This window comes from Balearica regulorum, chromosome 13 (genome assembly GCF_011004875.1).
Source record: "Balearica regulorum gibbericeps isolate bBalReg1 chromosome 13, bBalReg1.pri, whole genome shotgun sequence".
NCBI lineage: Eukaryota > Metazoa > Chordata > Aves > Gruiformes > Gruidae > Balearica > Balearica regulorum.
Genome location: NC_046196.1, coordinates 1,087,455 through 2,132,002, shown reverse-complemented (window position 1 = coordinate 2,132,002; position 1,044,548 = coordinate 1,087,455). Strand labels below are relative to the sequence as shown.

At 55.5% G+C, this 1,044,548-nt stretch overlaps 57 protein-coding genes, 1 long non-coding RNA gene and 1 other non-coding gene across 123 annotated transcripts; 32 read left to right on the top strand and 27 right to left on the bottom strand.

The window, feature by feature from the left end:
• The first annotated feature begins 5,001 nt into the window (after window positions 1-5,001).
• ZFPM1 (zinc finger protein, FOG family member 1) lies at window positions 5,002-39,394 on the top strand. Of its 2 annotated transcripts, XM_075765759.1 has the most exons (10): window positions 5,002-5,321; window positions 20,224-20,355; window positions 22,274-22,363; window positions 31,507-31,640; window positions 34,049-34,151; window positions 35,017-35,229; window positions 35,359-35,583; window positions 35,999-36,094; window positions 36,242-36,391; window positions 36,574-39,394. In XM_075765759.1, exons 1-10 carry the CDS (start codon window positions 5,282-5,284, stop codon window positions 38,802-38,804), a joined length of 3,414 nt encoding a protein of 1,137 aa, XP_075621874.1. In that variant the 5' UTR covers window positions 5,002-5,281; the 3' UTR covers window positions 38,805-39,394. The 2 variants fall into 2 exon arrangements, with proteins under 2 accessions (XP_075621874.1, XP_075621875.1); XM_075765760.1 differs by lacking the exon at window positions 22,274-22,363.
• Window positions 39,395-40,587: 1,193 nt separating this feature from the next.
• Window positions 40,588-42,293, bottom strand: CIDEC (cell death inducing DFFA like effector c). The gene is made up of 6 exons (XM_075765772.1): window positions 42,109-42,293; window positions 41,954-42,026; window positions 41,664-41,805; window positions 41,392-41,541; window positions 41,104-41,288; window positions 40,588-40,966 (listed from the first exon to the last, which is right to left on the bottom strand). The coding sequence occupies exons 2-6, from the start codon at window positions 42,001-42,003 to the stop codon at window positions 40,780-40,782; spliced, it is 714 nt and encodes a 237-aa protein (XP_075621887.1). The 5' UTR covers window positions 42,004-42,026; window positions 42,109-42,293; the 3' UTR covers window positions 40,588-40,779.
• A 2,334-nt stretch (window positions 42,294-44,627) lies between these two features.
• On the top strand, window positions 44,628-91,330 carry ZC3H18 (zinc finger CCCH-type containing 18). Of its 6 annotated transcripts, none has more exons than XM_075765304.1 (20): window positions 44,628-44,688; window positions 45,325-45,408; window positions 52,834-53,441; window positions 56,743-56,827; window positions 59,571-59,719; window positions 60,029-60,121; window positions 60,720-60,877; window positions 62,497-62,529; window positions 64,111-64,228; window positions 65,363-65,661; window positions 76,793-76,993; window positions 77,590-77,715; window positions 79,274-79,375; window positions 81,104-81,247; window positions 82,985-83,137; window positions 85,253-85,413; window positions 86,022-86,218; window positions 87,401-87,497; window positions 89,266-89,362; window positions 90,981-91,330. In XM_075765304.1, the coding sequence occupies exons 3-20, from the start codon at window positions 52,848-52,850 to the stop codon at window positions 91,177-91,179; spliced, it is 3,006 nt and encodes a 1,001-aa protein (XP_075621419.1). In that variant the 5' UTR covers window positions 44,628-44,688; window positions 45,325-45,408; window positions 52,834-52,847; the 3' UTR covers window positions 91,180-91,330. The 6 variants fall into 6 exon arrangements, with proteins under 6 accessions (XP_075621419.1, XP_075621417.1, XP_075621422.1 ...); XM_075765302.1 differs by having other exon boundaries at window positions 64,111-64,237; XM_075765305.1 differs by having other exon boundaries at window positions 44,635-44,688; window positions 85,253-85,407.
• A 1,790-nt stretch (window positions 91,331-93,120) lies between these two features.
• IL17C (interleukin 17C) lies at window positions 93,121-95,287 on the top strand. Its single transcript, XM_075765838.1, has 3 exons — window positions 93,121-93,198; window positions 94,390-94,718; window positions 94,930-95,287. Exons 1-3 carry the CDS (start codon window positions 93,196-93,198, stop codon window positions 95,177-95,179), a joined length of 582 nt encoding a protein of 193 aa, XP_075621953.1. The 5' UTR covers window positions 93,121-93,195; the 3' UTR covers window positions 95,180-95,287.
• Window positions 95,288-96,418: 1,131 nt separating this feature from the next.
• CYBA (cytochrome b-245 alpha chain) lies at window positions 96,419-98,939 on the bottom strand. Of its 2 annotated transcripts, XR_012837611.1 has the most exons (7): window positions 98,739-98,939; window positions 98,000-98,069; window positions 97,714-97,788; window positions 97,357-97,440; window positions 97,198-97,279; window positions 96,834-97,103; window positions 96,419-96,723 (listed from the first exon to the last, which is right to left on the bottom strand). XR_012837611.1 is itself a non-coding variant. In XM_075765773.1 (6 exons), the coding sequence occupies exons 1-6, from the start codon at window positions 98,794-98,796 to the stop codon at window positions 96,921-96,923; spliced, it is 552 nt and encodes a 183-aa protein (XP_075621888.1). In that variant the 5' UTR covers window positions 98,797-98,939; the 3' UTR covers window positions 96,419-96,920. The 2 variants fall into 2 exon arrangements, 1 of the variants encoding a protein (XP_075621888.1); XM_075765773.1 differs by having other exon boundaries at window positions 96,419-97,103.
• Window positions 98,940-99,551: 612 nt separating this feature from the next.
• MVD (mevalonate diphosphate decarboxylase) lies at window positions 99,552-102,774 on the bottom strand. The gene is made up of 10 exons (XM_075765718.1): window positions 102,650-102,774; window positions 102,042-102,112; window positions 101,821-101,935; window positions 101,583-101,729; window positions 101,309-101,508; window positions 101,072-101,146; window positions 100,629-100,847; window positions 100,425-100,540; window positions 100,235-100,343; window positions 99,552-99,820 (listed from the first exon to the last, which is right to left on the bottom strand). Exons 1-10 carry the CDS (start codon window positions 102,717-102,719, stop codon window positions 99,740-99,742), a joined length of 1,203 nt encoding a protein of 400 aa, XP_075621833.1. The 5' UTR covers window positions 102,720-102,774; the 3' UTR covers window positions 99,552-99,739.
• A 2,043-nt stretch (window positions 102,775-104,817) lies between these two features.
• Window positions 104,818-106,076, bottom strand: SNAI3 (snail family transcriptional repressor 3). The gene is made up of 3 exons (XM_075765722.1): window positions 105,988-106,076; window positions 105,369-105,746; window positions 104,818-104,999 (listed from the first exon to the last, which is right to left on the bottom strand). The coding sequence occupies exons 1-3, from the start codon at window positions 106,064-106,066 to the stop codon at window positions 104,818-104,820; spliced, it is 639 nt and encodes a 212-aa protein (XP_075621837.1). The 5' UTR covers window positions 106,067-106,076.
• Window positions 106,077-107,270: 1,194 nt separating this feature from the next.
• Window positions 107,271-114,662, bottom strand: RNF166 (ring finger protein 166). 3 transcript variants are annotated; one of them, XM_075765769.1, is made up of 6 exons: window positions 114,403-114,662; window positions 113,145-113,301; window positions 112,137-112,249; window positions 111,664-111,778; window positions 110,986-111,093; window positions 107,271-110,007 (listed from the first exon to the last, which is right to left on the bottom strand). In XM_075765769.1, the coding sequence occupies exons 1-6, from the start codon at window positions 114,645-114,647 to the stop codon at window positions 109,942-109,944; spliced, it is 804 nt and encodes a 267-aa protein (XP_075621884.1). In that variant the 5' UTR covers window positions 114,648-114,662; the 3' UTR covers window positions 107,271-109,941. The 3 variants fall into 3 exon arrangements, with proteins under 3 accessions (XP_075621884.1, XP_075621885.1, XP_075621886.1); XM_075765770.1 differs by lacking the exon at window positions 114,403-114,662 and adding an exon at window positions 113,638-114,318; XM_075765771.1 differs by lacking the exon at window positions 114,403-114,662 and adding an exon at window positions 112,796-113,021 and having other exon boundaries at window positions 113,145-113,279.
• On the top strand, window positions 114,646-118,781 carry CTU2 (cytosolic thiouridylase subunit 2). The gene is made up of 15 exons (XM_075765766.1): window positions 114,646-114,774; window positions 115,261-115,335; window positions 115,868-115,946; window positions 116,031-116,090; window positions 116,166-116,226; window positions 116,508-116,617; window positions 116,725-117,005; window positions 117,083-117,218; window positions 117,367-117,498; window positions 117,606-117,697; window positions 117,791-117,882; window positions 117,981-118,068; window positions 118,158-118,224; window positions 118,301-118,359; window positions 118,443-118,781. The coding sequence occupies exons 1-15, from the start codon at window positions 114,695-114,697 to the stop codon at window positions 118,504-118,506; spliced, it is 1,476 nt and encodes a 491-aa protein (XP_075621881.1). The 5' UTR covers window positions 114,646-114,694; the 3' UTR covers window positions 118,507-118,781.
• Window positions 118,774-144,348, bottom strand: PIEZO1 (piezo type mechanosensitive ion channel component 1 (Er blood group)). Of its 4 annotated transcripts, none has more exons than XM_075765758.1 (51): window positions 144,046-144,347; window positions 136,867-136,962; window positions 135,543-135,665; window positions 135,143-135,185; window positions 134,880-135,042; window positions 133,704-133,842; window positions 133,226-133,439; window positions 132,833-132,998; window positions 132,533-132,637; window positions 132,351-132,435; window positions 132,175-132,266; window positions 131,799-132,059; window positions 131,616-131,727; window positions 131,283-131,461; window positions 131,058-131,206; window positions 130,668-130,847; window positions 130,491-130,579; window positions 129,768-129,925; window positions 129,511-129,687; window positions 129,247-129,372; window positions 128,956-129,084; window positions 128,658-128,862; window positions 128,440-128,544; window positions 127,471-127,624; window positions 126,674-126,917; window positions 126,452-126,548; window positions 126,155-126,323; window positions 125,981-126,070; window positions 125,741-125,829; window positions 125,452-125,523; window positions 124,943-125,046; window positions 124,769-124,865; window positions 124,382-124,457; window positions 124,109-124,289; window positions 123,906-124,027; window positions 123,643-123,807; window positions 123,309-123,567; window positions 123,038-123,226; window positions 122,496-122,784; window positions 122,250-122,358; window positions 122,017-122,164; window positions 121,712-121,926; window positions 121,419-121,577; window positions 121,194-121,341; window positions 120,907-121,095; window positions 120,726-120,818; window positions 120,408-120,580; window positions 120,177-120,299; window positions 119,986-120,065; window positions 119,672-119,870; window positions 118,774-119,546 (listed from the first exon to the last, which is right to left on the bottom strand). In XM_075765758.1, the coding sequence occupies exons 1-51, from the start codon at window positions 144,107-144,109 to the stop codon at window positions 119,297-119,299; spliced, it is 7,443 nt and encodes a 2,480-aa protein (XP_075621873.1). In that variant the 5' UTR covers window positions 144,110-144,347; the 3' UTR covers window positions 118,774-119,296. The 4 variants fall into 4 exon arrangements, with proteins under 4 accessions (XP_075621873.1, XP_075621871.1, XP_075621870.1 ...); XM_075765756.1 differs by having other exon boundaries at window positions 124,109-124,281; window positions 124,377-124,457; window positions 128,956-129,156; window positions 144,046-144,345; XM_075765755.1 differs by having other exon boundaries at window positions 128,956-129,156; window positions 144,046-144,345.
• A 2,165-nt stretch (window positions 144,349-146,513) lies between these two features.
• CDT1 (chromatin licensing and DNA replication factor 1) lies at window positions 146,514-151,290 on the top strand. Of its 2 annotated transcripts, none has more exons than XM_075765652.1 (10): window positions 146,514-147,004; window positions 147,385-147,549; window positions 147,642-147,868; window positions 148,340-148,537; window positions 148,674-148,819; window positions 149,116-149,219; window positions 149,478-149,666; window positions 150,033-150,167; window positions 150,253-150,454; window positions 150,543-151,290. In XM_075765652.1, exons 1-10 carry the CDS (start codon window positions 146,642-146,644, stop codon window positions 150,704-150,706), a joined length of 1,893 nt encoding a protein of 630 aa, XP_075621767.1. In that variant the 5' UTR covers window positions 146,514-146,641; the 3' UTR covers window positions 150,707-151,290. The 2 variants fall into 2 exon arrangements, with proteins under 2 accessions (XP_075621767.1, XP_075621768.1); XM_075765653.1 differs by having other exon boundaries at window positions 148,343-148,537; window positions 150,543-151,001.
• A 2,230-nt stretch (window positions 151,291-153,520) lies between these two features.
• APRT (adenine phosphoribosyltransferase) lies at window positions 153,521-157,009 on the bottom strand. Its single transcript, XM_075765524.1, has 5 exons — window positions 156,901-157,009; window positions 156,390-156,493; window positions 155,366-155,499; window positions 154,344-154,422; window positions 153,521-154,200 (listed from the first exon to the last, which is right to left on the bottom strand). The coding sequence occupies exons 1-5, from the start codon at window positions 156,978-156,980 to the stop codon at window positions 154,058-154,060; spliced, it is 540 nt and encodes a 179-aa protein (XP_075621639.1). The 5' UTR covers window positions 156,981-157,009; the 3' UTR covers window positions 153,521-154,057.
• Window positions 157,010-162,369: 5,360 nt separating this feature from the next.
• Window positions 162,370-210,691, bottom strand: GALNS (galactosamine (N-acetyl)-6-sulfatase). The gene is made up of 14 exons (XM_075765616.1): window positions 210,550-210,691; window positions 206,891-207,014; window positions 205,590-205,664; window positions 204,460-204,562; window positions 201,480-201,623; window positions 199,496-199,562; window positions 199,252-199,379; window positions 198,314-198,453; window positions 197,039-197,142; window positions 190,760-190,896; window positions 188,036-188,138; window positions 179,327-179,448; window positions 168,393-168,510; window positions 162,370-165,033 (listed from the first exon to the last, which is right to left on the bottom strand). Exons 1-14 carry the CDS (start codon window positions 210,646-210,648, stop codon window positions 164,947-164,949), a joined length of 1,551 nt encoding a protein of 516 aa, XP_075621731.1. The 5' UTR covers window positions 210,649-210,691; the 3' UTR covers window positions 162,370-164,946.
• TRAPPC2L (trafficking protein particle complex subunit 2L) lies at window positions 210,647-214,149 on the top strand. The gene is made up of 5 exons (XM_075765626.1): window positions 210,647-210,790; window positions 211,843-212,015; window positions 212,966-213,053; window positions 213,167-213,246; window positions 213,963-214,149. Exons 1-5 carry the CDS (start codon window positions 210,647-210,649, stop codon window positions 214,006-214,008), a joined length of 531 nt encoding a protein of 176 aa, XP_075621741.1. The 3' UTR covers window positions 214,009-214,149.
• Window positions 214,150-215,234: 1,085 nt separating this feature from the next.
• On the bottom strand, window positions 215,235-220,845 carry PABPN1L (PABPN1 like, cytoplasmic). The gene is made up of 8 exons (XM_075765363.1): window positions 220,780-220,845; window positions 220,032-220,206; window positions 219,373-219,481; window positions 218,806-218,870; window positions 218,226-218,332; window positions 218,020-218,107; window positions 217,758-217,903; window positions 215,235-216,986 (listed from the first exon to the last, which is right to left on the bottom strand). The coding sequence occupies exons 1-8, from the start codon at window positions 220,797-220,799 to the stop codon at window positions 216,947-216,949; spliced, it is 750 nt and encodes a 249-aa protein (XP_075621478.1). The 5' UTR covers window positions 220,800-220,845; the 3' UTR covers window positions 215,235-216,946.
• Window positions 220,846-224,033: 3,188 nt separating this feature from the next.
• On the bottom strand, window positions 224,034-253,748 carry CBFA2T3 (CBFA2/RUNX1 partner transcriptional co-repressor 3). 7 transcript variants are annotated; one of them, XM_075765370.1, is made up of 13 exons: window positions 242,683-243,760; window positions 242,357-242,481; window positions 232,997-233,143; window positions 231,545-231,622; window positions 230,274-230,515; window positions 229,804-229,893; window positions 228,001-228,182; window positions 227,626-227,882; window positions 227,428-227,513; window positions 226,961-227,156; window positions 226,743-226,811; window positions 226,324-226,514; window positions 224,034-225,779 (listed from the first exon to the last, which is right to left on the bottom strand). In XM_075765370.1, the coding sequence occupies exons 2-13, from the start codon at window positions 242,430-242,432 to the stop codon at window positions 225,480-225,482; spliced, it is 1,914 nt and encodes a 637-aa protein (XP_075621485.1). In that variant the 5' UTR covers window positions 242,433-242,481; window positions 242,683-243,760; the 3' UTR covers window positions 224,034-225,479. The 7 variants fall into 7 exon arrangements, with proteins under 7 accessions (XP_075621485.1, XP_075621486.1, XP_075621488.1 ...); XM_075765371.1 differs by having other exon boundaries at window positions 242,698-243,760; XM_075765373.1 differs by lacking the exons at window positions 242,357-242,481; window positions 242,683-243,760 and adding an exon at window positions 253,491-253,748.
• Window positions 253,749-270,429: 16,681 nt separating this feature from the next.
• Window positions 270,430-276,562, bottom strand: LOC142603695 (uncharacterized). Its single transcript, XM_075765619.1, has 3 exons — window positions 275,818-276,562; window positions 274,587-275,010; window positions 270,430-271,462 (listed from the first exon to the last, which is right to left on the bottom strand). Exons 2-3 carry the CDS (start codon window positions 274,746-274,748, stop codon window positions 270,506-270,508), a joined length of 1,119 nt encoding a protein of 372 aa, XP_075621734.1. The 5' UTR covers window positions 274,749-275,010; window positions 275,818-276,562; the 3' UTR covers window positions 270,430-270,505.
• A 5,235-nt stretch (window positions 276,563-281,797) lies between these two features.
• ACSF3 (acyl-CoA synthetase family member 3) lies at window positions 281,798-347,212 on the top strand. 11 transcript variants are annotated; one of them, XM_075765607.1, is made up of 10 exons: window positions 281,798-281,879; window positions 285,061-285,792; window positions 287,277-287,432; window positions 297,216-297,370; window positions 297,842-297,987; window positions 303,287-303,399; window positions 317,519-317,645; window positions 343,264-343,398; window positions 343,956-344,067; window positions 346,929-347,212. In XM_075765607.1, the coding sequence occupies exons 2-10, from the start codon at window positions 285,091-285,093 to the stop codon at window positions 347,044-347,046; spliced, it is 1,764 nt and encodes a 587-aa protein (XP_075621722.1). In that variant the 5' UTR covers window positions 281,798-281,879; window positions 285,061-285,090; the 3' UTR covers window positions 347,047-347,212. The 11 variants fall into 11 exon arrangements, 9 of the variants coding, with proteins under 9 accessions (XP_075621722.1, XP_075621725.1, XP_075621723.1 ...); XM_075765610.1 differs by having other exon boundaries at window positions 281,862-281,950; XM_075765608.1 differs by lacking the exon at window positions 281,798-281,879 and adding an exon at window positions 281,976-282,303.
• A 5,542-nt stretch (window positions 347,213-352,754) lies between these two features.
• On the top strand, window positions 352,755-358,908 carry CDH15 (cadherin 15). Of its 2 annotated transcripts, XM_075765599.1 has the most exons (14): window positions 352,755-352,887; window positions 354,656-354,808; window positions 354,977-355,132; window positions 355,214-355,358; window positions 355,443-355,603; window positions 355,805-355,933; window positions 356,051-356,236; window positions 356,311-356,564; window positions 356,712-356,854; window positions 356,937-357,173; window positions 357,254-357,493; window positions 357,883-358,019; window positions 358,108-358,263; window positions 358,346-358,908. In XM_075765599.1, the coding sequence occupies exons 1-14, from the start codon at window positions 352,837-352,839 to the stop codon at window positions 358,541-358,543; spliced, it is 2,346 nt and encodes a 781-aa protein (XP_075621714.1). In that variant the 5' UTR covers window positions 352,755-352,836; the 3' UTR covers window positions 358,544-358,908. The 2 variants fall into 2 exon arrangements, with proteins under 2 accessions (XP_075621714.1, XP_075621715.1); XM_075765600.1 differs by lacking the exon at window positions 357,254-357,493.
• Window positions 358,903-362,460, bottom strand: SLC22A31 (solute carrier family 22 member 31). Its single transcript, XM_075765615.1, has 9 exons — window positions 362,080-362,460; window positions 361,366-361,469; window positions 361,134-361,288; window positions 360,853-361,021; window positions 360,361-360,506; window positions 360,136-360,244; window positions 359,851-360,065; window positions 359,614-359,725; window positions 358,903-359,530 (listed from the first exon to the last, which is right to left on the bottom strand). The coding sequence occupies exons 1-9, from the start codon at window positions 362,443-362,445 to the stop codon at window positions 359,182-359,184; spliced, it is 1,725 nt and encodes a 574-aa protein (XP_075621730.1). The 5' UTR covers window positions 362,446-362,460; the 3' UTR covers window positions 358,903-359,181.
• A 1,748-nt stretch (window positions 362,461-364,208) lies between these two features.
• On the bottom strand, window positions 364,209-366,021 carry LOC142603697 (uncharacterized). Its single transcript, XM_075765623.1, has 3 exons — window positions 365,961-366,021; window positions 365,723-365,816; window positions 364,209-365,342 (listed from the first exon to the last, which is right to left on the bottom strand). The coding sequence occupies exon 3, from the start codon at window positions 365,263-365,265 to the stop codon at window positions 364,243-364,245; it is 1,023 nt and encodes a 340-aa protein (XP_075621738.1). The 5' UTR covers window positions 365,266-365,342; window positions 365,723-365,816; window positions 365,961-366,021; the 3' UTR covers window positions 364,209-364,242.
• A 33-nt stretch (window positions 366,022-366,054) lies between these two features.
• On the bottom strand, window positions 366,055-521,137 carry ANKRD11 (ankyrin repeat domain containing 11). Of its 7 annotated transcripts, none has more exons than XM_075765592.1 (14): window positions 520,840-521,137; window positions 494,838-494,917; window positions 438,304-438,391; window positions 405,954-406,098; window positions 397,055-397,193; window positions 382,457-382,627; window positions 381,065-381,268; window positions 379,075-379,217; window positions 378,479-378,626; window positions 371,040-377,773; window positions 369,694-369,792; window positions 369,443-369,586; window positions 368,208-368,300; window positions 366,055-367,317 (listed from the first exon to the last, which is right to left on the bottom strand). In XM_075765592.1, the coding sequence occupies exons 4-14, from the start codon at window positions 406,038-406,040 to the stop codon at window positions 367,132-367,134; spliced, it is 8,148 nt and encodes a 2,715-aa protein (XP_075621707.1). In that variant the 5' UTR covers window positions 406,041-406,098; window positions 438,304-438,391; window positions 494,838-494,917; window positions 520,840-521,137; the 3' UTR covers window positions 366,055-367,131. The 7 variants fall into 7 exon arrangements, with proteins under 7 accessions (XP_075621707.1, XP_075621711.1, XP_075621706.1 ...); XM_075765596.1 differs by lacking the exon at window positions 520,840-521,137 and adding an exon at window positions 513,501-513,667; XM_075765591.1 differs by lacking the exon at window positions 438,304-438,391.
• Window positions 521,138-521,380: 243 nt separating this feature from the next.
• SPG7 (SPG7 matrix AAA peptidase subunit, paraplegin) lies at window positions 521,381-562,933 on the top strand. 2 transcript variants are annotated; one of them, XM_075765602.1, is made up of 18 exons: window positions 521,381-521,542; window positions 522,519-522,728; window positions 531,870-531,972; window positions 533,285-533,374; window positions 538,085-538,335; window positions 539,390-539,529; window positions 542,228-542,330; window positions 543,864-543,989; window positions 544,347-544,509; window positions 545,265-545,438; window positions 551,326-551,450; window positions 552,642-552,744; window positions 553,776-553,886; window positions 557,102-557,217; window positions 558,281-558,437; window positions 558,961-559,124; window positions 560,218-560,295; window positions 561,953-562,933. In XM_075765602.1, the coding sequence occupies exons 5-18, from the start codon at window positions 538,117-538,119 to the stop codon at window positions 562,160-562,162; spliced, it is 1,989 nt and encodes a 662-aa protein (XP_075621717.1). In that variant the 5' UTR covers window positions 521,381-521,542; window positions 522,519-522,728; window positions 531,870-531,972; window positions 533,285-533,374; window positions 538,085-538,116; the 3' UTR covers window positions 562,163-562,933. The 2 variants fall into 2 exon arrangements, with proteins under 2 accessions (XP_075621717.1, XP_075621716.1); XM_075765601.1 differs by lacking the exons at window positions 521,381-521,542; window positions 522,519-522,728 and adding an exon at window positions 530,015-530,384.
• A 1,020-nt stretch (window positions 562,934-563,953) lies between these two features.
• On the top strand, window positions 563,954-568,572 carry RPL13 (ribosomal protein L13). The gene is made up of 6 exons (XM_075765624.1): window positions 563,954-564,095; window positions 564,403-564,518; window positions 564,990-565,131; window positions 566,497-566,670; window positions 567,811-567,867; window positions 568,373-568,572. Exons 2-6 carry the CDS (start codon window positions 564,415-564,417, stop codon window positions 568,529-568,531), a joined length of 636 nt encoding a protein of 211 aa, XP_075621739.1. The 5' UTR covers window positions 563,954-564,095; window positions 564,403-564,414; the 3' UTR covers window positions 568,532-568,572.
• LOC142603776 (small nucleolar RNA MBII-202) lies at window positions 564,766-564,847 on the top strand. Its single transcript, XR_012837673.1, has one exon. It is a non-coding gene; the product is annotated as a small nucleolar RNA MBII-202 (small nucleolar RNA).
• An 89-nt stretch (window positions 568,573-568,661) lies between the features above and the next one.
• On the top strand, window positions 568,662-577,444 carry CPNE7 (copine 7). The gene is made up of 16 exons (XM_075765614.1): window positions 568,662-569,971; window positions 570,865-571,336; window positions 573,321-573,503; window positions 573,575-573,649; window positions 573,992-574,066; window positions 574,179-574,262; window positions 574,347-574,436; window positions 574,653-574,751; window positions 575,151-575,237; window positions 575,344-575,403; window positions 575,623-575,756; window positions 575,861-575,915; window positions 576,073-576,124; window positions 576,233-576,366; window positions 576,524-576,760; window positions 576,936-577,444. Exons 2-16 carry the CDS (start codon window positions 571,112-571,114, stop codon window positions 577,071-577,073), a joined length of 1,728 nt encoding a protein of 575 aa, XP_075621729.1. The 5' UTR covers window positions 568,662-569,971; window positions 570,865-571,111; the 3' UTR covers window positions 577,074-577,444.
• Window positions 577,445-579,990: 2,546 nt separating this feature from the next.
• Window positions 579,991-582,693, bottom strand: LOC142603696 (sulfotransferase 2B1-like). Its single transcript, XM_075765622.1, has 6 exons — window positions 582,501-582,693; window positions 581,241-581,449; window positions 580,963-581,089; window positions 580,793-580,887; window positions 580,537-580,717; window positions 579,991-580,442 (listed from the first exon to the last, which is right to left on the bottom strand). Exons 1-6 carry the CDS (start codon window positions 582,637-582,639, stop codon window positions 580,327-580,329), a joined length of 867 nt encoding a protein of 288 aa, XP_075621737.1. The 5' UTR covers window positions 582,640-582,693; the 3' UTR covers window positions 579,991-580,326.
• A 601-nt stretch (window positions 582,694-583,294) lies between these two features.
• Window positions 583,295-587,828, top strand: DPEP1 (dipeptidase 1). 2 transcript variants are annotated; one of them, XM_075765618.1, is made up of 11 exons: window positions 583,295-583,352; window positions 583,745-583,913; window positions 585,495-585,627; window positions 585,743-585,875; window positions 585,966-586,116; window positions 586,256-586,325; window positions 586,491-586,667; window positions 586,747-586,831; window positions 586,919-586,994; window positions 587,180-587,315; window positions 587,529-587,828. In XM_075765618.1, the coding sequence occupies exons 2-11, from the start codon at window positions 583,795-583,797 to the stop codon at window positions 587,691-587,693; spliced, it is 1,245 nt and encodes a 414-aa protein (XP_075621733.1). In that variant the 5' UTR covers window positions 583,295-583,352; window positions 583,745-583,794; the 3' UTR covers window positions 587,694-587,828. The 2 variants fall into 2 exon arrangements, with proteins under 2 accessions (XP_075621733.1, XP_075621732.1); XM_075765617.1 differs by lacking the exon at window positions 583,295-583,352 and having other exon boundaries at window positions 583,470-583,913.
• A 1,033-nt stretch (window positions 587,829-588,861) lies between these two features.
• Window positions 588,862-594,133, bottom strand: CHMP1A (charged multivesicular body protein 1A). The gene is made up of 7 exons (XM_075765625.1): window positions 594,112-594,133; window positions 593,830-593,849; window positions 593,274-593,351; window positions 592,743-592,889; window positions 592,078-592,206; window positions 591,540-591,727; window positions 588,862-590,781 (listed from the first exon to the last, which is right to left on the bottom strand). Exons 1-7 carry the CDS (start codon window positions 594,116-594,118, stop codon window positions 590,760-590,762), a joined length of 591 nt encoding a protein of 196 aa, XP_075621740.1. The 5' UTR covers window positions 594,119-594,133; the 3' UTR covers window positions 588,862-590,759.
• A 405-nt stretch (window positions 594,134-594,538) lies between these two features.
• CDK10 (cyclin dependent kinase 10) lies at window positions 594,539-598,805 on the top strand. The gene is made up of 13 exons (XM_075765620.1): window positions 594,539-594,666; window positions 595,211-595,283; window positions 595,522-595,593; window positions 595,697-595,799; window positions 595,947-596,028; window positions 596,440-596,507; window positions 597,118-597,170; window positions 597,279-597,348; window positions 597,458-597,517; window positions 597,629-597,752; window positions 597,827-597,966; window positions 598,145-598,197; window positions 598,270-598,805. The coding sequence occupies exons 1-13, from the start codon at window positions 594,556-594,558 to the stop codon at window positions 598,371-598,373; spliced, it is 1,113 nt and encodes a 370-aa protein (XP_075621735.1). The 5' UTR covers window positions 594,539-594,555; the 3' UTR covers window positions 598,374-598,805.
• A 475-nt stretch (window positions 598,806-599,280) lies between these two features.
• On the bottom strand, window positions 599,281-600,624 carry SPATA2L (spermatogenesis associated 2 like). The gene has a single exon (XM_075765985.1). The coding sequence runs from the start codon at window positions 600,622-600,624 to the stop codon at window positions 599,281-599,283; it is 1,344 nt and encodes a 447-aa protein (XP_075622100.1).
• VPS9D1 (VPS9 domain containing 1) lies at window positions 600,487-606,618 on the bottom strand. Of its 3 annotated transcripts, none has more exons than XM_075766058.1 (16): window positions 606,369-606,618; window positions 605,900-605,972; window positions 605,722-605,814; window positions 605,484-605,646; window positions 605,236-605,350; window positions 605,020-605,082; window positions 604,626-604,678; window positions 604,465-604,552; window positions 604,195-604,280; window positions 603,618-604,102; window positions 603,312-603,441; window positions 603,035-603,228; window positions 602,868-602,949; window positions 602,558-602,662; window positions 601,932-602,051; window positions 600,487-600,625 (listed from the first exon to the last, which is right to left on the bottom strand). In XM_075766058.1, exons 1-15 carry the CDS (start codon window positions 606,489-606,491, stop codon window positions 601,976-601,978), a joined length of 1,929 nt encoding a protein of 642 aa, XP_075622173.1. In that variant the 5' UTR covers window positions 606,492-606,618; the 3' UTR covers window positions 600,487-600,625; window positions 601,932-601,975. The 3 variants fall into 3 exon arrangements, with proteins under 3 accessions (XP_075622173.1, XP_075622174.1, XP_075622172.1); XM_075766059.1 differs by having other exon boundaries at window positions 605,236-605,347; XM_075766057.1 differs by having other exon boundaries at window positions 605,236-605,347; window positions 605,484-605,814.
• Window positions 606,619-606,646: 28 nt separating this feature from the next.
• Window positions 606,647-614,622, top strand: ZNF276 (zinc finger protein 276). The gene is made up of 11 exons (XM_075766060.1): window positions 606,647-606,848; window positions 608,140-608,449; window positions 608,554-608,606; window positions 609,226-609,723; window positions 610,668-610,746; window positions 611,918-611,998; window positions 612,314-612,424; window positions 612,498-612,573; window positions 612,990-613,107; window positions 613,338-613,437; window positions 613,837-614,622. Exons 1-11 carry the CDS (start codon window positions 606,647-606,649, stop codon window positions 614,120-614,122), a joined length of 1,914 nt encoding a protein of 637 aa, XP_075622175.1. The 3' UTR covers window positions 614,123-614,622.
• Window positions 614,539-649,365, bottom strand: FANCA (FA complementation group A). The gene is made up of 43 exons (XM_075766056.1): window positions 649,313-649,365; window positions 648,749-648,858; window positions 647,702-647,774; window positions 647,101-647,243; window positions 646,403-646,498; window positions 644,255-644,328; window positions 643,089-643,201; window positions 642,292-642,374; window positions 641,788-641,821; window positions 639,366-639,432; window positions 638,918-639,030; window positions 637,951-638,027; window positions 637,352-637,493; window positions 636,650-636,783; window positions 635,543-635,653; window positions 634,977-635,072; window positions 634,819-634,878; window positions 633,445-633,533; window positions 632,990-633,050; window positions 632,826-632,875; window positions 631,670-631,746; window positions 629,686-629,790; window positions 628,977-629,119; window positions 628,434-628,504; window positions 626,870-626,969; window positions 625,895-626,094; window positions 625,403-625,499; window positions 625,001-625,177; window positions 623,876-623,949; window positions 623,287-623,415; window positions 622,752-622,818; window positions 622,332-622,498; window positions 621,636-621,741; window positions 621,049-621,108; window positions 620,550-620,654; window positions 619,831-619,943; window positions 618,857-618,998; window positions 617,782-617,844; window positions 616,588-616,693; window positions 616,105-616,180; window positions 615,569-615,725; window positions 615,260-615,352; window positions 614,539-614,830 (listed from the first exon to the last, which is right to left on the bottom strand). Exons 1-43 carry the CDS (start codon window positions 649,350-649,352, stop codon window positions 614,729-614,731), a joined length of 4,296 nt encoding a protein of 1,431 aa, XP_075622171.1. The 5' UTR covers window positions 649,353-649,365; the 3' UTR covers window positions 614,539-614,728.
• A 5,331-nt stretch (window positions 649,366-654,696) lies between these two features.
• SPIRE2 (spire type actin nucleation factor 2) lies at window positions 654,697-662,476 on the top strand. The gene is made up of 15 exons (XM_075765777.1): window positions 654,697-654,947; window positions 658,167-658,204; window positions 658,472-658,831; window positions 659,171-659,251; window positions 659,355-659,519; window positions 659,624-659,710; window positions 659,846-659,969; window positions 660,066-660,228; window positions 660,317-660,474; window positions 660,601-660,734; window positions 661,125-661,259; window positions 661,331-661,398; window positions 661,581-661,608; window positions 661,691-661,806; window positions 661,891-662,476. The coding sequence occupies exons 1-15, from the start codon at window positions 654,737-654,739 to the stop codon at window positions 662,099-662,101; spliced, it is 2,079 nt and encodes a 692-aa protein (XP_075621892.1). The 5' UTR covers window positions 654,697-654,736; the 3' UTR covers window positions 662,102-662,476.
• Window positions 662,477-663,095: 619 nt separating this feature from the next.
• TCF25 (TCF25 ribosome quality control complex subunit) lies at window positions 663,096-682,069 on the top strand. The gene is made up of 18 exons (XM_075765409.1): window positions 663,096-663,313; window positions 665,054-665,221; window positions 667,465-667,539; window positions 669,372-669,496; window positions 670,969-671,034; window positions 672,161-672,243; window positions 672,808-672,938; window positions 675,417-675,519; window positions 676,210-676,303; window positions 677,328-677,420; window positions 677,889-677,994; window positions 678,303-678,462; window positions 678,892-678,979; window positions 679,579-679,737; window positions 680,454-680,544; window positions 680,838-680,917; window positions 681,524-681,596; window positions 681,835-682,069. The coding sequence occupies exons 1-18, from the start codon at window positions 663,134-663,136 to the stop codon at window positions 681,994-681,996; spliced, it is 2,037 nt and encodes a 678-aa protein (XP_075621524.1). The 5' UTR covers window positions 663,096-663,133; the 3' UTR covers window positions 681,997-682,069.
• Window positions 682,070-684,355: 2,286 nt separating this feature from the next.
• On the top strand, window positions 684,356-689,120 carry TUBB3 (tubulin beta 3 class III). Its single transcript, XM_075765984.1, has 5 exons — window positions 684,356-685,311; window positions 686,109-686,355; window positions 686,821-686,929; window positions 687,434-687,544; window positions 687,819-689,120. The coding sequence occupies exons 1-5, from the start codon at window positions 684,371-684,373 to the stop codon at window positions 688,892-688,894; spliced, it is 2,484 nt and encodes an 827-aa protein (XP_075622099.1). The 5' UTR covers window positions 684,356-684,370; the 3' UTR covers window positions 688,895-689,120.
• A 1,560-nt stretch (window positions 689,121-690,680) lies between these two features.
• On the top strand, window positions 690,681-694,532 carry DEF8 (differentially expressed in FDCP 8 homolog). 8 transcript variants are annotated; one of them, XM_075765448.1, is made up of 11 exons: window positions 690,681-690,896; window positions 691,070-691,152; window positions 691,237-691,386; window positions 691,474-691,601; window positions 691,698-691,862; window positions 692,279-692,406; window positions 692,657-692,770; window positions 693,109-693,189; window positions 693,346-693,435; window positions 693,557-693,666; window positions 693,753-694,532. In XM_075765448.1, exons 1-11 carry the CDS (start codon window positions 690,791-690,793, stop codon window positions 693,765-693,767), a joined length of 1,170 nt encoding a protein of 389 aa, XP_075621563.1. In that variant the 5' UTR covers window positions 690,681-690,790; the 3' UTR covers window positions 693,768-694,532. The 8 variants fall into 8 exon arrangements, with proteins under 8 accessions (XP_075621563.1, XP_075621560.1, XP_075621561.1 ...); XM_075765445.1 differs by having other exon boundaries at window positions 693,301-693,435; XM_075765444.1 differs by having other exon boundaries at window positions 690,683-690,896; window positions 693,295-693,435.
• A 664-nt stretch (window positions 694,533-695,196) lies between these two features.
• DBNDD1 (dysbindin domain containing 1) lies at window positions 695,197-698,319 on the bottom strand. 7 transcript variants are annotated; one of them, XM_075765460.1, is made up of 5 exons: window positions 698,171-698,306; window positions 697,204-697,308; window positions 696,076-696,237; window positions 695,566-695,706; window positions 695,197-695,499 (listed from the first exon to the last, which is right to left on the bottom strand). In XM_075765460.1, exons 2-5 carry the CDS (start codon window positions 697,256-697,258, stop codon window positions 695,339-695,341), a joined length of 519 nt encoding a protein of 172 aa, XP_075621575.1. In that variant the 5' UTR covers window positions 697,259-697,308; window positions 698,171-698,306; the 3' UTR covers window positions 695,197-695,338. The 7 variants fall into 7 exon arrangements, with proteins under 7 accessions (XP_075621575.1, XP_075621577.1, XP_075621570.1 ...); XM_075765462.1 differs by having other exon boundaries at window positions 696,076-696,222; XM_075765455.1 differs by having other exon boundaries at window positions 695,197-695,706.
• A 371-nt stretch (window positions 698,320-698,690) lies between these two features.
• Window positions 698,691-705,725, top strand: DRC4 (dynein regulatory complex subunit 4). 2 transcript variants are annotated; one of them, XM_075765452.1, is made up of 11 exons: window positions 698,691-698,823; window positions 699,270-699,362; window positions 700,394-700,591; window positions 700,766-700,972; window positions 701,375-701,429; window positions 701,897-702,102; window positions 702,351-702,518; window positions 702,851-702,937; window positions 703,891-704,100; window positions 705,095-705,160; window positions 705,484-705,725. In XM_075765452.1, the coding sequence occupies exons 1-11, from the start codon at window positions 698,821-698,823 to the stop codon at window positions 705,631-705,633; spliced, it is 1,443 nt and encodes a 480-aa protein (XP_075621567.1). In that variant the 5' UTR covers window positions 698,691-698,820; the 3' UTR covers window positions 705,634-705,725. The 2 variants fall into 2 exon arrangements, with proteins under 2 accessions (XP_075621567.1, XP_075621568.1); XM_075765453.1 differs by lacking the exon at window positions 698,691-698,823 and adding an exon at window positions 699,040-699,171.
• Window positions 705,726-706,013: 288 nt separating this feature from the next.
• Window positions 706,014-709,375, bottom strand: LOC142603658 (cadherin-1-like). The gene is made up of 9 exons (XM_075765454.1): window positions 709,245-709,375; window positions 709,013-709,132; window positions 708,769-708,924; window positions 708,548-708,692; window positions 708,295-708,470; window positions 708,116-708,205; window positions 706,645-706,787; window positions 706,341-706,476; window positions 706,014-706,195 (listed from the first exon to the last, which is right to left on the bottom strand). The coding sequence occupies exons 1-9, from the start codon at window positions 709,284-709,286 to the stop codon at window positions 706,106-706,108; spliced, it is 1,098 nt and encodes a 365-aa protein (XP_075621569.1). The 5' UTR covers window positions 709,287-709,375; the 3' UTR covers window positions 706,014-706,105.
• A 1,014-nt stretch (window positions 709,376-710,389) lies between these two features.
• Window positions 710,390-716,505, top strand: LOC142603657 (B-cadherin). Of its 2 annotated transcripts, XM_075765450.1 has the most exons (15): window positions 710,392-710,618; window positions 712,575-712,750; window positions 712,824-712,943; window positions 713,069-713,224; window positions 713,314-713,458; window positions 713,576-713,751; window positions 713,835-713,963; window positions 714,061-714,246; window positions 714,319-714,563; window positions 714,646-714,788; window positions 714,985-715,209; window positions 715,307-715,525; window positions 715,621-715,751; window positions 715,839-715,985; window positions 716,101-716,505. In XM_075765450.1, exons 1-15 carry the CDS (start codon window positions 710,468-710,470, stop codon window positions 716,311-716,313), a joined length of 2,562 nt encoding a protein of 853 aa, XP_075621565.1. In that variant the 5' UTR covers window positions 710,392-710,467; the 3' UTR covers window positions 716,314-716,505. The 2 variants fall into 2 exon arrangements, with proteins under 2 accessions (XP_075621564.1, XP_075621565.1); XM_075765449.1 differs by having other exon boundaries at window positions 710,390-710,618; window positions 714,061-714,563.
• A 1,250-nt stretch (window positions 716,506-717,755) lies between these two features.
• On the top strand, window positions 717,756-726,094 carry CDH1 (cadherin 1). The gene is given in 17 exon segments (XM_075765705.1): window positions 717,756-717,828; window positions 717,905-718,019; window positions 721,690-721,922; window positions 722,032-722,163; window positions 722,252-722,407; window positions 722,484-722,628; window positions 722,760-722,932; window positions 723,308-723,436; window positions 723,553-723,738; window positions 723,824-724,068; window positions 724,176-724,318; window positions 724,401-724,625; window positions 724,815-725,036; window positions 725,124-725,254; window positions 725,461-725,604; window positions 725,745-725,777; window positions 725,779-726,094. Coding segments are annotated over 17 exon segments (2,646 nt in total). The 5' UTR covers window positions 717,756-717,774; the 3' UTR covers window positions 725,959-726,094.
• A 1,786-nt stretch (window positions 726,095-727,880) lies between these two features.
• On the top strand, window positions 727,881-752,450 carry TANGO6 (transport and golgi organization 6 homolog). 3 transcript variants are annotated; one of them, XM_075765699.1, is made up of 17 exons: window positions 727,881-728,032; window positions 728,961-729,077; window positions 730,171-730,321; window positions 731,111-731,238; window positions 731,681-731,843; window positions 732,420-732,502; window positions 736,108-736,220; window positions 737,620-737,796; window positions 738,972-739,098; window positions 739,741-739,920; window positions 742,907-743,041; window positions 744,296-744,784; window positions 744,990-745,047; window positions 747,367-747,519; window positions 750,098-750,249; window positions 751,222-751,335; window positions 752,052-752,450. In XM_075765699.1, exons 1-17 carry the CDS (start codon window positions 727,904-727,906, stop codon window positions 752,226-752,228), a joined length of 2,646 nt encoding a protein of 881 aa, XP_075621814.1. In that variant the 5' UTR covers window positions 727,881-727,903; the 3' UTR covers window positions 752,229-752,450. The 3 variants fall into 3 exon arrangements, with proteins under 3 accessions (XP_075621814.1, XP_075621813.1, XP_075621812.1); XM_075765698.1 differs by having other exon boundaries at window positions 727,881-728,628; window positions 731,114-731,238; XM_075765697.1 differs by having other exon boundaries at window positions 727,881-728,628.
• A 3,778-nt stretch (window positions 752,451-756,228) lies between these two features.
• On the top strand, window positions 756,229-759,176 carry HAS3 (hyaluronan synthase 3). Its single transcript, XM_075765463.1, has 3 exons — window positions 756,229-756,849; window positions 757,350-757,451; window positions 757,560-759,176. Exons 1-3 carry the CDS (start codon window positions 756,229-756,231, stop codon window positions 758,481-758,483), a joined length of 1,647 nt encoding a protein of 548 aa, XP_075621578.1. The 3' UTR covers window positions 758,484-759,176.
• A 234-nt stretch (window positions 759,177-759,410) lies between these two features.
• On the bottom strand, window positions 759,411-760,826 carry CHTF8 (chromosome transmission fidelity factor 8). Its single transcript, XM_075765721.1, has 4 exons — window positions 760,765-760,826; window positions 760,478-760,510; window positions 760,255-760,372; window positions 759,411-760,164 (listed from the first exon to the last, which is right to left on the bottom strand). The coding sequence occupies exons 2-4, from the start codon at window positions 760,498-760,500 to the stop codon at window positions 759,952-759,954; spliced, it is 354 nt and encodes a 117-aa protein (XP_075621836.1). The 5' UTR covers window positions 760,501-760,510; window positions 760,765-760,826; the 3' UTR covers window positions 759,411-759,951.
• Window positions 760,827-760,870: 44 nt separating this feature from the next.
• UTP4 (UTP4 small subunit processome component) lies at window positions 760,871-765,754 on the top strand. Its single transcript, XM_075765706.1, has 16 exons — window positions 760,871-761,090; window positions 761,164-761,355; window positions 761,493-761,577; window positions 761,700-761,789; window positions 761,918-762,126; window positions 762,274-762,445; window positions 762,526-762,617; window positions 762,977-763,073; window positions 763,377-763,441; window positions 763,582-763,704; window positions 763,816-763,975; window positions 764,281-764,387; window positions 764,570-764,665; window positions 764,923-765,108; window positions 765,248-765,358; window positions 765,563-765,754. Exons 1-16 carry the CDS (start codon window positions 760,932-760,934, stop codon window positions 765,677-765,679), a joined length of 2,061 nt encoding a protein of 686 aa, XP_075621821.1. The 5' UTR covers window positions 760,871-760,931; the 3' UTR covers window positions 765,680-765,754.
• Window positions 765,755-766,274: 520 nt separating this feature from the next.
• On the top strand, window positions 766,275-774,438 carry SNTB2 (syntrophin beta 2). Its single transcript, XM_075765583.1, has 7 exons — window positions 766,275-766,794; window positions 770,898-771,108; window positions 771,540-771,750; window positions 772,135-772,277; window positions 772,482-772,678; window positions 772,862-773,043; window positions 773,249-774,438. Exons 1-7 carry the CDS (start codon window positions 766,275-766,277, stop codon window positions 773,339-773,341), a joined length of 1,557 nt encoding a protein of 518 aa, XP_075621698.1. The 3' UTR covers window positions 773,342-774,438.
• A 923-nt stretch (window positions 774,439-775,361) lies between these two features.
• VPS4A (vacuolar protein sorting 4 homolog A) lies at window positions 775,362-779,208 on the top strand. Its single transcript, XM_075765712.1, has 11 exons — window positions 775,362-775,490; window positions 775,897-776,008; window positions 776,141-776,288; window positions 776,399-776,460; window positions 776,716-776,835; window positions 776,978-777,134; window positions 777,451-777,599; window positions 777,758-777,839; window positions 777,950-778,169; window positions 778,309-778,449; window positions 778,758-779,208. Exons 1-11 carry the CDS (start codon window positions 775,470-775,472, stop codon window positions 778,857-778,859), a joined length of 1,314 nt encoding a protein of 437 aa, XP_075621827.1. The 5' UTR covers window positions 775,362-775,469; the 3' UTR covers window positions 778,860-779,208.
• Window positions 779,209-779,785: 577 nt separating this feature from the next.
• On the bottom strand, window positions 779,786-784,416 carry COG8 (component of oligomeric golgi complex 8). Of its 3 annotated transcripts, none has more exons than XM_075765709.1 (5): window positions 784,055-784,416; window positions 783,493-783,700; window positions 782,603-783,421; window positions 781,741-781,909; window positions 779,786-780,166 (listed from the first exon to the last, which is right to left on the bottom strand). In XM_075765709.1, the coding sequence occupies exons 1-5, from the start codon at window positions 784,372-784,374 to the stop codon at window positions 780,009-780,011; spliced, it is 1,674 nt and encodes a 557-aa protein (XP_075621824.1). In that variant the 5' UTR covers window positions 784,375-784,416; the 3' UTR covers window positions 779,786-780,008. The 3 variants fall into 3 exon arrangements, with proteins under 3 accessions (XP_075621824.1, XP_075621823.1, XP_075621822.1); XM_075765707.1 differs by lacking the exon at window positions 779,786-780,166 and adding an exon at window positions 780,909-781,559; XM_075765708.1 differs by lacking the exons at window positions 781,741-781,909; window positions 782,603-783,421; window positions 783,493-783,700; window positions 784,055-784,416 and adding an exon at window positions 780,518-781,333.
• A 96-nt stretch (window positions 784,417-784,512) lies between these two features.
• NIP7 (nucleolar pre-rRNA processing protein NIP7) lies at window positions 784,513-785,683 on the top strand. Its single transcript, XM_075765716.1, has 5 exons — window positions 784,513-784,633; window positions 784,727-784,813; window positions 784,906-785,044; window positions 785,116-785,256; window positions 785,348-785,683. Exons 1-5 carry the CDS (start codon window positions 784,578-784,580, stop codon window positions 785,465-785,467), a joined length of 543 nt encoding a protein of 180 aa, XP_075621831.1. The 5' UTR covers window positions 784,513-784,577; the 3' UTR covers window positions 785,468-785,683.
• Window positions 785,684-785,932: 249 nt separating this feature from the next.
• TMED6 (transmembrane p24 trafficking protein 6) lies at window positions 785,933-788,522 on the bottom strand. The gene is given in 5 exon segments (XM_075765715.1): window positions 785,933-786,449; window positions 786,640-786,791; window positions 787,010-787,136; window positions 788,248-788,496; window positions 788,499-788,522. Coding segments are annotated over 5 exon segments (777 nt in total). The 3' UTR covers window positions 785,933-786,224.
• Window positions 788,523-789,336: 814 nt separating this feature from the next.
• On the bottom strand, window positions 789,337-798,399 carry TERF2 (telomeric repeat binding factor 2). 2 transcript variants are annotated; one of them, XM_075765710.1, is made up of 10 exons: window positions 798,193-798,399; window positions 797,984-798,079; window positions 797,339-797,469; window positions 796,936-797,022; window positions 796,151-796,297; window positions 795,444-795,859; window positions 794,491-794,877; window positions 792,104-792,189; window positions 791,352-791,404; window positions 789,337-790,364 (listed from the first exon to the last, which is right to left on the bottom strand). In XM_075765710.1, the coding sequence occupies exons 1-10, from the start codon at window positions 798,362-798,364 to the stop codon at window positions 790,206-790,208; spliced, it is 1,734 nt and encodes a 577-aa protein (XP_075621825.1). In that variant the 5' UTR covers window positions 798,365-798,399; the 3' UTR covers window positions 789,337-790,205. The 2 variants fall into 2 exon arrangements, with proteins under 2 accessions (XP_075621825.1, XP_075621826.1); XM_075765711.1 differs by having other exon boundaries at window positions 794,491-794,721.
• A 6,205-nt stretch (window positions 798,400-804,604) lies between these two features.
• CYB5B (cytochrome b5 type B) lies at window positions 804,605-817,074 on the top strand. The gene is made up of 5 exons (XM_075765717.1): window positions 804,605-804,832; window positions 812,771-812,899; window positions 813,496-813,522; window positions 815,405-815,436; window positions 816,369-817,074. The coding sequence occupies exons 1-5, from the start codon at window positions 804,674-804,676 to the stop codon at window positions 816,457-816,459; spliced, it is 438 nt and encodes a 145-aa protein (XP_075621832.1). The 5' UTR covers window positions 804,605-804,673; the 3' UTR covers window positions 816,460-817,074.
• Window positions 817,075-831,625: 14,551 nt separating this feature from the next.
• Window positions 831,626-904,822, top strand: NFAT5 (nuclear factor of activated T cells 5). Of its 2 annotated transcripts, XM_075765696.1 has the most exons (15): window positions 831,626-832,041; window positions 857,561-857,686; window positions 870,019-870,080; window positions 870,544-871,102; window positions 875,950-876,142; window positions 880,678-880,868; window positions 882,750-882,922; window positions 886,661-886,795; window positions 887,431-887,483; window positions 888,527-888,659; window positions 889,310-889,387; window positions 892,716-892,864; window positions 893,382-895,818; window positions 896,976-897,222; window positions 897,813-904,822. In XM_075765696.1, exons 4-14 carry the CDS (start codon window positions 870,573-870,575, stop codon window positions 897,212-897,214), a joined length of 4,311 nt encoding a protein of 1,436 aa, XP_075621811.1. In that variant the 5' UTR covers window positions 831,626-832,041; window positions 857,561-857,686; window positions 870,019-870,080; window positions 870,544-870,572; the 3' UTR covers window positions 897,215-897,222; window positions 897,813-904,822. The 2 variants fall into 2 exon arrangements, with proteins under 2 accessions (XP_075621811.1, XP_075621810.1); XM_075765695.1 differs by lacking the exon at window positions 870,019-870,080 and having other exon boundaries at window positions 831,630-832,041.
• A 935-nt stretch (window positions 904,823-905,757) lies between these two features.
• Window positions 905,758-908,879, bottom strand: NOB1 (NIN1 (RPN12) binding protein 1 homolog). Its single transcript, XM_075765714.1, has 9 exons — window positions 908,746-908,879; window positions 908,207-908,339; window positions 907,901-908,034; window positions 907,759-907,830; window positions 907,511-907,648; window positions 907,195-907,413; window positions 906,800-906,897; window positions 906,556-906,700; window positions 905,758-906,326 (listed from the first exon to the last, which is right to left on the bottom strand). The coding sequence occupies exons 1-9, from the start codon at window positions 908,821-908,823 to the stop codon at window positions 906,057-906,059; spliced, it is 1,287 nt and encodes a 428-aa protein (XP_075621829.1). The 5' UTR covers window positions 908,824-908,879; the 3' UTR covers window positions 905,758-906,056.
• A 24-nt stretch (window positions 908,880-908,903) lies between these two features.
• WWP2 (WW domain containing E3 ubiquitin protein ligase 2) lies at window positions 908,904-951,275 on the top strand. 4 transcript variants are annotated; one of them, XM_075765703.1, is made up of 24 exons: window positions 908,904-908,979; window positions 912,187-912,270; window positions 912,990-913,137; window positions 913,443-913,561; window positions 920,619-920,756; window positions 921,538-921,634; window positions 926,766-926,905; window positions 929,637-929,853; window positions 935,515-935,604; window positions 937,385-937,559; window positions 940,875-940,929; window positions 942,845-942,926; window positions 943,564-943,692; window positions 943,995-944,073; window positions 944,199-944,270; window positions 944,362-944,450; window positions 945,650-945,809; window positions 946,851-946,984; window positions 947,112-947,252; window positions 947,836-947,956; window positions 948,276-948,380; window positions 948,936-949,032; window positions 949,867-949,939; window positions 950,171-951,275. In XM_075765703.1, the coding sequence occupies exons 1-24, from the start codon at window positions 908,934-908,936 to the stop codon at window positions 950,268-950,270; spliced, it is 2,691 nt and encodes an 896-aa protein (XP_075621818.1). In that variant the 5' UTR covers window positions 908,904-908,933; the 3' UTR covers window positions 950,271-951,275. The 4 variants fall into 4 exon arrangements, with proteins under 4 accessions (XP_075621818.1, XP_075621816.1, XP_075621817.1 ...); XM_075765701.1 differs by having other exon boundaries at window positions 908,912-908,979; window positions 920,619-920,900; XM_075765702.1 differs by lacking the exon at window positions 908,904-908,979 and adding an exon at window positions 909,024-909,155 and having other exon boundaries at window positions 920,619-920,900.
• A 1,742-nt stretch (window positions 951,276-953,017) lies between these two features.
• On the bottom strand, window positions 953,018-959,257 carry PSMD7 (proteasome 26S subunit, non-ATPase 7). Its single transcript, XM_075765360.1, has 7 exons — window positions 959,088-959,257; window positions 958,100-958,191; window positions 956,696-956,788; window positions 955,727-955,824; window positions 955,332-955,412; window positions 954,166-954,257; window positions 953,018-953,501 (listed from the first exon to the last, which is right to left on the bottom strand). The coding sequence occupies exons 1-7, from the start codon at window positions 959,159-959,161 to the stop codon at window positions 953,063-953,065; spliced, it is 969 nt and encodes a 322-aa protein (XP_075621475.1). The 5' UTR covers window positions 959,162-959,257; the 3' UTR covers window positions 953,018-953,062.
• A 77-nt stretch (window positions 959,258-959,334) lies between these two features.
• On the top strand, window positions 959,335-967,736 carry LOC142603647 (uncharacterized). The gene is made up of 2 exons (XR_012837543.1): window positions 959,335-959,436; window positions 962,261-967,736. It is a non-coding gene; the product is annotated as an uncharacterized LOC142603647 (long non-coding RNA).
• Window positions 967,737-1,044,548: the final 76,812 nt, after the last annotated feature.

Genomic DNA, 1,044,548 nt, shown 5'->3' with positions numbered 1-1,044,548 from the left:
GGAGGGGACGCGTCCCAGGGCCCTGGGCAGGGTGTGGGGACACCGACCTAGAGCAGCACCCACGTCCCCACGGGCCACGAGCAACGCTCGCCTCGGTACCGCTCCCTCCCGAATGCTGCTCCCCGCGGAGATGCTGGCATCATCCCTGCAGCCCTGAAGGCTGAAATATTTAATTCTTCCCTTTCCCCTCTAAGTGAAAGAGGTTTTTTTTTTTTTCCCCCCATCCTTTCCCCCCTGCTCTCACCCACATCCCCCTCCCACGGTCCCAGAGCCCACTGAGCAGGCGACCCCCCCCATCCGTCAGCTCCCCTCAGCTCCCCCGGGTTTGCCGAGTCCTGCATTATCCGGCAGCGCTCGACACTTGGAAGGTTGCAGGAGGCCCCCGTCGTCGTAATTCCAGCCAGGAAAGCAAAGCCGGGCGGCTTCTCCCGGCTGCACATTAACTCGCTGCTCAGCGGGTGCCGGAGCGGGGGGCACCCATGGGACCCAGCACGTGTGGGGGTCCCAGGGCTGCACCCCACCGGGATGCGTGGTGGGTTTGCAGCATCCTCAGCCCCAATCCACACCCTTCCCGGATGGGGACGGCCCTGCAGCTGGCCCGGGGGGGTGTTGCAGTGTGCCTGGGGCTGAACGGAGGGTGCCTGGCGTCGCACAGAGGCCCTATGGGGATTTCTCCTCTTCTTGCCACCTCCCTAAATTTTCCACAAGCTGCTGTTTGCTCTTCAAGCCCCCCCCCAAATCCAGCCAGCCTTTCTTCTCAGCCACACGCCCAAGTTTCTGAGCTGGAGGTGCTTTAAGCCTCTCTGTAAAGCCCAGAGGATAACGGGATCCACCATGGTTGTCACGCTGCTTGCAGGGGCTAAAGATTTATATATATTTTTTGTTGCTCTTGAGTCAAATCTGGCCATTCCTTGCACAGCAGGAATTTTAAACCCCAGCTCCCACGTTCCCCTGGCCGTACGTGCGTGACGGGGACCACACGCTCCCTCAGGCTCCTGCATCCCCTGATGATGAATTGCCTTCAGGCGGGGAAACCCCGAGCTCGGGCGGCTGTGGGGTGCGGGGACGGCAGCTTTGGGGGAGCCGAGGGGATAACACAGGAGCAATGCACCCGCCATCCCACCAGCAGCGATGCCCCTCGAGCTGCAGCCCAGCTTCGGGCTGGGGGGGATCAGCCCTTTGCTGAGTTAGAGCATCGTCCCTGTAGCAGGAGATCAACAGGGAGGGGGGGAAATAAGCACTGAGCAATCCCAGCCTTGAGTTTGGGGCGTGGGGACCGCTCATCCGCACGTTCCCACCGGGTTTTAGTGGCATCCAGCATCATTCTGCATCATGCGTTCTAATCCAAAAACCTTCGTGCTGCCACTGCGACTCCCAGGAGCCCCAAATCCTGCAGCAGCATCTCTGCACAGGACATGCCCAAGCCGTGCCCAAGCCGTGCCTAAGCCGTGCCCAAGCCATGCCCAAGCCGTGCCTAAGCTGTGCCCAAGCTGTGCCTAAGCCATGCCCAAGCCGTGCCTAAGCCGTGCCCAAGCCGTGCCCAAGCCGTGCCCAAGCTGTGCCCAAGCCGTGCCTAAGCTGTGCCCAAGCTGTGCCTAAGCCATGCCCAAGCCGTGCCCAAGCCGTGCCCCAGCCATGCCCAAGCCGTGCCCAAGCCGTGCCTAAGCCGTGCCCAAGCCGTGCCTAAGCCATGCCCAAGCCGTGCCTAAGCCGTGCCCAAGCCGTGCCCAAGCCGTGCCCAAGCCGTGCCCAAGCTGTGCCCAAGCCGTGCCTAAGCCGTGCCCGAGCCGTGCCTAAGCCGTGCCCAAGCCGTGCCCCAGCCATGCCCAAGCCGTGCCCAAGCCGTGCCTAAGCCGTGCCCAAGCCGTGCCCAAGCCGTGCCTAAGCCATGCCCAAGCCGTGCCCCAGCCATGCCCAAGCCGTGCCCAAGCCGTGCCTAAGCCGTGCCCAAGCCGCAGAGGGCCCCGGGCTGCAGGCAGCTGCCTGGGGCTGAGCTGCAGGCAGGTGACAAGTGGCACCCGGGGCCAGGTTCTCCTGCCGGTAGGTGGCAGGGCCCCTCCGCAGTGCACCCAGCACCCAGCCCGGCGGGTCCTGGCCTGCCCGCAGGCAGGGGAACCGAGGTGCCATCCCTCCCTCTTGGGATAAAAGGGAAAAAAAAAAACAAACCCCAAACCCTAAACCGTGAGGTTTTGCAGCTGGAAATAGCTGTTTCTGCAGCCCCGGAGGAGCCCTGCCAGGGGACGGTGCCACCGGCTGGGGCAGCCCGTCATCCCGTGGGCACCCAGACCCCCTCGGGGTGCTCGGTGCAGCACCCAGCATCGCCGCCACCCGACCCTTACCCATGAAATATGGCCGAGGCAGCGCCTTAGCTTTTCCCATTTACATTCCTCCGCCGCCACCTCCTCTGCCTACGTCTCTAATAATATCACCCCAGATTAATTGGCACTAATACAAATGTACACAGCTCCATAAAAAGATGTCACCTCGCTCACAATGGGGGAAACGGCTGCTTGCGCATTATCTCTGCTCTGCAGGCGTGTAATTCACTCCTCGGGAAAACACGCTATTTATTCTGTTACCCTATAACAATCTCTCTGCAAACACAACGGGATTGGGGGGGGGACGGGGACAGAAAAACACCCGGCTGTGTCGCTGTCACCTGCCACATGTCGGTTGTCCCCACGCAGGGGGACCCACGGGTGTGTGTCCCCCCCACACACACACACACACGGCGGGGTGACGGGACGGGGAGATGCGGGATTCGGGGGACGTCCCCACGCAGGGGATGCGGCCCTTGGCCCCGGCGTTGGTTGATGCGGCTGCAAATTCTCAGGCCTGGGCGGGGGGGGAGGGGGGGGATCCAAGAGGCTTTGGAATGGTGCCAAGAAGCTGATTAAAAGGACACTGGCGAGGAATGTCCAAGGGGAAGGACTGCAACCTGTTTCCTCCTGCACACCCGTGTTCCGCACCCGCCAGCTCCGTCGAGGCTTTTTTGGCTTCTTACGGCAGGGGTGACGTGCAGCCCCCCCCCAGCCCCGAGGGGGGTGACAGCAACCCGGGTCTGTCCCCTCGGCCCCTCGAGGGATGCTGTCACTGCGTTTTCTAGCCCAAAGAGCCGGGAACAGCCCACATCCCCCTTGCTCTGTTCTGGGGAGAGGAAATTTGGGCACCCTGTTCGTGTCTGCTCACCCCCCAGCTCCCAGGTCCTTGCAATTATTGGTGCTGCATTTAATTAAATGGTTTGTCTAATTGTCTCAGCGTAAACGACATGCCAGGTAAATGAGACGAGTGCTGTGATGCCATGGATGTGCCGGAGGAGCCGGCTGGGTCTGCAGCGCTGCACTGGCCCCCAACCCCAAAACACCCGCAGCCGCGCCGAGGGGTGGGGGGTAGGATGGAGACCCCCCCCCCCCCCGAAAGCAGCAGAGCCTCCTTGGGCCGGAGCCTGCAAAGCCGTCGCGGGCAGGAGCTGGATGTCGTCCCGCACGTGAGCGGCGGCGGGGAAGGGACGGGCTCTGGAAGCAGAGCTGCCTGCCCTGGGCTCTGACGGTCTCCAGGAAGGCTGCGATTCGGGGCCAAACAAGGTGAAAAATGCCATCGGGATCACTCTGAGGGGCGGGCGGCCAAGTGTGGCGAGAGCAAAGCCTTGTCCTCGGCAGCATCTCCGTCCCTCAATGGTTTTTTTTTTTTTCTCCCCTGGAACTCTTCTTAATTCCTGACTTAATTTCTTTTGACATCCTCATTGCTGGCTTGACCTCTTTACTGGAATCATGTGCTGCTTAAAACTCATTATCCCACCATTGGAACAGGAAGTTAATTAAAAAACCCTTTAAATAAAGAAAAAGAGGAGAAAAGGAAAAAAAAAAAAAAAAAAGAAGAAAAAAAGCACACCCCATGTCCAGGGATGGATGGAGAGGGGACATGGCCAAGCTGCCGTGCCACACCATGCCGTGCCGTGCCGTGCCGTGCCATGTCCCCACAGCCCACCAGACCCGTGCTTCCCCACTGGTCCCCCCCCCCGAGCCAAGATGGGCCGTGGCCGAGAGCCGGCTTTGGCAGAAATAGTTATTTTTGACAGCAGCAATATTCCCGTCATGAAGCCAAATATAAGCAGCTTCTGTTTACCCCACAATTAGCCCCGAAATTGCCGCGGCAAGGACCAGCTGACGTAACTCACGTAGCTGGGATGATGCTGAGGGGCACCCAGCACCCCTACGCCATCCCCAGTGTGCCCTGGGGTGTCCCCCCACCCCGTGCCGGGGTGACGGTGACCCTGGAAGCCACAGGTGGGACCTTTTGGACCATCCATCCGCGAACGAGCGGATTTTAGGAGGGGTTTGGGATCCCAAAGAGAGGCCCTGGGCACCCCATAGAAAGGTTAGGGGGGGCCCACAGGAGGGTCTGAGGGTCCCAAAGGGCAGGTTGGGACCCCAAGGGGGAGGGTCTGTGGTCCCAGAAGGGGGGGATTGGTGGCCCCGCAGGACTTTGGGACCTTCCGGAGAGGGGCATGGGGGTGCAAAGGGCGATTGGGACCCCCAAAGGGAGGGTTGGGGACCCCAAAGGGGGGCTGGAGAACCCCAGAGGGGGTGTTGGAGTCCCAAGGCAGAGGGGCCTGTGGACCCCAAGGAGGGGTTGGGGTCCCAAAGGAGGGGGTTGGAGACCCCAAGGGGGCGTTGGGGACATGCAAGAGGGGTCGGGGACCCCGAAGAAGGGTGGGGACCCCAAAGGGGTGGGGGTCAGGGTCCCAAAGCGGGGGGGTTGGGGGCCTCACGCTGGGGACACGGGGGAGGCTTTGGGGATCCCAAAGGGATCGGGCCCTCCGGGGAGCACCGCCCCCGCCGCGGGCTCCACGCCACGCCCCCCACGCCACGCCCCCCCACGCCACGCCCCCCCACGCCACGCCCCCCCGCGCCACGCCCCGCCCCGCGCCGCCGCGGCGGCCGGCTACGCCATCCGGTGGGCGGGGCCGTCGGGGAGGGGGGGCGGTGGCCTATGGGCGGCCGCGGCGGTGCGCGGTGGGGGCAGGCCCCGCCCCCGTGGAACGTTCCGCGGGTTTGAGCGGCCGCGGCGCCCCATTGAGAAAATCCCGCGGCGGCGGCGGCGGCGGCGGCTCCGCTCCGCCGCGTACGGCCCGGCCCCGGCCCCGGCCCCGGCCCCGGCCCCGGCCCGGCAGCGCGGGCGGGCGGGCGGGCATGAGAGCAGCCGGGGGCCCGCCCGCCGCCACCCACCTGCCGCCCGCCCAGCCGCCAGCCGGGGCGCCGGGCTCGCCCCTCGCCGAGCGATGTCCAGGAGGAAACAGAGCAACCCCCGGCAGATCAAACGTGAGTCCCCGTTACCGGTACCGGCACCCACCGCTACCGCCTGCTCCCCCCTTCTGTTCTCACACACACACCCCCGCCCCCCCCCCCCCCCGCTCTTTATTTTCCTGCACCGCTCCCGCGGCGGCAGCACCCCAGAGCCCCCTCACCCCCCCCGGTACCCACCCGGGACGGCCGCGGTGGGTGCCTTCTCCCGCTACCGGGCGCCCGCTTTGGGCTCCGTCCCCCGCCCCCCCCCCCCCCCCAGCGCGGTGGCTCCGGTACCGGCTCCCGATGGGGGCCCCGATAAGGCTTTAAAATATTCCGTTCTGCAAGTCCCGTCCTGATAACATCGCTCTGTCGGGACGGCCTGAAATTGTGATCTTATCTCCCCCGCCTCCCTCCCATCCAGCGCCGTGAGCCGGGGTGAGGGGCTCCCCGACCCCCCCCCGGGGCTCCCCAGCCCTGCCAGCAGCCCCTCACCCTGCCAGGGGCTCCCCTGTGCGCACGGGGACCCCCCCGCTCACCGTGGGTGCCACCGGCCGTGGTGGGCCATCGTCCCCGCTGACCGTCATCGTCCCCGCTGACCGCGCTGGCCTCAACCTTTCTCCGTGCCCGGGGGCCCCCCCATACTCCCGCTCTGCACCCCAGCTCGGCCGGGGCCGGAACACGCCGGGGCTGACAGCGGGAAGGACCACCGTGGGTCCCAGGGGACTTTGGCCCCCGGCCGCGTCTCCCCCAGCCGATACCCCATCTCCGGAGGGTCGCGCTCCCCGCAATCCAACCCAGCGGCCGGGATGCGGGGTCGGTACGGCGGGGATGTGCGCCGAGAGATTCGGCAAAGCGCTGGAAGTTTTTCGGTGACGGGCTTAGCTCGGCTTTTCTCCCTTCCTCGCTGGTGTGTCTGTGTGTGTTGTGGGTTTTGGTTTTTTTTTTTTTTCCTTTCCCCCTCGAGTCGATGGAAGCTGGCGATAAGAGGGAGATGGAGGATAGGGAAGGCTGGCCACCCGGTGATAATCTCGCTTTATCTTTCTCTTGAAATAATTGCAAGGCTGAGTTGCACCTACCTGTTTCCCTGCCTGGGGTGATTGCTCTGGTGATAAAGCTCAGCTAGACTTTTACCCGGGTAGAGTTAAAAATAGTCCCAGCTGCCTCCTATATATTTTTTATTATTTTTTTTTTCTTCTGATAGTTTTCCCCTTTAGCTTTATCCAACTTCCACGGCTTTATTTCGGTAAAAAGCCCGGCGATCTCTCCTTGGGTAACTCCAGCTCGTTAAACCGGGAGCGTTAAGACCGAAGCGAGCGGTAGCGTCGCAGCCGCCAAAATAACAACGCCGAGGCGAGCGATAGCTGCGTGCGCGGGGGGACGCGCCGACGGCAGGACGCCTGTTCCGGCACCCACCGACGTGGACCTTGGCAGGGGTGGGAGGGAAACGGGGCTGGATGAGGCCGTGGCAGCTTGGCCGGGCGAAGGCGGCTCGTATCTCCTTCCTCTGCTGCTTTTCTGCAGAGATGTGAAGAAACGATAAAGTGGGAGGCTGATCTCAGGCCGCTGGCGATGGCCAAAACTGATTAAAAGCTGAAAGCTTGGAACCCTTCCTGTATGTGTCAACATGAAAACAGTCATTAGAGGCGGCGAGCGCGGCGAGAGCGCCTTGCCGCTGCCTCCGACGGCTCTCCCCGCCGAGGGAAGGTATGCATGAATCAGGGCTCCGGTAACCAGACTCCTCTCCTGTACAGACCGGACCTGTTTCCACAAAGTCTATCCTTTTTATCATCTCGGCTGGAGCATTAAAAACCTCCTCCAGATTGGTATCTGCTGATTTTATTTTCCTGGGTGACGCTATGTTCTCGCTCTGGCTTCATCTCTTCTGGGCTTTGGGTTTTGTTGGTTTTGGTTGGGTGTTGTTTTTTGTGTTGTGTTTTTTTTTTTTTTTCTAAAGCTCGATGCGATGCGCAGATAGGCTCGCAGGGGAGATCGCCGGGAGAGCGGGCGATCGCCAAGAGCGATAAGACAAAGATCAGACACCGGACTATATTTAACCGGCTGCTTTAACCTTCCTCTTCTTCTTTGCCTTTTGGGCCGGGGTGATGCGGCGATGGAGGGGGACGGGGGTACCAGCAACGCGGGGTCCCTCCGAGCCCCACCCAGGGACACCCGCTCTGCCCGGAGCACCGGTGGCACGCAGCGATGAGGCTTTGAAAGCCGATCGCATCTAGATGGTGGCTTCCGATAGCAGACAAAGCACCCGGAGCGTTTCTTTATTTCATTTTGCAGGGTGCCTGCCCCGGGGGGGCGGGGGGGGACACACATGACAGTTGCTTTTTGCCCCCCGCTCCCTCCGTGGCTGTAAAACCAGCAACCTCCCTGCAGCTGCTTTAGAGGGGTTGGGGCTTTTTCTTTTTCTTTTTTCCCCTCTTTATTTTATTTTTTTTTTTGTTGTTGTCTGTCTTTTGTTCTGCTGGTAGATAGATGCGAGGAGCTGATAGAGAGCAGGAGCTGATCTCCAACCCAGATAGCCGGTTATATTTATTAACTTCAAACATGGGAGTACGGGCACCCAGCTGATGAGCGAGGCTGCTGGCAGCTGCCTGTGCGTGCACTCGCACCGCCGGGTCTTCCGATGGGGGAAGCTGATAAGCGAGAGATTGATCTCATCTTGCTGATGTGCCTCTCCCTCTGTTGTTGTTCTAATATATATATATATATTTTTTTTTTTTTCCTTCCGAAATTAACTGGAAGGGAACATTTTTGTAGTAGTTGCAGGGGCCTGTTTGTGGGTTTTCTTTTCTTTTTTTTTTTTTCCTTTCCTTTCCCCTTTCTATTCTGCTTTCAGCTACAGTAGATCTGAGCTTCCGATAAGCGCTGAGGCCCGATCTCCATCCTGATAGAGATTGCCAGGAGAGATAAGGACCCCTTATCTCTCCCCACCAGACTAGAGCAGGATTCGGCTACAACAACAAACACAGCAAAGAGGGGCAAAAGGGCTCCAACAATTTGTTCCATTGCAAATGTGATTAACGCAGGCGCTTTAATTATCTGATGGGGGGGCAGCTGCATATGTGGGGTTTTTTTTTTTTAATTTCTCAAGGTGGTTTCCCCCCCCGCCACCTCCCCGTGTGCTCTGTGGAACAAGCTGGGCTGAGCAGCCGAGCTCTCCCCAGCGCCTGTTATCAGCTGCAGATGTTGCATTAGTTTGATGAGAGCTTTGACTTTCTTTTTTGATCGTTATCTCCCATTCTGCTCTGCAGAGCAAATGCATGGGCTGGGGGGGGGGGAGGCAAAAGCACCGTCATATTTTTGCATGTGGATTTTCTTTAATTGCTATTAGATGGTGTTAGATAGCGAGTGCGATCTGCGCTGTTAGACCCTGCCACCTTTTGATGGGGTGAGTTGGGTTTGGGTTTGTTGTTTGGGTTTTTGTTTTTTTTTTTCCCTTTTCCTCTTTTGCAAGCTCGGCTGCTCCCCGGTCCCGCGTGGGCTCTGCGGTGATGCCGGCCAAGGGGTCACGGTGCCGGATGGGGGGGTCACAGTGCCGGCCGGACCGTGGGAGCCATCCTTCCCGGGAGCTTGGAAAACTGCATTTCTTGTAAAGACGACGGTGGCCAACCCGGCATCTATTTTTAGCGGCGGCGTGGTGAGCCGGTGGCGTGGGATGCTCCCGGCACGCCTCCTGCCCGCTCCTCTCCTGCTCCCTTTGCTCACTGAGTCGCTCTTTTCCTTTCGGTCCGTGCAGGTGACTAACTGCCTCCGCTTGGGTGTTTCCCCCCCCCCTCCTCCTGCCACGCTGATGCTGCTACACTTTTCCATCACTGCCAGCCTCTGTGCCTCAGTTTCCCCATCCACGCCTACCGGGGAAGGGATGCTCTGGGCCGGGGTGGGCGTTGGGGTGTCTGGGGAGGCGCGTTACCCCGGGCTGCTCTGCTGGGTGGGGAGGGTTTGCTGCCTGCTCCCTGGGGATGAGCTGGGTGCAGGCAGGGCCTCCCGGCTCCGCTCCCAAAACTGGTATTTTCTGTGCCTCCCTGGGGGCTGCCTCGGTGTCGCAGCCCCCCTCTTTCTCCCCGTGCCTTCTGGCATCCCAGGGGTGGCACCTCCGTGTCCCACACGTCTGCTGCTCCCAGGGGCGCTGCCTGCCAACCCCTCCCCTCTTGTGCAAACCCCCCCTGCTCCCCGCCGAGGCATTTGCCAGCCCTGACTCAGTGGCATCCCAAAGTGGCAGGTCCTGCTGGCAGGGGTGCAGGCAGCGAGGTCCCACGGCACATCTGCCTCCGCAGCGGGTCTGCCCATCCCAGAAGCTGTCGGCCTCTTGGGATGCGCCATGGGCGGCATCTGGGGCTCCCGGAGGTGAGGACCCATCGTGGTCCCCGCAGGGGGGCTGGCCCGGGCTGGGCTGGCGATGCCGCGGCCCTGGTGGGACGCATCCATCAGGGCCCACCGCCCACCGTGCTGAGCAATCCTGGTCATCGCCGGCCGTTTCCTGACGGTAACTCGGCAGCGCTGCGGGGAAGCCATGCTTTGGCTCGGTGAGGGGTTTGGACCAGCCGCAGGTGATGCTGGAAGAAGTTTCTCTCCTCTTCCACGGCCGGTGGTCCAGGCGTGAACATCCCCGCGGGTCCTGCGGCCGGGAGAGGAGTCGGCACCGTGCTCGGCGGCTGGCGGCCGAGGGGACAGCTTGCCTCCGCCTCTCTCCGGAGCAGTATCTCCATTTACGGGGCTCTGGGCTGCGCCATGCCGCCGGCACCGTGCCCTGCCAGTCAGGGGACGCACCGCAGCCGCCCCGTGCGGGCGCTTCTCTTGGTGCCGGCGCACCCTGTGAGCCCGTTTTGGGATTGCGCTTGGGGGTTTTTATTTTTCCTAGGATGGCCCTTCCCGGCCGTCCCCATCTCCACGTGGGGCAGAGAGGATGCGTGCGGGATGCTTGGAGGGCGAGCGCCGGAACCGGGCTGGCCGCAACCACGCGCGGGGCACCTGGCAGCGCGGCAAAACCAGTTCTGCCGAGAGCCCCGGCGCGCATCCCTGCCGGCCGCCGGCCGCCGCGGGGCGGGAAGGCGGTGCTGGCAGCCCCACCGGCGAGGGAGGCTGCGGCAGTTCTGGCAGGCGGCCGCTTCCAGGGCCCGTGGGCGCTGGGGTTGGGTTGGTTTGTGTCTGCTGTCGCTCTTCCACCTCCCGTGCCCGCGGGGGACACCCCCGCGCCGCCCACTCCCCGGGTACCCCGAGCAGGCGCGGAGCCGCGGCGATGCCCGCACCGATTCCCGCACCGCCGGGACCGTCACCGACATCCCGTGGCAGAGCGGGAAAGCCACCGCAGGCTGGGATTTACAGCTCTGGCTCTGAACTTGTGCAGTTGGGCAAGGTCTTATTTTCCGTCGTGAATCACGAGGCCACCTAACAAGCTGCAGGTTCCCCTCTTGCCAAGTTGCGAGCCGGCCAGCTCGGCAATCAGGGCTTGGGAAGAAAGCAATCCTTTCCCCACGGGTGTTGCAGCAGATTGCGCAAGGAGATAGTGCCATGGTGCAGGTGATCCGTGGTTCCTGGAGAGGGGCAGCCCCGTCCCTTCCTGGGGACCCGTCGGAGCCACCCAGCCGTGGCAGCATCCCAAAGACAACGTGCTGTGAAGTCACTTGGGGAGCCAAACCCTCCGACGTCACCGCGTCCACCGTCCGCAGCATCCCTGGGGCACCCCGTGCCGTGCGATGCTCCCGGCCCTGTGCCGGCCACGGGGGCGATGCTCCCCGCGTCCCTGGGAAAGGAAGGGACGTCGCTGCCCAAACCGGGAGCAGCAGGACTGGCACAGCCCGGGGACGGAGCCGCTGTGCCCTGCTTGGCATTGGTGGATTTGGGGTCAAATACTGCCGTTCTGGGCAAAGGGAAGAGGATGTTTTCCACGTGTGATGGCCATCCTACTGCAAAAAAACCCCCACAGTTTGCCTTGGGAAAGGCTGGCTGGGGTGATGCTGCGGAGGGAAAACCAGCCCGGACCTTCCAGGGCGGCGCCGGGACCCGAGGCTGCCTGGCGAGAGGGGTGTGAGCGGCCCCGAGCACCGGTCGGAGCAACTGGGGGGGGACGGCAGGAGCGGTGAAACCTTGTGATTTTAAGATTTCTTTATTTAAGAAGAAAAAGTGGAAAACGCCTCTCTGCCAGCCCCGCATTGTGCTCTGGCTCTGCGAGTCCTATGGCTGTGCCGAGGGCATGGATTTTTCTTCCTGGGGGGAGGAGAATAAATCAGCTCCTCCCTGTTGGAGAAGAGCAGAAATGGGAGCGGGAGGCCAGTATCTTTTCCTTTTTTTTTTCTTTTTTCTTTTTTTTTTCTTTTCTGCGACACATCCCATGACTGTTTTTGTTGCCTGACTCAGGGCTTTTGGACACTCCGGCTTGGCCAGGCTGCTGTCCCGCTGTTTATTTTATCAGGAAAGTTCAAGTGTTTCGGGGGTAATACAGTTCCCTCTTCCGATGGCTGCCCGGCAAAGGCTCCGCATTGTTCCTGCAGCAGCGTGTTTTTTTGGAAGGGATGAAATGCCGAAAGGAATGTAACTGCTGACCTTGGGCTGCAGTGGGGTTAAGGAGTGTGTGCCTATGAGTCACTCCAGATAAGAGCCTTCCACGGCTTTTTTCCTCCAAAATAATTCTTTATCTCCTCTTTCTCACATCAACATATTTTCTTGACATCTCCCATTCGATAGTGCGCAGAGGAAATGTGCTCCTCTAATTTGTTCATCTGATGAAATATAGATGCATTGTTTTCTCTCGTCCTTGGCGAGTCACGGGTCGTGGCCCGGGGATTTGGGGATGCACCTTGGGGTCGGTACCCAGGGCTTTGGGGATGTGCCTTGGGGTCGGTACCCAGGGTTTTGGGGATGCGCCTTGGGGTCGGTACCCAGGGTTTTGGGGATGCACCTTGGGGTTGGTACCCAGGGCTTTGGGGATGCGCCTTGGGGTCGGTACCCAGGGCTTTGGGGATGCTCAACGGGTTGATACCCAGGGCTTTGGGGATGTGCCTTGGGGTCAGTACCCAGGGCTTTGGGGATGCTCAACGGGTTGATACCCAGGGCTTTGGGGATGCGCCTTGGGGTCGGTACCCAGAATGTGCAAGAGGATGCCAAGGCAGGAGAGCATCGCCCTGCACATCACCAACTCAGGGGACCGCAGGGAGGAAAAGCTGCTTTTAGCTTCCTCCGCTGGGAAGTTGGGCTGCTCGCTCGCTTCTCCGTCTCCCAGCCGAGGCCTCTCATGCTACTTCCAGCTCCTATGATAATGCGGAAAGTTGAACTGGCCCCATTACTGCGCTGCGATGGTTGCCTTGATAACGCCCCGATAATGGCAGCGATAGCGGCAGCTCGGTAGCCAATGGCTCTGCCGCTCCTCCCATTAACATTCCCCACCACGGACCGGCTCGGAGCTGCCTATCTGCTCTCCATTTCCACTCCTCCGCTAGATAAGAATGGAAATACTGACTTCATAGCTCACTGATTAAAGTGTCTGGATTTCTTGATAATACACAGATAAATTATGTTTTTCAAAAAGAAGGTAGGGAAGGGAGTGCAAGGGGAGGGAAAAACCTCCAGTCCATTTTTATTATTATTTTTTTCCCTTCCCTCTTTCTGGCCGTGCCCTGTGGGTTGGGGTTTTCTGCTCCAAAGTGCCCTCCCCAGCCCGTGCTCGGGGCTGGCAACGGGAGGGCAGAGCCCTGGGGTGGGCAAAGAATTTTTGGGAGCCGCCTGGACGGGGCGCGTTGCACGTGGGATCACGCTGGGATGGAGCTGCTGTCCTCGGATGCCAGGGACCCGCGGGGATGCGGCTGCGGCACGCACCGGGATCTCGGGTGGGCTCCGGCTGTCTCCAGGGACCGGCGGCTGGCTGGTGGGGCCCGAGGATGCTCGAGAAGCGTCTGCCTTTCTGCACCCATCTCCAGCCTGAGCCTCGCTGGTTCTGCTGCGGGATGCTGCCTGGTCCAGCCGGGATGCTTTGGGACCGGCCTCATCCCGCTGGTCCATAAAGATGCTCAAACCATCGCAGCCCGTGGCCGGGTGGTGGGAGCAGGCAGCGCTCCCTTAGCATCTGCTTTTCTGAATTATACTTGAGTTTCCTCGCTCGTCCCCGCCGGAGCAAATAGGGCTTTCAGACTTTTTGGTTCCTTGAACTGGAAAAGGTATCGACCGCAAGAATCTAAGTTTGTTTCATCTAAATATAAAACTAAAGAGCAAACAGTATAAAGTTCATTTTTTAATGTGCTGCCCCATTCCAGTTGGGCTGCTCTCTCTATTTTTTTTTAGAGGAACTGTGATAAAAAGCAGTGATAAAGCCAGGACTGTTTTGTGTAGGAGTCGGTATCTGCGTTATCTATCTCCCTTTTTCACTCTCCGAGCAGCTCTGTTGTTTTTTACTCTTATCTCGCTCCACCAAAATGCCAAGAACAGGAAAAAAAAAAAAAAAATTAAAAAAAAAAAAAAACCCCAACAAGGCAGCGCAGGCACGTGCGTTTGCACGGAGGGAAACTCGGCGTTCACAGGGCTGGGCATGAACGGCCGCGCTGCTTGGAGTTGGAGGAAGAGGAGGGTTGGGGTGCTGGGTGAAGGCGCTGATGACGGAGGGGCTGCATCACGGCGGGTGCTTGTTGCTGGTCCAGAGGCGGGGGCGGGGGGGGCTGTAGCAGTAGGGGTTTGGGGGACAGCACTGTCCCACTGACCTTCATCTGCCAGAACTGGTGCTAGCAGCCCGCCCTGCTTCTTGCAGATGGGTCACCCAACCGTGTTGCACCCTCTTAGGGTCCTTTTCTGCTCCTGGAGCCCCCCCGGTCCCTGTTTGTTGCTGCAGCATCAGCGGGGGACCCTGGAGGGGTGCAGGCTGGCACCTGGGGGGCTGGGAGCAGCAGGGACACCCCAGCCGGAGCATCTTCGGTGATGGGTCTGGTGAGCTCCTGGGCCATGTCCACCATCGTCCTTGTCCCGGTCCCTCCATCCCTCGTCCTCCCCTGGTGGGGGCTGCAGTCTGTCCCCGTTCCCTCCCCAGCAGCTTTTGGCGGCGGGATGAACCCGGCAGGACCCAAAACCGCTTCCCACGGGGAGGGGGAGCGGCTCCGGTGCGGCATCTCTGGGGTAATTTGTCGCTAGATTAGCAAAGAGCTTGACCTCTGGCCTCGCCGTCACCCGGTATTGATGGGCTCCACGGGGCCGTGCCACCGGGCGAGCATCCCCCCTGCCGCCAGCCATTCCCGGCCGGAGCGGCTTCAGTCCGGGTGGGAGGAAAAGTACCAGAACTGAGGGCTTTTCACCCAGAAAAACTCCTTTTGGGCAGCAGCGGTGGAGGCACCTGGTGCAGGAGCAGTGGTGGCAATGAGCCTTGCACGCCCGTGCCGCCTTGCACGCCCATGCCGCCTTGCACGCCTGTGCGCATTTGGAGCCTGACCTTCACGGATGGAGTTTCCTTCTGTATTATCGGGGTATCCAGCTGCCCCCCAGCCCCGGACTCACACCAGGCTGCCCGAATAGCATGGGATTAAACATCTCAGCCTTGCTCTTGGATGGGGATTGGGATGTAGGACACCCCCAGCTACCCCCGCTAAGGACCCATCTCCACCGCCTGCCTCAGTTTCCCTCCCGGGCTTCGACCGGTGGCCCCGCCGCCAGCCGGGAAGGCAGGACCGCGTTAAGCATCGCAGGACCGCGTTAAGCATCGCATCGCCGTCTCAGGGAGCAATCTGCTCCCATCCATCTGATGTGCCGGGGCCGGGGACGGCTCTATTAGACTCTCTCCTCTCTTAAAATCTATCAGGGCGTTATCGACCCCATCTGAAACGTAAAGTCACTTCATTGTCATTGTCCCTGTATTTTCTTTCTCATTATTTTCCCGTGCCCCCCGTGGCCCGGTTCTTCCCCCCCCTCCCTCCAGCTGCCGTTTGATATGATGCGGGCTCTCTCGCTATTAGTATTAGTAATCGCGGCCCCTGAAGTGAAACAATCTCCTGTAATCTATCAGCGGTTTATCGGCCCTATCTGAGCGCCGGGAATGGCTGGGCTCGGCGATGGCGCCATGCTCGGCCGCTGATAAAGTTACAGAGTTCAGGCGGTGATGAATGTTAAGTAACTGCACCCCGCGCAGATAGGATATGGACTTGGCAGGGGGAGCAGCTCCGGCTGAAACCAATCTCTCCCCTATCAGCAGGGCTGCTTTTTCTCAGGCTCTGCTTCTCCCCGGTTCTTTTCTTCCCTGACGGTTGCGGCCAGGGGCTCCCCTGGGGCAAGCGCCATCCCCAGATCGGGGAGGGATGCTCGGGGTGCCGTGGATCGGGGGGGTGTTTTGTATCGCCAGGACGGGGATGCAGACCTGGGTGCTTTGTGGTTTTGGGTTTTTGGGGTTGGTTTTTTTTTTTTGCAGTGGTTGGGATGCCGCGGGGTGCGGACGTGAGCGTCCCCCCCCATCAGTAATTGCAGCATCTCTCTGTGAGCGCTCGCAGCATCCTGCCCCCGCCGTGGGAAATCGCAGCACCCCCCGCCACCTTCATTCCCCCGCTGTCCTTCGTTCCCCTCCTGGATAAATCGGGCCTAACTACTCTATAAATTTAATTATAAATTGTTATAAATCCCCCTGTGAGCATTCACAGCGTGTCCCCCCGCATCGGCAATCGCAGCATCACCCACCACCTCCGATCCCTCGCTATCCTTTATTCTCCTCTTGGATAAATTAGGACTAAATACTTTATAAACTTAATTATAAACTATTATAAATCCCCCCCCATCAGCAATCACAGCATCCCCCCTTCCACAAGCAATCGCAGAATTCCCCCCATCAGCAATCGCAGCATCCCCCACTATCCTTCATTCCCCTCCTGGATAAATTAGGCCTAAATACTTTACAAATTTAATTATAAATTATTATAAATTCCCCCCCCCATGAGCAATCGCAGCATCTCCTCCCGCGAGCAATTGCAGCATCCCACCAGCAATCGTAGCATCCCCCACTATCCTTCATTCCCCTCCTGGATACATTCAGCATAATTTAGTAATAAATTATTATAAATACATTAAAAATCCCCCCTCCACCTACCAGCTCCCCAAACTTTTTTTTTTTTTTTCCCCTTGCCCTTTTAACTCAGGGCACCGCGCGAAGGGTCAGGGCAAGTTTTATCTGGGGGTGATGGAGAAGGGCCCCGAATTAGAGATAGGTACGGCTGGGGCTGGGGCTGGCCCCAACCGCTATCGGCTCCATGCATGGGGCTGATATTTAATGTGCCGATATCCGCGGGGGGAGCCCGGTCCCGGGATGCTGCAGCCGGGCTGATAGGGCAGAGGGTTGATTTGTGTTCAAAAAGATCCGTTTTCCTCCAAAACAGGGGTCCCGGGAGGGGAGAGTGTTGGAATTTAATGCTGGATCTTAGCAGCGTCACCCCAGGGGAGGGAAAAAATAACCCGCTGGATAACGTGGCCTTTGAGGACCGGCATCATTTCCCGGCCACCAAAACCTCGTTTGCCCTCAGCCGCGGTGCTTGGCATCCCCGATCCCCAGGGAACGGGCTTGGGGGCACCCGAGGTCGTCAGTAAAAGCAAACATTAATACATACCAGGGAAAAATTGGGTGAGAAGAGGCGGGCTGGTGTCCCATCAGATACCGGTGGTTTTTGGATTTGCAGCCCGGGTTGCTCTCTGGGCGTTGCTTGCTGCGGGGCTGACACGGCACAACCCTGCTACGAGACCCCGGGGAATCCCCGGGCTGTGCCGGACCCCACCGAATCACCGGAGATGGTTTCGCAGCCGGTGTGAGGATCCGGGAGCAGCTGCGTCCCTCTCCGAGGGTGGCTTTCCGCGGGGAATACCAGCCCCCGTGCCCGCTCCTGCGTCCCTTTGCTCATGGCAGCGAAATTTGGGGGAAAACAGGGAGGTTTAGGGGCAGCGACACCGCCCCGAGGAGGCGATGCCTGGGCTGGGCTCCCCACATCTCGATCGCGATGTGCTGGATGAGCGTCGTGGCGGTGCTGGTGGGGACCCTCACCTGGCTGCTTAGGGGGGCTGGGGTTTAGTTGTAGTAGTTTTGGCTTATTTGGAATTGGAAGATGGATCCAGGGCCAGCGCGGGGATGAGGAGGAGCTGGCAGGAGGAAGGAAAGAGCCTCCATCGTGCTGCCCATGGCGGGGGGGGGGGGGGGGTGACACCCTGGGGACTCGCTGTGCTTTGGGGTGCCGGGGGGGAGGTTTGGGGCGCGAGGCTGCCCAGATCGGGGCTCGTGCCTTCGGTCCCCGAGGCTCCCGGCGCCCTCCCTTGGGCTCCCCACCTGCCCAACCTCTATTTTTTAAAAACAGTCGGGTTTTGGAGTTGGGCGCGTGTCGACGAATGCCAGACAGCGAAGGCAGGTTGCCCCCATCCTGCACGTGTTTTTGGTCCAGGACCCGCTTTCCACCACGGGGAGGGCTCCTCCTCCTCCTCCTCCTCCTCCTCCTCCTCCTCCTCCTCCTCTTCCTCCTCCTCCTCCTCCTCCTCCTCCTCCTCCTCCTCCTCCTCCCGCTCCAGAGCCGGTGGGAAAGTCTGGGGCTGTTGCTATTTTCTATCTGTTATCGAGGCCTCTTATCGCTTTGCTCTTGTCTGCGTGCCGGCTTTCGGAGCGTCCAGGGTCTCACTCTTGGCAGCCTGGAGAAGTCCTCCCTCCTTTTTTTTATTTTCTATATTATTTTTCCTTTTATTTAATTTATCGGATAAGCGCAAAGAATCAAGAAAAGGTTTTATTGTTCCTGTGCCGGGAGAACCTTAATTTGAGTGAAATGATCAAAGCATCACCTGGGTAACGATGGGTTTTCCTACCGCTGGAAAAACCCCGGCAATGCCGACCCTCGCGCCCGCCCGGACCCGCAGCCCCGGCCTGCGCACGGGTGACACGGGGAAAACATCGTCCCCGCTTCCTGAAAGTTTTTACAATCGTTGTAATTTTTTTTAAAAAAAGAAGAGGGGGGGAAAAAAAAAAAATCCTTCCTTGTTATCAAGAAAAAAAAAAAAAAGGAGGGAGGGAGAAGAGTTAATCGTCGAAGCGGAGTATCTTGGAAGGGAGCATTTTTTGGCTCTTCCCCTCTCTGTAAAGCCAGCCTCAGTAATTCAGTTTTAAAGCATGAAAAAAGGGAGTTGATGAAATTCCACTATCAGCACTGAACCAATATGCAAAATATCTCGCCGAAAATCAAATAGCTATTATGTTTTCATTTCCATTTCAGCGTATTTGCTTAATGAAGAATAGACAGATCAGGCAAGCCGAGGGAGGCTGTGTGCGGTGATAACTGTGCAGGGCTTCCAGCAATCCCGGAGAAGTGACGCTCCGCTCCCAGCTCCGCGCTCCCTCTCCCTCGCTTGCCTTTTTTTTTTTTTCTTTTTTCCCTTTTTTTTTAAAAAAAATCTTTTTTTTTTTTTTTTTTTTTTAAAGCTATCCAGTAGTTCGTTTAAGCAGCTGGCAGCGCCGGGAGCACCGGTGGCAGAGCATCCCCTGGGGATGGACGGGTGCGTTGGGAGCAGGATGCTGCAGTGGGGCAGGCTGGGTGCTGGGATGCATCCAAGGACCGCGGTGACGTGGGATAGGGATGCTGCCAGCTGCCCATCATCCCCGGAGACGCTCGGGGATGCTGCGGTACCCAAACCCCAGGTTTTACACAACTGTATTTATACCGGGCATCCCCGTCTCCCTTCTGGCCGGGGCTCGGTGTTTCGGGGCAGGATACGGGTGGTCTGGGCACCCCTGGGTGGGTGCTACGCGTGGTCCTGGCCCCGTCCATCCCTCCCTGGCCGGGCTGGAGGTGCCAAAGCATGGAGCAGGCGAGAGTCGGGTTAACTTTATCAGAAGCCCAAGAGCCGTGAAGGCGTGAAAGAAGAAATTAGCCTAACAATGTTTCATTTACAGCGAGAGAAACGATTTGTTAGCTGGCGATTGTTTCTGAATATTATCAGAGCCTTTTTAATTGTGCTGGAACTGAAATTAGCAGAATTAGAATAAATTGCCTTCCCTTCTCCGGCAGGCTCTTTATTCACGCTCATTGTTGTCTGCTTTGTATAGATTATGGGCTCTTTGTTCTCCTGCTGTAAATATACATGCCTGGAGTCACAGAGAGCAGCTGAGGTCTGCAGACGGTTTGTCACCGCGCCGTTCCCCCTGCCCGCGTGCCGGGCTCGGCGGGGCGGTGCCGGATGGGGCACCGGGCAGCCCCACGGCGCGGCTTCGCGTGGCACGAGCCGCGTGCGCCGCTCTTTAGTTCTTGATTTCGGCGGGGATGGGGATGCTGCGTTGCCGTGGAAACGGGAGCGTGGACCGGCAAGGCTGTTCGGGGTGGGGGGGGTGCTGCTGGGGTGTCCTCCGCATGCACCCCATTTGCACCCTCCGTGCATCCTGCTCGCACCCCATGTCCCCGCTGCAGCGTCCCCCTTTGCCCGGGGCCGTGGGCACGGGGTGGGGTGGGGGGGCTGTGTCATGGGTCCCCCGTCAGACAAGGGGTGCTGGGGGCTGTGCGAAAGGTCTCTGGGGGTCCCTCGCCCTGTCCAGGGCCGGCGCCTGGGGGTGCGTTCAGGTGGGAAGCAGTGAGGGGCGCAGCGGGCTGGGCACCTCGCTGTGCCTGCGGCACGTGGGGACCCCTCTGACGTCCCCGGGCAGATGCGGGGCTCGTTCCCCACGATGTCTGCGGGGGCCACCCCGGAGCAAGGCAGTGGCTCTGTAACCCCCCTTCTGGAGGGGGGCGAGGGCCCCCAGGCAGACGCTGGGCTGGCCGGGACGGGGTTTCCCTTCCCGCGGCACGCAGCGCCGGAGGGATCTCGTCCGGCCCCGTGCCCACGGCGGGCCAGGGCAGGGCCCCTCGCCAGCCCCCGGGGCGCTGGCATCCCACATTTCCCAACTGGGAAAAGCCCGCTGGGGGTTTTTTCCCCTCCGGTTCTCTTCCCCCCGACCGCCCCCTCTGTGTTTCGGCAGGTTCCCTGGCAGCGATGGAGGAAGGCGAGGACGGCCCGGCGGGGGAGAAGAGCCCCTCGGAGCGGGAGGGGGCCGCCTCGGACCACGAGGGCTCTGCCGAGTGCGATGCCTCCAGCCCCCCCGGCAGCGAAGGTGAGTCTCGCCGTGATGGTGGGGGCTGACCGTGGCGTGTCCCCCGCCACGGGGACGGGCTCTGCCGGCATCCCGGGCATCATCTCTGCTGCCCGTGCGTGGTGTTAATTAGCAAACGAAGCATCCTGCCCGTCCAGCCAGGGTTGGGCTGTGGGTTAAGCGAGACCCCCAGTCTCCCTGGGGTGCTCCATCCCTCCGGGCACCCCCCGGCCAGTGGCAGGACCTGCTGGGGACAGCCTGGCCCCGGGGTGATGGCGAGCAACCGCCCAGGAGCGGGGATGCTCCCCGGCACGGAGGGGCTTCCGCAGCCGGCGCGGGCAGGAGCAATCTCGGCGTGGCGGGGCTGGGGGGGGCCGCAAGCCGGGCTCCTGGAAACCAGAGGCGGGTTGCTCGCCGCGATGGCTGCTAATGAGCACCGTCACCCTGTATCCGTTTCAGCGCCTTTCACCCGCCCCGGCGCTGAGCTGCCAGCGGCGGTAGAGGGATGCGGGGGTGCAACGTGACCCCCCGGAGTGTAAAATCACGTCCCTTGGGGTGCAAAGTGAAACACACACCCCCCACACCCCCGGGGTGCAAAGCAGCCACCGAGGCCGCGGGTGCTGGCACGGGCAGTGCCAGGGATGGGGATGGGGGGACAGGGCCGTTGCTGCCTGCTTCCTGCCCACGCCGCCTGCCTGCCGCCGCGCCGTGCCGTGCCGTGCCGTGCCCCACCCCAGAGGTGGCTGCGTTTCAGGGCCGGGCTGAAACAGTCCCCAGATATCCTTTAAGTTCCTTCCTGTGGAGGTGGGGGCAAATCCTAATCAGTTAATGTTTGCAGTGCCCTTCGAGATAACCGCGGCAGGGCAAGGCTGTGCCGGCTAATGGAGCCGGCCGGTCCCCGGCAAGCACCCGCTGCCTTCAGCCACCGGCAACCGGGGAGCAAAGCCGCCCCCAACCCAAAACCACGGGAGCCAACCCGCGATGCACCGGGAGAGGGGGAGGAATCCACGCCGGCACCCCGATAGCCGGGACGGGGCGGGCTCGCCGGCAAACTTTGCTCGGCAGCAGGGAGAAGCGAGCGGCGCTTATCTGATGGGGGAGCGGGGCTGGGGGCGAGGGAGCCGGGAGCCCGGGCACGGAGCTGCACCTGGCACTAGCCTGCCTCGATAAAAAGGTGATAGCAGAGATAACGCCGAGCAGCAATAACGGCCACTAAAGCTTTCAGCGCGATGGATAAAAATCGATATGCCAGGCACTTTGATTTATAGCCAAAAATAATAGGACTTTTATACCCGGTGATTGATTTATTTGATGTTAATCATTCCGCTTATCACCTGTATTAATAATCTCCAATGCCGGTGACGTCACCCCTGGGTGTTCACTCTGGCGCCGATCGATTGGGCTCCGCGCTGGTTATCCGCCCAGGACGCCAAGGCAAACATGTACTTTGGGCGCTAATCTTCCACACTGTCATATGCAGATAGGCTTTATCAGCTGCATCTCCAGCAGCAGTTAATGGAGAAAATAATTGTTATCAAGTTGCTATGAATACGCTACAAATAGAGCCGTGACGGGAGCGGGGCTGAACCGGGTGACGTGGGGTCCACGGTGGGATGGGAGAGACGCGGGGGGGGGGGGTTTGGGGGTGAGAGGTGGGTGCCCACCCTGGGGTGGCTCGGGAAATCCCTGGGAGGATGCGCGGGTGGGCTGGGTTGTCCTTAGGGGTCATCCCGTGGGGCAGAGGGGACCCCGCAGCTGGGCGGTGGGGATTTTGGGCTCGGGGATTTTGAGGGGGAACCCCCCCCACACACACACACACACACACACACATAGGCATTCTGGCCCCGGGGTGTCACCGGTCCGGTGGTCCTGACCCCCGCGGGATGCTGCCGCTGAAATTCCTGGTGCGTGAGCTGCTGCCTGCCCTCTCCTGCTGCAGAGTCCCGAGACGCCCCGGAGAGTCCGAAGGAGCCGGACAAGCCGGATCCCGGAGAAAACCCGCAGGAGCCGGATGCCTGGAACGGGCCAGGTGAGTCCCCGGTGTGCGGCGATCATCCCGCTCCGTCCTGGCTTCCTGGCTGGACCATGGGCGGGAGCAGCCGGAGCAGCCCCCAGGCGTTCGGCGTCTCTTGCAAAAACCAGTACAAAGAGGACTGGGAGCACTGGGGGCTGGGCAGGCTGCAAATGCCAGCACTTCTGCTGGGGGAGGAGGTACGAGATGATGGTTGTGGTCCCCCACGTCCCCTGAGCCACCGTTGAGACCATAAAAGATGATCTGGGAGCAGCAGGGATGCTGGCACCGTGGCCGGCACCGTGCTCCCCGGCGCGGGGAGGGTTTGGACCCCATCCTGCATCGCCCCGCGCTCGCGAGGGCACTTTGCAAACATCCTGACAACCACAAGAGCGACGCTCGAGCGGTTTCGTGATGGTTATCAAAACCCCAAGGAGCGAATACAGCCGTCTATCTCCCTCTCGGCATCTCCGCGCCGGGGCCATCCGCGCCCTGGCAGCCCGGCGAGGCCGGGCGCGCCGTGTGGGTACCCCACGCCCTATCGCCCCGCTATCTCCAAACCGACCCGCCGATGGGGTTACGTTCGGGGCTCCTCCGTGCAGATTGGGTTTGCGGGCACGTGTCTGCCGGGGATGGCACCCGGCGGGCGGACGGGGACGGGACCGGGGGTGGGGGTGGAGCGGAGACCCCTGAGGGTGGACGTGCCACGTTTGAGGCCCCGTCGGTGCTGCCGGCCCTGCCCGCACCCCGCGCGTCCCAGGGGACCTCCCAGCCGGGCGATGCCGGTGGATCTGGTTTCGGAGCAGCCCCGTGGAGCAGCGCGTGATGGGAAGGGGCGACCCTGCTGCGGGACAGCCATCGCCTTTCGGTGATGGACGCGACGGGAGGGTCCCCGGCGTGTCCCCAGGGCCGCCAGCCTCCCGTGTGGGCTGGGCGAAGGAGAAGCCCTGGGAAATGCCGGCTGCCAGCGCACGTGCTCCTGCAGCTGCCGAAATCCCCACGGCCCAGCGGGGAGCCACGGCCCCGCTCCCCCTTCCCGCCCCATCCGAGGGGAAGCTCTCGCTGGCCCCGCTGATATCCCGGCCCTTCCTGCATGCCGGGCAGGAAGGAGCTGCGAGGCCACCCCCGGCTCCTCCTTATCTGCTCCCCGGCCCTTTGCCCCCGGCACCGCCGGGCTCCCCGCTCCCGCGCTGGCATCCCGACGCAGGGCGGGAGGGGGCTGCGGTGCCGAACCCACGGGCGTCCCCTTATCCCGGGGGTCACGGCACCGCGCAGCCCCGTATCCCAGCACAACCGGCGGCTACGGACCACGAAGCCTCGTCTCTGGCCATGCCTCCCCTTCCCCCCTTCCCTCGCCGGAGCGGGTTATTTGCATTCTTTATGTAAAAGAGATTTTATTATCGCCTTCTCCCAGCCCATCTCTATTCTGGTAATTGGAGTGGTATTAATTTCTGTGTGGCTGGGAGTTGATGGCGGTCCGGCGATGCTGCAGCGATAGGGTGTTCCTTTCGCACCAACCGCCGCGATAGCCCGTCTATCAGGCGCTCTGCAGGCTCTGCACTTATCAGGGATGGAGCTGGCAAAAAGGGAAACTCTGAGCAGCCTGAATTTTCTTTTTTATCTGGCAGGATCCGCCGTATGTCAGCAATGGCAGCTGCGAAGATGCAGCGCGGTGCGGGGGGGCAAGCAGGCTGCTCCGGGCGCCTTTGTTCACGCCCTGCGGGTTCTCACCTTCCCCTGGCCCTTTTGGGGGGGGGCTACGGGGCTAACCCCCCCCCCCCCCCCGCTACGGCTTTGCCCTCTGGGTCTCCAAAGCTCCTGCCCTCCGGGTACACCGCCATGCCGGAGGCTCGGCAGCGCGGGGACGCGGCACGCCGGGACCTCGCCGCGGGGCTCCTTGGCCCTGCGCGCCGGCGAGGGAGAAAGAGTGGTTTGTTTTAGCTTTGAAATGACCTTGTTCGCTGGAGGGGGCTGCCGCTCGCCCGGCCGATATGAAATCCCTGGGAGCTGGAGGCTGTAGTCCTCGACTTGGGAGCCTTTACGGATGTGCCGCCCCTTCGGCCGGGGTGCTGGGACACCCCGCCTCGGTTCTGCTTCCCAATGGGATGCCGGGATGGAGCGTGGCCGTGCTTTGTGTGCGCTCGTGCCAGCCACTTCACTCCTGGTGGGTCTGGCGGGGGATGCGCGTCCTCCCCAGTTCCCCCAAACCACCCCAAATTCCCCCAATACCTTCCCCGTGGCCTCGCCAGCAGCTCTCTGCCATGCTCCAGGTTTCCACCTTTCTCACTCATTTGTGTTCGCTCTAGAGCGGGGTCGGTAGCAGAGACTTTCGGGAGCACCCGCATCCCCTCCTGGGGCTGTCCCCTCCCGCCCCACCGCTGCCCAGCCAGCCTCGCCACGTCGGGACACTTTTCCCGGAGGGATAAGGTAAAAAAACTCCAAGAAATTTCACCAACGCGGTGTTGGGATGGGAGAATGGAGGAGAGCCGAGCCCCGCTGAGGGACAGGCTGCTCAACCGCGTTACGAGACAGTGGAGAATCCCCACCGGGAGCTGCCGGGAGGCTGCAGCCCCCGGGAAGCCCGGCCAGCACTTGTCTTTCTGCGAGGTGGGATGAAGCTTTTTGCCCGACACCGCCGGGCTGCCGATAGGTAAGGGATGGAGCAGAGGGGGCCAAACCCGGGGTGGCTTTTGCCCTGTCCCCCGCCGCGGGCCGTGTCCCACCCCCCTCCCCAAAACAGCCGCGGTCACTCCCGGGGGGTTCCTCACCCCCTTCCCTACATCGGCTTTGCTGTTTGGGTCCCCACCAAGATTTCCGCCTTGCTGAGCCCCGAGCCCCCGCTGCCAGCTTGTCTATTCGTTTATTTAATTGCTCCCAGGCGGTAACGAAGGTTCTGGGTTAATTATAGACTGTGGCTCAGGTCCATCTCTCCCAGGACCAGGAATCCGGCCTCGCCACCAGCCCTGCTGCAGGGTATCACGATGGGACAGAGCAACTTCTGGGGTTTTTTTGACGCGTCTAATTAAAACTGCAAACTTTTTTCCCCCCCCCCTCCCTCTCCCTCCCGCCTTCCCCTTCCCCTTCGCCTCCCGCTCGCCTTCGGTTGTGTTTATCTGCGCCGTGACTCCTGCCTGAATAATCTCCGGCTGCCCGGAGTTTGTCTGCAAACCTCAAGGTTTATTATCGGGGCGAACAGGGCACGGCGAGGAGGGACGGCTCGTCCGGATGGCCGGCACCGCGCCGCATCTGCCCCATCGCTCCCCCTTCCCCTCCGCCCTGGTATGTGTGGGTGGGAAAAATTATTCCAGCTATTTCTCTTTATCGCTGGGAGCCGGGCTGAGCAGCAGATAATTGTGTTTGTGTTAGATTGTTGGGGCATGGGGAGAAGTTGGGGTTCGGGGCAGTACCCCCGCTGATTTGGGGGGGGGGGGTTCCTTGAAGTCCTGAACGCCCCCCCAGCGCCTGCCTGGCTTCTGGCCGGCAAAGCCACGCGGCCGGTGCGGATGTTTGGCATCGGGATGGGGATGGTCCCAGCAGCGGGGGTGGCACCTCTCCTGGATTGGGGGCATGGAAGGGGACCCAGATCCCTGCCCTCGGTTCAGCCTCTGTCTGGGGACACCGCAGGGTAGAGGGATGCTCAGGACGATTTGGGGACACCGATGGGGCGAAGGGATGCTCGGAGTGGCTTGGGGATATCGATGAGGAGTGGAGGGATGCTCGGACCAGTTTGGGGACAGTGCCGGGGCGGAGGGACACTGCCCTGCGTCGGGCAGCGCTGGGGGCTGTCGAGAGGTGCAGGCAGCGTCCCCCCTCTGTCCCCAGCCTCCCCTCCGTTTCCCTTGGGAAGGAGAAAGCTGCCTGGCGCAGTGGGGGTGAGAGCCCTGAGGGCGATGCTGCCTGGCTCGCGGTGACTGACAGCTGTCAATCACTGCCGCCTTGCCCCTCAGCCCGGAGCTGTATCTCCGGCTCGGTGGGTCTGGGGCTTGGTGCGAAGCCGAGCTCCCACCCCCCTCCTCCATCTGGGTGCTGCCCCCCCCCTCCCCAGGGGTCCTTCCCCCCCGCCCCCCAGGCCCTGCCGGGTGCTGCGGCAGCGACCCCCCCATGCGGTCCCCTCCCCTTTTCCGGAGGGGATATCTACCCTCTGCATCGGCTCCAGGGGCCCCTTCGCTCCCCTTCCTCCCCTCCTCCGGCTTCCTGCCCCCCCAGTACACCCCTACCCGCTGCCTGGCACCAGCCTGGGCAGAGCCGGGGGGTCCCCGCAGCCCCACAAGTGGGGACAGAGCAGGGACAGGGGGTCCCTGGCGCAGGGGTCTGGCTATCCCTGGCAGCCCCGGGGGGAGTCGGGAAGTTTTCCTCCTTCCCATCCTCCCTTGAGGACTTGCTGACGTTATTCCCAGAGTTTGTTCCTGTCCCCCTGGGCACAGCTCCCATTTATTTCCCAGGACGGGGACCCCCCCCCCAGGACAGGGACCCCCTGGGGACGGGGACCCCCTTGGGGCCACATCCCTGCAGGACACAGCAACACCCCGAACGCAAACGTCCCGGGGAGGCTTATCGGGACGCATCCTGCTGGGGCAGGGCACCCGGCTTACGTGGGGCGTAAGGGAAGGGCGATCCTCGGGTGACGCGTGGCACGACCGGTGCCTTCCCCGCTGCCTGCCAGCTGTGCACCACAGCTGGCGAACGGGGTGCCTGGCCCTTTTGGGGTGCAGTAACTCCTGGGTGCCATCACCCTCGCCCCCTCCCTGGCCCCCCCCCCACGCCGGGCGCCGGGAGGTGCCTGCTCTGCTCTCCGGGGTAGGTCACAGCTCCTCCAGTAACCGGGGGCAGGGTTCAGCCTGATAAAGATTTGCTTTTGTACTCTGTCAAAAAAAAAAAAAAAAAATCAATAAATTGCCAGCGATGGGCGGGAGCGATAAAGGCAGAAATCTCCTCTCAGTTCCCACCCCCCCCAGGGCAGCGGGGTGCCCCCCTGTACCCCAAAGGTGGGGCGGGGGGGATGACGACACAAAGCCAGCAGCAGCCCAGCTCTCCCGTGACCGTCCCCCCTCGGTCCACAGCAGCTCAGCCAGAGCAACCCCAGGCTGAGCCCAAGCAGGCTGAGCCCAGCAAGGCTCGAATTTAAACCCTCCTCGCTCCTTTGTCGTCCCCAAGGCTGTCCTGATTACTTGAGCACCCGGGACGGCAAAGCTGGGATAATCTCCTTAGCCCCTTTGGAGAGATTTCCCTTTGTGAGTGGAGGTGAAGAGTGGAGATGCTGCGTGTTCACAGCTTAAGACTCTTCCCAATCGGCTCCCTCCATCTTATCGGAGCGGTGCCATCACATCATTTCGCTAGTTGAGTTGTCAGGATTTATTCCTTCCGCCGCGCACTCGCCGCTTCTAAAAACGGCAGCTGGGGCACACGGCGGGGCCGGGCCGGGGCTGCCGGGGGGAGTCGGGGCTTCTCCAGCTCGGCTTTCCCCGGGTGGGAGCAGGAGAGCCGCGGGAGGTTGGGTACCGATGGATGGATGGATGGATGGATGGATCCATCCGCCCTGCCCCTTGGGGGTTCCCGCCCCATGGGGACATCCCGCACGCCTTGGGAGCAGGGACCATCCCCGTTCCCCCAGGCTCTGCACCGCCGGGGTGTCCCCGGCGTTGTGACCCCCCCCAGGGCTGGCATCCCCCGGGGCCGGGCACAACGCGCTGTATTAATAGGAGCAGCACGCGGTGCGGCGGACGCTGGGATGCGGTCCCGTGACGCCCCGATAGCGGTATTTATTTATCCAGATAGTATCCAGGCAGCTGCAAACACTCCGGGGACCTCCGAGCCCGGATCCCCACCGAGGGGCAGAGCCGGTTCATTCGGATTTGATTAAAGTTGCACGGATGCGGTTGGGACGAAAGGATGCGGGAGCCGCTCGGGATGGGACTGGCGGGTTTTTCTGGGGCCGGCTGGGCACCCTCTGCCCTTCCCTCCCGCTCGCTCCCGTAGGAAAAGCAAACATGGGTGCGTGGATGCAGCCGCGTGTCCGGAGCATCCAGGAGCAAGCCCGGGCTCGGTGCAGCTCCTGGCGGTGCATCCTCCTGCGTTCACCCCGTGCCAGAGGAGGACGCGGCTGTGCTGCGCGGTGATGCCTCACCGGCACCGTGCAACCCCGCAGGCTTCGTCCCCGCCCGTACGCCCACCCGGGCCCCCCCCCAGATCCCCGGGGACTCAGGTGCCGGCCGTGCCTTCTCAGCCATTGATCGCCCGCTGCGTGGCCACGGTGTGATGACAGGATTAATCTTTGCTCTCCGGCACAGCTCAGCCTATTTCTTTGAAATCTCTCGATGGGGTGATAAGCCGAGGCGCAGCACCGGGCAAGCAGGCACTGTCGGCCCTCGGGGGGGTGGGGGGCAGGCAGGGAGCAGTCCCGGCGTCCCGTGTTTCGGCAGCGGGCAGAGCACCGGGGGCCGTGCCACGCCAAGCAGGTGCGCCCGGCTCACCGGGGGGGATTTTTTTTTCCCCCTCCTTCCTTCCTTTCTGCCGCTTTTCTTTCCGACCCAAAGCAAACAGCCAGCTCCCTGCCCAATTTGGTTAATGATCTGGGAGATAAACCCTCCTGCGATAAGGAGGGGGCAGGCGGGGCACTGCCTGGCCGGGGACCGATGGCCAGATGAGATACCCGGGGTGGTGTTCACCTGCCGGGGGGGGGGGGGGATCCCGCAGGGAGGGGGCCTGCGCCCGCGGACTTTGCTCCTCGCCGCTCACCAGAGAAGCTGCTGGGGGTCACCCAGGGCACCCCACGAGCCGGCACCGGCTCTTCCCAACCTGCCCAGGTTGCGGGCAGGGCGACGTGGCCATATCCGGCACCGTCGGGAGCGTAGGGATGGGGAGTGCTCCCGGCTGCGTGGCTGTCCCCGTGCGGGGACGCGGCTCGCTCCGCTTTGCGCTTTGCTCCCAAGTGCGGACAGTGTGAACACGCAGCATCTCCCAGGCTGCCCCATCCTGGCTCAGCATCACTTCCCCCGTGCCAAGGGCGAAGCGCAGCGGCGCCGCACGGTTAGTTTGGAAATCACCCTTTTCCTCCTCTTTTTCACTTGCCGTATCAACGTGGGTGCAGCCGGGTACCGCAGCGGCTCCGGCAGCATCCCCAGCTGGACGGAGAACCGCTCGGCATCGCTGCCTGGGGCTCACCACCACCCCGTTTTTGGGGTGACAGTGGCGGATCAGGCCACCGACCGGTGCCGGGGCCATCGGGCGCTGGCGGGGAGCGGGGCCAGCTCCGGCAACACTATTTTTGTCCCCCTGTCTGGAACGGTTTTCTCTTTATCAGCGCCTGCGTGTTTTCTCTGCTGGGGATTGATACACAGAAGATGAAGTGCTCTGACATGGGAAGTGTCAGGCGAACGCTCTTATCTCGGAGACATGGTCTCCTGACCCAAACGCCGCTGATTACCAGTGAGACGGGGGGAAGGGGGGGCAAAAAGGGGGGGCACGGAGGGGGAGAGGTGGCGGTTGGGCTCCATTCCCCGAAAGCAGCCCGGCTGTACGGGGTGGCAAAGCCAGAGGGGAGCCACCGCCGTTGTGGGGCTCTCCTGGGGATTTGGGGGTTTGCTGTCCCCTCCCTGGAGCTGGCGGGGGGTGAGGACCAGTGGCCAGGGGCTGCTGGGACCGTGATGGAGGGGCCGGAGGGGGCCCGGCATCCCGGCAGCCTGTTGGGAGTCAGTCGGGAGCCGGGTGTTGGGAACGCGGAGCGGTGTGCGCCGTGCGAGGGTCTGTCTGGCCCGCTCGGCCCCGAGGCTGATGGCCGCATCCTGCCCGGTGGCTCCGCTCCCTCCCAGCCCCCTCCCAAAACCACTTCTCTGGGGGTGAAATCCCAGCTAGAAACGGAGCCGGGATGCCCGCATCCAGGGCGGCCTTCTGAGCGTGCCGGCTCCACGCCAGCGCCGAGGGCTCCCGGGTCAAAGACACGGAGGCGCTGCAGGCAGGAGGTGCTGGGAAAGGGGAAGGCAGGCAGCCCTGCCTGCACCCCGGCAGGGCACGGAGCTGCGGGCAGAGCACATCTCTCTGCGGCACGGGGACTGAGGGTGGCACGTGCCTGGGCACGGGGACCAGCCTGGTGACCCCGGAGACCTCGGGGACCTTCGACACCTTCACAGACCTTTTCTCCAGCCCGCATCCCGGCGGGTTTTACCGAGGGGCACCGGCTGCTCCCCTGGAACGCGCTCGGAGCCGCATCCCCGGCAGCACAGGGCTTCCTCGGCGGACGGGGGGGCACCCACGGGTGACAGCGGGACCCGGGCAATTGCGGGCGCCGCCAACCCACGCTCACCACCCAGCGCTTCCAGTTGCTCACCTTAACTCACCCCCGCGCCGAGAGGATCCAGATGTCAGCCCGGCTAATAAACACATCAGATTTCAATCTCCGCAGCCATGGGATTGCTTTATCCTCCCCGCGCTTCCAGCTCCGAAAGCAATTTTGCCTTCAAACAAGCGCAGCCTCCTCCCCGCCCACAGGACACGGGCACCGGCTCCATCTGCCACGCTGCCCTCGAAGGACGGGACTCGGGACGCGTGGCTTTAGGGGGGCTCTTTCCAACGGCAGGATCACGGGAGGACGACCCCGCCGCTGCCCCGGAGCACCCCAGGGTGCTGGGAGCCCTCTACGGACACAGCCGGGTGCCCTGAGCACCCTGCCTCGCCGGTTTGGCTCGCCATCCTTGGGGAGCATCTTGGGTTTTGGGGTGCAGCATCCGGCCCCTTCCTTCTGCGTGGCGAGGGGCAGCCAGCGCACATCCATCTGCGTATTGGTTACCTGCCATCTTATCTGCGCTCCAAAAGACAAAGGCACAGTTAAAACATTTTAGAGCAGCCTTCATAGCGTATTAACATGTTATCTAACCCATTAAACCAGAGCCTTATCAGATAATCAAAGCCATTAAGCCCTGAAGCTGCTGTGACTTTGGGTGCGGGGATGGGAAATGCTCCTTCCGCTCCGCCACCGTGCCCGGACCCCCCGTGCCGTGTCCGGACCTCCCTGGCGAGCAGCCGGATCCCGCCCACCCACCACAAACACGCAGTCCCAGGGCACCCACCAGCAGCTTTTGGCTCCAAGCGGGTGCCCACGTCTCCGGAGACCCGGGGTTGCCGCGGGGCAGGGGTCCGTCGCTGATGCTGTGCCTGTCTCCCCGCAGATGAGCTGGATCTGGCCATGCAGGACGGGGAGAGGCGGGTACGGACCCGCAGGAGCCTCCCTGAGGGTTTCTCCTGGGGACCCTTCCAGGGCAGCATCCACAGCGAGCCAGCATCGCCGGGGCACGGCGAGAAGGTAAGGAGCACCGCTGCGGGGTGCCGGGAACGGTGGCCGGGGAATGTCCCGAGGAAACGAGTTGTTTGAGGAGAGGAGTCAGTTTGGGAGGGATTTTTCCCTACCAGAGCTCCCAACCCCCTGGGAATCGCCCGGGCTGGGTCCCCGGGAGGTTTCCCTGCCATACGCTGCCCGCCGCCCCAGATCAGAGCATCCCCCTGGGCAGGGGGACGGGATGCTAACCGTCCCCTCCTGTCCCCTCCTGCACATGGCTGCAGGCAAGCAGGCTGCTTGGTGACACACGTGTCCTTGCAGAGGAGATGGAGGCTGGGTTTCCCACCCCAAATTTGCCCCCCAGGGGACTCCGGTTGTGCCCGGAAAGTGCCAGGGCCCTGCAGCCCGTGGCGAAGGGGCGGGAGAGGAGGCGGCGCGGGGCGCTGCGGGGCTGGTGGCTGTCGGTGGCAGGAGCACACCATCAGCTGCACGCTGCGCCGGGGTGAGCGTCGGGGGTGTGCCTGAGTGTGTGCGCGCGTGTGTGCGCACACGGGGCTGTTGTAGGCACCGGATCTGCACATCCCAGCCGCATCCTTCCCCCTGCACCCCCCCAGAGCCACACGTGGGCAGCTCCAGCCCAGGGTCTTCGAGGCCGCAGAATCTCGCCCAGGCTCCATCCCCACCTCCTCCTCCTCCTCCTCCTCCTCCTCCTCTCTCTCTTGCTCTTTTTTCTTTTTTTTTCTTTTTTTTTTTTTTTTTTTAGCTCAGGCCCGTTTATCTTTGCCGAATTAAATCCTTGATTAACCCTTATCTGCCCAGTTTGGTTCCCTATCTCCCGGTTGGCGCCGTGTGTCCAGACACCCGGTACAGGATGATTGATTTCTTAAAGATATGCGCGGCTTTTTTCTGATACTTCATTTATTGTCTAAATATTTTTGCTCCCATTTCAGCAGCTCCCTTATCGAGCCCGGCTGATGATTCCCAGCCCTGCTCTCCTCCACCGCTCGCCTCCCTCCCTATCTCTGCTCGGGAAAGCGAGGAAGGAATCGCAGCCCCATCCCTGATACGGGCTGTCGCCCTCGGGTCCCTTCGTCTTTGTTGCTGGCAGCGAGGGCGGGGGGGAGGTGTGTGTGCAGGGGGTCTCCCCCAAATCCTGCCCAGCCCTGCTCTTCGTCTCCATGTAGGAGATTATCCCGTCTTGGGGTTTTAGTGGGGAATGGGAGCACTGGGTGGCTTTAATGCCTCTGTGGCATGGAGCATCGCCTGTGCCCAGCACCGCACTGCTGGAGGAGGAGGAGGAAGATGCCTGCCTGCCCCCCCCAGCTGGTCCCATGGGGCTCCCCAAAACCAGCTTTGCTCAGGAGGGTGCGCAAACCCACCAGCAGCGCCAGCCCAGGGGTGCCGAGTGCCCACGGAGCCCCACGTCCCGGCCCAGCCCTGGCTGTGCCCCCCACTCCATCCCTGCCCCATGTCCGCACCCCCTGCCCAGCCCTGGCTGTGCCCCCCACTCCATCCCTGCCCCACGTCCGCACCCCCTGCCCAGCCCTGGGGTGATGCCCACGGCTGGGGGGGGCAGCCAGGGCGCGGGGCCGCCCCTGATAACACCGTCCCGGCGGATGCGGAGCAGATAGGGTTTCCGATGGTTATCGGGTCGGTGCAGAGCGGAGACACTGACCTCTTTGTTCCAGGGAGAACAAGGAAGGGCTCGACGCAGGGACTGGGGCCGCCGAGGGGAGCCGGGGCGGGCGCCCCGGGGTGCTGGGAGTGCCCTGGGGTGCTGCAGGGTGCCTGGACACTGCAGGAGCCTCCCTCCATCAGGGGGTACCCACAGGTCCCCCCCTGTGCACGGAGCAAAGCTGCAGAAGCTCCGCAGAAACCCTCCTCTCCCTCCTGGTCGTGGTGTGGGACACGGAGGGGCCATCACGGTCCCCGAGGGAGCCGAGACCAGCAGCACCCATCCCCGCATCCCATGCCGGGGGGGTCCCTAAGCCCCCAGTCCCATTTCCCACCCGCTCTCCGCAGGGGCAGGCGGGTTCCCGCAGCAGCAGGCTCTGTGTGTGCAGCCTCGGGGCGCGCACGCGCGTGTGCGAGTGCCTGCACGCGCGTGGGGTTTATCACGCTGCTGGCACTCGGCTCCTGGCGGTGATAAGGCCTCAACCGGCTGCGACTGTCAGGCTGAGTTGGAGGGTTTAGAAATATTGGGACGAATAATTAGATTTCATATCGTTACCGCGGCAGCCATCGGAGGATCAGGCAGATTAATTTCCCCCCCCCCTTTCTGCTCATTAATATTCATTAGATATGCGGGAAGGCAGAGCGGGGCACGGGCTGAGCGGGGAGCGCCGTGACCTGCCGCTGCCAGCCCCCCCCCCACCCCCCGACCCCAGCCGGTTTTGGGGAGCGGTGCTCACCCCCCGTCTCCCCGCCCTTGGCAGAGCCCACCCGTGACGCTGGTGCTGGGGGACGAGAGCTGCTGGCTGTCCCGGCTGCCCCTCGTGCCCAGAGAGCCTGATGCCAACGCCGTGATCTACAGGAAGGGTCGGTACCGGTCCCGCGTGTCCCCGCGTCCGGGGGCGGGGGGGGGTCCTGGGTGGGGTGGGTGCGCAGCACGTTTGGGTGAGGGAGGGATGGGTCCTGCCCCCGGCCCGCTGCTGGTGCCACCACCCGTGTCCCCCCCCCATGTCCGCTGGGGCAGTGCGACCCACTGCTGCAGTCCCTGGGCATCGTCCCCTGCCCCAGCCCTCAGCATATGTCCCCCGTGTCCCCCCCCAGAACACGAGGAGGGTCCCAGCATGCAGTGACCGGTGCAAATATTGGTGCAAGCGTTAGCGCAAGCGTTAACTGCATGGAGCTGAGGCAAAACTCGGTGCAAGCTTTGGTGCGAGACTCAATGCAAGCATTACTGCATGCATCGGTGGAAGTGTCTGTGCAAGACTCCGCACAAACCCTGGCGCGAGCGTTACGGCGCGCGGTGGCGTAAGACAGCGCGAGCATTGCCGCAAGCGTTGGCGCGAGCGTTGGTGCAAGCATTTGCGCACAACTCAGCACAAGCGTTCCTGCCTCTGTTGGTGCACGACTCTGTGCAAGCATTCCTGCAAGCGTCAGTGCGAGGCTCGGTGCTTGCGTTACTGCCAGCAGGAGTGCGAGCGTTGGTGCAAGACGGAGCGGGAGGCTCCCGGCGGGCAGGGCCGTGCCAGGCAGCGCGTGGGCGCAGGCAGACACCGCCATCTCCAGGCAGGCCGGGGTGCTGCTGGGACAGCGGGGCCAGGGGTGCCCAGGGGTGCCCAGGGGTGCCCAGGGGTGCCCGGCGCCATGCAGGCAGCAGCACAGCAACAGCACGGGGGTCCGGAGGGGTCCGCACCGACCGCTGTGTCGTGTGTGTCGTGTCCCCCCCCCACCCCAGACGAAGCCCTGTGGTGCCGGACGACGCGCGCGCTGCGGGAGGACGAGGCCGTGTGCGCCTTCGTGGCGGCGGAGCCGCCGGCCGTCGCCAACCATCACGCGGTGAAAGCGGAGCCCGGCGATTCGCCGTACCCGGCCGCGCTGCACTCGGACATCCAGCTGCTGCCGCAGCAAGCCGGCATGGCCGCCATCCTGGCCACCGCCGTGGTTAACAGTGAGTCCCCGGGGACGGAGGGGCACAGGGAGGGGGACGTGCTGCAGCCCAGGGGGACGATGCCGGGGGTCCCCGGTCCGTCATACAGGTGCTGTAGCCCTGCCGCGGCTTGTCCTTTCCCCTCCGCAGAGGACGTCTTCCCGTGCAAGGACTGCGGGATCTGGTACCGGAGCGAGCGCAACCTGCAAGCCCACCTGATGTACTACTGTGCCAGCCGGCAGAGCGCCGGCTCACCCGCGCTGGAGGAGAAGCCCAAGGAGACGTACCCCAACGAGCGCGTCTGCCCCTTCCCCCAGTGCAAGAAGAGCTGCCCCAGCGCCAGCTCCCTGGAGATCCACATGCGGAGCCACAGCGGTACGGCACGGCACGGCACGGCACGCTGCAGCAGCCTGGGGACACCGAGCCGCATGCAAGGACCCCAGGAGCTGGCGGGATGGTGGGGCAGGGAGGCTGCAGGGCTGCAGCACCAGTTAGATGAGGTTCTCCCCCCACTTGGGTTACTGGTTTGGGGCAGCTCGCTTGTAGGTCGTCCCCTGTCTCGGCCCTGTAAAGACGGAGGGGGTGTCCCGCTTCCCACAGCCCACGCCCTCCTGGCCAGCACGGCCCCGCGGGGTGTCCCTGCAGTCCCCGTCCCTGCCGTCCCCATCCCTGTGGTCCCCATCCCTGCAGTCCCCGTCCCTGCCATCCCCATCCCTGCCGTCCCCATCCCTGCGGTCCCCGTCCCCCTTCCCTCGGCACTGAGCTGTCCGCCGGTCCGTCTGTCCTGCAGGAGAGCGGCCGTTCGTCTGCCTGATCTGCCTGTCTGCCTTCACCACCAAAGCCAACTGCGAGCGTCACCTGAAGGTGCACACGGACACCCTGAACGGTAAGCGAGCGCTGCCCGGCGTCCCCGCGGGAACAACCCCGTCCCCTCCAGCGCAGCCTGGGGACAGACACCCGCTCCCCACGGGGACTCCCCCCGTCCCGTCGGCTGCCGTCCTGCCCGTTCAGCCCTGCGCCGCCTTCCCCGCAGGCGTCTGCCACAGCTGCGGCTTCATCTCCACCACGAGGGACATCCTCTACAGCCACCTGGTCACCAACCACATGATCTGCCAGCCGGGCTCCAAGGGAGAGGTGTACTCGCCGGGGCCAGCCCTGCCCGCCACCAAACCCCTCGCCCCCGGTGGGTACCGCAGGCTGCGGCCGGGGACGGAGACGCGCCGGCGCCCCGCGCGCAACCTGGCATCGCCACCGAGGGCTGCGGCACCAAACGGGCTCCGGCCGCGGGGAGGGAGACGGGGGACGGGGCGAGCGTCCCGGTGCCGGGGATGTCGGGTAACGCCGGTGCCTCTCTCCCCTCGGCAGGGCTGAGCCAGACGAACAACGCGTCCCTGCGGAAGTGCGGCCTGCCGGCGTTCCTGCCCGAGGGGCTGCCGGCACTGCCGCAGCACGTGGTGCTGCACGGCCCCCTGCCCGCCCCGCCGCCCGGCCCCGACACCGCGCCCCCCCCGGCACAGCCCGCCTCGCCCCCCGACGCCAGGGCCGGCAAGCTCTCGCCACCAGCCCAGCCGCAGAACGGGGAAGGTCCGTCATCCTCCTCCTCCTCCTCCTCTTCCTCCTCCTCTTCCTCCAGCGAGGCCGTCCACATCAAGGAGGAGCCCATCGGCAGCCCGGCGAGCGAGGCAGAGGCGCCGAAAAGCGGCGGCCCCGGGGAGGGGAGCGGCAGCCCCGACGCCTGCTCCCGGACCTCGTCCCCCCGCAGCCTGCCCTCGGCAAAGGTCAAGTCGGAGCTCGCCAGCCCCACGCCGGGCTCCAGCCCGGTGCCCAGCGAGCCGGGGATGGGCACGGCCGGCGGCACTGTCTTCCTACCCCAGTACGTGTTCGGCCACGAAGCCGCGGTGGTGCCGCAGGCGTCGGAGATCCTGGCGAAGATGTCGGAGCTGGTGCACAGCCGGCTGAAGCAGGGCCACGGCGGCGCGGTGCCGCCCACCGTCTACGCCGGGGCGCCGGTGCCCAAGGGTGCCACGTGCTTCGAGTGCGAGATCACCTTCAACAACATCAACAACTACTACGTGCACAAGCGCCTCTACTGCTCCAGCCGGCACCTCGCCGAGGACAGCCCCCCCGGGGCACGCAAGCTCAAAGCCCCCCCCGGGGCGCCCAAGGGTCCCCCCGCCCCAGGGACGCTGCTGTCCCCCCCGGCGGGTGACGGGCAGGGGACGCCGGCCGGGGACGGGGACGCGGGCAGGGATGCCACGCCACCGGCCGCCCCGCCGGAGGTGAAGGCGGAGGAGGGGGGCGGCAAAGCGGGGTCCCCCGAGGCGGAGGGGGGGTCGGGGCGGTGCAGCGAGGACAGCCAGAGCCCCAGCAGCTCGGCGGGGGACGAGGGGGACGAGGACCCCAGCAAGACGCTGTGCGAGGCGTGCAACATCCGCTTCAGCCGCCACGAGACCTACGTGGTGCACAAGCGTTTCTACTGCGCCTCCCGCCACGACCCCCCCCTCCGCCGCCCCAGCGCCCCCAAAGTCCCCTTCCTGCCCCAGCCCCTTCGCACCCGCAAACGCCGCAAGCTCTACGAGATCCACGGGGCCACCCACCGCCCCACCGAACCCCCCCCGGCCCCTGACCCACCGTCGGCCCCCGACCCTCCGGGGGCTGCCCCCTCGCCCCGCTCCAGTCCGGATGCCGACGGTCCCATCGACCTGAGCAAGAAGCCGCGGCGGCAGGGCGAACCGGCACCGGCACCGCTGCTGCCCTTGGCCGACTACCACGAATGCACCGCCTGCCGCATCAGCTTCAACAGCCTCGACAGCTACCTGGCCCACAAGAAGTACCAGTGCCCGGCCACCCCGCTGCAGCCCCGCACCCTCGAGCACCTCCAGAAGATGAAGGGGACCGTGCCCGCCCCCCTCAAGGGTCGGCGCAGCCCCGGCAGCCCCGGCGAGGAGGACTCGGAAGGCGTACGGGCGAGGGCGGCGAGGGCGGGGAGCCCCAGCATCCCCTACCCCGGTGCATCCGCGGCGGACTCGCTGCAGCGTCACCCCAAGGGTCCCCTGCCACCCCCGGGGGCGAAGGGACCCCTCTCCGCCTGTCCCTACTGTCCCCTCAACGGGGCCGTCAAGGGTGACCTCCTCGAGCACTTCCGTAACGCCCACGGGCTCTTCATGGCCAAGCCGGCGGCGGCCGGGCAGGGGCTCCCCAACACCCCGGCACCCGGTGCCGGCAGGACGCCCGAGCCCCCGCTGCCCGCGGCGTCGCCCCCCCGCCCGCCTGCCCCCCGCCTCCGCCGGGACAGCTTCAACAGCAAGGAGGGTCGGGATGGCAGCGGCAGCCCCCGGCCCCCCGCCTCGCCCCGGCCCCCCGCTTCGCCCGGAGCCCCCGAGGGACTGCGGGAAGCCGCCCGCAAGCCCCCCACGCCCCCCACCTACACGGACAGGGGTGTGCAGACCCCCCCGGCCAAGGCCGTGCCCGGCCCCGTGCCCAACGGCAACCACAGGTACTGTCGCCTCTGCAACATCAAGTTCAGCAGCCTCTCCACCTTCATCGCCCACAAGAAGTATTACTGCTCCTCCCACGCCGCCGAGCACGTCAAGTAAAGCCCCCCCACTGCCCCCCAGTATCGCTCGGGGGAGCTGCAGGGGCTGGGGGACCGATGGCCAGCAGCACCCCTTTGCAGGGGTCAGGGTGATGGAGGACCCCCCCCCCCCCCCCGGGAAGCTCCGCCGGGGCGGTTTCAGCATCCGCAGGTCCCACCGGTGTCCCCAAACTTCGCCACGGGTTCGGGGGGTCCCGCACATCCCGGGCCGAGGACCCTGCGGGGGGCGGGGGGGGGAGAGCGCGGCGCTGGCGGGGGGGCCTGGCCTCCCCCCGACCCACGACGCGTGCGGTGCCCCTACCTCTGCCCCTGCCGCAGCCAGGGCCGGTGCTCCAGGGAAACTGAGGCAGGGGAAGGCGCACGGCCCTGCCCCGGCCGGGGGGCTGCAGGGGGGCTCTGCCCCCAGGTAGACACTACAGGGATGGGGAGGGGGGTACGGCCTGGCTGGGCTTGGCCCTGGGCACCCTAGGAAGCATGTGGGTGCCTCCCGCCGCAGACCGGACCCCGCAAGGAGACAGCACTGAAGGCGAGGATGGAACTACCCTGGAACCGTGTGTATAAGTGTGTACAGAAATAAATACGTCTACTAAAGCCGGGCTGCCGCCTGCCTGCGGGTGGGGGACGCTGCGGGGGCTGGCGAAGCCACCGTCACCCCGTGGGGTTGGGGGTGTCAGGCTGGGGACGTTGTGCGTGTATAGCCGCGGTGTCCCCGTGCCGTCCCTGGCACCCCTGGGTGGCACCCGCCTTGCACCCCCACGTGTCTGTGCCATGGGGCGACGCAGCCCCCCAGGCTGGGCTCCAGCTGGAGCTGGGCTGCAGGCCGATGGCTCGTTAATTAGCGGGCTAACGAAGCCCCTACCACTACAGGTGGGCTGTGCTGCCCTGGTGCAGGTCTCTGCCATGGCAGCAGTTCCTGCGCTGGAGCCCCAGACCCCTGCGGCGGGGTCCCCAGGTAAGCGTGGTCCCGCATCCCCTGCAGTGCAGCACGGGGGGGGGGGGCCCTAAGCACCCCCAGAGCACCCCCAGAGCACACAGCGGCTTCTCTCCCCTCCCCGCAGCTCATCCCAGTGCTTCCCAGTACAGCACAGATGGGCAGTGGGTCGTTCCCCTCCCTCCCAGCTTGCCCCCCCCCCCCCCCCCCCCAGTCTGGGCTCCCCATCTCCCACTGGGGACAGCCCCCCCCAGCCCCCCATAACCCAGTGCCAGCCCAGGCTCTGTTTTGTTCCCCGGTCTGGTGTCCCCAGAGCTGCGGGGCCGTTGCAGTCCCACGGGGCACGGCCGGGGCAGCACCAGCCCGGGGGGTTGAAGGGGGAGCTGGGGACCCCGGGGACTAAAACACCCCCCCCCCCCCCCCAAGGCCCCCTGCCAGCCCTGCTCTGGGCACCAGTGGCGTGGTCGGGGTCCTGAGCAGCCGGACCACCAGCAGCACAGGGCAGGGGGAATCCTCCTTCCCTTGAAATGGAGCCAGAACAGGCTTTGTGCCAGCTGCCCCGGCAAGTGGGTTTGGGGTGAGAGAGCCCCCCCTGCACCGTCCCCTCCTCGTGCTCGCCCGCAGTGCCAGGAGCGGGGGGGGGGGTCAGGCCCTGCGTGCCAGTTTGGGCGCTGGGCCGGCAGGGAGGAGGGTGCAGGCAGCAGCTCCCTTGGGGAGCGCTTGCGACAGGTCCCCTCCTTGCACGCTCTTGCACCACGCCGCAGCGCGGCCTCGGTGTGCCAAGTGGGGCGAGTGGCTGAGCCCCCACACGAGACGAGGAGACGAGCCACGGCATCGGTCAGTCACGGGAGCTTTACTTAAATAAATATATTTACAAAATAGTAGATACTAGAGAAGAGCCGGCCGTGCTCAGCCAGCGGGGTGCAAGGACAGGCTGGGCACCGCAGCAGCCTGCCCCCCCCCCCCCAGGGCATTGACCTAGTGGAGTGCTGGGACCCCCAGGGATGGGGGGGGGGGTGGTGGTGACAACAGGGCAACCCGGCCCTCACTGCAGCGTCTTCCTGCGGGGTAGCGGTGGGAGGCTGCGGGGCAGGAGGCTCTGCAGCACCGGGCTGCCCTCCACCTCCTTCGGTTCCTCCGTGGCGTCCAGGAGCTGCTGCATGTAGCAGGAGGTGCCGAGCAGGACGTGGCCGGTGGCCTGCATGGTGAAGAGCGTCCAACGCAGGGCTTCCCTGGGCAGGGAGGAAGGCTGTGAGCATCCCTCCTTGCACCCCACAGAGCAGATGGGTGGTGGGGCTGGTCCCCCCGCCCCTGCAGCATCCCCCCTCCCACAGCTATGTCCAGTGTCGTGTCCCCCCCCAGCACTCACTTCATCAGCCGCTTGGCCCCGTAGCAGCGCAGGTCGTAGGACATGCTGTAGGTGCCATAGAGCGTGGCTTTGACGTTGAGGCAGCCCAGGTCCCGCGGGTTGGTCTTGTAGAGGTTGAAGGTGACACAGGCAACGTCGATCCTCCGAGGGGGCTTGCAGGACAGGCTCAGCTGGTACCCGGGTGTCTGGGGGAGAGCAGGGCTGGGGTTACCCACCCTCCCGGTCCCTCCTGACCCAGCATCAGCTCCCAGTGTGGGATGTAGATGGGACAAACAGGGGTGCACTCACCTTGGAGGCAGCCCAGGTCTGCCCCTTGCTCAGGGCCATCAGCACCGTGTCCTCCTCCAGCGTCTGGAAGAAAGCCTCCGTCTCCACTGCGGTGCCATCCTCATCCAGCACCAACGAGACAGGACCCAGGGCGAGCAGGGCACTCTGAGCCTGCAAGGGTGCTGGGGGTGAGCGGGGCTGGGTGGGGGGTGGGGGGGAAGCCAGCACACCTCCCACCCGGGTGGACAGACAGCCCCCGGGGCGGGCGGGCAGCCAGCCAGCCCCCAGCTCACCTGGCGCAGCAGCTCGGCGAGGCTGTGTGCCATGATGCCCTTGCGCAGGCTGCGGTCCCAGTTGCAGACGCGGTAGGGTCGGGGCCGTGGGGCAGGGCTTGACAGCAGCTGCTGGGTCATGGAGGCACTTGCTGACACACATCTGAGGAGGGATGAAGGGGTTGGGGTGTCCTGAGACCCACTGCCAGCCCCCAAAATTCAGTGGGGAGTAGCACATCCACCTGGGAGGTGCCAAAATAGGGATGGCTCTGATGTCCCCCACCCAGGGACGGCGGTCCCCCAGCACTTACTTGGAGACAGGGGCAGCCAGACGCAGGCTCAGGGACTTGGCGTAATCCATCTTTGCGAGGAACACAGTCCAGCCTGCCAGGGAGAGAGGATTCAGCCCTGGGCAGGGACGGTCTCCAGCTCCTCTCCACCCGAGGACACCCCTTCTGGGCAGCACCTCCCGCGCTCAGCTCCAGCACAGCAGTGAGCCAGCGCCCTGACGCTGCTGCCTTTATGCCGGGGCTGTGCCTGGCCTTTGGCCGGGGCCAGGGTGGCGGCTGCTGCCCGGGCAGAGTCTGCCTGCCAGCGCGACTCTTGCGCAAAGCGGCACGTGGGGCTCGGAGCCAGCGCTGGAGCAAAGGTGAGACACAGGCACGGGGCTGCACCCTCACCCCGGCCCCTTGGGGAGGTGACAATGGGCTTGGGGAGCCAGGGGCAACCCCCCATCCCCATCCCCATCCCCATCCCCATCCCCATCCCCATCCCCATCCCCATCCCCATCCCCATCCCCATCCCCATCCCCATCCCCATCCCCATCCCCATCCCCATCCCCATCCCCATCCCCATCCCCATCCCCATCCCCATCCCCATCCCCATCCCCATCCCCATCCCCATCCCCATCCCCATCCCCACTCTCTCCTCCCGCACCGCTCCCGCCCAGCCCCTCCCCTTACATACCTGGCACAGACCCCGCCCACCCAGACCCACCCCTCCTGCCTCAGCCAATCCCCTCCCGGCCTGCAGGCACAGGGGGTGTGGCCAGCGCAGGGGGCGGGGCCAGCCTGGCACCACTGGGGGTGGTGTGAAGGTGCGTCCGCGTCCGGCCCCGACCCGCCGGCACCCGCGGGCTGCCCGAGCGCTGCTCCTCCGGGCGGGGCACGGCAACCCCCCTGCCGGCAGTGCCCCCCCCAGTGCCGGCAGTGCCCCCCCAGTGCCGGCAGTGACCCCCCCCAGTGCCGGCAGTGCCCCCCCAGTGCCGGCAGTGACCCCCCCTCCCAGTAGTGACCCCCCCTCCCAGTGCCCCCAGTGACCCCCCTCCCAGTAGTGACCCCCCCTCCCAGTAGTGCCCCCCTCCCAGTAGTGACCCTCCCTCCCAGTGCCCCCAGTGACCCCCCCTCCCAGTAGTGACCCCCCCTCCCAGTAGTGACCCCCTCCCAGTAGTGACCCCCCCTCCCAGTGCCCCCAGTGACCCCCTCCCAGTGCCCCCAGTGACCCCCCTCCCAGTAGTGCCCCCCTCCCGGTAGTGACCCCCAGCACGCAGCCTCCTGGGCACCTTGCACCTCTGGGACACCCTCCCCTGCACCCTCCCGGGGCCGAATGGGGCCCCAGGGTGAAGAGGGGGCCCCAGGGAAGGGCAAGTGGCCCAGGGGGGTGCACCACCAGCCGGGGCACGGGGCGCAGCGCCTGGCACCCTGGGGGCCGGGCCGGCCGGGGGGCAAGGAGAGGTGGAGCGGGGTGCCGGGGGGTGCCGGGGGGTGCCGGGGGGTGCCGGGGGGGGGCCCCGGGCTGCGGCGCAGGATGCGGATCCAGGGCCCGGCACCGCTGAGCACAGCAGGATGGGAACGGGGGGGGGGTCCGGGGCTGCACCCCGCAGCCGTGAGCCATCACACGTCTGTGTGCGCGTGTGCAGCGTGCTGCCGTGTGCACGTACGCGTCCCTCCGCGCGTGCAGGCGTATCTCCTCGCGCGTCTGTCTCCGTGCACGTATCCAGACGTGCGTTTGGCACCTCTGTGTGCGCGTACATCCACGCGCACGCGCGCGCGTCCGTGTGTTTCTGCACGTACGTATGCGTGGAGATACGCGTTAACACGCGTGCACGCACGTGCGCGCATCTCCGTGGGTCTGCGTGCAGGCGTGGCTACCCGCGCGTGCGCACGTGCAGCTCTGCGAGCACACCCGCACGTAGGCGTAGCTCCGCGCGCGGGCGCGCACGTCCGACCCGCGGTCACGCGTACGCTCGTGTACCCTTCCGCACACACACACCCGCGCGCGTACGCACGCTCCTCCGCACGCGCGTTCACGGTCACGCACCTCCCTGCGCGTGGCTGTCCCCACGTCCGCGCGCCCCCAGGCCTGTGCACGCGCGCACACCCCCGCACGCGCGTTCACACACCGAAAGCCCACCACCTCCGCGTGCCTAGCCCGTGTTCGCACACACGTACGGCACGTGCGGGTACGCGCACGCGTGTCTGGCTGCACGCGGCCACCCGCGCGTATGTGCAACCCCGCGGGCGCGTGCACACGCGCCCACCCCCATGCGCGTGCGTACCCCTCCACGTGCGCACAGCCGTCCCTCCACGTGTGCGCGTGCATGCCTGCGCCCCTCCTCCCGCGTGCACGCGCGCGCACACACACCACACACACACACCCCTCCCGGTGTGCGCATGCGCGTGTACCCACGCACGGCCGTGCACGCGTGTGTGACACACCCCCCCCACCACCACGTGGGCACGCTCCCCGCCGCGCGCGCCTCCCCTTTAAGGCGCGGCCGGGGCGGTGACGCGCGCGCGCAGGAAGGGGAGGGAAGAAGAGAGCGCGCGCGCGCCCGCCCGCCCCTCCCCCTGGCGCTAGGGCCGTCGCGCCTGGATGACGTCACGCCATGGCCGCCCTGCGCCGCCGCGAGTAGAGGCCCGGTCCCGTTCCGCGCCGCAGCCGCCGCCGCCGCTTCGCCTCCCCTTCCCCCCCTCCCTCCGCTTCCCCCCGGCCCGCCCGACCCGCCGCCCCGGCCCGGCCCGGCCCGCCGCACCCGCCCGTCCAGGTGAGCTGCTGCCCGCACGGCCGCCTTCGGCGGGCGCCGGCTGCGGCCTAGTGCCGGGGAGGGGGGGCGGGCCCGGGCGCCGGCGGAACCGGAGAGAGCGGTCGCTGGGGGGGGGAGGGCCTCGGGGCGGGGGCAGCTCCGGGGGGGGGGATGCTGGGGAGCGGGGGCACCCCCGGGAGGGTGTTCTCGGTGGGGGTGCTGGGAAGGGAGGGGCAGCTCTCACTGGGAATGGGGGGGGCGGGCCCAGCGCGGGGTGGTCCCGGGTTGGGAGGGGGGATCTGGGGAGGGAAGCGCCAGTTGGAGGCGACGGGAGGGCGGCAGCACCGGTTTGGGGCGGGGGGGCGGTTGGGGAGGGCAGCCCCGGGGTGGGGGTGGGATGGGGGTACTTGGGGTGGGGAGGCCTTACTTTGCGGGGGGATTTGGGGAGGGCCGCCTCGTTTGGTGAGGGTGCTTGGGGATGCAGCCTTACTTTGGGGGGGATGCTGAGGGGGGGCAGCACCAGCTTAGGGGGGAGCCTTGGTTTTGGGTGGGTGTTATGGAAGGGGTGGTCTCAACTGGGAAAGGGGGAAGGAAGGGCCTGCCTGCGGGAGGGCAGCGTGGGGGGTGCAGACAGCTCTGACTGTCCTCCCTCCCCAGGCAGGTGGGAACAGGGAGAGCTCCAGCAGCCTCGGCCCGGGGGGCACAGCAGAAGGACCTCAGCCTGGCAGGAGGCCCTGTGAGGTAAGGGAGGCACGGGGAGAAGGACTGGGAACCCCCAGCGACACCAGCTGCCCGCGGGGGTCTATCCTGCGCTGGGTGGGTGGGTACCTCGCTCGTGTGACGCTGGTTTGTGCTGGCTGCACAGCAGGAGTTGTGAGGTGCTCCTCTCTGCTCAGAGCTGCTGTCGTCTTTGCAAGTGCTCTAACATGCAGCTGCTGCAGGTGGTTTAAACTCCCTCTATAAGCTGCTTCAGCAGGGTTGTCTCTTCTCAGAGCTGTCCTTTCAGCATCCACACTAACAATTTTTTCTTTTCCTGCTGTCGGTATCTCAGCTCCTCTGAAACAACTGTTAACAGTTGCTTTGGCTGTAGCAAGAGCAGCACCTCCGAGGTGTGAATTCTTTCTCCGGGCCTTCCTAAGGTTTACCTAGATTAAGAAAAAAGGTCGTGGTCTAATCAAGACAACTCTTTGCAAAACGTCTGATCCAATCTCTTGAGCAAAGTTAGACTCTTGAGTGTGATTATTCACAAATGCTACAGAATACAGGAACAATCATACTGTTTTCTGTCATGGGGCTGAGGCGCTGATAATTCAAAATTAGCCTTTGCTGGCGGAGAGCTGCAGGAAGAGCCATGTGTGCTCCAGCAATAGGAAAATCAGTTGCGCTATGAAAACAAATTCCAGCTGCTTACAGCGCTGTTTCTCTTCAAGGTTCAGTCCCAAAGTCTGCCTGACAGAGAGCAGTGGTTAGCATTCTGAATCAGAGCTCCCTGAGCTCCTCTTTAAAATCAGCTGGCTGAAAATCGCTGTCACCAAGCAGTTCTCTTAAATTAAGGCTGAAAGGTTGCTCAGGTTTGGTTGTTGGTTTTTTTTTTTTTTGCGTTAAAAGCTTCCCTGCCAGCTGCTAGGTAATTGAAGTTCTCTATGCATCTTCAAAGTCAGTGCTTCTCTAAGGATGGCAGATAAGTGTGTAGTTAATTAACCCTGTTAAGGACCATAGTTTCATTCAATGTAAAGGACTGGGGGCTTTGCATTTGTTCTACTCATCATCTTAGTTTTACGTGATGCTCCTTTCCTGGATCACAAAGCATTTTATTTCCTTCTCCTCCTGTTGTTGCTACTGTTTTTTCCCCTATTGTGGTTCCTGCCCATTGCTTCTGTTTTGCTTCCGTTTTCCAATTCTTTGTTCCCAAAATCTTCTCGTGGTGCCTTTCTCTTCTCGCCTTTCCTATTTCCCATTCATTCTCCTTCATTCTTCAAGCCCATCCTCGTGGCTTGGCTTACACGATGTTCCAGAACTTCTCCATTCTGGATGTTCCCTGGTTTTCATTTATCCGATTAATGGAAACGTGTTGATTTTCCATAAGCTGTTTGGCTGTTAGAAAGTGGGGTTTTTTTTCCTCCTTTCTATCGCAAAGATTTCTGCCTGAAGCCAAGAGATTCCTTGCTTCTTTCCTTCGCATCTCTCCCGTGACCGCTCCAGGAGCTGTGAGGTGTCTGCTGGGGGGGTACAGAAGTTGGGTATGTGTTTGGTTCTTGCCATCTGACTGGCAACTTGTAGGATTTCAAGATTGAAGCTGATGGCTCTGTCAAGCTCCGGTTTTCTTTAGGGCACTCGGTGCCTTCCTGCTACCAGAGGTGCTGGAACCGTCTGAGCCGTCAGTTCCCATACTATATCCGAGGTATATTCCTTGTTCACTTGGAAATAGCTTTTTGTGGCACCCTGTGAAGGCTTACTCTTGGAGGGAGGAATTTAATGAATGGAAATAATGCTTGCCAGGAGTATTTTTGACTTGGTGGCTATTTCAAATCCCGTCTGAACTCACAGCTTTATCCTATAGGTGCTGCAGTTAGAGTAAGCTGCCATCCTTTCCATACTAGTTCCAGTTAATCTGCTCCCAAGATACTACCTGCAGCAGCAAGTCAGTTGTACACAAAGCTTAACTTTGGCTTAACTGAAGATGCTGCTCAAGCTTCTCATGATTTCTAATTGAAAACAGCACAGCATAGAGCAATACGAAACAGAATTTGAGCCTCTTGCCAGCCGTAGGCACTGTCAAGAGCCACGGATCCGGAATGTGTGTCGGTGAAACGCTGCACTGCCTTAGAGTAGTGTCCAAGGTACACGTGTGGTCACAGACTAAAACCTGGTTGGCATTACTTCCTTCTAGTTGTGTACCTTTTGATGCTGTTGATTTAACAGAGAGTAGAAGTTGGGCTTGATCTTGAAAACAGACCTGCTGCTAAGAACTCCAGCTCTCTGATTCATCTAGCTCTTGCCTTGGGCAAATCACCTAACAAAAGCGTAAGGTTAAAGATACTGTTTAAAGCGTAGCCTGGGTTTACCTGGCAATATTGAAATGGAGTTTTAAAGAGCAACTTAAGTAGCAAAGGGCTCTTCTCTTACTGCCTTTAGTGCTGTGTCAAGGATTCATAATCTCAATGCTGTATTTTAAGTTAAAAAAAAGGCTTGGATATCATTAAGTTTTGGAAGAAATATATTATTATGTGGCTGAAGCAGATGAATTTAAATTTCCCTAACACCTCCTCAATGTACAGTACCTTTTTACCTTGGGGGGGGTGTGGAAATCTGTGTAGTTTTAAGTAGTAATGTTATGAGACTTCAGTGGGGACAAGATGGGCCCCTTCGCTTTTGCATCCAGGTTCTTGCAGGGTGAGGCCGGCCATGTGAATGCCTCGCTTAGAAGGAGCATCTCTGTTCCACTGTATGCAAGCCATGAAACACTGGCAAAGTTAAGGAGTAATTAATGCTTCGTTCCCTAATTTGAAAAATTCCAGAGCTCGCTCTGTGAAACTTCAGCACTGGCTCTTGTTGCATATGTATTGTGTAACTAAAAGCTTCTCTTTTCCACCAGACCTGATTCTGTGTGTGAACCGGCTGCCTTTGAGGCAAGTCAGGGCTGCGTGCCGTCTGTGCCTGTACAGGGAGCGAGGCGAGGGGCTGCAGGGAGAGAAGGCGGGTTTGTGCCAAAGAAATAGCTGCAGATCGTTGCAGCCAAATATCCCCGAGGACACCCGGCTGTTCTTGCCTTTTTCATCCTGCTTTCCGTTATTTCTAGATAGCCGGTCAAATGTAGGTTTGCAAAAACTGCCAGGTGTTCTCGGTTGTAATTTGCTGCAGGTGGGACACCTGCAAAGTTTAGCTGTCAAATACTCTAATTTCTTTACTGAAAATATGTGAGCTGCTTTTAAGGGGCTTTCAACTCAGAGGAACGCACAAGCGATTCTAGAGACAGTAAAAGACATGCTTTTGGCTGCAAGTGCGCCCTACTATTGCATTTTCTCCAAAGCCTCTCGATAGAAAGGCTGTACCGACTTGTTTAGCCTGGCAAAGTGAGAGTTCTGTAAGCCTCATCTGAAAGACTTAGCGACCTGTTCTGAGCTAGTCTGCTTCAGACTTGCAGAAAATGAAAATTTGACACCCTTTGAGCAAATTAAATCAGTTTCATAATAGAAGGGGTTGTGCAGCTTTGACCAAAGTTGGCTTTGCCTGAACTGCCTGTAATTTTATAGATACCTCTGAAGATAAACGGCTGCTAACTGAGAAGTATTATTATATACCTGGTTCTTGCCCCATCATCCTAAGCTAAAAGTCAAACAATCTTATCTGGAGCTTGAGAAGTTAATTTTTTGCTTTTATAACTGGTTTTGAAGACAGTAGGAAACTGGCTTGGTTTTAAGGCACAAAAATTCCAAGCTTGTGGTGAGGAATGAAACCCGTTGGATTTCTGCTCTACCACTTATGTCAGTGCTGCTCAATTTGAAATACTTCCATGTAGTCTTTTTTCTTAGATTTTTCTGCCCTTCACCTGTATGTGTAACTAAAGGAGAATGGAAAGCATAAAAACCGAAATAAACAAAAAAACCCAAACATTTCCCTCCCTCCTTCCCCCCAAAAAAGCCCTCAAAAAGCCTTGTAGGATTCCAGAGATTTGGGATAAACTGTGATTTTCAGATTATTCTGAGACAGCGCTTGGGATGTGCACTTTAAACTGGAGATAAACTTGCTACCTGCAAAAAATAAATCCATTGGAGCTTGAAAGGAAGCTTGAGTGGTTAGAGCAAGTACTCTAGCACTTCACAGAATTCTCACTATGGTACTCTTACCTTTCATAAAGCTCAGTTATTTCTTTTTTTTCTATGAACAAGTGACTACGAGTAATACTAACTAGCTCAGTGCTAAGGCATTCTTCCATCTCAGATCACAGCAGAAATCTTATCTAGTCCTGTTCCATCATTAGTCTGACAGTTTTCCTTTAATTTCCATCTCCCTATTTTTTTCCCCCACTTCTGATTTTACCTCTTGCGTATCACAGGTTTGCTTTGGGGCATTTCCATGCAGCTGGAGGCTGGCTGAACTGTGGCTCTTGCCGAAATAATTTGGCGTAAAAGGAATTAGTGGAGGAACTATACATGCCTTCTGTGCTTTGCATCACTGCCTGCACAGGTGGAGGCACCGGGGAGGACATAAGGCCCGTTGCCAACGGGGGAACTTGCTATTTTCTTGGGAAATACACACCAAAAGCAGACTGCCTGGAATTCATGAACTCTTTTCAATTGGGCTGTCATTTATTGTGTTTCTTATCATTTCTGCCAGTGAAAATTAATAGGAAATTATTGTAATTGATGGATGCACTGGATTTTTATAACAGGTCTAATAGCTGCCAGTGGAGGTGAATGTTTTATATAAATCACCTTAGCTGGTGGTGAGAATGCATTCATATTTGTTTTCCCCCATCCCTCTGAAGGTCTCGATGTCGAATGCAGAAAGGCATCTAGTTCACTTAAATGCTTTCTCTTTGGTGCTGCATATTTGCAAGAAATCAGAGAACAAATTTCCTGAATACGTCTGCACTTGACAGCTTTTATATTTCTACTGGCCTCTTAAGGCCGACCTTTCAGCTGTAATACGCTAAGTTGTTCTACGTGCACGCAAAGTGTAACTTCTCAGGCACTTAGGCAATTAAAACTGCTGCCATAAAATTGCTCTTAAAGCCAGTAACAATTTGTGCAAGCATTTATGAACTCAGCATCAACCTTTATATACTGAGTAAGAATATAATTTGTTTGAGATTACATCTAATTTAACTACCCGGAGCCGTTTTCACCAGGAGGCAATTGCCGTCTTTTAATTTGGCTTTTAACTTTTCAGTAAAATCACAACTTTGGTTGCGAGCAAGAGCCAACTTCTTCAAATGTGCGGAGAAACAAGAGTAGCTGGTAGGAAGCTCAAAATGTGACTTTCCTGCTGCTCGGGGCCCCATCGAATGTTTAGATCATCCTCACATTTATCACTTGGTTAATGTTTGTGCAGGGCTTTGAATACATGAATTAGAGCAAATTTGCTCTACTGTGATGACAGTACAGCTGGCAGCGTACAAGACATAAATACAGCAGCTCTGGTCGTGGGAAGTTTATGAAGAAGCAGACGAGTAGCACGGGTAACAAAGTTGTCATGCCTTCCTGATTTCCAGGCACGAGCTCTTAACGCATAGAAGAGATGCTGCATATTCCCCGTGCTTACCCTCCGGCGGTGTTTCAGCACTGAGATCCCCAATTCCATCAGTACCAAAATATTTTGGGTTTCAGATGCTGGGAAGGCGGCTTGGATTTGCTTTGGTCGTGTTTACAGCGCGTGGCGGTCTGTTTGGATGCTGTGGTGTGCCTTCTGCCTGTCTGTTCTTGCTCTTTGATGGTAAATAATGAGCTTTAGTAAGTAATAACCTTTACTATGCAGAACCAGTCGGAGGAGCATAGCAAAGTGAATGGGTAGGTCAGGAAAAGGTTAAGTAGTGCAGAGCTGCCTAGTGGTAGTAACTTTTATTTCAGGAAGGATTGCTGGATGTGTTTAAAGGACCTACCAGAGTCTTGTATTTGTAGCGTTTCTGCACCAAAGATCTTAAAAATAACAGGTAAAAATCTGGTAATTTATGTCGTGTTTTTGTGCTTGCAGGGAGGTTGTAGCTAGGAGCAGCTGAAGTAAAACATGATACCTATTAAGATGAAGAAGTCCTGGTGATTTGTAACCCCGTGGCTTTTATTTAGCCCTAAATATGCTTCTGTAAGCCTTGGGTTTGTCTTTAGCTCTTCGTTTCTGTCTGATGGCTGCCCAAGCTTGTTCCTGTACAGACCTTTGGGTTTGGAGGAGGAGGTGGCCTATGCTGAAACGGTGAATTTAGTCCCCTGAAAGGTGCCACCTTGAGAGCACCCGATGCCTCTCTTGCGCCGTTCCACTGGTGCAACCAGAGAACTGCGGTGGGTGAGTTACCTCTCTGAGCTGGAAAACCTGCCAAGACACCTTTGGCAGCTTGGACTCTTCCAGAGCAGCCGAGTGCTGTTGGTTATTGCTGAGGGGGGAGGCGAGGAAAGAGTTGTCATCGTTGTTTACAGGGCTAAGGGCATGCTGCAGCAAGAGACCACGGCTGAAGGGTATGAGTTTTTAATCACCAAGAGCTTTTGTCTAGAGGTGAACCAGTAATCTTCCTAGCAAGAGACAGCTCAACCGGTTCCTTGGGTCAGACAGTTCTGCTATAATTCATGGGGTTTTTTTATTTTTCTGGAGTAAAATAAATAGATATGGGTTGGGGTTTTTTTCCCTGCTTTGCATCTTGTCCCTTTCGGTTGCATTTATTATGCTTATTCTAAGCAGATATCTAATTTTTAACTTATACCAAGCACATGTTTGTACTGAGCTTCTAGCAAAAGTGCGTGCTGCAGCCAGTTATGAAGTTGATCTGCTTCTTGGAAGGAATTTTGAATCTTTACTGTAGAAAGTGGGTGGAGATTAGATGGCAACACATGCACTGTCCAAATTAAACCTGATTAAAAATCCAAGAGTTTCCACGAATGCATTACTGTCCTTGCTTTCATATCTATTCTGGATGCAGTGTAACAAGTACTGTAAATATATAGGCTGTTTTTTTCCAGCATCACTGTGAGTTGTGCTCCTATGCCTCTTCAAGAGTCCGTGCAAGCTGTGGTGCCATGGGCTTAGAACTACAAAATACACCTGAAAACCTGGCCCTGTGTTCTGGAGCTCACTCCCTTGTTCACAGAAGAAACGGCGCTGGCATTGTGCCTGGGCTGAGGGGGCTACCTTGGGATTTCTAACGGTGGTTTGGTGGGAGCACTTGTGCAGCCTCACCGATTAGAGCTTGTAGGTGAAATTCCAACCTCGAGCTCCATCGTTGTATGTGGAGGGTAGCACGCTCTCATCTAGTCTGGGACAATATTGAAATCGGTTCTTTACACAGTTTGAACTATGTATTTCCTTCTTGAAGGTAGTATGGTAAACCATGTTCATGAATTCAAGCAACCTTTTCTTCATTAGGAGGTAAAATACAAGACTACAAATTCTGCAAGGTGAGCCTTTCTTGATTTCCCAGCTTGTTTTCCCGTAACAAGTGTTGTTTTCTACCCTCTGCAGACTATTGGGTACTGATGGACGTTTCCGACAGCCCTGAGCGAAACCCCTGCTCTCCTGATGAAGAGGACCAGCAGCTTTCCGATGACGAAGTCCTGAAGGAGAGCGGTTCAGACCGGGAACTTGACGGAGAGGGTGGGCAAGGCAGCGTCCTGGGAGAGGAGGAGGAGGAGGATGCAGCCAGGGGACTGAGTCACGGTGAAGAGGAGAACCACTCGGATGAAGAGGACCGCTTAAGTGAAACCAAGTCTCAGGAGTCTGACAACAACGAGCAGAGTGGGGAGCTGAAGAGTCCTCCGCCTCGCAAAGGAGAGGAGGAAGACCGGACAAATGACCTTGGTGATGAAGCATCCTCTGTCACCCGCGAACTAGATGAGCACGAGTTGGACTATGACGAGGAAGTTCCTGAGGAACCAAGTGCTGCTGTTGCAGAGGAGGATGGTGAGAAAGCTGCTGGTGAGGATGATGAGGAAGAGGACAAAGGAGATGATGGCCATGAAGATGAGAAAAAATCCAGCAGTAAAAGTGACGATGAAAAGGATGGCCAGGATCCCCTCAAGGAGAAGAAAAAAGAAGACGATGATGGAGAAATCGATGATGGAGAAATTGATGTAAGTAGGAGCTGGTCTGAGGTGGGCAGAGTCCTGCAGGGAGAGACCTGTCCTCCTGTTTCAGAACTGTTTGGCTCTTACACTGCCATGCCCTGTTTATTCTTTGATGTGAGTATCTGTGTTAACTGTGCAGGTAACACTCTTTTTCTTTGGAGGTAAGACCATACTATGTACCAAGTCCTAAACTCAGTGGCTTGGATGTCTGGTGCCACGTACCGTAGAAGAACTTGGTGCCGAACATTGTTGGAGCTGTCACGAATAAGCTTTGTTCCCATTGACTCTGGAAGGGCTCCAGTGCTTTGAGAAACTATTCTGCCTCAGCTCTCGGAGGACTTTTGAATGATGCTGACAGCAAATTACTTAGCCGTGGATTAGGCGTTCATAAGCTGTCTCATCGGTGCAGGCTGAGAGGCCGGTGCTGTAGAGTGGCTGCCGTGGTCGAGGCGTCGGGCGCGTGCGGGAAGCCTGTGGCCCAAAGCCGTTTGTTGGGCTGTAGCGGCGTCTGGGTGCGCAGGGGAGGAATGGAGGGTGCTGGGCTTTCTGGAAAGTGCCTAACCAGGCAGCCCCTGCACGTGGCTTGGGTGATGCGTTCAGGGATGCGCAGTCCCAGTAGCTACTGATTCACAGCTGAGAACAAACGCAGCTATTTAGAAAAATCGAAAACTGGGTTTAATTGCATTAGTGATAAGGCAAATAGCACTCTTTACCCGTGTTTGTCTTTAGGTAGGAAGCACTGCAGTGCAGCAGTTGTATTTAATACAGCTTAATACCAGTTTCCCTCGTGCAGGCAGAAGTAAACAGGCCAAAGCGATTCTAGGAGTAGAGTAGAAACCCTCCACTGGGTCTGGTGGACACTTGAATCCAAATAGTGGGAGTGCAAAGAGAGGTCACCGGTCCAGAGCTCCTGGCTGGCTCTGCTCCTGGCTGGCTCTGCTCCTGCCTGTCCGTGCCAAACGTGCTCCAGCACAGCTAGACTAGGTCGGGGCAGTGATGTGAGCATGTCCTGGTGACCAGGCAAGGAAGCAGTGGGCTGTGGATGGGATCACTGGTGGGGCTTCTCGTTCAGGGAGGGGAGGGTTCAGGCTTGGGAGATGATGTTGCCTTCCAGTCCCCGGTGCTGTGTAGCTGACCTAGCCACGTGCTCGGGAAGCTCGCGGGGCCTCGCTGGAGAGACCCTCCTCCCTTTTTATTGGAGAGTCGTATATTTTGTATTTTTACTCTAATGGTGCTTTGACAAGTTCTGTTGCTTAAAAATAGGTGATGTTATTTTTCTTCTTCATGCCCAGTCTGGCAGGTGAGTTTGTTAAACATTTATACACAAAACTTCTGGGAAAAAAAAAAATACATTTCTAATTCAGAAGGAATTTCAGTGTGTTGTGGGAGAGTCCAGGCGGGGGGGGGGGGGGAAATTCCTGGAGTCCTGACTCCATGCCTGCGTCTTGATTAAAATATGAATGCTTTCCTTTAGAGTCTGAGGCATTCGGGGGAGCGCTCTCCTTACAAAGCACAAGATGAATCTGTACTCTGGTTTTCATACATTAACTCATAACAGGGTTCCCAGCTGCCTGATTCCAAGGAGACCTCACAGAAATAAATACTTTCCCTTTTGTTCAAGTACAGCATTTGCAAAGACTTCACACAGTTCTTTTGAAAGAAGCAGAGTTGAGCTGGTTATACCATTCACGCGCCGTTGAATGCCATCCCTGGCTTTGGGGGAAACTGTTAAATCTCTGCATTTTATTCTGCTTTCAGAGCTCTGTCTTGGAGGAGGGGAGTATTAATGCAGATTTTAATTTGAATCTATGTGTAGTCTTTAAAATCCGTTCTTGTTCAGGAGAACCTCTCCTTGTATTGCCCTCGGAGGAATGCAGCAGAAGAGGCTGTTAACCCATCTCTCTGTAGATCCTTTGTTTATCTACAGCCGAGTGATGTGGGTTTTTTCCTCCTTTCCAGCTGCTAAATTGATCAAAGTACATAATTTTCTTAATCTTTTCCATGTAGACAACTGCTGTCCCTGCCACGGGGTCGCTGCGATTGCTGCGCAAAGGGAAGGTCTCCACCAGATGCTCCCTCTTCAGATGTTTCATATGCTGAAAACTTCTGTGGCGGTGAAATGGAGGCAGTGCAAGGGAAGGCCAGGGTGCCTTTTAGGACAAATAACTGATTTCTTTGCCATATACCCCTGACAGCTCTCTGGTCATGTATGCCTTTGTGTACATCGCCACTTCTTTTTAGCTCCTTTTGACTTTTCAGATGCAGCCTGATGAAGCCAGTAAGGTGGCTTTTTTTTCTTTCCTGGGGAACAAAGGCAAAGGCTGGTACTTTAACAACTTTATTCTGGAGGTGTTTCATGACTGTTATTTCACACTCATCCCCTGTGGTTCTTAACCTTTGAAGCAACCTCTATCTCCCAGAATTTCTTTTTGGGGCTGGGGATAATGTAGAGTTTTGTTAGAGCTGATTCACAGCTCCTGCGTAGAGCCAAGGAGTAGAAGGGAAGGTGTCAAGTTGTTGCCGGAGGGGACTAGAAGAAATACATGTGACTTTTTTTTTTCCCAGAAAGCTTGTGTGCGAGGTTGTAGGGAAGCATTTTATAATTAGTTATCATAATAGCATCCTTCAGAACTTGATGTATAGGCACGTGAGGTCTGTACTGGGTTACCGCATTAATGCAGGAATACCGCTGTGTATTTTAAATCAATGAACAAAAGGAATTGGCTGAATCGGGATGACATGAGTGCTGAGCAGGGGACAGCCCGGTTTAAAGGCTCTGAAGGGTAGTGAGTGGTACTACCCGTGCCAGCCGAGCCGCGGTGGCTGTCAGTGTGCGTGCTGTTGGGCAGCGGGAAGGAAAGGTAATGCGATTTAGCTCGTTTGCCTCAAAAGAGCGTGAAGCCACCTCTAACTGCCTTGCGCTTGCTGTCAGCTAAAAATGCACAACCAGCCTCGTTCAGCTGAGGTATAAGAGCTTAATCCATTGTACTGTTGATTTGGAGTCTTTAAGTATATGTCGGGTAAAATAATGAAGCCTTAAGCCTTGGTCTGTGGTGTGGCACCAAGATGTCCGTAACGCCTGAAGGGTTTGGGGTCTCCGCTGAAATATGAAAGTTAATGCGTCTCCCTGTTCGTAGCAGCACATTACAAAGATGCTATGGGGTGTTTATCGCAACTTTATATTGCTTTTCTCTTGTGTTTTGCTCCAGGGTGTGTTTTCAGTGACTGATATTTGACCATATTGTGAAATGTCAAGTCGCTGCAGAAAATGCACCACGTGAAATGTCAGCTTGTCTGTCTGTTCCAGGATGATGACTTAGAAGAAGGAGAAGTTAAAGACCCCAGCGACAGAAAAGTGAGGCCACGTCCCACCTGCCGGTTCTTCATGAAAGGTAATAACATGCTGTAACAGTGGAAGAAAACTAAAGATTTTTCTTGTTTGATTTTGTACCCATTAAGCTGCTGTCTACATGATAAACTCTGCCCCGGGCGTCCTCAGTATCACCTTTCTGTTCCTTGATGGCCAGATGCTCGATTTACATAAAGCCAATATGCAAAAATGGCTTTACCCGAAGCGGGGTGAGCCTGATGGAAGCAAATAAAGGAAAACTTGCTAGTGGTTTTTAAAACGTCATGGAATAAAACTGCTTGGGCTGATTTAACAATCAGCTATTGCTTAGAGGTTATTCTGTGGAAAACAAAAATGGCAAACGCTCGTTATTTCTTATCAAGCTCATGACTTGCTGAAACCTTGTTTCTTGCAATCCCATATCTGTCTCACTTGCCCACTTATTAAAAGGCATTTGCTGAAGTTTTAAAATTGAAAATAGGGCTAGAAATACTATTTCTCTATGAGAAATATTGATGTGACATCATGTTGACATCCACCGAACTGCTGTAGCCCCTGCAGCTGCATCTGTTGACCAGGTTCCTGCGTTGCCTGCACGGTGGTGTCGGGTGTTGGCAACTCACCTGTAACTGTTTTCACAAGCAACCCAGAAACCCCAGCGAGACAGCGTGCTTGAGGGGTGACGTGGGACCTGGCAGGGTGAGACGTGCCGGTGGCCAGTGTTTCCACTGGGCTGAGGAAATGGTCAGCTAGAAAAAAATAATCCTCATGTAAATAGAAACTTTTTCCTCAAGCCGGAAGATTGCTCTGTGCTGTATCAGCATTTCTGAAATATGATTTGGATTGTCAGCCTCAGTTGGAAGGAATGGGGGTAGGAAATCATAAAATATATTTCTTCGAGTGAGACCTAAGACTTGAAACTTTTAAATCTAAACAATTGTATTTCTTTTTTTAAATTCTTATTAGTAGGACATTCACCAAAGTTTGTGCAAGAGCACAACAGCTGTTTTAGACTGTCCTGCTTTTTTTTTTTTAGTGTAAAGAGTAGGTTTTATAAGTTTTCTTATTTAAACTGATTATAGCTCTCTTCCTCTTCCTTCAGCTTCGTCTCATTTAATGTTTGCTCATTAACATGGTTTTATTTACAGTTGCCCTTGAAATAATTTATGAAAATCTGAAATTAAAAGAAGGGTGGAGAACAGGGTGGAGTCTCTTATTCCTTGCGTCAGTGGCCTATGCAACGTAGGGAACCGCTTAGGGGGTTTCCGGAGACGTGACCATCAGATATCACATCCTTGGCTTCCTGAATGGCTTCCGGTATAGAATTTTCTGCCGGTGCTGAGAGACAAACGTGTTGGTGGTGATGGTGGAACAGGGAAGTCTCTCTGCAAGGAGAGCTGTTTGTTCCTGAATCCTTAACGTGACATACACCTCCGCGTAGTGTGGAAATATTTGCCCGAGTCAAAGTTCAGACTGCAGAATCTCCTGCTGCAGTTGTTTTTCTTTGATTTGGCGTGGGTTCAGATAACGTTGACATCCACTCTTACTCACCCCTTAAAGGTTTTATTGCCACCAGGGAGATCAGGCGCTGCTCACATGGGACCTTGAAGGCGTTCAGATTTTTGTCCTTGCTGTGTTTGAGGAGCACCGATGTGGCTGCATCTGTCCAGTGGCACGACTAACTAGCTTGCAGGGCCCCTTACTTGTCAGGGTCATCATTCTCCTTGACGCTTCAGTAGGAATAGTGTTTGTGTAGGTGTCTGGCAGCCCCTACCGTGGATGCTCAGGCATTGTGTCACTTCCTGAGCCGCCGTGCAAAGGGATTCGTGCTCTCGTGATGTTTGACAGTACAAAAGCATCCAGTGTTACCTCTGCCCGTGGTTAATCTGGGACCGATGAGGAGCAGTTCCAGTGTGAATTTCTGATGTGTTGCCCTGCCAGCCGAGATCAGGGATTCCTCCTTGGGGCACAGCAGTGGTAACTGCTCCGTTGCCTCTAAACTCAACGTGCCAATGCCCGAGCTAGCGCAGAATTAGTGATGGTTTTGTGATGCAGTTGTCTACTGGGAAATCTGCAAAATGTCTGTTGCCTGATGTTGAGTGGATTGCCAGAAGGAGGGGAAAAAAAAAAAAAAGGGAGGGGAGGTTTGTTTCTAAGGCAAGCTAAATTACAGTTGGAAATTAGCTTTGTACCCTGTTAGAGGCTCCTGAGTGTTACCATCTCTTTGGGGATCATACCTGAAGCTATGAGCAACCTCAAATTTGTCTGCTGTCCTCTGTAGCGATGTCTCCTTTCCTGCTTTGTGCTGGCAAGCCTGCGGAGTCGGTTGGAGAGAAGAGCTTTGATGTACTTCGTGCCTTCCCAGAGAGCTGTTTATTTTGAGTGTGCTGTGATGCTTTCGTTGCTGTCAGATTATATTTCTTGTTTTCTGTAAAAGGTAAAGCTCCTAACTTGAAGTGTTTGTCATTAATCAGACTTGAAGAGCTCATAGGCTTACTACTGCATTTGCTTAATGGTGTGTATGTACCCATCCCTCCCTTCTCCCCACCATAATAAGGTTCTTGTACGTTCATCCATCTGCAATTGGATCTATTTGTCCCCCCTGGGGAGGTGAGGGGTGGCGAGTGTCTTTCTGTGTATATAAAACCAGGTAAATCTCAACAAAGTTGGAGAGAAGAATGTGTGTCTCAAACAGCGTTATTCCTCAATGGGTTTTAAATCGTTGTGGGGCTGAACAAATGTTTGCTGTAGGCATACAGGGGTTTAACAGAACCGTATTTCCACAGGTCACTGTACTTGGGGCATGAACTGTCGATTTATTCACCCCGGCGTGAATGACAAAGGAAACTACTCCTTGATCTCCAAGCCTGAGCCCTTCTCCCCAAATGGCGCTCCTCCTATCGGCCCTCACCCACTGATGCCAGCCAACCCTTGGGTATGCACAGCTTTTCAGTGAATTTATGGCTTCTGCACGTAGATTTCTGTCTCCTGCTCTAGAAATGAAGACTTTATTTGAACTAGTACTTTAGCAAAAGTTGGATATGTGATTTTTTTTTTTTTTTTTAAAAGCTAGTCTTGAAGTTGCTAGTAGAGGCGAATAATTTTCCATGTGTGTCCCAGACCCTGTCGTGTTGATACATCTCTGGAGTATCTGGATGTGCTTTGGGGTGACTGTTTACATGTGGTTACTACTTAAAACTAATGTCAAGTGTCTGTCTCCTTCCACTTCTCACCCTTTGAACAGGGAGGGCCAGTCGTTGATGAAATCTTACCTCCACCCCCTCCAGACCCTCCTACAGAAAGTGCCTGGGAGAGAGGACTCCGGCATGCTAAAGAGGTAAATGCCATCCTCGGGAAGTGTCTGCAGAACCCACTGCTCGCTTTCACTGGGAGCAGAAGAGCTCTTCTTGGAGCATGTAGTGTCTTGCTCTTTTTATGAAGCCTTCCCTTTGCCTTTCAACCTATTAACTGCGTCTTGTTGTATATCACAGTTGTTATGCACTCGAGGAGCTGGCATCCAGGTTTGTTTTATATTAGCACGAGCTAGGGAGAGCCTGTGGTCCTGACCAGTTTGGGGATGTTGAAGACAAACCCTCCACAAAGCAAAACTTTTGAAGCTAATGCAATTCCCTTATTTCAGTACCCATTTCTCTGGCACCTCTAGGATCCACGTGTCCGATCGTTGCAGAAAATGGGGTCAGCGTGTGTGAAACTTATTGCCTGTCTGCTGCTGTTCTGAGCCGAGGGAATAGTGAATTACGCTTTTTATGTCAAGAAAATTCCAGTGTCCTGCACATTCATGAGACTGGGCAGAAGAAGGGTGCTTTAGTTGAAAGAGCACGTTTCTGCCAAATGAAGGATTTTTAGTACTCTAATTTCCCTGTGCCTCAGAAATGTTCTCTCTTTACAATGTTTTTATTTTTATGTTATGGCAGGTATTAAAAAAGGCAACTATGAGAAAAGAACAGGAGCCTGACTTTGAGGAGAAGAGGTTCACTGTGACTATTGGAGAAGACGAGCGTGAATTTGACAAAGAAAACGAGTTTTTCCGCGACTGGAATTACCGCATCACCAGAGACGTCCGAGATCCAGCGTAAGATGCAGTCTTGGTTTTGCTACGTGGAATAGATGGGTGGGAAATGTGCAGTATGGCAGTCTTCAGTTAACTTGTTCCTCCAAATTGGAGGAATTCTCACCTCAGGAAACGGAAACAACTTCTGTTAAGCAGTGTGTACAGTGGTTAAAAACTTGAACTGCCTCCGTTCACTCCAGTTGAACACTACCTTCCTCTACAGTTGTCTTTTAAACCTTTCTGCCTTCCATGTCATTGGCATACTGGTCCCTCAAGTTGTGCATTGCCTACCTCATGCCAGGGCATTCTTCTGACTTTTTTTTTTCCTCTTGTTTTTCTTATTCCAACCCCCGAGAATTTTAAAATGCTAAAGCTGGGGCAGGAAAATTAGAGTATGCTCAACATCCAAGAGCTTCAGGGCAGCAGTTGTCCTGTCTCGACTTGCTGGGTGTTTATTTGCAAGGGCATTGATACAGCAACTGGTCTTAACAAGCATCTTGACTGGTCCCAGATAAACTATTTAGTAAGACACTGGTCAGAAAGCAAACTTGTTAGCTGTCAGGGCATGGCCTGAACCAAAGCAAACACCCTAAGTGTAAATGTTTAGGTGATTGTTTTTTTTAAGGAGGTAAAACATAAATTGTTAAGAGACCTCAGACACCCTCTTGTCACGATGGAGAGCAGGCAGAAGAAAGTGCGAGGATGGATGTCAGCTCTGAGAGATTTGCGCAGTAGTTCTTGAGCCAAGAAATGGAATGGAAAAACAATTTTTGAGAGAGAGGCTTGTATTCTGCAGGAATACAGGTGAATCTCTGTTTTTCTCTTGCTTACACATCCTCTGTTCTTCCTACGTGTACAGATTATGGATTATATCTACTCACTCACAGAGAAAGTGTTTGCAAGGCTTGGTTCTATTTTAGAATGAATGGACTGCAGAAACAGGTCTGAAAAGGAGCAGGTTAGGCTTGTGTTCAAAAGTCTTTTGCTTTGCTCTGGAGTGCAGTTCCTTTTCCCATCTTAAAAAGAAGCTATCTACTCAGCCTGGAACAAAACAGTTGCCCCATATTAATTTTTTCCTGTGTGGAAATTGGTCTGTATCTTGGTCTTCTCTTCCTCTGAGAAGGTGTTCAGTTGCACCTGGGACATTATCACCACTGCTCTGTGGGTTGACCGTATAGTATCTTTATTTTATGTTTGTCTACAAAAACTAGCATCGGCGTTCTAGTTGTTTTATGCCACTGCCTCACTGATGTAAGAATTGTTGTGTTAGGTACAAGACTTTGGGGTTTTTTTCATATAATCAAGGAAAAACTGTATTGCATGTAGCCAGTGTTAAGTAGAAGTAATCAAACAAATGGAATTCCTGAGAATTCAAACATCTTTATATAAAACCAGACCGTGGCATTAAAATATCTTCACTGTGTGTAAAGGCAAAAGTTATGAAGCTGCTGATGCTGTAAACTCTAGAAAAATGGTGTTTTTTCTCACACACGCACACACTGCACAGATTGACACCTTGCAGCAAACTAAGCACTGGTGGTGCAGCTAGGATGTTAATAAATGCTTTCAGGACTGTCTTGTGACATATGAAGATGTCTAAATAGTTCATGAATCCCTTTTTCTTTTTTGAAAAACTATAGGGAGGTGGACATCAAAGAAAACATTAACTATGGGTAAGCAGGTCTTTGATTCCAGTACTGTTGCAACTGTAAGAAAATATTCCCTTTCCTTTCTCCATTGCACTTCTAAAAACTTCCCAGGCCACAGACCGCTGTCTCATCAGTGTGGTGGGCTATTTATTAACTGAGTGAATGTATTTGGTTTTTTTGGGGATTATACCAATTATTGTCCTAAGGATTTGAGCACTGAATCATCAAAATACACAGCAGTGATGCCTGTTTAAATGAATAAGAAGCCCACAAATGTTATAGGAAAGGAATGGGGAGATTTGGACTTGAGGCTGGGTTAAAAAGTAAAGTGTTTCCTTTTTTGGTGTAGCTTGAGATTTATTTTTTTTTGGTGTGTCTCTCTGAGCACCTGATGTCGCTGAATCCAGACTGTTGTCTGGTTGGCATCAGGAGTTTGTTGTTGAGTTGAGCATCCGTATTCAAGATTCCCTGGTACTCTTTCCCTTGGCTTATTTTTTCTGACAAAAATAGAAATGTTAAACCATTTAAAAACACTGAAAGAAATACAGGTAGCCGCTTGACTCGCAGGGCAGCACTTACATCTTAGCGTGTTTTAGGTTATTTGGCACTTTTTAAAATGCAAAAGTGGGCCTTTCATTCCTCTTACTTACAAGTCAGAGTCTCATTACAGATAATCTGGAATTTGGGAGCATTTGCTTTATAATCTTAGTTCTGCCACTGATTCCTCTGTGGCCCTGGAAGTTTCTTGTTTCCTGTACCCACCTCCCCATCTTTACAGCAGATCTGATATTTTCAGTCCCAGGTAGCTGGCAGGGATGGGATAGTGTTGAGGATGTGAATTAAAAACATCTAATAATGTTAATAGAAATCATCGAACGGAGGAAACCTTGCAGATTTAAGGAGGGTGGGGTTTAGATCCTTTTCCTCCCCAAAAATAATTATTACAGTTTTGCAGTTGAGCAAGGTGTGCCATGTGCGTGCTGGAGGGCCAGCACCTGTTTTCCACTGGAGAATATCAGCTGCGGATGCGGTTTCCGTCATTGCATGGAGTAATTCCAGGTGTAAGGGCAGAGCGTTGCTGGCCTGTCCCCGAAACTTAGCTTCTCCCAGTGTCCTGTGCCGGCGGTGCTGGGATGCACCCCTCACCTCTGGTGGCAGGGGAGCAGGACATCACGATCCGTTCCACTTCCGATGTGAGGGTGCGTGAGATTAGCTGTGTGTGCATGGACAGAAAGCGCAGCTCTAAATCAATGAGGCAAAACATGTTCTGTTACATTTGCGTACATTTGAAGTGGCTGTAAAAAGCAATCGGTGTTTCTGCATTTTTACCACATTGATTTGAAGGCTGAATTTGGTTCGTAGCATTCTTTTTGTTGTGTTTATCAAGAAAGGTTTGTGCTTTTCTCTGATAAGCTTCACTTAAAAAAGACTGTTTCTGTCTGTCTGGGGTATGTAGAAAATAAACCACTTTGTACGGTCGCACTCCGTTGAACATGTTTTTTCTTGTCAGTGCACAGTGACTAAACCTGACCTAGAATACGTAGTGTTTCTGTATGGCGACAAGGTGATATTTCCCTTTCTAACCTTCCCTGTTTTTCATTGTAGGCTTGATCCCTATACAGATCCCTATTATGACTATGAAATAGAACGGTTCTGGCGTGGTGGGCAGTATGAGAATTTCAGGGTTCAGTATACAGACCCAGATCCATACCGTAACTACAGAGTAAGTAAGGTAATACCCCTTTCCGCGCTTTTCCTTTCAACTTTCTTCCAGGTACTTCTGGTGCTTCCAGTGCAGTGGTTGAAACGGGACTTTTCACGTACGTTCAAGATGCTTAATCTTGCAAATAGTTAAATCTTGTCTTAATTACCGCACAGAATACAGTAGGTGCAGGGATGGGAGGATGCTCTGTATCAGTGCGATGAAGGCAAAAGCGTGTCTGAGACGGGAGGACAGTTCCTCTTCACGTGCGCTGGCTGCTCCTCTGTGTGCCAGGCGGTCGTGCAGTGCTTCTGTGTACGTCTGCAGCCATTCTTGGAAACGGAGAGGGAGGGAGTTTCCAGGAAATAACCTGAGGAACAGTTTACTTGTTAGTTACTGGGACAGATGGAAAGGATTAGATTTGGGCAGGCGTGCTTTGTGTACAGACGGAGGCTCCGGCATGACTGTCCACCGCTGGTGGAGTTGCACGTTAGTTGATTGAGTCAGACGAGGAAAGCGCCCAGCCGGTTGCTAAAATCCCAGATGCGGTTGGTTGGTGTCACACTGCTGTAAGGTGTAGAGCTTATTGAACCCTTTCCCCCCCGATTCCTTTTGCCTCGAGAGTAGTGGCAAAAATAATAAATCTTGCTTGGTGGGGAGCTTTTCAGCGGTATTCGTCAAATCCTTTGAAAAGTAGCTTTCCTTCTGCTGTAAGACCTTGCTGTTGTACAGAAGCAATGCATAAACAGAAGCCCGTCCTTGCTATTGTTGCGCATGATGCGCCATCAATTATTTTCATGGTGCTTGTTTGTAAAGTTAATTAGCTTGTTATAAACATGATTAGCAATGAGAATAAATACTTGTAAACATCAGTATATTTATTTAATAAGCATAATAAGCCAAACTGATCTTTGACTGTTGTCTTTTGAAAAATTACAACTGTGATGAATGTGATGCAGTGTTTTGTTCCCCTCCACTTTCAGCCTGCTCAGCAAACGGTGATGGCCAGCAAGCTCCAGATTATTTATCTCAATACTTTTCTAACGTGGGAGAGCACATGTGATTGCTTGAGGTCCAAGACTTTGAAACCTTGCTACCTGCTTTGTTAGGAGATGCTACCGCAGTGTCACGATGATTTCTCTTTTCTTTTTAAAGGAAAGAGAGCGAGAACGGGAAAGGGAAAGAGAGAACAGGCAACGAGAAAGGGAACGCGAGAGGGAGCGAGAGCGGGAACGGGAGCGGCGCCAGCGGGAGCGAGAACGAGAAAGGGAACGGGAGCGCGACAAGGAACGCCAGCGGCGGAAAGAAGAGTGGGAACGTGAGAGAGAACGAGTGAAGAGAGATGAAAAAGACAGGCAGCACAGGGACCGGGACAGAGACCGAGACCGGGACAGGGACAGGGAACGTGAAAAGGAAAAAGAAAAACCAAAGCCTCGGTCCCCGCTGCTACCAAGGTAAGCGTTTTCTGGAATTCCAACTTGATGTTTCAGTTGACGTTGTTTTAGCTGTGGATCACAAACCAGGCTCACGCCGATCAGAGTGGAGAAAATCCCGATTGTCCGCAGCTCTTGAGTAAAGCTGTAGTTTCAAGAGGAAGGCAATGCCTTAAATGAGCCTTGCTGGCCACTAAGTGGAGCTAAAACATCAGTGAGAACCCAGTGTGCGTAACCTGACTGTGAAAGGAGGAGAGCATCTCTGCTGTGGCCTGTAGGTACGGAGATGTTCAGCTTGTCTCTGTTCCCTTGAGGCTAGAGTACGTCTCGGGAGGTTAGCTGAGTCCGCGGTCCCGAGAGAGTGCTGCACATGGTGGGGACAAGAACCAGGGCTGGTTTGGGAATTTGTGCATAGCAAAAGTATCTGGTTATTTATTAAGTAAAGCCTCTAAAAGGGGCTAGAAAAGGTAAAGGCATTGAATGCCTTGAAATGAGTACCTGCTAGGTGTTAGGGTGGAATTGCAGTGCAGAGTCAGGGGTTTTTTGCCTCTGCCTGTTTTTTTTTCTGAAAATCCTGGTTCTGACCTGTGTGAAAGAGAAAATTGAACCAGACAGGCTAAAAGTCTAGGTATTTCAAGAGTGAATCCTATTTTGTTTCTCTGTCAGTTATTTAGGTACCGTGACTTACCAGCATACTGTGCATGAGGCATATTTGTAAAGCACTGTATAAATATCACAGCTGAATGTAGAACTTGTCTTATGGGAATTTGTAATGTCACAACGCCTTTCCGTTCAGAATCGGAGAGAAGTATCAAATTTCCTGCTGAAGGACATCTCCAGGAAAGCTGATGAGCAGTGTCAGTGTCTTGGAAACTCCTGGCAGATGGAGCCTTCCAGCAGTGTGTTGAGGAACGTGTGGACACACAAGCGTGTGTGTGTGTTGGGGCAAAAAGGGGTGCAGGGAAGCTGTTTCCCAAGACGTACTGGAGCTTTTCCTTCTGCCTGATGTCTGTGTTGTTTCTTGAGCATTAGAGAAAGGTGTGAAACATCAGGAGCATGAGGAAGAGAGTGTTTTAACGGGGCTAAGAACGCCTGGAATGAGGTGCCATGTGGAATTGTGTGGTTTCAAGTGGGAGCAGGGTTTAGTCTTGAATCTGACCCGGAATTTTTAGTTGCATTGCTGGAAGGAAAGCTGATTTTTGATGATGACACTTTCAGAAGAGTTTGAAGGTGTCTTGTGAGTGCTTTGGTGCAGTAGCAGTGTCAGAGTGGTTATAGGAATACATTTAATTACATAGTACATTTAATTATAATCTTCACTTACAACCCTAATTTGTGCACCTTAATTACCACATTTGATCTTGGTTTGTGCTCTCATTGGGTTAGTGATGGAAGAGATCTTGCTGTCCAGAACCATGTGATGATGATGACGATGACGAAAGTGACATCAGCTGATTGGCAGCTCGAGGTATTAGTCATCGACAGTCACCCTGACCAGGACGGCTGTGTGGAGCTGGTTGCTCCTTCCCTTGACCTTCGTGCTGAGGCATGGGGCAGGGCTCTGTGGGAGAGCTTTCGCTCTTAGTGCTGCCCGGGATTTGCTGGGTAGGAGCTGTGGCCGTGCTCACCAATCTTGGAGCCATCTTGCCCCATGTAACCATCTGGGTGAGCCGACAGATGGGATTTATGGGGTTCGTGATGTTACGTGCTTTGTGGATACAGGTCCCCTGCTTCACTCCTGGCATAAACACCGCTTAAGGGAGCTGTGGATGCCTCTTGGATCTCCAATGCAGACTTCTTAAGAGGAGCCTTGGTAAATTAAAAATAGTGCTCGATATACCTCTTTGCTTTTTTGTTTTAAGTCTGCTATTCTTTCTAGAAGTGGATCGTAGAGAATCTATCGTTCGAAGTATCCTCAGTCTTGTCCTGTACAAGCAGGGCTGGCTTTTGGCTTCATTTGTGCTGGGCTTTAAGAGCTGGTGGCAAGAAGCATTTATCATTTTTGTGTTGTTTACTCAGCTAGTGCTGAGCAGAAAGTGTTAAAATCTCAAAAAAAAAAAAATTTAAAAAAAAAATCTTAGGTCAGCACCTACACACAGTATCTCCTCTTAGAGGAGAGTGGAATTAACGGGAGTACTTGCCAGTAAACCCGAAACCTTACGTTGTTGAAGGCAGCTCTCCCAAGTGCGCTTCATGGGACTTCAGTTCCCACTCTTGAAACCTGCGTCAACACAAACACCCTTATACTACAGCACTTACAGGTGTGCGGATGTTCGCAGAGAAAATAAAACTGCAGAAATAAGTTTTTAAAAAGTTTTTTAACAGAGTGTTTTTTAACACAGCGTAATGCAACTTCTTTTCCCTTGGAGAAGACACCCCTTATCCAGCAGTTTGTGTTTCCCATCACGCTTACAGTGTGACTTGGCTCTGGGCAGTGCCGCTTTGTCCCACGTAACCTTTTTGACAGGCTCCAAACTTCCTCGTGGCAATGCCGCGGTTCGAGCCGTCTCACCTTTTCTCCAAATACCTTCGTGCTGTGCTGCAGAGGGTCAGGTTTGGCACCTTAGGATCAAACAGCTCCCGAGTTTGTTTAATGCGTAAAATGCTTGTGATTGCTTCGTGCTTCCTGGGCAGCAGGATGCACGATAGTGACGTAGCGCTCACCTGCAGGTCTATTTATAGACTCCGGGCTTTCCCTAATTGCTTGATCCCAGCTTTTGGCAAGTCCGGCCTTTCCAGGCGTCATGCAGCGATGGGGGCTGGCTCACACCGGGCTGCAGGCAGCTGCCCGTTAACATTCCTGCACCAAAGGCAGTGCCGCTTCCAGCCGGAGCCCACGCGGCCCTGCTATTCCCTTACTAATGAGCTGGAGAGATCGGAGAACTGCTCTACAGCGGTTGTGCAACCCGCGAGGAGCTTTGCCAAAGGCAGAGCTGAGGATGTCTGTAATTACAGGTAGATGCCAGTCTGTCCATCAGCGTAAGAGCTCCCTCAAGTAGAGGCTGGAGGAAGGAAAAAAACTGACGTACAGAATGCAGGGTCGAAAGAGATGAAAGAAAACTCGAAAAGCTAATAGCCAGAGACATGAAAACAAATTCCCTTTCCATTATATTGAAAGCAGGAAGGTTTAAGCTGGTCTGTAAACAGCAGCAGAGCAGTTAAGGCTAATAACACAGAGAAGCCAGAGGACTTCCTGGCATCACTGCTTGCTACAGATGAGGAGGATTGTCAACCCTAACGGACTCGGTGGCAAGTGTTTCTCCTTGAACCTTTTAAAAGAGGAGGCTGCAGTGTTTGGGCTTCAAGTAGGGTTGTCACACGTGGATTGGCCTTCGTTTGAAGGCGTGTGGAATTGCTGCTTTATGCTTTGGTTTAGGTTGGTTGGGTTTTTTTTTTCCCAAGCTTAAGATGAGCACTCCAAGAAGTTTATAATCTGAGATTGCAATGCTAGTAAAATTGTTCCTCCCCCTCCTTCTCCTCCCTCCTCAGGCATCGAACACTTAAACAAGCCCGGACACTCTGTGATCAATTAGAGGGATAACTTGGCTGTCTGTCCTTGTGCTCCCCATCTCCAGAACGAGTTCTGATGCCCCAGGCTGTGACTGATTTTGCTGAGTGCAAAATTTCTGCTTTGTATCTCTATCTTGCCAGTGTAGCTGACTGTTGTGCAAGTCATTTCAGGGATAAAGTGGCATGAAATACTTTATTTGAAGAGACTTAGAGCAGTACAAGATGTTCTTACCCAGTCTGCTGGCCTTTAGCTGGTTTTGCACATAGAAACAGCAATTTGCTTTAATCCTCCTATTGTTGCGCAGGTCTTTATCCCACCATCGTCCAAACGAATCTGGTTGTTTCAGGAGGGCGTGAAGCGATGCAGTTAGTCTCATGGGACCTGTTAGCGGTTGTATTCCCAAAGTGCTGAGGGACGTGGAGGAACTGGACCCACTGGGGAGGGCAGCAGCCTCACTATTGCTGCCCTGTTGACTGGGGTAGTGCTGGGTGGTTGTCGACCAAGTGAGGAGGAAGAAGAAGAAGAAGCAGCAGCGATCCCGTGCCGTGGGTCCGTGAGGTGGGCATTGGTTCCTTTCCCACCTGGGTTTCCTCTGCCAGGGATGCTGGGGTCCCTGGTGAGAAGCAGCATAGCAAAACAAACCTTCGGATGAGAAACTTGTCGTCTCCAGTTCTCTGGGAAGTTTGTCCTGAAGTCTGACCTCAAAGCTATTTCCATGCAGACGAGTTTGGTCAGGGCCCATGATACGAGCCCCAAAATCTGCGGGGTGCTGGTGCCGGGTGGGGTGAGGAGGCGGCGGCTGTTGTCCTGAGATATCCCAGAGGCTGGGCAGGAGGTTGACAGCAGGTCCAAAGGTGCCAGGCAGCAGCAGTGTCCCGGTGAACCATCCTGTGATTATCGCACACGCAACGCTTTTTTTTGGAAGGAAATTTTCTTCAGCTGCTCTAAAGACTATTGATGGAGTGCACTTATGCAGCCATTAAAAAATAAAAATAACACCTGCAGGTAGGAACACTGTAAAATTTAAAGCAATGTCAGAAAGGGCAGCTATTCTGTAGCGAATCATAAATCCTTTGTTAAAACCCTTCCAGCAAGGATCATTGTGCTTCTTTCCAGCTTCTGCTGAGGTGGCAGTAGCCCTCAGTTGTGAGATGCTATGTAATGCTGCAGACCCTGGGACAAAAGGTGACGTGTTCCCTCGGCAGAGCTCACCCTTGAGTTAGTTGTTCAAGTTGACTTTGTAATAGTTTGTTGTTAATCTCTGGGGTGAGCGCGTTAATGAACAGGATAACCTGGAGTCTAAAAATCAGTGAATGCAGGTTACCCAGGGCTTGTGAGTTAGAAAGTGTTGGAATGAGGTCGATTAGATAAAGGAGTGGCAAAAGTAAGGGAATGCAAATGGAGTGATTCATGATTGTGTGTGTGTGATTGCAAACTGCCTGAACTCGTTTTTTTGGAAGAATCTGTAATTCTAAGTGTTCCTGGGTCGTTGTCACCTTTCCCGACAGCTTCTGGCGGTCTCCCCGTGCCCCTGGCTGGATCTGCTCCCTGTTTTTTGAGTGTAGGGACTCCATGAAAGCAGCTGTTGCTCAAATAGAGCTAGGTGTTTTGGTGGGCTTACTAATAGCACCTCAGCCCGTTGTATAAAGGTGGTGCGGTAGGCTGGTGGATTTTGTCTTCTCTAAGTTTTCCTTCTGGAAATGTCGGCTATTTCTTAAAAGAAATCCTTCATTTGTTCCTGTTTGTCCTGCCACAGGAGGAGGAGCAGGCAGGATAGACAACTGCGTGCTGCTCCTGGTTTCGAGTCGGGCATCGGTAAGACCTTGGAGCGCTCTGAATTAGTCTTACATCCCTGAGAAGTTACTGGGGGGGGAAAGCAGCCTCCGTCAGGAGGCATAAGTCTGCTCTCCAGGTGTCCGCACCTTTCTTGGGCGTCGTCTTGGAGTGCAGCGAGTTAAGAGAAGCAAATGGCCCTGGGCCGTTGGGTTTCCCAGGCTGAAACAAGGTTTACCAGCTGGAGCTGGACCTCTGTTCCTCCTGCACACACCAGGTCTGCCATGCCGCCTTTAGTGCTACACCAAGAGCACTGCTCAGAAGAGCGTTTCCCTTCTCCCTGCGTACAGAACGTGCCCCGTACCGCTCTGTGGTTCTTCAGACTCATAGTGGAGTGCCCTGTATGGTAACACTGTGGTGATAAACATTATAATAACTTGTTTACATCCCCATATTTTGTGGTGCATCTTCCAGCTGGAGCAATGGAACCTGGCTAGACAGCTTTGTTTTCATTTCTACTCCCATTTCATTTGGGAAGTTAGCGATAATAAAATCTCTCTGCGAACCAAATCAGCAAAACTTTTCAACGTTCTCCTCCCCAAAGCATTTCTGTTGACTGGAGATTTTGTTAGTCTTCATGGTTCTTGAGGTTCTGCCTCCACTTCCACAGTAAAAGGAGAAGGGTTTCGTAACCCTAAATCAAGATGAAGAGCGTCGAGTGACTCAGATGTGGATCTCAAGGAATGTGTTTTTCTTTGGCATTTCAGAGATGGAATTACTGGAGAGATTTCCCACACTGGATTTTATTAAAACATTGCGAGGACTGGGGCAGAATCGCTGCACGTGGGTACCTCTCCTTTAGAGGAGGCTCTCAAGGCATCAAATGCTCAGCCCTTAGGGCAGATCACATCTCAGATATGTTTAGCTACCTGCTGTGATGATTTCATACTGTAGGTTCAGATTGTATCTCCACTATTTAATTTCAAAGCCTCTCCCCATCAGGCTTTGAAGAAATCTTTTCTTTCTTTTTTCTTTTTTTTTTTTTACATGACTGATAACTCTGCTTTAGATCGAAACATCTTGAGAAAAGCATATCCTTTGCTAATATTTCACCAAGATCAATTAGCACCAGCTCCAAGGTTCAGCGTTTCCCATCGTAGCTGCACGTAGGTGGCTTTTGGGAGCTGTTGTCCCTCTCTATCCACACAAGTGACTTTATTGTGCCAAGACGGAAAAAAAATCTTCCCATGTGCTTGCACACTGCGGGAATTTATTTTGCCGCAATTGTAGGTCCCTTCACAACTGCCTTGGCACATGACTCCCGTCGTTCCTCGAGTCTGCTTCCTCTGGAAAATTCCACTGACACCGAAGGAAAACTCATGCCGGTGCTGCTGATGTAACGCTTGCTTTCCTGCAAGAAAACGAAAAGGCCTTTAAATCATCAGTGGACTTTCCTCTTTCAGAAAATTGAGCTGTAACTGCCGGCCAAAACAGTAGCCCTGGAGTCAGGCTGACGTCACGGGTGACCTTGGGTGATAAGGTTTGCGTTACCTGTGGGAGCCATGTCCCACAGGGAGGGGGAAGGAAGGAAGCACTTTCCCCAGGAAGCTTATTTTCCCCTCCAAGATTAGAAATGCTTCGATGTCATTTGCATAATACATGAGGAGGAAAACTTGAGCCGTGCGGCTCTGCTTCTCCTTCCCCCCCCCCCCATCCCCCCTCCAAATTCTTGTCGAATTCAGTGACGTGCTTCAAGCGGGGCTTATTTGGGAGCCGGAGCGCGTGCGGTCGGGAGCTGGCTGACCTACACTGTGGTTTGCATTGCCAGCTGGAGCTGCCTTTGTTCCTCCTCTCATTGCCAAAGCCACGTTCAGCTTCAGTTCTCCGCTTGATTGCTGTAATTAAATTCCAGCCAAATACGCAATAACGTGTTCGTTCTGGAAAATAAAGTATTTAGTTATTTTAAGGTTAAAATGGGCTTCGGAAATAGCTAAGCTCTGCAGACCTTGCTCGTGCCCTGGTGATGCAGGATGCTGCTTCTCGGGGCTCTGGAAGGAAATTAAGCTGCTTTTGATCAGTCCGTCTTGTCAATCTCTTGCTCCCTCTGTAATCTTATTTTTTTTAAAAACCTTGTGGCATAGGCTTACCTAATTAGGGAGCTAATTCTCAAAGATTTGAAATGTTTCCTAAAAATGGGAACTTGGTGAAAAAAGAGACCGGGATTCACACGTGGGCTTTAGTAGCATATGACTTGCCAGCTGCGCTCTGTTCCGAAGTGCATTAGGTTTGCCTGCAGCAGCCTGGGGAATTGTGCTGGGCTGAGGATGAACTCGTAGAAAGTGCTGTGAGCTGATCTCATGGCTGAACCACCCCGCAGCAGCCAAGCTGCTTCTCTCCTTCGCTCCCCTGTTCGCTGTGGGTCAGCTCTCAGTTGTTCAAGCTCTGCCATGGGCTGGTTGGACTCGCTGACCCAGTGATAAACTGCTTTTTTATTTTTTTTTCCCCCTCCTTGTTGAATGAAGATGTTGAGTTGGTACACGGAGAGCTCCAATGAGCACCAGATCCAGCACAAGATGGGAAGGGAAAAATTACCTGGTCATGGGAGTGCAAGCAAGGAGAAAGCCTCCCCCTTGTCAGGATCAAATACATCGCTCAACCCACCTAGCAGTGCAGCACCAGGAGCAGCTGTATCATACTTGGAGTAGCTCTGGGCAGCCCTCCTGCCTGATCTGGGCTGGGAGCCACAGGCCGGCTGCCTCTTCTCAGCAGGCTTTCCTCTGCAAGCCTTACGGCTTCCTCCACTTTCATCCCAGCAACCATGCGGTATCAGTACGCGGGAATAAATTTGATTGAAATGCTGACTGTTTCCTGGGCTGCTAGCTTCTAATAATCTCTTCGGTGAAACTCGTACAGGCAGTAATTGAGATGTTAGTCTAAGGCAGATGGTGAGGATCTTGGCAGTTACTCCGGCTTACTTTCAATTCTGACTCCTAAATTCCACTGGAAGAGACGAGCCAAGTGGCATCAGATACCAGTCCCTCATATTAAGTTGAACAAGTTTATTTGGTGATGCTACGTGTTGGCCACGCAGGTAACTCTTGAGGAAAGACTTTGAAAATGTCCTGACATGAGCATCATCTTTCTTTCTTGGCTATAGTATGGTAATGTATTTACTGCTGAGTCAAAAAGCCAAAGCATATCCAGAAATGAGGCTTTCTGTTGTGGTTTTCCTGGGGAAAAAACCTTTCCTCCAGAAAGTGACTTCATCCAGAGAGAATTGCATCAAACCAGGTAATAGGTGTAAGTAATGAGATTTGCTTTCACAGTCATCTTTGCTCCAAGCTCGCGCCCGAGCTGTGGAGGTCGCTGTAAGTTGTTCCCATGTGGGGTCGGAGCTCAGGTCCAGCTCCCGGGATGTGCTGCTGTTGGATGTGAATGTGGGCAAGTGGGTTTTTTTTGAGAGAGCGAGAATAAATTCTGTAGGAGACTTTTCTTTCTGAAAGCTATTTCAGGAGAGAGTTAAGCCTGGAGAAGGGCAAGGTTGTTCCTTAGTTGTTGACTTTCACGTTTGTCACCTTGGACGCTGCAGTGAGAAGCTTCTCGGCAGGTATTATCCAGGTCTTGAGACGGGTGCTGCCTCTCTGCCCACCTGCGCCTCCCAAAGCACGCACACTGTGGTCCCTCAGAGCGGAACATGGTCTAGCGGCATTGGGAGCATCCTCGCATGGTGTTCTCCTCCTCCTCCTTTCTGCCGCTTGATACAAGGCGTGTAGGCTGTTCCCAACCTCCTCCTCCTTCCTGCTTTGCACTTAGTTGCTTTGAAAATACTCCAGAGGTCAAGATGGTTTCAAAATGAGTTTGTACTACATCTGCTGGAATGAGAGTTTGACCCAGCTACGACTATTTAGTGTGATCAGAGTATAAATAATAGGTCCAGTCTATCTCAACCCCATATTCAGAGTCGTGGTCTTCCTCCATGATTAAATACTCAGATACAGTTGTGGGTATAGTATGGCAAACTAGACCAACCCACTGCAAATAGCACGTGCTGTGTTAAATAGCGTACGTTAGAGCAGCACTGGAAAGGGTGATGATGCTAAATGAAGATGCTGGTGAATAATGCTGAGCCGTAACCCTGCTTGGGACTCTCTTACTAGGCAGTCAGCAATTTTGTGTGCTAAATGCGTAAGCGTCCTCTTCTGAAGCTGGAATGAGAGGTGCGGGAGAGAGAACCTGAAAGAAGAGTTTCCCCTCCCATAAAATTCCGTATATACCAAGACAGATGTGGGACAAATTATAAAATTACTGTAGTTATATCAGCAAAGATAGGGAAAGAGGAGGATGCTGCGCTGGATTTTAAAGTCGGTGTATACAAGTTCTGGAGTCGGGGAAGAGGTGAGAGTAGGAGTTTTACCTGTGGTGAGAGTGTTTTAATATTGCCAAGCAAGGAGGAGATGAGACTTCTAAGTGACTAGTGAAGCCTTCAAAGGGCAGAACAAGCTTCTAACAAAGAGCTTTAATTATCTCGTCTGTTGAAAAAGTGTTGTGGCAAGAAATGCAGTCTATAGAATTATTAGAAAACTTGGAGGTTGCTTTTTTTATCGCAAAAAGGTAGAGGAAGTTGCGTGGGGAGTGGTTGCTTCGGTCGTGTGACTAATGGGGTGGTACTGGCTGAACCCAGCCATGGAAGGTGCCTTTCCTCCCCCAAATTCTTGGAGAGGGTTCATTATCTTGAGAAAAGGAATAAACGCATCATTGTACTGGTAATTTGATGAGCGCGACAGACTTCATAAACCTTTAAGCAAGCACAAACTTTGCCTAAAACCCGAGGGAGAAGGTTGTGAGCGGGTAATTGAACAGTCAGGTGCAGCTTAGAGTAAGGGCGAGGAAAAATCCCAAGTTAAATCACCCGCAGATAAGAAAGGTAATAAAGTCTGGGCCTGAAGAAACTCGGTCTGGGGTACTTAAGGAGCTATCTGGTGCAGATGCTGAAAAGTTAGCACTGAATTATTTTCAGAGGGTTGTGGAGAAGGGAAGCCCGGAGAGCCAAAGAAAAAGGGGAAATGCAGGTAGAGCCCTTAAAAGGGAAGGGAGGAGATGGAGGGTATCTAGCCAGACATCCTCATGGTTATCAACAACAGGAGAGCATGTGTTCGATGGTGTTTATAAGCACCTAGAGAATAATAAGGTGATAAAACCGCCATTATGCACTGCTTTATGCTCGGCTGATGAGGTAACCGTCCCCTTTGTAAGGGTAAAAACAGATCAATGGCTGTGGTAAGGCTTGTGACACAGTCCCAGGTGATGTTCTGATAAGGGAACTGTAGGAGAGTAATTCAGGCTGAATCTCTTCTCTCGGTGCCTGCTGGTTGTTTCCAGCAGTTCGCTGTGCCGAGGAGGTGTTCGAGATGCGCGCTCAAAGTCTGTCCTTAGTCTAGCTCTGATTAGTGTTTTCATTGCCCTGGGGTCTCTGCCCGCCAGGTTTGGGTTGGTCCAGCTCTGCTTGGCACAGGAAGAACCAGGTTTCCCCGTCCCTCTTGCACATGCTTGTTTCTGATCCTTGGAGGCCAAAAGCCAAAGCTGAAATTGGCTGGCAGGTCACTGCTTGGTCAGCATGACAGAATAGTTCACAAAACTTGCAGGTACTGCTGCTTTGAAGGGCTCGCAGTCACTGATTTGCAAAATGATAGCTGTTCTAACACCTCATCACCCCAAAACGATGTTGACTGTCCTGCAGTGGAGGTTAAGAGCTGGTATGAAGGATGAATTTCTGAGATGTTCTCCTGGTCCTGTGTTTTTCATTAACCTTACTATATTTATAAAAAAAAAAAAAAAATCCCATCCCCTTAATTCCTCTTTGTTTTCCAGCCGTCAGCCTGAACCACCAAAGAAGGAGAAGGAGGCAACCACAATTACCACCACTCAGTCGAAGAGAGCAGATGAATGGAAGGACCCCTGGCGCCGATCCAAGTCCCCCAAAAAGAAACTCGGTGTCTCTGTCTCTCCCAGCCGTGCACGTAGGCGCCGAAAAACTTCTGCTTCTTCAGCATCTGCTTCTGGCTCTTCAAGGTGAGCACGTGCGAGGTAAAAAAACAGTTTTCAGAAAGAAGAGCCCTGAATCTAGGAGAGTTGAGGCATAAGCTGTATCCATTTTCTTTAAATGCTTGAACTTGAAGCTCCTGAAAAGAGGGGAGGAAAAAGTATTGGAGAGGAATGAGGAACACGCTGAATTGAAGATACGGATCTAAAAACCAAAGTCCTCCTGAAGTAGATAGCTTTTCTTGCCGGGATCACTGCACCTGAGATTTTTTTTTCTGTTTTCTCATTCCTCTGTGACCCAACCTGTCAGGGGATTGTGAGGTGAAAAGGCGTAAAAATTGTGTGGAAGGGGTTCTCAAAAAGGGATGGAAAGCCATTAGCTAAAGGAGGAGAGGGCTATTCAAGGGCACAAGGGGGGCTAGCCAACAACAGGATCCTCTCTAAAAGAGGAGGGGACTGGAGGGGATAGGAACTGAGGAGAGGATATAGTCCTGACCTGCCACCAAAGAGAAGGCAGGTAATTTTTGAAGCAGTGTTTGAGAACTTGGGAAGAGTGTACTGGAAGCAAGACCTTGGTCCCAGAGGACTTCTCAAGAGATGCTGAATTTTTAATATTTTTCTTTCAGGTCCTCTTCTCGTTCATCCACCTATTCTGGTTCAGGTTCCTCGCGATCTCGTTCCAGATCATCTTCTTACAGCTCTTACTCTAGTCGCTCTTCAAGACACAGCTCTTTCTCAGGCAGCAGGTCCAGGTAATGGCTCCTTGGCTTTGAAAGGAATGGTGTTTTCCAAACGCTTGCTAACAGCTACTTTTGCTACTACTTAAAAGCAAATAGCCAATTCTTGCAATAAAACATTCAAACTGCTTTCCTAAGTGAGGGAAGTACGATGGACTGCAAGGCAGGCTGCTGGTTTGGTAGTTGAAAGAAGCAGATGTGTCAGCCACCCCCTCCTCTCCCCAGTCCCCCCACCCACGAGCACCGTGCTGTTGTGGCTGGGCTGTTTCCCATGTCTGTGGTAGCTGAGCGGCTGTAGGAGCCTGGCTGAGATTAATGTTGCCATCATTTGCATTTCGTGATTGGAAGAAGTTACTGGCATCTCTCTTCTGTTGCACTGGAATTTCTATTTAAAGAGGCAAATCACATTTATTTATTAAAGCAGTCCATGCAGTTGTGTCTTGTGATAGTCCTGACACTTCAAAGTAGCAATTCAGTGTTCCGTGCTGATTAAACAGAGGCATGGTTATTACTCTGCCACTTCCTTGCCCCTGCAGACAGTTTCCCAAGTCTGGAATATGCATAGTAGGAGAACTGGCTCCCTAGATAGGCACCGCTTCAGAGCTGGAATCGCACAGATACACAGTGTCGATCACACGGTTGATGGGAACGCACAGTGTCGCTTTTGGAGAGGTAGTTTCTCCTAGGAAAGGCTCAGTGGGAGTTGATCTCAACGCAAGCACGTACGTGTTTCTGGGGGAGCAGGCTGACCTCCCCCTGTCCGCCCCGTTTCAGGCTCTGTTCCTTGCAGGACAATGCCAAGCATAGGTGACGCACTTGGATTAGCACACCTCTCTGAAGGTAGGAGACTGAGGAACACCCAAGTGCCTAACTGTTCTTCAGAAAGCTGGTCACTGAGGTATCTGGCTCTCTGAATTACAAGGCTGCAAGGAGGGTACTTCCAGTCTTGAATCACTTGAACGCCAGCCTCTGGTGTGCTGTGTCAGTGGCTTGCCTCTGTGGGCAGTCCTGATCTTAGGAAACAGCTCTTCCCCTTTGATCTGTTGGCTTTGATATACTCTGCTTAATTTTTCTCCTTGTGCTCCAGAAATACAGATACCCAGTCAGTTAGATGTATTTTTTGGGTCTTTCTCCCAGATTTTTTTTTTTTTTTTGCTGCTCTGTAAAGGATCATGGACTGTACTAGGTGTTACAGGAACATAAAGCAGATTGAAACAAATCATGCTGAACTTGCAAGTCAAAAACCTACTTACTTTCCTGTAGACTTATTCTCCCTAAGGAGAGAATACAGAGAGTATTGAGAAAGCCTCAGATGTTGGTGCAGAGTACCTGAGTGCCTCTCTTGCAGCCAACTCATATTTTTTTCCTTTTATTTTCTACTTTTACCACTGATCTGGTGACAGAAGTTAGTTTTGTTGAGCGTAGTCTGGATATGAACCTCAGACCCACAGGGACTAGTTCCTGGGATACAGTCACTAGCCGAAGGAAGGAGTGGTGGTTAAATGCCCGGAAAGCCAGGAAAGCCTTCTGCAGTCCCAAAGACTGAGCTGAGAGATGTCTCCTTCCTTTCTAGATCACGGTCCTTCTCATCTTCACCCTCCCCTTCTCCAACACCGTCTCCACACAAGCCACTTGCGAAGGCTAAAGGGGAGTTGTTACCACCTGCTGGTAAAGGGTAAGGTTTTGTCTCTGTTTTGGTAACACGTTGCAGAAGAGGCTCCAAACAGTAGCCTAATTCCTGAGTCAGACCCTTCTGACCTGGTTGGCGGTTTAAGAAATAGAAGATGCAAAATATGACCCACATAGAAGAATGCTTAGCTTTGCATATTTAATTAAATGATGACACTTTCACTTATTAAATCCAAGTGAAAGTATATCCGTAAGTATTATATAGAATCATTTTGGTTGGAAAAGACCCTTAAGATGGAGTCCAACCGTTAGCCTCACGCTAACAACTCCATCACTAAACCATGACCCGAAGCACCACGTCAGGGCCCCCGTTATGTATACATGAGTGTTTAAACACATGCATGATTTACTATTTAAACATTCTGTGTTTGCAGATGTGTGTATACAGGAACTGTAAGAAAGTTTAATTCATTCCTCCACTGTAGCTTTTGTTAATGGACAGCCTTAGAGTAAAGAGATGGTTCATCTACTGTTAATATTGGAGAGAAATTTAAACAGTGCTATAGCTGTGAAACTGTTGGTTCGGCAGATCATGCCAGCGCTCCTGCTCTTTTAAATGCTTGAAGTTGCTATTTCACAAACCCCTGTAATACGTAGTAAATTATGGATATGTCAGAGGATGACACAACACCGTAGTGATGTCACCTCTTTTAAGGTGACCTGCGAATAAATTACACCATGGGAATCCCCCTGAATTCTCCAGAATATCGGACCATCCCCTTTGCCACACTTCTACCGTACTGACCTGCTTTTTTTTTTTGGCCCCCCCCCCTTTTTTTTTTTTTCTCCTTTTCAACTCAGAGGGTTCAACCCTTTAAGGACACACTTTCCGCCTGCAGCGATGTCTTTACACCCTTATAGCGCACATTGCAGTGCTGGTTTGGTAACGCACGACACCAGCCTGCGCTAGCACAGGGATTGTTTTTGCTGCGTAATGTTGCATGCGCTTAATCCTGTGTTCTGCAGGGGATGAATGCAGATATTCTTAAGCACAAGAGAAGGAATTAACAGTCTCTATTTTTGTGTGCAGACAGCCACCTCCCCAGTTAATAGTAGGCGTGACATCAGTGCTGGGGATGTTGAGCAGTAACCAGCTATTAGAGCAGAGGCCGGAGTGCCCAGAAGTGACAGCGCTGAAGAGCCAAAGCGATTCCCGTCTTGTGCGGAGGGTGCTAGACAAAGTCACAAAACCATTGCGTAGCGGTCCTCTGCAACGGTGTTACCCGCCAAGTGTTCTGCGGGGTAACGCGAGCCAAGGGACGGGTCCAAGGGACGTTTGCACACGTGGGCCCTTTTGCACCCTGCTGAGCGTGTGAGGGGAAAACAGTGTTTTTGCATAAATTGTGTTGCATTTGATTCTGAAGCCTGGCTGGCAGATTTTAAGTTGGTCTATGCTTTTTGGATAAAAATGACATAATCAAATAGATAATAAACAGTGATTCCACACAGTCTGCTTCATGAGTTAACTTACAAGTTGTATGTGTCCAAAATGGGCTGTTGTGTGGTAACTTGTCTCTACAATATGGGAAACGGATCCCTTTAAGGGAATCTGTATTGTTTGACAGTGTTTTGCTGAAATAGCCCAATGTCTATAGCTACAGCGATTATATAATATTTAGTTAACAACAAACACTAGTGCGTTTCATCGCTTTTGAAAATATCTGTGTTCTGTGCCTACCGACTTTGATCACGGACATGAAAATTTTTTTTGTAGTGAAAAATCTGTGAAGAAACTAGCTGCCCTTCCAGTCCCTCAGCCACTCACTAAAATTACAGCAGCTGCACCGGAGCCAGCCAAACCAGGGGATAATCGAGAGGCAAGAAGGAAGGAACGTCAGACAAGGACTCCACCCAGGAGGTAAAGCTGTGGGGTGGAGTGAGGCTTGATCTCCTGGAAGATAGAGGAAATCCTGGGGTTCTTTTGGGAGTACCAACTACACGGGCTTTCCGGTATTGAAGGAGAAACCAGGAAGGAAATGGGAAGAGAAGGAAGGAGTTGGGGGTGAATGCTAGAGACTTGCCGCAGCAAGTGGCTCCTGCCTCTGAAGGCTGGTTGGGGGATGAAGTAGGTGGAATACGTGAAATGTGTCGAAAGGGTCCGCAGTGCAAAAAATGGCGTGTTTGAGAGGCGCTGGTTGCGGAGGCCACGCAGCGAGGAAGCAAAGGTGCCTTTGGTCCAGAGAGCGGATCTGACGTGTTGGAGGGTCAAGGTGTGTGGTGGTGGGTTTGGCCCACGCTTCTTCCAAACGTGTGCCAGTATGCAGGGAGTGTTTCTGTGCGGTCCCAGGAGCTGGTTCGTCAGCATCCAGCAGTACCGCTGGAGGAGAAGAGGAGAAACTCTTCACTTTCGCTGTTCCCAGTACATGACTTGCTGGCTCCCCTGCTCCACTTTCTCCTCCTGGCTTCATTCTGCGTGACTAGTTTGGATGTTTCATGTGACTTGTTCTGTCTGTCCTCTGTTTTTGTTGCCTTTTTGTCCTTCCTTTGCATTTGAAATGAGAGGGGCTTCCGATGGTTTTCAAACAAGGAGCACTTGTCTGTATTTAGATATGTTTATGAGGCTTAATCCATTGTATTGTATTTAAAAATGTTACAGGATAAATGCAGGTAGCATTGTCTGTTCATGGAAGGACACGAAGTCAGCTAAGCACAGCTGAAATTCATCGTGCATCCTTCTTACCACTATTTCAAAACTTCAGACATACAATAGTCTGTAGAAGCAGTAGCTTGGTGTGTAAGAAATGTTTTTAATATAAATGTCTGTCTTATGAGCACTGAGAATGTTTTATCCCTGCAGTAAGGCATATATGGTTTTCTTGGATCACTGGGAGATGCTTTTTGTCAGGGTGTTTTGAAGACGGCTGTAAGTCCGTTTTCCGTTCAAGTTTTCAGAAGGATCCCAAGTCACTTCTTAATTTTGCATGGGATTACATCTCCTGTTTCTTCCCAGTAGCTAAAGAAGAGGCCTGGGCTGAGCAGTTACATCTCCATAGGTGAAAACTGATCACGACAGTTTCTTTTCCCTAGAAACTCCATCAGTTCTAGTTTCCGTTTCACTTACTTTAACTAGTTAATAATAATCTTGGATGCCATTAGTCACCTTCCCTTATTCTTTATTCCAGCCTTGTTTTTTTTTCACACTTGTACCCACACAAACCCCACTGCCCTGCACTCTCCCTGCTGTGCAAATGACAAAACAGCTCTGTTTATGTTAGTATTGGTGTGTTAGTCACAAAAACTGTATGTGATTATAGCCTGAAACACAAGGTAGTCCCACTGTGTTACATAGCTATCAATTTTTCTTTGTAGGAAGCATTTGCTCCTGGTATCAGTAGAGGATTAAGGTGCTTTAGCCTGGCTCTCATTAGCATTATTCAGTCTTGCATAAAACATCTGTTCAGAAAACAGATGCTTCCTCAAGACTGGGAACGCAAGGTTGAGAAGAACATCTGAAACAATTACACCTGCAAAGCACCGATCTTGTATGCAATGCAGAACAACAGCATCATGCTCAAACTGTCCTTAAACAGTTTCTTTCTAACCCCGTTTCACAACGGAGCGCAGCGAGGTGAGGATGTCGTTTGCTGTCTTGCAGGCGGACTATCAGCGGCAGCATCAGCGGCAGTGCCAGCAGCTACAGTGGTTCCAGTTCCCGATCTAGGTCCTTGTCTCGATCTCTCTCCAGATCTCATTCCAGATCATCATCTGCCTCAGTCTCCCACTCCCCGTCTGGGTCCAGGAAATCCAGGTACAGCCTCAACCCTTCATAACCTTTGCTGAAGTAGGAGATTATAACTCTTCTTAACCGTTGTGATTTCTTGCAGCGAAAGCTCTCTCTAGCTATAGGTAGAAGCTATAGGTAACTAGGACTTGAAACAAGATTGTTTCTTAGTGTGGTGTTACAAATCCCGAGTCCTGAATCATGACAGTAGTGCAACGTTGGTAGTGTCCTTTTGGCTTACTCAAGGAAATAATCTGTCACGTGTGCCGAGCTGCCTGTTCTTACCTAAATTATGACCAAAACATGTCTTTATGGCCAGGGTGATCCCACATCCTAATTTATTTACGAGGTAACAGTTTCGAGCTACGGAGCTTTGCTCTTCTAAACCTCTACTACCTCTGATTACCGAATGTCCTTAGGGAAGATGCTTGGCCTGTCAGGAGAGGTAGGTCAGAAAATACCTAAAAGGCTAATGATTTTTCCTCTTTGCTGGTGAAGTTGCATGGCCAGTTCCTTCTGTGTTTAGCCCCAAGTGAATAGTTATATGGCTGTTAGTCTGCGGGATTTATAAACAGCTAACTCCCTCCAGTAAAGAGTCATGAAATAAACCTCTTTCAAGTCCTTCGCTCTGGTTTTTTGCATCTGTTCGCACACAGGAATCCCTGAAACCTCACAAGCAGCCTTGAAACAGGACGCTTGCCTGTGATACGGATTTAAAAGTAGACCGATAGTGTAAAACTACTGGATTAAGTAGGACTTGGCTCTGACCAGCGGTAATTCACATATCTGAACTCTGAAACTCCAAGGTTCAACATCCGCATTATTTTACAGAAATACAAACTTGTTTACTACATGCTTGTCGCATTCATCAGATCGGGCAGGGGTGATGCAAGAGGTTCAGAGAGCGCTCGGGCACGCTGGCTCTGCGCTGCCCTGCCGTATGGGGCTCGAGAGGAGAAGATGGGGAAAACTTAATGCAGATGTTAGTGTGTGGCACCGGGGCCGTGCTTGCTGCTGTTACAGATGTGTGGAAAAGGAGGAGACATAGGAAATATAGTCTGTCCCCAAACCAGATTTGCAGTCACAACCTTGTAGCCCGGAGTTTTCCTGGAGAATGAGTTTCTGGCTCATCCAGTCACCGTTGCAGCAATCGATGAGCCCTCTCAAAACTCATCTCGGTCAGGATACCAGCGGGGTAGCAGCTTTGCAGCTGGTTCCAGGGCTTGTCTGTGCTGCAGCTGCCGCAGCCTCTTCGGTCGCAGGCAAGCCGGCTTCCAGCGAGTGAGCTTGGACCTTGCTGGCAGGGCAGTCGCTGGGGCGCAGGAGTCGGTGTGGCCTGCAGAACCTGCTGGAGAGGCTGCCTGAATATTCACGTAGTTAGCGTGCGCCCGGTCCCGCGTGGCAGGGGCTGCGATGCCAGCCCGTTCCCAGCTAGCTGGGATGTTTGCAGCCGCTGCGGTGGTGGCCTGCCCCGAAGGGAAGTCTGGTGCATAGCTCTGTATTTTTGTCTGATACGTTTCTAAGTAGAAAGTCTCCCTTAAATGAATATAATGATTGTCTGACGTTTTGAATGTTGTGAATCCATTAGGAGATAGCCATCTTATAGGCACTATTAGAAGATAGTCATCTTATAGCCGTCTTCCCTGTCATTAGCAGTCAGGGCAGTGTGTGCATCCTCAGAACAGGCAGCTGGACTCTCCTGCACCCTCCGGAGCTGGGCAGGAGCTGTGGGACTCCAGGGCTTTTAAAACCTCCATGAATAAATATGTGTCAAACAACAAAAACATTGCCAGGGAACCCTTGACCTGAGCCGTAACGCTGACCTGTGCATGATAGCGCACACCCTGCTTTCACTTTTTGTTTACCTGCGGAAACAATGACCTGTTTACATGTTGCCTTAATCCTGTTTATAAATAAACAGTACTTTCTAGACTTGCATCTAACACGTTTGGGATTCGTTTGGGATTTTTCATATCGTCTGCACCCCAGGAGACACAGCCTTTGTCTCCTCCTGGTTATTGCCTGCCTTAGCAGCTTTCTGACATCCCAGCCATGCAGGGGAATTGAAACAAAGGTGTCTGTCTCATCACTGCCTGGTTCTTCTTGCATTCGTGACTGTAACGGGTTGTTGGCTCTTTCCAGGTCCCTGAGCGTGAGCAGCGTTTCTTCTGTCTCTAGTGCCTCCTCTAGCAGCAGCTCTGTACGCAGCGCCGACTCCGAAGACATGTACGCAGACTTGGCCAGTCCTGTTTCCTCAGCCAGCTCCCGATCCCCGACCCCAGCACAGCAGAAGAAAGGTAGAGGTACCTGGCTTGGTATTTTCTTCTCCAAGGGGTCCTGGGAAAAGAAAAGGGGAACACAGATCTGCATATGGCTTGCCCAGTGATACTGTGGGCTCCAGGAAAATTGTTGAGCAGAGGCAGACGCTTGTGGCTGGTGTAGACTGGAGGAGCCCAGAGGCTTCACCTGAGGAGGGTGAGACCGTGGAGGAGGAAGGCTGTGGAGCAAACACACCTTCGCATCCTTCCATCCGTGTGTCTCTGGCTGTAGAGATGCCTTTTCCTGCCTGGGAATTCTGCCTGATGCCCCCTCTCTTCCCTTGTTCTCTTTCTTGCGAGGTGGTGCTAAATCTTTTGGATGACTCCAGCATCGCGTTGCTCTTCCTCTGGTCTCTTAGACCGTAGCAGAGTTAGCGGCGAGAGCCTTTTGTTCTTTGTCTTTTATGTTCAGCATTCTCTCTGTGGAAATTCTGGTTTCCTGAATCTTTTAACCTTGGGGCCACATGCTGTGCTAACTGGTGTGGGCTTTTCCAGTCCTTGCAGCAGCACCCTCTTGCCCTGCCCCTCCAAAGGGAGGGTGGGCGAAAGGAATCAGTCATGAGTCAACTACATCTGCTCTCTGATTTCAACAGGAAAGTCAAAAAAAGAAGATAGCGCTAAAGAGGAGAAGCGGAAACGGGACGTGCCCGCTCAGCTCCTGAAATCGGCCAAGCCCACCCAGGGGAGCAAATCGCAGCAGCTCCTCCAGACCCAGCAGCCCTCAGCCCCCCAGTCTCAGCAAGGGGGCTTCAGCGCTCACAAAGAGATCAAACTGACGCTCTTGAATAAGGTGAGGGGTGGGCTGGGTGCGATTCCCTCCGCACGGGAGATCCGAGGAGCGGATGTGACGGATAGTGGGGCTCGGGGCTGGCGGAAGGGGAGCTCCGGGCTCCGTGCTGTCGGGATGAGCTCAGCCGGGTAGGTCTGCAGCTGGGATTGAAGGGCGGCAGACAGAACCAGTCTGGCAGCACACACCCTGTGGTGGCTTGAGTTTGGGACTGTGTTGGCGGCTCCCCTGGGGCACATTCCTGCTGCAGCTTCAAGGGCTCTTCACCGCTTTATCGAAGGCTGCAGCCGGAGCACGGGGGCGAAGGCGTGCGCGACGCGGTCCCACATGCGCTGGGGCCTTGCCCACTGAAAGCATGCTCCCCGCACACTTCCGAGCGAGCTCTCCTCCCACTGCCCGCTCTGGAGCGAACTGCTGACGAGTCATTAACTGAGTCAGGAGGTAAAAGTGGCGATTGCCTCGCCTCTCTGGGGTGCCCGCCACCAGCCACGCTTTCCGCAAGGCTCTTTCCCCTTTTGCGACTGAGCCTGATGCCCCAGTTTGGTGCCTTTGGCTGAGATTGCAATCCCGATCATGTGGGAGAGTTTGGCCTCGTGGGGTTTTGTGCCGGAGCAGGGTGTTGGCCCCAGTCATGTGGGTAGGTTCCTGTTTTTGAAGCGTTAATGTTTTTTTTTTTTTTCTGACGGTCCAAATTTCCCCGTTGCAGTCTGAGGCTGCAGTTTTCTCTACTTCCCTGTGCTATGACGTGAGGCGCCTTTATCGAGTCTGTGAAGCATGCTCCGTGGGGAGGAGTGTGCAATTACACATAACTACCGGCTGCCACGGTCAGATCCTGGAAGAAGGCACGGCTGCACATGCCTCCTTGACATGTGCTGTCTTTGGTGCTGCTGAAAAAAACCTCTGCAAAATGCTGCTCTTTTCCCGTTTCTTGCAATCGTGAAGATAGCCCGTGAAACACGTCAGCCCCAGTGCCAGAGGGCATTGTTGTTTGCTTACGGTTGTAGGGGAATTACATGGTGCCAGTGATGGTTGGGACTGGTACGCACAAGGAGTTTAATAGGAGATGCGCTCGCGTGAGCCAGCCAGCACATCACAGGCACCCGTAGCAGGAAATATCTCTGCCTGCTTCCCTCCCCAGAGGGAAGTGGCTGCTCAGCTCCGTTGTCTGTTTTAATTCCATTTTAGGCAGCTGACAAAGGAAGCAGGAAGAGATACGAGCCGGCAGACAAAGACAGGCCGACCTCTCCTCCAGCCAAACGGGCGAACCTGTCGCCTGACAGAGGTGAGACATCAGCCATCCCAGGGACTCCTGGCCTGGCTGGGTTCCCGCTCTGCCGCGGTGCTTGAGCGACAAATGTCCCGTGAAAGTCTCTGCTGCAAGAGTCCGCTCGCCAGAGAGGTTAACTGCAGGCATGTGTCCTTCCAAAACCTCGGAGCGTGCGATTGCCACCAGATAACATGGGCGTATTAGCCGTCCTGCTGCAAAAACACGGTGGAGGGGAGACGCTCCGGTTTGTGAAGTAAGCGAGGTGAGGTCAGCCCTGGGCAGGCCAAACCTGGCCTTGCCTAGCTGTCTTGTGGTGCACGTTGCGAGTACCTTGGCTCCACTATGTCTAAGTCCACTGCAAAACAAAAAAAAAAAAAAACAAACAAAGCCTTTGCTTTGAAGACGCTTCTCCGCTGTAGGTATGCATCCATCTCACAGCGGCCTCCTGTTCCCTAGTGACGTCGTTGGACGTGGCTGTGGAAGTCGTAGGGTTTTCCCTTACTGTATCCCGGGGTCTCCTCTGCCTTGTATTTCAGTGCATCGCAATGGAAATTAGTCCTCCTGATAGACAGGCTTGTGGCAGTGCTTAGAAAGGGCATGCGGGCTGCCAAGGCTCCGCCATGGATGCAATAATTGGCTGGATCACCCGTCCTGCAAAATCAAGACGATTTCCCCACTTGCATGTGACACAATCTGATCTGCCCCACATATTTAGAAAGACACGAGCTTTCCAAGTGTTGTCCTGCGTCTGAATCCTCAGCAGCGGTGTTAGCACCTCAGCGCCGCATCGAGCGGGACCTAAATGCTGCAGTCCAGCCTCTGCTGAAAAAACAAAGGGAGGGGAGAGTCGTCGGCCAGAGGTGCTTGGTTTTGACGTACGAGCCGGCATTGCCACGTGATGTTGTTTTCCCTGTTGTCTCAGCTGTAGGTGTATCTTGTTGACTCTGGGTGCCAGCCAGAAAACATTTCTGTGCTAATAGCCTGGTTGCATTCGACTCCTGCAAAGGCAGTGTGGAAGGGACTGGGTGAGGTTGAAGTTCACTGGGATCTAGTTCACAACTACTGCTGAGCTGCAGACAAATGAACGGGCCGACCTAGCAAACTGTGCTGATTTCATAGATACATACGTGTCGATGTAATTATGTACTTTATTTGTTGTCTGTACATTATAAAGCATTTTTAAGCAGTGGCAAACGGGACACAAGCACGTTTCCCACCCCCGGTGAGTCCCCACAGCAGCTCCGCTTGGACAGGGCACGACGGTTCAGTCCGTGCTGAACAAACACGGGAGTGATGCTGCCTGTGGATTGGCCCCAGCTGGCTCCGAAAGCGGCAGAGCCGAGCTTGCCCAGCGTTCTTTACGCGAATACACCCTGTTATCTGGCCAGCACGGAGCCAGCTCGGGTGCCGCTGTGCCCATTGCGCACAAACGGATGATCTGCCGGGGTGGGGGGGTAACGGAGCACTGACTTGGTCTGCGAGGGCCGACCCTGCCCCGCAGGTCTGCAAGCAAAGCGCGGTGGAGGAGCCTTGTTCCGGCAGCCGGAGGGTGAGGAGAGGGCCGATGCGGCTCCCCGCAGGTGGTATTTTGTACAGCTGACCGTGGGGCACAGCCTTGACGGGCTTTTCTGCTCCCCCTGCAGACGGGGTGCACGACAGTGGGTTCCTTTTCTGGCTGCGGCTGGACATTGCCTTTTGTTGGCGTGATGTGATCAGTCTCGAGAGAACATCCGACGGTAGGCAGGGTAGCGACCCGACGTCTCACCTTTTCTTCTCCCGCTAGGCTCTCGCGATAGGAAGGCAAGCGGGAGACTCTCTTCACCCAAGCAAGAGCGACAGAGGGGCCAGAACCCGAAACCTTCTCCTGCGCAGACAGACAGGTCAGTGCCCGCTTGTTCTCGTGGGTCTCTTGTGGGCCGGGCTGGGGCTCACGATTCTCCGGCGGTTCAGTTCTGAGGCTCTCCGGCCGTAGTTTCCAGTGGAGGCACGGCGAGAGGAAGGACGCGAAGCTCCCTGGGCAGGAGCCAGCGGTGCTCCGGGGTTCACGTAGAAGCCACCGGCTAAGCCCTTCCAGCTCAGAAACGAGCCAGAGCCTGGGGGTTTTCTTGAGGTCAGTCCCAGCAAGAGGAGCCAACTGGGTTAGGTGCAAGCTCAGTCATGCCAATGCCTCTGCCTCTCGTTAGCGCTGCGGAGTGCTAACGAGAGAGAAAGTACAACCCCATCACCCCGCTGCCGAGCTCCTCGTGGTGCCCGATTCCCTTCCCGCTCGCTTGCTGCTGTGAGATGTTAAAAATGTGGCCCCTGAATGGTGACTAGCCCTGGCTTTGCACTTTTCCATCCCCTCTGGTGACAGGTGACCAGCTCACGTCCCATTTCTTGGCAGTCTGCACCCGCTGCCTTGTTGGGAATATCCCATTGCAGAACTGGATGTGCAGCTCCAGGGGCCTTGGGCTGTCCTCCACTCAGAGCCCTTTGGCTAAAGAGTTGTGGAGCACCTTCTGCGGCACACCTAGCGCTTCCTCGGCCCTCCTGCCTGTGGCCAGCCGGCGCCGCTTTGCATTTCTCTAGCGTCATCTCTCCGAGGATCTCCGCGAGCAAACGGACGCAGCCCTGTCCCGCACCGCTGCGTTCCTTGGCCGGCAGGACTCGTGTCATCCCCTCTCCCCAGCCTGGGGCACGAGCGTGCCTTAATTTCTCTATGTCAGAGCCTTCCCAAACCAAAACCTAACCCCGGCTGCTACAGCCCCGTCCTCCTTCAGGCCCCAGGATCCTATTTTCTGGCAGTGAAGAGGAACCTCAGCCTTTCCAGACTGATACTGGTGACCGCATCCTTGATTCTTGAGCCTTTTTGCCTACCGCTGTTTGGGGCGGTAGCGGTGGGTTGGACCACCGGCACGGGGGTGGTTAAGGACACAGCAGGTTTCTCTGGGGCTCTGTCCTGTCTTGAACTCCTTGGCAGGCTCGCGATGGACTCTGTCATCCTTGTCCCGCTGTAAAAGGGAATGCGGTGGCCAGCGGTGGGAAGAGCCACGGGCCACTTGCCTCCGGCACCGGTCACAGCCGGATCCAGGAAAAGCCGGTGCTGCCAGCAGCAGGGACCGGTGGCTCCCGTCCTCCCCGCGTGCAGGGGAGGGAGCGTTCCCCCGACTTTGCTTTGCTCCCGCAGCAACGGCTTCGGCCCACAGCAGAGCAGCTTTGGAGCAGAACCGGAGCGCGGCGCTGGGCGGTTGTGAGCTCCTCACCACTGCCACAAAACCCCGCAGCATCGCAGGGCAGGGGGCTGTCAGGATTTGAGGCCGTGGGGCTTCTCCGGGGCTGCTCTCCCCTCGTTACTCGTACGGCACAAGCTCCCTTGCGCGTACGCGTCCCCCGGGGAGCTGCCGGTGCCGAGAACGATCCTTCCCACCGGAGCAGACGCCGATGGGTTTGTTCCGTTGCGGCGTGCCGCTGGCGAGCACCGTCTGACCACCCTCTCCTCTCTCTCTCTCTCCTTCCCAGGAAACGCCAGCTCTCGCCTCAGTCCAAGAGCTCCAGCAAAGTCACGAGCGTACCGGGCAAAGCGTCCGAGCCGGGCCCCACGGGCGCCAAGGCGGGCAAGTCCAGCACCCTGTCGCGACGGGAGGAGCTCCTGAAGCAGCTCAAGGCGGTGGAAGATGCCATCGCTCGCAAGCGGGCCAAAATCCCGGGGAAAGTATAGTGGGCCGTGCGCGGAGCACCGCTCTGCCCCTTAGTGACTGTTCATGTTTTTATAAATAGTGTAAAAGCGGCCACTTTGGGATTTTGCAGTTCTGTCTTATTTTGGCTGCGATTCTTTTTAAAAAAAAAAAAAAAAAAAAAAAAAACCACACATGGAAAAAAAAAAAAATAATTGAAGTTTTGTCAGCTGAGACGCCTGCGACGACTCGCTCCGGCTCCCAAAGGGGGAGCAGGGCCAGCCCCCCCTCTGCCGGCGCCGGTTCCTTGTAAATTATGCACAGAGGACTCCAGCCCCGTGGGATGCTCTCGCTGTTCCTCTCTTTCTCTCCGCCCTCTCCTCTTTGCTAGCCTTGAGTTGTATTCTCCTAGTTAGCCCTGCTGTGTGTTGAGTGTCTTCAGCAATGCAGTTCTATATACTGTGTAACGAGAGAGCCGAAAACTGCTGTGAACTACTGGCAACATCACCTTCTCCCCTGCCCTCCCCCCAGGAACAAAAATATATATATATTCTTGACTAAAGTCTGATTGGGAAAATGACCTGTCTTTTATTTTAAGCAGCGAATTGTTTTAGTTGATTTAAAAGGAGCCCTGAAGGTGTTGTGGGGATGTCTGTCTAACAAGGAGGGTCCTTTTTTTTTTTCTTTTCCTTTTTTTTTTTTTTTTTTTTTTTGAGGGATCTCCCTGAAATAAAGTATTTTGATAACCAGTTCTTCCTTTCTCTCTTCTCTCCATCCCTTGTCCTCCCTCTCCCTTGCCTCGGGGGGGGGGTGCCTGTCCCCTGTCCCCCTATCTTTGGGTTGTGTAGTTTATTTTTCCCCCCTCAGTGGCTGCGTGGACTCCGCTGCCCCGAAGAGCTGTGGCAGCTTTTGGGGGAGCACCCTATCCCCTCACTGTGGGTGCCCCAGTGTTGTGGGGTCTCCCAGCCTTGCACCCAGTATTAAACCAGTAAGCCACTGGGTATTAAGCCTGTGCTGTAGCTCCCTTCACCTGGTATAATCGGGGGGGTGCCTCAGGGCTCATCCAGACCTTTGGGGAATGAAATGTGGGGTCCCTGCTCCCCTTTTGGGCCCCGCTGGGTGGGGGGGAGGCTCTCTGTGCCTTGTTCCCTGCCTGCTTGGGGTACATGTCACGCCAAAAAGTCACTGCCAAAACGGGTGCAAATCCCACCTGTTTGGTAAAAAGCCCAAAGCGTGGCGGTGCCAGCTCCCCCAGTCTCGCAACTTTTCCCCACGTGCTTTTTCCCCCCTCCCAGTGCTGTGCTTCCCGCTATACTGGGAGCACTGGCTTGCTACGGCGACACAGCCTGACCCCCCAATCCTTTCCCTCCACACCAAAGATTTTTGGGGAGCATCGGGGTGGGGGTAAGGTAGAGCCCTTCAAACCCTTTCCAGGGTTGCCCAATTTGGGATTTCTGCCCCGGGAAGGTGACGGTGATATCACCGTCGGGCTTACGCAATGGGGTCAGGGCTGAGGCCGTGGCGTGGGGGACGGGGATTCTGTCCCCGTGGGGTGATGGGGGGGGCTGGTGGATGGGTACCCAGGGCATCCCGTGCCCGCCACCGGCGGGCACGGGATGCCCTGGGTACCCATCCACCAGGTCTCCCATGACCTGGACCACACAGTCCCACCATCACCTCTACGCCCATCACCATCACATCAGATCAGCCAAACTAGCGAACGCCCCGTTCCCTACAACTCTTTACACATCCCCACACACCCCCACGCACCCCCCTTTCCTCATTTTTTTTTTTTTTTTTTAGGGGGGGGGTTATCAGGAACCGATTTCCGGGCTGGAACACGTTGAGTTGAGAAGGAAGTATGACAGCCCGCGGGGAGGAGGAAGGCAGCCGGAGCTGGAGTTTCCAGGTGTGTGTACATCACCTGCCCGAGCCCTATATAAAGGCGTCGGCGTCGGCGGTGCTGCCACTCGGCCGCTCGCATCCCCGGGGCAGCACTTCCTAAGGGGCCCCCCCCCCATTTTTCCCCCCCCCCTCGGCATCTTCCCGCGCCCCGTCTGATGGTAACGCCGGGGCTGGGGTGGGGAGGGGCTGGGGGGGGGGGGGGGTTGGGTGCGAACGGGGTGAGCGTGGGGTGGGAGGGACTGCTGGGATGGCGTGAGAGCGTGTGTGTGCATGTAAGTGCAAAGGCGAGGTTGTGCGTGTTCGTGTGTGTGCACACACACGTGTAAGGGCTCCCCAGCTGGAGGGGGTGGGAGCGTGAAGGGCGGTGGGTGCTGCTGTGTGTGTGTCTGTACACGTTGTGCTGGGGGTGCACGTGGACGTGTGCATGCTGCCGGGGTTTTGCACACACACACGTGTGCGTGCGTGTATGTGCTGGGGTGTGGGGGATATAGCGCTCTATATGTGTAAGGGCTGGCCAGTGTTGTACGTGCATGTGCCTGGGTCTATGCACATAGTGGCAGTTTGGGTATGTGCTTGTGCGCTGGGCGCATATATACACACACACACATGTACATATGTGTCTTTGCACATATGCATATGTCCGTGTGTGTGTGCATGTGTGCTCTTGCCGCTGTGTGGGTGCATAGCTGCACACATCGGCTACCTGGGTGTGCGCGCACACGCATCTCTGTATGTGCATGGCAGGCTAGTGTGCGTGTACATGCACACACGTGCACACTGGTGCTAATGCGTGTTATGCACATGTGCTTGTAGTCTTTATGCATGCGTGCACGCACACACACGTGCTGGCACTCGGGTGCCTGTTTGTGCAAAGCTACACGTGTGCTGGCACTCCGTGTGTGTGTGTGTGTGTGTGTGTGCCGTGTATGCATGCACACGTGGCCATATGCATGTTACATCTTTGGGAGTGTAGCTACGTGTGTGCTGGTACCCTCTGTGTGTGTGTGTGTGTACATGCGTGCACACACGTGTGCTAGTGCATGTGTGGGTACTCTGGGGGGGGATGGGAGGGGTGTGGGGGTGTGTGGGGGTGTGTGTGTGGGGGGGGTGTGCTCTCATGCTTTTGGGGGGGGGGGGGTGTGAGGTGCAGGCACACGTGCTGGTGCTCTGCATGTCGGAGCCCTCCGGGGCTGCAAGCTCACCCCAAGGGACCCCCCCCCCCCCCCCCAACCTCCCTGTGGGTCCCTGTGCCGGGCCGCGTCCCCGGGGGCAGGGGTGGGTGCCGGGCAGGGCACAGGGTGCTGTGCAGGGTGCAGGTGTCCCCCTCTGACCCCCCGGTTCTCGCGCAGGGCTGGCTCGGTGCCCTGGCACTGCTGGGCTCCCTGGCGTTGTGCCGCAGCCTGCGCCGTCCCGGCAGCCCCCCGCACCATCCCCACGTCCACTGCTACAGCGCGGGCGAGCTGCGGGACGGCGAGGCCCCCGCACATCTCCTGGGCCGCAGCCTGCGCTGGGACCACTACGTGCCGGTGCAGCTGGTGCCGCAGCTGGAGCGTTTGCAGGAGGCCACCGGCCACCGCCGCCACCGCCGCCACCGCGAGCGCGCCTGCCCTGCGCTGCAGCTCCACGCCGGCCTCCACAGCGAGCCCAACGAGCGCTCCATCTCCCCATGGCGCTACCGGTGAGTGACCCTGCCTGGGACACCCACACACCCCCCCCCAGCCCTGGCTGCTGCACCGTGACTCAGTTTCCCCGAGCATCCCCCACCTGCCCCTTCCCGGGGCATCCCTGTCGCTCACCCAGAGGGGATGAGCCCCATGTGGGGTGACCTGGGGAGGGGGGGGGGCTCAGGGGAAGGGGCTCACTAACTGTGCCCCCCCCTCCACCCCCAGCATCGATGAGGATGAGAACCGCTACCCGCGCAAGCTGGCTTTCGCCGAGTGCCTCTGCAGCGGCTGCGTGGATGTCAAGACGGGTCGGGAGACGACGTCGCTCAACTCGGTGGCCATCCACCAGACCATGATGGTCCTACGGCGCAAGCCCTGCCCGCACCCCTCCGGCCCCGGCCTCGTCACCTTCGAGGTGGACTACATCAGGGTGCCGGTGGGCTGCACCTGCGTCCTGCCCCGCACCGGGCGCTGAGCCCCCCCACCCCCACCCCTCCCCGCTCCCGTGGAGCCCCGTAGCGTGACCGTGTCACCGCATCCACCCCCACCCGTGCTTGTTTTAAAGCACCCACCCGGCTCCCTGCCCCCCCTGCAGCCGGGTGTCCCCCTCTCCCCCCCCCACCCCCAAACCCTCACCTTGTTATTTATGAGTTATTTATGAATCTTGCTGCTGGGGGAACTTTTTTTTTTTTTTTTAACCCCGTATTTATTGCTGACCCCCCCCCCCGTGAAGGCTGCGACTCTGGGTCCAGCATCACCCCCCGGCCGGACCCTGCACGCGCTGCCCGGGGGCTCGCTGGTTATTTATCCCCCCCCCGAGCTATTTATTGTCTCCTCTCTTCGTGCTATTTAACGCCGGCAGCATACAGCCTGCAAATAAATGCCGACCCTCGGGCACGGTTCTTGCTCTGTTCCCAGCCAGGGTGGGGGGCGCATAGGGGTGGGGATGGGGATGGGGGTACATCCATGGGTGTCCCTGGGGCGATGCTCGGCTGTGGGGCATCTCTCAGCCCCAGCGCGGTGAGCAAAGCACCAGTGCACCCAGTGCGGGAGGAAGTGGGAGGCGATGGAGAGGGTGGCAGAGCAGGGGGGTGCCCCCCCCCATCCCCATCCCTGGAGGGGACCAGCCCCAGCACCCACAGCACCCCGCCACCCACACCTTTCCCATAGCTCTGCCCCCAGCACCCACGGCCCGTGGGCCCAGCGCCACCTGCTGGGGCCGCCCCGCGTGCCCTGCCAGCACCCATGGGTGCACCCCTCACCGGGCTGGGGGGCACGCGTGGGGCAGAGGTGGGCCCAGAGCAGCTGCTGATGCACAAGAGGGTCAAGGATTTGTCACCACCAAGGGTCACCACCTCCACTTTCCCTGCTGGGGGGGGGTCACCCCAGGTCTTGGGGGGCTCCCCTGGGACACACCGTGCAGCTGGGGTGCAGGTCCACCCCTGGGGACAGGGGACACCGCGCACGTCCCCCCAGCTTCACCCCACCATTGCGTCCACGGAAGCTCTGCGAGGGCGCAGCAGCGTGAGGGCCCCCCCCCCCCACGCGCCCCCTGAGGACGTCACCCTGGCCCCTCCGCTGGCCCCACTCTGCACGCCCCCACCCCAGCTTCAGCTGCACCACAGGGTTTGCCCATAATCGGGCTGTTTGACCTCAAACCCCCCCAGCCCCACAGCTGCAGCCCCCCCGGGGAGCGGGAGGCAGGGCAGCCGGCGCCTTTCCCACTTTTTATTACAACAGCAACTGCTAAAGTTACAAAAAACAGCGAGAGCCGGCGCAGGGAGCAGAGCTGCCCGATGCCCCCCATCCCCAGGGGGCTGCAGACCCCTCGGGGAGCTGGGGAGTCCCCAGGGAGCTGAGCACCCCCAGGGATCTGGGGATCCCCAGGAGCTTGGGATCCCTTGGGAAGTTAGGAACCTCTCAGGGGGCTTGAGCATCCCCGGGGATTTGGGGATCCCCCGGAGCAGGGGAAGCCCACAGGGGCTGAGCATCCCCGGGGATTTGGGGATCCCCAGGAGCTGGGGATCGCCCTGAGGAGCAGAGCATCCCCGGGGATTTGGGGATCCCCAGGAGCTGGGGATCGCCCTGAGGAGCAGAGCATCCCCGGGGATTTGGGGATCCCCAGGAGCCAGGCACCCCGGTTTCCCCTCGAGGGGCCGGGGTGCAGCTGGGAAGCGGGAGCACAAGCGGCGCAGCAGTGGCAGAAGGTCCCCCCGTTACTCAGCCTCAACGGGGATGGGGTTCACCTGCCCCCCCACCTCCGCCGGCTGCTTCTTGCGGGCATCGGCGGGGGGCCGGGGCGGGGGGTTGCTGGGCGGCTGCTTGATGGTGTCCCCCACGTGTGGCCGCTCCCGGGGCTTCTGCTCGATGGGTCTCCACTCCTCCCCGCGCACCGCCGCCTGCAAAGCCATGGGGGCCGTCAGGAGGGGCCCCCTCCTCTGGCAGGGCACACAGCCCCCCCAAACCCCCCCCCCAAAGCAGCTCCGCACTCACCAGCAGGTAGATGCCGCTCGCGATGCCCAGGCAGACGGTGCCCAGGATGGTGGAGAGGAGGAAACCAGCGGGGACAGCCAGGCTGTATGGGAGAACGGGGGTTCAGGGGGGGCTGGGGGGGGGGGCTGCACCCCAGCCCCAACCCCACAGCCCACTTACGCAGCGTGCAGGACAGCGCGGATGTAGTAATTCCTCGTGAGGGGCCCAAACACCTTCACCACCGCCGTCACGTACTTCTGGCCACTGCAGAGCGATGCCGGGGGGGGGGGGGGGGGGGGGTCAGAGGGGGTGTGTCATCGTCCCCCCCCGAAGGGAGGCACCCAGCCCCAAAGCACCCTCATCCCCACGCTGTCCCTGCATGGGACACCCCAGAGCACCCACCCACGGGATCCAGCCCTGCTGCCATCCCACCGCTCCCGACCCCGGTGCCATGTCCCCGTATCGGGGGGGGGGGGGCAGTACCAGGGCCCCCAATTCTGGGGGGTGGGGAAGGTGAGGAAGGGGGCCATCACTTACCACCTCTCCATGGTGGAGCCCTTTTTCCGCTTGCTCCTCGGGTACTCGAGCAGGCAGACCAAGACGCCCGCCACGCTGCGGAGGGGGGGGTCAAGGAAAGGGGTGCTCGGCGCCAGGATTAGTCCCTAGGCACAACCCTCGCCCCCCCAAAAAAGGGCTGTTTGGGGCAGAGAAGGAGTGATTTGGGCCCAGACCGGGGCGGAGGAGGATGTCTGTCCCCGTCCGTGAGTCGGGGCAGGGTTTCCCCCCCCCAGACCGGTCCCGGGCATCCTCTCCCCAAGGATACATGGCGTACGCCGCGAAGTACCAGCCCTTGAACTGCCCCGCCACGGCCACGATCCCGCCCGTCAGCATGACTGCGGGGACAGAGGGGGGCTGCTGGGGTCCCTGCCCAGGGATACGCCCCCCCCCCCCCCAAACCCGGGATACAGCCCCCCTAAACCCGGGACTATGGCCCCGGGCCCCCTGACATGCGGGGGGCCAGGGAGATGCTGTGTGCGGGCCCCCCTGCATCCAGGGAAGGGAACCGGGGGGCTCCGGGCTGGGGAGGGGGGGGGTCGGGGAGGGGTTTTAGCCCCGTGGCCACACGCCACCTCCACATACGAGGTTTGCCCCTGTCCGGCTGCCCTGCGGGGGCAGAAACCTGGGGGGAGGAGGGGGAGGAAGGGGAGGAGGGGGAGGAAGGGGAGGAAGGGGAGGAAGAGGCTCTAGCCCTGCGCATCCCCAGCGGGGCCGGCACTTCCCGGTCCTCCCCGGCGCCTCCCGGTTGCGCCACCCCGGAAGCCCCCAGCCGCTGCGGGCCCCCCCCCGGGGCTCAGCCCCCCGCCCGATCCCCCAACCCCCGCCCCGGGCCAGCGGGCTGCCCGCTCAGCTCCTGAGGGAACACCCATGACCGGGGGGGGTGTGGGGGGGGGGGAGCCGGGTCCCTGCGCGGGGCGGGGGCGGCACCCAGGTGCCCATCACCCCCCCCCCGCCCCTCTACCCTCACCCCAATCCCCTGCGCCCCCCGGCCCCCCCCCACTCACTGAGCCCGGCCGCCAGCGCCTGCTCGTTAGCCCACATGGCCCACTCGATCTGCCCCATGGCTCGGCTCGGTTCGGCTCGGCTCGGCTCGGCTCGGCCCGGTTCGGTTCGTTCCGGCCCGGTTCGGCTCGGCCCGACCCGGAAGGCGGATACGGCGCTACAATGTAACCACGCGCCCGCCCCGCCCCCTTTGCCACAGGCCCCGCCCCCTCCGCCACAGGCCCCGCCCCCTCCGCCACAGGCCCCGCCCCCTCCGCCACAGGCCCCGCCCCCTCGGGGGCCCGGCCCGGCCCCCAGGACGCGGCTCCGGCCATAGCGGGGCACAGGGGCCGTGCGGGGACAGGACCGGCCCCGCAAGGGACAGGGGGGCACAGGGGACATGTTGGGGTGACGAGGATGGGGGGGGGGGGGAGCAGGATCAGTGCGGTGCAGGGGGACAGGATCGACCCCACAAGGGACATGGTGGGGACAAGGGGATTGCAGGGGGACAGGACCAGCCCCAGGTGAGGGAGGGGGACAGGATCAGTCCTGCGAGGGATGGGGGGGACAGGGGATGGCCAAGGGACGGGGCCATGTGGGGTCATGGGGGGCTGTCCAGGGGGACAGGATCAGCCCTGCAAAGGACACGGGGGGGGACAGGGGCCACGGAGGGGGGACAGGATCAGTCCCAGCAGGGACACCTGGGGGTTGGGGGACAGGATCAGTCCCAGCAGGGCCCGGCAGAGCCATGAGGAAGAACCCCCCTCCCTCCTGCCCCCCACCTTTTCACCCTGCCCCAGCACCGCCCGCGGAGCCCGTACACCCCAAAACAACGCTGCAGCCAGAAAACCTCTATTTCCTTACAAAAGAGTAAAAACCAGCCGCCGGGGGTGACATCCCACCCTGGGACTGAGGACAACTTTGCACCGGGCCGGACTCAGTGCCCCGAGCCCCCCAGGTGGCACCGGCAGAGCCCCCCCAACCCCGTGTGCCTCACGGCCATCCCCGGCAGCGTCACCGGGGCTCAGGCGCGGCGGCGCGGCAGCCCGTCCGCTCCCAGGAGGTGCTGGCTGGGGTCATCCACGAGCTGGGGACCGGGGCCGGGCTGCAGGGCGGGAGACGGGTTAGGGGCACCGGGGAGCCCCGCTTCCTGCGGGGACCCCACCTCGGGGCTATGGGGCAGTTCGGGGCCCCGCAGACCCCAAAAGGCCAGCCCACGGGTCATGCCAGCGGGAACACGGCTAGGGACGGGGTCCTGTACGCCCCTGGGGACAGGGATGGGGTCCCACACACAGCCCTGGGGACGGGGACAGGGATGGGGGTCCATGCACACCCCTGGGGATGGGGTCCCACACACCTCACTGGGGATGGGGACAAGGATGGGGGTCCTGTGCACCCCTGGGGACAGGGGTCCACGCACACCCCAGGGGATGGGGACAGGGCCAGAGCCTCGCTGCGGAAGCCAGACAGACGGGTCCCCCTGCCCCACACCCCCCCACAGCCCTCCCCAGCCCCCTACCTTGGTGTGCAGGATGTACCGGACGGCCCCCGGCACCGGCTCCGTCACCACTGCCGCGAGCAGCTCCTCCGGCAGCGAGGCCGAGCCGACAGGCAGCCCCCGCACGAACCTGCAGCACCGCCGAGCGCTCAGTCCCGGCCCCCCCGCCCGCAGCCCCCGCCATCCCGCTGCCCCCAGGGATTGCCCTTACTGGTCCCCGTTGGTGGCGGGGGGGAAGCTGCGTCTCACCACCTCCACAAACTCCGCCACGGTGTCGGCCAGCGTGAAGACGACGGCGTTGGGGCCGGCGTCGAAGGTGTAGGCTACCTGCGGCGGGATGGGGGGGATACACGGGGACCCGGTGAGGGACCACGGCACCGCAGCAAACCGGGAGCCCCGTGGGGCCGGCCAGTACCTTGGTGCACCCGTGGTGGGTGTTGAAGCGGTGTGCCAGGGCGATGATGTGCCGCGAGAGGTCGTTGAGGTAGAAGATGGGGGGGAAGGTGTCGAGGCAGGTGGCGTGGAACTGGTTGCTGTCCTGCATGGTGAGCTGCCCGAAGCCCTCGAAGTCCCGCTCACGGATGTGCCGCATCATCAGAGCCAGGCGTTCCGGCACCACCACCTCCGCCCGGTGCTGCCGCGGCAGGCGGGTCACGGTTGCCCCAATTCGGGAACACCCGTGGCACCGCGACCCTTTGGGCTCTGCTCGGGTGGCACCGCGAGCGCAGCCCCCCCGCCCTCCCTCCACGCCCTCCAGCACGGAGAAATGCCCCCTCCGAGGGAAACAGGACCCCACGCCTGCCTGCAGGCAGGGGGCAGGCAGCTGCCCCGGGCAGGATCGGGCCCGTTGCCCCGTACCTTCAGCAAGGGGCTGGTGTCCACGCTGGTCTGCATCCCCGCCGTGCTGCCCACCTGCTTCTTCTCCCCGCTGACCTGGGGGGGCACAGGCCGTGGGATGTGGCCCCCCCACCCCCAGCGAGGGGCACCCACTGGGCACCCACACAGAATCAGGGTGCTCCCAGCACCCTCCCCCCAAATCCCACCCAGACGGGGGGTGGTGGGTCTGGCCGTACCCCCCCCCCCCCAGTCCCTCACCACCAGGACGAGGACCCTGAGCTCCGGCCAGTGCGTCTCGGGGGCCACTTGGTGGGCGAGGCTGTCCCTGCCGTCCGGCCGCTCGCCCCGCTGCCACTGCACGAAGCCCCCCCACATGCTGCGGCAGGCGCTGCCCGAGCCGCGCCGCGCCACCTCCGACAGCTCGCCCTCCACGCCGTACAGCCGCGCCAGCGCCGACACTGTGGGGACGGGACAGGGTCAGGGGGGGACGTGCACACACTCCCGCCAACCCCCCGCGTCCCCGCTCACCCACCCAGGCAGGCGTAGCCGGCGGCGGAGGACGCCAAACCGGCGGCGGTGGGGAAGTTGTTCTCGGTGGCGATGTGGATTTTGTAGGAGAGGCTGAGCGGGGCCGTGTCGTCAGCGCTGCCGCCCCGGCGCTTGCGGGCCAGGCGCCGCACTGCGAGGGGACAGGAGCCAGGCGGGGGGGGTCGGTACTGGGGGGGACACCCCACCGGGCCCCCGCGGGTGCCTGGGTGGGGGACACTCACCCTCCCGCAGGCAGGCCTGCAGCCGGGGGTGCCCCACGTCGGCCTCCTCCCCGTTCAGCCACAGCCGGTCCTCCGCGAAGTCCCGGCTGGCGGCAGCCGTGGTGGTGGTCTTCAGCTGCCGGGGAGAGGGGCTGAGTACGGGGGGCGGGGGGGCTCAGCACCCCCCTGTGCACGGGCTGGGGGGCAGAGGGGCCTGACCCCGACCCTGACCCCAAACCAACCTGGTCCTGGTGCAGCGTCACGCTCAGGGAGGAGTTGATGGGCAGGATCAGGTCATTGTCCCGCTTGCCCCCTGCAAGAGATGGCACGGCATGGCACGGGTTGGCTTGGCACAGCACGGCACAGATTGTCACAGGTTGGCTTGGCACAGCACGGCTTGGCACAGGTTGGCCTGGCACAGCACGGGTTGTCACAGGTTGGCTTGGCACAGCACGGCACGGCACGGCTTGTCACAGGTTGGCCTGGCACGGCACGGCACGGCACGGCTTGTCACAGGTTGGCTTGGCACAGCACGGCACAGCACGGCGTGGCACAGGTTGGCCTGGCACAGCACGGCACGGCACGGCACAGGTTGGCACGGCACAGCACGGCACAGCATGGCGTGGCACAGCTTGGCCCGGCACGGCCTGGCCCGGGATCTTTGCCCGCTCCCAGCCCCAGGCAGGTGCCAAGCCCGGCCCCGCCACCGGCCCGGCCCCACTCAGGGGGTCTCCGCCCCGCACGGCCCCACGCTGCGCCCGGGGGTCGCGTCCCGGGGGGTCCCCAGGACCGAGGGGGGGTCCCGGCCCCAGGGACAGCCGCCACCCGCCCGCGGGGCGTCGGTACTCACAGTACTTGATGACGGCGATGTTGACGGGGGCCGTGCAGGTGACCATGGCGAGCGCCCGCTCCTCCGCCATCGCGCTGCCGCTGCTGCTCCCGGGGCGCTCCCGGCTCGGTCCGGGCGGCTTCAAACCCCGCCTCCGCACCACCCACGTGGCCGTCGCCTGTGGCGGGTCACCGCCTCACCATTGGTGGGCGCGGCAGCGCCCGGCACACAACGTCCAATGAAAGCGATCGGACCACGGAACGGCCCCGCCCCATCCCGCCCCCTGCCGGCGCTGGGACGGGCATGCGGGGGCGCCATCTTCGAGTCGGGAAGGAGCGGCGCATGCGCCGTGACGGACCTGCGGGGGCGGGGCCGTGGCCGAGCCGGTGGTCCCGATGTCCCCAGTTACCTCCCAGTGCTCCCAGTAATCCCAAACCCCCGACACCTCCGTGCTCCGGTGTTAGCCCCGCGCTCCCCGTGCCCTCAGTACCCCCAATGCACCAGTGCTCCCAGTTACCCCAGCACTGCCCCAGTGTCCCCAGTACCCCTCCAGTGCTCCCAGTGCTCCCAGTGCTCCCAAAACCCCAGTACCCCACCCCAATGCTCCCAATACTCCCAGTACCTCCTCAGTACTCCCAAACCCTTCAGGGCCCCAAATACTCCCAGTATCCCAGTGCCTCCAGTGCTCCCAGTGCCTTCACAGCCCCCAGTGCTCCCAGTATGCCCAGTACCCCAATACCCCAGTGCCCCTCCCGTGCCCCCAGTGCCCTCAGTGTCCCTTCAGTGCTCCCAATCCCTCCACAGTGCTTGCAGTGACCCCAGTAGCCCCAGAGCCCCCGGTGCCCCTGCCCAGTGCTCCCAGTGCCCCCAGTATGCCAGGGGCTGGGAGCCACCCCCCTCCCGGGGTGCCCCACAGGCACCTCCAGCCGGGCCCCGCCGCGTCCCACCCCGGGATATTTTTATCCCCCGGTCACTCACTCACAGTGGAAAATATCCCACAAATCCGGGTGCCCGGGGACAAGCCGGGCACATGGGTGACACCGTGGTGCGGGTGGGCACAGCCCCACTCCCACGGGGTCACCGCTGGCAGGGGGGTGGGGGCATGGGTCCCATCCCACCCCAAATAAACACCCAGAGGGATGAGGGCAGCGGCATCCCCCACCGCGACCCCTCTCCACAGCCCGGAGCTTTGGGGACCCCCTTGGTGGCGGGGGCTCCCTGGCCATGCCCCCCCCCCCCCCGGGGATTTATAAGCATTTTCCATGGGCGGGAGGGGTCAGCACGCGGCTATTTTGGGGTGTGGGATTCTTTCCCCCCGCTCCGGCACAGGTGCGGGGCCCGATTTAGCCGGGCAGAGCTGCAAATAGCCTGGGGTGCACGCGGCGGCTTCCTCCAGCACCGCCCCAAACCGTGTCCCCCCCGTACGCCCCAGCGCCTGGGGTGACACCAGTGGGGTCGGGGCTGTCCCCCCCCCTCCACCCCCGTGGGCCCATGGGGAGGGCGGCGGGGATGGTCCCACCACCGTCACCCCGAGTCTCCCCACGCCACGGGGATGCTCAGGGCCACGTGCAGGTGTCCTCGTCCCCACCGTCCCTGCCATCCCGGCCCCCCTTGGCCAGGCCAGACCCCAGCACGGCACCGGGGCCACGCAGCCGTGAGCCCAAAAGGCCACCGGGTCCCTTTTTTTGGGGCACAGGGGCAAACAGGGACCCCGCTCCATCCCCTGTCCTCCGGGCAGGGAGCTGCGGGGATGCGGGAGAGGGAGGAGGATGCTCTGTGCAGCGCAGAGGGACACGATCCCGGCCGAGCAGGGACAGCCCTGGCAGCAATAAGGGACACTTTCTCTGCTCACGCCTGCAAGTGCTCAGCTCCGCTTTTAATGGCTCCTGTGGTGTAAAGGGTAAGAACTCTCCCCGGTACCCGAGAGAGGGGGGGGAACGGGCCAGGCACCGTGTCCTCCAGCCCCAGAGCCACCGGGGAGCAGCCGTGGGGCTTCAGCGCCCCGCTGCTGAAGTCCAGGCAGTCCCGTCCGATGCTCATGTGTCCCTTCTCGGGGTGTTGCACCAGCACGGCACGGCATGGCATGGTGCAGCACGGCACGACACAGCGTGGCACGGCGCAACGTGGCACAGCATGGCATGGCACGGGGCTCGCTGCCCTCTCCGGGGTGGCTGCGTGTGGCAGGGGGTTCAGGACGTCCCGCAGCATCCCCCCTCCTGGTGCCGGGCCAGCAGCGAGACGCGGGAGAAGGTCCTGGCGCAGGCACGGCACCGGTACTTCTTCACGTTCGAGTGGGTCTGGAGGTGGGCGCGGAGGTTGGAGCGGTCGGCGAAGGCCCGGCTGCAGTGGGGGCAGGCGTAGGGCTTCTCCCCTGCGGGACACGCGGTCATGGCACCCCCGTACCCCGGCTTCCTCCTGCTCCCCTGTGCCCTGTCCCCTCCCGTGCTGCTCTCATCACCTTTCCCCGTGCCTCCCCCTGACCCCCAGCGCTTCCCAGGACTCCCTGAAACCCACCGGTGCCTTCCCAGTGGGCGCTATTACAGTGGGACCTGCCGTGGGGTCTCCCACAGGACTCACGGTGCACGCCGGCACCGGGACCCCCGGCCGTGCCCACCCCAAGCAGCTCCCTCCCAGAGAGCAAGCCACGCCGAGCCTGGGCAGATGACGATTTTGCACCCATCATCCCCAAAAAGCAGAGGTGCCGGCGGGGCCAGCAGCAGCCGGGGGGTCCCATCCTTACCTGTGTGGGTGCGGATGTGTCCCTGGAGCAGCCAGGGCCGGGAGAAGGCTTTGCCGCAGAGGCGGCAGAGGCAGGGCAGGGTGTGGGTACGGATGTGCATCTTCAGGGCGCCCAGGCTGGCGTACGCCCGGGTGCAGTGCCGGCAGCTGAAGCTCCGCCGCCGCGGGGGCAGGTTGAGGGTCTGGGTGTCCTTCAGGGGGGTGCCCGGGCTGTGGGTACCCGCTGGGATGGGGGGAGCCTTGGCGTCGGGGGGCAGCGGGGGGGAGAAGAAGGTGAGGAGGCAGCAGCGGTCCGGCGGGCGAGGGGAAGCGGGGGGTGTGGGGGGCTGGTGGCAGACGGGGACGAGCGGCCCCCCGCAGTCAGAGGAGCCGTTGAGCTCTGCGGGAGCAGGGAGGGGAGTTAAGGGATAAGGGACCCTGCCCACCCCGTCCCTGGAGCCCCCCAGGGGTGACGCACCCCGTGGGGGCTCATCTGCACCAGGTCCTCGCTCTGCTCCCGCCCCTGTGCACGGCAGAACCGATGCACCCACCGCAAAACAGAGCAAAACCCATCCTTCCCCCCCCAAAATGGGAAGGGGGAAGTCACAGACACCCCCAGCGCCCGCTGGAGCCCAGCTTACCGCGAGCGCGGGTGTCGAGCTGGCCGTAGTTGGGGATGCGGGTGCTGGAGGGCTTCTTCACCAGGAAGGAGCGGGGCATGGCTGGACAGACAGGGCTGTGTCCCCGTGCCGTGTCCCTGTGCGGTGTCCCCGTGCCGTGTCCCCACTCCGTGTCCCCACTCCGTGTCCCCGTGCCGTGTCCCCACGGGCGCCAGCAGGTGCCATAAGGCCCCGGGGCTCATTAGCATGGGCAGCCCCCGGGGAGCCCCGGGGCCAACCGCTGCCCGAGGGCTGGCCTTGGCCGCCAGCATCCCCGCTGCAGGTGCAAGGGACAAGGGACGGCGTTGGGGACAGCCCTATCCCCCGGCACCACCACCCGACGGGCTCCCGCTGCCCGCAGCATCCCCCTGCCCGGCTGGGCTCGCTCACACTCGCACGACCCCCCTGATACCCGCCTGGGGTAGGACGGAGAAGGGATTTCGGCTCACGGGGACCCCCAGACACCCCTTCTCCGCACAGGGACAGGCAGCCACCTGCCCGTCCCCTCCACCGCAGTGCCCTCCCGGCCCCGGAAAGCCTCGCGTGGGCTGTCTGGGGAGGGCTGGGCAGCAGATAAGGTGGTTCCTCAGTGGGATCAGCCGTTGTGTCCCCAAAACCTCTACTGTCCCTGGGCCAGCAGCCACGGGGCCATGCCCCTCTGAGGGGACACCAGCAGCTGCCCCCCCCCCCCAAGATCGGTCCCCGGGGAGGAGGGACACACACGCAGCCGGGGCCCGGAGGGAATGGCTGCAGGGAGCCAGCTCGTGTCCCTGGGGAACCCCGACAGCCCCGCAGGGGCTCGGAGCCAGGACACCTCCCAGGGACACCCGGAGGAGAAACACCCCCTGCATTCCCCAGGACAGCGTCGGGTGCCAAGCGTCCTCCCTCCGAGCGCCAGGATGCAGCTGCCAGCAGCGGCACACAGCGCTGGTGGGGTGCCAGGAAGGGTGCAGGGGGAGCACACACCCCCCCCCCAGCCACACGCCAGCACCCGGCAGATTTGGCAACACCTGGCCCTGGGACAGCGGGTGGTGAAGTGCTCGATCTGGGGGAGCATTGTGGGGACACCCAGGGCAGGGGTGATGAAACCCGCGTTGCCAAACCCCGCGGCAGCACCGCCGCTGTCAATGAGTCGGGAATGAAGCTGTAAAGACAAGCCCTGCGTTTGGGGAAGGAACAGCCCAGATAAGCCAGGGTGGGGGGCACCCACCCCCAGCCGCGTCCTGCACCCCGAAGCCGTGGCAGAGATAGCACAGCGAGGCCGCTTGTGGATGAAACTGCCTTTATTGAGAAAAATGGTTTGCTACAAATACGTCATTGATTTTATTCTTCTTCAAAAAACAGTACGTCTCGTTAAAAGTTCTAGTTATGCAAAAAGTTGCGGGTAACACAGACGAGTACGGCCGGCGGCACGGCGGGATCCCCAGCACAGCCCGGCTGGCAGCGGGCAGAGCCGGACCCGACCCCGTGCAAAGCAGGGAGAGGCCGGAGCTGCCCGTGCCCTCGCAGCCCAGGCCTTAAAGTGCTTTACAAAAGCAGCCGTTGCTGCCCCTGCTCTGGCATTGTGGGGCACAGAAGAGGAGGAGGAGGAAGAGGAGGAAGAAGAGAGGTTAATAGTGCTGTCCCAGAGGCAAGGAGCTCCCTGCGAGAGCTCTGATGGAGGCTGCTCCAGGACCTGAGGGTTCCAGCTGGGGACGGGCCAGGGAAACCCTCCCGGGTCCATTCTGGGAGACGCCAGTGGTCTCTGTCCCCGCAGGGACAGCCCCTGCGCTGGGCAGGTGCCAGCAACGCCGCGCTGGTAAAAGAAGACCCCATCCCTCCTCGAGGGAGGGGAGCGGAGCAGCTCCAGCCCTTTCCCTGCCCTCTGCCAGGGGAGCAGATGGTTTCTGCACGCTCCTCGTAGGGCTGCCGGTGGCACAGGGGAGCTCACAGCCCCAAAACCCACTCAGTACTATTTAAATCAAAAGTAAGAAAACAAGACAGTATTGCTAGAGCAGAGCTGGAACTGGAGCCAAGTCTCAGACAAACCACGAAAGAGCACTTCTCCGAGCAGGGACACGCGGAGGGATTTGCTCTCCCGCACTTCTCTGCACACCCGTGCTGGAAGGCGGCACAACAGGTATCGTGCATCGCCACCTCCCCGCAGTTCCTTCCCTGTGGGCCTTGGGCTGATCTCGTCGCCGGTGGGACCCCACGGAGGGGAAGCAGGGTCCCAGCACAAAGCTCCTCTCCCCCAGCCCCAGCGACGACCCTTCAGGTCGGACACAACTTCTGCTGCACAGGGGGGGCAGCAGCCCGCCCAAGGCCTGGCAGAGGGTTATCTCCCTTCCCTCCTCTCCCAGCCCCATGGAACAAACTCTGCCAGCAGCAGGCAGGGCAGAGAGGAAGGGGACCTGGGGGAGGGGGGACACAGGTCACCGGGACGCTACGGAGCATCTCTGGTATCAACTCCTGCCCAGGTGTGTCCTATTCCCAGAGCGAGCCCTGGCAAAGGGAGATGCAGTCCCCTATTTCAGGGGGACAGGATGCTGAGCGTTGGGGATGGGATCCTGCACAGGCAGACATCATCCCTCCCGCACATCCAGACATCCCTCCCGCACACCCGTCGTGCCACAGCTAACCCGCCTGCTCCCTCACCGCACGCTCGCGGACAGAAAACTGCCGCTCTGGATTCCACCCTGCCCACGGTCACGTCCAGCACCGCCACGGAGCCGCTCTGCCTGCGAGGGTTAAGCCATCGCGAGCCTGACCACACGCCCCGGAGAGGTTTAGCAGCTCAGCACGGCTGGCTGAGTGGCTCTGGGAGAACACAAGCGGGGCTGCTGCTCCTCAAAAAGGCAGCTCGGCGAGCTGCTCGGCACCCGCTCCTCCAGCCGATGAGGGGCCGCTCTGACCCGGCCTCTCCTGCATCACCACCCGCCTGCGGAGAAACACGACAAGGGAAGGGAACAGCCCAGAAATAACCGAAGCGGACACCCGCGGGCTTCCCACGGCCCCCGCAGAGTCCCGCGTGCTGGCCCAGGGTCCGGCTCCTGCCTCCCGTCGGATTTCAAATCCACAGCATGTTTGTTTGGTTGTTTTTTTTGTTTTTTTGAAAAATATACTTTCTTAGTAATGTTCCATAAAAATACTCTTGTCCCTGGTAACGGATATTGCAGTGTGAAGAGTAACAGCTTCTGTTCCCGCTCTATAAAACGTGGAAAAGGCATCACGCCGATTAATGTAGAAAAATGCAAGAACTCAGTATCACAAGAGCCGGTACAAAACAAGGAAGGTGAGAGTTTCACTGGACGCCGGACTTGTCCCCGTGGACTTGTCCGCACCCGCTACCATCACGGGAACACGAGGGCAACCGTCTTGCAGTAGCAGGCAAAGGAGGCAGCTCCTGCCTGCAGCATCAGGGATGGGACAGACCGACGTCTCTGGAAATAGCCTTGTAGAGTTTCAAAAAAGATGCTCCGTGCCTTTTTCTTCCTTTTCAAAAAGGAGGTGGATGATTGCAGTTTCAATCTAGGGCATTTCTGCATAAAATGCATCATAGTTTGATGTACCTATTCAATTGCGACAGAGAGCATGAAGACAGATGGTGCCAAAAAGCATCTAATAATAAATAGATCTGGATACAGGTATATACTCCGTATACGGATATGAAATGCCTAACCGAGGAACGATCCCAGCCCTTCGGCACCGACTCCTCTCTCCTCCCAGCAGCGGACGTCTCTCCTCACTCACCAGTCCAGTGCAACACCGAAGAGACTCCACCTTCTTAAACAAGGTGGGATTTGCCCAGAGAGGAGAGGGGAGAGAGGCGGCAGCGGGTCTCCAGGGGTGCCGGGGGGGTTGACGAGCTCCGTGCCTCCCCGGCAGGAAGGCCGAGTGTGCAAAAGGAGACAGGGTGCAAGGGGGGGGGTCAGAACCGATGCTCCGCAGTCACCCTCAGTTCTCGGAGAGCGACAGAGCCAGGGCAGCCTGCAACGCTGCCTCCTCGTCAATGTTATAGTCCTAAAGGAAAAAAAGAGAGGGGCCGTCAGGAGAGCTGGCACGGCCGGGGCACACAGCCTCTGTCGGAGCTTCGCCCTGGCTCCTTAACCCCAACGTTGCAAGCTTCCACCTCCTCTGGCAAACGCGTCCCAGGAATGCCATGCTTTTTGGGGGGTCCTTTGTGCCCACGGTCCCTGTCCTGCCTGGATTCCACCAGCGTCAGCCCCGGTCTGAGACCCGGCAGGGATGAAACATGCCCACACAAGAAGCTGTGGCCAAAGGGCAAAGCTTTCTAGCAAGACCGCGGGCATCTCCAGCACTCCAAATTGGGTTTATGCAACACAGCAACCGCTCCCAAAGTGAGAATATTTCTCTGTAAATAGTTGGAGGTTCCTTTCCCTGAAATCTAGTGTCCCTGCAATAAAAGCAAGATGCTAGCAAAACCACCCCTCGGTCCCTGCAGCCAAGGCTGGGCGATCACACCCTTACCCCCACACAGGAGGGGTCAGCAACCCCCCAAGAAGGGGACAATGGACACCCCCCACATGCAGCCAGACCCCCCAAGACCCGAGGCTGGGCTGCTCCCCTCCCACTGCTTGTGAAGCCTCAAAGAAAAGGGCTTTTGTGTTGCTGCTCCCCAGGGACAGAGTTTAATGGAGCATGTAGAGGTAACAGCCCATCTTCACAGAGAGCGGTAACGTTTCCCTCTCCTCTTTCAGAGACATTTTCCTGCTGTGTTCGATGATGACCAGCCCGAGCACCCTCTGGGGCAAACAGGGAGACCAGCCCCACACACAGAGGTCTCCCGAGTGGGGCTACACGTGTGCCACGTGCCCCCTGCAAAGCCCGAAGGAGAAACCATCCCCTTCCCCTCCCAAGGGGCCGCACAGTGGGACAGGCTGGTCCCGGCACGGGAAGGGAAGGGCTGGTTTCATCTCCCAGCTGCTCGGCACGGGACGCAGGGAAGACGACTCCATTTCGGCTCAGGGCCGTACTCACCACGAAGGTGTCGTAGGAGAACTTGTGCCTGTGGAGGAGGTGCTGGAGGAAGTTGGCGCTTTTGTAGCTGGGGTCCCCCCAGGGCATGGCTGAGCAGACCGGGCACACCTGCAGCGAGCAGGGACGAAGGAAAACCGTGACTTGTGGGCACAGACACCTCCGCCTCGATCTCCCCAGGGGGGGCTGATGCAGCCAGGACATGATGGGGGGGTGATCAGCAGCCCTCCTCCTCTCACAGAGGACATCCTACAAAGGATGTGCTAAATAGGGGGTCCCACCCCCCCACGAGCACATCCCTCAGTGCACAGAGCTTCCCGCACGTGGCCCAGGCTGCTCTGAGCACTCTGACAAGTCACTCGCTTGTGCACAAGCGCCTCTGAGCTGCAAGTCCCCTGCCTCGGTCAACCCAGCAGGGATGGGAGAGGAAATCCTGCACCACCCAGGTCGCAGGCGCAGGGGGATGTAGGCAGCTTGTTCCAAAGAGCCTCTAGCAAACAGAAGCAGGTCCCCACCTCCCATCAAAGGGATGTAAAACAAACTAAAGCAGCTGAAAACACAGCTGCACTTTACACACAGCAGCAGCTCTACATGCCGGTGGCCTCAGATGCAGCATCAGCTACGGTGTATTTGGACTTCCAGTCACCTTGTGCAGAACGAGCCCACCCCAGCGTCACTCACCACTTTATTTGGGTCGTTGCGGTGGTTCTCCATGCAGTGTTTCACCAGCTCCTGCTGGTCCAGGTTCCGGGCCCCACAGTACGGGCACACGAACGTCGAGCGATTGGGAATATTGCTAAAGAGAGCAAGGACGAGCTCAGATCCCCCAAGAAAGGTCTGGATCTACTCCTTCCAAACTAACTCAGCCGCCCCCGCTCGGCTTTGTGCCACCCACCCATGGTGAAAACCAGCCCAGCCCATTCCCACCCCAGGCTGAACCACTCTGGTTTGGTCAGTCCTCCTTCCCACACGATGCTCTGAAACACAGGGCAGCGCAAGGGCTGCCGATCCCAGAAGGGAAAAGGTGCTGATGTTTCTCGCTGTGATTGCCCAGGGGAAAGCAAAACACACGCTTGGATCGTAGGGTTTGTAGCGAAGATGGAGGGACAGCACGCAAGGAGGGACACGTTTCCCTACCCAATATGCAGCAGTACCTGGGGATAGGCTGGGACGTAGGGACAACTGGAACAAACTTGGGGCAGTTGGCCATCTGCTCCTGCACCTTCGCGCAGGACGAGACGTGAGAGCGCATTTTCGCGAGGGTCACCTGGAGAACAGGGAGAGAAGAAACATTTCTGGAGGCTGCAGGAACACCTTTCCCTGCCAGACGCAGCGCTTGGAGCCTCCGCTGCAGCTCAGGAGAGCAGTTTTGGCCAGTCAACGTCAAAGCAAACGTTGATCTGCGTAGCATGACCCACACCAGCGTGAAAACGCTGCGCCAGATCATCCTTCCTCGCAGGACAGGGATTTGGGGCTGTGTGCTCGCTGCGCGCGTCCCCAGAGGTCACACGCAAGCCACCCAGGCTGCGTTACCGCAGCACTAGCTCCGTTCTCCTTTGCAAAAGGGGAACCGCCGACAGGTGGAAACCCCATACTGCTCTGACACCGGACAGGATTGTTCCTGCGCAGTAGCCAGGGAGTTACAAGAAGATCCCCAAAGTTAACGGAAGCCAGAAAGCACATGGAGACAGACCGGGAATCACAGCTTTACAGCCAGTCCCTGAGGCATCCCAGACCAGACTGGGACACTGCTGGTTCAGCTCCCCTGCAGCCATCGGGATCACAGCACCTTAAGCAAGAGCTAAATCCTTACCCTCGTTAGGAGCAGCAGCAGAGCTGGCTTGTCTCAGCCTCTCCCGTGTTGCAGGAAAACCTCAGCCTGCTTTTGAAGGTCCCCAGTGTCTAATAATAGCTCCAGTCTGCTGACAAAGGCAGCTGGGAGAGAGCGCCTTCATCTCCACACAGCCCCGCTCGCCTGGCTCATGGCAGCAGCCGTGATACGCAGGGGACACCACACCTCACAGGCGCAGTTTGGGGACCTGCCGAACAGGGGACTCTGCAAACCCAACCGTGGACAGCAAAGCGATCTCCCTCCCGTGGCAGCCGAACAAAGCCATGCCCACGCAGAACGGGGACAGGCAGCCTTCCCCCACGAACTTTACCTTCTTGCTGCAGCCTCTGCAGGGAGCCTTGTAGGATGAAAGCTGTTTCTCCACGCTGGAAGCCTTCTCCACCTTCTTGGGGTCGAAGGGCATGCGGCAGAGCGGGCAGAGCGGGGATGGCACTTGGAGGCAGGGCTGCAAGCACTCCCCGCAAAACCTGGGGGCACAGAGAGCAGCGTCGAGTGGCCCAGCTCAGGAGAAGGAGGGGAAGCGGGACCCCAGCCCCGGGGCACACCCGCTCTCGGGGACTCCTGCGCAGCCCCAAACCGCAGGGATCGGCATCCTCACTGGGAGGAACTGGACAGAACTGGGAGCCTGGGAGAGGGCACGGGGAGGCCAGGTACAGCCCAAGCCCCATAGGAGCTCCTGGCACAAACAACTGCTCCGAGACCCACGGCCGGGAGCAGATTTGAACGGAGCCAAGCAAAAGCCGGTGCAGAGCATCCAGGCCACGTGGGACTAAAGCGAGCGAGGGCATTAGCGCCTGGCTCACCTCATTTCAAGGTCCTTACGCCTGCAGGAGCGCGGACGAGGAAGCGAAGCAGCAGAGAGGAAGAGCAAGCCCCGGGCATGAGGCAAAGCAGCTCGGTCCTCACAATGTCAATTGTCACAGAGTCCCCGTCCCCTCTGCCTGCTCACCCAGCTCACGTCACCCAGAACGGGGGAATGACATGCTGCTACGCCTCTGCCGCTGCATGGGGAGGGGGGAAGCCATGGTGCCCCTTGTCCCTGCTCCCCGGCATCACCTCTGTGAAGTGACCCCAGCCCCAAACGAGCTGGGGGGGGTGGGGGGGAAGAGCGAGACCCAGCGAAGCCGAAGTGTCCCAGACACTGGCCGGGAAAGGAGGCCGAGGTGTCACCGAAACGGTGGGGGGGACAAGCGGACCCCAGCTCCCTGACAGCAGCACCCCGGGCTGCCTCTCCCCGGGGATCAGGGCACAGCACCCATGGGTGGCCCCCCCAGGCCGGAGGGGGCGGGGGGGGTAGGTCAGGGCAGGGTTTCCAGCCAGACAAGACCCCAGCCGGCACTGCCGGGGTGCGGGGGGCCGGGGCAGCCCCTGCGGCAGGGACCAGGTGGGGCTGAGCGTGGGCAGGGGGGAAGGACCCTCGGGTGCCGGCTGCGGACAGAGGGGTCCCGGTGCCGGGGTAGGGGGGGGGGGGGCACCCAGCGAGCGCGGCGGGCCCGGCCCCGGAGGTTGGGCCAGGCGGGGGGGGGGGGGGGGTTTCCCCGCCGCCCCCGCCCCGGGCCCCGGCTCACGTGTGTCCGCAGCCCGCGATGCCGACGGCGCGGTGGAAAACCTCCAGGCAGATGGGGCAGCTGAACTGCGCCTCCAGCGCCTCAGCGGCGGGGCCGGGGGCCGGCGGCGGCCGGGGGGATCCGCCCGGGGCCTGGGGCCGCTGCGCCGCCGCCACCAGCAGGCTGCGGAACATGGCGGCGGGGGGGGGGGGGACGGGACGGGGGGAATGACGAGGCACTGACGTCACCGCGCGCCGTTGCGTCATCGCCGCGCGGCCGGGAGCGGAACGGAGCGGGGCCGAACGGGAGCGGCATGTGCGAGGCGGCGGGGGACGGCGGAGGGTGCGGGGCGGGCACCGCACCGGAACGGCGCCGCCGCGTCCCGGCACACAGGTGGGAGCCCGACACGGGACCCGGGCTGGCCTCCCCCGGTACCGCCCCCGGTACCCCCCGGGGATCCCCTCCGTGCTGCCTCCGGTACCTCCCCGGTACTCCCCCCAGTAATCTTCCCGTGCTGCCTTCGGTAACCCCGCCGGTACCCCCCCGGTGCTGCGTCCGGTGCTGCCCCCAGTGCCCCCCCCCGGTGCTGCCCCCGGTATCCCCCAGTACTGTCCCCGGTACCCCCCGGTGCTGCCTCTGATGGTGTCCCCGGTACTGCCGCCCGTCGCCGCCTCCGATACCCTCCCGGTACTGCCTCCGGTTCCCCCCCCCCCTGCCCCGTATCTCCGGTGCTGTCTTCGGTAGCCCCCCGGTACCCCCCGGCGCTGCCCCAGGGACCGGGATATCGCCGTCCCCCCATGCCCGGTACGGCCCCTGGGGTGGGTCGGGGACCAGCCCCCCCGCCCCGGTGCTGCCCGGTGACCGCCCGTGTCCCCGCAGCCACCCGCGGCCCTGCATGAAGTGCGGGCAGGGCTCGGCCGCCCTCATCATCCGCCTCGGGGACGCCTTCTGCCGGTGAGGGACCGGGACGGGGACAGCGGGGCTCGGGGACATCGGGGCTCGGGGACATCAAGGCTTTGGGACATCGGATCTCAGGGACATCAGGTCTTGGGGACATCGGGGCTTGGGGACGTCAAGGCTTGGGGACATCAGATCTTGGGGACATTGGGGCTCGAGGACGTCGGTTCTCAGGGACATCGGGGCTTGGGGACATCAAGGCTTGAGGACACCAAGTCTTGGGGACATTGGGTCTCAAGGACCTCAAGGCTTAGGGACCTCAAGGCTTGGGGACATCAGGTCTTGGGGACATGGGGGCTCAGGGACATCAGGTCTCAGAGACATCAAGGCTTGCGGACACCAAGACTTGAGGACAGCAGAGCTTGGGGACAGCAGGGCACAGGAATATTGTGGCTTGGGGATATCGTCGGGTCTCAGGGGCATCAGGGCTTGGAGACGGGGAGCTCAAGGACACTGGGACTTGGGGACATGGGGGCTGGGGGCCGTGGAACACGCTGTGGCTGAGGGCCGTGTCCCCGCGTCCCTGCAGCGGCTGCTTCCGCGAGTACTTTGTGCACAAGTTCCGCGCGATGCTGGGCAAGAACCGCGTCATCTTCCCGGGAGAGAAGGTACCCCCGGGAGGGGGGACATGGATGTGGGGGGGACCCGGGCAGCAGCGCTGGGGCTGGTGACCATCCCTCGTGTCCCCGCAGGTGCTGCTGGCGCTGTCGGGGGGGGCAGCCTCCAGCGCCATGCTCCGACAGGTCCAGGAGGTGAGAGTGGGGGTGAGGGGGGGATGTCGGGGGGGACACAACTCACCCACCCCCCTCACCCTGCGCCTCTGCCAGGGGCTCAGCCGGGAGACGGCCAAGAGGCTCCGCTTCGTCCCCGGCCTCCTCTACGTTGATGGTAAGGATTGGCGCTGCTGCCCGTTTCCTGCCCGCTCCCTGCCCAACTGCCCGCCCCCAGCCTTGCTGCCTGCTCCCTGCCCCATCCTGGCCCCGCTGCCCGTTCCTGCCCTGCTGCCCGTTCCCAGCGTAGGGTCCGTCTGCGCCATGCCAGCGCTCGGGGCTGCCACCAAGCCTGGCGAGGCTGTGGCACCCCGGGGTGTCCCCGTCACCCGGGGGTGGGAGGTAGGTGCCCCCTCCTCACCGTGGCGGTGGCCCCGGCGCTGCCCGCCTGCCTTGCAGAGGGAGCGGTGCGCGGGCAGAGCGCGGCACAGCGGGAGCAGAGCCTGGCCCGCATGGAGACCCTGCTGCAGGCGACCGGCTTCCCCTACCACCTGGCCCACCTGGAGCAGGTACAGGGGCGAGAGGGGGGACACGCCGGGGCGGGGGGACATGCCAGGGCAGGGGAACACGCCTGGCTGCTTCCAGCCTCCCCCTGGTACCTGTCTCTGGCCCGCAGGCACTGGAGCTGCCCGCATCCATCCTGCGGCCGGGGCCGGGGGCGTCCGGCAAGCCCAGCCCCTCCTACAAGGAGGCCGTGGAGGGCTTCATCCAGCAGCAGCGGCAGGAGGGGGACGGGAACGGGGACACCTCGCTGCCTGGCCTTGGCACCCGGGACACACCAGCGGGACCCTCGGCTGCCCCCCGGCTGCCCCCCGCCGCCCGCACCCAGGAGCTGCTGCGGCTCTTCGAGGCCGTGGAGACGCCGACGGCGAGGGAGGAGCTGCTGCAGATGTTGCGGTGAGGGACCGATCCTGCCCGGCGCTGGCGCTCGGCGTGGCACGGTAGCTCTGAGCTAGCGTCACCTTGTCCCCCAGGACCCACCTCATCCTGCAGACGGCCCGGACTAGGGGCTACACCAAGGTGATGACTGGCGAGAGCTGCACCCGTGTGGCCATCAAGCTCCTCACCAACCTGGCGCTGGGTCGCGGCGCCTTCCTCGCCGTCGACACGGTGAGCGGCCTGCCGGCACCCTGTCCCCAAGCCGGGGATGGCTGTCCTCGCCTGGAGGGGTGACATGATGCCATGGGGAGGGGAGGGGGGGGCTGCGGCTCGGTGGCGGCACGGTCCCTGGGCAGGCATGGCAGCCACGCGCTCGCAGGGCTTTGTGGACGACCGCCACGGCGACGTGATGGTGGTGCGTCCCATGCGGGAGTACATGGCCAAGGAGATCGCCTTCTACAACCACTTCTTCGACGTCCCCACCGTCATCGCGCCGCCCCTGCCCACCAAGGTAGGGACATGCCTTGTGCCCCGTGGGGGGGATCCCGAGCTCGGGGTCCTCGTGGCAGACGTGGGACCCCCCCGTCCCACCCCTGCGCTCTCCGCTCGCTCGCCCAGCGCCGGGAGAAGCCCAGCGTCCACCGCCTGATGGAGCGCTTCCTCCTGGGGCTGCAGGAGGATTTCCCCTCCACCATCAGCACCGTTTACCGGTACGGCGTCCCCCGCACAGGGGCACCCCAGGGGGGCGGGGGGGGGTGTGGGGCGAGTGGGGTGCACCCACTCACCCCCCATGTTGGCTGCAGGACGGGCGAGAAGCTGAGCCCGGCCCCGGCCAAGGCGAGCAGCGAGTCCCAGCGCTGCCTGCTCTGCCTCTGCGCCCTCGACATCGCCGGGGGTGAGTGGGGGGGAGCAGCGGGGGGCACGAGGGATTGGCGGGGGTTGGGGGAGCAGTCATGCACCCCCAATTGCACCCCTGCTCTCCGGCTCTTGCAGAGGAGGAGTTGGCCCTGGAGCCCACGCTGATCATGGAGGAGCCAGAGCCGGCGGGGAACGGGTGCTGCCAGGACGCCCCGGCAGCGGGGTGAGCGCGCGGGCAGGAGGGTGCCGTGCCGGCACCGGGGATGCCGTACCGGCCGTACCGGCACCGCTGACGGTCCCTGTTCCCCGCAGGGCTGAGAGCAGAGCTGCCTTCATCCCGTTGCTGTGCTACAGCTGCCGCCTCACCTTCAAGGAGCTGGTAAGGCTTTTGGGGTGCAGCGGAGTGGTTCTCCTCAGGGACGGGGGTCCCCATCCCCACAGCCCCTCTCTTGCAGGGCCCCCTCGCCACGCTGCCGCCCTACGTGCGTGCCGAGGCTCAGCGCCGGATCCGCAGGTTAGGGGGAACGGGGGGTCCCCTCCTTGGTAGCTCAGCCCCCGGGGCCGTGTCCGTCCGTGCACAGTGTCCGTCCCTTGCAGAGCAGAGCTGGAGCCGCAGAGCCAGGAGGTCCCGCCAGAGGACGAGGAGCCCGGCAAGAGCTGAAGGGGCTGGGGACGGCGGGGGACACAGACCCCCATCCCTTTGGGGCACCAGTGGGGCAGGGTGCCACGCTGCCGGGGTGGTGGGGGACCAGAGCCCCTGGGACCCCCTGGCACCCAGGCAGCTGCTTTTACACCCCGTTTTGGTTACAGCTGGGGGCAGGTGAAGCCCCCAGCCCCCATTTGGCCAGGGGTGCTGGTACCCCCAGGGCAGCAGGTCCCCGATCCCACCCTGCACCCCCCTTCCCCACCCCAGCCGCGTGTCAGCCGGGGAGGTCTCAGCTTTGTTTTATTAGATCTGTATAAATAAACCATTTGAATTAATTAAAAAAAAAAAAAACAAAAACAAAGTCACAAGTGTCTAGAGTCCGGCTGGGGCTGCCAGCCCCCCTCTCCAGCTGGGGGGTGGGGGGGACACAGCCTGGGGCCCCCCGTCCTGGGGCTGGGGGGCTATTGCTTCTGAGTTCAACCTGGTTCTGGAGCAGGGCTGGGGAGAGCAGGGGGGGCACGGGCCGGCTCCTGACCCCCCCACCCTGCCCGGCAGCAAGGGGTGCCCAGCGGGTGGTGGGGGGCCGGCTCCTGTTCCCCGCCCCCAGCCCCAGGAAGGCACGACGTGGTCTCCGCAGGTCTGACAGCTTCAAAGCAACGTAAGAAAAATATCGTTCCTAAAAGCGAGGGCCTGCGTCCCACTGCCTCCCCCGGCAGGATACGGCCCCAACTTGGGCGGGGGGGGGCTGGTTAAGGCATTGGCGGTGATGTCCCTGGGAAGGGGGGCGGCTCGGAGCCCTTTCCCCTTACTCCTTCTCCCGCGTCCACTTGATCATGGTCTCGGGGGAGCGGTAGAGGAAGATGAGTTTGGCATAGAGCTCTTCCTCCAGCTCCAGCTCGCCCGTCTCCCGCACCAGGAAGATGTCCTGGCACAGTTTCAGGATGCGGTCCACGCAGGGCAGCTCCTCGAACATGATGGAGTGCGAGATCTCGCTGAAGAAACCCCGCACGAACTTCCCGATCACCAGCACGATGGAGACGTACAGCCCCATGATCCTGCAAAACCAAGGGGGGGGGGGGCCACATCCTGTACCTCACACCCCCACCTTCGCTTCGCACCCCTTCTGGGGTTCAGCCGGGTGGTAGGTGTCCGTGTCCCCCCCCGCGCCTCCTCCACGTACCCGTAGCCAGCCAAGAAGCCCAGGCTGGGGGGGCTGACTTTATCGTTGAAGATGACCATGGGGAGGATGTTGCCGTCGTGGGGGGGTGCCTCCTTCAGCCGCACCACCCACCACTCCAAGAAGCTGTCACCCCCTCGGCCGGCACCCGCTCGCTCCCGTTTCAGCTGCACCTCCACGTCCAGGTAGCTGTCCTCCCCATCTGCCGGGGGGTGGCACCATCAGGGCACAGCACGGACACCGGTGTGCCCCAACAATTGATTTTTTTTTTTTTTTTCTTTTTTTGTGTGTGTGTGGAGGAACACGGTGGGACCCACCTGGCAGCAGCTGCTTGACGGGGTTGGCTTCGGGGCCATTGGGCGCCCGGATGTATTTGGGGAAGAGTTTGGGCACTTGCCTGCAAGAGAGCGGGGTGAGCTGGGGTGAGGGGGGGCACCATCCCTACGAGCATGGCGGGGGGGGGGTGTCCAGCCCCCCCATCACCTCACCCCCCCCCAGGGACACTCACACAGGGGTGTCGCGGGTGCCCTGCAGCAGCTGGGCCAGCTCCATGCGCTGGGGCGCGCCGGGCTGCAGGTCGGTGGTGTGCTTGTCGAAGGTGTGCTCCACCGTGCCCCCCTTGCCCAGGTCCCTGCGGGCAGAGCGGGCAGCAGAAGCTGAGCATGTGGGGGGGGGGGGCGTGCAGGCAGGGCTGTGCCCCCCCAGACCCCGGTGTCGTCCCCCCCAGTGCCAGCGGTACCTTTGGAAGGTCCAGGTGAGGCGGAGGGTGATGTCGGAGGAGCCGTTCTGCAGCTCCCGCCGCATCTGCTCCCGGCTGGGGGGGCTGATGCTCCAGAGCGAGCCCGAGCTGCCCTCGATGCGGGCCGTCACGATGTCCTCGTAGCCGTACAGCGTGATGAACTGCATGGCCACCTGGCACGGGGAATGGGGGGGGGGGCACAGCTCAGCACCCACCCTGGGGCACCCCCAAGCCGTGCCAGCCCCCCCCCCCCACCCCAGGCACCCAGTGGGACGGAGCAGGGGGAGGTTTGGGGGGGGTGTGGGGGGCAGGATTTACCGGCTGCCTCTCAAACTGGTTGGTGAGGGCTTCGTAGTCCTGGGAGGTGAAGGGCTGGATGGATTGCTGCTGGGCGCTCATGGTGAACAGCGGCTGCGGGGGCACGGGGTGCTGTCAGCAGGGCAGGGGACCCCCCCACGGCCGGGCTGAGCACCCCAGTACCCCCACCCTGCATCCTCACCTCGTACCCCCCCAGCTTGAGGGTGACGGTGACGTCGATGGGGTGGTTCACAACGCCCACCACGGAGCGCACCAGCGACATGAAGAGCAGCGGGAACCAGATGATGGCCACGAGGAAGAGGATGATGAGGCCCCCCATGCCATATTTCACGATCTTCTTCTTCTTCTGCCCCTTGGGCTGGGGGTATTTCTGGGAGGGGAGAGACAGCACACGGTGCCAGGTGGGCTTGGGGGGACCCCGAGCGACAAGGGGCTTATTGGGGGCCCTTCCTGGCATGACAGCCGTACCTTCTCCGTCTCGCGGCTGCACTTGATGATGAAGATGTTGGCGTAGATGTCCTCCACACACATCCAGTTGGAGAGGGACAGCGTGGTGTCCGTCCAGACCCAGTCCATGACGGCCCGCAGCTCCACCAGGAAGGGCACGAGGCGAAACCTGGGGGAGACACGAGGAGGGGGGGCTGGTATGGCACCCACCGGGTGCCCGGGGGTCCGCGTGGCCCCGTGCCGTACCCCTGGAAGAGGAAGAGGTTGAGGTGGTTGTATTTCTTGGTGAGGAAGTTGCCCAGGATGCGGGTGGGGTAGCCGCAGCGGATCTGGTAGGCTGACAGCGAGAAGTAGATGCATTTCACAAAGTACCACAGCTGGGCCACCGTGTTGAGGCTGAACAACCTGCAGGAGGGAGGTGTCACCCCTCTGGCCACCTCCCTGGCCAGGCTGGGCCACCGCGTGGGCTTGGGGACACAGAGGTGCCACCCTAAGATCACGCTGTGCCCTTACGGACATCCTCGGGGGATGCTCGGTACCTTTCGGTGACAGCCGGCAGGATGAAGAACATCCAGAGGTGGATGCTGAAGACCAGGATGACCTGGAAGATGAGCTTGCCCAGCACGGTCTTGCGGAGGTAGAGCGCGCGGTCGATGACCATGGTGGTGAACTGGATGAGCAGCATGACGAGGAAGGCCTCCGGCACTTGGTCATCCGACAGCGAGGAGGTGATGTCGGCGGCCGCCGAGTGTTTCTGGGGACGGAGGAGAGGTCAGGATGCGGCCCGGCCTGAGCCCATGGCAGGAGCCAGCCGGTCAGTGCCCTGTGGGAACCCGCTGCTCACCCCGAAGGCCCAGAAGCCGAAGATGATGATGATGAAGTCAACCACATCGGCCAGGAACATGAAGGCGTAGACATCAGTGGCGGCCCGGTGCTGGGTGTGCAGGATGTCCCGGAAGAACCCGCGCACCGGCCGGTACATGTCCTGCACCCTGGGGGGGGACGGGGGGGGGGGACGGGTGACCGTGGGGCTGCACCCCACAGCCCCCACCCCAACCAGCACCACAGGGCACTCACGTGGTGAGGAAGAAGAGCTTGACCCGCAGCCCAAACGCCTTCAGCTTCTTCTGAGCGTGACTCTGTTTTGCCTCTTCCTCCTCCTCCTCCTCCTCCTCCTCCCCGTCCTCTGCGGGTGAGGCACAGCATGGGTAACAGCCCAGGGTCCTGCGGGGCCACATCCTGCCTGGCCCCAGCACCCCTCGGCCCCGGGAGATGCCAGCCTCGCCCCTTGCCAGGGCACGAGGGATGGGAACCGTCGCTCACCTTCCTCCAGAGCCGCCTCCGGCTGCTTCTTCCCCCGCCGCCTCTTCCTCCTGAACCGGAGCTGCATGGCCCCGGCCCCGTCTTCCCGCCCCACGGCATCGTCCTCCGGCTCCGCAGCTGCACCCGGTGTCCCCGGCTCTGCCAGCGCCTCCGTCCCTTCCTCACCCACTGCCGGCGGCGGGGATGCTGCTTCCTCCCGCCTCTCCTCTTCCTCCTCGTCCTCTGCTCGCTCCACCTCCACCTTCTTCTTGGGGAAGGGGTGCTCCTCGTGGTCCCACAGCCCGTAGGCCTGGGGAGAAGTACAATCAGGGGGAGGGGGTTCCTGATGCCCCCCACCCCACACACCTCACCCCCCACCCTGCAGCATCGGCTCCCGCTGCACCCTGAGGACCCAACCAGCAATGGGTGCCTTGGGCGGAAACCAAGGCAGAGCCACCGAGCACCCACTGGGTGCTCTCTGGAGCTCCCGTCACCCCCAGGAGCATCTCCAGCTCCCGGCACCCAAGCGATGCCCACAATGGTGCCCGTGTCCCGGAGCTCACCAGCAGCAGGGAGCGATGGAAGAAAAGCGCCAGGAGCTGGATGAGGTCATACTTGATGTAGCGGTCAGTCTTCTCCAAGCCCAGGATGCGGGGTGGGAAGAAGGGCTTGCCCTCGTTGCGCACCAGCATGGCGTAGCCGTTCCAGGGGAAGAACCCGAACTGGAAGAGGTATTTCACCACCACCATCACCTGCAGGGACGCTGGGGGTCAGCGGGTGGCAGCCGGGGGGGCCGGGTGGCATCGTCCTCTCCCCGGCCAACCCCCTGCCCACCTCGGTGAAGATGATGGCAGTCATCCAGAAGCGCTTGGTGGGCCGGGGAATGGACAGCATGGCCCAGAGAAAGACGAGGATGGGCAGGAAGAGGGAGATGACGGAGGCGGTCACCATGTTGTTGAGGATGATGATGAAGTAGCAGAGCAGCTCGGAGTGGGCGGCCACGCAGCGGTACCCGGCCAGCAGCAGCTTCAGGAACCGGTTGTGGGACAGATAAAACTGCTCCGACTCTTCCAGCTCAGCGAAGTACAGCCGCCTGCGGGGTGCAGGGGGGGTGAGCCGGCCCCGCCGCCCCCCCAGCCCCGGCCCCGCCACCCCCACGTCCCCGTACCTGCTCAGGAGCAGCTCGCTGGCCGTCCGGCTCCGGTTCTGGGGCAGGGCCAGGAGCTCCTGAGACCCGGCCACGTCCTCCCGGGACCCCCAGGTCGTCACACGCTCCTGGCTGCCGGGGGGCAGCGGGCATCCCGCCGGGGTGGGGGTGGCTGCTCCGTGCCCACTGGGGACAGGACGGGGACATGGGTGAGCCCCCTGCCCGCCGGCCCCTGCCCACGGCGCTGCCGGCTGCCCCCTCGGGGGGGGTATCTATGCACCTGCCTGGAAGCGACGCCGTTTTGGGGGTCTGCACCCCTGGCCCCCTGCGGGCTCGGCTCCTCGGGGGGCTCCTCCTCCGGCGGCAGGTAGAGCTCATCCAGGACCCCGCGGTGCACGTCCTCTCCCTGCAGCGGGCAGGGGGTCAGCGCCGCCGCGGGGCTGCGACCCACCCCGTGTCCCCGTGTCGTCCCTCCTCCCGGGCTCACCGCGGCCAGCCGGCGTGTGAGGACGTATCTCTCGAGGCGCAGGACGGTGGACATGTCGGCGTGCTCCCGGGTGCAGGCGTCCAGCCACTGCGTCAGCCCGTCCACCATGGCCCGGCACAGCACCCACAGGAACCGCAGGGTGTTCAGCGCCCGCTGCAGCACGTTGCCCCGCTCTGCCGGGGTGAGGAGAGAGCAGGGGGGTCACTTCACACCCGCTCGGACACCCCCCCCACGGACCCTCTGCACCGCAGTCCTGCCGCCCACCTACCGGAGCCCTCCTCCTCCTCTTCCTCCTGGCCTTCGGCCTCTTCAGGTGTCTCCAACTCCTCCTCCCTTCCTCCGCTGTCCCCTGCAAGGGTCAGACCCCCCCAGGAAAGGGTAGCAGCAGCTCAGCAGAGGATGGACATTATTTCTGGCCCCCATTGGGGCTCTCCCGCTCATCACCCCGTTTCTTCCACCCTGCTTAAAAACCAGCGCGGGCACCAGGAGAGCTCAACCCCATCGCAGCCATCAGAGAGTCCACACACACACGCCAGGACCCCGCTGAGGTGATGGCCCATTACAGGACACCGACCACTCCCAGGGCAAACAGCGGGCACGGGGCAGGGCTGCGTCCCCTCCCGGCCCCCCCAGCCCCATTTTGGGGTGAAGCAGACCCACCCGCGGCAACCTCGGCACCAGGCGGCTCCGGCTGCTCCTGCTGCTCCTGCTGCCGCAGCGCCGTCCTGGTGTTGGTCACCCAGGCCTGGTAGGCGAGCTGGGGGGCAGAGGGGCCGTCAGCACCCCGCGGGCACCACGACACCCCCCCCGCCCCGGTCCCCCAACCACGCTCACCTGGAAAGCGCTCTGCCTGCCCGGCCGCGGCTCCTCCGGCACCGCCGCCTCCTCTTCTTCCTCGCTGTCCGACTCGAAGAGGAAGTACTCCCCCGAATGCAGCACTGCCGGGGCGGCACGGCGTGTCACGGCACGGCCGCCTCCCCAGGGCTCTGTGCCCGGCACGGTGCCGAGGACCCCCGTGGGGATCCCCGCTGGGGACATCAGGGTCAACGACTCAGCCCCCCCAAGCGGGGGTCCCTCCGACACTGGTCTTTGGTAACGCCAAACCCAGCCCGGCACCCCCAGTCCAACACCCCGTTAGTGTTGGGAAGTGGAGAAGCCCTGGTTAGTGCCCTGGTTAGTGCCCTGGTTAGTGCCCTGCGGCCGAGCACGGGGACGGGGGACATGCAGGGCGTCACCTTGCCAAAAGCACCATCACCACCGCTCCCCGCAGGTGTTAGCGGTCCCCGGCGGAGGGACCTTGCCGACGGGCTGTGCCCCGTTATGGCCCCGTGCCGGGGCAGTACCTGCGGCGTGGTCTAACCATGGCCGCCACCACCGCTCCCTCTGCCGGGAAGGGTCCGCCGGGCTGCCGGGCGCTGTGGAACGGCAGATGGAGGTGGGCTGAGAACGGCCGCGCTCGGTGCACCCTCCCCCGGCATGGCGGGGGGGGGGGGGCGAGCCGGGGGGGCAGGGAGGGGGGTTCACCGCAATGGTCCGTGGGGGTCCACCGGGACAGGCATCGGCGATGGGTCACGGCCACCCTGCTGTGCCCGGAGAAGGGTGGGGGGACGGGAGGGACCCCCCGGCTCTAACCTGGCCTGGCCTCATCCTGCCCCTCGCCGGTGCCGCCGGGCAGCCGCTCCTGGTGGTACTTCTCCTGCTTGGCTCGGATCCGCTCCATCCTGCCGGGCAGAGGCTGCTGTGGAGCCCGCTCCCCCAAACCGCCCCCCCCCCCCCGGGACACCCCCATCCACCCCAGCCACGCAGGGGTGTCCCAAGGTGCTGGCAGCCGCAGGGTGGGGGGGTCCCAGGTGCCCCCCAAAACCCACTCACTGCCGCTTCAGCTGAGCCAGCGACTTCTTCTCGGCTTGCCGGTGGGAGCGCATGCTCTTCAGGGTGCTGGCCTTGAACAGTGCGACGCCCCTGCGGGGACGGGGACGGCCGGAGGGTGAGGGGGGGCACTGGCACCCAAGCACCCACAGGGACCCTCGGGGACCCCAGCCCCACCTGGAGGCCTGCAGGGCAGAGGCCTGGAGGTCCAGCATGATGTGCAAGAAGTAGTAGCTGAGGAATACGCGGCGCTGGAGCAGGAGGAAGAAGAAGCAGATGCTGTCCCAGATGATGCCCGCCTCCTCCACAGGCAGCGAGCAGTCCTGGTCCTTGCCCATCTCCTTGGCTGGCAGGCAGAGATGCAGGCAGGTCAGGCAGCGATGCAGGCAGGTCAGGCAGCAGCCCAAACCAGCACCCCCAACCCCACCAGCTCAGGCAGGGCAGCCCCCAGACCCCCCCAGGCCAGCAGCTCACGGTTGTAGTAGCCCTTGACGGTGCAGACCAGGCTGAAGAGCTGGATCACCCAGCAGAAGTTGCTCTGCATCTGCTGCACGAAGACGCAGGAGAGGAGCTGCGGGAGAGAGGGCAGAGCACGGGGTTTGCCCGGGGACGGCGAGACGGGGACACCCCAGGGGATGGGTGTCCCCGAGGAGCAGCCCAGGGGCCTTTGCGTGGCCGGAGCCTGGCAGCCCTCACCGACAGCATGTTTTTGGAGATGATGACGGTGATGTTGTAGAGGATGAGGCAGTCCCAGAGCACGAGGCGCGCCCGCGCCGGCTTGCGCAGCATGGCGGTGCCGAAGAGCAGGAGGTAGAAGCAGGCCAGCAGGTAGCCGAGGCCGAAGAGGCTGATGCGGGTGGCCCCGGTGATGAAGACCACCACCAGGACAAACCAGAAGAGGTAGCGGAAGACCACCACCTTCGCCATGTCCAGGTACGACCTGCGAGACTGGGCGCTCAGAGCAGGGTTCCCATCCCCTCCCAGCACCCATGCTTGGCACTGCCTGGTTTTGGGGTGCAGCAAGGTGCTACCCCACAGCCCAGCCAAACCAGCATGGTCCCAGTCTCTGCATCAGCCCTATCGCGGGGGACAAAGCGCCTTGTCCCGGTCTACGGGGTCCCAGTGCCCACAGGGGTACTGCACCGTCACCAGGGGCATCCTGGACCACCGCATCTCCCCCAGAGGTCCCAGCACAGCCTCAGGGTGCTCCTTGTCCTCCATCCTAGTGGCGGGGGGTCCTGATCCAGCTGGGGGGGGGGTGGTGTGTGCCACCCCAAAGGGGTCCCAGTGCAGGTGGGGTCCCATCCCAGGGGATCGCAGCCCAGCAGGTCCCACTGCCTGGGGGTCCCATGCTGTCCATACCCCAAGGGGTCCCACCCCAGGAGGGGGTCCCACCCCAGGAGGGGATCCCACCCACAGCCCACGGAGTGTGGAGGGGTGTCCCATCCCCGAGGTCCCGGGTGCCCCAGCCCATCCCAGCCCCCGGCACCCACCGGCAGTGGATGAAGTTGGGCGTGGGGTTGTGGGGGTCCTGCGCCAGGTCGAGCCGGTCGGTGTTCTCGCCGGCCGCCCGCAGCCACTCCTCGGTGCGCTCGGCCTCGAACACCCGCCACTGCTGGGCCGCGCACAGCAGCAGCACGAAGTCGTCTGCGGGCAGGTGGCTCGGGATGGGGCGGGGCTGGGGGTGCCACGTCCCCCCCAAAGGGGTGGGGCACCGAACAAGCCCCTCCCTAAAGAGGTGGGCACCCCAGGCCATGCCTCCCCTGGGGGCGGGTTCGTCACAAGGGGTGTGGCTCTCCCAAGCCCCTCCTCCTCTGGGGGTGTGGCTCTCCCAAGCCCCTCCCTCTTACAGCACTGGCTCTCCCCAGGCCCCTCCTCCTCCCCAAAGGGGTGGGACTTCAACCAAGCTCCGCCCCAAAGGGGGCGTGGCCATCTCAGCTCCTCCCTCCCCTCCTGGCTGCCCTCCCGCCTCCCCTGGGGCAGGATGGGACCCCCCATGGGGGGGGGGTGCCCCATGGGCAGGGGGCTGCCGGGGGCTGGGGCAGGGGGGGACAGGGCACCCCATGGGCAGGGGGCTGCCGGGGGCTGGGGCACCCCATGGGCAGGGGGCTGCTGGGGGCTGGAGCAGGAGGGGACAGGGCACCCCATGGGCAGGGGGCTGCCGGGGGCTGGGGCACCCCATGGGCAGGGGGCTGCCAGGGGCTGGGGCACCCCATGGGCAGGGGGCTGCCTGGGGCTGGGGCGGGGGGGACAGGGCACCCCATGGGCAGGGGGCTGCCGGGGGCTGGGGCAGGGGGAGACAGGGCACCCCACAGGCAGGGGGCTGCCGGGGGCTGGAGCAGGGGGGGACAGGGCACCCCATGGGCAGGGGGCTGCTGGGGGCTGGGGCACCCCACGGGCAGGGGGCTGCCAGGGGCTGCCAGGTGCTGGGGCACCCTGCGGGCAGGGTGGGGGGTACTCACTGATGAGGTTGGTGGATTTGGGGGCCACGAAGAAGTCGGGCAGGTAGAGCCACTTGATGAGCGCCGAGTTGACGGGGAGGGCCTGGCTCCAGCGCCACGGATAGTCTGCGGGGGCAGTGGGCACGCTCGATGCCGGCCCCCCAGCCCCTTACCCAGGGCAGGCAGCCTGCCCATCCCTCACAGGAGGGGTGACCCCCCACGGCCCCCCTGCCCCTTACCCACGCAGAGGGCGGGCGGCATGCCCACGCACAGCAGGTACTGGTAGAGGAGGAAGACGACGAGGAAGAGGCAGTATTTGGGCCAGAGCCGGGCGATGGCCGCCCGCCGGCGCCGCGTCAGGATGACAACCAGCCAGCAGCCGTGCAGGATCACCATGAAGTTCATCCGCTGCCCGATCACGTTCACCGTCATCAGGAAGCACATCTGGGCGGGGGGGGGTGTGTGTGATGCAGAGGCTCAGCCTTGGGGCGCTGCTGCAAGTGGTGGGACCCCCCCGCCACGGCACCCGCTCCCCACCTCCAAGCCAAACTTGTAGTAGAAGTAGTTGAGGAAGTATTTGGCGCAGCTGCTGAGGCCGTGGTCGAGGTGCTCGCGGGAGATGTCCTCGAAGATGGTCTCGGTGACGGGGGCCACCAGCTGGTGCTGCTTGCGGTAGTACTCCTGGCGCCGGTACACCACCGCCTCGAACACCAGCAGCAGCAGCACCAGAAGGTGGTTCTGGGGGGATGAGGGGGTGCTCAGGACCGTGGCATGGCGCTGAGCATCCCCCCGACGTGGTCCCCACAGACGGGGTGTCCCCGTGCCCACCTGGATGTAGCCCAGGTTGGGGTAGCCCTTGCGGATGCCGAACCAGTTGGCAGGGTCCACGGGGCCGCGGTACAGCGTGGAGTTGCCCAGCTCCTCCGGGCTCAGGTTGGTGCTGTTGAGCTGGGGCTGCAAAAGAGACCACCGCCGGGCGTCAGCACCCCTCGCCCCTGCCGCCGGACCCCACCTCCAGCCTGGGAACCCCCCCCGCGCCACCACAAGCACCCCAAGAACCGGGCATCCCCCCCGGCACGGCCGCCCCGGCACCTGGGTGCAGTTGCTGGAGTATTCGTGGGGGTCGACGATCTTGAGCTGGTAAAGCATCTTGCAGACGATGATGATGCAGGTCCAGACGGTGGAGAGGCAGGAGGCCATGTGGCGGAAGCGGCAGTAGGGCATGGCGAAGGCCCACAGCAGCACCAGCAAGAAGTTCATCAGCGATACCTGGGGCAGCGGCCACGTGAGCACCCCAGGGTGCCCGGCCGAGCCCCCCCCCCGCCACCCCAGGGTCCTGAGGCTGGTACCTCTTGCAGGGCCACCCAGACGGTGTAGAGAGCCACCAGCTTGAGGACGTGGAGCTCCAGCAGACGCCTCACGAAGACCTGCCCGCGGGTCAGTGTGTCCGAGAAGGTCCAGCCCAGCACGATCAGGCGCTCCAGCACCAGCCCCCACTTGGTGGGCGCTGCGGGGACACGGACTGTCACGGACACCCCCGCAGCCACCCTGGCTCAGAGGACACCCCAACCCATTCCCATGACCTCCCATGCTCGGAGGACACCCCATCCCCTCCCATAGTTTGAGGACACCCCAATCCATCCCTGCACTCCCTCAGCCCCTTCCTGGCTTGGAGGATGCTCCAGTCAATCCCTGCATCCCCCCGCCCCACCCTAGCCTGGAGGACACCCCAACCCATCCCCATCCCCTCCCAGCCCCTTCCTGGCTCAGAGGACACCCCGATCCATCCTCATACCCTCCCAAACTCGGAGGACACCCCAAATCCATCCCTGCACCCTCTGAGCCTGTTTCTTGTTTGGAGGATGCCCCAACCCATCCCCATACCCTCCCACCGGTGGAGGACACCCCAAATTCATCTCCATACACTTCCTGGCTTGGAAAATGCCTTGATCCATCCCCATACCCCCTGGACCCCTTCCTGGCTTGGAGGATGCTCCAATCCATCCCTGCACCCCCCCCAGCCCCTTCCTGCCTCGGAGGACACCCCATCCCAGCCCATCCCACCCCGGTACCCTGTGATGCCGTGTCAGAGTCGCCCGTCCCGGCACTCTCGGCAGCAGCCGCATCCCGCAGCAGCCGGCTTCCGTGCAGCTCCTCGGGTCTGTGGGGAGGAGGGCTCAGTGCGGGGATGGGGGGGCTCGGGGGGGGTGTGTGTGGGGCGGGGGGGTCACCCCAGCACGGGGCCCTACCTGGGGATGTGGCAGGGCGGCGGGGCGGCGGTGGGAACGTGCTCCAGGTCGGTGATGTGCATGAAGGGACGGTGGAAGTAATGGAGCTGGAGGATGCAGGCCAGGAGGAAGAAGCCCGGGATGAGGGTGCTGGAGAAGAGCTCGGAGACGCTGAACTGCTCCAGGCCCAGGTCGCCCAGCCTGGGCAGGGAGGGGAGGGTCAGCATGGGACCGCATCCATCCCACCCTGCACCGGCATCAAGCCAGCATGCAGGGGGGGTCCACCCCCGTCCCCCCCCGTGCCTCAGTTTCCCCCCCGTGCGATGCATCCCTTGGCCATGCCCCGGTGCCACCGCGGGGCTGGCGACGGCAGGGACCCCGCCGGGGCTGGGGGGCGTTGGGGACACTCACTGCTCATCGGTGAGCCCCGTCAGGTTCCTCCAGTACATGGGGAAGTCCTCAAACTGGAAGGTGTAGACGGCGATGAGCACCAGCATGGTGTACGCCACCACCAGCCACCAGAAGCCCTTCAGCACCTTGCGCCACAGGCTGTAGTACACCTGGGGGACGAGGACATCAGTGGGGCCACGCTGGGGACGGAGGTGGGGACAGGGAGGGGTCCCCAAGCCCCCCTACCTGGAAGAGGGTGAGGCAGAGGAGGAAGAGGAACATGTAGACGATCTTGTAGACGACGAGGCGCCCGGCGAAGCTCACCACGATGAACATACCAGCGCAGACGCAGATCCAGTATTTGGCGTAGAAATCCCGCACCAGCACCCCCAGCGCCTTCAGCACGTCCCGCTGCCGGCTGGGCTCTGCACGGCAGGGAGGGGGCTGCAGGCAGCCGGGCGCGGGGGGACGTGCGTCCCCCCCCATCCTCGGCAGCTGCCCGCCGCCGGGTGCTCGCACCGGGGGACGCTCAGCCCAACGCAGGGTCCCCCCAGGGTGGGTGACACCAGGAGCCCTCACCCGTGTCCGAGACGGTCACCTCCAGGAGCGGGGTGGCTGGGGGCCTCCTCGTTAGCAGCTTCTCCTTAACGAACTGTCGCAGCAGCAGCCAGAAGGTGAGGGTGAGCAGGAGCTGCGGGGACAGGTGGTGAGCGGGGACAGCCAGGTGCCGGCGGGGACGGGGACGGGGGACACCAGACTTACCTGAGCCCCCAGGTCCAGGCAGGGATATTTGGGGTGCACCAGCCCCAGCTGCTCCAGGCTCATGAAGCCGACGCGGGTGGGCAGCTCGGGGGCCAGATCCATGCCCCAGACGTACTGCAGGCTGCAGAGAGCCACGCCGTAGAGGAGGAGGAAGGGCGAGCAGAGCATGGCGAAGTGATGCCGGCTCCGCACCGTCCAGATGAGGCACGCCCAGAGCAGCAGCACGAAGGTCAGCCAGCTGTGGTAGGTGATGCTCCACACCTGCGGGCAGGCAGGATGCGGCCGCTCGCCCAGGCTCAGCCCGGGAGGTGCCCCCCCCCCCCGCCCCGTCCCGCCACACGTGTGTGTCCCCCCTCACCCCACCCCAGCCCCTTACCATCATGGCAATGAGGGCGCAGACGTAGCTCTGGTTCATGACGACGTGGCCCAGGGCGTGCAGCGGCAGCCGCTCTGACGGACGCCTCCTGCCTGGCCGCGGGGAGGGGGACCGTGAGCCACCCGCCGGGCCGCGGGCAGGGCTTGGGGAGGGGGAGGCGGCGGGGACGGACTTACCCGGCTGCGGCGAGTTGCCCATGACGTGGACGGTGCAGTTGTCGGCGCCGCTGCCCGGCTTCCCGGTGCTGGGGGACAGCATGGGCTGGCGGGGCAGAGAGGGCTCAGAGCCCACCCCAGCACCCCTGGAGCACCCCGCGCTCGGGCATCGCTTGGGGGGCGCAGCCCCCCCCCAAACCCACCTTGGTGTCCTCAGCCACACCATCGGTGTCCTTGGGCCAGCTCTCCAGCTCCACCAGCTCCCTCGGCGGGCACCTCGCCGGCGGCTGTGCCGGCACCGCGGTTCTCTGCGAGGGGCAGGACCCAGCTCAGGGCACCCCGCTGCAGTCGCCGGGGAGCAGGATCATTCCCTGTCCCGCTACTGAGGCACCCCACTGCCCCCCACCTCCCCTCTGCCGGGCACCCACGGTGCCGGGGCGGTCAGAGCAGCGGGGCACGCCAGGCATTGGCACGGGGTCCGGCTCGGCCTCACAGCCCCTCACCCTGGCATCCAGCCGGCGCAGCTTCACCAGGGTGGCCACGGTGTAGTAGAGCAGGATCAGGATGCCGGGGTTGGCATAGACGGGCCAGGAGTGGCCGGTGTTGAGCACCAGGGCGTTGGGCCGGGAGCAGTTGCGGTACAGGATGATGTTCTTGAAGCCAAACACCCTGTGGGGACAGAGCGGGTGGCATTACCCCCCCAACCGGGACCCCTGCCATGAGCCAGGGTCCCGGCACAGCACAGCACGTGGCTTTACCGGGCAGCCTCCGGCGCCCTCCACGGTGACCCACCGTAGCTGGTGGTGGGATGGAGGGCAAGCGAGGTGCCAGGCTGGCTGCTCAACTGGAGCGACACAGGGACCCACGGCACGGGGACCCACGGCACAGGGACTCACCGTGCCCAGAGGGTGGGGGGTGGGAAGACCCCCTGGACAAAGGGTGTCTGGTAGGCATAGAGGCAGAGGAGGTGGCCACCGGCGTAGACACCGACGAGGACACAGAGGATGTCAAAGGCCAGGCGGCTGGCGGGGAGGTGGCAGGCCCACCACGTGCACAGCCCCACAAAGAGCAGGTAGTAGACGCTGGAGGAGGCGGAGGGCAGGGTGATCCCTGGGGAGCAGCGCCCCGCAGGCGGTCAGTGTGCGGCCGAGCATCCTCCAGCCACGCAGCCCCTGGCCGAGCATCCCCTTGGACTGAGCATCCCCCCCCAGACCAAGCACCTACCCCCTGGACCGAGCATCCCCCCCCCACCCCGGACCAAGCATCCCCCCCCGGGACTGAGCATCCTCCCCCCAGACTGAGCATCGCCTCTGGCAGCACGGCCACGGAGACCCCCCCCCAACTCACCGCATGCCCCCCCCGTCCCGTACCCACCGGCCAGGGCCAGCAGCAGGATGGCCAGGCCCTTCCCGGCCGCCCAGAGCAGCCAGTGAGCCGTCACCCGCAGCCTGGCACTCAGCGGCGTGTCCGCGTCGGCCGTGCCGCCGTGCCCGTCCACATCCTCCTCTTCCCCCTGCCAGGCGAGGAGAGCATGTCGTGAGCCCCACGGCCCGAGCCCAGGCGGCTCTCTGGCTCCAGGCCGCTCCTGGCCGTGCCTCAGTTTCCCCACATGAGGGAGAGCGCGGGTGGACGGCCGGGGCGCCCTGCCCAGCGCTGTGCGGGCGCGCAGCCCGGCACCTGGCCGTGTTTATCTCATTAGCCGCTTGGAAAGCGCCTCCGAAAGGCGGCTGTTTTCCTTGGCGCCAGCGCCCGGGTTCCCAGCACTGAGCTTTTTTCCAGGCTGCCTCCCGCGCTGGCCCCGCGCTCACGGCAAAGGCATTCGCATCGGCCCGCGCTCCGGTTACAGCCTGGCCACGGCCGGGGGCCGGCAGGCGAGCGCCCACCACAACAGCCCGGATCAGTGGGGAGCACCCCAAAAAAGGGGCTGAGCCCCAAGGGTGAGCTGGGGGGTGCCATCGGCTTGGGGATGTGGCTGCTTGGGTGACCCCGGTGCCACAAGCGCAGCGTCCCGGTGCCCTGCCGGCACTGCCAGGCAGAGTGGGCACGGCACGGCACGGCACCCAGCCCTGCACCCTGCCGGCACGCTCAAGCTGGGTGCCAGCATCCCACGATCGCCGGCCCCGCTGCCCTTCCTGAGCCCAGGGGTTCTGGTGTGGCAGCGCCAGCCGGAGCCTGGGGGTGCGGGCACCGCGCTCCCCCCGCCGATGGGCAGCCCCGCGTCCAGCGGTGCCGTGGGGCCGGGCTGTTTGCCGGCTTCCCTATGGCAACGCGGGAGCAAACACGGGCACTCCTCCGCGGCTGACTCACCCTGGCCTGTACGAGGTGCCGTGATGCTGACCCAACCCTCTGCCGCTGCCCGCTCAGCCGGGCAGCCGAAACTACCGCAACCCGGGTCCCCGGCCACCGGGAACGTCCCCGTGCCAAGCCCCCCCCGTGGTGCCAGGCTGCCCTCCCTGGGGAGGGGACGGGCCCCGGCTGCCGTGCCCCGGGGAGCCTGGCAGCGGCTTGGTGGGACGTGGCAGGGGGCACGGTGCCGGCGGTAGCTCTCACCCGCTCAAGGGGCTCCAGGGACTCCGGCCTCCGGCCGCGGGCGGCAGCGCCGGCCTTGGGGACGAGGCGGTGGCACAGGCACAGGCAGAGGGACGAGACCAGCAGGATGCCGACGTCGGGCGCCACGAGACGCACCGAGTTGGGGATGTCGCTTAAATCCAGCCTGGGGGGGGTTGGGAGAGCGGGGCAGGGGAGGGCTCGGGGGTGCCCCCCCCCCCCCGCCACTGCCAGCCCCCGGCCCCACACTGCCGGGGTGCCCTTACCTGGTGACCCCGATGTGCCGGGCAAGGACCTCCCAGGTACTGCCTGCAGGGAAGCAGGGAGGCGCTGAGTTCGGCAGCCCCGCGCGGGCAGGCTCCGAGCCCCCCCGGAGCAGGCGGCTCCCCCGCACCCCACACCCGTGGGGACCCAGGACGGGGTCTGTGCCCCTGGCATGGCACAGCACGGCCCCGGTGCTGAGCACGTGGCTGGGACCCCACAGAGCCTCAGCAGCCCCCCCAGCACCCAGAAGGATGGGATCCCTGCACCCACACGTCACCATTTTGGGGGTCCAGCCCCGGAGCACCTCGAGGAGGGGGTGAAGCCGGGGAGAGCAGAGGTGCAGGAGGGCGAGGGCAGGCGTGGGCACCCCCAGGGCAGGCTGCCCCAGCACCCCGTACTCACAGCTGGGCCCCAGCAGCTGGTCCAGGACGGGCAACGTGTACAGGCATATTTGGAAAACGAAGTGGGCGAGGAGGAAGAGGATGCTGGTCCCCAGCAGAGCTTTGAGGAGGCGGACGGTGTGACCTGCGAGACACGGGCACCCCATTAGCCATCGCCCAAGGGAAGACACCCAGCACCCCCGGGAAGAGCCGAGAAGGGGGGCACTGCGGGGCACCCCAGAGATGCCAGGGGTCTGCCCCAGAGACACGGTCCCACCAGGACCTTGCATGTCTCACCGTGCACCCTTTCTGCCGCGTTACTGGGGAAACTGAGGCACGGGGTAACGCAGGGAGCCAGGGCCCCGCGACCACCCTCCCACCAGTTGGCACCGGGAGCTTCCCACCCCCGCTGAACTGGGACCGGCATTGGGATGCAGCTCACCATCCCGACCCCCGATGGAACATCCCGGGGGGGGCTCTGGGCAGGCGCCAGCGGGTCCCCCGCACCATGAGCCCCGTCAGACCTTCCACCAGCTGCAGCCGTGCCCCCGTCCCACCCGGCTCCCCAGGCCACACGCCTGTTTTCCTGGCCACGGGACAGGCAGCGAGCCCACCGCAGCTGTGTGCCGGCCGGGGGGCGGCCCGGGGCCAAAAACTCTCCCTCCGCTTGTTTTTTCCTGTAAATCCACGCGAAAGCTCTCGGCAGTGCCCGGCTCCGGGGCCGTACGAGCCCATGAAATATTCAGAGAGCAGAGCTTTTAGTCGCGGCCGTGCCAGGCGCTGCCGGTTTGTTACGGCACGGCTCAGCCTGGCACGGAGGGCAGGGAGCCAAGCAGGGCGACGGGCACCTGGGACCCACCGTGGGGGGGGGGACGCGTCCCACGCGCCCGCGGCGGGGCGATGCACCCCTGCACCCACCGGAGGGGGGGGGGGGGGGGGATACGCATCCCCCGCGCCCCCCATTGCACGCCCACCGCGGGGGGACGTGCCCCACGCGCGCGGGCAGGGCGGAGGGGCTGCTTGCGGCACATTCCTGCCCACCCAGCGGGCACAGCCCGGCCCTGAGGTTTCTGCTTAATAAGGCTGGGGCTCAAAACTGGCCATTTCGGAGCGGGAGGTCTATTAATAGCCGCGCTGGGCTATAATTAACAGAGCGAGGCTGCCACACGGAGCCACGCTGCCCGGCCGGGGGGAAACCGCAGGGGAAGGACGGCAGGTACCTGCCGCAGAGCGGCTGGAAGCCCCCGCGTTGCCCAGCACCCCCGGGCTAGAGCTGCCCGTGCGCTGCCCACCCCGCTGCCCGCCGTGCCCGGCCCGCTCCCCACGCCCCAGGCTGAGCCCCTTACCTCCGGCCGAGCGCTGGGTGGGCCCCGGGAACCAGGGCAGGAGCAGCAGGAAGAGCAGGTAGACCAGGGAGAGGACGTTGAAGCGGAAGAGGCAGGCTGCGGGCAGAGGTACGGGCAGGGTTAGCGCCAGGGATGCGGCGCGGGGAGGAGGCTGCAGCCCACCAGGTTCCCGGCTGCATCCCCCCTGCCCCGGGGACCCCCGAGGATGGCACCCCGTCCTGCACTGCGAGGGAGACCCGGGCGGGAGGTGAGGGACACCCAAAATGAGAGGCACCCCAAAATGATGAGTAGTCCCGGACAGAGGCTCGCGCCCCCCAGAGATGCCAGTGGGAAGAGAGGGACACGGGCAGGAGCCCGGCTGGGTCAGTCCCAGTGACCCGCACGGGTGGCACAGCAAGAGGGGACGGGACACACGAGAGCCACGACCCCAGACACGTGGGGGGACGAGAGCCACGAGCAAAATCCGCTGCATTTCCGCATCACTCCTGCAAGACCATGCCGAGGTTCGCAGGGACCCCCACGGCCGGGCTGGGACCCCCACCCACGGCCACCGCGGGGCTGGCACAGCCCCTCACCTGCACCCAGCCCTGCTCCGGGCGCGCCACCGCCTCGCCACCTTCCCCCTCGCTTATTTTTAGACCTAAATTACAGCTTGTTTGCAGGCGTGAAACCGTCGGAGGAGCTGGGCAGGGAGCAGGGCTGAGCCAGCGCCCCGCAGAGCTGCCGCCGGCGGGGACGGGGACCTCACGGTGGGGACACCGTGGCCGGGGACGCAGCGTTCCCATCGGCTGCGTGCACACGCCAGGCGAGCGGTGACAGACACCGGCACATGCACCCGGTGCGAGCTGGCACCAGCCGCGGGGACAGTCTGCAGCCACCCAGCCATGAGGCCACGGTGACGGGCACGAAGAGAGTCGTGGGGGTCTGCACAGCACAGCGGCTTCGTTTTTTAACTGTGTCCCCACTCCAGGCGGTCCCAGGACATCCCTCGGTCCCCTCCTCTGCAAACGAGAGGCACGCGTCCCCGCGCTCCCCCCCAGCAGGCTGCTCTGGGGAGGGGGGGCCCCTCTGGGGCAGCCCGGGGAGGGGATGGCCACAGGGAACCGGTGTCGGGGACCCCAGCTCTGCACGGCCAGGGCAGGGATGTGCCCCCCTTGGCACCCCACTTGGGAAGGGGGCGAGGCAGCGGGGGCCGAGAGGGCATCCCCCAGCACCGTGGGGCCAGGCTGGGTGCCAGGGGACGTGCTCAGCACCGCCAGCCCGGCACGGCCCTTCCTGTGTTTACAGGGTTTCAATGGGACGGCACATCCTGGGGCGAGGGACGGCACGGCCGGGGGGGGGGGACGGACACGGTGCAGCCCCCCCATCAGCAGCCTGGCACCCCAGGGACAGCGGGGCATCCTCAGAGGGTGCGGGGGTGGCAGGAGGGGGGGCACCCAGGAATGCACCCGGCAGCCTGGGGCACGTCCCATGCAGCACCCGTCGGGGCTAACGCCGGTCCCTGACCCCACAGCAGGGTCCCCAGCTGCCTCCCTCCCCCGGGGAGCGCAGGCAGCACCCCAGCATGGGTGGGGGGCACGGGGAGCCCAGGGTGGGGGGACTGGGACCACCATCGCACCAGCCACCTCTCCGCGGTGACCCCAGGACACATCACCTCCCCGCACGCTGCCGAGGGTTGCTGGCTACGTTTCGGCAAACCATGATCTCATGGAGCAAATATTCCCCTTTCCGCGCCAGCGGCGACGGGGCCGAGAGGAGCCTTCCCAGCGCGGGGGCGAGCCGCTGCTCCGGCTTACGTGGGAGCCAGCCAGCCCCCCCCCCAGCCCCAACCCCGCTGCCCACCCACCCCAGCGCCAGGGCAGGGTCCTTTGGGTGCCCGGGGCGAACCAGCCGCAGTGTGCGTCCCCGTCCCAGCTGTGGTCACCCTGTGGGTGCTGACAGCACGGAGGGGACCGGCGGTGACACAGCCCTGCTGGCATCGCCTGGGCTGGGGTCTGCCCGAGAGCTGTGGGGAGGACGGGGGTTGTGGGCACCGTGGGGAGACCCACGGGCACTGGTGGGCACCAGGGAACCGTCCACGCCCAGAGAGACAGCGTGACCTACGTATTTTGTGTCACCTGGGACCAGGGACATCACTCCCGGGCAGGGGCCAGCACGGAGCAGGCACGCCGGTGGCATGGCGCTGGGGCACCCGTGGCACTGGGACGGGCTGGCAGGAGCTGCCTGCCAATGCAGAGCACCCCGCTGCACCCCAGGGCCGAGCCAGCACCCATGGGACCCTCCGGCCGACAGCTCCCACCCCGCCTCAAGGCATCACCAGGAAAGGTGCCGGCAGGGCGGTCGGCGCTTGCCGCAGCTTCAACCAGCTTTTAAGGGCTTGAGGATGAAAAGGGGGGGGGAGGAAGATGCTGACGGTGTGTCAGGCAGGGAGCAGCCCCCTGGCACGGCACAGCCCGGTTTGGGAGCACCCGCGGTGCGCAGCTTTGCGCCCATGCCTCCTCGGCAGGGCCGCCTGCACCGGGGCGTGCCGTGCCGTGCCATGCCATGCCATGCCGGCGGTGTGTGGGTGCTCCATCCTGCACGGTTGGAGGAAACCAGTTCCCCCGCCGTGCTGACAGTGGGGAAAGTGCCAGCGTGGGGAGAAAAACCAGTTTGGCCTGTGGTGAGAGCTGCGGTGGGGAGAAAACCCTGCGGCAAAAACCACCCTCCCACACCCATCGTCCCCACCAGGAGCCAGGCGGGTGGGTGGGTAAAGCGCCGTGGCACCCACTGTCCCCCTCCCCGTGCAAGCAGCACCCATCGCCCACAACGCCGCGTGATCTCACCTCTGCTGCACGCACGGGGCAGGATCTGGCCCTCGCTAAGCATCCCCCTCGCACCCCCAGCAGGGTTATCCTGGATCCGCGCCCCAAATCCCCCCCCCCCTTCCCCAGCCCCGTGAGACCCCGGGGAGTCAGGAGCAGCCGGCCCAGCTCCCACGCTGCCGGGGAGTTCACCGCCACCGCGGCCAGCACCGGCAGCCAACAGCACTTGAAATATTAACGATGTTAACGTGCCGGCAGGAGGATAAATCGCAGCGCCGGGGAGCTGGGTGAGATGTGCCGGGTTTCCTTCACGCCGGCCTTGAGATCTCCCCGTGGGAGGGGAAGGGGGGTCAGCTGGGGACCCCGGGGAAGGCAGGGACCCAGCGATGAGGGTGGGGGTGGCCGGGGAGAGCCGGCACCAGGGTGTCTCCCACTGCAGCGTGGCCGGGGAAGCGTGGGAAGGGCGGCTGGGGGAGAGGGTCGGGGTCTGGCGCAGCCCTCTCCCCGCAAACCGGGCACCGTCCCGTGCCTGGCCGGGGATCCCTACCCGACTGCATGGGGAAGGGGGGCTCCCCGGACCCCGCCGGCCCTGGGGGAGCCCCGCAGCACCAGCCCTACCCATGCACAGCCCCATACACCGACTGGCACCGGCACAGCCGCTAGCTCTGTGGGGACCTGCGGCCGCTCAGGATTAATTAGCGGAGCTCTTTAATTCCCTGCCTGCCCTGCTATTTTCACACAGGCCCGTTACCGGCTGCCGGAGCCCGGCAGCTCTGCCAAGCCGCTTCCCCGCGGCCAGGTCCTGCCTCCTGGCTAACGGCCCCCAACTGGGGTCCCCAGCACCGGGGGGACCCAGACAGCGTCCCCAGGGCATCGCTTTGCACCCAGCACCCTGCGCTCTGCATCCGCTGGCTGCAAACTAGAGGCAGGCTAACGAACCCTGGCCACAGAGGCTCCCCCCATCCCAAAATCCTGTCGGCTCCAAAGCAGCGCACCCCAGGGCCGGCCATGCCGGGAGAACTAGCCGCCGGCACGTTCCCAGCCTCGGCTCCTCTTTCCGGGAAGAGGGAGCAGCCCCGCTGGTTCACCCGCCGCATCCTGTTTTTATGGAAAGTTAATCCCGCTCCTGCCAGTGCCGAGGTAGCGGCCGGCCCTGCTCCCCAGGGATGCTGCGGGAGCTGCCCCGGGAGGGCACCGGGCCGGGTGCCAGCCGGTGCCGCGGCTGCCAGCCTGGGAAACCCCAGCAGCCGGCCAGCACCTCGTGCAACGGGACAGGGAACCCAGCAGCTTCGGGGACGGGTGCTCAGTGCCACCCCAGTGCCCAGGGACACCCCTTTCCCCAGCACCCCCAGCCCCGGGGCTGCAGTCCCTCCACGGGGCGCACGCCAGGATGGGGACAGCCCATGCCAAGGGGCTGGAGCAGCCCCCAGACCGGGGGTCTGCTCACCCTCAACACGTGCACATCTCCCGCTTGCACACCCTGTGCACGAGGGCCCCCAGACCCTCGCTCCCATCGCACCGGAACATTCCTGCAGCCACCGTAATATTTCCCATGCACAGCTCGGAGCCATGACGGTCTATGCCGTATGGCAATGCCAAAAGGTGCCTAAAGAGCCCCTCGCTCTTCGCTCAGCCCCAACGGGCACCCCAGGACTCTGCTGCGATCGGGGTGCAGAGGATGCAAAGGGTTAAACCCAGCCAAGCCCAGCCTGCAGGAACCCGGCCGGACCCAGAGCTGCTCCCAGGCGAGCCCAGGGGCAGAGTGGGGACCCGCCGCACCCCCGGGGAGCCCCCACAGCGTCACCCACCTCAATGGGGCCGTGCGGGGGCTTTGCAAAAGGCTCAGTCCTGGGGAGATGGGCACCCCGGCCTGGGCAGCGTCCGGGCAGGCTGCAGGCGCCGGCCCTGCGTCTCCCATCCCCCTGTGCGCCTGGGGAGGAAACGGGAGTTGCTGCTCTTGGAGACAGTGGTGGCTTTTTTTTTTTTTTTTTTAATTTTTCTATTTTTTTTTCCTCCTCTTTTTTTATTTCCCTTCATTTTATAAAAAGCACCTGACCGCAGGAGGCAGCTGGCTGCAGCCCACGTGCCCACCCGCACCCAGCTGGGCAACAGCCCCCCTGCAGCACCCAGGACTGGCTGGGACCCCCTCCCCAGCACCCCATCACCTCCTGGCCGGGCAGGGGGGCTCAGCCAGGAGGGGCTGTGTCCTCACCTCACCCCAGGTCAGGCTCCTCGGTTTGGGGGAGACTGCAGCCCCAGGGAGGGGGGCTGCCGCCCTCACCCATCGCTTCTACCCAAGCACCGCGGAGCCGCACTGGAGCGGGGAGCCGGCACAGCCAGGAGCATCACCCAGCCCCGGGGTCCCGCCACAGACCTGCCTGGTCCCCACACGCGTGGGAAGGCACGGCAGGCTGTGCCCCCCGCCAGCTCCGTGCACCCCGGCATCCCCACCGTCTCCCTGCGCCGGGTGGGGACACGGCCCGTGGCACGGCTGGGAGCCGCACCGTAGGGGTCCGTGCCTGTGCCGGCCTGTGGGAAGCGGGGGGCTGCCCCGAGCCATGCCGTGGGGCCCAGCTCCTGCGCCTCCACCCTCCCCGAGCTGGCCGGGAGCCACGAGCACACATCCTCCGGACGTTTGGGAAGAGCCTAATTGCCGGGAAGGAAGGGCCGCAGGCGGGTCGTGCTCTGGGGCTCTTCCTACCCCCCCCCTCAGGTGCAGTGGGACGAGACACATCCCCCCCGTGCCTCAGTTTCCCCCTTGGTCGTGCGCGAGGCCCCAGCCCGCCCGGACCCTGCTGAGTCACCCGCACGGCTATTTTGACGAGCGGCCGGAGCAGGAGGGAGCTGCTCCCCCAGGACAGCCCCCGCCCAAGCAGGGCCCCAAATTTAAACAAGCCGCCTCTGAGCTCACCCGGAGGGGGAACGCCAACGCCACCGGCCCCACGAGACGGCAGGACCCCGGCACAACGTCCTGTGCCGGAGCAGGGGGGGGAACAGGCAAGCGAGCCCAGCACGATTTGGGGTCAAATCAGCATAATCGGGACACGAGGGCCCCATGCGCGAAGCCGCGCCCAGAGGCCACGTGTCGCCCTGTGCACCCATGGGATGCGCCCGGCAGCTCCCGCGCCCTGGAGCGGCGGCTGCCACCGCACCGGCCGGGGAGGGCTTGTGCAAGTGGCGCCCGGGCACCTTCCCTTCCCGGCCCCGTTCGTAGGCAGGGTTATAATTAACCTCCTCACATCCTGCGCGATGCACTGAGTCACTCCTCGAGCAAACCAGAGCAAATAAAGAGAAGCTTTTTCAACAGTCACCGACTTCCTCTGCCAGCGAGGCTCGCCCCGTGCCGGCGGCATGGCCAGCACCGCACACCCCAACCCGGCTCCCTGAAACGCAGCCGGGATGAGGGGCTGCCCGGCTGGACGTCACCTCTCTGGGTGACGCCACCCCAAAAAAAAAAAAATCACATCGCTGCTTCCCCAGGCTGCGGACCCCCCGGCACGCGCGGCGTGAGCCCGGCGACGGTGGCCAGACGCCGCCCGTGCCCGGCCACAAGGACCTCGTTGAACAATCCTGTTTATGGAGAGGTTTTTCCTTTGCGTCTATGTAAAGGTAAACGGAGAGTCCCCGAACACGCTCCCCCGAGCAGCCGGGGTTCAAAGAGCCAATTCTTGTTCCGCGCGTCCCAGGACACGGGTATTTTCCAGGCCGGTAGCCAGACGGTTGCCTCGGTGGGTGGCGCATCTGCCTTCAAAGGCCAGCGCTGCTTAAAACGGGCTGGGAGCAGCTTTGGGAGCCGCGGCCCTGCAGAGCTTCCAGCACCTGAGGTGGGTGCCCGGCTCCCTGCCACGGCACCGGACAGCACCCAGGCACGGAGCAGGATGGGTGCCGGCTGCACCCCCCCACACCCCCCCCCAGCATCGCCCATCCCAGCTGCCCCGTCCCGGCACCCTCTTTGCCCCCCACCTTGCAAGAGGCAGAGGAGCGAGTGGGGGGTGCCACAGCGGTGTCCGAGCGGGGGCGGGTTTGGCCGGTGCCCGCTGGCTGTGCCCGTGGGGGGGGGTACGACACACGCACACCCAGGGCGCTGCCCCACACCCGGGCCGGAGAAGTCGCAGTGTTTCCCGAGAGCAGACTCGGTCCCGCGTGGGGCGGGGGGGGGGGGGGGGGGGGCCGTGCAGGGTGATCCCCCATGGGGCTGGGGGGGGACCCCCACGCCACCCACCCACCTCCCCCGGGGCCGCCAGCGGCTCCTCCCGGCGTGGGGAAAAGCACCGCGACCCGAGTCACGCGTGGGGAGGGGGACACGGGACGCCACAGAGAGCACCCCCCCCCCTCCCCCGACCCCAGACCCCCCCCCCGGTGCGGCCGCACTCACCGGCGAGCAGGGCGAGCGGCAGCAGCAGCCAGTACAGCCCGGCGCACAGCGCCCGCCGCTCCATCCCTTCAGGCGGCCGCGGGCCGGGCCATGCCCCGCCGAGCCGAGCCGAGCCGTTCCGCCCCGCCGGGGCTGGGCAGGCCCCGCTGGCCGGTCCCGGAGCGCAGCGAACGGACACGCTTTCCCCCGCCCCGCTCCCGCTGCCTTTATAAGCGGCGCCGCCCGCCCCCCTCGGCGGGCTGGCCCGGTACGGCACGGCACGGCTCGGCCCGGCACGGCTCTGCTCTGCTCCCCCACGGCTCGGTAAGCCCCGGCCCGCCCCGCCTAGCGCCGCCCGCCGGCACTGCAACCGAGCCACCGCTGCGACGAGTTGGCCGGTCTCAGCCCCGACGGCAGCGGGGGCGGCCGCGGAGAGGAGGGGGCGAGCACGGATCCCGCAGCGCTCCGGTTCCCGCCGGCGGCAGCAAGGGTATTTGCGGCGGGGGGGGGGGAAACCAAAACTGTCAAAAAAAAAAAAATTAAAATAAAAGCTGATGTGTTTCCTGTTTGTTTCCTTAAAAAAAAAAAAAGAGGCCGGAGCTAATTGAAGCTGAGTGCTCGGCCCGGGGCTCGGTCGTGCCTGCGGCCGGGGCAGAGAGCGGATGCACGCAGCCATCGGGCCGCACGGGAGCGGGACGCTCGGGCCCACTCCCCCAGGAGCAGCCGTGCACCCCTGGGAGCTGGGTGCTGTGTCCCCGGAGCTGGGTGCACGGTCCCAAACCCCCAGAGCTGGGTGCACACTGCGCACCCTGGGGAGTCAAATGCACGGCCACGCACCCGTGAAGTTGGGTGCCCGGACGGGGGGAGCTGGGTGCACAACCACATGCCCCAGGGAGATGTGTGCCTCCATGGCGGGGCTGGGTGCCGGGTCGTGCACCCCAGGAGGTGGGTGCCACGCTCCCCACCGCAGCCTGAGCTAAGGTGGGCAGGCGCTGGGCGCAGCCGGAGGTCAGGGCAGCATCGCTGGCGGCAGCGGGCAGCCCCCCGGGCAGTGCTGGTAACCCCCGGCCCCTAGCAGGAAGCATCGGCCCGTGAAATTCTCCACATTCTTTGGCTTCCCGGCATTTGTTTTCCGAACACACGTAATAAACTGGCATTGGGCTGGCACGCTGCTGACCTGTTCCCCCCCTCGGTGGGCTCTGCTCTCTTCCACGGGCTCCCTCCAGCACCCCCGGGGCTCTTCCCCCTGCCCAGGCCCCAGATGTGCTGCAGAAGCTGCAACCACCCGGACACCACCGCCCGCGCCACAGCCCCCAAACTGCGGGCAGGATGGGCCCGAAGGCCCCCAAACACACGTGTCCAGGGGAGCACAGCCCCTCGAGGGAGCCGGGATGGGCTGTGGGCACCCAAACTGCCTCCGAGCATCCTCAGAGCAGGGACTTGGCCCCTCTGCCCGGCGGCATCGATCCTCGTCACCAGGACCCGGAGGAATTCACTCGCAGTAATAAAACGCTTGTGAACGCCGAGCCACGAGGCTCCGCATTAACACTACGTCCGTGAGCCACGGGCTGCATCCCCCCGCCCAGAGTGGATCCAGGAAAGGGTGGTGCACGGCACCCACACCGGCACCTCGCTCCCAGCCCTGAGCACCCTCCGCACCGCAGCTGCCAGCCGGCTGGGAACGGAGGCTGCGGAAGTAAATGGGCACGGGGAACGGCACCCCAGAGTCCTGCCTTGCGCGGCCGAATCCGGCCCTGAGTGGCCCCGCTCCACTTTGCCGGCCTCGCTCAGGCTTTAAGAGAGATGCTGGAGACCGGCACGGCCCCGTAATGTGCTGCGGGCACGGCCTGAGTGCCCGGCGTGGCGTTTTATGGGCAAGCAAGCTTCTCCCACGTCCGGGCAGCGCCATTAGCGCACGGCCACGCTGCGGGGCAGGGGGATGCCGGGGCAGCGGGTGCTATGGGTGCCTCTGGAGCTCCTCGTTCCCGCAACTGTCCGGAGTCGGAGCACTGGCCGCTGCCCGGCATCGCGGATGCGGGGGAAGGCAGGAGTGGCAGCATCCATCCCTCGAGGGACCCCGCGGCCATCGCAGAGCTCTCGAGCTGAGCGGGGCTCGGCCCCACGCCAGTTGGCAACAAGCAGCTTGCCGGCCCCAAGCGTGCTGGGGAGAGCAGATAAGAGGGGTGACCGCCAGCCCAGGGGCTGGTGAGGGCCAGCGCCATTTCGGGTGCTGTTTGCCCCGCTCTTCCCCTGCTCCGGGTCCCCCAGCCCCCCCCCGCACCGCCACGGGCCGGGCAGCCCCCACCCCCGCAGCGGGCAGGGCCACACGCTGCACCAACCGGTCCCCCGAACCGGGCGCTGCGGCACCGGGCACGGTCGGAGGCCGCCCCCGGAACGGGCCCGACCCCACGCCAAGCCCCGCTCGAGGGAGGCGCGGCGCCTTTAAGAGGCCGGTGGCGCCAATTCCGCCCCACGTGACCCGTCCCCGCCCCCGGTGGGCGGAGCTGCGGCCGCGCGGGTTCCCGCCAAGAGCCGAGACTTTGCCGCGCGCGGTAGCGCTTGCACGTGTCGCTGTGTCGGGACCGATACCGGGATCGCGACCGGGTTCGCTACCGCCATGGCCCAGCTCCGCCTCACCGACTTCTTCGGCCGCACGAAGGCGGCTACCGGGGCTCTGGCCAAGCGCGGCGGCGGCCGGCTGAAGGCCGCCCTTACCGGGTCCCCGGTGCGCCGGGAGGCGGAGGAGGAGGACGGTGTCCCGGCGGGGCTCAGCGCCCACCCGCCGCCGTTGCCCGATTCGCCGCGCACTCCGGCCCGCGGTGGCTCCCCGGTGGTGCGGGGGTTGGCGGGCAGGAAGCGGAGCCACCGTGAGATAGAAGCGGAGCCGCCGGCCGGGGCCCGGCCCGGGGAACCGAGCGGGAAGTCAGCGCGGAAGAGGCTGGAGCTGCACCGGGACGTGGAGCCGGGACCGCCGGCCGCGGTAGGGGGGAGCTGCTGGGGTCGGGGATGTGCCGCTTCCCCCGGGCTGCGGCCCTGAAATGGGGCTGGGGGGGGGTGGTGTAAAACCGGGGCACTGGCTGCGGAGCAGCCCCCCCTTCCCCCAGCGCAGCCCCCCCTTCCCCCAGCGCAGCCCCCCCTTCCCCCAGCGCAGCCCCCCTTCCCCCAGCGCAGCCCCCCTCCCCCAGCGCAGACCCCTCCCCCAGCGCAGACCCCCCCTCCCCCTCCCCTGACTTGTCCCCCCCTTCTGATGCAGACACCCCCCTGCAGGGCTTGTCCCCCGGCCCAGTGCAAGGCCGTTGGGGGGGGGGGTCCCCCTGCACACCCCCGGGCAGCCTCTAACACTCCTCCGCTCTCTCGCAGGCCGCCAGCCCCTCGTCTCCGGCCACCGTTCATCCCCAGACGCTGCCCTCGCTGAACCGGGCAACGGATCCCCCCGCCAGCACCACCCGCTCCCCCGTCCGGGGGCAGGATGGGGGGACACAGCCCGGCACAGCCCCCCCGGGGACAACCAGGCACCTGCAGCGGGTACGGGATGAACCCGCCTTTCTGCTCCCGTTGTCTGTGTGCGTTGCTGCCGTGCAAGCCCTGCTCTGACCGTGTGCCCCCTCCCCACCCAGGAGGACCTGGCCGGGCTGCGGTGCCGCCTGCGGAGGGTGAAGGCGCTGGCAGAGCTGGCACAGCTGCCACCCGTCCCCGCCGGGACCGGGACCGACCTGCGGAGCCGTCTGGAGCGAGTGCGGCAACTGGAGCTGCGGATCCGTGAGAAAAAAGCGGGAAGCGGAGCCGCACCGGGAGCGCAGCCGTCCGAGAACACCGGGACAGCAGCTCCTGTGGCAGAGGCCGGGTGAGGAGCAGCTTTGGGGATGCACCCCCAGATTTGGTGGGAAATCGGGGTGTCCTGGTGACTGCCGTAGCCCTCTGCTGCTGCTCAGCCTTGCAGCAGGCGTGCAGGGGGTCTTCCCGCCCCTGTGAGGGGGGTGTGGGGGCTCTGCGGGAGCGCTGGCTGGCCCTGCTGCATGCAGAGGGCTTCTCTGAAGCACTCGAGCGTGGTCCAAGCCACCCTGACCCTGCCATGAATGTTGGGGCATCCGCACCCCCAGGACACGGAGGGTGGGTGACGTGACCCAGGTACCAGCACAGGTTGCTCAGAGCAGAGTGTAAGGATGGGGGAGGAGAAGGGTGTCCCCTAACCGGGGTGGGCACGCAGCTCCTCGGCTTTGAGGTCAGCACCTTTTGGCGGTGGGACCCCCGTCCTGGCTGGTGTCAGTCCGGTGCCTGCTGTGCGGGGGGGACCCTCACCTCTCTCCTTCCCCAGCAGCGAGAAGCCCCCCGCGTACCAGCGGTTCCACACCCTCGCGCAGGACCTGCCCCCGGGGCTCACGCTGCCCTACAAGTTCAAGGTGCTGGCGGAGATGTTCCGCAGCGTGGACACCATCGCTGGGATGCTCTTCAACCGCTCCGAGACCATCACCTTCGCGAAGGTCAAGCAGGGGGTGCAGGACATGATGCGCAAGTAAGTCGGTGGCGGTGCCGGCGGGCAGCCCGTGCCGGTCTTGCTGAGCCCATTTTGGGGTCCCAGCTGAAGCTGTTGGGGCTGGTTCCTTGGTGTCAGCCCTTGGGGTTCCCAACCTCCCCGGATGCTGTTGCAGGCAGTTTGAGGAGCGGCACATGGGGCAGATCAAGGCGGTATACCCCACCTCGTACAGGCTGCGCCAGGAGAAGAACATCCCCACCTTCGGCAATGGCGCGAAGAAGTCTGACTACCAGCTCACGCTGGAGCCGGTGCTGGGGGAAGGTACGTGTGGCTCGGGGAACCCTGAGAGCTGGGGCACGCTCGGTCCTGGCTGGGAATCCCTGAACCCCAAGGGATGTTCTTTGCTTGGTCCGTGAGATAATCATCCGATACATAAAGGTCTGAGTGTGTTGGAAGTGGAAAAACACTTTTGGGGCGAGTGGGAGGATGATGGGCAGCGATTCTGGCAGCAACTCAGCCCCGAGGCTGATCCTGTCCTTCCTCTACGCTGGGCCCCGTCACGGTGTTGCCGCACTTTGCCGAGATGCCACGGGTGATGCTCGTGTCTCCCCTTGCAGAGGAGAAAGCAGATGGCCGCCCGCACTTGTCGGCATCGCGCTTGCTGGAGCGCAGGAAAGAATTCAACCGCAACCTGGTGAACATCGTCAAGCAGCACCACAAGGTGAGGCCCCCCCCGGCACCCTCCGCTTCGGGGGTCTGCGGTTGCTCCGGTCGCTACCTAGAGAAGCGGGTGGAAGGAGTGGGCTGGCATCCGGGCTGAAGGACATCGCTGGTTCCTGTGGGATGCTCGTGGCAGGTGTGGGTGGGGAAGATGGCAGCTGGAATCTCTCCTGGCTGTGAATTTCCTCCAAGCCATGCTGGGAGCGTGGGGCAACGGCCGGCTCCCCCATGCCGTGACACAGCTCTTGTCCCTCTCTAGGCATTCCTGGCCGCCCTCAGCCCTCCTATAGTGGTGCCGGAGGAGAAGCTGACCCGCTGGCATCCCCGCTTCAACGTGGACGAGGTGCCGGACATCAGCCCGGCGGAGCTGCCGCGGCCGCCCCAGGAGGACAGGCTCACCACGGCACAGGAGGTGCTGAGCACGGCTCGGGGGATGCTGACCCCCAAGGTGAGTTGGAACCGGGGTCTGGCTCTATCTGCGGCTGGCAGACCTCAAACCAGCTGTCTCTCTGGGAAGATGTTACCGGATCGGGCTCGGGAAGGGTCGTTTGAGAGCCGCAGTGTAAGATGTCGGCAGGTGGGAAGGCAAGCCTGGCGGTTAGCGCAGCAGGGCGTGCTGTAGGACTGGTTTCAGGCTAGAGGAGCCGTCGGTCCTGACTTTGGGGCTGGGAGAGGAGGTGAAGCACCCCGAGCTGCCCTCCGTCCAGGGGTCGGATCCGCAGGGTGGGGGCGGCGGAGGGGAAACTTTTCCTTCCTCCGGCGCGAGCGGCTCCCAGCGGTAACCCAACTCCTCCTCCCTCTTCCACATGAGCAGATGGAAAAAGCTCTTGCCAACCTGGCCTTAAGAACCGCTGAAGCTGGTGCGGGGGAACCGGTGGTTTCCAAAGCACCGTCCCCTGCCAGCACCTCCAGTGCTCTGAAAGGGGTGTCCCAGACGCTGCTCGAGAGGGTGAGTAATTTGGTCCCGGCCGTAACGCCGGTGCCGGGCAGGGGGGACCTGCCTGTGTCTCACCCCATCTTCTCCGCTCCCCAAGATCCGGGCGAAGGAGGCGCAGAAGCTGCAGGCGCTGATGACGCGGGACCCGCGGCAGGAGGAGCGGCTCGCCATGCTGGGACGGCTGCCGGCCATGGCCCGCATCCTGCGCAACGTCTTCGTGGCCGAGAAGAAGCAGGCGCTGCCCCTGGACGTGGCTTGTGCCCGTATGACTGACAGCTACGACTCACAGATGCCTCCAGGTAGGAAAGCGAGGAGAGGGGTCTCCTTGCAGGAGGAAGGGGCTGGGGAGCCGAGCTCTGACCCAGCGGCCGCCGTTACTTTTTGCAGGGGAGATGGAGAAACACTTGCGCCTCTTCGCAGAGCTGCTGCCCGACTGGGTGGGGATCCACGCCATCAGGACGGACACCTACATCAAACTGGACAAGGGGAAGGACCTCGGCCTCATCACCGAGAGGCTCACCAAGGCGGCGAAGGAGGCAGAAGCCCTCTGAGCCCCTCGAGGGACGAGGCTTCCCCCGTGCAATCTCCTCTAAACGTAGCAAATCCCGACCGTGCTCTGGGGACTGGTGCGGGCTGACGGGAGGCTCATCCTCAGGGCTGTCTGAGGAAGAGCAAACTCCATTAATTTAACTAATTCCTCTGCCAGGGTCCATGAGGACCGAGGTTCCCCTAACCCTTGAGCTGAAGGCAGGCAGTCCTGGGTCCTGGGGTGATGATGCAAGCGGGGAAGAGGAGCTGCTAACCTCTTCTTGGCTTTGCTGGGTTCTGGAGGGTTTGAGGCAGGAGGCTTCTCCTGGAGGGTTTGAGGCAGGAGGCGTCTTCCCGAGGGTTTGAGGCAGGAGGCTTCTTCCATTAACTGGGCCCTGGTAGGGCGGAGGCAGGACGGGGCAGGGTGAGAGGGTGACAGGCAGGAAGGACTGAGAGAAGTCCTCACAAATTGATGTTTTTGGAGTTCTGGGCCTTGTTCTGTTTTTAAGGGAGGGAAAATGCATTTCCAGTGCTCGCTGGAAACAACTACAGGACTTGTCAAAACATATTTGTATTAAATGTTTTAAATATAGCTGACTTGTGTTAACCCAGCGCTCTTCCTCCGTGAGCTGCCTGTCTGTGCCGCGTTAGCACCGCGGTTCTCCATGGCAATTGGCGCCGGCCGGCACACGCAGGGAAGGGCTGGGTCGTCATCCAGCTCCTGGAGAAAGACTTACTGGAAAAAGTGAGCGTGGGTTTGCAGGGAACTGAATGCAGCTTTTGTAAATAGGGACTGCGGAGCAGCTCCCACCGGGACGGGAGCAGGCAGGGCTGGGGGTGGGCGCAGGGGGGGCTTTTTTCCCCAGGGGGAAAGCTCAGGCCCCGCGGCCGAAGTGGCTCGGGAAGAGGGACAAAGAGGATGCTGATGGCTGCAGAAGTGCCAGCCTGGCCCTGCGCCCAGGTCAGGTCAGCACTTGCTGCAGGACGGGCAGCGTGGGTGCGAGGGGAGGAGGTGGGAGCTGCCCCTGCCCAGCGCTGCGTCAGGCACGCCTCGCGCCGCTCTCCGAGCCAAACTCGGCTGGTTTCGGTATGAGGCAGCAAGGACTCACACAGAGAGGTGTCTGTCCTTCATCCCTCTGCGGGAGGGGCCATGCTGGTCCAGGGAAGCTTCCCCACCTGAAGCGCTGCTCTCCGGGGGGGGGTCGGCAGCATGGGTGATGGCAGGAGCAGGCAGGCTGCCCTCCTCCTCCTCCTCCAGGACCCCCTTTGCTGTCGTGCAGGCCAGCTGGCCGGCACTGCTGGCAGGAGGAAGCCCTGTTTCCAGGGAGGAGGGTTTAAACCGGAGGGATGCACAGCGCTGGGGTGCGAGGCTGGGCTCGGGCTCCAGGCTGGGTTAGGGCTGAACGGACCACGCTGCAGCGGAGAGGAGCTGGTTTCGGCAGCCTGGCAGGCACATGCATGCCCCAGGGGAGCTCACAGTGAGCTCCTGTTCTGCTGCTTGGGACAAAAACCTTGCCTGGTCTCCACGAGCAATTACATCAACGGTTGCTTGCAGCCCAGCCAAGGTGAAGGCACGGTCCCCGGGTTCCCTGATGTCACCCCTTGGCCCCGCACACAGCCAGCTCTGGCACCGGCAGGGCTTACGCTCGCTTCCACAGTCACACAGCTGCTTTCCACGGCTCTTTGGGGTGGAACTAATTTTTCCCTTCTCTACCTCGCAGCAGGGACCCTCTCCTCGTGCCAAGTATGCAGCCTCCCTTGGCTCCGCGCAGGGGCTGGCTGCGAAGACAAGAGCCCTGGGGTAGGTTTCTCCCGGAGGAATGGTGTTTCTCAGCTCAAACTGAGCAACACTGAAGTGGCTTTTCAGGAAACGGTGATAAAAATAGCCGTAATAACCCGTACAAGTGTAAGGGCGGGGTGTGCGGCATCCCCACGCGCTGGCTGGGGAAGGTGAGCTGAGCTGCAGGGGCTTGGTCTACGCTCCCGCCGGCACTGGGTATTTCCACTGCGACCCAGAAGGACCAGCCTGTGTCCCCCCGCTCCAGCCAGGGCTTGGTGCCAGGCATGCAGGAAAAGCTACCTGCATGGTCAGTCCTGGGAAGCATCTTCCTCCCAAGCATTTGGGGTGGCAAGGGGGAGCTCACGCCACGGCCTCGCTCTCCACTGACAGCCTGGGTTTGGAGGAACACGCTCACAAGGGTAACGAACGGCCTCAGCTACTGCAAGAACAGCTCTGAGACAGGTTAGAAAAAATAAAAATAAGTCGAGATTTATTTTGCCAGTGAGTTCAGCCCCTGCTAGGACACAGTCCCTCATGTTTTCAGGCATGTAAAAGTTGGCACACTGGGTTTTAGCTACTCCTGTGACCAAACTGAACCGTGCTGTAGGGAGCGCCTCTGAACCCCACTGCATCCATCACACAACCCAAGTGAGACTGCTGGAGCTCGGCTGCAAGCAGAACACCTTTTCTTTCTTTCCTGGGGCCGTACCTGACACCAAACATACCAACGAGAAAGGAGGATGCTGGTTTGGAGCCCGTGCACCATCCTGATACCAAGGAGAACACCGCGGAGGGAACAGCCCTGAGCATGGGCACGGCTCCCTTCCTCGCTGCCTGTCGCCCAGCTGCGTGCTACTTCTCACGATGGGCACGGCTCCTTGTTTTGCAAAACCCGCTGCTAAGAACTACCCTGGACCAAGGGAAGGCAGGCAGCTTCCTTCACCAGAGACCTTCAGCTTCCTGCAGTCTCAAGGGAAGGAGACCCAGCTGTGAGCTGTGTTTGAGCTCATCTACACCAGCAAACTCTGTTGCCTGGGCAGTGGCTGCCTCTGATTGCAGAACACAGGGCTGGGCAGGCACTTCATTCTCCTTACCAAGCACCACCTCAACGTAAGAACAACCTGCTCCTGGTGAGAGCAACCAGCCCATCCTCAAATGCAGAGGGATTTATCCCTTAGACAAATAATCACTTTGTGCCTGTCTTCTGTGTTTCTGTGGCAAACTGTTGATGGGTTCCTAGGAGGCTGACCAGGCACGGCTAAATTGAAGGGGAGTGTTGGGCCCCTGAGCTATCAGACCTCTCCTGCCTCAGCAGCAATAGTTTCACTTTGGTCTCCTAAAAAAAGAAATATTCAGTGAAAGCGCACCTTAGTCTCCATCCCCCAAAACAATCAGGCTGTTCCTTCTTCCCAAAAGGATCTTTACACTCAACGCACCTTACTCTGTGGCTTGGAAAATAAATAGGACTCATGATTGTATAGCATCTGGCCAGGATCAAAATTGTAGGTTCCCCCCCTGCCCACCCCCTTGTGACATGAAGAGTCACTGATTAAAGCCCCAAACTTGTGCACAGCTCAGGGCGTGCGTTCCCTCCTCAGTCATACTGCAGCAGAGAGTAGAAAGGGATGGACTTGAGCTTCTCTGACCCTTTCAGGAGTTTTAACTCTATGATCACCAGGCATTCCAGAACTTCAGCCTTCAGCCTCTTCATCAGCTCGCAGGCTGCCCACATGGTACCTGCACGACACAGGGGTTGAGCAGAAACATCGTCACTCGAAGAGCGGTGCCGAGGTAAGCTCCAAACCCCACGGCCGCTCCTGCTGCTGCCAACGCACGTGCGCGTGGGTTACGCGTGCTCTAACACCGTCTGCTTCTCTCACCTCCGGTTGCAAGCAAGTCATCCACGATAACTACTTTTTGTCCTGGTTCCACAACATCGCTCTGGATTTCCAGTTCAGCCTGCAGGGTGGAAAGAGTGGCTTCATTTTAGTCTTGCCTTACAGAGAAACATTTCGCAAAGTGCTAACACATGGTGGAATGCAGACAAGTCTTCAGCGAGATCAACCTTAACACTCAGCACCTAAAACGCCCCCAAAACACATATTCCAGCTACAGGGGAGTGCCACGGGAATATATAGCGGGTTAGGTGATTGCTGGGCCAACCCTCTGGCACGTCAAGATCCTGAACGTTCATCGAGTGAGTTACGGTCCCATCGTGAAACCTCATCCCGAAGCAGTTCTCCAGTGGGGAAAATCTCCTGTAATGCACTGGGCTGGAGCGCTCTGCTTTGACAGCACCACCGAGCCAGATCCAAACCGTCACAGGCACGTCCTGTGTCAGATGAACTTGTCCCATGCAGGGGTTGGCCCAAACAATCCTCATAAATAACACCTAGGTTGGGTGGTTCTGCTCTGCCGTTAGTTACCAGCGGTAGCGTGTTATTAGGCTTACACCTCCGCTCTTTGATCAGAGGGGCTGCAGCGTTACGAGGCGAGCACTCTGTTCTGAAGCCATGCAATAAAGGCATTTACTTATAGCACTTACTGGAAGAGTGGGAAACACACTCCGTGTTCATGCCCCTGAATTCAAGCCAAAGAAAGCAATTTAGCACCAAGTCTTAGCACACACCCACCCCCCCCCCAAAAAAAAAATCACAGCGCGGCTCGCTGACACAAACCACGTGTCCGTGGTTTGGGGAGGGAGCTGCCGTGCCAGGGCAAGGCGAAGCTCAGCATCGCTCCGGAAGCTTGTGCCGTGCTAGGCTGCTCGTGACATCAGCACTGGCTGTAAAACTCAGCTTGGGGGCCACCCCGCTGGTTTCATCACCTCGACCCCTCGCTGACACCCCCCCGGCCCTCTCTCACCCAGCCTGGAAACCCTCTTCTCCTCCCCAGGCATTACCGTGCCATACTCAAGGGCGTAGGAGATGGACTCGGTCGGACCGGGAAGCTTCCCCTTTTTCCGTATCAGCACGAAGCCGATCCCCAGTCTCTGAGCCAGGGGGGGGCCTATGAGGAAGCCGCGGGAGTCCAGACCTGAGGGGGGAGCAGAGCAGCACAAATACTCAGAACAGCCATTCAACTGGGGGTGTCTTTGCACGACTCCCCAGGTTTATCCTCCCGTGTTCAGGGGGGTCTCTAGAAGCAATTTGCTCCTATAGTAATTCCTATGGGTCGAAACCCCCCCCCATGCTCCCGCACGGCCTGTGCTCGCCAAGATGTGCTGCTGACGGGCTTCGGGGCACCGCATCGGTCCCTCTATCAGTTCATTTTGCCTCCCCGCTAGCTCTTTGCCTTCGAGATAAGCCCAGCGAAGCCCCGGTATCAGTTTGGCCACACAGCCAGGGACTTTGCACCACCGGGGGATGGACTTTGGTTATCGTGAGGCACTTGGCCTAGGTTTGGTCTAGACTCCCTGAACTCTGGGCTATCGCCCAGCCCAATGCCCTCCTAAGCGCTTCCATTCTCGGCCTCTTTCAGAGGTGTGTTGCAACGCATTATCACCAAAAAGGCTGTTTCTGTTGGCTTGAAAATGCCCAGAGAAGGAAAACATGCTGGAACAGGGTCTGCCTGCCGTGCGAGACCTCACAGGCATGCCTGTAAGGCTTTACGTCAGACTTTCAGCACTCCCTGACTCTTTTTTTAACGATGGAAGCAATGAATTACCAAATTGGCACTGAACTATCGTCAGATGGTGTCTGCCACCTCCCAAACCAGTATTTCAGGAAACTACAGCGCTAGGTTAAGGGTATAACCTGTCCCGGTGTTACCGTAGAACAGAGGCCAACGTTTGGGTGATTACAATGTCCAAGGGCTACAGTATTTCCTGCTCCATCAGCAGAGGAGTCTCCGCACGCCTCCCACCCGGGCAGCCTGAGGACACGGTGCCCTGCACCGGCCTCCGAGGTGTTTCAACCAACACTCACCCGCAATGAAGTCGATTTTGGGGAAAGTTGCCCTCAAATGATCTTCCAGAAGATCAATCAAAGTCCTGAAAGCTACAGGATCCTTCAGCAAGGGGCTGATATCGCTGCAAAGAGAGGGAGAGCAGTTAGCTACCTCCGGGAGGGGGTGGGTGGCTCCCCACTGAGCTCCCAAGCCCCAGGGAAGGATGGACAGCGAGGAGAGGAGCCGGCAGCAAGCCCCGGCCCTGCTCCTGCTCCTGCTCCAGCTCCAGCCCCGGCCCTGCTCCAGGCCCGTGGCCCTGCTCCGGCCCTGCTCCTGCTCCAGCCCCAGCCCGGCCCTGCTCCGGCCCTGCTCCAGCCCCGGCCCTGCTCCAGCCCCAGCCCGGCCCTGCTCCAGCCCTGCTCCAGCCCCGCTCCAGCCCCGGCCCCCGGCCCTGCTCCATCCCCAGCCCTGCTCCTGCTCCAGCCCCTGCTCCGGCCCCGGCCCCGGCCCGGCCCCCGGCCCCCGGCCCCGCTCCAGCCCCGGCCCCACCGGAAGAGCACGCCGGGCACCGGGAAGTCGGGGAAGGACCGCACCCGGTCGCGCACACGCCGCAACCGTTCCTCGTTCATGGCGGCCCCGTTCTGCGCAGCCGCCGCGCAGCACCGGCCGGGCGGGCGGGGTTCTCCGCGGGGGACGGCTCCGCACCGCCTCCCGGTACAGCCTGGGGGACCGTGACCTGCTGTCCTGCAGCGTGCGGCTCCGGCGCCCCGGGGCGTGGAGCCCTGATACTCCGGGGCACGGAGCACCGGTATCCCCGGTGCATGGAGCCCTGGTACCCCGGGGCATGGAGCATCAGTCCCCCCCGGTGCATGGAGCCCTGGTACCCCGGGGCACGGAGCATCAGTCCCCCCCGGTGCATGGAGCCCTGGTACCCCGGGGCACGGAGCATCAGTCCCCCCCGGTGCATGGAGCCCTGGTACCCCGGGGCACGGAGCATCAGTCCCCCCCGGTGCATGGAGCCCTGGTACCCTGGGGCACAGAGACCCAATCCCCTCGGTGCATGGAGCTCTGGCACCCTGAGGCATGGAGTCCCAAAGCCCTGACGGTACCTGGAGCTCTGGTACCCCAATGCACAGAGCCCTCATCTCCCCCAGTGCATGATGCCCTGCTACCCTGGAGCTCTGGTGTGCTGGTGCAGGGAGCCCAGGTATCCCCAGCACACAGCACCCCAGTACCTCAAAGCAGGGAGCCCTGGTACCTCGATGCGCACTGCCTCAACGCCTGCAGTGCACGGAGGCTGGGTGCTCCCCTGGCATGGAGCCCCGGTACCCCAGCGCACGGAGCCCCAAGTCCCCTCTCTGAAGAGTGCTCTGGTACCTGCAGCACGTGGAGCCGTATTTCCCCGGTGCCCGGAGCCCTGGGACCCTGCCTTGCCCCAACCAGCTTGGGAAAAGGGGGCCCGTGCCCAGGGGGAACAATTCCACCCCCACGTCACCCCTGCCCTGCGCCTCGCAGAGACAGCAAGCTTCTTAGGACTAAACTATTTCCTGCTTTTCTGTCCCTCGTCACCTCTTGTGAACTCCTGGACTTGCATTTTGTGTTTGTTAAAACCGTTGGTTTGGATTACACTCATGGGGGAAGATAACGCAGCCAGCCTGAGTGCGCTGGGTTAGCCCTGGACCAGCAGCTCAGCACCTATTGGTGCTGCTCCTTCGTACGGCAGGTCAGGGCACTCTGACACGGCTCCTATCTCCCATCTCCTGATGGGTGAATAGCCATTTGCCCATGGAAAATCCATCGTGGGCAGGAGGTGAAGTGCTGAATGAGTACAGATCTCCTCTTACATTAGCAAATATGACTTGGACATGGTCCAAATGCATCTGGGTACAATCCGCTGGAGAAAGCAAAGGCAGTTCTAGCGTGCAACACCCCTGGGTCAAGCTCAGTGCTTGCTGCGATGGGGACAGCTCAGCCCCCACCCTCCGCCGGACCCCGTGGGATGGGTGCTCAGGGTTGCAGCACCCCTGTAATGAACACAGAGCTGCTTTCTCCTACTCCTGTTGCTCCCAACAGCCCTGTGGGTCCTCCCAGCTACGAGAAGCGGCTCTCGCGCAGGAGGAGCGGCTGACAGGAGGAGAAGCTGGTCTCCTCTCCAACTTGGCCATGACACGCTCACATGCACGGCACAGCTCACGAGACACCCGACTCTGCCCGCACGCCAGCATCCGACACGTCCTGTGTCGTTGCGCAGTTCCCAGTGCTTGGTGCAAACCCTCGGGAATCATTTGCTGCACACTGAATCCTCCACTGCTCTATTTTCTTCCTAATTCATCTACAGACAGCAAAAGGCACCGGTTTAATGGGTGTCTGCCTGAGGTGCAAACGAGACGAGCTGAAGGCCAGTGCAAAGGTTGCTCCCTCTCTTGTTAAGCTCTCTATTGCCAGAGACAGCCCGCGCAGGAGGTCAGCGTGCCTTCTTTCACAACCATTCCCTTACAGACTAAGATTTTCCCTCAAGTCAGATTATCTCTTTGGCACCAGAAAAATCCTCTCTAGCAGCTGTTGCAGTGCACGGACGAAGCACACGGCCTTCCACTGGGACAGGCGCTTTGCAACACCCTCACTCCCTCGGATCAGCTGGAAGGGCTTCTCTTGTAACCTTACTAACCAGGATACCGGACAATGAGCTATTCCAGCAACTCCTCTTCTTCCTGGTGGATGGAAGTGATGGAATTTATCTGCCTACCCATGGAAATAAGCTGGGAAAAGGCTCTTTTGCAGCCTGCCTGCAGTGCAAACACCGGGCACCCCTGCCTTCTGCCTCTCACTAATGAGGATCTGTAAGCTGGGGTCTTCATCACGCTTTTCTTGTTTGTGACCCTCCTACAAAAAAAAAAACAACAACAAAAACCCACTACATTTTTCAGAACTCTGTCAGAACTTCACCTCATTAATCCTCCATTTCAAAGGACATGAATTGCATCTACCAGTACAGACTGGTTTTTAATGTCCAAAGTAAATTAGTTTTCCCCGTAATTGTTCAAGCTTTCAAATGAGTAGTGCTGACTCCTACGGCAATTTCCATCTGAAAAGAACTTTCCTAGGACCAATTTCCAAATGTGATGTCAAAGGACTTCAGCTCTGGAATATCACCGGGGAGGTGTCTCTACATCCGCTTGCAGCTCAGAGAGGTTTAGGGCTGTCCTGGAGGGGGAACCACCACCTCGGGTACCCCCAGAGGGTGCTGTGGCAGGGGGACACCGGCTTTGGACACAGAGGTAATCAGTGATTTAAAAGAACATTGAGATCCGCATACAAGAGATGTTACTAGCTGGTGAACGTAGAAACTGGGGTTACAAAAGCTTGGGAGCTAGCTCTAATCAGCTTAACCAGGCAATTAGAAGAGTGGTGCTGAGTATGGAAGTTTCCGTTCCGTTAAAGATTTAAAAACTTCAGCCAGCGTGAAGTGGAACAAAATGCCCAAAATTTCAACATACCCCACAAGGGGAAATGAGAACTAAAATTTCCTTTCAAATCCGCTGGAACGTTTCGTTTCAATTTCAGCTTTAGAAACGCATGCACTTTAAACCAATTTTTTTTAAAAAAAACCCCAAATTTGAAATATCTTATTTCAACAGCAGAAGAATGCAGTTCCCCAGCCAGCTCCCTGGGCTCAGGACCGAAGCGTCCGTTCTGAATAACGAGCTAACGTTGTCCCCCCCCATAAAAGAGGCGAAAGCATCGTGAACCGACTCTGCCCTTCCACAGCATCCTTGTTTGCACGGAGCCGAACCCAGCACCTCCTGCCTGCTGCAGCGGGCTGGATCAGGCCCTTGGAGAAGACACAAACCCCCTCTCTCCCTCGGAGATTTTGAGTCCGATCCAGAACTAATGGATTTGGCATGCATTCCTCACTGCTGGCGAACGGGCTGGCGGGTTTTTCAGCCCCGATCCCTTTCAGATGGGAATCGTGCTACCGACCTAGATATCGCCCAGAAGGGTATTAAGTGACTCCAGGAGGGACAAAGGCACAGGGAGCTGCCAAACTGGCTCTCTTGAGGAGTTGGATAGCAAAGAGTTTTTTCACTCCACAGGCTTTTTGGCTAGGGATCCACCTTTATTTAGGATTTATATAATCTGAACTAGACTTCGAGCAACAACAAAACGATAAATGGTGGAAGGGGATATAAAGAAAACAGGCAAATGGAGTCTCTTCTCGGTGTGTAAAATAGCCGGTTTCCACAGGAAAAAAAAAAGAACCTAAAATAAGGTTTCAGTTCTTCCCTTACAACTGTTCTTAAAAACTAACAGTTTAATTCAAGCGGCACCGCCGTGTCGCTTTCTGATAACATATGAAAAACTCGCATCAAACACCATCTGAAAACTAAAGTCTATTTCCAAGTATTATAACTGTTAAGAGAAATGGAAAACAAGCCACTCTAGCTGCAAAGCAGTTATTTGGATACTGAACAAGCACTCAAGAGTAACTCTTGCGGAGTAAAAGCGCATGTAGTTTGTAAAGTTTCCCAGTGCTGAGGACAACAGCAAGATCCCAGGGGAGGGATTTCTCATCTAGCTGTGCTGAAGAGGCTGCTGGCAACTCTGCAGACAATAAACTGCCTCCCAGCACCGCCTTCCCCCCCGCCAAAGCCCAATTCAAACCATTCTCACCTGAAATTATTTCGCACGGTGACTGCAAAGATGTCCTCGCTGGAATAAAGAGCACTCCCCAATCTTTGGGAGATCCTCACCTCGTCCGCTTTGCTTTATTTGAACCGAGGCGGCTTTTGGAAGCTGTCTGCCACGTTTGGGAAAACCTCGACTCGGCAGGTACCGAGAACTGCCAGCTTCCATGTGGCAGCGAGTGTCCCAAGTTCAACAGCCTCCTTCTCAGCAATATTCATTCCAGTTCCTTTAGTAAAGCCCACCGTCATCCTCAGCACTCGCCTGAAAACTCCGTCCCCAGACACTGCGTAACGTTTTATTAGCAGATACGTGGGTATCGCTCGCTCTCGTTCTCTTCCGAACTTGCCTGTTTTCACTTTTAATGCCGTGTTCCTCGATTTCCCATTTAAAATGCAGAGGCATGTTATCTTTCATCGCTGCACTCAATACAGTTTGCAGGGCATTAACCCCGGCTCTAAGTGTTCGGAATTGATCTTCTGGTTTCCAATTTCAGCGCTCAGATCCCCAAATTGTTGGTCCACAGAGACTAATTTGCCACCGAAATAATCCATTTGTCGCTGCAGGATTTTAAATCAAGGCTCCATTTTTTTTTGCAGCCATAGACTGTAAATGCAGTAGGACTTTTTCCATGATTATTAGTGACATCAATTTCAGAAGCTGCTCTGCATGGAGGGTCGGATGATAACATAGCCTCAGGGGCAGAGCTGGGAGACTCAAGAGGCTCAGCTAATTGGAAATTAAAGGCAATAAAGAAACTCCTTGGACTCTTAGCCCAAGCAGATTATTAAGCTTTTAGCATTTAGCAGATGTATTTAAGAATAAAAGAAGGAACATCACACAGAAGCAGTCTTAGCCATCAACTTTCCTTTAGCTCTCATGCCTTGCAGCTTGAGAAAGGAAGCGACCGACAAACCAGCTTCGCTGCTGCAGGTCCCCGGCCGGCCAGTAAACCCCACCAGACCCACTCCTCTACCGACTGCTATTGCACAAACCAACTTCAGGTCAGGGGCTCAGGATCATTATTAGGGGCAGATGCGGTAAAAGGTGATCCAAAGCGTGCATCGGTGGTTTTGAGCTGGCAACGTTCATCCCTGCGGCCGTGCTGGTGGACGCAGCCTCAGGCCACGTACGGCCCTGGTCCCCACACCAGCCTCTGAATTGCGCTTTGTGTGGGCTGGGAAATTGATCCACGTTAAAAATAATACAGGGAAAACAAAACAAGCTATTTTTAACCCAAGTCAGTCCCATGATCTGGAAGGCGTATCTATGAGACTGTCCCAAAGCAAGGTGTTATTCAGTTGTTTTACAGGTGTGCACAGACAAATCAAATAATGCATTTCTGATAAATTACTTTATTTTTCTTCATCAGTTCTTCATCTCACAACTTTAAAATCTGTACATCTTTGGGAAAGGCATTGATTTTAAATTCTTCCTAGCTATCCAGCTGTAATACTGGATATTCTTATATATATTCTTATATTACTATTCTTATTTAAATTTGAAGCAGTAGCTCCTTCACGTTAAGCTTTGATCTTTTTAATATAAACAGACATCAAGTCAATTCACTTATAGCAGCCAGCTTTCTAGTGCAAAGTTTACATCCAGTATCTGTGCACTGAGAGATTATTTCAGTGAGGAATGAGGACTTTGTGTGCTGAGAATGGGATGGCTTGTCCAAGCAAGTTACACAGGGCAAAAGCAGTATCTTCAAAACTGCAAGCTGTGAAAGAGTAAAGAACAAAGTGGCAGGCAGGGGACACGGGGTAGCAGGCATCCAGTACACTCACAACGTGCTAAGAACTGAGAAACGTGTCTGGGCTAGTGCTCAGACAATGAGCTGTGATCCTGCAATACGATCTCTTAACAACCAGCGTGCAGAAAGACAAAGCACTGTCAGAATTCGCAGCAGACACGTTCATAACTATTTGAGGGCTGACAGGGATTTTCAGGGAGTTGCAGCGACGGACTCCCTCCTCTGGTGGTATCTTTATCTGCCGATAAGGGTGAACTGCAGGGCTCTGAGCGCTTCTGGGTGACAGAAGCACTACACCAGAGGTAGACCAGAGCCAGAAAATGGGAAGTTACTGGTTCTGTCCAGCCTCCTGTGCCGACAGACGTGCACGACTGCTCTAAGTCCTCCTACCAGTCCTCATCAGCGAAGAACAATCTGATCAGAGTCTCTCAAGACTTGAGCTATCCACACTACGTCAAAACGAGGAGAAATGTTATGGATGAACTGGAAATGCCTTGATATACTGGAAGGACAATTAGGAACATCGTAAGGCAGCTAAGACGTTTGGACTACATACAAACACCATTTGCAGATGTGCAGACAGAGAGAGCCAGAGGCTCTGCCAGCCGATGAAATGTTGGCTGTGATTTCTGATAGGTGGAACAGTAAGAGCCGACTCAAGTGCTGTTCTTATTACAATCTTATAGGATTAACCAGCTTAATGAGATATACCATAGGAATTACTGTGGAGGGGATTACAGGTAGTATAAACCATGGGAACGGAGAGAACGAGAGTATTTGGGATTACAGGGAGGGTAAGAACAAGCGGTTGAGCAGCCCGTCGCAGGCAGCAGCACAGCAGTTACACAGCAGCAGAGCTCTCAACTCGTCTTAAGCCAGCCCAAGCTTTGCTTGGGCAGGAAATAGGGCTGTTTACAGGTACAGAGCACCTCAATTTTTCCCAAGGCAGCGCAATGCCATGCAGAGAGGGCATGTGGACTGTCCAAAACACCGGAGGGGTGGAAGCGGAGCTGCCATGGTGTGAACAGCATGTTTGGGGCTGCATCTAGCTACTCCCCTGAAGCGCCAGAGTAACCTTGGTCGGTTTTGTTTGAGATATGTTTATTAGCAATAGCGAAGGGTGTGAAACAGGTTCCAAAGCAACTGAGAAATTTGCAACGTGAAATTGTGCAAAGGATCGGCATTTACCATGAACTCTGTTTAGAGAAGTGCTACACCCAGGCTGTGGAAAGTTTGCACAAAGAGAATTCCTCAGAGAGCATACACTGGAAACAGGGTCAAGAGTTAACATCTGATGTAAACGGGCATTTCTGAGCCCGCAGTTGGCTGGGCCCAGATCATGAGACTAGAAGCGTGACTTAAACCATATTTGGACTCAGATTTTTGGAAATGAAGAAAACCCCTGAAATGAACAACTGACCCCCCAGCTCCCCAAGAACATCCTGCACACCATCAATAAGGCAATACTTACATGAACATGATCTTCAAATTTTTTGTGCCATTACCTAAGGAATGTTTGCAGCTAAAGATGGAAGGAAGGCAGGGCGTTCCCTCTGGAGCCAAGGCCTTACTCGGGAACAGGAGGGAGTATTTTTTGCACCCACCAATGCACAGCAGCGGTCAGTGCACCCAGCACTCACAAGTTTAGGAAGAAAGAAAAAACAAGTTGGTGGCCAAAGAGTTCACAATGGAAATCAAATGTTAAAACAACACATAAAACGGGGGCAGTGTGGGCAGGGTTTTCTGGCAGCTGTAAGTTTCCTGAACAGTCCCCCATGGCTGTTGTTGGGGCATCCGAACGAGCAGTGATTTGAGAGCGCAGGTTGGGTGGAAGGAGCAAGAGGAAAGGTCCATCCATGGCATTTCTGAGGCGATGGCAGAGTTGTGGCTGTCCAGAGAGCTTTTGCAGTTGAAACAGTCTTCACTGAAAAGTTACCATTTACGGAAACAACTAAACCAGCAGAAGAGTACAGGCTAAACCCTGAGCACTAGCAATATAAACACTGGCCCTTTTGGAAGAGCAAATGATGATATCATACATACATCACACCCTTCCTGTGTAAACAGGAGTGCCAACATGAGAAGACATGCACTGTAAACCATATGTCTGGCTGGTTATAGCTTTTCTGTGTAGTTCTTGAGGGCTGCAGAGAAGATCAATGAGGCCAAAAGCACTTCTTAGGATCAGACTTGGGCGGTTTCAGGCACTTCCCTAGCTTCTCACAGCCTGGAGGAGACCAATTCTGTTAAAAACAAACAAAAAATATACAGAAAGATGATTCATCTCTGCTAAGCCCTAACCTTCGCCAACCCTTTTTGATCCTCACAAAGATGCCCTATGTACTGCTTGAAAAATGAAACTCCTCTTGCAGCTGATGCTCCTGGGCTCATCAACTTCCCAACTCCAAACACTATTCAAAAAAAGCTTTAGGAAAGACTACAAATCTTTCTGCAGCAGATGATTCCCTCTTCTGGGATAGAATAATCCCTCCTGTACAAATGCAGTCTGCTGGGTCTCTGGTGATCTTCCTCTCTTTCCTGTAGTAGCATGGAGCAACCAGACCATGAGGTTTTGGTGAAACCTCCAATTTTCCCGGGATCCAGAAAAGAGTTATAATTCTTAGCACTAAGATATCCGTGCACTTTCTTGAGGAAACAAGCAAAAAGCAACAGAAGGCCAAGGGTATGAGAGAGATGAGAATGCCGGTATTTTAATGAGCATTTTGATGGATGAATTCATGAACAGATGGAGTAGGAGGCATTTATAAGACAACTACTCCAGTGCATGCAGACCAAAAGTATTTGCCTCCCTCATCTCAGTGTTTCTTGAACTACCTTTCTCCAGCAAGTGTACAACAGAGAAACGACGTCAGCAAGGAAACCCACTGCAAACCTCATTTTCCAAAGGGATTAACGACAGAAGGAATTTGGGTAAAAGAACTTTTTCAATTTCATTGGCATTTTGCCATTTAAAATTTGGGACTGCAGTAATGTGAGTGGCAGGTTACAATTCCCATTCTGCTTTTAGAAATCTTTTGCGTTCATTCTCCGTCCCTCCCTCTCTCAAGGTCTATCCATCCGTGGGAGATTCCTGCTGTCACCTATTAAAGGTCAGGTCAGCTCTGACCTATTGCCTTTCATTTTACTTATTTTTATCCTTCAAGTCATTCACATTTTCTTGGAATTAAATTCCTATGGAAGAAAAAGAAAAGCTTAACCCCAGAAAAAAAATGCCAGAGCAGGTTTCTATTCCGTACAGCTGACAACAGATGGCAGTGAGACACCAGCTATCTCTGCAGAAGGAGCAGACCGCAGAGGGGAGCTTTGGCGGAAGGCACCTCACTGCACGAAGGACTCCAGATGGTTTAAGAGCAATTAATGCTGTTTTCTAAATCCGTTTCTCAATTTTAAAATGCACAGCCACTCCTGGAAATTTCAGATGCCTGACCACTCTGTAGAAGCAACAGAGATCCAAAGAAACAAATGAAACGTTTGTTCTTTCGGGGGGGAAAAAAAAAAAAAATGTATCTGCTCTAGTCTCAGAGTCGAAGTCGATTTTCCTGGATCTGTAAGTGCTGAGAGCCCTGAGGACACCATGTGTGCTGCAGGTCAAACACGCAGTCAAACCAGCACGGCTCCACTGCATGGAGCAATTTCTCCTACACTTCCACAGGAGGAAAACACAGCAGAAGTGGCTCCGCCGGAGCTCCATCTACGCTGCTGGTGGGATACACCACAGATGGGCCAGCAAACACTTCCCCTGCTCAGGAGGGCTGATGCTGCTGCGCTTACATCAATCCCAAGACTGCAGTAGCTACAAAACGATCCATCTGCTTTGCTTATGTATAAGTAAAGACAATTCTTCTCCTCTATCCTGGAAAGGATATTAAATACCCCTATCAAATAAACAGGTGACAGAATTTAGAAGATAGTGTTAGGCATAGTATTAGTAGGTGATATTTATCTCCCAGCATCCCCCTAAGACAGATTTGGGTCCCACTAAACCCCAGCAATACTACCACTCCAGAAATATTTGGTTGTCTTCATCTCTGGTCTCAAAAGGCAACAATTTGGTGTCTGTTTATTTTAGTTTTGTGTAATTAGCCTGTTAGGAGGTTACATAGAATAGAAAACTCAGAATGTAAAAAAGTTTCCTGCTGGGATTTGAACATTTCTCCTGGGATTAGAATATCCCCCAGACTGCTGGGGAGGGCATCCTGCCTCAGGAATCATTCAGCCCAAAGGATCTGGTTTGAGCATGGACAAGCATTGGAGCAGTCATTAGCTGCCTCAGCTTTACGGCAGGCATAACTGGACTTGGCCAAGCCCTGGACATCGCCAAAGCAGAACCGGCAACCCATGGTCTGCAACACTTCTGCCCAACTGAGATAAGAACAAGGCATGCTCAGGGAGCCCCAAGGAGAGGGCTGGGGTACAGGACCTCCGGTCCAGCACTTTTTCCATTATACAACCCAAAGACACGGGCTGTTGACAAACAGGGATACCTTACATTTTCACAGCACCTAAACACTCTGCGCCAGGGGAGCCACAGAGCGGCCTACCAGTTTTATGAACCAGTTTTGGAGGTGGAATTAGCAGAGAAGAAAGGCCTTTCCAGAAGGTCCCTGGCAGCAGCTAGGCACTGGGGAGAGTGCCTGAGCCCAAAAGGTCCCAGAGGAGCATGGAACAGTGTTTATTAAGGGAAAAGTTGAATAATGAAAGAAAACAACACAGAAACAATAGTCCTTCAAATCTTTTTCCTACTTAACATCCAAAAATAAAAAGATGTGACAAAGCTAAAAAAGATCTTTTCCTTCTTACTATGTGGAGACACAGCTCCACATTTTCTACTTTTCTGTCTGTCTGGAGATAGACCCTAAGCAGCAGGTACTGTTTGTTTCAGAAGATTATTTCAGCGCCAGAAAGATTTTGCCTGTTACAATTTTGTGTCAGTCTACAGGTACATCCCCTTAGGCTACACACACTCATCATCTGACAACTTTACCTCCTACAAACCATCCAGTTTCTTTCCTAGGTTCTCAACAAACCAAGCAGCATTTGACAGGAAAGCCAAACTGTAACTTTCCAACGTGCAATTTGAAAGAGAAAACAGAATTGAAAATGTTTGTCATGTTTCAGGCCATAAAGACTTTGGAAAAGTCAGGCATGGGTGGAACTGGGGGAGACTGAGCAAGACCAAAGATACTCACACACGTCACTGAAAAAGAGCCACTGTGTCAGTCCCACCACTCAAAACACAGAGGGATTTTGAGATTTGCAGAAGGGGATTAGAAAGGAGAAGGAGGACCTACAGCTACAGATACTGCCATATCTCTAAGGAAGGAAGCCACAGAGTTTATCACAGCATGCTGGTAGACTTTCCAGACCTAAGCCCTCTCACTTTGTCCGAGCCTTCCTACACTGCTGTGTTCCACAGGTAACAAACAGCTCTCGCCTCCACGGAACAGCCAGAGAGCCCTTCAAATAGGAAAGCGTGCATCTCTTCTCCATCCCTTCCCAGCATTAGGTGACATTTTTAAGCCTTTACAAAATGTATTATAAGCTAAGGATTCTCAAACGTATTTACGCTTTAACCACTCACCATGACGGCCTTGTCGCACACATTAAGCTGTGGCACCCCTGGCACCATGGTCTCTTTGTGCTGCTGGACGACGATGGATATTCGCTCCATAGCCCTTTGGTATTCATCGCTGGCAAAACTAGAACATGAAAAAAATACAGACGTTATTAGTGGGCTTCACACACGGCATCATTACAGCATCCACATCACTAAGCTAGGTCAGAAGACTTCTCCTGGGCCATAGCAGAGGAGAAGAGTACGTAATCACGCAGTTGACACTATTTGCCCACAGGTCCGTAGGGGAATGAAACATCTGGGCTGACAGAGTCCGGCCTGTCTGGGCCTGGAAGCTGCAGGGCTGGGATGCTCTGCTTAGGGCAGCAAGGATGGCAGATGGCTTGCCCTCCCCAGCAAAGAAGCACATGGATCCTGGCAGATCATCTCAGCATGGGGCTTCAGCTTTCAAAAACTGCTAGTCCCAGTAGCCCCAAACATATCGCTTTGGGGGCAGGCAGCTACGCTGCAAGCTCGTGTTGATTCCCAAGGGGGAAAGGTGGCATGTACAAAGAAGGGTGCTTCTGGGGCTGACCTCAAGCTCTGCCTTAAACAGTTATCAAGGGAGACTTCCTAGACACAGGACAAACACCTTGCCAGACACGTTAGTACACAAACAAGTTTGCCGAGGCGATCCTTCCAGCGTGTTACACAAGAGACACCCAGCTCTCTGCGCATTCATCGTCCGCTCTTTCAAGTGCTTTTCTGTAACACATGCATCACGCAGAGGCATTTATTGGAGAGAAACAAAGGTAATGTCAATACTTTGTTTTTCAAGAGCATTCTTGAGCTAAGGGTTTCAAATACAACCGTTGGCTAGCAAAACTTCACAATCACCAAATAAGATGAACTAATATTATGCAAACAGGAAGATGGAGAAGAATAGAAGTGACTTGTCCAAGACAAGAATACCTCCTCCATTTCGCAACATCACCCTGGGGTTCTGCCCCATCTACATTCTTCCATTACAGCTTTATTATTCCAAGCTGGGACCCATCTGTCATGCTCCAAGCCCTCATACAGGGTTATAAATTACCAGATTTTTATCCACCCGATTACTCCAGTAGGTACTTGTTTAAGTGGTTCAGGGTGTACTTCACTAATACTTCAAGTATTTCTAAAATGGAGGATTACTACCCAATGATCTCATTTTGTCCATCACGTTAAGAGTCACTTAAAAAACAGAGAGCGGCAAATTGCTTCTGAAGATAAAAGAAACAATGCAGCTTGGTCCTGACCTCAGGCTCCCTTTGCTTACAGTCCAAGCTGGCCACCAGCCCCACACTCCAGCTAATTTCCTTCTTTGAAAAACAATCACATTTCGAAGCCCAGTAATGTGCCAACAGTTTCCAGTAAACCCTATAAATATCACATCTCGGCAACCATCCAGAGAGAAGCTGATTGTGGGGATGGGCCTGAGCTTTGCTGATAGAGAACCGGAAGGGAATTTGAAATGACAAGCTCGAGCAAACTAATCTGTTGCTCTCACACCCAGCTAGCTGTATCCTGGTGGACAGGCTATCACCGGGACCGGCTGTGTGATCTGCATGGACCACCCTGAAATTTAGACTGTTTCTGCAAAGCTCCCGAATTTGCTTGCTCCTCTCCCCAACACATCCCACCTCAGCTCTCAGAGCAGCCAACTGCTGCCTCCCGTGCTGCTGCCCCAAAGATTGCTGAAAACGGAGGGATAGGCAGAAGTTTGGGACCTGCCAAAGACCGTCTCTGACTCACACCCTGATGAGGACACTCAAGGCAACAATCACTTGGCTCAGCCAGTCTTGCATCCCGGTGGCACAATGGCCTTTCTGTCTGGTGAGATTTTTATCTGGAAGCCTTCTGGTTGTATTTCAAGTGCACAGGACTGCCAACACGGTAGCACGCTTGAAAAAAATCTAAACAGATTTTTAAAAGAGGCAGAGAGGGTTTAAAGCTAACCTGTGTTGACACGCAGAGGACAGCAAACACGGGAGAGCCCCCACACAGAGAGAAAACGCTGCAGAGACAAACACACCGAGGGAGTCTGCCTGAAACCGCAGGCGAGTACCAGGGATGTACGCAGCACGTCGGACATCTCAGCTGGAGACTGGATGAAACGGGGGGAGCCAGAAATGTTTTAAAGCCTACGTACTCTAGCGATGGAAACGGAGATGAAACACAGTTTAGGGAGACACATGTATCTCAGCGGTTTAAATTTCTAATGCACCTATTGTGCCAGGATTTGAAAGCTCTTCCAAACCCCAGCTAATCACACTTCATTAAGATCCTCGTATGAAGGCTTAATATGAATTAATACATATTTTAATCAATTGTTAGAGTCTAACAGATACTCTAGATATCAAATAATTTAATGCCTCCTACTGCTGCTCTTGTAACTATCTAATGTGTTTATTTCTGTCACGTAGTTGTGTCATCTCTCCAGCATTTAAGATTTTCTTTTGGAAGTGGACCCATAACATAAAATGTTGCCGCTATCTAATTAAGCTCCACAGCATCTTTGCAAATATTTAAGTGCTAAAGAGATAGCCCAATTTCATCCATCGAAATGGCTTTTCATACATAGGATTCCAAATTAGCTATAATCTGGACAGACCAGTGGAAAACACAGCTGTGGCCTGGATGAGAGATAAACAACATGTTGTCATGACTGCTGCTTTTTGCTCCAAATATGCCAGTCCTGTTGCAGTGGAAAAAAAAATATCTTTTTTTGCTATAATCTTAACTACTGCATTTATCCACAGCATTGTTGCTCATTAGCAACCTAAGACATGTGAATGCTGCAGTATAACGAAGTAGGCTTGAGTCATTTAAATCATCTTCTTGCTTTAATTCCCATGTTCAGGACACTCCTGGCTTTTTCAGCTAGCTCAGCAGTGACAGGAAATCTTGGCCTAAACTCAGCTCCTGGTGGTTTTGAACTGCTTCTCCCCTGCAGCTTCTACACTTTTAGATTATTTCAGCATTTAGCATAGGCTGAACGACTTCCCCAAAGCACGATAGAAATGGCTTGGCACATATAAAAGACTCGCACTTCTCACATAAGCACAAAGCTGGCTAAAGCTAAAGAACATGTATAGATTATGCTCCGAGTCAGACCGCTAACCTATAAACCTTGTCTCAGTAGGGCTTAACATGCTCTTAAGCTGGCTAAACCTGTTGACACTAGCTTAAAACATATCCGATCGCAGCTGTCTTCCTTGCGTTGAAGTACACGACAGTGACGGACCCCCAAGTGCTGTAAGGTGTCAATTCAATACTGGAAGATCGTCACCAATTGTCTTCAGATGCCTCAATTAAACAATGAACTATCTTCCTGATGCAGACATGTATCACGTCTCCGTGCATAGCAGGGGAGCGCAACGCCTGCCGGACAGCGGTGGGGGCTGGTTTTCCTGTCTGGGCCCCATGGAGATCCCCATTCCTCACTCCGAGCAGCTCAGGTTTTGCTCCACAACGTGCACCAAGATCCAACATCCATGCAGCAATTGGTAAAGGATTTACTGACTGCACACGGGGTTAAAACCGTCTCCAGCCCTATGCAAGAAGTGCATTTTGGAGATAAAATCTGTGAGAGAAGAGTGCCTTTAATCTGCATGTAAGATGGCAACAATTACTTCATGGTAATCAGTTGGATGTGTTAACGGAGCGGGAATCTCTCTTATTCTTACACGGAGTCCCATCCTTTCCCTGAATGCCTATGCAGGACTGGGCTGCAAGGGCAGGGTTTGCTACATTCTCTGTTCCAAAAAAAAGATGATATTATCTATACAGGTGTTTGGGCACTATTGTCTGCATGAAGATCCAGACCTCGCTGCCTCCGGGGCATGCTGCATTTTGTATTCTAGTTCAACAATCCTGCAGAAGGAGAGCTGGGAATAGCACTGGAAGAATGAGAGGGTGAGCAGGTGGTGTTGTAAGGAGTTTGCTAAAAGAGATCCCCCAGCGTACACAAAATTATTCCACGCTCAGAATGAGGGAACGGAGTGGACAAAGTCCAGGGTCATTACACTAATTGACACTTTACCTCCGGGAAGTCTCTGGAGATCCAATCAGGGCTGGATTGCGAGCGCAGGGTCCCAGGCACAGGTGTGGTCTGTGCTTCCTTCATTTAGCGTAATTGTGCCTTGGCAATCTGTTCCCATCTCCTCCCTCGCCAAACAACTCCAGTGGAACCTGCTCTGCTGTTAACCCCACCATGCCCTACACTGAAATCCAGGTTTGGAAGAAGGAGAGTTTGTCTCACACGCTGCTTTTGGTGTTAAAACTCGAGTTTAATCTTGCAGTCATCAGAGTCTTTCACCTTCAGGTCTGCGAGCATCCTGAGCTGTAAGGAGGAGGAGAGCGCGAGTCTCTACTGTCATAAATACATCCTCAAATAGATCAGAACCGGAGCAAGTTAAAAAGCACTTTCAGCATTTTTTTAAAATCTAGATCTTGATGTCTTATACCTCGTCCTGATGATTCATATAGGGCACAGTGCAGCATGTCTACCCAGCGAGTGACAGGACCGTGTTATTATTGAGAGGAATGTAACAAAATGGGTATTATGTAGAGCGCTTCATAGAAACCTGACAGGGGGCTCTTCATAGCAGCTTTCAGATTTATAGCGTGTTTTACCAGACACACATGAAGTTATGGGAAGAGCATAAAACTTGGCTCATGATTTGTATATTTTACTTCCTTCTCCACTGGAATTATTTTAATTAAAAACATTATTTTTAATTGTGAAATACACCCAGATTCAGGTAATTTGATTTTATCTGTTATCAGTGCTTTGAGGCTGCTCAGCACTGTAGTATCCAAGTCTTGATCTTGTCCTATTATTCAGTCTTCCTCAGTTCCTCTCTTCTATTATCAAGTTTATTTGCAATTTAAAGCCTGCACAATACATGAGGCAGACAACAGGTTTGGGGCTCTGCTGCTGAAACATGGCAACTTGCAATTACTGGAAAGATCCACAGGGCCAAAGAAAAACAAAAAAAAGGAATCGAATAGAAGAATGTTGGGCTGCTTGTACCCCAATTCAGGCCTCTGGTCCAGCAGCATCTGTGGGGCCCCATGAATACTTGGAGTATTGATGAACGGTTGGACTTGATAATCTTAAAGGTCTTTTCCAACCAAAACAATTCTATGATTCTGTGAATCTTGCCTGTGTGGATTCTCTAACAGTGTCCACAGCTTTCCGTGCAGCGAGATGTGATCCTGCTGATCCTCTATCTGATCATCTATTTTCATGGAAGTTGTAACTCCTCAGCTTTGAGAATCCTGCCTTTCTGCTGGATTTCATTGCAAGCAACCACAGCGTTGAAATGACAGAGAGGATAAAGGCAGAGGTTCTGCATGAACAGGTGACAGAAAATAACAGCTATCCATCTGATCCTCCCGCCAGTTGCTTCAGTGGTATTTCTGAATCATAATTTAAGCAATATATTCTTCAGGCTACTTTCTTGAGGCTGTAGCACTGCCTGGACCCATCTCTGAAGATGATGATGATGTCCATTTCAAACTGCATTTTGCATTTTTGAAACTGGTTCACATGGCTTTTTACTTCCGATATTCCTTTTTATACAGCATCACTCTAGTCTAGACAGTTCTTCATCGAAATACCTGCAAGGCTGCTGGTCTGCCACAATTAAGCACGTTACATGTTGATGAGAAGGCGTGCCACAATTCAGAGTGCTGATCCCGGACCGGGCAAAGAGTGGCTATCAATCAAGATGAGTTTGCCTCTGTTCTTAGGTTAACGACTGTCCTCCACAGACATATTTTTCTTCAGCCCTCTTCCCTCCAGAGCTGCCCATGTGCTGGCTGTGCCACCCGGCTTGCATGCTTCCGACAACCTCTGTGCAGTCAGCCCCTCCGCAGTTGATGCTGGATGTTCTTCACTGGCATCACTGAGGCTCTTTACCCATGGCTCTCCACAGTTTCCATCATTTTAGTGTTCCTCAATGCCACCTCTCCTGTGGCAGCAGCTATTTCACCCCTGCAATGCAGCTGGTGCCATTTCCTTCTTTTTCAAGAAGATGAGGAGTCAGCATCTCCCCTGGGTAAGGTTCTGGCTCTTTGTTGCACAGTTTTTTTCCCCATTTTGCACCTTCTCTCTTTTCTCCATAGAGAGGTTTCTGCCCTCATCAGTAAGGTGAGATTGGCAACATTTCTATCAGATCCTTTCCCCTTTAGCTTCCCTTCAGGAGCTTCTTCCCTTCTCTTCTGGCTCCATAACCAGTGCAATTACCTCTCTGATGATTTCCTGGATTTTCCATCTGCTCGAAATAGGCACTTGTGAGCTCTCCTGTTAATTAATGTGTTCTAAAATCATTATGTTCATCAACCGAGCCTTATCACTTCCATTTTTTCCATAATAGTAAAATATATTGCCCTAAGTAAAACACAGGTATTTTGACGTTCAAATTTTAGTAAACTCAGTTTTGAACAGAGGCTAATTGCTCAAAGCAGAAGTCACTGCTAACCTGGAGTATCAACAAGACATGAGCACACTGTACTTACTTGTTATTAAGGCTTTGCACCTCTGGCTCAAACCAACAAAATTTCAGAGATTTCTGTCATAAATTCTTTTTGCAGCTTTAGAATCTGACTCAAAACACTCTTTCTACTTCAATCTGCATTAGGTATGTTGTTAACTGTATTTTAAGCTGTGCCAGCGTTTGCTGTGTATTATTACTTGCGGTGTTCCTGACTGGTAATGAAGTATTTTAGTAAAGGCATGTATAAACAGTAATCTATGACTTGGGTAATAAAACTGACAACTGGTTGTGGAGATGTTACCAACAGATAATTTTACTGCATTTGTCACATACGGTCTGAATGGAGAAATAAGTTCCCTATGTGGTACTTAGCGGACGCACGATACCCCAAAAGTAACAGAATTTAGTAAAGAAAAAGACCTATCAGATCTTGTAGTTCTGCATTCTCATACATTTGGTGACAGTTTGAGTGTTTTTATAAGAAGCAAAAACCCCCAGTAATTGTATCTAGAGAAGAAATAAAATACTGCTTAGAGAAATGCTTCCTCTTTGTGTGCTGCCTAACACACAACCTTATTGATATTTTAAAGTTGAGAGCTATAAAAAAGAGATATCTTCTATCCCACAACCTACACAGATCTAGTCAATCTCTTGGATGACAAAAGACACAAACGGTTCACTTCTCACTACATAAGGACCAGATAACAAGGTAACTCTTACTTATAAGTGCAGTTACATTACCATTTTTGGCAACGAAAAGAAAGGTTATTTACCAGTAACCACACTTCTTTGAAATACGTTGCCCGTATATACCCGGGTATTGCAGGTGTTCTTATTACAAGCACCTCTCCAGATGCTGATTTTGCCTCGTCGGTACCTACAGGCACGTTCATGCCCTACCTCATCCTGCAGCCATATAAATATCAAGCTTGTCTTACATTGCCAAGCTTCGCTCAATGCCAGGACCCCAGAGTCCTGCAGTTCTCAGGAGAGTCGTCCTCTTTGCAGGAGAGAGGGGGATACAAGCTTGGTAGTGAATGTATCCGATGCTAGCGCTGAGTATGTCAGTCCTGAAGGTCAACTACAGGACAGGGATCTTGCTCCATCCAGTCTGTTGATGTGATGATGTAAATATGCCATCACCTGGGCAAGCTCAGGCAGTGTGAGGATTCATAATCGGCATTTGGCACTGCTATGAATCCCAGATAATGAAATGCAAAGTCTGTGAGGCTGTTTAATCGCTGGGCTGAAGTTCTAGCTATCTTTCAAGGCGGAAGGGGCAAACACAACTGACAGAAGCTGGGGTGCAGGAGGTGGTCCAGCTAAAATCAGAGGGACAACAGCAGGCAGGAACAGTCACGACCCTGTTGGGAGGATCTGTCCCAGACTCAGACACGCAGAGGGATGCACGCACAGCTTTACATGAAGGGAAACATAAGTGCAGAGTGCCATATGGCTCAGAACTGCCAGACGTGTCCTCAACACGATGACAGGACCTGCCTGTAATTGCCTGACCAGTTTTTCCACTGCATGAAAGTGCTCCTGTGGGAGATAAGCTTTTGCTGATACTGTTTGCAGGCAGGCTCCAGGAAATTCAGTAAGCTGTGTCAGGAAGAGGAAGGACTTGTCTTGCTTCACTGCGAAACCCAGGGAACTGAAAACTTTACGTGCTGTCTCTAGGTCTTGAAGGACTTGCATCTTCAGCGGTCCCTCTAGCAGCCAGTTCTCCAATCCAGATTGAAGGGGCTAATCCCCATGTTCTGAGATGAACTGAAATTGTAGCCTTGAAAAAGTCTCTTAGCGTCATGCAGTACCTTGTGTGCACAACATCATGACCCACAGACATTTCAGATCAGAATGCCTGAACACAAGCACCTTGCAAGTCAAGAGCGTTGCTGCAGTTGACTGAACTGGCTGATTTCTAGGATGCCCTGGCTCTGAGCTCCCTTATTTGGGATCCTGGAGGGAGCCCAAATAAACAAGCAGCAAATCTGTCTGGAGGTGCCTGCGATGCCTGGCCTTCATGTGCAGCAGTGAAGCCTCTTATGGGTGGTTTTGCATGTGACTCCACTCCAAACTAATGCAAATCAAGAGATACGATGGATTATTAAATAAAATCATTTTAGGGAGAAGAAAAGGCTACACTAAAATAAGGAATAAATGAAACAAAAAATGAGCATAAGCAGGCAGAAAGAACAGGGTATCGGTGTGCCATGCTGCTCCTTCCCAGCAGCAGAAAAACTAATAACATCCAGTACAGATTTAACAAAGCAAAGTGGTGAAAGTAAATTACATAAAAAAGGGAAAGGTACCGATAAATCCAGGATGCAATGCAAATTTTTCTAACTGCTTTGGCAACATAACGACGCACCAGAGGAGCCAAGCTGGTGAAAGAGCTATATGATACACCCTGTTCCTCCGGGGCTGCGGGAGGGCAAACAGAGGAGTGTGGCCAAGACGGACTGCGAACACACAAACCTCGGGCTGGAGCACAAGCGATACGAGCACACCCAGCATGTACGGACAGACAGATGCACGCTTGGAGGAGACTGCTGGATTCCCTTCTGAGAAACATCAGTGTCGGGACTCCCAACAGGCTGTCTGCCAACGGGGATAATTAAGCTAAATAAAAATACACAACAGTAACAGCTCCACAAATGAGGATAATTTAATTACCACATTCGATATAGGAGACCCACTTCCCATGAGTTTTCCATTATGACCAGAGAGGAGACAATAGCAACAGAACGTGCTGCAGAAAGGAAGATTCATTTACTAAAAAGAGGCTTTCTATTAGGGTCTGCATATTAAACAACATCACAGCTTTCCATAATCATGTCATAATCTTGCCATAAAATTCAATCAAAGCAACAGCTTGTGAGTGTCCAAAAATCAATGGAACTGTATGAGAAATGATTGCGGACGTAACACTGGAATTTATTTCAATGCTCAATCCATGGTGGTGGTAAGGAACATCTAAATAACAGGGAAGCAGGTGTCCTGCAAACACCTCTTAAAGAAGAGCTCCTCTCCCTCAAATTCAGAGGAAACACAAACAGTAGGCAAACTACAGCTCACTTAATACGACCCATTTGTTTGATTTTTGGAAAAAAAAGAGGTAATTTCTATCCGCTCATCTTCCTAAAATAAACTACTTGTTAAACCAAGCAGGGCACAGTCTCATCTGGAATCCCAACCCAGTAGCGTAGTTTCACTGAGCTGAATTTAAAATAGCAGTGCTGCAGATTTGCTTTATTCATTAGTGCTGAAATGCAATAGAAAGCGAGAGCTAACGTGCTGGGCTTCTGAAGAGCTTTATACACTGTGTAATGCACCTCTAGGGTGCTCGTCTGTTAAGTGAGAGAGAAGTGAAAATATTTTTCCTCCCCTTCTCTCTCTAGTGAAAACACTTAGTGGACAGCACAGGCTCAGTTCTTTTGAAAGTAATGGAGCGAGTGTATCCACTCAATTATTTAAAACAGTTGAGTAATTGCAGTCCTGTCAGCTCAGAAAACATCTCTCTGTTAAAGCTGCTGCACAAAACCATTTCTGTGCAGGCAGTCACAGTAGCACTAGTTTTCTCTTTCTTCATTTCCGCATTTTCCGAGTCGGAGCCACTGGTGAGGGACGAGGCTGCATGACCCCGTTTGCAGCTAGTTTTGCCACAGGGTAAAACTCAGTCAGTAGAAGGAAGGAGGGAGGGAGGTGTGGAGACCTTGGGAGCTTTTTTGGAGGTGGCAGGTTTATATGTGGGCTGTGCTGGCTGATGACTACATAAATCCTTACAGAAATCTCTCAGGGCATGGTGTGTGCCGGAGATAAATATTACAATAGGAGGCTTATAGGAAAATGGATTCAGACAGCCAGGAGAGTCCAAGGAGGGAACAGGACTGGGCAGCAAGTCCTCTTGCTAAAGACCCTCTGGAGAAGCTCCTTTAGTAGGGGCTAGGAGATTGGAGGGTTATCACGTTTACCTTCCACAGATTCCAACGCACAGAGGAAAAACACCGCAGGGTATGCAAAGATCACTAGACATTTCTTCCCTAGCCCCAAAACACACAGAGAATCACAGCTCCAATGCACATGCTCACCAGCACCACTGCTTTATTCCACAGCTGCCCCGCGCTCAGTCCTGTCCCGTCCAAAAGCAAGTCCTTCGCCTCCTCCATCAGGGGTGGCAGGACACAGAACAAGAACCACCAGACTGAGGAGTCGAGCTACGGACACATGCGCATCCATCTAACCCGACTGTTTGAAAACCAAGGTTTCTTCCTTTCTCTGTACTACTCTCACCAGGAATGACTTTCTGGGACAGTTTTCAAGCAGATTGCAAGAAACAGCTACCACGGCAAATGAATTATATAAAACATATGCTGACAATGCCGAGAGTTTTCATGTCTTTGTTAACTGGCTCACCTTAAAGGGTACTTCTCTCCAGGGTCCCTCCCCAGGTGGAAAAGCAGCGGCAAGGTAGTGTGCTCCTCCTGCGTATGTGTTGTCACTCCAGAGACGTTCTGCCCAGGACAGAAATCAATGCCCTGCAGTGAACAGGAGAGAGGTTATCGAGAGTGAAGCAGGGAAGGGAACAAAATTTTAGCTGATGCCACTTTCTTCAGCATCTTGTTCCAATATACCCACAAACCCCAGAATTATTTTAAACCGAGAGTCCATTTCAGTCTGCAAAATGGATTCTGATCTGATGGGGTAAAATAAGGTGACAATGTTGGCATTGCACTGACATAAATGCTGGAGCAGGCCTTACGTTTTTGCCTTATAAAAGAATAATCCCTATAAAATATTCATTAAAATGAAATGGCAAAACAAAAAGACAGAGGTGAAACCATTTAATCATAAGAATTCTGCATGTGGAAAGTATCTTCTCTCTTTGATTTCTATGGCTTTGAAATACAGAGGGAGGATCGGATCACTTGGCAGATCTGTTCAAAAAGCAACAGTCCCAGAGGAAAGGTCCAGCCGAACCAAGGGGCATCACCCTGAGAGGCAATGGGCACCTGCCAGCCGCCCCGACAACTCAGGTTGCCAGCACCTGACACCAGACCTAAAGGATCTGTTTCACTGAAGAACAAAGCAAATCTGGTTAATTTTAAAGAAATGGGTGCATTTATTGATCTGATTTATGGCGTCTCACCTGAGGCGCTCCCTTGGGAATGAGAGAAGGGCTGGAAGAACCGTATTAAGTCTGGAGACATTCCTGGCACTAACATTCAAGTCTAGGGGGTGAGAAGCCGGGACTTCCCCAGCAGCAGCAGCGGGTATGGAGGGCACAAGTACCAGGACTCTCCCTTTGCTGGCAGCAACGGATTAAAGCACTCGCTGGCCACCGAGGGACAGAGCGAGCTGCCTGCTCTCAAGTCCAGAGCGGCGAGCTCTCTGCATCTGCCCTTGCACGCCTTGCCAGGCTGCATCTCCCGAAGTCCAGCCGGTTATTAGCCAGGTGTCGAGCTCCATAATGACCTAGAGCCTGGCCTGCAGTCTTGAGGGCTAACAGAACCCATTTAAAGCCCTGGGAATAGCAAAAAATGCAAAGCACTAATTTCACTGAACAGCAAATAAAGCAGGGGGCCCCACAGACCAGCAACGACTAGCACCAAATGGACTTGTTAAAGCTGAGTTTTACAATTCCAGCTAACACGCTGCGCTCCTTACAATGCCTCAAAATGCCCCGAGACACGGACAGAGACATGGAGAGAAGGTAAATGGGAATATTTCAATGGAGGTGGGAAAGCAGCTGTAGCATTTGCTTATAAAACAAACAAACTGAAAAGGCTCTCTACAGATGTGGGTAGCATTTGATTGGCAAACAATTTTCTAAAAATATCGTCTGTTTTTAATGGACAGCTGGTCAGTGGAGCAGTTAATATTCTGCTTTTCAATAAAGCAAGAAGTTTAGAAGCCCATGAAATCCCATTTATCTGCACAGAGCTATAGATTCCTGAATCACTGACTGGAAAAATAAGAGAGTTGCTTGATAGGTTGTAGTGGCCTACCAATAATGGACTTTAAATGGATACAAAAATGATTGACCTTTCCACCTTGTGACACCACAGGCCTCAAACACAGAGTGAAAAATAGTTTTTTGGTTTGTTTTTTTTTTTCCTCAAAAGGAACAGTTAATGAAAAGGTATCAAAGCCTACGTAACATCCAAATTATAATTTGGATGCAAATCAAACAAGCAATTTAATTAAGAGCCTGCTAATTGGTACAATGCTCTTCGGCTGCAAATGCTTCAGTTTGAAAGAAGATTTTAGTCTCTTGGGTATTTGTTTATACATTGCTCCGTTTACATTTTATCTTTTGTTTCTTATAAAATCCTTATAGCTGAGACTCCAGAACACAGCCCAGGCTAGAGCCCAAAGACTCCCAGGAACGAAAGTGCTGTGACAACTTGCCTGATGCCACTAGCCAAAAGCCATCTGTCTTTCTGATCTAAGCAATCAATGCCCTCTTCGAAAGTAATCTATTGGGGAAAAAATAAAATAAGAAAAAAAAAAAAATCAAGCATACCATTTTACCACATTGATAGAGAACTCTCTTAAAATGTGGCTGAAACCACCCTTTACACTTCTAAGGCCTTTCAACTTCATCTCCACAAATAAAATTTATTATTATTCTTTTTATGTACTGTGTGACTGCCAATATTCAACCTACAGAGAGAGCTTAAAATATTTTCTACCTGCTCATCAACAAATGAGCAGAAAATAAGAGGTAAAATTATATCCTAACACCCCTGATCATAGTAAGTCATACACTACAGATACAGGTAGAGGAGCCTAGTCTTCTGTCCCTTAACTTATCATCCACAACACTATGTCATTTCATTATTGGGTTTTTTTTGATAAGTCAAAGTATTTTCAGTTGTCAGGATGGAAAGAGTAAAATCAGCTATACTGGTGAAATGAAAATCTGGAATCCCCAAGTCTGGATTGCTTTTCTTTTCTGGAGCAAAACCACCATAAATTAAATCTGCTTGAGATTTGAGAAGTATTTAAAGATGAGACAATGCACACTCTGGAGCAGCTGGACAATGCCTCTGGGTGCTTGGAAAGCCTGCAGATTTGGTCCTGTGTGGTGCTGGGGCAGAGGGACATGCCAAAACTCCTTGGGTATGTCTTGGATGGGAGAGGAGGAGTTGCCCTCCAGCTCTGCTACCCTGAGCTGGCTGCAGGACAACAGGCCTGGTGAGGAAGGGGACTCTTCTAGATGAGAATTTGAAATCATGAATCATGTCACCATTTTAGAGCATTTCTTGCTCTTCATTAAATAAAACTTTTTTTTTTTTTTTTTTTTTTTAATAAAAGCCTGAGCTGACAATGTGCCCCATGGACCCCAAAAACACTGCAGACTTTAACAATAAATGCAAACGTGCCAAATTCTCAGCTGAGGCAAAAGCCAGATCATTGCGGGGCTGCAGAGGAGCTCTCCCCATTTACGCTGACGAGGGACTGGCTTCAGCTCTCCAGCACTGCCAACAGGATGGCAACTTCCCCCAGAAATAAAGTCACGTTACGTGGGAGAAGAGCAAAGAGGTAGCTATGCCTGCCTTATCCACCAGGACAACAAAACCCAAATCAACAGCCCCTTCATCTGCTCTTATTTCCTTTAGGCTATTTATTTGGCAGACTGTTAATTACAATATGCAAGGGATCAATAGCAGGTTAAAGCACATGCCTAATATTTTACCCTGCACACTATCCAAGGTACTTTGCCTGCTTACAGGTAACACTGATCAAACAAAGTAGAAAGGTCACTCCCTGTGTTTAAGGAAATTCTTGGATCTTTTCTCCTCAACTACAAAAGCATGAAAGCCAAACTAGAAGATCCTATCTAGAGCACGTCAGCTCTGTGCCTTCTAAGGGAGCCCATAAAAGAACATCAGATGGCAACTAGAAATAGCTCAGCTCCTGCACCCGGTCTCTTACTCAGGCACAGTGTTTTGCACCACTGCACAGACCTGTTTGCTGTAGAAGAAATTCCAGCAACCCTTTTTTTCTCTTAAAAAACAAAACAAAACAAAAAAACCCTCAACACATTTCCTGCCCATCAGGTAAACCTTTCAGTGAGCACGTCTTTCTGCCCTTCTCCCCAGCAATCATGTAACCTGGATTGTTTTTCCGTTCCTAAGATCTAGCAGCTATTGGTTGCACAGCTTATGCTTTAATTTCCAGAGCAAATGGACCACAGATGCTATGTCAATATAGACATGAGACAAATACAGCCGGTTGCCAGTTTGGGCTGTCCGCCAAGTGATGGAATCACCACTTGTGTTAACGTAAGCCCTCTGGCAATTCATCACCCTGGCGCTATCCCAGATCCCTCCGACTTGACAAGCGGCTGCAGATTTTGATAGCGGCGCAGCGAATCTGGGGTCTGTCTCCTGGTCATGTCTCCTCATTCCACCACACAAAACCCAGAGCAGCAAAACTATATTAATATTGGAAGGAGAAAAGAACCACAGTTAATTAATGCCAGGAACATTGTGTCTTGCTGTTTGTCAAAGCACGGGTAAGTGGCCGTTCTCACTCTCCTGGCAATTCCCAGCAAAAGCCTCCCAAACTGGGGCTCTGAATGACCAGACACCTGAAAGTGTGACTGCCAAGCTTCAACCCCGTTGAACAAAAATTGCTTCTAATGTGTTAACTGTCTGGAAGAGACCCCAGAAGATGGGCAGATCAGCAAGCCTCCAGCGGCTCTCAAGCAGAAGCGATCAATGGCTAGCTCATATGCTCAGAGGACCACAATCAAATGTCATTATTTGTGAGGTTCTACTTGACTTCACATCCCCGTTGCAGAAAAGGCTTTATCGATCCCTTCACATAGAGGAGAAGGGCAATCAGACAGACTGCGGCAGGAATAACCCCTTTGGCATTTTACATTAAAACAATAGGGTCTTCTGGCAGGCACCTACACCAATCATTTAAAGACACAGAAGCTCTCATGAAAAACCACTGAAGACTACTAACAAGATACTAAGCTGACAGCAGAAAGGTTGATGTTATCAGCCACTCTTCAACGAACCAAAGGCGTTTCCCACATTTTTGTTCTTAATTATTTTTTTCCCTTCTTGCATCACCGCTGTTGGAGGGCACAAGAACTATTCTCTGATGGACAGTCTCTCTGGCAGGCAGGGAGAAGGAAATTTCCTTTCTCCTGCTAGCTCATACTCCTGCATCCTCTACATAGCATTAAATTAGGCAATTCCTGAAGGACTGGCTAGCTACTCAGATAAATCCATAGATAATACCCATTTTTTTCTCCCTTTCAGACCTCTCCTTCCAAACAAGGAGGATGAAATGTACCTCTCCCTTCAATCCAGTGGGTAAAATAACTCATAACAATGCAGACACTGAGCGCTCGTGTTTTAGAAACGGGAAGCTGTGCACCACCAGTAGCAAAAAAACAGAAACGCTGAGTTTGCATGCATTATTTGTCATGCACTTTGCAATCCAGTTCAAGTTGGGTAATGAACAAGCATGACTTATGGACTATAAAAGGATGGATGATGACAGCAACAAGAACAGCCTTTTACAGGAGTCTTCCAGGAAAAGTCCTGCCTGTTATGCTGTACGGGAGAGGGATCTCCCCAGGTTTATCCTTAGTTCTTACTTCTGCTCCAACACACAATACATGGCTATTTTTATCACTGTTGATTTTTGCTACAAGAAGAAAGGTGGCCAATGATGGTGGCAAAGCTTATCCGCCAGTCCTAGAGCAGTAGGGACTCAGGTCTTGCACAGGGGGAAGATTTCTCTCCCTCTACCAAACTATTTAAAAAAAAATCTTTTACTATTTAAAAATAGAAACACATTTTTCAAATAAAGTTTCCTTTCATCTATCCCTGTCCCATTTATCAGCTCTTGAATGTCAGAGATGTCAAACTGTGTAAATATGAGCCACCTGTACGAAAGGAGATGGAAACCAGGTAAACAGACCCAAATGAGCATCCTGTGCAATCTACAGGAAAAATGTCCCACAGAGCGCTTACTCTCACTTGCTTCTGTTGAGCAAGCCCTCCCTTTATGCTTTCAAGAGACTAACCATTCAAGAATTGAAGTTACCCAAGTAATCAAGTTAAGCCAGCAGAAAAGACAGTGTTAAGGTATCCTCCAGCCCTGAGAAAGACTACAAGACTTTATGACAGAAGGTGGACTAGAAAAAGAATTGCTTGGGCATTAAAAAATAAACCAATAAAAATTAGGAAGAACAGAACAGCACACTTCATCATTGTGAAAGATGACAAATTTTAATCTCGGGCCATAAGGCACAGGATGCAGACCAGTAAGGGCATGTTAATGTCATGGGAGTCCAAGATGACTGTAAACCTGTGTACTGCTTGCATGGGATCTTTCCAGTGTAAATATTCCAAGTGCCATATGGAGAGAAGCATTCATATCCCTGTTATGCTTTCCTAGGCTTTGCTTTCTGTAAACTGCATCTCTCCAGTACATTTTTATTTGTATATACATACTTTATTACTTAACTAACTTATACCACATTCAAACACATAGCTTTCCAGGTTAGAGGCCAAAAATTGCACACATTCTTTCTAGTTAGTCCTGAAAGACCTGGTAGTCCTAAACAGACCCAGGACATGCACCAATTTCATATTTTCCAATATCAACATCAAAACGTGGTTCTGGCAGCTTTAATGGTATAATCTCATCTAAAAGCCAAACAAAAATGCACAGAGTGTGGATTTAAAACAGTGCAAGTTTTCTGTATCAATGATTTCCCACACTGTCAATTAACAAGGGAATTTTAAAAGTGAAAGGAGGTTTGGCTAAAACATGCCATGTATCTGTCAAAATAATGAGATAGTCAACTACCCATAAAATAAACCTCTTAAAAATTTGCAGACAGCTGTTTTGACACATCTGGCCAACTTCAGATCTCTTTCAAATGGATGACATGCCAACCAGATACACTTATTTCAGGTCTGAGTTTGGACCCTCAGACAGAAAGAGTTTCACATTTGAAAGTTTAATAAGTCTTGGCATTGGAGTCACAAGAAGATAAGGAGCCATGCTAAAGATCATACAATTAACAAGGCCTCATTAGCTGAAGTTCTACTGGGATGGCAAATCAAACTTATCGAACAGCAAAGCTGCCAGCAGTCAAAATTCCTAATGCCGCATACATGCATGTATTTAAATACATTTTTTACAAATGAAATTACCAAATTGACCTTTTTGATTCTGGCAGCATAATTGTAGCCCAATATCAATACAGCCGAGAACACCAGTCACTGAGAGAGGCATCTTTATCGTAAGGTGAGATTACAAAACTCCTCAACCAGGACTCAGAACTGTGGAACTGTTCTGTATTCTGATTTATTTCTATTTTTAAACTTGCAAGGCTTGTAATTAATGGCTCGAGGACGTGAGGAGAACTGGAACAAATTTCAGCCTCAGCTTCCTCTGCATGTTGTGAATGGCTAGTCTGTCCACTAACGTGCTCCAATTTTACCCGCATCAACCACATGTGATACAAGCTGCAGGAAAGCAAGTGAATTTTTAATCACCTCTCTGATGTACAGTATAATTGCTGACTTTTATCAGACAGTAGTTAAACAAAGACTTAGAAAGAAATAAATATTCCTTAATTGCACAACTGCCATTGCTCACAGTAGGAGAGCCTTTGAAATGAGTAACTGGTCCCCATTATCACAGCTACACACATGCTCAGACATGTACAAATAAGTTTAGATCAACGGAGACATTTATTTATTTCCCAGCTAGGTATGTAAGTGTGTGTATGTGTTTATATTACAATTATTCATGTGTGACATTATCTTCCATGCACATGGGAAAAACATGCCTCTGAACCCATTCGTATACCCATACACATGTACACACGAGCTCCCACACAGGGAAAATCCTCCACACCGTGCCACGTGTGATACATGGGTTTTACTCGCATACTAATATAGACAAATACATTATCTCAATTTTAGCTGTGTAGAATTAGCATTCAGACAGAACGTGCAATGCATTTTTGGAGCCAACTTTCCTTCTTTCTCTGTGTAAAACAAACTTTGACTCCTGGAGCATTTCAGTCTTAAAAAGACAAATGCACATATTTACAGCCCTGAATGTAAATTACTCCCTTGGAGCTGACGTTTCCTTCTACCCCCAGGACATCCCAATGAAAGAAACCATGCACTTTTACATCCACAAATGTCATCAGCACTTATTTCTGCACCTGCGATGCCTTGAGGACCCACCATAAGTTTAAAAAAAAAAAAAGAGACATAAAAAAAATAAATCATACAAACAATCCCTCCCCAATCCCAGCCTGCTGTCAAAATTGCTGAGAGCTGCGCCATAATGCATTTGGTTCATGTCTAAAGGTATAATCAGCAAGGCACATGTGTGAACCTGCCATTCAAGAAATGCCCCAGAGTTTAGTACCCAAGTCTGAGGCAAGAAAGATACAAAAGAAGAAAAATAATAGTGCTCAACATCCAATTGTGAGAAGATCAGCCAGGAAATTACAAAAGCTGTGCCTATTTGGCAAATAAAATGTAAAACATCTTATAGTGTGATACGGGCTCACAGAAGTCCTGATAATAGATTAAACACATGTACTCTACTGTTTTCAACAACTGCTGTTTCTTCCACTGTGTGGTTCCTATGGCTTTCCTTTTCCCTTTCAAGAAAAAAAAAACAAAACCCAAAGTCAACAAACCCATCCCTATTCCATTTAAATAGTTCAGGGCACCAGGTCTTTTGTACTAGATATTGTGAGATACATGATCAATTCAGCATCGGACTCCAAACTTTGCAAGGGTACACGTGAAAGCTCAGAATTCAGCAGGGAAAGAAGCTTAATATTAAGGGGCGTTAAGTGCCGATTACAAAGAGCACTTCTCAGAACAACTCAGACTTTGTTCATTTTCCTCTGCTTGCCTCCGACTTCAGTAGAGGGGTGGTGTGATCCCAGTCCCCTTAGATTTTGCAACAGATCTGGTAGCTCTTAAGAGGCTGCGAATAAAAAACTGGCTTGCAAGTGCACAGCGACATTCCTCAGTTTACAACTCTGCTTTAAAGGATTATTTTTCCCCAGGAGAATGAATGAGACCAGGGTGCAGGTCGGTGTCCCGTTACCTTGCTGTACTCCTCCCAGGAGTTGCTCCAGGTCCAGTAGTGAGCTTTGTAAAGCCCGACTCTAACCGCCATCATCTCATTGCCACGATAATAGAATATGGGCCTGAGAAGGAGAGAAAAGCTGCATGAGAAACGCCAACATGAACGGGCCCGGGCAGCCACCGCCGCAGCAGCCTTGCTGATAAGAGAGACAAACACTTTAATGGCGTCTGACTTCCGATTCAGCTATCAGTCAGAAACAGGCTGCCTCCTAATAGTCTCCACTGCAAGGTTTTCAATTAACATTTTTTAAAGTGTTCATCAAGTTGAGAGCTCACATGCCGCAAGAATGAAACATTATACAGCTTGGCTGCCAGTGATTGTTAATCCTTGAACTATCAGACCCTGTTATTTCCTACAGAGCGTGCCGATTTAAACACCAAATGTCTCAGAAGCGGCGTGTGTGTGTGTGAGAGAAACGGGGATTCACAGAGTATGTGATGCTGTCTCCTCTTTACGGCAGCACCAAGCTATGTGCCATTAGTGTCACGTGGACAGGGTGGCCAGGGAGGACACCAGACGCTGGCCTGTTCTGGATGTCATCTCAGAAAAACTCCACACAGAAAAACGTGGCAGCCAGACACGCTTTATTTTTAACTCCTGTCCATTTTCTTTCCCAAACCCTCCCTTTCCATCATCTAAACACAGCACTGAAAACTGCAATTTTTTTCCCGGAGGTTTTCCTAATTAAAAATACATTTGAGAAATGCACTTTACTCCGAGCATTTGGTTTGCACCCATGTACAACATTGCAAGCAATGTTTCTATCGGCTTCCCCAATAACACTTTTTTTTTTTTTTTTTTTTTGAGGGAACAGTACAAAATTTTACTGAAATGGACTATCTGCAGGAGAGAGGTTTGATTTGTTGGTGCAGCTCATCACACAAGGACATCAGACATAGTGAGCTCTCCTCTCCAGTTGTTTCAAGCTGCTGACAGAGCGAGATGGTGAAGCAGTTTATCATTATCGGTAGGGTACATACATCTTTGTCTTTCATTCAGAGATGCCACTTTGCAAAACCTACTCACTCCAGTGATGCCACCTTGAAAAAACAGTCCCTAAGTGCAAGATAAGATTGAAATCTCCACATCTGAATGTCAGGAGTGGCCTTAGATCTCTTCTATTTGAAAATTGTAGCCTCCCCTGCAGGTTCCTCGCACAAACAATGAGCCTTTCTCCTTTGTCACCAGGAACTGCCTGGGAACAAAGGGGGATGCTGCTGGCAGCAGTGCCCACTCCTGCATCCTTAACGCACCTGAAATGCCTGTGAAATAAATAAAGGCAGCTTCAGAGATCCACCAAAGTGCAGAACCCGATCTAAACCAGTCTTGTTAATAAAATAAAAAGCCTAAGCAAATGTGCCACAAAATACACCAGTCTCCTTTTTCCTGGCCATAACACTCGCTATTTGACAAGCTATTACGTGCCCCCTTGATTGAAGGTGTGGGGGTTAGGTAGCAGCTTTAAAAAAAAAAAAAAAATCCATCTTTGAAAGAGGATTACAGTTTGTACTCAAAATTTTGCTATTACCGGTTTCTTTTTTCCTCATTCGCTTTTTCCTTTTTAAGTTTAAAGGACTACAACAACTGTATCTCCTGAAAAGTTTTTGGGGGCTGTGGAAACTGTGACCTGGTCAGGTCTGGGGGGAAAAAAAAGAGGTTAAAAAAAAACGGAGGAAGAAAAAAGCGCATGATGCACCTTGAGTTACTGATACTGTAACACAAACAGCACCAGCTCCAAGAGGTTGGTGGCTGCAACAAAATTCTCTTTTAAAACAACAAAGAGGCTTTACAAACTTTCAGAAGTAAAGATGGGATAGGTTGTCTGAGGAATATGCAATGCCTCATGTCAGCCACTGGCTGAGCTCTCAGGTTAACACTTGTATGCATGCTTCTCATGCTAATGGGCACAAAAGCAGTTTTACGGAACAAAGCCCTATGTCCAACACAGAAAAGAAGTCAAATACGTTTTCCATGTGTATGTTTCCTCGCTGTCTTACAGAGGAAGAACATGTTTGTATTCAGGTTTCCCAGGCTGCCAAATTCCTCGTTAAAATCACAACTACAAGATATCTCTTGACCTCCAATCCTTCCGATGAGAGCACCGAGGATATTTGCTGTCAGATCTTAGCGCCTGTACCCAACAGCTGACAGCGCTCCTCCACACCCATAAAGATCCCAGGTCTTTAACCCAAATCTATTACTGCAAAAGCATCCACAGAAACAGGACCTTGGGAGGAGGTGGGCTTCCAGATCACCTGCAGCGACCCAGCCTTTACCTCCAATCTCTCACAAGCAGGGGTTATAAAGACCCAGCATACTCTTGGTTGTTTTTTCCAGTAATAAATAATGTATTCTCCCCTACCCAGGCTACAGTTCTCAGGCTTTTATCTCCCCTATTGCCATACGTTGTTCCAGGGATCCCCTGCTAACCCCCTGACATTTCCGTCTGTCCCCAGACTCCGTTGTACGCCAACATGCCACACGTCAGGAAATCCAACCTCTGCTCACAGAATTAGCACATAGCGAAAAGCTCTGGCGCTACACCGCCTCACTGAGCAGGAGCAAAGACACATCAATTCGGTTTATAAAATATTTCTGTAAACTTGATATAAAAAAATAACCCAAAATATGGCATCACTTCAGTTAGGAGGCGAGGGTCGGAGCTCTGGGCTCATAACTAACCTGTCAATTAGCTTGCCCTGCAAGATGGCAGGTAAAAGGTCGATGCCGTCAATCTGTCTGTCACTGGGAGGCTGCAGTCCCGCCAGGGAGAGGCTGGTGGTGAAAAGATCCATCACATTGCCCAGCTGATGACTGACCTGGGGAAAAAAAAAAAAAAAAAAAAATTAACAGGAATGCATTTGCAAAAAACCCCCTTCAGTAAAAGCCAAAACCAAAAGAGGCTGGTTTCCACCAAAGCAGAAGTATTGCTTCCTGAATCTCCTTCTCTGCTAAGCAATTTGGAGACTATCTCCCTTTACAGTGCTGCAGTCACCAGCAAACCTCCTATTAAAATAATAAAGGAAAGAAGATGGTCCATATTTCTCTACTTCCAGGGAACATTTGCATTTTGGTTCATTTTTTCATTTTCTTCTCTTTCTTTTCACTTCTCTCTATGCATCCACTTTACAGGAGCATGTTTTCCCAGAGTTCAACCTCATTTAGCAAATTTCAAGTCATTTATGGATTGAAAAATCAGCACTTAAACAAACAAACAAAAGTCCTTGATTCGTTCCCTCTCCAGGTCATCTCTGGAGTCCAGAATACCCTGAGAGAGTTCCCAGAAAGCACAGGGATAGATGGATAATAACAAAAAGAGCCCGATGACTTCATCTGCAAACCATTTCCAACAATTCATGAACTGTAAAGTTGTGGTATTTTTAGTATATATTTTATTAAGGGAGAAAAACATCTGGTTTTGGCTCCAATGGAGATGTGTAAGATTTTTTTTTCCCTGCCTTGTTTATCCCGCCTTAATTGGAAGCCATACTTATCTCTCTAGTCTTAATTATTTATATTTTAAAAACCTAAAAAGTCTGATTCTTTCTGAATCTGTGCTCCCACCCTGCTTGTGCTACGCTACAGTTATCTGCTGTAGAATGTTTAATTAGCCAGCAACGCACTAAATTAAAGCAGATACATTCAAATCAAGAGCAAGACTGTTTTGCACCAGGATGCACCACCACAAGATGAGACATGTAAAGAGCTTTTTCAGCCATACCACTTGTTCGGCAACAAGAAGCCATCTGATACAAGCCCACATCTGTAAGTACAGAAGCACTTTCTGACTGAAATCCAAGTCCTACCAGCAGCCTCGTGAACGTCAGTGTGAACATTATGACGCTGGGACTATCAAAGGCTTTTTTATCTCTGAATCCTCTTTCTACAGCCCCAGTCTGCAAGCTGACACTAATTATTTAAATACGACAACAAACGATAACATGATAAATGAATTTTTGCGAGATGCTGGCTCTAGTAAAAAAAAAAAAAAAGAAGGGAAAATGCCATTTTTGCTGGGACATTAAGCCTTTTATTAAGAGACTGGGCTGAAAAAAGTAAACACAAAGGAAAAATTAACAAGTTAAAAAATAAACAAAAAAAGAAACTGAAGAAAGCAACATGCAGGGGACTGATTACAAGTTTAACATTACAATATCACATTACTTGATTACAGTAATTTCAAATTTTAATGGCTTTCATTCATCAAAAGGTGTTGGCAGGAACACATAACACTAAAGCTACATGCAAGAATACTGCCACAACTCTTAAGAACAAATCAAAGAGCAAAGCTCAAACCACAAGAGGAAGCCTGACCATGGAAATCCTTGCCCAGGTAAGCAGATGGATCAGCTGACCAAGATCAATAGGTCTTGCAGAAGGTCTCATGCATTTGAGGTTAAGCCTTATTCACGGACATTGCTGCAGCAGCCTGAAAGAGGTCGTGCTCAGCCTGTCCTTGTAGGCAGTGACAAATAGAGATGAGCCCACAAATCCCTCACAAAAAGCAGATGTGTACATGAAGTTCCCTCTCTGCGCGGAGAAAAGGATGGGGATCTTCTGATACATAGCTGGGAAGGAAACGGAACTGAGCACTCCCATGGGGTAACCCTGCTTCTTGCTCTCCCCGGGGCCATTTGGCAAATGTGGACCGCTGGGGAGAACCAAAGCTGGCTGTGTCATCCGTTGGATTAGTTGCAGGACAGTGCTGCGTACTCCTTGGACTGTCCCCCTGCACAGGCTCTTCTCTGGTGTTGGGTGTGCACTCAGAAAGGACCAACACATTAAAAACAGTGTACCAAAACAAAAAAACCCAAACCATCAGCTCACTCACAGAGCTGGACAGCTTCAGGAGCCACTGGTGTTGGGAATGCTGCACTCCCTCTGAAGTCCGAGGGGATTACAAATGCTCAGCATCTCAGCAAAGATGCTCAGTCCCTCGCAGGCTCATCTGCCGGCTAATTTACCCTGAGCGTGCCTTAGGAGAGCTGCGGGGTCAGCAGAACACCATATGCAGAGCTCGGAGTCTAATAAAGAGGAGATCTGGCACACGCCTGCTCCCAACAACTGCTACATCAGGAGCAGGCGGGTAAACTGGTGTCTGAGACTTTTTGTAATTAGGTCTCACAATTTATAAGGCAAATGCAAAAGTCACTTTTCTTGTTGTTGCTCCATTCCCTCGCCTCAATTTTTTTTGATAACAGGCAGCAAGAGGCAATCGCTGACCTGAGACTCGTGTCTCTAATATCACCTAATTTATACATCGCCTTGTGACAATCCTGTGGGGCCACCATGGTCTTCTTGTACTGGCCCTTATTAACCATAACCAGATGTAGATGACTCTCTTTAATCATCCAATTACATTTCTGGTCTCAGACAACATTTTTCCGTGAAGCACAGAAAACTTCTTAAGGAAATTAAATGCCCATGCCACAGCCACTTGGATTTATCTGTGCTCTGCAGCACCACATTGAAGAAGGGGGGGAAAAAAAAAAAAGGTTAATATTTATATAAAACTTTGAAGTATTTTCAGAGAAAAATAAAAAAATTACCATTTTCTCCTGTCAACAGTGCTCTTTCATTCTAGTTGCCTTTCCCATTTATTTATTTTTTTTTTAAGAAAAGAAAAAGAAAAATCCAGAGAGGGCAACAGCCCAGAGAAAATAAATAATATATAAAAAAGAGTGAGATCAGATATTGCTCGTATCAGCGAGAAACAGCCGGTATTACGCACGTAAGAACGGATTTTTTCCCCCTCCTTCCCCCCCTTCTTTTTAATAAACTCTCAGTATACACATAACGTCTTTAAGAAAATGAAATCCTTTTGCTGTGGGCCACGTCGCTAGAAGAAATAGTCACCACTGCTGTTATCAGTGCTTTCAAGCTTTAACTCTGAATCAAAGGCGACAATTAATAAAGTCGCCCCCGCCAGGAATGGAAAGGAGGAAAGCTAAATATTTGAAACTGGGTGAACAAATGTCAGGGTGTTTTTAAATAAAATCCTTTTACAGTTATCACAGCGAGCAGACCTGATATCCCTGTCTAATTCAATTTCAATTTGCACCCCATGGGAGATAGCGAAGAAAAGGTTGCAATGCTGTCTTTGGGTTGATATGTTCTTTTCTCCTTCAGGAAGCAGGCACGAGAGAGGAAGGGGAGGAGGGTGAGGGAAGAGAGGAGGAGGATTCAAATACCAACAGAGTATGATTTTTTTTTTTTTTCCAGCTGGATCCTTCCAGAAGGCAGATGTGATGTGGGGAATGTTGAAATGCTGATTTGTGGTGAATTCACCTGGAAAACGTAGCTGAGGAGGAAACTGCAGAAAGGCTGCTTGTGTATGAATAAATACTCCTGATGGGGGAGCAGAATTAGCTGAATGTTGATGCCAAGAGCAAAGCGCATTCCCGAGGCATCCCTCTCCCCCAAAAAACTGCAAATCAGCCAACTGCACCAATTATCCTAACCTCTATCGATATCCTGTCAAGTGTTCACAATCCTGTCACCTAGCTTCTTTTGTTTAAAAAAAAGGTACTCCCTTTATTTCAGCAAAGGTACCCTTTAATAGAAACAAAAACAACCCCACCCTATATATCAGTAAGATTATTAATAAATTGCCAGCTCCCATCAGCAGAATGAGCCTTCCACCCAGTGACTGGATTTCACTGGTCAGAGAGACACAAGTTCTCTTTTCTGGCTGCAGTTGTGCCAACTGAAACAGTCACTGGCCCTTCGCCTGCTCCTCAAAACATCCATGGCTGGAAAGGAACAACCATGGGACCAAGAGAGACACCAGTGCAGGAAGGAGGAGTTGACCCTTCAGCTTTGGGCTTGGCACTCCTGGGAAGCTCTTTGCTTCCACCCTGGTTCAAGGCTCCCAAACCTTTGTTTCCTTCAACTCTTTTGAAAAGAGCGAGCCACGAGAGACTTTGAAGCAGTTTTCCCACATTATACAGATTCTTGGACTACACTGGACTTAGTCAAGATGATGTTGAAGCTACAGACTCCACAAGATACAATAAAGAAGCCCAAAATGTACTAGCAAACACGTGTCTCTTCACTTACTATGTCAGCGAAAGAGGCGATTATGAAGCAATAACTACAGGTGCCCTACAGGCCAATGTAGCGTGAGTGATATTACACAGAAGCAATGCCAAACCTCTCACCTGGGGTCACTGCAGCTGTGGGTACCAGTGCTGGAGCCTCGATGGCAAGAATACAAGCAGAAAAGACAAATAAGTAGCTATCACATATTTACTTATCAGTAGCATCATATGGGGGTCTGACTTGGAGCAAAGCAGCACATCCTGGGGCTTCTCAAGGTACCTGAGTCCAAGGGGACATTTGGGAGTGTAATACCTGCCCGCGCAGACACTTGGCAGGCAGCATCGTGAATTGGAGCCCAGGATAGACTGGATTTGAAGTTAAGCACATGCTTAAGTGCCAAGGATGATAGCAGCAGTGGTGGAGGTGGGGATTTTCAGGTGCATACCTGCCCACTAAGCCTTAAGCACACTTCAGCTCGCTGAGCATGCACGGGCTCACAATAACACGGCGTTGGTCAGTCCACCCACCGATGCAAACACATTAACTCTGCACAGAAATAACTGTTCACAGGAATTCAAAGAGCAGTTTCAACTGTGGCCTCAAGCAGGAAGCCATGCATCACACCAGGCTACTGAGAACGGAACGTTTTGCACTACATTAAGCTTCACTGCTGCACTACGTGCAAAAGACTACCTGTGAGAAGGGTACCAGCCACTCACAGGTAGAAAACAAGCAGGGACAGCGATTTCTCCACTCGTGTTCTTAATTATCCTCAGAGTTACTATGACGGAAAGAATTTTTAAATTTGGTATTTACTTGTCCTCATTTATAATGCATGTTTACTTTCAGCACATTATTCAGTTTGGACATGGAAAACAAAACAGTCAGCTTCAGTTTCATGTTCTCATATGCTAGCCCAAGGCTGTTGTACTTGGCTTGTAAAGGCTTTATGGAAATGTTTAAATTTAAACAAAAAGACTGTTTTCATTTCAAATTAAAAAAATAATAACACATCCCTACTAGGTTTTGTGAACTTTTCAAAAATGATGAAACCAAACTACCCTCCTGCCCTCAGCTGCAGATCTAAGCTATCTGTTGGCTTCCTCCTAAACGTAAACGATAAATTATCATTATCCTGACTCAATTAAACCACTGAAAAGGAATGCAACTTAGAAAAATGTTTTATTTATGAATAGTTTGCAGTCTTAAGCGCAGCGCCCAGTTAATGAAGTATCACTTTCTTCAGGGATGAGAGATGCTCACAAAGGGGAGGAAGTCTGTATTATTTACTGTGAACCCTGCCTGCAGAAGAATTGATTGCATCTTTCTTTAATGAGAACTGGGACAAGAGAGGCTGGTAGCGCCACTGGAGGATTATTTTGAAGTGATCATATCTGAATTTGTGTACAGGCAGGAAAGAGCAATAGTCTGGTATCTAGACCTCCCCGAGTGGAACTTTTATCAAACACCAAAGCGATAGCCATGAGGGTCAAATCACTTGATACTTCAGGGCACAGAGAGAGAGGGTGGGCAACACACTCCTGCTCTAGACTGGGACACACATTAGCAACGTGTCTTTATACTCCCAATTTGTTTGAACACGTAACTCACTAAAAATACAAAATACCCTGGTCCGAAAGAGTAAAAGGTTTAAACAGAGCAGGAAGACAAAGAGACCAGACTGCTTGGTGCTCACAGAAGTGGTGATCGTAGACATTCTCGTTGCAAATTTGCAATAACGAACAGGAATGGCATTGTTCTCTAGGGGCAGCATTCAGCTCCTTATTTAGACAAGCATCTGAACTGACATGTTGGGCATGTTAAAAGTCTGATCGCAAAGCCCACTGAATCCAGCAAGAACCACTCCATTCGCTTCAGTCCACTTAAGACCAATCAGAATCATTAAAAGCAGCTACTCACCCCTCCCGGAGGTATATGCCCAGGCCACCAAGCAATAGCTGGTTCTCTCATGCCACCTTCAAAGGTGGTTTGTTTGCCACACAGAAAACGACCGTTGCTTCCTCCTAGAGAAAGAAGCCATAAAAAGCACAATATGCCGATATCTTATTTCAAAGGGACACTGTCAACTAGGAAATTTTTAGGCTAGTTTTAAATGAATTTTCATTTCTGCATGAATCCTTCAAATAACATGTCCAGAGTTGTTTGGGGGATTTTTTTGTTTGTTTTGTTTTTCTTCAACATCCCTTTATGATGAAATTTTAGGAGTGTCTTTTCAGCACAGGGGGAAAGTGACAGTTAAACACAGCTTGCTATCAACCAAACAAAGAAAAAAATAAAACAACAAACAAAATATTTTTCTGGCATTTTCCTTCCCTTTAAGGATGTTAACTGCTGTTCGTAACGAAAGGAAATCTGATACTTTCAGACAGAAATAGTATTTTTTTTCATAATCCTTTTTAAGTACCAGAGCAGTATTAGATGCAGGTATGACAATGAGAAAAATGATCATGCATTCCTTGAACGTTCACTCTCAGAGACAGCAAGTGCTTTGCAGGAATGTCTGGGTTTTAACGCAGCCTTTTAGCTAAGCTTACCAAGGACCAAACAGGGAGGTCCTGTGACTGATTCCAGGTCACACAAAGTCAAACACAGTGGCTCAGCTGAAATCAGAACTCAGGATACTCCCTGCTCTGTGGTCCAATAACCACGAGACAGCCGTCCTCCAAACAGAAGAGAGTGGGTTATAAAATCAATTTGCAACGACTCTGAGAGAAACAATCATTTAAACAAAAGAAAACTTGTGAAGTAACAAAAGTATTTTTTTCTTCTTGCTATTTTTCATGAGAGCTAAAGAAAGACTCTTGAACTCTCTGTAATTACTCAGAAAGCTCAAATATGCATTTGGCAGATGGAAAGTAAACACCCTGCTAAGTTATTGTGCCTGGTCCTAAATAAATTAAAAAATATTCACCCCCGACAGTGGAGCACAAAGTGGAAATGCACACGGGTGAACAGCCACACTAGGTTAGGCCAAAAGTCCATTTAGCCAAGGATATCTCCTCCAACGGTGACCAGAAGTGATGAACATCAGCCAAATGTAAATGCTCTGCATTTTGAAGCTTCTCCTATCTGCATAAAGGAATACCCCAGGTACAGAGCTCTTTCCCCTTCAGACATGGGGATTTAAGCCTTGATTTCACAAGCCCAGGCCAGGTTTGCTCATCTGAGACTCACCTTGTTTAGGAGCTGAAATGAGAGCAGCCCCATTATCAGAGGTGAAAAACACAAAAGTGTTCTCACTGATACCCAGCTTCTGAAGATGTTTTAAGATTTTTCCAATGCTATCATCAATTTCTCGCACAGCATCCCCATATCTGAGGCAAAAGTAGATGCAAAACATTAAAGGCAGCAAAAGAGGAGACGCATCACACAGCATAATGCACCACAATCAGCCACAATGCTTTTAGTGGACGGAATTTGTACCTGTGCTGCAGAAATACTTCTTCAATGCATCAGGTACTGTAATGAAGTTTTTCATTGTCACTGCAAAACTCGTGTCTCCTAACCTGGAGAGAGTAGCCTCTCTTGGGTATTAAGAGTCAGAATTTGTTCAGATGTGAGTCGCTCTCAGAGACCAGCAAGTGATATAAATTTAGCTATAAAGTTCTTAAATATAGGCAAAGCCACTTCACCATAGACTTGAAGCTAATAACATAGTTTTGCTGGTTTGAAACTGCAGTCTTGGAAGCAAGGCTCACAATATCTACAGAGCTCTTTGCCTCCTGTAAACCGCATTTTTCATGCGTGCTTTTCTATTTGCTGGTCTGATTTATAGGCTTTTAAAACAGGCACTAATCATACAAAAGCCTTCCAAAAAATCATCTGTGCCACATACAGCACTTCATTACTCACACAACTGGCAAAGGAGCTTAGACTCCCCCTTCTCCCCCATTTTAGTCACATGATCTTCATTTCAGATTAAACTGAAATTATTAAAGAACAATTGAAGCAAAGTCCTCACTAACTAATATATTTCAGCACACACATACACTTTTGAGAAACGATCTATATACTTGGATCTAATAAACATTGCTTCGATTTTCTGTTTCTGCAGCACGAGGTATTACTTAAAAAAACCCAACAAAACCAACACCCACAAAAACAAGACTTACAGTCCTCTCTGACTAGTGCCAAGAAAATGTTGAGAGGCATAAACAGGAGCGTGGGTAGCATCAATTGCCCAGTATAAAAAGAATGGCTGCTGGCTGGCCTGCTGCTTGCTAATAAAATCGAGAGCTTCCTGTAAACAACAATAAAAATGAATTTAACGCAATCATCCTCTGCCATCTCAATCTCTCCAAAAAAAGAAGCATAAAGTCACTGTGGCTTGGAAACCAGTATTAAAATAGACAGCACCTGCAGGTAGATCTGCGTCAAGTTGGCTTCACCTGTCTTCAGATCAATTTTGAAATCTTCGTAGTATCTTAAGAGAAAATGAATCAGAGAGAAAAAATAATCCTAAGGAACATACAACATAAAAAGGCTTTCCCCCTGCCCCATTACTTACACAAGCAGGTCAAAGTTGCTACTCAGCAAACTCTCTTCAGATATTAAAAAGAATGTCACCATATTTTTCTTATGGGAGAAAGCAGTGAAATGGCTAGATCCAAATTAATGACTATGAGATCTGGACAAACCCGAGCCACCGACCTTTCACTGTTAAACTACTAGAATAGGGGTAGTATGCTTAAAGACCTTATGCTACTACTCCTTCAATAGGGAGCTGTTTGATGTGCGAGTAAAATTTGCAGAATTATACAACAACTTTCAGTGAAATAGAGCAATCCTGGAATCAGAACTTGGGCTGCTTTGAAAATGTCATGTTAGAAGTATCTTTAGACACCAATTAAACAAAGAAGGGCAGGGGGGCAGTCCTCAGGAAAATAACAGCAAGTGAAATAAGATGACACCAGGTGCAGAAGTAGACAAGAATGGCACAGACTGCAGACTTGGGAGCCTAGAATGGTGTTACGCAAACAGACAAAAGGTTATTACAAACAGGAAGAGAAGGAATAAAGAGGTCTTTCAGTACAGAATGGAACCAGCTTCCAAGAGAAGTAGTGGAGTGGAATCATCACAGGAAGCCTTTAGGGTGCAACAGAATAAGCAAACATGTCTGGGAGGGAGGCACTGTAGAGAAGTTCCATCCCTACATGGTCCACACACAACTTGCAAGTTGGCCTTGGCACTCAGACCTTTATTAATCCCCAGAATCAAACATCTAGTTTCATATTTAATGAGCTTCAACTTTAAATTTAGATGGTAAGGTAGAGATGAGGAAGGCAGAATTCCTACAAAAAGTGGTTCAGGAGTTTAGAATAAAGTTTAATAGTCAATTACCATGCCCAGTCTCTGACGGGCATTGATACCGTAGACTTAGGTCAGTATTTTCTCAGTTTTAACCGGAAAAGTCAGAGTGCCACAATCACAACTGAGAAGCAGCAGGCATTGCTCAGGCAACAATGCTTGAGTACCCTTTGCTGCCAGCATTGCCTTCAAAATGTCTTCTCCCCCCAGGAAGGGCTGTCCTTGCTTCCTCTCCTAGATGTGAAACTCCCATACCTCTAGACAGTTAATCTATACCTTCCTGTTTCTGTCTGCCTCGTGTGTTTTCCCACAAGGCTTTCCCTTAATTCTGTCTTAGCTCAAATGGAAACCACCACCCAGGCCTTGTAAGGCTGGATATTGGCCATTCCCAGACTAGAGAAAAAGTCCTGTTCAAAAGTATGAGGGCAAAACAAGAGACGAGATCCTGGCACAGGATGTTGTAGAGTCCAGAAATACGAATGGGTTTTAAAAAGAAACGAGACTGGTTCATGGAAGTTAAGTCAGTGGCTATTAAAGATGTGGACACAACCTCCAGTTTAGGAAGGTGGACAACCATACAAGACAAGGACCATTCCACGCATCTGTTTTCTTATACCCTTTCTATAAGCATTGGCTACCAGGAGTCATCGCAGAATACAATGGATTAAATGGGCCTCAGGCCTGACCCAGAAGGGCTGTTCATGTGTTTCATGGCCTTTTACAAGCATATTTTCTGCACTGGCTTACTGCTGAACTGCAGGGTACTCAGGGCACTCTGTAGTAAGCGCCTCATATATACAAGGCGGGATATTCCCAATGCCTGACACACTATAAAAGTCCTCCGCACGGGTGAAGTACCTGTAGATCACTGCCCATCCAACCGAGCCTCCAACTCTGATTCTGAAGCAGCTGCTGCTTTTGCCAACCCCTTTTTATTGAAAGGGGTTTGCTACGCTAGCACTTATCTTCCAGCACTGTAATGTCAGCAGGGAAAGCAAAGAAAATAACATTACCAGGCAAGTAGCTGAATTACCTGCCAATCATTTCCCAGTCCCTATACACGGGGATATTGGGGAGCACTCTGTTATCAAAAGGTCCAAAATGGCAGTTCGGGGATCCAAACCATTCATCAAAGCCATGCTTCAGGGGGTGAAACTGGGGCCTGTGACCCAGATGCCTAGGAACAAAAGAAACAGATGAGTTAAAATTCTACTGCAAAGAAGCAAATAATAATCTCATCAGAATGGCATGCAAGAAAACAATCTTTGCCTAAGAAGAAAAACTTCAAGCATTTTAATCAAATAAATGACTGTAGAGCGTTGTCTTGATCTTTCTCATACTTGCTGCAAGCGCATCCATGCAGGCTCACTCCAGTGCTTACATATATCCCATTTTAGCCTACTATCCAATCTTTGTTTTCCATTATTTCCCTCTATTGGTGTCCTCTCTCACACTGTCTCGATGATCTGTACTGATGGCCTACAGTGCCCAAAGCCATTGCAAAGATACACATAACGTTTTACTTAAGGATTCTGATCTATGACAAGTCGCTTTTATACCACTAAGCTGTAAAAACAAAAGGTAAAGCTCATGAAATGTACCATTATATCTGCATTCCCTTTATGGAGCGTTCATGCTGCCAAAATGGTACAGAGAGACGTGAATGTAAATGAGAATGAGTTCTTTACGTTCACATGTGAACATAAAACATGTTCAGCTACTCCTGATGACAGCTCCATTCTACTATGCAGCTTGAAAATTTTCCATCCTTAACTTCAAGATGAAGTTCTTCTCTAATCTCCAATTTCTCTACTGCAAATTCTCCATTTCTTCATTTATGCTACCCTGAATACACAGAATGCCCATCCTCTCCCAGTCTCTAAAGATCTTTGTAGCTTACTGGTTATTTAATTACTCCACTCACAAGCCTGCACTGCAACCTGTCCATTTGGTGCCATCACCCTCTGCACACTTTCTGGACTAAAGGGGTATAAAATGCATTACCTGAAGTAAAATGATCCATGTGTTATTCTGAGCTATTCCAAAATGAGTTATAACAGAAAATAATCATCATTCCAGCTATGATCATATCTCAGTAATGCAAGTAAAACTGCAAGTCTGACCTGCAGAATTCTGTCCTTTCCTCATTTATGTACATGATAATACAAAGCTATTCCTGGCTGTTTCTACAACAGGGGACATGAAACACATTTTATTCTTAGAAAGTCCTAAGAGAACTTACAGGGGAAGAGACTTCAAAAAGGTATCAAATAATTACTGAGATGGAGATTATTCTCTCCCTCTCATAACGCAAAAAATAGAGATATATTTAATGAAATGCAACAGACTCTAAAATGGCCATAAAAAATACTTGACTTGCAAACATATAATTAAACTGTGGAACTTATTCTCACAGGACACCCTGAAAAGTTTTTAGAAGGGATGCTGAAAGGGTATAAAAAAATCTTCTGCTGGAAAACTTAAGAATCTTTAAAAGCCCTGAAATTCTATGCATGGTTAGGACGAGACGCCAATTTTACTGCTGCACTTTGCATTTCTTTACACCTTTCTAGGAAGCAGGTGGTGTGCACAAACGATAGAGACTGCTGCTGTACAGTGTCACTCCCTTGTCCTGTCCAGTTCTCAGGTGCACAGTACTGCACTGCACATTCATATTTAGTCTGCTTTTTGCTAACAGCTGCAGGTCCTTCCAGATTTGCTGTTTTCCAAATAACTGCCTGGAACCAATCCGTATTTGCATTGTTTATTTCTTTTCCCTGGGTGTATGAATTTACATTTATTAGCACTGAACTGCATCTTATTGCATTCAGCCCACTGATCCGATTCTTCACGGCCACTCTGCTGTTTGGATTTGTGGTAATAAATAATTCACTGTCTTAGGTTAGTTTGCTTGCTTTCCAATTTCAGCAGCACTGGTGAATCCAACCACAATTCAAACTCACTCTTCTCTAACTTGTTAACAAAACTGTTAAATAAATTGTATCCTATTACCTTCCTAAACAGTATCCCCCCGATACTACTCCTGTCCGAAGTCTCTTCATTAACAATTACTCTGTTAACCGAGCAGTACTCCTCTGGAGTCTATGTAGTTTTGAAGTTGCTATTTATGTATTTATTTATTATAGCACTGTTACAAACTGTGAATCAACTGTTCAGAGATCTCCAAGCCCCACGGGATTCCATGACAGCCCACAGGCGCATTAGAAATTCAAAAGTTACAAATGCACCAGTTTCAACTATTACACTGGTAATTCCACCGTTCTTATTTGATCCAAATACCTTTCAGGCTTCTCCCTTCCAGTTTTTTGCAGACATCGCAGAAACAGTGGGGTTTTTTTCAGAAGTTCTTCTGTATCCTCTTCAAAGATATACTGTACTTCCATGAAAGTCCGTAAAGTCAAATACTCGCAGAGTATTGGATCAGCCCTCTAGATCTTTTAAAACACCTGGAATCAACTATCCTGATCAAGTCTATCTCTATCCACCCTGACCTTCTGCACTCGATGAACAATCCTCCATGTAGCCCTGGAGATGTCTGCATCTCTATTTCTACACCACACGCTGCTACTCCCCAAAAAAGAAGCTTTCACAGTTTGGTCTACTCTGTTAAAAAAACAACATATAGCAGAGGCCAAAGACAAAAAGCATGTAGGTGCTGAAGGCAAGTTCCAACAGAACATCTTGGTGGTTTTAAGTAGTGTGATAAATGGATGAAAAGACAAAGAGTTGAAGGGTTTATAAATATATATATACACACACAAAACTCCCTTCAATTCTTTGTAGGAAGATATATGTATGTACTCGTAATGACAACACTTGATTCAGAAATTGATCACAGCAGGGGGGATAGAGCCACCACAGATCTCTGAAGTCAGACATCTGAGCTTCAAAATAGGTTTTTTTCCTGCAGTTCTGGTTGTTCTGCTGCTTCTTCACAATACATACACAGGCATACTGAAATCTCAAAGCAATAAACATTAAAATAAGTTTACCATTTGCCAATGATCTTATTGACGTAGCCAGCTTTCTTCAGCAATTCTGGAAGCAGTAATTCAGAATCTGGGATTCCTCCTACTATATCCTGTGGTGTGTATGCTACGTAAAACAAAGAAAACTCAAATATTAGAGCAAACAGCTGATGGCTACCCATCATTAGAAGCACTGTTACTGGATCAGAAACAGCAATTAGTTTGATGTCCCAGCGATAACACTCCTTGGAAGTCCTCCCAGGCCATGAGATGAAGAGAACAAATTAATTCCGAGAGATTGAAGGGAGATGTCCATCCGCTCACACACCATGGCCAATAATAGAGGGGGCTGCCATCACAGAATGAAGGCAAGACCCTTGAAAAGAGGGATCATAATGAAAGCAAAGGCTTTAGGTGTGCATTGGAGTTGCCTTTACTCTTGCAAATTTGCTTTATATTTTCTAAAATGAAGGCATTCTTTTCCTAAATCAAATGATCGATAAACTTGCTCAGACTGCAAGAGCTGAAAGAAATGATACATCTCTCTCAGTCCATGGTTCTCTGGCCCTTAAGAATCCAAGGTGTGACTTTTGTTAGGACACGCTTGCAGGTACACTGTGTAAATCAGTACATAGCTGCTGATTCTTGCCCAAGCACGTGGCATCCGTCACGCTGGGACCAATCTCAGGAACCAGAATCAACCCAGGGACGTTATGAATGGGTGATCTTCCCTGGAAGCACCATGGGCACAACAAGGGTATAAAACTCCAAGGCTGAAATGGTTAGAAAACCGGTTGCCGAATAAAACTGTAAGCAGCTTGTTCTTTACTCTGGGTGTTAACACACACCCCACGTGACTGACTTTCACCAGACACAAATTAGACTGCCCAGAGGAAACACTTCTCAGCCAGCAGAAGCAAATGGATCAACCAGTCTTGTTTACATCTCTTAATTTGACGAGGTTTTCTGCTTGATGGGGAGGAAGCAATAAATTTCACGCTTATTACCAGCAGCTAACATGGTAATCTTTTTGTGCCACTCAGGAAGATCCATAGGGGAAGATCACCGAGCCAAGCCTTTGTTCAAAGCAAAACTTCCTGCAAAGCACAGAGGGAAATCAAGAGAGGAAGGCAAATCAGGAATGAAGCCCATACCGTTTCTGGCATGTGCATTCGTGGTGTAAAAACCATTCCTGACTGGGAGACGGCCCGTCAACAGTGCTGCCCTTGCTGCAAATAACAAAAACCAGTTTATTTTACATGCATTTTCTGCTTAATATTATCGTTACATTAAGGCTGAGGACCGTGCACTGACTGAAGCACGTCAGTGTTCTTTTGCCATAGCCAGCTACTAAGATCATTAGAACATCAGAATAGGCAGCAACTCCCCTCTCCAGTGAGCCATGGAGATAGCCAGGTCCTGATACAACATCATTTGAGTTATTCCAAGACACCCTTGACTGACATTTGGCCCCTCTATTAAATTACCTGCTGCTGAAGAGTAATTACTTTCAATAGTCAATGTAGCAGCCCTCCCATCTCAGTAATTCTAAAAGGAACACCTGACATGTATATGTAAGAGGAAATCATAACACAAACTGACTACATGCTTAAGGCTAAATTTTCAAGCTTGCCTGAACAGAAGTCATGTAATAGTGAAGAAAGAGCTGTCTGGCTTTGACAATGGAAGTCAGGTCCTGACTGCAGGAAATGTTTAAACAGATGTTTAAGCATATGCAGTAACACTACTGGACTTAGCAGGACTTCAGCATATTTTAAATGCCTTTTCTGAGCAAGGACGTCATCAGCAGACTGCCAAATGATATCTTAAATGAATAGAAAGCCCCTGTTCCTCATTTTTGTTTCAGGTCTTGGTTGCCAATCAGCTTGGGGAAAAAAAGAAAATGATAAAAAACCACCCACAGAAAAAACAATAAGGATAAAAATATCTGTGCCTCCCAGACCTAAACGTTTTTTTTTATCTCTTGTCCCTTCCCCACGAATCTTGCAAGCCACCAGGGTCAAAACCAGGACACAACCTGCTGCTATTCCTTGCACGAAGTCTCATCAAAGCCCATGGAATCAGACAAACTACGTACAAACTATTTCAGCAACAATTTAGATATTGCTTTGTCTGTTTATCCCAAAATAAGAAAGATTAAAAAAATATGCAATGACTGAGGCTAGAATACTAAACCAGAATGTTTTAAAAAATCCTTTAGCTGGACTGATTTGATCACTAAAACACTGCTTTGTACGAACCAAAGATTGTAGATTTTCCAATCAAAACATAAATAAAAAGGGAGCAAAATGCAAGATCAAAGCACCAAATCCAAACCCTGCCCTGAGGGTAATCACTGGTTTGGTTGCTAGTTCATGTCGGATGCTGGCAAACATCCCAATCTTCTCAGAAGGTGGCATGCTTATATGCTAGCTTAAAACTCAAGTTTACTTACAAGGAGAACAAAGGGGGTTGGCAGTATAAAAATCCAGGAAAAGCATCCCTTCTGAAGCCATCTGGTCTAAGTTAGGAGTTTCCTTAGAAGGCTCTCCGAAAGCTCCCAAATCACCCCAACCCATCTGCAAAAAGAACACACCAAAAGATGTAAAAGTACTTTTACTCTTCCACAACGACAATGCTTCTGGGCCCACATAACACTTTTATTGTATCCCTTCATTTCTAAATCTTTATAGTGCTCATCTCCCTACTCAGGGAGTACTTCACAAACATGATAAAAACTATCTTCCCCAACCCTGTGAAGCAGGGAACTATTACAGTTCTCATTGGCAAATGGGAAACCGAGGCACACGTGAGATTTAACAACTTGCTAACAGGCATTAAAACACTTGTAGCAGAATTGGGTGAGAACCCTAATGCCTTCATTCTTACCCAAGTGCCTGAAGACTGGCAAGCGCACACATACCAGGGAGGAAAAGGAAGTCACACATCACATGCTCAGTGTTACACAGCTGCAAAGTCTGACCCTTCAGTCCCTGGCTACGTGTCTTTGTGTCGGACCACTGACCCCAGGACTACATCTCAGCCTGCTGCACCTATCCATCTGTGTATACCTAACTAGAAATGCGAGGAAAAGGTCTAAACTCAAAAGCAATGCTGCAGGAAGAGAGAAAAAGCATTTATTTCAAAAGCAAGCTCTGGAGAGAAACCTGCCAGAGGCATCATATGTCACTCTGCTTATTTGCAAGACAGTGGTTTCACCCTGCGTCTTCTTCCTAATTCAGAGGGGTCACACGCCAGGAGAACCATAAAATTACCATCACGTTGTCTACATTCATTGCTGAAAACTATTACTGGTAATAATACAAATAAAAGTAAGTGACTTAAAACAGAAGGTTCTAGAAGGGAACAACTTAATGAGCAATTAGGCACCATGGTTGCTAGAGATTATATTATGCTTTAAAAAAGGCAATAGCTTTCTTTAATACAGATGCGTATCAGGTGAGCAACTGATATGGAGGGCATAATGTATCGAGATCTTTAGAAAACCATCTGTCTGGTCCCATTTGAGAGTCTAACATTTACACTGCAGTGAAGCAGTTTGGAAAAGAAAATTGTTGGAGAGCTGCAAACGCGGCTGTTGAGGTTTGAACGCGGAGCAATTAAATGGTACCACCTAACACTAGGATGCGGAATTAAAATGGGTTCGACGGGATCACCCCCAAGTTCTTGATTCTTCAGTGTCTTTACCATCAAGAAAGAAAAGAAAAAGAGAATATCAGGTTGCTCTAATTCACACATAGTGACAGAGTCGCAGAAGTTACTGAAGGATCAAAGGAAAAAAGACCATGGAGATGTATTTTTAATGAACAGCATATTAAATAAATAAATAGTTCACAGAAGTTCCAGTCAGGATCTGTGCTTCATCATGTCTCGTGCTGTACCAACACTTCTAGAGTGGGATAATCACTGTCCCAAGGAGCTTTCATCTTGAAAATTACAAATGCCAGCTTGGGGGGAAATATTCCTGAACGGAAAATTGAGATGGACTGCCGGAGGCTCAACTGGCCAGAAGAACCAGGCTTACAAGGTAATTATCTTGTACAGGAGTGTGGAAACACTATGAAAACAACAGCAAAACAGTCATGTTGAATTGGCAGAATGAAGCCAAACAGGCGATAAGAGCTTGCCCACCCTTTGAGTCACATACCCACCCTCATTAGCTTTTCCAGTAGCTTAAAAGGCCACACAATGCATTTCTACTACAAACACACCTGAAAGACAACATGGCAATACTAGAAGAGAAGCAAAACAGGAAGATGGCAGCACCTTGAATGTGTTGGAAATGACTATGTTTCCTTACCCATGTGGCTAAGACCACTACAGGATGCAAAAGTGAAAAGACTTTGACTTGGAAACAAATCTGTAGTTATTTCTGCTCTTTAATGATTTATTCCCCCCCCCCCTTTTTTTTTTCCAGAGAGCAAAAATTAATGGAATTAGTTTTCTTCTTGTTTAGTTCTTCAGGAGGCAAGTTTGGGTTTCTAAAGCGTTTCCTGAAATATATTGGAGTGTCTTTGTCTACCCTTGTAGCTGCTACTACCATTACATCCATCGCTGGTATTAGAAGATATGGCCACAATTATTTTTGTAGGCTACAAAACCAAGCCTTAACTTCAGAATGATTCTACTGAGGTTTGAAAATCACCAAGACAGCCTGTTTTTCAACATATACCAGCTGATGAATAAGAATCCTTTGCCAAGGACTGTGGAGTTAATTGCTCAGTCATTATGAATGGACTGGTAGATAAGATGATTAGACTTCTAGATAAGGTATGTAGGTGTGTAAGCACTAATTCCAAAAGACTTGTATATAGTCTTGACTTTAAAGATCAGAGAGGTCTCATTTATTTTCAGCAGGATACCCACACACAAGGAATAACGAGAGGTTTGTGTTAATACTGTAGTGTCTCTAGCGCAGGTCACCTCAGGCAGCTCTGCCCAGAAGCAGGGATATGCCCAGTCTGGGCCTTCCTTTCAATTCTTCACCAGTTTTTGCACAAAATCTGGAAAGAACTCAAGAAAGAAAGCAACCGAGCGTGATGGCTTTCAGAGTGAGTACTTACAAACTGCTTCAAATATTCCTGCTTATGTCAAACTTTTCCAGATCATCATACCAACCTGTGAGCTGCGCCTGAATCACTGCACTGAAGGCCTCTGACCATGAATCACGGTACAGACCCTGTTCGCGTGCTATCCCACAGGCGCTGGCCTCCTGACAAAGGGAAGAGATGTAGCGCATGGCTGAATCTGGAGGCCACGCCACCTGGAAGGGACGTGAACCTGGAAACCCTGCGACCTAGAGGGGATCGTACACACCAGGGAGAGCTCTGCTCCACAGGAGTCAAGGAGACAGACCTCTGGGGAGCACAAAGAAGAAAATAAATGCTCAATACACACTCTCAAAACACAAGTCTTGTTAGGCCCAAAAATGGCCCTTGATGTGTGCTTAGGAGGATGTCCAGAAAGAATAATTTGCAGGATAAGGCTCATGAGGAGCCAGCTTGATGAAACCCCTATTTAAAGGCCTCTGCCTCAGCACCAGTACAGCTTTGGACCCAGCACATGCGCCACAACGCTCCCGTGAGCTCAGGGACCACCATCACAGCACCTCTGACATGCTGCACACGCACCATGAACAAATTCCCCAGGCATCGGCAGAACGTTTCTAACAGAAGCCTTGCCCACAAGATGCTGGCACTCAAACCGTGCCCTGCCGAGCACCCACCACCAGGGCCTAGGAGAGCGTGGGCCACCACGGGAGCCCCTCCACCAGCCCCAGGACCCCACCTCACCACGAGGGCTCTGCTCTCACCCCAACGATGAGCCTCCCCAGCCCACACCCCTAACAAGCACACCACGGAGCCGAGCCCCCAATTTCCTTCAGCCACGCTGACACCTTCTCAGGAACCCAAGCCCCGCTCTGGGGACAGGTACCTGGCTCCCTTCGTGGTCACAAACAGGCCTCCCTCCACCCTAACGCCCCCCTCGGGCGCACACACCCTCCCCTCAAAGTGACTTCCTCCCAGTGACACCAGCCCCTGTCCCCCAGTGACAAATGCCCCGTCCCTAGGGACCCCCCCCAGCCCCACTCACATCGTCCATGAGGAGGAGGAGCAGGTTGGGGGGCGCGGAGGCGGCGGCGGGGCCCAGGGCCCAGCACAGGCAGAGGGGCAGCAGCACCGCCCTCGCCATGGCAACCGCCGGCCCGCGCGCCCACCGCGCGTCACGTGAGAGCCGCTCGCCTCACGTGACGCCCGGGAGGGGAGGGGCGGGGCGGGAGGACGGCGGAGGTGGGGACAAGATGGCGGTGTGCATCGCCGTGATCGCCAAGGAGGTGGGGCGGGGGTGAGGGGAGTGGGGCTGGGCCTCAGGTCGTGAGAGCTGAGTGGGGCAGCGGGGCCAGGGCTGGTCGTGGGGCCTGAGGAGGAGTGGGGCTGGGGCTGAGGTTGCGGGGCCTGAGCAGGGCTGAGGGGCTGGGGTTGTGGGGCCTGAGCAGGGCTGAGGGGCTGGGGCTGAGGTTGCGGGGCCTGAGCAGGGCTGAGGGGCTGGGGCTGAGGTTGTGGGGCCTGAGCAGGGCTGAGGGGCTGGGTCTCAGGTTGCGGGGCCTGAGCAGGGCTGAGGGGCTGGGGCTGGGGCTGAGGTTGCGGGGCCTGAGCAGGGCTGAGGGGCTGGGGCTGAGGTTGTGGGGCCTGAGCAGGGCTGAGGGGCTGGGTCTCAGGTTGCGGGGCCTCAGCAGGGCTGAGGGGCTGGGGCTGAGGTTGCGGGGCCTCAGCAGGGCTGAGGGGCTGGGGCTGAGATTGAGGTTGCGGGGCCTCAGCAGAAGTGAGGAGGGGAGCAGGACCGGGGCTGTGGAGCCAGGTGAGGTTGTGGGGAGCAGGGCAGGGTGTCAGGTTGTGGGGTGTGAGCAGGGCTGAGCCTTGGCAGATGTGGGGAGAGCAGGACAAACACCAGAGGTTGAAGTGGGTGGGCAGGAGCAGGCTGGGACCAGGGCAGGGGGAGCTGGTGCAGCGAGCACAGGGACAGTGCGAGGGTGCCCTACGGTGTCCTGCTGACCTGCTGCGAGAAGATGAGAGGGGTTTTCCTCAGAGAGAGCTGGGGACAGGCTCTGCTGGGGCAAGGGGGCAGGTCAGGCAGTGGAGAGACCTGAGCCCTTCCTTGTGCAGTGCTGTGCAAATGATTGTCCTGCCACTGGTGTGTAGAGACAAATCTGTTCCGCAAGCACTGCAAGGTGTGAAGGGGGGTTGTGCTGTGATGGCTGTGAACATAAAATGGTTAAAATAGCTTGCCTTCTGACAGCAGCAATTCTTTGGGTGAAAGCACTGTCTTGGCATCAGCCGTCACACGGCAGAGTGGCCGGTCCTACATAGTGTAATTTGTTGTCCTCAGAACTATCCCCTCTACATCCGGAGCGTTCCAACTGAAAACGAGCTGAAGTTCCACTACACCGTGCACACTTCCCTCGATGTCGTGGATGAAAAGATCTCTGCGATGGGCAAGGCTCTTGTAGATCAGAGGGAACTGTACCTAGGGCTCCTCTACCCCACTGAAGACTACAAGGTGTATCTCTCTAATGCCTTTTGCCATGCCATTATGTATTTATAGACTCTTTCTATAGAGTGAGAAACCTCTCTTCCTACTTGGTGCCATGTTAAAGACATCAGCAGAAAATATACAGACTTGTTCACTGACCAGTTTGTGACGTAGAGGTTTGGGTTTGGTGCCTTGGTCAGTTCAGCAGCTGCTTTGTTGCCCAACCAAGTGGTGGAAAAAATTACCTTTAGCCTCTGTGAGGGAGTGCAACGTGTGAAGAGTGTCTGGTGCAGCTAGACTTCACCTTTCGTAAATGGGATGCTTTATTCCCTACTTAGCTAAAACAGTTGTCTGTGACAAAGCTTAGACTCTAATAACACCAGTGAAAGTAGCAGGAGTATGAAGGTGTCTCTGGTCAGGTACCTAAATCCCAGATGTGTGGTCTGATTTCCCTAAAATCCAGACTCCACAGCCATGGTTTCCCCAATGTTCTTAAGTCACAAATTTTCTGAACTTTCTTTGGCTTTTTCTGTGAATCCCACGGATGGAAGTTAGCAGCAGACCTGATTTCTGGGTTTTAATATGTTGGTTGTTAATTTGTGAAGTCTCAGGTCAGTCACTGTCTGATATCAGATCATCTCCGGGTCTCTGATCGTGGTCTTCCAAACAAGAATAAATAAGGTGGCTATGTCATTAAAATGATTCTTAAGAGAGAGAAACCCTCACCAAAATAGCTAGCAGCCAGCATAGGAGCAGGCTTGACCTGGAGTTATCAAAGATGGGAGAAGTCAGGTAGAAAGGGGATACAGTTCCTGCGATCTAGTGTCTTGCTTACCTCATCTAGTCCTAGTTATGTGCTGGGCGCAGCAAGAACGTGATGTTTTCTCCCAGCTTGTTTCTTTGAGTGTATTCCAGCCTTGGTTTAGTTGCTTTGCCAGGCTCTGGCGTGTCAGAAGCGCAAACCTTAACAGCTGCACAGATACGGCTACGTGACAAATTCGAAGGTGAAGTTTGTTATGGTGGTGGATTCTTCAAACACAGCACTTCGAGACAATGAGATCCGCAGTGTAAGTGCAGGAAATCAGAGCGCAACTTGCCACATCAGTGTTTTTGCTACTTCCGCTTATTCATAAAGTGCTGAGAAGCCAAAAAAATTAATTAAACTACAATCCCTTTTCAGATGTTCCGAAAGCTGCATAATTCATATACAGACATAATGTGTAACCCTTTTTATAACCCTGGGGACCGTATCCACTCCAGGTAAGTGGGTTGACCATATTGATCTTTGTCATCTTTCTGGAACTTGCAGCGTACCTATGATGTAATGGGGCCAAGAGCATAACTTCTGTGGTTGACTGGTTCAGATGTGCATGCTCTAACTGCCTACATGGGGAAGAGCTGGGTTGTCTTTGGGCCGTTACTGTGTAACAGAAAATGCTGGTAAGTCTCATGAGAAGTTACACTGACCTCTCCTACCTCAGAACCGGTGGTAGAAACATTGGCTCAAGAATTCTTGGGGAGGAAAAAAATGACCTGTTTCATAGGTAAAAATGAAAATAAACATAGGTAAGTAGAGCAGGTTAAAGAGTCAACAGCTGTGTTCATCCAGGGCTTATCCTCAGACAGATGGGCATTCAGCATGTGTCATTCCTCACATGTGAGGGCAAGCATTCCCCATTTCTCAGTTAGGAACATTACTAAGTTGGGCATTTCTATTGCCTAGGCAAGGACAACTTCTTTCACACTTTGCTGAGACAGGTCCACAGCCACGATACAGCCTGTCCTTACTTCAGCTTAGTTAAAAGTCATTTACTCAGAGCATGCTGTAGTTGAGGAGTAAAACCATCTGTTCAGCTTTGGGAAAGCCAGCTTGTTAACCAGTGCAAGACATTGTTAGCCGTTGGTTTTGTTACAAGAGACCTGCTGTACAGAACTAGCTGCTTCCTTTAATATTCTGTGTTCATTTCCTTCTCTAGGTCTTTTGATAATATGGTGAACTCCATGATGATGCAGGTGTGCTGAGGCTCTGCCCCTTCCCATCTGAGTGCTGAGAACATTCCCCATGTACAGGAGTGTGCCTAGAGAGTGATGTATATATAATTTTCTTTGTTCTGTGGAATATTTTAAATTTATTCTATGTAAAATAAACTTGACATCTGCAAAGTTTGCATACATTTCTACTCTAGCAAACCTGAGTTGAGCACAGAAGTCACTGTTCAGCTCTATGCCTTCAGGTAACATGTGAGAGGCAGCTCTTTCTTCAGGAAAGTCAGTTGTGTCAGAGAAGAGGTTTGTTCCCTACAGAACCACATGCAGCTGTGCCTCTGTGCAACTCAGATGTTCCTGTTGAAATTGAGCTTTGTGTAAGAACAGCAGTTCCTGCTTGTGATTAGAGCAAGCACAGCTGCACAAGAGACAGCTAAGAAATTATTAGTGTTTGGGTCAACCTAGATTTCAGTCAGCTGGGGCTCAGGACTGTTCGTTGACAGGAACATCACAAGCCATGCTTAATTCAAACATCCTCGGTGTCCTCATCCTGTTCCTTAGCTGGGAGCACTCAGATCTGTCCATACTTACTCCATTGGTTCTCTGAAAGAGAGAACTCCACAAAGTCAGCCAAAGGCTCCAGGTTTCTGTACAACCCCAGGAATTGTTTACGTACTTGACAAAGCTCCTGCAGACAAACGGTTGGTCTCAAAACATCACCTTGAACCAGCATCTCTAGCCCAAGTAGTGCAGCCAGGATAAATCCACACCAAGAGATTAAGACACCAGGATTGCTCAGCTGCCTGGCTTATCCCAAACTAATCTCTGTTAGCATCTCCCCCTGCAGCTCCCTGCTGTTCTAATTAAAGACTACCAGATCAATAGCAGGTATTTATATATATATACAAAAATACAAACCAGACTAGAAAAGCACCCCAGCTTCTAATTACTTGTGTAGTACTCACAGTACACAGGGCTGTGCAGCTCCAGCAAGTTTAGCAGAGAATGCAGGCATAGGCACTGAGCAGCTACTCAGTGCTTTTCACACACCTCTACTCCAGGTCTTTCCTGCCCCACAGGCAGTACTCTGTACTTCAAGCACCCAATCAGTTAAAAAATAATTAAAAAATAAATGCAAAGCTCCAAAGGATACAAGAAGCCTGGAGAAAGCCAAGTCAGCACAGTGTCAGCTCACAGCCAGCATGGTCTCACCACAGATGAAGTTCACACAGCAGGATCATTTATTTTAAAAATAAGTGACATTTACAATACCTTCTCAAATAGAACTTAAATACATTTAATTAGTAACAACCTGTCAAATAATGGGAGGTGAAAGTGGTCAAGCCTCTCCCACCATCTAAACTAGGCACAGCTGTACACTATTGCAAAACATTTTCATATAAAAGTCTTCATTCTTTTCACTCAGAGACAGGAGATCAGCATTTCCTCTTCCACAGGAGACTCCAAACACCCCAAAGTAGTTTTTGTTAAAAATTAAGTCTCAAGAATTTACAAAGCTACTAACAGAAAGTTTAAAGCCCTAGGAAAAGCCAGTTTTATAGTTTAAGCCTAAGGGTCATGCAGATCAAGGCCAGCCTCAGCAGCACAGTCCATGCTGGGCAAAGTGCAAAATCAACACAACATGAAGAGTTAAGGCCTCAAGCTTTAAAAAAAAATTCTGAGACCTTAAGGGAAAAAAAAAAAATCAGTGGGATTTTTAGCCTGGCAATGCCCCCTGAGCTGTGAAAAGCTGCTTTAGGAGTCAGTCACATCTGTGGCATCTGGGTTAGAGGAATCCTAACCAAGGATCCCAAAAGATTAGTGAGAGAATTACATAATAAAACCGATTTCAATGCAGAACTTCACACAGTAACAGTCTGCTGGTGTTTGCAGCCTGCAAAGTTTTTTTTCCTTTAAAAACGAGCGGTTTCAGAGCTCAAAAACACAAGATCAGCAGGAAGGGAAAGTGCCTGGCAGTGCTTGTTCCCCAGTACCCAGCTCCTGACCCTCCAGTTCAGCTGGGCTCACACCATCCCCAGATGGGGATCTGGAGCAGGAACAGTGATGGCAGTAAAGAGATAAAGTAAAATGATGCATTGGCAGCACCCTTGGATCCCTGTAGCTTTGGGATAAAAGCAGGAGGGGGGAAGAGGGGGTGGTTGACTTCTGAAATAAAAAGGGGGAAAGGGTTTTGTGACACCCAGGTCTTGTTTAACCACCACAGCGATACAGAGGCTTCCAGAGAAACAGCAAGGGATGTTTTTTCCCGTCCCCTAGCTGTTAGATGTACAACAAGCAGCAGCAAGCTAAAAACTAAACCCAAAACACATCATTAGGCTCCATCCTCTTCCCAAGAGCAAGGTCAGAAATCCACAGGGCTGATGGAGTTAAGGAAAAGCTCCCCAGCAGTCAGGTCTAGAGCTGCAACCAGGACTTTCTCCACTGGTTTAGAAAAGAAAAAGTCTTTGGAAAGGTCTTTAGCATCTTTGTATAGGGAAGAGAAAGCAGCATCCAGCTCTTGTAGAAACATCTGGCAAAGCTGAGGGTGCTTCAGAGGCCCTCGTGGTGGGCTGGAGGGCATTTGGGACACCCGGGAGCCACACCAAACCCTCCAGCACAGCCCTTTCCTATGGGATGAGGATGAGACTGATGGTCTGGGAAAGTTCTTCCCTTCCCAGGACATGGTGTTCTCTGGAATGAGACTGTTCTTGATGGAAGCACAACCCCCCCAAGCAAAGCTAAGGTGAGCCCCTCCTGGCACACTGGCAGGGATCCGGCCGACGTGCGGGTGGAGCAGATCCAGTCTTCCCTCCTGCAGCCCAGCACATGGCTGCCTCACCAGTAATCCTCACGGCCAGGCAGATGGCATTTTAAAATTAATCTTTTTTGGCTTGGGTAGGCATATTTTTAAATCTCTCCAATCCCATCTCCTCATTTCAGTCCCGTTGGCATCACCAGGGCAGTCCCGTCCTTTCTAGTATGGAAAATACCAAGGCAGCAGCCTTGCCCGACCCCTAAACAAGAACAAAAACAGCATCCTAAAGCACAGGGGCATTGCTCAGCTGAGATGCCAAAACACACAGCTACCCGCCCCTCTCCAAGAGCTGGGACTGACCCTTCTGCCCCAAGCTAACCCAGCGTACCCCAAGGACAGGGGAACCCCAAAGCCAGTCACGGCTCTGGGACCAGTCAGCCTGGCAGTGTGATAATCCCCAAATCCCTGCAGGGATGGAGGGGACAGCAGCAAATTTCCAGGTGTTCCTTCCATCTCCAAAGCTCCTCTCCGCTTCCTCCCGCAGTGCCGAAGGGGCCAGGGCAGCATTGAAGCTGATCTGCAGTGAGCTCAGGGATGCACGAGCAGCAGGAGCTGTGCTGGAGAATAGCTCCAGGCCCACGCTGGGGATGCGAGGGATGCCGGGACAGCAGCGGGGATGGGTCTGCTGTGCCATCGCTGGCTGCTCGCTTCAGTCCTTCCCCGTCTCAGCTGCCCACAGCCCCCCCCAAGGTGCCAGTGGCCCACCCGGAGCAGGCATCAGGCTCCTGCCGACCCCACAGACACCGGGGTGACGCTAACAGCACACGACAGGCAGGAGACATTTCTAGCACAGGTCTTCAGGAAGATACTCCTGCCACAGCCCTCCTCCATCCTGCCCCGAGTAGGCGATGCTCAGCCGAGAAGCTGAGCACGGCCGGAGCAAGGGGCAGCTATCCCTGTCCCGGGGACCCCCTGCTCCACAGGCATCTTGACCCAAATACACAAGGAAACCCCCCACCTGGCCACTCACCTGTACGTCCTCCCTCGCACCCTTGGGTGCTGCCCTCCGTAGTAGCCTCCCCGCTGGCCCAGCCCTCCCCGGGCTTGGAAGCGGCCCCGGTAGCCCCCACGGTCGGTGGTGCTGATGCCTGGCATGTTGGTCCTCTTGGGCAGCACCTGGAAGACAAGGGGGGACTCAGCCAGCGCTGCCGGCACTGGGGTTTGGCACAGCCACGTGCACGTGGGGCTGGGAGGGACCGATGCACCATCCCGGGGCTTCATCCAGCTCATACCTTAATGACACGGCCTCTGAACACACTCTCGTCCAGCTCCACCGCAGCCTTCACGGAGCTCTTCTCTTCAAACTCGATGTAGGCATACCTGCAAGGGGACAGGGTGAGCAGAGCCCCAGGGACACCCCCCCGCTGCTCCCAAAGCCTGGGGAGCCCAGGGCAGCACCGTCGGCACCCCAACCCCAGTCCCCGCGCACAGCGCTGACCCTTTGGGATGCCCCGAGAACTTGTCGCAGAGGATGGTCACTCGGTTGATCTGCCCGCAGCTGTTGAAGTGAGACTCCAGCTCTTCTGCCGTGCCCCCGTAATCCACCTGCAATGACAGTCCTGGCCCCTCCAGCGCCACTGGCCAGCCCCCTCCAGCATTTGCACACCCTCACAGGGGCCAAAGGACCCAGCCGACCCCACTTGCATCCTGTCACCGTGGCCTCACCATGTCCCGAGGTTCAGGAGACCCTTCCAGCTGAACCCCCAGCCTGGAAACCCAAATCCAAGAGACAGCCCCCCCCCAGCTTTGAGGGAACAAGCAACACCACACAACCCACAGCTTCCAGCAGGGTATTTTGGGGAGTTGACACGTGCAGTAGGTTATCTGCAAGTGGCTGAGGATCACAGGCAGATACTGAGCCACATTCCCAGTCTGGGCTGGGCAGAGGACAAGCATTTGAGATGGGACCAGCCAGCCTTTGGTGGGGGGAGGATGGGCCCCTGTCTGGGGATCTCAGGCATACGTCCAGCTGGGCCAGGAGCAGCAAGGTGGGCTCTGCTCCAGGGTCTCCCACTTACGTTGCCCACATAGATAGATCGCTGGTCAACCTCCATCTTCTCCTCAGTCGTCTTTGGGAAGAGACCTGCAGAGACAAGGGGTCATGCTGGACAGAGTTGCAGGAGCCCTCTACCAGAGGGATGTCTGTCCGTGCAGGTCTGCTCCCAGCACGGCCACCACCGAGCTGACACACTGCAAAGCTGCTCAGGTCCCCAGTCACGTCCGGGTGTACCCAAATCCCCCCACTGCTGCCTCCTCCTCCTCCATCCCCTTGCTCCCTCTCTCTTCACAAGAAAACCCCACAGAGTGCCTGCTCTACTGGGGCTGTTGGTGCCAAACTCAATTACTTCACTAAATTAAATTTAATTAAATTAATTTACTGCACCTTGACCTGCACAGGTAGGAGGTAAAAGTGGCTACAACCTGTATTAGCACCATGCCATCCCTGGAACTCCATCCTCACCCACCTTATGTGTCCAGTCCCAGGGTGCCGGGAGAGGCAGAGCCACATGCCCTGGCTCCGATCGTCACCCTGTGTCCCAGAGGTGTCCCTGGGGGGGACAGCAGCACCCAGGGACAGCCCATACCTGCCTCTGAGCTCATGATAAGGCGGCTCTCAGCTTCCAACTGCAACTCCTTCAGCCTCTCATCCTCTTTCTCCATCTCCCGCACTTTGGCTTTGATGGCCTCCAGCTCCTGAAATCCAAACCAAGACTTGCGGGAGCAGCACACGGAGCAAGGACACCCCCCGCACCACTCCCCACCCGGGGTTGGGACGTGGCAGTGCTGCACAGCACATCTCCACCAGCAGTGCCCTCCCAGGCTGGGGACAAGGGCGAGCTGGCTGCTGGGGACAACAGCCCGTCCCACAAAAGGGGAGTTCAGCTCCCAGCTCCACTGGGGAGAAAAAAAAAAAACCCAGGGAAATACTTCCTTTTCGGTGCTTGCCTGCGAAGCAGCGTGTGCTGTACTAGAGAGGCCCCAGCAGCACCAAAGCTACCAGAGGAAACTGGAGATTTAAGCTGGTGATGAACAGGAGCCATAGACTCTCGCTCAGCCACGCAGACACCTCTAAGCAGCAGGAGAATGACAATTCAATTTCCAGCTTCTCAGCTCAGGGATTTTAACATCAGGGGCTCAAGATTATTCTTATCCTTAATTTTTTGAAGCACTTGAAGAGAGGTGTAGAAAGTTTCCCACATAGAGAAACAGGGAAAATTGATTCCACACTCAGCCAGACACTCACTGGGTCCAGCACAGCCAGCTCCTCCGGGCTGTCCCCCTCCAGGTGGCTCAGGTCCGAGCCGTCATCTGCAGCCTTCCGCAGAGCTGCCATCTCTGCCACGTCCCAAGACGCCTCCACTGCTGCCAGGGACGGCTGGTCCTGCCACCAGATCCCTGAAGTGTCCAGGAAGAGAGGACTGGGCAGGAACAGGGTCAAAAAGCCATTTAACAAACAAGCAGCCATGTGACATAGAACCTAAAGCAGAACACCAGCCAGGCAAAGGCTTTAAGGGCGATTCCAGCGGAAGGATGAACAGACACCACCAAAGCAGTTTGCTCTCAGTGCTGCAGACAGGCTTGCAGCAAGACCCCAGAACTGCAGGAGTGATGGATGTGCAAAGGTCTCTGCTTCATACTGAGCCACTTCCCAACTCAGGGGGGCTGCAGGGGGGACCTGGAAGCAGGTGAACCCTTACGTGAAAAATCCAGGCGCAAGCATCACAGCTTGCTGGCAGGGAAGGGGAAGAAGAGGCAGGACCTGCCCCACCAGCAGAGCTCCCGGGCTGCACAGAGGGAGCGGCAGGGAGCCCTGCCTCACCCAAGCAAAGGCAAACGCGCACACTTCCAGCCCCGGGCTCTTGGCTTGAGCCCACAGAGGGACAAACGCTCCCTCCCCTCAGCTGGAAGCTGAACCCAGCGCAGCCCGGGGAGCCTCAGCGCCTGCCACCGACCTGGGCCCCGTCCCGGTCCCCCCACCACCCCGGACTCACCTGGCCCGGCCGCCGAACATGCTGCGCTGCCTCCGCGGAGCCGGCGGGACCAGCGGAGCGGCGCCACGTGCGAATCTCCCGCCACCACATGCGCCTCTCCCGCCGGCGCGCCACTTTCATACATCAGGGGCCAATCAGGGCAGGGCGCGCCGCCAGGCCCCGCCCCGTGCCGGTAGGGCGGGGCCGCCTCCCCCGCCCGGCCGTGACTCCCGAGTCGCGTGTTCGAGACCCGGGGGCGGCTGTGGGCACGCGTGTGCGCCCACGGCACGCTGGGCCAGGCGGGGCACGGCCCCCCCCCCCCCGTTTTTGGGGACACCCCCCCCCCCGTCCCCCGTCTCTCCTTGTCCACCGACCCCGCTGGTGGTGCTGGGGACCGCAGCCAGCTCCCGGTGGCTGGCCCTGGCACAGGGGGGGAGCAGAGGGGCACCCCGAGGGGGTGCAGCATCTACAGCAGGGAGGGGAGATCCCTTTGGGTTCCCTGGGGACAACTGTGAATGTCCCCCGCTGCGGACACCCGTCCTCAGAGCCGGACGTGGGGCAGTGACTGACCCCAGGGCTATAATTCACCCCCCAGGGTTGGGGGGCACGGGGTGCGGGGTGCTGCCAGGAGAGGGGGGTGAGGGCACCCAGCACGAGCCCAGGCAACGGAGCCTCCGGTTGATATTAAATTGTCTTTATTACACAGATACAGAGTTAAGAACAGACATAACCTGAATCATAAAGTTTACATCTTTCACAGGTCAAACATACAGTACACTTAGAGAAAGCGGGAAACAGCAAGGGGGGGACAGCATGCCGAAGGAAAGTCCTACCACGTCATCTCTCTGGGCTGGCCCCCAAAACCCACGCGGTGGGGCAGGGCAGGCTGCCACCGTGCCCACCTGGCCCTGGCGGGGGGCTCTGGTTTCCAGCCCCCCCAGGAGCGCCCATGCCCCAGCATCCCCGTCCCCGGGACTGGCAGGGTGACGCGGGCAGGGCTCAGCCCCGCACGGGACCAGGGGACCGGTGCTGCCCGCGCAGCCGTGAGCGAGCGGGGACGGCGGCACGACACCTCCCTCCCGGGGCCGGGTCATTTGGTGGCACCAGAGGAGCCACCAGGGCTGCCACCGAGGTGGGGACACCCCAGCACAGTGCCTGGCACCTGGGAACAAGGTGGCATCTTGTCCCTGACCTCAAACCCGCTGGGATACAGGGGGACACCCCGAGGAAAAAGGGGGACCCCAGCAGGCCCCGGAGGAGGAGAGCGAGGAGAGGCTGGGGGGGCGTGCGGGGGGCTCCAGCAGGGATGGAGCAAAGCCCAGGCAGGTGTGGGAGCCCTGCTCCGGGGCACCCAGCCTCGCCGGGACCCGGCACTTTGGTTTCAGCTGGGATTTCAGGTTGGGAACGCGAGAAAAGAGCCGGAGAGCCCCTCAACCCGCTGGGCATGGGTCCCCAGTGCCACGCTGGGCGCCGGAGGAGAGCCACGTCTCTCCTGCCACCTCCTCCAGCCCCGTGCCGCAGCCGGCACCCAGCACCCAGCGTCCCGGGCTCTGCCTCCCCGTGGGGACCATGGCCTCGGGCAGGCTGGCCCCACGCCGCCAACACCGTCCCCCCAGCCCCAGCCACGACGGCGGGGAGGAAACCCAAGAAGGGGAGCTGTGGGTGGCCATGGGGACCTGATCCAGCAGACGGCTGTGCCTAGCCACCCCAGCACCCACTGTCCCCGAGCTGGGGTGTCCCTACCCCCCGGTCGGGCTGCACTGGCACCACGCAGCTCATCCATCTGCCATCTCCCGGCTGCCACAAAGCCACCGAAGGACACGGCACGGGGCACGCGTCCCCCTGCACGCCCCAAAACCATTTCCGACCAAAACCCTGCGGAAGCACCCGCCGCTCCGGCCAGCGCCTCCCCGGCCACCACGGCCTGCTCCGTGCCCGGCATCACTCCGGCCCCACGGCCACACCGCCGCTGCCGTCTTCCCCGCATCACTAATTTTTTGGGAAATATGAACTTTAAAGCTGTCGTTCTGGTTTGGACGTCTGCTAGTGCCGCGCCGCCCGTCCCCTCCCTCCCTCGGCTTTTGGTTTCAATGCAAGGTTCTGTAGGGTATTTTTATTATTATTTAGAAAAAGAAAAAAAAAAAAAAAGAAGAAAAAAATTTAAAAAAAAAAAGCAAAACAGAAGGGAGGGGAACAAGAGCAGACTCTGTGGAAATGCTCTCGTCCACGGTTTCCCGGCGAGGCAGAGGTAGAGAGGCAGAGCCCTGGTGCGGAGCAGGGCTGGGGGCACGTGGGGACACGCGGGGACACGCGTGGCGGGAAGGGCAGGGACGGGATGGACACCCGGGAGAGCAGGTGGCCCCACAGCAGGTGCATCTGCAATACTCTTATATATTACCTCTTCTCAGGAAACATAAGAAAAATAGACAATATTACATATGTCACACCATAAATAAAGTGAACAGTCACTCGAGGGGCAGCCGGCAAAGCTTCCAGGCTCAGGGCGCACAGAAACCCCCGGGGGGGTGCACCGAGGTCTCGGGGCGCACAGGAACCCCACGGCGGGGGGGTGCACCGAGGTCTCAGGGTGCACAGGAACCCCACGGCGGGGGGGTGCACCGAGGTCTCAGGGCGCACAGGAACCCCACGGCGGGGGGGTGCACCGAGGTCTCGGGGCGCACAGGAACCCCACGGCGGGGGGGTGCACCGAGGTCTCGGGGTGCACAGGAACCCCACGGCGGGGGGGTGCACCGAGGTCTCAGGGTGCACAGGAACCCCCCAGGGGATGCACCAACATCGGAGGGTGCACAGAACACACCCCCCCCCCCAAAGGGGATGCACCGAGGTCTTGGGGTGCACAAAGCTGCAGCAAGGCTCGGTGCTGGCGGCACGGGGCCGGTAACGTCGCCTCAGGGGTGCCCCGTGCACCCAGCTCTGCTGCAGCGCGGCACGGCACGGCACGGCACGGCACGGCACGACGCGGCACGACACGGTGCAGCGCAGCATGGCACGGCGCAGCACGGCATGACACGGCGCGGCACGGCGCGGCACGGCCATCGCAGGAGGCAACTGCGAAGGCATCGCCGGCAAGCCAGGCCCCTGGGTGACGAGTGACTGGGAACGCAAGCACCCGGCCTCGAGCCCTTCCCTCCTCTTCCTCCCCTACGGAAAACACACAGGATGGTTTTTGCAAATGCGGAAAAACTACAGCTCCTAGCGAGCACACGCCTCCTGTTCGCCTCTGACCGGCCTTGCTCCCCCACGCCACAGCCTCCAGCGGGTTCTCATCATCTTTTATTTGGCAAATGTCTCTTATTATTATCACTATCATCATTATTATTATTATTTGGACCTCTGCAAAACACTATTTACATTCACATTAGCGTACAGCACTCCTGCCCCGCACGGGGCTTCCCTCCTCGGAGCCGGGGGACTTTCCGTATTGCACTCCCGTCCTCTGCGCTTTGTACAATGATGCGAGAAATACAAAATAATCAACATCGTCCTTGGCTGCCTCCTCGGCCAGGAAGGAGGTTGCGCTCGCTTTCCTTTCCTTTCCTTTTTCCTCTTAAAAATCCTTGCAAAATAAATCCGACGCGGGGTGTGGGAGCAGCCCGGCAGCGGGGGGCTGGGGGGGGTTCTGGCCGCAGGCAGCTCCCGACGGCTTCAGGAAGGGAGAAAACCAAAATCTGTCTTTTTAATCTCTTTTTTTTTTTTTTAATTCTCTTTTTTCCCAGGGCGGCGGCGGGCAGAGGTAGAGATGTGCCGGCTCCGGCTGCGCCCACCCAGGCGGTTCTCAGCCACCATCGCCCCCTCCCATGCCTCGGGGGCTTGCTTTTCTTTTTTTTTAAAAAAAAACACTTTTTTTTTTTTTTTTGCTTTTTTTTAATAGAAACTCTTTGAAGCCCCGGGGGCGCATCCGTCCATCCTTGCAGGGAGGGGAAGGAAGCGACAACAGAACGAAACGAACTTTGGCAGTGGAGAGACGTTTGGATCTTCCTTGGTTTTGGATTTCCTTTGGAGCAGAGGTGAGTCTGGTCTGTTCTTGGCTAGCTAGCAAGGTAGTTACAGGTGAGCGTCCGTCACGCGGCTTGACTTGGCGTCGTCTGGTTTTTGGATTTTTCTTTTTTTTTTTTTCTTTTTTTTCCTTTTTTACAATTTCTTACTTAAAGCCAAAGAGTCCGACGTTTTCTTTTTTATTTTCTTTATTTTTTTTACAAAAAAAAAAAAAAAAAGAAAAAAGAAAAAAAAAAAAAGGAAGAGAGAGAGACGAAGAGAAGAAGTTTCTTTCCTCCTGCAAGCGAGCCCCTCAGCAGCGCCGATGCGGGCCGGGGCCGGGCCAGCCTTTCCCCACATCGTGCATGGCGAGGCTGCAGCAAAATCCCTCATCCGGAAAGAAAAAAGGAAAAAAAAGCCCAAACAACAACAACAACAAAAAAAAAACCCAACAAAAAAAAAACCCTGAACCACAATCCCCCAACTGATAGAAAACCAACCAAAAAAAGCCAAAACAAAGACCGAAGAGAGAACAGAGAAGACCGGTATTTGCCTTAACTCCACTTAAAGCCCAGTTTGAGGATCCGTGAGGATTATTTGTGAGAGCTAGAGAGGTCGTTTCGGAGGTCACACGAGTCAGGTAGCTGAGGAAATTGCATCGAGTGCAGTCCGTGTCTTTCGGAGAGCGGTGGCAGCAGCGGCGGCGGCGGCAGTCCGAGGGCGGCTCAGCGGGACGTGCTCTCCAGCGGAGCCGGGGTAGCCGGCGTGCCGGCGCGGGAAGCGGCCGCCGAGCCCGTCTCGCTGGGGCTGCTGGCGATGGTGGCCACCCCGTCGGGCTGCCCTGGACCCGGCGGCAGCCCCACGCCGGCGGTGGGGGCGGCGGGGGCCGGCAGCCCTTGCAGAGTCTGCCCGCAGACGTGGTGGTGTTTCTCCCAATCCTTGTGCTGGCAGAAGGAGCCGCAGTAGCGGGCGGTGTTGCAGCCGCTGCAGGTCTCGCTCGCTTTGCGCCCGCAGTTCCAGCAGCTCTGCGGGGATGCGAAGCCAAACCTCAGCCCCGGATTGTGCACCCCATCCTGAAGCAATGCACCCCCATCCTGGATCACGTGTTCCTATCCCGCACCGTGCTCCCCCACCCTGGACCGTGCACATCATCCCGGACCGTGCACATCATCATCCCGGACCATGCACATCATCCCGGACCATGCACATCCCCATCCCGGACCATGCACATCACCATCCCGGACCATGCACATCATCCCGGACCATGCACATCATCCCGGACCATGCACATCCCCATCCCGGACCATGCACATCCCCATCCCGGACCATGCACATCATCCCGGACCACACGTCCCCATCCCAGACCATGCACCCCATCCCCAACTGGGTGCAAGAAACCCCCTCTTCTTCACATCCCGCGGCATTGCCGCAGCCCCCCAGTACCCACGCTCGCATGCGCAGACGCTGCAAATTGATTGCGAAAGGAGCGGGTCCCAAACGCCCGTGCTGCCACTGACCCCGTCATCGTCCGTCATCCCCCCGCCCCGGCTCGCTCCTGCCGGCCCCCACCTCGCTGGAGTCCTCCTGCTGATTGATGACGGTCAGGGCATCCTCCGAAGCCTGGCGCTTGGCCTCGGCCAGGGCTCGCTCCATCTTGGCTCGCTCCGTCGTGATCAGCTCGTGGGCTTTCCGCTCGGCATCCGACACGGCCTTCTGCAGCTCGGACATGGCCTGACGCTTCACCTCGTTCACAGCTTCTTCTGGAAGGAAGGCGGCCGAGCGTGGTACAGGGTGTGCCGGCACCGCGTGTCGTCCCCCCCCCCACGCAGCAGCAGCACGGGAGGGCTGCGAGCATCCACCCCGCGCCGCAAACCCACCCCGACACCCTCCAGCTCTGCCGGCACCCTAACGCAGCGTGGGGAGGGGCTGGGGCAGAGACCCTGCCGGCTCAGCACACCGATGGGCGCCGGTACCCATCCTGCGCTTACCAGCCTTCCTCCAAATCTCCTCCGGCATGTACCCAGAGAGGGGCCGCGGCGTGAACTCCCGGTGAGCGTCTGCGAAGGAGAAGGGGTGACACGGTTAGGAGGAGCCGTCCTCTTCGAACCCACCGCCGGTGATGCCGGACTCCCGGGGGAACAGCCCGGGCACCCCGGAGAGGGGCACAGCCCCCCCGAACGCACCCCGCGGCCCCGGGGGTCAATACCTAACTGGGGTGCCTCGGAGGCGGAGGAGCTGTTGTGGGGGCGGGCGGAGGGGGGGCTGCCTTTCTTCATGTCCTCGGCGTCGCTGTAGCGCCGGATCCAGTGGTTGAGCTCCTCACGGTCAGCCTCCTGGCACCGCCGCAGCACCGTCAGCGACCGGCGCGTCTTCTCCACCATGTCCATGATACAGTTCAGCAGCTGCGGGGGGGGGTAAATGTCAGGGTGGGGGGGGGCCTCTGCTGCAAGCACCTGGGGGACTGCTGGGGGTGGCCGGTGCTGGGGGGCTGGGGGGGGGGGATTCGGGCTACGCCGGGCTGTGCCAGGGCCGGTGTGCCGCGCCGGCTGCGGGGAGCAGAAGAGAGAAAAGCCCTGGGGGGGACCCGCTGGGGATGGAGGGCAAAGCGGGGGTGAGGCAAAGCACGCACGCCAGCCCCACGGGACGGCTGGGGTGGGGGGGCTCACTACGTACGTTGTTGAGGTGTTTCCACTCCTCCGCCCACTCCCGGTCGGTGAGCCGGTGGTCGATCACCTCCTCCTGCCGCGTCCCGTGCGTCGCTGCAAGGCAAGCACGGGGCAGGGGTCAGCGCCCCGCAGCACCCCTCCGCCTGGGGGTGGGCTCCCCTGCTCCCCCCTCCCGGCCACGGCGCGTGGGGATGCCACCGCTCACCGGCGGGCCGCTGGCGCTCGCGGAGCTCCCGGGGGTCGGGGTGGCGGTAGGCGTCGCGGTAGTGGTGTGCCATGGCCATGTCCTCCAGGCGGTAGTGCTGGGGCAGGGGGGGGGCGGCGGGGGGGTGCCCCAGCCCGTTGGGCGGGTGGCTCAGCCCGTTGCTGGGGCTGTAGCGCTGCGCTGGGCTCATGGTGCACGGCCGCTTGCTGAGGTGCTCGGGGTGCAGAGGGTCTCGGTCCAAACCGTTCTCTTTGGTCCTGGGTGGAGGAGAGGAGGTCGGTCCCTGCCGCGCACCGGCACCCGCCGCCCCGGGTGGGGCGGCAGGGATGTGTCTCCAAAAAACTACCCCACGTGCTGCCCCCCTTGGTCTCACACCTGTCTGGCGTCCTCCTCTTGCCGCTCTCGCCCACCTCCAGGAGCAGCTCGGAGGAGTCGATGGGCGAGGAGGCGTTGGCGTCCAGCAGCAGCTGCTCGTGCTGGGCCAGGTACTGGGCCGGGGTCTGCTTGGCCATACGGGCGCAGTGCAGCAGCTCCCGCTGCAGCAGCGGCAGGTTGGCCTGCGAGGGGAGCGACACTCCAGTCCATGGCCCTGCAGACCACCCCCCCTCCCACAGCACCCAGCCCCTCAGAGCCCCCCGCAGAGCCCGGCCGCCGGAGCGCAGCCCCCCCCCCCGCCGTGGGGCATGCCTTTGCCCCCAGCCTGCCGCGGGCGGGAGGTGCGGGGCACGCAGCAGCCTTCCCTTCGGGGTGCTGCTCACCATCCCTTCGGGGTCCTGTTCACCATCCCCGGGGGGACGTCCTTGGGACCCCACTCACCGCAGCGTGCCCAGGCTAGCTGGACTGCCGGGGGGGTGGGGGGAGACACCGGTGGCACCCCACAGGGTTCAGCCACGTGCTGGCGTGGGCACAGCCTTAACCAAGCCCTCCTGCCCCCCGGCAGGGTTTGCAGAGCATCATCCCCCGGCCAGGTCGGCCACCTCTGCCACCCTGTCCCTCACCCTGGGGACCCGAGCCCCCAGCCCGGGGACCCCCCAGCCCATCCGGCACCCGTGGGGCACAAGGACCGGCCGCGAACCGCCGCCCCCTCCCCAGCACCGCGGCCCCTAGGAACACGCAGAGCAGTAAGAATTGAGCAGCAGAACCCCCTCTCTGCCCGGGCGCTCTGGCTGCCAGCGCCGGTTTTCTCTTCAGGCGGCTGATCCGCAGCCAAATCCCCATCTGTCAGACACATTCGCCGGAGATGCGCACTGCGGCGAGCGGGGCCGGACCCTCCCCTTCCCCGGCCGGTGGGGAACAACCCCGTAAAAACAAGCAAGCCCCCAAGTCTGGGAAGCACGCCGAGCCCGGCTGGTTACAGTTAGGGTAATGAGAAACATCTGGAGCCGGCGGTGGGAACAGCTGGGAGCGGGGTGCCAGGGCGGCCGGCAGAGCCGCCACACGCTTGGCGACGGGACAGCAGGGACGGCTCCCAGCCCGCCCCGAGCCACGGGGCCACCGGCACCCACCGGGACCCCACGAGCCACGTGGCCCGGGATGCACCGTCCCCCCGCAAACCCGGGCAGGAGGGTGAGGGGGCTCTGCCGTCTGTGTTCCCCCCGCCCCGCTCAGCCGTGCCCTTTTCGGCTCTGCCTTCCCCTGCCAGGAGCAAACCGCTCCGGCAGCTTTGCAGGCAGATTCCTGTGGCGAGCACGGACCTCGGCTCCAGGGGGGCCGGGGATGCAGAAGTGGAAAAGGGGCTTTTTTTGCGTTTTTTTTTTTTGTTATTCCTCTGCTAACGAGGGTCAGGCAGCGCTGGGGTTGAACATCTGCCGGCAGCGCCGGCACTGCCAGGCGTGCCAGCGGTCAGTGAATCCCTCCGGAGTGGGGTGACAGTGCAGAGTCAGCACGAAATTAAAAAGCAAATAAAAAAAAGGGGGATTTTTAATGAATCGCAGATGGTTACCGCTGGACCGAACCCCTCTCTTTATTGCAAACAGCCCCGGCCTCGTGTGACTCCACACGTGCAAGGAGCTGGGCGTGCGGGGGACACACACGCATGCCGGGGGGGGGGACGACGACGTGGGCAGCCCCACAGGCAGCTGCCAGCCCCGACCCCAAAGCCACCCCCCGAATCCCCTTTTGCCGGCGATGCCGACGCTAATCCCGACATCCCCGCGGCGCCCGGGCTGGGGCACCCACCTTGAGGAAGGGGATGACGAAGGGTCGCAGCGGGAAGTTGGTGGCCTCTTGGAGCTTGGCGTGAAACTCCTCGATGGTGAGCGTGGAGTTCTGCAGGGACAGCCCGGGCTCAGCACCACCGGCCCATGGCCCCTGCCTTCCCCCGCACCCTGGGGGGAAGCTTTGCTGTTTCCTCCCCCCCCCAGTTTCTTCCTTTCTCTGCCACGCTCGAGGGAAACCCACGCTCGAGGGAAAGCCGTGCTCAAGGCTTGGCTGGCAATGCCAGCACAGGGCCCCGTCCCTGCACCACGCTGCGCAAATCCCAGGAGGTGCCAGAAAACCAGCCCCCATTTTTCCAGGATTTAGGTCAATCCAGCCCCAACAGGACCCTCTTTTTTTCCCATTTAGCAGCATCTCCATCCCAAAAGGAGAACACGGGATCCCCAGACACGGTATCACCCCGCCAGCCCCCCCGCGCTCGGCAGACGTACCACGAGCCCCAGGACGAGGGTGCGCACCCGCTCCCCGATCTCGGGGGAGATGTCGTTGCCAAACTGCTGCAGCGTGGTGAGAAAGCGCTTGAGCTTGGAGAGCTGGCGGGCGCCGCAGGCCGGTGGGAGCTGGTGGGTGGAGAGGGAGGCGGTGGAGGAGGTGGCCGGCCCGTTGCTGAACCCGTTGGGGGTGGACGGGGCCCCATTGATGGCGGTCGGCGAGTGGCTGCTCCCGTTCATCACTGCGAGGAGAGAGGGGACGGGAGGTCAGAGCGGGCGGCTGCACCCTGGCACCGCAGGGACAAGGCTGGGATGGGGGGACTGGAGCATCCTGCCAGGTACCGCGGGGCCGACGTCCCCCCGGGAGGCTTTGGGATGCTGCTGCATCCCTGGGGCCGCGTCCTGGGCCGGTTCCCAGCACTGCAGGAGGCAAACGTGGGCTGCGGGGAGGGATGGGATGCAGTGCACGCCCCACCGCAGCGAGGGCCTGATCCTGCTCCTCAACGTTCAAGGCAGCCAAGAGAAGGAGCTCCATCCTGCCCCTCTGGGAGCTGCTCAGCACCCCCCCAGGGAGAAGCCACGAGCTGTTTTCCACGGAGCCCAGCCTGGCTTGCACCACACCAGCGCCTCTGGCCCTGCCGCCCAGGCGGGGAGGACGGGAGCTGCCCGGAGCCCCCGGCACCAGGGGACCCTGGGGGGGACATCTGGGGGTGCAACCGGCAGCGCGCTGAGTCCCTCGCTCCCGCGCCAGCCCTCTGCGCATACCGCTCGAGTGCGGGGACCTTTCCGCGGCCGGCACAGGCGACGGCACGTGTCACCCCGGCACCCGACCACGCGCCGCTCTGCGGCACCCGGGCATGCACCGCGCCTCTCCCCGCGGTGCGCCGGGCACCTGGCTCCTGGGATCGCACTAACCTTGCGGTGCCTGCGCCGCCCTGCCTGCCCTGCCTGCTCCCGCTCGCTCTACGGCCGGGCAGTATCAGCCACCCGCTAAAGAGGTGCCGAAAATAACCCGGCGGCCACAACTGCTTTTATTCCCACGACAGGTGCGTTACTAAGTTAGACGCCACACATGTCCCTCGGCCGGGCCGGGGACGGGGTTCGCATCCCCGTGACCCGCCGGGGCAGGGAGAGGGGCTGGCACGGGGGAGAGCACCCTGCCCGAGCCCCCCGCGGCGGCACCGTGCCCCCCGCGGGACCCTGCGCCTCCCGGGGGGGATTGCGGCTGCAGCTCGGGTCTCTCATGAGAGCGGATGCTTCATTTTACTTACAAAGACAGACCATCGACCATTTCAAGCAACCATGAAAACGGCCGCGAGGCAGAAACGTCGGAGGGCCAGCGTCTCGATCTGCAAGCAAAATAAAACACGCTATGATGAGAGAGCAGAGGGGGCAGCTCTCGGCCGGGGGTCCCTGCAGGCAATGCTCCTCGACGGCGGGCACGGCGGGGGTACGCGTGCCGTGGGCGAAGCCGCCCGGACCCAGGCGTGCCGGGGATGGAGCTGAGTCCCTGCATCCCGCCGAAGCCAGAGGGAGGGCTCGGGGGATGCTCGGCTGCCTAACACAGTCCTCGCGTTTTGGGAGGCACAGCCCCAGCGCAACATTTCCCCGAGAACGAGAACAACCGAAACGCCGTCACGCTGCGGGCCGAGCCACGGCGGAGAGGCTGCCCCTGCGTCCCACGCCGAGCCGAGCCCAGGGCCCCGCATCCGCCACAGGGCTCGGATTCAAAAGCAAAACCCCTGAGAGCGCAACCGAGCACGAGCCGATTTCTAATTAGAGAGCATCTTGCCGGGAGGGCGGCAGGGCCATGGGGGCGAGCAGCGGCTCAGCAGGGTGTTTTGGGGGTGTTTTCTCCCCCACCGGGGTTTCTAAGCGAGAAGCAGCTACGAGCAAACCCCCTGCACGCGCGTGTGCCCGGGGTGCATCTCAGCGGAGCTGGGGCAACCGCTGGGTACGGCCACCGCTGCTCCTGCCAGGGGACCAGCCTCAGCCCCTGCGCACCCGGATCCTGCGCCGTGCGTGTCTGGTCCGGCCGTGCGCCGGGATGGTGACACCAGCGCAGGGACCGATCCCCGGTGCAAGCCCTGCGGGCGTGCAGTGAGCCCACGGACCACCGGTGCAGCCAACACCTCGGGGCTCCCCAAGTTACACGATGCTACAGACTGAGGACTCAGATCTCGAGTCCCCACCGAGTCCCCTGATGCCACCACGCTGCGACCTGGGCAGGGCAAGGACATCCCTGCCACCGCAGCTGGCCGTGACGCTCCCCTGTCACCGCCGGGTGCCACACGTGGACGGGCAGGCGGGTCCCCACGTGTCCGGGCCCCGCGACGGGGCCAGCTCCGATCCGCGGGGACTCCCTCAGGTCGCTGCATCCTCCGGCTGGCTCTCTGCAGAAGAGAGCGCGTGGGGCCACGCGCTGCTCTGCGCCATCGTTCGGAGACCAGGACGTCCCTGTCCCCAAACACCTCGCGGGGCGACGGGCAGTGCCATCGTGCTCCCCACGGGCACACGCACGACCTGGGGCTCGGGGTGCGCAGCCCAAAGCCCTTCTCCACCGCAAGGACCAGTAATGCCACCCCACGGTGCGGCCAGCGCCGCGCAGGGGTCTGAGGACACTGCTGGTCCCCCACGCAGCGTGTGACCCGGAGGCGAAGGGAGCCGAGCAGCCTCCCTGCCTGCCATCCCACCTCCACCCCCGCCGGCAGCCCGGTACTCACTGGTGTTTGGCGTGAAGGAGGGGTGGCGTGTGGCTCCCTGCGTGATGGCCGGCGGCGGCGGAGGCATGCTGGGCGGCGTGGACCTGGACTGCGTCTTCACGTCGGCCGGCGAGTCGGGCATGGTGGCAGCCCGCGTCTCCGCGTTATCTGCGGGGAGAAGGCACGGGGCGGTGAGCGGGGTGCGCGCTTCCCCTCCGAACGGGGGTCGGGTCAGGGGCAGAGGGGACCCTCGGGGACCTCACGCTGGCCTGGGCATCTCCGCTCCCCGGTGCAGGGTGGCAGAATTCGGGCAGCAGGGACGGTGCCCGGTGCCCTGTGTGCCTGCAGGACGGTGGGGACCATGCCCTGCGCCCGGCGTGGATGCGGGGTGGTGGGGACAGGGCAGGGAACCGCTCTGCCCCTGCAGCACCAGCTCCGTCCCACGCACGGGGCACAGCCTGGCCCAGCACAATAACAGCGTGTGTGTCCCTGCAAAGCCATCGCTGTCCCATCCCGGCGCCCTCCTGCCAGCGGTTACCTGCCCACATCCCAGGAATCCTCGGCTGCCCGCTAACCCCTCGCTGGCCCTGGCAGCTACGTGCAGGGCTGCCGTAATCCCAGGCAGGGGTTACGCCCAGGCAGTAAATCACGGGTTCATTACGGCCGGTGCTCGGTGGCAGCGGTGACGGCAGGACCCGTGCACCCGCCGGTGGCTGTCCTGCCGTGGCCCCGGGGAGCCCCGCAAGGCGCCGGATCCTGCAAACCCGGGAGTGCGGGGTTCCCCCCAGGCATCGCCGCCTCCCTCCCACCGCCCTGCGCTCACAACCCCAAATAACACCCGGCAGCGGCATCCCCGGGGGAAGTGTGCCACCACCGTCCCCTCCGGACAGCGGCAGCAGCACCACGGCCCCGGTGCAAGGTTTCGGCCCCACGGCTGCCGCGCTGGGCAGTGACGGGTGGCGGCAAGTGCGGGCAGCTGCGATGGTCCATCAGTGCGCCCGAGCCCACGCCGCTGCCGCCGGCCCCAGCCAAAGAAGGAAGCGGCCGCTGTGGCTGCTCCCCGGCCCCGGGGTCCCCGCTGCGCCCCGGCACGCTCCCTGCCAGGCACGGCTGATAAACGCTAATCTAATATGCATGCTTAATCCGCTGCAACTGTTGTGAGATTAATTGAACCCTGCAAGAGCACATTGTCCGGGCTAAATAAAACCGGGGCCTCATCCCGAGCAAGATGCTATCAGGGCTTGTGCCGCAGCCGACGCCGTGCGCAGAGGACCAGGAGGTGGGAGCCGACGGCAAGGGCCAAACTCCCAGGTGGTCACCACCGTGGTCCCACAGCATCCTCCCGGATGGCTCCGGCACCACGGGAGCATCCCCATGCCGGGGGTTGGAGCATCCCAGGGTGCACCGTAATCCTGCAGATGCCGGGATGTGCATGCTCATGCTCCGGTTTCCCTTTCCTTGCCCCCTTCTCCCACTCCAGTCTCAGAGAAAACCCCAAGACCAAGCAGCATCCCTCCCCATCCTGCCAAAATAACCGTATGTTTTGAAAAACACCTTTTATTTTCCTTTTCATGGACATGTCCCTCTCCGGGCAAGGCTTGTCCAGCCTTCCAGGCTTCCCCCGTCAATCAGCGGAGCAGGATCCAGCCCCGACAGCAGAGGACGAGCCGTGAGCGTGCACAGAGCGTGACCCAGACTGGCCGGCTGCATCCGCGCAGCCGCAGCGCCTCGATGCGCCGGGTCCCCACACGATCCCCCCCGCGCTTGGCGTCCCCCGGGCACTGCCCGCCACCCAGCTTGGCAAAGCACGACCTGCCTTGCCTCTGCCTGCGGCAGGCAGGGCCAGCACCTCCCCGTGACGCAGGGCTCTGCGTGGGCACCGTTGCCATCCCCTCGCCCTCCTCGGCCCCTCCAAGCCCATGGTTTGCACCGCGGGGCGCTGGCTGGCATTGCACGCTGAGCACGGCGGAGCGAGGCGTTGCAACACGCTTTCCACGTCCGCAGCGCTGCAACTGCCCCTGTGCTCGGCCCGAGGCCCCGGCTCTCCACTCCACAGCCGCTGGGCGTGGGGACAAACCACAGCAGCTTGGGGACAGCGTGGCAGCTTGCCTGGGTAAGTGCACCTGCACCAGCTGCCTGCACGGCTCCCAGCACAGAGGGGCTGCGCCGGCGCGGCTGGCTCTGCCGCTGCTTGCAGGGAGGGAGGAGGCTGCGAGATGTTAGCCCCAGTCTGCACCCCATCCCTGCCTGCACCCCCATCCCTGCCTGCACCCCTCCCCATCCCTGCCTGCACCCCCATCCCTGCCTGCACCCCATCCCTGCCTGCACCCCCATCCCTGCCTGCACCCTTATCCCTGCCTGCACCCCATCCCTGCCTGCACCCCCATCCCTGCCTGCACCCCCATCCCTGCCTGCACCCCATCCCTGCCTGCACCCCATCCCTGCCTGCACCCCCATCCCTGCCTGCACCCCCTGCATGGTCCCTGCCCGCACCGCCATCCTTGCCTGCATCCCCATCCCTGCCTGCACCCCATCCCTGCCTGCACCCCCTGCATGGTCCCTGCCCGCACTGCCATACCTGCCTGCACCCCATCCCTGCCTGTACCCCCATCCCTGCCTGCATCCCCATCCCTGCCTGCACCCCCTGCATGGTCCCTGCCCGCACCGCCATCCCTGCCTGCATCCCATCTCTGTTCCCACCCCCATCCCCCCGCGCCGTCCTGACTCCGTACGCATGCCCACGCTGAGGGGAAAACACGGCTACGCTCGTTCTGGCACCGACACAGCTTTTCCACAACTTCCCATCGAGAGGAAAGTTTCCACAAAGCTGAGCAAACACCCAGGGAAACGGGGCCTGACTGGGTTTTTTCTTGTCTTTTCCTTTTTTTTTTTTTTTTTTTCTAAGTCATAAATTTTCCCCGAGGTGTTTGCAACCCAAACACCGCCATGCGGGCACAGGGACGAGGGACGGCCCCAAACCTGACGGGATTTCTCAGTGCCCAAGCCCAGAAATGCCCCAAACAAAGAGAGCCCGGGATGCCCGCAGGATCCGGCCACGGCCGCGGCACCAACCCAGGCCCTTTGCAGGATGGGATGAGCTCCAGGGCAGGCAAAGGGGGGCTTTGGGGGGCGCAGTGCAGCCTCCCGGCAGCACCTCCAAAAAATAACTCCCCAACATGACTCAAACTCCGCTGGAATTTTTTTTTCTTTTCTTTTTTTTTTTTTTTTTTTTTCTTTCGTTCTTTGGGGTAATTTGTCCCAGCCGCTCGGGGCTGTGTCTGTTTTCCTCCATCTGGTTTCCATTAGGCTTGTGCAGCCCAGATGAATAAGTAATAATATAAAAATAAAAGGATTAGTATTTTCTCCTTGGCTGGCGGGAGCGGGCGTCCCCCGCCCTGCCTCCCGGGGCCAGCGGATGCCGGACCCTGCACACCCCCGCGCGACCCCGAGCCCCCCATTTGTCACACCGGCGGGTTTAACCCCCGGCACACTGGTCGGGGCACGGTCCCCGCTGGGGTGATGCACCAGCGCGGCTGCTACCGGCTGATAAAGCCCGGCTTGCCTGTGGCACCCGGCCCCGTGCCGGGTTTGTGACCCCACGGGGCACCGGCACCCCCAAATCGTTCGCCCCAGCTCGCACGTCATTTTTCCCGGGGTGGGAACTGTGGGGGAGCCCCGAGGAGCCTGTTACCAGTTCCCTGCCTCCCACCGGAGCCGGGCAGGGGGTCTGCTCAGCCGTGTGCTCCCCAGCGGGCAGCGCTGGGTGCTGGAACGTACCAACGCACGGCACCGTGCGGCCGCGCACGCCGGTGGGCACCAACATGGGGCACTGTGCACGCCGGTGGGCACCAACGCACGGCACCATGCGGCCACGCACGCCGGTGGGCACCAACACGGGGCACTGTGCACGCCGGTGGGCACCAACGCACGGCACCGTGCGGCCACGCACGCCGGTGGGCACCAACACGGGGCACTGTGCACGCCGGTGGGCACCAACGCACGGCACCATGCGGCTGTGCACACCAGCAGGGACCAACGCATGGCGCTGTGCAGCCGTGCGCACCGGTGAGCAGCCCCAGCACCCCAGTGCCGAGGGATGGGGTCCAGCAGCCGGCCCAGCCCAGGGTCCGCTGTTTCCCACGGTCCCGGGGAGCCCGTCCCGCCACTGCAGGCTGTGCCCCAGCCCAGGGTACCCGTCCTCCCCGGGCAGCGAGCGGCCCCTGCTCTCTGCAGCCTTGGGCAGGGCTGGGGACCGGGACAGGGATGTGCCAGCCCCAGGGCGAGCCCGGTGACTGCGGAGCACCCAGGCCCGCTGCTCTCCTCTCCTCTCCACCTCCCTGGGAGCTGCCCTGGCTGTGGCTGTCAGAAAGCTCCAGCTTCCCACAGCTCTCCTTTCCTAGGCTGAGCGAAGCTTCCCAGGCGAGGAAGGGGTTAAAAGGGAATTAAAAGACCAGCATCCTTCATGCTCTCCAAATGGCCACAAATGAAATCCAGATGCTGGAGGCGACGTCTCCCGAAGCCAGGCTGCCTCCGAAACAAAGGCAAGCATTCCTGCTCCTCAGCTGCCGCTGCCACGGGGGCCAAGAACAACTCCCCGATAAGATGGCGAAGGACCGAGCCATCCCAGCTGGAGCGTGTTAGGGAAGCTCTCAGCGCCGGGCGGCCAGGCAGCAGCACCGGCCACGTGCACGAGCCCGGCAGAGGTGGCGGGAGCTGCAGGGCACCGTCGTCTCCCTTCTCCCCTGCACCCATCCTGATCCCCTCCCCAGGGAGACGGTGACCATGGGGGTAGGTGACAGCAGGCGGCTTGGAGGGGGCTCTTCCCCAGCTGTACGCGGAGCGGGAGAAAGCAGGCCGGCGGCTGCGGGATGCTGGAGGAATGCTGCCCACCCCAGCAGTCATCCCATTGCCAGCGCGTCCTGCACGCACCTTTTGGGGAGCCAGGCTAGCGGGGAGCGATCCAAACCCCAGCACTCATCAGCACAAACGAAGCCTTTATAAAAGGAAAGCCAATTAATTGAACCCCATGCACAAGATATAAATGAACCCAGCTTCGGCCGGCTCCGGGCCCGGGGAGGCGCTTGCAGGTGTGGGAGCTCTCGCTGCGGGAAACGGCCGCCGCGAGGATGACGGGACGCAGATGCGCCCGTGGTGTCGGGGGAACGCTGGCACCGGGGCCCTGCCTGCACTCCTGCCTGCAGGCAGGGATGCTCGGATGCTCGCAAGGATGTTCATGGCCTGAGCGGTGCAAGCCTTGCTCTGCCCAGGATGGGTGACCGTCCCACGCCAACCAGCCCACGAATTTGGGCGCTGCCCCTGCGGTTTAGTTCGGCCGCTCAGCTGAGCGGGACCTGCCGTCCTTGCACCGCTGCCGCAGCCCTTTGCACCGGTCGGCGAGCCAGGCTTTGTCCCTGCCGTCCTCATCTCGCCCATGGGTGTCCCGGGACGGGCCCCACGCTGCTGGCCGGGGCTGGGACGCTCCCCACCCACCCAACGCCAGGAGTAAAGCGGGTTTCACCGTGCTCAGATAGACCCCGATTTGCTTGGTGTCCCCAAAGCCCCATCGCGAGCAGTCCCTGGCATCCTGGGGACATCTGGCACAGCCAGGGGATGCTCCACGGGCAACTCTCCTCGCTCGGCTCCAGGGCAGCGGCTGCCGGCAGGGACCCTGACGCCTGGTCCCCCTTCCACTCCCCCCAGAAACGGCACGGCTCCACGTGGGACATCAGCACCGGGGACCGGGCTCCCCCCGCCCCGTGCCACAACCCCGACAAACCCCCATTTCTCAAGCCACGAGCAGCCGCCCAGGGACCCAAACCCGCCGCCTCGGCTCCGCACAGGCAATGCCAACTGGCTCCTGCTCCCCCCGAGCCGGCGTGGCCAGGAAGGATGGAGATGGGTTTGATTTTCCTCAAAACAACAACAACAACAACAACAAAAAAAGCCAAGGGAAAAAAAAAAAGCGCCCTCTCTGTTTTACAAGCCTTCATTTGCTATTGTTTATGTAAACAGGTAAATTGTTTCGTATCTCAATTAAAAACATCTGCCACATAAATGAATACCAATTAACTCATCCTGTTTTTAATTACTCTGTTAATTACACACAGGCAGCAAAAAGGATGGCAGGGGAATAGGGAAAGCATGCTTACAACCCCCCCTTCCCACCTTGCTCTTGGCAAGGATCCGAAATGTGCCCAGATAATGATGGATTAAGGTGGTTGGTGAAAACTGTGGCTCGTGGCCAGCTCCGGCGTGGCGGCTCCCTCCCAGCCCGGCCGGGCGCTGCCGGGGCGCCTCACGGGGGTATTTCCTGGCACCCTCCCGAGAGGCACCGCAACGCCCCGTTTCGGAAACCCCGGGCCCCGCGGGACGCGCCGACACCGCCTGCGTCATCCCCCGTGCCGGCAGCAACCACGGCACAGCCTGGCTGGCTTTTCCGGTGCCAGACCCACGTTTGCTCTCAAAATGCATCCCGGGGGAGAGAAACCTCGGGACGCCGAAGCGCGCGGGAAGGGCGGGAGGATGGAGGAGGCTTCGAACGAGCAGCATCCTCATGGACCAAGAGCATCCTCGAGGCGCCCGCGCTGCCCCCCCCCCCGGGAGCCCTCCTGCTGCCGAGGGGCAACACCTCCGCGTGGGCACCGCGGCACAGGGTGGATGCCGTCTTCGAGCCGGGCCGGCAGCGATTGCCGAGGGACCCCGGGCGCCGTCAGCCCCTCGCCGCCCCCCCCCCAGCTGCGGGAAGCTTTCCAAGCGAGCAGATGGGGCAGGGGAGCGGCGGCAGCGAGGAGGAGAGCAGAAAAGGCTATTTTCTCACGCTACATATTTTACAAGTCGAACATTTTGTGCATTTCAGCCTTGCCTGTAAAAGCATCTCGGGCTCAGCCCCGGGACTCGACGTCGGAGCCTGTGAGTCAACGGCGGCTGGCGGCGACGTGGCTGGCCGGCACGGAGAGGGGCTGGGAAGCCGGGTCCCCCCCATGCAGAGGATCAGACCGGGGGGGGGTCCCCCCACGCAGCGAGTCAGGCCGGGGGATCCTCCTGACCCACTGGCACCAGAGGAACGGCAGGATGGGCCCACCCCCCCCCCGGCACAGCATCTGCCCGTAGCATTGCACCCCGGTGCCGGCGTCTGACCCGTCCCGCCAGCAGCTCCCGGGCGGCGGGGGGAGGTGGGCACGCACACGCCCTCGCTGCTCCCCAGCTGCCTTACGCTCCTGGAAATTAAATATACTGGCTAAACACCGGGAGTAAACAGAGTGCCGTGGCCAGCCCGGCACACCTGGAGGCACGCGGGCGGCACGGGGCTGGGGCTGAGCCCGCCAGCAGCGCCGGCCGGAGCTGCCCCCCCGCCTGCCCCCCCCCCAGCTCAGCAGCAAACCACCTCCCTGGCGCGAGGGCTGCGGGTGCATCGCCGCGGCGGCCACGCTGGATGGGTGACCCATCTGCTGACGCGTTGCTGAAGGGGTTCCCCAAAACCAGCCCCATCCCCCGGGAGCTCGTCGAGGGCAGGGGGAGGCTCAGGCTAAAATGCCCCAATTCGCAATTGTTGTGGTCGCCCAGCCACGTGCGCAGGGACGCTCGTGCCCGGCGGTGGCCTTGGCGGATGGAGCGGGGACGAGTGGCACAAGCAGCCAGGAGACTTCGGGGCATTTTGGAGGCAGGGGAAGGGAAAACATCCCCCTCCTCATGCGGGTGGGGAGCGAGGTTCCTGCAGCGTGGGAACACTGAGGCGCTGCTGGGACCCCAGGGACCCCGGGCCGGATCCTGCGCTGCAGACGCCGGGACAGTAACGGCTCCGAGGGGGTGCTGAGCCCAGCCACGCACCCCCACAGCCTCCGGGCTGCTGTGTTACTGACTCTTTGTCTATTTTTTAACCGCAGGCTCCATTTCAAGACGATTTTGCCCATGTGAGATTGAATCAAACAACACAGGAAAAAATATTAATGAGAATTTTGCAAAATAAACAGGAAATCCCTTGGATGCTTTCTGGAAACATTGGTCAGCATCTTCCGAAGGAAAACTGCTTGTCAAGGTGGGGTTGCCCCTGGGGAGCCTGAGTGCGCTGGGAGGGACGGCAGAAAACAAGCTTCAGGAAATCTAAAAATAAACCCCGAACCGGGCAATGGCACTAACGCCAGCACCGCCCGGGCAGGGGGGTTCTCCTCTGTGCCACCAGCCTGGTCTTGCCCCGCACCGGCCATCGCGAAGCTCACAAGGACTGGTCCCAGCTTGGGGACCCTCCCCTTGTCCCCAGCCTGCTGGGGCAACGAAATCCAGCTCCCGCCCATAGTCCAGCTTGGAAAGCACAGACCAGGGCTGCAGCATCCGACCCGCGTCCCCTCGACTCTGGCGGCAGTATTTCAGCCCGGCTTTGCACCGAGCTCAGCACTGCGACCCACAGGCTGCCCCCACCCCCTCCCAGGGCCCAGGCAGCCCCGTTTGCAGGATCAGGCCCTGATCTGCCCAAAACCTTGCGCACGCTGCGCTGGTCTGGCCAGGGGCAGAAGCAGCACCGGGGGCTGGTGTGTCCCCCCTCCGGGGTGGGCTCAGCTCCCTGCCCCACTGCCAGCACTCACCACCAGCCCTGCGCCCCCCGGCCAGCTCGCCAGCAATCAACTGATCCCCATTAAGAGACATAAACCCAGACATTCACAGGGTCCCTCTCCTCTCCGGGGGTCCCGTAGCACCCTGTAGCTCCCCGCACCCCTTCCCCGGGTGGCCGCGGGGCAGAGGACGGAGCCACACCGCCTCTAGACCGTGCCGGGGATTTAAGCCGGCTGGCGGCAGCGAGCAGAGCCGAGACCCAATTCCCACAGCAAAGCCGGACGCTGCGCAGCCACGCCGCCCGGATCCTGCCTGGGGTTTTCCACACCAGCAAGCGACCGTAGCGCAGAAGCAGAAATCTGGGGAAGGTACGTGGGGGATGTCAGCAGCGACTCGCCAGCCCCAGCCCCGGGGTCCCCCGTGGGACCTGCCAGAGCCCCGTTCCCCGGCACGCTGGCCGCGGGCAGCCCACCCCGGCTGTGCCCACGGAGCTGCCCCTGAGCCCGGCGGCGCCGAGCGTGCCGCAGCGTCGAGCAGAGGCTGAGGGGCTGCTCGACCCTCCCAACCCAAAACGGGGCCGAGCATCGGAGTATTTTTCCATCCTGCACCTTGGAAGTTCCTGATGTAAGAGGCAAATCCTGCACCCACACGAGGCCTCGCTGCTACCCTGCCCGAACCCGGCACCCACCCCGTGCCGGCACCCAGCGCCACGGGAGAACAGCCTTTCCCCCCTACACATCTTGGCTTTTCCTCCCTACAATCCAACATCTGCAGTCACACGTTTTTTCAATCAAAACACACCCGCCAGCTGGCCGTCCCCGGGTAAAACCTTACCTGCCAGCGCGGACACCGGCCGGGCCTGCCGGGAGGCAGCAGGCAGGGAAAAATCCCTTCGCACAGCCAAGTTCATCTCCGCTTGCCTCCCCAACCACAGCAAAAGCAACGCTCAAAACTTCTCCCTGCGAGGAAACACGCCGTGCGGGGACCTGCCTTATCCGCCTCCAGAGACCCAAGCGCCCGCCCCGGGTGGCAGCTCGGCCCCGTGGGGCTCCTCAGCCGAGGACCGCGGGCGCCGGGGCTGTCAGCATCCTCCCCGGCTGCTGCTCCGCGCTTGCCGTGGGGTTTTGGGATGGTTCCCCCCATATCTCCATGCCCCGTACCATAGCAGAGCTCACCCCACCGCGGTGCTGAGCAGACAGACGTTTGCAGAGTGTCTTCAAGTCGCTCGACAAAGGAGCGGAGAATTAATATTCCTTTTAATTAAAGGCAGAAAAATCTCTTTGTTCCTGAACAGAGAGAAAACAACAGAGGGAAGAGCTCAAAAGCTCTTTCTAAGCTAGAGACGAGACCATCGCTTAGATTCAAAGACACTGCCAACGTGCACGTGACCTCAAATTAAAAAACCAAAATGAAACCCAGCAGCAGCAGCTCTTCTCTGAAAGCGAAGGAAAGTTGCAAAGTTTTTCTTGGCTAATAGAGGGAAAAAAGAAATCCAACAAAAGGTGCGTTTAACCAGAGAAACAAACGCTCTGCAGTATCCGAAGGCACCATCCAGCGGCGAGGGCTGCGCGGGGGAGCGACGGGGAGAGGTGGCCGTGCCCCGGCCCAGCGTCACGGAGGAGCCCCAGAGGAGCGCGGTGCCAGCCTCACTCCATCGCTACGCTGAGAGCATCCCCTTAGCAAAGCCAGGCCACCGCCGAAGGAGCTGGACGGTGATTAATGGCTGCGAGGATCAGAAGCCGGGCAGCGCCGAGGCAGAGAGCTGGAGGCTCCCCGAGCCAGCCTTCCTTCCCAAATCCGCATCCAACACAACTGTCCCCCGGCACACGCGAGGACACGGCGTGCATCGCTGGCACGGACCCGCGTCCTCGCGTGAAAACGCAGAATTATGCTGCTGTAGCTGGAACTTCCCAAACCAGCCCTGGGTTTCCTCCCACAAACTCTCCCGAGTGGATCAGCTCCTCCTCGCCACGAAACGCGGCTCCATCTCTAAATCGGCAGCGGCCGGAGCGGGATGTGGAGCCGGCGGGTTGGCGCTCCGAGGAGGAGGGATGCAGGGATGAAAACGACTTTTCCCGACGGACAGATGTCGGGAGTCACTGCGGGGGTGGGGGCACAAACTCGCGTGGGCTCCCGGGGATGCTGGGCCGCCCCGGCTCTCGGAAAGCAGCTGCCGGGAACGGGGAGGGGAGCGCAGGCAAAGCCCCGGCCCCGCCGCGGCAGGAGAGGGGGGGGGTCCGTATCCCGCCGCTCCTGCTTGAGCGCGGTGCGTGGGAGCGGGGCCCACGGTCGCGGCAGACCGTTCCCGCCCTCCCTCCGGTGGAGGAACCGCTCCGAGCGCTGCCCGCTGCACGGACGGCGGCTCCGGTGCCCGCTCGCTCTGCCCCGCTCCGCGTCCCGGGGGCGGCCAGGCACGGGGCCGGCGAGACCGCGGCGGCGGGGAACCGCGCTGGTCGGGCACCGGCAGCGTCCCCGACACAGGGAGCATCCCCGACCGCCGCGCTTCGGGAGCGTCCCCCGGGCACCGGGAGCGTCCCCGACTCCTGCGCACCGGGAGCATCCCCCGGGCACCGGGAGCCTCCCCAGCCCCTCTTCCCCGGGACCATCCCCCGGGGCACCGGGAGCCTCCCCAGCCCCTCTTCCCCGGGAGCATCCCCCGGGCACCGGGAGCCTCCCCAGCCCCTCTTCCCCGGGAGCCTCCCCGGGCACCGGCAGCCTCCCCGTCCCGGTTCCCGGCCGCGGACGGTACTTACCGTCCTGAGGTGTGGCGGAGGCGTGAGGTAAGTCCCAAGGCAGGGGCTGGCAGGAACGGGCAGAGCCGGCAGCGGCCCCCGGCGGCGGCGGCCCCGGCCCGGTTAAGGCCGGCGCGGGCGGAGCGCGGCCCCGCGGCGGCGGCTGCCCCCGGCACCTGCCCGCCGCCGCTCGCCGCGCCCGGGGCCGCCGGGGGCCGCCAGCCCGGGGGTCGGGGCGCTTCCCCCCCGCCCCGGAGAGGGGGTGCACCGGAGAGCGGGGGAGGGCGGGGGGGGGGGGGGGGGGCGCGGCGCTGAGAAGCCGGTAAATCCGCGGGTTCCCGTTCACCCCCTACGCGCTGCCCGGCGGCGCATCCTCCGGCGCCGCGTCGCGGCCATGGGGCGCCCGCGGCCGCGCTCCGTGCCGGGCCGGGCCGCCCGCAGCGCCCGCTGCCGCCGCCGCGCCGCCCGCCCGCCCCGGAGTGAGCGCCGCCCGCCCGCGCCGCTGCCTTAGACGGTGCCTCCACCGCGCCCGGCAGGGGGCGCCCCGCCGCCGCCACCGCCACCGGAGCGGGGCCCCCGGGGTGCGCGGCCGGGGAGGGGGCACCGGGATGGACGGGAGCACGGGGCTGCCCGGGAACACGGGGCTGCCCGGCACCGGGGGGCTGCCCGGCATCGGGGGGCTGCACGGCCCCGGGGGGGCTGCCCGGGAGCACGGGGCTGCCCGGGAACACGGGGCTGCCCGGCACCGGGGGGCTGCACGGCCCCGGGGGGGCTGCCCGGGAACACGGGGCTGCCCGGCACCGGGGGGCTGCCCGGCATCGGGGGGCTGCACGGCCCCGGGGGGGCTGCCCGGGAACACGGGGCTGCCCGGCCCTGGGGGGCTGCACGGGAACACGGGGCTGCCCGGCACCGAGGGGCTGCACGGCCCCGGGGGGCTGCCCGGGGACACGGGGGGTGCACAGGGGCTGAGGACTGCCCGGGGACTGGCGGGCCGTGCAGGGGGTGCACGGGGTTTGGGGGCTAAATGGGGACATGGGACTGCACGGCACCGGGGGGCTGCGGAGGGTGCACTGGGGCTGGGGGGCCGTGCAGGGGGTTTGGGGGCTGAAGGGGGGCTGGGGTTTGCAAAAGGTTCAGGGTTCACAAGGGGTTGGGGGTGCTGAAGACTGACGGTTGCAAAGCCGGGGGGCCGCACGGGTTGGGGGCTGCATATGGTTTGAAGGGCTGCGAGGGGCAGGCAGTGTTTTACCAGGGGTGGGGTGACAGCAAGGGGACAGGGCCAGGGCTGCTCTGGGGCCGTGGGAACAGCCAAGGGGCTGGGACTTGCAAGGGCTGGAGCGGGGTGGGGGTGTTTGCAAGGGGCTGGGGGCTGCGGGGGCTCGAGCTGTGGTTGCTCTGCTTCCCTCTCTGGAGGCATGGGGGCCAGTGTTGCAATAGGAGCAGTGACACGTGCAGACAGAAATGCCACGGGCACAGCCCCCATTGGCACCCCACAGTCCACACACCCGTCTCAGCCTGGCTTCAGGGTGCCCCCCACCCCACTTGGCCTTGGCAGAGCTCCCTAGGGTGGCTGCGCCGCGCCGGCACCACGGGAATGCCAGCACGGCCTTTCCTCCCACACAGTGCACGGCAACGGGGTGCGCGTTCGGGGCAGCGCCTGCCCACACCGGACGGCTGGTGTGCCCTTCCTGCACGCCCCGTGCCAGCTGGGGGGAGCATTAAAAATTTCCCTCCCCTGCCCCCAGTCCTACTACAATGTTGTTGCTTGCTTGTGTGCCGGGTAACGCAAGCCCTGCGAGCCGAAGCCCTGCCTCTTCGCGTGATTACTCTGCTTGGCAGCTGCCTTCCCTCTACGAGTTGCTGTGCGGAGCCTTTGCCACCCGTATGGTTGTTGTATAACTCATCCTCACTTGCTTCCCAGGGCTTGGGTGCTGGGGACCGCAGAAACCCTGACCCGGCTGGTCACCGCCGCACGGCTGTTGTACAACCGCTGCCGGGGTGCTGGGCAGAACCGCTGCACGGCCACTGTACAGGCGGTGCGTGGCCCTGGCGTGACTGATGCACCGCCACTGCGTGGTCACTGCATAGGCACCGCGTGGCCGTTGTGCTGCCGCTACACAACTGCTGCACGGCCACCGCACGACCGTTGCATGGCCAGTAAATGATCGTTGCATGGCCAGTAAATGATCGTTGCATGGTCACTGCACAGCCAAGCTCCCTCCCGCATCACCCCGCTGACGGGGTCGCAGCCCCCTCCACCCCGCTCCCAGCCATCCTGACCTCCAGCTCCCATTTTGCCCGGCTTGCTCCCGTGTCCTGCCCTGCTTCAGTGAGACGAACAGGTCTGTGCCCACCCCAGAAGTTTTTGTCCCCGCACTGGCTGGCACGGTGTGCGCACGCTGCGCAGCGTCTGGGCGGCACCACGCACCCTGCTGCTCTGCATCCTGCATGCGCTGCCTGCCTGCTCTGCCTGCACTTCCCAGACCAAAGCGCTGGGCTTGTCCCCGTTCCTGCCCCCTCCTGCGCTGCCCTTATTCCCTACGGGACCTTTCTCGAGCAGCCTCTCCCGGGTGAGTGTCATGGCCCCACCAGCACATCCCCACCAGCAAGGGCCCACAAGCAGCGGAGGAAAATCCGCCCCCGTGCACAGCTGCACGCCCGCCCCGCTGCCCCCCCCGCTTTGCATAGGCAGCCCTGGCTGGCACATGCAAATGCCGGCGGGGGGGGTGTGTGTGCATTTGGACACACGGTGCACAGCACAGTCCCCCGCCGGCGCACATGTCGAGGCATCGCAGAGCACCAGCGTCACTGAGGCAGCCTGAGAACGCTCCCGAGGCAGAGCCCCGGGTTTCTGGGGTGCCAGCACAGGGCTCCTTTGGGCTCTGCCGCTGTGTTTGGCCGCTCACCGGGAGAGCAGGGACTCGACTGCGGGGGTGACCACTCTCTTGGCCAGACAGGCTGTCCCACACATCCACCCCGACGCGGGGCAAGCCATTGAATACGCTGCAAACCCATCCCCAGCGACCTGCTGACACCCCTGGGCACCTCGCAGGGACCTGCCAGGAAAAGCCACAACCTCTACAGCTCCTGGTTAATTTGGGGTGCAGCTGAAGGATGCTATCAGATCCCTGGCACCAGCCACAGGGGTTGAGCTGAGGCCGAGCCGGGCAGCTCTGAGCCCACGGGCAGCTCTGAGCCCACGGGGTCTTTGCAGCGGCGGCGGATGGAGCCAGGCACAGCCGCCCTGCCAGGTCCACGGTGCAGGCAAGAGCTGCCCGTCCGCGGGCAGGACAGGCAGGCAGCGGCACTGCAGCACGCGTGGGACAGCGCGGGCAGGAGGGAGCCACGCCGCGTCCCCCCCGGCGGCGTTTGGGTGGCGGGGTCTGCTTCGTTTCTATTCCGCGCGCGCAGCCTGTAATTTTGGTCTATTGAAGTCATAATTCACTACTGTGAAAATAAACATTTGTGTTAGCTCGCTTTATTCGGCGGGCCTCGTCTGAATGTTAATAATTCCCTGCCGGCGTGCTTGCACGTGGCCTCGGCTGCCAGGACAAAGCCCGGGCACCAGGGTGGCCGTGGCCATGGCCGTGCCCGTGCCCACGCTGCCTCCTTGCATGCTTGGGGTAGGATCTCACCAGCCTTCGCACACGGTCCCCAGGGATCCCTGGATCCCAACAGAGAGGAGATGGGGACAGAAGTGCCACTTGGAGCTAAGCTGGGGGTAACGAGGGAGCTGGCTGCTGCAAGATAAAGGTAATATAAAGAATATTTTGAGTAAAGCAGATGGAGTCCAGCACTTGCTCTGGACCCTTCCCTGCCCACGCCTGTCCCTGGTTTTGTTGGCTTGCTCTGTTTGTGGGTGCTCCCACCTGCAGCGGGGACGCCCCAGCACCCGCCCTGTGCCGTAGCCGAGCTGGGGCAGGCAGGAGGACGCCTGGGCCACCCTCCAGCTGTCCCCATCCCTGTCCCATGCCTGTCCCATCCCTGTCCCTATCCCTGTCCCATCCCTGTCCCCATCCCTGTCCCATCCCTGTCCCATGCCTGTCCCCGCTGGGGCAGGGCTGGCCCCAGGGCTCCCGGGTTTCTCCCCGCTGGGTGCGGGGGGCTGGTGCTTCCCCTCGGCATTTGCATCTTCCCAGCCTTTATCTCTCTCCCAGTCTCTGTATTGCTGCAATTACAGACACTTTAAAACACAATGATCTGGCTGTTAGCGTGATGGATGACAGAACCTTTCTGTCTGGTTTAAATCATTGCCGAGAGTGAGCCCGAGAACTTCCCCGGGTTAACCCCTTCGTGCCCCCCCCCAGCTCGCTCCCTGCCCAACCCTGCGCCCCACGACCGCTTGTCCACCGCACGCGTGGGTCCCACGGGTGTTACGGAGGGGGGTCTGACATCCCTGGGGTCAGTGCTGGTGGGGAAACATCCCCCATCCCCTCAGCTCCCTGGGTCCATGGGATGGATGCGGCGCAGCGGGGCAGACGATGGGACCAGCCCCACTTCGGCAGGGCCGGCAGCCCCGCTCCGCTGCGGTGGGAAAGCAACGGCCGGGCCGGGAGATAAGGGCCTGCCAAGGCCTGATAGCCTGCCTGGATCCGTCCCAGCCCAGGGCCTGGCAGTCCTTCCCCTGGCAAATCTGGAGCCGGGGCAGGATGGGGCCCCGCCAGGTTCCCACCCGGCAGAGAAGGTGGAAACTCCTGTAATGACTCGATGTCGGTCACGCCGGCGCGTGATTGATGGCGCAGCATGCAACGGCCCCGGCGCAGGGATTGACTGCACGTGTTATGGCAATTTGCGCTCCCTTTGTTTTAAGGAGCCGGCATCTCCTGCCGCTGTGCATCCTGCCCTGCGCCCGCTGCTGCCTGTCCTCCCCGCTCCCACCGACGCCACTCCCACGGGTGTCTTGGTCCCACGGAAGGGTGTCGGTACCATCACCCGTCACTCCTGCTCACAGGACCCGCGGGGAGGAGGGATGTCCTCCAGCCCTGCCGGGTGCGTGGGGCGAGAGGCTGCAGCGGGGCGGGCTTGGGGAGCTGCTGAGGTCCTGCCCCAGGCAAAGGGGATCCCTGAGGCACAGCCCGGGGCAAGGGGGGGCCACCGGGGCCTGGCACGGCACGCGCCAGCAGATAAGGTGCTCACCGAGGGCGGATGAGGGCAACGGGCACCAACCCTCGCAGGAAATGGTCACCGCCACGCGCCATCCAGGCCCGGTATCTGCCCGTGCACATGACCCCCACCCGCTATCGGGGCCGCGCACGCAGACCGGGGGCAACGCGGTGGGTGCCGCTGGCTCGGGCTGCCGCCGGGGCAGCCCCAGCCCCGTGCCCCAGTCGTGCCTTTGCAGCCACCACGGTGTTGGGGTCCCTTTTGATGCCCCGTGGGTGCCAAACCATCAGTCCTGACCCGCCGCCTCTCTCCCCGTAGCTCTCGCTCAGCCCCTCACCCTGCCTCCCACCCGCGCTGCCCTGCTCCCCTTCTCCCCGGCTCTCCCGAGCTCCCGCAGCCCGGGCTCTCGCTCGGCCCCATCGCTTCCCAGCGTGCCTGTAAGAACTGATTGCTATTCAGGCTGCATCCCCCCTTTGCAAGCCTCAGGCTTTTTAAAAAAGCCCACGGTGTTGGTTTATCACACCTTCCCCCTCACCGCGCTGGTGAATCATCCCCTCACCAGCGTGCCGCGCAGCCAGGAGCCGCGCAGACCTGCCCCGCTGCAGGCAGCACCCGTGGGCTCCCGCAGCCGCTCCGCCGCCTCGTGCCAGGGGTCCTGCCGTGACCCGGCGCTCGCAGGAGGCTTGTCTGGAGGCAAAGGCACCGAGCCGTGCCGGTGCTCAGCCCCTGGCGTGCCACAGGTTTCCTGTGTCACCCCCAGTGTGTCTGTCTGTCCCTCTGGGTTTCTCGATCTCTGTCTGCTCCCTCCCGGGGAGGGGAGCATCCCCAGGTGCTTCTCTGCGGTCCTCACTAGACATGGCCGTGCCAGCGGTCCCTTCCCGGCACAGCGCCGAGCAGAGCTTGGGGACAGCGTGAGGCCGGGTGCTCGCAAGCAGCCGCAGCGATGCAAAGCCCCGCACCGCTGGCGAGATCCCCGTTTTGCACAAGGACACGTGTGCTCAGAGCGTCCCCGCGGGGATGCCGTGCTCGGGGCAGGGACCTGCCGGGCTGGGAAGGGTCAGTGTGACCACGGATGGTCCCATTGCCCCGGCTGCGTGCGTGGACGTGGTGGTCTGAATCTCAGTGCCTAAATCCAGCCCGGAGCGAGTGCCGGGAGTTGGACTGCAGCCCCCGGTGCTCTTCCCTTGGCATTTTTCTTGCAGCAGGAGCCCCGGCTGGCGCTGCATTTCCCCGCACATTAATTCATCGGGGAATGCACGGGGGAGATAAGGGCTGGTGGGGAGCCAGTGGCCGGGGGAGACGGCTCGCCCGCCCGCCGGCTATCGCCCGCTGCAGCTGCATCCGCTGCGATGACATCTGCTCGACAGGAAGTGTCAGCCTTTCTGAAGAAAGGGGGTTCATTTGCGCCTGGCTTCCCTCCTCGCCTGCTCGTGGGGGTCCCCGACCTCGGGGCCACCCGCCCCGCAGCCACCCCGGGCCCCTCGCTTCCTCGGCTGAGGGCTGGGAGGAGCAGCCCCCCGGCCGTCGCCGCCGGGAAGCAGACCTGGGTGCTTTGTGGCTTTTGCACAACTTCTATGAACATTAAAAGGAAAAAAAAAAAAAATCCTGTTTTCCTGGCTGACAGATTCGTTCCTGCTTCGTGGCATGCGAAGGGAAACCGGCCCCTACTGCTTATCATCTCTGCTTGTCCTACGCTGCAGGCTCCGAAAAATCACCAGCTTGGCTTAAATACTGGGAGACTTTGGGATATGGCACCATTCCTCTGGGTGCTTTAAGGTTTTGGGGCTGCTGGGGGCCAAGTTTCCAGCTTTTCTTTGCCACAGGGAGTCCGGAAACCATTTTAATTTCGAAGCAGAGACTGCCACGTGCCACCCTGCCTCCAGGAGCTGGTGCTTTGGGGTGCGTGGAGACGCTGCTGACCCCCCCATGGGAGCAGCACCCAGCAGCAGCACCGGCGGCAAGTCCTGCCAGCCTCGTCCTTGGCCGGTGGGAATTCGCCAGGAGACGCTGAGCAAAATCCCCCGAGCTGCCCCGGCGAGCACAGCACTCCGGGAAGGCCACGCACCCCGCCACGGTGCAGAAGGTCCCTCCGGCTCCCCTGGTCCCTCACCTGGGCAGCTCCCGTCTCCACGGCACCGCTCCCTTTTCCAGGGCTGGGCAGGGGGAACAGCAGTGCTGAGCCACGTCCTGGGGGCCTGGCACCTAACACTGCCCGGGGATGCGAGACCTCCGTGCAATGCCAAGGCCTGGGGAGGTGAGAGCATCTCTTCAGCCCCGCCATGGCGCCACGGCCGTTCTCCCTGCCCCTCGCCCGGCGGGCAGCCCCGGTGGGGTTAACAGCGGGTTCACACTCCCCTTCTGCCCCCGCAAACCAGGGGTACCCGGCTGCTTGCCAGCCCTCCCCATCCCGCAGGCTGCAACTGCCTGCACAGGGCTCTTTAATGGTGGGAATTTAATTAGCTTGCATTGCACTTCCCTTCCAACACCTCGCATCCCTGCAAAAATGAACGGGAGCTAGCGGGAGGCGGTGCAGCGCAGCCTGCCTTCACCCCGGTACACGGCTCGGCCCGGGAGCAAAGTCCTCAGGCTGCTTTAAGAAACCACTGAGGCCAAAATGCCCCAGCACCGGGCTCTGGCCACGTGGAGGTCGGCGCCGATCCATGCCGTGCCGTCGGGAGCCACGGCCTCGTGGTGCGGAGGTCTGGGATCCGTTACCAGGTCCAGATGCGCCGCAGCAGCGGGGGATGTTGCGGCTGTCTCTGGCCACCTGCATCGTTTCCAAGTTCCCAGGCTAAAAGCAAGGTTTGTTATCAAGAGCAAAAAATGTGCCACCTCTGTTGTATTTCATTTCCCTTTCTCCACCTCTTCCCTGCCCGCTGCGCATCGGAGATAACAGCTCTCTGCGCCGAAGCCGGAGCACGGGGCAGGCAACGGCCTCGCCAGCCCTATCGCTGCCTCGCCGGCCGCAAGGAAATCAGGAAGTTTGCAGAGATATTCGGCCAACAAACATTCCTCCTGCCAAGCTCCTAACCGGCAGCTCGGCGAGCCTGCAGCAATCTGCCCAGCTCCCCTTGCTGCAGCCTGTGCCCACCCGGACCCCGGCGCCTTATCGGCGGGTGCCCCTCACCGGGATGCACCGAATGCTGCTGCGGGCGGCGGGTCTGGGGACAGGGACCCCAGCGCAGCTCCCACCCGCAGGGAACCAGCACAGCACGATGGGGGCAGCACCCGGGGTGCACCCCAAACCCTGCCCTCGAGCCCGTCCTCGCCGCGTCCCTGACCCGCAGGATGGGTGCCAAGAGCGGGCAGCGGGGCAGGGGGCTGTGGCCGGAGCACGGTGCCACGGGGCTGCCAGCGAGGAGAGGGGTGTGCGAGGGGAAGCGAGGCAGAGGGCCAGTATTGTTTGGTCAGGGCAGACGAACGCTGGGGACTCAGCCGGCAGCCGCTGTCCTGTCCCAGCAGGAGCCCCCCAGGCACCCCCAGAGCTGCTGCAGCCCCTCAGGCAAGGCCAGGCTGTGGGGTGCCCCTCGCCCCGTGTGCGGCCGTGCCGGTGCCGGGGGGATGCTCTGCCACGGGACCGCGGGATGCCCCGGCCATGCGGAGCCTCGATGCTGCCACGCTGCAAATGAACGTAAGCACCCGGAGAGCCCGTGGGGTCAGATCCTGACCCCGGTGGCACAGACCTGCTGCACGCAGGATCCGACTGCTGCCAGGGAGCAAGCGTGGGAACATGCTCCCAAGTCACATGTGAGCTGCTGACTCGAGAATGAGTGAAAACACCAGCAAATAGAGTATTTAAACCCTGAAAATAAAACCTAACCATGGCTGATTACTCATTGTGGAAAGGTTAATTGCAGAGCAGGCTGCAAGCGGGTCCTTGTGCCGGTGAGCCCTCCGTGCCCCATGGTGCTGGTGCCATGGGCTCGGCCGTGCCCCGGGTCCCCGCTCCCACTGGCCGGTCCCTGCGGGGATGCACCGATGGGCATCGGCCACTCACCGCCCTTGGGGAGCACCTGCCCGCCCGAGGCTGTGTTTGACATTGGGGTGAGCCACCTGCACCACGGCACGGCACACGGCACACGGCACGGCCATGGCCACCCACCGCCTTCCTCCCACCGCTGCCTCGGCCTTACCTTGGCCGGTCCTGCCCGCTGTCCTGGCCCAGGAGGGGTGGCTGTCCAGCTTGGGGGGTCCCCCGGGCATCCCAAGGGAGGATGGGTGTCAGCACCCCGGTGCCGCGAGCCTTGCAGCAGCCGGCGCAGCCAGCCCGCTCCCACGTGTCGGTGCAGAAGCCGGGGAGGGAGATGCTGAGCACCGGTGGGGTTCAGCGGGGTGCGGGACGTCCTGCCCGCGCGGCGCCTGCCCTGCCGCGAGGGCCGTTCACGTGTTGGCCGAGGTGGCAGCAGAGCCGTGTCCCATGGCAGGGGGGAAGGTGACAGCTGCCAGGCAGTGATAGTGCTGCGGGTGGGGGGGGCCAGGCAGCTGCACCCCCGTCCTTCCCCAGCAGGAACCATCTGCGACCAAACCCGACTGCCTTCCCTATCAGCCATTCCGGTCTGACTTTCCAACAACCTCCCCTTCACACCAGCTTCACTTCCTCACTGCGAGGGCTCGGTGCGGTGCAGCTCGGCACGGGCAGAGCCGTGCAGCACGAGGCACAGCAGGACCAGCACGGTGCAGCACGGCACGGCACGGCTGGCATGGTGCACCTTGGCACGGGCAGCATGGTGCGGCACGGCATGGGCAGCACAGCGTGGCACGGCACAGCTGTCAGGGGCGCAGTTTGGCACAGGCAGCGCTGTGCAGCAAGGCACAGCATAGCCAGCACGGCATGGCATGGCATGGCGTGGAACAGCACAGCATGGCATGGCATTGCGTGGAACAGCACGGCATGGCATGGCATGGCATGGAACAGCACGGCATGGCATGGCATGGCATGGCATGGAACAGCACGGCATGGCATGGCATGGTGTGGCGTGGAACGGCACGGCATGGCATGGCACGGCATGGCTGCCAAGTTGCAGCACTGCGCTGGCAAGCCAGCATGGCAGAGCCAGCATGACGCAGGCCAGGATGGCATGGCCGGCACGATGCAACACAGCGTAGCGCAGGACGGCGTGGGAAGTGCAGTGCGGTATGGTGCAGCTGGCACAGCATGGCCAGTGCAACATGGGGACAGCTTAGGCACAGCACGGTGCAGCCTGGCACAGTGTCATGCAGCCTGGCACAGCACGATGCAGCCTGGCACAGCATCGTGCAGCCCGGCACAGCGTCGTGCAGCCTGGCACAGCATCGTGCAGCCCGGCACAGCACAGCCACTGCAGTGTGGCACAGCATGGCCAGCATGGTGCAGCCTGGCACAGCCACACACCGCAACACCGAGGGCTCGCCCACCTTGCTGCAGCCTTGCAACACGCTGGCCCCTTTGCTTGGGGACGGCCGTGGGGACAGGGATGTCCCCTGGCTGCTGCTGCCCTCCTGAACCGCAGCTGCAACATCCGCACCGTGCAGGAGCCAGACAGGCTCCCTGCCCCTGCGCCAGCCTGGCTCCAGGCATCGCCCTGGCCTGCTCGGAGCTTGGGGTACCCCCCCCCAGCGGGTACGGAGCCCCCCCTTTGCAGCCCATCCCTGCACCCCCAGGCCAGCCCTCCCCGCACCGGGGCCCAGGCTCCCCGACAGCCGCCAGCGAGAGAAACAACTTGTTAGAAAACCGAAAGGCGGCTCCGGGCTGCAGGTGGGAGGGAGGAAACGTGTCCTAAAAATACAGCAGTGCCTACACGGTCCCCGAAGGTGGCTGAGCAGATGGCGTGTCTCAGCGGCCACCTGGACTCCCGCAGATGGTACCCGGGGCTCCCCGCTTCATGCCCCCAGCCTGGGGATCCCGGGGAGGGGACGGGGAAGGGACGGTGGGGTGTAAGCGGGGAGGAGGGTCCCGGGGCATGGGGGTACGGGGGGTGCTGTGCTGCGGGGACACAGGCTGCGGGACAGAGCAGGGCTGAGCGGGATGTCGCCGGTAGGGTTTGCAGGGTCTCTGCCGGTGGGACAGGCAAGGCTGAGCGCTGCATTGCTTGGTGCAGCCCGGGGCCCCAGGGGACGGCAAGTGCGGTCTGGGTGCTGCAGGGAGATGAGGGGAAGCCCCAGCACGGGGCCGATGTGCCGGGGGAAAGGGCCACACGGCTACAAACCACAGCCTCAACCCAGCCGGGACGGCGTGCACCCAGCCAGGGCTGCGCGCTTGAGAGGAGACGCTGCAGCAGCCCCCAGCAAACCTCTGCCCTGGACCCGCATCCTGCATCCCAGTGATGCTGAGGGGTCCCAGCTCCATCCTGCCCAGCCTGGAGATGCCCGTGCCCCACCAAGGAGGGCAGAGCAGCCTGGCTGCGGGGACCAAGGGCTGGCAGAGGCTTTGGCTGCATGAGGCCGTGGGTTCCCAGCTGCCTGTCTTGCCAGGCAGGAGGGTTTCCACCCTGGTTTCGTGACCTTGCCTCTTCCTCTTTTATTTCTGGTGGGATGGGCGGCCGCAGGCCCAGGTGGGCTTGGCGTCATCGGCTCGGGGTTTTGCCAAGCCACCCTGCGGCGAGGGTCAGGCTCGCCTGCGATGGGAGACGGAAAGTGCACGGGGAATTAAATGGCAGCAGCTGCTCGTGGGGAGTGTCCTGGGGCCCCGAGTCAAAACCAGAGGGTTTCAGGGCCGGCCAGGAAAATCCCACCCAGCTGCGGCTCCGTGTCCCCCACGTCACCTGCGGCACGAGGGTTTTCTCCGCAGGCAAACAGGGGAGCACCTGCCCCGGCAGCTGCACCAGCGGCACCGGGCTGCCAGGGGATGGGGAATGCCCGTTGCGGGGGGAACCCCTGGGTTCCTGGGACCTGCCCTGGCATGAGGGGAACCCCTGGGGGCACGGGGTCTGCCCCGGCACAGGTGAGCCCCCTGCCCACCCTGCGGAGAGCGTGCTGGTGCTCCCAGACGGTTTCTTTCTGAGTCAGAGCCACACACTTGATACCGAGCAGAAACTTCCCCCCAGTAAAGGAGAAGCGGGACGGGCTCCCGCCACCCCCACACTCAGAGCAAGAGAGCAGCAGGAAGGCAGAAACCCCCGGGGCCCCGCCGTGACGCCCGCCACCCACCTTCGCGCTTACCGGGGCCGCACCAGCCCCGTGCTCGGCACGGCACGGCACGCTTCCCCGGTGCTTGGGAATGCCCCAGCGGGTGCCCTCTCGACCCCACGCGCTGCCTGTGCCCACACGCCCCGCTGCCTGCAGCGCCTCGCTGCCTGCACTACCACGCTGCCTGCGGCACCACGCTGCCCGCAGAGCCCCGCTGCCTTCTCCTTTCCATTTGAGAGCGATGTGACCACCCTGCAGGGGGGAAATCCGAGGTGAAAGGAAGCCGCAGCAATAACCCGTGAGCAAAAACACCACCGAACCAGCCGGAACCAAAAAGAGACCATTCCCTCCCAAAACGGGCGCTGCCTTTTGAGCTGGGGGGGAACGGCACGGCCCCGGCTGCCTGCACGCACGCAGCTGGGATGGGAGTTTATACACCGATGCCTTAATCTGCCTCTTCCACCCCAGGGAAATGTGGTTGCAGGAGCAAAGACAGGAGCCAAGGATGGGAAGGAGAGCGGCGGCCAAGCCGGGGAGACGGGAGCTGCCGAGAGTTCACAGGAAACACAAAGACGAATTCTTTAAGGAAAAAAAAAAAAAAAAGAAAAAAAAAAGGGAAAAAAAGAGAAAAAAAAGGAAAAAAAGAGAAATCAAAGGGATGTGGAGAGGGAGATAAGAGGGAAGGCAGAGCAGGGAGATGGAGGGAGCGGAGAGGACGCGGGCAGAGGGAGGCAGGAGGCGCGGGCGGAGGCAAAGCCGGGGAGCCGGGGGAGCTGTCTGGCGCAGTCCCTATCAGCTCTCTCCATCACGGTAGCCTAACCTCAAGTAGTTTTTCACCGAGATTGGAGTGATCAGGTAGGGCTGCCCTCGCAGGCAGCTGCAGGGCTGTGAATAAGCACCTGCTTATCTCTGCCCAACGGCTGTGCGCGGCTGCAGATTGCGGGGAGGACGGGAGCTGCCTGCCGGCTGCGATTTCCATATCAGCGCCCTGCAGCCGCCTGCACCAAATAAACACAACAGCCCCGTGGACAAAAGGTTAATTATCAATTTTCAGAAAGGGAGAGAGAGGGGAGCGGGGGAGAGGAGCAGAACGGCCGTCGCCAGCCGTGGGGATGCGCAGCTGTCCCCAGCCGGGGTGCTGGGCTCTGCGCCCTGGGCACGGTGTCCCCGAGCATCCCTGGCGCTGTGCCGGCACCGCTGGGGCTTCGGGGAGGGGGACAAGGGATGGGGATGGAGACAGGGATGGGGATGGGGATGGGGATGGGGATGGGGATGGGGATGGGGATGGAGACAGAGATTGGGATGGGGATGGGGATGGGATGGGGATGGAGACAGAGATTGGGATGGGGATGGGGATGGGATGGGGATGGGGATGGGGATGGGGATGGGGATGGAGACAGAGATTGGGATGGGGATGGGGATGGGATGGGGATGGAGACAGGGATGGGGATGGGGATGGGGATGGGGATGGGGATGGAGACGGGGATGGGGATGGAGACAGGGATGGGGATGGGGATGGGGATGGAGACAGGGATGGAGATAGGGATGGAGACAGGGATGGGGATGGAGACAGGGATGGGGATGGGGATGGAGACAGGGATGGGGATGGGGACGAGGATGGGTCTCTGCATGCACAGGGGCAGTGGGATTACAGGGACATGTAGGGGGAAAGGGCTCCTCACAGTCCCCTGGCTCAGCCCTGGCTGGGCAGAGGCAGGGCTGAAGAAGGCACATCCTCCTCCTCATGGGCATACAAGTCCCTGCCAGCTCCACTTCCCACAGCCACGTTTCTGCATTCAATGCCTTCCTCCTCGTATCAGAGCGGCCGCAGGGTCCCAGCTCGGCTGGGCCACAGGGCTGAGGGAGACATGGGGAGGGAAGAGGTTCGCCCCAGCCCTGCGGGAAGGGAGAGGCGGGTGGTGGCATCCCCTTGCTTGTAGGTTAGACCGGGTGACCATTGGGGACCCTCATGTGCTCTTAACCCCTGTGCTTGGGGTTGGGGCTTGCCCCTCACTCCTGCTGCTTGGGAGCAGGATGTTCAATGGGGCTGAGGGTGCCGGTGCTGCCCTGCTGTTGCCCACCCTGCGCCCCATGCTCGCTCGGGCAGGTGCCATGGGGCTGGGAAACTCCTCTCCCGCTGCAGCCATCCCTGCACTGGGATGGTTTTCCCCTCCTGCAGTGTGGTCTTATGCTGAGTACACCCCGGCCAGGGAGCACGGCCCCATATGCACTTGTGATGCTTCTGGTGCTCATGGGGAGACGCGGAGCCCAAAAGCATTGCACGGGGTGGCAGCCACCGTGCCGCCGGGAAGCCTCAAGCCCACATGGCACCAGATTTAGCCACCAACATGCTCCTAAAAATAGCCGGGAGCCGTGAGGCTGGTGAGCTGCATCTGCTGCGACGGGGGGGGATGTGGAGCTCCACATCCCGCAGGGCTGGGTGCCCAGGGCTGGGGCACAAAGGGCTGGGGCGCAAAGGGCTGGCCACAGGCACGGGAGGATGCAGAAATCCCTGTGCCAGCATGATGCCAGGGACAGGAGGACACTGGGATGGAGAAGAGATGCTCTCGGAGTTGGGACGGTCCTAATCCTCCAAGGAATCAGATGTGCAGCCGCAGCTAAGAATATTGGGGGTTAATAATAGTTCGCACTTAGGCAGGGGTTTTGCAGCTCTCTCCTGATGGGTGCTCGCAGGACCCTGGAGGGGTGAGGAGCAGGGTTTTGCTGGGGAATTTGGGGTGAGAAGTGGGGGGCAGAGCTGGGGCTTAGGGATCCACAGTGCCTGGCAGGGACCCGCGGGGTCTCCAGTGTAGCCCTGACCTGCCCCACATCCCAAGAGGGGTCTGGCCTCTGGCTGGGAAAACATGCTAAAAATACCGGGCTAAGTATACAGGGGAATGCAGGCGGGGTGCGAACATCCCGGGCCGGAGCAGCCAGAGCCCCCCCAGCTCTGCCCCGGCCCCCCCAAGCTAACCCCAGCCTAAAATACTAACTGGGGGCCCATCTGGTGTCCAACTGATGAGCACAGATGTGTTTGGGATTTCCGAGCCGGCTGGCAGCCGTTCAGACCTGTCGCGAGCTGCACCTGCTGCAGGATATTTTCCCTTCTGGATTTAATCCCCCTGCCCTGGCAGCCCCCCCAGACACCCCCCGGGCTGGGCGGGCAGTGGGGAGACCCCCCCTGGTGATGACCCTCCTGCTCCATGCCCATCCCCACCATAAATATGGATGTGGAAGCAGGAGAGGGCTGAATTAAACATGCAAGTGGGGAGGCTGGCATGGGGGAGAGGGGCTGTGCGGTGCCCAAATCTCAGCCCCCCCCCCGAAAATGCCTGGAGGGGGGGTGTGTGTCAGAGCCGCCCTCCCCCAGGATGGATTTCACCACCTCCAGGGTGTTTTGGGAGGACTGAAGGGGACATCTCAGTGAGCATCACCGGCCAGCCACCGCCACAGAGACCTGAGCCTTTCGTTACAGGCAACAACCCCCAAGCGACGCTCTCGGGCTTGGAAACTTGCCAGTGCATTACCCAGCCCCCCAATTCCCTCCCTCCACACACCCCCCCCCCAAATTAACGTGCCATTATTATTTTTTAACAAGGCTCTCCCAGATCAGAGGTTGACCCCTGTAATGATCGTGCAGCCTGCGGAGGGAATAAACAGCAAATCCCCTTTTAAATGAAGGCCTCGCGGAGGGATTAGGAGCGAAGGGGTGGCCTTTCCCCCCCCGGCCAGGGGCTGCCTGTGCAGATATGCAGGGCGGGAGGAGGCCTCGTCTGTCCGTCTGGCCCGTCTGAAGTGGTCCTGTGCGATAGGGAGTGATTAGGATTAGACACATCCAGGATGAGAGTTTTTTCACCAGATAGAGATGATAATGGGACCCATGGGGAGGATTATGGTCCCTGTCTCTCCAAGAGAGCTGCCATCTGCGTATCCGTCTCCTGACATGTCTGCTCTCCCGATGCACCCAGCCGGACGCTCCCTCATCCATGCCGGGCCTCAGGACGGCAGCGCTGACCCGCGGCACCCAGAGGGGCTGGGCCCCGCACCCATCCCCACGAGGGTTGTGTGGGAGCAAAGACCAGGCCATCCGGGCTGGGAGACGTGCTGTCCTGCGCATGAGCACAGCACCCAGCATCCCTGCACGTCCCTGGGGTGCTCAGGCATCCCCCTGCACCCCTGGGGCACCCAGCATCCCTGCATCCCTGCATCCTCAGGGTACCCAGCATCCCTGCATTCCTGGGGTGCTCAGGCATCCCCCTGCACCCCTGGGGCACCCAGCATCCCTGCATCCCTGCATCCTCAGGGTACCCAGCATCCCTGCATTCCTGGGGTGCTCAGGCATCCCCCTGCACCCCTGGGGCACCCAGCATCCCTGCATCCTCAGGGCACCCAGCATCCCTGCACGTCCCTGGGGAACACAGCATCCCTGTGCATCCCTGGGGCACTCAGCATCCTCCAGCATCCTCAGAGCACCCAACATCCCCACAGCCCGCTGCATCCCCAGACCATCAGGGCCATCTCTGGAGCTGCGCTGTGGTCACTGCCTCCCCGAGGATCAGGGAGAGGTTCCCAGCTCCTGCCCTAAACACATCCCAGGGCTCTGAGCGCCGCAACTCCAAGCCGGCGGCACTGACGTGCGGCTGGGGGAGCCGTGTCTGACAGCCGTGGGGCTGTAAAGGATGGCGCGTGGGAAAGCCAGGCCAGGAACTGGAGGAAGACAGGGCAAAAACCCAGCCAATGTTCTATCAAGTCAATAAAAAGAGAAGAAAAAGGTCTACAGAAGTTGTGGTCTATATGTATTTAAGGACTAAGCCCATCAGTCACTATTTTCCCTTCTAAAATGAACATGGCTCTCTTGTTTCTGCCCGGAGACGTGAGGATGGGCTGTTCTGCACAGACGGGGCTGGAGGGGTGCCCTGCCCACTGAGCAGTGCCCAGCTGGGGCTGTGCCTGGGGACACCGTCCCCATGGCCGTGCCAGCGCCAGCGGCACAGCGCCGGCAGGGTGGCAGGGGTTTGCTGCCCTCAGCATCCTCCCGCGGGCACCGAGGCGGACTCAGCCAACGCTGGCACCCTCCCGCCGGGTGACATGGGGGCTGCCTCCTAGTTTGGGGCCACCTCCACGCACCCGGGATGCTGGCTGGAGGACAGGGTGACATACCCCCGTGACGGCGCGGTGCGAGGCTTGCCAGCCCCCGGCCTTTCCCATCCCCGGAGCGAGACGAGCGCTGCCGCCCCGGCTGCCGCAGGGGAGAGAGCGGTGAGAACCGGCCCGTTCCCATCGCTCGGCACCGCCGCTCCCCGCCGGCAGCATATTTCCCTGCTGAAGTCAGAGCTGCCCGGCAAAACACCCGGCTCCTGCCAAGCAGCGATTGCACAAACATTTCCTATTTGGGATGTACGCCCCCGTCACGCGCTGCATCCTCGGCTGCGACGCTGTCACCGGGGAGGCACGGGCTGAGCGCACACGCGCGTGCATGGCCGGCAGCGTGGGTGAACGCACACGCGTGTCTGTGGCCAGAGGAGCTCCGGTGAAGGTTGGAGCTGCTGCACCCACCGTAATTATACAGAGAGAGAGAGAGAGAGAGTGGCATTTTGAAGTTTGGATAAAACTTTAATTGAAGTCTTGGCTGCTGTTAATTATATTAAAGGCAGAGTGAGTGATGGGCTTTTTATTAGTTAATGAGGATTTTCATTTACCAGCAGAGGAGCCCTTTGATGTTTCCAGGACTAATGGCTGTTAAATTCAACTTGTTTGCTTTGCCGGTGGTGGAGGGCGAGGGGGAGCAGGAGCCGCTCCAGCCACGGTGCCCACAGCGCCCGGCAAACGGTGCCCGGGGCAAGCCGGGAGCCACGGGCCACCGCGGCGAGAGGACGGGGGTGCACACAGCAGGAGCTGAAGCTTGTCCTGCTCCCGACATGGATTTTTACAGACTATCTTTAAAACCTGTGGCAGGCTGCAACCCTCCTCCTGCAATTAGCATTTCTTGTGATTATTTCGCATTCATTACCAGCGGAGCCGAGAACCGGCGCTATACCCCATCCGAAATCATTTGCAAATTTCTTTGCATCACTTTTCCCACTCTTGGAGGGGAAGGGCTGTACAAACAGTTTGCCGTGAATATTCAGAGCCCGGGATCGGGGAGGCGACGCCATCCGTGCCGGTCCCGCGCCCCAGCCACGTGGCCGTGCGGCTGCTCCCCAGCTGGATGATTTGTAGCACTAATCAAGGCAGAGCGTACTTTGAATTTCAAATGCTGGCAGGGAAGAGCCAGGCAGGAATCTGGGCTTTGGGGAATATTCAGGAAGAAAACGGGTTTGTCCTCAGCCTCTGCCGCAGCTCCTGTGCCAGTGTGGGACCCCTCTGCCCCACGGCGCTCGAGTGGGCTCTCCCCCCGTGGCACGGCCCCAGCAAACCCAGCACCTATTTAGGCACGTTTTTGGGGTGCTGGTGAGCCCGGTGCTGCCCCGCGGCGTGGCAGGGGCTGTGCCGGTGGGACATGGCGGCGGGTGGGATGTGGGGGGTCGGTCCCCGGTGCTCTGGGACATCGGTGGCAGCGGGGACGGGACCCTCTGCAGCAGCACCGCGATGGCAGTGAGGGATGCTCGTGGGGCTGGAGGGGTGGCGGGTGCTGGGGGGGGACGCACCGGCTGCTGAGCCACCCCCCCAGCTCAGACCCAAGGTTGGGGACCTGTGGGGCAGCAGAGATTGTCCCCCCCGGTCCCCAGATCCCCTCCTGGGGGGTCACGCTGTGTGCGGCCGCCGCAGGGCAGGAGGGGCGGGCAGGGGGGCACTCTCCCCGTAATTACCCCTCGTCCTTCCCCGTCACGCTACGTGGGGGGAGCCGAGGGGGGGACAGCTTAAGCTATCAATGGTCCTGCCTTGATGGGAATAAAATATGCACTGAAAGACATGAAAATGGAGTAAATAAAAGAGATAAAAATGGAACGATCAAGCCAGCAACTTCTCCTCCTCTGATTAAAAAGCGGGAGCGGGGGGGGGAGAGGGGATGCGCTGAGCCCTTGAAGAGGCAGCTGCTGCCGCAGCCGCAGCCCTGATAAAGGGGCTGAGGCAGCCTGTTTGGGAGAGATAAAGTGAAGTCCCAGCGTTTACTGTCCTCAATCCAAGCCTTACCATCAATATTAATACAGCCTGACAAACTGGCGTTTAAGATAGAATAAATATAGACTGGTTCTGCTATTACCTAGACCTTATTAATCTGCTTGGAGGCATTTAAATGCCGTTAAAAATATGGAGTTTACTCGCTGGCACTTCAATAGCTTTACAGTCCATCAGCGTTTTGTTTTCCACCCTCCTCCTCCCCTTGCCAAGGTGCTGTCTGCGGGTACCTGCCGACCCCCACCACTGCGGGCGGGAACCGGGGACCCCGGTGGGGAGCACCGAGGTGGGAGCTTTGCTGCCCGATGGTGGCGATGGCCAGGAGATCAGCCGGGGGCATCAGGGCGTGGGGGCACAAACCCCCCCGGAGCCGGCAAACGGAGCATCCCCGGTCTGGAAATCCAGGACCCGCCTGCCTGGATGCTCCTCGCTAGGAGAAACTCGGGGCTCCCGCACCCCGAGTGGTGCTGGTTTCCCAGAGGCAGCAGGCAAAGCCCAGAACAGGGGAGCAGCCCTCCCCAGAGCCCTAACGAGCTGGGGGCTCGTCAGCGAGGTGGGGAGGGGACCCCGCTCTGCCTCCCCACGGCCAGCGGTTGCGCGCAGCCCCCCACCGCGCTGCTCCGGCTGCACCCCGGGGTGCAGCTCCTTCGGCAGCGCTGCGGGCAGGGCTTGGGCAGCCGATTCCCATCCTGCCTCCTCTCTTCTGATCCTGCTCCCACGGCGTGGGTGCTGGGCTGCCACATCCCGTGGCACCCACGTGCTCCTGGCCTGCCAGCCCCGCGCCGGAGATGCTGCACGGTGGCAGGGCGACATTTTCAGGTATCCGGACTGCTTGGTGGGTGCCCAGCACCCTTTCCTGGGCCATCCTGTTGCCTCAGCACCCAAAGGGTGATAGGGGCAGCCCTGTGAGTGCAGGCGCATGGCAGGGGCACCCTGGTACGGGGATGGATCCTTGGGTGCTATGCACACGGCAGGGTCATTGTGGTATGGGGCAGGACCCATGGGTGCCAGGTGCATGGCAGGGGTACCCCAGTATGGGGCAGGATCTGTGGGTGCCATGCATACGGCAGGACGCACCCTGGTACAGACCAGGGCCCGTGGATGCCAGACACGTGGCAGGGGCACCCCAGTACAGGGCAGGACCCATGGGTGCCAGGCACATGGCAGGGTTACCCTGGTATGGGGCAGGACCTGTGGGTGCATGCGTAAGACAGGATGCACCCTGGTACAGACCAGGACCCATGGGTGCCAGGCGCATGGCAGGGGCACCCTGGCACGGGGCTCCGTGCGAGACATCGGGCACAGATGGAGCGAGCGGGTGCGTGTGCGGGGCAGCGCGTGGAGCGAGCGGGCGGCTGGGAGCGGCGCTCATTAGACGTGTATTATTCATCGGCAGCTTCTGTCGCCTGCCATCTGTTCCCGGCTGCGAGTCGGGCGGGCAGCAGCAGCCTAACGGGGCTGACGCGGCCCCACTCCTGCTGTCACACCTGGGCTGCCGCGAGAACCCGCATCGCGCCGGGCCGGCACCCGCACGACGGCCGGGTGGTGTGCGGGACGTCCCCGCTGTCCCCTGGAATGATGCTCCGTGGGGTGGGTGGGCACCCATGGGGCACCCTGCGGGAAGGGGTCCCGCTGCACTGGCTGGCCCCTTGTTTCTACCAAGCTCGCACTGTACCCTGAGCAGCACCTTGATCCGCCCGCCTTTTAATTAAAACACTTGATGAACTATGTAACGAGAGCGTGGCATCCCTGCAGGCTCCCCAGCGAGCTGCCTGGGCTGAAGGTGAGGTCCCAGCACGGGGGACACGCATCATCCCCCCGTCCCCTCCCTGGTGCCTGCCCCGTTTCTGCCCCTCGACTGCATCCCGCAGCTCACGCAGGAGGAGCGGAGCACTCACCAGGCCAGGAGCTTGCTGCTCTAAATTGATAATTGCCAGGTTTTAATTACTTGGCAGCCAAATGACCTTTTGCATCTGCCAGCGAGGCCACGAAACATCTCCCTGAGTGGGAGCAGACGTGCAGCGGGGGACGGGAGGGGGCTGCCACGGCCACCAGCATCACCCGGCCCTGTGGGTGATGGGGACAAGGCCAGGGGACGTTGTGTGGAGGCTGAGCATGGGGCCCCCCGGACCTCACACGTCCCCAGCGCTCCCCTCCTGTTGCAGGCAGGACACCGAGGAGCAAAGGGCCGTGTTCAGAGCCTGTGGTGCAGCGTGGGGGAGCACGGCTGGACAGACCAAGGTGTCCGGGGCAGAGAACCTTCACTGTCCCCGAGGTGAGCTGGGGACCTCCAGCCATGGGCTGGCATTGCCCTGGAGGGAGCATCCCTGGGGCAGAGCTGGTCCCTGGGGCCCCGGCACGGTGCAGCATCCCCGGGGCAGAGCTGGTCCCTGGGGCCCCGGCACGGTGCAGCATCCCTGGGGCAGAGCTGGTCCCTGGGGCCCCAGCACGGTGCAGCATCCCTGGGGCAGAGCTGGTCCCTGGGGCCCCGGCACGGCGCAGCATCCCCAGGGCAGAGCTGGTCCCTGGGGCCCCGGCACGGCGCAGCATCCCCGGGGCAGAGCCGGCACTCCAGGCTCCAGCCCCGTACAGGGTGCAGCGGGTTACCTTGTACATGCAGGGTCCCTGCTGCCCCTTCACTCTCCTGAACTGCCCCAAGAGCAGCCTCATCCTCCCTCTTTCCCTTTTCTCCTAGAAACAAAACCAGCCTTTAATAAGGCAAATCCTCCACGGCTGCTGGCAGCTCGCCGCGCCGTGGCTCGGCAGAGGCCATAGGACCGAGAGCAACCCGCAAACCGGGCACAACCCCTGCCTGTTCTGCGCTGCCTGCGCCTCGCTCCGCGTGCTCCTGCCTGCTGCCAGCCTTCGTCTCTCCCTCCCGCAGAAAGGAGCCCTTCTCCTGGCGATAATTACTGAAAAGTTCAGTGCTGAGAGAGACGGGGGGGGGGAGGGATGTATTAAAATGCATGTGCACAGCTTGGGCCTTGCAGCAGATGTTGGCATAATTAGAGAGGAAAAAATTATGAAATTAATTTGTGGTTCAATGTAAATTTTGGCATTGGGGGGAAAGCGCGGCCCCGCTCTCCTCCCGCGCGCCGCCGCTGGCACACGCTCCCTCGCTCGCGTGCACCAGCACGCACCGGCTGCTGCCGGGACCGTGCCGCGGGGGAGCCAGGGGAGCAGCGAGCCCAGCACGGGGGGTAACGTGATGGGTAATGCCTGCCCTTAGAGGTGCCTCCTGCTCCATCGCATCGGGGGTGCCGAGAGGTGGGCCACCAGCCCAGGGAGATGGGCCACCAGCCCAGGGAGATGGGCCACCAGTCCGTGTAAATGAGGATGTGAAAAGAGGAGATTTGGGGAGAAAAAGTAAAAAGCAGAGTCCAGCGGTGGCCATGGCTGATATTTCTGTTGGCTCCCACAAATACACATTTGCTAACACGCTCAGTGTCCCTCCCCCTTAGTGGGGACAGGGCTGAGCCGTGCGAGGACCATCCTCATACGTGTGCTGGTGGCATCCCAGACCACGCTGAGCACAGGGACCGGCCAGACACAGCTTCGCTTTCCCCCCTCGGCTTTTCCCATCTCCTCCTCCTTTGGGAGCTGGAGAGGAATTAATACCCACCGCCTCCCCCCGCCCGGCCCCGGCCCCCGGGGAGGGGACGCGCGGGCTCAGGTTAATGTGCCCATTGATCGGCAGCATCCTCCGGTTACGGTTGCTCTGCGCCGCGTTGCACCGTTGCCTATTTTGCCGTTCGTGGTGCGTGATGGATGGCCTGTCTCGGGGTGGGCACGACCCTGCCGCTGCCGCCCGGGAAATGGGGCTCAGCCCCGCGGGGCCGCGGTTGCGCTCGGCTGGGTGATGCGGGGAAACGGGGGGCTCTGCGCTGGACCCGGCATCCCCCCCGCTTGCAGTTTGCAGTTATTTGCAGAAGTTGGGGGGGGGGGGGGGTGTCCCTGAATTTGCACTTCTGAAGGAGAGGGGGAGCTGCAGGAGGCGGCTCCCAAAGGTGGGGATGAGCCGACGCTGGGGCTCGGGGAAACTGCTGTCCAACCGAGAACCCCCCAACAGCTCAGTGTGCCCCCAAAGCACGGCCCCAAGCTGGAGCGGAGAGCAAGAGCATGCCGCAGCCCCCAGCATGGCCCCAAGCACTGCTGGGGAGCCCGGCGCTTGCGACCCCCTGCCCTCCCTGGCTCTGCGGTGCCGGCATCCCCGGGCAGCCAAAAGCACCGGGACCCCGGGGAGGGGTGTGGGCAGCCCCCCCAGGTGCCAGGGTCTGGCTGCGGCCACCTTATCCCTTCCCTCCTCTTCCTCAGCTGCTTGGCCAGGGCTGGCCCCACAGCCTGGGAGTCGTTCCCACGTCCCAATTAATCAGTGCAGCGAGGGGAGATGCATCGTTACCACTTAACGGAGCGACGCTGAAGGCTGGGCAGCGTGGGGGTGCTCTGGGCATCACTGATGGGGAGAAGCGGGGTGAGGAGAGCCCGGCAGCGACCCCCCCGCACCCCCTCGACCTCCTCCCGCAGCGCTGAGCCGAGCGGGCGCGACAGCCGGGCACGGGCACCCCGGGCATGGGCTCGTCCCGGTGCCCGTGTGCTCCTGGTGTGAGTCCATCTGTCCCCATCTGCTCCCACCCGGGCTCGGTGGGACCAAATGTGGGTCGCGGCGAGCGCGGGTGACACACCGCGGTGCGGCCGGGGAGCAGCTGATCCTCCCGGGCTGCGCGGGGCCGTGCCGGCGGCTGGGATTACCCAGCTGCTGCCGAGCTGGCGCGGGGACCGTCTCCTCCAAAAGGTTCCCTTCCAAGGGATTACGGATAATGCATCTGGAGCAGCACTCGCTCATCCAGGTTTGTGATTTATCTGAAAATCAAATTCCAGTAATCTCGCCTGCCATCTGGCCCCCGCGGACACGCGGCCGGCCCCGGCCCCAGGCGGGAGGCAGCCGGGAGGGTCGGGGCGCGGGGCTCCACGTCCCTCCCCGAGCATCATCCCCGTGCTGCCACGGGGAGGGCGGAGCAGGTTTCGGGGTCCCTTGGGGTGACATGGGACACCCTGGGCCATAGATGCCCAGGGGAACCTTTTTGGGATGGTGAGGGATGCAACGTGCCAGGATGCGGGCAGGACCCGGAGAGCTCAGCCCCTTGCAGGGACACTGGGCAGGAGGAGGTGATGGGGAGGAGGTGGGGACCCCTGCCCTGCCCAGGGGACATGCTGGCGGCAGGGATGTCCCAGGCCCCAGCGGGGAAGGCAGAAGAAGGCAGGATCGGTCCTTTCCCCCCACGGGGAGACCGCAGGCTGCAGAGCAGCCCGGGGGGCCGGGGCCCCGACGCTCCCCTCCCCGCCCCTCGTTCCCAGCTCATTAAGGCTCTCCCATTATTCTGACATTTGTGCGCGTCACGTACCGGGAAGAAGTAATTTACTTAGAAGAAATTAAAAGTTCATTTTAATTGAGCGCACACTGCAGTATGCAAATGCGGGGCGCATTATGTACACTGATGCAGAGACAAAGGCTGTAATCAGCTGTTAACCCTCTGCGAGCCGGCCCCACGTGCCGCGGCAACGCCGGCATCGCTCCAACCGCGCCGGAGACCCCGTACCAACATACGGGGTGTCCCCTGGCCGTGTGGCTCCGCGACCTGGCGGCGTGCACGGGTGCAGGATGAACCCCTTCTGCATCTCTCCACGTCATGCCGGCTCGGATGGAGGAGCCGGACCGGGATGCTGGCGATGAAGGCTGTGGCCTAAATTACTGGGATGTGCTGGGATGGCTCCACACCAGGGAGACGGAGTGGATGGGCAGGGCAGGGAGTCTCCGGGGGGGGGGAGTGATTCAGCCTTTTTGGGGAGCCCGGATGAGATGAGGATGAAGGCGCAAAGCCCAGATGAGATGGGGATGAAGGTCCGAAGGATAAAATATCGCTCGTCGTATCTGCGACCACCCTCAAATCCAGCGGTAGCTGGATTTGAGGGTGGTCGCAGATACGACGAGCTGATGATATTCGCAGCATCCTGTTGCCCAGGAGTTCCTCAGCTGTTTGGGGTTTTTTTTTTTTTTAAGGCTTTTCTCCTGTTTTTTTTTTTTTTTTACTACCTGTCAGACCTGAGATTTTTTAATGGCAGCGCAAATGCAACTGGTTCGCAGATGCGAGATGACAGCCCGCTGCAGGAGACAGACAAATTACCTCCAACCTCGGCTCAAGACACCCACAGACTCCCAAACAAAGGGAGACGGCGGCGGGGAGCGTAGCGAGTTGTTGGTGCTCAGCGACACTGCCCGCCCCGATCCGTGGGTGCTGTGTGGGTGCGTCATGTCTGCGGGCGCACCAACGCCGTGAGCCACCCTGTTGCAAAGGGCTGTTGGGGATGGCGCGTGCCACCCGTAATGACGTCATATTAGGAGCGGGTGATGCTAAAAAGCAAGGGAGATGCTGGGACAGAGCTGTCCCCTCGGAGGGGACACACCGACAGTGACGGGGTGCGGTTTGCACGGTCCCAGGAGGGGTGATGCTGTTGGGCATCCCAGTGTCTGCCTGGGCTTGGAGCTTCCACCTCCGCCCCGGCTGCCCTTCGCCTGTCCTGTGCTCCCAGGAAGCTGCAGCCCCAGTGCTCCCAGTTGGTTCCCAGCAGCAAAGGCAACCAGGGTGGTCCAGCCGGCCACGGCGCCGCGGGGAGGATTTAATTGCTGCCACGTAACCTTTGCATCCCGTCCCACGTGCCGGCCGGGCGCCCGGCTCTGCAGCTCCAGATGGCACCCGGGAAAGAGTTAAGTCCGCTGTGATCAACAGCAAGAAGCAAGTGGTAAACAGTTTTTCTCTCCCTCTGCTAAATTAATATGCAAATTCTCCCCCCCCACCCCCCGCTCTTGCTTCGAAATTAGCGAGGTAGAATGCTTGGGCTAATTATGCATTCAAACGAGCAGGCTTCGTTAATGTGGCACTAAGAGGAGCCTGAAAATGATTGTGAGACGATGAAATTGAAATTGGAGCACGGCACTTCTAATGCATCTGGAGTCACTCTTGCGTGCCCCGGCAGATGTAACCTGGCAGTGACCGGCAGCCCCCGCCGCCCTGCCCGTGCCCGGGCACCCTTGCCCGCAGCACCCACGGCACCCGCAGCACCCCACAGCATCCTCCTCCTTCTTCTCCCCTCCTGGTCCAAAACCACCCGGGTTACAAGATTTCCCAGCCCAGGGGTGGAGGGGTGGGATGGCTCCCCCCACCGCAGAGCCGAGCCCCGTGCACCCAGAGCTCCCAGCGTGGCGTGGGGACAGGGCACGTGTCCCAGAGCATCCCCGGGACACGGGGCAGCGGTGTTGGGGTTTGGAGCGGCGGCGGAGCAGAGCAGCTCCTGGCACGGCCCTCGGTGGGTCCATGAAGGTCCCGCTGGGTGATGCCACCGTCAGCCTCCATGCTCGCAGGGTCCGGAGCGCGGCTGGGGGCACATTTCTCCTCGCCAGGCTGAATCCCTCGCCCCCGAGGCAGCCGGCAGGGCCTGAGCGTGTTTGGTAAAGCTCCACGTGTCCTGGTGTTCGGATGGCTGAACCCCCAGATGGATAAACCTCCTCCTTCGCCCGGACACGCTCCTGGGGGTGCCGAAACCCCACGGCTGCAGGGGGGTCACAGGGGGGTTTCCATCCCCGTTGCCACGTCCCGGCAGGTTCGGTGCCTGGCAGTCGTCGGCACATCCCAGCAAGGACCGGGCCGGCGGCACATCCACATCCATCACATCCCGCAGCCCACGGCGCGGTCAGGTGTGAGCCCCCGCCCCGGGACCGTCCCACGACAGGGCTGGGTGTCACGGTGGCATCCGGGGCCAGGCTGGGGGCCGCTCTGTCAGCGGGGGCTCGTCCCCTGAGGAAGGCAGCACCCACGGGGCTGGGGACCTGCAGAGGCAAAAGCGGGAGAAAAGGCTGAGGGTGACAGGACAAATAGGGAGATGTTTTACGCTGGGAGATGTTTTATGCTGGGGATGAGTGGCCACGGGCTGCGACGGACACACGGGATGACGAGGGATTCATGGGGAAACCGGCTCAGGACGTCACCAGCCGCAATCTCCGCTGGGCTAAGTGCTCCCCGCTGTCTGCACGGGCTCGGGGTCAGCTAAGCCCGGTTTCTGGTGAGACCTGGCAGCACCGCGGCTGCAGACGCCTCTGCAGCCCTGACCCGACAGCCGCAGCGGGACCAGCCGAACCGACCCCCCCCCCTGCCCCGTCGGGCAGCAGAGATGGATGTTGGTGTTAAATATTCATCAGAGGCGTGGATTTTACTGGAACCGTCCATTAAGAGGTAATGCACAATCCGCAGCGTGCTCCTGGTAGCTGGGGCACGCCGTGGCCGGCAGCCGGGCGGAAGGCGGCGGGGAAGGAAGACGGATGCTCCGGAGGAGGCTGCAGAGCCGTCAGCCAGATGCACTGTTAGTAATCAATGAGGATCTGCAGACTTCAGGTGCTCAACCACCAGGATTAAATAGAAGAAATAAATAGATGAGGAGATGAATAGCCCCCCAGAAAGGAGGGGAAGGAATGGGGGAGCAGCAGGGATGCTGACCCTTGAGGAGAGGGTCCCTTGGAGCGGGGTGGGATGCAATGGCACGGTTTGGTCCGGAGGGATGCTGAGCGCAGGATGCTGAGCGCTCCTGAGGACACGCTTTCACAGAGGAGGCTGTCAGGCTCAGAGCAAGCGGCCCTCCCCGTCGTGTTCCCCGGGCAAGGCTGGGCCGAGGGCAGCCCACGGGCACCGGGACCCCCCGCAGCCGGCTCCGCTCCGCAGCGTGCCCCGGGGTTGGGGCTGGCGCACAGAGGGGGTTGTTTTCCCCCTCTCTCCGGTAATTTTTCCCTCTGACTATGATGCATAGCGGTGCTAATTCGGCACGTTGCCATTAATTCCAGCACAGCTGCCGCTCTCTCCCTCAAGGCATTTCGCTAATACTCAGCTTCAGAGCCTCTCAGCAAATTAACATCATTTGTTCTGCAGAACATGTTTTATTTCTACACTACATGCATAGCTTATTACTCTGCCAGAAACTCGGGGTGTGCGGGGAGGCAGCGCCGGCGGGTACGGCGGGTACGCCTCGCCATGCCCGTCCCTGGGCACAGTCCCCTGTGCCACCCTGCGCTGCCGCGCCTGACCCGAGCTGGAGCTGCAGGTATTTTCTGCCGGTAGCGGGATGCTCCGGTGCTGTCGGTGCAGCCCAGGCTGGTGGTGCGAGGTGGGATGGTGGCAGCCTGCGGCGTCAGTCGCTGGCTTGGCATCTCCCGCATCCCCCCGGCACGACACCACACCTCGGGGCAGAGGGATGCTCCCGCATTTTGGACGCATACGGGACAGCGGTGACAAGAGGTCCTGAGGGGCCTGAACCGGAGGGCCGGGTGCTCAGCACCCGGAGCAGGAAGGTGGCTGTGGCAGAGACGTGTTCCCCCGTCCCCATGCGGCACAGCAAACCTGCGCCCCAGCACCCTCCTGCTGCCCCCCACGGCCACCCCGTGCCCGCCCTTCCCTCCTCGGGTTATTGCTCTGGCTGATTAATGCCTCTGGAGTTTCGGTTAACGATCTTTGGGCGAGGAGGAGGAAGAGGCTGGCTGAGCGGGTGGCTGTGGGCAAAGGGACCCTGACCCCGACCCCCCCGTCACAGGGCCAGGCGGGGGCTTGCAGGATGTGACGCCGAAGGGCACCGGGACCCCTGCGCCGGCGGGATGGCTCAGACCCTCTGGCAGCAACGCTGGGCTGGAGCAAAGCGTCTCCCACACGGCCCTGGGTGCTGAGCCCCCCGGGAGATGCCGGGGCAGCCGGCGGTGGGTGCGAACCGGGCAGGGTGTCACGAGCCAGGCAGGGTCTCCTGCCCAGCGCCCAATAAACCATAGCCCCCACCGGCGATAATATCAGGTCTTTCGCTTTGATTAAGGTTATTTAAGCTTTTTACCGAAACATAAAACCTGATTGTTTGCATAAACAACCTAATTGGATTATAGTGCACAGCATTGCTAATGCTGCGGGCTGGCTGGGAGCCGGCGGCTGCGCCGGGGCTGCACCGGCAGACGGGGCCTCCGGCTCTGCCACCCCCCGGGGCAGTTTTGGCAGGGGGTGGGTGAGACACCTCCGTGCTGGGGTGCGCAACCACCCGCCGCCCCTCCAGCCACGGACGGACCCTGCCTCGGGATGGGTGACGGCCACGCGGGGTCACCGGGGTCCCCAGCACATGGCCCTGGCTCTGCCCTCGGCGATGCCTCTCCTGCGAGGGGAGAGGGGACGAAGCCCCCCGCTCCGGCACCGTCTGCGGGAGGAGGAAGAGGAGGGAGGAGCGACGCGAAGGTGCTGAGCGGGAAGCGGGGGGTCGGGAGCCCCGGGCGGGTGGCTTTGCAGGAATGCTGCCTGCACAGCGTTTCCATGGCTGGGAGCTGCAGAAGGCTTTCGTGGCAAAAGGCGGAGAGGCTCCATGAATATTTCATTAGGAAAGCAATGTGGTGTGCTGCAGAGAACATCTGGCTGGAGTCCCTGGAGACCCCTGCCTTGTGCAGGAAGCAGGAACTGTGAAATATGGAGGAAAATGAGGAAGAGGGGGAGACGGGGGGGAGTCCTGTGGCACGGGCAGTGTTCCTGCCCCCGCCTCCCCGGCCCCATGATGGGCAGCACGAGGCTTCGTCCTCCCGCGAACGGCGGCCCTGGGAGGTTTGCACGTGGCGGCGAGGCTGCGGTGGTGCCGTCGGGCTGCTGGAGGGACCTTTTGTGATCCTTCTCCATTGGATGTTTTGGGGAGCCGGCTGCAGCACAGTCTGTCCTTCGCAAGCAGGGTGCTGTGTTTAATCCAGTATCCGATGCAGGAATGGGCAGAGCTGCTCCTCCAGCCTGGAGTTGCAACGCACAGCCGGGCTGTGGGGTGGCCAGGAGCGGACCAGCCCAGTCAGCAATGCCTGAGCATGGGATGGGATGGGATGGGATGGGATGGGGTGGGATGGGATGGGATGGGATGGGATGGGGTGGGATGGGATGGGATGGGACAGCTCCTCTCACCTTGATCCACATCCCTCCCACGGAGATGCTGACGCCCTCGAAGGTGGATGCTGGGGTGTTCCTGGGGCTGAGCCCCTGCCCTGGCTCCTGCAGGCGATGGGTGCTGGGCGCTGAGGATGCTGAGGGAGGTTTGTCCTGGTGGTGTTGGTGCAGAGAGGACATTCCTGGGCACAGGGGTGCTGCTGGGCACAGCCCGGGTCCTCCAGGGGCGCAGAGCAGCAGGCAGGAGTCGGGGTAGTGTGAGGGCTCGGCATTGCCGACATCTCCGTTTCCCTTCGGTGCCAGTTCCTTCCACCGGTGCCGGCCAGGTTTGGCGCTTGGGGGCCCAGCCGGAGCCCTTTGCCTTCGTGTGGGCTGCCGGCAGAGCTGCGAAGCCACGGCGCTCCTGGCACACTGGCATCCGCTGCTGGCTCCAGCGTCGCTCCTGCACCATGGGACAAGCAGCACGCTCACTGACCCGGACCAGCATGCGGCAGCATCGGTGCTGCCGGACTGAGGGTCTGCCCTGCACCCTCCCAACACCCACCCGCACCCCCAAGCCCACGTGACACCCACCCACAGCCCCAGCCCCTGCAGCCCGCACCCCGCGACCGTGACCCCTGCATCACGCGGCTCGTGGCCGCGGGACCGTGGGCTTCCCGGCACCTCTCCCCAGCACCCTTCAATCCTCCCCTTCCCTCCTCCTCCTCCCCAGCATGGCGGTGGGTGCGGAGGGCTCTCTGCCCACCCTCCCTTTCCCCATTCTCGCTCAGCCACCCCGCTCCCTCGTCCCCAGGCTCGGCTCCGCGGTAGCCCCGGTTTGGGAGCAGGGGACGGTTCCCGTGTGTCAGCCCTGCCGGCGGCAGGACTTCGGCTCACGCCTCCCCGCTCTGCCGCGGCCGCCCCTGCCCGCCACCCCGTGCAGCTCCGGCACCGCCGCCGGCAGACAAAGCCCAACCAGACAAAGCCGCAGCCTCCCTCGCCGGCCCCCGCGTGCGCGGCCAGGGGACGGCAAATCCCCCTTTGCAGCCACCGGCCGAGCCCGGCCGGCACCCGGAGCCCTCGCCTGCCTGTGCCAGGCAGCGGCTGCAGGCAGCGAAGAGCTGGCAGCGCCGCGGGACAGGCCGCGGGCAGGAGAGCGGCGGGACGGCCAGGGAGGCCGCGGGCAGCCTGCACGGGGCTTTGCCAGCCAGGATGCGCAGCCCCGGCAGCAGACACATGCACACACAGCCTTTAAAACGAAGACAAATACCTCTTTCCTCTCCGGCTCCACCGTCTGCTACCCGTCCTGCCTTGGCCGCGTCGTGCCTCTGCCGCGCCGCCCGTCCTCCATGAGTCCCGCACCGGGACGGGCTGCCAGACCCTCCTCTCCGCTGCCGGCGGGTTTTGGCCCCGCGCTGCCTGCTGGCGTTTTGGCAGCGGCAGCCTCGCCGCTCCAGCGATGGCATGTGTCCATTATTTTTTTTTTTTTTCCTCTCTCCCTTTCACAATCCGTCCTCCCCAGCCTTCTCCGCCGGTGCCTCCGGAGCCGCCTGCGGTGCCAGCTAGCAGGGAAATTGGCAGCGAGCGCGGCGCAGGGATCCTCCCGCAGCTGACGGAGCCCTGCCAGGCGCAGGCAGCCCTTCTGCCAGCCACCAGCTTTGGCATGGGGGGCCGGGGGGCCGCGGGGGGCTGCCGACACTTGGCAGCCCTTCCCCAGCACCGCGCGCCCCAGCCGCCGCCGCGGCTCCGCTGCCAAAAGCCAAACAGTGGGGAGAAAAAGGGGAAAACGGCAGAGAGAGGAGCTGGCTTCACCGTGCCCGGTGGCGGGGGACCCACCGGGGGCCCCTTCCCTTCGCCGCGGCCGGCTGGGCGATATCCTCGTCCCTCGGTGCCGGCATCGCGTGGGGAGGCTCAGCACTGTCTGTCCCCGCTCGTGTCCCCAGCGCGGCCGGGAGAGCCCATCCCAGGGATGGCAAGCGCCGATGCAGCCGGGCTCGGCGATGCTGCGTGGCGAGCTCGGCTCCCACAGACACACCTCTTACCCAGCATCCGTCTGCCGCATAGGGGGGCCCGGGAAATTGGGAAAGGGAGAGCGGAGGAGGGACTTCTAGCGATGGGTGGGTGATTTTGGGGTGCCCTCCGTCCGCGTGCCACTCTGCATGGCCACCTCAGCCTTGTGCAACGCAGCATCCCCACCCCGTGCCGAAACCCTGGCCCCGGCAGCGCGGTTGTGCCACGGCTCTGTCCTGGCCAGCCATCGGCGTTGCGGCCATCCTGCCTCTCTGGCTTTTCTTCCGCAAATTCCTGGTGTTGGTGTCTTTTTCAAGGCAGAAGCGGGAGAAGCATCCGCTGTAGCCCAGGTGCTCCCGGTGTCGATGGCCCAGGAGGGTCCCCGAGGCCGAGGGACACCGGTGGGGACAGCCAGGCAGGAGCAGGGGACGGGCTGCCAGCCCAGAGCCAGCTCAGCTTCACCCAAAATAAGTCATTTACTGAAAACCACATTTATGGGGAGCTGCAGGGGTGCCAGGGCTGCCCCGCCGCCCTTTCCCCAGCCCCACGGCACAGCCCGGCGGGACAAGGCACCGGGCGCACCGGCCGCGGCCCCGGCACACAGAGACACTCCTGCCATCACCGTTTAACAGGTTTACCCCCTAATCGGGGATGTGTTTAATGGGGTTGGCAGGAGACACCAGGAGCCTTCCATGGGGCAGGACGGGGCCGTGTGTGAGTCACACCGGCCGCATCCCGGACTCCTGCCGTGCAGCACCCGGTGTCCCCGTGCGGTGGCACATCCCAGCCCGGGAGCCACCGGCCAGGGGTGCAGCGGCTCCCGGGATGGTGGTGAGGGTCCAGGCCACAGGAAGAGCCCCAGGAACCGTCCCGGTGTGCCGCTCTGCCCGTGCCCCCATCCCCCGGCGGCCGTCCCCCGGCCTGCCCATGTCACACGTGCGCCTGCCGTTTCCTCAAATAAGCAGCTAATCTCCATCAATCATAATTTCGCACAATTATCATAATAGGGCCATTTTGCACTTATCCTCGCCACGTGACGCGGGAGGCACTTATGGCTCCACTTCACGCCGAGCGTCTCCGAGCTGCTCCCGTCCCTGGGGAGTCCCGATGGCAATCGCGTCCCCCGCCAGCCCCTGGGGACGGACCCGTCTCCTGCCACCCCAGCACCGGTGCTGGCTCCGGCAGTGGATGCTCATGCCGGGCGGGATGCACGCGCAGGGGGACGGCAGTGGGACCCTGTCCCCTCGCTCGTACCCTCCCACCGCAGCAGCAGCGCAGGGGTTAAACCCCAAAACGGGGACAGTTAATCTGGTTTCTCCCACCATATGGCCGTGCTGGCCCGGCTCCCCGCACCGCGGCAGCCTCCCGGTTGCGCCGATGCCATGTGGCCTGTGGCGGGGAGCACGGCCGGCAGCCCCGGCTCTGACCCTCTGCCGCCAGCGGGGAGCAGATTAGGGGGGCCGGGAGGCGATGAGGCACGAGGGCCGCGGGTGGGAGATTAGGCACCGGCAGATGGATGGAGATCAAATGTTTTGCTCCATCTTGTTTACCGCTCCCTCCTCGGCGGCGGTCGGGGACCCCGGCACAGGCTCTGGCTCTGTCCCCCCTTGGGCTGGGGCAGGACGGGGCAGGGGACAGTGTGCCCACAGCCTCGGGGGGTCCCATGAGGATGGACAGGGTCCCCCCTCACTGTGCTCTGTCCTCAGCTCTGTCCGCAGCCCCCAGTGCCCCCGTCCCATCCCAGCGCGGAGCACCGGGCTGGAGCTGCTGGCAGCCGCGGCGCTTGCCCCGAGCATTAAACTCCTCGTAACCCAGCAGTGTTTGCGGTGTTTACACCGCCGTAGTAATTACTTTCCTTTTTTTTTTTTTTTTTTAATAAATACGGATGTTGCCACAAGTAAACTCTAATGTAATAAAAGCTTTCTGCTGGATCCATAATTAATCAGTGAGCCGTGTGAGGTGGGGGGGGTAAGCAGAAAACCCTCCTGCCGGTGCGGGCTGTGGGGCTCACGCCCGGCTGGGAGGGAGGTGAGAAACCGCGGTGGCAGCCTGGGGACATCTTGCTGCCCTGGGGACCACAGCTCAGCCCCGTGAGCCCCCGGGGTCAGGGGGTCCGTGGGCGGGCAGGGCTGCGGTGCACCCGGGTGGCAGCTTTTCTGCAGACATCGAGTGTTTTACTCCCAGCTGTGACAGCACATCTGGACTGATCCCCACCCTGATGCGGTGTCCCTGCCACCCCGCTATGGAGAACGGGGCTGGGCACCACGCGTCCCTCCCCGTGCAGCCAAGCGCCGGCGCAGGGCGATCCGGCACTGCCACTGCTGACTAAACCGTAACCTGCTCCCCCAGCGCTGGCGACGGCGGGGGCCGAGGAGCCGTTCCCTCCCTCCCGGCCCTGGTGAGCAGCGTGTGGCCCCGACAGCCCCCAGGACGGACCACGGTGGCCGGGTGCTGCTCACGGCCAGGGCTGAGCATCGTCTCTCCGGGGATGTGGCCGACTCCAGATGGCCGGTGGGCACCAGGTGCCGGGGGACGGAGCGGCAGAGGGTGGCTCGGGGTGGACATCTGCTGTGCATGCAGCCAGCTGGCCCGGCAGCCCGCCGCGGCCAGGGGGAGCACGGCCCCGTCACCCCCCCACTGGGACGGGGGTCCCCGCACAACCCGGAGTCACCACGCGGTCACAGAGGAGCATCCCGCCTGGCGCACGCATCCGTGGCTGTCCCAGCCCTGTCCGCACCCCTCGCGCCCCCGGACCGCTGCAGGGACGATGGCACCCCGCTGTTGTCAGAGACCCCCCCTCCTGCGGGCGTGTGTCCCTGCTCCCCCCCGGGGGGGTTAATCCCCGCAGCCTGCGGGGACCGGGGGAGCCCGGTGACAGATGGCGAGTGCGAAAAGGAGAATGAAAGCGGCGGTGGCAGGGCCGGGGCGGGCGGTGGCAGGAGCCAGGCACATCTGCAGGGCAGCACGTGGGCACGGGGCACGCCGAACCCTCCGGAGGGGACACGGGGGGCACCCGCCGGTGCTGGGGGCCGGCCCGGAGCTGCTGGTGCGAGGGGTCCATCCTGCAGCGGCTTGGCGTGGGGGAGGTGTGCAACGGGGAGGCGTGCAACGGCCGTGCAACAGGGAGGGAGCTGTGCAACGGCCGTGCAACGGGGAGCTGCGTACTGGGGAGTTGTGCCATGGGGAGGGAGCTGTGCAATGGAGAGCTGTGAAATGGGGAGCTGCGCAATGGTGAGGGCACCGTGCAACAGGGAGGGAGATGTGCAACGCGGAGCCGTGCAATGGGGAGGGAGTCGTGCAACGGGGAGCTGTGCGACAGGGAGAGAGCCGTGCAACAGGGAGCTGTGCAACGGGGAGCCATGCCGTGCAACGGGGAGCTGTGCAACGGGGAGCCGTGCCGTGCAACGGGGAGCCATGCCGTGCAACGGGGAGCCGTGCAATGGGGAGGGAACCATGCAATGGGGAGCTGTGCCATGAGGAGATGTGCAACAGGCAGGCGTGCGATGGGGCACCGTGCAGCACGGTTGGCGCAGGGCTGGCGGGTGCAACACCCTGCCATGGCCGGGCTCTGCCCAAGGCTGGGCTCCTGTCCCCGCTTCCGCTCCCAGCCCCGCTGCGCCTCGCTGGGCTGCCGGCCGCCGGCCCCGAGTGGAAACGCACCTGAGGGAGGTGGGTGGGGGTCGCCCCGGCCGCCCCGCTTCATGCACCGACGCGCACAGCCGGAAAAACAAGGCTCCAGCAGAGGAGCGGGCTGCGGGGCCTGGGAGGGGGCAGCACCGGGACACGTGCCGCCAGAGAAGGGCTGGCACATGGCGGCTCACACGGCACAAGAGCCACGTGCCTCTGGGCAAGGTGCTGCCGCGCTGCCCAAACCGCGGCTGGACCGGCAGCATCCTGGCGCCGAGGGTGACGGGGTCGTGCGGGCAGTCCTGCCCCGTCCCACCACGGCTGCGCCCCCATGCCTGTCACCCATGGGTGCTCCTGGCGTGTGCCGGACCTCGCCAGCAGGCTGCCGGGAGAGGGGCCGGCTGCCCCCACGCCCCCCGGCGCATCCCACACGGCCCCCATTGCTGCAGCAGCGAATGCAAATCTGCAGCGGGACCAGCTAAAAATAATAAACCGGGCTGGGTTTCCGCTCGGCACCGCGGGGCTGCGGTGGGGGTCGGTGTCACCCGGCTGTGCCGTGCCGCGGCCCCTTCCCGGCTCTGCCAAGCCCCCGGCTGAGCCCCGCACGGGGCTTCGCTCCAGCCCAGCCGGGGGGGCTGGATACGGCCACGGGGCCGGGGGAACATGGGGCTGCTGCAGCGGGGAGCTCCGGCTCGGCCGCCATGTGCCACCGCGGCGAACTCCGAGTGTCCTGGGATGTCCGTGTGTCCCTGGGATGTCTGTGTGTCCCTGGGATGTCTGTGTGTCCCTGGGGTGTTTGTGTGTCCATGGGGTGTCCATGTGTCCATGGGATGTCCGTGTGACTATGGGATGTCCGTGTGACTATGGGATGTCCATGTGTCCATGGGATGTCCATGTGTCCATGGGATGTCTGTGTGACTATGGGATGTCCATGTGTCCATGGGATGTCCATGTGTCCATGGGATGTCTGTGTGACTATGGGATGTCCATGTGTCCATGGGATGTCCATGTGTCCATGGGATGTCTGTGTGACTATGGGATGTCCGTGTGTCCATGGGATGTCCGTATGTCCATGGGGTGTCTGTGTGACTATGGGATGTCCGTGTGTCCATGGGATGTCCGTATGTCCATGGGGTGTCTGTGTGACTATGGGATGTCCACGTGTCCATGGGATGTCCGTATGTCCATGGGGTGTCTGTGTGACTATGGGATGTCCGTGTGTCCATGGGATGTCCGTATGTCCATGGGATGTCTGTGTCCCCAGGATGTCTGTGCATCCCCAGGACACCTCTCCGCCGCAGAAGACCCCATGGGTCCAGGCTCTGGTGGGTGCCCAGGCCATTCCTCAGCCCTGCCGAAATCCGGCTGATTGGGCACGTGGACCCTGGCACCCCCCAGGCAGGGCTGCGCCTCTGTGACATCACAGATGCCCGCCGTGACATCAGAGGACACCGTGGTGATGCCGCAGGGGGCTGCAGTGACGTCAGGGGCACGGTGCAACGCCAGCGGGGGACACCGGCCCAGCGGCGCGACAAGTCCCGCCCCCAGTGGGCGGTTTGGGGCCAATTCCCCATAAAACGGGTGCGGGGCGAGGGGGGAACGTTCGGGCGCGGAACGTGCGGGCTGTGGTACCGCGTTTCCGGCGGAGCCCGTTCGCGGGCGGACCGGTCCCCCGGTGCGCGGTGCCGCCGCCAGGTGAGGCCCCGCCGGGGCTGCGGGGAGGCGGCAGCGGGGCGCGGGGGCCCGGCCCGGGCCCAGCCTGTCCCGTAGGCCGGGACGAGCCGTGAGCCGGTGCCCTCGGGCCCGGTTCTCCTTCCCTGCGGAACCCGCTGGCCTGTGGCGGGAGGGGTGGATGCCGGTGCCGCCATTACCGGTGGCTTTAATTAGAGCGTAATAAACGTCCCCTCCCGTCAGGCTGCGCCGGAGCGGTGCTCGGGGCGAGCAGCGGGTCTCGGTTGTGAGTGCGGGCCGGCCCCTCGCTCCCGGGACAGGAGGGGACGCTGGTGCCACCGCGGCGTGTGGCAGTGCCGGGCTGCGGCCGGCCGAGGCCCGTCTTCACCCTCTGTAGCGTGGGAATGATGGGGTGGAGGATTTTCCCGCTGCAGCTCTGAGATTTGACGTGAGTAGGGTGAGGTCTGTGGCGGTTTTGTCGTGGCGGCAGCTGGCGTGAGCTTCCCCGGCCGCTTTCCTTCCTCACGGCAGCCCTAGGAGGGTGGGGGTTAAACCTTCTCCTTCGAGGCAGCACAAACTCGTCTGCTGCCCTGCCATGGTCTGCCCGAGGCCCTCAGCGATGAACTTACGCCCTGCCAGGGAGGGTCTGTGGTACCGGTTATCCCTGAGCGACGGGCAGGTAAAGAAAGCAGGCCCCGGTGTCTGTAAGTCTGCGCGCACGCAGTCGGCGCTGGTTCTCCGAAGCCCGTAAATGCACAGGCCTGGCCAAAGGTGCTGCTGTTTATTGTTCCATTAAATCTGGACTGGCGCTGTGGTGTAAAGGGGATAATGTAATTTTTGGAAGCGGCTGTTCTGAAGCAGCAGCTAACACCTGCTCCGGAGCCGTACGAGGAACGGCGAGTACGCCAAGTGCATTTAGCCGTGCTGGCCTGGAGCACGGCGTGATCCTGGCAAACGGTTGTTTCCAATTAATGCCCCTCTTAGCGTCTGGGGCGTTAACATCTCGCCAGCGAGCTGGCCTTGGGTCCGGGTTAGGAGGAGGTGATTTGGTTTAGGTTACGAATGGTGTTGGTTCTTTATATTTTAGTCTCTACAGAGAAATGGAAAGATGTCATGCGAGCTTTGTCATGACCCGTTTTGGTTTTTTTCCATCCTGATGGTATATGTCATGAGTGCACATGGTTACCACACTCTGGGTTTAAAGCCTCTCCCCCTCCCAGATGTTTCCGCACTAAATCACAAGTTTCTTTTGCAGAAGCAGAAATTGAGGTTGATATGCAAAAGAAAATACATGCAAAGCTGATGTCTGGCTGGAGAAATGCTCTGAAGGTGTGGATGGGAGAGACCGCGGGGCTCGCAGCTACAGTTATGCAAAAATAAACACTTGCCGCTGTGCGCGGGTCCTGCCGTGGATGTGTCTGAGCAGCCTCAGCTGGGTTAAGCTGTGTTCAGCTTGTCCCTGAGTAGCTGCCGGTTCTCTGGATCCTTTTTGTTTCAGCTCCTCCCCATGGTGGGAAGCTGAGCTGGGAGGCTCTTTGAGTTGAGCCACTCCGCTAATAGGCATTTATTAAAAAAAAAAATTGTATAAAAATCAAGCTGTTATTGCCGGCATCGAGGAAGTGTCACATACACTCTTATAGAGTGAGGAGTTGTCACCCTTTGGCTGGCTCCTCTTGTCATAGTGTCTCTCTGGGGATACGTCAGTGGTGGCATTTAATAGCAGTCATTAGGTTGGCTGTGCAGTAAAGCCCTTTTTCTTCTGCCACAGCCCTGTTCCTTCCTCTCTGCTCCCCTGTCAGCATCAGTGACCTGTCAGCATCAGACAGTGCTGTTTCTTGCTGAGCTCCGGGCCCTGTGAGGAGTGGGGTCAGGATTTTTGTGAGGCATCTCCCCAGCCCTCTCAATTTATCGCTTTTTTTTTTGTCCCTGCTGTACCAACGGTCTCCTCTGCAGTGTTCCCCTAGTCCCCAAGGTTCCCATCGCCTCGTTATAGTCTTACGGGATTTTGCACTGTTAACTTTTTTCCTGATGCTTCAGTGAGATGCTCCAAGCAGTGTCCAGTACTATTACCCAAACATTTCCCTTTGAAATGGAGGGGATGATGAAGGGAGAGGTAAAGAGCAAACTTCAGGGACTTCTTACCAGTTACCACAACAGCTTTTTTTGCTAACTTCTCCCATGAGCAGATAGGTTGACGTCATCTTGCTGTCTAAGCACAAAGGCTTATGCGCGACGTTTGTGCCAGCCTGTGATCTTCCTGTAAAGCCTTTAATGGCGCTGGTACGCCTCCCTGTTCCCTCCTGGAGATCTTCTCTGTTGAAATGTCTCTGTGCATCATGTCATCGCTGTGGTGGAGCGGCCGGGCTGGGGTGGTGGTTGGGCTGCGTTCAGATCAAGCTCTGCCTGCCCGGCTAGAGCCCTGGTGTCACGGCTGGGCTTGTCCCGATGCTCTGCCCGGCTCCGTGTGCCGCCAGGTCGGTACTTTGAGAAGTGCCGTACCAAACCCGTGGGGCTGTGCTTCCCTGCTGCTGTTTGCTGGGAAAACCAGCTGCTCGGTGTGGGCAGGGCTCCTGCTGCTTGTGGCTGTTTGGGAGCTGTTAACCGCTTGGTCTGTCACGTAAGAAAGCTTTTGAGCTGTAGCGGTGTTTGTGATGGCTGACCGGTCAGGTGGGAGGGTTTGGGCGTTTTCCGGTACTTGGATGTGCTACTGCTCAAAGGAAAGCTCACGCAGGAAATGGTCTTCCGCTGGGGTGAACCTTAGGAGGCTTGGATTTCGTGTGTAGCTCCATGCTGCCTAACTCGAAGCGCAGAGCAAGGCAACGGTTTGCCAAAGTGGTGGAAACTGCAAATTGAGAGCTAGGTACCGCTGTAATTATTTAATTTCTTTAAGTGCAGGTCCTGCTGAGTTAGAATGGCACCTCAAGTAGCCACTACTTGGTGTCTTAATATTACTGATTGATGAAAACTATCTCATAATTTAAGTTACTGTTTTTCTAGGGCCACGGAGGCTGCATAGGGAAGGGTCTCTGTCTTCTGTTCCATCCGGGCAGGGCCTAGCACACTTGGGGATGCAGCAGTCTGAAGCATAAACATTAATAATACAGTGGGTATTATTCAAATGAAGGCTGCCACTTTTCCTTTGTGGGAATAAACCCCTGGGTAATCGCAGCACATACTTATCTGTTCCTATAATTGCTTTCTGCAGAATCACTTCAAAACAAGCGGTGCTGGCAGGATGCTGGTCTCCTTGCTCTTCCCCCAAGTGAGCCGACCCCTTCGATGCCTCATCCGGGACTTGCACCCTTGCAGATGGGGGTTGCGTGGGAAGAAGAGGGCTGGATGTCCCCTCAGGGGTCTGCAAACCACACGGGCAGCCTGCAGCAGTGATGTTACCCCTGTCTTCACTAGAGCTTTGGCTTTCGGTGATAAAATTGCCATCGTTGACCAAAACGGTGAGCACACTTACAGGGACCTTCTCAGCCAGAGTCTATGCTTGTCCCAGGAGATCTGTAGAGCTCTGGGGTGCTCCAGCAGGGACTTGAAGGAAGAGAGGATCTCGTTTTTGTGTCCCAATGATGCCTCATATGTGGTGGCCCAGTGGGCTTCGTGGATGAGTGGGGGCATAGCAGTGCCTCTTTACAAGAAACATCCTGTGCCGGAGCTGGAGTACGTGATTCAGGATTCGCAGAGCGCTCTGGTCATCGCAGCAGAGGAATATGTGGGGAAAATAGCCCCTAGCGCTGAGAAGCTGGGAGTCCCGGTTCTGCCGCTTCTTAGGTCTCATAGAGATGGATCCACAAGTCATGCAGCAGTGGAAGAGGGTCCCTTGACAACCTGCTCATCATGGAAAGACAGAGGAGCCATGATAATCTACACTAGTGGGACGACGGGAAGACCAAAAGGTGTCCTCAGCACCCATGAGAACGTTCAAGCCGTGGTGAGTGCTGCTTTCCCTCTGCAAAGCTCGTGCTGAGTTACAGAGGTCTTGGCCTTCAGAGGTGATTTGGGGTTGCAAACCCCAAAGCACAACACACCTTACCTCAACTGAATTCCTGCACAGAGCTGTGGGGCTGTATCTTGAAAGTCCTCAATGCTTTTAAGGTGACCACACACAACTTAGAAGTGTTTGAGGCTCTAAACCTTGTCCTTTTGGCGTTACTGAGCTGCAGCCAGGGGCAGATGAACTCTTCTCCCTGCTTTCCTGGAAAGCAGAAGGGATGAAACCTGTTGTAAAATGACTGCTTTCTTTGCAGTTTGCTCTTCTTCACTGTGACTAGGAAAGAATCTTTGCCCTTAATTGGAATAGAACTTAGCCCAGCACAGTACTGTGTGAAGTCTGTGCATTATTCAGCTATATATCCCCAAGGCAAAAAATCCATTAGCTCTCGGAGCCAAAAGGAATTAAAAGTTTGAATGAGCCTGCTGACTACCTCACCAGTTGGTTATCACTGCCTGCAACTGATAGACTCATGCCATTAGGGAAAAAGGGCAGGGAATACATCGTGCCTTACGGACGCCTCCGAGAGCTTCTGTTGGTCTGGGTGCTCGGATACTGCGATGTCAGGGTGGTATGAAAGCCTTGATGGATAGAGCCAGGGTTTCGCTATATCGGGCGAAGAATTCATTCCCTTACAAAAATGCTGATCGTTTGGGAGGTGGCCTGAGCAGTCACCATCTTTTTGTGCTGTCTCACAGAAAGCCTAAAACCTGCTCCCTGCCCTGTGGAAGAGGGTTGTGAATGACATGACTAAATTCCACTGTTCAGATGCTTTTTTATTTTTAGATGGCTGGAAAGAAGCTTTCCAGTTGCTAATGCTGGGCTCTGAAGGGCATTGTTCACCCAGAAGCCTGAGGACTAATGCTTTAGATAATTATCCCTTCATCACAGAGTATTTTAGAAGCTTGATATACTAATATTTTTTTTATTAACATGAAGCCTACTTTCTGTTTACCAGACAGTGATTTTCTGCTCTTACTGACTATCCCTTACAGGTGCTAAAAGCCCAGTGTCCTCAGTGTCCAGACTATATCAACTGACTTCTGGGAAAATTAGTTTTTTGATTACTGTTTCTGCCATCTCTGCGTGTGCAGCAGCAAGCTAATAATTTTGTAGGTCCTACTTAAAATTGTTGTTGACTATTTCTCAGTAACGAGGAAGGACTTTGATACATACGCAGACACGTACTGACAAGATGCAGAAAGTGTTCCTCTTGTATTCTACTGTTGTGGTGGGAATTTTGCTTGTGCTGACCCTAAAAGAAAGTTTTCTGTGCCCAGGCATCATTCCAGGAGGTCTGGGATTTCTGCTGGCAGCTGTGCCCAGGGGATTTGTGGCACCAAAAAAGCCACCTCAGGCTTTCCAAGCAGTGAGAGTCTTTCCTCCTGCCCTAACGCTGAGTTGTATGTTTTCTTCTTCTGCAGACCACAGGGCTGGTTGAAAAATGGGAGTGGAAGAAGGAGGATGTTATTCTGCACGTGCTGCCTTTACATCATGTCCATGGGGTGATCAATAAGCTCCTCTGTCCTCTCTGGGTGGGAGCAACATGCATCATGTTACCCGAATTCAGCGCACAGATGGTAAGCCCGGAGGGATTGCGTGTTGTCTTTGAAATTCAGCAGCAAGACCCCATGCATTGTAATTAGAGCAACTTTGGAAATAAGTTCTTAAAGAATTCCAGCCTCTTTAGCCACTGGCTGCATGCGGCTTACAAAGTGTCTGTTAAAGAACGCTTTCAGTTGGGCCCTCAGTCTGGGGTAAACGTGCTCTTCTGGAGGCTACAACTTGTTTAAGCATGATGTACGTAATCGTAACACTGCACTGCCCCTCCTTGTGATGTTGAGGGTCTCTGGAGGTGGGACTTTCTAAGTACCCACTAAGAGCATCTGCACCCAGAATAAGGGCTGTTAATTTTCTAGTATCAAGAAAGGTGGAAATAACAGGTTTTTCTCTTGCACGTTAGTGGTGTTCTGCCTGAAGCTATGCTGCTTGTCGGATATTTCATTTTTAGTAGCTTGCATTTTTTCCTTCCAATCCTCTGTCCTCGGTTTGTATTACATTACCTGACAGAACACAGGCTCTAGAGTTTCTTGCAGCCCAGGTAAGAGAAATACTGATACCCATCACTTGCATGGAAACATTGCTCTTCCTCTGCGGAGGAACAAGTGTTAACAGATCTGTTGGTTTAGACTCAGCAATATGAGAGAGTTTGCAAATCGCAAGTTTCTTGCAGGAAAGGTGGCAGGAGTAGTACTGCATACTACTTGAATGCAGTAGAGACGCTTATAATGTTGTTTTCTAGCCAAGACAGGAAACGCTGGTCCCAGTGCTCTGCTTCTTTGTTCCTTGCTGCGGTGGCAGGCTGCTGACCTAAAGAGAGAAAGAAAAGGGACTAGAAACAGGGCAACCAACAGTTGGGCGGAGCAGTTTCTACAGTTACCGGCCCCTGGGATCCAGCACTGTTCATCTACATCTCCCAATGTCGTGCGCGGTGAGAGATGTCGGAGTCTGCAGCGTCGCTGTTCAGGGAGCGATTGGGTTTGCAGGTGCTGGTGCCACCTTGTAGCAGAAAGGGAACGTGTGTTGTTGGTACAGAACTGCCTTGGAAGGTGAAAAGAGCCTGTCAAGCTTGTGCTTTGTAACTATACAGGCTGCTTTACCTGTTCGTATTTATTCATGTGCTCAGCGGCATTGTCACACTGAAAGGACAAAGTGCAAAAGTGTGGGATACACCCAGAGCCTTTGACTGTGCTGCTGTCAGGCGAGGGAGAGCCCGGGCTCTGATCTGAGCGACTGCAGGACCATGTGCTTCTTAGTTTCTTATTTCTGCTTCTCAGAGAAGCAGCCACAGAAAATGCACGCTTCCTTTCTTGTTTCAAGATGTCCCTGACACCTGAACACCCAGTTGGTGCATAAACACTGTCCTTTCGGGGGCGGGGGGAAAAAAAACAAACCAGAATCCTGGAGGGGCAGCTCTGCATTTGCATTTCCAGAGTAAATAGGTAGGATGCTGTGGTAGAAGGCAGCAGGAGGGTTCCCTGGCAGCTGTAGCCAGTGCTGTCTCCTCAATGGTCACTGCCAGATTGTCTTCCTCTGGGTTTAGGGTGTCACCCTGAAAGCTCAGGGTGCAGCAGGGACACGTGCCCCCCACCAAAGCTGGGGCTCGGAGCGTGCCTGGCCCTGGTGATACTGGTGAGGTGGCAAAAGAGCGTGCTGGTAGCCTGGAAGCAAAGCCAAGCCCTCTGGAGGGCGCGTTTCTCCACGTCCTGTGCCACCAGTGATTGATTGTCCCTTATACCCTTGTGTTTCTCTCCGCTCTCTCCCGACATCTGCAAATCAATGAGCTGACATTGAAGGATGGGTTCAGGAGCAGGACACCCTGCCTGCCTTCTCTGATCAAAGCTCTCCCCGAGACTTGACAACCAAGGGCAAGTGGGGACAGGGCTGGAGGGCATCTGCTTGACCCTGGAGGTTGAACTTGGGCAGGGAGGTCGGCGTGGCAAGCGGGCATGCCGCAGCAAGCCCCGTTCCGAGGGCTCTCAGGTGCATTCGGGCTCTGAAGGACATCATTTGCTTTTCCATTTTTTTTTATTCCCTTTATTTTTCCGAGGGCCTCCCCTGGGAGCCAAAAGTGGTTTGATCGACACTACAAAGAAAGCACATGAGGGTAAATAAGGCTTTCTTGTGGAGTTTAATGCAAGCTGCCTTTCAGTTCCAGTCTATTTTCACCAGCTGTTTACAAAATGCCCTTTGCTACTGAAATCAGCTTTCAGAAAAGCAGCGGAGTTTCAGTGGAGGATTTTGCAAAAGGAGCCCGAGTTTTGCTGTGTGCTTTTTTCCTTCGCTGCACCTTGAGAAAGCAGCCAATTATAGAGTGATATAAAGAAACTCGAATGGCAGCTAAAACACTTGACAGGCTGATCAAAACAAGGCTAGGAACTTACTCTCAACCTGCTGCAGACATATTTAGCCTTGAGTGATACTGGCAAGGGTTCAAGAGAAACCGCAGCAGCATGCCCAATGTGTGTTTGGTTTCTAATCACTAACACTTCATTATACAAAATAAATACTTTATTATTACAGTGTTTATTAAATTACATAATTTGCGGCGTGCCTTATAGTCGTGGATACAGATGCCAGTCTGGTTTCGGCGATGGTAATAATGTTCTTTTTTTCTTAGTTAGAAAATGTTTCAAGCCCCAGACCAAGGCTTGCTTGTCGTTCCCTGCAGTGCAGTGTTAGGAGGTGGCATCTTTCAGACCCTTCCGTCTGCTTTTGGTAGCTGTCCAAGGAAAGGTTAAAAATCAAGATTGTGGAATAACCCCGGTGTCCTGACCAACATCCACTCTGTTACTGAAACAGCGTCTGATGTCCGCGGCTGCATGCAAGCTATTGCTGAGGCCACAAGGGCTCATTAAAGTGTATTGAGATGCCTCAAGCGTGAAAGTTGCTGCATAAAATCAGATTCTTTTCATTAAATGAGGACATCCATTACTTTGCACTAGCTACTGTACATGTTATAATTCACTTTATAGCACCATCTGTTAAGACTGTCTTGCTTAAGCTTTTTGCAGCATCTTTTTATTGTAAGTCATTAAAAAATATGGCTGCATCTATTAATCATTTATTAATAAAGGGTTTATAAATGGACCCTTAATTTCCAGCATTATGGTCCACTTGTACGTGATGTGTTAAGTCCTCTGGTGCGTGTACTCCTTGGGGCGCAGCGTGTCTCCACGGGGAGCCCTTCTCGGGCCGCTGCCTGTGCTCCTGCCTGCAGACCGTGGGAGCGGAACCCAGCGCTCCTGGGTGTGCTGCTGGTGCTTGGGAATGACAGCACTGGCTGCGGGGGGGGGGGGAGATGTTTCAGCGCTGCCGTGGGCACGTGGACTTGGAGAACAGCAGTGAGCCTGAAAGCGTGTTCTTCCCAGCAGCTGTGTGGGGTAGGGGTGGCTCTGAGGTTGTTGGGGGTTTTTTTCCTCAAGGGTGAGAACCGGGAGGGCAGAAACTTCCTTTGGAGCCAGAGCAAGCTGCAGCGTAAGCATCTCTGTATGATCCTTCTGTCATAACTTGCTTCCAAGCTGAGTTTACTTCTCCAGCTGCACTGTTTGCAGGCAGGCAGTGTTTCTTAGCTGCTTCTGAACCAGTTTGAAATGCCAGCTTTTTTCGTTATGCGGGAGTAGAAGTTTTAAAGATGCTGGATTTGTACAGTTCTTGTGCAAATTGGTGGACAGAGGAGAAGAGGTTAATGCCCCTGCTTCAGGAAGGAGTGCAAGGTGTGCCTTCTCCTTACTGGGTATCAGAGAAAGCCCATGACCAAGTGCTTTTCGAAGGCCTCTCTGAGCATCTAGAGCATCTATTCCCCAGTGACTCCCTCTTTCCATCTCCCTTCCCTGCATCAATTCAGTGATGGCTGCTAAGGCTGAGCACACCCTGTGGTGTGACTGTTGGAAATGTCGGGAGAGACAGATCCAGGGGAAGCCGGGTGTCTCTGTGCCGATGCTCTTGCCATGACAGTTGCGTGTTGACAGCCCCGTTCTGGACCGCGACCTGGCTACGCCGGGCACCCTGGGGACAGGAGCGTTTTGGAGCAAGTCGTGAGGTCAGTGTCTGTTTTGCAGGATCCTCTGCTGAGGCTTTCGGCACATGTGGATCCACTCTGAGTTTGAATGGTAGGACCTGCTTGTCTTTGCCTTGGACCACTTCAGGACATCTTTCCCGTAAGGCGAGATCAAGTAGCAAAAGCCTCCCTGTCAGCGCTTCACGTTGATGAACATGAGACCGGATCCCAGGAGGTCTTTCAGTCTTAAGTGTGGGAGGGGAAATAAAACTATTCAAAAACATGAAGGAAAAATCTTGCTCTGAGTGATGGGGGAAGCTTATAGAAATCTCAACTCTGTGTGACCTAGTTCTGGCGTGTGCTGCCCGCTTGGCTCTGCTGGGCAGGTTTCGAGCTGCGGTGTGCTGCCTGCAGAATGACAACGCTGTCTGTGCCCTGCAACTGCTTCCATGATAAATATGCCAAGATGCAGATTTATTGCCCTAAAGTTCCAAAAGGAGCTGTTGTTTTGGTGCCAGCATTACTGCATGTCTGACTTAAGGTGCCTCCGAGGATCAAGCCCTCTAAAAATCAAGCCCAGTTTTACAGGGTCACACGCAAAGCCATCAAAATTGTTAATCTTATTTGGATCCTTCTTTCTAGGCGTTTGTCCTGATGGGAAGGATGAGTGCCCAAAGCTAGCATGGGATTTGGGACTAATTCCTCCGAGGTGCTGTGAGCGTGCTGTTCCCCCGGCAGCTTTTCCCCGTGGTGGGAGGGTGCCACAGACGTGATGCTTGTCGAGGTTTTTGCGTGTGAGGTGTTGCTCCGGGCTCGCTGCTCATCATGTGGTTACCCCCCCCCGACTTCCTCGTGAAGACCGGCAGCCTGTGCTACGTCTGCGGGCAAACGGTTTGTCCTTGCTCCTGCTGTTATCTGTGCGAACCGGGCTGAGGCTGGGCGCTGATGCTTTATTACCTTCGCTGGGCTGTGCGGGGAGATCTGTGGCTTGGCAGTCACCATTGCCTCAGGGAAGGAGAAGCGTGCGCTGCAATGAGCCTGTCCCCTGGATCTGTCGCTTCTGCAAACATCACTCTGGGCAGCTCTTTTAGTTTATTTGTAAAAGAAAAGCAAATCTAAGCAGAGGAGTCTGATCTCCAATAACCAGGCACGGCTAAGATGCCGCTCGTAGTGTGCTGGGGATTGCGTCTCCCATCCAGTTTCAGCTGGAGAAAGGCAATTGTCTTTTCATCCGTTAATGGGAGGCTTCAGAGGAGTAATTTTATTTCAGACTCAAAGAGGAGTCGGTGGAAGGAGGAGCGGGTCACTAGTGAATGGATTATGTTTGATCACTTCTCACAGACCTGGCTTTAAAAAGTTAGAGTTTTTCTTCCCATCTCCCCAGATCTGCCGTCTGTCCTCAGCATCTGTTACGGAGTAATCTCTTTTGATGTGTGTGGGGAAATATAAAAAATGGAACCAGAGCCTGTCATATTTACTTATATTACCAGGTCCCAGGGAAAGCACTTGCTCCTTTCAGTACGCCTACAGCGTAGGAAGGGTTTAAAAGCTTCAGCCTGGAATGCAGAGGGGCCATCAAACTGCACTGATGAATAAATGATTAAAACCAGAGTCATGCAGAGCGCAAACAGTTTGGGGTTATAACAAACATGAGACGGAGCCACCAAGGGCCCAATTTCCCTTTGAAGGAAGAATGTTTCTCTCTGCATATTGCTCACGAAGCGTCCGTGGCTCGGTCCTTAGGAGAGAGCAGAGCTCCCCTTGATGCTCTCCCATCTCGTGGCGCGCCTGTCTGCCTCTGTCGGGGATAAACCGACATCAGGCTGTGGTCCTGCCATCCCTTCGGTGCTTCCGTGGAGTTACGGGAGGTTTTTGTCCTCGGCGTCAGGCACAGGGTCTCGCCAAACGAGGGGCTGGTTCGGCTGCAGCCGCGTCGATGCCTGTTGCTCTCACAGACGCTCCGAAAATTGCAGGCAGCCCTTTTCCTCGCTGGCGGTGCAACCCGTGTGGCAGCAATCGATGCAAAACACAAACCCATCTCCCCGATCAAAAGGGAAGTAAAGGGATGATTTAACCTTGCATTAGGGGTATTGTTACTTTTGAAAAGGTTTAAAAAAAATTCAATAACAACTGAAAATGATACAATAATTTTGTAGAAGAGAGGAGCTGTTGTATCTGTCAATAAAGGCAGCAGCACGGGCTGTCTATTATCTGTTTGTGGTCTGATGGAAAATCCATGCTGATATTCGCTTCCTTTTCAGCCTTTGGGCATTTTTACCTGCATCTCTTCTCGCTGGTTTTGGGAGTCCTATCTCAGGCAAAGTTTTACAAGATTTAACATACAAATGGTTGTTGCCACCTTCTCTTTTTTTTTTTTTTTCTTTCTTTTTTTGTACTAAAAGATGCCAAGATGTTAGTAGATTTAATGTTTTCTTTCTAGTGTACGGCATTGTGCATCTCCCTCTGAAGGGGAGGCCTCCGTAAAGGAAAAAACTTACTGCCTTTTCTCCTCTGTGTTTGCATCTCTTGCTTCAGGTGATCTTAGTGGATCTGGAGGTTGGTTGGGAAGGTTGCTGTATGGAAGGACCATCTTTTGGAGCAAGTTGCATGTTCTTCCATCCTCGTTCACCATCTTGCCATCTGTGTGCTGGAAGAAACATGTGGGAAAAATCTTACAGCTGTGTCTCACTGGGCTTGTTTTGTACCCACTGGTGTAATTTTTTCCTTTTTTTAATTTTTTTTTTTTTTTTAAATTTTACTGATGGCAAAATCCCACTGGACAGCCCATGGAATTGCTCAGATATGCTTTTGCGGAGTGGGAGGGGAAGAAAATCAGGAATGTTGGGCTGATGGGAAGGCTCTTGAGAACAGAAGCTCTCCCACTTCTTTGGCTCGGGCAGCCCTATCTGGTAAGCCTGCCCTGGGCTTTCGCTGCTGTTATTGCTGATAGGAAGCTGTTCCCACTCTTGCTTTCTTGCAGTTAGAAACTTTTTGTTTCTAGCCCTTGTTTATCTTAAAAGGAGTCTTGGTCCATCTCCTGAACATCTTCCATCGGAAGTCTGCTGCTTCCCTCGGGTCCGGTGAGCACTGGGTGCAAAGTCCGGCAGCCCTGGCACGCAGTGCCGTGTTTGCCTCCAGAATCCACGGTTTTTTAAAAGCACTTGGAGTCTTGAGGTATCAGGTGAGCAAAATAAACGAAATGATGGGCTGCCGATACCCTGTCCGCAGGTAATTGATGTGGTGACGGTGACACGTGGGATAACAGAGAGGGAGAGATTGATTGTGCTGCTCTAAGCCTGACGGTGTCGGAGGATGCTGTGTGCTGGAAGGGCAAAGCTGGCCTCTTGCTACGAGCCTGTCCAAGCCCCAGGATTGATTGATTAGTTCCAGGTAACGAGACTTTCCCAGATCCTTCTCTCAAACCTTGAAGTTATAGTTATAAAACAGAAATAGCTGTTACAGCTGGCTAGGCAGTGACAGAGCCCTCTGGACAGCTCAGGATCTGCGGAGGGCTCGGGGCTGCCAGCTTTGTACCGCGGCTCGGTGCTTAGTACCGTTAAAACACGTGGGTAGGATCCGGATTTGGCTGAGCAGGAGCAGAGCAGGTGGAGATGTTTGGCTGTCAGCAGATCACCCCAGCAGCTGGTGGCACAAATCCAAAGGCAGCTGCTTATCTTCAGGAAGGGACTGTTGCTGGGGCGAGTCGGACTGACACAGAAAAAGCTGCTCCCGTGGCTGGAGTGGTGGTGGGGAGAATTTTATCTAGGGCAGGAGTCGAGCAGGCGTGCGAGGACGGGGGATTCTGGGGTGCAAGAGAGATCTGCTGTGTTTTGGAGTGATGTTTTTGGTTTGGTGGTTTGTTTTTTTTTTTTTTTTTTTTTGAAATCCAAATCCATGTGAAAATAACTCTGCTGCCTGGCCAGACTGGAAGTCTGCCTGCGCTCCCTACAGCTGCTCTGGACTTGTGAAAGCGGGGAAAAAAAAAAATTACACAGAAAAGATTGAACAGCCCCGAGCATCTGTCTCCCTTCAATTCTTTGGGCACAGCCCTGATCCCTGTTTGCCATTGCCCGTCTCTCCCTGCCCAATGGCTCTCGGGAGCACCAGGCGGAGGAGAGCAGGTCCGTGCATCCAGCCCCTGGCTTTGCAGAGGTCCTTTTCCATCCTGCTGCCTCCAATGGGGAAGATATCGGGGGGCTGAAGAGAAAAAGATCTTTGGGGTTTGGTAGGGGTTAGGTCCTTCTAAATGTAATTTTACCTATTCTGGCTTGTTTTAGGGGATCGTGCTGGTAGGTGGGGTTTCTGCAAGGGTTCCATCTCCAGGCATGTCACCCACCACTCCGGGCAAATCACATTTGTCCTCTGCTTTCCCCGATGCTGAGGGGGTCTTGCAGTGCTCATGTCCCAGCTCCCGAGGTGTCTGGGGGGTTTTCACCTTATGCATCCGTCTCACCCCAATCGAGGACCATCTCTGGGCTGGGTGGCAGTGTGAACTCCCTTCTGTTCGGTGGGACAGTGCCTTTGTCGGATGTGTCCTGCTCTATTAAGAATAACAACGTGGTGGTGGTGGGGTTTTTTTAGGAGCTGATTGTTCTGAAGCAGTGGAGTGAGAGATGTGGGGGGAGACTGCGCCGACGCAGCGAAGTAGAAAGTAATGAAATGGAGCCTGAGCGAGCAGGACGGAGGGGAAGGGGGCAGAGTGACAGCATGAAGGAGAATCACTTGTTCACCTTCAATCAATTCCTGCTTTTTCTCGCCATCGCACGCGCCTGTGTGCAGCTGAGCGTGCGCGGGCAGGGAGGGGAGAGGCAGCGCGTGTTGTCAGGAGCGGTTAGGAAATACATTTGTCAACAACGGGGCAGGGACCGGAGCGAGAGGAAAGAGGCGGCCGTCACCGTAGCTTCTTATTTATTGATGGCTTTGGATCGTTTCTGTCTTGGGAAGAGCTTACCTAGAGGGAAGAGTGGCAAGGTGTGGGAGGAACGGGCCCAGTTCTGGTATTTATGGCTCTTACCCGTTGCTAGCTGCTCCCAGGTAGGGCTGCGCAGCCAGGGCAGCAGCTGGGGGTCACTTGGAGTCTCACTTCCAGTTCAAGTGCTTGATATCTCTCTTCCCAGCCCTGTCATCCGCCTTAAAAGCATTTCTCCTTCAAAGGTTCGAGTCTGTGGGTTCCTACCTGTGTGTTGCGTTCTTTGGATGTGACTTAGTGGCTTTCCAAAGAAGAGGTCCCAAGCTTTGAAAAGCGAGTGGCTTTGTGAAGGCTCTGAAAAGCTGTACATGACAAGGGAATGAACTGATTCTGCCACAAGCTTATGTCTTCATGAGCAAATTCTTGGCTGTAGCATGACGGTACTAAAAATGCCATTTCCATCATCTTGTGCTCACTGAGAGTGAAAGCAGCTGGGTGATCCGCTGGTGGGATGAGAGAGGTGAATATCCTGGTTTGGGCAATAAGGGGCATGATGAGGGTTGGGAGCTGTTGTTCTGGATTTGAATGAGGTGCACGCAACAGGCTTCCAGTTGTTTGTACTTTCCAGAAGCCTGAGATAGCAGAGGTTTGACCGTTTATCACCAGCCCAGGGTGGCTTTGCTTTGGACAAGCCTCTTGCACTCCTGTACCTCCGTTTCCCTTTGCACCGTACAAAGGAGCAGTGGCGGGGCTCGCTGCCCCGTGAAGTGTTTGCAGAGCCCTCACTTGTGAACCTCTTCAAAGGTGCTGAGGAGTTAGCAGGACCGTGCTGGCCATCACTTTCTTCTACGCTTTATATTGAGGTGTATTTTTATGTGTTCCCTTCCTTTCCAGGTTTGGAATAAGTTCCTAAGCTCCGAAGCTCCCCGTATCAGCGTCTTCATGGCAGTGCCCACTGTCTATGCCAAGTTGATAGAGTATTATGACAAACATTTCACTCAGCTGCAAGTCCAGGATTTCGTGCGTGCTTTTTGCCAGGAGAACATCAGGTAGGCGAGCGATGCCCCTCTGGGCTGGGGCTGCTGGTGGCTGGCTGTCTCCACGGTGGATCTGCCGAGTTTTCTTTTCAGCATCACCTCTTTGCAGTGCTGGTTGTTGTGCTTTAGTGTCTCTTTGACAAGAACCAGGGTGACATTATTTAATTACGAGCCACTCTTGCATGGTAAAGCCAGAAGGGGTCTGCACGCTCATTATATGTGTCGCCCTACGTAACACAAGACTAAGGACTTTGTCTTGCAACCCAAGCTTGTACTGCAATATCTCTTTTAGGAGGCTGTCCCATCTTAACTTAAACCCCATATCAGACCGAGAATCTTCTATACATGAGGAACATCCTTGGTAGCATTTAAAAGGTTTTGGGGGCTTCTGTCTTAAGGCTTTACGTAACCCTGTGTTAGACTGCAAATTCCCTGGAGCAAAGGTATCTTAGATACTTTCTTATACGGAGTTTCCTTGTGCAGATTAATGGTGTCGGGCTCAGCAGCCCTGCCTGTGCCTGTCCTGGAGAAGTGGAAGAGCATCACTGGGCACACCTTGCTGGAGAGGTATGGGATGACTGAGATTGGGATGGCGCTTTCTAACCCTTTGCATGGAGTCCGTGTCCCAGGTAGGAGTCTCTAGAGGGTGCACACTGTTGGGAGGCGTTTGGCTGTGAAGTGTTCTTGGGTTTTCTCATCACAGAGAATATACATCTCATCACCCTTTGTCATCGTTGGGGAGCAGGCAACAGTAGGAACAACGATGCTGGTAGGGGAATTGGCATTGGGAAGCCAGGAAGGGGCATGGGTATGTGGGAAGTGGCTCGTGGGTTTCCCTGGGACCACTGGCCACAGTGGATGGGCAAAGCTGCGTGCGCAGAGCTTGCAGTGGTGCGCGCTGACCTGACCAGCCAGGCTGGTTCTGTCCAGGAGGCAGAGTCCATATCGATGCTTTATTGTGTTCAAAGTCTTAATTCAGGCACTGCGATGGGACTGCATCTGCAGCTCCTGCTCTGTGACGTTGTATTCCTGCACGGTGTTGGCACAGGATTCCCCACGCATCATGTCATGTCCAACTGATCGGTACTGAACATTTAAAATAGGATGTCTGCTCACTCTCATTTTAGTGCAAGTTTTTTGACTCTTCAGGAATTAGAAATTGTCACACCTCGTTGTACACTCTGGTTCTGTTCTCTCCTTGTCCTCCCTCCCTTCTCTTAGCTACACTTTGTGACTCCTCTCAATATCTCTAGTTTATGTAACCTAGAAATAAATTGATCTGAAACATTAAAAATATGAAATGCTCCCCCCCCCCTTTGGTTAAAAACGTGGCCATCTGTCTGCTGAGCAACCCAGCCCACCACTGTGCCACTTTTCCTCCTCGCATGCTGTCTGCACATGCATGGCACCGGATGTCTCCGGTGTCTTGGGGGACCGGTGTTACCCAGGGGGGCTGTCCTGGGTGTCATGGCTTCCCACAGCTCCCCAGTCCCAACCCAGTGCCCCTGCAGGGATTGCACAGGCAGAGGAGAAGCCGCAGCTCCCTCACACTGGCTCCCCAGCCTGAATGCAGTTCAGGAGCAGCGTGAAATACTTTTGCAGAGTAACTGTCATTCCCCCACCCCAGCTCAGCCTGTCTTTCCTTCCTCCAGAAGCCCCATCCCAGCAGGTAGGAGAGGGAGGCAGGCAGGGAAACGGATTCCCACCTGCACGAGCTTGAACTGTCCGTGAGCCCCACACCGCAGGGTGATGGTGCGGTTTAAGTGTCCCTGTGGCCTGGTTATATTTACTTTTCATTCATCTTCAGGAAGGTAAATGAGTGGAGGCTCTAGAAATTTCCTAGGAGACAAAAGGACAAAGGAAACAAGACTGAAAATAGCAGTCGAGACAGATGTTGGCACCTGGAAGGGCAGCTCCTACCCTAGAGCTGGGTGGCCGTGCTCCTGAACAGAGCTGGGGCAGGGTCCCTTAGGGGACCGGGGTCTGCAAGGGAGCTGGGGACGAATCCTCTCGTCAGCTACAAGCGGAGGGACTGGGGATACAGGCCAGCTGCAGCCCCACGAGGGGAAGAGAAGCATCTCAGAAAGGTGAAGATCAGTGAAGCCCTCTTACAGAAAGAGGGCTATAACTGAATAGGCTTGATTAATGTATTTCAGGAAGCGTCAGTTGGGAAGCAGATGAGTGAAGCTGAGGCATAATTCACTGGAGCTGTGAAAAAGCTTTTGATATAGGACCCTGTTAGAGGCTGGGATGTAAGGTCACCAGGTACCACAGAGCATCTAGCATGAGAGAATCAACTGAGAGTCAACTGCAGCGATGGGCTGGGAACGGCAGCTGGGCAGGAGGAGTGAAGTGTCCAGAGAAAAGACCTCAGACAGCGCTGGTGTTACTGGAACAGATGCTAGGCAGTGGTGACTGCAGACCCGGATGCTAGCCAAAGAGATAATTAGCTTTATTTTGAAAAAGGAGCGCCGCAAGCGTGGCACTTTACCCCGTGGGTGAGTCCAGGGATCCTCGCGCTTGCCAGGGCATTTCTCTTGGAGCAGGAGCAGCACACGTCCTTCTCTGCTGCTTCATGAGCTCCTGCCTTTGAGGAGAGGTCCTGGGGCTTCCCTCACCCGCTTGGTGTGGCTGGGGAAGGGTCGAGTCCTCGGCACCTACCTGTCCTGCCCGTGCCACCACCAGTGCCTCTGGCAGTGTGGCACAGCTCTGAAGGGGCAGGGACGGGTTTGGGGACTTTAATTTCCAAAAGAAGAAAAGATGAAAGATTTGAAAGATAAATGTTTGCTTGTATATGGTTAAAACCCTGCTTAAAATGCCTCTGTTTTCACCAGCTCTCATTCTAATCCCCCCGGTGCTGTTACTGTGAAGGGAGATGAATAATTCATGGATGGAGAATGCCTCACTGGGCCTAATCACCACTTTAATTGGAGGTTTAGATCAGAGGCGGCTAATAGCTCCTACAGCGGGGACTCCGTGTATTGTTGACAGTGAGATCGTTGAGTGCCTTATCGTTGGCCTGTTTCAATTCTCCCAGGACACCACCGCACATAACAGCATCGAGGTCCCCAGATACCGAAGGACACAGACCGCAGGGCCAATTAAATTTATCTGGGAAGAGCTGACAACTTTTTTAAACAGAAGAGAACCGGTGAAAGAATAATAGTGTCACTCCTTCCTGACTGCAGCCCGGCTGATGCCAACTGAGCTGACACCGCGGGCAGGTTGCCAGCATTTCTTAACATTCAGGAGCCTGCAAATTGGAGAGAGCTGGGAGGGAGCAAGAGGGGAAGGAGCAGAGATTTCTCCCCAGTTTTCCCTCGGGATTATGGCTGGGGACAAAAGGAAACCAGTGTTGAGTGTCGACCCCCTTCTGATCACCCCCCATTGTGGTCTCGGTGAAGCCAGGACCTCCAGTGCTGTTCCTTTGGGAACAGGCTCAGCCTTCTGCTGACCTGTTGGAGTCGGCACGGCGTGTATCTTGACACGGCGGATGGGCCTGAGAAGCTCTAGTCATTGTTTTTGCATGAATTTTATCAATACTCTCAGGTTCGTGTAGCTCTAATCAATGTTGTGAGCCTTTTCAGCCTTTACAGATGTTGATTTCCAAGTTTGTCATTTTTCCTAAATACCAGAAAGCCTTTTCCAGACCGAATATAAGGAAACAGCTCCCCACGGGGGACTTATTTTACATGTTGGTTTTACTTTAGCCAAGTAGGAAATGAATTGATGGAGCTGTATTTGTAATGGTGATCTGAAACACTGTACAGGAAACACTTTGCCTTCTCTGTGTCTGCAGATTTACTTGACAGCGCTGTGCTGCTGTTTGGTATTTCGTTCTCAAAGACTGAGACTAGAAGTGGGCACTGATCACTGAGTCCTGCTGCCCATGAATCAGTCCGTTACATTTCCGTGTTGAGGTCAGTAGCTTGCATACAGGGAGGAAGCGTCTTCCAGGAAGGCATCCAGCCATCTGATCTTGATTTGAAAGCTTCCAGAGATGGCAAGGCTGCGAGAGCCCATGGCAGCTCATCGCACCGGTTGCTGCTCCCTCCGTGAGCTTTGCAAGACTGACTTTGCAGTGTCTGCCCGCCGTCCCTTACCATGTCTCGCAGGCAGGTTGGAGGCTTGTTCACACGAGGCATCTTTCACACTGGAGAAAATGTTGCCAGAGTAGTCTAGAAAGTGGCTTCAGCAAGCTTGGCATGCAAACATTTAGGGTGTTTTCCGTGAGTTGTTACTTGCTTTGAGTCCTCCTAGAGTCTACCATGGCAGGTACCAGCTTCTTTAAAGTACGTAAATGCCTCTACACGCCACCTCCGGGCACTTCTCCTGGTGACTTCTCCTGGCACGTGCTTCTCCCTCCTTACCCTGCTGCAGTCCTCTGTCTCCTGGCAGCGTCTGGCCGTTAGATGAGAGCAGCCCGAGCGATGTGTGTGGTATGAGGAGGACCTGGCCACACGTTGGCTGACCTGAGTGCTGAAGGCAATTTCAAGCTAAGCAGACGCACATCCCAGAACTGCCACGTCGCTTTCTGTTTATTTCTTGCCAGATTTGCTAATTGTTCGGGTAGTTTCACCGCAATAAAATCTCACTCCCTCATAGCCCATCTGCTCTTAGTTGATCCTGCAGGGATGCCATAAATCTGGGCTACGACGACATAGCGATTTCCATGGCAACTGACCAATGTAGCAAACAAAATCATGATGTCACAGATATCAGATCTCCAGGGCTTGAACAGGAGAATGAGACCGGGGTAGGGAAAATGCCACTTGTACCCAAATGCCTGAAATACAGACAACAAGGGGAGGGCAACGCTGAGCTCTGGGTCCTGCACACCCTCCTCTAAGGACTTTCCAATGTCGAGCTGATCCTAGCAGAGCTAGAAAGCATCACCAACTGGAGGCTCTCCAGGGGAAAAATTGATCATATCTTAAAATAAAGAGTACACTTACTGATTTAAGCTCAGACCTGTGCAGTCCTCCTGAGCCACAGGTTCCTCTGTGCTGACATCCCTCTTCCCCACGTGCAGGGGATGAAAGTCACGGGCTTCATCTTGCAATGAGAGCCGTCCTGTGCCATTGAGATGCAGAGTGAAACCTGCTGAGCCAGCAGATGCCCACGACTCCCGGTTGCTGCTGAGCCTGGAGCCCCCCATCAGACAGAGGTGGCAGGAACAAAGCTGCCCTTTCTGCTGTGCTTTCGGATGCTCGCCAAGAAGAGCACGCACTAAACCGAGGGGTGGGAATGCCGCAGGTTGGGGAGCTCTGGGTAGCAGGACCAACTCGGAGCTTAATAGCAGTTGTTTGTGAGACTATGTCAGATTCCCTGGCTTTGAAAATTGAAACCTGTGGAAGAACGGCATGGTTTTGATCTCTGCCTTTCTCCTATGATGTTTTATATACGGTGTATTGATGTCTCGTAAAACTGAGATAATCCCTTGCAATTCTCACGCTGTTAAGCCTTTGCCTTCTCTGTCAGGTCCAGGCTATAGAGAAGCAGTGAGCCACTGTAGTAATCATCATGCTCTTTCTTTTCACATCTTTGTGTAGGTTTCATGGTGCTTTTTTTTTTTTAAAAAAAGAAGAAAAAAAAAAGACAGCTTCATTACTGAGCTACGAAGCTGTGCTGATGTCTTCAAAGACTGGCCAAGAGAGACTGTTCAGGGCTGGAGACACATTTGTTTTCGTAGGCATTTCCAACACTTGCCTGCTCAGCGAACAACGGCGTATTGCACCGCAGTGACATTTGCATGCAGACATACGATGTGATCGAAGCCTTCCTGAAGGGTAACCCCCTGCTAGGAAGTTCTTTAGTGCCAGCACAGTCTGCAGATGCCATTGATAGACGAGCAGCTGCTCTTTTGCATCCTTGATTTTGTTGTTTCCCAGAGGCCGTCCACTGTTTCAGTCTTGTTTTCCTTTGCAGGTTCTGTGGGCACCCCGCTTCCAGGGGTGGAAGTGCGTATTGTCACTGAGACCTTGAAAAACGGTGGTCGTTCCTACACCATCCATGCTCAGGGAGATGAACACCACACACAGGTAGTGCTCAGCCGTCTTCTCTGCTGCTTCGCTTTGTCTCATAAAAAGTTGTCTCCTCCCCAGCCCTTTGAAGCCCCGAGGACTGAGACTTGCGCTGCTGTTAATCCCAGGAACTCAGTGAAGCTATTTAGAATTTTTTTTCTTTCATGTGTTGATTTACGGCTTACTATAGCCACGGTACTTTATGGTCCGCACAAGTGGTGTCCTTGCCGCATAGGTGAACAGTATCTGAGAGAGAACACCCCCTGCGTGGGAGTGAGGTGAAGGCTTGTGGTATAAGGGCTTTGGTGTAAGATGATGACATTGTGTCTGCTGAGGCTGTTGATGCCGCAGAGGAAGGCGATGGGTTAAGCGGTGCCTGGCCTTTGAAAGCCAGGACAAAAAGTTGAAGTCTATGGCAAAAGGTAAGAACAAGGCATTGACGGGAATTCAGATGGACCCTACTGTGGTGTAAAGAGTCACTAAATAGCCTGGAGGAGAGGATGAGGGCTGGAAAATCTAGAAATGGGGTCTGTGGTTATTTCACTGGGTTTGATCAGGGTGTTAGCAGTAAGAATTGGAAGGACAGGACTGGGGGAGGTGCTTTGGGGCTTGCATTCATTTCAAAACGGCCCAGGGGCCAACCCGTCGCGTCTCCATGAAAGTCCAGCTCCATGTTGAGCTCCAGCTGCCAAGTGATATCAGCACCAGCAGTTCTGGTATCTCGGAAGTCAGATATCCTTGATGGTGAAGCAGTTGGGGCCCTTTCCCCATGAGCTGCCCCCGTGTTGGGGTGCTGTGGGTTCCCTGCAGCCCCCAGCCCAAGGTCCAGAGCATCCTGCTGCCTCAGCCCATTTCTCTCCCTGCAGAAGCAGCTAACCAGGGTCTGCGCTCCTCCCACATCTCCTTTGCGCCCTCATTGCGGGTGCAGGTCACGTCGCCTCCGGCAGATCAATAGCCAGGTGATGTACGGGCTCGGCTGAGTAGATAGATGCTGTATGTGTGTGAGAAATTACGCCAGCAGTCGTGTGCGCTGTGTGGGTGGGAGACAGGCGGGCAGGCATGAGATTCAGCCTGAAATACGTGGCTTTACTCGTTCCTCTGGGGAATAGCTTCTCATCTAGCCACGTACATGCCAAGAGTTCGAAAGGAGCTTCCGGGCCTGTGACAGGGTACATCAGAGCCGCTGCTGGTGTAAGTACTGGTGTAAGGCTCGAGAAAGCCTTTGATTTTTTTCTCTAGATTGCCTGTGCTGGCAGCTGGAGGAGCCAGCGGGACCACGGGCGGCCCCGTGTGTGGGTTGTGGTCAGGCTGCAGCAGATGGTGTTCTGATGCTGTAACAGGGTGCTGGATCCCACCCCAGATGTGTGAAACGAGCCTGGGGAGAGCTGAGAGGAACCACTCTAGCCAGGGATTGTGGCTTTTATTAAAAAAAATAAAATAAAAGTGTCACAGCTGTGATGTGGCTGAGCAGTGGGCAAAGCAGGAGATGAGCGGCTGCTCCGGTGCGGCACTCAAACGTAGGAAGCCACGTCCTGTTCTTATCACTTCACTGGATGAGTGTTATGTTGCACACTTTTGTCCCCTCATCATGGAGTTAGATCTTGGCCTTTTTTCCCCACTTGTGTGGAACCGAGACATGAAATATAATGTGTCCATTTTAATAATAATCCTATAATGCTTTTTTTACCCTAAGGGTTCCCTAGGCATTTCACAAATTATGTCCCAGACACAAGAATCTCCCAAGTGCAGCTACTTCCAGGATGAAATGTGGACATTGTTCTTCTGAATTATGAGAGGAAAAAACACGTAATGTTTTTTTTTTCTGCTCAGTGCTCCTTCCCCTTCCTTCTGGTTGTATTGAGTGACCAGAGAAGAAGGGGAGCCCAGATGACCTGTGTTTGGTGCTGGAAGCCCACCACTCCCCAGAGCTTCAGAGAGCTGAGACTCATAACTTTTCTCTTTTGTCTGGCTTCAGGCTGCTTGAGTTTATATTTGGGGCAGAGGAATTGCCCTTTTATCCCAGCCATGTCTCACGTACACCTTTCAGCCCCCAGCACGGGTGGCTGAGGTCCATTCTGATGTCTCCCAGGAGCTCCCACCAGTACTGGTGTTGGCCCCAGGCCCTTTGCTGATGGCTGGCTTTCCGTCAGGCTCTCCCTTGGGGTTTTTTTGAATGTTCTAGTGAATTCTCAAGACATCAGCCAGGGAGGGCGTGGGGAGGTGGTAGAGTTTGCCTCTGGGTCTTGGCTGATGGGTCAGTCCCTCTCTGAAAGGCTGTCCCCATCTCACCCACCTTGCCCCTTGTCCCAGCTTAACTGGGAGTTTCTTCAGGCTGGAGGCAGAGAAACGTTTCGGGCCACCCTAGGAGCCGCTGGACACCCTAGGTACCTCCAGGACACCCACAGCATTTCCAGGAGCAGAGCAGAGTCGGCTGCCTCTCTCCCTGGGACTGTCAGAAGGGCCGTGGCAAGGTGGGAAAAACGGTCCCTGCTCTTGGCATGTCTTGGCGCAGACGGACGCGTGGAGATGCCAGGAGTCTGGTTTTTATACGGCCCGGGTGTGGAGTGTGACTTTTCATCGCATGGCCACGCTGGCGGGCAGGTGGCAGCCGTGGTGGCACACCTATTCTCCCAGCGACGGTGTAATTTAACTGCTTCACACCTGTGGCTGCAGGCAGAAAGCCTCACCTGCTGCCTGTTCCTGCCCTGAGACACTGCTGCTGGCACACTGTGTGCATCATGCTTCGTTAATAATTTATGTCAGAGGAGAGTACGTCAGTGGAATTTATTTAAAACAAGGAGGATCTGACAGTCCGAGTGCTCATCACGCTCCACCAGTCAAAGAAAGGCCTGGCTTTGTTTAAAACCAGCTCCTCCACGGTGGAGGGGCTGTCCCCAGGGTGAGAAGACCCGGACAGTGTCACCCTCCCTGCCTGTGCCACTGGACATCCCTGGCGTGGCCTTTTCCTTGCCTCTTACGAGAAGGGATAAACAAATATTTCCTCGTCTCCCTGGCAGGAGGGCTCTGAGGCTTGCAGCACGTTGGTTGAGGGCTGGGAGGTCTGTGGTGTGAACCCATCAAAGGCAGAGGGGTCCCGGTGGAAGGACGGTGGTGGTGGGGCCGGTGGCAGGAGGCACAGAGCCCTCCCAGCACCCGCTCTGCCCGGGTTAGATACGAGCATCCCCATCCCTGCTCTGGGCGTTTCTGTCTGGTTTGGCAGTGACACTATGAAAAATTACCAAATGTCCCGTAATGGATTGCTGGAAATAAACACCTCCCGGCAGCCGGGTCGGCACAGAGAGTGCCTGCCGTCTGTGTCAGTTGTACGACTTTGGGGCAGGGACCTTTCTCCGTACACAGAAAGCGCGGTGCACATCTGCGCCGCTGCACAGATAATAATGAAACTGCCAAACTGGAGCCGGCTGCGGCGGGGGCATGGCGTCATGCTGCGGGGCGGCTGTGCCCGGCAGCACGGAGGGCTAGGGGCGAGCACGGTGGGGCAGATTTGGTGGGATGCTGAGCACCCCAGTAGGAGCTGGGCTCCAAGCCGTCTCTCCTCGCCAGCCTCTCAGCTCCCGCAGAGCAGGTGATCTTCGTGCCGGGGGTTAGGCACATTGTCAGGGCAATCTGCGAGGCGTTCACGCCTTGGCTCCGCTGTGCAGAAACCCTCCTGACTGCGAGCGGAAAGAGCGCCTGCCTTTGCCAAGGAAATTATTTGCTTAGCTGTACGGAGCCTCGCAAGGTCACCACCTTCCCCGATCGCGTTGGACTGAGGTTTCTGCCTTCTGCTCCCTCTCAACAACAGAAGACAACAGACTTTCTCTGAGCTGTTTCTTCCCCCTAACACTGTCTCTCCCATTAGATGCTGGGGGATCGCACCGTCTCCTTTCACGTTGTCACCCTTTGGACATGTTTGCGCATCCTGCCGCAGTGAGATGCAAACAGGAGCTCGGCAGCACCACGGTGGCGGCAGAGGAAGGCGTGTGCGTGGTGGGAGCGGGGAGGTAGGGAGCATTTCTGCTTTGCCATTCCATAACTGCCTGAGCTTGCAGCAGGGGACTGCTGTAATTTGCAAAGCTGGTTTTTGGCACACCCTGAAGATCAATAATCTACTTAGCTGAAACTTTCCTGGATCTCTGTTCTTCCCTTCATTTTCTCCCATCCCTTGATTAGAGTGCTGGATTCCTTTCACGCATGTGCTCCAGCCCTCTGATCTCCTTGCAGCTCTCATGAGCCTTGTGCTCCATTGCTCCCAGTTTGCTCAGGTTTTCTAGCTGGCTCTTGTGCTGTTCCCTTGCTAATCGTTGCTGCCCCTTGAGCTGCGAGCTGGTTTCCTGAGCTGACGTGGAGCTACGTGCGATCAGGCTGTTGGCCATGCCCTGCCTGAAGCCGCACCATCGCTGCCAACACCAAAACGAGGTGTTCCGGCGTGATGAGATGCCCTCTCTGCACAGTCTGTTCCCAGCCGAGGATGCTCTGCAGCCTGATGTGGGACAGGGCCGCGGGAGGTGGCACTCCCCGTCAGCGTCCCAGTGCCCGCACCAAGACACAGTGTCCCCCGCCTCCTCCCTGTGCAGGAGCGTGGTCCCCTGGAGAGATGCTGTCCTTCGAGTGCTTGGAGAAGCGCTCCTCCTCCGATAAATCCCTGGGGAGCAGAGATGTGGAAGTGCACGTGGGGGGACAGCAGCAGCTTTGCCTGCTTTGAGCCATGGCAGCTATTGTTCCTGTAGCCGCTCACGTCCGAAGGGGTTCCTAAACATTTAACCTGCCTTAAGCAGTTGCCTGTTGAGCTCGTCTGATCCTATAGGATCAGGCTCTTTTCCCAAAGAGCCCGGGTGTTGGCGTAGGGAAAGCTGTCAGCGCTTCTCCTTACCCATGGCCCCGGATGGTTTTTCTCCTGCTCTTTTTTCCCCTTAAGTTTTTGGCAGCCGGGGGATCTCGCTCTCCCCGTGCCTGGCTGTGGCGCACAGGAAAGGGTTACAGCTCTCCACCGCCGAACGTTTCAGTTTGCTTTGTTCAGTGTGATGCATATTTCATACGCTTAGCTTCCCAGCTGGCAGAGGCCTGGAAACCCTGCGAGCTGTCGGGTATTGTCTCTCTCCTCCTTTATTTGTTTGTTTGTTGGTTGTTATGTTTTTTGGGTTGTCATTTTTGTTGGATTTTTTTTTTTTTCCCTTTTCCAAATTGCTTGCTCGCACGAAAGCCAAACCCCAGTCCCTGACAATAGGGGTCTATCAATAGATAAATGGTTTCACAGCTGTATCTAATGCAGCGCTCTAGCCAGGGCTTTTATGGCGAGTAATTTTCTTGTGATGAGGCTGCGAAGGGAGCCGTGTGGGACGTATGGGTCGCAGGAGCTGGCAGCAGGAGGACGCTGCAGCCATGGGCTTTTCTCCCCCCCCCGCCAAAGGTTGTAATTATCTCGTTGTTTATCCATATGCAAGCTGTCGTCCTGGTCGGGAACCGGCTCGGCTGCGGCCATCCCTCCCGGAAGCCACCAGCATCTCCTGGCCCCCTCTTCCCCGTGCCCCCTGCGTCTCTGCCATCTGCTAGCAGCTTGCTGCTGGTTGCCAGCACCTCCACGGGACTGCGGGTGTTGGGGGCAGCTGGCACCAACCATCACCCTTTGTTAAGGCTGGAGGTCTTGGCCATTGATGCCCCCGTGGAGGGGACCAGGAATGGCTCCACGTCGCTCACATTCATCCCAGATCTCCAGAGGTGCTTGGTCACCACTGAGCTGCCAGGGTTGTCTTGGAGGATTCCTCCGAGGTCTGGGCACCCGTGGGTGGTATGCCTTGGGTGGGTGTGGGTGCTGTGGGCTTCAGTACTTGGCACAGCTCTGGGCCAGGTCCTGCGTGGAGGTGCTGCCTCTTGTGTGGTGTCTCCTCTGTCTCATCCATCCAGGTACTTTGAAATGGTTGGTGTGAATGTACGTGGCTCGTCTCCTGCGTGTAGCTCCTGAGGCTAGAGATAGGCATGTGCCAGCCGTGACCGGCATTCCTGAAAACGGGCAGGCACGGAAATGCTGGTGGGAATGTGACTGCCTGGCCCAGGGACCCCTGTCTCTGGCTGACCCAGGCAGGCACCTTGATATGTTCCTTTGCTATCCTGATCAGACCTCAGCCTAAACCAGTTTGTCCTTTGTCCTCAGCGCTCCTGCACTTCCAGAACATGTCTCTCTGCTGCATCCCATCCTCACGTACTGGTACCACCTGCAGGTCTCTCGATGGTGAACCTTACCTCCAGCATCCCAGTTCCGTCTCCCATCAGCAGCTCGCTGCTGTAGGACGTGCCGTATGGTGCCGAAGCCTTGTAGGGTGCCTTCACCAGGACAGCAAGTCATTGATTCAGGGTTGAACTGTTACTTGGGACTTGGGATGCAATTCAAGTTGAGCTATGGAGATCCGAAGGTTGGCTGACGAGGCTGCCTGGCTACCATAGGGGGATGCTTTGGGCTTCGTCTCCTCCGCCTGGGTCTTTGCCCTCCTTACGAATCTAGCCCTCAACCCCATGATCTCTCCCATCAGTAGCCACCTCCCAGGCAGGCAGCGTGGGGAATATGTTGTTGAAGGCAGCCTTGATTAGATCCGCTGCTTTTCTTCTATCTGAAACATCAGTCCTCAGGTTTTCTGGCAAAATCCACCTTTGGTAAACTCACGCTACATTTTTTTCCTATTTTCCATTTGCATCTGCTTCTTCCAAAAACTCCTTCCAAAGCCCTTGCAGTGTTGGACACTGCAGTCGTGTGTATTCCAGTTACAATTTCTGTTTCACCGTGTTCCTCTCCTCAGTATCCTGTTTTGTGTCCTGCCCAAGCAATTCAAGTTTCTTTACTTTGTTGCCCAAGCTGCTTTCATTACTGTATAAACATTTTAGCTGCTTCTCATTGATCGCATCTAGTTCCTCACTCAACTTGGTCAGTAATTGCATTCTCATGGGTATTTATGTCTCCTTCCTTCTTTGGGTCTGCCCTCTGATTTTTTTTATTGTATTTATTTTGGGCCATAGCTGTATTTTATTTCTTCCTGGTATTAAAAGTGGAGGCAGAAATTACGTTAGCATGGTGTCCCCTTGTTTCTCAGCTGAAAACTTTTCTTATCAGAGGAGCAGCCTTGATCCCAGACTATTTCCTTGCACATTCAAATTGAATCCATCTATCAAGAACTCTCTTTCCACGAGTGTTTCCTTTGAGCTGATCTTTGTCATAGCACCCTCAAAATCTCTATTGATCTCTTTATTATTGTTTCATGCTTTCATTCCCCCTTGTACGGGGAGGAAGACTTGGGATGTGTGTCCTTGATCCCCTTCACGAGGCTGGCAGTCTTGGTTCTCCCAACATGAGGGACAAGGGGTGGTGGATTCCTCTCTGCTCCCATCACGGCTGGTTTTGGTCTTCAGTCCTTTTCTGTTTGCTTGCCTGTGCCAGGAGAACCTGGAAGACTGGGGTGTCGATGTTTGGGGTTGTGAGGCATGCAGTGAAAGCAGATCTCCTGCCCACACCGTTGCCGGTGCTTGTTTCTACTCAATTTTTGCAACCTCACACCTGAGTCCTTCCAGCACATTGGTTCAGCCCACGTACTTACAACCTGTCTCCTCCCGTGATATGCTTGTTGGACCTCCATCGGGTCACGGAGGCCGTCGCTGCTGTAGCATATCTTGGAGATGTTTGCTGAAGAGCCCTGGACCTGGCAGTGGAGATGCAGAAGCAGAGATCAGAATTAAAAAGAACAGTCTCTGCCCCAGAGCGCTTCCAGCCAAAGGGAGGAGGCACCGGCCGCTGCAGCGCGGTGCAGCACGAGGAAGCAATTAGAGGTTCTCGGGCGGCGCGATCGTCTGTAGTCACAGCACATCACAGCCTCCCTGACCTCGACTTTTAAGTGAGGCTTAGGAAAAACGAACCGAAGGTGGGCCACTAATTGAATCCTTGCCTGGTCCTCTGCCTGCCCCCGAGCGCAAAATCGGAGCGGGCGTTGCGAGGGCACGTCAGGAGCCTTCCTCTAATGAAGAGAGCTGGGGGAGTGGGAAGATGTGCTGACATCTCGCCTCGTTTATTATCTTCTGAAGCCTGCAAACAAGAGAGATGAGAACAGCGGCGTGGAGAGCTGTTGGCGTTTCTGGAATAGCGTTACATGTCTAATTTATGGTGTTAATATAGATCAAGAAGTTTTGGGTCCATGGAACAACTGCGGGGAGGACTGACCTTTCCCAAACTTGGGTTGTTTTCTGTGGTTCTTTTGGGATCATCTGGAGTTAATCAGTCTGGTAACTTTTAAAAATCAGTATTGCCTAAAAATATATACCATCACTTTTGTTTTCAGTGGAGCAGCACTTGCTGTAAGTAGAGGGTTGGGTTTTTTGAAAAGAAGTTTCAGTGTTCCAGCTCCACTGTGCACCAGCCTTGCTTTTAAATTTATAACCCTCCAAAATGAAAAGTAAATTGATTGTGTTATTCCCAGCCCTTTTATAAAAGTTAACATTGCAAAAACAGATGTGAAATGTGGCCTCATAGATTACAGTCTGGGCTTGGGGTTTTTTGGTTGGTTTGTTGGGTTTGTTTTTTTTTTCTTTCTCTGTGCTGTGTCCCCGAGGAGCAGAAATCTGCCTTTTTTCCAGCAGGAGGAAAATTGTTCTGTGTCTAAATTGCCTCCTGCTTGCCTTCTGCAGGATGCTGCAGGACACAGAGCTTAGAGGAGCGATAATGCTTTTACAAAAACATGCAACTTAGCGGGGAATTTTTAATTATGAATGTGCATGAGAGTTCAGATTGCCTGGGAATTTGGTAATGCTCTAGCAAGCCTCGCGCCTCTAGGACATCCATTCAAATATGGCCCAGGGCGACAGTGATTAAAAGGCACTGTCAAGCGGATTATTGGTCTCCAGCTTCCTTTTAGGAGGCAGGTGAGCATGCCCTCACCTCCCTCGGCACCCACCACCACCCCAGTCCTGGATGTAGCGTGATCCCCCGGTCTGGAAAAGCAGGGGCTGGGCAAAGCCTGGCGGTCCCGTGCTCTCTCCAGGTCAGCGGGGGCTGAAGCTGTTGGATGCCGTGCTGGGGCAAAGCTTTGCCAAGTCGCAGCGCTCTCCGGGCCACCAGAGTCTTGAAGGGATGAGCGAGTGGTCGCATGAGGGACAGGGACGGTGTCTGGAAGCGCTGGTGGCAGGTAAGGTTCTGCAGCAGTGCGGTGGTGAGCGTGGCAGGGTATCCGTGCTCCCCAGTTCCACCCTGGGATGCACGGGGGGGAGGCGAGGCAGTTCTTCAGGCTTCGTTGTGTTATTTTCTGTGCTCTGATAAGTTTAAAAAAAAAACAAACCAGAAAAAAGTTACTCTACGAGAACTGCTAAAAGGGCTCCATCACTTCCATAAACCTCACACATATCAATTATTGTCTTCTATTAGTCACTTAAAAGGCTAGGTTGCTTAATTATTTTGATCACAGTAATCACTTATTTACAAGGTGGGGAAAAGTGCCAAGCACTTCCAAGCTGGGCAGCGCAGCAGGGCTGTGGCGGAGGAGGCAGGGCTGCAGAAACATTTCCTTCCTCCGCGCAAATGTAAATGCTTTTGCTTTTCTTGGTTGCAGCAGTGATGGTGCCCAGGCCACGCACGCCCCGGGCTGTTCTCTCCTCCTCTGGCAGCGGCGGTGGTGAAGGGAGCTGGGGTGCTCGGAGCCCGGGGTGGTGGGAGCTGCAGGAGTGGGTTTGGACGGGTTCTTCGTGGAGCGAGGAGCATGGAGGAGTGGAAAAGCAGGCTGTGGCTGGGTAGGAGGGTGGAATAGGGAGTAGAGACCCAGGGATAGAAGTAGGGAAGAGTAAAAGGAAAATCGTATGAGATCGGTAGGGCCAGAAGAGCCCCTTGCACCTCCCTGCTCCACTTCACCCCATCCAGATAAACCACTCGAATGCAAACGCGCTGCCTCGCGCTTCTGTGGTGCAAGAGTTGCAGGGTCCCTTGTAAGGTCCCTCCCGAGAGAAGGTGCTCTGATCCGCAGCCTTTGCTAATCACCCAGGAACGAGGTTCAGATGATTATTTTGGGGGTCTGGTAGAAATTAAATCTGTTCCCCTGAAACCTCCTGTTCGCAACCTGAAGAAGGTGTTTGTTTTTTTTCCTAAAAGCTCGTCTGTCTGCCTCCCGATCCTATCAGCCCAATAAGAAGTTACTACCTCCCCTTACAAGCCTCGCCTTCCAGCTTTCACTCTGTGTCTTCCACATGTTTCTGCTTAGGAATTCGCCGGGCCTCCCCTGCTTCCAGGCGAAAGACACGCCGCTCTGAGCCTACCTCCGTAAAAGCCCCTAATTCCATTAAAGTCCATTACAGGCTCCTCTCCCGCAGTTCCCGGCGGAGCGCAGGGCAGCGTATATCAGAGACCGCAAGAAAACAAATGGCCACTTTGAACAAATCCCAGGGCCGCTTGCCAAGCGGGGATTCCCAGCTATTTACAAACCGCCCTCGCTTCCTCCTAATAAAGAGGTAAAATGGAAGCAGGGAAAATATGCATTTTATAATCACCCAGATTTAGTCCTTCAAAGAATTTATTACAACCTTTTATTTTCATGCGTGGAAAATGTAATCTTATCTAGTACGCCGGCTGGCCCAGCTCAACTCACCGAATCGGTTTTACAGCAGAAAGCTATCAGACAGCAACCTTCGGGGGCACGCTGTGCCTGGGTGTTAAAGTTGCTCGAATGCATTAAAGCAGTTGTAACGTGCATTAAAATACGGCACTAGGAGAGGAGGATATCTGTGCAATTAGCAATCTGATGCTTTCAGCAGCTGCTTGCAACGTCGATCAACAACGGGTGCCACTGAGATTTGACGAAGGAAGGAAACAAGCACGCTAGCCACGCTGCTGCCGCAAAGCAAAAAAACCAAAATGCTTTCAAAGTGGGTTAGCAGCCAGCTAGCTTGGTGTACGTGGGATTTTAGCAGGGATCAGATGCAAGGGGTTGTAGGAGATAAATGCCTTGAACCTTGAATTTTAATTTATGCCTTTTGCAAGCAGCAGAAGCTGCTGGCGCTGGGGTGGTTTGCATCCCCTCTGCTACGCTGGGGAGCAGTGCCAGTGACATTCGGAGTTCAGCGAGCAAAATCCTATTAAGATAACGTCACGGCCTTTCTGTTTTACTGTTTGCAAGCCAGCCATAACATCATTAAATTACACAACAGGGAGGTGCCTGCTGCCAAGGAGCTGTGCTCGAGATAAGATGTGGGTTGAGCCGCTGCCAAAATTTGAGTTGATATGACAAGAAATTTGGAGCCGGTTCAAGGCTTGATTCGCGCGAGACATGGCAGCGTGCAGGTAAACACCGTGCAGGATCGGTCCCTGGGGCAGCTCTGCTGCTCCGATCGGGGGCACGGCGTGGGTTGTGCAGGTAGGGCGGTATCCGGCACTGCCGGCTGGCACCGTGCAACGCCTGCACAGGGCAGGGCTCAGCCGGGCAGGCTGGGGCTGAAGGCGTTTGTAGTAGCCAAATTTACACCCGTTCTCGCATTCAGCACCGACAAGCAGAAGACAAAATCTGGCAGGATCTGTAGATGAAGCTCGGGCAGCTGTTAGCCCATCCTCGCCATCCCTACCTGCACCACCCCCTCCCCAGCCCTTTTGGGGGAGTTGGAGGCACCCCAACGGCTAAAGGGATTGTTGTCGGAGGCTCACGCTAGTAATTAAAACGCCTGTAACGTGAAGGCAGTTTGGATAGTTGGTTATCCGTAGGTGAGATGGGGCAGATGAGATCCAGCGGGGTTTGCAAGGTGAGCGGAGTGGAGTTGCCCCCCGGCAGGAGAGGTGTCGCTGGCAGGGATGGAAGGGGTGCGTGACTCGATGGGCAAAACTGGAACGGGGAACACTGGAGGCACCGAGGTGCTCGGGGAAGTTGCTTGTTTTGTGATGCCTTGGCCGGACCAGCAGGAAAAGGAGTGAGAAGAAATAGCCACAGCGTAAAACTAAACACAGCCTCTCTATGACAGCGCTGACACCTTGCCTTGCTGGTCCCCTCGCATCACCCACCGTGTCCCTGCCACGCTCGCCGACGCGGGCTTTGTGCCTCTTGCCCTTTTGCTGCTGCAGGTACGGAGGTTTGGTCCTGGGCTCTCCTGAACCTCGGGTTTCTCTGTGCTGTCCTGCTTGTGGATAGTCTGGTCTTCAGGCTCCCGGTTTCAGATCCCCAGGGGAGACCTCATCCAGCACCATCCTCACCCTGCCATCGCTCAGTGAAACTCTCCTCATCAGCATTAATGACCTTTTTCTCCTGCAACATCTTCCAGGCAGTGGAGACGATGCACAGGCAGGGCTCTGGGGGCTCAGCCCAGCATTTAGGTGATTCTGTAGGAGTGCCTGGGCTGTGTGTGCAGAGAGCCCTGTGCCACCCCATCCTCCAAGACGGGACATCAGGAAGAAATTACTTAAAACAAAAATTGTGCTTTAAAAGCAGCTTTCTAAGCATATTCCATTAGAGAAGCTTTGTTTCCATCAAAGGCTGCACAGAGACACGAAGCCTACCCTGCTCTGGGATTCTGCCTGGCGCTCCAGTTCTGCTGTTACGGCTTTCCCTTGCGGCTGCGTTTCTGGCATTGCTGACTTTCGGGGTCCCAGATGTATCTCGTCCGTGTTGCAGCAGCTCAAGTACAAAGTGGCTCAGAGTTCCCGTTACCGGGATGTTCTCTGCAAAGGGACGGAGCGACGTGCACAAGCACATCTCGCAGTGACCTCCCATCCCAGCAGTGGCTTTGCACATCTTCCCTGCAAAGGACTTTAGGTTAACACGGTCCCACGAGTGGTGCAGCGTTCGTGCCTCTCTAGTGCCTCATCTCTTAGCCTGTCTGCATCCTTATAATTACAGAGCGATGTATGTGCAGGGGAGATGAGATACCGTGCCATGTCAGGCAAGGCTGTGATCTCCCTGCGATTCTCCAGTTTCCATAACAGCAGGATATTTGTTTTGTTGCCATAGAAAACCTGCCCGTGCAGGTTTGCAGGGTCCCGAGTTGTCACTACAACCGTTGCCTTCCAGTGAGCCTGAAAGGAGCCGCGTGTCCCCGAGAACAAATCAGATGGTGTTTCCTGCCACCTCCTCAGGAAAAAAAAAAAAGTGTTAGATTGACAGTTTTGGAAAGCGAAGTTTTCTATCTGTCAACAGAGCAGACAGCAGCGTGGCGCAGTCACAGGAGCGCATCGTCCCCTGCCTCCCCCGCCTCGCAGCGGCTGCCCTCCTGGCTGCATCGCCTGGCTGCGGCGGGCAGGAGGATGGTCCTTGGCCCTGAGGACACTGCAAATCTTGTACGTCTAGGGTGAGTGGTGCTGGTGCCTTCAACATCAGACCAGGATCCCACCTCCCAGCTGCTGTGGGACAGCGGTCTGTGCTTCCCTGCCCCGGGGAGGCCAGGGGACAGCGGCACTCTGGGGACGAGGGACAGAGTTGTCGGGGCTGCGTGGGTCTTTCGGGACGCAGCCTCTGTGACCTGCGTTCATCCATCCCCCGAGAGCCCCCGTCACGGGGAAAGGCAATCTCGCCCAAGAGAGGCGGGAGAGGGGCTCCCTGAGCGGGTGGGTGCCCTGATCGGGGTCTCGCTGTCTCTGCTGATGTCCCCCCAGCATCCCACGCCCCGGGCGCAGCGAGTGGCAATGGGGCTTTTCCCGAATGATTTCCTGGGGAAAACCTGACCCTGGCAGAGGCTGCTGGGTGCTGCAGCGGGAGCAGAGTGCAGAGAGCTGTTGCGAAGCCAGCCTGCATCAGACCATCCCTTTCCCAAGAGTATTTCCCGACCCGTTTCCAAGAGTATTTCCCGCAAGTTTGCATGCGAGACCGCTCCTCTCCTTTGCCAGCAGCTGGAAGGCATCAGCCTGGACTGTGGTTCCAGGATGGCAGTTCTCGTTTCCATATAACACGGATGTGTACTTTCAGTGCTTTTGAATATCGAAGGTGAGCCCTGCCACCAGAGGCAAGAGGTCCTGCAGGTGGGCAGGCTGCGTCGGAGGTTGGTAAAGGCTGGGAGGGCACACGGCGTGGGTCCTGCTTGTCCCCCGCCGTGCTCCTTAGCTAGCCACCGTGCTGGAGGACAGGCGGTGGAGGCGATGCGGCCGCAGGGACGACTGTTCGCTGCCACTCCCCGGGATGCATTCACTGTGTGCTTGTCCTAGGTGACACCAGATCTGGAGGGCCAGGAAGGGGAGCTGCTCGTGAAGGGACCCTCCGTCTTCCGCGAGTACTGGAACAGACCCAGAGAAACAGCAGATGCCTTCACGCCCGACGGCTGGTTCAAAACAGGTACCGCGACGGCTTCCCCGCGGCGTCTGGCAGAGGGGAGAGGGGGAAAGCAGCTCCAGTTCAGCCCCCGGGGTTCCCCGGCTGCTGGGGGGGGTGGGGGGGTGGGTTGAAGATGGGGGGTCGGAGCCTGGCTGGGGGTGCAGGCTGGACATGCTTCCAAACGCCGGGCTCAGCGAGGGGCTTCGCTAGCGTTGGCCATAATTAGTCAGCAACGTAATCGGGTGTGTTTGGGATTCCTCACTTGTAAGTGTAATGCACTAGTGCGTAACGTTTTCTAGGGACTTAAACTTTGCAAAGGGTGGGATTTAGCTTAACTTCCACAGGGACCGTGTCAGTGGAAGACCCCCACTAAGCTCCTGGGCGCTGGATCCATCCTGCCTCCCCTCTCGCCACCGGCATGCTGTCTGCGGGGGGGGTTTGCTCTCCTGGTCATGGCTGGGTGTGGAGAGACGAGGTGTGTCGGGTCGGAGCCATGCCCACGGGCAGCGTGGCCGCGTGGGGTGGGCTGGGGTCGTGGGCCACCGGCGTCACAAGAGAGCTTTTCAAGGAACCGTCACTTGTCAGTCAGAAAATACCGATTGCTGGAAGGCTGAACTTTCTGGGGAGAAATCACAGCGGGTGTCTTCCGTGTGGGAGCGGTTTGGGAAGGGGTTTTGAAATTGCTAGAACTTTTTTTTTAAAGTGAAAAGTCTGAGTCTTCCAAATAGAGAAACCTTTAAATTTGAAACCAACGCTTATTTTATTTTTACATGCTACGTTGTGGAAATGCAAAGGAAATGTTTCTTTTTCTGGCTTTTCTCGGGATTTACCTTTCCCTTTCAACTAAGACAAATGTTTCTGAAACATGAAACATGAAAGAATTTACTTCTTTCAAATCAAATTTCACCAGATGATAATACCCTAAAAACAATAACAATACCTATTGCAGGTGGGTCCTGTGTGCGCCTTGGTAGGTTTTATCAAATATTTGCAAACAGAAAAAAGATGCCGTTATCCTGTGATAGCAGCGGATGCCATCAGGACTGTCCCTACCTGAGGCTGCCGTGGCTGGGACAGCAAGTTCTCAGAGGAGAACTCGTAGGGCTGATCCTGCCCATCATGTGGGATAACAAATTCAAGAGGATGCCAGGCTGCAGAACTTTCCCAAACGGAATGGATGTGACAGGCCATGAATAAGTGATGTGCTTCAAATTACAGCTCCCGCTCTGCGTGTGGCGTGGCGAGCGGTCAGAGACCTCCTCGGTCAGAGGTTCCTGTCCCCCGGCGCCGTTCTGCAATTTAGATTAAATACGGAGCGGGCCGCAGGATGGGTTGGCGGGCTCTGGCCCCTGCTGCCCGCGGGTATCTCGGCGTGCCCACCTTCCTGCCGCCGGCCCGGAGCCGTTTGGGCAGCAGGGTAAATACAGGCAGCGCGTCTGCCTGCCTGCACCGAGCCCCACCGCCGGTTCATCTTGCCAGCGCAGAAGGGGAAGATGGCTCGTTTCCGCCTAACCTTAACCTATAGGCAGCTCTGGCTTTCCCATTCCCCTTTCACTGTGTGTTAGCAGTGCCATCGAGTCAGGAGTCAGGCTGGATTTCTGATGCCTTCTGTGTAATCTTATTTATTTACAGTTCTTGAAGAAGCTGTGATTTATTCTTATTGTTATCCCGAAGCAGACGTGGAGCTGCCCTGCTGGCAGTGTCACCACGGGTCCCCATCCCGGGCGGGTACCGCGGGCTGGGACTGGAGCATCATCAGGTGATGCCGGATGCGGGGCAATCAGCTCTAAAAATTTTTTTTAGTCAACACTCCTGATGAATATTTCAGATGCAAAGGAATAGCATGCATTAATTATTGCAAAGAGATGTCTTTAGGAGAAAATGATTTTGAAATTCAGTTTAATTTCATTGTAATGCGCTGCAAACAGGAAGGGAGTATGTGTGTTTAATTGGCTCTCGGGGGTAAGGCCGGGAAGATGGCATGCCTTTGTCACAGGCCATTAGTGATACAGACTGCATAATGAGAGAGTACAATCAGCTCACAGCTGCCGGCTCCTACGGGGAGAGAATGATATTAAATAGAAATCAGTATAAATTAAATTTAACCCTTTCACTAGCTGAGCAAAGCCTCAGAGCTAGAAATAAAGGGGGGGAGTGGAGACAGGCAGGGGGGGTTCAGGCCGGGTTGGAGGGTGGCTGGCAGACCCCCCAGCGGCAGACCCCCAGCCAGGCTGCCTCCCCGACGTCCCCACAGCTGCCTACGGAGGACAGCAGGCTTTTAACTCTCTTCCCCATCCCGTTCCCTCACTCTCTGCCTTTCTTTTCATTCCTCTCTTGACCGCTTGCTCCGTCTCTCGCAGATGTCAGGTCAATGGGGCTATTTTTTTCCAAGCTTCATTTAGCCGGCAGTGCCGTGAGCGAGACCCGTCACCCCTTCCTCGCCCTGCCTGCCCCCGCCACAGTGACAGCCTTTGGAGATCGCTCAGAGATGGCAAACATCCCTGTGGTGGTAAAAAACCACTTAAGGGAACCAAGGAGGTTGTGTCCCATCATAGCGACCGGGATCTGGAGGGTGAATTACTCCCGTTAAGAACCGGTGGGTAATTTTGGAGTGGAGACCATACTGGTAGAATCCAGAAGAGGCAAAGCCTGGCTGCTCCTGGGCTATAATCTGCTATATCTGCCATTTACAGGTCATATAGGTCAGTGTTTTAAAGGTGAGGCTGCATACGTGCACACGGTGCTCCTGAAACCCAGGCGATGGTATTTCCGACTCCATGCTGGTGTTCTTCTCGCTGCTGTGTGGGTCCCCACCGAGTGACCTGCAGGTCACCTAAAGCGATGACGGTGCGATTACAGGCGGTGGCCAGGTTCCCCACGTCCCCCAAGGACACAGGGAATGTGCACTCAGCTGCGGCAGGGACGAGGTTTGGAGAGGGTAAACTTGGAAACAGTGCAGATAACTCCTCAGCTGTCATTATTAATGGCAATCCGAAAAACCAGCGGGTCAGCAAATGAAGAATAATTACTGCAAGGGGAACCCCGGCATGTTGCTCATGCTGCACCTCGTCAGGAGTCCATCCCTGGAAGGGAACTGCTCTGGGGTGGCACTCGCCGTACTATTAACCAGAAGGCAGTGCGATGTCTCTGAACGCGGGCTCTGTGCGTACCCTCCCCGTGCATTGCCGCCGTTTCACGTCCCACTGGCTTTGCTAAGTATGATCCCTTTGGGGCTCTACCTGGGTGTCCATCCTCAGACTAACGCACACGAAGCCAAGAAGTATCGGAGCTCGTTCCCTCGTTTTGTGCTCGGACTTAACCTGGAAGTGCTGCAGGGGCTCGCGCGGTCTGAGCGCCGGTTCCCTTCCATACCTGTCCCCAGGGTGAGGGATGATGCTCAAATCTTGCAAGGTGCCTGCTGACATGTTGCATTGGGTCCTTTTCTGGGCTGCTTCCTGCAATGCAAGGCTCACAAAGGAATCTTTGGGTTTTCAGTCTTTTCTGGCTGTAGGTGATTTATTTCCCCAGTACCTTCCTCAGGCCAGTTCTCTCTTTCTGGTTGCTGTTCCTGTAAATCGAGTTATCGTGGGGTTTTATCAGAAAGTATGGGAACAACAAAAAAAAAAAGAGCCAATGCTTACATGGCAGCAGTCATTTTCCTTTCTGATTGACAGCTCCTTTATTAAAATCCCCTTTTCTCCCATGAAACTGTCTTCCCCAAGGAAACAATCTCATGTTGAGCATTGGGGATGGTTGTTCCCTCTATGATCAGAGGAAAAAAATAGTGATGCAGCCCGTGGCCACCAGCATTCACCCCACAGCGTGTTCCTGCACCTCTCTGCTCTGTTTCTGGGGAAATCTCGGAAAGACCAGGTGCTTGGTGCAACAACTGCAAACCTGTGTTTCTTCCCCCCCCCAGGATGAGAGACAAACACCACGGGTACACCGTGCAGGGAAGCCTCTGCCGGCATCCCTCTGCAAACGTGCCTGGTTTGTGCCTCCGGTTAGAGAAGGAACAAGTACATGTGTATGTGTTATGAGGAAAAAAAACCCAAAACAACAAAAAGGCATGATGCTGCAGTGACTTTTTGATGGGATTCAAGATCGTGGCTCTTTTGAGAAGCATCTGAACTCGTGGCGTTGCATAGGTGATTTACTGTTGCTCCCGTCTTCTTTATTCCCTCCGATTTGCACCGTTGTCTGCCTATCTCCCCATCTCTCTCATTTCCATCTGAGTGAATTGGATTATTTTTATTGTATTAATGCTGTTGACAGAACTGCTTAGATCAAAGTCCCCTCCAGCCATTTCCAGGGAGACTGCTGGGTATCCACCTGCTGTCAGACATCCAAGCGGCACCGAGCCCTCGGAGACTGAGACAAACCCAAAGGAAAAATGCCTACGGCCGTCTGTCTCCTGTCGCTGCGATACCTTCCCAGCTGTCCTGCGCCCTGCGAGGTGAGAGGCAATCTCTGAGCACACTCACATGCTGCTGAGCAGGAAGAAAGAAATAAGGAAGGAAGAAATTTTTTACGATGAGGGTGATGAAACACTGGAACAGGTTGTAAACCTCTCTGGAAGTATTTGAGGTCAGGCTGGACGGGGCTGTGAGCAACATGATCTAGTTGAAGATGTCCGTGTCCATGGCAGGGGGCTGGACTAGTTGACCTTTAAAGGTCCCTTCCAACCCAAACCATTCTACGATTCTGTAATTCTATGAGCAACCTCCGAGCAAACCCCAGGAGCTGGTGGAAAGCAGCAGACAACCACCAGCTTCTCCGGTCATCCCGCTCCCTGATCTTTATTCATCCGTCCCAGCCTTGCGATGCTCGTGTCGCTCGGGCTCTGGCACTGTCAGATTCTGTTATCTCCACCCGGGGGGGGCAGCGATCGTCAGGCAGCGAGCGGCTTTGGAGGTGTGAGCGAGGGGCCAGAGGGTTTGGGAGCGTGATGGAGTTGCACGGCACGGTGCCCAGGCGCTGCCCGTCCTCCTGCCTGCGCGGGGCCGGGCAGGGTGCTTTCTCTGGAGGAATCTGGCGGTACAGTGGTGTGCACAGGGGGAGCGATACGATCAGAAAGCAGACTTCTCCCCGAGGGAAGGCCGGCTTCCATTCACATTTGCCCATACATCCAGAAAATTAGAATCTGGTGTATTCAGGGAGATTTATTTTCAATTACAGGTTAAGGCTGAGACATGAAATAGCACCGGGTTTGAAAGTAGTGCATAAATCCCGCAACAAATCCATGTATCTCAGCTCCATATAATAAGATTTTATTGATTGCTATATTGTATCTGTCAGAATAAAACTCTCTTAATGCATGCATCAGGATGGAGGAGATAGAAAGCTTGTTGGTAGTAGAATGATTCAAGAATCAATGTGGTTTGATTAATATGTCGTTAAGAAAGTAAGAGTTATTTAACTTGTTTGATGCACATTCAAAATGATGACTCCTATCTTCTAAGTTTCTTTCTTTAAGCTGCATTTACAAAAACAACCTTGTAGCTGTTTTTCACATTGCTAAGTCCTGGTTTATCACTGAATGTTTGCTAGATCCTTTTACGCAGGTCACAACCCTCCCCAGACTCCCATTAACAATAATTCCTGTGGCCCAAAAGACTTCCCAGTGTTAGAAGAAAAGGAGAATGGGGTGGGGCCTGCTACCTCTTTATTTCTTCTGGATGTTCTGCAGTGAAAAAGGGACCTCCAGGAAAAAAAGGAGAAAAAAAAAAGGAAAAAAAAGGGAAAAAAGGGGGGGGGGGGGGGAGGAAAAAAAAAAGAAAAAAAAAGGAAAAAAAAAGGGGGGGAACAAAAGTTAATCTGGAGTAAGACATCATCAGGAGAAATGAGAAGCACCCATCAGTTCTGGCAGGCTTTCAGACACTGCCAAGCTTGGGCAGTCGGCAGCATGCCGTGCATCTGCCTGTGCTTGCTGAGCACGCCATTCTCTCAGCTCAAGCCTTTCCACTGGGATCTACAAACCTGGGCACCGAGGACAAGCCTCGGCATAGCCGGGAGCATCCTCCTCAGCGCCGCAGTTCCCAGGTTGCTCCAGAGGCGGGTCCTGCCCTTGCAGCAGCCGTAAATCCCCAGTCAAGGGAAGAAGCCCAGAGACTCTCAGGCTGGTTTCAGGGACATCCTCGTGTCCGTCTGTTCTCTTCCGACTGAGCTCTCCGCTCCATCGCTGGGTAGCTCTGCTGGCACCACCTGCAGACCCTTGCCATTCCCAGCCCTGGCTCTTTGGACATTTCCACCCCACCACTTCTGATGGAAAAAGCAAAGCCTCCTACAGTTTTGTACTGCAGAGAAATCTGGTGTTTGGAGGAAACGCCTTGAGCGGGTCATCCTTGGCCAGACACGACCCATTCCTCCTCTCGGGCTGGTCTCTGAGGAGACGGGGCAGGAGAAGTAGCAAGTGGTGCACACCCCATCCCTCCGGCACAGGCTTTTTCCCTGGCACTTGCCTGTCCCCAGAGACAAGCAGGTGTTTCCCTGCCGGGGGAATTGCTTACATCCGTGGGTGTAGCACTGACACCTGAAACAGAAAATACTTTAGCCTGATCAAGGCAGATTATAAATAGAAATGCATCTAATTAGCATCCTAATCTGCAGGTTTTCTGTTTGTTTGCAGTGTCTTTCCTAGTCACAAATCCAGTTAATGCAAATTCTGTTTTTAAAGAAACGATTCCTTAATTATAATGCGTTGCAGATGATGTGACTTACCGGTTTGGTAAGCCCACCGGATGAGGCATGGGCTCCCTCCAAGGCTGGGCTGAAGGACCTGCTTTTGGAGTCTGTCGTAGCTTAAGCTCGTGAGTCGGGCAGGACGGCAGCGCTCACCTGCTTCCTTTGCTAGCGGCTTAGAACTTGGACCCACGTTCCCACAAATGAAAGGACACCCCAAAAAATGCCAAGCATGCCCCAAACGCAGCTCCATGCGCTGCTTTGGGAAGGATACACCACTGGATCTTCACAGGACAGGAACAGAGGCTGCAGCCTCTCCGGTGAAGCCAGACCGTGCTTCTGGGCTCACGTTTCCACCCAGCTCTCATCTAAGAGGTGTTTCTAGAAGTAAAAACGTGAAGATGGCATGGCACATCAGCCGTGCGTAAGGATTCCGTTATAATCTCAAAATACGCACACACACTTTTCTAGCACTGGAGAGAGAATTCACTTTTTCCTGCTTCCTGCCCCAGTATTTATTCTTTCTCCTTGAGGAGACAATATTGCCAGATTTGCCCGATCGCTGGAAGGTCTTTGTGTCATCAGGACACAGTGAAATGAAACCCTGTGTTTCCTTGACTGCTTGCAAGACTGATGTTTTCAGCAGTTCAGAGAGTGACTTGGGGTTTTTGTAGCTGTAAATGAGAGCAGCTTTTGGCACAGAATTTGTTTACTCTCTACAAAGCTCTGCTCTAGCTGTATCGAACAACTTGGGTGCCAACTCTTTACTTGTTTGAGAACCTCAGAGGCGTGGAGCAATTGCACCCCAGCTGAAAGCTGGTGGGAAGAGCAAGCACCGGCATCTCCAAAATCCAGGCTGGTCCCTCTCGGTCTCTATTTGCTTTTACCTTTGAAGCTGTGCTACGGCAGCGCGGCTCTTGCAGCCTGAAGGGAGAAGGGGCTCGTTCAGGCTCCGACTGCTGGGACTGACTCTTCCCTTCCCATCCCAGGGATTAATGCAAGGAGTCCCATCCGCAGCTCCAGCGGGGTTGTGTTGTCGAGACGTCGAGCTGAGCTCTGCAAACCTGTCAGAAGATCTAGCGGGAGAATTGCAAGGCGGCAAGTGGGGTAAGAGGGGAAGTGCAGGACTGAGCTCAGGAGGTGGTAAAGAAATGGGCTGAACAATCGTCTTTCTCGTGGTACTTGGCAGAGCCCCTTGGATCATTGGCAAGGCGTTCTTTCAAGTGGCTACTTCCTGCTGTATAAATAGCCTGTCTCCTCCGGGGCAAAATTAAAAACCCTGTAGGGAAAGGTTGGTACCAAATCAGCTGGGTGAGATCCCTGGGCAGTTGTGCAGAGGACAGGACCATGGTCCCATCGCAGGCGCTGTCAAAGGATGTATTGTCTTGAGTACGGCTGGAACAGGGCCCCAGGGATTTTCGCTGGATCCGCACTCACAGTTTGGGCGCAAAACCAGTGTTTGGTGTGTCTTTACCGTCACTGATTGCCCTGCGACCACGGGGCTTTGGAAGGCCTCTTCAGCAGGAAGGATAAACGCTGCAGAGATCTGTCTGAGGGGGTGGATTTACCGTTCTCCGGTGGAGAGCATCAGGGTAGGAAAGGTCACGACGAAGACTGAACGTTGAAGTGATTGCCCAAACAGCATTCAGCCTTGGAGAGGCCAGACTGGCAACTCGCTGCTCCAAATGGGAGTCGGTGATCTATGTCCAGGCTGATTGTGCTTTGCTCTTGGGTTCCTTGCCAAGCCTGCTGCTGCCTGGCCTCATCCTGTTCGAGCTGCCATGCCGAGCTCTCAGGATGGAGGTTTTGCTCTGGCCACAGTCGGGCAGGAGTTAACCTGCTGGTTTGCTCACTCAGAGCTGTTGTAGGAGCTTCACCTTGAAGAGGCTGGGGGGAGCTGGAGCTGCTCGGCAGGGATGCTCGAGCAGTTGCACTGCGGGTTTTGCATCTGCCGCACGCACTTGTTGCGTCCTGGTGGGCTGCTTTGCACGACGTCTCGGACCAGGAGCTTCCCCTAAAGCAGCAGGTGGGTGGGAAAGGCTGCTTCGCTGGCCGTGGGGACGCCTGTTCCTGTGGGTGGTGATGGGGGTTACCTTCAGTCCTGACACCTGCCCGTCGCCAGAGCTGCCCAGCTCAAGAGGAAATTTGTTGAAACTAGACCTTCCTTCCACCTTTGCCCACCTATCATTTTTCTGCCTTATTTTGTGTCCTCAGCTTTCCCTTCCTCCTCGTTTGCCGGGTTTCCCCTTGCTTGAGGCACTCTGCTGGTGCCTGCGCAATCTGTTTAGCTTGCTGAACAGTTTCCAGCATTTGATTTACATAACCCAGCACAGCCGTAAGTGGAACACGGAGCAGGGTCTGGGAATCGCACAAATTGATTACAGCTCTTAGGACGAGCCAGGGAACCAGCGGCCCCATTTCCTTCCGTCCTCAGCACAGGAAAGCGAGGGATCACTTGTAACAGGCGGGATCCGAGACCAGGCGCCGTGAAGCGCTGAGGCTTTTGTTGGGTATTTTGTTGGGTCGGTAATAGTGCCTGAAGAAGGGCTGAGCGTCTCTGGCTTTGAGAGGCTCTGGCACGCACTGTGTGCGCTGGGACAGAGAGCAGCCGAGGATGCGATCGCTCCAGGCTCTTTACTTTCAACAAGAGTCATCCCTCTGGATTTCGCTCCAGACAATTGAGAACATATTTACTTACGACTAATGGTATTATGCTCTAAGCAAAAGTATAGGCTTCTGTATATTTAAGCAAACAATTTAAGGCAGATATCTTTCCCCGTATCCCACTGCTGCCTCTCTTAGTCAACAACCTCCCGTCGTTATCTCTGCGTTATTTAATAATTCGTCTCGCCAGAGACTGGGACAGGTCATGGCACGGAAAAGAAGAGGTAGTGCTCTCTTTAGGTAAGGTGTAATTGATCCCTCAGCTGTTCTGCAGAGGGCAGAAGCCAAAGCAGAGGGGTTTAGTCTAATGTTTTTCTTGTTACAATTATTATTTTTAGCCGTGCACGTGTGGTTACCATGCTCTTCAAAGTTTTGCCAGCTGAGTGGCAGCCGCCACACCTTGGAGCATTTACTTATTTATTAGTGTTTGAGTTTTCTTTTTCATCTTGTTGTCTGCAGGGATTTCTATAAATATTTAAATGCTAATGTGAAAAAAAACGAAAACCAAAAAAACAAACGTTTTTCATTTTTACTTACCCATTTTCTTTTCTGGCTTGTCCTCTGGGCAAACCCATCTGCAGTAATTCTGGCTGTAAGCAGCGGGGGAGCTCCCTCCGCCCAGCCTACTTGTGTCACATCAGTCACCCATGAGTTCCTGCTAATGACGAGTGAACCTACAAAGTCTTGGCTGCCTGGCTTGCGGAAACGTTCAAAAGTTCGGCTGGTTTATCTGCTGTTTCCCATTAGAGGAGCATGGCGGCCTTGGAGCAGGGTGTGCAGCGTCCCCGGGCTGGGGAGGCTTCATCTGCTGCTTGGCCTTCAGGTCTGCGATGTGCTGAAGGGATGGAGAGGCTCCTGGTCACGCTGAGCTACGTGTGCAGAGCGTACCCAGAACTGAGGAACAGCACCTCTGCCGAGGGCGGGCAGGAGCCGGGATGCTGCCAGACGCCGTCGAGGTCTGATTTTCTGTTAATCCCTTTGGTGCTGTCCTCTCCTGGCTGAAAGCTGGTGCCCAGGACTTTGTCTGCTGGCTTATGTCATGTAAGGGGTCTGACGCCAACCCAAGCCAAGGCTGGAGCAGGGACCGTATGCAGCAATCCCCAGGGCCCTGAAACGACATTATGGAGGTGGGCCTTTGTATTTGCTAGCCAAAACCTGCTGGCCATTCGGGCGTGCTGGGAAGCCCGTCTCGCAGGGGTGGGAGAGGGTTTGGGGTTCGGAGGGCATGCGACGGATGGTGCTTTCCAAGCTCCCCTAATGCGTCTGCAGCTGAAGCTGAGGCTGCTAGCTCTGTTCATCTGTGAGTTTGAGAGAGCTGCCAACACCACTGCCAGCCGTAAACCGGCCCTTCGCGTTCACCTGGAATCCTGTGTGTCTGTGGAGGAACGTGCAATGGTGCCGAGGATGGGGTGAGCTCCGCAGTTCACAAAGAGGGAGCCACCAGGTGCGGGTGTGTGGGTATGTTCTGCGCCCATCTCCTGGCCATCCCAGTCAGTGTGGGCGTGAGGAGCAGGCGTCAGAAATGCTCCCGCTGGGGGATCCCTCAGCCTTGACTTTGTGTGCAGAACCCAAAGCTCCAGACTTTGGTACACGACCAAGAGCCAACCTCTTACGGTCACCACAACTTCACTGGTGCAGTCCCATGGCTGGGATTACAGCCTATTTTCTTGCAAACTGGACTGAAAAGAACCTATATCTTCCCTGTCCTGTAGTTTCCTGTGTTTTTTTCTCTTTGGAACATCAGTTCTTTCCAACCAGAGTGACCAGAAGATGCACCCTTGGGGCGAATCCTGTGTGAAGGCAGGGTGCAGCAGGACAAAGTGACACAAGGGGATAATCCGCCCCTGCCTAAATACTGCCTTGCCTTCTCTCCTGTGCTAGGCAGAGCACTCCGATTGAGCAAGGTGTCCCAGGAGAAAAGTCCTCTCGAGAGCGGGGGCAGGTCTGCGCGGTGGCATGAGCCCATCACAGCGGTGGGGGCTGTAGGGCAGAGCACGGAGCGGGGATTTGCACCGAACAGGCTTCAGGATGGCGAAGGAAATACTACGATGTGCGAGCAAACCGCGAGGGCAGACGCGGGTGCAGCAGCATCCTGGCTTCTCACCCTGCTGCCTGAGAGGTACGATAAACTCAAGGAACCCTTAAAAACTACAGCTGTGAGAGACGGGTATCACCGATTTATCAGCCGAGACAAGGGGTAGCTGCACTCCTCATCTGTCCAGCAGCAAGTCCCCGACTGCCCCTGTCCCCTCGCTGGAAGTAGAGTGGAGGAGAGCGCGGCCCGGGATTACTGGGTTGAAATCAGACCTGTCTTTATCTGCAGCTTTCTCCTCCCAGGTACTGGAGATGCTGCCAGCGTTCCCCGCACCGCTCCATCTCCCGCTCCACCGGCACCGCCATAGCGTGGGGAGGAGTGCCTTATTAGCACAGCTCTTTGTGAGATGCCCTTGAGTGATTTTTTTTTTTTTTTCCCCAGGTGTAAATGCCAGGGGAGGCTGTACCAGTGCTTCACATTCTTTCATCTCGGCAGGGTTTTGCCCTTTCTCCCAGCGTGGCTCTGACAGCAGGCTCAGCGCTGCTGCCTGTGGAATACAAACAAACTTCCCCATTGCAGAGCATGACAGGAATTCATTCCAGGCTGGGTTGTTGGGTTGGGTTTTTTTCCTGCTCTTCTTTTTTTCTCATGCTGGATGCTCCAGCGGTCTCTGGAGAAGTTTTGAGAGTGGGGAATCAGTTGCTTAACCCCCTCTCTCCTGGGGCCAGGCAGCTCGCAGCAGACCCGACAGCTCTCGCAGATGGGGAGGATTGCAGAGCAGCTTGAAGCTGCAATGCAATTCCCATCCCCTGACCGAGTCAGGGGAGAGGAACCGACACGTTGAGATGTCTGCATCCCTCCATCTCTTAGTACCAGCCATGAGGGCAGTTGGAGGGTCTGTTCCCCGCTTGCTGAGCACACCGCGCCTGCCATTAGTGCTAATGGGAGTTAGGCACGCGCACGGAGAGGCGAGGATGCCCCTGAGCTACAAATCTACTTGGCAATTTTATTATGTAAATAAATGGTGCTTGCACATACACCTGCTGCTGCTGCTGCTCGTGGTGATGTTCATGGCAAGATACGTAAACAAACAGCGATTCCGTTCTAATAGATTTATTTCCTTTCTCGTGAGCCATTAAATTACCTCCAGATTTCACGCAGGTAGAAATCTGTAACAGCGTCAAAATCTTGCTCTGCCTCAGTGGACGGTGGTCCGCAAAGCGTGACAGCCACCTATTACTCTCAGATATTGTTTCGGGGGAGGCACGGGAGCAGCCAGTATTATCCTCGATGTGTCGGTGTCTTCAGATGTCCTCACCTCCTGCCAGGGCTCCTGCCGCCGGCGGCAGTTTGCGGTGAAGGCAACAGCAACCTCCCCGTGCTGGGCTGAGCTCGGTGGCTGCACAGCCCGTGTCTGGAGAACAGGAGTCCTCATCCAGACCCCTCGGAGCAGCTCCTCCCTCTGACCAGAGGGCGAAGGGCTCTTCCCTTCCAGGGGGTTGAAGCAGAGCTTGCTCTGGACCTTGAGGATGCTCTGGGCTGGGGTTTGCTAGGAACTCCATCATTCCCCTGCAGAGTATCGGCACCGGGGCTCGCCAGGCTCTCTGACACCGCGCACCGGTCGACGGGACCTGCAAGGAGAGCAGCTGGCTCCTCTCCGAGCTGACCTGCCCGTTCAGAACCGCAGGAACACGTCTCTGGGCTGCAGCTGCTGAGCCGCTCCTCCTCTCTTCCACCCCCTGGCTCCACCGCGGGGTTTTGGCAGCAAGACGGGTAGCAGATAGGTAGGGCTGCTGCCAGCGAGAGCGTTGAGGCGCTGTGCCGGGGCTGCCGGTGCCAGGATAGGTGTTGCTTCGAGAAGCACGGTGCCGGCACTTCTCCCGGCCGAGAGCGGGTGCCGGTGGCTCTGCTGAGCAGGGCTGGGTCGCTGGCGAAGGGCTCTTGCACTGCACCCAGGCAGCACCCGAGCAAACAGGAGCCCTGGAAGTTTCCTCATGAATAATTGGTGCATTATTAATATGCATGTGTTTTTTGAAGAAGTTTCAAACTCTTCCCCTCAGGAGCCTTTGATGCTTTATTAATGATTGCGGTGCACAGCAAACCCTCAGTACACGGCCACGGGAGCGGTGCCTTGGAGCAGCCCCATGCCCCCGCAGAAGCAGCCTATTTATTTTTTTTGGTCATTGTCTTTTCGTGAGCCCAGGGAAGCGACCAGGTAGACTTGAGTAGCCCCGAAGAGCCGCTCCGGTGCTGTGACGGGCTGCGGAGGCAGCAGCAAGCCGGTCTTTGGGAGCTCGGCAGGTCTCACCGCCGTGGTCTGCGCAAGATGGAAAAGGTGTGCAAAAGGAGAGAGTCAAGATTGCAACTTTACGCCCCGGATCAGGATTAACAGGAACTTTCTCGAGTCCCCTTGTAACTCAAAAGAGGATCCAAGAACCTGTGGAAAGGACAGGATCAAGGGTTGGCTCCGGTTAACTTTGAGGCTGCCGGAGGAGCCCAGGGTTTTGCTGCGGCGTTTCCCTGCTGAAGCGGCCGGGGACATGAGGCAGCAGCGGGGGAGCGGGAATGGAGGGAAGGCAGCTTGATTTCGGAGAACACATGTGCTGAAGTGTGGGAGTGATGGGGGTGACGGGGAGAGGTGACGAGCCTGCGGCAGCCCGGGCAGGTGACCTGTGCGAGCTGGGACACACACCGCTGCACAACCGGCCTCCGCAAAGGGACCAAAATCTGGCGTTTCAGAAGTGCTAATTCCTGTTAATTAGCTACAATTTGTGTTCGTAACCTCTGTTCTTAGCCAAGATGGCTGACAGCAGTGACAAACATTATTCATTTCCATGCAATAAATCAAGCTAAAGTTGCTTCTGTTATTTAGCCTATCATTTAGCATTTCATTAAATAGATGTGTACACATACATCATTGTTGCCGAGGCTGCGTCAATCCCCTTCAGGAGCAAGGCTGTCTCCAATCAATCCCACCAGCGCGGCACGCCGCGGAGAGGCTCCGGATTACCACGTGCCAGGTTAGCTTCTTGCTGAGCATCCATCAGGCTTTGGGAACTCATCGGCCGGTTGTACGCCCGCTGTTCAACCGGAGAGTTACTAACAGCAATGCTGCTCTTGCTTCTAAAAAGGGAGATGTGGCTTGGAGAGACGAAGTCTCTCTGGATGGAGGAGATCGGATTCCTGAGCTGGGGGCTGACCTGCAACCGTCTGCAAGGTCCCTCTCGAAGGAAGGATGCTTCTGCCGGGCTGGTGCTGGGTTTTCCACCAGCTCCGGCATGGAAAGAGCAGCAGCCGAGGGGCTGAGCGTGCCGAGCTTGGGCTCAGAGCTGCTCGGCGTCACCGTCGGTGAATCGCTTAATTTTTACACCTCTGATGGAAGGGAGATAACGACGGTTCGTGGGAGCGTTGCTGCCGTGTGTAATAGCAGAGAGGTTGTAAGGGTGAAGCGTGGGTGGCAGTGCCCCAGACGACAGCACGTGGTGGAGGGCGAGGAGCGGCACTGTGGTCCCCTCTGTTTGCCGCTGGCCCCTGCTGAGCCGGAGAACATGTTCAGAAGTAAAGGCGAAGGTGTGGCATTAAAATGAGCCTGGAGCTTCAAAAAGTAGCAAAATGCCGGCGCTCCAGTAAGTATTTCTGGGCACACGCAGCTCGTAGCGCTGAGGAGCCTGTTCACCAGCGCGGAACAGCAGCTACTGCTGCCGTGCGGCCACAGCAGCGCCGGGCTCTCCTCTCTGTGCCGATGAGCTGGGGGTGCTGAGCAGGGCAGAGGTGCTGGAGCTCTCCCAATCCATCCGTGAGGGCCAGCCTGGAGCGGGAGCTCCCCTTCCTTGCGCAGGACCCCAGGGTGCTGCACCCGGACCTGGGCACCCCGGGGTTCAGCCCGGACCCTGCTTTGCTGCAGCATCTTCTTAACCTCGCGCTGTGCTCGGGGCTTTCTGCTTGGGCTGCCCGGTCCAAGGGGCTGATGGGAGCAGCTCCGATTTGCCCGTGCGGCACCACGCGTTCGGTGCCCTCCCTTTCCCAGCGCTCCATAAATAAATTCCCCTAGTCCATCCTAGCACACTGTATCAATCTTGTTTAATAGACTGGAAAGCTTATTGCATGGCGGCAGGTCGCAAGGAGTGTCGAGGTGATGGATTGCGCCTTCCCGGAGTCGAGCGTCGTTGATGTATAATGAAATATTTATGATTTATTCCAGCTAATAAACTGGAGTGAAGTGTGTGATGTATGTGAGCAGATGGGGGATCTATCGATGCAGTTTTCATTGCGTGGGGGGAGGGAAACGGAGACGTATCGCAGAGCCTCCCGTCCCTCTGCCCATCAAGGTGGGCACCTGGCCGCGGAGAGGACAGATTATCTAATTCCTATAGACGCCCTTTAGCACTCGCCTTCTAATTGTTTGTCCACCCCACGTCTCCTCTCACGGCTTTTCTCAAGCACAGGAACCTCTGGCAGTGGGATGAAACCGTTTCCTTGGGCTTGGGGCTGGGAGCTGCGCGGGGAGTTTGTGCCGAGAGGGATGGGAGAAACCATTCGTCTGCCTGGCCGCGGGCAGAGCGGCCGCAGGAGTGTCACCGTCACGTCACGCTCTGCAGCTTCCTGCTCCCACTGCGTCTGCGTTACCTACAGAAAAATAACTTCCGTGGATTTAGGAGACCAGTGAGACGCTGAATTGCCCTGGAAAGAGCAGGGAAAGTTGAAACCCATGACAAGAAGTGCTCGTCCAGAGGCGTGATGGGCACGTGGAGCTCGCTCTGCAGGATGCTCCCGACGCCCGGAGCTCGGTGTTCATTTCTGTGGTCTGCTGCTGGGCTTTGTCTAACAGCCTGGCGTGGAGCAAATCTGCAGGCAGGAACCTGATCCTGCTCGGCATCTCCGGAAAAGCCGTGCCCAAAGGCGGGAGGACGTGGCTGCCAGCTGTGGTCCCACAGCTGCCTTTGGGTGGGCAGGGTGGGCGTCACCGCTGGGTGGGCAGGGTGGCCGTCACTAGCCTCGGCTGGCCCCCGCGTGCCCCCATTCAGCTGTACGTGCTGGTGAAAGCTGGCCCGGGGGCTGAGAGTGGCTCCTGCAAAGCCTTGTTCAGGCAAAGGGGGTGCGAGCCCCCAGATTTTTGCTCTGCTCTCCCAACCGGTGAGAGTATCAGAATCAGGGCTCAGGCTCTTCACTGCCTGCCCAGACTGCTGGATCAATCCTGCCTGGAAAATAAACCATCATCTTAATCACCGACGTGTGTCTCTGAAGAGGGTGAGCTCTGCCTCAGCCTGGGATGGACCAGGAGCATCACCAACCATTTGAGGGAAGCGGGAGGCAGGCAAGAGTTAATCCCAGGGTAGAGCAGAGATGGATGCACAACCTCCTGCCCACTGCTCTGCGGTGTGAGCAGCGCTTCGCACCCCACCGCTGTCCTGCCAGCTGTTCCCGGTTCTGCCTAATTGGCCTCCGGATCGGGTGCTTTGAGATCCTCGGCTGAAAGGCACCGGGGAAGGGCAAAGACTGATGATTGCCTCCCTGCAAGCGTCCCGGGGGTCTGCCAGCTGGGAGCCTGCAGGTCCCCCCCCCCGGCCACGCTGGTTTGGTGAGAGCGGCAATTCCCCCGGTACAGGCAGCGCAGAGGAAGGCAGCAGGGCGAGCGCCTCGCTCTGTCTCTTCTCTTCGCAACTCTGGAAATGAGGGATCGTCTGCCAGGAGAGCAGCTGACAGCAGGGGATTCCTCCTGGAGTTTGGAGGGGGGGAAAAAAAAAACCCCAAAAAAACCTTAAAGGCTCCCAAAAGAGCCCGGCGGGAGCGGAGCATCGGCAGCGTCGCAGCAGGGCTGGGAGCTCGCTGCAGCCAGCAGCACGGAGCTGGGGGCAGCCGTGCCGGCAGGGCAGGGGGAGCCCGGGCTCCGGTTTGGGTGGGGAGCAGCACCCCCGTCTCCCTGAGAGACCCCCTGACAGCCCGTCGGCAGCCGCCCATCAGTGGGAGCGGGGCCGGCTGGGGGTTGGTTGTCTGCTCGGCGCGGCTGGTTTCTCACGGTGCTGATTTCCACAACAGCAGGGCTGGTCCTGAGCCGGGCTGGGGGCCACGGTCGCGGGCCAGGGTCCGTGCTGCGGCACGCCAGCGTGACCCATCGCGAGACGCTTTCTCAGGGACCGTCCAGGATGGGCTGTCAACAGAGACCCTCCGGGGCACTCGGTGGGGTCTGAGGAAGGTCTGCGGGCCATGCCCGGCCATCCCGCCCTGTCCACGGGCAGCACGGGGGCACCGTCCCCAGGTGGGCAGCCACACGCATCTCTTCTGTGTCCCTGCAGGTCAGCGTCTCCTCGAATAGTGGATGCGAGAAGTCCCTGCTCTCCAGCCCGGCTCTCTGAGGAGCGCTGGGCTCTGCACGAAGCATTTTGAAAGCCAAGACTTAATTTGCAAAATCTGGAATGATTCATTAACAGCGAAAGGTCTAATTAATATTAGAAAGTTCTCAAACCACACTCTGCTGCTGGCAGGGAAGAGCCCACCAGCATCCCCCGCGCCGCTCCAGCCCCGGGGACCCGGCTGGCCTCCCTGGGCTCCTCACCTTCACGGTTTTCCACAGGCAGTTCCGAAACCTGGAAAAGCCACTCCAGCAGCCAGGAAACTGTTGAACGAGGAGCTCCGGCCTGCTGGGTCAGCAAGCACTTTCCCCCAGGAGCAAATCACTTAGTCAGTACCATGGGGCAGGCGAAGGCAGCGTGCCAAGGCCAGCTTTGCCTGAGAGCACCGTTTACCCGGGGCGAGGGCTGTGCCCCACGCAGGGGGATGTTTTGCAGCGTCTGATCAAGACTCTGGCGCTCCCCGTGAGAGCATTAGCTGCCACCGTGGCAGGAGGGTAAAAATAATCCACTTTTTTTTCTTCTCAACGAAACAGATTCCCTTTCAAAGGGATGTTTTGCTGTTTCCCGGTATTTTCTGCTGAGGCACTTGGTCTGCAAAAGCACCGTGTAAGTGTGAGCAGGAGCGGCACGGGTGTTCGCAGACCCTTGTGAGGTGCTTTTGACCCTGGGGGGAACAGAGTCATCAGCATCCCAGCTCTCCCGTCTTTCACGGGCCACATCCTCAAGCCAGGCCAGGTCAGCTATCTGAGCAGGGCTGAGGTTTTCTTAAGGCTGGACTCGAGTCCAGGGCGCTGCCATCCCTATCCTGCCGCTTTTCCCCGTTGCTGATGTGCACGAGTGCTGCCGTGCCAGACATTACCAGTGCCAGATCTGCCCAGCTTCAGTCCTGCCCAGCGACGCAGCCGGGGAGGTCCTGAGCGAGTCTTTCATATTGCAGCTGCAAACAGCAAAACCCGCTCCTTCTGATGCTGCCGGGCCAGGCTCTGTGCGCGGGGTCGGTAAACCGCCTGGCTTTGGTTTGCAAACCTTGCAGCGCGTGCTGGGGTGCCTGTCGGTCCTGCCTCCCATCTGCCGGGGCGGCACGGCGAGCCGCTTGGGGAAACGCCTGGCACGTCCCTTCTGGGGAGCACGAAACACAAAGGAATAGGTGTATAAATAACGCGGGGATGGTGAAAAACCTCCCAGAAGCCAGAAAAGGCCGTGCGACAATTTGCAAGTCAGCGTTGCTCTCATGTCATCCCGGCGTGCCAGTTCCCGGCTCGCAGAGCCGCAGCTGAAGCTCGCACGTCACAGCGCAGCCAACGCTGTCGTTGCCGCAAAGCTGGCGCCACGTGTTACCAAAAAATCTTTCATCTCACCGTCCTTTCAGGTACCCGGGTGACATCAGTCCCCGGTGAGCAGGGATGTTGTGTCAGCACCGGCTGTGGCTAGGGTGGGCTTCTCCTGGGGCGCAGCACCCCTTTGCAGGGCTGAGCTCTTTGCTTTCCTCGTGATTTACCTGAAAAGTCTCATTTTTTTCCTGCACGCTTGTGCTATCTCAGAGCTTCTTCCAGCTGCTCAGCACCTCATTTCACCAGCCCAAGTGTTCTCTTGGTCAATAGTAGGTTCAAATGTTTGCTCATCGCACCTTTGATGTCAAAACGTTGCGGTGTTTGCCAGGAACAAGCTGACCCGTGGCTGAGGGTGTTGGCACAGGAGCTCCGGGCAGGGTTTGCTCCGGGCAGGGTTTGCTCCGGTGGTTTCTGCTCTTTGTTCAGCGTGTCCTGGGAAAGCGGCTCGGGCACGCTGTTAGCGGCTGGGAGAGCTCTGACGAAGGAGGGGCGCAAACTAAAGGCCGTAGCGGCAGAATCACAAGGGCCCTTTCATCTTTGCAACAAGTGTTTTGCAACTCGAAGAACCTCATTGCAGAAATCTCTGGGGTTTGAGTTTGGGAATAAGGTCTCCCTTGCAGCTTCTCTGCTTTTTGGGGTTCATCTGGGCCCGGCGAGCACCTGCAGCCCAGCGGCCGTCGCCAGGCAAGTGTCTGTAGACAACCCTTCCCTCTAAATCGGTCTGACCCCAAAGCCTCATTTTTAAAGCAAAGGTAGCCCGGAAAAGGTCTTTTCTGCATTTCGCTCAGTGCCCGGTGGTTCGTGGCACGGTTGACGCCAGCCCGTGGCCTCGGCACGGCGTGGTACCCGCTGAGCCTGCCGGCCGATGGAGATGTCCCCAGCTTGCTCTGAGGTGCTGAATGGGCAGCCCTCAGCAGTTTGGGGGGGGCCTGGCCCGGACGGATCCCCCTTGTTGTTCGGAGCCGTGCCGCTGGAGCCAGCCTGCTGCCTGGTATATATAGGTATATCCAATTTTTATTGTTTTTTACGACAGGCCAGGTTGGATGGGGCTTTGGGCGATCTGATCTAGTGGAAGGTGTCCCTGCCCATGGCAGGGGGGTTGGAACTAGATGATCTTTAGGGTCCCTCCCAACTCCAACCATTCTATGATTACATATATATATATATAAAATTGTCTGAAACTCCAGCAAAGTGCAGCCCACCCCCAGCTCCGCCGGCGCAGGAGCCTGTTCAGTATGCAGCTCAGCAGAGCCTTTAACATTTCGCAGAACAGATGCCCACTGAGCATCTTGAAACAAATCCAAAGGTAGCGGTGACGGCTGCTGTCAGGGAAACAATAATCCCATGGCCTTGCCAGCATCAGCTGCGCCGCAGCACCGGAGCTGAGCCACGTGCGACGGAGGCTTCTGCCGCTGGCTGCTTTGTCTGATGAAAGGAGCCCGGTCGGAGGTGGCCCGGGCAAGCAGAGGTGGAGGTGTGGTGTCAGAGACCATAATCTTCTCATCAGCCAAAAATCCCCTTCCCCGCGCAGCTGGCTGCGAGGAAGGAAATACTGTTTCTGGCTCCGTGCTGCAGGAAGCGTCTGAGCACGGGCACGGCTGTCCTGACCCCGCCGTTGTGCGCTGCCGCGGCGATTCCTGGGCCAGAGGGAGGAAGGGCTTTGGGAGTGAGGATGGAGAGGTGCTGGGGTGCCGGTGGGGTTCACCGTGCCCAAGCTGAGATTGTCTCACCGTTGCAAGCTCACGTCAGTCCTCCTGAGACCCGAGGAGCAGCTCCGGAGGCGGAGCGGGCGCGAGGCTGGGGTAGCAGGAGGACGAGGCGTATCGTCGGGCTGGCTGGGGCTCCCGGCCGGCCGCAGCAGCCCTGGGGGTTCCCGGCCAGGCTGGGTGTGTGGGAGCCCTGCCCGGAGGGGTTTGCAGGCTTGCGCAGAGGGGAGGGATGGCCAGGCGATAGCAAGGGCAGTTGTCCCCGTTGCACACGAGAAGAGATGGTGCAGGATCACACAGGTACTGAACCCACTGTTTGACGAACCGCTCCCACGGCACCCCTCCTGTCGCTGCGCTGATGCACTGGGTGCTCCCTGGCAGCACCCGGGAGCCACGGGCATGGCCAGCTGGAAGGGACGGGAGGCAGAAACATGGTTTGGAAGGTGGTGTCCTCTCTGTTCCCCGCTCAGCAATCCCCCTGCCCCGGTGCCTCTGTTGCCCCTGCCAGCCGGGGAGGAGGTACCTGCACCAGCAGAGAGCTCCGAGGCTGCTGGGCGAGGAGCACCGTGGTCTGCAGCCCGCTGGAGGTGGCAACCGGCGTAAGGGAGCAATAAAAAATGGGCCAGCCAGGGCGGGAGATGGAGCACAACGCCAGCAGCAGGGCTGGGGGCGGGGGGGGGCTCATGCCCGGCATGGGGGACAAGGGACCCACCACGCTGGGAACCCCGGGGAAACGGGCACAACCCTTGCTGCGGGCCCTTGGTGCAGTGCCAGGTTTGGAAATGACGCTTTTAGCACTGTTTAAAGGGAGCATGTGGGGGAGAGTCATTAAGCAAACGACAGCATCCTTTTAACTAGTCTCACCGGCCCAGGAAATCCCCGCTGGCCTGGGAGGCAGCGAGCGCTTTGCTGCGCTGGATGTGCCGGCGCACACGCCGTCTTGATGTGCTCGGCTGGTAGCAGATGGCGCGGGGCAGAGGGTAATGTGGCTGTCCTCGGGGGACGGCGGTCCCCCGGAGCGTGCTCCATCCTGTCAGCGCGGGAAGTGACAGCAAGACCCCGATGCTCGGCTTACAGCGGAGGGGAGACAGAAAGAAAAGAGATGGGGGGCAATTGCAGAGCTCGTCCCAGAAGCTCACAGTAATCACAATAATCATGCTAACCGCCCGCCACGCTGTGCTGCTGACGGGGCTGGAGGGATCCGTGCGAGAAGCATGACAGCGTCGGTGGGGAGCGCGGGGACGGAAGGGGAGCAGCGAGGATGGGATCGCCCCTCCCTCTCCATACCTGATCTGAAGTGACTCTTCCTCCTGTCCCTGGCTGCGTGCGGAACATCTGGGAGGTGACAGCTCAGCGAGCGTGTCTCCTTCAAAAAGCACATTTCACAGTTGGCAGCGGCACTTCTCTGAGCACAGGGCATGTCTCCACAGGGTGGTCTGAGCAGACCCTGCCCGTGCTCCTGCCAGAGCTGGGAAGGCAGGGGGTGGCCGTACAGGGATGGTGGTGATGGCCGTGCAGGGATGGTGGGGATGGCCATGCAGGGATGGTGGGGATGGCCGTGCAGGGACGGTGGGGATGGCTGTGCAGGGACGGTGGTGATGGCCGTGCAGGGATGGTGGGGATGGCCATGCAGGGGTGCTGGCCATGGCCATGCAGAGATGCTGGTGATGGCCGTGCAGGGATGCTGGTGATGGCCGTGCAGGGATGGTGGGGATGGCTGTGCAGGGGTGTTGGCCATGGCCGTACAGGGACGGTGGGGATGGCTGTGCAGGGACGGTGGGGATGGCTGTGCAGGGGTGTTGGCCATGGCCGTACAGGGACGGTGGGGATGGCCGTGCAGGGACGGTGGGGATGGCTGTGCAGGGATGGTGGTGATGGCCGTGCAGGGATGCTCACACAGACTAACCATCACCCAGCCTGGCTCCAGCTGCCGCCCAGCTGAGCCAGCCAGGCATGGTGCCCAGCTTAACGACCCCGCTCCAGCACCCAGCCTAACGACCCCGTTCCAGCGCCGGGCTCCAGCGCAACACCCGCATCCCCTCACCATAGCTGAGGTGTTTCGTTATGGACCAGACGTACCCTGGAATCCCGCTGCTGCGAGACAAGCACGGAGCCTTCCCTCGCTGGAAACGGGATCTGAGGCCAGGCGACGCTGGGACTTGTGTGTCCCGCTCTGTCCTGGCCCCGTGCAAGGGGGGGACGCGAGTGGGGCAGAGACGAGACCCCCGGTGACAGGCTCTGCGCTGGCAGTTTGCTTTGCAAACAGGCTCAGAGAAATCAGCCGTGGCTGATGCCTCCCCGACAGCCTCAAGGGCAGGCGGGGATGTGAATTCAGTCCTTGCTCACTGTCAGGAGAGATGAGGGGAGCGAGTGGTGCGGCCAGGTGCAATCTCCTGCCCCCACCCACGTCTGTCTCATGGACCCCACCGTCCCTCGGACCTGTCCCTCGGACCGTTCTCCCCATCGCGGAGCAGGGAAAATGCACATGCGGCAGCTTTCCTGTGCTTAAATCCTGAAGAGCAACATGGGAGCCGTGTGTCATTGAACCAGGGCTGAACTCCCTCTCCTCTCCCTGTCGTCTCTGTATGAATAAGCAGCTCCTGATCTCCCTGCCGAAAGCTCGTGGCTCCCCGGTCCCCCAGTGCCACATTTTAATTAATGTTCACTCTCCGGTCCTGTGTCAGTCACACATGCCACAGTGATACGGGGCGCAGAAGGTGCTTTATCACAGCAGTCATGAATTCCTTTCAACCCCGAGCAGCCAAACACCCAGAGAGCCCAAGTTTAAAACTCTCCCACAACTTTAAAATATTCCAGACAGCCTTCAACATCCAGAGGAGTGCCAAGAGGCAGGCAGGCAAATACAGGAACAATTAATCATTCCCTGGTTGAACTGAGCAAGATGAGCTGCTCAGGATTTTGGCATGTGCCAGCTGAGCAGGGACACAGCTCTTTTGGGGAGCAGCCTGAATTTCAAAACTGATTCTGATATTTCATTGCTCTGACACCATAAATCTCTGGGCGTTCGCTGCCTTTCCACGCGCCACGTCCAAAGTCCGTGGCGTGCCAGAACTGAGCTGGGAACGGGGTTTTGGAAAGCTGCGGGGCCGGTGGACGTGTCCTGTGGTACGTGGGGTGTGAAGCGTGCCGGGAACGCTGCAAAGCAGCGCTGGGGAGGGCAGGAGGAGCGCTGGGAAGGGCGAGGCGGAGGTGAGGTTCAGCGACATGAAGGGTGGAGGTGTGCTCACCGCTGCTGGGTGACACCGCGAGTCCCCGGAGGAGACAGGACCTCACCTCTGAAGGAGAGGACGGGGGTGCGCGCAGTCCTTGGGGAGCAGGGGGCAGTGGGGAGGCTCTTCCCTGGGTCCCCCAGTGAAGTCCCCGGGTCTCGACCCATCCTAGAGCCCACAGGGTGCACTTGACGTGCTCCTTGCACCCAAACCAGAGGTTTAGCAGGTCCTCCTGGCTCAGCGAGCCCCTGGCCGCAGGGCACCTGGGGTCCGGGACCCCGCGGTGTCCTTGTTCCCAGATTTTGGACACGCACCTGGATGGGGAGCAAGGCAAGCGACCACGGGAACTCCTGCGGCCCCAGCGGTGCTGGGTGACCCTGCTTTGTTGGAAGCTGCTTTTTCCCGCTGCCGATCTCCGTCTCATCTCCGCGTTTGAGCTTTCCAGCCGGTGGTGAAATGAGGTCTGTGAGCGAAGCCGCAGCGGGGAGCGGGCCGGGCGTGTGGACACAATGGCAGCGCGTGTCATTAGGGAGAGGATGGAGCCTGACGCGGGGGTGCGGGGGGAGCGAAGGGCCCCCCCGGTGCTGCCATCAAGGCTCTGAAATGGAAATGTGAGGTCCCGAGCCCCCCCCTCCACCTCGCCCACCGGTTGGCAAAGGCTCTATTAGCAGGATGTGAGTAATCATCTTAAGTAGCTATCAAAGTGCACCAGCTTGTTAAGCATTTAGCCAGGTTGTGCCGACATGACCTCGCTCCTCAATCTTCCCAGCCTGGGCGCGAGCGGCTAATTACCGGATCACACCTGCCACTCGCCTTCTCCCCCTGCAGAAAGGACAGGTCGGATCCAACGTGTTGCTTAGGCCACTCTTGTCTTCCCGACGTTACTCCCCACCTAGTTCTATTAGTAGCAGCCATGTAGGAGTGGGGGGAAGCCCCCCGCCGCGAGCAGTAGCGTTAGCAGCTGGAAGTCCCCAGAGCGAGGGCTGCTCCGGGGGACGGCAGGGGCTGGTGGCACGCACGCGGCGCTGGAACTGCTAGGAAAGACCCTCCGTGGCTTTCACAGGTTGCTGGCGGTGGGTATCTCACCGCCGTCACGGGCCAACGGGTGGGAGGAGGAGGAGGAGGCTGGGGACTATGCGATGGGGGCTGCGCAGCCCTGGTGACGGCAGAGGTCCGGGAGGAGTCACGTCCTACCGGGACGGGACAGCCGAGGTCTTTGGCGACTGCCAGGAAGACAAGGAAGGGGCTGAGCTGGACCCTGCTCGTCTTGTGGTCCGTGTTGAGAGTGCGCTGGGGAATGTATCCACCCGCAGCGATGGCTCCTGTTTTCATTGCTTCCATATTAAGGGAATTCTGGGTGCATAGCCTTATTCTTCCCTTTCCCTCCACAGAAAAGCAATGCCTGTCTCCCCTCTGCGTGTCCCTGGGAGCAGGCTGGCCTGTGGGGAAGGCTGACACGGCATCCCTGGGGTCTCTGCAGGGATGCTCGTGACCGTCGTGCTGAGCGTGGCTTTCCCCACGTGCCAGTACAGGCAGCCGGGCTGAGCGCCGGCCCCAGGCATCGCCTGAGCATCGCATCCACGCAGCAGGAAAGGCAGAGCCAGGGGACGGCCTCTGATGGAGCCCACTTTTTGCTTTTCAGGAGACACGGCAGTGTACAGAGACGGCGTTTACTGGATCAAGGGCCGCACCTCGGTAGACATCATCAAAAACGGGGGTTTCAAAATCAGCGCTCTGGAGGTGGAACGTCATCTGCTCGCGCACCCGCACATCACCGGTACGCTGCTCTTCCCTGGTCCCCGTGCCGAGAAGGGACGGCGCGTGGGAGCCTGGCTCGAGCGACAGCCCTGGCTCAGCGCGTGCAGACACGAGGCTGGGGCCGAGCAAAGAGCAGGCTGCATTTAAAGCCCGCTGTTACTCGTCTCCCCGGGGCTGAAGCCGCGAAGCCTGCGGCTGGGTGCTGAGTCAGCAGCAGCCCTCATCTGATTTTGGAAATGAGCCTGTAATTAAATCTGTCCTGCCCTTGTGCGTGACCCTGTACGAGGGGATGGAATTGGAGCCCCTGGCTCCACACCGCCCTGTGCATCATATTCCTGCCCGGTCACTCTAAATCGCTCGAACTGTGGGGCTTCCTGCCTTTTCCGTGGTGAAAAGCTCTGGTTTTGGAAACTGTGTCGACACAAAAGCCCCGGTGTTTTCCTGTACTAACGTCCCACGGCATCTTCCTCTTCCCTGCGCACCGCTGCTGCTGGCACCCACCAGTGGTGCTGAGCCCCTCTTCTCCCCCAGGAATCGCTCGTGTTTCTCAGGCCGAGTCCTCTGCTCTCTCTGCAGACGTAGCTGTGATCGGGCCCCCAGACATGGTCTGGGGCCAGCGGGTCAGCGCTGTCGTGCAGCTGCGCAGGGGCGAGATGCTCTCCGTGAAGGACCTGAAGGACTGGGCCAGGTAAGATGCCGCGGAGCTGCGCACGGCGAGTGGCAGGGCGTGGGGAAAAGCAGGCTCAGAGCCTGCAGCACCCTCGTTAGGGACACGGCGGGGGGGGGTGAAGGGGTGGGCGACAGCAGCGTTGTGCCTCAGGCTCTGGGGATGGAGCAAATTAAAAAAACAAACCACAGCTCCAACCAGAAGGTCGCCGAGCACACGAGATAATGGAAATAAATGGGCTTCTCACCCCAAAAGTGCCTTTGATAAACGACCGGCACGGTGCGGCCGAGTGGCTCTTACCCCGCAGCCCCCAGCACAGAGCGAGCACCGGGGCAGGGGAAGCTTCGTGTTTTCTCAGCAGCCGGAGCGTTTGCTGGGCTCTCCCCAGCGCTGCTGCAATCGCTGCTCCCTTGCCTTCCGACGCGGCCCCCGGTTAGCCCCAGAGACCCCTCCCGTGGGGCAGACACCAGAGCTTCTGGACCATGCTCGGCGTCACCGCGGTGCCGATGGTCTGTGCTTTTCTGGAGAGCACGGCACAGAGCGACCGCCGGCCATCCTGCAAGGTTTCAGCGTGGAGACCTGTGCCTCCTCGTTCAAATCGGTCAGAGAGCGGCCAGCGCTGAGGTTTCGGGCATCAGTCACGGGAGAATAGGCAGGAGGGAGCCAGGAAGGCGAATTACCGGGCTTATCACTAATATTCCATTAGCAAAATATTTAATAGCAGAGTCTTTCTTTTCCTGGCAACTCCCTCCTTCAGGCTGCGGATATTTTTGGCGAGGCTGGCGCTATTTTGTAAGCGGCAGGAGCACTTGTTTCATCAGGGGCTGCGCAGCAACCAATTAAAGATTTCCCCTGGATCTGCAAAAATCGCAGTTGGGGGACTGCGATTTAGCAAATGCAAGGAAGATGCTAGCTGGCCGGCTGCTGCTCTGATTAAACAGTTACGTAGTGGGGGAAGAGAAGCAAACAAAGAAACCGAACACACGGGGGTGGCTGCTGGGGCGGAGGGGCCAAGACCCTGCCAGGGCATCCCTCCTGTGGCACTTGTGCGTTGCACACACGCGTTAACCCTCGGGCTGCTGCTCATCTGGGACTCCTGCTCCTCCCAGGGCAGCCCACGGCCCCCAACACCTTCCGTTTGGTTTTGCTGATGTCCTCTTGCAAGCTGAGATGCCCTTTCCTGGCCAGGCTCAGCCTGTCCTGGTCCGTAACGGGGTCCGGTGCGCCGGGGTTCTCCATCCAGGGCCCTTCGTGGCCTCAGCACAGGGCGGGAGCGATGGAGAGCGGGGAAGGGAGATCTTCACTGTGCTGCTCTGGGGGTCCCTGGCACAGGGCAGGGGGCTGCGCTCGCCCCCCCCCCGTGTGCTCCCCTGCCCGGCCCCCTCCTGGGGCGTTCCCCCTTGTCCCTGCACGTCTCTTCCCGTCGCTGTCCCCGGCTCTGTGGACAGACACGATGCTGTTCAGCCCACACAGCGAGGGCAGGAGCCCTCGAAACAAAAGCCCCCAGAGGGTCGGAGGGGCTGGCCGCCAACCCGGGCTCCTCCGGGACTGCGCTCCCTGCCCGGCGCTGGCTCCAGGCACCGCTCCGGCTCCCCCGCCTGCCTCTCCCTCTCGCCCTGTCTCTCCCCTTTATTTTTTATGTCACTTACATTCGTTTGGCCCTTTTTTCTCGCACTCACTGGCAGGAGACACATGTCCCTCTTCAGAGTGATTCATTTTGCGGCTTTCGCCTCCAGTCGTGCTTCCCGGCGACAGGCTCCATCCCGAGTTAGAGGCATCCATATGGCAGGGGGTGCTGGTGGCGGGCGGGGGGAGGAGGGCCGGGCGACAGTTGAAGGGCTCGGCAGACTTGGCATCTCGCGTCAGAGTCGGTGCCAGGACGCTGCCGGAGCTGGGCACGGCCCCAGGTTGGTGACACACAGGCAGCAGAAGGCAGGAGAGCCCCCCCGCCGCGCTCTGCAAAGGGCACAGGGACGATGCGTGATGCTCAGACTCCCTCCCGCAGCGGGAAGCCCCCCCATGGGCCGCAGCGCGTGGCTGCTGGCCACCGGCAAGTCACCGGCCCGTGCCCAGGGAGGTGGCCCACCTGCGGTCTTGGTCCTCAGGGCCCAGCACCGGGACACGCGGGGGTCCAGCATCCATCACACCGCTGCGCTCTTTTTCCCCTCTGATGAGGAGGATCGATGAGTCCTCACCGGGGGCTCTGCCTCTGGTTCGCTTACTGAAGGCTCTCTGTGCCCCCTCCTGAGCTGGGGGTGGGTGTTTCGGGGTGCTGGTGGGGTGTGTTGTACTCACGGGGTGCTGCCTGGCAGGGCTGGCAGCGAGGGCAGCTGCCCCAAAGGGCAGGGGAGCGGGCAGCCAAGGGTGACCCGGCGCAGGCAGTGCCCTCACCCGTGGGGCTGAACGTGGCAGGCAGAGCCGGGTGCCGGTAACAGGGTCCCTGCAGAGCCAGGCTGGGGGCAGGCACCCCACAGCACAGCTGAGGAGGGCGCTGGGGCCCAGGGCTGAGCCTAAATGGGCTCCTGGGGCTGGGGCTGGGGGCCCCAGGTGGGGCTGCTCGGGGCCGTTCGGGCCGTGGGTCTCCAGCCCCCCTCTTCCGCAGCAGAGACATGCGTGGCTGGGGAATGCTGCAACGGCTCAGCCCCTCTGCGCTCCCGGGGTCAGCGTCCACCCAAAGCCACTCGCCTGTGGCCCCGCTGCCCGGAGCCCCGTGGCTGGGGCGGCTTGGCTGTGCACCACGACGGGCTGCAGGACGCAAGGTCTCGGAGCAAATCCTCCCCGAGCCCGGCGGCATTTGCGAGGTCTCGGGACGGGCTGGGTAGGATGGAGGGGCTGGAAGCGCTGGTCTGTCCGCTGGAACAGACTGTGCTTCTGTGTTGCAGGGAGACCATGGCACCGTACACCATCCCGACCGAGCTGATCGTGGTGGAGGAGATCCCGCGCAATCAGATGGGAAAAGTCAACAAGAAGGAGCTTCTGCAGCGCTTTTACCCAGCCTAGCGCACGGCCTCGGGCCAGGACCAGGAGCCCGGTGGTGTTAGGTCCTCCACCGCATCCATTCTCCCTCTGCAGCGGTGCTGACGAGGTACCAGTAGTGATTAGCAGCGGCAGGTCTGGGCTCACAGCAGTCTGGTCCATGAATAAAGTCTAATGAAAGCAGGATTCATCCTGTGTTGTCTCCTCTTTGGCTGAACCGAGTCCAGGCTGCAGGGCCACCTTCCTTGTGCAGGAGCTGTTTGCAGGAGGCTCGGGGCAGTTCTGGATCTGGAAGTGAAGTGTGGGATGAACGCTGGGGGGTCCCGGGCCAGGACCGTCCCCCTGCCAGTGCTGGCAGCTGGCACTTGCTGGCCAAAGGTGCTCTGTTTAGCCCCCAGGTAGGTGGTGGGAGGTGGAAAGCAGACAGATACAACAAATGCCTCCACATCCACCCCGAGCTGATCCCAGCAGCTGCTCGGGGGCAGACGAGCCCCACTGGCCCTTGGTGGGTCTCAGCCCCGTGATGCCAACGCACCAGAGCTGCTCTGCCTGGGTGGGGAGGGCTGTCTGGGCACCCCGGCTCCCCCATCTTGCCTTCATCTGCCTCTCTGGATGCTCGTCCCCGTTACAGCTCTGCCTCGTGCCACGTGCAACTCGTCGCCAGATGAAATTGCTCTTTAGATTAAACTCTTGCCTTCAGCCAGCTGCGCCGATGCCTGGTAATTTTGCCTCCTCTCTGCACTTTCCCACGGACTCAGTGACTTTCCCATAGTTCGGTTTATAGAGAGGGAGAGCTCCAGAGAGCTGGGGATCCTCTCGCCAGTGGGTCCTGCTCTCCATGGGATGCCCCATTACCTGCTGTGAACTGGTACCATCCACCTCCCACTATCCCAGCGGAAGTGAAGAATAAACACAAAAATCCCAAATAAATACCAGCTGCGCTTACCAGCCCAGTGCATCTCCCCCACCCCGGTGCTCCCGCACCGGCTGGGCCCTGGCACGGGGCGATGGCAGGGGTACCGGCACCACCGGGACAGAGCCCTGCCGTGCCACCCCGGCCGGCGCTGGGGAGCGCTCCTCCGCCTGTGACACCCGGCCCCAACGGAGGGGGAAGGATGGGGGGGGGGCTGAAGGGAGCGGGATGGCTGCCAGGGCCTTGCAGTGACCTGAGTGTGACAGGAGAGGCGTGGAGCGTTGCACTACTGTGCGGAGAGCCCGGGGAGGTGGGGAGGAACAGCACAGCCCGGCAGGCACTGGCGGTGGGCTCGGGGTTTGGCTGTGGCTGCGGTGTGGCGAGGGGCGCAAGCTGCGGTGGGCACACGGTCCGGCATGGGGGGGGCAGAGCGGCAGAGCGTTGGAGGCACTGGGGAGCAGCTGCAGCGTGAATTATACTGCATGTGCGCTCCTCTCTGTGTGTGTGTGTGTGTGCTGACACCGGCGGGCGCCCACGTCTGAAGGTCATCGATTTCCTGGAGGACAGGCGGTATCGATAAACCCTACCTTTATAAACAGATTTTTGTCCCTGTTTGACTTTACGCGTGAGCTGCCGGCCACACGGCAATGGGGATCGATAATGCCGGGGGGGGGGGGGGGGGGGGGGGCGGTCAAATCCCTGAGCAGCGGGTCCATCCCCGGTGCGGGGACAGCACACTGGGGCGGCAGCGTGGCAGAGGGATGCTGGTCCAATCCTGTGCGGTGCCAAGGGGGTGACAGGGAGCCCCGGATTTCCCTGCCAGCCGACGGGACCCTGGGAGCACCAGGGAGGGCTAGAGGCAGGGGGAGCACAAGTAATCACATCGAATGCCTTTGTTAGGGTCAGCGGAGTCCCGAACGTCTGGGAGGACAATTAGTGCGCACGGAGAGGACGTGGAGGGGACAGCTGGCACACACATGGTGCTGGGCAGAGGGAGCAGGGATGGGACGGGGACAAGAGAGGGATGGGGAAGGGGATGTGGATGGGGACAGACTTCCTCCGCTGCAGCCCCTCCATCCCACCCCACCCGCACGCACAGGTCTGGCTACGCACCCGCTCTGTCCATCCCTGCACCTGCCCACGGCAGCACCCCCCAGGGCAGTGCCAGCGCCTGGATTTCGGTACCTCAGGCTCAGAAGGGGTCGAGACAGCCCCCCCCCCCCGCCCAAGCTCACCCAGCCACCCCTCGCCATCCCACACCCGGCGGGCACAGCGCTCCGGCACACGGACGCACTGGCACGGCATCCGGCTTGCCCCCTTGCCACGACATGCGGAACCGAGCACCGGCAGCTCTCACCGGTCTGCGGGAGGGACCGAGCGGATCCTTTGTTAAAACATCAACGATGCAGTAAATTTTTTAACTTACCAAATAGATCAATATCAAATTATCATGTCTCACATTCATAACTCTTAAGCAAGCAACAATGGAGAGACAAGGTCACTGGAGAATAAATAGCAGCAAAAGCTCTTAATGATCTATCATTCTCGACAACCCCAGGCACCCAGCACCAGCCCGGTGACAAGATCATTAATAAAACTCTGCAGGAACGCTATCGATTGCTTTGATGGATGATCACAGGTAGCAAATACTGTAAAACACCTGGTTGTCACCCACTAAAATGAGTAGTTTGACTCACATCTTGGCGCGGGGACCTGGCTGCGACTCTGCCGGGTTTTCTCCTCGGCCGTGGCTCTCGCAGGGGGGGTGGTCAGCGGTGCAGCCTTGGGGTGCCGGCGACCGTGGCTGCAGCCCCCAGTTTGGAGCTGCCACCCATGCTGGCCCCCACGGCTCCTACCTCCACTCCCCCACCACTGTTCATCCCTATAGATGGGCCTGTTAATTAAAAGCCTCATTAAAGCACCGCTCTCGGTGCGGCAAAGCCCAAGCCGGGAGCTGAGCCGGCTGGAGATGGGTTTTGGTGACTGGTGCCACTGGATGAACCTGGAGAGCTGCTCCATCCCCTCGCCGCTGGATGCGGCCCCGGGACGCTGACACGGCCCAGACATCGGGGACGGATGGAGGTCCCCAAGGCCGTGGGCTGTGCCACCCCCATGTTGCATCTGTCTGGGGCATGTGGGGGCTGCACGCTTCCCCCCCCCCCGCAGCTCCGGGCGCTTCGCTTGCGAGCCACGTCCGCATCGACGGTCTGATCATATGTACACAACCATTCAATTACCCCGTAATGGCTACAGGCTATTAAGCCATCAATCTCCTTCATTAAGGCCTGCCAGCCCCGTCCCCAGCATCGCGCAATAAAACCATTAAACCAACAACAACAACCCAAAGTAGCATCTTTAATGTGTCGGCCGTAACGCCAGCCACGCCGCCGATGCTGACCATCCCGCAGCATCCCCCACCCCGCTGCAGCGTCCCCCTGTCCGCGGCCCACCCTGGGGGACCCGGGGACCCGCTCGCCCCAAGCGAGGCATCACCGTGCTGGGGTGTCCCCAGGCAGCTGGGGGCTGCCCACACCTCCGTGCACCCCCAGCTGCTCCCAGCAGCTCGCCCCTGCCCCCGGCTCGGCACGCCAGGACCCGCTCTGGCGCTTTATAACCGACATTATCTTTTATTGCCATATAAAAGCCAAAGCTCCAGTGGCTTTATGGCTGCTGCGCCGGCGTTTGGCACCTCGCTGCTCGGCTCTGTGCTCCCGGCTGCTCGCTCTCCCCATCGCTGGGCACGGTGGGGATGGGGCACTGCCCAGCCCCCCCAGTGCCTGCAACTGGGGCCACAACTGGTCCCGCTGCACCCACATGAGGGACGTGACTGGTCCCATCACCCCCAGTCTGGTTCCAAAAGCAGCTCTTGCAGTGGCCTGGGCACATCAGAAAGTGTCAGCTGGGAGGGGGGGGGACCTGGCCCCTCCAAAACAGGGTGACCTCTTCTCCAACCCGGCACGGCAAGGGCTGGTGCTGTTTGGGCCCAGCGTCTGTGGGACCCCAAGTCCCTGCACCCCAGTGGGAGCCCCGGTTTGCAGGGGGAGAGGGGCAAGGGGTGGGGGTGCAGGACCAGAGGTTGGGGGGGGCGGGCGGGGGTCCTGCTGCCACGCCGCAGCCAGAGCCGTGCCACGGGCACCAGGCAGCTCCCGCGGCTGGCAGCACTGGCACCACGACCTGGGACTGGCGCCTTGTCAGAGCCCGTCACGTCTGCCACCCCCCTGCCCCCCGCGCCACGGTGCCGGTGGCAGGGAACATCTGCTCGGCCGCCCCGCTGCCATGGCGCGTTAGGGTCAGGGGCAGCCGCCGGACCCCCAGCCAGCGCCGTCGGGGCAGCTCCTCGCCGTGACACTGATGCAGGGTGGCAGGGCGAGCGGGGCGGATGGATGGGATCGGACAGACAGACGGGCAAGTGAGCACTGCCGCCCGCGCCGGGGCCCAACGGAGCCGTGGGTGACCAATGCCCGACATTCACCCACTCATGGTGCGTGACTCCGTGTCCCCCTCCCGCTGTCCCTGGGGACACCGACAGCCCTGCCACCACCGCTCAGCTTCTGGGGATGGACGGAAGACATCCCGCATCCCATGTCCTGCGTCCCACGTCCCTTTTCCCACGCCTTGTGCCCTACCCTGTGTCCGTGCCCCACGCCTCGCACCACGCTCCAAGCGCTGCCCCGCGGCCGAGGGCCCTTATTCCCGAGAAGGGGAGCCATGCTGCCGCGCAGGGACCCCCGCAGCACCCGAGCGGGACGAGGCCAAGGCCACCAGTGTCACTGAACCGCCGCATCTTCCCGTGCCAGGGCCGGGGCTCGGTTCCCCGGGAGGGCGAGGAGACACACACACCCCCCCCCCGCCCGCTCCCTCCCCCGTTCCCCGCTCTGCCCGGGGGGGTGGCGGCTTTCCAGCCCCGCTGCAGCCGGGACCCCCGGGCGGAGGGTGCTCCCCGCTGCGGCACCCCGGGCGGCGGGGCCCGCCGGTGTCGGGGCCGGTGGCCGGGACGATGCTGCCACCTGGTGCCGCGGCCTCGCGGCGCCGTCGGGACCGAAAGCGGGGGTCGGGGGTAGCACCGGGACCGGCCCCGGGGGGTCGGGGGTAGCACCGGCACCTACAGCGGGGGTCGGGGGTAGCACCGGGACCGGCCCCGGGGGGTCGGGAGGCGGCGTCGGCAGCGGCGCCGGGGGGGGCGGGGAGCAGCAGCGGGAGCGGCGCCGGGGGGTCAGGGGGCGGCGGGGCCGGGGCCCTGGCCGGGGCTCCGGGAGCAGCCCGGGGCCGCTCCGCCCCGTGGGAACCCGCCGGGGCCGGGACACCGCGGGACGCTGCCGTCCGTCTCCCGAGCCTGCACTGGCCGCGGCCCCGCCGCCAACGCAAGCGGCACCGGCACCGGCACCGGGCGGGGCGGGGGTCGGTGTTGGGGGGGGGGGGGGGGGCCGGGGCGGGCTCGCCTCGACGGGGGCCGCGGCGGAGCGGGCCGGGCAGAACCGGTGCCGGTACCGGATCAGCCGTGGCGGGGGCAGCGGGGCCGGGTCTCTCCCTCCCCGCCCCGTCGCGGCATCCCCGAGTCGCGCCCGGCGACAGCTGCCGCGTTCCCGCCCGCCCTGCCCCGGGGGCCGCGCACCCCCGGCCCCCCGCCCCGGCCAGCGGGGACCCCCCCCCAGCCCCCCGCATCCCCCCGAGCCCCCCGGGCCCGGCCCGCCCCCCCCCCCCCCCCCCGCCGTCCGCCCCGCCGGGCCCCCGCCGGGCAGGGGGTGCAGGCTGCGGGCCGGGGGGGCGGCGGGGACAGCTGCCCGGGCGGGGGGGGGCCCGGCCCGCAGCACATGTCCTGTCACTCAGCCAGCCCCGCGGTTATTTTAGCTCGGGGCCGGCGAGCGGCTCGGGCTGGCGGCCGGACTGCGCCCCGCTCCGCCATGGGCCCCTCGCTCCTCCTCGCCTGCCTGCTCGCCCCCCTGTGCGCTGGGGTAAGGGGCGCGGGGAGATGGGGAAGGGGTCGGGATGGGGATGGGGATCCCCCCGCCCCGCTCCATGCCCCGGGAGGGCCGGCTGGGATGGGGAGCCCGGCTGGGGTGCCGGGGGGCGGCGGGACCCCAGACCCTGCGGAGGCACATCGCTGGGGGTGGTGAGGATGGGGATGGGGGTGACGGGGGCTTGGCGCCCCTCTTGGGGCATTTCCCACCCCACAGATGGTGGCGGCAGGGGGGGGAGCCCGCGGCTCCGGCACACTGCCTGCGTTTGTGAACTGGGAGCTGGGATCTGGGGGAGGGTTAGGCACTCAGAAACACCCTGCTCGCCCCTTTCCCACCCCAGCTGCAGCCCCAGACCCCTCTGCACCCCACCGTCCACGCATGTCCCCCCAGAGCCCCTCTCTGTGGTCTCAGGCCTGAGCTACATGGGGCTGTTGGGGTTCTGGCCTGGGCTCCGCGGCCAGCCGCTCAGGGCAGGGGAAGGGAAGGGGACCTGCAGGGCAGCAGGGCCCCCATCGCCCCCCCATCACCCTCCCCATCCGCCCGGAGCCCCAGCAGCCTCCCCGCAAAGGGGGGGGTCTCCCCTGGGGAGGGCAGAGGGACAGCGGGAGGCCACAGGCGGCTCCCGTCACAGCCTCGGGACAAAGCCCCTTGTCCTGCCCGTCCATGGGATCGGCACGCAGCCCCCTCCCCAGCGCAGCCCCACACCATCCCCAGGGACCCCCACCACAGCCATCCCCGCTGCCCCGCTCCCCCACCCCGGGCACGGTGCACGCGCAGGGACCTGGGGCACCCGGCACCCAGCAGTGCAGTGCAGACATGGATGGGTGCAGACGTGGATGGGTGCAGACGTGGATGGGTGCAGACGTGGATGGGTGCAGACGCGGGTGCAAGGCCTGACGCTGCCCAGATGTGCTCCCTCCCCGGGGAGGGGGCAGCGCGTGTCCCTAGGGCCCAGGACAAGGGTGAGCCCCAAGGAACGTGGCATAGAGCGGGGGGGGGGGGAGCTGCAGCCCCCCTCGCAGCTCCCTGCCCCCTTCCCACCCCCATCTCCCAGCCCCCACATCTGCTCCCCACAGCTCCAGACCCCCCTGCCACCCCCCAATTCCCTGACCTCTCAGCCCAGTTGCTCATGGCCCCTAAACCCACCCTAGCCCCCCCCCAGCTCCAGACCCCCACTGCAGCCCCCCATAACTCCTGCTCCCCCAGTCTCCATTCCTAGTGCCCCCCTCACAGCCCTCAGCTCCATGCCAGCCCCCCCCCAGCTCCCGGTCCCCCCCCCAGCACCCCAGCTCTGTGCCCCGGCCAGGCCACCCGTGCAGCCTAAACTGATCCCTGACCCTTCCACCCTCGCTGCCACGTCCGTGCAGTGACGGTGATGTGGGCTGGGGCCACGCCAGGCACTACCAGCCCGGGGTAACCCTTCGTGCCCCCCACGGCGGGCCCAGGATACCACCGGGGTTGTTTTTGGGTACCCCTTCCCGGTGAGCCCAGCGGGACGCCCGGCACCATCACACCAGGCTGTCGGGGGACCACCGACACGAAGCTCCTGGGAGAGCTGGGTGGCCTCTCTGCTCCCCCAGGCCCAATCCCATCAAGGGGTGCCGGCACCGTGCACCCCGGCACCGTGCACCCCAGCACCATGCATCCTGGGACTGTGCACCCCGGTACCATGCACCCAGCTGGGGTGCAATGCCCACTGCTCCAGCATTGCACCCCACTCCAGAGGTTTCGGGGTCACCGGCAGCACCGTGTTTCCCCCCAGGGTGCCAGTCCAGCCCAGCCGGGTGCTGCAGCCCCGGGCAGCCCCCAGGCCTGGCGGCAGCACGAGGGTCCACGGCGGGTGAAGAGGGCCTGGGTGATCCCCCCCATCAGCGTCTCGGAGAACCACAAACGCATCCCCCACCTCCTGGTGCAGGTAGGCAGGGATCCCCCCACCCTCTCATCCAGGTAGCGGGGTGGGGGGGCATGGGCGCACCCCAGGAGGAGGCCATGGCATGAGGGGAGATTTGGGGCAGAATGGGACCCCGGGACAGGGACAGACCCCCCAGCCCTGGGACCGCCAGCCCTGCTTTCCCTGGGGCAGATCAAGTCGGACAAGCAGCAGCCCGGGGGGGTGATCTACAGCATCAAGGGGCCGGGGGTGGACGAGGAGCCCCTGGGCATCTTCTCCATCGACAAGTTCACCGGGAAGGTCTTCCTCAACGCCATGCTGGACCGGGAGGAGAATGACCGCTTCCGGGTAAGGATGCTGCCTGGCTGCTCGCAGCCCCCTCCCCAGCCCCCCCATTTGGGCCCCGACCCACTCGATCCGTGCCCGCAGCTGAAAGCCTTCGCGCTGGACCTGGGCGGCGTGACACTGGAGGACCCCACCGACCTGGAGATCATCGTGGTGGACCAGAACGACAACCGTCCGCTCTTCAAGCAGGACGTCTTTACAGGGCACGTGGTGGAGGGGGCTGAGCCAGGTGGGTCCGGCCGGGGGGCCGGGACTGGGGGAGATCGAGCCAGCCCCCACACCGGCACCCAGCGGCACACTCCTGCGGATGCAGGGACCTGCGTGATGACGGTGGACGCGACTGATGCCGATGACCCCGACACGGACAACGCGGCGCTGCGGTACTCCATCCTGGAGCAGGGTACCGCCGGCATGTTCAGCATCAATGCCACCACCGGCGAGATCTGCACCGCGCGGCCCGGCCTCGACCGCGAGGTAGGAGGCATGGGGGGGGCACGGGCAGCACCGAGGCGGCACCGGGACTGGGGGCAGCCAGAGACCCCCAGCCGGTGAAACCACAGCTCCAGCCATGAGCAGACCCAGTTGTGGGGACGGGGGGGTGGCCAGCAGCTGGGGCACCTCTGGGCTCCCGGGGGCACTGGAGGAGCTCAGCACCTTCCCCCCTCCTTCCCGCAGACCGTGGGGGTGTACAACCTGACGGTGCAGGCAGCCGACATGTCCGGGGACGGGCTCACCACCACTGCCACGGCTGTCATCTACCTGGAGGACATCAACGACAACCCTCCCGAGTTCACCAAGGAGGAGGTAGCGGCTGGGCTGGGCTGGGGGGACGTGCAGGGGTGAGCAGGGTGGGGACTGGGCCCCCCCGGGGGCAGCAGCACCCCAAGGGGCAGATACCAGCCCCACGCCGCTCTCCCCCAGTTCTCCATGGAGGTGGAGGAGCAGGCGGCCGGCGTGGACGTGGGCAAGGTCTTCGTGCACGACAAGGACCTGGCCGGCTCGCCCAACTGGCTGGCCAAATTCACCATCCTGGAGGGCGACCCCGAGGGCGCCTTCGCCATCCGCACCGACCCCTACACCAACGACGGCGTGCTCTCCGTGGCCAAGGTGGGCGCGGGGCAGCTGGGGGACCACGGGGGGGGGGTCCCATGGCTCAGCTGACCCGTGACCCATCTCGGCAGCCGCTGGACCACGAGGTGCGGGACCGCTTCGAGCTGACGGTGTCGGTGCAGAACGAGCGGCCGCTGGAGCCCACGGCCCCCGCTAGCCCCCGGGCGCTGGCCACCGTGCGGGTGCGGGTGCGGGACGTGAACGAGCCGCCCGTCTTCCGTGACAACCCACGGCGGGTCAGCGTGCTGGAGGGGGCCCCCCCAGGCACCCCCGTCACCACCTACACCGCCAGCGACCCTGACACCCGCCAGCTCCAGACCCTCACGTGAGTCCCAGGCCACGGGTGTCGGCACCCGGTCCCCTTCTATCACCTCCTGGCACCCGCCAGGTTCGGGCTCCCGTGTTTGCAGCCCGTGGCGGGTGTTTCGGGGGGAGGGGGGGGTGCTGGCATGCAACCCCCCTGTACCCACAGCTACGCGCTGCTCTACGACCCGGCGGACTGGCTGCAGCTGGACCCCCACGCCGGCACCATCCGCACCAAGCGGGAGCTGCTGCACCCCTCCGCCTTCCTGCAGGGCGGCTGGTACATCGCCCTGGTCCTGGCCCGTGATGACGGTGAGTGGCCCCCCCCGCCGTGTCCCCCCCACCTGCCACCCCTTCCTCACCCCCCCGTGACCCCTCTGCTCTGTGCCTCCAGCCGAGCCCCCGCTCTCCGCCACCGGCACCCTCTCCATCGAGATCCTGGAGGTGAACGACCACGCACCCCAGCTGCAGCCTCTGGCCGGGGTGGTCTGCAGGCGGCCGGGCCGCGGGGGGACTCTGCTCCTGGGGGCCACAGATGACGACCGGCCCCCCCACGGTGCCCCCTTCCACTTCCAGCTCAGCCCCCAGCACCCCCAGCTCACCCGCAACTGGAGCATCACTCGCTTCAATGGTGAGGGCAGGCGGGGGGGGGGCTGCTGCATGGGGGGGGGGGGGCACCCCGCTCACCCCCTGCCCACGCCCCTCCCACAGTGACCCACGCAGTGCTGGCCATGCTGCTGGAGCTGCCCGAGGGGCCCTACTCGCTCCCGCTGCTGCTCCGGGACTCGGGGTCCCCCCCTCGGGAGCGGCAGCAGCTGCTCAACGTCTCGGTGTGCCACTGCGGCCGGGATGGCACCTGCGAGGACGGTGTCCTGGCTGCCACTGCCGCCGGGGCCGGCATCACCCTCGGGGCCCTCATGATCATCCTCGGCAGCATCCTCCTCCTCCTCGGTGAGACCCCTGACCGTCCTCACCCCCACCCCTCCCGGCCCCCTCCAGCCCTGTCCTGGCCACCCATCCCAAACCAGCACGCTCCATCTCCTTGTCCCCCACCCATCACCCCATCCTGGTCCAGGACACCCCGTCCAGTCCCTGCCCGTGACCCCCAACACCCCAGCAACCCCTTCCGGCCCCTACCAAGACCCCTCTAACCACCTCCCTCATCCCCATCCCACCCCCCCACCCCAAATCCCTACCTGCGTCCCCATCCCACTGTCCCACCAACCGCATCCCAACCCAACCAGCACCCCTTCCGTGCCCCGCCACCCATCCCCGCCTGCCGCACGCCCCCGTACCCCACCCCACGTCCCGCCCCGTGCCCACCCGCCCTCTGCCCACAGTGCTGGCGGGGCTGGGGGCGGCGCGGGCTCGGGGGCGGCGGCGGGCTTTGCGCAAGGGGCTGCTGCAGCGCTCGCGGGACGACATGCGCGACAACATCCTCAACTACGACGAGCAGGGCGGGGGCGAGGAGGACCAGGTGAGCAGGACCCGGACAGGGGGTCTAGGTGTGTGTGTGGGGGGGTCCGTCCCAGCCTCGCACCCCTGACCCCCTCCCGTCCTCGCAGGACGCCTACGACATCAACCAGCTGCGGCACCCCGAGCTCTTCCCACCCCGGGCCAAGCCACCGGTGCGCAGGGACGCCCCGCTCAGCTCCGCCACCCCCCCGGCCCCCCGCAAGCTGCCCAGCAGCCCCTCCGACATCGAGGACTTCATCAACGAGGTGGGGACGGGGCCCAGCGCCCCTGTTGCACCCGGCCCCCCCATCCCCAGTGGGGCTGACGGTCCCTCCCCTGTCCCCGCAGGGGCTGGAGGCGGCTGACAGCGACCCCAGCGTGCCCCCCTACGACACGGCCCTCATCTACGACTACGAGGGCTCGGGCTCCGTCGCCAGCCCCCTCAGCTCCATCGTCTCCAGCCTGACGGACGAGGACCAGGACTACGACTACCTGAGCGAGTGGGGGCCGCGCTTCCGGCGCCTGGCCGACCTCTACGGGCAGTAGCGGGGATGGGGGGGCCAGCGGGGGGCTTGCACACGCGTGTGCACGAGATGCCCAGATGCAGCGGCTTTGCATATGGACGTGCACAGGATGCCCGGCTGCAGGGGCTTTGCACACGCGCGTGCACCAAGAGAGACCTCGGCGCAAGGGTTTGCACCCCTGCGGACCCCCCGCCCAGCAGACCCCGGGAAGGCAGAGGCTGAGCACACGGGCGGCCCTGGGGTGGGGGGACACCCCGGGAAAGACCCTGCAGAGCCAGGGGGGGCGAGGAGACCCCCGGTTCCCCCCCATAATAAAGATCCCAGAGAAGGGGGCCGGTGGCAAGGGTGCCGTGCGGGACCCCCCACCACGCCAGCCGCCCGTAGAAACAAGGCACTTTTATTGGCAGCCCGCAAACACCCCGGGGGGCATCACCCCCGCCCCAGGACTCCCAGCACAGCTCCTCCTGGGGCAGGATCCGGCCCTGCCGTGGGGTGGGTGCGCTGACCCCCCCCCCCGCCCAGCTATCACACATGTCCCGGGTGCACCCCGCCGTCCCAGCAAGCACCCACGGATGGGGGTCCTGGTGCTCCGTGGGGGTCCTGGCACTGTGCTCAGCCCCCCCCCTCAGCAGCAGGGAGACGCTGGCCGGGGGGGCACAGCTACGTCTCGCGGGGGGCGGCCGGGGAGCCCAGCATCCTCTTGGTGGAGGCGGCGAGGCGGGAGTAGTCGTGGGGGATGCCCTGGGGGGCGAGCAGGGGCAGGTGGTCCTCGCGGGGGGGCCGGCGGAAGAGGGGGGGCCGGCGCTGGCTCTCGCCGTCCTGCAGGGACTGGGGCAGGCTGCGGCCCTGGCTCTCCGGCAGCAGCATGATGCTGAGGACGGCGAGGATGGCGAAGGAGGCGAACACCACGTGGTGCAGGAAGAAGCCCCGGCTGTTGGGGATGGCGGTGATGGGGGCGGCCGCCTTGCCCACGAAGCTGGCCCCCACGACGAGGCCCAGCCCAGCGCCCCTGCGGGGGAAATGCACTCAGAGGGGGTCCGGGGGACCCTGCGCGGGTGCCCCCTCACCCCAGGGTGGCGGCTCCCCCCTTACCTGACCACGGTGGGGAGGACCTCGCTGGCGAAGAAGATGCTGAGCATGGTGACGGCGTGGGAGGCGGTGATGCCCACCACAGACAGGGTCAGGACAATGAGGTCCAGCAGGTCTGAGCCGGGGGCGGGGGGGGAAGCACCGTCAGGGGTCAAATCCTGCACACGCTCCCCCAGGCATCCTGTTCCCACCTCCAGCCCCCCAGCTGGGGGGTCACATCCCACCACGGATCATCCTTACACTGGGTGAGGGCCAGCAGCAGGAGGGAGGAGATGCCGGTGAGGACGGTGCAGAGCAGGAGGACGGCGCGGCGCCCGAAGCGCTCGGCTGTCAGGCAGACGAAGAGGCAGGCGGCCGCCTCGGTGCCCACCAGCACGAAGTAGGAGGAGAAGAAGCCGGGCAGGTGGGGGGCCAGGTTGCGGGTGAAGCAGTGGCGGATGCCGGAGCCGATGAACCTGCGGGAGAGCGGGGTCAGGGGGCTGCGAGCGGGACCCCCACCACCACCACGCACCCCCGCCTGCTCACGCCGCGAAGCCGAGGATGACGCCGTTCTTCCAGATGACCCTGGTGCTGAAGATCTCGCAGACGGCGTGGTACCGGGGCTGCGGGGACCCCTCGGACAGGGACTCCAGCTCTGCCGGGACAGGGGGACCCGGGTTAGAGCCGGCACCGTCCCACCACCCCCGGCACCGCAGGTTTGGGGACGGGGCCCGGCGGCCGCATCACCCTTGGCAGCCCCCGGTCACGCACCCGCGAGGAGGTTTTCCTGGTGGCAGGAGCTGTCATCGGAGCCGGGGCCGCTGCTTTCGGCCAGCGCCTGCAGGGTCTTCCTGGCCCTCTCCAGCTGCCGTGTGGCCAGCAGCCAGCGCGGCGACTCCAGCAGCAGCGCCGGGCACCTGGGACAGGAGCATTGGCGTCACGGGGCTCCCCAGGGACCTGGCCCCCCTCCAGCGCTGACCCCCCCTTCCCGGCTTCAAAGCGACACTGCCCAGAAACCCTCAACTTCAAACCTGAGCAAACATTTACCCGGGGCGGGGGGGTCCCCACGCTCCACCCGCAGAGCCCCGGGCAGCCTTTGATCCCCACCGTGGCCGCGGGCAGGGTGTGCCGGGCTGGGGTGCTGCCCTGGCGTTCCCCCAACACAGCTGGGTGCCAGCCCCAGGGCACGGCTCAGCCCCGCTGCGGGGGGGCAGCCCCCTCCCTGTGCCCGCAGCCCCCCCGGCCCGGGGGGGGGGTCCTTACCACCAGCAGGCAGCCAGCAGAGCCAGGATCATGGTGACGGCGCCCTGCAGCACGCGCCAGTCCCGGCACAGCACGGCCAGCCCCGGCAGCAGCAGCTCCCCGGCGATCCAGAAGAAGCCGGCCACCATCGTCACCCCCAGCCGGTGCGGGGGGTCGCACAGCTCCAGGCCTGGCGGGGGGCGGGGGAAGGGTGCACCGTGGGTGCCATGGCCGTGGGCCATCTTGCACCCCAGAGCACCCTCGGTCCCCACGCCACCGCGGCCCCCCGCCGGCACACTCACGTGCCACGTAGAGGGAGAGGAAGGCGCCTGCCAGCGCCACCCCGAAGAGCAGCCGTGTGACCAGGACCATGACGAAGTTCACGGCCAGCGCCACGCCGAGGCCCAGGGGCACCGCCAGCACCAGGCACACCACGAAGGTGGGCCGGCGGCCGAACCTGCCAGGGGACGGGCTGTGAGCGGGGCTGAGCACGGTGCCCCCCTGCCCGGGGCCACCCCGGGGACCCCCGGTTACCTGTCACAGGCCAAGCCGGCAGCGACGCTGCCGAGCGTCCAGCCCAGCAGGTGCGTGGTCTGCTCCAGGGGCACCTTCCAGCGCGAGGTGCACACCAGGTCCCACTGCGGGCGAGGGGGGACGTGGCGGGGAGACGTCAGACACCCCCCCACTGCCCGCGGGGCTGGGCTGGCCGGGGTCGCCAGCCCCACGAGTTGCCTGGGGGGCTTCTGGCCACTCCCCACCCCACAAGCAGAAGTGTGGGGCCAGATGTGACAGAGCAGTGCTGATGGCCCTTACAGCCCTGTCCGTCCGTCCCCGGAGACCCCTTCCCCCAAGGGCTCCCCCAGCCAACCCCAAAGCCCCTCCACGGGGGTCTCCCACCTCCTCCCCCGAGGACCCCTCTCCCTTCCCCAGGATCCCTGGTCCCCCCCGAGCAAACTCCCTTTCCCCCCATCCCCACCCCCGGTGCTCCCCCTGCACATCCAGGCCCTTCCCGTGGGACCCTCGCCGGGGTCCCCAGCTTGCCCCCCCCCTCCCCGGACTCCCCCCCCAGGTTCCCTTTCCCCCCTCCCCAGGCACCCACCCCCCCCAGCCTCCCCCTACCCCGGACACCCCTTGACCCCTCCTGTACCCAGGGCTCCCCCCAGCCCCCTCCAGAACCACAGACCCCCCCCCCCCCCGGCCCCGCCGGCCCCGGGACCCCCCCCGGAACCCCCCCGAACCCCCCCGGACCTGGGTGACGAGGTTGGAGCGGAGCCCGGCGGCGGGCAGGCCATAGTGCCAGCCGCGGGTGCAGGGCCCGGTGCCGTTGGGCCGGGCGCTGCCGGTGCCGGTGCCGGTGCCGGTGCCGGTGGGGCGGTAGCGGTAGAGCTGGCAGGGGCTCCAGCCGCCGCGGAGACGCGGGATGGCGGCGCGGAGCAGCGCGGCCCCCGCCAGGCGGCGCAGCGGCGGCGGCAGGAGCGCGGTGTCGGGGCGGCAGCGGTGGGGGGGCACCGCGCCCAGCGCCCACCCCAGCGCCCACCCCAGCGCCAGCGCCGCGCACGGCGCCCACCCCCCCGCCGCCCGGCAGCCCCGCGGACGAGACCCCCCCGCCGCCATCACCCGCCGCAGCCGCCGCCGGGGAGCGATCGGGTTCGGGCGCGGCGCGGGCAGGTGGGGGCGGCACCGGCGCGGACCGGCCCCTGCGGGGACCGCCCCGTTCCGACCTTCCCCCCCCCTCCCCGGGCTCTGCCTTCCTTAGGGCCCCGTAAGCTCCGGGTTCCCCCCACACCGGTTCAGCCCCCCCCAGCCCGGTCCAGCCCCGAAGCCCAGCTCGCCGCCCCCCCCCCCCAAGCCCGGTTCGCCTCCCCCCAGCCCCGGCTCGGCCCCCCCCCGCCCAGTTCAGTCCCCCCAGCCCAGCTCGCCCCCCTCTCAACCCTGTTCGCACCCCTCCCAGCCCAGTTTGGCCCCCCCAAGCCCGGTTCAGTCCTCGCCCCTCCATGGGGCTCCAGGCCGAGGAACCCTCTTGGTCCTGGGGGACCCCCGGATCCAGTTGGTGCCCAGGGTGCAGCTGGGGGTGCCAGGGCCCGGCCACGACCACCCACAAATGCACCCGGTCCCTCCAAACCTCAAAGGGGGCCGGTGGGGTCTGTGTCCCGTGTGTCCCCCCCGGGAAGGGAACTGGTCAGAGCCCCGCTTGCACCCAGTGCCAGTGAGCCCGTGGGAAGAGCCAACAAATCATCCGAGTCCACAAACAAGCTTTTTTTTTTTTTTCCTTCTTTTTAAAATTTATTTACGAACACGATCTCTGAGGGACAACAGCATCGCTCTGGCACTCAGCTCTGTACGTGCAACGGTAGAAAACACCACCTGCGGAATAACATCTGTATTTAGTTTTTCCCTCCCTCCATGGGAAGTCGTACAGCCGAAAGGACCGGGGTGCCGCGGTGGCACAGGTCCCTCGGTGCCCAGCGCCGCGTACGCAAACGACAGCACGAACAGACGACGTCGGTGCGGTACAGACTGGGCAGCCTCACCTCTGCTCGGCCCACGCGCCGCCATGCAAGTCCGACCGGCACCAAGAGAAGGTGGGACCTGGCCGGGGAGGTATCTGCACCTACGAACGTGGCCGAGCGTGGCCGGGAGGAGCGGCACCGGGAGGAAAACGTGCCCCGGGGGACTCGGGAGCTTCCCAGCACTGAGGGCAGAACAGAGTACAGGACTTTTCTTGCTTGACACGGCTGATGAAAGGTGTCTCGGTACTTGCAGAGATTAATTTACGGTTGTTTGACAAAAGCAAGAGCGGGGCTGGAAATGAGTTAAAAAAGAAGAGTTACTTGTGGCCGCTTTCTTGTCTTCTGTCAGAAAAAAACCCTGGAGCAGAAGCAGCTGCCTGGCCCTGGCACTGGCTGTCCCCCCCCAACCCAGCCGGGGAGAAAAACAGCTCTGGGTCCGGCCAGGGCACAACCACTACGGCAAACCGCCCATCCTGCTCTGCCCGCGGCGAAACCTGGTCCTCACCGATGCTGCTGGTCTGGCAATGGGCCCACGGAGCCAAGGCAGGAGCTGGGGGTCAGGCAGGGCAGGGCAGGACCCCCCCAGCTCTCATGAAGCGGCTGCGACGTGATGGAGTGAAACCCTCGAGGTCCCCGGCTCAAGGACCGCGGAAAATTCCTCAACCGGCTGCAAAGCTGGCGGCAGCGAGGGGGGAGCCGGGTGCGGATGTGTCCCGGCACAGCGGGTGCTCTCCCGCCAGGGACCCGCGTGGCTGCCTAGGTGCCGGCAGCGTGAGCCTGTGCTGCCTGCTGCTGCCTGCGCCCCACCGAGGGCTTGGTGCTCCACACGCTCCCAGACCTCCTCGGCCGCAGAGCATCGCAAGCTGGTGCCGCAGAACGGGGCTGAAAAGCGGTTGCGAGTTCAGCGGGTCCCCTCCGGTCCCCCAGCCAAGCCGTGTCGGTGGAGGAAGAGGAGCCAAATCGCTTTTGTAACATTTCTGCTTCCAAAAGCGGCAGCTGAGACATTCAACCAGCACATGTGCCCGGCAGGACTGAACAGAAAAAGCAGGAGAACCGGGTGCCGACACGGGGCCAGCCCCTCGCCCCGGCAGCTGCGGGCAGAGAGGCGGCACGGTGGCGCGGGCAGCCGGGCTTCCTGCCTGCCGGGAAGGGTTGGGCAGCAGGTGCAAGCAAGGCACAGAGGTCTCGGAAGAGGCACTTGAGTCTGCTTCCAGCCACGTCCCTGCGAGCTTGTGCTTGAGGATCGACTGCCAACTGCATTAAGCCCGGGCTGGGTTATGGCTCGGCCGAGCGCCGTGCGTCCAACGCAATCCCCTGCGGAAGAGGCCGCGGTGCCGGCACGCAGCAGCAGGATGGTGGCGAGAACAGCCGGCACCCAACCTGAAAGCAAGCCAGGCGTTGCCAAGCCGGTGGCTCCTTCCCACCACGGAGCAGCTCCAGCAGAGACCCGAGAATCTGCAGTGTCCCCCCCCAAGCCGGGAGGCGAAGCCTCCCCCCGCTTCTCCTCCTCCTCTGCGGAGGAGCGGGACACGCTGCAGGCTGACACAGCGCGGTGCAACAACTCCTCCTGCCAGACCCAGGCACGATCTTTCCGTGGGATTGCAGACTTCCCCGGTCTCCGCACGGCTGCAAACACCAGGGCCAGCCCCAGCGGGCTGCGCCAGGCTCCCACTGGGTGCTGCCTCAGTGCTCCCCCAAGGACCAGCCCCCGCCGAGCCCGCCGGGCTGGCAGCACCACCCCGATACCCCCATCGGGGTTCCACAGCCCAGAAAAGCGATTTGAGCCAGGCTGGTACTCGCAAACAAGGGAGCGCACGGGGAGCGTGCGTGGCGGGGCTGCCTCCGGCCAGGCGCAGGGCTGGCATCGGGGCTGGCACAGCCGGCAGCACCGGGTGCCGTGCGGCACCGTCCTCACCACCCGCATCCAGCAAGGTCCCACGAGCAAGGATGAATTCGGCCAACGGGGCAGCTGCGATCCACACAACTGGTTTCTGAGGTTCCCTATTAAAAAGGAAAGAGAAAGGAGGCGGCTGGGAGCGCAGCGGAGGCTGGTGCAGCACCCTGGGAGCCCGGCAGGCAGCCGTCCCCCGGCACACGGGGTGGCAGCACCCCAGCACCAAGCCGTGCTGGCTGCAAGCCCTGCTGCGGGCTCCTGGCTCCAGCTCACCCCGGCAGCGCCGTCCCAGCTGCCGGGAAACCATCTCCTGCCTGCCCCAGCAGCAACCGGCCTCTTGATCCAGCAAGCAGCAAGCGCTGCCACGCCAGCACGACAACCTGCAACGCTGGGCTCCCCACCCCGTCCTTCTCCAAGCTCTGCAGCCCCGAAACGCCAGCTCCTGGACTTGCAGCCGCTACGGCTACACGGGGCGCGTAAAACTCACCAGCCCGAGCCCAAACGTCGTTCTTCCCATTGCTCTGTGCCCTCGTTGGCAAGCGGCACGGGGGGGTCCCCTCTCTCCACCCTGCCACAACCGGCTGCACGGCCGCAGGGTCGGCACGGCCCGGTTTCCAGTTCCACCGAAGGCAAAAGGGCAGGGGAAAGAGGTGAAGAACAACACGGCGTTAAAAATCCGGTCAGCATCCAGAGATCTCTGCAACACGGACCGCGGGTCGGACTACCCGTGCGTTTCCGAGTAACGCCGCACGCCGTCCTGGCCCTTGTTTGTTCCTTGACAGGGAAAGCGCTGCCTAGGGTCAACTATACATACAAAGATAATTTTAATTAATTTATTTATTTCTTTACACATAACTGAAAGTGATGTTACAGTACATAAGTTATTTACAACTGTGCAGTAATGTGTTGCAAAATAAATTATCTAGAAGGCAGCAAAAGTACATTGTTAATGTATATAAAAACTGTACAGCATTTATGGGATACAATTTTTCTTTATATGAGTATTGGCTCTGTAGTGTTTTCAAGTTATGTTCTCAGAAAGAGAAACGAAATGCCCAAGATTAAAGGAAAAAATATATAAACCACATGGATTTTACTCCATTAAAAACACAGTTGGCAAAGTCTTTTCTCTGCGTCGCCATTTCCCCGCCCGCCGCTGGCCGTGCCGCCCCGGCGCACGGTGCGCAGGCGGCTCCTCTGCTCTTCCGAAACGGTGGCGAGTGGCTGCTGCGGGGCACCGCGGGCGCATCCCACCTCCGCAGCCCGGAGCCGTCCACACCTTCAGAGCCGCGTCTGCCCAACTTGGACGCTGTTTCTAATTGTTTTTGTGTTTTTGTTTTTTGTTTTTTTTTTGTGTTTGTTTGTTTTTAGACATACCCAGGATGGAACGAGAAACTCAAACACCCCCCCTCCCCCCATGGTTTCCTACTGCAGCTTCTCCGAGAGGAGATCCGCGACCGGTGGAAAACAGAGAGCTGGAAATCACGGTGTTCACAAGTACATGAATCACGTGGTTGCTGGCCCCGCTCAGCAGCTTCTGCAACACGCAAACGGTGTCCTTGGCCTCCTCCCTCCACGCCTCTGCCAGTCTCTTGGCCGGTGAGTGCTCGCTGCCCGCGCAGACCGGCTGCCTCCCTGCCGCAGCAGCCGGTTGGAAAGGAGATGCGCCCCGGCCCGCTGTCCGGCGGAGCTGCCGTCAGTCCGGAAGCGAGGGACGCGTTGTGAAGAAAGTGCAATTATTTTTCTTATTGTTTTGTTTTCTGCCGATAGCTGCTTCCTCCTCCTCTGACCAGGGATTCATCAGCAAGCGGTAAGGGTGAATGTGAGCTCGACCGCCCGACCTCGGAGGGCTCCCGTCCTTGCCAGTTTTCAGTGATGTCTCCTGGTTTTGAACTGTCATGCCGGCAAGAGCACAAAGTCATCGTTCACATCGACCATTGGCACATAGAACGAGGGCACCTCGTTCACGCAGAGGGATTTGTGCCCCGCGGGGTCCAGCTCCTGCACCTTCAGCTGCCACTCCATCCTTTGCACCGCGTTCAAGGCAGCAGCTTCGTGCTGCTGTCGCATGAGCAGGCATGTCTGGATCGGGGAAAAAAACCAAATGAGCAGAGGGGTGAGCGGGAAAGGGCAGGAGAGGCTCCTGCTCCCCGTCCCACCCGGCAAGGGCAGGGCACCCGCAGCCACGGCGGTGGGCAGAGCAGCAAACGGAGCCAGGGATGCCACACACATCCTCGCAGGAAGGAAACCTGGGCTTGGGATGTCTGCTGAGCCCAATTCCAGCAGGAACAAACCCAAACGGGCCTTGCAGGGCGGCTTTTAAAGGCTCCTAAGCACTCGAGAGCACTGACCCCGCCACTGACAGCCTCGGCAGACAGTCCCCAACAGTGGCCCTCGGCTGCCCGAGAGCAGGGTCCTGCTCCTTTTGGGGGAGCTGCCGACTCCCTCGGCGTTACCAGCTGAAAGCACGACCGTCCCTGCTCCCTACTGTGCCCGCTTTGTCAGCCAGAGCTCTGCAGAGCGCTCCGCAAGTCCCTGCGCGGGCTCCTGCCACCTTGAAGTTTGCCATAGGTTGTGAGCTTGCTGCAGCATGTGTTGCTGGGGAAGGGCAGGCCCCGATGGTTTAACTGACCGAGAAAGCTCCAGACCATATGGCACGAAGCAGATTAACAGCCAGCCAGCCAACCCTAAGCAGAACATGTCTCCCTTCCCCCTTTTTGGAACCAGCAGAGGCCACTGCGCTCCCCTAACCCCCGTGCAGGCTCCCACCTCTCCGCCGTGCCAGGCACAGAAGCGTTCCCCATCGTGCGACGCTGCCCAGAACACCTCGGGACATCTGCTCCCAGCAGATTTTTGGAAACCACAAAGGCTACAGCAGCAGCCGGGACCTCTCTCGGGGAAACCCTCCCGGCCGGAGGCAGAGCAGCAGGACCCGGGGCCGCCCGGAGCACCGGGGCTCCCGCACCTCTCACCTTCATTCGATCGTACTTGTCGTCCACGTCTTGCAACCAGGAAATGAACTGTCGCGCGTTGAAACGGTCTCTGACCGATTTGTTTTCGTCTCCCTAAGCAAAAGACAGCAAAAGGGAATTACATGGGACATTATTTATTTTTTTTTTTACTTTGAGCAGTTGCAGGTCCAACAGGCCATATTCAAACCCCTCTTTGGGCACACGCTCATCAGAAACAAGCAAGCTGCCTGCAGGGAGGGAGAACAGAGCACGCTGCTCCCAGCTGCTGCTGCTCTTTGCCAGGGCTTCAGCCTCAGAGAGATGCACACACACGCGTGCACGCACTCCCTGGTTTTGCTCGCTTTGCGGAGAATCGGTCACAGCACCCACACCTCTCCGTCTCCTCCATCTCATGCCCGAGATCGTAACGTCTTCGCTGCAGAAGCACAGACGCTTGGCTGGGAAATGCCGGGGGGATAAATCAAGGCTCCTGGATCAATACACCAGGTCGCTAATCAATGCCAGGATCCCTCCCTGCACAGGATCCCTCCCTCCTGCAATGCAGCAACGTGCTTCCCTGAGCAGCCGGGCTGGAGGCAGCTGCGGGGCGTGGGCTGCAGAGGGTGCTGGTGGCATGGCTCAGGACCACCGCAGCCACACGGCCACCGGCTGCAGAAACCGGACGCGATTCCCCCTTCTCTGGCACTGAACTACGTGAAAAGGAAGGAAGAAATGATCATTTCTTGTGGGCTGTGAGACAGAGTCTGGCTCTTTCAAAGCAACTGTTCAGACACGAATTGATTTAATGGCGCTCTCCCCTTCCTTCAACAGGAAAAGATATCCCAGAGTGTGGTAAAATAAGCCTTTCAAGCGTGCAGATGATCCTGATGAAGAAGGGCAGAGGGTCCTGCAACTCCCTAATAAATGTGAGTCATCTCTGCTCCAGAGAGACACGATGCTCCCCGTATCCCCGTGTTCCCAGATGCGTTTCCTTCCCTGACACGCACGTTGGGTATCCCAGAACATGCGACACCAGAAACCGAGTCAGATTAGGCAACCTGGGCCCGTGCTGGGGAGGGCTCCTGCAGGATGTCCTGCCTCTGTGTGCCGCGGTGGGTGACAGGCACCTGAGCAGGGAGAGCATCCGTAACTCCTGCCTACATCCCTCCCTCTCTCCCTCCAGAAAAGCACCGTTTCCCTCCAGGTCCTGCACGGCACCTCTGAGACGCTTCTTCACCACCAAGACAGGCACTGACCTGATTTTCTAGAGGCATGTTATAGACCTCGGAGTCCAGCAGCATGGTGCAGGCACTGAAGGGCACAGCCTGGTTGGCAATAGTCCTCGCCGCCCGACAATGAACTCTCAAAATCTCCTGCTCGCAGGAGACGATGAGCTTCTCCTGAGGAAGAGCAAATGAAGCAGTGAGTGTGAAAAGCCTCAGTCTCCCCAGCAGAGGAAATTTGGGAGCTCGTTCCCAGCCGGAGCATCCCCGGAGCGCTCCCTTACCCGCTCTATGCTGTGCTGGAGCCGCAGCTTCCCCCGGACGGCTTCCTGCTGCTTGAAGAGCTCCTTCAGAGGCTCCGCGAGCGACGGCGGCGGGGCAATCTGTGGGCACACGAGAGCGGAGGGTTAGAGCCAGCAACGCCGCTGGGCGCACAGCCTGTGGGGGCTGCCGGCTCCCCCCGCCACACCGAGCCCTGCCTGCAGCACGGCACGTCGGCCGAGGGCTCCGAGAGGGAGTCGGTGCTGTACGGAGCTCGCCAGAGGAGAAAGTCTGCCTGTTTCATCAGAAAGCAGGAGGAAAAAAAAAGGACAACGTCCTGCCGGTGCTCAGACCACAGCGAGGGGCGAGACAACAGGGCAAGAGGCGGCCGGTGCCGAGAGACGAGCTCGGCCTGCAGAACCCGAGCCTGAACCACCCCACATCCTGCAAGGGCCGTTTGTAAAGGGGCCTGAGCGCGTCTGACAGAGGGGGTGACGCTGTCGGAGAAATACTGCCGTGAGCAGCCCAATCTGCACACCGGGAAGGGGGCCTGTGTCCTCGTCCGTCCTGCGCTTTCCCGGGGAGCAAGGCGCTCCTCAAGCGCAGCCCAAGCTGCAGAAGAGAGGAGCAGGTGGCTCAGCGTCAGTCTAGGAAGGAACAAGCAGACGTGAGCACAGGCTACGACCACTGCGGTGCTGGGGCAGACAAAGCGCGTATTAACTCGTGCACGGACTAAACTGCAACAGAAACACCCGCAGACCGGGGTATTCCACCACGCCTGCAGCAGGGAAGGAAGCCTGACGTGGCCGGTCGTACGGACCCTCCTCCTCCAGGCTGGATCCTGGATTTACTGCCTGCAGCACTAAGTTTATTGATGTGTTTGTATTAGCAAGTCCGTTCGTGCAGCACAGCAGCGAAATGCAGATCCCGCTGCCGAGGAGCGAGTGCTATCGGCAAGTCAAGTATCAGAGCTTGGGAAAATGAAGGCAGGAGTCAGGAGCCATCTTTTTCCTACAGCCAGAATTCTAGGTTCACTATCCAATTACCATACTGCTTGTAAAAGCAGTTCTGCTTTCCAGCCTCAAATCCGGTGGATTCACACAAACTTGCTCTAAGGCGTGAGCAAATCTCAGGTTCCTAAGCACAGCCTAAGGTCTTCTCGGCAAAAATACAGCATCTCAGTGGATGCTATCCACTTACCGAGGCTTAGCTTTGTCATCACGAGCGTGTTCTAAAAGCGGGCTAAAGCCGCGCCTGGGGCACCATCGGCATTGCAAGGCAGTGCACGGGGGACAATCTGGCTGTGCTTGGAGCAGCAAGGGAGGGGACAGTCCCTGCTGCTGCGGTTTAAGGAGAGAAGGTGACTCACCACTGGAATATGGAGCTTGCTGAGAGGCTTGCCATCCAACAGGTAGGAGCCTGTATAGGTGACATATTCGGCGTAGCACTGCGGAGCTTGGGGAGTAATATAGCAGAGGATTTTCCGCTTCTCTTCAATTTTTTTCCTGATCTGGAGGTACTCAAAGTAGGGGTTGGACCTGTCACTGTGATAAGGTTCAATGTCGTCCAGTTTTATAGCATCTACGATAGCTGCCAGTGTTTGCTGTATCATCTCCCTCGTCTGCTGGGTGGACGTGTTGATCTGCTGCTGCAGCTGCTGGTTGGAGCGCTGGAACCGGCGCTTGCGTGGGTGCTGAGCCTGGGAATCGTCCTCCTCTGTAATGCGGCCTTTGGCACGTGTGGCGGGTGCAGAAACAGGAGGAAATTCCTTCTCAGAAGAGGCGGCGTTCTGCTTGTTTTGGTTGGCGAGCATCTGAGCCCGGTTCCTGGTAATCCGCTGAGGAATCTCTTCTATTTTGGGTGGTTTGGGAGCTTCTGCTACTGGTTTTTGTACTGGTTCAACGACTTCTGCTTGAGCGTTGCCCGGAGGTGCATCTGCCTGCGAGGAAGGGACTTGGCCCCCACCGCGTGCTGCAGCACCCTCCTGGGAGACGCTGCCCTCGGCGGTGGCCACGGGTGGGGGACAGCTCTGGGAGCTGCTCTCTGCCACCCCGCCAGAAGACGACAGGTCTTCGTGCACAGCCTCCGCCTCTTTGCTCTCCGCCTGAGCAGGCTCGGACGGGGTCTGCTGGAAAACCTGTGCGTCCGAGTCCTCCGCTCCTTTTTCCTCAGCTACGTTCAGCACTTCTGAGGTGGCTTCTTGTGCAGCCACTTCTGGTTTCTGCTCGTCTGCTTGTGGCTCCGTCTCCACGGGCAGGACAGCAGCTGCCTGGCTGGCTGGCGGCTCTTCTGGCTCACCGGACGCAATTACGGACGCACTCGCTTTAATGATCCCGGCGTTTGTTTCTGAAGCTGCTGCCGGGCTTTCTTCTACCGCTTCTGCCTCCGCCATCTCTGTCTCTGCAACATCCTTAGGCTGGAGCGGCAGCTCCGGTAGTGAGAAGGGGCCAAGGTCCAAGTCATCTTCTGTGTTGGTGAAGGGATCAGGCCACGTTACCGCTTCCTCTGTGTTTGCAGGCGCAGCGTTATTGTTTTCCAAATAGTTGTTCTCCGGCGCGCTAGCAGCTTCCGCCTGAGGTTCTACTGGCATACAAGAGGGCTCTGGAGGTATTTCAGGTGCCTCCTCTGGAAGAGGCTTGCAGTTATTGAAGAACGTGTCTAACCTAGTAGGGGACATGTACGGAGCTTGCTCTTCGGCATTCGCAATTTCTCCTGGAATTGCTTCCTCAGCATCCTCCTTGACTTCATCAAGCCCCGGTTCAGACACTGACAGAGGGTAAGATATGGGAGAAACGGGGTAGGAAGTATCTGTGGGAATGAAGGCTACCGGTGCAGGATGAATCGGCTCTAGGGAACAGAGCGGAGGCTTAGGGGACTCGGAAAACCTCTGGGGAGACTTCATCAGAAGCTCTGAGCCCACGGACCAGCTGACAGAGTGCTCTGCCGGGTTACCCATCAGGCTGGGAGGTATGGCGGTGTCGGGGTTTCGGGAAGGAGGGTTATCCCAGTCTATGTTGTTTTGTTCCGGCATACCTGAACCAAAATGGTTTTCTTCAATTGGTGGTAGGTAGGTAGATTCTGGTGGCATAATGGAGGCGGTAGCCTGCTGCTCTTCCGTGGTATCCAAGGGCATGCCGAGGTCGGGGGGAAGAGCACTTTCTACCGAAGGAGCCAGCAATTCATCTCTGTGCGAAGGGGAGGATTTTGCTTGTAAACCAGAAAAGACACTTTCAGGCGACTGGGCAACTCCGCTGACAGCTCCTGGCACGCAGTGCAAAGCTTCCACTTTCGGTGATGAAACCCCATAATCTGGTGAGTAATACCCAGGAGATAAACACTGGAACTTCTCAGCAGGAACAGAAGGCAGGGGAACTTTCTCCTCCATTAAATGCTGCACTGGAGAGTCGTAATTTGATGTCGCTGGGACGCTTTGCTGTCTGAAAAATTTATCTCCGACGCTGAATTCTTCTTCAGGTGCCCTTCTGATATCAACCGAGATGGAACGATAAAGGTTCGTGGAGGGTATAGTACGAGTTGGGGTCTGACTCGGATTCTCGGGGAGCCCACTGGAAACATTCGCGTATCTGTCGAAGAAGGATGGAGAACAGGCGTTCATGGACATCGTGGATATGGGCAGCGAGTGCTGCGAGTCCGCGCATTCAAACATCAGGTCCGTGTAGTCTTCGTTGCTGCACGAAGGAGTCCTGGGCGTCTGCATCACCTCCTCGTAGCTCGGGCAAGAGACGACGGATGCCGGGGTCGGGACTCCCGTCGGCCGGTTCTGATCCGGCCTGGGAGACGCCGGGAGGATCTCCTTCAGCTGAGGACCTGTGATCCAGTCCTTAGAGTCCGTCCCAACAGCAGGCTGTGCCTTGTTCTCCGGTGACAGGATAGGAGTCAGCGGACCCAACTCTTTAAGTTTCTTGTCCTTGAGCTGGGTATCCAGCGTTAACGGCTTCTTGGTCGCCAGATCCAGACTCCTCTTGCGCACATCTTCCGAGCTTTTCAGTTTGTCCTTTAATTTGGGGTCTCCGGACCTGTGCCTCATTTTCTCCATTTGCTTCATTCTCTCTTTGTGCCTTTTGTGGCGCTCCTCGATTTCCAGATCCTTCTGGCTCAGCATCCTCTCAAAGCTGGTCATCATCAAATCCCCGTCTCCCAGAAGTTTCTCCCTTGGCCTCGCATCTTTCTTGCCGCTGTCTTTGGAAAGGGTTATTTTTTCATTCCCATTGCTTATTTTTATTGACTCTGATTTGTCTTTCTCTTGGTTCTCCTTGAGCTTCTCCTTCAGTTTGGTCTCGCCGAATTTGAGGTTGTCTTCCTTGGATTTATCTTTAAAGGTGGTGACTTGAGGACTGTCCTTCTCTTTAAGCGTTGACTTTGGCTCGTCTTTGTGATGTTTAAAGAAACCATCTGCATGTTTGTCCCTATGCTTTTCCTTTTCCTCCTTCCATTTATCCTTGTGTTTATCTCGCTTCTTTTTCTCTTTAACTGTGCTGATGGTGCTGGAACCATAAGTCTTTTCTTTTTCCGCCTTCTTTGACAGCTCTCTCTCAGAATCATTTTTGTCTTTCTTTTCAGAAAATAAGTAATCAATGCTTTTCTCTGGTTCCTCATCAGGCTCTGCCTTCATGTTGTAGGAAGAGCTAAAAGCCTCCCCATCCACAGAGAAATCTTTTTCATAATGAGCGGAATCCTTTCTGCTGCTGGAGTCTTTGAATTCTTCCGTTTTTTCCTTTTTCTCTGTCTTCTCCTTCTTTGCTTTTTCTTTCTCGTGACTTTTCTTTGATGAAGATGAGGAATGTCTGTGTCTCTCCTTCTCCTTGAGTTTGTCCTGCAAGCAGGGTAAAGGGAGAGAGTCCTTAAACTTTTCTTCAGCGGCATCGGTAAGAGAGAGGTTAGAAGACTCAAAGAGGCCGGTCAGTCCTGGATCCTGCCCTCTATCTGTGAAGCTGTCAGAAGAGATCTCGCTGATTTTGTCATTGGAGTCATCTCTGTAGTCATTCAGAGCCTCTTCCTCCAACTTCTCCAGCAGGCTCTTCTCCGACTCCCCTCCTTTCGAAGACTTCTTCTCTTTGGAATGCTCTTTATCCGGCTTCTCCTTATGCTTGCTTTTCACCTTGTCGTCACCGGCATGTTTCTTTTCAACCTTTTCTGGGAGCTTCTGCTTGTTTTTCTTCTCTTGAGTGGAATCTATGGACGTTCTGTCTTTCCTGTCCTTGTACTTCTCGGTAGAGTCTTTATCTTTCTTCTCTTTGTGTTTTTCAAAGGAACTCTTCTCCTTCTTCTCTTTTCCCCCTTCCGATGTTCCTTTGTCCTTTTTCTTCTCCTTGGAGTCCTTATCTTTCTGCTTCTCTCCTGAATGTTGCCGGTCGGAGGAGTACTTGCGGTGCTTGTCGGGGTACAGCTCCTTCTCAGCAGCTGCACCGTCATCCTTCTCCTGCAGACTGTCCAGACGATGCATTTCGCTCCCAGCAGAGTCGCTGACTTTGAACCCACTCAAGCTGTAATCGTCCCTCTCGTCTTCGCTTTCATCTGTGAAGATGTCTGCGATGCTGTACCAGCTTTTCTCCTTGCCTTTCTTCTCATCCTTTTTCTCGGAGAAGTCCTCTCGATCCGCGGAGAAGTTTTTCTCTTTCTTCTCTTTAACCTGGTCGAAAGAACTCTTCCGTTCTTTGTCTTTGCTGTGAAGGTCTTTGTACTTCTCTTTAGTTTCTTTCTTCTCTTTGAAACTCTTGTCTAGTTCTTTGTCTTTCAGGATTTTCTCAGGAGCAACTTTTTCACTTTTCTCCTTGTCGCCTTCTTTGGATTTTTCCTTGTATTTTTCTGGTTTCACCTTTTCTTTTTTTTCTTTATCGGGAGCATCTTTCTTCTCCTTTTCCTTCCCAGAATGGTGCCTCTCCCAACTCTCCAGAGTTTTACCACTGAATTCAGGATCAGACTTATCCTTGAAGAACGTTTCGCAGCCATACTCTTTAAAGTCATCCCGATAGGGTTCCTCCTGCTTCGTTTTGGTATCTTTTCGATCTTTAGAGCCATCAGAAGAATCTTTTCTGTCTTTGTTGGTTTCACCTGTATCTTTTTCTTTCCTCTCCTTGACACTCTCTGCAGAATCCTTCCTTTTCTTGTCCTTTTCAGGCAAGTAACTAGGAGTAACTTTGTGTCTGTCCGTTTGGTCCTTTTTCTTCTCGGAGCTTTTGTCCACGTAGTCCCTCTCTTTCTTCTTTAAGAAAGTGTCCTTTTCATTACGTTTCTCATTGTATTCCTTCTTCTCTTTCGTTTTATTTTCCTTTTTCTTGTCTTTGATTTCCTCTTTCACAGGTTCTATGATTAGTTTTGCCACGGTGTCATTTTTAATCTCCCTGAAATCTGTTACTGGAGAATCCCAGCTATCTTCACCTTTGAAATCGAAGGATGAATCAGAAGACAAGTCTGAGAACCACCTCTCTTGCTGATCATCCGAAAGGCTGAACTTTGTGTCCTCGCTTTCGGGAAATTGGTTTTTGTTATTAAACTCATCAAACCCAGACTCATCCCTGTAAAGTTTTTCTTTTTTGCATTTTTCTTTCTCTTCCTTGAAGGATTTTTCTTTCTCTAGTTTAGAAACCTTCTCCTCCTTCAGCTCATTCTTCTTTTCAGATTTTGACTGCTTGTCCTTTGACTTCTTCTTTCTCTCCTCCTTGTGTATTCTTGGCTTCTCCTCTTTGGGAGATTTCTCTTTTACAGGTTTCTCTTTTTCTGATTTACTTAATCCTTCTCTGAAGGATTTGCTCATGTCTTTACTACCATCTTTGACTTTTCTTAATGATTTCTCCTCTTTCGAGGATTTTCCAGTCTCATCTTTAAACAACCATTCCTTCTCCTCCCCTTTGCCTTTGGGGAGCTTTTCCTCCTTCTTACTGTGTTCTCGCTCATGCTTTAACACTTTCAATTTGTTTTCGACTGGATTTTCTGTCTCTACTATCAAGCCTTTCTCAGGCTTTTGTTTAGAGTCCTCAAACTCAAAAGAAAACGTTTTGATAATTTTAATGTCTTGGCTGATGGGACACTGCCCCTTCTCCTTGTTTTTATGTTTGTGTTTTGTTTTATGCTTTTTCACGACCTTCCCCTCCTTGTCCAGCTTTGGAATTGCTCCATCCACATTGCTATGGAATGAATTCTTTTTCTCAGAAACAGTGTTGTGTGGGGTGTTTTTCTTTTTGTGCTCTGGTTTCTTCCTGACTGGCTTTAGCGACTCTAAGCTCGAGTCCTCGGACGAGTAGTCTGACTCGCTCGTCAGTCTCGTCCTGGTGGAGTCCGATAAGGAACTGACATCTGACCAAGCTGGAGAAGATATAGTTTTCCAATTGTCCGTCCTCCAGTGCTTGGAGTGCTGTTCTGTAAGATTGGGATTATGTTTCTGGGATGCTAAACTCCCGTGAGAAGAGGTTGATGAGGCAGACAGAGAGTTAAACAAGGAGGATTCCTTTAGCACTAGCCTGGAGTCCTTTACACAGCTAGAGCTCTGAAGAGAGTCTCTATCATCCTCCTCACTCTCCACATTTTCACTCTCTGATTCAGAGGAACAAAATTTGTCATTTTTTTTGCCAAACCGAACCTCTTTGCTTTTCGTCTCCTTCTTCCGCTTCTTTTTTACTTTGCTTTTCTCCTTCTGTGGCTTTGTGCTGGCGGGCTCCCGAATCTTGCTGCTGGGCAATATCGAGTGGGTCGAAAGTCGCAGCTTCTCCCCCGTCCCCACAGCAACGCTGGTCTCCTCCTCGTCCGAGCTGTCCGACAGGATGCGGTGGGCAGCTTTCTTTGGTGTAATTGTGTTATTTTTAGTATAAGTTTTCACTTCCATTTTGGGTATGGAAATGAAACTGTTTGCTTTAGTCTCTTTTCTGTAATCCTTTTTCAGCAAATGTTTGTCATCGACTGGCGGGACCCGGTCCTGCTCATCGTCCTCATCAAATTCATACTCATCCTTCACCGGGGTGATGGTTTTGGGGGGCTCCTGGGCCTTGGGCTTGTGCTTCAAACCCTTCTCAAACTCTGAGTCCGTGTTATTGCCATCAACAGAGCTGGAGGGAGCGAAGGAAGGGGCATCCTCCTCTTCTGAGGTCTCTGCAGAGAGAGAAGAACAAAGCGTTAAGGGCCGCGAGGGGCTTCGGGGAGGGAACATCATCAGTCTGCTGCAGACGTGAACCCCTGCAAATGGCCCCGCCGCCCCTTTGCCTCACCCAGCCGTTGCCAAGCTTGCAGCTGAAAGCTCGAAACGCCAGGTTGGGAGATCTTTTAGAAAGGAAGGGCTATCCAGTCTCAAACCCGCACGGGGCGTTCCTCAAAACACCACCATGGCTGTATCAAGAGAAGAACTTTTTAACAGGGTTACGACTGCCCACAGCGTGGGTCAAGACTCCCCGTAAGACTGGAACTCTAATTAGCACTAATTAAAACCTGCAACATTTCCCACACACGACGTGCACGCAAACCTCCTCCTCTCTACACGCAAGCTGGAATATCACCCACATTTCAAAGGTAAGACATCCATTTACCTGCAATTGGCTTCCAATCCTACATCTCGATTGCACCAGGCAAGTGATCTCAACGTAGGCTTCCAGGGCAAACAGCTAGAGCTCCCGGAGCTAAAGGCTGGCAGTTATGTTGTCTGAATTTGGGTTACAGCTACAGACGGACTCCTGACCGTGGCAGCAGCGTGCAGATATTCTGACAAGAGTCTAACTTCACTGTCCTCTTAACGTCTCTGTATTAACAGACAGCTGCAGGCCACAAACATCACTCCCATGTTCACATAAAGGTCAATCTCACCTGTTGAGCTCTCTTCGCTAGAGGGGTATGTGGTCTTTCCCAGGAGCAGATTCACCATGGTGGGAGAATTAGCTACTTTTAAGGGTGTCTCGCCCTTCCTGTTGCTTTGATGAGGATTCCCTCCATAATGTAACAACAATTTCACCACCTGAAAACAGAAATTAAGACTTGAGGATGCTCATGATGTTCCGATTCCAGGCTTTTTGCGCAACTTTCATACATAACTAAAAGGGGGATGTCCTCAAGCTGCCCTTGGGACATGCCTTACGGTACTAACAGTCATCGATAAGAAAGCAGTCAAAAAACAGCAACACGAACCAACTTGGGCAGGAAAGAAGGGAGAAGAACAAGACACAAAGCCACGCTCCCTCCCCGACTCCAGAAGAAGAATGAACCATCCCCTGCACAGGGCAACACCAAGTAGAACACTCAACAGCACTGGACAGGGAAATTCTTGCCCACTACATGGCTATCAGCAGCAAACGGTAAGAAAATAACCAGAATCTCTGTTTTTGCACAGTTGGCTGCTTGAAGCACAGGGGGGAAAAAAAAAAGTCATTAAAAAACCACAGCTATGAAATCCAGCAAAAACCAACCTTGAAGTGCCCGTTATTCGCTGCGTCGTGCAGCGGGGTGTCGTCATCCAACCCCTTTGTGTTGACTTCGGCACCCGCAGCGAGCAACTGCTTTGCAACATCGTAGTAACCCCGGTTGCATGCCTCGTGCAACGCTGTCCAGCCTGCAAGCAAAGGGACACTCAGAACACGGACATCACCTTCACGGAGAGAGTTAGAGACAGTGAAAAGTAACCCCCATCCACAGACGCTGCAGGCACCGGCATGTCAAGGGGTCTGTGGTCTGATGGCCAAGAAGACGGTCTCGTTTGCCCAGCTCCCCAGGGCGCAGCAGGAAGAAACCTGCAGCTCTGCCTTGCTACCCCAGCCAGGCGGTAGATGAACCGATCTCACTTTTCCCTCTGGTCACGCAACGTGCAACGGACAGATCGTCTGCCCGAACGGGCACGGCCCCGGGAAACGGAAAGGTAAAGTTTTTGTGCAGGAAATGAAGCGAATTGCTGATGCCGCGTGGAAGGCAGGTCTTAAAGCCTTTCCCTTTCCAACTCCTCTGTAAGGGAAACACTGTCGCCCAAATCCGGACTGAGGTCTAAACTGCAGACATCGCTCTGAAGCATCCCCCACACAGACCTCGCAAATATTTTCTGTGCTCTTCAAAGCAAGCAGCCATGCCGCCGCAAAACAGGCCCCCGGCTCGGGGAGAAACCAAACAGCAGGTCTCCACAGTAACAGCAGCTCTAGTTCTCAAACAAACCTCCGAAGAACACAGAATGAAATATTTTATCATGTTCAAACAGACTATTTTTAAGCAGAAATTGTTTTGAAGTTTCCTAGCAAATGTGCGTGGCTCCTTCAGTATTTTGCTGATAGCGTCGTGGGAGCTCATTCCGTTACCTACACTTGGAGCATTATAAAGGGGCACCTGTGACCAGAATTAATCACAACTGATAGCTCAGTCTAGCGCTGATATTAATCATACGGGCAGAGGAACATACATATCTATTTATAGCCCCAAAATCGTGTGAAGAGAACAGCAAAGAGCAAAGCCAAGCTCTCGGACGTGCTGGAAGAAAGGCTGCCTCATGCTAATTTAGCCCCATGGCTGGTACGGGTGCGCACAAACCGTTCACCATCTCACGGCCGCCTTCTCGCCGCAGGACTCGGGGCCGTTCCCGTCCCACGCTCGGCCGCAGCCCCACACCCAGGCTCCTTTCCCCATTCCCACCACCAGAAGCAAGAGCTTGGCAGCACTGCTGAGGAGGAGGAGGAGGAGGAGGAGGAGGAGGAGGTGGTCAGTGTTTCCTCTAAGTCAGATGCAGCTGGGAGCCTGACCTTGCCCTTCGCAGTCGCAGTGCTCCCCGTCAGCAGCACCCCCATGTTCGATACTTCAAAACAAACCCCAGAACGCTGCAGGCATCAGCCACTCAACTCTGGAGCAATGATTTTACAAACCCACTCTTTTCAAGATTTTTGTGCACATCATTTATGTTTTAAGTGGAAAAAAAGAGCTAAACCAGTCTACTCCCTTTGTAAATTCCCCTCCAGACCTCCCGGATGGCACCCACGTGGAAGGGCACAAGAAAACGGACCAGAGGGTCCCGGTCACCGTTTCAGAGCGTGGAGCCCCGGCAGCCCCAGGGACCACTACGGAGCAAGCCCAGCTCAGCATCACCGCCCCGAGCAGGAACATGTTCAGGGCAGACAGGACAGCCTGGGAATTTACCTCCCAAACTCCAACGTGAGAACTGATGTGTTTCAGGGATTTATTATTTTGACAAATCTGTAGTAGTTTGTGTGGGGTTTTTTTAAAAGGACAGCAAGACTTTTTCTTCCCCAAAGGATAAAAAAACCCATTATTTTTGGTCAATCCCCTCTTTACAAGTAGCAAACCCACGTTATAAAGAAACTACTTTCTCTGGCAGGAGCCGTTCTCAGAGGCAGAACACGCAACCAGGTGGGAAAGGTTTGGATCCGCGGGCTGCCCCGGCAGCGCTGCCAGCGGGCCGGTTACCTGCAAAGTCTTTCACATTGACATCTGCACCCTCGATAATGAGCTCCTTGATGCGCCGGGCATCTCCTCGGATGGCAGCTCGATGCAGCCGAGTCTCTCCTCGCTCGTTTCTCTTATTTACTTTATCTTTGGTTTTGGAGGCAGAGTTAGGAGTTCCCTTCTGACAAACTGTAGACTGAGAGGGATGCTTTGGTGTTGTGTCAACTGCACGGAGGAGAGAAACAGAGTCAAGAACCGCAATTCAAAGGAAACCCTAAACCCTTAGAGGGAGCTCTTGTAACACGTTTCATTCCCGAAACACCCACCACAAGGCACCGAGAGGCAACCGAACCTCTGAAGTCGACTGAAGGCAGAGGAGAAGCCTGTGTGTGTGTAATGCAGATATTAATTGCAGGCTGCCGAAGCCCACTGGGGAGAACTCCAGTCCCTGCAAAGACTGTAGGCAATCCCGTGATTGAGGAGCAGACAATGCAGCTCCTTACCCTAAAACCTCATTTCCTAAGGGAAGTGGCCTTTTACCAAGTACATGTGAGGTCTGACAGCCTTGGGAGGAGGCTGCACATTTCCTGGGAGAACATCTGAACGCTCTCAAGACTCCAGAGCTTTTTGCCTTGACTTCTCCCTAAGTAACAGCAACGTAAGCAGCTAGATTGGTGTTAAGAACAACAAAATACGTGGCTAAAAGCTGCGGCGTTTGTGCGTAGGATGCAGATGTGCACGTACAGATAGCACAGCACCTCTAAAAACTCCGGGGGGTCATGTATGCAACAGATAAAAATTACTAAAATACAAAATCTGTGGTAAACACATTCCAGCTGCTCCGCATCTCAAGTTACAGTTGGAGTGGTTACACGTCTTATCCCTCTCCGCAAGAAGAAATGTTAAAAAACCCACAGAGGATGGTATTTTAACTTTATTCACAATGCTCCTTTACTGAGTGAGCCTGTGACGCCAGTGGAAAACGTGAAACTCTGATGTGGAGGAGGCTCCAGCTAAGCACCCAGGGCAGGCTCAGCGGTGGCCTGGATTTGGCCCGTGGGACATCTCCTGCTACTGCCTTGCACTAGAAGAAGGAAGGGCAGCCGCAGCCACGTGCAAACCCCGGCAGCAGCCCGTGTCTGGAGTCACCTGCAGAGCTCCGTGGGTCCCGCTGCCCCGCTCCAGCATCCCACCCACGGTGTTAAGAGCGGGGAGAGCCCATGGAGCAGCGCACCAGCCCCTCTGCACCACGCCGGGGGTGGCAGCTCATCTCTGCTGCGGGCAAGGAGCTACCTGAACCGCCCGGTGACCCCGGGGCCGGGCACTGAGAAGCCCAGATATTCGCGAGCCTCTCGCTGCCAATTCACACCCATCTGCTCACACCTCTGAGCAAAACCACCCTCCGGATCTCACCTGGGCTGTTTGCAGACTCTTCCGCTGTCATCTGCATAAGGAGAGCAACCTGCTGGCGCTCGGAGAGCGGGTAGCCTGCCCGGATCCCCGAAAGGCCCATTCCGAAGAGCAAGCCAGGCTTTCTGGTGGCGGGCTCCTTTTTAATCCTCTTCCGCTCTGGACCCTGCTTTTCTGTGGCACAAGGAGACACAGGAACACAAGCCGTGAATGTTGCTGTAACTGAAAACCGCGTTCATTCCTGAGCAAAGTGCTAACAACTCTCCAATTCTATTTCTGTATCTCACAAAAAAGCCAGCGGTGAGGGACGCATCCCTGCGGTGGGAGCGCCGGTACCTGGGCTCACGCCGCTGTGGTTGCAGCCGGGATGTGCATTGCTCCTGCTGCCCACCGGCTCCTCCGACAGCCCCTCCTGGCACAGGCTTCTACCAGTTCTCCCCCCACCATCAAACAACGGCACGAGGGAGGGGGGGGAGCGGGTCCTTCACGGGGCCGCTGCCAGTACCGTACCTTCCATCTTGCTTCTAGGAGCCTCCATTTCATGCCGTGGTGCTTCAAGGAGCGTACGCAGCCTTACACCACCACGGCATCATGGACTGAACTGGAGGCATCTAAAACTGTCAACAAAGAGTGCTAACGAGATACAGGCTGACAGCTTGGAAACGCTGCCATCTAACCCCCTCGTCACCATCAAACCAAGGACTCCGCAGCCAAACGGGTGCGCTGCCCCGGGCAGCGTCGGGCCGGCCATCTCCTCCCGAAGCGGCTCCTTCCAGCCTTGCACAGAGCAGCCACCTGCAGTCAGGCCGATGACTCCTTAGCCACATCCACTCCTGCCTCCCTCTTAAAAAACCCCAAAACAAACAGGAGGGGAGGAAGAACCCCCCCATGCCCAGCTTGTCATCCCACAAACCCCAGGTCTCCTAAATCATCCAGCCACAAAGGCAGCTCTTGCTGAGGGACTGAGCGCAACCGCCTCTAAAGCTGGTATTTGCTGCTGGCATGCCATGTGCACAAGAACGAGACAAACCCAGCCTCTCCCTCACCTCCAGCCTTGCTCCCAGCGTCCCTCGCAGCCTGCTGCAAGCTGGTGAGAACTGGCCCCTGCCGAGCGTTGTGCAACTTGCTCCCTCCCCGCTGCCCAGCTCACCTAACCTCTGCGAGACCCTTGACTCTACAGCTCTTCCTAAGTATTTTTCCAGTTTTCTTGATGCAAGTATCGATCCTTTTCCCACGCAAGGAGAGTTAGCAGCCTTTCCTCTGCGCTTCTGGTTGCTCGTTGATACTGGTCGGTGAAAGCACAAATCCTGCTGCGTGCTCTCCAGCGGGTCTGCAGAGCCGCAGCCATGCCAAAGTCCCACTGCAGGGATGCGTTTGGTGAACAAAGTTTCAAGGTGCCAGTTCAGGAAACAAAAATTAAGTTTCCTTTCACCAAGCCAGCCAAACAGGAGAGACAGAATATCTATCTGCAGAGCAGCACAGCAGTTCCTTGCCAGCAGCCGAGCTGCATCCCTCCTACCAGGCAACCGTCCTAAACCCACGAAGAAGCATAAGGAAGACACGGTACATGCAAGTGGAAAATGCCGTCCAGAGGGACCTGGACAGGCTGGAGAGGTGGGACCATGTGAACTGCATTAAGTTCAACAAGGCCAAGGGCAAGGTCCTGCACGTGGGTCGAGGCAATCCCAAGCACAACTAGAGGCTGGGTGGAGAATGGATGGAGAGCAGCCCTGAGGAGAAGGACTTGGGGGTGTTGAGGGATGAGAAGCTCAACATGACCCAGCAATGTGCGCTGGCAGCCCAGAAAGCCACCCGTGTCCTGGGCTGCGTGTCCAGCAGCACCACCAGCAGGTCGAGGGAGGGGATTCTGCCCCTCTGCTCTGCTCTGGGGAGACCCCCCGGCAGTGCTGCGTCCAGCTCGGGGGTCCCCAGCACAAGGAGGACATGGAGCTGTTGGAGCGAGGCCAGAGGAGGCCATGGAGATGATCCCAGGGCTGGAGCACCTCTGCTGTGGAGACCTCAGGCTGAGAGAGTTGGGCTGGTTCAGCCTGGAGAAGAGAAGGCTGCGGGGAGACCTCAGAGCCCCTTCCAGTCCCTGCAGGGGCTCCAGGAAAGCTGGAGAGGGGCTGGTGACAAGGGCAGGGAGGGACAGGCCAAGGGGAATGGCCTGAAGCTGCAGGAGGGCAGATGGAGATGGGATGGGAGGCAGAAATCCTTCCCTGGGAGGGTGCTGAGGCCCTGGCACAGGGTGCCCAGAGAAGCTGTGGCTGCCCCTGGCTCCCTGGCAGTGGTCAAGGCCAGGTTGGATGGGGCTTTGGGCAACCTGGGCTAGTGGAGGGTGTCCCTGCCCATGGCAGGGGTGGCACTGGGTGGGCTGGGAGGTCTCTTCCCACCCAAACCATTCTATGATGCTATGAAAATCCGACTTTGCTCACATCTCTTTCTAAGCACTGTACAGTCTGTTTATAACCAGGCAAGCTGCAGGGCTCCCGCTACGTGCACAGGGCCAGTAACAACATTTGCAGCAGCCGCAGCTATAAAAGTTATCAAACGCAGGTGAGTGGCTCCTTGCCCTCACATCGCACACTCAAACACCAGTTTGAATCAAGGCCGGTTCGATGCTGCTCGAGAAACCCGAGCAGTAAAACACCTCGCTGCATCCCTGACGCGAGGGGATGCTGCCAGAAGACGCAGCGGCATCGAGGGGGTTGTTTATCACAGCGAGCCTGCAAGTACCTGATCCCCTGAAGAGGAACACCGCGACCCGGAGCACTTTCACGTGGGCTGATGACGCTGCTGATACGGTATTGCCAGGTCTTTGAGTGAGGTGGCATAGGCAAGGGCTCTCCTTTACTCAAACATTCGACTCTAAACATGCTTATTATTTTGCTGAGAATCCCAGAAAGCATTAGAGGGATGATACAAGGAGGTTTGCAAACAAGTACGTGTCTGATAACACTCTCCAAGAAACACGGCTTCAACTCCCAGCAGCCCGGGAGGGGAAACCCCACCAAGTAACCCCCATGTCTGCCCAGTCCCCAGCTCCAGCACCCTGAAACTGGGAGTCAAAAGCACGTGGGGAAGCGTAGAGGTCCAAGAGGATTTGCAACGCATCACACAGACGCACACTTAGCAGACTAACTGCATCCAGTCTCTTCCCTACCAGCACCCCCGTGCCGGGGCAGGGTCCAGCAGCCCGGGGAAAGGCAAATCCTGTGACGTCTAAGCCAGCTCCGCTCATCCAGTTGTACTTGGCATTTTGTCAAATTCAGTGCGGGTCACCGGCTCGCAGCCACCGGCAGCACAGACCCTGCTTTGCCTCCGCGCAAAGCCCTGCGGGTCAGGCGAAACCGCCGACGGACGGGTTTAAACTCAATCCCCGGACTTTGCGCCTAAGCACACGTTTCCTCGTTCATTCACCAAACTGCCAGCGGAGTAAAAGTCTCTGGCAGACGAGGGCAGCAGCGTGTGGGGACGTCTCCACTGCTCCAGCTCGGTTCACGCCGCTTGCATCTTCCCGCACTCCCTCGGCTGGCGAGCGGGCAGCTCTGAAAACCTTCTCCCTGCACCGTGCACAAAGGTGCCATCCTCCGCCGCTCTCCCGCTGCAAAGGTCTCACACAGAGCAGACGATTCCCATCGAGCCCCTGCACCTTGGGATCCTGGGCGCTGGAGAAATAACAACTCCGTGCCGGGGAACCTCTCCAGCCAGACAGCACGGGCCACCCCTCTTCAAATACAAGCCCCAGAGACGCGTCTGTGCATGGAAGGAGAATCCCAGTCTCATTCTCCCAAGCCACATTTTGGTCACCCTGGCAGCCATAACAGAGCTAGAAGATGAGATCAGATCACAGGAAAGTGGATAGTTTTTTAATAGCTTAAAATAAAATTAAACTCAATGTGCTTACAGTAAGAAAACAATTTAGCCCGGGCAGTTCCAGGAGCAATGCCGTCCTGCCAGGCACGCTCGCCCCGAGCACAGGGACACCCGATCTGCAAACGCGGCGCTTTCCTGCTCGTTAGGCTCCGGAGCTGCCGATCAAAGCAGGCTTGTTAAATGCCGTGCGGCCAGGCAGTGGGTTAAAGGCCTGGCTTCTCCGCACGCAGGGCACGGAGATGCTCGAGGGGGTCACGCCTTGGCCAGTGCCACCAGGCAGCGTCCCTGAAGTGCAAGTGATGCACGAGAGTTGTACATGGCGGAGGGCTGCTCCACGCGTACGGAGCCACAATTAGAATGGGAACATTTTCATTAATATTACCCGGCTGCTGCAGGTTGTCAGTGTGAGCCTGGGATTTGCAAAAATTGATTACCGAGTTCAACCGAAAACCCCTAAACTCCTATTAATTCTGCAGTTGCAGAAATTTCCTCCTCCACAGAACATTTAACATTAAAAAGCATGTGAGCAACAAGATAAAAATAAATTGGAAAGCAACTGCTGTGTTCTCACTCGCCGCGGTGAGGCAGCGAGGGCTGGCGGAGGCAACCGAGGACTCAGGCTCACGCGTGCTTCCATGCGGGAAGGCGGCATCGCCCGGTGCTGCACGGGTCCCTGGCGCTGGAGTCCTGCTCGTGCACTGCGTGACCACGGCACTTTGCTCCTCGGTGCCTCCTCCTGCCCGGCAGTAAAGGGATTTCCCCCTCCGGGGCCAGGGCCGCGCTCACCGGTTTCCCCGAAGCCTCCCTGACAGAAGGCAGCAGAGAAATGCAATGCTATCCTCTTCGCAATTAGATTCTCGTCTGCTGGCTGCCGCAGCGCAGAGGTTAATCCGACTTCTGTAAGTGTTCGGGGGGAAGTAGGTCGCCAGCTGCGCTTCCTGCGCTGGTTGCATAAGGAGCAGGGCAGGGCTGGGCTGTGCCCGGCATCCGATGGCTCCCAGCGTCCGCACCCGGGTGCGGGCGGCGCGGCAGCCCCAAGCTCCCTGCTGCACGACACTCGGGCAGAGGTGAAGCCGGTAAGAGGCTCAGAAACGTGAGCAAGAAAGATGGAGAAGGAGTTGCTGCCAGCAGATGCGTGCCGTGTTGCCGGCAGTTCCGCTTCCCCTGCTCAGCCTCAGCAGAAGCGCCCGGCGGGGTCCTGCTCGGCCTCGAGGGAGTGGAACACCGGGAAGGCTCCGGGCTGGCTTCCCTGGCCAGTCCCAGGCTAACAGAGCTGCAAACGTGTTTTATTTCTTCACTCAGAACCTGGTTTTCAGCAGATTTAAAAAGGGCACCTGCACAAAGATCTCCGCTCAAAGGTTTCGAGCGCCACTGGCTCCTGCCGGCTGCTCCTTCTCCTCTAATTAAATGCTTTTCTGTAATACCTTGCAGCAAGACGGAGCAAATTAAGAGAAATGCTCACAGTGGATAAATGCCTCAGCAAACAGGAATAGAGGTTATTTTACACTAAAACCCCTTTGGGAAGGCTGTACGCATGCCAGTCCCTCCATGGAAGGGCAAACCCCAGAGGTACGAGGGGGCGCGCAGGGAAGGAGCCCCCTGCCACGGTTATCTCGCTGCCGATCACCAGAGACGGTGGCTGGACCGGGCACACCGATCCCTGCGGGAAGACGACCGCAGCAACCCAGCGATGTGCTCTGCGCCCGCCCGGGGACGAGCCACACCTCCATTTAGCTATTTTTAAAGCAGTTCGTTTGCTGCTTGCTTCAGCCTTCTGCAAACCTACAGAGCAAAGCTTCAGCCTGGCGCTGCCGGGGTTTCATTTGGGGATCCTGCTCGGCTCTTCCCTCACGCTGACGCTAGCAGGAACCGCGTGCGCAAGCTTAAAGGGGAAAGCAGGACCTGAGCAGAGCTGCAGCTGCCGAACACAGCCGGGGAACTGCTTCTCCTTCCTTTCATCACGCATAAACCCGAGAGGCTCGCGAAAGGCAGAGCAGGAGCAGGTTCCCAGGACAAAGCGGTTTGAGCGTTAGCCTGTGTGTTGGTTTTGTGCCCAAATTAGACTCCAGGTCATGCGATGCTCGTGCTGTTGCAACGGGGAGCACAAATCCGGGGCTGCTGGAAGCCCGGCGGTGGCTCTGCGGAGGTCCCAGGGCAGGCGCTGCTTCTCAACAGAGGCACTCGGTGCTGCTGGGCTGGCTCCGCGCGCGGGGCAGCACCACGCAAACCGAACCCCCGGCCCTCGCCCAAAGGGGAGAGAGAAGAGAAGCAGGGAAGGAAAGAGAAAAGGGCGGTGATGGAAAAATCTTTCAGAGATTTCTCGAACACGCGCTGTGAGATGCCGGCAGGTTGTGGGGACAGGAGCTCCGACCCAGAGCTGCGGCTGAGCAGCACAGCTCCTCGCTCCCCACGAACGCGTCGTACCCTGTAATGCGAAAAGCATCTGTTTAAACTGCTCCGACATGACAACACACGCATATAAGGTGGTACCCTGAGGAAAAATACCATTTCCAAATAAGCAGCTCACACCGAACATCTCAGCGCTGAATGGAGAAACTGACTGTTGGCTCGCTGATGAGTCGGGATTTTCAACAGTTTATTTGCCGAGCAAGCACACAAACAAAAGATCAATAAGAATAAATTAGAACAGCACAGACAGCAATAGAGACTGCATTGCACCCCCGAGAGACTGCACAAGCCTCTGCTTTCCCCATCCACAGCCTAGCATGCGTAAGAGTGACTCATTTTTACTGCAGAAGTTGTAGGGCATAAAACGTTTTGGAGCATGTCAGCTGAAACCAGGAGAAAAGCAGGTTTAACCCGAGCGCGGGCAGCCCGGAGCCCCAGCGTGCGGACGCTCACAGGGCATCTGCAGACGTGGACCGACTGATCACGAGTTGAAAGGTTTACAGCAACACGACGCAACCGCGTCCCAAGGCTCTGCGGGCACCCTAGAATTTAAGGAGAAGCACGCAGGACGGTGCCGAGGGGACGGCTTGGGGACGGCTTGGAGGCGGCAGCGCCGCAGGGGATGGGCAGGACAGCAGCAGCAGGTCAAGCACAGCAGCGGCGTGGAATGGGAAGCAGCACAACGGCACGGGCAGATGAACAAGAGAGGGCAGCAGGGGAGCGGGACGGAAGGAAGGTGAAGCTGCAGAGAGCGCAGCGAGAAGGGCAGACAGGGCTGGGATGACAGCACGGAGACCACCATAAAGCAGAGGAACAGGGTACTCGGGCTGGAGAGCTGCACTGACAGCCAATGCAGGGAGGAGGCCGCTTTGCACCGGAGATCACGGACACACTGCAGAGCCTGCAGTGCAAACAGACCGGGGCCGGGATGGGAGGTGATGTCTGGCTAGTCAGCCAAATGAAAGCAGGTGCCAAAAGGGAAACCGAGGAGGAAAATGAGAGGAAAAGCAGTAGCAGAGCCCGCTTCGGCAGCACAGCAAGGAAGGTGCCCTGAGCCGCTCCCGTGCAGCAGTGAGCTGTTTCCTATCTGAAGGATGGAGAGGGTCCAGGCCCAGAGACTCATCCTGCACAGCTGAGCTGAAAGGATGGCAGAGGCATCGGGTTCGACAGGAGCGGAGGAGAGGTGCCAGCGGGAGGAACAAGCCCGTGGGTAACCACGTCAGGTCACTGCGACGGAGCTGAGCCCACCGTCCCCACCGCTCGCCCCGGCTCCCTGGGGACAAGAGATCCCCAGGCCCTGACCCCAGTGGTTGCAGTATATTTAATTCAGCCAGAAAGACTGAACGCTGTGCGAGAGCCTGCGATCCAAATACTGGTGTTTTCACTAGATCTGTAAGGCAGACAGCACAGTTGCGCAGAAACGTGTAAATGCATCTTCTCACCAGAGCGGCCACTGGCTAACAAACTGCTGCGAGAGTAACCGAGAGGCTTACATCAGAAACAACAATCTCCACGTTAAACACGAATAATTCCAAGAGAGACCAATTTTCAGGTCCAGACCTTGCATTTCCCACAAAACAGAAAGAGCCGGAGGAGGGAGGATGGGGGAGGAAGGCTCCGCACAGCCGCCCGGCCAGCCCTCCCCTCCCGGGAGCTGGGGCAGGACACTCTGCAGACAGCGCTGATAAAAGCTCTTGTATTAAGGAAAAAGCCATCATTGATAGATTTTTGGTTCACAGAGACACGGCACACTGCAACCTCTCACTCTGCATGTTAAGGAGGTGCTGCGGGGGGAGGAGGGAGATTTATGGCAGCTCCCGTCATAAAACGACCTGCTTTTCCGCACAGCACTTCCCAGATGGCTGATGCACACGGGGAGTTTCTAAGGGTGATCTGAAGGCTGGTGTTTGCCAGTCTATCCACACTGTACCGGCATTATGGAGCCCAGCTAGAAACGGAGAAGCTCTGACATTCACTCTCTCCCTGGTTGCTAGGTGAGAACAGTTTCTTGACTATTTTAGTAAAAGGACTGAAATTATACAACCAAAGAAAGACCCAATGCAGCACAGCCCATTAGAGTCCCCCAGCTGCACACATCAGACCGAAGCCAGCGACAGAAAACGCGCACAAATAACACTTTCGTACGCAGATGCATTTTTTAATAAGCCAGCAATTTGCTTCTCACGGATTCCCTCGCCAACCTCGCAACTTGTGACTAACGAGCCCGTTCCCATGCAATGTCGCTCAAAACACTCGTAGGCATTAGGCAATCCAACAGCCGGCTCCAGGAGAGAGCCATGGTTTAGGTCATCTGATTCATCAAGCGTTTTCTAACCTAGTAATTAGCGTCACGTAACATACTCAGGGGATTAACATGAAGGAGGTGGCGAAGCAGCAGAAGTTTGAAGCTCCGAGGCCAGCTCCTGCTGACCGTACCCACACTCGCCCCGGTCCACCAGCAGCACCTCCCCAAGCCAGCTACGAGCCCCCGGGCTCCCGGACAATCCTCCGGAGCCAGGGAAAGGTTGGTGTGCACAAATCAGCTCGGAGGCCTGGCTGGGGTTTTGCCTCTCTCCTCTTCCCCAAAAAGCAAAACCCTCCTGTGCCAAAGTGGAGCCTGGGGGCGAGCGCTCAGGTGCTCTGCAGAGGGGCAGGGGCACGAGCCGCTCCGGGGGCACGGCTGCTTGCTAAAGAAACGTATCACGGGGTCTAAAGAAACTGTGGGGTCTGCAACGCAAAACCTGCAAAACCTGCTGCCTGGTCAGGAAGGAGCACAGGGTGGGGGGAAGGAAGCTGCCAGGGAGCTGCAGGGATGGACACTACCCTGGCCTTGCTTTATTATTCAAGAACTTAAAAGCATGATATTGCTTTTACATCTATTTTTTTTAAGCAGGAGACAGAAACAGCTTAAGGACTTTTACATTTCAGCCGCAAAGCCTGCCGGGCTCTCAGGCCACATTTTCCATTTTTCCTCCCTATCCCCAGCCTAGCCACCTCTCCCTGCCCCCCGAGGTGAGATGCCCAGCACTTGCCACGGGGCCACAACAGATGCGGACGATGCCGTTGTTACTTCTGTCGGCACAGGAAGCTGCTGTTCTCCACCTCTGGAACAGGAGCCTCTCCTCCTGCTCTGCACCCTGCACCACCACCGGTCCCCCACCTCCGCCCGGCATCACCATCGCTGCCGGCATCGCCACGGCAGCACAGCCTGCTGTGGCATTTGGTTCAACTCAAACAACTGTAGCAACAACAAAAATTTCAAGCGATGCTGAGAAATCCCATGACCCGAAGCCACAACGCTGCTAAACCACACGCCGATCACCCTCCCACCCCGGCCAGGGACGGGAAGCGGCAACCGCTCGGATCGAGGATGGCAGGGGAGAACCGGGCTTGGACATGAAAGCCTGCGTGACAAAACACTTCAGAATTAGGATTTCTCTGGCATTTGGGGAACTTTACACAAGCGAGGAGTTGGGTTGCGGACTAAAGCTGCTGAGGTGAGGGCTGGGCACCCCGTCCGCAGCTCTCGCCGACCAAGAGCAGCAGACGCTGCGCTGGCTCTGCATGGCCGTGGCAGTGAGCAGGAGCACAGGACGGCTCCAGCGCCTCTGGCTTTTAACAGTACATTTATTTAAACCTGGGTATGATTTAGCAGTGGCAGGGTTTGGACGTGATCTGGACAAAACTGAGCTTCTCTCTCACGTGCACTGATTTTGCCACCAAACACACACAAACCCAGTCCTCGAGAATTCGCGCAAACCCCAGCAGCAGCCGTGCGAGTCGAGGGGCTGGAGGCACAAAAAACCAGCAGCAATCCTGCAAAGGCAAAATAAACTCCAGCGTATTCCTCACTTCTCCAACGGGAATCCTCAGAGGAGACAGACCTTCTGCACCCAGGGAGGTGACGGGGCACCCAGCGCTGCTGTGGACCCGCAGTTTTGACCCAGCCTTGCTCGGGCCGTTCCAGCTCCGGGAGACCAGAATTAACTCGCAGTGCTCAGGGATTTGTATTAAGTCCTAACTCTCCCCGACGATGGCTAAAGGCCTGGAAACCACAGCTCCACCTCGAGCCAAGGGACTCGAGTGACAGCCTGACATCAAGCTAAAGAAACCGTCCACAGTACGAGTGGATATAACGAATTTTGCACTCTGGATTGTGCATTTCACAGCTGACCTTCGAGCGGCATTACCTGATCGGGTATGCATGACAGAGAGCAGGAAAAAAACCCACCAACCCGCCCGTGCGAAGCTGCCGCGCTGCCGTCTGCTCTGCAGCCTGGGCGGGAGGCGGGGAGCGCCCAGCCCCACGCCGGCAGTCTGGTGCCATTGAGTCAGCCCATGACTCAGCCGCGGCTCAGCGCCGCAGGCACCAGCGCCGGGAGGAGAGCCGCTGCGCCCCGCTCTGCGCCAGCCGCCCGTGCCCATCTCTCCTGTCACCTCCCCGCAGGTGGCTTCCCAGCAGGACCGTCCCCCTTCTCCCTGCCATCTCCGCAGGACGCTCCTCTGCGTGCTTCTTAATATTACAATTTTCTAATATTTCTGTTTTTAAATGCCTAACCTCCTTTCAGCGCAGCACACAAACGACGAGCTGCACGAAGCCTCACAAGCTGCTGAAATTGCTGGGGAAGAAGCTGGCTGTACTCGTTTGGCGGCTGCCAGGCAGCACGTAGGCTCTCGGCAACGTCTGTGGATGCGGGGAGATGCCACACGAGTGAAAGGAGAAGGAAGGAGGAGAAGTCTCAGGCAGAGAGATGCTGCTCACACAGAGCTGGATCTGTAACATGCACAGTCTGGAGGCTCACAGCTTTATGCATTATTTTTTTCCCCTAAATACAGTTTATATAGTTAACTCTGAGGAACCCGAGAGCCAGAATTGTTGCTCTAGAAACCATTTTGAAGGAGGTAATTTTAAAAGATTTAGCACTGAACCTACTGTACCCAAACCACACACTTTGAAGGGGCCAGCAGCACCTCCCGCAGCCCACGCCAAGCCCATCTCCGTCCGGGAACAAACCCTGAGCGGCGCTGGGAGCGCTTGCTCGGGATCAGGGTGCAGTAAAAGACACGCTGTGCTGGGGACGGGCTGCTGCAAATAAAAACAGATCAAGAATGAAATCGCTTGCTTGTTCGCTTTCTGAACACATCAGCACTCTGCCAGCAGCGCAGGCTCCTAAACCGACTCAAGGAGCGGGCTGTAAGAGCAGGGTTAAAGGAAGAGCACGAGCACAGGACCGGGGCAGACCTCTGTCCCCACGCACACAGCTCCCCTGGGAACACCCGGGTGCAAACGGAAAAGCCGTCCGGTGCTCAGGGAAGTGCTACGAGCACGCAAGAGATGTAGGTTAAACGTTTGCGACCCGGCGTCGAGGGTGGGCATCGCCACCCTTCAACGGCGAGGCAAACCCATCACTTTTTCTTCATCCCGTACAGCGTACCTATGTCAAAGCTGAGCCAGGGCTGTTTGGGGAAAAAATGTGCCATAAGGAAGCCGAACCACTGCAACAAACCAGGACGAGGATTCACGTTATTGTTTAAACATTTAAAGGGGGGGCAAAATATCCCACTACAGGCAAAAAGAGAGCTCTCCTAGCTCCCAGCTCCCACATCCTTCCAGCTAAATTCCACGTGGCTGTGGAATACCCCAGCAAAATTACCCTCAAACAAACACGACAGCCTGTGTACAGCAGACCAGGAAGCATGACGGCGTTACATAAATCATCTAAGGTCAACTCCGCAACTGGCACGGCGAACGCCGATGTTGCAATCCCACTTCTCACAAGAGCTGAAATCAAAGTTTAGGAACAGAACAAGACAAACCAGCACACCCCCCCTCCTCCGGGGGTGCGGGCAAGCGGCGTTTCTGCCCGGGGAGCTATCGGGGGCTGCGGGGTGGGTGTGCTGCAGCTCCTTTGTTCATCACAAAAGCCCGTCCTGCAGTAGCCTGCTAGCCGTGCACGCTTGAGTGTGTGCCACCAGAGGTGTTGTCGTTAGACAAGTGCCACGCTGATCACACGTGCACAGGCTCGGGGGCACCCCTCCGCACCCGTGTGAAGCGAGCAACTTTTGTGCACCCAAACCCACGCCTCCGCCTGCCAAACGAAAGGCGGCCTCGAGCCAGGCCAAGGCACAGAAGGGTTTGAAATGTCCCACGGTGGCAACGGGGTGGTGCAAGAGGGGAGCAAGGTGCCAGTCAGTCTTCTCCCACCTCAAGCATCTGATTCCTGGAGTGAAATTTCTCAGAGAAGAGAAACAGGCTCCTGCTAAGAATCAGCCTGCCTCTGCGCGTTTACCCGCAGCTCCCTGCTGCTATCTCCTCCCCAGCGGCTGAGTCACTTCCTCTCTTCAGCCTCCACCAAAGAGGTTGCTAGAGACTCGCCTACACCTTTCCAGCGTTCTCGGAGCCCAGTTTGTCTTTAAATACATCTCTGAGCGCAATGACCACCTCCTGGTCTCCGGCTGTCCTCCGTGCAGACAGGGTGCTCGGCTCAGCCCTGCCGCTTGCACGCCCGCTTCCCCAGGAAGGACGTGCTCTGAAGAGGAAGGAGAAGACGTGTCCAAAGAGAAGAGTCGGCTGAAAGCAGAGGGGTAACGCAGGAGCCCGTGGGCAGGGGTGTCTCACGGGCTGCACTGCTGCAGCCGCAGCCTCTCCCCTCTCTCTCTTTTTAATTTGATTTCCTTCTCCCTGCTGCCAGCAGAAACATTTCTAACAAATTCTCAACCAAATACTGAACGTGACAGAAACACCCTTGACAAAAAGCAGCAGCTATGGTTCCGGCTCATCAGTTTTGCTTTGCCCTGGCCACCCATCCTCCAAAGCTGACAGCCCTAAATTTATCCAACTGCGCCGCTACGGCACCATGAACCATGCCAAAGCCGGTTCGGAGAGGGGGTGAAGATCACCCGTGTCGAGCCGTAACCCCATCTGCTCCCACAACTGCAAATCCTGATTTATTCATTCTGCCGTGCGCTCGTCCATCTGCACGCCACGAACGCAAACCCAACACTTCATCCCCACAAACGGCCATCAGGATGAGCTGTCGTTTAATTAAATTAATTCATGTTTTGAAACTTTTTCTCCGGACAGGGAGTTCAGCAACTGCGAAAATTGCCACTCAGCACACAGAAATGCACACGCTCACCAGAGAGTAACAGCAGATCCAACTTTTTTCACCATTTTTAAGCACATTCCCAACTTTTAGTCCATTTTATCTCTTTGTGTGATTTGTGATCCTGACCTGGTCAGAACTATTTCCAAGCGCAGATTTCCCAGAACCGTACAAAAAAGGAGCTACGCAAACCTCTGCCCATAAAGCCACAGCCGAGCCCCTTGCAACCAAACACTGTTATTTTCCCCACGTCAAAGCTTTGCAAGAGCCCTTTACAAAACCAACAGCCCATTCAACTTCTCTGTAGCTACGAGGGGCCACGGCCCACGAGAGCCACGTGTACCAGCCGCTCTTCTGCCACGAGATGCGACCTGCCCGACCACGACGCAGCCAGGCTGAAATACCCACCGCAGCACCGACGCTTCCCAGAAACCAGGCGTGTATCGAGGACGCATCGTTCGGTCACGCTCCAACCACCGAGGCAACCTCGGCAGTCCCAAGAACAGGGGTGAACTGGTCACCTTAATGTCCTCGTGGTCCTGAGGACCACTGGTGCCAGCCCCAAACAGACCACATCACAGAAGTCACACCGCCAGCCCATCACTACGACCTCCAGACAGTTTTATCTCTGTTTGACAACACACGTGCCAATTGGAAATAATTGTTCAGATTTAAGACAGCGAAGCACTAGAAGTTTAAAGCCCCAGAACAACAAAGCACGGCTAGACAGGCGTGTGCACGTATGTATTTATACAGACACACATATATATCAGGTATACTTCAGGCAGATGCGTGCAAGCTCGGTTTTTACTGCTTGTTTTTTGCCTTTTAAAGAGCACTCAGCCCGATTCTCTTATTTTCCAGGTTCTTACCAGAAGGCCCAGCACCGCTGCTCAGCTTGTTTAATTAACTGCACTATTTAGAAAGGGAAGAGACAGACCACCAGCCAAGGGAAGGGGTGCCCAGACAGGGCCGTCTCCTGGTCTGGTTAAACGTATTATTAAGAGCACAAAGGCCTCAATCCACTCGGCTCCAGATGCGTAGGCACGTACCACAGCGGCCGTCCTCCTGTCCTCACGCCTCTTCCTTCAGTTACAAAATACAGCAGGTTTGACAGAACGCCTCGGCGTGGATTGTTCACGTATTGGACGCTGCGCTCCCCACCGCCCCACCGCTCACGTTTCCAGGGTGGACGATGTCGTTTCTTTACCTGTATCCGAGTCTTTTTGATCTCCATTTGTTCCAACAGTGAAAGGCAACTTCCGTTTGGTCGCTCGCTCTTTCACCTCTTTGCCGCCATCGCTCCGGTCCAACTTTGGAGTCTTGGTTAGAGAAACTTTATCTTTATCCTAGAAAGAGAAGAGAGCAGATTACCAAGAGCCTTCCCCAGACTGTGCCCACCTCCAACATCCTGCACCAGCCTCACGCCGCACTGTCCTCTCCTTTCTACCCCGGGTTTCCAGCACCAGGGTTTAGCATCTTGCAGAAAGGAGCCTCCACCGAGATAAAATGCTAAAACGTCACTAGAGAAGAGTGAGGTCAGCCAAGGCTGCCGCGTGGTGTGAAACCTGCAACCAATTCACGTGAAAACTGGAGCTAACGCCCTGCGTGCGGCTGGGGACGTGCCGGTTGCGAGCGCAGGGGGAAGGCAGGCTGGGGTGGGGGGAACCCGAGGATTTCCCACCACAACCGCAGCCGTCGTTTGGGAAGGGTTTCCCGATCCCAGGCAGAAGCGGGACGCAGGGGAGCGTGCACAGCACGCGAAAACCAGCATTAAAGCCCTTGGTTCAACGTGAAGAGCTGAGGGCTTCTCCTTGGGGCCTGCAGTATTTCTAGCACAAGAATACAGCATTACTATTTGAGCTTACGTGATAACATGTTATTCTGGAGAATATTCTGGCAGCCAATAAGTCTGCTAACATTACTGACCGTTTACAGGATCGGCACCGCAGCCAAATGCACTTAGAAGGTTTGCGCTGCACAGTCAGCGTAACGATTCGTACCAGAAAGGCCAGCACAGCCCTGCCTACACTCCGCAGGCAGCGCTCTCCGTCCGAGTGCGGGCAGGCTCGACCTGCTCCCGGCTCTGCCCGCGCTGCTGCCTCCCTCGCAGGGCAAGGCGTCCCGCAGCAGCGACGTCCCGCAGCGAAGCAGCAGTTCCAGCAGCACCAGCCCCAGCCCAGCTCGCTCGCTCTCCCCCAGGTCTGTGTTTTGAGGTCGATCACCTCAAAGTCCCAACTATGTGCAAACGCCAGCCGAGGTGTTCTCAGTGCCTGAACGTTATTTAAGTCGTCCCCCTCCCATGCAGGTTCCCACTGGGATTTTCAGAGGAGAAACTACCTTACGAACAAACCGACCGGTACTGCATAAAAAGCGATGCAGATGCTGGCGGAGCATTCACTGCCCTCTCAGAGAGGCAGGCCTACGTCTGCTCTGTATCGGTCTCGTTTATTCGGGTTGGTTTGGATTCTAATGAAGCAGGTGATGCTGGGGACTGCTCGGTATGAGCAGCAGGAAGGAATTTTGAAGAAACATCCCAAGCAAGACAACAGTACCAAATATTGAGACAGGCAAGATTTTTGAGATCAACAGTGAGAGCTGGTACAGTCAAACTTCAGGAGTTCAGTATGCTGAGAATACACACAGACTGAAGTCATGCTCTTGTGTTTTTTCTATTTGAGACACACTATTATTTCAAGCAAGGGCTTCTGGTTTGAACGCTGCGCCACTGCTCTAAAAACAGGGCCAGAACGAGCAGCTTTGCAATAGATCCCATTTCGATAACCTAGCAAAACCTGGACCCTCAGCTTTAGATATAAAGTTAGATTAAACAAAAGAATCCTAATACGTTAAATCATGCAAGACCATCGCTGGAAACTCAGACAAGCAAATCTAACAGAAATTCCCTTGTTTAGAGAAGCCCAGTCATGCCGTCTGCATCAGACTCAGCACCCTGGCAGGTGGCTCGGGTGCCAGCAGTCACAAGACCGCGTCGTCACCGCGTACCCTGCTCCTTCCTCTTTCCGAGGTTCTGTCTGGCAACCAGACTTCACCCGCAGATTAAAGAGAAGCCGTTTACTCGGACCAACGGGTTCCGCTCACACGCCCCCTTCGTGACGGGCAGCGTAACAGCCCCCGGCTGCACGCCCAATACTCGGCCCCCTCTCACCCGCGCTCCGGTGAGGACTGAAAAAAATGGGTTGGGGAATCCCTTTTTTGGTAAAGCAAGCTAAACAAACCTATCCGACGGTGGCTCTTGCGGCCAAGGCACGTTCGGCCGCGGGCGCGCAGGATTTCACGTTCGGAGCCCGAAGAAGGGCAGCCCCGCTCGAGAGCAGCTGCCGAGAGCCCCTCCTCGGCGCAGGAGTCAACGGGATAAAGTCACGACAGCCAAAATAAACACTCCAGCCTTTTGTTTAAACACTCTGGATTTAAATGCTTTTGTCTTCTTTGTTCTGACGTGGACAAAATTAGTTTGCAATAACAAATGATGCCACTTTTATTGCCAGCCGCTGTTCTGACCAGCTCGGAGGGGTAAGGAAGGTCAGGGACCACCGATCATCGCCCAGGGCTGCCGTGTTGCAAGCAGGTAAGTTGGTCCGTCCTTTCCCTCCTCAGTTCAATCAGGCTCGAACAGCAGCGCTACGCTCAAACCCCACTAACCCTGCAGCAGCACTGAGTACCCGGGAGGCCGTGTCCATGCGGGGTAAAGCACCGTCTTCCCCGGGTGCAACAACTGCAGAGACGTGGCCCCAACGTTCCTCTCAAAAACTTCAACTGCACTTTGAGACAACCATCAGCCCAACAAGTTTTACTCTAAGCCGACCCTCAAAAGCGACACGTCCCCGCAGCAGCTGCCTGTGCTGCAACTCCCTCACCCAGACCCTTCGAGCAGATCGTTCCACCCAGGACTTCAGCACTCGGGTACTCTCTGCCTGCTCCAGCGGTGGGATTTCCTACACTCCCAGCATTTTTTCCAGACACCAGTTCCACGCTGAAAGCTCCAACAAGAAGTCAATTAAGCTCAACACAAAGAAATAAATTTTTTTCACTGTTTGTTACCTTAAAATAGATTTCAACTGGAGCAAACCCATCATGTCATGTCCTCCGCTGCCCAAAAAGCATTTTGCCTCACAGGCAATCCGGCTCCGGGCACTGGCTGGCAGCGCTGCTGTTCTTGCACCCCACTTAAAAGCAAACGATGATTGGGGACGGCTTGTTTAAAACACACCTTCTCTAAAATTCCCTTAGTCTTTGCATTCGGCCGCTGTGGTGAGAAAGCCCCAACCCGCGGGCGGAGGGGGACCGCGGCGCCTGCAAACCAGGTCAGTCGTCTCCATATGAACGTCATACGGGATCTCCGCACAGTCAGCAATAGAAAAAGTGCAGGACAGGTAAAAAATGGAACTTATTCTAGAAAGTTATTGCAATGTTGTTAAAAGCTCCGCGTGGGAGGAAAGACAAAGAAGAGAGGAATTAGGCAAAACCCCTTCCCAGACAAGACGGTGAACCCAGCGTGGAAATGGGAACGGCTGTGTGAATCCCAGCGTCGGGCACGCTCGGGCAACGCTTCATTTGCATTCGCCCTAACGCTTGGAGCTGCTAATCCAGTAAGTTCAGCAAAATTAAATACCACGGAACGAAGGAAACGGCGGCAGTCCCGGCACTGCTTTGAAGATTAATTTGTACAGTAGCACAACGATAACCTTTTATACTAATTGGAGCAAAGAAGATCCAAACTTTGCTCCCCCCCGGAAGCAGCGACCTGCTGAGGATGCCTGCGGCAGTTGGCGGTGAAACCACCACAGAGAAATTAAGGCGGCTTGGAGAGTCGTATTCCTGAAAATAACATGCATTTTCTTATTTTGAGCTTTACTTCCCATTATTTCCAATTGTGTAATGAAGAATGTCGTCCTTTTCTCAAGTAAAAGCTGCTTTCATTTTTAGATCATCTCATGTTTAAAGTCAGCTCAGGTACAAAGGTACAACAATCAGGTTTCACAAAAAAGGAAGAAATCCAAACTAATCGACGTTGCAGAGAAACTTGTACGAGCATCTGTAAGACAGGCCCGGGGCTCTCAAAGGCCGGGAGAGCTCTCGCTGAGGGCAAGAGAAGAGTTTGGGGGACGGGGGGTACTGTCGAGGGCTCGGCAACAGAAACAAGTTCCCCCGTGTAGGTGTTAATAAAAAGCTGCTTTGGCAAAGGGCAGACACCAGACCATGACTTCAGGAAAAGTCCCCTACTGTCACGCTACGTTATTAGTAACATTTACTAAATGAGTAACTGAACCCACCTCGGCTTACACTTGCTACAGCTAAAAGATGCATCACAAGTTGCTATCAGCCGCCGTGGTTTGGAGCACAAACTGATCACGAACCGGCCCCCAGCAGCTGCCCGACACGAGACGCTACGACGACGCAAGGCACGCGCGCGGCGTATGGACTGGGAGCGCCCAACCGCGTCTGTGCTGACTTCTCTCTACGACAAAGATCTCTAATCAGCAAGAGACCCTGATATCAATCTGCTCAGGTCATTAATGACATACTCAAATAAAAGCCACTTTTCACCCTCACGCAGAACTCCAGCTAGGCCAGCTTCCTGTCCAAATGTAGGTTTTCAGAGCAAAACCAAACATAGTTCTTTTAGATGCAAAATTCTGCAAGGCAGAGCCACATACAAACGCACGCAAAAGAAATTTGTATTTCCAGCAGAGAAGCTGAGCGCATCTCCGGGTTGCTTTGCAGGAGGGGCCGTGCACCTGCAGCCTCCTCCTGCCCTCTGTCCGCAGGAGCCGCAGGCAGCAGGGCTGTGCTAGAGGTGCCCACACACAAACTGCAAACCACCGTCTCTGCCCGCTTGCCGAGAGCAGCGCTGGAGCCGTGCCTTCGCTTCAACACCGACAAAACCTGACTCACATCCCAGCTGCTTATGCAAAGACTTGTATTACCAGCCATGGAAATCCCCAAAGCCCTTTGTTCTCCAAAATGAGTTGAAAGTATTTCAGGTTCGTTAGAGCCCCTTCCAGTCCCTGCAGGGGCTCCAGGAAAGCTGGAGAGGGGCTGGTGCCAAGGGCAGGGAGGGACAGGCCAAGGGGAATGGCCTGAAGCTGCAGGAGGGGAGATGGAGATGGGATGGGAGGCAGAAATCCTTCCCTGGGAGGGTGCTGAGGCCCTGGCACAGGGTGCCCAGAGAAGCTGTGGCTGCCCCTGGCTCCCTGGCAGTGGTCAAGGCCAGGTTGGATGGGGCTTTGGGCAACCTGGGCTAGTGGAGGGTGTCCCTGCCCATGGCAGGGGTGGGACTGGGAGGTCCCTGCCCACCCAAACCAGGCTGGGGTTCGATGAGGTTGCAAAGCTCCTAAGAAGCAAGCAGCAACCAACAGCACCAGTGCCGGCAGCCTGGGAGGAGAGAAGCCCAGAAGGACCAAGGGCTCCAACACCGGTGCCATGGGCAATGCCCCACCCCCAGCTGACACACCAAACTCCTGCCTGGGGCAAAACAGCCCATGCTGCAAAACCCAAATGCTGCGAGAGCGGGAGTTTCCCTGCGCTATCACGGCAGTCTGTCCTTACCCGAGCAGGGCTCTGCCGGGGGGAGGGAGACGGGGCAGGAGAAGGGTTCGCACCCTGCGTTACACACAGGGATGGACACAATTCTACCCAAACTGCACGCTGGACGTGGTGCAAACCAAACGCCGGTATCCCCGAAGTTTGTATCCCTTGCAGCCTTTCCAAAACTGGAGTACAACACATACACAAAGTTTCAAAATGTCTGAATTTGGGTCTTGATCAATGTTGCAACAAAACATCATGGAGACAATCGGAACTGAAGTCCCTTTCCTGCGTGCCTCGAGCCTTCATTGAGGTTTGTAAGAAACACTACCCTGCAACGACTGTGGGCTGCTCATCTTCACTGAAACGTCGGCTCTTCAGTACGTAAGTCACCCAGTGCCTCTGCACGTTTCACGGTGGGAGAAGAGAGAGAAGAAAAAGCAAAAGCTTTTTTGAAGGGCAGGAAAAAGAATGAAATATGAGCAAAACGTAGTCATGCTACTAAAATTATTATGGATAAAAAGTGTAGTAGTTTCCCCCCTTCATTCCTGTGGAAGCCAACTGAGTTTGACCCAGTGTGGGCATCAGCAAGGTACCGTGCCCTCCCGGCAAGGCTCCCTCGCTGAGAAACCTTGCTAGAGAGGGTGAGGGTGAGAAGGCAGCACCTTCAGCAGTTTTCCTAACGCCATCTCTGCCCGGTTTGCTCAGTTAACCTCTACTAGCTCCTACAAGCACGTTCAAAACCAAGGGTCGAGTTCTGTTCTGCTCGGTGTTCAACCACTGCAGCAAAAATGCAATTCAGACTACGCAAGTGGGAACATTTCCCCATAAAGAGACAAATCCTCCGCCGCAGCCTCTGAGCACACCGTGTAACCACGCAGCGAGCGGTCCCAGGCACATCAGGAAATGGTTTCGACGACTGATATAATTCTTGCTGCGGTGTTGTGCTCAGCCTAAGTCGTGAGTAATCTGCTTCTGGTATGGGGATCTGTGGATCTACACCAGAAAGAAGAATTATTCATATATGGCATGCATATTTTTGCAAAACCCTTCAGACTGAACTCAAGCAGAAGGAGCTCCCGGGGCCGCGGAACGCCCGCCCCGGGCAGGCTGTGCGCAGCCATATAAGGCTGGCAGGGCCCGACCGGCCGCCCCGCTGCCTCTGCTAACCCCGGGAGAAACGGCTCCTCGCTCAACAGCAGCAAAGCAAATGAAGCATCTAACGCTGTCGGCCACGGAGAGCAACAGAGGCACGGTGTTTAAACCATTTCGCTCCTGTGACTGCGCCAGCACAAGCGACAGCTCACCAGTGAATACGTCCCTCCCATGGAAGGGCAGGGAGAGGGGAGTTCGGAGTTCCCTCTTATAACTAGCTCTACAACTGAAAGGCAGCGGCTCACATCCTCTTCCCCAGAGCACGAGCCCTCCGCAGAAAGGGCAGCCGCCCAGGGAGCCCGGCTCGAACGTGTTCGGGCGCAGAACTCACACGTTTCCTGCAACGCTCAGCCCACCGCAACACCAGGACCGCTGAGCATCCTGCACCGCTACTCGCCTTCAGTGCTGGAGCTTCAGAGCCCAAACCTATGAAGCCCATCTAACGCCAAAACAACTGTCGATATTAAGGGCGCATTTACTTAAGTTGCAAGGCAGCTAATGCTTCACCATGCTCGCCCTGCGCGCCGTCGCAGGCAGCGCCGGTGGGCGCGGGTCCCTCCGGCTGTGCCGCAGCTGCTGTCCCTAGCGAGCCTCTGCCAGCAAGCGCGGGCCAAGTCGCAGGCTCGGGCCTTTGAAAGTGTTGACAAAGGCAAGATAAATTAAAAGCAGCAGCTTGCTTGACAGGTAGGTACAACAGCGTCTGGAAGGAGGAGGTCTAACAACTGAGTGTTTTTACCCTGAGTCACTGCTCCAGAGTTAACTAGAAACGGGGCGATTTGCTGCACACTGTTCTTTGGCCACTTACGGCTGGATCTCAGCTCAGTCCCCGGAGGACAGAAGCCTGCAAGTTTCCTCTCCATTGAGAAGACGAGAATTAAGTGAGCAGAAAGGCTCTTCCCCATCCTAACTCAATACCACTCTCCGCAGGTCTGCGCTGACGCCTCTGAATGGGAAGCACAAAATTATTTGTGTCCTAGTTATTTAGCCAGCGGGAGATAACTCCAGCTCCCGGCATCCCTAGCGCCGCTCAACAAACCTGCTCTGTAAATAACATGCAGCCTTTCAACTGCCGCGAGTGGATGAAATAAAATGGGAGCTGATTCATATTATAACCGATCCTCTCCCTCCCGAAGCACCTGCACCAACATTAAGCTTCTTACACAGTGCGGACAAAACCCCGTATTTACATATCCTGCGCTGCCAGGCTCAGCCTCATTTGCCAGGTATCTTCCCGACGGAACAGGGCAGCTGTTTCACCTCCAACACCCCTGCTCCCGGTTCTTGCCCCCCTCCTACAAGGCCCAGCAAAGTGCCCGTGCAGGGAAAACGCTCCTGCTCTCGGTGCGGCTCCGCAACCAGACTCATGCGTGCAGGGAGACACAGAAAGGGGAACGGGGCAGATGCTACCGGCCTGCTCGATAACCAAATTTCTGCCTGGGATTTTCCCGTTGGTTATTTGTCATTTTCCTCGTTTTGTTAATAATATGACCTCACTCATAAGAGGAGTTGCTATCGTCAACAGGGGATTGCACGGGAAGTGACAGAGCAAGAGGCACGGCAAAGCTCAGCTTCAGCTCTCGGAACTCCTGGGGGAATGTGAGAAACTGGAGCAAGGAGGTGAAAGGAAAGTGGATGATACTTGTTTCCATAGCAGAATACAGTAGATATAGGTTTTAATTTTTATTTAAAGGTAACATTTGTACACAGCTTGCTGCACAACTATTTACTGCAAACTACCGATACTGAGAAGGATGAAAAAACCTGAATGAGAGGAGGCAGAGCTTAAGGCTGGAGCAAAATGAGAAATGTGGGAATGAAGGAGAGATGAACAACTTTATCTTTAAACTCAGATTTCATCTCAGTAACCTCACCTCAAGCCCAGTCAAAACCTAAACACTTCAAATAAAACCCCAGAAGCAGTAATTTCAGCAGAGCAGCTCACACGCTGAGTTCCTGCTCAGGCCACACTCAAGAGCCCAAACCTCTGGGTGAAGCAAGACCAGCCGAGTCTGACACAGAGGCGGCATTTACAGCCAGAGGAGGAGGAGAAACTCGTCCCTCACACAGCACGCGCTTGCGTGATCACTGCATTACTTGGTCTTTCCACGGCGTAGTGCAGAAAGCCTTAGAAACGCACAATACTTGCAGAAGAGAATCTTCCAAAGCATCCCCCCCATTGCTCGGCTGAGTAGGGTCTACGTGGCTGCAGCACCTCCCGTGAAGTACTGCAGCCACCGAGAAATAAAGTGGACCTCATCAGCTGGCAGAGTACCAATACACAGGTTTGATTCCGGCGATAACAGCCCACAGCATCCTCCTGCACGTGCAATACTGCCGCGGCTTGAAGAGATCGGGCACAAGGGGCAGCATCCCTCAAGAAAGGCAATTGAACCAAAACACGCTACCTTTTTCCCCGTTTGTTTCTCCACCATGTCGTTGCTGAGAGAGAAATCTTCTGGCTGTGGTGTTTTAGAACACCCACCCTTGGGCATCGTTCTGCCTTCCTTACTTGATCTTCATTTATGCTGCCATCGCCTCATCATCAACCGTCTGTTTAGAAAGAGGAAAAAGAGAAGTTAGACATCTCCAAAGGATCTTTCCGCTGGGGGGAAAAAGGCAAGACACTTCCCATGGGGATAAACCCCCACCAAACTCTTCACCGGGACAGCAGAGCACCTCCAAATGCCGCGCGCCGCAGACCAGAGCAGGCAAAACCGCTGCTGGCTTCTGCCACCTTCCGCACGGGAAGCAAGCTGGGGCCTGCACCTGCAAACACGACTTGTTCCACGTGCAAGGGATAGTCTAAAATGGATCGTGCCCAAACAGAGAGCAATATCCCTCCCATCCTTCATCTACAGCATCACGGCAAGCCTACATAAAGCTTCTTGCAGGTACGGCTCTGTCCAGAGCGCAGCGACGCAGGGATGGACCCCCCCGGTACGTGTCTGGGGCAAGGACAGCCCTGCTCCCCCAGTTTGTCACGATGAATTCCCAGACACTGGCAGGACCAACGCACGTATCGCTGAATTACAAAACCTACTTCTAAAACGCACTTTTTGAACACGTCACCATTATGAGACGAGACCAGAAACCGCCACGGGGGCACAGCGTTCCCGGAGCAGTTTGTCCCGGGCTCCTCACCCCGGCACCGTACGCTGCCACGGAGCCTTGGCCTAGGTAAGACAATTTGGAGAATAACAAAGCGCTCCCTGCTCCTGCCATGTGTTGCCTGGTTACAGGGCTGAAAAGACAACTGACATCTGAAATACAGAGAAGCATGAGCTGCAACAGGGATCAGAAATACCAGCTGAAGCCAAGGCAGGCGAGGCCTTTTTAGGTGAACAAAAATATCTCCTCTCCCGAGACCAGAGGCTAAAAAGCATCCGTGCAACAGTATATCTCCGAGAAGTGACCCACATCAATCCCCACGGCAAAGGTCTCGTTGTACTTACGCTGAAACGGCATAAACAGGCACCATTTGAAAACTCTTTCCCCAGCTAATTGCCACCTGACAACACTACACATTGCACCCATTAACTTCTTATAATAGCGGCTGGGTTTCTGCAGAGCTACAATTGCAGGAAATTGTCCAGGAACAAAGTCATGCAGCGCTCCATCACAAGATGGGAATTCTGTGGGCGGGGAAGAAAGAAAGAAAACAGAGGAGAGGAGAGGAGCCAAACCCTCCCGCCTGCTCGGGGCCGGGGGCCGAAGCAGCGTGGACCTCGCACCGCGTCCCGGGCAGCACCGGGGCAGCCCAGCACCAGCTCGCCGGGTGCTGGGTCCCTGCACCGGAGGTGGCCGGGGCAGGACAGGGGGTTAAAGGCTGGAGGAACACTAGTGCGGTGCTTTCACCAGCCTTGTATTTCAGAAGTTCCCTGGAAATCCCTTCATAATTTAAATGTTTCATTTATGCTTCAGAGGGGCCCCTTGGGTTGCTTTGTGGGTTTTTTTATTTAAAAAAAAAAAAAAAAAAAAAAGTGATTCACAGTCCCCAGCCCAGCCCTGCAGCAGCACAAATTCCCAGACCAAAGCACCAGGCACAGACAGCTCCAAGACATCCCGAGCTGGCGTTTGCAGCAGGAGACTGTGCTTTCCAAGGCGGCTAATCCCCCGTCCCAGCTCCTTTGCCTGAGCTACGGGAGAACGGTTACCCGCATTTAGTGACGGAGGCTTCGGGGACTGAGGGCTCTTCGTGTCCCCCTGCTCGACACACGGACAGTTGTGGTGCTGAGTTTTGGGACCCCCAGCCCGGAGCCCCCAGCCCTTTCCTTTTGGATGGGAGAGCAGGAAAGGACCTGAACTGGCAAAGGCAGGAGCAGGCTGATCAGCCCTCCTCCTCGCTGCAGATGGGAAGCAAAAACAGGGGGGAAAGTGCAGAAAATTCAGTATACCAACCCTGCACATCCATAAAGAGAAAATGGAAAAAGAAAATCTTCTCTTAGAGCGAAGGAATGACTGTAGAAATCTGCGTCTCCAAATTTCTGCTCTTCATCATTCGAAGGGCCTGCAGCCCAGCACAAGTGCCAAAGTTCAAGCACCACAAGGGCTGACTGAAAACAGCACCTTAAAAAGGCAGCTCGGCCGTCCTCGGGCACGCTCAGCAGCGGCACAGAGCCTGGAGCTCGCAAAACCTGAAGCCAAGAGCCATCAGCCCTGGCCTCGGTGCTCCCACGCGCCCAGCCAGGGGATCACCAGCTAACAAGATGTCACGTTTTACAGCAGCGTAGCTCTCCGGGCACCGGTGATGCTCCACCGAAGGCACTGCTCCGCAGCCCGAGGCGTCCCCTCGATGTTCCACGTCGGTGGGGTCCCAGGCGCTGCGACTGCTTCCTCTAAAAGCAGCTTCCGCCATTTACAGCCTCAAGAATCTCAGTCTGTCAGCCGTCATTAACCAATTTGTAAAGTTTAAGGGTTTTTTTTCCCCTCGGTTTCACCTACTGGTGCTCATTAAGGTGCAGATAAAGGAGAAACGAGCAAGTGCCTGAGCATGTGCCTGGGAGGAGGCAGGAGCCGGCAGGAGCACCGGGTCGGTGCAGAGGGGACAGAGTCGGCCGCCTGAACAGATTCACTTCAATATTCACTGCAAATCTAAGAAGTGCAAATTCAGATGACATGCCAGGCAAGGGAAACCTATTTCCACTTTGCAAAGGACATTAAAAACAAGCAACTTCACTTATGCCGGTCGTGAGCACAGGGACCGGCACGCTCTGCTCCTCACCACGAACAGCCAAAAATTAAAACCACGTCGTTCCCAGCACCTCGCTAAAACCGTTTCATGGCCCGCACGCCATCAAATTTATTCTCGAACAAATTCTGCCCACTCCCGATGTCTTTGTGGCTGTTTGTAACCGGGGTAGGTACCTATTCACGTGGAGCTTCGAAAACCTGTTTAACTGAGAAAAGGCCAGACGGATGCCAGATTAATTCTGCACCCCTTCTGTTCATCTAGCTGACTCATTACACTTGGAAAGCTGGCTGCCTCTCCATGTAAACAGAGCACTGGCCTGTTTAACAGCTTGGAGGGAGTATTACATTTGCACAACAATTACCAACAACGCTCCGAGTCTTCGTTTCATTTTTAAGCACGTTTAATAAGAGTCAGAGGGGAGGTACAAATTCCCGGTTTGGAAGAGTTATCCCCAGCTCGTGGGAGCGACGGCTGAGCATTTCAAAGTCGCAAATCTAGGGCTGCAGAATTACAATTTGGCTTCAATCCCTCCTAATCTGGGAGCCGGACAGGCCACCCCCTCTCCACGACACCCTTCTCAACCTCACCTCCCTACCAGGAGACAATCATCACCCTTCCTATTTTGTAAACAATTAACTAAGCTCCTTGAACTAGATGATTACATGTCTGCCGCACAATAAGAAGTGGGAGACCGAGTGAGCTCAACAGAATATAATCCCTCGCATTTCTCCAGGAAAACAAAGGAGCTGTTTACCTCTGGCTGGCAGCCAGCCCCGGCTGCGCACGCCGCCGTCCCCGGGCATGCCAGCCCCTCGGCCCGGCCGGCAGCAAGCCCCCAAAGCCAGCGAGGCGTGGGTGCCACGCACCCCTCCTGGGAAAGCGGCAATGGAGAAGGGGGAGTCTGCCCTGGGACTCGGCCAGCCTGGACGTGGCAGCTCCCGCCGGTTCGGGATGGCCGGCGGCGGTGCCAGCTCCCGGAGTATCGCACACACGGCTTTACCTGTAGGGTGAAGGCTGGAAAAGCGGATGTGACACCCAGTCCGGTCACCCTGCGTGGCGGGGAGAAGGGCAGCCCTGCGGCCTTTCCCCGCTCCTGCCTGGGCTGGGGGCCCTCCGGGCCGCTGCCTCCCCCCACGGCACCCTGAGCACCCTCCCGGAGGGTGGAAAAACAGGACTGTCGGGAGCAGGACCAGGAGCGGGGCTGGAGCCGTGCCTAGCAAGGCCGGCTGGGAACGGCAGCGCTCTGCAGAGCCAGCCCCGGCCATGCACACGCACGATCTTCTCCTCTCCGCTCGCTGGGGCGAGGAAACAGTCAAAAATGGGTTTTATTTCACCCAGGGCATGCCATGCCAAGCCAAAGCCACACACTGAGACCAAACGCTTCTGTGGAGGACCTCACAAGGCAATGGTTCCAAAAGGGATGGGATGGGAAGGGAAGGGGGGGTCATCTGTCCCTCCGAGCTGCAGGAGGAGGAGGAGGAGGAGGAGGAGGACGACAGCGCTGCCAGCTGCGAACTGGGACCAGTGGCACCCGTCAGCTAGGACTGGGCTCCTGGCAAAGACGACGTGCAAATGGGGATGGGCCCAGATGTACATGGCTGGAGCCCCCTCGCAGCCCCGGCCAGCCAACACCGTGCCCGGCAGAAGAGGAGATTCCTGGCTAACGAACCCAACGGACCAGGCGTAGGTTTAACCCCCTATGCCTACCCCTCCTGCCCACGGGCACAGCGAGCGACGTCCGCAGCTGCGACAAGTAAGAGAAAACGCAAACAACGCTGAAGTCCTCAAATGCTTTCAGATTTATATCCAAGGCGGAGCGACAGCTTTCCCTGGCTCTGCCTGCACCACAGGCTGCCTTCCCCAGCTCTGCCTGCACCACAGGCTGCCCGTCCTGCCCCTCCAACCCTGCCCTCCCGCAGACCACCAGCTCTCCTGCCTGCACAGCCTCTCTCGCCCTGCTGCGTGCAGACCAGCCAGGCTCCTGCCATCTCTATCTGAAGCCACAACAAATTAGCTCATGCCCAAGATCTGTGCATTGAAGCCTGCCCGTACCCTGCCAGCTTGGGAGTAAAAAAGATTGTGCAGACTTCTTTAAATGCCAGACAATAAGAAAAAAAGCTGGCTGGAGGCTCTTACCCATTACAAAAAACTCCCATGCGAGGATGGCAATTAGAGGCGCAGACGTTATTTGCACAAATCTAACACATTTGTTTGGTCTGAAAAGGTTGGAATATGAAAAAGCCCCATCGAAACATGAAAATTTAAAACCTCAGGCTCCTTTTGAGGACTCTGTCCCAGAAAAACAGGTGTCCTCAAATCTTTGAAAATTGCCTTAAAATAACAACTCAAATAGATCACATCCAAAATTTCACACACACCCCCCAGCGCTGGAAAGCATGGGGAGGAAAACAGAAGTTGAGGTTTTTCAGCGTGCTGAACCGTGCCCTTTTCCATCACCCTGCTAACACCATCACTGAGGTGTCTGTCACCCCAGCAAAAGCCACCTCCGAGCTGGGCAGTGTGGTGGCACCTGCTGAGTCCGCACTAAAGCCCCGGTGTGCGTCACTAGCAGGCTGCACCTCCAAACCAGCCGCCGTCCCACCTCCAACCCACCGCTGCCCATGTAGTGCTGGTTTACCGACACGCTCCCAGCAAAGACCTGCTCTTCACCAGCTTTTCCTTTCCCTGTTAGGCCTACGCAGCTCATGATTAGTACCTAAAATTGCCTGTGCGCACCGGCGGGACGTGTGCTTTGGGGAACAAGGAGCAATTGTTCTTTGTGCTCCAGCTCCGTTCCGGAAGAGTAAAGTCCATCTTTTTTTCCACCATGGGTACATAAGCCCAAGAGCAGCAGGAGGCCTGCAAGCCAAGTGCAAACACAGGTGCGTTGTTTCATTCCGCAGCCTTACAATGGGTAATCCCAAAGATTACCTATTAATAAGATAGCGCAGCGCAAGGTGCTAAATCTTACGGCCGTGACCAAAGCGAGCAGAGATTTCTGCATTTCCCTGTTCTGAAGGCGGCCGGTTGGAAAGCACGCTTGCCTGCTGTCGCATCTGGGGTTAGCCCGGTTTCACAGCTCCGTCACACCCTCACCTTCAACTCAACATCCTTCTTTCTTTCTTTCCTTCCTTCCCCTGGGGAACCTGCTCTCTCTTTGTTCTTGACTTTTGAAGGGGGATGTCGCTCCTCATTGGGATTTGTAACGGATGAAACATCTTTCTTCACCTCTTTGCGTGGCTCCTTCTCGCCTGCTCTCAAAATTAGTACCTGGTCCCCACAACAACCGTCCTTTCTTCCACCTTTCTCAAATATTTATTTCGCCTTAACCCACAGTGTTTCCTGACCTCCTGATACGCCTGTAACTGCTCACATCTGGATGTATTTGCATGGGGCTCAGGCAAGGTTTGCTTGCTTTCTCAAACAGGCGCCAGCCAAGTAGACTTAGTAACGTGAATTAAAGCAGCTATTAGTATTTCAATCACTTGTGAAGCAGATGCACCTTCCCAGTGTTTCTTAGGACCTGCAGAAAATAACACAAGGGAGAAGCTCAGCCTGCCGAGCGGTTTGTGCACGTGGATGCGCACCCACGTCTTCAAGGACCATGGCCAAGATGATGCTCAAGACCTCGCCAGGCACCGTGAACATCCAACCCCTCAACGGTTCCGATGACTCGCTACACAAAACCATCCCTGCTAACGAGTTACATTGCAACCACAGCCCCCTACGCATGTAACCTCCCAGTGTCATTTCCTGCCCCAGCATCTGAAGACCAGGCAATGGTCTCAAATTATGATGACAACTCTACGTTTTTCTATCACGCTATTTAACAAGATTATATTTGGAAATTTCTGCCCAACTACCCTGTGATTCAGAATATTCCAGCTGGGACCGTTCTTGGGACAAGGCCGAAATAAAAGCGAGCCCTGACAGTATCCTGCAACCACGAGCAACCACTCTGCCTGTGTGGTTTCTCCGGGAGCAGTTTTTCCCACAAACCCTTCCCTCAATTATCTATATGCAGCTGCCTCTTGATATTGCTACATTTCTGGATGCCGCTGATTATCTGGTTTCTGGCCAAGGTTACAAAACTGTTGTTTCAGTCGGTTCTCCGAGCTGCGGTCTGGTCTGGGAGCGGGATCAGCTGCGATGAGGAAACCTTTGGAGCAGCGCATGGCCCTGCCGCACCACCATTAGGCAGAGTGGAAGAGCCGATTACGACACCGTTGTCCTCCCGGTGCGATTGCAGGATGGCTCTGGATCACCGTCTCGGACCAAAACCTGACGGAGAGGGAGGATTCCAGGCTTCACCCATCTCCTCTCTGCCTTGCACAGAAACCCATGAGGCTTCAAACGGGAAAAAGCTGTCGCCGCATCTGCCAACACAATCATCTACCGGACTTCTTGCACATCAGCCTCCTTAAAACAGCGGTGAACTCCACTCAGACATTCCCGCTGCTGATGCATAACGGGGGGAAAAATATTTCCTTAATTAAGTACATCCCAAGGACTTACACAGCAATACTGTGCACCTCCAGAGCGATCAGCAGTGCTAACTAGAAGCAGACTGCACGGGGTATTGCATGTCCCATGTATTTAAGAGGGAAAAACGCAGCCCAAACTATCCTGCACACAGAAAGGCACGTGCCGAGAGGTACGAGAGTGCAAAGCCTTTACCCGCAGCTCCCTGCGACACAAGCGGGGTGAGCCTCCACGGCACACAGGGTTCACGCAACGTGCCGAGAGCCTGTCCCGAAGGTCCCACCAGCGGGGAAAGACGGGGATTCCCCGGGACTGCTTTATTCTGGCAAAATTTAAACACAAATCTCCACAATCCACTCCGTTCCCAGGACGGTTTGGGGAGCCGGGCTCTGCCCGCCCTGTGCCTGGCAGGGAGCTACGGCTGCGGCTCACTGCGGTTTGCTCTGCTGAAGTGCAGCTCAAGGGGTTCGTGAGCCAAGCCCCAAAAACGAGCCGGGCCCGATTTTCAAGACGAAGAAACATGTCAGCACAGATAATCCCTGACCGTCGCTGTCCTTGATCTGATGCCGACTAAATCCCAGCGAACGAAAGGGCAACAGACGAAGCAGCAGCGACCGACGGTGCCCCGGCAGCGAGCTGCATTACCCACCCCGGCGGCGGCAGCCCGGGGACCCAGGTGCGAGGGGCTGGCAGGGTCTGCTGGCACGTTCCGCTCCGTCCTCGGCCGGGCTGAGGCTGCTCCGTGCTCTTCCCCTGCACACCTTCCATCTTCCCGCTCCTGGCACGAGGGACTCGTCCCAAGAGGCGGCTGCAGGGTGAACACCATTCCTACCGAAAGCTCGTGTCGGCTCCAGCAAGCCCCATCTGCTGCTTAGCTGCAGAAGGGGAAGGCTCGGGAAGGTAATGGAAAGCAGAATGCATTTGGGCTTATTTTCGGCCGTCTAAATTAGCACAGGCGCTCCGTTACGTGGCTAAATCACAAATGACTTTGTGCCTTGTTCGCAGCAGATTTCACCAGTGAACTGAGACCCAGTCCTGTGAGTTTGGGCTGCTTTAATTAAATAAATACTACCACATTCCTAGAGTATAGCTCTGTATATAGATACATACATGCACACACACACACACATATATAATGTACATACAGACTGCACTAAAAGCCCAAACGAGACTTTTGCTCCAGTCTTGTCCAATTTTCTACCTTTGTGCTTCAGTACGTAAAAGCATGAGACAAAACCCAGCTTTTACTACAAAGAAACCTACATGACTTAAACAAGCCCTTAAACTTCAGAGGAGACCATGACCAAGCACGTTAATTACATGAGGAAAAAAACAAAAATATGTTGCAAAAGGTGCCATGGCCATTGCAACAGGATCCCTAAACCCAGGAGACCTTCAGCTCGGAGGTGTGCTAGGACCAGCCTCACGGAGCGCAGGCTGCACCCAAATGAAAGTCCTGCTCGAGCCTTGGCGTATTTAAACATATACTTCGGGATGTCCACGTTTAAACTCGTGTTCAGTCCCCGATGTCGCAACAGCCAAGTAACATCTTCTCCCAGCTGCGAGCATGAAAGGCCGTGGTAATCTCAGCAAAACATTTCTCTTCCTCCCCGTTGTTGCACAATTCTTCCCGGTTTCCCTGTCCCTGTCTCAGCATCCTCGTGCCCACTGCAAACATGCAAAGCTTCCTCCGAGCGTGGGAACCTCAGGAATATTGTGGTGAATTTAGGAGCAAGTACTAGGCGACAGAACAAATCTCACACATCACCACTTCGCAGGCAGGGGCCCCGAGGGCATCAGGCTTTGGGGGAAAAGCAAACACAGAACTTCACTGATTTACTCCTATTTGGGGTCTGCAAACCCAGGAGTTTCATTCTGGCCATCTGCCTCTTTCTCCTTTTCAACTGAGGCCGGCGGGTTCGAGACCGATGTTTCACGTACATACAAACCACTTTGCAGCAAAACTGATATTTGTTTGCCATACTAACGCCAACTTTTAAATGACAGGGCAAGAACTGAATAGAGACAGACATGAAAAAAAAAATCCACAAACCCAGAAAAAGCCAGAACCACTCAGTATCACTCCAGCAGAGAAGGGAAGACGGCGAAAGCTCAGATGCTCTTATTTTCCAAACTAACCAGAAGACTTCAGTTACACAGGGCTCAGGTTAGAAGTGCCACATTAGCCTTCCAAACCTTCTATTAACACATCGCTCAAAGTTTGATCCACCCCCCAACGCTGGAAACGCACGGGAAGGATAACCACCACACGGAGTGTTGGCAAGAACCTGCCTTTAGCTCCTGCTCCGAAGGATTTTCCTTCTCCAGTAACAAAGCCAGGGCTGTGAGCAGACACATCTCCCACCTTCAGCACTTGCAGGCGTCGCTGTCGGCCTCGCGGTGCAGCAGCCAAATCCACCGCCAGCACCAAAACCCAGTGTAGGGCAACGCATCGCAGCTGCAAACCCGTTGTGCTCCCAGCAAAACACCAAACTCATGTGATATTCTCCCTCAAGATATGGAAAAGATTGATTCATAGCTCACGTTAAACCGGGAAGTCTGTAAGCATGAAAGGAACTTGGAGGGGGGGAATTAGGCCACGTAAAGTTTCAGTTTTCTGCCAGGGCGGCGCTCGGGCAGGGAAACCTTTCTCACAAACACACCACGCATCACGGAGCAAGCACGGCACGAAGCCAGCGCCGGGCAAGCACTGGGCTACAGAGGGGGAAAGGCTTCTGCCGGTTACAGAGGTCTGCGTGGCGGCGCAGGCAGGGAGGGAAGGGGAGCGAGCGCTGCGGAAGGTCTGCTGCCCAGATTTCGGGGCTGCAGGGCGGCCACACGCACGGGGCTGCTCTGGAGCTGGCTCCACGCACAGGCTGGAACTGCTAATGCTTCCTCCCAGCCACCGCCGCTCCCACTCCCAGCAAAACCGTCACCACAATTTTCGTACTACTTTATAAAGATGCCGCGGTTCCCCGAGCCCCAACACGCTGATAAGAACAGTGGATTTCCCAGATTATTTCAGCCCGAGCTGGAAGCAGAGCTCCGTCTGGAGCTGTGAGGCTGCTGACGACAGACCACCGCCACGCTGCTATTTAACAAGCTGTACGACAGGAAAAACGCTTGCTGTGGCTTCTGTGGGGCTCTGCGTGCTGCAGCCAACGCAGAAAAAAAACCCCGAAGCCTGAGTTTCTCCAAGCAAACCACATGCTCTCCATCGCCGGCTGCCAGGCGTACGGGGAGAAGCACCCTGCCCGTTACCTTCATCACTTCTGCTCGTCTTGTTTCAGAAGCCAAATTCCCCATCCGGTTTGCCCGTTCCTGGTCCAGCACGCGATGCCTCCACCGCCGTGGGTGCCGGCAGGGTCCCTGCCCGCGGCTGTGCCGATGCCAAGAGGCTCACGCCTGGCTCAGCACGCTGCCAAGGACCCCGGCCGTAAATACGTAAGAACAAAGCGGCCATCCTCTTCCAGGGGACGGCAGGAAAGGTTTGGGCACAACACGACCCTGCTGCCGGTTTGCCAAGAACCAAATCAAGGTTAATTCTCCACAAATCTGCAGCCCTCCTCTCACGTTACAGTCCTTTTGAAGGTGATCTATTGTACGTAGACATAGGAATGCATTTACCAAAACAAGTATATTCTTGTATAGGGGAAATTCAATTTTCTCTGCAAAGCTATTGTTGAACATATCATCAGAGCGGGAGTAATGGAAAAAGGTTAAAAATGGGTCTGCTTTAACGGATGGTTTCCGTAAGGACATGGGCCCCTACCCTTCAAAAGAACCTGAGAGCCGCTCCTGACTTTGGCCCTGTTACACGTACACGAAGCCTCTTGTAAGACAATTTGTTATAAAGCTACTGTTCAAACACCGGCCAAAACCCGAGCCAAGTTAAGGTTACCTGGGGCTGCGTGAGGCTCTGCAGGTCTCCCCAGCACCCCGGCACATCCCCACCGCGGCTCGCCCAGGAGCCCGAGCATCTTCAAAAAAACAACGTTCAGACAAAACATATGTGTGGCAAGTTGGAGGAAAAAAAACCCAAACCAGATTCTCCGCCACCTCCTTGTCTTCCTTAAAAAAGAAAGGTCTGTCTCCCAGCTGCGTGCTGGATTCACCTTCCTCCCCCAGGCTGAGGAGCCCAACGTGACAACACGGTGCTCGGTAACAAAATTTGGAGAAGGGAGGGATCAAAGTCAGGCTTATGGACCCCAGGGGGAAAAACCAGAAGCCACAAGTGAAAGGTAGTCTCTGCCCCAAGAGCAGCCCAAAGCCAGTCTGCAGACAGATCAAAATGACACGTTAAGGGACCCGTGGAGCCAAGCCTTAGGATACAGGTAGAATGGTACAACCGGAGCGGTACTATTTATACCCGGTCCCCCAGGTCTGCACCAGTCTGACGTGGCCGGCACCTGGCAGACAGCACACGTGCTCTCAGCAGGATCGCAGCAGGCAAAGGAGATGTTTTAGGTCCTCCCGGTAACGCTGCACCAAGCACCACACCACCTGCGAACCACAGCCTCGAGAGGTGAGCTCAACCAGCTTCCGTCTCTGTGATCCGAGGACTAAACCCTCTCACAAGCCGGGACCTAACCCCAGGCTGCGCGGTGGTACCCAGCTTGTTGTGGTACCCACACATCACACCGAGCCTGTGCCCACCTGTGCCAGGGGGGAGATGCCCGACGGGGTGCCAGCCGAGCGCCCTGGGGGCCTCGAGAGCAGGACAGGAGCATTGGGCTTTGACAGCCTCGGTGCTTCGTGCTCTGGGGTCCATCCTTTACCCCGTGTACCTGCGCGGTGAATCAGGGCACGGAAAATGACTCAGCCAGGTCTACGCCTGCAAACTGGTTTTACCCCCCAGCCAAGCACAACGGGAAGGGAGATGGAAAACACCAAGAGTTGCAGTTCCCACCCTCTGCACGGTGAAGCCCTGCCACCTCCCCAGAGCTTCCCGTGGACCTCGCAGCCTTACCGGCAAGCTCCTAACCAAAAACCGCCCGCAGAGCCCGGCCAGCTCTGAGCATCACTGCCCAGCGCTCCCAGGAAACACCGTGGTTTGCGTATCACAAAACTCGAGCTGGAGGATACGGGACTCATTACTTAAAGACAAGGGTATAACGTGACATCTGAATTCACCAGCGGGCTCCTTGGCCAGCGGTACCACGAGCTCCACAATCCGCAGGAGCAACGCTGGAATGTCAGGGCTTCGTTTGGCTGTTTACCTCCTTAACTGATTGGCATCAGCGGAGTTAAACTCTGCTCTACATCGGAAAGGGGTTTTACAGCCTGCACGCTCCGTGCTGGCTTTGGAGAGAGCATTTCTCATGGCTGGGTACATCCCATCTCCCCTCCGAGCTCTGTTTACCCACGATAGCAGCCCGCTGCCCCGACTGTGCAAACACCGGCCCTGGGAGCCGCCGGCACCCGCGCAGTATCGTGGCAACGTGGCTGAAGCCAGCTTTGCAAACTCACAAAGTGTGCAAATTAATTTCATTATCCGCTCTTGCACATCATGAGGAGGGAAAACAAATAACCTGCCTGAAAGTACATTCTAGTAATTATTAACACGGCATAAGTTAACCCCAGGGGAGTGGGAGGAAAGACTGGCCAGAGAGGAGAGCCTGGCACTCGCCTGCTCGCTAGAGCATACAGCACGTCGGTACTTTTTAAATACAAAATCCAGCCTTGTACTGCATTTTGTTCCCTGTTTAGCCCAAGGATTCTTCATTCGCTTGGCTGAACCTACACATTCTCCCAAACGTTTACCAAGTAAAACTGACCATTCAAATATTTCACCAGCAAAGCTCTTCCCTTCCATTTGCTTTTGCTTTGACATCTCTCTTCCCCCAGAAACGCTCCGGAGGCACCCACCCCTTCGGCAGAGCTCTCCGGATCGTCCACAAAACCTTCTTTGGCGATGACTAAAGCCCAGGTATGCACCGAGCGTTCCGGTTGCTATTTTACTTCAGATTAAACGCATCCTTCAGCTTAGGAGCGATGCTGGTCTGTACCAGTAATCCTCCTCCCCCGCACACACAGGAGAGAAAAACCTGAGATTTAATACCCTGCGGCACACAAAAATTTAATCCAGAGCTGTACGTCTGGATTACGCGACCCCTTCCCCACACCGACAGGCACAAAGCCCATGTCGTAGCAAAATACGTGTTTATGGAGCTGGGATTTCTGCCTGTGGAATTCATGCAATTACCTTCATTCTTGAAAATCCTAGTAGCTCCTACGTCACCGTGGTAAAATGGCTATAGATGATAACGAACCCATGGCTCTAACACAACAGAAAGCACTCCTGACCACCGCACCACCACAGCTCCTTTGCCAGGAGCCCAGATCCCTCCCCGGCTGCCTCCCCACAACAGGGCACTGGGAAACCACCTTCCGAGGTGCCCGGTTTGGGGGCATTTAGCTTCATCGTGGAAAACTGAGGAGACCTCAGCTTGGAGGAGAGCAAAGCAGACCACGACGAACCTACAGCAGGGCTGTGGCAGAGCTCCAGCAAGTCCTAGAGCATTATTAGTAAGCCATTAAGAGGCACTGTCAAGACAGATAGGCTTTAAGATTGCTTTACAAGGCAGTTGTCAGGGATTTCAGGATGCACTGGGTGCTGCAGCAGCTCAATTTTCACTCTAAAAAGACTGTTGTGTGAGCATTGTTTTATAAGGGACCTCACAGTAATAAGCTGAGATGTTTTTCAAGGTAGCTAACGTAGCCACATTTTAAAACCCTGCCTGGCATCGGCACAAAGTGCCTGCACGCACGCACCGGGCTTCGAACTGAATTAGTCAGAGCCCGGTTTGGACACGGTTCCTGTACAAACCTGCTCCTGCAGGAACGTTCAGCTCCCTGCAGACACAGCCCGACCCTGGGAGCGCAGATACGCGCCGCAGCCATAAGCCCAAAACGGGCTCTTCCGCCCCGGCTGCTCGGTGCTGCCGGAGAGGTCGTTCACCAAAGCACGTCAGTCTGTACGCTCCCGTCCTCCCTTCCCTTGCATTATTTTTGGAAGGAAAAGTGCAGGCTGCATATCTATAATACTTGAAACGAACTCTCCAGAGGTTCCAAAAGCTTTTTACTCGCCATGTTTTTGAGAATATCAATATAAATAGATCCGCACAGCAATTCTTTCATGTTTTTCTAAAGGCTAACGGGCTTGGTGTGCTGCTCTGCAAGTCAGATTACCCCAAACAGCTCGGGGGCGCAGTGACCTTCAAGGGTTTCCCCAGCCTTCCTCCTCCTCCCGCCCCACCGGAGACCACTCATGAGTGAGGAGAACCAGCGGCTCAACGTGGGACCTATATGCTCCTTTCTATCACATCACCGTATCTATATAGGTTGAGGTCTCCACCAACCGAATCCAAAGGTATTTTCATGTCCCTCTCCATTTCCAAGCTGTTTCTGTATGACCCATACACCGTCACAACCTCTTTTCACTAAGTTAAGCGAAAGTGCAAGGATTGGAAGTCAAGTCATCCATTCTTTTGGCACCAGTTTTCTGGGTTTGTGTTTTATTTTCCCTCAGACCTCCCGAAACACATTTCCCATTACTGCTCTGCACCTCCCCACCCCGCCAGACCCAGAAGTGGCCACATAGTTTTACAAGAACAGCTTAAACCAGCACATTTAATCCAGCTTGCTTTTTTTTTTTTAAAAAAAAAATCAGCAGTACAGTTTTCCATAGTCTAAGTCACTGTGGAATCAAAGATCACCCACAATACCATTTCCACCCTCTTCCATTTTAAAGGCACACTAAACATTTCACGGAGTGCAGAAGCAAGATGCGTACACCACGAAGAGGGCAATTCTCTGACTTTCTAATGTTTTTAAGCACTTGCTTCTAGTTCGGATGGGCCATAATACATTGTCCATAAGCACGTGTGTGCACAGGGAACACCGCGGGTCCGGAGCTGGAGCAGGCTCCCCGACCTCCCGGCCGACTTGCCACAGCCAAGGATGGACAGGAGTCACTGGCTCGGGGCACTTCGCCTGGGCTTTCTCTCCCATCCTTATTCTTTTGCATCTTTAGCACGTGACTCAAGGCTTAAGCTGAGTTTTATCCTTATTTTAGTGCAAGTTAAACACCCTGCTGCTGCTGCCATCAGCCTAAGGGTGTGAGTCACAACCAAGCCTGCATATGAAGCGATTTATTTAAAATTCAAGGAAGAACGTTAACACCTCAGCACGGTACGGATAAAATACCGTACGGTATGTATCTCTACCCCATCGCACCAAATTTCTGCGCTGCAGCAGCTAATCACCTCTGCTCTGAGCCAAGAGACCGAACTGCTGGAGCTGGGAAGCATCTCCAGCCCTGCCCGTGTGGCCCCCAACCCACCTTCTGCGCAACGACAGCGAGGGAAACGCTCCCGCGAGGGCCGAGACACCAACGGCAAGGAAAGCTCTCAGGGCGATTACCCCCACCATGCTCCGAAACGCAGTTCCCTTCCCGAGTGGTCAGGGCAGGCTCAGGTTTGGAAGGAGAGCTGTAGAAATTATACCTGGTGATGTTTTAGAAAAGGTGGTATTATTTATTTGTTTTAGTAACGCTAAAAGTCTTCGCTACTCTGAAATTTTCTGCTTCTGACTTCCATAGGCTTTCCATTTCTTTCAGTGCTCCAGTCTCCCATACAATGAAAGAAAAAAAAAAAATGTTGTCATGCTTTCTCTGCAGCTCACCTCTGATGGCTACCCTGTAAATCTATATCCATTAAGAAGCCTTAAAAACTTAAAAAAATAATCTTACTGCAGCGTTAAGTTTGCTGAGCATGGTGAGCAGGCCGTTCCAAGAGTACAGGCTGCAAGCAGTACCATGGCACCTAGGAGAAGTCAGACCCACCTTATGTACTTACTCATCTGAGACAAGGACACGACCCAAGCCATCCCTCATCACCTCCTTTCAACCGCACGTGCCTCCTCCAGCCTCCTGTCCCCGGCTCTGTGCTTCTAACAGAGTCCCTGCCCGGGGACCTCGCTGTGATACTCAATTCCTACAAACGCTGCAAGTTTTCAATACACTTTTCAGCCTTTCCAATGACACCCCATCCTATTTTCTTAACAATTATCCAGTGAAACAGCGGTTTACACTGGTTTTCGTGAAACATCGCTATGGCTTCTTCCTGCTTTCCGTTGGCCATGGCAAGTAGATCAAGGAATTTATCTGGCTTTAAAATATTTTTGCAATTTTTTGCGTCCAGTTGTGCTGCCAGCCTGTTTCCCTCTGATGTGCCTGTGCACCACGACGCAGCGGGCAGCCATGAGGGGCAGCTGCCTGCGCCGCAGCCAGAACACAAAGCCACTGCCAACGTCCAGCAGCAGCTCCCCAAACCGTGTCCTGAATTAACGCCGGATCAATAGGCATTTGGGTGACCGAAATCACCGCTGCCTGCCTCTGATCGACACAGCCCCGTGCCGCAGCGGGCGCTCACGGCATCGCTTGCCAAACGTTATTTTGTCCGAACCGCTGGCTGAAGCCGCTTTTGCATCCCCTGCCACTCGCCATCTCATTCCATCGAGTGCCATCATTTTCGGGACCATGCCCTGAGCTGAATCGCAGAGCCTGCCTGGGTTGAAAATCTCTGAACTGTGTCAGCTCCTGCGCTTGTTTTTCTCGGCGGCTGGAGAGGCAGGATGGTGACGGCACGTGCCAGCACCCCCTCGAACTCCCAGCCTCAGCACACGGACACCACCGAGGTACTGATGCTCACAAGAGCTGCAGCTCAGCAAGGTAGCTCAGGGCCAGGTCTCCAACCCACGCTGCCCAGCTAATTTGTCACTTGACAGAGGTCAAACAAGCCTTCACAGAAAACAGCACGAGTGACAAGACTCCTTAAGGCCAGACATCAGCTATAACTGGCTTAAATGCCACTCGCTAACAAACCCGTCCAGTGGTGCTCCACAGCTGGCTGCTGCGCTGTACCAGGGCCACCAGAGACGGACCTCTGGAGCCTCCGGTCCCACCACGGCCCCGTTGCGTTTCAGCCCGTTCCCGGGCAGCGGAGCGGCCTCGTGCGCCTCCCGGCACGTCAGATCACAAAGTCCGGCTATTCCAGGACTGCATCGCTCTGCGGCCGCCTCCCGGTGCCGAAGGGGATGGGCCCGATTCATTTCGGTCTCTATAAACCCTTTCACCTTAAAGCCTCATGACTGAGATTGAGAGAGATTAAAAATGGCTTTTGCAACACAAAGCAGAATTGTTTATTTAAGTACCAACCAGAGCGCGTAATGACAAAGCGTGCGTTTCTCGATCTCAGTATTTTTTCGCAAGCAACGGTGTGTCTCAGCCACCCCCGGCACCCCTGGCTTCACCCCCCGGCCGTCTCCAGCAGATGCTCTGGGCACCACCGGACCATTCCCACAAGCTTCACGCTTTTCTGGGCCCAGAGGTTCACTAATGCCACGGGCTCCCAGCCCTCCGCAGCCAGATCATCCAGGCTGAGATTATCCGCGGTGCAGAGGCGAGCCAGCTCAGGGCTGTTAGCCGGGGCACGGCGCTGCACCGGTGTGGCTGCGCTGCTCTGGAGCCGGTCCTGACACAAAAACAGGAGAGCTGTTTCCACATCGTGCTCGGCCTCAACAAATACATCCCGCAGGACCAGAGCTGCTGCATGTTGTGCCCACGCTATGGGAGCCGGCAGCACGGCCAACGGGCACGCCGGCAGCTCCCGCCGCACGGGGACGTTGCGTGAGATATGAGCGTCACGCTGCAACGCCGGGTGCCGCGCTGTGCCGGAACTGACCCCGGTAAGAGGGGCAGCGCTTCGGCACCGCTCTGAGCCCGTGCGGGGCTCCTAGGCTGCACCTACGCCATGCACCCAGCACATCCCATGATATTGGGATATACGGGATATTTCGCTATTGGAGTTACAGCAAAACGTGGCCCTCTGCTAGGATGAATGACAGTGAATTCCGTGAATCTGGTATCCTCCTCCGGATCGCGGGCTTAACCTTTGGATGAACAAACCAATTCTGCCTGGCCAGAGCCAAGCAGAAGATGTTCCGCTCCCCCGTTAGCCATTTTTCCCTATTTCTGCAAGGATTTATCTGAGTCTCTGTTCCCCACTTTGTGATGGATTAATTTACTCTGGCATTAGATCAAAAGGTGTTATCAAAGGAACAAATGGAGAATCATACGCTGCTTTCATAAAAGATACAGATATTTCCCAGCGCATTGGAGCTTTGTTCCAGGCTCTCAATGATGACACTTTGCAAAGGTTGCTATAAATTCTGGGATTTTATGCTTACTTCATGCACAGCCTCTACTTACAGCTCCTCTGGTACAAGCTTCTGCAAATTCCTCTAACGTGCAACGTTATCCTGCTACAGCAATGCAGAAACACCAGCCAAAGCACTCTCTCAAGGCCTGGCTATCGTTGAACAGCAACGATTTGTTACGCTGGCAGGTTTGTGAGCTGGCTGGGGGCGATGAGAGCACCACGACACTCAGAAAACCACAGGGAGCACACACGTGGATGTGGACGCTGAAGGATCCTGACCTTTCTGCTTCTCCCTGAGCTGCATCAGTCTGGACCTCGGGCTGATTCCCTCTCCTCGCCCATCCCCACCAAACAGCTGCAGATCCTCCTTCGGGCTTTCCCCTGCTCAGGCTCAATTACTTCACTGGTTATAGACTCGGAAAGTTAGAGTTTCAGCCTGCTGGATTTGTCCAAAGAACTCCTTATTTTCTCCAATTTTAAACTGCATACCTGTATGGCCAGAAGTACATTTAAAAGCCATTCGTAACTTCAGGCTAGGACAAACCAGTGCCGTTATCCCTCCATCAAACAAAATATCTGCCCTGTAGCTGCCAAGATATTCGTGAGGGTCGGTACCAAGGCACAACACGCATGGACTAGAAGAATATATGAAAGGTTGCAAAAATAATCTGCTGCAGGTTAAGGCTTACCTGCAGCTCTTCGGAAGATGAGCACTATGTACATAAAGACACCGGTACTGTGCGGTGCCGGGGCGGTGAGGCGGGCTGGTCTCAGGGAAGAGCCTTGTGCTTTCCCCATCAGCCGGCACTGCGCTGTCCCTCTCTCTGCTCCAGCAGTCCACACCGAGGGAGGAGGCAAAGACCAACCCTTACGTGCAGTGGGTTTTACTTGCAAAAAGGACCGGCAAAAATAGCTGTGGACATCACATAGAGCTGGTCTTCATCTACCACGATTTTTGCAGATGCTCCACTCTTGATAAGATGTGAACTGGGAATTTTTTTCTTGCTTTCTAAAAACTGATTCAGGAACACATTTATTTTAGCACTGAAATGTGCAGGACAGTCTGGCTGTGCAGAAGGAACAACTCAGCACTTTGCAGGAGTGGTACACGCAGTGCACAGACACCGAGAGAAACGCATTGATTAGGATGGGGCTTTGCATACTAATTTACATTAGAACTGTTCCACCCCCATTGTATCAGGGCCCGTGAATGGAGGCATTGTCTCAGGGCACAGCATTCTTCATACCCAGCCCCTGCAAATGGGAGCCCTGGTGCTACGTAATAACAAAAACAAAATCTCAGCAGAAGTCCATTAGCATCCAAAGGGCAGGAGCTTGAATACATCAGAAGAATTCTTTGAAAAGTAAGAGTGAAACGAATGTAATAAAATGCTACTATTAAGTGATACTCATTGTCCAAATTAAACCATCAGAAGCAAAGACCTTGACTCTCAAAACGTATTCAGCGCAGCACATGCTGCAGAGCTGGGGAACAAGGCTATTAAGAATTTTAAGCCCTGGACTTGTCCCAAGCATGGATTACTCGATTTCTTCGTGAGCGCTCGATCACATGGAACTATATTTGGATTCCCAGAATAAAAGCTCAAACCTTCAGGAGGGTGTGCATGGCTGTGCACCCCACACACATGCAAATCCCCACTTGCACACAGTAATGCACACCAGTAATGCACGCCAGGAACCGCAGGAGTTATTAATTGCCCCAACACGGAAGCAGGTCTAACACGATGACAGAAGAGAGCCCAGCACTCTTAAAAAAAGCCGGGCTGAAAGTGAGACTGAAGATTTTTCTAGAAATGGCGAAACAAGTGCAACATTTCCCTCTTTCTGCAGATGTGGGGAACGTGACCGGCACAGCAGCACTGATAAGGGCAGACCTTTCCGTTCAAGGAATGCCTGTGCTCCTCCAAAGCAGGGGAGAAACCACAGATTTCTCCACCACAGCAGAACACGCAAGGCCATTTTGGAGTTATGAGGCGGTTTCCCCATTTGTTTATTCAAGGTACAATTCCTAAAACTCTTACATATGAAGACAAAACCTCAGCTAGTTGTCGCTTCCAGCAGCCCCCAGGAGTGTCCACGCAGCAGCCCTGGACTCTGCCAGCCAGACAAGCGAGGAGCCGGCCCCGGACGCGGCTCTTGCAGCTCTGCCGCAGCCGGCTGCCCTCGCCGGGGCTCCTGCGCTCGGAAGCAGCTGAACCGAACCAGAGACAGGGACGGTGGTTCCCCTGCCGAGGCCCCTCGCTCCCAAAGCCAGCCCACAAAACTCACCTGGGTTTCAAAACCAACTCAGCTCCATGTCTGCAACCTACAGCCAAGCTGCCGTCTCCCTCTCCCAGAGCAGTCGGAGGTTAATTCACACATCACGTGTACCTGGGGCTCTTCGCCATCCTCCTCCCGGACTCTCGCTGCTTCAATCCCCTTTTTACCCCTTAGCTCATCGCTGAGCCCGGGACTACTACGAGGACGAAGCACAACACGCTCCCATGTACCTGCCCAGGCCACACTCGGAGGAGCAGGAGGCAGGTCAGCTGCTCACACTACAGTAACACATCTCAATGAGCCATGAAAAAAGAAATAAAAAGCTCTTTTCTAATTTTACTAAGCCTTCAAGCTCTCACCTTCGGTGTCAGCCCACGGCTGGCAGGCAGCCCCAGCAGCGCCCATCCGCAGGCACGCAGCTCAAAGAGCAGCTCAGGTGGGCATGATGCTCTGCCCGTCCTCCCAGCAAGCCGGCCGCAGTGCGGTGGCAAGGTTTCTCCAGCACTTTGTTAGCAGGGGCTCATTGTGCGAGGAAACGAGAACATCAAAGGAGCAAACTCCAAGCGAGTAAGTCGCCGAGAGCAGACGGGCTGGCCCGACCATGCCCACCAACTTCCCTTCTGGTTTAGAGCATTTTTTTCCTCTGGAGAGTTATGAGATGGGCTCCAGCTCCTGTAGCTCACACCAAGTTTCGGTCTAGAAAGTGTTTTCCTGCCGTATACCGTAGGCACGCTGCCATTCCTAGGCCACCCGAAGCAAAGGGCTCACACCTCTACGTTTTACAGCATTATGGGACCGGCAGGTCGCAGACAGAAACTCATCTGAGCTGCTCAGTACGGGCAGCCCCTTGGGAAGCCACTTGCTCTGCCAGAAGCTGAGGCGTGCAGGAGCAGCCGGGCACGCTCGAAGGATGCTGTGCTGCTCTCGAGAGAGAGAGGCCAAAGCACGAGCATCTTGTTTAGAAGGCGTTGGATAATGACCAACCCTCCCACTGCTTTTGTGCAGGTCAGCCTGGCCCCAGGACAGCAGAACAAAAATCACCCAAAGATCGCTTTTAAATTTTTAATGTCATTCTTGCAAAAGGAGAGCCTAGCAAAAAAAAAAAAAAAAGTCCACTTGAAACGAACCCTAGAAAATTACAAGGTTGGGAAAGTGTGAAAATTTCATATAAACAGTGCAATTTAGTAGTCAAGGCCTCCTGGAAATATGGTTGTATTAGAAAATTGCTACATCACCGCAGCGTTTTCCGTACTGCGCTCCCGCACAGAATATTTCACTTAGTTTCTTTTCTCTATCTCTTCACAAACCCTACATGTGGACATTTCAAAACAAAGCCGCTGCGGTGCCCCGACACACAGGATCTGCATATCAATGTCCCCCCGGACCCTTCAACTCTGCAGAGAAAGGCTGTAATCTGGGTTTTGTTCCCGGCCCCATGGAGCGGGAGCCAGGTTATGCAACCTCTATTCACCCTCCCCAAGCCCTGGGAACATCTTTGTAGCCCAGGACAGGAAAGCTGGGGGAGGAGGAGGAGCAGGGAAGGGGCCCAAAGACAGTTTGGGAGGCAGGCTCGGTGGAAGGATGATGCGCCGCATCTTCATGTGCTCTCCTCCTTCATCGGAAACCTCCGAGGGGATCGGTACGGACCCTGCGTGCGGGAATCCAAGCAGAGACACCCTCAGGGAAGGTCCTGGGGCACGCACGCGCTCCAGACCCCGGCCGGGGAGCGATTCACCGTGGGCAGCAGCAGCACCCAGCCTGGGCGTGAGTAAGGGGGTGCTGGCGTGCAGCCCTACAGCGAATGCAACAGACCCCGGTTCACCCTGCACCACACAAACGCGTTTGGGATGATTTGGTGGAAGAGAGATGGTACAAGTGCCTTTGCACAGCCCTGACCTAAGAGTTTCTCCTGCAGTCAGTAATTAACGCGATTTATATTTTGTGCTAAAAGTAGCTACCCAGGGATGTGCTTCCCATGGCGGTGCCGGCACACCCGTTCCATCAGCCAAACCTCCTCGTTTCAGTGGGGGACAGGAGCTGTAAACGAGGTTTCACTTCTGTAGACGAAACCTCCTCTCCCACTGACCAAGTCCAACCTCCGCCTGCACCGGGAGAGAGTCCCCGACACTGAGACCAAGGAAAGGAATGAGCAAAACCATCTCTTCAGCCCTGGTCCTTGCAAAACCACAGCCTGCACTGCTATCCGCACACAGCTGTTTGCTGTGCGTGGCTGTTTTTGCACAGCCTACAGAACAAAAATACAGGTAGCTAGGTTAGGTGAGTGTGTGCACTGTTTCACGGTGCAATGAAAGCCAAACTAGGTCAAGCCTTAGCCAGTATCCTTTAAAAAAAGGGAAAGAAAAAACATAATCAGTGGGAGAACAGTGAGCTCCCAAGGAAGAAAATGTTTGTTATCATCTAAGATACTTACTGTGCATTAGATGACTGGGGGAAAAAATAGATATACATATCCACATCTTTTCACAGTTTAAACAGTCCTTTTTTTAAAGGACACTGAAGCACCTTGGACTGGAAAGAAGATGTTTCATAAACGTTTCATGCACTGACTTCAACCAAAAAAAGGAGTTTTCGCCTATAATATTCTTAAAATGTGATCTGGTAGCCCACTCTCGGTGCAGGCCGTGGGCAACTTTATTGTATTTCTCGGCTTCTCCGCCATGAACAAAACCTTTTCTTCTGCGGCACTGACAGCAGGAGCCCGGCAGGTAACAGGATCCCAGCCCTGCCGGTAAAGGCAACTCGATACCGCTCTCTACAAGGGGAGAGGAAGGCAAATTGCTTTAATTTCTACCAGAGAGGACAGACTCCCACTAGAGACAGGGTCTGTCTGTGGGAGCATGTCACACCTCGCAAGCTGGATGCCCGAAACGGAAAACGGGGAAATTGAGGTGCCGGGCAGGTGTCTCCTCTCAGCAGGGATTTCTGTCCGGCCCAGAAGCATGCAACACCAGAAAACGTACGGTCTTGTGTGTCCCAGTCACCGTGACGGTCTCGGGACGGTTCCCAGTTTAACGTGAGCGGCCGACCACCGAACGGGAGATTGGGCAACTGCAAAGCAACCACGCTCGGGCTGCACTCCACGGATTTTGCTCTGTGTGCTCTGCAAGTCTTAGCGAGCGATGGGACAGACGCTGAACACCTACGAGACAGCAGTGCTGCCCCAGATTGTCACCTTCTGCCTCCCGAGCCGGCAGGCAGAGGAAACCCTGAACGCACTAACACTGCCCAGGCTCATGGAAATTAGGAACCGGGTAATTTTAAACGCTTCCTCAATGAAAAATGTTCTCAGGCTTAGTTAAATGTGCCAGATAAAGCCTCTGTTCCTGTAAAACCTGATGCATGATTATCAGTCAAGGCCAACGTATTTACCCTAAAATTGGGTAATATTGTTTTATGGTTCTTAATAGTTCAAACCGACAATGCACCGCTCTGAACAGACGCTGCCGAGCAGTTTCTCAGCCTTTCATCAGGACTGCGTAGGCGTTGAATTCTGGAGCTAATCACCTTAGCAACGGCTCTAAACATATGTGCAGTGACATCAGCTGATTTCTGAAAGCTGTAAATAGAGGATAATAGCACGAAAAAATTCTGGATTAAAGCCAAGACCTAAAAAACATACTATTAAAACACCGCCTGTAATTCAATGTATGCAAACTTGTTTGCATCCTCGCTCCCCAAAACCTGTGTAATTACACACCTACCAGCACAACCGGTGATTGTCCCACTGCAGGCTACTCTCAGTTTCAGAAATTTCCCAGAAACGAGGATTTAATAGAAATCCTTCTTCAAATTTAATTTTAAAAAGCCTGGAGAGAAAAAAATCTGCAGATCACCCCCCTTCCCCAGCATGAAGTAAGGCTAAAGGAAACCTACTCCAACCTACAACCCTGTCTTTAAAGCCAACAACCTCAACTTAGGAGAATTATTTGTACATAAGAAAATAAACACGGTGCTCATGGGCTTTATCAGTGACTCATGCGGGAACTGTGAGGAGGAACCGTGGCCAACTCCGCTTTGAGGACGTGCTGCCCAGCCCGGGCCCGTGGTAAAGAAGAGTTAAAGCAGCACCAGGCAGGGGCACGCAGGAGGAGCCCGTTTCTGGTGAGCAGACAGCGTGAAAGGGGCATATTCTGAATTACCTCATGTTTGGTACCTCATTAAGATCTTAAACTGTCCGTTTAGGGAGTCCCTCAATCAGCCATCAGCGTAAGACACAAGGACAATATACTTTTTGTTTTCCTCGTTTGGTTGTGACCCATATTCCTGAGGTCTGCCGTGCAGGATGTGACCCGGCCAGCTAAAGAAACCTTTGCAGTGCCTCCATGTTAAGCTGGCACACTGGGAGGGAGAGAGAGGAGAGGGGAGAAACGGGCTTAATAGGATTTTCAAATGTCAAAAAATATCTTTAGCAGGCCCATTTAGGCAGAGTCTTAGCACTCGCTGAACTTGAAAGCAAAATTTGCTGTGCAAAGAACACAGCTTGCATGCTAAGCGGACCCGAGGAAACGCTGCTCCTGCAGCACAAAGCCACCCAGCTCCTTCACCCTCGCCTCCGGACGACGGAGAGAAGAGAACCGCAGAGTGCCTTCTACATCAGGGCGAGGAAGGTGCTGGGGGGGCTCGGGGTGCCAGGGGGGGCTCGGCATCGGTGCAGCCCAGGCGATGCTTCGGGCCAGCTCCCCGGATACCGGCCAGGCCCGTGAGGCACCCTGCCCTGCAAAGGGACCGGCAAATCAAGCTCGTCTTATTTGTGAAGCGCCCTGCATTAAAAATAAAAAATAATAAGGCTAGGGAAACGGAAAATGCAAACTTGACAGCTGCATCAGGAGGAGGATGCAGCACGGAGACAGAAGCAAGAAATTCCCCCTCCTTTCTGCTGTATAGGGTTGGGGTTTTTTTTCTCTGTCAATTAGAGTTGCAAGGAAATTCAGTGAATTGAGATCAGCAGTGTTAATCGTTATTGCATTTGAATTTAATTAGCATTATTTTTTAACTACAGGTAATTTACAGTGCCTCACCTAAATGTGGAAGTCGGGTAGTGCCTTCTGTTCACTAGAGAACCACCACGCCAAAGATAATCTTGCTATTTGCTTTATGCCTTTAATTTCTGTAATCCATGGTTACCAGTTTCAGCGAGACTGCCATGGTTACTCCCCTGCTCCTTTTATCAAAGGCTCCTGTGTGCGTCTCGCTGGAGCGGCAGCACTTCTGCCGAGATGCTAAGAATAGCAAAGCCCCTTTCCCCAGCGCTCGGTAAGGTGAGATGCAGCCGAAGGATGACGTTTCTGAGAACCGCAGGGGAAGAAGGGGACCGACCGTGCAGGCGGGGGTCAGCCAGCGCGGCACCCAGCCGGTGGACACGTCCCGCGCGAGGAGGTGCGGCAGCATCTCCTACTTTCTGCCTTTCTTCTTGCCCGAGCAGAGGTTTAGGCTAGCAGTCTGCCCTCGGCAGATCTCTAGGATGTCTCTATGACGTCTTTATCATTGATTTCAGTTTTTCCGAAGTCCCCCTCCGTAGCTTGCATCACACTTTGTGTATCGCAGAGCTTTTGGAGTCGAATCTTCAGAAAGACCCTAAAATTCTGGATCACTATGTCAGCATGAGAACCATCGCCCCCCAGGTACAGCCAGCACATCTGCGAGGCCGGGCTCCTGTCTGGCCACGGAGCGACCTGTCGCCATCGCCCAAGAAAACAACCGATTGAAACAGTCACATCGTTATCAGAGAGACACACTGAATGCGACCTTGCACGGGTTTCCCATACAAGCACCGCGTCTCAGATCAGCCAGCTCTCCAAACCGGAGCTGGCCAAAATCTTAAAGCATTTTGAATGCTTTTGCTAAGCTGGACATCTGCGAGAGGTAAAGGAGACGCGGCTGAGCCGGGGGAAGGTAAGGCAGAGTTCTCGGGATGGGAAGCAGCAAACCCGGCATCGCTGCGTTGCTGGTCCTGGGACTCGGGGCCTCAGAGCAGCGATGCACCGGACAGACAGCTGCCTCAGCAGGGACCGACCGACCACAGAGCTGCCAGGCAGTCGGACCACCAGGAGCCCGACCGTCCGGCAGGACCAACGGACAGCTTAAAACATTTTACACATTACTGCCCTGTAAAAGCCTTCCTATGTCCAGAGCATTTGCAAATCTAAGTTGATGACACCTCAAACCTTCGCAGGGATGCACATGCTCAGCAGCTGGAGGCGACAGGCACCACCTCGCCATCTAACCACAAGGTCCCGTCACAAGCACGTGCAATGCTGAGATGTTGATGCAGCTCAGCACCCCTGGAAAACACCTTGCTTTCCTACAGCCTGCCGCTGGGTTCCACTGCAGGGCAGCTCCTGGGTGCCGCACTCACTCGTACGGTATCGGTAGGAGGTGGACAAGAAATTGGCTGTCTCGCTTTAAGAAGGGCACAAGGCGGCTGGTGCCGGCATCCTCGCTGGCCTCGCACCGGAGGAGCCCTCCTAGGACCCCCCTGGGAAATGCAAGTCGCCTCGCCTCCGAGCAGGACGAGCTCCCCCACGGCGGCACAGCTGCCTGCCCAATTCGGTGACACGCACCCGGCCAGGCTCTTCTGAACAGAGCCACAGCTTAACTGTAGGGAAAACGTGATGCTCAAGGACAGCTAAGAAACATCAGAAAACTGTACAAAAGGCACGTACACTCACCCTCTTCTCAGGGAGCTATGCCTTTAAAAGCAAACGCTCAAACAACCTATGGAAACTGGTGCACGTGCCTGGAGATAAACAACATCATGGGACAGGTAAGCTAGTTACTCATGATTTATCACACCATCTCCCCATCTAATTGCATAGCTAAACGGTCGGTCATTTTAATCCACCGTAAGCAGCTTATGCTTTCTTATGTAGCTCTGCGACATTGCTCACTTCCTGATTTGGAAATAATAACTCCTTAAGTCTTGCTCCAGAAGGTGTGAAAACAGTAACCCTGCACAGATTGTGAGACTTGCGAGATGCACGCACGGGACAGATGTCTCCTGGAAGAGGGTCCCAAACATCACCTCCATCCTCAGTGCTGAGCGAAGCTGAGGATTTTTTGTGAAGGATCACAGAAGAAATGTTACATCCAGATGCCAGCCCTTGGTGTCGGCGCCCTATAATGTCAAAATGCGTTTCTAATCTTACCCTGAATCGTACCCTCAGCCAAAATCTGTTCCTTATCTTCTTTCAACAAATTAAGTCATCTCCTACGATACCATTGCGGCATTTTATTTCTCCAATAAACAAGGCCAGTTGTACTTAAATCACCACGTCCGAGAGCCCGCCTGCCAGCACAGCTCCTGGGAGCACCGGCCGGCCGGTGGCTCTCCTCCCTCGCTGCACGACACCGAACGCCCTCGTACTTTGTATTTCACCGTAACCCGCTCCTGCGACTGGATCAGCACCCACCTCCGCAATGCTGGAAGCGAACAGGAGCCAGCCGAGCACCCGCTCCCACCGCACGCAGCGCCTTCGGCCTCGCACCGTGCCCTGCCGGGCGAAGTTGCATCATCCTCAGCGCCTGCTCTTCAGCATCCTTCACCTTTGTGTCCCGCCGCTGCCAGCCTGCTCTGGTCACGCACCCCAGGTCCTCGCTCCGTGCTTTCCCACAGTCTCACTCATTTCTTCCCTGCTAACAGCCGACCGCTCTCCAGTCCGATTTCTCTATTTACTCGCCATTAACTTAACAGGAACGAGGCACCGCGATCTGCCCGATTTCGGAACAGTTTTTGATGCTGGCAGGTTCTAGCGTAGCAGTTACCTGATTTTTTTTTTTATTTTTTTTTAATTTTATTTTCAAAATACTTGGAGACTCCCACAAATGAGCATAAAAAGCTGCAAGGGTCCACCAAAAAAGTGTCCCCATGCACCAAGATCTCCCTGTCCCTCCCCGTAGCCTGAAATAGTCAAAGCACATTTTACCTTTCCAGGTAAGCAGCAGTTACAGAACTTATCTAAAGATTTAGGGGAAAGAAATCAGGTTTTGAGTTACAGCAAGCTTTTTTCACTGCTCGAAAACTACAGCCATTGAAAGTGAAAGCTCCCGCTCTGCAGGACCGAAGAGCTCGTGCGCGCCGCTCGCATGCCTTCCGCTCACGGAAACGGACGCAGCCAAGGGGATTTTTCTGACTTGCAACACTGCAGAACTTTACCCCCTGAAACCACCCATGAACTTTGGCCGATGACCCCAAGTCAAACTGAAAAATCATTCCAGATACTGAGCCAGATCAAAAGCACTAGCCGGAATCGCCTGCCTTTGATACCCTAAACCCGTTACCAATACTGGGCCAGACCACGGGGCTAAACTCCTCCCGCAAGAAATCTCCTTTAGCTTGATACAAAATTGATTTTACCAGACGTAAAATTCATTTGTGTAGTTGCACACCCTGGTAGTCTTGAATGGGGCGAAGGAGTATTTCAACTCCCGGTGTAATTTATTATTTAAAAGCAGTAAAATTACATCGCTGATAGGAGAGCCCGGGCTGAGAGCAGCGGTGATGTAATGGGTAATGCAGCTCCGCTCGCCGTATGAACCGCGCTGTACATTAGCGTGCTGGCGAGGGTGGTTGCTCCTATCAATTATTTATAGTCTTCTGGCGCGCAGCCTGGAGAGGGTCACATCGCTGAAAGCTAACTTTATCTTCATTGTTCCCAGCCTCCTGCCCAGCTGTCACTCCGCTGGCTAATTCCATACACCCAGCGCGGCGTAAAAGGACGCCGGACTCTTGGTTGGGTTTGGCTCTCCCCGAATCGGAATCGGAAGGTGGGCTCTTGCTGCGAGCTGGTGGGGTCTCGATAACCTCCGTTAAAGCGCTGACTTGGCTGTTTAAAATCTGCCTTTGAGACTCCCCCGCTCACTGGGATGACCGAAACACGGAGAGTTTCAGTGCAAGCGCGCGGCGTGCTTCGGGGGGGGCAGGAAGGTGGGATGTCAGCAGTGCGACGGGGCTCACCGCGTCTCTCACCGCGCCACACGAAGGGCTGGCTGCGGTGCACGTTTTCCTACTTGTCGCAGCAGGAGCTATTCAATAATGTATGTAAACGTGAGGGGGAAGGAGGAAGCTCGCTTCAGCTCTCCAGAAAAACATAAAATAAAATATTAAAAGAAAAGGGGAAATCTCTCCTAGGTTTTTGGTTCAGCCAAGGTCTGATTCACCCGTATTTCACCACCGCAGCAAGGAAGGGACGGCGTCCTGCGGTACCAGCCCCCCAGGCAGGAAAGTGGCTCTCAGGGCTTTGTCCCTACAGCTCACCAGCACACCTCTTCCACTGATTGCCCACGAAATTAAATCTACCGTGACCACTTTTCAGACTTTTGAAACGTGCTCTTAAAGACACTGCTCATTTGGCCTGATACCTATAGTAAAGCGACTCACTTTCCCCATTAGCTGCTGCAGGGTCTCTGCCGCTGCAAGAGAAGCTTCCCTAGGAAATTGCTCCAGCAAAAATCAGGTACGTGAAGATGGGCTGTCAATTCCAATTAAATAACAAGGTGTTTTTCAAGTCTCATGAAGCCAGGAAAACCACCTGAATTTTCCTGCAATTCAGACTGGCTGTCTTATTTCAAGCAACAAGTACCACCCAGGTTTGGTTTAGACCTACAAAACAATTCCGATGATCGTGTCTGAAAACAACGCACAGCAATTTCACGAAAAACACAACATTTGCACAAAAAGGAAGTTGTTGAAAAAGAAAACGCGGCCCCAGAGGAAGCAGGTTTGTTCTTCTGCAGCACAAACAGGGGCCTGGGAGAGGCTCCTGCTGCAGCACCGCTGGGGCCGGCACGGCAGGCTCAGCACCTCTGGCAGCACCCGGCGCTCTGGGAGCTGAGCGGGGGATATTTCCTCAAATTTGGCGCAGACCCCCAGGCCAGCCACAGGTAATTAACCTTCAATCAGTGAAAACCAGCAGTGAGCATTTTCTGCAACTTTTCTGCACTACAAAACCCGGGAGAATTCTGCCCAAAACTCCAAGAGAGGGGGAAGCGAGGCAGCCGCGGGAGGAACAAGCTGGTTCCCATCCCAGAGCCGGCACCACCGCCGACAACTGGGTTTTGACCAGGAGCCGAGCCTGGAGCGTGCAGACCATGCGCTGCTCCCACCGCACCGGCATCTGCGGGGCCTTTAGATCCTCTCTGAATCCAGGATTATTACCATGGCAACTCTCTGGAGAACTTATTAAGTTAAAAAAAACCAAGGAAAAAAAAAAAACAAACCCCACCAAGAACAGTTTGAACACACAGACCCTACATTTGTAACGTACTAGCTGACTAAATTAGCAGCGCTAAGATTTTTAGTAATCAAAATAGATCATGTTCTAGCAACTCCATCTTATCTTTGCCACAGCTAAAAAGAAAAATCTGATAGTAATATCAATGCAGGGGGGAGAAGAAGGGGAATTACAGGTTTTCTAAGACCACAGCCCTATATCAAGCCAAGTCTTATCCCATTCAAGTGGTTTAAGAGACATTATTTTAATATCTGACAGTTCAAGTACTGTTAAATAAGGCTGAGTTTCCATGAGATGATAAACCTCATTGCAAGGCACCTACTACACAATCAAAAAGACAACTATCATGTGACACGAAGCAGTTACCCAGTACAAAAATTCATCGCATCGCCTCAAATTCGTACCAAAAAAAGCACGTAATTTGCAATTCTGCCCTTCCAAGCTTTGTGTAGCACCAGGTATCGCTCGCCTGCCCACCGCCAGCCCAACGCAGGGCTTGCACGAACGCGTTCCCACGCACGCTGGCTAATTCGACGGACACGACAGATAGCCTGCTCACGCCGATCAGACCCGTAGTGCCAAGTGACCCAGCGAGGAAAGCCACTGGAGTCGGCTGCGTTCTTGCGCTCATTTACAAGTTAATCATCTTCCTCACTTCACTCAAGCGTTAGTTTAAACAGAAGAGGAAAAACTCAGAGGTCCTTTACCATATTTAGCTTGAAAGATTCATGAGTTTGGGATATTTGCTCTGAGAAAGGGCAATTTGCTTATTAAAGCTAATTTCAAATAAATTAAAAATTAGCAAAACCTGTTACTGCAACACTGAAAAGGATTCATCTTTCTCAATTTGATTATTTTGTAACCGAATTCCTGTTTCCTTCCAGGATCAGTCTGCAAAACAGCAGTGGAGGCGTGACAGAGCGCTCGGGAACGTTCATCGAGGAAGGAAGATGTTTCTGCCTCCAGCAAGGAGCCTGCTCCCAGTTACACACATGGACTGGGGGACTGGGACATGCCAAGCATCGGGCTCTCGGTCTGAGCAGCCCGTCCAGGAGTGGAGCAGCATCCTCTGCTCCCGAACTCGCAGGAGTTTGGTGGCTGCCACGGTACCGACGCGAGGCTCGGCATTGCAGCGCGGGGATGAGTAAATTACCAAAGTTTTGGCAGCACTTGAAAACAAATGCTGCCCGCGAATTTCATAACAGAGTGAGAAGTAAGTCTCAACAGAAATGATTTTGAAAGCGCTTTAAAAAAAAAAAAAAGTGGTTAAATGAACTGTTGGCTCGGTCACTAAGTTGAGACTGGGAGATTATATGCATTATTGATTTACCTTAGAACAACTTGAGAACTCATTTCCAATGGTTTCTAATGGAACCTGGATTTTCTCAGTCCTAATCTGCCTCGTGAGGTTGAGCCTCCTGCAAGGAAATACAATACCACAGCATTAAAATGGCAGCTGTCAGATGTACAACAGCCCCATTCATTTAATGAAGATAGCGCAACGGTGATAGGGATTTTTAAAGGCTACTCCAAAAGGCTCCTTTGCAATTAAATAGAGTGGTGGGAACATCGTGGTGAGGACGGCCTGGTGAGTGCCTATAGATAATGGCGTAGACCTGCAAGTCTGGGGATTTACAGAAAACAAAGGGAGGTTATGAGAACTTTATTTTCGTAATATCAGCTTGCACACGCTATCTATAGTCCTTTCAGAAGCAATGCTGATTAGCGGTTTGAGCGGAGAAGTGGCAGTTTTGAACCTCAGCTCCGTTGCCTACTCAGCCACAAACGTACAAAACATTTGGGCAAGTCAGTTTTTCAACAGCCGCAGCTGTAAGAGGCGCAGAGTAATGCTTTGGTTTCTATTCTTAGCAAAGCACGGGACAGAGACAGCATAGCATATGTACAGCCAGTAAACAATTCTTCCGTATGATAATCAAAGCCATTTTAAAATAGTAAATTCCCATCTGAACAAATTAAGATCTTTAGGAGGGTGCACGAGCATCAGCCCCCGTTTGCAGACGTGGCGCGCTCAGAGTGCCCGAGAAAAGGAAGCCGGTTTGTGGCAATCTCAGCACAGAAACGGGCGATCTCGTAAACAACCAGGCGCCGCCGAGGTCTTCCTCCCCATCTCACGCAGCGCAGCGGGACTCGTGGTGTGCTGGATCAGGCCACGTCCCCAGCACTGAGCCCCCCCCTCACCCCCCCCCCCCGGCTCTGGGGCAGGCCAGCCCCCATCTCTGCAGCGCAACGCCAGGAACGCACCCTGCTCCCAAACCCACGGGCTGAGTGCCGTGGGACGGGAGTCGGGAGCAGGGGAACGGGATTTTGACACCATCGACCCTTAACCTCCGCTTCAGCAGCAAAAGCTTCTCCGCTTCAGGAAATGTTTTTGCAACGCTCTGTAGCAGGCTCAGCCTTCTGAAATGCGGGTCTGCTTTTTTAACAGGTGAAAAGAATATTATTCCTTCACGTACTAAAGTTAAAAGGAAAAGATCTTTCTCAACTCTTACAGAAATAAGATTCCTTTAATACAAAACCACGTAAGGAATATCGTAGCCCCGAAGGAGGCTTCCAGAAAGGTGTGAGCACAGAAAACAGAAGCTCATAGCAGGAAGGAAACTGTAACATTAGCTACAGACTTTGAATACACACGCAGATCTGCATCACCGAGCACGAACAGCCAGCAAAATATTCAGTGCCAAAGAACAAAAAACAACATTTGATCCTCAGCTATTTTCAAAATTCATCTGCAAACGCATCCTGCCTTAAGACAAATGAAAACCAAGGCGTGATGGATACATGGCAATTAACTGCAACGGTTATTTTTATTATTTGTCATGTCTTGCTAGAAAACAAGCACTGCCCTTAGCCCCGAGACATCCTGTGGAAGCAGCCAGCCGCTTGCAAAAAATCACCGAGCATTATATTCTGCCCCTTTTCCAGTTTAGCGTCTTACCCCGCAGCTTCAGAAGCTCCTGGCTGTCCTTCCCCCTCCCTTCCCGTCCTCCTCCAGCTCCTTCCCTTCCAGCCAGTGTTTCCACCTCCCTCCCCTCCTGGCAGCGGTGCCGGTAGCGTGCCAGATGTCAGCCTGACCCTGCAGCCGCCGTTTTGGGTCAGTTGGAGGGGTTACAGTGCACGGGGAGTGGTGAGCTCCGGCGGTGGTTCCCATCTCACCAGGCAGAGATGGGACGGCTCCACTGTGCGAGCGATGGGCTCTGGGCACAGCTGGCAAATTTAGTTCCAGGCTTTTTTTTTTTCCTGCTAATGAACCGCCGGCAGCAGAGCCGGCAGGAAGTTTGACGTTCGTGCACGCTGCAACGAAAGCCGTCGGCACCCAGAGCTGGGTAAGGTGACCCTTGACTGTGTTAAGCATCAGTCATTTGTAGAAGTGTCGCTTATTGCACGAGGGGAACAGATGACCTGAATGTCTTCTGCAAGAATAATTGCAGGTTGAAGGCAAGGGCTAAAGTTTCTGGAGGAGGGATACTGCTGTTTGCTGGGAGGGCGATGCCCCGGCGCTCCAAGGACCATCCGAAAGACATCGGGCTGCTGCAAGGAGGTAGCAGGGGCAGCCATGGGGGAACTCGATATAGATTTAAAATGAACCCAGGCCTGTATTCTTGACCAAACTACACTCCTTGAAGGATGTGCCCCCGATGAAGGAACGGCTCCAAGGCGACGGTATGCAGTTTGCTGGAAGGAAAGGGGAAAGCTTCAAGCCTGACATAAGCCAGGGCTCAGATTCCTCTATCGTACAGACGCTGCGCCGCAGATAAGGCCGCGTCAACTTTTCCATTTGAGCACTCTCCCCTCTAAGGTTTATAGTCAGAGTGAAAATGTTTTGGCCAGGTGGAAATTTAACATAGAGGCTCCCAAAGCAGGGAGCTGCCCGTGTATATAAAACATTACAATGTCACCCACCGAGACTTGGTTTCCATCCATTGGGAAAAGGAAAATCTCATCTTCCTCCCCGTGAAATTCTTCACATTCCTCCACAGCAGATAAGCCGTACCCCTCCGTGGGGCTGCTCATCCGCAAAGCGCCCTGTACCACTAAACAACCCGAAATCGGTTAAACATTAACCGAGCAGCTAAGAGGAGGGTGTGTGACCGCAGCGCCACAATCCTGATCCTGCCCCAGTGCCGACAGCCCGGCTCCGGCACGCTGCCCCCCGCACGGCTCCGGCCCAACGCCACCAGCCATGCCCCGACCTCTCCAGCGAGCAGGAGGTGCTGGCACCCACCGTGCCACGTTTCTGGAGAGGAAGGGAGGTTTTAGACAATAAGGGTGTTTCTCACCTATAGAGTCCATCTGCCTGTGGGGAGGGGGTAAGGAAAGGGAGGTGCATCCCGGCACCTGGGTCCCCGACGCCGTGCCGGAAAGCGGGGTGCCCGCAGGCAGGACGCTGCTCTCCCTCCTGCTGCACGTGCCATGGGCTCGTCCAGACACATTTTCCTGGTTTTGCGTTATGGCAGAGCAAGAGGCAGCAAACCCAGCGCGCAGGCTGCCGGCTCAGCCCCGTTCAGCGTCTCTTTTCTGTGTCCTGAACTATGGAGATGCTCCACTTCCAAGGAAAGCGCCGGAGGAGCCCGGCTCCCCCCTGGCCGCCCAGGTCAGGGGCTGCAGGCACCGGTCCCCACGCCTGCTCGGCAGGCGGGCACAGCACCCAGCACCCAACCCTGCGTGCTGGGGAATTTCGGGGCCTGTTGACGTGCGTGGGGGATGGGGAGGTATTTTGGTACCAGCGAACAGCACAGCCCTCCCCCCTGCATGCTTCACTGCAGTTATCCCTGAAGACAGAAAAATTTGTGCTTGTTTTTCTGCTGCTGCTGAGCAGCTAGGAAATGTCTCCTGCCACAGAGAGCCTGAGTAAATCCCGGCTCCTGAAGCAGCATCTGAAATCAGCTTCTCTCTGATCTCCATCACAATTTCAAACCTTTAATTTACTGAGGCTTTGAGCGAAAGCAACATTTGTGTTTGTTTACTGGCCACGGAGGAGCTCTGAGCACTCAGGCTTTATCACATTTATCCAACAGAAATATTCTGGGGAGCTTCTTGGACCGGCTGTGACTTATCACAAACTACCGGTCACAAACTTTTCCTCCCTGTCCCCGCGGGAGCCCAGGGACCGTCCCTGGACGGCCGGGCGAGTCACCCACACACACGGTGCTTCCACCAGCCTTTTGGGAGGGCTGCGCTCAGCCGAGCACTAGGAACAAGCCTGGGGTTCTCTATTTCCAAGTTCAAATAAAAAAAACCAACCCCAAAAACCAAACAAGAAAACAAACAAGAAAGGACAAGGATAGCCTGGTTTTATTCTTCCTTCCTCTGTTAAATCTTGGAGTGCTGGACCAAGACCCGGCAGTTTTCGCCTGGGGAAGCACCTCGCAGGTTCTGTCGAGGGCTGGAGGCCACGCGGGATCTGGAAAACTTGCCCCGTTACCTTCGGTGAATTTAAGATTCACTGCTGTATGTCAACGAAGCAACTTTGTTCTTTCTGGAGGGAACGGACAGATTGCAGGAGAAAACTATATCCCAATTGCTGCCAAATTCCACAGATTTAGTTATTAGTAGGCAATTAGGAACCATTATTAACACTTCCTACTACGTTAAGCTCCATTTGCACCCATCTCTGCGCCAGCCTGGACGTTTCCGACGGAGCAGCGCTCCGGCTCCAACACGCACGTGGCATCACGTACCAAAAACTGTGTCTTTCCTGCTCGCTGCCTCCTGGGCCCCTTCTCCGCAGATATATTTAATGCAGTTGTCTTACAAAATAAAATTGCAAGTAAAAATACAGAGATTAAAAATGGGGAGGGGGGAAATAAAAGCGTGGCTGCACAAAGGAAAAACAATTTTGCTCTTGTTTTTTAACTCACAATCAACATCTGAGCTATTCAGGAAACTGGTGCACTGCCCTCCAACCAACTTCAATTAGGGAATTCAAAAGCAGTCAGACAAAAGAATGCCTGGGAGTTACTGCACCGCACAGAGATATTTTTAGCAAGAGCTGGGAGGCTGTTTGTGGGACACTGCTTTGCTTCTATTGCATTTCAGCTTTTGTATTTACATTTGCAGGACAGTAAGATTTACTAGGTCAGAGGGAAAAAGAGAGGAGAAGCAGCGTAAATGATGCGAATCATTTTGCTTTCTGATACTCTTGGAAGGTATTTTAGCAAAAGCTGATGGAGGCCAGAGTGAAACAACACAATTTGCCTCCATCTGCTTCAAAAAAGCGTCTTTCAGCAGAAATCTCAAGTCGCTCCTTAACGAAGGGTGATGTAAACTCGCAAACAGCCCCAGAAAGGCCGGTGGGCCCACGCGCCCCGGCAGAGAGCGAGGCTGCCTTCGCCCGGAGGAAAGCTGCAGCCAAATCCGCCCGGTGACCTCTCCCTCGCCCCTCCCCGGGTCACCGCATGGACTGACAAACGGCACGGCGGCAAAGCCAACACCAGGGCGGTCCATCAGCATCGTCGCACGAATACACCCATCCCAAACCCGTAGCCATAAACGCTGTTCGGATCTTCAGCCCGGAGCGCAGAAGCGCGCAACCAAACCCCAACGAGCCACTTTGGGTTTTTCAGAAGCCATTTCCTAAAAAACGACAAGCTGCAGCCACCCTCCCCTCGGCGGGCTCGCCAGCGCCACCGGGAAGGTGAAGCCCAAAGCCCTGACCCGGGCGTCGAGCGCGGGGCCGGTTTCGGGGAGGCGGCGGGCGCCCCACCGCCTGCGCTATCGGCACGGCTCCTCCGGCGCAGCCCCCTCTTCCGCTCCCTCCCACCACTGCGGCAGCGCAGATGGCAGCAGTGTGACCTCGCTGTTCCTGCCTCCTTGTTTTGATCCTGCAGTCTTGATTGTTCAGGCTAATCCCACACTCCCAGCCTTGGCTGCCGGCCAGGACTGTTATTAATGGCACAAAAGCTTCTCATTCCAGCTACTTCTACATCCGCTAATGCTGTTGTTCCCTTCTCTCGCTCCCCCTCTCGCCACATTACAAACTGGAGCTGGAATATATTTTACAAGGCGGGGGGGGAACCAAACCCCCTCTCTGATCATCCTTGCACACCGAAGGCTCCACCAGAACCAGACAGGAAAGGCTCATCAGCTCCCAGCAATAATTACCGATGCCAAAGCGGTTAAGACCACCCTGCTCCTCCAGCGATCGGCTCTGAAGCGATAAACAGCACATGGATGCAGGGAGTTCCTAGCGATCCCTTAAGGAAACCCGGGATCCCAGGCAGAAGGACGCACAGCTGCCCGCGGGGCCCGAGGGAAGGGCTCTGCTGCCCAGGGCAGGAGAAATATCACTGTGGACCGGAGGGCTGAGAGCCCGAGGACAGGCAGCACCACGGCCACAGGAGCACGGCACCCGTCTGCTCGGGCACCCATCGCTTGGGCAACCGCCTGCTTTCCTGACACTAGATTTAAATAACTGCAAAGCTCCCATTAAAAGCCCTCACTGAAAGAAGGCTTCAATCTATTTGCAATTCAGCCCCTCGCATGCATTTAGCCCTTTTACAGCACGCTCACCCCTCGGCAAGGAACCCAAAAGTCCCCCGCACAGGGCCCAAGAGCTGTATTCAGGTACGGCTGCTCTGCCCGGTGAAGGCGTTGCACAGAGAGCCCACCGCAGCCACGGCTCCGCCGCACCTCACCTCCCTCTGCCCTTTGCGGGAGGCTTGCGGGGCTGAAGCCCTGCGGCAGGGGTGGCTGGTTGGCACCACCGACCGGGGGCTGTCGGCACAGTACCGGGGTGCAGGTCCCACGTCAGCGAGACCTGCTCGGACCCAGGGCTGGTGTGGGAGGGGAAAGGATGAGGATATTTATTGGGGTCTTCTGATCTACTGGACCCCGGCCAGCCCCACGCCCATGGCACACAAACCCCTCGGCGGCAGCTGCTGGGGGACAGCCTGCAGCGACTGCGGCTGCAACTGCTCGCCCAAAAAGTTTGGTCATGAGTCAACCAAGCAGAGCAGGTCCCTCAGCACCGCGCTCGCCACGCCGAGGGCCACCAAGCTGAAGGTTAATAAGGTTCAGAGTTGCTTTAAACTGCAAAGCCAGCGAGAGGGATGTGTCCCTGGGACCCTCCTGTGGGAGCAACCCCACCTTCCTGTGCTGCAGAGCGGCCAGGGTCGCAGGTGCTGGGACGTGCTGCGTGGGGAGCATCACGTCGGTGCCGTGTCTGAAGAAAACTGCCTGGTTTTCAGCCCAAGCTGTCATCTTGGTGAGATGATTCACCATTCTGCCCGTGCGACTTGTCGAAATGCAGGAAAGGAGAAAAGCAGCTACGGGAACATTTCTTCTTATTAGGAAGGTCAGTACATTTTTAATAAAGGGCTCTTTAAAGATAATCTCATTTCAGTGTTTACACATGTTAAAGAGGTTACAGAGATCAAGATGTAATGAAGTCAAGGAGGAGAGGACAATAAAAGCGTGGCTGGGATATTACAGTGAGGGATATCTCCAGCCTGTCGGTTTGGACTACGGGAGGATGAAAGCAGCTGGACACGGACCCTGCGTACCCCAGCAGAGGAGGGGGTTCAGACACCGGGAATAACGGGCTGTTGCTCGCTCAGGAAAAAATCACTAGATTTCTGAATGCAAGCAGTACCTCCAGCTTCTCTTTTTCCTTAAACATAACACATCACGGCACCTGCCTGCTCCTCCCTGGGCACACTGCTGGCACGCTCGGTCCGACAAGCTTGTGCAAGCACTCGTGCTCTCCCTGAGAGTGAACGCACGCCACCTCCCACCCCATCCGACACAAACATCTTCAAACACCGCAGCAGCTTGTACTATAGGCAGAGCCCTTGTTTACCAGCACGCAGGCCTAATTTAAACTCCTGAAGTCATCTCCAGCCTTTCGCTATAGCAACCCCAGCGAATCTTCCCACTGTAATACGTGCAGAGCAGCTTTGCATCAGAGCTTTACATCGGCTGAGGTTAAATCCAACAGAAGTAAAAACTCAAATATCTGCCAGCAGCTCCTGGGGTCAGCAGTGGAGTCTCATAAAAACTCTCGCTCCGAGGGCAGAGCTCTGGCGTGGCTCTTCACGTGCCACGGATTAACCCCGAGGAATTAAAAATTCTCCCGAAATGCTCAACTCCCACTCCTCTGGGTATTTGAGGAAACCTGCTCTCGTTCTTCTCTACGACAATTCAGTGCAATGGTTTGGGGACGGGGGAATGCACGCCAGCGAGTGAGGTCGCCTGGAAAAAAGAGTTTCTGTCAAGTTTGGAATTATTTCTCTACTGAGCTAGAGAAAATTTTGGTGCCTGTTCAAAATTACCATGCTTCGTTGCAGAGCACGCAAGAGACTAAAAATAATCTTTATTTAAAACTACTTAATAGTCGCAAGATCAAGCAGAACAAAAGAAAAATATATTCCGAGGGAAATGTTACTTCTAGAGCTAAAATGGCACTTGGAAGTCCCCATCAAATAACTTTCAACTGAGGTTGCATGGAACCAGGAGGAAGCGGGGAAGCCAGCACGGATTAACCAGATCACGGGGGGGTGGGAGGAAAGCGAAGATATCCGGAACTGCAGGTATTTAGCATGGCTGCATCAATTATAGGTAAATTGGAGTGCCCTCGTGAAGCAACTGGGTTTTAATTAGTGGAACAGGCAAGAGAGTCACAGACATAAGGAAGAGAAGTGAAGAAAGAACAGCAAAAATAGGAAAACGGTTCAAATTAATAAAATAGTTTTCAAAGCCAAGAGGACTTGCTGCAGTCATCTCAGCAAACAGCCCAACAGGCAAGAGAACTGCCCTGCGTTAATTCTCCTTGCGTTTTCTACAGATAAGGACCAAGTACAGCAGATATTTTAAAACCAAGACAGCATCTAAAGGAAAGCCTAATATTTAAGGGGCATGAGGTCTGCTACAGCCACAACCTAAGCTGTTCTCACACTAGCAACCTTCCTAATAAATCCGTGCTTTATTTTTCAGTTTAACTTCTTTAGCTTCAGCTTCCAGCAGGCAAGGATTTTTTTTTCTCTATATTTAAAAATCATCCCGGAACAAAGCAAGCAGGATGGGTGTCAGGCAAGGTCGGCCCGAAACCCGAGGGCAGCAGATGTCTGGAAGGCAAATACACCCCCCAGCACCCTGCCCAGGCTCTGGCAGTCAGTAACGGACGGGCTCCCAACCCATCAGATGCTCTCAACTTTCTCCTCGCTAAGCTAAATAGCTTGTGTTTCCAAGCCCTAACGCATGAAATGAGTCTTCTGAGTCCCATTCAACCAACCAGCTTCTTTTCTTTTTTAAGTGAATACTATGTTAATCTCATTAGCTATGCTATTGCAAAGCCAGTCTGTGAGTTGGCCCCCACCTCCTACCCAAATAATTTTCAGCAGTTCCCATAACACAGGGAGCACTCTAACCCCAGGGTACTGGGCAACAAGAATTATTACTGGGTTTAGGATAAACCCAACCTTACGGTGCCAGGCCAACAAAACCAGCAGGGACCCAGAGCGTCCCTCCTATCGTATCCCAACGCTACCCAGTGTGGTTTCCAGGCGAGCAGAGCCCGTCGCTGGCCTGGCCCAGCCCTTGGCACCGGTCGCTTGTCCTCCCTGGCTCCAGCACACCCACACCTCAAGAATTTCCCTGTGCCACACCTGCACCTGCTTGCCAACACACCCCACAGCCTCGGCCACCTCCAGCCCCACACGAGTCTCCCCTGCATGCGAGTAACAGCAAATAACAGCCGACGGCCGCTTCCGCCGAGCTCTCCTTTTTCTGTAAAATTACAGAGCTCAAATACCAAAATACTGAGGGTCTCAAAATACCAAAATACTGAGGGTCTCCAGTGTGCCTGGACATCATTTGGAAACCACTGCCTTGATGCTTGCTTGTAACATCACCGGTATTGAGGATGTCTTTCAGCGAGAACCCAAACCAGAAATCCCAACCAGTGCGGTCTTCAGCCCCATCTTACGTTCAGCCACGACCGAGAACAGCAGCAACACTCACGTTCTGTGATCCCAAACAAGTTTACGTGGGAAAACGTTGTGTTTAAAATGCAAAGACTCACATGATGGCAACACACCTACACAAAACACTCAGGCCTGCACCTGGGGAAAGAATTTAATCACCAGTTTCTGGTTCCCTACAGGAGCCAAGGCACCTCCTGTATCCAAAGCACTGGGTTGCCTCTTCTCCAACGCTCTAGACCTGGCACGTGAGGCTCTGGAGACACAGAGAAGCTGTGGCAGCTGTCCTGGAGGATGACAGTACCAGTACTGCACCAGGGACATGAGGATCAGGGACATGAGGACGGGGAAGGTGTCAAAGCCCTCTTCGAGGGCAGGAGCACCCACGTCTGCACACACACACAGCCTCTTCAGAAGAGACGGTGGCACTGGGGAGGTCCACAACAGCCAGAAGAGATGCCAGCAGCATCCAACCGTGTCCAGCCACAGTCTTCTGGCAGGTGCGAGGAGCCTCAGAGCGAAGGTCCCCCCAGGAGGAAGCACCTTCCCTGATGTCCCTGGCGGGTCCGCAGGCAGGGCACGGATGCGCGAGCAGAAACCAGGGCAAGTACCACACGCGCCTGCAGACTACAGGTCTGGTTTTAAAAACTCATCCTTGTCCAGATCACCGACATCCACTCTGGTGAGCTCATGAGGTAGTTGAGAGCTGACAAAACAGACCAGGCGAGAACAAGTGAGATTCCTGATCCGCATACGTACGATCAAAGGACACAAACACAGCAGAGGAAAAATCTGCATGCTGCCCTTCACAACCAGGCAGCAGCACTGACCAGATGGGTCTTTAAATGGGATTAAGAGGAAGACGGCTCTAGTACATCCAGCCCTTTTCTCCAGGGCTGGAAACTTGCCCTCCTTACAGCCAAGTGTCCATGACGGGGAACCAGCCTTTTGCTTTTACCTTCTTTGTTTTTCCAAGCCCCTTGCTCCCCCGTGTTTACCTTGCAGACCTGCCATCTCCCTCTGGCTCACAATTCCTCCATCTTTGGAAAGTCTTTGATATGCGCATTATACAAGATACACAAAAATAAATTGTTTTTAATCCTCCAGATTCTAGTGCTCCCAAACAAGGATCTTAAAGAGCTTTACAAACAATGGATTAAGCCTTAAGACTCCCTGTGAGGTAAGAAAGTGCCTCTCTCGCAGAAGCAGAGGAAGGTGAGCGAGGCTGAAGGCTGCACAATGCAACTTTATCGTCACTGCAGAAGCGACCTGTTTCCATACGCACAAACATAAGCGAGTCTATCACCGATCCATCATCGGTCTAGTGACACCTTTGCCATTTCGCTCCACAACTCTGAAGCGGCCTCAAAACCACCATACATCTTTGAAATGCCAAACGCTTTCTTTCCCACCTTTAACTATCAGGAGCGCTACTCAGAACGCTTGGCCCGAGACGAACCGTCCCCAGGATGGCAGCCGCACTGGGCCCGAGACGAACCGTCCCCAGGATGGCAGCCGCACTGGGCCCGAGACGAACCGTCCCCAGGACGGCAGCCGCACTGGGCCCCCAGGCTGCAAGGCTTCTCCTGGAGTACCACTACTAAGATTTCATGACAATTAGCTTTCATTAGCAGGCGCACAGGAAGCTTTCTCGGCGTGTATTTCGAGCAGCTCACCGGATGCAATCCTACAGAGAAAGGCACCTCCTTGGTTTGCTCCTCAATGTTAAGATGACTTTGGGTCACATGCTGCGTAGCCTCAGACTTGCAACCTATATTAACGTGACATCACACATTCTTAGTGCATCCAGGTCTGTAAAGCCCTTTTATTTCTTCCCAAATATATTTTGCATACATCTTGTAAACAAGCTTTACATCCTTTTGATCATTGCTCTGCAGGCTGCTCGTCCACGGAGCCCGCGGAGGGGGAGGGAGACTTCCTGTTCCACTATTGCAATTGCTCTCAGCAACGCGCTGCGCTCAGCTCTTGCCGCCCCGTGAGCAATGATGAAATTTTCTATTTTGGTGGCTTTTTCTTCATATACTCGTAGCAAGCGGGCTGCGCTCTAGTCCAGCATCACTGTTGATCTCAATGGATTTTTTAATTCATTTTAAAGTGACAGAGCGATTTGTTGCAGCATCTCCTTTTCATGCCAAGATGGCCAGCTAAGAACCCCGTTCTCTAGCCAAACGTTTTCACACTACCTGGCTTCTCAGCTTCCTTGCCAGTTGTCTGAAAGCAGACATTTTTGCAAAAGAACTTGTTTACAGAAAAACCAGACTCCTGTATGCAGTAAAGCAGGCCACCGTGTTTTCTTGCTATTGCTTATCTGCTGAAGATAAATCCGGTTTCTGCTTGCCCACAGGCAACCGGCCAAATCCTCACCAGCTGATACCTCCCCCTGTACCTCGTGGCGACTTCACGTGCCTGAACCCTCGCTTCTCTTACGGCCGACCGCCTCTGAGAGCTACGGCTGTACCGTGCCGCCAGCGTGAACACTGATGCAAAAACACTCCCTCTGGGTTCCAGAGACACGACGCGGGTTGAAGCTGCGGCAGAAGGTTGGTATCTTCCTCCCCTTTGGAAAGAGCAAACACCTCCAGAGTCCAGCGGCCACTGGAAGCCCGAGCGCTGTGTAAACGGTTAAAAGCAATCGCTTGTGCTCTCTTGTGACTCCAGCTCACCACTTCCACGTCCTCCCTTTGCCAGCTCATATGAGGAGCTTATAAAAGCAGCACGCTGTAGGCAGCCTAGCTGCGACACAGGAATGTTATGTAGTCGGTTACTAATACGGTGGTTTGCATATTGTGTTTCAAACACTACATGCTTCTACATGTTCAATGTCAACAAGGGGGGGAAAAAGTCATCAGACCAAAATGAAGTCTCCCTAAGATGAGTTATTAGCTATACAGCCGGCTACCAGGTGCACTGCAAAGACCCCACAGGGATATTCCTGCATTCATTTCAACCTTTTCCTTTTGAGAACAATCTCAGTTCCTTTTCTAATTATTTTCCTCTAGCTGAGATCGGTGTGCTTCTCAGTTCTGCCTGTCACAGTCCAGCGCAGGCTCACACCCCTTCTGCAACCGGGACAGGCATCGTCCAGACAGAAATAACTTACGTTCGTCAATGAGACGAGCAGCGAGGACCTGGCAGATTTAGGATACTGAACAGGGAGGAAAAATAAATGCAGCATAGATTCTTCTGGGTTAAACCACTTCCAAATTCAAGGGAAAGCAATTTTTTTTTTCAACAAATAGAACATATTACATGAAACTGTGGGTGTGCTACTCTTACAGATGCTCTATGTGAACCAAAATTTGCTGAAATTATTACAGAAACATTCCACCATCTCCCGAAATAAGCATCTTTGTGTATCTTTGCCTGGCTAAATTACGAAAAAAACCTGCATAGTGGAGCACAGTTTCCATTTCCTCGCACACTCCTACCAGGGCTCTGCTTACAAGCAAACGCGCCGACCTTTTCTCAAAGAAATCAGTGTTTGCTGTTCCTTATAAATTTGCAGAATTTTGGCTCGCTTCCATTTCACCCACTTTTGATTACGACGCTCCCCACCCCCACACAACTGTTCCTTGCTGAGGGATGACAGGCTATCCAAAAAAATAACGGGAGCGCTCGAGCTCCCCGCTCCCTCCCTGGATGGCATCGCTCCGGCGGCAGGCAAAGGAGCACGGGGAATTTCAGACCAACCTGTTGCAGGGAGCACCTCACCTTAGTTCAGCGTACCGATTTCTCCTGACCGCCCATAATGACATTTTTCCAGCGCTCCCCTCACCCCAGGTTTTCTATACGATCGTTCGTGGCACTTTTTAACTGTTTATTATTTTCTCCTATCAAAAATTGGACCTCAACCCCCTCATGAAAGGCACCACGGTTACTAGAAGGATCGCCCCGCGACCTCGCTCTGTTTTTCCGTCACTGCTGATGTGGTACACAAAGAATGAGATTTTTTTCGATTTGTTTTGTCCATGAGCCAAAAATTCCTTTTAATGGACTGAATATGGTGCCTGTGCTAGTCTCTCACCGCTCCAGCTCAACTCTCACTCACAACAGTCACTGCCTACAACACAGAGTTGGCCTCCTTTTGCAGGAAAATAAGGCCAAACCAGCTTGAAAGCATGTTTGGAATCTGGAGATTAATTCCATGTAAACTAATGCATTCAAACCTCTTTGTACAGCTTCAGAAAGGGCTGTCTGATCCCGGCGAGAAGTAGGGCAGCGCATACCCATGCCGTACGATGGGGAGGCAGAGCTGCCTCCATTTTGAAACTCTTTACTAAAGCTTGCAACCATTAATAAAGAAACATCCCGCCCAAGCGAGCCGGCCGCACCGACGCTCGGCCACCTGCCCGCACCAGGGACCGCAGCACCCGCTGCCCGGCCAGGCGAGGCAACCGATGCCAACGGCTCGTGGGCAGGGAGGACGGGGCGAGGGGGAGCGTGCTGAAAAGGCTGTGGGGAAACAAAGAGGTGCCGGAGGCAACGGGAGGGCAGGGCGGCAGGTCAGGAGGCGGGAGGGCTCCCACGGGAGCCTCTGCCCAGGACCTGGAGCTTTTGTTCGGCAAAAAAAAATGCCAGGATCAACAAAGCCCCACGAAGCCGCGGGGCTGCGACGCACGGCACACCGCTCCTGGGGATGAGCCAGCAGCAGGACCCCGTCCCCCATCCTGCGCTGCCCGCTCCTGCCCGCGCTGCAGCACTCTCCTCACCAACGGCTGCCCGCTTCTCTCCACCATCTCTCTCTCTCTCTCTGGGAGATAAATTATTCAGAATGAAACCATTTTAAACTCTGTTGGGATGCTGAGCAAAGCTAAGATGGGTGGTGCTGCAGAGGAAGCTGTCAGGGACGCAACCAGAAACCAGGTCTTCCTCATGCAGAAGGTTACAAGTGCAATTACAGCCGACCCTGCCTCGAACCCAACACCACGAAACACTCTGAAATAACTGAACACAAAGCTCTAAGAGCAGCCCGTCACACCCAGAGATGCACCATCAGCTTGAGTGCAAGGCCCAGGGACCTGCCGCACCAAGTCCTACCTGGTCAGCGATGTGTTGAGCACCAAATGCCCTTATTCCTGTATTTTCCTCCTGCTGGCACGGTATAAAGCAGCAGAAATAAGGACAGCTGAGCAGAGCGTGATTTGCACGGTGACCTTCATGTGCCAGGGCAGCCTGGTGAGCAACACGGCAACCTCGCAGCCGTCACACATCCAGACATGCTTCATGGACGCTCCCGCAGACCCCCCTCTGCGGCTGTGGGGACAGGAGATGAAAGCGGGGATGGCACACGGAGTCTCACTGCTGCCCACTTCCTCCTGGGTGGCTGTGTGCACCCAGGCTGCTGCCACAGTTAGCTTCTCCCATCACAAACGCAGAGCCGAGGTCGTGGAGGTGTCCCAAAGCCAACACCCCCTGGGAGGACAAGGCCACCCTGCAAAAATACCTGGGCAGCACAGCAGGACAGGAGCCCTCCCCACTGCCCCCCCTGCAGTGGCACGGGTCCCCAGAGAGGTCCCCCGACCACCCGCTGGACTCGAGACCCACCACTGAGCTCCTTTCCACGAGGACTACACAAGCAGGACCCTCTGCCACGGGCGGTCTGACACGTAGCATGGGGCCGGCAGCGGTTTGCAGCACGTATGGTCCCGAGACACGAGCACCGGTAAGGTACTTGACGTGGGGCCCTGCCATACAGATGTATTCAGGTCAAAAAGGAGAACATCGACAAAAAGGTAGTTCAGAGAAGAGGGGGGGAGTTGTGCTGTTTTGTTTTTAAATGAGGAGACAAAATAATTAAATGGCCTGGAAACTATTCTACATTAAAAGTTACTATAGCACTAAAAATCCAGCTCTGACAGTTATGGGTGAAGCCCTTTAAAAGTTACCATGGTAGTTGATGCAGCTATTCGCCCACTCATTCTTCAATAATGCTAGATTTTTTTTTTAATGCGATTCAACCACAAACAAGCAAATGTTGCTGAAGCAAAAAGTACTTTCTCACACCATAAAACCCCCTCCATCCTTTATCTCTGCCACAAGCACACAGCTAAAGGAGGAGAGAGCAGGTAACAGGGAGCCAAGCCAAACACGCAACACTGAACCTCGCTCCCTCCCTCTCCAGGGAGAGAGGAAATTTAAGCAGCAGATCCAGGATTTCAGCATCCATTTCACTTTCCCTCCCCACTCCTGAACTATCGCTCCCTGGGCCCCAAACGGCTACTCAGATGCTACGTCAGCTGAATGCTACGTTCGCTTCCTCTCTCAAACACCAGCTCAGCAAGCCTCGCAACACGCTAGATGTCAGACGAGAAAAGCCAAGTATTTTTGGAATACATCTTTCCTCCTTTTAATTAAGCGCCCAGGTAGAGAGCGGCTCACGCAGAAGTGTTCGCTCTGCAAAGCCGCATCCAGCAAGGCTGGCAGAGGCAAGTCGGAGCAAGACGAGACCCAAAGGAAAGCAAACACGGGCTGTAAGGGAGGAGCAGGATACAACTGCATTGACCTGCCCAGCTATTATTTTCGCAATCAAACCGAGGTCTAGAAACTCCTACGGCCAAAGCGAAGGCTTCGCCTGCCTGAGAACGCCTCGCAGCAACCTCCCCAGCAGCACAGCCTTCATCCCACCTGCAGACGGAAAATGAAAACCTCTCAAACCCCAGCTCAGCGGCAGTTACTGCAGATAACTGGTGGAGGCCGAGGAGTCACCTCCCCATCTGCCAGCTAAAGCCCTGTTCCTTCCCCGGGGACCTCCCTGCACCCCTTGGCCCCGGGGGCACCCCAGGAACGGGGGCTGCCATAGATCAGCCCCCACGAACGTGCAGCTCTGAGCGGGGCGAGGCAGACGGGGAGAGGAATAAGCAGCTTCCACCACTAAGCCGGGGAAGGCAAGACCGAGCCTGCGCGCCGTGCGTGCCGGGGGCACGCGGTGCCGGGGCGCAGCCGACCGGGGGACCACGCTGCCGGCCAGCCTTCTCGCCTAGTGCTAGCGTAAGCAACACGTACTGCTGGCTCTACAGAAATAATATTCCTCCTTCTTAATCCACTATAAATTATTTGTTACAATAAATACTCTCACCGAAAGCCTTGAGGCTTTGCTAACAAAGCTGGGATTGCGCGCAGGCTGCCAGGTTTTGAGAACTGGTTTAATCAGCTGGAGAAGCTGCTAGCATGCTTAGGGAGGACGTTCAGGCTTCGCAAGGCACAATTTGAGTGAAAAGAGCCGCTGCCGGCGGCAGCTCTTCTTTCCCACAGCCCCCTCGACTCCAACCCGAAACAACTCGAGCTGGGGAAACATTTTGCCACGGTATTGGGAGAAAACAATCATCACCGCGGCCCTTGAAGGAGTCCATCCACTTAGAGATTCATGTATTCGGCGAGGGGCAGTTTCTGTGCCGAAGCGTGTTTCCAGCCAGCGCCCCGGCGAGCAGCGAGCCAACAACTTTCAAGATGAATTAAGGCCACCGCTTGCGTGGAGTTACGCTGGTGGAAGGCGGCTTTGTTAAACCGAAATGAAAGCTAAAAACGTGCTACGTTCACCCCATTGTTCCTTCGCCTTCTCTAATAGCCGTTTTCTCTCCTCCATCACTCGCAGCCTTCGCACGCTCAGCTGTGACTCTTTGTGCCTCCCTTTCGCTGCCTTCTGCTTCTGTTTGTCCTTTTGATCTCCACTTCTCAGCTTGTGTTTTCTGCTGCCTCCCCATCCCCCAACGCCTGATTTCCACTTTTATTAGGGTGCGAGGCAGAACGGCTCAAAGGATGAACAATGCGTTTTAGCTGAAAAGGCTTTGAAGCTGAATTGTGTTGTTTACCGATAGATCCCCCAATCTCCTACTGAAATAAAATACTATTTTACCTCCACCAAAGCGCTTGCTGTTTATTTTCAGTTGGAAGCAATTATTAAAAGCTGATGGCACGTTAAATGCATAAAAACAGGATCAGGAGCACAGGAATATGATCACTTTAAAAAAAACCCAAAAAACCAAACCAAACAAAAACCAAACAAAAAACCCACAACCGAATAACCAACAACAAAAAAACAGACAACCGCACCTCCTGACAGCCCAGTTTCTAGGAGAGATTATTTTGGAGTCCAAACGTAAAGCTTCTGCTGCTGCAAGGACAGGTTAATGCTTCAACTGGCTCCTAAAAGCCCCTGGGAGCCAGCACAGGTTTGTGTCTCTATGCAGGCGTGCTTTCCTTCAACACTGCACAGGAGCAGGTACCAAACAGCCGCTTTCCCCGCTGAGTTCCTGTAACTCCAAAGCATGACTTCAATTAACGCGCCCGCTTTCAAGTTTAAATATCGAAACTCTTCAAGCTGGGCAACTTAGAGCAAGTGACAAAAGTACAACCATGCAGCTCCTGCGTCGCTTCCCGGCACAGGCAGAGCAGGCAGGCTTCCCTGCCCGCCCCGAGGGCCAGGCACCGCTCGCATCCAGTGGCAAAGCCAGACCTCTGCTACCAGACTTCCCAGCAGCAGCATCTCCCAAAGACGGTCCCTGGGCTGGGTAATACTATCTATACGTTAGGAGGCAGGAAGGGAGATAAAAAGCAGAGTACTATGAGCTGGGGAGGTAAGATTTTAGTTCTTTGGTCTGCTCAGCCGGATGAGGGGCAGAGCGGGTCCTGGGAGCACCCCGAGCCCCGGCTCTGCCTCTCCCTGGGGTCCCTACTGCCACGGGCAAGGGTGGCAGGGCTGAGAGCCTGGTGCTCGCCTGGGGCAAAGCACTGACCTGGGCTGCAGATGGAAGAAGCAGAACGCCCCGAAAATGTTGTGGATTCACGAGCTGCGTTAGTCAGCAATGGCCACCTCCATCAGCTGGGATACCGTTCGCTACCTGGGCAGGAGAACACATTAAACCAGTGGAAAGGAAAAGGCCAGGAGAAGCCTATAAGGTCTGCACCTAAAAAAAGTTATAACCATCACAACCATCATTTAAAAAACCCCTAACTTCCAGAAGGGCAGCAGCACCTTGGGGCCCAGGAGTACCCCAGGAACCCAGCGAATGCAAACAGGCAGCCAAGAGAGCTGGGCAACTGCCCCTGCCAACTCCCTGGTGCAAGAGTAGACTTCTGCATGCTTAACAGAGAATTAAAATAAATTCAACCTCAGCTCGTGCAAAGTATACAATTTTTTTTATTTTTTTTTTTTCCATCACAGACAGGTAAATTTTCAAGCACACTGACCAAACAAAGAAAGCATAAAATACTTGAGACTAAATTATGCCACTCTGACTACAAGCTGTAATCTGTTATTCAAAATTCAAGATTTGCAGGCTATAGAGTAGGTTTGGGAGCTGTTAATCAATGACTGAAATGAAAGATAATGCTTTACATGATGCACAGAGCTTCCTCAGAGGGAAGAGAGATTAACTCTCTGCAGATCACAGCCCTCCACCATATAAGTTTATATCCTTACCATCACTATACCTTAAATAATTTAAGGCAATACTAAACCAGTAACAGACCACAATTATAAGCAAAGAGTTATTTTTACAGAATGAAATCCCCTTTTTTAAAAAAACAAACAAACAAATCTACCTGCAAAGACCGCAGCTGGAGACAGCCTACGTTAAAGAACAGGGGCACTGGGAAATGACAGTGCCCAGAAGCTTCCTCGGCAGAAGCCAGACCTGCCTGGCCCAGGCTTAGCTACTTAGGCCCCACTTAGTAAAGAGACAGGGAGAAAGTCGAGCAAAAATCATGTTATTTAAGTGCGTCAAGAAAATTCTCAGAGCCTATCATGAAACAGCTCTGTAGCTCGGGTATTTGCCAAATTTTCTCAGTTAAGAAAAAGCAGTCTTCAAAACCCAAAAAGCATCCGTCGACACCCCACCAGTGGGCCGGCAGCTGGTTTTCATCCCCTGCTCCTGTCCCCAGGAGTTCAGAGCTGAAGACCCAGGAAGGACCCAACATTAGACTAATGACCAGGCTGGACTTTGCTCACACAACTGCAGTATTTCAGCTAAATTCTTAACGAGAATGTGGAAAGCAGTCCTGTCCCTCCTCCGACACCACACGCTTCAGTGCGCAGGACCAACGTGCAGAGGTCTACTGTAAACAGTTTTTTTATGATAAAAATATAACGATGGCACTTGTACAAGCAGATTTCAGAAACAATAGGCTAGCATTCCCGAATTAAAGAACATGAACACGCACCGTGCATACATGTTAAACCCACGAAACCTCCAGTGGAGCAGTAATTACATAAGGTATGTTGTGAATTGTTTTGAATTCCCCAAAAAAGAAAATTACACATTTCACACTGAGTAATTTGAAAACAAAACCGTTGATAACTTGAAAAATATTTCTCCAGTTACTACAACAAAAATGCTTCACTGTATCTTCTACTTTAAACAGAAGGGAGGAAAATTCCCAGATTACAGCAGTGAGGTTTGCTGCCAGGTTTCAAGGTCTGCTGGCGGCCCCCTTCGAAACCTCGTGCTGGCCCAAAACTCGCGGAGCTGTGCTCGGGTGCCCGGGATGGTTTTGTTCCCCTCCTCCTTACGCACACACAGACCTCCGCAGGCTTAATTTTGGAAACAGGGTAGGTTGGTACCATGCTCTGCCTTCCAGAAACAGTTTTAATCAATATTACTCAAGTTGCGCAAACTCACACATTTCTAAGCTAGTTCATAGTTTCTAAAACTAAAATTTTCATTGACTCAAACTCCACACAGTAAGATGCAGAAAGAGCCAAGGCCGTTAAATTAAGTCTACCTAAAGCGCCGGCGCGTTGCACGGCACTGGATCAGCGGTGGGGCCGGGCACGGCGCTCCTGCTCTCCCTCCGCCAGGAAGGTGGGTGCCACCGGAAGGTCTGGGGATGGCACAAGGAGGAGCTCGCCCAGGCTCACCAGATCCTGAAGCTCCATTCGAGATGTTTCTCATGAGAAGGATTAGGAATTATGGGCGGCAAACAGAAGAAGGATCTGCTGGGTAGCAGGCAGCCATCCGGGCTCACCAGTGGCACGGGAAGAGAAATTCTCTCCAGGCTGTCAACGGCGCGCAGAGCGAGCTCCCATCCGTGAGCTAGTGCTGATCGCAGACCGACATCAAAGCAGAAAACATCCACAGCGGGTTTTTGTGCAAATTATTCTCCCTGGCACGTGCGAGACACCGGCTGAATCCCTGATCAGATGGCAAGAGCAGCTAGTCTGGGTTTGGGACAGGGGAGCAGTGGCAGCAGCCCTGGCTGGGAACGGAGCTCAGTCCGCAGGGCCGTGCTACGCCACGAGTGCTCCTGCTGAGCCTGCCTTATTTAACAGTTTTGCAACACCCTTTGGAGCCCCAGTAATTTAATATTTTAGAAAAGGATGTAAAATATTCAGTGTCCATTATCAGTTAAGCAGGTGAGAGGATGCAGGCGCACCACTAAATTTTCGAGGCAGTTTTGCAAGGCTGCTTCGTTTTCTTTCTGCATCTACAAAGAGAGCATTCCTGCCTTCATTAGGTATCTCCCTGTTTTCAGTAGCTTAAAGGCTGAAAAAAGCAAGACTAAAAAAAGAAATCACGACACTGGAAACAGCCATCCTCATAAAAACTGTTTTTAAACACCTACTCAGTCAAAACTGCGCAATAGGGGAGCAAGACACGGTTTGCACACTCATTCGGGTGTGTTCACCTTTTCCCTAAACGCCCAAAAAGCTCCAAACAAAACCTCCAGCTGCAGGGTACGGCCTTCACAGAGACGCCTTTGGCTTAACTCAGAGATCGTTTCCCGTTTTATTAAGATGGGGCTACCCAAGCAGGAGAGACTCTTTCATTAAACCGCGGTTTGCAGAAAGCCACCAGCACAAAGGCATTTCCTAAACCCCCAGGCTGAAGCTGGCAGGGCTGTCACGGCAGGGCTGTCACGACCGAGCGGTGCTGGAGAGGGGAGAGGACGGCGGCGTTGCAGCCGTAACGCACCATGTGTCCTCCAGCAGACCCTGTCTGGAGGGAGGACGGCCGTGCTGGAGCCGCTCGGGGAAGCCAGATGCGCGGCCTGGCACTGACGCCAGCAGCCGAGCTATTTTTACTAACCAATGGGTTGTGGTGCCGGAGCTGCTGCTCCTCTCCAAGCCCGGCTCACCGCGCTTGGCCGGGCTAGAGGGATCCGGGCGGCTCTTGGGGCCGAGCTGGGAGCCCAGCACCCGCTGCTGCCATCCAGGAGGGAATTCAGGCACTGTCCACAGAGTCCCGGGGCTTTTCTGTCCAACCCCAAAAGTGATTCCCCCCCCAGGTATGCTTCCACATCACAATCCACAGAAAAATCCATTAAATCACTTAGCACAGAGAAGCCTAAATAGGTGATCATTTCTGCTAGCCAATGACATCTACTGCACCCTAAGCCCTTCCCAAGGTCAGCTCCCTCCTCCCTGGACAAGTCAATAGCACACACCAAATCCCGTTTGGAAAAAAAAAGTCAAGATAACAAAAGTTTAACTCAAACATAATCAAATTATTCAGTGCACGTCACCAGTGTTCACCGGGCTTTCAAATGCTTTGCATCTTCTTGCAGCTGAATGCCAGGAATACCTGCTGAAATTATCACAGCAATGCTGGTGTTCCTAGTGCCTCTTCCATTTTCTCAGGCTTCCTTCCTGGCTTCCTTCCAGTATTCCCATCTCTTACAGAAGATCCTGTTTTCCTTCATCGTCTGGGTTGTCTCCTCCTCTTCCTTCTCATTGCTACCCACTCGTTTTTTCATCTTTCCCAATATTGTATTTGCTACATCCTCTCTGGCTGCAGCCCTTTCCCCCCGTGCTGCCCAGCAAACCACCCGCAGGCGCTGACTCCGCTTGCTCCAGAGCCAGAGTATGAGGTGTGCTCACACACGCTGGGGTCCCAACACCCAGGTCAGAAGCTTTTGCCTAGCCCACACCCTGACTGTCGCTGAGCACAAGGACACGTGGCTTCTCCCTCGAGCATCTCCATGTTTGAGAAACTCCCCGACACGAGCTCAGCAGCCGGTGTTTAACAGACCCACCTCTGCCCGGATGCCCAGGAAATGAAGTCTGCTGAGAAGAGCAAAACATGCAGCAAGCTGAGCCTTTTCTTTTTCCTCCTTCCCTTCCTCTAGCCCAGATCAAGCAAGCCACGTGCAGCTGAGAGCCCTGCCAGCCTCCTCCACACCGGTCCCACTGCAGAGCCGACCCATCTCCCCGCCCCAGCCTGACACTACCTTCTTTAAAACTTTACAGGTCAGATAACCGCATTAAGCACAATAATCCCAGTTCTAAAAAGTACTAAATGCATTACTAATAAAACAGCAATGTAGTCAGCCCGAAACTTCCTTTGGCTAGAAGAGGCTGCCTGCCTTCCACGGCAGAAGTGACAAAGCTGCAGTTCCTGTGGCCCGGCAGGTTCCTGGCTCCAGCCCCACGCCAGAAGCAGCAGGTCCCTTGAAGCTCAGCTCTGCAGAGGCCTGAGCACGCGGCGGGCTCGGGGGTTTTTCTTTTAATCATCAGACTATGTAGACAGTCACTTGACAAAACATGTTAAACCCAAGGCACCACGGTCACCGCCAGGAGCAGTTCCATACCCTCTGTTGCTCCTGTGTGTCAACCTGACCCAAAACCTAACTGGTAGAAAACAACTGTTCTCATCTCTTTGAGGGGGGCAAGAAGGATAGTTTTCTTTCTTTTTTTTTTCCAATTCAAACTATGGCCCCTGACACAAAACTGAGCTTGACCTATCCTGCCACCTCTGTTAGTGCCACTGCACGCTCAGGCAAGCTGCAGAGCTCTTTTTACCCTGGCCAAGGAGATGATGCCCAAGACGTTGGACATCCGTGCGCTGGAACCAGCTCAGCGCTGCCTCAGCCCCTCGCTCGCTCAGTACTGTAAAGGCTGAAGAGTCCCGTCAGCATCTCCAACTTCTTCAGAGGGACACTAAGTATTTGATAAGCCATTGGGTTGTTTTCCACACAACAATCTTCATAGCACTACTCACAGCAGAGTCGCAGCACTTGCTCCTGGGCTTTGAGCGGAGGGCACCGCTCCCCTTGGCACGGCCGCGGGCGCTGACACACAACTTCTGCCAAAGCTTTGCTCAGGAGTTAACCACACTCAAGCAGAAGAGATCCCCGAGCAGCCTGAGATTAACATGCATTTTTCAACCTTTCTGCAAGAAATCCTGAATCGTTTGTGGTCAGCTATCTGCACAAAATTTCACCCTGGGTACAAGTAGTGCCTCACACAGGTGTTCCCGTAAACAACCTACACGTACTTTCCTTCACTCGAGATTTACAAAGACTGTTGATTCATCTTAGTACTTGGGTGGAATCTGCTGACCGATGTTTTGAATAAAGCCTCAAGCACACACTAAAGACAGGCGAGAAGACATCTAGGCAGGAAAGCCACACTGAGGCTGTAAAATTTTATTGTAAGTACCAAAGGTATAAAGCGCTCAGGCAGCCTGGGCAGCGGGAATGGGACGAGGGTGAAGAGAAATGCGAGCAAGACGCAGGAAGGAGAAGCAACGTGCAATGGGAAGGTGCCCAGAGGCGGCGGGGCGGGGAGCGTACAAAGTGGAAGCTTACAAAGGCAGGCAGGGGGAAAAAAAAAAAAAGCAGTGCCTGTGCAAACAAATGAAGATGTATCTAGAGCAGAGAGTACTGTGTAGGGCTGGAAAGGACTCCAAGAGGTCCATGCACTCTGTCAGTGCGAGCAGAGCACTTGTACGTGCCTACACCAGCCCACAGCACCAGTGTTTACAGATCCTTCCTCAGGCCGACACTTTGCTTAATACCAATTTGACTTCAAGAGAATGGTCTGTTTCAAGGAGACATTGCTTACAAACCAAAAGCAAGGGGAAGGTTTGACGTGGCACCATATGCAGATTCTGAGCCTCTAGAATGAACTTCTACATACTGCAAATAAAAAGCTTTGCTTACATTTTAAAGCATTTACGTTTCTTCTAATAAACTAAACAGAGCTACGAGGAGAATGAGAGATTTCCTTAAAAATCCGGTATACTGAGACCACCTCTCACCTCCTTTTGCACAGCTTTTGGTGCTCAACCCAAAACCTATGATACCTTACACTGAACTTCTTGCTCCACGCATCCCTTCTTTCAGTATTTGCGACGTGCATGGCCCTGCTCTCTATTGCCGGGGTTTGTCGTTTACAAGACACGACAGCAGAGCGCTCCGCCAGCCGGTGCAGGGCACGGAACAGCCACGCTCTGCACCGCTCTCAAGGCCGCCTTCACGCAACCGGAGCCGCAGAGACAGCGGTGCCCAGCTGCCAGCCGGGACAAGAGCACGTCCAGACCAACTGCTGGTCACCGTTGCCATTTTAAGCTAGACCCTTTTCGCACGCTGCCTGCACGTGCTTTGGGTTTGTTACATGGGCAAGGTTAAGTTTTCTACAGCTTTTGAGGAAGATGGGGTCTGCGTCAGGAGCCACCGCTCCGCAGCACGCAGGCAGACGTGGAAGAGCACAAGCAGGACTGGGGCAGACGTTCCCTGAACGGCAGCATCTGCCAGCTCCCACCGGCTGAATACAACAGGACCCCCTGCCTGGCACGAAGTGAGATACCATTGATGAGCTGTCAAGCACCATATTTCCTCTTCAAAAGGCCCTACCCAATGACACATTTTAACCTCTACCATTTTTCAAAAACCACCAAGCCTACGCTCACAGTGGTGACAGACATCCGCATGACCCCAACATCATCATCCTTCTGCAGGGACCACTGCTCATGGCTTTTGCTCAGCTCTCTTCACTGGAGGAGTACACCAATCAACAAAAAACCAACTGGACGTTCAGGACATCTCCCCTGGAGATAGCACTACCTATGACTCCTCTGTCATCCACGCTGCTTCCCCCTACGTGCCCAGAATAGCTGTTAGTTCACTAAAACAATTAATTTATTAGGTAACTTACCTGGCTGAATACTTATGTGGCCAAAACGTTGGGTTTTAATCAAGCAGTTTGGAACGGCACCACAGCTAATGCCGCCAGAGGAGCAGAGACGGCGAGGAGGCGGCGGCACTACAGGAGGCAGGGGCTTCCCCGGCCCTCACACAATCCTATCTGCAACAAGGGTTGTTGTTTCTCTCTACTGTTTAAACCCACAAACAAGGGTTCATTCAACTTGGTGTGGGACGCGCTGTTTAGCCTCAGTAACAGCTTTCTTGTAGCACAGGGGACACGCGGGAACGGGGGAAGGTAAAAGAGAGACTAAACAATTAGGTTGCATTATCGTTATGGGGTCCTTCTGGAGACCCAGGCCCAGCGAACGCGGCGGCGGGGAGGCTCGCGGCACGGAGCACAATGGCCCTCTGTGCTGAGCAGCCACCAGACCTGGAGCAGGAGATTTTCATCTGAGGCTTCCTGGGAAGCCGCACGGAGCCCCTGAAGCCACCACACAGCCCCTGACAGCCCACCCAGTGCACAGCAGGACCTCGCTGGGTGTTTGGTTTTCGGTGACCATGGATCACCACCCTAGGCAACAATGTACGAAAGGGACTCTACGGCATAGCTGTTGTCACAGAGGCCTTGTTAGAAACCCTCGTCGCTCTGCTTCCCTGTCTCCTAACAGCGCCAAAGCTGTTTCAGATCCATCACTGTCCATCTCAACCTCAGAAGCTCAACCCTCAGCTCAGCCCAAAGCTGACCGTGGGCCACAGCCAACAAAAACACCAACTCGCCCCTGGCAGGGGACACTCCCCTCACTCATTTTAACAAGGACAAGTAAAACTACTAACTGTATTACCCTCACTGGTTTGGGCTTCCAATGCCAGTGTCACTCCCTGGGCCAGAGGAGGACCAGGGTGTTGACTCGCCATTTGGAAATTCAGTGCAGAAGCTCTTTCCCACAACCTTGCAACCCCCATTGCCATCCCCTGTAATTTCTCCCTCCGCTGCTCATCCTTTGCTCTGCTGGCAACTCAACCATCACTTTTCCTGGGCACAGTCGCCGTTTGGGAGGCTCGTGTCCCCTCACTCACCTCCTGCCCCCAGCCAGGCAGGGATGTGGGATGTGAATGGAGAGTCCCAGCGCGTAGCTCCCGCGCTGCGCTTCCAGGGGTTGCCAGCAATAAATGTGATCATCTGCTGTGCTGATGCTGCAGTTGCCACTAATGAAATATTATAACGCAGCCCTTAAAGCGACACTGTGTTGAGCGCGCCGTAAGGCTGGGAATTAACTCACAAGGCGCAACCAAGAAAACAGAAATACTTTTCTTTCCCCTCTTTCCAAATGGGGCAGCCCACTGAATTCTGTTTCTTCCTTCACCTAGCAGAAGTTAGAAAGGGCAAGATCTCCCATCTCATGAAAAGTTTTAAAATTTTACTGAAGTTTTAACTTTTGGGTCTGCAACATTTGCAAACACGTGAGACAAGAACTGCAGCTCAGTTCTCTACATGTAATGAAGCAAGAGCAAACAACAAGCTTCACAAACCACTTGCCTAGTAGCAATGTCACAATTTTCACAAATAAAACACTGAAACCGATAATAACTACCCAAATTTTGTAAGTTTGTGCTACATAAGATTAAACTTTTATTTTATGAACTTTTAAACAGCTTATGAGAATACCTGTGCTTTGCAAAGGTATAGACAATTCACCTTTACCTTCTGCATTACCTCTACTGAACCTTAATTCCCATGTTTATGTAAAATCCTGAACTGTATTTCTATTTAATTGTCAGAAGAAAAAAAGTTCTTGTCATATTGCTGTGTCTTCTTTAAGATAAACCTACTCAACATGGAAATAATAATGGATTCTCCTATAGCCAAACATTTTCCAGACACATATACACAACACAAAGCTATGCTTAGAAGACCAGTCACGTGCAAGGTTCCATGGTATGTACAGGCATAAGAGGTCCTTGGCAGAAGAACGTTACGCAGAAAAGTTTCCCCGGAAAAGAAACCTTGAACGAGAACCAAGTTATTTCTGCAAGCATGACCAGCAAGTTCCTCGACGCTACTGGAGATCTTTACACATCCTCGGCACTGGATCTGCTCAGGGCCCGTTTGTAAGTACCATCGGAACCCATCCCCAGGAGGCAGCACGCCAGCGGAGCCTTAGGAGCTCTCTAAAAGCTCTTTTTTTTCCCCCATCTTTTCTTCACCCACATGTATAACCTTTTACATTTAACCTAGATAAGGAAAACGTAAATGACAGCAAGGCCGCTAACGCAGCTCAGGCAGGATCGCCGCTCCTGACTCTGTGAAACGATGGTCTGGAAGCAATTTGTTTTCCCATCTCGTTTCACATGGGAAGCCCATCCGCCAGCGGGGCCGTGCCCCAGCCGCAGCCGCCCGTCCCCTCCCTGCCGGGAGCCCGGCACACAAGAGGACATTGTCCCGCCTGAATGACAAACAGTTTTGTGACGCTGGGGCTGCAAAGTGCATCAGACAGGTGCAAGGAAGCTTACCAAATTGGTGCGTGCACGTCTCTGCCGTTCGGGGACGAGTTAATTCCTGGGGAGAACATACACGAAAGGCCAACAATGGTCTTGTTGCAGCTGGGGGAGGCGGGGGGTGCTCCACGCTCGGCCCCTTCGCCTGCGGCTCCTCTTTCCCGGCCCTCCCACCACATGCATGGGCTCCATCTCCAGCGGGACAGATCGCTCCTCCGGGCAAACCTGCGTTTCCTGAGCTGCAACACTACCCCAGCTTGTCTGAGGAACGGTAAAACACAGGCATGCCTTCAAAACCCAAAATTCATCTCAAGAAAGAAACCCCATTGCCCAAATAGGATAACAGAATTCGAAAAGTATTTGTAGGGAGAAGGGGGGGAAAAAATCCCTTTAAACTGAACGCAGAGACATCTTGCGCTTGCCAGCAAGTTCACAATAAAAACGTTTGCTATTTCTGTCACTGCATCTCCAGAAGCTCAGACTCGATTCGATTCATTTTCCCTATAAGGTATTTTTAAGTATAGAAGAAAAAGCCCATCTAATTGCCAGAACGTGTCCCTGCAGATCGCACGGCAGCAGCCATGCATGCATAAACCATTACACAGCTGGCAAGCAGACAGGCGCATCAGCCAGCGCCGGAGCGAGTTTCAGACAGGTTACCCCACCAGCAGCACGACGAAAACCAGGACAACCAGGTGATCTCCGGTGCCTTCACACGCACCGATTTATTCCAGTATCTTAAGGTTTTTAGCTTTGTTTTTAAATATGCACTAAGTGGATCGTTCAACAGAAAGCATGCAGCCAAGTCCGTGGCAAATCGCAGCTGGCGTTTAATAACTGCGCCATCTTTAAACACCCCTTTTAATCAACTTTTAACTCCTCGTCACACAGTGCCAGCGTGCCCCAGCACACCCAAGGTTTCGCTCAAAAGCATCACCATGTCAAATTATTCCACCCTCTTCGCCAACCTGCCATGCTTGCAAATCAGATCCAGGAACTAATTCAGCTGGAAACAAACACAGCCAGACAAAAAAAGTTCCTTTTTGTTTTTTAAAATAAAAATAAAATTGGTTATCTGTAATCTAGTTCTGACGAGCCTGCAAGCGCCTGTGCCGGCACAACTGATGAGGAGTGTTTAAGCGTGTACTGTAACAGAAAGAGCCCACATGGAATATCATTTTTAACAGGTTTAGAGAAAACTAAGACCAGTAACAGAAATTATAATATGCAGAAAAGGTCTTCATTTCCTCCACCCCAATAAATATATTTCTATATATGTACATAATGTTTAAGTAGGAACCAGATCAAAAACCAAATTAAAACAGGACTACTTCTTGTTATTGTTAAAAGGCAACACCACTGCACGATCACAGCAGCAACCCCACAGAAGAGCACCGGCCCCCGCTGCTGCCCAGGCCCAGAATTGTGTCGGAGCAGAGGAGGTGACTCGGGAAGCAGAGATGTGCTGCCAAGGTGGGGGGGGGGGGGGGAAGAGCCGCCCCGACTGCCGCCTGGTGAGGGAAGGACCGCGACCCACCCGGCGTGGCAGTCAGGCCCTCGGCACGTCTGAGTCAGCTCCCCCCGAAATCACTGAAAAGCCGTTCTTCCTTTTTAAATAAAAAAAATAAATAAAAAAATAAATGCATCGCTGCTGCCAGATGTGAAAAATTCCTCCGGTCTGGTTTCCTGGAGGGAGCAGGAAGGGAGGCTGTGACCACCTCGCCCCTCCGCATGCCTGGGTCGGTCCTGCTCCACGTGAGAAGGCGAGACCGGCTCCGGCTCAAATGTTAACTCTCCCCAGGAAACACACCTCTGCCAGGTCTCCTGCAGCCTGGCCAGGACAGCTGAGGTGCCTCCAAAGCTGGAAGTTACACGGTGTTGCACTGGCATCAACACACCCGAGCGCTCCTGCGCCCCAAGAAGAGGAGCGGTTCTCGCCGTGCCCGGCTCAGCCGACGTGCTCCGGCGCGGAGCAGAGGCGAGAGCTGGCAGGCTGCCCCGCTCATGTGCCTTTCTTGGAGCTTCCTCCAGCTCCTCCTCAAGGGAGCCTGCCGGGACCGTGCCTCCCGGCGAGGAGAGACTCCGGCGAGCAAAGGCGGCCGCCTCCTCACCGGCCCCTTCTGCAGCCGAGCAGCCTGCTCAGAGACCAGCCCGAGTCTGGGAGTTTAAGCCAGTAACCGCCTCTGTAGCCAGAGGGTACCGGTGCGCGAAAGGCGCTTCCAGGCACCACCGCGCGCACCGTGTTCTCAGGGAATTGAAAAGTTGACTCAAATCCCGTTCGCGTTAAGCTGCGTGGAGGATCACACCGTGCAGAAGCCGTATCGAACACAGAACTGCTCCACTGTGCTTCAGCACTCCAAAGCCGTAGATACACGACTACGCTCCCCAAGCAATTTTTATACAATATGTGATGACATTCCCCAAATGGTTTTTCTAAAATCCATAACTCTATTCCCCAAGCAGCTTTTCTACAATACCTCTGCAAGGTCTGATGACCATTTTGGATTTCTACACAATTTTCACAACTATAATGATCCAACATTTACAGGCAACTTTTTAAAAAGTTATCTTTAAAAGTTGTTTCCTTTGAGCTGGGGGTACCTTGCCCTGCCAGCAGTTGCATACTTTCAGCGCAGTCCAAGAAACCAAGTGGTTTGGGGGAGTTTCTTTAATAGCTTCTAAGTTTGCACCCAGTTACTGAAAGCTACGGCAATGCGGAGCCACAGCAGAGCAAACACGATGCTCACCAAGTACAGCTTCTGTCAACAACCGAGCAGCATTCGGTGTTAGAAGACGCACCACATCAAGGCTAGAAAACAGTACCATTTGTAAAAATAAATAGAAGCAAAAGCCATACACTAATTTGGTGCCTTTTCAACTGCAACTCTGAAACTAAGCTTTATATGAAGGGTTTGGGGTTTTTAACAAAATCAGTTCCTGCAAACAGAGCAGAGGGGGGGAACACAGGAGTTTTTATTTGCATGGGTCCAAGCGAGAGCCCAGCTCTCCGCTCCTGCGTAACTGGGGTCCGGCTGCCTCTTCCCGGGCTGCCCTGGCCAAAGCGTTACGTTATGCAGAGCCCTTCGGCCAACACAGACACGACTCCTCACACTCAAATCCACGATCCATCCGTTGCTCCCTGGGATTAACGTGCTTCAGAAGCAAGCAGGAGGGTCTCTATTGAAGACAAGTTTTAGAGCTCAAATGCAGAAAACCAGCTCTGCCCGGCCATTGCCCGTTTTCAAAGTTCTCCCCATCCTTCCTCTCGACGGCTTTAATTTACCACCCAGAGCTGCCTGTGGACCACATAAAGCGGACAGTCCTGGAATCCACCACCCTGCTTTCAGGTTTCAGAGTCCTTCGACTCTCTCCTTTAAGACAGAGAAGCTGCCTCTCAGAATAAAAGCCCCTGTTACCAAACTCCAAGCACATAACACTCCTCACCCTTAGAAAATGCATGGTGGGTTTTTTCCCTGGCATCACTCCCAAAGCCCAGACACTTCAGAAACAAGCAGTCACAAAAATTAACTCTTCTTCTCAAAAAATTAGTCTGTGAACAATTCTCAGAGCAGTTTTGAAGCTGTCCTCCTTGCTGGGTGGGTTAAGAGTATCTTTCGGCTGAAAAGGAAGCTTTCATGTGTAAACGGTTAACCATATTTACACCTTAAATACCATACTTAAAAGCATCTAGACCAACAAGCTCCTTAGCAATTCCTCCCAGAGAGGTGGGACAACTGAACTGGTTGGTCTGGTTACTATATAAAGTCTCAAGTATGCTGTTTTCTACATTTTCATTAAAGATTAAGTCAGCTAAGTTCTGCTGAGGCTTAGGAAAAATACTGAAAAGTCACCAGCCTTAATGATTACTCAGGCTGTCAGTAGGAACCGAGGATTTTTTGCTGGTATGGGACTAATAGGCACAGAAATTCCCAGTCCAACAAGTGTTCCCATGGGACATAACAATGGATCAGGGCACCTTCAAAGGCAGCTCCTTCTCCTGCCGACACGTCTGGCAGAATTCAACATGGAGGGTAGACGCAGGCTCCGTCTGTCGCAGTACGGGTCCGCCTGGGGAGTTATCCAAAATCTCAGAGCCTACATCGACAGGCATTTGTAAATGCCGTGTCAGCAGCAGGTTTGGGGAGGGCAGAGTGGGGAAAGGCTGGAGCTGGGGGTTTTACACCACGGCTCAAAGCGTGCTGGCCTTGGGGGCAACGCCAGATCCCCTAACACAGTGGTAGTACCCATTTCACCCATATTTCATCAATATTTAAATAATCCTCTTAATTACAAGAAATTTATTACATAGAAGACGACTTTTTAGAAAACAAAGAACATAACTTCGGTGATTCTTTAGCAGGAGCTAGAAATAAAGAGAGGAGGAGAAGACAGCAGGGAGCAGAGTCTCCCCAATGGCACCAGGAATAGGGATGTGTCTGCTGCGAAGGTGCCGAGATGAGACCCGCGCTCCCGTACCCGCTGCGCAAGCAGGTCCAGTTACACGGATGGGCTCTACAGCCAACAGCGCCTTCATTCATCCATTACTTCTGGGGCATTTTTGAAGTCTCACTTGCAAAACGCCAGTAAGTATTCCCACAGAGGCTCTGAAGTTGTTCCTGGCGATGAACAGAAGCAGCAACGCGTGCTTCCACGGCTACGGACACGTTCATGAATTCTGGCCTTGCCCTCTTCAAATACTTGAACCATTTGTTTGTTTGTATTTTAAGTCCAACACACCAACTATGTTTCTGTTCAATAAAGCCTCAGAGGGAAAAACGGTCAGGTTTGCAGCTAGAGCTACAAAACAGATTAAATTAACGTTCTGCTCCCTCCCTACCACAAGGTCCGCGGAGCAGCTTTGAAGACAAACACTGGTCTAACAAGAGTGGCCTCTTCTGCGGAGAAACCTGATGACAATGGCAAAAATATTTTAAATCTGCTTGCTGAATCCACTGAACATTGTATGTGTTTCCCAAAAGAATGTTTACTACACCAACCAACAACAAAACTGGCACCTATTGACAGCACGACTGCTTCAGCACAGAATTTGGCCCATTTTGAGAACAGGCTACACAACGTCTGCATGTCAATGCTGACATAGCTCAACATTCTTCAGATCACATCCTGCATTAGGAAACTGAGGGGAGCATTTAAAACAGAACTTGCTCCCCATTTACAGATGGAAACCAGACATCGTTGAAAGCGTTAAGAAGTTAATGCTTTAATAAACGAATTTTAAGTACTGAACGCTATTCCATGTCGGACCACTACCAGCACTCAAAGATACCTACTGCCTACCAAGATGCAACGGGGTCTGTCCCCACGCCGGTCCTGCGCTCGTTTGTTCAACACCTCTGTACCGAGAGGACAACTCTCGCATGCACACCCGCCTTCGAGAGCTCGTTTTCGCACCCCTTGACGACATCCTCTCCTACATGACTTTGTTCTGAGACGGGCAAGAGGAAAAAACTTTCAACTCCTACGAGGTTTCCCGATTTTGAACAAATCGGTGTAACAAGCGACACAGTTATAGGCACCTACAGGCTAGGCTGGAACTAAGAGTGCTTAAGGCAAGATTATTTTGTGCAAAAGCAGCTGACATTTGGAAAAGTTTAAATATCAAAATTTACTCCTCTGTAAGAACTGAAAATAATACATACTTAACACATGACATATCACTGGCATTTATACAGCTTGAATCAATCGCCAGTTAGAAGGCACTCTCTTCAGAACCCTCTGTAATTTAGAAAGATTTATCTAGACTCAAAAAATTTGAGAGGTGCCCATTGCTTCCACATTTGTCTGGTATTAAGACATTCTGTGCAGAGATCTGGACTCTATCCTCCTTTTCAAACAATGCTAAGCTTAAATACATTTTTAAATCATTGTAAATAACTTTAAATATATTAAATATACCATTTAGACATAAAAGTAATGGCAGTGTTACCTCCTGTACAAATATACAATGGCGCTTAATTCATAAACTAATTTCAGCAACAAAAATTAAGGTTCTGTGATCAGACTAGGAGTTAAAGACCCTAAAGCAACATAGTCTATATGTTGCCCGGTCTCTCCACAGATTTAAAAATCTCAAAATCATTTATTTTTCTAATTCTGGTTCAGGATATATACCACAGTCAGTATTTCTTAAAAACCCCACAAGAGCTACTCATGCCAGTAAAGCCAAACATTTGCTTTTTGAAAGGAACATCCGTAAGTACAATCACTGTTTTATACGGTTAGAATTTTATTTTACTGTGCTGCTGTATCGCTTTCTTAATATGCATCTGCTAAGGAGGAAACACTCTGTTTCTAATTACCAAAGTATTTTTAAAAAAAAAGATTATTTTTCAAGTTAAATATTTAATTTATTTGAAAAGAAATATTTCTAGAGGTGCCTCAAGTCAGAAATTGTTTAACATGTGTTTTACAGCCTTTCCAAACTCTTTTTATGGTCCTGGAGCCTGTCCACATTTGTGGAAAAAACGTAATGTTTCAGCTTCAATTTGTCTATTATTGCAGTGTGATGTTTTAAAGCTCTTTTAGAGAAGAGAACACATCCATATTTGCAGTCATTTTTTTTTCAATTAATATTTGAAAGAAATCAAATTTTTTTAAACAGCCACAGAAGTCAGCTTTCTTCATGCAAACCTATTGACTGAGATGAGTTTCCACCAACAGGTTTCTTTTCGCACCTTTATGTGATCCCAGGTTAGGTTTCTAACTATGCTATTGCAGACCTGGGCACGGGAACACTTCTCCCAGCAGTAATTTTCGCTCCAAAGCGACGAAGGACAAGGCAGGGATAGGTAGATGATGGCACCCGAGGCTGTGCCCCCACTTAAGACCCCGACTTTTTCAGTGCACACAACCACTCCAGATTTCTTTTTTTTTTTAAAGCAAAAAATATATATACCTGAAGACTTGGACTCATTCCCTGATCAGGTTATGCTAAGTAACTGGAAGACATGAAATACTTAAAGTACTAGAATAAAAATTTTGCCAGATGGGTCGCTGTTCCTCCCCGGCATCCCACCCGTGGGTGACCGCTGCACAGCCGTGATGAAACTTCTGCCCAGCCCAGGGAGACCATGGTAGCATGCCAGGAACCCAAGGGCTACACAGCTTGATTTTATAAAAATGGACTATTTTAAGAATCAAGGTACTTGTAAATGCGATTGCCAGACACAAGACAGACTCAGAATCCTTTATTTCATTCTGAGCATCTCCTGGCACCAGAGCAGAGCGCCAGGGACAAGGAGTGGGAGATGCTCCCGTGAGGATGCTCTGCATCCTCCTCCTCCCAACATTCACCTCCTAGAGCAGAGCGGGGCTAGACCTTCTCACCGTACCAAACCACCACAGAGGTGAAATGCTCTATATACAAGTCCTAACACGTCTAACTCCCACGTGCAGCTTTGTTTCAACAAAATGGACAAGTGAATATTAAACACCGTACCTACACATGAAGGCAAAGCGTGGCACAGCCCAGCTGCACCCCAGCCTTCCACAGCCACAAGTAATCTTCCAGCTGCGACGCTCAAATCAAAGAATATTCCACCACCAGCAAGCCACCAGAAAAAAAGTGCATCATTTTCATTAAAATTAACATTAAAAGATATGCTCTTAATGGCCTCTGTGTCCACTCTTCTGACTCCAATTGCAGGTTTACTTTCTCTACAGAAAGTGGAGAGATGTGGATGTTGTCCTATCACCAAAAAGGAAACTAAAATTTGGAGGGGGGTTGGTTTTAAGAGACAGACTTGTAAACAGTACTTTTACAGTGAAAGGAATGTAGAGAATGAGAAACAGCCAGCAAGTACATACGTTTAATACAAGCCTGCAAGGATGTATGTAACTCAGGGACAAGCTGAACAGCGGCTGCTTAGGACTGATGATGTGCAACATTTCCCACAGCATTTCTCGTGTATTTTTAGCCTGGTTTCCTGAGGAAATGAGGCCCACAGCTGCAGCATGCCCACCTCTCCCCACCACGCAGCCCAGCCCGAAGGAAGAGAGGGGCTCAGGCAGCCGAGCAGGAGATGCTCGCCCCTGCAGGAAGGTGAGAGCCCGGCCACTGCCCGTCCTCCCCGGCTGCTGCGTCCTGTCCTGCCAAATGCAGGAGGCTTTTGGAGAAGTACTGCAAGAGGGACTTGATTTGATAGAACAAGGATTGCTCTGAAACCAAGCTACCCAAACGACTGCAGGAGAAATAGTCAGAAACGCTCAACCAGACGCACACTCCCCATGGTGAGACCATTTATCCAGCTTCTTGCTTCCCCCATCCAGAAGCCTCTGTGTACCCACAACCTGCAGACATCTGTACGGACTCTGGGTGATGCAACACCCGCCCTGAGACCACATTTACCCAGGCACGGTGTTACCAAGATCTGTAGAAGCGGGTGGCTGCAGGCAGCCGGCCGTGAGCACCTGAGCCAGGGCTTAGCAGGCTCTTCTGCGTAACTCCCATCAACTCCGCTGCGACACCGCTGCTGGAGACCGTACCAAGTAATTTACTGTCACTTTAAAGCTTAGTGTAGTCACAAGTCAGTAGGCCAGGTCTAAAGTGTGATATGTCAATGTTTTCTTTTTAATAACGGCACATCACTTCCTTGGGGAACTGTAAAAACTGAAGCGCTCTCTACACAAAGCCCTAAAAGCAAGAAGTCACAACACACAGCAAGATCTCGAATAACCTGTCACTCCCCACCCTGTAGAAGAGTGGACAGGAGAAAGTCAGAAAAATTCAAGAAACACAACTGGACAAAGAAAGGGATCAGCGTTGTCCCTGAGCCAGAAACCCTGCTGCTGCGTGCACCGAAAGGGTTACCTTCCCCGGAGCTCGGACACGTTATTTGAGATGAAACGTTTTATAATGTGGTTATGCTCAAAAGCAGTGAAACACTATTTGAAAAAACAAAAACAACAACAAAAAAAAAACCCAAACCAATAAAACACTGACAAGGAAAAAAAATGTAAGCTGAGGCTGGAGGTCACTTTTGGAAAGGCAGTGGGCTCTCCTGCCGTCCCTGGCAGGGTGTGCGGGCAGGGAGGGGCACCAGCACCCACCGCCCTGCGAGCTGCTCCTCCACCCACTGCTCATTTACAATTAGCTGAAGAAAACAAGAGTAAAATTCTTCTGCCATACCTGAAAATAGAAGTCCTTCCGAGAAGGGTTTCTTACCTCGATTCATATAAAGTACTACAATGACTACATTAATTAAATAAGCAGATGTGTATTCAGTTACTGCCAGGAAGGAAACGTGCTGCAAGAAACTGCGTACCTCAGGTGTGCGTTAGCTCTGTCTGGGGCAATCTCATCTACTGCTTTAGAGGAAAAACCTCACAATCTGCAAAAAGATACCCAAACTTTGGCTGGTTACTCTGAAAATTACTTACAAGCAAGTATTTTAATAAACAAGAGAAACAGCCTCGCATTTCCAGCTCTGGCTGGCCAGTCTTTTCAGATAAACTCCATCTCAAAGAGTGAAACTTCCCATCTTTTCTTCCTTTGCATCCCTCCACCGTCCCCTTCCATGCCCAACAAACCCTCACACGTGCCATCTCCCAGGTTTCTCAGCACTGCCAGAGCGTGTTTATAATCCCTGCTTCTTGACCAAATTGAAATGTGAGCGGGACTTCCTGCAGTTCTCCTGCTACTGCAGCCAGGCTCACAGAAAATTTAAATGTAAAAAAAAAAACCCAAGACTTTTTTTAAAATGCCAGATCAGATGCAAAATTAAGTGGACAAAGCCATGAAGAACAGAAACCAACCATCGAATATGGAAAACAGTTAATATCAATACTGTACTACTACAAAAAAATTCAAGAGCCTTCTATGGGTAGAAGGAGTCGCCATGTCAGTCCAAGGAAGAGACGAGAAACTCGCCGTCCCCAGCTCGGGACGGGAAGGGGGACAGTATCTGAACATGGCCTCAGCGAGCACGCCTGGTTAGGAACTGGTAGAGACTGGGCCCTTGCAAAAGGAAATTCAGTTAACCAGTAAGAGGGAAGGGCTGGTGAGCCTGTCTTGATATCTGTCTTCAGATAAAAACACACTTTCGTTAACCCAACGTATCAATCATGTGGAGAACGGACACCCACGTGCCGCTATCTGTCCTGCCAGCACTGAACTGTCGGGGCAGAGCTCTAACGCGCTCCCCCAACGGAGCTTGGGCTTTTTCCTTCAGCAGCCCTGAAAAATACTTGGAGAGAGATTCCAAAATATAAGGCAGGGCACACATCCTGTTTTTCTGAAGCTATACAGTTTCTCAAGTGTTATAAAACTGATTTGCCAGTAAGGGAGCCAAATGTATTGGAAAGCTAGAAGCAGCGCCTGGGGTGGAAAGAAGGTGTTTTTAGCACGCTCGGGCCAATTAAGACTTCGAAGGTTTCCAAGCACACCACTCCTCTTAACCCAACAGAAGGAAACTGAGTTTAGCAACTTATTTAGGGTTTCATTTGCTAATTTGCAAAAACAAGGAGAAATCTTCCTCTGCTCTCCAGCATCTTGTTGGAAAAGCTCTTGCCAACACACGGGTGACGCTGCCAACAGCTCAACCCGGCGTGACCCAAAGTTCTCCCTCCCGGTGCCGGCATGCGACTGCGGCGATGCGGGGAGGGAGGGAGCGAAAGGCACTTTGCGTTTGTGCGGAGACAGCTGAGAAGGGTTTTATTATAATCCTGACATCACGTTTCCTGTTAAAATGAACCCAATAAAAAAAAAAGGCACGATAGGCTAAGTGATAAGCCAAGTTTAAACCTGTCTTGAGTGATAAGCCAAGTTTAAACCAGTCTAAGCTCAGGTAACGGAAAAGTTACCCTGTGGGTCAATCCCGAAAGAAAAAAGTTGCACACGCGCTACAAAAGCACAGCAGATTAAACATTAAGAAGTAAGGTTGCTTATTTTCCTCCTTCTCCTCAACACAACTAAAAATGCTACTTTAAGATGACTGTTCTCAGTTTTAGCACTGATGATAGCTAGGTCAGAAGCCAGCCTTGGAAAGTTTTACTCAGCAGCAGCTTTAGACACCATAAATTATCTTTAGACTAAGTTTACACACTCCCCCCTCTACAGCGTGTGACTGCCAGCTCCCTTTCTCAAGGCTTCTCTTTAGACACCACAGACATTCTCCAAAGCCAGGCAGAATCCTCACCTAGGCATGGCAGGGCTCAGGCAGACAGTTTCAGGATTATTTTCACTAAGACAAGAAGCAGACTAGGTCTGAACTCAAGGCTGAGGTTTAGCACTTGGGCCGCAAGGCAGAGCTCAGACGGGCAGGCAGGGCCAAGGCAATGAAGCCTGGAAGGGAACACAAGCCTCTTGAGCTGCATCGCCCGTAGCTTTGCTCCCATCGTGATGGAAAAGTCAAGTACAGATCAAGCAAAGCTGGGTCTCTTTGTAGGCTAAGCCTGAAAAGTTTAAAACCGTGGTGACTGCTTTTGAAAACTTTTTGAACTGTTTCTTACAAATCTAAACCCCAAAAAGGTAATAAGAAATGTTTTATTAGCTGAAGGGTTTCTCCTTCCCCCTTGGGTCTATAGCAGAGGCTTGGCAGAAACTTCAGCTCCAGAGAATTTAAGTTACAAAACCTGAGAATAAAACCAACAGACTCGTTCCCCTAGACCGACTGAGAGCGCACCGGGATGCCTTTGCAGTACACAAAGCCCTAATCCAGGCCTCCAGCTTCACATCTTTGTATTCACAGAATGGACTAATGCCTCAGTCAAAAAGGTAGGCGATGGTAGAAATGCTACATTTTAAAAGGTTAAGATTAGGGATTCTTCCTTTTTTCCTCAACATTTTCATACACCTACAACGAGGGAAGTGGGACAGTACTTTGAGACAATCCTCACCAACACACGATGACAGCAATTTCTTGTGTACGTGGGCAAATCTACCAAAACTAAACACCTCTCCAGAGTGGATAGTCACGGCGCTGCTGGGTTAGGTCTAACGCTCGGCTGTGATGCCAAGAACGAGTTCCCGATGCACAGCAAGCGGCGACGTCCTCACCCAACACTGTTCAGGCACTCAAGGCGAGTGGAGAAAGTAGTTTTGCTGTGACAACTTTGCTCCTCCCCGGGTCTGGCTGTCCCTCCGTCACCAGCTGCCTTCACTGAACCGTGATGCTGATGGCAGCTGCCTCTGTTTCCAACCGAACACGGACTTATCTGGCTCCAACAAAGTTTTAGATGGGCTTTCGAGCATGGTAGCTGTTGGGGACAATCCCAGCAGAAAGGCAGATGCTGGATTCAGTGGCTGTCATTCACAGGCTAATGAGAGAACATCTGCCACTTCCCTCTCCAAGTGAGCTACTCACGTTAAGGAAATCCTGCATCTGAAACCAAATTTCCCAAATAATTTCTCGAGGGCCACGAGGGACTAACACCGACACAGTCCACTGCTTAAACGTCTGGGGACGGCTGGAAGAGAAGAGGCGAGCGGCACACGAGAGCTCTGGGAACACGCAGGGGTAGGTACTTAAACTGCCCGATGGTTTGACCCACCATCGGGCAGGAGGGCCCGCCGCGTACTTTATGCTGAATACAAACCCTCAAACGAGGTCGGGTGTGAAGGGGATCAGAAATTCATGTAAGGTAAGGCAAAAATCTTCCAGACGGGGATTAGCTGAGAAACCCCTGCTAGGAACTAGAGTGAGTGCCAAATTATGACAAGAGAGATTAATACTTTCAGAGGCATTACCACTACAAAACATCTGATGAAAGAATGTTTTTCTAGAATTTTTCCTCCCTTGGAGTTAACGGTAGGTACCTGTCACATGCATGTGGAGGAAGATATGACTGTGCTGAGCAGCCCAGGTATTTTTAATAAACATTCCAGCAAACAGACTTAAGACTTCTCCTATGCCATATATCACTGCTAGGCAAAAATTTAAGATAATCCTAGAGATAATTTTATGGGCATTTTTTTCCAAGCGCTCATTAAATGCAAGAAAATTAATTTCCAGATTGTCCCAGAAGTTTCTCCAACTGCTCTTGTCCATGTGCTGCTAATGCCTTTAATGCAATAGAGGTACTACTCGATTTACAAGCTCCAACAAATCCCCTTCAGGCAGGGGTTTCAACGAACACTAAGTAGGGTCTGTAAACTTTACTATCAAAGGAAAATGCCTGAAGAAAACCCCTTAGAACATTCTTTTTGCCCATTGTCAGAAAATTCAAGCCTTTGGCCACATACCGCATTTTCATTTTCTTGCACACTCTTTCATATCTGGTTTTGGCACTGCCCCTAAGAGGGCTTTGACTCGGGATCTGTCCATACATTCCAGCAATAAATGACACTAACTGGAGTCATTCTTTAAAATATCTGTCAAATATAATTCTTTCACTGTTGCTATTCTCACTGACTTACCCCCACAGTGCTGGGATGAAGTCATAAATTATATGCCCTGCCACTCAATTTTCCCTGATTGTTTGGTAGAACCTCTCCACTAATAACCAGCGATCATCAGCCACCTCGTGGCTTAAGTGGTTTCCAATCATGAAAGATTTATCCACTGTGACTTCCAGTCAATCACGGAGACACTGAAATGGCTATCAGGCACTCTCATCTTGAGACCACAAGATGAGCAGACAGACTCCAGAGATGAGGGAAAGCGCTGACTCCAGACACCCAAAAATCAGAGAAAAGCTGCAACAGCTGTATATCAAAAAAAAAAAAAAGTTTATGTTTGTAAGGAAGTCAAAAGCCCAGGACCAGAGCATGAACTCAGCTCCAAAGAAACTCACCTGGGTCACAGCACATGCCAGGACCACTCCAGCAGATGAGGTTCATTCAAGGGAGAGCTGTGTGCTGGGATGAAGTGTGGAGAAGCACATTCCCCACCTAAGGCAAGACAGCACACCTGTAAGCCGAGGCCCCACAGCAGCCTGCACATTGCCCGCTGGAGAACTACCCTGCACGTTAAATGTCAGCTACCACCCCAAGTCAACAGGGCTCAGCTGTAGGGGAAGTGAAGCGGAGCCGTCTTCGGTGGACCATCTTTGCAAGGACACGTTCCTCCCAAAGATCAGGCCCCTGAAAGACGGGCTCTCAAGGAACCGTATTTATCCTGCAAGAGAAGGAAGGATCTGACCTGTACAGCTGGCACTACATGAAAAATAGAGAATAGAGAGGTAATAGGTGCTAACTACAAGGGTACTCAGCTCCAAGCTACAGATACACCAACGAGCATGAGCTAAAACCAAGTGCGTTCTCTTTAGGCCCTTTCCTCCCGCATCCAGCCGACGGTACCAAGGGTGCGAGACGCAGACCTACGTGCCCCACGTCTCACACCTGCAGCTGCCAGAGTCAACAGGGAGCATCGCTGCTGTGCCCGCTGTGAACTGCCACACAGAAACGGATCCGTTCATCAGGGAAAACTCAGATGCAGAAAAGACTATTTTAAAGAGAAAACTAACATTTGCACTGTATTCCGTCTCTTGCTCAGGTGTATTAAACAGATTCACTAAAAGCAAGAAGCTAGTATTATAAAAAGCACAAAAGATTACTGGGACAGAATAGCCTGCAGACACCAGATACCAGCTGCAACCAGAGTGGCACAAGAGGAGACACCAGTCTGGTGCTCCCGGGCAAGCCAGGGCAGTGCCATTACACTTACACACTCTCCTTTGCACAGCTATTTAAAAGCAGCATAACACAGCAGCCCCACAGAGACAAGGAGCATGCCTGAACCATGGGAGAGCGCTATGGGGAATTAATTGCTCCAGAACGAAAACTAGAAGAGTAAGCACAATTTATTTTGCCACATTCTTAAAATGAAATAAGAAAACATTTAAACACTACAGCTTATTTAGATAATACACACTGGAAGACATCTTTTACTGCTGGCAGCTTGAAAGAAAAGAACATAATTACAATTCCAAGCATGAAATGAGCTCTCTTCCACACATGCCTGAACCAAGTCTAACTGTTTCACCAGCTGTAGTGAATCAAAGCAGGCAGAATTAAACAGAAAGGGCCTAGAAGCAGCAGCTCTTGATGCCTTTAACCAAGTAATTGCATGGCACCTGGATCCGGAAGGACTGCAGAGGATTTAGCAGTTGCAGATGTGCAGCTGATGTGGTGCACAGAGCATTTGATCTCCCTGGAATGCAGGACCCCGAACAATGCATCTGTGTGCTGGCCCACCACACACCCGGGTGCGGGCCCAGGGGATATATCAAAGCTAACATTATACTGCAATTGAAAAGAAAAAAGCCACAGCATGAACTCGACTGTTGTTTAACTAAGAGGAAAACAATAGCAGCTTTGGTCTTAAGTATCCGCCAGAATGACCACTAGCCACTTCCAGATACATTCTTTGTTCAAGTAGTTCTTCATCAGCCATCTAACACACAAAGGTACAAAGTGGAGTATTAAACCTAAAGCCACAGGGACATCTGCACCTCCAACTTGTCAGCGCAATTGTTAAAACAGCTCTAAACTGGAGTTAGTAGCATTACACCCCTATAGTGAAATCAAATACTGAGTTTTCCCATTTTTGCATGTTAAGCGAGATGCAGAAGTCCACTCGTCTCATGCTCCACATCGGTTTCACATCTGCTTTCTTCAAAGGGTGCGAGTCCTCACAAAGCACCATTAAAAAAGGAATCCCAGCTACCACCCTTCTCCTGCAAATCCAGGCCTGGCTTCACACGCGGACCCCGGGAAAGGCCGGGCACCCGGGTGCCTCGGCCTCGCCTCCTGCACTGCAGCCCGGAGGAGCTGAGCTCCGGCTCCAGCCCCCGCCAGGCACGCCAGCTCGGCCGCGAGCACCGTACCTACGCAGCGAGACGGCCGAACCTCCAGCCAGAGCAGTTACATCACCTGCACGGCAAAACAAAGCTGAATAAAATAATAAAACCAAACTACATAGGAGTTAACGTTGTTAGTCTAAGAGTAACTCTAAGCTTGATCCTGCATTTGAGTAAAGGTTTCCTCAAGAACTTAATTCTTTTGGGATGAGTAGCTGGGAAAGCTGCTGTGTTTGCTGTTGGGAAGCCCAACCCAAAAAGTTTATGGATTTATTCTGACCTCCAGTATCGCCAAGGCAATAATCTTGCCAGTACAAAAGCATCGGCACTGCTGTTAGAGAAGTATTCTTAATGTATCCAGGAAAAAGAGAAGACAACTGTCTCAGCTGAAAGAAGCGGACATTTCCCCTTTCAGTTTGTGTGTATATATATATATAAAGCTAAACATATTTCGACAAGCATGCTTGGTTTTGAAACAGCAGCAGAAGTACCAGCACAGCCACCCAGAGCAGTGCCGCAGAACATCTCGTGTTTCCACCTTTGTCCACTTTGTGACTTTCAGGCAAATGAAAAGCAGTTTGTATTTGAAAGACAGTTTAAGGTCACTTCTGTATCATTTTAGCTGAATGCAAATATTTAATATTTAAATTTCAGTGATATTGACTACTGCAATTTTAGCTAACGCGTTAAACTACATATAAAAAGTTAAAAATAGGATTGGCTACAATAAACTAAAAATAAGCAAACCTGACAAAACCGAGGAACATTCTATATAAAAATCACACAAACCTTAACGTATGTTGAAATACATATATGCATATTGACTTATTCTGCTTTAAATCATCTCTGCTACACAGATCTTTCCTTCCCCATTTTTCAACCCCAAAAGAATTACCATTTCTTTCCAGACAAAAACTTCTGCCAACATTCTGGAGGGCTGAAGTCCAAACCACACATAGTTCAACAACAGCAGAGTTGAACAAAAAGGAAAACTATAGCTTTTTTTTTTTTTAATTATACCTTGTGAAAGTATGGCTGAGCAGGGGGAAAAAAGAACTCAAAGTAATTGATTAATTCCAGAGTAATGAAGAAGGTTTATAGTAGAATGTATATTCCACTGTGCTAAGTTGATCAGATTTATCACCATCCTTTAATGTCTACACTCAAGGTGGTTCTACAGAAAAACATACACCACTCTGGAATTCTAATACTAAAATGGCTTAGTGTCCACAAATTAATACTTTTACAGGCAAGGGTTTCATAACTAGGTCAAAGCAGGGGGGTGAAGTTTTAAATTCCTACTCACCCAGCAGAAAAAAAAAACAGGATCAATCTCCTTTCCCAGGGATCCCCAAGGTTTTAACAGGAAAAAAAAAAATCCAACTCTGCAAAACTGCAAAATACAGCCCTCTTTCAACACCTTTTAATTGAAGTCTCTCCAGGACCATGTCTTGAATTATGACCAAACTTCCTCCTAAGCTACAGAGCACAGCTCTTTACTGTCATCATCAGAAATGCAAGGTTTTATATAGTGAAGAAAAAAAGAATCTAAATCTGTATCAAGAGGTAAAGCTACAAGAAATCACAGCAAAAAAGGAACTGGAAAAGCGCGACTGGTAACTAGAACTACTCTAAAGGTATCTGATGGACTTCACCGGTTTTTACCTTCAAATGTTAAAGCCATGAACACTTATGGTTTCAACAAAAAATGTCTCACTGCTTTGCCCAGTACACTCTGTCCTCCTTGTTTATATCCAAGAGTTGTTCCAAAGAAATTTAATAAGAACTATACAAAAAAAAAAAAAAAAGTCCAGGACTTTCTTCATTCCTCTGAGCTACTGTAAATTAAATATGAATATATTTCTGTGAGCAAAGAAAAGCTCTGCGTGGGGAACATTTTTTTTTCCCTATAACTGAAGTTTCCCTAAAAACCCATTCACTTTAGTGACACCTAACCGTAAAGCCACCAACTTCTGGGGAGTATTAGTGGCACCGCAGTATTCTGAAAGAAAGCAGACTTGCCTGTGTCCCTGGTCAACAGTATACAGCTTGTATGGTAACAGTACAGAAAATCCCACTTGCAATCAAATTTAGATCCCCTCTTTTTTTTTTTTTTTAATTTATCATGACAAACCAGGAAGTCGAGTCTCCAGCAGCATCTTGGAGGTATCCAAATTGCAGACCGTACCAGGAAGCCACCATGAATAGGTGAGCAGCTAATCGCTTCGCTGACAACTATGTTGGTGTACGCAAAACCATCAAAGTTGAGCTTTTTAGTTCACATAATTTGCTTACTAAATTTTGCTACAGTGCCCAGAGGCATTTGGGCATGCAACGCCGAGAAATAATTATGCTTCAGCCAAGGCATGCATGTTGCACAGCGCTTTGCAAACACGTCACTGGAATTCCAAGCTACTATTATGCACAACTCATTGCTCTAGTTATCTGTCTTGAAGATCTAATTAATCCTCTTGCTCATCATCGCCTAAGCTTACACAGGAGTGTCTCAAAGCTTGGTGCCGTTTTGCAAGTATGAAAAAAAAAAAATAGATTAAGCAGCTCTGAAGACTACTGTGGGAAGAGAGACTGTCAATCCACAGTCTTCTCACCCAGGCAGGTACAAAGCACCACGCGGGACTCGAATGAAAACCTCTCTTTCGGTCCCCACGCTCCCTTCAGACCACGGGAATAAGCTGCAATAACAAATATCTTGCTACAGCAAATCTAATCGGCACTTGGCTTTGACCTTGAAATAGGGGACATTTAAAAATACATATGCATGTACACATACAGCTGCATACGCGCACCCAGTGCTGTATGTATTTTAAAAACTTTCCTAGCTTCAGCAAGATTGAGGTCAAGGGAATGAGGAAAGTTTCTGTATCTTTAACCAAACCTTCGAGTACATCATTCATATTCAGGTATTCCTTACATTAAAGCACTAAACCACCGAGAAATTGCAGGGAGAAAGAAAGGAGAATTTAGCTGCGCGATACCTCGCTGAATGCAAATCCCAGAGGAACTGCTATGTCCCTGCTACCAGTTTGTTTAGACAGAGATCTCCTTTCAGACTGTTGTAAAAGCATCATTAAAAACTAGAGGAAAAAAGAATTCAGGACTGGGCAGCTGCTATGTCCAGATGCAGTCCTAACTGCTGACAGGAAAAAGAATACATGATACATCCCCCCTCGTAATTTATTTGTTCTCAAGTTTTGATTTTGTGAAATTACTTACTACCTGTTGTCATTTGATTTTGACTCCATGTAACTTTTGTACAGCATTAAATCTGTGTCATTACGTTAATTAACATCATTTACAATAGCGTAACAAATAGACTTACTATCAGTCTCTGAGGTTAGTTGCTCAAGATAATTCAGGAGCAGTAGAGTTGGTTTATTCCTTTATTATTACCCAAGAGCAAAGAAAGCTTTCATTAAACCTCTCAGAAGCTAAAGTTCCAAAGCAAAGCTCTCCAATGAATGTTTTTCCACTAACTTAAAATAAATTTCTGTGAATATTCATTTCCTACATTATCTTCAACCAAAATGTGCGTTTCTATTACAACAGTTAATTCCAATTAAGAAAACGTTGAAAGGCTTCCTGCAAAAAACAAATACAGGATATTGGCAAGACTACAAGAATGAGGTAAAAACTACTGAAGACAACAAAATAATTTTCTTCTGACTGTGTAACATTAAAAGGAAGTGTATTTCTTATGTGACACCAGCAATAAGTCTAGGTCCAGCAGAGAATAACCAGAGCTATTCAGTGTTGACCTTTGAATCCTTATACCGCTAAAGGGCTGAAAAAATTATACAGAAGGACAAAAATGACCAAAATCAAAGAACTCCTCTTGCCATAGCTATCCACCTCCATCAAACCGAGTAGCTCCCATTTTTGCAGTTGCTCCAAGTAATTCCCCGCCACCCCCCACCCCCCCCATCGGCATCTGGCCAACCGCTCGAGCTCAGCTCCGCCAGGCTGCGACTCAGCCTCAGGAGAAGCTTGAGGTGCCCAAGCCCATGTAAGACCGCTCCTGTCCTGCAAATCCTCCAAACCATTAATTACGGCCAGGACTAAGTCCTCCAAGAGCTTCCCCGTATCTTCATCGTATCAGGGCTGTTCCCCTGCCGTGACGGCGAGGCACAGGCCCCACTCTCACCCGTGTCCCAGCCACGCACAGCACCCGGGTGTTTCCAGCAAAGCCCACGGAGATACAAAAGGCAGTAGCATGCACCTGACCTGAGAACAGAGCTCGTCGGGTCACTGCTGCTTGTGTATTATTGCAAGGTAATACTCTATTTTTACACTATTTACATTATTTTACAAGGGCAGGGAGGGACAGGCCAAGGGGAATGGCCTGAAGCTGCAGGAGGGCAGATGGAGATGGGATCTGAGGCAGAAATCCTTCCCTGGGAGGGTGCTGAGGCCCTGGCCCAGGGTGCCCAGAGAAGCTGTGGCTGCCCCTGGCTCCCTGGCAGTGCTCAAGGCCAGGTTGGATGGGGCTTTGGGCAACCTGGGCTAGTGGAGGGTGTCCCTGCCCATGGCAGGGGTGGCACTGGGTGGGCTGGGAGGCCCCTGCCCACCCAAACCAGTCGGGGATGAGTCCAGACACACGCATCAAACACTCCATCAAATCCCACAGTTCTTTTAGATCAAACAAAACCCAACTTTCACCACCAGTGGTGAGGTGCGGATGGTATAAAGCTGGGAAAACTGGACATCACCTCGCCAGAGCCCTCAGGCATACACACTGCAGGTTAGATAACCACCAAAATAAACATTTGGAAATCTGCACTCCAGTGACACAGTAAGGAATAAAGACTCGGAAGAGCACCTGTCCTCAGGCTGCAACGTCCTTCCGTATTAAAAAGAGTGTCATCGCTCCCCCCCATGTGACAGCACTGAAGAGACCTCAGTAACTGGGAACTCGTGTCCCAAAACACTAACGTCATTATTTGATGTCAATCCATTTTGATGCTGCAGTTTAAACCCGTGAATAAGAATCCATGACAAGTTTTACTTGCAAAAGCAAACACAGCATCCATTTACAGTTGTGATTTCCTAAAATAAGTTGTACGCATGCCTACCGTCTCCTTTCCTCTTCGGAGCAGTTAACCCAGAAAGGTGAAGTTACACAAGCATGTTGCTGTTTGATAAGGGAGACCCACGCACCGACTTCACCAGAAATAGCTATTGTGCTCCAAAGTAACCTCTAATACTGGTAACTATTTGAATTTAATTTTAGATGAAAGATTAAAGAATGTCATTTTGCCTCTCTCGCACTGTGGAGATGCTTGTCTTTTATAACAAGGGAGCCAATAAAAATAATAAGGGAGAAGATTTACACCCAAGCTCCTCAAAAAAAAAAACCAAAAAAAAAAGAATGAATTACCAATTTTTGCAGCTACTTAGTGGTAGGAACAGATGGTTACAGGCAATAGTATTGACAGCTTAACAAGCTACCACCCCCAAAGGTGAGCTTCTAAGTCTGTTCCAAATTCAAAAGTTAAAAACATTACAGCTGAGACCACCGCTCTCAGGGGATCCAGAGAGTTTTAGCCAGTCTCAGAGAGCTTCAGAAATCTGCTTTACTCACTGCTGCGTTCTGCCGCAGCCCTCACCGAAGGGCCGCGACTTCCCAAAGCACCCCGGTGCGGCTGCCTGCACCCACCTGCCTGCATCCAGGGTGAGCCTGGGCAGCAGGGAAGACAGGCAATGAGGATTTAACACTTCCGAGTAAAAATCAGAGCTTTCAATATTTGCCTACCAAAGCAAAGCCACTTCTGAGGACAGCAAAGCCAGGTGTGCCAGCTTCCCAAAACACCCAGGCACAGAGCGTGGTTCTGGGAAGTCAAGCCCCTGGGAGCACAGATGACAGCCTATGCCCTCTCACTCACCCCAACGTCCATGAGACACAAGTTTCGGCAAAAACCACCCAAGAAATCCCTTTTCCCGGCTCCTGTACATCTCCAGCAACTGGAAACAATTGGCCCATCCAGTCTCAACCCAAGATCAAAATACTAATTAAAGCATTAACTTGTTAAATACAATTCAATGAAGTTATCTTTCAATTTACGGAGAAGTCCAGCAAACTACTATAAAACAGGAATAACACGCGGCGTTGCAATAACTGTCAGAATACCTGAGTTCTCAAGCATCTAATTAAGTCAGTAATGAAGTAGACTGAGCCTGCAAATCTCAGCCCTTGTTGTTCTGTTCTTCTAAAATTAAAGCTCTGCCAAGAATTTAACCAAGGGAACAGAAATAATGATAACGCCTAGTCTCCATCTTCACACTCGACATTTAAGACTTACTTTTCTGAAGCGTTTCCTGGTTTTATCAGAAGTCCCCTTCCAAAGAATATCAAAAAAAGCACATCCATCAATTTTGCATTTGCTTGCAATAATAATTTCCCCCTTTTGCACATGTATATTAAAGAAACAGGCTGCATCTGCCCGTTACAGTGTCAGACACTTCGGTGGTTCAGCCAAACCGCCTTCCATGCAAGGTTTCCCTAAAATTCACACTCAGGGTTTTGTGCTACTTTACATCAGGACGCACGGATTCCCATCTCGGGGTGTCAGACAGCGGACACCGACTGTCCCACCTGTAGCTCCACTAAAGACACCCAACTCACTGGTGCATCTCCCTCGCAACAGGAATGCATTCCCCCAAACACAAAAAACTACTTCCCCCCCTCAAAGAACTGAGGGATTTGAACATCAAAAGTCACCAGGCTCACAATTATTTACACTATTATTTAAAACAGCAAAACATAAGGGAACAAAAAAGTCCTAAACCATTATTCATTCAAGAAATACAACAGTGAGTCTGGTCTTATCAGCAGGCCTTTGGTCTGCAAGCTCCTTAGGGTAGGAACAGATTGCACACCTCTTGCTGCCAAATGCATCATCTGCACTTAATCACAGCATGATGGATATCTTCCGAAAACAAGCAATTTCAGCCATATTTTGTGTAATCCTGCCATTCCACTCCAAAGCCTGTCATCTCACATCCAGAGTGTCATCTCCTCAGGGCGGAGACCATAACTTCATCCCCTTTCAAGAATACACTTTGGTGCTACACAAAACACTCGGAAACAAATAAAACCATCACTCCCAACACGGCACCTCACCTCTGCAACGAGTGTTTCTGCGTGCAGAAGCGTCCTGCGACATGACGCACCAGAACCTGCCTGAAAGCACTTTTACTTTCAGAAGAGGTCGCACCCAGGAATGCCATTGCGCAACGATGGAAGCGGTAACCGGTTGCTTAGGCACCAAATAACCTACAGATTCCCTTCCCGAAATCGTGCCTCCATGCGTCACCCGGGCTGGATGTCTCATAGGAGTCTTCCCCCATGAAACAACAGGCTCTGCCAGTTACAGGGAACGATGGTCCTGTGCACCGTCTACATTACTAACTTAATGAGCTTGTTCCTAAATGCAACTGTGATTTTTAAGCTGATACTAATCTACCAAATCCTAATTCAGAAGTATACTTTTTTAAAAAAATTTGGATTTTTGTGGTCATAATGTAGCCCCATCGGAAAATAAAATTATTCAGCCACAAGCAGAGTTCAGGAGGGAACCCAACCAATTCTTTTTCTTTTCTTTTTTTTTTTTTTAATCATTGCCATGGCTTTGTCTAGTTCTAAACAGGACAGAAGAGGAAGGAGGACAAGTGTTGTATTTGGTCGTGGATTGCTCTTCCCGAGAAGTTCCTCCTGGGTCATGGTGAGCACACAGATGTGAATTACACCCAAAGAAACAAGTCAAGCAAGACATTTTCCAAAGTTTCTGCTTAGCTCCAGCCTGCTCACTGAAGGTGCTGTGCTGTGCAGTGGAAAGGTTAGCGAAAGCCAATTAATCTAAGTGCTCCACTCCCTAACAGCTGACATGCAAGAGAGAAAGGAGCTTCCCTACCTACACTTCTCCTAAAAGGTACCTTCAAATTGAGGGCATGTAGGTGGCATCTGCCAAAAGTGGCATGTGAACAACATTGGCAATTTAACAGATTCTGATGAAATACAGAGAACTGTAAAAGCAGCAATTCAAACACTCAAATGCTTATGGCAGGGTTACATCTGAAAGCCCATCATTGAGGCAAGGGGAAGGATTTGAAAGCTCTTTTCTGTAGGTGTCAGCGGTGTTTTGTGTCCAAAAACTCAAGCCCCTTTGACCAACGAAGAGATCCAGGTTCATAATAAAGCCACATCCATTTAACCTCAGCTTACGGTGAAGATATGGCTTTAAAAGTTGAATTTAATCATATACAAAATGGACAGAAAAGCTTATCGCTCCTAACAGCCATGGAAACCCACCTCACATTCACGCAGGTAGGACAGTGCAGGAGCACCATGTCAGGGACGAGCACTGGGTAGGGAACACTCTCCACCAACCCATCTCCCATCCATCCCAGCGGAGCCACTCACCAGCACAAACCCAACTGCCTCGTTTGAAACCCTCTGTGCAAGCCTACACCTGAAGAGCCACCCAGCTGCTTTAAGGCACTTCCAAAATCTGAATTTTTCTGAGAAAAAGTGCTCCACCATCTCAGGGGTGGGGTGAGGACCACAGCAGATGTCAGGCAAACTCACAAGACACACAGGAGACTGTTCATTTCACTTGCACGTAGCTTCCCCTCTCCAGGCCCTGCTTCAAAACACATCAGCTTCTTGCCCCAAAAGCCAGCGCTTCCGTACCGTGCCCCAAAACCGCAGGGAAAGCCTCACCGCTCAGCTCGGCTGTGACCGATGTGCTAAAGAAGATAACACAACAGAAGTGCACTGTCCAACCCCGCTAGTTTGGAAGGGATAAGAACTGAAACGCAGAAAGAAGCCTGGAAGCTCAGAACAACACTTCCTTGTGGAATACTAGGCTCTATTTCCCCCAAAGCAGTAAAAATTGGAAACTGTATATGAACACATTTAAGAACATTAATAGAAAAATAACAAGCAGTTAAGTAAAGTCACGTTCCACCTAAACAACACTACCATTATTGCAGCATCTGACTTTCAGAGGACAATTGAATCCTGGAAGCATGTATTGTAATTGCTTTTCCACTACGGGCCTCAGCTTTACAATTGTATCCTTCTCGGGAGGTCAGAACAAGGCACGGCTGCAGCTCTGAAAAGCAATTCTGTTCAGCAGCGCTACCTTATTCATTCTTTTAATCTTACACCTACATATTCATTACGAACTCCATAAAATACCAGTGCCAAAACCGCTATCAAAAGCCGCTGCAATCTCTCTGCTGCTCGGAGAAAGCCTTGACCCCTCTGCTTCCCTAATGAAGATGTCGGGAAAGCGCGATCGCACCAGCTGTCGGCTCCGGCGCTGCAAACCCATCGAGTCGCCAAACCCCAGAATGAGCCCAGTGCGATGCAGCCGTTTCTTCTGTTAACATGTAAAAAAGAAGCTACTGTGATGAACCTGGGTTGTTTCAAGCAAACCGTTAAACAGCTGAGTGAGAAAATACCTGTCGTACTTATTGCAGCACGAGCGCTGCCACGTTGCAGCCGTTCCAGCTACATGAAGCCGGCATCTCATGTAGTCGACTGAAATCCCTTTTTTGCTACCCATTCAGATAGGGCCTCTGCTGTTATTACTACAGAAAGCTGGGAGAAAAAAACTCAACTCAACAAAACACAAAAAACAAGTCTGTTTTAGAGAAGTGAGGGTAGTGATGTTTGTAGCAACTCCTGCATTTCGCAATAAAGGAGCAATCTACTGAAATTGAGAAATCTCAGACTTTCATAACACTTCCTGGAGTGGAACAGGCCCTCTGCTCCGTCCCCACAGCGTACCACAGCGTTTCTGGTCCTCCAGCTGCACCAACACAACTACTTCTGGGTCAGCAGATCCTGCCACAAACAATCCACATAAACCTCTAAATATTTAGATTTTATTTAAACACAGCCTACCCTGGTGATCAGGCTAACAGCACACCATCACGAACAGTGGTACTGGCACACGTGATGGGAACAAGCCACCTCCCAGGGACAGAAACGCCCCACATCGGGTTTACGAGCAGAGGGAACAGCACGGCGGACGCCCTCCGAGTCCCGTTCCAGCACCGAAGCTTTGCTTCCATTAGCCAAGCTATGAAATGTGGAGCGGCACCGTCAGAATAGAGCCAACGCAGCAGCATCTTACCACAAAGGTAAGCCTGGTCCTGAGGATCGCGTTCCTCAGTCTCTTTGCACGGGGAATCGAGGCAGCATCCTTACAGCAAGTCACACGCTGGTACGCACAAGTTGTTGGTGGGGAAGAAGCCCAAAACAACTAGTTTTGTGCCCACTAGTTAGTGCCCTGGTGCATTTTCACACACAGGTTTACAGCAAAGGCAACCTCATTCTCTTCTTTGCACTCGAGCTTGGGCCAGACCTTAATTCTGTTCAATCCTTGGGCATAAACCGTGCAGAATCAGCGCACTGGCGGATACCTGCGGGCTACCTGCCGTAGCCTCCCCCCAGCACAATGAATTCACCTCTGCAGAGTTTCAGAACATGTCAGATTTGAGCAATTTCTTTCAGCCAACACTGGAGGATTCTGATCTTCCCCACTTGTCCCAACATCTCCATACTGCAACGGCCCAGGAACGGACCTCTTAGACCCATTTTAAGTAATGCAGTAGTCTGTCTTTGCAGAGCAGCAGATAAAAACTAACTTGACTGGAAAAGGTCACTTAGCTATCACCTCCCAGGGCTCACAAAACCAAATCACTCTTGTTTCTTTTTTGTTGTTGTTTCAGAAGTCAGAGAAACATCTGACTTCATAGTAATTATTTCTTTCTACACGTTCGCAGTGTGAATGTTTTGTCAGATCATACATCCTCAGCCTTCATCTGTCAAGTTTTTCCATCCACGGTTTCAGCTCAACCCATTATCAACATAGCATGGCTTTATATAAACAACATACAAAACATCCAGAGAGAAAAGGGCTAAAGATGGAGAAAAGCGTACGTGGTGAACTTTTCTAAAGGGCAGCTACCACTGCAATGTAGTGTGTAATTTAAGATCTCAGTAATAATCCCAAAAGATATTAGTGGCCAAAAGGCCCTGGAGAGGTGCAGTCTGCCGTCATGCTCTACAATCTGTCCAGAAGCCAGTTGTTTTGCCCAGTGGGCAAGTATACTACACAAATACGTTTGAACATTTAATAAGTTTTCATTTAAAAGAAAGGTAGTGCAATTAATACTATCCTGTTTTTAAAAGTACGGTTTGCATTCAAATTAAAAAAAAAAAAACAAAAACAAACAAGCCAACATTTAGTTCAAAATTCAGAACGAGAAATCTTCGTACCAAACTATGAAATATAATAGGCAGTAAACAACCTGGTTTACAATTGATGTTAGGATTCAGCTCAGTTTTTCAGGGAGCTGCAGAGTACCCATTAAGGAAAGAGCTACTGCGTACTACAACAAAAGGTCTCACACTTGATACACTTTAATTACTGAGCTGCAGCAGGGAAGGGTTACCGATGCCTAGTCTGTTTTGTTTCACTGTGAAAGGCTTCTACTGCTATTAATATTCACCAAGGGAAACTGAAATCATGTCTTGTCTCCATCTGAATACCTTGAAATTATTATGGACAAACTAAATCGGAATTATTATGGACAAACTGAATACAAAGATTATTTTTTTTCCCCTCAAAACCCAGGACAAAAGAAACCTACCAGCTTGCAAAGACACCCGAGAGAGCAGACCTGGATTTCTACATAGAGTAACTCTCCTTCAATAACGGCCTTTACCATAACAACAATTTCAAGGCAAATAATCCCACTGCAGCACAAACCAAGAGGTCAGCCGAGTACTCGAAGCCCCACGGCAGCAGCAACACACCGTAGGTTATCCATCGAGAGCCTTCTCTGGGGTGTTTCTGGGCAGGCTGAGGACGACCTTCAGCTCTGCGCCACTGAGCTGCCCCTCCGTGACACACGCACGGCAAAGCTGAGCTCACCGAGAGCAGCCAACAACAACTCTGTTCAACCTGCAACACACCAAACTGCCCGCGCTGCGGAACGAAACGGCGAGAACAAACTCCTCCTCCAGTTACATCCGTATCATTTTGCTTTCCAGAGGACAGCACCCACCTCTCTCATCCTCTCTCAAAATGCTTAGGCAAAAATCTCTTCTTTCCCCCCCTGAATTCCACTCTACGACAGCAGATGTAGAAATAATAGGCTAATGCTACCAAAAAAGTTGAATCCTAACACTGAATCAAACTGTATTCTCAGCATACTGGGAGGTTTCTCTGCCCAAAATGAAACATAGGTGCCATCTGTTTCAATTATAACTAATCACGAGGAGACAAGGAGACATAACATTGTGAAACTGGCACTTTTTAATACTTTTTTTTTTAAAAAAAAAAAAAAAAGACATTTTGAAAGTGAAGAGAAAGAAAGAGAACTGCGATACACTAGCGGTAGGAGGATATTTAATACTCAGCAGTCATCAGCCAGGCAGTCTGCTGGGCAAACCAGTGCTGGAACTGTCCCCGCAGGAAAGTTAACTTTTGTTTTCACCTCAGTAAGGGAAAAACTTGCTATGTTTGAATGATCTGGAAGTGAAAGGGCATCTTAGAACTAGAGACATTTCCTAAGGTATTCTTGGTTAATACCTTTAAATTATTTCATGGAAGTTTGCGGTTTTTACCTTCTAATTTCAGAAAATAAAGGAAAACTGTAAAAAGCCAAAAACAAACAACAAAAACATTGACATGGACACAAGTACTTGTTAGGTAATAAAACAGAAAATTTGGACCAAAGCAAGGTAAATATTTACCGATTCCATAGTTGAAAGCTGTTGTTAGCAGGACATATATTAAAATCCAACAGAGGTGTGTCCCAAAATCGCTGTGTAATCTGAAAAACACAGGAATTGCTTCATTAGAAAATTAAAACACACAATTTAGTTTTATCGACAACAAGCATGCTATATTTGAGTACATGAAGGCTAAACACAAACCCTTGCCTAATCCAGAAATAAACTTTCTGATAACGAGTCTGCACAAACAGAAGAATAAAAGAAATTGAGGAAAGCTTAGCAGAGCATCAACCAAGTTCCTTAACTTTCTGAAAACAGATTATAAGAAAAAATTGACTTGTCTCAAGGTTTCTATAACCATCTGTGTGGTTTTACAGTCATTTTATTTACGAAAAATACATGTCACCCCCCCAACTGTGAGCAACTCATGGAGCGATAGACTACGCAGGGGAAGAGTGAACTGCCCACGGTGTGCTACCAGGCACCCTGTGCCGTGTTTCACTTTCTCAAACAACAGAATTACCCGTAACACAAATGCTTTTCTTTTTTTTTTTTAAGGACACCTTTGGATCCTTGTTCTAAATAACAGTTAATCTATTAGAAATCTCTAACTTTGCTTTATTTTTTTTAAACAGCTCTTGTTGCGTCTTTCAAGGATATTTTTCCAGCTACAAATTCCCAAAGTGAAATTTCCAACGCCAGGTAGGAACCGGCAGGAACTCAACACCCAAAGCACAGGGGAATTACATTTCTTAACTGGGTGACTGGACCGGTACAGAAAAGGGTTGGTGGACGATCCCGAGTCCCAAACCCAGTACCTGAACTCTTCACCGCTTCTCACAACAGAGGAACACTCGGCCACACAGTGCTGGCAGTCTCGGGGGACTGTCACATCAGCACGGGCAGAAACCAGACTTGCCTGGCAAGTGCCAGGGCTGCAGCTAAACCCGACCTACCTCCCGAGTCCCCCAGCTCTGCCTGCATGCCCAACGAGCATGTTTGCTCAGAAATAAACTTCTCTCCCCATCAAACTAGGCTGTTCCAGATGGGATCTCCACAAAAGTCACTTATCGTTTTGCAGGTGATCCGACCTGCTCCCTGGCCACAGAGGGGACAAGTTTCAGACAGCACGGCACGGTAGGAGCCCGTACAAGATGTATGAGCGAGGGCAAGCCTGAACTACAAATAAGCATGTTTGAGGGTTTGTAGTGCAGAAGACCAGAGAGCTTGGGCAGAGCCACATAAAACACTGACTTATCCCAAATTTTTTTTGTCCATGATGAACCAAAACCCCTCCTGATATCTCCTCAGCATTAGCAGGTTCTTACTACTACCTGCACGGCATCTGTAAATATGGAAAGAGTCGACCTGGGCTCTAAGCAAAACCACAGAATTTCTTCAAAACGCACGTTAGATGTGTAACAGCAATACCTAAGCTTCTGCTATGTTTCCACAGAGAAGCGGCTTGATAAAGGAACTATTTAAAAGGAATAAGCTGATGACGTCCTGCAGGCTACAACTGCTAACACTCAGCTCTGCCAGGCAGGCAGCACTACCCTGGAGCACGGGCACCGGGCCTCCCCAGCCCGACTGCTGTTATTCTGGTCTGCACAAAGAGGTTAAATAAAGGGTTAACTGCCAGCTCCACATACGGCTCGCTGCCAAATTCCCCACTCAAAATCCCATGTCCCATCGGATCTCTAGGCTCTGCAAACTGCACCGAGGGACACAATGACCAGCCCTTGCTCCAGCTGACAATGGAAAATTTGGATTTCTTCCAAATTACCTTTTCTTCTAAAAGGAGAAGTTCTAAAAACCAATTTTACACTCAAAAACTCACATAGACAAAGTTACAAGTGGGGAACTACAAAGTACAAAATTCTTTTCAACAAAACTAACATTTTTACTCACTCCCTCAATTTACAGTTGCCCCTTACGAAGTGCTAAAGATTTCCCAAATCACAGACCACCTTAACTCCTGGGACCTTCACATACTAGTCCTCCTCCTCCTCATTACACTCTGCTCCTTGTGTTCTTTTTCCAAGACCTCTTGCACTGATGCCTTTACCACGGAGTTCCTTTGGAGCAGCCAACCACAACTGTTTAAACCTTGTTTTAATCTATTATTACTCTCCCAAATTCCGCCTCCACAACTTCAAGGCGCAGCTCTGCCGTACCATGCTCCAGAGTGCAATGCTGCTTTAAACAGCAACAGATTTCATTTCCTATAATCTTTTCACAAGTTAGCAGTCAACAGGACTTGCCTATGCAGAGCTTGTGACATGCAGTTCGATTTTATACCTTACTGCTACCTTCCTCTGATGCAGCTGGGTTTGGACACTTGCCTTCCAACAGGATGGTCTTTAAAGAACCATCCAGGAGAGATCCTGAGGATAACCAGGACAGATATATGGCAGCGGAGACCGGCAACCCTGGGAGATTCCTTTGTTTTGAGGAATTTTCACTCCCTGATGAAAAAGTGGAGATATCCAGATGAGCAACACAACTGCATCCAGGGTAGAGCTGCTACCCACTATGCTATGGAAAGTCTTAGGATCCACAGTGAAAAGGAGCAGGCCAAAATAAAGCCAAAAACCCAAAGCAACACATAAGGGTGCACGGCCCTGACTCAAAGAAAGGAAATCCTGCAGCACGGAAACTTTTCCGGACGAGCAAAAGGGAAACTAATGACAATTTTCTAACATTTTTCTTTCAAAAGAGCAAAAGAGATGGAGACGTATGGCTACCTCGTGGGTTTTTCCAAGGCAAGCGAGTCCTGGGGCACTGAAGGATCCCCTGATGGGAACTGCCGTCCTGTGGAGTATGATGACAATACTTGCACAGCATCTTTTCCAGCACAACTCCCTTACTCGTTTTATACTCTTCTCCTCCATAATAAAAGCCACAACTCTAATTAGAGCTATCCACTTAAACAGTGATAAAAGATAAACTGAGGGGGAAAAAAGCTAAACTGCCAACTACATTATCTGGAAAGCTGGTAGTGCTACTTGCCGACAGTAGCGACTATGACCAATTCTGAACAAAATAATCATAAGAAGTCTACAGAAACCCTGTCCCATGACACACTGATACACAATTTCAAAGAACTATTTCCATCTGCTTCCTGGCCTACATATAGCAATTTAATTCATTACCTGGCTCACATATAAAATGTACATTAAGTATTGTAACGCTGAAATAGTGACCACATATGAGCCAAGGAACTTCCACAACGAACAGCGTACCATTTGTTTAATGAAATGGTTATCAAATTACTTATGAAGTACAGCAAATACTTCAGCAGAAAATGCCCAATGCACAGACCATGGGCAAAACCTGACTGGTAACATGTATTTGGGTTACTCACACAACATTCCTGCTGTGCAGCATCCAACATTTCCATTTATAAACTTAACTTTACTTCAAAAAGCCTAAATTATAATTATTTTAGAAACATTTATCCATCCAATTTTCTTAGCTTTTGCCTGATGAAAATGCATCACTTCGCAAACTAACATTACTATGAACTATTATTATAACGATACTGCGATTCCATGAACTTACAAGGCTGACCGATGAGTGTCAAGCTAACTGCAGCTACACAGAAACCATTCTGCAATGCAAAATGGCAGACATTCATTTTTCCTTTGCGTTGAAATGGTAGTATAAATATCAAAGAATTAAGTGTGCAAGGTGACCAGATTGTGGTTTAAAACAGGCTCAGTCTTTCAACACCAGTGATGCTTTATTTTATATTAACGTGAAGTAATTTGGAAACTCTAGGTAAGCAGACAGTTCCATTAAAAAAATGTTTCAATCTCTAAGTTCTCCCACCAACTTCTGTTCTTTAACACGTAGTCCTCAGCAGTTCCCCACTGATTAGTTATTGATTCCTCTTGCTGCGCGCCCACACAGATCAGTAAACTTCAGATTTAGAGCACACGGTGCAACTTTTGCTAGCATTCATTGACAAAATTGGGAATTAAGTAATTCAAACTTCTTTAAAAAAAACAGTATCTTGTAACTTTACAGAAATCGGTATTTGAAGATAGAAAATGTTTTACCATCACAGGATGTGATCTGAAAAAACATCCTAAGCAACAGTATACTTGCATTGAGATTAGCTATAGACTGCGTACATCAACGTCACTCGGGTCGAGGTCTGGCAGGGAACACTAACCGGTTCCGGCAGCGAGGTGCCCTCATAGACTGATGTCAGCCATAAAAGAATAAAGCCTGATCAGTTCTGGGCAGAGGCAGTCACTTAGAAGGGCCTCTGTGAAAAATGTGCTCAAGATTCAACAATTTTATACATCTAGGTATTTCTAAATTTGATCAACCAAATGCTAAAAGGGTTCTATTTAAATCTCCATTTTACAGGGAGTAGAAAGAAGCCGTCTGCTGAAGTCTCATTTCAAATAACCAAGAGGCCAACCTGCCGACAAGCAAGTACATTTTTTCTTATTAGTGGTTTTTTAAAGCAAAAAGTAAAAAGTTGTATTTTGATTTAAAGACAGACTTGCATCAATTCAGCTTTTAGGGTGATCCAGAACTAAGAAGCGAGACAGGATACCAGGATGAGATTTAGGTTCTGGTTTAGATCAACTTCTGAATGGAAAAAAAATCTCTAGGGAGTAGGATCGCCTTTTTCCACAGCGCTCATCTGCTTCCCTCCAAATAATTTACGGAAGAGACAGAATTTCAATGAGGCAACTCTCTGAGGGCTTCAGTAAAAATACACGCTGGGGAACACAGAGGACACCAACGAGCTCGTGCTTTCAGATAAGCTCCATTACCTCAGACGCAGAACTCAAGGAGGTACAAGTACAACAAGTCTGAAGGGAGGGGAAATCTAGAAACGTTTTCCCACACGCTCCATAGGCATGCTAAGAACAACTCGGCTTTATGCAGCACCCCGTATACAAACACTCATCTTTCACCCTGCTGAAATGACGATAAAGACTTATTCTCAGAAACTGTAAAATCGCATAACAATTCAAGAATGTGCGAAAATGGACAGGACAGGAGGAGAATCCGTAAGCAAACGGCACCACAAACCCCACGTACTTATTATCCACCATACGCCTTCCAGGAACATTCGTAGGTACATTCTGCAAGGACAGGGATTCTATCCCTGCCAGGTTACAGCACCCAAAGCTGGTTAAGAATCCGAATGACAAATGCTGGAGTACGGGGAAGAAAAAGCGCCACATATGCAGAAACAGCACAGACATTACTGCCTCCGCTCCTTTCTATAGGTTTTGCTCACACCCCCTCGAGAGCCCTGCCCACCGCAGCAGTGAAAGCTTTCCTCTGGCTCCTCGAGGGGACCTACAGCTAATAAAGATGGTCGATCTGTGGCAATTCCACTCAAGAGCCTGGAAAAGCACACCCAGGCTACGCAACCTGGGGCTATATAGACAGAGGAGGAAAAAGGAGAGGTGTTGCACTGGAGATCTGAAAGAGGGGAGGAATTGTTTCAAAGAAATAAGTAGAAATTAGAGATAAATAACTGAAAGTCCCTGCATCCTATCAGTACCTTACAGACCAGCCATCTCCAAATGGATGCATGCCGAGCAAACTGTTATGTTCAGCGAGACCAGAGTCACACTCGCTCACGCGTGCAGCTGCCCTACGCTTTAAGAAGAAATTTGCACTAGTGGTGTGAGCTACAGAAATTGCCTTTCACTAGAATTTACAAGGAAGCAAATATTCCCACAGCAATCATGACAGCCAACCATGCTCACACAGTACCAATTACCAAAGTGAAAAACCAAAGTGTAGAGAGAACTCCACTAGTGCTTGAAAAGAAAAAAACCCAAACAAACAAAAAACTCACAAAAAAAAACAACACACACCTTTCAGTATGTCTGTGGCAAAATTGTAGCATCAAGTAAAATTTAATTTGATAGTTTTCAGCAACTAAGTAGGTAATATATTCTTGGTCTCAAAGTTCCTTTATTTTGCCCTGCAGACAACATGCATGCTGAGATCTACATTTTTAAAGCTCTTGTCATCTTTGCCACTTGATAAAAATACAAAATAACCTGATACTGTCCTCAAAAACACAGATCAAGATACTTATGCGTAGGCTGACGAGCCTAAGGCTCAGTTTGTCCCACCAAAACAAGCATGAAGGAAGGGAAAGGTGGTTCCTGTGGAACCGAATTGTCCTTTAAGTGTTTTAATAACTGGAAGTCTGACACAGACAACACAGTCCACAAGAAACTGGGGATAGACAACAGTCCAAACTCAGGAATGACTACACTGCTTAGAGACCTCCAGTGAGTGACAAGAATCCAGGATCTGTGATGCAGATGACAAGTTTCAATGCGTTCCAGGTACTCCTCAAGATTTGTGCTTTTTTCAGTTCATTAAACAACCCGGGTTACAGTATTTACACACCGATATAACGAACGGACTCAGCTTCCATCACAACATTCTTGGCTGACCCTGAGGAATTACTGCACACCACTGTTGTCTACTTTATAAATATCTCAGGCTTGCAAGGAGAATGGGAAATGATGCTTGTGTACGGTATGTTGCTGTGTCTCCTTTTATAGAAATGAGACTTGAGAAGTTCAAATAAAAATTCTGTAGTTCATTGCAGTAGGCCAAAAGATAGTATAAAAAGCATTTAACTACTTTTATGTTTGAATTGCATTAAACTAAAAAACAAATTATCAGCAGAAGCCTAACATTTCACTGAGTTTAACCCTTGCAAACACACAACAGGCAACTGAGCAGCAAATTCTGAAATTACCGGACATGCCAACTTTATTATTGGTTATCTGGTTTCTTCATATTAGACATTTAAAGTTCTCTATTCTCAAGAATATTCCAAAATTACTAACCTCTAAAATTACCTATCATTTCTCCTGGAAAGATCCATGAAAGCAGCCTGAAAGGTACTTGGCAGGGTAAAAAACTGGGGCTGTCAGCAGAGTCCCAGCTCCCAGCACAACCCGAAAGCTTAAATCCCTGAAGTAACTCGGTTTTTCTTGGCACGATGTGGCAGAAGAGCAAAGCAAGTCCAAACAGTTTCCACTGAACCAGATTTTTCAATGCTGTGCACACAATGAAGAGTTCTGGAAACACACAAGCGTGTTCCCTCATCTCTCCTCCTTCACCCTTACCACCCTTTTGTGGCTTCTCTGATGAGTGGAAAGTATTAAGTCAAAATACAGCTTCTGCAATTTCCTTAACCAACCTTGGACTGAAGCTCAAGGCTACAGCTCGTCCTTCGGTACTGGCAAGCAGAGACAAGACTCGGTCTGCCAGTCCAGAGGACACGTTGTTTGCCATGCTATGATTTAGTCTGCATAAGTTAAAAAACAACTCACCTAGTTTAAAAAAAAAAAGTTAAATCCCATTATGCACTTTTTTCAGCAAACGGATAAAGAAGTGTTAACTATACTAGCACCGCTTGCCTTGTAACAGCATTAACTTACATCAAGTGGCCATCTCTGGAAAATAGGAAATGGTTAGGCACCCAAAACCAGTTATCCACTGTCAGCCGAGGGAGCTGCAGGCATCCTTGTTTGTCAGCTCCGACGCTTCCAAATAATCCTCCAGACCTTTACCAGTTTTCTTTTTTAGAGCTCCAATATGAAATGTAATTACCTAAGACTGCTGGGTCTTTCTAGCCTGGTTGAATCTCTTCCAAAAAGATGCATAATCAGGCTTATTTCTTTATAAAATGATCCACACATGCAAAGCAAAGAGCCACTGTCTCGCTTCGGAAGAACACACCGTTATTACTGGTACATGAATATACACGTTAAGTGCGTGAGAATGTGCTTCCGAGAAAACCATCAGCACAGAACAGCAGCATCATATCTACTTTCGAATAACCTGTACTGGTTAGCTATCCAGCCATAAAATTCAACACCAAAATTCACAGAACCCTCAAGCTGTTTATTTTAGTGTATAGTATAGCCATAAACAAAAACCAGCCAGAAGTTACTTGATTTCTGTCCACAGGTACCCATAAAGAATCGCGACAGATTCATCTGGCAAACGAATTGAGCTTAGATTTGTCATACTGTCCTAGAAACTTATCGCCTGCACTTCAAAACAAAAATAACCCCAGAGACCTAGGGGGATTTCCACCATGAGACCTAAAAGATGCATGGTAAAGAATACGCTGATACACCATCAAAAGGAACACTCAAAGGTGAATTTTGAAGACAGACAAAGTACTGCCCATCTTTGAGAGCACCACGCTGAACAGAATGAAGCCAAGCTAAAAAATCTTGAAGCTTCAGCTTGTCCTACTTAAGCTCCAAGACACTGGCCTTCATCAACCCAGTGAAGACAAGCAGTATGTTCTCTGGAATTAAACCAGTAATTTATGGTTAGATCTCAGCTGCTGTCATATTTCAGATACCTTCTCCTTTTCAATCCTCCTAAATACAAGTCTGAAGTGGGACAAAGACATACTTCCCATCGTTAGACTGAACACCTTCCCTGTAATGCTGAGAGCCCTTTACTCAGCCGTTCCACTCAAATTCCCTTTGTAACTTCTTCTAAGGGAAGGAAGGAGGGTTAATGATGCTACTAGGCTAGGAAGAGCACCACTTTATTTAAAAATATGAGTCTGCAATTTCTTACTCCGTTCTCAATTTTAACACATTGAGAAAATACAGACCATTCTTAAGAAAGGAAGGGAAAAAAAAAAAAGGGAGACAGACACATTTGCCACCTTTCCAGTCTCAGATATTTGCAACCATGCAATTCAGTGGCAAATTGGATACAGGTTACTATTAATAACTGAACTATTTCCTTTCCTCTCTGAAAGCTGATTTGTGAAAAGGATGCATGCATCCCATTTTAAAACACACTAATTAGCCATGGAGGAGTCAAGGAAGTCACCGTTCAGCCTTCAAGAACATACACGTTGTCTCTCCCAAAGAGGAAAAAAAAACAGAGCAAATGTATCCTAGGGGTGCACAATCACCCACTCCAAGCAGCTGCATACAACCTCCTCAGCCACAAAAATCATGTGTAGTCACACGAATATTACAATGGGAGACTTCAACAACTCGGATATGGGGTTCTTAAGAACATGCAAGTCTCACTCAAAGGCTCACCAGCGGATACACACAGCCGCTACAGGGACTAGATGACACCGTTACCTGCCATAGCAGCAGACCTGGCTTGATAACCCAGGAGGTCCCCAGAAAGCAGCGTGAAAAAATGCAATTGTTAAAACGTGCTCAAGTCTATAGTTTCCAGAGTTATGACAAGTGCCTTACAATCACCTCAAATTACATAGCAAGGAAAAACCATAAAGGAAGCGCCTCCTTGATTTACACATGGCATTTCTTCCTGATTGTCTAGGTCCCAGCAAGTTAAGGTCAGAATAAAAAGATTCTTTAAAAATACCACATAAAGTGAAAGCACCTACAGCTTCCACTGATTATTTTTTTCTCCTTTCTATTATAAGCCCTGAACAGGTTTAAGTAGCAGCTGCCATCATTAAAGAAGTTGCTCCCCTCCCATTTTTTTCCTCCTGAACAAGGAACACCCTGGCAGCAGCAGGTAAGGGCGATGAAGCAGGAGGCTGCTGCGGTCCCACAGCAGGTCTGGAAAACACGACGAGGAGGGCACAGGCCACCTCAGCCACAAAGACTCACCGGAGAGCATTACTAAATAATAGAATAAGGAAGTCAACCGTCCGTCTGCGTACGCTCGTGGTACCCCAGCTGGTCAGGGGCTCGAGGGCTGCGGGTAAAGGCACCGGTTACAGCAGAGCGAAGCTGAGCAGGGAGATGTCCGTCCCCGGGAACCTCACCCCCCCCAGCAGCGACAAACCGTCTCTGGCCGTGCCATGAAACCACACCCCGAGAAAAATCTACAAACACCTCGCAAAAGGGCATATCCCTTCCTTCAAACACATCGCTGGCCAAATAAACAGCACAGAGGGTGGCAAGGAAAACGCTCAGAGGACAAAAGGACAGAGAGTCAGGATTAAACCCAGTCCCTTGATCCCCGGCCAAATGGCCTACCCGTAAGCCCACGCAACCTCCAGAGCCAATTTAAAATCCTGAGTGTGCTATACTTTAGGTTATAAAATCATATTTAGACACACATTTGAAGTTTCTTTGCTCTGCTGGTGGCTAAAAACAATTCCTTTGTCATCAAATCTTACTTCAGCAAGCTGACGTGACGTTTTTAACTCCGGAAATAAGATAATTATGGTTCAAGGTAAACAACTACAACTGTGCATCATAAACAGTTTCTAATTTTAAGCCTGAGTCCCTCTAATGCCATCCATATTTTAAAGAAAGCTTCCTTACAAATGGTTTGGGTTGTCTAAGTAGCTTGTGCCTGAGCCCTACTGCCGATTAGCACCAACGGCAGGTCTGGGGAAAACACAGGCAGGTGAGGCAGATAAAAGCCTGGCAGATGCAGCAGGTGAGCTCCTGTATCAAAATGAGTCGAGGTAAGGCAAACATGAAAGGAGAGAAAACATAACGCTGAATTTTAAATAGCTTGAGAGGTAAAAAACTGTGTCTCATCTCTCTTCGGAACACACGGAAAACAGTAAGCGCTAAGACCAAAGCTACACACGCTTACGCAATGGTTGCTGCAAGTCATTTTCTATCCTAGACCTCAAACGCCCCACTGCAGCTTCCCCAGTGGCACAAACAGCAAGAATTCAAGTTATAACTCGCTGCAAGAATATCAGCTACCAAGTTGTTCAACACAAGGCAGTAAACTCACCTACAGCTATCCACGCCATGCCTAAACTAGCCCTCGTGCTACTGCTGCCATAAAATATTCCCCAAAGTTACCTAGAAACAAAGCCTTACAATAAACAGAAGCATCACTGCTGAGAGTTTGTAAGCCAGAAATGCTGAAGCACAACATCTGAATTTGTCTGGAACTATAATGAGGTATTGAGGGCAGCAAGCTGTCTGCCTCCAAGATGAATCATTACACACAGAGGCAGCAATAACTCCAAGTACTGCTATAGGTGGTAGCCTGGTAGGCTTTCATTCTTCCTCATCCAAAGAAACAGAAGTACTAAATTACAACCAAATGGACTTAGCAAAAATGAGAGAATGGTGTAGAGTAACCGAGATCCAAGACAGACAAAGCATTCTTAAACAGTTGTGCTCAGAAGAGACAGAAGTGGTCAAAACTATTCAGCCAGCCGGTTGTGAGAACGCTGCCGTTTCTGCAGAAGACTAAACAGCAAAGAGGGATCACGTGGCGAAGCCTGTGCAGCTTGGGAGAGCTGGCTCCTTCAAAACTTTTCATCATTAAACGTTTTCAAACAACCCCACCTCATTTCTGCTATTGTTGTCAGAGAGGGAATTCCAACCAGAACGATTATTTCCACCACATTTTTCTGTTGGAAGAAGAAACATGGTAATACCGCCCAGCAGAAACACAATTTACGCACTAGTTCATCGAGTAACAAAAGTCTCCTTCCTAAAGAAAGGAGGATTAATGTGCCTTGAGCCCGTTGTGCAGCAGCACGGATGTATTTTTAGATACAAACACTTGAAGGCAGCAATATGGTGGGAGTCTCCCAGGTTGAAGTTAGCCACGGGAGCTTAATCTCTACACCCTGGAGAGGGCAGGTCATTAACAGGCTGTTCAGAGCAGAAGGAAACAATTCACCCACTCCCTGCAGAAATCCCTCTTCCCACGGCTGCACACAAGGCAGCTCCTCCGAACCCTCCACCGCCCCACATCTCCTCCTGATTTGCACCGTCTTCTTGGTAACGGCACCGTGCCCAGGCTGTGTTAGAAAGCTCGCTTCCCTTCAGATCTCGAGCACAACTAACAGAGCTAAATTCAATGCTGTCTTCAAGGCACAACACGGGATGCAAAGCAGCTCAAAGTCAACTCTAAGCATCCAAGAAAAGGAGGCAGCAGAAGGACAGTTTGGCTTTATAATGTTTTATCTGCAGTTAACACTACTTCATGACTTCTGATAAGGTAACGTATTGGCTGTCAGACCAAGCCCAAGTACAAATAAGTGAACCTTAAAATATTCTCAAAGTGAAGCTTCAGAAAGAGTCAAATACTCTCTCTGCCACCAAAGCCACTCTGCCCTTCCTGTGCTGGGGAATGAATGTTTAACCCCATTTCCAGGTAAAGGAGTCTATCCGTGAGTCCACAAAAGTCAGGCAGTCACCACACGCATTGGTTTATACCTACAACTCCGCTCACGTTGCAATTCAAGCAACCCTTCAGGACCCCACCTTTGGAAAAAACCACCTCAAAGCTGCCTCAGAGCCAGGAAGAAGTCAAAAAACATACGCTGTCTCCATCGTACGCGCCCATTTATACACAGACTACAGGGTCACGTGGGGGGTTGTTTGTTTTAAATACGTTAAGCAGACTGCCCAGCTCCGTAATGACACCTCAACTTGAACCACGGGCAAACAGCCACTGTACACCTCTACCTTCAGCCCCATACAGGCTGTTCCTATGATACCTGGAAATACCAACTCAACACCAGCTCAAAAAAATTGCTTCCTAATATTTTCTTGTGCCATTACATATTTTAATACTTAACTCTCAAATAAAATACTTCCAAACCATAAAGCATTTGGTGCAGAACACTTGACTTTCAGGTAGCTGAAGTTAAGCAAAAATGGAATAAAATTCAGATAAATGTATGAATTACACAGAGCGTGTGTTATTTCATAAATTGCCAGGAAGCCTGACTGTCCCATCCGATAGCTTAGAGATGCTGGCATTGTAAGAATGCATTACCTTCCCCCTTTGAAGAGGTACATTTGAGTATCCCAAACATGTCACTAAAAACACAAATTAGCAGTTAATTCTGAGCATTTATCTGGGGGGGGGGGGGGGGGGAAGAGGAAAAATGCAAAAACTCTACATGAGACCCAAAAGTCCTGACTACAGCCAAGGCATTTTGCAGGCTCTAATTAAAATTAGATTGGCCTTTGACTACGATTCACATCTACCTCTTGTAAACAGCAAAAGAGCAGCAGCATCGTCCACTGTCACAGAAATACAGGAAAAGGGAAACAGAGGTGAGGAACATCTAGTAACAAGGCTACTCCATACCCACAGCACACACACCGCACCGTGCTTATACACCTCAAAAAATAGCGCATTTATAAAAGCTCACAGCTTTCATGGAAGGCAAGCAAAATTGTACCAAAATACAGCGTTTAGGTATAAGAAAAATAAACCTTGATTCAGCCTTGCCTCCCCTTCTTAGCCCTACCTCCTCCAAATGCTTTAAATAGGATGTTACCACTACTTGTTTATACACCATTGCAGGAAAAAAAATGCTCAGTTTCTTAATACTGCATTACAGAACAAAATGTTACCCAATTCTTTCTGTAAAGTACCAAGAAATAACTGTGAGACCGTATGTATCTGAAAGCATCCACGTGCTGGAGTAATCCAGACTTACGTAACTGACAATTGGCGTCTAACCGCGAAGAGAAAAGAAAGGGCCAACACACAAATGTTCTTTAAGACTTAAAACCAAACTAAAAATTCAGTTTGAGGAGTCCGGTTCAGTAAGTGAAATCCACGTCTCTAAGTTATAATTTAAGGTTTCTGCCATGAAGGTACACAAACAAAAGACAATCTCATCTGGTTGATTTTCTCTCCTTCAGCTCATCCCGTTAAGCAAATATGAATCATTTGCTAATTGACGAGTTCAGTCTGAACCCATGCCACTGCGATTCTTATCTCGGTAGCAGGAAGTCAAGTCCTTCCAAGGTTTTCCAGCAAGCCATGGTCAAAGGCACATATCAGCATCCTATTTTCCCAGCGCACCCTAAAACGTCAGGCATCTGAGCACAGATACTCCAGAGATCACGTTGTACTTCACCCTCTGAGTCACAAGAAAAAAAGCACCCGCTTCTATGTGCTCACGGGCTCCACTACAGCTCCCAGCCCCCTTCAGAAGCGGGTAAAGCCCACCGCCACGCTACGGCTTGTACGCAGGGAGGTAGCTAAAGCCCTGCATCCCCTCTGCCTTGGGATGGCCCCATCGTCTTCAGCTGTAAAATCAAGATCCTCCTGTCAGCTGCAGTGGACATACGTAACACTCACATCTGCATTTTCTGAGCCTGGGGGTTCCTGCGCAGCAGTAAATCAAAGGGAAATGTGGGCACAGTTCAGAAGAGCAGTCGTGGCATAAGGCAGACGTGGACCAAAAGTGCCATGGCCAAAAGTGAGAGGTGTAAAATAGACCCAAAAGTCCACAGACAGGCAACAAATGTGACTAAAATCCATCTTCACCCCCCTTCTATCTGCTCGTAGCCAAAAGGGAACTTTTTTTTTTTCTTATAAGCATGATTAAGCGCTTGGTATCACTGTTAGACAAAGCTCGCTGTCATTAGATGCCAGGCTTGGGGTGGAAGAGAAGGTGTTTGCCCAGCTGCAACCACCACCGTAAAGACACAGACACATTATTATGAAAAGCAAGTCAACTTTTTACACGCAGATAAGGATAACAAATGTTTCATTGCTACGTTTCAAACGTTTAAGACCTTAAGCTGAGCCACAGGAAAGAGTGCTGCTAGTTAGGCTATCACAGTAAATGAAATGAAAATTGAAAATGAAGTCTAACCGACATTAAATTTAAGTAAATATATATCAATTCCACAATCATCTTAATGCATAGGCAGTTCTTACGACAAAACTCCTGCAGAACAGAAAAGCGCCCTTGATAACTCTGAGGTACCGCAGGCATCTTACAGTTTATATAAATAAAGTGCCTCCTGCAAATAATCATGGTTCCCTCAGTGAGAACTGCAGCATGATTAACAGAGGTCCATTATAAAGGCAACGCATAACCTAGCTCCTGTGAGTAGTCACTGCCACATCGGACTGCGTTTCTATGGCAACCAGGCAGGAAAATATAAAGCAAATTACAGTTAAATGAAAATTATTCTCCATGACAATATATGTTAATGCAGGAACATTTGCAAGGCCATTCTGGATAAAATGTTTACATTCACACATGTGTTTACAAAAATAAATAAAAGGCAGGCTAGAACAGCTAATGGATCATCCAAAGATAAGGATCCTAGTCTTTTTTTTTTTAAGTTTTAATGTATTCAGAATAAAATTCTTCCAGCTAATAGAACGGAAAACAAACCACCTTAACAAAGGTATTTGCACATTTCGATATAATATACATTCTTTAAGAAACAGTTTTTCAGAAGATCCAACACGTACGTATTTTGAATGTTGTGATCCTTTCATTTTCCTGGCTGCAAACAAAGAGCACATTTATACCTCCTCATCCCAGGAGAAAATGTTTTAAACGAGAGGCTAAGTCACTCAGAATATTTATAGAGATCTGACTGAAACTGGAATAGTGACTTATTTTAATCAGCTATAACTTACTTAGTGAAAACTGAAAAGTGTTTTACACCTCAGAATTTGCGGCACTGATTCCACAGCTAGCAGAGTCTTACACCTCACCACGGGTTAAAGCGGAACCCGTTGTCAGACACTTTTAGAAGAGCCCACAAATAAGGCTTTAAAAGGTTATCCTGCTCTCCCACCACGATCACTTAGCCTAAACAGTCCTTTTTTTAGGGAACATATCTCAGTTTTTAAATATCTCCTGAAGCATGAGTGAAGTTAACTGGAATGAGGCTTGTTCAAGAGGCAGCAGCTTATTTATTCTTATTTTTTTTTAACTCGCTTGGCTCATACCCCAAAGAAAAGCCCAAAGAAAGAAAGTAGGTTATAAACTGACTTACAGTCTCTTTTCCACTCTGAAGCGCCACGTTTTAAGAAGGGTTTAAAATACTGCACTGGAAAAAAGCACCCCTCTCAGCCGCGTTTCACGGTTCCCCCTGCCAAGTTCCTTTCCCATGGAAATGGTCTGCCTGTTCCGCGAGTAACACAGGTGCAGGTTTCTTTAGGAAGACCCAGAAAGAGCACAAGGCACTTTTTGAACCCGTTTCAGTGAGCTGGGAACACAGAAGACGGCATTCACTCCACTGGCACATCTGAACTTACTCCGTACACGCTCCCGCTGACCTCTGCATCTGTCTCTCGCCTCCGCCTACAGAACAATACTTGAATCATGAGGATCATAACTTTTTATGACAGTGGGAAAACTGCAATATTCTCCGCAAGTTCACTCCACCCTGCACATAAAACTGCTCATAGGTTCAACCATAAAGCAAACTACCTTCTTTGAAGTTCCGACTTAAAGCCCTGCACACGTTATAAAGCTGATCTGAAAAAATGCAGTGTATCAACATTTTACATAACCACGCTCGTGGAAAGCATCATTCGTTAATCATTTGGTGCGACTGTTGACAAAAGCAAGTTAGGTCAGAAAGTATCTGGGTAACAAAACTCCTTACAGGTGAGCTCAGGTTACCCGCAAACACCAAATTCACGTACCACCAAATATATTCCAGTCATGCTCCACTTTCCCCGAGGATCGCTTGCTGCAGAGCCCACAGCAGCATTACCATTATCATTTCAACTAATTTAGTCACTGATCTCAGCACAACCACGACTCCCTCCACCTTTCCCTCTACAGCGACAAGCAGACAATCTCCATACAACGCAAAGAAAACAGCTACAAACCTTAGACTAAAAAAAAAAAATAAAAAATCTGCAAATCGAACTACACCAGCAGTTGCTAGGTGCCTTTTAAACCTCCACTAATTGCTAGGATTGGGTTTCTACTGAAGCTCCTCACTGCAGCAGTGGAGGGGTTGAATGTTGTTTTCACAAAAGAACTTCTAAAACCACAGGCTGCATGTCTGCAACAGCAAGTATTTATATTCTGTGCACAAATCAGCTTACACGTACACGCACCATCCCTGCTGGTCTCCAAGCAGATGAACCCCACCAGGCCAAGCCCCCTTTCCGGATGCCAGAGCTATCAGGTTGGGTACCCTGCTTTCTGCCAATGTGCACCGCATCCTTTTGCGGAGAACTAGCTTACTGTGCCAAAATGCATCTGCATTAAAGTCATTTTCTCTGTAAATGTAAGCAAACGCATGCTAACATGAAGTCAAATCCCAGAGCAAACTGTGCAGCTTGCAGCTTTCATGCCATAACGGCGGGAGGTTCAGGGGAAAGCCAGGCTGCTAGGCAATACTCAGCATGCAGGGCTGCCAGCAGACCTCCCATGCACCCTTCTCTATTGCAAGCTGCATCAAGTGAATTAGCACCAGATGGACAAGGTAACAGCTCCAAAGAGACTATTCAGAGGGATTCTTGCAGATTTCAATTACCTGCACTGCTCTGTAAGAGTAAATTCTGCCTACAACCATTACTGGTAGTGTCGTGGCAAAGAGCCTCATCCTTCAAATACAGGACAGATCCTTAAGACAAAAATTCAAAGAGCCGAATGGTGGCGAGGGTGATGCAGAAGAGGTAACGAGCCATTAGTGGTAAGCACAACGGGAGACCCAACCTCCAGCACCCCAAACTCTCATACCTGGGAGAAGTCTCCACACCCTCAGGCCCTTCACCTCTCAATGCTACGGCCGCTTCACTCCATTTTCAAGGACTTTCCTCCCACCATGCAAAAACAAGGCCCAGATCTCGAGAGGGAGATGAAGATGCAGGATGATGTCAGAGAAAAGGAGAAAGGCAGGAACAGACGGGAGGGAACATCAAAAGGCAGACAGGCTAAAATTAGAGACAAGAATCCTGCATGGGGAGGACCAAGGCAAGAGCAGAACGCCAAGCAGAACCTCCATCAGATGAGGCTCCCAGGAAGGAGGAGGGAGGGACAGACAGAAAGGGGAAGAAATATTACAGTGCGTGAAGTAGGGGAAGCTAGCAGGCAGAAAAGACTGCAGAAGTCAAGTCAGCATTTTAAGACTACAATCTGTAGCTTTCTAACTAAGGAGCACTACTCAGCACACCAGGAAAAAGCCACAAAGTTGACTTCTCGTCTGATCTCTTCTTCCCGACATGAGGGCTAACTCAAAGGCAATTCAGCTCTCACCACAGAACAAGTTTAACACCCCAGTACCAGCGCTGATCACAGGGGAGGGTGATTTAATTCGCTACCATCACCCACAACAGAGAGCAGCTCTGAGTAATGCAGGGCACCTCAGATGCCGGTCAGAAAGCCGGAAGCCTTCTGGGCTGCTGGCAAAATGGAGAGCGTCAAACAGACCAGAGATGGGACGGTCACCACGCAGCACCCCGACGTCTGCCGAGACAGGCTACGGCGAGGAAGGAAACTAGAGAGATACTGCAGTTATCAGCTATCCTCATTTTCAAAACTAGTAGATTCTCACATGTCCCTTCTAAGCTGGTAGGACAAGAAACTGCACGAGTTGGAATGAAAATATCAACGTTCAAGGAGAACAGGTTTTCATCTTCAGACCTGGCTAGTGCATGCAACGCCGGGACTGCTCCGAAAGGTAAAGTTTTACATGCAAAAATACCGAGGCTCGCTCATTACAGCCTCACGATCCAGTTTGGATAAACCTAGCTGCAAGATGAAACCAAGGAGACAGCTAGCAATGGGAAGCAGCCAAGCACTGTAACTAGAGCACCAGCTCACCCAGTGGTATTTAAACAACCCCAGCACAGCCATGAGCAGGATGTTTGTTCCCCCCCACACACACACACCCTTTCCCCGCATCTACCTATATCTCCTCCCATCATCAGCATGGTTAATCTCATCCATCTAAAGATATAACTACAGCAGTACTTTATAAATAGGCTTACATCTTCAGTCCATCCAAGACCTGACGCAACAGCAGAACGACAGTCGGTGCAGCAAGTGGTGTGTGTTGTTACGACAACGCTGACATTTCACAATCTGCAACAGCCATCATCGTGCATAACGTGGAAAACACCAGACCGAGAGTGTAAAGTCTACCCAAAAAGATTACTGCTTTTCGTAGGATACCGCCACTGCCACAGTCAGCAGGGTTATCAGTCTGTTACCTCCTCCCTGCAGAAGGCAGCTATCAGGAGACCATTCCCAATGGAGAACTTCTCGGAACTTTATCTTGGCTCCTCCTGGACTTAACCAGCCTGCAGAAAACCCAGCTACTTACTAGTAATTTGGAGCTCCTGGCACAACTTGTTTACAGAGAGCAGGTCATGGGATAGGCTGGAAGGTGTAAGCAGGATACAGTTTTTATGGCTCTGAACTCCTGCCCAGATAAGCTGATAACACTCTGTGCTCAGGGGGAGGGGAGCACCTTCATGTGTGCTTTATTTTTATGCACCATGAACTGCAGTTAAGCATTTTATACTTAATAATGAAGTTTCCATTCACCTTATTTTCCTTTAAAGCCATTTCATGTATTTTTTTAGGAGTTCCTAATCACACATGCTTTCATGCCACACCAAGACAGCGAGAGCAGCACAGTATTTTCAAAACCTAGCTCTGCAGGCTCTTGCCGCACAGGCTGTCAAGCCTTCAGGGACAGGCTGCCTCTGGATCCCGGGGAATTTTTTAGAGGGTAACATCTCCCTTCTTTGCCATGCCCATGATACAATTTTAGCAGCTTTATGATGCTCTAAAGGTAAATTATTTTAGACCTTTTCTATACTGCAAAGCTGTCAGTCTATTAAAAAAAAAAAAAAAAAATATATATATATAACAGAGCCAGCTTCCTTCAGGGTTTGCTTTCCCTCCCCGGTGACCCAGAGCCATTTAACCACCCTGCAGACGCCAATGGCTGGGGATCTGAAGCCTACCACTCAAACAAGGACCACCTGAACGCTCTTCTCAGAGCAAATCCAACACAATGCCAGAGGAAAGGAGATGCTTTCTCACTGCTCATGTGAGTAAAAACATCTATTGCCCCCGCACACAGCTGAGACAAAGCTGCTTTTACACATACCAAAAAGTTTTCTACCCTTTCCGTTATCAAAGTCTGTAAATTTTATTGCTAAAGAAGAAACAGGCATGGATTTTAGTCACATATGAACCCAGCACCAGCATGAACATTCCTGCACCTAACAGCAGAATTAATCTCTCAATGCTTCCACAAAATGTCTAACGTTGTAACCTTTGGTTTACTAATACAAATGCTATATACAATCAATAGTTCGCTCCTGCCACTACGGTGATTTACAGCGGAAGATTTATTTTAAAAATACTAATCGGGTAAGTTTGGTTTTCTTAAGAGACAGAGGAAGAAAGGCTGCCTACAGATTTTTAGAGGATAAATAATTCAACGCATGAATGCCAAGGGCAGTACTGCACACATCCATATGGCAGGGACAATGCAGACAGTAATATATGCTTCACATCACCACCCTGACAGTGCCTTCAACCCTGACCTAGAAAAAAACCCCATCACTTTCTTCTGGTTACAACAGCTAATTCACTCTCCGTTGTTGCTACCCCACGACACTAAGGACTACCGCACGCTTTTTGTTTACCTTGGGGTAGCATCTCCCAACTCCTTGGCCTTCGCAGGCTGCAGTTTCAGCCTCCGTTCCCAACTACGCTGCAATGAGTCAAACAACTTATTCAAATGATGAACTTCAGAAAATGAAAATTAACAAGAAGAGACACAGGTTTCAGAAGTTCTCTTTAGGAGCTCACGCCTTTTCACTACCAAAACTGAAAGGGGCCGGAAAGCCCAGGACGGTTTCTCATACGTGAGGTCTGTCAAGATGCCGGTAGTGCCACGAAGAGGGGTGGCTGTTCCCCCGACAGCCGGCACCCATCGTCCGCCAAGCTACGGCACGGGGTGCTGCCGAGCTACCAGGCTCCCGCACCACGCCTGAGAGGCCACCAAGCCCTACAAGTGCCACCAGACACCCTGCCACCCTCAACTCACAGCTTTAAAGGACACGGGACCACGAAGATAGTGTTGAAGGAAGAGGCTGCCTGCCCGGGGAAGCCTCCCCTCCTCTCCAGGACCAGCAAGCCCGTGGTTGCACTTATTTCACGCTCCCAAAATTAACCGTACAGACATCACCCTGCCCCACTGTCCTACTTTGGTGGCAATTTGATTACTTCTCTACGTCCTACAGTTTGGGGAAACCATTAAAGAATCGAGAGGAAGAATTTTGGAGTCCAAAATACCTGATATAATTAACTTCACCTTCTAACAGGATTATTTCCTTTTCTGACCCCAATTACTCCTTCAGTTTATTAAAGAGAACTCATATACGCAGAAATGTTAACACCCTGAAGAGTCACATAAACAGAAAAAAGTCTGAGGGCACCATTATAAACAGAGTTAATGGAACTCAGTGATTGGAAATGGATCTTGAAAGCTGTCAGATCAAAGCAAGATCTTTCTTGTGTAAGGACTGCATTACCCTCGGAGCCACAGAGCTAATACCATCTATAAAAATATTTTGCTCAAATAAGTTAAGAACAGCAGCGTTTCATCTGTCAAAAGGTGCGAGGCTTTTATGGGATTAGCCATTCCACATACAGCATAAAAATTAGAACAGATTTTTAAAAGCCCTCAGCTCAGCTGACAGAGACTACACAGACCAACGTGTGTGCTTGCTTTCTTCACACACACTACATGCTGAACAGATTTTTTTCACTGCTATTAGCATTTAAGCCTCTTTTTTTCTTTTTTTTTTTTATATACTTGTAAAGGATTACAAATTGGCATCACCTCTTAACTAGCCACAGATGAAGCCAGCACCACCACCCAGACTCAGACAAATTAAGATTTTTAAATACTCAACAGAGAAAATTACACCAGAAAACACGAGTTTTCACACGGGAAAGCTTGAAAGTTCCAGGTAGGGTCCAATACACCCAAAACCAGCCTCCAGACCACGCCGACAGCTGCCTACCCCCCTTCGCAGCAGCTTACCAAAGACAGCATTTTGCTCAAAAATACCGTATTAAGGCTCTAGCCGCACAACCCGACGCTGCTCAGGATGCTTGTGAGTTCAAATAATTGACTGCACAAGCCTTCCTTTAACATTTACACGAGTATTTTTTTATGACCGCGTGCCAGCGGCATACAAATTACACAACACTTGGCTGAGAATCCCAGCGCTCTGCACCCTCAGAAGAAGCAGCTCCACGCCGCTAATCTCTCTCGCAAGAAAAAGAAAATACTTAAAAGCTGCATACAAATCACTCCTGTAAAGCATCGTGCAGACCGTTTTAAATTAGACAGAGTAAAAATATATACAAGTTTATCACGAAACGCTAAAATCTTCACTGGTGGAGACACCAGTTTCTCTCCGCAGCCTTTTACAACTGAAATACATACAATTTTCACTCACGATGGAGGCACCAGACAAACCACCTTTACTGGAGCCTCATCAAGGAAATACAATTAGAATAACAACCACCATGTAAATAATTCCAAGTATTATTTGCTTTGCTGTACTGAAAAGCAGTAGTACCTGTCACCACTCGCTACGTATCTACCACCATTAAATCTTAATATTGAGGAAGAATTTCAACCTGTAAGGCAGACTGTCAAGCCTGAAATTCAGGTACTCTGCGTAGAGGGAGGAAGAGGGGCTAACCTCGTAAGAAAACCGTCACTGGGTAATTTTACAAAAAAATTTAATTAACCAGCTCCAGTCCTGTGCATTTCCTTCCCTCGGAGAAGGATTTCTTCACCGAGTAATTAGACCGTCCCAGTTAAGACTCAAGTCACCCCCAAACATATTTTCCCCAAAACAAAGCCACATGCATGTTTATAGAAGATTCAAGCACTATTTCATATAAAAAACCCCTACTTCCTAGTTTTTGCCTTAGTCACCAAGTGGACCTAAAACTAACTGAAACCAATATACTACTGCGGGAGCCCCCCCAAGTCCTGGTTTTATTCCCGTACTTGAGACACTTCATTATTATAGAATATTGCCTTCTTTTAACATATAGAAAAAGCAGGAGGTTAAAAAAAAAAAATCTTAGTACTTCAAACATACATCCAAAAGCCACAACATAAAGACAAAGAGTACAGATTAAACACTGCAAAGATACACTTGTCAGGAACCTTCCTTTGAAGTATTTGCAGGAAACCCTGTCATCACACAGCCATGTTACAATTACACAGTTAAAATAATCACCACCAGTTGTAAGTAGCCCATCTGGTTTACTGAAAAGGGAGCACTGCTGGTACAGTATCGATTAACACGACTAGTCTTCACTGACCCTAGAGAAATACATTTGTCTGCTCTACTGAACAGCGGAAGAACGCTGCACGACACTGCGATATGCTTCGTTTTGTTTAGGAGCATTTTTGGGGACTTAGTCAATTAAAACATAAGTAGAAAATAAAAGAATCTAAACAGGTTGCCTACCACGCACAAGGGAAGAAACAAAGCCCAGCGCTTTGCTGGAGGGTTTTTTGGGTTTGTTTTTGAGTTTTCTTCCCCCATCCAAAACCAACATTCATATTGGACATTCTGTATGTTTAAGTCTGAGAAAACGCTATTACAACATCATAAAAACAAAAAGCAGCACATAAAAAAAAAATCAATTCACTCTGAGCCACGTTTTCATGAAATGGAGATATAGACAAGATTTCATTTTTAAAAGCAGAACCGAGCGGTAAAACCAATTGTAAAACATAACAAACGTCTCTAGTTTCCAGCCTGTCAAGGCAGCTAACGCTTACGTGACCAGGGCTCCTCTAATCACTGTGTAGATCAGAAATAAGCAAAAAAATTAGTTGGGAATTGATCAAGTTGGAGGGCAGAAATGGAAGGTACGCTCTCCAATGTGTTGTTCACTGTTCAGGCAAACTGAGCCTGCTCTGAATTTCACAAACCGAACCTCACCACTTACTCAGACAAGTCTGGAGGTGATGCAAGTCCCAGCTAGCCTAACAATACAGGTTCACAGCAAACCCCACTGGAGCCCAGACCGCCCTTTTCCAGGGAGGACACACACGAGATGTGCCCTGGCAAGTTTTATACCTTCCTGTGCTACCTCCTTTAGGACCGACAAGTTCTCCTAGAACCAAAAGAGAGACGGAGCACTGTTGCATTAAAAAAAAAAAAAAAAAAAAAAGCTGAGCTCTACAAACCCCGGAGACACCTAAGCAAGAGCAGACAGGCTCTGCTTTGGGGACAGACGGCCGTGAGGGTAACTGCGCTTTAGGAGCAGCTCATCCAGATACAGACCACCCCTCCAAGCGAGATCTTCAACTGACAGAGAGCTGCCCACGGAAAGAAAACAGGTCACACAGCTTCAACAGCGACATTTCACAGGCGTAACGAAACGAGGTGCCTAAGAGTTTCCCTGCCGAGACGGAGAAGTCAGTGCAGGTCTCGCTCCACGTAGCATTTTAAACCTTTCTACTGCACGCCACCGCAACCGTTTAAAAGCACTCCAATATGCACCTTTAATCTGCCAGTAAAACCATTTTGTAAAAAGGCCAACTTTTTCTTTTTAAGTTAATCAAGTCAAATATTTAGTTCCTGGTAGAGGAACTACCTGGCACAAAAGAATGTATCGATGCCATTTGAAAACATGCGAGAGTTAATCTCCTTTTCCCCCTCCGTGACTCCATGGGGTGTTGGGGGTTTTTTTTTCCCCCCTAGAAAAAGGAAATAATTGGAGTGATTATATAAAATGTTCCATTTTATGAACAAACTAGAAAAAAGGAAAAATACATTTAACTCCAAGTTCCTTACATTTACACAAATTTCAGTATTTCAGGAAAGCACACAGCCACTACAAAGCATTACGTTCACAAGATGTTTTCAGCTAAATATCTTTGCCTGCACAGAGAGGGAAAAAACAACCCAAAAATGGTTTATATACCCAATTTCAGAAGCCATCTCAGGAGGGAATTTTGCTTCAAGAGGTGCCTGGAATTTGTTCTCTGCCTATAGGGCCATGTCCCCAGTGGTAAGAGAGTACTTTGTGTACAAAACCAGGAGGGGGGAGGAACCCTTTCCTGCAACTGGATATCAAAACAGATCTCCAAGCTTAGAGTAGAAGCCAACGCGTAAACACACCAGACTCTTGTGCCTCAATGAAGAGGCCGGTTTTCAATCCGCACGCACACCCCCTCGCAGGACAGCTGCTCTCGCTGGGAAAGGGCAGAGGGCATCAAGGGCTCAGCTCATCCCAGCTCCTTTCCAGGCGAGGAGTGGGGGGAGAGCGGAGATTTGCCTTTCTAAACACGCAATCAATCTACCGGACTGGGGGAGGTTAATTCTGGACTGCAGAAGTGCAGCTGGTTTGGGTTGGGATTCTTTTTTTTTTTTCCCCCCCTCTTTTATTCCCCCCTCCCCTGCTCTTTGCTAAGGGGCAAAGGTGTCGAGCGGCCCCTCCCCGGCACACAAAGGCTTCTCCAAGGAGAAAAATACCAAGCAATTTAAAGATTAAACTGGAAAATAAATAAATAAGCGCGGATCAGCCAGGCTGGCTGGCGGCAGCTCGGTTCAGCTCCATCCTCTGCGCACACACACGCAGGGCTAACGCCTACCCAGGGATGATGAAATGGGAAACGGAAATTACCATTTCAGACAACTTTTGGTATTGTTCGTCCCTGCACAGCGCTCACCCCAAAATGCGTGCTCCCCCCGCTCCGTCGTGTGTGTCCCCCCCAAAAAACCCCCGCAGGGTGGATGGGGAGGGGGACCCCGCTGCGGCCTCCACCCTGCGCCCCGTGCTGCTCCCGCCCCGTACTGCACCCCACGGCCCCCCCGAGCCTCTGCACCCTTAAAACACTCAGCACCCCCTGAGCTCTCTCTGCAGCCCCCCCCAATCCCTCTTCGCTCCAGCCTCCTGCAGCCCCTTCCCCCCCCGGCCCGCTCCCCTCCCTCCCCCCCCTTTCCCCCCCGCAGCCCCCCAACAGCCCCCTCTCGCTCCGAACAGCCCCTGATCTCCCTCGCCACCCGCCTAAAACCGTACATCCTCTTCCCACCTCCGGTACGCCGCTTTCTCCTCCCGACCCGGCCCCGTATTGCCCTCTCCCCGCCCCCCCCGCCATTGCCGGTGCCCCCCTCTGCCCTCATCCCCCCGGCTCCCCTCCACCCCCCCAACCCCCGCCTAGGCCTCACTCCTCCCCACCAGGCCGCGGCAGCCCCCGCCTGAGCCCCGCTCCCCGGGCACGGCCCCCACACACCCCCACGCACCCCCGCCGCCCCTTACCGGCGCTCCGGGCTCAGCGGGCCGAGGGCAGCCTCGCGGGGGAGCGAGGCCTGCGACTCCGCCTGCCCCGCCGCATAGAGGAGGCGGCGGGGGGGGGAGGGGGGAAAGGGGAAGGGGGAAGGGGCTGTGAGGCGCTGGAGAGGCGGCGGCGGCGGCGGCGGCGCGGGACTAACGGAGGGGGCGCGGGCAGTGCCGGCGGCGCCTCCCGGCCGCGCGCTCCATGGCCCCGCCGCGCTCGGCCTCGGCCTCGGCTCGCAGCGCTGCCGCCCGCCCGCCCGATCGGCCACTGCTGAGACGCTGCAGCTCATTGGCCCGCCGCGTCGGCGCGCCCCATTGGCGGGAGGCTGTCAGCGCCGTCGCAAACGTCAGCGCGTCGCCGCGGGTAGGGGAGGAGGGAGCGGGGGGAGGTGAAACGCGGCGCCGCAGCGCCCCACTCCCCCCCCCCCCGCCGCACGCGAGGGCCGACGGGAGCGGTGAGGCGGGGTCGAGGGCGGGCGGCCACCATTGGCCGACGTGTCCCGGCGGCGCGGCGGCCTATTGGCGGGTTCTTCAGAGGTCACGAGCGTGGCAGCGCTTCCGGGGCGGGGCTTGCGAGTGCAGCGCCGAGCGCCGGGGGGGGCCCCGCGGGGGGTGAGTTGGCCCCGCCGCCCCCGGCCCGGCCCCGCCGCCCCCGGCCCGGCCCCGCTCCCCTCGGCCACCGGAGGTACGTGCGGGCTGAGGCGCCGCTCCGCCGCCGAGAGCGGGACGGAGCTGCCCGCGGTCGTGCCACCGCCGCCCCGGCCTGCGGGGATCGGGCGGGGGCTCCTCGCAGGACGGCGGCGGTGGGCGGTGCGGGCTCAGTCCCGTTCCCCCCCCCGGGAGGGCGGTGATGCCTCCCCGCCCCGGCCGAGCCCTTGGAAGGGCCCTTCCCGGAGCTCCCCACCGGCTGTTCGAACCCACCCGCGGCCCAGCCGAAGCGCTCCCTTCCCCTGACGGGCGGTACCGGCCGCGCCTCCCGGTGCTGCCCCTTGTCCGTACGAGACCTCGCAAACGGGGACTCCCCGGTTATGAGGGTGGCGGCCGGTGCCGCGGCTGTTGGCGTTTGCACACCCACACGCTCGGCGCACACGCGCCCCCGGGGCGGTGGTGTGCAAGGGCCGGGAGGTGGCAGGGACAGGGCGGGTTACGGGTCGTAAGGCCCGGCGGGACCGGCGCTGCGCTACAAACCGCTGGCGGGCTGGGGCCGGGCGCCTTAGGGACACTGTCATTAAAAGATCTGGGTGCCAGACGTTTGCTTTTCGCTTTCCAAAGAGGCCGTTAACGAGAAACCCCTGTGGGGAGTTGTTTACGTGAACCGGCGGTTCCACGGGAGGACGGAGAAGGGGTCGCGCGGGTTGAGTTCTGGGTGACCCCCCCCAAATGTCCTGGTGGGAGCCTGGGCCCGCGGCAGGGCTGGCGTTAGGGCGGCTCTCCTGCCGTCCCTGGGGAAGGCTGCCAAGCGCGGTGTCCCCGCCAGACCCCGGTGATCTCCACCGTACCACGAGGGCACGTGGGAACAGGCTGTGCTCCCTCTGGGCCCTGGGACGAGTCGCTTCCTCCTGAGCAGGCCGTGTTGTTTTTTCTCTCTGATCCTTTTCCTCTCCCGTTTCAAATGCTGATTGCGTAACACCAAGAGGCTTTTCTGCTGGTTTTATTTACAGGGTCTCTCCAAACGAGGACGGCCGTTCCTGCTGGATAAACCTCCTGCCTGTGCTGTGCGGACGAGCGGCCACGTGACGGCTCGGTTCCTGTACTCCAGACGGCACTGCTGGCGCCTGTCCTGCCTGCTGCGGCGGTGCCTCGAGCCCCAGCAGGGCCGTGCTACCTCCCCTGGCAGTCGCTGGGCCCCCGCCTGTTACAGTGGTGCGAAGGTAACTCCAGAAGCACTGGTAGGTCCTGTTACTCACACACAGGTCCCGTGCCTGAGCTCAGCACAACCCTTCCTGCCCGATGGGAACGCTCGTTGTGTATCTCTGTTTCGTACCACGCATCTAGTGCCAAAAAGCCCCTTTATGTCATCAGAGTAAACGAAATGCTGTAGTATTCCCTGGGGAAGAGCCCTGTTTACGGAGTGGATCTTCACAGCAAGTACGAAATGGGGACACGCGCGTGGTTCCCCACCCAGACCGGGTGGCCGAGGTGCCCCGGTGTGGGCGGCAGCCGCCCGCGCCGCTGCGTCACCATGTTTTGTTTTGGTTGCTGAGGATGGGGAACCCTTGAGGCAGCAGCACTGAAACAATTTCTACCAGTGACCTCACCAGTAATTGTTCTGGGTTTTTAACTCCCCTCTTCCAGGAGCGTGGCCCATAACTGTGATTGCTTTTTTGGCATTTGCAATTCCACTTGGAGTCACACATTTGGCAGCCGAAAGGATCGTTCTCGTGCGCTGAAGATGCCAGTAGTCCCCCAGGAAGAAAAACCTCTTTGCTGGGCCCAGTAGTGATGAAGGAATGGCTCAGGAGCACGTGGCCAACTTCACTGTTAAATAACAGCATGAGAGAGATTTATTCTGAGCCTGTTAAGCTGGTCCTGTGTTCTACTTAGGCTTAGTCTTTTTATCTTTACCCATCTTCCTCCTCCATAAGACCTACTAAACCAGTCAAAAGAAAGGTTGTTGGGTGGGTTTTTTTTGTCCTCCCTTCCATTAAGCTTCTGTCGTACTTCACTGAAAACACTGCAAATAAGTGTTTGCTTCTCTGAATTAGTAGATGAGAGGGCAAATATGTTTTTTCATTTCCTAAATACAGTTGGCTGTAACTGCTTCCTTGGCAGTCTTGAATGTCATCCAGGTCAAAGATCCCGTGCTGGGGAGGAAGCTAAAGCCTTTCTGGGTCATCCTGACCTTTTTTTATTTGAACACAACAGTGTGGACTATCAAGCTATTTCGGGGAGGGACATTAAAAGTACTCGGTGAAAGCAAGTTAACAGCGGGAGTGTGGGGGGAATGATTTCAGTTCGGGGTTGTTCTGCTGTTTTTCTAGGTAAGACTTATGTGATGAGGATGTTTAACTCGCTTGGTTTTGTTACCCTGGGATGGCTTTTGCTCCTTGCAACTTAATTGCAACACCAAAAACGCCCTATAGTTAACTGTTGAGCACCTTTCTCCTTCAGTAAAGGTTGTGAGCTCTCAAATCTTAAAATAAAACAAATATTCTGGTGCTGAGGAGGAAAGAGAACATTGCATGAGGGCAAGGAAAATTAGGCCACTTGGGGAATGTGCTTTCAGGCCTATTTCTGTCTGTCACAGCAAACTAAAAGGACACTAACTTTGAGGAAAGAGCTCTGTGACCCTTTGGTCCTTGCTCTGTTACTTTTTCCTCATCTACAGACTCTAGACGTGGCATCCGTGTCAGCCACTCACCTGCCTTTGCAACCTGTGGGCAAATAGACCTGTGTTAATGTGGGTGCAGTCCTCTGCTAATTCTGCTCCGCTCTGGGGAGACCCCCCGGCAGTGCTGCATCCAGCTCGGGGGTCCCCAGCACAAGGAGGATGTGGAGCTGTTGGAGCGAGGCCAGAGGAGGCCGTGGAGATGATCCCAGGGCTGGAGCACCTCTGCTCTGGAGACAGGCTGAGAGAGTCGGGGTTGTTCAGCCTGGAGAAGAAAAGGCTCCGCGGAGACCTCAGAGCCCCTTCCAGTCCCTGCAGGGGCTCCAGGAAAGCTGGAGAGGGGCTGGTGACAAGGGCAGGGAGGGACAGGCCAAGGGGAATGGCCTGAAGCTGCAGGAGGGCAGATGGAGATGGGATGGGAGGCAGAAATCCTTCCCTGGGAGGGTGCTGAGGCCCTGGCACAGGGTGCCCAGAGAAGCTGTGGCTGCCCCTGGCTCCCTGGCAGTGGTCAAGGCCAGGTTGGATGGGGCTTTGGGCAACCTGGGCTAGTGGAGGGTGTCCCTGCCCATGGCAGGGGTGGGCTGGGAGGTCTCTTCCCACCCAAACCATTCTAAAATTCTGTGATTTAGGACTACTACGGCCAAGTGACTGGTCAAGTGCCAACATCACAAGTGCCAAGAGAATAAAACTTTAAGAGAACTTTGATTAGAAGAACCTTTACTTTAAGCTTGGCTCATATTTTAGTTAATGTCATCTATAAACACTTAGAAGAGAGATGGTTTTGGCAAACAAAGCAGCCATTTAGAAAGGCAGCCATTTGGAAAGCCAGCAAGGAGTGCAGCTGATGCTCTTGGTACTGCAGCAGAAACCTCTCTGACTCAATCTCACACAAACTCATTTTTCTTAAATAAAACTACTTCCAAGCCATCCGTGTATTTTGTTGCTGTTGTTAAAGGACAACTCCAACTTAAAACAAGCCCTTCTGCCTGCGCTGCCATTAAGAACTAAAAGGCAAGGCTGTCACCTGCTTTCTAATGAGCTCTATGAGATGTGACTAAATGATAAGGCTAAACTAATGCAGCAGCTCACTTGTACCAAAATCAGCATTCTTGTGAAGGGTTAACTCCTCGATGCAGCCCACTGCATAATCAGCTGAGTTGCAGCACCAGGACCAGGCACTGGGGCCCAGGACAGGCAGAGCCAGCGAACCAGGAGCTGATGTAGCTCCTGTACCACATCATGCCCTTGGCCTGCACAGGCCGCAGTGGTTTTGGACCCCTCAAAACTCTGAGCTGCTCTTGTGGATAGTAAAGTTCTATTGATGTGGTTCCCCGCAGGACTTTGTGCCTATGCAAATAGTAAATCCGTGGAGCTTTAGGCCTCCTGCATCCCTAGAGGAGGATGCTTTCTGAGGGTAGTGGTCCCCTGCTGCTGGGTAAATGCCTCGTATTGATGTTCTAGGCGTGAACTCATGACAGTCCTGGTCTAATTACTGTTTTTATGATTCCTAATGACAGGCTTTAGATCTGTAGCTTGCTTATGGATTTCAGGGGTGTGGAGTGACAGTTGCTCACTCGGAGCTTACTGACCTGCCCCAGTCTGCAGGGTTTGGAGATGACTTCAGCTACCTCCCGCACGCAGATGGATTCCTGCGCTTCTCCTGAGCTTCTCCTGAGCTCGGCACTCTTCAGCCACTCTCCAGGGAGTGCGCTCCAGTGGAGCAATCTGCTCATTCGTGGCCTTTTGAGTTTCCCTCCTCCTGCTCTACCCCTGCAAGCTGAGCTGAGAGGTACTCATGTCACTCTGTCAGAGAGTTGCTCCTTCTTGCCTGCGTTTGCTTTTCTAGCGATTTGTAAGCCGTGCCTGGCAGACGGCTGAGTTGCTGCTGCTGTGTGGCCAATTCCCTGCTATCCCCTGCCTATGGCCATCTGTCACCTACCTGTCTTAAAAGTTAAACTCTCTGGTTTTTAGGGGTGACTCAGAGATAAAAGTTTGTACCCCAGCACTGTGTCCCAGTTCTGCCTCACCGTGGGGTGCCCTCCTTGTCCCCCGGGGAGGAGCAGTTTAAGTGCCACGGTGCCCTCTGTGCGCTGTGAGAAGCAGGTCGGGGAGCGGGTCTGGCAATGGCAGCAGGAAGCACTGGAACTTGCAGCAATCCCAAGCTGTTCCTGAAGGAATAGGTGTGATGGTTTTGGACTGGCTCATATAAAAAGGCTATCTGCTGAACAGATCTTTCCCTGGTTAGGAGTTTCACTGTGCTTGAGGGACAGGCGTGTGGTCTTGTAAGCATGTCCTTTGCTTCTGAGCCTAAGGCTTTCCAGGATATTTGGCCTTGCTATGCTGAAGGGGAGTGTCTATCCCTTGACCTTGACTTGTTATCTGCAAAGAAGTCATCTGAAAAGCCACGTCTGGTTCGTGGCAGAGATGCGCACTGCTGAAGGGTGCTCCTCGCCAGCACCGGGCTGTCCCTCTTTGTCCTGCCCCAGAGGAGTCCTGGCTTACGCTGCCGGGTGGGTAACAGAGCAATTTTCCGTCTTTTAAATAAAAATCTGAATTTACCTTGTAGCAGCTTCAGCTCTACCTTTAATCCTTTGATTCATTATTCATGTAAAGTCTGTGGATGACACAGTGGCCACCTGATTCCAGGTATCCATTCCCTCGGTTTGCAAAGCGCTGTGTTGACGTGAGCCTGAGCTAAGCTGGGAGGCTGGTGGCATCCTGCAAGGAGCTTCCTGGGACTTTGAGGGACGAGAGCAGGGGTGTCTTACAGGGCGCATGGAAATAGGAGATGGGAGTTCTCAAACGTAGCAGAGCCGAGGGCTGTGTTGGCTGCGGAAACAGATTTCTCCCGGCCTGAAAAATACAGGGATAGGGCTGCTAATGCTGTTTCCTGTTCCTAACCTGCTCAGGAGATAAACCAGGGATTTCAGACTCCAATCCAGCACCTTTACCCAGTAGTAAATACACGTGGCCTTAACGGGTGATGTCATGGCTGGAGCACGTCCCAGCGAGGCCAAGCCTGGATCAGGTTTTATCTGCCTTCTCAGAATATTGGCTCCCTCCCAAAGGAGCATATTGCCAGTCCAAGGGCAGTGACTGGAGCCACCTTTCCCAAGGTCATCTCTCGCACACGCAGAGAGGACAGCACTCGCTTCCACGTACGCAGCGCAGCCCACGCCGCCCACGCCAAAGTCACAGTGCAGCCGTGGCAGTTGCTGGCTGCACTTAGGGCAAAACCTCTTGACTCTCTTTTCTGGTGTCACTTTGTGTTGGCACCAGCGAGACAAGGACCCCCCAGCCCTCTTTCCTGGTGCCTCATCATCTGGTTGCCTTTGAGGCACATTGTGAAAGGAGGGATAGGAGCCACATCAACTCCAGCTACGTGGTGCGTCTGTAAATAACCAGTCCTCATAGTTCAGTACGGTTTTGTCACATCGAGGCTTGCGTCGTCTGGCTGGGAGCATCACAGTGAGAACCCAGCTGCCCTACAGACCTGAAACGCTGCTTGTGGCGGGCAGCGAGCCCACCCAGACTCAGCTGGATGGTTCTCTGCTGGAGTTTGGACCCATCGTTAAAAGTTTGTCCTCACTGAAGCTGGAGCAAAGCTGTCAGGCAGGCGTAACGAAGCTCATTTGGCTCTCTGTCAGGTCAGCCTGGCGGAAGTCAGTAAGGTCCTGTCTAAGCAAAGTACGCCGCTTTGCTTCTAATCGGGCTGTAATTCTATTTAAATGATGCAACTCCTTAAAAACAGATCAGGCCTAATTAGCAACAGGTCTAATCAGAAAATGGATGGAAGTAAGGTGTGACATGCCTTGAGCAAAGTGGAGGTAGGGACATGCGTGGTGCTGATACCCTGCAGTGGCCGGGGGCACTGGGGGTCCCACAGCCCCCTGCTCCCTGGCACACTTTGCCGCAGTTGTATCCCGTGTTTCCCCACTGGAAACCCGGCTGAAAACCTCTCTGCTCTGTGCCTGTGCTGGAGGGAGCCTCCTCCATCAATCAGCATTTCAAAACGAGCCATTTCCTCCTCCAAACACAGCTGGAGTGTAAATAACCCCTCCACCCCCGCCATGAATCCCTCCGCAGGCTGGGGGAAGATGTGACACTCGTCTCTGTGGCAGAACAGAGGGCTTGTGCTCTGCCCGTGTTTGTGCTGAGCCAGAGCTTTTTCTGCTGTCGCTCACCACCACAGCTCTGCAGCACCCATCTTGCCTCTAGCTTTGTGTGTGCCTGGGCTCCTTGCAGCCTCGCAGGGGCCAGCCTTGGGTTTCACACCCTCCAGCCTTGGCCAGGACAAGGGGTGGATTCCTCCCCCGGGCAGAGCAGATAACCCTCTCTTTACAGACAGCAAGCATGCCAGAAGAGCCCACGTGGCCAGCGTGGAGCAGAGGCAGGTAGCAATGCAGGCCACGCAGCATCTCCCTGGGCAGCTTGGCCTCTCCGGCCACGCCAGGTGGGATCTGTGGGGTGGAGGAGCCGCCAGTGTCTCCACAGCCGACTGTCACATCCCCACTGCGACGCTGCAAGCTATGACCAGCCAATACGGATTAATTGCAACCAGTTTAATTTTGTGTCTGTAAATTAAGCTGTTTGACGATTAAGCCAGTGATACAAAGAGACTTCCAGGAGTGAGGAGGACATTAACATGCTAATAGACCTTGCTGGTAGAAGGTTTACTTAGACACATCCCAGGGGGCAGATGACAATTAACATCCTAAGAGACTCTTCTAGAAGGAGGATGCTAATTCAGTCCTGCTGGGAAGGGAGATAATTATTTATTATTATTTTATGTAGCCCTGCAACCTCCCACTCAAGAATGCCTGAGATAGCTTAGGACAGGTGAGTTCGGAGAACTAAAACCAGTGATGATACCTAAAAGTTGTCCTGGAGCCACCTGAGGGGAGAAACATGGGCAGAAGGGAGGGAGAAAAAGCTGCAGAAACCATCTTGGTCAGCAAGACAGGAGAGGAGAAAGAACCACAACTTCTTGAAGGCACATCAAAGAAAGCGGGCAGGAGAGATCAGACACACGGGGCTGCCAAACAGAACGTTCGTTTCAGTAGAGCGAGAACAGTAACTGTGGCAGGAGGGAGGTGATGTTTGCTGTGAAATGCCTTCCTGCCCCAAAGAAATACTCAGCACAGGACATTGACCCCACCCACTCTGCCATGCACAACTAGTGCAAAATAGGAAGAGATTACACAAGATTTAGGATCAAGGACTTAAAATACAATGACCTTTGTGGTATCTCTACACAGGGAACTGAACACTACTCAGAACCTTGACACACTCTGGTGTAATGCTTGAGGGGGGGTTTCCACCACCGTTCAAACCGCACACGTGCACCAGCAGAACAATTTTAAATGCGGGCTGTGGCAGTTGTGTTGTAGCTTGGCTACTGCAAGTTGTCAAACACATTGTAATGGCTTTTCCACACAAGGCCAGGCCGTCAGGGCCTGACTGGATTGCGTGAACTGTCTGCGCCAGCGGGCTTGGCCAGGCAAACCTTGGCCCGGGGCTCGTCTGTGGAGGGCAGCCTGCCTTGCAGGGCTGGGGAGGGGGGACCTGGCCAAGGCCAGGCCGCAGGGTCCTGGCCGGGCTGGGCCGGGCCCTGGCCAAGGCAGAGCCGTGGGACGTGCCTGGCCCGAGGCCGGGCCGCGGGGATCTGGGCTGGGCGCTGGGCCTAGCCAGGGCCGGGCTGCGGGGCACCAGGCCGGGCCAGGCCTCAGGAGGCCGCCGGGATTCCCCGTTGCCACGGTAACCGCACGGGCCGGCCCAGCAGCCCCCGCGCGGTTGCAGCCGGGGGCGGGGCCAACGGGCGCCCGTTGGCCCCGCCCTGCCGCCAACGGTTGCGCCCGCCATCTTGAGACATGGCAGTCCCGCCGCTGCCGGCCCGTTTTCAAGATGGCCGTTCGCTCTTCACTGGGCACTTCCGGCCCCGCTGAGGCCTTCGGTTCCCGGCGCGGCGGCGAGCGCAGCGGCCCGCTGGTGCGGCCCTCCCCTCGGCATTTCCGCGGCGCTCGCTAGCTGCTGCCGCCCCTCGGAGGCCTCCAGGCGGAGCGGGACGGCTGTGTGGGTTATGGCGCTGCTACGGCTGCTGTCGCTCCGGGGGCGCTGCAACTGCTGGCCTGCCCTAGCCTGGGCCCGGGCTCGTCAGCGGCCCGGCGGCGGTGCCCTCGGCGCGGGACACGGCCTGCAGGTAACGGGGCGGCGGGGCCCGCGGAGCGGGGTGGGCCGGGCCGGCCTCGGGGCGGGGCCTCGCTCCCCCCCGTGCAGCGCCGAGCACCGGAGGGGGGAGGGCGCCGGTCTCACCGGGCGGCGAGGCCCCGCCTAGCTGGGGCACCCCGGTGCCGCCGCCGCCTACCTCATGGAGCCCCGAGCGTCCTCAGCGGCTTTCCCGGCTCGGTGCTCTGCCTGCGGGGCCGGGAGCACCAGAGACGGCGGAGGGAGGGAGCTGGGTCAGCGCTCACGGCTTCGCGCCTTGACGGGCTGTTCCTTCGAGCCTGGGCTTACCTCAGAAGGGCTCTCAGGCCGGAGCATCCCCCAGTCCATCGTGCCGGCACTGTGGAGCGGTTACCTGGGGAAGTTCCATATGAAGAGAATGCCTAGGCTATCATAAGCAAGGAAATGCTAATTAAAGGGTTTTTTTTTCTAACTTTATTTGCGCTGGCTCTTCGCATCTCTTGTAATTGAAGCACCCAGCACATTGATGTGCGCCACAGATGGGTTTTTCCCCGTTTTGCTGTATTGCTGGTATCACAGGGCTCCTCAGCGCAGCCCTGAATGCAGAAGGCAAGGCTCTTGTTTAAACTAGGCCTCCAATGTGATTTAAGACTTCTTTGTGGGTTTTTTTTCTTCAGTGCAGCGACAAAGCACTGGCAGTCCAAGTAGCTGATGGAGGAAGAACAATACTGGCACTGTAGTGTGAATTGTGCCAGCTTTTTCTGTGATCAGTTTAAACTAGCTTAAGCTGTTCTGTTCTAGAAAGTACCGATCCCAAGAGGTCAGCCTCTCGGGCCAGAACAAGTCGTCATGTTGCTGCTGCCCAGCAAACCAGGAAGAAAGCGTGAAGGAATTCAGCCTAGTCCGTGTCCCTGTCTGCTTTGCCGCACAGAAATTTGTGCCCGGGCGGTAGAGGGGTGGTGAGACAGGAATTGCCCATCGGAGAAGAGGCAAGGCTTGTGTTCAGTGAGAGTATTAGTAAATGTTAGTTCAAGTGTTGTGAAGTTGCCTTTAAATGTGAATATTAGCTGCAGGATTGCCGCTGAATTACTGCGGGGAATATAGCTGTGTTGTCCTTCCTGCTGCGCAGCAAGGTTACAAAGCAGTAGTCCTTAAAATTTCCTGTTGTGGGAAGGTATCTTTGCATTTTAAGAATTGACTTCCAACATATCTTTAGAGTGAAGAGTAGAGATACATGGAGGAAGAAGATAACATTTCTAAGTGTTTTGAGCATATGTTTCTATTTATATGTGTGCTTTCTTTAAACTGGATTATAAAGTCACATGGCAAGTCCACAGCACAACCAGGTATAATATTCAGGTCTCCCAGCTGCTGGTCCTGCAGCTTACCCACAGTATTTTCATGTTTAGAAATCTTAGTCTCACAGAGTACAGAAGGGGTTAGCAGTCACAGTACTTTTCTAATAGTTTCCTCTTTTTTTTGTGTTTCTCTTCCTCCTCAGAGTTTTCTGTCACAAACACTTTCCCCCACGCATCGAGGTCTCAGTGGAGCCCTGGTGAAACAACATATAATTCGAGATCCAGTCAGGCTTTGGAATCTCTTAGGTGAGTCCCAAAGAGCAACTGTACACGTGGAGGAGTGGAAAAAGGTCTTATTTAGTAAGGGTGTTGACTTTTCCTTCACTGCCTGCTTTCTGAAACTGAAATAAAGCCGTTCTGCCCTTGGCTTTGGGAGCTGTGCACCATTTGCAGGGGTTCTGGGTTCTCGTTTGGGATGAACAGTGGCACCTTTCCACAAGGAGTTCAGTGTGATTAAGTAAGCACTCGAGTCATTAGACCTAAAAGCTAATTTAAATCTGCAGACTTTAAAGTAGAGAATCTTTCTGTGCCTCCTTAGCAAAGCTTAAGACAAAAACATCATTCACCTTTCTCAGAAATCACATCTTGTGACCTTGCTGAAAGCCTTGCCTTGGAACAAGTTAAAAGTGTGTTTTAGAAAAATGTTACCTGAATTCTTAAAGCAAAAGCAGAGGAGTGTAAACCAACGGCAGTTATTTTTCTCGCTGCCTTCTTCAAATTGGGAAGACAAGTTTGCTGATGCCTTTGAGATTTGAACAAAACTGGTTATGGCTGTTCTGGCCAGCATGGGCCTGGTGAGCTTGGGCTGCTTTACCTTTGAGAGGTTTGGGGGTTTTTAGGTTAAAATAAAAATATATGCATAATCTTTCAAATGGCAGTGAATCCTCTAGTAGAACTAGTAGGGGACAAGCAGTCCAGTTGCTGGGCTTACTCCTCTTTCCAGAGCCTTTGTGAAAGACCATAGGACGTGGAAGCTCCTGTCCTCGAGTCAGTTTTCCTTGTGAACTTTCTGCATTTTCCTGGTGAAAAAGTCTTCACTTGCTGTTTTGTAGCAGCAACTGTGATTCTTGCTGTTTGTAGCATTACTTTCTTGTCTTTTATTAAAGTATTCTAACAGCATTTACTGAGAAACCTGCACATACATTTCCTTTCATAAGCATTTACAGTTCCTAGTGTGAGGCTGTTCTTAACTGACCATACCAGTGTTGACTGTGGTTTTATGCCTTGGGAAATGTGTACATGTTTCAACATTGAAGAAATTTCTCCAAATTATTTTCTTTGCCACATTAAAATGATTTCTGAACAAAGCTATTATTTTGATTGGGTTCTCAAAAAATATATATTATATAAGGAAACCAAAGGAGTCTGTCCCTCCCGTTATTCCCTCCGGCGAGGCTGTCCCATTCCCTTGGCGCACGAGCGAAGCTGTGCGCTTGCATGGATGTGGGGCTTGGCTTTCTTTGCATTTGGAGCTCACGTGTATTTCTGCCATCCTCAGTCCCCCTCTCTGTCTTCTGAGGTCTTCTGGTAGTAACTACTTAACTCTCCTTGCCTGCAGGTAGCACTTACTATTTTACTACTTCAAGCTCTCAAGGGAGTAACCAGAAGAATGGAGGATTCAAAAAGAAATCTCCACAGGAGGAGGAGGGTATGTATGGTTTAAAATGATACTTAATGAAACAGGTTTTGTGTGTGAGGGGTAAGGGCGGACAGCGTGGCTGCTTCTGTCTCTGGGTACCGTAAACCTGTAACTTACCACCTCTGTGAGTCTAGGGCTGAGAATGAGTTTGAAGGGGTATTTCTGGCTTAGATGATGGAATAATAAGGCTTAAGACAGATCATGAAACTGATTCTCTTTCCATGCCACTTTGCATTCTGTGCAAATAACTTCACTGATGTTTTCCTTAGTTTTGCTGCTTTGCAGAGGAAAACAGCAGTGTTCACTGAGTTTTGGTTTGGAGGTTTTGTTGTAGAGCATTTTGACTTCATGAACTTATGTTACCTAAGTTCAGTTCTTTAAGCTGGATTCTGTTTTTTTCTTTCGTTTCATTTACCTTCACTGTGGATGTCTGTCTACTTCTAGTGATTTACAGAGCTCAAAGTTAAAAATAGATTCCTTGAAGGGTTCTTAGCTATGTTATTAATGGCACTTGCTCAGATTTTTTTATTTTCTTTTAAATCAGTCTTCCCAGATACTGTTCTTTGCATGCCTTATACTGCCTAAGCCCCAGGCATCCTGCTGGGCAGGGCTTTTTGAAAATTAGTTTTATCTCACTAAATGTGTTCTGGAACCTAGGGGATCACGTTGGGAAGTTGAGGAGTGCCCTCTCTGTACCTTGAGCTTAAGGTGGTAAGGAATTTAATGACACAAATGGGGGGGGTGCAGGGAAATAACTTCTGTGTACTAGACAAAAACTTTGTGTAACTTCTTCTGACAGGCAATGTTCTGATCCTTGTAGGAGGCACTGCTATCTTCTACCAGTAGGTTTTCACCAAACATTTTTTTTCAAGTACAAGTGGATTTGTGGGTGTCCCTTCATGTCTTGATATCGTTGTCAACTTTCTGCTATTTGTAGATTGACAACAGCTGCATTCCATTTAAAAAGTGTAATTTGACTCTTCCACTTCTGTAAAGGAAATTCTTTGCTCATTTGTGGGTATGTGCTCTTTCCCTCCAGCCTCCCAAGAGCTAAAGTGCATGCAGAGATTTTCTGGGCTCTGTTTAAGGCATGTTTTTGGACTCTGTGGTGTAGATTTTTAGCTGTGAAGTCCTGTACCTGTGGGCCTGGTGGGGCAGTTTACGAAAGATGTCAGAAGTGGCTGAGGTGAAGGTCTTATCCTTCTGTCTTGGCAGTAAAGCTTGCAAAAGCGTAACAAAGACCTGACTATTTTCTTCATTTTATGACATGAGTTGATGCTTGCAGGAGCTCATGATGTCTTGAGTGAGTGTGTTTGTTTCCTGGACCTTTGAGTAAGGGATAAACCTGCGGCTGGAGGGCTCCAGACCTTTGTACTGCAAGTTGGAAGGCACTTAGCATCACATTTAAGTCACACCTTGTAATACAATTTTATAAATTATATGATAAACCTTTACCTAGGTATCATCAAATAATGTAATAGCTTGGCTTTTCCTTTGTTGTGCTTAAACACAATGGTAGAATCCTCTTGGATTAACTACCTTTTGAAATAAAAGCAGTCAGCTGCTGCTGACTTTTAGCCTGACTCGGGTCATTGCAGTCTCTTTAAGGCAAGAGCAGTGGCTTTGCCAGTTTGATCCGTTTAACTGGGGTGAAGTCTTCAATGGGATGCAAGTGCAGGTATCACGGAGCCCTCGTTAAGGAAGTCAGAGCTTAGAGGTTTGCAAGACAGCACAGCGCCTTGTAGAAGTATTGTAGCCGTTAAAATTAGTAAACGGTAACATGCTGTGTTTGGTGGCCTCTCTTCTCCTGTGATTAATGGATAGCTTGACTTTGGGAGGTGGAATGCTACCCCATGTTTCCAGGGGAATACTCGTCTCTGCAGTAATTATTAAAAAGGACTCTTCAAACTGTCACTGCAGCCCTTGCAAGATTTTAATCAGAGAGTTCAGATTTGGGGTTAATGGCAAATCATTGCTTCGTGGAGGCTTTTTGAGACTAAAAAGCTGGAAGTATTCCCACAGCTGTTGCTTGCAAGTGTCACATCCAGTTACTGGTTCTCATTTACTGAATGTCGTGGGGTAGCTTATGGTGCAATATGAATGTTGTACCACAAAGATAGTCACACTTTACATAAGCTTAGAAATGGATTGGTTTTGTCCTTAATTAAATGCAGAGTTAGAGGAAAGCTTTGCGCTGCCTTCTAGCTTTCTAGAAATGGTGTTTTTTTCCTGAAATTACTCAGCCGTAGGTTAAAGGTCCTAGACAAGCGTAATTCCTAGAAACTGGATAAGCTTGTGTCGAGATACCTAATGGCCAGCTTTTACCCTGTGGTGATCTCTTTGTGATTGTATCCTCAGTTATGTGTACTTTAGAACATACTATATGCATCCTCACTTTATCCGTAATTTAATACAGAAAAGTGCTTTATCAATACTTGACTCAGATCTCCAAGGAACTTGCCTAGCGATAGATGGACTTTCTTTCTGTCAGCACTCACTTTTCTAGAGTAGTTTTTCTCTGTAGAACTTTTTTGTTTAGAACTTGCTTAATTTTTCAGGATATTGCCCGGACTAAGGCCTCTATTGTACTATATTTTAATTTTCTTCAATAAGACTACAGTGGATGTCATCTCGCAGCTTTGTGATGAATTGCTTTGTTCTCATAAAGCTGGATCTAGCAGATAACACAGAAGTGAGGAGATGGCATCGAAGAACAAAGTGGATGGGCTGGACGCAACGTCTGAGCTTGTCACTGTCTTTTGAAATGATGACCTTATCTGAAAAGCTGCATTGTTTCTATTTAGGAACAAGCCTTTCCTGTTAAATGTGGAGCAGAGCTAGGAAACGAGTGAAAAATGATGCTGCGTATCTGAAGGACAGAGTACTTTTTTTAGCATCTGACTGGGTCATATGTTTGTCCCTTGGTTTTGTTGCAGTGTGTGTAGGGTCTAATTGGTGGCTAGTGATAAATGCTAGTGTCAGAACATTTGTTATGAATTTGCAAATAAATTGAATCTGGGCTGCAGCAGGCAGATGCACTAGCAGTCCAGTGGTGCAGAATTAATTCATTTCTCGGTGTAGACTAGTATTTATGTATGCCATGTTGCTGTTGATGTTAAATTGTATATCAAGAACAAGTGCTAAATTATATATCGAGAACACCTGCATATGACTGGAAAGAGGAGGAGATATTTGTTGTCATCTTAACAAATCAAACACGAGCTAGCAGATGACATTGAACTATGCCGTGGCAGTCCTTTGCAGACCACAGAGTTTTAAATTTCCCTGTGCAGTGCAAAAAATGTTGAGAGTCTGAAAAAAAGATTTGGCAAATACTTGAAGTAAACCATCCCTTTTTCTCATGTCATCGCTTCAGTATGTCACTAGTACAGTAAAGGTGGAGGACAGCACATCCAGCATGGGAATCCCTCTTTGATACAGATCCGTAATGTGGACAAGTTATCAAACCTTTTTAAACGTGAGGTTAGTTGTATAGCATGGGAGAAAATTGTGCAATTTTAAGACAATGAGATTGATTTGTAGTGTATTTATGTGCCTAGGTAAGCTGCATATCATGTCGCCTGTGCTATTTCAGATTTACTGCAAATGCAGGTGTTTTCTTAGGTAGTAGAAACACAGTTGGTCTAGTGCTACAGGGTACTAGCAGATCAGGGGCTTGCCAGGAACCAGTTCTCTCTTATAATACTGTGCTGTGTGGTTTACCAGTGATGCTGTGACTGGTTTTACTCACTCCTAGTATTTTCTGGTGGATGTGTTCGCCACAGCCTGAGGACTAGGCAGTGTGGAAGCATGTTCTATAGAAGTAGGCTATAGTCATTCTGGAGTTTGATGTTTAGCTACAAGGGTCCCATGGTGTTATTTGGCCTATATGCATTGGGCCAGGCAAGTGAGAGTGTCTCCCATTTTAGAATAGAACGACATTTGGTGGAATTGTAATGGATTTAGCGGACTGTAACCATTTGAAGTCTCCTGGACCAGGATTAGAGGCTGCTTTAAAACAGGAAATGCTCAGAGCTCTTCAAAATATGTCTGAGATTGCTGTCTGTCTGTCTTTTGTACACAATCAATAACTTCTGGAAGTGAGGGGCTTGCTTTGGCTCGCTGATGCTTCGATTCCTCCTCTTGCTGAAGCAACAATTGCAGCAAAAGAGGTAACCCTTCATCATCTCCTCTGTGTATGCAGTGCCTCACTGCATGGCTTTTGGGGGTGCTGGGGAACAGCTGAATACAGCCACAGCAATATGATGCAAGCAGATTTTTTGCTGGCTAACAAGATGCAAAATTTGCCTCCTTCCAGGCAAATGTGAAGCTTACATCTGAGTGCTTGGGCTTTCATAACCAGGCTTTTGACGAGGTGCAGTTCCATGGAACAGCTGAGGCCCCATGGTCTGACAGTCCAGAAGCCAGAAAGGTCTGGGAATGTCATGCAATCAAAAAAACTGACTCACTTGTGTAACCTTGGGCAAGTCACGCAACCTCCTTTGTGAGCCAGCCAGGAAATTGGCTGTGCAGTGCGAGTTAGGTACTACTCCTGAACCTAGTCCTTCAGGAGAAACCAAACATGCGATAAAAAATAAAACCAAACCCCAAAATGTACTGTTGTGTTAATCTCTGTCATTTAATTGTCCCTTCTTTAGGTCAGAAAGCTCTGCAATTACGTACTCATATCTTTCTTCTCTGATATCCTTTTTTCTGCAGAGGATGAGAAACGCAGGAAAAGGGAAAATCAGATGCATCTTGAACGTTTACGGGCACTCCTCATCATAACCTTCATAGTGCTGATGTTTCGATTCACTGTCAGCGAGAACAGAGAAGGGACCAACATTTCCTGGAACTACTTTGTGAATGAGATGCTGGCGAAGGGGGAGGTCCAGAGAATCGAAGTGGTGCCAGAGAGTGATATTGTGGAAATTTATCTGCACCCAGGAGGAACTCCACATGGACAAGTTGTGAGTGGCTTTCTACAATTGGATTGAATAATCTTAGATTATAATGTTCAAAAGAGTTGAATTAATTAGTGGCTTTCTACAATTGGATTGAATAATCTTAGATTATAATGCTCAAAAGAGTTGAATTAATTAATATATGTTGGGTAAAACTCTAGCTGGTAAATTTGCTCTCTGTCAGTTTTTCCTCATAAGTTCAGAGGACTTCTGTTACTCATATCAACCTGGAAACAAAGCCTTTTATTTTAAATTGTAAAAATAATTAATAATGGCCTGGAAGAAAATCTTAAATTTATCTAAAAAGCTAGGAAAAATTCAATAGTTTTTCCTTACTGTCTCAGTCCAATATGTGAAAAGGTGTCTAGAAGGTTGTATGCTCTTATTACTAGATCTTGTTTCAAAAATTTTCTCCCATTTGGATTTTAGTTTCAGGTCTTCTGTCAAACTCCATCAGACTTCCTTCCTGAATCTTCCAAAATGGAAACAAAGCAAAGTTAGGTTACATACTTACTTCCAGGAGTTGCCACTAAGAATTATTACAAACTAGCTTGAGAGATTAAAATACTGTTCTTGGATACATCCCACTTTGTTCAGTGACTTATGATCCATTTGCAAACTGCTGGTTGAAATTAATTTCTAAGATACAGAAACAAGATCCAAGACATCTGAGTGGAGCACAAGACTGACACCTCCCTCCCAATGATGTAGTGTTCCATACATAGGACAAAATTTTGTTTGAGTCCCAGGTATTGGTATAACTGGGTTCAAAACACTAACTCCATCCTTCATCTGGCTTCCAAAGTTGTTGCATCTCCTTGTTTCTAGAGAGCTGTGACTTAGTTCTTGACTTGCACGCTTTCATAAGGTGCTGAAAAGTCTAGAGGTGTTCTGAAGTTTGTTTGGAGCCCCGGTGTCAGTTACCTGCTCCTGAGTTCATGGCTGCAGTATCAAAGGACGTAACATAAGGCTAACTTACCTGACTTGTGCGCTGCTTCTGCTCGTTGCTGTATCCTTATACTACAATACTTAAACGCTGCTTTTGATTGCACTTCCCCAGAACGTTACGCTGTTGTACACAATGCGGGTGGCAAACATTGACAAATTTGAAGAGAAGCTGAGAGCTGCGGAGGACGAGCTGAATATTGATGAGAGAGAGAGAATCCCCGTTTCCTACAAACATCCTGGCTTTTATGGAAAGTATGATACAAATTTTGTGCTTACTGTTGATCTTTTATTGGTGATGACATCCCTCACTTAGAGAGGAAAGTCACTTTCAACTAGATGTTGTTATATAAATATAGAACAAAAAAGCGGTCTCAGTTTTGGAGTGCTTACCCTGTCTTTCAGGAACAGGCATGCTCTAGATGTACCTTAATGTTTCAAAAGTGAGGGTCCCATGAAAGCGTCTGGAACTGCAGCATGCAGCAGACCGAAGTGGTTTGGGTCAGTGACAGCAAGTCTGAGGAAGGTCTGTGTTGGTTGCCGTGCATCCTTGCACAGCAGAGCACTTTTTGTCCTTACAATCAATTATTGAGGTGTGGAGTGTGATAGGAATCCTGACTCAACAAGTGATGTTACACTCTGGTCTGTGGAGAATGCTAGTGGTGCCGTGAGCCTTCCCCCATTAAAATGCTGCGAGGAAGGCCTGCAGTGGTGGTTCAGCCTGTAAAAATAAACACCTAGTTTTGGCCTGTTTCTCCAGCAGCTGTAGCTCTGAGGACAGCCTGCGCTGGTGCTTGCTCCAGCTGTGAGCCACATACCGAGCAGAGCAGCTTTGATGCTAGCATACAAAATCACAATGAGAAGTACTTCTGTTAAACTTGCAGCCCTTTTCTGTTACCTGGAACCAAGATCCTTTGCTTAAAAAAAAAATAAATCAAAGCTTTTAAGTCTGAAATGAGCTATAATGAGCAAGAAGAGGGAAGATCTGTCAAAAGAGTATAGAGCACTGGCTCGGCTTTATTATGTGTTTTCACATGATGATTTGTGGGCATTTGCTGCTGACGTGGCTTATTTGCCCTTCTGTTAAGACCAGCAGCTTGTTTTTGAAAACAGGATTTATGGGGTCCAGAGTACAAAACAGACCTGTGGAGCTCGCTCAGTGGGCTGTTGAACAAGTATTGAACAAGTCCATCTCCATCACCAGTGACCATTACACTGGTGTAGAAAGATGCTTTCCGTAGGTGTGGGTAGAGACTCCAGTGTTTGGCGAGCTCTCGACTAATTGCTTATTCTAAATTATTAACACAGAGATATAGTGCAGAAGTCCTGTCTGCTAGATAAAGAAATCCTGATTCCTGAGAACAGATAGCATCGTGCTGCTGCATTTGTCTGCCAAGATGGCCCAGTCACTCACTTGTGCACCCTGCACAGCATGCCTTCTGGTTTTAGTAGCTCGTAGGGTTTGGAGCACAGTGGTTTTCCCACTGTAGGTGGGGATTGTCAGTGTGTGTAATTCTTCTTCCCAGACACCTTGCCAAAATGGGAAACAGATGTCATGGGTGCCTGGACTGGATTTTGTCTAGTTACTTGTCCTATGAACAAGATTTGCACACTTTTAATACATGGTTTATATAATGATAAACTTTTTTTAATTTATCATGCAGTATGAGACCTTTAGTTGAAATTCAGAACTTGCCAATTTTTTCAAACTTGTGTATAACAGGAAAAGTAGACTGAAGAGTTAGTCAGCCACCAACACAAGCTGCTTCCCCTGTCCTGAAAAGAGACTATATTTTTTTTTTTTAAAGAGATATTATAGGGTCTGAAGTCTCTCAGGAGACTTGATGAATGTCTGGAGAATTCAGAGTCTCAGTTTGGAGTTTGAACCTGTGAGGTGCAGAGCATTTACTTGCAGCTTGGATTCAGTTTACTCTGAGATGTGGGCAGTTGATGCGTTTCAGAATTAGTCCTGTTTGCATAGTTGACAAACTGAAGGTGACTTTCAGTTTCCAGTGTTGCCTAGGATCTCTCACCAAGAAGAAACAAATGCAACTGGGTATAGAGCACATGCTGGTCCCCTTGCTTCAGTAAATCATCCCTCTGGGAGAGATGGAACGCACATTCCTAGCTTAAAGATAAGACATAGAAGTGTGTCGAGAGCAGATGATTTCACAGGCATGTGAAACAGAACAGGGTCCCACAAATCCTAACCTGTCATCTGAAATATGGTCCTTTTTCCTGCTGTTGAAAGCATCTTTTGTTTAGAGCTCACAGGATATTTGTCCTCAGCATGTTTGTCTGTAACTGTATTAGACCTGCAGTGCCATCTCTGTTCCACGTCTCCCTCCTAATGCAATTGGTATTGCAAAGGATCCAGAAAATTGATGATTTTGGTTGCTGTAGCAGTTCTTCTGTCATGAAGGACTTCTGAGAGACTTGACCAGGGAGGGCCAACCAGAATAGGTAAAGAAGCCACTTAACGGGAGACCCACACCGGGATTTCTGCCAGGATTAGGGATTTTGGAATCTCTCTGGTGTTGCCTGACGCAGGTCTTCTAGAGTGAGCTCCCTCTGGATGGGCTGCCAGCCCTGCCAGTTTCTGTTCTGGGTATGATTTGGCTGCCTGAAGATCCTATTTGTTTTATAAGTAGAAATGTCTCTGGAGGGGATGATGAGGTTGAATTTCTTCCACAGCTGTAAGCAGTATTTGCCAGTGTCCTCTGTTTAACTTTTTAGGTTATCTAATTGTTGGGGGGTTTGTTTTTTTGTTTTTTATAGATATGTATTAAGAAACCTGTAAAGGTTCCATTTTCTTGGTTATGTCTGCCCATTGCTGCACTTGTAGCCTAAATGTCAGTACCTTTATAATACTGAAAATAGTGACATTGAGCATTATTTACCAAGTTGTGGCTGGACACTTCAATTTGTACCCGTCTTGCTTTTGTCCTTTTAGTGACATCATTTCCCTGATAGTGACGCTTGTGGCTGTGTCCATGTTGTGGAGTATCTTCCGCCTTATTAGGGTTGCAAGCCGGGTAGGAGGATTCAACGCCTTTGTGAGTATCCTGGATCTTGGTGGTGTTTTGCAGCCTCTGGGTAGTCTTGTCTTCTGCTGGCCTAATCTCCCCTTTCTCCAGCGAAGTCAGTGCAGAATGAGAATTAACCGGTGCCAAGGACTCTCCAGTCATGACACATCTTGCTGCTTTTCCTGTCCTGATCATCTGACTAACTCGTATAGTATCTGGCCTTAGCTGAGGCCCTTTCTTTCCCCAATGGCAGGAAGGGCTGAGCTCAGTGAATTCGCAGTCCAGTTTGCTCTGCTATTTTCAAAGCCTGCTAATGAGTTGCAGCTGCAGATGGTGTTTTTCACTGGGTCCTGCCAATGTGCCTCCCATACAGCCAGAAGTAGGAATTGCTGCTTTCTGCAAAATGAGTTCTCAATTTATACAATATGTTCAGATTCTGGATTTCATTATGTGTTGGCCTGTTCCGCTCATGCCACATGCCTTGCTTGCAACATCAGTCAAATCTCCTCCTCCCCTCTTCCACCCTTGCCTGGATCAGCTGATGAAACTCTGTAGAAATCAGCCCGGGGTGCACTGCCATTGACCGCAGGGATTTGGGGATGAAAATACAGTGAATTCAGTCCCTTGTTAGATTTGCCACATAGCATCCTCTGTAGTTCTCTTCTTGCTCTGGGATTCTCTTTACACAAAGGGATGCAGCTGCTCAGAGGAGAAGAATATTTTAAAGAAGTGTTGAGTAATGAGGGCATTGAAGACTAGATTCTGTCCTTGCGTAAGTGGGGACAGCTAGGCCCTGCGTGTTTAACTCTTCCTTTGGATCAGCTGATGCTTGAGGCCTGAGAAGCTATAAACTCTCTTCAAAGGAAAAAAAAAATTCCAAGTAGCTGTTTTCAGTAGAACATAATGAGCAGTTACAAGTAGGGCATTTAACTAAATTCTTGTTTTGACTGTCACTGTGGCTTAACACACACCAGGAGACTGAAATGTGGTGTCTGTTAAATTTGAGAACCTATAGTTTTTGTTCTGTCCTGGGTTGTGTTGCAGTAGAAACCAGCAGCAGCATCGGACAATGGTGCAAAGTGTCTGTTCATATGCATTTACAAGACAGTATCGGTAATTATTTACCACTGGCAATTATTTACCATCAATACATATTCCTCAAAAGTATACCTGTCCTATGTGTACTAAGGATCAGAACATTTAGAAATTGAGGAGAAGATCCCAAATAAGGTTTGGGGTATTCTGCATGTTTTTAATAAGTATCCCTGCCTGGTGTACGTGGAGTTTGAGCTGGATTGTGTTGGGACTATTAGTGCAGGTTTATTCTGTCTCTTCCCAACAAGGTGTGGATAAATAAAGTTTGAGTCAACAATTGGGCTGTGAAATGTTTCCAAAGCAAAAATTAGTAAAACACCAATGTGTTGGTGGGCATTTTAGTGGTGTGTGTTAGGGGCAGCTTCTACCTGTGCTGTCTCCCAAAGTATAGCAAAGAGCCTTTCCAGACTATTGATTGCCTTGTCCAAAGTCAGAGCGTGTCTTCAGTATTTGTGTTACCTTCCACAGAACCAGTTGAAAATGGCTCGTTTCACCATTGTGGATGGGAAGTCTGGAAAAGGAATTGGCTTCAAGGATGTAGCGGGAATGCACGAGGCAAAAATGGAAGTCAAAGAATTTGTGGACTATTTAAAGGTATGTAAAAGTGGAACAAAATAAGTGCTTGTTATCTGTCTTCTGGGATAGATGGCTGACCTGGGGAGGAAGGTGTATTTTTCTCTTCATCCTTCATGACACTGAGCAGCCTCCATTTAAATAAGCTGACAGCTTTTTATGCCGTGATCAGCATGACTCAATCCCTATATTTCCAATTCCTTAACAGGAATGCAGATGTAGCTGCTCCCAGTAGCAGCCCAGAGTTGCTCAGGCTGAAAACAGTATCAGGAAGCTCTGGGAGGCCGTATTCTTGTGCAGGAAGCTCTGGGAGGCCGTATTCTTGTGCAGGTGCTTCACGTGAGCTGAGAATCTGACAGAGCTGTGTTGATCTTGCAGAGTCCTGATCGCTACCTTCAGCTTGGGGCTAAAGTGCCCAAGGGTGCCTTGTTACTCGGACCACCAGGCTGTGGAAAGACGTTGCTGGCGAAGGCCGTGGCTACAGAAGCACAAGTGCCGTTCTTGGCCATGGCAGGCTCTGAGTTTGTGGAGGTGATAGGAGGTAAGCTCCTCAGGAGGAAGGGTGTGGAGGTCACTTGGTCTGTGGAGTTGGAGGGTGCTGGCTGGGCCTCTTGCAAAGGACCGAGTTTTAGCCTGTGTTTGCATGAGGATGATGAGTTGGATGTTTTTAACAAAAATATAAAAGATTTCCAGTGGTAGAGAGTACTTAATTATGTAGGAGCTAAAAAGCATGCCCTCTGAATTTCTTTCTGCCAGTGTGCGGCCATGGTTCTTCACCTGAAAGCATTATCTCTGACTTCCCTGTACCTATTATTAAAGCTGAGACTTCCTTCCTTCCTTATATGATGATGCTGGTGGATTTTCTGCTGCTCCCTGCTGATGGAGAAAGTATGGCCTCTTTGTGCCTCAAGATTTCCATCTTCCTCCTTTTCCTCCTTCCTCCTAGATCTCTTGAGACCCGACAAGGGCCAGTGTGCAAGAACATGCTGAATATTTCAGCTTCTGACCTGTGGAAGGAAGAGGAGTTCATGTTAGGAGCTGGGACCAGAGCCCCTCTTGCAGCAGGTGTAGAAGCTCAGTGAGAGGCCAGCACGCTCCAGGAGGAGCAGTGCCTAAGGGCTGTTAAACATATGAGTTATGTGGCTATTTTTTTGTGCCAGGAGTGTTGGGGGGGGGACTACCGTACACTGAGGATTTACCTGGTGTCAGGTGTCTTGTTAGGGGCTAAGAATTCTATTCTCCACTGTACTAACAGTTTTAGCTGTGAGGCTTATGTCTTCTTCCCTTCCCCTGTAGGTCTTGGAGCTGCCCGTGTTCGGAGCCTCTTCAGAGAAGCCCAGGCTCGTGCACCCTGCATCGTGTACATTGATGAAATTGATGCTGTGGGCAAGAAGCGCTCAACCAATATATCTGGTTTTGCCAATGCTGAGGAGGAGCAGACCTTAAACCAGCTGCTGGTGGAAATGGACGGTCAGTATTTCTCTCTGCCTGTCAACAGCTGGGCCCTTATTGCTGTAGAGGTCCAAGCTGTTGGCCTCTACATGTTTTTCCTCCTTGAACTTGCCATGTCTCTTTAGCATTCTCTTCTTGCTTGAAGTAATTACCATTGCACTGAAACAAATTTCATTCCCCCCTTCCCTGGCATGAGGCTAGCTAGCACTTCGCAGCCTGTTCAGGACTAAGCCGAGAACTACAGCTTGGTCCTGTCCTTGCTAAAAGACCGTCTGTATGACTAGTGATAACTGTGTTTTGGACTGCTGCTTAGTGAAGGGGCTGCAGCCCTGAATGTCAGGATGTTTTTGGTTTTTTTCCCCTGTGTGGACACCAGCATGGCCTGGGCTGGCTTTGCTCTGGTTTCAAGGGTCGTCATATCTCTCACTTGAAGTCGATCCTTTCTCTGTTCTTTTTCCCCTTCACCAGCTGCTGTGCTGAGTACAGAGGAAAAGCAGCAACTGCTGTTCGGCATAGGGTTTGTGGAAGTTGTGTGCCCAGTACTTGCTTCACCCTGACCCAACTTTCCTGCAGAACCTTTAGGAATCTCCTCAAGCGCCCCTCTGAGCCCATGTACCGCATCATTAGTCCCTGTTTCTGAAGGCACTGTAGCATATCTCTCCTCACCTGTTCCTGGAGACTTAGGCAGGACTACTCCAGAGCTGATGTTACCTAAGGAAGTGATTGGGCTTAGGACAGATCTCTGAGTATGTGCTGTGACTAAGTTGTGGAGCTAACCCTCTTGAAATCTAGACATTTATATAGGCTTTTAAGGGTTTGGGGCTAAATCTAGTAAATTTTAAAAACCTGGAGCCAAGTGGTTTTGTGACTGTACTGAAGACTCTGAGTCAGAAGAGTGTAGCGTCACATCCCGAGTGAATTTGCACAACAGCCACACAAGCATCCACCTGCTAATAAAATGAACAGAAAATGTGCATTAGAGATCATGGCTGGCAGAGGGCAGCAACACCAGAAGCTCTTACTGTGGGAAGGGGTTCAGTTTGGGACTGTTTTCCCCTTGGCAGGTGGAGAAGAATTATTTGCACTACTGGGGAAGCAAAAGAAAATGAATTGGCAGGAAGGGCACTGCTGTCTGTAGAGGGTAATATTTAGGTGCAGCTGGCCATTAAATGTTGCCGGATACTTACTGTATTCCATCTAAGACAGGTGGCTTAAAGCCTGTTAAGGTTTAAAGTTTGATTGTCCCAGAGGGACATAAGCAATGTAACTCTCCCATCCTTTGATGTATTCTCACGTTGTCTGCCTGTCTACAGGATCCCCATCTAAACTGAGAGAGATAAGCTTTGCAAACAAGTCCTGGTTTGATGCCACACTTCTGGATGGATTCTGACTGTACCGCATCTGGAATCGGCCCTTTTCTCAGGCACTTTCACACAAGTGTCAAAAAGAATGATCTATTCTTAGTCATAACTCTGTCAGAGCCTGCAGCGCTGACCCAACTTGCAGTGTTTCTGTTGCTAAATCTTATAATTGCAGAGCAGGGTAAGGAATAACTAACTACCTGCCCATCGGGGAGTGTTTGTGTTGGTCTGCTGTTTTGTGGGACAGAGCCGCCTCTTCACTGGACTGCAACTGTGACACTTATTGTCTCATCACACTCATAATATGACAAATCAAAAGCTGTCCTGCAGTAAAAGCATCCCCCTTTCTCCAGACCTTGTTAAACGGGTTAAAACTGCCTGGTTTTTTTACTGAATGTTTGCAGTAAAACAGGGATGCAGCCCTGCTGAAGTAGAGCACATCTTGCAGTTCTGCAGCAAGACTGCCTTCTGGAGATTGCTCTGGAGACAGCACTCCCTTTTCAAGGAGAGAAGCTGGGACTTGTAAAACTGCTTTCAGCAAAGGGTAGACGTTCCTTCATATGCAAGATGATCTATAATTCTGGATCTCTGCCCTTGCTGCAGAAGGAGGAGAAATTGTAAATGGGAGCACAGCATGGTACAGACAGCAGAGGGGTCCTGCTGTATAGAGACTCTGCAGACCTCTCTCTGCTTCAGCACAGGTGCTGTGAAGTGTTTGAAGGAGAGGAAAGAGCTTTAAGGTCCTAAACAACCAGACAGAAACCTGGTTATTAGAGGAACACCCTTGAAACACACAATGCTACGTATGTACCAGAAATCACCTTAAATATGTGCGTGCAGCTCCCTGGGACTTTGCACGTGCACTAACTTGGGCAGCTTGGCTAAGCATGTAAATATTCCTGGGGTGAATATAACTTTTTACAGGTGTACCAGTATAGTAGGTGTCGACAGAAAGGGCTGGTAGTAACACACAACAGCAATCCTGCCGTGGTTGGGTTGTTTTTCCTCCTGACGGTTGTAGGGTGAGCTAGCAACAGGCTAACACTGAATGAAATGGAGACCCATCTGTCTCTTCAGGAATACATAGTCTGTACAATCCCCATCTCTCTAGCAAAAATGAAAATGACTGATTTCCTCCAGTCTGTAGAAATTCGGTGTGCTTTCTAGGGTGTTTTCTTGGTGAGTCTCAATTCAGAAATTAGTGTACAACTCTATTGGAAAGTGGGTTTACAAAGTAAACATTATCCTCAATATCTAGTTTAAGAATCCCTTGTTTGCTGTGTGCTGCCTAGGTTATTTTTAAATTTAAATTGTCTCGTTATTTATTCATGTCTCATACAGATCATGTACTAAGTCCTTCATTTGGCTAAGTGCTTTATCAAACACATACTGAAAAAATAGCCCAAGGAGTTTACAATGTCGAATGGGAGACAGCTGGCAAGGACTGTCAGGCTAGTACAAGAAACGTGAACTTATTGTTGGCTTGTACTCATAAGCAGGGATCTTGGCACATGTTACTGAAATGTTATCTAACTAAACTTGTTACCCAAACGAACACTGAAGTGCTATGTGCATTGTGGCAAAATAGTTTTTAGGATGCTGGTGAATAAGGGTTTTTTTTTTTTTAGGAGATTAACGGTTCTACTCAAGCACAGGCGGAGGAGTGGGGTGTGTTTGTAATGAGGAAGCCTTGAAATGGAAGGTTGAGAGCTCTGTTTTAGCTGTCTTTGGCTTAAATTGATGGTTGAAGTTCTGCAAGGCAACACCATAGAACAGAGTTAGCTATTAATTTGAGGGGGGGGGGAATTCGTGCAAAAGTAGATCAGTGAGTCATCAGCTTAGCAGTGATAGTCGAATTTGTGTGTTCAAATGAGATTACTCAGAGGTAAGGTAGAGGAAGAAAAGGAGGGTCAGAGCTGTATGGAACCCGCTCTGCAGGCTGGAGGAAGGATGAGGACACCAGGAAAAAAGCCATTATGCGAAGTTGTATGGGATGAATGTGCAATTTGATACTTGGTAATTCTGGTATGCAGGTTTTAGAGTAATTGTAGTGCTCTTCCTGCGAGCGACCTTGGTTTCCTTCGCTCTGACAGCTTGCTTTGTGTTCTGGAAGCAGCGGGAGTCTGGTGGGAGAAGGGGAGGGACTGGAGGGAGCCTGTATGTACAAAAGCTGTTTTTAAAACCAGAGTGACACATGTACTCCAGGCTTTGTCAAAACAGGTGCCTGGTTTGAATAGTAAATCTTCCCTCACAAACCGCAAACAAGCGGAAGAGGAATGTGACCCAAATATATCCTGTGTTCTGAATGCGTTTGAGAGGAGCTTTACAGTCCTGGGCTGATCTGTGTCTTGTGAATGAAAATGCAAGACGTCCTGCAGGACATCCTTTGGTAGCAGCTCTTCACCTGATGTCCTCAGGCAAGACCTCTCTCCCAATCTGTGCTGTGTCCAAGTTTCTGACCCTGAGGCTTCCCTCTCAAAGGTGGCCCCGTTTCAATGATGTTGCTCACAGATGATGTCCAAAAGGCTTTTGAACAAATGCCTGGAGGATTACACAGTGTAATAATGCAGATGAGACACCCATCAAAGTAATGTGCTCAGCTTCAGTGGGGAGCGCAGCACTTGCCAGTTCAAGTGGACCATTTTTTCCCTTTCCCTTTTGAAGTGGCTTTGTTTGTAAACATTGTAGATATGAAGGCTCTCTTCAGGCTAAATTTTCAGAGCTGTTTTTTGTTTGTTGATGTGACTGAGGTGTTGTTTTCGCAGACTGTTCCTTTGGCTGATCTTTGCCTCTGGAAGCCAAAGCCTGTGACACACCAGGTGATGCTGCATTGGGAACAGTAATAGGAATCGGAGGCTGCAGTTGTAGATTTCTTGGAGCGGCGCTTCACACCGGGCTTGAGACAAGTGGGGCAGAAGCTGATGTGAGGAGGACGCTCTCAGTGGTTTTGTTTGGGTTGGGTTTTTTTATATTTGTTCTAATAGTCAGACCTATTTTAAGAGAGTTTTCCCAGCTGCAAAGCAGATAATATACTGTACCATCTAATCCTGCCATGTGAATGAAGTTTGCTATCCCCCAAGTGCCTGCCAGTCTCACTGCCTATTTATCACACTCCAAAGTGCAGTGTGATATATGCCTGAAGAACGGTCGGCTTCATCCTCTCCAGGAGCTTATTTAGACAGCATCCTGCAGGCAGGAGGAACTGCGGTTTGCTATAGCACAAGCTGATGGAGCCAGTCCTCTGACTTACCTGTAACCTTAATCTCTCTGCTGAGCTCTTGTACGCTGACACATTTGGCAGCTCTTCTGGTGGAGCCGGAGAGAGCTGAAACTCGCCCAGCTTACGTGCATAAAGCTGCCTCTCTGCAGCGTGTGACTTGGCAGCAAAGGAAGCACGTGGGCCTAACGCGTCCTTTCCCTGGGAAGGTTGCTGTACGCCAGGGCTGTTGAATCTGCTGTAAGCAGGTGACTCATACCCAGGGGCCTGCGGGCACCTGGTGGAATGTAATAAATAAGCCATGTGGTTCGGTGATTCAACATGATCTCTAGCTCCCCACCCAAGGAGCACAACCGCCTGCCCCTTTCTGCCCTCCTCCAGCTGCTAGTGCTCTGGCTTCCCCAGGAAGCTCTGTCTGCCTTTGATGCCTCCATACTGCAGGCTGCTCTCACAAAGCCTGTAAATCCTGATGTCCCTTCATCTTAAAGACCTGGAGACAAAACCTTCTCTGACTGTGGCTTGAGCTAGTGCATGCAAAGCTGTTTGGTGTTGGGTGTTTGGGCAGACACGTGTTTTGTGTCTGTAGTGTAAGTTCTGCAGGGTTGGTCTTTGCGCTGGTCTGCAGTATGCCTGGGTGCCTTCTGGGTGGTAAAAGATGAGTAAGAAGACAAAGATCAAGTCGTGCTGTAACATGCCCCTCACTGGGTGGCAAGGCTACGTCCTCCCTTTCTGCATTAACCTGAGCTGGTCAGAAGAGAGCCTGTCCCTTCTTCTGGTGATCCTGGTGGCCTCTCTGTGGCTGAAAGCTAAACATAAATGAAAGCTGAAAGGGCTTTGCACAGAAATATTTGGGAGGGAAAGGCTATTTCAGCTGGCAAATGTTGTTTGTACAACCTGGCGCTAAAGGAGAAGGAATTGACTTGAGCCCGGGGGTGAGAAGGCATCTCCGAACTCATCAGAATAGAGAGATTCTGTTCTGGTTTCTAGTTGGAGCAATTTCCAAATGTGGCAAAAGGAAGAGTTTAAAAAAAAAAAAAAAAAAAAGTTGTAAGCCAAGGCTTATTATGTAAATGAAAAGGGAATTTCAGAGTATTCATGATGACACAGAGGTTGGCCTGGGTGACTTGGGAGGTTCTTTCCTGCCTTGTGCTCCCAGCTGAAGAGGACACTTCTCAGCCTCAGCTGCCCCAAAGGGTGCTGTAAACACCCCCAGCTTTGTGATAAAGCTGTGTAAGACATTCTCTGCATCCTGCCCCTTTGTCTGCTTGCAGTGCAGTACCTGTGATGGTGGAAACCTTCACCTTTGTTTTTGCTTGTTTTTCTACAGGAATGGGAACCACGGATCATGTCATAGTGCTGGCTTCCACCAACCGTGCTGACGTCTTGGATAACGCCTTGATGAGACCTGGGAGGCTCGACAGGCACATCTTTATCGATCTTCCAACACTCCAGGTATGTTACGCCTACTGCCCTGTCCCTTCCTAATGCTAATGGCTAAGGTGTCCCTGTCCTTGCTGGTGATTCACTGGCCTGGCAAAGGCTGAGCTTGGAGAAGATAGAGATGGTAAGCTTCTGTTTACCTTATTCTTACTTAAGTGCTCAGAATCAAGGATTTGACATGTTAATGCAATTGTCATTTCAGAGAAAGAAGTAGCTCGCTGCTTTTAAGTGTCTCTGCTCTGGTATGAGCTTTGGCCATGAATTCTTCTGTGAGGCTCTCTTTGCCATGCAGATGCAGAACTATGTTTGTGTCTTCTCTCCAGGAAATTGGGAACAACCTAATTGGCAAGTTGGCTTGTGTGAGAGCTTAAATTGTCATGTGCCTTGAGCACCATTTGTTCTGTAGGTTTATTGTCCTCACTAGCCTTGTAAGGCTCCTCATTTTCCTTCAGGCAGCCAGTTAAGTGACTTTCTCCTTCTGAATGCTTTTTAAATCCATTTACTAGGAGTCTTCCATGTCTGCTGTGTTGATGTTTCTAGCAGAGTTTTGGGAATAGGCTCAGCTGCAGCAAAGATCTGTTTGCTCTGCCAGCACAGGCTCTTCTTCTCCCATCTGTGCTTTACTGTTGTCCTTAGAGTTTTCAGTTAAAATACCTTAAATGCCTGATAGAATCTGGTACTGGAAGCATGAACTGTGCAGCTGCCCTGAAGGGGGAAAGGGAAAAACCCTGGCAGCTGAGCCCCTTGTTTTAATTGGGATCTCCTGGAGCAGCTGAAGGAGTTGCTCCTTGGCTACTTGCTGGCCATCATCTCAACCCCACCTTCATCTGGGAGATGGTCGCGGGCTAAGCAGCTAGTAGATGGGGTTTTTGTTGGCGGCATCTGAGGGAGCAGGTAGAGGCAGTCAGAGCTCCTTCCTGTGAGTGCTTTTGTGGTAAGAGAAAAGTTAAGACAGATCAGAGTGAAAGTGAGGAGGGGAGAGTGGCCATGAGTGAGAAAGCCATGACTCATGGTAAGCCTCCACACATCTGTTCTGAATTTGAGAGCTGGGTGTTCACTAGGGCTCCTGTAAGGACAGCCCTGCCCTCTGGTGGCAACGTCCCTGTCCCCACTGCCAAGGATGTGCTTTCTCCTCCTTGCCGTGCACTGACACTGCTGCACTGTGAAGGCTTGCTGGGCTCAGGTGTTCTGTGCTCTTCACAGGAGAGAAGAGAGATCTTTGAGCAGCACCTGAAGGGTCTCAAACTGATCCAGGATGCCAGCTTCTACTCGCAGCATCTTGCTGAACTGACTCCGGGCTTCAGCGGTATGATATCCTGTGTCCTTGTGGGGCTGCTCTGCCTGCTAGTTCTGCAGTTCAACCTGGAGCTGCTTGGTTATTTAGTTTTAACGGGGTATTTTGGTCTAAAAGGCTTTTTTCTTTGAGCCTTCTCAATCTCTCTGGAAATAGTGGGCACCTAAACAGCTCTCTGGTGAATAGAGCTGTGATGAGCAATTGTTCATGGCTATTTTCAATCTTCTGAAACTTCTGGGACCAGCAGGGTGTGGGGGTAGGGAAAATACCCTTTTTTTTTTTAATGCCTGAGTTCTGAATTCCTAAGGGGAGGAACCACTGCTCATGCTCCTGTCCAAGCTGTTGAGGATGAGATGTTGCACTTCAGGGGAAAGACTCTTAAGTTGATATACGTTACCAGGAAAGCGATGGGAGGAATGAACAGCAATTACTTTGCTGGTTACAGTAGAAATTGGACAACTCTGCCTGGCTCCTGCATGGAGCCTGTTTCCAGGGTAGGTCCCTAGGAGTTTGAAACTGTGCTGAGCAAGGGGCTCCAGAGTTCCTGTTTATGTGGAGTTCCTGGAATATCCTTTCTGGGTTTCCCCTCTAACAGGCCCCAGCACACTGCCTCTTCGTGACTTCTTTCAGCAGCCCCCCGCCACCATCACCCACACACACACACAAACTCAGAACAGATGTTCTTTCTCTTCCGCACAGAGGTTGTGCGGTTGCTGTATGAACAGTGCGGCAGCCCGTGCCAACGCAGACTGCCCACGCCACTCCCCTGTCGCTGAGGGCCAGCCTTGGTTTTAGCCTGTTAATTGATTGCTGAACTCTGTCCTCTGTGTGGCAACACAGCGTTCATTGCCAAGGCAGTCGCATTGTTCAAGTCCAACATAAACACCATGGACTAGGTTTGCTCCCTGTTCCCAAGGAACAAAAAAGCACAGGCTATTTGACTTCCTCAAGTCCTTCTCCAGATTTGTTCTTGCCTCTTCTGTCCCCTGAAATATCTCTCAGATAGCAAATCCAAAGTAATTCCTGTAAACTCTGGTCTACAGGAGCTGACATAGCGAATATCTGTAATGAAGCTGCTCTTCATGCTGCTAGAGAAGGTCACAAATCCATTGATACTTTCAACTTTGAGTATGCTGTGGAAAGAGTCATTGCAGGTAAGTGAGCCAGCTGTTTCTGTTGTTGTCTTACTAATCTGTACCACACTTCTTGAGAGAAGGCTCAAGAACCAATAGCTCAGGGAAGATGGCCAGTAGCAAAACAGCAAAGAGGGGAATTCAAATCTATATGGCTGCCTTTAGTTTACAAAGTTGGGGTTTTTTAAAAAAAAAAAAAAAAAAGGTGGAAGTATCTCTGGGATTTTCTTGCTGCTCTGGACACCTGCTACATAAACATGAATAACAAATAGGCTGCGCATCCTCAACAGCAAGAAATTAGGGATTTTTCTTTTTGGCCTCAAAGCCCAGGCTTTGAATTGGCAGAATAAACTGAAAGACAGTAGAGTACTGTTCTCCCTCTGAGAACATCCTCTCAGCCTTTCCCTGTCACTTGTGCAATTGCCAGCAGAGGAACCTCTGGAGATTACCCTGTAGCAGCATAATATAGGGAGGGGGAAGAGAGTTCCCAGAACTCTTGACTTCACCTGAGGGATTTGAATCTGGTGGGTTTCGGTCTGAACTGCCCTGTAGCCAAGCCGTGGTTTTCATAATCAGACACTTAACTGCTTCCAGGCTGCAGTGTCGTTACCGGGGCTGAGCCTGGGCAAGCAGAGTGGCATGCTGTGCTTTTCTTAGAGCATGTGGAACAGGATGTTTGTACTGGGTCAGTTATTTCCTGATCCTGGAATTTGTCTTGAGTGTTTGCTTCATCAGAAAATGCCTAAACAATTCCTTATTTAAGAGAAGAATTTTGAGGAAATTCCCGACAGTTCCACCTGCCTCTCAAAAACAAAACCCTCGGAGTGATTTGGGTAACTGTGGCCACACTCGCACAAAGCCCAGACTGTACTCAGGAAGGAGCTCCCAGGAGTGGACAGCGAGTCGACTCTAGCTGTAGCGCAGAAGTCTTCATCAGCTGGAGCAAAGATGTGCTTTACTTTCCCATCCACAGGAGAGAAAGCACCAAACTTGTAGGGATTCACTTGGCTGGTCGTTCTTTCTGCATTCCACCCTTGCCTTAGTTCCCCAGACTTGGAAGATGAGGCAAAAAGCAAGTAAGGCCACGGGGGATGCGTAGCAGAAGGAATATCTGGGATTAATGTGGTGGGGTGTTGCAGGGCATGGGCTTCAGCAGTTTCACTGCTGACTTGCTTCACTAAGGCTCTGTGGTGTGTAGGAGGCCATAAAGTCTTTTTGTTGCTTAATCGGATTCTTTCGTATTAGCAGGACCTGACTATTTTTTGTAGACTAAGCCTGAAAGACCCCAAACAACCCTCCAGGCCCATATATTAAACGTACCCTTGCCATGTAATAGGAACACTTCTGGGTTTCACAATCCAGAGGGCATTTCAGTTGCTATGAAAGCTTTTCTTGAAAGAAAGAAGGCATTACTATGCTTTCCATTATAAGCTTCTGGTTTTAATAAGAGTGGTGTGGAATCAAAAGAGAACTTTGCAAGTCCAGAGGCCCTGTCAGCCTTAAAGCTTTGTGTTGCTGTAAGGGAGGAGTAAGAACTTCTCTCTGTGGTAGTCCCCATTGTGTTTTTAGTTTGGGAACAGAAAGCAGTCAGTAAGTCAGGTCTCCTGGGAGTGAGGGAGGAAACCTGCTGAGTGCACAGAGGCTTTTAGGGTTGTCTTTAGAAGATGTAGTGGAGCCTGTTTTCTTGGCGGGGTTTGTGTACGCTGTGTAAGGCCAGCAAAGCTGCACCAGAGTTGTTTCCTGGGTGGTTTGTCTCATAAATGTGATAAGTACAGGCCTTCAGAGAACTTTCCTGCCTAGAGATTATGTAGGAAAAGAAATAATCTTTGTGGGCACGCTGTGTGCTATTGTGAAGAGTACAGGCACTCCCTCCTTGGTGGGCTGACAGAGGAATGCTTCCAAAAATTTTTAAGTGTGTGTGTATATATATATAGCGAGTATATATATACACATTCTGTCTATGGAAAGAGCCATACAGGCACATGCGCACACCCTGCTGAAGGCAGGGTAAGGGACTGACTGATGAAAATCAAGGCTATTGCAATTAATCTGCTATTCCATCACCATCGTGCCTTGCGGGGCACAGTGGTTTCCAGGGTCCCTAAGCAGTAATTTTACAAGATCTGCCACACTAATTTTGCTGTTTCCTTGTTTTATTAAAGCTCTTGACTTTGTTTAAAAATTAATGTTAATAGTATGTTGTTTTCCAAGACATCAAGCAAGCTTGGTATAATGCTGCTCTTGACTCTGCCTGCTCTACCCCCTACTGCTCCTGGCACTGTGCGGAGACATCGGCTTTAAAGTACTGGTACCTCTCTGCATTCAACACACGGAGCTATGACGAGCACTTGATAAGCAGTGTATTCTGTAGTTAACGTATTTTCTACGTGCTAGAAGTTTTACTTTCATTCAGCTTTTTTTTAAAATCCTAATTGGACTTTTTCTGCGTTGCGGACTACTGGGTTGGAAAATAGACATTTTCAAAAATCACCTTTTTGGAGGAAGTATTAAGTGTGAGTTATAGCTTAATTTGCTAGTTCTCAGGAGCCTGGGAGTAAGCTCAGATGGAGCATGCTATGTGTAATCAGAGACATTTCCAGGGTCTGGAGAAAGATTTTTTTTTTTAATATACTCTTGGTCTTTTGCTGATTTGAACACTCCTAATGCACAAGAATCTCAACTGGGACCTCTCTTATATATAAAGCAACATCTTGCTTCTCTCATGTTCTGCATAAGGGACTGAAAGACCATGCAGCAAAATTAGTATGATACTCTAGCTAGTCTCTGGTTTGGTTTTTGTTAGGTTTGTTTTTTTCCAAAAGGTAGATTGACTTGTTGCAGATCTGTCCCTGGGCAGAGATGTAGTGTAACATGCCTTTGGCAGAACTGGGAACAGAACAGAGCTCTGCGTTCTAGAGCTGTGATCTAATCAAATGTTAAATTATTTGCCTAATGATTAAGTCTATTGTAAAGGGGCGGGGGGGAAGTTTCTGCCAGTGTTTTCAAGCAATACAAGCATTGATTTGCTTTCCACTGCAGGGACAGAGCACACCTCTCCCACAGCGTGTAATTGAACGTGGCTTTACTGCATCTCCCGAGGCAGAGTGTGATATGAAGCTTGCTGGCTGTTCAGCCACAGACTGTGCTAGCTTGTGCACTTAACTGTACAAGATTATGCCCTGCTGGTTACACCTATTGCCAGCTGTCTTATCGAATCCTTGTCTGTGTTCCTCTAGGCACTGCCAAAAGAAGTAAGATCTTGTCACCAGAAGAGAGGAAGGTTGTGGCGTTTCATGAATCGGGTCATGCCTTGGTTGGCTGGCTGCTGGAGCACACCGAGGCTGTGATGAAGGTAACTCTGCTACCAGCTGTCGGGTAATGCAGCGTGTCACCAGGTGGGAAGAGTCCTTTCAAGATGCATTGTCTGTTCCATAGGACTTGTGTTGAATCCTGCCTGGCCTCCTTGAGCTTGGAGCTGTGAATACTGCAGCAAAATAAATAGCAAATACACTGTGGAGGAAATCCAGTATTAGGACCTGTTGATGATAGTGATGGTGCAAAGCTGATGAACCAGCTGTAGGAGAAGCCTTGCAGTTAAAACCTGACTGTAAAGCTGTTTGGAGCAACGGAGTCTCCTGCTACTGCTCAGTTCATGGACCTCCTCTGGGCACAAAGTGCTGCTCCCTGTGCGCATGTGTGCGTGTATGATCTCTTTCTCTGCTGTAGCTTGCCAGCATGTTGCAGCCAGTGAAGCTACTGTTGATACTGATGGGAAGAGATGTGTTTCTCAGATCGGCACGCTTGGGAGTTTGTCTGCCTGAAGCCCTTCTCTGTAGGGAAAAGCCTCCCCTTGGCACCCCAGGCTGTGTTCCCTCCATGCACATCTCCTCCTCAAAAAGCCTTGATGCTGGAGGGAGGTGGGGAGTGGAAATGACAAGGGCGACAGCTCCTTGGCTCGCCACCAGCAGCAAATTCACTCTGAATGACCTATTGTATAAGCTGCACTGTTGTTAATTATTCTCATTTAGTGGGTGGGGGAAATGGCTCTTTATTTTTCTGAAGACATCCTATCCTTTTCCAGGTAGTCTCAGTGATTCTGGAACACAGTAAAGTGAATTCTGTTTGGCTTATACCCTCCAAAGCAACCCCTAAATTTCAGGATTTCACTGTCTTGCTGTTAGGGACCATTTTCTTTTCATTTCTTGAGCAGAAAGTGTATGTCTGCAGCTGTGAAGGCAGAGCCTTCAGTACAGGAATGGTGATGTGCTGCAATCCTTGGCTGTGCCTCTGTAGGTCAGCCTCCCCCATAGCTTTCAACAAATTCCACTGGGAATGCTGGCCTCTTCCTGTTCTCCCTCTGCTGTAGTTGGGAGCCCTTTTGTTCTCTGAACTGAAGGAGCTGCTCTGTGTTGCAGGTTTCCATAGCCCCTCGAACAAACGCAGCTCTGGGATTCGCTCAGATCCTTCCAAGAGAGCAGTACCTCTTCACCAAGGAGCAGCTGCTGGAGAGGATGTGTATGGCGCTGGGGGGGAGAGTGTCCGAGGCCATCACCTTTAACAAAGTCACTACAGGTGAGGAGCCAGACGCCAGCACAGGCAGACGGAGGATGGGCTAAGAGAGCCTGAGCTTCTGCACTTGCTCTGCCCAAGGGTGATCTGAGCAACAGACAGAGGTTTTTTTACCCTGGGAAGGAGAAACGTCCAGTTGCATGTTCTGATCTTGGGGTGTCTCATTCCTGGTTGTCACCACATTGTCTTCAACTTATCCCAAAGCCTAAGGCCACAGATGCAATTACCGAGTGAGAGGGCCTAGAGCTTTCTGTGCCATGTTTATAGTGATAGCCAAACAGGATAACAGCGGGCAGTGGCAGGTAAGCGCTCTGCGTGAGCTAGCTACGGGTAGCTGCACTCGCTGTCGTGCATGGGTCTTGCCATATGTATAGAGAGGTCCATCAGCAGGTGGAGTGCTCACCTCCACGAGCTCCTGTGGGTCCTCTGGTCTGTCAACTAGCGGAATGCATGTTTGTTCAGGATGTGCTGCGCTTGCACTCAGCTCAGAGCTGGTAATCATTGCATCTGTCTCTCTCCTGTCCAGGAGCACAGGATGACCTGAAGAAGGTGACCAAGATAGCCTACTCCATGGTGAAGCAGTACGGGATGGTGCCCAGCATTGGGCAGCTCTCTTTCCCGGATCTGGAGAGTGCAGCTGGAATTGGTCGGCGCCCTTTCAGCCAGGGACTTCAGCAAATGATGGACCATGTAAGGCTGCCCTTGGTTACGAATTCCTGGTTGTTCTTGCATTCCTGTTTGTTCTTTCCTTCCTGCAGTTCAGTGAAAAAATGCATGTAACTTGTCCCAAACAATTTGCATTTTTCTGTTATCTGTTAAGTAGTAAATTCCAACAGCTGAGCACTTAACCTATTACAGTGTGTAAGGACTGTGCAGTGAGGCATTAAGAACAGGCAAAATCACGTATAGCTCTGAGTTCAGGCTGATAGCGCTGTGCTGCCTGAAGCTGCAGCGAGCGGCTGTGAAATACGCTGCAATGCATAAAACTGTGAAAGCCACTGTCCTGGTTCCAGTGTGGACAAGACCCTAGCGAGCTTCAGGGAGACAGGAGGTGCAAATGTGACGTTTGGAGAGAGGGAGAAATGCTTTGCGGGAGAAGAAGGAATAATTTTGGTAGAATAGGAGTGTGGTTGTGGAACTGCAGACAGATACCCGTGAGGGAAAGATTCTGTTGCATGAAGTCTCTCCAGGCCCTCAGGAGTCCCATGTGTATCTAAGCATGGCTATGCAATGCTTCGATTGCAAGAACCCTGTGTCTTAAAGCAACAGTTGCACAATTTAAATGTCTCCACTTCCTAGATCAGAGAGGCTATCTAACCAAAATGATAGTTCAGACTGGCTGAAAAATGTTAGCCTGTTTTGACAGGAAATTTGGCTACATTATGGGGGAAAAAAAAAAAACAAAACCACATTGCTTTAGTTAAAGTCAAATAGCTGGAAACAAAAAAAACTCTGGTTCTGAAGCACTGTGGTTGTGCTTCCCTGGGATTTGTGCTGAGCTGCATCTCTTGCTGTTAGACAGCCTCCTTAATTAGACTGCATTTCCCATCAGCTGGGACTCTACTGAAGAGTTGTGCTAGTGCAGGAGTTGACTGTTTCTTGTCATGAATACTCATTTAGCTTTTTTCTTCCAAATGATTTCTCTGAATTTTCTGTTGATGGGAACCACTTTCTGCCTGGCTCGGTTTGCAGATTCCATCCCTCAGTGCTCTCCTTGTTTATCCACGTGTTGTGTTTGTTGCCACCTGCGCTCCAAATCTCTCTTCTTCTTACTGTCTTCTAGGAAGCAAAAGTCCTGGTGGCTCAGGCTTACAGGCGGACAGAAAAACTCCTATTGGAGAACCGGGACAAGCTGCAAACAGTAAGTTGGAGTTGGGGGGGGGTGTTTTTTGGTTTGGTTTGGGTTTTTTTAACAGGTGTGTTTTGCCTTGCTGCTTTCTGTGCTGTGTAGCTCGGTCATTGCAGTGTTTCTGTGGTCCTAGAAAGTCTTGCAGTGGGAGTGCTGGGGCTCGTGTTGTGAACAAGTGACTCTTTACTGCATATCCCCCAGATTAGGAGCAGGCACGGGGAAGAATGTGTATCTTTACCAGCAGTGAGTAGTCTGCCTCCTGACACCAGCTGGTATTTGCAGGGTAGAGGAGTAGGAGTGCTCTGTGGAAGTGATCAAAGCTAGAACTTGTTTCCCTCACCTGTATTTCTCTGCTAGCCTCTTGGCAGCGCAGTTTCCTGGAAAGCAGACAGTGACTGTTTCTGTGAAGCCTGCAGAGGCAGGAGCAGCTCATCCTTCCAGGTCCTGTAGATGTACAGGAATCGGGTGGACAGTTTCTGCCTTTGATGAAAGAATAAGGGACCCATCACCTTGGCTGACTGGTGCTGGTTCATGCTTTCTGGTGACTCCAGACAGTTTTCACCTGCCAGCTCCTTGGTACCTGACATACCAAGGAGTCCTTGTTGCAGAGTAGAGCTTTGCCTCCTCCCCTCTGTGTCCCCATCGCTCTGGGCTGAGCCATGCTTGGGTTGCAGCACCCTGTGCATCTGCTTGCTCTTTGCTTCAGAAGTTTGGTCCATAACATCCAAAATGACCAGGAGTCAACTTAGTGTTGCATGTTTTGCAAATAACACAATCCTTTTCCTTAAATCTTTTTTTTTTTTTAAACAACAACAAAAACCCCTTCTGCTACGTAACTGCACAGTAAGGTAGCCAGAGCTTGCTTGCTCGGACACCCTGCTGTTGGCCGTATCACAGCCCTGTCCCCGGGACAGCGCCCTGGGAGTGCTCTGAAGGCAGGGGTGTTGTTAGGGGTCTCCTCTCTGCAGGCCTCCTCTGTTCTGATCCTTTCATTTAACAGCAGTCAGATGTTTGCTAGAGGCTCATCACAGAAGAACTTTTAAGTTAAGCCAAAGTATCTACAGAGTAAATGTTTTGGTTGCCAGGCCAGTGCGTTGCATCTTGTCAGCAGGATTGAGCTGTTCAATGTTTGACAGCCACCCACTGCTCCAGTGTGGTCCTTCTGCTGGCAGAGGGGCCGGAGAATTCAGCTTTGCTGGAGAGGCAGTTCTGGTGACCTTCAGCCCACGCCTGCAGGAACAGGCGGCTCATTGTTACCCCTGTGTGTACAGGGGAGGGGTGCGGGTCTGGCTCTGGTCTCGTTTGCTGCTACTCTGGCAGCTTAGGCAGGACCACAGGTACAGTGGCAGGAAGGGCACTTCTCTAATTGTTCCTGGAGTTCGGACTCAACAAATCGTTCCCTAGAGCTTGCTTTATTCCCTCCAGTCATACTATGTATTCCTGGCCAAAAACACTCTTGTGAAAGGTGCCGGCAGCCTGGAGAACTTTGCGCTGGCTGCAGCGGGCTTTGGGTCACCCCGTCTGAGGTGCGGTGAGGCAGGGTCTGCTCCTCCTGGGCTGCAACCACGTGCTGCGTCCATATGCTGAGCTGGCAGGGAGAGTTCAGATCAGTTCAGAGAGGCTGTTTTCAAACCCCTGTGCCTCATTATGCCTTATTTACTCTTTCTAGCTGTCTAATGCCCTCCTGGAGAAAGAAGTGATAAATTATGATGACATTGAAGCTTTGATTGGGCCTCCACCCTACGGGCCAAAGAAAATGATAGCTCCTCAGAGCTGGCTTCAAGCAGAGAGAGACAAGCAAGACACAAGAGATGAAGAAATGCCCCAGCAGCCACCAAACCATGAGGAGGAGGAAGAACCACGCCTGAGACCAGTCTGAAGCCCGCTCCTGATGCAGAACAGGACAACTCTAGGGCCTTCTTTTGGACACAGATCCTTTCCCTTTTCAGCTCCAGAATCAAAGATACTGAGCAGGGAATCTCTGTGCTGCCATTACCCCAAAATCAAGGGATGGCTACGATGACTCTTTTAATGAGCTTTTCCCTGCAGGAAGGAGAACTCCTTAGGATTTTGAAATTGATTCTCAGCAGGGTAGTAGTGATTAGGAGCTGGGTAAGTCTGATCTGCAGGAAAGATTTCTTGTACACAGGAGCAGCGTACATGTTCTTAAGGGTGACAGATCCTGTGGAGTCCTTGTAAGCCACCTCTCGCTATGCTGTGTGACACCGCAGGAGTGCGGGGCTGTCCCCTTCAGTGCCAGAGAATGGTCAGTGCAGTGAAACCCCTGCAAGGCTGAGCTGCCACAGTTCTTTTGTGACTCCACCATAACCTTTGATCATCTCTGCTGCTGAGCATGAAATAGAAACTGAAAAACAGGCTTCCCTAGAATAAAATGTGTGATGTTGGAAACTAGCGTTGCGGAGAGCGGTTCTCAGTTATGCGTTGGAAGGCTGTTTGGCGGCACTGCTGGCTCGGAGCTGGAGGGGTGCTCTCGGGGACTTGAGAAAAGCAGGTGTGTTCCATGGGAAGCCTCAGTGAAAAGCTGGCAGTACTCTGGCTCCATCCTCGTGGCTCTTGCAAAACAAGCCACGATGACATGGTTGATTGTCATTCATCAGGGAAACCATTAAAATGATCGTTGGTGCCTGGCGTGCTCTGTCTGGGTTAATCCTTTAGGAAAGATAATTGTCTTGAGTTACTCCCATAAGGATTGTCTGTGAGCTGGAAGAGCCCAGCCCAGCCTGGCAGCTTCTGTCACTGGCTCCTGTTCACCCAGCCAGGCTGGAGCAGAGAGCCTCTCCTTCTGCTGACGATGGGGAGGAGGGTGTTCTGCACGGTGTCCTCTGCCCTGTCCCCGCATAGAGCCACCTGTGTACACAGAGCCTCTAGCCCTCCCTGGGGGGGTTGGTGCTGGCCGTCACCTTGGTGGGGACAGCTTCCCTTGCTGTCAGGGGCAGAAGTGGTTTTCCACAGTTGGGCTGCTACTGGCCTAAGTTTTTTTTGGGTTTTTTTTTTCCTCTAAACCTATTTGTTTCTTCACAAGTTCATTCTTTGAATCCACTTTTCCAGCAGCAGATGAAACTTCAACCGTTTTCTCATCTTATTTTTTAAAAAGTCATAGCTGAACCCTTTTCCAGGAGAGTTCAGCTCTGTGCAGCCGAAGGCCATGGCCATCCTCGGTGGCTGCCAGGCTGCGGCCGGCGTGGCCGTGCCATGTAGCGCCGTGCCATCCCTCCTCGGCTGAGGCCAGGGCTTGTGCCACCGTGGGACGCAGGCTCTGCCGCGGTGGGTGGTGGTGTCCCTGAGCGCTGCTGCACCCCGTGCTGCTGCTACCCCCACAGCCAGCGTGGATGTGGAGGGGAGCAGGATCCCACACCGTCCCGCAGGACGCCTGGGGACCTGGGCACGGTGTAACCCCTGCCCTGCGTCCGTCCGTCCCACCGGGTGTGTGTCCGCCCTGGGCTGGGGGGTGCTGGACGCAGCAGTGCTGGGTGGAGCTGTAGCTCCTTCTCCTGGCCGAGCTAGCCCTGTGAGGGTGCCCGGCACGAAGCAGGAGTCCAGCACTGGGGCCCGGGCACCGTCCCGGCACTGTCCGGCTGTCACCTCCCTGCGGCGCCTGCCCCAATACCGGTGCGCGGGCCCTTTAAAGTGCCGCCATCTTTACTACGGGCGCGCTGAAGCTGCCGCCAAGCGCTTCCGTCGCCCTCATCGGGCCGTTCCCGCCGCGCTGCCCATTGGCCGCCGCTGCCGCACTTCCGGCGTGCTCGGAGCCTCCGCTTCCTTTTCCGGTCGGCCATTTGCCGTGGCGGGAGGTGAGTCGGGGCGCTGCCGCGGCCGGGGGGCTCCATCCGCCGCCATCCGCCCGCCGGGGGCCGTGCCCCGGCCTGGGCCGTGCCCCGGGCTGTGTCCTGGGACCGCTCGGAGCCCTGCGCGGGGGCTGCGGGCTGCGTGGAGGGCTGGGCCGGGCCCGACGGGGCGCTGACAGGGGCCCGGCCTGGGCATGGGCCTGCACCGGGCCGGGTGGGATGGGGCCGGGGAAGGGCCCTCGTTCACGTCGCCGGGGGAGGCCCTGCAGCCCCGGTACCCCGGCGGCTGCCTTAGCCCTGTCCGTGTCCGCAGGCCGCAGCAGCCATGGCGCCCAGCCGCAATGGCATGATCCTGAAGCCCCACTTCCACAAGGACTGGCAGCGGCGAGTGGCCACATGGTTCAACCAGCCCGCCCGCAAGATCCGCAGGTGAGTGCCCGCGGCCCGGTTTCCCCGGGGCCGCTCCTGCCGGGCCTGCTGCCGCCCGCTTTGGCTCCTCTAGCGCGGGGAAATTGTTTCTCGTCTCGTATCGTGCTGCTGAGGAAGCTGAAGTGCTGTGTCTGTGTTTATAAGTTGTTTCCCGAACCTGACCTGCTCAAGGCGCTGGGCTTGCAGCAGGGTGCTCGTTTGGTGCGGGGTCTCTGGTCAGGGTCAGGCCGTTCGAGCTGCAGTCAAGTGATGAGAAATCTCCGGAATCGCTGTACCACGTTGATGATTCCCTCGAACCCTTGTCTATCTGATGACTGTAGCCGCTCTGTAGAAGCAGGCACTGCCTGTCTGAGCCGCTAGGCTGGTGTTGGGCTTTGTTTCTGGCGCTGCCCTGCGTCACCTGGCAGCACAGGGCTGGCACACCTGGCAGAAGTGCAATGTTCCTGACCACTGTCTCCTTCGACCTTCCAGGAGGAAGGCCCGCCAGGCAAAGGCTCGCCGCATCGCTCCCCGTCCCGTGGCTGGGCCCATCCGGCCTATAGTGAGGTGCCCTACTATCAGATACCACAAAAAAGTCCGTGCTGGTAGAGGCTTCAGCCTAGAAGAGCTTAAAGTAAGTACAGAGCGCTGATCCCAGCCTGATAAAACTAACTCTGAGTCTGAGCTCAGTCATCTTGTCCTGTTCTGCACGTAGACAAGTGCCATGTTGAGGCATCGGTGTCTGCTGATGCTGGTTCAGCCGGGGAGACGTCTGGTGTTGCTAGCTCCACAGAGGCATAAAAAATACTGGTCTTGCCTTTTCTTTGTAACTAACTGGCATGGGGATGTGGCGGTGTACGTCAGAGTGAAAGCCGTTTGTCTGGTTAGACTGTCAAACAAAATTCCATTAAAATCAGATTCTGGTAAAGTCTTAATTGAGTCTCCTAAACTACTTTTTTTGGGGGAAGAAAAAAAAAGACATTTTCTTCATTTAATTCTTTTGTTTCATTGTGAAACATGTTTCTGCTAATGTGAAAATTTTAGCTGATGTGACCCTGCTCACGTCATGAATAAGTAAACTTATTTCAAAAGAGAAGTAAGGGATCTTGTGTCGGGAAAGGGACCCGTTCAGCGTAGCCTCGCGGAGTAGCTGCGGCTGCTGCTCACACGACAGCTGCAAGTTGGTTTAGGAACACCTAAAGTCTGTGGGAAGTATTCCCTGCCCTCCGTTGCTTCAGGAAACGGTTCTCAGTGACCTTCCCAGGTGTGCTGAGCTGATGAGCTGTTCAAAGCTGGATCGTGGTGGTCTGCAGAAACCCCTACCTGCCTGTCCTCACAGCGGGCAGGAAGAAACATTGGCGCTTGCTGGCAGCCAGCATCCGCAGCCGTCTCTTGTGCGTTGTTTGGCGTCTAATTAAAGCGTTTATAACAGTGAAATTAGCGCATTGAAGCAGTAAAATTGTTCTTCTGGCTGCCAAATGCTTCATTACTTTATTTTTCTTTAATTTTTGGATAATGGTGAAATACAAAATGGTACGCAGATGTTTGTATTTAAACAGAAAATGAGGTTATTTTTTTTTAAGATGGTTACAAAAAATACATTTTTAATAGAGCTTCCAGTGTTCCATGAAGCAGAGCTATCTGTGTGCTGACGCCATAAATTTGTCTCATGTATCAGAGTTTAAATGTCCCCCCATAACTACTCAGGGCTTGCACTTTGCTCTTCTGAGGAAATCCATTTGCAAAAGTTACTGCAAAGTCTGTGGGATATTTTAAGCATTCAGATACAGACACCAGGACTCCCTTTGTGGCATGGTCGCTCCCCCTGTCAGACCCTCGCTGCCGATGGGCCGTTGGGTCGGGCGCTGAGCCTTCCTCCAGCCCCTCGCCTTCCTCCAGCCCCTTCGCCTTGTCCGGCTGATGTCCGGGGCGGCTCCCAGCAGCAGCAGGGTGACATTGGGAGCTGTCGGGACGCTGACACTGCGTGCTCTCTCTTCAGCTCGCTGGCATTAACAAAAAGTTTGCGCGGACTATTGGAATTTCTGTGGATCCCCGGCGACGTAACAAGTCTACCGAGTCGCTGCAAGCCAACGTGCAGAGGCTGAAGGAGTACCGCTCCAAGCTTATCCTCTTCCCAAGGAAGCCGGCTATGCCCAAGAAGGGAGACAGCTCTGTAAGTACCTGGCTGCTGGAAACGTGTGACAGGCGGCACGGTTCCTGTGCGCGTACGTAGGGGATGGCTGAGCCCAGCGCCGGGCTGAGCCGCGGATCTCCGGCGTTATGGCAGTGCCTTGGGCAGGCACTTGGCCTCAGGGCCGGCACGCTGCTGAAGGGGCGCAGCTCAGAGCTGGGGCTGGACTCTTGAGTGGTCTGTTTGCCAGAGTTCTGGTTGCTGATCAACTAGTCGAATTTTTAGTTTGCGAAGCTAAATTGTCAGAATGGCGGAAAAGTCTGTCTGGAGTTGTGTTCTGCCACGGTGACAGCTTGCGTGGAGAGGCTGAGGAGGAGGAGGGTGGCGGCATGCTTTCACTAGAGTACTTCGGTGAGAGCCATGCGTAAGGCAGTCTCAAGAAGGTTGTTGCTGTTGACATACAAAAACGCTTTTCGTTAAAGCCTCACCGAGATCAGAGCGTAGTTTGCTTTCTTTGGCTCTGCCTGCGGTAAACGCGCTTCCCACGGGGCGGCGCAAGTCGTGAAGCGAGGTGGTGAGCTCGAGCTGTGCTCGCTCTTCTGGAGAACGTCAGCTCTGAGCCAGTTCACCGTAGCGTGGAGCCCACCGTCCACGGCTGCTTGCCAGGACGGGAGGAAGGGTCTCAAGCTTCTGTACCCAGCAGGTACAGATACTTGCATCTGGAATACCTTTTCAAATTTATTTACTTGAAATCATCTACCTAAAATAAAACTTAACCTTTTTGTGCAATGCCGCGCTCGTACAAGAAGCTGGAATTCCTTAGAAGGAATTGCTGAGGAATACGCTGGGTATCGAGCTGAAGATGGCACAGTGGCTGTCGACGTTTGTCCGGCTGGCAGAATTCCTACAGGCCGCTGCTCCTCTGGCCGGATCCGGGCTGATCAATAGCCAGGCGAAACGCGGGTGGTTGGTGCGGCACGTCTGTGCCAAATACCCCCGCAGCTGCATGGCTGAAATGCTGGATCCGTCACCAGTCAGGGTTCAGTCTCCAGTCAGAATTGTTAACGGTGTGGTTAAGCTGGGTACCTGCGTACGAGGCGTGTTTTCGACCGAGGTCTAGCCTGAGAAGTTTTAAATACTGGGTTTTTTAAAAATCATTTGTTTTGTCCTCTTGTTATGCAGGCTGAGGAACTCAAGTTGGCGACTCAGCTGACTGGACCGGTTATGCCGATCAAGAATGTAAGTGTAATTAAATCACATTTTCTGTGTGACGTAATTAAGGCTTAAACTGCACGGAGACGATTCTCTTCTTGTGTCCTACAGCCAAGGGTCGCTGTCTCCAGACCCGTCCCATCCTGGATGAAAGAAAACCAGGAACGGGTCAAGCGTGTCCTTGTATTTTGCCAGTTCTGGAAACCCTTGCCGCTTTCAAAGGCGCTGTTGATAACGCGCCACAAACCTGACTCAGATTTCATGTTGCGCTTGGGTTTTGGGGTTTTTTTCCCCCGGTACGTTCTGGTCTTGTGCTGACGCGCGCTGGCAAATTAGGAACCGGTTGAAATGAGGTGCCTGGTGGAGTGATGATAAGGGCAGGGCCTGTAGATGGCACAAATGTTCCGTTCCTAACAGCATCCTGGAGCTAGTGGTAAAAATGTAACGAGATTAATTGTGTTAAGCCTTCCATGCAGTCTTCTCTGGGAGCCTCTGATGTGCAGCCTGACCGTCTGGCGCTCTCTCCCACTAGGTTTTCAAACGGGAGAAGGCCCGTGTTATCTCAGAAGACGAGAAGAACTTCAAGGCCTTCGCCAGCCTGCGCATGGCCCGGGCAAACGCCCGGCTCTTCGGGATCCGTGCGAAACGCGCCAAAGAAGCAGCAGAGCAGGATGTGGAGAAGAAGAAATGAACTGTTCTCCCTAGAACTGTCAATAAAAAAAATTGTAGAAATACGAGTGTGCTGTCTTTGTAGGTCAGATGTACAGGACTGAGCTGCCTGTTCCTGCCTGCTCCTGCCTGCTCCGGAGCAGTCTGTGCTGGGCTGCTGCACCTGGAGGGATGCGGTCTGGGGGAGTCGCTGTTCAGCCGCGGGAGATCTCCAAACTTCCTTGAAAGCGAGCAAAATGCACACCTCGGCCTTGCGCGCCTCCCTGGAGAGGGCTCGGGGGGTTCCTGGCTGTTGGGGGCTCCTGGGCTCACTCTGCCCCAGCACGGGGGCTGATGTGGGGCTGGGTGCCGTGGGTCACGGGGTCTGTCCCGCTCCGGGGAGCGCTGAACCGAGCCCCTTTGCTGGCTAATCAGTTCTGGGGCCATGCTGCAGCCTGGCTGTGCTGCGAATCACCCGTGCTGGGATAATTGAGTCGTTTGTATTCGTTAGCGGCTGGGTGACAGAAACTTGGGGCTGGGATGCGATGCGGTGCTCCGGTGCCGGCGGCCTGCTGGAGCCCCGGCACAGCTGGATGAACTCGAGGTTGCTCAAACAGCAGCCAGAGCTGCGGGTGCCACGGTGGGCTGCCTGCTCCTCCTTCCCAGCCCCCTCGCCCCTGCCTGCGCTCGGATCCTGCGTACCCCCGCCGTGGGTCGGTTGCACCCCGCTCCTGGGCTGTGCTGTGGGGCTGCGGGAGGAGCAGGGAAGGAGGGTGGCCTATTTCTGCCACCCAGGCTGGGGATTAGCTCCCAAAGCCCAGGGCCCTGCAGTGCCCTCGCGCTCGTTAGCCCCATCTGCATTTTAATCCCTCCAAATACGGGCTAATTACATCATCTTTCATAAAGCCGAGCTGACAGCACCGCAGCGCTGGGGTGATGTGTGTGGGCAGGGGGTGCCAGGACAGCCCCAGCCGAGGGATGGGGCGCACCCGGGGCTCTGCGTGCGCAGAGTGCGGGTCCGGGTGCTCCGGCACATGAGGAGGGCGCCTGGCAGTTTTGGGGCACCCCGTCCTCGCGCTGGGGGCCAGGACCAGGACGGGCCTCAGCACCCCATGGGGAGCAGCTGGGGAGGGTGAGGGGCCGTGGGGCGCTGGGAGCGGGGGCTGTGCCATGGGGGGCTCACCGGGAGCGGGAGTGCCTGCTCTGGCACGGCCAGCAGTGCTGGGCACCCCGGGGACCCCACTCAGCCCCGGTGCCCGCCGGCGGGCTCTGCTCCGGTGCCGGCAGCGAGGCAGTTAATGGAGCTTGTCGTCTCCCTCTTAGGGCTCCGCTCCCGAACTGCAGCTTGAGTCAGTTGTGTGGAGGTGGCAGCGGCAGCAGCTCCGGCTGGCACACCGGCTCCGGCTGGCACACCGGCTCCAGCTGGCACGCTGACCCCAGCCCTCGGCCGGCCGTGTGTGCAGCCCAGGCTGCTGGCACCCAGGTGAGGGGGGCGGCCGGGCAGGGTGGGAGCCGGTGCCCCTTCCACCGGGGGATGCCAAGGGGTGCCCGTGATGCCGGGGAGGGGGACGATGCCCGCCAGAGCCGGGACGCCAGAGCCATGTGCCGGGGAGGGCCCGGGCCCTGCGTGACTTCACCGGGAAACTTTGGCCAGCTGCGGCGACAGCTCCCGGCCGGGCTGGGCACACTGGGCATGGGCAGGCGGGCGGGCAGGAGGGTTCCTCTGCCCCAGGCCGAGCCAGGGACCCCCCCGGGCTGCAGCTGGGAGGGCGACAAGCACCGGGCTGGGGTTGGTGCTGGCAGAAACCCTCGATGACCCAGCACCTGACCCAGCACCGCAGCATCGCCTGGCTGAGTGTCACCAGCCTCCAGGTGGAGGGTGGCCCCTGTCCCCTGCATCAGGGAAATCCCCCCGTCGCCCTGGGGTGCCACCAGCCCTGCTCGGGGCAGCGGGACGTGGCCGGCATTGCCAGCATCACCCGGTGACACGGACAAGGACCTGGCGTCCCCGCTGCCCTCGCCGGCGCACCCTGCCCGGGCGGGGGGTGAGCTGCCCGCAGGGACGGGAGGGGAGTTTCTGCTCCCCGGCACCCGGAGGGGCACCCCGGGCTGGGGACCCAGGGCTGCCTGCGTAGCCCTCGCTCCTGCACAGCCTCCCAGCCCCACTGGGGTGCCCCTTCCCCGCGGGACGCATCCTGCCCCTGGGCTGGGGCAGAGCTGGGCACAGCCCCGCGGGACCCCCTGGCTGGGGGGGCAGGCGGCTGGACGGGGCCACAGCGTTGCCCGTGGGGCTGGCTGGCGCTTGGGGGTACACGGGCAGCGTCATGAAGGGTGGCCCGGCTCAGGCTCACCCCACCGTGCTTTGGTGCCTTGCAGGGCCCCGCGGAGCCGTCTGGACTGGAACCGGCCACCCCGCCTCGGAGGGGTCCCTGGGGTCCCCTCCACCCACCAGAGCATCCCGCCAACACCCGCTGCTACCGCGGACCTGCTCGACGCCGCGCACCTGGGCTCCATCCCCACACCTGGCACCGCGGGGCAACGTGCCCCGGGCATGACGGGCGCCTGCCCGCCTCCCTGACGGCAACGAAGGCAGCGGCCGCCCGCGCCGCCCCGCTCCCCCCGCATGCCCTTCGCCCACGGGGCCGCCTGCCCCCCACCGCGCCCGGCCACCCATCGCCCCACGGCCACCATGGGCGAGGCGCCCGAGCTGTCGCCCCAGGCCCCGCTGGCCGTCCTCTCCAAGGTGGAGCTGCGGGTGAGCTGTAGGCACCTCTTGGACCGTGACACGCTCAACAAGTCGGACCCCTGCGTCCTGCTGCTGATGCAGTCCCAGGGCCAGTGGATGGAGGTAGGAGGGTGGGGGGCACCGCCGGCACCCACCGCAGCGGGGCAGGGCTGGGACAGGCTGTCGTCGGGGCCGTGGCGGGGCTGGGTGCAGGGTGCTGAGCACAGCGTTTGTGTCTCTGGGATGGGGACAGCAGCAGAGATGGCCCCGGGGTGGCTGCGATGCCCATGGGGCTGGAGACAGGGCAGGAGCCACTGCACGGGGTGCAGGGTGCAGAGCAAGGTGCAGGGTGCAGGAGATAGTGGAGAGCAGGGTGCAGAGCAGGGTGCAGGAGATAGTGGGGAGTGGGGTGCAGGGTGCAAGGTGCAGAGCAGGGTGCACAGCAGAGTACAAGGTGCAGGAGATAGTGGGGAGCAGGGTGCAGGGTGCAAGGTGTAGGGCACAGAGCACCAGGCTCACGGGGCAGGGCAGAGCAGGGTGCTGTGGGACGCTCGGGCAGCACGTGGGGACAGTGTGCGCGCGCACACACACACACACACCCCCCTCGGGTGGGAGCGAGTCCCCTGGGACCCCGGGGCTCCGGCAGGACGAGGGGAACGGGGTGCCCACAGTGCGTGGCTGCAGCACGGCCCCACTGCCCCGGGCCAGGGCCAAGGGCCACCGCTGGGGCGGATCAGGGCTTGTGGGCTGGGGTAACCCTGCTCAGGGCTGGGGTAACCCTGCTCAGGGCTGGGGTAACCCTGCTCAGGGCTGGGGGCGCAGCTCAGAGGGGGGCAGCGGCCGTGCACCCCTCACGGCACTGCCCTGTGGGTCCCTGGGGCTGGGGCTGGCGCTGGGGCTGGCACGGCTCCTTCCCATCGCTCCCCCACGGCTTAGCTCTGGGCTGGCGCCGGCAGCTCCGCGCTCTCTAATCACGGCTGCTCAGCCGGCGGATTTAGCGCTAAATCCCCCCGCGTGTAATCGACTCTGCTCGCCGGAGCCGGAGCTGGAGCCAGGGCGGGCGGCGAGGGGCCCCGTGCCAGCTGCAGGCTGCGGCTCCTCCACGCCGTGCTGTGCCGAGCCACGTGTGCCTACCGTGCCATGGTGCGCCGTGCCGTGCTCTGTGTGCCGTGCCGTGCCGTGCAAGGGCCAGAGCCACGAGGGCCTCTCCTGGGCCACCCTTTGCAGGAATTCTATGAGCCACCCCCCGTCCCCCCCAGCCCAGCCGGTGGCTGAATCCGGCTCAGCCGCTGCCCACTGGGTCCGAGAGCCAAAACGGCCCTGGCCACGCCGGCAGTGGGTGGCACTGGAGGCGCCGAGGTGGCCGGGACCTGGAGCCCCACGGCGGGGCTGTGGGGCTGGCAGTGCCCACGCAGGAGGCACCGCAGCGGTGCGGGCTTGGCAGATGCTGCCAGACCGGGCCGGCGGTGGGCAGGGGCCAGCGGGCTGGCAGGGTGCCCTGGCCAGGATGCGTCCCGTTGAGTCAACGCTGGCAGGGACGGGGTGCGGGGGAGGCTCCTGGAAGCCGCTTGGCACCCGCTGCCAGCGCAGCCGGGAGGCACCGAGCACCCACCCGCCTGCCAGGGCCGCGGTGGCCGGTGGCCCCTGCCCTTGGCCAGCCCAGGCTGGGAACGCAGGGGCTCGTCCTGGTCACCAGCCCATTGGTCCTGCCTGAGCGGAGCAAACCGCGGTGCAGAGCCAGAGCATCCCCTCCGACCGACGGGGGGTTTGCCCCAAGCCCCCAAGGGAGCGATGCCCCTCGGAGTGGGGGTTGGCAGGGCTGGGACCCTCGGGGCACCCCTCCCTGCCCCAGGCAGTGGCGGCGCTGCCTCCAAATGCCTTTCGTCTGGGAAGCGGCGCGGGCAGGTAAATGCTTGTGCAGGGCTGGTCCTTCCCGGCAGCTGCCCCGCGGCCCCCGTCCCCGTGCCCCTGCGTTCCTGCGTCCCCGTGCCCGGCTCCAGGCGAGCTCGGGCATCCCAAGGTCCTGGGCAGCCCCGCTGGCCCCGGATGCGGCCCCGAGCGGGGGTCTGGCCCCGCTGCCCCCCCCAGCCGAGCTCTCGCCGTGCAGGTGGACCGCAGCGAGGTCATCAAGAGCAACCTCAACCCCGTCTTCGCCAAGATCTTCACGGTGGACTACTACTTCGAGGAGGTGCAGAAGCTGCGGTTCGAGGTGTACGACAGCCACGGGCACGCCGGCGTGGGCACGCACGACGACGACTTCCTGGGGGGCATGGAGTGCACCGTGGGGCAGGTGAGCCCGCGCCCCTCGCCCCGGGGACACCCGCCGGCGGCGTCCCCGCCCCAACGCCTCGGCTTTTGCAGATCGTGGCGCAGAAGCGGGTGACGAAGCCGTTGTTCCTCAAGTATGGGAAGTTCGCGGGCAAGTCCACCATCACGGTGAGCGGCCGAACCCCTGCCGGGAGCGGCACCGGGCTGGGACATGTGGGTGGCACCGAGCTGGGACACATGGGTGGCATTGGTCTGGGGCACACAGGGGGTCCCCAGTGACTCCCCTCCTGTCCTAGCTGTCAACCAGCCACCCCCCAGGCTCTTGAGGGTGGGGAGGGTTCAGGGTCCCCGCTGATGTCTGCTGCCCACCCTGGGGGTCCCCGCTGTGCCGGGGGAGGCACGTGGCATCCTGTCCCCTCCCAGGGCACTGCCCTGCCCACACAGGCAGGGAGGGCAGGGGGACAAAGCCGTGCCAGGCGCTGAGCACCCCGCGGCCACCTCTCCTCGCAGGTCATCTCGGAGGAGATCTCGGGGAACAACGGCTACGTGGAGCTCGCCTTCCGGGCCAAGAAACTGGACGACAAGGTGAGCCGGGTCCCACGGGCAGGGGAGTCGGGGAGGGCTGCGCAGGCAGGGCAGGCAGGGCAGGGCAGGCAGGGCAGGCAGATGATGCTCTGCCCCATCCTCCCTCCTCCAGGACCTCTTCAGCAAGTCGGACCCCTTCCTGGAGATCTACCGCATTGACGATGACCGCAGTGAGCAGCTGGTGTACCGCACCGAGGTGAGGCCCCGGCAGCGTCCGTTCCTCGCCGGCTCGTGGCCGCCCCGGCGGCTGCCCGGCCGCGCTGAGCCCCTCGCCCCGCAGGTGGTGAAGAACAACCTGAGCCCCATCTGGGAGCCCTTCAAGGTCTCCCTCAACTCACTCTGCAGCTGCGAGGAGAAGAGGAAGCTGAGGGTGAGGAAGGGTGACGGGGACCCCCATCCCTGCCCCGGGGACACGCATCCCCTCATGTCCCCACGGCACCGTGTGGGCGGCGTGTCGGGGACCTGGAGCCACCGGGGCTGCGGGATGTGCCGGGACCGGTGCCGGGACGGTGCCGGGGCTGGGTGCGGTTTGGGGGGTGCAGGGGGACGGGCCCCCCGGCCGGGGCTGAGCCGTGTCCCACTGCAGTGCGTGGTGTGGGACTACGACTCACGGGGCAAACACGACTTCATCGGGGAGTTCTTCACCACCTTCGAGGAGATGCAGAAGGCGATGGGGGAGAACAAGGTGGGCGCAGGGACACGGGGACGGCCTTGGGGGTCACCCCTCCGTGCCGCCAGCAGATCTCACTCCAGGAGGCACCTCCCCGCTCCTCCTCTGGTTTTTGGGGCTGTTGTCCCCTCGCTATCCCCTCTTGGGGAAGGCACGGTGGGTCTGGGCTCCTCTGGGGAAATCGGCCCCGGCCGGGCGGGCTGGAGCCCGGGGGCTGGCTGGGAGCGGGCGAAGGCGGCTGCACCCCGGGGCTGGGGGGGCCGGGGGGCCGGGGGGGCTGGGGGGCTGCAGGCAGGCGGGGTTATGGGGCTGGGGGGTTGTGGGTCACAGTGCTGCAGAGCCGCGGGGCTGCGGGGTCACGGTGGGGGTGCTGGCGCTGGGGGCCGCAGGCAGCGCGGGTGCTGTGTGCCGCAGGTGCAGTGGGACTGCATGAACCCCAAGTACAAAATCAAGAAGCGCAACTACAAGAACTCGGGGGTCGTGGTGCTGCTGGACCTGAAGGTGAGTGTGCCGAACCGAGCCGTGCCGTGCCGTGCCGTGCCGTGCCGAGCCCAGCTGCCGTGGGGCGGCGTGGGGCAGGACCGGCTGACATGGGTCCCTCTGGAAGATCCACAGGGTCTACTCCTTCCTGGACTACATCATGGGCGGCTGCCAGATCCACTTCACGGTGAGCAGCGCACCCCCACCCCGAGGCGCCGGTGGCCAGGCAGGGGCCACGTGCCCACCCCAGGGCCGGGGGCCGCGGGCAGAGCATCCCGCCTCCCCCGAGCCACGGCTGTGCCACGGTGCCGGCAAGCGGGGCTGGCAGAGCCACCCGACCCCAGCGGGGATACGTTGGTGGCCCCGCTCACGGTGGGGGGGACCCTGACCGCCACCCCCCTGCCAGGTGGCCATCGACTTCACGGCGTCCAACGGGGACCCCCGGAACAGCTGCTCCCTGCACTACATCAACCCCTACCAGCCCAACGAGTACCTCAAGGCGCTGGTCGCGGTGGGCGAGATCTGCCAGGACTACGACAGGTCGGTTGGTCCAGCGGGTCCCCCGGGGCCAGGACACCCCGGTGACGGCCACCCCGGTGATGGCACTGCCAGGGCCCCGGCTCCTCACACCTCTTCCCTTGCAGCGATAAGAAATTCTCGGCTCTGGGCTTTGGTGCAAGGATCCCCCCCAAGTACGAGGTAAGGGGGTGGTCGGGGTGCCGGGGCCCCGTGGGCCCCCAGGGATGGGGTTGTGCCTCCACACACCCTTGGCCATGGCTCCTGTGGGGTTCGGCAGGTGCCGGGGGCCATGGCGGGTGGGTGGGCACCAGCTGCCCGCTCCCTTCCCGCCCTCCAGGTCTCCCACGATTTTGCCATCAACTTCAACCCTGATAACGATGAGTGTGAGGGTGAGTCCAGCTCCCACGGGGCGGGGATGCCGGTCCCATGGCCCCCCCATGCCAGACTTTGATGCTGCCGGGACGTGTCCCCCCCTCACCCCTTGCATCCCCCCGCAGGCATCCAGGGCGTCGTGGAGTCCTACCAGAGCTGCCTGCCCAAAATCCAGCTCTACGGCCCCACCAACGTGGCCCCCATCATCTCCAAGGTGGCTCGCGTGGCGGCCGACGAGGAGCGGACCAAGGAGGCTTCGGTAGGGCCCCCCGGCCGCTGGCTCTGGGCTGGGCTGAGACCCAGGACACTCGTGCCACTTGTGGCTGCTCCCACATCAGCTGAGCCCTTGCCTGTCCCCCGCCCCCATCATGGCAGTGGGGCCAGGCAGCCCCCCCAGAGCATCCCTCCCCCCCCAGCAATACTTCATCCTGCTGATCCTGACGGACGGGGTGGTGACGGACATGGCGGACACGCGGGAGGCCATCGTCCGCGCCTCCTACCTGCCCATGTCCATCATCATCGTCGGGGTGGGCAACGCCGACTTCACCGACATGCAGATCCTGGACGGGGACGATGGCATCCTGCGGTCCCCAAAGGGCGAGCCCGTCCTCCGCGACATCGTCCAGTTCGTCCCCTTCCGGGAGTTCAAGAACGTGAGTGGGGCATCGCTGGTCCCCCGTGTCCCCCCTGCCCCCATCCCCGCGGCGGGACGGAGCATCGTGGCACAGCATGCCGGTGCCCCGCGGGTGCTGCTCCGCGCGCTGGGGCGGGGGGATGCCCTGGTGCCCCCCGGCTCACCCCTGTCCCCCGGTGTCCCCCGTCCCACAGGCGTCGCCGACGGCCCTGGCGAAGTGCGTGCTGGCGGAGGTGCCCAAGCAGGTGGTGGAGTACTACAGCTACAAGGCCTTCCCGCCGCGCTGCCCCCAGCCCCACACCCCCGACTCCAACCTCAGCTCGCCCCAGTGAGGACCCCCCCGCTCCCCCCAGCATGGCACGGGGACACACGGGGTCCCTGCCGGGCTGCGGACCCCTCCTCGCCGGGCAGGGGGACACCGGGAACCAGCACCGTGGCCCCACTGGTACCTGGCTGGGGACACGGGACGGTCCTGGTACCCCGGTGCAGGACCCCCCCTGTGCTGCCCGGGGGGGCTGGGGGTCCCCAGCGGGCGTTGTCCGGTCCTGGTGGTCCGTGCCCCACAGCCCATCCCTGCTCCGTCCCTGCTGTCCCCTCGGTCCCCGCTTCTCTGTCGCTGTGACATCGTTTGGAGGCTGCATGATGACACACACCCCCCCCCCGGCATGCGGGGGGCCCCCCAATAAAGCAACCAGCCCTGTGCCCGTGCCGCGTGCTCTCTGGGTGCCAACACCAAACCTCCCTGCCGGGTGATCCCCGGGGTGTGGGCAGAGGGACAGGCAGCTCCCGGGGTGCTGCCCGTCCCCACTCACCCCTCACCGTGCCACCGCGCTGCCCAGCCCCGGCCGGCGGCAAGGGGGGAGCGAGCGAGAGCCGAATGCGGCCCCAGCCCCGGCTGCTCACACGGCCGCTCCGGCTGCCGCCGCATTTCAGAGAGATTCGTGACCGGCAGCGTGCAGGGGAGCGCCGGCGCTTTGGAGCAGACGCCGCTTTCGAGTTGTGCCGGTGTGGCCGCCTGCCCCGCTGTGCTGCTGCCGGCTGCCGCGGCCCTGAAATCCAGGCCACGGGAGAGGGAGCGGAGGCAGCGCCGGCACCCTCCTCCTGCCCCTGCCCAGCACACTGCCTCTGCCACGTGCCACGTGCTGTGTGCCGTGTGCCATGTGCCGTGTGCCGTGTGCCGTGCCATGCACTAGGGGTTGCGTGCCATGCCTTGAGTGCCACATGCTGTGCCACGTGCCGTACGGCTGCGTGCCGTACCCAGTGTGCCATGTGCCGTGTACTCTGCCACGTCCTGTGTACCGTATGCCACGCGTTGTGTGCCACATGCCGTCTGCCATGTGCTGTATGCTGCATGCCACGCACGGTGCCGTGTGCCATGTACTGTGCACCATGTGTCACGTGCCATGTTCCATGTGCCTTGTGCTCTGTGCCGTGTGCCGTGTGTACCACATGCCGTGTGTACCACATGCCGTGTGCACCACATGCCGTGTGCCGCCTGCTGCGTGCTTCATGGTATGTGCTCCGTGCCGTGCCATCTGCCACGCCGTGTGCCATGTGCGCTGTGCCGCATGTCAAGTGCCATGTGCCATGTATGTGTTCCATGTGCCGTGTGCCATGTGCTGCATTCCATGTGCCGTGTTCTGGGTCATGGGCTGTGTGCTGCCTGCCATGTGCCGCGTGCCGTGTGCCGCGTGCCGTGTGCCACATACCGCGCATGGGCACTGTGCCACACCGCTGCCATGTGCCACACACCAAGCACTGTGCGCCGCTCGCTGTGCCAAAAGCCGGGTGTGTTCGCTGCGTGCCAACCGCCTCCTGCCACGTGCCGTGTGACACTGCGCGGTGCGCCATGTGTCCTTCACCCTGTGCCACGTGCTGTGCGTTGCCGTCTTGGTGCCGGCAGATTCTCCTTGAGAGGTGACGTCCACCGGGGCCGGGGGTGACCCAAAGCCACCACGGGAACTGAAACTGGGGTCCAGGGCAGCTGTCAGAGGGCAGGGGCCACCCAAGAGCCTGTCACCCATGCCCGTGCCACCAAGCCGGGCTCCGGGGCCGGTGCCGTCATCCTGGGTGCTGGCACAGGGGTGCCGGCCTGCCCCGTCCAGGCAGCCGTGCGGGTTGGGAGCCGTCACCCATCCACCAGCACGGCCACGCCGAACCGCCGTGCCTCTCCGGTGCTGCCCGCTGCCCGCACTCCTGCACGCAGGCAGAGCGCGCTGCCCGCACCGCCCCGATCAACCCGCGTATTTATAGCTCCTGATTCATCTGCTATAAAACAGGATAATAGACGTCGCCATAGAAACCTGGCGCTTGACGAGCCTGCGGTGGCAGCCGGCCCTGGGCACGGGCAGGGGTCTGCCCCGGCACCCCGATCCGTGGGGCCGGCTGGGTGCCCGCCGGCGGGTGCAGAGGGACCCCAGGGTGTCGGGGTGCCCAGCGTCACCGAGCCGGGCGGCGCCGACCAGCAGCGCAGCTGGGCTGGGGGGTGGTGGCAGGGCAGGCAGGGTGCTGGGACCACCGGGACGTGGTGCCGGCGTCCCCAGGGAGGGTCTGGCCGCCTGCCCCCAGCTCAGCCGAGCCCTGGCGAGGGTCCTGCTCCTGCCGGGGCCGCTGACCCGGCTGGTGTCGGTTAATTAAGCCAGGGGTTAATTATTGATGGTGCCTGCGCCTCCCAAGTGGCTTGCTACGGCAATTCCTTGGGGCACGGCAGGACAGGGGCTGGGGGGGGCTCAGGGTGCTGCCTGCCGGGGGCACCCCAGGGTGCTGGGGGGAGGATGGTGGGCACAAGCCCCTGGGTGCAAACGCCTCAGGTGGGGAGATGGGTGGGGGGGGCGTCCAGCCAGGCCGGTCAGGGCACTGTGGCCCCCCCAAGGCATCAGGAGGGGTGCACTGGGGCAGGGTGGGGGGCATTAGGGTGCGGGGGGCATTGGGGGGGGGACCCCAGGTTCAGGGGGTGGGTCCCTGGGAGGACATGTGGGACCTGGCAACCCCGGGTGCTGCTGCAGGAGCCGGCTCTGTGCCACAGGCTCCACCGGCACCGTGCAGCCGTGCCGTGACCCCCCCGCAGGGCCTGGCAGCCCGCCCCGGCCCCCTGCGCCAGCCGCCCGGCCATCGCTCCCCACCGCAGATAAGGGCCCCGGAGATGGGTCCCCACCCTGATGCGGCCCTGATAACGCCGGGTGCTTCCTGCCGCCTGCGCCACCGGCACGCGGTTTCCCACCCCACACCCGTGGGAACACGCTGCCCGGCTGGAAATGACAATAAATATTTATTTCCACAGGGTGGGCTAGGCGGAAGGGGGGGTCACGGCCATGCACCCCCGCCCCAGGGGAAGGAAGGCCACGGGGATGGCCACAATGTGCGGACGGCAAAGTTCCCCGGCCCCCGGGGGATGTCACGCAGCTGCTGTCCCCCCCTCCAGCCCCGGCCCCCGGGGCGATGCACGGGGCTGTATAAGTTACGGGGGGTGCTGGGGGCTCTGCACACAGGGTGCTCCCCCTGCAGCGGGGTTTGGCAGGTTGGGGAGGGGCCGGTCGCGTTGTGCAGCAGCAGGGCCCAGGGCCCCCCCCCAGCCCGGCCGGCCCCTCAGGCCATGGGCCAGCGCACCGGCAGCTCCAAGTCGCCCATCTCCTCCTGGTAGAGGCGGTTGAAGAGGGCGTTTTGCAGGGGGGAGAAGTGGTCGCGCCAGTCCCCCACCACGCCTGCGGGACGGAGGGCATGGGGCGGCAGGGGGGCTGCAGCCGGGGCCGGTGCCCCCCAACTCCGCGTCCCGTCCCCCCCCCCGATCCCCCTCACCTTTCCTCATGAAGCATCCCTGGCTGTGGTCCATGATCTCGGAGGGGATGAGGGAGTAGTTGGCCATGGCGTTGTCCCGCATGGCGACGAAGCTGCAGTGCTGCTCCAGAGCTGCCAGCGTCTCCGGGCCCAGCGGGCAGCCCAGGAAGGCACCGAGCCGCTGCGCCGTGCCGCGCAGGTCCTGCGGCACAGGGGATGGTCAGCCCCGGGCAGGCGGCGGGGATGGGGACGGGGACGGGGACACACCGGGGCTCACCTGGTGCAGCTCCTCGTAGGTGACGTAAAAGATGTCCAGGAGCTGCCGCTGACCCAGCCAGCCCTTGACGTGGTCGAACCAGGAGCCGTAGTGCACTGGGGAGAGGTGGGGGGTGATGGGGGGGCCCCGTGGCCGAGTCCCGGAACACCGGGGACCCCCCCAGCCCTTACCCGTGCCCTCAAGGAACCGCGTGAGGAAGGTGTCAAAGGAGCCGGGGTCGGGCAGGAACTTGGCCAGGCGGTGGAAGTGATAGAAGGAGACGGCGACGTCCTTGGGGTTCCTGGCCACGTAGATCACCTGGGCGGGGGACGGTGTCAGCCCCACGGCCGGGGGGGGAAATCCGCTCCGCCTCGCTCAGAAAGCCCCCGGCAATCACCCCGGCTGCGGGAAGCCCTATCGATACGGGATGCCCCTGCAGGGCCCCCCCAGACCGCCCCGGCCCCCTCACCTTGGCCTTGCTCTGCTGCAGGGCAGGGGCCAGGATGCGGGCGGGGAGGTGGGTGGTGATGAGCCGGCGGGCGGCCGTGTCCCGCAGCGCGTCCCTGAAGTAGATCTGCTCCAGCCAGGGCGCCCGCTCCCAGTTGGGGATGGTCTTGGCCGGCAGGACATCCCCGCGGCTGAACAGCAGCGTCAGGATCTCCTGCATCCAGGTGGTGCCTGAGGAGGTGGCGGTCAGGGCAGCGCCAGCCCCACGCGGGGCATGGCATGGCATGGCACGGCACAGCACAGAATGGCGCATCGGGGCAGAGCATGGCATGGCACAGAATGGCATGAAACGGCATGGCATGGCATGGCACGGCACGGAACGGCACAGCTGCCCGTTGCACACCATGGCATTGCTCAGCACAGAATGGTACAGCAGGGCAGAGCATGACATGGCACGGCATGGCACAGCACGGCACGGAACGGTACACCATGGCATGGCTCAGCACAGTACCCCATGGCCCAGAATGGCACATCAGAGCAGAGCACGGCATGGCACGGAACTGCGTGGCACAGCATGTCACAGCATGCATGGAACCGCATGGCATGGCTCCCTGTGGCTCACCACGGCCCATCATGGCACGGCATGGCACGGCACGGCATGGTACAGCACAGCGCTGCATGGCATGGCTCAGCGCGGTATGCCGCAGTATCCCACGGCATGGCACGGCAGGACACGGCATGGCATGGCGCGGCAGGGCATGGCGTGGTGCAGCATGGCATGCCATCGTATGGCACCGATTGGCACAGTGCAGCATTGAATGGCTCGGCACGGCTCGGCACGGCTCAGCACGGCACGGCACAATGTGGCACGGGGCAGCAGCTGGGCTGGCAGTGCCGCCTGGGATCCCCGCAGCCCTCACCAGTCACACCAGTCTGGCGTTGGGGACGGGACGGGGCTGGGGCAGGGGAGGGTGTGGGGGCGGCTGCCCCCCCCCGCAGGGCAGGGGTGCTGGCGGGGGTGGGAGCCGGTGGCCGGGGCCGAGGGTCCCCGGTGCTGTGCTGGGGGGGGGGCTGCCCCCGAGCCCGGCCACCTCCCAGCCACGCAGGCAGCTCCCGCTCCCGGGCTGCGCGGCAGAGCCTGCCCGTGCCTGCCCCAGCCAGCCAGCCAGCCCCCCCCGGGGGTCCCCAGCCCTGCCCCACCGCCCCCCCCCGGTCCCTTCCCTGTCCCCCATCCCTGCCGGGCCCCGTCTCGCCCCCAGCCCCCCGCCCCGCCGGCCCTCACCCGATTTGGGGTAGGTGGCGATGACCACGTCGGTGGGGCGGAAGGGGAAGGTGGCGGCGAAGCCGAGCGACTCCTGGGTGTGGAGGTGGCCGGGCAGGGAGATGCCGGCGAAGGTCTCGGTCACCTCCATCCGCTCCATGGCCCGGCCGCTGCGGGGGACGTGTCGGCAACCGGCCTTAAATAGCTGCAAAAGAGGAAGCCGACCGGGCGGGAGGCCGGGCCTCCCCAACACATTCCTGCCGGGGGAACCGGGGATCCGGCCACGCTGGGGCCACGGCCAGGGGGGACACCCCGCTCGCTCGGCGGTGCGATGGGTGCCGGGGAGCAGCCAGCGGTGATCCCGGGGGTGCCAGCCCCACGCCGCGCCCCACAGCCGCGGCTCTCCGTGGCTGGCACCGCACCAAAGGCAAGCATTCCCGGCATGGCACACCCCGGAACCAGGAGTGTCTCCGTATGGCTCCGTGCCATTCCCGACAGCCTCTTGCCACACCCAACATCGCAGCCCCCGCCGGCCCCGCGGCCACCGCTGGCCCCTGCGCAGAGGCCACCCAGGGTGCCCCCGCCGCGGGCGCTGGGCTGCAGAACCGACGCGTGCCTCAGTTTCCCCCATCTGCAGCCCCACACCGGGGCCGTGCCGCCCCGGCTTCCCCCCCCAGCCCCTCCATGGCGGGACGGCCTCGCCACAACCCGCGGGCTGTGCCAGCACTTGGCCGCTCCCCAGAGCCCAACGGCGTGTCGGGGGGTGGCTCTGGGGTGGTCAGAGCTCGTCCCAGCCCCGCCGCTGGCACGCAAGCAGGAAAACATATTTCACGTCTGTCGCAGGCAGAAGCTGCCGAGCGTCCCGGGGCCGGGGTGAGCGAAGGACAGGGGTGCCGAGCCCTGCCCGTTGGCGGTGGGGGTGCTGGCCGGGGGTGCCGGCGGGTGCCGGCGCTGGGGAGGCCGAGACGGGGATGGGACCGGCATTTTCCCAGAAAAAAAAAATAAATCTGGGCTGCATTAGAGGGGCCGGGAGCGTCACCGCAGCTATGCGGAGAGGCCCCGGCACGGCCCTGCCACCGGGCTGGGGGAGGCTGCCGCTGCGCCGCCCCGGTGCCCACTGCGCCCGGGCACTGCTGGGGCTGGGGCGCAGAGCACGCAGGGTGGGGTTATGACTGCAGCTCCTGGTTATTTATTTATGGTGGGAGGGGACGGACAGTGAGCTGGGGCAGCCGTCCCGGTGCATGCGCTCAGCCGGCTCCCGGCAGCGGTGGCAGGTCACCCCAGCTCGTCCCCCAGCAGCACCAAGCGGGCGAAGATGCCGGGCGGCAGGGTGCTGGCGCTGGCACTGGCGCTGCGCCTGCTCCTGCCCTGCGCCGGGCAGAATTACCAGGGGGAGGCCGAGCGCATCATGACGACCACGCCGGTCATCGACGGGTGAGCAAAGGTTGCCCAGCTCCATGGTGTGCCCGGCCACCCCGGTGGGGCTGCAGCTCTCGGCACCCTGAGAAAAACCCCGGCCAGAAAACCCCATTGGGGATGGCCCTGCCGGGGGATCCCCGTGCCGGGCACCCCGGGGCTGTGGGGGGACAGCTTTCCCGGGGGATCCCCGTGCCAGGCACCCCGGGGCTGTGGGGGGACAGCTTTCCCGGGGGATCCCCGTGCCAGGCACCCCGGGGCTGTGGGGGGACAGCTTTCCCGGGGGATCCCCGTGCCAGGCACCCCGGGGCTGTGGGGGGACAGCTTTCCCGGGGGATCCCCGTGCCAGGCACCCCGGGGCTGTGGGGGGACAGCTTTCCCGGGGGATCCCCGTGTCAGGCACCCCGGGGCTGGGGGGGGGACAGCTTTCCCGGGGGATCCCCGTGCCGGGCACCCCGGGGCCTTGCAGCCGAGGGGATCCCCAGGCGGTGCAGCCCGGCAGGGAGCGGGTAGGGTGCTGGGAAGCCGAGGGCCAAGCTGCACCAGGGGAAGTCCCCGCTCGGGGCAAATGGGTCCCATGGGGTCATCCCTGGGGTCACAACGAGACCCCCCCCCCCCAGGACACTCCGGTCCTTCACAGGGTCCCCTGTGGCCCCACGGGCGCCGGCCCTGTGCCGTGACAGCCCGGTGCGGGGCAGCCCCTGGCAGCAGGCGTGGGGCAGGGAGACCTGGAGGATGTGGGGACTGTGACGCAGGAGTGGAGAAGTGGGAGCCGACCGGTGCGTCGGCCCCCAGCACTTCCCCAGCGATACTGCTGGGTGCAGGATGCCACATAGCGGTGACGTCCCCGTGGCGGTGACATCCCCACGGTGGGGACGGTGACGTGCCGGTAGGAGAGATGCCAGGCTGGGTCCCCTGGGTGCGAGGGCTGAGTGGGGATGGTGGGTGGAGGGGTGCACGGAGGGGTCCCCAGCCTCCCCCCGGCTCCCCGCAGCCAGCAAAGGGGGTCCCACATGGGGCTGTCCCCAGGGGGATGACCTGTCCACAGCTGCTGGCCCGAGACACTTGGGTGGCTCTTCCCTGAGGGCACAGATGGGTGGGCAGATGGACCGGTGGGTGGGTGGGTGGATGGACAGATGGATGGGTGTCTGGGTGGGTGGGTGGGTGGGTGGATGGATGGACAGATGGATGGGTGTCTGGGTGGGTGGGTGGGTGGGTGGAAGGATGGACGGGTGGATGGATGGGTGGCTGAGTGGGTGGATGGATGGAAGGATGGATGGATGGGTGGATGGATGGGTGGATGGATGGAAGGATGGAAGGATGGATGGATGGGTGGGTGGATGGATGGATGGGTGGATGGATGGATGGATGGGTGAATGAATGGATGGAAGGATGGATGGATGGGTGAATGAATGGATGGAAGGATGGATGGATGGATGGAAGGGTGAATGGATGGATGGGTGGGTGGCTGGGTGGAAGGCTGGCCAGATGAGTGGGGAGTGGGTGGGCAGACAGACAGGGAGATGGGCAGCCAGGGGCTGGCTGGACAGAGGGGCAGGTAGCCAGCACGCCCCTCACTCCTGCTCTCACCCTGCCCAGGCACAACGACCTGCCCTGGCAGCTCCTCAAGAGGTTCAACAACCAGCTGGAGTTGCCCGAGGCCAACCTCATGCTGCTGAACGGCACCCACACCAACATCCCCAAACTGCGCAGCGGGCACGTGGGCGGGCAGGTGGGACGGCGAGGCGGGCAGGGGCGCCGGGGTGGGCACCGGGATGGGCAGGGGGCATCGGGGCAGTGGGCACGGGGCTGGGCTCCCGGTGCTCACTGAGTGCCATCGTGGGCAGTTCTGGTCGGCGTACGTGCCCTGCGACACGCAGAACAAGGACGCGGTGAAGCGCACGCTGGAGCAGATCGACGTGGTGCACCGCATGTGCGAGCGCTACCCCGAGACCTTCGCCTGCGTCGTCGACAGCGCCGGTGAGCGGGCACGGGGCCGGGACATGGGTGCCCTGGGGGACACGGGTGCCCCGGTGCCCACCCCGGCTGATGCCCCCTGCCCTCCCGCAGGCATCGAGCAGGCTTTCCAGAGCAAGAAGGTGGCCAGCCTCATCGGGGTGGAGGGCGGCCACTCCATCGACAGCAGCCTGGGCGTCCTGCGCACCTTCTACCGCCTGGGCGTCCGCTACATGACCCTCACCCACAGCTGCAACACCCCCTGGTAGCAGCCCCTGGAGGGGGTGGAATGGGGACGAGGGTGACAGGGCCAGTGGTGGGGGGGGACACGATGGGACAGAGTGTGTGGCCAAGCAGGGGGCACATGGCCGGGGGTCCACCCTGATGCTCTCCCCGCTCCGCAGGGCTGACAACTGGCTGGTGGACACCGGGGACGACCCGCCCCTGCACCACGGCCTCTCGCCCTTCGGGAAGGTGAGCGAGGACAGGGTCGGTGGCGGCGCCTGGGGGCAATGGCCGGGGGGGACGTGATACCAAGCAGCGGGTGCCCTGGGTGCAGGGTGTCCCCCCCCCCATGCAGGGCTGTGATGGCCCCTCGCACACCCCTCGCCTGCCCCGTCCCCATCCCCGTCCCCGCAGACGGTGCTGGAGGAGATGAACCGCCTGGGCATGATCGTGGACCTGGCCCACGTCTCGGTGGAGACCATGAAGGTCGCGATGAACCTCTCCAAAGCCCCCGTCATCTTCAGCCACTCGTCCGCCTACGGCCTCTGCTCGCACCGCCGCAACGTGCCCGATGACGTGCTGGAGACGGTGGTGAGCGCCGCGGCACGGCCGCAGGCAGGGAGGGGAGCCGGCCGGGGGGCCATGGGGCTCAGGGCTGCCTCTCCCCCAGGCCTCCACGGGCAGCCTGGTGATGGTCAACTTCTACAATGACTACGTGACGTGCGGGGACACGGCCACGCTGGCCGACGTTGCAAGTGAGGCGGGTGCCCGGGCGGGCAAGGGGGGGGTGGCAGTGGGGTGTGTGTCCCCTTCTGCTCACCCTGGCCCCTCCGTGCCCGCAGACCACATGGACTACGTGAAGAAGGTGGCCGGTGCCCAGTCCGTCGGCTTCGGCGGGGACTACGACGGGGTCACGAGGTAAAGCGGGTGATGGGACCAGGATGGGCTGCACCGGTGGGACAGGACGGCGCGTCCCTGGCCGTGGGGACTTGCCGTGGGGGGGTTCTCCCGCGTGCCCTCTGTGGGCGACTGGGGGGTGTCGGAGGTGGGTGCCGCCAGGCTTGGCTGTCCCCGGCATGGCTGCGAGCTGTGGGGTGGCGCAGGGTGCCCACCGGCCTGGAGGATGTCTCCAAGTACCCCATGTTGGTGGCCGAGCTGCTGGCGAGGAACTGGACGGAGGCAGAGGTGAAGGCGGCCCTGGCCGAAAACCTGCTCCGCGTCTTCAAGAAGGTGGAGGAGGTGAGTGGGGCACGGGGATGCGCTGGGCACAGGGACAGCAGAGACCAGTGGGACAGCAGACGTATGGGGGATGTATGGGGACAGGGGTGGCACTGGGACACACGGGGCAGGGGATGAATGGGGGCACGGGGACGTGCAAGGTGACGGGGGAGGGCTGCGTGGGGCACGGGGACTGCTCTCCGCTGCGGGAGCCCACCCTGTCCCCCACCGCAGGTGAAGATGACCATGCAAGGCCTGGCTGCCCGCGAGACGCCCATCGCCTTCGAGGAGCTGGAGGGGACGTGCAGGACCCGCTACGGGTACTCCAACGGTGCCGGCACGGCACGGCTCCTGCCGGCAGCCCTGGCGCTGGCCCTGCTCCACTCCCTGCTCTCCTAGCGCCCAGCCCCAGTTCCCACCACACCCCAGCACCATCCCCGGCAGGATGCCAGCAGCTGGTCCCGCGGCTGCCGGGCTGGGCCCTTCCCGCCCACGTGCCGGCCCTGCCAGCAAAATAAAGCCGCGCTTCAAGCACCGCCGGCACTGCGCGTCCAAGCCGGGACCCTGCGGAGACTGCCAGCCCCAGTCCCGGCACATCACCGACCACGCCGACACCTCGCTGGCCACCCCAGCTGGGCAGAGGCGTAGGGGGCCGGTGGGCACCCAGCCCGGGGCATCGGGAAGCCGTCGCCGCACCGGGAGTGACACATCGCTGCAACACACGGGCAGGGTGGCTGCAGGGCTGCCTCCACAGTATGCTTACATTAATCATTAGCTAATTAATTGGCTACTCAGTTATCTTCTTAGCAATTTCCTCTCACATTTGGGAACAGCCTGTCTTTGGAGCGGAGGCGGCTTTGGGCACCGGGAAAACAGGCAGGAGAAGGAGAGCCATCTTCCTGTGGCATTCGCAAATTGGCTGAGGCACAGAGCCCCATCTGCCACCGGCGCGGGGAAGGGACGGGCGCGGGGACGGGATGTGCCCGGTCCCCGCCAGGACAGCGACCACCGCGTGCTGCAGCCACCATCCTCTGCGGTGAAGCTGCTGCCAGTGGGTGCCGATGGCAGGACCAGGGTGGAAAGAACTGGGGCTTCCTCCGTGGGTCTCCCCACCACGGAGCTCGGCCTCCTCCCAGGCGGCAGGGAACGGTGGGAGAAGGGCGCAGGGAGCTGGGCAGCCTGAAAACCACGCTGGGGGAAAGGAGCTCAACTTTAGCCGGCTGCCCCGGCCTCCCCAAGCTGGTGTCGGCTGCACCAGGGCCACGGCAGCTCCCGCTCACTCCGGTTCCCCCCCCGGCTTGGCTGCACCAAGGGAACCGGACCCTCAGGGTGAGGCACGGGGACTCGCAGGGCGTCTTCCCCTCCGGCACCCTCAGAGGCGGTGACCCCAGCAGTGGCGACCCCGGCAGCTCTGTGGGTGACTCCTGCCCTTCCCCGGCCCTTCCTCCTCCTCACCTCAGCCCCACGGCCCGCAGGCAGGGGACAGGGCACGGCCATCCTGCTGTGCCACAGGCGGAGGGGACCACAGCCCCCTCTTCGCGTTCGAAGCCCCAGACACAGCCCGATGGACGTTCAGGGATTGTTTATTTAAAATAGCAGAAAGTAATCAACACGGGGGTGAAGAAAAAGACAAATGAGATAAGCTTAAAAATAAAACCAAAACACCCCACAAATGAAACCACAGAGAAACATCACACAGAGAAGGAGCGTTTCCAGGGGCCGCGGGTGCGAAACCTCCTCCTCCTCCTCGGTCACCACCCCGCGCCCCCACCACAGGCGCCGGGGAAGAAGGCTCTGTCGGTCACTGGCCACACGCTACCAAGGCCACCGAACTCAGAAGAAATAATCAAAACGGTGAGAAATGTTTGTGTTGCAAGTGCTGGGGAGACGGCCCCTGGCCCGCAGCCAGTCCTGCCCCACGCTGGGAGCGGCCCCACGCTTCCCCCCACGCTTCCCCTCCCTCCTCTCACACAGCCCACAGCAGCAGCCGCCGCGCACATTCGTCTTCACATTCCCTTTAAAAGCGACGAACGGGAGCTGCCCGCTGCAGCGGGACCAGCCGCTCGCCCCTGGCTGCACGCACGGCCCTCGTTTACAGCCTGCGGTGAGGAGGTTCCAAACGGTTTAAACGTTCTTCCTCGTGAGAGCCAGAGGAAACTCCATTTCCTTCCCGGCGAGGTTCCCATCAATCCAGCACCTCGGTGGTGCCTCAGGGTCACAGAGAAAGGGGGGACAGGAAACTTCAGCCCCAGGGCGTCGTGGTTTTACCCCGGCTCGGAGGCTCCGAGTGACAAGCAGCCAGGTTTCCCTGCGAGCAGCCAGAGGAGGGGGGACACGGGGAGCAGCCCCCGCTCGCCCAGCCCGCTACCACGCTCTGCGGGCAGCAGCACGGAGCAGACACAGCACGGCGGGGACAGCAGAGAGGAAACGGCGGCAGATATCCAGGGGACAAGCCACAGCCGGGGAAAGCAGAGACGCTCTGGGGACGGTTCACACCCATCCGGCCGGGGGACGAGGCTGCGGCCACCACAGCTGCCAGCCCAGGGGTGGAAGCTGCTGCCATCCGCTCCCAGCTGGCGACACGGGGCTGGGACTGGTTCCACACGGGAGGTCAGGGCCTGGATAACCATTTCCAGCCCGCAGCGGGCGGGGAGGGGGAGGTGTGGATGCACACACGGGGAGGACGAGCCTTTCAAAGGTCACTTTGTGGTACAGAGCTCCAGGGAGGTTTGGCAGGACAAGGAGCTGAGGATCGGCAAGGTGAAGCCTGCAGCACCCAGCTACGGCTACGAGCCGGGGCTTGGCAAGGTCACTGCGAGGGACGAGGTGCCGCGGCGTGACCTCCCCCTCCCTGCAAGGCACTAACCTTCCCAGAAACGCTGCAGCTGGGAAAACAACCCTTCCCAAACCACTGCCAGAGGAAGGCAGCCCTGTGGGAATCTCCCTGCTCCTTGTAAACAGCTCCTTGCTGCGAGGAAAACACAGCCCACGGCTCGGAGACCCGGTCTAAAACAGATAACGAAAGCGTGCTATGCACGGAGGAGACTCAGGCGAGCAGCACCCCGGAAGACACCGCGGCCCGCCTCCAGAAGGATTCGTTTAGTGTTAAAATCAGGAGCGGGACGTTGTGTCGTGAAGCCAGCATCAACCCTCAAACGAAAAACACCCTGAAATCAGAACCAGCAAAGCGCTCCTCAAGCCCAGAAAGGGGCCGCCTCTGCTCAGAAACCCCCCGCCAGGATCGCTGCCTGCTCTGGGAAAAGGCGTCACCGTCACACCCCAAAAGAAGAATCTAAACGCAGGCAGGGCTGGGGACGTGCTGCTGGAGGAGGGGACGGCTGACTCCGCCTGGCCGGTGGGTCAGAGCAAGGACGTAGCAGAGGTGGGGAAGGAGTCCCGGGCCCCTCCACCCCACACGTCGCACCACCCGTGCGGGGCAGCAGTCCGCAGGGGCGACAGGAGACCTTAGTTCCGCAAGGCAGCCAACCTGGAAGGGAGAGAACGAGAGGGATCTGCCGTGAGATCGGCAGGAAACGGCCGCGGCTCAGGAGGAGCCATCAGCCAGCGCGTGCAGGGAACGTCCCTGCCCAGAAATCCTCCGTCCTGCGGCAGAGGTGTGAGAAATCCTGCCCTGGAGCACGCGGCCACGGCTGCCCAGGGAGTGTCTGCCATCGCAGCAGGCAAGGTCCCGCGCAGAAGGGCTTCCTGTGTTCTCTTCTGGGTGCCCCCCCACCCACCGCAGCCCCCCGGCCCCTCTGCCGGGGCTGTCCCCAGCTCCCAGCACAGCGCGCCGCAGCCCGGGCACTGTCCCCAGCTGGACCCCAGTGACGGCTGCAGGGGGAGGGACCGGGAAGAGGAAGCTCAGTGGCTTCTCCTGAGGCAGTTCCCGGCAGACAGCCTGTTCCTGGAGCTGTTTGAAGGTCAGCGCCAAGCGTTCCCAGAGCAGCAGCAGCTGCGTGAGGGAGAGCACAGAGCAGGGGGAGACCGTCCTGCACCTCACTGACGAGAACTCGCCGCCACGTGCCAAAAGCCACCCCCTTCCCCACGCCCGAAGCGGCCCCGCAGCCCTGAACGGGAACCGTGCCTGCCTGCGCAGGGTGCCATGGGGACTGCCAGGCTCCGGCTTGCCCGAGCACGAGAGATCGGTCACGCCTGCCGGGCTGACTCCCTTCATATTGGTGCAGGATGCCTGGGAAGGATTCAAACCGCCTCGACGCAGAGCAAAGGACCTGGGAGAGAACAAACCTCCGCGACAGCTGGTCTTCCTGGGTGCGCACCGAGCTCTCCCCCACTGCCGAAGCCCCCTCGGGGAGCTGGTTGAGCTGGTCCATGATCTCCAGTCCGTTCTCCTCCGCGATCTGGACGATGAGGCTGTCCACCTGCTCCTGCGGCGTGGTCAGCGTGGTAGCGGAGCTCATGGAGTCCTCCATGACCTGCGACAGCAACAGCCTGTCAACCCTGCCCCACAGGCAAAGCGCAGCCCTACTTCTTCCCTCAAAGAACCGGCTGCAGATCCCACGTCGCCACCAGCCCCCCTCAGGCAGCACAGACGTGTCTTCCCCAACGTTTCTCATATCCCCCAAACGCAGAGAACAGAACTGTGTGAACAGCTCAGGGGGTTTCCCACACCGGAAGCCGGAGTCCCCGAGGGAAATGGAGCGCTGCTGTGGAAGCCCCAGTGACAGCCAGGACCTGACTCGCTCCCCCAGCGAGACAAGCCCACCCCTCCCAAAGCCAACAGCTCCGGGCCCTCCCAGACCCCTCGGAGGCCACTGGCACTTACCGACGTATGAACGTCCAAATTCTGAACCTGCTGCTCAAATTTATCCATCACGGCAGACACCTTCTGCAGGTCCATGGAGCTCAGAGCCTTGTCCAAGGCCTTGGTCACCTGGGCCATGTTTTTCGTCACCTGCAAGAGGAGATTGCTTCACGGGTGCTCCCCAAACACAAGGTACGTCGCTGCTGAGACTAAAACCCAGGTCAACAAGAGAGAAGCCAGCGTTTCTGATGCTCTCAGCAGCGCTACGAGGCAGGACCGGCACTGCCAGACACTGCAGTCGGCTGTCTGTGGGTTTCTCTGGCCACACGCAGCCCCTGAAGACCTCGGGCAGCGCTCCTGGCAGGCCGGGTCCCAGCCCCCCACCCTCACACACACCGTGGGGTGAGAGGCGCCAGCCACGAGCCTCTCCCTCTGCACAGCCACGGGTTCGGGATTTAATCCGAGCCCCCAGTGAAGCAGCTGTGCTGCGGGGCCGTCCCAGACGGACTTTTCACAGCCTGCACCCAAGCAAGGGGCTCCGAGGTAACTCCGAAGCCTGGCGGGAGGCTTTCGGGGGACAGGGAAGCCCGAGGAGGCTTGAGGCAGCGAGAGGGGAAGAGGCAAGGTTCGCTTTCTGCGGGGCACAGACCCGCCTCGAAGCCCCACGCCCGCGCGGAGGCTCTTACCCCCTTCATCGTCACTGCTGTCTGGACCTTGGAGGCCACCGCGTCCACCCGGGAAGACATGCGGAGCCAGTTAAGCCCCTCGTTCTTCTTGCGGATGGCATTCTCCGCATAGACACGGGCGCACTCCACGTTCTTCTGCTGAAGGGCCTGGAAAGGCAAAGGGCAGTGCTTGCACAGAGAACCCACCGCAGGTTTATACACAAGCATGTTCCGTTTCTGCCCAGCAGGTTTCCAGCAGGAAACAGCTTTCCCGTGAGCCCCAAAACACCGAGCGTGCCCTTGAATGGGAAATAAATCCCTTCCAGTGTTGCAGGAATGCGCCGCGTGCATCCGGCTGATTCGGGAGCTGAGGGTGGGACTCAAAACACTCGGAGACCGAGCCGGCACACGCAGTGAGGGCTGGCGACGGGACCCTGCCCCTTTCCCCAGTCCCTTCACGGGACACGGCAGGATCTCCAGCCACCCAGCACAGCACCAAGGGCTGGCAGCACCGGCCCGGCAGCTCTGCACGCAGGGTGAGCTCCCACCCACCTTTTTGACTTTGGCTTGCTCAGCCTTGGAATCTTTCTCGGCTTTTTTGGCAAGCTTCTCCAGCTGCTTCGCTGTGAACTGTGGAGAAAGCAACGAGTCAGTGCCGGGATATGGTGGCGCAGCATCGGGAACGTGGGATGAGCGGAACCCTCAACCCTCCGGCTGCGGTTTGGGGAGACGGACACAGCCCCCCCGCCGAGGACCGGAGGCTCCCTGAGCACCCGGTAAACCGAGAAATCCATTTTCCCCTCTTCGGCGGAGAACGGCAGCCCCGGAGAACAAACCCGACTAAAGGGCTCCCTCTTCCCGCAGCCGCCGGCATCGGCGGGACTCCCGCGGCCTCCCCTGCGCCTGCTGGAAGGCGGATCTCTACAGGCCTGGGCCTTCCTTCTGTAACGGGGCCGCAGCAGGAAGAAGCCTCGACGAAGCGTGAGTCTGCGGGCGGAACGGTCCCGGGGCCTCTCCCGGAGAGGCGGACGCCATCACCGGACCCCTCCGGGACGGACCGCGGGATACGTGACGGAGAGGAGGCGGAGGGCCCCGCCGCAGCCCTTACCTTCAGCTGGAAGAGCGTGTCTGGAAAGGAAGGAGAGCACAGCCTCAGGGACGGCGCACCGGGGACAACTCTGGGACCGGAGGCCGGGGCCGGGGCCAGGGGCCGGGGCCTAGCCCCGGCCCCTGGCCCCGGCCCCGGCCTCCGGTCCCAATCCCCGGTCCCAGCGTACCCCAGCCCCGCCCAACAGGACAAGCCCCACCTCCACACATTCCCCGCCCTCCCCCCAGCCGCAGCCCCGGCCCCGGCGCGGCAGAACCCGGTTTACCGTACCCCCATCCTTACCGTCCATCCTGCCCCGCCGCCGCTTCCGGGTTCTACTGCCGCCGCTTCCGGGGTGCGCGCGGAGATTCTCGCGAGAGCGCCGCCTGGGCGGCGAGGTCACGTGGTCGGGACGGGAGGAGGCGGGGTTAAACACCCGCGGGGGTGGGATCACACGCTGGGGGCGGGGCCAAGATTGGGGCGTGGTCACGGGGGGCGGAGTTATATGGGGCGGGGCCATACAGGGGCAAGGCTGCTATAGGGCCCCGCCTCTTCGGCCCCAAGCCGTGCCTAGCAACCGTTGCCAGGGCGCAGCGCGGTGGGCGGGGTCTGCCGGGCAGGTGTCACGGCGCATGCGTAGGAGAGAGTGATTGCTGCACTGCGCATGCGTACGACTGTCTCTACAGTGGGCGGGCGGTACCGCGCATGCGTGGAGGGCGGGGCCGGGTGCGTGCGGCGTCACAGCGCATGCGCGGGGCCGACATGGCGGAGGGGGGCTCTGCCGAGGGGGAGCTGGAGCCGCTGCGGCTGCGGCGGTTGCGGGGCGAGGGCTTCTTCGAGGTGCCGGCGGCCGACCGGGTGAGGGGCCGGGGCCGTGTGGGCGAGCGGAGCGAGGTTCCTGGGCTTCGGGAGGTGTCTGGGTAGGGGGGGAAGAGGGTCCCAGAGCCCTCAGGCCTCCGGTTTGTGTGTGGGCCCGGGGCCTGCTGAGGGGGGGCGGCTGCCCTGGGCCGGCGGACACGCAGGTTCCCCCCCTTGGCGGGGCGGGCCGGGAGCAGGGAGGGAGCTGGGCAGCCTGCGGGACAGGGAGGCTCCTCAGTGGCGGCTGGTGGGGACCGTGACAGGGGCGGCACGCTGGCCCCCAGCGGGGGGCTGGAGGGGCCGGAGAAGCCGCCTCTGTCCTAGCTGCTGCCTCAGCCGATGTCCCCGCCGAGCTTCTGAAACGCTGGTTTGCTCTGTAAGTGCCGGAGCAGCGCCGCGGTCTGCCCGGTGAGAGCAGTGTAGGGGTGTAGCTTAAGGTGTTAGTCTGCCATCAAGGTCGTGTGTCCCTGGGAAGGCTGGTGAGAAACCGCCCAGGGCTGCCCCAGAACTAGCGCTCGCCTGTGACGTGGCTCTTTGGTTCCAGCTGGGAAGATGCCGGAGCGTGAAGGAGTTCGAGAAGCTGAATCGCATCGGAGAGGGCACCTACGGCATTGTGTGTAAGTGCAGCGCCGGCTGCCCTCTCCGAGCCTGGGTCAGAGCCGGGCCCCGGGCGGAAGGAGGGGCTGCAGCCCATCTGCCCGCATCTTGGCAGCGGGAGCGTGTTGGGCTGGGAGATGTCGGTGGGGGGAACTGGGGCTGAGGGGAGGCTCATCAGCACAGGGGTCCCGCTGGCTCACCACAAAACCAGTTGTTTGTCTTCTGGCGCTGAGCGCATGGCCTGTGCTGCTCTTGCAGACCGGGCCCGGGACACCCTGACAGATGAGACGGTGGCACTGAAGAAGGTGCGGATGGACAACGAGAAAGATGGTAACGGAGGAGCGGGGCAGCTGTGGCTGGGGCAGCTCCTGTGGTGGGTGGGAGTGTCCCCGGCTCCTGGCAGTCGTGCAGCCGCGGCTGTTGCTCTCCGCAGGAATGCCCATCAGCAGCCTGCGGGAGATCACCCTGCTCCTGCAGCTTCGCCACCCCAACATTGTGGAGCTGAAGGAGGTGGTTGTAGGGAACCATCTGGAGAGGTGAGAGTCCCCATTCTACCCTCCCATCGTCTCCTGCCCTCCCTGCCTCTCCACGGTGCCCTGAGCCACCTCTGGTGGCACGGACCTGCGCTGGGACACCGCAGAGGTATCACGGGGAGGCTCCTGACTCTGTCTTGTCTACGACAGCATTTTCCTGGTGATGGGATACTGCGAGCAGGACCTCGCCAGCCTTCTCGAGAACATGCAGACGCCTTTTTCAGAAGCTCAGGTAAAAGTTGGGCTAAGCTTTAGGTACATCACCCCTGAGAAGGTGCTGCCGCCACACTGGCCACCAGCGTGGACTCCCCAGGCTTTGTGATCCCCGGACCTTGTGCTGGGGAGCGCGGGCTGAGCCAGGATTCCTGGGCTGCATGGGGAGCATGGGCTTAGCTGGCTCTCACAGAACGCTCCAGGGGCTTTCCAGGCTGATTTTTGGGCTGGAACAAACTGGCAGGAAGAGAGAGCTGGGAGAAAACGTGTCCCTAGACAGCCTCTGAGCTACCTGGGGAGGACACGGGGTCTGACACGCTACAGTGACAGGCATCCAGACTGCAGGGCACCCGAGTGGGCTTAACCTCTGGGCGTTTGCCTGGTGGATGCTGCTCTCACAGAGGTCGGTGTTCCTGTCCTTTGTCTCCAGGTCAAGTGCATCATCCTGCAAGTCCTCAAGGGCCTGCAGTATCTTCATGAGAACTACATCATCCACAGGTGGGAGCAGCAGGATGGACGCGGTGGGAAAGGGTGCTCAGGGAGAAGGGATCCTCAAACCGTGGTGCGATTCTTCACCTCCCGTGTCCTGCGAGCCAGGAGCGCTGTGTGGAGCAGCTGGGGGTGAATCGGTGGTTCCCTGTGGGCACGCTGGCGGGGCAGGGAGGCCACCAGATGAGAAGATTTGGTTTTCTTTGGGTTGGCTCAGCTCTGGGGCTCTGCAGCTGCGTGTGAGCCCTGGGGAAGCACAGGTACCTGCAGGGGCTCCAGGAAAGCTGGAGAGGGGCTGGTGACAAGGGCAGGGAGGGACAGGCCAAGGGGAATGGCCTGAAGCTGCAGGAGGGCAGATGGAGATGGGATGGGAGGCAGAAATCCTTCCCTGGGAGGGTGCTGAGGCCCTGGCACAGGGTGCCCAGAGAAGCTGTGGCTGCCCCTGGCTCCCTGGCAGTGCTCAAGGCCAGGTTGGATGGGGCTTTGGGCAACCTGGGCTAGTGGAGGGTGTCCCTGCCCATGGCAGGGGTGGCACTGGGTGCGCTGGGAGGTCCCTTCACACCCAAACCGTTCTGAGCCCTGATGGACAGTGCTGACCAGCCGTTCTGCTCCCCGGCAGGGACCTGAAGGTGTCCAACCTGCTCATGACTGACAAAGGCTGTGTGAAGATAGGTGAGCCCCTGGCAGCCGCCGCAGCTGCACCCACAGCTCTCCCTCCATTCCACGACGTGGTTGGAGCGAGGAGCTTGCCTCTCTCCTGACCTCAAGTCTCTGTTGCAGCCGATTTCGGACTGGCACGCACCTACGGGATGCCGCCGAAGCCGATGACCCCCAAAGTCGTCACGCTCTGGTGAGCAGTCAGCGTGGGGGGCTGCGCTGGCGAGTCCTTCCCGTGGCGGCGGCTTCCTTAGCGCTGGCTCCGCTGTGGTTCCCCTGAGATGGTGCTGTCCCCTGCGCAGGTACCGAGCGCCCGAGCTGCTGCTGGGGATGACGACCCAGACCACCGGCATCGACATGTGGTAAGGGGAGGGCAGCAGGGAGCCTGGGGGGGGGCTGCAGACCCACGGCGGGGGGGTCCACCGAGGGGCTTCTCCTGCCCCCGCTGACCCCACACGTCACCTGCTCCGCAGGGCCGCGGGCTGCATCCTCGCCGAGCTGCTGGCCCACAAGCCACTGCTGCCGGGCACCTCTGAGATCCATCAGATCGACCTGATCGTGCAGCTCCTGGGGACGCCCAATGAAAACATCTGGCCGGTGAGAGCAGTTCCCCGTTTGCTGCCTGCGCTGCCTGCGCTGCCTGCCTCCGCCTGACGCTCCATCCCCCTCAGGGTTTCTCCAAGCTGCCCCTGGTGAGTCAGTACACCCTGCGGAAGCAGCCCTACAACAACCTCAAGCACAAGTTCCCCTGGCTGTCAGAGGCCGGGCTGCGGCTGCTCAACTTCCTCTTCATGTACGATCCCAAGAAGCGGTAAGAGCCGTCGGCAGCTCTGCGTGGGCAGGACCCGGGGGCAGGCAGGGGAGGAGGAAGCCTGCCTGCGTCACGCCACCCTCCTGGCAGGGCTGTCCCCAGAGCCGGGGCAGGTCAGCACCTTTGGGGGGGCCCCGCCACGTCCCCTTGTCCCCGCCACGTCCCCTTGTCCCCGCAGGGCGACGGCAAAGGACTGCTTGGAGAGCTCCTATTTCAAGGAGAAGCCCCTGCGTAAGTAAACCCCCCCCGCAGGGCAGGGCCGCAGCGCTCTGGGCCCCACTGACGCCGTTCTCTGCCCCGCAGCCTGTGAGCCGGAGCTCATGCCCACCTTCCCCCACCACCGCAACAAGCGGGCGGCCGCTGCCGGCGCGGGGACAGAGAGCCAGGCGAAGCGCGGCAAGCCCTGAGCCCTGGCCTGCGGGAGGCACAGCGCTCGCCAGCCGGGATGGCTTTCCTTGGTGGGACAGCACCAGCACCGCAGGGCTCCATCCCCTCCCAGGACGGCTCCCAGATTCACGTCCCCTCCTGGCGCAGGGACAGCCCGGCTGTGGCGGGGGAGCGCTGTGACCCACCCCCCCCCATGCGTATCTTCTGCCCCAGAGCTGGGCAGGCTCCAGTGCGGGGCTGGGCGAGGGCAGCCCCGGGAGCCGCAGGCACATTTCAGCCCTGTGCCGGCCTCCTCCCCGGGGTGGGAGAGAGGAGAGCCGGGGCCCTCGGGCTCCGCAGGGAGCAGCCGGGGTGCTGGCGGGGCCAGCCCTGTCCCACAGGGCCCTTGGCCAGTGCTGGCTGTGCAGGGTCACCCCGACTTTGCTGTCAATAAATCACCTGCCAGCAGTGAATCGCCTCGTCCCTTGGCTCCAGCCGCACCGGGAGGAGCTGCAGCCCTGCTCTGCTTCCCTTGCGCCGCACACCCGGAGCTGAGCACACCCTGGGCTCTGCTTCCCAAAACTCGCCGTAGCGGAGCCCGGCTCCGCTCCTGGGAGGAGAGAGCTGCTCCCAGAGAGCAACACGGCATGGGACAGCACCGCGGGCCCTGTCCCTTCCCTTCCCACTGCTCCCCAGGAGGAGACCACCACGGTGCCAAGCAGCCACGCTTTACTGAGAGAACCGAACTGTTTACAGGGGGAGCGCCGGGGCTGGAGCAGGGGCTGTTGGCCGGAGCCCAGTGGGCTCCTACCGCCCCAGGGACGAAGCAGAGCGTGGCACAGGCCCCGCGGGGCGAGTTTGGTGTCCCCGGGGCTGAGCGGTGGCTGTCTCCATCCCCTTCCAGCCGCAGTGGGGGGGACAGGCACAGCCAGCAGCAGCAGGACCCCGCTAGGCCCAGGGTCCGGAGCCATCGGCCAGCAGCATGTCCACCTCCGTCCGCTGCAGCCAGAGCCGCCGCTGCCTCTCGCTGCGCAGCTCCTGTCCGCTGTGGCGGGTGCGGCAGGCCTGCCCGACCGCGCAGGCGCCGGCGTGGAGCTGCTGGCAGGTGGTGCAGCAGTAGGAGGGCAGCGTGCCCCGGCGCAGGCAGGAGTGCAGCTGGTAGCAGGGCAGCTCGGGGGCTTCCTGGAGGACTGGGGAGGCCAAATCCTGGGGCTCCACTGGTACCGGGGGGCTTACGCTACCTGTGGCCAGGGCAGAGAGTGGGCTGCCGGCCCCACCGAGCTCCTGCTCCAGGAAGAGGCAAGAGGAGGAAGAGGTGTCCGGGTCGGCGGTGCCCGTGGAGGGCACCGGCTCCTGCCGAAGCTCGCCATCTCCGCAGCGGTCCCAGCCCCTCCCAGGCACGTCCTGAGCGCCCCGTGGGCTGCCAGGGTCCCTCCACAGCGCTGGGCGGGCTGCGTCCTCTCCCCCTGGGTCCTCAGGATCGGCCAGCAGCTCCTGGTAGAGATCCACGGCGTCACCGCAGGCGGTAGCTGCCTCACGCTGCATCCCCCGCTGCTGCAGACTCTCCGCGCAGATGTCCGCGTCCCCGGGCAGCCAACGTGCCTCCAGCAGGTCCTCGGCACGCAGCTGGCGCGGCCGCAGCCGCAGCATCACCTCCGCCAGGATCTCGCACTCCAGCCGGCAGGCGAAGAAGCCGCAGGCGGCGGCGGCCAGCTCGGGCCCCGGGGGCGGCCGGGAGATGGCCAGGCAGTGCCGGTCACGCCGTTCGTAGCCCAACCGGCTGAAGATCCTCACCAAGTCGGCTTCGGGGAGCGCCGGGCGCAGCAAGTGCACGTACGCGCCGGAGAAGGTCTGCAACGAGAGCGGGGGGGGGGGGGCACGGCTGGAGACACCCGGCACCCCCCGGCACCCCCCACCGCCCCAGGCGCGTCCCGGGCCGCGGGTCCCCACCTGGACGGTGCCGAACTCCTTCCGCCAGGGGAAGAGGTAGAGGTTGACGGCCGCCAGCTCCAGCAGCCGGAAGGCGCTGGCCAGGCCCCGCAGCGCCGGCCCCGGGTCGGGGCGGCCCCGCAGCCCGCGGCTCAGCAGCCCGGGGCCGTCCTCCTGCAGGGCCCCCAGCAGCGCCGGCTCCAACCGCAGCCGCTGCCGCAGACGCTCCCCGAAGGAGGGGTCGGAGCAGGCCCCGGCGCGGCCTCGACGGAACTCCCGCTCCAGGCAGCGCCGGTACTCCTGCCGGTACTCCTGCCCGTACTCCTGCCCGTACTCCTGCCGCAGCGCCGAGCCCGCGCACATTCTGGGGGTGCAGCAGGGTGAACCCCCCCGCCAAGGCCTCGGCACCCGACACCGACACCCAGCTCCCGCCCCGCCCCGGTGCCTCCCGGTGCCCCCCCCGCCCCGCCGGCCCGGCCCCCCCCGCTCCCCGCGGGTCCCCTTCCGCTTCCCGCGCCACGCCCACCGCGGGACTGACGTCACCGAGAGGGGCGGTGCTTGATCGAAGCTCCGCCCACCAGGGGCGGGGCTAAACCCGCCCCGACAGCGCCCCCTGGAGGACGGGAGCAGCAGCGGCGCCCCGGGGGGGATTGGGGGGACACACGGGGGGGGGCACACACACGGGGGGGACACACACACACACGGGGGGACACACACACACACGGGGGGGCACACACACACACGGGGGGGCACACACACACGGGGGGGGACACACACACACACGGGGGGGACACACACACACACACAGGGGGGCACACACACACACACATGGACACACACACACACACGGGGGGACACACACGGGACACACACACACACACACGGGGGGGACACACACACGGGGGACACACACACACACGGGGGGGACACACACACGGGGACACACACACACACACGGGGGGGACACACACACACACGGGGGGGCACACACACACACGGGGGGGGACACACACACGGGGGGGGGACACACACACACACGGGGGGGACACACACACGGGGGGACACACACACACACACAGGGGGGCACACACACACACACATGGACACACACACACACACGGGGGGACACACACGGGACACACACACACACACACGGGGGGGACACACACACGGGGGACACACACACACACACGGGGGGGACACACACACGGGGGGACACACACACACACACAGGGGGGCACACACACACACACATGGACACACACACACACACGGGGGGACACACACGGGACACACACACACACACACGGGGACACACACACACGGGGGACACACACACACACACGGGGGGGACACACACACGGGGACACACACACACACACGGGGGGGACACACACACACACGGGGGTGCACACACACACACACGGGGGGGGACACACACACGGGGACACACACACACACACGGGCACACACGGCACACAGACATGGGACACACACACACACGGGGGGGGCACGGACACACACGGGGGGGGCACACGGGGCACACACACACGAGGCACACACATGGACACCCCCCCCAGCACGGTCCCTGGGGCAGGTCGGGGCGGGGGCTCGGCCGGTCCCACCCCACGGGGACCCCCCAGGCCAGGGCGCAGGATGGGGCGCAGCACCTGCCTGTGGGGAGCGGGGAGAGGGTCCCCCCGGTGCCGCCTCCTCACTGCAGGGACTCCACGTAGGACAGGGCGCTCTGCAGGGACGTCAGGCAGTACCCCTCCTCCCCAATCAGGTACCTGCGCCGCACACCACCACCGCCACCGTGCTGTCACGGCCGGGACACCACCATGGCCACCGCACCGCCACGGCCACTGCACCGCCACGGCCACTCCACCGCCACGGCCACCGAACCGTCATGGCCACTCCACCGCCACCGCCACTGCACCGTCACGGCTGGGACACTACCACCGCCCCGCCACGGCCACTCCACCGCCACGGCCACCACACCGCCGTGGCCACCGCACCGCCACGGCCACCCCACCGCCACGGCCACCCCACTGCCACGGCCACCGCACGGCCATGGCCACTCCAATGCCACGGCCACCGCACCGCCACGGCCACCGCACCGTCATGGTCAGGACACTGCCATGGCCACCGCACCGTCATGGCTGAGACACCCTGCAGCCGCCCCGCCACAGCCCTGCGCCCACGGGAGCCACAGCTCCCACCCGTCTCCCCTCCCCACGCCCCCAGCCCCGTCCCCAGGGAGGGGGGACGGTGCCCCCAGCCCCCCGGCACCTACCCCTCGTGGATGAACTCCTCCAGGGCGGCACACTCGGCCAGCAGCTGGGGCAGCCCCGTCTGCAGCACCACGTAGGACAGGATGGGCAGCAGATCGTCCGCCCCGCTGCCGCCAACGGGAACCGTCAGCCACGCCGGCAGCCATCACCGCCGGCCCCAGCGCCCCACCGGCGACGGGCACCCCCAGCCCCACACCTGCACCCTGAGCGCAGGAGGGGCGAGCGCCCCGCTCCCCGTCACGGCCCCGGCTCTGCTCTGCCTGGCCCTGGGGCTGGCTGCCCCCCGTGTCCCCTGGGCCCCCCCGTACTCACATGGCGGCAGAGGTGGGGGTCCGGCCGTCCCGGGCTCCGCAGTACTCCTCGGCGCACTCGCAGATGCCGCGCAGAGCTCGCACTGCGGCACAGAGCGGGCGCTGAGGGTCACCCCGCCGCCCCCCAGAACCTCCCCCCCGCCAGCCCGGCGCCCCCCGGCCCCGCACCGATGCACTCCAGCTTCCTGCGGGGACAGGTCTCCAGCGGGATGAGGCGCAGGTCCTCCACGGCGGAGCCGTACGCGGGGCAGCCGGGGGCCGGGGGGAAGAGCCGGGAGGACAGCCCCATGTCGGCGGGGCCGGCGTGCCGGTGCCGCTCCATGCTCCGCGCCAGGGCGGCCTCGCGGGGCCGGTGCACGCTCCTGCGGGCAGAGAGGCGAGGGGCTGCCGGGGAGGGGGCCAAGGGGGCCGCGGGGGGCCCGGCCCGGCCCCGGGGCCACGGTACCTGTAGAGGGCCAGCAGCGGGGCCCAGAGCGGGGGGAAGAAGGCCTCCTCCAGGCAGGCCAGGCACTGGTCCTTGCCGGCGGCCGTGTTCAGCCCCTCGAAGGCCAGCAGCGTCAGGGACAGCAGCCTGTCTGGGAAGGGACGAGTTACGCAGCACGCTCGGCGGGTGTCCGCGAGTCCCTCGTCCTCCCCACCCTGCACCCCGAGTCTGCTTCGGCTAAAACAACGGGGCGCGGGGGGCCCCCTCCTTCCCCAAAGGGCCCGTGGCTGGGGAGAGCCCCCCCCGGACCCGGCGGCCATCCCTCACCGATGGCGTTGTGGATGTCCCGCACGATGCTCTTCAGCTGCTCCGGCAGCGTCGCCTCCTGCCCGGGGCTGGCCGGGGGCTCCCCGGGGGTCCAGCCCTCGGGCGACGCCAGGAACCGCTCCAGGTCCTCAAAGGAGCTCTCCCGGGGGGTCTGGGGGGCTGCCGCCGGCCCCGGCCAGCCGCCCTCCGCCTTTGGGGTGCCGGGGCCGCCATCGGCAAGGGGCGTGCTGGACAGGCTGTGCCGCAGCCCGGCCGGGCCGTGCTCGGGCACCGAGAACATGCAGTGGAGGCTTCGGGAGGCTCGGAGCCGGCGGCCCCCCGGCTCGGCAGGCAGCGAGCCCCCCGCGTCCAGCGAGAGGAAGGAGAGGCCGGTGGGGGAGGCGGGGGCGGCATCGGCGGCGCTCTGGCTGACGGCCGGGTAGAGGCGGGCGTACACCGCGCACTGCAGCCGGCGCAGGAGCTGGGCGATGGGGTGCTCGGGGAAGCTGGGAGCAGAGGGAGGGGGTGGGCAGGGGGCACCCACAAGCGGCCGCGGCCCCCTCGTTCCGAGCAGGGCCCTGCCCCACCCCTGCGCTACCTGAGGAGGCAGGAGAAGAACCCCGACACCAGGGAAAGGTCTGCTGGGCTCCGCTTCAGCCTGGCCTTCCACTGCCTCGGCCAGTCCTGGGGGCGTCCGCCACCGGTCAGCGGGGATGGCGCGGCACCCTGCCCCATGGCGCGGCACCCAGCCCCACGGTGCCTGGGAATGGCACAGCACCCTGCCCCAGCAGCACCCAGGGGCGTCAAGGCCTCTTGCCCCAGGGCACCCAAGGACAGCAGGCATCCTGCACCCACGGCGCGTACTCACGTGGTCCTGCTCGTACTCGAGGATGGCGGCGTAGAGCGCTCGCTGCTCCTGCTCCTCGGGGGTGAGGGCCACGCTGCTGGAGAACCTCCTGCGGATGCAACGGCCCCGAGTGAGGGCACCTGCCAGGGTGGCCCCGGGTCGCCCTGTGCCATCCCCCTCACCTGTTGGCAGCCTCCTGCAGCCGCAGCCGCCGCTCCTCCATTTTCCGCTGCAGCTGGGCCACGGCAGAGTTAAGGCTCCGGAGCCCCCGTGCCGCCAACGGCACCGAGCCAGCACCGCTCGCCCACTGCCCCGGCACAACCCGCTGCCCCGGCACAGCCACCGCAGCCCGGGGCCGGGATCAGCCCTTCTCCCACCTCCGCCCCCCGATCAGCCGGCAGCAGGACAGGACCGGGGCCCCAAAAGCCGGTGTGGGACCGGTGCAGCCGAGGGACCGGGACCCGCAGCGGCGTGTGGGGCCGACAGGCGTGGGGCAAGGCGCAGGATGAGGCTCTGCCGGAGCCCGGTACGGCCACGGGGCCGGCGCTCGGAGCTCTCCCACACTGGGAAGGATACGGTCTCCTCCCGGGCCTTGGCGATCACCAGGTTCTCCATCATCTGCCGCTGCAGGGATAGCGTCTGCGGAGCAGGAGGCGTGTTGGGGATGCCGGCCCAAAGCTCCGGGCCACCAGCATGGGAGGCGTGGAACAGGGGTCCCCCAGGCCCCACAGGGACCCTCTGCCTGCTCAGCCCTCCCTCCGCGCCGTCCCACCCGGGGGGCTCCCCACTTACCAGGGAGGTCTTCTGCAGGGCCTGGCTGGGGTTCAGCCGTGCCACCCGCGCCTCGTAGGCAGCCTTCAGCTTCTGGTTCTGCAGAGACGCCTCCTCCAGCGGCGTCAGCTCCCTGCTGGGAACCAGCCCTCAGCACCCACCGCAGGGCACGGTGACATGTGCCAGGGTCCCTTCCCTGCCGGGACCCCCACCCGGGACCCTGGCAGAGCGGGGCGGCCACCAGCCCCCCCGTGTCCGAGCCCACGTACTTCCGCGTGCTCTGCGCCTCGGCAATCTGCAGCTTCTGGAAGATCTCCGGCGGCAGGAAGGGAGAGAGCTTCCCCCCTTCGTCCGAGAAGACCCGGCGGTGCCTGGGGAGGGGAGCGGGGCCCCCGCTCCGCTCCTGCGCGGCCGGTTTTGCCTGGGCTTTCCCTGGGGGGGGCAGGGACAGGTCAGCTGCCCCCCTCCACTGCCAACCGGAGCGGGACCCCACCGCCCCTCGCTCACCCAGCGCCGCCGCAATGGACTTGACTCTCTCCAGGCACTGCTCCGCGAGCTTCAGCATCTTCGGGGTGTCGGGGCTGAGCCCCTCGCTGCCGGCTGCGGGAGACGCAGGGTGTCAGGGAGAGCGCCGCGGCGGGGCACCGGCCAGCGGGCACGGGGGGGGCCGGGGGTCCTGCCCTACCTGTCCCTGCCGCCTCCTCCTGCAGGGCCTGGGCGATGAGGGCGATGCTCCTCAGGTACTCCACGTAGGCCTCCTGCCAGAGAGGGGGGCTGAGCCGCGGCCCCCCCGGGACCCCCGGGCAGCACCAGCCCCGGCGGCAGGAGGGAGGTGTCGGGGCGGGGGGGGGGGGGGGGGGGCCGCAGCCCCCGCGGCCCCGGTGAGACCCTCGCCACCTCCCCGGGGGTGTCGGGGGTCCGGGCGGGGGGGCGGCCCCGGGACCCCCAGCCCCCGCAGCCTGCCCCGGGTCGGGGGGACACGCACACCCACCCCCGGACACCCCCTGGCCCCGGTGGGCCCCGGTGGGCCCCGGCCCTCCCGCTGCCGCCAGAGCCGGGGGGAACCCAAAGGGGAGGCCGGGCGTGGGGCCGCGGCGGCCCCGGGGGTGCGGGGTGAGGCCCGGGGGTCCCGTCCCGCCCCGCCCCGCGCTCACCCGCGGCCGCCCGGCGCTGTCCATCTCCAGGGCGCCGCTCGCCGCCCTCATGGCGGTCTGCAGGGCCCGGCCCGCCCCGCCTCCCCCGCCCGCCCCGGGCCCGTCGCCGCCCGCCGCGGCCATGGCGGCCGCCGCCCGGAACGGCGCGATCGGGCCGCGGTGCCGGGGGGGGAGCGCGGCGGGACCGGACCGGCGGCGGGGTCATCCGGCCGGCAGGGGGCGCTGCGCCGGGCGGGGCGGGGCTGGGCCGGGCCGGGCCCGCGGCGGCGGCGGCGGCGATGAAGCGCGATCGGCGCGGCCGGTTCCTGGCGGCCGCGGGCGGCCCCGGCGCGGCGGCCCCCGAACCCCGGCGTCGTCCCGGCACGGCGGCCCGCGGGACCGAGGCGGCGGCGCGGCCCGAACCCCCCGCGGGGTGGGCCCCGGCGGCGGCCGCCGCCGCCTGGACACGGCCCGCCGCCCTCGGCGGGGCCCCGGAGGCAGGTGAGGCCCGGGCGGGGCGGGGCCCGCGGGGGGGGAGGCGGGCAGGCCGGGCCCCGTGCCGAGGCCGCCGGCTGCGGGAAGCCCCGGGCGGGACGGGAGCGCGGTCGCGGCTCGCAGCCGGTCCCGGCCCTCGGGAGCGGCGTCCCGGAGCCCCGCGGGGCCGAAGCCGCTGTCCGTCGTTCCCGCGGCCCGGCCGCTTCTCCCGGGAGGACACCGGCGGGTCGGGGCGTCCCTCCCCGGGGGCTGCGCATGGCCCGGGCCCCGCCGCACACGGCCCCCGGGGGCCGCTCACCCGCCGGCCGGGCTGCGGGGCGGTCGTGGGTCCCGGCGGGCACGGGGCCTGGCAGGGCCGAGCCCGCTGCCGCCTCCCCCTGGGCCGGGGCTCCGGGGCTCCGGGGCTCGGTGCCGGCGGCGGATCCGCCCCGTGCGGGGCCTGGAATCGCTGGTTTGCCCGGGGGGGGCGGGGGGGGGGCTTCACCCCCGAAGAGCTCCTGGTGTCGGTAAACGGGAGGCAAGGGGGGGGGTCCGGGGAGAGCAGGACCCGGCGCTCCCTGGCCTCCTCCGGTGCTCGGCCGCGCTCTGGCCCTGGCCGGTAGCCGAACGCCCCGCTGCCGGCGGGGCTGGGGGCAGGAGATGAGTCTGACCCTCAGACGGTTCCAAGTTGGGTGTCTGGAGACAAACCGGCGGCGGCAACGCCTGCGCTCCCTCACGGAGCCGCGGGACGAGGCGGCCGGGCACGGTGGGTGAACCGGCAGCGACGCTCTGCGTCCTGCCCCGTGGCTCAGGGGCTGCGGCAGCTCCGCGTCCCCCCGGCTCCCTGCCCCGTACCGTCGGTCTCTCAAAGGGGCCGCGGCGGCTCAGGCTGGCCGAAGCTGAGGGACGCGACCGCCGGCTATAAATACTTGGGAGATAAACGCTGGGGAGGGAGAAGAACTGTGTAAGCGGAGGGACAGCGTTGGCAAAAGCACAAACGTGTGCGAGCGAGCTCTGAGAACGCCGCAGCCGCGGGGACGTTCCTGCGCTGGGGCAATCGGGCCAGAAAAGCTGATTTTAGGGTCAGCCGGTTGTGGTGCGGTGCCCCGATCTGCGGTGGGGGGGTCACAGGGAAGGGCTCTCTCTTCCCACCCAGCTTTTCGATGCTCGTGCCGAAGCCCTGGCTTCAGAGGCGGCCTGCTGGCTTGAGTCGAGGGAAGGGGAACATCTTCCAGCACCCTGGTGCCTTCGCGCCGTAGCCGGCCGCCGTACTCTTGCGGCAGGCGCCCAGCGGCTGTATTCGGTCCTTCTCCGGCAGGAATTGGCAGAGCCCTGAGCACCGGGTACTGTCGTCTCTGCCACGGGAAGTTCTCCTCCAGGAGCCTGCGCAATGTGTTCGGGAAGGTGCCTGTGATGGGGGAGAACTCGGAGAAGCAGCGCCGCGTGGATCAGGTCTTCTTTGCCGACTTCCAACGGCTGGTCGGCGTGGCGGTGCGGCAGGACCCCGCGCTGCCGCAGTTTGTCTGCAAGAAATGCCATGCCCAGTTCTACAAATGCCGCAGCGTCCTCAGGACCTTTATCCAGAGGGTGAACGCATCTCCCACGGGCCACGTAAAGTCGAAAGGAAAGTACGTTGCGTTTCTTTCCTCCCATGAGTAGTGAATCGCCATGTGTTGGCGCGTGGTCCCTCCGTAGCCCCCGAGACCCCACTCTGCCGTTCTGGCTTTTGCAGGAGCGGCGCAGCCCAGGCCCAGCCGGGCGCAGAAGGAGGTGCCTCCTGTCTGGGTGAGTGCCCGCTCCCAGGGCTCCTTTTTTTTCCTTTTCCTTCCCCTTTTCCTTTTCCTTCCCCTTTTCCTTTTCCTTCCCCTTTTCCTTTTCCTTCCCCTTTTCCTTTTCCTTTCCATGGTACCACCAATAAAGGGCTGGGTTTGTGGGGTGCTGGCGGTTCCTGCATCCCTCAGCACGGGGACCGTGCCCCAGTCGGGCTGGTTACGGTTCCCCCTCCTCCCTCTGCCACGTGTTTTCCCCTCCGGCTCCCCGGGGGGACCCTCGCTGGGACCCTCACGTCCCTGAGCTGAGCTGAACAGGCGCAGGCTGACGCGGGGAGTACGCAGAGCAGGGTCTGGGTCCCGGCCGCTGTCGGACACTGGGGGGCAATCAGAAATACGCTTTCAGCTGTGAAACGGATGACATTGGCAGTCGATGGGACTGCCCCCGCCCCGATCCATCTGTCTGCAGCACCTTTAGGGTGTCTCCCACCTGCCTGTGGACACAGAAGTCCAGTGCGGCCTTGGAGGGGACAGCAGGTCCCTCCCGGTCTCTCCCTGTCCCTCCCCGCGGCTGGCTGCGCCCTTGGCCGGCCCAGGGGACCAACTCTGCCCGTTGTGCCTCTCCCCTCCGCCAGTCGACCTGATCACCTCCAGCCCCCAGTGCCTGCACAGCCTGGTGACGTGGACGCACGCGCACGCCGGCAGCTGCCCGTCGGTGCCCAGCCTGCAGAGCGTCCTCTCCTCGGAGTACTGCGGGATCATCCGCGCCGTCTGGGGCTGCGGGGACGGGCACGACTACGTCATGGATACGGATTCGGACTGTAGCACGGTGCTCGTCGACAACGCCTTGTCCGTCAAACGGGAGTGGAACAAGAGCACAGCGCAGCGCTTGACGGACAACGGGGCAGGGGCAGAGAATGCCGAGGCTGTTTCTGCCCCCAAACCCCAGCACGCTCCAGTAAGGACAACTCCCTGCCAGCAGCCCGCAAACAAAGGGACCACATCGGTGCCACTGAACGTGGAGAACGAGCTGCCGCAGAACAGGGATTCATCTCACTCGCAACTGGACGGCACGGCCTCCTTACAGGAGAAAGCCCTGCCGCAGCCCGTGTCGCCCCTGAGCAGTGCCACAGGTAAGGGATTTGCCTTCTGATCCGCCTCTGGGGAAGGGCAAAGAGCCGGAGAGCCGGCCCAGGGCGCGATGGTGAGGCCGGGCCCCCTCCTCGGAGACTGCAGGCTGCCCAGAGAATTGCCTCCAACGGGGACACTGAGCCTTGCCGAAGGAAAGGGGGAACACGGGTTCAGCCGACCAGGTCACACAAAAAGAGCCGGCCGCCTCGCCCCGTGTGCTGTTTCCCCCTCCCATCGAGGGGCGAGACTTGGCCGTGCCCTAGGAGGCTGCGCCTGGCTGGCCAGACCCCGCTGCCTCGCTCTTGCTGGGGAAAACGCGCCTGTCGAGCGGTGCAGGACGGTCGCTGGTTCTCCAGCACCACGTTTGCCATACATTTCTTTCTGCTCAATCCGAATCCTGTCCGTGTGTCGGCAAGGAAGGGTTTCCTCCACCCCACTGCAGCTGCGGGCGATGCCGAACAGCGGGAGCCCTTTCTATCCGCAAAGGAAAGGTGCTGGGCGGTCTTGTTCGTGGGCCGAGTCAACATGGGTTTACTGCTGAACTCTCCTGGTTTGGGGATTAACACCGATTTTGAGTTACAGAAGTCGGGCTGTGTTTAGCCCTGACAGCCACGGGAGATGTCCGCTGCTGGAAGGAGGAACAGCAGCTGGGACTCGCTCGGGGACGCGTCCGTCAGTTACGGAGCTGGTGTCATGGGGGAAGCTCTGTGTGGACTCCAGGGTAAAGGCTCTCCCGTCCCCGGGGTGCGGGCAGAGTGGCCTCCGAGACACGAGACGCAGACTTTGGTGTAAATAATCACTGACTTGTTGCGGAGCGCGTGTTTTCACGTGGTATGAGCCACCACGAGTGAACCCGGAGCGGTCAGTTCCTTCTCCACGGCTGTCTCCGCTGGCGTGTTTTTGCTGCTTTGCCTTGTAACGCACCGTGTTCTCCTTCATTCCCTAGGACAGTTGAGTGGGAAGCAGGTTCTGTCTGCAACGTCGGATGAGCGGGTAAAAGACGAGTTCAGTGACCTTTCTGAGGGGTGAGAGAAGAGTGGGTTTAAAACAGTCTAAATGTCTTCTTTGCGAGTATGAAATGACCCGCCTCGGAGAGCTCTTTCTCCACGAGTGACCTGGTCCTCGAGGCCCCGTGGAACCGGAGGCGCAGAGCGGTGGCTCTGCCGCGGCTGTGACGAAGCTCACGCCGCTGATGCGCTGAACTACCCCCCCCACCTCCTCCTCCTCCTCCTCGCCTCTGCTGCGAGGGTGGTTTGCACACGCGTGTGCCCTCTGTGTTTGTTGGCTGCTTCCAGCAAACCTGGTCCTGTGTCGTTCCCCTGTCTCCATTCTGGGGAAGGAGCGGTGCAGGGGGCGGCGGGGGTCCTGGATGGTGGCAGAGCCGCTCGCCGGGGCTGCCGAGAGCTGCTGCCGTGTCTGGGAGCGATTCCCCCGCGCGGCTGCCCCGGCTGGGGCCGCAGAAGAGCGGTCGGTGCGGGAGCGGCTCTCGGAGAAATCGCCCCGTTTGCTCAGCGATTCCGTGGGAAGCAGGAGCGGGAGGGACCCGGGCAGCTTAGCAGTCTCGGTGATCAAAGGTTTGGCTAAAACCTTCAAACGTAGGTATTTAAAGTGAGGTTTGTAAATAACTGATACTCGAGTCCAGTCGTTCTGAGGCTGAAATACCAAATGGCCGAGCGCAGACTGACTTCTGTGCGTCAGGTAAACCTGTCAGCTGTCGCGTTAAAAGTGCCGCGACAATTTTATTGCCTGTTTCCTGCCTTCAGAATTAATTGCTTCTTGTATGGCTTGGGACTTAAAAGAAAAACCCAAACCTATGCGGCTGCTACGTGTGAGGAGATACAGGATGACCTGCAGCTTAATTAACCTGCGCCAGACAATCATGTTGCGTTCTTGCTCAACAAAATTACTTTTCCCAGTATAGAAAGCAGTGGTGACATCCTTCCACAATAAATAGATCTTTAGAGTAGCAGCTGGTTTTTGTTTGCCTGACCACAGCTCAATTACAGAGATCTAGTCCTAAAAGGACCCGATTTTGTTATTTGATGTATTTGCTTGGGGAAGTTACGGGGGAGGAAACATGCGGAGCCTCGGCTGCCGTGCCACGGGGGAGATGGACGCGCCGGGGGCGAAGAACGCATATGGTGCTGACGTGCCAGCTCGTTGCTGCGTCGGTAAAGGGCATCTTCTCTCTCTCAGGGACTTCTTGAGCGATGATGAAAACGAGAAGAGAAACGTGCAATCTTCAGATGACTCCTTCGAGCCTTACCCCGAAAAGAAGTAAGGGCCTTGCCGCGTTAGCAGAGCTCTCGGCGGAGGAGCGGGAGGGCTGGTGCCCACCTCCGCTCGCCTCGTGCCAGGCTGGGCCAACGCCATCGCTGTCCTTCACGGCCTCGCTCATCCCCACGTCCCTGCCTGGAGATCACGGCGTTCCCTGAACTCCCCAGCCGTGGTCCTCGTCCCCATGCCCAGCGCTAATTAATTACGTGCTCCTGCTTCGCCGGGTCAAGCCAAGCCTTGGGGAGCGTTAGGCGGGAGGAATAACCCAACGTCAAGCATTAACCCCCCGTCCTCCTTCTTTGTTCCTTCTTGGAGGGTTTCTAGCAAGAAAAGCGACGGCAAAGAAGCGAAGAAGGCAGAAGAACCCAAAATAAGGAAGAAGCCGGGGCCTAAGCCAGGGTGGAAAAAAAAAATCAAATGTGAAAGGTAAGAAGGAGCAGGCGGCGGCGGGGCAGCGCCCAGCTCGCACCCTGGCTGACGGCAGGCCTCTGCTTTGCAGGGAGGAGCTGCCTACCATTTACAAGTGTCCTTACCAGGGATGCACGGCTGTCTACAGGGGGGCGGATGGCATGAAGGTAAGGTCGGGGTTTGCTCCTGTCTCAGAGCTGAGCTTTCAGTGTTACAGCGTGGTTTCCAGCTGAGGAGAGGAGCCGTGACCGTCCAGATTTAATTCACCGCCCAGCTCCATGGGAGGGGGCGAGCGACTAACCGTCAGAGGCCTTTTTCTGTTCCCCTGAAAGCAAGGGGAGCCGCTCTGGCTCTGCGTGGTGCTCCTCCTCCTCCTCGGAGCAGCCCTGGGAAGGAGCTCACCTTGTCCCGTTAAAGCCTCTGCTGCCGGGGGTAGATTTGGATGCAAATCTCCGGTTTTTCACAGCGAAGCAGCGCTGATGCACAAGCCTGCTAAGCTGGGGAAATCATTTATTGGGGGATCCACGCGTTTCACTGGGGAAAACACAGCCCGGCGGCTAGAAGCTCTGTCCTTTCTTTACAGAAACACATCAAGGAGCATCACGAAGAGGTTCGGGAGAGGCCCTGTCCTCATCCTGGCTGCAACAAGGTGTTCATGATTGACCGGTACCTACAGCGCCACGTGAAGCTCATTCATACAGGTGCGTCCCAGCAGGCTCCGCTCACACCAGGGGACGGGCGTTACAAACACCTGACAGTTCGTCGGGTGAGGCTTGTGCGAGACCCCGTGCAGGGTGTAGGACGGCGTGCCTTGCCTGTAACGGGCCGTCACACGGGGGAGGAATTCAGACTCCAGCAGTGAGCGTGGGCAGCTGCGTGTGTGCATTTGGGAGGGGCAGAATCGATGAGTCTCTCCCTTTTTACATTGCAGAGGTACGTAATTATATCTGTGATGAATGCGGGCAGACCTTTAAGCAACGCAAGCACCTCTCGGTCCATCAGATGCGGCACTCGGGAGCAAAGCCCCTCCAGTAAGTGCACCCCAACCCGCCGGCTGGGGCTGAGGAAGGGGATGGAAGGAGCAGTGAGGTTCTGCTCGGCTCTCTCGGAGAGTAATTCCGTGACACAAATCCTGCCTGTAGCCGGCCGGAACGTGGTCGTGTCCTGGCTGAATCTCTTTAAACATCCATCCACAACACGTGTCCCTTGCTGAGCCAGTCCCACGCCTCCTCCTAGTGCTGTTGCCCTTGAGAATGCTCCGCTACCCCCAGGAGCTGCAGGCCCCAGGACGAGACTCGGTTGCGTGACCGGGGTAGTTCAGGAGATGCCACGTGCCGCAGTCATCTTCTCCCGGGCTCGTTCAGCGTGACGGAGCCCAGGCCGGGGCTGCGGCTTCAGGGTGGGTGCTCAGCCCCTGCTTTGCCTTGCAGGTGTGAGATCTGCGGGTTCCAGTGCAGGCAGCGAGCGTCCCTCAAGTACCACATGACCAAACACAAAGCTGAGACGGAGCTGGAGTTTGCCTGCGACCAGTGCGGGAAGCGTTTCGAGAAGGCCCATAACCTTAACGTCCACATGTCCATGGTGCACCCTCTGACCCAGACTCAGGACAAAGCCAAGCCACTGGAGCCAGAGCCCGTTCTCCTCCTCACTACTTCAGGGACTGCGGAAAGCCAGGCGGTAAAGCCAGAAGTGACTGCGCAGCAGGAGCCCACCTGAGGGGGATGGGGACGCTGTCCCCGTCCAGCCCTGTAGAAGCCGTACGGCAGAGGGGAGATTGTCAGGCTACCTTTTAGTCTCCCAAAGGACTCAGTGGAATTAGCTTCAGCTCGCTCAGAAAAAGCTTGTTATCATGCTGTGATTCTCCATGCTCACGTCTGATTCAGCAGTGTTGTACTAAGTCTGTCTAACCCCCGGGGAGGCGGCAGCACCCCTTCGTGGTTCCCCTTCTCCCCACGCACACAGGTGTAGAAACCAAGTTGGCCACAACTGTTCCCTGCCTGCACAAGCTGCTGCCCGCACAGAAATGCCCTCGGGTGGCTGTCAGGGTACAGAGGACCGTGGAGCAACTTGAAGCAGACGTTTTGTTTTGAGAAAAAAAAAAAAAATTATGATTCCCAAAGCAAGTCTAAACGGAAATTTGTAACCTACTTTTTATTGTAACAAGAGCTTCATGGTTATGCTTGTAACAAATTATTTACAAAGTAATTTGAAAGAAACAGTGCTGGTGAGAAAGGTAGCACCTTGTCTGTCCCTTCAGCAGTGGTCAGGGTGGTCTGCGCAGCGTGCCCTGCCTGCTGCCCTGCCTGCTGCCCTGCCTGCTGCTCAGAAGAGGACCAGCTCTTCGTCCAGCTCCACGGCAGGCCTCGAGAAGTGCAGAAGGGCTGCTCCCAGCTCCGGGTCAAGTTCTTCACACACGGGCAGCAGCTGGGGAGAGGGCAAGCAGGCAGCGTTAGCCCTGCTCGCGCTGCCTCAGCGAGGTACGGCAACACAACATCACTACCCGCTCCTTGAAGGGTGGGTAGAGGAGAGGGAAGGTGTTGCCGACTCAGAAATAACAGGCTCCTGGCTGACAAGCGCTTGTGGGAAACTGCAAGACCTGCCCCTTGGCAGTGCTTGGTATTTCCCCCAAGCATTAAGCGAGCAGCGGGAGCTGCTGTTGGATGTTGCAGAGAAAGAAGGAGCCTGCAGCCTGGGAGAGGGAGGACGTGGCTGTAGCATTGAGGGGGCAGCAGCCGTCCCCCACTGCATTATGGAAACACAGCGCGTGCCAGCGCCCAGGAAAGGCTCCGCAGGCAGAATCGGTGCTCCCACACACTGGGAGAAGAGGAAAACAAAAAAGTAATCTCAACGCACCGGTTGTATGTTCCCAAAGCTTTGGGCAGGGCAACGTGGGATGGCAGCAAGCAGGAACCGCTGGGCCGCAGAGATCACCTCCAAGGGATCCCCCTGGAGAAGACAGAGAAGAGACACGGCCGATCAAGGCCAAAGGCAACGTCACTTTGAGCTCTTGGACAGCAAGCAAGCTGACAGAGGGACAAGCTACCTCTGCTTCGTACAGGAAGGTGGGAACGAGAGGGATGCCGCAAGCAGCAGGGATAAAGAATGGGATTCACAGCTACAAGAGGGAAAGAAGAAAAAAAAAAGAGAACAAGCTTCACTCACATGCTCTGCGGGGTCTGGATTTTGCCCCACTTGATCAGACAGCGGCAGATCTCTCCCTTCCACAAAGAGCCGAAGCAGGCGGATGTACAAATCGAGGGCCACGTAGAGGAAGGTCTGCTCTCGAGCGAGCAGCTCTCGGTGAAAGCAAGGGGTGAGGCTAGAGATCACACACCGCCTCTGGTTAGCACTGGTTCCGCGGTAGACTCAAACACAGAAAGATAGAAGGCAAAGACACAATGGGGCTTGCAAAACGGACAACGGCAACAGCGTCAGCTGTTGCCGTTGTCCGTTTTGCAAGCCCCATTGTGTGCGTAGGCCACCCCGCTGCCAGGCCACTCTTGTTTGGAGCACAAAGCCAAAGGGAAGCTTCTAGCAAAAGCTACGTGGCTCCTTAAATAGCAATCCTGCCGCCATCAGGTATTCTCTCCTGCAGAGCTAAGCTCACCTACAGGCCAGCAGAACAGTTGCCTCCACGCCAGCCGCTGTAGGTACAAACCATCGGCCGCACCTCCCTTCTGAACCCAGGAGGACTTTACCTGTAGAACGCAACAGGCAAGAGCTGGATGTGACGGTCTGAAGTTGCGCTGCGCAGGACGTGGTATTTTCTGGGGTCTGCAAGAGTCAGAGAGAAGCATGAGCATCTTCGGTGGTCCTCACGCCACCGTGCAGCACAGGGGCTGCGCAGTTTCCTTCCAGCCCACAATAAACACTACAGGATAAAAAATAAAAAAACCTAAAAACTAAAATGAAAAATAAAAATAAAAACTGGGTGCAGGGACCTCTGAGAGAAGCTGTCCCCTCTGAGGCTTTCTCTGCCAGAGGGAACCATACTGAGTGTCAGTCCTTCCTGACCATGAGCTGGGCCACCATACTGAGCAGGATGTTCTGAGCTTTTACTCAAGTATTTTTTGCGCCTGTCAGTTCCTTCGTACAGGTACACTCACGAATCGCAGAGACAGGGCATGCCCATCCAGCACCAAACCTCCCCTTTCCACCCCTCGCAAGCAGGACTCGCTCACCTTTCTCTGCCGAACAGAAGAGAAGCGGCCAGGATGCGCCCCTCTCTTCCAGGCATCGCGAGATCTCCAGGGACCATTCCAGAGATGTCTGAAAATCCGCTCCCTCCTGGGTGTCAGAAAGGACAGGGCTAGTTTGGCTCAGGCTTTAGTTGCATCAAAGCAGAAAGGAACCCCCCGTAAGAGATCAGGTCCGTGAAGTGCTCCGTTCCAGGCCCTTCATGGATTTAGCTCGTGTCTTTCCCCTCACCTGGCAGCCTGGATTCCCCCGGGCAGTCAGGCACTGGAGTCACGCAGCACCTTCATCACCAAACCAGGCCACAACAGGGCTCGCTTGGGAACGATTTGTGAGGGGGGAAAGTCGTATCAGTGAGCAACCAGCTTGTCACCAGCACGCTGCCCAGCCGTGCTCAGCCCCGGAGCAGGTTTTTTCTCCCTCTAACCTTTCTAGTGACAACGTGTCTTGGGTTTGGGGTTTTTTTCCTGCATTACTCATTTTTACTTGGAATAACCTCCCAGATCTCAAGCTGTTTCTTTCCTCAATGACTCTTCCTCCAGACTCTCCCAGAGGCAGACTATGAGACCAAACGATTATTTTTAACTTCAATCTGCTCCCCAATCCAATCTGTTAGGTGACGGCATGAACGGCCACACTTCAGAGCTGAGAAGGCAGCAAAGGGACAGAAACGAGCATTCCTAGGCAGGAGGATGCTTAGGGCAGACGGCTGCTGGAAGAAACTTGTCCTCTTTGCTCCTCCATTTAATAGCATTAAATCGTTTGGAAACCAATGTTCCTCCTTGCTGGGGATCCCTTCTCTGTGAAATACCATGTACGTTTGCAGCCTGAGGAAAAACGTCTGACAAATGGGAAATGCTCCACAAAAGCTAAGAGAGATTCCTGCACTACCTGGGAGGTGTAAAGTCTGAGCAGGGAACTGAAAATAGCAAGTCATTCAGAAATAAAAGCTACTGCAGTGAAAGGGGAGGTAACGTCAGTTAGAGGAAAAGCCAGGTTTAATCTGATCGGAACAGAAGGGCTTTCAGCAGGCTCTGTCTGGGATATTGCTGATCCCTTCCCTCCTTCTGGCAGAACAAGCTACCAGCCTTCGCAGTACAGGTACAAAGCGTTTTTAGGCAGCAAACCAAGCTGATCAGACACATTTAGCGTCATGGGAATTCCCTCAAGGCTGAATTTACCTTTGGTGCTATTTTTGCTGAGATGAGATCCATAAGTGAGAAGAACAGCAGAGAAACAAGAAGCTGCAAGAAAAAGAGAACGCCTGTTAGTTGTATCTGCGGTGGCGACTCAGAACTCACGCTTTCCAATCAGGAAATAAAATCTCACAAAGAAGTTCCCAGGATGGACCTGGATGAACCACGAGCACTGCTGTTCCTTCCAGGTGAAGGCAGCGTGTCTGAAGCAGACAGACTGCAGCCTGACATCGTTTGTTGCTTCTAAGGGTGAATTCCACACTAAATTCACTGTTCTCGAAGCAAGGCTCGCTGCAGTCAGCAAGTCAGACAACAGACAACAACTTCTCCCAAATACGGGGAGAACCGAACGAGCTACCACAGATGTAAACCTGAAGGAGAGCTAACGTTGGTCCGCAGCCGGCACGATGCGGCAGACGCTGTGCAGCCTCCCACCTCAGCAAGCGCATCGTAATCCTGCCCTGACAGACTGTTAGCGCTTTTTTTGGATCCCTACCACATCCCTTCCTGGCCTCCTCCTCCTCTCTCAAGGCAGATTTTTGAGGTGAAAGCCGCTGTTATTCCACACATACTAAATGCAGTATCAGCCGTGACACCAGTTTCTGACTAGCAGCTCTTGGCTCTAGACCAATACAAGCGCTGGAGGAGTCAATCCCATGGCAAGAGGAGCTGCTACCGTAACTGCTGCCTGGAGCAATAAAACTTAAGAGTAAATATTAAGGCACAGGTTCCACTTCAACACGATCTACCTGTGAATGTCTCTGTACAGGGACACTCCCCATACTGAGCTCTGGTCCCGGCTGTTCCCTGGAAGATCAACAGACAGGACTGCCAGGCAGCAGCCCCGCTTAAAAGTTTTAAGTTTGGAACAACTTTGCCTCTAGGATAAGTATTTCGTAACTGGTAATTTACAGCTACATTTATCAACTAGCCACCAGCAAGATTTCACAACGGGGTTTACCAGGGATACAGCAGTATCTCGGGACAACCAATTCTCAGTTAAAACTTATCGTTTTCAAGCATGGGGAACAGCAGACGTTTAAAATGCATGCAGTCTTGCCTGCTCTGTGTCAGTCCCCAGCCTCTTCAGTGCGTTTCTCCCCTGTCCGCACGGTGACTGCTGTTGAATAGCACAATGGAGAAAGGCGGCCGAAATCCATGGAGGGCCAGAGAGAGGGGAAAGCACTCCTGAAGAAAGGAAGCTAGGAAACAAAACCAGAATATTTTGGGTTTGGAGGGGAAAAAAAATATAAATAATAATAAAAACAATCACAGCTGTGAATGAGAAGGAAGTCAGGGGCTTGGGCAAAGGGTATAAGTTTGTGACTGGAACCAAAAAAATTTCCTCTCCATTTCACCCCCCACCCCCCGCAGATGGATGCTATGTGGAGACAGTTGGGGTTTTTTAAAAAAAAAAAAAAAGGTCTAGAAACAGCAGCATTCCCAAATCTCTTTTCAGAGGTTGGACAGGTATTTAACTGCATACTGTACTATGGAAGCACGTGATTATTACCTGCAATAACCTGCAAGGAGATTCTTATACCGAATTCCCAGCTTTTGGAGAGAAGTTGCGGGACACTGAACAGACAGCATGAGGACAGGTAGAGAAGGAGGCATGCAGCAGAGCAGCAGTCAGTAGCTTCAGGAGAGCAGAGACTGAGCCAATCCAGGGAGCAAAGGGTGCGGCAGCTTGAGCGAATGACTCAACGCTGTGCTAAAGGCTATTTCCAGTGTTTGTCTAACAAGGACTCTGCCTTCCAGTCTCCTCTAAAAAGATTCTCTTTTCCTTACGGTGAAACACTCTGACCCATATTACACAGAAGGCCAGGCTACAAAATTATAACGACCCATTTTGGAGTTTAAACTCTACAAAGGGATCTGTATATAGCTGTCCTACAAGCCTTGGTCCACATTAGCATTTCCTGCTGCCTGCTGAAACCCAGCCTGGCTCAGAGAACAGGCCTCCTGGGCGCCGATCCCTCAGAGAGCAGGTTCTCCTGCCTGCAGATCCACGCTCGGGTTCCTCGTACACACCTGGTAGCCCAGGACTGCCTTTCCCTCAGTCTTTCCAGTTCTTCTGCAAGCGGAGCCCCAAAGAGTCTCTTCCACTGGGAGCAAAGTATTGGCTCCAGCCTCGGCCACCAAAGCTAGGAAGAAAGACGGAAACCAGCAGCGTTAGTGGTGGCGTTCTCAGTAGCTGTTTGCAGGCAGGTATGCACTCTATCTCAGCCAGGTACTCAGAGAAAGGGTGGGGTTCCCCCCCCCTTAATGAAAAAGTCCAAGTTGTACATACATAAGAAATGTGAGAAGTTTCACATCCTGGAGATGCAGAGGGTCATTTGTGACCACATTCACACCACAGTGCCCTGAAACTCCTCTAGCAGGGACAGTCGTGAAAGAACTGTTCTGCAAAGGTGATGTACATGCTTACCACATGCAACAAAAACATGTATCCCCATGTAAAACAGGGTCACGCACAGGAGAGAGAAAAAAACCAAAACGTGCTTTGCAGACTTTTTGGTTGCTTGGCACATCACAACCAGCCCCTCTATAGCGCATCTGAAACCAAGACAAGTCTCCCAGCTTCTCACTCAAACAGCCGCTGCTGCACTTCACGGTGACACTCCAAAACCAAGGCTGCGTGCCCAGAGCTGGGTCAGCGATACCAACGGCACTAAAATACTCTGCAGTTTTCCGAAGGCGTTAAGAATTATAGCATCTAGCAACTCTTCAGACAAAACCAGAACAGTTACCGCTGCAGAGAAGAGCACAATGGGACATTGGGTTTGACACGCTGCTAGAACATCGTTGACCCCTTGTGCCGATTCTTCGCAGTCCACGCTGGCGCTAAGCAGGCCCTGGAAGAGGATAAATTACAAGATGACTATGCACATACGTCTCTGCTGCTTTGAAGTACCTCACCAAGCCATGTGTAAAGTCATCTAAGATAACTGTAGGGGTCAGCACGGCCCAGCAAAAGAAACGCATGCCCAACGGCTTCTCCTTCCCCCACCAGCTTTGCTCTACTGTATTAAAATTAACCTCTACCACTACTTCCTCCTGGTACTTCTCTTCGTTTTCCTGGATTACTGCTCCTCTTTGTGGAGTTTACACCAGGAGTTCTCAAAACAAGGGCACAAATAGCACATCTCACTGCTAAGAATAGCATGTAGCCAGGTATCGTGGTAAAGAAACGTCTACGTCGGCTAGCACGGACAAGGGAGCAGAATGACAAAAGCAGCAGTTAGTTACCCTGAAGAAGTGAGCGGTGATGTCATAGGAGAGCGCATACCCTCTGGAACAGACATTCTTCTGTGGGAAGACAAGGAGAGAAAAAAAATTCATTCCTTCCCTTTCGAGTTATGATTTTCTTTGAACATTCTGGGTGTCTGGCAGAGGACTCAGCTAGCACAAAATCCCCCTGTGAGCCCCAGAGCATCAGTTCAGATTGCAGAAACGTCGTTTGTGTGTAAAGCAACACCACCGACTAGGTCGTGCTTTACAGTCCCAGCACCAGAAAGCAAATCAGAGGGCCCTGCTTACCGCATGTTGTAGGTGGCGGAAACAGTTTGATTAAGTTTTGGAATGAGCAGACGTTTCTGGCTGTGCCTCATACAACAGTGCAGGAGGGCTCAAAAAAGCCAGTCAGGATGAGTAAATAGAAATGCTAGCTGTCCTCGGAGCACAAATCATCATGAGTTGAACCTCCCTGCGCTCTGATATAAGCTAAGTTTCTTTCAAGTTTGGCTGTGTTTTACCTCTTGTCCTAAGCCCAAGTTTAAGGTCTTTAGCCAAAGGATAATTTCTTGTTGGTAAATGCTCTAGGTAACGACACATACCAGCTCTGAGTTTACAAAACGAAAAAAGTCTTCACAGTCCAACGTTGTTTTCTTTCCTTTGCGACAAGTCATGATCAGAGTGGATGCAGGGAGCCCTACCAGAATCCTTAGGCAGGAAAGAATAAAACCAAAATTGAGGTTACAGTCAGGAAGAGAATCAGACTCCACACTCTCAGGGCACACGTCTTTGATATTCAGGGGAGTCTGAGAATACGTCAGACGTGAGAGATCTCAAACACAATGACAGAAACTGCACAAGGAACATTTTCCAGTTGCCCAGAAAAGAACCTGCATTTCAGTGATATACACACCACTTCCAAAGATACTATCGATGGCTCAAAAATGGAAACGCACACCTAGATTACAGCAGCAAATAGAGTAATTTAACGACGGTGAACACACGTGGTGGCATTAAGAGCGTTGCTGGCTGTAAACAGAGTCCGTGAAGCTATCTGGTCTTTGAAATCCAATCTACTGGCAGGGGCAACCCGTAGCCCAAGGCGGCACACTGAAACACAGTTAATTCTGTGGGTACCAGAGAATGAATCTCTCTTGCACAACGGTCACCGTGACATACAGCGTCGTTTTCACTTGCTGCACAGTGAAGGCTACCCAACTGCGCCGGTACACACGCCCTCATTGCTGCGAGCAGCAGTTTTGTTCGAGGTGTTCCCAGCTGCGTGGATCTGCATTTACCTTCTGTGCAGCAGCAGCTCCTGCTGCCTCCACAACTGCTCGCCCACAGCAGAGCCACGTTCTCTGTCTTTCAGTCTTTCCTGGAGAATCTCAAAGAGGAAGTGTCTCTGGGCATCCACGCAGCCAGAAAGCAGTCTTCGCCTGTGCCCCAGCTCCAGCACCATCTCCTGAACAGGGAGGTGAGGGAGAAAAAACAGTGTTTGTCAGGGCTACACATGAGTTTGCATTCAAACCCTCTATGCTTGTCTGAAGTAAAACAAACAGATCAGTAAGAAAAATATATATCTCTCTCTCTCAATTTCCATGCCCACATCAGAGAACCGAATGTCAGCCTTACGTACACCCAGGTGTTAGAAAATACTTTGACTGGTGAAATTCAAGGACTGAGCATACGGATACACATCGAGGGTCTGAAATCACCTGCAGCTTGCAGAGAATATCAGGATTGACCGACATCTTCGATTGGCCACAGGTACCCAGGTCTGATCTGAAATTGAGAGACGTGCCAGGTAACTAACCCTGTCAGCCCAGGAGGATAACACAATTCAAATAAGTCAAATGGCTCCAGATCAACATAAAGCTCTAACATTAATGTCCCTTAAATAAGCTGTAGATGAGACAGCAACTCTCCCAAAACCCTCCCTCCTCATTTTCCAGCTTCAGCCACTTCCTCAGGAGCATTAATGCTTGTCTGGCCAAACAAATCTGAATACAAATTCAACTTACAGACAGACAGGCTAGGGACTATCTGTGAGTTCAACCCCAGACCTCTGTCACCTAAAGCAAGATTCTTATGCAAAGACTGGCGAGTCACACAGAGCCGCCTCCCAGCCTTCGCTACCAGCCAGACCTGGGAGAAGGGGATGGCGTAAGGCCCAAGCTCACGACTCCTAGCTTGTGAGGTCATCAGCAGAACCGCTGCTTCTACAGAAATGCACTTAAGGATACAGAATACCTTTGTGAGGAATCCAGAATGGCATTTATGACAATGCCACATGCCTCCTCCAGGTCTCCGTCGCAGCCACCAGAAGCGGAAGGTGCTGGAAGGTACCACTGATAGATAGCCCAATAATGGAAATCCTGTCTGCAATATCGAAAGGCAGAAGATCAGAAGTCTATCACGGCATTTTAATGGTGCCTTTCCCTTAAGGTAAGAGGAAGTTCATGCACAAGTGAAGTAGAATGATGGATAAAAGCACCCACGTAAGTACAGATATAAAGAGTCATCCACCAGATACCACGTGTCCTGATGTCAGCCATCTCTTGCTTCCGGAAACGGGGAGATTTTGGGAAAAGTTATTTGGAAGGACCGCACATGCAGGCCAGAGGTTATCATGATGGACTTCCTCAAGTTAAAACACACACCTCACTGTAGCATTGCCTGAGCTCTGGACAAACCGTAGCAGCCAACAGGCATCGGTGTCCCGCAGCAGCTTGTTTATTTACTTTTGTTGTTAACTTCCAAATTAGGAAAAAGCACTGAAGATCAGGGTGGGGAAGACTCTTGAACTATTCCCTTTTCAATAGGGCCTCTCTGCACTTACCTTTCCGAAGCAGAGAGAATATCCTTTCCAGGGTACACTTCCAGCTCCAACAGCAGCCACTCTCTGAAAGACAACTGGGAAAAGCAATGATTGAAGTAAGAGGACAGACCGGCAAGTAACTTGTGCAGAACAGCCACCTTCTTCCCAACATAAAACCCACCTTCACCCACACCCAGACACAATCCCGTGCAGATTAAGAGATAGGAAACAGGAGACATCAACCCAAGGAAGTTCATGTACCGTTTCCTTTGCGAGAATTCTACACTAAAACCCCACCGGCATTCAGAAATTTACCAAAAGCAAGCCTATAAAGCATCTCTTGCACACACCCACCCCTTTGACATTTCCAAACATGCTCATCTTCTAGACTAGATCCCGGAATGAACGTATGTTATTAGAAATAAATGCCAACATGAACAAAGCACCATAGTCAGACAGATTGGTACAAGCATCAAAGAAAGGTTACAATGCAAAGGTATTTTAGCCTGGTACATCAAGCTAGCCAAGCACGAGGAGTCATTCTAGTAACACGACAAACTCATCTGCACAAAGACAAACTGGTTTTATATGAACTAGGTTAAAAAAAGAAATCCTGTCAAATCAGATACATTGCAAGGATGGTATAAAGAGAATATCTGAGATGTTAACCTGCTTCACAGCAGGGCAGAGCCAAACAACCCCAGATACACAGGTGGTTTGAGAGAACGCTGGCATTTAGACAAAGCTCCAAAAAAAGCAAACGACTATTTTCAGTTATTTGACTCACCATCCCTTCACAGGCAGTACATGGTAGGAAGCTAAGGTTACGGACGGGCCTTTTCTCTACAGTTCCTGACCATTTTCTTACTGATATGGTATATCTTGTCAAGCTTTCTGCTTTTGCAATAAATAGGACACAAAAGCTTTACCTCTACTTTTCTATTTCTACCTTATCCTCACCATCAAAACCCAGAAATAACGTGAGGCACATAACCTAGGGCACATGACATCTTTCAACTGTCAGACCAACTTTCCAGGCATTAAGTTTTTACAAGAAGCTTTTTATCACCACTAACAAAATTGCAAAGGGCGTATCTGAAAAGCGAGAATTACAGCATGAACTTAAGTCACAGAAAAGATTTATACCTGGAATGCTTTTTCCTTCAAGAGGTCTTGAAAGCGCGCTTGCTTCCATAAAGAGAGGCTGGCTCTTTTGTAGTTTAGAGAGGGGCATGACAGGGAACTCCAGTTTAGGTCAGTTTTACCCTCCTCGCACAGGATTCCCCGAGCTTCCAAGCACAGCCGTGGCACGATGTACTGCAGCTAAAACAAAGACATAAAAACCCTGCACGTTTCCAACACAAAAAAAAGGCCCAGTGCAACCTCTGGTTGTGCGAAGCTGCCAAACAAGCAGATATGCAAGGCAGTAAGATGGGAGAGTACAAAGAAGCATTTTTATATAGTTTTGTTTGCACAGGAGTCTGCAGTGGGAAATTGAACTGAGACTGATCTCTCTCCTAAGTAATAGCAAAACTTTTTTCCTTTTACCTTTTTAACAAGGCTAGGAGGAAGCAAGGCACACAAATCTTCAGGAGAATAGGATGAAAACTTGCACAGAAGATAAGATGCTGCTGCAGTGCAAAACCTGATAGAGAAAAAATAGAGAATCCCGTTATCTGGTTGGTTCAATCCTCTCTTTTCCCACTCAGGAAAGTCCAAAGTCAAAACGTAGGCTGAGTGTTAAAAACACTTAACCAACATGTCCCAAACCTATTTGCTTTTGGGGCCACTTTTATTTATGTGCTCTCAAGCCCAAGTACATCAAGGGCACAAATTTCAGAACCAGAGATTAAGGAAGAACTTTGGCAGCATCCGGCCAGCCCTTTCTCTGGCAGGCAGTACCATCATTGGGACACTATTTCAGGCAGGACCACCACCAGTCTCCTTCTCTGTGCAGCACAAACACCTGCAGACGCTCTGGAAATCCTCTGTGGCAAACCAAAACCCATCACCTGGAGAAGCAAGGACGTGTGATCTCACCTCATGCAGAAGGCCAACGACTCTTCTGTCCTGCATGCTAGCAAGCAGTTCCAGTACTCAGAAACGGAAAGGATCTTTTCAGGAATGGGCTGAGAAATCCCAAAATTGACTTCCACTTCAGGAATTAAAGCTCTGGATTCACTTAAGTGGATCACAAAAGCTGCTAGTCCTAAAATATGAGCATCGCTGAGGGAAGGACCCTGCAAGCCAAACATAAGTAAAGAACTGAAGAGAGAGAGACATTTCTCTTGTTACAAAACAACTTCTCTCAGAAAAAAACCTCAGAATTAAACTGAGTAGCAGAACATTGCTTCTACCCATTGACTAATTAGTGCAGCGATATCAATTTAACAGATAAGAGTCACCGGTTACATTAAACATGTTCGTCCTTGAAATCACGCGGCTATCTTTGGGCAACCTGCAGCAGTTTGTATGTTGCTGTAACACAGTAACTTGAAGCAACTAGCTGTAAATTCAGCCCAGCAGAATTGAAGACTCTCAAGGCTTTTTAGCTTCTATGACAGTTAATCTAGTCTGTCAGTCTTTTAAATTCACCCTTGCAATAAAACCCACAGTTCTTTAAAAGAAAACCATGCACTGCAGATTTGAAGAGGGGGGTTACTTTTATTCTTAAAAGGGGTATTCAACTGAAATTGTAGGAATTAAGCATTCTACTATTCTTTTGGCTCTGTTCATAAACTTGCTTATTTTAGCTTCTGTTAAAACGTATCTCGGAACACTAACCTTCCCACAGTAGCTGTAGGAAAACATTCAGCTCGCATTCCTGACAGCAAATTCATACCACTTGTCTGAAATGAGGTTTGGGGTTTTTTCAGGGTTTTTTTTGGAAGCCTAGAGCTAGTGAAGACCCCCCACAGCACAGCCCAGACAGGTGCATGCCCCACAGCTCAGGAAACGGAGCTAGGAATGCCTTTAGCACACTATAACCATATGATTCTTGGTTGGAAAACTAACCTGATGATAAATCAGCTGGCAGAGCCTGCCCAAAAGGGCAGGTAAGAGCTTCCTGTGTCCACACATCCTCTTCACAAACAAGGAGAGACATGGTCCCTGCCTGCAGAAGGTAAAAACCACACACTCATTTTACTGCTTCTTTTTATCCCCAATACAGGAAGAGGTATTTAAAAATGCGTAAACACACCAAACCGGAGCCATACTTGTTTGTAAATACAGGACAATTATCATTCCATTTATAGGCTCAAAGGAAGTGTCACTTTTGGAGTATCTGAACAGAGGACCCCTACAAAGACATGAACTCCACCAGTGCCCTGCTCAAATATTTGATAATATATAGTCAAAAGGCGTTCCGAGATGACAACAAGGAGAGGAGGAAGGTGCCTGGGGCACAGACAGCTTTCTTCAGACAGAGCAAGGGAAACAGAGGCAGAGCAATAAATGGGATCAAAAGCAAAGCAAGAGCAAAAAGGAATTAGTATGACAAGGTCCTGTTGCAAACAGAGGAAGGGCGGGACGGAGGGACTTTCCCACCCAGCTGACAGAAAAAAAAAAAAAAAAGCCATCCTCAGAGGAGATCGGATGGGGAGTTGGGTTTAAAAACAACCTCACGGGACACTCTTGTTTATCACAGCTACTTTTCAGTACAGGTTTTCAGTACAGATTCATCTGCTCCAGGGCAAAACACTGTAAAAGAGGGAAAGATGCACTGGCTGCCAAAGCCTGCTGCACTCCAGAGAGGCGGCCATGGAGTTCAGCACCGTCAGCAGCTGGAATCACAGCAGCTTGTCAGCGCATCGGTATTTTCCAAGCAGTTTTTCAGTGAAATGTTGACCATAACATTTACAGACTTCTGTTACATCGTGAAGGAGATGTATCAGAGTCCTTCCAGTGGTGGAGGAATGCTACCTCTTCCTCCTCATACAGGCCAGAATCAGAGTCACTTCCAGGGGGAAGAGGGGACGGGAGGCAGAGAGAAGGAGTATCATGCTGCTCTTCCCATGCCTGCAGCATTAGACTTCCTGCCTCACTCATTTCACATTAGATATGGCATTAGGGACGAAGGCCAAGGTGCCTGGATCTGCAAAAGCACTGAACGTGCTCAAAAAGACACCCCGAAGACACATCAGCACTCACTGTCAAAAGACAGGCATCGTATTCTGCTCATCTTCAGTGTCAGCCAGCAAGTAATTCCTGGCCAAAGAGAATTTGCTTCATTCTCCACCCGCCACTATTGAGCTGAAAACACCAGCCTGAGCGTTTCTCCGCAAACATAGTGTTCGTGGAAAGTTTTTATACATCGTTATGGAGCACAACACAGAGACTAATGCCACCTTTTTCTGAAGGGATCAGTAACAACCGAGGAGAAACAGGGTATATTTACACATATACATCGAAGCACGTTAGTTCTTAGATTACAGAAACTCAGAATAAAGCAGCCTGCAATTGCCAGCCTGGCACAGGGGGTATGGACACCCAGAAGTCCCTCCTCACCCCCAGACAAGTGTTGGAATTCTAGCCTATGAACCAGTTTTGATTGCCTACGCTTTTACTTGCATCTTACCTGTCGGGAGGGTTAAAATAGGAAGCAGCTATTAGGTTTTGGCAGAATGATGTCAGCAGAAGATCAACAACCTGGAATAAGAGACACATTGCTAATTCCTACTGGATATCTAGATCTAGTTTTGTGCTGCCTTTATATTATGTTTCCCAGCATGAAAACAAGGAGAGATAATTGGTTACTGACATTCAGTGCAAGTTGTACAGACCCACTGGCACTAAGAAGAGATGGGAAGTTAAGCCCGTAACAGCCCAGAAATGATCCCAGCACACCACGAATACCTAGACACGCCTAGTGAAGACAGCCTAGCTCATCACAGGATTGCTCTAAGATAATATCTCTGTAGATCTCACCACCAGACATCCAACAACTTCCAGGAGGTTAAAACACATGAATAGTCTGTGCAGGGCAAGACAAGGTAGACAAAAGGAGAATGCATTTCCTGTTCTGCACACACAAAGCAACCTTTCTTTCACGCATACTATCCAGATGCATTTTTACCTACCCAACCCCGCTGTTTCTCACCCCAAGCCAGACAGTACTCACACTCTGATGGCAGGGTTCCAGCCTGGGGGCAGAAATGTCAACTTGGATTGGAGAATTTAAAGTAGCAGCTTCATTCTCATCACTGCTCTGACCCAAGATGCTTGCAAGTCTGTCAGAAATCACTGCAATCTGTGCTGGCACATCTGCAAGAAGGTAACAGGAGAAGAGGAGAACCAGGACAGAAGGCATGAAAGATTTACAACTCCACAGAACATGAAGAACAAGTGAAATATATACTCTAATTGATCAGAGCCCAAAGTATGTTATGAAAAGCTTTAATGAGCAAAATTGTTAGCTGGAACACAGCGATCATAATTTTTTGTTTTAGAAGACAGCATTATTTTTTCCCCAGTACTATTACCAAGACACATCAAGAACAGTTTTTCACACCAGAAAGGGCACAGCCTTGAAAAGGGGGCCCGAGCCACCAGGCAAGCCCCAGGAATGGGGCTGCCCATCCCGGCAAGGATGGGTGAGCTACCACAAAGGTGCGGACCTGAAGTTCCGGACTCAAGCATGGGAAATAAGTCAGACCTTAATATATATATATTTATAGCTGGAAGGATTATACAGATCTGAAAGATTACCATCTCCAGGTACCAGTGGCAAGTAACTACTGCTGCTGCTTTGGCTAGCATTAGCCACATTTTATTAATGCAGCTTTTGTAAGAGTCAGTTATGGGTAGTTCTAACTTGCTGTCCTGCATACCTTCGTATTTAGCCTGGTCCACAATCAGCGTCCTTAGTTCAGCCAGTTCAGCCTTCAGCTGCTCAACAGGCTCTTTGGAATGGCTGCTCTCTGCTTTTGATTCATCTAGACAAGCAAGAGAAACGCAACATGTTATCCTCACCTTTGTGCATTACATCAGTTCGTAAAATGCGTTCAGCAATCTCCACATACATTCTTTGTAAAAGCAGCATTTTCTTTCCTGTAAGTTCCAACATACCCCCAAACTGTCAATCTGCCACACATACAGCTTTGTTTTTACATTCAAAATGCACTATTTGATTAATCATTTATGAGTTTATGCCTAGTTGCAGAAAGAAATTCAGTTTTTAAAGACAAGAGGCAAAGGAGTTCTCCTTTCAGAGCTGCCTTCCTACTTGCTTTAGTTCTCTGCCCCTCACAGCAACATTTGCTGTCCTTAAAAGACTGGAACCAATCTCAAAATACAGAGACACAGACATTACAGCGTGAATACTAGGTCATCAGCTTCTCCTCAAGCCCAACACCACGCAACATCTCCAGATGCTATGTGTTACTCTATTCTGGGATTTGTTTAAAAGAAGAAATAAAAGGAAATTCCTTTTTACCACTAGAAAGCGAGTGCCACCAGCAGCAAGCTGCCCCAACACAGCCCCAAAAACCACCCACAGAGTTTGTTAGACAGGAACAGCGTCTCATATGCTCAACCATGAACAAGTAAATAACAAGGTTAAAATTAATTCTTATTATAAACACACCGTAAAGCAACAAGGTGTTAGGAGACTGCCGAGTCACCTTTATGCACAAGAGCGAGCACTAACGAACAGAACAGGCTTAGAGCTGACCACTAATCAATCCTGCCCTAAAGCCGTGCAAGAGCCCCAGGGACGGATCAGGATGCAGGGGGTGGCGGGGGAGTCTGATGGAGGATGCAGGGGGTGGCGGGGGAGTCTGATGGAGGATGCAGGGGGTGGCGGGGGAGGCCACTGAGGCCGATGGAGGGGACCCGGCTCAGGCAGTTCCACTAGAGGTCACTGGCAATTCAAGGACTCCCGCAGAGCTCTGCCTGCCCCTCGGGATCCTGCACGCAGGCATCCTTCATCCCTGCCGGTTGCCAGGACAACCTCCGCAGCCAGGCTGCTGCACATCTGCGGTTCCCCAGGACTGCTTTGTCACGCCTCTCGAGCTACAGCATCTCCAGAAAGCTTCTAATGCCCAAAGTGCCCCGAGTAGGAGCCAATTACAGGTTTGGCTCTATACAGAGCACGCTTGTCTCCACCACGCGCTGGGAATGATCTCTGCTCGCTAGCCTGACCTTTCCCTTTCAAATAAACCTGCGGTGAGGGTGGTGCCCATTTGAAGATGCGCTTGAAACACCCACTTGCTGAAAGAGACAGGAGAGCTCGTTAAGCATCTATCACACTTACACACACTGCACCAGTAACGTGGCGACGAGACCTGAAATCAGCGGGGCCTTCCCACCCAAACACGCGTGTAAACTATGCGCTGCAATCCCTTCACCGGCGGCTCCACTCCTAGCCGCTCCTGCTTCCCCAGATCACGCACAGTAATCCACTCTTAAGAGTGAGTTCAGACAGCACAACTGCCATTACGCAAGGGATCGAGCCAGCAGGTTCTTACCCCAGGCTGGCCAGGGCCCAGAAGTATTTGAGCTGCAAACGCTGATTCACGGAGATGGATCTGAGCTAGATTTAAATCAGCTAGCTCAGGCATCAGCTGCAGCCTCAGCACAGCACAGAGCTCTGCACCGACTGCAAAAATCCCACCCAAGCAGCATAGGCAGAGAAACTCATTACGAGAGGAACTATTTAGTACCTCAAAAACACATAAAGAACATACACGTATTTACGTATAACTAAAGACCTGATCAGCCATAACTTCTTGAAAAATTTCAGTTCAGGAGGGCATAAATGGAAAAAATAACTTTCCTTCAAACCGATCCATAAGTAAATGTTATATTTTTTACCTTGTAACATTTTCTCTTTCATAGCACAACAGGCTTGTGTGTACGTGGAGTACAAGTTTGAGGGTATTTTATCAGCTCTGTAATAAAAAATGAGAGACATTTATTATACTGCATAACCACCTTCAAACTTCAGCTTTATTAAATATAAGCATAAACAAGAGCTGTGCCACGAAACGTAATTACAGAGGTTCCAAAGCATACAGAGCATCTGAAGCATTTTTTAATCATCATGAGGGCCAGAAATTTATATCCAGGGCTTTCACAGCAAGTATTAGACATGTGTAACACACACACTACCCAAAAACAATTCTACGTGTGTTATTAATGCACGCGTTAATACCTGTTTCATATATAGTACGTGTCTAAGATCCCGTAAGAGTGTAAGTTATGTGACATGTGGCGTTCACACATCTAAAGGGTTAATGTGATGGAGACCGAGACCTGACACTTGCTGGGCAGGCACTCAGTGCTAAAACCGTGTCACAGGAGGCTCCCTAGAACTCAGCTGCTTCCCCTAAACTCTAACATTCAAACATGATCCAGTCTTTGTTAGAGTCAGACCGGATTGACAAGGCAGGACCCAACGCCTCATTTGCAAGCAGTGTTGCCAACGTTTTTTCTTCATGCTAGGCTACAAAGGAACTACTGGATTTAAAATAAAGCTGTTCCTGCAATGCAGAAAAGCACTTTTAAACATGCATACAGGACAAGCTTGAGTTCTGAGAGGGGCTACGTTCTCCTGAGACGTTATGCTGGTGTCCTTTAAGAACAGATTATAAAGCATTAACACACATTTAAGTTCCATCTTCCCCTTCTCCCATATCCTCTCCCAAAGAGAGAGGGGCCTTTCACAGGGGGCTCATCTTCCTGGTGACGTTTTATATTCAGTCAGAGGGGTGCATGGGATTCCTTCAAGATAATGGGTTTAGATGGCTAATTACAGAACTGAAAACATTCACCTATGCAGATAAGCTGCCCCATCCACAACCTGCAAGCCACAAGCCACAGACCTGGCCACCAAGCCCTGCCAAGGGTTAGCCAACACTCAGCACTTTGTAGACAAGGTGGCAAAGTCCCCAATAATCTGATGTGAAGTCAAATGTTCTGAAGAGAAAGTCCAGAAGCACAGAAAATAACACTGCAGAAGTCTCAATACCTCTTTAAAGAATCTATAAAAGCCATGAGGACATCTGGGGTTTTAGGGAGCTGCAACAGGAAAAAAAAAACAAACATGCAAGTTAGGCACAAATTACCTGTCTGCAAACACACATCTAAATGGGAGGATCAAAAAAAAAAAAAAAGCCAAAAACAAATACTAACCACACGTGGCCTGAGCAAAGCAGGAAGAAACCGGGAAGTATAATATGGTCGCCTGAAAATACTGAGACAGAAAAGAAATATAGCAAAATATTAACAGTGCCAAAGCTGCAAAGTGCCATTTCATTACCTCAAGAATTAATTTGGCTCCTGCAAATAAGAAATATTTATGGTAACATAACCACAGCCAAATCGAGCTCAGATTAGCCAAGAGTTATTCATTTATTTAATTTTGCTTTTTATTTATTATAACAATCATGGACTTCTCTTGCAGGTGTGCACATCCCTTTTCACTCTCTGCACAAATAGCCTCTACTTAGATGACTACTGAGGAAGTGAGGAAGAATTTCCCAAAACCTCCTTTGCTCATATCCTCAGTTTTTCTTGTTTTGTTATTCTGATTTAGACTTGGCTTTTATTATTATTATTATAGCTAAACCCAAGAACAGTTGCGGTACCTGGCTTCTATCACAGACGTTGGGATCTTCCTTGTGGTTTCAAATATCTGAAGGGCCTTTTCAACATCACGAAGTGCCTGGCCCTGGGGCTGGCTCACACAAGTAACAAGGAGAAAAAGATGTTGTGAGAAATCAAGGAGGATGATGACGATTATCTTCCCTGCTTGTTCTGCCAGGGTTAGTAATAGCTGTCTGTGTGGTGAAGGGAAGTGACTGAACAAATGCAATTGAGTAACAAGAACTACCTGATACGCAGAGTAAAACTGCAGGATGGAGAAACCGGCAGCCTGCCGGGGTAAGGCTGTTCTTTAGAACAGCTGTTCTGGGCAGCTCTGTACACGCACCGACAGCGGCTGCAGCAGATCCTCCTGCTTAACGTCACATTGTTTATTCCCCCATGAGGACAATACATTTCCTGTTCTGAATTTGGTTTATTGTTATTCTATTTTACTTCATACACTTGGAATTAAGGGCCACAATCTTTGCTTCCAGCCCGTGCTACTACACTCCAGGCAGAGGGACTGCCGCCCCAGGTTTCTCTTGTTTGAGCCGCAAGGCATCTTAAAACTGCAACAACCTGGGCTGGTTTCCCAACTGACAAACAGATCAGACTTGGAAGAAATTAAATGAAATCTTCACTTACAACTTTCAGTTCATCACAGGACTAGATTTCATTGCAATACATTCAACTACCAGCCTGTATTTCAGGTACGTCAATTGACTGACTGTATAAATGAGGCCCCCTAGTCTAATCAAAAAAAAAAGTCTAAGCCAAATGTTCCCTTATCAGTTACTATTGTTATCCAAAACTTATCATGACCCACAGTGGGAAACGGCAGATTTCCTCCCCAAATCTCCTTTGAATACAAAGAGATTACATGCTATACCAAAAAGAATCAAAATACATATAAAACACTTTCCTATGTGATCGAATCATTGAGAGCAAACCCAGAGCAGGAAGTGTCACCACTGTAACAAGCTGGTCAATCAGCAGAGCTAACGCAGCCCCATTTCCCATAAACCTGTGCTCTGCATCCCCACGCCATACACCACCACCAGATCCTCCCTTCTTCCAGAATCTTCCATTCATTTTCTATACAGGACAGGCAAGAGGTAGCCAGCACTTTCCTGACTCGATGGCTAACGTAGATGCTGCTTGGCCAGTAGCCAGCCACCTATTTGCCAAGTTCCTCGGCAGCCCGTCTCTGAGAATACTCATCCCGGTCTGTTTGGCCTCTACACAAGTGTAGTTTTCCTAACATCTGGGGAACCCTTCTGTACTTATGACCACTATATCTTAAAGTTGGAGAAGATTTTTGACTTGGTAGGAAGAGACATGACTGATGAGGAAACAGTTCAACAGACCAGCAGTACCTGCACAGGCTCATCTGTGGAGGACAAGTCTTCATAGAGCCCCATGTCTTCTATAGCGACCTGCGTGAGGTTACCGAGAGATGCACACGGTCACAACACAGCTATTTTGACAGATCTAGAAAGAACTCTTTTTTTAAAAAGAGACTATCTTTACTAACCTTGAGGTCGGCCAGTCTGGTTTTAGCCAGAGTGATGTACTCCAAGAGAACAGACCGATGTTTTGTTGGCACAAAAGGCGGGTACATTATATGGACCTGAAACATGACATTCACAATGAGATTTGCCATTTTTAGAGGAAATTAGTGTAAAATTCTGGTTTATGTTTACAGTCATTCACCTCAAATTTTCCCCAAACATGATGATATTGTTTGTTTTAAGATAAGCCATTTTCATGGCAACCCACATGCAGTTTTTTCCCAACAACAAAGAAACAAAATCGCTGAAGTGCTTAAGTTTAACTCCATGAAAGGAATTCTCCTTCTTGCCGTGTAAATAAAAGAATCTTGTACTTCCCGATTTCAGGAAGAACAGGTTTGGAATAATGTATCAGAAGTAAGGCAATTACCGTAACAACATTAATGATACACTGAACCAAAAGACACATAATGCAATTACTACAATAATAATAAAACTAGGCTGAACCAGGTCAAAGGCACAAGTACGTTCACTTTGGAGCAGTTCTGTATCAGGCTTTAGAAAACCATTTCTATTGGCATCTTCTCACCTTCAGGTACGGCGCTGCTTCAAAGGGCACTAGCTCTGACAAGAACTCAAAGAGGAAGACCAGAGCTTTCTTACTGCTCCCGTGGTGACCACCAGCGTTCCCAAAGGAAGCCTGAAACAGGAGAAACGACGACACAGCCTTTCAGCGCAGAGAGAATCCCCACCCTGGTGATGCCGTAACTCGGCGCCCAAGTCCCAGATATCCATTACAGATTCCTGCTTTCTGTCAAGAGAATATTGGAGAAAAGCCTCCAGAGAAAGGCTACAGAAGTCTCTACAGAACTTTTCTTTGAGTTTCTTTGTCCAGTTTCCAGAGAGTCCGCCATGTCACACTCAAAGTTCTAATATGCTGCTACGAGCACACTCAGAGGAGTTAAACAAGGCAACACCAAAATGCACAAAAGGATTGAGATCCATGAGGGAGCCACAAATCTGACAGTTTCTACACAGCTTTATCTGGGCGTTATAAGGAAAATAAGCCAGTCTGAGATTGTACAGAACACGACTAGTTTTACTTTTGATGCAACCTGAATGCTCTATCAGCAAAGGCCAAGCTTAGATTTGCAATTTCATACAAAGGAATTTAGAGGTTTAAATTATGTGGAGATTTGCATACCAAAAATACCTATGTGTTTACAACTAAAAGCTAACAACCAATTATCTATAAGGTCAAACACAGCAATTACAGCTGCATGCAAACATCCCGGAAACAGGAATGCCTCATCTGCAATACCCTACAACTTATGCAACAACAACAGTGTTGGTTATCAAGATACTGAAATACATCCAAGATTATGATTATAACAGGAATTACATGTCTGCATTCCTGACAAATAACGAGAGAGGGCAAGACAAACTGAAAAGATGAAAGAAGGGAAGACCAGAGAAAGCCAAATAAATATATTCTTTGCAGACACAAAGGCAGTAATAAATATTAAATCGCTCCTAATACCAACACAATCACTTGTTACTCTTTCTTCCCACCCCCCAGTTCCTGGCTATCTCGTCTGAACCCAGACTTTCACTGTGCAGCAGAACGTTCCTTACGCACAGGTTTCTCACCTACTTAAAGCAAAGATTACACCAGTGGGGCCTCATTTAGTCTCACCTTAAACCATTCAGAGTACGGCATGAAGACAGCAGGGCCCTCTAGAGCAGCCTGACGGGCTATCAGGAACGCAGTGATCATGTTTTCCATATCATAATTCTCAAAGGCCTTTGTCAGGAGATGGCTCAGTAGCTCTAGAAACATAAAACAATAACCTCAAACTTTGCTCTTGACAACTGTGCTGTAATTTTCTACAGTAAATGAAGACAAATATCTGTGATAAAACATCTGCCACATAAAGGCTGTGTAGTGCAGCTTGGGGAACCTTTGAGACTCGCTTATATTTTTCTCACGCACTTTCAACGGTCAAATACTCTAGGACTTCAACCTGCAAGAACTGCAGGGAGTCCAGCAATGAGATAATCAGTAAGAAATTCAAACAAGGTCTGCCAGCAAAGGTGAGATAGAAGAACTAAACTTCAGTAATCACTACTCCAATTGATAAGGTAGTTATCAAATAACCACTCTTAGCCAAACACCAAGTTTGAGAAGCATCAGGCGCAAAGCCCGGCATTCACGTCGCCGCCAACATGGAACATCTAAACGGAAAAGCAGATTTTCTGCTGTTCTTTTCCCCGCAGGAATCTCGAAACAGCAACTACGAATGACTCCGCTGCTTCGGCAGTTGGCATGGTTTCCCTCTTCAGCACCTGAGAGGCAACAAGCACACGTTAGCTCGCAGGCTTCCAAATACCTACGGACCTTTGACCAGCTGCGCAGCCTCAGCCTGACAGACCACCAGCGTGGAAACACAGGATAGGACATGCTGCCAGTTCACTTCGCGAGTCTCCAGCACTTGCTGCAGCTGGCAGATGGACTCCTTCGCACTGAACACCACGAACAGCTGGAAGAGCGATAGCAATTCGTTTTAGCTATGACATCCAGCCACCCAGAAGAGTGAAATACACTGCCAAGATTAACATGCAGGTGTCTTTTGCACAACTTTTTCAAAAGCTATCCCGCGTGCATCGTTTGCATCGGCTTTCCAGGGCCAGATACCATGCTGGTTTGGAAACCAGTGCTGGCTAAAATAAACGGTAACATTCCAGTTCTTTCAGAAGTCATGTCATATTCTGTAACAGTAAAAACTCACATCTTCAATTATTATCTTTGTTCTCATTAAGAGCTTTGCATGTAAGTCCCTGTAGTACTTTTTCTTCCTGTTTCACCCTGCCTACAATTCCTGGCAGCTGGTTCAGATTCTGCAACTGGATCTAGTTTCAAATAATCTCATTTCAGATATTTCAATGAATATAAACCCAACATAGTAGAGTTCTCTTTGCAAAACCAGGAAGACGTACTTTGCGATACAAGGTAGTGAGCAGCGAACAGGTTCTTGTAAAGCTCCACTCTTTCTGCATGTGGATGGCATCAGACACTGTACGCAGAAGAAGAAAAGTTTAGTCTTCAGCAGCAGATTTTAAAACACACCCAAAACGCATAACTTAACCACACAAGATTTCCCTTTGGCTTTGACAGTCAGATGCATTAAAAACTGTCTGGTGAAACCTTTCCTCTCTCATTTGCCTTTGGAACACAAACCGTGGCAACAAGGACTGTGCCATTTCACTACAGCGCTGTCATCTGAAAGCTGTTCTCAAGATCACACGTTTGTAGGCCAACATAACGTGTGCATAGATAACCAGCAAGGAATCATCGCCTTCCTCAATCACATCTTTCAAGTGGAAGCCAGCAGTGACACAGCTCTCCACACAACAGGTAAGCAGCTCTAGATCACAGCTCAGAGTGAGTTTTACCAGAGATTCTGTAGCCCAAACATATTTCTTCATAAAAACATCAAGCTTCACAATTACCAATCATGGATTCGAAGCCTTCCTGCTTACCTCTAACCTACCAAAAGAAACACCCCATCAGCAAAGAAAGGCCACGTCTCGTGCTTAAACCCCTACATGCGCAGGGGCCAGACTGTTTTAGCCCCAAGGGCTCTCTGCAGCACCACCTCTCCCACTCGGTTTCTCCTTTGGCCAGAGCTCTCCCATGGCTGCTATTAGATGTTACTCCAAATTTCTGTTCACGAGCCATAGGCTGAAGCTCTGTTTGAAGGCACTGATTTTCCACCCCAAGTTTTCTCCTGGACTGCAGCCCTCTAAAGCTCAGATAAATTTTTTAGTCTGGGGAGTCAGGCAGCTTCTCCAGCTCTGGATCCTCCAGGCTGGACTCCATTCAGCCAGGCCTGGGTGGGATGGAGCTCCCGACACACAGGAACACACCCTGGAGACAGACTCGCTTCTCCCCGCCTGTTCCTACCTTTCAACAATGGGCTGTAGGTAAGAACTTCGGTCAGGGTGTGTCTAAAAAACTGCTGCAAGGAATCCGGATGAACCGCACTTTTATAAAGTGACACACTGAACACATTCAGCCTACAAGTGACAAGGAAATATTCAGAAACAATACACAGGAAGTACAATCAACCAGGTACAATTAAGGTGAAGAACTCATTTTTCTTCTACATCTCTCATCAAATTGCCAGAGATACGTACTTTTTTTGTATGTATTTTTAAAAATCTATCGGTTGCTCAATTTTATGTAGCTGTCAGATTTACAAACTTGAGTCAAACGTACACCCCTGCATCGGTCAGGACTGGCTTGACGTGTAAACAGTTGTTAGACAAAATGAGTTTGGAAGCAGGAACTGGATGGGTAACATTCACAAAAAACCTCCTCCTGACATTATTCAGAGGACAGCATTTCTTACCAGAACCTCATAGCTTGCAACCTGGAAACATCTTGCTCCTTCTCTTTACCAACAGCATCAAGCACCCCTGTACCCCAAAGCAGAGAGACAAAAACACAATGAGAGAAATGGAAACGGAAGGAACCGCGACACTAAACAAGACAGGAACTAACTGGAACGAGCAACGTGTGCTTCTTTGAGAAGGTGACCCCATTAGGGAAATGTGTAGAAGCCATTCGGCAGCATTAAATTCTTACAAATTTTTTCAAAAGCGACACAGGGACTCAAAAACTATTAACACTAACCTTGAACCACTTTAAAAGCGTTCCCAAGAACGTGCCAATAATTAAGCCATCTAAAAATGCACATAAATTATTATTTGATTTCCAAACCCAATCCTAATTGTGCCATGCATCTGCGAGTGTGAACACTGCAAAGCTGCATGAGAGCAAAGTCTGTCTGCAGGCAGGGATTTGCACGAGCAAGCTTTGAATTAACAACCCCTGGAAACAACGGCCTTAACCGCCCTCGCCAAACAAAGAGCACGCTGCTGCGAGTGCGCCACACGTTTGTAACGGCACTGGGACTTTGTGCTACATTTGCTTAGCAGAAATTCCTTCAAACCCTAGATCTGCCCCAAAATGACTGGGAGAGGTCAAACAGGTTAGCAGCTTGCTCAGCACATCACCTCGACCGTCAGCCTACACCACTCAAAGCCCAAATACAGAGCGAGCCTTTGCTTTACAGCCTGCTGCAGCAGCAGCAGTTTTTCTGTTTTGTGTCCTACCCTACCTTTAAAAGCCTCCTCTTTTAACAGTTAATACCAAGCAGCAAAACAAGCGTCCCTCACATGCCTTTTCCAAGGCCATCCACGGTTTTAATACGTAATACTCTCCTCCCCTGCTGAGGAATACTTTAAGGTTAAGTCGGGGAGAATAGAGAAAAGGAGATAAACTCTACTTATCCTGGGGCACAGGAGTTCAGTACTATGCAGCACAGTGCTCCCATGGCTACTCTCAGCCTGTCCTTCTCCTACTGTGAAGGTCTTCATTAATAGTGAATTATTTTACTTAAAGAATCCTAACGTTCTTCAAAGCAGCTTCTTCGTTAAGTGAAAGCCCTCAAAGGTGACCCAAAAGCATACGCTAACAATATCGTCTATAAAACTCGTTTAATACATTTGCAGGCACACAGACTGCAAGTCAGTCAGCGGCAGCGCAGGCTGCACAAACAGGAAGGTCACATGAAGAGCAGGGTAGCACAGACTCCTGCCTGGCTGCCAGCACCCTGCTTCTCTCCCTCCAAAATCCCCCATGTCCTGTGTTTATAAGGGTTATTTTCCCAAGTATCGACACTGTTAAAAGGGCCACCTGAGATGGGACTCATCCATATTAAATAACAGAGCGCTTCTTCTCTATCAGCTTTCCCTTTTTAGAACCACTCCGCAAGGTCTGTAAGGCTTCTCTGCCTACAGACAACGCTCCCTGCCAGACGGGGTGAGGGACGGGGCTGGCAGTGCCCACGGGGAGAGACGCAGAAAGGAGGGAGCAGTCCTGGTGTCATGTCCTGGTTTTCAGTCTCACACAGCAGAGGAAAAGCACTAACCTCTGCAGCAGCACTGAGCACGCTGCTGAAACACACCAGCAAGAAAAGAGGTGAAGTGCTGGCACTAAGGGGACAGTCAGATTAAATTAATACATGGGTGTAGGGCACGCAAGGAGGTGTAAGCGAACGCTCCCTCCACTGTACAGCAGGTAACTGTGAAGATCATCTGTGACACAAGACAAAAATCACCCTCATGTGTGTTTAGTCTTTCTGCATCGGGATTTGCAATGCAAATCAGGGACACTACTGTGCTTGGGCTCTCGGCAGCAGCATCAAGGCTGCCCGGGCAAAAACAGGCACATTGTCCACCGGACAGTTCTTGAAGACCGGTCATTTAAACGCCACACACGTACATTAGATGTCTTTGCTCAGGAGAAACGGAAAGAAAAAAAACAAAAAGAGGTTTCACAAGACATCAGTCTGCAAATCCAACCAGAAAAATAGCTGTCTTGCACATCACTTTGTAAATTCGAAGTTTAATTCACTAAGCAGAAAAAAATTCTCCTGGCTTAACCTCTGTGCTACAACAGATGGGATTGCTTCCAATCAGAGCTGCTAAAAATCAGCTCAGGTATCAACCTGGTGATGCAGCCAGAGGCAGCAACATGAACTGGCCTAAAAGGCAAGAAATTATCTGCAGTGTTTGAAGATACTCACTTTACAAGAGCAAAAGGGAAAGCAGAGGCATAATAATCAGTGACATAAATATAATGCACAACAGAGGAAAAGCATCCCAGGCAAAGGATTCCTCCTTAGGGATTTAGCAATATCCTTAGAGATTTAGCAATGAACAAGACAGCAGTGACTGCACAAAGCTATGAATGACAAAAACACTTACATGTCAACATTCTTTGTAAGACAGCATGACAGATCTGTTCAAAATTGACAAATTAAGACCATTTAGTGTTTAAAAGGGCTACACTTATATGCAGAAAAAGGTAAATTGTCTCAAAGAGTTTTGCCCCTCTTAAAGCTCAACTTTTACCTCAGGCTCTACAGATACAATAGACAAAGCCAAGCATTCCCCACGCTTACCAGGATTCCATCCCTCACATTCAAATGGAAAAAAGAGCAATCAAGGTGAAACCCAGGAAGCTTACAAAACCGGAGGAAGCTTACAAAAGCCCTGACACCTCACCTTAAAGAAATTCTCTTTTTAAAAAGAAAAAAAAAGTCTCATGTTCTGGTTTCACCATCTCCTCCTCACCCAGTCCAGCACCTGGACCACCACCCTTTCGTTGTTGCTCTAAGCTGATAGATTTACACTCAGCAAGGCACAGAGGGATAGAATGGCACTAGTTCTTTAAACAACCCTTTGTCAATAGGTTCATTTTGTCCTTACGTGGGGGACTTTCTTGAATTCCAACTTCCTTCCCAGCTCCGAGGTTTGCGGAAAGCCATTCTGAAGAAACACGATTGCAAAGTCTGTGAAACAAGAAGGAATTAGTGTTTCAGCATCCCCTTTCAGTACAGATCCCTGTCCTGGTCTCCCAATAGGACTAGCGTCTGAAAAGCATCATTCACTACGCGGCAGTCAGGAGGATTCATTTATTTTCCTGGAGTAAAATTACTCCCAGGCATAAGGACCTAGAACAATGGATGGCAGGGAACACAGAAACTTAGAGGGTTCTAAAGAATTTAGAGGCCTTGTGCTCTGTTGCTACTGCAGAACTCACACGGGCTGTGCCTGACCAACTGTACTCATCCAAAGGTCTGACTACAGCTCTTCAATCAAATCGGGTAGTGATTTTTTTTCTAAACGAAACCATAAAATAGATCATAGAAAATGACAGGGGGGAAATGGACTGTTAAATATTCATGGTCCAAAATATCTCTGTTTGCAGGAGTGTCACGCTCTCAATATAACATCCCCAGCCCTGTATGCCTTCCAATTACACTTTCTTGTGATACTATAACTCAAAGGGATAAAAGATAATTGGTTTGGAGTTCTGCAAGGGAAAAAAATTGTTACATTTGCCAAATATAAATATATATTCCCCTCGCTGAAAAGAGGTAAGAAAATGCAAAGCGAGGCCTCCATTCTTACACCAGCAAGCGCTTGACTTGCAGGGCCCTGCTGCAGGCTGCGCAGCCCAGCAGCCTGGCCCCGCTCCACCAGTGCCCGGCTGAGTGCCTTGCCTGAGAGAACGTGTCCAGCCAGCTCCACGTCCCGGGAAGGCTCCTCCGCCTGCTCGCAGAGCCCACGGAGGCTGCGGCACAGCCACTCCACCACAGCAGGGGCGGCCGGGGGGCTGAGAACAAACAAAAGTACATTCCATTCAATCCCTCCAACCTTTTTGTAACACTTGGGTTTATGCCCCACTGTCCTCTTGGGCTCAGGAAAGAGCCATCTGTGCTGGACTCTGCCCTATATGTGGCATTGCATTTCTTTAATTTGGACCTGCAAGAGCTTTATTTGTTTTATAAAAAGATTCCACAACAAATACATCCAAAGGAAAGAATATATGTGAAATTGTACGTTCAAGTATTTCCTCATCTCTGACATTAAAGTATTTCCATCTAGACAATTCTGCTGGAAGAAAGACTTTAGTCCCAATTTCTAAGATACTTGGATAAAAATGCTTAAAAAAAAAAAAGCTCTTAATCTGTCCCTTTGGTTTCCTTAAATTTGAAGTACAGTGGGCACTGACTGTTAACAGACAAGTAAACCGATATCAAAGGCCTAAAAGTTCACTGTAATACTCCCTCGACACTGTAAGAAAACCACCAGAGTTTTACAAAGGATAACAGGTTTTAGTTGTTAGCTCTGTATTCGGGGGGGGGAAGTCAATTCTTAGAATAACTTTTCTCTGGAGACTAACTCTGCCAAACCTTACTGAAATGTAAGGTTTTGCGAAGACAGAAGCACACAGCTTCTGCAAAACAAGGCTTCTCATCAAGACCAGCGCTAATTTTTTACAGGCTAAACGAGAGTTTCCAAATCAGACCCAGCGGCACGGCCAGATGAACTGAAGGAGCTGGTCACCGCGTCCTCTCCCACACAGCGCGGTGACCACCCACTGCCTCAGTGAAAGGAAGCGGGAGATAAAACATCGCGCAGGCGGTCTACGGCTGTGGTTCTCGCCCAACACTTCCCCTTCGAAGACAACCAGCACCTTAAACTGCGCTAATTAACCCAGAGTAACCTCTCAAACCCAGGGTAACTTCTTCAGTCCCACTAATCTGATCACTTGCCAGCATCTGACTGTATTCTTAGTCCAGAATACTCATGGCTAATCCCCAATTACATTTCAATAGGCTTTAAGAGATTAAATACATCTGCAAACCTATAAACCTCTGCTCACCTTTCCAGCAGCTCTCCCAGTCCAACGACATCACCTCTGTGCAGGTGCCACACGGCTTCCAGCACTGGAGGGTCCTAAGGAGATGTCACAGTTAGGTCATAGTCTGCATTTTGCAGCTAACAGTAACATTTGGCTAACGTAAACTATACAGAAAAAATAAAACTAAATTCTGTTTCTTTGAACTATCCAGAACTTATTTCAAATTTAAAAACAACAACATAGGAAATACCAGACGAGGAAGGATTATATTTGATTTTCCCTTCCTACAAATTTTGAATGGTTTAGGGTTGTAGATGCATCATTATTTTAAATTGTAATAGTCAAGTAATAAATATATCCATCTTTGTCCCCCTGGAATAATGCTGATTCTGCATATTTGAAGGAGCAGTGGATATCCCGGACAAGAGGTACTACCACTAAGATTCAAGTCTCATTAATTCAGATCCAGAAACAGATTAGAGAATTACCGCTTAGCCTATCAGCTGTTTATTGATCTCTGAAGAAGCGAGTTTGCTGCTCTCAAATCCATTTCCCAATAGGAGGCTACAGAAAGAGACACTGCAACTGCACGGGCAGTCCTGCTCCTAAACGCCAGGCTTGCCATTGGCAAAACCAGCACTAGGCATCGCTTCCACGCGGATGAAACTGCCGCCCTTCATGCCTGCAACATCCCTTCCAGCTCCCGCCTGGAACAGCGTGTCCTGGAGTGAGCCCTATGCCAGCAAAACAGGGCTCCAGGGTGCACCTGGCAGGGAAAGAGGTGCAGCAGCAACTTCTGCTCATTCCAGCCTCCGTACAGAAACGTTCCCAGACAGGAACAAAAGGAAAAGGAACTTGGGAGTCTCGGGCACACAACCCGTTCAGGAGAAAATCCCCAGGAGGTTTCTGCAGCAACCAGCAGCTGTCTCGTAGCATGACCCTAGACTCGCCCACATACTTTGTCTTCGACAACCTAATTCTTTACTGTAACAATCTCAATTACAAAGCACTGCTTGATCTCCATGTCTACCTGAGAACAAGGAGATCTTAATCAGCCTACAAAACACAGGGGATTCTATTTTCAGCCCAGGATCGGATATTTGAGACTAGAGCATGCCTCTTTATCCTGGCAGATCAGCCTCTTCCTTCTTTCCCACCACAGCAACCAAAGAGTCCCACTCACAAAAAGTCCTTAACATCGCTTCTCTTAAGAAAACAAACCACCCAAATGAAATCAAGACAACACATTTGTGAAGCAATGCACCCTGGTATCTTGCTATCTTATTTCTCTTAAGCCATTTTCTGCGTGAACTCACTTAGGCTTATCACTCTTCCCAAATAAATAGAGCAGAGAACCAGAATGCCAAAGACATGCTGAATATTGCTGGCAAAGCACACAAAGGACTTCTGGGAGCTTCGGCACTGCCTGGTTAATCGATCTGGACTGCTTAGCCCAGGCAGCAAACCCACACACCAACTGATGGAGAGAGTTATTATCAATGAAAGACACTTACAGTCAGGCCGTGAAGCTAAATAGGAAAGAAAACAATACCCCCAAAGCTTCTACTGACTGCAGTATCACCTCAGAGGAGTTCGATCCCGTTACCCATGCTGTAACTCTGGCACTGTATTGCCGTGCCCTTCCTAGCTGGTTCCTAGCAAGAACCAGCCGTGCTCAGTACAAACAGGAAGAGTTAGAGGTCTCCTTCGGAGAGGGCAAGAGTGCTGCTCGCCTAGCTCCTCAAAAACCAATGCTCGATCACCAAGATGCTGTCAGCCCTCCTTCATGGTGGTTTCTCAGCAGAAACTGCCACACAATTTCAATAATTCACCTACTTCCAAACCTCTGTTAAGTCCTCCTCAAAAAAGCAAGCCCCAATACAGAGGAAAGGAGACTCCCAGTGAACTTGCTTTTAAAATAAACAACAAAAGAACCCCACCATTTATAATACAGTTCATGTTTTTGAAAGAGCAGGAACAAGCAGTGGCAAGACGGCTCTAGATCACAAAAAACCCCGAGAGAAATGGAACAGAAATCACAGCACACCAGTCCATTTAACAATTACCCCTGGTCTTCACGGGAGAGGAGGGTTGAAAACACGCTACCGCATCCCACAGATGAAATCTGAATGGTCTATAACACAGCAACGTTCCTCTGTGAGTTCTTACCTTCATTTTCCACATTTCTTGACAGAAGAGTGAGCGACAGAACACATTGTTCGCCAGCAAATCCTTGACCGTTTGAAGCAAGCGAGACAGTCTCTTCTGGAATCACCCCCAAAAGGAAGCAGAAATAATTTCCTTTGTAAATACTGCATTCTTAGAAAAAAAAACGATTTGTTGCTTTTCCCTGATTACTGCTTTTTAAAAGCTTGAACGGTGGAGAGAATTCACGGGAAAGGCCCAAACCTTTCACCGTAAGGGCTGACAGCAGTGACGTCTGACGGCTCCTTAGAGAGGACTTGGGCCAGCAGTGATGGCACAGCTTTTATATGGACGGCCACCACCACCCCGGCTACGCTGCAAACCAAGACCATCGATAAAGGTGGAACCATGGATAAGAAACACCAAACCACAGCAGGGAAGGCTGAAGTACACCAGAGGCAATAACACAGGAGCTGCTTAGTGACCTCTGTAACGCTGCACTTCAACAGACAAAAATATTCATTTCCAAGCTGTCAAAACCAGCCGCTTTCCTGTGCGGGAGAACGCTGTACTTCTGTGAGCATATCGGACACAGAAATGAATTATCGGCTGCTCAGGTCCTACGTGTTTGTTTGACTTTAAACCCAGTTTATCTGTTCTGATAAAGTCAAACCTAACAGTACCGTTTTCTTGATAAACTAAATGTAAACCTTCTCCCTTACTCTCTGGTCCAAGTTCAGCAGTGGTGCTCGCGAGGGGCTTGCAGAAGCCTGGCAGATCCGCTCGATGTTGGTAACAGCATTTTTGGCTGCCAAGATTGCTGTGGGTACACCCAATCTCGAGGCCTGATCCTGCAGAACAGAGACTAAAAAAAAAAAAAAAAAAAACCAACAACAACAAAGCAGAAAGCTGACAGCACAGGAGAAAAAAAGGGTTTGAACACATAACTAGGAAGACAGAAGTCCCAAGTCTTAAACTCCTTCCAGCACGGATGTCATCTGTTGCAAATAATTTTTATTTCCATGTATCATTCCTTTACTGTACATAAAACAGGGGCAGAACAACCGGGGGCAAAGGTGGAATATCCTCGCGAAGCAGAGTTTTGTATTTTAGTCTTGTGGGGCTCACACTAACACTTTCAAATCATCAAAATATTTAACGATCAGACCTTGCCAACAGTTTCATCACCAGACAAGTAAGAAATGAGTAGCCAGACAGGAGACCAGAACAATGAAAAGAAAGTAAAACTGCATTTAACAGGCAGAAATTCAGTACGTAAAGTTCTTTCCCACATCCGTCTCCAATAGAAACTCTTTCACTCACCTATAAATGATTCTGACGATACTTCCTGGTGCTCTATGCCATCTTGTCCACCTGTCTTGACTGAATCGTCCACCTGGAAACAAAAAACAACCATTAACAGCCTCAGATGCCTGTTACACACATTTCCAAACCCACTCACTCTAAAGCATACTGAGCAGCACTGGCATTCTTGTGGGATGGAGCAACTGAAGTGAATTTAACACCAAGCTCCCACATGGTCGTGGTAAACCAGAGATTTCAGGGCACTTTACAAGAGACATAAGTACAGTTATCTTCATTTTATGCAGAGAAAAGAAGATACAGGTCCAAGTTACTTGTCCCAGTCACCCAACAGATCAGCAGTAGCACCAGGAACAGAATTTCTGTCTTCCAAGACCCTTCTGTGCAGCCATGCCAACATAAATATTTGATGAAACATGTCAAAACATCAGATTCTTTTCCAGTTAAATGCCCTTTTTTCTTTTTATAAAGACAAATGTTCTGTACAGAAACATCCTTGTGGCTCAACTGTGGGAAGTATTTAAATTGTCTGTTCGAGTTACCAAAATCAAAAGCTCTCTCCAGTACATGAGGAGAAGGTGGAACGTGGCCAAGTCAGATTGTTGGCTCAAGCGCCTATATAGGCAAATGACACCGGATTTCATAAAGACAGCCACAGTAGGCAGAAATGGTTGGTAATTCAGAGAAAACCCAGTAGTCTCTCCTGATTTTTTTTTCCCTATATTCACAAGAACCCAGTACTGACCCAGGCAAAAAGGTGCTGGATTTCCCTTTGTCCCAAATCCAAACCATGCTTAACCACTTTTAGTCTGTAACAATAAAACACAGAGGAATAAAGGGAAAAAAATAATCTCATTTCTGCAACACAGACCTCTAAAGTTCAGCTTACTCCTACAGCGCTCTTTTTTCTTTTCGCTTATTCTGAAAACTGCATTCCCAGGACATTCACACTAGTCGCCCTAGGAAGGGCCCTGTGGAACCCACCTCCAGCTGGCATCTCCCACGATCCCCAGCCTGACCATTACCCCCAAACAGCCCCGCTCCTACCTCCAGGAGGAGGTCATTCAGGTTCTGATGGTGATCCAGAAGGCGCAGAGCCGCTTCCCGGAGCTCTGCTCCATTCCCAAAGGTGCTTTTTCGTTTCCTGGCTCTCCCTGCTGAGAAGTTTGGATTTCTTTTATAACCACAGCTTAGCACCTGTCACTGACGGGGCAAAGGCAGCCCCAGCCAGCCCCTCGCTAGCCGGCAGCATGACAGGACCGGTGCAGGACGCTCCTGCGTGGCCTGCTCCAGGCAGCTCTGCAGCCAAAGCCCTGTCAGCCATCAGCCTCCAAGGGCCTCAACCAGCCCTGCCTGCCCTGTTCCCACCCCAGGACACCAGCCACGGCAGGGCCACAGGAATGCCACCAGCCTTTGGGAGAGGGTTGCTGAGGCGAGGGGCTGAGGCGAGGGGGTGCCAGGAGCCCACAGCACCACACAGGCCAGAGGAGGGGGTGGACGGAGGCAGACAGGGGGACATTCACCCCTCCCTTCCGCTCTGCTGTCCCTGCAGAAAGCGCCAGGCCAAGAGCTCACAGGAAGAGCCCCGGCGCCGTCTCAGCCCGGACGTACCCAGCAGGTCCCGCCACGTCCTCCCGCCCGGACCCGCCATCGCGGCGGCCCCCGCCCGCTTCCCGCCAAACAAACCCGCCCGCCCTGCGCCGCCATTGGCTGCCCGCCGGGGGAGACCGCCTCCGCTCATTGGCTGGAAGCGCGGCGTGGTCACGCCCATCCTTCCGCCATCTTGGTAGTGGCGGAGGCGGAGGCTGCCATGTTGGGGAGGGCGGGCGGTGTCGAGGGGAGGCAGGCAGCCGCCGTATGGGGCGGGATGGGGTGAGGGGGGATGTGGGGGGACCCGCTGGGGTAGGCACGGAAAGAGGGGAACACTCTCCACAAAGGTTCTTTGCCTCAGAGGGGGTGGGACACAAGTGTGTGGCTCAGGCCGCAGTCACGACATGGCGGCCAGGAGAAGGGCTTTCCCTGAGAGGCCCTGAGCGCCCGGCGGCGGGGGGCTCAGCACCGCAGGGACAGACACCCCACAGACCGGCCGGGGCCGTCCCCTGCTCCAGGACATCCGCCGTCTCTCAGGCCTCTTCCCGGTGCTGCGTCCCTGGGACCAGCTCCGGCACCTGGCTCCCACCGCCGCGGCGTTGCCCCGCTCCCGGCCTCGGGCAGCTTGCGGGTGGCTCTCGGGGTGAAACAGCCCCCGTCAGCCCCACATCCCTCGGGGTGAGGCTGCTGCGTGCCCCCAGCATGGCCCAGGAAGGGGACAGGAGCAGGCTGGAACTGCCAAGGGAGAAATCACCAGCCGGGCATTGCTGGGGGCGAGAAAGGGCTCACAGGGAGCAGTGGGGAACTCCCACGGGGATTTCCCCTGTGCCTTGTTGGGGGCAGGACGTGGTGATTCCTTACGAGAAGGATGGCAGGGTAGAGAAGGATGATGGCAGGGTACAGGCAGGATGGCAGGGTACGGGCAGGATGGCAAGGTACGGGCAGGACGGCAGGATGCGGGCAGGAGAGCGGGGTACAGGCAGGACGGCGGGGTACGGGCAGGAGAGCAGCCCCGGGGTGTTCACCGTGGGGAGGGTAGCTCCCGTCTGCAGAGGTTGGAAGCGCTGTGCTGGAATGGGCTGGGGGTGGTTGTGTCGCGGTGCTGGCCCTCACCGGGTGAATCGACAGCGCTCGCTGACGAGAGATGGAGAAAACTCTTCCCAGCAGTGCTGGCGGGAGGATGAGGCTCCGGCTCTGGCACCGGCAGCGCGATGGGCTCCCGCAGCCGGTGTGCCGGGCAGGCTGTGGAAAGTCACCACAGCGCCAAATCTTGGCTCGGAGGCAGCGAGTGAAACCCTTTCCAGAATTACATTTCTGAATCGTTCTAAACCCCTGATGCCATCGCCAAGTTTGTGGCAGCCCCAGGTTTTGGAGGGGCACATCAAAGAGGGGGACCCTTTGTCGGCTCTGTGTCCCAGGCGGCTCGGCGAGCTCCGGCGCTGGCTGGGGAGCCGGCAAAGCAAAGCAAAGCAAAACCCTGCCGAGGCCGGGGACGGCTGCAGGGGTCTCGTTTTGCAGCTGGTGGGGGAACGGGGGATGCGGTGACAGCTGAGGGAGTGGGGACACGGGTGGGAGCGGGGCTGTGGGCACCTCCGCGTCATCCCTGGGAGGGCGCAGGCAGAAGGAACGGGAGCAGAACTTGAGGTTAGAGCCCGTCACTATTTGCATCACGAAGGGAAGGGAAGGATCTGCTTCCAAACATCTCGGAGAGAAGCAGGCAAGAAGGGAAGGAATTGTTTAGCAAGTTACAAAGAGAAAAGGAGGAGAGCACGGGATGGGGCAGGGGGGTCATTTTGGCCAGAGGCGAGATCACGGCTGTGAGCTCAGCGGTGGAGAGGGAACAGTAACTGCCATCGGTGCTGCCCGCGGGTCTCTGCGGCCTCGCTGGCTCACCGCCCTGCAAAGAGCCGCGCTCGCTGCGTTTAATCCTTCAGTGCATGAGCTGTGAGGTGTGCCGAGTTAATGCAGTCTGCGCGGAGAATTGGTTTTAATTAAAATATTAATGAAGAAGACTCTAGAAAGGAAATGGAGCTTTACCAAACGCTCCGTGATTCAATCTCTCCACCTCTCCAGCCCCTGCACCTCTGCAGCGCCTTGCTCTCCTGCAGCAGGGCAGATCTGGCAGAGCCCGGCTGTGCTGGGCAGCGGGGCCGGGTACGGCCGTGCCGAGAGCAGGATCCATCCCGGAGGCGGTAACGTGGGACCAGCAGCTCTGGAGCCGGGCAGGGGAGTGCAGGGAAGCCGGTGGGCTCGCTCCCGTTGTTCAGCTGTGCCGGCTGGCTGCACCGCGACGAGAGAAGCGTGAAACTCCATCGGCTCAAAGACCGCTGTGATAAAACTGACTCTGCGAGGTGAACAGCCGCGCGGAATCCGGCCCGATCTGTAGAAGCATCGCACCCGTCGGCCACGCGTGCCGGGCAGGAACGGGCTCGTTGAGGCCAGGGCTGGCCACCAGCGCTCACAGCCCCGTTGCCTTCATCGGGGGCGCAGGGCAGTTGTGCTCCTCCGAAGGGATCACCCGTCCCGGCTGACCCGTCAGGCCGTCTGACCCGGAGCGCAGGTTTCTGGGGTGCCCCAGAGTTTATTCATGCACAGAGGAGACCGGGGAGCTCCTGCAGCATCTGCGCCCCAGGAGTAAAGTTTTTTATAGAACGTTCTCTCCTTTTGTGGCCCCAAGTTTATTGCGGCATCTAAGGAGAGTGGGATGGGTGCATCCAACCCCAGGGCTGCTCTGTGCGCTCATCTCGGGTTCCTGTGGCTTTTCAAGGACATTTTTTTGCATACGACAGATGAAACCCGTGTGCGTGCATTACCCGCGAACAAACATGGCGCGCAGCACGCGGCCCCGCTGGGGAAGGGCTCTGCCCTCCGTCCCGGCTCGCGGCCGGCTCGCTGGGACACGTCCTGCTTCCATGCCGAGGGTGGCAGGGAGCCGGGCAATGCGCCCCCCCCGCAGTGCTCTGCAACCATTTCCCAACCTGTTCATTATTTTTTTCCCCATTTCTTTCATTTTTAATTATATTTCCCCTATGCACATACACACTTGGCTTTTGTTTGATTTTTTCCAAGACGGTAGCTTTTAATTACATCTCGATTTCATATTAATTACAGTTTTACCCAAAGCAAAGAGCTTTGTGCTTTATAATTCAAATGCATTCCCATTAATCTTGCAGGTTGGGTTATCGCCGCCTTCAAACACCGTGCGTCCTCCCCGCTCCTATCCCCGCCGGTGCCGCCCTGGCTGTGTCCGGAGGCGCTGGCAGGTGTGTGCGGCGCAGGAAAGCCGGCAGCCGGCTTGGCCCGGCACGGACCCGCTGCGGCGGGCAGCACGCGCGGCTTTCTTCCCTCTAAAGTCGTTTCCCAAGCCGGCTGATTAGAGGGTAAATGTCGCATTCAAATCTCAGTTGTTGGTGCGGAAAGCCAGGCCCAGACGTCAGCGTCATGGCCAAGAGCTGCTCCGGGGGGGCCGGAGCCGTGCGGCTCTCCTGCAACGTGCGGATCCGGCACCGTGCTCCCGACCCCCTGCAACGCGCCCTCGCCCCGGTGATGGTGCGTTTGAGTAATTCCAGCGACGCACGGACACTTTGGATCACCTGTATCCATCCTCCCCCTTCCCAAACCCCGGGGCACTGTGCGGGGCTGCATTTCCCGGCTGTCCAACTCTGTTCTCCCATTTCTTTCCCAAAGATGGGGCTGACCCTGCTCAGGTTCTCCAGGACGGGCACTGGGGGCCATTTCCCACACTCTTTGCTCCTGGAGGTCTCCGGCCCTGGGGCAGCTCTTTGGCTGCGTGGGATGGATGAGCACCCGTGTGCCGGCACCGTCCCTCTCCCAGCCCTGCCAGCATGGCTCTGGGATCGGCCCCAGTCTATGCTCATGGGTTAATGGAGCCGAGACGGGGTTTTATGCTGCTTCCATCATGAAGATGGGAAGCTCATCATGACAATAGCTTTAATTCGCTCTAGCTGACCTTTCACAGCGGGCTGGCTGGCCTTTCTGCTCTGCCGGGACTGGCTGCCTGCCCCAAAGGCCTGGTGAGACCCCCTGGTGCCGGGACGTGAGCCCGCCATCGGCACCGTGCCACGCCAGCCTTTCCTGGTGGCTGCAGGACGTTGTCCCCCACCGCATTCCCACGGGACATCACCTCCTGAGAGACTCCAGCTCCTCATCCCGGTCCTTCAGCTGCCTTCTGCTGCTCCTGGCCATGCTCAAACTGTGCTGCAGCATCCAGAGCTCTTCTCCTTCCCTCCCTCTCCTCCCGGGGAGTGTTACTGTCGCAGCCTGGCCCCCTCCCTCCGCCGGCTCCCCAGGGCTGCCCTCCCCTCCCCGCCACCCCTGCGGCCTCTGCGGCGTGGAGCTGGAGGGGCCACCTCGCAGGTGGCCGGGACCGAGTGTTTCCCCTGATGTCCCCAAGGCCATCGTGTCCCTACCCCTGCCCGCCCCACACGTGGCATGTGGGTTCCGTGGGACGGCCACCTGGGAGCCAGGGGCTCCCCGCTCTGGGGGCTGCCGAGCCGTGCGCTGTGGCCATCGCAGAGCTCTGAGGTGGCAGGAGCCGTGACCACATCCCTTGTGGGGGGGTGTCCCCAGCAGTGCCCCACACCCATCCTGGGCACTGCATGCTGCACCCCATCACGTGCCCTGCACCCCACACACGCTGGGGCACCCACACCCTGCACCCTGCACCCACTCACGCGCTCTGCGTCCTTCACCCTGCGTGCACTCCTGCACCCTGCACCCGTCTGCCCTGCACCGGGAACCCTGCGCCCAGCACCCAGCCCTTCATCCAGTCCTGCACCCAGCCCCCAGCCCTGCATCCAGCACCCAGCCCCCAGCCCTGCACCCAGCACCCAGCACCCAGCCCAGCACCCAGCACCCAGCCCAGCACCCAGCACCCAGCACCCAGCCCTGCATCCAGCACCCAGCACCCAGCCCTGCACTCAGCACCCAGCCCTGCATCCAGCACCCAGCACCCAGCACCCAGCCCTGCACTCAGCACCCAGCCCTGCATCCAGCACCCAGCACCCAGCACCCAGCCCTGCACCCAGCACCCAGCCCTGCATCCAGTCCCCAGCACCCAGCCCAGCACCCACAGCCAGTCACACCCGCTGCGCCCGGATCCTGCATCCTGCTCTACCGAGCCGTCCCGAGCCGAGGGGAGCCGTGCCGAGCCTTGCCGTCCCGTCCCGACCCGCGCCGTGTCCCTCGGCCCCGCTGCCTCCGTCCCGTCCCGTCCCGTCCCCTCCCGGTGCGCGCCCCCGGCGGCGGCGGGCGGTGGCGCAGGCGTGGCCGAGACGCGGGGGGGGCGGGTCCGATCCTCCGCCAGCCGTTCCGCTCCGTTCCGTTCCGCTCCGCTCCGCTCCGCTCCCCCCGCCCCTCCCCGGGGCCCCGCCCGCCCGGGCGGCGGCGGCGGCGGCGGCGGCGGCGGCGCGCGGGGATGGGGCGATGGCGCGGGCGGGCGGCGGGGCCCCGCGGGAGCTGTCCCTGGAGGAGGTGCTGAAGTGCTACGAGCAGCCGCTGAACGAGGAGCAGGCCTGGGCGCTCTGCTTCCAGAGCTGCCGCGCCGCCGCCGCCGCCGCCCCCGCAGCTCCGCTCCGCACCTCCGACATCCGCCTCCGCGGAGACGGCAGCGTAGTCCTTCCCTCACCGCCGCCCGGTAAGCGATTGCGGGGTGGAGACGGCAACGGGCGACGCCCGCGAGCGGGAAGGGGGCAGGCACCGGGACTTACCGGCACCGGGTCTCACCGGCACCGGGTCTCACCGGCATCGGCACTTACCGACTCACCGGCGCCGGCAGGGGGTGCTGCACAGCGCCGCCCGCGCGAGAGGCCCGCGTCGGGGGCGCGGAGGGACCGGGGATACCGGGGGGGGGAGGGGGGGGGGAGCACCCGCAGCGGCCCCGGCGGGAGGGATCGGCAGCCGGTGGAGAAGAACCGGTACCGGCATCGGGGGATGGGCAGGGGAAGCGGCACCGGCAAGGGCGGGCAGGCGCTGGCGTCGCCGACACCGGCGGCAGGGGATCGGTGCGGCACTCAGGGCACCGGCTGCGGGGGTGAGGCACCGGGGAGGCTGGGAGGATGGGCGAGAGGCACCGGCACCGGGGGGCAGGAAGGCGGCACCGGCACCGGCAGGGACGGGGCAAAGCCCAAGCCCTGGCTGCGGCAGGGGGGACCGGCACCGGGACCATCGCTGGCACGGGAGGCACCAGCACCCGTGGTGGGCCAGTGCCTCGGGGGTCCATGGCTGGCATGGCACCGGCACCGGCACCGGCACCGGCACCGCCAGGGCCCTGCTGGGGGATCCAGTAAGGCCGGACGCGGGGTGTGAGGGTGCACAGGGCTGCCCACGGGTGCGGGGTCAGCGGGCTGGGACCCACCGTGGGGCTGCAGGACACCGAGCCCGTCGGGGTGGGCAGGACACGTGGCAAGGACAGACAGGCACGGGGGGACACACACCTGCACACACACGGCACACACGCGGGCACACCTGCCGCGCACGCCTGCACACGCCTGCACGCTCGGACCCCGCAGGGGACCCTGGCCCCGGCCCGGCGTGTCACCGTGGGACCCCGGCCAGGCCCTCGCCCTCCCCCAGCCCCCCGGGAGCGGCGTTTTGGGGCAGCACCGTCCCTGACCTTCGGACTCCCGGCCGTGCCCTCTCTGCAGGCGGCTGGCGCTGCTGGGCAGGGCCGTGGTGGTTACGGGCTGTAATTAGGCTCGGCCGGCTGCCAGCAGCGATGCCGGAGCACCCCTGCGCCTAATAACAGAGCGCGGCAAACGGCTTCATCCGCCTCGCCCCGCGGGGAGGCCAGCGTGCCCGGGGACAACACCCGGTGCTTGGCGCTGTCGGGGGCGGCAGGCAGGGACGGGCAGGGATGCTGCGGTGTCGCTGCCTGTCCTTGCCCCAGGCCGGGCAGGGGAAGGTCCCGGTGGCAGGGGGACGAGCGCAGAGGTGAGCCAGGGGAGATGGGGTGCACGGGGCAGCTCAGCGCCGGCAGCGGTGCGCGGGCTGGCTGTGGCCAGCGCCGTGCCCGGGGCAGGGCCACACGCAGGCACGGCACGTGCCCGTGGCGGCTGGGCACGGCGTGGTCACACCAGCTCTGCCGGTTGCACATGGGAATGGCCCCGCACCCTTCCCTGAGCCGCCGCGGCTGCTGTGCCGGAGCCGATGCCGCCGCGCCACTTCCTGCTCCCAAAGCCCTCCCGTGCCAGGCTGAGCCATCTCCCCGGGGACGAGTCTGGGCCCTTCACCGCAAAGCCCAAAGCGGGAAGGGCTCCAGGCGCCTCCCGGCACCACCGCAGGCGGTGGCACCGGCCTGGCACATGGCTCGGCAGGTCCGCCTGGGCGCGGGGGCAGATCTGGGCCGGGTGAGCCGGCAGCACCCGCCTGAGCCGCTCCAGTGCCCCGTCCCGTGGGAGCTCCCTCCTCGGCCGTGCCCCTGTGCCTGGAGGTTGCTGCTGGGACCAGCCAGGCTCAGCCTGCCGGCCCGGCTCCCGCCGTGTTTGCCGAGCTGAGGTCAGTGGGAGGGGGCTCCGGCCGGGCACCGGGTCCAGGATGTCAGGGTGTCCCGGGGGATGTGCTGCCGCATCCTCTCCCAGCCGGAGCGGAGCATCCCCGGGGCTGGCACTGCAGCAGGAGCCGGGCACGGCCCGGGGGTTCGGGAGTGACGCTGGGCTCCTGCGTGGCAGCATGGCGGGGCCGGACCCTGCATCTCTGTCGCTCCCTCTGCCCTTCCCGTGCTGCGCCCGGCCCAGCTGGCACACAACCGGCACGCAGCCGGCACGCAGCCGGCACATCCCGGCGGCTGCCGCATCGATCAGCTAAATGGATAGCTAATGGCCGGAGCTCCCCTGGGCCGGGGAAGCGGCTCTGCGGCCGCTGGTGGGAAAGCAGAGCCGGGGCACCGGGCCACTGCCCCTGGGGACACTACACTGCAAAAGCCACTCCTGCTCCTTTTCCCGTGGCTGACCGGCTCCCGGGAGGGTCCGAGCTGCCCACGAGCATGTCCTGGGCTCGTGTGTGCGTGGGCACGGCGCTCTGCGTGTGCGTGAGCGTGCGGTGCTCCAGCTGTGCTGGCTCTGCAGTGGAAAGCAGCATCTTTTCCTGGGCACAGCCCATCACCGCAGCCCGCGCCGGGCGCCTGGGCCGGGTCCTGTGAGTGATCTGCCGGTCCTCGCTGCACCCCTGCCTGCCGGTGCCCGTGCTGCCGGTGCCCACGGTACTGGTGCCCACGCAGTGCCAGTGCCCACGCAGTGCTGGTGCCCACGCTGCCGGTATCCGCGCTGCCGGTGCCCATGGTGCTGGTGCCCACGCTGCCGGCACCCATGCAGTGCCGGTGCCCACGCAGTGCCGGTGCCCACGCAGTGCCGGTGCCCACGCTGCCGGTACCGGCAGCCCAGAGGGGTGCAGGGGGCTCCCCTGCAGGTGCGGAGCTCTCAGCTCCCTCCAGCCCCAGGGGTGAGGGGTAAAGGGGTGACCCTGCCACCCCCGATGTGCCTCCTGGGTCCGGCCGGAGGCAGCGGGGCCGAGCGGCTGGTGCCTGTTTGGGCTCGTTGCCCAGGGCCAGTGTCTGCTGCGATGCCCAGGACGGCAATGGAGGCTGTGCCCGTCTCACAGCCGGCACTGCCCGATGCCAGGGCTCCACACGCAGGTCCGGTCCCCGTTGTCCCGTGGAGCTGTGTCCTGGAACCAGCTCAGGATGGGACCGGCTGGGGACAGGGGTCCTGCTGCTGGGCGTGGGACCCGCTCAGGGTGCCCACAGCCGGGGCCGGGTGGGTGCCGCGTCCCCGGGGTGCGGGACAGGAGGCGACGCCGAGGGGGGATGCCCAGCACAGGGCCGCGGGTGCCGGCGGTGACTCTGTCCTCCTCCCCCCAGAGCTGCCCCCGCTGCTGACGCCCTCCGCCGAAGCCCAGGTACGTGGGGGCCGGACGCCCACCCGGCCCCGCCGCAGCTTGCCGGTGACTTGGCCCCCGGCACAGGGGTCCCTGGGTGGGCACGGCCACCCGCCCCCTTGCCCTGCGGTGATGGGGTCCTGGGCTCAGCGGGGAGACGAGACCCAGCCCCCAGGGCTGGGGGGCGCAGGGGGGCAGCCGGTGCCAGCCACGCGTGCCGAGGGGCTTCCCCTGGCCCAGCCGGTGCCGAGGCCTGGCCGCGGCCCAGCCGGTGCCGTCTCCCCGTAGATGGTGCAGTCGTTGGGCTTTGCCATCTACCGGGCGCTGGACTGGGGGCTGGACGAGAACGAGGAGCGGGAGCTGAGCCCGCGGCTGGAGCAGCTCATCGACCTGATGACCAACAGCGACTCGGAGGACAGCGGCTGCGGCACGGCCGACGAGGGCTACGGGGGGCAGGAGGAGGAGGAGGAGGGGGGCGAGGGGCCGCCGCGCGCCGTGCGCACCTTTGGGCAGGCCATGCGGTGCTGCGCGGCCCGCCTGGCCGACCCCGCCGAGGCCCAGGCGCACTACCAGGCCGTCTGCCGCGCGCTCTTTGCCGAGACGGTGGAGCTGAAAGCCTTCCTCGCCAAGATCCGTGATGCCAAGGAGGTGAGTGCAGGCGCCCAGCAGCGCGGCCGGCACCGCTGCCTGGCCGGGGAAACGACCCATGAGCCCAAAACGCTGGGGCGAGCGTGGCGCTCCCCTCTGCCCACCCCAGCCAGGTCTGCCGGCGCCGGCACTCAGCCATACACCCTCTCCTGGTGCACGGTGCCGTGGCACCGCTGGCTCCCGCCTGCCCTTGGGCTGGTGCCGGCAGGAACGGCTCCTAGCAGGGGCCGGGGTGCTTTGGGGGTGCACGTCGGTGCTGCGGCCCCACAGCACGGTCCCAGCCAGACCCTCGGTGCCACCGGTGCCGCGGTGGGGTGACGGCGTCTCGTGCTGCGGCAGATGCTGCAGAAGCTGAAGGAGGACGAAGAGGTGGAGGAGCGGCCGGCGGCGGAGCTGGGCAGCCTGCGCAACACCGACTGGGTACGGCGGCGCGGCCGGGCGCGGGGGCCGTGCCGGGGCCGTGCGGGGGCTGATGCCTTTGCGCGCGCGTGTGTGTGTGTGTGTGTCCCCGTGTGTGTCCCAGGCCCGGCTGTGGGTGCAGCTGATGCGGGAGCTGCGGCACGGCGTGAAGCTGAAGAAGGTGCAGGAGAAGCAGTTCAACCCCCTGCCCACCGAGTACCAGCTCACCCCCTTCGAGATGCTCATGCAGGACATCCGCGCCCGCAACTACAAACTCCGCAAGGTCATGGTGAGCGTGGCTGGGCTGCCCCCGCGCCGGAGCTCTGCCCTGCCGCCGTGCCGGCCACCGGCCCTGGCGCTGACACCGCCCGCGGCCCCTCTGCCCCCTCCCAGGTGGACGGAGACATCCCCCCCCGGGTGAAGAAGGACGCCCACGAGCTCATCCTCGACTTCATCCGCTCCCGGCCCCCGCTGAAGCAGGTGAGTGCCGGCACCGGCACACCTCCGCGGCATGGCGGGACCCGTGGGTGCCATGCCCCCCCCCGGCCGGGTGCCCTGAAGGGGGTCGGCCCCAGCTGCGGCCAGCGCCTGAGGTCCCGTCCACGCGTCCCGCAGGCGTCGGAGCGGCGGCTGCGGCCCCTGCCCCAGAAGCAGAGGACGCTCCACGAGAAGATCCTGGAGGAGATCAGGCAGGAGAGGAAGCTTCGGCCCGTGGAGATGCCGTACCGCGGCCAGAAAGGTACCGGCATCCCCTCCCCGCCGGGCTGCCGGCGATGTGCCCGGCGCCGGGGCAGGTCCCTGTCGTGCCGGGACCGAGCCCTGTCCCCGTCCGCAGGCTACAGCTCCCTGCCCTGCATCCCCCACGCCTGCTCGGGCCGCCTGGCCTCCAGCTCCTGCCTCGAGCTCTCCCGGCCCCCGGCGAGCGCCACGCCGGCGTGCCCGCGGCCCCGCGTCCTGCTCAAGGCGCCCACCCTGGCCGAGATGGAGGAGATGAACGTCTCCGAGGGAAGCGAAGGGATGCGGTGGGGCGGGAGGGGAGGGCGGAGGGGACCCGGGAGGTCCCCGGGGTGACGCGGTCCCCGTCACCTTGCAGGAAGAGGACTCTCCGGGCACCGAGGTGCCGCTGAAGCGGGATCGCTCCTTCTCGGAGCAGGACCTGGCGCAGCTGCAGAGCCAGCTGGGGGGCAGCCAGGCCGTGCCCCCGGAGCCGGAGCCGCTGCAGCCCGAGCCCCGGCCCCGCTCAGGTACCGGCTGGAGGTCCCCGGCCCCACGTCCCCCCCCCGGCCCCAGCGTGGCCGTGCCGTGCCCCTGCGGCGGGGGTGCCACCGGGCAGCGTGGCCTCGCCACGGCCTCCCCGTCCCTCCCCGCAGGCTCCGTCCCCGCCAGCTGCCACCCGCTGCAGGACGGCTCAGCGCCGCCCCGGGCTGCCCTCAGCGCCGTGGAGGAGAGGCCAGAGGACGGATCCGGCGCTGCCCCCGGCACCAGCTCCAAGCACCTCTGGCTGGTGAGTGCTGGTGGTGGGGCTGGGGACGCCGGGAGAGCCTGAGCACATGGCAGCCCGGCATGAGGGCGCGAGGTGGCCGGGGGGTCCCCACGGCCTCCCCGCTCCCTCTGCACGGGATGTGGGGCTTGAAGCAGACCGTGCCGTGTGCCGCGCGCCCGTGCCGGGAGGTTCTACCAGTGCCAGGGAGACTCTGCCTGTGCCGGGATGCTCTGCTCGCGTTGGGGATATTTCGCCCGTGCCGGGATGCCGTGGCCGTGCCAGGCGGCTCTGCCCGTGCCGGGATGCTGTGGCCGTGCCAGGCGGCTCTGCCCGTGGCACAGGAACGCTCCGGACCGTGCCCTGTGCCGCAGCCGTGCGGCAGACCGAGCTGACGTCCCCTCTCGCCCGTAGGAGTTCAGCCACCCCGTGGAGAGCCTGGCCCTCACCGTGGAGGAGATGATCAACGTGCGCAGGGTGCTGGTCAAGGCCGAGATGGAGAAGTTCCTGCAGAGCAAGGAGCTGTACAGCAGCCTGCGGAAGGGGAAGGTGGGAGCTGGGGACGGAGGGGCTGAGCGCCGCCCGCCCGGCCCCCGGCTCTCACCCTCCTGTGCCCGCAGGTCTGCTGCTGCTGCAGGGCCAAGTTCCCCCTCTTCTCCTGGCCCGCGGCGTGCCTCTTCTGCAAGCGGTGAGCGCCGCGCCACGCCGCACTATGCCATGCCGTGCCGCGGGGCTGGGAGGGTGCCCCGAGGGTGCCAGGAGAGCGCCCCGAGGGTGCCTGGAGGGTGCCCGGAGGGTGCCCCGAGGGTGCCCGGAGGGTGCTGGGAGGGCGCCCGCGTGGGCCCTGCTCACCAGGCTCTCTGTCCCCAGGTCTGTCTGCAGCTCCTGCAGCCTGAAGGTAAGGGACCGGCTCTGGCCGGTGCCCCCGTGTCCCTGTCCCTGCCCCATCCCGTCCCCCCTGACACCCGCACCCCCGGCAGATGAAGATGCCTTCCAAGAAGCTGGCTCACATCCCCGTCTACGCGCTGGGCTTCGAGAGCCTCCCGGGCTCGCTGCTGGCCAAAGCCCTGCCGCTGCGGAGGAGAGAGACCTTCCAGTGAGTCCCACGGCCCTGAGCCTTCCTCCCCGCTCCTCCTCCTCCTCCTCGGGCTGGTTGCTGACCACGTGCCCTGTGCTGCAGCTCGCTCCCGGGCACGTGCTGGCGCCGGGTGGAAGAGGAGTTCCCCCACATCTACGCCCAGGGCTCCGTCCTGCGCGACATCTGCAGCGACTGCGCCGGCTTCGTCACCGACGTCATCTGCTCCAGCCGCCGCAGCGTGGCCGTCCTCAACGCCGCGCCGTGCCGCGCCGCCAAGGCCCGCTCCCTCTACGGTGACTCCTGGCACAAGTGAGGGGTCCGGCGCGGGGGTGCCGGCCGCCCCGGCGCAGACCCCGCTGGCGGCCACCCGGATGTACATATATACATAGGATGTATACATACAGCCTCTATATTTATATACCTTACGGACCAGGGGTAGGCGAGGACCGGCAGCACGGCGGGGCGCCTGCCATCCCCGCCGTCCCCTCCCGTCCCCGCAGCCGGCGGGACGCTGGCACGGCCCCTCGGGGGACGGGGACGGATCCTGCCGTGGGGCACCCACAGCCGCCGGCCTTCGCCCCCCACCCCCCCCCGACCCCGCTTCTGTGCCAAGCCCTGGCTGCGCCGGGCAGGCGCCGGCACGGCCGCTCTGTACATCCCCACCCCGGCTAATAAACCCACTGGGCTGCCCCTGGGGCCGCGTGGCTGTTCCTGAGTGGGTGCGGAGGGGAGCTGGGGTGGAGGGTGCTGGGGGGGGGGGTGTGTGGGGGTGTGAGCAGCCCCCCCCCCCCCCCGGCTCGGGGCACCGCGGTCTCCTTGATCGTGTGCAAGCAGGGGCACCCCCGCCCGGCCGTCCTGCCTGCCCCCCACGGCTGTGCCCCACCCGTGACCCCGCACAGGGCCCGTGGGAAAATCCTGCCCCCCCATTCCCGTGGCCCCCCCCCCCCCCGCCTCGCTGTGTGGCCCCAGCCCCACCCCAGGCTGTCCCCCTGGGCTGCCCCCCGCCTCCCACCCGTGTCCGTGGGCTGTGCCCCGCCGTGACCCCGCACACGGACCGTGGGAAAGTGCACAGTCACGTGCCCCCCCCCCGAGACATATTTCACGCCGTGACCGCACGGGGGGGGCGCGAAGCAGGTCCCGGGCCGCTGCGCAGTGCGCCTGCGCAATACCACAGGGGTGGGCGGAGCCAACCGGGGGTGTGCCCGCGCAGGCGCACTGCGGCGGGACGGAGCGCGGAGCTACGCGAGCGTGTCAGCCACTCTGGCGCATGCGCATTGGGGCGAGGAGGGACGGCGCAGGTGCGGGGGGGAGCGGCGCGCGCAGGCGCAGTGGGTCGCGAGGCTCCATGTCGCGACGGGCCTTGCGGCGACTGAGGGGCGAGCAGCGGGGTCAGGAGGAGCCGGGCCTGGGCGAGCTGGGCCTGGACCCCGGTCCTGAGCGTGGCCAGGAGGCTCCGTCGTCAGCCGCCGCCAGGAGGGGATGCCGCGGGCCGGCCCGCACCGGCGTCAGCAACCTCTTCGAGCTGGTGAGGGGGTGACAGCTCCGGGGAGAGGTGGGGCCTGGGGGTGGCCCTGAGGGGGCTGGGGGGGCTGGGGGGCAGGGACTGGGGGGGACTGGGGGGGCAGTGACTGAGCGGGATTGGGACTGGGGGGCAGGGGCTGAAGGGGACTGGGGGGAACTGGGGGGCAGTGACAGGGGGATTGGGGGGAACTGGGGGGCAGTGACTGAGGGGAACTGGGGGGACTGGGGGGCAGGGGCTGAAGGGGACTGGGGGGAACTGGGGGGCAGTGACAGGGGATTGGGGGGAACTGGGGGGACTGGGGGGCAGGGGCTGAAGGGGACTGGGGGGAACTGGGGGGCAGTGACTGAGGGGAACTGGGGGGGACTGGGGGGCAGGGGCTGAAGGGGACTGGGGGGAACTGGGGGGCAGTGACGGGGGATTGGGGGAACTGGGGGGCAGTGACTGAGGGGAACTGGGGGGCAGGGGCTGAAGGGGACTGGGGGGAACTGGGGGGCAGTGACAGGGGATTGGGGGGAACTGGGGGGCAGTGACTGAGGGGAACTGGGGGGACTGGGGGGCAGGGGCTGAAGGGGATTGGGGGAACTGGGGGGGCAGTGACAGGGGGATTGGGGGGAGCTGGGCGGCAGTGACTGAGGGGGACTGGGGGGACTGGGGGGCAGGGGCTGAAGGGGATTGGGGGGAACTGGGGGGGCAGTGACAGGGGAACTGGGGGGAACTGGGGGGCAGTGACTGAGGGGAACTGGGGGGACTGGGGGGCAGGGGCTGAAGGGGATTGGGGGGACTGGGGGGCAGGGGCTGAAGAGGATCGGGGAGACTGGGGGGAAGTGGGGGGGCAGTGACTGAGGGGGATTGGGGGGCACTGGGAGAAATTGGGGTGCAGTGACTGAGAGGAGTGACAGTGACTGAGAGGGGTGACACCACCCAGGGGATGGTGGCTGGGTGGGGGTGACTGAGGTGACAGTTTGTGGGGTCAGTGTCTGGGACCGAGGGGTTTGGGGGGAGGGGGTGACTGGGGGGATGTGAACTGGGGGGGTGGGAGAGAGAGGGAGCTGGGGTGAGAAGGGGGGGTAGGGAGGGCGGGGGGGGCAGCACCTGTGGCTGAACTGGTAGGGGATTGGGGGGGGCTGGGTGCTGTCAGAGCTGGGCCTGGGTATCGGGGTGGTCAAATAGTGGGTGAAACTGGTTTTAGGAACATTCCTGCCACCTTCCCAGCCCTAGGAGATCCTGGTGCTGGAGGTCGGGGGTCAGCCGGGCCCTGAGGGCACAGACGGGTCCTTGGGGTGACAGAGCCTGCTCCCTCCTCTCTGGGCACCTTGGCCAGCCCCAGGGGTTCCCTCTCCTTCCCTGAGGCTTGGCTGTGTGCATGTAGGCAAGGCTGCTTTTGGAGGCTCTTCCCAAGGAAGAGCAAAGTCCAGACAGGGCCGTGCTTTTTCTGCCAGCAGTGCTGTGCAGTGGATGTGTTGCTGTGGCCCTGTGCTCCCCTCCAGCGAGTCGGTGGGTGCGGGGCTGTTTTCAGGCACCTGCTGGGCGACCCATTTTAAACAAGGGGTCGTCTGCATCCATCCGCTGGAGAAGCCAGTTGGACTGAGCCCTGTGCCACTTCTGTGACGTTTTTTCTCTTCCCTTTGCAGGTTGGAGTGGAACAGATCAGATCCCTGGGGAATTCTGTCCCCCAAGTGCAGGAGAGGGCAGGGCACAGCCCCTCAATGGCTGTTTCTGCAGCTTGTCCATCTGTTTGCGTAGATCACTGCCGAGGAGTCGGAGGATGACCCACCATCCAGAGAGGAGCGAGCGGATGCCCGGCTCAGCAAGCAGGCTGCAGCAGGAGGGAAGAACGAAGGGGCTGTAACTGAAGAGACTGAAGGCAATGGGCAGAGAGATGAGGAGGAAGCAGAGCAGCCGGACCAAACGGTAACTAAACCGTGGTATCTAGTGATGATGGCGGTCGCTGTGGGTTGTGGTTTAACCCCAGCCAGCAGCGAAGCACCTCACAGCTGCTTGTTTGCTTCCTTCCAGTGGGATGGGGGAGAGAATTGGAAGAGTTAAAGTGAGAAAACTCGTGGGCTGAGATAAAGACAGTTTAATAGGTAAAGCAAAAGCTGTGCACAAACAAAGCAAACCAAAGAATTAATTCCCCACTTCCCATGGCAGGCAGGTGTTCAGCTATCCCCAGGAAGGCTGGGCTCCATCATGTAACGGTGACTTGGGAAGACAAACACCGTCACTCCAAACATCCACCCTTTCTTCTTCTTCCCCCAGCTTTACATGCTGAGCATGACGCCATATGGTATGGAGTATCTCTTCGGTCATTTGGGGTCGGCTGTCCTGGCTGTGTCCCCCCCAGCTCCTTGTGCACCCCCAGCTGCTCGCTGGTGGGGTGCCGTGAGGAGCAGAAAAGGCCTTGACTGTGTGTAAGCACTGCTCAGCAGGAACAAAAACGTCCCTGTATTACCAACACTGTTTCCAGCACAAATCCAATCCACAGCCCCACGCTAGCTACTGCGAAGAAAATGAACTCTGTCCCGTCCAAAACCCGCAGCGTGTGCGAGGCACAGAGAGGTTTCTTCTCTCCCTGCGTGCGCTGAGGAGCTTTCTGGTGACAGACAAGGGCGTTTCTTGTCCCTTGCACCTGGGTTTTGTCAGAGGCTGAGGAGGTGAGCCTCAGGGGAGGGACGCACGGAGGGAGCTTAAACCCAGGGGCTTGGGGCTCTGGATCTGGAGGAGAATGAGCAGTTTGGGTTTGTGCCTGGGATCTGGGGAGATGTTACAGCCGTGGAGGGGAGGATCCTGAGGAAAATCTTGTGCTGAGGTCAGGCAAAGCGTGTGGGAAGGAAAGCACATGGGATTCTGAAACAGAGGTTGCTTCTCTGCTCCCTTTGCTGTACAGTTAATCGAGCTCTGCACCGTACGTTGGGCTGGGTTGGCGAGTAAATGCTCAGCGAGGTGTTTGCTTTGGAGCAGGTGATGTGAAGACTCCAAGCGATGTAAACTAAATATTGAACTTATTCTTTCCTGGAGCATGTTGTAGTTTTGCGTTCAGATCCCCTCTGTGGTATCAGCTCTGAAGTGTCTCCTTGCAGAACTCCTGCAGAGGCACGTAAGGAAAGGGGCATTTTAATTAACAATTTGACATTGCAAGTCTAGTCCATATCTCACTGGAGACGAGGGTGGGGAGGAGCGAAGGGGGATCAGCCCCCTGGCCTCACCCGTTGGGGCTCAGCGTTGGGGCTGCGTGCCCGTGGGTTTGGGGAGCAGCAGAGACCACTGTGTGCGTGGTCCAGCGGTGCTGGTGGCCTCAGCCAGCCCAGGAATGGCTTGGGAATGCTCGGGATGTGTGGTGTGAGCTCTGCTCGACCGGTCCCTGCACGAGTGGGGGCTCCAGCCGGCCCTGACCCGGTGAATTTGCTGCGTAAACACTGCAGGGAGCACCTGCTGCTTCTCTCAGACCTTCCCAGGTAGAAACGTGGGAGCCCTCGGCGGGCATCTCCTCGCCGTTTGGTAGATCCTAATCAGGGCTGCACGTTCCCCTGGTTCTGAAACCAGCTCGGGAGCTGTGGGCTTGTTCTGGTAATGCTGGTACTGGCTGCGTGACCTGTGTAGATCCTGGAAATGCAGTTTTTAGCTCTGTATGCCCTGGGGAAGAGCTAGCATGGACAGCAGTGTGCCTGTTGCGTTAGGGAATGCCACACGGCATTGGGAGCTGAAGTGGCTGCGTTGGCGGTGAGAGGAGCTTACGTTGCCTGGTGCTTTTGGGCAGCTCTTGGTTTCTGTGGAAGTCAGAGTGACTTGTGAAACTGTCGTGCTCACTAGAAGGACGGAAATAAAGTTTACTCGAGGGAGTGAAGTAGGGCTGAAACGTTTCTTCTGCACCTGGCATATCTAGGCTGTTTCTTGCCTGGTTTTGTAGTCTCAGACATTGATATGGAAGTCAGCTGAGGTTTAACCCTTGCATTTGTAAACCTTTGCTGCTCTCCTCCGTTTTTCTCCTTGTGTCTTAATTTCCACTGGCTGACAAACTTGAAAGGATGAATATGGGTTTCAGTGAAGGCTCTCCTGGTGTGCTGATCCCTGTGGGAGATGCTCCTCTCCCTGTGGAGCTTTCATCCCTCCAGCCTGTGGGCATCCTCTGACAGCTGTTCTGTTTCTCTTTGCAGCCTCTGTTGAGTAACAAGCCACGAAAGAAAAAAAAGAAAAGGAAAACCAAGAAAACTTCAGTAGGGGAGACTCTGGTAGGTCTGCATTTGCTCTGGGAGTTAGTGGCTGTGCTTGTTTCTGCATTGGGGTTGACAAAGTGGCTACCCTGAGGTGGTTGCTGAAAAGATTTTGAAGTAAAAGCGTTCCTTTTTGCATTGTAGTCTTAAAATTACGAAATGGCAACAGCAGCTTTTGACTGTGGTCCTTGAAGCAGCTGGGACTGGCGCAGCTCTGCTGCAGATGCTTAGAGCTGAAATCCTCACAGCAGCATCTTCTTTCATCTCTGCTTCGAGGCTTTGCACGGGAGGGGGTGCTGTACGAGAAATTTTGCATTTTCATTATATTTTCCTTGCCCTACTTCGGTAGCTCTCCCGGCTCCGCAGAGCCATACAGAGCTCTCGCTGCCAGCCGTCCTTCGCGTTCCCTTCTCCTCCGTGCATGCCCACAAACCTTCCCTGTAGTTTGCTGTCCGATAGCCAAATGCCGACGGGAAGATCCGCTAGCGTGTTATCAGGAAAGGTGCTGCCAAGCGCTCTTCCCGCAGGACCTGCTGCATCCCCTCGGTGATGAGGGGAGCAAGGGGACGGTGATTCTCTCTCGGCTGTCTGCCCCTAAGGAAGGGAGCTTGAAATGAGAAATTTATCCAGTATTTATTTTATTTGTTGTGGATAAAACTAAGACACAAATGTGTACACTTGAATATATTTTTACCTACTTGAGCTAGGCTAGGAGACTAAATGGATTACAATCGTTGGTCTTTCAAATTCAATAGAAATAAAGTTCAAGTGGGAGCTAGTTTTCTGCTAAGGTTTAAGAGTCTCAGCTGTTCACTTGGGGGAGATCCTTGGCTAAACATCCTGACCCCCAGCATGCTGACGTGCTGAACGAGTGAGCTGTCAGTCCAGTGTAGGTGCCCAGCTGGCCGCTGCCTCCCTGGGAATTCTGCTGGGTGAGCTCAGAGCAAGTTACCGAGGCAGAAAACCCGACCAAAGAGCCCGTTTCCTCTCCCAGTCCAAGAATAATGAGCAATAGGGTGTCATCTGCCAGCTGCAGCCTCTAGGGAGACTTAATACCCAGAACCAGGCGGTTTGATTTGCTCGCTAGAGATAATAATACCTTTGTTCAAGTGCTTGAATGCAAAGCATGTTATAAACTTTTCATGCATCCACTCCACGCGGAGTGGCTATATTTAGCTGGAAAAGGCAACCTCACAGTGCTATTTGGGTGTCGTGAATGGAATTCCGTGTTCTACCCACGTACATCATGAGGAGGATGTGAAACGGCCTCATAAGGAATGCGTCACTTGCTATTTGTAGGGAAAAATAGGGGAAAATCAGGGTAAAAGTGTTATGCAACTGTTGAGCGTGCACTGCTGGTTATAGTCTTCTGGTTGTTAGAAGATGGGTCACAGCAGTAACTTAGTGTTTCTGCCAAAAGCAGACAGTAAAGGCCGATTATTGAAATATTAATTAAAATCAGCCCCCCAACATTTCATGATATTATAGGGATTGTGGTATAAATAAACTAGGCAAAGCCCAGCGAAGGCAGGGTGGGAAGGGCCAGAGCAGAGACCAGGCACACGCAGACCTGTGCTGGGCTGGAAGGGACTCCTGTGGCCAGCTCTTGCCCATGCTGGATATATTCTGCTGGCATGTTGGCATTCGCGATGGTGTGAGGAGCAACTTCACGCTAGCGTGATGCCTCGAGCAAGTGGAGAACAGCAGCCAGCCCTTTCAGGGAGTGGTGGGACAGGGAAGGCAGGCTCTGGGGGGAATTCCTGAGGGAATAAAGGGCGCTGGGTGCAGAGCAGGCGGCCTCAATAAGTGCTGTAATAACTGCCTTGTCTTTTGCGTGTGCATATTTTAAGGAAGACAACGACCTGGAAGACATCGACAGCCTGCTGGAGAAGATTGAGGATACCAATGGGCTGTCACAGCAGACCCAGAGCGGAATAATCACTGACAACAGGCCTCTGCTCTACGTAGAGCACAGGTAGTGCTTGCTTTCCTTCAGGGTTTTGGCCTTGGCTGTGACAGGGCTATCTGTTCCCCCGAGGAAGGGAGATGGGGGCCTCCCAGTGTGATCTGGTTGTGAATTCAGGGTCTTGCTTGGAAGGAGTTGTGGTAGCGGTTGTGCACCACCCCGTTTCTAACCGTTGCTCTTGGAGCCGTGTTTGGTTTTAGCGGTGACGGTATTCTCTGCTGTCCTGCCTGGCTTGAGTGGGCATCTGGGCCGGGTTAACCTCCAGAGGTGCCTTCCAGCCTAAAACACTCCGCGACTCTGTAGGAGAACCTCTGCAGAGCTGCTGGCAGCCCTGGGCCGTGGCGCTTTGCAGTCGCACTGTCCTGGCTGGGTGACTGCGTGCTGTGAGCAGCAGGCCCCTGTACAGCATGTGCCGTCCTCCGAGGAGGGCTGAGCAGTGCCAGGAGCTAATTTCACCAGTAAAACTGGTTAGACTTGTCTAACCTTTCCCGCGTGTCACCGTTGACAAAGTGGACTAATTGTGTCCAAGAGCTAAGGAATGAGTCGGCCTCAGACTGGAGACTGTTGGGAATGGGCTGGCTGCTGGGTCCAGCGTGGTGCGGAGCCCTGGGCTGGTGCAGACACTGTCAGCTCCTCCTGCTTCTGGAGAAAACGTTTAAACTTGTAGCTGGGGCTTCAGTCCGGGTTTTGAAACATCAAAACTGAGTCTAGGCTGGTGGGTGCTCGGTTCTAGTGCAGCCTGTTTGGGGACGCTTCCGTAAATCAGGGATGTTTGTTTATCCAGAGGTGGTTTTAAGCCTCAATGGCATCTCCGGTCAAGTAAACATTGTTCAGAAACCTCTGAGAGCCAGATAATGTCTGAGTGGGTGAGGGTTGGCAGTGCTGGATCTCAGCCTTCCTGCTCCCTCTCTTCAAGCCCTGCTCGCTGGATGGCGGAGAGAAACCCCTCTCAGATAACGCCTCCGTTCTCTGTGCCAAACGTTAGATGAAGAAAACTGTAGGTGTTGTCGTGCTTTGATATAAGATCTTTGTATTAAAAAAAAAAAAAGTATTTTAATCCTTGCCAGTCTCCATGCAGGGATTATGGTGCTTGCCCCGAATTGCTGCCAGCGCTAGGCTCAGCAGCGGGGATCTCGTGTTTTCCAGGCATGCCTACCCCAAGCGTGCGCTCCTGAACGGCGGCAGAGTATCCCAGAGGAAGCTCCAGCTGCCCTGGAGAGGGCAGCAGCAGTATTCCCCAGCTTGGCACTGTTTAGGAGCAGAGCACGAAGGAAGCGGGTTTCCATGCCTCCTGTTCTGACTGGGTTTAGTCTCCTTTCTGTGTTGTGTCAGATTTGGGGGGGGGGCAGGACAGTTTGGGGGCTTGGCCAGAGCCAGTTCAAGGTACAGAGCACTTGGCGGTGACGAAAAGGACTCGAGTGTGAGACTTTGGGCCATGTTTAACTGACAGTAGCCTTTCTTTCTTGTTTAAACCTTCTCAGAAACTTGAATCCAGAGAACGAGTTGAAAAGATACTTCGGGGCTCGTGCTGTTCTTGGTGATCAGAGGTTAGTCCAGAATTTAATATTAAACCCTTTCAGAGTCCAAGTCAGTGTGTCCATCCTTCCCTTGGTATGGCTTACCAAGCTCGCAGTGCCACACGGGGGCAGGGAACAGCGGCACCTGAATGTGTTCAGGGTGTCTTGTTCATTTATCAGTCACTTTTTGGGACAGGAGAATATTTTTTTGTGATATGCGTGAGGCGGGGGAGTAAGCATTTGCTTTTTCTTCTCTTGATTTCCCCTGTCATTTACTGTCAAATGCCCTTCTAAAGTCCTTTCACTCAAATTCATAGAATATAGACTCTTGGAATTTTTTTCTCTTCCTCCAGCATTTGTTGCTCGTTGCTGTTCCAAAGTCTGTAATGTCTGTGTTACAGAGCGGACCCTGAATACTTTGCAGGGGGTCTTGCTTGCAGGGGCCCAGGGAACCCGCTGCTCCTTGGGTGTGAGGTCTCTGTGCAGTTACCCATTGCACTGTGGCCGGTGTGATCCAGAAATCCCTGCTTTCCTGAGCTGCTTGAAAAACGCACACCTGAGAAGGGTGTAAGCCCAGAGCAGTGATGGTGGAAGCGAAAGCTTTCTCTGAGACTGTCTGTGGAAGAATATTTAGTGCTTGAGGAAAGAGTAGTAGTCCCTTACTGGGGAGACAAGACTTTCTTAGAGTAGCCTTGATTTCTCAATTCCTCCTGCCCTGAACCAATAAATTGGTTACGTTTGTGAGTATGGCTTAAACTAAATCGGTTGACATTTGAAGGCACTGTTGGGAAGAGAGATGAGTCAGAGGGGTGTGGGGCTCTATTAATTGGACCTGGGAAGCTGTTTGAAGCAAAGAGGCAGCTGAGGACTTAGCAGGAATAGAAACAGGGGAAAGAAGTTATTAAAGTAGAAATGCTGGAGGCACCGGCTGGCCCGAAGAGGACTGGTTCAAGTAAGCCAGAGCCTGAGCCAAGGTATGTTGTGTCTTGAAGGCGAGCATGGTGAAGCTCTGGGCAAAAGCTCCATGCGGCAGGGCTGCAGGTGGGGACGAAGTTGGATGTCTTTTTCCCTGAATCATCCTTTTTCTGGCTGGTGTTAGCCCTCCTCATTCTGTTAGTACAGAGAAACTGTGACCCGTCGTGGTTTATTTCCTCAGGCCGAGGCAAAGGCAGCGCCAGAATGTCCGCGGCACGTGGCTGACGACTCCGAAGGACACCTGGCCGCGCTACAGCAAGACAGGTGAGGCTTTTGGTGCTGCCTCCAGAAGTGCTGTGCTGCTGCTCACGGATGGGGCACGTCAGTCCCATGCCCGCGTCGGCACAGACGGCTGCTCCTGCCAGCCCGGCTTTCTGAGAGCCTCTGCATGCGGAAACCGGAGCTGCTTTTGTCAGCTGCCAGGCCCAGGCTTCACGCTGGCTGATGCAGAAAGGGGACTGCTCATCAGCTGATGAAAATACCTCCTTTCTCACCAGGGAGAACTCTGTCCTGTTGTATCTTAGTGTTTGAGCTTTTTTTTTTCCCCTGGAGGCAGCAGGTGATGAGTACTTCCCTTCTTAGCAGCGGTCTCGCTGGATAATGAGAAATATCCGTGGGGAGAGAGCCGCCTGGGCTTCTTGGGTGGGTTTCAGACTTCGACTCACGAGAGGGAGGGAAAGGAGTGAAATTCTCTGGGAGTTTCTGAATACACGTCTGGGTTTGGCCCCAATGAGGTGAATGGGCTTTCCGTGTGATAAGAAAATGGAAGCGGTTTTCTTGCTGCTGCGCTCGCAGCAGTGGTACCCACGTCTGCCCTGCACCCTCTAGGTATTGCCATGCAGCTGGTGGAAACCCGGAGGGGAGTGCAGTACTTCACATTCAAGCACCATCGCGAGTACCAGCAAGTGCAGTTCAAGTTCTTGGACGCTGTAGAGTCCATGGACCCCAACAACATTGTGGTATGTTGTGAAATTGGGTTGCCCGCGCTGTTACCTCCTGCGGCCCGGCGGCCCCTTTCTCTGGCAGGGGAGGTGGGCTGACGCATTGCAGTCTTGTTTCGGGGAGCAGAGCCCCTGTGCTGCCCCCCTTTGCGTGGGGCGAGGCGGTGTTGCTTGCTCAGCTCTGCTTTCACCTCGTTCGTAAGATAAGCAATCACCTTGGTGCTAACGAGGGGCGGTGGCTGGTGGCCGAGCCTTGGTGGCTCTGCCCGAGAGCACGCCAGGTAGCCATCTGGAAGAGGAGCCTGCAGGAACCGAGCGTGTGGCTGAAAGGATGGGAATAAAGCTCCCTTGTCTCAGCTCTTCAGCTGGGAAAGGGAAAATATTGTATAAACCCATCTTTAAATGGGAATCTAATAGCTGTTCTATTTATAAACTCTTGCATGGATGAAAAATGTGTCTTTTCTTGGTATTTCAGCAAAACGGTCTTTGTGTCGAAAGTTCTTCATGCTTGTCCAAGCTCATTAAACCGTATGGTAACATTTATAGTTGGTAGTGATAAGCAACAGTAAAATTGCTCTGCACCGTACTGAACCATAATTGAGGTATTTTTGCTCTCAAAACCCTGGCCACGTGAGCTCAGAGACATGCCCTGGAGAAGTTTCTTAAAGAGGCCATTGTCGACTAAATAAAGTTTACTTCCTTCTGCTTTCCCACCCTCTGTGCACGGCCGCTGCTCTCTCCAGCTCATCAGTTCTGCCCGCTGAGGGATTCGCATTAAATGATGCGAAGTAATTCCTGTGCAGCAGTGACCAACCTGAGATCCAGCGTCCTAAGGACAGCTCAAACACGGTCTCACGTGGCTGTGCAGAGCAGGACGGGTTTTCCGTGGTATGTTTTAGTCCTTGAGCTCTGTCCCTGTTAAGCGGGTCTGGCTATGTTTGAAGATATTCCTGCCGCTTTTAGTCTTTCAATTTTCCATTAAGGGTAAAAACAAACAGGGGTTTGTGATGCCAGAAGTATTTCAAACCCCCAACCAGTTTGTCAGCCATGGTTTCACGTAGCTGGAGCCCAGATCTGCCTTGCTGCTGTGGTTTCACACGCAAAACATGATTTTTTGTGGGGGTGTCCTGCTCAGTGAGTGTTTTTCTGCTTTTGCCAGTGGGTAAAGGGTTTTGCTGGTGAAGTTATAAGCACACGAACAACGCTTTTTCCCATCACAATGACTGTAAGTCCTCCATCCCTTCCAAAAAGAAGGACTAGAAGGGCAAAGGTACTGCGCTGGGACAGCCTAGGACATAAAGGCTTTGTTCTGTAGGTGGGCATGCTGGCCACGGCCCTGCAGATGTACAGCTGATGAAGCTTCTAAAGTCGTATTTTTTCAGTTTTGGGGGGAAAAAAAAATCTCAAACTTTGAGGAGATTTGGAATAGATTCAAGTACTTCCGCATTGAAACCAGATTTTAGGTACTTGGAGAAAGTAGCCCATTTGTAATACAGTTAGTGAATGCAGAGGGTTTTGAGGTGTCGTTAAACTACTATTCTGAAGCCTGGAAAAAAATCTGTTACCATTCAGGAGCTGGATCCTGGACTTGTCACAGATGTGTTAAAACGTCCTCTCTGTACCCAGAGGAAGCAAAAGCCTGAATCGAGTGCTCAGAATTGTTAAGGGATAGAGAATAAAACAAAAATGTCATTATGCCCGCTTCTTGACTATTGTGTGCAGCTCTGGGCCCGCACCTTCAGTCGGGTATGGTGGAGCTGGGAGAGATTCAGAGGAGGACAGCAGAGATGATCAAAGGCCTGGCACGGCCTCTGCGCTGGAAAAGCTGGGTCAGCTGGGAAGGAGGTGCCGGAGGGAAGCTGCAATCCAGGGCTCAGATCCTGCGTGGGGTGGGAAGGGATCTCCTTGCCGTCCTCGCCAGCACGGGGACGAAGCTGGCAGCACGGGATGAAAGGAGGTTCTTCGCACACTCTTCGCATTGTGCGCTTAAGTGTTGGTTTGCCGTATCGCAGAGTTGGAGTGCTGGAAAGGTACCTGGGTCAGTAAGCGAACAAATTCAGTGGAGGAGATGCCATTAATGTTGATGGCATCTCTGAGAGTGGGGGTCGCTGAACCCCTAAAGGTTGGCAGCTTGGAGTGTGCTGGGAGCCATCACATGTGCCCAGCTTCGTCCCCTCTTTCCTAGATGTCTGCTCTGGAGGCAGGGCCAGGTGAACCGCTACCCTGACCCAGCGCGACTGTTCTTGGCTTCTTTTGACCCATAGTTTCAGCCTTTCGCGTGAGGTGCGTCCCCAGCCTTGCGCAACAGCCTGAGCACTGGCTCCCTGATGGTGCGGAACAGGATTCCTTCACCTTCAGACCCAGGGCCAAGAACAGCCCCTCTCTCAGTGCGGTGTCGGGGCACTGGCCTCCCTGCCGTGCTCGCAGGGCTTGCCTGGTAGGCAGAGAAACCCGTCATCTGTGCCGTCCTGTAATCAAGCTCATGCTCTTCTGTAGCCGCTGCTCGAGGCACTGGAGCCGTACCACGTGGACTCCCTCCTGCAGCTCAGCGATGTGTGCCGGATGCAGGAGAACCAGGAGATGGCCCGTGACCTCGTAGGTAAGAGCTGAAGCGAGGAGCGGATGTCCTGGCGCGAATTGGTAACCAAGGGCTTTCAGTTCAGGTTTGGTTTTGTTTCAGCAGAGGAGCAGCGCACCGGAAGGGTTGGTTTGGCTCCGTGTCTGTGACTCTGGGCCTTACGTGATCCTGCAGGCCAGCAGCTTTTGCTGGAGGCTTTTAAATAGAGCCGGACATGTTTGGGGCAAAGCACGTTGGCGTTCGCCTTCAAAACAAACAGCAGGATTGTCTGGACGTGGAGGGTCTCACCTGTAGACACCCCATGCAGGAGGAAGGTCTGATTTAGTAGCTACCAGGCCCTGTGGTGCGACAGGCTGCTGCAGGAAGCCCGTGTCCCCTCCGGGGAGCCTGCCCACCCCTCCGGGCAGCCTGCCTGCACGCGGCGGGTCAGCACGCCGGGCTCTGCCCCTTGGGGCACCACAGGAGGCACCCGGGGATGGCACGATCTAATGCCCGCAGAAGGGGACGAGGCTCGCTTGCCTGGGACCGCACAGTCTGAGGTAGCTTTGTGCCTTGCCAGGCTGCGAACAGGCTTATTTCGTGGCCTGTGGGTGCCAGAGCTCTCAATTATCGATGTCTTCTGGGCTAAACTGACAGGCATTTTGCGAGCGGTGGGACTGCGTGGCGTGCTGGGGCGGTGGCGTGCCCTGACACTGTCCCTGCTGTCTGCAGAGCAGGCGCTGTACAGTCTGGAGTGCTCCTTCCACCCCGTCTTCAGTCTCACCAGTGGGACCTGCAGGCTGGACTACCGGCGGCCGGAGAACAGGTAGGCAGCGCTCCTGCCCGCCCCGCATCTGCCGGAGAGCCGTCGCGGCATGCCCTGGCCCACTTCTGGACGCAGAGACCCAGATTCACAGCGTCTGCTGCATCATCCGCGCCGGCGAGCGGCGGCAGGGGGACCTTGAATGTCCCTTTCTGTCAGAACAGGCTCTGCTGCTGGGTGGGGATGCCCCTCAGCAAGGCAACGGTGGGGCTCCCGAGATGGGTGCTGGGGTGCAGGCAGCTCCTGCACCGAGCTTTCTTGGCAAAGCATCCTCTTTCCAGAGGGATTTCTTAGTAACTGTTCCTCCCTGTCACTTCCCTCTCATGCGATGAGTACCCCATAGCCCAAAATGGCACGCACTTTTGTCACAAAAATACTCACTGCGTGTTTACAGCTTGTGCTTGCTCGCTTGTGTGCTGCCTGCCCGGCCTTCATCCCCAGCACTCGGCTCTTTATGTAACGACAGCTCTGCAGTTGCGGGGAAAGGTGACTTTATTCTGGGGATTTTCCAGTCAGCTGGCCCAAGTCATCCCTCCCAAACTGCTGTACCTGGAGAGCGCTCGGATTTCCAGTACCCGCTTGCTGACGGGCTTCGTGCCGTCTGGGACCTGAAGGCTGCAATCTGTATCTCGCCCGATTTGGGTGTTAGTTCTCCCCCTGTACGCGTTGTGTGCGTGCTGCATCACCGTCCCCTCGTGACTGGGCGGGCTGGGACCAGGTGGGAAGCAGGCTGGGGAGGTGCTTGTTTCTCTTGTCCCGAGGTCTGCGAGAGCACGAGGCTGCGGGGAGCAGGGATGGAGCAGGCTGCGGGCTTGCTGTCACTATATTTGCACAAAGAGATTAAAATAAAAAGACATGGGAACATGGGGGTGCTGCGGCCCCCCGTGCCACGCCAGGCTGGGTTCCCTTGACCCCCCTGGCTGCACAGTGGCGCTGATGCTCAGGGAAGAGGAGCTGGGGCTGACCGTGGGTCCCCGTTCTTCTCTCCAAACCTGGCTTCTAAAACGTGCTCCTGTTCCCCGTGCAGGGCGTTCTTCCTGGCTCTCTTCAAGCACCTGATGTTCCTGGAGAAGAGAGGCTGTCCCCGGACAGCCCTGGAGTTCTGCAAGCTGATTCTGAGGTAGGTGCCCCTGCCAAGGACTGCACCCCCTTCCCTGCGGGATGGGGCAGGGTGTCTCAGGGGAACACGCCTCGAACAATGCACTGAGCCTAACCTGGGCTGGATAAAAACCCCAGAGGCATCCTACTGCTCCCAGGCACAGCCAGGGCTTCTTTCCGCTCCTTGTAGATGTGATGTCACAGGTTAGCTTTGAGCACGTGCTGCTGTGGAGAGAGGTGATTGTTGAGGAGGAGGCTTGAACAGAGGGACCCGGCTGGCCCTTGCTTTCGGCTGCGGAGCTGTGGGCCTGGCTGGTCTCTGTGCTGTGCAACCGTGGCTTCGGGCTGCTCGGTTTGTGGCCGTTGGTCCCCCTCTCCGCTTGCTGAGTCACGGAAGCTCTGGATGCTGCTGGGAAAGTCTTGTTTGACTTAGAAATGAGGACAGCTACTTCAGCTTCTGCGACACTGATTTTGTTTCCTCCCTCCGCAGCCTTGATCCAGAGAACGACCCGCTGTGCGTGCTGCTGCTGATCGATTTTCTGTCCCTCCGAGCTAGAGAATACACCTTCCTGACCCGCATGTTCCAGGAGTGGGAGGTGAGTTGCCAACAGGCGAGAGAGGGGGCAGAGAGGGGAGAGCTGGTTCCTGGGGCACCTTGGCTGGGCATCCCGAAGTCATCGGAACGACCCGTAAAGGCTAGGGTGTTTGTTGTTGTAGTCCTGGTACCCTGCAAACAATCGTACAAACTGCAAATTGCTTGCTCAGTTGTGGGGGCACCAAGCCAGCGGCTGGAAAGTAATTTAATCCAGCAAGCGAGGAACCCCACCCTGCATGCAGCCCAGCCACATCGAGATTGTTCTGCATAGCATCATTTCTCGGTAAATCTGTCTCTCTGATCCTGCAGAGTCACCGGAATTTGTCCCAGCTGCCCAATTTTGCCTTCTCGGTGCCGCTGGCCTATTTCTTCCTGAGCCAGCAGGAGGAGCGCTCGGAGCTGGAGCTAAGCCAAGCCCGGGAGAAAGCCGCCCGGCTCATCCAGCTCGCGTTGATCATGTTCCCAAGCGGTAAGTCTGTCCCCACCGGTAAGTCCATCCCCGCAGGCTTTGTCACTGTCTTCGTCTGTGAGAGCGAAGGCTGGGTTCCAGGCAGCCAAACGCAGAGGCGGCAGTTTGCCTGTGGGTTGCAAATGGCTTTCGCCTCTGTCCGTGGGAGAGGGGAGCCCTGACTCAGAGGGTGACGCAGCTTGTGCAGACCAGCAGAGTCCGAGCGTCTGGCGTGGTGGCGGTGGTGGCAATCGGCCTTCCCGCCCCGTGACAGAGCCGGCGAGAGAACGGTGGAGCTGGGTAGGGCTCCCTCCTCGTGTTGGGAAGAGATCGGCCACTATTCTCCCTGCTGTGCGCCTTCCTTGGAGCAGCTGATGCTCCTTCGTTAGGGACGGTCATAGGTTTGCAAGCAGGGCTGTTGAAAGCGAGCTGTCTGACTTTCTTCTGCAGTTCTTATGCCGCTGTTGGATCACTGCAGTGTGCAGCCCGATGCCAGGGTGGCGTCCCATTCCTTTTTTGGGCTGAATGCTCGGATAAGGTAAGCTCTGGAGATGTTCTCAGTAAAAAGAAGGAATTGATTTTGCCAGTAGCTAGGTTTTTGCTTGCTCAGGCAGCTAATGGAGTTACAAAGCTGCGGAGTAGAAGCTCAGGCAGCTAATGGAGTTACGCATTTGGTTTTCCTGAGTAGGCTGTTGGGTGCTTTGATAATGGATTCCCGTAATGGCCACCAGATCATGCCAATAGACCCACCTCACCTTGATGCGGATAGGTCAGAAGTTCACAGCAAAGCTTGTCAGTGCAGGCAGTAAGAGAAAACAACATGTGTGTGCTCTCAGGGCAGGCTGTCTCCTGCCAGTCTGGATTTCCCCCACACGTGGTCCTCTTAAACACGCGAATGGTCTCCCCCTCGGGTCAAGGCAGCGTTCACTTTCATCTCCTGGCTATGCTTGTCCCAAAAATAGATGGAGGCAGAAAAACTGGTGAAGTTAGATGGAAGTAGTGAAGCAGGGAGCCTCCGGTTCCTCTCTCTGTGTTCTCACACCCAAGCGCAGCGCAGAGACGAGCCCTTGCAGCCAGCACAGGGACCTGCGGGCGGGAAGGAGGAGGTTGCCGTGAAATAACAACTGTTTCCCATAGCCAGCCCCCTGCCTTGAACCAGCTGACGTCCCTCTACGTGGGAAGGACTCACTCCCTGTGGAAGGACCCAGCCGTCATGGCGTGGCTGGAGACCAACGTCCACGAGGTGTTGGCCGTGGTGGATGCCCGGGACCCGCTGGTGGAGGAGTGTGAGCACAAGTGAGTGTGGCAGGTGGAGGCGAGCGGCTCTCGAACGAGGCGTGGGTGCCGAAACATGGGGACAGAGCGGGCCGGGGGGGCTCTGCGGACGAGAGAGGGGCTCTGTCCTGGGCTGCAGCGGTGCTGGGGCTTGCTCAGAGCCCTGTGACCGCTGATCTGATGGCAGCTGCTGATGCCAAGGATCACGCTGCAGGGCCAGGAAGGCAGAGGCTCTTCCTCCATACTTTGCACAAGCGTGAATTAAGAGCTGTAGCTTTTGCTCACTGGGGAGCGTGTGCTGCGCTGGCTTCCCCCAGCCTCGGCTGTGGCGTGTGCCCTGGAAACGGCCCGGGAGCGTGGAGGGGTTGCTGCTGGGCAGGGACGGCCGCGCGGCTCGCAGGCGTTTACTGCACAGGGAGGGTGAGCGCTCAGAAACACCTTCCGGCCTGAGAAGCAGGAGAGAGAGGCGTTGGGTCTTGGCCTAAACCAAAAACTAGTTTGCTCTGCTGACCTGCAGAGGAACAGGGCCGATGAGATAGATGAGCGCAGTGTCCCTGAGCTGTTCTGCTCTTTCATCTGAGGTCAGCGGCTGCCGAGTGACTTTGGCTTTGCTGTAGGCCAGCTCCGTCCGGCACGGCCAGGGATGGAGCTGACGATGTACCTGGAGAAACAGAAATGGAAAGCTGGCGCTGCTGAGGTGTGCTCGGTGTGATCCTCTGTCCCCCTCCCCACTTTAGGAGGAAGACGCGGTACCAGAGCGCACCCAGGAATATCTACCGGCACATCATCCTCTCGGAGATGAAGGAGGCCATGGCGGCTCTGCCTCTGGTGAGGGGCCTGACAGGGCACGATGACACTCGCGTCCCTGTGGCACCTCTTAAACCCCAGCCACCGGCAAGAAACGTTGGCCTGACCGCGACGTGGCCCCGCGACGTGGCCCCCCGGCGTGCCCAGCTTCCCGGGGCGGCACACGGGGGCACGCCGGGCTGCGGCTGGTGTCTGGCTCTCTTGCGCTCCCCGAGACTAAGGGCTTTCCGGCTGCCCTGACCGCCCCCGTGCCTCAGCGTTCGCTGCTGCTGGCGATGCGGCCTTCATCCCTTCTTTCTTCTCTCCCCACGCAGGAGGTGACCTCGCAGCCTGTGATGGGGTTCGACCCCCTGCCTCCTCTGGACTCCATCATTTCCTACACCAGACCAGAAAGGTACCTTCTCCACCCCTCGTTTCTGTGCCGGCACGGCCGGTGCCTTCCTGGCGCGTACCCCCTCGGGCCCGGGTGCACGTGGGTGCTCGGAGCCGACGTCCTCCTCCCCCTCGGAGGAAGAGCAGCCTGGCTTGTGGCGCTCACCAACAGGCAGAGTGTACAGGCAGAGCGTACAGGCAGGACTGGTCCTGCCGCTTTGCCTTGGTGGTCACCGTCGGAGATGGCGGCGGCTGTTTGCAGCCATTAAGGCAAAGGCCACTGAAAAACTTTGGCTGTTTCTGAACGGAGGTGGTTTGGGATAAATACAGGTTTAAGCGCAGCCGGCCATGGTGCGCACACACCGTTGAGGTGAAGCCTGTACGTGTCTTACGCCGGCTCGGAGCAGACCGGGCAGTGCTTTTACCGACTGCTTTGCCCAGAGGTCGGCGAGCTGCTGGCTGCCTGGGGTCAGAACTCCCTGAGACTCCCCCGATTCCTGATTCTGGGGGGGCCGCGTGTCGCTCCGGACAGTGTGGTTCTCTCTAGCACCTCTGCGCCGTCTCGGCCCCAGCGAGAGGTCGAGCACCAAGCTGCCCCCCTAACTGTGGTGTGACTTTTGTCTTTCAGAACGAATCATCCATCCAATGAAAGCACTTTATCTCTCTTCTTCCAGTCGCTGTTGCCAAATTTTAACTTGCAGGTACGTGCGATCAGCTGCCGCGGGCAGATCAGAGCAGACTTTTGCTGTCGGTACACAGAAGTCTCCGCTGCACGGTGTTTCTGCAAAGGGAGTGGCTCTTGGCGTATGCAGTGTGTAAACGTCAGGTTGCAGAGCAGCCTGATGCTTTTTTGGCAAGCGGCATTGTCTCTTCTCCCTGCCTGCCGCAGACAGGCAAGGCAGCTCCCTGCCCGTCCCTCCCAGCTCTGCTCTCTTGCAGGGGAACATCAGGCACAACAGGGAGGAGGAGGCTGGAGCAGGGCAGGACCTTAACCAGGGGGTGAACCGGCTCATGGCAGCCATGCAGGACATGCTGGCGAACATCCAGTTCCAGGAACCCCCCCGAGACGACAATCCCGAAGCCGACGGGGACTGGGACTGAGCCGAGAGCGCGCATCTTTCCCCCCCTCCCCACGCTCCTCTGTAATCCCCCCAATAAAGTCACACAAACCAGAGGCACCCGCTCTGGCTGCGGCGAACGGGCCCTGTCCCACCGGGGAGGGGGGGGGTCCTGTCACCGCGGGCACCTTTCCCGGCGCTCGGCGGGGGGGCGAGGGCTGGCTGAACGTGGCAGAGCTAATCTACAGCAGCTGTCCCTCGGCCCCAAGTCAGCTTAGTCCCCTTCTGGCCCCACTTACTACCCCCTTCCCCTGCCCGCTCCTCTCCCGTGTCTCTCATTTAATACCCAGAGGGGTTTTTTGTCCTCTCCTGCAGCTCCTGAGCTTCCCACAGCCTCCTTCCCTCCAACAAAACGCTCCGGGACCTTCCAGCTGGCTGCCAGCTTGGGGGTCCCCGCTCCAGCATGGTCCCTCAAACTGGAGAGGAACAAGGGGCTCCGTGGGAGCAGAAGGAAATTCCCCCTTTGTTGGGTTTTTTCCTCCCCTCCATCCCTTTTTTTTCCCCCCTCTATTTTCACAGAGCAGACCCAGGAATGAGGTCAGCTGCACTCAAACCCTTAGCTCATCCTTGCTACCCGCAAAGCTTTTTATTTTTTTATCCCCCCCACCCCACCCCTCCTCGTTTTCTGCTGTGTAACGATGTATACGTAGCTCTAATGCTGAGCCAGGTTGCGATGCCCGGAATAAATCCTTCCCTTTTTCTGCAGCGCCTGCTGCGTCCCTTCCCTGGGGAACTGGTGGGGATGGAGGTCGGGGCGGGTTGGGCTCGGCCCCGGGGTCTGCGCTTCAGCGCAGACCCCGGGGCCGAGCCCAACCCGCCCCGACCTCCATCCCCGCCGACAAATTTCCCCCCCCCCCCAAAAAAAATCTCCCTGCACGGGACTTGCGTCTTGCTTGGATTTGCAGACTCGGCGTTTTTCTAGCTCTCTTCTCAAAGCCTCTGTTGATAAAGCTAAAAATTCCCGGCACGTATCGGCGTGCTCTTTAGCCGGGAAACGGGGTGGGGTGGGGAAGCTGATGATTGTTGGTCCGGATTCCTCTTGCTTGTGTTTCTTTGGGGTGTTTTGCCGTTCCGGCTTGACGCATGACACGTGTTAGCCGTAACTCCCTGCCGGGCCGCCACTCGGGGTGAACAAGGCACCGTGGCGACCTTGGACCTTATTCCCACCGCATCCAGCCGAGATGCTTTTGATCTGTTGCCGGAGCCGTGGGGTGCTCTGTGCCACGGGGAAAGGCTCCCGGTGCCCCGTGGGAAGGAACGGAAGCGGCCGGTGGGAATGACCGTGGGATCCGTCTTTTTCATGAAGCCGTGAATGGTTCTTTGGCAGCTGAGCGGCTCCAGGCATCAACACCAACCCGAGGCACATGATGGTCAGATGGGTCCCGCGTCCCCCCCAGCCTGCCCGGGCTCCCCCCCGGCGCTGGGGTTTGCCGGGGTGCAGGCACGGCATTGCATTTAATCACGCCTTTGATGATCCCTGTCAAACCCATCGTCTGCCCTGTGGCACAACACCTTCCCCGGGGTCAGGCCAGGCGACGCCAGTGGAGGGGATGGGGGGTCCCGGCCCCGCGTGCCGGGGCTGGGAGGGGCAGTTTGGCTCCTGCAGTGGGGAGGGTCCTGCCGGGGTCCCCAAGGTGCGGGGACACCCCGGGGCACGTGGCCCTGCAGGGCACACGGAACCCCCGAGACACACAGTCCCCCGGGGTGCAGGGATCCCCCCCCAGGGCATGCGGGACCCCAGGACACTTGGGGACACCAAGGTCCGTGGTCCCCAGGACACACAGGACCCCAGGACACTTGGGCACACCAAGGTCCGTGGTCCCCAGGGCACAGAGGACCCCCACGGCACAGAGCCCCCCCAAGGTGCGCAGCTCCAGGGGTGTGTGGACCCCCCCCCGGGGCACGTGGTGACCCCGAGCGGCCGGGCTCCCCAGGGCCGTGCCGGGGGTCTGGCAGCCCTGGCCTGCGCGGCGGCTCCCACGGCTGACGGGGTGCCGCTGTCATGCGGATGCCCACCCTCCTCGGGAGGAGGAGCCGCGGGAGCCGGCTTTAAAGTGGGGCAGAGAAAGGGTCCTTTCTTCCCCCTCACCCTGGGCCGGCGAGCACGCGGCCGTGGGACACCAGACAGGGCTGGCGAGGAGGGCGGCCGCGACACCGGGGGGGCACAGCGTCCCCGGCACGTCCCCGGGCAGCGGGACCCCCTGTCTCCAATTCCTCCGCATCCCCTCGGCCTCGCTGCCGGGCGCCGCGGGAGCGCTGGCGGGGCGGGCCGGGGGCTCGGGGGGTGCGCGGGCGCTGCGGGGGGCCCCGGGGGCTCGGCCCCCAGCCGGGGGGGCCCTGGGGCTGCGGCGGGGGCCATGTCGACGCTTGCACCCCTGCGCCTGCTGCGTGAACCCTGGAACGCCAGCGAGGGCAACCAGAGCAACGCCACGGCCGGGGCCGGCGGCGCCTGGTGCCAGGGGCTCGACATCCCCAACGAGCTCTTCCTCACGCTGGGGCTGGTGAGCCTGGTGGAGAACCTGCTGGTGGTGGCCGCCATCCTGAAGAACAGGAACCTGCACTCGCCCATGTACTACTTCATCTGCTGCCTGGCCGTCTCCGACATGCTGGTGAGCGTCAGCAACCTGGCGGAGACGCTCTTCATGCTGCTGATGGAGCACGGCGTGCTGGTGATCCGCGCCAGCATCGTCCGCCACATGAACAATGTCATCGACATGCTCATCTGCAGCTCCGTCGTGTCCTCCCTCTCCTTCCTGGGGGTCATCGCCGTGGACCGCTACATCACCATCTTCTACGCCCTGCGCTACCACAGCATTATGACGTTGCAACGGGCCGTGGTGACCATGGTCAGCGTCTGGCTGGCCAGCACCGTCTCCAGCACCGTCTTCATCACCTACTACCAGAGCAACGCCATCCTCCTCTGCCTCATCGGCTTCTTCCTCTTCATGCTGGTCCTCATGCTGGTGCTCTACATCCACATGTTCGCCCTGGCCCGCCACCACCTCTGCAGCATCTCCAGCCAGCAGAAGCAGCCCACCGTCTACTGCGGCAGCAGCCTGAAGGGAGCCGTCACGCTCACCATCCTCCTGGGCGTCTTCTTCATCTGCTGGGGGCCCTTCTTCTTCCACCTCATCCTCATCGTCACCTGCCCCACCAACCCCTTCTGCACCTGCTTCTTCAGTTACTTCAACCTCTTCCTCATCCTCATCATCTGCAACTCGGTGGTTGACCCGCTCATCTATGCCTTCCGGAGCCAGGAGCTCCGGCGGACGCTGCGGGAGGTGGTGCTGTGCTCCTGGTAGGCAGCGGGACGTGGGTAACGGCACGGCCACCCCCGCCGTGGGACGGACGGGACGGGACGGGACGGGACAGGCCACGGGGGCGTCCCCCCACCGGCGCCCCGACCCGGGCTGACCCAATAAAGGCTCTTTGCAGTGATGCTGTGGCTGGTACCGCCGTGCAGCCCCCGGGGGGGGCGCGGCCCTTCCCGGCCCCACCGTTTATTCGAAGCTCAATCGCTCCCGGTTGCCGCTGTCGGGCCGCGGCCGCTTGCACCGGCCCCGGGGCCGGGGGGGAACCGGCGGGGACCGGGAGGGCCCGGCGGGGCGGCGGAGCAGCCCCGGGCGCGGGGCGGCGGGAGGCCGGTCCCCGTTGGAGGGGGGGGGGGGGGGGGCCGCCCCCGGACAAAGGGTCCCCTCGCCGCCGCCTTTGTTCTCGGGCCGCGCCCGCCGCCGCCCGCCCCGGCCCCGCGGGGGCTCCTGGCGCCCGGGCCCCCCCCGAACGGCCGTGCCTGTCCCGTCCCCGCCACCCCCCGCGACGCGACGCGGGTTGGGGTGCCCCCCCCCTCCCCCCGCCCCCCCGCCCCCCCGGGATGCTCCCGCCGTGCCCGGGTGGTCCCTGCCCCTCCCCCTCCCCCCCCCCCCGCGGGTCCCGGGGTCCCCCCGCGTGCCGGAGCGGGCGGGTCCCCTCCCCTCCCCCCCATGGGTGCGGGGGGTCCCCTCCCCCCCGCCCCGTGCCCCCCGCGGGTGCCGGGGGTCCCCGAGCCGGCGGGGCGGGGCGGGGCGGGGCGGTGCCGGTGCCGCAGGGCTGGTGCAGCGTTGCGGCGGCGGCCGCCGATTGGCTGCGGAGCGGCGGTGACGTCAGCGCCCGGCCCGGTGCGGCGCGAGGCGCCTATAAAGGAGGCGGCGGTGGCGGGGCCGCCCCCCGCGCTCCCGGTGCCGCTCCTGCTCCTGCTCCCGGTCCCGGTCCCGGTCCCGCTCCCATCCCGCTCCGGCCCGGCAGCACCATGAGGGAGATCGTCCACATCCAGGCGGGGCAATGCGGCAACCAGATCGGCGCCAAGGTAACGGCGGCCCCGCCCCGGCGCTGCGGACCGGCGGACAAAGACACCCCCCCCCATCCCCGCCGTTCCCCCCCCCTCCATCCCCGCCGTTCCCCCACCCCACCCCACCCCCCACCCCCCCCCCCCGCCGCACCGGGCGGACAAAGGGCCCCGCCCCGCCCCCCCCCCCTTTGTCCGGCCGCCGCCGCCCTTCAGCACCGCGGACAGCGACCGCCCCGCCCCGCCGCCAGGGGGCGCCCGCCCGGCCCCGCCCCGCCCCGCCCGGGGGGTCCCCGCGTGTCCGTGTCCGCGTGTCCCCGCGTGTCCCCGCGTGTCCGCATGTCCGTGTCCCCGCGTGTCCGTGTGTGTCTGTGTGTGTCCGCGTGTGTCCGTCCGTGTCCCCGCGTGTCCGTGTCCGTCCGTGTCCCCGCGTGTCCGTGTCCGTCCGTGTCCCCGCGTGTCCCCCCGCTGACCCTGTGCCCCCAGTTCTGGGAGGTGATCAGTGACGAGCACGGCATCGACCCCAGCGGCAACTACGTGGGTGACTCGGACCTGCAGCTGGAGCGCATCAGCGTCTACTACAATGAGGCCTCCTGTAAGCGACCCCCGGCCCCCCCGGGCACGGCAGCCCGGCACACCCACTCCGGGCGTGGAGGGGACCCCCGCCTTCCCCCCCACCCCCCCGTGCGAGGGGGAGCAGATGTGTGCACCCAGCCCCGTGGGCCCCTCTGGTTTGGGGGGGGCAGATACATGCGCTGGGCTCCATGGGGCCCTGCGGTGCCGGGGGGGGGGTACACACGCACCCAGCCCCGTGGGCCCCTCTGGTTTGGGGGGCAGGGGGGCAGACGTGCACCCAGCCCCGTGGGACCTCACTGGGAGGGGGGGGGAGGGAGAAGTGTGCACCCGGTTCCATGGGGACCCCGTGGTTTTGGAGGGGGACACACACGCAACACAACACGTGCGCCCACAGGGACTCTGTGGTTTCGGGGGGGAGGACACGCACGCTCCCAGCCCCACGGGACCGTGGGGGTCGGGGGGGGGGGCGCCCCCGGCGTGGGGGGGCACGGCAGGTCCCCTCCTGGCACGGGGTCTCTCGCAGCTCACAAGTACGTGCCTCGCGCCATCCTGGTGGACCTGGAGCCGGGGACGATGGACAGCGTGCGCTCGGGCGCCTTCGGCCACCTCTTCCGCCCCGACAACTTCATCTTCGGTAGGTCTCCGGGGAGGGGGACGCCGCCGCCCGGGTCCCCAGACCCCTCCCGGGCCGTCGCTGTCCCCGCGGCGCTCGGCGGGTGCCTCCCCACCTGCGCCGCGGGGCCCGGCACAGCCGGCACGTCGCCAAACCTTTGTGGTTTCCGCTTCCCACCCCACCCTGGCTTCAGATCTTGCCGATGCCGCTGCCGGCAGCGCCCGTCCCCTCCCTGGCGTGGGTGCGGGGGGTGCCGGCGGCCATCGGGTGCCTCTTTTTTTTCCCCCCCCGGCAGGGCAGAGCGGAGCCGGGAACAACTGGGCCAAGGGACACTACACGGAGGGGGCCGAGCTGGTGGACTCGGTGCTGGACGTGGTACGGAAGGAGTGCGAGAACTGCGACTGCCTGCAGGGCTTCCAGCTGACCCACTCGCTGGGCGGCGGCACCGGCTCCGGCATGGGCACCCTCCTCATCAGCAAGGTGCGGGAGGAGTATCCCGACCGCATCATGAACACTTTCAGCGTGGTGCCGTCCCCCAAGGTGTCAGACACGGTGGTGGAACCCTACAACGCCACGCTCTCCATCCACCAGCTGGTGGAGAACACGGATGAGACCTACTGCATCGATAACGAAGCTCTCTACGACATCTGCTTCCGCACCCTCAAGCTGGCCACCCCCACCTACGGTGACCTCAACCACCTCGTCTCGGCCACCATGAGCGGCGTCACCACCTCCCTCCGCTTCCCCGGCCAACTCAACGCCGACCTCCGCAAGTTGGCCGTCAACATGGTGCCCTTCCCGCGTCTCCACTTCTTCATGCCGGGCTTCGCCCCGCTGACGGCCCGCGGTAGCCAGCAGTACCGCGCCCTCACCGTCCCCGAGCTCACCCAGCAGATGTTCGACGCCAAGAACATGATGGCCGCCTGCGACCCCCGCCACGGTCGCTACCTCACCGTGGCCACCGTCTTCCGGGGCCGCATGTCCATGAAGGAGGTGGACGAGCAGATGTTGGCCATCCAGAGCAAGAACAGCTCCTACTTCGTGGAGTGGATCCCCAACAACGTCAAGGTGGCCGTCTGCGACATCCCTCCCCGGGGGCTGAAGATGTCTTCCACCTTCATCGGCAACAGCACGGCCATCCAGGAGCTCTTCAAGCGCATCTCGGAGCAGTTCACGGCCATGTTCCGCCGCAAAGCCTTCCTCCACTGGTACACGGGCGAGGGGATGGACGAGATGGAGTTCACCGAGGCCGAGAGCAACATGAACGACCTGGTGTCCGAGTACCAGCAGTACCAGGACGCCACGGCCGAGGAGGAGGGCGAGATGTACGAGGACGACGAGGAGGAGTCGGAGGCGCAGGGCGCCAAGTGATGCCCGATGCCCCCCCCCCTCCGCCGCCCGCAGCCCCTTCGGCTTCGTGCTGCCGCCCCCCAGCCGGGCTCCCCCCGCGCGCCCCTTCGGTGTCTCCTGGCCCTGTGCCCCCCTGAGCCGGCTTGGCCCCTCCTGCCCCCCCTCCTGTCTCCCCCCTTTTCGTTTTTTACTGGTTTGTGTCTATTATTTTTTTTGAATACTTAATAAATTTATTGCTGTCCAGGTACCACCCGTCTGCAGCTCCTGGGGGGGTGGAGGGGGGAACGGGGACTCTGCTGGGGGCAGCTTGGGGGGCTCTTCCCATTAAGGGGGACACTTGGGGACCCCACATGCCCAAGCCCTGGTCCCCTCCCAGACAGTGCCTGTCCCCAGGGTGTCCCCTCGCCTCCCCACACTGTGCCCCACACCGTCCTGCCCCAAAAGGCCCCCACCCCACACGCACCCCCCAGGGCTGGGGGTGCAGGTGCCACCTCACCTGGCTGCAGTGCCCGGGGGGGGGGGGGGGGGCTGTGCCTTTGTCCCCACTGTCACCCTTCTCTGGGGGGGGCTGCCCCCTCCCCGTGCCAGGACAGTGTTGGCCCCTTGTCCCCCCAGCTGAGGGGGGGGGCACAGACCCCGGGGTGCTCCTCTAGCCCCCCAGGGCTGGGCATGTGCCTGGCTTTGGGGGGGTCCAGGGCACCCCCAGCCTGAACAGCCCTGAGCCCCCCTTGCTCTGGAGACCCCCGACTCCAGCCTGGGTGCTGGGCTGACCCCGGGGGGGGGGGGGGGCAGGCTGTGCTGCCGTGGGGCTGCAGCCCCCCTCCCCCCCCCCAGGCTGCTGCTCCAGCTTGGGGGGTCTCTGCACCCTTGGGGGGAGGGGGGCTGAGGCCAGGGTGGGGGGGGGGGGAGGGGGGCTCTGGGGCCGGGGTGCTATGGGGCTGGGGGGGGCTGGGGGCTCTGGGGCCAGGGTGCGGGGAGGGTATGGGGGCTCTGGGGCCGGGGTGCTATGGGGCTGGGGGCTCTGGGGGCTCTGGGGCCAGGGTGCTATGGGGCTGGGGGGGCTGGGGCCGGGGGGGCTGGGGGCTCTGGGGCCCGGGTGCGGGGGGGGGGGGCTGGGGGGTATGGGGGCTCTGGGGCTGGGGGCTCTGGGGCCAGGGTGCTGGGGGGGCTGGGGGGGCTCGGGCCGGGGGGCTGGGGGCTCTGGGGGCTCTGGGGCCAGGGTGCTGGGGGGGCTGGGGGCTGGGGGGCTGTGCAGACAAGGGATTCCGGAGCTGGGGGCTCTGGGGCAGAGGGCCGTGGGGCACGGTTACCGGGGGGGCAGGAGGGCCCAGGCGGGGGGTGGGGACGCCGCAGCCCCTCTGTCCCCGGCGCGGCCCCGCCCGGGCGCGGTGCGGTGCGGTGCGGTGCGGTGTGGTCCGCCGGCCGGCAGGGGGCGGCAGCGCGGCGGAGCGGGGCGGGGCGGCGGGGCGGGGCCGTGCAGGAGCCGGGGGGCGGCGGGCGGTGCTGCGGTGAGCGGGGCGGGGGGCTGCCCCCTGGCGGGCGGGCGGGCGGGGGCCGGTACCGGGGGTGGGCACGGGGGGGCCGTGCAATGGGGGGGCCCGTGCAATGGCGGGGGGGGGCCCGTGCAATGGGGGGGGCCGGTCGGGGCTGCGGGGACCCCACGATGGGGAGCGACCCGCGGCTGGGGGGGGGGGGGGGGGTTGCCCCGGGGAGGAGGGGGCCGCACCGGGGCCGGGGCGCTGCGCCCGGGGGGGGCCGCAGGGTGCTGGGACGGGGGGACCGCGGGCAGAGCCGGGCGGGGGCAGCGGGGCAGGGCGGGGACCGCGGCCGTGGGAGGCGGAGGGACGGGTTTGTCCGCGGGGGGCCGGGGCCGGTGCGTGGCTGAGGCGGCGGCCGGGTCCCGCAGGGCGGGCGGCGATGGCGTACGACGAGCGGCTGGCCCGCTTCCGCCAGGCCCACCTCAACCCCTTCGACAAGGCCCCCGAGCAGCAGGAGCGTCCCGACGGGGGGGTCCCCGCCCCAGGTGGGTGCTCACCCCCCCCGCTCCCCGCCCCACGGGGGGAATCCTGCCCCACGGGGAGGGGGGTCCTGCCCCACGGGGGGAATCCTGCCCCACGGGGGGAATCCTGCCCCACGGGGAGGGGGGTCCTGCCCCACGGGGGGTCCCAGCCCCCCATGGCACTCGCCCCGTTGCAGCCCGCCGGCCGGATCCGTCCCCAGGGGACCCCGAGGGCGCCCTGGACCTGGGCCTGGCTGAGGACCACTTCTCCCGCCCCGTGGTGAGTGGGGCCGGGGGGGGGGTGGGAATGGGGCTGGGGGGGGTGGGGGGCTGCCAGCCCACCCTCCCCCCGCTGCCACTGCAGGGCCTGATCCTGGCGTCGGACGTGCAGCAGCTGCGCCAGGCCATCGAGGAGTGCAAGCGGGCGATCCTGGCGCTGCCCGAGCACTCGGAGCGGCAGAAGGACGCGGTGGTGCGGCTCATCCACCTCCGCCTCAAGCTGCAGGAGCTGAAGGTGGGGCCGGGACCAGCAACGGGGTCTCCGTGGCTGGGGGGGGGCCACGCTGACACACCCCTCCACCCCCCACCCCCTTCTCCGCAGGACCCCAGCGAGGACGAGCCCAACATCCGGGTGGTCCTGGAGCATCGCTTCTACAAGGAGAAGAGCAAGAGCGTGAAGCAGACGTGTGACAAGTGCAGCACCATCATCTGGGGCCTCATCCAGACGTGGTACACCTGCACAGGTGGGGCCGGGACCCCCACCCCTTGTCCCCGTTGTCCCCGTCCCCTCGCTGACGGCCACCCCGTGCCTCTTCTCCCCCCAAGGCTGCTACTACCGGTGCCACAGCAAGTGCCTGCCGCTGGTGAGCAAGGTCTGCGTGCGGGCCAAGGTCAGCCACCAGGCCGAGTACCAGCTCAGCATCTGCCCCGAGAGCGGGCTGGACAGCCAGGACTACCGCTGCGCCGAGTGCCGTGCCCCCGTCTCCCTCCGTGAGGCTGCCGCGGTGTGGGGCTGGGGGGAGCTGGGGGACAGGCTGCGTGGGGCTGGGGGGGTGTGGGGCTGGGGGACGGGCTGTGTGGGGCTGGGGGGAGCTGGGGGACGGGCTGCGTGGGGCTGGGGGGGTGTGGGGCTGGGGGACAGGCTGTGTGGGGCTGGGGGGAGCTGGGGGACGGGCTGTGTGGGGCTGGGGGGGTGTGGGGCTGGGGGACGGGCTGTGTGGGGCTGGGGGGGCGTGGGGCTGGGGGACAGGCTGTGTGGGGCTGGGGGGAGCTGGGGGTCAGGGCCCTGTGGGGCTGAGGGTTCCGCAGCACACGGGAACTGTGCTGTGTCCCATGATGGGGGTGCACAGCGTAGGGCGTGGCGTGGCGTGGTGCCGGTGTGTGTGCCAACACGTGTGCCGCCGCAGGGGGGGTGCCCAGCGAGGCCCGGCAGTGCGACTACACCGGCCTCTACTACTGCAGCAGCTGCCACTGGAACGACCTGGCCGTCGTGCCCGCCCGCGCCATCCACAACTGGGACTTCGAGCCCCGCAAGGTGCCCCTGGTGCGGGGAGGGGGTTCAGGGGCACCCAGAGCCCCTGGGGGGGAGCTGTGGCCCTGGGCATGGGGGTCCCTGGGGGGCTGTGCCCATGGGTGGAGCTCACTGGGGGGGGGCACATCCCCAGGGCTGCATCCCTGGCGATGGGGTCCCTGGGCGGTGGTGCCAAGGGTCCCCGGGGCCGTGGCGGTGGGGACGGCCCCCCGGTGCCCGCGGGGTGACGGTGGCCCTGGCGGCGGGCGGGCAGGTGTCGCGCTGCAGCATGCGGTACCTGGCGCTGATGGTGTCGCGGCCCGTGCTGAAGCTGCGGGAGATCAACCCGCTGCTCTTCAACTACGTGGAGGAGCTGGTGGAGATCCGGGTGAGTGGGGCGGGCAGGGCGGGCAGTGGGGGCGGGCAGGGCGGGCAGTGGGGGCAGGCAGGGCAGGCAGTGGGGGCAGGCAGGGCGGGCAGTGGGGGCAGGCAGGGCAGGCAGTGGGGGCAGCACCGTGGAGGGAGCGTGGGGTGAGCCGGAGGCAGATGGGGGCCTGGCAGCACCCGCTGGGTCCCACCAAGGGGGAGTAGGGCAGGGGTGGGGGTTGGGGCAGAGTGTCCAAACTGCTCCAGGGCTGAACTTGACCCAGCCTGACCTTGTCCCCGTCACATCCCTGTCTCCATCCTGTCCCCATCCCATTCCCGTCCCATCCCGTCCCCCCGCAGAAGCTGCGCCAGGACATCCTGCTCATGAAGCCCTACTTCATCACTTGCAAGGAGGCGATGGAGGCGCGGCTGCTGCTGCAGGTCAGGCCCCGCGCGGGCGGCCGAGCCGGGGGTCCCCAGACCACGGGGGACCGGGGCCAGGCGCGGCGGTGACGGGCACAGCAGTGACGGGCTGTCTGCCTGCAGCTGCAGGACCGGCAGCATTTTGTGGAGAACGACGAGATGTACTCGCTGCAGGACCTGATCGACATCGAGGCCGGGCGCCTGAGCTGCTCCCTGACGGAGATCCACACGCTCTTCGCCAAGCACATCAAGCTGGACTGCGAGGTGAGCCAGCGCCACGCGGCAGCCTCGGCCGTGACCCCCGGCATGGCTCCTGTGGGACCAGCGCCGTGCAGGGGGGTCCCCGCCGGGCGCCATTGGGACTCTCTGTGTGCTCCCGCCCCAGCGCTGCCAGGCGAAAGGCTTCGTGTGCGAGCTCTGCAAGGAGGGCGACGTGCTCTTCCCCTTCGACAGCCACACCTCCGTCTGCACCGACTGCTCCGCCGTCTTCCACAGGTACGGCACGCGCCGGGGACAGCCGGGCCCGCCGGTACGGCTGGAGCCGGTGCGGTGGGGTGACCCGGCGCTGTCCCCTCCCGCAGGGACTGCTACTATGACAACTCCACCACCTGCCCCAAGTGCGCCCGGCTGAGCCTGCGCAAGCAGTCCCTCTTCCAGGACTCCGGCACCGAGGCAGAGCCCTAAGCGGGGGGACCCAGCCCCACAGCCGCCCCCCCAACCTGCCACGGGGCCCTGGGACGGACGCGGGCAGCCCCACGGCCATGCGGGGGCCGGGGTGGCCTCTGGCTCCGTGGGGCAGCCGGGACCATGGGGATGGCAGCGTGACCTAGCCGGGGGGGGGCCCTGGGCCCAGACACCGCAGTCGGGGTGTCGCTGCCGGCCCCCAGCCTCTCCCCGGGGGCAGGTTGAGCCCCGCGGGAGGTGCCGGGTCCCGGTGAACGTCCTGCAGCAGCTCCCGCCATCGTCTGCGCCAGGGACTCGCCCGCCGGGGGCCGGGGCGCGGGCAGGGTGCGGTGCAGGCGGGGCAGGGTGCCGGTGGGCCAGCGTGCCGGCTGAGCCGGAGCGACGGGTGCTGCCGGGGAGGGCGAGCGCACCGGGACTCGGCGGAAGAGCCAAGCTGAACTCCTCTCGCCCGCTCTGCTGAAGGCCAGGGCAGGGCGTGGGGGGGACAGGGGGGCCCCGACACCCACCCACCCACCCACCCCCACCCACACACTACTGGGATAACGCTGCTGATCCGGGGAAAACTCCCGGTTCCTCCCGCCGCACCACGCCACCCGTTCCCGGGGCAGAGCCGGGGCTGGTCCCCCCCCGCCCCCCCGGGTTTCCTGTAGCGTTAACGAGGCCTCTTTGCGCAACCAGCACTCGTGTCCCTGCTGTGGCTGGGGGGGGAGGGCGCTCGGGGCTGCGGGACGGGACCTCCCACCGGACCGGCACCGGCACCGACACCGGGGCTGCCGCGGGGCGGGACGGGCCTCACCCTGCGGGGGGGGAGCGGGGGGGGTCCCCCCAGCCCATCCCCTCGGGACCCCCAGCCCGTCCCCACGGGCCCACCGGCAGCCAGCCTCGGTCGCCCGGCCAGCGCGGCCACGGTACCGGCCGGGCTTCCCCGCCCCCCCCCCCGCCCGCCCTGGTCGGCTCCGCGCCCTGCCCGGTGCCCCCCCCCCGGTCCGTGCCGGGTGTGCTCGGGGTCCTCTCTGTGTCCGCCCCGACGGGAGCCCCGTGTCCCGCCCCGGGGGCGCCTCCCCCGACACCCCCCCCACCCCCCGCCCCGCTTCTTCCCCCGCGGCGACGGAGACGGGCAGAGCCGCGGCGGGTCGGTGGGTTTTACCGGAACACAGCGCTGCTACACGAGGGCGGGCAGTACAGGACCCGGCGGGCACCGGCACCGTGCTCCCCCCGCCCGGGCCCGCGGCCGTGCCAGCCCCGGGGTCCCCCCCTCCTCCCCCGCCGGGCCGGGGGCCGCCTCTGCCCGGGGCCGCCTCCGCAACCCCGGGGCCGGTCCGGGCGAGCTGCCCCCCTCCTCCTCCTCCTCCTCCTCCTCCCCGCCGCGGCGCCAGTCCAGGGCTGCAACGGTACCGGGGAACGAAGGGAAGCGACCGGCCCCGCCGCCCCTCCGCGTCCGTCCCCCGGCGCGTCCCCGCCGCTGCCCGGGGCCGGGGCAGCCCTAGGGCTCCCGCGGGCGTTCGGCGGGCAGGAAGGCGTCCGGGGGCCCCGGCGGCAGCTCCGGGTCGCTCAGGTGCTTCTTCTCCCGTCCCTGCTCCCGCGTTCGGGTCCAGGAGGGCGAACGGAGGTACCCGGCCCGGGGCACCGTCTGCGGCTGCAGCCCTGCGGGGACAGCCGGCTCAGGGGCCCGGGCAGCCGGACGGGCCGGGGCCGGCCCCGCTCGCTCACCGCCGGGAGACTCGCCGGTCGCGTTTTCTTCGTCGGAGTCGGCGAAGACCTCGGCCAGCTCTTGGTCCGACATGTCGGTCAGCTCCGTCAGGTCCAGCAGGTCGAAGTGTACCTCCAGCGAGGAGACGCTGCTCAGGGGCTCTGCGGGACACCGGCCGCGCTCGGGGACCCCGGGGGAGACCCCGGCCATGGGCTGCGGGCAGCGAGCTGGGAGCCCGGGGAGGGGGACCGGGGGGCCCGGGGAGCTGAGGGGCTCGGTGGGGGCAGTGAGCAGGCGGGGGCTGGCAGGGACCCCCGGGGGCTGGCAGGGGACGCCAGGGCAGGCAGGAGATGCTAAGGGCAGGCGGGGACCCCCCAGACGCCGGCAAGGGCCCCGGGAGCAGGCAGGAGAGCTATGGGCAGGCAGGGACCCTGGGGACAAGCACGGCCCCCGAGGGCTGGCAGGAGATGGTAGGGGCAGGCAGGGACCCCCGGGGACAGGCAGGGCTGCCCGCGCAGGGCCGCACTCACGTCTGCGCTCGGTGACCTGCAGCAGGCCGGCGCTGGGGATGGGGATGCCGCCCTGCTCCTCCGCGGGGACTCCGGGGGTCTCTTGGGCCGGCCTGTGGGCAGGGGTCCCCGCCGGGCACTCCGGGGCCAGCGTCTCCTTGCCGAGCTCTGCGATACCGGCACCTGCCGCATCGGTGACGGCAGCTCCCTCCTGGGGCCCCACCGGGACCCTCCGGGTGTCCCGGCTGAGGGGGACAGGGGCAGCGGGACCCCCGGGGGGGCCCAGGGAGGATGGGCAGAACTGCCCGGGTCCTGGCAGCCCCCCGTGCCGGCAGCCGGCAGCCCCGCGCCCCCCGCCCCGCACAGCCCCTTTGTGTCGGCGAGACAAAAGCGCGGCCTGTGCCGGAGCCCAGACAAGGGGCGGTTTGTCTCCTGGCAAGAGCCGGCGGGGCCAAGGCAGCCGTGGTCGTGGCACAGCCCGTGGTCACGGCCCAGCCGAGCCCGGGCACCCCTCTGGGGCTGAGTGGGCACCGAGGGTGGGCAGGACATCCTGTGTGCCCGCGGCAGCACCGGGCACCGCAGCACCGGGTCCCCCAGCCCAGCCGGGGCCGGTGCTGGGGCAGGACAGAGCCAGATGCACCCCGGCACCACGTGCCACTGGGCTCTGCCATCACCACGCTGCCGGGTGAGACGGCACAGGGACGGGCTGACCACGGGCTGGGCATCTCCTCCTTCCCCTGAGGATGGTGACAGCGGGGCTGGGGACAGAAATCCCCCTGCCCAAAGGAGCCGGGACGGGGAACGGGACACTACGGCAGCATTCAGTTCCTGTTCGTGGTACGCGGAGCTGCAGGACGCCCGCACCCCTGCCCCGACACCGGCTCTGCCGCGTCCTGACCCCACAAGGTGGGACCGGGCATCCCGCGCTGCCAGCACCTTCCCTCCGGCCGTGAAACATTCCCCACCCCGCTCCAATGCTGGGAAGAGCTCCCGGGGAGGACATGGGGGCTGCCCGCTCCTGCCCGCTCCCGCCATCCCACGCCACGCGGAACCGCGGTGCCCAGCCCCGGTGGGTGACACGGCAGTGTCACCGCCTGGAGCACGTCCTCCCCTGCCACCGGCAGGCTCCCGCCCTGAGCCCCCACCCACCAGGGTGCTGGTCCCTGCCGCAGAAATCCCCTCTGGCCTCCGCCTGCATGGTCATGCCGTGTCGCCGGCCACGCCGCCCCGCTCCGGCCTGGGCTCACCGGCTGCCTGGCGGGGAACGGGGCCGGTATCAGGGCTCCGTCCCCACACGCCGCTCTGCTGACTCACATCAAACCGCAGAGCCAGGCAGCAGCCGGCCCCGGCCACCCCGCCGGCATCGGCACCGTTCCCGGCCGGTGCCCCGTGACACTGTCCCCCCGCACGGCTCCGAAGGTCCCGGTGCCCTGGGTGCTGCGGGAGGGCACGGCCGGGGCTGCCACCGCGACAGGGGCCACGTCACGGCTGAGCGTGGGGCACACGCGGGAGGGACAGGCGTCCACGGGAGCCCCGGCACCACCCGTGTCACCGTGCGGGACCCCACTGCAGCTCCCCCCCGCCAAATGCCGGGGTGCCACCGGCACGGCCACCACCCCATCACTGCCCCGGCCCTCTGCGCTCCTCCACCGGCACACCTGCACGGGGGTGCTGCCCCGGCACCCCCCCTCCCCGCCCGGCACCCCCCTGCGCCTCAGCCTGCCCCAGGGCACCCCGTACCCCCGCCGGGCCCCCCCTGCCCCCCCAGCCTCTCCCTGCACACACTTGCCTGCACGGACGCCCCGTGCCCGCCCCCCCCCGCACGGCCCCACGCACACCCGCCCCCGGGCACATCTGCACCCCCGTTTTGCACGCACCCCCCCCCCCCCGCACCCCCCCGCCTAGCCCCTGCATCCCCGTACACACCCCCCGGCACACCCCTTGCACACCCACCCCTTGCACACCCCGCCCTACATCTCCTCGTTGCACGCACCTCCCCTCCCCGCGCCCCGCGGGGCCCGGCCCGGTTCCGCCCGCTGCGGGCTCCCGCTTGGCGGAGCCGCCCGGCCCGGGGCCGCGGTGATGGGCGGCCGGTCCGTTCCCCGCTCCCCCTCACCTGCGGTACCGGCTGCTCCCGGAGCCTCCATGGGCCGGGGCCGGGGCCGGGGCCGGGGCCGGTGCTGGGCGGGGCGGGCCCGGTGCCAGCCCGCAGCCCGCACGCTCCTGCCCGCCGCGGCGGGGGCGGGGCCGGGGGCGGGGCCTGGGGAGGGGGGGGAGAGACCGGCCCCGCCGGGACCGGGGGACCGGGGGACACCGGGGGGTGCGGAGAAGGACCCGAGAGCGCGGGTCCGGGGGTGCGGGAGGTCACGGCGGGGACGCGGGGGTGCGGAGTAGACCGGAGCGGGGGAGGGCTGGTTCGGGCTGCAGAGGAGACCCGGGGGATGGGGCGGGGGGGACACACACGCACACGGGAACCGGGGGCGCGGCGGAGACCTCGGGCGTGCGGCGGGGTCTCGGGTGGCGGAGGGGAGCCGGAGCGGGGCACGGGGGGCCGGGGCGCAGCGGTGAGCCCCGGGGTGCGGAGGGCTCTCGGGCCCGGACACAGCGGGACCCCCCCCCCCCCCCCCCCCCCCGGGCCCGGTGCAGGCCCCGCCGCCGTTGCCTGGGCGGGGCCCGCGTTGCTAGGGGGCGTGTCCTCCCGCCGCGAGCCTCTCGCGAGATCTGCCCGCCCGTTGCCTGGAGACCGCGGCGCCAGCGGCAGCCGCCATGGTGAGAGCGGGGCCCGCTCCGGGCCGGGGGGCCTGGGGCTGCGGCTGCCCTGGAGCCGGGGGGGGGAGGGGGCTCGGCATGGCCCGACCGGCTCTTGGGAGGGAGCCCCGAGGCTGCGGGGCCCCGGCCCGCTCCGCTCTCGCAAGGGAGCCCCTTGGCGCCGTGCACGGCGTTAGTCTGGGTACGGGCGTTCTGGGCCTGGGGGCTGCCCTGCGGAGCTGAGCTGGCAGCGGCTGGGCGTGAGCTGTGGGTGTCCGGGAGGGTCTCGGAGGCTTCCAGGCGGGACCCTGGCTCCATCGGCCAGCGCTCCCTGCCACCCTTCCGATCCTGTCCCCGCCATGAGAGCGGGTACGCTTCGTGGCCTGGGCCGCTGCGGGGACGCTGAGCGGCACGGCTTCCTCCTGGCGCCACGCGCGCTCCTTGTTTGTTTTGCTGTCTTTCCTTAGGCACCCAAAAAGAAAGTCGGGAAAAAAGGGAAAGGGAGCAAAGCTCCAGCAGTGGTGGATGCCTTGTCTCTGGAGGAGATGAGCAAGAAGCAGGTGAGAGATCCCCCATCTCCCAGCCCACCCCTGCCTTGGAGGATGTTGCTACTTGCTGGAACAGCACTGGGGACCCCTGCTCGGCGCCTGGCTCCAGGGACAACAGGTGGCAGAGGGTGACAGAGACGAGCGGCTGGGGTTCATTTCGCTGCCTGACGCCCGTCTGGGCCGGGGGGGTGGTTCTCGCTGTTCCTGGAAGTGCCTGTACCCTGCACTGGTGAGGCCGCACCTCGAGGGCTGGGTTCAGTTTTGGGCCCCTCGCTCCAAGAAGGGCGTCGAGGTGCTGGAGCCTGTCCAGAAAAGGGCAGTGAAGGGTGAAGGGTCTGGAGCACAAGTCTGATGAGGAGCGGCTGAGGGAACTGGGGTTCTTTAGTCTGGAGAAGAGGAGGCTGAGGGGAGACCTGATGGCTCTCTGCAACTACCTGGAAGGAGGGTGTAGCCAGGTGGGGGTCGGTCTCTTCTCCCAAACAACTAGCGACAGGATGAGAAGAAACAGCCTCAAGTTGCACCAGGGGAGGTTTAATTGGGTATTAGGGAAGATTTATGCACCAAAAGGATTGTCAAGCGCTGGAACAGGCTGCCCAGGGAAGTGGTGGAGTCCCCATCCCTGGAGGTATTTAAAAGACATGTAGATGTGGTGCTTGGGGACATGGTTTAATGGCGGACGTGGCAGTGCTGGGTTAACGGTTGGACTCGATGATCTTAAAGGTCTTTTCCAACCTAAAGGACTCCATGATTCAGTAGTATTTAGGCACCTGAGAATGGCGTCACCAGGTCCCGCGAGACAGAATATCCAAGCCCAGGCTGCTTACAGTAGGACAAGGTTTTGTTACTCCTTTTCCAGAGGCTGATGGTCCTGTATGGTCCAGGGTGTGTCAGGGTTCGTCCCCTTCTCTCCTGCGCTTCTCCGTCCCAGTAACAGCCCCTGTGTCCTGCCGGGTTTGCCACGCAGCTTGCCACGGGTGTCTTGCAAAGGCATCTGCCCAAGGCCTCCTTTTCCCCCTAGCTGGCTCTTCCTCTCGGTTTTGCAGCTGGAGAAACACGTTGTGCGTCTCCGGGAGGAGCTGGACCGGGAAAGGGAAGAGCGTAACTATTTCCAGCTAGAGCGTGACAAGATTCACACCTTCTGGGACATCACCCGCCAGAAGCTGGAGGAGAAGAAAGCGGAGCTGCGGAACAGGGACCGGGAGATGGAACAGGCGGAGGAGCGGCATCAAGTGGAGATCAAGGTGGGAGGGGAGAAGGCTGGGAGGTGGTGTGGGTGCCCCAAGCTCCGGGTGAGCTCTGAGGAGGAGAGGGAAGGGGGAAAGGAGGAGGAGCTGGGTGGGATGCAAGCCAGGAGTGTCTCGGCCAGTATCCCAGCTCCGGGTGTCTCCTGCTGAAGCCCCTCACGCGGTCTTTAGGTTTACAAGCAGAAGGTGAAGCACTTGTTGTACGAACACCAAGAAAACATCACCGAGCTGAAGGCGGAGGGCACCCTGTCCATCAAGCGGGCCCAGAAGGATCACTGGGCCCAGGAGATGGAGCTGCGTAAAGACATGCGCTCCTTGAAAGTGGAGCTGAAGGAGCAGGAGCTGGCCAACGAGGTGGTGGTGAAAAACATGCGCCTGGTACGTCCCTGGTACGCCAGAGCTGTGTGGTGGGGGAAGGTGGTGGGGCAGCGGAAGGTGGTGGGGCCTCCGGCTGAGCCCTCCCAGCCCCAGCGTGTGAGCGGGAGCCTGCCGCCGGCTCCCTCCACGGCGTGGGATGGGGTTTCCTGCAGGCACCGGTAACGGGTGGACTTAGAGGCACTAGAAAGTCGGTGCAGGAACGGGGAGAAGGGCAGCTCCTGTGAACCTCCCCCCCGTGACAGGGAGCTGTGAGAGCAGCTGGAGAGCCTACGAGCCGCCGTTTGCATGGATAATGTGGGACTGGTGCCATGGCGGGAGCGGGAGCCAGGGAGGAAATCCCTCGGGATGTGGCTGACTCAGGATTTGGTTGTTTGCCTCTGACACGTAGCCTCTCCCTAACAGAAACAAGAGGAGGAGATCACCCGGCTGTGCGACAACTTTGAGAGACAAGTGAAAGGTCAGGATGCACGCATAGCTCCTGCTGTGCTGCTGGGCTCCCTAGCAGAGCCTCGAGCACTGGGATGGTTTTCCCCCAGTTCTGGCCAGTTTTCCCCCCAGTTCTTGCTCCCCCATGCTCTGGGACTGCCAGACCCCCAGCATCAGGCAAACAGAATGAGGTGGGCTGGCTGGAGGAGCCCTTGCAGAGTCCTCACTCTAGTCTCCTCCTCGGGGGACGTTTCGGGTTCTCGCAGGCAGATTTGGTGCCCTCTTTCCAAGGATGCTATTTCTAGGCTCTGATCTCCTCGGTCCCAGTGTAAACTGCTCCGCACGCTAGTGACAGCTGCGGTGACGCCGCTAACGAGCGTCTTGTCCTCGAGTAATGCTGCGGTGGCACGCGCCGGGCTGGTGCTGGCTAACGGAGCTGGAGCGCGTTACGCGGGGTCTCCCGGAGGTCCTCACACAGCCCCCCGTGTGTTCCCCCAGAGATCGAGGCCAAGTATGCCAAGAAGATGCAAGTGCTGCGAGATGAGCTGGACTTGCGGAGGAAGACTGAGATCCACGAGGTGGAGGAGAGGAAGAACAGCCAGATCAGCGAGCTGATGAGGAGCCACGAGAAGGCCTTCAGTGACATCAAGAACTACTACAACGATATCACCCTCAAAAACCTGGCACTCATCAGCTTGCTGAAGGTACTGCTCAGAGCATCACCCTTCCACAGGGGATCGGTCCTGTGGGGATTTCACCCAAATCTGCCCATGTGGGTGCTACCGCTCTCCTGGGGGCTGTACGCCGTTACACGAGCAAAGCTCTCGAGCAGAGGGAGATGCATCTCGCTGGGCCAGCAGCGCGAGGGTGTCCAGCCAGCGTGGGAAACTCCGAGGAGCTGGGCAGCCCCCGCTCGCATGGCCCCTCCAGGAGTTTGTGTTCCCAAGAACAGGAGCAGATGGAAGAGATGAAGAAGAAAGAGACTCAGTTGGAGAAGGAGAAGGCGGATGTGCTGCTCCAGAACAAGCAGCTGAAGGAGCCCCTGCAGCAGGCCCAGGAGCAGGTGTCTGAGCTGCAGAAGAAGCTGGCTCACTACGACAAGGACAAGGAAGCCCTGACAGTGAGTGGCCAGCCCTCTCCTGTCCCGAGTCACCCTGGCTGTTCCCTGCGGGGGGTCGCTCAGCACTGGCCTCCGCCGCTTGGCTTGGCCAGGTCACTGGGCAAAGCTTTTGAGTCCCTGTCAGCTTAGCCGGGCGTTTGTAAGATCTCAGGTGGGACTCTGGCAGCAAGCAACCAGAGTGGTCCCCGCTGCAGAGAGGGGAGTTGGTGCGGGTGATGCCTGTTTTTTCTGGCCAGTCTCTCTTTGCTGGTCGCTCTCCTCCCTTGCCAGAACACGTCCCCCACACCTCTCAGAGAAACCCGCGCTCTTTAACTATCGCTTCCTGCTCGCAGAACACAAAAGCCTGGCTGAAAGTCACCCAGAAGGAACTGAAGGATCTTCAGTGGGAACACGAAGTGCTGGAGCAGAGGTTTGGTAAGGTGAGAGCTGCCGGTGGGTCTGTGCATCCCGTTTCCCTCTCCAAACCCCGTCCCCTCTGCAGAGGGCCAGGCCCGAGGACTCGGCAGAGGCTGCCTGGGCTCTGCTTAGCCGGGGACTTTCTGGAGCTCTAATCCAGAGCCGTGCGGTAACTGCTGCTCCCAACAAAGCCTCTCACAGCTCTGGCGTCTCCCACGGTCAGCAGACAGGCCTGGCCTTGTACTTCGCTAAGCAATCATGCACGCTTCGGCGGTCCCCTCCCGGCCTGCGAGGGACTGGCCGCAGCAGAGGCTCGGGGGCCGAGCCGTGGGGAGAGGTGGCCACGGGCCAGCACTCCTGGCCGGAGCTCGCTCCCTCCTGCCACCTGCGTTCGGGGGTCGCTCCCCCCCCGCTTGCCGTGCCGGGGCGGCTCAGGGTGAGTCCTGCCGACTGAGTTCTCCCAGACTCTGCCTCCCCCCCAGCTAACCCAGATAAATCTGTTGAGGCAGAAGAGAGCTCATTTGCAATTCGTAGAAATCCCCAGGAATACGAACATTGATCTGAGGCCTCGTTAACAATCCATCATTAAGGCAGCAACATGTTCAGTGCATTCAGAAATAGGCTGTGGAGGAGAGATTGTCTCCTAATTAGGACACTTATTAACTAGCTGTGAGCCAGGTTCCGCTGCCAGCTGCGAGGAGGAGAGACCCCGTGTGCTGCGGGGCCTGAAATTGTGCCGCGGCGAGCCCTCGGCCCGTGCTGCTGTCGGGGGCGTCCCGAGGGGGCAGGCAGCAGCAGTGAGGTGCTGAGGGGTGCCAGCCACCGCGGGAAGCTGTGCCCCAGCAGCTGCCTTCCCCGCAGGCTGCAGGTGCCTTGGGAACGGGCCGGGACCTCGCTGGAGCAGGCAGGGATGAGCTGCTGGACCTGTTTGCTGCCAGCCCGGGGGTCCTGACAGCGCGGTGTCTTTTGGGAGCAGGTGCAGGCGGAGCGAGATGAGCTCTATCAGAAGTTCACCAAAGCCATTAAAGAGGTGCAGCAGAAGACGGGCTTCAAGAACCTGCTCCTGGAGCGCAAGCTGAAAGGACTCCTCGGTGTCCTGGAGAAAAAGGAGGTGGAACTCAGCGAGGTCTTCGCAGCCTCCAACCTCGACCCGGGCGCCCTCTCCTTGGTCTCGCGCAAGCTGGAGGTAGCGTGCGCTGCCACGGGGCCCTGGGAAGGCTGCTCTGGGGGGGCAGAGGCTGCTCTGGGGTGAACGTGGACCCTGGAGCCTGCGAATCCCTGTCCTACGTGGCTGTAGCTGCCACATCACTCGTTCCCGGCACCCCCAGGGCCATGCGCGGTGCCGCAGGGCCCTCCGGCTTTCCCTCGAGAGTGGAGCGTGTGGGTGTCAGAGTTTGGCACTGATCTCTCCTCGGGTGGGGCCTGTTTTCAGGAGAATGGCCCCAGGCCAACAGCGCTCACCAGCGCTCCGGCAGCCGGCAGCGTGCGGGGTCCGTCAGCGACCCGGGGTGCTCTGTGCGCAGGCAGTGAACCTCGCCTGCCCTCCCTGGCTGCAGAGACAGCATGGCCAGGTTCCCAGGGGCTCCGCAACGTCTGCCGTGCTAAAAATACCTATCGGAAAGCCTCGGCACAGAGGCTCGGAGACCCACGTGTCACCTACTAGCAGGTGCCACAGCAGCAGGAAGGAAAACACATTCCTGGGAAGGCGTCACGGCGTCGAGCTCTCCCGCAGCTGCTGAGGTCCCAGAATTCCTCCACTCAGCTGCCTCCAGCATCTTCTCAGGGAGATTCTCTCCCTGTAATTCCCCCGGTGCCGCGATGGCAGGGCGGCACTGCCAGAGCAGGTGCTGCCGTCGCCCCTCTTCCCCTTGCAGCGGGGCTGACGATGATGATGATGGCAGGGCCGTGCTGGTGCTCGTGGTGTTGGTCCCGGAGGTGCCTGTCCCTCGCCTCTGCCCGGGCTGGCTGTCCCTGGCACTGCCGGCTCGAAGGGGGCAGGGTGGTGGCCACTTGCCAGGCCACGCTGCCAGCTTCTCCGCTTGAGCCAGGCCCTGGTGCCAGCTCGGCTGCCGCACAACAGATCCTCCGTGCGCTGTGCCACGCTGCTCCCGCCTACGGCGCGGCCACCGTACTGCCGGGGCTGGGCAGCCGCTGCCTAACGCGCTGTTTCCCCTTCGCAGGACGTGCTCAATTCCAAGAACGCCACCATCGAGGACCTGCAGCTCCAGCTGGCCCGAGTCTGCAAGGTGAGGGAAGGGGCTGGGGGCTGCCCTGTCCCCCCGGCCCGGGGCTGGGGGCTGCCGGATGCCGCCGCGGCTTTGGGGGGACGGAAACGGGACCTTCTGCTGGAGGCTGTGCACGGAGCGGAGGGGAGGGAACTCGCAGCAGGCAGCTGAGCCGCTTCGTGCCCCGCGCCGGGTAGGACCCAGCCCAGGCTGCGGTTTCCTCTGCGTGCCCAGCGAAGGCAGGGTTGTTGGGGTCCCCCTCCCCGTGCCAGGGGGTGCGGGGAGCCTGTTGCCCAGGCGCGGAGCCGGGCCTTGGGCTGACCGGGGCGGCACTTCTCTTGCAGGCGCACAATGACATGCTGCAGACGTTGGAGGCGAAGCTGACGGCCTTTGGGATCCCCCTGGACAACCTGGGCTTCAAGCCCCTGGCCAGCCCGGTGCCGGGGCAGGCGCTGGGGCAGGGCCCCGCGGGACTCGTTGCCGTGCCCACCTGACGCCAGCCGGCACCCGGAGACCCGCCGTGCTGGGCCAGGAGCCCTCTGGCTGCGCCCATCGGTGCTCCGCGCCATTAAACAGACCCCCATGAGCCTTCTGGAGGACCCTCCCTCTCCTCCCCAGGAGCCTTTCCCGCGGAGCAGCCCCCTGCTCCTGCTGCGGGGGGATGCCAGCCACAGGCAGCTGCCAGCTGGGGCAGCTCTGACCGAGCCCAGGACCACGGCGCAGCCGGAGGGCTCCCGGCATCCCACCCGCCGGCCCTGCGCAGGGCCCCTCCCAGACCCCCCCAGCCCCGCTGGCCCTGGGGCTCCCCTCCTTTCCCCCTTGAGCAGCCAAGTGCGTGCTGCCCCCAGGAAAGTGATTTTTTTGAGACAAATGGTGCTGTTTGAAGCCTTTAATGGTGTCGGTGATGTAGTTTCCCCCCGTCCCTGGTGACCTGCGTCCCTGGGGGGAGGACGACGTGACCGTCCCCTAACTGCCGCAGTACGTTGTGTAGGAGTAGGGGCTGATCAGCAGCGGGATGTGCAGCTTCCGTGCCGGGTCGGCGATGGTGAAGACAACCTGGGGGAGAGCAGGAGGGGCTCAGCTCGCCAGAGCCAGGCCCTGGGGGAGGTGCTCGGAGCAGAGCTGGCAGCGCCGCAAGTCCGGGTGCGGCACCCCTGCGGCTCCAGCCACGGCTGGCTCCCGCGGCCCCCGTCCCCTGTACCTCCACAAAGGGGTAGAAGCTGGTCTGCCCCAGGCCCTGCCAGTACGGCGCCGTCTCAAAGCGCAGCTTGTAGGTGCCGGCCTTGGCCTGCCCCCGAGCCAGGAGGGGCAGGCAGCGCCCGTCCTCGTCCGTCCACCTGAAAGCAGAAGGGGCGAGCCCTGACGCGGTGGCTGGCCCCAGTCCTGTCCCGCCGGCAGCCTCCCGGGCAAAGGCTTGGCAGCCTCTCCCGGCAGCTGGCTGGGGGACGGACGGACGGACAGGCAGCAGCATCCTCTGCCCGTTCCGCCGCTGCCAGCTCTCCTACCTCTGCACCAGCTCCGTCCACTGCGGCCCTGGCTCCCGCAGCTGGGACAGCCGGATGGCGAGGCCGGCGGCCGGCAGCCCCGTGGCCGTGTTCAGCACGTGGGTGGTCAGGAAGCCGTTCACCGCCTCGGACATGCCTCCGGCCTGGGGCAGAGGAGGAAGTGGGGCTGGGACGTGTCCCGGCACCACCGGCTGCACCCCCCCCACCCCCCCCCGCCATGCCGTGCTACGGCAGGCGCTGGCAGAGCCGAGCCCCCAGCCCCTCTCCAGGGGAGCCCTTGGCCAGGCTGCCCGCGTGCCCCCTCCCTGCAGCCCCCAGGCCGGGGGGCTGCGACACAGGCACCCACGTCCTGCCCGTGCCGTGGGGCTCGGCTCTGCCAGCCCTGGGGCCACGGTGCCGGGGCCCTGCCTGCAGCAGAGCGCTGCCTCCCCCAGCAGCTGCCTGCACCCCCCGGGCACCATTGCCGCCTGCGGCACGGGCGCCTGCCGGGTTCCCGCCTGGACGGAGGGCTGCATGCCTGCGGCAGCGCTGGGCTCCCTGCTCACCCGCCCGTCCCGGTGGGCCGCGGCACGGCGGCAATGGCTGGCCTGGACCCAGGGAGGAAGCAGCCCTGTCCCAGCAGCCCAGTCCCTGTCGCCTTCCCTGCCCGCGGTGTCACGTGCGGGCGGACGTTAACCCTGCAAGTGCGCTGGAGCTGCCCGGAGCTGGCAGCCAGCACGGGGTCAAGGGCAGCGCTGGCAGGGGCAGCCGGGTCCCTCCCGCCCTGGGAGCCCCCAGATCCCACTCGGCAGGGGGAGCACGACCTGGGGGCTGCATCCCGCTGCTCCAGAGCTGCGGCCGGCCAGGCAGGGCCAGGCTGCCTCCCTGGAGCGGGACCAGCTCTCACTGCCATCCCGGCCCCGGTTCCAGGCCTTGGTGGCTGGTTGAAGCGGGGATGCCGGCGAGGCACAATGGCGAGCAAGGGCGCCCGGCCGCTTACCTGGCTCTCCTCTGTCCTGCTCGGCCAGGGGCGTGCGGCCGGCGACACCGCGCAAAATGCCATCTCCTGCCCCGGCTGCTCGTCCCGGCACCGCGGCCTCTCCCCGCGGAGCTGGCGAGGCTGGATGCCGCTATCCCGGCACGGGGCTGCAGCAGGACTGGGCGCTCCTCCCTGGCTGGGCCGAGCTGGCGCGGGTGGCTTCCCCCTGGGAGGTGCGCCCAGGAGTCCTGCCGGCACCACCGGCTCCGGCAGCACCGCGGCCCTGGGGCTGGTGGACCAGAGCCCAGCAGGATGTCGGGGCGCCGGGCCAGGAGGAACCGCGGCGGAGCTGCCATCCCAGCCTCACCTCCCTCCCTGGAAAGTGCCCGGAGCGCATCGGCGCGGTGGCAGCCGGGCACGTGGGGGCTGCCAGGAACGGGCAGCGGCTTCGCTGTGGCCTAACCCTGCCCGTCCACCTGCCGCAGCACCACGGGGCTGGGCTCAGCGCCTCACCTGCACTTTGATGATGGCGGTGGCAGTGGCCTGCAGCCCATAGCCTTTCATGTCGGCCGCCTGGATCTCCAGGGTGTATTCAGGGACCGCCTGTAGCGAGAGGCTGCGTCACCCCCGAACGGGGACGAGAGCTGGGCCGGGGGGTGCAGGGGGGCTGACGGGCCGTGCCCGGGGCTCACCTGTGCTGCCAGCCCCACCGCGGCCACGGAGATCAACCCGGTGCTGCCATCGATGGCAAACATCTGCTGCAGGGGCTGGTCCGGCGTCTGGCGCAGGATGGAGTAGACCACAACGCCGTTGCTGGACGTCACCGCGTCATCTGCATCCGTGGCCAGCACCTGCAGCACCGGGGTGCCTGGGAGCAGGCAGTTATTGGTGACATCTCCCCCAGCCCCCCCTGGCACTCCTCCCGCTCCACGGCATCAGTCTCACCTGGCTCAGCCCCCTCCAGCACGGTGCCGTGGAAAACCGCCTCGGTGAAGACGGGCCGGTTGTCGTTCTGGTCCGTCACGGTGATGATGATCTCCATGGGGTCCTCCACAGGCTGCCCATCAGCTGACATGGCGTGGGAGAAGAGCTGCGAGCGGCACCGTCAGCCCACGCGAGGCCCCGGGGACCGTCCCGTCCCCCACCCACCCTGGCCCCCGACTCACGATGTATCTATCGATCTCCTCCCGGTCCAGCGGCTTCGTCACCTTCAGCCACCCCGTCTCCCGCTCGATGGTGAAGACGCCCACGGGGGGGGTGTCCGCCCCCTGCCCCGTGATGCTGTAGAAAACCTTGGTCTCCTTGTCCTTGTTGGATTTGATCTGGCGGCGAGGCGGAGGGGGGGTTAGAGGGGTCCCGGCGCTCCGGGGACGCCCCTGCCCTGCACCCCGTCCCCACGGGGCCACCCACCTGCACCAGGTTCTTGGGGAAGGGCCCCCGCTCGTTCTCGGGGCAGTCGATGGGGGGGATGACCCAGTCCCTCTTCTCCTGCTGGAGGCCGTGGCCGGCCTCGGGGAAGGTCAGCACGTCCTGCAGAACAGAGAGCAGCGCTGGGGGGGGGGCAGAGCTCTGCACAGGGGTTGTCCCACTGCCCCCCCTCGCAGATGTGCCGCAGCCCCCAGCCCCATCGGGACGGTCCTACCGGCAGGAGGAGGAGGAGGAAGGCAAGGGTGCAGGGCAACATGGCTCCTGCTGCGCTGGCTGCTCCTCCGGGTGCCCGCTGGGACCTTCCCTGCGGCCAGCGGTGACCTTGGCCGAGTCCTGCCGGGAAACCTGACCCCAGCCCATGGGTGCCAGCATGCGCAGGCGGGGGCCCGGCTGCCGCCGTCAGCCCAGGGGGTGCCCAGGAGGGACCCGTGCGGGGGCCCAGCGCACAAGATGCTGCTCCAGGCTGGGGCAGGGACGGGGACACGGAGCCCTGGACGCCGGGAGCCCCCCCCCCGGGCACTGTCCCACGGGGGCCACAGGACACCCACCCCAGCTGGGTGAGGGTGCACGCAGGGCCCCACCCCAGGGTCCCACTTCACTCTGGGGACCCCATGCACTGAAAGGCGGGGACACCCCCGGGGACACCCCCCTGCCTGGGGACCCAGCACCCTGCAGCGGGGGCTCTCCCAGCACCCCCAGACCCCCACCAGCACCCCCCCAGCAACAGCCCGATGTGGGGCACTGAGCCCTCTCGCAGGGTGCTGAGGTCCCCGTTGGGCCCTTGGAGCCCCCACACCCAGCAGGGTGCGACCCCCTGGGTGACGCTCGGGGCCGGTTGAGCCCCCCCAGGGTGCCGGGGAGGGGACAAGGCTGCGGCTGGCGCCTGATGGGACCCTCCGGTGGGGCCAAGCACCCCGACCCCCCCCCCCCCCCGAGAGGGTGGGCCCGGGTGTGCTGGGAGAGCCCCCGCCGCGGGGGGGGTCCCGGGGGTCCCCAGGAGCCCGAGCCCAGCCCCGGGCAGGGGGACAGTCGCACCGGGAGGGGCTCAGCTCCGGCATGGACCGGCAGCGGGGCCCGGGGGTATCGAGGAGGTACCGGGGTGCCCGGGAGGTGCCCGGAGGCGCCCGGTGGTACCAGAGGCACCGGGAGGGACGCACGGCGGTACCGGCAAGGCGCCCGGAGGTGCCGGGATGCCCGGGCGGTGCCTACGGGACCGAGCGGGGGGACCGGGGGAACGGCGGCGGGGGACCGGAGGCACCGGGGGGGGCCGCCCGGAGGAACCGGGCGGTACCGGGGGTGGCCGGGGGCCGCTCTCCGGGGCGGGGCGGGGCGGGGCGGTACCTGCGCGGCCGCCGCCTCACCTGGAGCGGCGCGTTGCAGCGGGCGGGGCGGGACGCGGCGGGCGGTCACCGGAGCGGCGGCGGCGGCGGACGGGCCATGTGGGGGCCGCGCTCCGGGCTCTGCCCGCTCCTCTTCATCCTCCTCCTCCTCCTCCTCCCGCAGCTGCCGGCGGCCGCCGCGCTCGCCGCTCCCGCGGCCCGGCCGTGCGTCCCCCCGGGGCCGCGCCGGGGGCCGCTCCCGGTACCAGGTAACCGGCGCCGTCGGGGCGCGGCTCCGCCCGGCCCGACCCCCCCCTCCCCCGGGACCCCGCGGGATGCGCGGCGGGGCCGGGATCGGGACCGGGACCGGGGCTCCGGGGGGGCGGGCTGGGCTGGGCTGGGCTGGGCTGGGGGCGGCGGCGGGGCCCCACCTCGCTGCCGTGCTCGGCCCCGCTCTGCCCCCGGCCCGTGGGGCTGGCTCGGGGGCTGGCCGGGCTCCTCGGGCCGTGGGGCCGGTCCCGGGGCGGGCCGTGGGGCCGGGCGGCCCCCCCCCCCGCGCCGCGGGGTCTGTGCTTCTCGGGGGGAGCTGGCCGGGGTCCCAGGGATGTGGGGCTGGGGGCAGGGCCGAGGCCTGCCCTGGCTGTGGGGCTGAGCTGTGGGGCTGAGCTGTGGGGCTGGCCGGGCTCCTGCGTTACCGGGCTCTGCCCCCCCCCGGGCTGTGGGGCCGGGCCGTGGGGCTGGCGGTGCCCGGTCTGCCCGTCTGGCCCCGCCGGGGCTGGTGGCGGCTGATGCCGGCGCCTCCGCTCCGGCCGTGGGGCACCCGCGGGGAGCTGACGGGGCAGAGCCGGGTCCCCGCAGGGTGGGTGCCGGGCGCCGGGCTGGCGATGGGGCTGGGTGCCCCGCGGCCACCCTTCTCTGTCCGTGGGCAGGAGCCAGCGCCGTGGGCTGCAGATGTCCGGCCGGCCCGGGCCGAGGCTGGGCAGGGGCTCGCTGCCACCGGCTCTTGGCCCGGCATTGCCCAGGCCCGTCCGCCCTGTTCGCTCGGCGGTGTCCCGGGGGAGCGGGGCTGCTCGGGAACCGCGGCCAGAGCCGGTGCTGGCCTAATGGCTGCGGAGCACTAAGAGCCCTCCTTGGCGGTAAGTGCTCTCGCCGTGCCAGGAGAGGCCTTGACCTCCGCTCGCATCGGACGCCGCATCCCGCTTCCCACCGCCGAGCCCGTTGGGAGGCTCCTGCCAGGCTGCCGGCAGCGGAACCGGGTTCTGCCGGGCCCCCGCCGCAGGCAGGGGCTGGGGTCTGGCCACGCCACTGCGAAACCCCTCTGTGGGCAGCACGTGGCCCAGGCACCGGGCCATGCGGCTCCGCGGCTCCGCCGAGCGGGCACCGGGCCATGCGGGCTCTGCATGGAGGGACCCCGAGGGCATGGTGGGGTCCAGCCCCCCAGGGGGGCTGGAGCGAGGCTGCGGACCCGGACCCCGCCGTGCTGCCCGGCCCTTCCGTGGGGAGCAGCAACCCGTGCTGCAGCCGGGGAGCGGGGCTGGGGGCACGGTGGGGCCTGGGGGCTCCCCTGGGCTCCTTGTGTCCCGGCTCCGCTTGCCCCAGGGCCCTTCTGGCCCCACTGACATCCCGTCCCTTATCGCCGCCATCGCGGCAGGGAGGGGCCCTCGGCGCTGCCCTCCAGGCAAGGCTGCTGCACGGGCCTGGGGGCCAGGGCCCCCACCATCACCCCGGGGCTCGCTCCCTGCTCTGGTGTGGGGCAGCCGTGGGGCACAGCTCTTCTTGCCCCGCTCCATGCCCCCCCCCCATTCCCGCAGCCTCCCCAGCCCTGCTCCCCGGCTCTCACGGCCGCTCAGCCTCCGGAGCTGGCTTAGCTCTGCTAATCCCCTAATCCTGCCTCTCGGCCGGGGCTGCGGGGGCCTGGGCCGTGTCCAGCACAGGGGATGCTGGTCCTGGGTGGGGGGGCCCGTGCTGTGCCCCGTGTACTGGCCACGGGGGGGCTGGGAGCCCCGAGGGAGGTGACACATCGAGTTGGCGGCTGGGGCAGGGCTCTGCCTGCCCAGGAATTTCCCTTAATCTACGAAACAAAGCTGAAACCCCCGCTGCTCCCGGCATCCCCTGCCCGATCTGCCTCGGGAGGGGGGGGGGATGCAGGGTCCTGGGGCTGCTGGCACAGGGGGGGCCAGGGCCGGGTCCCCCCGCGGCCGCCCTGACCCGCTGCCCTCTCGCAGGGAGCTCCGGAGGCTGCGTGGGGCCGTGCGGGACCGAGGAGCCCGACGTCGGGGCGCAGGACGGGGGCTCTGGGCAGCTGCTGGGGGTGGGCAGGGCGCTCGCTGTTCCCCCCCGGGATGCTGCTGCCTGGCCGGACCCTGCCCTGCTCCCCGTGTGGAGCTGGCACCCCCCCCAGGTAATGCTGCCCGGCTGCCCCCCACCCCCCAAATCCCCCCAGCCGGCTGTGCCTCACCCCCCCCATCCCACAGGAGCTCCCCGAGGCCCCCGGGGCTCGCGCTGCTCCCAGGAGGAGGAAGAGGGACTGGGTGATCCCCCCCATCAAGGTTCCCGAAAATGAGAGGGGCCCCTTCCCAAAAAAGCTGGTTCAGGTATGGGGGGGTCGGTCTGGGCGGGGGGCCGGGCCCGTCGAACGATGCTGGCGGTGGCCCCCCCCCTGCGCCGGGGTGGGATGGGGCTGGGGGGGACTGACCCCCCTCCCCGTGTCTCCTCCCAGATCAAATCCAACCGGGACAGAGACACCAAGATCTTCTACAGCATCACGGGGCAGGGGGCGGACGCCCCCCCCGAGGGCGTCTTCACCATCGAGAAGGAGTCGGGCTGGATGAAGGTGACGCAGCCGCTGGACCGGGAGCACATCAACAAGTACCACGTAGGTCCCTGCCGGGGGGTGCCACAGCGTGCCGGCGTGCCACGCTCTGCCGTTCCCCCCCCCCCCCCGCTCACCCCTCCGCCTCGCAGCTCTTCTCCCACGCCGTGTCCGAGAACGGCAAACCGGTGGAGGAGCCGATGGAGATCATAATCACGGTGACGGACCAGAACGACAACAAGCCCCAGTTCACGCAGGAGATCTTCAGGGGCTCCGTGCCAGAGGGAGCTCTGCCAGGTGGGAAGGGCCCCGTGCCGCGGGGAGGCTCTGCTCCCGCTGGCCACGTCCCTTGGTGAGAGCCCTGGGACCGTGTCGTGCCCCCCCCCCCCACTCACCGGTACTCCCCGTCCCCAGGCACCTCCGTGATGCGGGTGACTGCCACGGATGCAGACGACGCGGTGGAGACCTACAATGGCGTCATCGCCTACTCCATCCTCAGCCAGGAGCCGCGGGAGCCCCATCCCCACATGTTCACCGTCAACAGGGCTACCGGCACCCTCAGCGTCATCGCCAGCGGCCTCGACCGGGAGGTGGGCTCTGCGGCACCGCGGGGCGGGCGGCCCCAGCCCCAAGCAGGGGGCTGACGGGGTGTCTGTCTGTCTGTCCGCCACAGCGCGTGCGGGAGTACACGCTGACCGTGCAGGCGGCCGACCTGGACGGCGAGGGGCTGACCACGACGGCGCTGGCAGTGATCGAGATCGCGGACGTCAACGACAACGCCCCCGAGTTCGACCCCAAAACGGTAACGTGGGGATCCCCCGGCAGGACCCTCTCCCCGCAGGACGGGGCCGTGCCGGTGCCCACCGGGCTGCGGTGCTGACGGTGCCCCTGACCCGCAGTACGAGGCGGCCGTGCCGGAGAACGAGGCCGGGCGGGAGGTGGTCCGGCTGGCCGCCACCGACCTGGACGAACCGAGCACGCCGGCATGGCGAGCCGTCTACTCCATCTTACGCGGCAACGAGGGAGGCGCCTTTGCCATCGCCACCGACCCCGCCAGCAACGAGGGCGTCCTCCGCACTGCCAAGGTGCGTGTGTCCCCCCGCGTCCCCCCGCCGCTGCCCGCAGTGGGGTGCTGCCCTTCCCCTCCCCTCTCCCAGGGTCTGGACTATGAGGCCAAGAAGCAGTTCGTGCTCCACGTGGCCGTGGCCAACGAGGCCCCCTTCGCCGTGAAGCTGCCGACAGCCACCGCCACGGTGACGGTCAACGTGGAGGACATCAACGAGGCGCCCGTCTTCGACCCGCCGGTGCAGCTCGCCCGGGTGCCGGAGGACGTGCCGCCGGGGCAGACCCTCGCCTCCTGCACGGCACAGGACCCCGACAAGGCCCAGGGGCAGAGGATCAAGTGAGCGGGGGGGGCCGGGGTCGGGGCCTGGGGGGGTCCCCGCCACCCCTCGCTGTGGGACCAGCTCCCCTCTGCCCCCCAGGTACCTGGTGGGGCACGACCCGGCGGGCTGGCTGGCTGTGCACCCCGAGAACGGGCTGGTGACGGCGCGGGACCACCTGGACCGCGAGTCCCCCTTCACCAAGAACAGCACCTACACCGCCGTGCTGCTGGCTGTGGACGACGGTGAGGGCCGTGAAAGGGGCCCTTGTTCCCCCGTCCCGCGTGAGGGACACGTGCTGCCGTCACCAGAAACCGCAGCCCGGCTCCGGCACGCAGCGGTGCCGGGGGCTGCCTGTCCCCACCCCTGCTCGCTGCGCCCCTGTCCCCGTGAGGGTCCTGCTTTTGGGGATCCCCCCTCCAGCATCGCTGCTCCCCGCAGGCTCCCCGCCCGCCACGGGCACCGGCACCCTGCTCCTCACCCTGCTCGACGTGAACGACCATGGCCCCGAGGCCGAGCCCCGGGACGTCACCGTCTGCAACCGCAGCCCCCAGCCCCAGGTCCTCACCGTCACCGACAGGGACCTGCCCCCCAACACCGGCCCCTTCCGCGCCGAGCTCAGCCGCGGCTCGGGGGACAGCTGGGCCGTGGAGGTCGGCGCCGAAGGTAATGCCGGAGGGATGCTCGGCGCGAGGCGGGCTGCGCCGCGGCAGCCTTACCGCTGCACGTCGCCACGGGTCACCTGCAGTGCTGGTCTTTGCAGATGACACCGTCACCCTGCGGCTGGTGGCACCGCTGGAGCCGGACCTGTACAGCGTCTACCTGCGGCTCCTCGACCGGCCGGGCAAAGCCCAGCTCACCGTCATCACCGCGCGGGTCTGCGACTGCGAGGGGCCGGTGCAGAGCTGTCCCCAGAGACCCCAGCCCGCCACGGGCCTGCCCTTCGTCCTCGCCGCCCTGGGTGCCCTCCTGGCCTTGCTGCGTGAGTGGGGGGGGTCCCGGTGCTGTGGGGCTGCACCCCCCGTGGGGTGGGGTGGGGGGGCCCCGTCCTCGCTGATGCCGCTGCTCCCCCCCCAGTCATCCTGCTGCTGCTGCTGCTCTTCGTGAGGAGGAGGAAGGTGATGAAGGAGCCGCTGCTGCTGACCGAGGACGACACGCGGGACAACGTGTTTTACTACGGGGAGGAGGGAGGCGGGGAGGAGGACCAGGTAGGTGTCGGGGGGGCGGGCAGGGGACCGGTGCCACTGCGGGTGGCCTGACCCTGCCCCTCTCCATCGTGTGCGTGTCCCCCCCAGGACTATGACCTGCGGCAGCTGCACCGGGGCCTGGACGCCCGCCCGGAGGTGCTGCTCCGCAACGACGTGGCCCCCACCCTCCTGCCAGCCCCCCAGTACCGGCCCCGGCCCGCCAACCCCGACGACATCGGCACCTTCATCGAGGAGGTGAGCCCCAAGCCCCCATCTGTGCTGGCACCGCCGGGGTGCCCCACACCCGGCGGCATCCCGGGCCCGGGCGGGGGGGGGGACGGGCGCCAACCCCTCTGCCCCCCCACCCCAGAACCTGAAGGCGGCTGACACGGACCCCACGGCCCCCCCCTACGACTCCCTGCTGGTGTTCGACTACGAGGGCAGCGGCTCGGAGGCCACCTCGCTCAGCTCCCTCAACTCCTCCGCCTCCGACCGCGACCAGGACTACGACTACCTCAACGACTGGGGCAGCCGCTTCAAGAAGCTGGCGGACCTCTACGGCGGTGGGGAGGAGGACGACTAGGACACCCCCCTTCCCTCCCGCCCCGCTGCCCCCCTGCCCCCCGCCTTACCACTGCCTGTGCCTTGGGGCTGCCCCCTCCCGCCGTGCCCCCCCGCCTCGGCGGCAGCCCCCTCACCTTCCTCTGCTGGATTTTTCTTGGTTATTATTATTATTTTTTTTTAAATGTATGAAATAAAGGTAGTGTGATGCTACAGACGAGGTGAGCGGGTGCTGGTGTAAGTTGTAATAAAGGCGCGCGGTGGGGTGACCCCGGCTGGAGGCCAGGTGCCCCCCAAAGCTGCTCTGTCACCCCCCTCCTCAGCTGGGCAGGGGAGAGAAAATACAACTCGAGGCTGGCTGGTCGAGAGGAGGACGGGGAGAGATCCTTCACCAATTACCATCGTGGGCAGAACAGGCTCAACTTAGAAAAAATTCATCTAATTTATTACAAGCAAAAGAGAGCAATGAGAAATACACCCAAATTTTAAAACACCTCTCGCCACCCCTCCCTTCTCCCGGGCTGAACTTCACCCCCCCGTTTCTCTCCCTCCTCCCCCGCAGCGGCACAGGGGGACGGGGAATTGGGGGTCGGGGTCAGCTCCTCACCCGGTGTCTCTGCCGCTCCTTCCTCCTCAGGGCAGGACTCCTCACACTCCTCCCCGCTCCAGCGTGGGTTCCCCCCCCGGGGTCACGGCCTCCTTTGGGCACCCACCTGCTCCGGCGGGGGGTCCTCCAGGGGAGCCTCCGCTCCCCCCCACCCTCCGTGGGGCACGGGACAGCGTCCCTCACCGCGGGGTGCAGGGGCGTCTCTGCTCGGGCGCCCGGAGCCCCTCCTGCCCTGCCCTGGGTGCCCGCAGGGTTTCTCACATCTCCTCGCTCCTCTCTCCGGCTGCAGAACCTGCCGCTCGTTGGGTTTTTTGCCCCTTCCGAGCTCTGTTACCCCGGAGGTGCTGCCACCGTCACCGATGGGCTCGGCCTCGGCCGGGCCGGCTGGCGTTGGCTCTGCCGGACACGGGGAGAGCTTCTGGCATCTTCTCACAAAAACCACCCCTGCAGCCGCCCCCCTTTGCCCCCCCCCCCCCCAACCTTGCCACGCAAACCCAAAACAAGTTGGGTTTTGGTGATTTGGGGTTTTTTTTTGGACGCTCCAGCCTCTGCGTGGCTTTGTGCCCGGGGAGCGGTCCCCAGCGCCCTGCTGCCCTCCCCGGGGGTGGGTGCCCCCCCCGTGCTCCCTGCAGCCCCCCGCCCCGTGGCAGCGACACGGGTGGCACCGAGGGTTCGCGGAGCCGGATCCCTCCCGGCCTCGCCATCGCCCCTGTGCCGGGGGCGGGCGGGGCAGCTCCGCCTTCCGCCGGGCCGGGCCGGGGCGGGGAGCGGGGACTCGCACCTGCGGGGCGGGCCCGGGCCCGGAACCTGCACCGGACCCACCTGCGGCTCCGCGGCGGCAGCGCCCCGATCCCTCCGGCACCGGCACCGGCAGCCATGGGGCGGCGGGGGGGCTTCCCGGCCCCGCTCTGCCTCCTCCTCCTCCTCCAGGTGAGGGACGGGCCCGTGGGCCCCTGCCCGGGCTGGCGGGCCCCTGCCCGGGGACTGAGCGCTCTCTCCGGGGCAGGTCGGGCAGCGGTCGGGCGAGCGGGCAGCGCCGTGCCGGCCCGGTTTCACGGCGGAGACCTTCTCGCTCCCGGTGCCGCGGGACGGCGTGGCGGCGGGACGGGCGCTGGGACGAGGTAAGGCGTGGGGAGCGGCGGGGACGGGCGGGCTGCCGTGGCACCGGAGCTGGCAACGGGGGCAACCGAGCCGCGGTTCCGTGTCCGGGGGACGGTCTCTGCCCGGCTCCGCGGGTGACCGTGGGGACGGTGCTGTGCGGTGGGGACGGGCTCGGTGCGCGCCGCCGCGGGTGGGGTCGGAGCCGCGACTCGCGCGTCCGTGGCACGGCGGGGCCCCGCGGAAGGGCGCTCCCACGGCGGCAGGACGGCGTCGCGGCACCGGGGCGGTGGGTGCCTCTCCCCGCTGACTCAGGCCGTGCGGACCGGTGCGGTGCCCCGTCCCGCCCCACGCCTCGCCCGCCCGTGGGCTCCCGGGGTTCAACCCGCCGCTCGCAGCCGAGGAGCCGGGACCCCGGCGCAGCCTCCCCGGGCGGCTCTTGGCGTGGGGCCGGTGGTGTCTCACCGTCCCGGTGTGGCGGGGGCCGGGGCTGCCAACGAGCCTCCCCGTGCCGCGCACCCGGTGGTCCCGGCTGGGGCGAGTGGGTGCCTGGGCACCGGGGAAAGGTGTGCCACCCGCTTTGGGGTGCCCTGCACGTCCCCGCTCCCCGATCCGGGGGGGGGGGGCTGGCTGAAAGCTTCCGGGATGGCGCCTGGCCCGTTGCCACCTGTGACGGTTAAAGGTTGACGGTGGTGCTGGCACCGGGGGCTGGCTGGGGTGGGCCTGGGGCCGAGGGGTGCAGAGCACCGAGCGCCGTGTCGGGGGCTCCCACCGCCCCCCTGCTCTGGAAGGGCTTCGCCCAGGCTGCGAGTATCAAGTTGGGAGCCAGACCCTGCCCCAGAATACCTCAGGACTTGCTCGTTCGTTAGCTTTCTGGTTGATCATTAACGAAGCTGCGCGGCTGCAGCAGCCTGGGTCCATTAGGGCTGTGCCCGATACCAGAGTGACCGGCGGCTGCGTGGCCTCGGCACCTCCCCAGCGTCGGTCTCCAGAGCCGGGACCTGCTGAAATCTCCTGTCCCAGTACCAGCACTTCCAGTTTCGGGTCCTGGCTGGAGATGGGGTGTGAGAGGAAGGAGGGGGACGTCTGCCCCTACGAGCCACGTACCCTCCTGGTGATGCCCGGCCGTGCAGGTGGACGAGCACGGTGGGCGCCTGGTGATGCCGCCCCTTCCGTGCCACGCAGCACCCCAAAGCCCGCGGCCAGGCTGTGGCAAGGGCGGGCTGACGAGCCGGCCTGTAATTAAGCTGATGAGTTGAGCGCGGTGTTTTCCCTCCGACGGGTCTGGACAGGCCCTGCACGGCGCCTGGGCGGGGGGGGCGAACACCTGTGTGGGGGCTGCGGCGTCCCCGAGGCTGGGCCGGGACCCCGCGGCTCTGCTCGGCAGGTGGGGGGGTCTCTGGGGTGGCACGGCCCCACAGGACACGGCAGAGGCTGGGACGCTCCCACGGGTGCTGGGTGGGAGAAGCCCGAGAGTCTGAAGTCACAGCGAAACTCGGGTGACGTCAGCCGGTGTGCCAATGGGACGTGCCGCTCGCAGCGCCTTTGCCCCGGCTGTCCACGGGCTGACGTGAGCCCCCCCCCCCCCCTGCCGCCACCACCAGCTCCTGCCCTGGCACGGCCGCGCTTGCACAACCCACGCAGAGCGGGCGCCGCGGGTGTGGTGGCACCCGGCAGCCGGGGGTGGTGGCACCCGGCTCGCCTGTGAGTCAGCCCGTGAGATGCCGTGGGATGTGGGGTGGCTTGGGGGGCTGCCCCGGTGCCCATCCCGGTGCGGGGTCTCATCCTCCCACCCTGGCCGGCAGCATGGTAACGCAGAGGGTCTGGCTGTGCCAGCGCCCCGTGGGTGGTGGCCGGGGTCAGGGAGGAGGGATCCCCCCAGGACCCCCCCAGCTCTCCTCGCCTCCTGCCCCACTGCTCCCGGAGAGGAGAGGGGCCCCGGGGAGGGGAGGGCTGGGGACGCTTTCCTTCACCGGAGGAGCTGGAAAAACAGGTTGTGCACGGCGGGGCGGGAAGGCGGGGAGCGGGCACCGAGCACCCGGCACTCAGTTTCACCCAGCCGGCGTGGGGCTGAGCACCCAGCGCTCACTGCACCCAGTGTGGGGCTGGGGGCTGAGCACTGCCCCCTCACTGCACCCATCCGGCACGGTGCCAGGTTCCGGGTGCCGAGCGCTGTGCCCGTGGGTGCCGGGGTGCCTCTCCCCGCTGCCAGCCCCTGCTGCGGCAGCGCCCGGCCTGCCCCGGCACGCTCCTGCCCAGCCAGCCCCACCGGCTCCCCCAGCCCGCAGCCTTTGCCGGGGGTCCCGCCGTGGGGCCGAGCTGGGCTGGCATCGTGCCGGCGGATCCTCCCCGGCTGCCCGGGCTGGGTCGGGGGCACCGCGGTGGGCAAGGGGGGCAGCCCCCAGCCTGGGTCTCTCAGCGATTGCTCCCCACCCGCCTCTGTCCCGCCGCTGCCTCCGAATTCCTGGGCTGACCCGGGCTGACATAACCCCGCCGTGGGGTGGTGGGGCCAGCCCTGGTAATGGCGGCACCAGCCCCGGCAGCGGCCTTGTGCCCGGTGTTCGGGCGTGCTGTGCTGCCTCCCGCCCCGGGTGCGTCGGCTTCCCGCGGTGAAGCCCCGGCACCCGCTCCGCGTGGTGTGGGTCACGCTGGGGCCGATGGCGGCCGTGCTGGCGGGGGCTCCAGCCCGGCTGCCGATGGCTCAAACAAACCGTCTCCCAGACAAAGGGTGTTTGTTCGGGAGCTCCCGGCAGCGCGGTCCTGGCTCATGTGATGCCTGCTGACTGCCGCGGTGCCGCTCGGGGCCTACCCCTGGGCTGTCCGCAGCCCCCACGTGCCGGTCCCAGCTCGTACCGCGTCCCCGCAGGGTGCCAGGCTGGTGACGCCAGGACACCGTCTGCCCGGTCTGTGGTGGGTGCCCGCTGTCCCTGGGGACACCCCGCAGCGGAGGTGTTGGAGGTACCCAAGGGTGCTGAGGCAGGCCGGGTGCCCCGACTGCCGCCCTGTGCCACGGGTGCACCGGGGCTGGCACCTTCCTACCGCACCGGTTGATGCCCCCCTCCTGCGGTGGGTCACAGCCTGGGCTGTCCCTGCTGCAGACATGTGGCCGCGGTGCCCGGCCACGCGGGGGCTCGGGGACCCCCGTGGGTTCCCAGGCGCTGGGGCACTGTGACCTGCTGGCCTGCAGTTCCTGTGGATCAGCCCTGGCAGCCCCCAGGGCCCCCCCGGCTGGGGGCTGGGGGCTGCCCTTGGGTTTTATTTGAAAAGCAGTTGGAACAGCAGCACCCTCTGCCACGGGCACGGCAACAGTGACGCGCCACGCGCGGGGATGCGCTGTGCCACAGGGATGCACCGTGCATGGGGATGTGCCGCGGGCTGGCAGGGATCCCACGGTACGGCAGGTTGTGCTGTGCCCGGTCCCGCGCCGAAGCCACGATGTGTCGTGCTGCGCACCCTGCCCGTGCCCAGGTCAGGATAGCGGCAGGGCGCGTGGCACCGTGCGTGGTGTGTCCCCGCTGCGCCCGCAACCCCAGGGTCGCCGTGGCCACGCTGCGTGTGCCCACGTCACCCTGTCCTGTGCCCTCCTGCCCTGCCGGCTGCCCGTCCCTGGTGCCTGGGCGCCTGCCCTGCCGCCGCCAGCTCCCCCGGGGCCGCGCCGGGAGCCCCCTGCCCACCCGCTGTCCCTGTCCCCAGTGAGCTTTGTGGATTGCGGCGAGCAGCGGCATGCCGCGTACCTCTCGGACGACACGCGCTTCAAGGTGAGCAAGGATGGTGTCGTCTCCACAACCCGGCCCCTGCAGCTCCGGCGGCGGGAGATCAGCTTCTCCGTCTACACCTGGGACCCTGCGGGCAAGCAGTATTCAGCCAAGGTGACCTTACACAAGCGGCACCATCGCCGCCACCACCATCACCACCACCAGCAGCAGGTAAGGCGCAGCCCCTCTCCCCGGGGTCACCGCAGCCCCTCTCCCCCGGGCAGAGCGTGCAGAGGGCTTGGCAAGGTGCTGGCACTGAGCTGAGCCGCTCTCCCCGCAGGACGTGGTGCCCGACGTGCTGACCTTCCCCGAGGCCGGCCACGGCCTCCGGCGGCAGAAGAGGGACTGGGTCATCCCCCCCATCAACTGCCCCGAGAACGAGCGGGGGCCCTTCCCCAAGAACCTGGTGCAGGTGGGTGGCCCCGTGGGGACGGGGTGCAGGGCAGGGGCGTCCCCGGAGCGCCGGGACCCCTCTAACCCCCCCTCCACCTCGCCGCCAGATCAAATCCAACAAGGACAAGGAGACCAAGGTTTTCTACAGCATCACGGGGCAGGGGGCGGACACCCCCCCCGTGGGCGTCTTCACCATCGAGCGGGAGACAGGGTGGCTGAAGGTGACGAAGCCGCTGGACCGGGAGGAGATCGATAGATACATCGTGAGTCGGGGGCCAGGGTGGGTGGGGGACGGGACGGTCCCCGGGGCCTCACGTGGGCTGACGGTGCCGCTCGCAGCTCTTCTCCCACGCCGTGTCAGCTAATGGGCAGCCTGTGGAGGACCCCATGGAGATCATCATCACCGTGACGGACCAGAACGACAACCGGCCCGTCTTCACCAAGCAAGTCTTCATCGGCTACATCGAGGAAAACGCAAAGCCGGGTACGGGGGAACCGGCGAGCTGGGGGGGGCCGTGGCTGGGACCATGCAGAGCCCTGAGCCAGAGCTGTGCCAGGCTGTCCAGTGGGTCTTGCCCCACAAGTCAAATGTCCCCTGCTTGTCCCCATGCCCAGGCACATCCGTGATGACCGTGAATGCCACGGATGCGGACGATGGGATCAACGTGAACAACGGCATCATCGGCTACTCCATCCTCAGCGAGGAGCCCAAGAGCGCTCAACAGATGTTCACCATCGACCCGGAGAAGGGCATCATCAGCGTCATCGGCACGGGACTGGATCGGGAGGTGGGCACCCTTGCCACGTCCTGGGGGACTGCGCAGCAGCTCCACGGTGGGACTTCCCGTGGGGAGCCGGGGATGCCGGAGCCTCGGGGTTCATCTGGTTTGGGGACTCGCCATCCCTGGGTCCTCTGCTCTGGGGGTGGCTGCAGTCCCAAGCCATCGAGGATCTGCGCTGGGAATGTTGCGGGGCCCTAGCCCTGTCAGGAGCAGGTGGACTGGCAGCTCTTTGGGTGGGTGGTGGGGACGTCGGCAAGTGGCTGTGCTGGGAGTGAACACCGTGGCTGGAGGAGGGTGGAAGAACAGGCAGGTGATGCCCCTGGAGGAGGGGGACCCGCTGGACCCCATCCTCACCCTAACCATGGTGGTTTTGGCTTGCAGACCACTCCCAACTACACGCTGATCATCCAGGCTGCGGACCAGGAGGGCAACGGCCTGACCAACACTGCCACCGCCATCGTGAAAGTCACCGATGCCAACGACAACCAGCCCATCTTCAACCCCACCGCGGTACCTGAGCTGGCTTCCACGAGCCGCTGCCCTCCCTGGGCCATCACGGCACGAGCCCCACCGCTCCAGGGTGCCCGGGGCCACGCGGGTGACCGTCCCCGTCTCTTCTCTTGCAGTACGAGGGGGTGGTGAATGAGAACGAGGTGGGGGTGGTGGTGGCCCGGCTGCATGTGACGGACCAGGACATGCAGGGCTCCCCTGCCTGGCAAGCTGTCTACCACATCAAGAGTGGGGACCAGGACGGAGACTTCAGCATCACCACCGACCCCAAAACCAACGACGGCATCCTGAAAACCGCCAAGGTGGGTCCTGCTGCCGCACGGCCGTCCTGGTGCCGGATGCCTGCCTGCCGGTGCTACCCCAGCTCCTCTCTCTCACCCCTCCCAGGGCCTGGATTATGAGACCGTGAGCCAGTACAACCTCATGGTGACGGTGGAGAACGCCATCCCCTTCACCGTGCCCCTGCCGCTGTCCACGGCCAACGTCCAGGTGGTGGTCAGAGATGTGAATGAAGCCCCCATCTTCATGCCCCCAGTCAAGAAGGTGGAGGTGATGGAGGACCTGCCGCAGGGGCACCAGGTCACCTCTTACACAGCCCAGGACCCGGACAGGGATCAGAGGCAGAAAATCACGTGAGTGGCTGTGGGATCGGCGGCCGTGCTGTGTGCCTGAGGGGCTGCACTGTGCCCGCTGTGCCGTGCGCCCCCACACACACACGCCGACCCCTCGCTTGCCCCAGGTACCGCATGGGCAACGACCCCGCGGGCTGGCTGGACATCGACCCCAATAGCGGCATCGTGACAGTGGCCCAGCCGCTGGACCGGGAGTCGGTGCATGCCATCAACAGCACCTACAAGGCCATCGTCCTGGCCGTGGACAGTGGTGAGGAGCACCCTGCCTTGTCCTTTGGGAAGGGGCTGCCAGGGCCCCTCCCTGGGCGCCTCGCTAACCCCTGGCTCCGCAGGGTCGCCGGACGCCACCGGCACGGGGACACTGCTCCTCCTCCTCCAGGATGTGAACGACAATGGGCCCATGCCGGAGCCCCGGATCTTTGAAATCTGCAACCGGCAGCCTGAAGAGCAGACGCTGAACATCATTGACAGGGACCTGCCCCCCAACACCCACCCCTTCCATGCAACGCTGGAGCATGGCTCCGGCACCAACTGGACCGTCAGGGTGACCAGACAAGGTAGGTGCTGCCTGGCCTGGCCACCCAGCCTTGGCACGGGGTGCTGGGGAGACGCCGAGTGAGGTCCCCTCAGCTCTCCACGCTCCCCCGAGGGCAGCCGGCGCCGGTCCCCGTGATGGGCACCGGGGAACTGCTACGCGGCAAAGCCGTGCACCGGTGCTGAGGGTGTCCTCATCTCTCTGCTGCAAGACCTCCTGGTGCTGAGGCTGGTGAAGGAGCTGGAGCCGGGGGAGTACAGCATCTTCCTGAAGCTGACGGACGGGCAGGGCAAGGTGCAGATGACGCCAGTCAAAGCCCAGGTGTGCGACTGCGAAGGGCCGGCCAAGAACTGTGAGCGGCGAGCATTCATCGCCAGTGGTCTGGGCGTCCCCGCCATCCTGGGCATCCTGGGGGGCATCCTGGCGCTGCTGAGTGAGTACTGCGGGACGGGGACAGGATGGGGACGGGACGGGGCCACCCTCTCCCCGCCGTCCTGATGCCGGTGCCCTCTGCTCACAGTCCTGCTGCTGCTGCTGCTGCTCTTTGCCAAGCGGAGGAAGGTGGTGAAGGAGCCGCTGCTCCCGCCGGAGGACGACATGCGGGACAACGTCTACCACTACGACGAGGAGGGTGGTGGCGAGGAGGACCAGGTGGGATGGGCCAGGCTGGACCCTGCCTGTGGGGTCCCAGTGGCTCAACGCCACGATGGACACGTGGGGTGCACAAGGCTGCCGTGGACCTGCTCATCACCAGTGCCCCCGGTCCTTCCTGCCATGGGGTAGCCAGTGGCAGGTCCCAGCGCGGCCGTGCCTGCGGCCATCCCTCAAGCATCGTCTCCTTGTGTCCCCGCCCGCAGGACTATGACCTGAGCCAGCTGCACCGGGGCCTGGACGCCCGTCCAGAGGTGATCCGCAACGACGTGGCCCCCCCGCTGATGGCCGCCCCCCAGTACCGGCCCCGGCCCGCCAACCCCGACGAGATTGGAAACTTCATCGATGAGGTGAGCCCTGACGCTGCGCGGTGCTCTGGGAGTGAAGCCCCCATCTGTGCTGGCACCGCCGGGGTGCCCCACACCCGGCGGCATCCCCGGCCCGGGCGGGGGGGGGGACGGGCGCCAACCCCTCTGCCCCCCCACCCCAGAACCTGAAGGCGGCTGACACGGACCCCACGGCCCCCCCCCTACGACTCCCTGCTGGTGTTCGACTACGAGGGCAGCGGCTCGGAGGCCACCTCGCTCAGCTCCCTCAACTCCTCCGCCTCCGACCGCGACCAGGACTACGACTACCTCAACGACTGGGGCAGCCGCTTCAAGAAGCTGGCGGACCTCTACGGCGGTGGGGAGGAGGACGACTAGGACACCCCCCTTCCCTTCCCGCCCTGGCCCAGCCGGCAGCCACCCGGTGCAGGTGGTTTCGCCTCATTTCACCCCACCAGACTCAGGTCGGTCCTTGCCAGGGGGCTGCCAAACCCCTTTCCAGCACCCTCTCGACCTGGTGTCCGTGTCCCACCCTGTTCAGCGTGGGGGAAGCTCAGGGTCACTGGGACTAGGGGGGGTGTTTTGGGGAGCCTGTGTATTTCCTAGCTCCCTCAGCTCCAGGCAGGGCATGGAGCCATCTGTTCCCTAGCCTGGAGCCGAGGTGCTCCTAGTTGTGCGGGGCAGGATCGGCTCCTGGCCTCCCCGTGCCCAAATCCCACAGCGGAGCTGCCGGCCAGGGCTCGGCAGCTCTCCTCTAGCAGGGGGAAAAAAGGTTTCTCTGGCAATCTCCGAAATACCTCGTGTTCCCAGCCCCAAAACGACCAACAACCTGCTGCGCGCTTGGATCGCAAACCTGGTGCCAGAGAAATGGGGCAGCCCTGGCACCACGCGTCTGCCAGAGCGGGGCGAGCCAATTGATTAACACAGACCAAAGATGTGCTGTCACATGCTACACGTGAAAGAATTATATTTGATAAAGTACTTATAGGCAGATTTCTGGTTTTTTGTATCTCAGATTACGGTATGATTTCCTTCTGTGTCGTGCCAAGTGTAATTATCGTGCAGTCAATGAAAGGCGCTTTTGGAAATCAAACAGCTTTACTGAAATTCTGAGTTCTGTGTTTAGCTCTTATCATAGTTTGTATTTTATATCATGGAAAAGGGGCTGATGCAGGGTGGGTATAATGGTGTAGTATTAATTGATCGTATGGTTTTTATACAAAATTAAACTAATAAATTGTTTTAAGAAAACCAAAAGCCCTTTTTGCTGCCTGTGTCTGTGCTCAGAGGCCAGCCTGCCCTGCAGAGAGCCACGGCCCCTGCTTCCTCCAAGGGGCAGGTGGCAACTGCCCGGCTCTGTGTAAAGGGCCAGATGCGTACCAGTGCACGCGTCTCGCCATCGCCAGAGGCTGTGAGGAGGCAGGGCTGGCAGCTGACGGCAGGTCACAGCTTTGCCTGGGTGGGCCGTAGGGAAAGGAGGAACGTGAAAACCCAGCTTGCACCTTACTGCGGTGGTGGCTGTGTGTGTGGTGCCTGGCTACGCAGCAGAGGTGAGGCTGTTAGCAGGCGTGAGAGATCACTGATGTCTGTCCAACCCTGGAACTGCTCTGATCTCCCTTCAGAGGCCCTGCCCTGTAAGGAAACACAAAAGAACAGTAATGTGCCCCACGGTGCCCGGGGGCTTTCAAACACACAGCAGCCTAGGCGGCCGGCAAAGGATTTGCAACCGTCCTGCCTCATTAACAGTCCTGGATGGGCAAGTTGCTAATTTGTGTACTTTGCAACGCATACTTAAGCTGTTTATTCCAAAGGTAGGTCTGGCCACTGACTCCAGGGCTGGCAGCAACAGCCCCCTTGCATGCCTTGCCTCCTCCCCACACTACAATATGGAGAAGTGTTTGGGTTCTCTTTTTTGTAGACAGCATTGCCGGTTTCCCCTCTGGAAGCTGCTAACTTTTGCTGGATGCTGAAGAGCTTGTGCACGGTGCGGGGACGAGCCAGAGGGGTTGGCGTGTGACACCTCTGGGGAGCGGGGACAGGGATCTACACCGCTGGGCTCCCACCCCGGCATCAGGCCAGGCCTGACTGACCAGGCAGGAGTCAGCTGTGTCTCCTGCGCTCCCTCCCGGGAAGATGAACCTCGAGCTGCCGTGACTGACAGGCAGGACCCGGGAGACCGTGTCCCCCCCGGCCAGGCCCCAAGATGGCGCCGAGCCACCGACTCCTCCCGCCCCGCCCAAGATGGCGGCGGGCGGGCGGGCGGCACCCCAAGACGGTTCGCTCCTCCCCTCGCCCGACCTCCCCAAGATGGCGGCGGAGCGCGATGCTCCTCCCCTTCGCGGCGGCCCCAAGATGGCGGGCGGCGGGGAGCCGGAGCCGGGTCCGGAGCTGGAGCGGGTGGTGGAGGCGCTGGAGCTGCTGCTGCGGCCGCCGCCGCCGCCCGCCGGGCCCGGTGAGCGGGATGGCGAGGCCGGGCCCGGCCCGGAGGGTGCTCTGCGACCGGAGACCCTGCGCAGTAACGCGGCGGCGCTGGAGGAGCGGCTGCGGCGGGTGCCGGGCTGGGCGGCGCTGCGCGGCCTGCGCGATACCGTGCTGGCCCAGGCCCCCGTGCTGGCCGCCGGGGCGGCGAGTGAGGCCGAGCCGGGCTGGGCCGCGGCCTGCGGGCTGCTGGCGCTGCTGCTGTGCCTGAAGGAGCGGCTGGCCGCGCTCGCCGCCGCCCCCGCCGCCCGCGGGACCGGGCCTGGGGCCGCGCCGCCGCCCAGCGCCGACACGCTGAGTGTGGCTCAGGGCCGGGCCGTGGGGCGGGCGCTGCGGGCCGCCGTGGGCCTGGGCCTGGTGCCATACCTGCCGCCGGGCGTGGGGCAGCGCCCGGGGCCCCCCGTGCCACCCCCGCCAGCCACCCGCGGGGTCCGGCTCCATGCTGTCACCACCGCCCTGGCCCAGCTGGCCCAGCACCCCTCGCTGGGTGCCCCGCTCCTCGCCCGCCACCTCGGCCTCATCCTCGCCGGCCTCTGCCTGCTGGGCCACGGCCCCGCCGCCCTCAGCGAGGTCTGTGGGCTCCTTCTCCCGCTCCCCCGTTGCGGTCGGTGCCGGTGTGCGCGCCCCGCCCTGCCAAAAACATGTCAGGGTCACCCGCCAAGCCTGAGCTCGCTCCCCACGCTCCGTGGCTGAGCCTGTGGCCGTGCTGGGCTCCTGCTCACTGAGCAGGCTGCCGCTTGCCCGGTGGCAGCTCCCACGCTCTGTGTGCTCATCTCCATGCAAGGGAACAGACGGGAGCCTGGCGAGGGGCTGGAGGGGCACCGGCACGTGGCAAGGACCGGCGGGTTTAGCACCGGCAGCCGGGCTGCCCTCATCACCCTGGGGTTTGTTTTTTTTTCCAGGGCGTTTCGGACGCGGAGCGAGCGCGGTGCCGGGACGCCCTGCAGCACATCCTGGACCGTGTCTACCAGCCGCTGGCGGTGCGGGAGCTGCTTGTCCTGCAGGGACGGCCCAAGCAGGTACCAGTGGCAGCGGGGCCATCCCTGGTACGGGGTGCATACCGCCCATGGTGCTGGGATCCCCCACTCAGAGGGTGCCATCACTGCTCTCCTGGAAACATTCTTACACCTTAAAAAACAATGTGGTGCAGCACCCCTGTCCCCAAGTGCTGTGCGAACACACGGGCAAAGTTGCCAGGTGCACAGCGCTCGTGTGGCCGCAGCTTGGGCCCCGCTGCGGGTGTGTGTGAACTCGGGGACTCTCCTTGCGGCACGTGCTGCCTTGGTTTGGCAGTTCCATCTGCTGTGCCCAGCTGACCCTCCGGCCGGGATTGCACTCCATTCCCGAGCGGGCAGAGGCTGGCTGTCCCACGCGTGAGGGCCGCAGAGGGTCTGTGCGAGGCACTTGCGTGGGGCAGCGCTCTTGGTGTGTGCTGTGGTTCTTCCACGTAAAAGCAGCGTTCTCCTGGTTAAACAAAACCCAGGCTGATATTTGGACAATGCCCTTAAAACCAGGCTTGAACTGGTCGGGCAGTTGGACCAGATGATCGCTGTAGGTCCCTTCCAACTGGAAATACTCCATTTATTCTGTCCCCCGCCAGCACGGCGGTGCCAGCCTGCCTCCTCGGGCTGTCCGAGCAAGCACCCCCATTCGAACCGCTCGCTTTGTGGGTTCGCAGCCATCGGACGGCAATCCCGGGGGATCGCTTTGCTTGCGGTGCCACCTCCACAGCCCCACGCTCTGTGCCGGCTCCCAGCAGAGCTCACCGCTGCAGACCCCTTCCCACATCGAACCCGACTCGTCCCCAAGCGCTCCGTGCACCGTTTAGTAACGAGGCAGTCGGAGCTGCTGCCTGACCCTGAGAGGCTCTAATTAAAGGAAGGAAGCTCTGCGTGAGGGGATGCTCCTGGGAAGGTTGGCCTCTCTCATTAAGCCCTAATTTGCTTTGTGCCACTGGCTGAAGAAGTGATTTATTTAAAACCTGTCCCTGTCCTGTGCTCCTAGCTGGTCTCAAGCCCTGCGGGGCAGGGTGCCGGCTGTTTGCCTGTTAGTGGGGGTTTGCACAGGGGTGTGCAAATCTGCTCCTTAGCCTGCTCCTTTGTTTCCTTTCAGAGTCCTCCCTCTCCCGGGGAAGAAACAAAGCCGGCCCTCGCGCGGGCTCCAGCGTGGCTGCGGCGCCTTTGTGGTCAGCTGCTCTCTGAGAGGCTGATGAAACCCAACGGGGTTCAGGCTGTGGTTCGGGGCGTCATGGAGGGAGCGGGCGGTGAGTAGGGTGCTCTGACGCTGCTCTTGGCTTCCAGGGTGGCAGATTAAAAGAGACTGTGATGATGTGTCTGAGATGTTTCATCCCCTGAGACGCCCAGGAGAGACGGTGCCATCAGAGCGCTGAAATGGGAAACAGCTTTTGTCAGGCCAAGCTGACTTTGTAACACCCGCACGGATTTTTTTCCCTCTGTGCTGAACTCCCAAACGGTGAATGTCTTTAGTTGGGGTGTGCTGTCATGTCTGAGGTCCAGACTGAAAGCTTCCAAACTCATTTCCTCTGTTTATGCCTCCATGGGGCCGCACCTCGTGTGTGTATGGAGCGCGGCTCGTTCTGAGGAGCTGCGCTGGTGCTGGTTTGGCGGGAGCCCCACTCGGCGCTGGCGGGGTGAGACCCATTCTGCTCCGGGGCTCGGCCGCCTTCCTCCCCTGCTCTCCGTTTCCTGCCAGGGAGGGAGGCTGTCGCTCTCCAAAAGCCGAATCCCATGGTTTTCAGTGCCAAAGCCTCCTCTGGCCAATACCAACCTGATGACACTGGCCAAGCACGACCTCCCTCTACCTTTTGTCTCATACACCTATTTGTAGAAGTTGTTTTCCATTATCAAAGGTCTCGGATGGTAATTTTTCCCCTTCTGTCATTAAGTTCAGGTGTCTCCTGAAATGTGCTTGGTTTAAAGAGAGTAATAAAAGCTAGAAATCCAATTTTGGGCCAGAAACACCTGGCTTCAGCCAAAACTGGCCCTGCTGTTTGCTGTCAGTCTGAGCTGATCTTGGCTTTCTGCTGGTGTAGCAGGTGGCGCTGGTGCTGAAGCAGCAGCTGTGGACTGGAGAAAATGCGATGCGGTTGCAAAGATCCTGGCTTCCTGCCCGCAGCAGTGCCTTTCCCTTGAGGACTACTACAACCTGGTGTGCCCCCAGGTCGGTCCCGCTCTCCCGGCTTGGTGAGCGTTGATAATGTCGCTTCTGCTTGAGCATGGCCTGGCTCAAGCTGTGACAACGTGGAGATGTTTTTCTGCTGCTCTGGCAGTGGGGTACATTTCCACCCCGCTTTTGAATTTTTTCGTATTTGATTGAAACGTGGGGAAATGTTGCCTGATTGCACGAGTGGAGCTCTTGCTTCCAGCCTTTGGCTGTGGGAGTGGTGCAGGCTCGTGGTTTGAGCCCAGAAACGCGTCCTGCCTTGACGTGTGCGCGGGAAGGAGACCGGCTCTTCCACGTCTGGAATGTCGTGCCAAATGTCCAGCAAAGCAGCGTACAGGAGACTCCTCAGTCTCTGCTGTTGGCTGTGAGGAGTCAGCCTGTCTCCCCCTGTCCCGAGGAGCTTCTGATCTTTGTTCCTTTATCATGGATTTCCTTCCAGATTCTGGACTTGCTGCACATCCAGGACAAACAGACAGCACGCCAATTCCAGCGCGTGGCCACCGCGACGCTGCTCACCATGGCGAAAGAGCACCCTCAGCTGGCAGAGAAGCACCTGCTCCAGCCCCTCTTGGCGCCGCTCCTGCGGTGCTCCGAGGCAGCAGGTACCCGCTGGTCTCTGCCCGGCCCCATGTGGCAGAAGGGTCTGGTGTTTTTTTCTTGCTGATCTTTGTCTTTCCATCAGAATTTTCTCAGGGGCTGGGGGTTGGGCTGCTGAGCACGCAAGCCCAGCTCTGTCAGTTATGAATGCGACTGTGTGGTCGGGTGCCTCGTAGTTACTAGCACTTGAATCAAATTGCTCTAGCGTAAGAGCCAAGTAGTGGGGTTTCTGCCATTTGCTCTTTGGGAAACTCTCCAGTTTGACAGTCTCTTTTGGGGCTTCCGGATGGAAAGCCATAAGTTCCCCACGCTGACCGAAGAGCTCTCCGGGGAAAAAAATCCATCAAGAAGTTGTGGTCTGCTTTGATTTGCTTGTAGCCTTGCGGAGTTTACAACACTGCAGTGATATTTAGCGCTGCTAACGAGAGCTTGTCGGTTCCCGTGCTGCCCTGATGGAGGGGAGGGAGGGTGGGCAAGAGAACTATCGAAGTGGTCTCTGGTGCTGGGCACGGTGGGGTTGCCGTTCTGCTGGGGACCCCTCAGTACGGGGGGGTGCTGAGATTTCTGCCCTTTGTTTTCAGAGCTAGCAATGGAAGAGTTATCGGCAGGGACCGTGCTGGTGACAGAGGCAGAGCTCAGCAGCTGTGTGGAAGACGTGCTCAAGGTATCATGTCTAATTTGGGCCTGAGGGTAGGCAGGAAAACTTCTCTAAGAAAGAGCAGATTTGAGACTTTCTAAGCAATTCGGTGTGTGTCTTAGACCACAACAAAAACCAGCGTCTCCTGCAGTCGTGGTGCTGAGGCGAGAGCTGCACAGAATAACCTTGTACACAGCACTGCACTGACGGGACTGCAGTGTTATGCTGGATACCAGAGGCACTGCCTGAATCCTTTCAAGTGCTCTTGCCCCAAAACATTCTATGAGATGGCAGTGAGCTCTCGTTGGTTATTTTTTTCCCCACTGTCTTTCTGGTGTGTCAAAGTAAGAAGAATCTGAGCAGTGGGCTGATAGCCAGGTGCTTTCATATCCTCTTTCTCCGTGAGCTGCGGCAAGACCTTCTGAGCGTTGCTAAATTGCGCAGCTTCTGCAGGACCGTTGTGTCTGGGTGCATTGTCAGAGCAGCTTCAGGACTCGGGCTGTGACCGTAGAGCAGGTAACAGTCAAGCAGGCAGGTCCTAGCCAGAAGTACAGGTGGTCCGAGGAAGGACGGATCGCAGGGAGTCCTGTCCATGCCGAATCTTCGGAGGATGCCTGAGCTCTCCTCCCAGGCTGTCGCTGGCCCACCCTCCTCTTAGTGCCTCCCTGCCTTGGTTTCCTTGCTGTAGGACGTGGATAATACGGCTCATACTGAGCCCAGTGTTACCTGTGTGGGAGGGAGAACCTGCTGGGAGCTGCTCTGCCTGCCTTCCAGGTCTGCAGAGGGCAGCCTGAGCCAGAGCGCTGGGGCTGGAAGCCTTTCGGCAGCTCCCGCAGCATTAGCCCCTCGCCGAGGGATGGGTGGCAGCCAGCTTTTGTGTTGGGCCAAAATGCTTCCGAATGAGTGACCTGGAAAAGAGGGCACGCGAGGTATCGGCAAGCGCACGGCTGTGCTGGCCTGCTCAGTGCTGCGGTGAGGGCAGCCCGGCAGGGCCCTGGCTCGTCGTTCGGTGGTTGGGCAGCCGGTTGGCAGTGAGGCGTTCGCAGTGGGCGCGATGAGCCGAACAGATTTGGTGCGGCTCTGAGGCTGCTGAGTTGTAACCGGGGTGAAAAAGAGAGCGAAGGTGAGCTCAGAGGCCACGCAGAGCTGCGGGGAAAGGTGGGATAGCCGCTGCAGTTAGGAAGCAGAGAGCGTGTGGGAATGGGGCGAGGAGGGTGGGCAGCAGCTCAGCCGCAGGGGAAACGCTGTCAGTGGCTGTGTCCTCGCCTCGGGTGTCCCTGAAACCGGGGACACTGCAGCTGGTCCCTGTTGGGTGTCCCCAGCAGTTCATCTTCCCCTGCTGATACCTTGCAGGGGGCTAAATGTGTTACAGTCTGTCTGGTCCCATTGGACAAGTAAGGTAAATTGATAAGTAAGGAAAAATGAGCAGCTTGTTTTGCAGGGACCGTTCTGAGCTGAACCCCGTGACACGTGGGTTTCTGTGTGCATGAAGTTAATTTTAAAACCGTGGGTGGGTAAAATCCTTCAGCAGCTGCTGCTGGGTGTCCAGCCACGTCCTCCACTGCCCTGCCCTCCAGAGCTGCTCTTGGTGCAGGATGGTACCTGGAGACAGCGGTGGGGCCTCCGAGCTGGTCTGCTGAAGCAGGAGGGAGCACTGCGGTTCAGCAGTGTTCCCAGCCCTGATCGGGTTCTGGGGGATGGAGAGGGTTCAGGGAAGTGGAAGGAAACTTGGATATCCAAGGAGAAACACTCTGGCTTTGCCTCTAACACGAAGGTGGTCTGTTACTGACAGGGTCTTGTGGGCAGGACGGTGCAGAGCTGGCACCTTCTGTGGAGCTCCGTCCGGCAAGAGGTCCCTCGCAGCAGCGAGCAGGGTGTTCAGCAGCGCAGAGCTTGGCTCTGGCGTTTGGGGGAGAGGTGGGGGTCCGTTCTTGTGCTCCCTATGAAGGAACAGGGCTTTTTGCGGAAGCCTGTCTTTTGAAACCTTTCCTCATGGCTCCTTTTCCTGCTGTTCCCACCAGTATCACCAGTGCCACGCTGCAGGTTTCGCTGCCTGCCCTGCCAGCAGCCCAGCTTTCTGCTGTGCCTTCCAACCCAGAAGGACATCTCCAGCCCAGGAATTCAATTTCAAGAAGCTGGTGACTTGCTTCCTGGCATGCCCCTAGGCAGGCTTAGCTCTTAAACGCTGTGATTGTTGTAGTATTTTGCGTAGTAATGATCTGTTGTAACTAGCTGGCAGGCAGAGACCAGTCTGGAGGGCTGCTCTGTGGCTGCCATTCACAATGCGAGAGCTGGGGGAGCATGGGGCGGATCCCTCCTTAATGGCATAGTGCTGGAGGCCTGACAGCAGCCAGATTAGCTACAGAGACTCCAGCCTGAGGATTTGGGGGGTGTTTTCTTGCCTAGCAAGTGTCATTTGATGCTGAGAAACCATCCTTGGGGCTTCATCAGGGAGGCTTTGTGTACAAAAGGTTTCTGGTTAGGAAGAATGGCTCCAAGGGGATTAACACAGGAAAAAAAGGTCTGTTTGCATCAATAGAGCAGGGCAGAACGTTATCAGGACAATCTCCCTCCTACCTGGGTTGTCACACTGCCTCCAGCAGGCAAAAGCTCTTTGGTCTGTCCCCGGGGCACTTCCAGCCCTGGAGCGGGGACGTTGCTCTCCAGCTGCAGAGTCTGGAGGTACGGGGAGCACCCTGGTGCAAAGAGACAGCGTCCTCTGAGCGGGTAGTTCACCTGCTGACATAGCTGGAAGTCCCTTGGACAACTTGTGAAAAGACTTTATTATTTCCCCCCCTTTTTTTTAATGCTAAAAGCTATGGAGCTCCCTCCATAGAGAGCCTGCTAAAAGGAGGACCTAGACACAACTACCCCGAGTAAACCCTGAGTCTGGCTGGGCAAGGCTTGGTATCTAACCATTCTCTAGACTGACTTTTCCCAGCATTATGGCTTTGACTGAAAGCATCCTACCTGGCTTGTAGTTTTGGATGATTCCTTTAAAAGGATTCAAAAGGAAACGCAATGTCGTAAGACTTCTGTGAGTGTTTTTCCTCCGCTCCGTGGGCAGCAAGGTGGGACCTGTGAGCTGGGAACGGTGGCGTGCCCAGGAAGGGGGTGCTGGTTTCGTGGAGGAGGGCACGGGCAGTGATTCAGGAGATAGAGGAGCAGAGCGTGGCCCTACAGCCTCCTGCAACCCACTTGCTCAGCTCAGCGCGCGTCAGCCCAGCTGCCCTGTGAGGGACTGATCTCCGTATTTGAGATTTGGCTCCAGGTGTGGTGTTTCCATAAAGATTTGCTAATTCAAAGGTGCCTGTTGTATCTCTGTAACGCAAGCCCTTGCCCCTAAGCAGCAGACTTCCTGAAGAGCTGGCAGCCTTGTTCCTGTAGCTTGGAGCCCTGCTGTGGTTAAGCAAATACTAGGAGAAAGATGGTGCTGAAGGCTGCTTTTAATAGAGAACATGGCATAATCAGGGAAAACAGGCTCCAGACTGAAAGGAAGGGAGGCTGCAAACCCTCTGCCATCCTCCCTGGCGGCAGCCGTTCTGCTCAGACGCATTTTCTGTCCTTCCCATTGCCTTCCCTCTGCACCACGCAGGTGTTTGACTCTCCCCCCTGTGCCCTTCTCTCCGTAGGTGTATGTGGTTGGAAATGACAGCTCGAGCGTGCTGCTGGGATCCTTACAGTCAGTCCTGGGAGTGGTTTTTTCCCTCTATTCCTTCGCCAAGCAGAATGTGTCATACTTACGGTAAGAAAGGATTCTGCAAAGCTTCTTCTGGGGTTTCATCTTCTCCGTTCTGCCCACCTCCAAAGGACGTGCTCTATATGAGCACGTACAGAAGCCGAGACCAGTTTTCTCACCCTGAAGAGCACTCATTCAAAGTAGGCCTAACCGCAGGCACAGGCAGGGTACGCGACCTTACCGGCAGCCCTGTGCCCGAGGAAGCAGCTCTCGTATTAGTCTTCTGTCTTTCCTGAAGCTGAAATGTTCAATGTGGAGGCCAGCGTGTCCCACGGGAGCCTTGGGAGTGCCGGTTAGCTGTCAGTGCCTGCCTGGGAGCAGGGATTGTGGCTGTCTGTGGACAGAGATGGTGACCCTGGGACCTGGCCGGATGTCAGAAGGATCAGTGCACCAGGGATGTAAAAACAGGATTAAAAACTGGGTAAAAGAGCTTGAGCGCTGGCTCTCGGAAGTACGAGATCATTCTTCTCCGATCTGGGGTAGGACCTGCCTCTCGGCAGCTGCCCCTCTGCCCGGATCCCCCATGACTGGTGTACGATGGTCAGCCCCATGTGTGTTCGTCGTGGTGGCAGGGACAGCGGTGGCCGGTGCTGGCTGTCCTCTCTCCTCGCAGGCTTTCCGTGGGCTGCCCTGCGTGTGGGCCAGCCTAGCGAATACACTCCCGGTGGTTTACACTTCACTTTGGTGATACTGGCATAGGGGTACTGGAGGCTTTCCCTAAAAGGTCTGTGTAGACACGGCCTCTGCTATCATTAAAGACGTTGTTAATCACTTCAAAGAATAGTGAGTGCTGCGGCAAGTTCGTAGAACAAGCCAAGTTAACGCTGCTGCTGGGTGAACTGAGTCGCTGCTCGCTTCTCTCTTTGCAAAGGAATTTGGCAGTGGTAACTAAAACCACAGCTGCCTGCAAGTGTTCGGGTTTCCAGACCCCTGGCACAGCACTGCTCCACCTCATTAACCTGCATCTTTCCTTGGCAGGGGTTTCCGTGCCACCTTCTGTGCTCCCGTCTCCTTCCTCCTCTCCCTTGGCACAGCCAGCAGCTCTGTGCTTTGTCATGTCGGCGTGAAGCACCGGGCACGGCGTGCTGAGGCTGCGTGGAAGTGGCTGTCCTTTGTGCAGACACGCTGTTTGGGCAGCGCTCCCTTCCTCGCTGGGCTGAAACCTTCAGGGACCCAGATCCTTCCGTCTGGGAACGCCAGAAGGACGGGATGTGCTGCTGATCCCCTTGTAAACTGACACAAATGCCTTCAGCTGCTGGAGCTGTCTGCCCTGAGCATCCCAAGGAGTGTCTGTAGCTGCTCCAGAGCATTCTTGTCTTTTCCCTCGCCCCGAGAGATGCCTGGTCCCGTGGCACTGCTGGGGTGCAGCGGGCAGAGCAAGGTCACCACTGCTTTCTCTCTCTAGCTCCCCGTGCCAGGAGATCCTGCTGTGGTTCTTGGAGAAATCAGAGCGAGAGGCGTCCCTGGCCGTGCTGGAAGGCTTTGCAGGGCTGAACAGCAGCGTGCGCTCCCTCCACTCACGGTGCCAGTTCCGCGCGGGCGCTGAGGGTGGTGCCACCATCGCTGTGGAGGAGACGGTCAGGTGAGCGGTGCTGGGGCAGTGCCGGGTGTGGAGGACAGTCCCCAGGCATCATTCAGCACGTAGAGCTTTTCGTGGCATGCCTGGCAGAGAGAGCCTGGGCGGCCTGGGGCCGCCGGTGCCATCCCACCGTGGTCTGGTCCCCCCCAGCCGCCCAGGGAGCCGGCTGGTGGTGCTGAGCTCGGGCAGGCGATGCTTCCACGCAGCCTCCGGGTTCCCTGTACACAATGCAGAGCTCTGACTTTCATCCCTGAAAAGCAGCACGCTCTGAGTGTTAGTGTGCGCTCTCTGCCTGCTTTTCCTGAGTCCTGCCTGCAGTGTGTCTGGGAATGGGATGTGCTGCTTCAGTCCCAACGCTCCCCAAATTCAACTTCCACCCTCCAGCCTGAGCCTGTCTCGTGGCAGATCGCGGCTGCGTGGTGCGAGCGGAATCCCTCGGGCGCAGGTGGCACCGTTGTGGCAAGGACTGTAGCCGTGCCAGTGCTGCGGAGCCAGCGACTGAGCTCCCCTCCTGCTCCTGCAGATGGTCTCTACAAGTAGAGGCAGAGCGTGGCCATGCGGGGAATAAACTGCAGCCATTAGACTCCAACCACGCAGACTGGGACTGTTGAGCAGTGTGACATTTGGTTTAAAGAGGGGTAGCTGTTATTTGGCAGGTATGAGCCCCAGGCAGTGTTACTGAGCATGGTGGGTGTGCCAGGAGCCGGGTGCGCTCGTAACAAATCCCCGTACAAATACGCTGCTTTTGGTTTCATTTCAGTCTATTCCTGGCCTGAATTAGAAAAAGGTCTGCCCCAGGGTTCGCGCTGGTTAAACTGGGTATACTTTAAAATTACTCCTTAATGGCCATGGCTCTGCCCACGTCTGTCCTACTCTTATGGTTATGACCCATGTGTGAATTAGCCAGCACTAATCCCGTTCTTTATAGGATGGCTGGATTAAAGGTCTGTGTTGCGCTCATCATTTCTGTTAACGTTATTCTTTTAATTAATAAACGGAGTGCATGATCATGTAGGCCAGCTGAACTGAGCAGTAGTTTGGCTCAGCTGCATCCAGGCTTCCGCTCGGTGGTAGAGCTGTGAAAAGGGGGTTTCCAAGAGAAGGCAGACGCGAGATTTCACCTTGCCGTGGAGGGTGTCTGGGCACGTGCGTGTTGGTGACACGGTGACCTGTTTCAGCGACGAAGATGAGGCCCTTTACCAGAAGGTTTCCTCGGAGCAGTGCCGTGTGGAGAACTTGGTGGAGCTCTTGTCTCACTGCCAGAAGAGTGGTCTAGCCGGAGACTTCTTCATCCGCTGCCTGAAGGTAGGGGCAGGCGAGTCTCGGTTTGGGGCATATCTGCAGGAACGGTTTCCCTGGGCGAAGTAGACGGCAAAGGGGACCGAGCGTGCCCTGATGTGTCTCAGGAGCACCGAGCTGGGGTCTGGCACGTGGTGGAGCAGTCCTGCTGCGTGCCGGGCAGGAGAGCCCGGGAGAGGGAGGTGGCCCTGGTCCCTGAAGGGGTCAGCCCTTGTTCCCCCAGGCTCTTTGGACAACAGGACCATGTCTGAACTGTAACGTGTGTTTGGGGCTGTGAATAATCCCTGTTGGTCCCTGCTTGGAGCCCCGTGGTTCCCTCCTGGCCTGCCTGAGCTGTGCTTTCTGTGTCCTCGCTGGCAGGTGGAGCCCCAGCCCATGGTCCCACAGGGGTTTGCAGTGTCCTGGGTGTAGGGACACTGCTGTGACACGGGTGGGACGCCCAGGAGCCATGGGCAGCTCTTGGAGACCTTTTTGATGTACCAAGTAGAAGGTCTTGGTCACGTGAGGAGTCAGCACGAGCTCTTCAGAGCAGATGGGGCATCCGGGTGCTGCACCCAGGACCACTGGCATGATAACCGCTGTGTTCCTGGCACCGATTTGCCTGTATTTAACCGTTGCCTCTCCACGCCCCGTGCTTCCTTCCTGCAGGCGCTGACTCGCGTGGCTGCGGAGGACGAGGTGGCTTCGAAGTCAGCTGCGGTGCCTGGAGGGAGTCTTCTGGAGCTGGAGCAGTACCATGCTGCGCAGAGGAGGAAGCTGCTGGTCCTGCAGCTCGTGGCCACACTGTGCGAGAGTGTCTCGGACACCGTGTTCACAGACGTTGCCCAGGTTGGTCACGGCAAAGCCCTGGGGGATTGGCGGCTGGGGCGTGTGGCAGACTGAGCTCTGGGCCGCTGGGCTCTAAGGAGACAGTGGCTGTCAAACAGCTGGAAAAAGCTAAAGCGTCCCCAGGAAAAGCAGTTTATCGATTCAGGTGGAAGCGTCTCAACAAGACAGTGTCCTACGCAGTGCTGGCAGGAAGGACAGAGTCACCTGCAGAGACCAGAGGGAGCAGCCCAGCAGACATCTTCATCTTGGTGTCTGTGGTTGCGTATTAAAAACCAGGAGAGAAGTCTGTGTGTTAATCAGAACTCTGATTTGCCAGCTTCTCATCTTTATTTTGAGCAAAATTTATTCCTAAGTTTAACAAAGCTTACAACAGACCTTGCAGGCGAGCGCTTGCTGCCCGTCCACGGTGTCGGTGCCTGGTTTTTCTGACATGTCTCAGCAGCCACCTCCGGAAGCTGCGGTGGCTGGGCTGCCAGCCAGGCTGGCACGGCACGGCACTGCGTCCTGCTTGCCCCTTGTCCGCAATGAGGCCGTTTGTGGCTTTTCTCTGGTTTCTGCTGCCGAGACGCCCACACCGAGTGGTGTGGCCGGTCATCAGGGTTGGCGTAACCATGCTCATGTGGTCAGCACTTGTCCATTTCGTCACAGGCAGCCACAAAATTTATTAAGTATTGGAATTTCAAAAGCCAGCTGAGACTTACTGATGCTGGTACCAAAAAGGATTGTTAAAAGATGGCACTTCTGACCCGCGCTGAAGCAGCGCCGAAGGGGATCAGCTGCCCTGCGCCAGGCCAGGCTGGGAAGGCTGTTGGGCACCGAGGACAGCACAGTATTCCCCAGCTGATCGGTGTATTGTAACTTCCTCATCCGATGTGGTTTTTGTTTTTGGTTTTTTTTTTTTAACTTGGTGACCTGGTTACGCAGTTAACTGTGACTGGCTTGAGCAGAGGCGGTCACAGCTAACGCAGGTTTCCTCACTTTTCTCTTTGGGACAAAGGAGTCTTTGTGTGTGCTCTGCGGTGACAGAGGGGACCCAGCCGGTGCCACTGCAGCACTTGTCAGTGCAGCGCCCAGCGCTGCTTTGTCCTCACCTGCCTCTCCATCACACCCACGCACGCAGGACCTGCTCCGCTCCAGGGCCAGGAAGTCAGGATGGGAGATGGGGAAGGATTTTCCAGGTTTCTGGGTCCAGGCGTCTGGTATCAAAAGAAACAACCACCAGAAAAGAACTCCAGACAAAAAAGCCATTGTACTTCCACCTGGGGGTTGTATTTCAGGGAGGGCTCCCTCGGGCTGGGACAGAAGTTGCAGAGCTGTTTTTAAGCCGGTTCCTCCGGGGCGTTTGTTCTTGCTGGGGGCACGCTGGTGTGTGGCTTTGTGCTTAACGGGGTGGGAGCAAGGGGGATCCCTCTTCCTAAAGCCAGACCCCGGGACTGGCGGCAGCTGTGGGCCCCCTCCCTTGCACAGTTACATCTTACTTACCATTTCTGCCCCTCACAACTGAGGTTCACGAGACTGACTTGATTTCCTTGATACGCCGAGGATGCTTTCCTCCTGCATGAGACAGAAACGTGCCCCAGGGCTTTCTTTTTCAAGCTTTTGTCCCCTTCCAGATTAAGGTGGGGTGTTTTTCCTTCTAGATTAGCTTTTTTAAAAAAAAACTTTTTGTTTTTCTCAGTAGCTATCTACTGAAGGATTATTTATTTGTCATGTTCCTGGTTTTTTTGCATTAAATATAATTCCACCCTGTTCAGCTTGTGTGTCACTGTTTTGTGAGAGCAGGTGTTCTGACACTTGTTCTTACTTTCTTGCTGTTTGATGGCATTTATTTTCTGGGCTAATCAGCCCAGAAGGTACCTAAACCTTTTCCACAGCCCCTCCTGGCCAGCCCTGGCCCTCCCTGCAGAAGGGATGAGTTTAACAAAGCTGGCAGCGATCGCTTCTCCTGCTGATGAGGAAATGCTGTTGCCTGCACCCACCGCCTGTGCCCCGGAGGCTGGAAATGTGGGGTTTGGTGCAATAGAACCTTATTGCCCTTGTAGTTTGTTTTCCAAAATAGGAGCAAAATAGTTCCTCTTCTTTTGCAACACGCCTGTTACATAGGAACGACCCCGATCCAGCCCCTTCCCAGCACCGCTGGGTGCTGCTGCAGCTGGCGAGCTCGCCCGGAGCTGCGCGCTGCCAACGCAGCTGGGAAAGGCATGGAGGAAATAAACTCACTCATTTCAAGGTCCGTTAGAAAAGCAGGAAGCCTGTGGGATCAAAGGTGTTGGTGCCAAGTGTCAAGAAGGCTGATGCCAGGCAGGCAGGATCCTTATGGGTTTGGGGGGAGGAGAAAAAAAACCAACCAGTATTGTGAGAAAATCACAAAATGAGTGACACACGGAGTAAATGGCCCGGCTCCGGTGTCGGCTGCCTGTGGGTGAGTGGTGGTGACACGGGGGAGCCGTGGGGCAGGAGCTGGAGCCCGGGGCAGGGCTGCTGGCTGGGAACGGCCCCGGCCTGGGGCAGGGAAGGGGCTGCGCTCTTCCCCAAAGCTTGTGACTTTTGTTGTAATGAAGTTTATCGGAGCTGCACTAAATCCCTGCTCGATTCTGGCTGTGCCGTGTGCCAGTGGCCTGCAGCACCGGTGCCTTCCCAGAGCTGCGGGCTCCTCAGCCCTCGCTGTCTCTGCATCTGTTAGAATTTTCCAAGGCCAGCACCGTTCCGTACGAACCGTTCGTGTTTCCCTGTTGTTGCCACCACCCCGACCATCCCTCTCCGACCCAGCCCAGTTGCCTGGGAAGCACGAAGGGTTCGTATGCAGTTGTGCCAGAGACAGGCTTGGGCTGGAGAAATACAGATAGGTGCAGACAGAGACAGCGAGAGCGCAAGAGGACGCGGCTCCGGGAGGGCACCCCGAGGTGGGCAGGGGCAGGCTCCTCGGCGCACCCCAGGGATCTCGCCCCCACCCCTAACTGCTCTTCCCTGCGCTCTCCGCTGGCAGGTGGAGGAGTTCGTGGCGGCCACGCTGCAGCGGGCCTGCATCAGCCCGGCGCGGGGCCCCGGCGCGGCGGCAGAGGCGCAGACCCTCGCCATGGCCATGGGGCTCGTGGCCGCCATGCTCGGCGGAGCCGTCCAGGTGAGGGGGCAAAGCCGGGGTGCTTGGCGGCCATGGGGTGCGGGGAGGGGGGACATTGGGCACCCAGGGGGGGCGCAGCCAGTGCTCCGAGGTCTGGGTGAGCTGGGTTCCCTCTTCGTGTATATGTGTGTATATATATTATTGTTCCTCAGAGCAGTGCCAGGGCGCTGGCCAAGGGTTTGATCCCAGCAGAACACCCATGATAGCTCAGTTATTTAATTTAAAATCCAAAACCTGCTTCCAAGAAGGCGCTGACAGAGCAGCGCAGTCCCATACAGCGTCTTAAATACCAACAGTCCATCCTGTGCATCCCCACACGTCCGCGGGCTCCGTCTCCAGAGCACAATAGACTTCCAGGTGTTTCATGAACTTACCATTGTTGAAAATCCTCTATACAAACAGTACCCTGCCCCGACACCCCGTTAACCGGGGAGTGATCGCACATTTATTAGAGCTCTGCAATCACTCTGGCTTGTGCTTCCATCACTGAGCTGCCAGGGTTGCTTCATCCCCGGACTCGCCTAAAGGAAAATCCAACTGTTAATGGGAAAAGATAATTTATTGTGTCTTATTGCTAAATTCCTAACGTTGGGAAAAGAACATTAGTTAGAGAAAACTTAAAACCAGAGTCTCCCGGCTCTAACAGGCCCCCTCCCAGGCAAGCTCCTGGTCCAGCATTAATGGGAGCAACTTTACTGGGTAGATTGTATGCCAAAGGTTTCGGAGGCGGCTGGAAAACTGTTGGGTTCCAACGGCCAAGGGTGTTTTACAGTCATCAACAGCTCCCCAAAATCTCTGCTAATGCATCACTTTTCAGGTCTTACAGCCCAGATTTTGCTTCTGGGGTTAGCAGTTAAATCTAATTTAGGGCAGAAACTTTCCCCCTCGGGCGCTGCAGCCTCAGGACAGGGGGACAGGTCGCAGCTGCCTTGCCTGGAGCTTCTTTGCAGGCAGGACCAAAGGCAAGCCCTGCACGGCGCTGGCAGGATGGTGGGAGGGATGTGCCCAGCTCAGCCCCTGTGCTGAGTGCGAGGGTCCCACGCCAACGCCACTCTTCTTCGGGCTCTTGCCCTTCCCACCTTCTCCCATGCCTCGTGGGATGGGGACGGAGGGCGGCCGGCTTGGTGCTGCCCAGGGGGCTACAAAATGGCCTCTGGGGCTCATGGAGCTCTGGGCTGCTTGCCTGCCTTGCCAGGAGCATCCTGGGGGTCAAACCGTTGCAGTGGTGCCAGCGCAGCTTCTCTCCCCCCGCAGCTGCAATCCAGCGACTTCGCCGTGCTGAAGCGGCTGGTGCCGCTGCTGGAGGAGCTCTCCCGCACCTACCCTGAGCCCCTCACCCAGGAGCTGGCCACGGACCTGCGCGTCGCCATCTGCACCCACGGGGCCTTCCGCCCCGACACTGTGGGTGCCGCTGCCGACGGCGTGCTGGGAAAGAAGCCGGGGCCGGGTGTGCAGAGCCCTGCCAGCATCCCCAGCGGAGCCCCAAGCCCCGGGGGTGGCTGCAGCAGCCCCGTGGCTCCTAGGGAGAGGAGCGAAGAGCAGAGCACGTGCCATGAGCCCGACACCACAAGTCCCGCTCCAGCCCCGTGCGCCGACAGCCCGGCCCCAGCTGGGCTCCAGGAGCTCCTGGTATCAGCCTACGACCCGCAGCCCCCCAGCCGGGCAGCTGCCCTGCGCCACCTCGCCAGCCTGATCACGCACCGGGACCCAGAGGCACTTCAGCTTCAGGAGAAACTCCTCCAGGTACCGGGCTCCTGCTGCGGTCCCCATCCTGCGCTGCGGTGTGGAGCTGGGGCTGGGCATGCCATGGGGACTGCCGTATGATGGGAGCCCTCTGACATTGCCGTCACCATCGGTTGAAGGCACCAGGCAAGAGGGACCAGGGCTGCTGCGTGCGCTGCCGGCCCAGCACAGGGCCGCTGCTGACGGTGTTTCCCTTTCCTCGCAGGTGTTCCTGGAGAACATGCAGCACGAGGACGCCTACGTCTACCTCTCCGCCATCCAAGGTGAGCGATGCCGGGGCAATGCCAGCGCTTTGTAGGAGAAGGTTTTGTGCTGGGGGGGATTTGGGCAGCAAGAGCAAAGAGCAACGGAGCCGCAGCCAGGCTGGGGCTCAGCATCTCCTGCCGTCCCGGACCGCGTCTTCCTGCCATTCGGTCGAGCCTGGAGCCGCGTCTGGGCTCTGCGCCGTGTTCCCAAAGCCGGCAGGCTTCGTCTCCCAGTTGTGCTTTCTCAGTGGGTAATTAGTTCATTTAGTCTCTGACTTAATTGCTGATCTGCACAGACCACAAATGCCTCCTCCATCGAGCCCTGGACAGGTTCACATGCGGGGTGTCCCCCAGGAGGACAGCCAGGTCACTGTCCCTGTGCCGGGTCCGTGCCGCCAGCCTGGGGCTGTGGTTTCAGCAGTGTGGGCACAGCCCCAGCCCTGCACCCAGCTGATGATTTGGCTCACTGGCCTGTTTGGCTGAGGCTGGCAGAGGAGCTGGGGCCGTGGGGACCCTCTGGTGCTCCCTCCGCGCTCTGCCGCAACCATCCCCATGGTGACTACCAACCGGTGCCGGCCAGCCATGTGGATGTGCAACCACAGCGGCTTTCTCGGGGTCCATTCCCCAATCCATCTCATGGCTCACGAATTGCTGTCCCCGCTGAGGGGGGAAACAGGAGCAGGCACACACCCTGGCCATGCAGGCAGGAGGTGGGGAGCAGGCAACGGGCTGGCAGGAGAGCAGCGTGCCCTTCACCCCACACTGGGCTGCTGCTGGGGACACTGAGTGCCACTGCCACTCACGCTGCTTCCTGGGGTACCCTCGGGTCCATGCTTGCTCTGGCACACTCGGCGCAACCCCGTGGCACCGGGCTTCCCGTCAGGATTTGCAGGCAGACGCCTCCGCCCCCGGGATGACCCAGGTGCCCTGTGCGACGGCTGTGCTGGCGGGTCGCAGAGCGCCGGGTTGCTCGGAAGGGAGGTGCCGTTCCCATGACCCGAAGCAATACCGGCGCCGCCGGGAGCCCCGGCTGCCGTTGGGCAGGTAACCTTCAGCGGCAGCTGGAAAAGGAGCTTATCACTCTGCTTCCCTCTGCCTGTACGGTCTTGAGCAGGACGGGTTCGTCCTTGCCCTGCCAGTGAAACACAAACGCTTCAACCGTCCCCGGGTGATTAATGCACCCTGTGCAGCTGCCTCCACGTTTCGCAGCCTGGCTGTGGTTGTGATTAACCCTGACGCCGTTCCTTGCGGTGGTGACTCACCCAACCCGCGCCGCCAGCGGCACCTGTGGCGTGCCGCGCGCGGTGCTGCCGACTATGCCAGGCGGGCTGCCCGCTGCCCTGGTTGGGCTCCCTGCCGCAGCAGCAAGGCTTGGCCACCAGCCGGCTGTGCCGGTGCCAGGACCAGAGCCGGCTGTCGCGGCATTGCTGGGTATCACAGAGCCGGGCTCTGGTGAGGTGATGCCAGAGGAGAGGTCGCTGCCCTGCCGGACGTGCCCGGGCTTGCGGAGGGTAACCCACGCCGGGCGCCATGCGATAACCGGGGAACGGGGTTGGAGGTGAAGGCGGCTGCTCCTGGAGGGCAGAGGAGCTGGGGCTCGCCCTGACTCAGCGCTTGGCACTGCCGGGGCGGCCTCTGCCGTCTCCCTTTCCCTCGAGGGCAGCTGCCTTTCCCCATCAGAGAGGCACCCGCTGCCTGGGGAGCCCAGCGCTGCCAGAGCCCTGCCTGGCGCTTGCCCCCAGCCCGCATCTCTACAGGGGTGGCAAAGCCAGCGCAGCCCCACGGCACAGCCCGGCACGCGTCCCGTGTCTGGGGACTGAGCCCTTCTCATCCCGGGGCACGCGGCAGGCGCGGGGCACACTCACGCTCTGGCTCCCAGCCTGGCGAGGCAAACCCGGGGGGGGTTGTGGTGCTCTGATGGGGACAAGGACACACCAGCAGCAGGTGCCTGATGGCCGGGAGCTGGGAGCAGCGACCAGACACTGTGCCTGAGCATCATCTGCGGTACCCAGCTGCCCCAGCACTGGGCCAGCCTGGGACATGCCACGCTGTGTCTGATGGCCGGCGTGCCGAGTCAACGCTCGGTCGCTGAACGTTAACCAGCAGCAATTAGTGGGCATCTGCCACCAACTGCTAAATTATTTATTTTGCAGCTCGGCACCCAACTGGACCCGGCGCTGGGCTGCCCCGGCGCTGTGGCTTTGTGCAGAAGGGCTGCGGGATGTACCGCGGTGCAGGGGGACCTACGAGGGCGTCAGGGTGGCACAGCTGAGGGCGGTGGAACATGCCACCCTCGAGCCTGGCCCTGACCCGCGTTTTCCTCCCGCTCTTCCTCAGGCGTTGCCTTGCTCTCCAGCGAGTACCCGGAGCGGATCCTGCCCGTCTTGCTGGCACGGTACGGGTGCCCGGTGCAGGGCACGGAGGACACTGCAGCCACCGTCACCAGGATGAAGCTGGGCGAGGTGCTGATGCGGGTCACCCGGGCGCTGGGTGAGTCCGCAGCCACATCCATGGGCACGGCAATGGTGGCCACAGCCAGCAGCCGCAGCTCCCACGGCCCCACCGCAGGGGGTTAGAAGCTGGAGGGTGGCTGACTGGGGTTTGCCAGTGGGCAATGATCCTGCCGGCAGCCCACCATCCCCTCAGCCGGCAGCGCTGGGCTCGGAGGCTGCTGGGAAGCGCCCGGACATGCAGGGCTGGGGGGGTGGGAGCTGGATGAGGCCTTTCCGGCAGCCACTGTTGGGACACGTCCTAAAATGCCTCGTCTCATTCCCCGGCAGAGGCCAGGCCAGCAAGAGCAGGCGGCCAGAGCTCTCCGCTGCCTGGGCAGCCGGGCAGGGGTCCCCAGTCTCCGGCCAGGCGCTTTGTTCCCCACTCGGCCACGACAGAGCCACCTCTCCCTGCAGAGCTCAGACCGCCGATCCCTGGGGCTCCCCTGGGGCCTGTGCCATGTGCTGGCTGCCTGGCCTGCCGGAGCTCTCCTCCGGACACTGCGGTGTCCCCTGGCCGCGGTGGCATCTCCGGGCTCTGCTGGCTGCAAGCATCCTGCCGGGGCTGCTGGTCCCTGGGCTGGGTCGTGCCGCTGCCCTGCCCCGCTGCCAGGACGGAGACGGGCCACCCTCTGGGCCAGCAATCCCGTCGTCTCCCCGTGGAGCTCCGGCAAGTGGCGTGAGGGGCAGCGGAGCCGCTCGGCCTCTGCGGGCCCCTGGGCATTGTTCGTGTGTCCAGCCCTCGCCTTGCCCGGCGCCGCAGCCGCATCACGCTGGGTTTCCCTCGACAGCTGCCCACGGCAGGGCTGGCAGCGGGATGGTGGGCACGGCCTCCACCACGGCTCTCCCCCCCTCTCCGTGGTGCCTCTGCCGCGGGCAGCGACTCCGGCGCGTCCTGGCTCGCCTGGGTATTTATAGAACAAATTGCATGAAGTTGTTTTTGTTGCAAAGCTTCAGGATTCAAGAGCGAGGATTTACCCGGTGCTTCCAGCAGCGCTCAGCTCTGTGCAGCAGTGGTTTGGAGCTCTCCTGCTGCAGCCTGGGGACCACCGTGCCTCCCTCCTGCCCCGTCCCTGCCCAGCGGCTGCCCACCATCCCACTGGAGCGGCTCTTTTCCCATCTGGGAATTTTGCAGCAGGCGCCTGTCGCCCAGCAAACGGGCAGCGTGGCTGGAAGCCTGCGGCAGCCGTGTCCCAAGCGCACGGCGCCGTTCCTCAGCCTGCAGCAACGCGGGGCCGAGGGTCCATGCAGACCTCGCACCGACCCAGTTAGCTTTCCCTGCAAACCCGTTAACTCTGCTCCGGGTGCGCCATGGCAGACTGTTTCCCTTCTCTGTCAGGGAGCACGCGCCTTGCTCGCTGCGGGAAGGGAAACACTGTGCTCTTTGCGCGGCCTTCCGGCACGAGGCCGCTGTGCCATTGCCTTCAGAGGGGATGCGTTGTGCTCGGAGCATCCAGCACTGCTCGGACCGCCGTAACACCAGCTCCTGGGGTGCAAGCACGGAGCAGGCTGCGGTCCCACGGCACCGTGGCCATCCTGGGCATCACGACGCTGCCCCGAGCTCTCCCGCCCTGTGCTGCGCAGGCTCCGTCCCTGCCCCTCTGAGCATGCGGTCTGTTAGTAACGGGGATGGCCCTGCAAGAAGAGTGAAGCTACAACGGGACGGTTGTACAGAAGGGACCCGGCTGCCTGCCACCTTGCCTGTTCCTGCCCAGCTCTTGGCCACGGCGTGCAGTGTTTCCCCTCCTCGTACGTGGCGGGTGCTACCAGAGTGGTGCCCGTAGGGCTTATTCCCGTCCCCGCATCCCAGGGCATCCTGGAGCATCCCACCGCCTCCATCGCCTCCAGCGTCCGAGGGGCTTCCAGAGCTCGGGAGAGCCAGGAAACCACGGAGCTGGCGGGCTGGCGAGCCTGCCAGAGCTTCCTCCTTTCCTCCATCGCTCCCGGTGGGAGCTGTGCCCACGCCGCGGGATGTGCGGCCGCCGGCCCAGGGCGCCTCTTGCGCTGGGTGATTGCTCATGCCGGTCACGGGCTCTGCACGCCGACCTCTAATTAGGCGGCTCACACATCCGCGGCGCCTCCATGTGCTAATTGGGGTGGGGGGTTGTGTGGCTGAATTACGTGAGAATTTGGGCTTCGCGCTTCGTTTCTGTGCGCTGTCTCTGCGGTCGCCTCTCAGCAGCCGGGGGGATGTGGGATGCGCCCAGCGGCCCCAGACAAAGCTCTTTGCCGTGGGGTGTGCGCTGTCGGGGTTTGCCAGCGTCCCAGGGGACTGCGTCACGGCGTCCTCGTCTCCAGCGCTACAGGCTCCGTCTGTGCCTCGCCCAGAGCTGCGCTCGGGTCCCCGCACTCGGCACGAGCCACGCTCCAGATGTTGCATCCAGCTGTTCAGTGGTGCTGCAAGTGGAGCGGGGGGGAGGGCACAGCTCCCACCGGGAGTGATGGAGGAAAGGAGGAAGCTCTGGCAGGCTCGCCAGCCCGCCAGCTCCACGGCTGCTCCGGATGGAGCTGGGGCTTTGGCAGGAAGGGGCTGTGGGTTTTTCCTCACCCGTGACGTGCCGCTCCGCTCTCTCTTGCAGGGGACATGGTGTTCCAGCACCGGGAGCCGCTGGTGCAGGCCTTCCTGCGGGGCGCACGGGACCCCGACGGCGCGCTGCGGGCCAGCAGCCTCTCCAACCTGGGCGAGCTCTGCCAGCGCCTCGGCTTTCAGCTGGGCTCCATCATCCAGGAGGTACCGGCTCCGCGCCGGCACTGCCGGCCCCTTCCCTGCATCTTTGCCTGGGGAGCGCGGGACCGTCGCTTGTTAACGAGAGCGGTTCGTTAGCAGATGGCATGGCTGCTGAGTGTTTGCTGCCGAGGGGACAACAGCCTGGGGTTTCCATAAAGGACACGACTGATATTTGCTCATAGCGGAGAGCATAAAATTCATTGGACCTGAAGCAAACGCTCAGGAAATTCTAACCCTGATTTTTAGGGCTAAAATCTTTATAATCAGCTAAAGATGTCGCTTGTGCAGGGAAACGATAGCCCAAGGAAACGCAGCAGTGCCTGCTCCACCCGTGGCAGTCCTACTGCAGGACCTGGGGGCAGTTAGCACCTGCCAGCGGCACCTCCTCCCACTTAAGGAGACCTCGTTACCCTTCCCGTTATCACCGGGCAGCTGATGGCTGGGGGGTGCCCGGCCCTCTCCCCCCCCGCCCTCGAGCTGGCGGGTCTGTGCCCCCGCAGACACCGGCGCTTCGGCCCCCGGTGCCTCCCGGAGCAGGAGGGACGTCAGGAGACGTCACGGATGCGGCACTCTTCCCCGGATCCCCGCTCGCAGCCGCTCGGCATCGGTGGGGTACCAGCGGCGTTTGACGAGATGCCAACGCACCGCACGCAGCTATTTCGGGAACACGCTAGCTCTGCTAATTCTCCCGGCTGTCACTGCCAGGGGTTTAATTAGGTTCCTTTGACTCTGCCTGCTTTTTATAAAGCTTTCCAGGCCCCCGAGAGAGGGAGGGCTGCTCGAGGCCCTGCGCCCCGCAAAAAGCCGATGCCCCCGGTTGGGTGCTCGGCAGGGGAACACACGGCTGCCCCCAGGCTGAGCACAGGGGTCCATCCTCATCCTCCAGCCCCAGGCCACCGAGGGACATCAGTCTGGCTGCTCTGTCGGGTCCCCCCGCGTTCCCCTGCTGACGCTCCCCCCACCATGTCCTTGCAGGTCACCTCCTGCTTGACGGCCGTAGCCAAGACGGACCCTGAGGCGGAGGTGCGAAGAGCCGCCGTGCACGTGGTGGTGCTGCTGCTGCGGGGGCTCAGCGAGAAGGCCACCGAGGTGGGTCACCTCCCCGCCCGTCCCCGGGGCAGTGGCGGCCCCCACCAGGCTCCTGGGCACCCCCGGGCACCGGCACCATGCTCCTCGGGGACAGCCCCTGCCCTGCGGGGGCTGCAGGACTCCTTCCCGTTCCCTGGCGTCAGGATCTCCGGCTTGTGCCTCCCCCACCGAAGGGCCCCTTCAGCGCCGGAGCGAGGGGACTTCACCGGGGCGTCCCTGTGAACTGCATGGCCGTGCCGCGGGGCAGTGCCAGGCTGTGCCGCGGGGCAGTGCCGGCTCTTGGCAGCCGTGGGAGTTGTTTGTCGCTGATTTGACTTGGAAATGCCCAGTTTTTCCGTGAGCAGCAGCCTCCCTCCCCGCTTCCCAGCAAGGAGCGTGTGGCAACTCGGCTCCCGTGGAGGAAACGGCCGGTTCCCGGTGGGAACACCCGCAGCGGGGATCTCGGCTTCCCCTCGTACCCCGTGCCGGAGGGACGCTGTGCTGCACCGCTGTGCTGGGCTGTGCTGCCGGCGTTTGGGGAAACTGAGTCACGGCAGGGCCAGGGTTTGCACCTGAGGCAGTGCAGTGGTGGTGGTGCCGCCATGTCCTGGCACCGGCAGCGCCGGTAGAAGGGGCAGCACCGCGCCTGCCGGGGCACGCTGAGGGTTGTGGTTTGGGTTGTTGGCGGGTGCGGGCGAGACGCCGGCGAGTGCTGATGGTTCTGCCCGCTCTGCCAGGTGCTGCGGGACGTCCTGCGGGACCTCTACTGCCTGCTGAAGCACGTGGTGGCGACCGAGCCCGACGGTGCGACGGTGCTGCACGCCCAGCTGGCGCTGGAGGAGCTGGACGCGGTGATGAGGAGGGTCCTCTTCCCCCCGCAGACGCTGGAGAAGAAGATCGTGGTGCTGCCGTAGTGGGGCTGGGGCCGCAGAAACAAACTTTTCCTGCTCCGGTGCCAGGGCCAAGCAGCTCCCCGAGGGGAAGGGTTCACTGTGCCACCAGGACGCTGCCGGCGGGTGCCAGCCGGGAAGGAAACCGCAGCCTGGGGAGGGCAGTTGGTCGCCCCTGGGGTCCCCACAGCCGGGGCAGGGGGTCCTCGCTGGGACAAGGTGGGGGATTAAATGCAGATGTGCTCAGCCCTGCGCCCGTGACATCTCTGGGAGCCGCGTGAAGCCCCTGGGTGCCACCGTGGCCATGTTCTGGCCCGTGGCTGAGCCGTGCTCGCCCTCGCAAGCTTGGGGTGATGGCGGTGGCGCAGGCCCTGGCGAGCCCATGACTCCCACAGGAGGGTGGGCAGCAGCCCCCAGGGCCGGCCCTGCGCTGGGGGAGCCGATGGGGCTGGTGGCTCGGGCTCCTGCATGGCCAACCGGCACCGGGTGCCACGGCAGCCCCAAGGGGAGCAGCGAGGGAGGGGGGTCTCTGCTGCCTGCACCCCCCAGCGTGGGCAGCGCACCCCAGGCCCTGCCTGCCCCTCCCTCGGCACCGCGCTCACACCACGGGGCTGCTGGAGGGTCCGGGGGCTGCCAAGCTGGCCGGCAGCTCTCACACAGTTGCACACTCACTGCCGGGCACCCGTGGGTGTGGAGGGAGCCTTTCTGGGTGCCGGCCCTGGGTGCGGGATGGGCACGGTCCCTGGGGGCAGCAGCTGGCCAGCTGTAGCCAAACCCCAGTGCTTTTCCCGGGGGAGGGCAGAGGGGAATGGAGCCGGCGTTGCCGAGTCCCTGCCCTGCCGGTGCCGTGGGGCTGCGCTGGGGACCTGTCCCCCTGCCGCGGCACTGCTGGTCCTGCGCCCGTTCCCGGAGTCTCCCTCACCACGGGGGCTGAGGATGGGGCGCTTCCGCCGCGGCCCCTCCACGCCAGGGCTGCAGCCTGTGCCGGGAGCGAGGCCCGGGGCTGTGGGGCCCTGCAGGGTGCCTGGCCGGGACCACCCGCTTGCCACCGTGTGCTCGGGGACATCCCAGCGTTGGGGTCACCCCTCTCCCTCTGGTTAGGGCAGCTCCCATGGGTGCCACGGCACCGCGGGCCCCGCTCCTGCGCCGGGAGCTGCCGTGCACCCACCGGGTGGGGGGGGAGCAGGGATGGGGGTGTGTGGGGTCACAGCAGAGCCCCTGGGGACCCGGCCTGGAGCCCCCCCCTTGCTGGGCAGCCCCCTCGCACCGGGCAGCCCCCAGCCCCGCTGTGCGCAGCCCCGAGTACCCGTTTCCTGGCTGCCCCGTGCCACGCCGGATGGTGTGAGGGGCCCGGCACCCCCCTTCCCTGCAAGGTTGGGGGTGCTGGGCTGTGTCTCCACCCCCCCAGCAAAGCCGTCTGCGCCGGGCCCACACCTCACCGTGCCGTGCCGTGCCGCTCGGACGGGTGTGCACAGGCAGCGGGGAGCGCATTGTCCTCGCCAGAGAGCGGCGGCGGCCGAGCACTCCTCCTCGCTCTCACTGCCGCCAGCCTGCACCAGTGCCGGTGCCGGGCCACGGGCACACGCTGGGATGCTGCCGTACCGGCTGTGCCGCCCCAGGGCCTGCTGCGAGCGGCAGAGGACAGGTTTTGAATGAAAAGTCTCTTTTGATGCCGCTGGCCGGGCGCTGGCCGGCCGTCCTGCTGCGGGGAACAAGGAGGCGGCTGTGCCGGCGGAGGAGGGAGTTTGGTTTCCACCTTGGGCAGCGCTCCTGTGGCCAGCCACCGGCCGGCAGCGGGAAGAGGCGCCCGGCGGCTGCCGGCACACCAGAAGGTAAGGGGCCGTGGGGCAACCCCGGGTCTGGGTCCCTGCCGAGGGACATGGGGAGGGCTGCGGGGTGGGGATGTGCTGCCCCCGTCCCCCTCCTCACAGATGGGCACCTGCAGCCACGGGGGACCCCCGTGTGCCCGGCAGCACGGCAGCAGTGGCACGGGCACGACCGCGCCGGGTCCAACCCCACCCGCGGGGTTTCGCACCTCCACGCCCCGCCGCTGCTGGGCTCAGCCGGGCCACGTGGGAGCCCCGCAGGCGGTGCCGAGGGTCCCGGCGCGTCCTCGCCCCGTCCCCGCTGCCCACGGTTCCTCGCCACCCACCCGGGCGCTGCTCTGGCACCTTCGGTGGGGGGGTCCCGGCCGGCGTCGCTGCGGTGCCTGGGGCTTCGGCCGAGGGCACCTGCCCACCTGGGTCGGCGTCACCTCCCAGCCCAGCGGGACACGACGGCCCGTGTCAGGGTGAGGAACCCAAAAGTGCTGGATTTGAGCCCAAAGCTGTGTGTGGCTGCAGCTCCCCTGGACTCGGCACGGTCCCTCGCAGGGCTGGCTGTCCCCTGCCATCGGCCCGGCACGGGGACGCCGTGTGTGACCAGCACGGGGCTGTTGTCCCCGGGTGGCCCCGGCCCTGCCCTGGGACCCACCGGCCACGGGGACCGGGTGACACGGGGGGAGCTGGCCCTGGGCACCCCCAGGTGGCCGGTAGCCACGGGGGGGGGGGGGGGGGGACGGGACACGGTGACACGTGGGTCACATGTGGGTGTCACGAGAGGGTCCCCACGAGTGGGGCGGGGGGGAGACGGGGTGGCCCCGGGGGAGGCGGGGGTGGCCCCGGGTGTCCCAGCGCTGCCCCGGTTGATGAGCCGTGGCCGGTCCCGGTGCGGCGCTGGGCCGGTGCCCGCGGTACCCGCCGGGAGACGCCGGTGCCGGGAGATGCCGGTGCCGGCGATCGCTCCCGCACTGCGGGGCTGGGGCCGGTGCCAGGTGCTGCCGGTGCCGGGCGGGTCCCCGCGGGCTGCGGGCGGTGCCGGTGCCGGTACCGGGGTTGGTGGCGGTGCCGCCGGTGCCGGTGCCGGTGCCGGTGCCGGGCGGGGCCCCCGCGGGCTGCGGGCGGTGCCGGGCCCCGCCGTGGTATAAAGGGGCCGCGCGGGCCGGGCCGGGCGCACAGCGGCGGCGGCGGCCGGGGAGAGCGGCGGCACCGGCACCACCACGGTGAGTCCCGGTCCCGGTCCCGGTCCCGGTCCCGGTCCCGGTCCCGGTCCCTCCTTCTCCCGCCCGGCCCCGCCGGTACCGGCTCGGGGCGCCCCCTCCCCCGCGGCGCTGCGGGACCGGCGCGGCCCCACCGGGAGCGCGGAGCCGGCACCGGCTGCACCGGGGGCTGCGGGACCGGGGGGAGCCGGGGGGCTGCGGGGCCCGGGGGCCCTGGGGGGGGCGGCGGGGGCTGCCCGGGGGGCGCTGCCGGTGGCGGGGGGTTCCCTGGGGCTGGCTCTGTGCCCTGCCTGCACCCCCTGCCTGCACCCCCTGCCTGCACCCCCTCACGTATTCACGTGCACCCCCCCACCTGGCTGTACCCCCTCACCTGCCCGTTCCCTTCTGCCTGCACCCCCTTGCCTGCAGCGCCCTGCCTGCCCTGCCTGCACCCCACGGCCGTGCCCCGCTGTGCAGCTCTGCAGTCCCCGCCGCTGCCTGCCCGTGCTGCCTGCCCGTGCTGCCTGCCCGTGCTGCCTGCCCGTGCTGCCTGCCCGTGCTGCCTGCCCCTGGGTCCCCATCCTGCAGCGGGGGGGGGGTCCGGGTGCTGCCGCTGCCGGGGTCCCGCCGCAGGCCGTGGGGGTGGCCGGGGCTGGGGGTGGCCGTGCGCGGGCAGGGCCTCCCCGGGGACACCCGGTGCCGGGTCCCCGACGTCCCCGTGCCCTTCCCTGTCCTCCAGCCCGCGGTCCCGCCTGGCCGGGGCTGGGGCTGGCCCGTGGGCGCAGGCACCGCGCACGGCGGGATGCTCAGGACCCCCACGCCTCGCCCGGCCCCGCGGGGGCACTGGGAAGGTCTCACTCCCAAACCGGTGACCGGTGAGGGACAGGGTGGCCGTGGGGCAGCGGACAGGTGGGGTCCCCCGGTTTTCCCCTTCCTGGGAGCCAGGCAGCGGTTCCTGCCGCGGGCTGTCCCCTCGGTCCTGCCCTGACGCCGCCCGGTCCCCCGCAGATGCCAGTGAGCCTCTCCACGGCCCTGCGCGTCGTCGGGACCAGCCTCTTCGCCTTGGCGGTGCTGGGGGGCATCCTCGCCGCCTACGTCACCGGGTACCAGTTCATCCACACGGAGAAGCACTACCTCTCCTTCGGGCTCTACGGGGCCATCCTGGGGCTGCACCTCTTCATCCAGAGCCTCTTCGCCTTCCTGGAGCACCGGCGCATGCGGGGCGAGGGGCGGCCGGTGCGGCTGGGGCGCTCGGTGGCCCTCTGCATCGCCGCCTACCAGGAAGATCCCGACTACCTGAAGAAGTGCCTGCGCTCCGTCAAGCGCATCGCCTTCCCCGACCTCAAAGTGGTGATGGTGGTGGACGGGAACGGCCCCGACGACACCTACATGCTGGACATCTTCCACGACGTGATGGGCTCCGAGCACGCGGGCAGCTACGTCTGGAGGAGCAACTTCCACGCGTGGGGCGAGGGGGAGACGGAGGCCGGGCTGCAGGAAGGGCTGGCCCGCGTCCAGGCGCTGGTGCGCGGCACCACCTACTCCTGCATCCTGCAGAAGTGGGGCGGGAAGCGGGAGGTGATGTACACGGCCTTCCGGGCGCTCGGAGACTCCGTGGACTACGTCCAGGTGGATGCATGGGCAGGGCGGGCGCAGGGGAGGGAACGCGGGCAGCAAGTGCCCTGCCCGTGCGGAGGGGCTGCGGGTGGAGCAGGAGCGGCTGCCCGGCTCCGTCCCCGTGCGCCGGCTGTGAGCCACCGGCACCGGGGTTGGGGGGGGGTGAAGTGTGAGCCACCAGCATGGTGCGAGGGGTCAAGCTCTGCCCGCAGCGCTGCCCGTGGTGCGGGCAGGAGATGGCGTCACCGCATGGGGTCCCAGGCCCCCATGTGTGGGTGAGGGGCGGTGGCCGGGGCAGGTCCCCCCGTGGTGCGTGTGGCAGGGCTGGGTGGCCCCGGGGCGGCGGTGGCCGGGCATCGCGGGGCGCTCCGCTCCCTGCCACCGCCTGCCGCTCTCTGGAGCTCTGCCTTGTCTCGCCGGCCGTGGCTCGGGCTTGCCCGGCTGCGGGCTGGGCCGTCTGCCGGGCGTGCGTGGGCGGCGGGAGCGGGGCTCGACGTTCCCTCTGCCCCCAGGTGTGTGACTCAGACACAGTGCTGGACCCCGCCTGCACCGCCGAGATGCTCCGCATCCTGGAGGCCGACCCCCGCGTCGGCGGCGTCGGCGGCGACGTCCAGGTACCGCGGCCGCGAGGGAGGGAGGGAGGGAGGGCACCCCGGAGCGGCGAGCTCGCCGGCGGGGGCGGGTGCCAGCGGTGCCGGGGCTGACGTCCATCCCCTCCCCAGATCCTGAACAAGTACGACTCGTGGATCTCCTTCCTGAGCAGCGTGCGGTACTGGATGGCCTTCAACGTGGAGCGCGCCTGCCAGTCCTACTTCGGCTGCGTGCAGTGCATCAGCGGACCCCTGGGCATGTACCGCAACGCCCTGCTGCAGCAGTTCCTCGAGGACTGGTACCACCAGACCTTCCTGGGCAGCAAGTGCAGCTTTGGGGACGACCGGCACCTCACCAACCGCGTGCTCAGCCTGGGCTACCAGACCAAGTACACGGCTCGCTCCAAGTGCCTGACGGAGACGCCCACCCGGTACCTGCGCTGGCTGAACCAGCAGACCCGCTGGAGCAAGTCCTACTTCCGCGAGTGGCTCTACAACGCCCTGTGGTTCCACAAGCATCACCTCTGGATGACCTACGAGTCGGTGGTGACCGGCTTCTTCCCCTTCTTCCTCATCGCCACCGTCATCCAGCTCTTCTACCGCGGTCGCATCTGGAACATCCTCCTCTTCCTGCTGACGGTGCAGCTGGTGGGCATCATCAAGGCCACCTACGCCTGCTTCCTGCGCGGCAACGCCGAGATGATCTTCATGTCCCTCTACGCCCTCCTCTACATGTCCAGCCTGCTGCCCGCCAAGATGTTTGCCATCGCCACCATCAACAAGTCCGGCTGGGGCACGTCGGGGCGCCGGACCATCGTGGTTAACTTCGTGGGGCTGCTGCCGGTGTCGGTGTGGGTGGCGGTGCTGCTGGGCGGGCTGGCCTACACCGCCTACAGCCAGGACCTCTTCAGCGAGACCGAGGTGGCCTTCCTCGTCTCCGGCGCCATCCTCTACGCCTGCTACTGGGTGGCCCTGCTCACCCTCTACCTGGCCATCGTCGCCCGGCGCTGCGGCAAGCGGGAGGAGCAGTGCGGCCTGGCCTTCGCCGAGGTCTGACCGCGGGGAGCGCCGGGGTCGGCCCCACGTGCCGAGGACAGGGTGACCGCCGCCGCCGCCCTCCTCACCTGGCACCAACCCCGGTGCAGCCGGCACTGAGCCGGCAGGTGCTGGGCAGCGCTGAGCGCGCCCGCCGCGGTGTTTCTGATCAAGTCTTGTGGGTTTTTTTGTTGTTGTTGTTCTTTTGGTTTGTTTTTTCTTACTATTTTCATTTTTCTGGACAAAGCAGGCTGCTAGCCGGGGAGAGGCCGAGCCGGGGCTGGGCACATCCTCGGTGCCGACGGCATCGTCCCCCGTCCCCGTGCCGTACGGAGCACCCCGGCGTGCTGTGCGGAGCGCTGCTGGCCGGGCTCCCCCCACCTCACCGCCGCGGCTGGGCCCTCCGCCCTTCGGTGCTTTTTTTTTTTTTTTCTCTTTTTGGGGAGGGGGGGTGGGGCCCACACCTCACAATCCACCCCCCACCCCCCTCACGGTGCTATGGCAAAAACGACCCCACGCGGCACCATTTTCCTCCGGCACCGCTGGTTGGTGCTGCCTGCCTCTGCCCCACGGCCGTCGTATGTGCGGGCACGTACCCATGGGGAGCCCCCCACGGCTCCCTCCAGCCCCTTTCGGGGGGGTCCGGCTGCCCCGGGAGGGCAGCGCCTCCCTTCAGCTTTGCCAAAGAGCCAAGGAGGGGGAACCCCGGCACACAAAAATAGGGGAAACCGGGGCCGCGGCTTGGCCGGAGCGTCGCCGCGGCCCCTTTGGGGCCGCGGCGACGCTCCGGCCAAGCCGCGGCCCTGTCGTACCAATCCCGCTGCCTGGGTTGAAGACGAGGAAGAGCCGGTTCCCAACCTTTCCCCTCCCCAGGGAATTTACCCGGTTGTCTCCCCTGGGCCCTCTTTTTGTCAGGGCTTAAATGAAAAAACCCAACCTTTCTACAAGTGAACATTTAGATGGTTTTGTTTAATTTAATACGAGGTTTTTTAGGAGAATTTTGTAGCTCTTTGGTATTCATACTTATTGCTAATTGTTTGTAAATCTATTTATTTTTTAACCTGCGGGGTTTGTTTTGTTTTGTTGGGGTTTTTTTTTTTCATATTTTTGGAAAAGTCCTGTTTTTATATCCTGATGGATTTGTCAAAATAAAGACTTGCACAGAGAAAGGGTGGTGTGTGCGGAGGACAGCCCGGGCTCGGAGGAGCTCCCTGCTCCCCCCAGGACCCACCTCACCTGGGCTGGCAGCCGGGTTTGTGCCCCAGAGCTGGGCAGCTCTCAGCAAAACAGTCAGTACGGGGGAAACAAGTGACCCGGGAAGGGCTCTGGGTGCCCAGACACGGGACCCAGCACCCCAGGGTGCCCCGGGAGCTCTCCGCCTCCGGTAGGGATGAGACCAGGGCCAGTCTTGGATCTTCCCCGAGCCCCGGCCGCAGCGCCCGGGACTGCCTGGCAGCAGAGCGGAGCTCACGGCCGCTGGCCCGAGTCCTCACGCTTTCTTGGGCACGTTGGTGATGATGGGCTTGGGGCGGGTTTTGAAGAGGAGCTTGGTTTTGATGAGGGCGGTGACGGCGTAGCGGGCGTGCGGCCCCGTGGGGCTGGGTTCACCGGCTTCCCGCTTCACCAGGACGGCGAAGGGCTTCTCCAGCTGCACCACCTTCCCGTAGAGGATGTGGTGGCCCACGATGAGCACGGGGACGCCCTGGGGAGAGAGAGAGAGAGGCGGAGGGAGAGGGCAAAGGGTGAGAGCTGCCGGGAGCGTCCCGGGGCGACGCGGCGCGGGCTGCCTCACCTCCCGGGTGTAGTGCAGGTCTCCCAGGAGGCTCCCTGCCAGCCCGTCGCTCTGCCGGGGCTCGACCTCGCCCTGCAGCTCCACCAGCACCCACTGCGCCAGGCCGCCAGCACCCCCGCTGCGGGCGAGAGAGACACCTGCACCCAGCGGCTCCGACCCCCCGGGGCCGGGCGCAGGATCCGTGTGTCCCCCCCCGGGGCCGTGCAGCCCGCGGTGGCCTCACCTGGAGATGACGATCTGCACCATGCTCCGGGCGCTGCAAAGTACCGGCACCGACACGGTCAGCGCGGAGAGGGGGGAGCCCCCGGGCCCTTCCCCGGTACCCCCGGGCCCCTCACGCCCAGAGCCCCCCCCACCGATCGGGCTCTGGTGCCCTCCAGCGGCCCCGGGGCTGCGGGGCCGGGCCGGGCCCCTTCTCCCGCCTGGCCCCGGCCCCCGTCACGGCCCCGGCCCGCTGTGCTGTGCTGTGCTGTGCTGTGCCGCCCCGGCCCGGCCCCGCTCTCCCCTCACCCCCGCCCGGGTCGGAGCCGCCTCCCGGTAGCGCCCGAATCTCCCGCCGCGCCGCGCTTCTGCTTCCGGGACACCCCCCCGCCCCTACCGGGGGGGGGAACCACTTCCGGTTCCGGGTGCGCCGCGCGCACGTGGGGGTTGCGCGGGGCGGAGCGGGGCCGGGGCCGATGGGGGAGTTCGAGGTGCACCGGGTGCGGTTCTTCGGCCTGGTGCCGGCCGGCGTGCGCTGCCTGGCCTGTCAGCCCCGGGGCGGCCGCCTGGCCCTGGCCCGCACCGACGGCGCCGTCGAGGTGTACAACTTCGCCGCCAACTACTTCCAGGAGAAGGTGAGGGCACCGGGCCGGGCCGCGGGCCGTGACGGGCCGTGACGGGGCTGTGACGGGGCTGTCCCTCCCCCAGGTCATCCCGGGGAACGAGGCCCGCTCGGTGGAGGCGCTGTGCTGGGCGGCGGGAGACCGGCTCTTCGGGGCGGGCCTCGGCGGGGACATCACCGAGTACGACCTGGCCCGGCTGTGCGCGGCCCGCCCCGTCGATGGCTGCGGGGGGCCCATCTGGAGCATGGCGGCCAACAGCACCGGCACGCAGCTGGCGGTGAGGGCCACCGGGACCTGGGGGGGGGGGGGGGGGGGCTCTCCCGGTCCCCTACCGGGGCCGGTCTGGCCGGGGCAGCGGCGGCGGGGGGAGAGGGACCGGGTGGCCCGCTGGGGGCTGACCCGGCCCTCCCGCAGATCGGCTGCGAGGACGGCTCCGTTAAGCTCTTCCAAGTGGTGCCCGGGGGGATCCAGTTCGAGCGGAACCTGGACAGGCGGAAAGGTGAGTCCGGGCGCCGCACCGGCATCGCCCCTCCGTCCTTCCCGTCCCTGTTGGCCGCCCGGTCCCGGTGACCGAGGGGCTGCGGGTTCGCGGGGTCACGTCTGGAGCTGCCTTCCCCACAGGCCGCATCCTGTGTCTCTCCTGGCACCCATCGGACGCTCACATAGCGGCCGGCTCCATCGATATCCTCCGCGTGTTCGACGTCTGTTCAGGTAACTCGCGCCCCAAGGGGGCAGCCCGGCCTGTCCCCCGTCCCCTGCCCCGGGGACCGTCAGCACCGGCACCCCCCCGTGCCTTCCAGGGTCCCCTTCCGCCCCCAACCGTCCTTCCCGCATCTCAGGCCGAACCATGCAGAGGATCATGGTGAACTACCACGTGCAGAAGGTGAAGCGCGAGTGCATCGTGTGGAGCATCGCCTTCCTCTCCAGCGGCACCGTCGTCACCTCGGACTCCTTCGGGAGGGTGCAGTTCTGGGACTGGGAGCGAGGGACGCTGCTGGAGTCCCACACCGTCAGCACCTCGGCCGTCCTCTCGCTGGCCGTGTCGGAGGTAGGCGGCTCCCCCCGTGTCCCCCACGCAGTTGGGGGCCCATCTCGGCTCCTCCACGCTGGGCCGGAGCTGCCCGGTCCCTGTCTGCCTCCCGGTGCTGCCCTCTTGTTCTGCACCCGCAAACCCCGGCCCCGTTTCTCTCACCAGAAAGAGGACAGCATCATCGTGGGCACCTCCACCGGGGCCACCTACCAGTTTCAGCTGCTGCCGGTGAAGATGGGCAGCCTGGAGAAGCGCTGGGTGCGGACGAAGCCCTTCCAGCATCACACCCACGACGTGCGAGCTGTGGCGCACAGCTCCACGGCTCTCATCTCCGGGGGTAGGCCTGCCTGCGGCCGTGAGGAGGGCTTGGGTCTCTCCCCCCGGTACCGGTTCGGCTGATCTCTGCTTGGCTTCCAGGCCTGGACGCCCAGCTGGTGATCCGCCCGCTGATGGAGAAGATGCAGAAGAAGGGCTACGACGCAGCGCTCCGCAAATTCACCTTTCCCCACGTGAGTGTCGCTCTGAGCGGGGTCTTGGGGCTGGCTCTTCCTGCGGGAGAAGGCTGGCCTTCCCTGCCCCGCTGGGTGCCTTCCCTGCCCCGCTGGGTGCCTTCCCTGCCCCGCTGGGTGCCTTCCCTGCCCCCGGCGTGTCTGAGGGCTCCTGCCGTGGAGTGGGCGAGTAGGTAGAAGTTGGCAAGCTCGTCTTGCTGGTCCTGCTGGGTCTCCGGCTCCCATCCCACGGGACCCAGTCCTTCCTCTCCCCCGCCCCGGAGTCTCTGGCACCCCAGGGTGTTTCGACGTTTCGGCTTTGGCCCAGCCCTTTCTCCCAGGCTGCGGGTTCCTGACAGTCTGCCCGTTTCTGCACGCAGCGACGCCTCGTCTCCTGTGCCAGGAAGGCCCGGCTGCTCCTGTTCCAGTTCTCCCAGCACCTGGAGCTCTGGAGACTTGGCTCCACCAACGAGACCGGTGAGTCGCACGGCGCAGCTCTCGGGTACAGACCCTGTGACTTCCCTCTCCACAGCCCTGCGCTGGCGTGACGGCTGTGGCCAGGGCGGCGTGTGCCCGGGCTGTGCAGCCGGTGTGAGGCTGCGCTCGTGCTCCCGGTGGAGCTGGGCCAGGCCCGGGGCGGGGTTCAGCCCCGGGGGGAGGTCGGGGAAGGGTCTGGGCTCTCCCTCAGGCGCTGCTCCCCGGGGATCCCCAGCTGCTCGACAGGACCCGCGTGGTTTCCCCACCGTCACTGACGCACCGCACGGTTTCTTGTTGTCCCAGGAAAGGATGGCGAGGTCCTTCCCTTGTGCCGCATGCCCGAGCACCTTGTGCAGCTCAAGAGCAAGGTAGGGCTGAGCCGGGGCCGGGGTCTGCCCTGGGGGCTGCCCTGCAGGACAGGGCTTGGCAGCCTCCGCTCTCCCTCCGACGGCAGAGCTGCGTGTGCCAGGCTGGCAAGGGGCCCCGCTCAGCACCTCTGCCTTTTCAGGGTCCGGAGCACATCTACTGCAGCTGCGTCTCACCCTGCGGCAGCTGGGTCGCCTACTCCACAGCCTCCCGCTTCCACCTCTACCGAGTGCAATACGAGGGCGACAGCATCAGCGTTAAGAAGGTGAGGAGTGTGACGGGGGGTCCGGGGGGCTGCCACGGGCTGCGTCGCTCACGGGGAGCGAGGGCGGCAGCGGGAGGTGGCTGCCAGCACTGCTTTCTCCCCCCCTTCAAGGTCCCCAAAGTGCCCAAGCTGCTGCTCCCGGCCTACCAGCTCCAGTTCTCTGCCGACTCCGGCAGCCTCTTCGTTGCCTCCGCTCGAGGCTCCGTCCACGTCCTGCAGCTGCTGGAGCCGGGGGGCTGCAAACTCCTGCACACGTTTCGGCCGCCCTCAGGTTCGGGCTGGTGGGGAGCCAGGGCGGGGTTGGGGAGGTGCTGGGGGTCCCTGGGCTCCGCGTCTCCCCCCTGCTGTGGGTGCGGGCCCAAGCGCACCCCCCTTTTCCTGTCCGGTGGTTTGTGGGTCCTTCCCCCCCGGCACCCTCTGCCCTGCCTTTGTGCCACTCTCGTGGCCTGAAGCACGTGGGGGAGCAGGGCACCCAGATCGACGGGGGGAACGTGGGTCTGGATGTCCCCCGGGGGTGGGTCTGGGGCTCCTTGCAGGCCTGAGTACCCACTACAGCCAGTGCGGGTGCTTCCGCAGGGTCCCCTGAGGCCGTTTACCTGCTGGCAGCGAGCGCAGACGGGCACTGGGTGGCCGCGGTCGGCGGGGACTGGGCAATCCACATCTACAACCTGAAATGCTTCAAGGTAGGAGCGGGTGCGGGAACGACCCCTGCTGCCCTCCTGCCCGGGGGGCCAGCTGACGGCGGGACCCTTCCCGGGAAGCGACCGCTGCGTCCCCGGAGCAGGGCTGGGGGCGGGCGCGTGGGAAGGGGGGGTGAGAGGCGCCCGGTTGCTCCGTCAGCGTGCTGTCCTCTCCTGCCTTGCAGCATCACTGCGCGGTGCCCGCGTACAGCTGCGCGGTGACGGCCCTCGCCATCCACCCCGTCACCAACAACCTCGTTATCGCCTACTCGGACCAGCAGGTAGGAGCTCTCCTGGTTGCAGCCCTCGTGGCTCTGGCCCCTTCCCCATGGCGCTCTCCTTGGCCTCGGGGCTTTCTGGTCGCACCGCTCGGCAGGAGAGCCGCAGCTCCGGCTGGCACAAGGACCCGGATGGCCTTCGCTGCCCACTGTGGCACGGCTGGAGCAGGGGCTGCCGGTGTGCCAGGGTGGTGCCAGGGTGACGCCGGGGAGGACCAGACCCCACAAACCACCCCCTGTTCCCTCTGCCGCCCCTCCAGCTGTTTGAGTTCAGCATCCCGGAGAAGCAGTACACGGCCTGGAGCCGCATGGTGCAGAACTGCGGGCTGCACAGGGTCTGGCTGGAGAGGGACTCACCCATCACCCACATCACCTTCAACCCCAAGAACCCCTCGCACATCCTGCTCCATGACATCTACATGTTCTGCGTCCTCGACAAGTCCCTGGTGAGCCTGTGTGCCCGGTCAGGAGGGCTGGGGTTGTCCCCAGGGCCTCTCCCTGTCCCGGCTGTCCCCGTCCCCGTGGTCGTGCCGAGGCGGCGGCGGCCCGGGCGGCACTGACACGTGCCACGCGCTCTCCTCGCAGCCCCTGCCAGACAACAGTGCCCTCCTGATGAACCAGAGCACCCTGAAGCAGCTCCCAGAGAACGCCAGGCAGCGGCAGCTCCACGCCTTCAAGATTTGCAAGAAGTTCCAGGTGGGTGATGGTGTGCTGGACGCGTGCCGTCTCAAGGAGGGGGTCCCCAGTCCCTGGCGCAGCACAGCCGCTTGCTGCGATCTCGCGGGCTCCGATTGCCCGGCAGCTCCTGCGGCACAGCCCCCAAACACTGCCCCTGGTTACGGCTAAGCCGGAGCCGGTAAACCGGGGCTGACACCACGCTCTTTCTCTCCTGCCCCGCAGCCCCTGCTCTTTGCGGATCTGCTGGACGAGAACTGCCTGGTGATGGTGGAGCGGCCCATCATGGACGTCAAAACCCAGCTACCGCTGCCCATCCAACAGAAGAAATTTGGCACCTGAGAGCAGAACGAGCTGCTCCGGCCGCAGAAACTGTGTGTGTTGCTTTCCTGGGAATAAACCCCGCTGTTCTGTATGGCTGCGGGCTCAGGGCTCGTTCTTGCCCCACGGGGCTACGTGGGCTCGGAGCGGTGGGTCGGGTTGGCGCTGGCCTCAGCCTAAAGATGCTGCCACCTTGTAGGGCTCCCCTGCCCGTGCTGGTGGTCCTCCCAGGGCTGCGGGGACAAAGCTGCAGCATGAAATCCCAGTTTTTAGCTTTTTTCTCCCCAAACTCCCCCTCCTTTGCACCCCCAAGGGACATCACCCCATCGCAGAGGGGCGGGCTCTGAGGGAGGAAGGGAAAATGCCGGGTCTAGGAACAGCTGCCCGCTCGGTCTGCCTAGAAACGAGATAGGCGAGCAAAGCGCGGCTTTGCTAAGCGGGGCTTTAGGCGGAGCCCGGGAAATGGAGAGCGGGGCGGGAAGTAAAGCACGGGGGCGTGGCTTCGCTGGCCCCTCCCTCCGCCCCGACCAATCTGCTGCGATTGGTCCCGCCGGAGGGAGGGGCGGGGCGTCCTAGCCCCGCCTCTCCCTCAACACACAGCCTACCGCAGCGCGCCATGCGGGCGGGGGGCGTGGCTCTGTGGCCACGCCCCCTCCGACAGGCCCCGCCTCTTCTCCCGGTGCGCGGCGGCGGCGGCGGCGGCGGCGGCATGGCCGTGTGGACCCGCGCCTGCAAAGCGGGGCTGCTGGAGCTGCTTCTGCGGGAACGTTGGGTGCGGGTAGCCGCTGAGTTAAGCGGCGAAGCGTTGAGCTTGACGGCGGAACCGGGAAGCGGCGAAGCGGCGGTGCTTAACGGCGTGGTTAACGGCAACGCGGAGGCGGCGCCCGGTTGCGTGCGGAGAGTGCGGGTGGTGAAGGCGGAGGCGGGAGGGCTCGGTATCAGCATCAAGGGAGGTCGGGAGAATCGTATGCCGGTGCTCATCTCACGTATCTTCCCGGGGCTGGCGGCGGAACGGAGCGGGGCGCTCCGTCTGGGCGACGCCATCCTTGCCGTTAACGGCGTCGATCTCCGGGATGCCACCCACGATCAAGCCGTCCAGGCGCTGAAGCGAGCCGGGAGGGAGGTCATCCTCGAAGGTACCGACTAACCCCCCACTGCGTCCCCCGGTTCTGGCCCCCGGTGCTCCCTCCCTCCCTCCTCTCCCGGGTGCCCCCCGCCCCGTTACCGGGTCCCACGACACCCCCCTGCCGTTGTCACCGGGCTCCCGGACCCCCCCTTGGGTCCCTTTTCCGGTTGCAGGACCCTTCCCCCCCCCCCCCCCGGTCACGGTACCCGTGTGTCCCCCAAAGCCCCCGGTACCGGGGGTGTCCCTGCCTGGCATGGGGACGGGGACAGGGGCGTCCCCTCCCCAGCCGGGCTGCTCCTGCTTGTGGCGGGACGGGGACCCCTCCCCGCTGGGGACAAGGACCCCCCCGGGTCAGAGCTGGGGTCCCCTGCTGTGGCATCCCCCCAGGACAGAGTGTCCCCCGTGGCAGCTCTGGGGACGGAGCCCCCCGGGGTGGGAGCTGGTGTCCCCCGAGTGCCCGGGGAGGGCCGGGCTCCCCGGGGTGGGTTTGGGGTCTGCCCGTGTCCCCCGTGGGCTCCGTGTCCCCCGTGGGCTCCGTGTCCCCCGTGGGCTCCGTGACCCCATGGGCTCCGTGGGCTCCATGTCCCCGTGTCCCCCGTGGGCTCCGTGTCCCCGTGGGCTCCGTGTCCCCGTGGGCTCCGTGCCCGCAGTGCAGCCGGCTCGGGCTGGCCCGGTGGAGCCACCGGCTCCTGCCTGACCTGTTCCCGGCAGCCCGACAAGCTCGGGCAGGACCCGCCTGGCCCGGCAGCGTGCGGTACGGGGCTTGTGCCGTGGGGCGCCGCGCCACGGGCAGCGGGTAGGGCTCGAGCTCCCCGCGCTGTGAGCAGGGGCGGCCTGTGCCAGGTCACGGCGTGGCGTGTGCCGTCCTGGCGAGGCCGTCTGTCCGCCGGTGCACGGGGCTGCTCCGTGAACGCGGCACCCAATGGGTCGCCTGTGCCCGGCTGGGCTGAGCTGACGCCGGTGGCGGGTGTTCCCACTCGCCTGCCTGCTCCCGGCACGCTGCGTCGGCACGAGGGCGGGCGGGTGGGCTCCTTGGCATGGCCGCACCCGGCACGGCGTGGCTCTGTGCAGCTCGGCCACGGCTGGGGGGCTGCGGGGACAAGATGGAGCTGCGGCGTTGGGCTCGGGGCTTAAACGCCCCACGGGGCTGGCGGGTTGGAGGCAGTGAGAGTCCCCACGGGACCCCGTGCCGGATTTGCCATCTCCCCTCCCGTGTCCTTCCCCTGCTCCCGTCTCACACCGCCCGGCCGTTTGATCCTCTCCCACAGGAGCTCCGGCCCCGTGGCCTGTTTGTCCCTCGCTTCCGCCACGGGCACGGGCGCCGCGGCAGCTGCCCCTTCCCTTCCCGCCGGGGCCGCGACTCTGCTCGTCCGACGGCTGCGGCTGCCCCACGGCCCGGAGGGACCATCCGGCGGCTGGCCGGCACCTGCCGGCCCCGGAGAGGAGCTGGGGAAGGCCTCGGCTGCGCCATCCCGCCCCGTCCCTCCTCGCCAGCCCCTGGAGGAGCGGCTGCGCCGGCAGGCAGGGCTCGCGGGCCGGTGGCAGAGCGTGGGGGCACCAGCCCTGCGCCGGTACCGCGGTGGGGCGTGGCGGCCCCTTGTCCTGGGCGCTGGGTTTTGGCACAGGGGACCCACGCCGGGCGCCTTCCTCCCATGGGCCCACGGCACGCTCCGGCACGCTGGGGGAAGGGAGCCCTTCCGCCTCTCTGGGTGAGCTGCGGGCAGAGCTGCCGGCCGGCGGGCAGGCCTGGTGGCCGGCAAAGGGGAAGGCTGGTTGCAAGAGCCGACCCACGTGCAAACGTGGGGAAACCTCTGTGGTATCCCCCCTCTGGGTGGGGGCACCGGCGGCAGGAAGGGGCTCCGGGCCCGAGGATGGACCGATGCCACCCAGCAGCGCGCCGAGGCTCAGCCCTGGTGGGACCGGTGCTAACCCGACATTGCCGTGCAGCCAGAGCAGCCGCCTTCCTGCAGCAGGTCGGGCGAGGGGTGCAGGCGATGGCCGCGTTTCCTTTGCGGTGAGCACGTAGGCGTGGCGGCAGCGGCTGTGCTGGGGCAGCGGCTGTGCCGGGGCAGCTACGCGCCGGCCACCGGCTCACCAGAAGCAGAGGGGGTGGTTGCAGGTGCCGCCGATCTGGTGCCGGTTTTGCGCCCGCTGGGACGAGGTGCTCTGTGCTCCTGCCCGCGCCACGGGTGGTTCCCCGAAAGCAGGGAGCTGGTTCTGCCGCCGTCCTCGATGGCAGGCGTGGTCTCACACATCTGCTCGGTGCCGGGGCGCGCTTCCTGCGGCGGCCGAGCTGGCCCAGCCTGGCAGCGGCTGCCTGCTGGTCCTAGCTGCCACGGGCCACCAGCGTGGCCACGGCCCCGCCGAGCCCACGGTGCTCAGGGTCCCGCACCGCTGGCTGCCCGGCTCGGCCTCTCGCTCTCCCGGCTCCGCGGGGGCTCTCGGCAAGCCAGGCCTTCGGGAAGGCGACGGCTGTGCCCCGGCGGAGGTCGGCACTGGCACCGTGGGCTGGAGCCCTTCTGGGGGCCGGCTGGAGGGCACCGGGCTCCCGGCCGGTGCTGGAGGCAGCTGCCCACATCTGGCAAACAGCTGCCGAGCGGCCCCGTGGTGGGAGCTGCTGCCCTGCGGCGCTGCCCTGCCCTGCCCGGCCCGGCAGCGGGATTAGGGGTGCGCGGGGATGGCGGTAATCCCGGGATCAGCGCGGCGGGAGGCTAATATTAACTCGTTTGCTGCCCGCAGCAAGGACAAGTGCCTCGTGGCAGCATGTCCCACCCCGCCGCGCTGCTCGGCTCAGCAAATCCGGCAGGAGGGCGGGGGGCCGGGCTGCCCGCTCCCCATCCCTGCCGACATCTCCCTGCCCACGCCGCAGGCAGGCATCAGCCCCCGCAGCGGGGGGATTTGCAGCAGGCGAGCCCCGGGCGCCTGCCCACGGGACCGCAGGGTCCGGCAGCAGCGTGAGCGGCCGAGAGTGGGCCCCGGGCCCCGCCACCATCGTCGCTCCCGCTCCGGCAAAGCGCTGGTGGGCTGGGTGGCCCGGCTGCGGTGGGGTGTTCCCTGTCCCCGAGCGGTGGGGAGCGTCACTTCACGGCGGATTCCAGCTTATTTGCTTTATTTTGTTTGTTTTTAACTCCCCGCTGCCCAGGGGTGGGGACGTTGCTGTTCCCGGCACGTTCTTCCTTTGGGGACGGGCTGCTGGGGCTCGGCGCAGGCAGGCCGCTCTCTCACGGCGTGCGTGCCGGCACCGTGCCGGCCGGGAAGCTGTGTCCGGGGGGGGCATGGTGGGCGGGGGTCCAGCGCCGGCTGCAGGCGCCGCGTCCCAGACCGCTGTCAGCACTCGCTCACGGCTTTCCTGCCTGGCCGAGCGTGCCGTCCCGCGGCCTCATCCCCGCTCTGGCAGGCAGCTCGGCTGACGCTCCGTGACACGGTGAAGGCGTTGGCTTTCCCTGAGCGTGGTGGCTGGCGCAGCCGTTGGCGCTGGTGAGCCCGTGGTGGCACCGTGGGCCGGGTGAGCCGGGCTGCCCCGCTCCCGCTCGCCCCGTCCGGAGTTGGGGTGGGCTCCAGGGTGCCGGTGCCTTGCCCAGGGCTCTGCTGCGGCTAGGCCGGGTGGTGCTCGGGGAGGGACGGTGCCGGGGGAATAGGAGCCAGCGCCTCCTTCCTTCCTGCCCGGCCTGGAGAGGAGCGTGGAGCCGGGATGTCCTGGCTGCAAACCCTCCTCCTCCTCCTCGTCCTGCCGGGAGCGGAGGCAGGCTGTCGGCAGGCTGCCGGCAGGCGTGAGCGGCAGCATGGGGTCAGGCCGCCGTCAGCGCCCGCGGCGCTGGAAACTTGGCCGGTGCTGCTCTTGCGGCGCGGCGGCCCGGGCGGGTCAGGATGGGCTGCAGCCTGACCTCCTGCCCGGCCCCATTGTGCCGCGCCGCCTTCCCTTTCCTACGCCCGCGCCGGCAACGGGGATGAGCCGCCGGCGCCTGTCCCCGGGGCTGGCCGAGACCCCGTGCGTGCCGGGGAGGGGGGGGACAAGCCCCCCCCGCGGTCAGAGCGTCCCCAGGGCGCGGGGCTGTGGCGCGGGGGTGCAGGACCCCTGCCCGGCCCTAACGTGTCCCCGCCGCTCCCCCCCAGTGAAGTTCATGCGGGAGGTGACCCCCTACATCAAGAAGCCCTCGCTGGTGTCGGACCTGCCGTGGGAGGGGGCTGCCCCGCAGTCGCCCAGCCTGAGCGGCAGCGAGGACTCGGGCTCCCCCCAGCACCAGGGGCCCCGCGACCGCAAGGTGATCCCCCTGAAGATGTGCTTCGCCGCCCGGAACCTCAGCATGCCCGACCTGGAGAACAGGTGAGCGCAGGGGCTCCCCCGAGCCCGGTGGTTGCCGCTGTGTGTCCCCCTCCCTGCGGACCCCCCCGCCCCCGAACCCCAGGACAGGGCTGGGGGCTGGCCCTCGCCGCAGCCATGACCTCCTGCTTCCCCCGCCGAGCCGGGAAAGGAAGTTCCAGGGGTTTTGGCTGGGGCCGGGGGTGTGCCGTGCCCTCCCCAGCCCCCCGGGGCGGCCGGCAGCCTCCCCTGCCCGTGGAAAGGGGGGCCCTGGAAATTCCCCCCCCCCCCGGCTCTGCCTGCCAGCGGGGCTGGCACCGGGCTGTGCTGGCAGCTCCCTGGCACGGCCGAAACCCCAAACCAGCGTGGCCGGTTTGTGGGGCTGGGCACGGGCAGCGGCACGCTCAGCCGGGCGCCGTCGCCGCCGTCCCACCCAGCGCCGCGTCCCCTCGCAGGCTGATCGAGCTGCACTCGCCGGACAGCAGGAACACCCTGATCCTGCGCTGCAAGGACACGGCGACGGCGCACTCCTGGTTCACGGCCCTGCACGCCAACATCGCCGCCCTGCTCCCCCAGGTCCTGGCCGAGCTCAACGCCATGCTGGGCACCGGCGGTGCCGCGGCCGGCGGCAGGGAGGTGAAGCACATCGCCTGGCTGGCTGAGCAGGTGCGCGCTGCCGGGGCCGTCCCGGTTCCCGGGGCTGTGCCAAAAGCGCCGCTCTGGGGACAGGCGCTGCCCGGTGCCGTCCCTGGGGACGGCGGCGCCGACGGGGCTGTGGTTGCGGCTGCCGGAGAGCCCTGCCACCGGCCCGGGCGCTGGGCTCTGCCATCCTGGCGGCTCCCGGCCGGCCCCGGTGAAGGCAGCGCTTCCCGTGCCCTCAGCCCCCTCCCGCCGGCATTTCCCGGTGAAGCCGCTCGTCACCCCCTCCCTCGCCCTTCAGCCAATTCCCCGCCCGAGCTCAGGGTCAGCCCGGCCGCGGGTGCAGGGAGCGGGGTGCCCGGGGAGCGGTCGGTGCCCGCAGCCCCCGGTGCCCCTCACCGTCTCTTCCAGGCGCGCCTGGATGGAGGGCGGCAGCAGTGGCGGCCGGTCCTCATGGCGGTGACGGAGAAGGACCTGCTGCTGTACGATGGCATGCCCTGGACCAGGGACGCCTGGGCCTCCCCCTGCCACAGCTACCCGCTGGTGGCTACCAGGTGGGCTTGGGGGGCTGGATCCTCCGGTGACCGGTGCCCTCGGCCGCATCCAGCTCCTCCGCTTGTCCCTTTCCGGTCCTGTGCCTCCTGCCGGAGGGTGGGATGGGAGGGAGACCCCGAAACGCCGATGGGCACGGAGCGGTGCGGTGCTGGCTGTGCTGTCACGCCCCTGACCCCCCTCCATCCGTTCTCCCCCCCCTCCAGGCTGGTCCACTCGGGCTCAGGCCGCCGCTCGCCCGCCCTGGGCTCGGAGCTCACCTTCGCCACGCGGACGGGCTCTCGCCAGGGCGTGGAGATGCACGTCTTCCGCGTGGAGACCCACCGGGACCTCTCCTCCTGGACACGCGTCCTCGTCCAGGGCTGCCACGCCGCCGCCGAGCTGATCAAGGAGGTGTCTGTGGGTGAGTGCTGCGTTGGGGGGGACACGCACCCCGGGGCTCCCCCCTTCCCTGCTTGGGCTCTGCGGGGGGGTCAGCGGGGCCAGGGCGCAGCGGGACCTGGGGGGCCGGGCAGGGACCTCCGCTCCGTGGCTCTGGCAGGCGGCGGAGCGGGCAGCGGGGGCTGAGGCCTGCCCGTGCCCGCAGGCTGCACGCTGGGCGGGCAGGAGGTGCAGCTCTGCATCCACTACGAGGGGGGCTTCACCATCTGCCGGGAGGAGGCGGGCGGCGGCGTCCTCTTCCGCTACCCCTACGAGAAGCTGAAGATGTCGGCGGACGACGGCATCCGGACCCTCTACCTGGACTTCGGGGGCCCCGAGGGGGAGCTGGTGAGGAGGGGGCTCACCCCGTGGTTTGGGGGTCTTCCCCCCCCCGGGGGTGGCTCCTGCTTCCCCCCCCGCAGCGTCACGGCTGCCTGGATGCGCCGGGTACCCCTGGTTGGGAGCCCCGGCTGCGAGACCCCCGGTGCCCCCCGCGGGGTTTGGGGGTGCCAGTGCGGGGGCTGACGCCGTTCTCCATCTCCCCCCCCCCCAGGCGCTGGACCTGCACTCCTGCCCCAAGCCCATCGTCTTCATCCTGCACACCTTCCTCTCGGCCAAAGTCACCCGCATGGGGCTGCTGGCGTAGGCGGCCCTGGCCCCCGCCCGCCTCCCCCCACCACACACCAGCCGGGGAAAGTGGGGGGGCTCCCCCCGGCCCCCCCCGCCCCACCAGTGCCTTGCTGGGGCCAGGACTCGCCGCCCTGAGAGCTGCCGGGGACGTGGCAGGGTGGCCGCCCCGGGGGGGCTGAGCCGCTCCTGCTCTGCGCCGGCCGGCCGGGTCCCCCCCAGTGTGAGGGGGGCCGGGGCCCAGACACCAGCTTTAATCCCCCTGAAGCCATCGCTGATCTCACCGCCTGTGCCTTGGAGCGGGGCGAGCCTGGCCCCCCCCCGCCATTAGGGGACCCCCCAGCATCCCGTCCCCCCCGTGTTTGGGGGAGCCCAGCGCTCTCCCTGCCTTGGGGCTCTCCCCAGAGGGGGTCATGTTGTCCCCACATGGGACGGGCCCCCCCCCCCCCCATTGCTGCAGCATGGGGTCCCCTTGTCCCGCTCAGGGTGGGTGGGGGGTCACACGTTTGTCTTACTCGGGGTGCTCACGGGTACAAAAGGGTCTGCCCCGAGCCGCGGGCGCATGCTGGGGTGCAGGCAGGGCCCCCCCACTGCTGCCCCCGGGGGTGGGGCAGGGCAGCGAGCCCCCAAAGCCAGAAACCAGCCGTTGTGTCCCTGCGGCGCTGGGCAGAGGGGCGGGGGCTGCCGGGGCCCCCCCAGACGCCGCAGGCTGTGCCCCCTGCCCGGGCGCAGCGGTGGGGGTCCGGCCCCCCTGCTGCTGGGGGGGGGGGGGGGCTCGCAGGCCCCCGCGGGTTTGGGGCAGGACATGTAGATTGATGCACTTTCGCTTTTTGTACTTTCCCTCCCCGCCGGGGGGGGGGGGGGGGGCAGCTCCTGCACCCCAGGGTGCCGGGGGGACCCCAGTACAGCAGGAGTGGGACCCCCGGGCCCGCCCCCCCCCCCGGCTGAGGCCCCGTTCCCCCCGCCGCACTCCTCCGCACACTTTCTGCTTCCCGGGGGGCTGTGCAGGCCGGGGGGGGCCGGACCCCCAGCCCGGGGTCACGGCTCGCACACACGCACTACAGGGCGCCGCCCCCCCCCGTCTATTTTTGTATTCTTTGTAAATCGCTATTTATACCCCTTGCCTTGGCTGGCTGCTGGGGGGGCACGGGGGGCACGGGGGGGCACGGGGGGGCACGGGGGGACACGGGGGGACATGGGGGGACACGGGGGGGCACGGGGGGGCACGGGGGGCACGGGGGGGGCACGGCGGGCACGGGGGGCACGGGGGGGGCACGGCGGGGCACGGGGGGGCACGGGGGGGCACGGGGGGCACGGCGGGCACGGGGGGCACGGCGGGCACGGGGGGCACGGGGGGCACGGGGGTGCACGGCGGGCACGGGGGGGTACGGCGCGGCACGGGGGGCACGGGGGGGCTGGGGGTGACACCCGGTGCGTGTCTGCCGGGGGGGCAGCGCTGGGCCGCCCAGTACGAGTGAGACTGGGGCGGGGGGGGCTCGGGGGGCTCGTCGGTGGGTGCAGACACCCGCAGGGGGCTGGGGGGGGGGCAGCGACCGGCACCCACCCCCCCCCCCCGGCACAGCTGGGCCCGGGCCCCTCCGGCACCTGCGAGAGCACCCGGGGGGCGGGGGGGGCCGGGGGGGTGGGGGGGGGGTGTGGGGGGGGTGTGCGTGTGCGTGCGCACGTGTGGGGGGGTGTGGGTGTGTGTGCACACGGGTACACTGGGGGGGGGGGTGTGCACACAGCTGGGTTTGTGGGGCACACGGGGGGTGTAGGAACGTGTGTGCGCACACACACACACGTTTATAGGAATGCGCGCACACACACACACCCCCCCCCCCACCCACCCACCTCTGTGCGTGCGCGTGCCCCCCCGCGTGGCGGTGTCTGTAGGTGCCCACCCGCGTGCCGGGCGTGCCCGCGCGTGCCCTGCCGCATCCCGTGTCTGGGGGCGCGAGGAGGGGCGTGGCGCGGGGCGCGGCGCGGGGCGCGGGGCGGGAGGAGGGGGCGTGGCGCGGCATGGCCCCGCCCCGCGGTGCGGGTGCCGGCGGGTGCCGGCAGGGGGCGCTGGCGCGCACAGCCGCAGTCGCGGGCGGTCGCCGCCGCCGGGCCGGGCCGCGCCAGGAGCGGCGACACCGGGCGATGAGATGACAACGTCCACCCTGCAGGTACCGCGGGGGGGCTGCCGGAGCCGGGCCGCGGCCTGCGCCTCCCCCGACCCGGGCCCTGGCGGGGGGGGGGGTGTGTGTGTGTGTGTGTCTCCTCCCGCCCCGCTGCGAGGCCGCGCCGGGGAAAGGCCTCACCCTGCCCCGGTGCCGGCCGGGGAAAGGCCTCACCCTGCCCCGGTGCCAGGCCCCGCTGGGGCGGCCTCGTCCGGCCCCGTGCCCTGCCGGGGCGGTGGGACGGAAGGAGGGCCTCGTCCTGCCGGGCGCTGCGGACGGGACCCCCGCGGGCTGCCGCGCTGCGAGCAGGCCCGGCCCAGCCCGGCCCGGCCCCCTCGGGGGGTGGGGAAGGGCCTCTCCCGGCCCCGGTGCCGCTCCCCGGCTCACGGCCCCGCGCCCTCCCCCCCGCCAGAAGGCCATCGACCTGGTCACCAAAGCCACCGAGGAGGACAAGGCCAAGAACTACGAGGAGGCGCTGCGGCTGTACCAGCACGCCGTGGAGTACTTCCTGCACGCCATCAAATGTGAGACGGGGCCGGGGGGTGTGTGTGTGTGTGTGTCCCCCCGCTAACAAACAGCCCTGGGGGCTCCGGAGGGGCCCGCGGGGTCACTGGCCGTGGCACGGGGCCACGGGTGACGCTTGGGGGTCTCTGCAGATGAGGCTCACAGCGACAAGGCGAAGGAGAGCATCCGAGCCAAGTGCGTGCAGTACCTGGACCGGGCGGAGAAGCTGAAGGAGTACCTGCGCAGCAAGGACAAGCAGGGCAAGAAGCCGGTCAAAGAGTCCCAGAATGACAACAAGGGGTGCGTGGGGGTGCGAGGGGCCCCCCCCCCGGGTCTGACAGCGGAGCCGGCAGGACCCTGCTGCCACAGCGGGGCCGGTCCCGCTCCTGACCAACGTCCCCTCTCCCCAGGAGCGACAGTGACAGTGAGGGCGAGAACCCCGAGAAGAAGAAGCTGCAGGAGCAGCTGATGGGTGAGGGGCTGCGGTGGGCACGGTTGCGCTGGCTGGCTGCAGGATTCCCCAAGAGCTGCGGGGAGGGGGGGGGACAGGCTGTGAGACAGGGCCCAGGGGTGCTCCGTGGCGAGGGGCAGGGGGGTTGGCATGGGAGGGGGGGGCGGTGGTGGGGTGAGGTGGGATGGGGCCTTTGGCTCTCCCGGCTCTGGCTGACATCAGGAGCGCGGTGCCTGTCTCTGTGGGGCCGTGTGAGCAGAGCTGCCCCCCTGGCAGGTGCCATCATGATGGAGAAGCCCAACGTGCGGTGGAGTGACGTGGCTGGCCTGGAGGGAGCCAAGGAAGCCCTGAAGGAAGCCGTGATCCTGCCCATCAAGTTCCCGCACTTGTTTACCGGTGAGTGTCACAGCAGCACCACGGTGCTGCGGGGCGGTGGCAGGGGTGAGCGTGTACAGGGAGGTGACCCCGAGTTCCCGTGGCCCACGCGGATCCGGCCTGCGCAGGGAAGGGGGAGCTGTGAGGTTGGCTTCTGTTGCAGGGAAGCGCACGCCCTGGCGAGGGATCCTGCTCTTCGGGCCCCCCGGCACCGGCAAGTCCTACTTGGCCAAGGCCGTGGCCACCGAGGCCAACAACTCCACCTTCTTCTCCGTGTCCTCCTCGGACCTGATGTCGAAGTGGCTGGGAGAGAGCGAGAAGTAAGCTGGCAGCAGGGTTGCGTGACTGCTGCGGACTGGCTCCCGGCCTCCGCGCTGGCGTGGAGGAGCCACCAGCATCGGTGAACCCCCCCCCGCCATTAATGCAGATAACGGGTCCCGGGGGAGCACAGCCCTGCGGAGGCTCCACAGCCCGGGGACGGCCCTTCTCCCGCCATGGCACAGGGTTGCCGGGCTGGGCAGGAGCAGGAGGAGCCGGTGGTGCATGGGGCTGCTCGCCCCGGGGCTGCCACGGGCTCCGGGTGGTGCCGGCGCTGTGTCCCTGCTCAGGGACCCTGTCCCCTGCCTTTGTGCCCAGGCTGGTGAAGAACCTCTTTGAGCTGGCGAGGCAGCACAAGCCCTCCATCATCTTCATCGATGAGGTGGACTCGCTCTGTGGTTCCCGCAACGAGAATGAGAGCGAGGCGGCCCGGCGCATCAAGACGGAGTTCCTGGTGCAGATGCAGGGTGCGCGGCGCTTCCCGGCAGCACGAGCTGGCGCGGGAAGCGGGGAGGGGGGGCTGGGGCGAGGGGAGCAGGGTGGGGCAGGCCGGTGTGGGAGAAGCTGCCGGACGCCCGCGGCTCCCCGGGGATTGCTCTGAGCTGCCTGCTGTTTGCGCGGGCAGGTGTGGGGAACAGCAGCGATGGGATCCTGGTGCTGGGTGCCACCAACATCCCCTGGGTGCTGGACTCGGCCATCAGGAGAAGGTGAGCAGGACACGACTTCCCCTCCTGCTCCCAGACCTGCGGGGCCAGGGTCTGGCAGAGTCTGGCAGCGTGGGGCTCACCCCCCTGCCTCCTGCCTGCACTGCCCTCAGGTTCGAGAAGCGCATCTACATCCCGCTGCCCGAGGAGGCGGCCCGGGCCCAGATGTTCAAGCTGCACCTTGGCAACACCCCGCACTGCCTGACGGAGGCCAACATCCAGGAGCTGGCCCGCAAGACCGACGGCTACTCGGGGGCTGACATCAGCATCATCGTGCGGGATGCCCTGATGCAACCCGTCCGCAAGGTGCAGTCGGCCACCCACTTCAAGAAGGTGAGTGGGGGGCTGCTCACACACACACACACGCACGGGGAGGGGGGGTCCATGCCCCCAGGGAGGCCCCCACGGCTGGTGTTGGTGCCGCGGCCCCCTGTTCTGCCCGCGAGCGCCGTGCCGTCTGGCTCTGCCGCAGGTCCGCGGTCCCTCCCGCACCACCCCCGGCGCCTTCGTGGATGACCTCCTGACGCCGTGCTCGCCCGGTGACCCAGGCGCCACCGAGATGACCTGGATGGAGGTGCCCAGCGACAAGCTGATGGAGCCCATCGTCTGCATGGTGAGCGCGGCCGCCACGGCGGCACCGCGGGGCTGGGCAACTGTCCTGCCAGGGGAAGGCTGGCACCGGCACAGCAACGCCGCTTCCCAATCCTTCCTCCAGAGCAGCCGCCTCTCCCCTGGCCAAGGGCCAGGCTGTGACTCCTGCGGGTGGACACGGTTCCTCGCTCCCCAGGGGGGAATCCTGGAGCCCCCGGCGGGGTGCCGAGTCCCCCGGGCAGGGCTGGGTGCTGGGGAAGGGCCGGGCACCCCCTCCCTGTGCCACCCCTACGCCTGGTCTCAGCTGCCCACCCCGTCCCTGTGTTGCAGTCGGACATGCTGCGCTCGCTGGCCACCACCCGCCCCACCGTGAACGCTGACGATCTCCTCAAGGTGAAGAAATTCACGGAGGATTTTGGCCAGGAAGGTTAAAGGGGGGGGTGTGTGTGGGGGGGAGGGCGTGGGGCTGGGGCAGCCGTGCCAGCCAGGCCCCCGCCGTGTCCCCCCGCCATGCCGGCCGTGCCAAACAGGTTCATCTTCCGCTCACTACTCACCCCATCGCACTGCAGCACCCGGCACGGCGTGGGCAGCATGGCCCGGGGGAAGGGGGGGCTGACACTACGGGGTGGGGGGGGAAGGCCCGTGCATGGCCTGGGCAGCCGGGCGCTCCCCCTGGCCACGCCCCACTCTTCTTCCTGCTCTTTTTTTTTTATTTTTTAACTTAATGCTGCTTTGGGTTCTGTCTTGTTTATATGAAAATAAAAACAATCCAAAAGCTTCAGCTGGTGCCCAGCCCCTCCCTGAGGCTGTGACAGCAGTGGGGGACCCAGCCTGGCCCCCCCCAGCCCCGATACCGCACTGCTCCAGGGCTGAGGCCTCTGGCTCCGCCGCTGCCGCTCGCAGGCAGGAGGCCCCGGGCGCTGCTGCCCGTCCCCAGCTGGGGTGCGGGGCTGCCCGTGCTCTGGCCACCCCCGAGGTTTCTGCCTGGGGGGCTGCTTGGGGCTTTGCCCCCGCCCTGAGCCCCTGAAGGCTCCTGCCAGCCGGTGACCCCCCAACAGCCCCCGGCTCAGCCCTGCTGCCCCCCCATCCCTGTGCTGTGCTCAGCTCCTGGCCTCGGCTGCCGCCCTCCACCACAGCACCTCGCCCAGCACCCTCCCACCCTCTGCTGCTGCCTACGCTGCAACCCTGGGCCCCAAACTAGCCTCCCCTCCACCCTTGGGCCCCAAACGAGCCCCCCCACCCCCCCGGCAGCAGATTCCTAGAGCCATCACAATTTCAGGTGCAAGACGCAGCGGGGCCCCAGGCTCCCCATGGCCACCCCCCCGTCCTGCCTGCCCAGGAAGGGCCAGGAGCCGCGCTGAGGCCTCACAGTGTGTATTAGTGCCTGCGGTAAAGCCGAGCGGGAGCCCCCGGCGGCTCCATGCCGGTTCTTTCGCCAGGGTGCGGCTGGGCACCCAGCACAACGCTGGAGGAGCCCCGGGGCCCGGGCACGCACCCAGGGCTGCGCCACGGCTCTGCTCCGGAGACGCGGGGCACTGGGGCAGCCGGCGGCTGGGCACCTGCCTGCCGGGGCGGTGGGCGTCAGTCCAGGAGCTCCATCCAGCCCACGTTGGTGAAGGTGCGGGTGTCCATCCGGTCGATGTAGAGGATCCCATCCAGGTGGTCCATCTCGTGCTGGATGATGCGGGCGGCCCAGCCTGTCGCCTCCCAGCTCACCGGCTCCCCGTGCTCGTCCACGCCTGCTGCCCGGGAGAACAGCGGTCAGGGGGGGCTGCGGGGGACGACGTGGGTGGGAGAAGGCGGGGGGGGGGGGAACCCGTGGTAGTGGGGAACAGGGAAGGGAAGAGCCCCCCGGGGGGAGCGGGTAGAACGGGGCTGGGAAGGGAAGAACCCCCGGGGGGAGCGGGTAGAACGGGGCTGGGACGGGAAGAACCCCCGGGGGGAGCGGGTAGAACGGGGCTGGAACGGGAAGAACCCCCCGGGGGAGCGGGTAGAACGGGGCTGGGAAGGGAAGAACCCCCCCCGGGGGGGGGAGCGGGTAGAACGGGGCTGGTCAGCCCCCCCCCCCCATTCCCTCGGGGGTCTCGTACCGGAGACGTGGACGGCCCAGTGGCGCGGCACGTAGGCGGAGAAGCCCTTGAGGCTGGCGCAGCCCTCGGGGGCGGTGACGAGCCGGGAGTCGAGGACGCGGAGCGCGGGGTTGACGAGCAGGCGGAGCGGGAAGGGCTCGATGCGGTGGGCGCGGCGCATCTCCGGCGGGTACCGGCCGCAGCGGGCGGGGGACAGCTCGGCGGCGAAGACGCGCAGCGGTACGCCCAGCTGCGGGGCGCTCAGCCCCAGGCACGGCCCTCGCCGCAGCCCGGCCGCCAGCGCCGCCCGTAGCTTCCGCAGCTCGGGACCGCCCAGCCGCTCCGGTCCCACGGCGGAGGCGGCGGCGCGAAGCACCGGGGCGCCCACCTGGCAGGGATCGGCGAAAGGCGGAACGGGCGGACCCAGCACCCGCCGCCGCAACGCCCGCCAGTACGAACGTTCCCGTTGTCCCCAGCCCGTCGCGTCCCCGCACCCGCGGCCCGGGGGTCCCGCCAGGGCCCGTCCCGCCACCCCCCGCCCCGCCGCCACCGCCGCCGCCATGGCCCGGGCTGCGCGCGCAGCTACGGGAGCCGCGGGGACGGGACGGGAACGACACGGCCGGGGCGGACAGCGCCCCCTGGCGGCGGGGAGGACACACACCACCCGGGACAGGCAGGAGCCGCCGGGGGCGGGGGGGGACGGGACGGGACGGGACACAGCCCGGTGCAGGCAGGAGGTCCCACGGGTGCAGGCAGCGGGAAAACAGGCAGGGACCGGCACCACTCCCCGCCCAAGGAACGAGGGTGGCGGGGGTGACACAGCCGCAGCCCCGCTAGTCCGTGGCTGCGGGGGCATCCGGCAGCAAAGCCCCCCCGGCCGGGCTCTGTGCAGGCGGGGGCTCCCCGGGAACGGCTTCCTCTTCCCTCTCGGGGTGCGGGGTGCTCTCCTGGACCCGTTCCTCCTCGCTGGGCGCAGGCAGGAGGAAAATCAACGGCTCCCTGAGGGTGCTGACGTCGATACGGCCCAGGCAGCCGAAGCGCTGGAGCTGGGTGGGGGGGACACCTGCCAGACAAGGGAGAGGGGGCTCAGGTGGGGGCCCCCCGAGAGTGACAACGGCAGTCTCATGGGTGGAGGGGGGGGACCCATGGGGTGGGGGGGGCAGAGCCGCTACTGCGGCTCTGCCCCCCCCACCCCGTGGGTCCCCCCCACCCCCGAAATGCAATTTCCCGGGGGGGGGTCTCACCCAAAGCCTGAGCGATCTGCGCCGGGGGAAAGAGGACCTGGAGGCAGCGGTTGAGGTAGGGCAAGAGATCTTCCAAAAAAGCCGTGCAGAAGTGGGCAAAGAGCTCCTGCTCCCGGCCGCTGAACGCCGCCTCCTCTGCCCGGTGAAAGGCCAGGATGGTTTTGGTTACCTGGGATGAAAGGAGAGAGAGGTTAAGAGTCGTTAATTCCTCGGAGAGTCGTTAATTCTCCCCCCACAGACGACTCCCCCAACCACAGGGACAAGGGGAAATCGATGGGACGAGGTCAAGTGCGTCAGGTTCAACGAGGCTCAGTGCCGCACCTCGAGGATTGCGTTCAGTTTTGGGCCCCTCGCTACAAAAATAAAAAGACATTTTGGTGCTGGAGCGTGTCTAATTAACGGCAGTGACGTGGTGAAGGGTCTGGAGAACAAGTGCGATGAGGAACGACTGAGAGAACTGGGGTTCAGCCTGGAGAAAAGGAGATTGAGGGGAGATCTGATCGCTCTCGGGTCTCTTCTCCCAAGTGACGAGCGATAGGAAAAGAGGAAACGGCCTCAAATTGTGCCGAAGAGGTTTAGACTAAATATGAGGAAAAACTTCTTCACGCAAAGGGTCGTGAAGCGCTGGAACAGGCTGCCCAGGGAAGTGGTGGATTCGCCATCCCTGGGGGGATTTAAAAGACGTGTAGACGTGGTGCTTGGGGCCAGGGGTTAGTGCTGACTTGGCAGTGCTGGGCTAACTTGATGATCTGAAAGGTCGTTTCCAACCGATTCCATGACTCTACGCTGTGAACCCTCGGAGCAGGACGAGCCCGTCCCCGTGTTCTCCCGGGACACGGCCCAGCTCTGTCCCCCACCTCACCTCGCCGAGCGCGTCCTCCAGGCAGGCGGTGACGTCCTGGGCCAGGGCGATGGGGCAGCAGAGCCGCAGGTCGTTGAAGGCGACGAGGAGGCCGTTGAGGAAGCAGGCGAGGGGCGGGAAGTCCAGCAGCACCATGGGCGGCTGCAGCGTCCCCGGCTGGGCCGTGGGCACCGGCACCCCCGCGCCGCCCCCCAGGACGGCCGGGGCGGAGATGAGCGTGTAGGAATTCATCTCCTCCCGAAACTTCTCCACCGCCTCCTCCACCGCCTTCTCGAAAGCGGCGGCGGCCACGCGCTGGAAGAGGGGGGCCAGCTGCCCGCGGAAATCGGCCCCCACCCTGCTGAAGGAGAGGCCAAAGTACATGCACTGCCCCAGCAAAGAGTCCAGGCGGCCGCCCACCCCGCGCCGGAGATCCCGTTCCAGCGTCCGCAGGAACTCGGAGACCTTCTGCAGCACCCAGCCGTGGAAGATGGCCCCTTCGTTGAGGGCCTGCCCCTCGGGGGGCAGGAGCGGCTCCTCGTCGGAGAAGATGGCGCGATACTGGGTGACGATGTCAAAGAGGTGGACGCGGCAGGCCTCGATGGTCTTGGTGATGTGGAAGTAGGGGTCGTCGTCGGGGATGGAGGCCTGGATGGAGCGCAGCCAGGCATCCCGCGCCTGCAGGAACTTGATGCGCAGCTCAGCCTCCGTGAAGACGTCCATGCGCCGCAGGTAGCCGATGACCCGCAGGCAGGCCGGCAGCTGGATGTTGGTGCGGAGCTGCTGGATGAGCTGGTTCAGCATCAGCTGGGAGGACTGGCGCACCTCGTCCACGATGCCCTGGGGCGTGAGAGAGGCTTCAGCCACGGGGTCGAGGGGCGGCCGCGGGGCCGGGGCAGAGCGGGGCCTACCTGGATCACAGGGATGCCGCTGTGCTTCCTCTCCAGCCGGCGCACGTAGGCAGCGAGCTCCAGCGCCTCCTCGTAGTAGCCGTTGCGGACGCAGGTGTCCATGAGCTGCGGGATCTCCAGGATCTCCAGGATCTCCGTGTGCCGGTTCAGCGTCAGGCTGTTCATGCGCCGGCTGCAGGCGATCTCCTCGGCATCGCGCATGAAGTTCCTGCGGGACCGTACGGGATGAGCACGAGGGTCCCCCCCAGCAGCGGGTGGGCCCCGGGACCCTCCCACCCACGCTGGCGGGTCCCAGCGTCACCCAGGGCCCCCTCCCAGCCCCAGCCCCAGCCGGCCCCGACCCTCCCCGGCCCAGCCCCAGGACCCCCCTCCCCGGGGTCGCTCCCACTGACACCCTCTCCCATCCCTGCTCCTTTTTGCCGTCCCTTCCCCCTCATTTCCACCCGTGCCTTCCCCGCCCCCGGCCCCGCTGACTCCGGTCCCACCGAAGCCCTTAGCGGCCCCCGGGTGTCCCCCCCCCCCGCCCCGGTCCCGGTCCCGGTCCCCGCCCCGGTCCCCGCACCGGCAGGCGTCCTGGAGGGCGGGCAGGCGGCCCAGCAGGCTGCCGAGGCGGCTCTCGATGCCGCCGAAGCCGCGGCCGGCGCGGCCGGTGCACTCTGCGGAGCGGATGAAGGCCCGGTAGTGCTCGAAGGCCAGGCGGCGCGTCTCCGCCCCCACCCGCGCCCGCTCCGCCGCCAGCCGCGCCGGTTCCCGGCCCAGCTCCGCCAGCCCCAGCGCCGCCAGCTCGGCCACGTATGCGGAGAGCTCGGGGCTGCCGGGCCCCGCCGCCGCCGGGCCGCGCAGCCAGGCCAGCAGCCGGGCCTCCTCCGCCGCCGCCGCCATCGCGCCGCTCTGGCCGGCCGCTCCCCACGGGCCGCCGCGCCACTTCCGGTCCCGCGGCTTCCGGTCCCGCGGCTTCCGGTCCCGCGGCTTCCGGTCCCGCGGCTTCCGGTCCCGCGGCTTCCGGTCCCGCGGCTTCCGGTTCCGCCGGTTCCGGTTCCGCCGGTTCCGGTTCCGGCGCGGCCCCGCGTGTGCGGTGCGGGGCGATGCGGCCGCTGACGGAGGCGGAGACGCGGGCGGTGTTCGAGAAGCTGGGCAGATAGTGAGGGGCCGGGGCAGCGGGCACGGCGGCGGGCACCGGGGGGGCTGCGGCGGGAGGGGACCGGGACCGGGCTCACGGCGTCTGTCCCCGCAGCATCGGTGAGAACATCCAGCTGCTGGTGGACCGGCCCGATGGCACCTACTGCTTCCGCCTGCACCGCGACCGCGTCTACTACCTGAGGTGAGCGGGGCCGGGGGGGCCCGGCGGGGCGGGGGGGGGCCTGGTGCCGGTCTGCCCGGGCCGCTCCAGCGCTGCCCCCGCGTTCCCCGCAGCGAGAAGCTGCTGAAGGTGGCTGCCAGCATCCCCCGGGACAGCCTGGTGTCGCTGGGCACCTGCTTCGGGAAGTTCACCAAGACGCAGAAGTTCCGGCTCAGCGTCACGGCCCTGGATTTCCTCGCGCCCTACGCCAAGGTGGGACACGGCCCCCCCCGGGCGGCCCCTGCCCGCCCCCGGCCCCTCACTGCGCCGCTCCTCTCTTGCAGTACAAGGTGTGGGTGAAGCCCGGCTCCGAGCAGGCCTTCCTCTACGGCAACCACGTCCTGAAGTCGGGCCTGGGTCGGATCACGGAGAACACGGCCCAGTACCAGGGCGTGGTGGTGTACTCCATGGCCGACGTCCCGCTGGTGAGTGGCCGGCACAGCCCCTGCGCTGTCCAGGGCTGGGGCGCGCGGGGGGGAAGGAAACTCTCTCACCTCCCCTTCACCCCCCTCCCAGGGCTTCGGCGTGGCTGCCAAGTCGACCCAGGAGTGCCGGAAGGTGGACCCCATGGCCATCGTGGTGTTCCACCAGGCCGACGTCGGGGAGTACGTGCGGAACGAGGATACGCTGACCTAAGGGCCCTGGAGCGTTTCTGGGCAGAACGGACCTTGGCCTGTGCCGTGGGTGCAGCAGCGGCGCAGGGAGCCGCGGGAGCCACCCCGAACAGGGCGGAGGGGCTGGGAGCCGCCAGCACGTGGCCCCGCACCCCGGGGGGCTGCTGCCACCGCGAGGAGGAGCTCCCCCCGTGCCAGACCGGCCCCTACCGTCACATAAAGGCCGTTCCTTCTCCCAGAGTGCCTGTTGTCTAGTGCGGAGCCTCGGGGGGGAGGGCCACCATGACACCACAGGGGAGAAGCCCCACGCTGGGTTGAGCGGAGGAGCCTGGGGGGAGGCTCACAGCCCGGGGGGAGCCCTCAGAAGTCGGCAGCTTCAGGGAGGGAGGGAGGGACGGGGCAGGCAGCTGCCTGCACGGCAGGGCTGGCTTTGCCCACGCTGGCAGAGGATGGAGGGCAGGCAGCAGGCTGTGATCGGTTCCCAGAGTGTGTGCCAGGGGTTCCTTTATTGGGTGTCTGGTAGAACAGGGACGTCGGGACACCGTAACGATGGGTAGGGGCGTAACAAACTGACTCGGCACACAAAGCTCAGGCGACCGCGTCGTGCTTTTCTTCTGTTGGGATTTCAGCCGAGGCAGGGCTAGAGCTGGAGGCAGGAGCGGGGGAGCTCTCCTTCCTCCTCCCCCAGGCAGGATCCGGCCTTCCCTCCCGCTCTGTGAAGGAGCGGCTTGGTTACAGAGCGCCGCAGGCAGCGGTCCTGCCTGCGTTTCTGGGTGCTGCTAGCACTTCTGCCTGCTGGAGGTTTGCACGTTGAAGAGGCGCTTCAAGAAGTAGAGCTGCAGGACCCCGGAGAGGACAATGACGCAGCTCTGAGCCATCGACCACCAGTTGACGTAGTTGTAGTTGGACTCCAGGAGGAAGGAGTCGGCCCCTTTCCGCATCCGGGCGAAGTTGTAGAACCGCCACATGTGGAAGATGTGGAGCTGCAGCTTCCGGATGCTGACCTGCGGGAGAGGTGGGCGCTGGGCTGCGGGAGAGCCTGGCGCTGGCAGAGCCGCCCCGGGAGCTGCCCACCGGGCTCGGCGCCGAGTTACGCCGCAGCTCAGCCAGCGGCAAACGCCCTTCTGGGTTCCCTTGGGAGGACGTGCCCGTCCCTGCGGCGTTGGAGCACCCTGCGGTCACCTTGACGCTCACCTCGATGGCCTCCAGGGTGTTGTTCAGCTCTTTCCTCTCTTCCGGCTGCTTGTTTTCCTTGTCAAAGCCTTCGTAGTAGACACCGAAGTTAAGATACACTTGCATGAAGCCAAAGTGGTTTTTCTGGTTGTCCAGGCACAGCTGGTAGAAACCTGCAGAGAGAAGCGGGGACGGTTGTTCCCCAGGTAGAAGAGCCACTGCCAGGCAGACCTGTCCCCAGTGCTCGACCCTCATCCTCCCCATTCGGAATGGATCAGCGCTCTGGGAAGCACAAGCCAGGCCCGGAGCCGCTGGCCAGGAGCCGGCACCCCCAGACACCAGGCTCCTGCCTGCCTGCAGCTGGGCCGGGCAGGGACCGGGGCGGCAGGACCTGTCTCCTTGGTGAGGAAGCTGATCTGTCCTCGCACGTGCTGGGAAACGCCAAGCTGGAGGCCGTTGGGGTCGCTCGCCGTGGCCAGGATGTTCCTGTTGTTGCCGATCCCTGTTGCCCGCTGGACCTGGAGGCAGGAAACACCTGAGCGGCGTTCACGGGCCTGACTCTGCACCCAGGAAACAGATGGGAGCCCACGGGAGCTGGTTCGGGGCGCGGGGGAAGCCGCTCCCTTCATTACTGCGAGCTGAGGGTGCTGCCTGCACTCCGAGGCTGGGAAGAGCTTCCAGCGAGCTGCATCAACCCACAGCCCTGGGTAACGAACCCCGCGGTTCCCAACGCCGCTCACGGTGCTGTGGGCGCTCGCACACATCTCCCACCCCATGGGCCCACCCTGGCTCCCCGCCACCCGGCTCGGGTGCTGCCGGCACTGCCGCAGCCGGTGCTGCTGGCCGCTGGAGCGTCAGGAGATGGAGCTGTGCCGAGTCCCAGGGCCGTGCCGTGTTCCCCCCGGGCTGCTCTGCCAAGCGCCGAGCCAGGGGAAGCCGCCAGCGCCGGGCACAGCCGTGCCCCGGCTCTCCTTCAACCAGCCTAGTGTAAACAGGAGATAAAAGGGCTGCAGTTTCCCCTGGGGGAAGGGGACGGAGCACAGGGACAAGCTGTGCCTGAGACCTTCGGCGTGCCTTCCAGCGGCGGCTCAGAGGAGAGCCAAGGGCCAGCCCAGCGAAGGGCAGAGCTCCCCGCAGTGCCGGGACCCCCCCCCGCAGCTCTCCATGAGCGAGTGCCACGTGCTCGGGCACCGCGTCTGGAGCTCTTGGCACCACTTTATGGTTTTAAAACTGGTATTTAAAAAAATAAATGGGATTGGTGATGGAAACGGCCTAAAAAAAAAAGCACAGTCCCTGAGTTGAAGAATCCAAGTGACTGCAACCCTTCCCTGTCTCAACCGAGGACCTTCCCTGCACAGGGCAAACCGCCTCTGCCCTGGGGGCCGTGGGTCTGGCGTTCAGCCCGCACGCGTTATTCATCCCACGGCGTCTCCTTCTGCACATCGGCCTGGTCGCAGGACTAAGGCGACGGAGGATTGCCCACCGCAGCGCCTGCTGCACCCTCGGAGGAGGCAGCTGGTGCTGGCCGCAGCGCCGTCACACAGGACCGATCCAGCGCGGCCATTCCCTGTCCCCGTCGGCAGCTGCGCCGCTCCGACCCCTTCCCGGGCTGCGTCCCACCGCACTCACCTCATAGCTGAAGAAGAAGTTGCCGCTCTGGTGCGCAAACTGCCAGAAGCACTCCACGGTACCCGCGGGGATGACTATGGCGAAGTCATAGCGATCCGCCCCGCGGAAGAGGGACTCCTGGCCGGACCCGCTCAGGGGCTCAGTCTTGGGGCAGCCGGCGGGGCCCAGCAGCAGCACCAGCAGCGCCAGCAGCAGCATCCTGCTTCCCGGCCTCCAGCGCTCCCTCCCGCCGGGGCAGGGCAGGAGCGGGGACCTGAGGTGGCAGGGGTAATCATTAACCGTGCCCCCGTCTGCTCGGCCATGGCACTGGGCAGCGCCGGGAGGAGCGCGGCACGGGCTCTGCTCCCCACGGTGCTCTCGGTGCAGAGCAGGAGCTGGTCCAGCTCGCCCAGGTTAGAGCTCGCCCACCCAAGCCCGTCGGCAGGGTCCCCGGCCAGCCCCATTCCGCTCGCTGACCAACGCTGCCGGCCTGCACCTTGTGAACAAGCAAATTCAGCAGGAAAAGCGTTTTACTCCAAGAAACTTCCCAGTTTCTTAGAATAAAGCCTTGGGCTGCCACACCTTCCCCACGCAGCCTGGGGCAAGAGCCCAGCGCAGGGAAGGGGAGAACGGGCTCGGACCCACGGCTGCGTCTCCTCCCTCCTGGGCACGTACTGGCAGAACCAACGGGCGCTGCCTGACGCTGGCAAGTGCTGCTCCAGTGTGCAGCTCACATCAAGGCTCCCCCACCCCAGGGACTCGGTCTTACAGGCAGCAAGGGAGGGGAAAGGCGCAGCCGGGTGACAGGGGAGGCTCCTTCAGCAGCTACAGCGGGGACGCAGGTGGTTCCAAGCAGACTTCTCCCCAGCCCGGCTCTGCGGGAGCGCAGCGAAGAGGTGAAGGTGCCCCATTGCTCCCCCACCCTTTGACGTTGGCAGGAATTAGGCCAGAAGGTTCTGCTGCATGGCAGCATCTCACACCTTCAGGGCTGTTCCGCCCCAAACGCCTGCTGACAACACCGCCCAGGAGGCGGATGGGGACCCCCCCATGTTCCTGGGGCAGCACGTGGCCTGGTGGGGTATGAGTTCACACTCACTACAACTCCTGATATTCCAACAAGAAAGGAACTTTATTTTACAGAAGACTGCTCAGACATTGACTCCGGCTTTGGCACCCGAAGACAGGAAACACGCAGCGCTCTGAGAGCTCACACGCTTGCAGGGACTGCACACAGGAGGACGGTACCAAAAGACATGACCAAAACCAGTAAGCACTGGAACTTGTAACATAGGAACAACTGACATTTAAGTACTGGGAAAAAAATGTTTTTAAAGCCTCAATGCTGGGAGGGAGAAATTCCCCACTCGCAGACTAGCTGTTTACAAAGCAGAAAGAAATGTGGAAGAAAAAAAAAAACCAAACAAGAAAATCCAAGCAGACCACCTTGCCCAAATTTCTTCTTCTCCCCAGAAGCTCTGGGACTATGTGCTGCCCCTCTCCCACAGGGGACTGAGTGCAAACGGGTGAAACAAGCCATTTAGGGTTCAGACAATTAAAACAGATAAACACAGCCACGGGTGGGATCCTCGTGCCATCTGACAGCGTCTGAGCCGAGACAACTGTCACTTCAGCAGCCCATCGAGTCAGGACTCATTCTACAAAGGCTGCAGTTGTCAGGTGGAAAAGGAAGTCCCAATCCAGGCCGTTTCCAAGTGCGTGCAATCAGGTTGCGTGGCTTCTGCCAAGCGCAGAAGACCTAAACCCTGCAGCTACAACTCGAGAACCAGGCTCCTCAGTTCTCGTCAGACGTGGTTTCCGTCTGCTGTGGCAGTCTCGGGTACCCCGAGGCAGAGGGGCTCACCGCGCTGGCCCCAACACGCATCGGGGTGAGCGCAGCAACCTCCTCGCTACTGCTTCAGTCCATCTTTCTAAAGAAAAATAAGAAGGTTTTTGCACTGAAGGTCCCGTGGCTCCCAACTTTAGAGGATTCCCAGCTTTTTCATGGTCCGCCAGCGATCCTTGATCATCACTGCCGTGCGGTTCTCAAAGGGGTATTTCTGGCAAATGGCTTTCCATCTTCCTTCTCCAAACTTCTTCACGCCCTCTTTGATCCACTCGCTCTCTTGTATTGTCCATTTCTACAAAAGAGGACACAAGCAGCGTTCCGTGAATACGGCGTGCAGTTTCAGGGAGGAGTTGCATTTGGCAGAGAACCGTGGTGCAACTCCTTCCCAGCACGTTACCTTCCCTTTATCATCTGTGCTAGTAACGTGGAGGAGAGGCAGCGATGTCCTGTAATAGCACACACTACGCTCCACAATCACGTCACTAGATGTGCTCTCATAACTGTTAAGTCAGAGAAGCGCGCAGCTCCAGCACAAGCTCAGGAGCAGTTCTGCTTCCCAAAGCACAATACTGATCACATAAGAGAGGCGTTACCTTTTGAGCACACATCACAAAGTACTCACTGCCTACACCTTGCATAACAGCACACAAATAGAGCGTTAAAAAACCCACAATCTGCAAGTTCAGGTCTGCAGGTCCCCTGAATTTATGTATTGGAGGCAAAACGTGAAATAGAAGCAAGCAGGAACTGTAACCTGGCGTACAGCAGCACAGGAGCCAGCAGGCATCTGCGGACAAGTGAGGGTGAGAGAGTTCCTGGTAGCACCAAACGTGGCTCCTCTTCCCAGGTAAGGCTGCCGTATGCCTGTCCCTCACCCAAGCGAGATACCGAACCTCTCCGGCACAGGGGGAAGATGGCAAACCTAGCTCTGAGCCACGCGCAGCAAGGAAGAGGGACATCACACGGGTGCCTGGCGCACGGGAGGCGCACAGCTTTACCCAACTGGGCTGTTTTAACAGAGGAACTCCGGCTGGCTCTGCAAATGGGAAGACCGGCACAACTCGGATCAAGCCTAGACACCACACACACCACTTTCCAGCCCAGCCTCCGGTGCTCCGTTTCACACACCGCAGCAGCTCGCCCTGCTGTGCTGAACTGCTGGCTGCCGAGCAGCAGAGTATCCTCACCCACGTATCACACACTGTCCGATAGTTTGCTCTTCTATACGGACATGTCCTGATTTCAGGCTTACTGAAAGGACTTAAGGGCTCTACATTACCTGTTTCTTGGAACCGAAGACCGTAGTGTTGTGGCTGTTCGTCCCAAAGGATGCTGAAAAAACAAAGCAAGAAGATTCCATTTCACCATACCTGGGGAGGCACAGACCTCCTCCAGGGACTACCTTGGGCTTAACTGCTGAACTACTGTCAGCCCACGAGGAGAGCGTCCCCCAAGAGACAATAAACCCAAATTCCTTTATCCCTCCTTTTTCTGCAGCTACAGCACACACAACATTTCCATTTCAAGCCCCAACTGCTTTATGTGAAAGCTTTCCAGTAAGATGTGTCTTGTTCTAAACTACCCAGTACGTCAAGAACAGGGGCACCCGTCCAGGATGTGGCTGTGCTGTGTGCTGAGGCTGGAGTTAGACATCCAGGGTCCACCCCTTTTCACCAGCTAAGCTGTGTATCGAGCTGCAAAGGGAACTGGACTGGAAAACTCATCTGGCTGAACCTAACCTTTATTTCCTGGCACTAAAGAGGGAATGAGGAAAGAGGGGGTATTTCCAGTATTTCCATCCTGTAAGCTAAGCATGATGGGTCTGACACTTGAACAGGAGGTTTTGGCATGCACCGCGGGTCAGAGGTACAGAGAACCAAGAGCTCAGAGCTGGACAGCTCCTATTTTCTCAGGCTTTTAGGATTTCTGGTTTCAAAATTCAGTCACGCAGGAGGAGCAAGAGACCCGTGAATGAGCCCCAAAGTCAGGATCATCATCAATTAACACCTGCCACAGGGGCTCCGTTCTTACCCGCATCCGAGAAGAGCTCATCCTCGTCACTCCAACTGTCTTTTTCTTCTTTGCCATACAAGCTGTTCCACCTTCCTTGGAAGGACCTGAAAGCAGGCAAGCATTTACTTTGGCTACTGGCTAGGGAGAGGGTGCAGGGGGAGAGGGTGCGGGGACGCCGGGAGCACAGCAGGCAAGCCTGCGATGAGCACACAGTGCGGAGAAACGTGCCCTTAAAGCAATATATAAACACGCCACCACCTCCTCCCCTCCCTCAGAGGTGGGGTGAATCCTTAGGAGCCCCGAGCTGAAGGTATGGCGTGCAATATATACGCGAATTCACGTGGAACATTGTATTTTGTAGCCAGCATTTGCAAAACCAAGCAACTGGGTATTGACTACACAATTAAGCACTTACAGGAGACACACACACACAGCTGGACTTCCCAGGCCTTCGTGTCCTGCACAGACTTGCCAACGGCTCAGGGCAGAAGCTTTTGGCCTTCCTGAGCAGCACTGAATTCTTACTGTTTCACCACTAACACTACTGAGGCCAAGCAAGCTCCAGAGGCCTCTGTGAGATCAAGTGCCTCAACGCTGTCACCTGCTTGTACAGTCCTCAAGCACAGACTTGTGAGATGAAATTAAAGTCTGTTAAAAAAAACCCCACCCAGCTTCAAAAGGTTCACCCCGGCTGTCACATCCAATACAACTGAAACCTGTAACGGCACCGGGAAAAGAACTGTTCTCTGCTCTCTGGACTTGGAGTTGCACTGTCGAGCGCCTCTTTCTTGCACGTAAACACTGGAGAACCAGCCACCAGAGATGCACACGATTAGATTTCCAGACAGACGCCATGAGCACCACTGCTACCGCGAGCCCTGACACTTCCAAGGCTTCAAGACACGACAGCCACCCCGGCAGCACGGACGATACAGCTCTTTCCAGGTGAGCCGGAAACCGGCTTGTGCAGCGGCAGGGCTGAAACTCCAGAACCGCTCAAGCCAGTCGCAGCTGCGCAGCAGCTCCTGATCCGGCACCAACCCTCGCTTTCGGCACCCGGCGCGGGATGGGAAGGCGGCACACCTGAGCCACGAACCCGGCCCCTCCCTAGGGCGGTCAGACACAGCACTCTGCTCTGGGAGAGTTCACAAAACATCGTCCTATCGCCACGACGTTCCCCAGCACCCTCAAAATACAGTCCAGACATATCCCGGGGATGGCAGGGTCAGCTGCAATGTACTGCTGGGAAGGGGCAGAAGAGATCAAGTGGCACCACTTGCAAGTCCTTGAAAAAGGAAATTTATTAAGTGAAATTCCCAGATGACTCTAGGAAAGGGCCAACACGGGGGTGGGAATCCCTTCTCGGCATCATCCCTGACAATTAGTTTCACCCTGAACAAGACACACCAGCAAGGTGTCAGAGATCTCATCGTTTGCATCGATGCCAGCTATGCTGCAGCACATCACTACTTGCAACCCCTCTCCCGTGCTTTGTAGAAAGACACTCCATCTCCAGAGCAGCCAAGTTACACAGAGCACTGAGATCTCTACTTCAAAACCAAACCTTTGGGTTCTTGGCCTTCTTAAGCCAGGAACCAAGGGAAATTATGTTCTAGGTATCTTTTCAAACACATTGAGCTCTCCTCAGTCCTCCCAGTTTCACTCCCGGGGATCCAAAACATCGTTACTGCTGCCTGCTATGCAACTTCACTAAGCAAGAGCAACTCAAACACGTAAGCAGGAAACTTTGTTACGCCCTTGTTATGGCCTACGGGAGATACTCCTGGGACTCTAAGAGTCTCACATCAGTGCTAATTTCAGCCTTCTGCGGGTAAGCCTACTTTGCCACCTTCAGTGGGAAACCCTTATAAAAAGGAAAAACCTCTTACTGCAGTCATTTCAGCCTCGAGGTAAGCGATAACTCATACTGAAGAAACAGTCAAAAAGCTACAACTAGGAGTTTCTTAACCAACACAGGTTTCAGGAAAAAAGAGCTTAAGCGAGGTCAGTGCTGTATTTCTCAAGAGGTGGACAGGAGAGTCTAATCTGTTCCACACGATGCACCTACGAACTCTTTCCAGCTTCAGCATCGCTAACCAGAGTGCAGAGACGGGCGTTACCTGTGATACGCATGCTGGAATCCCTACCACTACTAATTGCAGTACCTCCGACTCGCTGCCAGTGGAAGCTGGATCATTTTCTCCTCTCCATTAACCGAACAGTAAAGCGTAAGGACAACAGAGCATTTACTTTGCCCAGTTCCACATCTGCTAGCGGACCAGGACGGTCAATATACTCATCTTGAATTAAAGATAAAGGTTTTGGTTGTTCACGCTACCCACATCAGCTGCAAGTCAAAAGATTGAGTGCAGATTAGAATATACCACAAGAGATGGGCTTCATACTTGGCACTCTTAGTAGATACAGGCTGGTCATGCAATTTCTGAACAGGTCTGGAAGCAGAAGATACAACTGGCTCCTGGGAAGAGTCTGGGCTCTCACTCGACTCGCTGTACTGGCTGTCTTGCTCCATGACCAGTTTGCTTATGGTCAACAAGCGTTTGCCCTTACGGGATATTTCAGGAGGGTCTGAGACCTCAGAATCTCGATTCTCCTCTTCTTTCCGTCTCTTGGTTCTGTGGGATACAGAAGGAGACAGTTGCTTGGGGAAAGAAAAGTCTGTTTCGTCCAGTTTGGTGAAGAGTGCATCAGAATCCTGGGAGTCCGACAGGATCTTGAAAGCTTCTCTCAGAACAGAAATCCCATACGCGGTTACAGTTCCAGAAGGCTGCCTACAAAATAAACAGAACTGAGCAGGTTGTAAAGATTTCACCAAGGTGGCTCCACTTCACCAAAATCAGGCTTTTCCCCTACAGTGTGACCCTCAACAATTGACCCTGGGGTGCAAATAAAAATCTACTGAAGCAGGCATTCCCAACCCTTCAGTCTGCCCTGCTCCTGAACGGTGTGGCGTACCGGCGAAGCAGCTCTGGAGAGAACACGGCCACGCTCCCTGCTAGGGACAGCGCCGGCCGCCCTTCTGCTATTGCTGACCAAGGGCCGAACCACACGGATACCAAACCCTGCTCCACGAGAGCAAACCTTCTGGCAGGCACTGCCCTCCCTCCCTATTTTACAAAAGTACTACATATCTTCAGGAAAAAAACAAAAACCCAACGCCTTAATGCCGTTACTTTACAGAAGTCTTACACCGATAGCCTTTGGGGCTTGCTGGGGCAGACCTGCCTGGGCTGGCATTCAGGGAAGTTAACAGCTCCCTGGACAGAGCAAACTACCCCTTGGAAGAGAACTGCTGCCAAACTTCATCCATAACACGGGGCCAGACTCCTCTGCCCACCTTTCCGAGTCCCTGAAGGACACTCCTGGAAGCTCTGGAGCTGCTGCTGCTGGTTCTTTAGATATTTCCATGGGCTCTGAAGCATCTTCCAAGATATTAACAGCTGCTATTATATGCTCAGGAGTTGCTGCTGGGTCAGTAGCTCCTTCCATTGGCTCGGGAGCTGCTGCAGAGTCACTGGCTCCTTCTGCAGGCTCAGGAGCTGCCGTGGCATCATCTACCCTTTCTGCAAGGCTGGGAGCTCCCTCCAGGTCTTTCACTGTTTCCGCGGGCTCTGGAGCTCCTGCCGGGCCCTTTGCCCTCCTCGAGGGCTCCGGAGCCGCTGCCTGGTCCTTTGGCCCATTCGCAGACTCAGGAGTCACCGATGAGCATTTTGGTTCTTTGGCATGTTCTGAATTCAAAGTCTTTTTCATTATCTTGGACAGGAAAAAAAGCACATAACGGTTACAAAGATGATTCCCCGTACTGCCATCCCATTTTATCCCCTTCCAAGGGCGTTTTAAGCTGCTACTTGCAGTTCAATCGACACCACACACAGAGTAGGTGTTTATCAGTTAAAACTTGTAACACGAACAGACTTGATTTAAAGTATTTTGAATTTAACCTGCCTAAACTCTAACTCATTACTGGCACTGAAGGCACGTAGAAGCCAAACTACCGTATTTCAGGTAAAAACGGGAAGCCAGGTAAGCAGGGCAGACACGTACCGTCAGCAGCAGAGGCTCCGAATCGTCCACGTAGGTCTTCAGGAACTGAAACACGCTCTGCTGGAAGTTCTTGTAAGAGAAGTTTTTGACCACTGGATGAGCGAAATTCTTCTCTCGGATGACAGCCAGCAGCTCATTCCTCTTTTTCTAGAGGAGAGGCAAGAACGCTTGGAATAGGTACAAGGGAATAAACGACAGCGGCAGGAGCTAGGCTCTGAGCATCGGGCCCTTCCCATCTCATGTTCTCCAGGCCCAGCTAATTTACACCGAGAGAAGGTTGGGACGAGGCCGGGGGAGCCATTGCGTTTCGGCAGCTCTGACTTTTTGCTTGTTCCAGCGCCCAAGACACTGCAGAAACAGGAACGGGGCCTCCTTCTGCTTCTAGAGCCAGCCCTTTGTACGGACTCGCGCTCTGCACACGAGCTTGAGTTTGCCTCGAGGCAAAGGATGAAGGCTGACACCGTGAAGGTATGTGAGGGAACATCAGTAACAGAGGGAGCTCCAAAGCTACGATCGACGTGCTTTAGGAATGCGTAACGCTGAGGGTCCACCTTCCAGGGAGGACTCTTTCCACCTCATCACCCTCACCTTTTCTTCTCGCTCAGGTTTCCCCAAGAGGCACGTTTCTGAGGGAAAGCTTTTATTCCTGCGATACGGGTCACAAGTGCCCCCCAGTACCTCATAAGACAAGCCAGACCACCCCCAAAGATCCCCGCTCCCCAATATCCCGCCAGACGCATCGCACAGTCCTCAAACAGCCGTCTCTCATTCCGGCACAGACCCACCTGGCTTCTGGGCTCCTTCCCCATGTGCCTCTTGACAATTCTGGACGCTTTATCAAACTCTCTGTTTTTGATGCACACAATAACAGCCTACAGAAGAAAACAAATACCAGTTTCTCTGTTGACATCGAATTGACCAAACTCTCTACATCAGCTCTGGGAAAGCGTGTATAACAATCAAGCATGGCACACAGGTAACAGCTTAGTACCAGCTTACACCGAGAAGCAACTTCTATGTTAACTGATGAAGTGGCACATACACTGACGATGGGTGTTTGTAAATCAACTATTTACCATCAAAACCCACGGTATTCTACACGTGAGGGAATTCCCGCTGTGATTTACACAAGACCTTTTCAAGACAAAAGACGAGCAGAGTATTTATTGAAAAAGAAAAAGGTCTTACAGCTTCCTTCACCATCTTCTGAACAGCTTCCATCGTCTTCTCAGCCACAGAGAATTCTCTCTGAATGAGCTCCAGGACACCGATCGCTGATTCGAGAGGGGTGAGCTCTGACTCTTTATCGAAGGTGCAATCTGCAAGAGTTCGCAGCCGTTGGTTTGCCAGGCGCTCACAGCGACGCCTTAGACAGTGCGACTGCAAATTCTAGAGCTACTGAGGAAGAAGATGGGAGGGAACCGCAGGCTGACGGCCAGGCGGCTGACCCGTGCGAGATCCCCCCGCCACAGGCACAGGAAACTACGGAAGCACCACTGGGCTACAAATAACTGATCCGGGGGGAGCACTTCAGCAGCTGTGAGCTCAGGGAGCGGGACGGCCCTGGAACGCGGGCACGAACACGCCGCTCTCGGCTGAGGGCAACGGCAGCGCGACGCGGGCACAAACGGCCACGCTCTGGCCCCTCGCCCCCGGGGAGAGCTCCCACAGCTTAACGCTGCAGCCCGGACCTCTGCTCCCTGCAGCAGCACAGCCGCCGGGACACCGCCGCAGCACGGGGCACGCTGCGGCCGGGGGAGCGGGCCGGAGCCAAGCCTGGGGCTTCCCCAGGGCCGTGCCGGGGGGTGGGGGTGGGGGGGCCGGGGGACCCACCGAGGTTCTCGCCTTCCTCGATCCGCGACAGGAGCTGCATTATGCGGAGCATCTGGGACACCATGGGCTCCTTCTCCAGGGGCCGCACGAGCAGCGCTGTGGGACAAGGCGGGTTACGCAGGAACAGCACGGCCGGGCCCCCCCCCCCGGCCCGGCGCCCCCAGCCCCGGCCGCCCCGCGAGCCCCCGGGCCCGGCCCGCGCGGCCCACCTTGCATGACGTCGCGGAGCTGGCGGAAGTCGCGGTTCCGCCCGGAGCGGTAGGCCGCCATGGCCTGGTGGAAGTAGAACTGCAGGACCCAGCCGTTCACCGTCTCCTCGGGGACGCCGCCCCGCGCCGCCATCCCCTCCCGCCGGGCCGCGCGCGCCCGCTTCCCCACCATCCCGCCGGGAACTGACGTGAGGCCCCGGCGGAAGTGACGATCGCGCCGAGCCGCCGCCCCGCCCCCGGCGCCGTAGCACGCAGCAGGTGCCTGCCGCGACCGACATGCACCGCGCCAGTCGCGACCGACGTGCACCGCGCCAGCCCCGCCGCGCCTACAGCTCCCGGCGTGCACCGCGCCAGCCCCGCCGGGTCCGACTGGCGCCCTCTGCCGGGCGGGCGGGGCGCTGCAGGCAGGGGCAGCAGGCAGGGGCAGCAGGCAGGGGCATGGCATTGCAGGCAGGGGCACTGCAGGCAGGGGCAGCAGGCAGGGGCAGCAGGCAGGGGCATGGCATTGCAGGCAGGGGCACTGCAGGCAGGGGCAGCAGGCAGGGGCAGCAGGCAGGGGCAGCAGGCAGGGGCATGGCACTGCAGGCAGGGACAGCAGGCAGGGCACTGCAGGCAGGGGCAGCAGGCAGGGGCACTGCAGGCAGGGGCACGGCTGGCCACATCCCTCGGGGCAGGGTACCGACCCGCTGCCCACGCTGCCCGGCCCCGTGGGGAGAAGCCCCGCCAGCCCGAGGCCTCCCCGAGCAGGGCAGGGGACACGGGGCAGGGTCTGCCGCCAGCCTGCCCGGCCCCCGGCCCCACCGCTGCCCTGGCAGCCCTGCCCTCGCCGGCACCACAGCACCGAGGCACGGTAGAACGGCTCCGCGCGAAGCCAAGCGGCTCGTACGCTCTGTAGGGCCGTACGAGCGCTGAGCTCGTTCTCCGCCTGCCAAAAGGTAAACGTGGAGCAAGGGGTGGGAGGACACCCTCCTCGTGCTCTTCCAACTGCGAGTGTCGCTCTCCCTGCAAAAACGGTATTTTCTGGAGCGCTGGTTACTTATTTCAGCTGGGAAGAGGAACCAGAAGGGAAGCGGCCATCCATAAACGATGAGGGATGCCCTGACCCCAGTGTTTCCGAGATCTGTTAAACTTGTCCCGGTGCCACAGCAGTCAGCCAGCGCCACCCCTGCCAGCACCGACGGGTGCTCAGAGCTGACGGACGAGGCAGAGCCGGGCCACGTTGCAAAGCGGGAGCCGTCCTGCAGAGCCGCGTTGCTCGGGGGCTGCGACAGAAACGGCAACAGAAGCCACGCCGTGCACCTGCCCGGCTTCACCGGCTGCCGCACTAGGGCAGGGGAGGGGGAGCACCGGCACCCAACTCGGGGCAGGACGTTAGGGCGTAAGCACAACCTGCTTTTGGAGACGGGACCGAACACTTCAAGCATTAGATAGAACTGTTATTTTTTACTTTTTTTTTCTTTTTAAACTTCATGTTCTTTATTCTAGTCTTTTGAACAGGCAGGACATCCCTGCTGTTCTCTGCCGCCCCAGGGTCTCTCACTCGGAGGCGGTGTGGCTTTGGCCCCGGGAACATCGCTGACAGCGTTCTGGAGAGCACCTCACCTGCGGGGGGAAAGCACGTGAACATTCCCCTCGCATTAGGTTATCCAGGATACTCCCTGCCCTCCGGCCCTGGCCAGAGGAGAAGGAAACGCACATGAGAAAAATCCACGTGTCAAATGGAAAACAGTAAAACCGGGAGGGATTTTTTTTTTTTTTATTGGCAAACAAAGGGAGATAAAAATAATCTGCGCAAGAAAGAAGGGTGGCGGTTCAGCTCGGGCAGCGTGACGACTGCCCTGGGGAGTGCAAGCGCAGGGAGGGGGCTGCGCGAGCGGGACGCGGTACAGCCGTGTCATACGGCCAGTCCCTGCCGTTAAACGTTAGGAAGGATGCAGAGAGAGATACCGACGGCTGCTTCCTGAGCTGAGAGGAGATGATGGAGCAACACGTTTTCATTAAAATACTTTTCCGTATGAGATGTTAACGAGCAAAATGGTTTTGCTCTTTTTCTGTCACAAGATGCAAGAGCAGGTGACAGGGCTGGGACTCCTGAATTTCACCGTTCTCCCCTTGATTCCGGGAGAGGCCGATGGGCCACAGCAATAGCGTGTGGGCCTGGTCGTCCTCACGGCCTTTCAAACGCTGCCCTTGCTCTCCTGACTCAAACTCCACGTTTTCTGAAAGGCTCAGCAGCTCCTGCACCCAAGACACACGCCGCTCCAACCAGGTGCGCCAGCCACTTTGGCAGATCCCACCAGCCCAGCACAGGGTTTAGGATTTTGAGCCATTTCATTTATTTCTGCTCAAAGATGAGAAAAGAGAGTCCCTGGAGTCCTCTCCCAAGGGGAACGAAGCAAGCTTGCTCTCCGGAGCCATTTGGGGACTGCCTGCCTTCTCCAAGCCAGGTTTCAATGGGGAAAGCAGCAGAGCTGTTGCTCAGCAGGTCCACCTCCTCAGCCTCCTGCTTCTGCTGCGGGACCCCTGCCGCTGCCATCGCCCCCGCCTCGTGCCCACCACCATCTCCTCAGTCGAGGTGTCGTCCCCTCAGCCCTCCCAGCAGGGCTGCTCAGTAAGTAGATGAGCAGTTCCCACCCTGCTGGATGGAACCACTCCAGGTTAGGACAGACCGACGAGGTTCCTGCGGTCCCTGGGACGGTTCGGACAGCAGCAGCTGACGGAGCGGCAGCGTGGTCACGCTGACAGGTGTCAGGGAGCCGTAATCACCACGGCCGGGCCGCGGGGCAGCTGAGAAGGTGCTAATCTGCCCAGGCGCTGCTGGAGCCAGGAGAGGGCATGTGACAGGGGCCGCAGCCTTGGCATCTCAATCAAGGCTCCCTTCCCACGCGGTTCCATGGCCTGCCTGGGCCAGTTGTGCATTAACAGCACCCAGCACTGGGAAACGAGCCTGAAATTGTGATTTCCAGAGTAAAAGCAGAAATACAACCCCTGAATTTTCTATGATAAATGAAAAGGAAGGAGGGATCATGGAAGCAGGCAGTGGAACTGGAATGCAAGTGGCCTCGCTGTCCAGTTTCACCGAATCCTTGCCTGGTGCCATCATCAATTTTTTCAGGAAAAGGTTGGGTGTTTCACGTGCCAAAAGAAACACCGGGCAGGAAGGCACAAATTACCGTCACATTTGTGCCTTTTAGTCTTAACTAGTTGATTTGTGGATTTTGATGAAGTGATTACAGATGAAAGAAAACATTCCGGGGAACAAGATCTGCACGTTGCTGTGGTCTCGTGTCTTTCTGTATGAGTTACAGTGGAAAACAAAACAGGAAAATCAGCCAGGGCACCTGGTCACCACGCACTCCTTTCTCTTCTCTATCGTAGAGCACCGGCCGCATGCACGGTGCTGCACCAAACAGAAGACAGCAGCACCTGCCCTAAAGGGCTTGCTCTGTAGACAGACACACGGCAGATTTCTGACTTCTGTTTGGGCTCGATAATGGTCAGGAAGAGCGGTGACTGAATTCTATTGCTCAATAAAAAAAAAAATACAGAAGTCATTTGTTACCATACTTGTTGTTTGCATTGCTAGTGTGCCTAGAAAGCCTGGTCATGGCCCAGGATGCCACCGTGCTACGCACAAGTGCAAAACAGATACTGCACCAAGGAGTCTTAGAAAGGCAGCGGACAGCTACAGAAAAACAGGCAGCAACGAAGCAGTGGAAGAGGGAAATGTTGAGGAGAGTAACGCGGTTGCTTTGCAAAATACCGCGTCAAAGCGAGAGGGCAGAGTGGTCTTTGCAGCAGCTCTGTGTGTGAAATGAGACATGACTGCACTTGTCAAGGCCAGGAAGAAGATGGTGTGGCAATGGGGGTGCACGACGATGAAATCCCATGTCAGAGCCTGGCAGGGGTGGAGGGGGCTTCCCCCTTAGAAATGTTACTCAGTAAGGGAACCGCAAGGTTGTATTTCATGTTAGTGCAAGGAGCTAGAAATGATTCCAAGGGGATACTTGGGTTACGTACAGAATCAGGGAAACATCCCTAACGACTGAAAAAAAGATATACAGGAATGATTGGAAGAAGAGTAAGCTCAATATTTAAGCTACGTTGAGACTGAGCTATTGATTAGGTAACAACAGGGAAAGACTTTAACAATATACAAATATCTGGTTAAGTAAATGTATGGACTTGCCCACATAGAGAAGATACCTGAATTTGCATTTACAGGTGAAGTATCTGTGTTACTCTGAAATAGCTGGAGAGGTCGCCGGGAGGTCTGCCCCCTCCAGCCTGTAACAGAGCTAGAGCGGAAAAGGAGGGCAAGGATTTCAAGAACAGCATGACTTTAGCAGCTGCTTTGCATACCCAAGCATGTACAGGCAGAGCGCTGGGTCTGGCTGCGCTACCGACAAGCAGAAGCCCCAGGTTGCTGTGCCAGCAGAGTATGAGTGAGAACTCTGATGACAGACTACAAGCTCGTGGGGAAGCACAGGGCAGTAAACGCACTTATGAAGACAAACACTCTTTTATGCAGCTGTGAGAACCAAGACTCTTAACATACCAGGGAACAGTCTGCTTGAGGAAGTCACCACCTCACCGGGTACCAAAGGACGTGAAACACTCAGTCAAGTTCAGCTATTGCTGTGGTATAACCAGATTTACAGCTTACTTCCCAGACAGAGAACGCACTGACAGCAGGAGATGACTAGCATCCTACACAAATTAGACGGATCTGACTCAAATGCCTTCTGTCCCCGCACTTTACCCTTTACCTAGTACGGTGGCTTTATTTCCTTACTACTTCTCTGGCTGCACCTCGATCCCTGTTTCCTTGTACAAAACCAGCAGAACAAGGCCAGGATAAGCCAGTGTATGAAAAACAGCTGCCGTGCCAGAATTTCAGCCATTTGCAAAGCTTGTGCCTTATAACTGGAACTGGATTAGAGACTATGGTTGGCAGGCACCACTGGAGCAATTTTCTTCTCTCCAGTGCTAAAAGATACCCTTCTATCTTACCAGAGGGTGACCTAGAAGATTTCTTTGACATACAACCCGGGATCTTCAAGGAGCTAACCTGCCTTTGGACTGAAGTGGTTGTGGACAGATAGCACGGTCAGTTAGGATAACATCTTTGAGCTGATAAATCTCCCAGACTGTACCATCGGGTACGTCTCATTCCCACAGAGATCCCAGCTTAGCGGCAAGTCAGGTACGAGTACCTGCTTCACTGGAGCTCCTTGTAAAATCCCAACCGTAGCAAACGGCACGGATATTAGCCTGCTCAAATTCCCTTTGCATATACCTTTAATCTTTAGCCAGCGTTGGTAATAGTATTAGCACTTCTTACAACATAGGGCATTTCTGCCGCCTCAACAGTTCTGTTAAAACAGACCACTGTCCAGTGTTATACCTGCACTGCAAGTGTAAGAAAATAAATTCCACAGCCACGGATGCGAGTTCATGAATGAAAACCATCAAGTTTACAAGTTACTTGGGTTCCTGAGCTACTAAACAGTCTCTCTGTCCCTAAACCCATTCAATGTGTCTGCCAGGGAAGAGAGAACTCACCAAACGACACACGCCAGATTTGCACATGCACACTTTCCTGTAGGAACTGATACAAATGCATCACTCTGAGGACATTAGAGCGCTGGCTCAGTTTAAAGATCTGTGAGACAACCATCTATTTTATACACAGGCAGAAAGAATCAAAACAAAAGGAGCAGCAAAAAAGCCGTTCCCGTTGGCAGGGGAATCGAAAGCCCACCAAAGCAGCGCTACAGCTCAGCCAAGGGACCTGAGGAACGGCTCTTAGCCAGCACACATCCCGTGCGCTTTCCCGATTAAACAGCCGCTACCTGTCATCCCCGTCCCCGCACCCACCGCAGCTGGCTGGCACCGCGCGTTCAGCAGTGCCGCACCGTCCGCCCAACCGCAGACGTCTGCGGGTCGGCTCTGGGTGAGCTCGGCCGGTCCCTGACAGGAACAGGCGCTTCCCAGGCGATCCCGGTTCCCACAGCATTTCCCTCCAGCCGCCCAACACGGACCGGGAGAGTTACCAGAGGCTGGGGACGGACACCGGGCACTGCCCCGGGCAGGCTGCTGCTGGGCACCTCGCTCTCCGGCGGCCCCGGTGAGGTGGGCAGAGCGCCCCGGGGGGGCTCGGGAGGAGCCGGGGGCAGCCGGGGCCCGGAACAGGCCGCCTGAGGCGAGGCGAGGCGAGGCGAGGCGAGGCCCGGCGCCTTCCCGCCCTGTCGCTCTGGCCGCTCCCTATTGGCCCACGCCCGGCGCCGCGCCCTCCCATTGGCTGCAGCCGGCACCACCAGTCGCCCCACCACCGCTGCCGCTAGCTCCTCATTGGCCGGCGGACTCGGCCGGGAGCCGCCGCGCGCAGTTAGCTATAGGGGGCGGGGCGGGGGCGTCCGCCATCGCTACGGCGGCTGTCGTGGGCCAAGCTTGTTCCGCGAAGCTGCCGGCGGCTAGCATGGAGCCCGGGGAGCGCACGGAGGCCGGGGGCTGCGCGGCGGCGGCGGAGGCCGGGCCCGTCTTCACGCTGGAGGAGGTGAGGAAGCGGAACTCCAGTCGCGAGGCCTGGCTGGTCATCCACGGGCGTGTCTACGATGTCACCCGCTTCCTGGAGGAGGTGAGGCCGTGCGGGGCGGGGTCCGTCCCGTCCCGTCCCCTCAGGGGCCGGCGGGGGAAGGACAGGGCCGGGGGGGGCTGAGGGGGGAGCGGGGAGGGCCGGGGGGGGCTGAGGGGGGAGCGGGGAGGGCCGAGGGGGGCTGAGGGGGGAGTGGGGAGGGTCGGGGGGGGCTGAGGGGGGAGCGGGGAGGGCCGGGGGGGGCTGAGAGGGAAGGGGAGGGCCGGGGGGTGCGGGGGGAGGTGAGGGAGGGTCCTGCGGGGCAGGAGTAGCGGGTGAGGGAGGGGTGCCATGGGGGGCAGGGATCCCGGGGTGGGGGCTGCAAGGGGAAGAGGAGGCGAGTAAGCCCCGGGGAGGCTCCCGTGACCCCGAGGCAGCCCTCAGCGGCCCAGCAAGCCCTGAGGAGGGGCCCCAGGAACCCGCTGGTCTGTTGGCCGGCTGTGCGGTCTCTGTGCTCAGGACAGCTCCTGCCCTTGCTCAAAGAGACCTGCGAGAAACGGGGGAGTGATGGCAGGTGATGCTGGCAAAGGCCAGCCAAGCGCAGGGGTTGTGCTTCTACTCGTTTGAGCCAACTTCTGTTTTCTTAGTAAATCCGTTCAGGCACACCTTGCGCGGGAGGTCTCCTTAAGCCACGTTACTTCACTTCTGGTCTTGTAGGGTAAAGAGCATTGAGCTAGATTAGTATTTTAAATGTGACATCTCCAGGGACACCCCAGAAGTTAAAGGAGAAAGTAATGGTGATTCAGTAGGTGAGCATCTGCCGCACCGCTGCCTTCCCAGAGGTGACCATGCGTGAGTGATTCGGAAGGGATGCAGTCTCTGCTGCGTAACCTCCGGTTCTCTTGGATGTGGGGACAAAAATTGCTTCTAGACTCGCTGCTTTTGACTTCTGTTTTTGGGAAGGTTGAGAGCGGTATGGTTAGTGTTTGGAGCTGAAAATAGACTGGGAAGAAATAGTAACAAAATTTCCAAGGGCTTTTATCCCGGCTTAAAATAACACCAAACCCTTTGTAGGACCTACAGGGTCATGTACAAAAGTTAGTTAGTTTGAATCAGCTTTAAAAGAAAAGCACTTCATTGAAAGTGCACGTGTTGCTACTTGCTGGTTTTGCTTGTCTAAATTAAACTCTGATTTTCCTCCAGGCATATATGATTAAAGCATGTCTGCTATGTAGTCATAGCATATAATGACAAAGCTACCTTGGTGAGCTAGGAGGAGAGAATGAGAACCCGGCAGGTTTTTACAGTGGAAGTGTTGGCTATCTGTGTAGCTTTCTGGTATTTATTTATAAAGTTGGACACAAATCGATTTTGTTCATTGGATCTGGCATCGTAACGCTTCATTCAGAATGTGACCTGCGCTGTGAGTCTTCCCCCCAGTGTTTAAGAGAGCCTCTGAGGTATTTCAGTGAACAATCGAGGAGCGTCTTTTACGATGGTGGCTTGAGCTGGCCTATGCCGTAGCCAGTTCTACACTGTTTATAGCTTTTATAATGAAAAATTTTGCTTTCACAGGACCATAAATGGATCCTGGCTGCTCGCTCCTTTACTCTCCTGTGTCTGCTCTTGGTACTCCAGCACTATTTACAGATGCCTCTGCGTCAGGTGCAGGATCTGAAAAGCTGCCTGCTGAGCAGCTGCTGTTCTTGGGTCTTTGATACTTGAGAGAGATTTTAGGCTGGAAAGAAAAGTACGTGGGATGGCGGGGTCGTGCCGGGGTGATGCCTGTGGGGGCATGGCGGTTTGGTGCCACGGAGCAGCAGTGGCACGAAGAGTTATCAGCTGATGTTTGTTTTACAGGAGAACCCACAGGTCTGGCTGAGGTGAGGGACCGGTTGCACATTTAGTCACCTGCATCTGCAGCAAGATGCAAACTGTACTGTAAAGAGCTTATCGTTGGGGTGGGAAGGAGAAGACAATCCTATCGAGTGTGACTCTAACTCAGGAAGCTGTTAATTAAATGGTGGGGCTATGAGCAGAATTAAGGTACTCAGATTACTATTCCAGGGTCAGTTCACCAGACCAGGCGTTTTCCAGCTGGTACGCGAGGATGTTTTGAGCAGCTGACTGTTTCCTTCTACACGCACGCCCTCCCCAGCGTTTGGGTTCCCCGGCACTAGGCCAAACCTGTCATCTGGCATCTCTCAGATTCCTGAGAGAGTGCATGGAGTACGACGTTGTGAGCCCAGCCACCTCTGCTGATCAAATGAAACAGGCAGGCCGGAGGGTGTATTTTGAAAAATGTTTAGTTACTCCACTACTTTCTGAAATCTTTCATGTTTGCCTGCATCTAAAAGTCTACTACAAGAACCAGGGGACATCAAAGCAGCTGGCTGGAGCCAGGTTCAAACCAAACAAACGGCGTTTCCTCACTTAACAGGGAGCAGACCAGTAGAACTCTGCCAAAGATTGCTGCAGATGTGAGAAAGTTAAACAGATTCAGGGGAAGATCAGGCGAAAACGTGGAAAAGCAGTTTACTGCTGGTTTCTAAATAACAAAATGCTGTGGGGTTAGGAAGAGCCAAAAACAGTGGGAGGTTGGGACAGTGCTTGCAGAAACTGCATGCCTTGTCTTACGCTTGCCTCCATGTTCCAATTATAGTGCTGCTTATCGCTTTTCAGACTTGTTAGAAAAATGTTTTCAAGATACTCACCCCAGTGCGAATGACGCTGTGTTTCAGAGCACGGACGCTGTGTTACGGTCACGGTCTTCGTCTCGGCATTCTCTGTGTAAGGTAGCACCTGGGCTGTGCTCCAGTACACCTTCAGTATTATTCATGAGCCCAGAAAAACGCTTCTCTCCCCCTCCAGCAAGCCAGGTTTAGCAGTGCCCTGAACGTTACTCTGAGATGATATTTCACATTGTCCTTTCCTATCCCTTTTTTGTTTTTTCTGACTTGAAAAATACCTCCTTGGACTAGGGAAAGGAAGAGGAGCGAGGCTACTTTTAACTGTGCAGCATGGCTGACACAACGCTCTGCTATGTACACCTCTCGCTGACATAGTGAACCTTGTCAGCGTAGAACAAGGCCTAATTTATTGGTAAAAATACACTTTATATCTGTTACCCCACTGCAATCAGTCGAGTGACAGGGGAGCAATGTGTAGCTGATCAGAACCAGGAGGGTTTGTCTTGTTTAAAAGTTACAGTTGTCTGATAAACTGTTCTGCTTTAGAGCTCTGAGTTGCTGTAAGTGCAGCCCTCAGGGTTTCAGCGGGTAAGATTTCCCCTTGATTCTGTGTAGTCACTGAAGCAGTGTCTAATTGTTGCCTTTTCTGGCCTTTGGTCACGGATTATTTGAACAGGATTGCTGAATTCCACTGGAGCATTACCTTGGAGTGATTGTGCAATCTCAAAGAAGCCTCATCACGAAAAGATTGTCAAATTTTGCTTTGTGATTCCTGCAAACTAGGTACAGCAGGTCAGCCATTAGCTAGCCAACTCAAAATCTGTATGTTGTTTGAAGCATAGATGGGTTTAAGCTTCCAATGTACTTCATGTTATCTGCTGTGTAATAGGAGCAACGCTTACAACATTTATCAGATAGCAAAAGCCTACTGAATTATAAGAATGAGCAAAACGCAAAGAAACTTTATAGGAGTTTCTGAGAGACTGTGATCTCTTGTGCTTCAGAAAGCCCGTAAGTGCCTGAGATGTGTGTGATTATTTGAAATCTGAGATAGCCTTATGGCAATAGCATAATTTGCTCTCAAATCTAGGTAGCTGGACCGCCAGAATAGATGTTATTACTCCTAATTGTAGTAGTCTACAAGAGCAAGTGGCTAGAGCAAAAAGGGCTGGCTGTTCAGGTAGGTGTGCACCATGAGTGCGGAAGCAGAGGAAGGCAGATGTACCCCCCCAGTCTGGGCTGTGGCACTGCTCCCACTTATGCCCTCACTGTACTAGTATTAAAATCTGTGTCTTTTAACTTGTGCAGTCTGTAATAAATGTATTTTCACAAGCATCCTTATGATAAAGGGCTGTGGTTTATCTCTGTTTTTAAACATGACTAGAAGAGTTTGGAGGCACATGTTTCTTCAGTACACCCTTTTGTCTGTTATCTGAGTCCACAAGACAGAGCAGCCCCCACAACTTTGTGTCTTGGCACGTGCTGGTGCTTCTGAAACCCGTGATAAGTGTGACTGGAAATCTGCCTGAACCAGTGTCCAAGCGGAATGAGCCTGGGTTGTGACAACTCTAACCCAAATTGGTCAGTTGGTTTCAAGTGTGATGTTTTTCAAACTATGCTTCAAAAGAAGGAAATACTCTGCTACTGACAGCTTCTCTTTAAAATTACATCGTTCTAACAGAAGCTGCGCTCTTTCCAGGCAAGTACGAGGCTAAGGTAGGGTCTGTGTTTGGCAGAGCTTGTAGGTAAGAGCGTTATCATTGGGATGGAAGTGGAGGGAAGTATCAGATGGCTGCTCACGCCAAAGAGGCAGCAAGGTTTTAAATTCTTACCTCCTTACTGCACCAGCAGTAAGAAACCAGTATTGAATACCTTTTTTTGTCTTTCCGCATTTAATTCTTGCGCGCTCTGGTGTGTCTGAAACCAGAACTCTGTGAGGGAGAAGGAGGAATGCTGGAGATCTGTTTTTGCTCATGCTGGCTTCTCCAGCTTTGCAGAGATATTTTCAGAGAAACCTGTTCTGTGTCTTGAAACAAGCTCTGAAGGATGTGTGGTTGACGAACGCCGTTTGTCTAGGTGGCTCCTTGTCTTCTGGCTTGGATGGTCTTGGCCCGTTATTATTGCACAGTAATACTCTTCCCCTTCCTGGCTTGTTTCTCTAACACTGGGGGCTAGGAATGAAAGCTTTTGCATCTCTCCTCAGCCTGATGATCCTGTGTCTTACCTGATCCAGCAATCTAATTAGCTGTAGAGCTTTGTGTTGCTTCCAAGTTCATTTGTAGTTTACAGTGGGTCTGTAACAGCAGTTGCCAGCCAGATGTATGCAGATGGGCACAGCCTCCATTGTGGGATTTGGAGAACTTGATTCATAGACCACAGTGAAATGATGCTTTTGAGAGCACCTGCTGTAGCGGTCGGTATTGCAGAGCATGAGGAAGTCTTGGGTTTTCTCCCCAACCAGATGTCCTGAGCGTGGCAGGAGCTGCTTTGAGACTATTAACGTTGCTGTCAACATGTACTTTATTTATTGTGCATGCTGAAGGCTCCAGTGATGAGGAGGTTCCAATTATATTACTGTTGTTGATGAAAACTTCCGAGGCCTGGCACTTGGGCCCACCGCTCTTGTTCTTGTTTGCTTTCGTCTCTTTCTGTTCAGAAACAGGCGTTTTTCAGCCATTATATCCTCTGGAATTACATTTTTTTTTCATAGTTTGCAACACTTTTAGTTTCCATGTTTTCCTACAGGAGCTGTAGCTTTGGGAAGTTTTGTGGCAGAGTAAATTACTTCCTGTATAAATAGTCTGGTTTTACGTTTGCTTGGGTATGACAAGGTAAGAATTGTCTGGCTGCAGTTGTGGTTGTCTAGACCAGGCAGTCCTTTCAGAAATATGATATGCCAAAATGTTTTGAAGGTTTTCTTTCTTTTGGTTTGGTGATTATAGTGAAGGACAGATGTGCATGAATAAATAATTCTTTTTCTTACTTGTGGATTTAGCAAATGCGTAGAAGGGCTTCAGGCCCAAAGACGTAAAGAGGAGTAAGCTTTACTGTTCTTGTCTCTTGTGCTTTGCCATTTTCTTGTCTCTTGTATATGCAAAGACTGGGTGCCACTGAAAGCCAATATCCACTGCGTGTTCCCTGTTAGTGCGGGTTTTTGCCTGCCCTTTTAGGGTGGATGACTAAGAAAGCAAGGCTGTCCTCTTAAATTCAGCTCTGATATTTTTCCATCTGAAATGAGATTTCTGGTGAGACATCCCTAAGGAGTTCTAGAAGGCTTAAAGTAAATGGCCAGCTTTTCATCCCCTAGTTTCTGTGGATCTTTGCAAGCGTGCCTATAAAATAGCTGAAAGTTGGGCAGTTGTTCTGAGTAACAGGCATAGATTATATACAGCATCCTGCCACTGCAGCCCGGTCTGAGAGTGCGAGCTAAGGGGCACAGCAGTGATCTAAGGGGTGGTCTTGCTGCAATCTGTGCTCCCGCTAACTCCCTTGCGTAAACAGAGACGTGCATCTGACTCCATAGTGAGCTCATTCACAGCTACCCCAGCAGATAATCCCTCTTTTTTTTTTTTTTTTTTCTTTTTTTTTTTTTTTTCCCCTGTAGGGTGGGTTTTCTGCTAGGGTAGTCCCTGATCTGGACCCTCTTGGGTTTGTGCGGGAGAAAAGGCAGCAAGCCCTGTAGCCAGGCACGGAGGGAATGAGCAGAGTGGAGCCTCACTTGGTTTGAGAGCTAAGGTGATCTGACTGACTGCTAACCAAACTGTGTCCTAGGACTGCAGACTTTGCCCTTCGCGGCTGCTGAGAGAGCTCCACGTTGATTTTGTTACATACCTGAACTATAAAGGGATTTATTCAGAATAAAGAGCTCTGATACAAGGATTGCAGAGTTGGCTGCACAGCTCACTGGAGTAAACAACCGGACTGTCTTTGTGTCCGTACCGAGTATGTTCGGTATGAAGTGCGATAGCCGAGTGGGAATATTTAGGCGTTTGGCAGCAAAAGCAGACAAGCTGAAAGAAGAGGGGCAATGACAACTGCTCTGTGTCTGTGGGAAGGAAAAGGGTATTGCAGAGAGAAACAGGTGTGTCAGTCCTTTGATCTGAAATTTAGCTCAACACCTCTTCTCCAGTTCCAGGCTTGTAGCTGTTAGGGGAGATTCAGGCAGCAGTGAACAAGTCTCATCTTCTCAACTAGTGTGTTTAGTGCCAGTTGCCTGATGCACTAGAAAACTGGGTTAGTCCCACTCCGAAGCTTGACCACTTTATTGGTTTAACTGGATTAGCTGGTAGTTTGAACTATTTGTTCACACTCACGCTGTAAAGAGATTGTACTTTGCTGACCCTGTGGTTAGCGCTTTCCATTGCCATTCTGGAGTTATGGTATTGACAGTGCTAGAGAAGAGCCTGACCCATCGAGGAAGCAGAATTGCGCCGGGGTTTCTTGTCAGTTCATACCACTTGGTTTGGCAGTTGTCTGTGGCTGTCTGCCATCAGCAGAAATGCTAGTGGCATGGTGGAGCGTCCTGTGGATTTGGTGCTTTTGTTGTAACTTCTGAATCTCTGAAATCAGTATATGATGTCAGATGGTATCATTTTGTTTGACATTTTTATGCTTTCTCCCCAGTCGTTGAGTAGTTGTACGCTGGATCAAGTTCAGTATCGGTGGGGCTACACTGGAGCCATAGCTGCTTGTGCCACTAGAAAACACGATGCATTTCTCCTCTGTTGTTCTCCACTCCTCATTGGGCAGCTACGTGCGGAAAGAGGCTGTCAGCCAAATACTATTAGGTTTTGTAGCATCTGAAGAAATAGAACATAATTTCCTCCACGGCATCTGTGAAGGCAGCGATCACTTGTGCTTCATTGGCAGTTGAGTTGCCTCAGGAAAGTTCTTGAGAAAATCATGTGGGAGAGGCTCCTCTGCAAGCAAGGGAGTCTGATGCAGTGAAGCCCATGGAAAGCTACATGAGGATATCCTTTCTTTTGTATTATTTTCTTGCCCAAATCCATTACAGAATCACAGAAGGGATAGCTTGGCTGTGGGGGATAAAGCTGTGGTTCCCTCTGTATGCTGACGATTCGACTCTTTGGAAAGGTTTTTATTACATAAGGTATTTTCCAGGCTGTGCAGCACACATTGTTCTCTGAATTCCTGAAAGAGAGGTTGGACAATTGAATCTTTGGAAGATTTTATTGATGATGTTGGTTTGAGGCATCTATGCTGAATGGAAGAGGTTGGAAGGCAGGCTGCTGGCACTCTTGGTACCTTTTTTGCTTTTAGCCCTTTGCTCACCTGAAGTCTTCTCTTCCAGCATCCAGGTGGAGAAGAGGTTTTGCTGGAACAAGCTGGTAGAGATGCCACAGAGAGCTTCGAAGATGTTGGGCATTCCACAGATGCCAGGGAAATGCTCAAGCAGTACTACATAGGGGAGATCCACCCGGTAAGGACTCATTGGCTGTGACGGCCTCTTTCAAACACAGGATGGGACTCTCATCGCAGGATGTAAAAGCGCGACTCTCCTTTGTGTAGCCCACTAAACACACACGCCAAGGTGTGTCTTGCAAAATAAGTAAGTAGTTAAGGGTTCTAGGCAGAGTCTGTGTTGTCCAGGATTTTTGTTGAGGAAAGAGGATCTCTGTTGAGGAAACAAAATGAAATTAGTCTTTCCTTTGCACCATTCAGAACAGATTTCTCACCAGAATTAAATCAGGGGCACTTAAAGAAGCTAGTCTAATCAGTTCCCTCCTTAGCTGGTGGTACAGTGACTTCCCCATGCCTGGTCATTTAGAGTTCAGGAGGGTGAGAGATCACAGGGGCACAGCAAACACCAGCTTCCTGCCTGCTATAAAGACGGGCTGGTCGGTGCCTTTGGGTGCTGAAGGAACAACTGCTTTGAAAACCGAGTCCAGGCAATTATCCCTGTGATGAGGAGTGTGTACAGAACAATTCCCTCATAAAGACTGCAGGTTTCTCTTGAACTCTGTGCTTATCTTTTTTTTTTTTTTTTTCTTCTTCTCCCCCTCCCACCCTTGACAGCATGATCGTAAAAAAGAAGGTTCTAAGGTAAGCCATTAGTGTTTTACTTTTCCGTTTTAATTTAATGCTGTGGAAACAATATTATGCTCACAAAATGAACAAAGAAGTTGTCACACGCCTTTTTTTTTTTTTTTTTTTTTTCCCCACCCACCCCCCTGTGGAGTTTGTGGCTTTACGTTTACACAAACTGCAGTGATGAATAAATCTTCCAAGCAAATTATACCTTTGTTTTTGTTCTGAAGCTCAGCAGTCACCTCGCTGTGAAATTGGAAGCGGTTTGTTGTGCCCTCTCGCCCCTGACATCAGCAATGTTATTTCCACCCCTTGAGCCACAGACCATTTTTTTGCATTACTCGCTATGTCCTGACCACTGAACTGTTAGTGTTGTTACGTTCAAACCAGGAGACAGGCACAGCCACCGTGGGGTTGGCTGTAAAACAAGAATTCTCTGTTAACTGCCCTAGTAATCATTGGTGTTGCTTAAAACTCGGGTACTCCTGGATTAGAACAGGGCACAGTGTTGCAAAAAAATGCCTTTGAAATGGATGGGGAGAGGGAAATGGTAATAAATAGAATCCCATCGGAGAGGTAAACATGTGCCTTGCAGCTGGCTTCTCCTCTCGCTTGGCTTGAGGTCTTGGACGGGGTGCAGCTCTGCCTTCAACAAGGCTTTCATTAGCCGTTGTGCAAAGCAGGGCCACTTGCAGAGCAGCAGGAGTCAAGAAGGAAACTGTCAACAGAGAGGGCGGCGACGGAAGCCCTGGGGAGCGTTTGCTGCTGTCGTCAGCCCTAGAAAGAATAACTCAGGCTGGGTAAAGCCTACGCTTAGTTGTAACACGGGACTGCATGATTACGCATGTATTCACCTTAAAATGTATTGTTTGGTTCAACTCGGTTTCATAAACAGAACCATGTGCCTAAAATGTGCATAGAAATAAGTAGTAATCTGAGTAGCTGCCTTGGATAGGAGTTAAATAGTTTTTTTTTCCCCCAAGTATTTTTCTCTTCTGAGGAGAAAGTCCAGTGAGTTAGGCACAGCTAAGGTCCTTCCTGTTTTAAAAGCAGACCCAAGTATAATTTATAAACTGCAGCGAGAGATAGATGTCAGCAATGCAAAAAATAAATAGAGGGGAACCACAAAAAAAAAAAAAGTTGTACATGTATAGCCTTGTGACACAGCTCACCAGTAGCTCCCAACAGAAAAGCATCAGTGTTTAGCATCCACTGAATGTATTTACGTCAGGAAAACAAGTGTTAAGGCTCTCAAGAAACGGAGAGAATTCTGTTTAGCATGGGCAGAAAGGTGACTTTTGGCTGGTAGGTATTGACTGAACTGGAGAGCAGCAACAGCTGCTGAGGAGGGGGCTGCAGGGTTGATGAAAGCCTAAAAGAGCATTTCAGCTGACTGGAAAAAGGATTTAAATTCTCGAAGTTTGATGAAAGGAGAAGCGCAAAAGTTTGGAAATGGGTTGCGTGCAAGGGAGGAGTTGAAGAGAACACGGTGGTTGTGTGCTTCGGTGGTCAGGTGGCAGGACGGCAAACCGGGCCGCGTCGGGGGTTTGGAGAGGGCGTCACAGCGGAGGGACTGTCTGTGCCCCAGTGCCCGTTATCGCCCGCAGCTCACGAAACGAACAGACTGGTTTGCGAGGTAATGGGCCAGACCTGTTTGTGGAAAGGGGCGTAAGTTCCAGTGTGAAGTTGAGGACTGGGTGGGAGGGATTGGAGTGATGGAAAGAATGTGGAGGTGAGGACGAGGGCAAACATCCCCAGAAACATCTGCGCTTGTGACAGGGTGCTTGGCAGAGGAGGGGAGGGTTATTTTTCCTCTGTATTTGTAATCACATGTTCAGTCTTGTAGTCTTATTAGCACACGTTTAATGTTTGTCTTTTTCCCTCTTTCCTCCTTCAGGATCCAAGTATGACATCCTCAGGCCAAGCAAGGTATAGTATCCTCTTCAAATAAGAGTAAGAATTTGAGGGGTTAGGACTCTCCGTTTGTAAAACTGCATATTAACTCTAAAGGGCAGGAAAAAGGCCCTGGGAATATTACTGCACCGGCCTTCCAGGAGGCAGACAGTCCAAAATAAGTTGGACTTTACTAACGAACCGCGTTAGTTGCTGGGACACGCGCCTCCCCTGTCGGAGACGCAGCCGGTGGTGCGGAGTCCCCTGCTCCGCGCTGGGCAGAACCGCCACCCCGGTGTTTTGCAGCTCGAATTCTCTGGCCCATGTGTTCACGTTACACAACTCCGGCTGCAGTCCCTTTGCACTGCATTGATTATTGGGGTGGTGCAGGACAGCGATGTGCAGTTTTTTGGATGATCTTCACCGTGACCAGCCCCGTTTAGTTGCAAATCCAGGAGCGCTTACAACCAGAGTTGTTCGTAGCTGATGCAGAACTTTCCTGCTAAGGAGGCTGCTGAAGGTGAGCCTGTGGCTCGTGAGTGAGGAAGATTTATTGTGGGATAGCTGTAGCAATTTCCATCCTTGAGTCAACTCAACTGTTTGTATAGCACAAATTACAGTCTGACTTATTTAAAGAAAAAAAAAAAAACCCAACCAACCAACAACCCAAATTGGTTTCTGTATGTGCCAGGCTGGAAACTTCAGCAATTCAGCAGCTATTTTCTGAGCCGCCAGCCACCCTTGCAGGCGTAGGGGCCTCTCGGAGCATGGGGATTGCTAGCGCTGCCCAGCCCTGGGAGCCGAGGCCTGTGCGGCTGGTCTGTTGGCTGGCAGAAGACGAGTCCCGAGAGTCCCCCAGATGAAAACAGACATGTACTAAGTGATGAACATCTTGCATGAATTATTAACTTGATACTTTCTTCTGGTTTATGTTGTGTGTATTTTTGTTTTGTTTTTTCTCCCTATAGTTTCTGGTCAACATGGCTAATCCCCATCTTCGGAGCACTGGTCATAGGTTTAATGTATCGCTATTACATGTTGGACGGGAGAACCTCTTGAACTGAGCTTGCTGGGACTTCAGAAAGCCCGAAAGAGAGGGTGTGAGAGAGAGCGCATGCATGCAACACATGGAATTCCGCTTCCCTTAACTTTTTCTGCCTTGCTTTCAGCTTTGAGTCTGTCAAGTGATGGTGGTACCCATGGGACCAAGTAATACCAAACTCTCTTTATCCTAACTCTGGGACCCACGGACCTGTCATACTTCCCTCCTGCGGTGGCAGGGCGAGCGCGACTTCCCGGTATTCTCTTATGTTTCTGTGTGATCTCTGTCGTGTGTGCGTGCTCGTGAGCTCTCTCTCACTCTCTCTTGCTCTCTGAAGTAAACCACAGACCACCTTTTTCTTTCAATGCCTTTTCGTTAAGCCAGACACCGTGAAACAGCTGGTAGTGAGCCTGTGGGTTTGCCTCAGTCCTTCACTTAGCGTTGTCAGAAATAAACTGTAAGTTGTCTACAGTCCTTTCCTGAAAAGATGTCCGGAGATTCGGTTCCGCAGTAACTTTCCCAGTGCATGCAGGCAACACTAATTGGAGCAGCAGGAAATTGTTAGCTTTGCTACCTCTTTCTGTACGTGTCTGTTTTTAACGGTTAAACAAATATAAGTATTTTAAAAGCGATTCTGTTCATTTTGTAATATTTGTACTTGTCCCTTTAAAATGTATATTCTGTGAAACAATGTATACCTCGAGTGCTGGTTTCTTTGGATGCTTTTGTGCTGTGTGCGGCAAAGCCAGAAATGGAACTGACCTGTGGCTTCTCAAAATGCAGGGTTTTTTTTTTTTCATTCTCCCTGAGGTCTTGATCCAACGCACGTATTGGAAACAAATCTCATTCTTATGTACTGTGAATGTGCACCAGATGGGGGAAAAAACAAATAAAGCTGGTCTGTTCTCCCTCTAATGAAAAGGGAAAAGAAATCCATTTGGGAGTTGTGGATGATGCTGGTTTTGTCTTGGAATAGAGGAGGATGTTTCTCTCTTTCTTTGTGTTTTGTGTAGTCCACCTCTGACAGTGCAGAGACGCTGTAAGGTGTGCTTCATACATTGAGGCACAAATCTTTCCAGCTCTTCAGCACGTTGGTCTGTGGCTTCGGGATCTGTAAAATCAAGGGAACTCGTGTTCTGGTGTCCCACGTCCTTCAGCGGTGCTGTACAGCGCTGCTCGGATGCTGGCTCCAAATTCAAATGTTACAGCGAAGCTGATCGTTGTTTTGAGTTGCAGCAAAAAGGGAAGCGATGCGCTGGGATCCTGTTTGTGAAAACCTCCCGTAGGTTGTGACTCTTCTTCTCTCTTCCATGAAACCACCGTGTTCCCCAGAAGGTTGTGTAGAAGAGTTTCTTGGATGTGGAATTACTCTCTGCCCTTTTAAAAATGAAGAGCCAAGGAGCTGCGTAGTCACCAGGAACACAGAGCACTGCTGGGGCTGCGCTACTGCCTCCTCTCCCACGCCAGTGGGCACGGGCCAGCGGCTGCCAGCAGCCGCGTCTCGTGTTTTGGCACGCGCTGTTTTACCAGAGGCGCAACCGAAGTCCCCGTAGAGGTCTGTCTTCCTACCGGACTTTTTTTCCCCTGCCATCACTGTTTTGTCTCTTAGGGCGAATTCTCTGGCCAGGGAAACTGGGGGTTCACCGTTGCCAAGCCATGTTTGTCCCTCGCTCTGCCCTGGCTGCTTCGCTGCTCTAGTTTCTGTTTATTCCCAGCAGAAGGGCGTAAATCTGAGCCAAGGAATGTCCAGGGGGAAAGACCTGGGACATTTGATTTAGCCACATCTTAAAGGATAAAAGGGAGGGGCTGCACCGTTGTACACTAACGCAGGTCTTGAAGTCAGCCACGAGTCAGTCAGCGGAAGTTGATGGAAAACAGATCTTATCAGTCCGACGTGATATTTTTTATATCCCAGATTAGTTGCAAATTCACCAAAGTGCTGCCTGGGCTTGTGCAGGGCGTTTGAATGGGCGCTGCAAGGGTCACCCGATTTAACAAAACCGATACAGAAATCTGCAAGGGCAAATTGAAAACAGAAAGATGGAGCAGTGGAAGGGTGATGGTCGGCAAACGTCCTTCACCTCACCCCAGAGAGCGATCCGTGCTTGTTTGAGGCTTGGCAGCGACCTGGAAGGAGAGAGATGCTCTCTGGAAAACCAGCGAGGTGACGGCTGCCTGCGTGGGGAGCGAGCCGCTGCCACGGAGTCGTCCAGGTCGCCGGTAAGATCGGCGCAAGGCTGTTTGTGGGAAACCAAACCGGGCAGGAATGCTGGATATTAAAAACGCCAGCTTAAAAATCCAGAGAAATGCCATGCAAATGATTCAAAGCTTGGAAAACTTTATTTATGGTGGGAGACTTGAGCCCAGTCTAGCTCTTGTCAAAGGGGATGTTACCAAATCGTACCGTGGAGGGGCTTGCACGTGGAATAGAAACTTTACTAAAGGGCTTTTTCATCTAAAAAAGGCCACTAGTTAGTGGTTCACACCAGAAATAGGTACTTTTTCACATTTATCGCTACATCATTAACTATGGCAACAGTTTAGGGAGGTTTAAAGTGGATTCTCCATTGACAGAAAGTTTTAAAGCTGAGGCACGTGTTTGCTAAAACATCATCGTAGTCAGGGATTAGCCCAGGGCCCCCGGCTGGGTTGATTCCGGGAGCTCCGGGTTAGCCGAGGAACGGGGCCGGCGCAGGTCCCGGCGCGATGGGGGAGCGTGCCCGTGCTCTCCCTAGGCGCTGCTTTTACCCGGGTGTGGGCACACACGCTTTTTTGTAAAATACTGTTTCCTGGTGCGCTCTACGTGCAGTTGCATTTTGGTAACTCCAGGTCACTCTTTGCCATCCTCAGCTCTTGTCCCGTTGCTGTTTACGGTTGGGAAAACTGCTCGTTAATCCCCATTTGTTACGGAGCCTTTTGGTGTTGCTGTCGTTTCCTTTTACGCGATTAACTTCCCGGGGCGGGGGGAACCTTCAGCCTTGTTCCAGCGCTTCCGAGAGCTGCTAGAGCCGCGTCGGATGCCGTGGGGAGACCCAAGCAGCCTCTGCCGAGGAGCTGTCCCCTTCCTGCACGTGCCGGCTCCCTCAAAGATCTCGAGGTGCTTGAGATGTGTTTGCAGAAGCCGCATGGAAGTCTTCCTGCTTCTCCATTCCTTACAGCTTAGAGCAGCGTCTGCCAGCGCGGGTATCGGCTGTGCTGCTCCGTCATCCTGCAGATCCTTCCCGCAGCTCTGTCCACCAGAGCTGGGGCTGCTGTGAATCATCGAACCCCAGCCTGGTTTGGGTGGGCAGGGACCTCCCAGCCCACCCAGTGCCACCCCTGCCATGGGCAGGGACACCCTCCACTAGCCCAGGTTGCCCAAAGCCCCATCCAACCTGGCCTTGAGCACTGCCAGGGAGCCAGGGGCAGCCACAGCTTCTCTGGGCACCCTGTGCCAGGGCCTCAGCACCCTCACAGGGAAGGATTTCTGCCTCCCATCCCATCTCCATCTCCCCTCCTGCAGCTTCAGGCCATTCCCCTTGGCCTGTCCCTCCCTGCCCTTGTCACCAGCCCCTCTCCAGCTTTCCTGGAGCCCCTGCAGGGACTGGAAGGGGCTCTGAGGTCTCCCCGCAGCCTTCTCTTCTCCAGGCTGAACAACCCCAACTCTCTCAGCCTGTCTCCAGAGCAGAGGTGCTCCAGCCCTCGGATCATCTCCACGGCCTCCTCTGGCCTGGCTCCAACAGCTCCATGTCCTCCTTGTGCTGGGGAGCCCCGAGCTGGACGCAGCACTGCCGGGGGGTCTCCCCAGAGCGGAGCAGAGGGGCAGAATCCCCTCCCTCGACCTGCTGCTCACGCTGCTGGAGATGCAGCCCAGGATACGGTTGCTGGCTTATGTTGAGCTTCTCGTCCCCCAGCACCCCAAGTCCTTCTCCTCAGGGCTGCTCTCCATCCATTCTCCGCCCAGCCTGGAGCTGTGCTTGGGATGGCCCTGACCCACGTGCAGGACCTTGCCCTTGGCCTTGTTGAACTTCAGGCGGTTCACATGGTCCCACCTCTGCAGCCTGTCCAGGTCCCTCTGGACGGCATCCCTTCCCTCCAGCGTGTCGACCCACCACCCGGCTCGGTGTCGTCGGCAGCTCGCTGAGGGTGTGCTCGATCCCACTGCCCGTGTCACTGATGAGGATGTTAAACAGTGCCGGTCCGATGCTGACCCTGAGGAACACCATTCCTCACTGATCCCCACTTGGCCCTTGTGAAGGACGACACGTACGGGATGGACGCGTGCTGAGCTCCCTGCCCGCAGGCTTCCTCCGCTGAGGTGGTGGGGGCCAGCCCGCCGCCCGCCGCTTCTCATTCCTTTCTTCTTCTGGCTCGCTGCGTGACGGGTCCCACAGGTGTGAAACTGCTCGGCCAACAAAGGAGGCATTAACAGGGCTTGTTTACCCATCTCATTTGAGGATTAAAAAAGACAATTCCAAATATTTGTCCTTACGTTGAACTTCTCGCATGGCAAACGTTTGTTGCCAGGTCCCCGCACAATGTGGGCGCCGTCTCGGCTTTCCCCCTGCGAGAAAGCGCTCGGTGAAATTAAAGCCGGGTGTGTGCACTTTGCTTCCTTCAGGTGCTTTGGAGAAGGAGCTGAGTGAAGAACTGCCGGCACGGGGGCAGCTCCCACGGCTAACGTGACGGTAACTACGGCAGAACCGCGCCGGTCCCTCCTGCCACCCGCACACCCACATTCCTTGGCAAAGCACGACGTGACCGTTAAGTGGGGAGATGGTTTGCGGAGGGTGGGTAGGTCTGAGCACGTTCCTGGTTTTGCTGAAATGAGCCGATAGAGGGAAGGGATGGCGAGGGAAGGGAATAGCGAGGGAAGGGATGGCGAGGGAAGGGATGGCGAGGGAGGACAACGCAGAGCTCTCTGCGTCGGCGAGGTCGGAGCCAGGAGCCTCGGCTGCTGCCCCAGGGAGGTCGGGGCGGTCGGGCAGTGCTCTGCCCTGAGACGGGGCAACGCTCTTCCACCTGTGCCCGTGCTCAGCAGCCGCTCGCTGTTCCCCAGAGCGCTCTGCTAATGTCTGTGGGGGAAATCCAGCATCAACAGCGCTGCGTCGGGGAACTGAGGCAATCACTTGAATTCTCAAAAATGACAACGTGTAGATGTAGGGCAGTTGGAGCAGGAAAATTTTGGTCGTGGCAATTGTTTTGCTTAGAATTGATTATTAGTTAAAGCTACGAAAGCGGTGAGCTGTGGCAGGTGCAGGATTTGTCCTCCTCTCAGCAGAGGAAAAATCTTTTAGACGGCATCAGTGAAAGCCGAGCCCGTGACAAAGATGATCGGCAGAGCATTGTCACCGGGCAATACAATTCTTCTTGCAGTGCGTCGGGAAAGCAGCAGTTTGTGCAAGCGACGGAACTCACTTTTTGGGGTGAATGGGGTTTTCTACAGAACTCAGTCCATAGTCACCTACATGTGGATCGTTATTAAGCTCGCAGTTGTCCGGCATTATGCAATTGTTCTCCTTCTGTTCCACAATTGCTTATTTGTGATGAAGATCTCTGAGACCCGCTGACGCGGTTACATTGCTCAGCGCTGTCTTGCTCTTCCAGTTTCGAGAAGGTCTGCTCGGCTCAGTGGCTGCTGATCCTGTACAGTCTTTCACATTGTAATTACAAAGGGCCCTGGAACAACCGCAGCGGGGGAGCTGTGAGGGCTCCCTGCGCAATCCTGATAAATTCCGGTTACCTCTTAGGAAGCGCGATGAGCAAGCGGCGAAGGGAAGCAAGCTTTGGCAGATAAGCAGCCGGGGCGCGTGTGCCGGCGACAGCCGCGCCGTCTCGCTGCCGGTGTGAGCTTTGGCACCGGAGCATCACCTTGTGCCACCAGAAGCTCCGGCGCTGGAGCACAGACTCTTCACCGCTGGAAGCGTGCGTAGGAGGGTTGTTTTCAATGGAAAGATGGAGTGGAGACATGAAATACGTCTCTTATTTACATGTGCACTTATAAAAGGATGTAACAACCCACTCCCGCAGCTGGCAGCAGAATCTGGCTCTTAAAAACTTGCCCCGTCGCGGCTCTCACGGTAGCTGCAGCAGCCTCAGGGGAGCGGAACCCGGTCGGCTCACCCCGGGGGGAGCGAGAGCAGCAAGGCAGCCGCGGGCAGCCGCCGGCTTGGGGAACGGGCGAGGAGAAGCCGGTGGGAACCGTCGGCTGTGGCCGGGCTTTCAGCTGCAATCACGTAGGGAAAGAGGGGCATTGACCGAGCTGGGAGTGGAGGATTTTGGGGGGGGCGGCACTTTGTAACGGGTGCCGGGTAATGACCCGCCGGGCGTCGCTCAGGAGGGTCCTGGGTGCTGAAACTGCTCTGCGGGCTGGGAAGCAGATGCTGCGGTCCCAGGACAGGACATCCTCGCTGCGCTTGTAGGAGAGGAAAAAACGACTCGCAATGCGAAGGAAAGTTGTGGATTATTTTCTTGGCAAGTGCTATTTCACTGTAAACTTTATTTATCTTTGATCAAGAGGAATTGGATCCTGAATCCACAGAAATAAAGAGAATACTTCTGAACTACTTTTAAATCTGCTTCCAAGTGCCGTGGTGTCAATACCGAGCGCAGTCCCACTTCTCCAAGCATCAGGCAGAATTTGCAGGGTGTCCGAGACAGAGGTGATAAAAAATCAAGGGAGTCCAAATGCTCCGGCCCCTCTCGTTAGTCCCACGTCCTTGGCTCCGTGCTCGGCCGGACGTTGCCCTTTGCCAGTGAAGGGAACGCTGAGACAGAGCAGGGAGAGGCAGGGAAGTCACCCCAGTGCCTCTGACGGAGGAGAGGATATTTTTTTGATGCTTCCTTGAAAGAAGCATCAGCTGGAGAAGCGAGTGGTTTAAAACACCCCGTGTTTGGTCCCTCTCTGCCCTCCCAACCCCGTCCCCGGCAGCTGCTGCAACACCGGGCGTCTGGGCCAGAGCCACCGCTGCTGCGACACCGCGCCGGCTTCACGTGCCGCATGCCCGTACCTCGTCATACTCCTGGGCAGCATCTCGTTTCCCTTCGCTGTTGATCTGACGCATATTCAGCATAAATACCATCCTGCGCTGGCCTCCGAGCCGTACCCAGAGCTCCGGAGAGGAAACCAGTCCGCAGGTGCTGAAATGGGGCATTGGGGGAGGGAGAAAAAGGAGAGCAAACAGGAGTGCAACTCGTGTCTTGGAGGGGGACGGGACCGCTGCTGCTGCCCAAAACGCTGCTCCTCTGCCAGGAACGTTCCGTGCCTGCCGCAGGGAGATACGCGCTTGGGAACGCGAGCAGCCGTGTCGCTTGATGATCTGCTGAGCTCCGGTTCTCCCAGGCAATGACACCATTCTGCAGGGAGTTAATTTTTAGTGAGGACGACAGACGGAAGGGCCGAAATGTTTAACCTGGGCGAGCTGCGCCAAGGAGCCGCCAATCTGGTTCGTGCAACCGAGCGACAACAGAAACCTCCCGCGACCCAGCGGGAGCACGGACACCCCCCCGGGTTCGCACAGGAGGGTGGTGGCAAGGACCAGGGGAGAAGCAGGGAGTCCCGAAATCCCGGAGAAATGTCTCTGCGCAAAGTGCTCCGGATGAACCGTAGCGCGGGCAGGCACGGACCCGGCCGCCTTGGCTCCCCGCGGCACGACCAGGCGGCGCAGGAGGAACCGGGGTGGCTGTTCCGGAGGGACGGAAAAGTCCTTGGAGCGATGCCACGGGCCTCCCCGTCCCAGAGCACAATTACCTTTACGGCGAGCAGGACCCTGGAGCTGCCGTGGTTGCAGGCGGTCAGTCCCCCACCAACCCCTGCGTCCCGGCGAGTGCAGCCCGGGGAAGCCAAACGGCAGAGCGTGACGCTGCAGTAAGTGGAAAATCGTTAGAAACTTACGTCGGGATGTTATTAATTAGTGAATTGGTGGTTAGACGTCTGAGCTCTGTGTAGTTATAGCTGGGGGAAGGGGAGAGCGAATAACCGGGGCGACGTCTCCGTGCTGCAGCGTTACAGCGGGAGCACGGCGCAAACTGAGCTCGTTCCCTGCAGCCTGCCGCAGAGCAGGAGGCAGAAACAAACCTTTTGATAAACATCATAAGCTCCTTGGAAACTGGGAAATATCCTTTGTAGATGGATCCAATCATTAAAGCTGTCAAGTGAAACAAAATAAACTTGTTTTTGCTGGACCAACTCAAATCGCTCTCCCCTCCTTAGCTCCCGACCGCGAGCGCTGGCTGTCACCCTGCCGATATTTGGACCAAGCCACACTTTCTTTTGCTTGATTAATGAAGATGACCGGAAGCATTGTGCTAAGATCTTCAAAACGTGTGGCGAATCTGTGCTGTCCCTCGCTCCGCAGGACCCGGCTGCTCCGGCTGCCCCGGGGCTCGCTGCCCTCTCCGCACAGGAGCCCCGAGCCCGGCGGCCAGTGCCAGCCTTGCCGGGGCGCGTGCCGGTGCCAACGCTGCCCGGGACCCGTGCCTGGGCTCTGCCTTCCCCGGCTGCAGCGGGGCAGAGCGGGGCCTGGGAGCGCAGAGCTGCAGATCACCTCTCGGGTCAATCCTCCTTCCACAAATAACTCTGGTTAGACGCATCACTCGTTTGCTCTCCCAACAGCGGGATGTTGTTTCTCATCCTACGACGATTAGAAACTCTCCCAGTTCCCAGCCCCAGCGTACCTGGGACCAGTTCCTACGTACGGGTCCTGTGTCATTACCGTCCTTTGGTTTATACCCGTTCTCTTCCTCCTGGGTGTTCCTGGAGAGTAACCTCGGCAGTCACCGTGATAAATTACAGAAAAAAAGAAGTATTTGTCTTCCGCTTACAAACTAGGCTCCGATCTCCCTTGTCGTCAACTCCTGCGGATGCTCCAGCACGAATTAATCCTTCCTGACCATAACCACACACAAAACACCCCAGACAAAGGTTTCCCGGAGCCCCAAACCCTGAAATACCTCATTTTCCGTCGGCGTGGGAGTGACAGTGCCCACCACATCCCACCCAGGCTGCCTGACGAGAACCCCGTGCCGACAGCTCCGGCCGCCTTGCGAGCGCCAGTTGTGCGTCCTCCTTCGCCGGTTCCAACTAATGGGCGATAATTTAGGATAGAAAAATCTGACCGGTTTTGAAGCTCGTGACCTGCTGTGGAGTTACACTTCCAACGCACCGGTCCCTGGGATCGCGCCGTTGGGTGCGAATGCCGTTCCGAGCCTGTCCCGTGCTGCCGGCGGTTTGGGCGGCTGTTCGTTCGCACGAGCCTACCTTTTGTGTTATCTTCTTCTGCCGGGCTGAGGTTTAGGGAATTCCTTACTCTGCACCGTGCAGGACACAGACCTCCCAACCGCAGCCTTTGAAAAGTCCTTTCAGAAATATTTCACGAAACACGAGGAAAAACCCCACTATATTGGGTATTCTTCCAGTGGTAGAAATACCCCTCACGTGGGGTAAAGCTGGCCTAAGAATAAAATAGTTACGTTTTTAAAGAGGAGAAAAATGATTGAGTTATGCTGTGGAAATTGGTACAGATATTTGCTACAATTAAATAGAAACACAAAGAGTAAACACTCCAGCTTTAAAATTACCCTCTGACAGCATCGACGACACGGCTGCCACGCTGGGAGGCAAGGCCGGGAACGCTGCTGTGGCTTTATTCCCGGGATGGAACGGGAAGACCCGTGTCTTGAATGGATTGTGACCGGCTCCTTTTTCTCTTTAAAAACCCTTCCGAAGCAGCCGAACATTCGGGAAAGCGGCCGATTGCGCACACCAGCCTCTAGACCGGGATGCCCAGTCGTCCCGTCCCGGTCCGGCACGGGGACAGAGATACGGCAGCAGTAACGCCGTGCGGCGATCCCGGCGGCCCCCCCGCCCCGTGCCTCCATCACGAGGGCGAAGTTAACGCCGGTGTCACACGCTCGGTGTTGTCTCTCCTCCAGGGACACCGCCAACAGAAATTACTATAAAACAAGTTTCCTGCCAACCTCAGCAGCTCTAATGAGTCAGGAAGCAGCAATCTGGGAACAGGGGAACTGTTGACAGAGCCTAATTATTTTCTGACAGTCTTTCTAACACAGTTAGAAAATAAAACACCTACATAGGCTTCGAAATTGCAAATGGGGTTAGCAATATTACGCACGAACCTGCTAATTTAACCCCACGATCCTGGTTTAGACTCCTTCCCCCTCGCACCTGCTGCTCTCCAACTGCTCAGGCAGGGAGAGGAACTTCATTATAAAAAGAGAAAATACCTTAATTACACAGAGCGCATAACTTTTAATGGCAGTCTCCTGTTCCAGTGTCTGGCAGGTAATCGGTTGGGATTTTTGTGTATTTTAGTTATGTTCATTCCATTTATTATAATTGCAAAATCAAGATGCGTGCAGAACGCGTTGCCGTGTTTCACAGACGTGCAAGTGAGAACGGACTCATGGAGGTGCCGTCCGGCCGTGTCCCCGGCCACGCCATGCTGCTCCTTGGTTCATTCCGACCCCTGACCGGAGCCGGACGAGGTTCCCCCTCCGCCTGCCGAGCAGTGGCCGCCGGCGCACGCTCCAGGGAAAAACGCGTGAGAAAGAGCAGACACAGACGGGGATCCCACCCCGGGACCCCGTCCCAGGCTGTGGGGATCGGCAGTTCCCCGTCCCCGGACTTCAAGGCAGGATCCCAAGCGGAGCCCATCTTCTTCTAAACCTCTGCTGCGGCGTGCGGAAAACCCGACGATAGCTGCGTACCACCCCACCCGCCGTCCCTCCCGCTCCCAGATTTCCTTTCCCGTGTTATTTCAGCTTCCACTGTTTGTGTCACTGCCACGGCTGGGATCCCTGGTTTCCACCGCAGGCACCGGCCAGAGTTTGCCCTTTCGGGACATCGCAGGTTTTGCCCATCAGCCAAACTGACATTTGAAAAGGAACGACAGAGCTCCTCTAACGAAGCCCCAGAAAACCTGCCTGGACCTGGCATTGAAACTGGATGTCTATCCAAAGCGAAGGGCAAAAAAAGGGTTCAAAAAAATCCTAAAAGTAAAGAAAAAATACACAAGCAGCTCAGTGGTCTTTCACCTACAGCCTCCTTCAGCACATGAGCCCCTCCAGCTTCCAGCTTCAGCCGTCCTCCGGACCCAGAGCCCAGCACCAACCACGGGGCCGGCGGACTCGGTCCCACGCTGATGTTTGGGGTCGGTACCAAAGAGCTGGGCTGTGCCAGCCACCTCCTGACCTTCACCCACCCCCTCGGGTCGCTGGCATGAATCCCTCCTCCTCTGGCCCCTTCCCCTGGCAGGGAAGACAAGCCGGGTTTCCTTCGCTGCCCGGGCAGCAGAGCGACGCAGCGTGCTGTGGAGGGCTGGGGCTGGTGAGATTCCCCCAGGAAAAGGATTTGGTCAAACGCTGTCGTTGCTCTTGCAGCTTAAACCTCACCCAGGTCTCGGGCGAGTCAAGGGAGGCTGGAGGCTAACGTCCCGACTGGCATTCACTGGTAAAGCAGCTCTGCTTAACGCGACAGCTTTTATTGCCTTCGCGTAGCTCTGTGTCCCCGGTCGGGGTGTCAGCGTCGGGTACGAGCAATGATGTCCTGAACATCCTCCCGTGCTCCGGCCTGTGAAGTCTTTCCGTTCGCCCGCCCGCACCTCTGCTTTTTTGCTTCTCTGCCCCTTTCAACATATCTTGTAACTCACGCTGGATTTCGAAAACTGTAAGATAAGGAGGTACGGTCCCAGCTCCCCGGCAGCACCTCTGCTGCGTGCTCCACGCGGCTCTTCACGTGCTGGGGGCCACAGGAGGAGTTTATGGCTCCCGCTGGACTCCCATAAACCTTGTACTCGTGTTTTGTTGACCTGTCTTGGCGTGGTTATTTCCCCGAGTCCCGCTGCCAGGCACCACTCTGCGCTGCACCCTGGACTAATCGCATCCAGTCATTAAAAACTCTAATCGTACAGGACTGGCCTCTCCTCCCCAGGAGCTGATTATCTATTCCTTCTCCAAACTTGGCCTGTGCCCATCGCCTCCCCCTCTCCGGCAATACCGCCTGGCTCTCGGGGTGCCCGGGCGCGCCGGGGCCCCTCTCCCTTCCTGCGGTTGTCACAACATGGCCATCGATGTTTGCCCCAGGTCAGGTAAGCCATAGGTGGGGATGGGACAGCCACGCCGTCACCGCCTCACTCCACAGAGGATTCTGATTCCCTTTTTCTCCACTTTTACCCTCATCCTGCGTCCTCGTTCATGCTCCAGCAGCTCTGCCCTTTGCAGGACTCCTCAAGGGTCTTCGCGGCCGAAGCCCTCCCTGAGCCACTGGGCCCTGCCAGCTTCTGCGGGGAACGGCTGCAAGAGGCCGTCGTGGTTTGCTGTTTGCTCCTGCGATTTTAACCAATTCCAGAGACGTTTCCCCCGGGTTCAGGCGTGCGGTCAGACCCGGGGACGCACCGTCACTCCGGAGCAATGCCTGCCGGTGGCATTCCCACTGCGCTGCGTCCTGCTCGGGCACGCCCGCCCCGGGAAGCCCAGGATAACGCCTCGGTGCCCGCAGGACCTCTGGGCAGCAGAAGCTGGCTCCGGCCATGAGCGCAGCTTGCCTCGGCCGGGCAGAGGCCCTTAGCTTGGGTCTCGACCAGGAGGAGAACGTTCCTGTGCCACCTGCTGCTGCATTTGCAATTAAACCAGTCGTCGGCCGCGGGGTGACCTGTCCCTGCTGCCGCGCGAGTCCTTCGCAGTCGCGCTGCTGCTGCTGCTGCTGTGCCGGTAGCGGCTGGGATTTCGGCGCTGTCCGGTCTTGCCGGCCAGCGATGAATTCCTTTGCCCCCAAAAAAGCAGCGGGGCTACCTGTTCCATCCCCGAGTGCTCCGTCTCTCGTCGCTCCCCTTTCAGGACTAAGATCTGGTTTTGGGTCCCCTGCCACAGACCATCTGTTGGCAGCACCTTCCCAGACAGCCTTTGTTTCCCTCGTTACTTGGACAGGAGGTGATTATAGCACAGCCTTACATTTTTTCCCCCTGGATGCTTCCCAAATGGTTGGATTTTGCAGTGCCAGCGCAGGGGTAGCTCTCTCTTCTCGAGGGAAAGGCGTTCCTCCCTCGCTGGGCAGGGATGACTTCACCTCCCCTCCCCGGGCGGGCAGGTACGTGATTGCCAAAGGGGAGAACTTTCCATCTTTCCCTTCAGCTCTTCTGAATACACGTGCTCCACGGCTTTTTTCTCACCCCCCCCCAAACTTCCCACCATAAAAATAATTGCCAGTTGTTCAGTTAATTTATCAGCTAATCCTTTTGAGTCCACGATTATCTAATCTGAGCCTGCCAACTTGCGCGGTGCTGTGAGTATTCAGCTCTCCTGGTTTCTCCCGCACGCTCTGACAGCTGCGCCAGGCCCCTGCGCAGCGCAGCTAAATAATGCCTTTAGACTCGCGCTTTGAAATTCTTTCTTTCTTGGATTTATAGCTCATATTTTACCTTATTTCAATGCCTTAGCATTGCTATGTTTGGGAAATTGCTTTGTTGGTGTCCTTATTCTTAGAGTCATGGAATCGTTTAGGTTGGACAAGACCTTTAAGATCCTCCAGTCCAACCGTTAACCCAGCACTGCCAAGTCACCACTAACCCACGTGCCTGGGCACCACATCTAGACATGAGGCTAGCTGGTAGCCTAACAGTTCAGGCGGGCTGTGGTCCTGCAGTCGAGCTGAGCTGGGCTGAGCTGGGCTTGGCTGAGCTGGGCTTAGCTGAGCTGGGGGTAGGCGGGCTGCCCTGAGCCAGTCTCACCTCCTCACTGCACAGCCTGCCCTGGACCACACACTTCACACACTGGCGCTCCAGTGAGTGCTGTTAATGACGTAGTCTGTCTAAAGCTAACACTGCTTTTTGATGAGGTTATTTTGCCAGGGGATCGGTTTCCCAGCCGGACTCCATCCCGCTCCACGCTTGTGCCAGCACAGAGCAGCATGGCGGAAAAATATCCCGGCGCTCGAAGCACCGCCGCTGCGGCGCTGCGAGTGCAGGAGTGCGGTCGGATGCCGGGTGGGCACGCTGGGCAGGAGGCTGGCCCGCGGCCACCAACCATCGGCGGGCAGCCGGCGGCAGGCAGCGTTCACGGCATCTCCAAACCCTCCCGAGCACCGCTGTCCCGGCTGGCGGGGTGCGGCGAGTTTCTGGAAGATGCCGAGTGGTTTTGGAGAGGGACAGCACCGGGATCCGAGAGCAGTCTTGCACAGGAGCCAGCTGAGGGAGGGACGGGAGCCAACCTTTCGGTGACACGGGGAAACTGGACCCTGTGCCGAGCCGGAGGTATGCGTCAGCTGTTCACAGCTCCTTCCTCCTCCATTTTTCACAGCTTAAGCATTCGCCTGGCACCTCCATTCACTCACACAGCAAGCCCTCCTGCTCTCCAGTCCCTTCCCCATTTCCAAAGCAGATTTTTATCACCTTGGAAAAGTAATTTTAAAACTGTGGGGGTGACCTTTCCTCACCTCCTCCCTCGGTCAGTCAGGGAAAGGCTCCCAACCTCCCTCAGCGCTTACGTTCTCCAGATTACCCAGATCTGGGGTACGCGTTGAGTTGGGACGCCATCGCTGTTTCACTTCATTAAACCACACCGCTGATCCTCTCCCCACATTTCCATTTTGCTCAGAAACATTTGCTTCTTTATTTGGGACAATATAAACCGCAGTTTGTTTGGACCACTGACCCTGTGCCGCGTCTGGGCAGCAGGACACGGAGGCGGCCAGGCCCCGGCAGGCCGCAGCGGACGGAGGCGCGATGCCGACGTGCCCCTCGCCTCGTCCCACGACGGCCCGGCCAGACACGGCCGGTTCGCTCCGGGGAGCCCTCCCGTACAGCCCCCACAGCGCTGGCGGCAAAACGCCTCGGGCCTTTGGGCCGCCCCAGCGGCCTCCAGCCAAGCTCCCGGCAGCCGCCCCTCGCCTCTCCCGCACCCCCCGGGGCTGGAGGCCACCCGGTGCCGCCCCCGGGCCGCCTCAGCGCCGCGAACACACCCCCCCCCCCCCCGCCCCGTTCTAGACGCTTCCGCGCCCCCCGCCACCGCGGCGGCTCTTCCGGCTGGCGGCGCCCCCCCCTCCGCCGCGCCCCGCCCCCTAACGCATGCGCCCTGCGGCCCTGGCGGCGGCGGCCGGGGGAGCGCGGCCGCGGGTCCAACCGCGCAGGCGCGTAGGGCCTGGCCGGGAGGGGGGCTGTTCCTTCGCCGCGTCTCCCCGCCCGCCGGGGCGCATGCGCGGGCCGGCGGCGCTGGGGTTCCTTGTCTGCGCCCCCTCCCCGGTGCCCGCGCAGGCGCAGAGCGGTAACGGAGGGGGCGGTCGGGTGCGTTCCGTTGGCAGCGGCCGGTTCCTGTCAGCGGCGGCGGGTGGCGGTGCCCGGTCCCGACGGCGAGCGGAGCCCCCGGCCTGGCCCGACCCGGCCCGATTCGCGGCCCCGACGAGCGGAGCGCCGCGCTCTCGCCTGCCGGTGTCTCCCCTCCCCACCCCGGGGCGGCGGAGGCAGCAGCGCCCCCCTCCCGGCCCGGCCCCCTCCTCCCGCCGCTCCCCTCGCCCCTGCCGGGCCGCGGAGCTGCGATGCCCTCGGACTTCATCTCTCTGCTCAGCGCCGACCTCGACCTCGAGTGCCCCAAGTCCCTCTACTCCAAGGGTGAGTGTGGCACCGGGCCGGGGAGGCGGGGCCGCGGGGGGGTCGCCGTGCCCGCGCCGTTAACCGTCGCTAACGGCCGGCCCTGCCGCCCGGGCCCGCGCATCGGCCGCCCCCCCACTTCCTTCTCGGGGCCGGCGGGGAGCTTCGCCCGCCCCGATCCGCCCCCCCCCCCCCGCCGGGCCCCCCCGCTGCCCCCCGCCGCCGGTCTGCGGGCCGGGTCGGGCCGGGCCGGGATGCTCGGCCGCCGGCACCCCGCCGCGAGGGGCCCCGCGGTCCGCGCTGGGGCTGAGCCCGGCTCCCCCGGCCGCATTCCTGGCCCGGCCGCGGCGGCCTCAAGAATGTGTCCCGACAGGTTCCTGCGCTCGGGGCCCGGCGGCGGCCCCCACGGCAGCGGGGCTGTGCGGCCGCGCCACAAGGCTCCTGCCCGCCGGTGCCGGGCCGGGAACGCGGCCGAGGCCCCGCTCGCCGCCCCCGTTTCCCTCGCCGTTTGGCGGCGCATCCGCGGGGATGCGGGCCGAGCCCCGGCGGAGCCCGGCGCTGCCCGGGGGGTCGGGACGCTTCGGCCGGGAGTTGGGAACGCGAAGTAACGGGGCGCGGGGAATGCGGGCGGGCCGAGGCTTCCCGAAAGGCGCTCGTTAAGTTTCTCGGAAAAGGGATTCAGTGGAAGCAGCCGCCTCGGGGAGGACCCGGGCGTTCTCGTTCGGGTAAAGGAGCGGAGCGCTGGTGTTCGGCGCGGCGGCGGGTCGCGGCACCGGGGGGGGTTCACACCATCCCCGGAGCCCGTTCGCCGGGGCCTGGGGGCAGCGGGACCGGTGCTGCCTGGGAGGTGGAGAGCGGGCCGGAACGCGGGGAACGCTCCGAGTAAACGAACTGAAACGCCTCTTCTCACAATAGCTGCGTTTTGGTTTTGACAAGCGCACGGCGGTGAGGGTGTGTGCGTTGGGAGAAGCGTTACCTGCCACGCAAGTGCTTAACTCGTTTTCTCCTATTTAAAAGCTTGGAAGTAACTGCTGGTGGTTTGTTGGACATACCTGCCCACAGTGCTACGGGGGGGGGGGGGGCGATTTTGGGGGTCTGTGACAGAAGAAATGTGAAGTCTTCAACTACTCTGAAGTGAAGGTAGCTAATCAGAGTTTAATGTTGTTACAGGAAAGACTACGCTTCAGAATTTTTGGAGCTAATTGTCATATTCTCATTAACTGAGTTGTGTGTCGTTAGTGCTGAAGCTAAAAGAAATGCAAAGACTTTAACGAATCAAAGCACATCTTTAAAGCTCTCTAACTGCCCTAAGTCATTGTCTCTCTGTTTAGAGATCTTAAAGTTATCACCAGTGTATAATAGTTTGTAATTTTTTTAAAAAAAGATGTTACTTACAGGGGTTTAGAGCTCGCCTGGTATCTCACAGGTGCAGATTCCAACTGGCTTCACTCCTAGTGAGGGCAATAGAAGGGAAAGAGTATTTTGAAACAGGGCAGTTCTAATTAAAAAAATGCAGGTGATAGAACCCCATCAAAATTATTATTTATTATACGGGGAATTTGAAAAGGGTGCACTGTTAAAGTAATTTTTAAAACACTTAAAAAGATTCCATGTAAGTTGCAAAATTTCTTCGAGGACTCAACGCTTCACTGAGCAGAACTTGTGAACTCATCAATCTTACCGTGAATTCTCAGAATTTTTGTTTTTAATGGTATGGCTGAGTGTCTTTTTCAGGTAGGAAAAGGATCTCAAACTGATTAATCAAGAGTGTATTTTTTTCCCAGGGGGCATTGATGTGGGTTCAGAGCTAGAAAAGGTCCAGAGAAGGATGTTTGAGGCTTAGCAGTGGCCATCATGAGCTTCTGGATCCAGACAAGATGGCATGTGATAGAGATGTATAAAGCAGTGAATGGCTGTAAAGAGGTTAAAGCGAGGTTTGCTTTGCATATTTTGTCATAATAAAAGATCAAGGAGATGTTAAGTTGAAATGCACTTTAATTTAAATTAAAATTTAGAACAAATGAATATACTCTTACAGGATGAATAATGAAGTGATCCTCTTTGCTGTGAGGTATGTCAGTATGATTTTTAGCTGGATTTAGGAAAAGATATTAGTGGTATCTGATCAATCAGAACAGGTTTCAGTGTGCTTGGTGTTGTTTTTTTTTTTTTTTTTTCCTAGATAGATACAGATAAACATCCTGTGGACAAATGCTCTGGATCAGAGTATGAATACAACTGATGAGATAAAGGGAAAGGTCTGAACACAGCAAGAAAGCCGCAAATATGCATTTGTGATGAGGGTGTGTGTTAGGAGCATGTAGTTTCTCACAGACATTCTCCTTTTAGAAATACAGCTACTCCGCCGTTTGGAATCCAACTCGCAGATTGAATTGGGGCCAGTAACTTTTCCTCTGAATTGCATTCCTGCGTGCGCGCCGGGATGGTTGCGGTTTAGTGATACCGGTCTTGTAAGTTTGTTGATGATGATGGCTGTGGTGTTTTGGAAGTACAGAGATTATGAGAGTGAGAGAAGCTGTAAGGTTGGGGTGGTCTGGGGAGTTAACTGAGGTTTTCTGAGGTACAAACTTTAGTTTATTCAAATTAAAGTGGAAGAGTCTTAGCGTGCTGATTAAAATATACTTGCCTGCTTTTAAAAGTGAAGTTCTATTTGAAAACCCAGCAAATCAGGATGTAGCTTACGCTAGTGCAATTTCTTTTATGGTATAGTTTGTCCTGTTCCTTGGACAGACCGAGTTATGTCATCTGTCTGTCTTTGCACTGCGTGTTAAAGTTTTGGCTTGCGTGGCCATTCCAGTTAAGGTTTTTGTTGTTCAAATTCCTTTAAAAATGTTAAGCAAAACTTTGGAAAGCACGCAGACCTAAGGTGAAATGGCAACACGGACAAAGGGAGAGTTGTTAATTTAAAATTTGATCCGATCATTTGAGTTATTTCTTTTAATTTATGCATAGCTTGGCAAAGGGAGTATCTTTATTTGAGGATCTAAATACTTTATCGTCCAGTTTTTACTCACGTAGGTGCAGTTTCATGAGCAGTTCTGAGTTCCTGCTGTTAAAACAGTCTCGTCCCTTGTCTTTTCCTCACCGCTCTGCTCATGCCAACATTTACGGCATGCAGTGAACAGGCCTAGGGAGCTGGTGTTAAAATTAACTCAGCTTTTCCCTTCTTCCTTCTCACCCTGCCCCCCAACACCAAAAAGGAAAAAGAGAAGAGAAATGTTGATTTTTTTTTTTTTTTTTTTTTTAAACTGGGTGAGTATCCTGGTCGTGTTTGCTGTGGGTCTTCGTGAATGGCTTGTGCTGACTCAAGGAAAGGACATGTGAAAACTAGCAGTGGGGAAGGGTGGGACTATTTCTTTCAGCAGCAGTGCCAGCTCATATTGGCTTAAAATGATAGTGAAACTGCTCTGAACTTGCAGGCCTCTGGAATAGGACTGGTTTTAGCTGTTGGAAAGAAATGCGAAGTAGTGATTCCAAGGCTGTTGAATGTTGCTGAAGCTCATCCTCACAGCTCCTGAGGAACTGACTTGCGCTACGGCCTAAACCCCACCTTTTTATGTATAATCAATACTATATTAAAAAAAAAAGTAAATGCTTTGTAACCATTGCAGAAGGATGGTATCTTCTAATAAGAAGATAATAAAGATATTAAAAAGTATGTGTTTTTGAATGCCAAAAATGTTTAGAATGTAATAGGTTTAATTCCCATATTTACATAACATACTGTCCTTTTTGAAATAAACCAACCCAAATGTGCATACAAATTAGTAATGTAGTAGAAAAATCACTGGAGCATAAAACCTAAAACCTTGAGGCTAGTTGTTCCACGGTTTAATATCATCTGCAACATTCACGTATAGCAAAGCTAGCTATTCATTGTAAACAGGCAGAGGTGAGAACCTGTGAGTAAAGCAGTTCATCAAATGTCAGGTACTACAGCTGAACTGACTACATGTGCAATTAATTTAGCTAATACATTCATTTTGAACAACTAAAGTAATGTGTGTGTACTAATAAAGCTGCATTTTTGCACTGCAGCAAGTACAATCAGAACTTTTCATTCCCCCTACCTGGTTTTGCTTTACACAGCTGAGTAACTGTAAAACCGAGACTTTCTTAAACTTAGAAGCAACAAGAAAAATCTTAGTAGTCTCCTAAATAGCTCTTTTGCCCTAAAAATGTCATACAGTCCAAACTCAATTTTCCTCCATGCTGAAATGTTAAATGACAGTAATCTACTTGTGTTGGCTGAGAATTGTTGATACAACACGTGGGTTTTGGTGATTTTTTTTTTTTCCCCCCCTACCAGAACTCTCTTTCTTTCTGTGATCAAAGGGATAATGCTATTAAGACAGTGATGGAGTTATCCAAGAGGGATGGAACAGATGTTTTACTAGTTTTTTTTTTTTTGTAAGAGCCTGCTTTTAGTTTTGGACTTTAGAACTAGTATTAGCAGTTTTTAGGACTAGAAATAATACTTAGCTGCTTTTTGTAGCTCATAGAAGGTGCCATGCTGGACAAACAGTGCGGAGTGGTATGTCAGGGATGGGCTGCGTACATCTGCCTGCTGCAGCTCTTCCAGCTGCCCTCGGGATATTCTGGCTTCGGTCAACTGGAATGGATTCTACCGAAGTTCCTTAAAGTCTGTGTCAGCCCTGTGAATGTCCGTTTCTACTTGGAATCTTAGTAGTTTTTTGGCTTTTAAACCAGAACTATGGAATATGTTGCTGCAAGATGATTACGTGTGGTGCTGGGGGGGAGGATTTTGAATTCACAGCTTTTCACCCTGTAATTTGAATATTCCAGTGACAGTGCTGTTTAAACAGACCCTTTTCCCTGCCGTCTGTTCTCACCCGTGTGCTGTTCTCTGAATTGTGCCAGCACAATTGTTTTTTTGTGGCTGCAAGATGAATGGGATTAGGAAACTAATCTAGAATGAGTATATTGTACTTTGGATAGGATTTTCTAACCTTGTTCTGCTCCCTGGTCTAGTTTACTGTGCAGCTGCACAAGTAGTGGTGTTGGGACAAAGAAAGGCGGTAGCGAGGACTTGGATTAAGTGGTGAAGGAGGTAGCAGATGAGGTAGAACTGCTAAACTGGCTCTGTCACGGAAAGAAATGCTCCTCGCATTGTGCCTTCTGTGGCATTTGCTGTGCCTGGGCTCTTGTGCTGAGAGCCCGGGCTGGTTTCTTGGGGATGGGTGAGGGAATCCGTTTCTGGAGCTCAGGCAGCCAGGCAGGACACTGCAGAACCTCTCCTGCTGCAGGGGTGGATGGAAGAGGCTCTGTTCCTGCCTCAGGTTCTCCTTTGCTGCCTGTTTGTGTCTGAGTGCAAGTGTGTGATGTGGATCTAGGAGTAAGGGAAATTAAGAGGAATTAAGTAAGCTTTTTCTTCAGTTCTAAGACTAGTTGGATTTTTTTCATCATCAATTTTACTCATTTTGGTTCCTTTATTTAGTTCTATGAAAGCTGTAGGTTTTTTTCTGTTAGAGAATCTCCATATGTTGCACATTTTAATTTAGATATTCAAAGAAACAGTAATTGGAGAGAATATATTTCAACCCCATGTAAGGATTTGTATATTGCAATGAGGAGCTTGAATTTGACTTGATTAGTGAGATCTCGGCATGAATCACAGAACCCCAGCCTGGTTTGGGTGGGCAGGGACCTCCCAGCCCACCCAGTGCCACCCCTGCCATGGGCAGGGACCCCCTCCACTGGCCCAGGTTGCCCAAAGCCCCATCCAGCCTGGCCTTGAGCACTGCCAGGGAGCCAGGGGCAGCCACAGCTTCTCTGGGCACCCTGTGCCAGGGCCTCAGCACCCTCCCAGGGAAGGATTTCTGCCTCCCATCCCATCCCCATCTGCCCTCCTGCAGCTTCAGGCCATTCCCCTTGGCCTGTCCCTCCCTGCCCTTGTCACCAGCCCCTCTCCAGCTTTCCTGGAGCCCCTGCAGGGACTGGAAGGGGCTCTGAGGTCTCCCCGCAGCCTTCTCTTCTCCAGGCTGAACATCCCCGACTCTCTCAGCCTGAGGTCTCCAGAGCAGAGGTGCTCCAGCCCTGGGATCATCTCCATGGCCTCCTCTGGCCTGGCTCCAACAGCTCCATGTCCTCCTTGTGCTGGGGAGCCCCGAGCTGGACGCAGCACTGCCGGGGGGTCTCCCCAGAGCGGAGCAGAGGGGCAGAATCCCCTCCCTCGACCTGCTGCTCACGCTGCTGGAGATGCAGCCCAGGATACGGTTGCTGGCTTATGTTGAGCTTCTCGTCCCCCAGCACCCCAAGTCCTTCTCCTCAGGGCTGCTCTCCATCCATTCTCCGCCCAGCCTGGAGCTGTGCTTGGGATGGCCCCGACCCACGTGCAGGACCTTGCCCTTGGCCTTGTTGAACTTCAGGCGGTTCACATGGTCCCACCTCTGCAGCCTGTCCAGGTCCCTCTGGACGGCATCCCTTCCCTCCAGCGTGTCGACCCACCAGCCGGCTCGGTGTCGTCGGCAGCTCGCTGAGGGTGTGCTCGATCCCACTGCCCGTGTCACTGATGAGGATGTTAAACAGTGCCGGTCCGATGCTGACCCTGAGGAACGGCACTGGTTGAGCGTAGCAAGTGTCGAAGCAGTGCGTGGCAGTGAGCCGTTTCACAAGGAAATGGGCTCTGGTGCTTTGTCAGCCGGGGCTGTTCCCGGAGGAGGCTGTGGATGTGTGCTTCCCTGCCATCACATGGGTTGGCTTCAGACTACTTCCGCTTGCAAGTCAAACGAGTATGTTTTATTACGTTGCCTTTAATTCAGCAATGTTGGAGGCTTCTCAGGGACCCAGAGGTTGGAAAATTGCCTTGAATTGTTGTGCACATATTTCGGGTTGCAGATAGGCTTTAGAGGAAGATACTCTTTCCCAGTACTGTCTTTCCACCCACTTTAGTGTCTCTTTTTTTTGGCTCATTGCATTCCTCTTTGATGCGAGGTTATGCCACTTGGCATCTCTTATATTTTGTTTTGTTCTGGAAATTCTTTGTGCAGTTTTGACACTTGTTCTAATAGAGATCTGAAAATTTTTAAAATATGAAAATATTAGGCACCGAGTACTTGTGCTTCAATTAGTTCAGGATCTGTATGTTTGAAATAACTTTATCACTGCTCATAAGTAGAATCTATAGGATACTGCTGTTTAGTGTAATCAAGAAGTAAAACTTTTATTGTGTTTCCTAGATTGTAGATTAAGATTTTTTGATTTTCTTTTTTTTCTAATAAAGCACCTGATCTTTATTTATAAGTTTTCAAGAGCATAGTTACCTTTTCGGATCTGTTGACTAAAAATGATTGTCAGCCTTGAGCCTTGATCTGATTTTTGCAGTGATACGCAGATTACTTAACAGCTTTATGTGGAAACGTACTGCTTTTGAGCTGAAGAAAATGGAAGGGCAGTAATGCTTGCTGTTCTACAGAAAGGCAGTGGCCTGAACTCCTTTTGAAGTTTAGATACGGTGGTAAAGCCTAGCAGGGACTGAGGAGCGGCCAAAGTGCAAGTGGAGTAAGGTATGTGCTCTCGTCTGTGCAGTTTATCACGTTTGTTATCTTCTCTGTGTTTATGTAAAGAGTAAAGTGATGAGGTTGAATATTGAGACAAGTTTTAGCTTTCTCATCGGCACGTACAGCAATTATTTTAGGAACTGACTGAAATAGCGGATTCTAATGGGCACGTAGTAAAATCTTAAGTAACTGCTATTTCCCAAAGGGTGGGGTGCTTTAGCAGTGTTTGAAATGGAAATGCTCAGCATCAGTTAAATTATGATTTGTACCAGACTAAGGGGAATGCTGTGAACAATTGTTCTCCAATTCCCCTTGATTACTTGTCCCTCCAGCAGTTGGAAAGGTTTTACAGTTGCTTTGTAAATAATTAGAAAGAATTTCAAGTCACCTTACAAAGTTTATAAAACTAATGCAATGTGCCAAAGTAATGCAAAGTTTTGATACTAAAAGCAGATTTGAGTTGCGGTGAAGTTCTGGCTGCTTGACAAACAAGAGGAAGGTGGATAGCAGTTTCTATTAATACCCAGACAAGATGAAATATATAGGAGAGAAAGAGATTTAAAGACAGTAATAAAAAGTTTTCAAATGCTGGAGTTCCACTCTTGTTTAGAACTGACATTACAAGCCAGTTGTTTCAGTCTCTCATTGTTTAGAGGCCTGCTTTTTTTAAATTTTTTTTTTTTTTTGGTACAGATTCACTCAGCAGAAGAATCTGTAAGTTTTGATAGCAGCACTACAGAGCGATTGGAAAAGAATAAGCTGCGGAGTTCAGTAGCTTCTGTTAACTATGGCAGTTTCTGTTTTCTCCTGCGTTAGGGGAACATGACCTAGTAATGACTATTAGCTGGTAGTGGCTACGCAAGCTGCTTTGTAAAGTGGGGCAGGAAGATGTGTGCGGTAAGTGACGATCTCCCTCTGTTAAAATTGCATTCCGCTCCTCTCGGAAGATAAGCACTGTGGGTGTTGATGGCAGCAGCGGCTCCTGAGCTGCAGGCTGTGGCAGAACTTGTGCCAGGCAGCACTGCACATCTACACGTTTGGGTAACGCAGTCCCGCTAACAACATGTGTTTCACAATTTGGTTATGTCTACCTTTGCGGTGACGTTCCTGTGTGTATATGCATGTGGATGCTTAACTACGTCTTAACTTACATACGTTTGGGGTATAACAAGAGTATCTAAAATCTTACTCATTTCTCTTTTGACTCTTGATTGGTTTTTGGGTTCAGCAAGAAATTCCACAGGCCAATTGTATACTTGGTGAATAAATATTTCTTGTCTTCCATTGAAAGTTTACTCTGTCTTCAGTTTAACGTTAGGAATGAGGAGGTCTCCTGGTTTAAAATATTTGGGTATGTTTTTGTTTCTTAGGTGGGGAAAAAGGTGGCTCGGCTTGGAATATGTGTTCCTATTAAAGCGGATTTACTGAGGAACTTTATAATTACAGTTCCTAATAGTCTTGGTTCTATCTCATAATGTAAATGCTGCAGACTCCAGGAATCTGATTTAGGTTAAACTTGTGAAAACAACCAGGTGTCCCAGTTGTGCAGGGGGTGGGAGAGGAGCAGGGTGAGTACTTCTGGAGTACAATGTGAGGGCCACGTAGCTCCCTTAAGAAAGGGGGTTACGCTTGTTTATCAAGAGCGTGTTCTTTAAAAGTGACTTTCTGGGCATTCTTGGAGTTCTGTGCTCCAGGCACACACGGCACGTTCAGCCATTTTAAACTCTTCTCTGCCTTTGTTGGTGATAGAGAAAGAACCTCCATCATCTCTTGTCTCTAAGTGTATTTCTGTGAGTGTGATCGGTGCCCGTCCTTAGCCTGTGTGCAGGTTTCACTTGGCAATCAATCTTACTTTGTTTTTCTTTTAGGGCATCTCAGTTCTAGCCAGGGTCATCTGCCTCGCCTTGAAACTTGAACCGCACCTGGAATGGAATAGCTCTTTCATCAGATGGGGAAATCATTTAGTTTCTTATTTTGTGGCCTGAAAGGATTCGGTTTAAGCTTCCATAATTCAGTTGTTTGCTGCCACTTAAGTAAAAAAGGTGCTTTTGGAGGTGTGGTAACAAGGAAGGGATTATATTGTTTAGACTAAATTTAAGTACTTCTTGCTGTGCAGGTATTTCAGTACATCACTACAATAGCAAAAGAATTCATTTAGGAAGATTACTACCTGTCTGCACCTGAGCCAAGGAGTCTACAGGCTTTATGGTTACTGAATTCAGCTTTTAGACATAGAGGACAGTACTCTGGGTGTTTGAAACAAGCACTTTATATAGTGGCATATTAGTTATCGGTTGAAGAAACTTGAAGTACAAGGTTTTTTCCCCCCTTAGGAGTCCAGTAAGGAAAGACAAGTTAATGGACCTGAAGAGATCTTGAAGTATAACAGCGTATGGCTTTTGAGAAGCTGGTCATAGCAGACTCCAATAGCTCAGTTTACTGGGGAGCGGGGTGGGATAGTGTTAGACATGGGGTGCTGGGATCCCCAAAAGCCTTTGACAGATACACTACAGCCGTCCAGGTATGATCTTTATCTGCACACTTGCCAGTTGTCCCCAGGAACTCTAACCCTCCGTGGACTTACCTTCCATTAGATTGTCTTTCCATGACTCAGTGTCAAGCTTTAGCACGTACATGGTATTGCACAGTTTAACTGTAGATACAGAACTGAAGAGATTTGCATGGAAGGGATAGGAGTGTGAAAGCCAGGAATGGTACAGCACAGATAGATAGGCCACGCTTATTTATTATTTTTCATGGCTTCAGAGACAGGAGACACCCAATGCAATGACCAGGCAGCAATTTAAAACAAGACAGATTTTTTTCTTTTTTTTTTTTTTTCCTGTACACCATTTAATTGTGGAAACAATTGAGAAATGTTTTGGGTGGTAAAAGGATAAATGGTTCAAGAAGCTGTTAGATTTGTAGAGTATATATCTAGTTAGGGAAGCCTGTAAACTAGGGAGTTAGTCTGTAGCTGATTGTCAGAATTTGGAAGATATTCTAATAGAAATACTCTTCTAAACTTACTGGTTCTTGTAAATCTTTCCCTGTAGTTTGCTGCTATCAGAGGAAAGATACGGGCTAATCAATATTTAGTTTGATTTGTTATGACCACCCTTAGGTTTTACATAACTTGGCGGTTCTAGAGCAGTTACACCACTGGTTCTTTCGTTGCTGCTTTCCCTCTGATTCCAGTGGGGTTTTAGCTCTGTTGCGCAGAAAGGAATCTTTTATCCACGTTTTGCCGTTAAATGGTTGGCTTCAGTTCCCACTTCTCTCCTGAGAGTCGTCTGTGAACATATTTGGAGGAGGACTTGCTTAATAGTTTCAAAACCTGTTTTTACAAACAACCTGCATCTTTATTTCCTTAAGGAGTTCCTTCCCGGTGCAGTATTTATCGCACAGGTTTGCCCGTGGTTGAGTCTGCGCCTCATTAGTTGGATCTATCTCTATCTGCAGCGGAGGGGAGGCTTGGTGTGTGTCAGCAGCACCGCTTGTTACAACAAAGGGCTCGTAGACATAGAGCCTGGATGGAAGCACAGTGCCTTGTGCCTGATGAAAGCTTACTTGGAACAAATGCTCTCCAGAACACATGCTTCTGCTGTATCATTCAGGCTCACTAAAAAGGATTTTATTTATAATCTTCTTTTTCCCTTTCTTCTTTTTTTCCCTGATTTCCAGCGTGAGTGTGTTCAGAGTAGCTGCTGTTAGTGCTAACCGTGGCAGAAAGCTGAGCAGGCGATGTGGGACCTGTGTGCTGTGCTGCGAAGTGCCTTGGGACTATGAAATGTCCCGCTTTCAACGTTTTTTAACTGATGCAGTTTCACCTCCCTAGTCTGGGATCTTGCAGTGCCGGAGAGAGAAGTTGGTGAGATACGAGAGTCTCAGGCTCCATCGCTTTCACACAACACGTCTTTCACGTACCTGATCAGTTTATTGGAAGTTGTGTTACAGATGTCAGGTTTTCAGCAGTGCTTGCTTCTGACTGTGCCGGGGAGTATTGTTTGTTAAACATTACTTCGTGTTTGTTTTTAAAAATTATGTTTATTATCAAACATAGTACTTGATTTATAACTAGAAACCAAAGTGATGGTAGGAAGCATAAATATGTCTCAGTTTTGGGGAATGACAACAGAAAATACCTTTTAATGTCAATATCTTACTAAAATGAGTAAAGGGAGGGAGGTGTGAAGGACTTAAGGTGCTAGACATGATGCTAGAGTTACTAGGGCGTGCCAGGTCTCCTGAACATAGCCTCTACACCCAGGTTTATAATGAAATACTGAATCTGAGAGATGACTGCAAAGCATTGAAAGTCTGAACACCTGTATGCTTTTATTCTTCAAGGTCAAATATCATGGTATAGCCTCTAAAGGACAAAGTGAGTGTATGTTTCATTGCTGGTGTTGCATTTCTTGTTCTACAGCAAATGTAAGAGATGGCAAAGAATAACCCCATCGGAAAAAATTGTGCAAACCTGGAAAGGCTGAGAACCATTGTTGTGAGACAATAGTAAATGGAGGGTCAGGTGGACTTCTGTGTGTCTCGGAGTTGGGATGGTGCCTTGTGCCTAGGGAACTAGCATAACTGGCTGGAGCACCGATTACCTCTGTTTCTGGTGAACTTTGATTTTGGAACAGCAGCAATGTTTTAAAGTGGTTGATAAATAGCTGTTATTAATATTTGGTCATACTGTATTTGCAATTCTTTGAGCATTTGAGAAATGAAGTCTTTTGAGTGACATAATGTGAAGGTGGGGAGAAAACCAACTATCCTTAAAATTCAGTTTAGCATAGAATCGCAAATAAAGGCAGGCCATTGTCATAACAACTGTATATAACAGTGTTATATGGCAAAATGAGGTTGTGTGAATTCCATAACTGAATTTTCATACCTATCATATTTGGATTCTTTCCAAACATAAGCTTAGCTCGGTTTCCTGCATGCTAGAAGATTAAAACATGGCAACACTGGATTTATTTTCCCTTTTAATTCTTAAGGTATTGTGAACAGATTGATTTCTTTAATTTCTTTCCCCCTCCTCCTCATAAACAATTTTGGATTGTTTATGAGAGAAATGTGTATTTTGAAATATTACTCCTCATACGTAGTAAAGCCTTTCAGATATGTTGCTGAAGGGTTTAACTGTCTAGCAGAGCAGTACACTGTTCTGCTCATGCGCTTGCAGTTCTGTCAGCCCTTAGTTGCTCTGCCTTGTCCGCAGTGGTATTTTAGTAGTATCTTTTGAGTTCTTGGGTTTTTGTCTGGAGTTTACGACTGCACAGGACAGATTTTTCAGTAAGTCAGTACTGGTCTGTTTCTTGAAGTGACAATTACTTAATAATGTTGTTCTCTCTTTCTGAGATGTGTAAAATTGGATGCAAACAAGACACAGGATTTATACTGTCTGTCTACATTTATAAAAGTACTCTTTGGGCTGTGAATGGGAATGACTGAAACACAGCCAGGAAAGCTTTATTTGATATTTGGATAAATGCCATAAATAGAATTCAGCTAACACATGCCTTTGTCAGTTGTTGAAATTCAACTTTAAAAGGATTAATTTCTCAACCCTACCCTGCTGTGCAGAATCCTGGATATTGAGATGAACAGCTTTTCTGAAGGTTGGTGGAATACTGCAGTAACTGATTTTTAAGTTCCAAATTGCTTACAAAATTACCTTTTTAATACTAGCATTTTTGGTATTAATACTTGTGCTTTAAAAAAATGCAAGAAACAACTTTTAGCTTTCATTTTTATTTTTGAGTACAAGAAATCATGATATTACAGTTGTGAAAATTTTAATGACTTTGGTTAGTAATACACTACTGATCATCCTTCTTTAAATGGAGGTGTCTGTCTTTCAGCAAACTCTTCTCTCTTCTTCACTAACATACTGTCATGTGCGTTTTGGTGTTGGAGTAGCAGCATTTGCAAGCAAGATTTGGATTTTACAGTGTCCAGTGCTGCATCATCAACACAGAGTGCTCAGGTCCTCTGCCGATTCTTCCGAGTGGAACTGCACCGACACAGACTTTTTCATCATAAAGTTTTCTAGGGTGGGCAGAACCGTGACATCTGCCTTTCCCTATGTGCTCATGAATCGTGTTGATTTAGGGTTTGCTTCTTTTGTCTGAAGCCAGAGGGAACTGGAAGGAAGATTTTTCTGTTTGGCTGTGTAAAACATCCTTGTATACACTGCCATTTCTTTGAAAACCTGCCACTGTTGCTGTAGCAGCAATATAGTTCTGCCAGTATTGACAATAGCAGGAGCACTGGCGGGAAGACTTGCTTCCAGTCTTTTACTGCTTTACCATATACAGATACTCTGAGTATTGCAGGGCAGGTAGATAGAGGGAACAGTACAGTTTGCTTCTGCTGCCCGCTCTTCAGAGGTGCTACTGAAATGATGGCACCGGTACAACGTCGAGAGCCATACCGAGTGTCTTGCTGATGTGCCTTCATTTGAGAGCTGTATGAAAAACAGCGCTCCAGGTAGCATTGGGGAACTTCTTCAGAATACTTTAATGTGTACAGGAACAGAAGGAAGTCGTCATTACATATTTTTAGGCTATACTGTCAGTTTGAACAGAGTCCTGTGTTTATCCACACTGTTCTGAGATGTACTCGAAGATATGACATGAAAGCCTTGGTTTAGTAAGCGTTACCTAGTGGACTGGGCACTGGACCGCAGCCTGGGTAAGAGGAACTCAGTCGTGCCCTGGTGCTGGCTGGGGAGCCTTCCAAGTTACGCTGGTCCTATGGCTTGGTTTCTGCACTTGCAAAACCAGGAGTAATCAGACCGACAACTCTGTAAAATGTTTTAAGGTGTCTGCATCAAGACAATTAAGTAGTGTGTTGTGTCCTTGGCTCAGCTTCACCAAGTATAGGCTTTTTCTTGCTCTTTGGCTTTTGCCAAGCAGTTATGCAACAAGTGTTTTTCATTCTTTGAACAGTTGCTGCATATTATCTATTCTTACGTACGCTCAAGTAGGGTCTTCTCTTCTTGCTCTGTATGAAACTGAAACCTGTCTTCAGGGCTGTTTGCCTCATTTTAACTAGCTAAGCAAGCCTGTATTAAGTCTACTGAAGTTGCAAAGACATTAGGAAATACAGAAACTATGATAGTCTGTAATATATCGTAAATCCTCTTTTGACAGATACAGAACGAAAGCTGATTTACTCTTTATGTTGTCCATTCTTTCCTTCTTCCAAATCTTTTCTGTAACTTTATCATATAAAATCTCAGCTGTACCTTAAGCAGAGCTGCCATTGCCTGAAGTTGTGGGTGATTCTTGCTTCTGCAAGTGGGAGTTTGGAGCTCCTATGGAGCATTGAAAAAGCCAGCCAACCAAAAAAGAAAGGAAAGAACCCAACCCAAAACCTCAACAACAACAAATCTACCACACTGGAGTAGAAAGTGCTTTAGTGGTTACAGATTCATCTGGCTTCTGCCTCTCTCAGCCTGTTCCTGTTCTGGTTTTATGCACTGGGCTCTCTTTCTTCTACTTGCCTTTCTCAGACTCTCAAAGCTTCCTCTGTTGAGCTTCTGACTGAGTCCTCATTATCCCGCTGCGGCTTCCTGTCCATGCGGTCCCTGTCCTGTGCACTGCGCCAACCCCCGGCTGGCCTGCCGCCTCGTGCAGCTACGATTCTTAAAACATGCCTCTGGCTGCGTACAACTCCTCTTTCCTTTGCACAAAGGTATCGATGTGTATTCTCAATGTAGCTGTAGTAGTGTTCCATCTTGCTGCCTCGGAGGCAAAAAAGCAATAGATTGTCTATATTTTCACTGCAGGATTTACTCCATTGGGTCCTGGTGTTGCTTCTGCCAGTTCAGCCTGGATGAAGTGAGAGCAGTCACTACGCCGTGTAACGTGGAGTTTCCATATTGGTTCTAAGGCCTGTTGTACTTGAGGGTGGCCTAAGGTTTCTGGAACCTGTCTATGCTCTGGGCTGTAATGACTCAGCTACCTCAGTAAATGCTTTTTCTGCAGGAGAACCCCTTGGGGTTTGGTGGATGTATGGGGGGAGCCATGGGATTCATCAGCAGGCTCTTACAGGGTCTTCCTGACAGGCAGAGTAGTTTGCTTCAAAGTATTCCCACACCCAAGCTTTTGTATACAGAGAAATCCAGGGGGGTCAATTGGCACTAACATTTTGCAACAAAGCAAGGCTTTGATTAGATGTTGAACATTGAGAGCTGATGTAACACTCCCCCTGCTTCCCCCCCATCATTCTTTTAAAAACTCTTTGTGAACTAAGCTATTGTGGCGTGCAATTAACTCAACCACTAAACTACATTGTTTATCATAAACTCTGGACTTCTGAGTAGAACAGAACTTCAAATTAAACAAACAAACCAGAAGGTCTTCTGGCAGATTGAGGCCTAGATTTTCCAGGTGCAGAACAGATTTTGGTTTTAGCATCTCTTACCCACAAAAGGAGATTTTTTTATATATATACACATACACACACATGCACATATATATATATATAAAAAAGATACTCAGTTGCATATATAGTTTTAATAAAATGCAGCTACCTTTGGAGTGAGGAGTGACAGTGATGCCCTTTGACATTTGGAACCTTGGTAATACAGGTCTAGCCCAAAACTGTGTCTTAGCATGAACTGATTAGCATCACAGAGTGGCTGGGAATGTGGTGGAATATGGATGCCGTTAATTTTTCCTGTACAGAGTTTCTTTAATTTGCCGAGCATGTCTGCTCTGCTTCACTTTTCTCACCTCCCTCCTGTGTAGCAGAGACTACTTGCAGGTTCATGTATTTCTAATTGTTTTTTAATCTTAGTTCCATATAAACAACTCTCTTTGCCTGTTTGCTTGCTTGTTTTTTTGATCAGCTTAGAGTACATCATTAGAAGAGATTTCTGCTTGGATGCTGCCAGCTGATTAGAAGAGTACACCAAGGTTTTGTCTAATCTGTGGTGTGACTGTCATGTGCTGCAGCAAGGAAATGGCTTTGGAAGAAGCAGCCAAATCTGTGTGGGTATTAAAACATGTTGAAGAGACGAGTATCAGTGGGGATCAAATGGGCAGCCGTTCAATGCAGGGAGCTTATTAAAAGACAAGGATTAACATTGCTGTTGTTCATGAGGTCGTAGAAGTGGTAAGGGATTTCCAGGATGTACCTACCCCTTAAAGGCAAAAAATGCCCTGTCTCTGCCTCCACTGCAGACAATTTGGCTGGTTCTCTTCATCACCTGTTTATTGATCGTGCTCTCCCACATGATTGCTGTTTGAGCAGGAAGGCTGTCATTACCTTGTAGTCTAGGGGTGCTGCTGAAGAAGCCCCCAGCATTAGAGGGGATGAAGTCAGAGGAGCAGATCACCATGGTGGAGCAGACTGGTGGGCTGGAGGAGCTGGGGCTGTATTTCAACAACCTCCTCAAGGCTGGGCCTGGGGAACAACGTGGAAAAGTGGCACTGAGGTAGGAGTTGGAGCTGTAGCCAGGTTAAGTGATGTCTGACACCTTTGTTGCTAAGAAGAAAACTGTAGCAAAAAAAAAGGGATTTTCCCCATCATGATCAGAAATTGATGTAGAGGCTATTACATGCAGTGGAAGGATGGCTGCAGCTAAAGGCAGCAGCAGTACTTCTTTCCTGGTTCCTTTTTTTGTGTTCTTAACCACATGTTGTCTAAAATAAACTTGAAATAGTGGGGAAATGTTGGTTATTCTACTGAATTTACATTGATTGCCTTTAAAAAAAAAAAAAAAGAGGGGGGGAAATTACATGCCTAGAAAGCTGAAATGGCTATTTTACTGCAGATCACTCTCAATTCTGTAGCAGGATTCTGTCGACCTGTAGCAGTCTGGAGTAGATGACCTTTTCAGATGGTGGTATCAGTCTCCCTCCATGGTAGTTACAGCCTCATTTACTGGTAGGTCTGGGCAAAGTTCTCCTTCAAGTTCGTAACTTCCACGTGTGGAAGTTCTGTGTGGCACGGCTTTGCTTCTGGTTCAGAATAGCAAGGTGTAGGAAAACCATCGGTATATCTAAAGAGAATTCCACAACGTTTAAGTCATTTGGCGGTATTGGCGAAATGAGGATGTCTGCGGTGATCGTGGATGAGCCTGGTGTTGCTTTTAAACATTAGAAACAGGTATTTTCTGCTGTTTTCCATATCTTCTGTGCTCCCAGTGTCACTAAGTGCAGAATTTGGTTAACCAACCAGAAGGATCTCAATTAAATCTGCTGGTAGGCTAAGAAAGCCTCAGAGAAGTCTGAGAAGGACAGACAAGTTCTTCTGTAACATCATGAACCAGTCCTAGCACAGTGTGAGTTGAGGCACTAATTACTAGAAATCGCTGTTCTTAATCTGTATAGCGGAAATTCCTGTGTAGATACAACTGAAAAGTCATTCAAGATCCATTAAATGTGAGTAGCTGCAGAAAAGTCTTGCAAGTGCTGCGTGTGATGGAATACTGGATCCGTGTGTACTTGATTTGCTGCATTACAACCGAACTGATTATTTACAACTACTTTTATTAGCTATTTTGGGGAAACTACTTCTCTTTCCTCTTCCTGCCCTCCGTCGTCTTGAAGTGACAGCATCTATCTTCATTTCAGTGTTGCCTCTTGTTAAATAACACAAGTTTCTTTTACGTGAAAGTGGCTGCTGTCCTGACGGTAGAAGGTTATCCAAAATTCTGAGATGAGACTTCTCCTTTTTCGTTACGAGGGAGAGTACTCTCCGTGGTGAGAATACGTACGCTTTGCAAAAAGTGGGGCTTGCTTTGGTCCACGTCCAAAGCTGCAGTGACTTCTCACAGAATCTTAACAGTTGTCTTAGCACTCCCGAACAGGAAGCAGTTGTGTTAAGTTTTGTTCACTTTGCTTCCATAAGCTTAGCTGCTGTGTTCCTAGGAATAAAGTCTAAATAGAATCAGTTTCCTAGTTAGTAAGGAGGAACCTAACGTTCCTGGGCACAAGGCATGGTGTGTTTCTGAAAGGTATTTTGATATTGTGGTGATAAGAATGGCTTAAAAGTTGAAGTATAGTTTTTTATGTTGGTGGTGATGGGAAAAGGCTGGAGTGCTTAGACTTTGCGGTAAGCCCAGATGCCTGTAACTGAGCCTGGTTGGTCTGGGTGTAGAAATCTAAAAACATTCCTACAAGAGGGTCGACTGTGTGTGTGCACACTAAGGTGAAGTGAGTAAAATAGGAGGAGAAGGAGCACTTAGAAATTTCAGTTTGCCATCACGAATCACCAGCCTTTTGTATTTGCACTATCATACCGTCAGATCAGCTTCATCCACTCTTTCCTACCTTCTCCGGGTTCTTTTGCTTGCATCCTCCCCAGGCCTCTCCTCTTTCCCCCCTGAAGACGAGCTTCTGTTTCTAGGTGCTGGCCCAAGGATATATTGGTGTGCAGACCCGTCGTAATTCATCCAGCCCCTTCACAGATAGGTTTTGTTCGGTTCTTTTAATTTAAAATGAACTGATCTCAGTCGTGTGCAGCAGTTCATACTAGGTGCCGCATCCCTTCTAGCGGGGATGTGTATCCTTTTGTGTATCTTCAGGATTTGTGGTGTGGGATACCAACCTAATGTTTGCTGCTGTTCTGGTCCGTATAGCCATGTGAAATATAATGTTCTGAACTGGCCGTATAACTGGCAGGAAGATCAAAGTTACAAGCAGCTGATCTCAGCTGAGAGATTATAGGGGTAGGATAATCCGATAAAGGGCAGTGGGAGAAATTTGACACTTGAAATACTTTGGGTAAATCTCCTGTCCCCATGTGTCCTTGATTTCGGTAGTAGAATTTGCGAAGCCTGGGTTATCTAGTGAGTCTACTTGGGGTATTTTGAGGGAAGATATGGGATTCGGAAGTTTCTTGCATGTAGGCTAACAACTAATTACGTGAATGCAGGCGAAGGTTTGTGTGCGGAAATCAGTGTGTGTGAATCTTGGCTGATCAGGAGTATTTTGTTACTTTATATGTTGATCTTGTTTATATTTCAGAACAACAGTAATCCTCTACATATTTTTTCCTTGCTAATGAGGTAGAAATACGTAATTATGCTGATTTCTTTAATTTTTGCCTTAAAATATAATACTGCAGTTACATAATGGCCTTTTCTTTTTTGCCTATGTTTTCCACCCAAATAAACATAAAATTATAGCAGAAAATTTCTCAGTGTTTGTGTGTGTGCGCACATGTGTGTAAAACATGGTGCTGGAGGTGAGCTGCTGTATAGGGGAGGGAGCTTTGGCTATTTAAATATTGATATCAGGCGTGGAGGGAAACTACATCCTCTGGGGAGGCATTAGTTTCCTTGCAGCAACTCTCATCTTTCTGGAATTTGTCAGTTTTTGCTTTAATGCTATTTATAGTGCAGCATATATAAACATTGGCCTGTGTTTAGGTGAAAACACAAAGTTTCATTTGAAGTCTGACTTGTGAAGAGCAGGTTTGTTGCAGCAAGCTTTCTTAAAGGTACCCCAACAATTTCAGATTCCTCAGAGAAGTGTTGAAATGATAGCTCCTAGTAATCCAGTTCACTGAAGATGTGTTCCAGACTGTGGAGCTGCATCTGTTCTGAAGAAAAGCCGAGAGGTGTGGGGTTTTTTTGTTCTGTTTTGTTTTTTTAAAGTTGGGATTTGACCTTAAACTTCTGCCATGTGTTTATAGAACCCCAGCCTGGTTTGGGTGGGCAGGGGCCTCCCAGCCTGCCCAGTCCCACCCCCGTGGCATGGGCAGGGACACCCTCCACTAGCCCAGGTTGCCCAAAGCCCCATCCAACCTGGCCTTGAGCACTGCCAGGGAGCCAGGGGCAGCCACAGCTTCTCTGGGCACCCTGTGCCAGGGCCTCAGCACCCTCCCAGGGAAGGATTTCTGCCTCAGATCCCATCTCCATCTGCCCTCCTGCAGCTTCAGGCCATTCCCCTTGGCCTGTCCCTCCCTGCCCTTGTCACCAGCCCCTCTCCAGCTTTCCTGGAGCCCCTGCAGGGACTGGAAGGGGCTCTGAGGTCTCCCCGCAGCGCCTTTTCTTCTCCAGGCTGAACAACCCCGACTCTCTCAGCCTGAGGTCTCCAGAGCAGAGGTGCTCCAGCCCTGGGATCATCTCCATGGCCTCCTCTGGCCTGGGTCCAACAGCTCCATGTCTTTCCTGTGCTGTGTAATCCCGTTGTTTTGATCTCTTTCCCTCCTGGTGTAGTATCCCCTAGACCTCCTATGTTTTCCCTTGGTCCTGTTTGAGACTTTGTTATGCAGTGCTTCTCAGGCTGCTGGGAGGGGAGCGAAGTGTCGGGGAGCCATGAGAGCGGAGGGGGAGATGGGTCTGGAAGAAGTGGGGAGGCAGAGGGGGCATTGGTGGTGGTCAGGGCTCTGCTGTCTGTTTTGAACCTTCGTGGTACCGCTTGTTCTCCTCTTCCACTGCATCTGTGTTCTCTTGGCTGCGCCTCACGGTGACTTCCGAATAGCAGTGTCCCCTTCCCTCCTCAAAGCTTACTCCGTCCTCTCGTATTTACAGCTGCCAAGGCCAATGCCAGCTTGTTTTCCAAGTATAGGGCTCATCTTCAGTTTTAGATGTGGTATCAATGTGTATCAGGATAAAACCCGGGTGCTGTGTTTCATGCCATGTTTCAAGTAGTTTAGCAATGAAGCATGAAATTAAAGATTTGCTCTTAATGGTCTTGTGATCTTTGGGAATGCACTTCAATGCTAATGCTAGCTGTTCCTTCCCTCCCTCTCTTTATCATATTGGTAGAATTATTCACAAAGATTGTAATTGTGCTTGTTGTGGATTACTGCTAAAATTATGTGTTCCTGAGAAAAAATAGGCTGTGGCAGTTTTGGATCTGAGCATCCCTTTACAGTAGCAAACTCAACAGAACCTTTGTCATGTTTGAGAGTTAAAAATAAATTTCGTAAACAAAAAGAAAAAATGAAACCAGCGACCAACCCAAAGAGAAAAGCTCAGTCTTATTAAATAACTTTGCTTTTGGAAGTGAGGCTTTGTAATCCGCCAAATATCTCATGAGTCATGACAGAGTTATGGTGATGAGCAACTCTCTCCTCAAAGAGGATTTCTTGAGACACAACAGAAAGGAATGAAGATGTACACATATATCTATATATTCAATATATATATATATAAAACCCCAAATGTTTCTGTACTTACATGCACAGACACACATACTGCGTTATGATCCCTCGTTTTGGGGCCCGTCACTAAACATTTTGCATAACAGAACTACTTGGCAAGTTGCTTCCAGTGTCTTAGGTGTAAGAGCATAGTCGGCATAAGCCCGTGAAGTGGCGGCAGCAGCGTTACCGATTGCTGCTCCTCTGGAGGCCGCAGCCTCCCAGCTCTGGCCCAGCGAAGCGGGTGAGTTTCTTCCCTGGCTCGCTGGGAAGGATTTGTTGCAGGAAGATCACTTTTTGTTAACAAAGGTGAATGGGCATAATTTTCCATATGCGAGGTTGTGACGGAGACCTTGGGCGGTAATTACAGTGCAGCTGCTGCGCCAGCACTGAACATCTGCCTGTGGCTGGTTTTTCCAGAGAAGTGAGCTTGGATTTTACTCACCTCCAGAGTAAAGGCTGGTGCTCGTTTACCAGGGATTGCTGCCTGGAGCTGCTGGACAAACTGCTGGCTGCAGGGGCAGTGACGCTTGGAGGCGCAGGGATGTCGAATCGGGAAGTACCCTCTCACGTCACAACTGTATTTTTCTTTGGCTGGTATTTGTGCTTTTCATTGTTGGGACAAAATCCGCCCCGTTCATTCTTTGGTCTGTTTACTTAAGATACTCATCTTGAAGAAAACCTGTAGTTCAGCAGAAAATAGACCTGCGCGCATCTCATGGTTTCCAAATGTCACATTTTATTTGGAGAATTTTTTGATGTATTGATAGCTATGCCAGCAGCCAAGCTTATAGGATCCATTCAGTGTGGAAATAAGTAAACATTTTCTCTGAAAACTGCTTGGGATTTTGTGGTTCACAGAAGCTTTCTCAGAATGCAGCATGACAAATAACAGACATCTGCAAAATATGCGGCGCTGGCTGCATTTCTGTGCTTGTAGAATGTGAGGTGGCTTGGAAGCCTTGGTTACACGGCTTGTTTTTAGAAAGGTGCAAACACACATTTCATTCTTTCATACAACTTGCCTGGGCTTTGTACATGAAGACTGGCTTCATGACTTCGGAGAGAAAGAGGAGACCCAAGACTGAAGCTCCCTAATAGCAGTTGTTGTAATGGAGTACGTTAATGCGGTTCTAGCTCTAACACTTCCATGTGTTGAAGCAGATTTGAATTTACAACGATGCCTGTTGATAAGTTGCATCGTCCTTGCAGTGCTGGTGCGGAAACTGCCTGACGGTGACTATTTGAAGCCGTAACTGTGCTTCTTGGCTTCCCACCTCTGGATGTTACGCTGTCCTCCCTGTAGTTGAAGCTGTGACTACAACTGTGTAGAGTCTGAAATGCTATTAGATCCAACACGCTCCTTTTTGCAAGCCAGGTAACACACAGCCTCTCTACTCTTCTTCTCTGGGTGCTCCAGAACTTGACTGGCAGATTTTTAATTTTTTTTTACCCAAGACAGAGTAGGCAACAGTTGATCTTCTGGTGCCCTGTTTGTTCTTGCTGTTCCAAGAATGAATACCTATTGCATCTCCTTCCCATGAATTTAGCACTTGTGGTTCACCTGTAGAAGCATATTCACTGCAATTAAAAAAAAATGATTCTCTACTTCCTTCACCTTCCTCAGACATTCTTGTTCAATTCTCAGTATAAGCTCTTTCTGATTTAGTCAATGGATTTTTTTTCCTTGTACTTTCTGCACTCCCATCCCACCTTAAAATAGAACTGTGCCTCGGTAGCCCCCTTCTTCCCCCTCGTTGGCACCACAGGCATAAGGAGATGGTATTTGACTAGTAACAATTTTAAATGCAATTTAGCGTGGCTTTTAATTTTTTAATTGGGTTCAAGTCCATATGCACATGCAAGGTAAGTAAAAATTGTAAGATAAAGAACAAAGGCATGATTCACCTTTTCTAATAAAGGGCAAAATTCAGAGTATGTCTAAACTACATAAGTGCTCGTACGCACAAAAAGTACACGATACTCCTGCTTAAAGTGTAATACAGAGAACTAACCTTTTTTGAGGAAAAGTAAATGAAGTATAAAATGAGAAGCATCATTGCAACCATATCTTTACATAACTAATTTTAGACTGGTCTAATTTATTTTACTTTGAAAGCCAGTTTTATGGTGTTGGAAATCACTAGTTCAGAAGAGTGAGAAGTCGGGCCTGAATAGGTGAGGAAAAAGTTAATTTAAAAAAGGGAACTCATCTCTGAGGGAAATGCTGCTGCAGCTGTTCCTCATAGTAAAACAGGAGGAAAAGTATGAGCAAATGTCTGTCTTTTCCCTTTGCCTTTTGTACCTTTTAAGATCTTTATTAAGCACAAATAAATATATTTTTTTTCCTCAGATTGTTCCAAAGAATAAACTGATGAATTTATATTTAGGTAACTTGAGTTGTCTCCAAATATTTTACTTGTACATTGTCTCAGCATTACAGGTAACTCTTATAGAAAACCTCTGCAGAGATTTCTGCTTGGGATTTGGATTGCAACCTCTGGTTGTCAATATTTTGATTATCAGCTTAAATTTAAATAAATAAATCTGTTCTGTTTATTTGTCACGGTACTGAAAAGGTAGTGCTCTGAAAAGTGGGTGTAACTGGAAAAAAATAAAACCACAACACCTGGAGCAGATGGGAAGAAGTTTGACGGCTGGGGAGGTAACCCCGGTTACACCTCCCCACCGTTGTCGGGAGCTGCTTGTGAGTTTGTGCGTAACAGGCGAGCAGCGTCCTGTACAGAGCATCCGAGTTTTCCTGGGCTCTTGTAGTGCCAGTTTGTGGGGAGAGTATTTGCACTCTTACCCAGTACAGTAACTGTTCTGGCTTGTGGCGTAGCCGGCATTCGGGAGGCGTTGTATTTTTAATGCACTTCTGTGTTGCTGGGTGTGTGTATACCTGGGCTTCGTCTTGAGTATGTTCCGTTTTTTACAGGGCCTGATGCAGCTTTAGCTTTTTGGTTAACTCTCTGGGTTTCTTAACTTACAGAATTGCTGCACAAATATCTTTTACTTTAGGATCAGTTGAGTATAATTGTTGCTTCATAGGGGAAAAAAAAGAACTTTAAAAATGCATGTTGAGTTTTCCATATCTGTCTCAGGCATCTAAATAATACATATAAAGGAATTTAATAAAGTTTTGTGGTGCAGAGTTGATTCCATTCATAATTGTTCATCGAGGTTATTTACGTCTCTAACCCGGGTGTTGGAAACAATGCGCCCTGGAAGAGCTGCACTCACAGCTCCATGCTCCTGCATGAGTTTCAGAACAGAGGAGTCACACCGAAACGTCTCAGTGGTCCTGTCGCACGGGATCTGCCACAGCTGATCAATCTGTAAAACGCGCAGGCACCACCCGGCTCGTTGGTGCAGGTGACTTGGTTTGGAGCATCTGTAACCTCGAGCAGAAGAGTTTGAGAAAAAAAAAAGTTGCAGATAAATAGAAGTAAGGCATCTTGCGTAATAAGAGTTGACGCTTTTGGGAAGACTTTGTAGGATATCCTGCGGATGGCAGTACTAAGTCTCTTTTTCTTTGGGAGTCAGTTGTGAGAACAGTTTTGTCTTTGATTCTCACGTGATTCTGCCGCTTCATTCTAAATGAGTACTGTTCCCATGGAAGTTCACACATTATTTTTTCATTTGAACAAATTTGTGTCCTTTTGTTTCGATCTTCAGAATGTGTATCTTAGTGGTTTTGTGGTTGGTTTGTTTTCTGGAATAACTTTATTCCATGATGTTAAGATCTCCAAGCACTTAATGTAATTTTTCCAAAAGGTTCTGAAAAGGCTGGATTATCATTCATGTCTTTTAGGCAAAAACGTTCTTTCTTTTCTCTTACAGAGCATGAATATGTTTTTGATTAAATCCTTTTTGTCCAACAGAATCTGTCTATGACCTTCTCCCAAAGGAGCTGCAGTTACCACCTTCCAGAGAAACATCTGTAGCATCCATGAGCCAAACAAGCGGTGGCGAGGCAGGTTCGCCGCCTCCAGCTGTAGTTGCTGCTGGTAAGCATTCTTGTTTTTTCAGTTCCTTTCGTAAGGTTTGTAATGTTCTGGCCAACATGAACAGTGCTGGCAAAGTTTTGATTTTAAAAAAGAGCTTGTGGAGAAGTAACAGAGTTCATTCTAGGAGAATTTAGATAATATAAGTTAAACTAAACTGAGTGATCTAAATTCTCAGATATTCTGTGTTAATGGTTGCTGTTTTATGTATATATATCTTCATAAGAAACAAGTTACCTGGTTGGTATTCTGTTACTGCGCAGCACAGTCCTGTCACCTCCTAGAATGCGCTCTGTCTTCAGGGGTAATAAATACCAATTTGGAACTAAGGCACAATGCTGACCGGCTGTAAAACAGCGAATTCTAGCTAGGATGAAAAATGGAATGGGAAATTACATTTTGGGCCAGGAAGCTTTTACCAAACTGTAAGGAGGAGGAAAGGTCATGTTTTCCTTTGAGGCGTGAGAAAGCTTAGTATTTAAACTCCATTCACACATAGCTCTCTTGTAATGCATTACAAAATTCTCAAACACATGAGAATATAATATATTATATGTCAGGCTGGGGCTTCTATAAACTGATAAGTTTAAATTAGTTATTTTTCTAATTGACAGCATATAAAAATGAGGCATGACCTTTTTATCTTCGTCTTTATCTTACTTCCAGTCATGTCTTAGACTTTAGTCTAAAGACTCTGTCATTGATCTTCATTAAACATAAAAAAAGTGGGGATTTAAGGGCAAAGTTCTGATTGTGAGGTTAGCCTTTAGTGCTGGCTTGCACCTGGAATTCTTGTCAGTAACTTGTATATATTAGTAAACATCTGTGCAATGAGGAAAAAAATTATCATTGTGCTCATGATAGATGCATCTTTCTTCATTGGAAAAGGTTTGGGGTTTTTTTGTTTTTTGTTTTTTTTTTTGTTGGTTTTTTTTTGCATAATTTGATCCCCATATTTCTTACAAGGTCATGTTCCACTTTCCTAATTGGCCTTAAATTGTTGCTTGAGAAAAATGTGTATATTTAAGGTGAGGATTCCAATAGCTGCATTATTCTTTTTTCTCTCTGTGAGTTCATATGCATTAAATGTTTGTGTGAGAATGTTTCCCAGATTTGCATGGCACAGGAATCCTGATCAGAAACTGGAGTGATTGTAGACTTGTCAGAGAAACTTTACAGCACTGCTCACCATTCATGTTTTGCCAGACCTCTTCTGAGAGAACCTGTGGATTTAACTGTGCACAGTGGAACTTCAGTCTTTGAAAGCATTTGATGGTTTTATTTATTATATTGAAAGGATTGGATATTTTTTATATCTCTTGTTCAAAAAAGTAATTTGGGCATATATTTCTAAAATCAAGATACTTGATGATCAGTTTGGTTCAAAGATACAGCAGTGACCAAATCCTGTAGAAACATGTGTCTTAAAAACAAGTGAACAAAAAAATCCCACAAACCCTGTTACACTCTAAATCCACAGATAGACATGAACTGCTAATTAATTCTTACCTAACAGAAAAGACTTAAAAACTTGAATGGAACTAAATGTCTGTTACCTCCAGGTATTTAGTGTCTGCTAACAGCCAGTCCTGTTCCTTCTAAAAAAACCTAAGAATAGTTAGCTGTGTTAGGGTTAAACTGCAGGAAAACTTTCTTGAATGAAAAACTTTAAAAAATAGCATTGATATTTTTTGTTAACACTGAAAGAAGACTTACTCATTCACTTAAGAACACTTCTAGTGTCAGAGGGAGTGTGGTTTCACAAAGGCTTCAAGCTGATTCCGCTGCCGAAAGAAGAGCTCTTCTCGTGTGTGCCGCAGTGCGCTGGATCCAGGACCTGCTCCAGGGTAGAGCTGTGCCGGGCGGGTTCACGGCCGGGCTGCACGATGCTTGTGGTGGCACAAGGAGAGGACGAGGAAGGAGCAGTCAGGAAAGGTGGAGCTAGCTTCCCTCAGTTTGTGCTGGCTTAAATTTACTGAACTGTGGCTTTGGAGCCCTTCCATCAGCGTGACGAGACAGCTAAATTTCTGGGTGCCGCTAAAATCAGGATCAGAAGTATTAAGCGCAAGCAGCTACAGTTCTCCAAGTTGTTAAAAATTGTGCTTAAAAACCCTAACCACCCAGACAAAAAAACCCAAATGTAGCAAAGCCTAGTTTTGTTTTCATTGCCTGTGTCACTGTCAACTACAATGAGGGCGCAAACAAGTGAATCTTGGTCTTTTATAGAGATAGAATTGTGGTGACCAGGAGAATTCACCAGTGGGTTGTGCTGGGGCACATGTAAGGAGAGAGGAGCCCCAGCCCAAAGCCATGTTGCTGATGTTCTTGCAGGGGAGTGGGTGCCCAGCTCCCATCAGATTCGGGGCAGGCTTCACCTCAGTAGTTTGGCCAAGGAATGATGTCGGATAGTTTTAGTGTACCATAGTAGTGGAGTTTTCATTTGGTTTTGTTTTTCTCCTGTCCTCCACCACATCCTTGAAAGAAAATGCATGTGTCTTAGGTAAATGTTTACCTACAAAACAGGTCTATAGGCTGTACTCCGGAACTATAGAGACAGAGCAGAAAGGTGGAAAGAACAGTCCCTGCTCCTCCTCCTGGTGTTGGGAGGTGAGATGGATCTCAAATGTGTATTATACCCCGAGGGTGGACAGATGGTTGGGTATTTCTGGTAAGTCTGAGGCCAGACTTTTTTTGTCTCTTTAAAGCTGGGGACAACTCTTGGGAACAGAGAAGGAACATCAATATCTACAGAAGTTGTGGGTGGGGGTACAAGAAGAGGTGAATTTACTCTTTGCGGTCGATCGCAGTGGATTGTTTTAGAGTCATAGTTCCCCCGTTGTGTTCCCCCCAAATTCCTGCTGTGTAGAGGCTGATTAGGATTCCTCCTCTAAGCCGTCTTGAAGTCAGCACTTCTGGGCTGTCGTTAGTACCCGCAGCACCCACTGCCTTGGAGCAGGAGCCTTCTCCGGGGTTCTCAGCTGGCTTCCAGAATCCCAGGAGCTTTTCATTCCGGTTAGTTCTGTGTTTCTTTGCACCCAAACCTCTCCACTTTCTGAAGAGAATAGGACACAAGTGTTGCAGCTGTGTAGCTGTACTGTGTTTCTAGATAAAAGGTGTTTTGGGATTGCCACAGTGTCTTTGAAAAGTTGCTACTACATTTCCGAGCCTTATCACCCTGCCTCTGTAGTAATGAGAAGTCTGGCTGGGCTCTGATTTCTAAAGAGGAAAATCAGCCTGGGCTTTATGCATGCCTATATGCTTATACAGGAAAACATAAACGTGTATTTTACGTTTATATTTTAAAAGACCAAGATTGACTGTTCATCTGCATATTTCAAGTCCTTAGTAGCAGACTACAGGCACATTTTCAAGGAGCTGACACTGCAGAGATGACAGGGTGGGGAGGAGGGATGACGTTGGCAGCCTAGCGTTCCTCTGTCTGAAATCTTTCCCTTGTTTTTTGTCTCTCTGTTGTCTTCTTTTATTTTCATGTCAGCTCTTACTTGCTCTAAATCCTCACTTTTTGGGGAAATGATAGTTCAGCCTCCATTGTGTTGTAGCTAATCTCATTTACTCTTGTTTTTAAAAGGAAGGGCTAATTTGAAATGCTGCTCACACACTGTATGTAGAAGTCGATTGCAGATATGATTACTCTCGATAATGAGAGGATTATGTTACAGGGAATGATCTGAAGTGGTGAGAGCTTTTTACTACTCCTGTAATAGTTACCACGGTTTGTTTTCTGCTTCCCACAACACAGAGTAAGGTAGTATCTGGCTGAAATTCAGTTTACTTGAGGCTTTTCTGTCAGTCTCTTTGCTGTGGGGTTTTATTTCCTATAAATCACATCATAGGTGAGAAATATATATTGCTGCAGTTAACTTCTCTGGTTTTTTTGGAGGAACAGGATGGGCTGGTTTTAGCAGTGATGACCTTGCAGGCGCAGACTTCTAGTTCTTCCATTTGGAAATTTGTGATTTACAGAACAGTTTTAAGAGTTTTAAAATGGAATGTTGCTGATTGGATTTTCATTAATTTGTTAATAAACGTGTATCTCATATTCATTAATCCGGACAAAAGAGGTATTACCCACTCTCTGAATATCAAACAGGCAAGTATAATTGAATAGAACTCTAGGATTTTGAGCTGCAACGTTCACAACCTCAGCTGCTATCTCAAGTTTCTAATTCTGTTGTTATTTTGGAAAGCAGAAAGGAGGAAAAGGATCTGGTTTTACTGCTAGGAACTCTTCTCTGTGCTTGCTATTTGAGTTACAAGTGTCTTTGTTCAGGGGACAGGAAAAGGAGGATTTTGCCTGGTGCGGTACCATAAACACATTAAATATGAATCATCTTCTAGACTCTCAGTGCATGCGGGTGTCATGCTGAGGAATGTCATTGTGAGCTGTGCCTGGAGATTTCTTAGAAGAAATAATTGTGCCTGAAGCTTTAATAATGTCTTTCACACGATATTTTTAAGCTCTAGTTGCGAGGAGGGCTGCTTGATTCTCTTCAGTTGGTTCTTAAAGGTTGAACAAATTTTTCGTGTTGATCGTGACACATTGAACAAGGGCTTCAAGTGCTTAAAATTCAAACTGCTGGTTTAAGTCCTTTCTCAAAGGGGTTGTTCTAGTTGGTAGGTCAGCGCCTTGTTCTTGCCCTTTGGGGATGATTCAAGAGTATGTTCGACCGTGGGCTTTAAACAAGTGTTGTGTTTTCATCTTTTACCTCCAGTACCAAGAATGCTCAAACCTTCTGAACCCCAGTGACGGAAGCTGTTACAGAAACTTGCTTCTCTGCTTATCATCTGTTTGTTCTTTCCGTAGCAGATCTTGGAATGAGCTTCTTAAGCTGCTCTCCATTTTCCACAGAGGCGAATATATATCTTTCCGTGTTTTTGTATTGTTCCCCAGGATAGTATTTCCTGCATCGTTTCCATTCCGACAGTTTCCAGTTCTTATCTCAAAGTGAATTCTCCACAGAGTGGTGTTCTTGCTGTAACGAAAGGGGAGCAGATTTTATGCCACTGAAATGTATTTACTGAACTCTTTTTGCATTCTTTGTACTTGGCTACAATTAATCTGTGATGTTGAATTTTTCTGGCTCCCACACATCTATGTTTGTATCCTGGGAACATATTTGTGAAAGGACGAAAGTTTTGTCTTTTTGTGATCATGTCAATTTTGTGCTCCTTTTAATTAAAGGGACAAACTACTTGTCTTTTTGATTGGCTTTTTGATCAGATTTGTCATTGAAATACTTGCTATAAGCACTTTTGGTTATTTTAATTAAGAAAATAAGGCTTTGCTTCTCAATTGCTATTGTAGAGAAACGGATAAAACTATTTGAAGCATCTGTGGGGTAGAGCCTGGGTGCTAAGGGGTGTGGGTCATGTTTTCCACTGCCAAGTAGGGCTTTTTCATCGTTCTCAAGCTAAAGATTCTAATAAAGTTTCAAAATGGAGATGTGGGGGGTTTTTGTTTCAGTTTGTTTTTTTTTTCTCCTGAATAGCTAGAGTCAGGCTTCTTGATTTTTATTTTTAATGAAAATATTTTGTCAACTTATCATCCTTCCTGGTGTCATTATTCATTTTTTCCTGTTGATGCAGAAATAATTACCAGAAATTTCAAAGGGGGTATCAGTGCTGCTACTAATTCTGTTATCCCAGGCTTATAAGTAGATGTTGTAAACAAATTATCAGAAAAAAAGATTCTTCTTTGTAGTTGCTCTCCAATGCCTGTAAAAACTTCCATTTCTTTGTAGGCTTTTCTCTTCCCCTTCCCACCGCCCTCCCAGTTGGAAATGCCTTCCTGTAATTTCCTACGAGGACGTCTTCCCGGGATTTCTGTCTGCGGTGTGCTTGTTTTGCTCATGTGTCAAATATTTCTTTCTTACTGAATTAATTTCAACCAGATCCTAATGCCCTTTAAAAAGGCATCTTCCTGGGGCTGTATATTAGCACAGTGCCCTGGCATGTTAGAACTAACGTATATGGGAACAAGTTTGAGCGTTAGTCCTGGCAAAAGCGCGTGCCCGAAAGAGCCACAAGGAGCTCATTGCGTTAGTCTGGCCATCGTTGGGTACGGCTCGGTGGCGGTGGAGAGGTATGTTCGTCATTCTGAACTGGCTCCTGGTGAGAAGTCATTGCTAGGAAACGTGAAATCAAAAGATTTCTCTTACTGCTTCCATTTTATGGAAACTTTTTAGACAACACGTTCTGTACAGTCAGTTAAAACATTGTAGTTGTGTGGGGTTGTATGTGTTGAATGCATACCCACTCCTCTGCGTGGAACGGAGCTTCCTTATAAAGGATTATGTAGATGTACTCTAGATAATCTCTTTTTTTTCCTAAATTTTTTTTCTAAATTCAGTCTTCCTGAATCTCCTATAGTCAGTGAGCCCAGTTTTCCAGAACTGCTCAATCAAACACAAGCTGTTTTATCATTCTGAGAAGACTTTTTTTATGGCAAATTCTTGCATTAAGTGGCTCCTATTCTTACATCAAAAAGCCTTTTTTACTTTAGGACAAGAGAATTCCCTGTTCCTTCATGAGTAATGAAAACCTGAGCCACTGAAGGGCAGAAAGAGAGCGATCTTATTGTACTGTTATTTGGGCACCTTTTTGCAGTAGCAGCATCAAAGACTTCATGAAGGCCAAGAAGAGTTCTTAATTTCTTAGAAAAAAAACCCAACAGTGTGTCTAATGAACCAAAGAGTCTGTTTCTTCAATCGAAGTGTTCTCTGTCAGATCCATCAATCCTGACATCAGTGTCCAGTCACTCTTGGGGTAGCGAGCCATGGGGGGAGCCAAGGAGATGATGGATAGTGCTTGAAGAGAGCAGCTGAGGCTCCTAGAGTTCTGACTTGCCTGTACGCTCCCACTGGGGAAGGATCTAAGACACATGGAATTGGTGTGTGTGAGCCACTAACAAGTTCTATTTCGATACCTAAACCTGAGTGTTAATTTAATAACGGATGTCATTTATAACAAAACCAGATTGATGTATTTACCCAAAGTATAATGCACTGCTTGGTTCAGCATGTGAATGTAAGGGGAATTTACACTGTTGGGCTTAATGTAAATTAAATTAACCTACCTATCTTGAATCTGAGTGTTTTTAATAACTGGTGAATTGGATTGCTTTATTATATTTGCTGGGATGCTAGTTTTTTTCTCTATTAATACACTTAACTTGCATTCTAGCTTCGCCATTCAGAGACAGGCATCGAGTGGTGGGTTGTGTGACAGTGTCTGTCAATAGTGAAGACAAATAGTGCCAGAGACACTTAACCCATCCAATCTCACCCAGGGTATAGGTCGGTCTTGTTTTCAGACTTCTTCATAAGTCTCTTTCCTTTCTTTCTTTTTTTTTTGTTTTATTTTTTTTGTTTTATTTCTAAATAGTGGATTGATACTGATTTGAAACTAAACTTTTTGGAAAAGTTTTTGACATTACATCAGTAATACAAGAAGAAGAAAAGTAGAAACCCAAGTTTGGCATGTGAGGTGTTGAAAGCAGGTTTGCAGCCACTTTGTAAGTTCTGGTTTTTACCTTGAAAACCTTTGGCAACACAAGGGTTGATGGTGGAAATTTTGCACATAGTGTCCTTCCGGTTTTGTTCTGAAATTGTTCTTCTGTGTCCAGTGTTTCAAATAAACCAATTAACACACAAAAGTCTTACCAAGAACATGACATGTTAGATAAATGAATACATTGACAAACGAAATACGCAGGTATACGTCACTTATTAAGCTTTTACACCACCTAAACCTCACCCTGTGTGGTGAGTGTTCATTTTTGACACGTAATTTTTTTCTGAAAATAGCCTAGGGATGGCGTGGGATGCAGGCTAGGGGCTGAGAAAAAGGCGAGTTCTTCCATGGCTTCCATGGCTTTTTGCTGGTCCTGGCTATTCGTGCACAGCTGGCTGAAAAACTTGTAACACCAAAAATATCTCCAATTTATTTGTGTTTGCAGTCTTAAGCTTTCCAATCTGGGAGATGACTTGCTTTGCACTCCAGCTGCAATTAAATAAATGAAAAAAAAGTCATCAGGACGCTAGTTGTTTCTTTGTGAGAACTTGGTAATCCTTGTTGTATTTAAGGATCGCTTTGCAAATAATGAACAAGGATTTCAGGATTGGCTCCACGTAAGTGTTATCTAAAGACAAGTCTCCCTTAATGCCAAGTAACGATTTTAAAAAGATTTTTCCTTCTCCTGCCTTTCAGACCTTTTTTTCAGAGGCTGAAGGCATTGCTTGACTTCACAAGATAATAAGATATAGAAATATGTCATTGCCTTAGTTGCTGATTCTGGAGGTAATAAATGTGCTTTATGCTAATGAAAAGACAAGACTGTGCTGATTCGCTCATGGGGATGCTCTATGTGTTCCCGCAGTCTCTGATCTAACGTTAGCCCGTGATTTCTAGCAACGTGTATTTGTGCCGCAGCCGGGCTGCGTCCCTCCCGTGCTGCCTGCCTTTGGTCTGCAGAAGGAACCCGAGTTACTCAGTGTCCCAGCCGTGAATGTCATCCTGCTCACTGCCTGAAAGGGAGGTGAATGTTGGGGAGCTTTCTGGGAAGCAAATGTACAGATGACGGGCGTCGCTAGCAACTGGAATTTCTTTGAAATCTACTCTTGCTAGGAATAGTGCGGAGTAATTCGTTGCTTCATTTGCACCCTCAGCTCCAGCACTAACTGCGTAGTTTGTTAGTTCTTGGTTACTTTCTGTCGTTCACTTACCCATTACAGAATTGCTCATTACAGAATTGCTCCGAAACGGAACCAGGGCTTCCTTATGCTGAACCGTTTGATACCGTTCTGCCTGTCTTAGAGAAGGAAAGCTTGTAGGACAGGCAACAAATTCTGAATTACTTATGTCAGCTACCTGACATGTTCCAATGGTGGCAATGAATAGATGCAGGAGGTTTAGTTTCAACAGTGATCAAAGTTGCTCTAATGTGGAAGTAGTTTTCTTTTCTCTCTTTTTTTTTTAAATTAAGGAAAAGGAAAAAACCCACCTTGCAATGCTGGTGCACGTTTCATTTTTAATACTGTGGCTGCATACTTGCCATAACATGCACTTGGCTTCTGTTCAGCGTGGTTGCTCTGAAAAGCGATTTTTGTTTGGAGGCTGTGTTAAAATATATTCAGTCTTACATTTCAAAATGTACATACTCATTTAAACGATATATTTGTCATTGCAAGCACTGTTAAATTGCAGATGAAAGAGCCACCTGTAACAATTCCCCTTACTAGGTGTCTAAGGAAAGTAACCTCAAAGAAAAGAAATGCTTAAACTGGGACAGGCGTGTCTGTGTTTCCACTCTCCCTTGGCAGAGCAGTGCCCAGGTACAGCCCTCGCCCCGGCGCCCGCTGGTGATATTCTGCTCATTATCTGCATGTTGGGGAAACGGCATTCCTCCGCTCCTCGCCACCCAGGAGTGCACAACGCCCTCACCTTTCAAAGCAACGCCAGTCAAGACTGAATTACAGAAAACTTTAGAATAAACTTCCCCCCCCACCCCCCAAATGCAGCATATTCCACCAGATCTCCTTTGGGTGGCAGACACGCGTGCATTGTCGCTGGCTTTAGAATAAATTGGTAAAACAAAACGGGAGCCATGTAAAACCGGAGTGGTTTATTCGTTAGAGTAGCTTTGTGAATTCTTATTTAATTACTGGTTCAAAGGAAGATGAGTTGGCTAAAGGCCTGCAGACTCTGAGAAAACATAAATCTTACGGCTTTTCTTAGTTTTTGCGTAACTTAAAATGTTACTAAAACAATTACTAATTTATCCCCCAAAATAGATTTTAAATTTGTGTATTTGATTGTTCTAATACAGCCAGTTTATTTCATTGGCTGTAATATTTCATACTTTCTTATATTTTTTAATTATTTATAACTGACTTGTACATGCTTTAAAATACTTGCATGTCTATGGATGGTAATGGCATTCTTTTGAGAGTATATAAGGGTAAAGAGAGAGGTTTGCTTGCCATTACTGTTTAGCTTGATATTGCTTTGATAATCGAATCTTATTGTTACGTAGGGGTGTCTCTGATCAATGGAGGAGAGTATAACCAATTTATGAGGGACAGTATTTCTTTCCTTTTTAAATGTATAAAGGAAAAATGTATACACCTAATCATACAAATACATGCTTTTTAATTCTAGGGGAAAAACCTGGAGGAGAAATTGTTTTGGGTGGCAATAATGATAGCAACTGAATTATTGCAAAATGCTGCACCCTAAAATACCAATACTGTTCCCAGCTCTTTCAGCTTTACGCTGAAAAGTATTTTGTTTGGTGATGGATTTATTTTTTTTCCCTAGGAAAGTGAGGGAAGAGCACAGTTGCTGCATTTCTGGACAGGGTATGCCTTGAACCGTTTGATACGCAGGGTCTGCCCAGTCTCTGGCAGACCTGCGTGGGGATTGTCACTTCAAGTCTTTCTCGCAGGTCTTTTGAAAGACCTTTTGAAAACATTCCCAGTATTTGTTGCAAAAAGATAAGTCTTTGCTATTCTATTGAAGGAAAAGTCTTCCAGCTCTGGAGCCCTGCTACCTGGTTTCAGCATACAGAATTATTTATTTGTCAGTCTTTCTCACGGCAGGCAGACATGAGAGGCACATACGCTGCATGGTACTGTGCACGATACTCGGTTTCATCCGATACAAGAAGAAGCGGTTTTTACGTGGGGGAAATATTGCTGTTCAGTAATCCCGTTCTGCAGCGTTACTGCTGTCTGCTCCATGTATTCCGCTTGCCAACGCTTGCACGCGGTGTATATGCTGTATGCGTGCTGCGTGTTTCTGGCACTTTCTGTTTGAGTGTCTAAATGACAAATGGGAATGAATTCTATTCTAACAAAACAAAGTAAACATCCCAAATAGCAACGATCTCTCTCAACTCAAAGTGGCTGCAAATCAGCTCCTAAATATTGTCACTGAAATAAATATCTAGATTTAATAGTTCTTGCCAATCCTATAAATGTTTTTGAGAAAAGCATTGCATTAATGCATGATATAGAAAGGATAAATTTGCCTTTAAATTGGAATGCAGTTCAAAGTGACTGAATTCTCCAATTTCAGCCACTGTATTTGCCAGAGAACAAACTGGAAAATGGAACTGGTATCATTCATCTGCTCCCGGTTCACTGGGAGGTTCAGGGAAGGGACTTCCCATGAAGAGAAAAGCAGAATACCTTATTGATAAACTCTAATGCCCACTAAATTTTACAATCTGAAGTCGCGTAGACTTACTTTTAAATTCATTTAGCGCAGAAAAGCTGTAAGAAACAATAATGGTTTAAAGGTTCTTTATCATCAGTCATTGATACCCCTGGTACTAGCAAGTAGGGAGGTTTACTAAGTTTTGCTGTTAGTTAAATATATATGTCTCTCTCTCATGGTTGAGCATCATTCTGTTACTTTGAAATAGCTTAAACTGGATAAAATAGTTCAACTATCTCTAAACTTTTTAGACTTGAGAGATAATATTTTGGGTTTTAAAAAAAATCCCAAACAACAAAAAGGAAAACATCATGTTCCTCTTAATAATAGGTATTACCTCTATGGCACCAGTAACTAGCTGAACAAACATATCATATAATGATGTATACATATTATGTACGATTTGTTTCCAAAATTAGATTATCTCTGGGCTTCTGGTTTATTGTGTGAGGTGTGGTCAGTAGCACAGAAATACGGAAAATAGCATCTCCCCCTGGAAGTTTAAATCTGAATGTAAAATTCAGTCAGTTATTCCGCAGTGAGCTGCAGCTGATTTAAATAACTCAGTAAAGACCTACGGCTGTCCATACTGCTTCTCACCAATGTTTTCGGCTACGTTTTCAGCCGATTTGTCCGTTAAAATTCTTAAGTGGAAGTGATGATGTTGTTCTGCAGAAATCTTCAGGGTTTTAATCATGTAGCTGTCCTTTCATGCTTCTAAACCAGATCGATCGGTGTGGCCTCCAGAGAAGTCACAGCCCCGTTGTTTAAATATTCTGCTTAATGTGATTTTTTGAGAGGTCTGTCCCAAGCTGTCTGTATGCTCAGGGGACTCGGCTAATAAAGCCTGAGACGAGTCAGTCTCGGTGACCAAGAGAGTCAAATTGCAGAAATTTCATGTTGTCTTGTATCAGCGTGTCACCAGTACAGATGTTTCATCCCTGTTTTAAACCTTCAAAATAAACAGCTATGTCATAGTGACTGATACCAGTTCCATTTTGCCTACCAGCTCAGTTGATTTTATATTTTATTTCTCATTGATGATGGAATAATCAGCAGCTCTTTTTCTCATTTATTTTCTCATATTTTTATTCCAGGATTTGCCTCTGAAGCAGGGAGTGTCTGCATTAAAAATGACCTGTAGTTCTCTGCTTCATAGGTTAGAAACTTATTTTAATATTTTGTGGCTAAGCACAGTCCCGTCTTTTTCAAAAATAAAAAAATTCCAACAATAAATGGTTTAATTGGCGTTGAATGTGGATTATAAGCATTTTGCATTGGGGCTTCCATTATTTTAGATGAAATGGCTTCTACACAAATAACTAGTCCAGCTGAGGCAATGAAAGCTCTGTTTACTTGCAGCCATTTTTATGAATTAACATTAAGTTTTAAAACAAGTTGATTACAGTGGATCATACTAAGTCTGATTTGGACATTTCCAAAGTACCGTACTGGCTAGGCTGTACTGCTTTAAGCATTTACATTCTAAAACTTACCCAAATTCCAAATATTTGTTGGGGGAAAGCAATCGGTTCATAAATCACTGTATTTCAATGGGACTGCTATAGCCAGCACACACAGAACCTTGTATCTTGTATTTACTTCTGAATTATACACCGCAGATGCTTCTTCAGCTCCTTCCTCTTCCTCCATGGGCGGTGCTTGCAGCTCCTTTACCACCTCTTCCAGTCCTACCATTTACTCTACCTCAGTCACCGACAGCAAGGCTATGCAAGTGGAGAGCTGCTCCTCAGCCGTGGGGGTAAGTACCAGAGGGGTAAGTGAAAAGCAGTTAACCAGTAACGCAGTCCAGCAGCAGCAGTCAACGCCGAAGAGACACACAGTCCTGTACATCTCGCCACCACCTGAGGACTTGCTGGACAACAGTCGGATGTCCTGCCAGGATGAGGGGTGTGGATTGGAGTCAGAACAGAGCTGCAGTATGTGGATGGAGGATTCACCCTCCAACTTCAGTAACATGAGTACCAGTTCCTACAATGATAACACTGAGGTGCCACGTAAATCGCGCAAACGAAATCCAAAGCAGAGGCCAGGGATCAAACGTCGAGATTGTGAAGAGTCCAACATGGATATATTTGATGCCGACAGTGCCAAAGCGCCTCACTATGTCCTTTCTCAGCTCAGCACGGACAGCAAAGGCAACTCAAAAGCAGGAAATGGGTTGGTATCTGCTTTTTTTTTTTTTTTTTTAAAAAAGTTCTATCGCCATATGTAAAACCAAACTAATAAAATTCCCCCCACCCCTCATCAAGTGTTCTGCTCAGGTTCTCACATAAATCTCTTCCCTTCTCTGCTGTTCTTTTTTGCGTCCTAGCCCACGATAAGTTCTCGTTAGACTTGTTAATCTTCACTGAGAAGATAAAGCTAAACTTCCCTGCAATAATTGAACGCAGTGATGATGAGCTCATCTGTATTCTTAAGTGAAATTCCTAAAATATTGCACAATTCCATTTATAAATGGCAATGAAAATGTTATTGTATTTAAAAAGACAGGCAGAAGTGGACTGGACGCACCCTAAATCGTAATTTTTTTGCAGGATTTTATGTGAGGATTTCAGTTTGTGCACTTTACCCGCTTCTGTTTGTCTCTCTCTCTATTTATCAAATAGAGAGAGCGATGGGAGTAGAAGTTAATGGCTTGCGAAGATTTCTCATCATTGAGATTAACACATTCTTTTTTATAAAATGTTAAGATGATATGGTGAACCAGATTTTGTTTTTTCTTGTGAATTCACTTCTGTATTTGATTTTTTCAGAAATAAATCTCTAATCCTGTTTCTCTCTGTGCTTCTGGGTTGTGTGCATGTGAGTGTCTGTACGTGGGCACGCCTGGGTGGTGGTCTCTCATCTCTCCCACTTCGCACTGTTCACTAAATGCATTGCAGTCATTGCTTAAAGAGGAAAGTCCATCAGTTTACAATAGCGTGTTGAAACATTGATTTTATTTTATTTAATTTTTTAACTTGTAGCTTCTTCAGTACTTATAAGATGGTCAAGTGGATAGATTGGGCTTTTTTATTTGATTTTTTTTTTTGAGGGGGGCGTATTTTGTTTCTGTTTTTACTTTTACGTATGTGCTTGCAGTATGTTCTAATGTTCATCACAGTAATGGTGAATATTAAAATTTGACTGATGGGAAAGATTATGAACTTCTCATATTCCAAAGGGAAAGAGCCTGGAGTCTGTATTCCCAGGGTCATCACAGTTCCATACTTAAAATTTCCCTGTCAGAAGGTGATTCTGAGAAACTCTCCAGAGTGTGCTGGCCTGGGTCCAGCCCCGGGGAAAGCCGAGCTGGCCGGTGCGGGAGCCTTGGCTCTGCCGCCCGCTCCCGTCTCCTCAGACCGCTGGTCTTGGGGTCTCTCCTTACGACAGCTGCTCTAAGTGCGACTGCGGTTGTCCAGCATCTCTCGTTTTCGCCAGCAGAAATTGATAATAAAGTAAAACATTAGTATGTAGTTGACCAAAGCAGCGGGTTAGCGGGTGTAAAGCAGCTGCTTGGGGCTGGGGAGGTGCCTCCAGCCAGCACAAAGCAGGTCAGCTCTCCCTCACAGAGAGAACGAACTTTGTCGAAAGGCAGGAACGGCGTGGCTGTACATGGGATCTCTGGACAGGCGGGAGGTTTAGTAAACTCTGGAACAACACGTATGATCTCGATCTAAAGTGTCCCAAGACTGTAACGTTCCCTGAAATATTAGGGGCTGGCCGGTGAACGTTCATCAGTGCTGTCAGCAGTGCTCTGTGAACGCAGGGATAGATCAGCGTGATTTTTTCTTCCCAGTGCGTTGTGTACAGGTTAGATTGAACCGCAGCAAAACTCTTATGTCACAGAACCATGCTTTTAAATACACGCTCTGGGATAAGAAATGGCCAAGATAACAGAAAACTTAATTTTGCTGTTAGAATATGGAGATTTGGCATTACAAATCTAGGGCATAGTAGTGAGGGGTTTTTTTAACTTCCCAGCCTGATGGAGTTCAGCCAAGGCAGTTCATTTACTTTTGGCTTCCAGAAAAGAGCAGGGGAAGCACCCTCGCGAATTTGTGAAGTGGCAAGAGCATTTGCCTCAAAAAAAGACTTCTTCAGTTGTCTTTAAGAGCTAGGAAGGGAAAGAATATATTCTTGTGGAAACTCTTAGAATCTGTGAAAGCCCTTTTAGAAACGGATGAATTGATGGGGATTTAGGGCAAAGAGTCTGAGGCTTCTGACGTGCTTGGTCTCACTTTGGCTTTCAGGTTCTCCCCGGGAACAGCCCTGATGGCAGTGCAGGACCAGGCGAGCCTTAGCTCGGGAAGTCCCTTCTAGTTGAATCTCAGGGTTTGCCACTTATATTTCTTTCTTAGAAAAGAAGTGCTAGCTTTGAGGAGACACCGCCTGGTAACAGTTAAGCTAATAAATGAATAAATTTGTGCGTATGAAATATTTTACTATTTGTACATGTGTGAATATTAGTATTATAAATAAACTAAGTGATAAGGATGCGTAAGTGATATATCCTCGTAATTTGAGAAGACGGACCACTGAGGTGGTCTGGTGAAGGCTTTACAATTGCTTTCAAGTTCAGCTAATCTGATTGAAAGTAATAATTGTTTTAGGTTTCTAGAGGGAAGACTTTCAAAATAATTGTCAGGCAGCATGTCTTTGCATAGATATGACAATGTATAAAATATCAGTGTGTTGACAATTGAGGTAACTTGGGTTTTAAAAGTACTGTCGGGAAAAGCCAGTTGTGTCGGAGAGGCCGAAGCATTAATGTCGCAGTGCCCAAAGGGGGCATTTGGAGCGTTCAAAGTGAATTGCGTTTTGATGGCTGCCTCTAACGCCTCCCTTCAAAATTCAGCATCACCTCAGTCTCCCGTATGAATTTACGGAGCTGGAACTTCCAAGTGTGCCCAGGTCAGCCCAAGCAATCCACGCGGTGTCGTTATGCGGAGCGTTCTCCTGTGGTGTCGTGGTGCCCAGCCGAATGCGGTGCAGGGGCACGGGGCCCCGGCATGCCGTTCTGTCCGACGCCACGCTCCGAGCAGTCGCTCAGGCTGCCCAGCACTCCGTCCCGCGTTCCCTCGGGGAACCTAGGGGATTGCAGCTGTGCGATGTAAAATTCTGAGTGAGAGAGAGAAGATGCTGAACGTTAGTAAATGTATTCCTTTTAATTACTGTCCATTGGAGGAAGAACAGAGAAAGTGATTATCTAACAAGCTCGATTAGTGGTTTTGCTTAACTTGCGCAGGAGCGAAGAGCTCGGTGGTGTTAATTACAGTTTGTTTAGCATATCAGAGGTTTTGTATATGCTACATTGAAGAACAGTTTTGTCCCTTTTATTTCCCTAAACGAAGGTATATTTTTACATAGCATTGTTATTTTTTTCAAACAGCCTGTTTGACTAGACTGTGGCAGAGTAATCGGGACTCCTTGCCAGAAAGATGGTACTCTCGCAGGGTTTTTTATACCAGTTTTTTATCTAGATCCTGTTACTGGGTTGAAGATGAGCGTGCAAGGCGGCCAGGGCTGCTCGGGGAGGCTCGCTGGGCAGTCCGTGGTGAAGTGGTTAACCTTCATGAACAGAAAAAATGTGAATGAAATTCTTACAGAGCTCAGCCCTGGTAACAGCTAGCGGTGTGCGTTTTAACCCTTTGGTACAGGTGCTAAAAGGTTTTGGAAGGCTTTGCAGAAATAAGAGCATGGCAAATGGGACTTTCTGGGGTGTGAGATGTGGTGGAGTCTGGGAGCAAAGTGCTCCACCTTCCCTGGGGTAGGAGAAGGCCCTTCTGTAGGAGAGGAGCTGAAGAAGGAGGGGATGACTCGGTACGGGCGTGCTGCCTCGTGCTGTTCATTGCACAGCAGGAGGTTTAGGAAAGGTCTGAGAATGGCTGGTGGTAGGAGTCCCTGGTGACTGGGAAGAGAGCACGGTGGCTACCCCAGCCCTTGGGTCAGTGGCAAAGCTCTCGGCAAACGATTTTGAAGAAAAAGCATTTCTTTCACCCTTCTCCCTCAGAAGAAAACATCCTCACTAAATTAGTTCCCTATGTTGAAACAGGATTTGGTTTTGAAGCAATTCACACCTGTTGTTTTAAACTGCTTTCTTCAGAGCCATTAGCTGTTAGAAACTACTTTTTGGTAGTAAAAAAGTATTACATTTGCACAAATTCACTGAGCCCTTTCCCTGCCTGTACCGTTTGCCATGGCACGTTTACGGTTGCTAGTGTGCAATGAGCTCGTTAGACTTCAGGTTCATTATACAAACCTGCTCTGTATAAGGTCAAGAGTTACTTTCCATTGTGCTTTAAAGCGAACACAAAATCGATCGCATGATGTTATACTTTGGAGGGCTTCTTCATTCGGGTTTTAATTATGGAACTGAACACCAGATACAGTACATCTTAAGGTACACACCTGGAAAGAAACAGTCCTTTTGCATATGCTGCAGATTTAAAATTGGTGCGATTTTGTCAGAGCTTTTTACAATAACTAATTTGGTTTTAACATAAATTTATCAATCGGTTTTGACAGAAATTAGTATTTGAGTTTGCATGGATATGCAAGTTGAGGCGGAGACAGGCATGAGGCTGTTTTCCTGTTTAAAGGAGATTCATTTAACCTTAAATCCATTCAGTGTGTGTGTGTGTACATATGCATATTTGTTACAGAAGCGAAACAGCTTATTCGGGTAATAGCAGGCTGTATCACATACTATGAAAAAGCAGATTACGAGCCGTCTTCTGTATGTTAACATAGTTTAATGCTAATTGCTTTTCCCTTCCTTTATGTTTGCTCTCTGAAAAGCAGTTCCTGTTCGCACTGGATGGAGGAGGCAGGGAAGCACCGTTCCTCTTCATCCTGCAGGTTTCCTTCTCTGTCTGAAACAGAATTCCAAAGTTTGCTCTCAACTATAAATCTTCTATCTGTTAATATACCCTCTTTATCTTTTTAGCTTTTCAGTGATTTAGTCTGCTTGTATTGGGGAGCTGCTTATAACATCCTTTTAATGGTCTGCTTTGACTTCCCAGAGCATCAGAGAACCAGAAGGGAGCTGGAGGGAAGAAGACCCCAATGTTGTGTGGTCAGTATCCGACTAAGAGTGAGGGGAAGGAGCTGAAGATAGTGGTACAGCCGGAAACCCAGCACAGGGCTCGTTACCTGACCGAAGGCAGCCGAGGCTCGGTGAAAGACCGGACACAGCAAGGCTTTCCAACTGTAAAGGTAGGCTGTGTAGCGTTGAGTGGTACTGGGGTTCCTTTCCGAGGGATGCTTTAGTAGCACGGGAGCTGGTTCAGTTCAGGCAGGCCTAGGATCTCCGTTTTTCAGGGAACTTTGCAGTCTCTTTGCTGTAGAGACTGTACTGTATCTCTTCTTGCAGGTAACAAGAATATCTGCGTCACAGAGTTACCGGGGGAAGGAAGCTTTATGTCAAGGCAATGATATATAATCTGTGATGCGTGTCCTGTTAGACTCCAATTATACGAACTGTGCAAATAGACACTTGAGGCATGCAAAGCGAGGATAGTGAAATGCCGTAACTGTTTGATTGCTGATGACAGTGGGTCATCATTATGCCTTACTGGTAAGGGCATAAAACTACATGTCATTTAAAAAAACCCCAAAGCGCTAATTTTTTTGTTTTGGTTTTGTTTGTTTGGTTTTTAATAAGTGTCTGAATCCACATATCCAGTGTCTACCTGTCAGTAGAGTCGTAAAGATCTAGCTGAGGTGTACTTTATGGGCCGTACTGCTCAGTATGGTTAGCAGTAATGAGGTAGTGGGTTATGGAACAGAGGGAAGAAAAGAGGAAGCGGTTGTATGGACACTTAACAAATCAGCCCATTTCCGGTATGGACTTTGATGCCGTGGAGTTCAGGTGGCGATGGTGACTTGCTCTGAGGCAGGGATGAGCGGCACAGGGGACTGACTGGTGTCCTCAATCCTCTGATGACGGGGAGGGATCTGAGTAGAGCAGATGCAGTCAGGAGTCCAGGGTCTGGCTGCAGAGCTGGTTTCTCCAGTAAGCGTTTAGCTTCTTTGTTCGTCTTGCTTCATTTGGAGCGGAGAAAAGGACTGATGCAATTCGCCTTACTCAAAATGGGTAGAATTGCTGGTGATCAGGCTTGGCAGCCTGGTGAGGAGGGCTTTACTGTAAGTTCGTCAGAGGATGGGGACTGAAGCCCAGACGAGAAGGAGGAGCTACAAATGGAGGAGAAACACGAGGAAGAAGGCTACAAAGAGGTCTTTCACATTCCCACTCAAAAGGGAGAACATTCAGAGGCTGTTCTCCAGTGACTGCACGCTAATGCACAGTGTGAATTTGCAGGTCTTGTTTCCTCTCTTGTGTAGTCCCAGGACTGTGACTTGACTGGAATCGCAGAGACGTGGGGCAGCGAACATGGCTGGAATGCTGTCAGTGCAGCAGCTGCTCCGAAAGAGGAGAGGACATCGTGTGTCATAAGGAGCTCCCGGACTGCACGGGCCTCCAGCAGGAAATTGGAGAGTGGCCTGTTGAGATCAGAGGAGGGAGGAAGCTCAGGGCTAATGCTTTGGTATCTGTTACAGACTGTCTCCCTGAGAAGATAATGGACGATGCTTTCTATAGGTAACTAACAGGAGTCTCCTGCTCACAGACCTCTCCCGTCGGGAAAGGTTTCAGCCATCTGCAAGGATGGCTACGAAGAACTTCAGGACTTTGCTGTGAGGGTTTCCTAGAGAGGCTTACCAGAGGAGTGATGCTGTACCTGACTTACACAAACAGAAGAACTGATGTCAAATGTGATCACAAAGGTTGCAGCGACCACAGCACGAATGTGAGAGCGGACACCGGACTGAATACAAGCCAGCATTGCACGCTCCTTGGAGCTAAGGCAAACGGCATCCTGGTTAGATTGGGAGGAGTGTGGCCAGCAGGTCGAGCAAGTAGACAACTGTATTTGTTATCATACAAATAAGAAGGATAAAAGACATTTCCTTTCATATTTTTTCATAGTTTTGCTGCTTTGAGAAAGCAGCAAAGCAGTTCTCAATCCAAACTAACGTATCAGGTCCACAAAGAAACGTTTGTGTATGATACAGCCCTTAAAATTTGTGCTGACCACTGCTGACAAAATATAGTAGTATATTTATCTTTTAAGTCCTGTTTAACAGTGTTAGAAACATCTCCAACACTTTGCTCAGCCCTCCTGCGTAAGGTAGAAATCTGGTAGAGTTTCACAAGAAAAGAATCCATTCCTATAGTCCTGTTGCTGTGGTGATTTAGTGCTCGTGTGAATTTTCTTAATAGGCCTTTGTTCATCTGAATTTTCTTTTAATTCCTTTCCCAGTTACCCTTTAGCACCCATCAGTGAAAACTCTGTTTGGAAGAGTCTCATGTTACTGAATTCCTGGAAGCTCAAGCTTGCTTCACCAGTAGGCAAACTAGTTCATACCCTGCGAGGAAAAGTCTACCAGGGTTGGACAGACAAAATGAGTTGGTGGATTTTCAGGAAATCTGAACTAGGGGAAAAATATATATAAAGGACAAGAAGGGTTTTTTGGGGGGGTGTTTTAAAGATGGGGAAGAATAGTGTACAAGTGTCGCTAGTTCAGTAGAGATCTGGTGCCTGCTCTTCTCTGGCAGCACCTGTGATGGCCAACCAGTCAGAGGCATCACTCTTAAGCAGACTGAGGAGGAGAAGCAAATTCTGTGGCCTTGAAAGAAAACCATGTTACTTGGTAACTTAAAACTAGAGTCTACAATCAATATGCAGCATTCAAATTGTATAAACAAACCTTAGTCAAATGACTTGTCTGTCAGAAGAGTTTATCCCGGATGGGAAGCGTCAGCGGAGGTATTCTGGCTGGCAGCGGCAGATCCTCATGCTTTCTTGCTAACAGTATTGCAGAGCTGGAGCAGTTACCATCCAGAGACTGAGAGATGCTCTCACACACCTTTTGTACCTCCTTCTAACATGAACACTGGGGAAGAAAAGCAACGGTGATTAGCTGCGGTGATGCTGTTCCTAGCCAAGGAGACCGTGGTGACACTGTTCATTCAGCTTTCCGTGTAAAAGAGATGCAGTGGTGGAATACCCCGGTACCCTTTACCGCCCGCTTCCTTTGGTTACCTGGTGGAATTAAGTCTTCTCATTCGCTCTTCTCATGGTCTCTTGTTTATTCGTGCTCTCTGGGCTTCTGAGCTCTTTGATGTGACTTATACCTGTCAGGCTGTGCTTCGTACCCGGCCCCTCCAGACCTCTCTTGGCTCTGCCCGTCACGGTCCCAGTCCCGTCCCTACCTGCTGTAGGCTGGCTGCTCCTTTTGGACTCGAGGAGCGTACTACGATTGTATCAGTATTTGCTGATTTTTTTTTATCTTTTCTTTTTTTTCAAAATGCTGAAGAACTGCAGAACTAAATTTTCTAAGTGTGTCAAGGACTAATCCCCAGAGAGACCCTCTGGAGGATTCTGCTCTGATTTGCATCCCCTTACTGATAAAGATGGAGCTGCTTTCTGCGCGTATGGACTGGGCTGCCAGGCCTAGGATGAAGCATCACATTGTCACTAGCAACAATTATGGCTTAATGAAAACATTAAAAATACTTGGTTTATCTCCTCCTAGAATGCTGTGGTAAAGAATTTCCATCTCTGGCTTGGGAATTTGACAGTGATCTAGTGTTTCTTTTTACTCGGAGTATTTTTCTTCTATTACCTAAAAAGAGTAAGAGAGGTTACTTTGTAATACCGTATCCAGGTTTACTTCAAGACTTCTGTTGCTTCTACATCAGGGTAACTTTAGTGTGTAGCACCACAGTGGGATTACGCTAATAAAAAAGCGGTAAAAGGACACAAAGCCTTTTATGCTAGTAATTCAATGTTATAAAAGTGAATGCGTTTTTCACTCACACGTTCTAGGGTAATTATTACGGTTTGCACACTGGATTGCAGGAGGACTGCTAAATCCTGATGTGAGATGTATGTCTGACCTGCTTTTATTTATTTACTATTTCAGTGATTCCTAACACTGTTCATCAGCTTTACCTAGGAGATGTCAAGTTGCCATTTTTAATTTTTGTTTTGGTGCCTGAAGGAAAGCCAGGTTTGCGTGGTTGGACCATACAATCACTCAGCCCGTTCCTCCCCCTGCTCTCCTCCTCATCCTGTTCTGCCCGCCCGGTGGTTTTGGAAGTGTTTGGTCAGTTTGAATCTGGTTTCGCCAAGGTTGCAAGGTGCAGCTGGCGTGAAGATGAGATCCTGGGAGTGCAGCGTGCTAATTGATTGATCGCATGCACGTACTGACCAACGAATTCTCATCAAGTTTAGAACAAAGCAAATGTTCTGTTTCTCAGCTGACTGGTGGATGTAGATGCTGGTGGGGAAGGAGGATCTGGGGAAGGGATGGGGAAATAGTCACGGCTGGGGTGAGAGTAAGTGGTCATATTAGACCTGCAAGTTGGAGTTGGGGTAATTCTGGGTGAAGATCAATAGGATTCAAGCTGGTTTAAAAATAAAATAATAATAATAATATTTAAAAAAAGCAAATCACCTGTTTATTAAATGATTGACCTGTCTTTTAGTGGAAGAACAAATGACAAAAGATAAAAAATATTAGCATTTTGTTTATAAACTAGATGAAAAATTTTTACTCCTTCTTCCCTTAGGATTGTTTCCAGCAACACTGGGAGCAGATTCACTTCAAATCCAGCTGCACAAAATGTTTCCTGTTTTAATTAAGAGGTATTGCTGACCGACTGAAGTTGTGTCACTGTGTTTCAGCTGGAAGGTCACAACGAGCCGGTGGTGCTGCAGGTATTCGTGGGCAACGACTCCGGTCGAGTGAAGCCGCACGGGTTCTACCAGGCCTGCAGAGTTACGGGGAGAAACACCACTCCCTGCAAAGAAGTGGATATAGAGGGGACTACTGTTATTGAGGTCGGCCTGGACCCGAGCAACAACATGACACTTGCGTGAGTAGCTTTTTTATTTTAAAGTGCTTTCATTTATTAGCTTGTTTTCAGAAACTCGATTTTCCTTTTTTGATTGGATTGGTTATAGTTAAAAGACTGGAAAATCTTGGCACACACCAGGCACTTAGTGAAGCTGCGTGTGTAAGAAAAACTTTTAAATTGCATTCTCACTTTGTGTCTGTTGTACTTAATGCTTAATCCGGTCTCTCCTAAAGCTTTATCAGTTAACTTTGCTACATTAGTTTCCTGTTCTGTTTGAACAATAATGTGCATATTCAAGCATTACGTGAACTATAAACTGGTCACTGTTTCTGTTAGTTGTCTTGTCTTTTAACGAGTACGGACTTGCTAATCGGAGGAGGGAAGGAGAATATTGGCGTCTTCAGATCCCGTTAGGCTCAACAGGCCGGGAATTGTGGATAGTGAGACCAAACTCTGGCTTTTCTCCTCTCTTGCTTTGCGTGTTCCATTTCTGTCATTTCCACCGCGGAAGCTCCTGCTTTGCAATCGTTCCAGAGCTTATCCGGCCAGGCGTAGGCAACGCGTGGACACAGGTTACAGATACCCCTGCAGCAGGGTTTGGAGCAGGCGGCCTCGTCTGCCTGTCTGGTTCAGATCTCCCAAGAAACTTCAGATATAAGTGGTTCCCTAATAAGCTTTTTGCATGTGCCTGAATATAGAGAAAGGGAGTGATCTTCTTTCAAAGTATGCATTTCAGTAGAACGCCTTTTTTTAAAGGGTACGTGGTTGAAAGCTGCCACTCTTTCCTTAGAAGCTTGTCGTGTTTCAAGAGAAGAAACATTTCTTCAATTTACAGTGTCCGCTTCTTAAGCAGGATAATACGGTTTGCTAATAGAATGAATCATTTTGACTTTTAAAATATAAAATATATTCCAATGATAATTTTGGAAACAATTTTGTAATTGTCCTCAAGTGTTAATGTAAAACCATGTAATTATAGAGATACTAGAAAGATGAATTTGGAATTCTCTAGGAAGAAAAGCTTGGCCTAGGCTGTTTCCTCAAAAGATACCTTGATGTCTCAGAAGAAATCTTCCTAGTAGTTCAGTGATGCTGGGGCACCTCTCTGCTGATGGTAATGCCAGTGTCACCTCCTGACCCCCGCTCTCCTCCTCGCTGCTCCTGGCTGTTGCTCCTTGGCCCTCACGCAGCACGAACATTTGTTCTACTCAAATTAGATATCAGCTGGTCCCTGTACTTCTCGGATGTAGGGCCTAAGATCCTGGCAAACTTACAGTATTATTCTTCTTAACACATCAGGCTGTGTTTGGGGTTTTTTGTTTGTTTTTTTTGCTTGAAATCATTTTGCATCTAGCACGTCTTTCCGAAAGGTAGCACTGCATCACTTTCTCACCCGGGCCCTGTATACATTTCCCGTAGGACCACAGTTATGGTATGATGTATCTATCCCTTCCAAGTTCCACTGAGCATAAAAAATAATATGGCTACAGTAAGTTTTCTTCTCCTACTGCTTTAAGTGAATGCAGAATGTTTTTTAGTAATAATCTTACAAACCCAGATCTAGCCCCAGGAATGGAAGAATGAAGATCTGTGATTATAAATTGAATGCTTACCAGAGTGAGTTTGTTACATTGCATTTTCTGTTTTAGACATACTACTTTCATATTCCTTCCTCCCGTGATTCATCATCCAAATTATGTAGGGATTAATTGAAAACCAGGCTATATAATGAAAAAGGTCATGTAGAGATTTCATGTAAATAAAAAGAAATATTCTAATAATATTTCAGTAAATACTTCAAGAGTTTTGACTTTGTGGCTTGTGTAACTAGTTGAAAGATTATTAAAGATGCTGAACTTCTTAAGCTCTATTAAACTCTGGACTGTTTTGTGTTGTTAGGGTTGATTGCGTGGGAATACTGAAGCTGAGAAATGCTGATGTTGAAGCTAGAATAGGGATTGCTGGTTCCAAGAAAAAAAGCACACGTGCTAGGCTGGTATTTCGTGTTAACATCACTCGCAAGGACGGTTCAACTTTGACTCTTCAGACACCTTCTTCCCCAATTTTGTGCAGTAAGTATCAAAATACAGAGTCAGTATTAGATCTCTCTGGGTTTTAGTGTGATTGCCATAAAGTGCCTTGGGGGAAAACCCCACCTCAACGTTAATCTGTGATTGTTTCAGAATCTCTATGGCTAGGATCACATGGATTGGTTTTTATTTGAGGTGGGGTGTTAGTTAAATGACTGACCAGTATTTAACAGTAGTTATAACTTTTATTAAATGAATGTTTGCCTTTTTTAAAAGGTCAGAATTTGTTTTATGATTGCTTTGAATTTCCTGTATGACTTTTTGATACGTATTTTAATCTCTTCTGTATTGTCACGTTCATCTATGAGCTTTCAGGGACAGCAGGGACCCCCAATAAGTCAGCATGGCTCTTCACAGTTGTGGTAGTTCCTTGGGCCAGAGGCTGAATCTGTTCTGGTTGGAGACTTTTTATAGCTGGTTATTAAAATGCTCTGTTTAGCATTGAGCATGGGTGGCTGCGTTGGCTGTTTAGGTTATGCTGAACAACTGGGAACATGAAATCAGAGGCGGCTGCAGTACATCAGGCTGCCTGTGCCTGTAGACTCCCTAGTGACTTCCAGTTACGGGGAATTCTGCACAGCTGCCAGAGAGAAGAGATAGGGATGGGATTATTGATACTTCCTGATGAAGATGACGATAAAAGCTTTTTCTCCATGCGTGGAACGCATTAGGATTATGCAAGCTCCTGGGCGCTGGTGCTGTGCTTTTCCCATTGTATAAAATAAGTTAGTGAGTTTGGTTTTTTCCTAAACACTGTCAGTACCTGTTGTGTCCGGGCTCCTACTCAGCTCACCAGAAACCACAGCTTTGTTGCCAGCGAAAGAACAGATTGGGAGAGGAGATCATCAGAAACATGTGAGCTTCCCCATCAGATACCACCACGAGTCCAGTGCTGCAGGCAGCCGGCGGTTTGGCAGATGTGCCCTGCAGCCTGTCTCTCCCTGCGGTATCCTGCTCCCACGGAGCATCCCTTCGCGAGGCATGGGGGAGCAGGAACCCTGCGGGAACCCCGGAAAGGGAACCAGAGAGGCGTGGATGCAGGGGAGGACTCTCCTCCTCTCTTCAGCTGTGCTCTGTGCTTTAGGTGGTAGTTGGATGTTTGGAAAGGGCAGCTTGAGGCAGTCCCGTCCCTCTTTTTTCCTCCTCCTGCTGCTTTTTGCTGGATCTTTCTTTTTCCAGTGTTTTTTAAACACCAGAAGTGTTTAAAACACTGGTGGAGTTCTCAGATTTATGCATTTATGTTGTTGGGAAATACGTAAGTACATTTCTTAGAAATCTTGTTGTCTCTGTAGCTCCAGTCCAGTCAGTGTAGCATTGTAGTATCTGCTACTAGTTAATTTTAAGATTTAAGAAAAAAAAAATTTGCTATAAAATCTCCAAAAACTATTTCTGTATACATTTTGTTTGTATCATTAACTTACTGGTTAAAGATAAAATTGTTTAAATCACAGCAGGAATAGGAATGGAAATCATGTGTTGTTTTCTTAAACCCATAACAATCCAAAACTTGCTGTTGAAGTAGAAGCCGAGAGCCTGAGATGTTTTAGAGACCGATTTAAAAATAGGCTGTTTACCTAAAAAAGCTGGATTTGATGCACTTTGTGCTTAGCTTGGTGGTAAGGCCGTTCCAGTGTTGGTTTGTGAGGGTCATTGTAGTCTTCATTCTGTTTGTTGAACGCATCCATTTATACCCGTAATGTTGGCAGCTATGTTTTGAGATATGGGCGGTGAGTAAAAAGCAGAATATGCGAGAGTGAGGACATGCTAAGGGACGTTTGAAGAAAAGGAAGAAGGAAATAAAAGTTATCCTTCCATAAATAAAGTTCTAAAAAAACCAAAATACAGTAAGGAGTGAATTGGTTCAGTTTTTAGCAACCTGGGTTTTGGCAGTTGATAAGAAAGTCTTCCTAATTGTGTACGTAGGTAAGAGATTGCCCAGGAATGTTACAGCATCTCCATTGCTGGAAGTCGAAAACAGAAACAACATACTCTGGTTTGACTGGTGTCTGTGGGGAAACCTGGTCATGATGTAAAGGTTGAGAGGGGAATTCTTGAGGCTCTTCCCAGGCTTGCTTTCCTGGATTCTGTGCTTCTGCTGTCTTGATTTTCTCTGAGGTTACGGTGACTTGCAGCAGACCTTAGCCAACCAGGTAGTGCTGGTACATACATACTGGCTGATTGATATGGCATACAATGTCATTAAGTTATTTGTTTATATAAATCATTTCCTCCCGCGCATTACATCTGGTTTGTTTGCTGCATACATCTCATTACAGACGTGTACTGTACCTTCTCATAATAAGGTTTACATTGTCGCTCATCAGAGCCCGTTTATGTTGTCTTTTACAACTGATTGTGCTGTCAAAGTTTCAGTAATGTTCCTGAAACCATAGGGAAGCCATGAAGTAGATGCAGGCTCTTTATTTAAGTTCTACGTTTTAAATAGGCTTTGTTATCTCGTTAGCAAACTGAAATGCAGTTACTCTTTTCAGAAGTTCATGTGCCTTGAGCATATTTAGTAGTTGCGTAATGGTTGCCTAGGAACCTGCTGCAACAGTTGTAGAAAAATCCTTTCTGAAAGGTCATTAAATAATTCAGAGTGTTACAGTATGTGTCTTCTTCTATGTAGTAAGCCCAGAGAATACTGTTGTTAAATGCCACGTAAGTGCAAAGCACAAGTGCAAGCTTATGCCGGTAGGATTTTTTGCTGAAGAGAAAAGGTGGTTGAGAAACCTTTATTAGAAACTGGAGTAATTTGATAACATAGTAAATGTGATAAACTCAAAATACATTATTTTAAAATGTATATCTGTATTTAAATCATCCTTGGTGCTTGTTTTCATGTAACACTCATAGTCTTACTTGATCTATGCTTTAAGAAGCATAGAAATAGTTTGCAGCAAAGACAATTTGTAATACGTGTTATCTAAACCGTCACCTGAATCACTGGCTGAGAGGCAGAGGTTTCCAGGGACGTGTATCTGTAAGGCCCGTTTTCTTTGCTAGTTTATAGGATGTATATTGCTATAATCCCCAACTACAGAGATGTGACTCTTGCCAGGGTTTGCATTAGCTGACGTGTAGGTCTGGAACATCGTAGACCCACAGAATGGTTTGGGTGGGAAGGGACCTGAAAGACCAGCTAGTTCAGGACACCCACCGCTGGACCAGGTTGCCCAAAGCCCTGGCTTGGTTCTTGCACCAGCCAGAAAGCTATGTCACGTTAAAAATATCTGTGAAAAAACGGGTAGTATGGAAGTTACTACTTCACCCTTTTGCATCGCAGAACAAAACAAGCTTCGCACCAACCATCCTTTTAGCTTGAGGATCAGTTTGGAGGTGTGCTTCAGCTGACGTGTTTGTTTATTGCTCTCTGTGCCAGGAAATGGCAGAACCAAACTTTCTTCTCTCCTGAATGCTTCTTGGGCTTTAGCTCAAACACTGAAAATTTTGTTTTGAAGATTTAGTAAATGCAGGAGAAAAGGGAAAAGATGATTAGTATATCATTTACCTAAGCGTGATTTTATGAGGTCATTGCATTTAGTGAGGAAGTAACAGAAACAGTTATCTTCTGAAAAGTCTTGCAATGACTCATATAGTAAAGGAAGAAGGTCAAGAATTATTTTGTTCTTTCCTTTTTAATCCCGTAAGTAAAAGCTTTTTTTTTTTTTGGATGTTGATATTTTCATGATTTCAAACCATGTGTTTTTTCAATTGCAGCTCAACCAGCAGGAGTTCCAGAGATCCTAAAGAAAAGTCTGCACAGTTGTTCAGTGAAGGGTGAAGAGGAAGTTTTTTTGATTGGCAAGAACTTTCTAAAGGGAACAAAAGTGATTTTCCAAGAGAACATTTCTGGTTAGTGTGAAAGCTGTGATAGCTTGGGGTGCCGAGGAGAGCATGTTTGGGTTATGTTGGTTGATCAGGTTTAGTTGTAGAGCACAAACGGAGAAGCAGAATCAAAGGCACTAAAATCGTAGAATCATAGAATGGTTTGGGTTGGAAGGGACCTCTAAGATCATCTAATTCCACCCCCGTGGCATGGGCAGGGACCCCCTCCACTAGCCCAGGTTGCCCAAAGCCCCATCCAACCTGGCCTTGAGCACTGCCAGGGAGCCAGGGGCAGCCACAGCTTCTCTGGGCACCCTGTGCCAGGGCCTCAGCACCCTCCCAGGGAAGGATTTCTGCCTCCCATCCCATCTCCATCTGCCCTCCTGCAGCTTCAGGCCATTCCCCTTGGCCTGTCCCTCCCTGCCCTTGTCACCAGCCCCTCTCCAGCTTTCCTGGAGCCCCTGCAGGGACTGGAAGGGGCTCTGAGGTCTCCGCGGAGCCTTCTCTTCTCCAGGCTGAACCAGCCCAACTCTCTCAGCCTGTCCTCATAGGAGAGGTGCTCCAGCCCTGGGATCAACTTTGTGGCCCTCCTCTGGACTTGCTCCAAAATAAATTGCTTTATATGGCTGTGCAATAAATGATGCTTTTTAACTTTCATTTAGATGAGAACTCTTGGAAGGCAGAAGCTGAAATAGACATGGAATTATTTCATCAGGTACTTCTGTTGTTGTTGTTACCACCACAAAAAGACTCTGACTCTGTCTGCAAAGAAAAATCGAATAAGCCTTTCCCCCTTCCTGTGCATTTCTAGAACGAATATTCCTTTTCCTCGAATAAATTCTTTAGTGAGTCTGGTAGGATATCATTGGTTTGGGTTTGCACAAGTATAATTGCTCAATGTCTAGTTGAGAACTTAGACACCAGAACAGGGCTGTGGTACGTGAACTTGGTGAGCAAGTCTTTGCCATTACGTACAATGTAATTAAAAGGCCTAATACGATTTCTCCAGTAGCTTTCCTAAGGACAGATTAGATTACTACTGAGTGGAAATGTATTGTGTCTGCATACCTGGCTGAATTTCTGTTCCGCTTTCAAATATTTTGCAAAATATTTGTTTATTCTTTTTGATACAACTGTCTTTATGGACGATTGGACTGAAATTGGAGAAATGGAGATGTAAACGATGTCTGACAAATGCCATCCTGCCCCCAGCTCTGACAGCAGCATTCCACACGTAGAAATGATTTCTTGCTTCTTGTGGGATAGATAGCTGGGGAACTGCCAGCCGGTCACTGGTGGCTGTTACTGGCGATGAATGACTGCGAGCCTATTGTGCGATGTCTGCCCAGTGTTGGAGGTGCTTAAGTGTAACACGAAACTGTTCCCACTGAGTACAAAGACCTGATTCAGCAGAACAGGGAAGTGTGGAGTCCAGCAGCGTTTGATGGCAAGCTGACTGCAGTTCAGTAAGGCATGTGGGGCATGAGCTTATGTTTAGGGACTTTGTGTGTCTCTCCTTTCTTCCCCTTCTGTTTAAGCTGTAAGTTGCCACTGAGCATCATATCGGCAGATTATTCACATTTCTAGCACAAGTTAGTTACTGAAAGTGTAACTTGATCACGTTTCCCCCAATGTCTTTGCTTTCTGGGGTGTTTTGTCAGTCTGATTCTTTTTTTTTGATGGATGTAAATACAATTAAGGTCAATAGTAATGAAGTAAGGTTTCTAATACGATTTTAAAATTATTTTTGCATTGCAGAATCACCTTATTGTGAAGGTGCCACCATATCATGACCAGCAAATAACCTCAGCTGTTTCTGTGGGAATATATGTGGTGACCAATGCTGGAAGATCACACGATGTGCAGCCCTTTACCTACACTCCAGATACATGTATGTAACACAGAAATCTGGGGGAAGGAGTGGACAGTTTCACCTGCTAAGCATCTCATTTCTGATTTCATAGTATCTAGTCCATACAACAGAAAGGTTAAGTAACGTGGGTCTTTTCAAACTCCTCTTGTTGGTGAGGTTTGCAATTTTTAAATAATAAAACCCTGAAGGCTTGGCTTTTCTCACTTATGTGGCAGGTAACTCACATTTCAGCTGCACGGAGACAGCTGTTCTTATGAACTACCATCCGTTTGTAGTATAAGGTTCAAAATGAAGCTGAGCGGGGAAAAGAAGTAGACGTAGTACATAGAGTGCTCCAAATACAACCGAAAAATAGCACCAAGCTTTATCCTTGGGAATGCTGAAGTTTGACCGTATCATGTATTTTAATTTCTCTACATACAATACATGGTGCCATTGCTGACCAGCTCTTTCGTTTTTGGAAGTGAAAATGATTTTTTGGGCACTGTGATCATTGGTGCATTCACAGCCACAAACAGAAAGTTTATGTACAACTCGGAATGTTTCTCTGGGTTTCAAAGAACCTTAGTTTCTTTCAGGTATAAGTAACTGTTTTGGTTTGCTTTGGGGTTTTTTGCTTGTTTGGTGTTTTAACATAAGGAAGCTTTCAATGTGTTTTGTCTCAACAGCTGGTACTCTGAATGTTAACGTGAAGAAGGAAATCTCCAGCCCAGCCCCACATTGTTCTTTTCAAGAGGCTATAAAAGGTACTAAATTGATTCTTATCGTTGTTGTTAATAATTTAACTATAAATTCCTACCCAAATTTGGAGGAATGAATGTGAAGATAAGTCTGTGCTTACAAAATCTGGCCATGTTCTTAGAGTGAGGTTTGCTTTCTGGTTCTGAATGCTTCACTTCATAACTGTATTCCTTTAAGTATATTTTAACATGAGCTAGTATAGAACAAAAACTTTGCAAAAGAATATTATAAAAAAATGATAATTTTGTTTTCATGCCTCAGGCCCTGCTGTCTGATCTTCATTTAATATGCTTGCAAGGGAAGAAGAAAGAGAAAGAAGCCCAAGATGGCAGTTAATACAAAGGATTTAGAAACTGTGTAGTGTTAATTTAAGCAAAAACCCACATAAAGGTGGGGGGGAAGAACTGAGTCTTGGAAAACAGGAATATGCCAACTTGGTATTTTTGGGAAGCTGCCCAGTGGTTTTAGAAGACTGCTTTCAGTGGGTCTAGTTCCCAACGCTGATTCTGGCGATTTCAACTCCCTCCCTTCAGTGAGGTTTTTCCCGGGACCATTCTGTCCATGCAAAGTTCGGCTTTTGTTCCGAGGGAGCAAGTTTTAGGTTTGCCTGGTTTTTAAGTGTGAAGCGAATTGATCCTCCCAATATTGAAATAAAGTAGAGGAAGGGAATGTTTCTTCTTTGATTGTTAAAACTATAGCAGTGTCCAAAGGTTAATGGAAATTTCCATAGCCAGCTCTGGTGAAAGCAGGTTGAAAGGTAAGCAAATTAACAATGTGATCACAAGTTTGATAGGAATCCATAGCTTCAGGTTAAAATTGTGAAGCTCGTGTTTGAAGTTAATAGCTTAGTGTTGGCAGGGGATATATTTACAAGTTGACTTTACAACTTGTTAGGGAGGATAATGCAAGATATGATGAGTTTAAACCTGCAGAGGATATTTGGGGGAGAAATATGCAAAAATATTTAGGGCAATGAAACAAGCTAATCAAAGGGCTCATAAGACTTCTAGTAGCAAGATTTAAAAGATGAGGAAAATAATAACTGATGGATCAGGGCAAGCCTGTCATCCATCTGATTTAGTATGGAAGCTTAACCAGGGGAAGATACCAACTGTTTCAGGAGAAACATCTGCTGTTCCTAAGAACACAATGTGCTCTTTCTGTTGCTTCACGTCCTCCATTTAATTTATGCGATACATCTTAATTTACTTTCTTGTGTGGGTTTTCTGCTAGCCAGCTCTTTTGTGACGGTTCATTCCTCTACCTGTTCTGCTCAAGGTTGAGTGTGAACCAGAGGTCAGACGATTCCGTCTGCTTTATGTACTTTGTCTCTGCGTATGTCCCAGCCCGTCCTTCCTCACTGTTCTGAAATGATGAAGACCAGGTGGGGACCCAGTGGGCTGCTACTTCCTTTCTGCTGCCTTTCACGGGGAGAAAATCCTAGAATTCATCATTGCTTAAGTGGCATCATTTCCAGCAGCCAAACAGAATAAACTATTGTGGCCAGGGACACGTACAGTTATGTACTGGGCTGCTGGGCCTTTCCCTTCCCATCCCAGGCAACTTTAATGTTTGCGAATATTCCCTAAAAATAATTTAAACCTGCATATGTTAAAAAACCGAAGGGCGGCTTCCCAGAGCCATTACAGATTCTTAGCTCTTGACATTTTGAGAGACTGCAGATTTGACAGGCTTCAATGACAAGTTAGATTTCAGGACAACAAATTTATAATTCTAAGCTGTTGTGTAAAACTTCAGGGAGAGGGGGGTGTACCGATAACCGTGTGGTTCAGGTCTTTGCCTTCTCACACTCAAGCAGTGCTGGAGCATTGTTTTTAAGTGATTAATGGTGGTTTCAGTTTCCAGCTTTGGGAGAAAAGGGAAAAAGAGGGTGTGTATGCCTTGATAAGATGGTAACTATTCAGAAAGTCTAAACTAAGTGGGTTACAAAAGCATAGTAAAAGACCAAACCCAACAGTGTTTCTTTGCTTTTGAAACTTCTTTTTCATTATTAATCTCACTGCTTTTTTTCATTCTTCCAACCAAATAAGTCACTGTGAACGGTCATACCATTGCCAGCATCTAATCTTACAGCATTGGGATATTTTTTAAGTACTTTAATTGTTTCCAATGAACACAACATGATTAGGCACATAGAAGAGAAAAGCTTATAAATTATGACTATCGCATAGAAAAATACTGACTGCTCTCTTTAAGCACACTGTCTGAAGCAGATGTATTTTAGAATAGTCTCACTGGAATCGCGTTCCCTGCCAGCACAGCCCAGCGCCTCGGGTCCCGGGGCTGGTGTTTCTGGAGCCACCCCAAAGCTGTGCGTGAACAGGAGGGAGAGGGGCTTTGTGGCTGTCGGTATGTTGAGAACTGTGGCCATAGTGACGGCTGAGAAGTTGTTGAAGACAGAAAATAACATTTGAGGAGAGAGTCTTTGGTTTTACATAGAATAAACACGCAAGGACTGTTACTTGAGGACAGGGCAGACTGTTCATGTAAATGTGCAGAAATTTTACTGCCACATTATTGCAAAATTTAAATTTGAAGATTAATTCTTTAATTTACTTGAAAATACGTAAGGATCTTTGGTTTTTACAGGCTTCCCTATTGGTTTGTTTTATGTGCAATTTCAGCAGTATTTGGAATCAAGAAAGTTAAATTTCATTTACAGCAAAGTTAGCTTATATGATGTTTTTTATGTGGATCAGGAAAAATTAAAAAGAGCTAACTCATTGTAAGAAACCACCTTCCCACTTTTTAAAAAAATCTAGAAAAAATAGGCACTGCAAAGGCAAAATAACAATTTGCTCTTGCTACAGAGCTGGCATGCAGATTTATCAAGGTTTTACTTGATTAGTCATTTAACAGAACAAAACTACAGTCTGAATGCTTTGAGCACTCTGTTCTCATGGCTGTCTGAAAACAGACATTTTTTCAGAGTGAAATCAAGAAGTGGTACAGTTAAAGTGAAGTAAAGTTTAAAATCTGATGATCTGTGGAAGGATGTCTTCAGTTTTTATGTTTGTAGTTTAAGCAGTCAGTGGATGGCTGTCCTGGTCTAGAAAGACACAAAATGGAAGAAAAACTGCAACACTGCTCTTAGTCTTAAAAATAACCTTTCAACAGGTTTTCTAGGATTATTTGAAGTATCCAAATGTTTGCAGTGATATCTCTGCATATTAGCATCTCGTATGAGGATGAGAGCTCTTACGGTAGGGCCGAAAAGTGAAACGGGAAGCAGAGCACCAGTAGAAGCCCTCTGTTTGTATGGTGAACGTTCACGTTCCATTGCCCTGCTTTTATTTGTATTTGTGACTGCAGCAGTGAAGGCCACTGGCTGTAACCTGGAGAAGGTAAACATTCTTCCTAGTGCCTTGATAACTCCGCTCATGCCAAGCAGTATGATTAAGAATGAAGACGTGGCTCCAATGGAAGTAAGTGCAGAGAAAAGATCTCCCCCTGTCTTCAAGGTAAGTTGGATTGGGATCTGAGTACTGTAGCTTTAATAGTTACATCTTAGTTACGTCACTTGTCAGTCTGTGTTCTAACAGTGGAGCAGAGTAACACACAGGGAGAATGTCACGGCCGAGATCGGTCTGGGCAAAGCGTAGGATCACAGAACGTGATTAAAATGAGATGATTTCCTTTGAGAGTGACTTGCCTTGTTCCCACAGTCAAACAGATTGATTGGTTAGTGATATTGTGGTGAATTTTTTTTTTTGGTCCTGTGACACAGAACTAGTAAATTACTCTAAGAATATTACTTTAATCCCTTCCTACATTGCTTTCATTAAATTGTACCTTGACTCTTTCCTTGAAGTAGCATTTCCGCTGCTAGTCATTTGCTTGCTTGTTTGGTTATGTCTGGAGAGATGCATAGCCATCAAATCTTCCATCTGATCTTTCCTGAACGTAGTGGATTGGTGGAAATTTTACAAGCGTAACCTGAGTAAGTTTACGAATTTCTTAATGTATTGCTCTTTTCAGGCTTCAAATGTGGTTGGACCAACTCAGCAGACATTGGAAAACAGTATGTCCGGCATATCAACTTCTGCTTCCCATTTACCTTCTGAAAATGAAAACCAGCAACAAATACAGCCGAAGGTGTATAATCCAGAGACTCTAACTACTATCCAAACACAGGACATTTCCCAGCCTGGTAGCTTTTCAGCAGTCTCTACTCCAGGTCAGCTGCAGAACAGCGATGCATTATTGCAGCAAGCTGCACAGTTCCAAACCAGAGATTCCCAGCCCAGGGAAGTCCTGCAGTCAGACGGCACAGTAGTCACTTTGTCACAATTAACTGATGCATCGCAACAGCAACAGTCTACGCTCTCGGAACCAGCACAGGCGTTGCAGCAACAGATTCCGTCAAGTATTTTCTCATCGGCAAGCGGTGTGAGCCAGTTACAGAACACTATACAGCAACTGCAAGCTGGGAACTTTCCAACTAACACTGCCACTGGCAGCAATAGAAATGTTGACTTGGTGCAACAGGTATTGGAAGCTCAACAGCAGTTATCTTCTGTCTTATTTTCTGGTTCAGATAGCAGTGAGGATGTTCAGGATCAGCTAAATGCAGATATCTTTCAGCAAGTTAGCCAGATACAAAGTAGCGTCAATTCCGGGATATTTTCCTCATCGGACACGGCTGTCCATTCCAGACCAGAGAACCTTTTGCCCGGACGAGCTGAAAATGTTCACTCTCAGCCTGAAAATGCGTTGTCCAACCAACAGCAGCAGCAACAGCAGCAGCAGCAGCAGGCGATGGAGACTTCTGCGGCAATGGTGATAGGAATCCAACAAAACATTTGCCAGGCTGCAACACAGATGCAGTCTGATTTGTTCTCTTCAACAACTTCAGGGAACGGAGCCCTCCAGCAATCACCTGTTTACCAGCAGGCTTCTCACATAATGAGTGGGCTGTCGACAAGCGAAGACATGCAAATGCAGTGTGAATTATTCTCTTCATCTCCTGGTGTTTCTGGAAGTGAGGCTACTCCTACTGCTCAGCAGCAGGTCTCCAACAATGGGCCTACTATGTTTCAGGCATCAAATTCAGCAGATGGAGAAGAAGCTTCAGGACAGAGTAAACAGATGCAAAGTACTGTATTCCAGACCATGGTTCAAATGCAGCACAGTGGAGAAAGTCAATCTCAAGTCAATCTCTTTTCGTCCACCAAAAACATGATGACTGTTCAGGCAAGCGGAACTCAACAGCAAGGAGGTGGGCTGTTCCAGCAGGGTGGAGAAATCATGTCTATCCAGTCGGGAAGCTTTATGCAGCAGTCTCCACATTCACAAGCTCAGCTTTTCCACTCTCAGAATCCTATTGCTGATACTCAGAATATATCACAGGAAACACAAGGCTCTATTTTTCATAGTCCAAATTCCATTGTCCACAACCAGACCAGTACTAATTCGTCAGACCAACTGCAGCCTCCGATGTTCCACTCACAGAACGCCATGGGTGTGTTGCAGAGCTCTTCAGTTTCTCAAGACCAGCAGTCTGCCAACATGTTCCTTTCCCAGAGTTCAATGAGCAACCCTGCAACTCAGGAAGAACAGATGTCGTTCTTTACAAGCCCAAATTCCATTTCTCCTCTTCAGACAGCAACGAACACCGAACAGCAGGCTTCTTTTCAGCAGCAGACGCAGATATCTCATATCCAGAGTTCTATGCTTCCCCAAGAACAGCCCCAGACACAGCCTGCTCAGCAAGGTTTGTTTCAGTCTCAAGTGTCGTTAGGCTCCATCCCATCCAGTTCAATTCCCCAGAACCAACAAGGAGCTATCTTCCAGCCTCAGCATTCGATAGTCGCTATTCAGAGTAGTCCTCCATCTCAAGAACAGCAGCAGCAGCAACAGCAGAACATGATGTTCAGCAATCAAAACGCAATGAGTACAATTGCTTCTCAAAAGCAAAACATGATTTTCAATCCAAATCAAAATCCAGTTACCAATCAGGAGCAGCAAGGCCAGTCCATTTTTCATCCGCAGACTAACATGACATCAATGAACCAGGAGCAGCAGCCCATGCAATTCCAGAGTCAGACTACAGTGTCTTCTCTTCAGAATCCTGGATCCAACCAGGCTGAAGCACAGCAGCCAGCCATCTTCCATAACTCACCCCAGATTCAGTTGGTCCAAGGGTCACCAAGTTCTCAAGAGCAACAAGTCACCCTCTTCATCTCTTCAGCTTCCATGTCTGCCTTGCAGAACAGTATGAGCCAGCAAGAGCTGCAGCAGTCTCCGATGTACTCTTCTCAAAACAGCATGGCAGGAATGCAAGGAACTGCTTCTCCTCCCCAGCAGCAAGCTGCTTTATTTCACAACACAGCAGGAGGTGCCATCAACCAGCTGCAGAATTCTCCTGCTTCATCTCAGCAAACATCAGGAATATTCCTGTTTGGCATTCAGAACAGTAAGTGGTAGATGTCTGATTCTGAGTTTACAATCTGGAAGAGCTACTAATTAGACAACGGTTGTTCAGTTCTAAGGTATTTTAAAAAAATAAGTAATGTAGCACTACAATTCAGAATATTGCCGATTTTGCATGAGAACTCATAGCGTAAATACCTGTTGGTGGTCTTACACTTGGGATTAACATGTGACAAAACCAACTTAGAATTGTATGTATATCTGTATAGAAAGAAGTATATGTAATATATATAATATTAGTAATAACACATATACAAATAATATATAAAATACATGTACGCACACGTTTAAAAAAAAAAAGGTTATGCCTTCTTAAGACAGCGCCACTCATCCTTCTCTTGCTGCATTTGGTTTCCGCAATTCATGCAATGCCTTTCTCCACGCATTGGTGAAGAAAAGCAAAGATTTTTGAAGCTGCGTGGTCCAGAGAAGTGTCTGTTGCAGCGTGTTTGAACCCCCTTTAACTTCATAAGCCTGCACTTTTCCAACCTCCTCTCTTGAGTCTAGCCTCTCTGACAAGCTCTTTGGGACGCAGATCCTTTCAGCTGTCTGTGAAGGGCTGCACGTACCTGTGAAGCTCCAGAGGGTGCAGATGATGATTATAGCATCTTAGAAAAGATCTGGAAAGAAAGCCATAGCTGTGTGGTCTGTGGTTGTACCTGAACGCGTGCTTTGTGTATGAACTCCTGGACGATCAGGCCGTGTACAGCCAAGCCCTTTGCGCAGCTGAAAATAACGCTAACGGTAGGAGGTGTGAACCATTTGCAGATCTGCAGGAGGAGCAGGTGAATACTTTGACTGGACTGAAAAAGACACGTCAGTAATTTAAGACAGACAAAGGATGGGCATATTCAACGCTTATTACGCTATGCATTTTGGTTTTCTTCTAGCTAAGCGCTGGCCTCTGCGGTGTTAATAGTGTTTGCTCATAACGCAGAGTCCCCACATTCAGTATGTACACCTTGAACGTCCGCTTACGTCCTGCGGGAGTGGTGAGCAGAGGTGGTCGTGTGGACACAAGCGCACCTAACTTTCACACGCTTCATAGCCAATGTGGAGATATATAAAAAAGTTGGTTAATTCAGTGCACATAATAACCAAATTTAAATGGTCCTTTGTTCTTCGCTTCCTGCTTAACAGACTGTGGGCAGCTGCTAACTTCTGGACCAGCCACGTTGCCGGAGGAGTTGATGGCTATAAGTCAGCCAGGTCAGCCACAGAGCGAGGGACAAGCAGCCGTGCCAGCGCTGCTCTCCCAGCAGATAGCCGAGACTCCTCCACTGCCTTCAGCTATGGCAACCAACCAGAATATTGAGAAAATAGACGATCTGCTTGTGTCATTGCAAAACCAGGGGAACAATATGGCTGGCTCGTTTTAATTACTCAAGTAAGTAACGTGTTGGGGTTTTTCTTTCCTGCCATGCTTCCTTTTTTCCGTAAGTCTTTACTTCGGCGTGTATCGCTGTTCTTTATAGTGATTGTATTCTATTCTCAGCTCAAATACCAGTAATGCTGAATTACACATACAACAGTGGTGGCTAGAATGAAGAGTTGCTCAAACCAGTCAGCTGCCACGATCGGCTGTATTGGGAAACATTCTGCTCTTGGAAGGTGCCTTTTCCTGAGAGCTGGAAGAGGCTTTGCCTGCAGATGAGTACCAAGACTCAGAGGACTCTGGAATTTAGTGTTGCGTGGCTTGGCTCTGGTTAACGGTGTTGCCATCCGACATCCCCCATGAGTTCCACTTAAGCGATACTTCATTTTCTAATCTAAACTGTTTTGTATATGAAGTTATTGAACTTTTAAAAAAAAAAAAAAGGAAAGAGTAATCCTGCTCTGTGAGAGTGCTGCCTTTGATACTCATATTTCATGTCTGCTTGTGAAGGACACTTTCAAGAGGAATGAACTACACAGAAGTGAGAGGATTACTTTTGTTGGTTATGCCTAACTTTTTTGCTTGCTTGTTTTTTCCTGCAGAAATTCCGTGAAGAAAAAAAGTGATGATTTCCCAGATCCTCTCAGACCTTCCAACTCTGGATTAGGCTGTGTGGAACTGATTGCTTCTGTCAAAAAGTGGCCCTCTTCTCTAAAGAGCACACACGTGGCCAATTGCAGCGTCTAGCACCTAAGGCTGTGACCATAGTATTTGGGATTCGTAGTGCCAATAATGCTGAAAAGCTATGCTTTGTTTTACTAGGGCATGGGATTGTACTGTTACTAGAGTCCTAAACCTCATTAACAGTGGGGTGCTCTTCAGTGTAAAGCATACCTGGTCAGTTATTATTGTCGTTAGAAGGTAATCCATGTTACCACGTTTACTTTTTTTTCCCTCCTCTTCCTTCTTCACGTCCCCTCTTTTGACTAGAAAAGCTTCTGAAGCAGAAACATCGAACGCCTGTGACACGAGTCACGACTCGTAGCTGTCAGTACGCGAAGGGATCGCGTGTGTTACGGTCCAGTGGAGAGCTAACGCTGCGATTCTGTAATCGCAGTAGGTGGCAATGAAAAATATTGCTAACTGTAATAAACAAGCAGAGAATCGCTCCTGTAGCTAGCCAGAGGTGGGGGCTTCCCATCTGAGCAGGCGATTAACGGTTTTCCGTGTCTTTTAAATGTAACTGTACATAGAGCAAGGCTTTGGTGGCTCTAACAGCAGGAAGGAACGAAGGGGAGCTTTCAGTTACAGTTTGCTCTTAAAATCTTACCCACTAAAATACCTTCAGCTTGAAAGGAACGTTCTGCCTGGCCGAGGAAAGAACTCCTCTCTGTCTCACTCCGATTGTATGGGTTAGAGCTCGGCAAAGCTGCGTTATCCGTTCTCAAACCAGCCTTCTCCCTTTCTTTCTTTTCATGGTTTTCCTCCTCTCTCCCTCAGTTTCATACCGCGTTTTTAAAAAAGACGTAAATATCCTACTGGCTTTAACGATCAGAAGCAGCTTTTAGGAATCTATGACGTAAAATTGCTTAGTCAGTAGAAGCTTCGACAAATAATCAAGGACTAAGGAAAGAGGAAGCAATTTCTCCACTGCCTTCTCAATGCAGGAATCCCCCTTTACCAGTCCGTTTCCAGCTCTTACTGATGCAAACCTTCAGCTTGACGTTACTCCAAGTAGGGGGCAAATGACATCATTTGGGGGCATCCTCGAAAGTTTCACTGCATCCTGAGCTGTTGCATCTTCGTAGCACATAGAGCTCATTGCAGTTTTGAAGTGATTTTTTTTTTTTCTACCAACAATCCCCCCAAGTCTAGTTTCTAGATTGTCATGTTTTGATTAAAAAGAAAAAGTTCAATGAAATACCAGTGACTGATGTTACCGAATGTAAAAACAACCCACTCCAGACCATGCAGTTGTGTTGTGAGGATTGTGAATTTTTTGGGTGCTCCAACTATCCGGACAGTTTTGTGCTCTCTCACCACGGCCTCCGTCAGATCTCTGTTCTCCTCCTCCTGCAGGTAGAAAGCTGTTGCAGCGGTTAGAGCCAAACAGCTGTCACGTATGGCTGTTACGCCTTGGTAGAGAGTAGTTGGTATCACGTCATTTTTCATTTTTGTTATTTTAAATAACAAAGGATAGTCTGTACGTAGTTTTTCAGTTCCTATAGTCTGTTCACCGTGTGTGTTTTTTTTTCCCCGTACCTTGTGTGCGTAGTTGAGCCGTGTAGAGTTTCTGTTTAATGGTTCTCCCCGTTTGTCGGTCTGTCATCACGTTCACGCTCTTTCTGTCTCTCTCTTTCTCTCTCTCATTGAGAGGCATTGAATTACGTTTTCAGTAGTAAGGCTTCTTGCCGATATGAAGGGAACTTTTCAGAAAGAGACCTGCTCTGGGTCATTTAATTTTGAATACAGTTTTCAATCGTTCAAGTTTTGGATGGTTTATATCTAATGTGTGTTTCATTTTTTTGGAAAGCTATATTTTGTATTTAGGAAATGGTATACTATTTTGCTATTTGTACTGAGTGAGTACATTGGCATAAATATAAAAATTTATATATATACATATATATAAAATATTCTTTTTGCCACACATTTTTGTGGTAAATTTGTGAGTTTGTCTGATGTTCTACCACAACGTGGCGTCTGATAACAGTGGGGTGGGGTGGGGTTTGTTATGTCCTTATTGAGTATTTAAGTACTTTTTGCAACATAAAGAACTCGTTCATCTCTCGCCATTCCATCAGGCAGTGTATCGTTCCACCTGGCTATGAGAAGCTTCGCTGTGTGTTTTGGTGTGTCTGTCACTCAGCAATACGATCTAGTCAGGAAACCCGTAGGCATTTAGGCGTATATAAAACAATGGGGTTTCATTCAGAATGAGCCATTCAGCTTTTATCCACTATCATTGTCTATTTAATATTTTATTATTAGCGCCTCTGTGTTTTAACTCTTAATTTATGATTATGCTAAAATGTTTAAAATTTTAATCATGATAAAAAGAATTCCCTGCTTCATAATGTCCAGAGCTGCTTTATAACCCTGAACCATACTTTTCTTTCTGTGATTTTTTTGGTTTGTTTTTGGTTTGTTTTTTTTTCTTTCCCCTGCTAAGACAAAATATTAACAAAATCCCGTTATGGTTCATGACATGAAAACAGCGATCTTGCAGCATTGACTAAATGCTACACGAGGCGATGTAGAAGACTGAGAATTATGGACCGAAACAACTTCCAGATGGTCGTGGAAGCCGGTAGCCAGTTATTCAGACAGGAACTGGTGGCGTTTGCAGGATCGCAGTCCCAGGACGAGCTGCTGGGCATCATCTGGGGCCTTCATACACAGAAGAAGTAATAGGAATGATAAAAATTCACTCGTGTGCTGCTTCGATTCGTTCCGTTGTTCGAAGGGGTGTATCCTTACGTTGAGGTGCTGGTGGTCAGTGCCAAGTCACCAGGGACCAATTCTCCATTTACCGAGGTGGGTGTCCAAAGGAGAACTTCGTACCGAGACTGCTACAGCTCCAGGGGAAGGGTATGATTGAATTGTGGGTGTATTTTGGGGCGCTTGTGGAGAGAAGAGAAAAAAAAAATGTAAAAAAAAATAAAATGAATAAAAAAAGGGCTGTGCTATCACATTTTTCACTTCTGGATAACACCTATCCTGTGTTAAATTTGCTCATTTTAGGTCAGTGTTTAAATGTACAACACTTTGAACATGTAATTTGGTTACAAAAAGTATTTGTCTTATGAAAGAAGAGATTGCTCAGCGGTTGATTAGTGCTTGAAGCGCTGCTTGCAGACAGCTCTTAATGAGGGTAACGAGAGGTTTGGCAAAACAGTAAAGACCTGGCAGGCTGCGGGATTTCATGGCAGAAAGACCCAAGAGTGGTGTGAGCCACATCCGTAGCGTATCAGTCCCGAACATTGACCTTTGGGGTGTTAGCAGTGGATACTTGGAGCTTACTCTGCCTTTTTTTTTTTTTTTTTTTTTTTTTTTTTTTTTTTTTAATTGTTCATTGTGCTTACTCCTCCGCACGCTCGCACTGGCACTGCCCGTTGCCTGCGGGGCTGAGGCGGTGGTGCCAGGTCCGGTCCCGTTTGGTCGAGAGAGTTAGAAGATACCGAGACACGAGTCTCTAATAAACCTGAAGTTCCTGACGTTGTTGTAAAGGAGGAGTTACGGTCGTTACTGTCGTATCCACAGAGCAGCAATTAAACACAGAAGATGCTACTTGGTGAAAAACGAACAGCTGCAGAGCTCGGGGCTTGTGCTGCGTTCTCTGGTCCGCTCACACGCTGCCAAACAGAGATACAGAAATAAAGTGACGTGGATGATGCGTAACACACGAAGTTCTTGGGTAAACATCTCCCTGCAGGACGTTGTCGGAGCTTTGTGCTTAATTGGCCAGTCCGCGTTTTGTTATTAATTGCCTCTTCGCCGGCTGATCTCCTTACTCGAGCTGAGTGCTTTGCTAGTATTTTAACAGAAAAATAGTTGAAGAGACAATTTCAGCTTTGCTGTTTCAAAGTGGATGTTTAATCACCGACCATTTTATTAGAATTAATTACTGACAGGGCGGTCGCTTCCTATGTAGTGTTAAGATAGACTAAAGCACGCACAGTTAAGCGTTCGGAACTTCGGCAGGTTTTTTTACTGGAAATCCTAAGTCTGGGCAGCTGTATCAGTGGACATTCCCCTAATTTAGATGAGTTGGACTTTTTTTTAAAGCGTCTGTTGTATTGATTTAGGATATCGTTTCTAAAAAGAAAACTTGTCCGAGCAGATTTTTTTACTCCTGTTACCTTTCCAGAGACCTCAGAAAGAATCCCAAACAAGTCGGAAGCTTGTTTGGGATAAAGTAGAGTTTAATTCGCTATTTGAGTAGCGGGAAAGGTGATTTATTAAAAAGCAAAATCAAAAAGTTGTTACTGGACTAGCGTGTGTGTGTGCGCACGGTCAGTAAGCGTGAGAAGAGGGTTTTGCCGTCAGTTGTTGAATCTCCTGCGGCTGCGCGGCAGACGTGGGTCGCTGTTTCGGGGGCTGGCGGGGGAGGACACGAGGGTTACGACTCGTGGCCGAGCGGTGGAAGCAGGAACGGGGAGAAGGAGTCGCTTCGCGTGCTCTGAGCTGTGAGCGCAGGCGGAAGGCGAGAAGGAGAAATACTGATCACCGGTGACACGTCGCATTAGTGCAAAACGTATTTTCCAAGGAATAAGTGTTTTCTGTGTTCCAGAGGGACTGGTGGCAGCTCCGTTATTTTAGAAGCTAAGAGGAAACCCGTGCCGAGATGCTTTTGGGGTTTGTGTTTTATCGGGGAGTCGTCCTTTGGGATGGATTGCGAGAACTTCGTGTTCCTGCTCGGACCAGTTACACCAGTTGCGTATGTCAGTGTGGAGCCCGCAAACAGCCTGTGCCACTGCAGGCTGGGATGGCGCGCGGAGCATCCCCCTCGGACGCGGATCGGGGGTGGTTACCCACAAGGAAAAAGGCAGCAGGAGGTGAACTGCGGTACGAGGGGACTCGAGAAATCCCGCAGCTGCGCGTGGGGCGCTGAGGGGTTGCACGGGAGGAGAGGCTTCGCCTTTCCTGCAACCTGTGGCGGTGTGTAAATATGCCAGGCCTGTATATTGTAGGGTTATATATGTGTATATAGAGGAATCCTATATCTATTACATAGAAATAATTAGTAGACACACACATAGAATACTCTTATCTTTACATTTTTATAAACCAGAAATATAGTACTTTTCCTTAGCATTTACCAAGGTTTTTGTAGTAACTCGGTAGTAGTTGTATAAACACCTTTCAGTACTGTACACGTGGCGCCGTTGGCAACGTTGCTCCAGAAACTCGCTCTGCTTGTGAACGTCGGGAATATCCCTGGGTTTAAAACAGCTGTACACTTTTGTATTTTTATATATTTTTATTAAGAATCGCAGATGTGCCGTTAGCAGAACGGTAGAACCGAACGCCTTGCCCGCCGGATGGGCTCGGGAAACGCGGCAGCAGAGGCGTTCTGCATCCGCCTGCTCCCCGCCACCTTCCAAGTGACTCCCGGCTCCGGGAGCTTTTCCGTTCTCCGTCTCCCGCGGCTCGTGCCGGGAGGGAACAGCGGTGGCTGCGCTGCTGCGCGGGAGCCAGTCTCCCGGTGGGGGTCATTGAATGTTCTTGCCTAGCGAAGCATCCCGGCTGCCGCGCAGCGGGGTTGGTTTGGATTGGGAAGGTGAAGCTTGATCTGTCGTTCCTCTCCTCTCTGGTCTGGTAAAGGCAGGGGCACCTTTAAATTCTTTTTTTAACTGTACTGCACCAGGCGATACCTAGAAAAGCCTCTCCGTGAAAGCTGGTGAAAGCTCTCCCTGGTTTCTAGCCGTGCCCTGACTCGTACCGATTTCTTACAGCTTGTGAGAGAAATTCAGCTCTCAGAAATCCAGATCGTAAAAGCCCTGGCATGTATTTTCTCTTCAGGCCACATCAGGTGTGTCACTGCGGGGTGGCATTAAGTTGCCGGCTGGACGTTACTGTCCTGGTACCGGCTTTCTCCGAGCGCCTCCGCCAAAGCGACCGTCCCGATTCCTTCTCTTGCCCATCCCTTGCAGGTCCGATCTCCGCTGCCTCCGCAGATGCAGAGCTGCTGCCGCACCTTCTGCTGGTAGAGGTCGTGAAATTGCCTCGTAGGATTCAGGTGTTTGGGGAGAAGGGTGAGGAGTCCGAGGGTTTCCCTGCTCACTGGGACACTCGCCCGCGCTCTTTGCAGGCGGCTGCTTCAGCCTCCAGAACCGCGGCACCCGGCGGCAGCCCCCTCTGACCTCTCCCAGCTCTCTGCATTTGCTCCAGGACTCAGAGGCACAAAGGGTCCCGCGTTTGGATCCCCTGGGTGCCCTTTGCTCCTTTCCAGTCCTGGGCCGGAGCCGGGGGCCTGGCAGCGGGTCCTCGTGTGATGGGTCCCCACGCGGCAGCGCGGCCGCCCTCGGGTATCGGCACTGGGGGGAAGCGGTATCACAAGCGGGACACCACATTCCAGTATCCTGCTCAAGCAGACCACAGTATGCCTGAAGCATTTTTATTTATTTTTTTTTAAATTCTGGACATTATTTGAAATGAGGCAATTGGAAATCTTTAGATCTGAGCTCATTATTAACGAGTAAGCTCCAAAACCCTTCAGAGCTTTCTACCTCTGTTGCCAGCTGCATCTGCGAGTGGTTTACCCGCCTTTCTGCCGTGTTTTCCTGGGGCGCACTGATCCACCGCTGAGCTGCCTCTTCCCCTGTCCTGCAATGTGAAAGTAGCACCAGATATTCCTCTGTGCATTTCTGTGTATAATGGCTTTCGTAGTTGGGATTTCAAGACACTGATACCCGGTGTTTTCAGTTTGTTCTATGAGGGGATATTTCATTTGCATCTATGTTTTTAGCTATCCTGTGATAACTTGTTGAATATTAAAAAAATAAAAATATTTTGCTTCTATTGGGACATTTGTATACTCGCAACTATATTTCTGTAAACAGCCGCAGTCAAGAATAAAACAATGAAAGTTTTCATTTTGCAGTGTAAAGTCTTGTTGTGGTTTTTTTCCAAGGGCATCTTCTCTCAGTTGGCGAAAGAGCCCGTTCTTCAGCACAGAATAAACCCGTCTGGGAACCCTGGGGTCGGGAAACGCTGGGAAGGCAGGAACCCTGGGCCGAGTATTCGGCTGGAGCTGCTGCGTTGGAAAAGGCACCACGTTGCGTGCACTTGTGAAAAACTTTGCAACATTTCTGCCCGATTTTGCGGCGCTAAGCCCAAAGTACCCACCTGTACGTATATAATTAATAGCAGCTTTAGGCCCCAAGCCCCAGCCTGCACATTCAGGAACAGTCAAGGACGTTTTCCCAGCTGGCCCAAAGCAGGATTCTGTCTGAGGGACGTAGGGGGGGTGTGTGGAGCTCTGCGGGGGCAGCGCTGCCCGGGGGAGGCGATGTCAGAGACCCTGAGCCAACTGAGGCCCCGCCAGCAGAATTCCTGTGCGCGTCAGCACGGGCTGACTTTATCCGCAGCTTTAGAGTGTTTGTGCCAACGCGCTCCCGGTGACCTGGGGTGGCCGGGGCTCAGGTGCGTGTTCCCCTCCCTCCCTGCTGATCTGCGGCAGGACCATGGGGCCGGGATCAGCGAATTGCAATTCTGAAAAATTACAACAGGGGTAAGACGACACACGGCGCTTGCCCCAGCGGCCGGGCAGAACGCAGTACGGCGAGACTGAAAGACTCTGCCCCAGCACCTCTCCTCCAGAGGGGCCAGACGTAGCTGTGCAGTGCGGGGGCACACACAATCCCCTGCCTTCGCCCCCTCCCTGCGCTGCTGCCAGCACTCGTCAGCCATCCCCCTCACTAGTGCCACGGGACAAAACGCCCTGAGAAACCTTCCTCAGCCTCCTCTTCCTCTTGAGGCTGGGAGGAAGGCACGCCCCAGCCCGTCAGCCTGGCACAGGCAGCCGCAGAGACCAGAGGGAGCTGCGGCACCGCGGGTTTTGGTGTTTATTAGCAAAGCAGCCCCGGCCTGGGGGGGCTGCAGCTGAGCAGGGACCCTCGCCCAGCTCCCCCCTGCTCTGCCCCCCCCCAACCCAATGACCGTCACCCCCAGTCACTGGCCGCTCTTCAGGCACCCGAGACGTGTGGACGGGAAGTGCCAGTGGCTCCTTTGGGAGGGGGCTGGGAGAGGCCTCGCCCGCCCGGAGCCGTGGGGCAGCAACACGCGAGGCCCGGGTGGACGCTCCCTCGCAGCGCCGGCCGCAGCCGGCCCCGTCCCGCCCTTCACCTCCTCTTCACAAACTTCTTTGTGACAGCGTTGGGGTTCAGGCGCCTCCTGCCAGCACCCAGGGCTGCGTCCCGGATTTGCAGGTTGGCCGCGCGGCTGTAGATGTCGTTTTCCGCAAAGGGCGAGACCCCGGCGATGTAGTCGGGGTCGAAGACGTTGGTCTTCTGCCTGGCCTTGCGGGAGAGCCGCTGCTGTGGGAAGGGCTGGTCTTCCACCAGGTGAGGGTTGTTTGCGTGCTTCCCTCCTTTTGGGGCCGGCAGCGGGTACTGCAGGAGAAAAACCGCCATTAAACTGGCTTCAGGGGCAACGCTCGCTCAAAGGCGAGGCAGGCCTCTAGAGGGGAGCTGAGCCCGAAAGCTCGAACGAAGCCCAAAAGCCCTGGGTCAGGCAGAACATCTGGAGGAGGAGGGCAGCTTCACTTCGATTCCTTCTGACCCACCACCGCAGGCCAGGCCCTTGGCCCAGCAGCACCGCCCGGCCCGTGGCACGACTCACCCTGAGCCCTCGGGGGTTCAGCACCTTGGGGTTGCGGGAAAAATGCATGTGGAGGCTCCCGTCATCGCTGACACTCACTGCGACCTTCTTCAGGGTCTTGTTACCGCAGTGGGGGCAGAAAACCTTGGTCATGTCCGACGTGGTCCTGCAAGACAGGCACAGAGGGGGGTCACGGAACACAGGATCGCCCGCACAGCCCCATGCCCGCGCCGAGGGCGGCACCGCCCCGCACACGCGTGCTCACTTGAAGCAGCCGTGGCAGCGGAGGATGTAGCTCCTGGCCTGGCGGATCAGCATGCCGTTCACTGCCAGCACGTGGAGGCCCATCTGCAGCAGCACGTTCTGCAACGAGGAGGGAGAAAGCGGACTGCCGTGAGCTGGGACCGCTGGGGACTTTAGCTGGGGTTTGCCAGCCGAGGCTGAGGGCGGCACCCCCAACGGCTTCACAAGAGGCCTCTGCGCCGCAGAGAACCGGCTGTTCTAAGACAAAAGGAACTGTCGCAAAGCCGCTCTCGTCCCATCCAGGGGACGTGCTCCTCTCTCGGTGTGCTGGTGTAACTGCCCGGAGGTTTGAGTAATGTGAGAAGTGCCCTGAGCCCACCGCACCAGCCCCTGTGCAGGGCAGCAGCCAGCACCCACCTGCATGGCGAAGTCAGTGGTGACGCAGCCGACCTGGACGCCGACGGGAGCAGTGTCACAGTGACCTGCATCCTGCTGCACCTGCTTGAGGTTGCTGGGTGTTATCCAGCCTTCATCATCGCTCTCCTCCTCGTCCTCTTCTTCCTCAGCACTGGCCCCATCCTCAGGGCTCTGGTGCTCCTCAGTGGTCTCTGGGCTAACGGAGATGGCTTGAGCTTTCTGTGGGAAGGAGAGGGTCAGCTATGGCACACGCCACGCTCCGGGCAGAAACCAGGGTAGGAAGGACAGCGAGGGGAGGGGAGGCTCCAGGTCTCACCAGGAGTTCCTGCAGCTCCTCCTCGATGCTGGGCAGGGGTGCTCGCCAGTAGAGGAAGGAGCTGAACTCGTCGCTCTCAGACGGGACCCTGCTCCTCTCGGGGCTGGGCTGACGCTGGCCCTTCCCCGGGCGCCTGTGCTGTGGGGGGACAAAGAACAGGGGGGGTCCCTCGCCCGCCACTGCCTGTGGGCTCTGCGGGGCCGCGTCCTCGTCCCCGTGGCCTGGAGGGCCCCGTCCCCGTCCCTTACCTTGGCGGGCAGGTGGAAGCCGGCGAGGTGCAGGGGGGCCTCGGGGTGCCGCGGGGTGGAGCTGAGCCGCACCTGGGGAGGCAGCACGGGGGGTCGGCGGGGCAGCCCGGGGACGGGACCCCATCCCCGGCGTGGGCCCTACCTTGTCCTGGGGCTCCCAGCGGAGGCAGCCGGGGCCGTCGGTCTCGGCCTGCAGCTGGCAGGTGAGGGCGAGCACCTGCAGGTCGGCGGCCGAGAGGCTGGGGTAGTCCCCGGTCTTCTTGGAGAACTCGGTCACTGCGGGGCGGGGGAAGGGAAGGTGCCGTCGGGCCGGGCCGGGCCGGGCCACCCCGAGCCGCAGGGGCCGGGCCGCGGGCAGCCGGTACTCACCGAGCCGCAGGGGCCGGGCCGCGGGCAGCCGGTACTCACCGAGCCGCAGGAGGTCGGGCCGCGGGCAGCCGGTACTCACCGAGCCGCAGGAGGTCGGGCCGCGGGCGGCGGAGGTGCAGCTCGCAGGGCAGGGCGGCCAGGCGGCGGCGCGTCGGTCTGTCACGGATCTCGGCCAGCACCTCAGGCACGGTGTACAGGTTCTGCGCGATGTCCTGCGGGCGGGCCGTCACACCGGGCCGGGCCGAGCCGGTTCCCCCCGTGCCCCCGGCCTCTCCCGGTCCCCCCCAGCCTCTCCCGGTCCCCCCGGTCCCCCCCGGTCCCCCAGTTCCCCCCGGTCCCCCCCCCAGCCACTCCCGGTCCCCCAGGTCCCCCCGGCCTCTCCCAGTCCCCCCGGTTCCCCCCCGTGCCCCCGGCCTCTCCCGGTCCCCCCCAGCCTCTCCCGGTCCCCCCGGTCCCCCCCGGTCCCCCCCCCAGCCACTCCCGGTCCCCCAGGTCCCCCCGGCCTCTCCCAGTCCCCCCGGTTCCCCCCGGTCCCCCCCGGCCTCTCCCAGTCCCCCCGGTTCCCCCCGGTCCCCCCGGTTCCCCCCGGTCCCCCCGGTTCCCCCGGTCCCCCCGTACCTGCAGCGGGGCGGCGCTGAGGAACGCGCCGGTGTCAGCCACGACGTGCGGCACGCGCGCCATGTCCGCGCGGCCCATGGCCCCGCGCGCTGCCTGCCGGGAGCGGCGCCCCACGCCCGCGGGGCAGGCCGGGAACGGGCCGCGTGACCGCTTCCGGGCGGCGCGGTCAGGTGACGGGCTGGTGTCACATGACGGCGGGCGCTGGAGCCGGAAGCGGGAGTGGAGCGGTCGCCGGTAACTCGGGACGGGACGGGACGGGACGGGGCTGCGGTGGGACGGGACGGGGTCGGAGCCTCCCGGTCCGGCCCGGGTCCCCAGGCGCTCCCGTCTGGCCGGCAGGGCCTGGCGGGGCACCGGGAGCTGCTCGGCCGCGGGCTCTGCCCGCCCCGGGGCGGTACCGGCCCGACGAGGTGAGGCCCGGCCCGGGGCGGCGGGACCCGCGGCGGGGGCTGCCCCGGCCGCCGCCTCCTCTTCGCGGTGTCCCTGGGGCGGCGGTCGCGGCCCGCGGAGCCCGGCCGTGGCGGGGGCGCTCTGCCTCCCCTCGCCCTCCCCGGCGGCCGCCGCTGCCCGGCCCGGTTCTGTGCGGGGCGAACCGGCACCCGGCTCTGGCTGCGGGGCAGGGTCCGGCCCGGTCCCGGCGGTGGGTGGGGGTGCCTGGCTCGCGGGACTGCTGCTCCGGCCCTGCCGCCGCTCCGCGGGCAAGCCTTGCCTTAGCAGAGCGGCGGCCGGGCTGCCCCGCTTCCCCCCGGGCCGTGGGCAGCGGGAACCCCGCGGGAAGCCGGGGAGGGGGAACCCTGCGTGTGCCGGTGGGGGAGCGCCCCGGGCCCGCACGCCGCCTCGGCAAATGGAGCCTGCGGGAGCTGGAGAAGGCCGGTCGGCGGGGAAGGCTGTGCCCGGGGGGGGCTTCTGGTCACGGAGGGGCGTTTAACGTGGCCAGGGACGCTACAGCAAGTGACAGCGCAATGGTGTGGAGTCGGGAAGAGAGAAAGTGGGAGAAGAGAGTCAAGATTTAAAAGAAAAAAGGATAAACGCAGCCCAAACAGGGCAGGCCTCTGCCGTCATGTGGGAGGGCGCAGCGGGGAAACCAGCGGCTGGTCGGGACCAGGGTCCTCTTCTGCCACGGGGCGCTCGGGTGAGCGTGAGCGCAGGGCCGGCACGCGGGGGTGGCTCTGGTCTGCGCCCCGGCGCTGGGTCCCAGCGGGAATGGGGGAGAGCGGCTGGGCTGTGAGGGGACGTGTGTGCGGAGCGAGGGCTGGGGAGTGGAAATGCTTCTGTAACAGGTAAAGCTTGGTGACTAACGAACCCCAGATCGCCTTTTCTGATGGAGCTGGCAGAGGGCCGCGGGGCTGGTGTCACCCCAAGAGGGGCCCTGGGGGGGCAGCTGAAGAAGAGCAAAGGCAGCACCCGCGTCAGCGAGGGAGGACCTGGGATCCAGAGTCCCCGCTGCGAGGGAACGAGCCTCGGGTCTTACCACATAACTGGGGACGCGGGGCGCTGCCGTTAGCGTGAGGGGCCCCGAAGGGTAAGCTGGCTGCTCGGTCCGGCCTGGGGGCTGCTCGCAGGCTGGCGCAGGAGCTGCTGCTTGGGAAGGGCACGTGCGCCCGGCTGTTTTCTGTGGGCCTGGTTAATGGCGCTAATGAAATAAGTGGTGATGCGGCGCTGGGGAGTCATAACACGCATGAGGAATAACAATATCCTAAGGGAAGGTGGGGGTGCTCTGTGGGCCGGGATAACTGGAGGAGGAGTAACTGTAGTAATAGCAAGTGCAATTAGTCTTGTGCAAGACCATCAGTCAGCTCTCCCCCACTCGTGAGGGGGAGGAGATCGGCATGTGTTAGCGAGCCTCTGGCCACCATCTGATAGAGCCCGGACGGCAGCAAGTCTGGTACCAGCCGAGGTTTTCCTGGCAGAGGTGGGGATCGCAGCGGGCACTGGCTGAGCGTGGGGCGCTGGAGGTCGCACGGGGCTGGCGTGGCGAAGCGGGTGGAGAGCAGAGACCCTGCTTTTAAAAAGGAACCTGGCTTTGGGATGGGGCTTGGTAAGGTCTAGTGGGGGTGTGGGGAGAGGGCAGGGAAAAGAGAGAGACCCCTGCATAAGCAGGGAGGTGGCAGAGCCTGGAGCTGCCCTTCTCCCCTTTTCCTACTTTCCCCTGCCCCTGACTCGGGGAGAGGTGGGCAGGCGCTCCGGTCCAGGGCCAGGCAGGAAGGGTGCTGGTGGCTTGGGACGGGGATCAGGTTTGACCCGTCTGAGCCCTTGCTGCTGCCCCAGCAACAGCATTGAGGCTCCTCTTCGCTCCTGCCCAGGGATGGGCAGCAATGCCCCCGCCTGCCCCCTGCGCAGGCAGGGACCCTCTGATCTGTGACCTTGACGCCCACCGCAGGCGCCTGCGCTCGGCGTGTCCTCTCCAGCTCCTCCGCCTGGGAAGTGCGGAGAGGGGGACTGCTGCCCGCGGGCTCGGGAGGACGGTGCGAGTTAATAGCTGACTCTGTGGTCCCAGACCGAGCACCTCGTGCTTCTGCGTGATATGTGACCTCATCCTTCTACTTTGCGGTCAGTCCTTTTGGCAGAGGTGCCCAGCCACGTGTTCTGCCAGCGTCCCTGGGCGTCACAGCCCGTGTTCTTCCCACCCGCTCCCTGTCCCCAGTGGGTGACTCCAGGGAAAGCTGCAGCAGAAGGGGCAGGGGGAAGCGCTGTGCCTGCGGTGACAGTGACGTGGCGCCGGAGAGCGAGGAAGTGGAGGTCTGGGCTCGTAGCCTGCTCTGCAGTGTGAGCCCTTCTCTGTGTTCAGAGCAGCTGAACACAGTGTGTCCCCCCACAGTGCGTCAGAGTAGATGGGAATGATTTTTCTGTGGGATTTTGCTGCCAGGAAGAGATTTGGGCTGTCCTTGAGGGATGTGGCCGCTTCCCCACACTGTGACGGGACCTTCCTCTGTTCTGCCGGCGTCACTGCCCCCTCCTTTCCGAGGGGTCCCTTGTGCCGTGGCCATGCAGGCTGCCCGTCAGCCGGTGCTGCTGCTCAGCAGCACGGAGCGGGGCGTGAGGCAGCGTATCTGCTGAAGGCTTTGGAGACTGCTCTGTCCTTGTGCCGGCTGCGATCGGCAGCGACCTCTGGGTCAGGGTGAGCTGCAGCTGCCAAATGCGGGGTCCAGAGGGCTGAGCACTGCCAGGCTCAGCTCTCCTCATGCCGCGGCAATGCGGTCGAAGGGGTTTTCTCTCTCTAGGGCACAGCGTTGCTGTCACCTGTGGTGCAGGGCTGGTTTATCAGGAGTGACAGGGAACATGTGCCTGTCCATTGCTGAGTCTCCCTGCCATGTGGGTCACTTGCAGTAACTGCCAGGCTGCATTCGGGCCCGGAGGGGCTGATGGAGACCCCAGTATGGCCCCGGTGTCCTCCCCGTGGTGTGAGCGGTGCTGAGGTGTCTCCTTTCTCTCTGCTTCCAGCCGGGGGTGATGCCATGGCCGCTGCGGGCTCCAGCAGGGCCAGGGCCGGGCCGCCCTGCGAGAAGTCCCAGCTCTCCGTGAAAGGTGGGTCCTGCTGCCTCGCCGGAGGTCCTGGCGGGGAATGTGGGTTTCGTGTGCGTCTGGTCGGGAGGTGTGCTCTGCCTGCCCCCCCCGGGCTGGGAGACCTTCAGGGGGGAGCAGGGGCTGGGGGTGGCCAGCACTGCCCTGAGTCCCATGGGCACCCAGGGGAGCGGAGCGGCTGTCGGCTGGGCTCTGCCGCTGCCTCCTCTCCCCGGCTGCGGTCGGGATGTGGCTCCGAGGCCCTGCCAGGGCCGCGTCGGTGCTCCCGTGGCCGCGAGATGGCTCCCGATGCCTGGAGCTGCGTCCCCCGGAGCTGCGTCCCGGCTCTGCCCCACAGCCCTGGCGCAGGCCGCTGCTGGCCTGGGGACGGCCGAGCAGAGCCTGGCGGGTGCCTCGGCCCAGGACTCCAGCAGAGCCCCCTCGTCCCCACAAGCCCTGGGGTGGGGTGGTGTCTGTGGGGACCGTGACACTCCTGCAGCCTTGGGGTGTGGGACCAGGGTGTGGGTGAAGCTGGGGACGGGTGGTGACCGGGAGCTGGGGACGGCAGCACCTGGGTATGGCCACTGGTGCCAATCCTCCTCGCTCCCCCTCTCCTCAAAGCAGTTTGACTCTGTGGTGAGTCGTGGCACCCCGAGCTGGCAGGGACGGAGGGTGTGCGTGTGGGACAGGGGACAGGGTCTCCCCTGCGCCTGCCTGACCCCCCGCCTGTCCCCCCTGCCCAGTCGTGTCCGTGAAGCCCAAGGTGCACAGCCGCCCGTCACGGATGAACTGCTACGTGGAGGTGGCGGGTGACGGGCTGCCTAGTGAGACCAAGAAGACGGGGAAGCAGATGGGGAGCTCTGAGCTGCTGTGGAACGAGGTCCTCATTCTGTAAGTCTCCATGGCTCCCCGGTGTGAGGCTGGTGCTGGGGCTGGCCCTGTGCTCCCCGGTGTACCCCATGGTGCCATGGGCTGGGGCTGCTCACGTCAGAGATCTTTGCCCCCTAGATGAGGACGCTGCTGGGGACAGCCAGGCTGGGAGGGGGACGGGAGGGAAGGGGAGGTGTCTCCCGTTGCCCCATGGCCTTGCCCGCCTCCCTCAGCTCCCTGGCTTTGGCAGGACTGGCACTGCCTGCTCCCTGAGTGTGGAGCAGGGATGAGGCCACGGTGATGGCCCCCTTCTCTGGTCTCTGCAGGAACGTCACGGCTCAGAGCCACCTGGACCTGAAGGTGTGGAGCTGCCATACCCTGAGGAACGAGCTTCTGGGCACCGCCTCCGTCAGCCTCGGCAGCCTGCTGAAGAGTGGCGGGAAACGTACGTACGAGCCAGACCCCACCGGGGATCCTTGGCCTGCGCCCTGGCTAGGGGCCTGCGCCTCGCCTGCCCCGTAGGTGTGTGTCGGGGAGGAAAGGCGGGGGCCGCCATGGCTCCCGTGCAGTTCCCCGCCCTGGGAGAGAACAAGGCACCATTGTGCACCCTGGGCCGCCTGTCGGGGCCGGGGGGCTGGGGCGTGACAGAAGCCATACCTCCGTTAGCCAGGGTGCTGCAGCCTGCGCGGAAACACAAACCCCTCAGCTATTTGCTGCCATTTGTGGTCGCTGGAGTGTGGCTTGTGACAGCAGCTACTGCATAAAGGCGGCCATTCAGGGCTTGGGCCGCGCAAGCGGCTGCGCAGGGCTGGAAAAGGCTCGCTCTGTCTTTTCCAAGCCGAGCTCCTCCGCTCGCAAGAGACAGACCTGGTATTGAGCGGGGAGAGGGGCCTCCCGTGCCCCGGGGGGATACAGGGCTGGTTCAGACTCTCCCCCATGCCAGGGGCTGGGGTGAGCTGCTTCCCCTGGCACTGCCAGCTGCCGGCTGTGAAACCGCAGCGGAGTCCCCGCTGTGCTCCCTGCGGTGGGCAGGCTGCCGTGCCCCTGGGTGGCACCTGGTCCTGCCGGGGCAGCGAGGGCCATGCGGGGAGCTGCGCTGCTGCCGCTGCCATCACCTCGCAATGCCCCTGAGGGCCCGAACGTCCGCCCCGCGTAGCTATAGGGCTGGGGTGCCTGTTGCTTGGGCTGCTGTTGGACAGCCTGCGGTGGGGGTCTCTGCCCCAGGGCACCCTCCTCTGCTGCTTTTTGTTCCCGAGCTGTGCGACTCCCCTGCCGCACTGGGCTCCTGGAGCGGCTGCTGCTCCCGCCCTACCTGCCTGCTCCTCTGCAGGGGCACAATCGGCTCTTTCATTAGCAGGCGTCCCAGGGGGCTGTGTGGAAAATGAATGGAAAAGGCAACTGGCTGTTCTAGCTTGTCCGTTAACATCCACCAGAAAAAACGTGTCAGATTTTTCCTTGACACCGTGGGCTGGGAGGGAGGACTCTTAAAGCTGCAGAGCCTGCCCTGCCCTGCTGGGAAGGTGCTGCTGTGGGCTGGGGGCAGCTGGCACTGCCTGGCCGAGCCATGTGCTTTTGTCTTCCCATCTTGTCTAGCCTGGCGTCTGCTCCCTCCTCTGCTCTGCAGACTCCCTGCTTGGCCCCTGGGCTTTGCTGCAGCTCTGAGTGGGTCAGAGACTGCTGCCAGTGCCCCGCAGGTCCCGTGGGACTCCCTGGGCACCTGGGAGACCCCTTCCTCGAGGAGCCTCCTCGCCTGCCGAGGGGAGCCTGTTTGCTCTGCCTGCCAGCCTGAGGAAATGGCCAGGGTGTGCAACGGGCATTTAGGATTTCAAGCGCTCCCGAGTCAGACACGTAATGTCCTATTGCAGCCCGTGACCCTCTGCCTGGGGGAAGGCAGTGAAAGGTGTGTGCCCTCTGCCGCTGGCGGGGGCCCGGCCGTCCCGTCCCTGTCCTCAGATGTGCTCAGCAGAGCACACCTTCCCCACGGCTGCTCCTGCCGGGCAGCACGCTCATTTTCTAACTTAGCTGGGTTCATTATGGCTTTGGTGGGGTTTTCTGAGAGTTACTGATATGTGAGTGTAGCTGTGGCCTTTGGTTTGTGTTCCTGCAGTAGTTCTACTTGGTGTGGCAGAGTTGTTCTGGTTGCTCATCTTTTGGGCAGGGGTGGTGTTCTCGCCGCTGGTGACGTCTGTGGCAGTGCGTGCAGGGCTCCTGCCTGCCAGGAAGACGCTGGAGCTCCCCCCGCTCCTCCTGTTGGTCCTCCTGCCAAGCACGCCTCGCTTCAGGTGGAAGAGTCACAGCTCTGGGGCCTGGAGCCTGGAAAAAGAGCTCGGCAATGAGCCTGAGCTCCCGGGAAGATGGGGAGAGCCTGCTGGAACTAACAGCCTGAGCTGTCGGGCAGGAGCTCCTGCTCCGGCGGGTCCAGCCTTGCTTTCAGGCTCACTGCGCTTCCCACCGCCTTGGCAGGTGCCGCCGGGGCCTCTCCTCTGGCAGGCAGCACCCTCCCCCTTTCGAGGGGATTGGCCAGGGAGACGGAGAGGTGGGTAAGAATGGGCTCAATCACAGAAAACAAGCTGGAGCCTTCCAGGAGCTGCTCCCCAGGCTCCCGTAAAACAGCTCATTTGCAGTGGCACAGCCCCCTGCCCCGGCCCCCGAGCTGCTGCCTGCTGCAGAAGCACCTCTTTGTTCCCAGGCTGCGGGAGCTCCTCGCCCGCTCCACCGCGCCACGGTCTGCGTGGAAGCCGATACTGGGCCTCGCTGGTTTTTGCTGGTCCCCCTGTGTGTCGAGCAACGGGTCTGTGCAGGCGCTGGAGTGAGCCAGGCTGCAGCTCGCCAATGAAGGCGCTCGTTTTTATTGCTCGCCGCTCGGGTTGCAAGTTACATCAACAAGCTCCTGTTTGTTGAGTGGCACCACATGCCAGGGTTCTGCAGGTCCTGCAGAGCCTTTTCTTTCCCTGCCGCTGCGCCCCAGGCAGAGCTGCTGGAGCCTCGGCCGCGCGGGACCCTCCAGGAAGCCAGCAGCAAACCCCCAACCTCTGGAAAGCTGCAGCTGCCCCCCTGTTGTGGATATGCTGTCAAAGGAGCTCCGCCGCAGGGCCCGGCAGCAAAGGCGCTTAGCGAGGAGTCGGGAAGGCAGATGCAGGCTGGCTGAGGTGACCGGTCCGTGAGCTGGCCCTGTAGCAGCCGGGCCATGGTGCTGTAAAACCATTTGTCCAAGCCAGTGAGGCACAGCGGGGGTCGGACTGTGCCTACCCTGGGTCACCGTTCGGGTGTCGTATCCCGAGCAGGGCTGGTGGGACTGTGAGCAGCAGCGCTGTCCCCACACCCTGGCCGCCTCCAGGCTCGCTTTGGATGGGAGGCCACGCTCTGCGCCCAGGCCAGCGAGGAGGCAGGGTCCCACCGTGCCCTGGCAGGGCAGCCAGCTGCCCCCGGTCAGAGATAGCGGGCTCTTTGATTCTCTCCTCCCATCTCGTCTCCCTTCCCGGGGCTGTGATCCTTCAGAGGAAAGAAGCAGGAGTCTGAGGTCCTCCTGGTTATACCTGGCACATAAACAGAGTGGGGCACAGTTGTCTCTCAGCCATGGCAGCTGAAACTGGGTCAGTGTCAGGGACAAAGCTTCCCACTGCCTGGGGAGATTTTTACTTTTTATCTGGGACAATAAAGATTATTCCTTGTCTTAAACTCTGGGTTCCTCCTTGGTTTAGGGATGGCCGTGGAAAGTCTAACTCCCACGTGCTTCTTCCCAGAGGGACCATAGCCGCAGCACGGAGTCATTCCTTCGGCTGCAGGTACGCACAAAGGTTAAGCTAGGCTTAACTTGCCAAGCACCAGGGAGGTGGGTGCTGCAAGTGGCACTGCCTGCCCGACAGCCCTGAGCCCTGGGGTGACTCGGGGGCCCCGAGCCTGGGGGAAGCTGGCATGGCTCAGTGCTCCCACTGGGGCTGAGAGTGGCACCACTGACATTATTTTCTGCCCTGTTTTCTCTGTCTGGTGCCAGGGTGCTTTCAGGGCAGGGTTCTGGCTCTGGGATTTGATTTTTCTGCGTATTGACGGAGGGCAAGTCGGTTGCTGGCTGGAGCGCGTGGTTGTCGGGGCAGCCCAGAGGATCTGCTTGTCTTCTGTTTGCATAAGTGGCAGTCTTGGCCGCTCTGCGGGGGGCTGCTCTCGAGGGGCGATGGTGGATACAGCTTTGATCGCGTGGAGCCGTTTGAGCGGAAACCGGCCTTTGCATCCAGTGGAGCTGTGTGAAGAGGATCTGGGGAGCTGAGAGGGTGGGAAGCACCATCCGGCTGTCTGTCTGCAAATCTTCCTGGCTGCGTGTGCGAAGACGGAGCCACCCAACCCAGGGAAGGGGCAGAGGGGCTGCCTCCCCCCGCATGGCAGCTCTCTGGTGCTCACGCCCATGGGCGTCAGACGCGTGTGGTTCCTGGAGGTCCTGGAGGGCTCAGGCTTGGGCTCAGCCCGGGGCCGTTATCGCGCTGGCTGCTACCAGCCTCGCTTCGTGGAACCGTAAATCCGCTTAATGGGCTGGGTGGGAATTCCAGCTCACCTCTGCTAAATGGGAGCTCTGATGCTGCGTGCGGGGCACTGGAAGTAGCTGAACTGAGACCTTATTCAGGACCAAATCACCCCCCGACCCCCTCCCAAAATAATAATAATCCCTCTGACATTCTGGCTGCCGGCGGGACACAGGCAGCCTTTGTGCTCAGCCGTTCAGGGGACCCTCTGTTGGTGCAACAGCAATGTCCCTTTGTGCGTCCCGCGTGCTGGACGGGGACAGTGAATGGAAGGTTCTGCTAGTGTTTATTTTCTTTAAAAAAGCTGAAGGGGGTGGAGAGGGGGAGAAGGAAGCCGGCTGGGAGGTTCATGTTCACATCCTCCACTTGGAGACACCTTGTCTTTGCTCCTGCGCTGCCGCCCCCTCGGCTGGGCGCCTGCACAATGAGGGCTTGTGCAGCTCCGGCGAGGAGAGCCGTGCGCTCGGCTGCTGGGCGCTCGCAGAGGGGGATGGAGGGGACCCCCGGAGTGCACGGGCATGACTTCCGCACAGCTCGGAGAAAATGCAAATTCCTATGGCTTGGAGCAGCTGGGGAGAAACAGGGTCTGGATTTGCTCTGGCCTTGGGCTGTGCTCAGTAGCATCTTCTATCTCAGGCTCTTAAAACAGGCTGTGAGATCAGTTCCCCCTGGAAGCAAACTGAGGGCAGCTCTTTTAGGCAGATGGGTAAGACCAGGCTTAGCAGAATCCCTTGATGCTGATGGGCAGGTACCGAGTCCCTGCGAGCACGCGCTCCTGCCATGCTCGGACCTGGGTGCTGAGGGGACACCTGCCTCCTGGGCACTAAAATCCAAGATGCTTTCGTGAGATCCACGAGCACGGCCTGTCCCACAGCCCCCGTGGCGCTGGGTTTTGGGGTGCGTGTTGAGGACCCTGCAGGGCAGAGACCGCTCGGAGGAGGGAGTGATAAATCCCAGTGCGGAGCCACCTGCCCTGCAGCGGGGCTCGGAGGAAGGATGGCTACCAGCTGTGGGCCGGTGCGAGTCCTGTGAGCGGCCTTGTGCTGTGGACCTCTTCTCCGTGACCCTTGCCAGTCATGTGAGGCCGGCAGACGCCCTGTGGGGAGGAGCAGCTCTGGACCGGGAAGGAGGGCAGGAGCCACTCTCCGGGCTGGCATGGGAGGTGTGCAGCTGCTTCTGGTCCTGGCAACGGCCAGGCCGGTGTGTGGCAGCACTGTGGTCTTTGTGCCTTCACCCCTGGTGCTGTGCAAGTGCCGGGCTGGCAGCCAGGAGCCGTAGGTGCTGTTTGGGTGGCAGCTGGATGCCCTGGGGCCCCGTCGGTGCGAGACGGGATGAGGGATCCATGGGGAGCATGTTCCCATCCTCCTCCTGCTCCCGCTGGCAGGTACCGCACCCTGTCCCCACAGCGGATCAGGACCAGGACAAAGCAGGTTGCTGAAAAATGGTGGCATTGTATCATGAGCAATCTGTGTCTAATAAAAATATTATTTGAGCAAATGAGTCAGGAAGCGTCTGGGCCCATGTCCCAGGCTGGCACAGCCAAATTTTTCTGGCCTTCTGTGGTGGAGCAGGGTGTTTCAGTCCCGCTGGCTCTGGCAGGCATTGCCGCGATGGTGCGAGAGCCCTGCCTGCCCGTGGGCACCGAGGGTCGTGGTGGTCTCTCGTCGCCTGTGGGGACGCGGCTCTGCAGTAGGTGGCTTTGTGTGCACGGCTGGAGGAGGCTGCGGGAGGCGTGTGGGCAGCCCCCTCGCACTCTGCCTCGCTCCAGCCGTGCTGGGTGCCGGTGGCTTCCAGGGACCCCTCTCGCTGCTGCCCGTGTGCAGCAGGGAGCTGTCAGGAGGGCTCGGAGGAGCTGGAAGGGTGGCGGGTGTCTGTCCTGGGGCGCAGGGAGGCAGAGAGCCGTGGCTGCCAACGTGTGTCGGTGAGATAGGACAAGCGCCGGTTCTCAAAGCAGCTACTGGGTGTCCCGGCGCGTGGCACTGTGTGGCTCGTCAGCTCTCCTCCCTCGCTGCTGCAGCCCCTCACTCTGTGCCCATGGGGAGAACGGTGAGCGGTGTTCCCGGGGCCGTTACGTCTGAGCAAAGCCACGGTGTCCAGCTGCGCGTGGAGCTGTGACTGGCAGAGTCTCGCTAAGCTGCTGGAGCCAAACTGGCTCGCGAGGGAGGGGAGTGGAGCTGGCGGCTGTCTCCAGCAGCCTCCCAGCCCGTGCCCTCTACTCCAGAAGCTTCTGCGAAGGCGGTCTGATGCTGCAGCGGAGCGTTTCTGTGCGTTTGGGGGCAGCCCTTTGTGCTGGTTGCATTCAGTGGAACTGATACACAGGGACGAGGATAGAGGGACGTGCCTGGGGTTTTCCTTTGCTGCTTACCTGGATTTTCTTGGTGGCATGAGGATACTGCTGATTCTGAAGGATGCTGCTCACTCCTCTGCAGCAGGCCAGGGCTTCAGGTGCCATTGGGCACGTAGCTATCAGCCTGCTTCGTGTCCCAGGCACCTGCTGGTGGTCACCCTCATGCAGGACCCTTCTTGCTCCATGTGTTGTGTCACACCAGCCGAATCCCTCTGCTTTCCTGCCATGATCCCCCCTACAGCCCCGGCTTCTGGATCTGTGAGTGGTGGTGGTCTCGGCTGTGGTGCAGCCAGGGGCCCTGGGGCAGCCTCACCCCCGTGGAGGGTCCCCGCTTTGCGAGCAGTGGTGGGTGAAGGAGGATCTTCTTTGGGAGCTGGTGGTGGGGCTGGCTGGGTGTCTTCTGGCGATGCTGGTGGGTACGTGTAAGCGTGGGGCCACTGCCGGTGGTGCTCGCTGGGACAACTGGCCCCGAGGGAGAGGACGTGTTGCCCTTTGGGGGCATGGGGAGGCCTGGAGGGGACCAGGAGGCTGATGTCCCATCCCATTGGGGAGCTGGGATGATGGAGCCATTCTCCATCGCAGCTGGCATGCTGAGTGGTGACTGCTTGGTCTCTTTCTCCATGTCCCCTTGTCTCCCACAGTGGAGAACAGGCAGCTGACCCTGGACCTGCAGACGGAGAACAAAGGCAGCGTTGTCTCCGGCGGAGAGCTGACGATTTTCCTGGACGGGCCTGCTGTTGATCTGGGAAGCCTGCCTAATGGCAGTGCCGTGACAGAGGGTGAGTGCCGCCCGTCTCCGCATGCATGCAGCGGCTCTGAGCACGAGGTGGTGAGCAGCGGCGGGGAGAGGAGCGGGGCTGAGAGCGTGGCCCCCAGGACCTCTGAGCAAGCGTCCGAGTGCCAGCAGCCACCTCCTCTCCCAGGTAAGGCTCTGGTCTCTGCCTGCCCGGCTGCGGGCTTGCGCACGGGCTCCCGTGGGAGCGAGTGTGTGGTGGGACAGGAGCGGGAGCGTCGACAGGCTTACTTCTCCAGGCCCTCCACCAGCTGCCCACGCAGCTCAGCCCCTTCCCTCGCTGTCCTGCCTGGGAAACTGCTTCTGTGGTTAATGAACCGTGCGGAGGAGGGTGTGCGGAGACACGGGCTGACGTCTGACCTGTGGGGCTGCCTGGGGAGCAAGCGGAGCTTGTGCTGGACAGGGGCTGGTGGTTGCTTTTCCTCAGCTTCTTCCCTTCCTCACTGGGACACGAAGCCCGTGAAATGTGGGAGCCTTGAATGTAGCCGCTCTCCGGGTGCTGCCAGTTCCACAAAGTTCTGCATTTACCTTCCCTAGGGCTGTGCTCAGAGCCATGATGTGCTGTGGGACGGGACGTGGCACAGCGGTGGGCGAGGAGAGCACCCCAGCATAAGGGCAGGGGGTCCTTGTGTGCTGGTGGGTCTGTCCTGTAGTATCTGGGGCTGTTGTGCTTTTGGGTCTCCTTTCTGGAAGGAGGGAGGGAAGGAAAGTAAAATCAGTAGGTGCCTCCATCATTTTCTTCACCCACTTTTTCTTCACGCACTCAGGGGCCCAGGTGCCTGGACGGGACCCCGGCAGCACAGCTGCACCCGCAGAGGGCAGACACCAGCCTCCCAGTACAAACTGCTTTGGAAGCAGACCAAGGTAAGGGGCCTGGGCTGGCAGCGCCTGCCAGCCTGTTACCAGGCAGTCACCGTGGTCGTGAGGCAGCTGAGAAGTGTCTAGATCGTCCCTGTGCAGCGGACCCTGCTCCAGATCTCCCAGTGAGCCCAGCGAAGCAGCCACAGGCGTGGAGCAGGGGTGGGCTGGCTGAGGGGTGGCCGTGCAGCTGGGATGCGCTGACCCAAGCCTCCCTTTTAAAGTGTTTGTTTCCTGAGGAGTATCAGGTCTGCGATGGCCCAGCCAGTTTCCACTAGTTGTTCTGCTGGCAGCTGAGGGAATGGCTTACCAGGGAGGCATGGGGCCGGCTGTGACCAGCAAACCAGCAAAATGCTGGTCTGCAGGGGCCCCTTCAAATGGGGATTAAGGGGACCCCAGCTCTTGTGTCGAGCACAGCCCTGGGCAGGCGCTGGTCCAGGCTGGGAAGTACAACGTCCCTCCGGGCGATGGTCGTAGGGGGATGCTTCTGAAGGTCCAGGGAGAGCAGGAGAAGCAGAGCTGCAGGGAAATAACAGCTGCTTCCAAAGGAAATGAGATGCTTGGGCAGCCGGCCATCCTGTGTCTGGCCCGGTGCCCTTCCTTGCCTTCTCACTGGGTTGGAGTAGCTCAGCGCTGCTCCTTTTGGAGCTGTGGTTATTGAGAGACGTGTCACACTGTCAACATGGAGTTGAATTTAACACCTATTTATATTTCCAGAGCATGGCAGAGGCCCAGCAGCCTATACAGATGTTCTGGTTAGAAGTGTGCCTGTAGAGAGGGCGCCTGCAGCCTGCCCGGTCAGAGGTTCTGCATACCCCCAGGCTTGGGAGCACTAGCAGCAACAAGCCCCACACCTCGAGCTTTTCGGGTCCTTCTTCATCTGCCGGGCACACACAAGAGATGAGCAAAGGGGAGAAATATTTTTGGCGCTAAAAAGTGACCCTGGCTCTCCATATCGCGTGTTCATCTCCCACCTGGGGAAGGAGGGGGACGGGAAATTTGGAGCAGGTTGCTGAACGCAGTTCATGCCCTTTTGTTGTGGCTGCTCCTCTTGATTCCTGCTGTCCGGGTGTTAAAGCCTTGTAAAGGGTGAGAGTGTGTCCTGGGTGCTCGGCTTTGCAGCCACTTAGCAGCTATCAGTAGGTGCTGGAAAGCCTGCAAAGGAGGTTCTAGCTTGGGAGGCTCAGCCCGGTGACTAGGTGTGACTGCTTGCTTCTGATTCCCAGTTGTCTGTGAGCAGTGTCTGCTTCTGGTGCTGTCTTGACCTGTGAGCATGTGAGGGAAGTGTGCTGAGGCCTGGCCAGTACTTCTGCCGGGGACCTTTAGAGACCTTCCGCGTGTGCTTGCAGTCATTAAACATCTCATGGCTGCTCTGGTACGGGAAACAGGTAGTGAGTTTTCAGTTCATCCTAGACTTGCTCAAGCGTGGGGTTGTTGTGGACGTAACCATACAGTTTGATGTAGTACTGTGGAGCACTGCTGTCCATGCCCACCATGGAGACAGCTGCCTTCTCTGGAGCGGAGCACAGGTCCTTTGCACATGGGAATGCTGTACGATGTTTGCTCTGTTTATACGCAGAGCTGTGTTTATTTTCGTGGGCTTGGTGATGGATGCTGGCACACTTGCTTGAGGCAGGATGGAAAGAAAAGGGTCATTCTTTGCTCCTCAGCTATTTCTACACTGTCCCCTCAAGGGAAACTGCTTGGTCAGGGCTTCTCTTTCTTCTCCTGAACAAATGTCATCTTGGGATTTGCTGCTAATCTTGGTGACGGGGTGTGAAATTCCACAGCCCTCTGTGCCGAGAGAAAACAGAGCCTAGAGGTCCCTGGCGGAGAGCTGGTGCCGTGGGTGCCGAGCGCTGCCACAATCCCCGTTTGTCTTGTGGTGGCCGAAGGGGCCTCTTCTGACAGCAGGGAATAGAGCAGCCCGGTTTGCCGCTCACCCTGCGGGGAGGCTCCAGCTGGTGAGCCTCGTCGGGTATTGCGCTCTGAGCACGGCCGTGAGAAAACCGCTGTCACCTGTCACAAGCTCATGCAAGCTCAAGTGACTCCTTCAGCGCAGCACGCTTTGCTTTCTCGGCTTGCGTGATGTCCAAAACTTGCCGCTCAGCTAGCGACGGGCATGAGCATCCCTGAGGGCGGGTGGGAGATGCTCCTCTGTGTCACTCAGACGAAGTATTTCCCTTTGTGAGACCCCTTGCTCTGCAAAGCCCCACGTCTGGCCGCAGGTTGTCCCCAGGCATGTGGCTTCTGGTGTGACACAGCAGCAGCTGAAGGCGAGGTGAGCTGCGATCGCTGGTTGCAGCCCTGGCGCGGGCAGGGGAGAGGCAGGCAGTGCTGCACGGCGGGTGTGTTGCCTGCGGCTGCAGAGGGGTTAGAGAGGTTGCTCAGGGCCTCGGAGAACAACCTGTGAGATGGGTGTCAGGTCAGCCGGAAGGAGGTGGGTAACAGGAATAAAACGGGTTTGGGATTTCAGAGCCAGGCGCCAGAGCTGCTGGCTGCACGGGGTGAGTGGGTGTTCATCCTGACCCAGCTTCAGGGTGCTGGTACACGGGTGCCGTCTCTGTTCCAGCACTGCAGGCGTGAGGGCTGGGTGTGGGGGGACGTGGCTGCCTCCTCCCCACTTCACGGGGGCGGGGGAATTTCTCAGCTCTGTGGTTTGGGAGCTGAGCCCCCACTGCCCACGTGGCGCTGGGGCTCTCTCTCCTGGTTGTGTTCCCAGTGGTCGTGTCCCAACCTCCTGCAGCTGGTGCTGGTTCCCGGCTGCATCCTCCGTCCTCCCTCCTCCTTGACTGCAGTTTGCGATCCGGTGTGCCAAGCGAGACCGAGACTGGTGCTGCCACCTCTGCTGGCGTCTCGTGCCAGGACCTTCTGGCCACTGCAGCGGGAGGAGGCGGCCGTTCTTGGGTTTCGTGCCTGGGGCCCACGTCAGCCTCTGCGGCGTGGGGGCTCTGCCTTGGCACGCGGGGGGAGCTGAAAGGTTGATGTCACTCTGGCTGACGCCACTTTCCTCTTCGGCATTGTCTGCTCCCTCTGCTTCTGGTGGGGCGATGGGGCAGCCACGCAAGGTCTGCGATGGATGGGGGACAGTGGGGGTTTTGCCAGCCGCCTCGGAGATGGGCTGCCCTCCGCACGCCCCGCTCCATCCCACCGGCGTGGCTGCGAGAGGCTGTTCCCATCCATGCTGTGACTTGTTTTCTCCCCGCTCCTATTTTAAGAGCTTGTTCCCAGCCCCACCGCTTTCACGTGGCCTCGCTGGGTTTGTTTCCACGCGTCTATTAAAAGACAATGCCCAGATGGGAGCACTCGTAGGAGGGCTGGGCTGGGCAGCGAGCCGGCTAATTCAGGCCTGGTAACCTTGTGTGGCGGGCAGGCAGCCTGGAAACATCCTGTTTTGGTTTCTAAAAACTCTCCGGGCCGCTCTGAGCTCATCTGTGCTGAGAAGGGCAGGGACCAGATCTGTCCCGTGCCTCGGGAGCTGCTCCCGGCGGGACTGGCTCCTGCCGGTGGTGCCACCTGCCTGCTCCCCTCCGGCCAGGGCTCTGGGGGCTGCGGCACCTCCCAGCCTTGCCACGGGGTGCACAGGGGGAGGCGGGTCCCGGCGAACTTTCGGGAGGTGCGTGGTGCCGGTGCGCCCCGCTGAGCCCTGTGGATGGGCAGCGAGGGGCAACCTTCACTTCCCAACCGGGGAAAGAGGAGCCCACTCTGTGCCCATAGCTGCTCTGAGTCCCCAGGTGCTGGTGGCCAAATCCCCGGCACGTAATGGTGTCCTGGCTGTAGCCGGGGTTTCTGGGGCGAGTTCACTGTCTGAGGGGTGCCTCAAGGAGCCCCTGTGTGGGGCTGCCCTCCTGGGAAGGTCCATGGCTGGACGTAGCAGCCTCAGCAGCTCCTGCTTGTGGGCTGCTCTGCCTGTGACTCTTAGCTGATCTATTTTCACAACCATCTCCTGCTTTCCATGTCTCCTCCCGATCCCAGCCCTTCCTCTGCCTGCTGCTGTGAGCCGCTCCCCAAGGAGAGTGGCTTCGGAGGGAGTGGGAGGAACGGAGGGCTTGCTGGAGCTGGTGAGGGTGGCATGACTGATGCGGTGCCCTGTTGCTGCCAAGCTGCTGTCCCCTCCCAGCTCCAGCTCTGAGACATGGGGACAGTTTGTGGGTTTTGCCCTTTTATGGGGAGAACTTGGCTGGGGCAAACAAAGTTCCTAATCCCTGCGGTCCTCACCCCCTGCGGTCGCTGCCCCAGCCCGGCATCCTGGGCAGAGGTGGCCGGGTTCTGCCTGCCCCGTGGACCCAGGAAGGCAGCGTGCCCCCTCCTGCCCTGCCCCGTCCCCCTGCCCGCTTGCAGTAATGACTGGGGTTCTTAGTCAGCCTGAAAACCCCACGTTCTTGAATGCCGTTGGGCTGGCTCAGGGTGGTTGGAGGGGGAGAGCTTGCCGAAGGGGATGCAGTGATGAAGGAGCTCCAGCATGGCACAAAGAGAAGACGACCCCCTGGAGGGAAGGAGCAGCTGCATCTGAGCCAGCTGCAACCTGTGCCATGATTTAAGCTCGCGGCTGCTTGTTCCCTCCTTTTCAGAGGCCACAGCTCTCCCGGCTGTCCTGGCAGCAGCGAACACTGGCACCTTCCCCTCCTGTTCTTGTGCAAGGCTTGCAGCTGGGCAGGAGGCACGGTGAGGGTTCCCACTGGTGCCTGACGCAGCATCGCGGTGCAGGAGCTGGCACTGGTGCGGGATGTCTCCTGGGAGCTTTATTGCAGGGGTGGATGGAACAAACTGCCTGGGCTGTGGCAGCTTGGTGCTGCAAGCAGGACTCTGGCCGTGAGTGCCTGGGGCCGTTCCTAAGCACGTGGGGCGGCCGGGGTGAGCACCCGCAAACGAAACCAAGGTCTTTGGCACCCAGGTTATTCCTCCGTAGGACTCTGCTGCTGGCAGGCTGGTGCCAGGACACGTGGGCAGGCTGGCAGGTCCAAGTAGGCAGCATGAAGTTCAGGTCTCTGCCGGAGGAGCATCCAGGCCGTTCTTGGGGACACCGATGGCTGTGCTGGGCGAGAAGCAGCACAAGCGCGAGGCGAAAAGGCAGGAGCGGGGTTTCCTGTGTGAGGCCAGTGGCGTGTCTCACCTCTCGTGTTTCTTTCCCTTGCAGGACGCACCGACATGCGGCTGGAGCAGCCAGGCAAAACGCGGGGAGCGGAGAGCAAAGTCCCAGTGCCAGGAGCCGGCACCGGCAGCAGGCCAAGAGCACGCAGCACGCCGGCATGGCCAACGGCACAGCCAACGGCACAGGTGAACCAGCGCTCATGGGATCGGGGGGGACAGAGCTCAGGGCTGCGTTCTGAGGGAGAAAATGAATTTCTGCTAAGCTAACAGATCTTGTAGTGCCTGGGAATTTTCTCCCTGTGAATTGATTGATTTTTATTGATTTTACTTTTGATAAGCTGGGCAGCTCTGCAGAGCACACTGGTAGGATCTGTTCTGCCTATCATGCAGAATGCCTATAATTTCTGTGGCTCCTCTCTGGAGTCCCCTTGACAAAAATACTGCATCCAGCTCCAGGTTTTTAAAAGGATACAGAGTACAGAAAGGTCACTGCTGCCATAGCAAGGAGAACGGTCACCACAGCTGAGTGGACTTTTTTCAGGGTTGGGAGTGGTCAGCTGAATTTGCCCATCAGTCTTCAGTGAAGATGTTTTGAGCTCTTTGGCCATGAAAGCGGGGAGGAGCAGCTGAATGTCGAGCACCAGAGAAGGCACAAACCCACCACTCCAAAGGGGGCTGATTCCTATGCCAGAGGGTATTTCTGGAAGGGTTTCTCTTGTCCTCTCCTGGGTATGTCCACCAGCCATAAATATCTTATAGAGCAGGGACTGGGACCTGGTGAGTACCTGACTACGAAGCTACAAGCGGCTTATCTGTTTTCCTTCCCTGGCTCTCATGGAGCCAGCTGAGCAGTGCCGCATCTCCCGCTCCCCTGCACTGCATTTGCAGGCAGCGCTGTCCTTTCTTTTGCTTTTATCAGAGCCCTGGAAGGAGCAGCAGAGTGCTTTGTTTTGGGTAGAAGGAAATGTTTTGTTCAACCCAGAAGGAAGTTGTGGGGCTTTTTTTCTCATTTCATTGGAAAAACCTGGAGCAATGCAATTTCAATTTTGTCAAAACCCATTTTGGGAGGGAGATTGGAGGAGCAGAAGGCTGATGTGAAATGCGGCCTTTCAGCTGTCGCTCCCGGTCTGCGCTCTGCTCCCCGGGGGGGGCTGCAGCTCGTCTCTGCTGTTTGGCGCAGTGTTGTACAGGGAGTGAATGCTGCGTGGTGTCCCCTGTGCCCACCCTGCCCTTCCCAGCATCCTCGCTGTGCCGGGGACGCTCCCTCGGGCTGTGGACAGAGGGTTTTGGCTCCTTGATTTGATTTGTTTAAAGCGGATTTTATTGGCCTGGCCCCAGCCTCCCCAGTGGCTTTGACTGTGCTGTCCTCGTCACTATTTACCACTCACCAACCTCTGTGTGTCCTGCAAGCCCTGTCCGCGATGATTGTACACTTGAGGATGGGGAGATGAGTGTTTCGGGTGGCTGGGGTTAGTGCTGGACACCCTGTCTTGAGCTCTGTGGAATGCCTCTAGAAACCATCCTCTTCCTCCTCAGTTTGGTACATTTTGGCGACATTATCATGTTTTTTGAGCAGACTGTTGCAAGAACATCCCCATTGCATTTGTCGCTCACAGCTGTAATTTCATCTGACAATAAAAGGAGATTATTTTATGGCGTGTTTTCCCCGCGGCCTCGTTGCTTAGCCCTAGCTGTGTTCCCCTTGGAACCTTGCCTATCAGGTGAACTTTGGATTAGCTTTTCCCCTGCTTTGTCCAGGACTGAGATCAAACCGACCACAGCGCAGTTACCTGGGCCGTTCTGCAGGCTCCCTTTCAAGATTGGCACGATGTGATTGAAGCTCCTAAAATTGCCCTTTCCAAGGCTTGCTGGAAATGAGTAGCAGTCAGAGACCTCCTCACCTGAGTCCTGCAGGACTCCGGTGGAAGTTGCTGTGAGCCCGCTGACCTGGAAATCTTCATCGCCCATAGATGCTGCCCTAGGGGCTCCTCTGGTTGCTGATGCTGTGTAGCAGGGTTCCTCCGGGGCCGGCGGATGCTGTCCTGCTACCCTCCAGCTGCAAAGCAAAGGTGTCCCGAGCAGTCTGCTTCTTCTCCAGAGTGTTTGTAGTTCTTCACTTGTCCTGTCTGGGGGGGATTTATTCTGTTGTGAGGTTTTCCCCTACAATACTTCTAAATACTTGGGCTTCTAGACACAGATGCTTCCCTTACAGTTTTCTGCATTTCTCAGCTCTAACTTGTGGAGCTCTGTCTGCATCCCTTACTACTTTGTTACTTGTTGCTGGTTTGTTTTTAATGCTTTGCCACTGAAGTCAGGATGTCTTGTAGCAAAGGTATCCTCTGCTGGACTGCCAAGTCTTGGGGTTTTTTGACTATCTAATAAATATTCACCAAACAAATTCCCTTTCATTTTTTTGGTCTGCATTATCCTCCTCATCAGTTTTCTTTATATTTTTTCCTTTGCTCTGTCTCTTCCCCTTCCCTTTTCCCCAAGTTCAGTGGAGTCCAGCAACGTTAGCTCTTACTGGTGCAGATGACTTTTTGAGCCTGGGCTTCCCCATGCCTGGGAGGGGGGATGACACTACACCAGCAGTTTCTGAGCCCCTGCTTGTTACCTGAATTCCCATCAGGCACGCAGCATGTTTGCAAGCAGCAGCAGAGATGCTGAGCACAAACGCAAAGTACCCTCTACTTTTGGCTTGTGCCAAAGGCAGTGGCAGTGGATCCCAGAGGGATCTGCCTGCTGGGTGGAGGAGGTGCTGCCTTCACTGCAGGCTGGGAGCACCGTGAGTCCTGTGCGTGGGTGGTAGCGGCTGCCACCCACCGCATGCTCCCCTTCCAGGGCTGTGTGGGTGCGGTACATCAGCTGGGTCCCCCATTACCCTTGGTACTGACGTCTCTGCCCTCTGCTTTCGCAGTGAACGGTGATGCAGCAGGTGCTGTGGACATCGAAGAGGAAAGGCCGGCAGTGGTAGCGACTGTACCGACCCCGGCGACGACAAGCGTGGCTGACAGCTCCGTCGCTCCTGCCCTTCCTGCCTTGACCAGCTCTGGAGAGGCAGAGGAGGCAGCCTCTGGCTCCAGCGCCCCACCGGCCCGGGCAGCAGTGCTAGCCCTGGATGCTTTGCCCCCCGGGTAAGTTCTGCCTTCTGCTTGAGACTTTCCTTCCCCCAACAGATCACTCGTGGCCCCCAGGGAGGGAGGCACGGCCCTGGAAGGATGACTGGGGGTACACGAGCAAACTGGGGCACTGCTGTGTGCGGGAAGAAGAGGCTGTTTGAGGGAGGGGGCTGTGCTGCACTGGGAGTCGGTGGAAATGTTGGTGCTCAGCAGGGCAGAGAGGGTCTGGGAGTGCCTGTCAGGGACCCCTGTGCCCCCCGGCACAGCCTGTCCTCCCTAGCCGCAGCTGTCTGGCCTGTGACGGTGCTGCAGACTTCTCTCCCCTCAGGGCCGGGGTCTGATCTGTGTCTGCTCTGGGTCTCTGGGGGAAGAAACAGTGAATTGCATCCCTGCAGCAAGCAGTCTCTCAGCATCTGTGCCCAGGGGAGCAGCAGAGTCCTCTGCTCTCCTGGGGCTGCTGAAGGGATCAGTCAGAGGAAAACGCACGAGAGAGCGTGGATTTCCAGGGAGCTCCCTCTCGGCAGGACGGCACGAACATGCCCTCCAGAGACACCGTGGAGGCACTGGCCAGTGTTGGGGGGAGGTGGGCAGGACCTTCACCTAGCTGTGCCCGTTCCTCTCCCTCGGTGCGGATGCTCTGCATCCTCCTCCTCGGGATGTGGGGAAGGGGCTGGGAGGAGAGCTGGGGCTGGCTGAGCTGTGCCGGTGGGTGTGCTGGCTGTTGGTGGGGTGGCGGGCAGGCTCTGGGCTCAGCCCCCCTCTGTGCTGCAGCTGGGTCATTCTCCCCTTGTACTTCAGACACCTTTAATTCTGGATTGCAAACGCAAAGCGGTGAGGAGGGGGGAGTTGAAAATGGCTTGTGTTTCGTATGAAGGGAGCTGTTTATTTTCCTTTGGCTGAGGCGATGCCTGGAAGGTCAGGGCCTCGCTGGTGTGTCAGTCACAGGTAATTAGGGTTAACGGCTCAGTGTGCCTTTATGCGGGGTGTGTGAGGGTTTCTGTTCTCTGGCCTGGGCGCTTCCTGTTTCCAGGCAGCTGGAAAAGTCCAGTGCTCTGAAAAAGGTCTTTATTCCAGCCAGAGCTTATGCCCCTTTCTGCTCCTACCAGGTAGACTGAAGGTCTCCTTTTCCCCACCTCTGCACGGCCCAAGGTGGAAACAGGCTGTTGTTCCTTTCCCAGGGCGGAGAGCAGCCCACGGCTACCTCGCAGTGAGGGTTTCAGGGGCTCGGGAGGTTCCAAGCCCTGCTTTCTAAGACACGCCAGACTCGCACTTACCTGGTCCAGCCGGGTGGAAGGGTGGCCCGTGTCCTGCCCGTGCCTGTCTCCCTGCAGCGCTCACACACCAGAACATCGTGCGCGTCAGCACGGGGAGGAGGAAAAGCTGTTGTGCTTTGGGAGACGGCTGGAGAAGAGCAGCGAAGGGGTAGTGAGCCATCCTCCAGGCTGAGCTTGCGCAATTTGGATCTCTGGAGACACCTTTGATTAGCACCTTGTGTAATCATCCCTCCCTGGCCTGACTGTAGGATCTGTGGGGGGGAAGAGGGCAGCAACCCTCTTTTGATGTGCTGAGTTACGTGCTCATGCTGGGCTGGCTTGGGGAGCAGCTGACCTGCTGGGTCAGGTGGAGACCAAGTACCAAGGTCTTCCCAGGTGAAGGAGAGCAGAGACCTGAGTCCGTTGAGGTCTCTGCCGTGCGAGCCCTGCCCTGAGACCTGCCAGACCAGGCTCTGGGCTAACAGGGATTTGCACAAACAGGGATTGCACAAAACGCTGCGGCCCTGGGGTGGTATAAATGAGCTTCTGGGGATCTCTTGAGACCTGATCTAGGGCAGATGATTTTTGGCTGACTCACCACACCAGGGTATTGCTTTGACTAGTGGTTTGGGGCCCAGCTTGGGAGACGGGGATACAGCTGGCTGGGCTGGTGGAGGCAGCAATGTCTCAGGCAGAAGGGATGCAGACAAAACCAGGCCGCTTCAGCTCTGGCAGCAGCGTGCTCCGCAGAAAGTGGTGCAGGATAGCCCCTCGCTGGCCCGGCTCCCGCAGGGATGGCTGTGCGGAGCGTGTGGGCCATTGCTCTTGCTTTGCCGCTCGCAGGAGCAACGTCCCATGCAGAGCTGCCAGTCGCTCCGGCGCTGAAGAGCCAGAAAGCCGTCGTGTCCCTCCTGCTTTCTGCATGAGCCCTGCCTCATTCTCCGAGTGTCTCTCTTCATCCGTGGGAGCGTGGAGAGCGCTCGCGCTTGGCTTCCCTTCAGCCTCTGGAGGGGTGGCAGCTTTTCCTCACTGCGTGCTGGTGGGTGCTCTGAGCTCCAGCCTCCCTGCTCGTGCTGGGCTGCATGCAGATGGAGTCGAGAGCGGCTGGGTTCATGTGGGGATTCAGAGCTATTTATTCTGCTCAGATAGCCGCCTCTGAACATCTGCACCAGATGCGGCAGGCACAAAGGCATCTCTCACACAACTGGGAGTCTGTTCTAGGGGCTGGAGGGTGCTGGAAGGTGTTCTGAATAATTCCAGCCCCGACAGTGCCCAGAACCTCCTTCACATCCTCCTGGCTTGGGCAGAGGGTGTTTCCTTGCGAGGCTGGGGAGTGTGTGTGGCACAGGAGCAGCCGGTCGCAGCGCTCGAGGCCTTTGGCGTGGGGTCCGGGTTCTCACGTTGGGGTTTCCGAGCGGACTGATAGTGACAGGGGGGAGGGCACAAGAGCTGCTGGCTCCTGCATCTGGTTCCTATCAGTGATGATCCTGCGCGGGGGACAGACGGTCGTTAGCGTGGTGTGTATACACAGCGCTGTCTCGCCCGTACAAAGAGGTACATTATGCTGCCTGGCAGCAGGCGTGGGGCTGTGGTTTCTTACATAAGGAGGGCGTTTTGTTTGGACTGCCCGGTTGCTTCAGCACTGCCACTTCGCACCATCCGCGGCTCCCTGTATCTGCTGCCCTCGCAAGCCTTGCGGGTGGTTGGAGGGGAGCTGGCGGGGGCCGACACGTCACACGCTTCGTGCTTGCAGCGGTGGTGCACGTGGGTGAGGGCTTCCACCATCTAGTGCTTGCTAAACCACTCCTTTGCCTTGCTGGTGGCGATGGGGCAGCAGGCACAGGGGAGGAACGCTGGTTGGACTTAGGGTCCCCGGAGGAAGAGCCCGCTGTCGTGCATCTCCCTGAGCCGTTCCCTGCGGGACAGCAGATGGGATGCGATGCAGGGAAGCTCGAAAAGCTGAAGCTGGCGGAGAGCTGGGCAAGGTGGTCTGGGCAGGGGTGGGCTGCCCCCAGGGCCCCTGTGTCTCAGGCCATTGCTGTGTGTCAGCAATAATAACAGCTCATCACGGCTTCCTGTTTAGCAGTGGCGATTTGCTGTTCGTTGGGCGAGGCAACCCTCAGCAAATTTACTTTTCAGATCACCAGGGAGCTGCTGCCCTGAGGAGCACGTGAGCTCGTCACCTGTTTGGCTAGGGCATGAGACGGGGACCGAGGACATCAGTCAGTAGCTGCCACCACCAGCAGCTCTTCCCAATCCTGCGTGGCCTTTGCAGATTTTCCCTTTAGAGAGTTCAGTCTTTTTTTTAGCTGTCCTGGTGCTGTTAGGCTCATGAAGCACCAAGTTCATCATCAGTGAACAGGAAACTTGAGGCGTTTCCCCTCTGACAACGCCCGGCGCGGCCCGGGGGTAACCCAGGAAAAGGGCTGACCGTGGGCTGCAGAGACAAAGACTTCCTGATGCCAGAACAGCAGCGGGTAGTGCCAGCTCTGCTCTCGCGTGTCACTCCTTTGCTGTCACGCTTGGCAGCTGCTCGCTGTGAAAGGTGTGCAGGCACAGGAGGTCATGCCTCGGGCTCTTCCCATCAGAGATGGCCACTGGCGTCCCTAGATCTGTTCTAGGGATGAGAAAGATCCAGTGCTGCTGCCTGGTAGCTTCTATCTGCAGATGTTACCTGGTCTCTGCAGGTGCTTTAAGTTGACAGTGGTTTTGAGAAGCCCACAGGAGCGAAGCCAACAGATCTGATTTGGGTTAGACAATCTCTTGGCGAAGTCCTGAGCCTGGCATTCGCGTTCCCCTCCCGCTTTTGGGGAACTGGCTCTTATCTCAGAGTACAAGATTGCCTTCTGCCCAGGGCAGAGGTTTTTCAGGCTGCCCGCCTGGCTGTTGGACTGGTCACGCTGCCGGGGCTTGGAGACGCGGCTGAAGCTCTCCCCGTTTCTGCCTTCCCACCTCTTTCGAGAGCGGTGTCAAGGCTGTGGTGCACGTGGACCTGTGGTCGCAGCAGGTGTGTGGTTGTGGCTGAGGTCACCGTTTGATGGCTTCATCATCCCCTGGGGAGGTTTGAGGGTGAGCAGGGACAGTGTGAGCCCGGTCATGGGGCATCAGTGCTTTGTGTCTCCTCCACGAGGGCTTCTTGCTTTCTGCAAGCTCAGATTTGTTCCCTTGCTGTCACAACAGAAGCTGGTATATTTATTTCCTAGGGCTTTTTGTGGTGATTGAGACTGAAAATTGAATCAGGAGGGAGACCTGTGGGAGCAGGAGTGTGGCAGGAGAACACTTTATCTGTCAGCAGCTGCCGACTCGCCTCTCTCTGTTGCAGAATAAAAGCTGACAGGAAAGCACGGTGCTCCGCGGAGCTTTTACCTTTGCCAGGGCATAAACTTCCATGAATAAATGAAAGCAAAGAATGGTTTTCAGAGTAGCTGTGTGAAGCCAGGCCTCCCTATCGCACCGGCTCCCCTTAGGGGCCACCTCCGAACCCCGTGCCTTGTGGCCACGCGACGTTTTCAGGCTGTATCTGTCAGCAGTGAGCAGGAGGGCTGCCAAGGAGAAAACTCAGCCCCAGCCCAAACTCAAAGGCTCCCCTTTAAAGATGTATTAAGAGAAACCAAACAAAAACTACATCAAAAACTCACAGGACATAAAACTGACCCTGTGTGAAATCTTATGCCGACCCTCCTACTTTCTGGAGGAAATTAGGAATTTATGCTCCAAATTATGCCTGTTTTCAGAAAGCAGACTGCTGCAGCACCTCTCTGATAGTCTCGCTCTAACATGCCAAACAACCGTCCTGTAAACCTGCTGTCGTTCTTTATTTTAAATAAAGGTTGGAACACCGTAGCTAAGCAATGCGAGGAGGTAGGCTTGCTAATCCACCAGATGCAGCTCGCTGGACATTCTTGGTAATAAGGTGATTATTAATTATTCACAGCTCGCTGATCTGAGGGGGAGGCTGGGCTGCACAGCTGCAGTCTGAGCCGTGGGCACACACACAAACAGTTTTCCAGGGAGACTGTTCGGGCATGATTTAAAGTAGACGAAGGTGTCTGAAGTCTCTTGGTCCTATGTGTAGCGAGGCTCCGGCTCTCGCTGCCCTGCAGATGCGGGGGCTGAGGCTGCTGGATCCACGGTGCTTGTTCCAGCTGAGCCCCTTCGCTTCACCTCTGTGTTTGAGGAGAGGACAGGCGCCGTCTCGTCTGCCTCGGGTTTCCTCCACGTCCTCTCCCGAGGGGTGCTGCCCTCCCCAGCTGGCCCTGGAGCGGTGGGGACAGGCGCCGGGGAGCCCTGCAGTGGGAGGCACGCCGCTCTGGCTGGCATTGCAGAGGGCAGTTTGTTTTGGTAGCTGCACCTCGGCCAGGGTTCGGTCTCTGTGCTAGCAAGTGTCAACTCTCTCATGATTTATTTTTTGTTTTTCTTGCAGGTGGGAGCAGCGAGAGCTGCCTAATGGTAGAGTCTACTATGTAGACCATAACAACAAGACCACCACGTGGGAGAGACCTCTTCCTCCGGGGTAAGGGGCTCTGGGGGCAGCTGGCATCTCGCATACTGAACTAACTTCTTGTATCGGATGCATGGGAGCCTGCACAAAAGGAGAGAAGTGGGTTGGTGGCAGGAAGGACTTTTCATTCCTAAAAAGAAATGGGGTGAGATGACCAAGCATTTGCTGGCCTGAAAGCATGCCCTATATCCTCAGAAAGGTCTTTTCATCATTTGTAAAATGGAAAAAGCTTTCCAATCTGTTGCATTTTGACCTCTGTTAGAGGATTATTTATTTTAAACCATGGAAATGAACACTTGACCAGCAGTGCAACCGCTTGTGGGCAGAGCAGAGGATTGGGCCTTGGGGATGGGGTGCCAGCAACGTCCCACCGAGGACCAGGGGAAGGGACGGGGTGGGCCTCATGTCACCTGGAAAAAGATATGCTTCTAGGTGGGACCTGAACAGAAACAACCACACTCCGTGTGCCCCAAACCTGGAGCTGGACCCTGGGACTATCTCAGAGGGTCTCGTTCTCAGCCACATTGGGGGCTGCTTGTGCTTGAGAAGACGGTGCTGCTCAGTTCTGTGAGACCCACAGGAAGCATTCTGCAAAACTCGCGCTCAGGAGGGCCGTGCTTTCATTTGCAGGAGTAAACAGTCTTCAGGTCATAAAGGCTGTGCACAGCCCTGGGAGCCACGTGCTTTCCAGAAGCTTGCTGAATTCTCACCTCTTTGTGCTCCTAAAAGCAGAGAACTCGATACAGCCAAACTGTTGTTGTTCTCTAGACTGAGTTTGTTCAGGGCTGGAATGACTCAAGCGTGCTTTTACCACCAATGTAACGTGTGAGAGTGAAATACAAGCCTGTCCTGTGTTCTTCCACGGGAGCCTCCAGGTTCCTGCGGGCACGCTCTACCCTCAGTTAAGCTGTGATCTCTGCAGCTGCTTTCTGATCCTACAACAGCTTGAAATCTGTCTGATGTTAAAAGAGGGAGGCTGTTACCTGCAAAGGAAGGTTCAGAGTACCCCAGGTGTGCTTCTGCCCTCTTGCCTTAGCTCTGTCAGAGGTCGCCTGTCTTAGAGGAATGCTTAAGGCATCCTGGTGCGAACTCTGCTAATATCTAGTCTTCGTGTGCCCTTGCAGGGAGCTGCTTCAGGCCTTACTAGGCTTTTGTATTTCCTTCTGGTGGATCTGTGTCCAAAGCAGCCCCTTCAGCTGTGACACTGGTGGTTATGCTGGAGCTGGGGATGGAGTCCTTGTGTGAAAGGGTATCTTAGTCTTGTGAGAGGAGCCGGAGAGCAAGGGTCCGAGGTCAGCCTGTAGTGTCAGAGTGAAATGAAAAATCATGGTCTCCCTAGCTGGACCCTTGGGCCCCACAGCTCTCAACTATTTCTCGCTTGGAGGACTCTGAGCTGCTTTTCTCACCTGCATTTCTAAGAGGCAGAACTTGACCACAAATCCTCTGCTGAGCCGCTGCATGGGGAGCACAAGGGGAGCTTGGCAGCTGGGGAAGGGGCTCACAACCCAGCACTCCTCTCAGTCGTGCTTTCAACACGTTCTGGGGCAGCGGCTGGACATTCTCAAGCTGCTGCTGCCTGTCCAGGGCCCCAGGGGCAGCCCTCAGGCAAGGGCAATGGGAAGTTCCTTGGTGTAGGACAGTCTGTGTGCCTTCTGCTGTGCCTCCCGACCTCTCCGGGGTTTCTGCTGCCTTCGCACCTGCATTAATATTGAGTTGCTGCATGGCAGCTGGAGGCATCTGCCAGCGGGACCTGCTGAGGATGGACAGTGACATCTTCCTCTGGTGTTTCCAGGTGGGAGAAGCGCGTGGATCCTCGAGGCAGGTATTACTACGTGGACCACAACACCCGTACCACCACGTGGCAGCGCCCCACGGCCGAGTACGTCAGGAACTATGAGCAGTGGCAGTCCCAGCGAAACCAGCTCCAAGGAGCCATGCAGCAGTTCAGCCAAAGATTCCTGTATCAGGTGAGAGCCGGGGGCTGCAGTGGTGGTGGTCTCACCCAGCTCTCCCACTGGTCTCACCTGGGCTGGCCTGGTGAGCGTGGGGGGGTGCTCACTGGGCTGTGTGGGGTCTGCCTGCTCAGCAGAGCAGCCTTCAGACAGGAGAGCCTACGAGCTCCTCTGCTGCGTCCAGAGAACCCTGTGGGAGTAACTTTCTTTTTATAAAACAGCTTGCATGGCCCCGAAGGGTGGTGGTAGGTGTCCTCAGCAGCCTGTCCCCGGTGTGCCTTCAGTGCCAGCGTGGCTAGGCACTTGCTTTCTCCCTTGGCTCCCTTCAGCCAAGCCTTACTGCTGACCTGCGAGGCTTGCAGGACCGCTGCGTGCTGTCGGAGCTGGGCATACGCTGAGGAAGCCACGGGAGCCTGGTCTGTAGCAGGAGGGGAGGCTCTTGGGGCTGAGCTTGTCCCTCCCTAAGTGTCCGTTGGACTGAGGACAGCGAGTCGGGTCCTGGGTGGCAGCAGGAGTCAGCAGCAGTAGCTGCAGGACCAGGGTACCAGTGCTGGCATGGTGAGAGCTGCAAGAGCCAGGGGACCAGAGAGCACAGGGAATGAGCGCTGCTGGGCTTGCTGAGCTCCCCCTGGCTTTCTCTGCTTCTTTCCCTCGTTCCTGGTTTGGGCTGAGTAGCTGTGTTTCCTTACTTGGGGAGAGGTCTCTCAACAGCCCCGCAGAGCAATAGCTCCTGGGCAGAGACCACTTTTGTCCTGGCCTTGCCTTTGCTGCTGGAGCCAGGACCCAGCCTCCAGCGGTGGTGAGCACCCTTTGATAACCAGGGCTGTGCTGGCGGCTGTTGGGCTGCAGGGTGAGCGGTGCTTGGGAAAGAGCCAGGCTGGAGTGTTTCCACCTCGCCGAGTGGCGATGTCCCAGTGCTCTCTGCCGTCAGCCGGCCCCGTGCCTCACAGAGGCCGTGCTGCGGTGTAAAACGCAGCTCTGAAGGCGGAGAGCTCCGGTGGGGCAGGTGCGAGTGAAGGTGGGCAGAGCAGGGTGACCAGCTTCCCATCGATGTTTAGCTCCTCTCGGAGAAAGCCAAGAGGCTGACGTGTCCCAGCAGCGCTGCTAGCGCTGGTGCAAGCTCTGTGCTCCAGCGAGGAGCTCAGATGCTCCCTGGGAAGGGGGTGCAGAGTCCGTCCTCTGGTGCCGATCTGCGTGAGATACAACCAGGGGGTGCAGGAAGCTGCTCTGCCCCTTTCCTCCCCCTGCCCGTCTCTCCCCGGACAGCTCGCCAGCCCTTCCGAGCCTTGTGGCAGGAGCTGGACCCTCACGGCTCTGGGGCCCTCCACCCGCTTGCGCTCCTCGGCACGCCGTTGGCAGGACCCGTGGAGGGGCGCGTGGGAGGGGGCTTCCACCGGAGGCCAAATGGGGCTCCGGGCCTGTCGCTTGCTCGCGTCTCCGCCAGCGCCAGCCTTGGAGTTGCTCCAGTGCTGCGCGACTCGCCCTGGCCAGGCTCCGCGGAGTGCAGAGGGAGGGACTCGTGCTCCAAATTTAGCCTGATGAAACGATTGTACTTTTTGTTTCAAGCTCTCCGCTGCCAGCGGCAATGGCTCCTGCTCTGCCTCCTTCCCCGCAGGGGCTTTCTGCTTTGCTTTGCCCTCCTGTCTCCAGCATCCGCCATGCTGGGAGAGGAGGGCAGGGGGGTGATGAGCAGCGCTGCAGCCCTGGGCACGCAGAGCCCTCTCCACGCAGCCCCTGGGGGAAGCTGTGGCTCAGGGGGCCGAGGTACAGCCAGGGATGGCTCTGCCTGCAGGTCCCCCCGGTGCCGCAGGGCTCCCCGGGCTGTGCCCCCACGCAGCATCCCTTGCACCAAGGGGTCTTGCAGGCACAAGGGGCCGGGTTGTTCCCAGGGGCTGTGGAGAGCTGCGGGAGGGCTGGCTCCACAGAGCTCTGCCCCAGGGTCTTGTTTCTCTGCCTTGTTAGTTCTAATTAGTTACTCTGAGGTCACAGTGAGGTGATACCTCTGGATGCGACTCGGCTGTGCCTCTGGCCACCCTGCCTGGGCAGGGAGGGAGCGGAGACTGCCCCGAGCCGGAGGCACGGCCGTGCCAGGCTGGCCACTGCGAGGGCAGTGCCTCCTGCACCCCAGTCCTGGCACGTGGGGTCGGGAGGAAAAGCCGAAGCTCAGAGAGGCACAGACTGTGCCAGCCCCATCCCCGACGTGCCCCAGGACACCCCCGGGGTGCTGGGCTGCCATGGGGTGCCCCAAGTGCTGGTGCCTGTCTGAGGGTGGGGGCCCTGGCATCCCACGTAGCGGCCGTGCCTGGGCCCGGGGCTGCCTCCCATCCCTGGGTGGGAGGGACGGGCCTGGCTGCGGGTGGCATTTCCTGAGCCCCCCCCCCCCCGACTCTGATCCCTGGCCTGGTGTGGAGGGCTGAGACGCCGGCCGGGCTGGGACCGCAGGCCCTTCTCCAGCAGCTGGGTGTCAGGAGGTGCAGTGGTGCAATGAAAATGCCTTTTTGGTAACAGTACGTTTCTTATTTAATCATTAAAAGCACTCTGCAGGCTGCCTCCTCCCCTGAACCCCCAACTGTCGGGGCTGCGCCTCCATCCCCAGGGACCTCCAGTGGAGCTGGAGCTGGGAGGGAGGGGGGGCTCACACGGGGTCTTGCTTCAGCCTGCCCCCCACCATCCTGGGGGATCCCCCCGGTTCAGGCTGGGTGACGGCCGCCGGCTCTGCCCGCCCCGGGGAAGAAGAAAGGTGCTTTGTGCATCGCCCCCCAACCTGCTGGGGGGGCGGCGGGGTGCGGAGCCGCCCGTCTGCGCGGATGAATGTGGCCTCAGTGCGAGCGCATCCCGCGCCCCGCACCCTGCCCGGGGAGGAGGGGGCCCCGGCCCGCCAGGAAGCGCTGGGCGTGGACAGGGCTTGTGGGAATGATTTCATTGGAAAGGCCTGCGATATTTTTTCCCCTCTTGTGTGTGGTTCTTGGAGGAGGCTGGAGGTGTATCTGGTGGGGACAGGCGGTGGGAGCCGAGCAGCCGCACACATCTGGACGCAGCCGTGCTGTCCCGCTCCCCTCCGTGCGGCACGGCCCCTGCCCTGCCACCCCCTTGGCTGCCCCAGCCTCTGTTTAGTTTGTGCTTTTTTTTTTTTTTTTCTTTTTTTTTTTAACCCCCTTGAGTGTGCAAGGTGGGTGTTTTTTTTTTTTTTTTAAAGTTCTCTGGGAGCTGCGGGCCAAGAGGAGGCGAGTGTGAGCGGGGGGCTGCACAGCTCACCTCCGTGTTCTGCTCTTCCCAGGTGTCCCTGCCCTGGTTTTTATTTTGTGTTTTTGCCCTCTCTGTTGTCTCTAGTCGTCCGGCGCCCCGTCCGACAATGATCCTCTCGGTCCCCTTCCTCCCGGCTGGGGTAAGTACTGAGCTGCCTCACCTGCACGCCGCCGCGCTCACCAGACAGCCTGCCGGGGACGTTCCTCCGTCACCTGGAGCAGGACCCTGCTCACCCCGCAGGGAGGACGGTGCTGTCAGCAGCATCAATGGGAATGATGGTTGGGGAGCCAGCGTTCCCCGTGCTCTGCTGCATGTGGGGCTGTCTGCCTGTGACTAGCACGATCTCTGATTTGAAATCCAGCTTTTTTTCCTTTTTTCCCCTTTTTCTGGAGGAGTTCCCAGTCTCTCTCAGCTACTGAATGCAGAAGTGCTTGTGGTTGTTCTTTGGATGGGGGGAGAGGTTGGGGATCCAACTCCTCTACCGAGCAGGGATCCGTCCTGCTGCCATGTGTGCCTCCCGGGATGCTCTGCCCCGGTCCGCAGCGGGGCTGGGAGCTGGCAGGAGTGGGGCTGGCTGTGCTGTCCCCACGGCCCAAGTGTCGCGTGCCGGGATGTTTGGAAAGGTCCCTGTGCCATCCCCAGGGCCCCCCCTCTGTGCCAAGAGCACCCCTGGCGAGGGCAGGCTGGGATGCTCGTGGGTGTGGATGGGCAGTGCTGTGCCGGGCGGGAGAGGGGTTAAAACTGCGGGGAGCTTGGAGCAGGACAGAGGGGGCCCAGGCTGTAAGGGGGTCTCCAAGGGCAGGGTCTTAATGGGGACGGTGCTGGAGTCTTTGCTGCTCCCGCGTCAGCGAGGTGAGCCCCGGCCTGGGAGGAGAGGGGCTCTGTCCCCAGGGCCAGCCGGGCAGGCTGGGGGGAGGCACAGCTGTGTGTGGTGGGATAGGGGTCCCCGGGATGGACAGTGTCCCCGGGATCAATGCAGCCCTGGTCATGGTGTGTGGGGTGTGCCGGAGCCACGGTGTGGGGGCTGCTTCCCGCAGTCCGGGGGTGAGATGGAGCGAGGGGGGCCGCGGCGGCCGGGAGGTGACAGGGGAGCGTGCGTGCAGGGCGTCCCTGCCGGCATGGAGCAGGGCCGTGCGTGCGGGGAGTGACGCAGGCACGTGGAGGGAGGAGGTGTGTTGCGTGTGAGGCACACGTGTTGGTGGGGAGGCAGCGAGCGTGTGTGGGTGTGTGCAGGGGGTGGCTGGCAAGAGGCAAGGCTGGCATCGGCAGGTGGGACGAGGGGGTGCGTGGGGTGGGTGCAGGCGCCCGGGGCTGGCGAGGGGGGGAGCGGGTGCAGGATCACCACTGAGCCAGGACACGTGGTGCCCAGCCACGGCTGGGAGGCTCTTGCTGTTGTGAGCGTGCAAATAGCATCGGGAAGGGGGTGCCTGGGGAAGTGTGTGGCACATATGGGGAGCGTGTGCTGGGAGGCTCCTGTGCAACAAGTGTGTGAGGCTGCGGGTGCAGAGGGGGTCGAGCGGTGGTGCTGGTGTGAGTGGCGTGCTTGTCTTGTGCCTGTGCGCTACAGGAGGAGGTGTGGGTGTGCGTGGGTGTGCGGTGTGTGCCGGGAGCACGAGCTGTGCAGCGGCAGCAAGGCCACGCAGGGAGCTGGGATGTGTTTGAGAAAGCTCCCGCAGACGCGCCTGGAGGGACGCTGTGCTTGCGGAGTGCCGCGTGTCCGAGGAGGGTGCGTGTGCCGCCTGCCCAGCAAGGTGCATGGCCGAGCACGGCTCTTGTGCCAGCCTGGCAGTGTGTCGGCAGGGCCGAACTCAGCCGTGGCACCTCCCCGCATGCTGACCTTGGGGGCACCGGAGAAAGCCGGCCTGTGCGCGTAGAAGAAACGTAGAGGTTTATGCCCTACCTCTTCCAGATGAGCCGGAGCAGTGCTGGTGGGGGAGTGGGACGGGGGAACCGACAAACTTCTCAGCAGTTGGAAGGGGAGGGCTGTTCCCGGGACTGCGGGCCAGCGCTGGCCAGGGCGCTCCAGCTAACGCTTCCTCTCCTTTTTCTCTTAGAGAAGAGACAGGACAATGGACGAGTGTATTACGTGAACCACAACACACGGACCACCCAGTGGGAAGACCCTCGCACGCAGGGGTAGGCAGCCTGTGGGGAGAGCAGGGAGGACGCTCGTGGTTTCGGAAGGTCCATGCGATGGGCTGCTGAGAGCTGGCATCCATGCTAGGCGGACTGAGCGGGCTGCAGCACCGGGGAGCCAAAAGCCCTGAGAGCTGCAGGCAGCGAGCAGGCAGTGCCAGAGCCCAGGAGGGTCGGACGCGAACCCTTGGCATCGTGGGGCAGCTCTCCGGCTTGTGGGAACTGAGGGTAGAGATGAGGAAGTGACGGGGAAGACTGCAGGGCCCTCTGGGCAGAAAGAGGTGCTTGCTTCCTGCCCTGTCGCCTTCCTGCAGGGCTCCAGTTGGGCTCCCAAGACCTCTGGGTTGTGGTTCTCCAGAGATCTGCCCCAGCTGAGGACCTGGCCCAGGTCTCCACTGAGGCCACCTCTCCCGCAGACAGAGTGAAGCTGTAACTGTGGCCAGTCCTGGCCAAGCCCAGCAGGGCTCCTGTCTCGGGGTCCAGGCAGGCGCTCGCTAATCCCGTACCAGGAATCCTTCCTTTTGCCTGGCATGGAGCTCCAAGCTGAAGGTGGTCCCCAAGGGCAGCCATTCGGAGGGCCGCAGCTGAGGGCGAGATGCCTGAGGCTTCTGCCCAGTGACCCCTTCCTTGTTGGCAGGATGATCCAGGAGCCGCCACTGCCGCCCGGCTGGGAGATGAAGTACACGAACGAGGGCGTGCGCTACTTCGTGGACCACAACACTCGCACCACCACCTTCAAGGACCCGCGCCCTGGATTCGAGTCTGGGTAAGTGTTTTTGGGCCAAGCCCCTCGCTGTGCAGCCAGGCTGCACACTGGGACTGGGACTCGAGCTGCCTGCTCGCAGCTCTGCCTTCCTGTGGTCGTGACACAGAGTGGGGAAGTGGTTCAGCTTTGTTGCAAAGACACTGAATAGTGGGTTTAGGGCCTCACGTTTGGCTCTGACGGAGGTGACCTGTGCCCGAGAGATCTTCCTCCCGCCTGGCAGGCGATGAGGCTGCTGGGGCTGGGCAGCTCACGCCAGGGCAGGCAGGGATGCTGAACCAAGCGAGGCCTGCACTGTTTTGCAGGAGCAAGCAGGGTGGCTCCCCGGGGGCATACGACCGGAGCTTTCGCTGGAAATACCACCAGTTCCGCTTCCTCTGCCATGTGAGTAGAGCGGCCGGGGGGCCCCTGGGTGGGTGCGTGGACAGCCTGACCCCACGGGCAGGCACGGGCGAGGAGAGCTGCTGTCCCAGCCTGCACAAAGCCTCGTGTCTCTGCCTTGCCCGTAGTCGAACGCGTTGCCCAGCCACGTGAAGATCAGCGTTTCCCGACAGACGCTCTTTGAGGACTCCTTCCAGCAGGTGAGGAGGTGCCGAGGCTGCGGAGCCCGGGGCAGTGCGGAGCTGGCCCTCGCCCCAGCCCGTGGTGACGCTTCCCCTTGCTTCTCCCCAGATCATGAACATGAAGCCGTACGACCTGCGGCGCCGCCTGTACATCATCATGCGAGGAGAGGAGGGCCTGGACTATGGCGGCATTGCTAGGTGAGTGCTGGCGTGCTGGGCCACGTGCCCGCTGCTGGACGGGGCTGTGCCCTGCCTGCAGTGTGAATCCCTCACGGGCAGTGCAGGCAGGGGTCTGTCCGGCAGCTACACTCAGGGTCCCCGGCCTTTCTCCAGGGCTGTTCAAATGGAAAACAGTGTGAGTTTTAGGAAGGGTGGAACACTCCGAAAGCATCGCACCAGCCTGTCCCTGGCTCATAGAGGGCTGGGGCATCCAGCTGGGGCTCTCCTGACACCCCCAGGGCACGGGGGCGATGGGTCGAGCGGCCTCTTCTCCCCGCAGCCCACCTTCGCAGCCAACAGGCCCTGGTGTTTGCCAGGACAGTCGGTGCGTGCTGGGGCAGACGTGGTGCGATGCAGTTGCTGCAGCCTCTGCTGCCTGCCCCGAGGATGGTGTAACCACAGAGCACGGGCTGCGTCTCAGCTGGAGGGGGGTCTCGTGTCCCTGTGAGCCCCCGCTGGCTCCTCGGGACGTCTGCCTTGGTGCTGGGCTAACGCTTGCCCTGCCTGCCGCCGCCCTGGCGTTCGTGCTGCCGTGCTTTCGCCCGCTCCTCCTTTGTGGTGCCGCTGCCCCCGGCTCTGGTGCAGGGGCTCCTGCTCTCCGCCTCTCTCCGTGTCCTGCCAGTGGTTTTACCCTATGGTAGGTTACGTCATGCTGTTCTACCACAGGGTAGAACCACGGACGGGATGCCGGGGCTGCCTCTGCGTCCGACGACTCCCGTCTCCCTGCACGGCCGGGGGAGCAAAGCCAGGACGGTACCCGTCCCACGCTGCTTTCAGCTCAGGGTGGGGCTCCGGGGGGGAGCCTGTGCGGGAGACTCGGGGGAGGTGTGCACAGCGGCGTGTGTGCATACGTGTGCAACAGCCTGGGTGGGACTGAGCCGCGTGGTGCCTGCCGGGATCCCCGATGCTCCAAGCAGGACCTCCAGCAAACTGGGACGTTTGTGGCTGGTGTCTCCAGAAGCACTTCACAAACCACGCTCAGTGCCCCTGGGGTGGAGGAAACCTTGGCCAAGGCACACCAGGGCCCAACGCTTGCACCAGCACCCCGAGGAGACGGGCGCCTGGTTTGCACGGGGTGTGCCGTCCCTCCCGCTGGGGCTCAGCCTCCCCACGCAGCCCCCGGGCGCCCCGGCTCCTCGAGCCGTTCCTCACCGCGCTCCCCCTTCCTCTCGCCCCAGGGAGTGGTTCTTCCTCCTGTCCCATGAGGTGCTCAACCCCATGTACTGCCTCTTCGAGTACGCTGGCAAGAACAACTACTGCCTGCAGATCAACCCGGCCTCCTCCATCAACCCCGACCACCTCACCTACTTCCGCTTCATCGGCCGCTTCATTGCCATGGTAGGAGCCTGGGTGATGCGGGGAGAGGGGTCGGGGAGGCGATGGGAGACAAGACGCTTTGTTTGTGTCCCCCCCACGGAGCAGGGGCCTTGCAGGGGGCAGGGGTGGCCGGCGGGGCGAGAGGCAGCTCCGTATGCTGTGGCGGTGCTCGGCTCGGCACTGTTGCTGTCCTTAAGCCCCTTCTCGCTCAGGTGTGGGTCTGTGGGAGACGGGCCATCGAGGGGGTGCTGTGGGGGGATGCATTTTCAATCTGGGGAACGGCCGTGGGGCCGGAGGGGACCTGGTTTCCCAGGAGCTGTGTGGCGGGGATGGCTCCAGGTCTTTGGCTGCCACCCCAGGTGCTGTCGGGTCTGCAGCTCCAGGGACTATTTTTAGCCCCAGCAGTGTGAGATTTTCCAGCTGCCCAAGCCCCAGAGCGGCTCCTCCCGTTCGTCTCGCATTCCCCAAGGCCAACGTGCTGCGGGTTACTCGGCCCTGGGCTGGCAGGGGGGGCTGCCAGGGGCTCCCCGAGCTTGGGGAGGGTCCCTGGCCCGTGGCCCCGCGAGGTGTGTGCGGGAGGTGGCTGCATGCTGCTCGGGTCCCCGCTCTGTCCTGCCCTGCCCTCCGCGTTGCAGGATACCAATAAAACCCCAGACTATTACTCACCGCTGGGCCGTTCTAGACAAGCGTCTGCATTATTTTTGGCTGCCTTTGCCTTGGGGCTCCTGGAAGCCAGGGATTCAGGGAAGCCGCAGCACAGTTCTGTTTAAACAAGTGCTCTTAATAGAGCTTCGAGGGGAGAAGGAGACACGGTGGAATTCATGGTGGGGAGGGGAGAGGGGCTGCGAGCACACCCGCACCGGGCGAGCCACCCCTAGGCAGCGCTGTCGGGGGGAGCCCGCTCCTTCCCACCGTGGTTGCCAGCCGGCAGCGAGTGCCGTGGCTCTGGGACCCTGGGAGCCGTTCCCTTTTGCCTCACAACTGCCCCAGTGATGGAGCGTAGTTTCACCCCACGGGTCTGTCCTGGGGTCCCCCATGACCCAGCATCACTTCTCCGCACAGGCTCTGTATCACGGGAAGTTCATCGATACCGGCTTCACGCTGCCCTTCTACAAGCGGATGCTGAACAAGCGGCCCACGCTGAAGGACCTGGAATCCATCGACCCTGAGTTTTACAACTCCATCGTCTGGACCAAGTGAGTGCCCTGTGCTCCCTCCCGGGCCAGGGCCCATCCCGCTGCGGGGGAGGCAGCGCTTCTCCCCACGGCCCCTCGTTCCTGGCAGTGCCTCCCTCAGAAATCACATCCTGGTGTCCTCCCGCAGGGAGAATAGCCTGGAGGAGTGTGGCCTGGAGCTGTACTTCATCCAGGACATGGAGATCCTGGGCAAGGTGACCACCCACGAGCTGAAGGAGGGTGGCGAGAGCATCCGGGTGACGGAGGAGAACAAGGAGGAGTACATCATGTGAGTGGCCATCCCGACGCCCCTGACGGGTGTCTGGCCCCGCCGGCTGCAGGGCAGTTCTGGGCTGGGAACATGGGGCTTGGGACGTGGCCGCCTCCCTGGGCTACGTGGCCTGTGACAAGTATGGGCTGGCGCGGTCGGCCGAGCTCCGCTGCGGTCTGGCTTGCTGCTGGCTGGGCAGTTGCCAGTACTTTCAGGAAAGAGGAGAGGGGAGAGAGGGTGAGACTTCTCTCCCTGTCCCACGGCTGCTCACCCTGCCTGTCCACTGCTGGGCTGGCTGGGGGCTGCCAGGGCCGACTCCTCCTGCTGACGGCAGGCTCTGCCCAGGGGACGTGCTTTGCAGCCCTCACCACCCCCCCCCAGCTCTGGTCTGTGCTCAGGGCTGGCGGCTGTGCTCGGGTTCAGAGGCAGAGAGGGGAACCCGCTAGCGGGAATTGAGGGGAGCCCTGGCGATTTGCAGGAGCTCCTGCCCCGTGCACCCCTGCCGTTCCCAGGGCCCCCCCACCAGCAGGAGGGATGGGGGGGGTTCCCCACGCCGGGCCAGCGGCACTGGCTGCCTGCCGACCGCTGTCTGCCTTCCCAGGCTGCTGACAGACTGGAGGTTCACGCGGGGTGTGGAGGAGCAGACCAAGGCTTTCCTGGATGGCTTCAACGAGGTGGTGCCGCTGGAGTGGCTGCGGTACTTCGATGAGAAGGAGCTGGAGGTGAGCTGGTGCCTGAGCCGGGACGGAGACACGGAGGTGCCGGTGCTTCCCACCCCACCACAGGCTGCCCTGGGAATGGGGCGCGGTGACGTCGGCTTTGCTGACGGGGGTACTCCCGCCCCAGGTGGTTGGGTCTGTGGGGCGGCTCGTAGGTCTGTTAGCAAAGAAAACATCTTGTCGGAGGCAAGGAATTCCTCCCGGACACCTCCGTTGCCCAGTGCTGGAGCCTTGTGCAGCCAGGCATTGGAGGAGTCCATGCTCCAACGCACCGGCACAGGGCCCTGCTTCCCTTCCCCTGCTGACTGTCCCCTGTCCCCAGCTGATGCTGTGCGGCATGCAGGAGATCGACATGAATGACTGGCAGAAGAATACCATCTACCGGCACTACACCAAGAACAGCAAACAGATCCAGTGGTTCTGGCAGGTCAGTCCCAGCGCTGGCAGCGCCTCCGTCCCACTCCCCATGCTGGGATTGTCCCCTGCCGGTGGCCCGGGGCAAGCAGGGCTGGCCCGCGGCAGGCAGCCTCGCAGGCTGTCGGGAAGAACAGAATACTCCCGTGAGCACGCGTTCAGCGAGAAGCGTTTGGCTGCGGCTGGCAGAGGCGCCGGTGCTGCCGCCGAGGACAGCAGGCAGCACTTTGTGGTCGGCGTGTTTCTAGCAATAGCTGCTGCTCTTGGGCAGGGTGACGGGAGGGGTGACATGAAATAGAGCTGCGCCAGTTCTCCGTGCTGGCTGGGAGAGAAGGGGGGCAAAAATGGCTCTGAGGGGGAGGGCAGGGCCGGCCAGAGCTGCTCCTCACAGGCACCTTGCGATGCACTCGTCCCCGAGGATGTGGGACTGGAGGCGAGGGCCGGACCACGTGCCCGGCGTGCTGCGCTGCCCCGGGCTGTGTCTGAGCCCGGCCGGAGGGCATGGGGTGTTTGTGGCAGGAGCTTGGGGTGATGGGGTTCCCACTCTCCTGCTGTGTTCTCATCATAGGTGGTTAAAGAGATGGACAACGAGAAGAGGATCCGGCTGTTGCAGTTCGTGACGGGGACCTGCCGCCTGCCCGTTGGGGGGTTCGCGGAGCTCATCGGTGCGTGTTCCTGGGCGCTCGGCTCAGGTGGGGGGCGCTGGGGAGGTGAGCCGGGGCAGGGGCCTGGCTGTCCACGTCCCCATCGCAGAGTGCAAGGCGGCCTGCGGCACGTGAGCGGTGAAGCAGCTGTGACGTCTGAGCACGGTGACATGCCGTACTCAGACAAATCCCTTAGCTGTGAACTCTGCTGCCGTGGTTAACTTTGTCAGTCCAGTTTGTAATCTCATTTTGAATGAGAGTTGATCTTTGATTTAATTCTGATTTTTGTGCAACGAAACCCCTTTTTCAGAAAACCACAGTGTGGCATTATTCTGCTCTCATCCTTTAATTTGCTACTTTTTGGGGCCTGTACCAGGCTTTCCCTTACTTTCCTGGAATCGGTGTCAAGCTAACCAGCTAGCTTAGCCCACTCGTTTATTCTTGCTGGCATATTAGCTGTTTTCCAGCCCCCTGGAACCCCTCCAGCATTCACAATCTGTTAAAAAGCGACCTCAGTGACTCAGACTTCCTGAGCCAGGTCCTTTAAAACTCTCACATGGACCCGCTCAGTCCTGCGGGTCTATGGATAAATACGCTTTAGCACTTGCTGTTTAACCATCCTGCCTAGAAGCCGTGCTGCTATCGCTCTGCTGTGAAAATACTCTTCAGCTTTCTCCTTTCTTGTTTTTGTGCATCCTCTCTGCAAAGGGGTCAGAAAGGGCAGTGAGTGGTGCTACAGATTTACGCCCCGATGTGTCTCAGATCATAAGGGCGTGTGATGGTGCGGCATGTTGGAGGGTTTTCTTTTTCAGCTCCTGGTCGTGTAATGAGATTTGCTGTGCTCATAATTAACAGGCAGCAATGGGCCCCAGAAATTCTGCATCGATAAAGTTGGCAAAGAGACGTGGCTGCCTCGGAGCCATACATGGTAAGTCATTTTTCCTTGGCCCTGTTAGGAGCACACGGGGACAACCGCCGGCAGTCTCTGCGGGGCTGCGTGGGGCCCCGGGCGCCCTCCATCCCCTCCGCCCACGTTCCTGTGGGATGTAGCTGCCGCTCCTGGCCGTGCGTCTTACCGCAGCTGAGGCGGGAGGGGACCCTGCCGTGGGGGGGAGAATGGGGATCGCAGCACCGGTCCCAGCCTCTGCTGTCTCTCCAGCTTTAACCGTCTGGATCTCCCTCCCTACAAGAGCTACGAACAGCTGAAGGAGAAGCTGCTTTATGCGATTGAGGAGACAGAAGGCTTTGGACAGGAGTGACGGAGCGTTGGTGCTTTCCCGGGGCGGGGAGGGCCCTGGAGCGCTGCCGGCCATGAAGTCCTGCCCGCCGGTGCCCAGCGCCCAGCCCTCTCCCTGGGACGGTGCGCAGGCAGCTGTGGATGCTGTTGCTCTTGTTCCTGTGCGAGATCTGCGCTAACGCAGCCCGGGGGGAAATGGGTCCACGTTTCCCTCCCCAAACACATTTGAGGTGTGGTGGGTAGGCAGACACAGAAGCTCATGAGGGGTGTGGGCTGGGGCAGAGGGGACGGGGCGAAGCCCTGCACCTTGGCAGGCAGCGTGCAGAGCACCGAGGCTCCCCGGTCCCCCCTCACGGACACAGGTAAATGAGATCTGGTTTTGGCACAGGCTACTTTTTCTCCCTAGTGTTTTCTGCCTTCTCACGGCATTTTAATACATGCAGGTCAGGAGGGGAAATGACTCTTGAGCCACCTCTCAGGTCGCATCTGGGCCCTGTCCTGCACCCAGCAAAGGTAGCGGGGAAGCCCCAGTTGACGGCCCCTTCCCGTGCCCAGGGCCTGGCCCACCACCTCCGGTGCGCGTTTTGATTTGCAAGCCTGTGGCCCCGCTGCAGGTGTATTTAATATTTAAGCGAGTTGTTGCTCGGAGCTGGTGCTCTGGAGCAGCCTCGGGGGCTCCGGCCGCAGTCGGGCACCTCTGGCCTCGGTTGGTGGGTTCGGCCCAAACTCCCTGCGTTTCCTCTGCCGCCGGCCGGGCTGGCGGCTGGAGCTCCCAGAGCTGCAGGTGGGGGCAGGATCAGGCCTCTGCCCCTTGCCTGGATTCCACCTCCGCTGCCGCCCCCCCTCCCCGCTGTTCAGAGGGGAGACGGACCCGCGGGAGCGTTGGTGTACATAGCTGTACATAACGGAAGTCTATGGATACAAGACGCTGCGATAGCTTTTGACCGGTAACCGGATAGTTTTGTACTGCACCATCCTGCCTCAGCGACGCTGACTTCTTGTGCAATAAATGATAAGCAGCTGCCGAGGTGTGTGTCCCTGGTCAGTGTGGCACAGGGGGGACAGGCCGGTGCAGCCCTGGGGGGGTCGGTGTGGGGACGTGGCTGAAGGGCCCTGACAGGCACCCGGAGCTCCTCAGCCGGGTCATAAATCCCACGTCTGTTTTCCGTGCGCACACGGTGCGGAGGGTCGGGCTGGGTGCAGTGCTCCTGCCCGCCTTCGCCCAACCTATAATCACACTTGGCTAAAACCGTCTCCAGGCTGCTTTGCTGGAGCAGCCGCCCTGTGCCGCCGAGTGAAACCCAGAGCGCATTGGTGGAAGAAAATCAGGTGAATGCGGCCAGCGGCCATAGGCTGCCTGTGGGCAGTGAGAACTCCAAGACAAGCAGAACTAAACAAACCGCTATTCATGCCGCTGGGGGACAGTCGGCACCCAGTAATTTTGCCATCACTTTGCTTTTCAGCAGCTGCCTTGGCTGGTTGGTTGTGTGGTTTTGGTTTTTTTGTTGGTTTTTTGTTTTTTGGTTCTTTTTTTAATAGCCTGTACTTGCGCCATGCTGGGGGCTGGCCTTGCCAAGCGTGGCACACCCGCTGCCAGCCCCCTCCCAGAAGAAATGCCTCAGTGGCTGTGGGCAGGCTGCTGGTGCTTTGCAGCACTGGCAGGGTCCTGGGGCCCTGGGCGCTGCTCATGTCCTGCCCGGGGAGGGGGGCGGCAGGGGAGGGGAGGTGTCTTGTGCCTGGGGGAGGCGTGTCCCACCGGCATCCATCCTGATCGGGGATGGTGACATGGTGCAGGGCAGCAGGTTATGGCTGGGGCTCTACAGGGGAGGCTCCCTGGTGCTTGCCCGGTGTTGGTTTGGTAGCGTTTTAACCATGAAGGCGAAGGTCGGGGAGTGAGCAGATGATGCCCTGCAGCGCCAGCAGCAAAGCTAATTCCTCCAGGGCACAGAGCTGGGGAAGCTCTAACAGTTGCACCGTGCCCACCACACCAACAGGCACCGAGCTGTCTGCGGACAGTGCAGATAGGAACCAGGTTAATCTGCTGGCTGTGTTGTGTGAAATTGGCTAATTGTTATGAATTTGTCCTGAAAACTGCCAGCACACCCCCCCCCCCAATACAGTAATGACCTGACACAACCTCCCTTCCTCACCAGCACAGGGTCCCATCTTCTGCCCCCTCAGTGTTTCCATCCCTGCAGAGCACCACATCAGCCAGCAGCAGAGGTTTTGGTCGGCTTCCTCCCCCCTGCCCCGGCCCAAAGCGTCAGGTAACAAAAGAGCCAACGCTGCTCTTGCCCGTGGCCAGCTAGAAAGGCTAGCAAAAAGATATGCTAGCCCAGCACAAGGTACAGCTGGAAGGGAGCAGCCAGCCATAGCAACAGCTTCTGCCAGTCATGCCATGGTGCTTCTAGAACTCAGCACCTCCACCTCAGCGTCACAATGAATTGCTGCTCATAAAATTGGTGTCACGCAGCAGTGAAAAACTCAGTGAGGAGTCTAACACCATGCATGGTGGAAATCCTCAGCTGTTGCCCTATCGGTCACGGAAGGAGCACCGGAGGGGGAGGAAGAGTGCTGCCCTAACTAAAACAACCCCCCAACTTTTACCTCTTTGCCCCAAACTGCCCGACCTGCCCCACAGTAACTGTCCACGTGTTGTGGCAGCTGCCAGTTTGAGCAGGTCCATCCCACCCCAGTATGATGGACACCAAAGCTGAGGAAAGCAGAGTGCTGACCACGTCAACGAGAGAAAAGAACCCAGCAAAGTGATTTAGTTTACAAGTTTTTTAATTTACAAATAAAAAACCCTACATTTTACTTTTTCTCCTTTTTCTCCTCTTTCTTGACATCACTCTTCTCCTTGTCTTTCTCCTTCTCATCTTTTCGCTCCTTTTTACTTTCTTCTTTTTCCTGTCCTTCCTTCTTCTCTGCATCCCTGTTGGCAATCTTGTTGTTAATGAGGTTGTGCAGGGCCACCACGGAACGGATGAGAGAAGCGAGATAAACCACCACCATCTGGTCGTTGGTCTTCAGATAAAAGGCCTTGACAAACTCCTGCAGGTTGACATCTGGAAGCAGGTTGAAGACGTCCTGAAGGTGGTAGATGATCTGGTGATTGATGGGGAGTTTGCCCATGGCCACTTTCTCGAGGTAGCTCCTGATGTCCAGAAGCTTGGAGTTCAGTCCCTTCAAGCCATGGACCTGATTTGTGATCCGCTGGGACAGAGTGCCCACCGTCGTGTCCTTGATATCCCTGGAACACCCCAACAGAAAGAACTGGCATTAGAAGGTCACTTTGCTCTCTCGGTACCGGCGGGCACGTCCACTTACGTGACCTCTCCAGCTGAAAAGGAAAAGCAGTTTGAAGCACGGCTGAACCGAACGCACCAAGTCAAAGACAGACCGAACCGATGCACGTTACAAAGCACGCACCTAAAATAGACCATTGTTGTACCCTGTGGTGTGCGTACGTTCACTTCGGAATAATTTTTGTAATACCAGTTAGAGGGACAGAGACATAAACAACGGGAGTTCTGACTGGTGAAAAGGCGACCTGGGCTGCGTAGGGCGACTGCTCTCTGTTTGACGGGAGAGCTCCAGCCCCAGCAGCAACGCTCCTGTTCAGTCCTGCTCTGAGCACACAGCACCCGGAGGCAGTTCCAAACGACGCAATATCCTGCAGCTCTGACAGAATGAACGTGCAGTTTTCATCATCTCATCAGCGGGCAGTCACACTTTGCACTAGCAATGAATGAATACGCCAAGCCAGCTCGCTAAATGAACACGCTGTTAGAGTTTAGGTACGTGTTTAACAAGATCCGCTCCCCCCCAGAAAGCTAGCACTGGGAGGTGCCAGCCAGATCGTGTTCACAGCTACGCAAGTCTCAGAAGGCGGCTTTCAGGTTAAAGACACTTACCGTAGCAAGTGTTCAACACCGACTTCCTCCGCCTCCTCTGCTCCGATCTCACTAGTCACATGCTCAAACGTCTTGGAGGTGGGAGTGCCGTCCTTGGAGGTGCAAGAACACAGGAGACACAGTCAGACCGAGCGCACAGTGGGTAGAATGGAAAGTCTCACTAAATACCACAATTCTTTCTTTCTTTCTTTCTTTCTTTCCTGATAGACCCTTATTACGTTTTGGGACACCTTTTTTCATGCTGGTATTTGCTCTCAGCCAGTTAGAAGCACATACATACAGTTCCAGGAAAAAAATACTAATATGGCGCAATCTCATTAAAATTATAATTTATGCACTGGATATTAGGGAAGATGTTGAAAAGATTCACAGGCTGAATTTCTGAGAACGAGTTTTACCCATGTGTCTTCTAAACCATTACCTGGACCAGTACACAGCTGCAAATAGAAAGCACCACCAGGACTATTGTGAATTAAAAACTAAGAACAAATCCTGCAGACAGGAGAGCTGCAGTATCGGGAGCAGCTTTTTCCCCATGGTGAGGGTCTCAGAAAGGCAAAAGGCTCAAACTTTTTTATATACACCCAGAATGTCATTTAAATCGAACAACTGCAAATGAAAAGCTGAAGCTGACTTACTACTGGATGTTGTCTGCACGGTGCTGCAAGTGATTAGTAAGTGTTGCTCATGCCCGATCTACCTACTCAGCACTGGCAGGTGCACAAATGAGTAAGCACCCAATTACTTGCAACGCCTCTGCAAACAGGCTGACGTGTAAAAGTGAGATCTTAAAAGCGCTCCGATCTGTGACTTTCTTCATGGCCGTGGACACGACAGAAACGGGTAAGAAGCATCTAAATCATACGGACAGCTGGAGCTGTGTCATTCCTTAGGTCAAACAGTAACGCAGCTTTTCTTCCAGGGGCGTTGGGGGACAAAAGCTTTAGTTACAAATGCTTTTACTGTGCCTGGGTTTTAACTTCTGGTTTCAGCAGATATTGGCTGCCAGTCACAGGCCCTCACTACCGAACGCAACGTCCCACACGTAAAAGGCAACTCTGTGCAGTGGGACGTGCATCCTTCAGAAAATAAGGCAATCCTAACAGCCACCTTCTAACGGAAACCCTTTTCCTAGGAAGAGGCGGGGAGACACGTTAAATACTCACATCGTGAACTTCTTCAACTGAAATATAGGCTTCTGTGGGCAGCCCCAGGTCCTTTGGCTTCACATCAATAATCACCAACACCTTATGGAAAGAAAAAGCAAACATTTCAGAAAACTGTTTCATTCAAAGACTACAAAAAAATACCAAAGTCAGCTCTGCGCTCCGCAGCAACGGGACGCTGCCAGCTCAGAGGTGTTAACTTCAGGCTCTGAGAAAAGACAGCGATAGCTGTTTCAAAAGACTCCGATCTGAGTTCCTCAATCACTTTGCAGCTACGAGGTCTTTACCAAGGTGTATCTCCAGTACCAACAGTGGGGCCAAGGGATCCCAGACCCCCCCATTTAGGAAGAGAGAGGGGGGGAAAAAAGAACAAACCCCAAAAGTGCAGCACTTACAGAGTTAGGACAATATCTTTTCATCAGCTCATTGATGGCGATGTCGTTCTTGTGCAGTTTAGGGCCTGTGTGGTACCAACCAACTATTCTTTCTCTAGCTGAGCAAAACCAGAAAGGATTCTTAAATCAGAATTGCATGGTAAGACAACAGCTGAAAGATTTAGGCAGAGATGGATATAGCAAACAAAGAGTGAAAATGTGATGCGTGTAGAAGATGAGTGGAAAGTAGGGGGACATGACTCATGGTAGGCAAGACAATGGCACAGCTAGTGACAAAGTTTACTAAATGTACTTATCGTAGCTTACTGATCACATGTATAACTTTACTCCTAGGTTCTTAACTAAACTGGACTACTTCCTAACATTTATTAATGTTGTAGATGTCAGGATCTGACAGCTTGAAACTCCGACAGCTAGAGATGCAAAAATTGCAGAAATGCCAACTGTATCACGAGAATGACAATTTGTCCCAGGGCTAAGAACATTCATAGGAATTAAAGTTATGACTGAACATTCAGCTCCAAAGTTTCAAACTGAGTGGGAAAGACACTTTTGAAAAAAGTGGGGAAGAGCAATTAGAATCATTACTTACAACACGTGAGTTTGTAATGTTTACATTCATAAAAAACTAATTTCAGGCCACATCTGTATAGAACAGGCTATAGAGGGGAAAGCTTTGAAATTCTTAGGAAATAATAGCATTTTTGAAGTCTGAATTACTCTGAAGATACAAAGCTGTCAGGAGACTTGGGAAAATTAGCAAGGTATAAATTAACGTGTTAAGAACACAAACTACTTGCACAAATTAACCCATGGAAACCATCAGCGAAGTGAAGTCACAGAAGGAATAAGCACGGAACGGCTTCTTAAGTAAGCAATTAACTCTCTGCCTTACTCTGAATTCACTTTCCTACAGAGTCTTGAAAGTTTCTGGGGCGTATTCCTGACTGCAAGATGACCTCAACTTACCGTTGACCTTCTTAAACATTCCATACATGTTCTCCAGATAGTCATGGTCTAGAAACCACACAGTATCGTCCTTGTCGTCCTCATCAAAAGGTACTGGGGATTGAACAAAATATCAGTATTTAAGAAACCAACTTCCAGACTGAAAGTGTTTGCAGAAACACCATGGTTTAGGGTATCTTTGGCTGCTAACGGAGAGTTTAACCAGTTTCAACTGCTCTGCAACACCAGGCTGCACAAGCTAACCTGCGGTGCCAGTCAATTCTCTCAGGTAGAGGCTGTCTCATAATGACTAACAGTTTGGAACTGAGCAATGAAATTAAGGTGTTCTGAGGGTTATCCTCCGTGGACAACATCAACCATCAGAGAGAGATCCTCCCACAAACACAAGTGACTCAGTAGTGTGCGCAGGCGTCGGACATGATAAACTGAGTATCCCAGTAGACTTTACAGCTTGTTGATCAACAGCAGTCTACTTCAAGAAAAATTAGTTTTCGGTGTAGAACACACGTCATCAGCACTTTTATAGACTACTAGAAGACATGAGGCACTTAAGTAAGGACTATTTACCCTTGAGTAAAGGACTAGTTCTTTTATCAGTTAGCAAATATACAGGCACACGGTTGTGAGAACAGAGATGGGTCTCAGTCTTTTAATTTACAGGTATAGTAAAAGGCTTCCTAGTTGAAAGGCCATCAAAACGACAAAAAAAATCCTCTTTTCAACTCAAACGGAAAAAAGTTCCTCCAAAAGTTGGAAAAAAAGTAGTCCACACTTGGGAGAAGAACTCACATAAACTGTGAAACTCCATATATAAACTGAGATAATTTTGCTTCATCACAGAGCAGCCCCACTGGGAAGGAAATGATCTAACTAACACAAATAGGTCAGCAAAAGCCATGCATTCAAGAAGTACTTTTACTATCACATGTAAGTATCTAAGAGGAAACTATTTTAACACCACTAACAACATACATAAGAACTAGCATTTAATTGGACAAAATCTGAGGAATAGTAGTAGAGCTGAAATATACATTAAATCTTTACACAAGTAGGTAAGAGCTACGTCAGCACCGAGCGCTGTGATTTCTGTACAACATGTAGAGACACTGATCACTCAGCAGGTCAGCGAGTCCAACACAGCAAAATATTCGTCAGTGTTTTAAGAAAGGTTTACATCCGCTCCCGAAACATTCCACATACACAGTTTAGCGGGAAGGTGCAGCACAGGACTGGCTGGAATAGGTGTATTTTTGACAGCACTTCTTGTTTTTTGTTAGATATAGGCTGATTTGTACACGGAGGGAACAACCTCTGCTCTGGCAAGGTGGCTTAAAAAAACCCAAACGCAATCCGTCTATTAAATAATTCAGTAGGATTGAACAAGGGTAGGATGTCCAAACTCACCTGCAAAACTGTTGGACACATCTAGTATTTTTTTCTGCCACGATCCCAGCAGCACACCGACGACTCGTTTCTGATTTCCAACTTTTCCTATTCTAAATGGAAAAGACTGTCAGTTCCTGTGACAAAAACCCTGATTCAGGAAAGGACGTAAGAGCAGACAAGTTGTTTAATCTAATTTCTGCAAGTTAAACAGCACGCGCGTTGAACAGAAGAAAAGGCGTTACGATTGTTTCATTACCGATTGTTAATTTATATCTAGAGAAAGGCGTTTCGGTGCCCCCGGAACCAAACCTTGTAACCCAGCGATGCAGACGGAGGTTCTGTGGTCCGGTGCAGCCGAGGAGGGGGACCGTGACCCAAACCGGGCACCGCTGCAGCCTCTCCGCAGGACAGCGGGCTACGGGCACCCACAGATCGCAGCGTGGGCTCGGTGCACCCACAGATCGCTCTCCCAACGGCAGGCTGGTTTGCCTTGCGAGATTTTTGGTTTTTAACACTAAAGCTGCTTGTCAATTGGCGCCATTAAGTTAAACTGGGCACAAATTACACCGGGCGTTTAAGGGACACGACTTATCCCCTCCGCTGCCCCGTTTCACCGAGCAGGACGCCGTCTCCGAGCCCTCGGACGGGCACCGAGCGCTCCCCACCCTCCCACTTTTCTCCTTCTGAAGGCGAAAACAGCAGCGGCGGCCCGGGGGGGCTCCGGCGGCTCCCGCAGGCCGCGCTCCCGCCGCCACACGGGGATCGCGGCCCTCGGCACCGAGCGACCGGCCCGGGCCCGGGCGCGCCGCTCCCCTCACGGCGCGGGGTCCCCTCCACCCCGATCTGCCCGCCCCGGGGCCCGGCTCCCTCGCAGCCCCGCTCCCTTCACGGCCCCGGGTCCCACACGGCCCCGCTTCCCTCACGGCCCCGGGTCCCACACGGCCCAGCCCGGCCCGGGCCCGTGACCGTGAGTCAGCGCCGCGGCGCCGCGCCCGTCCGGCCCCACCTGTTGAAGTGATCGACGACGCTGAGCAGCACCAGCGGGTGCACCACCACCCGGTCCACCGCCAGCTCCGGCATGGCGCCCGCCCGGCCCCGCTCCGCTCCGCTCCGCCGCCAACCCGGCCCGACCGCCCGCCCGCACCAGGCCCGCTCCCCGCCGCGCGGCCCCCGCTCCCAGCCTGCCCCGCTTCGGGGCGGGGCCACCGCCGCCATCTTTAAGAGGTCGTCGCCGGTAGGACACCATCTTGGAGAGGTCGCGGGAGACGGACGCGTCGCCGCCATCTTGGGAAGGTGCATCCCCGCTGTCGGCGGCGCGGCACCATCTTGGGGGAGTCGGGTCGCGCCGCCCGGAGGTGAGGGGCGGGCCGGGCCGGCGGAGCTGGGAGGCGGGCGGCCGGCGAGCGGCCCTCGCTCGAGGGGTCCCCAGGGGTGCCGGTTCCCCTTCCTTGCAGCTGCGCCTCGGCGCACCCCCCCCGAGGGGAGGGGGGGCGGCTGCGGGGCTGGTTCCTGTCAGCGGGGGCCTGAGGCGGGAGGGGGGCGTCCGGCCCCGGGCCAGCGGGTCCCTGCTGGGGTCTGTGCCTGGGCCTGCTGACTGCATGGCCTCTAGGAGCGTGTGCCCCCATAGCCCCTTCGGGAACGGAGGTTCCAGGGGCTGCCCAGCCTTCCCAGGCTCCCGCTGAGGCTCCTCTGGACGATGAGTGTGGCATTTGTCTTTTTCTAGTTGTCAGGAACTAATCACCATGACCTTCCAAAAAATGAGAGAGCGGCTTCAGAATGATGTCATAGTCTCGTTGCCGCTAGACTGCAGGTTTAAAATGCAGGGGTGCTGTCCTCTCATCTTGATAGAGAGTGGAAGCGCTAATGGCACGTGCAGGGTGGTATCCTGATCTTAGCTGCGTGCTGCCTTGCCTCCTCCGGCTGTCTCTGCAACCTGGGGAAGAACTCCATGGCTCTGCCTCTCCTTTTGGAGCCTTGGGTAACTTCAGGGTTCCCAGTACTGCAGTGGTAAAAGTCTACATAAATAGGCAGAAATCTTTATTACTGTTAGTGTTTGCTTGCTTCTGAGGGGACTGCGTTAGGCTAATTTGGTTTGTAGGCAAAAGCAATGTCCTTCAGCCTCTCCTATTTTATAAATGTTTTTCCGCTCTGAAGTACAGCTTTCCTCAGCGTAAAGGAGAAATCAGACTCTGAACTAAGCCGAGTACTTAGGCTAGTCTTTGTAGGAGGGTTTTTGCACCTCAAGGGTAGGAACAGGGAGACACAGAGCTTGTCTTTTGTAGTTTACTTCTAGCAGGAAAACAGGACCTGAGGCTGTCACTCCTAGATCTTTTATGAAGTTATTATTAACGTGAAAAGTATTAGCAAAATTCTTGAGGATAGTGTCACTGTTTTTAAAGCATTGTGATAATGCCTTATTTTTAAACTTTTCCCACGTTTTGGTTTTTTTGCGTATTTCTGAGGTCTGACCAAGTGGCGGTATTCTGGGTGAAACCTGAAGTTTTGTGGTGGTGTTTAGCGTCTTTGAACACTTAGCAGATTTCAGCAAAAGCAGCGCTAATTTACAAACTCTACGGGAATTAGAGACCTCTTGTGGAGTTTTTTAGACGTTACATCCTTTAGAGTTGATGCCGCTTTAAAAAAAATAAAATTCTGGTTGAGTTTTTAGAGTTTTTTTTCCAGCAGAGGGAGACATCTGACCGTGAAATTCAAATGTAGCCAGTATTCTTGTAGCTTGTTTTATCAATATACATATAAAACTCAATGTTCAAATTAACTAGTTCAATAAGTAATTTAGCTCATTGATTTTTGGGCATATCCTAAGTGCCATTACAAGCTACGGATATTTTAAATGCCATTACCTAATAGAAGGAATGTTTTAAGCACCTTTTATTGATTTTATTACTGCTTTATTTTGCTGTCTTGGTTTAAAATCATTTTAACCACTCTGTAATCAAGAAGAAATATATCGTTGGTGAAATACAGTCAATTTCCTAAAAACCTTTGACATCGTTAAATAAGGAATTACAGTTGTTAAATCATGTCAGGCAATAACCGAGGGACAGAAAAGATATAAAATTTGGAGCAGTGGGCCAGCGTACCAGTAAGCTGTTTTGACCTTCGGCATTCAGACTCCGTATGTGACAATCACACTTCAATTCTGTTCTTGGTTCTTACATCAGTCAGAAGAGATTTAAAATCTCAGCATGCCAGGAAGGTTGTGGAAGGATAACGGAGTATGATCTAGAGACAATTAAGGGGCATTTTAATGACCTGCTGTGACTTTTTGTTAAAATTACTCTCTAACTTAGCACATTTGAAGTTTCATTTGCTCGATTGTATTGCTAGTAGTTTAGTGTATTGATGTTATACACAAAAGGAGTAAATTGAGTCTGCTCATAGGGATTTCAGTTACTTCCCTTCCCAGCTCTTTTGACTTGAGAAGATTATCAGTATTATTGAGCTAATCAGCTGGTAGATGTAGACTGGGAATACAGGCAATATGTTGCTTAATCAAAGAATTGAAAAGTAAGTAATGAATGTTGGTGCTCAATAAAAAACAGCTAATGAGTTGATTGCATTGATACTTGATGTAATTTAACTGTAGAGTGGCAAACATCAATACTTATATATGATTTGGCTCGTGATTGCTGAGCTGAAACTCGAAGTTTAGAGAGGCTCTGCAGAATGCAAGCATCTGACCTGAAGTGGGGAGGGAGGGAGCGAGCTGTGTTTTGTTCTTTAAATGGAGCAAGGGATTCCATCATTGATTGTTGGGCTTTTGTTTAAAAAACAACAACAAACCCCACAAAACCCCCAAAAGTTCCACAAACCCCCAAACTTGCACATAACTGTTTTCAGAAGTTTAAGAATAACTTCTGGATTGAAAAATAAGACTGAAGTAGTTTAAAAATCAAATTAATGATTATAATTGTTAAACCAACCTCTAGTTTTCCTTTAATAGTGACCGTGCTAACCTCAGGGGGAAGTCGGAAGCAAAGAAACGTGATGCTGTCTGGGGATGGATGTCTGCTATGTTTGAGCTAGCTGTCCCCTTCCTGTAGTATCAGTTAGGACTGCATTTAAAAGAAAGTTTGTTTGCAGAAGGTGAATGGTGCCACCGGTAACTTAATTCTGAATGCACTTTTTGTCATTACTTTCTTCCTTTGGATTTGTTAGGTATTGTAAACTCTCCTCAAGCGCAAGATTGTACTTACTGGTGGCACAGGAAGACATCTTTGTAGGCTTTTCGAAGCCAAGATCTGCCACTGTCAGCTGTTGTGAAGCAGCAGGAAGAAAGCTGTTGGTACCCAGATTCTGCGTAGTTTGTATGTCTCTTGTCATGTGTTGACCTCTTTTCCAGCCCTGGGGATCACAGTTCTGCTTCAGGAATGTTGGACCTTCCATCAGGAATTAGTATTTGTCTTTTAACTGTGACATAACTAGATGTTTCCTAAACTTGTTTTTTATTTTGGGGAAATGTCCCATGTCATGTTTAGGCCTAGATCCTTACTGGAATGGTGACCTTTCTCTGGGCAGCTATCAAGCATGGCTTTATGGAGTCTCTGCTTGTCAGCTGTTTTCTAATTTAACTAATGCTGCCCTGCCAACACCCAGTTACACAGCTGAGGGACACTTTCAGGGGCCTTACCTCTTGCTGTCTCCTTTCAGTCTGTCGGTATTGGGGGTGGGGGGCAATGATGGAAATTTGTTACGGGGAAAAACAAATGGAGGTAATTCTGTTGGCAGAATCACAGAAGAGTCTGATCATCTACAGACTAGGGAAGGCATACGCTTACTAAATACACTCAGTGTGTATTTCTAGGTGTTCTTTCCAATGATGACAGTTAGACCACTTCTTTAAATGAAAATGCCAGTAACAACCTCGCTTCGAGGCCATGAACTGAGCCTTGGGCGGCTGTGCGGTAGGCTACACCCTCCAAACTTAACGGCCTGCTCTGTGTATAGCTCTTGATGTGTATTTTTCCATCTAGGCTGCGAAGGTGCTGCTGTTTGCTCCTCAGTAGCGTCTCCTCAGGAAGAAAGGTTTGATCACCCATGTCTCTTGAGTCTCTCCCAGATAAAGAGGGTTCTCCAGCTACCTAAAGGGCAGAGTGCATGAAGGACAATTGTGTAAGCAAGCAGATGGTGGGCTGTGGGCAGGGCAAGCTGTGGGTGTAGGGAGCAGGGTAAATCACCCAGGAGGCAGTAACGCTGCAGTCTGATTTGCTTTCTCTCTGTAGCTTTCCGGTGTCTGCTAGTCATAAGTGACATCCCTGGGACTTTGGCTACAAAAGGTCCACACAGCTGGGAAATATCGATGCCTGATACTTTGGATCCTAATCCTAAATGACACTTGTTAATGTGCTCCGTTAATACTTGTCTTTGTTTTTAAAGAAAAACTCCGGTTTATTTTTCCTAGATTGGGGCGGCAGGAACTGAACAGTGAAAGACACAATGTCCACTAACGTGTATTTTCATTGAGATGCTTTCTAAAATATGTTTAAAATCCAGTCAAGAGAAGCTAGGCTTTCTTTAGACCTGTTGATAGTTTGTCACATAATACCTTTGTGCTACCAGTTTGAACAGGAAATATATTTATTTCCCTATAAATATGTTTAGCTTTGTCCAAATAACTCTAGTTTCCTGTTAAGATTTCCTCAGCCAGGGTGTGCCATAAACTGTTTTAGAAGGAACGATGCTGCCTGGAATTGAACAGGGATAATGCAAGCTGTGGAAGGAAAACAGAAAGCCACCACAACGTTAATTCTAATTTGTTTTGGTTAAACTGTAATTCAGTGAAATGCTGATGCTGTATACTCAGTGCATGATGCCCTAAAGAGTGTCCTTATCCACACTTCAGTTTGCTTCTGAAGACCTCCAGCCAACCATTTTTTTTCCACGTCTGTTCTAGAATGTAATCTCTAAAGCAGACTTCAAATCTGTAATTATAAATTGATCTGTTCACTCTATGATATGATCTTTATTTGTGTTGTAGTAATTTATTTCTTTGTTTCCCTATAGGGTACTGTTGCGTGACCAAAAGGCACATGTAGAAGTCATGCTACTTACCATAATCTGCCTATCTGTGAATATTGCTGTAGTTTCTGCCAATGCATTTAAAAACTTTTGTCCATAGCTGTGGGTTAGTTGGTGACTCAAATAATCCTATCCTCCCTACAACAGTGTAACAGTGAAATTTTGACTGATAACTTCTGGATGTAGAATCATTGCTTTCTTTAGTTAAAAACAGTTTGTAGAAGTATTTTCAACATATGATGTAAAATGATGGGAAAATCTTTCCTGTTTTATGTTGTACATTTCTGATTTTGTTTCCCTGTCCAGACCTCACAGGGTATAGAAATACCAGAAAGATTTTATTTTTTTTAATGACTTAAGTCTAAGTTTTATATTTCAGTACAGAGTGATTTGCTTGTTTTATTCTGGTACCTTGCTACAAAATGATTTTTTGAAAATGCTGGAAACAAGCAGTTAAAAAAAGAAAGCACAACAGGTTCTAGTCATACTCATTTTTCCACACCTTGAGGACTAGCAAATTCTTTAATATGAGATTTTATTTGTACAAAGCAAAACTTCAAAACCTCTCAAAAGCTTTCTTATTAACTGCTGTCAGTCCTTTGATTTACAAGGGCAATAAAGATCTAGAGGGGGCACATTTATCATGGAGTTCAGCACACCAGGAGCCATTTTCTCAAGCGGTAAAGCCAAGTGATAAAATGAATTCTTTTGTTCTATAACCAAGACACATTCCCTATTTTTAAAAATGTGTGTGCTGGACTTCTTGGCTTGTAGTTTGGCTGTGTTCCTGTAATACATTTATAAATAATGAAAAATTGCTAACATGCAGATGCTGATGATGCATCTAGAAAAACAGACTGAAAGAAAGAAACTTACTTTCAACTTTGGTTTGTTTGCTAACTTTTTCTCCAGTGCTAATTCTTGTACGATTTTTTTAATAGCACTTTTTAAACTGGAGTGTTTGGGGTTTTTCCCCCTTAAAAAAAAAAAAAAAGAAAAAAGTTATATACCTCTCTGCAAAGCTGAAAGAATTCTGGTTAGGAATAAAAATACTCTATTTAAAATAGGGCCATGTTCCTAGGGTATAGTGCTATTTTGCAAGCTTCAGCTGCTTCATCTGTTTCTAAACTTGAGTGACTTTTTGAGTGTTGTTCTTTAATGTTAGCAGATAGAAGCTAAATTTTTCTTGTCTAGACCAAACTATTAATGGCTTGTATGGGCATTTCATTAACAGACATAGCTGTGTGGGAGGAACCGATTGCAAGAGTAAATATCCTCGCATGTGAGCCATGGGCTCAGAATCTGACTCTAAATTCAATATTAAACAAAGCAAATTGTTTTTACCATATAAAAATGCTGCCACAGTTGCCTCCTGGGAGAGCGATGCGTTGCTGCTTTCACCAGTCAGGGGCCAAAAGCTCTGTGAAATCCAGTTCTGCTCAGCTCTCCAGTGTTGTTGCACAGGCACCTTTGAAATAGAAGTAGGAGAACAGACTTGCAAAAAGTACTTTCCGATATAATTTTGACTAAAATAATCTTTAATTGTTAACCTAAAACTTTGTGTGAAGTTGCTCTTGATGGTGTGCCTTTGACTGGGCTGCTGTCATAACATATGGAGGAGTGAGGCTGACAAAGGTCAGAGGCATTAAACCTTGTTCATATTTAAATCAGCACCACGCTCTGGTGCCCAGGGAACTACAGCGGTGCTGCGGCAGTACCCGTTGTCTCCAGGTTGTGCCAGGCGTGATGGATGGGCTTGGGAGGCGTTTTGGACAATAGCCGTTTCTTTGGTTTTATTCTTGGTTTCTTTTGTAGACAGACCTTTAAGAAAAGCCATGCTGTAAGCAGATTGCACTCGTAGCAAAGTTAGTGCGTAGCTCTCAAATGGGGCGGTTTATGAACAACAACACTGAACCAAAGGTACATACATACCTGGTCTGCTGTGCTTGCTTTGACTGTGGTCAGCAGCAGGTTTGCAGATAAGTGTTAGAACAGGGCAAACATACAGTGGCATCGTCAGAATAAGAAATGCGTAACAGCACAGGTCTTGCCAAGCCTGTTTATCGATCCTAAGTAAACCCTCTTCAGCTGTACAAGGTGTGTGTGGGACAACAATTTTTCATTCACCGTATTCTACGTTATGTAGTTTGGAAGTAGGGCTTGTACTACTATCACCCTGATTCATGTGCCCATGACAGCACATTACTGAGAAATTAAAGAAAATGTTTCTTGGCGAGTGACTCGTAGTAGTGATTTATCCAGAAGAAAGCAGCTATTGCGACAGCCAAAAGACCCCACCATAACTGCTGCGCTAGCTTCTGCGAAGCTAAGGCTTCGGTTGACCTATTGTGGCAGTCATCTGTAGCGCAGGGATTTTGCAGATCTCTTTGCTGTAGTTTTGTGCTGGTGTGTGAAATTTAGAAAGAAAAGACGTAGTCTAGGAGGCCCGCCTTTTTGCATAGCTGTATATGTTACTTCTGATACTTAGATTGCAAAACCTTTAGTCTCTGATATTTAAGGTCAGAAATTATAAGTTTTGTCTGTGTTTGGTTTTTTTTAAACCCTGGGGCCTCTTATACTGCAGTGTCTTGAAAGATCCTGAGGCTTTGAGGGGGGAAAAAAAAATTGAAATACTTTATTTTATGAAGCAGTTTTGGGGTCAGTTTTTCTAAAATGAATGCTTTTATGTTGGATAGTTTAAAGACCATCTGTTAACTGAAACCAACCGTAAGTGAAGTTGCAGTTATGTTTCCTATTAGTCTTGTATCTTTCCTATTAGTCATGTATGAAAGAATACAGAGACATCCAACAGAACTCAAAACAAAAATTGAAAAAGCAGATGTTGAAACTGTTGGCTTGTTGCTTTTCTTTTACAGGAGCAAGTAATTATTAATGGATGACAAAAATACTATGAGACTGGTTTTGTAAACTGTTACCTAGAATCACAGCTAAGATGTATTTCTGATTATTGTATATTGCAGTTGAAAATTGGAGTATTTCACTTGGAAATGCTGAAGAGGGTTTTAAAAAATAGATCATGGATGTTATGTCTGGAAGCATACAATGGAAGATAAAATAGAAAATTTTAAATAGTTCTGCACTTCTAGTCTCTCAGGGCTCATTTATTATGTTGTCATGGTGAGCAAGGAATAAAAAAATAAAATAAAAAGGCTGTTCCTTGGGTAGTTGTGACTTATTGGTAGTTATCTTTTACAAGAGTTCCATGCTGACTTAAGTAAAGATCTCTGAGAAAAAAAACAAACTTTATTTTTCAAATAAATTCAGTAAGAGCTCACAGCCTTCCATGACACCACACTGAATTATTGTTAGTGTACACTGCTGTGAGAATAACTCTCACTGCTGTTTAACAACAATATCTTTCCATGGAATTTCAGAAAGTCAGTAGGAAAATGAAAGGCAGAATTGAGTGCTGAAGCAGAATTAAACCAGTCCATCCTGAAGCCAAGATACTTTCATCGTTACTTCTGTAAGGAAGAAGAAGAATGAACATGTACCGTACATGCAGGTCCATATGATTTGGTTGAAAAATTCTTAATGGCTTGTGTATGTTAGGCAGGAGGTCCTCTCTTGCCTGAATAAAATCTCCTTATGTATATTTCTTTCTGACTTTCTCTTTTTTTCCATCCCTTACCTGCAATCAGATGTCAGGAATGTATGCGGTTTTGTCTATGTAAAGCTTTGCTTGTCATGGAGAGGAGAGGTTAATTTTGTTGTGTACATCTATCGTGATGGAAGATAATGTGTTGCACTTGGTAGATGATGGGATTAAAATAGCTGGGAATTAACAGCTATGTCTAGGCTGTTCTGTAAGGCTGTCCCAGCAAAGTTCCCTGACTGAGGAGATGCCTCCGAGGTTTGTGTGTACAGTTTGGGAGCTGAAGTGTTTCCTTGGGACACTGAGTTTAGGAGGCAGAACAAAGGTCCGTCAAGGGTCACAATAATCATTGCAAGGGCACAGAATTACTGTTGTGAAGAGTAAATTGCTTCATTGCCCTCACTGGCACAGCTATGGACAAAGCCCCAAGTGCTTACTACCCATTCTTGGAGAAAATCTTTCAGAAAATCCAGTTCTGAGAAGCCTCAGACTAGTGCTGTGGCGGTTACACAAGCCCTACTACACACCTGGTGTCAGAGGGCACTGGGCTGGGGCTCCTACAGCAATGAGACAGCAGCTGATAGGAAACGGGCACTGGTGCGGAGACTTTCTGCTCTGGATACCCGAAGAGTTACCCAGGTTTAGCATGGTCTGCGTCAACAGCATTCTGCCCTAAACACGATACGCAGTCCCACCAAAGACATCCCTCCTCGCTCTATCTTGGGGCACCCTTCAAATCCAGTTTAAGGCTCATCTGCCAAGGCACTTGGGCAACAGATCTCAGCAGAAGACTCTCCTGCAAGGAAAATCTTATGGGAGCACCAAACCATCCTGCTGGCTCCAGTGGCTGCCATGGTCCAGTCGTGGGGTTGTCTCAAAGTGCCTTGTCTGTCAGAAGACTGGACTTGTGGAGGAGTTGAAGGCCTGTGCGGGTCATACGCTCGCTTCTCAAGTGAATGCAAATGTTTAAAGGTGAAAGGAATGTAAACTGCCTGGATCCCTCCAAATTCTTGTGATGCCAAGGCCGTGATGGTCTAAAGGTCAGTAAATTGGCCTTGATGGGGCACTAACATGGTAAGGCTGATGTAGCTGATGGTTCTGTCATCTTCTGCTACTGCTTCACTGTGTGGTTTAGACAAAATCACTTTGTCATTCTCTTACAACTGTCTCATTAGAAAATGGCAAATCAGTTATACCGGTGTTGTGTTTTGAAATTCTTGAAGTGGACATGGTTTAGAAATGGTGGTGGTAGTGATGTAGCTTTTTCTTCTTTAAAGAGTGTTGAAATTATGTCCCTGGACTGAGGAAGCACAGCTTTGCTTTGCACGGCTTCCTTTGTGGAGCAGCTGTCCCTGCGGCAGATGCTGGGACCAGCAGAGAGAGAAGTTCTGTTTCATACGTTGCCACTGATGCAGTTGCTCCCTCTTTTACACATACACCAGTGGTTTTTAATAGGATGCTTTATCGCCTCTACTGGTCCCAGTGCCTCTTTTGTCACAATTTAAGAATAGTGCAAAACCATACCTTCTTTCAGTAGACAAAAGTGGTTTTACACCATTTCTCTGTAAGCCTGATATGGAAAAATATGGAAAAAAATAAACCTCCTATGGTAACTATTTTCTTTCAGAGAAACACATATTTTAGGATAGCATTTACAAAGGCTTTATTGGTACTGCATTTCAATCTTTCAAAACTGTTTCCATAACTAACAGGAACTTAAAATATATTTACTTTATGTCAAGGCTTTAATATTAGGCAATTACAGATCCTGTATAGCTTAGGTCTGCATTTTATAGACCAAATTTACTGTTGTTCTCAATGCTGTGCTGTGTTAATTACATTGTAACGAAACACCTATACTCAGGATGTCACGTTTGTTTTCCATACCTTCTCTAGAAAGATGGATTTCTCCCGCGGTCGCCAGTCGCACCAGGCTCGTGCTTAAGCCCTGCTGGGTGCCGTGGGGGGACTGCGCCCGCAGAGGTATGTGCCTGGCATCTCTCCCTCGCTCCCAGTCAGCCTGCTGTTGGCTTCCCCCCCGGGGTGCCCCGCTCAAATATTGCCTCATCTGCCTGTCTTCTCCCCTCAGCCCAAATTTGACTGTGTCTGCCCAACGCGACCGGTAGGGAGACCAACCTAACCCAGGTTTCGGGAGGGAGATCCTTCTCCCTTTCACTTGCTTGTCCCTTTCTGTGTCATTGCCACTTCTGGAGAGCTTGCATCTCTGGGTAGGGATCACCAGCTGAGTCCGTTTTGTTGAAGGGGTTGTTGAAATCCACAGTGTTACTGAAAATGTACCTGTACCCCTTCCACACCTCTCAAACACCCTCATTTACTGTTAACGGCGGCAATCTGTGTCGGAAGCAGTGAATACTTTTTTCAGATATTTATTCTGTGCCCTCTTATCTGTGTCAGGCTTTGGACAGCCGTGTGGTTTGATATCCCTTGCCATGTTTCTCATACATATATATTGGTTAGTAAGCCAGTAGGTTAATGCAAATAAACCCCATCTTTTTCACTTGAGTCTGGCCAAATACTGGTTCAAATTATTACCATATAATCATGAAGAAAATGAGGTAATAATATCTTGATTTTTTTTTGAAGCCTTAATTATCATTCTAACATCTTCTAGAAGTGCATCTTGTTTGTGCAGATATTAACAAAAATTCACCACATGGGGCATCTAAAGAACTTCTTTATGCTTCATGGTTTTGGTATTGCCCTGCTGCTGTTAATGGTGCTGACGGGGTGCTGGGAACAATGAGGTGCGGGGACCGCCGCTTTCTGAAGGTAAACCGAACTGGTTGTATCTCTGTAGCATTTTAATAGGTGACACTATTTACAGGGGACAGACTTGTACAGTACTACATAGTCCTTTAGGAGAGATGGATGTTTTAGTCTCAAGAAATCTCACACCTCTTTGGAATCACAATAGCATGGAGAATACAAACCACCCTTTTGTTTTGTCCTGCTTTGAAAATCTGTTGTTCCTTTTTGTTTGTCCCCTTGTTTCCATGAGGGTCTGGTGAGGTAGGAGGAGGGTATGTGTGTTACGTGTGGGCAAGTCTCGGAGAGCGGAAGCCTGCGGAGTTCTGCAGAGGGGCTCTGGGATCAGAGGGCTGGCGTCATTTACATTTACTGAGGGAAACATGGTACAAGGGAAGATATAATCGTTGAATGCTGAACTCTTAAATTACTGTGTAACTGATAAGACGATTGTGCTTTGGGTGCATTTTCTTTTTTTCTTTTACTTTTTTTTCTGTAATGGAGAGCATTTTTCACTGGTGTTACACCGTGGAGGCAATTACCCAAATGCTGTTTTCATAGTAAAGAATTATATGCTGTGTTTGATGATGTAAAAATGCGTAAGGTTTTACTAAAGATTACTTTTCCAGCTTTGGAAAACCATTGTTCTAGCTCATCCATTCTCAGATTCTGGTGATAGTCCTTTTAATTTCCCTTTGCTCATATTGAATTCTAGAAAAGGTTAATTAGTTATCCACTGAGCTTGATAGAAGAAGATTTTTTTAGAATATAGTATTAAGAAATGTTCTATTGGGGTATGAAGGTAACACCACAAGGGGGTACTATAATTTTATCAAATTTGCCTTGGTAAGTTGTTTTATTAAGGTAAAGTGATTACAGCCCGCAGAGTTAATTTTAATATGCTAATACACCACAGCAAGTTCGGAACTTAAATAAAATGATAGAATTAATTTAAATTTATAGAAGGTAGAGGAGCTTAGTAAGGTCACCTGTATGTTACATTAAGATTGCATATGGGCTTACCAGCTTGGAAAGTCCGTTTTCTTAGCAGCCGGCTTTGGAAGGGTGCTGTGTGCGCTCTGTTGGCCTTTGCGTGAGGAAGCGAGCGTAGTTCAGTGAAAACTGCCTTCTATGAGAAGCTGGTTTTCCTGTGAGAAAGAGCCCTTTAGGCTGTGAGTAGAGAAAGCTAATGTTAGAGATGGATGTGCTTTAATGGTTTTAACACCTGTATGAAGGTGGGAAGTTGTGAGGACTTGAAGAGGGGTTTTTTTATTTGCAATGGAAAAATGCATCGTCTGGTATTCTTCTTTTAGTGAAGTAATTACTCTTGATTGAATTTGATAAATTAATATGATTTGCTGTTGGGCATGTGGGTGCAAGGATTGCATTGCTCAGTTTTGGGAAGGAGTGGATATTGCTCTTGTTTTTGAAGTGAGGAATGTCAGCACTGTAAAATATCTGGGCTTTTGAACTTTTATGTCACTGCTGTGTTCAGATAATGCCTTCCTGAGCTCTAGAAGAATAAGGTAGAAATGAATTTACCAGGAACAGACTTTCTGAAAAACCTTGCTGTTATATTTGGCCAGGGAAACTAGAAGTATAAAAACTAAAAAGAAATAAAGAACGAGGGAACTAAACAAGAATAGAGTGAAGCAGGACTTACGGGAGACTAGTTCTAACAGTTTGTGTGTACTCAGCCTGTTCTGTTCGGCTGTTTCTTCTATCTAGAGCAGGATTTATGCAAGTGGCATTCAGTGCTGCTGGTGCAGGGAAGCCATGATTTCAGGCGAGGGTCTCTGGGTGCATCGTGCAGACGTGAAGCAGCAGCAGGACCACCGGTCATTCGGAGTGATTGGTGGAAGGTAGACGGTGTTAAATCCCAAGGGCTGCCGGGGGGATCTGAGAGGGAGGGTGCGCAGCTCTTAACAGTGGTACTTCTTGTCTTGGGAGATTTTGATGAGCTCCACAGAGAGCCAAGTTAGAGAACGGGGAAGAAATAATGTGTCAGTAGAACACACGAGGAAAAATTTTTCTCATAATTTCTACAGAAGATAACTAGTTTGTCATTCCTGTGAGTGAGTTTTACTTTCATTAGGAGGTTCCTGAGATCACTGTTTCCCCCCAGGATATGGAAAACCAGATTGCACATCAACAAACCAGTCGAGAGGCTAGTTTGCCAGAGATGATAATTGGCAATGATGTAACAAAATGGGATTTTCCAAATGCTTTTAAAGACCTTTTCAGTGGCCATTTGCAGTCTGCTATTAAACTCTACATAGACCATCTGTGTACATTGAAGGGCACACCGAACTGACAAGGTCAGCGTTGCAAACCCCCTATTGATGCGAGGAGGTGGATGTACAAACCCCACCGTCATACAAGGATTGATCCAGGTTACTACTAAAACCTGCCAGAGTTCTTGTTTATGAAATCCATTGTACAAGCCTCAGAGAAATGAGGATTACAGTGGCGGCGTCCTTACTGGTGGGACTCTCTCCTTTATCTGTTTTGTAAACCAAGCAAATCCCCATTGCCCGTGCAATTTGTCGAGTGCTTCCTATTGCTGATATTTTTTGTCCCTGTGTGAGGAAACAAACAGATAATGTTGAGCATGGCTTTTTTGGCATAGTGTATGGAATCTACCATTTTGGAAGGTCATAATGAGTCACCTTCCACAGAAAACAGGTCTTGTTTTATTGTGATCACTGTTTGTAGTGGTTTCCAGAGATCTGACTTTCCCCTAAAAACTGCACACCAATGGAAAAGGAGTAGGGGAGAATTTTGCCTCCGATGGTGAGACAATGCTGTTCGTTCTTGTCTTGCCTTTCTGTGGTGGTTCTTTGTCTTTGTGCTGAAGATGTGCCCAAGGAGCAGCATCAGAGCGTCATTAACGAAGCGAGGTGGCCTGTCTTAGCGTTCTGCATCTTCCACAGCAGAATGGGAGGCTGCATTTGAGTAACTATAAAAGGGTATGATTTCACCGGGTCTGAGTTTTGTCCCATTTAGGAAGACTACAGGCAAAATACGGCAAAACTGGGAGTTTAATAATAAGAATGTTTATTCACAGAAACCACGAATGTAACTTTTTCCAAGAAAAAACCCAAATGAATGCATTCTAGATTTGTATAACAAATTATTGATATTAAATTATCAAATTATATGTATAACAAATTATTGGTATTAAAGTATCAAATTATATGCACAATTAAATTTTTATTAAATAAGAAATAGTGTATGCAATATTCTGATAATCTTCTAAAGTATAGCAAGTTTTTAACTTTAACATCACTATGCACTGTGCCGCTGCTTCTCAGGGGACTAATTTTAAAAGTAAGGCATTCAGCAATTGAAAAGGAAATTATAAAATTAGTCACTTGAGTAATTTAAACATGCAAATAAGTATCCCAACTGTGTTGATACCAGATTTAGCTGAATTTACTAGGGCTGCTTAGACTTTATCTTCCTAATTATTCCAGCTTTGTGTCAGACTTAAGAAAGCAGAAAGACAGAATTATCTGTTACAGAAGTTTCTTGCGGCACTGTATTACTGCACTCTGTGTTCACTAATGCACTCGCTGGCAAAAACTTAGTCCAAGGCTTTTTCCTCCTAATTAGCAGAACAAAGGCAATCAGGACTGTTCCATCACTGCTTCTCATAAGAACAGTAGAGATTTGAAACCACTTTGATTTTACTTGCCGATTTGAGTGAAATTTGATGCATGCGTGTTCCGATAGAAAACCATGCAGCATGACTGATTGCACTCCACGTGTTGGAGCCTCTTATGAATTCAGTAAAAATCACCTGTAAGAGTGATATGCCAGGTTGGGCTTTCCGTGTGTTGCAAGTTGCACGTAACTTCCATACGAGGTGTTGAGTGGAAGCTCAAAATACAGTCGGTGGTTTGTGATCGTTACTCTTCGCTGTCTGCACCATGTTGGTGTGCAAACACCCTACTGAGGGATCAGGACCCTGGTGCTGTTGGGGTGTATAAACCAAAGTTGTTCCCTTGAACGGCTTGTTTTCCACGATGGAGGGAGACAATGAACAGCCGTTGAGTGATGGCTGTGCAACCCTCGCCTCTCCGCTGTGGGTTTATTGCAAGCGCTATGCCAGAGGAGGTTCGGTCTGAAGAGGCACGGTGAGGTACATCGGATAGTTGTGATGCTTCTATGCCACAACTGCATTATAGCAGAAGGTGAAAAAGCCTTCTTCAAAATGAATTGACAAACATCTTTGGTAGAGTGAAGCTAAAGATGTCAACACTGAACAAAAAATAAAGGCAAGGCCCTTTATAAACTCATAACTCTGTAAGTGATGAAGTACTTAAAAATGTGTATTTTTGTTTTTCATATAGTAAAGAGGGTGAGCAATAGGCAGAACTACAAATGTGGATTTGTCATATTAAAAAAAAAATAAAGTCAAGAAAGTTATTGTTGAGGCAACTTTTTAAATGGGCAGAATTTGAACAAGACTGTGTTCATGAAGGCTGTAGAGAAGAAGGTTGTAGGATTTATGGGATGAAGACTTGATATGAAGGCATTTAGTTGGATGGAAAGGAAAAGTCATGTCCTAATAAAGTCAGGCAGAAAGTGTGTTAAGTTAGATTTCATGGAAGAAATAGTAAGAAAAAAATGAGACTTGTGTAATGGCTGAATTAAGTCTAAACAATAGAAGATGGTGATCACTGTTTGTGAAGATTCAGGAGAAACAAGGAATGCCTGAAGGCAAAAACTGAAAGATATCCTTTGGTAAAACTCTTTTGTCTTATGGTTGGACGCACATATGAAAGAAAGGGACCACGATTTTGGTTTTGACTGGGGAGACAAAGCAGGAGGAAAGAGATGGGAGAGAGGTGTTGGTCTGAACAAACCAGTAAAATCACACTCAGGAGAAGGTATATGGCTGAACCATTGCAGCCTTCATGAACGTTGGCAGGCTCTCAGCTGTGTCCAAGATCCGCACTCCTGGTGCACCAAGAAATGTCACTGATGTGGCTGCAGCTCTCTGGTTCTCTGCGTAGGACCATCCCGGTGCAGGGTGCAACTGGCGGAGCAATGGCTTCCCTCTGCCGCCTGGGCACCAACCACTGGTTTTGCTGTCATGACGTTCCCAAGGAGGCCTTCGTGGTGGAGACAACGGAACGGGGTTTGCCTCCTTCCTGTTGCCTGAGTGGTGTCAATTAAGCAGAGTAGGGCAATGGATCATCCTTATAGACTGATCTGTCCTGGGTTTGCTGTGATAATTGTGAGTTAGGCAATACTCTGCCTTTCGTTGTTGTGTTTAGATAATGACTTTTCTTTCCCCCCCCAGAACCATCTCCTTTCATGGTATTTGCTTTGACATTAAAACATCTCGCTACCATGAAAATATAAATATATTTTAGAAATCTTATCTGCAAGAAACTTGTTAAACCTTGTGAGAGGAATGCTGATGAGAATAAATGCATGACCCAATTGCACATGCAGGACTGTTTTCAGGCTAGTATTAATCTTAAAAGAATGTTAATACAAAACATTAAGATAAGAAATCAGAGACCAGTCTCCACCTACGTGAAGTCCAGGAGTTCCCTGCTGAGCTTTGCTCAACCAGCAGGTGTAGAAGTCATGTTATTCAGTTGATTTAGACCTTATTATTGGCATTTTGATGAGCATTCAGAGGATGTAAGATTTTTTTTTTTAAAGGTATTTTAGTGATAAAAGGCTGAGAGTCAAACAGACATTTCTTCTTATTTTTTGGCATAACTTTTTAAGTTTTTTCCCCCAGGAACTGTACATAAAAACCACATTTTCCACGTGTGGGTAGAAATGGAAATAATCTTTGCAGCTATGGATGCTTCTTAATATTAGTTGAAAGTAAAGATGTACATAGGACTTCTGCTCTATAAAGAAGGTGAGAAAACAAATAAGAACAAGTGTTAATTCATGTACACAGAATTTGTGTCTGCACAGCAGGTGAAAATGCTACATTAATGCTGGAAATATCTGTCCTGCTGTGTAGTTTTCCTTCCTTTTTATTACTTCAGTGCTTGGTCTCGTATGAATGCACCATACTTATTTGCATGTTATCACGACGGATTCCTCTTTGCTTCTAGTTATCCATATAAAGAGATAGATGCTTCACATGACCTCAATAAAGTATTCAAATGAAACACTATCTTAAAAATATCTTGGTTTTCGTAGTGCAGTGTATATATACATAAATATTATTTTTAGTCTAGGTTATTAATTGCACACAAAAATGCTAAATAAAAAGAACGTTGTTAAAATGTAATGTCAAACACTTCTAATTATGGAAATGTCAGAAGCAGGGTTCAGTCAGAATCTCCGCGAGATTAAATTGAAAATTATCTAGACTGTGTGACTCAAAGCATCTAGTGCTGTTGAGCACTCTGTGTGTAAAAACAAATCCCATTAACTTGGTATCGGCAAATACAGAGCACGTTGCCAACGACACCCCCAGTTAGCAGGCTGGAGGTCAGCGTCTGTGGAACGTACAATTAGCGACTACCTCTGGTGAGTCTGATTTAACCAAGTGGCTTAAATTTGCAGAAGTCTGTCCGGGGGCAGGATGAAATTCAGTTCTCCGGGGAAGCACTTAGTTGTCCGTAACAATCAGAATTGTCGTCGTCTTGCTGCCTCCAGACTGGCCTGACCTGTGTTTCAGAAACCATCAGCTGCGGCCGTGGTACCACCACGGAGCTCAGTAACGTGGATCTGATCAGCTCCTGTTTGCAGAAAGGGACTTTTTGGGGAGTAACTTCTCAGCGTGCTGTCATTGCCAAAAACCAGGAGCTGAATGTCCAGTTTGAATTAGCCTGTTTTCAGTAAAAAAAAAAAATGTCTTGCCTTGGTCTTACAGGAGCGCAACGGCCGTATTGCAGCTGGGGGGACGAGGAGCTTATGCATTGATTGGTGCAGGCTGCTCGGCATGCCCCAAGCTCACGCCGCTGTCAGGTGTATGATGCTGCATACTTTACGTGTCTTTCCATCCATTTTCAGCTGGATTATTTTATTTTGTTTTCAAAAGAAGGGAAACTAGTCTTGTAGTGGTCCTGCGGTCGGTCGCAGGCTTGCCACGTGTCTGTCCTGGTGCCTCAGGCGGTGCTCTCCATCCCTCTGCACTAACATCAGGCATCGTACTGGGCTCCTGCAGGACCTAACAAACAGAGCTGATTGTAAATCTATTATAAAAGGCACATAATACTATATTATTTGATATGCTAAGTTTGTTCAAGGATTGGATGAAAAAAATCTCTGCGGTCAATGCTTCATTTTGTTTGTGGCCAAATTGCTAGCTATTTTAAGTCTTTGTGTATGAATAATAGTGAAATCTTGGAAATGTGTGTTCCAGGGATTTACTCTGTTCTGGTTCTCCGTTGGATCTGCAGTCGTCTTGTCATAAGATATATGTTGTAGAAATAATTCCTCTTTTTTTTTTCTTCTTTTTTTTTCCCCTATGAGAATAACAAGGAAAAGAACGTACAAAATTCTAATGAATTTGATAATTTGGTCTTGCCATCCACACAAATTCCCAGTCAGAACTTGTCCTTCATGTGGAACTGAGTGTAATGTATGTTGTGCTCTGTTCTGTCTGTATATTTGCCTACCTATTTTATTAATGCTATGTTATCCTCGGAACGGGTTGAACAAAGGCAGTGTATAAAGGGGAATATTTTTTTTAAAAAGGGAAATGAGTGCAGTAAGTGGAAGAAGGGCGAAAGCACATAAAAAAAAAAAAACCACCACAACCAAGCATCACATCAGTCATTTTAAGTTACTCTTCCAGACTGCTTTATGTGGCACTCAGGTTTTTCCAATGTGTTTTTCTGATAATGCTTTATGTATTTTACTTGACACAGCAGGTACTTGGGATTTGTACTTTTGTATATGTGAATCACAAAATGGGCTTTTTATTTAAAATTGGTATTTTTACACTGTTTTATGCAGCAAAGTGGTGAATTGGTGTACTAGTACTTCAAACTGGCAGGTCAGTAAAGCGTGGTTGTACTCAGAACATTGACTATAAAAGTGACATCACGCTCTTTTTCAATGATTCCAGCAAAATTGCAGTTTACAAGCTAAAATCTGTCGTGTGTCCCCCCCACCCCGCTTCTTCCCTTAACTGCAGGCTCTGGCCTCTGAAAACCCATCTGTTTTCTTTGTCTCATACGTTATCATCAGTAATGAGGGCTCTACAGTCAGAGCTTGGTGAACGTTTCTGTTCATGGTGTGCGAGGCAGGGCGGGCTCCAGTCCGTACTTCTCTGTACGTGTTGCCGCTGCAGAGAACAACAACAGAAACTTCTTTTAATTGCTATAAGCAAAGACAACGTGCAGAGAAAGGAGCAAGGGCTGTTTTCATATTGCTACTTCCCTGCTCATAATGAGAATTTAAGAAATACGGCAGGGCCCTGTTTATAAGCAAGCGAGCAGCGTGACAGAACCTGCCCCGGGGGATGATGGTCGTACACGCGAGTTGCACCGCACGGAACAGGGGCAGGGTGGTTGGAAGTCCTCTGCAGGGCTGACTGGGACCTGGCTGGTGCTCAGGACCCTTTTCCGTGGTTTGCTGATGCAAAGTGCCCGGTGTCGTCTGTTGCCGGAGGATTTCCTCGGCTGTGCACAACGTCCCTGGTGCTTTAGGTGTTGGTAAGTTAAAGTAGTGCTGGGCTGCTCCAGGATACACTTGAGACTAAGCCTGCAGTCCTATTCCGAGATACCGGAGCCACAGACGCTCCTCATATCTAAGCCTTACTGAGTCAAGCTGAAAACGTATGCTGGTATTTTAAAGTGCTTTACAGAGTAATTAGTTTAATGAGAAGAGTGGAGGGCAACAAAGCTGGTGAAGGGTCTGGAGCACAAGTCTTAGGAGGAGTGGCTGAAGGACCTGGGGTTGTTCACTCTGGAGAAGAGGAGGCTGAGGGGAGACCTTATCGCTCTCTACAACTACCTGGAAGGAGGTTGTGGTGAGGTGGGTGTTGGTCTCTTCTCCCAAGCAACAAGTGATAGGACAAGAGGAAGCGGACTCAAATTGCTCCAGGGGAGGTTTAGGTTGGATATTAGGAAAAATTTCTTCACTGAAAGGGTGGTCAGACATTGGAACAGGCTCCTCAGAGAGGTGGTGGAGTCACCATCCCTGGAGGTGTTCAAAAAGTGTGTAGACATGGCACTTTGGGACATGGTCTAGTAGACATGGTGGTGTTGGGTTGATGGTTAGACTTGATGATCCTAGAGGTATTTTCCAACCTTAAGGATTCTGTGATTCTATGAGATAAATGAAGTGGCACATGTGTGCTCAGGTATAGCTCAAATGTAAAGAAAAATTACACGCTGAAGGATGGGGGCACAGCTACAGCTCCTGTATGAAGCCTGCTGTATGGTTTTATCTTGAAGAAAGAGGACTGTTACAAACTGAAGTGAATCTTATGAGCAGAAAAAAGCAAGTTGTGCACATTCATGCTTGTCTTTCATTTTACCGTGTGCTGCAAGGCTGGTCACAAACCTGGAAAGACGGGAACTGTCTATGCTTTTTTCTGGAGAGAGCTTTGGGGAGCAGTGCGGAGGTGTAACTTTTTACAGTGAAGGGAAACTAAAGAATTTCAGTCTCCAGGTCTGCTGTCCCATGCACAGGTACCCGCTACTTGTACAACTTCTTTGTCTTATCCTGCTGGTCTTTGGGAATTTACGTTATAACTACACAAAAGAACAGAGCGGTTTGAATGTGTACCAGTGGCTTCCTTCGTGGTGTTCCCTATGAATATTTCCATTGAAATATTAATCCTAAGAACATGAGACAGCAACACCTTACGTGAGGTTTGCATCTTCTCTTTCCCAGGGAAGGAAGGAAGTTTCCTTGCTGCAAGGAAAAATGGAAAGCTGTCTCCTGTCAGGTGTGGGGTTTTGGGCTGGTGTGATGGATGCTGGAGCGATCTTCAGCGCTCTCCCCCGTTGCATGGCCGAGCCACTGGAGCTATTGCACTCCATGGGCTGCCGGTTCCTGCTGGAGCCATCAGCCGGAGCATCATCATATGGTTCTGAAGAGCAAGTAGTTTGCATGATGTTATTAAAAGCAACATTTTTTTAATGAACCATGTGGTCAGAGAAATCTCTTGTATGAGTTGGTACGTGATACACTGGTTCAGTGAAACACCTTGAGTGGCTTTGCACGCACAGGACGTGGTGAGCGCTGGTTGGGGCTGGTTGGAGGACCCTGCAAACGCTGTGCTGCATCTCATGGCTTAGCTTTGTTTGTGGTTACTGGCCTGTCAGAGGCAGGACTGTGCCAAAATAACGCTGAAATGCGCTGGCTGGCACCATGGGAGGTGATCCTTCCCGTCTCCGGGTCTACGTTATCTTCATTTTGCTTATTGTGTTTTCAGCATTTTAGAAAAGTTGGTCTTTCAGGTCTTCAATACACAATGAAATATTTAATCATTTGAAGCTCAGATTAAGTCTAGAAATGAAAGTAGTCTGGATCCTATGGAGAAAACTCAGTGTCTCCAGACAGTATCGACACCAGCTCTTCAAAGCCGAGCTGGCTCTTGGCTGCCCAGGTGTCCTTGGGGCATCCCGGCAGCTCTGAGTCAGCCCGGAGACCTCGGATTCCTCTCCGCGTTGTTTCTGGAGCTCTCACTGGGCAGCAAAAATGTCACTCAAACCCTCTGTAGTTTAATGAAGTTGTTGCTCTGCAAAGAATGAGTTAGATGAGGTAGCTTTCAAAATATGTGCTTGTTCCTCTTCTGACCTAAAAAGTCTGGTTTTTTTGTTCCCTGATGTCACGGGGCCAAACTTTCTCTCTTCACTGACTTTGGAAAGATGACTGTGATTGCGATACTGTGTTGGATGCGTTGAGGATTCTGTAATGAGCATCTGAAAGCATTGCTTAATAGCTTGTCTTCATAAATTTAATTTTCCCTTCTGGAAAAAAGTGTCGATATTTTAAGCATTTTAACTGTTCCTGCTTATTTTTTTGCTTCCTTTTATGATATAAAAATTCAGTGTGCTGGTTCATTTTGAGCCTGACTGGAAGGGTAAGTTTGTTTATTTTGGCAGCTTAGTTGTAGATCGGCCAAGAGGAAAATGAAAAACTGTAGCCTGTGGGCATTCTGCATGCGCTTATCTAAGTACTGCTGGAGCAGGGATAACAGTCTCCTTCATAGTGGAGAATCCACTCTGTGCAGGAAAAAAGGTTGGGGAGAAGCCTCACTTATTTATATTTTCGGGTTTTGTTTGGTTTTTGCCATACCGATTACACAGGGTGTCTTGAACGTGGCGGGTCTGTTGTCGGTATTGGCAGTGGCACAGGCACGCCTCCCAGCTGTAAGCTCGGGGTATAGTCTAAAGTACTTTTGCCCAACAGAAGTTTAAATCAATACATTAAATATTTGGTTTTTCTTCTCCTAAAGTTTTGAAAATAACTTGAGACTCTGTATCTCCTGTTTGAGTATTCATCTAGCAGTGAACCAGAAAACAATTTCTGTAGGCTCCTTTTTTGGTGTTATAACTGGAAAAAGGGATGCATTCCAAAGGAGTGGGCACAGCTGGCCGGTACCCTCAAGGCTCTGCTCTCTAACCGCGGTCAAGGACAGGCGTTGGCGGGCGTTAACGCTGCGATCCCGAGCGTCTCACCAGTTGTATGGGTCCTGTCGGTACCGGATGGGACCTGTGAGGGATGCGGGGGGAGCCATGCTGCCCTCCCTGACTCGGTGAAGCCCCGCAGCTGGAGCGGCCTCTGCACCCGGGGTTTCTGTGGTGCCGCAGTGCCGTCAGTGGGTGCCAAAGCCCAGAGCATTGGGCTTGGGAGCTGGCAGGTAAGTCAGGGACGGCTAATTCCTGCCTCGGTGGGATCTGTAACGTCTGGCACGCGCGGTGTGCTGCCGTACTGCTGTGAGACACTGAGTAGCTTTGTTACAAATCCTGCGATGCTCGCTCTTAATTTGCTTTTACAAAGTGCAGGGCAATAGGGCATTATCATCTATTTCACATTCAAACATTTTAAAGATCTGTATTTATGAACTTTTCAACAGGTTTTATCCCTTTGCATTGTGCTTTATGTGCCATTTATCCCTGGGGTATGTGGGAATTTTTTCTTACGAGGGCTGATAAACATGCAGAATCCTAATTCATTAGGACTCAGTAACAGTTCAAATACTGTTGCTGTTCTGTTTTTAAAAAAAAAAAAGATACTAGTGCAGTAGGGAGAAGAAACTAGAATGAAAAAGTGAGGGACCTATGTGTGTGTGTGGTTGTGGGTTTTTTTTTTTTAATGCTCCTTGCTAAAAAGCATCTACCCTATCCTCTGAGGACTTGTGTGTTGTTTTTATGTCAGTTCTTTCACAAATAAACTATTCTTTCTGTTATTCTAATCATACATGTATACTAAAGCTAATAAAATTCTTCCTCATGTATCTGAGAGAAAAAACTGTATTCTGTTGTTTTGAGAAGGCCGGTGGCTGCGGCCCTGGTAGATTAGCAGATGAGAAGCTTATTCCAGAGAAATAGCTCTTTCAGGAAAATTACTTTGACAGAAAGCTCTAATTCATGTGACCAGAACTCACATGCTTTAAAAGTAATTAGGGTGACTGGCTTCAGTGAAAAAGAAATACATAAACCAGATCCAACAGTAGGTTTGGCGTTTGCTCGGCAGCCTCCCCCCAGCCGCGGGTCCGTGCCACAGCTGGGAGACTGTGGGATAAATGTGGGGGAGAAGGAGTTCCTGACGGAGGGTGGGAAGCTTTATTGCTGGAAAAACAAAAGCATCCCTCTCCTTTTAGCCAGCGCTCTCTTCCAGGAGCCGGGGATGCAAGCGGCCTCGCCGCGGAGGTGCCGCATCTCACGGCCGTGCGGCGGGGAGGCTGCGGGTCGGTAGACGTCAGGCTGGAGCTGCGGGGTTCAACACGTCCGCTTGTGAGGAGCGGTGCGAGGGGGCATTAAGGAATTTGGGTATTGAACACCACTGGTGTGCCGGACCAGCGGCTGGTGGCATCGCCCGTGTGACATCCTGCGTCTGGTACCTGCTGTGCCCTGCCGTGGGCTGAGGGGGCCGGACCGGCAGCGCAATGCCCCAGTTCCCGTACTGGAAGGAAGCGTCTGTATTTTCTTCATGTGTCTTTAAATTGTTAAAAATTCTTTGGGGAGGAAACAGGGAAAAAAAACTTCCGGGAGAAGCGATGCTTTTGATGGCCTTTTCTTTGTGGCCAGTACTTCCCCCCCTTCTGGCCACTTCCCCTCCTTCTTTTTGGCCTAATAACAAATTCAAATTGTGGATTTAATGCCACTTTGCTGTAAGTTGCGTGCCCAAGGCAGCACCTTTCCACTGACACATGTTTTTTTCCGCTCTCGATGTGTGTGCGGGGGCAGTGACGAAGACGGAGGGTGCGTGGGGCTGCTGTGCCAGCCTGGGTGGACCTGGCTGAAGGAAAAACAGTTTTACTAGATCTTATTTGGGACTAACCCTAACTGTATTTCCTTACGCTGCCGAGTGCGTTTCTCTCCCTCCAGCCTCTGATCCTATGGCACCAGAAATCACGGGGCGTGATTAAATAAAAGCGAACTCTGTCTGTGGTGTCTCATCCACGCGCACTGTGGTGACGGCTGGATGGGGTGGGAGCTTCTGTGTGTGTGCTTTCTTATAAAAATTTGGGAAAAAAATCAGTTTGCAAAGTCGGGATGACTCCTGGTGCAGAATTCACGTGTAAACCAGGCCTGCCACTGTGGTTCACTGGTGCGGGGCCAGTAACGGGCAGGGGGGAGGCGGGGTGGCGTGGGCACCTCGTGTGGCTGTGCCACCAGGGCATCATCATCCTGCCCTGTCCCGGCCAAGGACGTGCCGGTGCTGGAGCCCACCGGGCACCCAGGGGCGGCCCCAGGGCTCGCTGCGGGGGTTGCCGTGCCAGGTGGTCCCTGTGGGTGCCTGCGGGTGCCCCCTCCGGCCGACCCTGGCTGGTGATGCCCCCGCCTCGCCTGGGGAGGAACACGCCCAGCAGATTTCCCCCAAAGGAAACATGAGGAAAACATCTTGTTTTAAGAGAGATATTTAATATGTTTTTCATATTTGGAAAGCAGTTAATGTCTGGGAATGTCCTTTTGCTCCATGGCCAGCACGATTAATATTACTTCTGATCTTTTTTTTGAAAAAAAATTTAGATTAAAAGTGATTTATCTGCAACGAAAGCAACAGCAATTACTTACTCTGTATTAACGCTTAAGGTTCCTTTCTTTTAAACATTATTTTTGGGAGGGTAAAAGTTTTTAAAAATAAACATGTTTCAAATTATTTTTAGATTAAAATACTTTATGGAAGGAGAGCTGAATTTTAGCATTCGAGCAGTAAACCAGGAAGTCGAGACTTTGGGGAAAACACAGATGTAGAAAGGCTGAGCAAAAATCCGCTTTCAACCGACTCAAGCTAATTGCACAGAGCGCCTAACGAGGATGCCGCCGTGACTCTGCCCAGTGGGTTTGCTTGCTGCCTTGCTGTGCTGCCAGCCCTGTGCTGCGGCTCGGCGTGCCGTGGGCTGTGCCGTGTTGTGCCACGGATGGACTGGCTGGCGGCACAGGCAGGGATTAGGCGCAGGGGTGCACCAAAGCGGGGTGGGGTGCACCCAGCCGTCGCACGTGGGAAAGCCTCGCCTGTTCAACTGGTTTTGTAAAGCGTCGATAAAAGCTTCCCTCAGCATTGCGTCATCATGCACTTTATATAGGATTATAAATTAATGCTCAAATAACTCAGAATGCGCTTGGAAAAGTGTGTCGGAATTATTTTTGTAGCTTTTTTTGCTTGCCAAGCTGAAACCTTCGTCTGCCTGGTCCTCAATGCCCAAGTCTGGCTGGGAACCACCTACCTGCTAAACGCAGCTCCGGGTCACAGGATGGAGATCAAGGCATTTTAGTATTTACTAATGGTACCGTGGCCCCTCCCAGAGCCAGCAAAGGTGCGATGTCCTGAGGCCGGGGATGGCCCCTTTCTGCCTGGGGGGAACGATGGGCTGCAAACCCCGGTCTGCTCCTGCACCGAAAATGGGCGGCTGCTGGGGCTGAGCGTCGCTCGCTCGCACGGCGGGCTGGGATGCTGCCTGTGCCCAGCTGCGCTGGAGCGGGGAGAAAAGCCTGCTTTGGTTCTTTATTACTTATTTTCTCATTTTTGAATGTTTAAAGGTTATCTCAGCTTGTGCCTTAACTCTGGGAGATGCGATGGCTGGCAACCCGACTGTCAGCTGCGCAAGGGATTTGGATGCGCAGGTGAAAACTGCCGCTGTGGAAGGATGGAGGCAGCAGCTGTTGTCGCAGGTCCCTTATGGGCAGAGAGATTAATTACACTGGCGTTATAGCCACTGAGGTTCTGGCCCAAGTTTTGCACAACTTCAGTACTTATTTTGTACTTATTTTTACGCATTTCATTTTTCATAGCTTTTTTGACGTATTAGGTGGGGGGTTTGTTTGGTATTGTTATAGTTTTATCTTTTAAGACTAAAATCTACCTGACAGTAATGCTGAAGACCATTTTTTACGGTGAATTCTGGTAGACAAGAATCCTTTTTACCCAGGAGTAAGTTTTTCTACAAATGCATTTTGAGAATGCATTGAGGTGCTTATTCAGATTGGTATTTTTCGTAAGAACACAATTAAATGCCAGTAGACGTTTCTAGTGGCAAACAGGGATGCTTTATTTTTGCTGTTGTACTGTTGGCGGTACCTGCCGGCCCTCGGACCGGCTCGTTTTGGGTGCCCATCACCCTGCTGAGGGCTCGCGGGGGAGTGCTGTGAAGGGCTTCGTCAGGCACACGAGTTACTCAGGGTGGGTCTGCCTTTGGACCGTGACCTTTGTGAACGCCTCTGGTTACCTATAAACTTAAGTATTATATGTAAACAGGCTTCAAGTAGTTCAAATTGCATTTAACTTAAAGTTGCAATCATAAGTAAATTCTATTGCAGGAGAAAATGTGACTTTCAGGGAAATAAAACTGAATGACATTGAAGTAATATTTCAACTTCAGTAAGTGCTCGATCTTTGGAAAATCTTCACAAAATGAGTTTGTTATCTGTATGTCCCACTAATAAGGCAAAACACAGTTGCCAAAATTTTGTATTAACTATGTGAAATAGTCAGATTTAGTTAAAAATTGGATACACTCTGCATTTGTGATTTGCAGAACTGGGTGAAACCCGCCCGGGGTTGTGCGTTACGGCCAGCCCGGCACAGGTACCTCGGGGGCTGCGCGCCCAGTTAGGTACGGAGCCATCCACGGCAGAGGGTGGTCGGTGGTTCTCGTGGGGAGATCTGCCCCGCTGCTCTCCCCATCGTGCCCGTATCGTCGGCGTGTTTCTCCTGTATCACCTGCTCGGGAGTGCAGAGACCAGACGTGTCTCCTGGGCAGGGCAGCGGAGGTCCAGGCAGCGAGCGGAGTCCCGTGGGCTGGGATGCGTTGAGTTTGGATCTTTGCTTTTACTTCTCACTGCTTTCTGCCTCTGGCTGTGCTATCTCTAATTAATAATAACGTATTAAAAACAAGGCTAGCCTATTGAGTCCACAATGCATGAATAAGCTAAAAGGATAACCCTAAGTTACTTGTTCCCTGCTTATTGAAAATAGAACTGGGTTTTTCATTTTGTATTAAGACCTTTCTGGTATGATAGCGCGTTATGTACCACATACATGATTTTCAAAGAAAACACGGTTTACCCTTCTAATTTGATTAAAATCTGGGATGAGTAACAGAGATTTCCTTTTACTTACACCTTCCATTATGCTCTTACAAAAGCCATTTGGGTGGAAATGCTGCAATGGTCTGATTATCGTGCAAAATCACCTGTGTTATTTTCAGCCTTAAAAGCCTGAAGCCATGTGTGTCCAGCCCAGCTGGGACAGGGACACCTGAGAGTGGTTCTGCGGGACTCGTGTGTGTTAGTTAAAGCCTGTGAAGCAAACCGCTGCGGCTGGCAGTCTCCTGGGCATCGGCTCTTTCCCAGGCTTTGCTGGGGGACGGCAGGGTGATGCTGGCTGCAGGGGAAGTGGCGCCGGGGCTGACCCACTGTCCCCTCCGCAGTCCCAGGGGTCGGTTCAGACTAAAGAATACAAATTGTTTAGAGGTGGCTGCTCCGAAAGCTCAGTGCAACGCAAGCAAAATAAAAATTTGAACTTGAAACTGATCTTTAGTTAATCCCTTCTACAAAACCGTGCCTAAAGAGATCTTTTACGCTTCTGAAGCCCGTGTGTGCTATAGTAAAGTGACTTTCCAAAAAAAAGTCCATTATTTCTTGTTGTAATATATGAATAATCTTTCAGGAGTCAATACAAAAGCATTACTAGTTTAATGTCTTTCAGTGTTCAGTAACTGATAGCTTGCTTTAGTTCTTTAAAGCTGAAATTTTTCTTGCCTGGTATCTGTTCAAGTATTTCTTTAAATAATTTAGTCTGTTGGATTTCTAGGTCTTAGTGTGAAAATAATGTCCCTTTTAAATTCCTCCTTTGTGCGTAGCCAAAAAACCCCAAATGGTTGAAGCTGAAATTTCAAATTCAGGAGATGTGATCATTGTTGAAGAAGGAAGGAAGTAGAAGCCAGTTTTGTGGAAAACAGGTCCAGTAGTTTTAAATATACAAATGTTTCAGCTGGAGTACTTGTGGATGAGTACTGGAATAATTCTAAGTTGGAAGTCTTTCTGAGATATACATTTAATTAAAAGGCAGCAGGGCTGCATGCGGGCCTAGTCACCACCAGCTCCGGGTCCTGGCGTGTGGGCAGCTGGAGCAAAGCCCGGGATTTCCTGCTTCCCGTTGCCCGTGCCGGGATCGCCATCGCCTCACGCCGGGTCTCGGGGCCGTGCAGGGCTGACGCGGCTGGTCCCCAGCGTGGTGCTGGGTGGAGGAGCCCCTCGCTCCTGCGCTCCCCTGCTGCTTTCCCATGCTGCAAGACCATGGCATGGCAACTCCCTTGGGTTATTTTACTTTCCAGTACCACAGGCCATAGCATCTATAGAAAGAGGTAGTAAGATGGACAATATAGGCTAAAATAAATATTCTATAAAATGCACAGTATGTGCAACATCCACATGAGTATTTTCTTTGTCCCTTTTGCCCTGCTCTGTCCCTTACAGCAGAGCTTAGGTGGTTTGCTGTTTCCACTTGGATCTCACGCGCTCGGTTTCTTGTTCTCGGTGTTAGATAGGACCCTTGTCATGGTGCTGTTGACAGCCCTGGCTGGCTGATCTGCCATTGCCAGGCTCAGGATGGACTCGATCCTGGTTGGGGCTCTCTGGGCTTCTTCACCTCCGTAGTTATTTGGTAACATAGGAAGTGCTTTGTGCTTCATCTTCCTGTTGATAACTTCACAAAAATTGGCTGCAAAATCACTCGGGGTGGTTTTGTTCTGGATGCATGAGCTCAATCTTGACTGAAAGAGCTTATTGTTTCCTTTGTCATGGCTGATGCAATTTGGGTTTTTTGGTCTTATTAGTACTATATGTTGAAGGGATGTGGCCAGAGCAAGCCCGTTTATTAAGCCATGACTCACTTCTGGGTATTAAATAGTCCATGACTCACTCGTGCGTCGCTCTGTGATACCATCCTTTCTCTGTAAGGCTGCTCTGTTGAACATCTGCTGATTTTGGTTTGCCTCCTTGAAACTGCCTTGGCACGAGGTTATCCAGGATGAGCGTATCGATCAGCAGCTCGTTCGGCTACAGGAGAAGTTGTCTTGTTGTGGGTGACGTTCTCTCCAAACTCAACCTCTAGGCTATGGCAGAGATGTCTCCTGGTTGAATCATCTTTACCTTGTGCCATCCCCGTCACATACCTGATTTCCCTGTGTGGTTAGCCCTTGTTAGCAATGTGGGATCAGCTAGCAGAGTATTTTGATTACTGCAAGCGACTCCTGCAGGGCAATGTTTTCTGTTTCAGGATGCTGAGAGTCTAAACCTTCAGGCTCACCTGCTTTGATACAGTTGTTTGTTCTTTTCATTTTTAGTGTACAAAACATAACTCCACTCATAATGAGTTTACACAGCTAAAACTACCCTATTTCTAAGGGGGAAGATCCTGTCATCTGTCTTTGTTGCATCTGTATTTAGTGTATTATAACCACTATTATAACCAGCACGTCAAAAATCCTCTGTATTTAGGAACGCTCATGGTATTTCAGAAGAGATGTTCTGCCTCTCGTGCTGCTCACCCACCTGGGGCTTGTTTCTGTTACGCTTGGGGGTTCCTCTCTTGTCACAGCCTTCGCTGCTTTGCACTCTTGATGCAATAGGCTCAACATTTTTCATAATCAGAAATGCTAGACTATTTTTATTGAACCTGCACAAATATCTCCAGTATTTTACCCACATTCCAGTTTTCTGTCAAAGTCCCTATCATCATATCCAGAGTACAAATATGATTAAGTATCAGAACAGTTCTCTGAAGAATAGTCTATAAATTTCTGTCCTGAAGTGTTTCAAGGTCTGGCAATTGGTTCCTCTGATAATGTCTCTTTTTTTTTTTTCTTTCTTTTTTAATTATACGTGTCCCCACTCTGCAGGCAGGGAGCCCACTGGTTCCTCCCTAGGTGCTTTGGCACCACAGATGTGACACTTGCGCATAAAATCCACAGTGAGCTAAAAAATATATCCTCGAGAGTGCTAAGAGTTGTGAACGCTGTAAATAAGAGCAGAAATAGCAGAGATATATGAAACATGTTGTGGCTTCCAGTTTTAAATTCAGTGACCGTTCTGGTAAAATACCGTGGACTTAGCAGATACAAAAAGATGCTACAAACCCCCACAAACCTGCCTGACTTGAATGTTGCTGCCTCCGACGGTGGTGGTTACCATGCCGGCTCACGAGCTGTAGAAACTTTCAAATAGGTTGTGAGACCCCGTTGTCTTGAATTTGGTAAAAACACGCTATTGGTGAGCAGCAGAATTACCTGGAGGAAATGTTGGTGAAATCTGCTCATTTTCCCAATAGGAATATGCTCCGTTTCCAGAAAAAGGCAATGAGACCTTTTTGGGAAAGTGTGGAAACAGCAGCTTCTTTAGTGGTCCATGTAGACATGCAGACTGCCTGCGTCGGTGGCTGTGCATCTCTACAGGCTCCTCTCCCAACGTGCAGGGAAGCACATGAGTGCTGCCGAGGGCAAGAGGGACCTGAGGGGTGGTAGGACATGGATGTGGTCCATGTCGATGCCCATGGCTGTGCTGGAACATCCATCTCGCACAACCCCTGCTTTTGTTCCACTGAGGTCATTACTTTACACCCCTTTAAGCAGCCACAAGTACGTGTCCTCTGTTGTTAAGGTCAGGCTAGTGCAATGTTGGAAGAACCTCTACTTGGAGGGTAGAAGGAGAAGAAAACTTTTCTTAGCAGGTAATACAATTGTTCGGCACCTGGGTTTGATAAGTTACAGGTAACGTTTCGGATGCTGAGTTGTGGTCAATGCTTCGGTGAATATAAGTTATGTGGTTCCGTGATTTTAAGAATGGTTATTGCCGCTATGCTTGGGTGTGAAAATACACCTTCTGTCACACGCACTACCTTTATGAAGTATATAAACAGGGTTTTTTATCTGCTTTCCATTTACTGTTACATTTTGTTGTCTTTGCCATGGGCATTTAAAACCGGGATGTTCTAAAAAGCCCTGCATGAAATTTTAAAGAGACTGGACCTTTCATCTGCGCAACAGCAGGACACCAGATAGATGAACAAGAAAGAAAAAGAAATTGTTTTTGAAGCAATAGCAAAAAAAATAACAGTAGAAGCAATTATTTTATCAAAGGTTTATTTTCTTTCTTGTTTTTTAAAGACCTTTCCTCAGTTGAAGTTGGCTACCTTCTTATGTATGTTTGATTTGTGGTTTTCACAAGGTCCAAATGAAAAATGTCAGCTGGAAGATGTGTATTGTTAATGAGCAATCACAATGGCACCAGTGATTTCAGTGAATTTTGGTGCTCAGAGAATTGCAAAACTCTAGTCTTCTATCCTCAAAACAGGCACACGTTTCTCTTTCATATCTCAGTCTGTTCCTTGACTGTGGACAGATCTTTTCAAAGAGTAAGGATGGAGTTAGTCTTTGTTTGTCATGTTCTTGCTTGCAGTGAAATAAATTGTGTTCCTTATGATAAGGAGCTAGATTATGATCCATCAATCCCCTCTTTCAGGCCATTAAGCAGTAATCTCCACTTATGTTGCTTTGGCTTGTGTTGGTGACCTGACTGTGAGAAGATCAATATTGCATTGCTGGTTCCAGGTCCTTTCAACTCACGCCGTTTTTGATTAGTTTTCCTTTTACTGAATTATCTCCTGCCTGTTGCTCCTCACCCCGCTGGGAGATGTTCCCCCTGAGGTGACGGAAGCTCCAGCTGGACCCCACCGGGCTGGGTGGCACTGGCTTGCTCCAGATGTGCAGGTGGAATAGCTTCAGTTTTAATTTTGATGGTGTTCCGGTGGGAAGGAAAATAACATTCCTCTCCTTGTATGTTTATTGTATGACAAGCTGGGAACAGACTGCAAATATTGCTATGTTCTCCCGGAATTGATTTGGAGCAGAAGAAGGGTTTAAGGAGAGAGCAAAGCCACCAGCTGTGACAGCACAGAGTCATGGGGAGGAAAGTAATATACGGGGCTGGGACCGACAGCTTGGCTGTTCTGTACTCGGATGCTAACAAAAACATTGTTCTGGAGGAGCTCTGTTGTCCAGAGCATGCAGGACTTAAGATACCATGTTGGATGGCTTATTTAAGGATGAGGAAAACCTGGAGAAATCTCAAATTCAAATAAACATATCTCGTGTTCCTCAATTTCAAGTATATATACCTTCTATTAATTAAATAGGGCAAATGGGCACAGAAGTTTTTGTACTGCCAGTAAATACTGAAGCTGGGATCTTGTTTGAATTAAGACGATGTCTGCTGGGTGAAAGAGATCTACAGATATATATATATATAAGGCCAAAGCTTCCAGCAGTCCATACTGTCTTTACTAAAAAGCATATTTATATCTTCCAGACTAGTAATTAATCACTCGGTAGGATTTTTTGGGACGTGCATTCACAGAAGATCTTTTTGTACTGCCAGGAACCACAAAGCATGGGCACAATTAAAACAGTGATTTAATTTATTACGTAGAGGCATGGAATGGGAATGTTTTAAGCAATGTTGACAGGCCAGGATTTCAGAACCACCTATTTTTTTTTAAAAATAGAAAACAAATGCTGCTCCTTACAAAAATTAAATTACATTAATAACAGCTTTCTAATACATTACTGAGAAAGAAAATAAAGTTTTGGCATTAATTAAGATGTGAAGAAACGGTATAATTTTTAAAGAGAATACATTTCAAAGTTGTCTATTTATAAAAATAAAAGATACTGCCTTTTGCTGAAATGTACTTTAAAAGCATGCGACTCTCTTGAAAAAATTAAAAATAATCACTGAAAAGTTTTTGTATTCTGATAGTTTCCTGTTGTGTTAATCTCAGGAGTCCCCACAGCTCCTGCGGTGCCTTCCCGTGTTATTGATCCCACTGACGGGGGCTGGCAGAAACAGGACTTTGGCCGAGACCCGTCCGTGGGCACCCGGGGTTATGGGTGCGCTTCAGGGCAAAAAAGCAGCTGTTTGAACGTAAAGTCACAAGACATTGTCCGTGTGTACATCTACAGCTGCCCGCTTTCGCGGGGTCCCTGTGCTGTTTGACTGTGCGTGTGTTGGAAGAAGGTCCTCAGCGCTGGAGGACTTGGAAGGAGCGGAGCGGCCACTTCTTTCTGTGCTGCACAAGGGTGGGTTTGCGGCGTGGGTTCGCGGCGTGCTTCGGCGCACCGGCCGCCTGCGAGGACTCCTTGCAGCTTCAGCAGCAACTCGTTATCACAGCTAAGAGAAACAGCCAAGAGTTCAGGGTTGGATCTGGTCACCATTGCCTGTTCTGTGCTAACACAGAAAAGCATACAACATCCAAAGTGAAACTCGTGTCTTGCTCCTGTTGTTTGTATGTTTTTTAAAGGAAGCCATTTTTATTTATTTAAAAAAAAAAAAGAAAAAAATAAAGCCTGATGCAGCAAAACACATAATCCCAGCAGCAGACAAAGGATGCTTTTTCTGCAGTAAAAGTTCCTGAGATGCTCACCAATTTCCTTCTCATGATTATTTATTTTTGTTTCTTCCTCTGCTTCAAATACGAAACATAAAGGTTTCATCAAGGCATAGGGTAATGCAGGAGATAAATGAATTACAGCTTTAATTTGCTTGGATCCAATTGGAGCAACTCAAATATTTTAAATGTAGAATATAACTTGTAATGTTTTTGTGGTCTTGATGGTTTTAATGTTCTGGAAAATTACATTGTACTGAAACATCAAATGCGCTGAGGTCACGGCTTGGGGCAGGGCTGCACAGTGAGTGGTCACCAGCTTTGTGTCACCACCATCTATCATTAAAAAAGCCTATTTGCTATCTGGCCCCTTGGTAAACTACGACTGTATAATCTGAACACCATTTATCAAGAAGGTGGACAGCCCTGGATAAGAATATTTTTTTCTTTCTAGAGTTCTTGATTGTATTTCCCCTTGCTCATGGATACTTTCATGTGACATCAGCAGCAGATGTCAGCTCTCACTTCTTTCTGCATCCATGGTCTGTCACGCAAACTCATGCCCCGTGGTCACGGAGGGACGGCCCTGTCCGCTGCACACCATGGGGGCAGCCACCAGCAACGGTCAATGCATGGTCCCTGCAGGGTGGTGACGTGGCGTGGAAATGCCGAGACGTGCCATGTTTTTCTTCTGGGGATGCTTGTAGACGAATGATGAGCTGTGAGGCCATGTGTGCCTGACTGGTCTCCGCGAAGTACCTCTCGGGGCAAGACAGGAGTTGGATCATCTCTGCGAAATCTTGGTATTTCTGCGTTGTACAAGGAGTAGCAGCACTTGAATGCGTAAAGGTTGCCTGGTGTTCCCAGTCTGCAATGTCTTCTGGTTTTTGAAGAGATGTTGCTCTCTGCCAGCATATGCACGACAGGATGAGACAAATTCTCGATAAGCTATTATTCAGCTTTTCATTTGACATTGTACAAGTATCCTCCTCTCCAGTTTGAGAAATACCACGCGTTTTGAAAGCTATTATCATGTGTCATCTCGGTCATCTGTGAATGAATAGAAATGCGCTTCCATTTAAGGTCACTTGTATGACCTTAAATAAAGTTTAAAATAATTGTGTGATCATTGCTTCAAGACATTATGGCATGTATGTGTCATGGAGACTGTTTTCTCTTTGAGTTATTAGTCACTTTTAGCATGACTAGAGAGAAATCTGCTGGTGCGGTCCTTTCACGTAGGGCCTGGAGGATGCCGTGTAGGATTAGAGGTTGGTTGTATGATCTCTCTTTGCCACTGCAAACATCTCTGGAATATTGTCCATTTCTTGGGCTGACACCTGGAGAAGGGCATTGAAACGGATGCAGTGAAAATCCACGAAGGTGATTAAATAAGTGGAAAATTTATCTTATGGTGATAAGATCAAAAAAATAAAAATCAAGCCACTTATGTTATCAAAAAGGCACTTAGGAGGTGACTTAAACATGGTAAATAAGTGCGTACACAGGCAAAAGAAATTTAAGAACAGAGTTCTTAAAAGTAGCAGGAAAAAGAATATAATGAGATTTAGTGAATTGAATTAAAGGTACACAAAATTTGACTAGAAATAATGTACGTGTTAATCAGGCAAGATGATTAATCACTGGAACAACTTAATGGCCATTGTGGTGGATATTTTAAAATTGAGACTGGATGATTTTCTAAAAGCTGCAGTTCAATTGCAACTATTGAGCTTTAAACTGGAAGTAATACAGAAAATTCTGCTGGCCTATATTATGCAAAGTGTCAGATCACATCATCACACTACCTATAGTCCTATGAATTAAGAAGGCACTTTTGTTTCTGAATAAACACGACCTCTAATAATTTCCTGTTTCTTGAATAATTCAGCAGTCCTACCATCCAGTGGTTTTGATATGACGTTTTATTCCATCACTGTGAATTGTCTGAATGTGGGATTTCTTCAGTGATGATCCAAAGTATAGAAAACAAATGATAATGCAATGAGCTGTCAGAAAAATAGATTTTAAAAAACAAAATCCTTGATGTTTCTGGCTTTTTGTGTATCCCTATCCATTCTTCTCTTAAATCTCCTGTGCTTTATGCGACTGTGGCACCCTGTGTCAAACGCGGTGTTATGCAAGGCTGGAGTGACAATCCCAGCTCTAATTTTGTTGCCTTTTGTGAATGTCACAACATTAGCGTTGTCTGTTTTATTATTTGGTATTTACCATGTCTGTATATGTATGTTGTATTAGTTTAATGATAGAGAGCAATGATGGGATAAACTGCAAGGAACTGAGAGAAGTGACAGAAGAGATAAGGGGTTTTCATTTCAATAAACCGCATACTAACACGTACTGTTAAAAAAATACTCCTCTCGCTGAAATATGATGCAATACAGAGTGAATACAATGAATTATGGTCACAAAGATATAACACCAAACAGTGGCTGGACTGTCATCCTCAATCAGAGGCATACCTTTCGGAAATGACTTTGAAGGTTATCTTGGAATAGCTTTCCAAATTGACTTTACATTTCAAGTGCAGAGGAATTGATGGATGGATGGAGAGGTAGTCAAGGAAATTAAATGTGGGTGACCATCTGCATGAGCAGAGATTTTTATACAGGGTAACACCCGACCTATTTATTTTTATCATCAAGTGATTACATATTGTGCCCAGAGTCCTGTAACGATGATAAACACCGTGGAGCTTTGTCTCTTCCAAACAAGATCTCCATCAGTCTGGTCCTGTAAACAAGATTCACCTGCTGAGAAATTACTACATTAAATATATTTTCACAGATGCTCAGAAAGGAGGATGCAAATCTCCATCAGGGGTGGTGATGCTGCTCAACCTAATTTCTGTTATTCATGAGGGGAAATGAGTCATGGTTTTGATCTTCAGCATACTTGTTTTCCTCAAGAAGGTCTTGCCAAAATACCTTTGCTTTAGGAGACTCCTCCATTTGGGATCTACATGGCACTAACTGTCTTGGCCAACATGGTGATGGATGGAATGGTTCATTTTGGGTGAAACAGGAGGTTTCTGTTTCCATGGATGACTGGTGGTAATGGAATCAGCAAAGGGGTTGCGTTGCGTCCCTCCTCGTGGGTCTGAGTTGTCAGACATGCGGGACTTGGGTTGTCCTCTGTGTGTTGCTGGATGTAATCCAGCTGTGGAAATCCCAAGGTCAGAGGAGAAACGATGGGGGACCAGTGGAGACCCCGTCGTGACGGGGCTTTGTGCACGGCCGCAGTGGTGGGGCGGTCGTCACTGCACCTCTGTGGACTTGCTGCAGCACACTCTCGCCTTCGCACCGCGCTGCCCTCTCCTCGCACATACAGACATTGTCAAGGACTCCTAATTCTCTTTAATACCTATAAAAAATTGCAGTAGCATTTATTGTGTATGTTGGTGTTTTCTCTTTTTTGAAGACAATTTATTCAGATACTCTCTTTGCTTTGCTTGCTTCTATTTTTTTCCTCTCCCCTTGCTTATATTTCCACTCTTCTCTTTCAGATTTTCCCACTTACTTTCCAGTTCCTTTCCTTTTGTACATGGCTATATTTTAAGCATACAGCAAACCCATGTAACTGAAGGTATGGCTTTTGTGACAGGGGATCTAACTATTTGTATTTTGTTCCGATATTTTTCTTTTCACATTCTGTTTATTTTCTTCTGCCCAAACGATGACTCCATGTAGATGAGAACACGGGTTCTGCTCGTTCACAGCCTGCCAACGTGCCTCCCATGTTGAACCTGCGCAGGTCCTCCTGCATGAACGCATTTATTTAAATAGTTGAATTAAAGCCTAATGCGGAATGCGGGTTTGTGTGTGTTAAATGCAATAACGCCTGTTTCTCGCCAGCGTTGTCCCGAACGCGTGGTTTTCTCCCCCTTCGAGCCCACCTCCAGCATCTCCTCGGCTCAGCCCCAGCCGGGTGCTGGCTGGCGCCGGGGTGGGACCGGGCTCGTTGCAGTAACCGCGAGGAGCTTGTGGTGAGTCCCGCTGCCCAAAGCTTCCACGCTGGAAACGCTGGAGCTCGCAGAGCAGAAAATAACCACGGGCCGTGGGAGCGCTGCCTGTGCGGTGACAGCACGGCCAAATCGGATAGGAACGAAGTAATGACGCTTTAATTTATGGAATGTGATAAAAATAATACAGTGCAAATTTTTTTAAACTGTGAAAATAACAGAGTTTTCAGAGAAAATTTGTCTGTAGCTTAAGGTAATTTAAAATAACACGCACGGAGCTCTTTACATTGGAATTCGAAGGACTCTTTCATTTATGAACTGACCAGATACGTTGAAAAAAATGTTTAAGAAACCACAAACAGATTTTCAAACCTGTTCCAGGACAAGTAAAATTTCAGTATGATTTACAGGATTCCTAGGGGGAATACTTCACAGTGCAAGTCTCTGTTTCTTCTGGGACTTAAAGAGGCATTTGTTATACGCATTTCCGTATTTTAAGATGCAGGTATTATTCCACGTACTGGTACCAAATGGTTTTGTCCCAAAATGGGAAGAGTTTTATTGCGCTGTTGATGTCGGGGTCAGGAGGCCAGGGGACACCTGTTTGTTTGGCTCTCGGTAAGAACTCCATCCGTTGACATCTTTTTAGATTTATTCACACACTGGAAATTGCAGATGACAGTTTCTCTGACTTTCTTTTGAGATTCATGGTTTGCAAAGTTTTTTTTCTTAATGAGCTGTTAATTCATAACAGTATTCACTAGCGATGTAAAATAGAAGTCTGCTGCTTTCCAAGCTGGTTTGCATTGTGCTGTAGTTTGCAATTTTTAAAAGAAAAGAATTTATTTCCTCCTGAGATTTCTTTTTTGGATCTCAAAATTTCCTAAGAAGAGTTTAATTTGTTTGTGGTTAATATTTGCACAAATGTGTGCAACATCTGACTTTAAGTAATTGTGTGTGCATTGTTGCATTTTTACAAATGTATTATCTTACACATAAACCCCCACATCTGCATCTTTCCAAAGCCTGCAGCGGCGTTCACCATATCAGTCCAGGTACAGCACAGCTTCCTTCTGCTCCCATCCTGACTTGCTCTAAAAACTCCCGGACACTCTCGTGCATAAACTCACAGATATGGGAAGCTCGCGTCTAAACCGTCTTTTGGCGTGAAATCATGCAACTGTCTAGAATTATAATATCATATTGTCAATATTGTTATGCATTTGCATTCTTCTGCGCAGGTGATCTCAAACAGAAGAGGGAACTGATGGTGGGAGCTCGTACCCCTTCGCTTCACCGTAGGCACTCTTGCAAGCTCTCGGGCACGTGTGCAGGTCAGAGGCAGCGTGAGGATTAGTGTAATTTTTCATTGTTTGGCAAGCTGAGAGGCTGCACAAAAAGCAAGGCTCTCCTCTTGTCGATTTAATGACAGCTTTGGGTACAATATGACGGGCTTTGGAGGATTACAGAAACTGAAGGCAGTTCAGTGGAAGGATGTTGCCGCTGCCCTCCCCGATGCGAGAGACGCACGATGGAGTTAGTTAGAGGCGGCAGCGTGTTACCCAGAGTGCTGAGGATAAATCTGAGTACTCGCCCGTTCCTGTTGGTTTCTCTGAGTTTTAGACATTGAGATAATTTTAGACAAAAATGACTTGCGACTTTAAAGCGAGCTCGATGGTTTGCTTGTGCGCTGCTGGTAATTCAACATCTTCAACCTGCGCACAAGCAGAGTTATGCACGGAGTGAACAGACCGTACAGGAGTTGAAGTGTCCGAGTGCCTGCGGGTGTGCGCAGCTCGGGGGGGGGTTGGGGTTGGGTTTGGGTTTGGCAGACGCCCGTGTTGCCCTTGCAGCCAGCGTTCACAGCAGAACCTCAGTGTTGAGAGGCAGGGTGGGAGAAAGCCCAAAGGCGTTGGGGAAGCCGGCGGGCAGGGAGCAGAAGTGGGCAGCCCGCGCCGGCCGGAGGTGGGAGGCAGTCCCGTCGTGCTGCTGGGATGGCGTCCTCTCAAACGGGGAGAAGTTGTGAAGAGCGACGGAAGCGAAGAGAAGGAGCTTGTGTCTGAGGAGGGGAGAAGAGGTGGCTAATGGAGGGCTGCAGAGATGTGTGATACGCGCCGGGTGATGGATGGGGAAATTATCTTTGCAGTAACACTCCAGACAGGCTGTGAACAGAGCAAGAGTACATTTGTCAAGGACAGAGAAGAGGATGCTGCAGTAAGTGAGAAACGTCTCTCCTTAGGACTAGGAATTTAAGGCAGCACTCCCCTTGAAATGCACTCTGGCTGCGTGGGGGACTCCTTCCTCTCAAAGTACTCGGGTTCTGTCCCATAAAAATGCATGAGATTTAATTATAAATGGCACTACATGCCCCTTACCTTTTGTTTGCTTCTAAGACATCCCTCTGCTGCATCCAGCCTGGGATGTTGTGGTCTTCTGGAGACTCACGTGGCGATTTTTGGTTCTGTGTATTTTGTTACTGTAGGAGTCATGCGGACAAATACTATTTGCTGCCGCAAATAGTCAAATATTCGACATCTGGCAAAGTCTGGCAAAATATGTCGGAAGAACGAGCGCTCCCAGTCGCTCGCGGTAGTCGGGTACACCGAAGAGCTATCATGCCTAATCTTTCAGTTTTTTCCACTCAAACATTTTATTCCATTTTACTTCTGAGCAATGCCAAACATCTAAATAATTTCACAAGGTAGGTTCTTCAGCGGCATAGAAATAAAATTGAAATGAGAAGTTATCACTCAAAGAAAGCAGCGATTTGGTAACTGTACGCAGGGCCAAGCTGTAGCTGATAACAGAGGGTGTGGGACGAATGCTTGGTGACAGAGGCTTGGAGATCACCCCCTTATTTGCTCACACCGGTGGCTAAAAAAGAAACGGTCGATCGCATCAGCAGGGAACGTCGGGATGCCGCAACCAGCGCACGTGCAGCAGGTGCCCGAGCCAGCCTCTGTTGCCAGCGCGGTTTTCCCAGCTGCTGGAAAATGAATAACAGCGGAGCCGCGGCTGTACCTGCGGGGTACCGCTCCCATCGCTGCAGGAGGGCACCCGCGTCCCCCGGGTACGCAAAACGGGGGGGGGGGGGGCGGTGTTCAGACATCAAAGATGAATATAAATACGAAAGAAGCCAGAGATAAAAAGGACCGTAAGGCTGAAACAGTCCACAGAGATATTACATGTTTATAGCGGGGTCTGTGGGAATAATGGGTGTTTATAAATGAGTTCAAGGGGATAATGTGTATTGAAATATGAGTCCGGAGGGAGGGTACGTATTCAAAAACTATCTACTGTATATAGCGTAATAATCCCAGTATTTCATAAATTCGTAGGAAAGTATTAAATAAAAATAAATTACAAATGTCTGTGGCTTGATTGCAAATCATTTCAGAGAAAAGGGGAAAAAAAAAAATCCTTTGCAAAATGTGGAAACCATCTTGTGTTAAACAGCACCAGAAAAAAAAAATTATAATTGTAAAAAGTAAATGTCAGTTATAGTTATTACAGTGGCCATGTTGTTTCCAATAACAATTTGGCATTTTATTTAGTCTATAACAATCTACAATTTAAATTTAAAATAAAGATTTTTCTTTTATTTCCCTCTGAAGTTGTGTGCCAAGCACAGCAGAGCAGAATGTAACATCTGTTGATGATTAAAACAAGCTTTCCTATGGGCCCTGAATACAAAGTAAACATGGATTTTATCCATAGTCAACAGCATTTACAAATGTAAAGGGAGGAAGCTACTGAGTTTTTGAAGAATGAGCTGTGAGAGAGGAAATATAAGTATGGGGACGGCAGATGGCGATAATTAGTTCCATATCGTGAAGGGCTTCTATTAAAAAATAAAGAAGACAAGAGTCCTGTATTATGCTGCAGTGTTATTAAAGCGCCCTTTATTTGCCGTTGTCCCCCAGATGAGCAGTACCTTTGCTGGCTGGCCCGCTCGGAAACGGGTGAGCGCAGCTGGTGCCCACGGACGCTGGCGGCTGGCAGTCAGCACGGCCACTCGAAATAGATATTTTTCCTAGCTTTTCCCCACATAGCACTATGAAAGCTTTGCTGGCAGTAGGCAAAACTCAGGAGGAATTTATTACGTGGACCTATAGGCTAGTAATCTGGCATTTTATTCCAGTTTAATTTAGATTTAGGGGCCAGGGTATCCAAGGTTAAAGGCTACTGTACCTCGGCGATGCCCCTTGTCTCCTACTTTTGCCCTGTTTAATCACGCGTTGTGTGATTTCACCTCCGTGTTCCACCATCGTCACTGAGAGCTGCTGCTTTTTATCCCTTACCAGGGCAGAATGCTCTCGTGTGCTTCCAGTCTGTGTGGCTCTGGCATGGTCTATCTGCGTTGGTACACTACTCGGTTTTACCGGGTTAGAGAGCTGATCAGTATTGCTGGAATAGTTTCATTTCTTAGGGCTTCGCTCAGCCTGTTTGTCTTGTTTTGTCTTGCTTTGAGTTTTTTTCCAGTTTTACTGAATGTAGAGTACGTGAAGCGACGCGTCAAAATGAAATTCCGATTTGCTGAGAGTTACCTGCTTCCTAGGGAGAGGACAGACCTCCTCCAGCTCCGAGGGCCTGACCCAGCCCCGGGCTGGCACAAGAGTTTTTTGACTCCTCTCTCAAATCTGAGCTGGTTTTGGTTTGCAACAAAAGCCACTTTTTTCTTTTCACTTTTTTTTTTTTCCTGAAAGCATTTTGTAGCGTTCCAGTTCATATGTAATTTTGGAATTCATTTCAGTTTTTAATTGTAATTTCTTCTTTCCTCACTTCCATTCTCCTTCAATTTTCTTTCCAACTGGAAGCTATTCTAACCGAGCTCGCAGAGCAGGCACCCGTGGAAGTGCCTTTGTAGCCCTGCACAAACACACACAGTGTTAATCTGGTGCTCGCTCTCTTTTTTTTTTTTCTTCCCCCCTTCCGTCATTTTATAATTACCCGAGGTGGTAACAGCTCTTAAGAGCCTCGTCTGTCACCCTGGAACCAAATGCTTTTCACTGAAAATTAAGGAGGGGCTTCGAAAGTTTTAGTTCTTTCAGCAATGAAACATAACAGTCCTCCAGTAGAAAGAGTATTTTGATGATGGATCCCATTACACCGAGTAACGTAGGATGTAAGTATGCTTTTGTGGTTAAGAGGAAACATAAAGACTGGAGGCTTGTGCTTGCTCTCGCAGACGTGCGAGGCTGGCTGTGAGCGCTGCCTCGCCTGCAGAAGGCACCGTGCGAATTGCTGGGGCTTCGTGGAGGCGTGCGGAGCCCACCCGTGCCCCGCACGAACCCCCTCCCGGCACCAGCGCCCTTGTGAAAGTGGAGCCACTGGCCCGGCTTTTCTCCTGGGGGTTAATGAAACTATCTCCCGGACCACTCTTAACTATTGCAGCGATGGTGAGAAGGTGCTGAGCAAGGAGGTGGTTATTACTGGGTTGAAAAGGAGGCAATTTGTCGTGATGATATTAAAAAAAAAAAAAAAGCATTAAATTTAAACTTAAAATGCAAAAAGAAAAACTGCATGGAGTTCAAAATGACTTTTAAATTGCTGAAAGAATGTACGGGAAGAGTTTTAGGCAGAATAAAACTAGATCAAACCAAAATAAGTGTCCAGATCTGCTGAGACATATGTTTTGGGCCGAGTTTCCTTAAACTCATAGCTTTAGCAAAGTCTTCAGGTAACAGATATTATACTTAAATGTCCAACTTCAAAGAGAAAAGACTCCAGAAGCAGCCTTGCTTTTATTTTTAATTAAAAATTTGAAAGCATTACCTGAGTGGACCCCAAAAGTTAAAAAGCAGAAGGCAAATAAAATGTTATGTCTTTTAATGTCTTTGAAGTTGAATCTTAGAATTGCTGGATCCCGTTATCTTGGGGTTTTTGTGTATGTTTGTGGGTGGGTGTCCTGCATTGGGCTGGTGGTGGAGGGGACGGCGAGGCGGCGGATTGCAGAGGTGTCCACGGAGTGATGGACCTGTCAGGGATGCGCTGGAGGTGGAGGAGGTTCCCACCTCACCTGTGGGGCTCAGACTGGATCTTTCGGGAGCTGGATCCCAGTCCTTTCCCTGTGGGACTACACAAGAGGAGTGCCCAGTGCCCTCTTGCACTTCAGCAATTAGTCATTAATCCTGCTCCGTGAGTGCGTGTGCGGTAGCACCGTAGCTGTATTTGCCCAGTTTGCAGCAGTGTTTTGTAGTTAACTTCATAGCAAACCCAGCCGCCCTGCTTCCTACGTCGCATCGCGGAGCATTTCCCTAAAGCGGTCCATATATGACACTTAAATAATTTATTACAAATAGACCACTGACATGTGGGCGGATGCAACAAAAGTGCTGCGGTTTAAATGACTTTATGACCTACCTCTACCTCTCAAAAAAGAGAACACCCAAACCTCACCCCAAAACACTGCCCTTGCCGTCTCTTTTCTCCTCTCTGGGAAGGGCAAGGTGAGCCGTGGTACCCGGTGCTTGATGTCTGCAGGGACCTTGGCCTCCTCCCTGCTTTCACCGTTTTCCAGGCAATAATGGCTTTGGAGGCCCAGACGAGTATTGGAGCCCTTCCAGCAGATGATTAGACTTCATCTGCTGGCCCCATGAGCGAGGCTGCTGGAGAGCTGAGTGCCAGCCCAGGCCTCTCCGTCATGTTATGGAGTGCTACCAGAAGGCCACCAGACTTGCTCTGTCTTTCCTTTTAAATAAGCAGCTTAATCATTCTCTGCTTGTAATTAAAATTTTGAGTCGGTCACATGTGTTGTAAATCTGCGCATGGAGAACTTTTTTTAACTAATAAAAATTAGCCTGAAGTTGTGTTTACCTGAGCAACTGGAAACTAAACTCTCTGGATACATCAGCTCTGCTCTCCTACGAGCGAGCGCAAAGCCTCTGTTCCTCAGGAAGCTCGCGCAGAAGCTAGCCGAGGGCCAGCCTCAATCCCCTTTAATAAAAGCCATTATTTCAGCTTCTGCGCAATTTGGAGTCCGGCCATAACATAGGAACATGGGAACACCTTGTAACGCTTACAGATGATCTCCTGCTTTTGGTGGATTGAGGCCAAACTTCCGTTTAGCTTTCTTATTTTCTCCGCAGAATTAGACGCGGTGGCTCGTGGAGTGTTTCTGGTCCGGAAGGCAGCGGATGCGATAGCGGTGGCTGTAAGGAGTGCCTCCACCAGCACACGCTCATGTTGTGGAGATGGTTTTCCCACTGCCCTTGGCCATCTTGCTTGGGCTGCGAGAACAGATAAGATAAAACGGACTCAAGTGTCCACACAAAGTGATAACACTCGGGGTTTCCTACGTTTTGCCGTGCGTTTCTATAAATGGTGTGACCCAGGACTCCAAGGTCTACTTGAGAAGATCAACCCAAGTGAAGGTTGGAGCTTGCTACCCTCAAACCAACATGAAGTAGCTTGCTGCGGTAGAAGGGTCTAGGTGGGACGTGATGACCCCTGCGTGCTGGGTGGCCCGTGTCTCTGCCCCTCTATTGGGGACAGTCACCTACTGTGGTGCCGGGGTGGGAAAGCCCTGCAAGGGGTTTGCTGCATGGCGCAGCCCGGTTCGCCCAAAGGCTCTGACTCAGAATCAGTCAATTCAAACAACACTATGAAACCTAAAAAAATCAATGTTTGCTCAACAAGACTCTGTACAAAACATTTGTGACTCGAGTTAATTTTATTCCCATCCTCTAATATTTTATTGATCAAACTCTATATTAACTTCTATTACTTTCTGCTGAGGATTGATGTCAGGTTAAGTAACCTACAGTTACAAGCCTTGCTTGCTCTGGGTGAGTATGGATATAATCTTCACGCTTTTCCCCCTGTTCTGCAATTTCCCTGGTATGTTAACTTTTTTCAGTTCATATTGACAAATTGGTGATCTCTCCTGGCAACTCTTTTACGACTCAGCAGCACAAGGTATCCAGAGGCCATCAGATTTTAGATTGTTTAATACTCCCCTTGGCTGGAAATAGACGCAGAGTAGTTCATTGTCTTCATCTGATTTGAGTATGCTGTCTGTGTCTTTCCTAACAAAATGTTTATTGACCAGTTCTGCCCTCTCTGCATCCTTATTAATAATATAATAATCTCCATCGAATAATAAACCACTTCTTGGAATTTCTTTTGGCCCTGATATGCCCAACGCACTGCTCCTTGCTGTCCTTAGTCTGGCCAGTTCAGACTTTGACATCTGCTGCCTTCTGCCAGTGATCTACACCTCAAAACATCTAAAACTGTATTGATTCCCGCTTCTTTTCCCTTCCCGTAACATAGATAAAGTTGGCCTGGAGCACTCATTGGAAAAGGCAGTTTGGAGATGCTGACAGCCTGTGGTGGCAAGTAGGCATGGAGGCTTGTCCTTGCCCATCTCCAGGGTCTGCTCGAGGACTCTCCCATCCAAGAGCCCTGTCGACTCCTCAAGGTGTTCAGTAGCTTGGGAATGGGCATCTCCAAAGTTCTTGTGAAAAGGGCAAGAGTCAGCAGTTTTTCTCTTTAGCCACCTGTCATAAGGCTAAGGTTTATTTCTGCGAAATAGAGATTTCTGGTGATTGAGCCCAAGCTGGGACAGACTGCTAGGAAAGAGACCATTCACTTTCTTGTGCTCCACGTTCAGGCAAAACTTCTGCAATCTTGTGCTCACTACTTCTGTAGTCGATGCAGAGTCTCCAGAACAAATAATTATATGACCATTTGCCAAAAAATTGCCTTACAGCAACTTTAAAATACTCAGATGTCGACAGCTTTTGAGGTTTTGTTGTTTATGTAACTCAGATGGTCTGCACGGTACATTAAAACAGGTATGCAGGCAAGAGTTCTCCCTTGCGTTTTTTGGTTTGATTTTTTTAACAGATTGTCAAGAAGGCAATCTCCTTTTGGATTATTTTTTTCTTTTACTACAATAAAATGCCTACCTTTAGCTTGCTCTGAAGTTTTCTCTTTGAATGTTTAAAAGAGAAGTGGTTGGAAGATTTATGGATAAGATAATAAAGACCTATCACAGCCTGAAATTGGAGGGTTAAATGTGCTGGCTTCCTTCTGATCTGGACAACACCCACAGGCACGGCTCAGACGAGGGTGCACGTATCTCCTGAAAATTGGCTGTCGTTTCGGGAAGATTGCTAGGCTTAGCCGCGAATAGAGGACTGTTACCCGATCAGCTTTCCACCAGCATCTCAAAGTTTCTTGAGTGCTCTTTAGTGGGAAAAAGATGCCGGCATGATAAAACTGAGAGGCAGGTTCAAAGTAGCCCCATAGATGTGGGGTTTGTAGTAAAGGGCTTTGACCTAATCCCAGTCCTGCCCCGGTATTTTTGGTGGGACCGATACAGAAATCATGAAGTGATTGCAATAGATATGGCAGGAAGAGCAAAGTAATGTTTCCTGTACCTGCCTTCCCAGTCCTCAAACAATTCCCAACAGCAACAGCGGTGAAAGTGCCGACTCGGTCTTCAGAAGGTGGCCCAGGAGCTGATAGTCGTAACCGTGCTTGAGACTGAAAACTGCAGACTCATTAGCAAGACAGGTAATGGGATTCTTCAAAGGTTGTGCCCAGCTTTTTACCCACGAAAGGGAGTGGGTGTGAGGAAGGCGGCAGGTTCCCTGAGGCAGATTTGAGTCTTCTCATGGACCTGTGCTTGAAAAGTTAATTCTGGTGGTACAGGTGGAAGCTCTGGCTACTGGAAGGAAAACTCAACAAAAGGCTAAAGCCTAGAAAGGCAAAATGTTTAATGTTGTGGTGGTGGGTTATTTACAGCCATGTGGCTGGTCCTGAATTAATTCTATGCATTTCCTTTAATAACTTCTAATAACTTGCAAGATGAAGTAAACATCATCAGACTAACTTTGGAGAATGATGAGTAGTGAGGGGTTTTATACAGGTATAATACCAGGAAATTTATAGAAGTTAGAAGCAGGAAGGGAAAAAATGAAATTCAGCCTTGAAAAATACAGATGATATAGCTGCCTGTGGATGAAAGTACTAATCCATCACAGGTATATTCCACAGGAAAGCACCTGAGCGGTAGCGATGCTAAGAGACAGCTCAGGGTAACAACAGACAGCAAGTAGGATACGAGTTTGCAGTGTCCTATAGGAAGAATGACCAGTAGAGTTTTGGACTGCCTGCACTAAACCATCATGGTAAAGACCAGGAAAATACGAGTGACCCCCGTAGTGACCCGTGGCTGCAGCTGGGAAATCGTGCTCTGTTCTGGCACCACGTCAGTGGCTTTCTGTTAACAAACTGGAACAAGTTCACAGAAAAGCAACAAAGAGAACTGGGGACCTGGAAGAATTGGCTTATGAGAAGAGATTAAGAGAGGTAAATTTTTGCAGCTTGGCTAAGCAGCCCCATCAGCATACAAAAATGCCCACGGCTGTGAGCAACGATGGAAGGATCTGTTATCCAGCAGGATGCCCATTTTACAAACCAAAGGTGAGGGGTTGAATTTAACAAAAGGAAGTTTTAGGCAATAGTAGGGAAAAAAGCAACCAATAATGAAATCTTTAGGCAGAAGTCCCTCAGAGACAGGAGAAAACTCAGTTACTGGGGACTTTTACAGCGAGGGTAGGTGATGGCAAAGTATGTTGCTGACATGTCCACAACCATTTGATGTTCTCACCATTCCTGAATGCCAAACATGCAGAGATTCCTGAGGGCACCTGATAGCACATATATGCTTTGGAATTGCGTAGATGGAAGCTTAACATTTTATCTTGAGAAATCTGTGTGTGGATATGAGTGAAAACTACCTTTGCAGCTCTCGGGATCCTCACAGATCTAGTTCCCACCTTGAATCTACTGCCGCACCCACCTTGTTGGTCTTTAAGTTGTTTAGACCGTAATTTTGCATCCCAGGCCCAGATGCTGGGCGGCACCACCAATTCGTGTCCAAAATAACTTCCAGTCGTGTCGCAAACGCAGTCAACCCCTTTGGAGAGCGATGCCCAGAGGAGCGTGTGTGCGCAGCAGCTGGGAGAGCGGTCCTGGCTCCCCAGGAGGTTTCTGTTCGACTTGACCCGTCACAAGCGATGAGGCTGCAGCAGTAAATACTGCACATCTGGCAGCCCACTCCGGGGCAGCGTTGAGTTTTCTGGTGTAAAATAAAGCCAAATGCTTGTAAACTTGCAGGACTGCATTGATAAAACACTGAGGTATCAAAATGTATGAATGTGGGTTTTGCACAGCCACGGCCTCGACGCTCGTAACAGGTAAATCGCTTTTGGGCATCAGTGCAGCAGGGACGGGGATGCTCGAAGGCGCCGCTGCAGTGGCTCGCGGGTGACGATAACATTCACGGTGCAGATCCTGGCGTGGGACCATGGGGGAACAACTGCTCTTTTGTGTTGCGCTTGGCCGGGCACTCTCCCGTTTGTTGTTTTGGGATATCTGTATGATAAACGGGTGGGAAAACATCTCCACCGAGTGCCAGCAAACTCCGAACTGATGAGACGGAGACGATGATAAAAGTAATTCCTGCACTTGCTTCATTTTGGGCTGTTAACTAAATAACATGGTATTGCGATAGGTGATGAAAGAGTTTCCTTTTCGAGTAAAGGAAAAGTTAAAGCACTGGAAGGAAAGTTTCAGCACAAGAAACTAACACCGAGTCTGTCTTAAAACAGACGCCGTGCGAGTGTGTGGAGTCTGCGTGGGGCGCGGAGGCTCTGCGCTCACCCGCCCGCCGGTGGGTCTAACCTGCCTTTGGCGCATGCAGTGCGACGAAACCGCCTGGTCACGGCTTAGCTGGGGAAGAAGAGAGAAGAAGGTTGTTTGGAACGGAGGTTGAAGCGGTTGAAGGACCCCACGGTGTGGCTCCTTACCCAGGCCTCAGGGCTGGGGTTCGTCAGTCCCCCAGCACACCCTGACGCCTGCGACTGGGGCCGCTGGGCGCTCGGACAGCCAAAGGAGAAGTCGTGCCGAGCGTCCCTCTATCCAGCAGCAGCTGAACCGGCCGGCACCAAGCCCAGGCAGCGGCCAGGTTTCCCGGGCATGTGCCAGCAAGAGGGTCCGTGCCCGGCGCTCGGCACCTCTCGGCTTCGTGGCAGTTTACCCGTGCCGCGCTCGGGGGGCAGCAGGTCTCTGCGCGGGTGTCCAGGTGATGCTCGGGGGCAGCTCTGGTCCCTGCGCCCCAGACGGATAAACTGCCTTTGCTTTATAAAGTACACCTTTGTCGGTTGGTGCTCTTACCTATTCTCGTACAGCCTGGCGTTCCCTCGCGCACAGATGCTGCTTTGTTCAAGTATTCATCCTTTGCCTGAATTATTTATTCATTTTCCCCCCCCTTAATTTTTCCTTCTGTCTTTCCCCTGCTGGTGTCAGATGAATTCCTGTTTCTCCAGCAGCTCAGCAGGGCAGGTATTAATGCGGCTGGAGCACGACTGCAGTCGTGTCAGGCAGCTGGAGTGACCTCCTCCAGGAAAAAAAACAAAAAAAAAAGGAAAAGGAAAGAAGTATCCAGCAGTTAGAAATGGGGGGGGGAAGAACTCTGGGTACCTCTTGTTCATTTTCACAGCAGACATGATCCCAGCATCTCCGTTCCCCTGGGAGATGAAATATAATGCAAATCTATAATAGAAGGTAAAACTGAAAGTGCAAATATTGAGTATGAGTTGCATTGAAAGAAATTGTAAGCTATGAACCAAAAATAAATGCAAACTTGAAGTGCTTAGCTAAGGTTAACAATTACGAGCTCTGTTCTCGCAGTTCTTATTGTTTCAAGCAGCATGATGCAGGAGAAAGCGTCTCCTTTCCTGTTGTCCTTCTGCTAATGGCATGATAAATTCTGATTACACTGCAATTGCATCCCCACAATGTGGAAGGCCGCCGTAACTATTTGGGACATCAGTTTTCCTTCTGCCAACTTTCAGGAGCATTTTATAGGATTAATATTCAATAAAAACCCCTTAACATTAAAAAAAATGCTTAGTCCCACAATTGTTATTAAATTCTTTTCCTGTGCCATAATGCGGATGCTTTGATCTAAAGTCCTGCAGTTTCTGGAAGGAGCTTGCGTGATTACGATAATGTGCAGTGCTCTTTCTGCTATTCCTATAGGGAAAATAAACCCCACATTAGTTCCATATTAGTACCTGACTTGGAGAAGTTAAAAAGTGCCAGAAAAAGGTTAACCAGAGTCAAGTACACATAAGAGAGCTGTGATTATTAGTGTTAAGGGAGCCATTTGAAAAAAACATTTCTGCTTTTACAGAAGAATTTATTGGTGTCTTTGCTTCTGGCTGCTTTATGCATTTTAATAAAGCAGTAGCAGCAATAACAGGGTGCGGGAGCTGGTGACGCCTGCGTCCAAAGCAAGAGTTTGGCTGGGCGATGTTGTCCCTGCCTCTCGCCCTGCCCAGCGCCGGGCTGCCCTCCGCTCGCCCGCGGCTGTTCGTTTGCACCGGAGCCGGGAGCGGGAGTCCGGGCAGGAGCCCATGACCCAGCGCTGCCCAGAACTTCACGTTCCTGACTGCACGCGCGGTTCAGGCTCTCCCACTTGCCAGCACACGGACGGGATGCATTTGGAGCGCCATTTAAATGAAGGCAATAATTGCTTTTGTGTGTTAAAAGTTACATGCAGCCTACAAGCAGCTTTTGCAATTTCCCTGCCAAACGTCTGGGATTGTTTTGAAAACGCACTCTATTGAAAACAGTCCCAGTCCGAGAGACACCCGCACAATTCGGATAAAACTCGGGCATCTGCTGAATGCAACTGGGCCCAGAGAAGCAGTTTTTGGTGGATTAGATGCTAAAATGCATATCGAGCGTGGGGAAGGGTTTGTGCTCCCCTGAGGCACCCGCTGCTGGTCCCCGCCAGAAACGGAGAGTGGGACAGATTAATCCGGGCTTCACCCCGTATCGCCCTTCTCACGTGCATTGCCTCAACACAAATACTCATCAAAACCCTCAACATTTTTAAAAAGCAGATGGAAATTATATTTCGCTCTGGTTTGCTGTAGGTGGGCAGCTAACACGCGGGTTATCCCTCCTTAGAGGCGGGTCAGCGCTTTAAGTTCCTTACGAGACAACGTGCCACAGGTAATGCAGGGAAATTGTGTTTAGGTTGTACAAGGCTTTGCTTAAAAAGCCACGCATGAAGTGCTGGCAGCCGGAGGAGATGTCAGTAGTCTATGCCTTGCACACCATGTATTTGGAGAAACATGGACGCATTCGGTACATGTGGAAGCCACATGAACGCGCAGGGTTTTGGTTTTTAAATGTTAGCTATATTCATCTACTCTTACTGCTTCGCCGTTCGTTGGATTCTCCTTTAAGAAGGCACCTTTCTTGCTACAGGTTCGCAGCGTGGATCTCCTGATCTCTAGCTGGTCTTTTCGTGAGCTGATAGTGGCTTAGTCTGCACAGGATTTTTTTTTCTCTGCCCAGCCCCTTCTTTCCCTCCCTTTTCTGTTCCCCTGCCTGTATCATTTGCAGGACAGCTCAAAGGGTATCTGTGGAAATCATCATTTTTTCTCAAATTTCTGTTTAACGCCAGCTGTGCTCGAGTGACCTGTGGTAATGGTTCTTTGCTATTGTTTAGCTGTGGAAGTTTTACAACTTTTTAATTCCACCACAAAGACCTGTCGTTTATTAATGAAAACCTCTGACATTGTACATCCTTCACAAGTACAATTTAATACGAATCGAGGTGCATCCTGAGGGTCAGATTTTGCTCCACGATCTATATTCCCTCTTCAAGTGTTTACCTTTCTAGACCTTTTTTCTGTGTTTTCACACGCTGGTTTGATCTCAGGATCCTGTTGTCTGGTGCTGTAATGATGCTTTCTCAGCCGTGATAATTTTTCACATGTTGTGGGAAGGTCCCATCCATCCGTTTGGGGAGAGCAGGAAAGTATTTTGCTTTGCGGGTTCGTAAGCCCATCTGCACTCCCACATCTGGAAAGGCTCACGCCGTCTGTCGAGTTAGTGCACTGGGACAAGACTTCTGATGGAAACACTTAATTCTCAAAGCGGTGCTGGATAACGATAAATCCTTTGTGAAATGTGGATTTGCATTTAAGATTCTTTCCTGCTCCCATTGTCTGTGGGATGTTTTACTTGGTTTCATTTCCACTGTCCCGAGTCTAAACTCCTAATCCCCTCTCGAGATGCTTCGGCTTGAGCTGATACGTTGCCCCTTCATTTTGGTGTTTTTCAGAGCCCAGTCTCCATCTCAGCTCTCTTCCTTCCCCGGGCATCCTCACCAGTTTTCTCACAGTCTCCACTACTGCTTTACTTCAGGCCACCCCACCTCGCGGTCCCCGATTCCCCGATTCCCCACCTCTCGCCCCATCCCTGCTCCTCCCCAGACCAGCTGCCATTGCGGACCCAGCGCCGGGGGTGCTCTCGGCCCATCCTGACACAACTGCCGCAGGCGCTGAGCAGCCGCAGGAGAAATGCAAAGGGGCACCGAGCGTTTGGAAAAACACCGGTCGCGTCCAGTGAGGCCGATTCCCAGGAGCAGCCGCGGCACCGACGCGCGGGAGGCTGGAGCTGGGATGTGTTTTATGTTCAGCGATGCTCTGACACGGTCCTGCGCAGCCTTGCTTACAGCTGTCTGCGCTGACACCCTCTAACGCGGGTGCACATTTGCTAGGGGAATGACATTTTCCAGAAGTGTAGTTATCGATAGTTTATTCTTAACCCGTAGGGTAAACCAAGCGGGGAGCTGGGGGGTTTGCCTTGGGCAGGAGCTGTCAGGCGTTCCAGAGCTGTGAGCGATGAAGGAGCGAGCGTGCTCCTGCGTCTGGCAGAGGAAACGAGGAGAGCGGCTGCGATCCCTCCGGAGGACAAGAGAGCGACTCGGGAGAGTCTTGGAAAGTTTGAAAAATGGTCAGAAATTACAGAGTTGAAATTCAATTAAGAGACACCTAAATCTCCGTAGTTACTCATTTATTTGTTTTCCCTTTCTAAATACAAACTAGAGAGAGACTCGCTAGGTAGCAGAACTGCAAAAAGTGTACGGAGGTGACCACGCATTGATGGTGACTTGGCGGGGGTCGGTGAATGTATTAGTGTCCCGGTGGCAGAGCCTCCTCAGATAGTCGGTGTAGGTGCTACCTTGTGCTGGCCAGGGCGTGCAAAGCCTCGCTTACGTCTCACTATCTGGCTGGAGCAGCATCACGCTTTGAAGAAGGTATTAAGTAATTGGAGGAAAGCAGAGGCAAAGACAGCCCTGCTTGCCTGGGGGTGGCGGAGCGGGGGGTCCAGCCCCTGCAGAGCTGGGGAGGGGGTGGCCCGAGGAAGGCGTTTGGAAAGGGGGAAGCTGTTTGGCACATCGCCGGGTAGGAACAGGATATTCAGCGATACCATATGCAAAACCTCCTCTGGTACCCATCTTGAAGGCATCGCATCATCAGCCTGCTGCGGTTCATACCCTTCAGCCGGTCTTTCGTTACTCCCGTTTTCTGACCGTTGCTCCCACGAGCGACATTTCTGAGGCATCTTCCTGCCGCTGTGCCGGCGGACGCGGGCATTGTACTCCTTCAAAGCCCTGCCCGTCGCACCAGCAAACCACCCCGGCTCACAAAAAGCAGCCTGCAAATCAAAGAGGGAAATAAAACGCCGGGTACTTAATGACGGGCTAGAGGCAGAACTTTTATTTCGTGCTTTGTCCCTGCAATTTCCCCCTTTGTTTTACAGGGTATGACTTTACCAAAAATAGCCAAAGGAAGAAAATAAAGTTTAAAACTCCTGGGAACGAGCCAAGTTTTTTCCATGCTGAAAATCAATTATTGCCTAATATTTTGAAGTCAAGATCACCGCGCTCTGGCAACAGGCCAGTTCACCCACGTTCACCTGCTTTGTACTTTATTCACAAGAGTCAAAGATCTTGCAAATAAAACTTTTTATTTCTAGAGAGTTTTGAATTTCAAGGGAGCGCTGATTCTTACGGCGAGTACTGCCGGCAGAGGAAGGTGACTCCTTACCAAAATCTGTGTGTTTTTTAGGGTTACTGACAACAAATATAATTATTACATGAAATAAAATGATTGCTTTTGGAAAGAATTGCAAGGTGGCGTAATTAGACAGTGGGCATTTTTAAGGTTACTTACTACACTGGAGCTGCAAAAGATGGAAGTAATTTATTTCCTCTTGGTAATGCTCCTTTCTGGTCTGGCAATTTATCAGAAATGTTAATCCAACAAGCAGTAAGTGTGTATATGGTGGGAGGAGGTAAGGGGAATGGAGGAAGGAGAGAGGGAGAAGGCATTTAAAATTAGCTTGGAAATATTGTACATCTCATTAAAAGTGTAATCATGCATAAAATGAGATCAATGGAAATTTATCTAAAAGTGCAAGGAAAAGGCGTTTTCTGGTGTGATACTGGGTATAATAGTCTGGATTTTAATTTAGTCAGTTTGCAACAAAAAATCCCTCCAGGCTAAATAAAACAGTTTCCCTCCCAGTTATTGTATGGACAGCTAATTTTCTGCACCTTTCCTTCTAATATTCAACCTTATCTCTTGCTGGATAGAGGTTTCAATATGCTGCAGAGTTTGTTTTCTTTACATTTTCTATTACTGCAATTTAATTTGCATGATAAATGATGAGAGGTAGAAAGATGATAAAAAGAAGCAGAACATTTCTTTATTAATTTTGTTTAAATTAGTGTAACTTTTCACTGACTATGCTTTTTACGCAGAAAGCCTATGTTGAAAGTATTTTAAGACTCCGTATTGCAGTTAGAAAAAAAAATGTAATACTTGACAATAAGGTCCCTGCCTGCCATCCCAGAACGCGTGTTCTTCTTTTCATACGTTGTCTTCCCACTTTACACCGTGTCTGATGATACTTCGGGACCAGTTTGGTGAAATCGCCATCAACTTCATTGCAGAGTCCGTGATCTAAGCATGGGTTTAGGTGTACTGGAAACATGCGGGCACCGGGGCGGGATGCTGGGCGGGGGTGCGGGCGCAGACCCAGCGCTGCCCGGCTCGGCGTCGGCTCCCGGCTGGTGATGACTTCCAGCTTTCAGGGGATTGGGAGAGAGTCTGGGCTTCGTTCTAGGAACAGTGATGAAATCCTCAGAGGTGTTTGGGTAAAGCTGCTCCGTGTTGCTGGAGTTCAGTCCTCCGGAGTCAGCTTTGAGATTTGGGTGGCCGGTCCCCTGTGATGAGCTGTGGGTGCAGGTATTGCTCCAGTATTTATCTACCCGCAAGCAAACTCCTTAAAATATCTTAAAAGGGTGACTCATGCATCCTTGCCTCCTAACAGCTGTTAGTTCAAAATACCCGCTCATCACGACGTTTCCTTTTCTTCCTGTTTTCACCCCACAGGTGCTTCATTCGGGGCGCCGTAGCCTGCCCGCTGACCCGGCACGAGGCAGACGTCCCTCGGCTTTCAGTAGGCTCAGCCCTTTCCTTGCGCTCAGGGAGACTCACAGGCATCACAGGCTTTAAAGTTACGAGTGTGGCGAAAAGAAATGTATTTGAATTCATTCTCATATTTGGTTTTATGCTGGTGAACATTACCAACGTAAAGGGAATCTCCGCGGAACCCGTGCGACCAAGGAGAAAGCTGGGGACTTGGTTTTCATAATTTTTTCCCTCTTCTGAGGCTTAAGGCAATTAAAGTTTTACAGGTGGAAGAATGCAGTAAGTCTCCCTAATCATATGTGCTTGCTAGATTATTTCCAGAGTAAAAGCCAGTGAAATTTGTGATAGAGGCATGGTGTGGTGTGCGGCTGCACCGGCACGGCCAGGAGCGGGGAGCGCCTTGCCTCCCCCCGCTGCCACCCGCCAGGAACCCATCGCGGTGTGCACCACCCTGCCCTCGGAGAACGTGCTTTTACATGGTTACAAGGGTATTTCTACACGAACACTTAAAAGAGAGGTACTGGGATTGCTTAACATATTCCACTGTCGCATTTTTGTGATTTTTTTTTTCCCTGTAAGCCTTAATTCTGCTGGCGTTTTCTGCAGACATTTGTAAAGAGACAAGAAAAAGCACCAGCAATGGAGATTTGCCATAAATGTCCTTCTTTCCCCACTTTTCTGTCTCCTAAATGACATTTCATTGCGGTAGAGTTGAGTTATAAACTTTTGAAAATTGCCTTTTTCCTTCTCTGTGCTATAAGAAAAATATAGGGAGCACAACAAAATAATAAATAAAAATTGTAATTCAAGACCGTGCTGCTGCCTCAGCAGCCTGCTGCACTGCAGGCTGTGTTTGAAAACAATCCTCCGTGCATATATATTTTTTTTTAAAAAAGGTGAAAAGGAGATTATTTAAGTTTCAAAGTCCTGAAGTTGGAAAATGCTGAACTAAGTTTTCTCTGCAAAACGTGTTTGTGTGTCCTGGGGCGCCTGTGGGGTGCTGCAGGATCTCGCTGCAGGCTGGGGGGGCTGGGAGGGTCGTGCCCGTGTACACCCCCGCACGCCGACACCGTGCATCCCATAGCTGGGAGCCTCATCGCTTAGACGAAGCGGGCAGTACTGACCGCAGCCGCTGGCCACGCACGACCTCTGTGTCCTGCGTCTTTTCTCCTGCATTTCGCCCTGCCCTGCGCTCACTGATCCGTCACTTTTGCTCTGTGGTCCCTCTGCCCCACACCCAGGCAGACCCTCCCGACCCGGGCGGCTGCATCTTGCGCTGCATGGAGGCTTCAGTTTTATGAGAAACTTCTCAAAAAAAATCCCCCGGCAGCATCTTCTCAGGTGATCTCAGGTGATGCTCAGGCGATGCTCAGGTGATGCTCAGGTGATGCTCAGGCTCAGGTGATGCTCAGACGATGCTCAGACAATGCTCAGGTGATGCTCAGGCTCAGGTGATGCTCAGGCAATGCTCAGGTGATGCTCAGGTGATGCTCAGGCTCAGGTGATGCTCAGGCGATGCTCAGACAATGCTCAGGTGATGCTCAGGCTCAGGTGATGCTCAGGCAATGCTCAGGTGATGCTCAGGTGATGCTCAGGCTCAGGTGATGCTCAGGCGATGCTCAGACAATGCTCAGGTGATGCTCAGGCTCAGGTGATGCTCAGGCAATGCTCAGGCGATGCTCAGGTGATGCTCAGGCTCAGGTGATGCTCAGGCTCAGGTGATGTTCAGATGATGCTCAGACAATGCTCAGGTGATGCTCAGGCTCAGGTGATGCTCAGGCTCAGGTGATGCTCAGACAATGCTCAGGTGCTGCTCAGGCGATGCTCAGGCGATGCTCAGGCTCAGGTGATGCTCAGGCGATGCTCAGACAATGCTCAGGTGATGCTCAGGCTCAGGTGATGCTCAGACAATGCTCAGGTGCTGCTCAGGCGATGCTCAGGTGATGCTCAGGCTCAGGTGATGCTCAGGCGATGCTCAGACAATGCTCAGGTGATGCTCAGGCTCAGGTGATGCTCAGGCGATGCTCAGGCGATGCTCAGGCGATGCTCAGGCTCAGGTGATGCTCAGGCGATGCTCAGGCGATGCTCAGGCTCAGGTGATGCTCGGCCCAGGCACCCCGGGCAGGACCAGAAACCCGGCACAGGCAGCCAGCTGCCTTTTGTGGCGCTGACCCACCTCCCCTCGCGCTGCCGCCTTCTCCCCTTTTTTTCCTGTGATTCTCTCCTCTCTGGGTTATCCTTATTCCCCTCTAGTTCTCTGAAAGTCTGACTCCCCTAAGATCAATACTATTAATGGATATATTAAACTGGCATAATGTGGTAAATTGGGGCTTAATTTCATATATGTTCTTTATCTCCAGAGATGGCCAAACGCTTTGCAAAAATAATGTATTGATCTACACGTGTAATATAACTGTATATGTGTTTGGACATCTACATTAAATAATTTATTTTTATATATGAGGAACTTGTCTTCTTCCATGTTTCATCCCAAAGAGTAATCAGATCAATATGTTTCAGCTGAGAAGCAGAAAATGTGATCAAGTTTTATGTATTATGTCAGAGGATGAATTCTGCATTAGTTTTTACTTGTTGCTGCCTGCCAGAGGGGGAAAAAAGGCCAGTGGTGTTTGAACCAAAATAAAACAACTGTGTCTGTGCAAAGGAGCAGTAAACACGTGAAGGGCTGCAGGAGCTCCCTGCAAGTCCGCTTCCACAGCATAAAAGAGAATTGTGCTGCAAAGAGAAAAATGGGGAGGAAATACAACTAAACAAATAATCTCAGTCATGGATGGTTTATCAAGAAGAAATGAGGGCCACCAAAGATGAACAGAAAGCACTGAAGTCCACTTTCCTTCGAGTAGGTGCCCCGCGTGTACCCGCACCCTGTGAGTATTCATACCATCACATATACTCCAGCCGGAGATGCAACAGCATCCCCTTGGCACCAGACTTTTCCTTACTTTATTTAAATTTCTGGGTTTAGTTTCTATTTCTATGCTGCTTTTGCTGCTTTCATCTTTGCTATAAACAGCCAGAGGAACTCTGGAGTGGTCATTTTGCTTTCCAGGTTTTCAGTCTCGTGATAACCTAACCCTCGTTCTCTGTGGTCCCTCTCACGTAAGACGATTTGCTCTGTTTCAAGGGAGAGAAGTTTCGTGTGGAGTCTGTTGCTGAAGAGGACATCTGCTAGCTGCTGGCTATTCATCGCTTAGCTCGCTGCTGACTTGCAGCTTCTGGAGAAGATCTCCTTTCTGCCAGGGACCTACTTCAGAAGGACCCAAATGTGACTATTTCTTGGGTCAGCCCTTGGATGCTTGTCCATCTGCGTATGGACTTCCTGCGCGGGAGGGGCGGCTGTTGTCTCTGCCAGGCAGCAGGAGGGTGAGAGTCTCAAGGTGGATCCCACTACGTGGTCTTGTTCCCTGGAAGGAAAACCCCTAAAACTCTGGCCCACCCAAAATTGTTGCCCACAACTGTGTCAGAACCTGCTTTGGGGCAGATTGTTCTCTCTCTCTATTCTGAGATGTTATAACCATGTAGTTTGTAAAGGTTTTTGGGAAAAGAAATAATAGTAAAACTTTGATCTATAAAATATAAAGCGCGAGCCCTTTGCATTCCCTCTCTGTGTGAGCTACCATCAACCTTCTACCCCTTTGTCCTTAAGACAAAAGCCTTGGGGCACACTGCTCCCGTTTCAGAGCAGTCCCGGTGTGGTCTCCCGCACTGGCCGGTGCACAGCTCGAGGAAGACACAGCCAGCTGCCCCTGTCGTGCACGGCTCCGTCTGCCTTGTTAGCCTTCTGCCCATCGTGAGATCTTCTGTAGTTATTCCTAGAGTCCCTACCAGTTCCTTCTGCTGTGCGTTTTCCAAAGGCATCGTTATACGTAAGGCTTCTAATATTAAGACTTCTCATTCTACAGTTAAAATGAGTATCGTGGCCATTAAACAGTATCTCGCTGTTTATGTTCTCCACATAATGGTTCAATGTAATCCATCTGGTTGGATGTTATGATGTTTGCATTATGAGGTCTTCCTCTTTATCTCATGTGCACAGAAGAAAACACGTTCCACTTTGCTCCCCGATTTTCGCTGATAACGCTACCAGGCTGTTAACTTCCTTAATTTTATTTGTCCATTCAAACTTGGTGCATTTTTTGACTTGCCGTACTTAAATACACCAGCCTGTGGGCTGTGATGTGTCAAATAACCTTTTAAAATCCAAACAGATTATGTCCCATGTTTTCTTCCTGTCTGGAGTCTGTGTTACCTCTTTAAAAAATTCCAGCAGATTTGTCAAACAAGATTTACCCTTTATAAGACTCTGCTGGCTACTTTTTATATCAGCTCACATTTCTCCAGATGTTTTGTGATCTCATCACTTATTAATGTCTCCATGATTCTGTCTTCTGCTGAAGTTACACAGTTATTACTGGTGAACGTGGCTATGAATGCATCGTCTCTTTCTTCCTTATTAGACTGCATCTGATGACAAGAATCTGCTCAGGATGGGTTCGAAGCTTAATGGAAAGAATCTTTTTTGGTCTCAAATTTGAGGGATTTAAAAATACCCCCATTTTCTTAATCTATTACTTTATTAGTGTTATTTAATCATCTTGTCCAAAAAGAGTTGGGATATTTCCAGTTACGCATGAGTGGAAAGACCCTGCCATGAAGATCGCTCACTTTTCCTATCTGTCCTCGTTTAATAATCTCCCACATAAACATCGGTTCAGCCCCTGTAGTTACAGACTGATTTAGTTTGTTCCCTCTTCCAGGCTGACTGGGCTTTCACTCCTGCTTTCGGACTCGTACAGCAATTTCCCCAGGACTGGGTCAGACTCAGGGTGGTTCTTGCAAGGTAGAGGAGAAAGAAATCTCTCCAGATCACCGAGTCAAAGAAGCGGCCTTAAAAAACGCCCAGGTGCTGGCTGCCAGCAGTGGATGCTCACTACGGCACTGACGACCTGGGCTTTTTCATGGAGCCACTGGAAATGACAGTGACTTGGTTTTGCTTTCCTTGTGCTCTTGAAAAATCTTTACTTTCACTTAATTTCCAGAATACTGTTGAAGAGCACAAACGCCATTTGTGCCTTCCGTACGCACAGTCAGGAGGCAGCGTGCGTCACCAAATACATCCAACTGCAGAACCCAGGAGAAGGTGGCGTAACAGATCTACTTGATTTCCATCCTTCAAAAGAAATAAAACTTTATGGGGGAGCATGAGAACTTTTTCCAAAGTTGTCCCTGCTTCGGGACTGTTGGAGTGGCTGAGAATGGAGCTACATCCATGCTGCAAAAATTTATGGGAAAGTCGTAAGCTCCATGAAGCGCATGGAATTTGGATCGGATACAAGTCAGCCTCTCCATTACATGTCTACGGCTCTCTGCATATTTGTGATTATCCTTATGAATAATGTAAGCTACTGCTTTCAGATGGGAGAGACTTTCAGAAGGAGTTAGGGAGCATGTCTGAGTGCTGATAATGAACTCAGAGTAAGAAAAGATAAAGCAATTTGTCAATGGATGGAGAGGTGCAGTCTTATGTAGGGCCAATAAAGTTTCTGGGTAAAGCAGCATAAAGTTTTTTTTTTTTTTTTCTTGTGGTCACCGCTTCTAGAATAATTTTATTTTTTTTAATGCAAGTTGCATGGTTGGTGAGGAAGAAGTCAGATTAATGTCATTATGTGGCTTAAAACCAGTAGCTCTTATTTTGAAACACTCATGTCCGTGGAAGTGGATTTTTTGTCACGGCAGTGACTCTTGAATCACTTGGAGACTGCTGTTGGACTTAATTTTTTTTTTTTTTTAAGTATTTTGTAAAAATTTAGCATTTCGATTCCCAGAACAAGAAGAATCCTTCCTCCTCCTTTCCAGGGAAATAAATTCTTTACACATACTCCTCGAATTTCTCTAGCTGGGAAATCCAGCAGGAGGTAAAGATGCTGGAAGCCATTTAAATGCTTCTAATGGGTAAGACATTTACATTTCATGGGCCTGGATCAGAAGGGTCTGTTGTATGGAGGCATTTTGATAAACTCATCTAGGTCACCTGAGAAAATTGTGCTTAACATTCATCCATCAGCTTGTTTCCTCTGGGTGGGGCATTGCAGTAGCTGCTTGGGGGTCGTTCATCAGGGGGGTAAATGCATGTCTTCAGAGCAGCTACTCCTGCATCCTCAAATAAGAAGTCTTCAAACAATTAGTATAAAAGGAGAGCGCAGTGGGCAGGTTTTAATTTTTTCCTTGTCCTATCAGAATATTTTTAAGGCCCTGCTGTGAGCAATTGCTGCTAGTCTTATGTTGCAATGATGTATGGGATGTACAGCTGTAGTCAGTTCTCCTACTGCTATATAGCTGCTATAGAGCTGTTTGGGGCAGAAAATGACTGTAGGAGCTGGAGAAACCATCTCAGCAGCCTGGTAAAGCATTCCCACTGATTTTGCTCATGCTTGTGGTAGATGCTGGTGATGCTTGGGCATGGGTTACATTTAGTAGTCTCATTCTCCTGTAGTTGTTGGGAAGACTGCTGATCTCATTGCTGAATTTTTGCTAAAATCTTAATTTGGTGAACACCCAAAGTAATTTGGTTCAGGTTAGACTGTGAGATGCCAAGTTTAGTCCATTGAGAGCGCCACTGTTTATCTGAAGGACGATAAGGTGTTGTGTAGAAATGTTTCTTCATTGCCAACGTTCGCTCCTTGGTACTTGGTTTGAGACCTCCATGCCGGTGGTCCAGGCCCTGGGTTATCTCTCCATGTGGGACAAGACTATTTTGTGCCTCTAGACTACCAAATCAGCCTGTTTCTCCTGCTGTAGCAATCATGCTGCAAGGGAAGGGGAGGGAGGGGGAAGGTTAAATTCTAGTTCTGATTCATCACTTTTATTGAACTTAAATTCTTTTGTTTTAATGCACACTTGATTGAGCCAGCATTTATTGAAACGGTTATGGTTTGTAGGAAAAAGAGACAGTTGAAGAAAGAACAAATGAATATAATGTAAATCAAATACTTAACGCTTTTATAGAAACTACAAAGCCTTAAATGTGTATTCTTAATGGTAATTTTACAAAACTCCACTAGGCATCTTCAAATGGAGGTGTGACAGTGATTGTTTCAGTCTGGAGATGGCTTTCCTTTCACATGCTAATCATCTGCTCATGGTGATATTTCTCAGTGTAGTTGCAGTCAGCGAATTGAATAATTTATGGAATGAATTTTGTTGTAAATTTATTGTGTCACAAGCAGGTTGTAATTTCACTAACAGTACACTTAAGTTATTAAGTAAAAAAAATAATACGGTTGATAGGATCGTGCATTTGGAGGTTCTCTTGCTCCCTCCCCAACTAGTTCTCATCTTATATATTTTCAAACAGAGTATTTACCTAATTTTTATTCAGAATCTGATCTGAGAAAGAGAGAGAGAGGACATTAACATAAATGGGTTTGCATTTGCACACTATTGTTGAATCTGGTAGTCGTAAACAAATTACAGAAGATTTTATATAGACAGAAATAGCATTAAAATGGCATAGCTCTGTTGCAGTGCTGCCTTCGCTCCCTATTTGTTTCTGAGTAATTGTCCTCAGCTTACAAGTGATGAAGTGTTGAAGTTACAGGCAAATCTGTAGAGAGAAGCGGAGCCTCTTGCTTCTTCCCCAACTTTGGTGTTAAGATAATCGGGAGTCATTGCTAGAAAGTTGTTTCTGGCTTGAGAAGTACATGCCGTGCGGGGAAGGAAGAGACGCGCATCCCCGGCACCCGCCGGCAAGGGCTTGGACCAGCAGCAGCTTGGGGGGGATGCTTGGCCAAGCCCGTATGGTAAAAGGGAAGCGTCTGGCTGCCCTGATTCGACTCATCCCATATTTCCGTATTTCCCATGGGCTGTACTGGTGTTTTCCATCTTCACCGACAGCATCTGCATACCACTCGTGGCGGTGTTTGTTTGGAGGCAAGTTAAAGAAGCACATGGTCTCACACGTCATGGTCCTCTCAGAGTTAAAGTAGAATATAAAGAAAGAATACTATATCTAGAATTTTATGTTGGGAATGGGAAGCCTTCATCAAAGTCTCTTTTTGCTCCTGTGCCTGGTTATTTCCCAGGTTGTTTTGGGTTGTTCCCTGGTTATTTTGTTGTTTTGTTTTTTGGCTTTCATCCGTGAGTTCTCCTCGGTGTTTTGCCAGAACAGCGAGGAGCTTGAGGTCCCGTGTTTGCACGTTGGTTGTATGGTTTGTTTTCAGCTTCTCAGGTGAAGTCTTGGGTGGTGTTTGCAGGAATTACATGATTTTTACTGTTGTCTGGTACTTCTGAGCCTCTGTGGGAGGCCTGGAGAGGTTTATTGGTGCAACTTCTGGAGAGGTTTTTCTACAACCTCAAAATGGCTCTTTTATCCTTTTAAAACAGCGGCTGAAACTGTATCTGGCTGCCAGTTGTTAGTCTTAGGACATGGGTGTTGTGGGTAAAGGCTTGCTTTTATGTTGTTTTATATGTGCTTATACGTGCAGGTTTTTTGCATCACCTTAAAATACCTGGAAGAGGACAGGCAGGTTTTTATTCTGTTCGGCCTCCTCCCTCTTCTCTGCCATCCCTTGGAGGCACGGAAATGAGTTAACTGTGCCATTGCATTTTTCACATCTGTTTTCGCTTGCAGCAATGGGAGGTGCCAACCCAGTTCGGTGGTTACTGAACGGCCGGGGACCCCTCCTGCGTCCTGGCGCGTCCAGCAGAACTTTGGCAGCTGGAAGGTTCGTGGAGCCGGAGCTTGTTGTGATATGGAGATACCATGGAAGGCAGAAGTGTTGTGATTGTTTATTTAATTGTTTAAATATGCCAGAGTTAATACACATAATTACACAGTGTAAACACATTTAATTACTTAAATGAGCTAAATATTTTTGCATCTTAGTCTAAAATTGCAATCAAAAGTTCTCAGTGGGTGGCAGATTTAGAAAAGATTTTTTTTTTCCCCTCTGATGTATGCCTCTAAATATTTACTCCTTTTCTGTTAGGAGTAGAGGTGACGTAGGGCACAAAATCCAGAGGAGGAAACCTTTGAATACTTTAATTGTGCAGAATAGGTTTCCCTGGCTCGCTCAGGTTTTAATGATGATCTTGAAACTGGGTGTATAGCAAGTGAAATGAATGAGTGCACTGCTCTCCTCGGCGAAGCTGTAGATACCGATAGCACGTGATGAGTGGGTAGAGCATTTTATTTGCATTTTGTAACGCAGGAGTAGTGAACTGGTGGTGCCAGGCTGCAGAGCGGGGCTTGGAGCATCCTCGGTGGCTGTACCGGGAAAGCCGCACGGCCTCTCGTCGTCTAGCCCAAGCGTGGTCCAAGCTGAAGTAGCACAAATCTCTCCTTTTTAAAGCACTCCTCACAGTGTTAAATACTGGACTAGTCGATTAAATTACAATGGATTTGTCTCAATAATGCTTCAGGATTAAAGACTTCATTGAACTCTCCTGTCCGGACTTCGGTTTCATTAGGTTGCCTCTCTCCAGACACTTTTTCCTGCTACTGTAAATTGCAGTTAAAATTGAGAAAACATTTCTACACTTCATTCCTCAGATGAAATTCCTCTTAGAAGCACTGTATTGTAATTATGGTTGTGCGTGTTAAATTTTTAATTTGATTTTCATTTGTCTATTCAATTGATATAATTGATGTGCATCCTTTCTCCCTCGGGATATAGGTTAATAACCTACTAACCTCGGAATGAAGGAATGATAAAAGGATACCACACTAGGGTGTAAGGAACTGTTTATAATATCTGTTTTTAACTATAGCCTTATTTTTTTGTCCTTTGTAGTCTACAGTATTTTGTACTTCCAAAGCCTTGATAGGCATTAAAAACATTAATTATTTTAACTTTAGTGAAAAGAACTACTCATACTGGACCTCCAAAGAGGCTAATTATCTTACCATTTGTGAATATCTTATGAAACAAAAGAGAAAAATAAGTTTTATAAATAGAATCAATTTCTGTTCATTGTCTGAACAGGTACTTCTTGGTTGCTTTTGGTTTTGCACTTGTTCAAACTACAGAGGGGACTTGCCAAACAAATAACAGTTGTAATTTACAAAAGGTGATGAAAGCGGGTAAAAGAAATATTTTAATAACATCAAGGCATTTGCTAACTGCGGAGGCTCATACGATAACGCTGGAGCAGGATAAAGTGCAACGGCATCTGGGTTAGGGTAAAATGCTTTGCAGGTTCATCCTCAAGTGGCGCGGGTCCTTTCCCATGGCAGTGCATTAAGGAGCATCACCCCTACCGACCACAGTCCAAAGCCAAATTTCCTGCTGCAGCTGGAGCTGGAGGGCCAAGCTGTTTCGCCAGCCCCACCGTCAGAGAAGTGTTAGTACCGGGATGAGGAAACTGCTAGAAAAGGCTCTCCTCTGCTGCGTGCCAGCCTGGGGACGTTCGCTGCCGTGACCAGCCTCTCCCCGCTCTTTGCCGAAAACCTGCCGCTTTGGGACCTCGCGGCTGCCCCTCGCACCCTGGCAGGACGCATCGCTCGCCAGGCTCCCTTTGGTCCCCGCTCGCCCGACAGGCTTTGGTTGTGAGCTGGCATGCAGCGCTTTATAAAGATGCATTTCTTCTGGGACGCCAGCGTGCAAATCTCACTGGAGTTCACGCTGAGCCCCGGCCAAGCCTAAAGTTTATTCTAGCGGAGAGAAACGCTTTCTTGTAGGTTACGGAGCTGGAAATGGAGTGGTTAAATGAGCCAGCAGTAAGTGCAGAATTAGCACACGGCTGAGTCCATCTCTTCTGGATGATGCTGGAGGTCTCGGAGGAATAGCGGGGCTGGGAGGATTGGGAGAAGAGTACCAGCCCCGGCTCTTTTCTCACCTTCCTTTTTTGCTCAGAAAGGGCCCTGAAGTGCTTTGTAGTCAAATGCATCAGCAAATGGCGAGAGGAATAACCGAAATGCTCCCAGATACGCTAAATAAACATCCCGAGGCACACAACTCTCATGCTTCGGAAGGTAACCAAGCCATCCGCTGCCTGAAGCTGGATAGAAACTTCACCCTGCTCGCCCCAGCTACGCAGCACTGGGTTGGTGCGGGCTCTGGAGGGTGCTGCAGGGAGGCTTGCTCCCGTCCTCTGTGGGAATCCCTGGGTCAGCAAACGAGCTCAGCATCCTGCAGCTGAGCAGAAACTTTCCTTGGTGTCGTGCCTGTTTAATCAACTGGTAGTGCCGGATAAACTGTTCCCAGGTCAAAAATTAAACGGGCCAGCTTGTCCTGCGTTTTATCACGGTGCTATTCCCGTACCTTCCACGTGCAGATCAAGGTTAAAGAGGGACTGGAAAGAGCATCGTTGGTGTCCATTGTGCAGTGAAGGGTAACGAGCACCAGGGACCTTTTCTAAAAAGCTTCAGCTGGACATGGAAATAAAAACGATTAAACTTGCAACCCGTGACTCTTTAGGGAGCTGATTAGTGACAAACTACAGCATTTCTGTAGCTGGCGGAAAAGTTAGAGGATGGCAATGTCATATGTTTTGTTGGCTGATTTAGTGGAGAGCTGCTTAAGACCTGAAAATGAGGATTTAGTTGATTAGATATAACCTCCATATTTATTGTCCCAACAATTAAAAAGTAAACCTTGCCTTTGCATGTTGGAAGTAGTGGAAGCTATTGATGACAGTGAGAAACTTGTGCAAACTTCTTGGACTGCTCCCCATCCCAGCTCACACTCTTTGGCTATATCGACAAAGGCCGAAGAGTTTGCGTTTTAAATCGTTATACTAAACAGGTGTATGTGCAATCTTTAGAGAAACTAGCCTAACTGACTCTAACGCCTTTAGAAACTGGTTCAGTGGTCATGGACTGTTCTTGTGTGGAGAAAATTCAGTTTGCTATGGGAACGTCAACTCTGAATTTCTTGACACGTGTATAAAGTCTCATTTTTAAAGACATATGACTAGAAAGAAGTAGCTTCCTTGAATTAATCTCATGTGTAGTGTAATCTTGGACAGTCTGCATAACGATATGAAACCTGCAAAGGCGGAGCTGGATGGTTCACAAGCCATGACGAGGCTCAGCAGCATATACAGCGTAAGATGAATGAGCCGCATTGCTGGGGACGCCACTCCAGCACCCAAATTGAATCAGAGACTCTGGGCTTTAAAAATAATGTGGCTTTCTGCTGAGGTAAAGCAGACTCCGTTTTGTTCTGCCAGGGCTGGTCCTGGCTGCAGTTTTCAAGGAAAGATTTCATCCAAAAGCAACACATACATAAATTATCGGGAGCATCCATCCTTGCCACAAGGAAGGGACAGATTCATCATTTGTGGGTGGTCTTGTGCCCAAACACTCGTTAGGCTTCTACCTGCCCTAGACATGCAGCGAGAGGCTGTGACTTCCTGGGGAGCAGGATGGGAAGTGGGTTTGTTCATTTGCTCTTAACCGCACGTGCGCTGGCTTTTAGATCAGGCTCTTTCTCATTCTTTATTGCAAGTTGTACCCACTAGTCAACAATATCATTGTTTGTCTTTATTACGCTCTTAACTATAGTCAGGTATGAATCTGCGTGGGCAGAAGTGGACAGTGAGGGAGCTGATGCTGCAGAAAACAAGTGCCATGCCAGTTGGGAGTTTTCTTGCTGGTTCACTCATCCCTGTCTGCAACTGTTCTTGTATCTTCTAGGGGAAACCCCAAGAACCTCAGAGGACACTGGTGCTGCATAATCTCTCCCCAGAATGTGTATCTTCTTTTGCTCTCTAGTAGTTAAAGATTGACATAAACGTTAGGGTACAAAGTTTAATATCCTTTCTAAACTTATTACAATTAATTAGGAAAACACTTTTTGTGCTTGTGCCTGTAGTGCCTTCCTTTGGGACAGTCCAACAGCGTGTTTTGTTTTGACCCTGTTCATCTAGAATACTGTCAAGTCTATATGTATTTTATTTTTTTGCCTCTAGTATACATTTCCTTCTACTTACTAGCATTGATTTTCATTTCCAATCATGTTGCCGATTCCCTTGCTTTCCTCGCTATCCTCTCTTGTGCTAATTACTCGCAAACTTTTCTACCAAACATATTAAACAGCATACCTTGTGACAAAGATGACTTGTCCAGGATGTAATGCAAAGCTTTCTAACTCTTGGAGTGCTAAAAGATGGGCACAGATTTAGGGATGCTTTGAAATCTCCTGTTTAAGGGTTTATAGACCAGGTTGTACTTGTCCCTGCTTTAATACAGGGGTTTTACTCGGCGAGCACCCAGAACCCTTTTAAGTTCCGAAATGTCCCCCACGGTGGCTCAAAGCTGAGTGGGATTATATGAGAAGGGCTCCGTCCTTCCTCTCCCCAGCGTGGTGATGAGGTGGGACGCGCTGGGGAGCAGCGAGGGGTGGGCTGTGGTGGGCTGTGCAAATGAAGATGAGCAGTACACGTCTGACACGATGGAGAGGAGGGAGCACCTGGCCTGTTTTGAAGCCCTACGGCTTTGCAAACTTGTGCTTAATTTTCTTCTTGCTTTCCTACCAACCTCTTTCCGGCCTTTGCTGCTTTGCTCTCCATCTCGCCCAGCGTTTGCACGGTCTGGGCTGAATTCTGTGGTTTTGGATGGCTTTCGAAGAGATGTTCCTTGACTAAGTCAAAGTTCTCACCAGCATTAAGGAATATTTTAATGTAATATTCTTAAATCTGTCTCTTTGGCTTGCTGTTGTTTTTTGTGTAACACATTGCTGAGTTTTGTACTGTTATACATCAGACAGCTTATACGTAGATTCTTGATTTCTTAGTCTTTTAAAAAAACTTCTAAAATAAAAACTTGCATTAAAGACCTCATTATACTGTGAAATTAAATTACTACCAAGCAAACCCCCTAATCATCTCCAAGATAATTTCTGTATTACTCTTATTTTTTGCCTTATGGTAGTTCATTATGATTATTGTTATTTATTGCTATTGCAGACGAGGCAGGAGGTGAGTCCAGCTCACAGGTTGGGAAATGGTTCAGATGCTGACTGTGTTCCATCTGAAAGGTCGATGGGCTGTAGGTGGAAGGCAGGGCTCTCTTCAGGTCGCTGCCTGGGAGGTGCAGGGGCGGCGTCTTAAACCAGCTGTTAAATCGCAGACCTATCGTACTCATATTTTCAGCCTTGTATCTTCACGTTTCTCTTAAAAAGTGTTTAACTTAGCGTGCCAGCATTTGACTTGAGGTGAGCTGGCATTGTATAGCTTACAGCTGTTGATTGGATTCAATACCATTACGTTAATTTTCATCCTTTGATTCACTGTTTATCCCTGGGTCATAATTAGCAAAATATAAAATGACCAGTGGATCTCAGGCTAGGTATTTTGAAGATGTGTGCTTGCTGACCGACCCCACAGAGCCTAATAAAACCGAGCCCTTCCTGATGCCTGACGCCATCACCCGCGTCCCTCTGGAGGTGGCAAGGGCTTACCCAGCTGCTTGATGCAGATGAGCAAAATGTCCCGACCAGCGGTTTGTGTTGGAGGAAAATGAAATGTAATTTCACAGTTGTGGCAATCCAGCTGAGAGCTGGGAAAGCGGGGAGGAGCGTGGCACAACCAGAGGGGAGTGGGCATGGGGGGGCTCCAACACGCCGCTCACCAGAGACGGACAGAGGCTTCTTGAACAAACTTCACATTTTCCTGACAAGTTGACAACATTAAGAACTGTATTGCTGTGCCTGTTGATAGAAAATCACTGCATGCAACAGGGAGTTTCCCCGGTGGGCTGCAATACAGGGTATTGGCACCCACCCTTCAAGACGCCGATGGAGTGTCTTGGCAAAGCAGGGGATGACCAAATCGCGCACCTTTCCAATGGATTCAGCACAATTTTGTGGGGTCAAGCAGCTGGCCTTTGCCACTTTCACTTGAAAAATGTTTTTCCCCATGCTGTCCAAAATTTGGCTTTCTCGTGTGAACATGTGGCTACAGGGTTGGTGGTTATCTCAAGCTGTCAATAATAACTTCACGGTTTCCTGAGCTAATCTGATTTATGAGTTGGCTGTCATTGATGACTGGGCCCTAAAACCAAGAACCAAGAGGGGCAGCGGCAGCCGCCTGGCACCCCCCACGCGTGACTTCCCCCTGCGACGTGTGTCTCTGGCTTCACCGTGTCAATATAACCGGTGAAAAATGGGTATTTCTGACCATAACATTCTGAGCAACATCAGGCTTTATAGATTAAATCTCACATCTTGAAGTGCACCCAAAAGCTGACAGCCAATGCAGCGTAGAAAGCAATAGGAGTTAATAATACATCCGAGTCTCCTGCCACGTCCTAAGGCTTTTTTCTTCAATATTATTCAAAATTTAGGCACCTTTCATATTAATTAAATGGTAACTTTCTGTATCCCACGGTCAAACTATCCAATAACGCTTGCTCAGAGCAATCAGAAATGACAAAAATAAAGTACTAATATAATTTTATTATGAATGATTTGATCCCTGGGGTTTCTATCATATTAAACAAAGAAACAAATTAACCAGTGACTGAATTAAGTGGAGGAACTTGCATCATGTAGAGGCAATAGATTTTTTTTTTCATAGTTAAGCTGCCAGCTACTTTCATGCTTCAAGTCCAGTTTCCAAGTTTCCCCACAAATTTCCTAGAAATAATCCTGCTGCTGTGTATCATTGCATATGTCAGCAGGGAGCTGCTTTTTTGGGTTTTTTTTTTTTTCCCCTCCCCATACAGAATGTAGTAAAGAAGATCAGAAAATGAATTTTGAATGCCTTAATCTGCATTTTCAAATCTGCTGAGTCAATGACAGTTGATCAGTACAGTACGGGTGGCTTGGGCGGTTTGTGAGATGCTGTCCTATGACAGGTCTTTGTGGACGGCTCTGGGCAGCATCTCCAAGCCTGATGTCACCCGGCTGTGCCAGATGGGATGCTCTCTTGTTTATTTACTGTCTCACTTCCCAGCTTTTTAAAATAATTCCCATCTTCCCTCTTTTAGCTGTTGATTTTCTGTAGCAGCCCATTGCATACGGGGACTGTCGGATAGAAGAGGTTCACGTTCCCCATACATAGAAAAGTATTTATGGTAGCAAGGGAAGGTATTTGATAGGTGTAAGCTCTCTGGCACAGCCTTCCTCTGGACAGTACGTGCTGCGGCGTGGGGCTCTGCCGGAGGCTGCTCTGGCCACCAGCCTTCCCCTCCACGCTGCTCCGCTCCATCCTGGGGACAGCCGTGGTCCATCACACCGGTGACCTCTCTGTGTGACTGGGATGGTGCCAAAGAAGTTTGCTGGGATGTGGGCGCTGATGTTTAAACGCACACATGCCTCTGTAAGTGCTACTGCGTATTATGTTATGTTAAATTTTGTAAGTGTATATACATATATATGTTGCATTAAACTTTGCCCTTTAGGGGGCAGTTGGGTACAGAATGGGACCTAAATCCTGGGGTAGCAAAGCACTTTTAATTACCATTAAGGAGGCGTGATCCTGTGGATCGCTCTCTGAGATGCACTTGTCCTTGCCAGCACTGAGCTGTAAAGGAGGACCACACTCTTGACTCTCAATGCCTATTTATTTTTTTTCTTCAAGTTCAGACTTAAGTTTGTGCGATGGTTCCAGGCTGGGACCATACCAGTGGGCTTCAGAAATGATGTGGAGTTCAGGTATTTCTCCCCAACAAGACTCCACATATCCAGTGCACAACTGATCCCGTCATGGCTCTCACCCCTATGTTGTGAGCACAGAAAGGCTCCTCTTCGAGGAGAGCCAGAGCAGCTCTGAAGTAGGGACTGAGCAGGAGCATCTCCGAACACAGCGATGAATTTCCCTGCCTGTGACAAAACCACCTCTTCTGTATCATTTGTCTTAAGGCTTTGAGGTAAGTGCGTGCTGTTGAGCTTTTGAAACGTACCCCTTCCTTAAAACGCCGGCGCGTGACCCCGGTTGGTGCAGAGGTGTGCTGTGAGTCCTGCCAGGCTCCCGTGCAGAACAGGAGCTAGCCGGAGCGTACCGGTGTCTGATGGCATGAATATGTAGTACTTACTGACAAAATGTCAAGCGTGGGATAAGCACTTTCCTGGCTGAGACAATATTGATAAAGAATCCAGGAATCTGCAATGGAATTAGGGTTTTAATTGCATTCCTGCCCCCAAAAGCTTGATTTCACGGTAAGATCAATAATACGTTAAAACCCAAGTACAGTAAAATAAGTGTATAGTGTACTTAAAATCCATACGCAGTGCATTACCACTTTGTTATTTACTTTGTCTCACTGGGACCCGGTGCCGCGGTCCCTTGGTAACAGGGACATGGCAGCCGTCAGGTCTGGCATCCTCAAGAGATGCAGCCTGAGTCCTGTTTGTAATTGTCAGTTATTAATTAACGTCTTCGCTTCGGGGCTGAAAGAGGCAGGTTCGGCACAGGCAGAAGCAGGGGAAGCTCTCGGGTCAGCCGTGTGCCGAAACCGCTGTGGTCTGTCTGCATTTGGGGTCGGGACGTGGTGTAGGACCGAACCCTTCCCACTCTGCGTGCAGCCTCCCTCCATCCCGTACCTGCCCGCCACGCCGCTGAGGGTCTCCAGGCCTCTCGGCAGCGATGCTCCACATCTGCTGCGTCCGAGGGGGGGTGACAGAGAATGTTATTAAGTCCCTCAGCTTTTCATACTGCATCTCGCTATAATATGCTGTATCAGATGACTTTGGTCGCGCATCTCTCTTACTAAAAAAGATATTATTGTAACAGAGGGATTAATCAAAATTGGGGTAAGCTAAAGCATGCCCATTCTGGTCAGCCTCTGGTTTCAGCAGTTGTAAAATAATGGCCAGCCTCTTGCGCCTCACTATAAACATCTGGATGAGGACGCTGAAAGAATTAAATTCTGTGCCTGAAGAATGACACATTGAGTAGGAGCTCTGCTTTCATCTCTGTGATCGTGTTTTTAGGAGAATACGCGCAGAGTCTCAGCGTTAACATTCTTTAACTGCTCCTCAAATTACTAATGCTTCACGTTGCTTTAATCCATTCTGCTGTAATAGCTTTATTAGATTAAACTCCCTGCTGAGCAAGTGAGGAACAGTGGGATTATCACACTTCCCTTTGAACAGCCAGTAAAGACAAAATAAATGGTTAACAAAATAGAACAAATTCAGTTTGCAGGTGATCTGCAGTTCTCAGCCTCGTGGACTGCGGATAGGCTCCGAGCGTCCCTATTATTCCTTGCTTGAAAAATGCCTTTTTAGCAGCCTGAAGAAATTCCCGAGGTAAAAAAGAAGCCCTAATGGAATAAAAGTTCCTCTTTCCCCTTTAGATGTGTTGCTAATTGCATCATGCCGACTGCAAGGACAGTGTGAGGAAAAACTGAAACTTTATTTAAAAAAAAAATAATTTTTTTTAGCTTCACTTCTGATGAAGCCGTAGGTGCGCCAGTAACAGCCTTCATCTGGTGTCTCCAGAGTGGTAACTCCTAATGACTGATTTTTTTTTTTATTTTTTTAGCAGCAAATCTAATTAACTATTTGAAGTATTTCATCAAGAGGCTCACGGTTACTATACACAAGCAGTGGGTGGCTCTTCTAGAGTCTCTTAAAAACTCAGTTTCTTCTCAGCATTCTTAAAATCCTCGTCTGCTGGAGCAATTTGAATTTTGTTATTAGTGACTGCTGGAAATCATAATTCAATAAAGACTAACTCATTTAAAAATGCTTCATGCTGAGTGTGCATTAGGTAACTTGGGAAACTTAGGAGACACAGAAAAACATATACTAATATTCAGGTCTACACAGGAAATTGGTATGGCACTGAGCAGTTTGAAGGAGGCTTTTTGTATTTTTTTAAGAAGCTGCAGAAAGGTTGGAAGGAATGCAGCTTTTTTCTAGTAAATGTATTCCTTCCCTCTCCCTGGCATTTTTTTCCTAACGCGCTGGCGCCTGTCCAAAGGAATTAAAGCCCCCGACATACTAGGGGATAGTGAAAATACACATGATAAACATTTCTATAATAGTTTCATAGATAAGTAAGAAAGCCGTCATGTTTCTTTTCCCGAACTCCTTGTACGTCCCTTATTACTTGTCTCGAATGAGTCTGGAAGTTTTAAGTATCTCTCCTGCCCCATCTCTCCTATTCCCTTTATGGCAATAATATTACAGTCATAGAATATATAGTCTTGCCATAGGGGAATGGGCCTCCTGCTCGGGTTTTTAAGCCACATCTGCAGCTGCAGCTGGAGCAGGCTTTGAAAACTATCGGTATTATGAAAGGATGTCATTTCCTAACAATGAATTCTCCTTCAGAGGACGCTGCGCCATTTCATTCCTGCCCAGCGCTGTCCGGCAGCTGTCTCCTCTGCAGTTCATTTGCTGCTCGAGTTCACCCTAGCAAATACACAGGGGTATTTTTTCCCAATTTCTTTCCCCACAAGTTGTTTCATCTTTAGAATCACAACATTTCCTGCCAACATCAGAGGTTTCCATTCTTGTCTCCTCTCTCCCTTGTTCTTTCTAGCCATTTTCAGACTTATATAGCCCTTCTGTTTCTTACCATCTCTCCCTTTCATCCCCGGGTCCTCTCGCGGTGCCTCCCTCGTTTCAATTCTCCACTTAGCTGGGGTTCAGAAAACAATTGCCGTCTTCCACCTGTTTTTCCTCCTTTGTTGCTCTGTGGTTTGATTTAGCCTCTCTTTGTCTGCTTTCCCCTTCTTGGTTCCCCCCCCCCCCCTTTTTTCCCCCCCTCACCCTCTTTTTAAAATTGGACAAAATGATCAATATTATTTCCCCCCCGCACCTTCTTGTTTGATAAGATAATGCTGGACTAATGCGGTGGAGATGGATTTGTTGTCACTGCAGAGAGGGAGAAGGGGCGAAGATACTCCAGACAGGGCAACGGGTGCTGCGGAAGTCGGGGGCTCCGGCAGGGCTGGGCACCCCCTCTGCCGTCCGTTCGCCCCGAGTCGGGCTGGACGAGCCTGCATAAAGATATGTAATTCAGTGCATAAAAAACTGGGACAAAGGCCTGGGTTCTTTGCCCAGGCAAAATGCCCATGGAAACAAGTTGGTGTACGTCAGAGCGGAGAGGCCAGTTTTAGGCTGTTTACCTAGGAGATAATTTAGGAAAGCCTGACACGCAGGAATGTACTTCTGCTCAGCTTTACGCCACGGCTTGGTTGCATTTTCTAGACTTTCTGCTTTATCCTTGTGATCCGCGGCTTTGTTCGCTTTGCAGCAAACCCTCGGTTTAAGGTGGTTAGCTGCAGAGGATACTCTGAACCCCGCACAAAGTGGGACGGTCAGGAGGGAACCCCAGCCCGGTTTCTGGTTCGGGCGGATGGTGAATCTGCACCTAAAGCCATTTTAGAGGAGGTCGGGTTGTTCAAAAATTTTTTTTCTTTCTTCCTAATATTGATGATGTGGGAAAAGTAGGTAAAATTTATTGGGGAGAGAGTCAAAACTTCCCCCCATTCAGCCCACCTGTTCGGTGTTTCTGCTGCCTTTCATTTTCTGAAGTGTTACATATGGATTACATATGTCTTTCTGCTGCAGCTCTGCGGCTGAAAAACCCCCAAGAACCACAAGGAAATCAATAAACACCTGTTATTCCCAGACCCGCAGTTACTCGGGCTCAGAAGTGCCTGCAGGCAAAGTTAAACCAAAACCCCGGTAAGTCTGTCTGCCCTCGCAGCCGCCTCCTTGCCGGCACGGGCTGTGTGTATTTTATTTTAGTTTTTATTTATTTATTTCGGTTTGTTTCATCTCGGTTTATCCCGGAGCGGACCCTGCACCGCCGCTGTGGCCTGGCGGAGCGGCCCCGGCCCCGGCTCGGCCCCAGGCCCCAGCTCTAGGCCCAGCCCGGGCCTCAGGCCCCGGCCCCAGCTCCAGGCCCCAGCCCCGGCCCGGCCCCGGCTCCCGCAGCGTTCCCGGGGCGAGGTTGCCCCCTGCTGCTCTCCTGCCATGAAAGGTAAAGCGGGATGTAAAGCGGGATGTAAAGCGGGCTCTGGGGTCCGTGCCGTCCCGGGAACGTACTGGGGGTCATCTGCGGGAACCCACCGTTTGAGTGCGGCAGCAGGCGGCCGGGAGATGCTCCGGTGTAACGTGGGTCTTTAAAAAGGAATCCATGAGTGATGAACACGTTAAGTACGGTTCCCTTTCCCCAGGAAGGAAAATCCGTCCTGGAAAAATACTTGTGCGCAGTCAGTGACTGCGGAGGAGCAGCGGGAGGCCTGCACGCAGCAGAGGCCTGCCAGCAGCCGCGTCTGCCTTCCCAGGAGCTTTTGCTCTTTTCTGTCTGTGTTTGCTAAGGCACGATCGAGGACCTGACGTTTTGTGAATGCGCCTTCATTCCATACATATAGCTTGCTCTGATGAGTCAGTTTGAGACGCATTTACCTTTGCTAACTGTAAGTTTACACTCGGTAAATGACTTGGTGCACTTAGTATATAACTTTATTTCTTCAGCCTCTGGTCCAGCTCTCCAGCAAAGGTTTAGCACTTACTCCTCTTGCCAAGGGATACCCCAAAAGCCTCTGGTTCCTTACTCTGCTCTTGGCAGAAAAGAGGGGCAAGGCTGGCCCTGCAAAGCTGTGGCAGAGCCTGGCCGGTTTCAGCCCCAAAGGAACCGGACCCATGCAAATTACTTGGCGATTTAATCCTGATGTGTTAGAATAAGTGCAGGCAGATGTGAGGATGCATAATAGCGCATTGTGGGAGGTGGGTGCTTTGTTCCGACTCTTTAAAAGACATCGTACTTGCTGAGGATAGGAGCACATCATATCACAATTAAAACGTGTGGCAAATACTCCTTGGCATGCCAGCAGGTAGTGCTTTTTTATAGTCCTGGGAATCGTCGCAGACCTGGAAATAATGGCTGAAGCCAGCGCTATGAAATATAATTTCTTTAAATGTAAGAAAAAAGAAAAACCCAGAAAATTGTTATGGCATTTTAACTAACTTCAAGTGTGCTGGCTGGTTCAGTCGACCCTTTGATGTTGCAGCCGGCTGACCTGGCCTCCCCTGCCATTCATCACTGACTGGAAATCAAACTCTTCGGTTCTCCTGCTTTACAGTCCTTCCTCTGTTCTGCTAATAAACACAATGTTATTTAAAATAACCATTCAGGAGGCGTTCAAAGGGGATATCCATATATGAATTTTAGTGAGAGTGCAGTTTCTTGCTGCCAAGTCCTAACCTTCAAAACGCAACACAGGAAAAGATAGCATTAATCTAAATACGCAGCGTTGGATTCGTGAAGCGAGAGGCTTGCAAATCCCTTCGTTCTTGTGGCGACTTTGTGATCAGAACCTTGGGGGAAATGCCTTTAATTATTTCATTTCATCTTCATTTTTACAGTGTCAGTCTATGGTTATGGGAACAGCTATGTAAACACCAAAAATCCCGTTTGTTAAAAGAGTATGGTCCCAAATGAAGTAGGTAATTCCCTCCCGAGGGTCCCTGGACACTGCTCTGCCTGCAGTCCCGGTGGCCCACAGCTTTGGAGAGCTGTCGTGGCAGGGAGCGAGCTGTGGCTGTGGTGGACACGGTGCACATGCAACAACCACGGACACAGTGCGTGTGAACACTAGTGGGAACCTTGTCTCCTGGCCTTATTCGAGCTGTCAGCTCGGCAGAGATGTTTTAACTGCTTTATTTCATCAATACTGTGCTACCCCAAGAAACAGGGCTTCTGAATAACCTGGCACCTTACCCTGCTTTCTTTGCACTGTACTAACAGCAAAGACTTGGTCATCGCTGTTGCAAAGCAACGTGATGTTTGCTGGCAGCCTGTGCTGGGTAGTGCCTCTGGGTAGTGTCACCACAATCTGCCGTCGTTTCCTTCCCCCTTGGTTCTGCGTTGCACTAGATGTGATGAAGAGGAGCGCTGGCTCAGGCGTGGGAGGAGGCCGAGCTGGAGAACCACACATACAATAGTTATCCCTTTTCCCAGTGCTCGGCTCCTTCCCAGCCCTGGGGGTGCCCTTGCTCCCGGCGTGGCTCTGCTTGAGCCCGTCTCCCTGGTGCCCGGCAAGCTGCTCCGTGCCTGGGGAGCACCAGAGGCACGGGGGTGCGTCCTTGGGGATGGAGGGAGCACCTGGGCGATACCTGTGTGGTTCATGCACCAGCCAAGGGAAACCCCCCTCTGAGGTGGTGCTGAGGCTTGATTAGAAGAAAATCAGTAATGGATTTTCTGTTCATTTGGACTTTGGACTCTGGCACAAGGTTATTCCGAGTTTTCCTGCAGATCCCTTTTCAGCAATTGCTTTTACAGTACGTGGTCTGTCTTGTGTAGGAACGGATGAAGAGGGCTAGGAGCGATTTCTGGTTGGGCTAGCACAGCTCTGTGTTGTTTTTTTCCTAGGCTGTATGTTTTCTCCTCTTAGATCTGGTTCTTTTCATCCTCACAGCCTCTTTGCCTTTACCTTTCTAAGATGTCTATTGCTGCAAAACATGGGTGAGGCAGATCGCCAGGTCCAGCCTTGCAGCCCGGCGCCCACCGCAGCCCCCCACAGCTGGGAGCGGCCGGGGGTCCCAGCCATCAGAGGGGGAGACTGCTGATAGTGCTTTCCTGTTAAACCTACCATTGGCTAATGTTTTGAAGACTGGATTGTTATTTTTTGTAATAATATAGGAGCAGAACGATGTGATTGTCTGCCATTGAATGCAAGCGTGCCTTCTCGGGAGGAGGGAAAGCTGATCTGGTTTGTGCACGTTTCAGCTTCATGTCTGCACGGACTAGCCCAGCGAACAGGAGTTGTTTTAATCTGATCTGTTTTATCGGTTGTGCATAGATGTGGAAGTCTAATACAGTAAATTGCTGTATGTATTATGGTGACACTGTGGAAATATTTCTTAGCAGCACTAGAAAAAAAAACCCCACATTTAATTTTCTGATTTCTTGCTGAATATGGAATGGAAAACATGTTGATTTAACGCTAAAAAAAATGCACAGTCAATTTAAGGGAAAAAAAAAGTAAGTAAGAAAGAAACCCTTTACCATGTCTAATTTCATTAGTAAACTGTAAATGGAAAATGATGAAGAGGTAAGATTTCAAAGGGCTGGTAACCCGCACATTTTATGTAGCATTAATCATGTGCTCTTAATTTTTCTGCATCAGAACTGCAGCACTGCGTTCCCGCTCCATGATTCACGGGGCGGTGGGCGAGGGTGGGGGGCGGCGGAGCCCGGCCGGGGAGCCCCCCTCCACGGCAGTGCCCACCGGCCACGCCGCAGCCGACACGGGGGACGCCGTGCAGCCAGCCCCACCCCGCGGGATGAGAGGTACGGCCACGTGCCGGAGGTTTCGTGCCTCTCTGCTCAGCCGGATTGGAAACGCCACTTTCCTGCTGGCGGCTCGTGTTCTCTGCTTTACCCTTTCAGAGGCTCTTTCTCTTCCAGGCTGTAAAGAGGGTTAAGAAAGGAATTGTCTCTATTATGGTAATTAAACTCCCAGGAAACAGCCTCATTAGACTAATAAAGAGTAAATAAAGCTGGTGAGGACACACTTTTCTCTCCAGTACCGGAGGGCGGCAGTTACCTCCCTTCCCTTCACCCACCCGCCTGCTCCCCGCTCCTTAGCCGGGGCAGCGGTGGCCTCTGCCCGTGCCTGTGCCCCTGCCTGTCCCTGCCTCTGCCCCGAGCTCCTGCCTGGCCTCTGCACCCCTGGGTTCACCCCTTTGTAACGTTCCCAGCAGTCTTCCTCTTGGGCCAAAGTTGTTCTTGCTCAGGTGCAGCTCAGGGAATTAGATATTTCTAATGCTCAGGGAAGTTTTTGGTTGCACTTCGCTCATCTTCATTACAAGCACCCCCTTTTCTTGCCGGCTTCATGAGAGCAGCCCTGGTTTGGGGCAAACGCAGTGAGAGGCTGCAGCACGTGCACTGGCTGAATGCACGTAACGAAATCCAAGCGATGGGCGTTGTGTTTTGTTTCTTGTAAAAATGACGTTTGTGGCACGCTTCTGGGCAATATTTCTTCTCTGGTGTTGACCCCAGTGGAGGCAGGGTTCCGCACTGAAAATGCACACATAGCTCTCCTCCTTTTTCAGAAAGCAGATTATGGAGGGAGAATGAAATTAGCAGTAAAAGTATTAAAATATTGATAGCAATCATTCCATGTGCTGGCTTTACTAATTAATTATTAATTTTACCTTGAAGGTTAGTGTAAGAGATGGACTTTACTTTATCATGCCTTCACTTAGCAAGATGTTTGACTATATATTTTTAAACATTATCAGGTCTCTAGCAAATAGCTCTCATTTTTTATGGTTAGCAGTTGGGATTTGCTTTGTGTGGCTTCATAAAGTGGGAGACAAGATTATGTTGTGAAGGCCTTGGGGAAGTCATCCCTCTGTCATGTATTAGTAATTCCTGCTGATCCGTACCGCTTGCTGTCCTTTCGGTGTAATACTTGTTGCTTTTCCGTGTTGAGGGCCCTTTGCAGCACTACACGGAGTAAAGAAATGTCTCGATGCTGCGAGCTCGGCATTGCAAGCAGTTAAAAAGGAATAGGTTTTGCCGTAAACCCAGGGATGCCGGCAGCTGGAGGTGGTGGTGGCGGCGTCCCGGGAGCAGGGCTGCCCTCTCTCACCGGCCCCCAGCTCTCTACCTCGGGGATGCACCGAGCACCCGTGGTTTTGCAGCCGCTGGGCTGGGTGCACGCTGTGCCGGGGAGGTGTTGCTGTGGCTGGCCATGACCGACGGCTCGCCTGCTGCGGCAGTGCTGGTACGGGCAGGGCAGTGCTGGCTGAGCTGCTTCTGAGGACGTGCGAGCTGGATGCATTAACAACATAATTTTAATGAAAACTATTAGCACATATATAATTCATAAATAATTTTTAAACTGGGCAAATTTTTGAATTTACTGTGAGCAGTGTTTTTTTTCTTTAGTGCAACTTTACTATTGATATAAGATTCAAATACGGAAACATTTATGTGCGTCTGCGGCTTCGCTCGTGAGAAATCGTATTGATTTCAGTGAGCTATACACATGAGGAAGATCAGGTCTGTATGTGCAGGACTGGAGCTTTACTTTTGTAAACTTCCCATTTCCTCTCTTGCATCAGACAGGTTTAAAAGATCTGTTTTACTGTCTTGAGGGTAAATGCCTTTCATTTCTGAAATGGTAAAACCCACTTCTCACTTGTTTGTCTTAAAGCGGACCCGGCTTTAAATGCGGACAAATGGAAAAAAGCTTCAGAGCCTCCCTGGGGCGGGGGGCGGGGGGGTGAGGTTGCAAACCTCCAACTTTGGAAACAATCATTTTCGTTTTGTCAGTTTTTTAAAAGGGAATATTGGAAAAGGAAATTCTCACTGTAGCATTGTGAAAAACAGAACTTACCCAGTGTGGACCCTTTTAAGATAAAATTAAGGAAATTACAGTTTTCTTCTGCAGGCTACTTTCCACTTTTAGCATCTGCAGTGTGCAGGTCCCAGCGGAGCTGCTAATGTGTGTGATGTTAAGATGTGCTTATGTTCTTTGCAGGACTAGGACCATACTTCTCCGTGTCTCTGTCATGCAGAGACGCACCCGGGTGCACAGGGACGGGAGCAAACTCACACGTAGCTTTCGGAGGCTTGCTTGCTCAAAGGAGTTATAATGCTCTACTTTTTTTTTTTTTTTTAATTTGGGGTGGATTAGTTTTGTTGACCGAATGTAATGGCAAGTTTTGGCTTACACAGCCCTGTAAGGTTTGCCACTCATCACTGCGAGTTAGATATTGGTGCACTTCAAAGCTACAGCCACACGTTGCATCCCCGGTGCTGTTTAAAGATCTTTTAAAGGTCTTTTCCAGCCACTCTGCTGGCATCTTGTCTCAGCACAACCCATGCACCAAGTACCAATGTTACCACCCGGTCAGGGGCCGTTCAGCATAAAGATGCAGACGCAGCTTCTGACTGCGGCGGCCGAGGGGCGTGCGCTGCGGAGATGGGGAGGCTGCGTTGGAGGCCACCCCGCGTCCTCGTCCTGCCATCACTCCCTTTCCGTGAGCGTCCCCTGTAGCCACCGCACGACCAAGGTGCAGCCATCGAGGAACCTGGCTGCGGTGCCGGTTTGGTTGTTCGTCAGGAAGGAGAACGCTCCTCCTGCGCAGAGTCAGGTCTCCATTGTACTGATGCAGATGCACATTGACTCAGGCTGGGGTCAAGGAATTGGCACTGGTATAACAGAAATGTGATTTTAAGAAACTTGCTCCCCCTCCTCCCCCTCTCAGGGTATCATTTCCAGCAGAAAAATGCTGCATAGCATCCATCTCTGTCCACATAATTGCGGGGTGTCTGACAGCACAGTGTCATCATCTGTGTGCGTACGACATACAAGCAATCGGTCTACGGTATCCAAAAGAAACAGCCAAAAAGAGATTTTTCCTGCCGTATTGTCTGACTATCTTTGTGACACTTCCATTATATAAGTTATGGGAATAAATACAGGATTAAAACAAAGTATCAGCTGGAATATAGTTAGTACCAGTTCTGGAGAGACTGGCCAGAGCAGATACAATGCTGCGTTGCCGCTTTTCTACTTATTAGGCATTTCAAAATGTTTTCCCCCAGATAATCGTATTTTCAGGATAAATTATAAACTGTGATACTTTACATCTGCAAAGGAGATGGAGCTTCCTGAGCTCCTCCCTGTGCTGATCCTCCCTCCCGCATCTCTCGGAGGTGTCCGGAGACGGTGCGGGAATGGGAGAAGGGGAGCAGCGAGGGGGGATGGACTGAGCCCTGCCATCCCACCAAACCAGCTGAGCTGCCGCCTTGTGAATAAATGCTTTTACGCCCATCGGGAGCACAGGCAGGGTGTTAGATTCAGCTGTCTCAGAGCAGACTGTAAGGCACTTTAAGAAAGTTTTTCTTTGGTACACTGTTTGTGGTTTCTCTTAGAGGCTTTATGGTGGAGAGATGAACTTCCAGAGGTCCTAGGGCTGGGAAAAGCCCTCCAAAGCCTTGGGGGAAGCAGGCAGACATTGCCTTCTGCTCGGAGACAGCTGGTTTGGAATAGCCCCAGGCACAGGCAGTTTTCGGGAGTCAATCTCTGCACCCTTGGGGATTCCAGCGACGGGGTCCTGCAGCAGGAGCTGCACAGCCGCGGGGGATGGCTTTCCTACTCCCTGTGCTACCGGTGATTGCTCTGAGCTCGGGGGCTTGATGCCGACCCCCCCGTCCCTCTCCCTGCCCTGCGCCACTGGGATTCCTGAGCATCTCGTGCCTGGAGCCCAGGGAAAGGTCCCGCTCCCCCAGACAAGTAGATCCAACAAGATATGTCTTCCACAACGGCAACTGGGGTAACACCAGTCGTACGGGGTGACAAACGTGGACTTTTCTCTCTTTTGTTACGGCTTTTGCAATGAAAACGTTTTAGGCCGTGTAGCTGTAGGCAGCCAGGATGAAAAGCGATGCTGTCTGAGCTGTGCCCGCTGTGCTCGGCAGCATGTTTCCTCCCCCTCCAGCCATCCTCATCCTCGGGCCTCCCCAGGCGAGCATTTGCAGTGGCTCCTTCCCCGGGAAGGGGCTGCTTGCTCCGGAGCCGTGTCCTGCTTTGAGCCTGGTACCCAGCACCCGATTTTCAGTTAATACGCAACAGTTCAGGGCAACGAAGGGCTGAGGCTCAAGAGAAGGTAAGCTGTTCTTGAGCAGGAAAGGGAACAGCAACGTGATATAATGAGAAACACTTTGGGACGGAGGTGGGGAGAGTTATGGTTGAGAAACCTGCTTCTTGGCATCTTTATGAAAATATCTGTTAGTGGTCACGTA

What these genes read in the sequence shown, in the direction of transcription:
- RNF166 (XM_075765769.1), bottom strand. Translation starts at nt 114,647, where the DNA reads ATGACGCAACGGCGCGCGGTGACGTCAGTGCCTCGTCATTCCCCCCGT. An exon ending in ATCGCGGGCTGCGGACACAC is followed by an intron (nt 113,302 to 114,402) that starts GTGAGCCGGGGC and finishes CTGTGCCCCCAG; the next exon opens with GTTTTGCGGGGAGTGCTTGC. An exon ending in ACGTCCCAGCCTATCCCCAG is followed by an intron (nt 111,779 to 112,136) that starts GTACTGCTGCAT and finishes TGCTCTCTTTAG; the next exon opens with CAATATTCCCAATCGCTCGA.
- MVD (XM_075765718.1), bottom strand. Translation starts at nt 102,719, where the DNA reads ATGGCGGAGGAGCGGGCGCTCGCCATGGTCACCTGCACGGCCCCCGTC. An exon ending in CCCGCCACCAACGGGGACCA is followed by an intron (nt 100,344 to 100,424) that starts GTAAGGGCAATC and finishes GCGGTGCTGCAG; the next exon opens with GTTCGTGCGGGGGCTGCCTG. An exon ending in GGTACATCCTGCACACCAAG is followed by an intron (nt 99,821 to 100,234) that starts GTAGGGGGCTGG and finishes CCCGCCCTGCAG; the next exon opens with CCCGGCCCCGGTCCCCAGCT.
- ZNF276 (XM_075766060.1), top strand. Translation starts at nt 606,647, where the DNA reads ATGAAGCGCGATCGGCGCGGCCGGTTCCTGGCGGCCGCGGGCGGCCCC. An exon ending in AAAAAAATCAAATGTGAAAG is followed by an intron (nt 612,425 to 612,497) that starts GTAAGAAGGAGC and finishes TCTGCTTTGCAG; the next exon opens with GGAGGAGCTGCCTACCATTT. An exon ending in CGTGAAGCTCATTCATACAG is followed by an intron (nt 613,108 to 613,337) that starts GTGCGTCCCAGC and finishes TTTACATTGCAG; the next exon opens with AGGTACGTAATTATATCTGT.
- ZC3H18 (XM_075765302.1), top strand. Translation starts at nt 52,848, where the DNA reads ATGGACGTTTCCGACAGCCCTGAGCGAAACCCCTGCTCTCCTGATGAA. An exon ending in ACAGCAGAAGAAAGGTAGAG is followed by an intron (nt 85,414 to 86,021) that starts GTACCTGGCTTG and finishes TGATTTCAACAG; the next exon opens with GAAAGTCAAAAAAAGAAGAT. An exon ending in GAACCTGTCGCCTGACAGAG is followed by an intron (nt 87,498 to 89,265) that starts GTGAGACATCAG and finishes TTCTCCCGCTAG; the next exon opens with GCTCTCGCGATAGGAAGGCA.
- CPNE7 (XM_075765614.1), top strand. Translation starts at nt 571,112, where the DNA reads ATGCCCTTCGCCCACGGGGCCGCCTGCCCCCCACCGCGCCCGGCCACC. An exon ending in CCAAGAAACTGGACGACAAG is followed by an intron (nt 574,067 to 574,178) that starts GTGAGCCGGGTC and finishes TCCCTCCTCCAG; the next exon opens with GACCTCTTCAGCAAGTCGGA. An exon ending in TGGTGCTGCTGGACCTGAAG is followed by an intron (nt 575,238 to 575,343) that starts GTGAGTGTGCCG and finishes TCCCTCTGGAAG; the next exon opens with ATCCACAGGGTCTACTCCTT.
- SPG7 (XM_075765601.1), top strand. Translation starts at nt 530,265, where the DNA reads ATGGCGCTGCTACGGCTGCTGTCGCTCCGGGGGCGCTGCAACTGCTGG. An exon ending in CAGGCTTTGGAATCTCTTAG is followed by an intron (nt 531,973 to 533,284) that starts GTGAGTCCCAAA and finishes CCTTGCCTGCAG; the next exon opens with GTAGCACTTACTATTTTACT. An exon ending in CTTTAACAAAGTCACTACAG is followed by an intron (nt 558,438 to 558,960) that starts GTGAGGAGCCAG and finishes TCTCCTGTCCAG; the next exon opens with GAGCACAGGATGACCTGAAG.
- NOB1 (XM_075765714.1), bottom strand. Translation starts at nt 908,823, where the DNA reads ATGGGCCGCGCGGACATGGCGCGCGTGCCGCACGTCGTGGCTGACACC. An exon ending in GCTGGGAGCCCCAGGACAAG is followed by an intron (nt 907,831 to 907,900) that starts GTAGGGCCCACG and finishes CTGCCTCCCCAG; the next exon opens with GTGCGGCTCAGCTCCACCCC. An exon ending in CGCTGCCACGGCTGCTTCAA is followed by an intron (nt 906,701 to 906,799) that starts GTGAGCACGCGT and finishes CCTGTCTTGCAG; the next exon opens with GACCACGTCGGACATGACCA.
- CDK10 (XM_075765620.1), top strand. Translation starts at nt 594,556, where the DNA reads ATGCGCGGGGCCGACATGGCGGAGGGGGGCTCTGCCGAGGGGGAGCTG. An exon ending in CGCCTTTTTCAGAAGCTCAG is followed by an intron (nt 596,029 to 596,439) that starts GTAAAAGTTGGG and finishes CTTTGTCTCCAG; the next exon opens with GTCAAGTGCATCATCCTGCA. An exon ending in TTTCAAGGAGAAGCCCCTGC is followed by an intron (nt 598,198 to 598,269) that starts GTAAGTAAACCC and finishes TCTGCCCCGCAG; the next exon opens with CCTGTGAGCCGGAGCTCATG.
- CIDEC (XM_075765772.1), bottom strand. Translation starts at nt 42,003, where the DNA reads ATGGATTACGCCAAGTCCCTGAGCCTGCGTCTGGCTGCCCCTGTCTCC. An exon ending in CTGGCTGCCCCTGTCTCCAA is followed by an intron (nt 41,806 to 41,953) that starts GTAAGTGCTGGG and finishes ATCCCTCCTCAG; the next exon opens with ATGTGTGTCAGCAAGTGCCT. An exon ending in AGACCTGGGCTGCCTCCAAG is followed by an intron (nt 41,289 to 41,391) that starts GTGAGTGCACCC and finishes GCTCTCCCCCAG; the next exon opens with ACACCCGGGTACCAGCTGAG.
- NFAT5 (XM_075765695.1), top strand. Translation starts at nt 831,969, where the DNA reads ATGCCCTCGGACTTCATCTCTCTGCTCAGCGCCGACCTCGACCTCGAG. An exon ending in CAAGTCCCTCTACTCCAAGG is followed by an intron (nt 832,042 to 857,560) that starts GTGAGTGTGGCA and finishes TTTGTCCAACAG; the next exon opens with AATCTGTCTATGACCTTCTC. An exon ending in TTTCCAAGAGAACATTTCTG is followed by an intron (nt 886,796 to 887,430) that starts GTTAGTGTGAAA and finishes ACTTTCATTTAG; the next exon opens with ATGAGAACTCTTGGAAGGCA.
- SPATA2L (XM_075765985.1), bottom strand. Translation starts at nt 600,624, where the DNA reads ATGTGCGCGGGCTCGGCGCTGCGGCAGGAGTACGGGCAGGAGTACGGG.
- DPEP1 (XM_075765618.1), top strand. Translation starts at nt 583,795, where the DNA reads ATGCCGGGCGGCAGGGTGCTGGCGCTGGCACTGGCGCTGCGCCTGCTC. An exon ending in ACCACGCCGGTCATCGACGG is followed by an intron (nt 583,914 to 585,494) that starts GTGAGCAAAGGT and finishes CACCCTGCCCAG; the next exon opens with GCACAACGACCTGCCCTGGC. An exon ending in CACGCTGGCCGACGTTGCAA is followed by an intron (nt 586,832 to 586,918) that starts GTGAGGCGGGTG and finishes CCGTGCCCGCAG; the next exon opens with ACCACATGGACTACGTGAAG.
- ACSF3 (XM_075765604.1), top strand. Translation starts at nt 284,177, where the DNA reads ATGTCTCTGTGCATCATGTCATCGCTGTGGTGGAGCGGCCGGGCTGGG. An exon ending in TTTTGCCAGGAGAACATCAG is followed by an intron (nt 297,371 to 297,841) that starts GTAGGCGAGCGA and finishes TTCCTTGTGCAG; the next exon opens with ATTAATGGTGTCGGGCTCAG. An exon ending in GACCTGAAGGACTGGGCCAG is followed by an intron (nt 344,068 to 346,928) that starts GTAAGATGCCGC and finishes TCTGTGTTGCAG; the next exon opens with GGAGACCATGGCACCGTACA.
- LOC142603697 (XM_075765623.1), bottom strand. Translation starts at nt 365,265, where the DNA reads ATGCGGGTGGTGAGGACGGTGCCGCACGGCACCCGGTGCTGCCGGCTG.
- VPS4A (XM_075765712.1), top strand. Translation starts at nt 775,470, where the DNA reads ATGACAACGTCCACCCTGCAG. An exon ending in CTTCCTGCACGCCATCAAAT is followed by an intron (nt 776,009 to 776,140) that starts GTGAGACGGGGC and finishes GGGTCTCTGCAG; the next exon opens with ATGAGGCTCACAGCGACAAG. An exon ending in GTTCCTGGTGCAGATGCAGG is followed by an intron (nt 777,600 to 777,757) that starts GTGCGCGGCGCT and finishes TTGCGCGGGCAG; the next exon opens with GTGTGGGGAACAGCAGCGAT.
- HAS3 (XM_075765463.1), top strand. Translation starts at nt 756,229, where the DNA reads ATGCCAGTGAGCCTCTCCACGGCCCTGCGCGTCGTCGGGACCAGCCTC. An exon ending in ACTCCGTGGACTACGTCCAG is followed by an intron (nt 756,850 to 757,349) that starts GTGGATGCATGG and finishes CTCTGCCCCCAG; the next exon opens with GTGTGTGACTCAGACACAGT. An exon ending in GCGTCGGCGGCGACGTCCAG is followed by an intron (nt 757,452 to 757,559) that starts GTACCGCGGCCG and finishes TCCCCTCCCCAG; the next exon opens with ATCCTGAACAAGTACGACTC.
- CDH15 (XM_075765599.1), top strand. Translation starts at nt 352,837, where the DNA reads ATGGGCCCCTCGCTCCTCCTCGCCTGCCTGCTCGCCCCCCTGTGCGCT. An exon ending in GGTGGAGGGGGCTGAGCCAG is followed by an intron (nt 355,359 to 355,442) that starts GTGGGTCCGGCC and finishes CTGCGGATGCAG; the next exon opens with GGACCTGCGTGATGACGGTG. An exon ending in GGTCCTGGCCCGTGATGACG is followed by an intron (nt 356,855 to 356,936) that starts GTGAGTGGCCCC and finishes CTGTGCCTCCAG; the next exon opens with CCGAGCCCCCGCTCTCCGCC.
- TANGO6 (XM_075765697.1), top strand. Translation starts at nt 727,888, where the DNA reads ATGGCGGCGGAGCGCGATGCTCCTCCCCTTCGCGGCGGCCCCAAGATG. An exon ending in GTGTGGAAGACGTGCTCAAG is followed by an intron (nt 732,503 to 736,107) that starts GTATCATGTCTA and finishes TTCTCTCCGTAG; the next exon opens with GTGTATGTGGTTGGAAATGA. An exon ending in TGTTCACAGACGTTGCCCAG is followed by an intron (nt 739,921 to 742,906) that starts GTTGGTCACGGC and finishes CTCCGCTGGCAG; the next exon opens with GTGGAGGAGTTCGTGGCGGC.
- SPIRE2 (XM_075765777.1), top strand. Translation starts at nt 654,737, where the DNA reads ATGGCGCGGGCGGGCGGCGGGGCCCCGCGGGAGCTGTCCCTGGAGGAG. An exon ending in CCTTCCCTCACCGCCGCCCG is followed by an intron (nt 654,948 to 658,166) that starts GTAAGCGATTGC and finishes TCCTCCCCCCAG; the next exon opens with AGCTGCCCCCGCTGCTGACG. An exon ending in GCCTGCGCAACACCGACTGG is followed by an intron (nt 659,252 to 659,354) that starts GTACGGCGGCGC and finishes TGTGTGTCCCAG; the next exon opens with GCCCGGCTGTGGGTGCAGCT.
- CYB5B (XM_075765717.1), top strand. Translation starts at nt 804,674, where the DNA reads ATGGAGCCCGGGGAGCGCACGGAGGCCGGGGGCTGCGCGGCGGCGGCG. An exon ending in GTAAAAAAGAAGGTTCTAAG is followed by an intron (nt 813,523 to 815,404) that starts GTAAGCCATTAG and finishes TTCCTCCTTCAG; the next exon opens with GATCCAAGTATGACATCCTC. An exon ending in ACATCCTCAGGCCAAGCAAG is followed by an intron (nt 815,437 to 816,368) that starts GTATAGTATCCT and finishes TTCTCCCTATAG; the next exon opens with TTTCTGGTCAACATGGCTAA.
- TCF25 (XM_075765409.1), top strand. Translation starts at nt 663,134, where the DNA reads ATGTCGCGACGGGCCTTGCGGCGACTGAGGGGCGAGCAGCGGGGTCAG. An exon ending in TCAGCAACCTCTTCGAGCTG is followed by an intron (nt 663,314 to 665,053) that starts GTGAGGGGGTGA and finishes CTGTTTGCGTAG; the next exon opens with ATCACTGCCGAGGAGTCGGA. An exon ending in CCATGGCGGCTCTGCCTCTG is followed by an intron (nt 680,545 to 680,837) that starts GTGAGGGGCCTG and finishes CTCCCCACGCAG; the next exon opens with GAGGTGACCTCGCAGCCTGT.
- FANCA (XM_075766056.1), bottom strand. Translation starts at nt 649,352, where the DNA reads ATGGCGGGTCCGGGCGGGAGGACGTGGCGGGACCTGCTGG. An exon ending in CAGCAAAAATAGCACCAAAG is followed by an intron (nt 616,694 to 617,781) that starts GTAAATTCAGCC and finishes TCTGACACCCAG; the next exon opens with GAGGGAGCGGATTTTCAGAC. An exon ending in ATCCAGACCCCGCAGAGCAT is followed by an intron (nt 615,353 to 615,568) that starts GTGAGTGAAGCT and finishes TGTCTTCTCCAG; the next exon opens with GGGGATCCCTTGGAGGTGAT.
- LOC142603696 (XM_075765622.1), bottom strand. Translation starts at nt 582,639, where the DNA reads ATGGAGCGGATGGAGGTGACCGAGACCTTCGCCGGCATCTCCCTGCCC. An exon ending in CGCCACCTACCCCAAATCGG is followed by an intron (nt 581,450 to 582,500) that starts GTGAGGGCCGGC and finishes CCACCTCCTCAG; the next exon opens with GCACCACCTGGATGCAGGAG. An exon ending in GGGATGCTTCATGAGGAAAG is followed by an intron (nt 580,443 to 580,536) that starts GTGAGGGGGATC and finishes TCCGTCCCGCAG; the next exon opens with GCGTGGTGGGGGACTGGCGC.
- DBNDD1 (XM_075765455.1), bottom strand. Translation starts at nt 697,258, where the DNA reads ATGACCATGCAGGCGGAGGCCAGAGGGGATTTCTGCGGCAGGGACCAG. An exon ending in CGGCAGGGACCAGCACCCTG is followed by an intron (nt 696,238 to 697,203) that starts GTGGGTGGGGGC and finishes CCGATGCGGCAG; the next exon opens with GTGCCGGTATCGCAGAGCTC. An exon ending in GCAGGTCACCGAGCGCAGAC is followed by an intron (nt 695,707 to 696,075) that starts GTGAGTGCGGCC and finishes GGTGTCCCGCAG; the next exon opens with AGCCCCTGAGCAGCGTCTCC.
- COG8 (XM_075765707.1), bottom strand. Translation starts at nt 784,374, where the DNA reads ATGGCGGCGGCGGCGGAGGAGGCCCGGCTGCTGGCCTGGCTGCGCGGC. An exon ending in GCGGCATCCCTGTGATCCAG is followed by an intron (nt 783,422 to 783,492) that starts GTAGGCCCCGCT and finishes CTCACGCCCCAG; the next exon opens with GGCATCGTGGACGAGGTGCG. An exon ending in TGGAGGACGCGCTCGGCGAG is followed by an intron (nt 781,910 to 782,602) that starts GTGAGGTGGGGG and finishes CTTTCATCCCAG; the next exon opens with GTAACCAAAACCATCCTGGC.
- APRT (XM_075765524.1), bottom strand. Translation starts at nt 156,980, where the DNA reads ATGAACGAGGAACGGTTGCGGCGTGTGCGCGACCGGGTGCGGTCCTTC. An exon ending in GTGCCCGGCGTGCTCTTCCG is followed by an intron (nt 156,494 to 156,900) that starts GTGGGGCCGGGG and finishes CTCTCTTTGCAG; the next exon opens with CGATATCAGCCCCTTGCTGA. An exon ending in ACGCCCTTGAGTATGGCACG is followed by an intron (nt 154,423 to 155,365) that starts GTAATGCCTGGG and finishes TCCACCCTGCAG; the next exon opens with GCTGAACTGGAAATCCAGAG.
- RPL13 (XM_075765624.1), top strand. Translation starts at nt 564,415, where the DNA reads ATGGCGCCCAGCCGCAATGGCATGATCCTGAAGCCCCACTTCCACAAG. An exon ending in CCCGCCCGCAAGATCCGCAG is followed by an intron (nt 564,519 to 564,989) that starts GTGAGTGCCCGC and finishes TCGACCTTCCAG; the next exon opens with GAGGAAGGCCCGCCAGGCAA. An exon ending in CCAAGAAGGGAGACAGCTCT is followed by an intron (nt 566,671 to 567,810) that starts GTAAGTACCTGG and finishes CTTGTTATGCAG; the next exon opens with GCTGAGGAACTCAAGTTGGC.
- SLC22A31 (XM_075765615.1), bottom strand. Translation starts at nt 362,445, where the DNA reads ATGGCGGCGGGGGGGTCTCGTCCGCGGGGCTGCCGGGCGGCGGGGGGG. An exon ending in GCCGGCTTGGCCTGTGACAG is followed by an intron (nt 361,289 to 361,365) that starts GTAACCGGGGGT and finishes GTCCCCTGGCAG; the next exon opens with GTTCGGCCGCCGGCCCACCT. An exon ending in GTCCTCCCCACCGTGGTCAG is followed by an intron (nt 359,531 to 359,613) that starts GTAAGGGGGGAG and finishes TTTCCCCCGCAG; the next exon opens with GGGCGCTGGGCTGGGCCTCG.
- GALNS (XM_075765616.1), bottom strand. Translation starts at nt 210,648, where the DNA reads ATGGCGAGGGCGGTGCTGCTGCCCCTCTGCCTGTGCTGGGCCCTGGGC. An exon ending in GGCACTAGTCAGAGAGGACT is followed by an intron (nt 198,454 to 199,251) that starts GTAAGTCTTGTT and finishes CTTTTGCCTCAG; the next exon opens with ATATGGGGATGCTGTGCGAG. An exon ending in CATTTCAGCTCCTAAACAAG is followed by an intron (nt 197,143 to 198,313) that starts GTGAGTCTCAGA and finishes TTCTTTCTCTAG; the next exon opens with GAGGAAGCAACGGTCGTTTT.
- UTP4 (XM_075765706.1), top strand. Translation starts at nt 760,932, where the DNA reads ATGGGGGAGTTCGAGGTGCACCGGGTGCGGTTCTTCGGCCTGGTGCCG. An exon ending in GAACCTGGACAGGCGGAAAG is followed by an intron (nt 761,578 to 761,699) that starts GTGAGTCCGGGC and finishes CCTTCCCCACAG; the next exon opens with GCCGCATCCTGTGTCTCTCC. An exon ending in GCGTCCTCGACAAGTCCCTG is followed by an intron (nt 765,109 to 765,247) that starts GTGAGCCTGTGT and finishes CTCTCCTCGCAG; the next exon opens with CCCCTGCCAGACAACAGTGC.
- LOC142603695 (XM_075765619.1), bottom strand. Translation starts at nt 274,748, where the DNA reads ATGTCCTCTCTGCACCAACACCACCAGGACAAACCTCCCTCAGCATCC. An exon ending in TGGGAGGGATGTGGATCAAG is followed by an intron (nt 271,463 to 274,586) that starts GTGAGAGGAGCT and finishes TTGCCTCTGCAG; the next exon opens with GTCCCCAGCCCCGTGGGTGC.
- PSMD7 (XM_075765360.1), bottom strand. Translation starts at nt 959,161, where the DNA reads ATGCCGGAGCTGGCGGTGGACCGGGTGGTGGTGCACCCGCTGGTGCTG. An exon ending in GTCGTCGATCACTTCAACAG is followed by an intron (nt 958,192 to 959,087) that starts GTGGGGCCGGAC and finishes TTTTCCATTTAG; the next exon opens with AATAGGAAAAGTTGGAAATC. An exon ending in CAGTTGAAGAAGTTCACGAT is followed by an intron (nt 954,258 to 955,331) that starts GTGAGTATTTAA and finishes TGCACCTCCAAG; the next exon opens with GACGGCACTCCCACCTCCAA.
- LOC142603657 (XM_075765449.1), top strand. Translation starts at nt 710,468, where the DNA reads ATGTGGGGGCCGCGCTCCGGGCTCTGCCCGCTCCTCTTCATCCTCCTC. An exon ending in GGAGCTGGCACCCCCCCCAG is followed by an intron (nt 712,751 to 712,823) that starts GTAATGCTGCCC and finishes CCCATCCCACAG; the next exon opens with GAGCTCCCCGAGGCCCCCGG. An exon ending in GAGGCGGGGAGGAGGACCAG is followed by an intron (nt 715,752 to 715,838) that starts GTAGGTGTCGGG and finishes TGTCCCCCCCAG; the next exon opens with GACTATGACCTGCGGCAGCT.
- CYBA (XM_075765773.1), bottom strand. Translation starts at nt 98,796, where the DNA reads ATGGGGCAGATCGAGTGGGCCATGTGGGCTAACGAGCAGGCGCTGGCG. An exon ending in TACTTCGCGGCGTACGCCAT is followed by an intron (nt 97,789 to 97,999) that starts GTATCCTTGGGG and finishes CCCCCTCCGCAG; the next exon opens with CGTGGCGGGCGTCTTGGTCT. An exon ending in CGCGCTGTCCTGCACGCTGC is followed by an intron (nt 97,280 to 97,356) that starts GTAAGTGGGCTG and finishes TCTCCCATACAG; the next exon opens with CCTGGCTGTCCCCGCTGGTT.
- ANKRD11 (XM_075765592.1), bottom strand. Translation starts at nt 406,040, where the DNA reads ATGCCCAAGGGTGGGTGTTCTAAAACACCACAGCCAGAAGATTTCTCT. An exon ending in AGAAACAAACGGGGAAAAAG is followed by an intron (nt 397,194 to 405,953) that starts GTAGCGTGTTTT and finishes TTCTCTTTCTAG; the next exon opens with GATAAAGATAAAGTTTCTCT. An exon ending in TCCAGCACAGCATAGAGCGG is followed by an intron (nt 369,587 to 369,693) that starts GTAAGGGAGCGC and finishes GCTCTTCCTCAG; the next exon opens with GAGAAGCTCATCGTCTCCTG.
- CBFA2T3 (XM_075765370.1), bottom strand. Translation starts at nt 242,432, where the DNA reads ATGAACTTGGCTGTGCGAAGGGATTTTTCCCTGCCTGCTGCCTCCCGG. An exon ending in CCCTCGTCCTGGGGCTCGTG is followed by an intron (nt 229,894 to 230,273) that starts GTACGTCTGCCG and finishes CTGTCCCTGCAG; the next exon opens with AACTCCACGCTCACCATCGA. An exon ending in AGTGGAAACACCTCAACAAC is followed by an intron (nt 227,157 to 227,427) that starts GTACGTAGTGAG and finishes CCCCCCCCGCAG; the next exon opens with CTGCTGAACTGTATCATGGA.
- IL17C (XM_075765838.1), top strand. An exon ending in ATCTCCCCATGGCGCTACCG is followed by an intron (nt 94,719 to 94,929) that starts GTGAGTGACCCT and finishes CTCCACCCCCAG; the next exon opens with CATCGATGAGGATGAGAACC.
- DRC4 (XM_075765452.1), top strand. An exon ending in CACTCATCAGCTTGCTGAAG is followed by an intron (nt 702,103 to 702,350) that starts GTACTGCTCAGA and finishes TCCCAAGAACAG; the next exon opens with GAGCAGATGGAAGAGATGAA. An exon ending in AGCTGGCCCGAGTCTGCAAG is followed by an intron (nt 705,161 to 705,483) that starts GTGAGGGAAGGG and finishes CTTCTCTTGCAG; the next exon opens with GCGCACAATGACATGCTGCA.
- CTU2 (XM_075765766.1), top strand. Translation starts at nt 114,695, where the DNA reads ATGTGCGAGGCGGCGGGGGACGGCGGAGGGTGCGGGGCGGGCACCGCA. An exon ending in CCTTCCTCGCCGTCGACACG is followed by an intron (nt 117,219 to 117,366) that starts GTGAGCGGCCTG and finishes ACGCGCTCGCAG; the next exon opens with GGCTTTGTGGACGACCGCCA. An exon ending in GCTCAGCGCCGGATCCGCAG is followed by an intron (nt 118,360 to 118,442) that starts GTTAGGGGGAAC and finishes CGTCCCTTGCAG; the next exon opens with AGCAGAGCTGGAGCCGCAGA.
- VPS9D1 (XM_075766057.1), bottom strand. Translation starts at nt 606,491, where the DNA reads ATGGCCGCGGCGGGCGGCGACGGGCCCGGGGCGGGCGGGGGAGGCGGG. An exon ending in CCCTGCAGAAGACCTCCCTG is followed by an intron (nt 605,083 to 605,235) that starts GTAAGTGGGGAG and finishes CCTGCTCCGCAG; the next exon opens with ACGCTATCCCTGCAGCGGCA. An exon ending in GAGGAGTTCATCCACGAGGG is followed by an intron (nt 602,052 to 602,557) that starts GTAGGTGCCGGG and finishes TGTGCGGCGCAG; the next exon opens with GTACCTGATTGGGGAGGAGG.
- TRAPPC2L (XM_075765626.1), top strand. Translation starts at nt 210,647, where the DNA reads ATGGCAACCGCCGGCCCGCGCGCCCACCGCGCGTCACGTGAGAGCCGC. An exon ending in TCGCCGTGATCGCCAAGGAG is followed by an intron (nt 210,791 to 211,842) that starts GTGGGGCGGGGG and finishes TGTTGTCCTCAG; the next exon opens with AACTATCCCCTCTACATCCG. An exon ending in GAGACAATGAGATCCGCAGT is followed by an intron (nt 213,054 to 213,166) that starts GTAAGTGCAGGA and finishes ATCCCTTTTCAG; the next exon opens with ATGTTCCGAAAGCTGCATAA.
- CHTF8 (XM_075765721.1), bottom strand. Translation starts at nt 760,500, where the DNA reads ATGGTGCAGATCGTCATCTCCAG. An exon ending in GTGCAGATCGTCATCTCCAG is followed by an intron (nt 760,373 to 760,477) that starts GTGAGGCCACCG and finishes TCTCGCCCGCAG; the next exon opens with CGGGGGTGCTGGCGGCCTGG. An exon ending in ACCTGCACTACACCCGGGAG is followed by an intron (nt 760,165 to 760,254) that starts GTGAGGCAGCCC and finishes CTCTCTCCCCAG; the next exon opens with GGCGTCCCCGTGCTCATCGT.
- SNTB2 (XM_075765583.1), top strand. Translation starts at nt 766,275, where the DNA reads ATGCGGGCGGGGGGCGTGGCTCTGTGGCCACGCCCCCTCCGACAGGCC. An exon ending in GATCAAGGAGGTGTCTGTGG is followed by an intron (nt 772,679 to 772,861) that starts GTGAGTGCTGCG and finishes CCGTGCCCGCAG; the next exon opens with GCTGCACGCTGGGCGGGCAG. An exon ending in GGGGCCCCGAGGGGGAGCTG is followed by an intron (nt 773,044 to 773,248) that starts GTGAGGAGGGGG and finishes CCCCCCCCCCAG; the next exon opens with GCGCTGGACCTGCACTCCTG.
- PABPN1L (XM_075765363.1), bottom strand. Translation starts at nt 220,799, where the DNA reads ATGTTCGGCGGCCGGGCCAG. An exon ending in ATGTTCGGCGGCCGGGCCAG is followed by an intron (nt 220,207 to 220,779) that starts GTGAGTCCGGGG and finishes GTTCCTGCCCAG; the next exon opens with TCCTCTCTTCCTGGACACTT. An exon ending in GATCTATCTATGTGGGCAAC is followed by an intron (nt 218,333 to 218,805) that starts GTAAGTGGGAGA and finishes CTGTCATTGCAG; the next exon opens with GTGGATTACGGGGGCACGGC.
- TERF2 (XM_075765710.1), bottom strand. Translation starts at nt 798,364, where the DNA reads ATGGTGGGGAAGCGGGCGCGCGCGGCCCGGCGGGAGGGGATGGCGGCG. An exon ending in TGAGCTCTTCTCGGATGCGG is followed by an intron (nt 791,405 to 792,103) that starts GTAAGAACGGAG and finishes TTGTTTTTTCAG; the next exon opens with CATCCTTTGGGACGAACAGC. An exon ending in TCTTCGGTTCCAAGAAACAG is followed by an intron (nt 790,365 to 791,351) that starts GTAATGTAGAGC and finishes CCTCTTTTGTAG; the next exon opens with AAATGGACAATACAAGAGAG.
- ZFPM1 (XM_075765759.1), top strand. Translation starts at nt 5,282, where the DNA reads ATGTCCAGGAGGAAACAGAGCAACCCCCGGCAGATCAAAC. An exon ending in CAGCCCCCCCGGCAGCGAAG is followed by an intron (nt 20,356 to 22,273) that starts GTGAGTCTCGCC and finishes CTCCTGCTGCAG; the next exon opens with AGTCCCGAGACGCCCCGGAG. An exon ending in CGCCGGGGCACGGCGAGAAG is followed by an intron (nt 31,641 to 34,048) that starts GTAAGGAGCACC and finishes CGCCCTTGGCAG; the next exon opens with AGCCCACCCGTGACGCTGGT.
- WWP2 (XM_075765701.1), top strand. Translation starts at nt 908,934, where the DNA reads ATGACGGCGGGCGCTGGAGCCGGAAGCGGGAGTGGAGCGGTCGCCG. An exon ending in CGCCCTGGATTCGAGTCTGG is followed by an intron (nt 943,693 to 943,994) that starts GTAAGTGTTTTT and finishes ACTGTTTTGCAG; the next exon opens with GAGCAAGCAGGGTGGCTCCC. An exon ending in AGATCCAGTGGTTCTGGCAG is followed by an intron (nt 948,381 to 948,935) that starts GTCAGTCCCAGC and finishes TTCTCATCATAG; the next exon opens with GTGGTTAAAGAGATGGACAA.
- LOC142603658 (XM_075765454.1), bottom strand. Translation starts at nt 709,286, where the DNA reads ATGTTGCCCTGCACCCTTGCCTTCCTCCTCCTCCTCCTGCCG. An exon ending in TCCTCCTCCTCCTCCTGCCG is followed by an intron (nt 709,133 to 709,244) that starts GTAGGACCGTCC and finishes TCTGTTCTGCAG; the next exon opens with GACGTGCTGACCTTCCCCGA. An exon ending in CGGTGGGGCTGGCAGCACAG is followed by an intron (nt 708,206 to 708,294) that starts GTGAGCCCCGGG and finishes CTCTCGCTACAG; the next exon opens with GCGGTCCCTGAATACACCCT.
- DEF8 (XM_075765440.1), top strand. Translation starts at nt 690,791, where the DNA reads ATGGCGTACGACGAGCGGCTGGCCCGCTTCCGCCAGGCCCACCTCAAC. An exon ending in AGGCGCGGCTGCTGCTGCAG is followed by an intron (nt 693,190 to 693,294) that starts GTCAGGCCCCGC and finishes GTCTGCCTGCAG; the next exon opens with CTGCAGGACCGGCAGCATTT. An exon ending in ACATCAAGCTGGACTGCGAG is followed by an intron (nt 693,436 to 693,556) that starts GTGAGCCAGCGC and finishes CTCCCGCCCCAG; the next exon opens with CGCTGCCAGGCGAAAGGCTT.
- CDT1 (XM_075765652.1), top strand. Translation starts at nt 146,642, where the DNA reads ATGGCCCAGCTCCGCCTCACCGACTTCTTCGGCCGCACGAAGGCGGCT. An exon ending in TCGTCAAGCAGCACCACAAG is followed by an intron (nt 149,220 to 149,477) that starts GTGAGGCCCCCC and finishes GTCCCTCTCTAG; the next exon opens with GCATTCCTGGCCGCCCTCAG. An exon ending in CCCAGACGCTGCTCGAGAGG is followed by an intron (nt 150,168 to 150,252) that starts GTGAGTAATTTG and finishes CCGCTCCCCAAG; the next exon opens with ATCCGGGCGAAGGAGGCGCA.
- CHMP1A (XM_075765625.1), bottom strand. An exon ending in ATTTGGACGTTCATACGTCG is followed by an intron (nt 591,728 to 592,077) that starts GTAAGTGCCAGT and finishes TTGCTGTCGCAG; the next exon opens with GTCATGGAGGACTCCATGAG. An exon ending in GAAGACCAGCTGTCGCGGAG is followed by an intron (nt 590,782 to 591,539) that starts GTTTGTTCTCTC and finishes TCTCCCTTCCAG; the next exon opens with GTTGGCTGCCTTGCGGAACT.
- PIEZO1 (XM_075765754.1), bottom strand. Translation starts at nt 144,109, where the DNA reads ATGGAGCGGCGGGCGCTGTGCGCCGGGCTGTACTGGCTGCTGCTGCCG. An exon ending in GCCGCCCGCCCTCTGCGTGG is followed by an intron (nt 128,545 to 128,657) that starts GTAAGGGGCAGG and finishes CTGCCCCCGCAG; the next exon opens with ACTATCCGTGGCGCTGGAGC. An exon ending in GCAGGCAGAGCGCTTTCCAG is followed by an intron (nt 124,866 to 124,942) that starts GTGAGCGTGGTT and finishes TCTGCCCCCCAG; the next exon opens with CTCGCCTACCAGGCCTGGGT.
- TUBB3 (XM_075765984.1), top strand. Translation starts at nt 684,371, where the DNA reads ATGTCGACGCTTGCACCCCTGCGCCTGCTGCGTGAACCCTGGAACGCC. An exon ending in CTACTACAATGAGGCCTCCT is followed by an intron (nt 686,930 to 687,433) that starts GTAAGCGACCCC and finishes GGTCTCTCGCAG; the next exon opens with CTCACAAGTACGTGCCTCGC. An exon ending in CCCCGACAACTTCATCTTCG is followed by an intron (nt 687,545 to 687,818) that starts GTAGGTCTCCGG and finishes CCCCCCCGGCAG; the next exon opens with GGCAGAGCGGAGCCGGGAAC.
- NIP7 (XM_075765716.1), top strand. Translation starts at nt 784,578, where the DNA reads ATGCGGCCGCTGACGGAGGCGGAGACGCGGGCGGTGTTCGAGAAGCTG. An exon ending in GACCGCGTCTACTACCTGAG is followed by an intron (nt 784,814 to 784,905) that starts GTGAGCGGGGCC and finishes CGTTCCCCGCAG; the next exon opens with CGAGAAGCTGCTGAAGGTGG. An exon ending in TCCTCGCGCCCTACGCCAAG is followed by an intron (nt 785,045 to 785,115) that starts GTGGGACACGGC and finishes CCTCTCTTGCAG; the next exon opens with TACAAGGTGTGGGTGAAGCC.
- SNAI3 (XM_075765722.1), bottom strand. Translation starts at nt 106,066, where the DNA reads ATGCCCCGCTCCTTCCTGGTGAAGAAGCCCTCCAGCACCCGCATCCCC. An exon ending in GCTCGACACCCGCGCTCGCG is followed by an intron (nt 105,747 to 105,987) that starts GTAAGCTGGGCT and finishes CTGCTCCCGCAG; the next exon opens with AGCTCAACGGCTCCTCTGAC. An exon ending in ACACATCCGCACCCACACAG is followed by an intron (nt 105,000 to 105,368) that starts GTAAGGATGGGA and finishes CGTGTCCCGCAG; the next exon opens with GGGAGAAGCCCTACGCCTGC.